General features: G+C 38.8%; 20 protein-coding genes, 7 long non-coding RNA genes and 1 pseudogene across 76 annotated transcripts; 17 read left to right on the top strand and 11 right to left on the bottom strand.

The window, feature by feature from the left end:
• Positions 1–8,136: 8,136 nt before the first annotated feature.
• Positions 8,137–53,550, top strand: LOC145552612 (uncharacterized). Of its 2 annotated transcripts, XM_081610249.1 has the most exons (3): positions 8,137–8,494; positions 46,980–47,250; positions 53,375–53,550. In XM_081610249.1, exons 2-3 carry the CDS (start codon positions 47,002–47,004, stop codon positions 53,474–53,476), a joined length of 351 nt encoding a protein of 116 aa, XP_081466375.1. In that variant the 5' UTR covers positions 8,137–8,494; positions 46,980–47,001; the 3' UTR covers positions 53,477–53,550. The 2 variants fall into 2 exon arrangements, with proteins under 2 accessions (XP_081466375.1, XP_081466376.1); XM_081610250.1 differs by lacking the exon at positions 8,137–8,494 and having other exon boundaries at positions 43,636–47,250.
• Positions 53,551–57,413: 3,863 nt separating this feature from the next.
• spop (speckle type BTB/POZ protein) lies at positions 57,414–142,021 on the top strand. 8 transcript variants are annotated; one of them, XR_014088724.1, is made up of 8 exons: positions 57,414–58,549; positions 87,868–87,945; positions 99,470–99,523; positions 104,617–104,760; positions 106,406–106,498; positions 107,039–107,082; positions 129,857–130,016; positions 141,793–142,021. XR_014088724.1 is itself a non-coding variant. In XM_081610247.1 (7 exons), the coding sequence occupies exons 4-7, from the start codon at positions 106,468–106,470 to the stop codon at positions 141,801–141,803; spliced, it is 246 nt and encodes an 81-aa protein (XP_081466373.1). In that variant the 5' UTR covers positions 57,415–58,549; positions 87,868–87,945; positions 104,617–104,760; positions 106,406–106,467; the 3' UTR covers positions 141,804–142,021. The 8 variants fall into 8 exon arrangements, 2 of the variants coding, with proteins under 2 accessions (XP_081466373.1, XP_081466374.1); XR_014088726.1 differs by lacking the exon at positions 99,470–99,523 and having other exon boundaries at positions 57,418–58,189; positions 58,269–58,549; XR_014088723.1 differs by lacking the exon at positions 99,470–99,523 and having other exon boundaries at positions 57,418–58,189; positions 58,264–58,549.
• Positions 142,022–149,247: 7,226 nt separating this feature from the next.
• On the bottom strand, positions 149,248–158,962 carry LOC145552679 (uncharacterized). The gene is made up of 4 exons (XM_081610460.1): positions 156,404–158,962; positions 151,331–155,660; positions 149,505–149,932; positions 149,248–149,368 (listed from the first exon to the last, which is right to left on the bottom strand). Exons 2-4 carry the CDS (start codon positions 152,516–152,518, stop codon positions 149,248–149,250), a joined length of 1,737 nt encoding a protein of 578 aa, XP_081466586.1. The 5' UTR covers positions 152,519–155,660; positions 156,404–158,962.
• Positions 158,963–194,054: 35,092 nt separating this feature from the next.
• On the top strand, positions 194,055–283,347 carry LOC145552611 (uncharacterized). 4 transcript variants are annotated; one of them, XR_014088719.1, is made up of 5 exons: positions 194,055–196,633; positions 204,453–204,610; positions 270,583–270,669; positions 278,104–278,192; positions 279,030–279,114. It is a non-coding gene; the product is annotated as an uncharacterized LOC145552611 (long non-coding RNA). The 4 variants fall into 4 exon arrangements; XR_014088721.1 differs by lacking the exons at positions 278,104–278,192; positions 279,030–279,114 and adding an exon at positions 270,828–271,320 and having other exon boundaries at positions 194,059–196,633; XR_014088722.1 differs by lacking the exons at positions 278,104–278,192; positions 279,030–279,114 and adding an exon at positions 283,259–283,347 and having other exon boundaries at positions 194,192–196,633; positions 270,583–270,667.
• On the bottom strand, positions 238,464–268,675 carry LOC103468907 (neurexophilin-1). Its single transcript, XM_008416291.3, has 2 exons — positions 267,946–268,675; positions 238,464–244,475 (listed from the first exon to the last, which is right to left on the bottom strand). Exons 1-2 carry the CDS (start codon positions 268,000–268,002, stop codon positions 243,702–243,704), a joined length of 831 nt encoding a protein of 276 aa, XP_008414513.1. The 5' UTR covers positions 268,003–268,675; the 3' UTR covers positions 238,464–243,701.
• On the bottom strand, positions 274,812–289,133 carry LOC103469074 (NLR family CARD domain-containing protein 3-like). The gene is made up of 10 exons (XM_081610246.1): positions 288,989–289,133; positions 288,716–288,835; positions 285,582–285,660; positions 285,193–285,421; positions 283,257–285,048; positions 282,631–282,804; positions 279,389–279,562; positions 279,064–279,237; positions 275,780–275,826; positions 274,812–275,634 (listed from the first exon to the last, which is right to left on the bottom strand). The coding sequence occupies exons 1-10, from the start codon at positions 289,075–289,077 to the stop codon at positions 275,111–275,113; spliced, it is 3,402 nt and encodes a 1,133-aa protein (XP_081466372.1). The 5' UTR covers positions 289,078–289,133; the 3' UTR covers positions 274,812–275,110.
• A 13,599-nt stretch (positions 289,134–302,732) lies between these two features.
• Positions 302,733–307,459, top strand: LOC145552610 (uncharacterized). Its single transcript, XR_014088718.1, has 2 exons — positions 302,733–303,578; positions 306,988–307,459. It is a non-coding gene; the product is annotated as an uncharacterized LOC145552610 (long non-coding RNA).
• A 44,516-nt stretch (positions 307,460–351,975) lies between these two features.
• Positions 351,976–372,997, top strand: LOC103468903 (uncharacterized). Of its 2 annotated transcripts, XR_534264.2 has the most exons (4): positions 369,499–370,251; positions 371,151–371,265; positions 372,357–372,627; positions 372,752–372,997. It is a non-coding gene; the product is annotated as an uncharacterized LOC103468903 (long non-coding RNA). The 2 variants fall into 2 exon arrangements; XR_014088717.1 differs by lacking the exons at positions 369,499–370,251; positions 371,151–371,265 and adding an exon at positions 351,976–352,415.
• A 6,960-nt stretch (positions 372,998–379,957) lies between these two features.
• On the bottom strand, positions 379,958–420,073 carry ngfra (nerve growth factor receptor a (TNFR superfamily, member 16)). The gene is made up of 6 exons (XM_008416290.3): positions 419,621–420,073; positions 417,416–417,578; positions 406,974–407,336; positions 395,790–396,021; positions 393,256–393,464; positions 379,958–385,415 (listed from the first exon to the last, which is right to left on the bottom strand). The coding sequence occupies exons 1-6, from the start codon at positions 419,657–419,659 to the stop codon at positions 385,363–385,365; spliced, it is 1,059 nt and encodes a 352-aa protein (XP_008414512.1). The 5' UTR covers positions 419,660–420,073; the 3' UTR covers positions 379,958–385,362.
• Positions 420,074–446,996: 26,923 nt separating this feature from the next.
• LOC108166467 (uncharacterized) lies at positions 446,997–486,011 on the top strand. Of its 6 annotated transcripts, none has more exons than XM_081610240.1 (11): positions 446,997–447,127; positions 452,197–452,344; positions 452,428–452,562; positions 453,365–453,478; positions 453,655–454,101; positions 455,015–455,092; positions 456,260–456,337; positions 479,006–479,083; positions 480,350–480,427; positions 481,763–481,837; positions 482,816–486,011. In XM_081610240.1, exons 2-11 carry the CDS (start codon positions 452,238–452,240, stop codon positions 482,829–482,831), a joined length of 1,206 nt encoding a protein of 401 aa, XP_081466366.1. In that variant the 5' UTR covers positions 446,997–447,127; positions 452,197–452,237; the 3' UTR covers positions 482,832–486,011. The 6 variants fall into 6 exon arrangements, with proteins under 6 accessions (XP_081466366.1, XP_081466368.1, XP_081466370.1 ...); XM_081610241.1 differs by lacking the exon at positions 446,997–447,127 and adding an exon at positions 448,412–448,529; XM_081610242.1 differs by lacking the exons at positions 453,655–454,101; positions 455,015–455,092; positions 456,260–456,337 and adding exons at positions 475,893–476,321; positions 477,254–477,331.
• Positions 484,721–492,091, bottom strand: LOC103468901 (GTPase IMAP family member 8). Its single transcript, XM_008416289.3, has 5 exons — positions 491,836–492,091; positions 491,074–491,760; positions 487,566–488,279; positions 486,230–486,883; positions 484,721–485,506 (listed from the first exon to the last, which is right to left on the bottom strand). Exons 1-5 carry the CDS (start codon positions 491,858–491,860, stop codon positions 484,881–484,883), a joined length of 2,706 nt encoding a protein of 901 aa, XP_008414511.2. The 5' UTR covers positions 491,861–492,091; the 3' UTR covers positions 484,721–484,880.
• A 3,658-nt stretch (positions 492,092–495,749) lies between these two features.
• Positions 495,750–496,785, top strand: LOC103468900 (migration and invasion enhancer 1-like; annotated as a pseudogene). Its single transcript, XR_014088716.1, has 4 exons — positions 495,750–495,891; positions 496,104–496,201; positions 496,317–496,393; positions 496,478–496,785. The product of XR_014088716.1 is annotated as a migration and invasion enhancer 1-like (transcript).
• A 6,339-nt stretch (positions 496,786–503,124) lies between these two features.
• Positions 503,125–504,627, top strand: selenow2a (selenoprotein W, 2a). Its single transcript, XM_008416288.3, has 4 exons — positions 503,125–503,275; positions 503,484–503,581; positions 503,704–503,780; positions 503,864–504,627. The coding sequence occupies exons 1-4, from the start codon at positions 503,247–503,249 to the stop codon at positions 503,945–503,947; spliced, it is 288 nt and encodes a 95-aa protein (XP_008414510.2). The 5' UTR covers positions 503,125–503,246; the 3' UTR covers positions 503,948–504,627.
• A 6,155-nt stretch (positions 504,628–510,782) lies between these two features.
• slc4a1a (solute carrier family 4 member 1a (Diego blood group)) lies at positions 510,783–519,679 on the top strand. Of its 2 annotated transcripts, none has more exons than XM_008416287.3 (21): positions 510,783–511,192; positions 512,121–512,189; positions 512,278–512,333; positions 513,096–513,205; positions 513,280–513,326; positions 514,324–514,489; positions 514,591–514,726; positions 514,805–514,874; positions 514,958–515,000; positions 515,084–515,268; positions 515,354–515,558; positions 515,722–515,922; positions 516,043–516,191; positions 516,284–516,478; positions 516,573–516,818; positions 516,908–516,997; positions 517,643–517,809; positions 517,893–518,134; positions 518,233–518,402; positions 518,628–518,801; positions 518,908–519,679. In XM_008416287.3, exons 2-21 carry the CDS (start codon positions 512,163–512,165, stop codon positions 518,968–518,970), a joined length of 2,742 nt encoding a protein of 913 aa, XP_008414509.2. In that variant the 5' UTR covers positions 510,783–511,192; positions 512,121–512,162; the 3' UTR covers positions 518,971–519,679. The 2 variants fall into 2 exon arrangements, with proteins under 2 accessions (XP_008414509.2, XP_008414508.2); XM_008416286.3 differs by having other exon boundaries at positions 510,783–511,212.
• A 682-nt stretch (positions 519,680–520,361) lies between these two features.
• Positions 520,362–528,818, top strand: ubtf (upstream binding transcription factor). Of its 4 annotated transcripts, none has more exons than XM_017306343.2 (21): positions 520,362–520,866; positions 523,725–523,783; positions 523,891–524,063; positions 524,153–524,236; positions 524,333–524,488; positions 524,615–524,679; positions 525,023–525,149; positions 525,234–525,344; positions 525,434–525,567; positions 525,645–525,786; positions 525,877–525,918; positions 526,009–526,119; positions 526,204–526,359; positions 526,458–526,604; positions 526,691–526,801; positions 527,064–527,152; positions 527,234–527,423; positions 527,507–527,554; positions 527,645–527,698; positions 527,775–527,876; positions 527,953–528,818. In XM_017306343.2, the coding sequence occupies exons 2-21, from the start codon at positions 523,747–523,749 to the stop codon at positions 528,082–528,084; spliced, it is 2,211 nt and encodes a 736-aa protein (XP_017161832.1). In that variant the 5' UTR covers positions 520,362–520,866; positions 523,725–523,746; the 3' UTR covers positions 528,085–528,818. The 4 variants fall into 4 exon arrangements, with proteins under 4 accessions (XP_017161832.1, XP_017161831.1, XP_017161830.1 ...); XM_017306342.2 differs by having other exon boundaries at positions 520,362–521,110; XM_017306341.2 differs by having other exon boundaries at positions 520,362–521,533.
• Positions 528,819–531,656: 2,838 nt separating this feature from the next.
• atxn7l3a (ataxin 7 like 3a) lies at positions 531,657–536,525 on the top strand. 10 transcript variants are annotated; one of them, XM_008416276.3, is made up of 14 exons: positions 531,664–532,127; positions 532,910–532,964; positions 533,040–533,131; positions 533,216–533,348; positions 533,430–533,601; positions 533,689–533,786; positions 533,870–533,892; positions 533,977–534,022; positions 534,440–534,477; positions 534,555–534,626; positions 534,708–534,751; positions 535,004–535,075; positions 536,078–536,208; positions 536,297–536,525. In XM_008416276.3, exons 3-14 carry the CDS (start codon positions 533,081–533,083, stop codon positions 536,494–536,496), a joined length of 1,080 nt encoding a protein of 359 aa, XP_008414498.2. In that variant the 5' UTR covers positions 531,664–532,127; positions 532,910–532,964; positions 533,040–533,080; the 3' UTR covers positions 536,497–536,525. The 10 variants fall into 10 exon arrangements, with proteins under 10 accessions (XP_081466364.1, XP_081466361.1, XP_081466363.1 ...); XM_081610235.1 differs by having other exon boundaries at positions 531,658–532,127; positions 533,040–533,348; XM_008416280.3 differs by lacking the exon at positions 532,910–532,964 and having other exon boundaries at positions 531,663–532,127; positions 534,558–534,626.
• Positions 536,526–539,089: 2,564 nt separating this feature from the next.
• Positions 539,090–543,624, bottom strand: tmub2 (transmembrane and ubiquitin-like domain containing 2). Of its 3 annotated transcripts, none has more exons than XM_008416281.3 (4): positions 543,404–543,624; positions 543,210–543,319; positions 541,326–541,945; positions 539,090–540,161 (listed from the first exon to the last, which is right to left on the bottom strand). In XM_008416281.3, the coding sequence occupies exons 3-4, from the start codon at positions 541,928–541,930 to the stop codon at positions 539,774–539,776; spliced, it is 993 nt and encodes a 330-aa protein (XP_008414503.2). In that variant the 5' UTR covers positions 541,931–541,945; positions 543,210–543,319; positions 543,404–543,624; the 3' UTR covers positions 539,090–539,773. The 3 variants fall into 3 exon arrangements, with proteins under 3 accessions (XP_008414503.2, XP_008414505.2, XP_008414504.2); XM_008416283.3 differs by having other exon boundaries at positions 543,210–543,316; XM_008416282.3 differs by lacking the exon at positions 543,210–543,319 and having other exon boundaries at positions 543,404–543,623.
• Positions 543,625–544,674: 1,050 nt separating this feature from the next.
• Positions 544,675–550,104, bottom strand: asb16 (ankyrin repeat and SOCS box containing 16). Of its 4 annotated transcripts, none has more exons than XM_081610231.1 (7): positions 549,784–550,104; positions 549,308–549,662; positions 548,965–549,232; positions 547,299–547,707; positions 547,121–547,204; positions 546,089–546,193; positions 544,675–546,020 (listed from the first exon to the last, which is right to left on the bottom strand). In XM_081610231.1, the coding sequence occupies exons 2-7, from the start codon at positions 549,642–549,644 to the stop codon at positions 545,826–545,828; spliced, it is 1,398 nt and encodes a 465-aa protein (XP_081466357.1). In that variant the 5' UTR covers positions 549,645–549,662; positions 549,784–550,104; the 3' UTR covers positions 544,675–545,825. The 4 variants fall into 4 exon arrangements, with proteins under 4 accessions (XP_081466357.1, XP_008414494.2, XP_081466359.1 ...); XM_008416272.3 differs by having other exon boundaries at positions 549,308–549,650; XM_008416273.3 differs by having other exon boundaries at positions 545,870–546,020; positions 546,114–546,193; positions 549,308–549,650.
• A 333-nt stretch (positions 550,105–550,437) lies between these two features.
• On the top strand, positions 550,438–563,058 carry hrob (homologous recombination factor with OB-fold). The gene is made up of 10 exons (XM_081610230.1): positions 550,438–550,708; positions 550,836–550,886; positions 550,977–552,083; positions 552,167–552,250; positions 554,603–554,737; positions 556,548–556,656; positions 560,742–560,827; positions 560,916–561,035; positions 561,136–561,352; positions 562,732–563,058. The coding sequence occupies exons 1-10, from the start codon at positions 550,706–550,708 to the stop codon at positions 562,785–562,787; spliced, it is 1,968 nt and encodes a 655-aa protein (XP_081466356.1). The 5' UTR covers positions 550,438–550,705; the 3' UTR covers positions 562,788–563,058.
• An 8,912-nt stretch (positions 563,059–571,970) lies between these two features.
• Positions 571,971–969,820, top strand: asic2 (acid-sensing (proton-gated) ion channel 2). Of its 5 annotated transcripts, none has more exons than XM_081610226.1 (11): positions 571,971–572,461; positions 573,023–573,640; positions 922,026–922,176; positions 932,657–932,784; positions 940,172–940,322; positions 940,636–940,692; positions 947,400–947,553; positions 948,751–948,842; positions 949,771–949,850; positions 950,668–950,736; positions 952,327–954,198. In XM_081610226.1, the coding sequence occupies exons 2-11, from the start codon at positions 573,068–573,070 to the stop codon at positions 952,426–952,428; spliced, it is 1,557 nt and encodes a 518-aa protein (XP_081466352.1). In that variant the 5' UTR covers positions 571,971–572,461; positions 573,023–573,067; the 3' UTR covers positions 952,429–954,198. The 5 variants fall into 5 exon arrangements, with proteins under 5 accessions (XP_081466352.1, XP_081466353.1, XP_017161767.2 ...); XM_081610227.1 differs by lacking the exon at positions 571,971–572,461 and adding an exon at positions 572,492–572,880; XM_008417028.3 differs by lacking the exons at positions 571,971–572,461; positions 573,023–573,640 and adding an exon at positions 831,709–833,847.
• Positions 682,280–684,189, top strand: LOC145552608 (uncharacterized). Of its 2 annotated transcripts, none has more exons than XR_014088712.1 (3): positions 682,280–682,765; positions 683,269–683,464; positions 683,700–684,189. It is a non-coding gene; the product is annotated as an uncharacterized LOC145552608 (long non-coding RNA). The 2 variants fall into 2 exon arrangements; XR_014088713.1 differs by having other exon boundaries at positions 682,281–682,765; positions 683,269–683,430.
• LOC145552609 (uncharacterized) lies at positions 684,204–686,210 on the bottom strand. Its single transcript, XR_014088715.1, has 2 exons — positions 685,706–686,210; positions 684,204–684,725 (listed from the first exon to the last, which is right to left on the bottom strand). It is a non-coding gene; the product is annotated as an uncharacterized LOC145552609 (long non-coding RNA).
• LOC103469380 (uncharacterized) lies at positions 804,313–807,464 on the top strand. Of its 2 annotated transcripts, XR_534337.2 has the most exons (3): positions 804,313–804,566; positions 805,193–805,342; positions 806,909–807,464. It is a non-coding gene; the product is annotated as an uncharacterized LOC103469380 (long non-coding RNA). The 2 variants fall into 2 exon arrangements; XR_014088714.1 differs by having other exon boundaries at positions 804,313–805,342.
• A 49-nt stretch (positions 969,821–969,869) lies between the features above and the next one.
• On the bottom strand, positions 969,870–990,910 carry mpp3a (MAGUK p55 scaffold protein 3a). 5 transcript variants are annotated; one of them, XM_008417021.3, is made up of 21 exons: positions 990,759–990,910; positions 984,300–984,362; positions 984,103–984,221; positions 982,614–982,691; positions 982,198–982,278; positions 981,061–981,198; positions 980,907–980,988; positions 979,372–979,457; positions 979,024–979,098; positions 978,743–978,939; positions 977,436–977,500; positions 976,734–976,751; positions 975,450–975,491; positions 975,065–975,079; positions 974,443–974,508; positions 973,844–973,999; positions 973,679–973,759; positions 973,493–973,586; positions 972,482–972,590; positions 972,164–972,292; positions 969,870–971,396 (listed from the first exon to the last, which is right to left on the bottom strand). In XM_008417021.3, exons 2-21 carry the CDS (start codon positions 984,334–984,336, stop codon positions 971,217–971,219), a joined length of 1,848 nt encoding a protein of 615 aa, XP_008415243.1. In that variant the 5' UTR covers positions 984,337–984,362; positions 990,759–990,910; the 3' UTR covers positions 969,870–971,216. The 5 variants fall into 5 exon arrangements, with proteins under 5 accessions (XP_008415243.1, XP_081466350.1, XP_017161766.1 ...); XM_081610224.1 differs by lacking the exon at positions 974,443–974,508; XM_017306277.2 differs by lacking the exon at positions 975,065–975,079.
• Positions 990,911–998,169: 7,259 nt separating this feature from the next.
• On the bottom strand, positions 998,170–1,014,946 carry LOC103469384 (uncharacterized). Of its 2 annotated transcripts, XM_081610222.1 has the most exons (14): positions 1,014,728–1,014,946; positions 1,005,207–1,007,189; positions 1,004,800–1,005,000; positions 1,002,501–1,002,599; positions 1,002,278–1,002,387; positions 1,002,135–1,002,193; positions 1,001,919–1,002,049; positions 1,001,705–1,001,839; positions 1,000,680–1,000,722; positions 1,000,531–1,000,568; positions 1,000,363–1,000,450; positions 999,781–999,973; positions 999,382–999,414; positions 998,170–999,088 (listed from the first exon to the last, which is right to left on the bottom strand). In XM_081610222.1, exons 1-14 carry the CDS (start codon positions 1,014,777–1,014,779, stop codon positions 998,948–998,950), a joined length of 3,306 nt encoding a protein of 1,101 aa, XP_081466348.1. In that variant the 5' UTR covers positions 1,014,780–1,014,946; the 3' UTR covers positions 998,170–998,947. The 2 variants fall into 2 exon arrangements, with proteins under 2 accessions (XP_081466348.1, XP_081466349.1); XM_081610223.1 differs by lacking the exon at positions 999,382–999,414.
• Positions 1,014,947–1,024,258: 9,312 nt separating this feature from the next.
• znf281a (zinc finger protein 281a) lies at positions 1,024,259–1,036,900 on the bottom strand. Its single transcript, XM_008417033.3, has 7 exons — positions 1,036,175–1,036,900; positions 1,033,570–1,034,012; positions 1,030,737–1,030,838; positions 1,030,367–1,030,490; positions 1,029,325–1,029,408; positions 1,029,106–1,029,224; positions 1,024,259–1,029,014 (listed from the first exon to the last, which is right to left on the bottom strand). Exons 2-7 carry the CDS (start codon positions 1,033,966–1,033,968, stop codon positions 1,027,464–1,027,466), a joined length of 2,379 nt encoding a protein of 792 aa, XP_008415255.1. The 5' UTR covers positions 1,033,969–1,034,012; positions 1,036,175–1,036,900; the 3' UTR covers positions 1,024,259–1,027,463.
• Positions 1,036,901–1,040,840: 3,940 nt separating this feature from the next.
• On the top strand, positions 1,040,841–1,058,800 carry kcnj19a (potassium inwardly rectifying channel subfamily J member 19a). 2 transcript variants are annotated; one of them, XM_081610221.1, is made up of 3 exons: positions 1,040,841–1,042,127; positions 1,052,788–1,053,079; positions 1,057,828–1,058,800. In XM_081610221.1, the coding sequence occupies exons 1-3, from the start codon at positions 1,041,462–1,041,464 to the stop codon at positions 1,058,490–1,058,492; spliced, it is 1,623 nt and encodes a 540-aa protein (XP_081466347.1). In that variant the 5' UTR covers positions 1,040,841–1,041,461; the 3' UTR covers positions 1,058,493–1,058,800. The 2 variants fall into 2 exon arrangements, with proteins under 2 accessions (XP_081466347.1, XP_008415256.1); XM_008417034.3 differs by having other exon boundaries at positions 1,040,851–1,042,127; positions 1,052,788–1,053,004.
• A 45,379-nt stretch (positions 1,058,801–1,104,179) lies between these two features.
• LOC145552605 (uncharacterized) lies at positions 1,104,180–1,106,609 on the top strand. 2 transcript variants are annotated; one of them, XR_014088710.1, is made up of 4 exons: positions 1,104,180–1,104,278; positions 1,105,067–1,105,124; positions 1,106,010–1,106,085; positions 1,106,247–1,106,609. It is a non-coding gene; the product is annotated as an uncharacterized LOC145552605 (long non-coding RNA). The 2 variants fall into 2 exon arrangements; XR_014088711.1 differs by lacking the exon at positions 1,104,180–1,104,278 and adding an exon at positions 1,104,287–1,104,445.
• Positions 1,106,610–1,133,133: the final 26,524 nt, after the last annotated feature.

Below are 1,133,133 nucleotides of genomic sequence, written 5' to 3'. Positions count from 1 at the left end.
CATGTGAGTTTTTGGCAAGAAATTTATTTTATTTGCATTTTCTGCATGTTTAAGGAAAAGGAAAAACAAAACGTATACGTTTCTTGACGGAAACATGTGTAAGAAAAAGGAGAAACTAAATATTTCTGTTTTTATTTTTGATTATGACAGTTTTGGTCCTCCATAGTAAATGTGTTTTGGTTAAGCTAATTCGAATTTAAGTTCAAATTTTAAACAAATTGATGGCTGAACTTGCTAATTCAGAAGCAGAATTCATGATTGTTCTCCAGATCAACCATTTGTTTACTTACATGTTTTATTTATTTCTCAGTAATTCAATGAAAAATCTGCAGAATGTGCCAATTTCTTTATCCGATTAATCGATTAATCATCAGAATAGTCGAGTACAAAAGTAATCGCTAGTGCAAAACTAAAAGATAAAAACATAAACCAACAGTTTCCTCTGAAATTAAACCTCCACGCCAAATTTAAATGAGCGTGTTTGTGATCAAGACAGCACAACGAACCAGGAAAGCGGCAGGACGACATGCGATATTAAAGGTAGCACTTTGATGGTTTCTCAGGAGGATCTACGAATTAGGACAGCCTGAAGATCAGCAGGAGGAGAGAGGAGGAATCTGTCAACAGGAGGAGAGCAGGAGGGAATAAGTGGCAACAAGGCAATGAATTTTATTGATATTTCTCCTGCCTTTTCTCTCTGTGTGTGTGTGTAGCTGCATGTAAGTGTGTGTTTGTGTTGGTAAAAGAGGCAAAGAGTGAGAATTGGAGAGATTGACCAGAGACGCCAGTCTGCTTTGCTGCCAAGTCGCATTAATTGTGTATCAGTTCTTGCCTTTCATTCCTCCAGTCTGAGGCTTCAACTGATGTTTTTTTCACAAACCACAAAGAGGAAGGCGCTCAGTGTTTGGTCTAAATATGGGTTCAGACCAGCATGTTTACCAGCTCTAACTGGGTTTATTTAAACATACATGACTCCAATTAATATATAAACATACAACAACGCGCTAGGTTGTCGACTTCTTGCTTCAAGCTCACTTATTATTAGCCGGATTGTCTTTAATTATATTTCAGTCAGCCTACAGTAGATTTCAAATGTGTAAATTTCTGAACGCAAATGTTTTTTCCCCCTAAGCAGACTCTAGATGATTGCAGGAGTGAATGTATATTCATGAACTGGGAATTGGTTGAATCGCTCTTATGTGATATCATCTCTGTCGCTGATTGATTTAATCAGGCAGAGATTGCTATTCATAACCATCGATGGAGACGAGAAGTATGAGGCTTTATTTCTGTCACAACGTTGTGACAGAAATCTTTGTTTTTTTCTATAAGAACAGCTTTTATAAGATGGGAGTTTGAACTTCCATCGTTCTTCTTTCAGTTCTTCTCACTCTCCTAAAACTTTATCACATGTACTCATTATTAAATACTAAGAAACATTTTCAGGGAATACTTCTCCAATTTAAATAATTTTGAACATCTTTTCACACTCAGCAGTCCCTCTGGGATTTTGTGATTGTTTTTTTTTATTATGAGTTTTTGACATCAAAATCACAAATTTTGTGTTGCTATTTTAGAATTATTTGCATGAAATTTTTAATGTATGTTTGTAAATGTGACTTTTTGTTACTCGCCTCATCGATCACGGACTACAACTTGACATCAAGTAAAGCTGAGGCAGTAAAGGAGTAGAAGTAAGAAATACTGCCACCTGCTGGTGGGAGTTATCACTTAAATACGACAATCAATGGGCGATTGTAGATAGAAAAAAGGAGCAAATTTCTGCCAAGATGCTAAAATATTTTGGGATTAATGTCAGAAAAAGAAGGACATTTTCTGAGATTCCAACCTTGAAAATCTGATTAAAAAATAAATAGAAATGTTCTTGGAAAAATCAAGGAAATTTCTCAACTCCAAAATTTAAAGATTTATGAGAAAAAAAACTTCTTATGTTAATCTGAGACATTTTCTAGAAAAAGTCGCAAATTTTCGACTTTTGAGCTAACAAATATCCATGTTTTTTTCTAGAAAATGTCTGAAATTAATCTCAGAATTTTAGATTGTTTTAAGATGTTGTGTTTTTTGCAGTTTGCATCACTTTATTACACAGTATTATAAAAAAAGGAGAAGCAAACAACCAAAGACGCTCTAATCAGTTAGCATTTTCAAAACCAGAGTGGTATTTAATTGAGGTGCGTTAATTTAACTATTTGAAAGCAACATCTACAGACCAACATTTAATTCACAGTAAAAAAGTAAACACGTTTAATATCTTGTGTAAGGAGAGTAAAATATGTAAGCTATCGCTACAATATGCTCTTTGGGGCCCCCTGGTGGTGTTAGCTTGCATGTGACTTGGTTTTCTAACACATTTCTAAGAGCTGGACTTATTTTGAGAATAAATTACCCACAGGTGGACAGTGTCAGGTGGCTTCTTAAGGCACAATTGTAATTGTGACAAAATGCGAAGGAGTTTAGACGGTATGACAGGAACAAGCAGCTTCTTCTTCACCTGATTTATTACCTGGCGCTGTGTTCCTCTTCCAGGCTCACGCTCCCTCCTTCCTGTGTTACATGAGCTGGTGGCGTGCTGTCTGGAAGCTGCTAAAGCACCGGGGACCTGCTCCGACTGTCCCCAGCTGTCTATATGAATTAGTAACACGGAGTCGCAGTAATGCTCGTAGATCACAATCTCAGACACCGTGGCATCTGTGCACATCTGAGCACATCAGCATGAGTCTGAGAGTCCTTGAACTTAGCGGGGAAGTCGCACTGAGGACACTCACAACTGTCAGGCAATCTGTCGGAGGTTTAATCTACAGGAGAGAGCAACATGTTCTTCTACTCGCCTGAAAGTTTCAGAAAAGATCCTCGCCATATTTTCATTTTTCCAGCGTTAAAGTGCGTGTGTTTGTTTATTTCCCCCTTCTCCACACCCCACAGCCTCTTTCCTGCCTGCAGTCAAACAGAGGCATTGCCAGGAACAGCTTTGTTGGCCTGCTCAGCATTTACATATGTAAATGAGAGCCCATGTTGCCCGTAGATCTGCAATTAGGCAAACAGCTGAAGCTTGCAATCAATGTCGATCTCTATTACTTTACCAATAATGGGCTTTCTGGAGCTCTGATTTATGTTTCTAACCCTATTACCGCGTTTTTTCCTGCCTTTGCCAACTGGTTGAAGATAAAATTCAAAGATTCAGCTATCAGCGAAATGTGTGGGGTTTCTCGGAAGCAAAACCGAAGAACTGTTAATAGTTTTAAGCCTGAAGGAGCTTATCTGCACAGTAAATGAGTTTATATTAACTCTGAAAACCCACGAATGTTAAGACTCATTGAAAGTAAAAGATTTTGTCGATTAAATCCACAGAAATATGTAACTCTGGATGTAAAAGTTTAGGAAAAGGATTTCTGCTTTATGTGAGCAAATTGTATCAAGGATTTTTCTTTAACATCCAACTCTGTAAGAAATAAGTAGATAATTTTCTGCTATTTTGAGTTAAAATACACAACAAATTAATAAAAACTAAGATAATAGTTTAAGGCTTGAGGCAAAACTCCCTGAAAGCTGCATTATGTGACTTTAATAAAAAAAATAAAAAAATGCTTTTTACGTATTGGCGCTGTCAATCACCTCATGTACTCGCTGCTAAATGTTCTAAGAGAGGAGAAACAACTTACTGTTACAGGAAAGCCTTTTATCCGCCATCATCAGCTAACTAGCCTAGCATTCAACATGCTATTGTAGCCCTTCTATGTTCGTCTCAGGTCCAGCTGGTCGACCACGTTCAGGTTCACTGAATTCATTCTAACAAAAGAGGAAGTCAAGGTGGTGGTCAACATCAGTCCAGCAGCTTCTGCCCCACAGTTACCGACGGCAACAGAAAAAAGGGGGCGGAGCTGTCAGTTATTGGTTACTGTGGTAACCACCAACTGCCTATAGCATAACAGCGTAACAGAACGTAAAACAAAATGTCTGAAGAAACAACTGGTTGACTAAACAAAATAAATTAAAAGAATAAATGAACAAATTTTGACAAACTTCACATCTATAATATTGTTAAAATAAAACCCTGTTACACTGTGTTAGCTGCAGCGTAGCATAGCAGAGCTCTGCTATGACTGTGATTGGATGCTAAGCCCCTCCCCCAGGCTCTGATTGGTTGTTTCTAGTTGGGACCAGGACAAAGCAGAGGAAATCGGTCACAACATGGAGACAGTTTTAACAAATATGTAAAATAAAAATAAAATTCTTATAAGAGTTATTTATTTTTTGCAGCTTTAATCCTGAGCTAACATTAAGTAGTGTCAGAAAAGTGAGTTTTAAACCTTGTTTTTAAAGAGTTTTAATCCATTAATCTGTTAATCCCTATTTATCTAAGTGAGACTTTCTATTTGTACTGATGGATTTAGTGGTTTCTTTAAACTCCCCAGTTATTTAAATTAGAGACGGGACTTTCAGAAGCAAGTCCAAATAATTAACAATGAGGATCTACATGCATGATGTGTCATAATACACATTGTTTTGTTTTTAACATCTTGGTTTTGTCTCTGTTATTGTTTTATTAATTTTAAATGCACAGATTAAATGTTAAATATGTGTTTATTTAAATTCTTCGGTCCACATCACAAACATTACAATAAAATCATACTTTTATAAACTTTACAAAAACAAGAAATGAAATTAAGAGATGAACAAAATTAAAACACACATTTTAAATCCACTGCCTGAACAATTTTTACATTTTGTTCAGTCTCACAAACAAATTTAAAACAGTAAATTTCTGTATAAATTCACACAATCAATCAATTAAACATCATTTAATCGTCTATTACAGATTTTTTTTTACATGTACATGGTCAGCAAGTAATGTGATTACCTACTATTAAATGTAAATTTAAATATAATTTTTTTTGACTGCTTTTAGTTGTTTGAGGACTCATAAATAAATGTAAATCAAGTTTTGACTTTTGAAATATTCAGTCATTTCCTAGGTGAATGCAGGTTATTTTTTCTGACCGAAACAGGGTCATAAAAGTTGACTTCATTTTACTTTCTAACATTTTCTGGGAGTTGTAACATCCTCAGCAACGGGTATTAAGCAGGTCAGGTCCGGCCGGTGCTGTCCAGGACGTACTGATTTTGGGTCACTGTGACCCGCCCCATGTGTCAGACGAGTGAACGTTCTCCAGCTCCCCTCCGGAAGATTCCTTTGAACAGGAAATCAAAAGGTTGGACTCAAACTTTGACCAAAAAGTTTGAAACTGAAGCAAATCCGGGTCAGTTCTGAAACTTATTTTAGCTTCTGTCTCAAATATCTCATGCACAAACACTGATATCGTCCACCTGCTTGACAAAACAACAACCAGAGCGATTACCATGAATAATTTGTTGAATATTTATACATATAAAAATGTTAGAAGAAATTGGACGCATTGCGCTGCTCTGAAGTTTCCAGTCTCGAGCATCTGGGATGAAAATCCTCATCTGGATTTATGTCTAAACTCTTAATCCCGTTTTAGTTCAATTAAACTCCATCTGCAGGGAATTTTCATGCAGATTTCTCAGTAAACATAGTTTTAAAAAGGAACTGGAGGATAATATTCTCAGGTCACTTTCCTGCAGGCCAATTAAAACATTTTAAACACAGTTTCCTCTATGTACAAAATCAAAATACCAATATTTATAGATGAGATTCTTGCTATAGTGATAGCCAGTTTAATTCAATTTTTTTAATCCAAACTGGCACTTCTAAACATTGTCATCATTTTCATTATTTCAATGTTGTTTATTTACGTTCTTTAGGTTTTGCCAAATTCTGCTCATGCCTCTGCGTTCATTATTGTTCAAAACGCCTTGCCATATCACTTGATTTCTTTTTGTTCAGTTTATTTAGTTTTCTTCCTTTAACGTTTGTATTTATTTTTGCTTAGGTTATTATCAGTCCTCTTACCATTGTTTGGTTGTTCTTTGAATCTTTGTTCAGCTTCTTTAGTGTTAATCATTCCGATCACCTTCTGTGTTTCCTTTAAAAAATATTATGGGCTACACAAAACATGTCCATTACATCTTTAGTACAAGATAATTTGTAGATACTGTGATTTCAGTTCCACCTATTTTGAGCTCCTTTCAGAGTGAGCTGTTTTAGGGCCTCTTGTCACTTTAAATCCTAATAAGTTCCTGAACTCTGCTTGGGTTGCTAGGTAACGAGGCTGGGCGTGGCTGGGGTTGCTAGGTAACGGCGCAGTGCCAGTTAAATGTGAAGCTATATTCTGAAGGTTTTTCAGAGACCAAAAAAGCGTTAACCTATTGCCAAAAAAATGGCTAGGTGTTTTGTTTTAAGCACTTGAACCGTTTTTAGAAGTAGTAGAGACAAAATGGAAGTACAAAAACATCTAAAAAGTGGATTTAGCTTCATACTTTTTCCAGCACCGTATACACGAGTTTTTTTTTGTTGCTATTCTGTTGTTTTAAAGTGAAAAGGTAGTTCTGAGATATAATTTTTTTTCAATGAGTTTCTTGTTGCTTCTTTAAACAATAAAATCTCGATTTTTAAAATTAGACACCTGCACACTTTCTCCTAAAACAACACACTGAATGCCAAGCAAAGACAGGAAGTTTCTTGCTTTGCAGATATTAAATTTACTCCTAAGTTGTTTTAAGATTTAATGTAAAACATTTTTCTCTTGCTTTTCACTGCAAAAATGCAAAATCCTATTGAGAATTTTGTCCAGTTTCTAGTGCAAATATATTAATACACTTATCTTAAATGTACTAAGATATTTGCACTCAAAACTAGGCATAGTAAGAATTAGTTTTTGCAGTGTACAGTAATTTGAAATAAACAAATGTGTTGTTCTGATGAGAAACGAAGCCCATCATTGTTCCAAATCTCTTCACTGTGTATTTTCACTTTTGTTTGCTGTGCTTGTTTTCATTCATTAAAACTTTGCAAATTTCCCTTTTCCAGTATCTGCAGGTTTCTCACGTTTCATTGATAAATAAGCTTTTTGTGTCACAAACTGCAAAGTTAATTACAGCAGAATAACAGAAGAAAAGACAGCCTGTAACTCCAGGAGGAACAGCACTTATCGCTGCAAAAATATTCTTCGAACTTGTGTTAAAGTCATTGTAAGCGCAAACTAGTTTAATATGCATAACCTTCTTTGGTGTTAATGTTGTGTAAAAGAAAAATGAAAGATCCTGGAGCTGGATTATGGCACATGATGTGGAGTTAGATGAGTTTCTGCAGAGATCTTTACTGTTCCAGCCTCGGAGTTCCTCTAATGGCACAAAATGAAAACAGATCTGTTAAAGCCTCAAAGAACACAGAAATGGGATGGGATTGGCTTTATGCCTTCGTTGATTACCGCCCTCTCATTGATAGGCCCTCTATGAGACTTAATTAAAAAGTCGATGGCGTCTTTAATGGCCACCGCACAGGCTGTTTTTCTCTATTTTTAAAATGCTGCTCCTCTAATGACCAGAGGCAGCCTCATTTGGGGAATGGAGGGACAGAGAAATGTTTTGACCTGTGGCTTGAGGTCATTCAGCCCCAGCTACATCAGGACACTTAAACCTGATTTTTTTGTTTTGTTTCCACTGAGCTTTGGCTGCAGGCCACAATGCAGAAAAATGCAGGTTTGCAGAAACTCCACCTAAAATGGAGAGGAAGTGGTTAAATAAGAAGAGAAATTAAGTTTCTGTTTCTTTGTTCTTCATGCTCGACATTAGTTTTTATGCCCTTGTTTATTCTGAAACAGAGTAATGGTGCAGCGTGTCTGAAAGGAAGCCAAGTGAATCAAAGCCTTGAAAGGCAACCTGCATCTTTTTCTGTCTCTGAAATGACTTTGGCCGAGGTGAACTTATTGCAGAAAACTTATTATATTTAAGGTTGTCACAACTTTATTTCTTTGTGTTCAGATTTGATCATCTTTGAAGGTTTTGTCTTTCCCATTTGCTCAATCAGATGCTGAATCTCTTCATGGCTGCTTAATGAAGTTAAATGATTTTACATGTTTTATACACAAATATTTATTCAGAACACAGATTATTATGTAGGTTGTTAAAGAAAACATTTATCGAATAACTTGAAAGCAGCTGAAAGAAGCAGTTATAATAATCGTTTCCTCCTCATTTATAATCTATTAATAGGACTGCCATTGTTCTATTTTTCGGACATTATAGCATCAATAGTGTGAGTGTTGACCCGTTTGCCTGTGACGTCACTCTCTTCGAAACTCCGCCCATTCCGCCATGATGGACGTCCAAACAGCCAATGCGCTCCTGTAAAGCTTGTCAAAAAACGCATATCTGGTAGAATAATATCGCTTTTTTTACGTTTATTTCACTTTAAAAATGACCATAGGATTCTGCACAAACAGATGAGGATAGAAACCAAACTTGCCACCATTTTATGTTATAACCTTCGTTAATCACAATGACTGGCAGCCCTCGGTTTAACCGCGGAGTTGCAACGAGCACTTTTTACAAGGTAAGAAGATTTACGTTAATTTTATTTGTAAGTAAGTATTATAAGAAAAATATAAAATATTGCATTATGGCGAAGGTACGAGTCTAACCATCAGTAACCGCACCGTCATGTAGCCTTGTGTGGCGGATACAATGTATATATTTCACACCAGAATGTATGCTTTTATTTTGAAGGAGAGAAGGTGAGGTGTGAAGTGACCAACGGTTGTGGTTCATTCCGTTTTTGGTTTTATGTTGGAAGACATTGAGAATTAAACAAGACTCCAATCTTTTTCGTCTTATTCTGCTGACTTCCACATTGGTGACCCCGAACATCTGGACATGTTTTTTAGCGGAATCTCACCAGATGCTGCCGCCGCTTCTCCGCCAGCTGTGGTTTCGGACCCAGTTTCTTGCCAGGCGGCCGTTGCTCCAACCGCCGCTTCTGTTTTTGCTGCCGTTATCAAGCTCCCAGAGTTCTGGCAACACGATCCAGAACCATGGTTCCAACATGTGGAAGCCCAGTTCCATCTCCGTGGGATAACCACAGATGAGACCAAGTACTTCCATGTAGTTGCTGCGTTGGATTCCGTTTCAACACGCCGTCTGATGGGTCTGCTGAGGAACCCACCAACCGCTAACAAATACAGCGCTCTCAAGGAGAATCTGCTTCGGCTCTACCAACTGTCAGACGCGGAGCGGGCCGATCGCTTGCTCTCTCTGAATGGCTTGGGGGATCGCAAACCCTCCGAGCTGATGGAGAACATGCTGGCATTACTTGGCTCGGGAGATGTTTCTTTCCTTTTTACACATCTGTTTCTGCGCCAGCTTCCCCCACCTGTTCGCACCGCGCTGGCCAGCTCCCCGCTGATCCGGACCAAGGATTATCGCTCCCTGGCTGAAGAAGCGGACCGGATTTTGTTGGCTTCCAGGCACCACAGTGTGAATGCACTTCTACCAGTTGTGACACATGGAGAGTCGGAGCCTTTTGATGCCGTGGCTGCGGTGACAGAGCGACGGAAGGACGACGTTCTCTGTTTCTACCATCGCCGGTTCGGAGTGAAGGCGAAGCGCTGCATTCCTCCGTGTTCGTTCGTGCGTCAGGGAAACGACAGAGTCGGCGCTCGCTAGCAGCTGTGTGTGCCGGCAGCTCGGACAAGCTGCTTTTCATCGTGGATGAGGTCTCGGGACGGCGTTTCCTGGTGGACTCGGGTGCACAGCGGAGCATCATGCCAGTTTCGACAGCGGACGTTTTGTGCAAAAGTAACGGACCGCCACTGGACGCGGCTAACGGCACCCCGATTCGCACTTTTGGCTCGAGGTTGGTGACTGTGTGTTTCAACGGACGTCAGTTTCAGTGGGACTTTGTGATAGCTTCTGTGTCTTTACCTATTTTGGGTGCAGATTTTTTTGTGTGCTTTTAGGTTATTGGTGCATGTTGCTAATAGCTGCTTAATAGATGCTGTGTCTTTTGATACATACCCCTGTAAACTTGGCGGTCCCAGCCAACGACCTCTCGCCAACATGCTTGCCACAGGTGATGAGTATCAGCGTCTGTTAGCAGAGTTCGCATCTTTAACGGTTCCCACATTTTCTGCTACCGTGGCTAAGCATGGAGTGGAGCATTGTATAACTACAGTCGGTCCACCGGTTTTTGCGCGAGCGCGCCGCCTAGACACCGCTAAGTTAGCGATAGCAAAGGAGGAGTTTGCAAACATGGAGCGTCTTGGCATTGTACGGCGCTCCAAAAGTCCATGGGCATCTCCATTGCACATGGTTCCCAAAGCAGACGGGGGTTGGCGACCCTGTGGGGATTTTCGGCGCCTTAACAACGCAACCAGTAATGACAGGTACCCAATTCCTCACATTCAGGACTTTTCTGCCCGCCTGGCTGGAGCAACCGTGTTCTCTAAGGTGGACTTGGTGCGAGGCTACCATCAGGTTCCAGTCCATCCTTTAGATGTACCCAAAACTGCAGTTATCACGCCTTTTGGTCTTTTTGAGTTTTTACGGATGCCCTTCGGTCTTAAAGGCGCAGCGCAGACTTTCCAGCGGCTTATGGATTCGGTCCTGCAGGGTATGCCGTTTTTGTTCGTCTATTTGGACGACATATTGGTGGCTAGTCCCTCTGCGGAAGAACACATGGTGCACCTTCGGCAGCTGTTTGTTAGGCTCAGTGAACATGGCCTGATCGTGAACCCAGCTAAATGCCAATTTGGACTGCCTGCTGTTGAGTTTCTGGGACACAAAGTGTCTTCTCAAGGGGCGGTTCCCCTGCCTGCAAAGGTTGAAGCAGTTTCCGATTTTCCCCGCCCTCCCTCAGTGAAGCCCCTGCAGGAGTTTTTGGGTATGATTAACTTTTATAACCGTTTCATCCCACGGGCAGCTCACCTCATGCACCCCTTGTATGAGGCACTTAGAGGCAAAAAAGGGGACCAGCAGATTGAGTGGACCCCCGAGAGGGTGCAGGCATTCGATGATGCCAAGAAGGCCTTGGCTAATGCTGCGCTTTTGGCCCATCCATCTCCAGTTGCTCCTGTGGCTCTAACAACTGACGCCTCTGATTATGCAGTTGGGGCAGTTTGTGAGCAATGGGTAGATGGTGCCTGGCAACCCCTCGCTTTTTTTAGCAGGAAACTCCGGGATGCTGAAAAAAAATATAGCACCTTTGACAGGGAACTGCTTGCCCTTTTTCTGGCAACACGCCATTTCCGCTTCATGTTGGAGGGCAGGGACTTTACTGCTTTTGTTGACCACAAGCCTCTCACTTTTGCTATGGCAAAAGTTTCTGAACCGTGGTCGGCTCGGCAACAGCGGCATTTATCTGCCATTTCAGAGTTCACTACTGACATTCAGCATGTAGCTGGCAAGAATAATCTGGTGGCTGACTGTCTGTCCAGACCAAGGGTTGCTTCTGTGCATTTAGGTGTGGACTACCTCGCCATGGCCACAGACCAACTGACCGACCCAGATATTCTGGCCTTTAAAGCAGCTGAATCCAGTTTGCATTTAGAGGAGGTCTCCTTTCATGAGTGTGGCACAACCCTTCTTTGCGATGTCTCGACTGGCAAACCTCGGCCTTTGGTCCCTTCTAGTTGGCGTCGGCGGGTTTTTGAGGCAGTTCATTCCCTTTCACACCCGGGCGTCAAAGCTTCTGTTAAACTGGTAGGGGCAAAGTTTGTGTGGCCGGGACTCCGTAAAGATGTACGGACATGGGCGGTTTCCTGTTTGGCTTGCCAGCGTGCCAAGGTCCAACGGCATACTAAGGCTCCACTGGAGCACTTTCCTGTTCCGCAACGGAAGTTTGAACATGTGCATGTGGACTTAGTGGGGCCGCTTCCACCTTCCAGAGGTTTTACCTATCTCCTGACGATGGTGGACAGAACTACTCGATGGCCGGAAGCAGTTCCGCTGTCATCAACCACTTCAGCTGATGTGGCTCGAGCATTTATCTCCTCCTGGGTGTCCCGGTTTGGTGTGCCATTGGATTTGACCTCTGACAGAGGTCCCCAGTTCACTTCAGAGTTGTGGACTACAGTTGCAGAGAGCCTTGGGGTTAAACTCCACCGTACTGCTGCCTACCATCCGCAGGCCAATGGTCTTTGTGAGAGGTTCCATCGCACAATGAAGGCTGCATTGCGGGCCTCATTGGTAGATAATAGTTGGATAGATCGCATGCCTTGGGTTTTGTTGGGCCTGCGTTCGGTCCCAAAAGAGGACCTGCGGTTTTCTTCAGCTGAGTTGGTCCTGGGCCAGCCCTTGCGGGTACCAGGGGAATTTCTTCCGGGTCCGTCGGGTTCGGTTGATTCCCAGGGAAATAAAACAGTTCTAAATGGGGAATCTAGATCTTTTGCCCCGTTAGCAGCCCATCACTGCCTTCCACAGGTGTTTGTGCCAAAGGACCTAATGTCTGCTGAGTATGTATTTATCCGCCATGACTCACACCGCTCACCACTTCAGCCTCCTTACGATGGTCCATTCCATGTTTTGGAGAGGGGACCTAAAGATTTTTTGGTGGAGTTGGGGGGTAATCAGGAGAGTATTTCTGTGGACCGTCTGAAGCCAGCTCACATGTTACCAGGTGACCCTGTTGAGTTGGCTCAACCACCGCGCCGTGGTCGTCCCCCAGTGTCTTTACCCACTCTTCCAGATCCTTCCCTAACAGCTGATTTGTTCCCCTTAGGTGGACAGTTCAGTAACAGACGATCTGGAGAGTCTTTTTCACTTTCAACCCCTGTTCCGGTGAAGAGAAGCCGTGGTGACCGACTTATTAAGCTCCCTAGCCGTTACCGTTAGGTAGTTCAATTGTTTTGTTTGTCACTGCTGTTTGGTTTTTCCGTTGTGTGTCTGTTTTCTTTATATACTTGTAATGTTGTTTTGCATGTTATGGGTTTTTGTGTTTGTGACATTCTGTGTGTTCAGGGGGGGCCTGTGTGGCGGATACAATGTATATATTTCACACCAGAATGTATGCTTTTATTTTGAAGGAGAGAAGGTGAGGTGTGAAGTGACCAACGGTTGTGGTTCATTCCGTTTTTGGTTTTATGTTGGAAGACATTGAGAATTAAACAAGACTCCAATCTTTTTCGTCTTATTCTGCTGACTTCCACACTAGCATGTTTGGAAAAAACTGGTTAGCATCTCGTCTTCTGTACGTTTTTAATGCTGCTCCGGTTTAAGGGGAAACGCTGTTTATGACATAATGATAAATCATATGGTATGAATTCAAGCAGAGTCGGTAATTTGATCAACTCGAGGGAGGAGGTATGGGTCTGTTTCTAAGCTAGTTGTTTCCAGTTTTTTATAAATTCTGCTATTTAAGAGCCCCTATCAGGTGTGTTACGTTTAAAGACAAATTAGCTCGACTCGAACAAGTAAAGGCCATGAATAAACTGGCAAAAACAACTTTGGAAAACAATTTCAGTTGCTCTGTTTAATATTCCCGTTCCTCACTTCTGACGTCCGTTGTGGCGCCTGGAATGATTAAGTGACGTAGTTGCAGGTGGTGAATAGGACTCACCCTAGTTAGTCACAATAGATTATAAATGTTAGAGGAATTTTATAAAACTGAGGGTTGGAAGAAAATTTAAAAACCGTCAAATATAATGGTAAATTTAATAATGGCTAAATAAAACCAAAACAGTGTGTTTGTTTAAGGCTGTGCGTATCTTATGCAAAGGTTTTATTACTGTGCAAAACTTTGTCAATATTTCTTTAATGTAAAAAAACAAAACACATTTCCTGTGTTTTCATTAAATAAGAAATGCAATTAAAATCAGAAGTGAATAAGTTCGTTCAATAAACATGCCACGCCATTGTCCTCCAGCTACTTCCTGTTGTCTTCCTCTTCGTGGGTTACACCAGTAGGAACATCCGGTTGTTGATCATGTGACTCGTGTGATGCGGGGGAAAAAAATTTCCATTGCAGTTTTGTAAAAAAAAAACCAAAAACCTGAAAAATAAAAATAAAAACCTGAAACATTTTTGACAAATGACAAAGGAGAAATCTACACAAAGAACTAGTGGATGTTTATTAGACCATTATGTTGTTTGAAAAGTTTTGAAATGCGGATATTTATTCTGAGGCTTTGATATTCTAGTCCAGACTATACAAGTAATTAAAGCTTCACTTTAGATAGCAAATCCATTTTAAATCCAATTAAAATACTGCTCATAAAAAGCTCTTTGTTTCCATAATTTTAAATTAAAATCAGTTATACCCACAAAATACTTGCCTCCTAATTTGCACTTTTTCAGCAGTGATGTTTTACACATTTTTACCCGGAAAGCCTTTCAGCTTCTATAAAAACACTTTACTATGCAAATATCTCCACACAAGTCAACACTGGAGGGGAAATTAAGTTTGGGAGTCACTCAAATTGGGCTGCATAACTCAGCCTCTGACTGAATGAGAAAAACAAGCATATTTCATTCTGCAATGTGTATCAAACATTTCACATTAGCCTGCTTAATTAAGACCTCAATAACGAGGCTAATGTAGGCAATCTATTCTAGCAGGCAGGATATGTTACTTCAGTCATGACTAGCCCAAGTTATATTTGAAACTTTTTGCAAAGATGCCGTCTGTTCAGTTAATTTCAACCAATTAAGATTCAGTCCTCAGTTTTCCTCCTGTTGTATGATCCACCTTGATGGTTTAATGTAATTCCAGTGTTTCTGACCATCATATTAGCCAGAGAACAGGCATCAACAGCTCCTTTTTATTCTCCTTCTTTGGATACAAAGAGCCTCGTTTTGAGCTGTTTGGAGATTCAGTCCTCCAATGGATGCCTCTAATTGGATGAGAAAAGGCTTCTTTCTAACAGCGCGGGAGGTTATGCATGAAGCCCATTTTCCTGCATAAGAAGTCATTAGACATGCCATTAAATCCACCGTCTTTGATATAACTAGAAAAAACTCAACATCACATTTGGTCTTTGAATCTTACTGAATTTGACTTTAAAGGTGAACTACTATGCTTCCTTGAACAAGTTAATATAGATCTGTGGTCTATACAAAACGTGTTCATTGTATTATTTTACACAAAATCATTGTTAGATAATGATGCTTTAGTCAGAATGAGCTGGTTTAGGGCCTCTTTTCACTTTAAATCCAAATAAGCTGCTTCTGGCCACGCCCCCAAAATCAACATTTACACCCACATGTAAAAATGGCTGCAAACAGATGCGCAATTGTAGAACTGCACTTCTTTGAATAGCAGAAGTAGAGCCTTCTGCACAACCAAGAAGAAAGCAGCAAATGGTTTCTGGATGGTAAGTCAACAACAGAACGCTTGTCTTTTCCAGCAGCCATTGTACAGCAAAGTTCTGAATTTAATCTCAGAATTCTGTCTTCAATCCTCAAAATTTTAACTTTAATCTCACAATTTCGAGATTAAAGTTAAAATTCTGACTGAGAATTCTGACTTTTTTTCTCAGAATTTAATCCTCAGTATTCTGACTTTCTCAGTAGACTCAATCTGACTCCACACGTATTCAGTGGGATTAAGGATTGGACTTCAGGCAAACCGTTTCATCCAAACCATGGAGGATGGAGTTAAATCACTGTGGACTGAACTCTATCTTTGATGCCAGGGTTTGAGCTCATTAACTAACATGGGATTAGACATGGGATTAGCACAGTTTACAAAATGCTATCTCAAAATAATCTGTATTATTATGACCTCCACTGATACAAGCCTTATTTTTTGTGCCACATTTATCGTATGCTGCCTGCATAATTCAATAAAACCAAACCTTAGGAGTCTTAAAGTGTTGGCGCCATAGAAACAATAAACGCCTTTCATCTGGTAGTTTGTCAGCTGCAGGAGGAGAGTGACGCTCCGCCGCCAGCAGGCCAGGCTGCTGATGTTCTCCTCTTTGACGTTCACCTCGTTGTTTCTGTTGTTCCTCTTTTCTTTTTTACCTTTTCTCTTCTCCACTTGGAGGTCTGATTTGGCTTGCGGCTGGCAGGTCCCGGCGGAGATGTCGGCCTAAACAGCCGGGTCTGAAGTGATTATGTGAGTGCAGTGTGAGAGATTCCTTTAGGGCCTGTGGGAAGGCTGCGCAGTCTTTGTTGACAGTAAAAATGAGAGTTAGCACAAGGGAGGGAAAGGTAGAAGAGAGGGATATGATCTAAGCAGACAGAAAAAGGGCTGGAGTCAGAGAGATTAAAAGCATTCAGAGATATAAAATCCCTTTTTTTATTTTGCTTTTATGGCTCATCCACAAATCCAATTAGCATCAACTTAGCGGTCGTGTAAGCACAAGAATGTCAAATTAAATTCAGGCATCCTCCTTATTTCATAAAGGTGCCATGATGTGTTTGCACAGCTTCCTTGTGTAGCTCATTTCACAGGGAAGCAGATTTCAGAGTGTGAGCAAAGATAATAAAACTCGTTTTTTTTTTCTAGCTTTGAAATTTGCAACCAATTAAATTCTTTTTTGAGAATCTGTGACAATTAATCATTTACTTTCTGCATCGTCTCGCATTGTCTTCACAGAAACCGTCCCCTTCTTTGCCCTGTTTACTCTGAAAGCGCGTCCTTCAAGCACCGTCTTCTAAGGAACGGGACGCTAAGCCGTGAAGAAAAAAAAGCAGCTGTCGTTTATCGCTGCCTTGCAGACAAATCCACTCTAAATGGCCAGTGATTTTCACTCATTGGCTCAATAATCCGTTTGAGAATTTTGACGTGGATTAAGACGTTTTGTAAAATTTTTTCCTTCCCTTTTGAAGAAATATCTCTTGTTTACCTCCTTCATCTTAAAGGAGACAGCTTCAGACAATAGAAAAAAAATGAAACGCTCTGAAGTTTTGGAAGGTGTAATAATGGGTATGTCTCCACGCCTATCTACAGATTTAAAAGCAATTTAGTTGTTTTTTCTTGTTTTATTAACTTCTTATTTAAAGTTCTTTATAAAATGTAGTCAAAATTTGCCAATATTTCTGATAGGAACATGCTTCAAAACAATCAATATCACAAGTAGATAAATAGTACAACAAAAAACTTTTAATTAAGTTTGGTAAAAATAATATTATAATTTAATATTATTATAAAACTGGCAGAAAATACAAACAAATCATATGAATAAAACCCAAGACAGACTTAGAGTCTCGATACCGAAATTCAAAGTTTCGTTACTAAAAAATAGCACTGAATTGTTTGTAAATTACAGATATAAATCGACTAAATTACAAATTTATTTAAGAACTTTGCACAATTTCAGCACCAGTAGCTTCACAACACAAATTAATTTGTTCCCTCTCAGTGCAGTTAGGAGGTTTCCTGTCAAGGTTTCCCCCAGAAAACTTGCTAAGCCCGGTGGTTGGGCGTTGGGGCAGTCAGCGTGTTTTTGAGTTAAAAAATGTTTAAAATTGACAGGCAACTTGAAAATATCACTTGATAATTATGTGTTATTGAAAGATTGGAAGATTAATTCTTGAACATGGACTATAAAGACTATAAAGTCTTAAAAAACATTTTAAAAAGACCTAAAAAAACAAGTAATGCTTGGCTTGGTAGGTGCACAAGTAAAGCCTGGTGGCCCGCCAGGCTATCAGGCTTTATAGGGTTTAAAGTCGATCCAAATGGAGTAGGCGGATGCGTCGAGTAGAGTTTGTGAATTTTAAAGAAAGAATGAAGAACAAAATGCTTACAACAAAAATAATGGAGGGCACAGGGAGCACAAGGAGCCAGGGCAGAACAAAAAAATCACAGGAGCAACAGGGCAACATCTAACTCTAAAGAATAACCAGACCTAAGAAACATGATAAACTAGAGTAGCGAGAAATAAACACAACAAAAATACTAAAAGAACTGAACTAAAGCAAAACAGAACCAAGACTGATCCTTTAAATCTAGACTAAAAACCCACCTGTGCCATAATAATGGAAAATACTGAGGATTTATTTCACAAATAAAATAAAACTGTACCTCATTGATAACAGGAATGTGTGCCAGTTAATGTTTCTCCATCGGAAACAATGGCATGTTGAACAAAATATAAGTTCCTCTTTACATTTGAGTGTTTTTAACCAAATAAATTAACATTAACCACGTAAATTTGCTGTAAGTTATTACTTATTTACAACTTTTCATATGAAATATGTATTGTCATTTTTAACTGAACAATAAAATGGTGAATAAAATGATCCTGTTTAGCATCTTTTAAGTGGTTCAGAAAGTGCAATTAGGAAATCGAGATATAATGTAAAATAATAAGGAAATACCGTAGAATTAGACTGATTAGATCTGCTCTTATGGAGTGATTTTAAAAAAAACAAACTCCTGGTAGTTTATAAATTGTGGAGCACTCAGCAACCCAGAACAGGAATCAAATATTTCGACTAATCTTGAATAAACTTAGAAAATACTATCTACTCAGCAATCCAGAACAACTGCAACATTTTAAAGTGTAGTTTTTCTTTTATTATGCTTATGTTGTTTTTGTTTTTCTTCTAATTCATGTAAAGCACTTCGAACTGCCTTGTTGCTAAAAAAGTGCTATATAAATAAAACTTTGTCTTCTTCTTCTAAATATCGGACCGATACAGATATCAATATCGGATCGATGTATCTATCCTCCCAAACTGCGCTGTGGTAATTGAGTGAACGCTGCGGCCCCAGAGTCCTTGTGTAATCCACACTTTATAAGCACTCTAATTGAAGTGCAAATTCAATACTCCCTCATCAGCCTTTTTTACTCTCCGTGCCGCCGCCTGCACACCTCAGGTAATTACAAAGAGCCTGGCAGTTCAATCATTTCAGCTGAAAATAGCGTAACAAAAACGTAGCGGCGCACAGTGAGTCGTTTTACGGCGCCTGCATGGAGTGTGATAGCCGGGTTACTGGCGAAAAATAAAAAAACAAAACAAAACAGCCGCCTTTCCTGTTGTCAGCAAGGTTACACACCTGTGTGATGAAGGAATTTGGGCGCTCTTATCTGAGCACCACAGGGGATTATTCTAAGCTTGCATTTACTGCAGACACTCTCAAACAAGTGCACGAAGACGCCTTTGTGTGGCGGACACAGACACACTCATGCATGCAGAAACGCATAATGGCGAGCGAAGTGTGCAGGTTGAGCTGTGTGGAGGAATTTGGTTTCCAGCTTTAATTAAACCTCCTCTGTTTTCCTTCGGTTCGCCCCCACCGGGCCTCCGTCTTGCACCCGGCCACATGCTTATTTATTTATTATTGCGTTAAACTCTGCAGCTGAGCCGCGGCCAAACACGGCGCCAGACCTGTGGAGTGAGCGGGGATAATGCAATTTCCTGGACCGAAATGTCCCACCGGCTGCGAGAATTATGAATCATGTTAGCGACGTGCAACAACAAGCTGGAAATAAAGCTGGTGTTATTATCCCCAACGTTGGAGTACCAATAAAAGGATGTCAACACAAATGTACATAATTCAGAACGGTGGAAACACACAGCTGCTCCTCACGACAACAAAAGAAAGCTAATTTAATTTGTAAAAAGATCTTTAGAAAATCAGCCTGCAGCATTGTGTTGCTCCAGAGATCAAACATTCCCGGGAAGAAAACAATCCAGGTGTCGGAAAAAACTTTCTCCCTCTTCTTTATTCAACTGCCAGACTCTTCCTCCTTCTCATGCTCTTCCTCCCTCCTTATTTCTATTTGCTCTGCTTTTTTGGACTAAATATCCCACCAAACAACCTTCTTGGATGAGCTTCATAGCAAATTCCAAACAAATCCCGAGTGCTTTTGTTGAACTTTGATGGATGTGATTTAAATCTTCAAAAAAAAAAAAAAATCATATTAGGGTTATTTCTATGCAACATTGCAAAAATGCCAGGATGCTGAAAGCTACCTGCAAATGGCAGCTTAATATCTGCAGCACAGCCTTTATACACTGCAAAAACACAAAGTCTGTCGAAAGTATTTTTGTCTAGTTTCTAATGCAAATATTTTACTATACATGAAATAAGACAAAACTAACTTATAAGTAATTCTTCAGCTTGATTTAAGTAAATATTTCCTTAATGTCTATAAAAATAAAACTACTTATTCCACTGGCAGATTATTTCACTTATAACATGAAAAAAATGCCTTGTTATAACTGAAATTATCTGCCATTTTTAAAATCAATATTAACGAATTATTAACTTAAAGCAAGTTCATATTTATTGCTCAAAAGTTACTAGAACCAAAATACTTTTGTGTTTTTGCAGTGTAAGCGATGCTCTTTGTTCACTGCTAAAACACAAAATCTTACCAAGTATTTTGTTCCACTGCAAATAAGTTGGTACAAACCCAACTTACAAATACTTCTTAGCAAGATATTAAAGTCAATAATTACTTAATATTGATGAAAAAGTAAAAGTTCCACAGGCACCGTTACCTAGCAACGCCAGCCAAGCCCAGCTAGTTACCTAGCAACCCAGTTCTAGTTCCACTGGCAGATTATTTCACTTATGAGAAAAATGTCTTGTTTTAAGTGGAAAAATGTGTACTTTTAAACTATGTTAACGAAGATATAAAGAATAAAAAGGGGGAAGCAAACGATTGTTTATAGTGGTCAATAGTGGTTCAATAATTTTCACTTTAAGTGGAAAAGATGAATATTGTTAGCATAGCAGTGCTAAACATAGAGTTGCATACTGTTAAGCTAATGTTTTGACTGTAAAAATTAGCCTGTAGCAAGCATCTACTGCACAGTTTTTGTATGCTAAACAGGCTAAATAAATAGTTTTATTACTAAAGTTTTGGCCCATTTTTCATTGTAATTCAAGACTGGAGAGCATTTAGATGAAATTTCAATTTTAGTGTGCCACCTTTCTGTAGCTTGTGTCCCCCATAATAAAATAAAAGTGTTTGAAAAACAGCAGAGAGAAAACCAGTTGATGACATAAGATGACTTCCCTTAAAGTTTTTTGTTAACTTAATTGAATATTTTAAATCAAACTGTTTTTTTAATGAATCTGAATTGGTATTCAAAGCAAAACGTGAAACCCATTACCAGACCAGCTAGGCACTTTGTATGCAAAAAGTCTATTTAAGCATTTTGCAGATCAGATTTACACAGATTCCGCCCTCACCCTGTGGTGATGAAAAAAGCCATTGAAGTATAAAGCACTGTTCTGTTCAACGCAATGTGTGGCAGTGGAAATTGGCTCTACCTCCAACAGATACAATATAATGTTTCTCGGTTCTCAGTGAAGAATTAATCCAACATTCATGGACAGACATGAAAAGTAATGAAACTCTGACAGCTGGCGATATTCTGCATAAAGGGCTCCTTCATGTTTTCTGCTTGAAATAATGTATTTACATGTGTCTGGTTATAATTTGCGAATAAAACTATAATATTTTTGGGCAGTTTAAGGACCTTGAGCCTGACATTATGATTGGTTCTCACAGTGCAGGTTAAAGCCCTCTTATTGATGTTTTAATTTATTTCCACTTGCAAAATCACAAAATCTTAACAAGTATTTTGGTTTAGTTTTTAGCGCAAATATTTTAGTACACTTGAAATAAGACAAAACTAATTTACAAGTAACTTTTCAGCAAGATATAGGAGCTTGTTTTAGTCAATAATTTGTTAATATTGATGAAAAAGTACATGTTCCTCTGGCACTGTTGCCTAGCAACCTCAGCCAAGCCCAGCCTGTTACCTAGCAACTCAATTCTAATTCTATTGGCTTGTTTTTAGTAAATAATTTCTTAATATTGATTAAAAAAGGTACTTAATCAGTTGGCAGATTATTTCACTTATAACATGAGAAAAATATCTTGTTATAAGTGAAATATTCTGCCAATGGAACTACAATTTTTTTAATGTAAATCACAGAATTGCTTACAAAAATAGGCTTTTGTTTCTTTCTGAGAAGTTGCTTGTCGGTTAGTTTTGTCTTACTGTACATGTACTGAGATATTTGGATTAGAAACTAGACCAAAATACTTGGTAAAATTTGTTGGTTTTGCAGTGCAATAAGACAACACATTTCAACAAAATCAGCAAAGCAACAAATACTGTTTTAAGAAAGTTGGTGTGAAATTGCATTAAAATTCTTTGTTCATTTGTTGGTGGTCAGCTTGTTTAAGAGAGATTGAAATGAGTCATGAAGTGATGTTTTTTCATTTATTCTTGTTAAATAATATATTCAAGAAGTTAACAAGCTCATAAAATTAAAGTTACAATTTGCATTTACTGCATTCACTGCAAAGACAACAAATTTTACCAAGTATTTCTGGTCTGGTAAATAGTTCATATATACCTGAAATAAGACAAAGCTAACTTTTAAGCACAAAATATAAACTTGTTTTAAGTCAGTAATCGATTAATATTGATTCCACTTGCAAATTATTTTACTTAAAACATGGGAATAACATCTAGCTAAAAGTGAAATAATTTGATAAAACTATATCTTGCTGAAAGGTTACTTGTAAGTTTTTTGTTTTATTCAGATATTTAAAATACTTGGTATTTAAAATACCAAGTATTTTAGATATACTTGGTAAATATCAAGTATTTTAGATATTTAAAATACTTGACCAAAAATACTTGGTAAGATTTTTGTTTTTGCAGTGAATTCACACAAATCTGACAGTATTTCTGTCCCTTAGCTTACACTGGTTCAATGTTAAAGTTTTCTGAAAGTTTGAATCTAAGAGAATGATTTAGAAGAACTGTGCAAGAAGCTGAGAGTTGGTTTAGTGTTACGAGTTGGATTTAATCTTTACTTTTGTATTTTTTCTGTATTATTTTTTCCTAAATAAAGCTCAAACTGATGTCTTCTGAGTAATTTTTGTATCTGCATAAACAAATGTATTAATTTCAAAAGCGTTGTGTGGTCGACTTGAGGCTATTTAAAAAAAACTAATTTAGCTGCAGTGCGCCATGCGTTTTTAATAACTTGTTTCCACAATTTATTATTCCAAGTTTTCTTTCATTTTATAATTAATCTTCTCAAACAATTACAGTAATTTAACGGTTTTATAATAAAAAATCCTATAATTTGTCGTGGTGATTAAAATGTGTCGCAATAAGCCCAGATTGAGGGAATTTATGGACAGAGATTTCTGATTTTGTCATTTTTTTATGAATGAAGCTTAAACCATGGAAATAAATTCTAATTTAACAAGATGACTATGAAGGGGACAGACCAGATGCTCTTTTTTTCCAAACTTTGAGCTGTGTGCATCAAAAGCAGTTATTAGACAGGTGGCCTTTGCGTATATTTCCACCTGGCAGCTGGCAGGCGGACTCACTTTTTCTCTATTTACTGAGGTGTGTGTGTGGAGTGGAAGTGGAGAGCCCACTTGTCTTGATTTAAAAATGCTCTTCTCGCCTGGCTGCTTGTACGTTCTTAAGCACTACTCAAATTTAAACTCTGACAACAATGTGTGTCAATATCTCCCTCTCGTCGGCTGCGTCCTTCCAGGCGGATGCAGAATATTGAACTTCTCAGCCGTTCTTCACTCAGAAGCATCGCGCTGCCCAGAGGCCCCTGCTTCATAAAGTAAAAGATGCAGCCATTTGGTTTATTTACTGGAGTCGCTTCTGTAAATGCTGGGAAAGCGAATTTAAACACATGGCGGAGGCCGAGCTAATAGAATCTGACACGAATGGAGTCATGGGGACCACTCCGCCGTTGTAAAGCTGTCGTCATTTAAGCCTCGGAAATTTGTCGTTATTACCTGCTTGCTTTTCCGTTTGCCGGCGTGGAAAGTGTAAAAGCTGAATCCAGGGGTTGGCGGGGACTCTCGATCATTCTCGCTCCAGCAGCAAATGAGGATTGGAAAAATGGCTCCAACGTTAGCCAACGTACTTTAGGAAAATACGGTTTGGCGGCATTAAACATGCAGAAAACCATTTTTTTGGTTTCGTTCCTGTGTTGCGCTGGCGAATAGTGTTGTAAACTGAGTGCGGCAGCCATGTTTGCTGCAGACGATGAGGAAGAACCAGAGTTATGATGTGTGATGATGGAAGTAGGAAAACGGAGGAAGAAAATGCAAATATATGCTCATCTACATAGACGTACTCCCTGTTTATTAGCAAAAACATCTTTACTTTCCATTCTCCCATACTTCCTTTCTCTCTATACTGCAAAAACACCAAATTTTACCAACCATTATTGGTCCAGTGTATTGTGTAGTTATCGTTGTGCACTTAAAATAACACTAGCTTACAAGTAACTTTTCACCAAGACATAGGAGCTTCAATAATTCGTTCATTTTGATGAAAAAGTAAATGCTACACTGGCACCGTTACCTAGCAACCTCAGCCAAGCCCAGCCCGTTACCTAGCAACCCAGTTCAAGTTTCATTGGCTTGTTTTTAGTAAATTATTCCTTAATATTGATTGAAAATGTACTTATTCCATTGGCAGATTATTGTCTTGTTATAAGTGAAATATTCTACCAATGGAAGAAGTACTTTTTAAAGGGTTTTAGTGTATAAAATCAGCTTTTCTGAGCTTCACTTTATGTTAAAATGTTATTTCCTCATCACAAACATACCTGAAATGATGTCTTGATTCTTTGTCTAAAGAGTGGCCCTGGGGTCCATTTGTGGCCCTCTGAATGATTTTGTTTGGCCCTGCAATTTTTACTCAAAAAATCTTCTTAAAAAGTATTTCCTTCGATTAAAAAGTGTTCTTTAATTAACAATGAAAAGAGGACAATAAATACCAAAACTGTTTTGAAAAATAAAAAGCAACAAATGTGCAAGATCATGTTTATATTTTGGATTGACAATAACTTACAGATTCTAAAGTCTACAAAAATGTCACAACTTTTCTTTATTAAAATATTGTCTTTTTAGTACATTATTGAAGACATAAAAGCAACAAAAGGCTTAAGGACTAAATGTGGCCCTTAATTGCTCTTAATTTAACATTTTTGGCCATAATGGCAAAACGTTACACACCGCTCTCTTAGGATTTATCTCACAAACGCTGGATGTGAATCCCTCCAGTTCTTCCAGCAGTGAACCTTTCTTGAAGGTCCTGTTAACAAAGGAAATGGCAGATTCCCCCCAGGCAGTGATCAGTCAGTGGAAGAACATGGAGTCAGGTGGTTTGAGTAAAGACGTGACAATCCGCCAAATCCGTCTCCCAGTGAGAGGCAGCGCAGAGGTGTGGAGCAGACGGGAATCCTTCATGTCTGAACAGCCGACTTCCTGGCCACTAGTGCAAAAATAATTGAAGCTATAGAAGGGGAGCTGAACTGACTCCTTCTCAAGTCTGTTTTTACTCTTTTGTTTATTTTTATTTTTCAACCACTCCCTAATTGGGTGCAAAATTTTTAATTGCAAGGTAAAATAGGATCAGAGATCGTTTCTATTTATTTATTTCGGTCATTTTTTCTTTTAATTTTTCCATACACAAGTCAAAAAGAAGAAGAAAAAAACTACTGAAAAAAAACAAACACAAAGAAAAGAACGAGATGAAACTCGAGCTGCAGGCAGTTACAACGGGTTCCTCGCCCAACGCCGCACTGACCTCGTGCGTGACCCTTCGGCCTCGGCGTGTAGGCGCTCGCTGGCCGAGTCGGAAACTTTTCAGAATAGTTTTTGGTTACAAAAGCTTCCAAATGTAAAACAGTCCAGAAAATAAATGTGTTGCACTAATGTTTAATTAGCTATTATGTTGTAATTGGGCCAAAAATGAAAAATCTGCTGTTACAATTTTTTTTTTGTTTCTTTCTCAACGTATTTTGTGCTCTGTTTTATGTGGCTCAGATTTGATCCAAGGGGGTGAGTTTGGTTTTGGCTAACCGGTAAAAGATATTACACACTCAAAGGTTTTGCATAGTGGCTCATCTATTGGAGAATCTTTCTAAGAATATTTGCCCACTTCAGTTTTGTCAGTGGAACTTGCAGTTTTCAACTTATAAGCCAAAACATGTATTTTCTATCATAGCATAACCTACAGGTGAATGTGCAAAAGTACTTATTCCATTGGCAGATTATTTCATTTTAATGCATGACATTGTTCCATGATATAAGTAAAAAGGAAACTAGTACCTTTTCATCAATATTAAGGAATTATTGGCTTAAAACAAGCTCGTATTTATTGCTGAAAAGTTACTTGTAAGTTAATTTTGTCTTATTTCAAGTGTACTAACTACTAAGATATTTTAAGTAGAAAATGGACAAAAATACTTGGTAAGATTTAAATTAAATCTAAATTAATTTAGATTTAAATGTCTATAATTTTCTAAATACAATTCGTCAGCGTTTGCTCTTTGCTGTATCACTGAATTAGTAGGAAAATGATTTGCGGATAGCCTTGGTGCTTCTGTTTCCGGCTGTTAGTGACTCTCATCCAAACTAATTAATGTTATACAGAAACATAAGAACTGCTCATTCTGTTGACTCAGTCAGTTATTGTTTATTGAGCTGGGAAACAGAAAAGGTCAGCAGCTCAGAGGAGGACAAATAGCTCTGTGAAGTACCTGCACGTTTGCAAATCCTCATAATTTGATCTGATTGTGTTCTGAAGAGCTAATTGTGCAGGGAAAAACAATCTGCTTTACTGCAAAACAAAGCAAAAACTTTATACCCTTGGATGTTTGGCCTCCAATAATGTAAAGGTCTGCAAAGATACAATTGATATAGACACATGCACTGCTTAGAAATGTCTCTGATTGGGCTTTCTATTGATGCAACACGAGAAGGGGCTCATTTCTCACATTGCTCATCACTTGCAAGGAAAGGCAACAAGTATTGAATTAGTTTGCATGAGAGGAGAGAAATTGAAATATGGATTGGGGTCGCAAATGCCTGCTAGTGCCATTGGCTGTTTTGGATATTGAGGATGAAATGTATTTTCTGTGCGCGCGTGTCGGTGTGTGACTGATGCAGACGGAGCAGGCGTCGAATGGTTTTCCACCACTCTTGTGCAGAACTGTTTTCCAATAAGAAGTAGGGAGCAAGAGAGACGCAGATGAAGTGAATGTTTTAAGAGGAATAGTAATTTTAAAGACAAGCAGAGCCGTTCTTCACTTTAATCCGCTGCTCCTCCCGCGTTTCTGCTTCAGTCTCTTGCCATTTGCCATTTAGATATGTTTAAATCATGCATGCTGACTTTGGACCTTTGATTTGAACTGGGCAAGTCTCAAGTCTCTGTCTTCTGGGGTCAAGCTGCTTGACCCCAGAAAGCCATTAGAATCTGAATTAATGATAGCACAGGTATTTAAAAGTGTCGCTGCCCTCAAATTGGATATAAAATGCGGTGATATTCATTTTTAAACAAAGAGAATGCCGACTAATAATAAAGTAATTTGGTTTCCAAACCCAGCCCTGTTTCGTTCACCTTAATCGACTCCGGTTTGTTTGCCTAGAAATTCTGGTAGGTTTGAGGAGGTGTGAATGCGTAATCAAAATCTAAAGATGCCCAAAAAAGCAAACTCTAGTCCGCCTACAAACCAGAGAACGCTACAAAATCAGGAAGTGGACCGCAGCACAGGGCATGCTGGGTAAATGCAACCAAAACAAACACGCAAGTCTAGCACTAGACAGAAATGGCTCTTTGGTTCTTACTAAAGATAAAAGAGAAATCCTCCAACAACTGAACTCTGATGTCACTCCATTTTTGTTTTTATTTTAAGAAAGAAGTTGGGCTCATTGTAGATTAGAGTTTCAATCATTGTTTCAATTTTGCTCTGGATTCAGAGGCAAAATCTTCCTCTTAGTATTTATATTAACAGCTTAACATTTTGATTGCTGTGCATTGTTATTTTTATATGAATGAATGAGGACAGAAATAACAACACTAACACAACACAGAGTACCCGGTTGTGGAACCACACAGGCTGAGTTACATCAACAACAAAACGCTGGTCTTTTCCATCAGCCATTGTACAGCACATACAACGGTAACACAAGCAGAGCAAACGTGGTGAAGTTCCATTTGGGTTGCTAGGTGACGGGCTGGGCTCTGCTGGGGTTGCTAGGTAACGATGCAGCATAACTCAACAATCTGGAGGGTTTTGAAACGGCTCATTTTCAAACACATTTTTTGGTTTTAGAAGCAGTAGAAACACAAATGGAAGTATTAAAGCTGTGCAAAAGTTATTTTTTGTATGGTAAACATAATTATTTACTTTGTATATTGGATGAAAATATTGTCCTTTTAAAATTTACATGTTTTTGTCATATAGCAAACATGAGCAACTGGTACTTTTTTTCCTAAAATGCTTTGTTTCAAAGCTGAAAGGCATAAATCAACCATATATGCTGTTCACATTGAAGTAATTGAAGTGTACATATTTTTTGCGTTTTAATGTAAAAAGTTTTTGTTATTTTGTATGTGGAATTAATTGCGTTTGTGTTGAGTGGGTAAATGCGAGTAAGTTTGTCATCTAGGGGTGCACAGTGGCGAAAAGATGGAAAATCGAAAACCCACAGGAACCAAAAACAGGAGAAGACAACAAGTTGGACCTGGCTCTGGAAAGCCACAACAGCCCCAGGCAGAACGACACAAGGCTCCACCGCAGGGCGGCCACATGCCCCGCACAGGGGTGGGTCGTCAGGGAAGCAAAGGAGCAGCAGCCCCCAGGCCAAAAGCGCACTGGGTGAGACGCAGAGAGCTAAGCGTACTGACAAGTAGCTAACTCCACCTTTGACACATTTAGAAGAATTCCAGCAAAATGGTCGGAGTTTGGTTTGGGAGAAATAGTTTCTGTTGCTCACTTATAAACATTTTAGCTACTTTCCAGACATCTCTAACGTAGCCCTGTAAAAACCAGCCGCTTGTGTCCTGGACTCTGTTGAAGTTTTGAAGGAGCCGTTTTGTTTGTTTTCCAGCCACATAGCGCCGTTCTATAGCACAATAAAGTAACTGTGACCTTCAGATGTTATAAAAAATGCTACATATGTCAAACATGACTTAAACAGGCCTCTGTTTGTTTAAAAACTCCTGCTCTTTCTGAAACTCCACCTTCAGGAAGTCATGACAACATCACTCCTCCGTTAACTATTTAAGAATAATTTTACTAGATGCGCAGTACCACCAGGTGTTAACTAATTGCTGCTGGCTAGTCTGAAGGAGCTGTGTAGGGAAGTTTCAGGGCAGTGCTGATTTGTGAGTGGAAGCTTGGAAACTGGAACTCAGAGGAGGAGCTGAACCTCAAAGGCGGGGCTAGGTCCAACTAGGCTTTTTGCACAACTGAATGGTTATCATTCAAGAAAGAATCAAGGCAACACTCCAGGTATGTTTTTCATTAGAGAATAATATGATAACAAGCTCAAAAAGTTGATTTTTGAGCTGCACCTTTAAATTTTACTCAACTGCTAATGCAATTAGCAATTGGGTAAAAGCTTAAATTGATAAAGCTAAAACTGTTCTAAAACAGCACTGAAAATCAACTTCAACTTTTTTCCTTCGCTGATTGGCCTTGTACAAATTCTACTGGAGGGAATCCCAGTGAATGGGAGCAGTGAAGAGAGATGAGAATCTAGCCTAATTGAGCAGGAAGGCAACGGCCAGTCTGCCTCTATAGAGACTTTTTATTTTCTGTTCCAACTCCAGATTGTTCACAGTGTCAGATTGAGGTGTTCTTACATCAGAATAATAAAGAAATTTAGACCAAAATGTCAAAATTAGCACAGAATAAAAGTTAGAACCTTAAATAACGTATTTAGACAGTTTATCTGGAAATAAAGATGTGTTAGTTACACTAGAAGGAATTTTGCATTTTCATACTTTAAAGCTAAAATAATTTGACATTTTTTTAGCATGTGATCCTTTCATAACAGTAGAAGGAACTAAAAATAAATACTGTTAGTTTTATGCATTTCATTCTTTTTGAAAATTGCTTCAAATGAAAGAGTTGTGCAAAAACTTTGACTCACTTCATAATCAATGCTAAAACTTAGTAGATCTGACACTTTCTCAGGAAAAAAGCTCTTGAATTCATCTGGTTTCATTTAAATATTAACATATTCAATCCAGCAAACAAAGTGTTGAATAATTCTATGAAAATACACCAAAATAATGTAAAAAAATTAGAATCAAAGGAGTGCAGGTGAGACCTTTGAAAAAAGAGCTAGCTCTCAATTACTAATAACAAATCTGAAAAGATTTCCTTTTACGTGACACTAACTACGTTTATGGCTGCTTCACGTTCCTGTTAACAGAAACATTTCATTTTTTCACATGGTGAAGCAGAATCGGAGTTAAATGTAAAAAGTGTGGATTGAAAAAGAGAAAGAAGAGGACGACGGGCGGAGGGAGGGAAGGAGTAAGAGTACTGGCTGCAAAATCAATAGCTCATACAGTTCTGGAATTGAGGGGTTGTGTTTTTTTTCCCCAGAAATTGCGTAGAGCAGGTAGGAATATGAAATAGCTTTGGTAGAGCCCCCTCATGTAAGCAGCAGTATTGATTTCTAGAGACTTGGTCCAATTATGGCACCACAGATTTTGTTGGTGCCCTTTAAAGGACCGGTTTGAGTCGGGTGGGGGCAGGACTTTCTGCCTCAGCGTTCCTCCTAAAAAAGTTTTGAAAGGACATGCAGGTAAATCTGTTCTCACACTTTCCAGAGTCTTTCTAATAGCACTGCTGCAGGATGGGAGATTTCCCCTGTTGCCAGTTCGTGTGAAGCGATTCAAAAGCTTTTTAGCATAAGGAGAAAATAATCCCCCCGTCTTTTTGTGGTGTAGACTCTGTTTGAGTGACCGAGTCTGATGGAGGAAAACCAGGCTTTATTTTGTTACCGAACAGAAGATAGCTGTTGTTTTTTTTTTCTTTATAAATGCACAACTGCAACTTGTGTTGAGGTGTAGTCACACATTTCCCCAACAGTTTAGCAGTTACTGTGAACAGCCAGACATTAGTGGAGAAATTGCTGCTGTTTTAAAGCTTTTCTTGCTGGAGGATTTGTGGGGAAAATGGTCTGTAATTCCCAGCTTGAGCTCCCGCTGCGCCTTCCCTGCTGCTGACGCTGCTTTCATACTGCCCTGTCTTGCTTTATAAATAAAGGCAATAAATGGGTATCAAACCCCTGAGAAACAAGGACATTTTCTCTTTCTCTCGAAGGAATCAAAAATCTTTGCTGGCAATAAAAGAAGGAAGAGATTGTCTCTTAATGTGGCCGTCGCTACATTTCCCCTCTCTCCTTTAGCTCTCATTCGCTCTTCCAGTAATGGGAGTCTCATGCAATATGTTTTCTTTCCCCACTTGAGTGTTAATGAGGCAGATGAATATTCATGAAAACGAGGCTGACATTGCTCTGTGGTGATTGTGTGGAAGATGATTGTGTGCAGAGGGACTGAGGTGGCCAACCGTTCTGAGGGATCTGTGGAGCCGACATCAGGACGCTCTGTGCTCCACTGCTAATGATGTACTGAAGTACAACTACATTATATGTTAATTTTTCATGTATCTGTATTTTACTCAAGTCAAGTCAAATTTATTAGGACAGCATATTTTAGCAACAGGGCAGCTTAAAGTGTTTTACATCACAGAAACATCCTACAGTCATTTGTGAAGCAGTCAATAAACATTACATTTTGTCAAATATCAAGAAAATACACATCCAAAGTGTTGATCAATGTTCTGATCACTGCTGATCAAAGGCAATTTGAAACGGGTGGAGTTTTAGTCTTAATTTAAAGGAGCTCAGTGTTTCGGCCGTTTTGCAGTTTTCTTTTACATTTAAGGCTGAATGCTGCTTTTCCATGTTTGGTTCTGGTACTTTTTATTCAGATCTCTGAAGACGCCGTTGCAGTAATCAATGCGACTAACGATAAACGCACGGATGAGTTTCTCTAGGTCTCGCTGGGACATAGAAGTCCTTTAATCCTCCAGGTGACAGAAGGCCGATTTTGTAACTGTCTTTATGTAACTCTGACGTTTCAGGAGAATTCTGCAATATCTTTTGGTAATTTCAGCTTTTATTCTTTTTATACTATTTTAATTTTATGCAGATTTTGACTCCATTGAAATGCATTGAAATTCCACAAAATGCAGCAAACACTTTGTGCTCTTCAAAAGCGCACTGCTTCTGCCTACCTCAACCTAGAAACTTCATTCAACTTTTAAACAAGTCACAAGACGTTAAGCTATTTCAAATGACAAAACTTTTTGATATCTCTTTTGGTTTTTCTAAAATTGCAATTTAAGTTTTATGCAGATTTTTCAGTTTTACAATCCATTGACGGAATTCAGCACCACTCTGGCAGCTGACGCTTTTTCAACTTTTAATGCTTTTTTCACCAACAAAATGCTGCTGTTTGTACTTATTTCGCTCTACAGGAATGATTCATGCATCAAAACATAGCTACATGTGTCTGCTTTGTGGGAGTATAAGCATCATTCCTGTAGTTTTTATGGTCTTCTTTCAAATACTCCCCGAGTGCAGGAATGTCACCCTTTCCTCCATTGGATTCCATGCTAAATATTTCGAGCTCTTTCTCTTTTCTTGTTCGTTCTTTCAGCAGATTAACATTCGCAAGGAACAGTTATGACTTTATAGTTTTTCTAGTTCTTAGTTCTGTTTGCAAATGACCTCATCTCCATCACTGGCTGCTGGAGCTTATGCTTATCCTCCATCTGCTAGTGGAGAACAGACACACCAGAGTTGGACGAAGAGCTGCTGTGCCGCCTGCTCTCTCCCTCCTCTTCCTCTCTGTGGTGCTGACTTGTGACAGACGCCACAGGTCTCCTCTCTGGGAGTACTGTGTGTCCTTTTTTGCGTTGCCACTTCATCTTTTCCATTTTCTTTACAGGAACGAGTTGAGCACCGTGATGTCTAGGACTGTCTGCACTTCCCGTTAAAGGACATTTACTGAGAAACCGCGGAGGCCATTTTAAAAGGCTGCATGATGCATGCTCATCATTGTCTCCTCCGTTTTGTTGTACTCCACTTCCCCAACCCCGAGCTGCGTGTTCTTCATTGTCAGCTTTGCGTTGCTTTTCAGCTTCTTCTTTATCAGCTCCTGAAGTAATCTCTCACATTCTCTCTCTTCTGTTCACGTTTTTTTGTTCAGCAGCTTTTCATTTACATTTTCTCACTTGCTCATTTTCCCAAGTCTTTTTTTGCTCTGCTTCACCAAGCCTGCGGCTTTCTCTTTTCCCCTTGCTGTCTCTTATTTGCTATTCTACTTTTCTCCTCTTTCATTCTGCTCTTACCTCCATCTAACTGTAGTCTACTTCAGACGGAGCGCCTTTGGTTTTGCTAAATGTCTGTAAAATCTTTGATGTCTCACCAGACATTCACAGCGCAACATATTCATGTCCTCAACCTTGGCTTAAGATTTGTCTTTTTCTGTCTTTTAAACATCTTTGTGTACCTCTGCAGCCAGTAGACCAGCAAAAAATGTGAATACGGAGAACATACACTGCCTTTCAAAAGTATTCATGTAGCTTTAATTTTTGCTTTTCTCAGTACAAACACAAACTTCCATATGTTTTGTTGTGATTTTATGTGACCAGCAGTCAGTCGCTGCAGGAACATGGCATTTTGAACAAGTTAGGCTATGGACTATGCATAATATTTTCATAAATTTATTTTTCATAAAATCATTCATAGATCATGAGATCCTAGGGCCTCTTCTCACTTTAAATCCAAATATCCTACTGTTGGCCACACACCCCTAACTCAACATTTACACTCGTGTGAAAATGGCTGCAAACAGATGCGCAATTATACAACTGTACATCTTTGAAAAGCAGAAGTAGAGCCTCCTTCACAACCAACAAGAATGCAGCAGATGATTTCTGAATGGAAAGTCAACAACAAAACACTTGTTTTTCTTTCCAGCAGCCATTGTACAGCGAATACAGCGATAAAACCAGCTGACCAAACATGCTGCAGTGCTGCTTTAGTTGCTAGGTAACGGGGCGGGGCTTGACTGGCGATGCTGGATAACGGTAAATGTGACTTGATAGTCAGGACTTCTTTTCCCAAACACCAAAAAATGTTAACTTATTGCCATGAAACAGCTGAATAGTTTTTTTTTTGTTGAAGCGCTTGGACTGTTTGTAGAAGCAGTCGACACCCAAAATGGAAGTACAAGAATCGGTCAGCTTTAAAAAATATTTATTTTGTTTTTTCCGCCCGAACAATTACTTTCCTTTGAAAACCATGTATAATTTTTCTTCTGCTTCTTCTGCTTTATGCTGCTCTATTGCATCAAACCACTATAAAACATATTGCATTTTGTGGTTCTAATGTATTATAAAAAAGCATGAATACACAATTCAAAGTGCTAGTTGTTTGAACCGACTCCTTTGTGGTCCAATTCGGTGACATAGTAGAAGCCTTCTAACTCTGTGCACTTGGCCTTCCTCCTTACGTTCATGAAAACGGTCACACTGCCACTTGATGCTGTCAGTTCCAGTCTAGCAGGCATCCATTCGGATCGTCGTACACACATCCTTCCTGCAGGCAGGGAAAAAGGTGGAGGTTGGCCAATTTATCAGAGCTCTGACTGTAAGACTACAGGGAACCCTCTGTCTTCATCAGTTCACTCAGCAAATAGGCACACCCCAGTCACCGCTACAAGACTTACCTCATGCGTCTCCATTATATGTTAATAACGGAGCTCTGATGGCGAGCAGAAGAAGAGCTCAGTGTTTGGAGAGACAGGGGGGTCTGCTCAAGTCAAAGATAAAACCCGATTAAAATATGTTTGAAAAATGAGAACCTCAAATAGAGATCACAACACTCAATATTGACCTATTTAGCATGAGGGATGCAGTCTAAGGTTGATAAGCGGCCATTTTCTTAAAAACCTGACTTTTGTCTTGTATGAAGAGCGCTGAAGAGAAAAAAGTAATTAAATTTGATGTTTGTTTTGTATCAGATGTGTTGAACACTGACTGAATACATGGAAATTAGTTTTTTTTCATATAATTAAATTCAGACAGTTCAAAAGTTTAGAAAAGTAGACAAATTTGAAAAGTTGCAAATTTGCTGGAAAAAAACTCAGAAAGTTTTTAGAATTTTTTTTCTACATTTTTTTAGATTAATCTCGAAATATCTTAAGTTTTTTTCTAGTAAATTTTTGGCTTTTAAAACTCAGAAATATCCTTGTTTTTTTCTAGGAAATTTCTGCAATTAAAATCAGAATTTTTTTGTTTTTGGTGAAAATTTACTCTTTTTAAAAAAATGTCCATCTACTGTGGCCCTAATGTGGTGTTGTACATACCGAACTCTTTGGGCCGTTTTAATTTTCTGTAACAGCCATCTGTCATCTTTGTTTCTCTATCAAAAGGATCACTATGGTCGCCCCCTGCTGGATGGCGGCCAAACTACAACACTGAAAGAATGTCTAAGCAGATGCTATTAGTTAATTTACTGGAACAAATTTTAAGCTAATAAAACATCCACTTGATTAATTAATTGCATTTTGTATTGATTTAGTTTGCAACATTTTCAAATGATCTCTTTCAGATTTGCCTTGTGATATTACAGGGTTGTTATTCTGCACTTTCAAAGGCCATCTGTCTTTTATTTTCTCAATTTTTCTGTCTATTTTTCCGCCCTTGACTTCAGTGATCCTTCATTTTCTCCGGCCAGCCGCTGATCAAAGCCCGGCTCTGAGGTCGCCGAGCGGTTCTAGGCAGAGCGATGAATTGTCGACATGCCTTCAGAATCTTGTGTTGTTGTGCGATCAGATGACGTGTGACAGGCGGCGTCAGCCCCATCAGTTCACATTAAGCCCCGGCGCTTTGCAGCCGTTTTTATCCTTTAATGTTAAACCTTTCTCACCAGTCGAACCAATTATCGGTGATTATGTTAGTGTCAGAGTCTTTAGCGCATGGCTGAGCCTGCGGTGCCGCCTCCTCCTGCTGGTTGCGTCGCGGCCCAGAGGCTCAACAGAAGCCACACCGTGCTGATCCCCTGTCAAAACTCTGCTTCAGCAGAGGGACAGCTTTGCAGACAGCTCTAAGTTTAACCTTCCTACTCAACAGTGCTGTGACAAGGCAAGGAGAGTTTATTATGCCTGACAAAACTCCCCCACGCAGGCCCTACTCACTGAAAGTAGCATAGAAATTAGGCCTATCATTCTCAATTGAGGATGTGGCTTTCAGAGCTGACATGGTGGGCTTGTGTCCTTGGACTGAACACATGTTTTAGTAGCAGTGAAGATCACATGACTTCCCTAGCAGCACAATTGGCAAAAGATGAATTTTAAATGCAGAATCCCGTCTTTCCAGACGCATTTGAGTCTCTCCTGGGCTTTCCTCAGAGGCTCGCGCTCAGCCTTGGATGCACAATGCGGGTATGGATTGCTGCCACTGCGCGGCAGGCGGCGAGGCAGCTTGTTAAAAAACACTCTTGGCTGCAAGGTCACGGCTCTGAATGTTTTTCACATTTGTGCATGTCGGCGCTTTGTATCAAAACACGTCTAAATAAAAAATCTGAATGTTCTGGATCACAGCTAATAAGTTCAAATTAGAATACTTGGCCCACAGTATCATCACGTATCATCTTAGGCCAATATGGAAATAGCTTACAGAATGCTGGTGATGAACCTCGGACAGCCACCTATTTATGGTTGTAATCACTTTTACACAAGCCTGATATCAGATATATCTATTGCAGAGGTAATGCTATCTTAATAAAGATGTTTATCCCATTGCTGCTGTTCAACAAAGACACCTCTCACACACAAACCTAGCACAGAAATGTTTAAAGGTGAACCGCTATGCTTCTTAGAACAGTTAGGATATGTCTGTAGGAGATACAAAACATGTTCATTACAATATTTTGCACTAAATCATTGTTAGATAGTGAGATTTTAGTCTGTTCAGTTCAGAATGAGCTGTTTAGGACGTCCTGTCGCTTTAAATCCAAATAAACTGCTACTGGCCACTCCCCCAAACTCATCTTTTGCACTCCCACGTGAAAATGGCTGTTTGGGTTCTACTGGGGTTGCTAGGTAACGGTCCGAGTTCTGCTGAGGTTGCTAGATAACGGTCTGAGTTCTGCTGGGGTTGCTAGATAACGGTCTGAGTTCTGCTGGGGTTGCTAGATAACGGTCTGGGTTCTACTGGGGTTGCTAGATAACGGTCTGAGTTCTACTGGGGTTGCTAGATAACGGTCTGAGTTCTGCTGGGGTTGCTAGATAACGGTCTGAGTTCTGCTGGGGTTGCTAGATAACGGTCTGAGTTCTGCTGGGGTTGCTAGGTAACGGTCCGAGTTCTGCTGTGGTTGCTAGATAACGGTCTGAGTTCTGCTGGGGTTGCTAGATAACGGTCTGAGTTCTGCTGTGGTTGCTAGATAACGGTCTGAGTTCTGCTGGGGTTGCTAGATAACGGTCTGAGTTCTGCTGTGGTTGCTAGATAACGGTCTGAGTTCTGCTGTGGTTGCTAGATAACGGTCTGAGTTCTGCTGTGGTTGCTAGGTAACGGTCTGAGTTCTGCTGGGGTTGCTAGATAACGGTCTGAGTTCTGCTGGGATTGCTAGTTGAGGGGCAGTGGCTGCTGATTTGTGACGTTACAATCTGGAGGTTTGTTAGGACACCATTGTACAGAGCATTAGAGCGTTAAAACAAGCTATTGTTTTGGTGGAAAACTAAATTTCCACAAAATAGTATTAATACTCAAATCTAGATTTGATTAGTATAGACTCCAACTGTCCTCAATGTCTGCTCATGATCTATATTTTTAGTGGCTAAGAAGCTAAAACTCACAAACGATGGTGGGCATTATCATCAGAAACAAAAAAAGCAAGTTAATTGTAGTTGATACCATTATCACAATTTAATTATGCATTGATTGTGTATGTATCTGAGTGTTTTAAAAGGACTCCTAAAAACTGCAGAACAAACTATCGGACCGGTCTTTGACTGGCAACCTAATTAAAGAGTCTTTGTAGCTACACTGTAGGTATTGTCAGGTTCTGCGTCCCAGATGCAAAACTCCAGAGGTGGGCAGAGTACCCAAAAATTGCAGTTAAGAGTAGCATTATTTCAACATAAAAGTAAAAAGTAGCTGTCCAAGAAATTACTCAAGAGTTAAAAGTAACTGACCAAATTATCAATCATTTAATACTTCAAAATTACGTCATCGGACGGGCCAAAATATAAAGTCACATGAACATTTTGGTATTTTACGGGTCAAAATGGCAATACTACATATAAGCAACAAAAAGTAACAAAATAAGGCAAAAGAAAATGTTTCCAAATCAGTTTCTTTCAATAAAAAACTTATGAAACTTTAACAAAAACTGCAGATGTGTGTTTGTGACTGGTGAGTCTTTTTTATTCAGTGGGTAGGAAAATCAGAAATTTTACTCAAGTAAGAGTAGAAATGCTTCATAATATAATTACTGAAGTGAAAGTAAAAAGTAAAGCATCCTAAAAGTAAAATTTTTCACTAGAGTTTCTCAAGTAAATGTAGCAGAGTAAATATAACTACCCAACTTTGCTCATATGCCAGGTCAGATTGTCCTTTGGAAATAAATTATGAAGTTACATTCGCTTTTCAAGTCCTAATGTGTTACATTGCAAAGACTTTCTGGGTTTTTTTGCGTTTTCCTCCCGTCCATCTGGCCATCCATTCTGTTAAAAAGCGCTGAGTGGAGGCAGAACAGATAGTAATCTGCTGTAGCCTTGGCACTTGTGCACTCAGGTCTCATTGAAGGAGATTGATGGCTCTTTTCTGGAATGACTGTTGTTTTGGATGGAGAGAGAAAAAGATGGAGGCACAGGAGTGGATTTGGAGTGAAAAACTGCAAGAGGGAAGCGTTGGAGGGCAGGCAGTGGAGTTGAGTTGATTGATAGCTGTAAAAGGTAGAGGAAATGTCACCGTGGAGGAGTTTGAGAGGTCATTACATTTGGTTTGTGTTTTATTGACTGAGAGTAGGCATCGACTTGTGATTGGTCTTAGATCTGCATCATTTCTTTTTTGCGGTTTCTGAAATTGGCTGTACTTACTTTGCATGTCAGCAAGGTTATATCTAAATGTCAGATTTTCTCTCAAGATGCAAATGAGAAAGAGACAGGTTGTGACGTGTCTGCAGGTTAGATTGCTGTGGACTTTTAAGTCTTTATAGCATATTGTTCAGCGCTGCATTGCAAGTAAATTAGGTGCTCTTCATCTCTCTTTATGATTGCTTTTAGCCCATGTGTGGGCGGCGGGATGTTGAGTGCCTGTAATGACAGTTATGTTCCTAAGTTTTTCTGTTATTCTCCCTCTGTGGCCGTTTTTTGAAGTTTGTGTCCGTTAGAGAACAAACAAGTTCTCGGCTTTCATTCTTCCCTCTGATGAGAAACAAATTTAGTCTTTCCTAATTTGTGTTGTGCTACTCTTGCTTTAACTCTGCAAAAACACAAAGTATTACCAAGTATTTTTAGTTTAGTAGGGAGTTGGTTGGGTGAACAAACTCCATCAGTAGCTGTCAGCGATCAGTGGCACTACTAGCGAATGTTTAATGTAACACGGAGCAGAAAGCTGAGGTTGTTGTTTCTCCTTACATCCAGTGGGTGGCGCAGGTTGCTACAATCGATAGTAGCCACACAGGCACACCAGCTAGAAGGAAACAAACGCATCCAGTACAACATTTTCATTCTATTGGCTGAGAGGTTGCCAGGCGACGGTGCATTTTTGTTTCAGAAGCAAGCAGAAAATGTTTCGTAAGCGAAACTAAGTGTGAGTGCAAGAAGTTTTGAACACAAATATTACAAGTTTTGAGAAGAAAGCCGTGAAATCCTGCTTTCAAAATAAAAATGTAGGCAAAAGTATTAAACGTTTTGAGGACAAAAGACATGAAATCCTGCTTTCAGACTGAAAATGTGTGCTCTTGATTTATGGCAGGAAAATTCCCCCATACAAGTTTACTAAGATATTTGTACTTGAAACTGGACCAAAAATACTCTTTTAAAACTTTTTTTTTTTTTTTTTGCAGCGTCTACCTTCACACTTCTCCATCAAAACGGACAAAGAACAGACTAAAAATATTTACGTAACATATTGTGATGTACACTAGTAAATGGAAAACTGGGTATATATTCTGATACTGCAGACATGAGACAGCCAACAGAAACAAACACGAATAAATAAATTAATAAGCCAAAATAAGGCAAAACAACAAAAATTTTAATGTCAACAAAACATGGCCGAAAGAAAGAAGCAAATGCTGATTTAATCCTACTCCTTGTCCTTTTTTATTATTATTAGAGAGCATGCATTCCTTATTAAAAGCTGAGGTATGTTTTTTTTTTACATTGCAAAAAAATTTAATTTGACCATGTATTAATTTCAGATTTCTCATGCAAATATCACAGAAAACTTGAGGCAAGGCAAAACTACCTTACAAGTAACTTTTCAGCAGAAAATATGCGTAGTAAAAATACTCCTAAACCTACATTTAAAAAAAAATAAAAAAGTTACTCAAGTAAATGTGATTGAGTAAATGTAACTAGTTACTACCCAACTCTGGTGATAAGTGAAAAAGTTTGCCAATGGAACTAGAACTTGGTTGCTAGGAAACGGGTTGGGCTTGACTGGGGTTGCTAGGTAACTGTGCCAGTGGAGCATGTACTTTTTCATCAGTATACAAATTATTGATTTAAAACAAGCCGTTTCCTGAACCTGTCTTATTTCAAGCTTACTAAGATATTTACAGTAGAAACTGGACAAAGATAGTTGGTAAGATTTTGTGTTTTTACAGTGTGTGCTGCTCTTTCCTCTCTTAATTCGCACCTTTTATGGACATAATTTGGTTCATCTGATTGTCGTGTGTCTCTTTGTTACATCAGACTTTTCCGGAGAGAAGTGGCTCTTCTTTCTCCTTCTCTGTCTTGTCTGTTTTTGATCTGTCTTCTGTTGCCCACTGTTTTGCCCTTTTGTTTCCACACCTTGCTTTCCAGCAGCTCTGCCCCCCTCCTCTTTACTTTTCAGAAAGCATCATGCTGTGACATGACGCCCTGACATTCTTAGGGTCAACTAGTTAGCTTTCAGTGGCATCAAAGGCTGTTAAAACCACAGAAAGACGACAAATTCAGACTGTGAGTCGCAGGGGGCAAATGACAAAAATGCCAAGAATACGTAAAGAAGAAAAGAACATTCAGGCTAGGATTCGGCCGATTTGTCCAAACTGTTGATTGGACTATCACAAGCTTCTCAGACCGGATCAAATGGTGGGACAAAAAAAGAATTGATAGCTACCCTTCTTATTTCCCAAAAGGACAATAGGATAACAAAAAAAAATAGTGAAATTAGGAAGTTTCGAACATAGAAGTTCAGTAATTTTGTGAAAATTATGTTTTTTGTTGCTCAAATTCACATAAAGATAAAGGAAGAATTCAATAAATTTGCTTTTATGGATAAAAAATGTAAACATCCAAAGATTATTTTCTTTTTATAAGTGTACCCAATGTCATGAGTTGTGGTAAGTGGTGGTGAGAATGAACGCAGAGTCCAGGTTATGAAGAAAGTGATGATGAATTTAATGATAAGCGAAAATAAGTGTTTCCATTACAGTTATGCAAAATAAACAGCCAAAAAAAACTACTTCATCTTACCGCCTAAACTCACATATTTACTAGAAAAAACATGGACATTTCTGAGTTTCAAAAGTCAAAAACATTAAACTTTTGAAACTTAGAAAAAGTTTCAAAAGTATTTTTTTTTTTATATATTTCTGCTATGTTACCTTCAGAAACATAGCAGTTTATATATATATATATATATATATATATATATATATATATATATATATATATATATATATATATATATATATATAATATCAAAGAAATTTGACTTTGCAATTTTAGCAATTGATAACATTTTACCAATTTATATGGTAAAATTTATATTGGTAAAATCTTACCAGTTTTACAAATAAAATTGGTAAAATGTTATTTTACCATATAAAATTTTACCAATTTCCAATTATGGTAAAATTCTGTCAACAACAGCTGCTGGTATTTTACCGTAAATTAGAGACATTTTCTTTTTACAGTGTACTTTAGCCTAGCTTAGCACGACAAAAACCTAAAACTTTAGCCGACCATGCTGCATAACAATAGATATTAACACATTATATTCAGTTATTATTAATGAAGCCACAGATCCGGTGAAATATCTCAAATGAAAAGCAACGAAAGCGTCTCACGGATGAGTTGTTTAATCAGTTTAACACTTCAGCTTTTTTTAATTTATAAAATAAGCATTAGTGCTGAGTAGATGAGTGAAGGCCTATTGATCCAGGCAGCATCTATTTCATTGTGATGTTCGAAGTGCTTCAGGTGAGCTATTGATCTTATATACACATCGCATCGTTGGTGTATCTTTTTGACATTTCTTTCACGACTCAACCTTTGTTTTTTGCATCTGATTGACATTTCCTCTGTATATTTGTGTAAACATACGGATCGTAAGATTTTTCATTCATTCATGCAGATCATCTTTCTTCTCTCGGGGGTAAAATGCCGGCAACTAATTTGGATTCTGGTCACGAACACAATGAGCCCATAAAAAGTAGGCTATTATCCATGCAGTATTTCTCAGCTGAATATGAGTCTGTGTTTAGGGTTTTAGTGAGTCACAATTTATTTCACTTCTGAGGCGACTTGTGACTTGATTCAAGTTATCCATGGCTGCTTCAGAGTTCAGATTTCAGCTTAATGATCTGAGTGTGGAGAGAAAAGTTACAGATTTATATTTTCCAGACATCTTAATGAATTTGATGCATTATGAGCTCGAGCAGGATCGCTGTGGCTGTTTTATTTAAGACATTTTGTTACAGCTCACAGACCTTTCAGTAATATATATATTTTTGTGCCAAACTCAAGCAGCCTGCTCTTTGAAGTCTTGTGCGCTTTTGGTTGACAGGCATGTGAAGGATGAGAAAGAGGCCTTGGTCATGTTTATTTTGGTAGGGGTGGTATTTGAAATAAAATTAGACTCGGAGGATTTTAATGAGACTGCGTCCACATTGGAGCTGCGTACCACTGGGTCTGTTCTGCAGATATCTGTTCACTTATTAAAGCCTCTTTGAGCGTTTTTTATTCGTCCCATTTGGACATAATTATCCCTAAAAACATTATTTTCATCAGATACTGATTATTACACTGCCAGATGAATTGAGCTTTGACGTTGCTGTTAATGGATGTTTTTGCACTCATGGTTGGGTAATTTGTGTTTCTTTAGTGTTAAGTTTTTGATGCATGCAAAGGATGTTCAAAGTGTGGATCAGGGGCCATGTGTGGCCCTCTGCATGATTTTGTTTGGTCCACACTGCAAAAACACAAAGTATTTTTGGTTTAGTTCCTAGAACAATTACGCTTAAAATAAGACAAAACTAGCTTTTTTACCAATATCTATTGCTTTGTTTTACATAAATAGTTCCTTAATATTGATAAAAATCAATAGTTCCATTGACAGATTACTTAAATCATGTTATAAATGAAATGGTCTAGTAATTTTTCATCATGAAGGAATTATTTACCTAAAATAAGCTCCTGTGTATTGGTGAAAAATAAGACATCTACACTGTAAACTGGACAAAACTACTTGGTCAGATTTAATGTTTTTGGTCTGCACAACTCAAACTGTAGCAAGTATCTCTATTAATTTGCCACTTTTACCAACAACTACAATTTTCTTAAAATATTTATTTATTTGATGCAAGACAAAGTATTTTTCTTTAATTAACAAGGAAAATTTTAAAAAAGTTTTTTTTTTTAAATCAAATAAACAGCAATTGTGTTTATACTTTGGATCCACGAGGATTTTAGATTCATTTTCAACAAAATTTTGGACTACTTTGCTTTATTAAAATATTGTCTATTTAGTATATAATTGAAGTAATAAAACAACAAAAGTCTTCAGAAATAAGTTTGTCCTTGGCTGGTTTCAGTTTGACATTTTTTGCCATAATGGCAAAAGTTTGTACACCCCTGCTGTGTGCAGTTTGTCTTCTGATCATTGTTTTTTAATTAAACATCAAAAACCTCATGTTTTCTTAACCGCCTGGTGAAGAAAACCGTTTTGTAGAACATTTATCTTTTCAGTATCCTGCCACCCAGACAGTGTTTTTCCAAAGGCGTTCTGCATTCAAGTCTTCTAAATAACAGATGCGCACACAAGCAGTCAACTTGACAAGGAGTTTCTTGCAAGAATTTGATAAGGCACGCGCTCACTCCCACTCTTCCTCTCAAACTACAGCCATGTTTGGGTTTTTTTTCTCTCCCTGTTAATGTAAGGAAGCTGCCAAGAAACTCAAACTCTGGACAGACACGCAGGACTGAGACACCTAAAGACAGAAAACTGACGGACAGACTCCAGCTGGCTAGCATGGCAGCAGGAAATGGAGCAGATGTGCAAGGCGCTTTGATGTAGGTGATTTCCAAATGAGGGCGAGATCTGGAGGAGACGTGCTCTGGTCTGCGCCAGGTTCAGGAAACCCAGGAATATTGTGGCAGCCTGTTTCAGTCTGCAGTGCATTAACCCCAAATTAGGGTGTCAAAGCAATCTATGCAAATATTTTGAACAATATTAGCTGCGTTTCTGTTACAAATTTGGCAATTTTCCACATAATTTTGGAATTTCAGTGTTTACATTAAATAATAAATGCAATCGTCTTCTTTGTGGTTTGCGCCAGTGCTAACGTCCGGATGTTGATCATGTGACTCGTGTGATGCAAAAAAAACCGCCTCATCCTACCACCAAAAGTCACATATTTGCCAGAAGGAACGTGGACATTTCTGAGATCAATCTCAAAATTTTATTTTTTTCTAGTAAATTTATGACTTTTCAAACTTTCCAAGTTTTTGTAATCTCAAAATTTGTGATTTTTCTAACAAATTTTTTCTAGAAAATTTTAAAGTTTCTGAGCTTTTTTCTATCAAATGTCTGATCTTTTTGCCAGAAGTTTACACGTCTTTATTTCTGAGTTTGAAAAGTCAAAAAATTTGATAGAAAAAAGCTAAAATTTGGAAAATAATCTCAGACATTTTTGAGATAAAACTTGGATATTTCTGAGTTGTTTAACTTTGGAAGTTTAGAAATTTAGGTTTTTATCGCCAACATTTTTGAGAATACATTTTTTTCCTTCAGCTTTCTGACTTTACAAACTCTGAAATTTCTGTTTTTCTAGAAAACTTTTGAGATGAATCTAAAATTGTCTGACTTTTTTGGCTATACAGTCTAGAAAGTCAAATATTTGGCAGAAAAAAACTGAAAATTTGAGATTAATATTGGACATTTTTCTAGAAAAAAACAAGGACATTTCTGAGTTTGAGAAGTTAAAAACTTTCTGTAAAACACTCAACCTTTGAGATTAATCTCAGAAATTTGTGAAATAAAAACTTGGAAGTTTTTTTTCAGCAAATGTTTGACTTTTCAAACACAAAAATGTCTTTGTTTTTCTAGAAAATACCTGACGTTAATCTCAAATGTCTGACATTTTTGTCAGAAATTTACTCCTCTTTTTTTCTATGTGTTACGGCCCTGGGCCTTCAGGGTTGGGCTGCAGGTGTCTTGTTGTCTGTCTTTGTGCTCCACCCCTTTACAGGTGGTACTGATCAGGTTGATTGGGGGCTGTCTCAGTCTTCTGGGTCGCCTTCGGCGTCCACTCTGCGATTGACGCTTGTGGTGTTTTGTTGCCAGGCCTCAGCTCCCCTCCTTTTGGCACATTTGCGTTTGTCTTTGTTTTGGCACTTCAACACTTCCATATGCACTCATACAACACATCCAAGCATTTGCATTCCACCACTGATAATGATATCCACAATCCATTGTTGTTTTGTTAATAAATATTCATTGTTCTACACTTTAACCCCTGCATGGTCTCCCGTTTTTGTTATGACATTGAGCCAGTCGTAACATATGTTTGGAAAGCCAAAAATTTACTTAAAAAATTTTTTATTCTGAGATGAATCTTTTTAGATGAATTCATGGATATTTTTTCGCGACTCGTCAAACTGCAAAAAAAATTCTGAGCTCAATCTAAAAATTTCTGACTTTTTTGGTAGAAATTGACTTTTTTTTCTGTCATTCTACATCGTCATAGTAACCAAAACTTGCCTCATTGCAAGAGACGAAACGTAATGAAGAATAAAAAAATAATTAGCCAAAAAATACATGTGAAACAAATGAAGCAAAAATAACTCAACACAAATAATAAGTGACTATTAAAGTGTCAAAATAAACAACTTTAGTCAACGTTAACAAATAAAATCCTCACTTCAGTCTTTTCAAAACCGGTACGAACATCCATTCAGACAAATATTGACTAAAGTGTGCTCCCATTAGAAAATATGTCTAAATAAAGTAACTTACCTTATGTTTAGTGTCATCTGTAGATAATGTAGATTATTGAAAACAACGCTGTGTTGATCCTGTGTAAAAACCTGATTACATAAACCAGAGACGTTCCACGCTGACCCTACGCTTACCGCCAATTTGCTGAGATCACAATGACAAGTGTTTCCATGTGGATACTTAGCAATTAGCTAAGAGAAAAGGAAGAAAAAGGTTGAGACTGGCGAGGCCCTGCTCACTCCACCCTCCAAAATCTGTCGAGTCGCCTCCCTCACACTTGGCTGCTTCACTTAATTGAAGCCACTTCAGATCAGTCAAAAAGATCTGGATCTGCACGCCTGAGCAGATCGGGGGGGCTCGTCTGACCTGCCAGTCATGGCCGTCGGCAGCTGCCTGCCATGCGTAGCCACACCAACAGCAGACGTAGCCGCAGATCCACACTTAGTGTACACTAATCATACGTCAGTCATCTGCCAGCAGGGTCGGTATTATAAGATTAGACTTGCACTGTAAAAACACAAAGTGTTCTTCTCTAGTTTTTACTGCAAATATATTAGTACACTTGAAATAAGACAAAACTAACTGTAGCTTTTCAGCAAGAAATATTAGCTTGATTTAAGTGAATAAATCCTTAATATTTGTGAAAAATTTCTAGGAACTAACCAAAGTTGGTTAGTATCTAGTTACATTTACTCAGTTACACTTACTTGAGTAACTTTTTTGATAAAGACACGTTTGTGCTGTACTTTTTATTTTTACTTGAGTAACTTTATTATGAAGTATTTCTACTCCTAACTGCTGTTGAGATTCTTTGCAGCTTATCCGAGCCGTCGGGCGAAATGGCGGGCCCAGCACAGGGACCTGCAGCGGCGCTAGCACCGGAGCTATCGGGAAAGAGTGAGGACGCGCTGTCCCAGTCCCAAGCATGGAGCACCGTTGTGAGGAGGGCGGCTCGAAAGCAGAAGCGGCCTCCAGACGCAGTGATTCAGAACGGCAGAGGAGTGGACTACAACAAGGAGCAGCGGAGAAACGTTGGGATAATTGGAACTGGAACCGAGGACAACATTCCAGTGATTAGAACCAAACTGGTGAGTGTGTTTGCAACTTGGTTCTCTCCTGAGCTAGATGCCGGAACACTATCTTCCTATTTGTCTGGAAAATTGGGGAAGCATGGGAAATGTCGAAGGATTGACTCCAATCATAAGAGATTTAGCTCTTTCCAGGTCAGGGCAGAGTTTGACGAAGTGTCTGAAATGTACGAAACCACAACTCTGGCCAGCGGGCACTTATGTCCGCCGCTATTTTGAGGCGCGTAAACACAGAGCTAAAACGGACAGTGTGGCCTCCGGACCAGGGAGTGATGCTGAGTTACAACGCCATGTACCTGCGATTACATCTGATGCTTCACGAGAGGAATCGTGTTCTAGCACGGAAATCCATCCATCCATCCATCCATCCATTTTCTTTCACCCTTGTCCCTCAGTGGGGTCGGGAGGGTTGCTGGTGCCCATCTCCAGCTGGCGTGCCGGGCGAGAGGCGGGGTCACCCTGGACAGGTCGCCAGTCTGTCACAGGGCAACACAGAGACACACAACCATGCACACACACACTCACACCTAGGGGCAATTTGGAGAGACCAATTAACCTAACAGTCATGTTTTTGGACTGTGGGAGGAAACCGGAGTACCCGGAGAAAACCCACGCATGCACAGGGAGAACATGCAAACTCCATGCAGAAAGACCGGGGCCGGGAATCGAACCCAGAACCTTCTTGCTGCAAGGCAACAGCTCTACCAACTGCGCCACTGTGCAGCCGCACGGAAATCCGTCATACACAAATGAACATTAATATAGTATCATACAATGTGCGTGATTTAATCAGACTGGACATTGATTGGGCTATAGGACTCGAGTTCAGTTTTGGAAATAAAATTACGAAAATCCAGAGAATGAAGATGAATATCTTAATAGGCTGGCATATGTTGTGTCATTTATCCAGGACAATCCATCCACCTGTTTTTTCATTGTGGGTGATATGAATGCTGATGTGACAGATTGTAAATCCTTGTTTTCCAATCACCTAAAACAGTTTTGTTCCACCAATGAGTTGATTCTCTCTAGCAGTATGCTTTTGCCTGTTGACAGCTACACTTACATCAGTGAAGCGTGGCACACAACATCATGGTTAGACCGCTGTATCTGCACTGAAGATGCACATGACTCTTTAGAGACCATCAGGATTAATTATGAATTTGCAACATCTGATCATATTCCCTTTTCCTTGTCTATAAAAATGGGCAATTTACCAGACCTTTTGCCCATGAATAATGATACACAAGAAGAAAATATATATTGGAACAATTTGCCTGAGCAGGATCTCAATTTGTTCCGCATCCACTCTGAAATCCTGTTGAATGATATTGTTTTACCAACAAGTGCAGTTACATGTTTAGACATAAACTGTAAAAATGAACAACATGGCAAAGAGTTGTGCTCACTGTATGAGAAGGTTGTAGAATCCCTTCTTATTTCAGGCAGGTCTTTGAATAAAACTTAAAAACATAAAGCAAAGCCAGGATGGAATGATTATGCTAAAGAGCTTCGTGCAGAGGCCAGAAGGGCTTTTAGACTGGGGGTTGAATCAGGCAAACCCAGACATGGTCCTGTATTTGACTACAAGAAGAGAGCAAATGCTAGCTTTAAATATGCCTTCCGGTTTATTAAGAGGAATTAAAATGCACTTAAATCAGAGTCACTAGCAAGAAAATTACAACTCAACAGTCCTTCTGAATTTTGGAAAGAAATAAAAAGAGTTAACAATCTAAAAGCATCCTTGCCAACAAATATTGATGGTGTAACTGGACCAGACAAAATTATTAATTCATGGAAGAAACACTATTATGAACTGTTTAATTGTAGGAATTAAACCATCCCTTTGGTTTAAAACCAAAGGGATGGTTTTAAACCATCCCTTTGTGATAGAGAACATAGACATGCATGAAGATGTTATTTCTTCACAAGAAGTTAGTGACATTGTTAAGAAGTTGAAAAATAATAAGGCATATGGTGATATTTACTGAGCACTTAAAATTTGCAAGTAGGAAAAGTTTTCCTGGCTATTTGTTTCACCGGGTTTTTAATTCATGGCATTTTACCAAATGCTATGTTGTCTGTGATTTTAGTACCTATTGCAAAAGATAAGGCTGGTAAAATAAATAGCAAAGACAACCATCGGCCCATAGTTCTGGCCATTAGCTTATCAAAAGTTTTGGAGAAGGCTTTGTTAAGCAGAATCGAGACGTTTATAGCCACATCTGATAATCGGTTTGGTTTTAAACCAAAACTTGGCACCGATATGTGCATTTTTGCTCTCAAGGAAATCTTAGATTTATACAAGAGACATAATACCACTATTTTTATGTGTTTTATTGATGCTTCAAAAGCATTTGATCATGTTAATCATGACAAATTGTTTCATAAATTGCATGAGAGAGGAGTTTCGAAATATTTATTAAGAATATTAGTGTATTGGTATGCTCACCAGAATATGTCTGTAAAATGGGGAAACTCTGTATCATCTTCTTTTTATGTGGGTAATGGTGTGCGACAAGGCAGCATTTTATCTCCTTGCCTTTTTAACCTGTATATGGATGATTTATCTAAGCTGCTGAATCAATGTAGGACTGGCTGTCAGGTTGGTAATGGAACCATCAACCACCTGATGTACGCTGATGATCTTGTGATATTCTGTCCATACAGTGCTTGTCTGCAGCAACTGTTGAGGGTTTGCTCTCAGTGTGGGTTACAGCATGACATTAAATACAATGCAAAAAAGACACTAAATTATCTTTTCCTGACTTCACCCTGTCTGGCAGCATCCTCCAGGTCAGTGAAGAGGTCAAATATTTGGGACATTACTAGAGATGTGCCGATCAGGTTTTTTCCTGCCGATCAATCAATCAATCAATAAAGTTTTATTTGTATAGCACATTTCAGCAGCAAGGCATTTCAAAGTGCTTTACATAATTAAAATAAAAACAGAAATAAACAGTGTGAAAGAGATTTAAAAAAAAAGACAAAAAAAACATTACATCATTAAAACGTTGAAAAGAAAGAAAAAGAAATTAAAAACATTAAAGACATAAAAACATGGAAGACATCAAAACCCGCACTCTAACCCTAATTTAGACATAAGCAACTCTAAACAGGTGGATTTTAAGTTGAGATTTAAAGGCACCCAGTGTTTCAGCTGTTTTACAGTTTTCTGGAAGTTTGTTCCAAATCTGCGGTGCATAGAAACTGAATGCTGCTTCTCCTCGTCTGGTTCTGGTTCTGGGGATGCAGAACCAGAACCAGAAGATCTGAGGGGTCTAGACGGTTGGTACAACAATAACAGATCTTTAAGGTATTGTGGTGCTAAACCGTTCAGAGATTTATAAACTAACATCAGTATTTTAAAGTCTATTCTTTGAGCTACAGGGAGCCAGTGTAGGGACTTTAAAACTGGTGTTATGTGCTCTATCTTCCTGGTTTTAGTGAGAACCCGAGCAGCAGCTTCTGGATCAGCTGCAGCTGTTTGATTGATTTATTAGTCAGACCTGTGAAGACGCTGTTGCAGTAATCAATACGGCTAAAGATAAACGCATGGATGAGTTTATCTAGATCGTGCTGAGACATCAGTCCTCTAATCCTGGAGATGTTCTTCAGGTGGTAGAAGGCCGACTTTGTGGCTCTGAAGGTTCAGGTCAGAGTCCATCACTACTCCCAGGTTTCGGGCTGATCGCTGGTTTTTAGTTGTAATAACTGAAGCTGTGCGTTGATTCTGGTTCGCTCATCTTTAGGTCCAAATATAATAACTTCAGTTTTGTTTCTGTTCAGCTGGAGAAAGTTTTGGCACATCCACACATTGATCTGTTCTAAGCATCTATTCAGTAATTGGATGGGGTCAAAGGTCACCTGGTGACATCGTGATGTAAAGCTGTGTATCATCCGCATAATTGTGGTAGCTGATCCTATGTCCTGTTATAACCTGAGCCAGTGGGAGAATATAAATATTGAAAAGAAGGGGTCCTAGGATTGAACCTTGGGGTACCCCACATGTGACCTTTGACCTCTCTGATGAGAAGTTTCCGATTGAAACAAAGAAATCCCTGTTCTTTATGTAAGATTCAAACCAGTTGAGCACTGGACCGGAGAGTCCGACCCAACTCTCCAGTCGATTCAGTAAAATGTCGTGGTCAACAGTGTCGAAAGCTGCACTGAGGTCCAACAGAACCAGCACTGTGGTTCTCCCACAGTCTGTATTTATATGGATGTCATTGAACACTTTGACTAGGCCGTCTCCGTGCTGTGGTGAGCACGAAAACCAGACTGGAAGGAGTCAAAGCAGTTTGTTATTGTTAGGAAGTTATTTAATTGTTTAAAAACAGCTTTTTCAATAATTTTGCTGATGAGTGGGAGGTTGGAGATCGGCCTGTAATTCCGATACCGATTCCGATCACCCATGAGGGCCGATCACCAATACTGATCACATAATAATTTTTTTTTTTAATCAAAAGCCCTACCTGTTGCATTATATGGAAAAAGGAACCATGAATTCACCTTAATTTAGACAAAAACTTGTTTTTAATAACTTTTTCCAAGAATAAAACAAAACAGGCATTGTGCAAATTGTACTGCTATCGGTAATACTATCTTTAACAGACTGATAACATATGGAGGCTCTGAAGAGGCTAAATAATGCAGAGCCAAAATAAAACCTCTCAACATTGCCAAAAAGTTAAAGTATAAAACTTAACATTCAAAGGCAAATACAGGATCCATTACAATAAACAATCCTGAGTTACTGAATGAAAACTTCCTGATAGCATGGCGGCTAGCTGCTTACTGCTAGTTCTGAGTGACTGTTTCTGACTGAGCGGAGTAATTATGCAGAGCAGGGAGGAGATCGATTATTATTTTTAGAGATTATCTGTCTCATGTTAGGACAGCAAAAGTTTTAATAAGTATGTAAAATGTATTTTTTTAGGTTAGATGCTGCAGCTTTAAGCAGAGGTTCGGTGTGAGAGTCACTACCAGGTGGAGCAGAAGCGGCGCTCCGTCTGTGAAATATTACTACCTTGTAGCGCGTAGCAGCGGTTCAACAGCGAGAGCAGAACCAGCGTCTTACATCGCAGCTCGAAGACTTAAATAATTTTGCGGGTTATTTGTTTAGCTTTCTGACCGTCATGCTAATCCGGGTGAGTGTTTGTAGCTGTGCGCTGCTTTTCCTGCTATCTGATCCTCCATGTCTTTTTTACTGCAGTGAGCCTCGATGTAGCCAAACTCCTCAAGTATGTCATTGTTTTTATGTCGTATTAGATTCGTTGTGTTGATGCATTTTGACCTGCTTCAATTTTCCGCCGCAACATGCAAACTTCCCCATTCACTCAGTGCGTTATAGTTACACATCGCTTAGGATTTGTTGCTGCGCGTTTGCGCAGAGTGAAGGAAAGAGGAGACCAGCTGCACAGACAGGCTGAGAAATGAGATGCAGGTGATCGGTTTGTGTGATTGGCAACGAGGGACCTTGATCGGCGATCACCGATCATACACTTTTTCACTGAAATCGGCCGATTATGATTGGTGGCCGATCGATCGGCACACCTCTAGACATTACAACACCGCTGACCTGTCTGATGATAAAGACATTTACAGGCAGCGTTGTACTCAATATGTACAACAAGCTAATATTCTTTTTTGGAGGTTCTCCATGTGCTCAGCACCTGTCAAAATTGCACTTTTTAAAGCATACTGTACTCCAATGTATACAGCCCACCTGTGGCGGCGTTACAGGAAAAGCAGTATGAATAAACTTCAGGATGCTTATAATGATGGCACGAGGATGCTGCTTAGGGTGCCCCGATGGTGTAGTGCCAGTACCAACCTGCGCTGCTGTGCTTCAAAACATTACGCACAGATGTATGTGTAGATTAACAAACTCTGCAAACAGCATCATTCAGACTTTGACCAATCCTATTCAAAGCTCACTGAGGTTCTTCTCCAGTTTGTGGAATCATTGGCGCATCAGTTTATATGTCAGTGATTGATTATTTCATTATATATATATTTTTTATTTCTATTTCTTTTCTTCTTTTTATTGTTCTTGTTTTGTCTGGACCATAATTGTGTCTAAATAAAGAGATTGATTGATTTATTTTTTTTGTAATGGCAGGAAGCAGCGAATGCGTTTGCGCCAACCGCTGGGCGACGTCGGAGCGGACCGACCGTGGAGCGGACCGACCGTGGAGCGGACCGACCGTGGAGCGGACCATAGATCTACTGTAACAACCCGCTTGGGAGCAAAGGTCTACAGCGTGAAATATAGCTGGTGTGTTATGTTAAATGCCAGGCTTGTTCTCAGTGGCTGGGCTTTATTGTGGTAGCCTTTAGTTATACTGTAGCTCAGTCAGCTGACATTTAATGCTCAGCCATTACTCTGCTGCTGCTTTGGTCCAGCCATCCTTGTTACGGCTCCAAATATGAACAGACAGTTGTGACAGCTGGCCCAACCACATGTGACAAGGCTTTTAGATCTTTATGCTTTAATTATTCCCTCCCTTGAGACCAGTATTGACATTTAATGTTTTAACACTGAGACCCTATAAACCAGTTATCCATCTCACTGAAGCAGCCGAGGGAGGAAAAAGGTGCTTAATACCTGCTTGTAGTTCTTCAGAATATAACATAGAGTGAATTTTTTGCTTACTGAAAAGTTGCCTCATTTATTTTCTTCATGCTTTTGTAGAAATCTGTGGTTTAAAAGTGTAGTTTTAATCTGTTTACAGCAGTGGTGTCAAACTCATTTTGGGCCAGATAAAGATCCTGAATGCTCTTAAAGGGCCGGTTGTGCCAGAATGCATTGATAAAACCTAAAATACCAATTAATTTTTAAATTAAATGATATTATTCAACATCTTTTCAGTCACTCCAGAATTTGGTGATACTGTTTGTGATTTTTTGCAATAAAAGTCAAAGTGTTTGTGGTAATAATTTGGAAATATTTGTGCTTACTTACCTATGATGGTAAATGCAACTTTTTATATGGACTATAATCTAATATCAATTAATCCTGAGGCACCTGCATAGCACAAGTAAGAAAGTTTTTGAGAAAAATATTAATTTAACTCCCAAATATGTATTAGAACTAAAAACTGCAGCGATTTGTTGATTTTATGTGAATTTCCACAATAATTCTCAAGAAACTGGAGGGACTGACTGATGTGATTTGGCAGTAAAACATAAAAACTGCATTGATTTGATAAATATAATATCTAAGCACATTTAGTGTTTAATCTAGAGGGCCACATAAGAAGCTACGGCGGGCCGGATTTGGCCCACGGGCTTCGAGTTTGACACTTATGGTTCATGCTAAGAAATTAGTGTTGAATAACTTGAAGTAGAAGTTCTGTTACTGTGAGGACTATAAATACCCTGGTGTTTTTTTTTCTTCCTCCATCTCTTATGCGTCTTTATTCCCCTCTCAATCTGTTTCACCTGGTTTGTTCCCACACATTCTCATTTCTCTTGTCGTCTGCGGCTCTAATTTCAGTTGCTGCAGCAACCCACTGGCTCCCACCACTTCTGCCTCCTATGTTGTCTCCCTCGGATCTCTGTTAAGTTCGCTTGAGCTGGTTAATGATTGCTTTTATTTATTTCTTTGTAGAATTCATTTTCAAAGAGTTTTTCTGTTCCTGCTTGTTTGTTTTGCCTTCGCGCTTATTTCAGGCTTTGCTTTTTTAATTTCCTTCCTTTTGTTACGGAACAAAATGGCCTTTTTTTGACCTGAAGCTTGTTCTTCATTTACTAGAAATTTTACTCAAGTAAGCGTAGCGATGCTTCATGATAAAGTTACCAAACTAAAAAGTACTGTGCAGTAGAATTACTCCTAAAAGATCATTTTTTCCAGAATTAATTAACCCTAACTCTGAGTTTACATTCGCACGTGAAAATGGCTGCAAACAGTTGAAAAATTATCCCACTATTCATTTTTGAAAAGTAGAATTGGAGCCAACAAGAAGGCAGCAAGTGGTTTCTGGATGCTAAGTCAACAACAAAACACTTACCTTTATCAGCAGCCATTGTACCGCGCAGAAAGCGGCAAAACTAGCTGACCAAATGTTTTGGAACTCATCCCGGGTTGCTAGGTAACGGGTAGAGTTCCGCTGTTGTTGCTAGGTAACGGGGCAGTGCTGGCTGATTTGTGACGTTACATTCCCGGAGGTTTTCAAAACAGCTCATTTTCCAGACACCAAAAAACCTGAACTTGTTCCCAAAAACTTGATGGGTTGTTTTTCTTTATAAGTACTTGGGTTGTTTTTAGAAGCAGTAGAAACACACAAAAAAGTACAAAGATAGGAATTTTGAGTAATATGTCCCCTTTAAGGGAAAGCAGAATTTGGACAAGTGTGTAATGTTTGTAAAAAAAACAAAACAAGTACCACTCTTTGCTTGTTTTGTTGTTTCATGTTTTACCTGCCTCCATCTGTCTGTCTGTTGCCACCATCTTGGTGTCTGCCAGAGAAGGAAGAGCTTCTCTGGTGGATTTGATTGGCTCTTCAGAGATTGGAAAGTGCCTGCCTGCCTGTCTTAAATTACTTCATTAAAGAGAGTGATAATCTCAGAGGGGGGCTGCACCAAAGGCATCCTTCACTTCAGGCGATTTAGACAAAAGACGACACAATGAGAATACTTAATTTGAGTCATTTCAAATGGCCGAAAAGACAGAAAATGAAGTTTTGGGCTGAAAGTTTGACAGCAGTGGGAGTATTCCTCGAGACAGAAGAATTAGTCGTCTTGGAGTGTAGCTGTTTGTTACGGTCCCAGACTCACAGTGAACATCTGAAATGTCACTGAGGGAGTGTGTGTGTGCGTGTGTGTGTGTGCGTGGGTGTGCGTGTGTGTGTGTGTGTGTGTGTGTGTGTGTGTGTGTGTGCAGCATCTTTATCTGCCTGGCATTTTCCTCCTTCAGAGCTGACCGTAGTACTAAGCGCCATCTGATAACCCTCGCAAAAAGGCTCAGCGCTGTGAACGAATATTGAGGGGAACACATGTAACCTTAACATGAATTAGGAGGGTTGGGGCTGGAAAGGGGACACACAGGGTTCTGTCACCTCCAGTAACACCTCCAATCATTTTGTTGGCGTAATCTTAATAGTTCTTCGGGAGCGCGGTTGAGTCCTCTGCTGCTGACTTTCTGTGAACTCCTGTGTGCAGGTCTCAAATCCAACTGGTGGCTGATGATTACTACACAAAGATACGACAACATCCCACTTATTTGGTATTTTTCTGGCGGCTGTAACTTTGCAGTTGTTATCTTTTTTTTTTTTTCACTTCAGAAGTGCAGAAATAGCTGTTGGCATTTAGGTGTCAAGCAGAGCGTTTCGTCTGCAGGAAGTCTACATCTACGATTATCTCAACCGTGGGGTTCTTCTTAGAAAAAAATAGAACAAAACATGATCTGCTGTAGCTGGAAGATAGCAGAAAATTGATTATCTCTTACAAAAACAATGAGCTGAAATGATGTTATCATCATAATATGTAACTTTTAGAGGAAAAAATTTTCTTTGACATGTTTGTTAATACTGTCACCATGTCATAACAGCACAATATGACACAGATAATCTGTAAAAAGACGGACATCATCCACCTTCTTCCTCTGTTATTACTGCTGTCTGAAGAAATGCACCGATCTTTTCCACACTGCAAAAACACAAAATCCTACCAAGTGTTTTTGGTCTCGTTTCTAGTTTAAATATATTAGCACACTTGAAATAAGACAAACTAACTTAAAAGTAACTTTTCAGCAAGATATACACACTTGTTTTGAGTAAATAATTCCTTAATATTGATTAAAAAGTGCTAGATTCATTGGCAGATAAATTAACTTATGGGAAAAGTGTCTTGTTAAAGTGAAATAATCTGCAAATGAAACTAGTACTTCTTAATCGATATTAATGAATTATTGACTTAAATAAAATGTCTATATCTATAAGTTAGTTTTGTCTTATTTCAAGTGTACTAAGATATTGAACTAGAAACTAGACCAGAAATACTTGGTAAGAACAAAAACAACCAATCAGAGCCAGAAGGCAGGCCTTAGCGCTGCCAATCACCTCATGTACTCGTTGCTAAATGTGCTAATGTAGAGGAATAATTATGTTAATAGTTAGTAAGTATGTTATTTGGCTGTTTTGCACTAAGGCAGGTTTTAGTAAAATGAATTGTACTGTGTCACTCTGACCTGGGAATTCAGGAAGGAATTCAGATCTGGAGAAATAAGACGTTTGAAGCGCCTCAGCTGTGGACGATTCCAGGAAACTTTCACAGCACTTCAACAAAAGTCTAGAGATCTGGACTGCTTGAAAACTCTATGCACACAGACAGACATGAGTATAAATATGCCTCGCTCTCACTGAGAGCTGGGAGTTTCTGTGAGAATATGTGAGCACGAAGAAAGTGTGTAAATGCTCCAACGTTGATCCAAATAAAACGAGCTTATCTACATTGGGTTTCTGAACCAAATGTGCCACTTACATATTGTTTCTATTAAAAAAAAGACCATGATTACTTCCGTCCAAACATCCTGATCGGGGGATACAAAGTACTTATTATTTTCCTAGTAATTTCTATCGTTTTTTTCAAGTTCATAATTTATATTGGCGCCATGTTTGTTTCTTCATGAGCGTGAAGCGCATGCGCAGTGCTGAATACAAATATGACGCAGTTTCTACGTTTGCGTTTTAATTAAGATCCGTCTTGCACCTGGCGGCACGGAGACATGAAGCCAAAAAAACCGTTTCTTATGATCTCCTAAGATCACAAAAGAATCATCGACGCCCAGCCTAAATGATGGAAAACTGTTGTTGATCTACCTCATAATATTCTCCGTGTTGATGCGGCTTCGTAACTTGGCGTCGACCTGCTTCAGCTAGAGTGGGCGAGTAGCCCGCAGGAACGCCATGTTTGAAATGGCTGCCTTTGTTATCTGGCAAGTTATTTTTCAGAAACATTATTCGAAGTTTTGTCCTTGAAGTTACTGAAGCAATTTTTGTGTTAAAATAGAGCAGCAGCAGAAGAGGAGCGACATGGCCATGGCGTCTCGGCTCCTTGTTTGTTTGGCTGCTGGCGTCCCTGAAATATCCGAGACAAAAAATGGCGTCTGGAACTAGCAGCATCCCGATTATGTATAGACCAAGATGATCTACAATGATGTTGAGGATCGCTTCCGTCGACCTGAGGAATCCCTACAAGGTGCCTGGCGGATCCGCCCAACCCGTCAAAGATTGGTAAAAGGCAAATAACTGTTCCAATGGCGGATCCAGAAGACATCTCCAGAAGATATCTCGGGGTAGGAGCTGTTGCGGGTTTTGATATGCTTCACGCTGCTGAAGGCTAACGCTGCTGAAGGCTAACGCCAGGCATCTCGCTTGCTGGTTTGGTTTGACTCCGCCACGAGTCAATGAACTGAGAAGGATTCTTCTGTTGTAATCCTTCAGTTTTTTGGGAGTTTTGTGCTGTTTGAAACGCAGGTCTTATGACCGTTAGAAATTTAGGTGTAATTGGTCTGTTGGAATCGGAAGTTCATAATTTGAAAACCAGATGTTATGTGAAAAGATGGCTGCCAAGTATTTGGCAAATACACCGCAGTGAAGTTAGTTTCAAGTTGGATATTCGATATTCGAGCTCCGCAGAGTAAGCGTATCCGTTTTATGAACGCTAATGTCGGCCAGAGGTTCTCCAACGCTCCCGGCCAAAGCCCCCGAAGGTTCACTTAGGGGACTATCAAGAAATTACCGAACCTAACACTCCTGTCAAACAAATGCTAATAAATGCCTTGAATTGTAACCAACTGTCAGTACTAATTCATGCTTTTAAATGAGACACTATCATCTATTAATTTTAAGTTTTGTACAATATTTTCAATAATTTTAATATTAAATAATGTTTTCTTCAATAGCTTCCAAGTCATCTGACCTATTGACTCAAATTCACTTTGAAATAATTATACTAGTCTCTATAGATGTGGCACAGACTTTTGTTTTCCATTTTTAGCCATTTTCTATTTTTTAGGAATTATTTTTGTCAAAATGGTGTTTTTCTAAAATAGCTTCCAGGTCATGTGACCTGTTGACTCAAAATCACTTTAAAATTTTTATACTAGCCTCTATAGATGGGGCACCGAATTTTGTTTTCCATTTTCACTCAATTTTAATTTTTTAGGAATTTTTTTGGTCAAAATTGAGTGTTTTTCTTCAATAGCTTCTAGGTCATGTGACCAATTGACCCAGAATCACTTTGAAATTATTAGAATAGTCTCTATAGATGGGAAACAAACATTTGTTTTCCATTTTTAGCCATTTTCCATTTTTTAACAAATTTTTTCATCAAAAATGAGTTTTTCTTCAATAGCTTCCAGGTCATGTGACCTGTTGACTCAAAATCACTTTGAACTAATTCTACCAGTCTCTATAGATGGGGCACAGACTTTTGTTTTCCATTTTTTTTTAGCCATTTTCCATTGTTTTACATAATTTAAATTTACAAATGTTAAAAATTACTGGTGTTTAATAGCTTAAATTTCATGTGACCCACTGACGAGGAATAAGTGTTAAATGGAATAAAAATAATTGTGCCCTACCTTTTCAGTCTGGTAGAATAATTTCACATTGATTTTGTGTTAATAAGACCCATAAGCTGTTGAAGAAAAATCAATCAATCAATCAATCATCTACCCTTGTCCGCAGTCAGGTTGCTGGGTCAGCAGAGGCCCAGACTTCCGTCTCCCAGCCACTTCTTCCAGCTTCTCCAGGGGGATCCCAAGGCGTTCCCAGGCCAGCCAAGAAGCATAGTTCCTCCAGCGTGTCCTGGGTCTTCCTGTGGGCCTCCTCCTGGTAGGACGTGCCCAAATGACCTCACTAGGGAGGTGTTGAGAAGGCATCCTAATCTGATGCCTGACCCACCTCAGCTGACTCCTCTCGAAGTGAAAAATCAGCGGCTCTTCTCTGAGTCCCTCCTGATGACTGAGCTTCTCATCCCATCACTAAGGGAGAGCCCAGACAACGTATGGAAAAAAATAATTTTGGCCGCTTGTGTTTGTGATCTTGTTCTTTCAGTCAAGACCCTTAGATCTATGCCGTAGATGAAGGTAGGGACGTAGATCGACTGGCAAATGGAGACCTTTGCTTTTTGATCCAGCTGTCTCTTCACCACGACAGACTGGTCCAGCGCCCACTTTACTGCAGACGCTGCGCCAATCCGTCTATTGATCTCCTGTTCCATTTTCCCCCTCATTCTTGATGTTATGGATTCTGTATTTTCCTCCATCTCTTTTAGCCTCTTTCATCTGCTTAACACGCTGTAGCATACATAACCATGTTTAAATGTGACTGCTGGCAGTCGTATGTAAACAGACTGAAACTGATTAGAGTACCGTTTAGGGAGGGTCCAGATTGCAGAGATGAATAAAAAGCTAAACTTGCTACAATCTTTGCCTCACTTGGCTTCTTGTCACTTGGCCCCAGCGCTGGATGGTGAATGTAACCTAAGAAGCATGATGTTCCATTTGGATGATATGTATGGATTGTGAAATTTGATAATCTTTTAGCATTAAAGCTTATTTTTATATTTAACCAAATCTCATTATTTCTCAAGGTCATTTACAATGAGTGGTTCTGGTCGGGTCCTGAAACTGGTTAACGGACATGGGTGGTGAACAGAGACAGAAATGAATAAACTCCAACAATGAACAAGATCCTAAAATGCTTAAACTCCTCCACTTGGGTCAGGACAATCTTCCCTGACCCAAATAAGGTACTCTACCCTTTTTCAGCTCAAGACCATGGACTTGGATCTGGAGGTAATGATCCTCCTCCCGGTCGCTTCACACTGGTCTGCATACTGCTCCAGTAAAGCTGTAGATCATGACCTGATGAAGCCAGTAGGGCCACATCATCTGCCAAAAGCAGAGGCGTGATCCCAAGGCCACCAAAATTAATCCCTTCAAAACCCTGGTTGTGCAGAACGTGGCCTCGGACAGAAAATCCCCAATCAAAAAATCTAATAATTTTATTTATATATCACATTTCAACAACAAGGCATTTCAAAGAGCTTTACACCATTAAAATACAAAGTCATAGAAACGCAGCCAACAACTGAAACGTGACATTTTCTCACTACATATCAGATTAATTAATGTTTCATTAATTAACGCATGGCTCTCATCTCGAGTCATGTGATGTGATGAGACTATTTCTAGTTAGAACCTCTCAACCTCACACACCAGCTCAGGCTCCCACCAGAGAAGTGACTTTCCATGCCCAGTGATGAAACGTCCATCACCCAGGGTCAGAAGGTCAAGGTCCCCTCCCTCGGCCTTCTAACATCCCACATTGCACCCAGCCCTTTTGGCCCCTCCCACAGGTGGTGAGCCCATGGGAAAGGGAACCCACTTTGGGCTGAGCCTGGCCAGACTCCATGTGTTTTGGCACCAGATGCTTGCTAACTCCAAGCTCCAGGGTGGTGACCTGTGTCCAGGTGAGGGGACAATGTATCCATTGATTGTGCTCTTCATAAAGGGTCTTTGGGCTGCTCTTTGTCTGGTTCATCACCTAGGACCTCTAGCATTGGGTGACCCTACAAAGGTTATGAAGCCTCTGACGGCATAACTCCTAGAGTCACTTCGACACTCAAACCCTTTCATCATAAGGTGGCAGCCTATGGAGAGGTGAAGAGAAAATAGGAAACATATTTTTAAATATAAAATTGCCTAAAAAATAAAAAAATGAGTCAAAATGAATTAAAAATGAGTGTACCTCATCTCTCCAGTCTATTAAAACAATTTTACATTGATTTTGAGTAATTGGGTCATAGTTTAGTGAGAACTCCTGCCCGTGTTCTCACATAACACCAGTTTTAAAGTCCCTACACTGGCTCTCTGTAGCTCAGAGGATAGACTTTAAAATACTGTTGTTGGTTTATAAATCACTGAACGATTTAGCAGCACAATACATTAAAGATCTGCTGTTGTATCAACCTTCCAGACCCCTCAGGTCTTCTGGTTCTGCTCTGCATCCAGAACCAAACGAGGAGAAGCGGCATTCAGCTTCCATGCACCACAAATTTGGAACAAACTTCCAGAAAACTGTAAAACAGCTGAAACACTGACATCCTTTAAATCTAGACTAAAAACTAAAGGTTTTTTTTTAATTTAATCAATTACGAATTTAATGACTGCTCTTGACTTAATGTAATGTTTTGTTTGTTCTATGTTGCATGACTGTGTGTTATTACATAAAGCATTTTGAAATGCCTTGATGGTGAAATGTGCTGTACAAATAACATTTGATTGATTGATGACTTAAAAGAGAATATAAAAATACCTAAATTGTAAAAAGAACTCAAATCGAATATAAATGAGTGTGCCTCATCTATGCAGACTGGTTCTGGGTAAATGGGTCACAAGACCTGGAAGCTATTGAAGAAAAATATTAAATTTTGACATTTCTTAAAAAAAAAAAAAAAAAAAAAAAGGAACAAATGGTTGTGCCTCATCTATACTGGATACTAGAACAATTTCACACTGGTTCTCGGTCCATGGGTCACGAGACCTGGAAGCTATTGAAGAAAAACACTCAATTTTGACCAAATAAATTGTAAATGGCTTAAAATGGAAAACAAAAGTCTGTGTCCCATCTATAGAGACTAGTAGAATTAGTTCAAGAGTAAATGGGTCATATGACCTGGGAGCTATTGAAGAAAACAATATTTAATATTAAAACTATTAAATATATTCTGTATGACTTCAAAATTTAAGAGATATTGTGTCTCATGTAAATGTATGAATTAGCACTGACATTTACTCAGTTGTTCACAATTCAAGGCATTTATTAAAACATTTTGACAGGAGTGTTTGGTTCGGTAATTTGTTGACAGTCCCTAAGGTTACCTTCGGCCGCTTGGGCTGGGAGCGGCGAACCGCTGGCCGACATTAGCGTTCATAAATCGGTCAACCTTGAGCTAAATGCCGCTTAGTCCGCGGAGCTAGCATATTGAATATCCAACTTGAAACTAAATCCACTGCGGTGGCAAATACAGTTAAGAATGAAGTCATTTAGCTTAAGCATAGTAAGCTAGTTTACTATAAGCCTTAATTTGGGTGAAAATTCTCATTTACATTTGAACATGCATACCTTTTTCATTTTTTGTATCTACTTAATAATTTGAAATAAAGCCACGGTCTATACTTTAATAACTCAACAACTAGATAAAATTTTATTTACGTTCAACAATTTAAATGAAAACATGAAAACTGATTTAGTTTTACGCTGAAGCGATGCGCGGACTCCTGCAATTTTATTTCTTCTGGACGACGAGTCAACAGCAAGATCTTCTGGTGCTGAAGATCAGAGGTCACAGAGGTAATGTTCACACTGTCTAATCCATCTCTTATTTTTAGGTTTTCAGCTGAAATTAACTCCATGTTTTTTTTTTTCAAGATGATCCAGTGGGACCAATCTTCAGTGTTTGTTTTTAACCCAGTTTCTCTCCTAGACTAAGCTACTGGCTGACTTTTTGTTGCACTTAACTATTTTGTTTCTTAGATAAAGCCACCAAAGGAGTTTCTACTGCAACTAATTTTCTTTTCTCCTGTAGAAAAACTGCTGGAGTAACTTGCTTTTTCTCTCTCTGCTCTTTTCTTTCCAAATCCCCTAGGGGTAGTGACAGATGGCCTTTCTTACAGAGGCAACTTCTGGTTCTGCTGTAGGGTTCTTCTTGTTAAAGGGAAACATTTCCTCTCCACTGTCACTACATGCATCCTCAATATGAGGCATTGCTTTAGCTTACTCAACTTTTAACCAATTTAAACAATTGGTGCAGTGTTCATTTTTAGAAAGTCTTCCTGTTAAAGTGAAGTTTTTTTCCTCCACTGCCACCACATGAATCCTCATTAAGCTTATTTTTCTTTCAACCAATTTAAACAAATGGTGCAGTGTTCATTTTTGGAAAGTCTTCCTGTTAAAGGGAGGTTTTTCCTTTCCACTGCAACTACATGTGCGTTCAGTGTAAGGCATTGCCTAAGCTTACTTTTGTTGCTTTTAACCAATTTAAATTGCTGCAGTGTTTATTTTCTTGGAAAGACTTCCTGTTAAAGGGAAGTTTGTTTGTTTTCACCACATGCTTCCTCAGTGAGAGGCTTTGCTTTAGCTCACTTTTAACAAATACTTGATAACTGCAGTGCTTTTTTGTTTGTAAAGTCTTCCTGTTAAAGGGATTTTCCCTGTCCATTGTCAACACATGCATCCACAGCATATCTATGCTGATGGAAAATAGTTTTTAGCTCATGGTTGGGGAATTTAAGGCCTTAACACCACATGGCATATGGACTGAGAAGATGTGGAAACTGATCAACCATGTTTGTTGAGATGGAGACTCTGAAGACATGCGATGGCCTCAAACATTTGGGAAATGTGGATATCAAAATGGTTCCCATGGTACTGGACTTGGAACTAAACAGTAGGAAATGTGGCTTTCTTTTTCCTGTAGTCACTCCTCAGGGATTTGACGTCATCGGATGAGGAAATAACAAGTGCAACGACGCGGTCAATCCATTACACGCAGGAAAAATTTGCAAAAATGGTATGTGAAAAGTATGTTTTCTGATCATGGGTATGGTAACTGGAATGGATTTTGGAATCACTCGGCACAGGAAAAACACGGTAGGCTATATGAAATGTATGTGTTCTGATTTTGGGTACAGCAATCAGAACAGATCTTGAAGATGCAGGAAAAACACGGAAGGCTATATGAAATGTATGTGTTCTGATCTTGAGTACTGTTTGAAATGTGTGTTGTAAGTTATAAATGCATGTGTAGAATCCATTATCTCTAAAGATGACACCCTCGACTACACCTGAGAACGACAGATGGAAAATGCCATCATCGATCAACAGAAAAGGCCTCCTTCGCACCCCTGACCTTAGTGGCCCTACCACTGAGATCAGTAGCCTTTCTCAAGGAACAAATGGTTCCTTGAGAAAGGAACCATTTGGTCATGTGGTCTTAGGCCTGCGCCCCGAGGGCTCAGCCCTCGTCCCCCAGCCTCTGGCGAGCCTGGGCCCGAGTGCTCAGCCCATGTCCCCGGCCTCTGGCGAGCCTGGGCCCGAGTGCTCAGCCCATGTCCCCGGCCTCTGGCGAGCCTGGGCCCGAGTGCTCAGCCCTCTTCCCCGGCCTCTGGCGAGCCTGGGCCCGAGGGCTCAGCCCTCTTCCCCGGCCTCTGGCGAGCCTGGGCCCGAGGGCTCAGCCCTCGTCCCCGGCCTCTGGCGAGCCTGCGCCCCGAGGGCTCAGCCCTCGTCCCCGGCCTCTGGCGAGCCTGCGCCCCGAGGGCTCAGCCCTCATCCCCCGGCCTCTGGCGAGCCTGCGCTTCGAGGGCTCAGCCCTCGTCCCCCGGCCTCTGGCGAGCCTGCGCCTCGAGGGCTCAGCCCTCGTCCCCCGGCCTCTGGCGAGCCTGCGCCTCGAGGGCTCAGCCCTCGTCCCCCGGCCTCTGGCGAGCCTGCGCCTCGAGGGCTCAGCCCTCGTCCCCCGGCCTCTGGCGAGCCTGCGCCTCGAGGGCTCAGCCCTCGTCCCCCGGCCTCTGGCGAGCCTGCGCCTCGAGGGCTCAGCCCTCGTCCCCCGGCCTCTGGCGAGCCTCAACCCGAGGGCTCAGCCCTCGTCCCCGGCCTCTGGCGAGCCTGCGCCCCGAGGGCTCAGCCCTCGTCCCCCGGCCTCTGGCGAGCCTGCGCCCCGAGGGCTCAGCCCTCTTCCCCGGCCTCTGGCGAGCCTGGGCCCGAGGGCTCAGCCCTCTTCCCCGGCCTCTGGCGAGCCTCAACCCGAGGGCTCAGCCCTCGTCCCCCGGCCTCTGGCGAGCCTCAACCCGAGGGCTCAGCCCTCGTCCCCCGGCCTCTGGCGAGCCTGCGCCCCGAGGGCTCAGCCCTTGTCCCCCGGCCTCTGGCGAGCCTGCGCCCCGAGGGCTCAGCCCTCGTCCCCCGGCCTCTGGCGAGCCTGCGCCCCGAGGGCTCAGCCCTCGTCCCCCGGCCTCTGGCGAGCCTGCGCCCCGAGGGCTCAGCCCTCGTTCCCCGGCCTCTGGCGAGCCTGGGCCCGAGGGCTCAGCCCTCTTCCCCGGCCTCTGGCGAGCCTCAACCCGAGGGCTCAGCCCTCGTCCCCCGGCCTCTGGCGAGCCTCAACCCGAGCCCTCGTCCCCCGGCCTCTGGCGAGCCTGCGCCCCGAGGGCTCAGCCCTCGTCCCCCGGCCTCTGGCGAGCCTGCGCCCCGAGGGCTCAGCCCTCGTCCCCGGCCTCTGGCGAGCCTGCGCCCCGAGGGCTCAGCCCTCGTCCCCGGCCTCTGGCGAGCCTCAACCCGAGGGCTCAGCCCTCGTCCTGGTCCTCGTCCCCAGACTGGGTCCGAGGTCTGTGGCTGGGGTTCTTTTTTTACCCCGAATTTCCCCTTACAACAATCTTACAATGTTGCTTGCGACGTTGTAAGATTGCCAGAGAGTCCTCCCAGAGGCCTGGGGACAAGAGCTGGCTCTCGGACCCTGTCCTCGCAGAGGCCTGGGGACGAGAGCTAGCTCTCGGACCATCGCCCTAACCTTATCCCTACCCATATCCTAACCCTTTCACCTGGGAGACCAGGGTTCGAATCCAGGCTGATTCAAAAGTAAAAGATAAAACTGTGATATTGAGCCATTCAAAGAGAGAGACTCTCTTCCCTACTGCCGCCCTCTGGATCCCAGCAGGACAGTGAAGGCGGGACTGGCCATGGAGAAGAAAGTTGCTTATAAGTGTGAAAATACTATCACAAATCATTCAAGTAGCACTGAAGACATATTTGAAGTATATGTCAAGTTGTAGTACAGGGTTACATTATAGTTGAAAACAAGGCACATACAGTAGGTGGACTTTTTTTTCTATTGAGAAGTATGGACTCATTCTTCTCAATAGAGGGAGGACTGTTTTCTACATTGGGAACAAACTCACATTTAGTGAGTGTTCTTTACATTTCACCATCTCTAACATTTAACTGTTGGAACAAGTAGCACGTTTTCTTTTTTTAATCTCTGCTCATGAATTTTTAATGGTACAACATTCAGGGTTTTGCGACAACCTGTCACAATTGTCCTGAAGTCTGTAACTAATTTGCATAAAGACGTATTTACCTCACTTTTATGTAATATTCTGGCTTTTAAAGAAGTAGCAAAATATTCTACCAATTAGTAAATAAAGATAAATTGAGAAATCCCCTAAAACAAGAGAATTGTCGTCTGATTTAATAGTTTATACATTAAATCCTGTCTTACAGTCAAAATGGAGCTTTTTAAAGGAGCTAAAACTCTTCTACATTTAAAATAAAATAAAAAAACCACATCATTAGGACATGGGAAGTATCAGATGAAGACACGGTAATAATTGCTTTGTGAAAAGACATTTTCAATTAAAGATGACCCTGGACTGCTACCTGTTCCTGACCTTGTCTTGTAGCTTTTTGCCTCAGTGGTTCCTGCAGAAGTGTCTTAGTCTCAGGCTTCCTTACGTAGCGGGAAGCTACACAATGTGACATTTGTTAAGAACAATGAATATTATTCCCTGCGGTGAAGACGAGCCGCTGTGGGCCGGGATGCCAGTTCTGACCCTCTGCCGCATTACGCCCAGCAGAACATGACAGTTTGACACGTTAAGGGAACGGTCGATCTTAATTGGCTCGTCTTCTGTCTGGAGTTTCAGTTTCATTAGTTTATGCCGATGCAAAGGCACTTTTAAGCAACAGCATTATGCTTTGCTTTGATCTCTGATTCATCGGGACACAAATCTCAGAGGATGCGATTTTATTTCCTGTATTCTTTCACACAGCAGAAATGTTTGTTTCTTTACACTTTGTTGAATCGAGTAGATGTGAGCGAATTGATCCACAGTTTTAGAATCACTGGAAATTTTATTTTATTTTTGTATTTTGCTTTCTCAAAACCAACTTCTAAACCTTTTTCTTTGGTTTGCTCTCAGCATTTGTTTAGGAAAATGATGTTAATAGGGTATTAAAGTGTTTTATAAGTATCTTTAAGCTTTATCCAAATTCTGTCCTGGGTTGAACAAAATAACTCAAAGGAAAAACGATTAACAGATTCTGTTTTAGGACATTGATATCGAAATTCTGATTTTAATCTCTGAATTTAGAATTAATTTAATTTAGACTTTTTTTTCCTTTTTTTCCTTAGAATTCTTAATTTAATCTCAGAATTCAGGATTCTGACTTTTTTTTTCTCAGAATTCTGAATTTATCTCAGAATTTCTACATTTTTTCCTCAGAATTTTAAAGAAATTCTGAAGAGTAAAGTTTGACTTTTGAAATCAGAAGAGTAAAGTTAGAATTTATATTTGTTTTAAATTCTGAGATTGAAATCAGAATTTTCTTTTCTTCAGTGGCCATTATCCTCATATGTATATTTTTAATTCACGACAGAGTGACAGCTTTAACAAATATGTAAAAATAAATAAATTGTAAAAAATAAAGTTTCATACTGCAGGTAGGGACATTTTTAAATAATTTACCACCACTATGCAATAGCTGTCGCATATTGCAACCAGTTGGAGATATAATGAAATGATCAGAACATAATGGTAGTCGTCCATTTTGTATTGAGGGTCTGAAAGAGGAACCTAAAAAACTGGATACATACCCAAAGATTAGCATTTATCACATCTATTTTTGCTCATTGAATGTTATGGATTATTACTGAAATTTTCTTTCTCTGCTACATGGAGATTCTCTTTTTGTGCCAACTTTTCTGCACTAAGTGCATGACTGAGTCATTCCTCAATGTTGTCGTAAAAATCTATTGATAAAAGCCCAATTTTTCAAAGATGTATGACATTCATTTCACTGCAGAACCTCAGGTAAAATAGCTAAATTTAAGCATCCGGCAGGCAGCCGTTGTTGATAAAATGCCATCCAGCAGTAAGGAGGGGGGTGTGGAAGGATGATGAGATTGTCCTTTGCTGAAATGAGGCATTGATGGTATCTGGGGAGGTGCAGAAAGCGCCGTTACCCAAGGCTACGTTTTCTGCTACAAAGAAAATCGACATGATTCCACACTATAATTCAGATTTGAGGAAAAACAAATAAGGATGATGTGGAAGATCAAGGATTTTGGTTTATTTTTTCAGCTTTATTAGTTCCACTTTTCTGGTTGCTCCGTAAATAAATTTCACAGTACTTCTTCTCCTGCATACTTTGGGCCATTTTCATCTTTTATACTATTCAGCTTGCTCTCCTAAAGCCGGCTATATCGTTTGGTATTCATAACCTTCATACTTTTTAATATTCAGCTTTTTATGAATTTTACTCCCCATGGGGGAAACAGCTCCATCCTGTGGCAGAATTGAGAATTACAATATAAAATGTCCGTTGTGTTTTACAGTGGATGTCTCAGGTCCAGTTTCAGCTGTCATGGAGGAAACGAGGCAGCGGCCATTTTGAAGTTGGACAGTTTAACAGCTTTTATGCTATTTAACACCTGGGAATAATTCGAGCTTTATTCGTAGTGCGTGTAGCATGGTTTTTGTAGTCACGGTGCTAAACCATGCCTCCAAACAAGAACCATAAAAAGTTTGGATTTCATTCTGTTTTTATCAGAAGGAATAGGGGAACGTTTCTGTCCTTTTCATATTTTACGGTTTACTTTATTTTTTTAAAGATTTCATGGAATATATCACTGTAACCCAGCATGCTAGTGGTAGCCTATTTGCTATCATTGGTATTTTAGCTAGTTTGAGCTTTTTAGCTAATTTTGGCTTTTACGTGGGTTTTTCACGCTGCATGGACTATTTCTATACCTTTCTGCAAGTCTTCAGAAGTTGGCTTCAAAAGCTTTTTCCATTTTCACCGGAAGCATTGAGCATTCAGCATTCACGCTTGAATGCTGAATGCATTTTCATAGGAAACGAAAATGCATTCATAGGAAATGCACACTTTCTCATTTTAGCTGCATTTCACTGTATTAACATTAAAGCAAACGCAAACATGAATTAAATTATTCAAAAATTGCCTACAATGATCTCCGAGAATAGATGTAACATTTCAATATTAATTTTTCACCTAAATATATTAGGTTATTGTTAGTGATTTTGACCTCTGCTGCTTTTTTTCCCCCTAATTAACTACTACAGAAAGCACACTGGTCATCAGTAGTTTCATGGGGCTTTACTGAAGAACTGTGGTGACAGCTCTGCATTACATTGCAAAACAGCAGTTTCAGAAAATGTAGACTTAAAGAATTAAAGCTATGATTTACAAATGTGGTGTAAAATATTGGATAAATAAACCAAGATATCAGTATTAACTACCTGTATCATAAATGCGGTTTAAACCTGAACAATGTAGAATATTGTCTGGTCATAATTTGGCTAACAGCTAAAGGCTAACAACTTCGAGCTAACGGCTAGCTTAGCTTTAAAAACGAACATTTTAAAAACTACAGACATATAGCAGCAGCCAAACCAGAAGTGAAAAAAAGTGAATATGATTAAAAAGTTTATAAGATATTTTTTTTGACATTATTTTTTTTTGATTGAATAATTGTGAACCAAATCTAACTCCATAAACCAGCAGCCTGCATACATAATGGACCTTACCAAGCTCCGCTCAGAAACGCCCCTCGAAAGTCTCACGTGACTACATGTCTCACAAACAAAGCCTCGCAGTGCTTAGTTTCTATGTGTAATTTCATTTCAACTGACTCTCTGCAGAGTATTTCTGAGTCGATTAGTGTAGCATTTCTGCCGGATTTTCACAAAATATCATCCACAACAATGGACAAGGGAACCAACAAGGGCATGTCTTCTTTTTTGGACGACATCAAGATGTTTGAGCCACGCGATGCCTCCAACATTAGCGTCACAGCTAAATGCTACCGGTCGATGAGGAACACAGCAGATCCTCAGACCCTCAGCATAAATATAGCTGTGGACAAGATCACTGACGCCTATTGTTCTTGCAAGGCTGGGTAAGTCGGACATTCATGGTTTTGAGGGTGATTTCTGTTGGCAAATGTTCATATGTGCCTAGGCTTGATACAAGGTACTTGGAGGCTAACACGATTAGCGTGGCTAACACGATTACAGTTTAGTAAAAAGCCTTTTCAGGCGAAATAAAATCTTTAATGTATGTCAGATACGGTACACATTGCATATTGATCTGTTCAGCTAACGCAAGACTGTAACAGACAGGCTTCAAGGTGGAGAAGTTGTATCGGTACTGCCATTATGCTGTACTTGGCTAAAAGGTTTTCATAATGGATGCGTTTATTATTGACTTTCTTTTTTCATTCACTAAACACAAAGAAAGCAAAGCAATAATACTTACGCCAGCACACACTCCTTTGTTCTTATTGATCCTACAGACAGTTGAGCTGCAAATGCAGTCGTGCACAAGCTTTGATCCAAGCAAGGCTTTCCGTTTCAGATTTTGGAAATCTGTGAATTTTAGTTCCACAAATACGATCAGGATACCTGACATCGCCTGTACAGATACCCCACTGTTGGTGGAGAACCATTCTTTTTCAAGTTCTGACGCAAAAACTTTCTGTCGGTCTGCTAGTTCACAATGTACATTAGCATGTATTTACTACAGTAGCTTGTGTTTGTGAGACGGTCGCGCACATGGTAGCTGCGCTGTGACTTAAATGGGCATTAGCCAATGAAACGCGGCCCCTGTGGTAAGGTCCATGTCCACTCCCTTCCTAACTGCTGTTTTATTTGGTAGCCTTTAGCTGTTAGCTGACTAACGGTGCTGGGCTAACGGCTAACTTAGCTTTAAAAACGGACATTTTGAAAGCTACAGACACATAACAGCAGCCAAACAACACTGTTAGAAGTGATAAGTAACATTCACACAATGATGCCACATTACTATTAAAACTACATGTTATTTTGTTTCCTGCTTTGTCTCTGAGCTTGAACTTGTTGAAGCTAGCAACAGAGTGCATACATGATGTCCACTCCCTCTGAGCAGAGCAGAGATAAAAACAGAATAGAGATGCAGTTAAAGAGAGGCTTTGTTTTTGGTCTCCTTACAAGCCAAAGCTCCTGCTAATTAGCAACCTTTCTGATCCTTGCTAAATGTGTTTGAAATCCTCTAGATGCAGATAATTGAGCTGGAAATGTGTTGCATGACAATATCATGCTGAATGACAAAGCTGAGCACCTCTATTTTTAATCCACTCTCTTTGTCAGACTATTTTTAAAAAACACTTCTGAACGCTTGATTATTTTTTCTGTTTGCGATTTAAGCTTTTCAAATATTTAAGCCACTTTTCGCAGAAATCGAGGCTGAAAATATTCCGAAGACAAATATATCAGAGAGGAGAACTTTTTTCTTCTTCTTGTTGCTGAATAATTGCTTGTGGTTGAAGAATGTACGCTTTTAAATATCCCTCACACATCATCACAGCAAAGTAGGAGAATTTTTCATCGCCACAGGCTGGACGTGTCTGTCCGTGCATCTTAAGTTTTCTATTAGTCAAGCAATGGCTCGAACGTAAGTTTCTGTGTAGCCCGAGTCTCAAATTGATTTTAGTGGTTTATATAAAAATTGATTTACTGACGTGGGTACAGAGATCCCAGGCATGGATTTGTTCCCCGGAGTATGTTGGAGCAGCGAGAAAACGAGGTGAAAAGAGACTCCCTGTTGCTCTATTTGCATTTCAATTATAAATTGCATCATTGCACCAGGTTTGGACACAAAACAGCTCCCCTCTTTCCCTCTCCTGCTTTCTTTAGGCTCCCATATCGGCTCACTTTATGCAGCGTGAAAAATAAACGAAGAAGGTAACAAGTAAAAGTAAGAGTACATTTGGAGAACTGACTGAATCAAAACAGAACATCTAAAAATATTAATTATTTATTTAAAAATTCCAACAGTATTTTTTCCAATCGTTGAATTTTTTTCTGCGGGTTTGAAGCTGCGCTACATGAAATATCTTTCTTTTTTCGTCTTGTTTTTGTTTTGTACATTTTGCATGCTAAGTCAGTTCAGTTACTGTGTTACTCCAGACAATTAGTTCTGGTAGTTTCTTTTCCATCTGTCAAAACGCCACTAATGTAAAAAAAAAAAAATCACAATTTCGCATTTGGTTTTTTCATTAAATAGGAAAAGCAATTAAATTAAGTTTGTCCACTCGGGTAGTTGTTAAAAAACATGGCCGTTTTGTCATTTCTGCCACTTCCTGTAATTCTTTTGTCGTTTCTGCCAATAGTAACATTCGGTTGTTAGTCAGGTAATGTGAAAAATGTTTCCGTTGCAGTTTTGTGAAAAATAAAACATTTATTTTATTGAAATTGGCGTGTTTCATTTTAGTTAATCTATTTTTGTAATTTCAGTTTGTGTCATGGACATTTTTTTCCCCACAGATAAAATTTTTCCTCTGTTCTTTTGAAGCAAAGCCTCATGAAGTTAAATCTTTCTTGGTCGTCTTTTGTTTTTGTTTGTTTTGTTTTGGTTATGCAGGTTAAATCAGTTTTTCTGAACAGTTTTACTCCAGAAAAGTAGTTGTAGTGCTTTGTATTATACGACAAACATAAGCTGGTTTTCTGTTTGTAGCTAACGCTAATGTCGGAAAAACTAAATTTTGTATTTGTGGTGTTCATATTAAATAGGAAACCCTGTTAAAATAAGTTTGTTCACAAAATACATTGCTAAACAACATGGCCGCGCCATCATCCTTCTGCCACTTCCTGTTGTCTTTGTTGTCATTTCTGCCAGCAGTAACATCCAGTTGTTGATGGCGTGATGCAAAAAATGAGTTTCTGCTGCAGTTTTGTGAAATATTTTTCGCAAAAATAATTTTATTGAAATTGGCGCGTTTCCTTTAAGCCAATTTATTTTCTTAATTTAAATTAGCGTAATGGAAATGCAGATACTGACGGCCCAATGTGATCATATCTGGTGCTGGAAGTCAGTTTCAAGGTTTGTTTTCAAAGTAACTTGCAGATTTCTGTCTTCCTTCATGTTCAATACCCCGTGTTATTTAGCTGATTAAAATACAGAGAGGCTGTTTGTACCTGACTGCTTAAATTACTGTGTAAATGGATTGATTTCCACAGCTGGGAGTCACTGAGCTTGAAACATGGTTAGTTCTCACAAGAGGAGATATGAATTTAGATAAATACAGATTTCAGCCACTTTCTTTCTGTTTAGGTTTACGTTTGAAAGCTTCTTCAGTTTTCAATGCAGTAGTGATCCAGGGATCTGGAAAACAAATCAGAAATGCATCAAAACAACGGTTTCAGATGTACTCTGCTCTTTCAGTTTTCCAACACAGATAAGAAAAGAGAAGATTGCAATTAAATTTCCTTTGAAAATCCCTTGCTTGCCATGCTGAGCTGCAGATCTCTGTACAGTAATGAGACTTCTGCTGTGATATTTATGTTGCTCTCCAATCGGCTTTTGTTTCTATCATTAGGTGCTGAAAGGGTCATGCAGAGGAGAAAAGGCTGAACTTGCATATTTGTCCGTTTTAAGCACCAGCATGTTTTCTGATCTTGCAAAACTCATTTCAAATTCCCAGAATGTTTCTGTGTGACTCTGAACAGACTTAAAACTTATTGAACTCACATTGATAACCAATAATAGTCGTGCCAGGAGCCACCAGTTTAAAGCAGGGATAGGATATAAAATATTACAAAACACTTTCAACATCTTGCTGAGAAAATTTGATCCATCGTCCCAAAATGCAAACTTAATTCAAATCACCAAAGGTCTGCTTGGATGCAATATTTGGTCAGCTATTGTATTTAAATTATTAGCCATTTATTAATGTAATATTTGGCCAGTTGGACAAACTCTAACTGTTGCTACATGTATTTAGTGTTGTAGGTTCTGAAGCTGATGGAAATTAGTTGATCTGTTTTTATATTTATCTGTGATGACGATATACTTAGATGAAGTTAAATCTGTGGATGCGAAAGCTACAACGTTGGCTACATTCACACAGCTTCAGCTATTTCATTCTGGAGAGATTCAAACGGAGAAAGAAAGCGATTAAAGGAATTTAATGACAAAATGAACATGAAAATAAAAGTCCTTTGGCGTTCAGGCCCCGGCCAGGGACGTCGAGTTGGACTTCGATAAGCTCGATGGACATTCCGATGCAGCATAGGAAGGAAGATGCAGCCTGAGAGCCGGGAGCAGAAGGTGGAGATGAGGTGGAGGTGGGTTGATCGCAGCTGGTGAGCAGAGGAGGCCATGGGTGGAGGTCCTTTTGAACTGGAGCCTGAACGGTGATTGGCTGGACCGAGGCTTGGACCGGTACTGATAGGTTAATTAATTATAGTGGAGAGGGAGGCGCTGATTGAAGAGCCAGGTGTGACTAGAGTCTTCCAGACTGAACTTTTGTCAAAACTCCAATCGGGTCCGAAATAAGGGAGTAGTGATGAACCTGAACATTCAGAGACGCATAAAGTCAGCTACAAAGTCGGCCTTCTGTCACCTGAAGAACGTTTAAAGGTTTACAGGACTTATGTCTCAGCGAGATCTGTAGAAACTCGTCCATGCGTTTATTTTTTTGTCACACCGAGTGTCCTCTCAGGTCTGCCTAATAAATCAATCAGAAAATTGATCCTGAACGCTGCTGCTACTGTTCTGACTAAAACCAGGAAGTTATAGCGCATCACACCGGTTTTAAAATCCTCCCTCTGGGAGAATAGACTTTAAAATACCGTTGGTTCATAAATCACTGAACGGCTCAGCACCACAACACATTAATGATCTGCTGTTGTCACGGCAACCTTCCAGACCCCTCAGGTCTTCTGGTTCTGCTCTGCATCCCCAGAACCAGAACCAAACACAGAGAACCAGCATTCACCACAAATCTGGAACAAACTTCCAGAAAACTGCAAAACAGCCGAAACACTGAGTTCCTTTAAATGTAGACTGAAAACCCAGCTGGTTAGAGCTGGGTTTAATTTATCAATTAATTGATAAATTAATGAAACATCGATCAACAATCTGATGTGTAACGACGGTAAAATGTCACGTTTCAGTTGTTGACTTTGTGTTTTTATGTGATGTGAAGCACTTTGAAAAGCCTTGTTGCTGAAAGGTACAAATAAAATTAGGTTTGATTTCGATGCCGTCGCACTTTATCAGTCTTTTACATCATCGGTGTGAGACTGGAGTCATATTTCTGCACCAGAAGAAGCCAAACGGTGTAAATCCAGACAAAAACAATGGCTGAACATTATAATTATGAATTTATGAAGGAATCCCTGAATCCAAACAGACCTTTCTGTTTGCAGTCAGTACTTCACAAAACGTCAGTACTTCCACGTGTCCATACGTGTTGTGCTTTCTTTTTATTAGTTTCCCTTGTGATGATAAACTTTACAGTTGATCCATGAATGGCTCCATTAATTATTACTTCCTTAAACATTGCGGCAACGTTCTTCTGTTCTCACAAAAGTCTCAATTCATAGAACGGACAAACGTGTAAAAACATCTGATTTATCAGACTGTGTGTCCCTTTTTCCTTCCGCTTGAAAAATATGCATTACTTTGGGTTTATTTAGCAAATAATGTTCCTGTAAAGTACATTAGTTTGTGGTTATAACACGTTCCAGAGGAAACCTTTGGGAAACACCGTAAAGATGCTGATTTTTCATAGAAATATGGTTCAGAACATCAGCGCAGCAACTGCTTATCCTTAAAAATGCATCTTTCACGGTATAGTCAAAGCTTTAAAATGCAGCGTGGGTATTAACATCATTAAAATGAACCCAGCAATCTCAGTTTTTATGATGTGTAAAGGTACTTGCTCGTATGACTACTTCTCCCGTTTTTAAATCTTCGAAAGCAGGAAATGAGACTCCGAAGCATTAAAGGTGTGTGGCTTTGGCACGGCTGCCTGGTTTTATGGCCGTCTTGAGTGGGCATTAGAGGAGAGGAAATGGGGAGTTTAGAAGACGGTTTGAAACGGGACGAGAGACGGAGGCCATCAGTGATATGCTGAGTGATGGTGATGTTGTTTCGCTGGGGTCAGCGCCACGGTTCAGAGAAGGCCTCCGTCTCCGCCGGTAACTCTTAATCCATCACGCCTCCTGCGGCCCTGGAGCCGACACACTCCAGCGTCCGCCGACCCGCTGCCGAATCCTCGCTCAGCTCCGTCATGCGTGTTCGTTCCTGGCCTTTCCACATCCTGGCTTTCTTTTTCTTTTTCTTTATTTTTTTGTCTCTCCAGAGTCGGCGATATTTGCCGTGCCTCGGGCGAAATGGGCAGGTGTGTTTTCAGACGCGCTCGACATCTGGTCCTCTTAATTGTATGGAAGAAGATTAGGGCCACCGTAGAAAAAAACAAAACCAAAATCTGACATTAGAATCAGAAGGTGAAAGTCAGAAATCTGAAAAAAGTGAGAGTTATGAGGAGAAAAAAAAAGAGAAATTTTAGGAAAAAACATCAATTTTGAGATTAAAGTCAGAATTCTGAGGAAAATAAGTAAAAATTTTGAGACTAAAGTTACAATTCGGAAGAAAAAAATGCAGAATTTTGAGAGTAAAATCAGAGTTATGAGGACTAAAGTCAGAATTCTGACAAAAATAATCAGATTTCTGAAATTAAAGTCAGAATTTTAAGATTAAAGTCAGAATCTGAGAAAAGAAATAAAAAAAATTGAGAATAAACTCACAATTCAGAAAGAAATGCAAAATTGAGATTCTAGTCAGAATTCTGAGAAAAAAAATAATCAGATTTCTGAGATTAAAATCAGTATTTTTACCATAAAGTCAGAATTCTCAGTTTAAAATCAGATTTCTGAGCCAAACAGAGTCATAATTCTGTGTTGTTTTTTGCTTTTCAGTGGCCCTAATCCTCTTCCGTATAATTGCCTTTCATGTATCAGAGGCGGCTCTTTGTCTCTTCTGGCTGGCTGCCAGTCTCTCCTGCAGCGTCTCTCATAACTTCAGCTTTCATGTCATTAATTTCAGAGACGTGTCCATGCTAATTCTCTCGTCAGGAAAAAAAAAAGTGCGTTTCTCATAATGAAGGCTCGTCTTTCCTCTGGTATGATCCGTGTTCTGCCGCTTACTTGACAAGAGGTGCGCCTCCGGCCAGCTCTGAAGGATTTCTGTGTTTTATTTTTATAAATGGGGCTCAGCTACTTTCACGTGATTGGTCTCGGTGATCCCCTCTAGATGTATTTGCACGCGCTCCCTGCAAGCCTTTAATGAAATCTCACCTTATAATGAACAAGCTTCATTAACCTTCTGTCAGACTCCTCACCAGAGGGAGGGAGCTTCGTTGTGGTGTTGCGGCTGTTGCAAGAGGAGCTAACATGCAGGCATTTGATTTATGTTCAGAAATGTGTCATGCATAAATTGAAACTCGGCACCGCTCCGCCGCCTAACCTCAGCTTTCTGGCTTATTTTCAGCGTTTGTAGTCTGTTCCTCTAAACTCTGCAGTCTGTCTCTGTACCTAGCTGTTTTATTCACTGCCTGCTTTTGCACAAGGTGACCCTCTAAACGCTCCAGAGTCCCCGCTGTGATCACAGCTTCGTTCTTTTCCTTACTGCAGCCAAATCTCGCAGCTCCACCCCCTGTCCATCTGGTGGCGCTGTCTCAGCACTGTGGCACCTGTTTTTCCTCCTCCAAGAGGAAAAACATGATCTGATATTTCTCTGTCATCTTATAAATTGGCTCAAGTTTTTCAGTTTTACTTTCTAGTTCTCAGATTCTACGTTGTGTTTCTAATCTGTCGCTCTTCGTTTTTGTTTTTATTTTTTGGCAACATGGCACTACTCCACAACGGGAGGGGAAGCTCAACCCTTTTTGCAAAAGCATCCTTTGATTGAAGTGTTTTATAAAGAGCGGCTTCTAGTTAATTGATGCACAACAGTTTAGAAAATAATCGTCGTTCCTTGAATTCTTGAATTGAACTTGTGTTTTGTATGAGAACAGAAAAACACAAACCTTTAACAAGTACTTTTGTCTACTTTCTAGTACAAATATCTTGTTACACTTAAAATAATCCGTCAGTGGAACAAGACATTTTAACTAGTATTTTTCACAACGATATTAAGGAATCATTGACTTAAAACAAGCATCTATATCTTGATGAAAAGTTAATAGTAAGATAGTTTTGTCTTACTTCAAGTGTAATAAGATATTTGCACTAGAAACTAGACCAACAATACTTTTTAGAAACTGTTTTTGACATGCGGGTAGTTTTGTATGTAGCCGTGTTAAATATTAAAAGTGATCACGTTGGTAAAGTTTTTTTATTTACTAAACTGATGTGTGTCAGATTTTGGCCTCAAAAAGAAGAAAGTTTTTTTCTCACACCGACGGGATTTGTTTCAAAATGTTGCCTCCACTGATTGTTCCACAGGTTTTAAATTTTCTTGTGCATTCTTTGTTTTTTGGTGTTTAGAAAGCGAGCCATTTCAAAAACCTCTGGAACGTCACAAATCAGCAGACAATGCCCCGTTACCTAGCAACACCAGTGGAACTCTGCCCGTTACCTAGCAACCCAAGCTGAGCTCCAGCATGTTTGGTCAGCTGATTTTACAGCTGTATGCGCTGTACAATGGAAAAGACGAGGGTTTTGCTGTTGACTTGCCACCCAGAAACAACGTGCTGCATTCTTTTTGGTTGTGCAGGAGGCTCCACTTCTGCTTTTCAAAGATGTTTGGTTTGTATAGCTGCATCCGTGTGCAGCCATTTTCCCGTGTGAGTGTAAACATTGAGTTGGGGACGGTGGCCAGCAGCAGCTTGTTCTGAGAGAAGCTTAAAATAGACAGTTGTTGGGTTTTGTGGGTTCACTCTTTGAGGCTGCGGGCCCACCATGATTGGTTCCCTGCCTGCATTTGGGTACCTCAAAGGGTATGCAGTCTCACTCGAGCTCAGGAACCACCTTGAGCAATAGGGACTATCTTTTATGGTTGGTGTATGCGGTGTGCTCCAGGGCGCCACCTCTTGGTTTGTATGTGCTGAGTGTGCTGCGTAGAATATGACTAGCATACTCCAGTGGGTGCAGTTGCTTCGTCTGAGCTGGACCCAGATGGAGCTTGTGGTGTTCTGTTATGTTGGTGTTCATAATCATAGGGTTTTTACAATTAGCTCAAGATCAGTAAAGAACCAGACACAAGACCAGTGAGGTTTTTCTGACTTCCTTTGCAAAGGGAGAGATCCTCAACCTCTAAACCGATTGGTGAGCTCTGCTCAACTCTGCTTGGAATTGGCTTTTATTATGACGACCTTCTTCAGTAGAACGATGCTGAGATAACAGAACAGATGGACCCCTTGAGTAGGAAATTACATTCTAGCTAAAGAAAGACCCTTAAGGAATAACTGGTCAGAGCCAGTTAGGTAACTGAACACATTTAGATAAAATGCTCAAAAAAAATGATGAAACAATAATTAAAATCCCATTATCTAAGAATGAGACAAAAAACATGTAATTAACATGTTTTGCACTGATAAAAAAAAAAGAACTAAATCTTACCAAGTATTTTTTGTCAGGTTTCTGGTAGAAATATGTTAGAAAAATTGAAATGGGACAAAACTACCTTACAAAAAACTTTTCAGGAATATATAGCTTTTTTTAAAGTCAATAATTCATTAATATTGATTAAAAACTGCTAGCACTGAGCAGATTATTGCTCTTATAACACGATAAAATGTGTAAATGAAAAAATCTGCCAGTGGTGCCAGCACTTTTTAATCAATATTAAGGAAGTATTGACTTTAAAAAAAGCTCCTATTTCTTGCTAAAAAGTTTCTTGTAAGGTAGTTTTCTTATTTCAAGTTTTAAGATGTTTGCTTTAGAAACCTGACATTAATACTTGGTAAGAGTCTGATTTTTTGCAGTGTGTAGCTCATAGACCTGTTCTGCTGATTGTATTGGAGAGCTTCAGGTTTCCTGTGCATCATCAGACCAGGCGTTGATTTAAAAGTCACTTTTAACCAGATTTATATGTTCTGACCTCCATGTAAACATTGGTCCACCTTCATCTGCTGTTCGGGTCGCAGCAACACGCCCAGCTCTGCAGCAGCACCGCCCCACTTAGCCGTTGTTTATGCAGAAGAAGCTGAATCTGTCTTTTGGTTTGTCAGACTCACCGGAGAGTTGAGGTGTGTGTGACAGAGAGACGGCGGCCGGAGTGAGAGCAGACAGTCTCTCTGTAATGAATATAAATGGGCTGCTCTCTCTCTCTTTCTCTCTCTCTTTCTCTCTCTTTCTCTCTTTCTCGCTCTCGTGCTCTCTTTCTCGCTCTCGTGCTCTCTCTCTCTCTCTTTCTCTCTTTCTCTCTCTTTCTCGCTCTCGTGCTCTCTCTCTCGCTCTCTCTTTCTCGCTCTCGTGCTCTCTCTCTCGCTCTCTCTCTTTCTCTCTCTTTCTCGCTCTCGTGCTCTCTCTCTCGCTCTCTCTCTTTCTCTCGCGCTCTCTCTCTCTTTCTCTCTCTCGCTCGCTCACTTTTTCTCTTTCTCTCTCTCTTTCTCTTTCTCTCTCTCTCTCGCTCTCTCTTTCTCTTGCGCTCTCTCTCTCTCGCTCGCTCTCTTTTTCTCTTTCTCTCTCTTTCTCTCTCTCTTTCTCTTTCTCTCTCTTTCTCTCTCTCTCTCTCTCTCTCTCTCTCTCTCTCTCTCTCTCTCTCTCTCTCTCTCTCTCTCCCCCCACCCCTCATCTGGCTCACCTTTCTGAAAGCAGCCATGGATCGGTGGCGGGGAATGGCGTTGGCCCGGCCTCCTCCGCTCTCTACCTTCTCTCATACTGAATGCATTGAACAGAACACACTAAATTTATTGCTTCTTTTCTTTACCTTCGCTGTTAGCTGCGCCGCGGCCCAGTTTTCACCAAGCAGCTCTTGGAATGATGAATCTTCATCCCAGCGCTGGCGGAGCGTTCAGATTCATGGAGGAGAATCTTTTTCAAAAGAACTGCTTTGGCTGTTTATCGTTGCAACGCTGGAGGAGTAATTAATGCCAAACAAAGTATTCCTGGGCTGGTTTCTAGTCTTATAAGACAAAACTAACTTCAAAGTAACTTTTCAGGAATATTCAGTTCTTCCTCAATATTGATTTAAAGCATATTTATTCAACTGGCAGATTATTTCACTGTAACAAGACAATGTTTCCATGTTAACAGTGAAATAATCTGGCGACTGAACCACAAATATTGAAGAATTATTGACTTAAAACAAGCTTATATTCCTTCCTGAAAAGTTATTTGTGTTATTTGATATTTACAGTAGAAACTGGACAGAAATATTTGGTAACATTTTGTGTTTTTGCAGCTATTTGTCTTTTGATGCCAATCTAAAGTTGAATTTAAAATCAGGATTTGCCTATTTCCTTTCAGAGATTATTTTCCTGTGTTTTATTTTATTTTTTTCTGGTGTTATTTTACTGATTTTTCCTTGTTTTTTTATTTATTTTGTTTTACTTCTATTTCTTTTTATTTATTGTTTCATTTTATTCATTTATCTATTTTTAATATTTAATATTGTCTTACAATTATTTGGATGCTTCTTCCGTCCTTTTTTTATCTGTGTCTCTTGCAGAAAATGTAGTTTTTTTTTGGATAGAATTGGTAATAATTTCAAAATGAAATAATTAATTTTTTGTCTGTTTTCAAATTCAGATGGATGTTGAAATGAAAATCCTCGCAGAACAAATTCTGGTGCAGCACTTTGGACTTTTAACAAGCATTTTCACTCATAATCTGTAATTAAATTAGGTTGTTGTGACGAAAGCGTAGATAAACAAACAGTGAATGTTTTTCTTCCCAGATCTGTTTTCCCGTCTCTCCAGGGAAATTCTTGGAATGTTTTCTGATGATCCAGATTCATTTCCTTCAGGTGTTTGTCCGATTTTTCCCTCCTATCTTCGTTCCTCCTTGTTGTGTTTCTGCATTTCTTCTTTGTTGCCACATTGTGGGTAATCACTGCCAACAGCTGGATTTCCCCCCCAATCTTCCTCTGCAAACTCTTTTATTTTGACTTCTACGTTCTTCAGGTTCTTATTGTGACACTTCCTGTTGCTGTTTTATAGGGTCTGTTGAATAAACTGTAGAAATACCTTTTTGTTTTTGTATTTCTAGTGAATTTGGATCAGTTTCCAAATGCACTAAGGTTACCTCTAATCACACTTGGCTTTTCCTTGACACTAGTTGAGATCAAGTTGTAAAATGTAAGATTTTAAATATGTAAATTAATGAAAAATAACCGAGAAGCGGAGGATAAAATACCAGACTTCCACTCACAAAACACTTTTACATTTTTTTTTAGAATTTTTAATTATTTTTCCTTCGAATTTTTACATTTTCCCAGAATTTTTAATTTTATTTTAAAATTTTTACTTTTTTTTTTAGAATTTCAAATGAAACATTTCTTAAAATGTTTCCTTTTTTTAATAGAATTTAATTTCTTTTTCCGAGAATTTGGAATTCTTTGTCAGAATTCTGACTTTTGACCCTTTCTTTCTTTTTCCGTGGCCCTGATCCTCTTCCATGTGATTGCAGGCCCAGCTGCTGGTTTAGTTTACTAAACTGCTCATTAGTGAGTCTCTCACCAAATGACCAATCACATCATTTCAACCTGATGGTCAAAGATTTTATGATTGTCTAATTCTGAAAAATCTTATGTAAACCAACATGTTATTGGCGCCTCAGCCTTGCACTCAGAGAAAACATGTTTTAAGTTTCCCTGAAAAGTTTCTTCAGGTCCCATTCTCAACAGGAAGCTGTTTTTAGATTTGTAGGATCAGCCTCTTTGTTGCTGACGAATAGCGTTTTATTATCTCCACAGGTCATTGATCTGCCAATCAGTTAGCACTCCTTCCCTTTCTGCTGAAATTATGAGGTGCTAATTGAGCCCAACTAGCCACCAAAAACTGTTTTTTGAAGAACTCCACCTTCATTAACGTCCTACTTTATCCTTTAATTTTTTGCTACAAGTGGAGCTGTTGCAAAATGCAGTTGTAGTGAAATACTGTTTATTTTTACTACATAATGTGCATGATCACCTCTTCTTCTTTCCTCCCGTTTGCACTCTCTGGATTCCCATGACAACTGAGCCGTTTGAAGACAGTTGTTCAGAGGGAGTCCTATGATTATCACACATCTTCTCCATCTCGCAGAGTTGTTATGTCTGCTTTCCTGCTGCCGCTTTGCTCTTGATGTTTCTCATGAAAGGGTTGGGGAGAAAACAGACTCTTAGCTTTATTCTGGCTAAGTGTCATCTGGGTCTACTTAGAAAGCTGCGAGGCTGTTAGCACTGCTGACAGCGTTGTCATGTTTTCCTAAATTGATTCACTGTGTGATTACTCGGCATTCGTTGTTCCCTATCAGAGACAAGATGCAAGAAATAGAATAAAATTAGATCTTATATATGCAACAAAAAAAAGAAAAATTGCTTGCACAAGTGGAAACATGGTGTGAAAATTCTTGTTTATACCCTCACTTACTCCTATAGACTAATTAATTGCCAGGAAGTGTTGAGTAATTTAAATTGCAAATCAGCTTTCCCCCCTTTTGTGATTAATTTTTCATTGTTCCACCGAGGGAAAAAGCCAACAGTGTATTTTATCTGATACAAATTGTACTAAAGAAGACGGTTTGTGTGTGAACTGAGGAAGATCAGGTGCAGTCGTTATCTTGTAACATTAATTAAGATTTCTCTCGGCTTGGCATCACCTTTCCTGTCAACGATCCGCTCACCATGACAGAGGTCTCTCCCTCTTTCCGTCTCTCCTCTTTCGTTTTTGGCTCCGTTTATTTCAGCTCTGGGTTCAGTTTCTGCCAAGTTTTTCCAGGTCCTGAACTTCTGTTTCAATCAGAGACTAATTAAGCTTAGGGATGGAAAAGGGTTTTTCTTTTCCAGCTGGATTTATTTTCTGAGTGAGAAAAGCTGAACCTGAAACCTTGTGATGACTTACCATGAAGTTTGTGTCGAGAAAAATGAAATAATTCGTTCCTCTGAAATCTAACCGACAGATTGTAATTTACTTTTCATGTTGAAGACTTTTAATCCCATGAGATTGGTGGGGAAAAGGAACAAAAATAATGAGCTGGTTTGACATGACCAGCAAGTACTGTACATTTTCAAAAAGTGTTTATTACTAAGGAAAATAAAACTGACCTTTCCTGATCGGAGCTGCTGTTTGAAAGTGCTGGGTGACCTTCAGAGCAAACTGCCAGTTTGAGATGAAAGTTTTAAGTTTTGAATGAATGGAGTCAGACGGCTGGAGCATTTCTCTGCTCCACTCAAAGCAAAACAAAGAAGAGACCAAAGGAAGGCTTCCCTCAGTGAACCACTGCACTCTGTGCTGCCACTGGATTCTGAGTCGCTCCGGAAAAACCAGTCGGTTAAGACTAACCGTTCAACGAGGTCCGAGTTTGTGCTGCTGAATGTTTACCTGTTACTGAGTGACAGGGTGACTTGTTGTTGATCCAAATACTGCAGAAAAAATGGGACATTCATTATTATTTATCTCCCAGCAATATGATTGTATAGCAGAAAACATCGACAGTTTTACTAAGGAAAGGACAGAGTTGTAGTTTGTATTAATGTTTTCAGTTGTTTGGAAATTAGCCATTTCAAAAACCTCCAGAATGTAATGTTACAGTTCAGCACTGCCCGTTACCTAGCAACCCCAGCAGAATTCCGCCCATTACCTAGCAACCCAAGCAGAATTCCACCGGTTACCTAGCAACCCCAGCAGAATTCTGCCCGTTACCTAGCAACCCAAGCGGGGCTCCAGAATGTTTGTTCAGCTGGTTTTATGGGGCGTTCACACCAAACGTGTTTCGAGTGTCAGGCACGTCTGGTTTACGTTCAAGGTCTATGTGGAGGCGAGTCTGTGATTTGAAACGTTTTGAGTGTTCGACGCGCGTCCGATGCTGGAGTTGGAAAATCTGAACTTTTGTCGCTCGACGCGGAGCGTCAACCAGCACGTAGTTTTGTATTTTCCAACGTGAAATATGAACAGAAAAACTATGGAGGATAAACTAATTGTTGCTGTTTGCTCTCGTCCTATAATCTACGACCAATCAAGTGATGACTGCAGAGACGGGGAGAGAAAGGGCCTCGCTTGGAAGAGGATCAGCGACGAAGTTGGAATGTCGGTTCAGTTAGAACTTTTACTATCTGATTATATTTCCCCGCATTTGAGCTATCCAAAACCATCCACCATAAACGTAGAGCCACGTTAAATAAATGTATTTATGTAGAGAAAATATGCAGGAGACTGTGGAAGAGTTTGAGACACGTATGTCGAGGAGTTTAATCTCAACGTGCGTCTAGAGCGATTTTGACGCATCTGAAGCAAAATGTCAAGCGTCGAACTTGAAGCATTTTTGACGCTCCACTTGAATGCACCATTACTGCTGCATGTGCTGTACAATGGCTGCTGGAAAAGACAAGGGTTTTGTTGTTGATTTACCATTCAGAAACGACTTGTTGCATTCTTGTTGGTTGTGCAGGAGGCTCCACTTCTGCTTTTTAAGGTTTTAAAAGCAGAGGTGCAGCCATTTTCACGTGCTAGTGTAAACATCGAATTAAGAGGGCGTGGCCAGCAGCAGATTATTTGGATTTAAAGTGACAGACACCCTAAAACAACTCATTATCTAAGAATTATTTTGTGCAAATAAACGTAATCAGTTTTTTTTCTCTGTTTAAGCAATAATAGGTCACCTTTAACCAATAGTAGCGTCAATTTTGTGCCGCACTAATAATGTTTAATTTCTGTAAAGTTGTGGGGGCGTGAATACTTTTACGAGGCAGTGTAAGCTAAGGACAGAAATTTTTATTTCAAATGTCATGAAAGGGGAAATCTGTTAGAGGAATTACAAAAACAAGAGCTCTCCAGAACGGCGCGCTCGTTTCCAAGTTCTGAAGGAAACGATAGCATTTGCTAATAAATCTCTGCCAAGAGTCCAGATGAACCGTCAGCTGCTGAGATGTGTTGCAGCTAAAATGGCTTCAGTGTTTGACAAGGGGGGGAATAAAAAGAGTTGGAATATAAAGAAAATCTCTCTTTTTCAGCTGCATCAATTTTGTATCAACTGGAGAAAAAACCCGACAATTTGCCGGAGGAGGAGAGTAGATGTGGAACTGAAAGCTTTTATTTGTTTTCCTCACTATGAAACAGCTTTTACTACTTGGAAACCATGAAAAGACGACAAACATTATCTTCAGTGTGACAACTGTTTTTCTTATGAATTCAAGTCGACTGTCAGTAGAAATAACTTGAGTGACTCACAGGGAAAACTGTTTAAAGTTGCCTTCTTAATTGCGAAATGCTCCTGTTTATTCTGCCTTATTGTTGCGTGTGTTTGTTTAGCTTTTTATGATTTGTTCGTTTTCGGTGACTTGTGCTGTGCAGCTGTATTTATCACTTGCTCAAACATCAGTTTCCTCTGAAGAGCCAAGACGGATAAAGTTTGTCTCAGACGATGCGTTTTCATCTCCGCCATGTCTTTGCAAAGTTGTTTCTGTTGTCACTTGGACGATATCCTTTCTTCTTCCCCGTCGTTTGTTGTCAGTGTTTATCGAGATGAAAGCAGTTTTGATGAGCGGTTTTGAAGTCCAGGCTGACCAACGCCTCTTACCCGTATAGAATATATAAATAAAGTTTTTTTTTTTTGTCTTTTGTGTCCAGATCAAAGTGGCGTCGTTCCCTACGTCAATCATAAGGAAATGGCAGAGGCCATCAACATTTTCACTTTCAGCTCAAATGGTTGGTGATATATTCTTATTCTAGCTGATAAGTGTTGAATAATGTTCAAGTTATTTCAAGGGATCGTTTGGGATCTTAAGGTTCACAGCAAGAAGTCCAAACCTTACCAAGTATTTTTGTCAAGTTTTAAGTGGGAATATCTTAGAAAACCTGACAAAAAAAGACAAAACTACCTTAAAAGTAGCTTTTCAGTAAGAAAAGCTACTTGTTTTCTTCAGGTTCTTAAAGGGCCAGTTGTGCTAAAATATACCAATAAACCCAATAAACAAATGGTTAGAACCATCTCTGCATTTGATAAGTTCTTCTTACTATTAAATCAGTTTTTCACATCAATCAATCCCTTCAGGATTTAGCTTTTTTAAAAAATCTTTTTAATAAAATTTTTTGCTATAAATTGTTAATTTAGAAATATTTGCAAGGAATTTTGCAATATTTACACTCATGTATGACGATGCGACTTTTTATTACTTTCAAATAATCGATCACAGACTTGAACTTGACATGCAATAAGGCAGAAGTATGGAAGTAAAATATGCTGCCACCTGCAGGTGGGAGTTGGCATCACCATAAACCAATGTTTGACCATTTTTCTGGAAAATTTTCTATAAGTTTACAGTTATGAATTAGCACAAAAAAACTTGATATGTTAATTGCAGTAAAACTGGGTAACATAAAAAAAACACTTTGATTTGATTAATAAAACAATATTTAAGCACACAACTGTTATCTTGAAGGTTATATTTGTGTACTGCAGTTTTACAAGCAGTACCGTAACTCTGCGATACTTTGCACTATCTGAAAAATTCCTGCAGTTTTGGAAAGGTGAGGCGTCGTACTTTCCAGCCAGAATTGGGTTATTACGGTAATTTCACCCGGACTGTAGCAGGAAGTGTTTTTTTTCAGTTTAATCTGATGAAACACTCTTAGTAGTTGGTAAATTGTGAAAATTACTTGCTAGATATCGAAAGTTCCAGTTGTTATGGAGTTATGTTATGGAGTTGTCCACAAGACTAACATTTGTAATGGAGACTGAATGCAAAACAGCTGAAGAAATGACTGAATTATCTGTACACTTTGTCATCAAACTGCCTGGAAATGAAGTGATCATTTGGTTTAGATGTTAAATATTTGACAGTTAAGCTTTGCTGCAATTCTCTTTACAGAACAAAAACTAAAATTGAGAGTAAAGGCAAACATATGTGCAGTTTATAAGGAAAGAACAATTAAATAAAAGCCTTTTGCTCCCAGATGGTTCATACAGAAAAACATATGTATTTGCTCGGTTTGTCCTTTTAACTTCTGGCACTCGTTTGGTTTGATGTATCTGAAACTTGGCGTAGCAGAATATTTTGGGTGTTGTGTTTTTTCTTGGCAGAACCCCTGGAGCTTCAGCTAATAAACATGATGTAATTTCATAAAGTAGAAGCTGAACATTTAGTTTAAATAGCTTCCACAAATTAAAGCCTCCATATGCTTAACATTTTAATTAACAGTCCATATGGTCAGCTGAGTGTTTCATGATTCTTATGTCTGGCTGCGCAGCAGAATATGTGTCACAGTGGAAAGCTAGAATTATAATTATTTTTTAAAATAAAATGTGTTTTAATTAGAATAAAACCACTTTAACTCGGCTGACGTGTTAATACACTGAAATATATATGCATAATTAAATGTTCTGTGTGAGGCAATGTTTGCTTTGTTTAAAATATAACATTTCTGTCTGAGAGAACAGGAACATAATTTGAACACAAAGAGTAATTTGCAGGCATTGTTGAATTCCCTCCAAAATGATGGGGCACTAATACTTTATGCTAAGTATTTTGATTTAAATTATAAAGCAAATGTCTGCTAAAGATTAACTTCCGTGGATTTCAACAACTTGCTATTTAAGAGACAATATTTTTGACAATAACCCAACAACCAAATCACACACAAAAAGAAACATTTCACCAAACAAAGATGGCTTCCATCTCACATTATGTCCAAATTTCTTGTACTTTTTAATAAGTGTTCTAGTTTCCTTTGTTCTGTATTTACTGTCTACTGATTCTATTTATTGACAAAAAGTGTGTCATTAAGACAATGAGTCATTTATCAAGACAAATGACTCATTGTCCATGTAGAAGAGGCAAAAAAAGAGTACTTTTTGGCAAATCTTATGCGTTTACAAAAGTGTAAACAGTGACGTATTGCGCAAAATTCACATTTTTCATGTTTTTTTATTTCCATTTGGGGTTCTACTTTTTTCTAAAAAATAATCCAAGTCCTTAAAAACCTCACACAACTCATTTCTGGCATTAGCTTAATGTTTTTCGGTGTCTGGAAAGTGACTTCCGGAACAGAGCGTCACAAATTAGCAGGCACTGCCCGTTACCTAGCAACCCCAGCGGAATTCTGCCCATCACCTAGCAACCCAGGCTGAGCTCCACCACATTTGGTAGGCTAGTTTTACTTCTGTATGCGCTGTACAACCTACTACTCAAATTTCAAAACACACATCAACGTTAGCTGCTAACCACTTCTTCTTCATGACTCAGTGTTAAATGGTTAACATTCGTTTAAGTTGCGTGTGTCAAACTCGAGGCTTTTTATGTGGCCTTCTAGATTCTAGACTAAACACTAAATGTGCTTAAACATTATCAGTCAAATCCGTGCAGTTTTTATCCGTTTACTGCCAAATTATATCAATCAGTCCCTCCAGTTTTTTGAGAATTGTGGAAATTCACACAAAAAACAAATCCCTGCTTTTTTTGCACTAAAACATAAGGAGTTTGTTATGTCCCCCCCTTTGTGAGGAGGAGGGGAGTAACACGACAACCACAAAAACTTGACAAGAGTCCAGATGAATGTTTTAAAAAGGAGGGATGGTATGGTACTCCACTTCCTTTTTTATAACCTCCCTCTTTGTAGGATTGACACGGTATGCCCTCTGCTTTATAGGTGCAGGATTGGCAAAAATAATGTCATGAGACACCACATTAGTCTTGGTAGGAACATCCCCAAACAGACATAGGAAGTCTGATATGAGTTTTGTAATGTCCTCCACTTGGTCATCTGATAAATGTGACAGATAGTCAGGCAGGTTAGCCAGTATTTCACTATTACTAAGCCTTGCAACTTGTGGTGGATCTTTGCGCATTACCATATCCTCCTCAGCCAACTTTGAAACGCATGTTACACGGGAAATGGCTTCAACCTTAAAGTAGTTCGTTTCACCAAGTTTCTTTTCTACCACATATGATCCAGAGAACTTCGTTTCCAAAGAAGAGCCAGGGATGGGTAGCAAGATCAAAACCTTATCACCAGGGTGAAACTCACGAGTCACTGCTTTCCAGTCATGTTTCATTTTGACCTGCTTTGAAGCCAAGGCATTCTGCGCAAGAGCGCAAGCTGCATGAAGGCGCTCTCTCATCTTTGAAGCATACTCTGGAATACTTTTTACAGAGTGAGAGGGTGAGATTAGCTCATCTTTAAGGACATTTAAAGGTCCCCTAACCTCATGTCCAAACACAAGTCCAGCAGGACTACAACCTAAAGTGTCTTGAACTGTTCCACGCACGGCAAACAATATAAATGGGATACCTTCATCCCAGTCCCTTTCTGTATCCATACAGTATTTACTCAGCATTGCTTTTAATGTCTGGTGAAACCTTAAGGACGCCTTGGCTTTCAGGGTGGTAAGAGCTTGAAGTTACATGCTCTACACCCAGCTGTTTTAGTGCCTGGGCAAACATGATGTTTGTGCCCTGGTCAGTTTGGACAACCTTGAGAAGACCAAATATTGAGAAAAGCTTTACCAGAGTTTTGGTAACCATGGGAGCTGTGATCCTCCACAGGGGCACGGGCTCAGAAAACCTGGTGGAAGCACACATCATTGTCAAGATGAAATGGTTTCCACTTCTTGACTTTGGCAAAGGCCCCACACAATCCACAATCACTCTTCCAAATGGTTCACTCATGACTGGAATTGGGCACAACGGAGCAGGAGGTATAATCTGGTTTGGCTTGCCTGCAACTTGGCAAGTACGACAATAAAGTGAAACATCAGACTTGAGACCTGGCCAAAAGAAGTGTTTAAGAACATTGTTATAAGTTTTATTTATACCCAAATGTCCCGACAGTGGATGATCATGTGCTAATGCTAGCACCTGCATGCGGTACCTCGTTGGCACAACCACCTGATAAATAGTATTCCAGTCCTCCAAGTTTTCACCAGCCCAGTGTCGCAACAGAAGACCATCAAACACATATGCCACCTTCTTTCCCTGGGCTTCCTCCTGGGTAAGACCAGAAGAATGACATTTCAGCAGAGTCGTGTCCTGTTTTTGAGCAGCAATGAATTCCTCTCTGGAAGCTGGTAATTTCATCATATCTGGACCTGGAAGAGGAAATACATTTTCAGACTTGTTGAGTTCAGTCTCTGATCCAGCAGCTTGAGTCTGCTCTGCAGCAAGAAAAGAGTCAGACAAGTCAAGACTGTATTTCTTTGGGCCCGCGTGACCACACAAGCAGGGAAAACGTTAGGCATTGGTTCAAAGTCCACGCTTGTGTCAGGTCTGTCCAACACCTCAGGCACAGGTAATACCTTTCCACAAGCCAAGTCATTCCCCAGAATGAGATCAATCCCCCTTATGGGCAAGGTGGGCAGGACAGCAACCCTGCAAAAACCACTCACAAGAGTCGAGTTAGTGTGTATATTATGCAGTGGTGCAGATACTAAAGTCATTCCAATACCTTGGACAACCACTTTGGACTGACAAGTAAAGACAGAATACCCTCCCGAATGATTGTCTGGGAGCCACCTGTGTCCCTCAATATTTTGACTTGTCGGCCATCTTTTGTATCCCCTGTTAAGGAAACAAGACCCTGGGTAACAAAGGGTATGAAACAGGGATCTAGTTCATTCTCATGTTTAGCAGTCTGATTGCTGGAGTGTGACACATTTTTAAGCAACCCAACACCTTTTGTCTGTGCTGCCAAAGCCTTGCTCTTTAATGAAAGGCAGTCAGCAATGACATGGCCTTTTTTATGGCAGTAAAAGCACTCCCTTACCTCACGTGGAGAAAGTGGTGGTTGCTTAGCCTTAGCTTCTGACTGAGTGGGGTCAGGTTTTTGTTGACGAATGTTCAAAACTTTATCTGCACGAGGTACAGACACATACATTCTTGTGGGCCAACATAAACTCATCAGCAACAATAGCTGCTTTAGACAGAGGCCACCTTTTGCTCATTCAAGAAAACTACCAATCTCTCAGGAAATGTGTTCTTGAAGTCTTCCAACAGAATTAGTTGGCGAAGGGATTCAAAGTTACCTTTAACCTCACTTGCAGCACACCATTTATCAAAAAGTAGTCCCTTCTCATGTGCAAACTCCACATAGGTCTGGCCATTAGACCTCTTATGGTTCCGGAATTTTTGCCTGTAAGCTTCAGGTACAAGTTCATAAGTACGCAAGATTGACTTTTTCAGCACCTCATATTTCATGCCGTCTTCTGTTGACAGTGAAGAAACAACCTCCTGTGCTTTACCTATGAGCTTGCACTGCAATAGCACAGCCCACATCTCCTTTGGCCACTCTAGTGCCACAGCAATCCTCTCAAATGCATTGAAGTAAGAGTCCACTTCTGACTCCCTAAACACAGGCACCAAAGCAATATTCTTGCTGACATCAAACTTGTTTTTATCTGACACCACCTGTGGAGAATCAGAGTTCACAGATGGAGGAGGTGAGTTGCCACGTGAAAGCCTCATAGCTTCTACCTCAAGCTGTTTCAATTTAATCCCTTTTTCGGCTTCAATTTCCAACTTGCGCATTTTAAGTTTGAAATCAAACTCGGCTTTTCTTACCAACTCCCTCTCCTGTGCCTCCAACTGTAGGCGAGCCAGCCGAACCTCGAGTTTGACATTACCACTGGAGCCACTGAGCTCTGGTGACACCGGATCGTACCGTGGTAAAGTCGCAGGGGGCACCTGTGGCTCTGCCAACCCCTTTGGGGGAGTTTCCATTACAGCAACTCCATCTTTCGAAGGAGGGAGTCCTAGATCAACAGAAGGAACAGCACAAACATCTACATCCATTTTAGTTGAGTCTGCTAGGACTTTAATCTCAGTTTTTGAACAATGCTTTTAATTTCAGCTTTTGAAAAGTGTTTTTTCACTGAAATGTCAAAATGTTCAGCCAGACACAACAAGTCGTCCTTACAATACAGTTCCAGCTGTTCATGGGTAGGAGCCTGTACAAACTCCTCTAAGCTGAAGCTCATTTCTAAACAGACAAATTATTGTGGATGTCTACAGCTCAGGGAAAATGGTGATCCCGGATGAGCCCCCACTTGTGTTACGGCCCCCCCTTTGTGAGGAGGAGGGGAGTAACACGACAACCACAAAAACTTGACAGAGTCCAGGTGAATGTTTTAAAAAGGAGGGATTTATTGATTACAAAAATCCCAGAAGGCTTGTACAAACTGTAGGGGAGAAAGGGACGGTTAGGTGATGCCAAATCAAGGAAAATAATAAAACAAAACAGGGCTTAACTACCGTCTATGCTAAGGAAAAGAAATAGAAAACAAAAACCCTACCTACCTAATCGAACAAAAGTTTCCACCAAAACTTTACATGGGTGGCACCCACCTACTTACCTAATGTATCTAACAGAAAAACACCTACGTGATGACATGTACAGGGTACCCTAAACTTACCTCACCCTCTAACTCCCACCACAAACCTTCACACAGAGCAACAAGACATGCGTCAGGTAACAAAGTCAGTTGGAGAGAGAGATCTCCAGCTCCCCAGCTGGGCTGCTTATATCAGGCCTCCCTGGATGCTGATTGAGCCTTAGTTGACGAGGATCAATCAGGGGAGATTGACACCAGATTCCCCTACTACCTGTAAAGAGACTAGCAAAAGAGGGGGGTAGGGGAAAGAGAAACAAACAGCCTGACAGGCATGTAACAGAGTTTATTGCAGATTTTTCTCAAAAATTGTCAGAAACTTTTCTTGTACTAAGCAGCTGCTTCAGCCTTAATTGATGTCAGATTATAGTCAATGATTTATATGAAAAGTCGCATTTACATGACAACCTGCCCTTTAAGAGCATTCAGGCTCTTTATTTCACCCAAAACGTACATGAGTTTGACACTGCTGGTTTCAGTGATCGCTGTGACTCCTTGAGACTCAAGGCTGAGACTTGAGCCTTGAGACTTGGAGACTTGAGCCTTGAGTCTCAAGGCTCAAGTCTTGCAATGAGGCCAAGGCATCTTGGCCTCATTGCAGCGTTTTGGTGAAATGAAGGAATGCTTTAGCACAGCAGAGTCCAGAGTCGGTCTCCAGGGTTCGGCATGCTGCTCGTTTTAGCAGTTACTGCTTCCTCTGCATGTCGATGTTCTGCAGAGACCTGCTAACGAGCCGTCATTTGATCCAGGTGTGTGGAACCAGGCAGAGGCCTAAAACAAGCATGATGCCCGTCCTGGAGGACGACCTTGGACGCCTCCAGTCTGGGCCCTCACCCACATCGTTTATCTTTCAGCTTGTAGATCCTAACAAAATGTCCCACTTCTTCTCACTGCGCGTCGCTTGGAATCGGCTAACTATCCAAGCTAGCTAATCAGCTCTGCAGGTGACGTTACAGTGGGACAGAGAGCAGGCAGCCGCACTTTGTATTTAAGTTTTTCACTTTTATCACATTTATTAGCGTGTGCTGAATTTTTTTAGCTTCTTTCATAAAGTGGCTGCAAAAAGTCAAAAACTTACCAAGTATTACCATTTTATTTTTTTAATGTTGTTAAACCATTTTTAAAATGATCTGTTTTGTCATTATTTATATTATTCTGTATTCTTTGCTCTTCATCCCAACTATTATTTAACATTGAGCCAAATAGTTGTTATATATTGAGCTTTTTTTTTAACCTTGTGTGAATAATTCAACAATCTCAAATATAATTTTTTATATTTCACAGAGGTTTGCTTCATTGATAAATGATAACACACTAACATGAAATAAAGCTTAATGTTTGTAAACTTTAAACTGTAAAAATGTCTCACCTATTTTTCCCCTTGTAGATGTTTAGTGTGAATCCTAAAAGTTTGAATAAGAAGATAAAATACTATTTATCCTCCACTTTTTCTTGGTTAGCTCTAAAGTTTTCAGTCCTCAAAGGAGTCGGGTTGATTTAATAAAAAAAACTAATTTTTTTTTAGCCTTGATGAACATAAAAATTAAAGAAAAGTTTTAATTTCTGTGTTTTCTTTATTTAATGTAAGAAGCAATTAAAGATAAGTGACTCAGAAGTCTATGTGCAGCAGAAAAGTTTGCGAGTTTGAAGATAAATTAAAGAAAGCTCCCATCACACCTTTGCCTGTGGGATGTTTAAATTTGTTGGAGGTGGAAAGTGTGTCTAATACTCCAGAAGTGTGTCTAATAATGCGAGTTACTGATAGCCATATGGGTTTGTGTAATCACCTCGGCTCGGATCCATTTCCAGTAAATATATAATTGAAAGTGGCGTGGGGCAATTTTGATTTTAATTAAAAAAGACCCAACCTTTTTAGAAGTCTGGGTTTGCTTCGCTCCTGCTGATGAATTGGAAATGAGCGTGCCTCCAATCCCTGATTTTTTTTATTTTTTTTAATTAGGTTATGTTATTGGTTGGAAAAAGCAGCAAACTTGTGTGGAGCAGAAATTAGTTGAGGCCAGATGTGACCAGGTTTATCGCCGCCCGCTCTCCTCCCCGGCGCCCCGCGGCAGGCCGAACAGGAAGCAGGAAATGTCGGGCGGCTGCGACGGGAGGCGGAAGCGGCTTCGCATCGGAGGCGTATGCAGCGGAGCTGTGTAAAACCCCCTGCGGTGCAGGTTGTGTTGAAAGGGAAATCACTTTTTCCTGCTGAGAAACATTTCCCCCTGTGAACCTTCGCTGCCTCATTTGCTCATTCAGACCTGCGACTTCTTCTTTTCACACCCATAAATTAATTTTCTCTCCCTTATTTCCTTTTTAATTCAACCTGCACGGTGAAATGCTTGAATTCGACCTCGTAATTCTGTGTCAGACTCAAGATAACTTCATTTTTTTCCATATTTAGTTTTGTGAAATGGGCAGTAAACAGGCCTTTGAGCTGTTTGATGCATTTAATGTCCTGTGAAAACTTTGAATATAGCAAATAGTGGACAAGAGAGACATTATTTTCCAGTCCTGTTGTGTCTCAGGGGCTTTTGGCTGTGAGTGGTGCGCGCCCCGTCCCATTCCCGCCGTATGCCCTCCTCAAATCTTCCCAGCATGCCTCTGGGGAGACCTGGGCGCTCGCTACTTCACTCGTTTTGTCACTGGAGAAAATTACCCAACTGCCTGCATATTTGTGACAGTTTAGTGAGCACGCCGTCTACGAATATGGCACTAAAGATCGCTCCGTCGGTTCTGGATCATTTGGAATCCAATTTAATTCAGGCCTCTAGGAAAAAAGGCCAAATAAAAACAAAGCGACTTAATTAAGAAAGCTGAGTGCCTGTGGACTGCCTGTGCGTTGGAATACCACTTCGGTTTGCTTATATACTTGATGCCGGGAGGTACAAATATGAATACAATGCATATTAAGGCTGAGTTCTTTAAACAAGACGAATCTTACAGGAGAATGACTGCAGAGCTGATGGAGATTGCTCCGCTGCTCCCCTGCTCAGATGAGAGTGAAATGGATTTTTGTGCCTTGGAAAAGTTGAATTAATGTCCTTTAAACAAATTTTTTTTACATTAAAACTGCAAATTTCAGGGTATTTTACTGTACTTTTTAAACATCTACACACATTGTTTCATGTACAATGGCTCATGTGTTGCACATGTGTCAAACTGAAGGCTTGGGGGCCAAATCTGGCCCGCCGAAGATTTTTATGTGGCCTTCCTGAATCCACATTATGTCAATAAATTTCTCCAGTTTTTCACAAATCTGCAAAATTCACACAAAATCCACAGATTTCCACATTTTTTTCTGGTTTTTGCTGCTAATTTTTCTTGAAATTCATATAAACTTTAACCGATGTTAAGTTATAGTCCATGATCGATACGGCGATTTAATAAAAAGTCATGTTTGACATCATACGTTAACAGAAATCCCTTACAAATATTTCTAAATTTACACTTTAAAATCTGATAATTTGACTTTAAACATGATCCAACATCCTGCTGGAAGTTATTTGTAAGGTAGTTTTGTCCAATTTCAAATTTATTTTGACATTTCCACTAGAAACGAGACCAATAATAGTATTTTCAACCAGTTTTTTGCAGTGAGTGTCGTGTATTGGTGTATCAAATAAATTTGTAATTGAGTAAATTTATCTCTATTTTTTTTTTTTTTTTTTAAAGAAACATTTTAGGTTAATCCAGCTCTGTTTTCTGTATCGGATCAGCTGATGCTAAATCTCATTTGTCGTTATGGGAAGTTTAAAAACTGGACTAATTTTTACATTGATCATGATTAATCAAAGCACCAGAGTGTCTTCTTTTTAAGAAACATTTTTGTTTTTATTTCTAACATGATAGCAAAATATAAAATCAGACCCATAAACAAGGAAAATACCCATTTTTTGTACCACAATAAATCTTAACTTGTTTGAAAAGGAGCAGGAAGAAATAAATAAACGTATGAACTCCTTAATTAATCGTCCATTTTATGTTGCTAAAATGACCTCCTTGTATTTCCTTTTAAATTGTATTAAATTTTAACTTGTTCCATAATTTTACAGGTTAAACGTCTGATTAATTTTTTAATCGTCCAGCAGTTAAATAATAAAAACCAGATCTGCGAGTCTTTCAGTGTTTTGATGGCGGCTTTGTGTTCCTGCTCACATTATCTGATGAAATGTCAGTCCGCCCCCCACCAGAGCTCGTGTCTGAGTTTGGATCCTCTGATGGTCTGTTCTTACTAATGGAGATGGATTCAGGCAGCAGCCTGCCTCCCCCAGTCCCCCCAGTCTCCCACCTTGGCCGCATCATTTCTCTCCTTGGCTTAATGTGCTGCTTTTCTCGGTTGGGTTGTAACGTGTCTCCTGACATCCCCACTTCCCTCTCCCTTCTCCCTTCCTGCCTCCATTTTTTCCTCCTTCCCAGAGAAAACAGCCGCCCCCCTGCAGACTGCGGCTCTGACAGCTGGAAGAGCCGAGATGGAAAGTTCTCATCCTCTGTTTCAAGCTGTTTTGTATTCAAATAGTCTCCATGTAAAGACTGCCAGTCAGCTGGCGCTTTACCTGCGTGTTGTAGCCAACGGCAGGTCTGAGACGGTTACTGTTGGAATAATTGAAGCTGCGCACTGTAAAACATTTTACACTAGTTTAAAGGGATTCAGGATTAGTTGGCAATACACTTTATTTGAGAAACATTTATTTCAGACATAAAAACAATGCAATGATTTTGCTGTAGAAGTTTTAGTTTTTAAAAATTTTATTGAAATATTGTCACATGAACATCGCCATGTTGTTCACGCTGCAATGCATTCTGGGTAAATGATGTTAAGCCTTTTTAATTTGCGCTGTCTGAACGTAGAAATCAGAAGAGGTGATGAAGATGAGGAGGACCAAACGGAGGAAGAGGACACAGGTGGCCGTAGGAGCTGCTGCTGTTTTGTTGACAGGAAAGTTTAAAATATCACTTGATAATTATGTGATATTGAAAGATTGAAAGATTGGAAGATTAATACCTGAACACCAGCGATAAAGTCTTAAAAAATGCTAACATTTTAAAAAGATAATAAAAAAAAAAGCCTTAGCACAAGTTAAGCCTGGTGGCCCGCCAGGCTTGTAATACTCGGATGGATCTTCGGATGGCTACTTTTTACTTGAATATAAATATGTTGAAGCCCAGTTTTTCTGTACTCTCCTCTCCTCTGATTAACAGTGGATGTGAGATTTTAGGTAATTTCGTGGTTTTTGCTGCGTTTCATGGAGACGTTTGCAGAAACGGTGGTTTTTCCCGCCTGTCTGGGAGCAGAGCCGCTGCTGCCTCTGCTCTGCCTGGTGTTTCGGTGTCTGAGCCGCTGTGCGACCTTCGCCTGCAGTGTGTCAGCCATGCCCTGCAGCCCGCGCCTCAACATGGATGCCCGGCTCTCTCAAAACGCCTGCCGTTCCTCCCGCTTCCCCACTTCCCCACTTCCTCACTCCGACTTCGCTTTTTTTTCACCTTCCACATCACCTTCAATCACTTCTGCTGGCATGGTGAGAAACTTTCCTCCTCCTCATTGTCGGTGTTGCTGCTGAAGTGCAGCTGGGAAGTGGTAAAAACTTAAAAATATTCACTGGCATTTCTTTTTAAATCGAGTGACACCTGTACATGTCTCCACTGCAGGTGTTAGTTTTCACATAAAATTATTTTTTTCCGACTACATTAAGCTCCATATCTTTAACTGAGGGTGTTTGCTGACACATTTCGTGGTTGTTAATCGGTCTTTTGTGTCGATACGTTTCAGAAGTTAAATTTCTCCAGTTGCTGATGTCTCAGTTGGACGCTGCCGGCTCGTTTTGGTATTCTGTCAGAGCGGCTGCTCGCCCACCACCATAACTAGCTCAGTGAATCGGAGCGCCAGCGATCTGACCTGAAGTTGATTCTCTGCCAACGCAGGTTTCTGATGCCTCACTGGAGATGGCAGCATGGCATTAGCTGAGCTCAGCACACACACACACACACACACACACACACACACACACACACACACACATCTTTGGTGCTAACGCGCACACACCTACACATGCAGTCGCCTTACTGTCACGGGTGAGCACTGAAGAAGTCACACCTCTCTTTCTTTTTTCAGCAAGTTTGCAGAAGCTTCCTTCAGCGTTCCCTCTCACCTCTCCGTATTTCTTCCTCTTGGCTTCCTTCCCCCACATCTCTGTCTCTCCTGCCAACCTCACTCCTTACTCCAGAGTTTAGCTTTCGACAGTGCCACTGGGGAAGTCCTCACTTATGACTAGTAGTCTTGTTTCAAACCCAAATAACACAAACTTCACAAGTATCTTTCGGAGCCTCGGGGCTTCATCACCGTCTCCCAGGCCTGGTCTTTCAAACATCTTGAAAGGAGATGAAAGACGGGATGAAAGTACGCAAAGACAGGACGAGTTTCCTCAGATGCCTGGAACGGATCCTTGTTCTGAATTTAATGTGTACTCGGTGACCAGAGTCCTACAAGTCCTTCGTTACGTATCCGAGTGTTTATCTTTCCTTTTCTCCCTGAACTTTAAGAGAAATATCTGTACTTTCTACACTGCAAAAACATTAAGTATTATCAGGTATTTTTCTTAAAAAACCCGAAATAATAAAATAACTTACAAGTAACTTTTCAGCACAATGTAGAAGCTTATTGTAAGTCAATAATTCTTTAATATCGATGAAAAAGTGCTGGTTCATTATCAGATAAATTTACTTATAACAAGACAAATTTCTCAATGTTATCAGTGAAATAATCGGCCAGTGGAGCTGGTACTTTTTCACAAATATTAAGGAATTATTGACTTAAAACAAGATTATATTTCTTGCTAAATAGTTGCTTATAAGTTCAAGATATTTGTACTAGAAAATGGACAAAAATACTTGGTGAGATATTATGTTTTTGCAGTGTACTCCTAACATTTTCACATGTCTAGTTTCTTCCATGAGGAAAAAATAAAGATGCGGAAACAAAATCGGGAAAAAAATCCACAGCTTGCACAAAAAGTGTGTCACAGTGGCGGCAATTCACGACGCAGTTGGATGCAACCTGCATAAACCTGCTTTACATGAGTATTTATATTTCTGGCGACTTTTTACTTTTCCTCCCTACATTTTAAGAGAAATATCTGTACTTTCTACACTGCAAAAACTCAAAATATTACCAAGTATTCTTCTAGTTTCTAGTAAAAATATCTGAATAAACTTGAAATAAGACAAAACTAGCAAGTAACTTTTTAGAAGGAAATAGGACTTTGTTGTAAGTTAATAATTCCTTAATATTGATTATAAGTGAAATAATATGCCATTTCTAAAATACAACCAAACTTGTGATCTTTCCTGTTTTATACAGTTTTTGATTCCACGTCGTTGCTTTTTATTTTTAAGTAGTTATAAGGCACGAAATTTAAACTGCTGCTGCGCAAGTTACTCAACTGGTTGTTGCTAGGTAACCAAGAGTGAGTGAGTGAGTTGTTGCTAGGAAACCGAGTTAAATCCAGGGATTTTGTATGACTAGAACATTTTAAGTATTTTCGACTTATCAAGTCATTTTGTATTCTTGAAAGTGAAAATTACTTATTTTTATTTTTTATTTTTTTACTTCTTAACTTGAGTAAAACAGTCCAACCTGTAGTATTTTTTCATCTGGTTAAATACTGCAGGTGAGTACTTTTGACACCTCCAGCTGTGACGTACATAAAGTTCAGTGAGGTTTTAAACGTTTACGTTGGGTTTGCCGCTGCCGTATTTGTTGCTCTGACTTTCTGCAGTCGCTTTTTAAACCTGCGCTTTTAAAAAGCTGAGTGATTTCCACATTTTCTGAATTGGCTTCTATTCATGCCTGGGTGTCTCTGCGCAGAGATTTCGCTGTCGGCTTATTTTGCATACACTGCTTGGAGAGAGTGAGGGGATTACAGTGAATATCCCCCTGCATGAGCAGCGGTGGGAGTAACTTCATATGCACTGTACTCCTCTACCAATCCCTGCTTTAGCCGCCTGTTCTCTAAAATCCAAACAAGGGATTTGACATCGGATCTTAGAGTAGCATTGACACTTCATCTTAGCGCTTCCCACTGTGATCTGTCAGCTGAACGCCTGTTGGGATCCACGCAAGAGCAGCCGGAGCAGAACTCTGTTTGAAGCTAGGACTGAAAACGTGTAGCGTGAAAAAAATAAAAAATAAAAAACCATGTGAGGGTTGGAGCTGAAGACATGTACGTGGTAATTGTGTCGCGCTCTGGGCTTTCAACAGATGTTTGCTACTTCTTCTAAATCATTTAAGAGGTTGTCGAGTCATTTTCTTGAACTAAATCTGGTTTGTGTGTGAAGATAAAAAATAAATACAGGAATGTGGGATATGATGTAACATTCATATCACGATATATATGGTGATTTGTGGCGATAACGAAATATATCACAATATGATTTGTATAAAACTTATAATAGAAAGGAAATAAATCACATTCTAACTGAGTGAATGTATATATTTGTATTTGCATGTGTTGAAACTTGTTTAACACTAGATTTTGTGGATGTTTGTAATGTTTGTAACTGTTTTTATCTTCCTTAAAATAAACATTATAATTGCTAGGAGTCTTAACAGGCAGAAAATAATCTCAATGGTCACTACCTGGTTAAATCAACATTAAATAAATAAATTAATAAAGTGTCTTCACATAGAAACACAATAACTTTAATATAAAGGATGTCTGCGTCAAATCCTGCTTTTTCTTCCCAGTGTTGTGACTGGAACTTGCAGTCAGTTGTATTGCTGAGATTCAAACACATGCTTTGTTTTAAGGTGGTAAAACAAAATGTGTGTATTTCCTCTCTTCCACACTTTGCAGATTACATTTTTCTGCTCCTGGTTTCACTGTTTAAACCTCCCATGGTCTTAAGACACAGAGTTATTAAAACCACACAAGGTTTTTACTCTGTACGCGGTCGCACTGTGAGGTTTTACAAAGTTTTTTTGAGTGTGGTTTCGGAAAGATCTTCAGACCGTGACATCTGCCGCGCTGCTCCTGAGCATCACGCTGAGACTGCAGGCGGGTTCAGTGATGGGGTCCATTGGATTCAACGAGCTTTAAATGTGCGCATCCCGGCGGTTTTGCATTTACTTCGCCTGCACTTTTACCCCTCGTTTCCCCGCTGTCTGACTGTGACATCTGCTGCGCTGCTCCTGAGCATCGTGCTAAGAATAGTCTTTGCGTTCCTTTACACTCTCAGCCACGCTGCTTCCCACTTCCTCTGTTTTGACGTCGGCCGGTTAAGTCATCAACAAGCATTACCACGGTTAGCCGGTAGACTGCAGATCTCTATCGTAAAAACATTTCTATTGTTTCTACCTTATACTGTATATATCGCGCTATTCCACTGAACGTACGTATCTATAAACTTCTGAATTAATTGCTTGTTTTGGCTGCGATTAAAAGTATGGAAATTGTCAACGATTAAACTGCATTGTGATATTAAGGAAATAATCTGGAGACGGGTGTAGTAGTTTTACTGAGGTGTTAAAAAATACCAGCAGATCTGCTGCAAGGTGTAACTTGTTTAGTTGTATTCTGTAATCTTAGTTTTTTAATAGAGACAGATTGATATTTCATCAAATATTTAAACCCAAGTCGGGGATGGATCAGCAACAGCTGGTCAAGATTTCTGCATAATCTGGGATATTTGAATAAAAAACACATTTATTGCTCATTATTGCAAAGAAAAGAAAAAAAACTAAGTTTTTCTGTACTTGTTTTGCTTTTAAAGAACCACAACTTCAACACAAGGGCTGGGAGTTACTCAGTATTTTGACAAACACGCAACAGAAACTAATAGTTTTATTGTTTGACAAGCATGAAAAGGCTATCCACTCTTATATCTGATGTTCATTTCGTCAACATTTACGCTGGAGAAGGCTTGCTTTTATATTTTCTGAGATAAACTGTAAACCATCTCATATGGAAATTTTAATCTTTCTGTTTGTTTCTTCTCTGTAGGACGTAAACACAAAGAATCCAAATACATGGATGACGGGATTTTGATGGCATCTGGTGTGTAGGACAGTCTTGGAGGCATTGCCACAAGGAAGAAATGAAAAGAAAGAAGGTCTTCAGTTTATTGAAGGAGGATTTTTGAAGCTGGTGGGTGTTTTTTCTTCTTCACCTATACTGCCATGTAACCCTTTATGGAGCCGGGCCCATAAAAACAGACGTAACGCCTAAAGTTATTACCTTCATCCTGTGTTATGGTTATGGCTGCTCTGATAGGAATGCAAAGTGTCTTCATGTGCAGGAGAACCATCTGAATCTCCTTGTGCAGGGAAGCGATCCATCCTCATTTACAAAATGCTGAATGATGTAACATCTTCAAAATATTGTCAAATCTTTCCAGTTTCTCCATAATTTTGTGTCGGTGGATGACTTTCTTCACATCTACAATTATTTTTAATTTGCCACCATGTTTTGACCTTGTTTGGGACTTTTGGGTGGGAGTTGCTGTAAACATGACGACTACCTTTCCTGTGTCTTTGTGGTGTAACCGGGTGTTACAGGATCCTTCCTGCCAGTGCCAGAGATAATTGGCACTCCATAAACACATGATAATTGGACCGCTTTGATCCCTGCAATTTCGCTCTTCTTGGCCGAAAAGGCACAGCAGCTCTGTCTCATGTTTACCCCTAGACTTTATGCAACAGTGAGAAGAGAGAGAGAGAGATTCGGCTTTCTTCTGAAGTGTTAAAAGCTCCCTGCAGGCTTTACTTCCTGCACCCAGCATCTTTTTGCCATTGTTCCTCCGCTGCTTATGGCCATGAGTCATAACAAACTTTCCCTTTTGCGCGCACATTCACACATGCAGGGCTTAATCTCTTTGTGTATCTAAAAAAAAAAAAAAAAACCATATTTTGTTGTTTATCTGTGTGCTGTTTTCCAGAGAGTCAGAACCTCAGGTCTGCTCTGCCTTTCAGAGGGAAGCATTGGGGTTTCTTGGGGTGTTTTCAGTTGGTTTGATTGGGGAACAAAATTGCTACATTTGTTACATTTTCAAACCAAACCATTTGAAAAACCAGTCCCCCTCCTCGCCTTTGGGGGCGCTGCACCAAAAATCATTGACAAAAACGTGAAAACTTCTGAAGGAGATGCTGAATGCAACTTTCTTATTTGAAAAATGTAAACAAAATGGAGTGGTGTCAGATTTTTTAAGTTGTATTATTTTTCTCCATTTCTCCTGCTAGCGTTAGACTCAAGTTTTTATTTTTATTTTATTTGCTCGTATTTACCCAGAATGCCTTGCGCTACAATCTGCTTCCTGCTTTTGGAAGCAGTTTGTAGCGCTTCCAAAAGCGATACAAATGCAAATGGATGAATGCATATATGTTCATCCACATATATGCATTCGAACCGCGCCAGAGTTCACTTCAACGGAACCAACAAAGAGGTTTGTAAACAGACCAGAATCAGAGTTAGATTACTCATTCACCTTTCTAGATTCTGCTATTTTTATTTGGTGCAGTTTGCTTTCACATTATGCTTTTTTTTTATGCAAGTGAACTATAATTTTGAGCTGGTGTGGTTCCCTTTCATACTGCTCTGGGACCACTTGAAAAACCAGTTCCCCTCCTCGCCTTTGGGGGCGCTGTACCAACAACCACTGAAAGAAACAACATGAAAAGACATTGAATGCAACTTCCTTCTTCATAAAATGTGATCAAAAACGGAGGAGGGTCATGATTTTGTAGGATTTTTCTTTTGCCTTTGACATGAGTTTGTTTTGCTTGTATTTACCCAGAATGCCCTGCGCTGTAATCTGCTTCCTGCTTTTGGAGCAGTCTACGTTGTGCTTGAATCCACATGGATGCACTTCAACCGAACAGAGACAGAGGTTTGTGAACCAGAATTCACTTTTTTATTCACATCAGAGTTTGATAAACGGACTATGGGTTTATTCACACTGGGAAAGTTTTGGTTTGCGTGTTTGCTCCAAAAACTAACTTATTTTATTTAGTTTTCACATTGTGCTGTTTTGCAAGCAAACTATAATTTGTAAACAACATCACGCTGGTGACGATCACTGCTGCCATTCAACAGAAACAACTGGGCGGGACGGAGGACACACTGCTAGCTGCACTTCTGTTGTGGACATTTGTTCTCTTATTACAACTGCAATATAATTTTGAATCTGAAGAGCAGCTCATATGATGCTGGTCTTGATATGATACGTGCTGCCATTGCTAAGCAGAAAATGTTAGATTAGATACGATTTCAGTTTATGCAGTAGCAGCGTTAGCAACACTGAAGGGCTAATTTTTACCACAACACCCAGCTATGGTGGCTCACAAAGTCCAAAAAGATGTACATTTAAACCGGACTAAACCGGGTTGGTGTGAATGCGTACTAATGATGCAGAGGTTCTTCCTTTCAGATGAGTCCGCTAATCTACATCCTGATGACAAACTGTTCTGTGAGGTGAGGATTTCGGTTATTTATCTGTGTGGTTCACTGCGTCTTCATTTGCAAGCTGGAAATCCTTCTGGGGAATAATCACAGTTTCATGAAGGATAATCCTGATTTTATTGTGAGATCAAACTTGGCTGAGATATTTGAACGCTGCACACAAACCAAGACACCTTCGACTGTACACAGGCGGGACTGTCGGGATTATCCCGGAAAAGGTGATTTTAATCAAACCCAAAACACAATTAGGAGTCTGAACTTCATGTCAAATAGTATAACTTTAATTTGATTTTCCTTCTTATTTTTATGTGATGCTGCTGTGCCTGTGTTGGGGAATTATGTGTGTTTTTATTGCTGCTTCATCGCTCCTGGGTTTAGAGCTCTCTTTCATCACTAACATGCAGGCTGATTGTCATTCAGCCTGCATGGTGGCTCTGCTTCGACTCTTCTGATCCAGGAGCTGCTTGCTGCTCCTCCTCTTTTCAAACTTGCTTGTTGTTTTCCATTTGCAACACAGGGGGCAGCAGAGGTCAACTGTCCTCTATCTTGATTTTTTTTTTTTTTTTTACCCACTTTCCATGTTCTGCCTCTTATAATTCAGCCAAGAAGGGAAGAGTTTAAAGTTTTGAGATATGTAAATGATTTAGTTGCCATAAAATGTTAAAGAAGCATGCTAGTAGAGGTTTGAATGTTTCTAATTAACTCTGCGGGTGAGAAAGATGTAGGTGTGTCTCATTGGGACATATTTGTTTGGATGGTTTTTGCAGAGGATTATTTCAATTTCCTCCCAGGAAGGAGGTGAAGCTGCTTCTTAAAGGCTCCAGTATTCATATTTGAATCCTTTCGCATTGTGTTTTATTACAAACCTCAGTGTGTTTTAGTGAGATTTTATAGCACTAAAAAGTAAAGCATTGTCATAAAGTTGAAGGGAAATTAAATTTTGAGTTTTTTTATTGCTAAAAATTTAAAGTCTCCTTAAATCTGAACAAAATCCTCTAAAAATCACCTCAAGAAGAACATCTATCTGTGTGTAATCTAAACTTAATATACATCTTAAATGCAACTGTTCTGTGCTTTATGAAAGAGTGGCAACAACAAAAACATAAAAAAACTGCTTTAATGTAAAAACACAAAATCTAACCATATATTTTGGTTTGTTTTCCAGTGCATATACATAAGGAAACTTTAATAAGACAAAACTAACTCAAAAGTAACTTTTCAGCAAGAGACAGGAACTTGTTTTAAGTCAATAATTTCTTAATATGGATGAAAATGTTCTAGTTCTAATCTGCTAATGGAACAAGACACTGAAACTTATAAAATGGAAAAAATGAAAAATGTTTCGACAAAGTATTGACTTGAAAAGTCAATGCTCTATACATTTCTTCTCACTACACCAAGTATCACATAAATTTCCACTAAAATGTTTTAAAGGAAAAAAAAACTGTACATTTTGCATGTTACTACTGTTTCTAAAAACATGAGTGCCTAAAAAAAAAAAAAAAAACACAGCTGGTTTTTGGCAGTAAGGAAAATTACCCATTTCAAAAAACTTCCAGAATGTAACATCAGAAATCACCAGACACTGAGCCGTTACCTAGCAACCCAAGCAGAGTTCCGCAAGTTACCTAGCAACCTAAACGGAGCTCTATCATATTTGGTCAGCTAGTCTTACTGGTGTATGTGCTGTACAATGGCTGCTGGAAAAAACAAGTGTTTTGTTGTTGATTTATCATTCAGAAACCACTTGCTGCTTTCCAGTTTGTTGTGCATGAGGCTCGATTTCTGCTTTTCAAAGATGTACGGTTGTATAATTTCACATCTGTTTGTAGCCATTTTCATGAGGGAGTGAGAACGTTGAGTTGGGGGGCGTGGCCTGCTGCAGCTTATTTTGATTTAAACAGACAAGAGGCCCTAAAACAGCCCATTCTGACTAAAATCTCATTACTTAAGAATTATTTTGTGCAAAAAATTTCATGAACAAGTTTTGTATAGACCATAGCTCTATTCTAACCTGTTCATGGAAGCGCAAGTCTCTTTTAAACATTGTGGCTGGCTGCTATGTTTGTGCATACAGTGGGGACAATGGGCCCTCATGATCTGACAGAAGTGTTTATTGATACACTGAGAGGCGGCAATGTTTTAAAATTGGATCAAACTCGTCCTGGAAGGCATGGTGGTGAATAAAAAGGCCAATCTGGGAGTGGGATGCTGCGTTGCACGGCGCTGTCGCTGCCAGTACTGAGGTCTGGTTGTGTTTTCACACCGACACACGGGCAGGATGCTTGGCAGATTTAATTTCTGGGTGGGCTGTGGCGAGTGGCTGGTGTTAGGAAAGTGTGGAGCGGGCGTTTGAATCCCCGTTCCTGGGCCGTCTCCATGAGAAAGTGATGCCCAGTGTTTACTGTCAGAGACCTGGCTCCGCTTTCGTCCAGATGGTCCCTTCCTGCATCTGAGAGCCTCGTCACCCCAGAGCCCAGATCTCCCTCTCTTTTCTCTTCTCTTATCTCATCCTCTTTTTCCACGCCATCTTATCTCTCATTCAAACCTGCTCTCCTTCTCCTCTTTCTAGTTTTCCTTTCATGTCCCACTTTGAACATCATTTCCATCAGTTTCTTACTTTTTTCCTCCTCTTGTCCCCCTGCTCTGCTTCCCTGCTTTCCTCCCCTCCCACCTTGGCATCTGTCATCATTTCTCCCCCTTTCGGTTTGTGTCTTTGGCAAATCAACCTCTCCTCGTGACCCCCGGCCCCTGTGACCAGCTCGGCTTCCTCCAGAGACATTAATATTCAAATTTAGCGCCGGGAATCGGCTGTATGTCAAGTAGAAGGAGGCCTAAACGCCGCCAGCGGCGCGCTCTCCATCTTCCTTTTGTCGGAGAGCCTTGAACACTTGCAGGTATTTAATGAGACGATGGCTGCCATTAAAGGTGCTACATTAGCTGTCAGAAATGAGAGATAAGAACAAAAAGGGAAGGAGGCTGAATGGGCACTTCTGAAGGGAATTCAAGATTAATACGCGAGGCTGAGATTGGATTCTGAGACGTGTAAAGTCTTAAGTTATGTGAAGAAACCGCAGCGAACTTAAAGTGTGTCGTTAGTCATCCAGAGGGGTTACGGTGTTGATTGACAACGTTGGACTTCCTGCTGTAGGAGTGTGAGTTGATTGACTAAAGGGAGGGAAAAGGATTGTTTTGGAGGGAAAAGTTTACAGGGAAACGTATCTGTCAGTCATCTTAAATTGGCTACTGAGAAGCAGAGGAACACAGCAGACCACCTTAACTCGGAGGGAAAGCTGCTGGGCGTTCTGGAAACTTCTTCCTCCTCATCAAAGCAAAAATAAACCGAAATACTGTATCTCCTGTTTTTTTAACTAAGTGAAAATATATGAAAGTTATTAGTGACTGAAAATACTGATGTTTAAATCATGTTTGGCCTGAACCCATTGTGACCAATTAGCTCTTTTTTTTTTTTTTTACCCGTTTTTTTGTTTTCTGTCTGCTGTGAGTCTCCATTCACAACGTAGATAACTCCAATAACGCCGATTCAAATATGACCATTCAGATTAAAAATAACATTGATCCTTGTCACAATAACACATTTATCTGGATGATAAATTGTCTGACGTTATTGCGATAAATATCGTTGCTGTGAGACTATTTTCAACTAATGTAATGACACTTTCTGAAAATTTTTAAATTGTAATGAACATTTAACACTGGAATTGGGAGACATTTTAAATATCCCAAATAAATGAACAAAACACCAAACTGAAGACTTTATCATCCAGTTTTTGGTAGAAAAACTAAAAGTCGTGCCAATGGAAGGTCATGAAATGGAAACATCCACCCATCCATTTTCTTACACCCTTGTCCCTCAGTGGGGTCGGGAGGGTTGCTGGTTTCCTCTCCAGCCAACATTCCGGGCGAGAGGTGGGGTCACCCTGGACAGGTCGCCAGTCTGTCGCAGGGCAACACAGAGACACACAGGACACACAACCATGCACACTCACACCTAGGGGCAATTTAGACAGACCAATTAACCTGATGGTCATGTTTTTGGACTGTGGGAGGAAACCGGAGTACCCAGAGAAAACCCACCATGCACAGGGAGAACATGCAAACTCCATGCAGACGGACCGGGGCCGGGAATCAAACCCAGAACCTTCCTGCTGCAAGGCAACAGCTCTGCCAACTGCGCCACTGTGCTGCCCGAAATGGAAACAATAAAACTAAAACAACTTAATTTTCAATTTTATTTTTTTAATGTGGCCTTAATACTACGTCATAATCTGTTGGCTGTTGAATTTTGTTGATAAACAGGAATATTTAAGTGCGAAAAAAGCAAAGGCAGAAGAAATTTATAAGACAAAACACTTTCACAGCGCTGCAAATAAATGTAAATACAGTTTACTTCCATGAATAACTTAGAAATTGTTCTCATAATTGTTGCAGGTCACTGTTAGCTTAGAGAATATGACTTTTTGCTGTAGAGAAATGAGCTGCTGAAAGGGCTGACGTGTTATTTTCTGCAGGATGATATGCAAGTTCAACAAGAGTCTGAAACAACAATTTGTGAGAATTGGAAATGTTTTTCTGGTGATGCTTCTTCTGTTCACACGTATACTGAATTCACCCAGTTATTTAGAGAACTGGTGATGAGAAAATACTAATTCATCCTTTTATTGATACAGAAATTTCAAATAAGTTGACATATTTTATAATCGCCCAACAAAAGCTGCTGAGGGCCCGCGCCAGGAGCTGCACGAAGAGCCTGGAGGCGCCGGCTGGTTTGCATCTTTTTAATTATGCTCAGGATCAGCCGTACTGTAGGAATTTACTCAGACCTGAAGACTTTATTCAATGTGGAAATGCTCAGCCGTCCAAGAAAACTCCTGTTGTTTTGAGAACCTGGTGGTCTCGGCACTTTTTTTCCCCTGTTGGGCAGCATTAAATAAAATCCATCACGGTAAAATTAGATGAAAAATTCAGTGGATAATGTGTTTTATTGGACCTAATACAGTATCTGCACTGCATGGTGCAAAAATGCTAAATATTTTAGTCTAGTTTTTAGTGCAAATATCTTGGTACACCTTAAATAAGACAAAGTTGACTTACAAGTAACTTTTCAGAAGGAAATAGGAGCTTGTTGGAAGTTAATAATTCTTTAATATAGATGAGAAAGTTCTAGAATAAGGAAAATAATCTGCCGGTTAGAACGGGACGATATGGCTGAAAAAGGTATCACAATATCAGCGATTCATATCGGTCCACATTGATAATTACAGAATATTTCTTTTAAATATCAGAAATACTAAAATATCAGAAATAAATTATTAAAAATTGGTGCCATTTTACAATAAGGCACCACTTAACAGTTCATAGACTTGTTATTACATAATCTCTTTATAAACTTTATAAATCCTTAACTGTTTATTATCCATTAATTAAGAGAGAAGGAAACAAAATCTACAGGGTTCTTGCCAAATAGTGAACCCAATTTTATCAAGAGTTGTTATATGAAACGTTTCAAACTTCCTTGTAAGCACAAAGGCGGCCATACAGATGTGATTAAAAAAACAAAAATCAGAGCAAGTCCAATGTTTTGTTTGAATTATTGACTTAAAGCTCCTACGTCTTGCAGAAAAGTTACTTGTAAGTTAGTTTCATCTTTTACAGTAGAAACTAGACAAAAATCCCCGTTAGGATTTTGTTGTTTTTTTGCAGCGTGCTTTTGCTTTTTTCCTCTCTCAATCACTTCCTGGTGTGATTTCCATGGTACCTTTAGCTACCTGTTTGGAAGTCCTCTCCTCCAGCCCGTCCCTCCTAGAGCGAGGCGGTGGGAGGAGAATAAATGAGTCGGGTGCTGATGTTCAGCTGTTTCTTCCTTCTCCTCATGGCGTTAGCGCGGCTCGCCTCTCCTGTCGGTGGGTAAGCACTTTGCCGGGTGACAGCACCCATCCTTCACCGGGCCCTGCCATATGCTGTGCTGCTGTCAGAGGAGACAACTGCAGATGCTCCAGCTGCTCTCTCCCTGCACACTGAACAACACACACACAGCTTTCTGAGCCAAATAAAGAGGCAGAGGTGGAAAGAAACGCAGCCGAGAGGAGTGCATGTTGACTTTAGTTTGTTTAAGGAAAAGTCGAGAGGTGGAAACCATGTTAGGGTATCGTCAAATCTGGATCTGCATGTTAAGATGTGTGTTTGTTGAATAGAAAAAAGGGAGGAGAAATAAATGTTTTACTACTGGGACATAAAAGGAAATAAATTACAGTATTTTGTTTGTGCGAACAGAAGAAGTTGCAGATGGAAAATGAGTAAAACGAATTGGATCAAAGAAGCTGATTGAGGGCAACAACGTGTAAAGAAAAGGAAAATACTTTGATTTGTCTCCGTTATGTTTACTGTAATAGGTTTCTGACACTCTGGCTGGTGTATTTGTATTCATTCAGCAAACATTTCCTTAAAGCACTAGATTGTTCATGACTCCTGAAGCTATTTCTCTCTCTCTGTTCTTTTGGAAGTGAGAACAAAAAAATGTTTAGCAACAAATAAATAAATAAAAGTAGGAAAGCCCAGTGGGTTTTACTCACAGTCAACATGCAGAGGATCATGGCCGCTGCTGGTGCTGATACTGCTGAACGTCTGTGTCTGCATGTATATTCATTGGAATAAAAGCTGTCCAGGCACAACACTTGGCTGTGAATCAGTGCTGAAACCACGACACTCGTTCAGCAGCTTGGCTTCAAATCATGCATGAAATTTGCCTCTGTCTCGCAGATTCCCACAAATACCTCTGTGTCTCTGTGCCATCGGTGGGCCGATGAGTCTGTGGGCCTGCTGCCGAGTTATCAAAGTATTTTATATCAGAATCTGTTTGTTGGTATTCTGATAATGTTGGAAAAACACCATTTCACAATTAAATAAAAAATACAATTAAAATGACATGTGAATATGTTTACTAACACAATAAGACATTAAATAACATGGCCGCACCATTATCCTGCTACCACTTCCTGTTGTCTTCTTTGTCGTTTCTGCCAGTAGTAACATCCAGTTATGATTCTTGACACAAAAAAAAGTGTTTGTTACGCCTGGCTCAGGGTCGTAACAAAAACAATAGACCATGCAGCGGTTAAAGTGCAAACAAATGAGTATTAACAAAAACAACAATGGATTGTGAAAATCAATATCAGTGGTGTAATGCAAATGCTTGGATGTGTTGTATGAGTGCATATGGAAGTGTTGAAGTGCCAAAACAAAGACAAACTCAAAAGTGCAAAAGGAGGGGAGCCGGGTAGTGATGGGCCATCTGAATCCAGGCTTCGAGGCTGGTACCGAGTAAAAAAGGGGCGTGTCCGATGAAGCCCCGCTTCGAGGCTTGTGTCATCTTGCTGACAACCACGTGACTGGCAACAAACGAGGCCTCGCATTGCATGGGCCACGTGACTGCTTCATTTTGCGTGTCGGTTTTCAAAATAAAAGTGTGATGAGCCGCGCTGCATCATGGGTTGTTGTCCTTTTGGTCTCGCATCAGAGGAGAATATTTGTCTTCAGTGGCCAAAATAAAATGAACATTGACCGACATATTTGATGTGTATTGATGATGGCACTCATCAAAATGTAATGTTTGTTACTGCTTTTCTCAATTGTAGATAGTTTTTTTTATGACTTTATATTTTTGTGATTTTATGAACTGCATTGTTGCTGAAAGGTGCTACAGAAGTAAACTTGATTAATTGTCTGAAATGGAGCCAGTAAGAGGAAAATCTCTGACATCTGGGAATCCTTTGAGATTATCCTCACAATATAATTCTTCTTGGATAATAATTAACCCTCCACCTCCCAATTTCTCACCTTCTGCAAAGTTCTACTATTATTTGTAGTTTGATTAGCAAAGATAATCAAACTATCTTTGATTATAGATAGACTGTAATCAGACTGTTTGATTATAGATAGACTGTTTCTGCAGTCTTGCACAGCAGAAACAGATTTAATGGTGCTGCAGAACTAAAATTCAACATGTAGCCAAATATAAGGGATCAGAGCCAATTATAAATCTAAGAAAAAGTGAACGCCCCAACAGGCACTGCACTCCCAAGACACTAAAACATAAAATGTCTTTATTGTCAAATCAGTCTGACATAAAAGAAAACCCAACACAACCACTGACGTTCAACATAAACCAGGATTAGATTGGCTACAAATCATTTTAATAATTAAAACATATGACAATTAAATATGAAAACATTGTGACAATATTGCATTAACAAATTTTTGGAAGTATGATCCAACTGAGTGACAAGGCTGTTAGTTTCACCAGCAGATGTCACTAGTGAGTCATGAATGAAGCATCGAGTAATGAACCTTTTTGCAAAGCAAAGGGCTGGAAAGGTTCATTGCTTCATGAGGCTTCATTTGCCCATCACTAGAGCCGGGGTCTGGCAACCAAACATCGCAGTGGCAGAGTGGACGCTGAGGCGACAAGCCACAAGTCACATGCGACCAGCGACCCAGAAGACAGAGACAGAGAATACTCTGCGCTCCCAATCACCGGGTCAGAGACACCTGCAAAGGGGAGGAGCACAAAAACGGACAAGACACTTGCAGCCCAGCCTACAAGGCCCCGGGGCCGTAACAGTTTCCATGGCAGTTTTGTGAAATAAAAGTTTTTTGAACACCACATCAACCTAGTGCAAAATCGCTTTATCGGAAAATGTGAGTTTCTTTCAAAATTGGTTTGAATCAATTAAGCTAATTTATTAATAATAAATTATTAATTTATTAAGCTATTATTAATTGCAGTGTTACATATGGACATATGAACGTAAGTTTTCTTTGTTTTTTAAAACTGGCATATTTTCATTATGCAAATTTATTTGCAGAATTCTAGTTTGTGCAGTTTTAAAATAAATGGAAACAATAACTACATTTCCAATACAAATATGCTCAAAACTTTGTTGCTATTTCACAAATGTTGGAATAAAAAACTATATTGCAATTGCAGTGATTCCTTTAAATAAGATACGCAATTAAAACCACACGTGAATATGTTTCTTAACACAATAAGTCATTAAAAAACATGCTGCGCCATCATCTCCTACAATTTCCTGTTGTCTTCTTTGTCGTTTCTGCCAGTAGTAACATCCAGTTGTCGATAACATGCATCCTGTGATGTAAAAAAAGTGTTTCCTTTGCAGTTTGACATTTCAAACAAAAGAACGAATAACTACTTTCTGATATACGCTTATATAGCGTTTTTCAGCCATGTTGTTAACCGCTTTAAAGCATTTTAGCAAAGATTTATGTGATAAAAAACAGCTATTTTATAGCTAATCATACTAGCTTACATATAGGATATTCTAGGCAACTCACTCGCTCTTTGGTTACCTAGCAACAACCTGTTAAGCAACTTGTGGTTACCTAGCAACACCCTGTTGAGTTACTTGCGCAGCAGCAGTTTCAGATTTCGCCACCGCGCCTCATAACTGCTTAAAAATAAAAACCTGTAAAAACTGGTGGATAAAACAGGAAAGGTCATGCCACCAGTTTGACAATATCTTAGATATTTAAAGCAAAAAAAAAAAAAATAATAATTATTGACATCGACTGATATAAAATATTTACATAGTGATAAGTTTTTCAGCCATACTGTCCAAACCTTTAAAGCATTTGAGCGGAGATTTATGTGATAAAAACGGCTAATATGTTACAGGTCATTCTAAGAAGCTTTACCAATCACAAATCTTACATTAGATTGGTTAATAGTTATGATTCCAGCATTCCTGCATCCAAATGCTTCCTAACTCAAACATCCTGTCATTGCTTGTAATGATTTTAAATTGTGTTAGCAACAGGATCAAAGCCTGGGCAGTGGGAAGGAATAGCAAAGGGAGAAAGCTTCGGAGTAGCTCCATGACATGGAGCCTGTTTACTCTTGCCGGCTGCAGAGCCGGGTGAGACGAGGGCGAGTCATGCATTATAAAAAGCTGCTGATGGGTTTTGTGCTTGGGGGTTCAAGCGACAAGTTAAAAGATCACAGATCTATTAAGCTGCTGAGATGAAATGAGCTTGTGTGCATGTTTGAGGGTGCATTAATGTGGTTTTGATGAAAATACTGCAGTCGCTGGTAACTTCATTATTTGTTTTAGAAGTTGACATTTTCTTTCAACTCAGAGGATCCGTTTCATTTATTATTTCAATTTCAAAATGCTGAATTTTGAAATTGTTTCATATTTACTTTCACCAAATCAGTAACACACATATGTAAAGTAGGTTGACAATCAAGTTCACATATTTACATATTTAAAAATCCTAAACAAACTACAAAGCAGTAGCTCCCAATGAGCAGCTAGCATCAGTTAGCAGTGGTAAAATTAAACATAGCTTAAATGGACAACATTAATCATAACAGTTAAGAACATATACAAAATATAGCAAAGTTATTCTTGGATTTGTTTGAAATATATATGAAAATATAATATTTGTAAAAAAAAACAGTTGATCATCTAATATATGTGTCAAACTCAAGGCCCAGGGGCCAAAAGTGGCCCGGCGTAGCTTTTTATGTGGCCCTTCAGACTCCAAATTACATCAAAAAATCACTCCAGTTTTTTACAAACTTGCAAAATTCACACAAAATTAGTAGATCTTAACATTTTCTTCAGATTTTTACTGCATATTTCTCTCAAATATTCTCAAATTGGCCAAACCATTGGTTTTAAGTGACTGCTGCCTCAGTCTTACTTGTCAAGTTATAGTCCATGATTGATCAATACAGAGATAAATTAAAAAGTCACATTTAACATCATACATTAGCACAAATATTGTAAAAATTTCTTACAAATATTTTGCAATTATCACCACAAAATCTGTTATTTAGATTGCAAAACAAACAAACAAAAAAATAAACAACAACACAAAATATCCCGAAATCCTTTTCGGTGTGAAAAGATGTTCAATGTTATTTAAATTTAAGAAACGCTTACTGAATGCTGAAACAAACAGCTATTTATTGGTATTTTAACAGTTCAGTACATTCTTCGTTGAGGCTCTAATGCAGCTACAAAAGGCAACAGGAAAAAAGGGGGCGGAGCTGTCAGTTACCGGTTGCTATGGTAACCACCAACTGCCAAGAGCAGCACAACAGAACTGAATACACCAGCAAAAGTCTGGAGAAACAACTTCCTGACTAAACAAAATACATTCAAAGAATAAATAAACACATTTTGACAAACTTCACATCTGTAATAATTTTTTAGAATAAAACCCTTGTTATACATGTAGTGAGTGAGCTGCCGTTTGCTCCCAACCGCCGTTAAGCTGCAGTGAGTTTTGTAAAAGATACGATGGAAATGATTTATTGGTCAGTGCCAGCAGTTGTGTTCATGTTTGTTTATGTTTCAGAGGTTATCTCTATGGAGCTCAGTAGCATTTATTTTTCCAGATGCCTCCAGCTGCCAGATTTAGGCGACTTCCAACATGTTGGTATGCTGCAGTTGTTGCTACAGGATGTCTTTTGTCAACTTCTGGGGAGAAATTTGACATTTTTTTTCTCTCTAACTTTGAATCCAAGTTGCCAGAATTTCATGTTATCCATTGAACTTAAAAGTAGTTCTGGAGGCTGTCTGAAAAATAGTTTCGACTTTGGCTGCTCTTTCATTTCCTCTGAGGAAATGAATGTTGTGTCAGTCAAGAACACACTGCAAAAAAACAAAAATCAATCCAAGTAGTTTTTGTCAAGTTTCTATTGGAAATATAAAATAAAAAAAACATGTAATAAGACAAAACTAGCTGTTCAGCAAGATATAGGTGCCTGTTTTAAGTCAATAATTTCTTAATATTGATTAAAAAGCACTCGTTTCATTGGCAGATTATTTCACTTATTACATGGGGAAAACATCATGCTATAAGTGAAATAATCTGCCAGTGGAACTCGAACTGAGTTGCTAGGTAACGGGCTGGGCTTGGCTGGGGTTGCTAGGTAACGGGCTGGGCTTGGCTGAGGTTGAAAGGTAACGGGCTGGGCTCGACTGGGGTTGCTAGGTAACGGTGCCAATGGAACTCGTACTTTATCATCAATTATAAGGAATTAATGACTTAAAACAAACTCCTATATCTTCAGTTAGTTTCGTCTTATTTTATGTTTTCTAAGATATTCCCACTAGAAACTTGACATGAATACTTGGTAAGATTTAGATGTTTTGCAGTGTACCAATGTTAAATGCCCCCAAAAAACAATATGTTTCCATTTTATTAGTTCAGTTTAAGCTGGTCAACAACACATAAAGTTTTAAACGATTATTTAAAACTTTTGTAGAGCACTTTGAAATATGTTCAGCCTTACTTTCAGCTCATTTAAGTAATATTGTTGCCTTAATGTTGCACTCTGCAGCCAAGCCGGCCTAATACGAACATTCAAATAGCAATTTCATTTAAACATTGGGAGCCCTGTGTTATTATAATTAGAAGAGAATGGAATACATTTAAAACCATGAAGCCGTGGCTGTGGGCTACAGCAGGTGCAGAGTGGTCCAGCAGTTTATATTCTGAATCGAATGAATCATAAAATGATTTCAATGATACTTTTCATCAGATGAGAAGCTGCTCTCAACCTTTCCTCGGATACTGCAAATGACCTGACCTTGCAAATGTGTAATTTAAAATGCATTCAGAGAGCAGTCTCTGTTCCCTCTGTCCTGATTATTTCCTGGTATGATCGAGTCCAACGCGCAGTGAAAAATGTATGTTTGAGTCAGGATTTTTCCTTCGTATTTTCAGTCGTGTGTGCTGTGGCTTGAAAAGAAAAAAAGTATTCATACCCCTAAAATGTTTCCGTCATGTAAAGGTGAAGCTTTACCCAAGTCTAACATTTTTTTTCCATCATCTAATAGATTTTCTTTAACCTCCTGCTTTATTCCTATGACCCCCACAGCATCATACAACCACCACCATGTTTCATGATAGAAATCGGTTATTCAGGTTGATGCGGCTAATCAGTTAGCAACTTATTCTTCAACATGTTTTATTAGCACTAATGGATAAAATGAAAAATGTAACTTTTTGGTCAGCGTACAAAATGGTGGAACACTACCGTTACACTGCAAAAAATGAAAATCGTTGAAAACTAGAAACAAGGCAAAACTACTTTTATAAATAACTTTTGAGTAAAATATGATGTTTTTAAGTCAATAATTCCTTAACATTGATTAAAAACTACTAGCTCCATTGTTTCACTTGTTGCATTGGAAAATTGTCTTGTTACAAGTAAAGTACTTTTTCATTAAATAATTATTGACTTAAAACAATCTCCATTTTCTTGATGAAAAGCTACATGTAAGACAGTTTTGTCATATTTCAAGTTTTATTAGATATTTCTACTAGAATCTTGATTAAAAAATACTTGGTAAGATTTAGAGTTTTTGCAGTGTAGTGGTAGAGTTCCACCATTTTGTATGTTGATCAAAAAGTTACATTGTTGTTTTATCCTACCAGAATAAGTAGCTAACTAATTAGCTGTAACTGGATTTTACTAAGTGTAACGGCGTAACTGGGGTTGAAGATGCCACAATTTTACATAATTCTTTACAACACGTTTGGTTTGAACAATTTTGAGGCGCAGTTGAGTTTTGTTTTTCTCTGGGAGTTTGGAGCATCATTATTCATGACGTTATTTCTCCGGTTAAAAACAATTATAAAGTGTCTGGATTCTGGCAGCCGCTCTTTACCGACGCTGGCAGCCATTTCTGAAAGTTTCTGGCTCAGCCTACGGAATTAGACGCCGATTATTTTCCTGCCCGTTTTAGTCACTTTAATAATTACTTTGAAAAATGACTCAGAAAGTTAATGAATTTAAGCAAAATAATTGGCTCTATGTTGCAAAAGCATATCTCAATCAAACAGGTGCTGATTGTTGAAGGAAAATGATATGTTGCGTGTAAAATGAGACTAATGGGAAATTAGGACGTGTGATTTGCAGGGCCAGTCGTGCTGCTGCAGAGAATCACACTGCGTCAGATCAGTGTGTGCCGTTTGATGAGGTGAGTGTTTGAATGCTTCCCTCCAAGTGTCTGAAGTGTCTGTCTGAATCGGCGACGTTTGCCAACCGAGAAAATGAGACTTGGAAGTTAAAACAAAAAAAAAACAAGAACTGTTTCATAACTTAATGAATTTTATTAGATTTGATTTTTTTTTTTTTCCGCTCTCCCTTTTCAAACTATTTCACGCATGGTGGAACACTGTAAATCCATAAACAAGCAGATAAACAAGCAGAAAAAGATTGATGTATTATGAATAAATCATCGGGTTGCTAAAACTCAATATTAACTGTGCGTTGCCTGGAGGCTTTAGCGGGAGCTTACGACAGATCCATCTTGATGTCTGAGGAGCTGACTGCAAGGCAACTGCTTTAGCAAGTACTTATCCTGGGAGCTTAATTACCAAAACAAATGATGATTGTGATGATACAACGGCGATGATTCTTCATTACTGTTATTCTTTACCTAGGGTTGTATACAGAAAGTGTTTTTGTCATTATGATTATCAGCGTTGAAAACTCCTGGGTAATAAATAAAACCCAGCCGGTTATTCAGTCTGCGGATTGATTAGCCAAACGCCTTCATATCTTCATCACTGCCGGCTGTGTTGCTGTGAGTGGTAAATATATTTTTATGTTCCAGGCAGCAAATCACAATCAGAGTGTAACAATAGGTTTGTTCATTATGATGTTATTGAAGTTCTTAGAAATGTCAGCGTCTTCAAACACGGAGCAGAGCTTTTTATAATGAGCATTAGTGGAATCTGGATGTGGGAAAACTGGAGATGATGAGATTTTCATTGATAAACCAAAATTAGAAGAAAAGGAGGACTGTGAATGTAGTGGGCAAAGTGTTTAACAAGACCTGCCAAACACCAAAGATTGGGTTTTCTGTTATTGACTTAATACCACGTAAATACAGAGCCAGTATCGCCAATAATCAATATTTTTTATTTAAGTTTGATATATCATCAAACTTCTGAACTTTATGTTTTTGTAGTTTTTTTCTTTGAATTATTTCATTCACACCATTAGAAGAAAAGGAGAATTTGAATAAACCTCATAATTAACATAATTTTCCATGACAAACAAGCAAAAAATGCACAAAAAATTGGTAATTTGAGAGGAAATCAACACAAAATCTGTTATGAAGTGAGATGTAAAATAAAATCTAAAGCATCAATCTTTCCATGCTGGTATCGATCCAGAGCTGATACCAACTTGGTATCGATGTTTAGGATCAATCTGCCCATCTCTACTTATAGGATGCAGTAAAAATCAAAATATAGAGGATTAGTTTGAAAGAGGAATGTGTCATGTGTCAAACGTAAGGCCCGGGGGCCAAATCTGGCCCGCCTTAGCTTTTTACGTGACCCTCTAGACTCCAAATTACATCAATAAGTCTCTCCAGTTTTTCACAAATCTGCAAAATTCACACAAAATCAACAGATTCCAACATTTTTGTCTGATTTTTACTGCAATTTCTTCTTAAAATTGGCCAAAAACATCAAGTTTAAGTGACTGCTATCTGGGATTTTACTGAAGTAAAAGTAAAAAGTAGACGTCCTAAAAATGACTCAACAGCAAAACAGTCTCCTGGAATAACTGATCAAATGATAAATTGTTTAATATATAATAATGAGATAATCAAACGGATGAAAATATAAAGTTAAGTGGCAATTTTGGTATTTTAAGGACCAAAATGATAATAATTCATATAAATAAGAAATTAACAAAATCAGGAAAAAGAAAACAAATTCTAAATCAGTTTCTGGTGAATTTTTTTGGTAAAATGTCTGTTCTTCATTCAGTGGGTAGAAAATTCAGAAATTTTACTCAAGTAGGAGTAGAAATACTTCATAAAATTACAAAAGTAAAAGGTAAAAATAGTCCTAAATGTGAATGTTTTTGAAGAAGTTACTCAAGTAAGTGTAATTACTACCAACTCTGCTTGTGATGCAATAGCGATGCAAAAAATGTATAATTGCATGTGGAAATTTATTTTGAAATAAGAAAATGACAACACGAGTTACACCAAAATACGTTACTAAAGCCGCCTTCAGAGCCTGGTGCAGTGTGTGAAGTCGTGTGTTTTGAAGACGTTGACAGTGACTGGAGATGACAGCCGAGAGCGTGAAGCCCGACAGGGCAGCCGGTGTTTCTAAATAACCAGGTGCTGCGATTTGCTTTCTGCCTGGTTAAACACTGGAATAATTGGTCAAGTTAGCCAGTAATTAGACCGGCTCTGCCACGCTGCAGCTCAGAACCCAACGACGTCTCTGCAATGCTAATTGGGCTATTTATACCGAAACACATTGACCAGGCTCTTTGGCTTCACTTTCAATTCGCTCTTCAGCACTTGTTTGTTTTTTTGTTTTTTTTGTGTGGGGAGAACTCGGGACGCGGCGTTGGACTCTCCCTCTCTCACATTCCCTTTTCTCTCTCCTCTGAACTTCTGTCTTCTGCCCTCTGTTTATTTGTCCTTCCATCTGTCTCCTTGTTTTTTCTGCTCTGTGCACAGAAGCTGCATCTCTCCCCGGCTTTATGTGCTGCTTATCACCGTTTCATGAATGCCAGTTTCTGTCCCTTCCTCCTGTGATGTTTTGCGAGCATTCCTCTGTGAAAATGAAGAGATGGAAGTATGTCAGTCAGTCATCCAGACCTGCATCCCTCTGATTAAATAGAGCCAGCTGTGGAAACCAGATGCCCTCACACCCTCATGGATTCCTGCTCCTTTCTTTAGAAAAGTCACATTTTCTTATCTCTCCATCTCTTTCTGCCCTTGTCATTTTTCCGCCAGAAATTAGCTGCGGCTAGAGGAGGCCATCTCAAACCGTAGATCCTCTCCAACGTTTTGCTCACACTCTTTGTGTGTTATTAGTTTTCGGCTCTGTCTGTCACATGGCTTCCCTGTATCTGTATTATTCCTCTTCCCTCCCTTTAAGGCTTACCCTCGAAGCCCCATCAGGACCAAACAAGACTCCTTGACATTCAATTTCTTGCTTGCCACGCACTTCTCTTTTGTATGTACCTCGCCTCCCATTACAGGACTCTTTTCGTGCAGGTTGAATAGGTAGATGAAAGTGGCATTGGCTGCACAGCTGGGCAGATGGTTGAAGAGGGAACCTGGCTGTTTTTGCGTGCGTCTGTTTGCATGTCAGTCTTTTCTTTCAGCGCTTTTCCACCAAGGTCAGTTTGGGGGGATGTTTCCGTTGTTTTTTTTGCCCATTTTACTGAAATAACTCAGGGAAACAGGGGAATAATGATTATGCTTTTGTTTCTTTGATGCTAGGCGTCTCTGAATAGCTGTAATTGTGCACAGGCTGATAAACAACGTACTAAACGGTTTGATAGACTAATAAAGTCTGCTGTAATAAAGACGTAAAGCAGCATCTTTAAAATTCAATTTTGTACTTTTAATATCTCGTGCTTAATAATTATTTAGTCATAATCATAATAGTGTTAATGGAACTTTGTTTTACAGTGTCATGACAGAAATATTACCCAGTAAAGGAAACTGTTTGTAATTACCTCAGTGTTGTTATTTCAATCTTAACAAGAACTCTGTGTTCTTGTTATGTTAGCAAAAATTATAAAAATAATGTAGAATAAAAGCCTTTGATTAATATTTAAAGTGTGCAGCTGAATAGATTGTTTGTATTATTTCAAAATCCACTTTATATTACTTCAATAAGACTACAGGAGACAAGTAATCACAGATCTGGAAAGAGAAACTTTAGTAAACAGTTTCAAGTCTTACAGTCCACATTTAAAGGAATAAAGTTTAAACAGCGTTTTTGTGCTAATTAAGAAGCTACTGTGCCTTTCACAGCATTGTGCTAACTAGCTGCTAATGTACAAAACAATCCATAAAACCACAAGCATATCATCATCATTGTGCTTTATTTAACCAGCACAGTTTACCCCTTGAACACTCTACATTAAATAAAAATACCGGCATTAAACCCCACTGTGCAATAAACAAAATAAACAACATTGTGCTAACCTGCTGTTAATGTACAAAAAAACTGTAAAACCACCAGCACTTTCATTAGCTTAAAGCTAATTGGCTGAAACCAACATGTAGAACAAAAAACTTACCTCATAATAGCTTACAACATTTAAGATGGCCATGGAAGAAGGTTGAGTTAGTGGTTAGCGAAGTATTTTTAGACCTTTTCTCTGCTGAAAAACCCAAAGACGTTCCATTTTTGATGTTGAATTCACTCCTCTCATTCCTCTACAGTTTATTTGTGTTGGTTCAAGTGACCGTACATAAAACCGGAAGTAACGGCGAACCGGGAGTAATTTATGTTATCAAAAGCTGACCCAAGCTAGTTCAATTCATCTTAAACCTGCTTCATACTGACGTTGTAGAGTACTGCCCAATGTGGTGAGTTAAATGTTATAAGTTATTAAGAGATGTGTTTTCGTGTTTTCTTTTCTTCACGTGAGTTTAGGGCAACTAGCTATAAGCTAATGAAAGTGCCAGCGGTTTTATGGATTGTTTTATACATTAGCAGCTAGTTAGCGCAATGCTAATTCTCGTTTAGGTAGGTTTTAATGCTGATGTTTTATTTACTGTAGCGTATTTAAAGGGTTTATAATATGCTGGTTAAATCCAGTGGTGGGAAGTAACGAATTACAAGTACTTCGTTACTGTACTTAAGTACAATTTTCATGTATCTGTACTTTACTTAAGTAGATTTAATAATGGATACTTTCTACTTTTACTCCACTACATTTTACAGTAAGTATCTGTACTTTCTACTTCACTATATTTCTACAAAAGTGTTGCATTACTTGTTACATCCAAGTTGCATTGCTCTTTTTTCCGTTAAGATGTGAAGTTCAGGGACTTAAGGTGGCGCCGTAAAATCCAAGCAATAACGTGACTTACGTGTCTGTTGTCAGGCATCGCCTCCCCCTTTACTCGCACGCGGAGCTCCAGACATGCGCAGTGGTTTCCTCTGAGCGGGAGAAGATGTCTGTCTAATCGTCAGTAATATAATAGCTCTGCATAAATCATAGATATGGCGACATGTAAAATCAGCAGCGCTTCACTTTCACAGACGGTGGGGACTTTGTCCAACTTTTAGCGTCACTTCGAAGGAAAGCTTAAAGAAAGGTAAGATCTGTGGACGTGTTGCTAGCAAAGCTAGCTGTACAGACACATGTTGCATCTGCGATGAAAAAAAGTTTGTCACTCATGCGCTGAATTATTGTGTGGAGGTGTTGACTGAGGTGTCGCACATATGGGACAACGCTGGTACCAAAGTGCAATAAAGTGGTGTGATATTCAGGAACGATCCAATTCTTCTGGACGGATCTTTACTGATTAAATTTATTTCAGCTCTAAGTATTTAATATCTAGGTGTTTTGTGGGAATGTGGATCTTTCAGATCAATTTGAGAAGCAATTTTGATAGGTAAAATGTAATTTTTTGACTTGGTCTTAGGTAGGTGGTCTTGACTACAACTCTGCTACGTGGCTTCTTGGTTCCATGTCCTCCCCTACCAGTTGGTTTTCTTTAAAAATAAAAGCCACTAGTGGCAAAAAAAGTTAAATTCATGTTATGTTAGGACAGGAGACAAGATGTTTCCATCCCTGAAATTATGATGCATAGAATCACATATCTAAGTCTAAACTATGTTACAGAGTAAACATAATAAAAACATGCTTTATCTGTGGCATTGTTCATTAAAATGGCACATTTCTAATGTATTAAAATTAAATACGATCGGTTCACTTAATGATATTAGCGATTAAGTAATCCATTCAGCAAGTACTTTTACTTTTATTTTCATGTGAAGTGTTTGACTTATTAAAATTGGTTTCCGAGAAGCTGTGAAGTCTTTGTTTTCATTGTGTGGAAAACATATCAGCTTTGAAGCATTATGGCAGTAAAATCACACTATTTAAATCTACATTATACATGTTAAAAATCTATGTTATCATGTTGTACTGGCAAATCCATGGTGGACCAATCATTTGATTTTTACATGTGGATTTTTGGATTTGTTTGTTAGATTCAAAAGCAGGCAGAAAGTGATTCCCACGTAACTCTGTATAAAAAGCCATTTAAGCAACAAACTGCTTCCTTGTCCCAGCATTCAGACCAGAAAAACATTTGGGATTCCCCATCACATTTTCTTTCTATGTGCTTTGACCTTTTGTGATTTTCCATTTTGGAATCTGATTTCTAACAATCCATCTGAAATGAGTCTTCAGACAGATCCGTCTGAAGACTCATTTCTAACGGATCTGTCTGAAGACTTTACGCTGGGAGAGTCCGTTGTCGAGGGAAATGATTCCTCCAGTCTTTACAGTGATGTAAAGGTGACTCCTGAGGCTTCTGCTCCAATTAATGTGGCATCAGATGATGGACCAGACTTACGTCGCAATAAAAATTCTTGCTGTCCACTTCCTTGAAGAGAGGTCCAGACTTGTACCAGCCACTTGTACCATGTCCTCTGGGGGAATCCCAAGGTGTTCACAGGCCGGCCGAGAGACATAGTCCAGCGTGCCCAGGGTCTTCCCCGGGGAAGACTCAGGGGCTGGACATACTTCCACTCCGGAGTTGCCCATGATGAGAGGTGCCAGGCAAGAGTAGGCATACTTTGTTGCCCCCTGTCTTGGCACCTGTACGTTGGGGTTTACCCTGGTGAACAAGAGGATAGCCTCCCTCCCCTATGGGTGGGGGGATGGGTTCTGACTGTTTGTGCAACAGTTCAGATTACTGTTGAGTCGCTTTTCCAAGGTCGAGAAAGAGTTACAGGTTGTTAGACAAAGGACCCAATGTAAAGAGTTTAGGGAGTGTCTTCAGTCCATATAATCAGCTAACTTCCTCCTTCTCCTCAGATGCTGCACAGACTTTTTTGGAAACTTTTCTCGAATGTAATGGTAAAAGCGTCTCCTTTCCGCTTTTAAGAAAAGTCGGAATGCTTTTGAGTTTGCATGTTCTCCCTGTGCATGCGTGGGTTTTCTCTGGGTACTCTGGTTTCCTCCCACAGTCCAAAAACATGACTATCAGGTTAATTGGCCTCTCTAAATTGTCCCTAGGTGTGAGTGTGTGTGTGCCTGGTTGTTTGTCCTGTGTGTCTCTGTGTTGCCCTGCAACAGACTGGTGACCTGTCCAGGGTGACCCCGCCTCTCGCCCGAAACGTCAGCTGGAGATGGGCACCAGCAACCCACCCAACCCCCATGTGGTAGTTTTACTTTTACTTGAGTACATTTTGGTCTGTGTATTTGTACTTCTACTTAAGTACATTTTTTGAGTACTTTCTCCACCACTGGTTAAATCCAGCATAATTTGTGATGATATGTTTATATGGTTCACTTTAAAGGTTTACATCTGTGATTTAAGTTTGTGTTGATTTGAATATTATACAACCATCATGTCCACCTAATGCACATATGTCAAACTCGAGGCCCGTGGGCCAAATCCGGCCCGCCATAGCTGTTTATCTGACCCTCTAAATTCTAGACTAAACACTAGAGGTGTTTAAATATTAAGTTTTCAATGAAATCAATGCAGTTTTTATCTGTTTACTGACACATTATATCAGTCAGTCCCTCCAGTTTCTTGAGAATTATTGTGGAAATTCAAGCAAAAATCAATAAAACCCCTGCACTTTTTTTACGCTAAAACACAATTGGGACTTTATTGCAGATTTTTCTCAAATTGCCTCTCCATAGAGAGGGACTCTCTATGGAGAGGTCATACTCATGATCCAGTATGTATGGATCATACTCCCTGTATGATCCATACAGCGAGTAATGACCACAAAAGCTTTTTGTTTTTTAAATCACAAAAAGTATCACGAAATCCTGGAGGGACTGAAAAGATGTTCAATAATATTATTTAATTTTAAGAATTCAGTGATATTTTAACAGTTTGTGATCATCCATTTTCTTTACACCCTTGTCCCTTGGTGGGGTCGGGAGGGTTGCTGGTGCCCATCTCCAGCTGGCGTTCCGGGTGAGAGGCGGGGTCACCCTGGACAGGTCGCCAGTCTGTCGCAGGGCAACACAGAGACACACAGGACACACAACCATGCACACTCACACCTAGGGACAATTTAGAGAGGCCAATTAACCTGTTAGTCATGTTTTTGGACTGTGGGAGGAAATCAGAGTACCCGGAGAAAACCCACGCATGTACAGAGAGAACATGCAAACTCCATGCAGAAAGAGCCCAGGCCGGGAATCGAACCCAGAACCTTCTTGCTGCAAGGCAACAGCTCTACCAACTGCGCCACTGTGCAGCCCAGTTTGTGATCAGGTTTTATCAATACATTCTGGAACAACCGGCCCTTTAAGAGCATTCAGGATCTTGATTTGGCCCAAAACAAAAATGAGTTTGACACCGCTGGTCTAATAAATAAATAAATATCAATAAGTATAGATAACAAGAACAATGACTAACTTATGTTCTTTCTAGGACTGAGTTTTTCAAAGAGATTTAAACTCTGACATCGTTCCTCAGGTCTGTGGAGGGAAAACAGGCCTTTTCACACCCCCTACAGAAAACCTTAATGAAAACTCTTCTTACCAAAACACATCAGTTTAGTTTCTATGGTGTTTACCAAATTCCAAATTCAAATTTTCATTGTGTCCCGAACAACAGCTGGCCTGAAACTAAACCATTTTTAAGTGGCTTAGGAAAACGAACCTTTGTATCATGTTATAATTATACCTCAGGGAAGCAGAAAGTGACAGAGTGTTATTGTGGCATTTTTTACACCACAGGGAGGAAACCCCAAGGCTGACCCAGAACTTGTTGTGCATGTTGCATCCCTTCTGGCCCGGGAACATCCTGGGATCCTCCAGGAGGAACTGAAGACTGACACTGGGGGACGAGGATGTCTGGGTCTCACCCCCCGAAATGTTACTTCTGCATTTCCTTCAGGTGAACACAAACAGATGGATGGATTTACAAAAAGTAGGGACTTTTGTTATGTTTGTATGTTAAATATACAACTCTGGAAAAAATGAAGACCCCACTTCTCTGAACCCCATTGAAAACATCCTGGTTTTTCTACCAAATATTGATTTCTGAACTCTTCCTGAGTTAAAACATCAGTTTTGTTGTTTCTAAATGAATATGAACCTGTTTAATTTGCATTATTTGAGGTCTGAAAGCACTGCATCTTTTCTCACTTTCTGCAAATAAATACAAAATTTCTGCTTGTAATTTCGGAGACATGTTATCAGTAGTTCATAAAATAAAAGAACAATGTTCACTTTACTAAAGCATAAACCTAAACTGATCATTTTAAGCTGTTTCTTAATTTTTTACAGAGCTGTAATTATGCAGACACAACTGTAACTTTTTGCTATGCAATTTTTTTTTCATTTGCATTACAAAAAGGTAGCCACATTAAATTTTAGTGTTTTACCTTGCTAATGTCCAGCTTTATTTCTGTGTTTTGGCTGAAAACACATTAATTTAGTTTGGCAGTAAACTTCATTCATTGTGTCCGGTCAGTGAATTAATGGAAACCTGCTAGAACTAATTACTGCCCGTCCACCTATTGTGAATAAAACACATAATCTCAGCTAAATATGAAGCGCTAGCTTAGACAACAGATAATAAATATGTAATTTAATCAGTATTCTAATTTTTCTAATTATAAACAAGCACATTAGCTAAGTACATGTACCGTATGCATCATCACCAACGGAGTGTTGTTGCCTAAATGGAGCTTCTGCCTGGCATTTTAAAGCTGCAAGTCTGTCCATCGTCTGTCAGAAATCACCCAGTAATTATTGCATGTGATGGGTAGCTGTGTGTGTGTGTGTGCGTGTGCATGTGCGTGTTTCTGCAACGAGTCCTGCCGAGAGATAAATGAGTCTGGTTGACATTGTCTGGAACAGGTGGCGAAATCAGCGGGGAAGACGCTCAGACTATTCCTGTGCATGGAGTAACGCACACTCTCAGGCTCTCCCAATTTGACTTGAATGCCTGGCTTGTTCAGGAGAGTTGCTAGTCTGATTGGATAAAGAGAGAACAATAGCTTGTCTTTGAAACGCTTCCATATTGAGTGGCTGGTTTATTGATTACAGAGGCATAGAGACCACATTAATCATTCAAAGCATGTTTGATTGACTTTCTCATCTCTTCTAATGAACTCTGCTATTTATATTTCTTTGTATGAGGCGGTTTAGTTCCTGTTTTGAAACATTTTCTGTGTTGGTTTACAGTAAAATGTGTCAAACTGAAGGCCTGGGGGCCAAATGTGGCCCACCGTAGCTTTTTATGTGGCCCTCTGGACTCCAGATTACATAAATACATCTGCAAAACTCAAAGTTCACACAAAATCTACAGATTTTCAGATTTTTACTGCAAAATTTTGGGTTTAAGTGACTGCTGCCTCATCTTGATGTCAAGATACAGTCCGATACGGCGATGAATAGAAAGTCATGTTCAACACTAAACATTAGAGCAAATATAATAAGAATTCCTGACAAATATTTCTAATTTAGCGCCACAAAATCTTTGATTTTGACTGCAAAAAACCCACAAAAACAGAAATCCTGGATGGACTGATGAGTGTGAAGATGTTCAGTACTATTACATTTTAAGAAACAAACAGCTATTTATTTCTATTTTAACAGTTTAGTGGGTTTTATCAATACATTCTGGCACAACAACTGGGATATTTACCTGTCATTTAACACCTGGTCATTTGCATATGATCATGTGATAGTTCAGTTTTTTTTTATTTCTACATTAGTTTTTTTTCTGTAAAGATGGGATGCTGAGAGTACATTCATGAGAAATAATCTGATCCTTTTTGATTTTGGTAAACGACTGCTATGAAACAAAAAGTGAAAAATGTAAAGGGAATCTGAATATTTTCCGTTCTCACTGTGTAACGTGAAGAGGAAGAAAAGAGTGAAGTCTTTTCAGATTTAATTTCTGGGTCGTTGTCCTGCTCAGAGATAAAAATTCATTTTTCATTTGTACTCCAGCTTTAGAAACACAAACTCTATGCACAGTTTGGAGAAGTGTGCACAACTGGACCTTATATATGTATATTGGCATTGAAATATAACATTTTCTGACATCCTTCTGTTTTCATCTGGTGCAAAAGTAGCTTTGTTGCCAAGAAAATCACAATTCATTTTTATTTTATTTTATATTTGCCAGTTCTGTGTTTGCATGAAGAGATGTAACCAGTCCTTATTGATCTCTGATGATCAATAACACGCCACCATGCTAATGTGAGCTCTCCAACACCCTATGAAGGTCATTTCTGGCTAAATTTTAACGATGTGGTGAGATGTTTTTGTGAAATGACTGCAGGCAGTGCGTTGTGTGTGTACTGGGCAGTTTGCGTCCAGATTGTTCTAATTTTTGGCTCCACAAGGTTGGAACGAGCAACCAAATGGTATCATAAACGACGGGCCCATTGTGAATTCATATTCTCCAGCAATGACATACGCTACTTTAGCATCAGAGCATTTCGTGATTTCCTATCCAACTTGGAGATTTTTTTATGTCTGAACTGCAGAATATAACCAGAAAAGAGTCTTAAAACTTATATTTCACGTTCTTTTTTATTGGTAAGAAGAAAAAACAATAATCAACAGACTACAGACTCTAAATCTTTACAAAGACAAAAATAAGAAAACATTCAAAAATATTGTAAGGCCAAGCAGCAAATTCCACATTTTAAAATATGCAAATTCAGAACTACAAGAAAAACATTTGACGATGTTCAAACATAAAACTGTTCAAATTATTATATAAACACAAGAGTACTGATGGATATAATATGTAATATTAGTCAGTTATTTTTGTGACATTTAAAGAAATAATGATTAGTCATCAATCAAATTGATAGATTAACTATGGGTTTAGTTTTTATATGTGTGATTATACATGTCATAAATGTAAAATAAATGAATAAAGAGTGGAAATATTGATAAGTTTATACCTCCACTCACTCTCTTTAATATGTAAAAACAAAAGTTTTGACATTATGCTTCATGCTGTATGTTTTCTAAATTGGTAAATATGTGTATTGTAATTGCTTAACGGTTTTAATATGATCCAAAAGGAGGAAACGTTATTATTCAAGCTTCATTGTCTAAATTCTGTTTCACCAAGACAATAATTATATTTTTACTTTAATTTCTTATCAAATGTCTAACATTAATGAATAACTTTGCATTCTTGTATTTTAATACATTCAGCATCTTTTGCTAACTGCTGTGTCCTGCAGGTGAGATTAAAACCTTTTTAGCTCAAACGAACGTGAACTCATTCCATATATTGCTGCTTTAATGACAGCCGGCGTCAGACTGAAAAGTTTGAGGAACTGGTGAACTGTGTGTCTCCGCGGAGACCAGGTGGGGGGGGCGAGGCTGTTCATTATTGGATTTGTTGAAACGTGTGTGTGAGGAGCCATTTTAATTATGTGCTGCTGTGGTTTGGGGTCTTCCCCTCTGTCTCTCTCTCTCTCTCTCTCGCTTCCTCTCCCTCCGTCTGCGCTTGGCTTGGTCCAGGTGATGTCCTTACCCTCCTTCTCGTTATTCCCTCTCTCGCCTGTTCCCGTGACAACTCTCTGGGCCGTTAATCACTGTGGAGACGGACACGGAGGGATCAAACGAAGGAGGGAGAGCAGCTCAAATTGACTCAATGCTGGATGTGTGGTCTCTGTGCCTGATTCTCTTTGTGGCTCTTTCCTTCAGTTTATTTATTCCTCTACACCTTTTCTTCTACTTTCTTTTTGACTTTCAATTTTCCTTTTGCATTACCTCCAGTTCCTTGTCTTATTCTAAAATTTCTCCCTCACCTGTCTACCTTTCTTCGTCCCTGCTTTGTTGTCCTCTCTCTCCATGCTTCGCTCCTCTTCTCTCGCTCGCCCATATTTTGTTGCTGCAGTATGAGCTCACCACTGTTCAGCTGCACAATAGAAACTTACCCGATATCTGTGCCAGGAGTTACACCTTCACATTCAGCCATGAGTTTGGTTTCTGTGGAAAGTGTTTCACAATATCACTGTGTGCAAAGCTTCAGTCACAGAGCACTGCTTGGATGCAATAATTAGTAAAATTAGTCGATTCTTTTACTTGCCATCCAGAGCCGCGCTGCCGTGGCAGAACAAATCTGTTAACGAAATGAAACCTGGAGATGTAGGTATTATTAATTCAGTGTAGTGCACCACAGCAAAGGGAAAAATAACATAAAAACTGTTGAAGAACAACTCAAAACCACTGGTATCGTCTCTTTTCTCGCTCTCTGTGCCGGATACACAGAACCGTTGCCGTAGCAACTGACTGACAACAGCTCCACTAGCGTGTCTGTATTCAACACCAAAAAACACGCAAACGTTTCCCATGAAAGGACAGAACATTCAGTCGGTTACAGTTTTATGTTTGTATTGCGATAATTAATAAGCGATCGTCTGAATAGTAGCAGTGATTGATTAGGTAATTTAAACCTCTGCGCTACTGATCATCTGTCAGAAAGTTGGCGTGTGGGTCGCCACTTTTTTTTTTTTTTTTTTTGCTGAACAGAAACACATCTACATGTTAAGATTGTCACAGTCAAGCTAGCATAGCTCTCCTTCAATACCGTTTTCCTGATCACATTGCATTGTGTTCATAGTTTGAGTCTTGCATTCACATTCTGTGAATCTGCAACAGTTGACCAGTTGGATGGACTTTAATTGTCCCACCTGAAAGTTCATTACTTTAATGTTCATAAAAGTAATTAACAGAATCGGTGACAAAGGGCAGCCTTGGCGGAGTCCAACTCTCACCGGAAACGAGCCCGACTTACTGCCGGCAATGCGGACCAGACTCTGACACCGGTCATACAGGGACCTCACAGTCCGTATCAAAGGGCCCGGTACCCCGTACTCCAGGAGATCCCCATGGGGTCTGTGGGCTCTCCCTTAGAGATAGGGTGAGAAGCTTGGTCATCTGGGAGGGACTCAGAGTAAAGCTGCTGAGAGAAATGCCCGAGTTAGCTGAGGTGACTCGGGCATCTGGTCAGGATGCATCCTGGACGCCTCCCTGGTGAGGTGTTCTGGACACGTCCCACCGGGAGGAGGACTCGGGGAAGACCCAGGACACCCTGGAGGGATGATGTTTCTCTGCTGGCCTGGGAACGCCTTGGCATTCCCCCTGGAGGAGCTGGAACAACTGGCTGGGGAGAGGGAAGTCTGGACCTCCCTTCTTACCCCTGCAACATAACCCCGGATAAACAGAAGTGGACGGACAGAGTTTCCCCTAAAATACAGTGTAAATCTTTTGTTTGGGACCAAACTGAACGATGTTAACTGATGTCAAGAAGTTTTCTCCATATTCCACAATTAAAACAAAAACAATCAAAAATGTGACTTCTGCTCAAAAAGCCATTAATTTCCCAATGCGTATCATAAAACGCATCTTCATTTAATAAATGGTGTCAGCAGCTTGAGCAGCAGATTAAACTAGTTATTAATGTACTTTGTGGTTTTTCTTGAGGTGATGGATAACACCAAATCCCCAAATGAGTCATTCAGTGGTTAGCTGCTTGAGCTACATATTATTAAGTAGTTGAATTAATTAACAAATCATGAACTTTGGCACATAATTAGTAATGTTAAATTTTAATCGCTTGCTAATTAAGTATTCCTTTCTTAATGATAATTCCGAGTGTTGCCCTGTGAGCGCATAATGTGCATTGAAAGCATCACAAAATGGGGACATGATGCGTAAAACACGACTCTTTCTGCAGGGATAAATCTCCCTCCGCTGGTAAACATTTATCTGGTAATCGGCTCCATCTGTGAGGTCCGGCCCGGCCTGTGCCGGAGCGAACCGCTGTCACGGCTCGGATGATAAGAGCAAAAATACACAGCGGCGGCAGTGGCACCTCAAGCTGAGCAGCGGCACCAAGATGGGGTGATTATTTTAATCTTGCAGAGTTATTATACAGCAGTGATTTTAAGTAGCAGAAGTTGGAGTGATTTATTAAATTTGAAGCGCTGTAGTTGGTCCGGTCTGACCCGTCTGTGGTGGAGATTAAACATGACCTCTTCTGCTGCGGTCACGGCTGGAATAATCGACAGTAGCACAACAACCCAGGCGCTCTGGTTTCCGTCCATGCAGCTGAAGAATAGTTTTAGTTTTGATCTGTAACAGGGGTGTCGAACTCATTTTCATTTTGGGCCACATCAAAAATCTGAATCTTCTCGGTGTAATCGTGGATTTACCGTGAACACTTTTTGTGAGGTAAGAAGACTAACGTTTATGTATTTTATAATCAAGTATGATTAAAACAGTTGCCATAAGGCACGATTAGACGTGCCCTAACCATCGGTAACCATGGAGACAAGTGTCTTCATGTAGCCGAACATGTATGAAAAAACTGATTAGCATTTCCTCTTCTGTACGTTTTAAAGGCTACTCCGGTTTAAGGGAAAAAGCAGTTTATGTCACAGTATGATATAAATCATGTGGTGTGAATTCAAGCAAAGTCGGTAATTTGACCAACAAGCCAGGAGGGAGGAGGTACTGGTCCTTTTCTTAGTTATTTCCAACTTATTTAAATACCGCCGTCTATGTATTTAAATACATAGACGGAGTTCACAGACAAATAAGCTTGACTCGAACAAGTAGAAGCTGTCAATAACCTGGGAAAAACAACTTTGGAAAATAATTACAGTCGTTATGTTCAAAACTCCCGTCCCTCACGTCCGACTGTCCGTAATGGCGCTTCGAATGATTAGGTAACAAAGGGTCAATATCAAATATGGCGGAGAAGGTACGAGTCTAACGGTTGGTAACCATGGAGACAGTGCCGCGCCGTCATGTAGCCTAGCATGTTTGGGGGGGGGAAAACTGGCTAGCATTTCGTCTTTTGTACGTTTTTAATGCTGCTCCGGTGTAAAGGAAAACTGTTTGTGACATAGCGATATAAATCATGTGGTGTGAATTCAGACAAATTGGTAATTTCATCAACACGTAATGAGGGAGGAGGTACGGCTGGGTTTGTAAGCTAGCTATTTCCAGCTGTTATAAATACCGCCATCTGAGCCCCAACCAGATGTGTTACGTTAAAAGACAAATTAGCTCGACTTCGTCGCGAAGTACTACAAAATGTGCTTTGACTGACTGACTTCTCTGCTTAATGCGCCATATCAATTAATTATTTTTTATTTATGTTCTATTAGAATATTTGTTTTTAATATTTTCCAGGTGAAACAGAAACAAACATACCAGCCTACTTTGTTGTGGAGAATGCGTATTCTCTAATATGCATTTTTACGTGTTTCTTGTTTAATAATTACAGTAATTCAGTATTTATGTGTGAGTGATGGGAATCCTGAGTTTCTAATTTTGTCCAACCAAGGACTGGGTTTGTAAATTTGGCCTTTAGGTAGAAAACCTTCATACAAAACAATGGTTGCTTGTTTTTATCGTGTAACATTTACATGATAAAACTGCACTGTCCTTGATTAAATGAAGTTTAAGTCAGTTTCCACATGCTGCTTCTGCAACACTCATTGCTGTCAATCATCCCATTGCTCTCCTTGTGCCCTGTGGCAACTCTGTCACAGATATCAGAGACTCCACCATGCTAGCAACTTTACCCACAATAACACCCAGCCTTTGTCTGTTTTGCTCGCTTACTGATGTTTAGAGCAATGCTTGAGCATGAAATGGCAGAAAATATGAAGGAGAGTTTTGTTTTCTCTCTCAACAACCAGTTGTTTTTTTTCTCCTGTTGGGTTTTCTTTAGACTGCAACGGTGACATGTTTTACTATTTAAGTAATATGCGTTTAATTCTTGTGATTTTGACATCTTTTCTGAAAGTAGATTTTGTTTGTAGACAAAAGAAAAAGACGCAACTGTTACTACTTTAAACATGCACATTATTTTTAGCCGCAGCACTTTTTATAGGGACCTCAACTTAAATCTAAAGTAGAATATGAATAAATTACTCAGTGGGATGAAAACACTCACAGGTAAATGCAAAGTGAAGAACAAATACGGTTTTTATTAGGCGTATATTTAATGGAAAACTAGCTCCTGTTTATATTCATTTATTTAAATCAAGTCTAGGGTGATTATTTTAGTAATAGAGTATTCTATCGATTATTGTTACGATTAATTGAGTATTCTAATAAAAAATTTGATCAAGTGAAATATTGGTCAATTTCACCTTAACAGCAGGATTACACCATCAGCCCAATTGTTCATATTTGCGCATCTCAAACATTTACTTTTCTGTAGCATAGAAAACTAAACTGTAACAATAATAGCATCAATCAATAAAATACCCCTGAAACAAACTTAAAAATAGGATGTTATGCTCCTAGCTCTTAGCACTTAGCAACCACCCAGAGGTGGAAGTGAGAGTGTTGCGTAACATAAATAATCACCGGCTGGAACACGGTGCGCTAAACAATAAAACATAACTTAACGAAGCTTCAAAGGAGATTATTTGCCTCAAGGAATTTTAATAATTGAGGTACTCGAATCATTCAAGGAATCGTTATCGTTTCTTAAAAAGAACCTTGTAGGTTAGGACAGAAAAATGAGGGACTCAAAAATGCTGGTGGAAACTTGAACAGAAGAAAAACAAAAAAGTGTCCTTTTGCACCACAGACAGGACAAACGGTAAAACAGTTATCGGTTTACCTGTTGCAAAAAGCAATAAATCAATTAATCGCGTAATAAATTAAAATGAACTCAGTAATTTCCATTTGCATGATTTATCGTTTTTCCCTTTCTCTCTCTTTTTACCAAAAACTGGATGATAAGTCTTCAATCTGGTGCTTTGGTCTCATCTAGCCCTTTTTTTGACGGATAATTTTGTTTACAGAGACTTTATAGTTCATTTTATTTGCTGTTTCTGTTGTTTTTGTTTATTTTGGATATTTAAGATGTCTTCCAGTTCCAGTGTTTCATTAGAATTTAAAATGTATTGATCTTTGATCTTTATTATGCCATTTTTACCATTAGTTGAAAATGATCTAAAATTATAATATTATCGCAATAATTACTGGAACATTTTATCATCCAGCAAAATATTATTGTGAAAAACCTAGTCTCAGGAAACATTTTTTCAGCTGCAGTATTCTCCACTTTGCATCAAAACAAAGATGACTGCCTGCTGTGCAAAGAGTACAATTATTAACAAGAACAAATGGCTTTTTTATAGCAATTAGTGAGCTAATGATATTGCTGTATAAAAATAATCTGCTCTTACATCTCCTCTTTCTGTTGCACTTAAATGTTCTCACACAAATCAAAGAAAATTTAATGCATAAGTATTTTGGTAGCAAATATTTCTTCACAGCTCTGCGATTTGCAATTCAGCCTCCCTAATTGGGATAAAGATATAGTTTCTATAAATCTAGGTAAACAAGCGTTTAATTGCCTGCTACAGTTAGGAATCTTTGTGAAATTCATGTAAATCCACCGAATATCCTCTGAAGTTAAGTTGTGAAAAGCTCAGAGTCCCCATGACACAGTTTGTTGTTTCCATCTGACGGGGGGTGGCGAGATTGAGCCGTGGTGATTTAGCCATCATGTCAGCGGAATATTGATGCCTGCGCAGCTCAAATGGGGAAATTATAAAGCACACGCCAGGAAATGCATCTTAATTGCTGCTTAACTGGGCATCTTCATCAGAAACGGGGAGAAATGGTGGGCCACGTCCCCATATGATTCAGAGAAAACGGATAGATGAGTTAACACTCCTCTGCAGCACTCTATAGAGGAGAGACAAATGAGCTCATAAAGAAAGGCTCTAATAGAGGGCTGCTCTGTGAATATGGGGGAGCGGGAGACGCTGTAACTACAGGAGAGTTTTCCGTTTATGAGACAATTTCTGCGTTACGGAGGGATATCCTGTTAGGTTTTTTTCTCATGTGACATCTGAGTGTTTGGTGTTTTCTTTCATTTCATCCGACACGTTTCAGGAGTCGGAAAGACGAGAGCGGTTGCCTCAACACCAAACGTGAGCGAGCAATAACCAACCAGGTGCATTTTCCCACCGCATTCGTAAAGAAGGAAACTTCAGCAAGTTCAGACAAGCTGCTGTTAGAGTTGATTATTTGTCAGGGTGGTTGTGTTGCTGCTCAGCACTCGGAGTTGACACAAACACAGTAAACTGTTAGCACACCCGGCCTGACCCTGCTAAAACGCCTTTGGGTGCCTGGCTGACAATAAAGCCTTGTTATAATTGGTTTATTGCTGTGTTCCTCCTCTTACTGTGGAGGGGAAGGTTCAGGTTACAGTCACTGTGACACGGGGCAATATAGCTGGCTTAGCTGGCTTCAGGCACAGTCGAGCAGGAAGGTGCACCTTTTAGAAATCAGTAGAAATGCTAAAAATATGTTATAATGTGCAGATCTTGAAACAGACTTTGGTATAATATTAATTTGCAGTTGTGAAACAATCTTTTATTTTTCTGAAACCAGGGGTGTCGAATTCATTTTCATTTTGGGCAATATTGAAAATCTGAATGTTCTTAAAGGGCCAGTTGTGCTATAACGTATTGATAAAACCACTAAACAAAAATATCAATAGATAGTTTTAGTATTCCATAAGCATTTCTTAAAATTAAATAATATCTTTTCTCACTGATCAGTTCATCCAGGATTTTTGTGGGAGTTTTTACGCAATTAAAATAACAGATTTTATGGCACTAATTTAGAAATATTTCTAAGGAATCGATACGGCTATTAATTAAAATCCATATCGATTCCTTCACTGACTATAATTTCACATCAAGTAAGGCTGAGGAACCCAATGTTTTTGGCCAATTTTGAGAAAGACTTTGCAGCAAAAATCTTTTTGTGTGAGTCTAGAGGGCCACATAAAGAGCTTCGGCGGTCCGCATTTGGCCCCCGGGCCTTGAGTTGGACACATATGGCTTAAGTGGAAGAATGGAATGCAGCATATTAGTTCAAGATTTTTTTGTAGAACTTCTCAACTTGACACCTTGAAATTGGCCTCTGTCTCTTTAAGAAGCTCCAACTCTTTCTGACGCTCCGCCTTCACCACGTCATCACAACAATGGCTGCTCTTCCACTGAGTACATAATTGCTCAAGTTGGAATCATGAAACTAAATTCGCTCAATGGAAACACGGCAATTTTGAAAAAAAAAAAAACGTACGTTTTTCGATAAAACGTTTTTGAATGCGGAACAAAAGAGCAAATTCTAAAGTCTGACAAAATACCTACGTCTTGGTTTGATTAAAGTGAACTCTGCAATGTGAATGCAAGCGGACTGGAGACCGATCTAATGGCAGGAAACTAACTGTCACCGGGCATTCTGGGTAAATACAACCAAAACAAACTTGCGAGTCTCTCGCTAGTGCAAGAAATACCTTGTAGGAGAAATCCTATAAATGCTAACATGTGACGATACTCCATTTCTGTTTACATTTTGTGAAGAAGGAAGTTGCACTCAGTGTCTTCTGAGGTTTTCATGTTGTTTCCATCAGTGGTTCTTGGTGCAGCGCCCCCACAGGTGAGGAGGGGAACACAGTTCAGTGTGAAAGTTTTAAATGTAACAAATGTTGCGATTTTGGTCCCCCAATCGAACCGAATCTACCGGACTATCAGGTGTGAAAACGCCCTCAAAGCAGTCGTCCTTTTGTTCTCTTGCCTCTTTTGTTGTTAAACCTTTGTAGGTTCTCACCTGTAGTGTCCTCTCCGTTCGTTCAGAGCCGCGCTGAGATAAATGAGCCAGATGTCTTCAAAGAGACGACACGCTTCATCTACAGAAGCAAGACGCCCAACCTGGACAAGATGGCCGATGACCTGCTGGCTGCAGCTGACCAGGTGGACAATGTGTGTACTTACACCTGTTGCACTCCAGACATCCTGCACTGATCAGCCAATATGTTGAACTTCTTGTCTCGTATTAAAAGCAGACTTTCAGATTTTTAAATCATTTGGTTTGGTTCCCCTGGCTCAACTTTCTTATTTGTTTCTAATTAGCATTTCAGCCTGATGGTACATATAAGGTATTTTTATAGGCTGTTAGTTTAAACTTGCACCCGAGAATAGATTCATAAACCTGCAAACGCCACATTAAAGTTTCAGTAAGTGTGTACGTACATTAATAGTGTCAACTGAAACTAAAAATAAGCCAATTAATTATGTCCCTTCTTTTGTGTTGTTTAGCGTATATAAGAAGTGCTAAAAAAAACTCATTGCTGGTTAAAACTATAGCAAAGAAAAAGGATAAAATGACAGTTAACATCAAATAATTGCAGAAAAATAGACATAAATGTTCTCTAGTAGCACATAGCCATGTTTTTATTGTGTTTACGCTCAGTGACAGAGTTTTAACTGCAGATTAAAGTCCCACTAAGCAAATCAGAAAAAGGAATGATTGGAAGTTTTTGTTTAACACAAAGCATAACCAATGTGTTATTTTTCTGTCTGAAAAAAAGAGGCATAAGACATTTAACAACTCCACAGTTAGAAAATACGGTAGAGTCAATAGTGAACAATATTTTAATTTTCTGACACTAGTATAAAAACTTGTGTTGAATCATTTTTGGAACTGGTTAAGTTGAATAAGTCATTGATTATTTTCAAACTAATAAACAAATGATAATATTAAAAAGCACTAGGATGTGAATGTAACACGCAACACCTTATAGAAATGTACAGGAGTAGAAAATACACACATTTACTGTAAAATGTAGCGGAATAGTGTCTTGTAAAATTGACGTTTTTGAGCTTTACATCATGTTGTAATGTTATTCCTCAATCAAAAACATACTTGGAGTTTTCCTTTGATTCTTTCATGCATGTTTGAGGGATTCTTCAATCTCCATGGCAACCATTCAGCTGTGAAAAACGCCTGGTTGGACCTAGCCCCGCCTTCAGGACTCAGCTCCTCCTCAGAGCTGCAGTTTCCAAGCTTCACAACTGCACCACTCAGCTCCTTCAGACTAGCCAGCAGCAATTAGCAAACAGCTGGTTATAGGAGCTGCTTCTCGGTGAAACGCTGGCAAAGGGTTAATACGATGGTGAGATGACTTCCTGCAGGCGGAGTTTCAGAAGGAGCAGTTTTTAAAGCGACAGACGCCCAAATTTAAGGTGTTAATTTACAAAGTCATGTTTCTTTTAGCATCTAAAGGTAACATAGTTACTTGATTGTGTTATAAAGTGACTGGAAAACATGTAAGGCTGTCTCTCTAAGTGAAGTTCAAATACATGATCAATTCCCTCAGTAGAGCAAACTGTAGCTGCGTTTACACGACTAATGTGTACAAAATTGAAATCGAAATTACGAGATTTTTCAAAATTGCAGTGTTTCCATTAAGAGAATTTGTTTTCTTATTCCAATTTGCACAATTTTATGGTAACGCAGATGCTGACATCTGCAGGTTCCAGAAACAACTTTTGCCCTGAGCAGTCATCAGTGGCCTGAAACTGAAGTGTAACCGTTCAACTAAACACAGTGACTTCATGACTTTATTTTATTTTTCTGTGTTGAAATTCCTCCACATTTTCCTATCATTTCTCCTTCTGTTTGAATGATTATTTTCTTCTTCTCTGTCATATTTTCCCTCCCGCCAGTTGAATCCTCGCTGTTCCTGCAGTGAAGTAATTCTCTCTGTCTGTCATTACGCGGTGCAGCAGTAGCTGTCAGTGACGCTGCTGTTGAAGTATTTTAGTTTACCTGCCGTGTGTAGGTCGTCTCAGGGTGTTGGCAGAGACTCTTGTCCTCTCTGACCTGCGCAGCGGCAGGACGCACGATTTCAGCTTCACCAGCATCTCAATTACATGCTTTAAATAATTAGAGCATTTATCTCTTTGTCACCTACAAAGCAAAATGTTATTTTTACTGACAAGCTGCTTTTTTGCGATGAGTTCTTATCAGACAGTTTAGTCACATCATGTTTGGCCATTTAATAATAAACTTCAGCTGAAGCTGGTAATTATGCTGCAAGCCGCCTTTTCAGAGAAGAAGGTGCTTATTAGCATCAATAGCTGCTTTTTTTGTCTGCAGAGGGGATTTATCCAGTGTTTCTGCAAACAAAAGCTTCCCCTTGGTCACCATCTAATTTGCTTATTATCTTCCCTGTGTTTTCTTAATTCTCTGTCTCATAGCCAGACACATCTCCCATCCTTTTGTTCTGCTCTCTCTTACCTTTTTCTCTAGCTTTACTCCGTCTCCTGGCCCTCTTTCCTCCTCTCCCGTCTCCCCTTCTCTCTTACTCGCCTTTATTTCTCTGCTGTTCTGTGCTTAAGAGCTCATGTGTGCCGAAAGGTGTTCAGTAATGCAGATTTCAGCCCCTAATCCCTGTCATTAATTGTGGTTATGGGCGTTATGACAGTTTAATTTTCGACTGCGCTGTTGTGGCGCTGGGAAAATTGGCCACGGGGGACTCCTGGCCAGCAAAGCGCTATCAACCCTCCTCCTGCGGACACAATCGACAGCAACAAAAGCAGCAAAACAAAAATCAATTTGGAGGGTGAATATCGAAAACAGACGGCCGCAGAGGAACCAATAATCCTGCCCCCAGCAGCCCCTCAACCTCTTTCCAGACCCGCTTCTCACAGCCATTTAGTGAAGACAATCGGAGTTCGTTTTAGTGCGGCTCTGTCTCGTTTATTTATCGTCCCCAGGGACGGCGCAGAGTCAAGAGCGCAACTCTCCTTATCCACTTTGTTTATTAACTTAACCCAGTAAGACCCTGTAATATTTCTATTTTTAAGAAAAAAATGTACAAATATTGACTTTTCTTCTGGTTTTTCACCCAAACTTAGAGACTGAAAGGGTCACAAAGTACGACAACTTCATAAACGTGAAGCTCCTCCGTCATGTTCACTAAGTAGCATGTAATTAGTTACATGTACTTGAGTAAATTTTTTGAAAAAAACTTACATTTATGAGTAATTTTACTACTCTGTACTTTTTACTTTAACTGGAGTAATTTGATTATGAAGTATTTTTACTCTTACTTGAGTAAAATGTCTGGATTTTTTTACCCACTGAATGAAAAACAAACATGTTTTAACCAAAAATCCACCAGACAGAGACACACATTGTCATTTTTTTGTGCTAATGCATAATTATGAGTTTACTGAAATTTTCCAGAAAAATGGTCATAAACATATATTAGAAGTGATGCCACCTCCCACCTGCAGGTGGCAGTATATCTTGCTACACTTCAGCCTCGGCTTTACTTGATGTCAAGTTCTAGTCTGTCATCGGTTATTTGCGCCGAATGAAAAGTCACATTTACCATCATACATAAGTGAAAATATTGCAAAATTCCTTACATAAATTTTTAAATTAGGAATTTATTGGTAAAAATTACAAAAAGAAAAAGAAATCCTGGAGGGATTGATCAATGTGAAAAACTGTTAAATATGATTTAATTGTAAGAACCGGCCCTTTAAGAACATTCGTGATGTTAATGTGGCCCAAAATGAAAACGACTTTGACGCCTCTGCTCTATAATAGATTTTTTCCCTCCACCTCACCACCAGTTTTCTGCTCCTCTCTGGACACGTTTACTCCTCGTCACCTCCTCCTTCGTCTGTCGCTGCTGCTGTCTTACCCTCCCCCTCCTGCTGAGGCGTCTCTCCACTCGCCCTTTAGGCGGCCCGTCGCCTCAGCTGGCAGCACACTGGCCATTACAGTTTGCAGGGGTTCACTTCCTCCACAGAGAGCAGGGTCAGAGGTCGGCCGGAGGTCTGGAGCTGCTGTGTGGACGCCAAATGAGCACAGACGTAAACTCACACTCCGATATACATGCCAGAAGATAAACACAAGCGACTATGCACAAGCACACATGTGGATGTTTGTTTAGACGCAGTAAATCATGAGAAATGTCATTAAAGGCCACACAGCAGCGTGCGTGATAGTGCAGGTCTGCACCCCGAGGGCCTCAGGAGGGTGAAGATTGCCCGGGGTCTCCTGGTTTCAGCTGACATTAGTGGGAGGTGATGACCACAGCATTAAGCTCATTATTATATCTGCTTCACACATGCTGAGAGGTCCGAACGGCTGCCAGGATTACCCGTGTTTTTACTGTCAACTGATAGGTTATTAATTAAGCTTAAGAACGACGGTAGGCGTTCGTACTTTTCCAGTGTTTTTGGTCTGACTGTGGAAAGTGAAAAGCAGTGAAGGCTTTTGGAACGAACAGCTATTGATTTTCCTTTTTTTTTTTAATTTGCCCATTTCGTTGTGACATTTAGCTGTCAGTGACATTCTAAACTTAAACTTTGATTAATGTCACAAAGAGCGTCCAGACTATTATATGCTACATGCAGCTGAAATGTTGTGTGAAACCAAATGCAGCTTGTTTTACCGAGCAGGAAAAAAAGACGTGCGAAGTTGATGTAAACAGCCTAATTTATCAAGACTGGACTGAATAATGCCATCGTTTATAGAGTTAAGTAGACGATCTTTTACCTGTAGGGTAAGAGCAGCCATGATTCGGTGGTAAAGGGATTATTTGTTTGTCAACGTAGCCGATGCGCGCAGCTTGACCGCAGAAAGAGCCGCAGGTGGAGCTCTTTTGTTTTTTTAGTGACGCACCAATAAGAAAATTTGGATTAATATTGGAATCCAATTACTATTATGGCCAGTAACCAATATTTATTAGATACTATGTTAATCAGATGAATCAATAATTGAAATAATTGTCACTTTCCACTCTTATAAATAATTTGTCATTAAACTCTGAGTCACCCGATATTTCCATCATATGCCCACATGTTTATTTTAATGTTTCTTTCAATAAGTTGTTTTCTCTAAAATAAAACATCTTATGGGTTAAATGTTTTAAAATATTAAGTAAACATCGGCCCTACCAGCTGTTGTGACAAATCCTCACTCTCTCAAAGCGGCGATCTGTACATATGGAGAGGCTCAATCTAAGTGTAAAAAAATAAATAAATTCTTGTCCATTTACTCTGTAATTAACGTCTTTTTCTGCTTTCCTCACATTTATATGTTGTGTTCATTTTCTCTGCCTTGCTGCTGATGTGATGGAGATTCTGGATCTTTCAGGGAAATGACAGAAACTCTTCTGTCCTAGTTCAGGTTTGACCTCACTGCTCATCCCATCCTGGCCTCTTTTTGCTCCTTTTAGCCTCCATGGATGTTTGAGATGGAAAATCTCCTGGATAGAAATGACAGCAGTAGAGGAAATCCACATCTCAGGATTTGATCAACTCTAGTGTGCGGTTCTGAGACACTTTGTAGACTTGATATGTCCTTATTTTTTCATCACTGTCCAACCTGAGGGTGCGTTCACATCAGCCCTGGTTAGTTTAATTTAATCAATCTGCCTAGAAAGTCTGGCTCTTAAATGCGTAATTAAACTCTGAGGAAGTGAACTATGGTGCGGTTCGAATGCATATGTGAACGCCAACCACTTCCAAAGCAGGAAGTGAACTGCATCGTATGGCATTCTGGGTAATTACAACGAAACAAATGAGAGTGTGTAGCTTTAGCAGGAGAATCGGTTTGTGTTTTGTTTTTTTACCCAAAACAAAAGAAATTCTACATCTGATAAAAACTGGTGCTTCTCTGTTTTTCCTTATATTTTGTGAGGAAGGAAGTTGCGCTGAACGCCGTCTTCAGAGGTCTTCCTGTTGTTTCCTTTAGTCGTTCTTGGTGCAGTGCCACCACAGGCGAGGAGGGGAACTGTTGTTTTGATTGTTTAGGATCTCAGATCAGCGTGAATCAGAGCTGCACCAACTGAAATGTAACAAATATTTCACTTTTGGCTCCCAGTCGAACCCAGCCACTGGTCTGAAAAGTCGGTTAGTCGTTATTTTAATTAAATTGTCTTGAATGTGTGATGTTTTTGAACAGCTCTCACTGGTTATTGTTTTATAAGCTAATCCTGCTTTAAATTTCTCCCCAAATTTCTTGGTCGTCATGGAGACGTTTAATGATCTCTAGCAAACGCTGAGATTTAATTACTCATTGAAAGTGAGTGAATACCAATTATGTTACTTCTGAGACTTCACAAAATGTGATTTTAATCAAACATTTAAAAAAATAACAACTTATTCTATTAATATTTATACATTTAATCTATTTTGTCCTCCCTTTTCTCTTTTTTAGCCACACGTAGCAGATATTATCTTGTAATCCATTGCGTCTTGCACTTTGCCAGAAGATTCAGCGTGTTTTTATATTTCACTCCATTTTCATTCTGTGGTGATCAAAGATCCATCTCCTGCCTCCAGCTGTGCAGGACTCTCTCTCTCTCTCTCTCTCTTGTTTGACTCGGCTTTGTGGCCTTGCTCAGACAACAGTTAGCTTGGTAATCACTCCCCAGAGAGCTGGAGCTCTTCCTCTCTGTTGTCCATATTTTAGCAGGGATTTCTCTGTGCCGGCCAGACGTCCGCTCCGCTGGGATTTAAGTAAAGCTCATTCCTGAGCCTCGCAAATCACTTTCCATCAAACAACCAGCCTGGCTGCTGATCTTTTGGGTTTGCTTTTTTTTTTTTTTTTTTTTTTTTTGGTGGGATGTTACAGCAGAGTGTGGTTTTGTGGATTTGATTATTCATTAGATCAGGAACTGGTGAAGTTTTCTGCACTGTTTTTATGAATTTGTAGGAAATCTACAAGAGCAGGGATGCTGTGACTTATGCAAAATGATTTCAGTGTCAGGTGGGTGGTTGGAGACGCTTGGAACGAATGCTCAGGGAGGCGACGGCGTGTTGTTTTGCGTTTATTCTTCATCGTTCACACAGATGACAGAGGTCAAATTCGAAGGTACAGCTTGCGGAGTCTTATGGTGCACGCCGACTTAAATAACCAGGGGAACAGGTGAACCAGATTACTAATCAACAGAGGGTAAATGACCAGAATAAACAGAAACACAGAATAAACCCCTAAACATAGAATGAGAATACAGAAATAAACCCAAAAGAACTGACATCATGACAGAATCCCCCCCTTAAGGGCGGATTCCAGACGCCCAAACAATCACTTGTCATCCGAGCCCCACTAACTGGAAGAAAGAACCAAGTCAAAAGCGACCCAAAACTGGCGTGGGGCAGAGCAAAAAACAAAAAACACTGTCACAGAGACAGACCTAAGAAAACCCCCCAAGAGTCCGCGAACCGGAAAATCAACATGTTGCCTCCACCGAACTAAAATGCGGACCCGGATATTAGTCTGTCTCAGGTCAGGCGGACGGCCTGGCCGCCATCGTGATGCCCAAAGTCCTTCCGGTGGTCGACCCGGACGTCGACGCCAGATTCGCCTAACCTCAGGTGACCAGCCCGGCAATCGACGTGAGGTCTGACCGCGTGCCGAACAGCGAAATCCATAGAGTAGACGGCGTCTCCAAGCCGTTTGTGGACAACGACCCACCCTCGCCCGTGCGGGCTCAATGTGGTCATCTAAAGCTGCAATGTCCACTGGCCCCGAAACTTGCCTAATCGAACCGGATGGCAAGAATCTGGGGATCACTTGAAATCCCGGAGCTAGAACGTCAGAGAACTCCGGAGCCTGTGGACCTTCGGGACGACTCGAGGTCTCAGGCTCAGGGCCACAGGTCTCCAAGGAAGCAGACCGGGAATTTGGAACATACAGGAGTTCCGGAACAGGATCGCAAGACCCCACTGGAACAGGTAAGGGCTCCAGGAGACCCAGAAACTTCGGATCAGGATCTCTGAACATCTCTGGCACAGGTAGAAGCTCGGGAACCACCGTCAACTCTGGAGCAGGGTCACGGAACTCCCTCGGCGCAGGTAAGAACGCCAAATCCGATGGAAGCTCCAGATCAGGATTTAGGAGCAGCTCAGGAACGGTCTCGAATACCGGAAATGCTGGGGCAGGATTCTCAATCCCCTCCAGCACAAACTGGAACACTGGAACTGCAGGAAACTCCGGAGCAGGATTCTCAATCCTCTCCGAAACAGACTGGAACTCTGGAACTACTGGAAACTCTGGAGCAGGATTCTCAATCCTCTCCGAAACAGACTGGAACTCTGGAACTACAGGAAACTCCGGAGCAGGATTCTCAATCCCCTCCGGTACAGACTGGAACTCTGGAACTGCTGGAAACTCCGGAGCAGGATTCTCAATCCCCTCCGGCACAGACTGGAACTCTGGAACTGCTGGAAACTCCGGAGCAGGATTCTCAATCCTCTCCGAAACAGACTGGAACTCTGGAACTACTGGAAACTCCGGAGCAGGATTCTCAATCCCCTCCGGCACAGACTGGAACTCTGGAACTACTGGAAACTCCGGAGCAGGATTCTCAATCCTCTCCGAAACAGACTGGAACTCTGGAACTGCTGGAAACTCCGGAGCAGGATTCTCAATCCTCTCCAAAACAGACTGGAACTCTGGAACTACTGGAAACTCCGGAGCAGGATTCTCAATCCCCTCCGGCACAGACTGGAACTCTGGAACTGCTGGAAACTCCGGAGCAGGATTCTCAATCCCCTCCGGCACAGACTGGAACTCTGGAACTGCTGGAAACTCCGGAGCAGGATTCTCAATCCTCTCCGAAACAGACTGGAACTCTGGAACTACTGGAAACTCCGGAGCAGGATTCTCAATCCCCTCCAGCACAGACTGGAACTCTGGAACTGCTGGAAACTCCGGAGCAGGATTCTCAATCCTCTCCGAAACAGACTGGAACTCTGGAACTACTGGAAACTCCGGAGCAGGATTCTCAATCCTCTCCGAAACAGACTGGAACTCTGGAACTACTGGAAACTCTGGAGCAGGATTCTCAATCCCCTCCGGCACAGACTGGAACTCTGGAACTGCTGGAAACTCCGGAGCAGGATTCTCAATCCTCTCCGAAACAGACTGGAACTCTGGAACTACTGGAAACTCCGGAGCAGGATTCTCAATCCTCTCCGAAACAGACTGGAACTCTGGAACTACTGGAAACTCCGGAGCAGGATTCTCAATCCTCTCCGAAACAGACTGGAACTCTGGAACTACTGGAAACTCCGGAGCAGGATTCTCAATCCTCTCCAAAACAGACTGGAACTCTGGAACTACTGGAAACTCCGGAGCAGGATTCTCAATCCCCTCCGGCACAGACTGGAACTCTGGAACTGCTGGAAACTCCGGAGCAGGATTCTCAATCCTCTCCGAAACAGACTGGAACTCTGGAACTACTGGAAACTCTGGAGCAGGATTCTCAATCCCCTCCGGCACAGACTGGAACTCTGGAACTACTGGAAACTCCGGAGCAGGATTCTCAATCCTCTCCGAAACAGATTGGAACTCTGGAACTACTGGAAACTCCGGAGCAGGATTCTCAATCCTCTCCAAAACAGACTGGAACTCTGGAACTACTGGAAACTCCGGAGCAGGATTCTCAATCCCCTCCGGCACAGACTGGAACTCTGGAACTGCTGGAAACTCCGGAGCAGGATTCTCAATCCTCTCCGAAACAGACTGGAACTCTGGAACTACTGGAAACTCCGGAGCAGGATTCTCAATCCTCTCCGAAACAGACTGGAACTCTGGAACTACTGGAAACTCTGGAGCAGGATTCTCAATCCCCTCCGGCACAGACTGGAACTCTGGAACTGCTGGAAACTCCGGAGCAGGATTCTCAATCCTCTCCGAAACAGACTGGAACTCTGGAACTACTGGAAACTCCGGAGCAGGATTCTCAATCCTCTCCGAAACAGACTGGAACTCTGGGACTACTGGAAACTCCGGAGCAGGATTCTCAATCCTCTCCGAAACAGATTGGAACTCTTGAACTACTGGAAACTCCGGAGCAGGATTCTCAATCCCCTCCGGCACAGACTGGAACACTGGAACTACTGGAAACTCCGGAGCAGGATTCTCAATCCCCTCCGGCACAGACTGGAACACTGGAACTACTGGAAACTCCGGAGCAGGATTCTCAATCCCCTCCGGCACAGAACGAAACAGTTCCAATAGGACCCCATAGAGAAAACCAACCAGAAGCCTCCCACCATCTTCATTACAGGAGGGCTCGTCTCCCCCACCTCCGCGGGAATGGTGCGAAGCGTCGGGGAAGGTATTCAGTCCCAACCCACTCGATGAGACTGGAGCCAGTGATGATGTGGTAAGCGGCTCAGGTAAGTCATACTCCGGCACCCTCAACCCGGTGGCCCGGGCAGGGAAACTCGAAGCAGCAGCGGCCCCTCGGGGGAGAGACCCTGCAGCGTGAGATGTCGGCTCAGGTCGACAAACAGATCGAGTCCGTCCTCCTTCAGACGACCAGGGGACACCCCACGGAAAAAAGTCCTCTCGGTCCCCGTAGAAAAATCCCCACAACTCATCCTCCCCCAGCCGTGGAGGAGAACATGAGCGCGGAGAATGGCCCCCCAAGTCATGATTCGTTCTTGCGTGGTGGCTGGATCGTTCTGTCAGGTGGGTGGTTGGAGACGCTTGGAACGAATGCTCAGGGAGGCGACGGCGTGTTGTTTTGCGTTTATTCTTCATCGTTCACACAGATGACAGAGGTCAAATTCGAAGGTACAGCTTGCGGAGTCTTCCTCAAAAAAACTAAACTAAACTCGGAGGTACCTTTCTTCAACTCTCTCGAACACAGGAACAATCAGACAATGATCTGACAACAATCCGACGACATTCCGACGACGATCCAGCACCACACAATGGTGCACGCCGACTTAAATAACCAGGGGAACAGGTGAACCAGATTACTAATCAACAGAGGGTAAATGACCAGAATAAACATAGAAACACAGAATAAACCCCTAAACATAGAATGAGAATACAGAAATAAACCCAAAAGAACTGACATCATGACATTCAGTATTAAGCTGAAAAACACTTTTTTGGAATTGAGGTGATTCCCTTAAATCAAACGTGAATAAATATGGTAAGTCATTTAAAAATATTCAGTCTCAGGTGCTCAAATGTTTTTCCATGTTGGCCAAAATAGTAGACTGAGAAATAGTGGCAGGACAAAAAGAAACAATCTAAAATGAAGCAAATAAAGTAGCACGATATTTATTGCAGATCAGATGTCAGAAAGCGGTTTTTCTGACATTGTGTTAAGGTAGAAAAAGGACCAAATATCCACCAAAAACTCTGAGAATTTTTGATCAGTCTCAGAAATTTTCTAAAAAACTTCTCAGAAATTTCCAAGGTTTTTTTTTTTGTAGAAAATTTCTGAGATTTTTTGGGCCGTAATTTGCTACTTACTACTATAACTTTGCATGTTTGTGGTATTAAAAGAAACAACCTCCAGGATTTTGTGATACGTTTTGTGATTTCTTGCAATTAAAGTGTTTGTGGTTCTAATTTGGAAATATTTTCGCTTATTTATGACGGTAAATGCAACTTTTTATATCGTGGACTATATAATCTGACATAAGTTAAGGCTGAGGCAGCTGTTTAATGCAAGAATGACAGTTTTTGACAGTTTTTGAGAAAAATCTGCAGTAAACTCCTGACTATGTATTAGTGCAAAAATGTGCGGGGATTTGTTGATTATATGTGAATTTCCACAATAATTCTCAAAAACTGGAGGGACTGATAATTTGGCAGTAAATGGATAAAAACTGCGTTAATTTGATTGATAACATGATATTTAAGCACCTCTAAAGTTTACTCTAGAATCTAGAGGGCCACATAAAAAGCTACGGCGGGCCGGATTTGGCCCACGGGCCTCGCGTTTGACACATGTGGAATAAAAGCTGATTAAGGGTGCAGGAAAGTTGGGTTTTCAGTAAAAGTCTCTGGATAAACTTGATTATAAAACGATAAATACTACTACTTTGCAGTTTTTCCTGTGTAAAAACAAAATATATATATATTGGTAACAATTTTTTACAGTTTGGGGCCGCACAAATTCAGTCCAAAGGCCACAAAGGGCCCGCGGACCTCACTTTGGACCCCTCTGTCGTAGGTCATGTGCCAGGACTTTACAGGATTCTTTCCTTTGTCTTAAATGGTGGTTTAAGTTTTTCTGAGTGAAGTTCTGTGCAGTTTTTGTCCATCATAGTTTCCATATTTTTATTAGAAAGTCTTATTGCAAGGAGTTTGTAGAAAAGGTCAAACGGCAGAAAACCCACATTTTGGCTGATTGAAAAGCACAGAAACATTTAGTTTCAATACTTTATCCATGGTTAGCAGGTTATTTGAGATTTTAAGTCTCAATAGTTTTTTTTCTGAATAGATGAAATGTTCCTAAATAAATAATTGTAAGTATTTCCACAAAATCCAAAGGTTTTCTCCACTTTTAGTGAAGTAATGATTTGACTCTGCAGATTTGAAACCAACCAACGTAGCTTAATGTGCTAAAATTGATCATGTTTGGCTGAGAATCAGAGACAAACTTGACCTTTTAAAGGTCTGAGAAAATAAAAGCATTTCCTAAAAACTGCCTGTTTTCTGCTGAGTCATCTTTTATAAAAACAAACAGGGCAAAATAAGTTGCAAATGAGGATCTAAAGAAAATAAAAAGTTTATGCTTTTCCATTAGAGTCTGTCCTTCAGCCTAAAATATTCATGTAAAATATTAATTATATTAACTTTTCAAAGGCTTGTATGTTTACATAGCTCCACTGTTATTGACCTTGATATGATCAAAGATTGGGAGAAACGTTGATGTATTATTTATTTAATTGAACTGTCAAATAAAAAAATAAAATAAAAAATCAGCATTGTATCAATGTGTTATGCATTCAGGTTATTTTGACTTTAAGCAGGTTCGTTAACGTGTAAAAAAAACTACTTAAGGCTGGAATATTTTTATCAATTACTGAGGTCAAAAGATGGTGTGAAATTTTACATTTGTTTTATGAGCTAAAGTACCGCTTCCTGGTTGACAAACATAAGAAGACACATTGAAATGCCACACAACTCGCTGCTGCTGCTATGGTGAAGTAAACAGACTGAACTTCATGTGAGTGAAAAGTTGAAAGAAAACCTCTGAGAAGAGCTTCAGACAGCATTTAAACAGTTTAAACTCCAGCCAATATTTCAGAGTTTGGTAATTTCCCTGGAAAGGTCAGTGTGTGTGTGTGTGTGTGTGTGTGTGTGTGTGTGTGTGTGTGTGTGTGTGTGTGTGTGTGTGTGTGTGTGTGTGTGCGTGTGTGTGTGAGGCCAACTGTGTGAACATGACAGCATGCGGTTCTGAGTGTGCATTCATGTCGGCTTATTTAGAAACGTCCATGAAAGAAGGAGGAGGATCTGTTATCCTTGGAGTCGGGCCCGTCTGCGTGACCTTATCCGTGTGAGCTGAAGTTTCAGGGTGTGATTCTTTTTCTCTCTTTTCGTCTACCTTTGATAGTCAGCTTGGAGAGCAGCTTGCAGCCAATCGTCTGTGTCTTCTTTAAATGTGTGTGTGTGTGTGTTTGTGTGTGTCTGCTGGCCCCAGATGAGACAGCCAATGTGGGGATGGATGTAGAGATGCATGTGAAGAGGTACACTCTGTTATTATGCATGCTGCATGAGTCCCTGCCTCCCTTTCCATCAGCTCCATCATGTTCTACGCCTTTTATAGGGGAGTCTGGATGGAGGCGCAGCAGGTCAGGCCGTGGTAAGCTTTCCGTCCATGTCGGCTTGTCCTGACCGAGCAGAAAGAAGATCCAGGAGGAGATTGATTTCTGCTGGTCTGGTGTGTCAACAGGGATGAAATGAGAGCAGAGAACATTGTGTGTTCCTGTTTATCTGGGAGACTGAAAGCCATAACTGTTATCAATAGGTCTGTCACAATAAACAATAAATCAATGATGGATCCAAACAATCTCAATATTTCCATTTGGATGATTTATTGTTCTTTTTTTTCTCTCTTTCTACTAAAATTGGTGTTTAGTTTGATGCTTTTCTCTCTACAGGTTCTTTTTTGAAGGACAGGCTTGTTTACATAATCTTCATAATTCATTTTATTTATTTGTGTTAATTTATTTTGGATATTTAAAATATGTTCCAGTCCACTAGTATTTAGTTTTTTTTTTTTTGTTTTTTTTTTTGCATTATTATGCAATTGCCATTATATTACTTGAAAATGGTCTCAAAACAATTTTATCGTTTATTGCAAAAACCTCTGGAAAAATGTATGGACTGAAACATTAGCAGGATAGAAATACCCTTTATTGTCCCACAATCGGGGATTTTTATGCAATAGCAGCTAAACTGACAGCATGTAGACTCTCACAAAGATAAATATATAAAAACATAATAAAAGTAAGGAACAGTAGCGGCAACATTTCAACATTACGAACGCCGAGAGCCGAGGAAATTTTCCACAAATTTCTCTATGGCTTTCTGGAGATATTGAGTTAATTTTGTCATAATTATTGATCACTTTTTGCTTTAAATATCTGAAACATCGCCAAAATGGTGTCATGACCTTACCTGTTTTTATCCACAGTTTTTACTCCATGCCGTTGTTTATTTTTAAGCATTTATGAGGCACGGTGGTAAAACCTTAAACTGCTGCTGTGCAAGTTACTGTTGCTAGGTAACCACAAGTTACTCAACATGCAGTTGCTAGGTAACGAGAGAGTGAGTGAGTTAGTTGCACAAGTCTTGATTAAGCTGAGAAGCTGAGTGGCTAAACTCTTTCCTCTGCCTACATCCCCCAGAATGCAGTGCGGTTGTGGATCTGAGTTCAGTGAAGTTACACATAGTTCCCACAGCCATGCTGAGCCATGGCTCTGAGACAAAATGGCTGCTGTCGGAGTCGACCCGTACGAAATGGGTAATGGAAACATGGCAGACGATGTGGACAAGCTGCCTCGTCTACACGTCTGTCTTAGCTTGCAGATAAAAGTTACATTAGCTAAGCTAATTTCGCTGGTTCGGCAGTAAGTACTACAGTAAATATCTCTGATATTTATATTAGCTCTACACGGAGCTAGGTAGAGTACTCAAATTGTAATTAAGTAGTAGTTATAACATACTTATAATATGTATAACTTTGATAGGACTAATTCTAAGCTTGTGGTTTGTTTATTGTTGTCATAGCAACTCCGTAGCAACAGCCTACCAAGATGGCTGCCAGTTACAAAGTTCACAGAAGCGTGACGTCAGAACTACGAACTGAATATTCTATCAGATGTCTATTAATTTGATCGCGTATCTTTTAAGATCAATGTTTCTGGTTTATTGTCTGGCCCTTGTAATGTCAAAAAGTTCAAGATGTCAACTCATGTGACAGATTTTTATACAACATCTGCGTTAAAGATTTCTTAACTCTACTGGACTTAGTGTCGTTTTACCCGTGTTAGCTAACACTAATGGTTCATCATGTAGCGCCTGCAGACCAGCACTGCCTAATGCCACATTATTATTAAGAGCATTATAACCTTTGTGAGGAGATAGCTGACCAGCTATTCCTCATGATATCCCGAATAATCCACTCAGATATAATCGCCCGTGACAGGCAAGGAGAGCTCAGGCCTTGGGGCAGAGAAATGGAAGGATGAAGTGACAGGGGTAATGGATGGAGAGAGGGATGAAGAGTGATCGGGTGTCATACAGGTGGGATAGGGCCAGACAGATAGCGAATGAAGGTGCAATGGAGGATGGATGGCCGGAGCACCTCAGACTCTGACAGCGCCGGGAGATTTGTCTTCTTTGCACACCATTTGTCTTGTTTTTCCTTCTCCGCCATGTCCTCGCAAGTTAAATCTATTTACTCTGACAATTCAGAGGCGGCCTCTGTGCCTTTTGCCATGATCCGACTGCTGTGCTGGAATGCTTGGAGCTGCCATTTTAGGCTCAATCTGAGGGTTTGCTTGGGAATTGGAAGACGCGCACCGACAAACAGACTGTGATCCACAATGAACTGCCTGCTAATAACCCTGGATGGAGAAATTAGAAGCAGACCTGGGAGTTGAGTCGCACCCACACAATCACACACACACACATATATATTTATATATGAGCTGCTAATTGCTTCAATCCGTTGTGTGGATGTGCCGGTGCAATATTGCAGTGCTGTGGGTGTTTGCCCAGCTCATAACCGCAGACCAATGTGGCAGAGACAAGCTCATATATTAAGATAACCCCGAATCGGAATAGAATTGTATTTCCCCGGCGGTTCGAACGACTTCTGTGGTTGTAAACTGATAGTGGATGAGATTTGGCTTTAATGAAGCAAGACTTATTGTGCGCGGAGCCACAGAGGGGAGTGCATGGGTGTATATGTTTCATTATCCGAGGGGTGTGTTCAGGATGTGTCCATTTTTTTCCTTAACAAGGAGTGCTTTCATCCTTACCCTGATTGTTATTGTCTCACTTCTTCTTCTTTTTTTTTTTTGCGTGCTTTGAGGTCATATTGTATGCATGAAAGAAAGCAGTGATTTGTTTCACCTGAACTAATCAAGTTAAAGGATCTTTTTTTTATTTGCGCCCTTCCCTGCTGTAATTTCTTCCAAGGTTGTGTTTGTGTGTTCGGGGAATGCAGAGAGCGTCATCTTCATTTGTTTATCGAGACGTTCCCTTCAGTCCTGGCTGTAATGAGACTCCAGGAGTGACCTGAAGAGTGATGGAGTCGAACTCAAAAGGACAACAGATTCACAACAAGAAGAGGAAAAAAAGGAGCTGCAGAAAAAATCAGGCTACATTTACACGAGACCGCTGCCTGGAAACCTCCGGTGTTTTCGGATGTTGATTGGGGAAAAGTCGCCAAGACAGCTTGAGTCAGCTGTAGTTGCCATTCCAGGCCACTAGATGGCGATCGCATTGAACGAGCCGTTACCTTCCACCTCATTGTAAACAGTAAACCGTTTTAATTTTTCCTTGATTAAAAGGCTTGTGTAACTATATATTTTTAATCAAAAATTGTGTTAAACTTAGCAGGTTAAGCAGCAAAACATCACAATGCGACTGTTTTTATTATCGGAGCTTACATGAAGTTTGCACAACGGCCATTGTACGGAGGAAAAAAAGAATAAATTTTCAATGAAAAATCTCAGAAATTCTCTTTTTAAAAAAACTGGAAATTTCAGAGTTTGAAAAGTCAAAAAATTTTGCTTGAAAAAACTTAGAAGTTCATATTTTTGAGTTAAGCTCAATTTTTTTTTCTTGCTAATTTTCTACTAACTCAGAAATGTCCTTGTTTTATCTAAAATAAAATAATGAAACTAATATCAAAATTTCAGAATTTTTTTCTTGCAAATTTTTCACTTTCCAAACTCAGAATTTTTTTTTTTTTTTCCAGAATAGTTGTGAAATTAATCTAAAAATTTCTGATATTGATTTGAAGCAAATATACATTTTTACTATTGTAATTATTCGTGGCCCAGATGCGTACAAGTGTGCAGCATTTCACACGTCTGCTGTTGGTGTTACAGAAATATTTCACTCCAACATCAAACCTCTTGAACACTTTTTATGATGTCATAATTCAGTCCTGGAAGAAACCCTGACAGCGGCATCACAAGGCTTGAGACTTGAGCCACAGTTCAGTAATGCAGGTTATGTCCTATTCTTGCATTAGAATGGCCCAGTCAAAGTCCAGACCTTTGAATGGCGGGCGAGGAACCTGTTACAACTGCTTGCAGTTCTAGTTTTATTTAAAAACGAATCCACAAGGAAACACTACTTTGTTTTGATCTGCTTAATAAAATACAATAAAAGTGAAAAACTTCAAGGTGTATGAACTCTTGCAAAACTCTTTAAGTAACAAGAGCATTTGTTTAATCAATTAAATGATCAAAGCTGAGTTTCTGAAGTTCTCTTCATTAGTGGGATCTTTTTTGTGATTAGGGATTTCAAGCTAGTTGAACTGTGTTTTAAAGCAAAGGCTGACGCAGCTAAAAACCTTACAGGTAATTGGGCTCTCATCATTTTTCCAGTGAAATATCCCCCTTTAATGCCACCTCGTGCACTTTGGCGGCGGCTGAAATTCCTGCTGGGATTATTAGCTCAGTTACCGAGCTGCGAAAGGAAATATTTTACCACCCATCTCCCTGTGGAGTATTAATCCTGTCAGAGCAGAGCTGAGGAAAAGCAGTACGATGGAAAGGGAGATGAATGCAGGACTGAGCAGAGCTTTAATGTCTCAGAGCCAACATTTGGCTTTATTTATACATATTCATATATATATATATATATATATATATATATATATATAATACACAGACATCTCGCCAGATCTGAAGATGCACCTGAACAGATTAGGACTTTTGATTTAAATTCTGCTGGCATGCCAACATGCTCACAATTTATAAAGTTTGATTGTCTCCGTGGCAGCTGAACTCGTTAGCATGTTCAGTCAGTTTTGTTGTGCATTTTTCAAACTGAACTGTTTAAAAAACCAGAAGGAACAGAAAGGAGGAAAAAAGGCACAAAAAGACACGAGCTGGGCGTCACTTCTACAGAAATCAGAGGAGATTTCAGTTTTGTCACAAGATTAAAACAAGCTAATAGGAACAGAAATGGCTTTTTGTGGAGCATTGACTGTAGAAAAGTTAGTTTGGATGTGTAGACAGAGCAAGGGTGTCTGTGTTACAGCCGTTGTTTACTTCTGGCGTCTTCTGGTGCAGAATTATGACGCATGTCTCACATCCAGACATTTACACAAATCCCTAAATTGGATGTGAAATTGGCAGAGATCGGATTTTTTGGGCTGCGAAAAAGTCAGATGTGGGTAAAATAAAAGTCCATAAATGTTTACATAACATGGAAAAAGTGTCATATTTTAAGTGAAATAATCTGCCAACAGAACTGGAACTTTTTAAAAGAATTATTGACTTAAACAAGCTGATTCAGCTTGTTGAAAAGCTACTTGTAAGTTATTTTTGTCTTATTTTAATAGAGCTAAGATATTTGCATAAGAAAGACCAAAAATACTTGGTAAGATTTGATGGTTTTTGATTGTTTTCCATATTTAACAAAATATTGATAAAAAAAATTCATATTATAATAAATTAAACCTTTTAGGAAAGAGGTGAATGTTTTGGAAAATAAAAACTTTAATAATTTGTCTGAATTAGTGACGATATGAGTATTTCTTTCTACACTGCAAAAACACAAAATCTAACCCAAGTATTTTTGGTTTAGTTTATAGTGTAAATTTTTTAGTATACTTGAAAAAAGACAAAATAACTTACAAGTAACTTTTCAGCAAGATATAGAAACTTGTTTTCAGTAAATAATTCCTTAATATTGATGAAAAAACACATTTTCCTTTGGCAGATAAATTAACTTTTAAAATTGAAAAAATGTCTTCTTATAGGTGAAATAATTTGCCAATGGAACCAGAACTTTGTCATCAATATTTAGAAATTCTTTAGTTAAAACAAGCTTCTGTATATTTTGCTGAAAAGTTACTTGTAAGTTAGTTTGTCTTATTTCCACTTTACTTAAAAGTTAGACCAAAACTACTTGGTAAGATTTTGTGTTTTTTTTAGTGCTCATTTTTGAAAGTGTTTGATTTCAACAAAAACGATCAAATTAAATGTGTTTTTAGAAAAATATCTATTGCAATAAGCAAGTCTTGACAAAGAAAAGAGCCAAAATGAACGTAAAGGTTCCTGGAGAAACCTGCGTTCCTGTTTGGTGTCAGATAAAAACGTTGAACCTGAGGGGCTAAAAATAGTTCACACAGTAGAGGAATTAAACTGCTGAAGGGCAAAACGGGAACCAAGCCTTTCCTTAAGAGAACTGCGGTCCATTTGTTACCTGTGTGTGGGTAAATGAGAGCCTCTCTTAGCCTCGTTAGGCGTGATACACTGCCTCACCCAGTGGCACTGCGCTGATTAAAATTTACCCTCCGAGCTGAAGGAAGCGGCTAGCTGAGACTGCATTCCTGCACCTTCAAAGCAAATGGGCTGAAAGGTCACGGCTCAGCGACCCCCGCAGCCATGCCTTATTTATTTAGCCCCACACCTCGCCTGCTGCAGGGATACGAAGAGGGCAGCGGCTCTTCATTCGTCGATGTGGAATATCTGATTCGGCAGACATAAAGACGTCTGATGGGTAACGGAAACATTTCTGTCCTGTCGAACTCTGGTCTCTTCCTTTAGTCTGCAATACAAACTCTGCAATCTGTGCTGTTGGATAAAAAAATAAAAATCTCCCAGTGTTTTTGATAACAGAACAAGTAAGTTTTTTATATTTTCTCATGTCTGAGCCTCACATTTCAGTGGATTTAGTTGGATTTTTAAGTGATTCGCCAACAGAAAGCATCCCACCGTTAGCTGCTTTTCCATTACGAATGTGAGTAAAACACAAATTTATTTGTCCAGTTTCTAGTTTAAATGTCTGAGCAAGCTTGAAACAAAACGAAACTAACTTACAAATTCTTGCCTTACAAAGTTCTTACTGGTCCGTGTTGGTGAATCCAGGCTTGGTTTGGGTTTTTCAGCTTTAGTTATTTCTTTTTTATCCGTTAAAAAGCATCTTGAAAAGGCGATTTTGATAAGTCTGTAACTAGAAAGCTGGAGTTGAAGCGGCTGCCGTTTGTACCAGGTTCACTACGGGGACGAGGAACGAAGAGGAAGAGGAGCTTTGCCAACAGCTGGGCCTGTGGGACGAACCGTCATCGTGTTTTTACTGCCTCCGTCAGTCGGGCCAACTACGGCCAACTACGACCAACTACGGCCTGTTGTTTGGCATTTTTGACCAAAAGGCAGCTGAATTTGTACAACAGGTCCTGATGCATTTAAGGCATTTTTTAAGTAGGAAATTAAAGTGAAACCTCAATAATACCAATAAAAATGAAATTCTAGATAAAATCAAATATGATTAAGACATTTTACTTTTCAAACGCGCTCAATGTCAAACCTTTTACATGAAATGCTGTGAAAACATTGCCTGTAATATGACCAGATAAGTTAGCTTCTGCTCATTATTTGAGTTTTTTGGCGTCCGCCTCCCCTCATTTCAACCCCACTTCTACATGGTGCAGATTGTCTGGTGAAAACCTGCAGCGTCTGCCAGTAATCTGCCACATTTGAAGGTTCTGCCGTGTTACAACGTGCCAAGCGCCGTTGTTGTGAACAGCTGTGGCTGTAATTGTTTCTATTATACAGAAGCCAAGTTATCTGTGCTGAAATGATGACAGAAAATTGTCTCCTATAATCCATGTTTGCAAAACTCAAAAGAAGGATATAGTTCTCCTATTACGAATCTGAAAGTCGAGCTTTTGCACAAACTTCTCGTTGCTAAACAATGAAAGGCTTCCTGTGGTCGGTAAATGTTGGTCCAGATGATGCTCAGTCTTGCCAAGAGCAAAAATTCGCAAGGAAGCAAGCTTGCAACTTTTAAGATGAATTAGTGGCGGCTTCCAAAAATCTCCCACCATCAGTCACCCCCAGCAGACCCGATAAACTGGGCTCACGCTGAGTAAAGACCATCCAGTACCAGAAGGAAGAAAAGCTGCGAGGCAACAGATTTTAATCTCCTCCTGTTTCATCGCCTCTCATCTTCTGTCCTCCCCGTTTGGGTTTGTTGCATGAAACTCTTTGACAGGTACAAACATCAACTGACCAATTACTCCCAGCAATTTGGGATAAAAGTAAGAAATTTGTTTCTGGAGCAATAACGGAGGAAGCCGTTAACTTTGAAGTGAACGCTCATTACGGTCGGACTCCGACGTGCTGCAGCGACGTACACCTGCAAAACCTGGCCGTGGATTCGCACGCTGGCAGGAGGAAATGCTTTCCAAATCACCAGCACATGCAGCTAAACTCCTGTTTTATTAGATTTCTGCGTTTTCAGTGCCCGTTTGATAACTTTCTGTACATTTAACTGCTTTTTATTTCTCTGCAAATAGTTTTTATATCGACTGAGAGCGAAAGAAACTCGATTCACCTCGTTGGTCGTGGTGTGGCTGGTAAATCATGAAGCAAGATTTTAAAGCCTGCGCTTTGTTTTGCTTCATGTTTTTAGAGATTTCACACATGAAATGGAAATGTCAATTAAGAAAACTGCAACAAAAGTAAAATCAATCTGTGCGGAAAGTGATCCAAATTGGATCCAGGACTGCAAAGAAGAATTGTAAAACAGATTTATTTAACCATAAAAATCTTTTATTGAAGACAAAACCATAAAAACAAAAACTGCAAGAAATAAGACAAAATAAAAATACCAGTTTAAATGGCTTTCAGACTTACTGATGTTTCCCTGTAGTAAAAATGGAGCGATGATGTCTGGAGTTTATTTATGAACCCCATCAACATCATTCAGGACTCAAACTGTTGATCATATTATTGTGCAAAATAAAAGGAAACATCACAATTTAGAATAGCTCATGTTTTTTGGGATGAAGTGTTTTTTTTTTTTGGTTGTGTCAAAATTATATTGGAGACATTTTTTCACATTACAAGTCCTGTGACCAACAACAGGATGTTACTACTGGAGGAAACGACGAAGAAGACCACAGGAAGTGGTAGGAGCATGATGGCCCTGCATGTTTTTTAATTATCTATCTCGTGAGCAAACTTCCTTACATGATATTTTAATTGCGTTTCTTATTTAATGCAAACACAATAGTTGGACAATTTTATTTTTAGACATAAGCAGAGTATGGAGAAAGTAATGGAAACTCAGCGACTGAAATCCAGGAAACTGACAGCAAATAGTCAATGTTTCCCACACAAGTTGCATTTTAGTCAGTTTCATTCCAGCTTCCTGTTTTATTGGCTTCCTTTGCAGTTTGGTTTTAAATAAACTTTACAGCCGTCTCTACCAGCCTGCTTTCTGCGCGGTTTTGTGTCTCGGCAGTCAGATCTGCGCTCCGATGCACATTAAACCGAGTCAATCTGTCAGCTGTCCATCAGATGTGAAGCTACATTTTACGTGCAGTAAGAACTTGGTAACATGTTAGATTTCTGGGCTCTGAAAGTCGTTAACAAGGTGTCATGAAACATCAGTACAGATTGACAGCTGGGTGGTCAGAAGCTCAGCCGTCCAAAGAAAGGAGGGTAAACATGAACGTTGGGTCTGTTGTAGCGTTTTGTTCATTAAAAACCTGGTTGTGTGGGGAAAATGAACACGCTGTGTGACGATTCTCACTGTAACTCCTTCCTCTAGTCTGAGTCACAGTTTTACTTTCTGTCTGCAACACTTTGCGTTTTCTATCCATTACGGCTCGACTGTTAAGTTGCCACTCAAAGCTCTTTCAGCGCCTGTAGACTTTCTCTTAAACATCCTTCATCTTCGTATTTCTCCTCGCTGCTTGGAGTTGCAGATTTGACGAGATGCTACTGGGTCGTTTTGTCTGAGAGAGGAATGTTAATATTTGAAACCTGCTTATGAAATAAAGCAACATAGATTGGACTCTTCAGTGAAATCACAATAAATGAATGAATACAGGCGTACTCTTCCCGTCATTTACATTTTTGATACATTTTATTGTGTTTTACTTTTTAAATTTTGATAGTTTTCATGTCTTTTTTAAAATATGTGTACTTGCTGTGACATTAATTTCCCATTTTCACCCTCGGATTTCTGATCTCACAAGATTAAAGTCAAAATTTTGAGGAAAAAGTCAGAATTTTTTTTTGTTCCTTGCAGATGATTCCTCAATTGCCATCATATTTTAAAGTCAGTGTTGCACTTTTTCTTCAGTTTCAATTTGGGCTGAATCGATTAATCGTGATTAATCGATTAATGAAATTGTCTTCAACTCATTTAGTAATTTATTAACTGTAGCAAACACTCAAAAAAGACCATTTGCTGACAAAACAGCATATTCAGAGCAGCATCTAAGTCAAAACTGGACAGTAAATATGTACATTTGCATTTAAGATTAAAAATGACCTCCAAAACTTGTGAAATGGTTTTAGCTTCAAATTGTGTAAAAATAATCTTCTATTAAACGTCTTTTGCTATCTAATTATTAATCGGTCAACAGATAAGCGCTAAACCATTTTGATATTCAGCTGAGCAGAAAGAAGTGAGCTTTTCACATGTTAGAAATATTTTATCTTCTAAAAATAATCAAGTTTTCACTAAAATAAAGTTAAGTTGTTTCATTTTACACACAAAAAAATACTTATTTTCTTATTTATTTGCATTTTTTCCATGTATTTCTAAAACCTAAGTGGTTAATTGAAAATTCTGCAATTTTTTAAATGCAATTAATCGTTTGAATAATCGATAAATAAAATCATCGTTAGTTGCAGCTCTGGTTTCAGCGCTTTAAAAAGACAAGTGCAGATCCTGATTTTCCAAGTACAACACATTAGCGCTCATCAGGTGGAGCGTTGACCTGATAATGAGCATTAAACTAATTTACCTGGGGGTTATAATTAGAGGTGAGCTGTCACTAATTAATCACAGTCCATCAACGTTATAATCTCTGGGTATCACATCGTTTTAAACATGCATCTGCTTCACTGGGCACCATTGTGATCGTCTCAATACTTGGCTTTAACCTGCTTAGTAACACACACACACACCACACACACACACACACACACACCACACACACTTCTGTTTTATTCCTCATTCCTCTGCCTCAGAGATATACCGGCTCTGGTTGTGACCTTTCTTTCTCTTCCTTGTTTCTGCTGCAGCTCTTTGATTTATTCCTCGCTGGCACACTTACATCGTTTCACTTCAAACAAGGCTGCAAATCACGCTCCTTCCTCCAGGCTGTCTTATTGTCATTTGTGATTAGTGCTGATTTGTCAAATTAGACCACCGTAATCTCACAATTAAATGATCTAATAAGTGCTGTGGTGGTATCAGATGAAACTTTGCTACTCATTTGTATGCTGAAGCTCTTGAAATCAGCTCAGCTAATTGGATAATTTCTTCCACAATCAGCGAGGTTTTAGCTGCGTTTCCCGCCCTGCTTCCAGATTATTGAGTGATAGCCGCGTTGCAGACTCGGTTTTTCAAAAGCACCTTGGAAAAGAAGGATAAACAGATAAACTTTTACCCATGAAGAACGCACCTAGATCTGTTTACTCTCTAAAACAGATACAAACAGGTCCTAATGATATGACTAATTAAAATTTGTGGCGAGGATATGTTTTGAGGCGTTTCATACACTGACCTTATGACTTCCTTCTTCTCTCTATGTGTTTCATGTCTACCCCAGTTTTGTACTCATTAGTTAAACTGCATACAGTTGTGGAGAAAAAGCAAAGTACATCCCACTTTAGAAATACCAGCAGCAGCAGCAGGAACTCTGAGGAGTCGTTCACCATGAAGACAAACTTGTGGGGGATGTGTGTGTGGGTGAGAGGGTTAGGTCAGAAAAAGGGTATGGTTAGGTTGAGAGTTAAGAAATGGTGAAGGTTTAAGCATATGGAAGAGAGGGGGGGAAGAATGGGGGGTGAAGGAAAAATAGGGGGGGGTTGAGAATGTTAGGGTTAGGCAAGAAGGAAGTTGTGGTTAGGTTAAGAGTTAAGGATTGGTGAAGGTTCAGAATAGGGGATAGGGAGGGGGGGAAGAAAGAAGAGAGGAATAGAGGTGGGGGGGAGAAAAGAGGGGGGGTTTGAGAGAAAATTGGTGGGGTTAGGTTAATAGTTTGGGTTTTGTTAAGAGTTGGCAGGGAGGGAGGGGGGGATTAGAAACATGGGGGGGTTGGTTTGGTTCTCAGTAAAAGTTTTAAGTTCTATCCTGGTTTACAGTTTTGCTGGTTGGGGTTCTGTCTGTTCAGATTTAGTTTCCCCCCCAAAAAATTTTAATTCTAGGTTTTAAAAAAATAATAATTTAATGGTTCTTATGATTTTTTATGCTTTTTTCAGGTCCGATTTTTTGTTTTTGATGTTGGCCTTTCTTATAACTAGTTTTTATAGTTCGGGTCCTGATTCATTCAGGGTCTGCATGTTCGGCCATTAAGAGCTACTATCCTGTAGCTTTGGTGCTGCGATTTGAGCGACAGGGACTTCTGGTTTACTCACAATGTCGCTGTGACATTGTGAGTAAACCAGAAGTTTCCTGATCATTTAGTGTTCAAGATGTTCCGCGTTTACCTGAGTGAAATTGGTCCACCTTCTTCAAATCAGGGGAAATCTGTATCAAACGTTTGTGCAGCAAAAATTTTAAAGATATTAAGAAACGTTTCCAGAGGTCATGAAAGGTCAACCAGCTGCTCCGCCTACTTCCAATCAGAGGACATTTTTCCAAATTAGTTTCTTTCAATTTAAAATTGATAAAACTTTAATACAAACTGCAGGTGTGTGTGTGTGTGTGTGTGTGTGTGTGTGTGTGTGTGTGTGCTGAGTCTGGTGAATTTTTGGTTAAAACATGTTTTTTATTCAGTTGGTAGAAAATCCAGACATTTTACTCAAGTAAGAGTAAAAAAGTATTTGGTAAAAAGTCTACTCACATCATCAGACAGCCCAAAATATAAAGTTAACTGAAAATGTTGGTATTTTAAGGTAAGAAAATTACAATAATTTATATAATTAACAAAAAATAATAATAATAAAATCAGGCTTAAAAAAAATCTAAATCAGTTTTTCTCTGTAAAAAACTGATGAAACTTCAGCAAAAACTGCAGGCGTGTGTCTGTCTGGTGAATATTTGCTTTGTTTTCATTCAGATCTATAAATTTTACTCAAGTAAGAGTAGAAATACTTTATAGTAAAACTACTCAAGTAAAAGTAAAAAGTACAGTGTAATAAAAGTACTCCTGAAAGTCAGTTTTTTCTAAAAAAGTAAATGTAAAGTAATTCCACCAGGCAGCAGACTGTGGATCTGCTCTAACTTCAGCGTGATCACTCGGCTGCCTTTGCTCTTTTGGTCCAGTTTGACTTTGTGAGCATCAGTTGGAGTCGTTCTTTTTCTAAGAACGATTAAATGGCGGCTGAATGGCCCTCAGTCCCGGCCCTCGGTACCCGTTGTCCTTTATGTTTTAGGCGTGTCCCTGCTGCGACACACCTGACTTTAATGAAAGGGTGATTAACAGGCCTCTGCTGCACTTGATTGCCTGCTGAGGAGGAAGTGCAATCATCTGCATCAGTTGATCTGCAGCAGAGAGGTGTCAGAAACATGAAGGACAATGAGCCCCGAAGGCCAGAGTTAAAAATACTCTCTTCTATAACGTTTCCACTGACAATATTTGTGTATTAAGAGCTATTAGAGATGCTGGATGATAAAGAAATATGTTGGAGGAATACTGATTCGGTGAAGGTGTCGGCAGGAGTTGGAATGTTTTTTCTTTAATGTCATCGCAGCTCTGTGTTTCTAAGCTCAGTGAGACTGGCTCAGTTGCAGATGGTTGTTGACTCATTAGTGCCAAATCAACACTCTGCCTTATGACACTTTACATGAAAACTCTTCACCGTACAGTTTGCTCAAAATGGAGATTTTTGCAAACAGCCAGACTCAAAAGCAAAAGGCTTAACAGCTCAAAAACGGTTGAACTCCTGTCTTTAGCAGAACATTTAGTTTGTGAAAATAATGAATGGCTGTTGATTTAATTTGTTTGCCAACGTCGCAGAAACTGTTTTGACTTGTCTAGTGAGTCTCTCACAAGGCAAATATAACTGTTGTTTATATTTACATCAAATTAAAATTTCTCTTGCTAGTACCGGGTTGGACCCCCTTTTGCCTTCAGAACCGCCTTAATCCTTCATGACAGATTCAACAAGGTACTGGAAACATTCCTGAGAGAATCTGGTCCATATCGACCTGATAGCATCACACAGTCGCTGCAGGTTTGTTGCACATCCATGATGTGAATCTCCGGTTCCACCACATCCCACAGGTCTTCTATGGGACTGAGATCTGGTGGCTGTGGAGGCCATTCGAGTTCAGTGAACTCATCGTTCAAGAAACCAGTCTGAGATGATTGGTGCTTTATGACATGGTGTGTTATCCTGCTGGAAGTGTCCATCAGAAGATGGTCCAATGTGGTCATGGAGGGATGAACATGGTCACCAACAACACTCAGGCAGGCTGTGGCGTTGACACCATGCTCAGTTGGTACTAATGGACCCAAAGTGTGTCAGGAAAATATCCCCCACCAACCTGAACCGTTGATACCAGGCAGGATGGATCCAGGCTTTCATGTTGTTGATGCCAAATTCTGACCCGACCATCCGAATGTCGCAGCAGAAATCCAGACTCATCAGACCAGGAAACGTTTTTCCATCTTCTACTGTCCAGTTTTGGTGAGTCTGTGTGGATCGTAGCCTCAGTTTTCTGTTGTTAGCTGCCAGGAGTTTCACCTGGTCTGGTCTTCTGCTGCTGTAGCCCCTCCAGGTTCACCGTGTTCAGAGATGCTCTTCTGCAGACCTCGGCTGTAACGATTTGAGTTACTGTTGCCGTTCTATCAGCTCCAACCAGTCGGCCCAATCTCCTCTGACCTCTGGCATCAACAAGGCATTTGCTGCTCACTGGACACTTTCTCTTTTTCAGACCATTCTCTGGAAACCCTAGAGATGGTTGTGTGGGAAAATCCTGCGTCGTTCTGATGCTCGGTTTGAACTGCAGCAGATCGTCTTGGCCATGTCTACATGCCTAAATGCATCAAGTTGCTGCCATGTGATTGGCTGATTCAACATTTGTGTTAATGAGCAGTGGGACAGTTGTACTTAATAAAGTGGCTGGTGAGTGTATAACTGTTGTTTATATTTATATCAAATTAAAATTGATCTTTGCCACTGTATTTTTGGACATATATGTGCATGTATAAATCCCCAAACATGCATATTCATCCATGTACACAAAGAATGGTGGAAGTAGCTTTTTCTAGTGTGCCAGGCATAAAAAAAATGATTATTTCCCCAACATATGTTGAAAAAGTGTTTTTTCCTGAAGGAATGATGTTAATAGGTCTTGGAGCAGTCTGCCAGATGGTAACAATAAGTGAAGTGTACGGAGGAGTCAATCTTAAACCACCTCGAAGACAGAAGGTGCTTTCCAACACAGTGATTTTATAAGTTCTGGAGACAGAATTATTTGGGGCCTAGTCTGAGTTAAGTAGATCCAATCACTTCAATGGTCCAGTCAAAGGAGAACCGTACTTATGAGACTGCATTGTGCCAGGGTAGAAACTGGTGGAGGGAGGATTGTCGTGCTGTTTGTGGTGGAACTATTTCTTTCATTAGTTTCAATGAAAGAAATAGTTCAGAGTTGCATCATCCAGAGTCATTCCTCACATGGACATGAGTGAACTGTGCAAAGCGAAGTCTGTAAGAAAATGGATGAATGACTTTGGTGGGTTAGTTCCATTTTGAGGCCTGTATTAAGGATGTGATGATGGTATGGTATTAGACTAGGGCTGTAACAATCCCTTGAATGATTTGAGTACTTTGATTATTAAAATTTCTCAGGGCAAATTCATTTGCCTCGAAGCTTTGTCAAATTATTTTTTTTATTATTTAGCACACCATGTTCCGGCCAGATGATTGGTTATGGTACGCCATGTTCTCATTTCCGCCTATGAATTGTTGCTAGGTGACAGTAGCGTAACGTAATTTTCAAGTTCTGGGTTTTTATTGATTGCTGATAATGTTCGGGTTTTAATCGTTTTTCGGGAGACCAACAAGCATTCGTAAATTGACTGTTGCGATGCCTGGGGTACGGCAGCTTTTCTCCTCCCGGTGCTGCTGCCTGGTGTTCAGAGCGAACGGCAATGAAGAGCGCGGCAGGTGCATTTATACAGGTGAGCGGACAGACTGAACTCAGCGGGCGGCTGTGATTTTGATGCTTAACGTAAGTGTAGCTGTACGGACAAACCTGAAAAATAATCTTCATATCATCCTGGTCACAACAAATGGGTGGCAGAGTGCATCATGGTGGTACGTAGCTGGTAGACGTGCTTCTGTGTGCGACAAAATCCCGTCACTAACTTGGACATAAAAGCTGGACAAATTGAGAGTTTGTCTATTAAATTGACTGAAGATGAATACATAAACTAAAAGCTGTTTTATTTGAATATCATTTCATATTTTTGTGTAATTTTTGTCCAGGTTAACTTAAAAATTGAGCCATTATTGTTACAGATTTATTTACCAAACTACAGAAAAGACATGGTTAGGGATGCACCAATATGAAAAATTGGGCTGATGTTGATTTCCGACATTAATACTACTGTTATGGTAGAATTTACCAATGTTTTACTTTATAAAATTTTCTATTCAATTACTCGATTACTCGAGCCTGTGAAAAGCTACTATTGTGGCCTGCAAAAATGCCCCACAGCCCGTGAAAAACAACCAATCAGAGCGAGGAGGAGGGTCTTAGGGCTGTCAATCATCCTACTGTGCTCATAGTGGAAGAACAACTTGCTGTTAAAGGAAAACAGTTTATCCACCATCATCAGTGGCTGTGCTAATTAGCATTAGCAGTCATGTCAGGGTATGTTGTGGTGAACACAAGAGTGATTGACAGCAGTAAATCCCTCCTCCTGACTGTGATTGGTTCTGACTGAATGATGTATTTCTGTACTTAGTACAACAGAGATATTTTTAACAAATATGTAAAACTTTTTTTTATATAAAAGTTACATTCTGCAGCTTTAATACGAAAATTCCAACATATTTAGGTCAAGATGTTCAACCAGTCCTGGATTTTAAGTATTAGTCTTGAGTAAACTTTAATCTATGAAGTGTCTGACAAAGAAAAAATCTTCAGTTTACCAGGGAGCAGAAACACTGGATTCTGGAGCAAAGAAAGGAGATTGTCGTCCCGTGAGACCATGTTCCATAACTACCTGAGGGTAAGAAGAACATGGATGAAATGGCGCTTCCATCAAACACCAACTCCGACCACACAAGCTGGTGTGGCAGCTTTATGATGTCAGTTACTTCAGGATGAGGTTCAACAACGTTGTGCGGTTGTAAAAAGTAGGTCAGCTTCCAACAAGCTCAGGTTCTGAGCGTTTTGTGGAGCGTAAAACAGTCCAGAGTCCAAACTTTAACCCAGTTGTGGGTGTTTGGATTTTGCAGATTACTTCACACGCTGATCTGTCATCATTAGAAGATCTCAGGGGAAAAAACTGACGCAGCAATGTGTGGAAATAAAATGTGTCATTGCACCAGCTGAAGGTGGTAAAGCAAAATATAACCAGAGTGTGGTAGCTTCTTTTGGATTAGCTAATAAATAAGAAACTCTGTTAGAATGGGGGTTAAACTATAATTACGCCAATAATATTTTCCAACTTTTCTGCTCTTTTTTTCTGCTTTGAAAATAAAGATAAAATCATGTGGAGCAGCTCAAAACGGTGCAAGTTGTCTCAACTTTCCATTACAAATGTGCCCAAAACCTTTTCGGTGTTCTGCTAATGTTGGAAAACTATTGTGGTGTTTCCTTTCAATAAGATGCGCAGTTAAAATCACTTGTGAATAAGTTTGTAGTCATTAAACATCATCATTCTCCAGCTACTTCCTGTCCTAATTCACCCATTAGTGAATAAGGACACTTATTAGTAATATATGCAACAAACATTATAAACTGACAAAAACCAGGAAGGGTTATTGAACTACAAAATAATTAACCAGTTAATAAAACGAGTAATGGCCATAAAAATAAAATAACTGAACAAACAAACAAGGAGGTTTACATTAAAATGAATAAATTCAAAACAAAAACGAAACATCATCAATTAGTGTCACAACGAAAATTAAATTGATTAACATGTGGATTAGGATATACTTTTTTCATTCAGTAATGGCAGCTATGTTCCAATTTGAATTATTTTAGTTCTCTAATTGATTAATCTAGCATCACAGATATTTCTGGGAAGAAGTGGGAAAGAGGGGGAGAAAAATAAAGAAAAATAAGTAAAAGTATTAGCCAGAACAAAGAATAAATACATAAAGGCTAAAACAAAACAACAAAAATAAACAGTGATCTTGTTGTTAGGTTCTGCCATTTCCCTTCTCCTCCCCTGGTCTTTGCTTTTGCTTCTTTATGGTTTTCGCCATCCAGATGTTGATCACATGACTTGTGACGCAAAGAAAGTGTTTCCATTGCAGTTTTGTGAATCAAACCAATTTCAATGTATCCAAAAAAATCACTTTATCCAAACACCAAAACCTTTTTTTCATCGAAAAACAGGTTTTTAAAAATTCTAGTTTCCATTAAGCACATTTATTTTCAAAATGTCAAATGTTTTGTGCTCAACAGTAAAAGCAGCTGCTGAGGGTCTTCAGAAACACAGAGGGATAAACATGGAGGAAGTGTGTGTGTGCAGGTGTGTGTGTTTGAATGTGAAGGGAGTGGGACTAAAAATCCCTCATTTCACCGCCGTGCAGAGAGATGCCAGCATGATGTATGAGGTCACTCGTCCTTCAAGAGGCTTTGCTGTTTCTGCTTTTATCATGCATGCTGTTCCCTCAACACACACACACACACACACACACACACACACACACACACACACACACACACACACACACACACACACACACACACACACACACACACACACACACACACACACGCGCGCGCGTCTCTGCGTACCTGAAAGGTCACCGTGAGGATTGTTGGTCCATCTTTTTGGCCATTACCCTTCATTAGTCGTAAAATATTCCCATCCAGCTGACTCTGTAACAGTCGCTGCTTATGAGACATTTCTGTCCGACCTCATGAATTCTTCAAAAAGCCGATTGCTGGCTTCTGCAGAAGTCCCGGATCGCTCTGGTGGGCTAATGGGCCCAACCAGATCATCACAGATTCTCCTCACAAGTTTCCCAGATCGCGACACAAGCCGTGTTTCTGCTAACCGTAGCGTGTTTCAAGCAAATTAGAAGCAAATACCTAAAGTTTAATCTTTCTTCTTCTTCTACAAAAGAAAAAGAAGTCTTCAACTACCTGGTCTTCAGAATTAGACTTCCTGCTGTCTGTTTTAGCACATTAATACTTCAAACCACATACTCTGTTGGATTTAACAGCTGGAGTGGAAGCTTTTGATCTAAAGCTCAACCACTGCGCCCCAAAACCTGCATTACTCTGATTATTTCTGTAAACATTTTGCTGTTTCTTCACTTCATGTTCCACTCATACATGTTTCACTGAGGTTGTAGGATTTACCTGCTTTAGTTTCATTGCAAAACAATTAACTTGATTTTTCCAAAACTGTGTACAATTATACCAATGACAGAAACTATTCCTCCAGTCATTGGCATTGCAAAAGATGTCAAAAACACAATAAAAATTAATAAATGGGTCATGGGCAGCTTAGCCGAATTGTAAAGAATCCTTAAAACATTAACCAAAAATAATCAGCTGTCCTGTTTCAGGATGTTAAATAGTTTTATACATAGATTATCAAAAATAACAAAATTCCACTATGGAGTTCTGCACCATAGCAGCGGAGATTACCTAAAAATAGAGCCTAGCGCTAAAATGAACAAACCTGAACAACAAACAAGTAACTCACCAACAACAAACAAGTAACTCACCGCTTCAGTTGGTAACTTCATATCAAGTTTTCACCAATTTTTGGGACATAAAAAGTAGCACTTTTATAAAAAGCAGCACTTTTATAAGAAGCACTTTTATAACAGCGCCCCCGGTGGCTGGATGAATGAACAGGTCATTGACTTGATGAAGTTGGTTAAATATCTGCTGTTACTGTATTTTTTCCTTCCTAATGTCACGTAGCAACACCCAGTTGTTGATCACATCATGTGAAAGAAGAGTTTCCATTGCAGTTTTGTGAAATAGACTAAATTTTTTGTCTGTTTTTAATGACTTATTGCATGAACAAAGTTATTTACATGTGATTTTAGTTACATTTCTTAGTGGAAGCAGCACAATTGCAAAATTGTGTTTTTGAACACTAGCAGAATACTGACAAAGTTCTGCACACATTTATGAAAATGTTTATGGAGTATTGACAGGCCTTTAGTCACATATATTTTAATAATTTTTTCGTTTTTTTAATTGTTATTACATTTCACATGAACAGAAGTGTGATTTATTTTACCACATCTTTATTAGGGATGCTCTCCTGTGTGGTTGAAATCCAGAGCCAGAGTTGTTGTTTACTTTCTGTTTTTCTTTGTGCTCGTTCCTTTATTTATGTTCAATTCACAGTTTTCATTAAAATGCAAAGGATTTTTGACTCCCTCACTTATTCGTCGTCAGCCTCCCAGCCGTCCTCCCACTGCACCAGAGCATTATCTGGACTTGTAAGGATTTGAAAGTTTGTCATGCTGTTCACTCACTCTCATTCTTTTTCCTACACAGCCAGGGAAATGCAGAAATCTACGTAAACCTCAGATGTTGCTTACATTGTAATGTCGTGTAGCTGAACTTGAAGCTATAAATATTTTCTTTCACTCCAGAATCATGAATAACTTAAGAGTTAAAATACCTTAAAATGTCTCCACTGGACAGTGTGGATGGATCTGTTTTGCAGGTTTGTGTTTGTACAATCTTTTCTCTCACATCGTGATGCATCCATGGCATCACGGTGATTTTGTGGGATGTGATTGTTTGTTGTTTTGTCCTTTAATGGGACAGAAGATGAAACATGTTGTATTAATGGACCCCATCATCATCATGAGATGCGAAGTAAAAAAAAAACATAAAATAGCAGTGAGTAAATTACAGATGGTGCACAAAGGTACGCATGCAATGATGGGAATAATAATCATCAGTGTGCTGTCGCTGCAGCTAATGACTATGACCGTGACGCCTTGTATGAAATACAGCAGCGCTCCTTTGCTGCTAATTTAGACTGTAATTGCATTCTGTAACAACTTTAAACATATTTTCACTTCTCATTACTATTAGTTTTTACATCACTTCTGATTTATTTTATTTCCCGTCGATCATTTTCCTCCTCCTTCCTAAAAAGTAAACGGTAAACGGTCTTTCTTAGTCCCATAAATGAGTGTTTTCAGCATGTGAGAGCTCTAACACAGTGGTCATGCAGTAAGTAGGTTAAATCAAACCTGTGCTGCAGCAATCAGTGAGTTTTATGCTGCTCCGAAGGGAATTCATTAATAAACAGCTGACAACATCAAGCCCACTGCAGAGCAAAACCAGTGGGGAAGATGGTTGATTATAACGAAGGACTTCAACAAAAAGCGCTTCAGAGAAGCTTCCTGCTCGCCGACCTGGGCAGTTTGGTTCAGGCCCAATGGCTTGGACTGATTGAATGATTTTCTTAAAGGTGACATTATGCTACCTTGAACAGGTTAGGATAGGGTTTATGGCCCATACAAAACATGTTGATTACATTTTATTGCACAAAATCATTCTTAAATAACGAGATTTTAGCCTTCTCAGTTCGAGAATGAGCTGTTTTAGGGCATCTTGTCACTTTAAATCCCAGGTATCTGCTGCTAGCCACGCCCTCCAGCTCAACATTTACACTCACATGTGAAAATGGCTTCAAAAAGATGCACAATTATAAAACCGTACATCTTTGAAAAGCACAAGTAGAGCCTCCTGCACAACCAATTAGAATGTAGGAAGTGGTTTCTGAATGATAACAAAACCCTTGTCTTTTCCAGCGGCCATTGTTCAGTGAATAAAACTAGCTGTCCAAACATCCTGGAACTCTGCTTGGTTGCTAGGTGACGGGCTGGACTTTGCTGGGGTTGCTAGGTAACAGGTTCAGGTTGCTTATCTATGACGTTACACTCAGGAAGTTTTTGAAATGGCTCATTTTCCAAAGAAAACATTAACGTACTACCTTCTGGATTTTTGCGTGTGTTTCAGCTCCTTTTTTAGAAGCAGTAGAAACCCAAACGGAAGTACAGAAACTTTAGATTTTTCTATTTAATGTATAAAAGTTTTAATTGGATTTTCTCCACACCTATAAAACATATTGATAAAGACCCTGTGGGCTGTTTGAACCGAAAGGATTTGATTATTCGAGGTGTGGCACTTGATCAATTTGATCCAATTTACGTATTTTTCTTTTTAAAAGCAAAATGTGTGTCCAGATAGAGGGGAAAAGGCATAAATAGACACTTTTTGTTGTAATTTGCTAGTTTTGAAACATTTATTTCTTACTTTTAGATCTAATTTCTCCAGAGGTGTGGCTGCTTCCTGAAATGTCCTTGTTTGGTTCTTGGTACTTTGACTGTAAGTCAGCAGGAGTTACCAAATGTCTTTTAAAGCATTTTTTGTCACTGTGCTGCTCATAGACACCTCTGGGTTTAATGGGACCCCAGCAGATTTGATTTGCAAACCCACATGCTTTATTTCGTCTGCATTAAACACCCAACACAGCCCTGATTGAGGTTTACAACTGCGATGAAACAGGTGAATAATATACGCACAATTTTCTCAGCTAAATCTGTTGCTTGACTGTGTTTGTGTTTTAAAATTGAGAAGTGTGATAGATACTGTAATGTAATTATTTTTTACTTATTTGGATTTTAAAAATTCCGGTTTTATGAATAAACTATAAAACTTGAGGAAAACCCATCGCAGTACTTTCTGTAGAGAGTTACACAGAATGCATCATAAATTCTACTTTTTATCAGACGGTACTTGTGGAAAATATGAGACAATATGAACTTTATGGGCTGTTTCCCAGAGCAGCATGAAAAGAAGGGTGCACAGACTCATAATAATAATAAAAAAGGACACTGGATTATCTACTTTGAGTCGACAGAGAGCGAAGAAAAACAGAATATAAATGGTTTAAAGTTGTTTTTCACCTGTTTATCAGCTTATTTTCCCTTTGCTGTGGCGCTCTGCAGCTGGTGTATTTTTTTAAGCCTTTAATAAACAACAAAAACTGGACTAATTGCCTCGTTTGTTTGAATATATATTCATAACAATCATCAAACAGGATGGCATATTTCATAAAGTATACGAGTCATGATTTGTTACATTTAACAAACTAATTTTAACAGCGGCAATTATGTAATAGTAAATTTCTGACCAACATAAAAAACCAATTTGCTAAGTCCTCGCTTGCATTTTGACAGAAACCAAAAATATTTATAGATTTATCTCAAGGGAGAATATTTTACATATCAAAACATCAGCTTTAATTTAAGACATATTTATAGAAATAGGGTAAGAAATAAGGGCGCTACGATCATTTTTGTGACGGATCCCTGCTCATTGGAACAGTTTGGGTTTGTGGACATGACTCGGTGACTCGTAGCAATGGCCGCCTGCAGGAGCGTCGCTAGCGTTAGCAGCTAATAGGCGAAGTCCGAAATAGTAATGGAGAAATCCTACAACCGCTAAAATCTGACACCGATCCATTTTTGTTTACATTTTGTGAAGAAGGAAGTTGCGCTGGTCTTCTTCAGAGGTTTCGTGTCGATTCCTTCAGTAGTTCTGGGTGCAGCGCCCCCACAGGCGACGGGAGGAACAGGTTTTTTGGTTAGTTTGGATTGTTTGACACAGTGCATAGTGAATGCAGCTGAAAATGTAACAAATGTTGCAGTTTTGGTCCCCATTTCAACCAAGTCTACTGGACTATCAGGTGTGCAAACGTCCTGATACACAAACTGTGGTTTTTGTGATGGAAGTGTTGAAAGTCCAAACATGGAAACATAGCAAGCAGCTTTTGTTGATCAGAAACATAAACTGCATGTTTATCTGATCTTCAGAGTTACACTCTTAAATTTAAGGGTTAGCATCAGAAATGATCTCTAAAAATCAGTTTCCATGGATGTGAGGAAGAACCAAATCAGCAGGCAGGTCACAGATTAAAGTCATGACTCTGACTGTGCCTCTCCCAAACATTAATATCACTTCCAGTCACAAGAAAAATTACAGTAAAAATAAACTATTGCTTTAAAAACTGGATCTGTCATGGAGATGAATCATTTTGGTTTGAACAGAATGTTTTTATTGGCACCCAGGTTGGATAACATGCAGAGATATTTGCTACTGGATGCATCTTAGCGCTGAAAAGCCACATTTTAACACAATCATATTTAAAAAAACCTGAAAAAACGAATATTGTGCTACATATTTTCATTCATGTATTTCCTTGGGCATTTGCAGAGTTGGGTAGCAATTACATTTGTTTGAGTAGCTTTTTTGAAAAAAAAAAATACTTTTAGGAGTATTTTTACTGTGCTGTACTTTTTACTTTTACTTCAGTAATTTTCTTTTGAAGTATTTCTACTCTTACCTGAGTAAAATTTCTGGATTTCTGAATGAAAACTAAACATGTTTTAACCAAAAATTCACCAAACACAGACACGCACCTGAAGTTTTTGCTAAATTTTAATAAGTTTTTTATTGAGAGAAACTAATTTGGATCAGTATTTTACCAGATTTTGCTATTTTTTTGTTACTTATATAAGTTAGTCATTTTGGTTCCTAAAATACCAACATTTCCACTTACCTTTATATTTTGGTCCATCTGATGATGTAATTTTTAAATATTAAATGATTAGTAATTTGATAACTTTCTCAGTACTTAAGTCAACTTTTTACCAAATACTTTGTTTATTACGTGAGTAATTTTATTATGAAATATCTCTAATTTTACTTTTCTGGATTTTCTACCCACTGAATGGAAAACAAACGTGTTTTAACCAAAAACCTGCAGATTTTGTTTAAACTTTATTAGTTTTTTATTGAAAGAAGCTGATTTAGAAAATTTCTTTTGAGTGATTTTGTTATTTTTTGTTACTTATATGAATTATTGTCATTTTTGATCTTAAAATACCAAAATGTAACTTTATATTTTGGTCGACTGATGATGCAATTCATAAATATTGAATAATAGATAATTTGATCAGTTAGTACTTTTTACCAAATGCGTTTTACTCTTGACTGATTACTTGGACGGCTACTGTTTAATTTTACTTGTTGAAGTAGTGATACGTTTACTAGAGTACTAGAGATTTTGGGTATTTTGCCACCTCTGGGCGTTTATTAAACCCCCTAAAAAAATAAATAATATTTTTACGCCCAGCAGAAGCATCCTCTGTGTGTCACAGGCGGTCTTTTGTGAAGGCCAGGGGTGGATGATATGAGATTGGCATCAACTGGCCCTGAAGCCAAAATGATATTAGAGCACAGTGGGGGTCTTTAGTGACAGAGGTGTTAATAAAATAAAGATGAGCCCGGGCCCATGATATTTACACAAGGAGAATCCGATTATGGGGGACTGTTAGTTCTGCTGTGAAGCTCCTGGGTTTTGATGAAAAGCAAGGGGAACATATTAAACCTTAGCCGTTTTGTAAAAGCCTGCCTCTTGCCATCCGCGTCGGCCTCGGAGAGAACCTCTGTGTCATGTAAATAAAGAGGGAAAGGAAGAAGGATGATTGCTTCCGAGGGAGAGGGACAGCACTCTGTTAGGGAAGGACAGAATGAAAGAGCGAGAAAGGCTGAAAAATGTGTCAGGGAAATTTATAGAGAAAGAAAATGGAATCTTCTGAGCGATGAAAGATGGCATATTGAAAACTGGGAGGGAGAGCGCTGGAGCAAAGATGAACGGTAAGGCCGCGTTGAAATGACAGAAGCTCCACTCAGCATTCGGGGCAGAGCAGAGGTTTGCATGTGGACAGTCAGATGGAGCTGCAGCGCTCTGCTTTCATTCAATACCTCAGCATGAAAGCAACTGAACTCCTCTGATTATGATCAACATTAGAGCCCTGCAAAAAATGAATAAATAACGATTTGGTTGCTATGGTCACCTAATGAAAATTAGGGTAGAGTTGTTGTTTTTTTATATAAATGTATTGCATCATTCACTTTCAGAGTGATGGAGGAGAGAACTTTAGATTTTGACGTTAAATAGATTAAATAATTTGTTAAATCCAGCATTCCTCCATGAAGATGAAAAGATCCTGCTTTAAAGAAATCAACATTTTCATGTAAAAACATCCAATCTCAAGTATTTTTGGTCTAGTTTCTAGTGCAAATATCTTAGTACACTTGAAAATCCTCAGGATTATATCGCAAGTCTTTTTTACTGAGATAATACGGATCATATCCTAAATGTATGCATGTTTTTTCGAGTTACCTCATCTGTTCCAGCCCGTTTAGGGCATTAGCTACTCGCTGTGATCCATTTTGTTCTGAACCGGAGAAATCCACTTCCTGACCCCCATCTGAATGTCGCGCGTCATCCGGGTCACGTGTCTGAAACCCAGCAATAGGTGCAGCATATATGACATCTCAAGGTTGGGGCCATGATGGTGTTGCCTGAGGAAAAAGGCTGAGATTGGAAATCCACACAAAGGCAACAACTGACTGTTGTTTACACAGATAAAACAATAAGAACTGTTTTTCTCTCATGTCCAGTTCCTAAAAAGTCCAGTCTGTCATGTCCAGGGTCAGAGAAAGTTTTAGGCTCTGTGCATCAGGCCTTTCCAGGGGCTTCAAGGTCACACCACTCCACCATTGCTAAAAGCTTTGTGGTCATTTTTGCCCTGCTAATAGAATTAGCAGGCCATCTGTTTTTGTGCGGCTTGCCAGCCCGGATCCCCTGCTAATTATGTTATAATATCCCGTTCAGCAGCAGCCGTCTTTTTAATATTCCCCCAGCAAACACTCCGGGGGCAGACTTCAATAAAAGCAGGTGGCTGGAGACAGAGACGCAGAAACAGTAACCCACATGCTCCGTTCTAATGAAATAACAGTGAAGCTGAAAGTGTATATCTTACCCGAACTGGGAAATATGCTCAGAGTCTGAGCCATGTTGCCAGGCGACTGCTGCCTGGAATGGCGTGTCTGGAGTGACGGACAGATGGAGGAAGGAAGGACGCGGTGAAGCCAAGCGGCTGGAGTTAGAGCCTTTCCAAGTTTATGAGTCTGGATGGACGATGTTGCTCTGTTGTTGTCACTTCAACTATGAGAGCAGCGTTTGCAGTGTCACATCAGGGGAGGCGCGCAGCACAGTTTAATAATCTGAGTCCTCTTCTCTGCAAAATCCGGTTACAGCCACAAACATCGCTCACTGTGTCTGCCTTTACAGTTTAATTATGGGATACTCAGAGCTGCCAGCGCAGCTTTTCTTGTTTGCACTGTAGGTGGTTTGTAATCTGAGTTTAGTCACTTTTTTCCCCCCTTACAAGCCTGGTCTTTGTTTAGCTGTTGTTTCCTCTGCACATTGACCTTGCTCCAGACAAAGTGAGACAGAGATTCACCCGAGCACTCACATTGCGCCTCATTAAATTAGAGTACTGTCAGAGGGGAGCTGAAATAATGCTGCTCCACCCATTGTCTGTCCCTCTTTGTCATCTGAATGAGGCGTGTTATATCGCCTCTCTTGTTGCCTCGCCTCTCTCACAAATGTTGCTGTTCATGAGAGGCGTCACATTTTCTCTCCTGTCTGCAGCTTGTTATGAATATATCTGCTTGTATACGGTAATTTTATTTATGCACCACGTTTTCAGCAACAAGGCAGCTCAAAGTGCTTTACATGAATTAGAAGGAAATACAAACAAACCAAAAGAAAGACGAAAAGGTAAATATATAAAATTACATATTGATTACCTAATGTTTAATAGGAATAAGTATTTGATAATTTATTAACTAGTAGGGGTTTCTCTGGACCTTAAGTTTGTTCTGTCACATTTAACATCATGCATTAGCGCAAATTTAAAAAAATCCTGGCAAATATCTCTGACCAAACAACCAACATACCAAGCAACCAACCCATCAAACAAGCAAGCAACCTACCAAAATACAACCAACCAACCAACCTAACAACTAACCAACCAACCGACCAACCTGACCCACCAACCAACCCATCAAACAAGCAAGCAACCTACCAAAATACAACCAACCAACCAACCTAACAACTAACCAACCAACCGACCAACCTGACCCACCAACCAACCCATCAAACAAGCAAGCAACCTACCAAAATACAACCGATCGACCCAACAACACACCAAGCAACCCATAAAAAACAACCAACCAACCAACCAACCAACCAACCAACCAACCAACCAACCAACCAACCAACCAACCAACCAATCTACCCACCAACCAATCTACCCACCAACACATCATACATTTGCACAAATATCATAAAAATGCCTTATAAATATCTAAATTAGTGTCACAAAATCTATTATTTGATTGCAAAAAACCGTCATGAAATCCTGGGCGGACTGATCAGCGTGAAAAGATGCTCAATATTATTAAATTTTAAGATACGCTTACTGCATGTTGAAACAAACAAATATTTATTGATATATTAACGGTTTAATGCTTTTATTAATACATTCTTTCACAGCCGGTCCTTTAAGAACATTCAGACTTTTGATACGGCCCAAAGTAAAAATGAGCAAAGGAGCCACTTTACGTTTGTTTTACATCAGAATGCTTTGTCTCAACTTGAACTGCTGCCTCTAAATGTGTCTGTATTGTTGTAAAAACTGCAGTTTTAATGCTAAGACTCACAGCAGGGAAATTTCACATGCACAATCCTTATTAATGCTAAACCTCAGGAAATTGTTCTGAAAGGGAGGAGGTTCTTTTATCTCCGCAAACATCCCGCTTGCTAAATGAGAACAAATTGTCCACTGATTAACATGTCAGGAAACCGGCCACAGCATTCGTCTACTTTGTGACTCCACAATGTCGCTACAAGAGCAGAGAGATAAAGAATAGAGAGAAAAAGAGGAAAATTAATATCCCTTTGAAACTGACAGTGGGAGTACCAAATTACTATGCTGCTCCTGCATCCAAGTGTCTGACCGGTTGTGTTGATTGGGATTTCTCCCCTGAGGTAAAAGGCCCTCTGACAGGATCCAAAGCTTTAGCTTACCGTCAGACGCCTGTCTGTAATTTGTGATTACAGCACAAGCAGAAAGGGTGGCAGGGATTAATTCAATCCAACACACAGATCTAATTCTTCACATTTGCATATTAATGATAAAAAAACGTTGAGTCTTTTTGGCAGGTGGCAAAGCATAAGATGGTCAAAACTTGGAAATTTGGGTATTTACTTCTCCTGTGCCTGGTGAGCTGAGGTCAGTGTCTAGTTTTGCATGCATCTGCATACATCTCCATCTAGATGAAGTGATTTTACTTGTAGATGTTCCAGTGGCTTTTTGCTGCCACCATTTCCTGTTTTATGATTACAGTTCATACAGTGATCGCTCATTTGTAAAATTCTCAAGTAAATTGTTTTCAAGGCCCAGAGTATGTTTCGTAAAGAGCCGACCCTGAGCGAGGTAGCAGTCTGCTCTCTCTTTCCGATGCAGTAATTAACCTTGAATAAACGACGGTAAATGATGAATGGAGCCCAAGTTGAAAGTTGGAGTTAAAAACGATATTATCAGAGATGCTGAATTAAATTTTTTTTTACATCTGTAGCCTGATTAATGGCTCTGATATTTAAAAATCAGTTAAATACACTGTCCTTTTAGCAAACCACTGAAGAATTTGTTAAAAATTTGTCATAGTTGATCAAAGTGAAAGCTGTTAAAACTGTTGTTCTTTATTAGAGCAGTGGTGTCAAACTCATTCTCGTTTTAGACCAAATCAAGATCATGAATGCTCTTAAAGGGCCGGTTGTACTAGAATGTATTGATAAAACCTGATCACAAAATGTTAAAATATCAATGAATCTTAAAATTAAAATATTATTGAACATCTTTTCAGTTCCTCCAGGATTTTGTGACATTTAGAATTTTTTTTGCAATTAAAATCAAAGTGTTTGTGGTACTAATTTGGAAATATCTGTGCTTATTTATGACTTTTTATATAGATTATGGACTATAATCTGACATAAATTAAGGCTGAGGCAGCTGTTTAGATAGATAGATAGATAGATAGATAGATAGATAGATAGATAGATAGATAGATAGATAGATAGATAGATAGATAGATAGATAGATAGATAGATAGATAGATAGATAGATAGATAGATAGATAGATAGATAGATAGATAGATAGATAGATAGATAGATAGATAGATTTTATTAGTGTCCCATAGGAGAAATTTATCCTGGATTTATCCTGTTTAGTACAAGAAAGAAAGTTTTTGAACATTTTGGAGAAAAATCTGCAATAAAATCCCAATTATTTATTAAGATTTGTTGATTTTGTGTGAATTTCCACAATAATTTTCAAGAAACTGGAGGGATTGATTCATATAATTTGGCAGTAAACAGATAAAAACTGCATTGATTTGATTGATAACATGATATTTAACCACATTTGGTGTTCAGTCTATAATCTAGAGGGCCATATAAAAAGCTACGGCGGGCCAGATTTAGCCCACGGGCCTTAAGTTTGACACATGTGCTTTCAGGTGTTTGGTTTTCATATGATTTACATAAAAGTTGTCGTAGCCAAATAATATTCAATTAATGGCATCTTGAGGTGCCAGCTTCTTTGTGGGGTTGATTATTTCCGTGTTTATCTTGGCTCGGCGCCACATGGAAATTCATGAGCTTTATTTATATTGCAGTTCAGATGGAAGCGCTCTCCCGAGACAAGGAACATAATTGTTGTTATTAGCCTGTAGAGTTGGGCAACAATGGAGCTCTTAGACAAATAAGCTTAATCAGGGTTTGGATATACAGACTTTAATTTTATTTAGATTTTTTGATTAACTTCAGATTTTTTATTGGATTTGTTGTCAATCATAACATATAAGGGTTCAGTTAGAATATTTAAGTTATTACTTCTAGAGGGTAGTTTTTAATCAGAGAGATGCTGTTTATTTCTAATCGGCATTCAGCTCCAACCAGGGGAAATACATGGAGTCTAAGTTAGCAGAGGATGAACAAGCAAATCAGATCAATCATAATTGTCAAATCATAGACAATTTAATTTAAAGAATGAAACTCACTTTAAACATAGTTGAAAGCAGATACGTACTTTCATGTTAGGAAAGGACTTCATTTTATATTCTTATGAATATGAAGTAATATTAAACTTTGACTTTAACTTAACTTAAAAAATATGTTTCTTTACGAAATTATTCACAACATATCACAACAAAAGAGAGAGAGAATTTATTCAGTGTTTCATTGCTTTCCTCAAATTCTTTTGGTCTTTTTGACCTATTAAAGGTTTAAATATCATCACCTTCCTAAAACAATGGCCTAAGGCCTTTTCTTTTGCCAAACGTGTTTTTGACTTGAAACATCATCCACTTTTATTGCCAAAAGGCAACCAACCAAAACCACTGACCCACCCACCAACCAACCAACCAACCAACCAACCAACCAACCAACCAACCAACCAACCAACCAACCAACCAACCAACCAACCAACCACCCACCAAACAACCCACCTAACAAACTAACAACCAACCAACCAACCAACCAACCAACCAACCAGCCAGCCAGCCAGCCAGCCAGTCAGTCAGTCAGTTTCTGGTATCTATATGTACATCAAACCGGCGGTGACGATGATGCGGCTGTTTTTTTCATAGCCTAAATATCCTGGGTTGTTGTTTTAGATTTTCCACACTCGTCTCTTTTTAACCCGAGTGTCTGCATTCAAAGCTTTATGACTCTGATTGTTTTGGGAGAAACTTGTCCTCGGAAGTTGTTGCCTTCGTCTTCTGTGCAGTCAGTTCTATTCTTTAAAGGAATCAAATAACGTTTGTCCACTTCTAAATATCTGGAGGATTATACTTTGGGAAATGTTTAAACAGAATCCACCCAAACGCAGCGTTGCACCACTTGGGTCTGGTTCCTGTGATTTCTTGAAGCTGTAACTCTCTTACTGACTCATGCAAAAGCATCCAGTGTTGCATTATTTCTCTGCTGCAGTCGTTTGTAAAGCCGACTCTTGGTTGTGGTCGGCTGTGCCTGTGGTTTATGAGCCACGCGATCAGCCCATTAAACCCACCGCTCTTTTGTAAAGGTTGTCTGCCTCTTAAACGGTGTCATCTTTATTGATGTTTCTCCCCCCAACGCCCCTCCCCCAGCCTCATGTAGAGAAATATGCAATATGGCCCTGGTTTAAATTCAGTTCTCCAACGCAGGTTGTTTATTATGGCAGACAGGCCAGCTATAGAGCCATAGCTTTAGAGCAAAGGAAAAGAAGTGTCTGTGTGGAAGGGGCCGACTGTCCCAGCATGAAATGATACAGCAAATTAATGTCTTCCTTTCACAGATAGCTACACAACTCCACACCAACACGCAGAGAAATACACACAGCAGTGGCTCCACATGCCACATCCCGCTTAGCCCTGACAATGTAGCAGCTGTGAAAGTGGCCGCCTCTGTGATCGGACGCACAAATCACAGCAGGAGAGATGAGATGGTGCCGTCCTGCCGCTCGGAGACCCTGGGAGAGCTGAGGCAAAGGACAAGCTGCCACTCTCCTGCCATAAAAACCAAAGAGGTTACTGCCTCCATCAATGCATCAAAGTCATTTTCACAGCCACTCTTTGCTCTATACGTCCATGGAGTTGGACTTTCATCCTGCTCTTATTATCTGTTGCGCTTCTTTAGACAAAAAAACACAAAATCTTACAACGTATTTTTGGCCTAGTTTCTAGTTTTTAGTTTGTCTTATAGTTAAAATAAGACAAACTAACTTACAAGTAACTTTTCAGCAAGATATAGAGGCTTGTTTTCAAGTAAATAATTTCTTAATATTGATTAAAAAGTGTTTGTTACAGAGGCAGATAAATTAACTTATAACACAGGAAAAATGTCTTGTTAAAAGCAAAATATTAATACCAATATTAATCAGTTATTTACTTAAAATGAGCCTCTATAGCTTGCTGAAAAGTTAGTTTGTTTTATTTCAAATTCACTAAGCTATTTGCACTAGAAACTAGACCAAAAATACTGGGTAAGATTTTGTGTTTTGCAATGTTGATGTCTTTTGAAGATCTGTAGCACCAATACAATGTGTTACAGAGTAATACCTCTTCCTAAGAATACATCTTCGTAGTTTTCTAGACTAGTTGCATTTCCAATACAAATGTCTGCAAAACTTTGGCAATATTCTGTAAAAAAACAACAACACAATTTCACAATTGTGGATGCAAAACTGGATGCAATTTCACAATTGTGGTGTGAACTTGTGTTTTTGTGGTGTGAACACTCACGTTTAATTGTGGTGTTTCACTTAAACTCATCTGTGAATAAGTCATTTAAAAAATCATCCTCCTACAACTTCCTGTCCTCTTTTTCGTCCGCCAGGAGTGACATCCACTTGTTGATCCCGACTTTAGGGTCAGTGGTACTGCAGCTTGTGTGAAGTTCTCTATCTCATCAGTTTCAGTCCGTTATACGTACTTTCTCTGATTATTTTGGTTTTAATCAGTAGCTGCATTTCCATTGACCATATATCTCCGCAATTTGGAATTACAAAAATAAGTTTGCTTCATGGAAACGCACCATTTCTATATATGTTTTTGTGCTCAGATGAGTTTTTAAAATTTTTTTTTAGCTTTATCCAAACTAGAGTATTTCACAAAAAGCTTTTCGTCATGTGACCAGCAACTGGATGTTACTACTGACGGAAATGATGAAGAAGACGACAGGAAATGGTAGGAGGATGATGGCACACATTTTTTTTAACAGACTTATTCACATGTGACTTTAATTGAGTTTCTTCTTCAATGGAGACACCACATTTGTGAATTTGTGTTTTTTTTTAACGGTCTTAACCATTCACAGACATCAAATTAACTGTGTTTGCTGGGATGGAGATGCAGTGTTGATGAGTGCTGTAAGCTCGCCATGACGCTCCAGTCTATCCCCTACCTCTGCTCTGCACCCCCTGACAATCTCCCCAGTTCCTCAAAACTGCTAATGACTGCTAATTGTGGCGCAGCAGGCGTTTGGTGGTGGTGGAAAAACTGGATGCAAGCAGCCATGCCTGGCAGCGGCGCTGCCCGCCGCCTGGGAGGCTCTTGGCCCCTCAGATATTCACTCTGTCTATGAGAAAATATCGTAAAAAATTATTAGCTGGAGTTTTCCCTGTGAGAAAAGAAACTGGACCACCAGAAAAAGTCATTACCTATCAACTAATTTGGATTAAACCAACTACAGCTGGAAAACCGACATAAAAACCAACAAAAATAGCAGGAAAAACATTTTATTAAGTTATACCAATTCTAAAAATCATCAATATTAAGGAATTATTTATTTCAAGAAAGCCTCAATTTCTTGCTAAAAAAAATCCTTGTAAGTTAGTTGTCTTATTTCAAGTGTGCTGACACTAGACTAAAAATACTTGGTAAGATTTTCTGTTTTTGCAGTGTATCTGAAATCTTTCAACATGGCAGGAAAAAAAAGTTATTAAACTTACAAATCAAAATACAAAATAACCAGAAATATAAGCAACTATTGACTCAGTGAAACAAACTCATGTTTGTTTTTGGTCAAATAAAGATTATTGTGTCTGGTTGTGCCAGAATTTGTTGATAAAACCAACTTTTAAAATATTAATAAATAACTGTCTCTGCATTCAATAAGTACTTAGAAGTAACTAATATTGAACATATTTTTAAATCGTTTTTGTGACGTTTTTTGGATTCATAATCACAGATTTTGTGTTGCTAATTTAGAAATATGTGCAAGGACTTTCCCAATATTTGCACTTTTAGTTACTCACCACATCGATGACTATCAGATAACGTCAAATAAGGTTGAGGCACCAATGGAGTCGATGTAAAAAATACTGCCACCTATAGGTGGGAGTTAGCGTTCACTAAATTTTTTTTTTTTCTTTGCTCATTTTAGCGGAAAATTTTTAATAAGCTCACAAATAGGCCTGTCATGATAACAAATTGTCAATTGTTGTTTTGAGACTATTTTAAAGTAACATAATGGTAATAAAAGCATAATAATGCAAGAACACATTTTCAAACTTCACATTGTAATGAACATTTAACAGCAGAACTGGGAGACATTTTTAATATCCAAAATAAATAAGTAAACAAAACAACAGAAACAACAAAAAAAATGAATTATGAAGTCTCTGTAAACAAAATAAAAAAAGGGCAAGCTGAAGACTTTTGTAATCCAGTTCTTGGTAAAAAGAGAAAAATCAATCAAAAGTCATGCAAATGGACATTAGTGAGCATGTGATTAATTGATCTATTGATTATTGTGAAGGAGATACTCACAGAGATGTGCGGTTTCTGTTGATTTTGTGAGAATCACAAGAAACTGACGGGTGTTTTTACCAATAATCCTGTCATGTTGGTTAAGATTTAAAAAGCACTCTAACACCCCTACGTTTCCATTAACACTGAGCTGCTGCTGCGTCGGATCAGCAGGCAGATGCGCCAGCATCAAAATTGAGAGATTGCATGGGAGTGGAGGTCCAGCTTCACGGAGAGCCTGAAGCGCAGCCTGCAACCGTTTGGCATGAATACTCCAGCCTGGGCTGGAAGATTTGTGTTTGGGAAGTGGACTCACGTTCCGCTTTTTTCCCAAGGCCACAGGCGGACGGGATCGGACAGGGACAGCGCTGGGTCTGCTGAAGGCCTCCCTCATGTTTCAGTGCAGCCTCACTTTGTATTTCACATACAGCTTCAAAAAGGTTCAATATTTTTTGTCACTCATATCAGAAAGTGAAACTCACACAGCATATAGATTCATCACACACAGAGTGGAATATCTTAAGCCTTTATTTCTGGTTATGTGGATAATAAAAACCGCAAATTCAGAGTCTCAGATCATTTATTAGGTTTATTAATAAAGTGGGATATTTTTATTCAAAGAAATACTTTGAATAAAAATTAATTGAAATAATGTATAACACAGCGGTGTTGAACTAATTTTTGTTTTGGGCCAAATCAAGATCCTGAATGCTCTTAAAGGGCCGGTTGTGCCAGAATGTATTGATAAAACCTGATCACAAACTGCTGAAATATCAATGAATTATTTAAATTAAATATTATTGAACATCTTCTCAGTCCCTCCAGGATTTCGTGAAACGTTTTGTGATTTTTTTCAAAGTGTTTGTTGTACTAATTTGGACATATTTGCGCCTATTTGACGGTAAATGCGACTTTTTGTATAAATCATGGACTATAATCTGACATCTGTTAAGGCTGAGGCAGCTGTTTAGTACAAGGAAGAAAGTTTTTGAACATTTTTGAGAAAAATCTGCAATTATGTATTAGTGCAAAAAGGTTGTGTGAATTTCCATGATAATTCTCAAGAAACTGGAGGGACTGGTTGATATAATTTGGCAGTAAACTGATAAAAACTGCATTGATTTGATTGATAACATAACATTTAAGCACATTTAGTGTTTAGTCTAGAACCTAGAGGGCCACATAAAAAAACTAGAGCGGGCCAGATTTGGCCCACGGGCCTCGAGTTTGACACATGGTATAAAGTATTGAACAAACATCTTCCTTCTGTCAGAAATTCCTCATAAAAAGAGAGAATAAATGTAATTTGTCTCATGTGTCAAACTCGAGGTCCGTGGGCCAAATCCGGCCCGCCGTAGCTTTTTATGTGGCCCTCTGGATTCTAGACTAAACTCTAAATGTAGTTAAATATCATGTTATCAATCAAATCAATGCAGTTTTTATCCGTTTACTGCCAAATTATATCAATCGGTCCCTCCAGTTTCTTCTGAATTATCATGGAAATTAACATAAAATCAACACATTTTTTGTGCTAAAACATAATCGGGAGTTTATTGCAGATGTTTCAGAAAAACTGTCAAAAACTTTCTTACTTGTACTGAACAGCTGCCTCAGGCTTAACTGGTGTGAGATTATAGTCCATGATCTATATGAAAAGTCGCATTTACTGTCAGTAATAAGAGCAAATATTTCCAAATTAGTATCACAAACACTTTGATTTTCTTTTTGTCACTTTAAATCTAAATAATCTGTAGCTGGTCACGGCCTTGAACTCAACGTTTACGCTCACACATGAAAATGGCTTCGAACAGATGCGCAATTACACAGCTGTACTACCTTTGAAAAGCAGAAGTGGAGCCTGATGCACAACCTACAAGACCGCAGCAAGTGGTTTCAGGATGCTAAGTCAACAACAAGACTCTTGTCTTTTCATACAGAACCAAACGTGTTGCAACTCAGCTTGGGTTGCTAGGTAACGGGTTGGACTTCGCTGGTTGCTAGGCGACGGGCAGTTTCTGCTGATTCATGACGTTACATTCTGGAGGTTTTTGAAACGGCTCACTTTTCATTTAGCAAAAAGCATCAACGTACTGCCAAAAGACGGCTGGGTGTTTTTATAAGCTGAGAAACCCAAATGAAAGTACAAAAATGTGAATTCTCCAAAATATGTCCCCTTTAAATTTAATCTTAGTAAGGCGCAGATAGTCAGAACATAAAAATAAACAAGTAATGGGTCTATATTTTGTGTTTTAAATTGGTTTACATCCCATAAAAGGGACATATTTTTATTCAGTGCATGGCGCTTCGCGGCACACATTCAATAAAATGAAAGCAGATTTAAAATGGCAAATAAAAGCCTTAAATGGCAACTTGTGGCTTATGTTTCACTTTATTTAAATTGCATTTATTTACATGGAAATATCTGCAACTGAGGTAAAAATAAACAAAACCATAAAATGTAGATGCTCATTCTTTGCAGAAACTGATGAAATCCTGTCTGTGTTAATGAGAGGAGTGAGTGAAAGTCCTGTCATTCAGCGAACACCCCGACAGCTTCCAGCTCCTCAACAAATTCTGATGATGTCTGCAGCCATGATGTGATAAATGGTTTAAAACTGCTACACTTGCAGTTTGAATGGCTGCAGATGAAGTAATTCAGATCACCTTGGTAGTTATTAAGTTATTCAGCTTTCTGTCTTCTTGTAACTCGGTTTGTCTCTGCGAGATCAGAAACTCGTTTGCTTCATGTGTGAAAGGGAACAAAGCTGACCTTGAAAATCCATGTTGTGTCTGAAGGAGACGCCCTAAACCAGCGGCGTCAAACTCACTTTGGGCCAAATCAAGATCCTGAAGGCTCTTAAAGGGCCGATTGTGCCAGAATGTACTGATAAAACATGTTCATAAACTGTTGAAACACATGTCAAACTCGAGGCTCGTGGGCCAAACCCGGCCCAACGTAACTTTTTATGTGGCCCTCTGATTTCTACACTAAACACTAAATGTGGTTAAATATCATGTTATCAATCAAAACAATGCAGTTTTTATCCATTTACTGCCAAATTATATCAATCAGTCCTTCTAATTTCTTGAGAATTATTGTGGAAATTTACACAAAATAGTCCATGATTTATACAGTGAGAAATAAAAAGTTACATTTACCGACATAAATAAGCAAAAATATTTCCTGATTAGTACCACAAACACTTTGATTTTTATGACAAAAAAATGACAAAAAGTATCACAAAATCCTGGATTTATTTTAAAGAGTTTATTGATATTTCAGTAGTTAATAAACAGGTTTTATCAAAACATTCTGGCACAACAAGAACACAGCAAGAGGTTTCAGGATGTCTAACACTGCAGCGGCACCTCAACCTGATTGGCTGATTCTGATGAATGAGTGAGCGAGTTAGACCGGAGAGCCAGGCGCGTTTTTAGAGAAAAGTTCAGACCGACCGCCTTCTCCCTCCTAACGTTCCCTGCAATAAACTCTCAATTATGTATTAGTGCAAAAAATACATAATTTGTTGATTTTACGTAAATTTCCACAATAATTGTTGAGGGAGAAACTGGAGGGACTGATTAATATAATTTGGCAGTAAACAGATAAAAATTGCATTGATTTGATTCATAACATGATATTTAACCACATTTAGTGTTGAGTGTAGAATCCAGAGGGCCACATAAAAAACTACGGCGGGCCGGATTTGGCCCACGGGCCTCGAGTTTGACACGCATGATGTGACCTCTCCGGTGTCGTCGAGCTTCAGCTGCAGCGGTTAGCCGGTGTAAATCCGGGGTAAATCTCTGCTCTTCGTTCATTCTCGACACCACACCCTTTCTCTCACCTTTCAGTCCATTATTGGATCGGCAGCTGAGCAGACGTCTGGATCTGCGTCGTCTGTGTCCTTGGGCTTCTTCGTCGCACATTCTTCAAGTGCCAATTATAATGCCAGCGGAAGAGCGATCAGAAGCGTGCGTGCAACACTGTGATAAATCCATGTTGTCATCCCTGTGGTGTATTTCATTTGCTATGGGATTTGTCAGAGGGGAGAGAGCAATGCTCAGATGAAGTACCCGACCCATTCTTTTTTTTTTATTTTGTTTCAATCTATCTTTCATTTCTGCAAAGAAATTTTATTTTTTCCTCTTCCTGAACTCCCTGCGTCAGCAGCAGCACCTAAATCTGCCCGGCTGAAAGCGCAGCGTCCAATTAAACTCTCATATCCATGCAGAAAGAATAAGATCGCTCTCTCTCATTCGCTCATTTTCTCACCTACTCTTTGCATCATTAATGTTATTTCCTTCCTTTCTCAATTACCTTTCTCAATTACCCTGCCTTGTTAGAAAAACAGACGTGCTTGAGTACAATATGAAATGCTAATTAAAGTTTAAATGCAGAACACAGAATTGGATCTCTGTTGTTTTTTCTCTCAGGATTCTGATCCTTGGCTCTTGCCTTTTCCGACTCTCCCTGCAGCAGATGGCTTTGGTCAAAGGTGGACAGGTAGCAGACACCTGTGCATGTCCCCCGAGGCGCTCGCTGCCACCGAGCTGCAGCTACACCACTCCCAGCGCTTTGAACACCTCCAGCCTTTCTGCTCCCTGCACCACCTTCAACCCCTCCTCTCCTCCTGGATCTCATGGATCGCCTCCCTCCTCCTTCCCAGTGGTTCAGGCCTTCTGGATGGAGCAGATGGCAACAGAGGGCCAGGAGGAGATGACCTCTAACCTGGGAGCCGGACCCGACCCAGTCCACTGCGGGTTTCTGCAGCGAGTGTTAGCATCAGGATGATTAAAATAATGCGTTTTTGGGTTTGTTGTTTTAAAAAAGAACCTATTTCACTGTTTTAACTGGACAATATGGCATGAGGTCAGTCCCCAGGACATAAATCATTTAGCACAGCGGTGTCCAAAGTGTGGCTCTGGGCTCATTTGTGAACCTTGAAGTGATTTTTTTTTTGGCCGCTGAACACAAATTAAGAATGGTGAAGTATTTGGCCAACAAAATAGAAAGCAACTCATGATCTAGAAACATGAAGCAACATTTAGCTTTATATTGTATAAATGTAGAATTCAACCTAGAGAACAACTGAAACCAACATCTAGTTTTATACCTCACTAATCTTACCAAACATGGAGAACCAACATTTTTATCAGAACAAGAATCCGGAGAAACCTCTACGAGTTTATAAATAATCAACTACTTATTCTTATTAAACATGGGGAACCAATATGTAGTTTTATACTTTTACCTTTTTGTCTTTTAGTTTTGTTTGTATTTTCCTCTAATTTATGTAAAGCACTTTGAGCTGCCTTGTGGCTGAAAATGTACTATATTAATAAAATGACCTTACCTAATTATCAATGATATACAGATTTCATAAAAGTTTTTTTGTTTATCAGGTAAAAAGAAAAAAAAATCACCCCCCCAAAAAATTCCGTTTTCTATTTTATGAATTTTGTGACCATCAGTAGTTACAATGTGAAAGTTTCGTCTCCCAGGACACAACGTGACGTCACGCTCCTCAGAGCTCCGCCATGATGGACGTCAAAACAACCAATGCCTCCACTAAAGTTAGTCTAAAAATAGTCTTCTGTAACCTAATATCGCTTCTATTTAGTTGTTTTCACTTTAAATATTGCTTTAGGATTTTGCGTGGTCGGCTGTACAAACAAGAATGCAAACCAAACTTCATTTTATTTTATAACTTTTAACGAGGACAGATACGGCGGCTATGGATAGCAGCCCTCGGTGAAATGGCGGATTTGCAGCGAACACTTTTTACAAGGTAAGACGACTAATGTTCATAAACTTTACATACGAGTACATATGATTAGAAGCATATCAAATATTTCACTCTGGCGAATGTAGAGTCTAACGGTTAGTAACCATGGAGACAGTGTTCTCATGTAGCCTAGCATGTAAGGAAAAAACTGGTTAGCATCTCTTGAGTGCGTTTTTAATGCTGCTCCGGCTTAAGGGGAAACGCGGTTTATGATATATTAATATAAATCATGTGGTGTGAATTCAGGTGAAGTCGATGATTTGATCATCACGTCAGGAGGGAGGAGGGTATGGGTCGGTTTCTAAGCTAGCTATTTCCAGTTTTTATAAATACCGCAGTCTATGAGCTCCAAGCAGGTGTGTTGCATTCAAAGAGAAATTAGCTCGACTCAAACAGGAGCCATGAATAAACTGGCAAAAATAACTTTGGAAAACAATTTCAGTTGATCTGTAAAATGCTCCCGATGCTCATTTCCGAAGTTGCAAAGGGTCAATACTTGCAAATGTATTAAAATGGTATTAATGTAAATTACTTAAAATTGACTATTTTGAGCTTTACATCAAAAACATACCTGTGGTGCTGCTTTGACATGTTTGAGAAACTGTCTAAAGCCAGCTGTTAGTCCTCTAGACTAGTGGCAGCAGCAGTTAGCAAACACCTGGTGGAGCTGCACATCTACTGAGCTCATCATATAAACTATTTCTCAATGCAACGCTCCTAAAAAATCTAAAAACGATTGTAAGCAGTTAAAAAAACAACAACAAAAAACAAACTTGACTTCCTGAAGGCGGTGTGTTGGAAAGAGCAGGAAGTTCTTAAAGAGACAGAGGCCCAATTTCAAGCCATCAAATTGCTAAGTTATGTTTGATATATCCAGCATTTTAATAACAATTGAACGTCACAGTAGCTAATATGTGCTCTAAAATGGCACTTTGTGTCTAGATAGAGATTTTGACCAAGCCGAAATGTGAATGTCTTATTTTTGTTTACAATAACACAGGTGGAATACAAAAGAACAAGTAATTAGATACACTGACTTTGTCTGAGAAAATGGGAAATTAATTGGATACCTTCTGAAATATTTTACACAGAACCTTCATGTTTGGCTTTGATTTTATCTAACTTTATTTACAGCCTAAACTTGTGGTCCATAAAAAAATTGCTTATTAAAAGTTAAGTTTAACTTTTAAAACATGATGATGCTTGAACTTTACTTGTGTTTGTTGGGTTACAATTTCACATCCTGTAATTAAAAAATAACTGAACCGTTTCTATGGAAACTTGCAATTTTATGGGCTGAGGTTACATATACAAAGTGTTCCTCCAATTTGCTGAGGTCATGCTCTGGTGTTGTTTTTGATGTTTTAATAGGTGCAGAGACTTTACGAAGCCCAAACACAACTTTAAACCTCATGTACTTTCTGATTTTATTATTTTTTTCTGCGAGATAAACCTCATTTCCATGCGTGGGTGAGTTGGAGCCCTTTAAGTGAACGAGATGATGGATGTGTTGAATTGAGAGAGATATTGAGTCAAAAATGCACGTGGCCCAAAGGAAAAGCGGGTTTGAGAATAAATGTTTCTCTCCACCTCAGAGTTATTTCAACCCTGATCTGTCCGGCCTCTTCTGCATATCACAACTGTAAAATAAAAAGGTGTTTTGTCTCTATTTGGAGCAGAGAATCAGTTCCAAGGCAGAGGTTTTGAAGCTGATTTATTGTTTTTCTCTAAAATTCATTTAAAATTCATTAATTCCAAGGGGACAAACTTACTGAGCTCAACCCAGTTTCCTTCATTTGCCCGGTGAGTCCAAACGGATTGTTGTTCTCCCCAGACGATCCCCTCTCCGGTTTCTTCCTGTTATTAAATATTCAAATCTCCACCGCAATCACTCTGTTTAGTAAACACTCAGGGGAACACACAGAGACTATTAACGCTGAGACGATTGCAAGGCTTTGTTTTTGTTTAGTTTTGTTCGCTGGTGTGACAGAGATGCTAATTGCTGAAGGATTGCCGGTTAATTGTTTTTTACTGTCTCAAAACTGTTCCCACAACTAAACTAGAAGTTTTTTTTTTTATTATTGTTTCCTCTACCATAGATTTATGTATTGTAATGATGTAAATTTGCATAATATATATGTAATTTTGTTTGTCTCAGGTTCAGACTTCAAAACAGGCACATCTGTCCCCTATTTATGCCCTTAAACATTTAATAAAATACAAAAACTAAACCTGAACTAACTACAGAGCATTAGTTCCCAATGAACAGTTAACAACTATTGTAAAATTAAACATAACTTTAATGCACAACATTAATTATAAGTAAAAAAATATATACAAGTTACACATGAAACCCCTATATATGATTTAATTAGTCTGAAATGTTAAATGTTATAACACTCGTTAAGAAAACAGAGATGACAATAAAGGAAGAAATTTGTAGACAATAAAGGCAGAAATTTTTAGATTAATCTCTGAAATTTTTGAGAAAAAAGTTGAAATTTCTCAGAGTTCAAAATGTTGAAAAATCTCAGAAATTTTGAAATTACTCTCATGAAATTTTCTATAAAAATTCTGGAAATTTCTGGGCTCTAAAACTCAAAAATATGTGGGAAAAACTCCAACTTTGAGATTAATCTCGGAAAATTTTGAGAAAAAACTTGAAAATTCTCTTATCTCAAAAAGAAAAAGTTGAAAATTTGTAAGAAAAATAATTTTAAAAAAATTCCGAGATTAATCTCAAAATATCAGTTTTTGGCAGAAATTTGCTCTTTTTTTTTCTATTTACAGTTACTGAAGGCAACAGAAAAAAAAGGGGAGGAAGGAGCCAGCTGTCAGTTGCTGGTTGCTACGGTAACCGCCAACTGTCAAGAGCAGCATAACATAATTTATATGCCAGAAAATGTCAGGAGAAAATAAGTTCTTGACCAAACAAAATTAAGCTGATGAATAAATGAACCAATTTTGACTAATTTTACATTTCTAATAATCCGTGTTACATGTGTGTGATATCAGAATGAGTATTTTCTGATCCTTTATTCCTCGCCCTGCGTCAGATTGTATAAAGTAGTGTTGAACTGATCTGCTTGTCCGGTTCATTTGTCATTCCTGTCCATTCTGAGGGCTCCTCGTATATTAAATTGTATTTTTTTTTTAATGTAACACAACGTTTCCCATCTGATCTGAAACGCCGTGCTGTTTTCTAATAAGCACCGCAGCAATTTCTGTTTGTTGCTAATGGTGGCACACGCTGCCGTCCTGGGAACTCCAGCTGTGCGCAGCCGAGGACGGGCATCTCGTCCCTTCGCCACAACACGCTGTCTGCGTTCAGGCCGCCGCCTGGGGAGCGAGCATGCCTGCCCTGGAGGTGATACTAATGGGGGATTTTAACTACATTTCCCTCCTTCATCCTTTCCTCACCTCTTCCTCTCCCTCTGCTGATATGAGCCTAGAGCAAACACGGGGCGCTCTCATTAAGCGACTGGTATTAAATTCGCTGTTATTAGAGAGGCCTGCTTTCATTTCACTGGCACAGCAAACCACAGAGACCCACAAGAGATTCAGACTGAAGGCTGAATTACTCTCAAACGTCCAGGTTTGTTTGAGGATTTGTGTTTTTGAGTCTGATGCACAAAGAGCGTCGAGAAAAGAGTTGCATCTACTACTGCTTTGCTTTTGTGTTACTGTCGAGAAGCAAAGCGTTTATCTTGTAAATTGGTCTTGGTTTGCATTTTCTCAGGCTTCCTGAAGGTTTTTTTCCGCTTTTCTTCTGGACTTCTGCAGATTTTCATTTGTGAAGCATGAATTTAACCTTTTCAGGGAGTGAAAAATTACACTGTTGAAGAAAAAGAGATGCACTGCGAAAATATTTTTGCTTGTTTCTAGTGGAAATATCTTAGTACACTTGAAATAAGACAAAACTAACTTACAAGTAACTTTTCAGCAACCTTATTTTAAGTAAAAAAAATCTTGACATTAATGAGAAAGTGCTAGTTTTACTTAATTCACTTAAAACATTTTCACATTTTATAGGTGAAATAATCAAAATTTTCTTAAAAGTCAAAACTTACTAGTAGTAATTTTTACTTAAAGTAACTTGGTGAAAAGTTACTTCCTGTTTTCAACTTTTAGAAATTTTCCAAAATTTTTTTCCAATATTCCAAAAGTTGAACATTTCTAACAACTCCATAATTCTTAGGAAAAACTTTGAAATTTTGCAAAATTCAAAAATATTCAACTTTGTAAGACCAGAACATTTCCACAGTTTTTATTACTTATGTTTTTAATTATTTTAAATTTCTGAATTTATGCATTTTTTCTAGCAAATTTGTGACTTTTGGATCTCAGAAACTTTCACTTTTTTTTATTTTTTAGAAAATATCTGAGTTGGAAATTTCTGAGATTTAAAGTCACAAATTTGCGAGAAAAGAAAACTCTGACATGTTGAGACGAATCTCAGAAATTTTCACATTTTTTTTCTTCTCTTTTTTAAAAGTATTTCTGAGATTAATCTAAAAATTTCTCAGTTTTATTTTCTCCCAAATTTGCAATTTCTGGATCTCAGAAATTTCCAAGTTTTTTTCTAGAAAAAACATTGGAAAGCATTTTTGCAGTGTGTCTTATTTTTGTAATTTTGAAAATCAGTGCAGCAAAGTGGAAGCAGTTTACTAGAGAATAAATTAAGTTTGGCAAGAACCAAATAATGTCAGTTCTTCCCAGCTAAGCTGTATTCACAGAAGAAGAACAAACACTTTTTTCTGTTGGAACAAAACCTGATAAAACTTCTATTAAAAACCTTCAAGAGTCTGTTTAATTCCCAGATGTAAAGATGAAAGTCTCTTAGACTTTTATGACCTATTTTAATCTTAAGAGGGGATATTAGGATGGGAGAAAGGGAGGAGAGAAATTAAAGTTGTACGGTTGTAAACCACCAGAGAGTCTGCCAGCTTTCATAAGGCGGGACAAAGGGCCTTTTTGGGTCCGACATCCTTTCATTTTCTTTATTTGCAGAATTTCTAGATCGCCTCAAAGGTGGGGTCTCCTTTCAACCGTCCCTTTTGCTTAGAGACATGTGGACACAGAGGACAGCACGGCCTCTGTCAGCTAGCGGTGGCCATTTTTAGTGTGGTCTCCTGCTCCAGGTTTGGTTAGGTTCTCCATCTTGGACTTAGAAATGGTTTGTTAAAGCAAAAATAACAGATTTAGAAAGTTATTCAGACTGCTACAGGAGATCTTTCCTTTATTACAGCCATTGTTATCTTCAATAACTCTTTAATTAAATCAATTACAACAATATTTAGTTAGGTCTATGAAGCATCTTTGAATTTTAATCTTGGAGAGTTAAAAAAAAAGAGAAACTTTGGAGTTTAAATGGTCTGGGTCAGTGTCTTGTCTTTGTTTCTTTTATATGGGATTTTTAGATATTAGAATATTACGGAAAAGGATTTGGACTACTGGGGAAAAAGTAACTATGATGTTAATCTTGTAATTCAGATTTTTCTCCCTTGGAATTCAGATTTTAAATTCATAATTCTGATTTTAATCTCAAAATTATGACCTATTGTGTCAAAATGCTGACTTTATTCTCAGAATCTATAAACTTTTGATCTCAGAAGATTAAGGTCAAAATTTTGAGAGAAAAGTTTAAATTCTGAGATTGAAGCCATAATTATGTTTTTTTTTTTCCAGTGGCCATTTTGCTCCTTTGTTGCACAGTATGGCGTCATGTTGAGGTAAAATGTTTGTACTAAAGAAACCGCGAAACCATTTTTCACAACCACTTAAAAGATTGTAAGAAAGTCTGAAGAGCTGAAACTTTGTGCTGTGTGCCTGCTGCTCCAGACAGCACAGTTTAACATTAACACAGCAACACAACCGGGCAGGAAGCATTGCGATGATGGCAGGGTTCCCTGCATGCTGTGATCCGCCAGAGAGGGTGGCCATTTTTCATATTACTGCTCACCCCCTGTCTGACATGTCAAAGAAGGACACGATCAATACGCGTACAGCAGCCAGGCCTCGACTCGGCAAAATCAATGCCGCTTATTTGATCAAAGGCTGCTTCCACAAGCCATGGGCAGAGCGTTCATGAATACCTTTCTAATGTGTGGCGGCAGGTTATGTTGCGTCTGGAGTAAGTGTACGCCATCGCCATCCCTCTCCCTGCAGAAAGCGCGCCTGTCAGCGGCCCCTCGGGGCACAGCGAGCTGAGTGACGGCGAGCAAACCGAAGTGGCTCTGACAAGGGAACTGGCATCAAATTCCCTGACAGCAGCCTCCACAACTTCCTCTGATAAAACCATGTCGCACACATAAGGAGATTACCGAGTGGATTTAGTGAATGTGAAATGTGAGTGAGCAGGATCCTCTTCCTCCTTTACCTCACGAGGAGCCGGGCGGTGTGACACGCTGCTGTAGATATTTGGTTCTAGTTTTATAAGTAAGAAGTAAAACCAGCTGGCAAAGAGTTCAGGTTGCAACCTGACAGAGAGTTGAGTTAAATGTACCTGGGTAGAGTACACCAAAGTTAGACTCAAGTAAAACTAGCTCTACTTCGACATATTTTATTTTACTCAAGTAAAAGTAAAAAGTAGCCATCCAAGAAAGCACACAAAAGAAAAAGTATTTGGTAAAAGGTTTACTCAAGTACTGAGTAACTGATCAAATTATCAATCATTTAATATTTAAGAATTGCATCATCAAATGAAACAAAATTTAAAGTTAAGTATTAAATTTTGGTATTTTTTTAACCAAAATGACAATAATCCATAGAAGTAGCTAAAAATATCAAAATCATGCGAAATATTTTTTTTACAATTCAGTTTCTTTCTTATGAAACTTGAAGAAAAACTGCAGGTGTGTGTCTGAGTCTGCTGAATTTTTGGTTAAAACATGTTTGTTTTTCATTCAGCGGGTTGAAAATCCAGAAATTTTACTCAAGTACGAGTAGAAATACTTCATAATAAAGTAAAAATAAAAAGTACAGCACAGTAAAAATACTCCTATTAGTACTTGAGTAAATGTAGTTAATTACTTCCAACAGGCCTTGTTGCTAAGGCAGTTTAACGAGCTTTACATCATAAACACATTAGAGTCACCAAATATGAAAACAACCAATAAACACCATTAAAACCATCAATACACATAAAACATGTTGATCAAAGCTCCAGTTATTACCAATCAAACAGGTGGGTTTGTAGTCTTAATTTTAAGTATCTCAGTGTCTCGGCAGTTTTCTGGAAGTTTGCTCCAGATTCGAGGCTGAATGCTGCTTTTCCATTTTTGGTTCTGGGGAAGCAGAAAGTCTATTCTCTGATCTACAGGGAGCCAGTGTTCGGACTGGTTGATGTGCTCCGTCTTCCTGGTTTTAGTCAGAATGCCAGCAGCAGCGTTCTGGATCAGCTGCACTGTTGCAGTAATCAATGCGACTAAAGATAAACGCATGCATGAGTTTCTCTAGATCTCACTGGAAATGTTGTTCAGGTGATTGAAGACCAGCTTTGTAACTGTGTTTATGTGACTCTGAAGGTTCGGGTCAGAGTGGAACGAATACTTTTTATCATTATGTATGAGTTATAGACAAGCTGGTATATCCTCCTGAAATGTTGCTTGTAAGTTCATTAAGATATTTGTGTTGGAAACTAAACAGAAGCACTTAGATTTCCTTGTTTTTGCAGTGTGTGCTCGTACAGTGAATGCTAAATAGTGGGTTTGGTTGGAACGTGTCGGAGTGAAAAAATCGTCCTCAAAGATGTAGAACCATCATTAGAGAGAAGAGGGCTTCATTTAACCCTGTGTGTTTTTCCTGTTTGTTTACGTTGCAGGCGCCGGGTTTTTTCATGGTGGCAGGCCCTTCTGTTGGCGCCGTAAAGCACAGCAGTGTGTTCAGCTGTGACTGGGACTCATTAGATGAGGAGAATGTCCGTCATGGTGCCTGGCTGTCTGCGTGTTGGTCATCCAGCAGGGGACCGAGGAAGAAAGGGTACAGGCTGAGTTTCCCTCCTCATCCAGGCTCTGTCGTCCTTTTTTTTGCTTCCTTCTTTGCCCCGCTGCTTTCTCTCTCCATCTCTTTCTCTCTCTTCTATCTTTCTTTTCTTCCCCTCTTGCATCTCTCAACGGGGGTTCATCTCTTGTGATTCACTGAAGCCCATTATCAGTTCCCCGCCAACCTACATCCCCAGCTAGCCTCTCAGCAACAACACACAACTACTCGATCAAAGCCCCAAGAGGCTTGGCAGCATGATTGATGCTTACCAAGGAATTCATTGTTGTTGACCTGTGTAGCCAATCCCAGTCATCTGTGCTGCCATTACTGCACGTCTTATGTGGTGTTGCACTGCGGTGTTGTTAGCCAGGCATCATTCTTGCTCCATCCCAAACAACCTTCAGTAATAAAAGATTCTGCCAGGTGTGCTGGACAAATATGGCAAACAAACCTGACATTCTCTTATTTATACCTCTGTGAAGCCGTTTCAGATCCGCCGTGATAGCAGCACACTGTAGCCGTTAGCAGAGAGCAGCGTCCGAATCAAAACCAATTTGCACTTACTGCACGTTGTAGCTCACAAACATCTGCCACAAATTAGACTTTGATACAAACAAAGTTCAAAATAGAGACAAATGAGATCTGTTTGTGCTCATTTCTAAGGTTTAAATGTGCCAACAGCAAGGCTGTCATGTCTCATATGACGACTGTAGAATCCCTGAAATGCAAAACGCATAAATCTCTACAAAACAAAGAACCTTCATGAGAATTATGAGTTTTGTACGACGTTTTATTATGGCGCATCTGGTTTACATTCAAAGTCTATGCGGAGGCGCGTTGAGGATGCTTTGAGTTTCTGCTCGATTTGAAGCGTTTGATGTGCGTCCAATGCTGGGGCTGAAAAATCGAAACTCTCAATGATTGACGTGGAGCATCAACCGGCACGTAGTGGAGCACTTTCCAATGTGATCCTAGAAAGAATAAAAAATCAACTAATTGTTTGCTCTCGTCCAATAAAGTTATGATACAGAGACGGGAATGGAAAGGACCTCGCTTGGAAGAGGATCAGCGAGGAAGCTGGAATGTCGGGTAACTTATAACTTTTACTACATTTCCCTGCATTTGAGCTATCTAAATCCGTCCAGCACAAACATTAAGCCACGTTAAATGAACGTATTTATTTAGACGAAACATGCAGGAGAAGGTGGGAGAGTTTGAGGGGCACATAGGCCAAGGAGTCTAATCTCTACGCCCACCCAGAGCAGTCTGACTTCAGAGTGCACACTTGAAACGTCGGATGCGTTTTTGACTCACGAAACGTGTTTGGTGTGAACGCACCATTAGGTCCATTTTTGGTAGAAAAAAAATTCCAGGCCAAAATACTCAGAAGTTTTGAGAATGATCTGGAAAATGTGGAAATTTTGGAGTTTCAGAAGTCAAACATTTCTGTCTTTTCAGTTCTTTTATGATTTTCTCCTTCTGGAATCAGTTTTCTTTTTGACTAGGGCTGTTGTAAACGATTATTTTAGTAAATGAGTAATCTATAGATTTTTCTTACGATTAATCGAGTAATCGGATAAAAACAATTATGAAATAAAATATTGGTAAATCTTCCATAACACCAGTGTTACTGTCGGATATGAACATCAGTCTATTTTTTCCACATTTGAGCTTCCCTACCAGTTACTTTTTTGTAGACCGGGGGAACAATACGGGATATTTACGGCTCCTCCGTTCAGAAACTCGTCTACCAGCCATGTTCCGCCTCCCGTTTGTTCAGACCGGGATGATATAAGTTTATTGTGCGGTTCGTCCGTAAAGCTGCTCTTACCCTGTAAGCATCAACCCTCAGCCGCCGCCGTGTTCAGTCTCTCCGCTCACCTGTATAAATCCTCCTCAGCTTCTTCCCGCCGTTCAACCAGCAGCTCCGGAGCAGAAAGGCTGCCGAACTCCCGGCATCGCGCCGGTCATTTTAAGGATGTTTATTGGTCCCACAAAAACATGAAAACCCGGAATTATCACCAATCAGTAAAATCCCGCGGGCCGAACTTGAAGATTGGACGTTATGCCACTAACACGTAGCTTCCGTCAACAACTCAGAGGCGGAAGTCAGAGCTCCACTCAACGCAAATAATGTTCCGGCTGAAACACGGTGCGCTAAATGATAAAACATAAATTAACGAAGCTTCGAGGCAGGTCAATTTTCCTCGAGAATTTTAATAATCGAGGTACTCGAATCACTCGAGGAATCGTTTCAGCCCTATTTTTGACACATTTTCATTCAGAGGACAGTGAAGTTTCCCCTCAGAGTGCTTCAGTGTCAAATCTTCATCCATGTGTGTAGCGGCTCGGTCTGAACTAGTTTCTAAACTCTGTTTATTGTTTACTCCCCCCTTTCCTTTTCTCTCCCAGTTTCTTTTCATTTGTTGGGCTTTCCTTGAAGAGAATGGTTCCTAGATTTTTTTTTTTTTAGCTCTCTTGTCCTTTTGTCCTGAACGTACTGAGAGACAAACACAACAAAGAGGCGCTGTAAGTCACTGGGCGCATTGACACATGAGAGTTGGCGTCTGATGGGCTCTGTGGCTCTGAAATGAGGAAGGACATCGCTCATTTCCAACCTCAAATTGCTTCGCTCTCACGTCTGACCCGCTGGTTTAACAGTCTGACCCCTGCAATCTATCGCCGGCTCTATCACACAAAAACAAGTGTTTACTAAAAAATCAACATAAATCAAAGACACGCTTACAGAGATGGATTTGATCTTAATGCAAGAACAGCTTCGCTAGTTACAGAAGAGGATTAGGATTCAGAATTCTGGAAAAAAAAGTCAGAATTCTGGAAAAAAGAGAAATTTGAGAATAAAGTCAAAATTCTGAAAAAAAACATTGGACTTCTGAAAAAAGTCAGAATCCTCAGATTAAAGTTAAAATTTTGAAAAAAGTCAGAAATCTGAAAAAAAGTTGGATTTTGAGATTAAAGTAAAAATTCTGATATTAAAGCCAAAATTCTGAGAGAAAAGTGAGAATTCTGATAAAAAGTCAAAATTCTCAGGTAAAAATTCTGAGAAAAAAGTCAATTTTAAGATTAAAGTCAAAATTTTGAGAGAAAAAAAGTAAAATTCAGAGAAAGTAGACAGAAATCTGAGGGAAAAATGTCAGAATGATGAGGAAAAAGTCAAAACTTTGACTTTTAATGTACGAAATGAGAGGTTAAAGTCTGATCTTTTTCTTCTGTAGTTAGTAAACATTAGTGATTCGGCCACGTCTAAGTTGATCATATCTCCATGGCAACAGATTCACAGTGACCACTGAAGGTATAACTGACGCCCAGGTGTCTCGGCGGCGAACCGGCTGAACTGTGGAGGCTTTCAGTCTCCTGAGCAGCCGAGTTTCATCGAGTCCCTGCGTCTCTCTACCTTCTGTCAGATTGCCCTGTGGAAACGGCGGCCCTGCTCATATAACTTCATTACTTTTTAATGCAGCTATAATTACTCCAGCATGTTGTAATTGGACAGAGATATGAGAACAATAAAGGATGTCAGGACAGAGAACAGGATTTTAATTGTGGGTTAATGATATTTATTTTGCAGCATGGCTCTCTCTCTCTCTCTGAGTCACAGCTCAGTCGTGTGGGCTAAGTATTGGATCTCCTGGGAGCGGGGAAGGGGGCTTTTATCATTTGTTCCTGGTGAGCTGAAGAGAAGCTTTCTCCCCTCTTGCTCTGGTTTTATCATAGAGAGGCAGCACATTAACCTCAGATCTGATTAAGGGCTGTAACAGAGCCAGGTCTCACCGCGGCCAAGCGGCCGGGCTCCTCTGGACTCAGATTAGACCTGACCCATGACCGCCGTGTCAGTAACACATAATGAACTTAGCTTTATCAGCCCAGTTTGTCTCCCAGTGGGTAAACAACCCCCGAAAGAAGCGGCAGGAACGCCGTGTCGTGTCAATCGGATGGGAAACCTGCAGGGTTAATGCTCAGATAAGAATCACATTGCTCTATCAGTTCTCACGACAAGAAAAACAGCTATTAATTTACAGATGGAGTAGATTGGATAAATACGCCTCAAAGTGCGGCTCGGGGGTCTTTTGCGGACCGTGAAGTGATTTTGTGTGGCCCCCAACTGCGAATCAAGAATTATACAAATTTGTCCTGGCCATCACAGTTTGTATGCATTTTTTATTTTTAATCAGGGTAAATTACCAACATAATTTCCTGACAATAGAAAATGTTTAATAATAAGCAGAGCCATGTTAATGTGGAGACTTTTACTGAAGAGCCGACGTTGCTGTGCATAAATCAGCTTTTATTTAATTTATTAAACTTGGCCTAATATAACAAGTTTGGAAAGAAAATAACTGAAATCTTTTCAAATTTGTTAAATAAACCAATTTTTTTTTTTGAAAACTAAATAAAAAATTTCTGAAACAGAAAATGTAACCATGGAGACAATGCCGCACCGTCATGTAGCCTAGCATGTATGGAAAAAACTGGTTAGCATATCTTGTTAGCGTCTCATCTTCTGTAAATTTTTAATGCTGCTCCTGTGAAAAGGGAAACTTTGTTGACATAGTGATATAAAACATTTCAGAGCAACTGAAAACACAATTTCAGTTGCTCTGTCCCTCACTTCCGACGTCCATCATGGCGTCTTGAATGATTTAGTGAGATAGTTGCAAAGGCTCAGTATGTGCTGTACAATGGCTGCTGGAAAAGACAAGTGTTTTGTTGTTAACTTCCCATTCAGAAACCACTTGCTGCATTCTTGTTGGTTGTGCAGGAGTCGCTGCTAATGCTTTTCAAAGCACATCTGTTTGCTGCCATTTCACATGCAAAAATGCAAATGTAAACGTTGAGTTGGGGGGTGTGGCCAGCAGCAGCTTATTTGGATTTAAAGTGACAGAGGCCCTAAGACAGCTCATTCTGAAAGGAGCTCAGACTAAAATCTCATCTAGGAATGATTTTGTGCAAAAAATGTAATGAACAGTTCTTTGTATCGCCCTTAAATCTGTCCTAACCTGTTCGAGGAGACATAAGCGGTCACCTTTAACATGTATTATCTAAAATATTTCATGTAGTATTTTCAGGCAGGTTTTGTCTCTTGTGTGCGATGCAGCTCTAAAAACTTCAGTTTGCACCCACCTGGTGTGTGGAGGCACACACAGCAGGGAAAGAGCCGCTGAGGAATTCTGGGTAATTCCTAACCATTCCTCCAATCGGAGCGCGATCTATCTCCACAGCAGACGTCATATAAACCCCATCAAAACTGCAAGCTTCAAAACCATCAGCATCACCGTTAAACTCCATAACTGGTGATATCAGAATGATACTTTATATTCTGTTTTATATGTGAATGTGGAATATCTTTGTTTTTATATAACAGAACAAACTTCGGGGTTTTATACATTTTGATTAATTGCTGGTCTCCTGAAGCTTTCCTCTGCCCCAACTCAGAGGTGAAGCTAAAAGAACCAGTTTGGCTGATTTGCAGCTAAAGCCTGAAGGAAATGCAAAGTTACACATGGACACTTTAATCCTGAACAGGGGCATCAAACTCGTTTTCAGTTTGGGTCACATTAACATCACAAATGTTTTAAATTAAATCATATTTAACAGTTTTTCACATTGATCAATCCCCCACGATTTCTTTCTTTCTTTGATTTTTTTTGCAATAAATTGATAAATAAAAAATTTTTGCAAGAAATTTTGCAATATTTGCGCTTATGTATGATGGTAAATGTGACTTTTAATTAGTAAATAATTGATCACAGACTTAACACCAAGTAAAACCAGGCAGAAGTGTAGAAGTAAAATATACTGCCACCTGCAGGTGGGAGTTGGCATCACCATATGTTTTTGACCATTTTTCTGGAAAATTTTCAGTAAACTCACAATTATGCATTAGCGCAAAAAATTACGCAATTTGTTGATTTTGTGTGAATTTCTGGAAATGTAGTAAAACTGGAAGAATGGACTAATGTAATCTGGCGGTAACAAATAAAAGCCATTTTGATTTAATTAATAAAATAATGTTTAAGCACACCAGGTTTTATTTATGCATAAGTCTAGAACCTAGAGGGCCACATAAAAAGCCGCGACGGGCTGCATTTGGCCCCCGGACCTTGTATTTGACACATGTGATGTAGAAGATTTAGTTCTGTGATTGTTAACAAGCAGAATAGTTAATTTATTTACTTATTTACTCTGACATTAAACCTGCAACAGAAAGTTGGCTGCAGTCGATCCCAACTTGATTCCTCCTCGGACCAAAATGAAGACGTCACATCTTGATATGAGCTGCTAAGGATTGACGGGCAAATTATACACCTCCATTAATGAGCAAAGGGATTAACAAAAACGGGGGGAAAAAAGAGACCGATAAGAGGCAGGGGGGGAGTTTCACATCACAATCAATTACTGTGTTCGTCCACCTGCGATTTGCATACGCCGCTGATGAGGAGGGGATTATCAGGCAACGAGAGGAAAGATGAGATGAGTACAACCAACAGATTAATATCCTGCCACTGCAGCCAAGGGAGAGATTAATTTCCTCCTTACTTCCATTTAAGAGACGGCGCATGCGTCTCAGCGGCCGTTCGCTTTAATAGAGAGAAGAAGTATGTGTGATCTGTTTGCTGCCTGCCGGTTTGATGGCGAGAACAATGAATGCCGTTGGTCAGCTAGTGAACTTAAAGCAAGTCCATCGCGGCGCCCTTTGCCCCCTGTCTGGGTGTGTGTTGAGCCAAGGTGTGATTGATTGGATCTCTGAGTGCTTGCGCCACTGGGAGGCAGAGGAACGAACCGAAGTGCGGGCTTATGCTGAGATTGAAGCATGCGAGGGGAGTGGGTGTGCAGCGTGACACGCTCCTTTAGATTTAATTTGATTAAATGAGAGTGCTGCCACTGTAACCAATGAGAAAAATGATCATACGCATATTTCTGCAGCATTAGGCTGATAAGAAGATGGCATCACAGAGAAGGCATGCTGAAAGTAACATAAAACACAATTAAAAATTAAAAACTAGCTCCAGATCTCAATTTATTTATTAGAAACTAAAACATGCAATACTAAGTCAACATTCTGGGTTACTGGTATAGAAAAATTTGCATTTAAATGTGACATATTATGTTTCTTTGAACAGGTTAGGTGGGTGAAATGAAACATATTTATTACATTTTTTGCACAAAATTATTATTTTGAGCTCCTTTCAGAATGAGCTGTTTTAGAGTGTCTTGTCACTTTAAATCCAAATAACCTGCTGCTGGCCACGCCCCCAACTCAATGCTCTCGCACAAGAAAATGGCTGCAAACAGATGCGCAGTTATACAAATGGGCACCTTTGAAAAGCATTAGTAGAGCCTCCTGCACAACCAACACGAATGTAGCAAGTGGCTTCTGGATGATAAGTCAACAACAAAACATTTGTCTTTTCCAGCAGTGGTAAAACCAGCTGACCAAATGTGCTGGAACCCTGATTTGGTTGATATTCAGTGTTTTACTGGTGATCTAATTCAAACCAGGGAGAAAAAACTAACCAAAACAGATAAATAAAAAGCAAGAAAGACTGTGTAGAAAATGGATTTAGGCATTTTCTCTTTTAAAATTTCTCCTAAAACCGTTTGCACGTGACTGTTTGCCTAACATATTATCAGCGTCGGCTTAGAGATGCATAAATCTGTGCTGGATTTGTTGATATTTGCTGTGGGTACTCGCATTGTTCCAGTTGGAAATCCACTCCACACGATTCCGGAGCGGTGTCATTAGGTTCCTGCTGCTGCTGTAAATCTTCCTCCTTATTAGGAACGCAGAAGCTCAATACGTGGAAATACAGCCACTCACCAACACTCTGTCAAAGCGCCGGCTCATCGATCGTCTGCTCTCCTCTCGTTCACCTGGGCTCAGATGGATTGACCCCGGAGTGTCAGTCAGTTGCGTGAGTCAGACTCTTCGGTTTCCTCCTCCTTACAGTCACTTCCTGCGGCGAAGCCTCTGCTCAAATGTCAAAGTAAATGAGCTGGCCAGGATGTGCTGGCCACTTTCTTCCATGCGTTGCGTTTCTGCGGTTTCCAGCACACAGACACGCATTTACACACACCTCCTCCATCATCTCCCCTCCCAGGGGGCTTGGAGGTCATTTGCTCGCTTTAAGGTGTAATTAAAGGCTTGTTAATTATTTAGTTTGCCCCAGGGGGTGAAGCCATTCTCGGCCTTCAGTTTGAACAGTTTCTGCCCAGAGCTGAGAGCCAAAGAAAGTTTGATGCAAAGCTCCACAGACTCGACATGAAAGCAACGCTGTATGTCTCAAAGTCTGTGTTCTTGGCTTTTTAGTTTTAATCATTTTCCAGTGTCATTAAGTCATTGATTCTGGTTTTTGTAAATTTTTCATTCATTTCTGGAAACATCGCAGAGACAAACATGTGGAGGGGAGTAAGGTCACACACAGCTTGGTGCAGAAGACAACGCAGCTTCTGGGGGAGACGTTTTCTAAAGCAGCGATTATATGTTGATCAGATCAAGTTTGGTTTTACATTCAGCAGTGTTGCGTAAAATTGAGCTTTACATCATGCTATAATGTTTTCTGATCAAAACAGACATGCTTCTTTAAAACATGTTTAAGAAATAATTTAATCTCCATGGCAACCATTCAACTGTGCAAAACATGTGGGGGAACCTAGCTCCGCCTTTGAGACACAGCTCCTCCTCAGAGCTCCCTCACTCAGCTCCTTCAGACTAGCCAGCAGCAATTAGCAAACACCTGGTGGAACTGCGGCTCAGCTAAGCTCGTTGTATGAGCTAACTCTGTGAAATGCCTTAAGGCAGTGGCACCCAAAGTCGGTCCTAAAGGAAGGATCCAGGTGGTCTAACGCACCTGGATCCAATGATGGCTCAGTAGAAGGCCTAAGAACATTGACATGTTGAAAAGGTTGTTACTACCACCAGGGAGAGAACTAAAACATGCAGGATGTTGGTCCTCCAGGACCGATTTTGGGCACCACTGCTTTAAGGTTAAAGGCCCTAATGATTCCTGCATTTATTTGAGGATCTCAATTATTAAAATTCCTCGAGGAAACCTGCCTCGAAGCTCCGTTAAATTGTGTTTTATTATTTATCGCACCGTGTTTAGTCCCGTGATTGATTATGTTACGCAATGCTCTACCTTCCGCCTCTGAATTGTTGCTAATCACTAAGTGTTAGCAGCATAACATCCAGTAAAATTGGATATAATTTCATATTTTTACATAATTTTTGTCCAGATTAATTTAAAAATGGAGCCATTATTGCTACAGAGAAGTAATTGTTAGGGATGCAGAAATATGAAAATTTGAGCCGATGTTGAAATCCTGTAGTAACACTGCGGTTATTGAACTTACCAATATTTAATTTTATCAATTTTTTTATCCGATTACTCAATTAATCATAAGAATAATTGATAGGATACTCAATTACTAAAATAATAATTTACAACAGCCCTGAAAGGGTTAATAGAGGAGCCATGATGACTTCCTGAAAGAGCAGGAGCTTCTTAAAGAGACAGACGCCCAATTTCATAGCTCTAAATTACAAAATCAAATTTCTTTTAAGTCATATTCAACATGTTGCTTGATTGAGCTCCTGTTAATGCTCCTCTAACTGTATAAATGGATTTTAAATAAAACGTTTAGGCACTGGAGCAAACTAATTGGCCAAAGTTTAAGCCATGCATGCTGGACCAACATGCAGCAGCAGGTGAGTTTGTGTGCTGCGGATCCCCAGAGATCCTAACAGAGTGACAGAAGGTCTGATAAGACTCTTGGAAGCCATTTGGTGTAAAATCTGTATCCTGTCCTATTCCACTCAGCCCCATGATCTCACCTCCGTCCCCAGAGGGGATGATGACAGTGATACCTGTAGAAGGTGGTCTGCTTTGCAGCCTACCTGGGCAGAGAGGCAGCAGACAACAGGCCATTTAAACCAATTCCAAGCTTGTCAATTAGGCAGGTGATTTGTGTTGGACAGAAATGTCTTTGGCACCGCTCCCTCCTTCGCTGTGCACACACACACACTCGCGCACACACTCCAGCCCTATCCTGCAATCCCTGGGTGACTCGAGGAGCCATTGATTGGTTGAGCTGTTCACCCCTCAGACAGATCAATAATCGCTGTGTTCCTGGAGCGAGCGGATGGCCAGTCGCTCGTTTACCGGTTCCCATGGGAACTGCTCTGCATCCCAGGGGACGCTGACCACCTTAAAGGCTTCGCTGATTGTTTTACTTAGCTATTTTTTTCATGGCTCTGCTTTAAAAGTTAGGCTGAATCAACCGCTGGGGGTTGTGGATTCATTTGTGCTGATTGATAGACGCTGTAATTGGCGGCAAAATGGTAAAATCCAAAACTCTGGGGGAGAGTTTTAGAGGTTCTTGTAATTTTTCCTCCTCATTTTTTTGAAGAGGTGAGGTGTGTGTCTGTGTGTGTGTGTGTATGTGCGTGTAACAGCAGTGTAATGAATTTCTCTTGATTAAAAAATTCTCACAGAGAGCGACTGCTGAAACTCTATTGATTTCCATTAAAAGTAATCAAACTTTTCATAGTGTTAGATGGGTGTGGACTCTTTTTTTTTAATGGTGAAATACTTTTGACTTCGGCTTTAAAAATGACCACCAATCTACACAGAAATGTTTAAGTCGTCTCTTTGATCAATCACAGCAAAAACTCAAAATCTTATCAAGTATTTCTGGTCTAGTGTGTCTTAGCACACTTAAAATAAGACAAAGCTAACTTATAAGGCCATTTTGAGCCCTTTTTGTACTAAAAAAGACAAATATTATATATTTTTTTAGCTTTTTGTGTTTTTGTGACCCTGTTGTTACCTGACTTTTTTGTCTTATTGTTATTTTTATAACTTTCTGCCCATCACATTCCTCACAGGAGACAAAAAGAAACAATAAAAGTTGTTGTTTTTTTTGTCAATGTGCAAAAATAAAAAAAAACTTATAAGCAGAGGTTGGAAAAGTACCCAGAAGTTGTATTCAAGTAAAAGTAGCAATATTCCAACATATTTTTACTCAAGAACAAGTTAAAGGTAGCCGTGAAGAAATGACTCAAATAACAGTAAAGAAGTGTTTGGTAAACAGTCAAATGACCAATCATTTACTGTTAAGAAATTACACAATAAGACTGAACAAAGTATTAAGTTGAGTAGTGGAAATTTTGGTATTTTATGAACCAAAATGACAATAATCAATATAAGTAACAAAAAATCAGTTTCTTTCAATATAAATCTTATGAAACTGCAGGTCTGTGTCTGGTGGATTTTTGGTTTTAACATGTTTGTTTTTCATTCAGTGGATAGAAAATCAAGAAATTTTACTCAAGTAAGAGTAGAGATACTTAATAATAAAGTTACTCAAGTGAAAGTATGAAGTATAAGGTAGAATAAATACTCCTAAAAGAAAGTTACTCAAGTAAATGTAACTAGTTGGTACCCAACTCTGCTTGTAAATAACTTCAGAAAGATATAGGAGCTTGTTTCAAGTCGATTTCTTAATATTGAAATTGACTTAATATTGATGAAAAACTGTTTTTCATCAATATTAAGGAATTGTTGACATAAAACAAGCTCCTTTATCTTGCAACAAAAAAATTCTTAAGTTAGTTTTGTCTTATTTTAAGGTGTTTGCTGTGTAAACTAGCCAACGTTCCTTGGTGAGATTTCTGCAGTGCATCCCTCTGATTCTTACTGTATGTGAGAGTTTTTCTAATCTGAACTCTGAAACTATTGGCAGGTTATTTGTTCTCCAAAAAAAAAAAAGCCTGCAAAATTTAGAGCTGTGCCTTCAGATTCATAAGCCACCAAACCAATAGCTTTGAGTTATCTGGAGCATGAATTTCACACTCCTACCAGCCTTGAATCGCTCGAAGCATCAATCTCCCTTCTATTAGACCTGCACTGTCTGCTTCACGGCCGTGTTTTCTCGCTGGAGTCGGGCGAATATTGGACTGCAGATGGATGACACAGACATGCGGAGTAAGAGCGCGAGCAGAGGTTAGATGGGGCTGAAATATGCACGATGTTTAAGCTGTGATACATGATGAAGAATGGCAACCTTCCCCCTCTATCCGCGCCGCACTGTCCGTTGATGCCGGCGCCTCGTAAAGAGTCCTGTGTGGCCCAATGTTCGGGCCGTAAAGCCGAATTAAAATATTAAATCTGTCAGGGCCTGTCCTCGTAAATAAAGCCATATATCAGCCCTCCATCCATAAAAGTGAAAAAGGGTCGAGGCGTTTTATGAGGCGGATCGGAGCGGACCTATTTCAGGGTGGATCGCAAAGAGCCACTGCATCGCCGCTCGCACCTGTGGAGAGAGCTAATTACTCAACATGTAGCGATGGGAAGGAGGACCAGATCGATGGAAGGAAAACGGATGAAAAGTCAAACTTACAAAGCAACAAACAAACAGGAAAAGCTTGCAGAATCTAAAACGCATTCCTGTTTTTAAATGTTCTAGTCAGCGCCGTCAAACTCAGTTTTGTTTTGGGTCAAATCAAAATCCTGAATGCTCTCAAAGGGCCGTATTGATAAAACCTGTTCATAAACTGTTAAAATATCAATTATTAAAATTATATATTATTATTGAACATCTTTTCAGTCCCTCCAGGATGTTGTGATACTTTTTGTGATTATTTAAAAGTGTTTGGGTTCTAATTTGGAAATATTTGTGCTTATTTATGACGGTAAATGCGACATTTTGTATAAATGCTGGACTATAATCTGACATCAATTAAGGCTGAAGCAGCTGTTTAGTACAAGCAAGAAAGTTCTTGACAATTTTTGTGAAAAATCTGCAGTAAACTCCCAACTATGTATCAGCACAAAAAACTGCAGGGATTTGTTGATATATATATATATATTTTTTTTTTTTGGTGAATTTACATGATAATTCTCAAGAAACTGGAGGGCCTGACTGACATAATTTGTCAGTAAGCAGATAAAAACTGCATTGATTTGATTGATAACATAATATTCAAGCACTGTTAGTGTTTAGTATAGAATATAGAGGGCCACATAAAAAGCTATAGCGGGCCGGAGTTGGCCCACGGGCCTCGAGTTTGATGCTTTAGTTTGTACGATCCAGTACAAAAAAAAACAATTCTGAATTGACTGAAAATGTTCTGAAATACAAATTGAGGGCGTGTTGCATTTAATGTTTTCGCCAGTAGCAGAATACTGAAAATGGTTCACATAACATTTGTACAGCTATTATTTTAACATAGGATTTATGTTTATTTATTTATTTTTTCACATTTTTCATTCTTCAAATCTGATTGGCTTGTTGAAATTATACAGCAGCTAATTTAAAAAATGTCACTAAAGGCACCAATTGTCTCAGCAGTTGGTTGGCACCTCTTCTCTATCAAAAAATAAGAATAAATGTCTAAAAACTGTTATTTTTCCCAGCAGTAGACGAGTTTTACACCAATGAATCTGAGTTGGGTTTAGTTGCAAACCAATTAGGAGTGAAATGTTAGATTTGCTTTGCCCTGTAAGAGAGGTTGGCTACTGTGCTTTTCTCTAACTTGACACTTGAGTTTGTCACATTAAATAAGGAAGACATGAATAAAACATGACTTATTTATAAACGATAAGATAAAAACAGAAATGAGTTCTGAAACTCGGCAGCTTTCCTAAAATGTTTTTATTCAGCTGCGTAGCATTGAATCTCACTTTTGATCAGATATGCTAATGTCTCTGTGAAAATGTTGAGCTCTTCGCCTTTCTTCTTAAAGAGACAGTGCTATGTGTTTTCTAGACGTATATTGCCATTTTATTGCACAATACCTTCAGTCATAAAAACGCTTTAACTCTGTAAATTAGTGCCTTGAAATTGGGCCGCTGCCTCAAGTCAGCAGGCACCGCCCGTTACCTAGCAACCCCTGCAAAGCCTAGACCGTTACCTAGCAACCCCAGCAAAGCTCCACCATGTTTGACTTCTAATAAATAGTAAAGTTTTGCTTGGAATTAGGAGACATATTGACAGCAGTTGATAGAATAAAAGACCAATGTTCATTTTACTCAAACATTTAACTATGAAGAGTAAAATCAGAGAAATGTATCATTTTATGTGGTCTATTAAAGTTTTCCAGAGATGCGTTTGTAAGGAATGTTTATATTTATGCTAATGTATGATGCTAAACGTGACTTTTTATTACTCGATATATCAACTATACCTGGACATTAGGTAAGACTGAGGTGACAGTCACTTACACCAAATGTTTTCAGCCAATTAAAAAAAAAATTAAAAATTAAAAATTAGCAGTAAAAAAAAAAAAAGTGCAAATCTGTTTTTCTTTGTACGGATAATAAAAGCTGATCACTTTGCAGTGGCTTCTTCATTTTTTTCCAGAGCTTTATCTGTTGTAAAAACATATTTTATTTATTTTTACAGCACATACCGCTCCTCCAGTTCTCCGGTGTCTCTGTCAGTATCCATGTCTGCCCATAGTAATTTCTTTCCACAGTTGACCTGCCTCCCCTGGCGGTCCAGTCCAGTGGTCCCTGAGATCATAGCCATTAGCATTAACAGGTGGTAGGGATGTTGGGATGGACGTCCACCTGCTACTGGGCAGCTGCTTCTGCCCGCTCAGCTAATTGGCTGGCAGGTGGCCTGGAAGACGCCAGAGTGTCTCAGCCAGGCAGGAAGTAGGAGAGCAGGGACATCACGTCCTGCTGCATCCAGGACTGAAGATGAAAAGGCTTCTGCAGAGCTAACGACACAAACCGCACCTTCACCATACAGTAAATACACAACTCTGGGTCTGTTTTTAGCTAAAATAGATACATGTGTTTTTTTATTTTTTATTTTTTCCACACATACGCACTGTAAAAGCACAAAATGTTACTAAGTATTTTTAATCTAGTTTCTAGACCAGCAGTGTAAAAACTCGTTTTCATTTTGAGCCAAATAAAGAGCCTGAATGCTCTTAAAGAGCCGGTTGTGCCAGAATGTATTGATAAAACCTGATCACAAACTGTTAAAATATCAATAAATTCTTAAAATTAATGTTATTGAACATCTTTTCAGTTCCTCCAGGATTCCCTGATACTTTTCGTGATTTAAAAAAAAATCAAAATCAAAGTGTTTGGGTACTAATTTGGAAATATTTGCGCCTTTTTATTATTTATGGACTATAATCTGACATCAGTTAAGGCTGAGGCAGCTGTCTAGTACAAGAAAGAAAGTTTGACAAATTTTTGAGAAAAACCTGCAATAAACTCCCAATTTTGTTTTAGAGCAAAAAGGTTGTTGATTTTGTGTGAATTTCCACGATAATTTTCAAGAAACTAGAGGGACTGATTGATATAATTTGGAGATGAACAGATAAAAACTGCATTGATTTGATTGATAACATGATATTTAAGCACATTTAGTGTTTAGTCTAGAATCAAGAGGACCACATAAAAAGCTACGGCGGGCCGGATTTGGCCCATGGGCCTTGAGTTTGACACATGTGTCCTAGAGCAAATATCTCAGTACCCTTGAAATAAGACAAACTAACTTGCAAGTAATTTTTGCTCAAGAAATGGAGGCTCATTTTAAGTAAATAATTCTATAATGATGAAAAATAACTAGTTTCATTAGCAAAAATGTTCACTTATGAGATGGGAAAAATGTCTGGTTGTAAGTGAAATAATCTGCCAATGGAACTAGAAGTTTATCATCAATATTAAGGAATTATTTACTTAAAACAAGCTCCTATTACTTGTACTTGTACTTACTTGTAAGTTAGTTTAGTCTCATTTCAAGCGTAGTAGTAGAATCCAGACAGAAGTACTTGGTGAGGTTTTGTGTTTTTGCAGTGCGCAGCGTAACCTTGGCTCCAGGGCGGTTCCTGCGTCTCCGGTCCGGTAGATAAATGTTCCTGGAAGTTGGACTCCATAGGAGTCGGCCTTGAACTGGGGACTTCTTCCCGTTTGCTTTTTTCTTTAGCATCGGTTACTGGCTCCCAGTTTTCTCCTGTGTGCTGCTCCTCTCCCTTTTCTTTATCCTTATACGTTGTTTTCAAATTGGTGTTTTGCCAATTCCTCTGCTCTCCTCCTCTTCTGGCTTAATTAGGATGTGGGGGAACTGGGTGTCGGCTGGGTAAGCTCGGTATCAGATGATTAATTGCTTGAAAGGGGGGTGCAGCAGCGATTCGGGGGGCAAGGTTACAGGATGGTGCACGCCTCTCCCTACTCTATTTCTCTTTCTGTCTCAGCAACTTTGACTCATCTGTCCTCTCTTCATCTCTGTCTCATTTACCCTAGCATCCTCACCTTTCCCCTTGTTCATTTGCTGTAAAACAAATCCCTGCAACGTTTCCTGGTCTGACCCGCGCCGGCGTACCGGAGAGCGCCGGCCTCGGAGCGGGAGCCGGCTGCACATATGTGTGCCGTTAATTAAGATAAAGGGCCGACGGCAGACGAACGGCAGCACAAACCAGCTGTTCATCAGCGCAATGATCATTAACTGCGTGTATTCATTAGCAAGCCTGTTTTTTTTATTTCATGTGGTCAACATGCGCAGCCTAAAGCTGTCTCCTGCTGTAGTTTTTAGCAAATCTCACCGGCTTGGCTGACCTTGGCGGCCAGCAGGCTGAATGTGTCAGACTGTGGCTATGATTAGTTTGCAGATAGCGGACCTTGTCCAGAGGGCAGAAAATCTATTATGTGATTGGTTTGGTGGCGCTGGGCTTTGCAGTGAAAACATCAAGCCGCAGCTCAGTGAGGACTCTAAATTTAGATTAATGGAAGTGCAGCTGGATAAGTCCGTAATTAATAGCAGCAACTTGCACGGGGTGTGTCCGTTACCAAGCATCTCCCTAACCCACATTCAGGTGCATCTCCAGAAATTAACAGATCAATAAGCACTTCATTTACTTCAGTAATTCACAGCCAGAAGAGGAATGCATGTCTGTTATATGTTCTTACACACAGATTTGGTCCTTTTCAAGTAACATTACAAATTATTTGGATGCACTGATCCAACTTTTTCCACTTCTGATACTGATAAACGTATCTGAGGTTTAGTATCAGCCGATACTGATTCGATTAGTAAAATGTTTCTTTTTTTTAACCTTTCCAGACTGAATGTAGCGCTGATCCAGCCAAATGTGCAGTACCATATTTCCGCCACACGTTGCGCTACCTGCAATATTCCAGCGGTTTCTGAAAGGGGAGACGTTGCACTTTCCAGCCAAAATTGGGTTATTACAGTAATTTCACTCCCACCGTAACAGAGAGTAAAATAAATCTGAGAGGCGCTCTTTTAATAGATGGTAAATTGCGTAAATAGCTAGCTAGATATTGAAAGTTCCAGTTTTTATAGAGAAATGGGCAAATATATTTACTCACAGGACATTTAAAGAACTACATACAATAATAAAAAAAAAATATATATATATATAATTTCCAAGCAGAGGTTTGAAACTTAGGACTCAAAGGGTTTTAAACACAGACATAAATGTACTGAGTTACAGATTTATTTGGTAACTCTGCACCAGTAGCTTCAAAATCTTGGTCAAACGTGTAAAAGCAACTCAAATTTAATCTGTTCAGTCAGCGCAAAAAGGAGCAAAAGGCCAATGTAAAATAAATATTAAAGAAACAAAAACAATAGGTTGACTACCTTGGTCAAACTGCAAAAATCTTCTTTCAGATGTTTCAGAAAGTGGAATTAGGAATTCTGAATATAACATAAAATAAATAATAAAGTGTAGAACTAGAGCAGGGTGTCATACTCAGTTTTGATTTTGGCCAAATCAAGAACCTGAACGCTTTTAAAGGGACGATTGTGCCTGAACAACCGGCCCTTTAAGATAAAACCTGTTCACAAAAAATTACTACTAAATAAATGAATTGCTTATTTTTGTTGTATCTAATACATAACTGGGATGTTGAGTGGAAAGAAAAACTGCAGTAGAGTTGAGACGACCACAGCCCAGTTCAACATACTGGGAGACCCAGTCTGTGTTAAACTGGAGCTGAATATTTACAGTGAACTCAGACACATCCCCATGTTTATATGCATCCCTGTCATAGTAATTTGACTTCTCATACATTTCATCATTTCATTGTAGATGCTGTGGCTCTGCTTTATGGCGGCTGTTGTTTGTTTGTTTTTATAGAGTCACAGTTTTTGTGTCTGTGTGAGGACGGCTCGAACAAAACGCTGCTTCAGCTCTTTCCATTCAGCACCATTTTGTTTGTCCCCAAAGCTTTTCTTCTTCTTCTTTTTTTTTTTTTTTTTGCAGCCTCCATATTCTGGATGCTGACGCACATGTTTTTTCTTTACCTGCACTGGAGCTTTCTGACCCCTCTTCATTGTCTCCTTCCTTCTCATCTCGGTATTTTCCACTTTCCCCCCCTTGCTCCGTCGTATGCAGCTGTCCGTCAGCGTGGGGCCTCACGTCTCTCCGTCTCTGATGGATGGGGAACACGTAGGAGGAGCAGCCGTCCTTAATAGACACGGCGGATTGAAACGCTGGGGAAGTAAATGTTAAGGGCCTCATAAAACATCCACTTCCCTGCCTGTGTCCTGCGCTGCCCTCCCCCACATCACCCACACACCTCCCTCCCTCAATCATCCTCCCTTTTTATTCTGTGAATCTCCTCCCACACACCACCACCGTCTTATCAGTGAGGCGCAATTTGGCTGCAGACGATCTGTCTGAGGACTCATTAGGCTGGATTTTGAGACGTCTCAGCATTCGTGGCGACTGTTTGCGTTCGCTGACCAGTAGCTGTACGATTGAGAAAAATTAGCTGCTGGATTTATTTATTTTTTATCAGCTTACAGTCTTTACTGTAGACACAATTGTGGAGAAAAATCTTGTACACATCTGTGGGGGTGGACATACATATGTCCTAAACTGAAGAGCCCACTGCACTGAAACCCTCCTGGTTCTTCCACCAAATATTGATCTATGAACTCTTCCTGAGTTAAAACATTAGTGTTGTTGTTTCTAAATGAATATAAACGTGTTTTCTTTGCATTAATTGAGGTTTGAAAGCGCTGCATCTTTTTTGTTATTTTGACCAGTTCTCATTTTCTAAAAAATGAGGACTATAAACTATTTTATGTATACTGCTCAAAAAATAAAGGGAACACTTAAACAACACAATATAACTCCAAGTAAATCAAACTTCTGTGAAATCAAACTGTCCACTTAGGAAGCAACACTGATTGACCCGACGAGGGTCCCCGTTGTCAATCAGTGTTGCTTCCTAAGTGGACAGTTTGATTTCACAGAAGTTTGATTTACTTGGAGTTATATTGTGTTGTTTAAGTGTTCCCTTTATTTTTTTGAGCAGTGTATTAGTAAATAGTAATTTTCCATCCATTTTCTAACACCCTGGTCCCTTAGTGGGGTCGGGAGGGTTGCTGGTGCCTCTCCAGCTAACGTTCCGGGCGAGAGGGTCACCTGGACAGGTCGCCAGTCTGTCGCAGGGCAACACAGAGACACACAGGACACAGCCACGCACACACACATGGTCCCCACACCTAGGGACATTTTGGAGAGGCCAATTAACCTGACAGTCATGTTTTTGGACTGTGGGAGGAAACCGGAGTACCTGGAGAAAACCCACACATGCAAAGGGAGAACATGCAAACTCCATGCAGAAAGATAGGGGCCGGGAATCGAACCCAGAACCTTCTTGCTGCAAGGGAACAGCTCTACCAACTGTGCCACTGTGCAGACCAAATAGTAATTTTACTATTTACCAATAAATAGTAAAATTTTGCTTGGAATTTCAGAGGCATGTTGTCAGTAGTTTATAGAATAAAAGAACAATGTTAATTTTACTCAAATATAAACCTATAAAGAGTCAAATCAGAGAAACTGATCATTTTAAGTGGTTTCTTAATTTTTTCCAGAGCTGTGAATAAGCGGAGCTTTAACTCTCCCGTTAAGACGGATCGAGTGAACCCCACCTGAGCTTTTTACCTGGTGGGGTCGGCAGTTTATGTGTTTTTTGTTGTTGTTTTGTTTTCATGAAGTGAAGAGTTGACAGATGAATCATTTGGCTGACCGTGACATCTGCTGCGCTCTTCCTGAGCGCCGTGCTAATGATCTATTCACATTGAACGTGTTTCGCGCGTCAAAAACGCGTTCTGTTATTCAAAGATGTACAGTTGTATAATTGTGCATCTACTCACAGCTACTTTCCCGTGTGAGTGTAAATGTTAAGTTTGTGGGCGTGGCCAACAGCAGCTAATTTGGAATTAAAGTGACAAGACTCCTAAAACAGCTCATTCTGAACTGATCTCATTGTCTAAGGATGATTTATTATGCAAAAAATATCATGAAAATGTTTTGTAAAGCCCATAGACCTTTTCTAACCTGTCACCTTTAAGATAGTTAAAATCAGGTTTGGGCTTGGAAAGAAACTGGTCTCGATAAATTCAGATTCAAAAAAGAGAGATGAACAATCGAAGGTTAAGACAGAAGCTAAAGTGTTTAATTTTTACCTTGTATTGATTAAATAAAATTGTCATTCTTCGTTGTTTGTAGTTATTCTACCATGGAAAAAGATCAGATTAAATAGTTTGCAATGAAATCTTAGTGATTTATGCAGGTGAGGAGTTCAAGTATCGTTTTTGTGGATCTGTGTTGTCGTAAATCTCCAAAGGTGGCGTGTTGCTGTGTACACACACAAGACCCAAGGAGACCCTCGACCTCAGATAACCGTCCGCTCCAATTGGATTGTAGAAATCTACAAAGAGGCATTGGCAAAGTAGATTTATTTCCTTATGCCACAGGCGGCGGACGAAAGAACAGCGTTAAATAGCCTCCATCAATAAGCCCGCGCTCCGGCTACCGTGTTTGCAACAGCCGTTAAGGTTGGTTTCAGAAGTTATGGCTGCGGGGTGAGGGCTGCACTGCTGAATAACTCAATTCCCCTCAAGGTTTGGAGGTCAAGAGGAGTCAAGGACGGCGGCAGGCCGGGGATGGGTGGAAAGTGAATTAACAGGAGAGAGGACGACGGCTGTTTCATCTGGAGCGCTGACCCTGGTCATAATTCCAATCGCCTGACTTGTTTGATGCAGAGAGAAATCCCTCAGACTGAAAGGAATTGCCTTTCTCTAACGTCTCAATCACAGCCGTGTGTGCGTGTGCGCTTGTGCGTGGGTGTGTGTGTGTGTGCGTGTGCGTGTGTGTGCGTGTGTGCGTGTGCGTGCGACCATGATACCAATCTTATAAAACTGACCCTGAATTGAAAACCCTGCAGCGGATCTCTAAGAGGACTGTAGGGACATCTTCCAAAAAACAACACAGAGCACATGTGTCAAACTCGAGGCCCATGGGCCAAATCCAGCCCGCCGTAGCTTTTTATGTGGCCCTCTGGATTCTAGACTAAACTCTAAATGTGCTTAAATGTTACGTATGTTACCAATAAAATCAGTGCAGTTTTTATCTGTTTACTGCCAAATTATATCAATCAGTCCCTCCAGTTTCTTGAGAATTACCGTTGAAATTCACGTAAAATCATCAACTTTTATGCTAATACACAATTGTTTATTGCAGATTTTTCTCAAAAATTGTCAAAAACTTTCTTACTTACTAGATAGCTGTCTCAACCTTAACTGATGTCAGATTATAGTCCATGATCTGTACAAAAGGTCACATTTACCGTCATAAATCAGCACAAATATTTCCACATTAGTACCATAAAAAGTGATTTTATTGCAAAAAATGTTAAAAAGTATCACAAAATCCTGGAGGAACTGAAAAGATGTTCAGTAATATTTAGTTTTAGGATTTCATTGCTATTGTAACAGTTTGTGATCAGGTTTTATCAATACTTTCTGGCACAACCGGCCCTTTAAGAGCATCCAGGATCTTGATTTGGCCCAAAACGAAGATGAGTTTGACGCCGCTGGTCTAGAGCAAATGAGAGCTGTGAAGAATCTGCCATTAATCATCATAACGTTGGAGCCATCCAGCGATGAATTGGAAACCTTTGGCCCATGCAGCCTCAATAATCCAATTACCTAAAAACTCAGAATATAATGGTAAAATGTTTAAAATCTGAAGGTTACATCAAACCCTGTTGTAGCTTTACTTTGTTCTCTTTAACTCAAATAAATTTATCAAGTTTTAGATTTTGAACCTAAATGTGTGAGTTTGTGAAAGTTGTTTAACTTTTTATTAGAGTTGAATGAACTAGAGTTTTTAGGTTAGCACTTAAAAAACTGAAAGAAGAAAAAGACAGGAGTGGGAACTATTTCCCAGAATGCTTAGCGGCATGTTTTTGTTTCCTGAAGTGGAAGTGACCTGATTCTGGTGTTTTATTAAGGCAAATGTTTATTTTAATGTCCTGTTCACAATAAATGTTTCTGAGCTGAATTTATTGTGATGTTTAATAAAATGCATTATCGGATCAGAAATTTTGTTGAAACAAGAATTTAAATTATTCTAAAGTAAAACAAGAAAAACAATTTTAACTTGATAATGTGAGTAAAAAAATAAATAAAATTTCTTGTTGACAAGGCAGCAAGTTCACTTTCACTTTCAAGTTAAACCACCTTGAAATGTTTTACAGTGTTGACATTTTGCTGCAAACTCAGGGAACTCCAACACTTCATTTCACATCAGCCCAGTTTGTTCTTAACTTACCCAATTAGGCTCCCTGTGCACCCGGCAAACTCTATTAATAGTCTGAACGCCTTCTTAGCACCATAGGACAGCTTTAATACTGCATGAAGGCGCTTAAAAATCCTAAAAGAATAAGGTTTTATCTTCAAATAATTAATTATGTCAAAGCGGCATTCAGGCTAAAAAGAAAAAGAAAGAATATTCAGTTTCTATTACAGTACAGCTCAATATAGAAAGCTGTACGGTTTATTAATAAGGTCCGACTCCAGCTAGGGCGGAACAGCTCAGAATCCAGTCTATGATGATTATCTCAGCTTGCAACCTTCACAGTAACACTAATTGTTTTAAAAAAATCTCCCTCAGAGATGATGTTGTCTGCAGTCTCAAAGAGAGCTGAGGACAATCTGCTGACGTCTCATTTTAGTGATAGATATCTCTATTCAGCAAATATTTTCCTGCTCATTACCTGTGGAGTAATGTGGACTCTATCATTGGAGACTCCTGCTCAAAGCAGAAACCAGAAACCTGGTTTTCAGGAGAGTTAGACACAGGAAGCCGATTTTCAGACACGTCGTCGCTGTAAAACCTCTGAAGGTGGAAATGAAAGTCCACCTGCTGCCTTGAAAATGCAATTCAAGTCAAAAGGAAAACTGTTTTGGTTTTAACTCAGAAATTAGACAACTTGTCTAAATGTTGTTTTTTTAAAGTTTATTAATCTGGAATTGTGAGTTTTAAATTAATGCTGCAATTTAAACCAAATAATTATTTAACAAAATGGAAGAAAAACTCGTTAAAGAGAACACATTTCTCTATTATTTCACTTACAATAACTTTGAAATAATGACTTATTTCACTTTAGAATAATTTAAATTCTTGTTTAATGAAAATTTCTGATCTGATAATGAATTTTTCTAAACATCACAATGAATTCAGCTCAGAAACATTTAGTATGATCGGAACATTATCCCCTAGCTTTGTAAACTGACAATAAGTTAATTTGTATTATCGAGGAATTATTCACTCAAAACAAGCCTCTATATCTTTCTGAAAAGTTATTTGTAAGTTAGTTTTGTTTATTTCAAGTGTAATAAGATATTTGCATTTCAAACCAGACCAGAATTACTTGGTAAGATTTTGTGTTTTTGCAGCAGCGTCAGATTTTAGTGGTTGCAGGATTTTTTAAATTTTGTCTTTGGTAAAAGACTATGAGCCATTTCTCGCTCTCGTGTGTTTGTTTTGATTGTATTTACCCAGAATGCCCTGCGCTGTAGTCCACTTCTTGCTTTGCAGCGGCCTCCGGTCCGCTTGGTGTTCACATATGCATTCAAGTTCACTTCAAGTGAAACGAGATCTGAAGTTTTTAGGCAGACCGGAGTTTGATTGTGCGTTCACACCTCCAGAAACAAACCGGACTTTCTCAACAAAGTTGGATTAAAGCGGATTAAACAGGTCTGGTGTGAACGAAGCCTGAGAAATTGTGCCTTAGTTTAAAATGTTTGGTGTATGTGACTGGTTTTAGTCATTATGGCAAGAGGATTCGTCACTAAATCTCTAAACTTTAAAAATTGCCTTTTCATTTTACATGTTGCCGCCAGTTTTTCCCTTTGCTGTTTATCTGAAGACGGCCTGGTTTGTTAAAAAGTTTGGAAGATTTGTGGATTAAACTCTCTCTCTAAATCTCCTGAAAATAAAAATGAGAGAGAGCATCTCTGCTCCTGTGCGTCTGACCTTTCTGAACACAGCTGAGCAGAAAAAGGATTTGAAATGGCAAGATAAAAAAAATTATAAAAAATGGCATCCATTTTTAACACGGTTAAACCTTCTTATAAACAAGTAAAGACAAATAAGATATTATCATCTGCCTAGACAGGCTTATGCTGCTGTATAATTACTGAATGTAATTTGGGACATATTAAGTTTTCAACATTGATTTATGGGATTTAAGACGAGAGAGAACTGCTGCTTTTTCTGAAATTACATTTGGCTAACGGATAAACATTCAAATGAAAGTTTTAAAATTAATCTGGCTGTATGTTAAGTTTCAGCAGGCGATGAAACAGGCTGCTAACTTTCCAGCTGAGCTGTCCAATCAGTTGAGTAAATAATTAATGTTGTCCCCTATAAGTTTTCATGGTCGCATCGCACACGGCACTTAAAGTTTCTGTTGGATGTTTCTTGAAGAGTCAGTGAAAGAGGCTAACAGCATCTTTCATGTTCGCCTGTTTTCGTTTAGTTTTACCACCAACTCAGAAGTAAACCAGAGACTGCAGCCAACAGGAAGTCATGTCTTCCTGTGAAAGGATGATTTCGGTCTGTTAGTGGATCATACCAGGGGCGTCTGCAAGATATTATCGGAGGGTATGCATGAAACTATCACTTCACCCGACCCACAAGAACAAAACCACATCTCAAAACCAACACAAACCTAAACCACACAAATACAGGCCTAATGTGCATGCCCACAAAAACAGCAGACCTGTTCTACTGTATTTTTTTTGTATACAAATCTTACCAAAGTATAAAGACAGGAAAGCAAAACCAACCCGTGTGATCCATGAGAGGAGGATGGAGGCTCCCAGGTTCAGGTGGTGTGTCTGAGTCATCCAGAGGAGGAGAAGGTGAAGCAACAATGTTTGCATAGTTTCTACTCTTTCAGCAAACATTAAGTCCAGATTTAACTGTTTAACCGACAGTCACAAAGCAATGCTCATGCAGAGTGCAGCAGATGTCACGGTCGGCCAACTGGATGACCCGTCAGCTCTTCAGTTCACGAAATCACAAAAAAGAAGCTCATAAACCGGCGACCCCACTACAACCACCAAAAAAAACCCCACCAAATAAACAAAACTGACCAATAACATTTAAGCTTTGGCGCTCCCGCCCTCACAGACTCCCACAGATGTGCGATACAAACAAGATGTTTTTCTGTAGTTAGTGGTAAAAGCTTTACTTTCTGGTTTCCAAAACTGAAGAAAACTACATTTACAAACAAAAATGTTGATAAACCAAATAATAAAATAATAAGAAAAATTAGTTACCTTCAAAGAAAATACTTAAAATTTTAAGTTTATTATACTGAGCAGTAAACAAGAGTCATGTATTTTATGGAGCCTTTCTGCTTCACCTGGAATAGACCTCCCACTTCATTTGTTGTTGTGTTTGTGAGGAAATTCCCGCGGTCAACTGTTTGCACAACAACAGCAGCAGCAGCAAGTTAGTGTGATGCAGCTGAACTTTACTTACAGAGCATATTTGCATGTGCCAGCTGCAGTGAGCATCTATCTGTAGGTGGATATTCTGCTGCTGGGTTGCAGATTTCTCCACCGCCTGCAGCTCGGGTTCGTGCCGAGCCAGACACAGGTCTCAAACGTGTTTTTAAGGAGATTTAACAGGTTTAAAAAGCAGAAAAGAGGCCTTTTCAGTTCTGAATATGAAGACAAGTTCAGATTTTGTGTTGGAAAGAGCAGGAGAGAAATGAGGCTTGATTAGTGCACATGTGTCAAACTCGAGGCTCGAGTTTTACGTGAATAAGTTTTATCAATGCAATCTGGCACAACCGGCCCTTTAAGAGCATTCAGGATCTTGATTTGGCCCAAAACAAAATGATTTTGACACCGCTGGATTAAGGTGTTCTGTATTGTCTGCTGCTGAGTCGGCACATCCTTACGATGAACCCGAGCGGCAGAGCTGATAATGACGAGAGGCCAACACTCTGCAACGGCAGAGGAGAGATGTGAGGAAGGATAACGAAAGCACTGGAGCCTACTGGCTGTGTGTTCGGCTCCTCAAGCTCCAGCGCTGCAGTGTGTGGACTGGACTGTCAGCAGAAACAAACCTGCAGAAACGTGTGAGTTGGGGCTCGGAGGAGGCGGAGAAAAGCAAAATTAGCACAAAAAAGAAAGAAAAAGAAACCCAACCGGCCATGTCTCTGAGAGAGTTTTTCATCATCCAATCAGCCCTGTGGTTGGGCCTCAGGAGGGAGCTGCTCTCTCAAAGAAATCACAGTCTCTGATTGAAGGCTATAAACACTAAAAATTAAATTGATGTAAGGAGACAAGCTGAGGCGGTGATGGAGCGGTGGAAGCCTAACCTTTCTCGTCTTTTGTTTTCCATCCTCACAGCCTCACTGATCATCTTTGCTCTCCTCCGAAGACTTTGGCACGGCACGCTTACTTCTCAGTTACACGAACGCAGAGAAAAAAGTGTAGCGTTTCACACCTCTTGCACAGCCTCCCGGTTCTCTCTCTCTCTCTCTCTCTCTCTCTCTCTCTCTCTCTCTCTCTCACACATATGCGTGCGTGTGTGCGGATGTCGATGCAGTCCTGGCAAACAAGCTCGTGCACGGCCACACGTCCGCACCTGATCGTCTTCTGACGCAGTGAATAATTACTTTGCCAAAGGGCAGAACTGTGGTCCCTGGCTGGTATTTAAAGCCTTGTCAAAGAGTTTAAATCATCCCTCCTCTCCATCACATCACCTAGATAAGGCCAATACAGAGATTGCAGCTCTTATGTCTTCATAATCTCCATCATGGCCTCCAGCTAGAACCCAAGCTTGAATTTCCACGTCGACATTAACTGACATGCAAACCTATTCAGCCACCATCTACAATCTAACTACACTTCTTCCTGCTGCGCTCCAGAAAGCATAAACCGCTGAACTTTAGCCACACTATTTACATCTTAAAGGGAATATACTATGCATAAAATCACATTTTACACGTTTTTATACTTCTATTTGGATTTCTTTTTGCTAAAACAGTTGGGTTTTGGCAGCAAGTTGATGTTTTTTTGTGTCTGGAAAATGAGCCATTTAAAAAACTTCAGCAATGTACCGTCACAAATCAGCAGGCAATGCACGCTACCTAGCAACCCCAGCGAAGCCCAGCCCGTTACCTAGCAACCCCAGCGAAGCCCATCCCATTACCTAGCAACCCCAGCGGTTTGGTCAACTGGTTTTACCGCTGTATGCGCTGCACAATGGCTGCTGGAAAAGGCAACAGTTTTGCTGACGACTTTCAATCCAGAAACCACTTTCTGCATTCTTGCTGGTGGTGCAGGATTCTCCACTACACTGTAAAACTTTTGAATGTGGTTTAACTTGAAAATGAAAGTCCACCTGCTGTCTTTAAGTCAACAAGAAAATTGTTTTGGTTTTAATTCAGAAATGAAAGTTTATGAAGTTGATTTAACAACAAGAGACTAGTTGTCTAAACTTAGTTTTTTAAGTTCATTAATGCTGGAATTTAAACCAAATAATTATTTCATATGCAAGAAAAGACTGCAGTCAACTAGTTAAGAGCCACATTTCTCTATTATTTTTACTCGTAATATATAGTTAAAATAACTACTGATCTAATAATGAATTTTATTAAACATCACAATGAATTCAGCTCAAAAACATTTAGTGTAAAAAGGACATAAAACTGAACACTTGCCTTAATAAAACACAAGAGTCAGATCAGCGTAACGCTCTTCCATACAAAAACATGCTGCTAAGCATTCTGGGAAATAGTTCCCACTCCTGTCTTTTTCTTCTTTCAGCTTTTTTAAGTGCCAACTTAAAAACTCCAGTTTATTCAACTCTAATAAAAAATTAAACAACTCACTGCTGTAAGTCTATCTTTCACAAACTCGCACATTTAGGTTCAGAATCTAAAACTCGCTAAATTTATTTGACTTGACAGTAGCTACAATTAAACCTGGCTGAAATGTTTTACAGTGTAGTACTTTTCAAAGGTTGTATAATTGCGCATCTGTTTGTGGCCATTTAAACACTGAGTTGGCCAGCAGCAGATAATTTGGATTTAAAGTGACAGGACGCCCTAAAACACAAATCTCCAATGATTTTGTGTAAAAATGTGTAAACATGTTTTGTTTTTATTGCCTGTAGACATTTTTTAACCTGTTCTAGGACCTTTAAAGCCTCCCGTTCTCCACACTACAATGATTTATGCTTTCCAAGAGTTTGTGTTGGCCTAATGGAGGTGAAATTCTGCCTTTCTAATTAGTTTATTCAGCTATTTCTTCCTCTTCCCAACATGTTGTAGCCTAAGGCCATCTGTGCTATTTTCCCCCCAGATTGTTTCCCGAGCCTCTTCAGTGCACAGTAATTTTTCCAGCATCTTTCCGGGTTTCTGTCAATGATTTGTATTCGGTTCGCGCTGAGAATCACAGATGTGGCTTGTAGTACTCCGCCGTGGAGGAATCGAGGAGACGTCGACAGTCTGATCCTGTACTTGTCCTCCTGTGAGGCAGCACAGACCCGGCCCAGATGCTGGTCCAGTGCGGTCCACTCCGGTTCACGCTGGGCCCGGCTCAGGGAAAAGCGCGCAAGCATTAAGATGCTGGAGCATGAAAGTGCTTCAGGTGAAAGTGTGTGTTTCTTTTCATGTGTGCATTTGCACTCATATTTATGAAAGCATGAACTTGGCGAGCTGTATAATGTCCAGGAACACGGCTTGAATGCACTGAAATAACAAACTGCATCAGCATGGAAGCCGAAAATATCAGTTTCTAGAACAGCTGCATTGTCCGACACTAATGGTTTTCATCTCACACAAAAAGCTGAAGCAGATCCTTTATGAAGCTGGAAATGCATTTTGTTCATTTCTTTCATTCCTGTTAAGCAACTGAGAAAATAAAATGGCTTTAAAAAACTAGAGTGCTGCCTCAGTGGAATTTAACAGCTAGATTCAGCCAATCAAATGCATTGATGAGCTGATCATTGGCAGCATGACCACCTCGCTAATAACAGCTCTACATTCACCGGTCACTTTATTAGGTACAACTGTCCAACTGCTCATTAACACAAATGTTGAATCAGCCAATCACATGGCAGCGACTCGATGCATTGAGGCATGTAGACACGGCCAAGACGATCTGATTTAAGTGCCTTTGTTGATAACAGACAGGCTGGTCTGAGTATTTCAGAAACTGCTGATCTACTGGGATTTTCCCACACAACCATCTCTAGGGTTTCCAGAGAATGGTCAGAAAAAGAAAAAGTATCCATTGAGCAGCAAGTGCCTTGTTGATGCCAGAGGTCAGAGGAGAATGGGCCGACTGGTTGGAGATGATAGAACAGCAACAGTAACTCAAATCGTTACAGCCGAGGTCTGCAGAAGAGCATCTCTGAACACACAACACGCTGAACCCGGAGGGGCTACAGCAGCAGAAGACCAGACCGGGTGAAACTCCTGGCAGCTAAGAACGGGAAACTGAGGCTACAATCCACACAGACTCACCAAAACTGGACAATAGAAGATGGAAAAATGTTTCCTGGTCTGATGAGTCTGGATTTCTGCTGTGACATTCGGATGGTCGGGTCAGAATTTGGCATCAACAACATGAAAGCCTGGATCCATCCTGCCTGGTATCAACGGTTCAGGCTGTTGGGGGATATTTTACTGACACACTTTGGGACCCAACCCAATTAGTACCAGCTGAGCATGGTGTCAACGCCACAGCCTGCCTGAGTGTTGTTGGTGACCATGTTCATCCCTTCATGACCAAAGTGAACCATCTTCTGATGGACACTTCCAGCAGGATAACATGAACGTGAATCACTCGTGAACGACATCAATGACTTAGCTTCCTCCGATCATCTAAGTTATCCTGTTTTGTTTCCTCTGAAATCTTACGTTTTTCTTTTATGTGACGCATTTTAAGCCCTTTATCCATTACTATTTTTAACAACAACCCTTTGGTAAGCTAGTTGTAGCCGCTAACTTAAAGCTAGCGGCTGCAGCTTTGAGCTGACGTCACAGCAGCTCAAGGCTTTACATGCAGTACCTCGCGAACTATTAGAGGGCGTCCGCGGACCACAGTTTGAGAAAAACAAGGCATAAAATCTACAACTAAACCGCTTAAAAAGCTGTCAGGGTGTTATGATGGTTTAGTCAAAGTTCAAGTCACAACTTGAAGCCATAATGTAAAAGGGAATCAGCTCTGATTTCTGCTATTATTCCATTCTTCTGTATTTAATTGACCATTTTGGCTTCATTGGAAACAGTTTTCTGCACACTTGAGGTTAGATCTAACAAGACACATTTTACATAAAACAGTAGAACTGAAAGAGGGTTAACTTCTTACCGAGATTTCAATTTGAAGCTTTTCTACTGGTGTGAATCCTCCATTTACACAATATAGTCATCAAAATGTCTAAAACATTAAAAATGACACTTTTTTTCAAAGGGATTTCCACTTAGATCTAGCACAGCTACGCCACAAAAAAGATTTAAGGACATTTTAAGAAATAATTTACAAAAGGCAGATTTAAAAACAAAAAGATGTCTAGAAGATTAGCCTGATTTCGCTGCTTTTGAGCCAGACCCAGTTCATGCCAGGTAATGAAACCAGACTTTTAATAGAACCTCAGTTGTGTATCAACAAACAGATCCAAGAACCTAATCCCCACTGATGAGTTCAAAGTGTGAAGGAATGAGAGCGCCCTGCTTTTTGCTTTGTCTTTGTCAACACTGTCGGTGTGGGATGATGGTGAAGAGCGCAACAAGCTAGAAAACACTCCTCTGTGTGGCATAAAGGAAAACGGCTGATGATTATTACCCTGCAGGATGGAAACTAATAATCCTGATGTCCAAAACAAAAAGGCGACACAGATTTTCTGTCATCAGCTCCTCCCTGTTTCTCATTAAACACGGATGAAACCAGACATTTACTGACACGTCACATCAGTTTTTCACTTTCTGACACAGAAACGGGCTCAATCTGCTCTGTATCTTTATTTGATAGAATAATATGAGAAACTGAATTTATTTAAATTTATTTGACTAAAAGAGTAGAAGATAGTGAACCACATGTGTCAAACTCGAGGCCCGTGGGCCAAATCCGGCCCGCCGTAGCTTTTTATGTGGCCCTCTGGATTCTACACTAAACACTAAATGTGGTTAAATATTATGTTATCAATCAAATCAATGTAGTTTTTATATGTTTACTGCCAAATTATATCAACCAGTCCCTCCAGTTTATTGAGAATTATTGTGGAAATTCACGCAAGCTCAACAAATCCCTGCAGTGTTTTACGCTAATGCATAATTGGGAGTTTATTGCAGATTTTTCTCAAAAATTGTCAAAAACTTTTTCTTATACCAAACAGCTGCCTCAGCCTTAACTGGTGTCAGATTATAGTCCATGATCTGTATAAAAAGTTGCATTTACTGTCATAAATAAGTGAAAATATTGCAAATATTTCCAAATTTGTACCACAAACACTTGGATTTTTTTTATTGCAAAAAATCACAAAAAGTGTCACAAAATCCTGGAGGGACTGAAATGTTCAATAGTATTTAATTTTAAGAGTTTATTAATGTAACAGTTTGTGAACAAGTTTTATGAATACATTCTGGCACAACCGGCCCTTTAAGAGCCTTCAGGATCTTCATTTGCCCCAAAACAAAATGAGTTTGACGCCGCTGGATTGAGAAAATTTATTATCAAAATGTCAAATTGCATCAGTGGAAACGTAGCAAACATCTGTAAACTTTCAGAGTGACAAAATTTTAATTGTGTTTATTTAATATTTTCGAATCTAACTAAAAGGCGATTAGTTTGTTTTGAATAAAAGCAGATCATGTTGCACATTTTTGTTTAAAATGTCTGTGTATGTATCAAAAATTCATAAGAGTTTCACTTTTACTCAGGACTCAACGTCTCCAGGTCAGCTGGGGTTAAAGAGCTGCCATCATGTGCTTTCCAGGCACAAAGTGCTCAATTTTTATTCCACTGAAATTATAGCCATTACAGGAAAAAACTCTTAGCACTCATCACTCAACAGGACACGTCTTTAAAATTTAAAACCTTGTTCCTCAGTTCATTTGCACACTGCAGCAGGGATTTTCATGGTAAAACTTTCTTCTTTACTGAGTGACCTAAAGGTCACATTGGGACTTGACTCATTTCACAGTGAGACGACGATGATGATGACGATGATGATGCCCTCTTACAGCTTCAGCTGTTGTGAATTTCCACAATAATTCTCACTGGAGGGACCGATTGATATAATTTGGTAGTAAACAGATAAAAACTGCATTGATTTGATTGACAACATGATATTTAACCACGTTTAGTGTTGAGTGTAGAATCCAGAGGGCCACATAAAAAGTTACGGCGGGCCAGATTTGGCCCATAGGGCCTCGAGTTTGACACATGGTTCAGTAGAAACATGACAATTTAAAGAAAAATTCTCCATTTTGTTTAAAATAATTTGGCCCATCTTTCAAAATACTGACTGGCAGCACAGCAACAGGTGGGGGAAGGGCTACATTGCCCCTTCAAGCTAAGAAAAATGCCGCAACTTTTCTACTTTCTCCGGAATCTCATAAAAAATATTATTTTCCTGCGTGTTTATTCAGCCTTTTGCACCCATGTAAGTTAATTTTATCAGTCTTTAAAAAAAAAAAGAAGCACATTTAAATATTTTTTGTCTCTGTGTGTGACCCAGCATGCTGCTCCCACATTTTATTTTAACCTCAATCCTCCTTTATTCTAAATAAAGTTCCATTTCTTTCCCCATTTTGACTCATTTGCTTCCCTTTCATCATCCCAGGCAAGGTTATCCCGAGGCAGGCGGAGCTTTTACGCGAACAAAGCGCGGGTGGAGGTGACGGGGTGGAGGCCCCAGCGCTGCCGCTAGCCATGCCTTAATCGATCGCCTTTAAAGGGAATGTTGTGAGCTGAATGTTTGAACTCATTGCCTCACCTTAGCGGTTGTCTGGGATTTAATTAAAACGAAAAATTAAGTTATTGCCAGTTGCATTTGAGAAATAAAAGACGCTGAGAAGTAGCACAACAAAGAGCGAGGGGAGGGGAGAAAAAGGAGGCTAATTAGCATCACTCCACTTGAAACGCTTTCTGTTCCTCTTTCTTTCTCAGCCGTGTTTTCTTCCCCTCTCTCCTCACGTATATCTGCAGCAGCCCTGAGCTAAATTTCCGTCACATCTTTTCTTTGCCACCGGCGCCTGGCACACGCTGCATAGCTATGCAAATACCAGAAAACAGAGACTGCAGTGTTGTTGACACACTTCACCTGCACAGGGAGTGCAGCCAGATAGAAGACGGCGGCTCGTTTCTCCGTAGTTTCAGTGTTGTAAGTACCTCTGCGTACTTTATTGGTTTGTTTTAAGTCCATCATTTCATCCGTACAGTTTTATCATTCACAGAGAAGCAAAACCATAAGGAACAAAAACGTAAAACAGACAACCTTCACAGCATGACCCACATTTAAATACAACTTTATTCAGATCTCAGGACTCTTAGCTTTTATATATATATATATATATGTATATATATATATTATTTATATATGTATATTCATATTTAAACAGTCTTATTTTTGTAATTATTCTGTTCCGAATGGACCACTGCTGCTTGCAGCCTTTAAGGCCAAATGTTCACATGTCTGTTGGCACCAGATGGGTAAATAGTAAGGCTGCTGCTCTAACAACACCTTCCGTCCAACATGTCCGCCTGCTAACTGCAGTTCAGCAGCCTTTTCTGTTCCCCAGAGAGGCAAGGAGGGTGGCGTCTCACTGAGAGTATTGCTGTATACTTGAGGGGATCAGTAAGGAGAAGAGGACGGAGCTTCTTGTCGACGTTTGTCCTTTTTGTCTTTTGTTTTTTGTTTGTCAGTTACCGAGGGCTTGTGGTTTCCAAGCTTTGAATCCGTGGTGTTTGAGTTTCCAGACGCCGTGCGGGACGGGATCGGTGGGATGCGTCGTGGTTTTGAGGTTACTGGGGCGTGTTGGTGTGCTCTCCAGGATGGCGAATGTTCTCCCGATCCAGGAGCTTATGCAAGATGGTTGAACAGGAGGGAGGAAGAAACTAAACCAATACGTATTAAGACTGTGTGTGAACATGATGGTTTATGAAATACAGATGTAGAAGTAAATTGTGGGGCTCAAATCAGGAATGTGAGCTGAGGAGGAGGCAATACTGCAAAAACACAGAAAATTACCAATAATTTTTTTTTGTCTACTAGAGAAATGAGACAAAATTAACTTAAAAGTAACTTTTCAGTACAACAGAAGAGCTTGTTTTAAAGCTGCAATATAAAATTTTTATAAAAATACAAAATTTCAAAACTCAATTTGTTTTGAAAGTATAATACGAGACAAATAATCTTTGAAAAAAAAATCAAGGTTCTCTGCCGTCTCTTAGTGCAAACTAGAAACAGCCAATCAGAGCCAAGAGGCGGGTCTTAGCGCTGTCAATCAAGCCTGTGTCAGTCATGAATGCTAAGGCTAGTTAGCATAGCCACCTATGACAGCAGGTAAATGGTTTTCCTGTAAATGTGAGTTGTGCGTCATTAGGACATTTAGCAGCGCATTTACGAGATTAATTGGCAGCGCTAAGACCCTCCTCCTGGCTCTGATTGGTTGTTTTTGACCGGGAGCAACGCATTTGTTCAGACCTTGATAGTTAATCAGGGATAAAGTGAAGATTGATTTTTTTTTTTTACAGATTATCTTTGTCATGGTGACATTTTTTTGAGCAAATATGTAAAAAATATATTTTTTATAAAAGTTACATACTGCAGCTTTAAGTCAATGATTCCTTATCATTGATGAAAAATTACAAGTTCTACTGACAGATTATTTCACTTATAATAAGACAAAACACACCCTGCCAGTGGATTTAGTTCTTTTAAGGAACTATTGACTTAAAACAAGCTCTTCTGTCTTTCTGAAAAGTTGCTCATGAGTCTTATTTTGAGCGTACTAAGAAACTAGATCAAAATTATTTCATAATATTTTGTATTTTTGCAGTGAAAGCAACAGCGAAGAACTTCACACGGCTGGGTTCGGTTCCAGCAGGATGGAGGTAGAGCGGGTCAAACGTAAACACACAAAGGTGTGAAAACACCAGACTTAACATGCAGAAAGAGGTGAAATAAGCCAGAGGACGAGGTTACTAAAATAAAGAAGAAAGATTCGGTTCAGTCATGCTGGTTGATGCATTTGAAACACGTAAAACTTTGTATTCCATCCAGCAGTTCAGGAAAAGATCCTTCAAACAGGCGTCAGAGATTCAGTTTGAGCTTTTGCCTAACCTGTAATGTTTGCTCCACGAAGACTCTGTTTATTTATTTATTATTTCTGAGACGTGAAGCCAGCCAATCTGGTGTTTTCAGATTCCTGTCTCTAATATTAGCTTGGTAGATGAAGAGGCAGACAGATTCACGTGTCAACAAATGATTAAAATATTGTTTCATAAAATCAGCGCCCAGCTAAGAGAGGACAGAAAAACAACATCCGTGATGTCTGCAGGTGAATTTGCCGCCATGTTCCCTGCAGATATCTTTGTGAACTGCTGTTATTTGCTGCAGGGACTCAGAGTGACGAAGAAGAGCCTTTTCCATTTTTTAAACAATTTAAAAACATTGATGTTCAGATTTCCATGTCTTTATTGTTTAAAACTAACTACACCTATAGAGCATTCACACATTTTAACCTTGTTAGAACTTAGATGTAATTTATTTGGGTTTTGTTTGCTATTAACCCTTTGTTCGTGGCGTCACGAAACTCCGCCCACTCCGCTATGACGGATTATAACCAATACGCTCCTGTAAATACCCTAATATCGCTTTTATTAGGTAGATTTCGCAGTAAACATGGTTTCAGAATGCTGCGCGGTCGGCTGCACAAACAGACAAGGATGCAAACCAAACTTGTAATTTGATTTTATAACTTTTAACGAGGAAAAATACGACGGCAATCAGCTGTTAATCATAATGACTGTCAGCCCTCGGTGAAATGGCGGATTTGCAGCGAACACTTTTTACAAGGTAAGACGACTAACGTTCATAAACTTTATAAGTACGTATGATTAGAAACGTATTACATATTGAAAAATGTGAGATGTTATCACATATTGTAGCTCTATGGCGCTAGTTCACTATGGCGAATGTAGCGTCTAACGGTTGGTAACCATGGAGACAGTGCCACACCGTCATGTAGCCTAGCATGTAAGGAAATAAACTGGTTAGCATCTGTCTTCTGTACGTTTTTAATCCTGCCTCGGTTTAAGAGGAAACGCTGTTTATGACATAGTGACATAAATCATGTGGTGTGAATTCAAGCAAAGTCGGTAATTTGATCAACATGCTAGGAGGAAGGAGGTATGGGCGGGTTTCTAAGCTAGTTAATTCAGACTTCTGTAAATAAATACACCCACCTATGAGCCCCAACCAGGTATGTTACTTTAGCTCGACTTGAACAAGTAGAAGCCATGAATAAACTGTTAAAAATAACTTGGGAAAACAACTTCAGTCGCTTTGTTAAAAACTCCCGTCCCTCACTTCCGGTGTCCATGATGGTGCCTCGATTAAGTAACGTAGTTCCAAAGGGTCAATATTTTGTCCTATTGTTGGTATTTGTGCTACGGAGAACCTAAAGGACATGGAAGATTTATTTTTATTTTACATTCGCAATAATGTACTTACAGTTCAGTTTTGCACCACAGAGTAAAGATGTTTTCAACGAGGCTCTCTTTAAATGTGTATATATTTGCAATTTTCACCCTTCCATGCATGAATTATGATCCCTTATGTCAGGATTTTTTTTCCAAAGTGTTTTTGATTTTCTGATTTCTAGGATTTTTGTTCATGTGATCAGTTGTAAGTTATTTGGAACATACATCAGTAGTATTAGTCTTTACTTGACTCTACAGTAGAAGGACGGATTGGAGGCATGTTTTTTCTGTCATATTGGATTTACTTGCTGTTGCAGTGGATGGCCAGTAGTTGGCGGTGAATTGTGCGACACACAGCTACCCTGTGTATGCACACAGACACTTCAGTGCTCTGTGTGCATTTATAACTTAAAAATCCACAGGAAACACAAGATAGCTGTCCACTGCAGTGACCGTTATGCATGACAGGGTTAAATTGAAATTTATGTCCTAATTTTGGTCTTCATGCTGACGCTCTGTAAGTAAAGTGGCTCAAAGGAGCAGCTAATGCTCGCGCCCCCACAGGACGGCTTTATGTTTCCATCTGGGATCTGCTCATATCTGAACTTTATCACCAATGTCACACCACATTGGCATCAAACTGGATATCTGATCTGTTTATTGGCTCTTCACACCTGCCTTGTGAATGTTCCTTGTTAATTAACCAAAAAGTCGTCGTGTCCTCGTAACCTTTCAACGTGAAAAGATTCAGGCAACTTGATTTATTTCTTGGCTGTGCTCTGATATTGTTTGTGTGTGTAATATGAGACGGGCCAGCTAGTGGCCGTTTATCTTAATGAGAGCAGTTAACTCAGGGCTAAACTGTGGCTGCTGGCGCCGTGCGAATACATCCCAACAATCTTCACTGAATATTCTCTTATCCTCCTTCCCACTGACTCGATTTTTAGGAACACATTTTGCGCTCTCATTGAAGCCTTAATTACATCTGAAAGAGATTAAATTATATGTAATTATTATGATAATATTTTCATTTATTCAAGATAACTGGGTTTACTTTGGTGAATGCAGTATTTGTCAGGAGAGAGGGAGAGAGCAATCTCCTGCACACAGTCAAAGTTATCAAGGCGTGAAATCAGGAATCCTGACGGCAACAAAATGTAATCTTTTTCATACAGAAGGGACAATAGAAGGCGCCGCATACCCCACGTCTCCTTCTCCACTTTAATTAAAACAGCTCTGAATCTCTGCATCTCTCACCCCGCTACCTTGTACTCGCTCTCATCAGTGTGGAGGTTCCAATTCTGCACCACCGTACAATCTCGTTATTGCCTTCACACCGAGCTTGTCCTAAGCCCTGGACCTGAAATGCTGCAAAGCACTTTCTGTTTATTTATACATTTTATTTGGAGGGGATTTAATTGATGGGTATATTGGGATTTGCTGATGTTTGCGTCAGAAGTTTTGGCATTGTTTTGGCACCGAGTTCCCTTAAACGTCTGCCCTTTGAAAGGTCTGAGCGTCACTTTAATGACGCTGCGGTTGGTTACACTCCACATTCATCTGCACTTTGTGAGCAAATGAATACTTTATGTTCCCCGTGGTCTGTTTAAATCATCTTTAGAGAGCACAATGTTAAACACGACATGATAATTATCATAAACGCTGAATCTGTCTGCAGCTCTCTTGTGAATTACCGCACCATTTAAAAGCCCTCTTTCAATTCTTGCGACTTTGCAAAGGGCGATTAAAAAGGACACTGAGATAAGATTCAGAAACGACTAAATTGATTGGAGGAATGCTGTGCAGATGTTCGAGTTTCAAAACAGGACTGAGGTAAAATGTGTTGGTGGTAGAGTTTCACTGCCAGTCCCGGATGTTTCTTAAATGCATACTGTAGTTTGCATATATGTTTTTACATCTTACAATAGTCAGGCTACATGTTTTGTTTTGTTTTAAGGTGTCTTGCTGACATTTTCCGCCCTTGTTTCCTCCTCACATGTTCAGTCACCCCCGCTTTTCCTCTCTCCTACCCCTCATGCTTCCTCTAGCCTGAAGGCAGGTAGGGCATCTCATTGTGGTAGTTGTAGTCCGGGCAAACCTTCTGCACTAGGCGGTAGTCCGTACTGTAGAAGGAAATGTAGATACAGATGACTTTGAAAGGCTTGGAGCAAATCCAGGAGACGTGGCTCTGGGTCTGCTCCAGAAAGCAGGTCTTGGATGGATCGAAGTTGCACAACGAGGTGCGCTTTTGCCGATCCACCTTCTCGTAGTCCACGCGGCAGTTAAATATCTTGGAGTCTTTTGGGTAGACGACGCTCTGGCGCTCCAGGTCGAACTCCACGGCCTTGACTGGCGGGACCAGGCTGACGGAGATGTTGCCCTGACCCGACGAGTTGTGGCGAAAGTATACGCTGAACGTGCCGTTGCCGTGATCCACAATCTTGCCGGTGATGAGCAAGTTGAGCCTCACCGTTTTGATGTTGGAGTAGAAGTCTCCCCAGCCGAACATCTTCTTGAACTTGCCGGTTTTAACAATCGGCCGGCGCTTGACCCTGGAGCTGGAGGCGTCTGGTTTGAGCAGGTCACTGCCTAACATCTCCCAGAATTCTTGTTTGGAGAACTCCTGCTTGGAGAAAGGGACTGGGGAGCGGTAAGGCAGCTCCAGGGATGTGGAGTTAGCAGCTCTGCTTTTACTATGCTGCATCCATCGGCTCAGGGGCGAGTGAGAGGCTTGTCCGTTCAGAAGGCCCGCCGTCTTGGAGGAGGCGTCCGAGGAGCTCTTGGAGTTGGAGGAGTCATCTTCTTGACCTATCACCACCTTGGGGTAGTTGGTGAAGATGGGGAGAAAATACAGAAGCCATTAGTGATTTAAAAGGAACATAAAAGATTGTAAATGTAAAAAACAGAATATATGTACTTGATTACTGTCCTTAAAGGGTCAGTATTATGTGTTTTCCAGTAATATAGTGGCATTTTGTACTGTAATGACTTTGTAATTTGACACCCTGAAATTGGGCCTCTGTTTAAAAACTTTGCTTTCAAAAGGTAATCACAACATGGCTCCTCTATTAACCCTTTAACAACATTTGTACCAGCGTTTCACTGAGAAGTAGCTCCTGTGATGAGCTCAGCAGATGCGTAGTTCCACAAGATGTTTGCTAATTGCCACTGGCTAGTCTGAAGGAGCTGAATCTGGGAGTCACAGGGGAGGGTGGAAGCTTGAAAGCTTAAAAACTGCAGCTCTGAGGAGGAGCTGCACCTAGAAGGCGGGGCTAGGTCCACTCAGGCTTTTTGAGCGAGTGAGTGGTTGCCATGGAGACTAAATGGTTTCTCAAACATGCTTTAAAGAATCAAGGCAAAACTGTTTTTGATGAAGGAGTAACGTTGTAATGTGAAGCTCAGAAAAGCGGATTTTACATCATGCTGCCCCTTTAAGTAAATTTTTTGTAGTATTTTGGGTATTTATTTTTTAGGGAACTTAAAGAATCACATGCCTAAGATGAATATTACACATTTGACTGAACTATATTTCTATGATGCTTGTTGTCACTCGTTCCTTTTGGTTTTTGTTGTCCACTGTCGCTGTTTTTCTTTACTAAAACATAGTTAGCCACAAGCTATGCTCTTCAAAAGAAGGAGAACCAATCACAGTCGCCGTTCACACCTGAGATTTGGAGTTACATCGTTAAGAGTCACAGCCTGAACTCTGGTTTTCTAACAAAACTCTGGAGGCGATTAGAGAAACTCAACGGGAGAAACCAGCGTACCAGATTTTAGCTCAAGGTTTCATGTTTGTAAGAAAGAAAGTCCTTTCTTTTCTTTTGCGTTTAAATTTAGTTAATGGGTGAGAACATTTTTGAATAATACAAAAAAAAAATGAAAATAGCTCTTTTTTGTTTTGCATTTTTATGGTGAAGTTTTAGCAGACAGTGTAGACTTTTAGAAGCAGCAGAGCGGTTTTACATTTCAATGTCTCATCAGGTGGTTTCAGTAAGTTACACCTGATGAGATGGAAAGCAATGCACAGATATAAGATAATATAATTTTGTACTTTTGAATACTTTAGTATTTAGAAAAGTAACTACTTTGGTACCTTTAGGTAGACTAAATTTTTAACTGAGCAACTTTTGCTTGTAGTTGAGTTGTTGTAGTTTCTACTAGAGTTGAGGACCATTTTTAAAGTCATGTTCACTGTGACCTTCTATTAATGAGACCAAGAATTTTTACATTTATCAGTAAAATTATGTTATTTTATTTACCTTAACTGTAGGAGAAGATGCAGCATAATTCCCTGAGCTCTCTGGGCTGCTACAGGAATCAAAGTAAATGTTGAGAGCTCTACTCTGGTTCAGCTGAATCAATAGTTGTTAGAGGGGCAATTTTCTTCAGAAGGCTATAAAACGATAAAGAACCTTAAATACAAAACGCTCTGAGTTTCTCTGACAGCAGAAGTTTACAGGTTGACTTATCCTCTCAGACTAAACATGTACATTAACAGCTTGGCCATTTGCTGAATCTTATTTTTACTGACAGAACATTCTCTGATACACACGATTTAATTTTAGTATTTAATCTTTTTTTTTTTTTATCTCTTACACCTTGCAAAGGTTTGTCACATATTTCTGTTGTCCCACAGTTCTATTGATGGTTATGTGTAGCTGTTGACGTCGTTGTAATATCACCGTGTTTAAATAAAAGTCTCAGTTTAACAGATTATGCAAAGTGCAGTTTAGTGACAAACGTACCCAAAGATTCATTTTTGGTTTTATCCACCAAAACATTAAGAGAATCCACACTAAAAAAAACAAAATATGTGTAATTTACAGTAAAATACCAACAGCTTTGGTTGCAAGGAATTTAACCGTTTAAATACAGTAAAATTTACCTTAAATTACTTTTCTTTTTTTTTTACATTGCACGTCAGTTCATAGCAGAATAAAGATGGCAAATGGAAACGAGAAATGGTTCAAACAAAACCTGGTGTGGGATGAAAATTTCACTTTATGAAGTTCTGCTATGAAATCTAAACACTCAACAAACTCCTTGTGTTTCACCTTAATGGTGGTAGAGCAGAGTCAACTTCTCAAAACAAAATTTAGTATTTGCTACAAAGGTGGGGAAAAAACGTCAGAAAAATAGATTTTTCTGCGTTATTAAATTTTTCTCTTCATGGAGAAAAGTTTAAACATTTCTTCAAGAGCAACCACAGACAGTACATCTATGAACAAATCTCTGTTCACATAGTTTATTATTTTTATCTCCTGTTCATCTGCTCAGCAACTTAAGAGGTTCTTTTTGTTACATTTTTCTGTTTATTCAGTCAGCATCTAATACAGAAAAATAATGATGTTTCTTTTTTTAAATTCAGGATATGATGAATCCTGAATTCATCATATGCAAGATAACTTGCTGAAAGAGCAACATTTCTGTTGATACAAGAACAATCTCAGGGTTTTAAGAAACTTTAGATTCAGTCATTAATTGATAACTTGCCATACATTTAAAATCTTACCAAGTGTTTTTGGTCTATTTTCTACTGCAAATATGTTGAAATAATTGACTTGAAATGAGACAAGCTAACTTAAAAGTAACTTTTAAGCAACATATAACAGCTTGTTTGAAGTCAATAATTCCTTAATATTGATGAAAAAGTTTTAGATCCACTAGCAGATTGTTTCACTTATAACAAGTTTCTCCATATTAAAAGTTAATTTATCTGGCAATAGAACATGTATTTTTCATCAATATTAAGAATTATTTACTTAAAACAAACTAGAATATCTTGTTGAAAAGTTACTTTGGAGTTAGTTTGTTTTATTTCAAGTCTACTGAGATATCTGCACTAAAAACTAGACCAGAATTACTTGATAAGAGTTTGTGTTTTGCAGTGCACTATGAAGATGTGTGTAACTTTGTGCACTTACCCAGAACAAAACATTATTATTAATTTTTACTATCTTTCTCCCCACAGTTGTTTTGCTTTGTCACACAAACTGTTGTGCATTTTTCAGTCTCTTTTTACGTCAAACCCTCACATTACGCCGTGTACTCTGGAGAGTTTCTTCTGCTTCTACGCACTGCGATCAGAGGATCAGAGAGTTGGAGGAAGGGGAGTTGGGCTGGCAGGAGGGCCCGGGAATAAAGTGTAATGTCCAATTACGGCTTCCAGTGTTCTAATTAAAGAAAAAAAAAGACCTATCGGCTCTCAAACAAAGCTGTCAGACGTCAACATCAGCTGGGGGGAGGAGGAGAGGAGATGGTGCTGCTGCACTCAGCAGTAGCTTTGTGAAGAGAGTGTAAATGTGTGAGCGAAGTAATGGATAATTATTCAGCGGTAATGATCTATTAGCAGGTAGCTTCTGTCTAATGTCGCAGGGAAGTTTTCAGCATTGTGTCATCCTTTTGATTTGGAGAACTCACACACACACACACACACACACACACACACACACACAGATACATTGTGAAATCTGATTTGTGTGAATGCAAACAATAAGTGATGCAAATGTAATATGTGTGTGCGCTTCACTTGAGTGGATTTTACAGAGATACATAATGCATGCATCGCTGTCTGTGCTCTGATCCAGTGACTGTCTTGACTGCCAGGGCTTCCTTATACAGGCTTAGTCAGGATTATTATGTCTGACTCATTTCTATTCCATTTTCTGCAGCTTTCTCAGCCTCAGTTGTATTTGTTAACTTGCAGCGCAGTCAGTCAGTAGTATTGATTTTCTGTCGCTGTAAAAACATGTATTTCCTTTCATAACGATAGGCATCGCATTTCAAGTTCCACAAAAGGGATTCCCGGTGATGTGGTTGTGGTCTCGTGTTTGGACTCAGTAGAAAGGATTCCCGTTTTTTTTTTCTTAATCTGAATTTATTCCTGAGGGAGCTCTGCAGGCCAGACGGCCTCTGCTCTGGTTACCTGCCTGCTGCCGCCGCTGCGCTACACGGCCGCTGGGTTCCTTCAGATTCCCCACAGGAACCCAAACAACCCCGACAACGACTACTTCCTGTTCAGTCAGAGGGGTTTGGTGCTTTATCTGAGGAAAAGTTATTATTTGAGAATAGTTTTAACAGAAAAAGGAGCCCAAAAATACTTTGACACATCATTGCCATCTAAGGAAGAGGATTAGGGCCACTGAAAAAAAAAATATGTATATATATATATATATATATACATATATATGTGTGTGTGTGTGTGTATTTTTTTACTTTCTCCCACTAAAATTCTGACTATAAAAATTCTGACTTTTTCCCCCCAAAATTTTGACTTTATTCTTCTACGATTAGGGAAAAAAAGTCAAAATTGTGAGAAAATGTTGACTTTTTTTGCAATATTCAAAAAAAAATTCTTAAAATTCTGACTTTTTTCCAAAATTTTTGACTTTGTTCTTCTGAGATCAAAACTCAGAATTTTGAGGGAAAAAAAGTCAGAATTCTGAGAAAAGTTTTACTTTTTTTCCCCAGAATTCTCAAAATTCTGAACTTAGTCTAAAATTGCAGATCAAAACTCAAAATTATGCACAACAAAAGCAGGATTCAGAAAAAAAGGTGAGAATTCTGAGATTAAAGTCAGAATTCTGAGAACAATTTGACTTTTTCTCAAAATTCTGAATTTTTTCCCCCGACATGTTTGACTTAAATCTCAAAATTCTGACTTTTTTCTCAGCAGAGAAAAAGTCAGAATCTTTTTTTCCAGTGGCTCTAATCTTTCATAGCCAGGGCTTCCATTGATGCACTACTTTATGTTTGATTTGTTGTCTCCAATAACTGCACTTGTCTCCTGCTGCTTCTAACAAAATCTCCTTCTGCAGCTGTAGAAGCGGTTTGATTTCTCTCAAACTGACCGTTACATTTTGGGCCATTTTGTAATTATTCTGTGGAGCCGGAGGAGCTGAGGAGCGATGCAGCGAGTGTTGTGCTGTTGTTGAACAGAAGAGACTTAAGTGTCTGGCACCACTGGAGGTGTCGGATTCAGAACGCAGCGTCTTTGTGAAAGACAAATGTTAGTCTGAGCTTATTACGGCTGATAGAAAACCCTGAGCTGCTACAGTAACGACTTCTACAGAAAAAAAAAACATTTGTTTCTGCAGTCAAATTGGATTTTATGTTTTAGCTGCATGTTTGTTTGTTTATGTTGAAAGATGTATATTGGATTATGTGCCGTTTCTGTGCAGAAACAGTTTTCTTCTGTTAATATTTTAACAAGCTCTGCTGCTTTTACTTCACCCAGGGAAAACTGCATACTGCTACAACTCTTTTGCCTCCCTGCATTTAACTAGTAAAGTATATGAGCTGTGGTATCACCATCAGCAGTCCTCCAACTTCTGCTCTGTAAGCAAATTGAGATGGTAAAGAATAACCTCAGAGTTTAGTCTTCTTTTATTAGGGTAAAAGATTAATGCATTTCTTCACTTTAACAGAATGTTTTAAAGTGCATGCGCACACATTATTTTAATCATCAAACCTTGAAGTTGTCTGATTTGCAGGGCCGACCCTAGCCTTTTTTGGGGCCCCAAGCGGCCCCCTCAATACCAACATGGTTTATCATTTCTAAAATACTCTATGCTGTCATTAGCATCATTTGTAATTAGCTTACATGTCAGTATTGTTATGACCCTTGATTTTAACTTTACAAGAGCAGCAAACTTTTTAAAAAAGTGTTAAAGTTTTTCATATTATTTTAATTATATGAAAGTAAAAACCACTAAAAACCTCATGGTCATTCCACCAAATAGTAATATAGATATTATTATTTTGTGGAATAATATTCATATTTCTGAACTCTTCCCGAGTTAAAACATCAGTGTTTTTGTTTCTTATTTTCTGTAAATAAAAACGACATTTTTTGCTTGGAATTAGGAGACATGTTGTCAGTAGTTCATAGAATAAAAGAACAATGTTCATTTTACTGAAACATAAACCTATAAAAAGTAAAATCAGAGAAACTGATCATTTTATGTGGTCTTTTATTGTTTTCCAGAGCTGTATATACAAAATCAAGCTACTCATGCTAGCTTGGTGTTCTTGGGGGCCCCCTGGTGGTGTGGAGGGTTAACTCGCAAATATTTACCCTCCACATATGCGATTTGGGTATTTATATCACTCAAACAGGGCGAAGCAAGTCATCCTTCAGTGACAAATCAGCCAGACACATGGTGGAATGGCACTTTGGAAATGCCAGAGCAAATTCCTGTCAGCAGCGTAAGTTTGCTGCGTTTCATGCTCGTTGCTGGCGAGACTTATCCGGGCTCTGAGCACTGCAGGCGAAGTGTGGGCGACGGGCAGTCGGGCTCAGAGAGGGGGCGGAGGTCCGGGGTGATTCTGTCATCATTTGTCATGTGCGCTAAGTGAGTCAGGGGAACGGCTGGAGAGGAGGGGAGGTGACTGTGGCTCCGTCGCTGTGGTAATTGTGAGTCACTCAGGCTCAGTGAGGCGGGCCGCGGGCCTCTCTCCCAGCAGGAAGTTCAGGAGGAGAGCCGTCCTCATAAGCCTTCCTGCTCCACTGGCAGTAATCTGCCTGTTGAAGTGACAGGTACCCGGTTTTAACGCTTTTTCCCTTGGCGACTGATGCACATTGTTGATATAACGCACAAATCAGAGGCTGAATTAACCAAAATCTGCGATTTGCCTTACAGAGTCTGGTGACAGACAGATATAGAACATTACTGAGATTAAATGTTGTCATTTCATTACATTTCGCTTTCGAGAAGATGCATTGTTTTGGTTTAGCTTAAAAAAAACAACAACCTTGTTTGTAGTTTTCTGTGTTGTAGTTTGTTGTAGATTGTCTCTGTTGGACTCCATTAAGTTTAAATAAAATATATATATATTTTTAATATTTCATCAGACTTTCAAGTTCTTTTAAGGTTTTGTTTTACGAACTTTTCAAACCCTTTCAGTTTGTATTTTGCGAATTATGCATAGCTAATGTAATAAAATGGTTGTTAGCTTGGTTGAACTACTGAGCCTGTTTACAGGGGCAGTATCATGTATTTCTCAGGCTCTTTGTGTCATTTTGTAACGCAATCAAGTAATTATGTTTTATTCAGTTATCAAAGCTCTCTATATAAAACATTTAGAGGTTGAAGCTTGTGAAAATTGGTTTCCAGGTTTGTGAGAGGAAGTGTTTATGCACAGCTGAATTTAAGAATCTATCAAACATGCATAAAAGGATCAAAACAACACTGGTTTTGATGAGGGAGTGACATTATAAAATGACATAAAGCTCAAATAAATACATTTTACATAATACCCACACTTTGTTTCTTTATATATATGTATTCTGTGTATTTCCAAGGTTTCCCTGGAGTAAAGAAAGATTCCTGAGAAGTCTCACATCTTTATCCCAGTGGGCAAACCCAGACCATGCAGAGTTTCCTCCAGTCTGAGCTGGATGCACACGATGTTTACCCAGCGTGTCTTGACACATCACATGTGAAGCTAGCACAGAGTTTTCACTGCAAAAACACAAAGTCTTACCGAGTATCTTTGGTCTGTTTTCTTGTATGCTTGAAGTAAGACAAAACTAACTTACAAGCAACTTTTAAGCAACATAAAGGTGTTTGTTTTAAATCTATAATTCATTTATATGGAAGAAAAAGTCATATTTCCACTGACAGATTATTTCACTTCTAACATGAGAACAAAGTCTTGCCATAAGTGAAATAATCTGACGATGGAACTCCTACTTTTTTAATTGGTTTTTTGAAGTTTGGCCATTTTTATTCCTATTTATCTCAGAGATTGTTTTCTCATAAACCACGTAACATTTAGCTGGGAATCTATCAAAAGCAACTTTACAGATTCTGATTTCGATAAAGAAGCAATTTTAACCCATTTTTCCATCCATGTTCACAACACACAAACAATTTTGGCTGGCATTGCCTCAGCTTCATATATGTGACATGCCAAGAAAGTATGCAAATTAAATAAAAATGAAATGTAATACAAGCTTACTCACCACTTAATTAAGTACAACTTAACACCACTAATCTGGAAATTAGTCAATGCATTTAGCTACCTAGATATGGTGACTTGCTAACATCCAAAGAGAACAACAAGGTCAAAGAATGAAAACATATCTTTGAATGAGCCATGATTGTTGGTCGTTTGTCGCTTTTCTCAGAAACTGCTGATTTACTGGAAACTAACCTTTCCAGTTTACAGAGTTTGGTGTGAGAAAGAGCAAATATCCACTGATTTTCTTGGACAAACATGTCTTGTTGATTTCAGGCCAGAATAGAACGGACAGATTGTATAGAAAGGCAACAGTAGACTCAGGAAGAATGAAGAATGAAGCCTTGACTTTGCAATTCACAATCTGAATTCCAGTCGTGAGGTTCAAATGGGAAAATCAGAATTTGAAATAAACGAAATGAAAGTATCGACTAATAACAGTTCAGGCTCGTAACAGTGTGAGGAAACTTTTTCTTCTCACACTTCCTCCCCACAGTTGACCATCGTTAAATTGCCACAGCTTTCCTGAATATTGATGCTAATCACATCTGTCCCTTTAGGGCAGCGGTGTTAAACTCATCTTTGGGCCAAATCAAGATCATGAATGCTCTTAAAGGGCCGGTTGTGCCAGAATGTATTGATAAAACCTGATCACCAACTGTTAAAATATCAAAATCAAAGTTTTTGTGGTACTAATTTGGAAATATTTGTGTGTTTTTTGTCTGGTTTTTAAGAGTGGAAACCAAAATGGAAGTACAAAAATTAGAATTTTGCATAGCCTCTTTTAAAGAGATGAATAATTATCCAAACACTGATTTAATTTAGCATATTTTTATTTATTTGACATCAAACTGAAAACTGATGTCAATGAAAGTTTTGTTGATCATGACTGATTTGTAAAAGCAACAAAAACGGCAAACCGTCCAGGATGGAGGATGTTTAGCAGTGTAACTTTCCAGAGTGAACGTGTTTGATGGCGGCAGGTTGCTGTTTACTGAGCACCAAGTGACAGACAGACAGACGAAGCTGGTGATCAAAGTGGAGCGTTTACATGCACCTCCCTGCATCTCCACTGCAGGAATCAAAGCCTGAGCTGCAGAAAAAAGTGAATATTTGACATCATGGCACTGTCACCGTGTTTTAAAAATGTATTATAGTAAAATGAAACATGATGGTCTGAAGGTTTTTCCTCCCACTGTAAAACATTTCAGCTGCATTTAGTTGTGTTTACTGTCTTCTGCTTTTTAAGGCAAATGAATTTAGCGAGTTGTAGATTTTGTGAGTTTGTGAAAAATAAACTTGCAGCAGTAAGTTGTGTTAATTTTTTATTAGAGTTGAATAATCTAGAGCAGGGATGTCAAAGTCAATACACAGAGGGCCAAAAAAACAAATTTGCTACAAGCCGAGGGCCGGACTGGTTTAATGTTTATTAAAACATATTGAAATGATTGCACATAGCCTATTGAACCAAGACCTAACAGAGTGTATTATTAACGATTAAATGAATAAAGCAATATTTTGTTATGGCTCTGTCAGTAACTTCAAGGGAAAACATTTTTCAAGAGGCAAACAGCAACAAATTTAATTGTTTTTAAAAACAAAATATGTTTCTTAATATCAAGATAAATGCATAAATCAAAGTGCATGCATTATAAACTGAAAATGCATTACTGTGCTGCTCTATGATCCTACCGATCACTGCTTTCAAATAGTAAAGTAAAAAATAAATCAAATCAGTTGTATTCTTTCTCATGGCTCTTATCTGCAATTTTACCTGAATCCATTCAACTGAAAATAAATACAAAAAATAAAATAAAATACAAAAATATATGGCACACAGACAAAACAATACTTCATTCAAAGAAAAATCACGTCTTGTAGAAACAAATGTAAAAATTTAACTGAAACTTATAAACTGAAAATACGTTACTGCTCTGTGATGCTCACTTGTCTGAGGCTGAGCCTGATACTTGGAGGTGTCTCATCTTTTGTACAAGTTCATCAATGTTCGGGTGAGGCTCTGAGCTGATGAATAATGAAGCCGTTTGGGCGCGCTGTAGTCACTTCGCGGGCTACCGTTGCATTATGGAAATGTAGTGTTTGCAGGCAAACACGAGCGGGCGGCTCTGGCTTGCGGGCCGGTTCTCATAGTAATTAAATATCATTCAGGGGCCATAGATAATTGATTTGCGGGCCGGATGTGGCCCGCGGGCCTTGACTTTGACATATGTGACATGAGAACAAAGTCTTGCCATAAGTGAAATAATCTGACGATGGAACTCCTACTTTTTAATTGGTTTTTTGAAGTTTGGCCATTTTATTCCTATTTATCTCAGAGATTGTTTTCTCATAAACCACGTAACATTTAGCTGGGAATCTATCAAAAGCAACTTTACAGATTCTGATTTCGATAAAGAAGCAATTTTAACCCATTTTTCCATCCATGTTCACAACACACAAACAATTTGGCTGGCATTGCCTCAGCTTCATATATGTGACATGCCAAGAAAGTATGCAAATTAAATAAAAATGAAATGTAATACAAGCTTACTCACCACTTAATTAAGTACAACTTAACACCACTAATCTGGAATTAGTCAATGCATTTAGCTACCTAGATATGGTGACTTGCTAACATCCAAAGAGAACAACAAGGTCAAAGAATGAAAACATATCTTTGAATGAGCCATGATTGTTGGTCGTTTGTCGCTTTTCTCAGAAACTGCTGATTTACTGGAAACTAACCTTTCCAGTTTACAGAGTTTGGTGTGAGAAAGAGCAAATATCCACTGATTTTCTTGGACAAACATGTCTTGTTGATTTCAGGCCAGAATAGAACGGACAGATTGTATAGAAAGGCAACAGTAGACTCAGGAAGAATGAAGAATGAAGCCTTGACTTTGCAATTCACAATCTGAATTCCAGTCGTGAGGTTCAAATGGGAAAATCAGAATTGAAATAAACGAAATGAAGTATCGACTAATACAGTTCAGGCTCGTAACAGTGTGAGGAACTTTTCTCTCACACTTCCTCCCCACAGTTGACCATCGTTAAATTGCCACAGCTTTCCTGAATATTGATGCTAATCACATCTGTCCCTTTAGGCAGCGGTGTTAAACTCATCTTTGGGCCAATCAAGATCATGAATGCTCTTAAAGGGCCGGTTGTGCCAGAATGTATTGATAAAACCTGATCACAACTGTAAAATATCAAAATCAAAGTTTTGTGGTACAATTTGGAAATATTTGTGTGTTTTTGTCTGGTTTTTAAGATGGAAACCAAAATGGAAGTACAAAAATTAGAATTTTGCATAGCCTCTTTTAAAGAGATGAATAATTATCCAAACACTGATTAATTTAGCATATTTATTTATTGACATCAAACTGAAAATGATGTCAATGAAAGTTTTGTGATCATGACGATTGTAAAAGCAACAAAAACGGCAAACCGTCCAGGATGGAGGATGTTTAGCAGTGTAACTTTCCAGAGTGAACGTGTTTGATGGCGGCAGTTGCTGTTTACTGAGCACCAAGTGACAGACAGACAGACGAAGCTGGTGATCAAGTGGAGCGTTTACATGCACCTCCCTGCATCTCCACTGCAGGAATCAAAGCCTGAGCTGCAGAAAAAGTGAATATTGACATCATGGCACTGTCACCGTGTTTTAAAAATGTATATAGTAAAATGAAACATGATGGTCTGAAGGTTTTCCTCCCACTGTAAAACATTTCAGCTGCATTTAGTTGTGTTTACTGTCTTCTGCTTTTTAAGGCAAATGAATTTAGCGAGTTGTAGATTTTGTGAGTTTGTGAAAAATAAACTTGCAGCAGTAAGTTGTGTTAATTTTTTATTAGAGTTGAATAATCTAGAGTTTAAAAAAAAACTGAAAGAAGAAAAGGACAGGAGTGGGAACTATTTCCCAGAATGCTTAGCGGCATGTTTTTCTATCCTGAGGAGGAAGTGCGTTGCATCGATCCGACTCTTGTGTTTTATTTAGGCAAATGTTTATTTTAATGTTCTGTTCACACCAAATGTTTCTGAGCTGAATTCATTATGATGTTTAATAAAATTCATTATCAGATCAGAAATTTTGTTCACGCAATTCAAAACAAATTGAAATTATTCTAAAGTAAAATAAGTTATTTTAACTTGATAACAGAGAAATGTGTGATATTTAGCTAGTTTTTTCTTGCATTTTGTGAAATATTTGGTTTAAATTGCAGCATTAAGTTGAAACTCACAATTCCTGATTAATGAATTTAAAAACAATGTTTAGACAACTTGTCTCTCGTTGTTAAATCAACTTCATGAACTTTAATTTCTGAGTAAAAACCAAAACTATTATCTTGTTGACTTAAATGTCATTTTTAAGGCAGCAGGTGGACTTTCATGTTCAAGTTAAACCACATTCATATGTTTTACAGTGTCGTTGTGATGTGTGTCAGTTGTTCTTTTCATTGTTTTGTCTTTTCCGCTCATTCAAAAACACTTGGAGTCAGGTTAAATGATTTATGAACGCACAACAAATGCCTGGGCTGTGTACCGACACGCTCGGTAACCGCTCCGCTTTCCTCCTAAAGCCTTCATCTTTTAAATGGCATACATTTTTTATTAAAACACAAGCAGCTAAGGTTTTTGTGTCTATCACTGCCTCGTTCTTTACACCTCTCACCCCCTCCAGATGCAATATGCTCACTGCAGGAGGTTTCTCCGTTACATGATTAAAGTCTGAAAGTGGCAGTGGCCTAATTATTCCGCCGGCTTGTGTAGATCTAAGAAGAGGTTATTGAGAGAAAGGTAATTTCTCCAGAAACAAGCCATTTGACTCTCAATGAATAATTTACTCTCGCTTCTTGAGGTCACGGGAGCTTAAGGTCTGCCGTGGGTGACTTGAGTCTTTTTATTTGAAACTCTTCCCCCCACCCTGATCCATCCAGTCTTTATGCATCCTCAACCCTTTCACCCGGCTCATTCTGCACACGCTCAGTCGGTGTGCGAGCGGCTCCCCGGGGAGCCGAGCTCATTTCGTATGTTCAGAATGAAGCCTTGCTTTGAATTGCCTATCAAATTTTTACATTATATGATATCGACAAGTTGGCGGTGTGAGCAGGATGGAGAGTGGCGGCAGGGGACGCTTTCGCCCCGACTCTTTACCGCGAAGTCCAGGGCAAAGCAGCGTCTGATTGAACTCACTTGATTGAAGCCTTTAATGTAATATTAACACCAGCAGTATATCCAGAAATGAAACTAAAAAAAACTTTAACGTACATTCCTTCTTAATAAAAAAGAGCTGCAACGAGACATTCAGCTCAGAAGACGAGGTAATGCTCACCAAATGTTACAAAGTTTATTTTGTCTAGTTTAGTACAAATATCTTAATACAATTGGAATAAGACGAAACTGACTCATAAGCAAGATGTAGATGCTTGTTTTAAGTTAAGAATTGCTTAATATTTCACTTATATGATTGGAAAAATGCCTTGTAGGTGAAATAATCTGAAAAATGCTAGGAGAAGGTGAATCTCTCAAATATTGATTATCACGCTGCAAAAATACAACATTTTACCAAGTAATTTTGGTCTAGTTTCTATGGTAAATATCTTAGTACACTAAAAATAAGAAAAACTAGCTTACAAAAATATTTTAAGCCAAATATAAAAACTTGTTTTAAGTCAATTTTAGTGAAAAAGTGCAGATTATTTCACAGATGTATTTCCTGCATGTTACAAGTGAAATAATCTTCCAATGAAACTTGAACTTTTTAATCAACATTAAGGAATTATTGACTTGAAACAAGCTCCTAAGTTATTTTTAAGTTTCTTTTTTCATATTTCAAATGCACTAAGATATTTGAGTAGAAACTAGACCAAAATACTTGGTAAGATTTTTTATTTTTTTTGCAGTGAACAGAAAAACCGGCCACTAACCCCCAACCCTCTGGAGGGGGTCACCAGAAAATATCATCATCTAAACATTTTAAAGAGGAAAACGTTTCCTGGCTACTGCAGAATTAAATGTTCTGCTTTGTTTTTCCTCTTATGTCAGAGTCTCAAAGAAAACATGAAAGCCAGTAAATGTCTGATCGACGCCTCTCTGTTTCTGATGCAACCAAAATCCTTTCTTTGCTTGAAAACTCCACATCCACACAGTCTGTCTTTTAATATCACATTCCGATTTATTTGTCCTGACAGGAGAAGCAAATGAACAATTGTCTAATATTTCTGAATGGTTTGACGCTTAACCAACTGTCTCAATATTTTAAAAAAACAAATGATTTATGTGCATATTGATGGCATTAAAATTAGCCAAGTGACTCAAACTAAAATCTTAGTAGTTGTTGATGAGATACTGGATTTGTATGTAAAAAGATGGTAAAATCAATGGATATTTTGTGTAGAGTTTATTTTATTAACCGTTCTTGTAAGTAATATATTGCAATAGTGTTTGTGACGCTACATGTCAATCCATAAGATTTTATTATTTCAAAAGAAATGTCTAAAAATAATGTTTCTAATGGGCTCTTCATTTGATCTTGATTATATTTGTGAACTTTTATTGTATATCCTTATATGTAAGTTGTGACTTATTTACACTTATATGTATAATTATTATTATTCTGAGTTTTATATGATTTTTCATAATTACAAAAAGGTGAAGTGAGACATATTTAAGCGCTTTATTTTGGAGAGAGGAAGTCTTTTACTTTGAAGAGCGCTTCACAGGATGTGGTTTTGTCGTCACTATCTTTCTGCCTTCCGTGGAATTTGGTTGCTAGGTAAGGAGCAGTCATTGCTGTTAGCAGTTGTGGCCATTGTTTCAACAGAAAATATTCAGCGAAGGCGATTTAAGAAACTTTCACTCGGTAAAAATCTTGATTTTATTTATATTTGATGTGAACTTCTATACGTCTCTTTTTATGTGTGGATATGTACATTCAGCTAATGATTTGCTAATAGTTTTTCAAAGATTTTTTGCTAACTATTCTGATATCGCCACTTATTCAACAAGTTGCTGTTGAGACTTTTATTTACAATTTCGCAGAACAGCAATTAAGCAAAATGCTCTTAAATATAGAGGTGATTCACTTTGGAATAACCTTAAGAAAACATTTTAAAATTATGCTAATTTTAAAAGGTATGTGGTTTTGATCACTTCTTATAAATTTGTGTTGTATTAGACTTTTTTATTCTGGCATAATATACATTTTTTTCATTTCATAGGGGATGTGGGCAAAAAGCTGCTCTTTTTAAATTTATCTTTGCATTGTTGGTATGCAGGGTTGTGTAGTAACTAGTTACATTTACTCAATTACCGTTTACTTGAGTAACTTTTTTATGTACTTTTAGGAGTATCTTTACTTTGAGTAATTCTATTAAGTATTTTTACTCTTACTTGAGTACAATTTCTGGATTTTCTACCCACTGAATATGTTTTCACAAAAAATGTACCACACCTGCTGTGTAGATATGTACTTAACTTTATATTTTGGTCCATCTGATGATGTAATTCTTAAATATTAAATGATAAATTACTCAGTACTTTTTACCAAATACTTTATACTCTTACTTTAGTACAATTTCTGGGTACTCTACCCTACTCTGTTTGCGCAAATAAAATATTATGTTCTAAAATATTCTAAATTGTAGCTTCAACTCGCTGTAAAGTGGGGATCTTGGTATAAGCTGAAGTTTTTTGGTTCTTCTCATTTTGGGATAGTTGCTCCCCTTCACTCTGCAGTGGTTCATTCTCAGTTCAGTTAAGAAATCAATGTAAAATTTTGTGCACTCAGCCAAAATCCTGGCGCTCTCCCTGTGGCTGTGCTCTGCTTTTTTAATTGAAAGCCCCTGGACGTTCCCTCTGCGGGTCAGGTCGGTTCTTGACATCTACACTGCTCTGACCCTGAAAACCAGTGTAGCGTCGCCGGCCGGCCAGCCGGCGCGCTGGTGAACAGCACGCTCTGCGTCCGTCCATGCAGAACTGACTGTTTACAGATTGTCAGAGAATTGAGAATATAAATGGGCTCTCGCTCGCTGCTCTAGCTGCGGTGTGGTATCAAACGGTCGTGGTCACGCTGAGAGGAGGCCGGCGTGTGCCTGGGCGCCTGCGGCATCTGGAAAGCTTCGGTTTCCCTCCCCACCGTCCACTGACAGCCCGGCGTTCCCCCTTCAATAAACCCGCATCCCCTGATCCCAAAGCGCCGTTTCTAATATCGTCAAGTTTCCAAAACATCTTCAAACAATGAAAAGTTCATTTAATGTCGACTCCCTCTGAATCTCCACGAAACATTCACACAATTTCTGCTCTTCTCAGCTCCAGCTGAAGCGCTCTGAAATTAAAATGAGGATTTTCCTGTTTGTTCTTCTTCATCTCCGTGTGAAAGTCAAAGGCATGTTTATCCGGATCCCCTGGGAGTCCCACCTACTCGTTCCACCGCTTTCCTTTAAGTTGCGCACTGTAACCGCCAACCTACGGATATCCTTCCTCTGCTTTGTCTCCCAGGGAGCATTGCCACAGTAAATCGTAAACATTTTCTGTCTGAGGTCGGCTTACAGCTTCCAGCTGTCAGTTTTCAGCCGGAGGGAGGGTCCGACTCGGCGGTCCAGGAGGGATGAAGTGACCCTCTGGGGTCACACCTGCTGTGGTTCTGAATAAGTCCAGCTGTTTCACCCTCCCAGGCAGGTGGTTCAACCGCTTCCTCATGTTTACATATTGTTTCTGGGAGTGCTTAGTTTGTGTAAATGAAAGAAAAAGACGAGAAAATGTTCAAGAACCATACATTGTGACATGATGTCAACAAACCCTACTTCTTTAGGGGTAATAAGTAAAATTTTATTATTATTTTTTTTATCTTTTAGGGCGTTAATCTAAAATTATGCCTTTTTTGGAAATTATGTGGATAAAATTAACAATTGTAATCAAATGTATGTACAGAAACATACATTCAAGGCCACTGAAAAGAAATTAAAAATTGATTTTTTTTTCCCTCAGAAATAAAGGAGTACATTTCCGCTAAATAACTCAGAAATTTTGAGATGAATCAAAAATTTTTTTTAGAAAAACAAGGAAATTTGAACATTAAAAAATGTGATAGAAAAAAGCTCAGAAATTTTGAGATTAATCCAAGAAATTGTCTAAAAACCAACAAAAAAACCAAAAAAAATTGAGTTTTAAAGTAAAAAATGTTCAAGTTTTAAATTCCAAATTTTTTTCTCACAAATTTCTGAGATTTTTTTAAAGCAAATGTTTGATCTCCCAAGCACAGAAATACTTTTGTTATTGTTTTATAGAAAATTTCTGAGATTAAACTCAAACTTTACCTCCTTTTCCTTCTTTCAATCTACAGAGGCACTCATACGCCACTGACTTTAAAATTAGACTCAAAATTGTTTACATTTTTTATACATCATCAGGCAAATCTGGTATGAAAACTCAAATCTGATTTGATTTACTTTCTAAGAACTGTAACAGACTTGGGAAAGTTAGGAAAGAGGAAGAGGAAGCTTTTATGTTTTGTTTCAGGTATATGTGGGGAAAAGACTTTCTCGTTAATCTGCTTGCAGTTTCAGTTTACAATGAAAACAATCAGAGATGAGACTGATGCAGATCAATTTGGTTTATCGATGAATAATTTCCAATTTGTGTCCTCATTTGTGCACAGCCTGCATTAGTAAATCCAAATGCTTTTCAGCAGGGAATCCCAGACTGCTGCAAATGTTGCTTATACCTTTGGCCTGTTCTGACTCATACAAACATGCATTTACCATAAAAATGAACGAAACGCCTAATTAATTTACAGCTGTGACAGAGTGATAATAAAAGGACTACAAAATTATCTCGAGATGTGCGTCAAAGTATGTGGTCAAACTTTGTTTTTCTACTAAAGTCAATACATTTAAATCCTGGAAAGAACTGGAAATGTTAGTTTTGATGATTTTATTTAACTTTAGCTGAAGTGCTGATTACAGCCAATGAAGGGAAATTGACCTATTGATTATTGCATTACATGGTTAAAGGACGTTTTTACATTTATTTTTTAGCATTTTTTAACCTAAACAAAGATCCTCACTGCAAAAACAAAATCTTACCAAAAATTTTTAGTCTGGTTTCTAGTGCAAATATCTTAGTACACTTGAAATGAAAGAAAACTAACTTACATTTAAGTCAATAATTCCTTAATATTGCAGAAAAAGTTCTGGTTCCATTGGTAGATCAATAATCTACCAATGGAACCAGAACTTTTTCATCAATATCAAGAATTGTTTGCTTAAAACAAGCCTCTATCTCTTGCTCATAAGTTAGTTTTGTCAAACTGTGTATTGTGTGTTTGATAGTCCTTGTTGATTCCTTCATGTCGTTCTGTAAACAAATCTGGTTCATGTCTGATCATCATCTGGTCGAATGTTGTGTGTTTAAAACCAGACTGTTGATGTTTTCATGTCTCAGTTTTGACTTTTCTAAATATTTTTCTTCTGTGTTTATTCATCTAAAACGTGTCAAACTCGAGGCCCGTGGGCCAAATCTGGTCCACTGTAGCTTTTTATGTGGTCCTCTAGGTTCCAGACTAAATACTAAGTGTGCTTGAATTTATGTTATCAATCAAATCAATGCAGTTTTTATCTACAAGGACTGATTATATTAATAAGTCCCTAAAGTTTCTTGAGAATTATTGTAGAAATTCACACAAAATCAACAACTTTTTTCCGCTAATACCTAATTGGGAGTTTATTGCAGGTTTTTCTCAAAATTATCCAAAACGTTCTCACTTGTACTAAACGGCTTCCTCGGCCTTAACACATGTCAGATTATAGTCAATAAATAATAAAATGGCAGATTTATCTTCACAAATAAGCGCATATATTTCCAAATTGTAACCACAAACACCTTGATTTTAGTATCACGAAATCCTGAAGGAACTGAAAAGATGTTCAGTAATGTGTAATTTTAAGAATTAATTGATATTTTAACAGTTTGTGATCAGGTTTTATCAATGCATTCTGACATAAACTGCCCTTTAAGAGCCTTCAGGATCTTGATTTGGCCCCAAACCAAAATGAGTTTAACACCGCTGCTCTAAAACAAAGGGCGATCCCATGTCAGCGCCGCTCGCCGTTTATTTTAGAGTTGACTCACGTCAGATGGTTTTCTGCCAGATAAATGTTTCATTGTGCAGCAGCATGTCCAGAATCTGTGAGCGGAAATGCCTCTTGAATGATTGTTGTTTCCCTTTGAGCATCTGTGTGGGACATACGGTGGAGACAGGAGGTTCATGAGCTTTGACAGCAGAGCGGTCCGGAGCAGCGACCCGGCGCAGGATTAGCGTTCACGGTTTGGTTTTCTCTGGATTGGGATGATTTTTCTGCTTAGTGTGGGACGAATCTGTAAGGACAAGGTGGCTGACCCCGCCAGGAGGACGGGCGTGACTCTGAGAGTTTGTGACAGTTCGGAACGGAGAGGCGAGTCCGATGTGGTTAGAGTCATCGTCCGTCTGCTTCTGCGTTTTAACCTCACACTCAAATCTGAGGGTACACCCAGTGTGCAGCTACATATCTGTATGCAAACTTATCAATTAATCAATCAGTCACTAAACACTGTAAACGAGTGAAAAGGAAGCAGGAAGAAGAAAAATCTGCCACTTTCTCAATAATTACGACATGAAGTTTCAGGGCTGCATGTTTTAAATTAATATAATTTGTAAACGTAATCAACTCCAAACTGCATCAAGCTTTTTTTTTTTCTTATAACGTGTTTTAAATTGATTTATAGTATTGTATTTTTCAACTCCTCTTCCAAACTGTACCAACATGCTTTTGTTTTAAAGCAGTTTCACTTTTGAAATCATACTTCCTCCATTCAAACATAACTAATGATATTTATGAATTAACCAAATCTCTTAGTTTTAAGATATTTGATTGAATAAACTTTATTAAAATCTAGCTCCACAGAGTTTTCTGTATCTGAACATTACTTATTTAATGATGCATTGTGATTAATAAAACAGTTTTAGTGCAAGTTTGTAAATGTCTTATGTGATTAAAAAAACCCTGCTAAAACTAAGAGACCACTTTAAATGATCAGTTTCTCTGATTTTACTCTCTACAGGTTCATGTTTGAGTAAAATGAACGTTGTTTTTTTTATTCTATGAACTACTGACAGCATGTCTGACATTACAAGCATAAATTTAATATTTATTTGCAGAAAATGAGAAATGGTCAAAAAAGCAAAAAAGATGCAAAGAGAGCAAAGTTTATATTCGTTTAGAAACAAAAATACTGATGTTTTAACTCAGGAGGAGTTCAGAGATCAATATCAGGTGGGATCACCAGGAGGTTTTCAGTGCAGTTAGTTTCTCCAGAGCTGTATATAAAAATGTTGCATTGTGACCTTCAGGTTTGTCGAAACGCAGAAATCCAGATTTATTAGGATGAAATCTAGCCAACAGAAAGCAGACGCAGAACGAAGCAGCCACAGCGAGCCAACCTGATGCTCTTTCCACAACATTTTATTCCTCATTGTGCTCAGCATGAACAGGCAGGAGGAGCCGCAGGGTCTGAAGGTTATGCTCCTCTGCTGCAGGGTTTCTGCTCCTGTTAACATGTTTGATTAAAAACATTTTGAACCGGCGTGCTGAATAGGAGGAGGACTGCGTCTCAAGGCAAAGAGGAGCAATCTTGAAATAATTGCAGGCAGAAACGGCCTGTTTTCCCCAGCAGAGTTCAATGGCACTTCATCCTTTTATTGGTAGATGCTCATTTTGTTGAGAAAGAGAGGCGCATTCAATTAACCTCATCCATCCCAAATCCCATGAACCGCTCTGCTCTCTGCTGTGCGTGCAGCTCTCGGCTGCAGACCGTTTCCCAGGAGGTTTTCCACAGGTTTAGATGTGCAAACCTTCCTGTTTTCACCCATTCTGCTGTTCTTTCTGCTCACCTCTGCGTCTGACTGTACCTGATTACAAGCTGTGGGTTTGTGGACATGTGGAACAGTTTTAACTCCACAGCTGCTCAACAGACAAACCAGAAGTTTTTTTGTTTTTGTTTGTTTTTGTTGTTTTGTTTTTTTAGAAATGCACCGATCAACCAGATCAGATAGTTTTTATAACCACATTTTTTAAATATAATTAACTCAATATACTTCACTAGTCCTACCAAACATGAAGAAGCAACATTTAGTTTTATCAGAACAAGAATCCAGAGAAACCCAGACTAGTTTATAAATTATTCTTATTAAACAAGAAGATGCAGTTTTATACTTTTACTTTTCTGTTCATCCGGAGAAACTCCTATTAGTTTGTAAATTGTGGAGTACTTTTTATTTTTATGTTATTTTGTTTGTACTTCCTCTAATTCTTGTAAAGCACATTGAATTGCCGTGTTTGTGAAAATGTGCTGTATAAATAAAATGACCTGATTTTAACTCTGATCACTGAACTGCAGGTCAAAGTCGTTCTTAGGATTTCTGTTCGTTTCAGAATCAGCAAAACAGCTGCAACTATTTTCTACTTCTTTTTAAAAAGAATGGATGAAAATTAGAGCTTTATATAAGTTAATTTAATGTCTGTTGGATTGAAAACAACAGACAATAAAAAACAAAGGTCAAACTGTAAAACAAGGCCTGGTAAAGCCTTATTGATCTAGTGTTTAATGATTATTGATCCACAACTCCTGCATTCTGTGATATGAGCGGAAAGTGTAAAATAAACCCACAAGTTGAAGGGAATGAGTGGGATTTAAATGTGGGAAATTAAGCTGAAAACTTTTCATAGTAAATGTGAAATGTCTGGTTTGTGTTTGGAGCTGCTAAATACCCAACTATCATCCCAAATCTCCACAGATTATCGTCTTCCTATATGCACGACGGCGCTCCAAATCCAGAGAGCTCACTGATGAAGAATAACACAAAACGCTGCCAAAAATAAACAATTTCTCAAGCAGTCAATTATACAACTCAGATGGTTTGGATTATTCATAACCCTCCATTCAAACAGGGAGAATTAGCATTTGAAACACATCATTAATCATATAAACAACAAGCCGAGTGGCACCTTGTATTAATAGACGTCGCTCGCGAAGGATCCCTGGAGACGGAGCCTGTCTGGGAATTACTACAGAAAATAATCCAAATCAGAATTTTTAATGCAGAGTGGGCTTATGTGATTATATTATTAAGTGCTCCTCTGCTGCATAATAAAAGAATTACTTAATATATTAATTCCTTCCTAATTTATCAATGTCACAGCTAATGAATTAGTGCAGATCTCCTGCTGAGAGACGTCATGTTTTCAGTCTGATACACGGTCTGGCAGGAAGGAGAGGAAAAAAAAAGCCCAGGGATGAAAGACGACAAGCGCACAGAACTTGTCACTTTACTGGGAGAAAGGCAGCAGGAAACGGGAAACGCTTCCCAGATTTTCAGGGAGCGGGAAAAACTTTCCTACTGCTGCAAATCAGAAGAATCTCAATCACAAGGTCATGATGAGCGAACGGAGCAGATCCTTCATCGGCTCCCTGGGCTCCAGGATGACTGAGCTGCAGGCAGCCCAGGGGTTTCCCCAACACAACCATGTTTTTCAAGTTTCCTCCAGTGGATCCAGAACCGTCTTCTCATTAAAACGCTGCGTTTGAGTCCCTCAGCATGAAAGAGGAGTGGGCGATTTAAATTTGATTGCAGGTTATGTAAGGATGGCAGCGTTTATTCTGTAGTTTTTGCCTTTTTGGATTCACCAGTCAAACGGTTTGGGTCGTTGTTCAACAGTCACACTGTGTGATTATGATGCTGCAATTAGTTTGAATTAAAATGTGTATTTTTTTTTCTTCTTTTGTTTACAAAGAAGTAAGTTGATCGTTTTGGTAAATAAAACGTGCGTCTACAAAATAAAAGTTTTCCATTTTCACCATCGTTTTGCACTTTACGTGACCATATTATAATGTGTCGCCTCGCTGTGAAAGAGCTCAAACATCAGACTGAATGGCAGGTCGGGACCAGAAAGGCGCTCGGCGCCGTAATCCTCCTGGGAATAATGTCAGCGCAGCTGCCCGTCCGGAGCCAAACTCAGCCCTGCTCTCTGCCTAATTAGAAAAATAACATAAAAATCAGCGTTTTCAGCTTCCAAACAAAACAGACAATGACTCCGTTTGCATGTTGGCACAAAGAGACAGCTGCATATTTCACGCAAATCTGTCATATTTGAATAAGTTGTGAAGTTTTTGTGGGTTCAAATCGAAACGGAGCAGCTCACGGTGAGTGCGCCACGCATGAGGGGGGGAAACACTGAACGGTGCGTGGAAAGCAAAGTGTGACTTTCTGCCCACTCCCACTCTTTTCTTACCAAACAAGCGGTTCCGTTGAGGAGGAGCAGGATGAAGCCGCGGTTGGGACGCATCATTCCGGCGCGTAAATCTCAAAGCCGCCCCTCCCTCGAGAGAATAATTAGAATCAAAGAAGAAGAAGAAAACCCAGCAGAGGGTCTTTTTCCTGCTTCAGGACGACGCTCTTCCCACGGCACCGGATCCCGCTGGGCTGACGCACGGTCCCATATCCAAGGCACAATGAAGTGCTGCTCCCGCAAACAAACAACACAGAAGAAGAAGCTGACTTGGAGCGCCCTGTTCTGTCTGATCTCTCCCCCCGCCTCTCCAGATCCCGTGTTTGAACTCAAATTAGTTCAGCTGCGAGAAATCCATTTATATACGGTTGGCTGTTGTCATCCATTTACCAAAAAGAAAAAAACAAAAAGAAAGGAAGGAAAGAGGAAGAAATCATGAAGTGATCCCAGCTGAGAGTGAAGAGACTTCAGATCTGCTCAGTGATGCTGGTAGAGATCCTGGAGGGAAGGAGCTGCAGCCTCCTGCACAAACTGAGCGATGCTGAGACTGGCAACGGCGAACAGACGCTTTAACAGTTTCTTTTCTCCCTCTCTCCCTGTGTGTGTGTGTGTGAGAGTGTGTGTTTGTGCATATCCCCCTCTTCATCAGATGCCTTTTCTCCCTCCCTCCCTTGTCTCAATTACTCTCCTCCCTTCTCAGTCTTCACCTTTTCCAGGTACTTTTTTCCATCTCTTACTTATTCCAGTCAATAGTGAAAGAATTTGCTCTCCTTTCTGAGCTGCTTCTCTATTCCAGCATTTTTTAACCCAAAGGTGCCCTCTTCTGTAGTTTCCTGCATACATTTCCGTCAGTGAATACATTATGCTTCGCAAAAGTATAAGTAGCGATCAGCACATGAATAAACATTGAAGTAAACAATTTCATTTCTGCTCTGTGGGGTGAAAGGTGAGACCACTTCTCTCTGGAGTCTTTTGCAGACATATTTCATTGCATTTAGCTCCTTTCATCAGCTTCCCTGTCTCTGCTAAATCCCCACAGCATGATTCCACCACCACCATGTCGAGGAGTGTGTTTCTGTGTGATGTGAAGTGTTAGTTATTTGCATCTTCTTCCACATGATGTGTCTTTAAAGGTGAAACAGATCTAATAAAAATCATTACAATAAAGCGATGTGGTATTTGTGTGTAATTTTTATTTTTTTTTTGTCTGTAATAGTCTAATGAATTTTCTTTTCATGGGAATAGGGAGTAGATATTATTGAAGAGTGACACGTGATGCCACTCTTCGAAACTCCGCCATGATGGACGCCAAAACGACCGATGCGCTCCTGTAAAACCTGTCAAAAACCGCACATCTGGTGGCCTAATATCGCCTTTATTTAGTTGATCTCGCGTTAAAAATGGTCACAGGACGCTGCGGGGTCAGCTATAGAGAAAAAACAGAATGGAAACCAAATTTGTGGTTTTATTGGGGAAAGAGACGGCGGTGATGGATATCAGCCGTCAGTCATAATGACTGGCAGCTCTCGGTGTAACCGCGGATTAGCAGTGAACACTTTTTTACAAGGTAAGATTACCGTTCATATTTATAACTAACTGTGATTAGAAGGACATCACATGTCGCATTATGGAGAAGGTCCGCGACTAACCGTCAGTAACCATGGAGACAGTGCCGTCATGTAGCCTAGCATGTATAGAAAAAACTGGTTAGCATCTCGTCTTCTGTACGGTTTTAATGCTGCTCCGGTTTAAGGGGAAACGCTGTTTATGACGTAATGATATAAATCATATGTTGTGAATTCAGGCAGAGTCGGTAATTTGATCAACACGTCAGGAGGGAGGAGGTATGGATCCGTTTCTAAGCTAGCTGTTTCCAGTTTTTGTAAATGCCACCGACTAAGAGCTCCTATCAGGTGTGTTACTTTACAGGACAAATTAGCTCGACTCGAACAAGTAGAAGCCACGAATAAACTGGCAAAAACAACTTTAGAAAACGGCTTCAGTTGCTCTGTTCAACACTCCCATCCTCATTTCCGACGTCCGTCATGGCGCCTCCAATGATTAAGTGACGTCGTTGCAAAGGGTCAACAAGTTTTCCTTGTTACATGAATTATTTAATATTTTGTACTGTGTGAATGAAATAAAAACATAAAATGAAAAGTGACTGTTTTTCCTGTTAATCCTGACATCAGTTTAGGTGTCTTGGTAGATTTGTGGATGATGACACAAATTGGAGTTGTTAAAAGTTTGGGATGTGATTTTATAAACTAACTTTGAGTCAAACTTCTTATCAACCTTCTTGTGTCTCGGTCTTCGTGATCCAGTTTGTTCTCTACAAACCTCTGAAGATTTGACAGAACAGCTGGGTTTAAAGTTGGGTATAAATTACAGACACATTACATTATTTTCAGTGATGTACAACACACTTTTCAGATTTCTATTAGCATAAAATTGAATAGCATGCATCCTTTTCCTTTGTGTTGTGTTGGTCCACAACGCAAGATCCCAATAAGACTCTTGCAGTTGCAAAATAAAATCCATAGAAATCACAAAGTCTTGAGTATTTTCTTCATCAACCTGTGATTCCCACACATTGTCACAACGTACATATAATAACCAGCCTGTCTGTCGTCGTTTCAGGGCAGCCATTGATCCAGAGCTCTGCTGAAGAGGATATTGACAAAAGTGGCGACTCAGATGAGCTGCTGTCCGCCACCTCAGTCAGGTGTGAGTAATAGACTTTCTTCTGTAACTCTCAGTTCATTGATGATATTTAATGAACTGAAATGTGAGATATCACTACACAGGTTGGTCATCTCTCAACAGTTAAATTTCTGCTTAATTAAACACTAGATGAGGGTTTTCTCTTCACACTTTGTTTTCAGGAAGGACTGTGTGTTTCAACTTGTTTGTTCTCTTTATTGATGCTATCCTGTTGAGGTGCAGAGCATGGGTTAATTGATCTCAGATCAGGGGTTAATTGGTTCCTCAGGGGTCACACCAGGGGACCTGACCTCTGAGGCTGCAGACCGCCGCCCCGCCAATCCAGACTGACCAAGACATCAAAGGTTTTGAAACGGGAAGCTTTCAGAGACTCGTCTTTTTCAATCCTGCCTGCATGCAGACGCATCAACCCGCGGCTCATCAGCATGCAGGAGATGTTGATGAAATATGAGGCTGAGAAGCTTTCTTAATCTCCACCCCTCGTTTTGGTTCTGATTTGATTATCTTTCTTTTGCTAAACGTGTCTTTGTATAATTCGAATCAGCCTCTTCAGCCAGCTCGGCTGTGGAGGGAACGGCAACCCATAAAGGGAGATCCAGTCCCAAATCCACAATCTGAGGAAACAGCAACCCTAGTAAAACTCCTTTTAAAACAGATCACGTTCATTTATACACACACACTTTCACTCCTGCACATAATTATAGGGCAATAACTCAGTCTGGATGCTCTCTGGGCATCAACCAGACAAGGAACTGCTATTTCTTTCTTTTTCTTTTTTTTTTTACTTTGGTTAAAAAAGAAATCTTTATAAAAGCAGGAAGAAGTGTGGATGGTAAGATGCCCATCATTTGACACCAAGGATCGACTTATCTTAATGTGGTTTCACTGACGACTCACATCAGGGTGACAAACCGGATATCCATGTTGGTGTATTTCCTTTTTATTCCTTGATGCTGCCAAAGCACAACAATTGTGCTCAATCATTGCATTGCTTGACACGTAATCCTATTTCACAGTGTAATTCTGTTTGAATGAAGGGCTGCAGGCAACAGACAGCTTGGTGAAATGATGCAGGCTGAGGTTACATAGCTAATAGACGAGGGTTGGCTGCCCTCTAGTGTCTCTGCTCAACTCTGTATGGGGGAAAATCATGCAAGCTGAGATAAAATGCCTCCAAATATGCAAAAATACTTCCTTTTTTATATTGTTCCAGCCCACATTTTAACAAAGTTTTAGAAAAATCAGCCTTCAGTTTGGGTACATTTGTTGATTGGATAAAATAATCCCCATAATAAGAACTCAATCTGACAGAAAAGTCAGATTTCTATTTAAAATGTCACATATTCCACCTCCATACTGAATATTGAAACAGACAGCAACTCACTGATATTTTAACAGTTTAGTGGGTTTTTATCAATGCATTCTGGGACAACCGGCCCTTTAAGAAGATTTTATAACATGGGAAAATGTCTTGTTATAAGTGAAATAATCTGCCAATGGAATAAATACCTTTTTTACAACCAATATTAAGAAGAGATTGATTAAAAACAAGCACCTATGTCTTGCTAAAAAGTTACTTGTGAGTTAGTTTTGTCTTATTTCAAGTGTACTGGGATATTTGCGCTAGAAACTGGACAAAAATACTTGGTAATTTTTTGTGTTCCTGTGCACAATGTGGGATATTTACGGGAAAATATTAATACGGGAGCACGACGGGAGAGGAAGGTAAAATACGGTAGTTTCCAGGAAAAAAATTGACAGGTCTGGTGTGGTTCAGTCCCAGAACTAATAAAAGTTCCCAGGACTCCGGGGAAGGTTTTTGCCTGCGCACACCTGCTGGGAGAGGAAAACGGCAGAGGTGAGTGTTCACAAGAACGAATTGAACTGTCACATTTTATTTGCTTAATATGTTTTTATTTTATGTAGTTATTTAAATACTGAAAAGTTAATAATTTTATCTTTTTACAGAAAAAGTCCAGACAAGGCCTGTTAAAGAAGCAACAGCCAAAAAAAACTGCCATCAAAATAACCAAAATTAATTGTAACCCCAGATGATGTATCAGTAACAGACGTTTAATATAAGTTGTTGTTTGAGGCTTTTTCACATTTATTTTTCATCAGGTGTGGAAAGATTTGCTGTTTACTGTTGGATAAACCTTCAGTCATCCTGTGAACTGTGGGGTCACATGCAGTTAGTCCTGATAAATCCCCAAAAGTCCTGAGGTTTTATTTTTGTCTGCATTCAAAACTCCCGTCGTTTACAGTGGATGTAGATTTAGCTAAAGTGGTTATTGTACATTAATCCAAATTCCCTAAAATAAAACTAAACTTTTACATTGAACTGTCTATTTGTCATTTTTCTCTCATGAGATATAAATAAATCGAAACATTCCCTGAAAGTAAAGCTTTTTCCAGAGATGTTTCTTTCTATGCCAGTTGGTGAGAAAACATTGCAGTTTATAATTTTACTAAATTCTATTAAAGATTTTTTTTCTTACTATTTCTGTCATGATCCTTAGCATTTATTTTTATACTTTGATCATTCTGTGATTTGAATTACTTTTGGGCATTCATGTTTATGCAAATTCTGTATTTGAACAGTTGACTGCTGTATTTATTTTTTTGAATGTTATTTTCCCTTGACTGCTGGATTTGTCACTTTTTGGTTTGATATTTTTGTATTATGATATTTAGACTAGATTTTTTTCAAGTGGGGCTGCACAGTGGCGCAGTTGGTAGAGCAATGTTGCCTTGCAGCAAGAAGGTTCTGGGTCCGATTCCCGGTCTTTCTGCATGGAGTCTCCATGTTCTCCCTGTGCATGGTGGGTTTTCTCCGAGTACTCTGGTTTCCTCCCACAATCCAAAAACATGACTGTCAGGTTAATTGGTCTCTCCAAATTGCCCCTAGGTTGTGAGTGTGTGTGTGCATGGTTGTTTGTCCTGTTTGTCCCTGCGTTGCCCTGCGACAGTGTGACCCCGCCTCTTGCCCGAAACGTGAGCTGGAGATGGGCACCAGCACCTCCCTACCCCACTAGGGGGCAAGGGTGAAAGAAAATGGATGGATGTTTCAAGTGGGAAAGCAGGAAAATTGCATTCCTGCATCATGTTTTAAATGTTGATGTTGAGGGTGGAGTGTTTGGTCAGAGACACCAGCAGCCGGTCCTCCACCTCTTGGCTCTCGCACTCAGTATAAAGGTCATAAATGTCTCTGCTCAGGTTCTGCATGAGGGGAAACATTCATGGGGATCAACGTTCAGCTTGGCGGAACAGGAACAAAACAAAACTGCAGTCAAGCATTCAAGCTGGCAGAATAATGAGTAAACCCCAATTATCTCGTTTAAACTAATTTGGTTAGACAAACCTGTATTTAATGACCCAATGTTATAGATTATATATCTTTCCATCTTAAATGCAAAATGTATATATTTATTAAACTTTGTAACTTGTTTCCTGCAGTTCCAGGGTGAGTCTTTCTTCATGACTCACCATCAGGAAGTTTAAACCTCTGCAACAAACTTCATTTTAATCACAACCAGCTGCTGATTTTACTGAGTTTTGGGATTTCCAGTCAAATCCTTTATTTTCCGGTTTGAGTTGAATCAGGTGTGGCCCACGTTGGGTCGTGGCGGGTCATATGTTCATTTATTCTCAGCTAAAAATAGGTTTACTTTTGTTATCAAATGTAAAATATGTCGGAGATGCAGCGATCAGAGCTTTTCTGTCCAGCACTGATCTCCAGTTTTCATTCTGCTCTGATCTTCCTGGAGTTTTTCTCCAGGGAGAAAAATGTTCTGCAGGTTCTGAGTTTCAGGTAGAAGTTCTGAATGAAACAGAAAATATTAAGATTTTTCCACTTTATGCTTCAAAGCATTGACCTCTGATCTTCATGGGATGGAAATGTTTTACTTTAATTAGGACTTTCTGAAAGGCAGAGTTGATGAAAAATATTTTTAATGCAAATATTTAAATTTGGACAGAAAAGAACAGAATGAGCAGCAAATGAACCAAATGCAGAAGAAGAAAAATGTTTTTAAACTACATGAAGAACAACTGCAGCAAATAAAAAAAGGAAGATTTAATATTCAAATCTGACGAGTTAGGAGCCGATAGAAACAGAAAATGTTCAGTGAGAAAAACTGATCAACATTTCAATGAAATCTGATGATTTGAAAGGATGTTTCAAATGTTCATGTTTTCTAAAGGAAAACATAAGAGAAACAACATCTTGATATTCAGTGTGAAGCTTTGACTGGAAACAAACAGGAAAACATGAGGATTCTGGAATAATCCCAGCTTCCATCTTTAAAGGACTGGAAGAAGAAAAAGTTTTCAAGGACTTGATCAGAAAAGTTTCACCAAGAAATAGATTGTGGAGATGAACTATCTGTTCAATAGTGAGAGAGTTTCTCTGACAGGAGGAAAATCTTTACTCTTTAGATTCAAATCAGCTCAGAAACACTGAAGAGGAACCAGAACTGACTGTAAATCCAGGAATCAGAGGTTCAGTGAATGTGGTGTTGAAGGTGTACAGGTGGATCAGTGAGTCAGAGGAGACTCTGTAGAAGGACAGAATGCCAGCAGGACAGTCCACATACACTGATACTCTGTGAGAGACGGAGGAGGAGGGGAGACGAATTCGTCTGTTATTGTGCCAGACAGAGTAACCACGATTAGAGCAGATCAGACTCCAGGAATGATCATTCTCTCCAAACCCACAGTTTCCACTGCCTCCTTTCCTCCTGATTCTTCTGTAACTCACTGATATCTCAACATATCCTCTCCACTTGACCTCCCAGTAACAGCGACCAGTCAGACCAGTTCTACACAGCAGCTGATACCAGTCATCAAATCTGTCTGGATGATCAGGATATGACTGAAGCTCCGTCACATGTGTCACTTTCCTGTTGTCTTCAGACAGTTTGATGTTTCTGCTCACTGTGTTTTTGTCGATGGTGAGTTGACAGGAATCTGATGGAGAGAACAAACAATCCAGCTGTTGTTATTGATCATTTATTGATCTTTGATGATGATCCTGAATGAGTGATGTGACAGTTTGAAGATGGTTGAATGAGAGCTGCCTTGTTGTCATGAATCAGATGAAAAACACACTTACACTTCCTCAGACCTGGTGTCAAGAATCGGCGTCCAACAGGCTCCACCCTGAAAGGAGGAGGGGGGTCAGACCATCAGTCTATTTCAGCAGCAAACATGGACATTACATGTCTCTCAGACACACAGTGTCCTCCACTGAGACAGGAACAGTCCAACATCTGGATTGCAAACTGCAATGGATGTAGGAAGGACAGTTGGTGCTGCTGCAGCACAACTCATTTCTCCAAACACAGAAAAAGCTCCAACAGAGGAGAAAGGAAATTCCTCAGTAACAACCTGAAGAAACTCAGTGAAGCCTAAAAGGACATCAGGAAACTAAGGAAACATTTCTGGAAGCTCAACCTGATTTAATAATCAGCATTAAAACACAATCTAAACTCTGATCAACACCTGGATACCTGCTCCATCCACACTCCCACACACAGATGAAGGAATGAAACACTAAACAGCCCTGCTGCTGAAAACCTGCTGTGACCTCACTGTAATATCCAGAAATACAAGCATTAAAAAGGAGAAGCTGCATCACATTCAACAAACAGTTCAACAAGAACCAAAGATTTGATCACTGAGCTCAGACTCACAAACCAGGGAGAGGATTCCATCATCACACACCTCTGACAAACACCTCCAACCTTTCAGCACTTCCTCTACCAACCACCAGGTGGCGCTGCATACATTTACAATGAGGCCAAGAAGAAGAATGAACGTAATGGCTTGTGAAAGTGTCCAAGGAGCATCTGGAGCAAGAACCAGCAGATCCAACAGTCCAGAGAGTCTTTGTTAGCATCTTTCCTCTCAGATATGACATCATCACTCTACTGATGTCACACTCTCATGTCACTGATCAGGAGCTGCTGATCTACATTTCCAGCATGGAGGACGGAGAAGATCTCAGCTCTGATGAAGAGCTGGCCTGCCTTCAAACTGATTCAGGTAAAAGAAATATTTCCAGAGGAAGTCAGACTAAAATGTTGGATTGTTCTGCTGCTGCAATCAGAACAAGAAGAAGCTTCAAGTTCTTCTCAGCTCCACGTTCCTGTCAGAGACTTCAGCTCCTCACGAGGAGAACAACTAAAGCCTGGAACAGACTGACACCAACATCCTGACATCTCATCCTGAACAAAGCTTTGCAGCATCAAGGTGACTCTTGGCTCCATATATGGACAGATTTCCTCTAAAGGGGGCGGAGCCTGGATTGCAGGAACCAGCAGCAGCTTCCAGGAACAAACCTTGGGAGCCTCTGGAGGAAAACATAGAGATGAGATTCCTGCTTTAATCAGTGGATTCATTGGTAGAAAACATGACGACTGAAATATCTGAGAGCTGCAGCTCTATTTTCTACAGATCTGCTGGAACATCAGATAGAAATGGAGAATTTCATCATTTCACATCAAATCTGTTCATCTTCCATCGATACAACTGAATTATTGACCTGAACTGGTTCTAAAGGCCTGGATGACCTGCGTCACTCTATCAGTCCTTATCTACATTCATTTTCAATAAATTAGAATATTTATGAAAAGTATTTCAATAACTCAGCTCACAAGTTAAACACATCATACAGATTAATTCCCCACAAACTGTTTTATTTGTTCATGATGATGATTTGTTGCTTACAGCTCATGAAAACATGACATTTCTGATCAGATTACAGCCCACCAAAAAACCTTAATGCAGAAATGTGGGCTTAATGAAAAATATGTTTAATATCTGCTGAAGTTGTCTTAAATCAGACTAACAAGCCTCATGGGAACCATATTCTAATTTATTGAATACGACTGTAAATGTTAATATGAGATGGAGATTATTGACATTAATTCAGTAATCAGGATGTGGAGGAGTTTAAAGTTACTGGGACATTCATGGCAGGAGACTCTGCGCCCTGACTTCAGTAATCAATGTTACTGCCAGTTCATGCTAGCTTACAGCTATTTAATGTGTTTATTTATTACAGTCGATTTAAACAAAAAGCTGGTAAGATTACATAAAACTTGTCTAACCTGAATCAGTTTCACACCCAAAACTCAGACAGCGTTTAGCAGCTTAACTTACCTCAATATGTTTTTACAGACAATGAATTTTTAAAGCTAGCAGTTCATGCTAACAGGGAGGCAAAGGTGGCACCAGAATCACTGATTACTTTCAAACTAACGAACAAATCAAAAAATCTCAATGCGACTTGGATGGAATGTGTAACGCAACGCTTTATCGAAATGTAGTAAAGTACAGATACTGTAAAATGTAGTGGAGTAAAAGAACCCAGGATTAAAGATCCATGAAAAATGTCCTTAAGTTTAGTAACAAAGTTCTTGTTCCAACAACCAGGATCAGGTGAGGGACCTCTGCAGTCCATGATGTTTCCTCTCCCTCTTCTAAACCATCTGATGGGCTGATATCATCCCTCTGCTTTATAAGTAAAATGTTTTTCTTTCTCTTGTTATGACTCCTTTATTTTTCCTAAATGTGACATCAGAGCTGTGGATCTGGAATCTGATTGGTCGGATGGATATTTTCCTGGATTTCCAACATGAAGAGTCTCTGCCTTTTTCCAAGACGTTGGGAATTTTTCCAAACATTATTGAACAATCCTAAAAGCTTTCCCAACTACTTAAAACCTAAACACATTAGTATTTTCTTGGAGCTGAACTCTAAAAGGTCTTATTATTGTTTTTATAATTTGTACCACGGTCAACAGAGCACAATTCTACTTTTTCCTCATTCACTGCAATTCTCCATTTCCTCTTTAAAACAAGGAATTTAAATTCTCTCCTGATTCCTCTCATTCATTTGATCATTTTCCAGATGTCGCCCCCTGGTGGAGAACAAACTACTACATTTATTTTATATTTTTATGAAATCCTGAAAGTTGTGAGTTTTGTTAAAATCGTTATTTCTCTCTCAGAGCTTTTAAACATCCATCTGACCAACATGGAGTTACTTTTCTTCTCATCTTTGCTCTTTGGGGCTGATTGGTCTGGAGCTCCATCAAATATTGTATTAAAGTCCTTTCTGTCATCAGTAGATCCTCATCTAACTGAACTTCACTTTTATTCATTTAGTCAGAGTCCCTATTAAACTCTATTAAATCCATCCCACTCTTTAATTTTCCTGGTGAGCCGTTCTTAGTCAGGAGAATATTCCAGAAAACTGGGTAATGATCTCTGCCTAAAGATGAGGCGTCTATTTAGCTTCAAACTAAATGTTTCCCATCAGACTGACTAAAGACGTTTCTCCTCTTCCTCCTCTATCAGACCTTCTCTGCTCCTGCAGCAGGTTCCTCCTTACCTGAGAGCTTCCAGTCTCCAGTGTGGACCCTTCAGTCCAGCCGACAGCAGCTTCACTCCTGAGTCTCCTGGATGATTGTAGCTCAGGTCCAACTCTTTCAGATGGGAGGGGTTAAAGGTCAGAGCTGAGGCCAGAGATGCACAGCCTTCTTCTGAGACCAAACAGCCTGATAAGCTGCAGACACACAATTCCGTCCGTCCGTCCGACCGACGGACGGAAATAAATAAATAAATAAAGCCAAGCAACTGCTGGAATCTGTAATAATAATTCTTTTTGTACCTGATGTGCAACAATTTGTCAAGAGCCCAGAGTTGCCTGAAGTTACCTGAGAGTTTCCAATTTGCAGTTTGGACTCTCCAGTCCAGCAGAGAGAAGCTTCACTCCTGAATCCTGCAGGTTGTTGTTACTCAGGTCCAGTTCTCTAAGACTGGAGGCCTGGGAGCTGAGAACTGAGGACAGAGCTTTACAGCTTCTCTCTGAGAGGTTACAGAAACTCAGTCTGAGGAGACAGGGAGGAAAATCTGTTATTAAACAATTCTTCAGAACATATATCAACAATATTCCTGTTTTACTGATTTAAGGGACAGTTTTATATATAATTATGTTCCCTTTTGTTGTGAGAAAAATATGACAAGAGTAATGTGGGAAAAAATTGAAACAGATTTGCTCCAGACATTTCAAAAACAAGCACTAGCCAAACATTAAATACAGAAAAAATGGTAACACTTTATTTGTGCATAAGATTGACATGAAACTGTCAAAAATATCTTCTGTCATGAAGATGGAGTCTTCATGAATGTTTACGACTTTGTCATGAAGTGTCATTCGGTAAATAATGACACATTTAATCCAAAGTTGCATTAAAACTTGTATTAAAAGTCCAATAAACTGGTCAACTTTCCATCAGATGTGACGATGTCAAGTCAGTCTTATGCACACAAATAAAGCGTTACCGGGAAATTTAATCTAGTATTTAAAGCATTCTGAAAACATCCCACCAACCTGACACTAAAGGTCACTAAACACATGGAAAACACTTTCAGAAATCACCACAATTAAAACTGCATTCATAAATATCACAACATTGAACCAAATATGGTTTTAAACATGTTATTGGAACAGGATGGGCCACCAATATGTTACGATCCTCATGTCATCACACAGAAAACACAAAGTCCAGACCAGATTATGTTTTTAACGTAGAGGTTTTATTAAACCCAAGTCTGTACACAAAGTGGTTCTGGCAGTCTGGGTAAAATAAAAGAGTGAGAGAACGAAGAAATAAGCAGCAGTTGGCCGTCGGATTCAGGGCTGTGGGGCTCACACTGATTCTGATGTTCATAATAGTTATCTCTTCTTTAATTTAAATTATTATTCTTTCTACTGCTATACTTAAATTATAATTAAAAACAGCTTATTGATCACAAAAGGAAATAAAATATTGTAACTCATTTTAATTCAAATTCTTCAAGGGTTATTGTAGATATTAATGACTGTTTAGCTTAAAGATCTCTTGTGGTTTGTATAACAGTGAATTTCTAGAAGGTTCTGACTTTGTATTATTTATATTCTAGATAAATTCCTCTACTTGTTTCTCTGAATATAGATGATTATTTTAACATGTTGCTCATCCTCTTCCTGTTACTGAAACATTTCCACTTATTCTAGAATCTACATTTGCTCTCAGCCAAATATCTTCAATGCCAATAATATCTGTTAATGTCATTTATCTGAACAGTCTAACTTCCTGTCCATCAGCCAATCAGCTCCTTGTATTTTCTCAGTAGACCAATCAGTGGAAGCCCCGCCCAGCCCATGATGTGAAGACAGAGAGACAAACTGAACTCTGATAGCTACTGTATATTTGGCCCTCTGCTGCTCTGTCTACCATGTCATTGTGGTTCCAGTAAATGGGTTGGTTTCCCAGGTCCATTCAGCATCACGTGAAAAATGGTGCTATAGGGTAATAAGCTGTTCTTTGCAAAGTTACACAGTCAAAATTAACAGAAATAACTTGAGTTGTTTAGCTAGTCATAAGAGACAAAATGACGTTAAACATTTAATCCTTTAATTTATAAATGCCATGGTTGCAAACTAAATATTTAGCTTCAAACTAAACATTTCCCATCAGACTGACTAAAGACATTTATCCCCTCTTCCTCCTCTATCAGACCTTCTCTGCTCCTGCAGCAGGTTCCTCCATACCTGAGAGCTTCCAACATTGAGGTAGAGCCCAAGATCTGAACTGGACATTTATAGGAGAGGAAAAAAGTTAATAAATTAACCTGTCAATAAGATGAAATAGTAATAACATTCTCATGTAGTTCTGTGTGTAATAAAAATCAACATTTGTCACATGTAGAACGGATCAGAAAAGAAACATCCTTCATTGATCCACAGCAGGGAGTTCAGGTTTACCAGCAGCAAGTTTAAAGTAAATTGAAGAATCAGATAATCAAGACAAGGTAAAAATAAATAAATAATAAAAATAATAGTAGGAGACTGTAGAGTAATGACACATTTACTACAGAGGAATAATAATGCTGTAAATTTAATAAAAACAGCATCATCAGTTTCAAAGAAATGTGCAGCTCAGTAGGGCAATTTATAATCATCTATAAGATTTGTATATTTGTATGTTGAAACAACAATAGACTATTTAAAAGGAATGTAAAAAGACACCAGGTAACAGCCAGAATGTATATAATTAATGAGTTTGTTGGGAGCTAGGGGTGCACCGATTTATCGATGCTGATTTCCTTAATTTTAGGAGATCGGTAATCGGACGATTTTTACATGTGAAGCTGATCTTATCCACTGATGTCATCAACCTCGGCAAAAGTCTAAAATCAACCGCTGTGCTTTTCTTTTCTCCCGTGAGAAAGGTTTGACTGACAAACCGGCCGACCAGCTCATGTCTGCACATTTACAGTTAACGAGTTGCCCCATTGTTGCTAATTCAGGAACTTTCTTGATATATTGAGCAACATTTCAGACAAAAACATGGTATCAGCCAAAATTGGAATCGGTAAATTAGGTTTTTTAAAAGATCAGTAATCCATGATCATCCAGAAAACTGCAATCGGTGCACCCTTATTGGGAGCAGTTCTGGTTAGAAAGTCTAACAACTGCTGAGAGAAAGGATCCACAATAATGCTCATTTGTGTGCCCAGGATGCAGCAATCTGTCAAGTATCCAGAATTACACTATCAATAAAGTCTGACCACTGCCTTTCTAAACACCTCTGTTGGTTCTGTTAGCATGGAGGGAATGAAAACCAGCAACATTTAGGTGTAGAAACTTGTTAGAGACAGGATGCCACTTGTTGCACATCCTATCACAGTTCCACTCTGGAATCCACCGAGTTCATGAGAGCAAGCCATTCTTGCTCTCATGAACTAGTAACACCTAGTCTACATGCCTAGGTGTTACTTTCATAAACCTGTGGCCATGGAAGTTACTGGAACACCTGATCTGATTCCCATCATTTGGATGGTGGTCAAATACTTTTGTCAATCTCTGCTAGCAGCTGGTGGATAGAAATCACCAGGATTGGTCACATTTTACCTGAGAGTTTCCAGGTTGCAGTTTGGACTCTTCAGTCCAGCAGAGAGAAGCTTCACTCCTGAATCCTGCAGGTTGTTGTTACTCAGGTCCAGTTCTCTGAGACTGGAGGACTGGGAGCTGAGAACTGAGGACAGAGCTTCACAGCTTCTCTCTGAGAGGTTACAGCCACTCATTCTGAGGAGACAGGGAGGAAAATCTGTTATTAAACAATTCATCAGAATTTATGTTCTTTCAAATCAATGTTTTTATTGGACAGAGAAGGAACCATCTTATTTTACACAACCTTTGTATTTGTTGTGAACTGGTTCATTCTATAGTTGGGCCTCCAACCTTAAATGACAGAACTACAGGTAACAAGGAGGTTGGAAAGAGAATTATAAAATTCCACAATTAACTATATTAATCCAATTTCACTTTTAACATAAAGTCGAGGAGTTTTGCTGCTTGAATATGTAGCATTTTGTTCAGCTGCCGAAGGAAGTCTGCTTCTTTTTTGCACATCCCCCCCAGTGGGACACTTAGAAGGGACAGTGCACCAATATATAAACTGAAACATGAATATTTACCTCATAATTAACAGATTTCTACCTATCAAAAATAACTGCAGCAACAATCTGTGTCCTTACAGAGCTTTGTTGGAGGCTTTAACCACTGGCAGCAGCCTCAGAAGAGCCTCCTCTGAAGCAGAGTATTTCTTCAGGTCAAACACATCCAGATCTTCTCCTGATGACACTAAGATGAAGACCAGAGCTGACCACTGAGCAGGAGACAGTTTATCTGTGGAGAGACTTCCTGAACTCAGAGACTGTTGGATCTCCTCCACTAGAGAACGATCATTCAGTTCATTCAGACAGTGGAACAGATTGATGCTTTTCTCTGCAGACACATTCTCACTGATCTTCTCCTTGATGTACTGAACTGTTTCCTGATTGGTCTGTGAGCTACTTCCTGTCTGTGTCAGCAGACCTTGTAGGAGTCTCTGATTGGTCTGCAGTGAAAGTCCCAGGAGGAAACGGAGGAACAAGTCCAGGTGTCCATTTGGACTCTGTAAGGCCTGGTCAACAGCTCTCTGATGGAGAGACTTTAGTTTAGGTTTATTAAATAATGAAGACTTTTTAGATGTTTGTGTTTCTTCCATCAGGTTGACCCCAGAGTTGATGAAGGTCAGATGAACATGAAGAGCAGCCAGAAACTCCTGAACACTCAGATGGACGAAGCAGAACACCTTGTCCTGGTACAGCCCTCTCTCCTCTCTAAAGATCTGTGTGAACACTCCTGAGTACACTGAGGCTGCTCTGATATCGATGCCACACTCTGTCAGGTCTGATTCATAGAAGATCAGGTTTCCTTTCTGCAGCTGATCAAAAGCCAGTTTTCCCAGAGACTCGATCATCTTCCTACTCTCTGGACTCCAGTGTGGATCTGTTTCAGCTCCACCATCATACTTGACCTTCTTCACTTTGGTCTGAACCACCAGGTAGTGGATGTACATCTCAGTCAGGGTTCTAGGCAGCTCTCCTCCCTCTCTGGTCTCCAACACATCCTCCAAAACTGTAGCAGTGATCCAGCAGAAGACTGGGATGTGGCACATGATGTGGAGGCTTTGTGACGTCTTCATGTGGGAGATGATCCTGCTGGCCTGCTCCTCATCTCTGAATCTCTTCCTGAAGTACTCCTCCTTCTGGGGGTCATTGAACCCTCTGACCTCTGTCGCTATGCCAACACACTGAGGAGGGATCTGATTGGCTGCTGCAGGTCGTGTGGTTATCCAGAGGAGCGTAGAGGGAAGCAGTTTCCCCCTGATGAGGTTTGTCAGCAGAACATCCACTGAGCTGGACTCTGTAGCATCAGTCAGGATCTCCTTGTTGTGGAAGTCCAGCGGAAGTCTACTCTCATCCAGGCCATCAAAGATGAACAGAACCTGGAAGTGTTCAAAGCTGCAGATTTCTTTGGTTTCAGTAAAGAAGTGATGAACAAGTTCCACCAAGCTGAACTTTTTCTCTCTCAGCACATTCAGCTCTCTGAAGGTGAATGGAAATATGAAGTGGATGTTTTGGTGGGCTTTGTCTTCAGCCCAGTCCAGAGTGAACTTCTGTGTTAAGACTGTTTTCCCAATGCCAGCCACTCCCTTTGTCATCACTGTTCTGATTGGTTGATCTCTTCCAGGTGGGACTTTAAAGATGTCTTCTTGTCTGATTGTTGTTTCTGGTCTGTGTGGTTTCCTGGATGCTGTTTCAATCTGTCTGACCTCATGTTCATCATTGACCTCTCCAGTCCCTCCCTCTGTGATGTAGAGCTCTGTGTAGATCTGGTTCAGAAGGGTTGGACTTCCTGCTTTAGCAATCCCCTCAAACACAGACTGGAACTTCTTCTTCAGACCAGATTTAAGTTGATGTTGACAAACTGCAGCAAGATGTTCTAAATTAACACAAAAAGTAAAATCAGAGATGAAACAAAAAATACCTTCTGAAGATGATTTAAATAAATGTGATTCCATTTCTTCAGACATCAGTAAATGTGTCATTTATCCATCAGGTCAAATCTTTGTAGAAATCCTCTTACTGCTCTGCAGATGGTCAGCCAGCTCCTCCTGCTTCATCCTCCTCAGGAAGTTCAGTGTGATCTTCATCACTGCCTCTCTGCTGCTCCTCCTCTGCTCTTCATCATCACCTCTCAACACCTCATCATCCTCTCTCTGACTCTCTGAGCATTCTGGGTAATCTGGACTCAGAACCTTCTGGATCTTCTTCAGCTCATTCTTCACAAAAGTGACAATGTTTTCCTCCAGCAGCTGGAACAGAATAATAGATGAAGGAAACATCAGACTGAAATCATGGAGCCAAACACCAGATGGATGTTGGACAGACTGACAGTCCTCTGGTCTACAAAGTGCAGCATGGAGACGACTGTGAACAGAACCATGGAAAAGTAGTTGTTGTTCATGTACAGACCATAAATATGGAGTCCAGCTGTGTTTGATGCTGCTGGGCAGACAGACCACTGGGAACCTCTGAGCTCTGCTGGTCCACTCTGTGGAGGAACCAGGAACAATCAGGAAGGCAGGAAATATTCATCCAGCAATATTTACTAATAAAATAAGTGTCACATTAAAAGCAGAAAACAGAGCATCACATGAACACAATACAAAGAAGTTGGAAAGAGGAAGATGAACTACAAGGATGAAGACCAGTAACACCAGAATCACCAGTAGACATTTTAAAAAGTTGGTGCTGAACTTGGACTTCAAACTGTCCACACTGTCAGCAGATCTGATGCTGGTGGAGACAGTGTCCCAGAGCTTGGGGACAGTGGAAGTGAAGGCTCTGTCCACACAGGTCTTCAGGACAGTGTGAGACATCCATCAGGTTCTGATGACTGGATCTGAGGTGATGTGGACATGGAGGAGCTCTGAGATATGTGGGTGTGTCCATGTGGGATCCTCTCCTGGATGTTATAGAGGATTTAAAATGGATCCTGTAGATCCTGGAAGCCAGTGAGCTCACATTATATCTTTCCAAACAGAGATAATCAGAAGGTAAAGGTCCATGAAGTGATATCTGGATGTGAGCAGTGAACCAGATGATCCACATAGGTGTAAAGATGTAATGTTCCTGCTGATCCCACTAAGAACCAGCAGAACCTCTGATGGTCCACATCAGCTCAGTCTGGTTGAGTTCCAGCAGATCTCACCAACCACATCATGAAGCTTTCCATCCTGCTGAACTAATCTCACAATGCACACAGGAACCAAGTCCTGATGGACCAGACTGGCTTTACCAGGTATTTCCCAGTTGGTGGTGGAAATGTGTCCCACTGTTAATCTGACATGGAGCCAGGAAACATCTGAGCAGCAACGAGAACCCCCAGATTCTGTTCATAGATGTGAACTGTTTTCCTTCACAGTAAATTTCTTCATGGAGTTTAGATCTGGTGAGGAATGGGGGCCACTTCATTATTCTTTAATCTTTAAGGCTTTTCCTGGTAGCCACAAAGTGGAGGACTTAGATGCAGGCCATGGAGCATTGTCCTACAAATTATCATCTTCTTGAAAGATGCAGCTTTTTTCTTTTTCTTCTAAAAACTGGCAGGAGGTTTGGGAGTTGATTTTGAGTCCATCTTCAACCTGAAACGGTCCAATTAGCTAATTTTTAATCTGACCTGCAGCAGGAGCAGATGTTGAAATCAGCTTCAGTTTGCCAGCCAGGTGGCAGAACTTGTCTGATATTATGTTAGAGCAAAACAAGTTATCACTATTTACATGTTTTGGTTAATACTTCTTAACGTGTTTAATATTTTTCTAGAATTACATGATTCTTTAAAAAATTATTTGCGCACAAAAGAAGACTAGAAGCCACTCTCCTTATCATGAATGAAAAGTTTTGTAGAATAGTTTTGTCATGTTGAGCTTAAATGAATTCAGCTTTGATATCAAAGTAAAATGTTTGAGGAAAAATGAAAACCAAACTTGTGTCTTTGCTCATCATAGAGTGATGAGCAGCTAGTGGCTGGTTGCGATGGTCAGCGCTGAAAGCCAATTCATGTTTGAGGCCTCCAGCCAACATTTGAGACCAGACCTGCAGCTGTTTACTACTTTCTACACATTCAACCTAAAACATCAAGATGAAGCAGCAAAGACTTTGGAGTGTATTCAATGGTAAAACTACTCCCATGATTTTATTTTGAAAACACTTTACAATGAGTAAAATACAATAGGAAAGTTTTTAGGAGCCACAAAGCAAGTTATAGTTAACAGCTGACCAATATGGTGACGTGTTATCTTAATATATTTAAAAATGGAATAATCCACATTAGGCAAAGAACTTTTTTATATTACATTGACTTTCTGCCTTCAAATTGCCAGTTTTCCAAAAGTGTTTCTTATTTTTATTGTGTTGTTTAGGCTCTTCATTGAGGTTAACCCAGAAAGGCACAAAGACCATCCATGGAAAGGTGGCGTCCAGCAAAGTGGGCAAGATAATCCAGAAGAAACTGCAGACGGTGATGCTCATGTTTCTACCTGATCGAAAACCTGATGCACCTTTAGTGTAATTTCAGATTAATAGTTGTCCTTTGTTTCTTTGAAATCATTCTATTTCCAAATCATTTAAGGTCTAATTGACATTTTCTCATCCTTTTCCAGGCTCCATGGTTCCCTGTGCTGCATCTTAGAAAGGAAGAACCACTTTGACTGATAAATAATAAATGCAGAATCCCATGTCATGTTGTCCTAAACTGGGTTTTATAATGGAACTATTACTGGTTTTATTTTTGTCTTAAACAAACCAAGAGGCCTGGATATGTCATCATTTTCCAGAACATTATTTTTGAATCCTTAAGACTGTAAAAAATGATTAATTAAACTCAGTTTAAGACACTAGAAACTGTAATTTTTCAATTTTTGAAGTCTGTGTTGAGCTAATTATGCACTTGAATGAAACACATTTGAACACTAATATTTTATTTTAAAGGAAGCAGCAGAAAACTGTTGTGTATAAGTTTAATTGTGGAGACCTGAGGATCAGGCCCGGCAGGCATTGGGGGGGACATTGCCCACCCACAGTCACAGCTGTGCCCCCCTTGGACTGGAAGCTGTTTGTTGTTTTTACCTTACAATGGCCAACAGTCTGTTATTCCTATATCGATTTGATACAGTAGGGGCTTCCGCTACTGTGTCCTCACTTCCCATATCTGTGTCCTCTGTCACTTTTTTCAGCAGTTAAAACTATTTAATCCATTGTTAACATGTGGTAACCTGTTTTTCCGAGCCGCCTTTAAACGCAACATGAACGCTGCAACGCTCGCTCTGGGTTTACACCTGTGTGGGAGTGAAGGAGACCTGCTGCTGCTGTGCAGAGCTACGCAGGTGTGTTAGAGTCATGGCAGCAAAACTTTTCACAGTTTTTCCCCCAAACTAATCGACGTCTTTAACAAGACGTGTTACCATATGCATTGATGGAATGAAAATAAAATGACCTAATATTCAGTCTAATGTTCCCATGGCAACAGAACCCAACAGAACTTGGTATCGTCACATGACCGCAATGACAGATAAATAGATCAGTTACACCAGTTAGAAACAGCTCACCTCTCTGATGGTGGAGATCCAGGAGATTTAAAGTAAATGATCTCATCCTTTGATCTGTCACTCTTAAAGGACACACAGCTGGGTTCTGGTTCTGGTTCTGGTTTGAGTCTCTGATGGATCCTGACAGAAACATGATGATTAAAACTGAATCTGTTCAGTCTGGATGAAGCAGCAAAGAGGAGCAGCAGCAGCTTCATCACCACGTCTGTTTTGGCCTGATATAGTGAACGCTGTGTGAAAAGGGCTGTGGACAGTTAGAGATGGTGACCTCACCTCTGACCTTTGCTCTGGCTTTCATTTTCCCCACACAGAGTGGTTTTAGAGGGAGGTACTCCCTCCTCTCTGTCCTCACACTGATCCATGCTGCTTAATTCACGTCAGCTCACACACTTTCTAGCTGCACCTGCAGAGGAAACACACACCATTCATCTCTGATCATCCACCGCACATCAACTCTGATCATCCTTTAAAAGATCAGCTGCTCCTCCTCTGATTGGCTCTTCTTAGTGTCAGGTGAATGCAGTCAGACAGCAGAGAGGCAGAGGAAGCTGCCATCAGCTGCTGCACTTCTACTATCAGTCCACTAGATGGAGACATAGAGCAACATTTACATTCACTGAACCACATTGATTAACTCTGACTGTACATCAAGAGCTGAACATTTGCTCCATGAATACTTAATGATGTGACTGAATAGAACATATTTTAACAATATTTTATTTTAAAGGAAGCGACAGAAAACTGCTGTGTATGAGTTTAATTGTGGAGACTTGAGGACCAGGCCCTGCAGCATTGGGGGTATTGGGGGGACATTGACCGCCCACGGAGACAGCTGTGCCAAGAGGTGACAGGTAGTTGACAGGTGTTGACCCTGGAAGGGCATACAAGGTTTTGACCGCTGTGGCAGAATCATTGTTAACATTGTTGCTGTGTATCATGGAATAAATGGATTTTGTTCACAAGTGATTCATCTGACTGGAACAGATGTGGAATTTGGACTACAAGAAGGTCTTTGGGATTGACTTTACACGCAATCAACAGGTACAGCATTAGCTGCTCAGTGCGTCAAAATTAAGCAGCAACGGATCAACGCTTATTATTAAGCGTATTAATTGTACTAGCCAGTATTAAACTGGCTAGTACAACTGCTGCTACAATAATAAACAGTAGTGGATTGATTGAGTGCATAATTAGCTCAACACAGACATTATCAAACTAGTCTTAATTCAAAACCATCACAATCATGTCTGCCATTTGCTCAAATGATCAACTTTAAACTCATAAATTAACAATGGAAGTGAATATGACAGTGTGAACCTGACAGAGGATTGGTTTTCTCTTACTCTCGTCTGTGAAGCTGATGGTTTTTATTCTCATGCTGCCTCCCTCATCTGCTCTGCTTTTTGCTCTGTGTGCTATGCTATCTTTCTTAAAGCCTCTGTTTGCACATGTTCCAAATTGAAAACTCCAAATTGAGTATGGATCTGGTCTCGATGAGAAGATTGGGTAAAGGACAGCCCTCCTGCCGGATCATTTATCTATTTGCATCTGGATAAATGATGGACTCCTGGGAGAAGGAAGACCCTGAGTCTCTCCATATTGTTGGTTTGCCAACATTTAAAATGCACGTAATTGAATTTTTGATAACAGGATTTCTGCTTTTTGGACCTGGCAGGCACCTTGGATATCCTGAATTTTGGGAAATGTTGGCAGCTATTCTGGCCATTGAGTTATTGATCGGTTCATACAGTTTAAGACACTAGATTCTAGATAAATGCCTTGCTGTGAACACTCAGACTCAGATGCTGTGTGGGCAGAACCAGACAGGAAGGGATTCTTGTTGAGAACCACAGCTCAGTTGCAGTTCCTCAAACTTGTTGTCAGGAAGGAACAGACCTTTGGAGAAGTTGCAAGCTCAGCTCGGCGAGATTGATCATCAGTTTGGCTGTCTGGAGTTGCCATTGAAATGTAACAGTAAGACTGATGGGAAACTTAACAGATTTGGCCTGATTCAAAATAAATTATTGTCAATCAAAATCAATCAATAAAATTTTATTTGTACAGCACGATTCAGTAGCAAGGCATTTCAAAGTGCTTTACATTATCAAAAACACAGAAACACAAAAGTCATGCAACATTGAATCAACAATCAAAACATTACATTAAGTTGTTAAAAATGTAATTGATTACGTTTCAAATAAAACTCTAACCAGGTGGGTTTTTAGTTGAGATTTAAAGGCACTCAGTGTTTCAGCTGTTTTACAGTTTTCTGGAAGTTTGTTCCAGATTTGTGGTGCATAGAAGCTGAATGCTGCTTCTCCTCGTTTGGTTCTGGTTTTGGGGATGCAGAACCAGAAGATCTGAGGGGTCTAGACGGTTGGTACAGCAATAACAGATCTTTAAGGTATTGTAGTGCCAAACCGTTCAGTGATTTATAAACTAACATCAGTATTTTAAAGTCTATCCTTTGAGCTACAGGGAGCCAGTGTAGGAACTTTAAAACTGGTGTTATGTGCTCTGACTTCCTGGTTTTAGTCAGGATGCGAGCAGCAGCTTCTGGATCAGCTGCATCTGTTTGATTGATTTATTAGTCAGACCTGTGAAGACGCTGTTGCAGTAATCAATGCTGCTAAAGATAAACGCATGGATGAGTTTCTCTAGATCGTGCTGAGACATCAGTCCTCTAATCCTGGAGATGTTCTTCAGGTGATAGAAGGCCGACTTTGTGACTCTGAAGGTTCAGGTCAGAGTCCATCACTACTCCCAGGTTTCGGGCTGATTGTTGGGTTTTGTCATCTGAATCTGGCTCCTCTGTGTCAGTCATGGAAGGCTGACTATCTCAAATTATCCTGGATGTTATGAACAAGATGCTCTGCTCCCACTGCCTGCTCCTTTCCCCATAACATCTATGGACCTGACTCAGAGGAGCTCTGTCAGCTGATGACCGCTCCATCACTTATCCAGTACTATGGCTGGGGGGCGATGGACAGTGTTCACTAACTTACTTGCAAACACACAAAGGATAGGTACAAACACACACTGTAAACTCTGACTTTGCCGACCCCTTCTGTTGTGGATGGGATAGTGTGGGATCACGTGGTGTTATTAGTGATTGTAGATCACTTCTTGCTCACCTGGTGACTTCAGTGAGTGGTGATGGGGGAGGTCTACTTTTTGCTGACCGCTATGCTTTTGTCCTTGATCACTGTTTAATTCTACGGATCCGTTTTTATGCTGCTTTGGACACTGTTTTTCCTTTGATATTGACAATAAAATCATTGTAACTGCAGCTTGGATTTACGTTTCGATCAGCTTGCGCATCAACAACCGCTGCCTTACTCAGTTTGATAGTCGCTAATATCCTCCCTCATTGTGTCCCTGTACTGCAGCCTAGGCTGTTGTAATGAGCCAGGTAGTTCACTTGGGCTACCTGTGCTACTCGCCTTCCACCGTCACCCCTCTCTCTTCTCTCTCACTTCTCCTGCTGCTGAACCACATGTTCTGTTTTTTATGTTGGTATCATAAAAAACAACTTTTCATGTGCAGAGGTTTGTTCCAACCTGACAGACTGGTGCAGGTTTACCTTTAAGGTTAGTGGTGGGCGGCACCAGCGCAGCCTTTAAGGCCAGGTGTGTGGGGCGCAGTCTCACACACAGTTGTATTGAGCTGCTGAGTCGGTGTGTTGTGAACTTCTATACTCATGACGTTGCTCAGACCCGAGTGATTGTTGTTCTCAGGATTGCGGTTGGGTCTCGTTCTGCTTTGTGGGCGTTCATGTGGTCAGGCATGTGCTGTGGGGGTTTTTAACCAAGATCCTGAGTTGTTTGGGACTTGGCAGTGGATTGTTTGTGGTTCCCCCCTCCTCCTCCTGGTACGCTCACCTGACCTGAATGTTTGTGGCGCATGAGGAGCGCAGCCTCGTCAACGCCGTTGTTTGGTCTTCGTTTTGTTTCATACCTTTCTCAGCTGGGTGTCATTTACCCAATTGATAATTTCTTTTTATTCAGGTCAGGCTTCAGCCTTTCATAATGAGTTCTTATCATTTTTCAGCATGTTTATGTGCAATTTGTAGATTTTCTTTTACATGTAGGTTTAATTTGTCAATTGCTTGCATGATTGGTTTTGCTGTTTGTTTGTTGTTTGTTTGGTTGTTTTTTTTGTTTTGTTTTTGTATTTACGTCCTTGTTTAGTTATTAATTGGGTTTGAAAACAGAACTTGCTGCTGAAGATGTGATGTGCCATATTGTGTGTTCTGTGAAGTTTGTAAGCTGTTTTTTAATTCTATTGTTGTAGGCCTATTTTAAGCTTTGGAGAAAATAAATCATTAATGTTTAAACATTATAATCCAGCTCTCTTTGTTGCCCTGACCTGACGTAGCCTTTTTGTAGATACTAGAAGCTGAACAGTCCTGGGGCCAAGATCCCAGGTGGCGTCGTTGGTTGTAATATTTTAAAATTTAAATAGCAGACGCCGCTAATTCCACAGTATTTTCTACCATCATAAGTAGTACATGACTGAATACCAAAATTAATTTGCGATATTTTAATGCAGAGTGAAAAAAGACCAAAACATGCACATAAGAACGTTGAATTAATGACAAACACTCTGGTTTCTGATAGATGTGAGGCACCAGGATTAACTAATTATGAATGTTAGTGTGATTTGGAGCAGGCTAGTAGAACAGGATAAATCACCATTACAACCAATGTGCTACTGCTTTACTGAAACAAAATGAAGGCTTTATTAAACCAGGATATCTGAAAAATACTGACTTAAACTGCTATTCTTGTTTTGTGAAACTCAAAGTTTGAATTCAGGATATAGACAAATGAAGCAGTTTGTTCAGAGAAAAATAACAAAGAAACATCAGCTGTTCATGTTGATTGATTGCAGTTCATCACTAATCTAATAATCATTAAAATTAACCTTCAAAAGGAAGAGAGATGAAACTTTGATCTGAAATCAAAAGTGAATCTGTTCTCCAAACTTCAGAAAAAAACAAACAGGAAAGTTCCTGAAGACAAAGTTTAAGTAGGAAACAAATCAAACTTACAGTTTGTTCAAACGATCCAAAGAGATGAAGAAGAACATCAGAACTTCAGACTGACGTTCAAACTGAAAGTAAATGTGGGGGATATTGTGTCACTGATGATGTCACAACTCACATGGTCTTTAGTTTCTTCTTTCAAAGCAGAATAACCAGAAAGTAGATCTGATATGAAATCAGAGGAAACAAAATAAAATCCTCATGAGGAAGAAAAGAAGTTTTGATGAAAATAATGGAATCATGAGGAGAAATGAGCCCAGAAAACAGAACAGCTGCTTCTCTGGGGGGGCAAAATTTAAAATGTGTGTGTGCATATATATATATATATATATATTTTTTTTTTTAAATAACCAAACTGAATATTTGGTTAGTTTTTAAGCCCCTCTATTTGACATGTTATAATTAACACCTTTGACTGGCGTACATGGAGACATGATGGACTTTATGCAGAGTTCATCGCAGAGGAAACTAAAATCAATCAAATAAAAGATCCTTTCTGAATATCATCTCATGGACTCTGAACTAAATGCGTCTTTCTGACCGGGAGCTGACAGCGTGTTGAAGAGTTATGGACACCTTGGTTAGGAAGCTCTGATTGGACAGGTAATTTGACAGGTAACAATATTTCGGGTCGGACCAGAATTATTTGCCTGATGGTGCTCGGGCTTCTAATGAGTTTACATTTAATGAGTTTGGAGCACACAGAGAAAAGCTAAAGAGAATGTGATCTACTTATTGTAGTTTAAGTAGAGGAAAAACAGCTGACTGTTGAGAGAGGAAAGAAATTAAAGTGCAGATCCGATAGGCAGAAACAAGCGCAGAGCGCTGGGCAATAAATGCTCATAAATGCTCCACCGTTACGCACCAATTAATCACACATGAGATGACAAACGCCAAATATACAATATATAGTTACACTGCTTATGTTAATGGTGTTTTAAAAACAAAACCAGTAAAAACTTAACCTAGTTAACATGTCAGATTCCCTTCTCACCTCGTCTTGATAAGAACAGAGAGCAGTTCGCTGGTTTCTGTCCAGACTGATCAGCTGACACTTGGTGCGCAGACAGTTTCAACTTTACGCACAGAGAACATCGTGGAGCTCATTATTACTCATACTAAGAACAATATCTGTCAGAGAATAATCTCTGATCTGGACGCTTTAACGGACCAGAGGCTTTGGAGCGTCCAGCAGCTGATCCGCTTCTGCGGGGGGTTTTTCCCGCTGAGGGAAGTCAGTGCGGGATTAGGAAACGATCAGAGTTCTGTCGTCTTCTAATCACGTCATTTCCTGAAATGTTACCTGATTTCAAAAACGTTCTCGCAGTGAAATAATAAATGTTTCGTTTGACGGACAACGAAAAAACTCTAGCACAACCTCTGCTCCAAACTACGAACATTGTCGGCCCCTCTTCGGTTTTTTCTCTTCTTTGCGTAGGATCAATACTTATTGGTGTTTTACCATCACCACCAGGTATGAAGTGCTTTAGCCTTTGAGTTGCACCACAACGCAGCAACTGAAACATCCAGGAGAAGAATTTCAGCTTGTTATGAGTATAAAGGAGGCTGGTATCGCACCTGATATAAATCTATTTATGTCATCACATGGACTTATATAAAGTTTTATACATTTTCTTTTCATATATTTATTATTGTTTTTCTTCTTTAGATATTAGGTTGACTTAGAATGATTCCAAATAATGTACAGGAATGACCTGGTGCTGTTACATGTCAATCCACTGGGGGGGTCAATCAGATGACAGGGGGGGCACTGGCCCCCCTGCCCCCCCTCTGGCTCCGCCACTGGCTTCAACAACCTCCACTGGTCAGCTGTCCAGGATCAGAGCAGAGAAAGAAAAGATAAACCTGCTTCAGAGCTGAGAGGAGAAGACACTGACCTGTTGATGCTGTTCCATCTGTGGACAACATGGACGTTGACCAAAAAAACAAAACTAACTTCAATAAAAATAATTTACTAATGATATTGAATTATATTCATGTTCATATTTGAACAGTTTTATGTTCAATATTCTGTTTTCTCCACAGTTTGACTTCTCTTACTGATACAAGTTTTCTATGTGTTTTCAATTTGCATATTTAAAATTTAATTACCCTGTTATAAATGTTTAGTTTTAAAGAATTGTTGAATATTCTTATTTTTTCCTTTGTAAAGAATCACAAACTTTAATAATTTAGATTCTGTGTTTTGTTTTAATTATCCAACCTGATGGATTATTTTTATTGCTCTTGTTTTTAGTCTTGTATTGTTTTTAGTGTAGTTTTGTGATTATTGCTCCAGATGTTTTTGCACAATAACTTAAAAACGATAAGATTAGTGAACAGTAGAGTAAATGTAATGTTTTTATGATTCATTTTTGCATTTACAACATTTTGCCTAAAGTTAGAAACACAATTTATGTAATTTTAGATGTTTGTTGCACTGCATAATGTAAAAATATAAATATCTCTGTGAGATTTAGAGGCGAGCAGCACCATCAGCCACTGGGCGGCGCTGTAACCAAACTTAAAACCTCATAACCATTAAGCTGCTGTTGCTCTATTGAGTTAATTTCCCTTAAAATCAGGAATTATTTGTTTCTGTCTTCTTCCGGTCCGACTGCATACAGTAGATAATGGCTGTAGGAAGAACATGATGTGAAAATCCAGAATTATTTCCTGCTTTTGCCTCTTCTTGCTCAGCTCCTTTCCTGCCTGGCTGTGAACTTGAAGCTGCAGAGACATATGAGGCACTTGAAGCCAACAATAGACTGATTGATCCCCATGAGCGGCTCGGTGACAGGCCAGGCCGTCGCCGTGTCCCCCTGCTAATCGATGGCTTTCTGGAGGAGAGGAGCACCGCCCGAAAACAGAAACGAATAAGCTGCATGGGATCACAGATTAAATGTCCTGTAGATAAAGGAGGTTTAAAATTTTGCATCTTTCAGGACACAGATCCCTGTTTTCTTTTGATTTAATTTCCTTTTTCTAAAAATGGTCTTTTGTTTTAAAGTTTATTGCATTTCAAATCTTACGTATGTGTCTAATTCCCCAGGACAAAGGTCGTTCCTCCATCTTTATGTCCCACCAGGGTTAATTGAGTTTCAGAAAGGAAGTGCAACACATTTTATAATTTTGCTCTTCTTTTTTCTTCCTGCCTCATTAAAGAAAAGCGAATCATTTCCAGACCTGACAGCGAGACTCGTGTGGATGGAGGTCTGCAGCCTCCACCCAAACCGTTTCATCCACGCTTGAGATGCAGCTGCAGCGAAGGTTTCTGTCGCTGACCATCAGCTGCGCTGTCCATCTAAACTAGTTTAGATGAAACAACACGTCTAAAATATGTCATGTTTATTATGATGCTAACTTTATGTTAGCATCTGCCGATGGATTAAAGCAATTTTTGAATATTAAAGGAATTAATAATCCAGTTTTACTCTTTAATTTATGGTGACATTAATCTGTGAATTTTTACTTTTCCCTCAGATTTATGACTTTTATCTCAGAATTATAAATTCAATCTGAAAATTCTCATGTTTTTCTCAGATTTCTGAATGCAATCTCAAATTCCTTACTTTAGTCAGATTTTTTACTTTAATCGCACAATTCTGATTTTAATCTGAAAATTCTCATGTTTTTCTCAGATTTCACTTTAATCTTCTGAGACCAGAAGTTGTAATTCTGAGAAAAGTCATAATTTATTTCCAGCGTCCCTATAATCTTCTTTACACAACCTTTACCCAAACTATTAAAAATGCTCAAACATGTTTTAGACTCTGATTATTTGCATATCTTTTGATATTATTAAAAACTACGTTTGTGACAGATGCAGTAAATTAGAGATTATATCTGATCTCTCTGTTGTTTTTTCTCAGTTTCTGCTCCGGTTCTTCATCATAATCAGCTCATCTGCTTCTGATCCGTCGAGTTGTGCCAGCTGACCTCTGCTCAGCCTTTGCTTACGTCCAAAGGTGTTAGGCGCTAAGTTGTTGCCTTCCTGTTCGTTTGGGTTTGACGAGCTGCTCGGCGGGAGAGCTGGTTGATTTTAACACCTCTGCATTTCACCTGTGGCACTTTCCCTCCAACACCAATAATAAACATCTCAGGGTTTCCCACTGAGAGCCATGACATTCACCCTTTAGTCTTTGTCGAAGACGTAGCTTAAACTAGAGTGACTTTTTGTGTAACCTTTGACCTCAGGCGGGCTGGTTGGTCCGCTCTCAAACATTTCCTGGTTGTAGCTGGAGGCCCCGGGGGGCCGAGCCTGAATGCATTTGGTCCTTCTGGCTGAAATCTGTTACGACTGCAGTTCATCCAATCAGGATGAGCGATGAGCATCAGAGCGTCGGGATAGAAATCAAAGTGGTGTCAAAAGGTCACGCTCCACCGTTTGCTAATGATGGCGCTTTCTGGTGGCTTGGGTTGTTTTTCAAATCCGTCTTCTGGAAAGTGAGAGTCTAACGGGGAACATTATTGGTATTTAGGGCTTTGGGTAATTAACCTGCTGGTCTGGTCTTTATCCAGTCAACACGACTGGAAGAAAAATCACATTTTCATGCATAATGGAGGTGAAGAAGTGTTTTTTTTCTTCTGAATTAGGAAAGTACCTCCACTTTAGCCAACCAGAAAATCAATATACGCACTAAAAAACACAATAATCCATAGGTCATCTGGACGTCACCATTTAGCTTTTTAAAGGATCATTCACCAAACGCTTTCAACTGCAGAACGGTGACCCAGAGAACAAGACAAGCTTTGTTGTTGCCTCCATTTTTGGTCCTCTAAACTGATAACAGACAACGTGTCCATATGCTGTGAGTGCTTCGTTTTAAGGTCCGGGGCCACAGCAGGTTGGTCCATATGGTTTATACGGCTGGGCTGAAGGAAGTGCCGTGGTTCTGATGTGGTTTTCTCGGGTTGCACTTCAAAGTGGGAGCTCCATCAGCTGGGATGCTCTGAGGGTCAGGGACACACAGGAAAGGCCATCAGCGCGGTCTGCTGGGAAGGTGTCAGACTTCAAGGCCTTTCAGGCGGACCTGCGTCACAAACCGCCGTGATGCCGACCCGTTGGTGGCAGCGCCGAGGGCTGCAGCAGCAGGACCCCCCCAGGGATGAGACTGACTGGGACTCTTTGAAGTGGGGAGGGTTGCGGCTCCGCTGAGCCCCACCCGGCCGCTCCACATCCCATATGGACGTGTTTGAAAAGCGCCGCGGCGGCAGAGCGGCTCCCAGGCCAGGGCAGCGTAACCTGAGAGCGGCTTTAGCAGCATGTCAGACCCCCGATGGAGTCCCCCCATTGGTCCAAACAGGAAGCCAGCGTGACCCCAGAAACCCAGGGGTCAAACACGTCTTTCTGAACAGTGACAATTAGATTAGAGTCTCATGTAGGCCAGACGGCGTTGGCATCCCATGAACGGCGACGCGTTCATGCAGGTAGAACTGGCCGGGGAGCGTTTAAACCGTTTAAACCTCTACATGTGTAAACACCACAGGTGTGAAAGAAAGTCAGACTGAGGTCACAAACTTGGACTTGACTTGACTTGGACTTGCATAACAGTGACCTGTTATGCTTCCTTGAACAGGTTAGGATTCGGTCTGTGGGTTTTTTGCACAAAAATCATTGTAATTAGATTTGACTCTGGTCAGTTCTCCTTTCAGAATGAGCTGCTTTACCTTAAATCCAAATAAGCTGTTGGCTGTGATTTGGAGAGAACTCAGTATTTAAACTCACACGTGAAAATAGCTGCAAACAGATGTGCAATTATACAGACATACATCTTTGAAAAGCATACGTGGAGCCTCCTGCACAACCAACAAGAATGCAGCAAGTGACTTCTGGATTGTATGTCAACAAAAACCACTTGTCTTCTCCAGCAGTCATTGTACAGATCATACGGTGGTGAAACCAGCTGGCGAAACGTGGTGGAGCTCAGTGTGGGTTGCTAGGTTACGACAGGGCTTTACTGGGGTTGCTAGGTAACAGGCTAAGCTTGATTTGTGACTTTACATTCTGGAGTTTTTTGGTCATTTTCCAGCCACCAACAAACATTTTATTTCCAAAAACCCATTGTGTTTTTTTTAAGCATTTCTGTTTCTCTTTTTAGAAGCAGCAGAAACCAAATGGAAGTACAAAAACATACAAAGTGTGAATTTCTTTTTACCATTTATGACTCGAGACATAAATGTTTCTGACTTTTGAGGCACAGAAATTTCCAAGTTTATTTCAAGAACATTTCCGAGATTAATCCCAAAATGTACAACTTTTCAAACTGTGAAATTTCGAAGCTTTGTTCCTTGGAAATTTCTGAAACTGATGTTAAAATTGGCAGAAATTTGCTCCTCTCTTTTTTTCCACCCAACTACAATGGCCCTAATGCTTTGCTGAAATTTTGCCTTCAGGTTATTCTGTTGGAAAATAACACTTTTTAAATTAAGTATTCTCTACAAATGTTATCATATTTGTTCAAATTGATTATTTAAGACTCGGTTCAAAGTGAATGACTTTGGATTTGACTGGACCCGACCTCTGCTGAATCCATTTTACTTTAACAGTGTGTCTTTTATGCGGTCAGACTCACTCCAGATTTCCTTGTGACTGTTTTTATGGCAGCGAATCAACACTTTAAAGCGTACTTATCTGTTTTTACCGACGGAGGCATCCATCCTGCCGGTTAGCTCCTCTATATTTAGCCTCACTTCTTCAGTTTTTGATGAGAACAATCTAGCAGCAGACACACACCTCCGCTGTAGGCCAGCATGGAAACAGTGTTTTATTGCTTTGCTCGTCGCTGCCCTTTATCTCCCTCCGTCTTCGGCTCTCCTTCATCCTCCTTCCTCTCTTCCCTGCTCTGTTCTTGCAGCTCTTCCACCTAAATGACACCAGACTCTGGAAAACGCGATTAAAAAGATTTAATGCCTCTGGAGCCAGTTTGGTTGTCTGGTTGGGGCATTTAGGACCGAACGCTATCTCATGTGATTCTATTTGTGTGTTCTCTATATGCATGTGTGTCTGCGGTTGCATAAATGCATGTAAGCATGTGGCTGGCTCATAGGGGCAGTGGTAGATGCTCTGTAAGAGCCAGCCCTGCTTTAATGGCTGCCGTAATTAAAAAAGCTTTTAAAGGAGGGTGGGCCACTGAAGAGGCTGGAGAAGAAGAGATATCGTTGTGTGTGTGTGTGTGTGTGTGTGTGTGTGTGTGTGTGTGTGTGTGTGTGTGTGTGCGTGTGTGTGTGGGTTTATCCTTTTGCCCCATACAAGTGTGTGACTGGATTTTTTAAAATGAAAACACACATGAACAATAATAAACTGGAACTTTACTCACATTGATGCCAAGATTTTACACAAAACTTTTACTTTTCTTGAGGAAAACAAATGCAGAGCTTTAATTTTATAGATTTAATGGTAAAAAATCACTAAGTTAAAATTCAGTTTGCTGCAAGTTGGGTTTGAATCGATCCGAGTTTTTCCACGAACGATTCGTATTCAGTTAGCGCACTTAAATTCAAACACAGAACATCAAATTCAGCACTTATTTATAAAAGTTGATAAAAATAAAGAACTCAGCAACAGTTCTTTGCTCAAAAAAAATTCCCAACAACTCTGATCCATGAGTATTTTTTATTTAGGAGTGAAAACATGAAATTTACATAAATTGAATTGCAGCATCTCTGGATTTCTACATCAAACTCATTTTGGTTTTGGGCCAAATCAAGATCCTGAATCCTCTTAAAGGGCCGGTTGTGCCAGAATATATTGATAAAACCTGATCACAAACTGTTACAATATCAATAAATTCTTAAAATTAAATCATATGATTCAACATCTTTTCAATTCCTCCAGGATTTCACGATACTTTGTGTGATTTTTTGCAATAAAAAGTGTTTGTGCTACTAATTGGGAAATATTTGCACATATTTATGACAGTAAATGTGATTCATGGACTATAGACTGATATCAATTAAGGCTGACACAACTGTTTAATACAAGTAAGAAGATTTATTGACAATTTTTGAGAAAAATCTGCAATAAATTCCCAATTATGTATTGGCACGTAAAAGTACAGGGATTTATTGATTGTGTGTGAATTTTCACAATAATTTTCAAGAAACCAGAGAGACTTACTGATGTAATTTGGCAGCAAATAGATAAAAACTGCATTGATATGATTGAAAACATAATATTTAAGCACATTTAATGTTTAGTCTAGAATCCACAGGGCCACATAAAAAGCTGCGGTGGGCCGGATTTGGCCCACGGACCTCGAGTTTGACACATGCTCTTCACCCTTTGTATTTTCTCTGAGAAAGAAAAACAAAATCAGTGCAAAGTAAGTGGCAGCAATAGTTTCAACAATGGTTTTGTCCAGAAAAAAGACACGACTGAACACATAACTGATTCATCCTGTATAGATAGAAAACAGAGAAAACAGTTAATATGAGCAAAAACGACACATGATACCTAGAAGAAGGATAAACGTCTTGGTGAAGAAATGTGGCTACTGATGACTTTCGTTTTGGAGTTTTTCATTTCCTTCCATTAAATTTTAAACAGCCTAGAAAATCAACCTTTTTTTTAAATTCATGGCACTGTTGGGTTTTCATTTCCCATGAAAACTGCTGCTTTCTGTGCCAACAGTAATAGGCCTATAATTCCAGCTGAGAATGAGCTGAAACAGTTTTTGGGCTGAGAAATGAAGTGTAAATCCTTATTATCACAACAACACACTAATACTCAAAGGCATTAATTTTTGCAGTTTACAAACGTGATTATAAAAAAAACCTCCACAAAGATCATGATAATTAGAAGGTGCTTTCCAAAATCCAACAGTTTGGCACAAAGGTTGGTTCACATTTGGCTTCAAAAACAGCAAATTTCTGAAAAAAAAAACCTCAATGACTCCTGCTTTTTTTTTGTTTGTTTTATGGTGCAAAAAACAATAAAATAATTCTTGAATACGCGATTATCAATTTGTTTATGGTAAAATAATTGCATTTAGAAGAGCCGCTTTGAAAACCAAATGCATAACTTCAGAATTTAAAGTTTAAAATGATAATTTACAGCCTGAAGGCAGAATTATAAACAGCTTAAATAGGACAGAAGTAGGAAAAAGTGGGAAAAACACTTCTCCCTGGGTCTGTTTTCACTTAGTTTTATTTTTTTTAACGTAAAATGCTTGGGGACAGTCAGGAAATGTATTCCTGTATATAAGTGCAATGAAAAAAAGAGCATTTACAGAAATGCCTCCAGCTGTCCACATGTGAGTTACTCAAGTAAAAACTAAGGGTGGTGGCATCTCCTGGCCATTTGTGGATAATGAAGTTAGCGCTGACCATTATTGTCCACATCTTTATGATACTGCATGTTTGTATTGGTTGGTTAGATGTCATGGTTCTTATTGACAGTTACTAATGTAAAAACTTTTACTCTTCTAGCAAAGCTGAGTGACGAGAATAATCACTGATGGAAACATTTGCATCTTTCAGATGTGCTTCTAGTTATTGATCTCTTTCACGTGACGTCACGTTCTCCAGATTCCGCCATGACGGGCGTCTAAACAACCAAATGCGTTACTTTAAGCTAGGCTAAAAACAGACGCCTGTAACCTAATATCGCTTCTGTTTAGTTGATTTCACTTTGAAAATGGCCACAGGATGCTGCGCGGTCAGCTGCACAAACAGACAAGGATAGAAACCAAACTTGTCATTTTATTTTATAACTTTTAACGAGGAAAGATACAGCGGCGATGGATAACAGCTGTTAATCATAATGACTGACAGCCCTCGGTGAAATCGTGAATTGCAGCAAACACTTCATACGAGGTAATAACATTAACCTTCATATTTTTTATAAGTGTGATTAGAAAAATATTAAATATCGCGTTATGGAAAAGGTACGTGTCTAACGGTAACCATGGAGACAATACCCCACCGTCATGTAGCCTAGCATGTATGGGTAAAAAAAACTGGTTAGCATCTCGTCTTCTGTAGGTTTATAATGTTGCTCCGGTTTAAGGGGAAACGCTGTTTATGACATAATGATGTGAATTCAGGCAGACACGGTAATTTGATCAACAAATCAACAAATGAGTCGGTTTCTGAGCTAGCTATTTCCAACTTTTTACCACTTCTTTGAGCTCCAACCAGGTATGTTGCGTTCACAGACTCAAACAAGTAGGAGCCATTAATAAAATGGCCGTCCCTCACTTCCGGACGTCCATCGCCGCGCCTCGAATGATTAAAGTGACGCAGTTGCAATGGGTCAGTAATAACCCGGTTTTATTTTAACATTGTAGATGTGAAATTTGCCAAAGCAATTGGTTAAATTATTCTTTCTCCAGACTTTTGTTGGTGTTCTCAGTTCTGTTAGCTGCTGTTGGCGGCTGGTGGTTACCATAGCAACCGCTAACTATGTTTAATTTTACTGTTATTGTTTGAGTTGGGATATTCAAAATGCTTATAATGCAACACGTTGTTGTGCAGCTTTACAGAAAAGCTATAAAAATTGAATGTGATAAAATCAGGTGTGATGTTTTGGTTGCATGGAGATTTTTTCTGTTTGTTCAGTGTGTCGGCGTCTGATCAGCAGGTTGGTGAGAGTTTGAGACGTGTGGTTGTGATTATCAAGGTCTGCTGAGGCCAACCGCCCCCCATCTCATTCCTTTAACTTGTGAAAACATTCAAAAAGACGTGTTTTTTTTTTTTTTTGTCTGGAAATAAAGAGCATCCAGGTTGTCAGCCTCTCACCGCTTTCTACGAAGGTAAGCGGTGGTGCTGAGCCTTACTGAAGTCCAGCGGAGCAGACCTGTGTTGCTGTGCCCACTGGGGTCATTTTAGAAAGGTCACAGAGTTAAACAGCTCTGAGTCGGCTGCACAACTACTGTGTCTCACAGTCCATCTCCTCTGGAGCGATTGAATATCACAGAGGAAAGGGAAACATCCATTTGTTTACAGATTTACCCGGGGGTGAGCCTGGCTAGATGGGAGGAAAGACACAGGTTCAGAAACGGGTCAAAGTAAAAAAATGATTAAAAGCGAAAGTTATTATATTTAACCACAAGCATCTTCTCTGAACTTATACGTTACTACAGGGTTGATTTCCTGACGACTTTTGGGAAACATCCTGTATTAGTAGTAGACCTGGAGCCTGATATTTCTCTGTACTTACTGGTGTACTTTTTAGAGCTTCAGGATTTGGTTTTTAGCAATTTGACTGAATATTTCCCCCAAATGATAGCTTACTCTTACATCTTAAAATGCTTCCTGGAACTTCTTGAAATTACAGCCTAATTTTTTTATTTTTTTTTTATAACTACCTTGGTAGAAGTTATTTGGTGCTTTCTGAGAAAATTCTTTCATGTTCAGTAATTTAAATGTTGCTATCCGAACAACGATGCCAGTCTTTTTTATGGCATTTGTTGAGCATTGTTTTTAATTTAATATGGCCTGCTGTGTGTATTATTAGTTCTCTGTGAGCATATGTGGTTATGAATTACAAATGTAATATCTACTGCCAATTAGCACATCGTTTATTTGGGGCAGTCTGATTTGCTTCAGCCTGTTTAACTTTAAACTTATTGGCAGTAAAAGTTCAAACTCACTTACTGCTGCTGCTGCTGCACATAGTTTTGTTTATTTTTCTCTCTCATTATCGCTGCTGCAGCCGCCGTGATTCCCAGTGGAGATCATTAAATATTAATTTGAACTGATGTTACAAAGTGTTTGGCATGAAGCTGACCAGAGAAGCATCGTCATGTCCAAACTGAGTTTTCTGGACTTACAGCTGTGCATTATGGAGACGTGATCGGGCTGCAGGATATTTATTTGTTCTGCAAGAAAAGTAACATAACAGGGAAAGGCCAGGGAAAGTTTTTCAAAGGTCATAACTTTAAATTGTGTCCTAGCATGCTGTGACTGAGTCCTGTTAGGCTGTAGGAGGCAGAAAGGACACGTCCTCCATCTGCCTGTGAAACCTTCTGGACCCAACATACTACTGGCAGCCGACCAGGGGCGGGATGAGTGACTTTGGTTCCCAGTTTACCTTTAAAAATGAGTAAACGCTGTAATATTGCTTGCTTGTTAAAGTTGCCTTATTGCCGTTGTTAAAATGTAAACACGAAAGTAAAACTATTCATTTTCAGCTTTCCTTTTTGACGATTGTTGTTTATATCTGAATGAAATTGGAATATCACATTTTCTCATTTTCAATTTTAGAGTAAAGTGCTACATAATTTACAGGTAGATTTCTGCAGTAACAGAGTGGAGGTAATATTTCTGTTTTCCTCCAGACAATTAAAATGTGAAATTAAATAATATGAAAAGAGGAGCAACAGACCAGTTCCTCTTTTACTTCTGATTTTGTTTCAGCTCAAGGAATCCAACAGTTGAAGCCGATATCTTGGATAAAGCTTTGCGTTGTGGTTCTCGAATAACCAACTCCAGTAATGACTTTTTCCTTCCCCTCATTGTTAGCTGCTGGTTTTATCTTCTTATTCCCTAAGAACTCTGATCCTTTCCTTCTTGCTTAACCGCTGAACCAAAATGCCTGAAAAAGCATACCCAAATTAAATCAGCTGCTGTTCTTGAACAAGTTGGAGTACATGCAAAAGCTTTGTCTCTTTATGAAGACGACGAGCTAAATTTTCTGTTTTTGCAGTCACAAATAAAGAAATGTCATTTTGTACATGTTTATGTTTGAGGATGTACAGGTGTTGTCCAAGTTCGCCATTTGGAGTCTTCAAATGGTGAACTTGGACAACACCTGATATACAAACTCCAAATGACTGTAACTCCTCAGAGCTTCAACATACAGTCATCAATGAGGCTCTAATGAAAGATAATGACCAGAGGAATCCTCAGGTAGACACAACATCACTGATAGTGGAAATTACTTATAATTATATAAATAAAATAGCATATCTGGGGGGTTAGCGTACAGTCTGACCTCCTCCCCCTTCTTGCAATACGCTGTCCGTCTGTCTGTCCCCCCCCCCAGCACTCAGCGGTACGCTACCATTTGTCCCCCCACCCAGTCAAATGACTGTCCTGTCATTACCATTTCCATCCATGGTCTTCCCCCAGAATGCAAATGTGCATTTCTGGCAGCTATTTTAAAGTCTAAACACCAGTAATCCGGTCCTCACGCTGCTGCAGAGGACACAGAATCAATGTAGCCAAGTACCGGAGTATTCCCCCAACATTACGAGGTGTTTATGATTTGCACCATTCACAGGGTTTCACAGGGAAACTGCATCTACCTCTGACAACAAGTCAGGGATGAGAAAAGCAAAGCGTGAGGCCACATCCTGCAGAGATGCACTCGTGACGGCGTCCGGTACTAGATTACAGCTGGAGTACCTGCGTGACAGGTTATGAAATGCTTCACTTTTTAATAACATCACGGTGTCATTCCAATGATATTGATGTGTCTTTTGATTATTAGCACCTCTGATAGTGGAAAACCAGATTCCAGTAGCAGTTAGGCCTTCTCCATGGGGAATAAGACGCTTTAATGCATTTCCACTGCAGCATCACTCACCAAACCATTCTTATGTGGCGTCTAATGAAAAAGTTAAACGTGAGTCGCTGTGTAATTGCAGCTGAAGTTATCAAGGCACTTTGTCACGCTGAAGCTCATTAGATTCTTATGACGTGATGGTGACTCACAAGGATGATTGATTAATCCTCGCAGCAAAAAAAATAAATAAACTGCAGTGTGTTCAAAGAGCATGAAGAGGCTCTGGAGTCACTGATTGCTTTCGGGATACGGGGGCGGCTTGTTGCTGCAGGACGGCCTTATCAACAAAATGCTCTCGCTTTGGCAGGATTTGTGTCACATGGACCACCGTTTGCCAGTTTCTGTCACAACTTTTAATCTTCTCAGAGCAAATTTACATCATTTTACTCAGAACATGATACTCTAAAGCAGGGACGGCGACACAAACCTCCAAACTTATACACCTGATTGTGTTAAATAAAAAGTAATGGATGATTTATGTTACAATCTTTATGATATAACGGATTAAACACAATTTATGACTCACGATTTTTGTATTTCTGGACTAAACATTGGAGTTACTGCCAGGTTTTATTCATCTTACCAAACGCCATATTTTCTTACACAAAAAATATGTTTTAACTCAACAATTAATGTGCATGAAAATCCACTCCAGACGATTTCTGTTCGGAATGAATCAGATTTGTGCCATGTCGTTTTAATCTAAGTTACAATTTATGACTTGGAATGAAATCCTGAAAAAACTTTAGTTTTATCATTTAAAAATAAAATTAAATGATGTGCTAACTCAGTAAATCACTAGATGTCTCTTACATTACAGGACAAACTGATTGTAGCAGCTATTTTACTTACAGCCAATAAAACAATCAGTAATATTTACTTTCGCTGTTAGATAAATGAGTTAAAGCAATGGGACATGTTGGTTTGATAGAAACAATCTGAGCAGTGAGGTTTTGCTTACACTGCAAAAACACAAAATATTAGTATTTTTGATCTAGTTTCTTGTGCAAATATCTTAGTACACTTGAAATAAGGCAAAAGCAACTTGGAAGTAACTTTTCTGCAACTTAAAGGAGGAGCTTGTTTTAAGTGAATAATTCCTTAATATTAATTTTAAAAAGGACTAGTTCCCCTGGCGCCGTTACCTAGCAACCCTAGGCAAGCCAAGCGGGTTACCTAGCAACCCCAGGCAAGCCCAGCCGGTTACCTAGCAACCCAGCTCTAGTTCCATTGGCAGAAAAATGTCTTGTAGTTAGTGAAATAATCCGCCACACTCAAAAACACTAATTTTAGTCTAGTTTCTAGTTCAAATATTTTAGCACACTTGAAATAAGACAAAACTGACTTCAAAGTAACTTTTCAGCAAGATATAGAGACTTGTTTGTAGTAAATAATTAGTTAATTTTGATTAAAAAGTACTAGTTCTATTGGCAAAAACATTAACTTATAACATGGGAACAAAATCTTGTTAGAAGTGAAATAATCTACCTGTAAAACTAGAACTTTTTCATTAATATTAAAACAAACTTGTATATCTTGAAAAGTTACTTTTAAGTCATTTTTGTCTCATTTCAAGTGTACCAAGCTATTTGCACTAGAAACTAGACTAAGGATACTTGTTAAAGTTTTTAGTTTATGTGTTTGCAGTGTGTAAACCTCTGTCCAGCTTTTCCTTCATGGTGATTCATCATGACCAGGATTTGCCTTATCAGTTGTTATTGTGGTCTTTGCTCGGCTCAAGCAGCTGTGATGGATCGTCCAGAGGTGCAGAGGCTGCGATCCACAGAAACACAGAAACCTTTCTGAAGGAAACCTCCTGCTCCTCCGGCGCCACAGATCTGCAGCAGCACCACTCAGATATGCGACGTTAGCTCCTGTTGGTAGAGATCTGCAGTAACACAAGCTCTCGCTACTTTGTTTAGATTCCTTATTTCAGATGGAGAGGAGAATGGCCTGCAGCTTACAATTTGTCTCTGTCACGTCTGTAATGTCTTAGAGCACCTGTGTCGAACTCGAGGCCCGTGGGCCAAATCCGGCACGCCTTAGCTTTTTATGTGGCCCTCCGGATTCTAGACTAAACACTAAATGTGGTTAAATATTATGTTATCAATCAAATCAATGCAATTTTTATCAGTTTACTAACACATATAAACCAGTCCCTCCAGTTTCTTGAGAATTATCATGGAAATTCACACAAAAATCAACAAATCCCTGCACTTTTTTTTACGCCAATACATAACTGGGAGTTTATTGCAGATTTTTCTCAAACATTGTCAGAAACCTTCTTACTTGTACTAAACAGCTGCCTCAGCCTTAACTGATGTCAGATTATAGTCCATAAACAATAAAAAGCTGCATTTACCATCGTAAATAACCGCAAATATTTCCAAATTAGTACCACAAACACTTTTATTGCAAGAAATCACAAAAAGTATCATGAAATCCTGGATGTTCAATAATATAATTTAATTTTAAGAATTCATTGATATTTTAGCAGTTTACATCAGACGTACTTTCTGGCCCTTTAATAGCATTCAGGCTCTTGATTTGGCCCAAGACGAAAATGACTTTCACACCCCTAATTTAGGGTTTTTAAGATTTTACTCAAGCAAATAAGAGCAAGAAACTCCCAATTATATGGCTACCATCAAAGTTCAGTTGGATTCCTGTTGTTTATTTTCACATTCTGATGTATAAGCTCAGCTGTTTGTTTTTCCTCCCTTTAAACAGGTTTGCGCAGCCTTGACACAAAGTCTCTGAGCCTCAGCTCAGAGACTTTGTTTACTGAAGTCAGGAACAGAGTTTCTGAGGCCTGTGAAAGTACAGAGGCTCTAATTTGTCTGCATAACGCTGCTAATCCTGCTGCTGGAGATCATCCGAGGCTGTGATGCCTTCCAGGCTCCTGTCAGCAGCAGGACAAAATTATTTTTATTAATCTGTTTTTAAAACCTCACAAGATTCTGCAGCAGAGTGAGCGATGATCAGGCAGAAACAATAGGTTTAAGATGTGCATCAGCGTGTCTAATGGCCCGCTCCATCTCTCTAGGAAACAAAACACACTGGGACACTAGTGTGTGTGTGTTTATATATACATACACACTGTGTATACACACACACACACTAGTGTACCAGTGTGTATGTATAGTATATTAGTCACTATATATATATATATATATATATATATATATAAGTGTTTCTCCACCCTGGTCCTCACTGCCCCCCCTGCTCTGCATGTTTTAGATGTGCCTCTATTCCAGAACAGCTGATTCAAATGATTGCATGACCATCAAGTGCTGCAGAAGCCTGTTAATCACCCAGAGATGCAATTCAGGTGTGTGGCAGAAGGGAAATACCTAAAACATGCAGGACAAGGGGGGCGGTGAGAAACAGTGATCTGTACGAAGGGACAGAGCAGACTGGACTTCTGGAGGAAGCTGTGGTTCTTCACGGTTTGCACCAAGAGGCTGCAGGTTGTCTGTTGAGAGCATCATCTGTTGGGGCAGCAGCGTCAGAGCCAGGGACCTAAAAACGCTCAACAGCCTGATAAAGAAGGCTGGTTCTGTTCTGGTTCTGTTCTGGGGACGACTGGAACCTCTGGAGATGATCATGCAGAGAAGGATTCTTCATAGGATCAAGAAAATTAATTCCCAAGACCATCATCAGATTGTCTTGGGAAGGCGGAGCATCCATCTTCAGTCAGAGTTCGCTGCTTCAGGACATTCGAGCATCAGTCTGCCACACGTCGTCTCCCAGTCAAAAACAGGCCAACATACATACAGCGGACATTTTAAATTAAAAAATAAAACTGGCTGAGGCGAAGCTGCAGTCCTAATAACAAGCAGCATCACAGCAGCTTTACAAATGTTCATAGAAAGTGTTTTATCATCAATGTTTCTTCTTCTTTTACAATTTTCTTTCTTTTTTTTACAAATGTTAATGTGCAACTGAAAAGGACCTGAAAATTCACAGTCAGAAGCCTGACCGTGGACACACACACCACACACACACACACACACACACACACACACACACACCTGAACTAAAACACACAGCTCTCATATGAACCACATGCACTGGCTCAGGTTTTCTCAGCCACGTGTGAAAGATTTTCTGTCGGCGTTAGATTGCAGATGATTAAAAAAAGACGAGTCAGAAAAGGACATTAGATGATTTTCATTTCAAACATCTTTGTTTAGCAGCCGGGTTCAGTTACAGGCTTCTGTTTCTGTTTTGACCTTAACTCAACACAGAAAGAAAGAAGAAAAGGAACGAGAAGCAAAGAAAGAAAGAAAGAAAGAGCCGTCTCTCATGTTGGTCTGTGAAAAATGGCCCAAGCTCAGTTCTCCACCAAACAGACACGATAATTTATTTTATTATATTTTATTTTTACAAAAAAAATAAACTGTGGTTTGCAGTTGAATTCACACAGCATGATGCTGCCACCACCATCTTTTCCAGTGGATGTGCTGTATTCAGGGTGAACGATGTTCGTAGTTTTTTGTCATTTCACATCGAGGCCAAAACATTTTGCTTTCCAATCTGAACAGAAAACATTTTCCCATCTGTGGGAAACCAGGACAGCATTCATACTGTGATTAAATTATACAGCTCTGGAAAACATTAAGAGATCAGTTTCTCTGATTTTACTCTCCACAGGTACATGTTTGAGTAAGACGAACATTGTTGTTTTTATGCTATGAACTGCTGACAACGTGTTTCCAAAATCACAAGTGAACATTTTGTATTTATTTGCAGAAAATCAGAAATGGATGCAGTGCTTTTCAGATCTCAAATAATGCAAAGAAAACAAGTTTATATTCATTTAGAAACAACAAAACTGATGTTTTAACTCAAATCAATATGTGGTGGAAAAACCAGGAGGTTTTTTTACTGCATTGTTTCTCTAATTTTTAGTTTTCCAGAAATGAATGTATGTATGTATGTATGTATGTATGTATGTATGTATGTATGTATGTATGTATGTATGTATGTATGTATGTATGTATGTATGTATGTATGTATGTATGTATGTATGTATGTATGTATGTATGTATGTATGTATGTATGTATGTATGTATGTATGTATGTATGTATGTATGTATGTATGTATGTATGTATGTATGTACGTATCTATCTATCTACGTATCTATCTATCTATCTATCTATCTATCTATCTATCTATCTATCTATCTATCTATCTATCTACTCTGTTAACAGATATATATATATATATCTGTTAACAGAGTTTAGAAATTCAAAACTTTCTTTCATGACCTGAATACAAAAGAACAAGACAGTTTTTAAGGTTGCAAGCCCCCAGAAACGAACGTTTACCATATCGTAATTATATGAATATTTCACAAATTTGTATTATTTTCATTTTCGTAAGAACCAGAAAATGCTGGAAAAAACTATCAAATCCACTAGAAGGTTAAAAATATATATTTAAACCTCTCAGTTCCTTATTATTGTAGCTAATAAGAACTGAACCGTAAATCCTTCACTCAAAAATGAAACATCAGCTTAATGATATTTTCTGCTGTTTTGCACCAAAGAAAACGATAAATCGACTGAACTAACATAATAAAATGTAGAAAAATCTGATAATTACAAAAAAATGATGCAGTCGACACGTTACAAACCTGTAACAGCCGAAATGGGACAAAAGATTTTACAAGGCGTTTTAAAGGGCCGTTTCTACGCAAAACCCAGTTCTGTTCAGGAATGTTGTGTTTGGGTTTGATCTTTTACACAATAGCACATTTAACGACTCTCTTTTTTTAATTTCCTGGTATTTTCTTTTCATTGATTGGAACACTGGATTAACAGCTTTGTGTTTTTATGGCCGTTCAGACAAAGAGGATTAAAAGCATTCTGATCACTGATTATGGCTGATTATCTGACTTTAATCTTGTCTTCTTTCAACCAAACTGCTTTCCTCGCAGAGCAAGTTGCACGTTGGTTACAGGAAACAATCAGAAGATGGTTTTGATTTGCTCCAGCCTCCGCCCACCTGTGCCGCCTCTCCTCCGTTCCCCTTATGCTTTCACTTTCCCCTCTTAATGTAAGGAGTGATTTACTGTCGAACACATTCCTACCGCCACTGATCTATCCCAACACATGTGTTTTATTTCTCAATTTTCTTGCATTCTTTGTTTTGTTTGCCTCAGCGGAACGTTAAATCTTTCATTTCTTTTGTTTTCCGTGCAGACCTCTTCATCGGGGTGTGTGTCGTTATGAGCAGTTGTTACTTCCTTTGTTTCGTTCAAGCAGGAATTATGCAAATTGCCTATGTGGGAAATTTATGAATCTCCAGGACAAAGACAACTTTGATTTTTTTCTTCTTCTTTTTATTAGATGGATTACTGAAACAGTCTCATATTTCTACACTACTTGCATGAATTATCTCAAAGCTTTTTATTTGATTTGTCCACCAGTAAATCTCTTTCTCTCCATCCAAATCAGAAACATCCTCATGGTTCCACGTTGACAAAGTCGCAGCCGGTTTGGGTCCACATGTGGGTCATTTCACCTCTTTCCTCTGGTTCTGCAGCCGCGTTCTGGGCCAGATGGCTGCAGCGTTTGCTTGGACTCGGCCATTGTACCCCCCATAATTGGTACTTGGAAGCAAGTGGCTCGTTAATTATGCAGAGGAGACTGTTTTTATGCAAAGTAAGCTGGTTTTACTGAAGTGTAATACTAATCAAGTGAGTGCTTTGCTGCATAATGCATAAGCAAATTTGATTTACTTTAATTGTGGGCTTGTGAGGAAATTGTTCCGGGGGTCTGACGTTCTTGACAAATGTAGGTGAGAAAGAAATTAATGAGCGGTGTTGCTTATCGGTGTCCTTCAGACGCCTTTCAGCCTTTTTTCTTGACGTGTCGTTTCTTTTCCCTCTCTGTCTGTTCAGTTTATTACTTATATAAACTGTGGAGCACTTATTACTTTAGACCAGTGGTGTCAAACTCATGTTCGTTTTGGGCCAAATCAAGATCCTGAAGGCTCTTAAAGGGCCGGTTGTGCCAGAATGTATTGATAAAACCTGATCACAAACTGTTAAAATATCAATTAATTCTTAAAAGTAAATAACATTACTGAACATTTTTTCAGTCCCTCCAGAATTTGGTGTTAAAATTTGTGTTATTAATTTGGAAAAATGTGCAACATTTGCCAGAAGAACTTCTCAGTTAATCTCTTTTATGAACTCTTCAGAACTTTTTACTTTAGACCAACATTTAGCTTCATGCTTTTAACGCAGAGAAACTTGTGTTAGTTTACAAATCTGGAACAAACGTAAAAAGTACCATCTGCTTAACAACCCAGAACAAGAACCAAACATGGAGAACCAACATTTAGCTTTGTACAAATCCAGATGTAGAAGGATGTAGAAAGCAAATAACTACCTTTGCAAAGCCAAAATAATAAAATACTACTAATAAAATTCAGAGATCTGCTGTTTGTGGTAGATCGGTGACCAGGCTGACTTCTGTTCCTTCATGTTTTTAAGACACATAATATTAAAATAAAACTACAAATATGTAATTTAGAACTGGATTTCATGTTGCCTTATTTTCTAGATCCAGCAGCCATATTAGGTTTGACAAGAAGTCTTCAAATTGTGACGTCAGAGTTTTATATTTTTGAGCACAACCACGAGAGTTTGGAAGTTTTCCGCCTCTGTTTGGATAATCATAAACTACATAAACGTTAAACTACCCGATAGTCAGAGTGTGGGTAGTTCTAGATCAGGTTTTTCCATGATAAATCCACAAATCATCTCAAAAGTGGCTGCTATTATAGATGTTTAAGCAGAATTGCTTTTATGTCCCATAAAATCTCTGGCATTTTCCATCTTGCAGCACAAGCCTCGCGTTAAATAATAAAACATTCAATGCAACATTTGAATGATTTAAATGTTTATAAACATTGATTGTTATAAAACGTTTGAGTTGGGAGTCGTTTCAAGATGACAGAAATCCACTTGATCTGTGACGTGCTTTCATCACAGATCCAGTTTTCTCTTTAAGCTGAGACAAAGCCTGTCTGTCTGCCACACAGCTAAAGCAAAGAGCAAAGAACATGCACAGAAGTCATCAAAAAAGCAAAGTGCAGGAATTAACTGAAATTACTCACGACCGCAGCGACCAAGAGCCACTAAAGATGTGACGGAGGCACCAAAAAGAGCAGGTTTCCTGACTTTTAGGGGGAAAACGCAGACGCAGGGCAGCAGTGGTCATTTTTAAATGAGGCGCAGCTGCGACAAGACAGACCAGCAACCAGACAGCAAATCACTGAATCCAACAAAGGGACCAGAAGTATAACAGGAATTACACTCTGACAGCAAAATACAAAAGACAGTTTATGAAATAACCTAAATTTATAAGTGTTGACAATCTACTGCAGTTAGAAACAAAAACCATTCAAGTCATTTCAAGTTTAAAGCCATGTAAAATGTCCAAAAATGTCGCCATGAGGTCAGAAAACATCTAAAAACCTTAATCTGCTCAATTTTCAAAGGATGACTCATTTTTAGCGCTGTGGACCAATCAATTCCCACGGTTATTGTTCTTTACTGGTTAACACAACACTCTGCCATCCAATTGGAACATGTGTGTTTGATTTCCCAGCCAATTTGGCTGCATCGTAAACAGCTGCCACTCACTTCTTCACGGGGTTACGACCGAGTTTTAAATCACTGCAGTTCAGGACAGAAACAAAACTTCAGTCTGGACTGGAGCGAAGCAATCAGCTCTACAGAAAGGTGGTGGTCTCCACCTGTGGTAATTAGATTAATCTGGGCTCCAGGAAGCCTGTGGAACCTGAACGTCAGCAGCCAGCGCCGTCAAACTCATTTTCGTTTTGGGCCAAATCCTGAATGCTCTTAAAGGGCCGGTTGTGCCAGAATGTATTGATAAAAACCTGTTCACCTGTCCATTTAGGGTAATAAAAATCAAAGTGTTTGTGGTACAAATTTGGAAATATAGAAGCTTATTTATGAAGGTAAATGCGAGTTTTTATATAGATCCTGGACTATAATCTGACATCAATAAAGGCTGAGGCAGCTGTTTGGTTCAAGTAAGAAAGTTTTCGAGAATTTCTGAGAAAAATCTGCAATAAACTTCCAATTATGCATTAGTGTAAAAAATTGCGGGAATTTGTTGGCTTTGTGAATTTCCACAATTCTCAAGAATCTAGAGGGACTGATTGATATATTTTGGCAGTAAACAGATAAAAACTGCATCGATTTGATTGATTACATGATATTTAGGCACATTTAGTGTTTAGTCTAGAATATAAAGGGCCACATGAAAAGCTACCGCGGACCGGATTTGGCCCACGAGCCTCGAGTTTGACACATGTGGTTTATGTCAGTGAGACAACAGCTCAACTTATCCCTGCTGTTATATCTGCATTTAACCCTGGTGTGTGACGGTGCTTGGCATAACACGGCCTGCTGCGATGGTGGTGGTGTTAATTCATAACAACAAGGACCCGGTTGCCTCCCTCTCTGCTGCAGCAGGACGGTGGAGCTTGTAACTGGGTTCACTCGGCTGCATGCGGGTTCCAGCATCAGCTGACCTTTCATGACTAATGGAAACATTTCTTAATATCTTTAAAATGACAGCAGCGCAACAACAAAAAAAATTCTGCAGAAACGTTTGAGACCATTTCCTTAAATTTGAAGAAGGTGGGGATAATTTCACTCAGGTGCTGTTACAATTACTGCTGGGAAAGACAAGTGTTTTGTTGTTGACTTGCCATTTAGAGACCGCTTGCTGAATTTTTGTTGATTGTGCAGGAGGCTCCACTTCTGCTTTTCATAATTGCGCTTCTGTTTGCAGCCATTTTTACGTGTGAGTGTAAACGTCGACCTGGGAGGTGGGGAGTCGAGGCCACCAGCAGCTTATTTGGATTTAAAGTGACAAAAGGCCCTGAAATCTCATTATCCAAGAAGGATTTTGGACTAAAAATGAATGAACTTGTTTTGTAAAACCCGTAGCTCCATCCTACCGTAGGATAGAGCTACGGTAGAAAATATCTGCCCTCTCATAGCTTGTTTTTTTTTTTTTGGTCACATTTTAATGTGTCAGATCATGAAACTAAATTCATTAGCCGACAAAAACCCCATAAATAAATAAATGCTGCTAATGTTTTCTTTAATAAGGGGAAAAAGCTACCCAAACCAACCTGGCACTACATGAAAATGTAATTGCCCCCTAAACATAATAACTGCTTGTGCCACTCTTGGCAGCAACAACTGGCTTCGGTTGTTACGTTTATGACAACTGGCTACGAGCTTCTGCAGGAATTTCTCCTCGTTTCTTCGCAGAATTTAGCCACATCTGAAGGTGATAGAGCAGAAATGGTCTGACTAAGGTCAAGCCAAAGCAACAAAGCCCAGACTTTGACTAGGCCTCTACCAAACCATACATTTTATATTTTTTTAGACCTTTAACCTGAAAGGGTATCAAATCGTTGTCTGGCTGCAAGAACCAGGAAAGCTTGGGTTTAACTTCCCAAACTGAGGGTTGACCTTTTTGGTTTTGTTTATTACTGAACTTGCTCAGAAATTGAAGCACCAAAGGAGAGACCCCAGCAATCATACCGCCACCACCGTGTTTGACTGACAGTTTGATTGCGTTAGTTTTACGACAGATGTAACCATGCGGAAACTTTCAGAATTGTTTTTTCATCAGGAAGCAGAATGTTTTTCTTATTGTTGCACCATAATTAAGCAAGTGAGTCTTGCAGTGTTTCAGTTATTTATGGTTCTTTTATTACTTCCTGGATGATTCGTCAATGTGCTTTGGAGCCGGTTGTGGTCAAATGTATCGATAAAACCCAGAAACAAACCTCTAAAATCCTCCCTGTGCACTCAGTGAATACTTCTTGTAAATAGTACTGAACATCATTTCACGTTAATGTAATTTGGGAAATACAGAAAACTACGGAGGACGATTACTGCCACTGAAAAAAGAAGTCTGGCTTTCATCGCCTGTGATCAAAAGTCAAAATTCTAAGAAAAGGTAAAGATTTTGACTTTTTTTCCCCAAAAAATCCTGAAAACTTTTCTCAGAATTTTGACTTTTGATAAGATTAAAGTCTTAATAATTCTAGTAAATTCAGAGAAAAAAAAAAGATTTTTTGTGATCCTAATCCTCTTCTGTTCAAAACTTCTTTCATTTGATTGATGACATTTAAGGGTTATTTTCAAGTCTGTATTCACCGTACACGTCTCTCTGGGCCACTTAAAACTTTATGGCGGGTTGGATTTGGCCCTCGGGCCTCGAGTTTGACACATGTGCTGTTGGGTTATGAAGGCAGAAATGTTTCTCACCAGTGGATCCAGCACTGTTTAATAAATAATAAGGAATCATTTACTAAAAACAAGCTCCTTTATCCTGTTGAAAGTTTATTTTGCCTCATCGCAGGTATACTAGTATATTTAAACTGGAAACTGGACAGGAAATACTTGGTAACATTGTGTTTTTGCAGAGTGCAAGTTGAGCTGATTTTATGATTCACATCGTTCTTTTATTTCGCCTCTTAAACAGTGAATGCATACTTTGTAAACAGCTTTTTGTGTTTGCTAACGTCTATTTGTCTGTAATTCAAACATGTTCTATGATCTGAAACATCCAAGTGGGACAAAATTCTGCAAAAAATAAACAAAAGATCAGCAGTTTTCAGTTCTACTTCAGTCAGTTTATTATTATTTGAGAAGCTGTAGTTGTGCTGATATATAAATGGCGAATGGCCTGTAGCTGCATGGTGCAGTCAGTCGTTTCGCCTTTCCTCCCATACATTCACAGGCTGAAGCTGGTAACTGCTGCTATGTGTGTCCATGTCATTAAAAAGCCATACTCCAGGAGTAACGTTTGTGTTTAGGTTGTGTGGTTGTTGGAGCGTTTCTCAGTGTGTGTGACAGTGAGTTTATTACAACATCCTGGTCCAATTAGTACCATGAAGGCGTCAATGTGAGAGACTGATGACTGTTTGCCTGATCGGGCTTTAAATCTGCTAAAATGGCTGACTGCGACCGTTCAGGTCTACTTCATGACAAATATTAGGACCCTGATCGAATGGAAATGCATTTCTGTTTTATGTGATCAGATAGGATAGATTATCCATTGATTATTCCATAAATAAGCATTCAAGCCTGAAGTGTTGGCATTTTAAAGGTAAAGCTGTTTACACTCTGAATAAAACTTTTAAAGTGTTTCTGAGAGCAGAAACGAACGAAACGCTGAAAAGATGTTCAATAATATTCTTTAATTTTAAGAATTTATTGATATTTTAACAGTTGTGATCAGGTTTTCTCGATACTTTCTGACACAACCGGCCCTTTAAGAGCATTCAGGATCTTTATTTGGCCCAAAATAAATAAGTTTGACACCTCTGGTCCAGGTGTTTAGGCGTCCAGGTTTTCTGTTCTTGTTTTATTCTTTTCTATCCTAACCCTGCCGTAAACGTCTGCAGGTTTTTATCTGCTGCCACCTCCTAGCCTGAGCTGCTTGTGTGTGAAACGTATTTGTGTATTTGATCCATGGCGTTGCCATGGCGAAAGCGTGACTGATCGCAGCATATTAGAATGATTTTGTATTTTGTAACCCCAGGTGTAATCACACCTGTGATGCAGCGCGTGTGAGCCGGCCTGACAGCCGCAGTAATGTGAAGCAGAACAATGGCCTGCACGTCGTTTTTCAGGGTCACGGTGAACCGGTGCCTTAAAGAGCCTTCAATCTGTGATCCGAAGCTGGTTCTGGACCGGTTTCCTGCTGCGCTGCAACTTCTTCCACTGATTGCATTCAGCCTTCTTCCTGCAAAATACTCTGGTACCTTTCAGCCCAAAAATAAGGCGAAATCGCTCTTTCTCATACCTTTAAGTGTTCATAAAAGATTAGATGCTTTATGTACTGCACAATAATTAATATTAAAAAACAAAAGAAGAACCTCTTGGACCTCTAGTGTCTGCGTCTCTTTCGGCCATCATGTCTCGTTATAAAGCAGCTCCACTACGGTCATGAATGATATTATCAACGTTGTTCTGACAAAGGAGGAAAATAGGTTGATCATAAAAAGGAGAACTTTTTGAGTCTCGTTTCCCTCGGCAGGTAGTGACAGATATGTCCGTTTCACCTGGCCACATAATAACACGGTTCAGTCCTTCGTAGCCTGATGAAACAAACATCTCTAATGATGATTACTTTAATTACAGCTCAATTTGTCCACAAACTTCCCGTGAGTTTTCTTGTGCAATTATAAAAATAAGAGTGTTATTGGTCGCCCTGGTGAGCTTCTAAGACAAACATGATAGTGGAGTGGCTTATTGATTTTGGAGATTTAAAGGTCGCTCTCATAATGTGTCCACGTTTGACCTTTGACTCGCCTTTATGTTCTCTGACAACGCAGACGGTTGAAGCAGAGCAGAGGAGACTGGCGGCTCTCCTCCCGCTGCTGACAGGTCGTCTCGTCTTCCTTCCTCCCCCTCACTTCACTCGAGTCCCACTCAAACCTCAACTATTCTGCACAGTCACTGCGTATTAACGCACGAGTTCATGTGAAAATTGTGGAAGATCTTTTGAAATATTGTACTTTGGGTTAGGAAATGCATAAAATGGCAGATTGCAGTTTGCAGATTGACACTAGTTGTAAGCTAATGTTAGACTAATAGAAACTAATTATGTTTTTTGCCTGATTTATCTGGCAGAAATATTTTGAAAAACCTAGATTTTGACATTTTCAGAGAGCTTGCGGCTTATTTTAGTTAAATCAGTGTCTGTAGAAATGTTTCTGCAAGGATTCTTCTAGAAATTGAGAATTTCACTAAATCTGCTGTCCAGACTCAGATCTCTAAACCTTCAAAGCCATTTGACTCAATATGAACCAAAAGAAAAGTTATTTAAATTGTTGAAAAATCTAATATTAACCTATTAATATTTGATCTTTCGCGTAAATCCAACATTAAGAGACAGTAGGAGTTTTCATCCTGTTGCTCTCACTGGTCAGGAAACATTTTCTTGATGTAACTGAGCAAATATTGAATAAAGCAAAATGAACTTTTGTGTAAATGTTTGAGATGTTTTCTAATTTTAGTTGGCTAAAATACAGATAGATTTATAAAGAAATCATATAAAAGCGATCAAAATAACTATTTATTAAGGATGTTTTGGTGTCTGATACAGAGATTATCTCAGTCCTACTTTAAAATATTATTACCATATATGAGCCTTAAATCTCAGAATAGCAAACTACATTTCATCGATTTTATGTGGTCTATTTAAAAGCGATTATGTTCCTTTAATTGGTTCCAGCATTTTTTACAAATAGTTATAAATATATATCAACACATGCATCAATTTGCTAAAGTTCTAGGCTAATGCTAGCATCTGTTCTCTCTGTTGTGATATTGCTTGTTGAGTAACTGGAACGTCTCACTGCAGTTTTTTAGTTGTGCTTCTCGTTTTATGAGGACCTCCTTTCATCACTTTGTGCTTGGCGACGCTCGCTTCTCCGTGGTGGGCCGATGCGGTTTCGGCCCCCGGGGAGTTTTGGGAGAGCGGACCCTGCCCTCTTGTGCGACTTCCCAGCCCGCCTGGAGGCAGCGTGGGCGCTGGGAGAAGAGCTGGGAGGAGAGGTTAACCAGTGCAACCTGTGAGCAGGCTGCGGTTTAGACGCTGTGGGGAAACGTTTGCTAAATTGGCTGCTTCGACAAACTTTTCTCACACTTTTTTGATAAACACCACCATCTCCTGCCTGACCTCTACTCCTATCAGTGCTCGTACCTTTAACTCTGACGGTTGGGAGGCCTTGGTGTAATTACCCTAACTACATCTCCCTCATTAGAGTCCTGTGGTGGAGCCTACCAACTGTACGTCGCCTCCAGTAAGCAACCCCGAACCTCATCCACACATAACCTTGAAAGACATTCCTTTCTGCCAAATTCATTACCATCCACTTGATCTCAGCTTTTAATAAATGTTTGTTTATAACAAGAATTAAATGCAATTTCATTTAACACCCAAACCTTCCAACAGCATGGTGCAATTCACTTTAACCTTTACGCCTGAAATCACATTGTGTTATTGCACACAAACCCCAGCTTAATTAAGGCTAACCCACACGTAGCCTGATATCTGGGAAACTGAGTAGATTTTTATACTATTTGGTTTTTATTCACAACGTCACTAAAAACGATTATTAATAATCACAGAGGCACAAAGTCGTTCAACATCCACATACTTGTTTTGTGTTTTATTCATTTTATATTTTAACACGGTATTTAAAAGTAGTTCAACCTCTTTGTCTGTCCACACAAATGAACGTCTTGGCTCCGTATTTAACTCCTAACAGGAAGTTGTTGTTGTTTTGAGGGATTGTGATTGGCTAACATAGGTTTTAGCGTTGTCCTACACTGCCCCCTATGGGTTCGGCATGTTTAAAACAACGCTCAGTGTGTAAATCAGCGGATTCATGTGGATGAATACACACTATTTTCAAAACCTATGTGTACGATACAATGTTTTCAAATGATGTGGTGGAGATATTTGTTTCTATAAAGATCCAGCTATAAGCTGCAAGGCCTAAATCTACAACTAACTCTTGGGGACGGCGACATATTAGGGCTGTTGCAGATAGAAAAAAAGAACAAAGAAATAGTACATTTCTGAGAAAAAACTGAGAAACATTTTTGACAGTAATCTCAAAAATTTTCTGGAAAAAAACAAGGAAATTTATGAGTTTGAAAAATGTAACATTTCTGAGATTTATCTTAGAATTTCTGAGTTTTTTTAATCTAAACTTTACTCCTGTTATATTGACAATGGACCTAATACACAGTCATACGTAGGCATTTATTTAGAAGTGTTAAACAAGAAATTGCTGGATAATCAGGAATAAATAAACCATATATCAGACAAATCTGTAGGTCTGATTAAGCTCCAGCTTTGTTTGAGTCTCTGAGGTTTCTAATCATTATTTCTTATAATAACTGGATGTTTTGTTTTGGGGAGAGTTGATGCTTTTCACCATAAGTGTAAAAAACTGGATCCAATTATAGAAAATCAAATCTCACGGCCAATAAGGCAGGTTAGACAAATGCATGAACATTTATGTAAACCAGGTGAGTGGACACATGCACTAAAAAAAAAAAACTAATCCAATTATTATCAGGACAATGGCTGGGATCGATTGGTGTGGGAGGCCAAAGGGTGCAGAGGTGGGGCTGCTCTGGGGATGACCTCTTCCCACATTAAGACTGATTGGGTGTGGCGGAGCAATCCCGGTCCAAATGACTCGGTATAGGCTTGTGTGTCAGCTGCGTCCACTATGGGCTTGCCTTATTAAGTTATCCAGGAAGAGGGCACTGCAGTGGAGCCTTGTAGGGGGACACTGCAGGAATAAAGGAGGGGAAAGCAGCCCTGCTAAACTCAATTTGTAATTTAATCCAGGGTGCTGCCATCGATTGAGATCTGCTCCTGTAATAGCAGCCAAGCAGTGGCTGGGCAAGACATAGAGCTTGCAACAACTTTTCATCTTTAATACCAGGCTGGCCTTACAGAGAGGAACAGAACAAAATGTACAGAGAGTTTCTACGCAAACACCGCAGTTTGAGCTACAATGGGATGGCTTTCATCGAAATATAATCATGTCTTAGAACTGGCCTACTCATTCTGAGTCACGGATCCAATGCAGAAATGCTGTTCACTGCAAAAACGCAACATTTTACCACGTATTTTGGTTTAGTCTCTACTGAAAATATCTTAGTGCGCTTGAAATAAGACAAAACGAACAAGCAAGTCATTTTAAAGCAGGAAATGGGAGCTTGTTTTAAGTCAATAATTCCTGAATGTTGATTGAAAAAGAAGTACTAGTTCCACCAGCGCTGTTGCCTAGCAACCCAAGCCAAGCCCAGCCAGTTACCTAGCAACGCAGTTTGAGTTCCGTTGGCAGGCTATTTCACTTTGATTAAGGGAAATATATCTCTTTATAAGTGAAATAATCTGCCAGTTAATAATCAATATTAAGGAATTATTTTCTGAAACAAGCTCCTATAGCTGCGGAAAAGTTACTTTTAAGCTAGTTTTGACTTATTTAAGTGTATTTGCACTAGAAACTATGTTTTAAAAAACCTGGTAAGTTTTTGTGTTTTTGCAGTGTTCACAGATGATTTTCTTCCAATCAGAGTGAGTTTAAGCTATTTTTCAAATAGACAAATAAATGAAGTCTTTATATACAGCCTAGCATAGACACACTCCATTAGACTTGCAGAAAAACAGCATGTGTTTCTGCAGACTACTTACTGTGAGAGCTGAATGCCAACGTTTGCCACTTTTTTATTGGTTAAAATCTTTCGACGCTATGCTTTATCTTTGTTCCCCTTTACAATTAAACACTTCATTGAGATTGTCGATCATAAAATGTTTGTGGTTGTGGCCTGACAAAATTTTGAAAAACTACAAGAGGTACGTACTTCTGTATATACCAAGCAAACCCACAAATTTCTGTTTTTTAAATGTCAGACATCTGAGCACTAACCCTCTGATCTGATATAGCTAGCTAAGTCTTTCATGCTAAACTCTTATATAATGCACTGAAAAAAGACAATAGTCGATTCAACTTTTTTAAAAATCAATTCATCCTAGTATTTTTTTGTGCTAATAGATAAGAAGAAATTTATTGCAGATTTTTCTCAAAAATTGTCAAAACTTTACTTGTACTAAACAGCTGCCTCAGTTTTAACTGGTGTCAGATTATAGTCCATGATTTATATAAAAAGTCACATTTACCATCACAAATAAGCAGTGGTGGGAAGTAACGAAGTACAAGTACTTCGTTACTGTACTTAAGTACAGTTTTCGTGTATCTGTACTTTACTTAAGTAGATTTAATAATGGCGACTTTCTACTTTTACTCCACTACATTTTACAGTAAGTATCTGTACTTTCTACTTCACTACATTTCTACAAAACTGTCTCGTTACTCGTTACATCCAAGTCTCGTCGCTCTTTTCTTCCGTTAAAATGTGAAGTTCAGGGACTTTAAGGTGGCGCCGTAAAATCCGAGCAATAACGTGACTTAGTGTCTGTTGTCACCCATCGGCTCCACCTTTACTCGCACGCGGAGCTCCAGACATGCGCAGTGGTTTCCTCTGAGCGGGAGGAGATGTTTGTCTATAATATAATAGCGCTGCATAAATTGATATGGCGACATGTAAAATCAGCAGCGCTTCGCTTTCACAGACGGTGGGACTTCGTCCAACTTTTAGCGTCACTTGGAAGGAAAGCTTAAAGAAAGGTAAGATCTGTGGACGTGATGCTAGCAAAGCTAGCTGTACAGAGACACATGTTGCATCTGATGAAAAAAAGTTGTCACTCATGCGCTGAATTATTGTGTGGAGGTTTTGACTGAGGTGTCGCAAATATGGGACAACGCTGTGACCAAAGTCTGCAATATAGTGATATGACATTCAGGAACGATCCGATTCTTCTGGACGGATCTTTACTAAGTCCTAAGGACTGAAGCCTCACTGAGAGCCGTTCTTTGTTCTTGTGTACACTGCGGTAGCTATATATATATATATATATATATATATATATATATATATATATATATAGACATTCATTTAATCGCTGAATAAGTAAAAGTTGAACGTATGAACACAGAGCATGCTCATTGCTCATTGATTGATTTCGTCTCCTGTCATGGTGGCAAACATCACAGTGGGAGGGAGGATGAGAACAGTCACGGTGCTCATTCTGCTTAGTTACTTGTTGCGCCGTTGGACAGTGTTCATAGTTGAACGTTATTTACTGTTAATTGCGATGTTTCAGTTGTGGTTTCTGACATATGCAATATGGGCAACCGCCCAGGGCGTTATTTTTCTAGGAATAGCAGGAGACCTCTGCGGATTGTAGCACAGCGATGAAAGCAAAACAGAATGAAGTGAGTTTTAATTGATACTGGTTAAATATATTTCAGCTCTAAGTATTTAATATCTAGGTGTTTTTATGGGAATGTGGATCTTTCAGATCAATCTGAAAACCAATTTTGATACGTAAACTTAATGTTATTGTGTCATTTAGCGCGGGGCGCTGGTCTTGGTGGTCCGGTGGTCTTGACTACAACTCTGCTACATGGCTCCTTGGTTGCATGTCCTCCACCGTCTTTACATCCCCTTTCAGTTGGATTTCTTTCTAAATAAATGTGACTAATGAAGTTCATGCTATGTTAGGACAGGAGACAAAATGTTTCCATCCCTGAAATTATGATTCATAGAATCACATATCTAAGTCTAAACTGTTACAGAGAATAAACACAATAAGAACATGTTTAATCTGTGGTAGTGTTCATTAAAATGGCACATTTCTGATGTATTAAAATTAAATACGATCGGCACACTTAATGATATTAGCGATTAGGTAATGCATTCAGCGAGTACTTTTACTTTTAATACTTAAGTATTTTTAAAAGCCAGGACTTTTTTACTTTTACTTAAGTAAAATGTTAATGTGGTACTTTGACTTTTACTTAAGTACATTTTTGACTGTGTATTTGTACTTTTACTTAAGTAAATTTTTTGAGTACTTTCTCCACCACTGCAAATAAGTGCAAATATTTCCAAATTAGTACCATAAAAACTTTGATTTTTATTACAAAAGAATCACAAAAAGAATCACGAAATCCTGGAGGGACTGAAAAGATGTTATTAATTTTAAGACTTTATTGATATTCCAACAGTTTGTGATCAGGTTTTATCAATACATTCTGGCACAACCGGCCCTTTAAGAGCATTCAGGATCTTGATTTGGTTCAAAGTGAAAATTTGTTTGATGTCTCTGCCCTCCATCATTTTCAAAATGTAAATATCTTAATAAAACCATGTATTTCATAAACGGGTAACCTGAGCTGATACTTATTTTAATGTGAGACCCCCTCTGGTCTCTGACCAGGAGGCCACTGTCTCCTTAAAGCCCCCAGGCCTTAAAGTGCCGTCTTTTTCTCCTCTCTGTAATACAATGACTCCTCATGGCGACACTGTCCATTCACCTCTGCTGCATTTGATCTGAGATTAGTTCCTGGGAGACGGGGATGTTAACTACCAGCTGTCGGCTCGCTCTGGCTAGCTCCCCTCCGCAGCAGGCAGGAGGAGGTTTACGCCCGTCATGGATAAAGCTCCGGCTCCGCTCCCATCCGCACCTTTTGCTCCCCCACATATGAACATGATTGCTGAAAAGCCAAGGGCATTGTCATGGATTAGTGTGGGTGGTGGATTTTGATGGATTTCTCTGTCTTGTCAGATGGGTGGTAAAAACTTTTTTCCTTTTTCCCCCCCCCCAACAGTAACAAGGTTTTTTTTTTTTTTCCTTGACAAAAGCAAGATCTGTTTAGGCAGGGTAAGATAAACTACACTGGTGTAATTAGACTCTGCAAACACTTTGGTTGAACTGTTTGCCACATGGTGCCATGAAAGCCTTTTATATTTATATGTTCTGCCATTGGTAAGAGGCGAAAGGGAAAGTACATGGGAGGCTTTTCTTTTTCTTTTTTCTTTTTTATGGGTTGCATTTTCTCCTCGCAAAACCCCAAATACAGCTTGGGTTACATTGGAAGAGAGAATAGATTCATCTCTTAAAGACATAGCCCGTCTTGAAGGTTTTCTACTGGCCTCTGTAATAAAAGGTTGGATGTTATTGTTTGACCTGCTGGAGCCCTGAGCTTCCACACAGATTCAGTAATTTTATTTCCCATGGGAAGACGCTGCGACGTCAGGGTGAAGACATGCAGGCCTCATGTCGGACCAAGACCTGGAGGAAGTCCTGTTGGTTTAAACATTATGGAGGACTTAGAAACTCAGAACAAGAATCAAACATGGAGAACCAACATTTAGCTGCAATATTTACTAATCTAGAACAAACGGAAAATACTGTAAGCTTACAAACTGTGGTGCATGAAAATGCATTAAAGACATCCATTTTCTCACACCCTTGTCCCTTGGTGGGGTCGGGAGGGTTGCTGGTGCCTCTCCAGCTGATGTTCCGGGCAGGAGGCAGGGGTCACCCTGGACAGGTCGCCAGTCTGTCGCAGGACAAACAACCATATGCACACACTCACACCTAGGGACAATTTGGAGAGGCCAATTAACCTGACAGTCATATTTTTGGAGGGTGTTAGGAGGCCGGAGAAAGCCCATGCATGCACAGGGAGAACATGCAAGCTCCGTGCAGAAAGACCAGGGCTGGGAATCGAACCCAGAACCTTCTTGCTCCAAGACAACCGCTCTACCAACTGCGCCACTGTGCAGCCCGCATTAAAGACTTGTTATTGTTAAATCAACCTTCCAACCACGGGGGGATTTTTCTGCCATAATTTGAGAGCAAACATTTTCCGTCTGAAAGCAGGATTTCACGTCTGTCTTCGTAAAACATTTAATGCTTGAACTCAAAACTTCTGCTGTCTTTCAAATATTCACTCTGCTTTCTCAAACTTTTCTCCTCGCGCTCAAACCTCCTCTCTGCTCGGATCAAATCTCCGCTAACAAACCCTCGTTTTCTGCTTGCTTGGAACAGAAAAGGCCCGTTGCCTGGCAACCTCTCAGCCAATAGAATGAAAGTGTTGTACTGGGTGCGTTTGTTTCCATCTACTGGGTGTGCCTGTGTGTCTGCTATCGACCTACGAAAAACCCACAGGATGTAGGGAGAAACAACGACCTTAATATAAAGATAATCCTGCTAAGTTATGCTTATTCTAACTCAAGGGCGTCAAACTCGTTTTCATTTTGGGCCGTATCAAAAACCTGAATGTTCTTAAAGGGCCAGCTGTGCCAGAACGTATTGATAAAACCCACTAAACTGTTAAAATATCAACAAATAGCTGTTTGTTTCAGCATTCAGTAAGTGTTTCTTAAAATTAAATAATATTGAACATCTTTTCACACTGGTCAGTCCATCCATCCAGGATTTTGTAAATGTTTTAGTGTGTTTGTTGTAATCAAAATCACAGATTTTGTGGCACTAATTTAGAAATATTTGTAAGGAATTTTTTATGATAATTGGATGTTAAATGTGACTTTTTATCAATCGCTGTTTCGTCAAGTAATCAGAAAAAATGTGGGAATCTGTACATTTTGTGTGAATTTTGTAAGTTTTGCAGATTTGTTGAAAAACTGGAGGGACTAATTGATGTAAACTGGAGTCTAGAGGGCCACATTTAAAGCTACAGTGGGCCACATTTGGCCCCCGGACCTTGAGTTCGACATCCTCTAGTTTTCATGTGATCTCAGTTTTTTTTTTTTTCCTTCCCTCCAGTCCAAAGTTTCTGTGCAGATTTCTGACTTTACAGATTTTATGGCTTCCATGTGTTTCATGGTTGGTTTTGGGCTGGAAGGGAAAAGAATTGATCCCTGAGGAAACGGAGCGCTTCAGTTCTCCACCGGCTCCCCCGTTGCTTCAGCGACGGCCTTAATGCTTATTCACCCATTTATTTCTTCAGGAATGTTTGCAAATGCAAACATCGTGCTCCTATTTTCTCTGCATATCCTCTGCAAAATGTAAGAAGCCTGGTGTCAGTTGCACTGCTGCTCAGGCAAAAGGATTTACTGATAATTACTGAAGCTAAAATGCAGAGTGAAGCTCTAATATGGGCTGATTTTCCTCTAATTTCAGCACTGAAAGTTGAGACAGTATTTATGGAAAATTACTAAACAGTCAATTGACTCCTCATGTGACTAACCTCTTCCCCGGTTTACCAGCGTTTTTATGATTATTGTAAGCATTTGGAGTCAGCTGCTGTATTAAGGGATGAGGGAGGAGCTCATTTTAAATACCGTGTTCAGGCCATGAAACCTTATTTGACAGATTTCTTCTGTTTGTGTTTCATCACACTTGAATGTGGAGAAATGTGGTCGAGTCTTTTGTAACATTTGAGGGATTTTGTCACAGCGTCCCAGTGAAAATTAAGTTCAAATATCAATGGACGGCATGGAGAAGCAACGTTTTGAATGACATGTTGAAGGGAGGGTGTCGGAAAAGAGCAGGAGCTTCTTAAAGCGACAGAGACCAATTTCAAGATGTCAAATTCAAGTCTGTAATGTGAAGTCAAATTTCTTTAAAGTTGTTTTTGTTATAAACAGCATTTTGATAAGATTAGGTAAGACTTGAAAAAGTGTAAAATGACACAGTGTGATTGGGAAAACATTATTTCCCCCTTTAATTAAATAATCATTAGAAAACTGCATCTAAAATTTGTTATATGATTCGGACTATTAGGGGGAAAAATTATGGAAATAAAATCACAAAATTACGAGAATGAAGTCATATTAGGAGAGAAATCGTTTGAGAATAAAGTCTTAATATTTAGACATTATTCTCAAAGTATTATCACTTTATCCTCAAAATAATATCACTTTATTCTTGTAGTTTATCTGTATTTTTCTTCTTAGCATGGCCCTAACGCTCCATCATAGATTTTAACTATCTAAGAAGGAAAATACTAATTTATTACACTGCTGTATGACAGTAATCTTTTTTTTTTTTTTAATAATCTGCGTTTTTCTCTTGCCACCACTCATATTATTCTTTTGCGTTTTATTCCTTGGCTGATCCGTCACAAGCTGGGAAAGATGTTTTCAGCACCATCGCACGCTGTCAAGCCCAGGCCTGGTGATTTAGAGCATGTGGATCGGCCGCTGCTGTGAGGGGAGGAAGGAGTTCGAATCGGAACCGGTTCGCTTCGACACGGGTCACTGGCTAACGCGAAGGCCCTGGGAGGAAGTGGAAAGATTTTCACATTTCTCAAGGTTTATTTTTTCTCTTGATGGTGGGTGGAGGGCGGCGCGGTTTACAGGTTTCAGTTAAATGTGATGGATCAAACAGTCTGGAAAATAAACACACACTCTCAGTGAGACTTTGTCGTTCTCCTTACTGGTCATGGAGTAATTCACTCCACCAGTTGAGCACATGCGAGCGGGAACACGCACACACACACGCACGCACGCACGCACACACACACACACACACACACACACACGTGGCTCACTGTGCAGCAACCCTTTCCTCCAAACAAACAGCCAGATGAAAGCTCAGGTCCGTGACAGTCGGCTCTCCTCTAATGAGCCGACCCGTGCTAATGGATTGTTCATTACTGCAGCGTTACTGAGACATGCCTGGACATTTTTTATTTTTTTTTTTGTTCATGACGTTATCCATGCCAGGCTGTCAGCTTCACTGAGACTTCCTGCTGCTCCGTTGGTGACAAAATGACTTATGGGCTGGAAGTGAGAGAACTGCAGGCTGATAAATCTACTGGATTATTAAAGCGAACATTTTATTTAAAGAAAAAGTTAGGACTTGATTAATACTAAAAGAAGGCTACTACAAGGCTCCACTTGCAGTGAGACTTGATGAATGACTAAATAGCACTCGTGGATTTTATATAATAGTGTTCATGCTGCAAAAAATAGAAACCTTACAAAGCATTTTTGCTTCGGTTGTTAATGCAAAGATCTTAGTGCATTTAAAATAAGACAGAATATTAAAAATAACATTTCAGCAAGAAATATGAGCTTCTTTTCAGGAAATAAATCTTGAATATATCCGTTCCACTAGCAGATTATTTCACTAATAACAAGATGTTTTCCCCCAAGTGAAATAATCTGCCAGTGGAACTACACTGTAAAACGTCTGAATGTGGTTTAACTTGGAAATGAAAATCCACCTGCTGACTTGAAAATGCAATTAAAGCAAGAAAATTGTTTTGGTTTTAACTCAAAAATTAAAGTTCATGAAGTTGATTTAATAACAAGAGACAAGTTTGTCTAAACTTAGTTTTTTAGGTTAATTAATTTTGAGTTATGAGTTTTAATTTAATGCTGCAGTTTAAACCAAATGATTATTTCACTAAATGTAAGTAGCTAAAGAGCAACACATGTCTCTAATCTTTTCCCTCACATTATCAAGTTAAAATAACGACTTATTTTACTTCTGAATAATTTAAATTTGTTTCAAATTGCATAAACAAAGTTTCTGATTTGATGATAAATTTTATTAAACATTACAATGAATTCAGCTCAGAAACATTTAGTGTGAACATATATAAAAATAAACATTTGCCTTATTAAAACAGATCAATGTAACTCCACCTCAGGATACAACAACACGCCGCTAAGCATTCTGGGAGATAGTTCCCACTCCTGTCTTTTTCTTCTTTCAGTTTTTTAAGTGCTAACCTAAAAACTCTTGGAGGTTTGACAAAATGTATAAAAAGCCAGCATAACTTTTTGTTGTAAGTTTATCTTTCACAAACTCACACAAAATCTAAAACTCACTAAATTTATTCGACTTAAAGAGTAGAAGAAAGTAAAGACAACTAAATGCAGCTCAACTGTTTTACAGTGTAATACTATTTCATCAATGTTAAGTAATTATTTACTTAAATCAAGCTCCTATTTCGTGATAAAAAGTTAGTTTTGTCTGTTTCAACTGTACTAAGATATCTGCACAAGAAACTAGACCAAAATTACTTGGTTTGTGTTTTTTTTTGTGCATTACACACATTTAAATTTAAATAAAATTATTTACTTTTTATGTGAAGAAGCACAGCCATCATCAATTTTTTTTTCATAGTATTTCTGTCTGGTTGTTTCTGATTATTGTTTTCTTCTCTTCATGCTTAGAAAATCAGGCAAGTGAAGGTCAAATAAAGACGTTCAAGGACTTCTTTGAAAACTGTAAAGTCATTCGATTCAGTCTTTTGTTGTGTAATTGCTGAAGCTATTTCAGTTTTTAACAGGCATTCAGTTGAGTTGATTTGTACATAAATGTTTTTTTTTAATAAAAACTCAGGACTTGTCTAACCCAAACAAAGAATGTCGTCACAATCTTTTGTGTTCCTTGTGTCCCTCGGCGGATTTTATTGAATAATTCATAAATTACTCAGTTTGTGCCAGTGAGAATGCAGCTTTTAATTCCTTTGGCTGTCGTCCACATTAGCTGTAATTACACATCGTCCTTTACAGAGTCTCAGCTGTGATAGAAACTCGAATTTCCGTTGGTAACTCGAAGTCCGTGCCAAGTCTCGAGCACTTGCCCATCTGTTTTTTCAGACCCAGATCCGAGAAGCGCCATCTCTGCAGGTCTAATTAGCCAGAGCCATCGCTTTGCTCTATAGCGCCTGATTGCTACGCGCGCTTTTCCAGTTTTAAACGGTCGCTGATCTTTTTCTATCACCTTCTTCATTGAGACCGAAAACTAATTTCATTTCTTCTCATTTCACGTGATAATATGAGATGGACATGCACACAAAGACCACACATTTTAAAAATCTGAATTCTCGTGTGGGTATATTTACATAAACTGAATAAAAAGACACCAGTTCTTCTTTTTTTCTCTCACGTTTGAACATTAAATTACACCAAATATTTCCTACTTTAGGTCAGTTAAAATGACCAAAATTATTTGTAATTCATTTGTTTACGGTCAGTATCATATTAACCCAAGTCCTTCATTTTAAAGTTAGTTATCCCTGATACTGACTAAATTCGAGAAAAGTTACAAAAAAAAATTCTGAAAAGTTTTGTTGCTCAGTTTTCTGGCATTTACCAAATATAAATAATTTTGTTAATTCTAAATAAACCAAAACAAGAAAATTTAAGTCTGATTTAACATAAATGTGTTTGTCTTTTTTTATTCACTGTATGCAGATACAGGGTTTCCCCCAGTGCATTTTAAGCCTGGCGGGTCACCAGGCTTTGCTTGCAACCCCACCAGGCTAAGCATTGCTTATTTATTTAAGTTTTTCAAAAATGTTTGCATTTTTTACGACTTAATAGTTGGTGTTCAGATATTAATCTTCCAGTCTTCCAATAACACATAATTATCAAGTGATATTTTCAAATTTCCTGTCAATTTTAAACATTTTTTAGCTCAGAAACGCAGCGTGACTCCCTGAGTGCCCAAACCACCAGGCTTAGCAAGTTTTCTGGGGGAAACCCAGCAGATATCTGGTTTTGTACTGCCGTCTACTTTGATTGTTTCATCATCTCTATTGATGAGTAAATAATGGTTTAAAAATGGCTTTAATTACACTGTTTGTAGCTCCACTTCTTCAGGTCGCAGTATTTCTAAATATATATATTTCCAGGTTCTGGTTCTGGTGATTGCTTGATGTAAATATAATCACCTGTGGCTGTCACTGATAAATATCGGCTGGATATTATTAGTATCAGATGAGCCGTGCGGCTCCTCCCGGCAGATCCTCGGGGTGCCACAGAGAGGACAACACTGCCACTCAGTCAACGCCGGACAAATGAGAAATTCCTCTACCCACAATGCAACACGGGCTCAGGAATGCCAGACAAAACAAAGACTTGGGGGTCATTAAATAAACCCCAACCTCTTTTTGATGTATGCAAGCCAGGAGGGTGCGTGCAGAGTAATAATAATTCAGAAAACGTTGGTGTGGTTTGAGTGGCTGTCAGGTGTCAGCCGCTCCATTTTCCAGTTACATTAGCAGCAGTTTTAGCTCATTTCCTTGCATAAAAGTCAAACTTGTGCCCACCACCGTATAAATTGAAGCCATCATGGCTGACACCTGCAGAAAGTTCTCATACCAATGTGAAATCCCCAGAAAGCTGAAAGCCTTGGCTTTAACAGGGCAGCTCCCTTTTCTTAGATTAAAAATCCTAAATTAAATTAAGTGTGCCATCAGCGTGTGTCGCAGGGGCTTGGGTCTGGAGAGGAGAGCTAATGGCGAGCGAGCTCCTTGTTCTTTTATTTTATTAATTCCCTCGTCTTGCTCCTTGTTTCCATCTCATACTGTATCAGCCCCTGTGACTCATCTGCTGCAGGAGCGAAGGCACAGAACCGTCCAAGAGTGGGGAAGTGGGGGTGGGCACAGTGCCCGCCTGAGGCAGAGTGAGTCACGACGCACCGCAGGACCCATTCATCACAGCGTGGCGCTGGCACTTTCCTGCACCTTGGCACTGTCCATCACAGCCGGCACCGCCAGACGTAAAAATAAGGCTGTTTTATCTCTGGACTCTCATGCTATTGTTGACCCTCATCTCCTCAACATGCGGTCCAAAGCAAAGGAGGCGAGTAAAACGCCATGACAAAATCACTGCTTGATATCTGGTAGCAGTGGATTTTTACTGGCAAGAAATGCAATTTTATTTAAAATAATGAAATAGAGAGTCAAAATGGTGACCAAGAGAGAAAAATTACATTTCTTTTTTGTTCTAAGCAGAACAAAAAAGAAATTTAAATTTAAATATAGAGCTGTGGAAAAAAGATCCCACTGCTCTGAACCCCGTTGAAAACGTCTGGGATTTTCCACCAAATATTGATTTCTGAACTCCTCCTGAGTTAAAACATCAGTTTTGTTGTTTCTAAATGAACATGGACTGGTTTTCTTTCCATTATTTGAGGTCTGAAAGCTCTGCGTCTTTTTCTCATTTTCTGCAAATAAATACTAAATTTTTTGCCTGTAATTTCAGCGACATGCTGTCAGCAGTTCATAGAATAAAAGAACAATGTTCACTTTACTAAAACATAAACCTATGAAGAGTAAAATCTGAGAAACTGATCATTTTATGTGGTCCCCCATTTTTTTTCCAGAGTTATAATTATGCAATTTGACAATTCAAAAATAAATTTGCTTAATGGAAACAAACCAATTGTGGGAAAAAGGTTTTGTCTCTATGATAGGGTTGTTTTTTTATTCCATAATACCTCAATATTGATTAAACAGTACTAGCTCCACTGGCAGATTATTTCACTGATAACAAGACATCTTTCTCATAAGTAAAATAATCTACCAGTACTTTTTAAAATCAATATCAAGGAACTATGATGTAAAACAAGCTCATATGTTTTACTTCTAAGTTAGTTTTGTCTTGTTTCAAGATGCTAATCCAGAAATACTTGGTTAGATTTTGTATTTCTGCAGCGTTCTTATGTTTGATATCTATTATTTTTATAAACCACATGTGTGTTTCCATCTAAACAATCCCCGTGTTCAGGGTCAAGAGATTTGAAGGATAAAAATGAGATTTGTTTCTGTCTTTTCAGCTCTGCGCTGAGCTCGGTGGGAAAACGGTGACAGAGCCTTGTTTATTTAATCTTACCTTTCACACCCCTTCACCTGTCTAGAGATTTTGTTTTTAGAAATTATGTGCCAGACATACGGCGTCACATTCACGTGTTTGCTTCTGTTGTTTTTGATCGAACTGTCACAGCCGATTTTCTCAGCTTATGTCAGATATGAATAATGCAATAATAACTCAAAAGGATTGAAAATACAAGGCTGACTGGATGTCAGATGAGGAAGAGTGAACTTTTTATTCCAAAATAGTAGAACTTTCTGTGGAGGAAAAACAAGTAGATAACTGGAACTGAAAGCAGTTATAATGGGTTCCTCGCTCCCCGTCAGATTAAAGTCGCCAATTCTTCAGGAGGTTTTTTTGTCATTAAAGGTTTCAAATGCAGGAATCCTGGAAACAAACGTATCTTCCACCAAATGTCTTCCTTCACAGATCAGGCCGGTGTTGTATCTGAAGTGGATTTAAAGCAAACAAGTGTGAAAGTGAAATGAGACAGAAAACTCATTAGTACACAAAACATACTGCGGCGAATAAACATTACTTTATATCGATATGACGGAGGATGTGGATCAGTTCATCTTGAGTTTCCCCGCAGATAAAACTAGACAAATTCAGACATGTTGAAGGCCAAGATAAATGTGGATTTGGCTTCATGATAATTTATGTGGCCAACAGCAAATAGACGGAAACAGTAGCAGTGGCAGTAAAAACACACAGAAGCTCTGGGGAAACTGTTTTTTTTTTTATTTTTATGGAAAAACAAACATGGTCAACGGTTTGTTTTCAGCCAACTTTTTGAATTTAGCCTCCTCACTTCCACAGTAGGTTCAAAACATCTTCGATTTTAAAGCAGGAATTTCCCCCCCACCCCCCGCTAATCCACTCGTCACACACATTCCTCTGAAAGCACCAAAGCCCTCGGGTGTTTCCATTTGCATAAAATCGTGGATGGTCATCACACATCTCATCTCCCATAAAGCTCTTATTTACAGCTGTTGAATCCCCCCTCTGTGTTCCCCGGTTTCTTGCCACTGTGCTGCTTGTTTGCCGCCGTATTGAAGATGAAACGGCTGCCTATCAGAGGCCATTACGATGTGCAAAAAAAAAAAAAAACGGACTCGGATTGCGGTGCTGCATTTCCCCTGGACACCGCGCTCCTCTCCTTCAGCCCCGTCTTGCTTCTCCTCTGCACCTCGCTCACTTTAATCTCATAAAGTTGGATTTCTGTTGTAGCGAGTGAGAGGGGCTTTTAAGCGGATGGTATTGAGGTTGGGATAGAGTGTGTATGACGGCTGAGAGGCTGAGTAATGCGATGGGTAGAAAGCAGGTGGTTCCTGTAATGGCTGCTGCCCCTCCACCTCCGTTCTCCCCCATCATCCACTAATAAGCCGGTGCAGACGCCCGGGAGTGGGTTAAGATGTTGTGGTTCAAAATGAGAGCGGGACAAGCAGCGAAGTGTGTGTGTGGGGTTGGGGGGGGGGGGGGGGAGGCTGCGGGCGTTTTGTGCAACACAGCACGGCTGGTCACTTACTGATATCGACCCGTTTCCAAATCAATCTCAATTTGCCTCATATGTAGTCACATCCAATTATGTTGTAAAAGCAGCGAGTTTCAGTGGAGGCATCCAAAAACTGCAGCTGAATGATGAACTCACACAGCGGAGAAAGGAAAGCCATGTTCAAGAGCTGAATGGATACAGAGAGAGAGAGAGAGAGAGAGAGAGGGAGGGAGAAAGAGAGAGAGAGGGAGAGAGAGAGAGAGAGATCTACTTCTCTTTATCCAAATGCCTAAAATCCCTGGGGTGAGTGTGGTACTCTCTTTGTTATAACATCTCCATTTGTGGATAAGATTAATGTCTTCTGCTCTTCTTTTCCCTCTTCCCTGTTCTCCCGTCTGGGAGCTTCTGTCTGCAGATATGCAGAGGATATGGAGAAACTCACTGAACAAACATTGAGAAACACGTGTACATGACACTAGCAGCAGCTTACAAACATGAATAGGGAGTTTGAGTAACTTAGGTCGTCTTCTTCCAACTGTTTTTTGACATAAATGCATTTTTGTCCATGTTTAAATACACAGTAAAAATGCCGGTGTTAAATTAACACCAGCAAAGTGTCTGTATGTGTCCACACCAGCTGGTGTTCAAACAACATTTGTGAACAGTGTGTAAATGTTAATTTAACACCAACAAAATTAAGTGTTAACACTTTGCTAAGTGTTAACACCAACAAAGTGTTAAAAGATTGACGCCCATCATTTAGTCAAATTAACAGCAGACATTGTTAAATGTGATGCTGAAAAGTAACACCTGGACCTAAAGACATTTAGAGCTCAGTCAACCTGACCGTCGGGTTTTTGGACGGTGGGAGGAAGAAAATGCAGAACCTGCACAGAACCCAAACTCCCAGAACCCAGAACCTTCTTGCGACTTCAACCACCAAACACTCGCATTTAACAACCCAAATATGTTACAGGTTACACCGGCAGTGTTATTTTAAAGCAGAGTGGTGTTAAAACAACACAAACACGTTTTATTTAACACTTCACCTAAAATTTTAACAGACATTTTATTACATAAAATATCAATGTGACGACTTTGTTAATGTGTTATTTGTTTATTACTTTATCTGTGCATAACTGGACGTATATGTTTTCTAATATGCATTTTTTTCTTTTATATGGCACGAGATAAGAATTAAAAAAAATTATTTGAACAACTAAGTTCTGTTTTCAATTATACTGGAGGATTTACTCTCTCAATGACATCAGTTTATCTAAACCAAAGGCCTCATCATGAGAACCATATGTTTAAAAGACTTTTATTAACACCTGCAGTGTACTGCAGCATGTAGCGCATCATTATAGTAAACAGATTTTTAAGTCTTATTTGAGTTTAGATGAAAAAAGTTGAAAGATAAAATACTTCAAGCGAAATATGTGCAGGAAAACTGACCCAAAAGAGCCGTTCTAGTGGCTTTGTTTACTTGGTTTTAGTTTTTTAGTTTATTGGTCAACTTTATGGTCCAGTCAGAATCCTACAAATAACATTATCTATTATTTTTTATTGCCAATTTACATGATCAGTCTAAATAGAGCAAAACGCTACGACAGAAATGTAACAACATGTATGAAACAAAAAAAAAAAACAGATTTTGGATCCGCTTGTCGAAACTTCATGCATTTGTGCTTAATTTGAAAATTGTAGCAGCAAAATAAAAATCTTCTAATGTCGACAAGAAAAGGTAAAATAAACAACAATTTACAACCCTATATGTTGGCTACTCCTCATTGACAAGAGAATGCATTAAGCTGTTTATCATTTTTCCGTGGAGAGACGCCGACACGAAATATGACACTGAACTGCTTTAAGTGTGTTGCGCTCACTTGATTTTATGATGCACTGCTGTGTTAAAAGTTCAGGTTGAACTTCAAGTTCACAGTTTCTGCATGAACAGAGAAAAAAAAACATACTTAAATGAGCTTTTTACTGCAAGCTGCAGCTGAACCACAGAGAACAAACAACCTGCCTCTCCAAGTTGTGTTGTCTGAACTCAACTGTGCAGCAATAAAGGTTAGATTTGACATGTGTGTTAATCCTATGTACTCCACTGGTGTGCAGAAAACAAAAACCTGAGTTTAAAGGTTTCGTTGTCTTTACTGGCTGCAGCTGTGAAGGTGTGGATTTGAAAGGCATGCCTGAGGAAGTGGAGGCTTTTCAGCGCTGATTGCGTTTACATCTGGTTGAGATTGGACAGCTTTCATGTCTAAGTGTCGCATATGTGCAGTAAACATGTTTTGGTTTTACTTTAGCTGTGAGTTGCTGGCTACCTGCAGCACAACACAGGATGCTGCTGCAGCTGTTTAAGTAGAAACGGGAAAAAAAACTGTTTTATTGTCAGACAAAAGCTTAGTGAACATTTAAAATGTGCGGCTGAATATCAGAACGTGTTGCTTTAACTGGAAGTGCTCTAATTGTTATAACATACATGTGTCAAACTCGAGGTCTGTGGGCCAAATCTGGCCCGCCGTAGCGTTTTATGTGGCCCTCTAGATTCTAGTCTAAACAATAAATGTGCTTAAATATTATGTTGATCAAATCAATGCAGTTTTTATCTGTTTACTGCTAAATTATATCAATCAGTCCCTCCAGTTTCTTGAGAATTATCGTGGAAATTCACACAAAATCAACAACCTTTTTGCACTATATTTAATTCTGAGTTTATTGCAGATTTCCTCAGAAATTGTTAAAAACTTTCTTACTTGTACTAAACAGCTGCCTCAGCCTTAATTGATGGCAGATTATTTTGATCTGTATAAAAATAAAAATCGCATTTTTCATCATAAATAAGCGCAAATATCTCCAAATTAGTACCACAAAAACTTTGATTTTTATGGCAAAAAATCACAGAAAATATCACAAAATCCTGGAGGAACTGAAAAGATAAATAATAAAATTATTCAATTATAAGGATTTATTGATATTTTAACAAAGATTTGATCAATATATTCTGGCACAACTGGCCCTTTCAGAGCATTCAGGATCTTGATTTGGCCCAAAACAAAAATGAGTTTGACACCCTGATTTAGATTGTTCCTCTTTAGGTCAAAAGACAATAACTTCAGTTTTGTTTCTGTTTCCGGAGCAGATAACACATTTATCTGTTCAGCACCTGGACGGGTTCAGAGTCACCTGGTGATGTCGTGATGTAGAGCTGTGTGTCATGGCAACTGATCTTATTTCCTGTTATAACCTGGGCCAGTAGAAGCATGTAGATATTGGATAAGAGCGGTCCTAGGATTAAACCTTGGGGTACTCCACATGTACTTCTGTCTGCTTCGATGAAAAAGTTCTTATTGAAACAAAGAAATTCCCAACGATCTTTATGAATATTCAGAGCAGACGGTGTTGAACTAAAGTTGGCACAGACTTGCAAGAGAATATTTTTCTTGTCACAATCACGTTTTCCTACTTTTTCTTTTGCTGACGGTGTTGAGATGCGAAAGGGTTTTGTCAACATTTATTGCCATTGATTGAACTCTCCCAGGCCAGTTTTCTTTTTGATCTTTTTTTAATTTACATTCTCAAACGGTGACGCAAGAGCAACAGATAGAGCGCTAAGAAAGAACAGTTCTGTGGCTTATGTTTCTTTGTCTGTGTGTTTACATCTTGTGTGTTTGTGTGTGGCCTTTGCAAGGTACTACGTTGTGGGGCCCATAAGAGGATGAGCTGTTTTTGGGTTGGGTTTTAGAAATGAATGGAAGTTGATGCAAAGTCCCTGTGACAAACACACACACCCTCTGCATGTGTGTGTGTTTAGAGATTTTCCTTAGTCAGTGAAATCTTTGAGCGTTTGTCGGGATTTGATAAACACACGTGATTTTCTGTGGGATACCCACAGCGTCGCTGTCATAAACAACCTTCAGCTTCCTCAGCCAACACACACCAACAAGTTAAAGTGTGTTGACATGACGCTTAGCCGAAGCCGTCCGAGTAGAAGCTAGCTCAGTGCCTTATTGAAGGTTTGCTCTCACAGATGTCACCGGGCTGCAGCATCCTGAACGCCCACACCCTGAAATTAAGACACCCGAACTTCTCCAAAAGCAGTTTTTCTGTCACAGAGAGCTGCATGTGGGGGTTCTGGATGCCGACCCGGCGGGCTTCTCCCATCTCTGTCATTAAACTCCAAGTCGGTGGGAATATTTACAGCTTTTTTGAACTCTGAGATTCAGCCATCAAATGAAACCTGCAGCTCTGAGGCGCCCCAGAAAGTCCCGACCAAGATATTCACTAATATTTCCAGAGACAAAATAGAAATGTCTGTAAGTAGCTCCGTTTCCATCGACCATAAAGTTGCACAAATTGCAATTAGAAAAAAATATTCACTTAATGGAAACACTAAGAGAATAAAATGTTTTTGTGTTAGGATGAAACTCCAATGGAAAGATATATATATATCTTTTGCCTTTTATGTGTCAAACTCGAGGCGAGTGGGCCAAATCCGGCCCGCCGTAGCTTTTTATGTAGCCCTTTAGATTCTAGACTAAATAAGTGTGCTTAAACATTACTCAATCAGTGAAGTTTTTATCTATTTACTGCCAAATTAAATCAATCAGTGCCTGCAGTTTCTTGAGAATTATCATGGAAATTCACACAAAATCAACAAATCCCACACTTTTTTACGCTAATACATAATCGGGAGCTTATTGCAGATTTTTCTCAAAAATTGTCAAAAACTTTCTTACCTGTACCAAACAGCTGCTTCAGCCTTAACTGATGTCACACTAAAGTCCATGATTTGTATAAAACATCCCATTTACTGTCATAAATAAGCGCAGATATTTCCAAATTAGTACCACAAAAACTTTGATTTTATTACAAAAAAATATCACAAAAATTATCAAAAAATCCTGGTTGGACTGTAAAGATGTTCAGTAACATTTAATTTTAAGAATTAATTGATATTGTAACAGTTTGTGATCAGGTTTTATCAATGCATTCTGGCACAAGAGCATTCATGACCTCGATTTGGTCAAAACGAAAATGAGTTCAACACCGCTGCCATAAGTCATGTGATCAAAAACCGGATGTTAATCGAAGAAGACAACAGGAAGTGGTCTGACGATGTATGTTTTTTAATGACTTATTGCATAACCAAACTTATTCACATGTGATTTAAGTTGCGTTTTGTATTTAATGGAAACACCACAAATGCAAAATTGTTTTTTTTGACATTAGCAGAATCTCGACAGAGTTTTGCACACAACTGCAATGGAAACGTAGCTGTGATGACGCGTTTAAGTTGCTGCTACGGTTAATCTAAACTTTGAGTTAAAAGAAAGCAAAAACAGAAGAAATCTGTAAGGAAGCAAATCATTTTCAGTCTCTCTAAGTTTATCCTCCATCTAATCTCTCCTAAAAAGCTTTGATGACATCAAAGCAAGGATGACCATGAATTTTCTGAGCTCTAATGAAAAGCAAACAGAGCTGATTATATTCAGTCCTAACAGTAATTCACACATTCCTCTCCCAGCCCTCGGTGATCTGGAACCACATGTTAAGCGACAGGTTACAAATCTTGATCTAACCTTTGATGGATTCAGGTTTCAAGTTCAACAAACAAGTCAGCAGAAACGTTTATGTCAGTTAAACCTAACTGTTAATGAATGCAGTGCTATTGACTGATGTACCTCAGGTTGTGTTTGTGTGATTTCATCCACTAGTAGAAAGCATTGCACTGCAAAAACACAAAATCTTACTAAATATTTTTAGTCCAGTTTCTAGTGCAAATATCTTGGTACACTTGAAATATGACAAAACAAGTTACAGGTAACTTTTTTTTAGCAAGATATAGGAGTTTTTTTTAAGTAAATAATTTCTTAATATTGATGAAAAAGGTTCTTGTTCCATTGGCAGATTATTTAACTTATAATGCATGTGTCAAACACAAGGCCTGGGGGCCAAATCTGGCCCACCATAGCTTTTTATGTGGCCCTCTAGACTCCAGTCTTAAACATAAATAAAACTATAAATAAACAGTTGTGTGCTTAAATATTGTTTTATTAATTCAATCAAAGTGTTTTTTATCTGTTTACCACCAAATTACATTCCTCTATACTTTCAGTTTTACTACGATTGTGGAAATTCACGCAAAATCAAATTGCAGCATTTTTTTCTGCTGATGCATAAATGTGAGTTTATTGAAAAATTTCCAGAAAAAATATTGGTTTGAAGTGATGCCAACTCCCACCTGCAGGTGGCAATATATTTTACTTCTACACTTTTCACTTTTCTAATTGCTTTACTTCTCGTCAAGTTATAGCCTGTGATCGACTATTCGCGACTAATAAAAAGTCACATTTAATATCATGCATAAGTGCAAATATTGCAAAATTCCTTGCAAAATAACAGTTCTAACCATTTGTTTATCGGCTTTGTTGATGCATTTCAACACAACTGGCCCTTTCAGAACATTCGCGATGTTAATGTGGCCCAAAATGAAAACAAGTTCAATGCCTCTGACTTGAGGAAAACCTCAGTAAGACATTTTTCCCATGTTATAAGTTAATTTTTAGTACTTTTTCATCAATATTAAGGAATTATTTACTTAAAATAAGCCTCCACTTCTTGCTAAAAATACTTGTTTGTCTTATTTCAAATGTTCTGAGATATTTGCACAAGAAACTAGACTACAAATACTTGGTAAGATGTTGTGTTTTTACAGTGCAGAGAGTTCAAAACAGTTCAAAATTCCTCTGCCGTCTGCTACACGTGTTTAGCGCCATGTCACATATAATTAAATGTGATGCTTCTTACTAAGTCAGGCAGAAAGCTGGTGAGGTCCCTGACAGTGAGGAGGGATTTTCCCTGAACGTACAGTACGGTGATGAAGCCATGGTGCAATATTGCCTGTTAAACTTAATTTACTCCATTTCCACTAAGTCCTTTTGTCAGCACTGAAGTGCTTGTTATGAATTGTTTATGTCAGTTCATTTCTGCCATCTAAGTACCCCTTTATTAAAAGGGACTTTCCTGATACCAGCTCACTGGTTGGGGATTGATGCGATAAAAACATGTTTATTTTGACGTGGCAGGCTTTGGAGGGAGCCAGTCGAGGCCAGTAGCATTGCTCCATTCCTGCTCTGATAATATCTGTTGCTGTCATCACTCAGAGTGCTGCTCTTGTGTGTGTTTGACAGGATTGCCGTGTCTAATACTTGACGTGTGACTGTGGTGAGGCGATTTTCAAACATTTGTGGTTAAAAGTTTGCCGGACGAGTGTCAAGTCTCTCATCTTTCCCTTCAAAGGACCCATGATTAGTTGCAACAACAGACTTTATCTGAGAAATATTTATTTTAGATGTAAAAACAATACAGTAATAATGCTGTTTAGTTTTTATACATTTTAATAAAGTAGTGTCACCCAAATGTCACCACGTTGTTCACTGTGCAATGCATTCTGGGTAAATGACTTTTAATGGTCCAACAGGCTCTTCCATCCAAAACTGTGATGAGTAATGTTATTAAGCCTTTTCAAATTTTACGTGAGCGTTCAAGTTGATGGGAATGGAGAAATCACAAGAGGTGGTGAAGATGAGAAGGACCAAACGGACGAAGAGGACAGAGTTGGCCGTAGGAGCTGGTGTTTTGTAAAGCTTTGGAAATGAAACAATGAATGACACGTACCTCTGGTCGGACTATGTGATCCAGTAAGAACTTCTATAGCTCTGTGTCCGGTCTGGTCTTCGTCCGAGGCAGCAGTAGGAACGCTGGTACTACTGCCGCAGAGCTCCGTTAGCATTTAAAAGAGCTTCCAGGCTGTCTGTCTGATGTTTCTTCCAGCGTTATTCACTCCAGCGGGAGCAGGGTTTTTTAAGTGCTTTGTAGATAAAAACTGTCTGCACGGCATTTATTTTTAGCTCATTAAGTGAATGTCACCTGTTAGCCATTGTCAGTTTTGCTCGTATAAATAACTCAAAGTCTTCTGGAGAGAAATGTTGAGGGCTCAAACGTATCCTTCAGAAGTTGTGTTCAGCTCCGGCTTTCTCTCACTGCCTCTTCTTCTTTTTCATTTGGGAAGTAATCCAGATTCACCTCACTGTTTTTTTAAATTACAGCCAGCAGTGACACCGTGTGGCATTATCTAAAATTACACCAAACGTAATATGATAAACAAGTACTCAGGAAACAAGTGTTTACTCTGTAGGATCCAGTACAGAATGGTCTAAAACACGTCATCAACCCAGCAGGTGAAAAAATAACGACCTCCATAGGTGAAAAATATAAACATTTTTTGAAGTGATTATGAGTTTTTGCATATCACAAATAGCAATTTTTTAGTTAAAAGGAAAATTACATGTTCAGGCCAACATGTTCAACTAATCTTGGATTCCTTTCAGGGTAAGAAATCACATCAAGAAGAATCTTTCTATTTGTTTTCTACTGTTCATTAATACCCAACGTGTTTATGTTAAAATCTATTTTATGAACTTCTCTCCAGGCTGTACCATGACTGAAAACAAGCTGACATGTGGGAAGCATCAACTCTCCCTGAATTGTCCCTTACTTCCTGTTTATTTTCTCTGCCATAATGAAGAACCATTGGTCCACGTCCCGTACTTCAGCGCCCTTGCCCATTAGAAAGGTCACTTCAGGTCAATTTAAGGGTTGCCTGTGGGCCAGAGGTAGATTTTTGACCAATCGGATATGGCGTACAAATGTGAAAAATACTCGTACTTGCAGGGAAGGAAAACCTCAGTAATGGATTGTTTAGATTGTTTAGATAGAGCTGATCTCTCGATTCTTCTAATTGGCCTTTGACTCAATCAATCAAAGTATCAATCAGCACTTTTGGGTTTAAGTAAACATATTAATAGTTTTGGATTTCTTCTTTCCTGATGGGGCCCCAAAGGTAAAAGGTAGCAGCCATGTCTGAGGTATCTGGCAGTAGATAGAGTTACCATCATAGAAAAACAGTGATTAGTTAGGTAAGCAGTTCAGACAAAATGAAAGTCGGAAAAGGTTCTCCTTCATCCTCCCTACATCAAGGTAGGAAACAACAAATTTTAATTGCAATGGCTCCCAGAGGACCTTCAGTGGCGACATGCATCAGTAGGACATTAGACGGCATTTTTATGTCTGCTTTACTGTCTAGATGGGGAATGTAAATTACATTCTGCTATCAAAGTTCAAAATGAGAACGCTCATTAGCGTGTCTTTTAAATGCACTAGTGTTGCTGTACTGTGAAATGGGAAGAAGAGTTCGCCCAGTAATTGAAATCCTCAGTCTACTGTTAAAGCTTGGATCAGCATATAAAACCTAAACCAAGAGAAGCATCAAATTATTTTAAAGATGGAGGTTTTTGGTTTAGCTTTAGCTTGGATTTGCCGATGACTATGAAAGTTGTTTGTTTATGCGCCACTACACTGCAGACAGAAATACAACCAACAAAGGGTGGTTTAGATGGAACTAAAGAAGAAATCCTACTGACTTTAAGACTGCGTTCGCACTGTAGGCTGAAGTGACCCAATTCAAATTTTTTTGACGTAATGCGATCTGTATTTGATCTTTTCATGAGTCTGAACAACACAGGTTGGATTCTTTTCCAATGCGACCCATATCCGATACGTATCCGATTCAAATGTGACCGAACGTCCAGGCCGCATTCATCCGACCTGAACGTCACTGATACTCGACAAATGTCACTATTCTGCTTCCTGATAGGCACAAGGGGAAAGAAAAACAGCAACAATGGCGGATTATAGCGAGGATTAAGTTGTTAATATGCTGGCTGCGGTCGGACAACAACTTCAAAATCGTAAGATAAGCTCCACCTTTAGCATCCATGTTTACTCCTGCAAACACTGAGCACTTCTTCTTTATGGCAGCTGGCAAAACTTTGAGTTTGCTCTCTGTGTGACGTCATACTGCGCATACGAGCCACACTCAGGTCATTTGCAGTTCACACTGGAGATCATATACAAGTTGCATATATTTGGAGGTATGATCGACCACGGCCAAAAAATCTGATTTGACAAAAATCACTTTGGGCTGCGGTGTGAACGTAACCTAAGAGTCCGTGCTCTTTGCTCTTTCGGTGAAGCCAGATTGACGTTACTGTCTCAGTCTGGAAAACTCGGTTCGATTGGGGACCAAAATTGCAGCATTAGTTACATTTTCAGCTGGTGTGGTTTTCTTTAGTTATTTGATTTCACTTTGAGATCAATAAAGAAGTTTTGATTTTTTAAAATTTATTTAAATTTCACACTGTACTGCGTCAAACGATCCAAACCATTTGGAAAACCTGTCAGAAATCTGAGAGAAAAAGTCTTTATTTTGTCTTTCCAGCTATCCTAATCCTCTTTTGTATATTTGTAATGAGTTATCATTAATATAAACTAATAATCTTTGTTTTACAGTCATCAGTCGGAGCTGATGTGAAGGTTAAAGTTTAAGTTTTCTGTCTGCCGTATTGATATTTGTTGGTGTGATGATTAAAGCTTACTTTGATCTTCCAGCACCTATATGCGCAATTTGGAGGTGTGGGCGTTCCTGTAATGCATTTATTTATTTTTTATTACATATTATAGCTGCTCCTCCTTCATATTTCTGATTGCGAAAATATGCAGGTGTGTGCCAAGGTGAGAGGCGTAAACATTGTTTAAGAGGCTAAAACAGCAACCAGCTGCATTGAGTGAGAAAATACTCCAACACCAACTGATGGGCGCTTGCTTTAGCGACTAATCTCATGGCCGCCGCAGGCTCTGAGCTTCCTATGTCAACAAACCATCTGAGTGATAATAAGTGAGGCTGCTATGTCAACAAGCTATCTGAATAATCATAACAAAGCAATCTAAGGAGGATGCAGAAAATCCAAGTGGAATGAGGCTTCATGAAGGGAGCCACTGATTCCTTCCATATTTTCCTCTTCATTGTTTTCTGCTCCATGTTATATACCATCGTATATAACATGCATTGTGCTGTGCTGCTGCTGCTTCTTCCTTTGGGATGCGAAGGGGAGGAGGACCTTGTGCAGAAAAGCACAGAGTCCTCATTAAACTGGCCAAGAAGAGAAGTTATTTTGTGATCTGTTGTCATAACATGCAGAGTTTTTTTAAACTCAATGTGCTGGGGGCAAAGGTCGTGGATAAGTTACCGTTACTGCTGCGAGGTTCTTCCACACTTTCCTAAGAATCTGATTTCACCACTAACAAACCGGCATAAACTCACCATGAGTTTACCGTGCATGTTCGCCCTGAATGTTTATGGTTCTGGTCCAGTGTGAACAGAAAACAAGGAGGTTCATTAAGAGACAGACAACAGAAAATGGAATTTACAAAAGGAAAAAGAGCAAATCAGAATGCTGTAGAGTACAGTGCATTATAATAACAATAATAAGTGATTCATTGATCAGTATTTGTGAATTTTTCTGTGCAACATAACACCAAATAAATGGAAAATATTCATTTGTTTGTTGATATTTCCATGTCTTTGTCAAGTACTGACTCTTATGCCACATTCAAATTGAGCATAGAAGCTCGCTTTGTGTGTCCAGCGCTGCACAACTTGAAGCGTTTTGAGCGTTTGATGCACGTCGGACGCGTCGGACGCTGGAGTAGGAGAAGCTGAAAGCTGTACGCAGAGCGTCAACCAATAGGAGAGACTCGGCTATGTGACGTAGCGGCCTGTAGTTGGTGTCCTGCCAGGAAATGTGAGTTAGCAGGTCATCAAATTTGGTGCCACTCTCTCAATTTCATCCACCATAGTACAAATGGAAAACGACGACTAGTCCCAACAAGAGGAAAATGTCAAGTGTCTAACTTCAAAGTGCAAAGCGTCCAACTTTAAACGAGACACGTTTGGTGTGAACGCATCATTATACCTAAAGGTTTGCACACCTCCTTGTTTTCTAAATTGTGTTAGATGTTGATCTCCATGAGACATTTCTAACTGGAATATTACTCATTTTTTTTGTCTTTTCATCTCTGGTCACAGCAGTAAGTGCTGTATCGATTACATCTACTTCAGCTTACACTCCCTAATCCAATTCTTGCAATGCTGTTGTGAAAGCTTTTGTGTCCTCCTCACTATAAATCGTAAATCCTAAAAGATTGTGTGCAGTGGGATTAGAAAACAGAGACCTAACTGAGAGTAAACAAACGGGACTAAATTGTTCTTGCTGCTATTGTTCTAAGTAAGTTTGTAAGAGTGTAAACATCCATCTCCCCCTCAGATTCCCATTACAATTTAGCTCACTCGTTTATTTATTGTTGCTAGAACCGCTACTCTCCACTGCGCTGCAGCTGTGAGTTTTAGCTTCAGCCACTCTGGTGGTCTCTCAGTTTTAATTGCAACCTTCCCAAAGCACAGTGAAAATAATATATTTAGTGTTTTTTGTGTATTGGAAGCAAAAGCAGTTTGACCTTACAAGCTCAGCTGAATGTTTTCACATCAGGCAGCTGCCACCTCCGGTCGCGGTGGGTAGTCAAATTGTAGGTCTTTATAAAGATTTGTTTAACGTTTATCCCACCTCCGCTTGGGATGAAAGATACCTTATGGAGTAATGCAGGGGATTAAGTAGCTCCTGCTTCATTACGGAGCAGACTCGGGCCACTCTGGTCATTAGAACGGGCTCTAAACCACCAGAACCGCATAGGCTGGCTCAGCTCACCGACACCTCGTAATGGCATTTCCAGAGTGGCCCCTGCCCGGCTCAAACGCTTGTAATATTAGGATTGCATTTTCAAATAAAGCAGGCAGTTGGGTACAGTGTGGAAGAGTTCAGACAACCAGGGATTTATTAGATTCTTTCAGTATTTTTGGGGAACTTATGACTTTCACTCCATGACATTCGTAGAAAGCTTGTCGTTACTTGTTACGTTTGGATTTTGCAGTGACTGAAATGCAATTGGCCACAAGCTACGCTCCTCACAAGAAGGAGAACCAATCACAGTCGCCGCTCATTCACTAGCTGAACTCTGGTTTTCATTCAAACAAAACTTAGCAATGGAGACAATCAGAGAAACTCAAGTGGTGAAACAAGAGCACCGCGTCTTAGTTCAATGTTTGTAAGCTTCTTTAAGTATGGCCGTACTTAAAGTTACCAGTCTTAACGTTTGTTGGGAGAGAAAAAGTTTCTTGGGTTGGGATAAAATGGCTAACATTTGGGGAAGCAGTTTGCATTTTTATGGTGAAGTTTTCACAGGTGGAGTCAAATTAACTTTCGTTTTGGACCAAATCAAGATCATTAATAAAAAAGGGTCAGCTGTTCCAGAATGTATTGATAAAACCTGTTCACAAACTGTTAAAATATCAATTAATTCTTAAAATTAAATATTATTATTTCAGTTCCTCCAGGATTCTGTGATTTTTTGTAAGCAGAATCAAAGTGTTTGTGGTACTAATTTGGAAATATTTGCACCTATTTATGACGGTAAATGCAACTTTTTACTCGCTCTATAGATCATGGAGTATATAATACTTTGTCCACCACTGAAAATGCAACATAAGTAAAAAAAGACACTTCCGGAGATCATAACCTCGATGTTCATCCAGATTTCTACTTCTCTTACTTTCCTGGTTTCCTCTTTCCCAAGTTGCCTGTCTTCATGCTCCAGTGCAAGGTTAAGAGTTTGATCCGATTCTTTCATTTTTTAACAGCAGCAGCAGAAAAGTGGACAGCAGATTTGGAGGTAAATGCTGTCATCACCCTCTCATATCTTTAGAGTTAAGCACACTTCATCATGCGTGACGGCAGGTTCCCGTCCTCCCAAACTGAAACCAAACGCATGGCAGACTGCAGTGGGGCAGACAGGTAGCCCCTCTCTTGTTTTTATGTCTCTGCTTCCCCATTAAACATTCCTTTTTTAACTAAACCATATCTATGCATGGAAATCATCAAACTACCTCATAAACAAGCCCATTTTAAGGACAATAACAGTCCTTTAAAAAATGGAACCTAGTAAAATAAGTTATATTAAAAAGACTGAATCACAACACAATGAGACAGTTGATAAATTCCTGGGGTCTTTTCAAGTGTCCCACTGGGTGCAATGTTTAATTGAAACCCTGGAAATCAAATACTCATCAATAATGTGCCTCTTTAAAGACTCACACCTTTCACTTAATATTCTGCTGGTTTTTGATTTCAATGAATGTAATGTGGAGGCATGAAGCTGAGATTTTCAACCTCTAACATTTTGTCACTCTTCTGATTGACCTTTTTTACGTGACGTCACGCTCCCCAGACTCCGCCATGATGGACGTCAAAACAACTTGTGTTCCATAAAGCTAGTCTAAATACAAACGTCTGTAACCTAATATCGCTTCTGTTTAGTTGATTTCACTTTAAAAATTTGTCACAGGATGCTGCGCGGTCGGCTGCACAAACGGACAAGGATATAAACCAAACGTGTCATTTTACTTTATAACGTTTAACGAGGAAAGATGCGGAAATGATGGCCGTCAATCATAAGGAGCAACTGTTAATCATAAAGACTGGCAACCCTGATGTAAACACGGATTAACAACCAACACTTTTTACAAGGTAAGAAGACTAACGTTCATATTTATAACTAAGTGTGATTAGAAAGATATTAAACGTCGCATTATGGAGAAGGTAGGCGTCTAACCGTTGGTAACCATGGAGACAATGCCGTCATGTAGCCTAGCATGTATGGAAAAAAAACTGGTTAGCGTCTCGTCTTCTGTACGTTTTTAATGCTGCTCTGGTGTGAAGGGGAAACGCTGTTCATGACATATTGATATAAATCATGTGGTGTGAATTCAAGCAATTCAAGTCGGTAATTTGATCAACAAGGTCTTGGTCAGTTTCTAAGCTAGCTATTTCCGGTTTTTATAAATACCGCCTTCTATGAGCCCCAACCAGGTGTGTTACGTTCAAAGACAAATTAGCTCGACTCGAACAAGTAGAAACCACAAATAAACTGGTAAAAACAACTTTAGAAAACAATTTCAGTTGCTCTGTTCAATACTCTCGTTCTTCACTTCCGACTGTCCGTAATGGCGCCTCGAACGATTAAGTGACCTAGTTCCAAAGGGTCAATATAATGCCTATTCATAGAGCCTTAACGTTTCCCACATGTTGTCATATTGCATCCACTAGGCAATTGTACTTTACTCGAGTACTGTAAATGACATCTTCAGAGAAAAATCTTTTCATTAAAACTTTCCAAACATGAATAATGTTCACTTGGGAAATTAAATTTTGAGACAACCGCTGGATTTTCCCCACAGGTATTACCAGATCTTTTTTGTTTGTTGTTGGAAATGATTCTTTTAAAAATAATTTGAGGAGATTCCTGCCTTCCTCCTACTACTTCAATATTTTGATACTAACATTAACAGAAATTTTCCCACACTAAATCCTTGACAAAACGATGTAATGTCATGACTTCATCTCTTTGGAGAGTGCAGGGAAAACAAAGCCCAGCTTATTTTGGACAAAAACTCCCTTTGTGAGAAAAATGTGTTTGATTCAGATATAAGCTGCAATGTCATGAAGTTTTGGCTCGTTTCTCTGAAGATGAACAAGAGGAATAAATTACCCCCGTCAATGTTAGTTGTTTTGAGAGATAAAGTTAATCAAACTTTCTTACAGTCGTTTATACTTTTTTAAAACAACAAAAGAATTTCTCAAGGTATTTTTGAGCTCCATCCTGTAAGATATATTTAGATTTATGGCTAATATAACATTTGTCAGGCTCCAAATCTGAAATACTAGCAACTAGAATGCTTTATAAACTTTTAAGTTTTATTAGAAAACATGATTTAGTGAGGAAGCCCTCCTGCGTGGGGCTTTAGACGTATGAATCTGATATGAAGCAGATTCTGCCCTCAACTGGGGTTTAGCAAAGTTGTAACCACTGGCTTCACTCTGCTACTTTTATAAGCCAATTACATAAACTTAGCATTTAAAAGGCTAAACAGTCTGGCTGTAACTTTGTCTCTGCTCTGTGCTGGGTGTCTGGAAATTTCTGCGGCTCCCATAAAGTGGCACAATCCTAAGATATTTCTAAGGAGAATATAGAAGCTTCTGATATAAAATTCATTTCCACATGCATTTTGCGTTATTCATGCAGCAGAGGTTGATATTCAACATTTGGCAACACTTTACCTGATCTACATTGTGAGACTTTATAAGCTCAGACTCTTGAGCAATAGGCTGTTTTTACCAAATATGGTTTAGCATTATTTTATTTAAACATTTGTCTTATTTTGGTACTGTTGAATAAATTATTTTAATGTGTGGGTATATGTAAATTTGCCTGTGCAGCGACAGCCATATTGTCTATTTTGTAGTGAATTGTGAAGATAACATTATAGCAGGTCTCCATTAAAAATAAAATCCTGAGATTTTACTTCTCTGATGCTCTTATATGCAAACTCTGCTTTCTGCTTTGTTTTGCACACTTTTAAATGTACTAGTTCCACTGGCAGATTATTTCACTTTGGTAACACGTATTTGCTCATTTATTTGCTATTTTTTTTCCCCCAGTTCCTCTAAGGGGCTTTGTACAAAACATTTCTTTTAAACGTTATTTTTGAAAACTGCTCTAAAAAGGTAAGCCACTGGACTTTATGTGCAGCGACTGAAAGGCTCCTAACAAGGTAACAGGTTAACGGCGTTGACCTGATGGTTTTCTTCCTCCTGCCTTCACTGAGCAGTAACTGATCCTGTTAGCCTGATATTGACTCTGCTGGTACCATCAGCTCCTCCTCTTCCTCCCTGCTGGAAGCTCGGCTCCTATTGATCTCCTTCCTTAAGTGTTACCATAAATTCTCTCCCCATTAGTTAAACTGGATGGTGTTTCATACACCCCATAATTAATCCAGACATTGAGAAAGCAGCATCCTCCGTGTGTCATCATCTTAAACTGCTCTTCATCTCTTCAGATTTCCTGTGGTCCTTCTTCTTACGTTACCTCTCCATCCATCTCTCCTCTTTCCCCACTTATCTCTCATTCCTCTGTTTATGCTTTATGGATTCCTGCAGAACGGGGAGTCTCTTCAGGACAGATTTAATGTAGCCCTGATTTGTTTCTGATCTCGTTTATCTGTTTCATTTGCATGGCGGATGTGCGGCCAGTGTCTCCATTGTTGTTACTCTGTGTACTTTAAAGACATTTGTTTAATTCGGAAGGGGAAACAGCCAGTTTGCAGCAATCAGAAAAGCTTTCCAATGAAACTCAAGCACTCGTCCCAAGCAGGCCGACTAATGGACTACAGATGAGTTTCAATGAAGCCGGGTGACATGGCATTAGCGAATACATTTTGTGGTTTCTGTGAGTGTGCTTGAGTGGATTGCATCCAAATGTACAAAAAGTCAAATGAGTTTCTTTGTTTTCGGTTATTGTTTAAGCCTTAAACAGCGCCTGTTGTTTCTGCTGGAAATGGGTTCACATTCACAGGAGCAAATGAGATTTAAATGCAGCTACATAAAAACTGGCTGGGAGCCAACTTCCACTGGCTGTTTGATGGAGAAGGAGAGCGTTCCTGCAGAAGCGTTTAAGTATGTGCATGCAGTAAAATCTGTTTGTTCTAAAAACAGGACAAACTTTTAGAAAGATGATCTTACGTTCTTCCAAGAGCTTCATACCAGCGTCAGGCCCTGATTGTGCATTTTAAAACAAACATTCTCCTTTTCATGCGTTTGTCTGCACATGGACTTAAATGCATGACTGGCCTGCTAGGGCCGAGCTAAATTAGCTCTCAGAGATCAAAGCGGTAATTTAATCTTTAAAATGCACAATGTTACTTGGGAAGTTTTGATTGTAAATCCTGTGAATCCGTGTTGGGAGTTGAGCCGACTGATTAATGCCCCAGAGAGCCGACGGACAAACGAATGCTGCAGCTGAGCAGGAAGACCTAAACAAGAAGAACTGGGAAAAAGATTGTTTTCCCTAAATCTGTTTCAAGGATGTAAAGAAATTTACATCATTGTCAGGTTTACACAGGAAGTACCGCAAGAGCACAACTAGAAGTGAAAAAGTCTTTATTTCTGTCTTTCTTTCTGTCTTTATTTCTGTCTTTCTGTGTCTCTTTCTTTCTTAAACTGAATAATACCTTTTTTTTGTTTTTTTGGAAAATCCTCTTACTTTTTCCATCTGCCACATTGTCCTCCCTCTTTGCGTTTTGTGTCATCTGGGAATCATTTTCACGTCATTTTCCAACCACCAGATGTGATGCACACCTTTAACCGTTTGAACCATCAAACAGTTAAATTTGGTCACAAAAAAATCACATAAAATAAAATAAAAATTGCACTGATTAGCAACAATATTATTCTGTAAGACAAACAGAAACAATGTTTGTAGAAGATTTGCTGTCTCTTTATACATCCTGTGATAAACTGTTTGTGTTTAGATAACTCTGGGTATAAAACATTTCTTTGTTTTCAGTGATAAAGGCAGCGTTGTGTCGCTCCATATGCCTGATCCTCCGTCAGAACAGCCTCCCACAGGTGCTGCGCTACATTTCTGCCTCATTAGCTCCAATAATCCATGCTTGTACCTCCTCCTCTGCTCAGGTGACCCTTTCACATTATCCTCCTGATTTACAGCTGAGGATCGTGTTCAAGCGCCACTTGAACGTCCCGAGGTGGAGTTTAACTCTCCACTCAGGGCGTCCTTCACTCTCTGTGGGTTTGACTTCTGTGACCGTGGGTCAGCGGTTTCTAAAGCTGTGATCCAGGAACTAAATGTCAATGAGTCTTTAATCTACTTGATTTTAGAAAGTAAAGTTGCTGGATAAGGTCAGGCTGAGTGTAATGAGGTGTTAGGCTCATTTAAATGTTTCAAAGTTGGCTGCTCCTGATGTTTTATGTTTTAAACTACATTTATTATTGTTATTATTATTAAAGAACCGCAAGAAAACGGGGCATAAAGTGCAATAAGAGCAATAAGCTAAATCCTATATTCAAAGTAATTTCCTGGCAGCCTGTAAAAGCTGTTATGACTTTATTTTTCTTTTCTTTCTGCTAGACGAAATGCATGAATTATTTTATGAGCTGAATCATGGAAACGTACCACAGAAGCATTAAAATCTAACGTAATATCTCCCTGCAAATACTTTACACCACATGTGCCAAACTCGAGGCCCATGGGCCAAATCCGGCCCGCTGTAGCTTTTTATGTGGCCCTCTGGATTCTAGACTAAACACTAAGTGTGTTTAAATATCATGTTATAAATCAAATCAATGCAATTTTTATCTGTTTATTACCAAATTATATCAATCAGTCCCTAAAGTTTCTTGAGAATTATTGTGGAAATTCACGCAAAATCAACCACTTTTCTGTGGTAATACAGAATTATTGCAGATTTTTCTCAAAAATCGTCAAAAACTTTTACTTGTACTAAACAGCTGCCTCAGCCTTAATTGATGTCAGATAACAGTCCATAAATAATGAAAAGTCACATTACTGTCATAAATAAGCAAATATTGCACACATTTCCAAATTAGTACCACAAACAGTTTGATTTTTATCGCAAAAAATCACAAAAAAGTATCAGAAAATAATGTAATTTAATTTCAAGAATTCATTGATATTTTAACAGTTTGTGAACAAGTTTTATCAAAACATTCTGGCTCAACCGGCCCTTTAAGAGCCTTCATGATCTTGATTTGAAATGAGTTTGACAGACTAAGTCGGTTTTTTGTTTGCTTTTTATGAGGATGTACACACTCGACATGGGGATCCGAGTTTTCCGTGTTTAATCTGTCGTCTGTGTTTCATTGGGGAAGACGAGGCGGAGGGTTCATGCAGCTGCACGCACACTAACAAACACAATCAGTGACCCTGTTCACCAGCATCTCCATTAACCAGAGCCGTGTGATTTCATTACATCAGGCCTAATTGTGTTCACTGCGTCTCAACATGCCCTGATGGAAACAGTGGTGCGACGGTGGCTGCAGGAAACAGAAGATGGGGATGGCTGTTGGGATATGGGGCAGAGGGGATGTCAAAGCTTTTATTCACGGGCTTTTAAAAAGCTCTCCATTCCACGCCGGCGCGTTTCCCCCCTCAGAAAGGGCTGAGAGCTCGTCTGCAGCGAGAAAATGACCTCCAGCCTCTTTGCCGCCTTTCAAGCAAGCCATGCAACACAGTAGCTGCCTTTCCATTGTTGCGCAAATTGAAATTACGAAAATATATTTGCTTAATGGAAATGTGACCATGAAGAGAAAACGAGCCCTTTTCTCTCCTTTTACTCACTTTAATATGCTTGTGTTCTCGTATCTTCAAAAAAAACAAAAACCTTTTATTTAGAAAAGAAGTCTGTTTCGTGATCCTGTCATCTTAACGGAGACTTGGAATTAGTTGTCTGTTGCACTTTGGGACAAAAGATGGAGGCTGTGAGAAAATGGTGCTGAAATTGATGAGACATCTTGAGCACAACCCAGAGAAACCGTGTTGCTGTCTATAGCTGAGCCTGTTGCTGAGTCCGAAACTTTTTTTGTTGTATTTTGGTCTTGGAGTTACTACACCATCCTCCACATTCCTCTCCTTCAATACGTCCTGCTTTGTGTTGGTTTGTCACTTAACATCATAGTGGTTAAGGGAACTGAATACATTTTTCTAGAAATAACAATATTAAAAGCGAGGCCTGGAAGATGTCAGAATCAGCCCTGCTGGGAACGAGAAGTTGTGGTGTAACTCGGCGTCTGTGGTTAACACTTAACTTGGATTAGTTTCTGTCTTCCCCAGCGGAGCTGAAACACCTGCTGTGAGGTTTTCTTCTCATGCAGGTCCATCCAGACATCCACTGTTGTTCCAACTATCTAAACACAGGCGAGACGTGAAATGTAAAGTTTCACAGGAGTGTGACCTTTAGTCGCTGGGTGGCATGTTGTGCTAATGTGAGATGACTCTGCTGCATCAAAAAGAAAACGTCTCTTTCTTTGAAGATTAAGCAAAGGGGTAAATATTCAGAAACAGACAAAAATAAGAGGTAGTGGAGGAGAAGTTTATTGAAAAACAAAACATCTGTACATTCCCCTCAACAACTGCTGGCCATGTTTTCTTCTTTGTCGTTCCTTGTAAATTCTTGTTTTCGAAGTTCTTTGTGAGATTTGGGTGTTTTCTGACATGCTGTGAAAACAGGAATCCACCTCCTAACCAGTTGAAAGGACTGTGGTTAGGAAAAGCTTTGAGTGACCTGAAGCTAATCTAATCCAGTGAATGTTTTCAACGAGATTGAGCTTTTTATTAAATGGAAACTATTTCTCTTGGAAATTGCATCCAGTCAGGTTTAGATCATTCTACCTTTGAACAAAGGAGTTTTTTTTAACTCTTAAAGAAAAAATATAACTAAATACTAATGACAAACACTCTCCTTTTTGTTTTATAACAGTAGTGAATGAAAACCTGTTTTGCAGCCACATTCAGTGGATATTTCACATCCAAATATTACTGCACTGAAAAATCTTACCAAGTATTTTTGTCAAGTTTCCAGTGCTAATATCTCAGTACACTTGAAATAAGACAAAACTAACTTGAAAGAAACTTTTTGCAATTAATTACCATCAGCTTAATGCAAAACAAAAATAATTAATGGTGCTGAAATAGGAAAAAAACATGCAGAACTAGATATTTTAGAAAAATATTTGACTATAGACAATGTTGAAAGCCTTATACATAAAAATATCAAAATCCAAAAAAATTTAACAGAAAAACATTTAACATACTTAATTGTCTGAAATATGTCCTAAAGTGTGGACAGAAGCTTCTAAATAAATTTTAAAAAATGATATTTTATTTCAGTAATTTAGTCTAAAAAGGGAACCTTGCACACAAAATAGTCATCACACATAAAGTGACACATTTTCAACATTGATGTGTTTTTATTTTGGTGGTTATAGTGTAAAGTTAATTAAAACCCACAAGACAGTTTATCAGAAAATTTGGAATATAACAGAAAAAAAACAAGTTATGACCTTCAATATCATGAAAAATTAGAGTGAGCTACACAATCCAAGTCTTATCCAAAGATATCACTGGAAAGTTGAGTGGACGGATAAAGTATGTTCCACAAGATTATGTGGAGCGAAAATGTTTTTTCTCAGTGTAATTAATCACCAAATTTGTCCCAACTTTGGATTATTACACATCTGATCTGAAGATGTTGAAATGGTTACTGAAATATAAACAAATAAATAGTTTCTCCTTGAGCTATATAAACTTAAATTTAAAACGATAAGATAAAAGATCTTCGTTTTTAATGTGAACCTTCACATTTTTCTGTGGCTCTGTACTCGTATTGAACATTTTGCGTGCAGAATGTTTGCAGGACGAAAACCTTTGGAACCGCTGAGTTTTCCAAATATGTTCCACACATGCTGGTCGGCTGAGATTGGCGGTTATTAAAAAAAGACGTCGGGAAGCTCGTACTTTATTGGTTTGCACATGTGGTCGGACTTTAGACAGTTAAAATTTATGACACTTATTACACCAAATCCTCTGCGACCTTTCCAGTGCTAACTATAGCCCGACACTAATACAAACATCTGAGTGACGCCAGGCACAGAGTGCAGTTTGCTTAAGTAACACTCTTATCTTCGCTATCAACGGGCTCATTACCGATAGAAATAGAGCTTTGTGCTTTCATCCAAACTCATTAATGCACTATTTGCATTTATGCCCACAGAGACGGTGGACTATCTAAAGAAGCAATGTGTCTGAGAGAGATCTTTATAACGAACACGTCAACTGTTGGGCAGAGGCGCAGGCCGGAGCTCAGGTCTTTTGTTTTTGATCCGCCTGATGCATTAACTCGTGTCTTTCAGCAGACGCTCTCATAAATGAGTCACATCATTTTTCATGTTGAGGAGCGTTGTAAAACTTGGACTTGCCGCTCTCACTGGGCAGCACAACTCTTTAGTGCATTAAGCCACCCGTCTCCACACAGGCGTATTTAAAACCAGACAGTGACATGTTAATGTTACAGGGATGTTGTGCATTAGTGAGGCATTACGGTGCTCTTAGCACATAATGTTATTGAAGTTTGCTCTGAATATAAATTACCTCTAAATGCTCTGCAGAATGGAGTGCACAGCTTTTTACCTGCTGGTAAAATACTTACTGCAGTTACAGACCACTCAAAAGTTAGCAAGTAAGGTTGAGGACCTTCAAAAATAATCCCATGCTTATTCTTTGGATGAGTTTTCTTGTTTAGATTTTCATTATTCAAACATTTTCTTTTGGACTTGCACAACTTTAAAGCTTCTCAATGTCTAGTACTTTTGCTATGATATAAGCAAGCAAACATAAAGTCTGAGTTATCTTAATCTTTTGGCCTAATCTACACTTTCTGTGGTCTTTTATCTCATCTATTAAAAGCACATGGCTTTTCGATTGTCCTTGTCTTTAACTGGGTTGTCTTAATCTGAAAAATGTCGAGCTCAGATGCCCAAATGCGGCTGTGGTGTGTGGGATCTGTGTGTTCATTTATTAGTTCCTCATGTCATCTTCTGTTTATGTCTCGTCTTTGGTTTCTCTGTTGTGGCTCTTGGCTTCAGTTTCAATCAGTTCAACTTCTGCTTTTCTCTCACACCTGGACCTAATTTGCTAATTACATCACCTGTAAAGTGTCGGTCGTACTTCTGATTTCCTTTGCTCATTGTTTGGGTTCTTGCTCTGGCGTGCCTTATTGTCACATCTTTAATAATCTTTCAGATTAAGGAAAAAAAGTTTGTTTTATAATTGTAACAGTGCAAAGTTCTGCAACATCATGAATTAGATCGCTGACTAGAGGTCAGAGTGAGCTGAATAAATATTGTTTGGTATAATAAAAGTTTAAAAAGGGCTGAAATAACATCTGTGCAATGTTAAGATGTTTGACATTCAGCGTTTATTTTTAGCTACAGGGCTGGTGGATCTTGCAATGTTTGAATTGAGCATAAAGTTTGCCAAAATATCCTGAAGCTAAAGGTGACACCATTTGTCTGACTGCTAAGTAATCATTAAAATTGGGTCAGAAAATTCAAAAATAATCTCAAACACAGCATCAAATTAACAAGAAGAGTGGCTGACAAAAGAAAAATGTTCCAACGCCGTCAATGTTTTAATAAAAGTCAGTTTCAGGATGCATAAACAAACACCCACAAACCTTAATGGCCTTTACAAACACTGTAAAGAAAAATGGGTCCAACCTTCCCCCAAATTAATGCGAGACACTGATAAGGTCACAGAATGATTGTTGGCGTTGTTTCACTGTTTTTGCTGTTGCTTCACAACAACTAGAGCTCAGGCATTAATCTTGGCTGTGGCCTTTTCTGTAGGGAGTTTCATATTCTTCTGATAGATGATTAGTTTTCTTCTTCTCTGATCCAGTTTAGAATATTTCTTTCTGGTTTTGGATGACCCCACCAAAGAGTTTCTTCAACCTACCCTCCATGACATTGTTTGCAGTAAATGTCTGTGGTGTATGAAGCCTGCGTTATACGGTTTAACATTTTAGATTGTTGCCCATACCACCAGTCATAAAGCTAACAAGCGGCTGTTTGGTCACATGCATCACAGCATTTACTGCAATAAGACCACTCTAATGGCACTCTCTTTGCACAGCTTAACAGTATAATTTAATGGTTGTTATAAAACAAACTGAAGGTGTTTTTCTATGTTAAATGTCAGCATCCGGTCAGCAGAACTGCTTTTCTGCCACCAACAAGACAAGTGGTGGAGAAGAAAAAGGTGCAAAATCCAAGAGAAAAGGGAGAAGAAAGGAAAACCTGAACCGGTTGTGCAGCAGCACTTCAATCATGAAGGTGAATGGATTCATGTGGGCCAACACGAGAGCTTTTCCACGTGCGTCTACGAACTTTCCCAGTCATGCAAAAAAAATAAAAAATAATAGTGAAAAAACACGTTTTCTATTCCGGGAAATCCTGAATTGATTCAAAATGCTGAATTTTAAAATGCGTTTAAGTTGTACGTCTTTGTCGCTCCTTTTTGCCAGAATGCTACATGTCGTGTTATGCATCTCTCAGCCACCATATTTATATTTTGACATTTTTTTTATTTGAGAAAAGGCGAGGCAGCTAAGCTAACCTAATACTGTTAACTGAAGTTACAGAATTTGGAGCACAAACCTATATTTGTTTCCTCTCATCAGTCACATAATTTAAACAGAATCTCAAGAATGTTTGAATAGAAAAATTGGTTAATTGAATTATGACCCTAATAATCAGACTTGAATTGAATCTGGAAGATTCACAACTTTATTTTTATCTGGCAGTTAGATGTGATTACTTGGGTTTGAGGTACGCCTTCACACCTTTCAAACTCTCCTGTGTTCATTTTGGTTGTATTTTTGGGGTTCCAAGCAGGAAACCCTATTGTTTTTATTTACAGAAAGTCACATTTTTTATTTCAAGGAAAACATTTTTCTGTGAAGTAAATCTACATTTATCTTGGCCAGCCACATGTCCGAACTTGTCTAACTTTATCTACAGGCAAATCCACGTTTTTTTTTTTTTTTTAAGGTTTTGTTGGCTCTAGTGGCCTTTATTTGAAAGTAGTTTGACAGGAAAGAGGGTAATGAGAGAGGGGGGAAGACATGCGTCAAATGTCACCAGGCCAGGACTCAAGCCTGTGACCACCGGCATGAGGACTAAGTCCTCAATACTTGGGTTGTGCTTTGCCACTGCGCCACCACAGCACTGGCAAATCCAAGTTTAAATGAACCGTATAAGCCATCAAATCTTTTGAACGTATTTATCAGCCACAGTATGTTTAGTTTACTAAGTATTTTTCTGTGTTGTCTCTCTTTCAGGTTCACACTTTTTTGTATCAAACCCTCTTCAAATACAACACCAGCATGTTCCTTAAAGGAAGTGATGCGAGACACAGTTTATCTGACAGTGAATGTCAATAAAGGTCTCTACTGGCTCACATTGGGTGGACAGTACATTTATAAAAAACTTCCTGAAAAATTGCGAACTTGGTCAACGCCAAGCGGCGGCAATGCCGAGGCCAACAAGGAAGTGCGTAGGGAGGTGAGCGCGAGTGGGTTGCACCGGGGGGGCGATCCCACTCACGCTATTATTGCTATTTGCAGAAAACTCTGAGTTTCAGGGTGTTGGTATGAGCGACATTTCCATTGGTATCTCAGACTCTCCAGACATCTGGCTGCTTCGCACAGAAAGGACACGTCTACATGGTAAAATAAAAAAAAAAAGTTAAGCAGTGCAGTTTACTGGACAGATTTCCTGATGGCCGTTTGGAAAGTATTAACTTTCCATCTGTTACAGATAGTTTATGTTTAAGAGAGCCCACAAAGTGACAAACTTTAACAGGGTAGTGTGATTCGAACATATGCTCATTGATTTTATTTATAGATCAACCTGTTCATGTGAAGCTATGCTCCAGTGAAACCCACCGCACCGTGTCCCCGTCTCATTAGCTGTCAGACGGTAACAACGCAGGTTTTTGTCTGACCAGCGTCGTCCAGAGTGTCTCCGCAGGTTAATATGGGGCTGTGGTTAGTCCGGGGGCTTTGGTTACACAGATTTTTCTCAGGGAAGCCTGAGGAGAAACACTGAGCCAGCGGGGCTCTTTGGGGATCTAGTGACTCTTTGGGAAAACATGGTGTAAAAAATGAATGGGAACACTAACTTCCCCAGACAGATGTGTTGATAAGGCCTGAAAAGGAAAAGACTGAGCGAGGTAGGAGGCGAGGAGCGGAAAATGAGACGCACAAAGCTGGAAAAAGAGAATACTAGAAAAGACAGAATAATCTTCCGCTTTCTGCTCAGTTAGACTCGCAGCCAAGTCCTATTCTTTGTTAACCTATCCCTTCATTCCTCCCTCTGAATTAGCAGCTGTCAGAGCGCCTTGCTCTGTTGCACTGATTGATGACCTCATCTGGGAGTTAACATGACACAATGTGTGTCAAGTTTTCAGGCTTCTGCACTCACAATCCGTATTATCCTCTTTACGCCGTACCTTGAAACATTCATTACCTGTCGCAAAGCGGCGCTTACTGTTACCTGATCTCTCCAGGTCTGTGCAGAGCAGCATGTGGTGGGCAGACAAAGACACTTACGACTTTTGGAGAAGTAACAGGCTATAAATACTGTCGGTCGAGGAAAATATCCTGCTAGGTTTTAGGGAAGGCTGTAGAGTCCCACTGCCTCCCAACACTCCCTCTTCCTCGTGGTGTTGATGACTGCACAGTTCTGATTGATGACTGCACCTTTGCTCCAGTGCTCCAGGGTTCATGATCTTACAGTATGTGGGTGTCCACTGAGTGTAACATCTTGTTTCCGCCAAAGACGCGAGGGTGCGAGTGTTTCTTTTTAAGAAAAACATTTCCATGAAGTGGTGAAACATTTTTCTCTCTCGTCTCTCTGTTATTACGGATCCTGATGCGTCTTCCATGTTTAATCACCACTTTATTTCTCATTAAAAAGTCAGCAAAGAGAGCTTGGTCAGACAAATATTTTAGTGGGAAAATAAAGCTTTTTTTATTTACAATGCATGCACATGCCAAGTGAGTTGTGAAATCCGGCATTGCCAATGACTTTTCAGAACAATAAAAGCCGCTGTGGTTGGTCTGTGGTTTTATACAGTAGAGGTAATTGTCCATTAGATGTGTCTGATCTATTAGATGTTCTCTAAATGGTCAGTTAAAATGCATGTGTGGCATTTTTTTAATTTTCCTTCATGCAGGGACAGGTTTTTAATGTTCATTTATGACCTGACCACACTTTTAGATCGATTAACTGTAAGTACTCAGCCCTTTTTTTCTGTTCTAAGTAGCAGGTCCTTTATAAATGTCTCCATCAGCAGTATTTCAGTTGTTGATACTGTTCTACATGCTCATTGCAATGAGCCATTAGATACGTATAATACTGCAGTGAAAAACCAACTTCAGTTTCATATATAATGCTGTGTATATGAAGTATGTTTGTTTGATTTCACACTGGATTACTGTAAACTCTGCCAGAGGAAAATATGTCAATGCATCTAATGTATGTCACTTACAGACCATTTTTGTTGATAAAGTTTTCCTTAGAGAAAAAAGAAGGTGACTAGCCCAAGTATGCTAGCTGCTAGCCCATCCAAACCTCAAGCTAACGTAAGCATGGACAGTAGAGGTATAGGTAATTCAATGAGTGACCACCCTGGGCATGCTAGTTGTTAGCCTATCCAAGGTTAAAGCTAGCTTATACGTGCTAATGGACAGCAGAGGGAAATGGCAATTCAATGGTTAACCTAATGCTAGTCACTAGCTTCTTCAAAGCTAACACCAAAGCTAACACAAGTGAGTACTGTCCTTCTCACTTGCAAGCGCCGGCTTATCAATAATCCCAACAGAATCAAATAAAATGATTTTAGGTGTAAATGTAGCCGAAGTATGAATCTGCTGCCACGTTACATTAGGAATTCACAAAGAAAACATGAAAGTAGAGTTAAAGGTCCAAGGTTCAAACTGGACTATAAATTATGCTGTGACAAATGTGCGGCCTAAATGTCAGGATGATCCATTCAATAGCTTTTTAGTCTTTTTCTACGGAGCCTTAAATGTCAGCTTCACAGTGGCGCAAGTCAACAGGGTTCATTTTCTGAGAAACTCAACCGTTCAAAGTTTAATGACGGACCTTCCAACAGGAGCTGAGATGCAGTATTTCTGTCACAGTGACATGCCAAAGCCTTTTGACTGAAATATTTACTACACCAAGGTATATCATTATAGCTGATTGAGGGCTGGGAAGAGGAGAAGAGCTAAATATGTGAGGAAGATGGAGGGGATCGAAGAGAGATTAAATAAGAATCTAGAGTAGATAAAAGTGCAAAGGTTGAGAGACAGAACAAAGCTTACTTGATCTAAGATGCTTCATTTTCTCTGTAATTCCTTCAAACAAGAAGGTGAAAAGAAGGTTGGATCTAACCAAGACAATAACAAAAGAGACAGTAAGACTAAAGGATAGAGAATTCAATACATGAGTTGATTAGGCCTTTTACCTCTTTTAAATTATTTTGAAAATATGGTTTGGTATTGTAAACTGTATTTTGAATATTGTGCACTACAAAAACACAAACGCTTACCAAGTAATTTTGGTCTGGTTTCTAGGGTAAATATATTGGTACACTTGAAATAAGACAAAACTAAGTCAAATGTAGTAACTTTTCAGCAGTATCTAGAGGCTTGTTTTAAGTAAATACTTCCTTAACCCTTACAGACCAAATGTAGTGCTGACAATCCAGCCAAATTTGCAGTACCGTAATTCCGCCACACGTTGCGCTATCTGCAATATTCCAGCGGTTTCTGAAAGGGGAGACGTTGCGCTTTTCAGCTATTATCGGGTTATTATGGTAATTTCACTCCCGCCGTAGCAGGGAGTGAAGTGCTCTTTCAATAAACTGTAAATTGCGAAAATAACTCGCTAGATATTAAAAGTTCCACTTATTATGGATAAATGGGCAAATATGTTTACTCACAGGACATTTAAAGAACTGCGTGCAACTAAAATAAGCAAAAATATCCAAGTGAAGATTTGAAACTTAGGTCATGAAGATTTAATATTAGAGATGTGCCGATTAGGTTTTTTCCTGCCGATACCGATCACCCATGAGGGCTGATCGCCGATACCCATCATCGATACCGATCACATAATTATTATTATTATTTTTTTATCATAAACACTACCGGTTACATTATGTGGAAAAAGGAACCATGAATTCACCTTAATTTAGACAAAAACTTGTTTTTCATAACTTTTTCCAAGAAGAAAACTAAACAAAACAGGCATTCTGCAAATTGTACTGCTATCAGTAATACTATCTTTAACAGACTGATAACAGGCTCTGAAGAGGCTAAATAATGCAAAGAGCCAAAATAAAACCTCTCAACATTGCCAAAAAAAATTCATGTATAAAACTTAGCATTCAAAGGTAAATACAGGTTCCATTACAATAAACAATCCAGAGTTACTGAATGAAAACTTCCTGTTAGCATGGCGGCTAGCTGATTACTGCTAGTTCTGAGTGGCTATTTCTGACTGAGCAGAGTAATTATGCAGAGCAGGGAGGAGATTGATTTTTTTTTTTTTAGAGATTATCTGTCTCATGTTAGGACAGCGAAAGTTTTAATACGTATGTAAAATGTATGTTTTTAGGTTAGATGCTGCAGCTTTAAGCAGAGGTTCGGTGTGAGAGTCACTACCAGGTGGAGCAGAAGCGGCGCTCCGTCTGTGAAATATTACTACCTTGTAGCGCGTAGCAGCGGTTCAACAGCGAGAGCAGAACCAGCGTCTTAAATCGCAGCTCGAAGACTTAAATAATTTTGCGGGTTATTTGTTTAGCTTTCTGACCGTCATGCTAATCCGGGTGAGTGTTTGTAGCTGTGCGCCGCTTTACCTTCTATCTGATCCTCCATGTCTTTTTTACTGCAGTGTCTTTTTTACTGCAGTGAGCCTCGATGTAGCCAAACTCCGTCAAGTATGGCATTGTTTCTATGCCATATTAGCTTCGTTGTGTTGATGCATTTTGACGCGCTTCAATTTTCCGCCGCAACACGCAGACGTCCTCTTTCACTAAGTGCGTTATAATTACACATCGCTTAGGATTTGTTGCTGCGCGTTTGCGCAGTGTGAAGGAAAGAGGAGACCAGCTGCACAGGCAGGCTGCGAAATGAGATGCAGGTGATCGGTTTGTGTGATCGGCAACAAGAGCCAATGATCACCGATCATGCACTTTTTCACGAAAATGGGCCCGATTATGATCGGTGACCGATCGATCGGCACACCTCTATTTAATATTGATGAGAAAGTCCTCATACAAATTAACTTATAACATTGGAAAAATGTCTTGTTATAACTTAAAAGATCTGCCAATGGAACTAGCACTTTTTCATCAATAAAACATGCCTCTATATCTTGATAAAAAGTTACTTGTAAGTTAGTTTTGCCTTATTTCAAGTTTGCTAAGATATTTGCGCTAAAAATTTAATAAAATATACTTCGTAATATTTTGTGTTTTTGCAGTGTAGCTTTATCTCAAAGCTGATTTCTAGTAGTCTTTGCAGCTCTAAAGTGTGTTTGGAGGCACATCCAGCTCTCTTCTCCATGTCTCACACACACACACACACACACGCGCGCGCGCACACACACACTGTCACACAAACTGTCCAGATGTAGCAGCCCACCAAGAATACTCCATGGCAAAAAGAAGAAGCTACTTGTTGGCTTTGTCTACCCATTACAGCTCCAAAAGCACTCACTCTTCCTCTTTATCATCATCTTGTCTCGGTTTCTTTTACTAATTGGAAACTCTTCTGTTCCATATGTGACCACACAGACAATAACATCAATTCTTTCCATGTATCCCCTGGATATTCAGTATTCAGGGGGCATAGAGCTGAAATCATGTGGCCACTGTAGCTGCAGCATCCTCTTTGCAAGGAGGGAAAACAGAACTGCTCTCAGTATTATTGCTGAGACCAACGGTCCATTAAATGTGGGGATTTGCAGGCTAATGAGCAAAGCCTGATTGTTCACTGATCTCAAAAGTAATCATCCCTAAGCGTTAGTCTGTTTTGTTAAGACTAGAAAAGCAAGGACTGCATAGAAAGCAAGGACTGCTGTCAATGTAGATCAGCACTAATTTATGGCCAGCAGATTAATGTGAGTGATGTAAGAGCTCTTTGTCCTGCTGATTTATTGGTAAATGATGTCAAAAATGTCAAAAGAAAGGAGGTTTAGTCATTGAAGGAAAAAGATATCTTCTAATTTTATTTTATTTGCAATCTAACCCTTTTTCAGTTTTGGGAATAGCAAAAGGGTTAGATTGAAGGGTCTAATTACATACAAGAAATGTTAAGGCAGTAATTAGGAAAAGTCAAATGGCTTCATTTTAACATTAAAAATAATAAAAAATCATAGTAATGTAAAAAATATATATTAAATAAAGTTAATTGAAGATTTAGATTCTAATAGCCCTAATTGTATTTATTTATCAGAAATGTTGACAGGAAACTAAATGTTTGATTGCCATATGTCCACAACTACTCAGATTTTGAAATAAAAATGCCCCAAGTTATTGACCCTTAGCACGTGACGTCACGCTCTCTAGAGCTCCGCCCACTCCGCCATGACGGACAACCAATGCGCTTCTTTAAAGCTAGTCTAAAAACAGACATCTGTAACCTAATATCGCTTCTATTCAGTTGATTTCCCTCTAAAAATGGCCACAGGATGCTGCGTGGTCGGCTGCAGAAACGGACAAGGATGAAAACCAGACTTGTCATTTTATTGTAGAACTTTTAAAATGGAAAGATACAGCAGCGATTGATATCAGCTGTTAATCATAATGACTATCAACCTTCAGTGTAACCGTGGATTTGCAGCAAACACTTTTTACAAGGTAAGAAGACTAACGTTATAAATAAGCGTGATTAGAAAGATCAAATATCGCGTTATGGAAAAGGTACGTGCCTAACCGTTGGTAACCATGGAGACAAAGCCCGCCGTAATGTAGCCTAGCATGTACGGAAAAAACTGGTTAGCATCTCGTCTTCTGAACGTTTTCAGTGTTAAGGGGAAACGCTGTTTATGACATAGTGATATAAATCATGTTGTGTGAACTCGGGCAAAGTCGGTTATTTCATCAACAGGTCAAGGGGGAGGAGGTACGGGTCGGTTTCTAAGCTAGCTATTGCCAACTTTTATAATTACCGCCGTCCAACAAGATGTGTGTTGCGTTCACAGACAAATTAGCTCGACTCAAACAAGTAGAAGCCACGAATAAACTGCCAAAAACAACGTTGGAAAACATTGTCAGTTGCTCTGTTCAATACTCTCGTCCCTCACTCCCGACGTCCATCACGGCGCCTCGAATGATTAAGTTGCAAATGGTCAACATAATGCCCACTCATAGACCCTTAACTTTTCCCACATTTTGTCATATTGCACCCACTAGGCAAATATTATTCTACTGGGATTTTATGTCATGCAACAACACAGGAAAGAAAGAAGAATATGTAAAAATGCCAACTTGATTTGCAAAAGTGGTACAAATATATTAGATTTTTTTACACTGAATACAAAGGCATGCCACATTTTAAAAAAAGATTTTAGCAAAAAGAATTTGAAAACTGTCCATCATAGTCATTCTAGTTCGCAATTACGCAACATGTTTTGTTGGTCTATCCCAGTAAAATGTATTGGAATGTGTTGTTTCAATGGTGCAAACTGAAAAAAGTTGAAGTTCAGTGAATACTTTTAAAGATTGAATTTGTAAACTCTGTAATTTGCCCTTTGCAGCTCATAAAACGTTTTATCCACTTTGGGAGATAAATTGAGCCTTCATTTTCCTGTCGATGTCAAAATCCTGTGAAAACAAATTCCAAGCAGCTTCAACAGCAGGCAGCAGGGGAGGGTAAATATTTCAGTGTTATATTTCTATGTGTCACATGAAATATGTTACGACTTAACACACTGTTTTCTCTGGTTTTAATTATTTAATGTCCTCTAAGAGATGATAATGACAAAGTATGCTTTGAAGTATCAGCACATTGTTTCTCTCCACAAGCTTGTAATAACGTATTTGAGAGCAGCCTTTCTTGGTGAATTATTTACTTTCAGTGTGCTACCAAAGGCATTTCTTCTCTGACTAATTTATTTCTGTATGTGTCACAGAAATGACCCAATTTCTGCTTTGTTTACACCTAAATAAAATATCCCTTCTCATTCAGGAAGCTGAATTGTAATAGTCTTAAAACCGAAGCTGCCTGCAGCACGAAGCCGGTTTCACTTTTACTTCTACCAACTTAATTGTAGTGTTGAAAAAAATTATAATTAATTCCTATCTTGATACAAGATGACAGGAAACCTATGGATATGGTCAAACTACACACTGTAGGTCAAAACCATATTCCGGCAAAAGTTCCTGCATTTATTCTTTCAACGATTTAAAAACACTTTACAGTGATCCAGGATTAGTTTAACATGTTTATGATATGCCAAAATTTCAAAAATGTAAATCTTTTGTTACATTTTTCACCCATGGTGACACCATTTTGTCACCGATGGGTTGATGACGCGTTTTGGTCCATTCTTCACTGGAATCTACAAAGTAAACACAGGAAGGCTAACTTCACCTGAGTAGTTGTTTATCATATTGTGGTTGATTGGTGTAATTTAAATAATCCAACATGGTGTCACTGCTGGCTGTAATAAAAAAAGAAAAAGAAAAAAAAGACCTGAGTCTGGATAATTTCCCACATGAAAGAAACAAGAACGCAGTGGAAAACAACTTCTGCAGGACCTCATCGGTGCTCTCAACATTTCTCTCTAGAAGGCTTTGAGTCATTTGTATGAGCAAAACTGACAAAGGCTCTAACCATCAATGCTGTTAACCATCAGCATTGATGGTTACCTTAACAAACTAAAAATAAATGCCATGCTGCCATACTGAGACAGGCAGAGCTGAAAGCTCTTTGAAATGCTAATGAAGCTATAATTCTCCAGGTACTGAATCCACCAATCCGACCGGACCAAGATCAGACCCTTAACAGCACAGCTGTTGCCGAACTGGACACAGCGCTACAAACGCTGGGAGAAACCTCAAAGACAAGCAGCGCTAACGGAGCTCTTGCTACTGGAAATGCTAATGGAGCTAGAACACCGATACTGGATGTGAAACCACTGTGACACCAGATGAAGTTCGGACATTAACAACTGTTGCCGAACCGACGCAGCGCTATAGAAGTACTTACCAGATCACCCAGTCCGACCAGAGGTATGTGTTTTTCATTGTTTCATTTATGAAACTGAAGGCAGCAGCAGCTCCTACAACCAACTCTGTCCTCTTCCTCTATTTGGTCCTCCTCATCTCCATCACCTCTTGTGATCTCTACATTCAGATCGATTTCAGTGTGCTCCAGTTCAATTTGAAAAGGCTTAAAGACGTTGCATACCACTGTTTTGGCTGGATGGAGCAAAGGCAGTTGGACCATTATACATCATTTACCCAGAATGCATTGCAGTGTGAACAACATGGTGACTTTCCTGTGACAATATTTTACTAAAATGTATAAAAACTAACGTACAGTATTATTACTGTATTGTTTTTATTTCCGAAATAAAATCTATTGTTGCGACTAATCCTGGATCCTTGCAAAGGTGTAGAACTTATTGATTCTCCTGTAATTAATTGTGAAAAACAAGATTGCTTATCTTTTCTATTATAAGATAACAGGCAGACATTCTGCCTAAATGATTATTTGATTTATGGGCTTCTACAGAACATAAAGAAGATAAATGTGTTGCTGCTCAGCTGAGAGTCAGATTTCTAGGCAAAAACAACAAAGCGTTTCTCTATAATTCCTACTCTTTTTTTTTTTTTTCTTCCTCCAGATGAAATGCATTAAAAGTCCCACAGCAACAAGTGCAGACCAATAAATTACAATAATTCTGACTGATAAGGCTTCGCTGCAGGGTGTGCCTCACTCTACTTGTCTGCCAGAATGAGGTGTTGGAGAATGAGGCTCCGCAGCTGGTTTCTTTCTTTCATATGTCAATTTCTTATCATCTTCCATCTCCAGCTCTGTCGGTTTGACTCGTGCTCTTCATTAATTCCGCTGTCTTTATTCATAAAGCCCCCTCTTATTAATGCATTCGAGTAGAATAGGCCTAGCTTTACGATTTTATGTGCTTATGTGTTAACTGCTGCTGTGCTGAATGGTTTCCTCATGTGCCCCAAACATGGTGCAGAGCTGGTATTCGTGGCCGTCTGCCAGCTCTCACACGTAGATTCCTTATCCTGCAGCAACTCGAGGGAGAACGCTGATGAGATCGGACAGATATCTGCAGAAACGGCTCCTTTTCTTGTTTTGACGGCAGCTGTTTGGGTTGCATGCTGTATATTTACCCTGACGTCTTGTATGTTTATCTGTCAGGTATTTCCACATAAACATGAACGGTTCCTCCACTGAAAGCCTGGTTAAACATGCTCACACGTTGCCTTCTTCCTGCCTAAAAACATCCAATGTCAGCCCACATTGCTTACAGATGAAGATTGCCTAACTGAGGTTGCTGTCCAAAACATTTTGTGCACATATGCTTTAATGTTTAACCAGCATTGAAGTTTTTTTTTTTTTTTCAAAACACTCTCATGCAACAAGTACCTCTGAATGTTTTCAAAGTGACATTTATCAAATAAATAATCCTCTTTAAAAAGTTAATTTCAAGTTCATTTTGGGTGCATTTTAAATTTAGATCAGAGGCACATAGTGCAACATCTGTCATGATCTTCGTTTCCATTACAAATCGTTCCGGGATTTAAAATAGAAAGTTAAACAAAGACAAAAAAGACGCACTAAATGCTATTTTCTCAGTAGCTGAGTTTCCATTACAAATGTCTGTAAAATGTTGTCAGTATTCCAGTATTGTTGAAAAAAACCCACAATGTTGCAGTTGCAGTGTTTCTGTTAAATAAGAAACTTCATTAAAATTACAATGTCGTTAGAAAACGTTCCACTGGATGAGCCTCCAACTGCTTCCTGTCGTCGTCTTCTTGGTTTGCGCCAGTGGCAACATCCGGTTGATCATGTGATGCAAGAAAGTGTTTCCATTACAGTTTTATGAAATAAACCAATTCTAAAACGATGAAGAACCAAGTCATTCTTATCAAAAAATATGTTTGTTTTTTTTTTGTTTTTTAATTGCCATGTTTTCATTAAGCTAATCTATTTTCAATAAATGAAATTGTGTAATTATGTGATCAATGGACTATGGTCACCAGTAATTATTAGTCATTCAGAAGAGGGTGTGCACATCTCTATTATCACGCAGAAAAAGTAGTTTGAAGATGTTGTATGAAGCACTCCACACCAAAGCAATGTAAGAATGATTGTAAATGGTGAGTCTGGAGACATGTTGGGTAGTTTTCAACATTTCTGAAACAATGGCAGGTAGGATTGAAATACCTCAAATGGGAACATTTTGATCGGATTCAGGTCAGTCGGAATGAAATTGTAAACGGAATGTGAACGGCGGTTTATGCTGGTTGATGTTTTGAATGGTTGATTCATTTCGTATGTCAGTGTGGCGTATTATGGCTTTCAGTGGCTAGACTCTGTTGGGGAAGCAAAACTGGTCTGTTGGTTTCTAATTCTGTAACGGGGTCTTGAAATCAATTTCATTTTGGGCAAAATCAAACATCTGAATGTTCTTAAAGGGCCGGTTGTGCCAGAATGGATAAACCCTTTAAATTGCCAAAATGTCAGTAAATAGTTATGTGTCAGCATTCAGTCAGTGTTTCTTAAAATTAAATACTATTGAACATCTTTTCACACCGATCAGTCAGTCCCATTCAGGATTTTGTAAATGTTTTTGGGTTTTTCTTTTTATAATCAAAATCACAGATTTTGTGGCACTAATTTAGAAATATTTGTAAGGAAATACAGATATTTCCTTACAAATAACATGCATAATTTATGTATGTTAATTTGCTAAATTATGCATGTTCTTTGTATTTGTAAGGAGTAATTTAACATTTAACGTTATGCTAATATATATAACTTTTAAATGTGACTTTTGATTAATGGTTGTATCAATCACGGATTGTAGCAGTCACTTAAACCCAATGTTTTTGGCCAATTTTGAGAGAAATTTGCAGTAAAAATGAGTGAAAAAATGGGGATTTTTTTATTTTTATTTTGTGTGAATTTTGCAGGTTTGTTTTTAGAAACCTTTATTCTGTATTAAATATATCTGCAGTGCACAAAACAGGTTTCAGATTGTTGCCTGTTTCCTTTCATTCTTTTATGGCTTTCATCTGTTACGACAAAATCTTGATTCACTTTGACAGAAAAAAGAGTTTAGATTTTTTTTCCCCCTCCCTCTTCCATCTGACCAAATTCAAATCCTAGTTTGTAAGTCCTGGTCTGTTGGTTGCATTCAGGACCCCATATGTAAATCAATCAGAGGGGGGTAAAAACTATTCGGCACCAAAAAATGTGCTGCATTTTCCCACAAACTGATGTAAGTAAGACTTCCACAAGTGCATCTGTACCGTACTCTTTCCTTACATCATGCCAATTAGTGTCTGTGAAGCAGTTATCGATGAAGATAAATCGGACACAGAAAGCGAGCCTCCTGGACCCCAAGAAGTTTAAGTGGTGATAAAATTGTAGAGAACCACAGTCCCAGCCTTTAGACAGTCACATATGGTTCTGCTTTTAACTGTGGTTTGGCAGCGACTCCATCACTTCATACTTTCTGGTTTCTGAGTTTTATTTTTATTTGCTTGACGCTTTTTTTTTTCTCAAAGCAAAGCGTTTTGGATGTTTTTGTGCGAACCTCTTGAGTCCAAATTTGATTTCTGAGACTTTTGACAGATTTTACAGACGAAATGGTTTAAGCTATTAGGTGGTTTTTCAACAGTTATCAGATTCTTATTATAGAACCTGGTTGAGTTTGTCAACAATAAAGTTGTTAAATATAGCTCTAGAATGTTGAAAAATACTAGCTAAGACCCTCTAGTAAAATATTTAACTACATCAATTCCACATCCAATATGAAGTTGCCAGCAGTTTCCACGGTTTCCCTCAGAAAACTTGCTAAGCCTGGTGGGTGGGGTTCATCCAGTGACCCGTCGTGTTTTTGAGTTAAAAAATGTTTAAAGTTGACAGGAAATTTGAATAAATAAGCAATGCTAAGCCTGGTGGGGGCACAAATAAAGCCTGGTGACCCGCCAGGCTTACAAGATCTGGTTTCTTAAGGTTTTATCGCATCTGGGAAATGTTTTCATAATTATTCTCTTTCTTGAAAGATAAAGCACTATAAAAGATCTATATTTAGGCTCATTAAATTTTTCTGTTTAACATTTTACAGCAGTGTTATCTGAACAGGTGTGCTTAAAGCAGAAGAGAAAGATTTGCTAGGAAAAGTGGTTTGAGACTTTTTCCCGCTTGTTCTCCATTTCCCTTTTTCATGCATAGCCTTTCTTTGGGTACTTTTTCTTCTTTCCACATTCCAACAACATGCATGTTAGATTAATTTACCTATGAATGATCCCTGGATGATGTGAGACTTTGCATGTGCAGTTATCCCTTCTTGAACACGGATTGCTGGAGATGAGCACCTGCCCCCATGGCCATGAAAACCATGAAGTGGCTACGGATGGATGGAAATGATTCCACAGAAAATAGAAAAAATTATTCAAGTAAAAAAATACTTTCATGAAGCAGTCAGGTATGAAATTAAGTCCAGCCAGAGTACCAGAGGTCTTGTGTTTTACAGCAAGCACAAAACTGGTTGTGGTAAAGTTTCTCAGATCACCACAGAAAAAACAAATGAATTATGGCAAACTGGATCTCAAACCCACGTGGAACTGGTTTTAAAGCTGAGCTGAATCTGTCTGATCAAGCAACCAGTGTTAACTGGCGTTTACTCCAAAAGAAGAAGGTAGCAGAAAGAAAAGAAACGCTTATTGAATAAACAAACAGCTATTTATTGATATTTTAGCAGTTTAATGGTTTTATTAGTACATTCTGGCACAACCGGCCCTTTAAGAGCATTCAGATTTTTGAAATGGCCCAAAATGAAAATGCGTTTGATACCCCTGCTGTAGGGGGTTCTGATATGGTATAACGTGATAAATTAACTCATAAATAATTCTAAAATAGAAGTTTAATTGCAACAAAAGCATCCAGGATGGTATTTGGTATTTATCCTGAATTTATTTACAATAAATAGAGGTTTGGTCTTTAGCATGTGCTGAACGATAATAATAATAATTTTAAAAAAACTGCTGTGTCTAAATATATATTTATATATTTCTGCAAGTTTTCACCATCTTGAGAGTGGAGGAAAATCTGCAGCACAAGCAAATTTTGGACAAAATTTCTAAAAAGCGCGCTCTCCTTCAAGGCCGTAATGCTTCACTTGGTGTCAGCACTGCACGGCTCTGCATCAAATCCAGAGAGACAGAAGTAATGAGCTGAATCAGTGCTGCTGCTAGCAGATTGCAGGGAGAGAAACCATGAACAGCCAACAAAGATAAATTCTCTCTTCGTATTTTGGGGCAGGCAAATGCGAAGGTGGATAGAAAACCTCGTCACAAGCCCAGGACTTTATGTTCAAATATAAATTGTCAGAAGACAAATTAGGCAAATGTTTACTGAAGTAGTGCATGATTTTCCAACATCCTGTATAATAAAGTCACAAAAACTACAAATAAAAAATGTTTTCAGGTCATTGTCATTGAGCGCACTGCAAAACCTTTTTAAAAGACTTTAATGGAGATCTGCTGTTGTATTTTTGGATGCATTTGACAAAAGAACACCGTCATAAAAACAATGTCTGACTTGATAGCAGCTACAGATGCATAACATAAGGTTGAAAGACAACCTCCAACAAATCATAATACCTCCACCACCATGCTTGACAATTGGTACAAGTTATTTTTGCTGTATTAGGCTGCATTCACACTGCAGCTCGAAGTGACCCAATTCAGATTTTTTTGCCTGTATCTGATATTTTTATGACAGTCTGAACAACACAGGTTGGGTTTTTTTCGAATGCAATTCAGGCCGCTTGGATGTCCGATTCGTATCTGATGTTTTCAAATGTGACCAGAATCTAATGTCATTGATGCTCAACAAATGTCACTTATAGCATCCTGCAAGCGGAGAATAAAAACTACAAACATGGCGGACAATAACGAGAATAAAGTTGTTAATGTACTGGCTCCGATTGGACAACTTCAAAATCGTTAGCGTCCATGTTTACTTCAGCAAACACTGAGCATTACTTTTTTGCACCGATTGGTAAAACACTGAGCACGCACATTTATTCACTTTAATCCCATCCGTCTCGAGGACATGTCTGCATCTTAACAACTCCTTCGTGCTTCCATACTGTTCTCATGGAAACCATTCCAAACAAGCCGTGTTTATTTTTAGGTTGCAGTTTCTCTGAGCATTCCTCCGTCTGACCTTGGAGTGAATGTGCCGGGACATTGTCTTCTAGGAAGTTTGACAACTGTGTGAAATATGTTCCATCTGCAAATATTGTCTCTCACTGTTCAATGATGAGCAGTGGTTGACGAGCAGAAACAGCTGGGAATCTTCCAGTGAGACAAGCAGACAGATTTCTATTTTTAAAGTGGTGGTAAGGCTTGCAGATTAGTTGCCCAGTTGGATATAACTAGCAGCACCTTACCAATACTTTACTTCATATATGCTCTGGAAGCAGAGGCAGACATTATTTGGGTCAGGAGCGCCTACAGCTGTACTTGAGATTTTCCTTTAAGTAAAAAAAGAAAATATCTTTGAGATTTTTTATTATCCAACCTTCTTTTAAAATTATGGATTAAGAAGAAGATCTTTTGCATCAACTTGTACGTTGCGCACATCTGCGAGTCTGTGGGGGTGGGCATGCCAAATCCTAAATGTCATTGGTCAGTTTACTTTTGTTTATTTGGTGACTTAACTCTTTTTCTGTAAGCTAAAAATGAATGAGTGGAGTTTGAAACCTCATGTAGTTCTAAGAGCGGTCGTTTGGATCCCGCCTAACATTTTTACCATATGTGCGGTTTTGGCGGTTCGCCGGTTTATAGGATGTTTTTGTAGTTTCATTAACTGAAGAGCTGACGGGTCACCCAGTTGGCCGGCCGTGACATCTGCTGCTCTCTTCCTGAGCATCGCGCTAAGACTGGGGGTTAAACAGTTAAATCTAATCAAAACGTTTGCCAAAAGACTAGAAATGAAGCAAACGTTGTTGCTTCACCTTCTCTCCTCTGGACGACTCGGATACACCACCTGAACCTGGGGACCTCCATCCTCCTCCTCTCGTGGCTTTGCTTTCATGTCTTTATTATTTAGTATCATTTGTAAAAAAAGAAAAAAGTATATATATATATATATATATATATATATATATATATACAAGAGGACACGTTAACGGAATATATATATTCCGAAAATCTATATTTTTTGTACTGCAGGAGGAAATTTAAGTACTTGGAGGAAACCAACCTGTCACAAAATACAAACCTCAGATCTAGTTATGCATTTGGACGTAAACAATCTCACACTGACAACAAACACAAACGAGACAAATGGTGCAATTAAATCTTTTTATTGTGATTTTATTACTGTTGCACACATTTCAGTTTTTTTTCCGTTTTATTTAAAGCATGTTTTTCTATCTCGTATCAACTCTAAGAAATTCACATTTACACAATGCATTTTACATTAGTAGGTAACTACATAGGACATTCAGCGTTTTTTTGGGAGGGGGGGGACCAAGTCCTGATGTGTTTGTATCAAGTATTAAAATCTCAGAGATTCACAGTGAGCCTCCCCACAGACATCACTATGCTGCAGATTACATATCTTGATGCCTCTATAATGGAGGTACTTGATAAAACTACTGTACATGCATTAAATCTGTACAGTAGCGCTCATTTCTGTTGACAAACAGCCTTGTGAAAGTACCTGGCAACATGTTTAAGCTTTCAAAATGCTACATGACCCTAATACATCATATTAACATACAGTATGTGTTCATTGGCAACCTGTTTGTAATGTAAGTCTCTATAATGGTGCCAAGTTTTTACAGTTTTCGTGAGTCTCCAAGGCTCCATGTTTGTGACTTCAGTTCATGAAAATCCTTCATTAGTTCTAAAATATATAAAAGAAAGCACATAAAAAACACAAATGGAAAAAAGATGCAAAATAAAAACATAAGTAACAGTTAAAACATCTGAACTCAAAAAACGTTAGACACTGTACACAGGCACTTGAACTGTGGTACACTCTTTGAGTGCAATCATATTATATCTAATAAGTGCTCACTTAGAAAAAAAAAATGCTTATTCAAGATGGTGGTACGACTGATAAAGTGGAAATGTCAGGAGAAAAACAATTCAGACCTGCAGAGATGGGGCAAACATGAAATCTAGGGATGCACGATATTGGATTTTTGTTCAATATGCCGATATGCTAAAACTCATTTGATACCAATACCGATTTTTTTTTTTCCCGATACCTACTTACTGAAACTATACGGCTTTCTCTACTGTGGAATTAAAATACTGTATTATCTTCGTCAATTTAGCCTGCTACCAAATGCAAATGCTAGAAATAGAGACTGAAAATGATGCAACACTTTCAATTTGCAGTATGTTTACCATCAAATTTATTCATTTGCTCTATTAAAACAACACCTTTTATATCGGTGAGTTATTTTTGATGGAATGTCCGATATTAAATTTTACCGCTAATATCGGCCGATACGATGCCATGCTGATAATATCGTGCATCCCTAATGAAAACTATTCCTTGGAACATGTCTTGCATATTTTTCTGTTTCTACCCAGGCTGTACATTCTCACAAAGTGTCTCAATCTGTTGGAGAAAGGGGAATACGTCAGCTTTAGGCAGGATGAGGGCACTGCTGGAGGGCTGATGGAACCTCAGCGGGGGGATGGAGATGAAGAAAATGTGTTTTTTTTCCTTTAAATCAACTTTCTGGTCTTTCATACCAAGTGTAGCGAAGTCTGCTTTAATGTCAGTCCCTCATGCAGGATCAGGATGAATCACTCCAGCTCTCAATAGAGGAGTGAATCATACACTTCTGTGTGTGTGTGTGTGTGTGTGTGTGTGTGTGTGTGTGGTTACGTGTTCACACCAACATCTGCTACAGAGCTGCAAACTACAGCAGACTTTTGTTTGCTTTCATTTATTACACTGCACTGATTCATGAATCAAAAGTGAGGCGACCAGAAAGTTTAATTGTCTTGGGGTGTTTGTGGCCGAGTGATTGATCCATGCAGAGCCACACAGGACGTAATGAGTCATTTTCACTGTTTTCTTCCCTCAGCGAGACATTTCCTATCTATCACTAAACTCTAAAAGCGCCGCTAACAAGCTAAAAAAAACATCTTTTGTTTCCTTAAAGGTTTTGTCTGAATTCACTCTTGCTGAGAATAAAATGACAAAACTGATACCTCTCGGATATTGTTGAAAAGTGACTCCCTAAGCAAAATGTGTTGTTAGTTAGAAAAAAAAAAATAAATCAGTGTGAAACTCTCTAACACTTGCAATCTGGTTATTTCTAGACAAATCTATGCCAATCCACCAACTGTCATCTGATCAGATTATTCATTCATATCTTATATTCTAATGCAATAAAAAAAAATTTCCTACCTAAAAATACAGACAGGCACACATTCTTTTGATACATAGGTTATCTGAAACCTGCTCTCCTCACCAGCATAGTAAACAAAGTAAACATTACTGTAACTTGTTCAACTTAGCAAGCCAGACATTTTTCATTAAAAAAAAAGAAAAATTGGGAATAATGTCAGTGCCGAATGATTTTTACTATTTTTGTCTCTTTGTTAAATAAATATGCATTAAAGCTACAGGGTTTAGGCAGGGCAACGCAATATTTTCTGAGCTTTATGCATTCAAACTGCAGTGAAAATGTATCCGTGCCCTCACAGATGTCTTTTTTACATTTTTCTCACACTTGGGTAATTCCAGATTAAGTGTTCCAGATTGTCAAAAAGAGAAAAGATCTTTTTATTTCTTTTGTCTGGCAGATTATATTTGAGGGATTACTTTGGAAGTGAAATTGAACTGTTAGCAAAAACAGAGGAAATCTTAAAAGTGTAAATAGTTTTTCACAAAACTTTGACAAAGATTAGACGGACAGTTTGTCGTCTGAAGAGGTTGTGTCAAGAAACCGGGAATAACCTTTGTGGTAATTCAAGCAAAAGGCTAGTTGGAGTGAAGCAATTCCCAAAATGGTAACTAAATTAGTTTTTTTTTTTTTTAAACTTCATTTTTTGTTCTACTTTTCCATCAGCTGGTTCTTTTGATTTAGCTTAATTGCCACGTTCCATTTTGCAGTGCGCTAGCATCATGGCTAATTGATTGTGAACAACCAAGATTTTATAGTAAATGGCCAATAAGGCTACATTTACATAAGACCATTGCCTGGAAACTGCCGGTATTTTCCATTGTTAATTGGGGAAATTTTCCTCTTGCGCACCTCGAGTCAGCTGTAGTTGTCATGCCAGGCCACTAGATGGCGCTGTGGCGTTAGCTCATCGTCAAACGCGCATGCACTTTTGGCCTTGATGCTGCGTTCAGACCGAACACGCATTGCTCGTCAAAAACGCCTCTGGCTTCAGCAGCTTTGAAGTCAAACGCTTGACGCAAATGCTGCGTTCACAACAAAAGCGATTTGAGCGTCAGCCTCGTCTGGATACATTCAGAGTCTATATGGACGCACATCAAAATCGCGCTAGACCTGATTTAGGACGAGCCGTTGGTTTCCGTTGCAGGTCTGTTTGTACAATGGCGAATGAAACTGAGAGAGTAACACCAATTTATTATGTAGTGAAAGCTTCTGCAGTCATAGCGGAGGCTCAGATGACGGACATTTTGCGTTCAGTTTCTATTGAACAAAAAACAGTGACGGCACAATGCACGTTGGAGCTTCTTGAAATTTTTTCCCCTTTCTTACTTTGAACAACGGCAGATGAAACGCTGTCTAGGTTTCATTTATTGAAATCAACAGAATGTGAGTTGTAAGTTTTCACAAGCTAGCTGGGCGCTGACGACGGTCACTTATCAGCAATGTTTTCATCTCACTTGAGCCCAGTTTTTGACGACCAGCTAATCGGCATCAGTGCCTCCTGACAGGACACCAACTACAGGCCGTTATGTCACATAGCAGAGTCTCTCTGATTGGTTGATGCGCCGCGTAGTGCAGTGAAAGTTCAGATTTTCCTAGACGCGTGAAACGTCCACATAGGCTTTGAACATAAACCAGACGTGCCTGATGCTCAAACGTGTTTGGCGTGAACGCAGCATTAGCTTCCACCTCATTGTAAACAATAACCCGTCTCCCCTTAACGAAGTGCTCATATAACACATTATTTTAAACTACTGGTGCTAGTTGAACGGGCAAGAATCTGGTTTACTACCCAGATATAAGCCAACAATTTGCACTGATAACGTCAACAGGATGTAAACAACCAAATCAAAGTATTAAGCTACTGTTCATTTTAAATTGTTTAAATACTCATTTAATCTCAGTTATACTACAACAAGTTAAATCCTGAGAATCTATGTGCCACTGTAAGCAATGAATGCAGTCAAGCTCGGCTACAGTATGTGTCCTTTACATGGTATTTAAGCTCACTTCGCTTCAAGCAGCAGGAAGGGGCACATTAAAGGGGCATTCCATAAAAAAAAATGCCACCAGGCCTGAGATGTAAGCCTATGCTTAAGTGCTTGATTTCAACTGGGAAATGCAGTGAATGTCGGGTGGTTCTGCCTTGGAAAATGAAAATATGATGTCACACTGAGGCTTCAGCAGGAACTGTGTTGCAAGCAGAGGGTAAATGAAGCTAAAACCCTGAGGTAATTACTACCCGCCTCCCAGGTAAGCCTCGTGTAAGAAAGGCTGTGTGTTTTACGGTAGGAGTGAGCTTGTGGAGGTGGAAGTGCCGGCTTCCTCTGAGGGCTGTCCCAATTTCACCGAAGAATGATTGTGGATGGGATTCCTCCTGCAGATTTTATTTTTTTTTCCAGTCCCAAACTCATTTAAGTAGTTTAATTAGCAGTCGTGATCCTGTTTTGTTTGCTTGTTTGTTTTTTGGCTCCGTAAATGAATCCCCCCCTCTCCCCCGGTTCCCTTCAGACGACTCATCGCGGTGAGTCAGCAGCGGCGCTGAGTCCAGAGATGTTCCTCTCACGTTGCACATCCAGCGAAGGCAGCCTGCTGATTCGGTCGTGTAACTTAAGCCTCGAAATGAAAGAACCGCACAAACACAAACATGAGACAAACATTATGAACATGAAGCTGCTGAAATACAATCCCTGGAGGCACTGCTAGAGAGGGAGTTTATGTCTGTTGCACACAGGAAGAGCCAGCTAATTATTCAAAAACACAAAAAGAGTTAATTACTGAGCAGTCTCATCAAAACATGAGTCACTAGGATGAATTCTTGCAGCCGTTCTCAAACAATGACATTAACGTTGGTCATTAAATGAAAGGGAAGGAAGAAATTCCAGAAAAAGCTGGGAATTGCTCATGGCACCCCTGCTGTTTTTGTATCTCTGATGCCAACAGAGAAAGACAGGAGGGGAAAAAATGCCCTCCAAATAAAGAAAAATAATACTAAAAAAAAGCATAAACATGGAATTAAAAACTGAGACGTTGAAAGAGAAGTACAGGTTAAACTGACAGCTCCTAAAAACTATGTTGCATGTCGTTATACGTCTTCTTGTTTGATATTGCCATAGATTGAGGGTCCAGGCACGCTATAAGACAGAGTTTGACTCCACATGCAGGGACGAAGAGTCTCTGTCGGCTGCCCCAAGCATACTGGAGGGTTGTGTACGTTTTTCTGTGGCCACTTGAATTATGAATCAATGTCTTGTTTTTACATTCTCTGCGTGGCACCCCCTTCCTTCTGTTCCCTGCCAATTCGTCCTCCTCTTCTTCCTTAGACTTCGGGTGGAGGCGAGTCGGGCTGGGGGCTTCCATCTACCCTCACCACTGCAGAGAGGAAATAATGAGAAATACGTCACGAGAGAGAAATTTCTCACTTGTGCCATCGCGGTTTAATCCCAAAAGGCTGCCTCCTCTAAACAAACTCTTCCCTGAAGGGGGCCCTGTGGTGTTATGGATCCATCCGAACCACTTAAGCTGAAGCCATTAGCTAGATGCGGATGGGAAACAAACGCTCCAGTTTCCCACAAACCTCTTAACCTGTCGTATATTGAGGGGAGTCGGGGAAACGCCTCAGGAATGCAGAGACGATTGTGAGCGGACCCCGAAGTGCACTGGGTGTTTTCTTTTCTTTATCAATGCATCTTTGTGTCAGGGAAGAGCAACGCAACCAATTTTATCTTTAACATTTCGTCAAAAGCTTCCAAGAGAACCACCCGAGAGAAACTTTAACACCAATTTCATCAATATATCTGCACTGAGATGAATAAACCGGACCTCTCAGCTTCCTGTCTGCGTCTGCGGGCCAGTGATGGCCAAAGTCCAGAACTTTCTTCCTGCCTGTTTAAACAGGAACCATCAGCAGAGCCAAAGCTCTCAAGCACTGGAAGCAATGATAGCCACTCAGTTTCCTGTGTTACAGACGTAAAGTTTTCAATAACTTCAATTCATTTTATACTTTATCAATTAATTTAGTTTTTTGTAAAATAAATTCATACAAAATTAGATTAAAGCCTCACAAAATTTTACATGAATTTTGTAAAGATGTATATAATTTATTTTTACAAAATGTACATTTTGTAAAATTCTACATATTTTTTTTACGATTTCTGTAATATTTTGATTTTTACATAAATTGCAACATTTATGTAAAAGTTATTACATATATTATATAAATTATTTATAAATACATTTCTAAAATAAATGTATGTAAAATCTATTTAAAAAATGTTAAAATATATGTTAACTTTTTGGAAGAAGAGAGCCTTAAAAATTCAAATTCTAAAGTTTTAAAGTCAGAACAGCGATGATGGAAAGATACATTTCAATTCAAGATGTCCGTTTATGGAACATTTTTGCCAGTGAGATAAAACAACCCGAATCTCAGGAAATTTGAAAATTGTGTTCTCTTGTTGTTTTAAAAAAAAACATCTATTATAGTATTCTGAGTTAAATGTTTTTTTCTTTATGTAAATAGGAGGCAGATGTAAGTTTATACTTCTTTCTGCTCCTTTTTTATTCATGATTCCTTTTTGTTGTTACATGAGCCATTAAGATGTGTTATTGTGAATGAAATAAAAAATAAAATGATGTGAAATTGTTTAGTCAGATCTATGAAAAAATAATTTTCTCACAGGGGTTTTTCAATTTTATAATATGTAAAATTACAATCTTAATCTGTCTTATTTAAAATAGCATCTCAATATTTTTATGACTTCCAGACATTCACTCTGAATTTGGCCTTTGTTTGGCTTAAAATATATATTTTAAAATCTCAAATAAGTTGTTTAACCAGTTAATCCATTGTTTTACCTCCCATTGCGCAAAAAAATAGTTTTATATGTATTAGACGTGCTTTTATCACTTTAGCAATAACATTAAATGAACATTTCTTCCTTGTTGCATTGCTGTATAAATACATAAATATTTTTGTCATATTTTTTGCTACTGACTCTTTTTTTTCCACAGGAAAAAAAATCCACACATTAAAACTATCATCTCAGCTGAAGAAAGACGAGTTTTGTAAATAATAAATCAGATGAAGCTGCCCTTGAGGCTTAGTTCAGGCTTTCTGCCGTTTTCACATTGGATCAAGAAGCTTTGCACCTTTCTTCAGAGGTTTTCTGGGAAGAGCCTCTGGAAACCGCAGCCATGCAGGAGGAATGATGAATCCCTCCTGACGTGGTAAAACCTCAGGGTCTGTCAGAATCAGCTGAAGACTTATTCTGACTTGTTCTGAGTAGTGGGAAAGATTTGTTCCCAGGAGAGCAACCAGACGTTCCCATATTTTAAAATATTTTTAAAAATACCCTAAATACAGTGACTCGGAGTTGTTTATCATGTCTGATTATAGCAACTTGCATTCCCAAAGGGAAAATCAACAAGCCTAAATGCCGAAATCTGTTTTAAGAGGAGCAGATTTTCTCTTCCTCTTCCACTGAATGTAGGTATTTTCAGTTTTTATGTAATGTTTTTTTACAGCTGGAAACCAGTGATCAGGACTGAAAGTCTGGGTGTGGTGATGAACTCGGTGTCTCTGAACATTTAAAGGCGATTACAAAGTTGGTCTTCTATCACCAGGACGTTTCCAGGACTAATGTTCCAGCAGCATCTAGAGAAACTCATCCATGCGTTCCTCTGGAACGCATTAGTCTGATCCTGAAAGCTCAGTGTGATAACAGAGACTTGTTTCTCCAGTCATGAGTCACGCCTTGTGTATTCCTGAAACTGCATTGCTCATCTTGCAGTGAGAACACTTTATTTCACAGTAACTTTGAAATGTATAAAGTTACGTACATGTGATAGAGCTCCTGCTTGCAGATCAGATTCTGAAACTCAACCGTTCCTGTGAACTTGAGATGAATGTTCTTCTTTCTCTGTCTTCTATGTAAAATAATCTAAACACAATTTCCACAGCTTTCACTTTACCGTCGTGACAAATGTTCCTTGATCCTAGAAAAAGTAAATTTGTATTTGCTTATATAATAATCTGGAAGAAGTTAAATTTTCAGAAGTTTAACACTGATGCTGCATTTACACCAAACGCTTTTCGTGCGCCAGGTTTACATTCCAAATCTCTGTGGAGGCACGTCAAAATCGCTCTGGACGCTTATTGGAATGAGCCGATGTTCTCCGTTGCCGCTCTCTTTGTACAATGGCGGATGAAACTGAGAAAGTGGCACCAAAATATTATGCAGTGAAAGCTTCTGCAGTCATAACGGAGGCTCAGATGTCTTTGCTGAACATTTTGTGTTCAGTTTCTTTTGAACAAACAACGGTGATGGCGGATAACAGCACAACACGCGTTGGAGGCTTTGGCCTTTTTTCGCTCTTCTGGTTATTTTGAACAATGATGGATGAAATATTAAGTGTCTAAATTTTATCTACTGAAATCAACAAAATGCGTCCGTCGGGCGCGTGTTTGAATTTACCCGATAATTCAGAGGTAATTTGGGAGTTTCACAAGCTAGCTGGGCGCTGATGACTGTTGCAATCAGCTGTTTTCGTCTCACCTGAGCCCAGCGTGACGACCTGCTGACTCGCATCGGTGCCTCCATCTCCTGGCAGGACACCAACTACAGAATGCTACGTCACATAGCCGAGTCTCTCTGATAGGTTGACGCTCCGCAGACTTTCCAACTCCAGCATTGGACCCAGTGGATGTGCGTCCGATGCTCCAAATGCTTCAAATAGCGCATCACTACATGCACAAAACGCGCTGTGTTTGGTGTGGACGCAGCGTAATCCTCACTCTATCGCTGCAAAATCACAAAATCCTATCAAGTACAATTAGTCTAGTTTCTAGTGCAAATATCTTGGTACACTTGAAATAAGACAAAACTAACAGGAAACGTTTTTAGCAAGATATAGGAGCTTGTTTTAAGTTACTAATTTCTTAATATTGATGAGAAAGTAGTATTTCCTTTTGTAGATTATTTCACTTACAAGACATTTTTCCCATGTCATGAGTTAATTTTTCTGCCAGTGAAACTACCACTCCAATATTAAGAAATTATTTACTTAATATAAGCCTCAATTTCTTGCTAAAAATTACTTCTGATTTACACTAAAAACTAGACTAAAAATACTTGGTAAAATGTTTTGTTTTTGCAGTGACCTTGTCGATATTGAAATCTTTTAAGCTATTTTTGTTTAGTTTTTTGGGGGGTCAAATATAGGACGGAGACGCTCGGTAGAGCACCAGGCTGAGGCTCTTGTTTAAATTTTAAACTCCATCTATATGCATGATTGAGAGGGGCGAGGAAGTAAAGGGGGTGAGGGGCGGCAGAGATAGACGGTTCTTTGATGAGCTGACAGAAATGAGGCCACGCTCCCTTCGTGAAGCATCTCTCACCCTTCACCAGTGACTCATGCAGGGAATACCCCTTTCTGAAAGTTGTCAGTCACATCGAGGGGCATTTTCCTCGCTCTACTTCCTTTCATAAAAGCGTACTTGACGTATGATGAATGAAAAACTGCTCCCGTTTCTCTTGCACACCAGCAAAACATGTTTTGTTTTTTGTTTGAGTTTTTTCCGGAAACAGGAAACCCCCCCTGCGATTATAATGGATTAATAGTGTGAATTCTGTTGGTTGAGGAGGAATCCACAGCCTCTTTTATGTGACGTTTTTTTAAAACCGCTTTCACACAGACAAGTGGTGCTAAATGCCAATTAGCACCTGTTAAACAGCGATGCTACATCCGACTTGGAAACCCAAAGAGACTGGGCCTGGATCCCATCTCGTAACACCTGCTAATGAGCCAACAAGTTAACGAGGGGACAGGGTTAACCAGTCAGACATTGAGTCAGTGAACCAGCGCCAAGCTGATTCTCCAGTATAAAGCCTTTTATTGTTTTGTTTTGTTCTCCCTGGTTGGAAGAAAGGAAGGAGGTTTTTAGAACAAAAAAACTCAATAAAAATTTATTCTGTTTAAGAATCTTGATAAATGGCTCTTATAGCAATTACAAAAATGTTGTGATTTCTCAGAGTGGTAGCCTGAAGGACCAACAAACAAAACACTTTAATGAGGGTTTACTAAACCCAATCTGTCTTTAATCCACCACAATAAGGGAAGCACATGTTATAGCAACAGCTGTAATTAGAAAAACTAAAATTTAGATTTGTTTGCTCCACTTCTGACTGGCATTGCGTTCTTATACACACATGGACAAAATTGTTAATGGAAGAAAAACCCACAATGGTCACAGAAATAACTTGAATCTGACAAAGATAATAAATACAAATTCTGTGAAAATGAACAAATGAAAGTCAGACATTGCTTTTCAAACACGTTTCAACAGAATTATTTTTAAAAATAAAATAAACTCATGAAACAAGTTATTTATGTGACTATTGTGGGTTTTTCTTTCATTTTCTGGGGGGTACCAAGAATTGCGTCCACCTCTGGATATCAGCAGAATACTTTATATTAGGAAGCCACACATTGCCTCACTTTTGTTCATATAATAAGTTTTTTTGTTGTTGCTAGTATTAAGAATTTAACTGCTAGGACATGAGAGGCCTGGCACTTGAACTCCAGATATCTCTTCACAACAACATATTGTGTCGTCTCTAACTTTAACTACATATTTAGTTAATGTAATGACACTTCAAATGCTCAGATGGCTTTGAAATTATTAAAAAAAATAATGCTACCATAACTTATAATGTGCAAAAAGAAACTTTTTGTACCTAATGAAGCTTACCCACCTAGAAAAACAAAAGTGTCACCTCCTGGCGAGTCTGTGTAGCCCTCTGTCCAGCTATGAATTGTCTTGGTTTTTTTTTTTTGCTTCACTTAAATCCAAAAACTCAGGATGTCCTTTATTGTTGCCAATAAAATTCACCACTAGAAAAATGTCTATTTCAGAGGCCTTTTTTAGTTAAGAAAACAAACGTTTTCTGTTCACAGCCGTAAACCGTGACAGGCTTCACTCTTTGTGTGTCACTGCAGAAGTAAATGTGTCATCCATGGAAACATGGCACTTATTTTATTTTGTGGCCATGACTCACAGTGGTGCAGTTGGTAGAGCTGTTGCCTTGCAGTAAGAAGGTTCTGGGTTTGATTCCCGGCCCGGTCTATCTGCATGGAGTTTGCATGTTCTACCTGTGCATGAGTGGGTTTTCTCCGGATACTCCGGTTTCCTCCCACGGTCCAAAAACATGACTGTCAGGTTAATTGGCCTCTCCAAATTGTCCCTAGGTGTGAGTGTGTGTGTGCATGGTTGTTTGTCCTGTGTGTCTCTGTGTTGCCCTGCGACAGACTGGCGACCTGTCCAGGTTTGACCCCACCTCTCGCCCGGAACGTTAGCTGGAGAGGAACCAGCAACCCTCCCGACCCCATTAAGGGACAAGGGTGTAAAGAAAATGGATGGATGAATCAAAAACTGTTTTAAAAGTTCATGTTTCTTTTTAAATCTTAAGGAGATTCAGTATTTTTTTTTTTATGTTTCCAGGACCTGCTTTGATGTGAAGCCAAGTATTTGACGTAAAATAAAAATGAAGACCAGAAAAATACAAAGATCAGTGATCAAAGCATTTACAATTTAACAAAATCAGCTAGTTTAAACCTGAGCAACCACATGTGGTGCATCTTTCAAATAAAACATGAAACCCCCCACAAATAAGTGAAAATAAACCTATTTATTTATTTTACCGTAATTCAGAGCTGAATTGCGGTCAAATATGAGCTCAATCAACTCCAGATATTCAAAGTGTTAATTCAAGACACTGGAGTGAATCTAACAGGAGCAAAACAACCCTAATGAGATGTCAGTAAATTGTGCAGTGCTGCATTTATTTTGCACAAAACAACATCAGGGTGTGGTTTGCACATGGACACTGATCAGTGAAGGAGCTTTCACATGCATGTGTTCAGCTCTGTGATGCACAAATGAGAGAAAGCTAACAAACTACCGTAAAGTTCATCTGTGTTTATGCCTCTTAATGCACTCCACCAATAGAAGCAAATTGAGTGCATCGTAAATTGCTTTATAATAGATCAGCAAAGTGCATAATGTTGGGTCCATGCCAGAGTTCATTTACTGAGTTCATCTTACAAAAACCTTTTTCGATTCTGTCTGGCTTGATGGCGAATCAGACCTTAAAATACTTCCTAACGTCCCCGGAGGAAAATATAAACCAGAGAAGACAGATATAGATCAGACGTTGGTACATTACCTCTGACATGAACAGATCCAAACTGAAAGGGTTTCAGATGCGTGTCAAACCCTTTTCTATGTCCTTCGCCCTTATTTCACTGAACCTCTGCCTCAGATTCTCAGGTTTACAGATGCTTTCATGCAGAATCCCCAAACAGCCTTTGACAGCTAAATCAGGTGTAAATTCAGCTCTTACACCTGATTGACCTTAATGACCGTAATCCACCCACATGACAGCATTCTGGGATTAAAGTCACATTTTTTAGTTTAATCTCAGAATTCAGGCTTTATTCTCAGAATTCTAACTTTCATCTGAGTATTATGACCCTTTTTCTCAGAGTTCTGACTTTTGATCTCAGAAGATCAGTCAGAATTTTGACTTTAATCTCAGAATCCTAATTTATCCTCAAAATTTTGTCTTTGAATCAGATAATTTTACTGTTTTTTTCTGTAATTTTGACATTAAACTCACAATATATGCCTTATTCTCAGAATCCTGACTTTTTTCTCAGTAAGATCAGTCAGAAACCTGAGATTAAAGTAACAATTTTGACTCTAATCTCAGAATTCTTTTCAGAATTTAGACTTTATCCTCAGAACTGACTTTAAATCTGAGAATTATGACTTTTTTCTCTAAATTCTGACACTAAGCTCAAAATATTGGCCTTAATCTCAGAATCCTGACTTTTGCTCTCAGACGATTAAAGTCAGAGTTAGTGGGGGATTTTTTATTTCTGTGCTGTAGCGAGCCCAGGGTTCTGTGATGAAATGTCAGATATAACAAAGTGAAGTGGAACCTCCAGATCATTATTTCTATGTAATATAGCCATAAAACCTTCAGCATGCTGCATCAAGCCAAAGAGAAACCACTTTTCCAACCTTAATAATGGTACACACAAAGCATAAGAAGGCACATTTTCAGGGTGGTATTAGTTGGCTTTCATCTAAGTTTCTGAAAATGCTTTTCCTTAATGGCGGTGTTTTGGTGCAAACCTGAAAGCTTACCTATTTGCTCCTGTGTGTGTGAGCGTGACGGCTGAGGCTGGGCTTCAGCCTGTGCGTGCTGCTGCTGCTGCTGCTGGTCCTGCAGACTCTGAGTGTCGACTGAGATGCCGCTGTCGCTGTGCAGCTTCTCTCCCTCCGGTGTTACCATCTGGTTGTTTGTAGCCGCACGGTTATTAGCTGGCTGCTTGTTTTGCTTGCAGCTATTCCACCTGTGAATGAGTAAAACAGAAAACCACACTTAATTCTTGATTAAACTTGATTGAGGTCTTTTTAATTTGCATAGATTAGTAATGTTTTTTTTTTTTTACCAGCCTTTACAAACTTTATTCTTGCTATATTTTTGTATAACTGAGCAATTTGCATAATTTTAAAGTAGCTGTACCTCCAGTATCGTGGCATCTATAGGCAGATTGCAAACTTCAGTGTTGGTCTACACTGTAAAAACAAAATCTTACCAAGTAGTTATCTTAGAACACTTGAAATAAGACAAAACTAACTTACAGGAAACTTTCTAGATGTAGAGGCTTGTTTTAAGAAAACAATTCCTTAATATTAATGAAAATGTTCTAGTTCCATTGGCAGATTATTTCACTTGTAACAAAACATTTTCCCATATTGTAAGTTCATTTATCTGTCAATAAAACAAGTACAATTTCATCAATATTGAAGAATTATTTTTTTAAAATAAGCCTTTACATCTTCCTGAACAGTTAAAGTCTACTAAGACATTTGCATTAGAATCTAGACCAAAATTACTTGGTAGAATTTTGTATTTTTGCAGTGTGCAGGGTACTCCTTTGGCCTCAATGCTGATACAACATCACAGCTATTGAGGCATGATTCTGCATTTTCTTTTAATTAAGAGATTAAAAACGCTGCTTTGAATACCGATTTTGGCAAAAAAGGGGGGAAAATGACAGCCATAATTTGTTTGCCAGGAAATAATTGGATGTAACAACACAGAGCCTAATTTCCATAAACGCAAACATGTTTTCAAGGAGCAACATCTCCATTTGATTGCACCCACTTCACAATCAAATAAACCCGTTTTCCACTGCTTATGCTGCCACACACAGGGCAGTTTGGCTTGTATATTTGTCACTGAGGTAATAGTTTTAGAAGATTGACTCAGACATCACTCTTCAGCTCCTTTGGGATGCGTGCAAGGCTCTCTGATGTGTTTTTTTATCTGCCTAATATTCAGTGGAAAGGTCCTGTAAAACGTGCAATAATCATCCAATTCATCAACCAACTCAACTGACAACAAAGTAATTTATACATTTTTATCTAAGTGTTAACTAAATGTAATAAATGTAACCAGTTCTCCGAAGTTGCGCGAGATAACGATTTAAAAATTCAGGACGTTTTGAATGAAACAGAGCAGTTATAAATGTCAGCCTGTTGTCAAACTCACAGCGTTTTATCATTTGTTTGTGCATGACGAAGGGTATGCACAAATGTGGAGCAGATGTGTGTGGCACTCAAATTTCCCTTGGTTGGCATGTTTTAGACAATCAATGCATCTAATCAGCTTGTTTACTTGCTTCAAATGTGTGTCTGCCTGAATTTGTATCTGTCAGTAGGATAGATTGGAGCTGCAGCCTCATGTCCTCAGCAATCTGTGATCGCTGTAATGCATAAAGTTTTGTTTTTTCTTCCTTGAAGGAAAACAATCATGGCTCGTTTAAAGAAATTGATCAGTTGGATTGAATATTTCTTCACTTCAGTGTAAATATTTTTTTTCTCTCTCTCCCTAAAGAGGAACGATCTAGAATCAACGCAATGGTTCAGTTATTACAGTTAAATACCAACGATGAGGCCCGAGTAGTGATGGACTCTTAACCTGAACATTCAGAGCCACATAAAGACAGTTACAAAGTTGGTCTTCTATCAGCTGAAGAACATTTCCAGGAATAGAGAGGACTGATGATGTGTTTGTGATACTAATTTGGAAATATTTGCACTTATTTATGACGGTAAATGCGACTTTTTATACAGTTCATGGACTATAATCTGACATCAATTAAGGCTGAGGCAGCTGTTTAGTACAAGTAAGAAAGTTTTTGAGAAAAATCAGCAATAACTGTCAGCACAAAAAACTGCAGATTTGTTGATTTTGCGTGAATTTCCACAATAATTCTCAAGAAACCGGAGGTACTGATTGATATAATTTGGCAGTAAACAGACAAAAACTTGATTTGTAGCGATTGATTACAATCAGTGTTTAGTCTAGAATAGAGAGGGCCACATAAAAAGCTACGGCGGGCTGGATTTGGTCCACGGGCCTCGAGTTTGACACACGTGACCTAGAGAAACTCATCCATGCCACTCAAAAAATCAGTCCAGAATGCTGCTGCTGCTGTTCTGACAACAACCAGGAAGACATCAACCAGATCTAAAGTCCTTCCACTGGCTGCCCGTAGCTCAGAGAACAGATTTAAAATACTGTTGTTTGTTTATAAATGACTGAACGGCTTAGCACCTGAGGTACCAAATCCAAATTGGTTTTTCATTCAGAAAAGCTTTTGACTGACCTCTTAAACACGAAGTATGCCACCAGGCCGACCACACCAGCAGCCAGGATTGAGCAGTAAATCGGGATGAGGTTTTCGTTGAAGCCCCGGCCGAGAAAGTGAGGAGCGCCGCTGCTTAATGTGGTCGTCTCTCCGCTCGGGAACGGGCTGATCGAGCCATCCGGGTCGGGGTAATCGGGAAAATTCGATGCTTCACTGTTTGTGATTGGGAAGTCTGTAGGCATGTTTGGGTCTGTATGGAGGAAAACGGAGGAGAAAGGGTTAATTTCAAGACCTTGGGAATCTCGTTAAGGTGAAAAGTTCTACAAACCAGTTGAAGTACTAGAATATTTTAAAAAACAGTCTTTCAGCAGAAACATATGGCCAAGCAGAAATAATTAACCAAACCAAAAAGACACTGGTCTGCAAACAGAAAAGTCAAAGATCCGACTCTTAGACACCAACAGCGAAAACACCTATAATTGTGCTTCCATTGATGTAGTTAAAACAATTATTCCTTAATGGAGGATTTTCCCCTCCACTAAACAAACTAACTTTAATTAAACTTTGGATCTTTCTACATTTTTGAGTTATATTACTGAGATACAAAATTGATTTATTGTAAGACTCTTCTTATTTTTATCTAAATGTCAATGAATGTATGTCACACATGCAGTTGTTGTAAAATTTCTACATTTTGTTCCCCATCCTGGGAAGCCCGAAACACTTTAAAGCTGCAGTAAGTAACTTTTATTAAAACATTTTTTTTTTTTTACATTTTTGTTGAAACTGTCACAATCATGACGGTATGCTATGAGACAGATAATCTGTGAAAAAATTGAGGTCCTCTGCCTTCTCACAGTGATAACTAGAAACAACCAACCAGAGCCAGTAGGCGGGTTTCAGCAAAGCCAGTCATGCTTGTGTACGCGCTGCCTGCCACAAATGCTAAGGCTAGTTATACAGCAAACGATGACGGCAGATAACTGTAAGTTAGTACATTGAACTGTCACGTACACAAGGATGATTGACAGCGCTACGACCTAATTGGTTGGTTTTGATGTATTTCTACAAACAGCAACAGATTATATGTCTCATAACATGCTGTCACAACATGGTGGCAGTTTTAAAAAACATGTAGAAAACATATTTTTGTAAAAGTTAAATGTTAATTGGATGTTTCTCGTGCAGCAATTGAGCCTCCAGAATAAAATATGTATATTTATTTTTATTCAACAATTTGTAAGAGATAGAGATCTTGTTTTGATGACAGAGCTTGTAGACTTGGTGGTGATTAGTGTGCAACCAGATGTCTGATGCAGCAGCTGCTTCTGATAGACAGATGGGATCTGGAGAAGTTGCTGTGAGCAGGAAGAAGGAATGTTTCTCAGCACCAACAGGAAGGAGGGGGTGGCAAATTTATGACATCCACCGGCCCAGACCAGACCTGGCCTGGGCCGCGCACACCGGGTTTCTTCTCATCGCATGCTGATCCGTGTGATGTCTGGGCGTTGCATGGCCTGAAGGCCATATGGATCCTTGGAAAACTGAGTGTGGAGGTCATCTTTCTGGTGGAAGCTGTGCTAAGGCCAGAGATATCGGCAGATCACTGCAACTGAAGGGATCTGGTTTCTGTCATCGCAAAGCCTGCAGAGACGTCAAGCTTCCTAGATTGTCCTGTTTCCTCTTTAATGACTCTGTAATTTCCCATCTTCGTGTTGCAAGCCGCCCACACCAGCAGACATTAGTCCCAATCAGTTTAACGGCATAGTGATTACCTTTTTCTGAAACAACATGCTGATCTGGTGAGATGGTCCAAAAGTTCACTTGAGTATCTGTCCCCTCGGGGAATAGAGAAGCAGAAAGAGGGAAAGACCAAAACGTCTTTGAGCTCAGCCGACAGTTGGGGAAGGAGAATGTGGAGCCTGGTTCGGATCGGAGCCTTGAACTTCCAGCAGAACCTCTGCTGGGCTGCTCCTCGTTAGCTTTGTTCTGGCCCTTCACGGGATTAACCCTGTGGCGACCCCCAGGGCTTCGGCCCGCAACGCTTCTGGCTTTGTTGAGCATTATTAGAACAATTAAAAGTGTCTATTATCAACGTTTAATAACCGGTTTATATTATGCAATAATTTCATTAAAGCTGCAGTGTGTAGCTTTTATAAAAAATGGTTTTACATATTTGTTAAAGTTATCATGTCGTGACAGTAGAAAAAAACCAAGCTCCTCTACCTTCTCCCAGTGATCCCAGTACAAACTGCAGAAACACACCATATATACAGCTGTGGAAAAAATGAAGAGCCCACTGCACTGAAAACCACCTGGTTTTTCCACCAAATATTGATTTCTGAACTCTTCTTGAGTTAAAACATTAGTGTTGTTGTTTCTAAATGAAAATGATTGTTTTCGTTGCATTATTTGAGGTCTGAAAGTTCTGCATCTTTTTTGTTATTTTGAGCATTTCTCATGTTCTGCAAATAAAAACTACATTTTTGCTTGTAATTTTGAAAACATGTCAGTAGTTCATAGAATAAAAGAACAATGTTAATCAGAGAAACTGATAATTTTTTCCAGACTTCTATACCTAATTTTCTCTGCACTAATTTATAGATTATTTTAAGATTAACATATTTGCATGTGCATGCTCTTCTGCATGCTATTCATATTCACTTATATTGAATTACATTTCTCTTAGGTATATGTAAACTTTATCTCTTATGATTATGTTTGTGTTATTAATATTTAACACCTTAGATGGAGTAGCTTGTCAACAAACAAGCAATTTCAGTCACTCTCATGCTCATCCACTCCCCTTTGCTCTCTGCTACGCAACAGCTGGTTCACCACAACATGCCACAAACTAGCTAGGGCTAGTTAGCATGGCCACCAATGATGGTGGATAAACGATTTTCCTGTAACTGCAAGTTGTTTCTCTGCCATTAAAACATTTAGCAGCAAGTACACAGCAGTAATTGGCAGGGCTAAAACCCTCCTCTTGCCTCTGATTGGTGGTTTTTGATCGGGAGTGGTGCAAATGGTAAAAAAAAAAAAAAAACATGTAAAAGTTTAATATAATTTTGCTGTTATAGTTCATTTCCAGCTGAATGAAGCCAGAGGTATATCAGTGCAGTGTGTGTCCTGGTTTTTAATCAGCACCACATTTAATAAAATCTGGAACATCTCGTCTTGCGAATGTTTATTTTCCTGTGCAGAAATAGCTCAAAGAAATCACAGGAAAGCCTGAAGCTTATCCAGAATAAGTCACAATGTTCTCCAGAGGATTAGCTGTAAGGATCACATTTCTCCAGTTTGACTTTCTCCTTATCAGCTCTGATGAATTCTGGGTACAATTTTAGATTTTTATTGACATTTCAGACTGTGGGTTGTAATTGTTCCTCAGTGATCAGCACAGTGTTGCAGAAGCCATGAAGCATGTAACACTACAGCCTCCTGACAATATGACCTATGACCTCCAACCACCAGAAGATGAGACAGTAACGTCCTCCACACTGGAGAAACTCTGTCCTTTACTGGGAGCTTCTGAATTGTCTAAAACTGCTTCTTGTTTCACACCAAAGACTAACAGTAAATTTTAATCCTCACTTAAAAATATAGAAAATATTTGAAGAATGTAAAGTAAAAATGCATTAATGAATAAAAACAGACAGAATTTAAGAAACAGCTAATGCCTTAATTTGTACAAAATTGTAATTTACCATAGAAACTTGAGCAAAATGATTTGTAGCAACTCTATGCTGATGATACTTTGCTTATAACAAATTTACACCATAAATCAATAAATAATTTTTGTTACTTTTGTGAAATCTTTCTATTTTTTAATTCATGCAAGATCAGAGGAGAAGCTTGAATTTAGACAACATTTTGATGAAAATTATTTGTTAATTTCAATGTTTGATTTAACACGACTGTACAGTTCAAATAAATATCATATTTGGATAGAATTAGAAAATGCTTTCCTTTATTTAAATCTTTTTAAATTCAGTGCTACCAAATTTAGTTGTAGTTTTTACTTGATGTGGAATGCTATAAAAGCAAATTATATAGTTTTATTAGTTGTATAGCTATCATACAGCTGTTTATATTCACTTTTCTTCATTTAAAAATATGTGCCAAGTCCTAATTATAGTTAAATTAAAGCTTGCTTGATTTTAAAGGTGAAACATATTCATTTTTTTAACAGTGTGGATCAATAGTTGATCTCCATCAGTTTATTTTAGCATCATTACTTGGGTAATTGCTAATAATCAATGCTTAGGTAGTTTGGGTTTATTTGTTTTTAGATGCGTTTCCACTCTTATTCACTGGTAACAACTGAAATCTTTCACTGAATAATTGAACAGAAATGCATTTCGAGAAACAATATCCTGTTTTTTTTTTTTTTTCCTGAATAAACAGTTTTTATTGACGTTGACCCGAAATAAGTAGGAATCAACCAAGTACTTTACATATTCCTCTACCAGTAGCGCGAGGTAACAGCAGCAGAAATTAAAGTCCCATCATCTTTGTATATTGACTTAGTGGACCATCTCATGAAAAAACATCCACTTAAAGATTGTTAATGTTATATAATTGATTACTTTGAAGACCGACGTGGCGCATAAGAATATTAGTGGACCATTACAGATACTGGCTGCACTTATTCTCTGTTTTTACTGACATGACAGACTGTAAAGCTCCTCCACATTGATTCGCTGCATAATTTACAAACGGTTCTGCATTAAATAGTCCAATGGGATCCTAATGGGCAGCTTACGTAGACATAAAGTTTCTGTTTGTAATTAAGTGTGCATATCGAGAAGTCTGTCAGTGCAGCGGTGATGGGACGACCTGCACAAGGTGGTTTGGTTTCCTGAACGGTGGAAAACAACTCTCAGAAGGCAGAAAGTCAGCACATGTGCATGCCATACTTAGAAACATGCAGAATGCAGAGAGCTATTTACAGCAACAGTATTGATTTGAATCCGTCTGAAAGGAGGGACTGTTTAGAGAAGTCGAAACATGGGCGTCTGTATTACATGCATTTCTTGACCTTTCCTCGGATGTAGTCAGGTTTCCTCAGCTCTGCCATACATCATCCAGCTAATGCCGCGCTGGGTAATGCTATTAGCAATGCAACATGAGCTTGCAAATAGAATAAATTGTGAATGGATGGTGTGAAAAAAAAAGATGTGAAGGTGTGCGGATAGAATAACTTTATGCAGAGTTTGTGAGAAGTTCCTGCCTCTGCTTCTCTCTCAAAAATACTCGACGAGAATCCCTTCCACAGATATGCTGTGTTAAAGATTTGATGCTCATACTTATGTTTTATCTTACTTATCTATTTATCACTCTGTTTAGCAGCATTTAATTTTATTGTCTTAAATATTTCAAAGGAAAAGTTCACAGGCTAAATTAGCGTAGCATGCTTTTGTTGCTAGTGATGAACAAAATTGATCTTAATCTACTTCTCTGTCATATTTGTGGTTTGGTTTGGGTGGAATAGTTTTTAAATTATATGTGAATTAAATTATTAATGAGCCGTTTGTCGGCCCATGGCTTCCCAGACATGCTACCATTAAGTTTAAACTATATAGATTAGCAATAAAACAGAAAAACCTCGAACCCACAACGTTTGTGTCGACTGTAAAACATTGTATAATTTTTTTAAATTGTTTATTAGTTGCCTTTAAAGCTGCAGAATGCAAGATTAAAAAAAACATATTTTCCATATTTATTAAAACTCTCACCATATTATGACCGTATGGAAGAAACGATGTGTGAGAATAAATTGAGGTCCTCCACATCCTACCGTTTTGCTAAAATGCAACAATCCCAGTCAAAAACAACTAATCAGAGCCAGGAGTAGTATCTTAGTGCTGTCGATCACCATTGTGTACGTGTTGCTAAATGTGTTGGGAAAAACAAATTATTGCTAAAGGAAAACTATCTGCCATCCTTAATCGATATGCTAACTGGGATTAGCATCTGTGGCAGTCTGTGTTGTGGTGAACCAGCTGTAACTTAGCAAAGAGCAGGTGAGCACAAGAGTGATTGACAGCACTAAGACCCTTCTCCTGGCTTCGATTTGTTGTTTCTGACTTGCTGGTGTATTTCTGCAGTTATTACTGGGAGCACTGGGAGAAGGCAGAAGATTTATTTCACAGTTTATCTGTCTTACTGTCACAACATCCATCCAGCCATCCATTTTCTTTACACCCTTGTCCCTTAGTGGGGTCAGGAGGGTTGCTAGTGCCTATCTCCAGCTAACGTACATCATAATAATAAAATAATTTATGTAAAAAGTTTACATACTTTAGCTTTAACCCAAAAATAGAAGCATCGCCTGTATAAAGAAAACTGTAGAGATTACTGGACCTCAGGACTAAATTGTATCATTTTGACCAAAACCACTGATCTTCTCACAGCATGTGTCACATAGGATTGAAGGTGAGAGCGCTGCGTCTTTATAGCTGCTCTCTTATTTTTACATTTCTCCGTTCTGCAGACTTGAACCCGGCTGGCCGCAGACCGGAGTGCAGCCCCGAGGCCCAACAGGGGGCTGAAAGGTGCAACTGAACCTTTAACAATCCCAGTTTGGCTTCGGCGGGTTTAAAACGCTCATGAAATGGAATAAAACTAGCCTGGGATTTTTATGAGAGTGGGGCTGTGTCGGGGATGTGTTTATTACCGGGGTGTGGACACAAGAGCGAGGAGGAAAATGATTTAATTTTTACGAGCCACTGAGGTCTTTATGGTGAATTTAACCCCAGGGTCTTTTGTAGAGGTTGATGTCTCGGCTTCTGCCAGTTCAGGGTGGAGATGAGCAACTATCAGGCTCTGCAAAATGTACAAAGACCTCTTTATCAGCCGCCAAACACTCTCCTTCTGTCTCAGCTGAGCCTCTATCACAACTGCCTGGCGTGCATGCATCACACACACACACACACGCATACACACACACACACACACACACACACGCACACACACACACATATACACTCATGCTACAAATTATTCAAGTGAGCGCTCTGTCTTCTGTTTGGGAGCGTTAATAGAAAGAGTGGAGGGGAGGGCAGACAGAGAGGCAGAGTGTTGGAAGAGAGCGGGGCGGGGGTGCAGACGAACAGAGAAGCTGCTGTAAAGTGCTCTGATTAGAAGGAGTAATTATACTGCAGCGGCAAAGACACTGAATGCACACTGGACAGCTTCCATCACTCCACTCGCCTGTCCACTCGAGGGCCACTGTGGGAAGAGACGGGAGGTGATGGACTCTCTAATAAAGAGAGAAGTCTGGCGTTATCTGTGTGTTCAATCTTCCCTTCTCCTCAGGACAAACACTCCAGCGCAGGCTGAAACTTTCCAAACTGAACAGCACCAAGATGTTCCGCTGAACTGCGCGAGGCGAATGCCGGTTCGCAGATCAAAAAAAGGTCCACATGTGTGCAACACCCGGGGTTTAATGAAAAATGCAGCAGTGGAATTACACTTGGCAGGAGGAAGAGAAGAGCGCGCGCGCTCTTTGAATTGTTTTTCAGCTATTAGCTGTGAAAAAACTAAGAAGAATTTTTGATTTATTGTTATGGTAAAATTCTGGAAAAACACAAAATCTTACCAAGTATTTTTGCTATAGTTTTAGTGCAAATATCTCGGTGCACTTTAAATAAGACAAAACTAACTTTTCAGCAAGATATAGGAAATAATTTTAAGTCAATAATCCCTTAATATTGATTAAAAACTTACTAGCTCCATTGGCTGAATTTTTTTCACTTATAGCAAGACATTTTTCACATGCTGTAAGTTTACAAATGTGCCATTAGAACTAGTACTTTTTTAATCAATATTAAGGTAAAGTTAGGTAATTTTATTTATATAGCACATTTTCAGCAACAAGGCAATTCAAAGTGCTTTACATGAATTAAAGTGAAACTCAAAAAAAATAATCAATAAGGAACTATTTACTTAAATCAAGCTCCTATATCTTGCTGAAAAGTTACTTTTAAGTTAGTATACTTAAAATTAGACAAAATTAAAGAAAGGAGACAAAATACTGGGTAAGATTTTATGTTTCTGCAATGAAAACAAAACGGTATGATCAAAAATGTTATTTTAGTATTTTCTCCACTTTTAGTTCCACGAGGCAAATTAAAAAATATGATTAAATGCACTTACTGTGTACTGCTTAGTGATGTAAAAGCTTATTGCAGATAAGATTTGTGTTTGTTAAATGCTATGCCATGCAGTAACCATCCTGCAAAACTATTTATTACCTAAAAATTAAGTAATAAATCTTTTTTTAATCATAGCCTTTATCGTTATCACAATAGCACCACGAAATATCGCGATAAAATTCTAAGTCCACATCTCTATCAGCTCTATTGATTCCGAACGCTCATAAAGAGTCTAAATCTTGTACAAGAGAGAGAGCGCGAATGTGTGTGTCCTAAAGTCATGTGTGTGTGTGTGTGTGTGCGTGCGTGCGTGTGTGTGTGTGTGTGTGTGTGTGTGTGTGTTTGTGCACGCTCAGAGGTCACTCAGCGAAACCTGAGCGCGAGCAGAAGAAATCCCAGAACTCATATCGACCCCGTTCACCGTAGAACACCAGCACAGCACATATGCTGAAGCTCTCCGTCTGTTTTCATCCCGGCCTCTTTCTCTTTCTCTGTCTCTGACGCTGCTTTGTGTAACTGACACTCGCTGACAGCTGGATGTGAAGTAGGGACTTTTTTTGGGATTCGCATCTTCACCACAGTGTGTGCAAAGTTCAAGAAAGACTCCGAGGCGAAATTAAAAGTACTTCTCGTGTGTTTAAATGGATTCAGAAACAGGAAGTGAGTCCCCAGATGGGTAACTTATTTTTATGTTCGCTGCAGGAAAAAATCTTTATCAAGGACCACCATGAAGGTTTGGTAACACCATCACAGCGTGTGTGTCTGCAGCCATTATCCCCACAGGAACGAACTCGCTGTTTAACAGGACTTTCCTTTCATAAGGTCACTTATGATGCCATCTCTAGCATCTACCATTATGGCTGCTATCGTGCCATCAGGCAGGTCAAAGTTGAGCAGCCTGGGTGGGCGATAAATGGGCAGCAAAAGGCTGCATTGTAGCTAATGTACATCGATATTTTGTAAGCCGGTTTGGCTGTATCTCTGGAATCTGGTGGCATGCAACGTAAAATGCAGCGGAGAGAGAATTGGAGTTTGCATAAAGGTAAATATTGGTGCAGACTGGACGAAAATGTATTTGCTCTTCCTCCACAACATCAACACGTCCAGATCTTATCATTCAACGCTCCATTTCTACACATTCAGTGTCGTTACAGTTGATTAAAGGGGGAATTTAAACCATTTATGTGCCCTGCAAAAACACAAAGTATTTTTGTCTCATTTCTAATGCAGTTATCTTAGTAAACTTGAAATAAGACACTAACAAAGTTTCAGCGAGAAACAGGAGTTTAATTCCTTAATATTGATGGAAGAAAACACATTTTTCCAAGTGAAATAATCTGAACTATTACTTTTTTTTAAAATCAATATTAAAGCTCCTATATCTGGCTGAAAAGTTGTTTGTAAGTTAGTTTGGTCTTATTTCAAGTGAACTGAGATATTTGGACTAGAAACCAGATGGAAACTGCTTGGTAACATTTAGTGTTTTTGCAGTTTGGCCCTTTGCACGTTAACAATGAAGTGTTAAAAGATGTTCTAGCTTTCTAACCTTCTCAGAGCTGAAAGCAACCATACAGTCTATGAAACTTTCAGCAAGAGGGAGTTATCTTTTTTTACAGTTTTTTTTCTTCCAAGAAGTCAGCACTGCCACCCAAGACAACGCCGAGGTCAATTCCCCACCTCGCCTGACCCGTGTGAATTTACAGCTTCCTGGGTTTGCAAGCCACCTTTACTGCTGGACAAAAAGCTTGGCAGTGTTTTTGTGGGCGTGCAGGTTATTGATCGTCTCTCTGTTGACACTGCTGCAGTCTTTGACCTTTTAATGCTAAAACTTTCAACTTCCAGCTGACCAAGCCCGACCTTTCACCATGCGTGTTCACGCAGACGCATGTGCGGGTCGCCCCTGCTGGTTTTGTTCAAGTGTGATTGAGAATTATATGAGGCTTCCAACGCCGATCTGAAATAACTTACGGCACTTTGTGGGCTGGAAACGTCTCGTGTGTTTGGGCGAAGGTGCAGTCATGCCTAGTTTGTGTTGAAGACTAACCGCCTGCTCAGGTCAGACCAAATAATATTCAGCAGTTAGACTGGAGGAGATTTCTTTAACTGAAATGAGAAAAAGACCTGAATGCATCCCCAGGAAACTAACTTAAGTAAAGAGTGCAAACGGTTCTGACTGTGTTGTGGGTTGTGTCATTATTTGGGATTTTATCTTGTCTTTTAGACCGAATCAGATGCATTCTCAGACCTTGATTCATTCTCAGTGAGAGGCTGAGCCAAAACCACATAGCAGCATCTGGAAGCACATCGCTGATGGCAAAAACTATAAACTGAATCCAGGTCAAAAAGTCACTTCAGAATGCTGATTCTGACACAAATATTATCCTTTCATTCCCTGTCGTTCCAAGCAGCAGATGGGTTTCCATTTGTCTTAAAATTGCACAAATAGGGATTATGAAAATAAAATTGCTAAACGGAAACACAAACATTTTTTGATGAGGTGTTGGGTTTGTTTTGGCTGTATCGAAATGTGTGTATTTTGCAAAACTGTAATGTAAACACTTTTTTGCATCACATGAGTCAGGATCAACAACTGGACATTACTACTGCCGGAAAAGACGAAGAAGACGACAGGAAGTAGGTGGAAGATGACAGAGCAGCACATTTTTTAACGACTTATCGTGCGAACAAATTTATTTACGTGTGATTTTAATTTGTGTTTCCTACTTAATGGAAACATCTCGATTATGAAATTGTGTTTTTTTCAACATTAGTGGAATATCAAAGTTTTGCACACATTTGTAGTGGAAAAACAGCTACCGATTATTTTTTTAGGGTTCTTTCCTAAAAATGACTAATTCAAAAACCAGCCCAGTCTTTTGAACAGCCATAACATCGCTCCCCCTCAAAAATTGAGAATTAAATCACTTCTAAAGCTTACTAACTCAAAAACTGATGCAACTGCATGTCACACATGCATGAAGGATTTGTCAATATTGGTATGAGAGAAGCTTGGAGTCAGAAATTCAAGCAGCAGGCTTACTGTGGCAGACGGAGTCACTGATGGGCGTGCACTCAGCCAGCTGAGTCTCGATGTCTTCCTCACAGATGGTGCAGGGTAAACAGGGTTCCAGGTAGCTCTCCCGGTCAGAAAACGTCTCGTCCACGCACTCCTCACATATGGTGTCGTGGTAAGCATCGCAGTGCGAGTAAACACCCTGTCCCAGCGGGCACACAGTGCACGGCTCACATCGTCCAGAGACGCTGTTGAAGTAGAAGTTGTACTTGCAGACGCATTTGGCGTCGTTGGAGTCGGTGCAGGGAGTCTCCATCCGCATCAGGCCGGTACACTGGGTGCACGGCTTGCACTTCTCCGTGTGGCTGTAGTTCTCCGAGTAGGTCTCACCTGCAGGTCAGAAGATGAAACCAGGCAAGTGAGTCAGAGGAAAAGCAAGAAGAGCCAATGGAATATGAGAAGATAAAACAGATAAACAGTGAATCTAATGGCATTAATCATGTTTACTGCACATTCATTAGCAGGAAGGACACATTGATCCACAGGGCTCTCAGTGATTTGCGCTGCAGGACAAGAAAGGTGCTCTTGTCGGCTAGCGAGTCAAAAGCCTCGGGTTCCTAATTATGATATCGATCTGCATGTGTTTGTGCTGCACTGAGTAAACGTCTACAGCCTCAGTCAAACACAACAAGTAAAATCCAGCCTGTGCAAATACTCAGACTTAACCTAGAATTAAACATTGCTACATTTTAAAGACAGTTACGCCCTCTTGCTGTAAATCTTACTCATTTTGCTGTTCTGCAGATTTGGATCAGATCTGGCTCAAAAGAATCAGAGATCCTGAGCTGCTCACTTGAATGACTTGTAAAGCTTGAAAACATGACTATCATGTCTGCTTAGCAAGAGCTTCAGCATGCCTGGAAGCTGTATTACAATCCAGTTTTATCAGTTCTGATCACGAGTTACTGTAGAGTGGACTATAAGGAATATTTCAGTAAAATCTAACCTAATATACCGCAGTAAAAAAAATGTTTTATTGAATTCTGAAATTAGAAATGAGACAATGGGAATGTAGTTAAATCTGTGCTCATGAAAATGTAATGTAGCAGAAGTAATTTGCACTAAAAAGCTATTTTTAAAAGCACAAATTGTGATAGAATAATTCAAATGAATGGGTTCAGTATATATTAGGAAGTAATCACAACTTTAAACAATTCTTATTGGTGATAAGTAAATATCTTTAACCATTTTCCAGAATGTTTTGCTTTGATATTTAACGTTTTGATGACTTAATACATCAAAAATGTATTGAGGCAAAACTTCTTACATCACTAACTAATTTCACTGGTAAGTATGTTTTTCATAATCTTTGGCTAAAATCTGTTTTTGAGTTTATAGACTAAATGAGAATGGTTGAGGCGTTAATGCATTCACTTTGAACACACACCATCAACATATGACACCTTCCAAAATTTTTATAGTGATGAATATTAATCACTAATAAATAAACATCATCAACAATTCCAGTTTTGAAAACTGCTCAACAAAGTCAGAAATTATTGTTTGTCGTTTCATCGTTTATAATCTTACATGCTACTTTTCTAACTTCCTGTAAAAACCAGCTGTGTTTTATTCTTGGCTTAAACAAGAATAACATGGTTAGTTTTGTTTCTGTCCTCCACAATAACTAAAGTGTTAGAGATGTTACTTAGGATTAAATTTGCCATAATATGGCAGAATAATAATTATAATAAGTACAATTTTGATTAAGAATTATAAATGTTACATTTATGAATTAATATACTATATTTTTACTGTCATATTAAGTAGCTCTTGTAATTGTAATTGTTTTTTTTATGATGTGGATGCCAGGAAGTGTAACCATCGTCACGGCAACGGCTAATGGGGATCTAAACAAACATAAAAACATATATTTCTACTTCTGGTTAAGATTCCAGATAATGAGTAGTCTGTTGAGAGACTAAACATATTTTATTTACATCTCAACTAGAGGATTTTATTGAAAAAGTTGCTTCTGACTTAGTTGTACAGCGGAAAACGACCAAGAAGTCTCCATTATTTACAGTCAATCAGCATTCCTGCTAGCAAATAGCATGTTAAGTATGTTGTTATTTCAGTTTCCAATGCTGTGCCACCATGCTGCCTTCTTGGCAACGTTTATAACTAAAATAAAAAGTTGACAATGTGTCCACAACGTCTTCACCTTCCATCGATTTTTGGAAGGACTGTGAGCAATAACGACTCTAGAAAACAGCTGAGATGTGAAGAGGCACGCTGAATAAAAAGGGGTAAAAGCTGTTGCGACTAATTGCCTGCTGCTTTTCAATTACTTCACACACTTCAGATTTGCTCTCCAGGAACATTTGGCAACAGGAGGATTTAGGAGAGTTCATCACTGAGGAAGTGATGACCTCAAGTTAGCTTGGGTCTGACGCTGAAGAGTTCCTCAGGGCGCTGCGTATTCTATTAATATTACATGTTCATATAGAATTATTTTCAGATATAATTGGATGCCTGCTGAATTATGCATACAGTGAGAGAAAGTGTTTATGTGCCATACGAGCACGCCTTGGTGGTTGAAAAAGATGCGTGAGGGGCTGATGGGAGGGAGATTTAAAAAAACAGAAAAACCTGCAGCTCAGATTCATTACACAAGCAGCTTCAATTGCGTTTTGCTTTTCTGTGACGTGCCAAACACGAGAGCGGTCACCTTGTGAAAGCTGCGGTTCAGAAAGGAGCACACTTTGATCCCTAAGACGATCCGTACACCATGAAAGTTTCACAGCATGACACCATGAAACAGGAATGAATGTAAAAGCTGCTTCTTAAACCGCTTAATTAACACCAGGGTTTGATTTTCAAAGTTACAAAACAAGGATTCTGCTACGTTTACTCTGGTTGGAATCGTATTGTTTGGGTTGCAATGACATAAATCATCAAGATTTACTGAACCGCAAATGAAACCACATGCGTTGACGTGTGGGACGTTTGCACAACTCTTATCTGCCTCTCCATATGTTCCAGAGTGTGCTGCTTTCTTTTTTTTTCTTCATGAGAACTGCTTAAGGGTTTGTCGTGTTGAGCAACCGCGTATTGTCAGTGTGAAAACCCCCGCAGCAATGTCCCAGCACTCCTCTTTTTCCTTCTAAACCTCCCTGGCAACTCAGCGTTGGCAGCGGCTGAAGTTTTAAACACCTTGTAAACAGCGGTGCAGCCGAGCCCTGTCACATTATACAGGCAGACAGAGAGGAGCAGATGGGGGTAACGATAGGGAGACAGGTATGGAGGAGAGGGGACGATGTGCAAGCAACCAGCAGATTTGCTCGAATGAATCTCGAGGCAGCTTGACGGCGACATAATCGGAAACGGTCTCCGAGGGTGGTCTGGAGCTCAAAGTCCAAACCTAATCTAAAAAACATAATTTAGTAATCAAAGTGCTGACGGCTGCAGGAGGAAGGGTCAAGTAAAATAGATTAACTGGAGACTCCTGTGAGCGCTGCTCCCTACGTACCGTCAAATATTGACCTTTTGTAACTACGTCACTTAATCATTCAAGGCGCCACGATGGAGGTTAGCAGTGAGGGACAGAGCAACTGAAATTGTTTTCCAAAGTTGTTTTTGCCAGTTTATTCATGACTTACATTTGTTCAAGTCCAGCTAATTTGTCTGTTAACGTGACACACCTGATTGGGGCTCATAGGCGGCCGTATTTAAAAAAAAAATTGGAAACGGCTAGCTTAGAAACCGACTCCTACCATCACATGATTTATGTCATTATGTCATAAACAGCGTTTCCCCTTAAACCGGAGCAGCATTAAAAACGTACAGAAGACGAGATGCTAACCAGTTTTTTCCATACATGCTAGGCTACATGACGGTGCTGGGTTGTCTCCATGGTTACTAACCGTTAGACACGTACCTTCGCCATATTGTAATATCTTTCTAATCATACTAACTTATAGAGTATATGAACGTTGGTCTTCTTACCTTGTATAAAGTGTGAGCTGCAAATAAATCCGCGTTTACACCGACTGTCGTTATGATTGACGGCGGCGCCGTATCTTTAAAAGTTATACAATAAAATGACAAGTTTTTTTTTTTGTATCTGGCGTCTCCTCTCGCTCCTGTTAGCATGAGGAGAGCGACAGTGACCGAGTTCCAGATAAACAACAGAACTCCAAGGTAAACGATTATTTGAATTAGTTGAGCTTGAAGGCTTTTGTTTCCTTTGCAGTCAAGCTGAACCAGTAAAGCTCCTTTTCTCATTCATATCAATTATCCCGCAGCATGCAGGCTGCTTCCTCGCTCATTTCAGCTCGTATGCATGGGCCCTCTCTTCACAGTGCCTGCGTGTAAACATTTATAAACGTGACCATATGCAGCCACAGAGGAGGTGTGCCGCGGACCCAATTTATGCGTCAGCACTTTTATCCAGAGCTAAAAGGAGAAAGTTAAAGGCCATCAAGACAAAAACGGGGAGTGCCTTTCTTAAATAAAATATGAGATTCTTTCTAATTGTCCCCAGCTGAGCGATGAAACGAGTATTTAGAGTCACGAAGTTGGTTGATGGGAAAGTGAGATGTGAGTGGGGGGCTTGTTGCACTTTGAATGTGCCACTTCAGCCCCCCTCACGTTTTTTTGGTCCCATTAGTGTCATTAATAATGTAGCGGTGGATGTCCTTGAAACTGCTCAATGATCTTCACAATCAGCTCTTTTGAGTGGGAGCTTTTAGTGACGCTGGAAATTTCTGCCCCTCCACAAAATGTCCCACATTTCCCTCCCACATAAACTGGTGACCTTTTGTTTAGGGAGGATAAATTATCAACATTTGAAAAGATGTTTGACAGCTGAATTTTTTTTCCGTTTATTTTAAACTTTACTGTGTTTAATCAACGTCCCACTTCATTGGTTGACCTTCTCCAAATTTGAAACAGGTGTTTTAAAATTTTCCCAAATTTATGAAAAGGGAAGAGGGAAGGTTTGTGTTGGATAGTAAACATTTATGGTTAAATAAGAATCTACAAAGTAAAGTCTGTGTAGTTAAGTGCCATCTATCTCTACTTCAAGTGGAGAACGAATCGCATGATGCAGAAGTGAAGGTTTGGCTTAAAGATTTATGTTTGGGACTCTTTCTTTAGACTAAATTCAAACTTTAATTGAACTTTAGTTTGTTTTTGTAGAAAGTTTGGTGTATTTGAGAAGGTATGGACCAAAAAAGCAAACTCTGGTCCCCCTAAAAACCCAGGTTTCAGCCTGGTAGAGGTGAACTCTGGTGCAGTTCAAATGAATATGTGAACGCCAAGTGGACCTAAAGAGGAGGAAGAGGGCCATAGTGCGTGCAGGGCATTCTGGGTAAATACAGCCAAGCGGTTGTGAAAAAAATAGCTTGTAGTCTTTTGCCAAAGACAAAAAAAAAAATCCTACGCCACTATTTTTGTTTGCAAAGAAGTTGTGTTTTTGTTTTCTTTCAGGTTTTTGTGTCGTTTCTTTCAGCAGTTCTTAGTGCAGCGCCCCCACAGGCGAGGCGGGGAACAGGTGTTTCAAAGAGTTTGGTTTGTTTGACTTAGTGTAGGTGAAAATGTAACAAATGTTACAACTCTACTGGACTATCGTGTGAAAACACTGCTAAAGTCAGATGCAAATGTAGTTTTCCATGTTGTATTAAAGCATGAATGGATCAGAATCGGTCACGTTTCGTATTGATCAAATCTGATCTCTAAACTCTGAGACGTAAATTCAAAATCCAATCTTTAAAGTGAATGAAACAAATCATGTTGCAGGAACAACAACACTCTTCAGTGGGAATGGTGTTACTGACTGAAGCAGACTCTGTTTTCAGCATGAGTGAGGAGTTCCTAATATTTAAAATTAAGTTGTATTTTATGTATTTTATAACTTTGAACAACCAGAGTGCCTTCGGTCAGAAGCTTGTTTCAGATCCACTGTAACGCAGACTGCTACAAGAGATCACCAGCTACAGAAACTCTTTGAAGAAACTTAGTTTGAGCTATTTTAGCTACTTTTATAAATTTTGGAGTACTTATTACTTTAGACCAACATTTAACTTTATACTTTTAATATCAGAGCAAAACTCTTATTAGTTTACAAATGTAGAATGAACTTAGATAGTACCATCTACTTAACAACCCTGAACAAGAATCAAACATGTAGAACCAACATTTAGCTTTGTACAAATCTAGAACTCAACCCAGAACAACTGGAACCAACATTTAGTTTTATCAGAACAAGAATCCAGAGAAACTCTTACTAGTTTATAAATTATGGACTACCAAGTTTTATACTTTTACTTTTTTCTTTCTTTTGGTTTTGTTGTTTTGTTTGTATTTCCTTCTAATTCATATAAATAAAATGACCTTACCCAAGGTTTCCCCCAGAAAACGTGCTAAGCCCTGGTGGTTGGGGCGCTCAGCAGTCATTCAGTCAGCAGCCCATCGTGTTTTTGAGTTAAAAAAATGTTTAAATTTGACAGGAAATTTGAAAATATCACTTGATAATTATGTATTATTGAAAGGTTGGAAGAGTAATACCTGAACACCAACAATAAAGTCTTAAAAAATGCAAACATTTTAAAAAGACTTAACTAAATAAGCAATGCTTCGCCTGGTGGGGACACAAGCAAAGCCTGGTGGCCCACCAGGCTTGTAATACACTAGGGCAAACCCTGCTTACCTATTTTTATTATTATTATTTTAAAGTATTTTGAATTGATTGAATTTTGCGCATTGTTGTGTGTTATACCCCTGCATCCTGTTTTAATAGTTTTCTCTCTGCTTTGAAGTAGAATCTCTGCTTATCCTCACTTCATTCATCTCCATCCAAAGTTTGGAGCGGTTCCTGATGCTCGGCTCCAGACCTCAGCCAGACATGCCTGTGATTCCACTTTCCTTCCTCCTGAAATCCCCGGAGATTCACAGTCTCATCATGCTTTTTTCTCAGTCATTCAGCCCGTTTTCACTTCAAACCTCTCTGAATGCTTCACTAAGTGAGGCAGGTTCGCTCTGTGGTCCTGTTTCCCCCGACCACAGAGAGAAGTGGAGGAGACTAATAAATATTTCAGGGCTACTGATGCACATCCCGGGCCAGGAAGACTACAGTTGGGTGGGGAGGGGGTCTAACCAACAGGAAGTGGGACGTTGAAGGGTTCTCATGGTAAATACAGATATGTTCATGCGTACCATGAAGCAGGAAATGGATTCGTCAAATTTTGCTCATTAATTATTCACCTCACCACTTCAGAAAATGTATTTATGGTGTCTGTTTTTTTTATTTTTTATAGTAGGTCAGCTTTTAACCTCAATATAAATCCAGCTCAGCTTTATTATTTATTGTGTGTGCTCTTGTAAGCCACACACACACGCACACACACACACACGCACACACACACACACACACACACACACACACACACACACACACACACACACACACACACACACACACACACACACACACACACACTGAGATTATATCTGCTTTAACTGAAACAAACAAAAAAAAACACTCACACCAGAAATTGGGTGCAACCTCTCGGGTATTCTGGCTTAATTGTTGAGTGTTTATCAGCTGTGACTACCATTCCTGTACAGCGGAGCCGGCTAATTGTTCACTATTGGAGGCACAATAGGCTTTTCAATATGGTCTAATTAACTGGATCAAATGGGTGAAGATAGACTGATGTAACAGTATGCATGATAAATGAGCAGATCGTGCCCTTTGGTGCCTGGCTTTTCTAATACCATCTTATCCGCTAATACAGAGGATGACTCATAGTTACTGCAAGTAGGGGAGGGGGGGGCGGCACAGTGGAGTAAAGCAAAAAAAGAAAGGAGACGTGACAACGGTTTGTGGGATTTGGTGCGAAACGTTTAAATCCAGGGCAGACAGTGCAGGAAAAACAAGTGTTTGCAGTTATTATGTGACGATAAAATAAACTTCTAACAACATCTGAGCAAAGATGTTGATCAGAAATACTTTTGCATGCATTATCTGATGATGTCGATCAGTTATTTTGTTCACTTTTAGAGAAATTTCTAACATTTTTGATGCAAAAGCGTTAGAATAGAGCTTCAATTCGAAGCGTTTCTCGCACTGCGGCGCTCCTGCTTGGATTTCACGCCTGCACCTTTTCTAACTCTGACTTTGATGGGGTTGTTTTGTGTGAAATTGGCTCACAGCATTTGTGTCCTTTTTAGTTTTTACCCTGTGGTACTGTCACACTAGATGCTGACAACGAAAAAAAAAAACTCTCCCTGAACCTTTTGCTGCAAGTGTGGGAAATGAGGGAAAAAAAGGTATAAAATAAAGGCTTATTTAGAAAAAGAAAACTTTTTAAAGGGAAGAAAGAATGCTTGACTCATAACTAAACAGTGCTGACATTACTGAGTCAGTGTTGGATCCTAAAAACTTGTTTTGTTGTACACAGGATGTGAAACAGTATTTATTTATACATAAATGTCTGAAATCAGCGACCTAAACTTTAATGCATGCTTAGAAAAGTAAACACAAACAACACAAAGGGTAAAAATAGCTGCTAGGATGCAACACGGAGACTCCTGAATTCAGAGGAAAACATTTATTTGCAGCTTTTTTTTTTTCTCTTGTTTGAAGCTGAATGTTTTTCCGGCTTTGGACCAAAGAGTAAGAGCTAATGGTTTGCAGCTTAAGTCGAACTGTAGGCACATTTGGACCCACTTAAAACAATACAAGTGTTTTATCTTAAGAAAACACTGAAGTCTTACCTTATATCCAAATTGAAAAATTGGCTGTAGTAATTTACTTTGGACTTGATTTTCAAGAAAGATTATTTAACTCTACAAATATTCCAAACTGATTCCCTATAACTCTTTTATTCTGCACAGATGCTCCAATGTGCAAATATTTACTCTTTTAATTTAAGCAACCTTTACTCAGCTCACTGCAAACTGATTCTTACTCAGCAGCTGCAGAAAACACACATCATCTAACAGGATGGATCATTATTTTTAGCTTGCAGGATGAAGGTGTGCAACACTTACTAAAGACAAGATTACAGTCTGGAAATCTAAGATGAATGTTGCTTCAATCTAGCATTAAAAACATTGAATATAAAGCATAAAATAAGTGTGCTTATTCAATTAGTGAGGTTCTAGTTTCAAGTTCAACAGCTAATTAAGGGGTAGAATATTCCTGTTTCTGCAGAAATGTATCAGGCTTCTGCTAAATTCTAAAGAAAGTGCCAAACATTTTGTATGTTGATTCACTTATAGACTCATAAAAATGCTGTTAGTTATGATGCATTTATTTCAATATTTTATCTACCAATCTTCAATCAGAACCAATCAATTGGTGGAGAAAAACCTTTTTTTTAGTTTACGTTTATGCCATTTGTTGTTCATTTCCTGTTTGTTGGAGATTCTGCATTACCACTTTAGCCTATGTTTACTGAAATATAACGTTTGAATTCAAGAAGTTTTCCAAGTACGTTAGGAAAAGTGGAATGACTCTGAACATGACTAACTCGGATATTTCTTCACACAAACTTTGCTCATCTATTCCTCAAAAGACTGTTAAACTTTCTCAAACTTTTCTCCTTGCGCTCAAAACTTTTCTCCTCTCGGATCAAATCTCCATTTGCAAACCTCTCTGCTCGCTTGCGAAAAAACATTTTCTGCTCGGTTGGAACAAAAATGCACCGTCGCCTGGCAACCTCTCAGCCAATAGAATGCAAGTGTTATACTGGGTGCGTTTGTTTTCTTCTAGTGGGCGTGCCTGTGTGGCTGCTATAGATTGTAGCAACTGGTTATTTTTTGTCACAGTCGATGGTAGCCATGCAGGGACACCCACTAGAGGGAAACAAGCGCACCCAGTATAACACTTTCATTCTATTGGCTGAGAGGTTGCCAGGCAACAGTGCATTTTTGTTCCATGCAAGCAGAAAATGATTCACAAGCGAGCAGAGACAAGCGGAGATTTTATCTGAGCAGAGACAAGTTTTGGATGTGAGGAGAAAGTTTGAGGAAGCAGAGTGAACGTTTGAAAGAGAGCAGAAGTTTGGAGTACAAGTTTTGAGAAGAGAGACATGAAATCCTGCTTTCAAACTGAAAATGTGTGCTTTCGAGTTACGGCAGAAAAATCCCCCCATGCAGCTACATTTGTCTGTTTTTTAACACGGATATCATCTTGACAATAAGAATGAAGGCTGGATTTGTCTCAATCCACCATCCCTGTGCGGGACTCTGAGGTGGTTTCCCTCATTATCGATTCCCCATTGGCACAAAAGCAGTAGCCAGTGATGACCTAGCATTTACAAATCAATCTGTCAGGACTTGCCAATGAGGAGGTTTATTGCTGACATGCCTGAAAACGATAGTCACGCGTATTGAGTCTGATGAGTTCGATGCACATGCATGTACAAAAGAGGTGCAAACCATGAGAAATCATTACTCACTGTCCAAACACTGAGCGCAGACAGTCTGAGCGGCGCCACATTCCTTCACCACGCCCTCTCCAGGTGGACACTCCATGCAGCATTCCCCGCTGGTGGTGAACTGGCCAGAGTCGCATTCAACGTTCAGCGCCCGCTCCGTCTTGGACGCCAGCGCTAACGTCGCCTGGCAGAGTAGAGACAGACGTATTACACCAAACAGGCAAACTGGTGGAATAGATTACTGCCAGGTGGATAACCTGTTCTAAAAAGGTTCACCATAAATCATTGTGCCTGCCTGTATTGGAAAGACTTTGCACTAACCTGCCATGTAACCTGGCTTAATAGCTCCCCTAAAGGCACATCAGCTCTAATAGCGAACCTGAAACGCAGGCAGGCCGGGCAGGAGCCATAAAGTCATGTATGCACAACATTACCCACATGCCCGTCCTACTTAACGTCCAAAGGTGAGAGCTAGACGCAGCCTCTCTCTGCTTGTGATTAACGCAAACACTTCAGCTTCACTGTTTCTGGGCAGTGTTCATTAAAAGCAGCGCTGCTTCTCCGTCACTCTCCAGTGTTTCCTGACTCAAACATATTAAACTAATTCTCTCTCCATAGATATAACTCAAGCACTTGAGATAAAAATACGTAGACCTGTCACAATAATCAATAGATTAATTAATTGCATGATAGATCAAAGCAAACTCAGTCATTTCCATTGGCATGATTTATCTCTTCTTTTCTCTCTTTCAACCAAAAACTGCAGTTTGGTGCAAAGACAGTTTTATTAGAAAGACTTAAAAATTCATTTTACTTCTTCCATTATTATTTTGCCATTACATTACTTAGAAATGGTCTCAAAACTACAATCACTTTTGGAACAATTTATCGTCCAGCAAAATCTTTTATGGCGACAGGCCTAAATAAACGTGCATATTTCTTCTGACAGGTAACTGCTGTAATACACCGTTTAATTTAAAACTGTCGCAGGCTCTGATCTTGTCTGATATGACTTACTTCTGCTTCTTACTTCTCCCGGTCTGCTCTTGTTTCTCATTTTCCCTTCTGACATATTTACCGTTTAACTCACTGGCACAAGAACTGAAGTTAAATGACAAGAATTTGCAACCAGTTTCTTCTTCAGAAGAAAAAAAATATGATTATCCTGCATCACTTTCATGTCCTGTGGCTTTTATTATGTAATAAGTAAAACCTCATTTCCAGCTAATTCACATATGCTGAGACATCTTTTTTTCCCTGCCTCTCATTGGTCGCTCCCCTCCTCTCTCTGCTTTCATTCAGAAACAGATGTACCAAGCAGCCAGCATCTCCCCTCCTGCCTCTCTCTCATTCCTGCTCTCCCGTTTTCTCTGCTCTTCTTTTCCTCGTCATTCCCCATCAGCTCATCGTCATCTTCTGCACGAGTCTCGGGTTTTTATTTTTATTTTATTTTATTTTAAACACCATACATGCATTCCACCTGACCACAAAAAAAAAAAAAAAGCTTAGTCCTGGATTTTTCACTCAGCTGAAACACATTTAGGTCAAGTTGGGTAAATAAAAATTGGAGCCACCATTAAGCCACAAAGCAACACAGCTGCGATGTGCTTCGTTTGTCCTCTTGTCAATTTCATGGCCAATTTGTGAGTTTATTTCTAAATTTAATTCTACCAAAGTGCAGCGACTGCTGTGACTCTCTTGCGCCAGCTGTCATAACAGAGTGTCCCCTCACATCCAGGGCTGTTTGCATGATGACTGAGCCTTGCAGCCCAATTAGACCAGCTGCTGTGAATGTGAACATAGCAGAGAGCCCCCCATATGCTTCATTGTTAACTTTCTTGATTATAACCCGGGTTTTTATGCAGAAAACTTGAAAACGTCCCATGCTCTTGCTGAGTGCATCTATTTTGGAATCAAAATCCACTGAAATGACAGTAGCTTCAAAGAATCCCCAGTTCTCTGGGAAATCCCAGCAGCAGGATAAAACGCAGCAGAAAGGCTGGAGTGTGTTAATGTGACATTACCTTGGCGCAGAACATTAACCTGCATGAGACACCTGCAGGATTTGCCCTCAATTAACACCCGAGCAGGGAAACTTTCAAGCGAAACTTCAGTAATAAGTTTATTAACGCGTTACCGCTGCGTGTATTTTACAGGAAACGCGTAAAATAACACGCATTTCTAAATAACTAAGTCCCGCAGAAGTCAGGGAAAGCCACGACTCACCAAGGCGCACAGAATCACCAGCGGTAAGGTAGCAGTCATCCTTCTTCGTACGCAGGAGTCGCATGAAACGGATCTGGAGCAGGGAAATGCGGCGCTATGTGGAGGAGAGCCGTGCGGCAGAAGCGCTCATCTTAATTCCAGAGGCACGGATTGTTGTCGGATTGGGATTAAGAGTCCGCACCGTCGCGCGTCTGTCCGGGAAACCTCCGCACCGTGGAGTCGGATGGAAGAGACTCCGCAGCCTCCCAGCAGCGCCGCTGTTACTCTGGCCAGCGGCACACGCAGAAGTGATATAAAGGAGAGGAGGTGGAGGAGGAGGAGGAGGAAGAGACGGTCCTGTCCGGAGAGCTGCTCAGCTGCAAGTGCACTGCGGAGGAGCGGAGAGGAGAGAGTCACGTCCAGCCTCCGGTTTATCACTCCTCCTGATGGTTCTGCAGCAGAACCTGATCCCCCCACATTAGCTCGGCCCTATTGCAACAGTAGCAGTAACTAGCTTCGATCACACCGACTGGAATATCATTTAAATCGAAGTTGATCCCTTTTTATTTGCTTATATTATAGACAATCTTTATATTACATCAGTGGATCATGTTGAAGGTGAAGATCTTGTCTTGTTTGGAATAATTTCACACAGATTAGTGAGAGGATCCAGCAGGTCAAAGGTCAAGGAGCCAGGGCTCCCTCAGTTAAAACACACACACACACACACACACACACACACACACACACACACACACGAAGCCCGGCTTCAACGTTTTCATTTTCCATTTCCCGACTTTGTTTTATAATATATTTTTATTTTCAATTGACAGACTAACACAAAGTACTGCATAAGGTGAAGTGAGGTAATACAAATGAAAATCTGAAAAGTGTGGCATGCATTTGTATTCTGATTTACCCGGCATTGAGAGGGTTTAGGGAGGGTTCGTCTGATGCCACAGACCTCATGTTATACGACGAGCCAGAAGAAAGTTTTCAAAAGTCCAGAAGCAAACAATCATTTAGTTTCAGGTTTGGTCAAATTTAGGATCAAAAGAAGCATTAAATGGCTGCCGACTTGTTTCTGTCCAGGTGAGTAGTGAGTTGTGCTTTTTTAAGTAATTAGTCTACGATAACAATGTTATCGCTAACAACAAGCTAACCAGTGTTATTTCTATGAGCTTGGATCTCCTGGTAAATAATTAATTTAGCTTCTGTAAACCCAAATTCATGCTGGAGTTGGATGTTAATGTTGAGTCATTCTGCTTTTCTACAATGTAGGTCAAACATTCGCAGCGATCCACAGAAACCCATTAAAACACGGTTCAACCAAGCTAGGGCGCAAAAATATCATGTTACCTTACCTTGTCTTTCTAAGTAACTGTCCAATAAAATATCTGAAAATATAATTTAAACGATGCAAATGTTAGAAAGTGCTGCAAACTCTGGCATTGTTAGTTTCTGCACCTCCTGTTTTCAGCTGCAGATTGTTGATCCACTTTTCTCCTCTTTTTTTGCTAAGTTTTTTAAAAATTATCTTCTTTGTGACCAACTACCTTCACAGAATACCATTTATCTTTCTCTCTATTAGAACCACATACGACACAAACTTTAAGCGTTTTGATGCTGGATCAACAAAAGTAAACAAACTGCACTTACTTCCTGACCTCCACCTGCATTGGGTGATGTTGGTGCTACGTCATCTGCAACCCAGCAATTGCTGAGTAAAAGACATCAGAAGTGGTTAAGTGTACAGCAGAGAAAGTGTGCGGCTCAGGTTTAACAAAAATAGATGTTTTTGGCCTACATACCAAACGCTATGTGTGGCAGAAAGCTAGTGATGCGTAAATTGATGTTGGCAGAATCATGCTATGGGAAAGATTTTCCTCAGAAGGGGCGAGGAAGATGGATGGAGCTAAATTCAGTTTAAAACCTGGAAGAAATCATCTTAAAGGCTGCAAAAGACTTGAGACGGAGCTAAAAGTTCCCGTTCCATCTGGACAGTGACCCCAAACATACAACCAGAGCTACAATGGATTGGTTTGATCAAAGTATGTTCATGTGTTAAAGTGGCCAAGACCTGAATCAAATTGAGAATCTTTGTGGAGACTTAAAAATTGGTGTTGACAGGCTCTCCCCGTCCAGTTTTAGCTGTTTGGTATAAAAAACTGAGCCAAAATGTCCTGAGAGATGAAGTGCTGAAACGTTAACCCTGGAGGAATTCATTTACATGTGATTTTTATTTTTAAGTTTCATTTTTCTTCCACTTCACAGTTTTGCACTACTTTAACCTGGTCTAACTCATGCATTTTCAATAAAAAGTTTAAAAGATCACCAAGAAAAACGCAGCACAAAATGTTAATACTGTACATCATGAAATAAAGAGAAACTGTAATGAAAGGAACTAAAGAAAACGCAGAAATTAAGACGTAAGATAAAACAAATGTGATGTAAAACTGAATCAACATGGGCAACATCTGACTAGAAACGATCAAAGTTGAGCATAATTATCCTCAAAGAGAAAAAAAAATCTACAATTAAGTTCGAAAACAACCAACAGCAGATGCAAAACGACCACAAAAAGACACAGTTCACTCAAAATGAGACATGAAATGATCTCAGTGAAACACAAAAGGAACAACAACTGACACAAAATCAGACAGTGACTGCAAAGAGAAAACATTTCTTCTTGATCACTGAAGACCGTGGCATTGCTCTGCTGGACCTCATTATGCTAAAGTATGTTTTCAATGTTTCTGGATGTAAATGGAGGGAGCATTGGAAACACCTGTCCACTTAGTGCGCCACATATATCGCCTCAAAACCTTTCTGCAGAAGTGGCTGAACACAAACTGATTTCTCAACAAAACATGTGCAGGTGTTCCCGACCTTAAGATTATGAATTATTCATATATCTTTTTTTCATAGAGCAAATACCAAGAATGTGTTTTCGTTTTCCTTCCGGGAGCATGCAGGACCGTTTTCTACCACCAGGGGTCGACTCAGCTGAGTCAGAAATGGCTCCTTTTGTCATGATCGCCAAAGTTTTAGTGACAGAAATGTTGTTCTCTGATTCTAGAGTAAATGTGCACAGAAATATATGGTAACTTGTTTTAAGTGTAAAACTGTGAAATTCCTCTTAGTGATTTTTCAATGTTGATCAAATGTAGTAAAATCTCTCTCTGTGGAAACTCCTCTGATGTTTTGCTGAAGTTTAATCCACGCTAAAACCAGCTGCTTCACCATTTTTATGTGTTTATTTTTGTTTCAAAATGATACTAATTTGGGGAAAAGCACTCTAAAACCACTAACACACATTCAGGAAGTGTAATCGTGTTAGTTGTTGATTAGTTTTTCCATTCAAGAAAACACAACGCTGATGGATATCGATCCAAGACGTGGTATACAACAGCTGGTGTCACCAGGGAAACAGTTTCTACCTGCTTCAGACCCGTCCTAATTTCCTTTTCAAACAATCTTCCTGATGTTGACATCTGTCTTCATGCAGATTATCAGCAGAGGGAGCAGCCTCCCGGTGCAGCTGCCACATGGCGATTAGCTTTCACCGTAGAGACCTGAATGCCTTCAAGCTCCGACTCATCGATTCTCCCTCTGCTTCCATCCTCCTCTAAAGGATCCAAGATTAGACTTTATTTGAGAAATATTTATTTGGATGTAAAAACAACACAGTAATAATACTGTAGTCTGTTTAGTTTTTCATGTGACGATATTTAAATAAAATATTTAAATATGAAATATTGAAACGAAATATTAAATATTTAAAAATGTAATATTTTAAAAATAATATTTAAATAATATATGTTTGTTATTTAAATATTTTTAATTAAATCAAATGTCACATGAACCATGTTGTTCAGGCTGCAATGCATTCTGGGTAAATTACGTCTAATTATCCAATTACAGTTATAGCCAAAACAGCGATTGTTAAGCCTTTTCAAATTGAGATGAGGAGGACCAAACAGAAGAGGAGGACAGAGTTGGCTATCAGAGCTGGTGTTTTGCTGCTGCTTCCTTCGGTCGGACTGTGTGATCCGGTAAGAACTTTTATGGCTCTGTGTCCGATCCGGGCTTCGTACAACTGGCGCAGAGATCCGTTAGCATTTAAAGAGTCTCCAGCGTCTGCTCTGTCAAGGCATTCTGCGGATAAAAACTGTTTAGTTTTAGCTCGTTAAGGTAACGATCACCTGTTAGAGCCTTTGTTAGTTTTGCTCATAAAAATGATTCAGTCTTCCGCAGAGAAATGTTGAGGGCACAAATTAGGTCCTTCAGAAGTTGTGTTCGGATCCGGCGCTGTTCCACTGCACTCTTATTTTTGTGTGAGTGTGTGGGAAGCGATCCAGATTCACTTTACTGTTTTTTTTTTTTGGTTTGTTTGTTTGTTTGTTTTTTTTTTTATTACAGCCAACAGTGACACCATGTGGCATTATCTAAAATTACACCAGTCAACTGCAATGTGATAAACAAATACTCGGGTAAAGGTTTTGTGTTTACTCTATCGCTTCCAGCACAGAATGGACCAAAACGCGTCATCAACCCAGCAGGTGAAAAATATAACAAAAGATGTAATTATGAGTTTTGGCGTATCACAAACAGCATTTTTTAGTAAATAGAAAAAAAACAAGTTATTTATGCCAACATGTTCAAATAATTTTGGATCATGTTTTTTGGCATTTCTATCAATATGGTTTTCTTGTAATGTCACGAAAAATAAATCAGATATAAACATTTCTCTTGATTCTGACGTCAGTGTATCAGATGGGAAGGAAACATATCCAACAGACAACCAAATATGGAAAACTGCCTTTAGAGTATGAGGTCAATACATCATGATATGGATAAACAGATGAGCACTGACAAAGCTCCAGGTGGGTTACATGCACCTTCTATGCACATATCGCATTGCAGCAGCACAATTGATTGGGAAGAAAGAGTTTATAAGCCATTAGACAGAAAACAATGTGGATTTAGATCAGTTAGACGAATTTGTTTCTCTAAGATATGATAGTAAATTAGCAATATGAGAAAACCCAGAAGGGCTGCACAGTGGCACAGTTGGTAGAGCTGTTACCTTGCAGCAAGAAGGTTCTGGGTTCGATTCCCGGCCCCGGTCTTTCTGCATGGAGTTTGCATGTTCTCCCTGTGCATGGTGGGCTTTCTCCAGGTACTCCGGCTTCCTCCCACAGTCCAAAAACATGACTGTTAGGTTAATTGGTATGTCTAAATTGCCACCAGGTGCGAGTGTGTGCGTGTTTGTGTGTCTCTGTGTTGCCCTGCAACAGACTGGCAACCTGTCCAGGGTGACCCCACCTCTTGCCTGAAACGTTAGCTGGAAATGGGCACCAGCAACCCTCCCAACCCCATTAAGGGACAAGGGTATAAGAAAATGGATGGATGGAAAACCCAGAAAGCATATTAAGAGAAATCATTTTTTTCATCTACGTTGACATTTTTGGGGTCAGATAATTAGCTAGAGTTGTGACATTTAACCATCAGGTTTATATAATGAGAACTCGAGGTCCGTGGGCCAAATCCGGCCCGCCATAGCTTTTTATGTGGCCCTCTAGATTTTAGACTAAACACTAATGTGCTTAAATATTAAGTTTTCAGTCAAATCAGTGCAGTTTTTATCTGTTTACTGCCAAATTATATCAATCAGACCCTCCAGTTTCTTGAGAATTATAGTGGAAATTCACACAAAATCAACGTTTTTGCACTAATATATGATTGGGAGTTTATTGCAGATTTTTCTCAAATTTATCAAAGACTTTCTTACTTGTACTAAAGATCTGCCTCAGCATTAATTGATACAGCGAGTAATAAAAAGTCGCATTTACCGTCATAAATAAGTGCACAAATTAGAACCATAAACACTTTGCCTTTTATTACAAAATAATCACAAAAGTATCACAAAATCCTGGAGGAACTGAACAGACGTCCAATAATATTACATTTTAAGAATTAATTGACATTTCAACAGTTTCCGAACAGGTACGTCCCAGGTATTTAGATAATCATTTAGTTGTTTATCTGTCCTACGGTTGAGGATGAACAGTGAACCATTAAAGACAGGAGGCTAGATTTTATTACTAGCTAAAGACGTTATCACTGCAGCTTCAGCCTAATCTCTGCAGCTCGTGTTTTATCTGCTCTTACTACATCTAGATAAGCCACAGAGCAGTCTGTGGATTATACAGATAAACTCTTCTCAGGAAAATGAAGGTTTCCTGAACCTCAATCTTCCTTTTTACCGTTACTGAATCGCTAAGCAGCTCCGTTAAATACCGAATTACCAGCTGATGCTTTCTCAATGCAGCCACAAAAACCTAAACAAGATATGAAACGTCTTGTTGAAAGAGATGCTGTTTGTTTCAGATGTCTAAACTTTCACCTGTGTAAATACAAGCTGTGCCCTGTTCCTGTGGGTTTCTGGTTGCCAGGTATGCTGCGAGGGGTCACCTGTTTTACAGCCTGCAGTTTTCATGCTGCTGCTGCCCCACATGGCGACAGCAGGGGGTCCAGCCATGTAAAGACAAAAACAGGACCAGACGGTTTTTTCTTTAACTCCTGAAATGTAACGGTGCACCTGCTTACTCTTGGAGTTTTTCTGTCTGGTTTTAGCAGGAATGGGCGTGTTCGGTGTGCTGGTTCATGGTAAATACAGTGAACCGACTCAGGACCGCTCCGTAAAATCCCCCAGGACTCAACCTGTCTGTTCGGAAACGATCCCTCTGCACATGTGCAGCAGGGTGACAAACAGCGCTCTGAAGTGGTCATGCCCAAACTGCTAAATTAATCATTATTATCCCAAATGCTAATTAATATTCAGGTGATGGCTACACAATGGTTGTGATGACTCATCTGCTTTTGGAGCTGCATCATGAAGAGTCTCTCATCTGGATCCATTTAGCAGCTGCAGTTCTGCTTCAACGTTAGCATGAAAACCTGTTTGTGTCCTTTTAGGTTTCTTTATGTTTTCATTTCTGTCACATATAAATCTGTGGAACAAGAAACCAAAGTGAGTGGATCAATATTTTCTTTTTTAGAAAATAATCAAATATAATGTTTTATCGAGGTTTAACGTAGTAGATTGGCTCAGTATAGTGCTGTATTTTTACAGAGATAATATATTTTTATTGTTTGTTTATTGTTGTTTATTGTTGTTTATTGTTTGTTTATTGTTTGTTTGGTGCCAAACTCATTTTCCTTTTGAACCAAATCAAGATCCTGAAAGCTCTTAAAGGGCCGGTTATGCCAGAATGTATTGGTAAAACCTGTTCAAACTGTTAAAATATCAATAAGTTCTGATAATTAATTAATATTATTTAACATCGTTTCAGTTCCTCCAGGATTTTGTGATACTTTTGTAATTATTTTGTAATAAAAGTCAAAGTGTTTATGGTACTAATTTGTGCACTTAATTATTCAGCAAATATGACTTTTTATTACTCGCTGTATCAATTAAGGCTGAGTCAAATGTTTAGTACAAGTAAAGTCTTTGACAAATTTTGAGAAAAATCTGCAATAAACTCCCAATTATTGATTAGTGCAAAAAAGTTGTTGATTTTGTGTGAATTTCTACGATAAATCTCCAGAAACTGGAGGGACTCATTGATATAATTTGGCAGTAAAACTGCATTGATTGGACTTAATATTTGCCCATGGGCCTCAAATTTGACATGTTTTGGATGGTTGATTGATGCTTAGTTGCTTATGATGCAGTAAACTGTATTTGAGAGAAGATATATGCTATATAATTTTTGTTCTTCCAAATAATTTTCCTGCAAAACCTTTGTGTATATCAATATGTTAATTTTAAATAAAAAAAATGTCTCAGGTTATTATATTTTAGTATCAGCCAAAAACCTGGCTGCTTGGATGTGCCATTCCCATCCTTAACTCATAATTTAAATGAAAAAATAAGAAAGATTTCTGCCAAACCTGTGAAATAGATACATTATTTCAGTAAAACCTGTCTGATAATATTAGGTAATCTGAATGATTTGAAAAAGCAACATGCTGCTTTAGGATCTGTTGTGACTGAAATCACAAATTTTTATTTCTTACTACTGTTAATTCATTAATTTGCACCTGGAAAGAGTTCAAATGGCACCAACTGAGCTCAGGGTGACTCATAAATAAACTAATTTAAAGCTTTGGAGTTTCCTATTTTTTATCTAGTTTCTAGTGCAAACATATTGAAATAAGACAAAAACTATTTTACAAGTAACATTTTAAATATAGGAGCTTGTTTTAAGTAAATAATCCCTTAATATTGATTAAAATAAAGTCCCAGTTCCTTTGGCAGGTAAATGAACTTATAACAAGACATTTCTCCATTTTATAAGACAATTTATCTGCTACTTTTTCATCAGTATTAAGGAGTTATTTACTTTAAAAAAGCCTCTATGTCTTGCTACAAAGCTACTTTTAAGTTAGTCTCATTTCATGTGTACTGAGATATTTGCAATCGAACCCAGACAAAAATAATTGATAAGATTTTGGGGTTTTGCAATTTAGTCAAATTCTTGACTAATTCCCATTGAAATTATGAGGCAATTCTAATTTAAAAGAAGTATTGATGTCAGAGGGAAATTGAAATTATCTAACGCTGCTTGCTGTCAGTAGGAAGGGTCTCCTGTAGCAGTCTGTGTAGCAGCTCAGAATGGTCCTTCTTTGAAGAAACTGAACCAGCCTCATTTTTCCAGTGTTGAGACTTTTTATTTTTTTTGTATTTTCTGGCTGTTATGGCAGCAGAAGAGATTACACTGACTGACCGGAGCTTCTTCAGGATGTATTGTCTGTTCCGTCCTTTTTTTAAAATCATAAACAAAACTGTTTAAATTATTCCTCACATTTACAAAGCCAGAAGGTGTTTTGTGGGTTTTCTTGTAAAGCGAGTCGCTCTGAGAGAGCATGACGAACAGGAATAGAGACAGACAACACGCGGTGAGCGCGCCTCTTCCCAGGCACCTTTATGGTTTTGGATTTGTAGCTCTGCGCCTGGCCATTTTCATACCTCCCAAACCGTTTAATCAGATCTTCACAGCGGCTTCACGCTGAGGTCGGCCAGCTGTGTCAGCTGGAGGAAGCAGAGCAGCTTTCTCTCTCTTTAGCTTCTTTTAGCCCTGTGATATGAGACTATTTCCATGCTCAGTGAAGTGTAGCGCAGTGCATTAGACACTTCATACCCACTGTTGTCCATGCCTGTCATCATAAGCTTGCTGTTACCTCACATGCCAAATGTTTTCTGGGTCCTGACTGTGACAAAAGTCAGAGGTAATAGTTTATTAACTTAAATCCAGGTTTAATCATTATTATTTTTCAGAGTTTTTAAATATTTGCCTCAGTTCTCAGTAGAGAGAAAAATAAACGCCTTGTAACAAGAAGAAACCTCCTGCAGAACCAGAGCCACGTCTTCTTCTGAAATCGGCCAATTGGGACAATTGTTAGGATCTGGGGTTGTTTGAGTTTGATTTTGGTCATTTTTGGTGTTCCTTAGTTTTTTTTTCTCAAGCTCTGTCTTGTTTTTCACTTCTGTTCTTCCCTAGTGATTCAAGTTGTGGTTATTTTCTGTTGTAGTTTTATTAGGTTCCTTTAGTCCAGTTATTCTTTGGTGTTTGTGTTTTTTGCCTGTTCACCTGTGTACTCTCTGCCTCTCACACCTGCAGTCAGTTAGCTCATTAGCCCAGGTTCCAGCAGTCAGTCTCCCAGTATTTAAGCACTTCATTGTCGGTCACTCCTTGCCGGTTCGTCTCCTCTCTCCTCCCCGTTTCCTCTGTTATCTCCTCTTTATCTCCTGCTGGATTTTTCTTTTGATATTTTCTGCTAACCTGGACTTTCTCATTTTTGTAAGATGGATTCTTGTATTTTTGTTAAATTTTCTCATTACTTATCCTGCCTGCTGCAATTGGGTCCATTTAATTAAATCATCACGACAATAATAGTGTTGGGGTTTTCATTATAGTGTGGTTTTATGTCATTGTGTTTTGTTGTTTGTCTAATTCACTTTACAACAACCTGACTCGCATGTTTTCTCCCAACTTTTTCGTCGCCATTTTTCAGACTAGCACAAGCGCCACCAGGAGGAAAACGGATTACCGTAATTTGGTGATAACTGACATTGGTTCATAAATAAAAACTATAATTTCAGCATGTTTTAGTTTTATACATACTCACTATATTTCCAGTGAGTCGTAGTTTCTCCCTATTAATTGCTGTTTTTTATTTCAGTTGGCAAAAACGTTTTCTCAATTTCAGTTTTCATTGTTTTGTTAGTTTTAGTTAACAATAATAACCATGGTTACAGAGATGACCCAACTGCAAGACGTCTTTTGTTCCTGGAGAAAAAAAAGGAACAAAAGACTTTAATTAACTTTGTAAAACAGAGAAAGAAACGCTGAAATGAAAGAAAGCCGTTAATGTCAAACATGTCCGTTTGCAGGGTTCCTCTACGTGTCACGCAGGGATTTCAGGGCTGGAGCATCGAGGAGAAGAGAAAAAGCAAAACGGGGCTGACAGAACACAGGTGGGAACAATCAGGGCAATTACACAGGCAGACAAGCAGGGGAAGTAAAACAAGACGCAACAACACGCCGAGACCCCCAAAACAACACAGAGGTTAATAACAAGGCAAAGAAAACAAAAGTAAAGTGGGAAAGTTGACAGAAGAGAGCGGTGCAGATAGAGGCAGAAGAAAATTTGTCAAAAGACGAGCCACAATGAAGAAATGTAAAAATTTTGTGCCTTTTTTCAGAAGCGTGCACGCTGTCTTCCTGATTTATGTGAAAAGTCTCACTCCTGTAATAACTGCATTTTTTTAAGTTAAAGAATGAGGAGTAGATAAATCATCTCATAAATTTTACTGCCATCAGTTTGACACACCATATTGTCAAAGTTTCTGGGTCACGGTGCCAATCCCGGGATCCAGATGTGCCATGAAAACAGGTGTGTAAATCCACCTTATGCAGATCCCTTCAAAGGTGAAGAAATGCGTCACTCTTATGAGGTCGGTGAATTTCGGCGAGGTACCAAGATGAGATTTCACTGAGTTCAGCTGTAACTAAACAGTCCAGGTGATTTTTCTGACTGATAAAGACTGAATGCTAAAATTTAATCACCCTTATATTTTAGATCAGGTGCCAAAGTGTGGTGTGGGGACTCTTAATAGTCCTTGGGACCATTTTGTTTGGGCCCAAAAATGCAGTTAAAAATCGTAGAAATGTAATCGTCCAGCAAATGGAGCTCATGAAGCTTGATGTTTTTTGTTGTTTCATTAAATATCTCTTATGAATTAAATAAATAAAAAGATTTAGGTGCAAGACAAAGTGTTTTTCTTTAATTAGTAATGTTTTTGTTTTCAAGGAAGTCAGGTCACAAACTTTCTTCAACTTCATTCCTCAAAAAACGGATTCTGGCAACATTTATTGAACATTTCTAACAAGATTTACTCTTTTTACAATCTAAAATAATGAGTTCATCCTGCTTTGTTTCATTGTAACATTGTATGTATAATTTATTGCTGAAAAAGCAAAAAGGAAATATTTTACAAGGATTTTTATTGAGGAAAAATATATGGGTCGTCTGTACTTTCAACTTTCCTACTTTGGTTTTAGACTCCAGTGTTTTTGATTATGGATGTTTGTTGGTCATTATTACAGTTTATTCATATAAAATGTTAGCAAAACATCATGTAAATTCATCTGGTGTTTATCAGTTCTTGCCAAAGATGTAAATAGATGGTTTCAATAGATAAACACAACATTTTCATACAAACCTTTGTTGATATTAATTCCTAATAGTTGCTTTGAAACGTCTTCTCTTCATGTGATTTATTATAATCTTTTTAACCTGTTACATGTCTGCCTCATTAAGAGCGCTGGAGGTTTATGGCTGAGAACAAAGAGAAAAACTGCAAGATGAAAAGTCTTTGATTTGGACTCTGTGCTGGATTTTGGAAAAGTTTCCAATAACTTAAATGGAAAGATCTGGCTCTATGAACATGGATCCTGAGGGAGCCGTTTACTCCACAAGCCAAGGAACACGTGGATGTAAGAAAAGCGGGAATTAGGGCTCCTTATTCTCTGTATAGATCATCGTAATTCATTTAATGAAGGAAGCTGTGAGTTAATGTATGCTGAGGTAAAGCATATGGCTCATATAATTAGTTGTGATCTTTTTTTCTCAGCTGAAGCTCGAGCATTTGTTCAGAACTTGTCCAGCTGGACGTCCTGGGAGACAAGCAGAGCAGCAATTCAGGGAAATATTATGACACCTTGGTAGAAAAACTGAAGCAAGGTCTTTAAAATGGCTCTTAAGGGGTAAATACTGTATATTTTCTCCCCTTAGGAACTCCAAACTATTATTCAGAATTCACAGTTTTCACTTTTTTATACTTCTTTTGTGCTTCTCAGAACACTGAGAAAAAAATCGCGCTGCTGGTTTTTAGCAGCGCACAAAGTTTCTGTTCTTTGTGTCTGGAAAATGAGCCGTTTCATAAACCTCCCAGAATGTAACGTCACAAATCAGTAGGAACTACCCGTTGCCTAGCAACCCCAGTGAAGCCCAGACCATCACCTAGCAACCAGAGCTGAGATCCAGAACGGCTGGTGTGATATGGAGGACTTTTCCCGCCTTAATTTGAGAGCACACATTTTCAGTTTGAAAGCAGGATTTTATGTCTTTCTTCTCAAAACTTTGAATTCGTGTCCTCTAAACTTTTGCTCTCTGTCAAATATTCACTGTGTTTTCTCAAACCGTTCTCCAAGTGCTCAAAACTTGTCTCTGCTCAGATCAAACCTTCGCTCGCAAACCTCGCTACTCGCTTGCGAATCATTCTCTGCTCGCACTTGGAACAAAGAAAGTACTGTCGCCTGGCAACCCCTCAGCCAATAGAATGAAAGGTTTATATTGGGTGCACTTCTTTCCTTCTAGTGGGTGTGCCACTGTGGATTTAAAGTGACAGGACGCCGTAAAACAGCTCATTCTGACAGGAGCACAAACTACACAAACTGAAATATTATCTAAAAAAGATTTAGAACAAAAAAAGGAAGCATAGCATATAAGGAAGCATAGCAGGTCACTTATAAGTGCATCATGCTGGACCGAGGGTATTTATTTTAGAGACAAAAGGCAGAGGAAACACCAGAGTTAGATAAAACAAAGTATAGACGGCGTACTCACTGGAATCTGCATATTCCTGTGCAGGTTTTGCCTTCAGCATGAACACTGGACATGATTTGTGAAGACTGAACGCATGCCATCCTCTGTGCTGAATAGCAGCAATAACTCCAGTTTTTAGATGTGTAACAGGTGTGCTAATCTTCGCCTGGACGTCTGCTAAAAACATGTGGTGCCGTTTCTCAGCACTGCTAAGGTTCCCTAAAACGTGCTGCGTCACAGTGACTGAATCTGTCACCTCAGCAGCAGGAAGATAAGGAATGACTGAGTGGTTAAAACATAATGCTGGGGTCATACTGTGTTTAAGGCTTCTCTTTGTCTGCAACATCTGTGTTTTATACAGACGCAGCTTGAAAACTTACATATTTTCTCAGATGTTTCAAAGTGGTGCTAACCTGTGCTCTGTTTGTCTCACTCATGCAATCAGGAAGTGAACCAGCGCCAAGCAGAAGTGATTGACTGTTTGGATCGGTTTTGCTCTTTGCGTCATTAAACCTGTATCATGTTTGACCCTGGCAAAGATACACTGAAGATACTCTGAAGCCCAGATGTTTCCTTCCTATTTATCATGCATTGTAAGGAGCTATTTTTTCCTCTCGTAGTGAAAGTGAAATGAAAAGCGACGCATGTTGAAGCCAGACCTTCAGAGAGCCGTGCAGCAGGTTCCCGACAGAGCAACGGCGGCTGTGAAAGATGAGCTGGAGACGATGAAGGAAACGCTCCAAATGCCTGCTCACGGTAGAAAAGAAAATGTTTTGGCACAAATATTCCAACCTGATGTTATTTAGCCTTCAGCGTTTAACACCATGAGCAGTATGTGAAACATTTCCATCCCCAATTCCTCTTATTTATTTTTATGTTGATAAAAATACAAATAATTCCCTGTTGCACATATTGGTGCAACCAATATGTGATGACATTAAGGGGTTTAGTTGTATGTCAGATATTATGTGTTTTCAGAAAAGTCTTGTACAAAAATAACATTTTACTCTTTTTATTGCTTCTACAAATCCGTCGTCCATCAACTTATGTTATGTTACATATTTTTTCAATTTTATTGACATTTAGACTGATATTTTTCTGTCAAAATATCTGATTTTATTGCTCATAATTGATCCGTAAAAGCAACAAAAAGGGTAAAAACGAGCCAACAGGTGGATACTCCTCATAAGGGCTGTTTTATTTTTGTTTTTCATCCATTTTGATGGAAACACGGCGTCTCATCCAATTGAAACTCAGCGATGACAACAAAGCTGTTTTTGGCTTTATCCATAATTTAATCATCCTGAGGAGGAAAATGGATTTTGGACACAGTTTAAAGAACCCTCCTTGCCATTCTTGATCTAATGTTGAATAACAGGAAGTCGTTTATCGTTTACCGGCAGGAGCTGACATGGATTCAAAGTCTTTCTTTCCTTTGCTGAACGGCTGTATTCCCTAGACTGTGTTCAGTTACAAAAACTGAATCAAACTCAGCAGACGGGACAGGGAGACAACATTTAGCTCTTCATTTAATGTCTAAGGTTTGGTTTTCCGATGTATTTTGTGTTTAGCTGCACTGTAGCTCATTCGTTTTGTCGTATTGAGTTACTTTATTGATCATTCTCTTGAAAACGATGAGAACAGAAAGCTGCGTTTGAAGCGTCGTCAGAGTGAAGATGAGATCGTTCGGTTATCAGCTTTAATGGGAGAAAAGATGTTTATCCGTTTCCTTCGCTCCGTCCTTCTCACTGCGACACTTCAGCTAACCACAGTAATCGTCTAAAAAGACGAGCTGCTCTCGCTCCCTGTTGGTGAACGAGGACGGATGTGATTCTGTGGTTTGGAAACTGCACATTACGATCAGCCCTGAGTCAGTAAATCTGCCTTTCGTTGATGATTAATCAATTATGGTGCCATTATGAACTCCTAATTGTTACTGTGATCATCACAAGAGCCAGACATGCACATAATGTGTGTTCAGAGTTTGTAGAAGAAAAAGAAATTAACAAAACCCTCAACACAAAATGTGCAGGTGAATGTGAAGTGAGAGAAAAAGGATAAAAATATGAAACATCTGCTGCCATTTATGGAAGAGTGGTAGAAAGTCGTAAAAATAACTTTCTGCTGCAAATATATGGAGAAGGTGCTTAAACTTTGACATAAAGTGACACATGGAGGTGGCAGCATCATCCTGCAGGCACAGAGAAGATGGATGGACAAATAATCAGAAAAATATTGGAGGACAGACGGTCATTTTCAGCTACAGTGGAGTTGATCTAATTACATTCATGTGTTGGAATGGCCCAGTCAAAGCTCAAAGACATAAATCTAAAATTGAAAACTGGAACAAGAGTTAAAAATTGACTCTTTCCATCCAATCTGACTGGATTTGACCCACTAAAAATATGTGCAAAGCTGGTAAACCTCCTGCCAAACTTTCCAGATTAAAAAAAAAAAAAGTAAAATATTTTTAAAGCTTGCAGCTCTTTTTATATCGTCATAAAGTACAACAAACTTTGTGGTTGTGACACAAGTTCAATATGCATGGAAACCTCTGCAAGCCCCTACATGAAGAAAATCTGATCTAAGAGTAAAGAAGCGTTGAAGATTTGTGTCGGTATCGACTGAGAGCAAACCAGGCTGTGAAACTGGAGCAATAATATTAGCTGGATGGCAGATATTGAATCGTGAGCAAACATAAATTGATCCTTTTCCTCCACCTTCACCCAGGCGTCCTCTATCTGCAGAGGATAATCTTCCTGTGGTCTGGACTTCCACAAATAGCTCAGTTAAATTAGATATTACTGCATAATAAACGCCTTAATTGCTTTCCGAACATGCAGAATTGTGTGCATGTTTTGGTATTTCCTCATCTTGATTTGATTGCATTACTGCAGGCAGCAGTAACAGAGACGAGTGGGCATCTTTAAGTGCTGTTTGTTAGGTGTGCAGTCATCTTGTGTTTCCATCCCATCATGCTTTCTGTCTCACTGGCGCTGATCAAAGACCATAACCGGTCATGTTCACGGTTGGCCTCCGATGTCCTGGAAATCCTCAGCACAGACGCTAAATAAACATCAGTGTGTGTGTGTGTGTGTCGTCCAGAGTGTGTGTTTACCCAGGAGTAACAAACTGGATGTGTCCGTTTAGCATAACTTGAAATCTGTATGCATTCGCCTGGTTTTTATTCGCTGTTTTGCAGGCGGCGCCTTCTCATCCGTCTTTACCCAGCATGCATCTCAATAACCTCCTTACATCGCGTTATGTTGTTGTCATTCATGCAGGTCTCTCCTCTCAGGCGTTCGTTTTCCTCGGCAGGAAAAGTACCTCTGGTCGGAGTGTCAAATAGCTGCTGGCAGTGAAATGATGGTAATGACCGTATCGAAGCCGCTCGTTATTGATGGATCCTGTCATGTGCAAAATAACCCGTCTTATCGGGGCTGAGTTGTCGAAATGGATGAGCTTTTCAAGCCACTTGGAAAATGTTTTCACTCGCGCCGCAACATGAAGAGCTCATAAAATAATTTCCACATGATCGAGTTTTAGTTCGACTCCGACTGTTGCACCAAAATTCAGCCAGCAGCTTTTTACGAAATAACAAATGTTACAGAAAAACTTCGTCAAAGATTCGTCCAATTTAGCTTTCAAATGCTAAATACATTCAACAGTTTCTCAGAACAAACTGGACCGCTGTGAGAAAAACTCCCTCAACTCGTCTTTTGAGAGTTGTTTTAATTTGAGTTTTTAAGAATAAACAGCTTATTTATGGTATCTCAAGTTCAGACTTTGAATAGGCCGTTCCAAAACCCTCTTCCTCCATATTTATCTGTAGTTTATATGTTCTTCTTTTTTACAAAACCAGCTATTTTTATGAATATATTCCAAAAAAGATAAGTGATTTGGAAGCGGGTTTGTTTTAAGTACATGTGTGATCGATCTTTGAGTTATTTTTGGTCCGCATCGTGTTTGGCCTCAAAACTGTCCCATAAATGAAACGTTTGGCCCAGTTTTTGTTTCTAATGACCTTAATTGTGACCAGTGAGGTCTGCAGGGCTTCAAGTGCTGTGCTTCTTTTGTCACTTCCTTGATGTTTTGGTTAAACTTTCCCTTGTTAAATGTTTCTGCTTCTTAAAAGTGATAAAGAAATGGATTTATAATGTTTTCCAATCCAAAAGATGTGAATTCCATCTCCTGATTTCAGGATTATGGCATACAAATAATTTATAATTTAGGATGAATGTACAAGTTTTGGTTTTTTTTTTGCTTTGTATGCGTTTAATCATAAAGCATTTCCCCTAAACCAAGTTTCTAAAAACTTAAACAGTGTATGTTATGGCATCACAATGATTCATTTCAAGAGGTTTGAATTAAATTCACACTATTGTTGAAATTGAAAATTATATTAAGTTATTAGGATACATTTTCTGGAAATGAAAATGTGATTTTTATAATATTTGTGACAATAAAATGCAATAATTGCCAGTAAATATGCCTGGACATAAATTGAAACTTAGGATTCACTTCTTCATGCTGCATAAGAAAGATGTAGGAAGACACTACCTGCATTTCTGTTACAAACTTTGTTAACATTTTACTAAACTAAAAAGAAAATTGCTGTGTTTCTATTAAAATAGAAATGCATAGATGAATAAGATTAATCAGTTAATAAGGCGTCATCCTCCTACCACTTCCTGTCATCTTCTTTGTCATTTCCGCCAGTGGTAACATCTGGTTGTTGATCATGTGATGCAGTTTTGCACCTTTTTTTTCATTTTGTTTTTCAAAATTGCCATGTTTTCATTAAGCAAATTTATTGTCAAATCGCACAACTTTAATTTGAACGAAAATTCCACTTAAAATAAAGAATCTTATTTAAGTGCTGCTGCAGAGATAAAATGCCTCAACAGCGCTTTACCTCCCTGTCCACATTTGGGAGATAAATGTGTGAAGGTGAAATCGACTTCAGGGTCAGAGGTCAGCAAGCCTCTGTTGATCTACGGGAGACTCTTCCTGTGCTGCTCTGATATGCTCTTCTGACGCAAATGTCATCTAAATTTCTAGCTTACGACTGTGTTGCTTTTCCTCCTTAGTGGCCTCCAGTCGTGAGGTTAATGATTTAACGAGGGAGACCTTCTGAGAAACAGACACATTTCCAGAATGGAGCTGGAGTTTCAGCCACTGGTGTGCAGTCACTTCCCCTAATTGCTTCCTGAACTTTGCCCCTGAGGTTTACCCTGCCCCATCATGCCCTGATGAGGCACAATGACAGACGTGGATGGAAAATGGAAGGCTTGGTGTGTGTGTGTGTGTGTGTGTGTGTGTGTGTGTGTGTGTGTGTGTGTGTGTGTGTGTGGGGGGGGGGGTGTGTGTGGGGTGTGTGTGTGTGTGTGTGTGTGTGTGTGTGTGTGTGTGTGTGTGTGTGTGTGTGTGTGTGTGTGTGTGTGTGTACTGGACTGGGCCAGCTGGTAGCAAAGCCAAATGTACCTCATTTACTTCTGACCTGCGCTCCTCCATCACTCCCTCAGAAGCAAGGCCACTGCTGAACCGTTTCCCTGAAATTATCCCCACAGGCAAACTGTCGTCTCCTAATGGCGTCTCAACGAGGCCAAAAGTTCCCACATTGATTTCCTGGATTTCCCAATTCTTGGGAATCAGGAATGAGGACGTAATACTTCTGAGAACAGAAGCTTAACCAGATTTTCACTCACCAAACAATATTTTCTCTCTAAATTTGTGGCATAGAAGTCTGTCGGCCAGCATGCAGAGAGGCTTTCTTTGCTCTTTCGCTCTGCAAGCATAGAATTTAATTTATTAATATTATTAATTCTGGGTTTGACTGAATCAAACTCAGAGGAGGTGAAAATTTATTACCGTTTAGATTTTTACAAATCTATCTTAAAGCAGCGGTTAGAATCCCCCTCATGAATTTATGGGGTATTTTTCTGCTATAATTCGAGAGCGCACATTTTCAGTTTGAAAGCAGGACTTCATGTCTTTCTTCTCAAAACTTCTGCTCTCTTTCAATTATTCACTCTGTTTCCTTAAAACCTTTCTGTTTGTCTCTGCTCACTTCCAATCATCTTCTGCTGGTGCTTGGAACAGAAATGCAGCGTTGCCTGTTAACCTCTCAGCCAATAGAATGAAAGTTTTATACTGGGTGCGCTTGTTTCCTTCTAGCGGATGTGCCTGTGTGGTTACTATTGATTGTAGCAACCTGCGCCGCCCACTGGATGTAGGGAGAAGCGACGGCCTCAGCTTTCTGCTTTAGACTCCCAGTTACATCAATAAGTCCCTCCAGTTTTCCACAAATCTGTAAAACTCACACAGAATCTACAGATTCCCACATTTGTTTAGGATTTTTGCTGCACGTTTTTCTTAAAAACGACCGAAAACATTGGTCAGCCTTACTTGATGTCAAGTTATAGTTCGTGATCGATGTGGCGATTCAAAAAATGTCACATTTAGCATCATACATTAGTACAAATATAATTATTTTCAAATATTTCTAGCACCAGAAAAATCACAAAAACAATCACAAAAACATCCTGAATGGACTGAAAATATGTTCAGTATTGTTTAATTTTAAGAAACATCTATTTATTGTTATTTTAGCAGTTATGGGGGTTTTATCAACGCATTCTGGCAGAACCGGCCCTTTAAGAGCATTCAGATGTTTGATCTGGCCCAAAATGAAAATGAATTTGACATCTCTGAGATAAAATGATAAAAACACAACCAGAAGATCAGATCAGGTTTTTATTTATTCTTGAACTGCATCTGCAAAAAGAAAAAGAAATCTATTTTTGTGGAACCGTGACATAATTCCCTCAGACTGAACTTCAAAGTCTTTTTCTTCGCTACACATTTTGTGTTTTCTTCTTTTGCGGTCATAAAACCGAGGGTGTTTTTTATGGGCAGCACATGGTGAGATGCACAGTCCACACTTTTTCCCCTGATATCATCCAGGAGATTCCAGCTTGGAATTCGTTTTCAGTAGATTTAAATCCTTTATCCTCTGCTTTTTCCTCCGTCGCTGCACATCTTTGTTTCCAGATTTTCTTCCCCACCTGGAAAAACAGAAGGCAGTGAAACCAGATACAAGCCAGAAAGTGGGTGCTTGCAGGCCGGTGTGCTGTCCTGCTAATAGAGATGGATGTGGGCTAAGAATCGTCTCCAGGACGGCCTGAACACAGAGGCAGAGAGGGGAGATCCATTTCTCCCTCTCCTCCCCCGTCCTTTACAGCCGTCCTGTAACGAGCGGGCGGGGCTGAGCCATCACCATCTGATTTGAGGAGACCGCGAGATGGAGCCCTGCAGAGAGAATGGAGTGGTGAGGGGAGAGTGAATGAGCGGCAGAAGAGCAGAGTGCAGGAATGACATGCTGACATTAGAGGAAGATGGATGATAAGAGAGCAGGGAGAGAGAACTGAGGGATCCAAAGAGGTATAATGCAAAAGAAAAACGGCAAGATGAAGAAAGATAGCGTGCATGACTGCAGACAAGCAACTTGTTTATGTTTTTAGTGCATTCTTTAAATGTTGGCGTCATGATTCTGAGGTTTCTTTTTTGTCAAAGTCTTCTGGATGTTTTGATGTGACAAAAACAAAACTGTTGCCATAATAAAATAAGACCTTTTTATGTTTATTTGACACCAGACATATTTTCAGAGGTTAAAATGCCACCTTATTTAAAGCTTATGGTACAGTTACAATCGTTCACATCTCTTTAACCTGAAATACTGGTCACATTATCAGATCAACAATATACCCGACCAAAAACATCAGCCAGGAATAATAAATCTGCTCACAAATAGCATCAGCTTCTGAACATGGTTTTAGTTTTTACTTCTGAATCCCAGTACAAACGAAAGTAATCATGGAGCATTTTTGTAAACAATTAAGAAAAATATCCGCAAGACAGAATGCAGGACCACAGAAAATGGTGTAGTAGGTATGCCGGGCCATTAGGTGGCGATGTAAAACTGGCAGAGAACAATGCAAAAAAACACAAAATGGTGCCAGTGAGGAACGCATAGGAGAGACATGGAACAATGATGTCATAGTTTTAAAAAGACAGTTTCCATTGGCCATAAAATTGCACAATTTAACATTTCAGAAATAAATTTGCTTAATAGAAATGCCAATTTTTGAAAAATTCACGTTATTTTTATTAAAAAGATTTGACACGAGAATGAAGTGTTGTTTATTTATTTATTTTTTCAAAACTGCAATGGAAATACTTTTATTTTTCCATTACACGAATCACGTGATCACCAACTGGATGTGGAGCAAACCACTAAGAAAACAGGAAGTAGTTGGTGAATTGTAGTGAACAAACTTACGCAAATGTGAATTTCTCAATTGGAAACGAATTCGACATTGTTTTTTTTTTATCACTACGTTTGCAGAATGTTGACAAAAGTTTTGTAGCTACTGAAACGTTTCAAACATTTCTGGTCTCCCAGAAACAAACTTCCAACAATCTGTGTGAAGACCAGAATCCACACACAACAGCGTTTAGGTTTACGGATTCACAACCTAAAGGAGAAAAAACTTAGTTTATTTTTCTTTTATTCACATCTCTCTGTCTGCCTGAACAGGAATGAGTCACACCCACCATCACCAATAGAAATCCAGTAAAACATCAAATTGTTTGCTTCCCGTGTCTCATCCTCCATGTTGTTTTGATGCCTTTTACTTGCCTAGTTTTCTAATATTACATTAATGAAGATAATGATGAATAACACACTATTTACTCTGTTTATTTCAGCTGCTTTATATGTGCAGGAGTAAAAAAAAACAACTAAAACACATCAGACACAATGAATCAGCTAATAAAACTGTCCCCTGGCTCTTAGTGCTGCCTTAAACGCGTATTGAAGGCAACGCGGCCTTGAGAGCAGCGGACCGCTTACTTTGCTAGACTCCTTTTATAGATCGAGCTGCAAAGTGTTTCTGCGTGTGACACACTTGAAAGCATTCGATAAGAGGAAGAAAAACTTTAAACGAAACTGGCACACGAGTTAAAAACACAGCTGTTCAAAGCATCTTCCTGTTTTAACCACCGTCAGACTCTTGGCTCTGATGCAGTGGCGCCAAACTCGTTTCATTTTGGGTCACATTAACGTCACAAATGCTATTAATGGGCCGAAATATATCAATTAACCCGATAAATGGTTAGAAGTTCTTCTTAAAATTAAATCATATTTTTAAAAATTTCACATTGATCAATCCCTGCAAGATTTATTTTTTTATTTGCAATGAATTGCTCATTTAAAAATATTCACTGGAAATTTTGCAATATTAGCAAATCTGACTTTTTACTCGAAAATAATTGATCTATAACTTGACATCAAGAAGTAAAACATACTGCCACCTGCAGGTTGGAGTTGGCATCACTTTGAACCAATGTTTTTGACAATTTTTCTGGAAAATTTTCAATAAACTCAGTTATGCATTAGCACAAAGAATTATGCAATTTGTTGATTTTGTGTGAGTTTCCACAATTGTAGTAAAACTAGAAGTATTGACAAATAAAAGCCACTTTGATTTAATAAAACAGTATTTAAGCACACACCTGCTATCTTGAAGGTTTTATTTATGCATAAATCTGGAGTCTACAGGGCCACATAAAAAAATGTAGCGGGCCAGATTTGGCCCCCCGAGGCTCGTGTTTGAAACATGTACTCCACAAGCTCCTGTAGTGCTTTCAGACATATAATCTGTTCAAAATATACAAACTGTAACTGACAGAAATGAACTAATATGCAGATTATCTTGATATAGTTTGAAAACCTCACTGGTTGAAAAGTAGTACTTGTATGCTTGTGTATTTCAGTACATTAGGATACCAAAAATTACATTTATTTTAGGAATTAAAGCAAAAATGTGACACTGGATATTGCACAGTAATGTAGTTCATTATGTATTTTCACTCATTTTAATTAAGACTCGAACAAAGGATGTTCACAGTGTCATGCTGGGTTTAGGTTTTCTGACCCACATGCCAGAACAATTCAAGGAGATCAACTTATCAGTGATAAGAATTTATTTACAGTGAAAAGGAAAAAAAAAAAAAATTATGTTCAGACTTGGTCTCCAGGGGAAAACAGCAATCGGGTTGTTCAGGCTGGAAGGGAAGCGAGCAAATGGTGAGTTCAAAGTCTGCGGGAATATTGTCGACTCAATGTTTACTGACGGCGTTCTTACTTTGATTTGCAGCAAACGGTACGGAGGGGAGCTTGGTGGGATCCTGGGTGGTGATCCTGACAGAGGCTTCCAACTGAGGTTCAACTGAGGTTCTGCGGATGTTATTAGCATTGGATGGCTGACAGGTAAGTTCTGCGGCTCACCGAGGTTCAGAGCAAGGAGGTCAGCCAACGTGGAAATCCAGAGGAGTAGAAGGCAGCGAGAAGGTGAGTAAATCCTGGGCATCCGGCAGGTAACATCCACTGGCGTCACAAGGGAAACTTTCACAGGGAAGAAACTTCCAGGAACACAGAGGCTTCAAGTGGAAGAACCACACGACACAGAGCAGGTTCCTGAAGAGGAGGCACAACAAAAGGTTACTAGAGAGTAATGACGAGGAAGAACAGGTGGCCGTTCGTACCGGTACGGGTCGTACACTGTGGCGTCGAAGTGCTGGCTGAACCTCCTCTTGAAGATGATAACTCGCAGGTGAGCAGGTAATCAACGGCAGAGGAAAACACGCTCTCCAAAACAACCTCAGGGCGACCTCTGGTGGATGAAAGAAAAACAAACCCCCAAAAGCACCATCCCAACACACGTAGTTCTGTATGTATCCAAGCATATTAATGGAAAGTTGAGTGGAAGGAAAAAATATGATCAAAAGAAGTACACAAATAACCAAGAAGGAGTATTGTACAACAACATTTATTTATACATTCGGGGCAGACTCCCAAGGAAAGTAAACTTAATTATTGGAATAAATTACAGTTTTGAGTTTTCATCCGCTGTGAGCCACAATCATCAAACCTGATATAAATAAATGTTTGTGCTCCATGTGTTGAAGAGTTTCACTTTATAAAATGAATTTAAAAAAACTAAAACTTTTTGGTAATATTCTGAATATTTGGGATGCTATACAGTTTCCCTCCAAAAGAAGCTTCAGCATTTTAACATCATATCTTATAGATCTCCAGCTGTTAAGGAAGTTTATCCTTTTAAAATTTTGTTCTTCTGAGCTCTTTTTGCCAGAATTAGCAGATATTTCTATTCTGTTGTATAAAAATACCTGAGCCTCATTTTGAATGTTTTGGCTGAAAGAAGCTCTGACGTCATTTTCTAATTTCATTCAAACACGCACAGAAACTATTTTTTCTAACTTCCAGAAAATTGCGCCAGATTCTCGCCTAACTAGCTGTGAGTCATTTCCCTTAATCAGAAGCCTTTACAAGCAGAAGGACCTTTCAAACATGTCCTCCTCTGATTGATTAGCTCCTCGTTAAGGAATTAACTGAACCTCAACACTTATCTGAGTTTCAATGAGAGAAAAGAAACCGAGAAGGATTTGGATAGAAGTGACTCACATTTTCTGGACATATAACCGTCTTGAAGATATTTATTTTAATCACAATTTAGTTCCTGTCATATTTACAAAGCTAACATATCCAAGGCTTCCCCCAGAAAACTGGCTGAGCCCGGTGGTTGGGTTCTAGGGCAGTCATTCATCCAGCGGCCCGTCGTGCTTTTGAGTTAAAAAATGTTTAAAGTTGAAACTTGAAAATATCACTTGATAATTATGCGTTATTGAAATATTGGAAGATTAATATTTGAATACCAACTATAAAGCCCTAAAAATGCAAACATTTTAAAAATCCTTGAATAAATAAGCATTGCTAAGCCTGGCGGGGGCACAAATAAAGCCTGTTGCCCTCCAGGCTTACAGTACATATATACAGTGATATCAGGTGTACTGTACACCTGATATCTTATATTTTTGCGCCATCTTGTGGGATGTAGGAAAGTACAAGCACTTTGTTTCTGTACTGAAGTACACTTTTCATGTATTTGAACTTTGCTACAGTACATTTGACCATGGGGTACTTTTAACTTTAAGTTTCTGTACTTCCCACTCAACTGCACTCCAATAACGTGTCAAATCTACGTCACAATGCGTTATTAGTTTAAAATGACCAACCAGATGAAAATGATATCATGACATTAAAATATTGTTCACTACTGACACATTGTAAAGTTGAAGGAGTTGAAATGATCAGTGCCTGTTTCTTTAAATGTCTCTAAGGCCCATTTTTTCACTCAGAAACCTTTAACTTGAATGTGTTTACTAAAAAACTTTAAAGGTTTATCCATTTCCTCTTTCTTAGTTTGCTTAGTGGAATTAAACTCTGCAGGAAATTCCTGAAATTCTGATGCACAGAATCAAAAGTCCAACAAAAACATGTATTATCTGCAGCATTGTTCATTAAAATAGTACAACAGTATTGAAATTTATACATACAGTAGACAGACTTACTGATATTTTGCACCACTGTATTAATGAATACAGTCAGCAAGTACTTTTACTTTCAGTACTTTGACTATTTTTAAAAGCAAGTACCTTTGCTCAAGTAAAAATGTTAATGTGTTCATTTGTACTGAAGCACAGAGTTTAATACTTTCTCCACTGCTGATTTTGACCCCATTCTGTATAAAAAGTACTGCTGGACAACAGCGCCATCTTGTGGACAAACAACACTTCTTTTTTTGCTATTCCTAAAAAAAGCAATATTATTGCTCTGATATAGTAATAATATTCCATTAATATTAATACAATATTATTATAATAAATGTATTATAACGCATTTTTGTAATAATTATTATAATTATTATTGGTGTCATTTAAGGGCCATAATGGAAATCATCCATGTCAAGAAATTTTAAAAACTAGTTGGGAAAAGGAAAAAAAGAATTGAAACTATTTTGGTTGGGAGATAGAAAACATTATAAAAGACTTTGATTTGTCTCATATAAATATCAAACAGGTCCTCTTTCTCCAGTTCGTCTCTATCTCCTAATAGTGTTGCTGATTTTACTTTGAAGGAGAAAAGGAAAAAAGAAAACCTTTCAGATCCATATTCAGTACAATCATATTTAGACAATAAGTACTATGGATACGTACAAGTGCATACAGATGCTTTAAAAAACTCAAATAGTAATAATGGGAGTCATTCATTGTTCCAGAGTTCAGTATTAAAATGTAAAAGAATCACTGATGGCGTCTCAGTTTATAGGAGAGATGATGGGAATCATTTTGGGACAACGCTGGTACCAAAGTGCAATATAGTGATATGACATTCAGGAACAATCTCATGCTTCTGGACGGATCTTAACTGATTAAATTTATTTCAGCTCTAAGTATTTAATATCTAGGTGTTTTATGGGAATATGGATCTTTTAGATCAATTTGAGAAGTAATTTTTATAGGTAAAAGTTAATTTTTTAGTGTCATGTAGCACGGGGTGCTGGTCTTGACTTATTCTTGGGTCGGTGACCTTGACTACAACTCTGCTACTGGCTCCTTGGTTGCCTGTCCTCTCCCACCCACCTTCTTTCCATCCCCTTTCTGTTGGATTTCTGTCAAAATAAAAGCCACTAGTGGCAAAAAAGTGAAGTTCATGTTATGTTAGGACAGGAGACAAGATGTTTCCATCTCTGAAATTATGATGGATAGAATCATATCTAAGTCTAAACTCTTACAGAGAGGAGTAAACATAATAAAAACATGCTTTATCTGTGGCATTGTTCATTAAAATGGCACATTTCTAATGTATTAAAATGAAATATGATCGGGACACTTAATGATATTAGCGATTAGGTAATCCATTCAGCAAGCACTTTTACTTTTAATACTTAAGAATGTTTAAAAGCCAGTACTTTTTTACTTTTACTTAAGTACAAATGTTAATGTGGTAGTTTTACTTTTACTTGAGTACATTTTTGTCTGTGTATTTGTACTTTTACTTAAGTAAAAGTTTTGAGTACTTTCTCCACCACTGCATGGGTCCCATCACATAAAAGGAAATGAGTTGGCAGACAAATATGCAAAACAAGCTACAAAAAATAGTTATACTGATATATTGGTACCATTCAGTAAAGAAGAAATTAAATCTATTATTAAACAAAAGATTAAGGAAAGATGACAGAAGCAGGGGGTAGAATATGTGTGTAGCATCCCGATCCACATTCAATTCCAGTAGATGGCGGTAATGCACATCAGTAAATTGCTGATCAACAAAAGAAGAAGATTTTCCTCTTCTGACCAGGGTTTCACTTTCTCCCCCCTGATTGTGACGCAGATAGTTCTCAATCTTGTGAGCTTCTTTTGAAGGTAAAGTATTTAGTTTTTCTTCGTTTTCTTATTAAATTGAGGTTCGCTGGCCTATTTTCAGCAGATATATTTTGACCCAGTTTTAATTTTATCGAACAGAAAACTGTACCAGTCCAGGTCGGAACAAATAAAGTTGTTGCGGCCTGGGTTTGGATCTGACGAAAACAGTAGCAGATATTTATCTATTGCCTCTTATTTTTTAAAAATTCCCTGTCGATCATTTGAAATCAATAAGAACTTCAGTGAATATTTATTAATTGTGCGGCAAAGCTAAAGATGTTTGTCATTTTATTCATATGGCTCTTACATTTATTATATAACTATAATATGCCGCACACAACAAGTGATCCCAAACACGATCCGCTTCTGTTGGTTTCCAATATAGCTTTGGAGCTGACGTCACGCTCCGAAGCTATATTGTAGTTTGCGATTCAGTAAATGGCAAATTTTTCACTATCTTCCGCATCTTTAATCGACTCTAGTTTAAAAACTACAACACTTAGACTCTTTATTCTGCTCTTATAGCAGAGTATTTAGAACCATGTTTGTGATTTGTGAAACTTCAAAAAAGGGTAATTGCACTTTTTTTTGCATCTGGGTTGCACTAGAACTGCTCCATTCTGGGAAATAGTTCCCACTCCTGTCTTTTTCTTCTTTCACTCTGGTTTATTCAACTCTAATAAAAAGTTAACACAACTTACTGCTGTAAGTTTATCTTTCACAAACTCACACAAAATCTAAAACTCTAAATTTATTTGACTTAAAGTGTAGAAGATAGTAAACAACTAAATGTGGTTCAAATGTTTTACAGTTTTACCATATGAGAAATTCAAAATGGATCTGAATTTCACCGTTTTTCAAGCTTTGTGGGACTTTGACTCACCTGCATGAGCAATTTTTGACTTTTCATTCTTAGAAACCTGGAGTAAATTCAAGTTGTAAAAAAAATCTGCAAACTCCAAACCTAATATTTTATATTAAAACTTTCTAATCAAATCCTTCAAACTGATTCAAATTAAAACGTAACATGTTTTTACTAATTCCATTTATTTCCTGGCTCCATTCACTCTATTATTTTATTCCTGGTTGTTAAAGTATCTTATGATTAAAATTATTTCTGATTTCCTCATAACTTTAACCTTTTACAATGTATATTGAATTTTGTTTGTAATGTCATGAATAAACTCTCATGTTTCCATAAATACAGTTTAAATATGAAAGAATTAGTTTAGTGAACTGTAATTCTGTGAATGGATTTATGTCTTCAGACCATCTAGATTAGCGGTTCTCAACGTGGGCGGTACCGCCCCCCAGGGGGCGTTCAGAGGACGGCAGGGGGCGCTGGCGGACATTTTTACAAAAGGGGGGCGCTGGGATGCCTTTGGGGGGCGTTTGGTCGAAGGTAAACTTTACACCTTAAATCCACAACAATACCAGTTTAGACTTTGAGCAACTTGGTAAAACTGTATTGTGTAACATTAAATCATGCTTGGCTGCAACTGTATCGATGGCAGCTCTTCTTCTATTCAGTGTTTGTTAGCTTCTGTTAGCAGCTTCGCTCCTACTACTGGTAGCTAAAATCACGACCCTCACTGTGTATCCCGCTGAAAAATGAACCCATTTAAATAAAGAAATCAAGAAATCCCTCCATGGGTGACACCACGATAGAGAGCGTTCATTTTATAGCATATGCCGGTGCTGTCAGTGGTCCGGTATGAAACGGGGTGATAGAACAACACAGCACTTTTAAATTTCAATAATCAGAATGCAGAAATTGTTTCCGTTGTTTTAAAAGGTTTATGTCAGCCTGCCTTTTCCACATCGATACGCTTCCCAACCGCCCTGCACCTTAGGGGCTTAAAAAAAAAAACGAGGCGCACATTGCGCAAAACTCGAACAGGAGAAGCGGGACATAAAACGGAGCGACGAACTAGATGTGAATTATGGCATAAAAACAGAGGATCCGACGCTGAACAGTGAAAAAATCAACACATGATGTGAAACACATGACGATGAAGCGGAGCAGCAGGTGATGAGATTACTGATGGTGATGGTCAATAAATGATAAAATAAATCAAGCAACAGGAAAGAAACTAAAGTGGACATAGCAATAAACCAAGAGAGGATAAAACTAGTCAAATAAAACTAAATGGAAATGAATGAAGAACAAAATGCAAGAATAAACTAAGAAACTAAAGTAAATACAGAGGAATAAACTGGTATGGCAAGACCTTTTGAGCAATAATTAATACAGAGACTGTATGACAAGAATAAACAGACACTATTTCCAGATAAAAGGTCAAATAATATTGTTGAAATGTCATGGGTGTGTTGAGACCATATCTAGTACTGAGAATAAATATATTTTACAGACCATAACAGTTGAGAACTGATCACTTATTAATGTCTTTAATTAGATTTGATATATTTATTTCTTCAATATTATTTTTCATATCAGTGTTGATGTCATGAGGCTGACGACTCCATGACACGTTGAATTTGACTCATTAGGATTTGATTAAGAACCAGATTTGTTCTTTGTAATTTCTGTCCAGTAAAACTATCAATATATAAATCAATAGACAGGTCTATGTAAAGATATAATGTTTCTATCTCATATTTGTATGACATTAAAAGGACCTGGAACTTTAGTTTTTCCACTGGAAGCTCTGGTTTGCACAATAAATGCCATGTGGGTGAAGTTTTATGGATGATGCTCTGATGTCCCATTCTCCTGAAGGCAGCACAGAGCTGCACCACCAGAAACTGACAAACACGGAAGAGAAGAAGAGCTATGATTGATGTAGTTACAGTTCTATCCATGTTTTAATGTTGCAGAGCTCAGTTGTTTGGAAATAGATCAAAGTTTAAACTGGCATGTTGAACATCTTTTATCTGCTCATTTTGTGGAATATTTAACAACTAACTATGGCACAAAATAAGAATATTTTTCCACTCTGATTGGCTGATGCAAAGCCTACAAATTTTAAGTTGAATGTTCATAAAATTTTTCGTAGACGCCTTTGAAAATAATTTCTATTCCCATGACTTTTTTGTTCTCTAGGAAATTATTTTTGATGATAAATACAGAAAAAAGCATAAAAATCTAAACATCTACAATAGTGATAGTGATTAATAATAAAATAATGGTCAGTGCAAAGTAGCCTGCAAATTCTTTGGTGGGGGCGGTGAGGGACCTGGATAAAGGCTGGGGGGGCGCTGGGCCAAAAAAGGTTGAGAAACACTGGTCTAGATTTAATCTGTATCATACTTGAATCCATGTTAGATGACCTTTAAACTGTTTAAGAAACATTTTTAAACTTTGTTCAGATTAAATTCATTTATTGCACCTTGAATAAAATGTATGTTACATCAGTGTTTTTCAACCTTTTCTGAGTCAAGGTACATTATTTTAATTGAAAAAATCTCGAGGCACACCACCAACAAAAAATGGAAACAAAGATACTCTGTAGCCGCCTATATTACATATATAGTCACTCTTATCAAAGTTTCTTGAATAGGAATCAAATAAACACAAAAATGTATTTTTATCACATTTTACATTTCTTATTTCAAATTGCACTTAACATGTCCACTTCAAAAATACACCTGAACAACACTGTGGTTTTAAATTTAAAGAAGTTGTAGAAAACTTCAAACTGTTTTACAAACTAACCCACAAGCATTCTTTTAGTCAGAATACAGAAAATAATTCTTTTTCTGAAAGAAGCAATAATATTTGGAAAACATTTCACTTCATATTCACTGTTACAATATGAAGAGTTGCATGTACAAAATGTCAATATCTGTATATTTTACCCACCTGGTGTGAAACCTGTGCATGTTTGGATGAAAACAGCTGATTTACTGGGAGAAATTGAAGAAAGACAAAGCTCTTCCTCAACATCTCAGTCTCTCCCTGGTTTTAGTTTTTATAGTAGCCAGACTAGAGAAGCTCATTTCACACAGATATGTTGTGGGAAATGGACCCATGTTCTTTCCAACCCAACTACTGCTGAGCTTCTCTGTCTTTTCCATCACTGTCGTCACAGTCTTGCTAGATACGATGCTCTCACCGCTACTTGTTACAGTCGTGCATCACTAATTCTCTTGTTGTAATGTAAAATGTTCTGTACCTACTGCCATCTAGTGGTAAGAACATTACATGATTACCCCGCTAGTCACTGCAACAGCAGATACTCGAAGATGGGATTATTTGCAGATAATTCATTTTCAAAAAATCTTTTAAAATTAATTACCGTATTTTTCGGACTATAGAGCGCACCATACTAGCACCTTAATTTTTTGGGGGTAGGGGGGAAGGGAAAATGGAAGCTGCTCTCGGTTTTCCATAAGGACCCAGCAGAGGGTGGGGTCCTAATAAATCTGCTGCATATATTAAGGACGCAGCACTCCGTCTCCAAAGCGTACCATGGTTTCGTTCACACCGAGCTTAAGTGCAGCGGCTCCATTTCCCTCCTGTAGTGCCAGATCGACAACCCTCAACTTAAAAGCTGCATATGAGTTTGAAAACATTTCTTTGCCGTGACTGCTGCTAGCATGTGGTTGTTCTAAATGAAAATTAGCCGTTCTTCTTTTGATTTACAATTTTGACTTCTGATAATTCACTTCCTGCTAGAGAGCCCCCTGGTGGTTGAAGAAAAATCAACAGAAAAGCTGCACTGGGCTACAATCCGCATGTTTCAAAGTTAAGGAAAAAGTAGCAGCTTATAGTCCAGAAAATACGGTACCGTAGGTGAAATTGAGTAATTTCCACGGCACACCTGACGATCACTCACGGCACACTAGTGTTCCGCGGAACAGTGGTTGAAAAACACTGTGTTACATGATTAGTTTTAATTTGGTATTTCTGTTTATGTGATTGATCGTCTAAGTTCAGCTCAGTGTCTCCATCTAGTGGACTATCAGAGGTGCAGCAGCTTGTTCTGCCAGGATTTAACTGATGTGAAGCAGAGAATGAGAGCCAAGCAGAGCAGCTGATATTAACGATGTCTATATTAATATTGATTATAGCAAATAGATGAATAACTGAAGTGTTTCCTCCTCAGATGAAGGAAGAAGGTGAGTGAACTGATCTGAACTCGGCAGCATGGAGCAGAGAGAGGACAAGGAGGATGAGGAGGTCGAGGAGGACGGAGTCTGTTTCTATAAATTCATTCTCAAACACCAACATGAGGACCAGAGCAAAGTTCAGAGGTCAGATCAGCATCTCTAAATGTTCATTATCTCCTACATGTCAGAGCTCAATATTAACAGCAGCAAACCATCTTTATTCACAGGGAACCAGAACCAGGATCATCACCAAAGACAGAATCCGAGGCAGAATCTGGTTACAGCGGTTTGTCCTTCAGGAGCGATTGGTCAAAGGATGCCTTTATTGATTTTAAATCAGGCCAACTTTTATCTGAAAGCAGGTGAGCCGGCTCTAAATGTTTTTACTGAGTCCACTTTGAATGTTTTATTCAACATGAATGTGTCTTAAATGAAGTTTATACTTCAGTTAAGTATGAACTTAAATGGAATTTAACATCAGAGATGTTTTGGGTCAGTCTGAGGGGGGTCTTTTGGGTCTTTGGGTCTCTGGGTTCTTCTGGGTCAGCAGTTTGAAACGATCCCTGGACTCTCAGCCATTCTTGTTGTTGTCATGACCTCTGACCTGTAGATGCTGTAGTGGGTTCTTCCTCCTGGAGGACTGGGGTTATCATGGCCTCCACTGGAAGGTTTCAGCTGCTCCATGTGTGGGTTCCGGTTCTGTCTTGGTTCTGTGGAGCCCAAAGCCTCAGAAATGGCTGATTAACCTTCCAGATTGATCGATGTCAGTTTATTCCATCTGTATTTCTAGACCAATCAGATTCAATGTCAATTTTTCCACAAATACAGAAACAAATGAAAAGTGAACTTCAGTTTCTGTCTGTTCCACGGTGATGCAACAGAAAAACCACAACAATAAAAGATAAAATGAAAACATGGATGATGCTGCTGGTCACAGCAGATCCTTCATGAACTCACTGAGCTGCAGACAGCAGGACAGAAACTGGACACATCAGTCATTAATGCAGATTGTTGTAATGATATCATTTTAGAAACAGTTTCTGCTCCACAGCAGAATAAGGAGGTTATTTACAGTGATTCCTAGATAAGTAAAGAGATACACTTGATGCTACATGACCACCAAACTATACATTTAAATAAATAATAATCTGTTTTCATGTTTAGGAGCTCTGGAGGGTCAGACTCTCCTTTATCTGAGCATAGTTATCCATCCCGTGGGAGCAACAGGTCAACAAACATCGACCTGGACTTTAATTTTCAGCGTCCAACTCCACCTGAGTAAGTTACCTCCAGTCACTGAAACACTGTGATGCTTATCAGGAATTATAGAAACTGAACCTGTTCTGGTTGTAGGATTAACAGATGATTGCAGAGATACTTTAATATGTTGTACAGTTTATCTAAGTCCAGTCTTGATTTTCCTGAATGAATCACTACAAATTTAAAACACATAGGAGTTTTAGAAGGACCTATGAGGAGCTCTTCCAACGCCAGCAGGAGGTCACACGCCACCAAAAAGTTAAACTACGCGAGCAGGAGGTGATATGCCACCAGGAGGTTCAACGCCAACAGGAAGTCCAAAACCTGCAGGAGGTGATACGCCACCAGAAGGATCTCCTACACCAACAGGAGGTTCAACGCCAACAGGAAGTCCAAAACCTGCAGGAGGTGATACGCCACCAGAAGGATCTCCTACACCAACAGGAAGTTCAACGCCAACAGGAAGTCCAAAACCTGCAGGAGGTGATACGCCACCAGAAGGATCTCCTACGCCAGCAGGAGATCCAGTTGCAGGCCAAGCGAAAGGCCAAGCAGGAGACCGAGAGGGAGCTCAAGCTTAAACGTCATGAAGATCAACAACATTTGAAGTCTGGAAAGAATCATTCACACAAAGCAGAAAGGTAAAATATTGTTTATTAAATGCTTTAAATATCTGCCCAGTGTTTAGAGAATGAGGATATTTCTCTCATCAGAACTCATCAGGTTCATCCTCCTGATGAGGATGAACTTGATCCCTTCAGATAAAGTTTATTCTTACTTTCTGAAACCATTTGACCACAATGAGCTAAATATTAAACTTGATGTGTGAAATGTATAAATAAATTAAACTGTGGGATGTTTACACTCACTGAACAGGTTATGGACAGACACTAGAAATGAGCTATAAATGTTTATGGTGTTTTATAGTTAATATGTTACCATGGAAACGAATAAATTCAACTTAAAGTGGTTACAGAATTTGGGGGATTATTACTTTATATTGTTAATGGTCCCTTTAAGACCGATTGACTGACTGTAACTAAACTAGTAACGTTTTACAACAAACTGCAACAAAAAGCACAATAATTGTCAATGCAGTGATATTACAATGTAACAGGTGTGTGTGTGTGTGTGTGTGTGTGTGTGTGTGTGTGTGTGTGTGTGTGTGTGTGTGTGTGTGTGTGTGTGTGTGTGTGTGTGTGTGTGTGTGTGTGTAACGATATAACAGCTGATAGACAAAATGGCCGGCGAGGGGTATTTTATTCCCAGATGATTCGAGCTAAAAGTGAAACAGGAAGTAGTTCTTTAAAAGACATCAAAACTCAAACAGGAAGTTAATCACAGCTGACTGTAAATAAAAGCTTCAGGAGCCCAAATGACATATTTACTGTTTTATCACTGCTATGCTGTAGAATATTTAAAGGATTATTTACAGAGTGAATTCTGGGTAAATAAACTCATTTGCTTGATCACAGTTCAGTAATGCAGCATCATCACCAAGTAAACATGGAGGAAAGAAAATGGCTGACAGTTATATGTTGTTTCTATGTTTAGGAAACCTCCAGGATTGACTCCTTCATCGCCTGGTGTTAACATCTCGGACGGCTTCAGCACACTACCTGCGTGCCGACGGTAAGTTAACATTTTGAATCCTGCCCTCTGTTATGTAAGGAGATATAAAACCTGAGCCAGTTTTACTTCTATTGTTTATTGAAAACCACGATTGCCTCAAAATTAGGCCTGTCACAATAAACAATAAATCAATTTATTGTGTGATAAGTGAAAAGAAACACAATCATTTTAATTTGCCTGATTTATCGTTTTTAATCATCCTTTTTTTTTCTCTTTTTTACCAAAAACTGAATGATAAAAGTCTTCAACCTGGTGTTTGGTTAGCCTAGCTAAATATAATTTAATTTTTGTTTACAGAGACGTAATCATAATTCATTTTATTTGTTGTTCATCTGCTCCAGTGTTTAAATGTTCATTTAAAGTTTATTCATCATTGAGAATGTGTTCTTGCATTTTTATGTCATTGTTTAAAGTTATATTACTTGAAAATTGTGTCAAAACAACAATATTATCATTTATCGCAATAAGTTCTGGGTCAGATTATCGTCTGACAAAATGTGAAACCATTTGACCACAATGAGCTAAATATTAAACCTTGATGTGTGAAATGTATAAATAAATTCAACTGTGGGACGTTTACACTCACTGAACAGGTTATGGACAGACACTAGAAATGAGCTATAAATGTTTATGGTGTTTTATAGTTAATATGTTACCATGGAAACAAATAAATTCAACTTAAAGTGGTTACAGAATTTGGATGATTATTACTTTATATTGTTAATGGTCCCTTTAAGACCGATTGCCTGACTGTAACTAAACTAGTAACGTTTTACAACAAACTGCAACAAAAAACACAATAATTCTCAATGCAGTGATATTACAATGTAACAGGTGTGTGTGTGTGTGTGTGTGTGTGTGTCGACAAAGGGGATTTTATTCCCAAATGATTGGAGCTAAAAGTTAAACAGGAAGTAGTTAAAGACATCAAAACTCAAACAGGAAGTTAATCACAGCTGACTGTAAATAAAAGCTTCAGGAGCCCAAATGACATATTTACTGTTTTATCACTGCTATGCTGTAGAATATTTAAAGGATTATTTACAGAGTGAATTCTGGGTAAATAAACTCATTTGCTTGATCACAGTTCAGTAATGCAGCATCAGCACCAAGTAAACATGGAGGAAAAGAAAATGGCTGACAGTTGTATGTTGTTTCTATGTTTAGGAAACCTCCAGGATCGACTTATTCATATTCTGGTGTTAACATCTCGGACGGCTTCAGCACACTACCTGCGCCCCGACGGTAAGTTAACATTTTGAATCCTGCCCTCTGTTATGTAAGGAGATATAAAACCTGAGCCAGTTTTACTTCTATTGTTTATTGAAAACCACGATCGCCTCAAAATTAGGCCTGTCACAATAAACAATAAATCAATTTATCGCATGATGAATGAAAAGAAACACAATCATTTTAATTTGCCTGATTTATTGTTTTTATCTTTTTTTTCTCTCTTTTTTACCAACAACTGAAAGATAAAAGTCTTCAACCTGGTGTTTGGTTAGCCTAGCTAACTATAATTTTAATTTTGTTTACAGAGACGTAATCATAATTCATTTTATTTGTTGTTCATCTGTTCCAGTGTTTAAATGTTCATAAGGATCTAAAGTTTATTGATCATTGAGAATGTGTTCTTGTATTTTTATGTCATTGTTTAAAGTTATATTACTTGAAAATTGTGTCAAAACAACAATATTATTGTTTATCGCAATAAGTTCTGGGTCAGATTATCGTCTGACAAAATGTGAAACCATTTGACCACAATGAGCTAAATATTAAACCTTGATGTGTGAAATGTATAAATAAATTCAACTGTGGGACGTTTACACTCACTGAACAGGTTATGGACAGACACTAGAAATGAGCTATAAATGTTTATGGTGTTTTATAGTTAATATGTTACCATGGAAACAAATAAATTCAACTTAAAGTGGTTACAGAATTTGGTTGATTATTACTTTATATTGTTAACGGTCCCTTTAAGACCGATTGACTGACTGTAACTAAACTAGTAACATTTTACAACAAACTGCAACAAAAAGCACAATAATTCTCAATGCAGTGATATTACAATGTAACAGGTGTGTGAGTGCGTGCGTGCGTGCGTGCGTGCGTGCGTGCGTGCGTGCGTGCGTGCGTGTGTGTGAAAAGGGGGATTTTATTCCCAGATGATTCGAGCTAAAAGTTAAACAGGAAGTAGTTCTTTAAAAGACATCAAAACTCAAACAGCAAGTTAATCACAGCTGACTGTAAATAAAAGCTTCAGGAGCCCAAATGACATATTTACTGTTTTATCACTGCTATGCTGTAGAATATTTAAAAGATTATTTACAGAGTGAATTCTGGGTAAATAAACTCATTTGCTTGATCACAGTTCAGTAATGCAGCATCAGCACCAAGTAAACATGGATGAAAGAAAATGGCTGACAGTTATATGTTGTTTCTATGTTTAGGAAACCTCCAGGATTGACTTGTTCATTGCCAACGTTTGTGGACTCCAGCCGCTCACCACTCAAGGACACACAGTAAGTTAACATTTTGAATCCTGCACTGTGTTATGTAAGGAGAAATAAAAACCTGAGCCAGCTGTGATTTTAGGATTAATCAATCAATCAATCAATCAAATTTTGTATAGCACATTGTATAGCATTTTGTATGTATTTGTATAGCACATTTCAGCAGCAAGGCATTTCAAAGTGCTTTACATAATTAAAATAAAAACAGTATGTGACATTGAATAAACAGTGAGAGATAAAAAAAAAAAGATTAAAAAAGATAAAAACATTAAAACCCTTTTAGGACTTCAGTTAAACGTCGTTTATCTGGTAATCTAACCACGTTTTCTACGAGTGGGGGACAGTACCCGCGCCTCTCCGGGGGGCTTTACATCATTAAAATGTAAACGGTGAGAAAGAGAAATAAAAAGAAATTAATAAATAGATAAAAAGTAAAGATAAAAACATTAAAAACATTGAAGACATCAAAACCTGCACTCTAACCCTAATTTAGCCATAAGCAACTCTAAACCGTTTAAGTTGAGAATGTGGAATGACTTAAACATGTTGATGCTTCAGTCCAGACTTGTTTTTCTTGAACTCGTCTGAATTCTATCTTTCATTGTTTATTAAAAACGACAATCTCCTCAAAATGAGCCTGTTACTATAAATATGTGGAGAAAAATGAACAAAAACCCCCACAGATGTTTTATAGATGTGTTGCTTCTGTAAAAGAAAAAGGAAACTTTTAAAATCTGGAAAGAATCTCATGAAACCAAGAAACCGGATTAAACTGGGATTTTCTGGATATTCTGGCTGAATTTGATTCAGTTTCACCAAAAGGCAACACATTAGTTACCATGGCGAACAGGAAGCCAGGCTAACAGCTGGTTTTGATGCTATTCCCTCATTATGATTCTGAAAGGCATCATTACTCTCAGATAATTTAACTTATGTTGCTGAGATTGTTCTGGTGTTTATTTGCAATAATAAAGTTGGTTCTGTTTTTCATAATAAAGTTGGTTCTGTTTTTCATCTGCAGATCATTTCTCAACCCTGTTATTGTTTATTGTAATGCCTCCATGCTCAGCATTTAGTCTCTACAGGTTTTGTCTCCACCTCATGAATTCTTTGTTTCAAAGTTAAAGAAGTTCCTGATAAACTCTCCACAGATTCTACCAAACAGGCGGCGCCTTTATTTTGAAGAACCAAGTATCTCTGCTATTACCTGGTTAACCCTTGTTTACATATAAACTCTCTGGGTTAATGAACTTTCTCTCCTGCAGAATGAAAATTGACCTTTGACCTGGATAATTTTAGCTAGAAACTAAAGCTGATCTTCATTAACCATCATGATGGCAGCCTTTGGGTTTATTTGTTGTTTCTAATGAGTATTAAACTTTTACTCTTTGGATTGTGTTTTATGTGTAACCTGTTAACTCTTGTCCTTCTCCATAGAAACGATCAAAAGTGAACAGAAGACCTTCACTCTGCAGCTGCAGCCAGCAGATCCAGGATCAGGCTAACTGTAAAACCTCCAACACCAACCAGCAGATCCAGCATTAGACCAACCCACCAGGTTCTGTTTCTATTCGGACACCAGAACTCAACACCAGAGCATCCAGCCTGTTCCTGGCTAGGCTAACAGCTGGTTTTGATGCTATTCTCTCATTATCATTAGTAAATTGCATCTATTTATTGTATGAGATACAATTATTAGCCATAATTATAATAATTAGTCTTAATTGTATCTCGTACGTTTTAATGGATACTTCTCTTGCAAAGATATTTCTGGTGTTAACTTCCAGTAACAATAAAATTATTTCTGTTTTTCATCAGCAGATCATTTCTGAACCCGTTATTGTTTATTACGATATCTACCTGCTCAGCATTAACTGGGAGGAGGTTTGGTCTCTCCTTTCATAATCACAGATTTCACTTGTTTACATATAGTTTTCTGGATTAACTGCATTATCTGCTTTTATATTATACGTTTTTATTTTGATCAACTTGTTTGATTGGTCATACTGAAATTTATTTTCCAAAATATGTTTTCTGCTCCTGAATATAACTGAACTCTCCATTGTTTATTATCTTCTGTACTTGGTATAAATCTGATGTTTCAACTCTCTGGTGTCATAAACAGAAGATTAATAAACAATGATTTTCACCTTGAAACGCTTGGATTTTTTTTTTCCATAACTAAAAGTTATGAACAGAATAAGTTCTCTTCTTTACATCTGATTGAACTGTATTTCCTGTCTGGATGGAGAAAACGCTGCAGGTTGATGTTGGACAGAGATCCAATGAAACGTTTTGATTTGAAGAGGAAGATCTCTGCAGGTCTTCCTCACCTGGATCCAGGAGCAGCAGCTTCTCACACTCTGCTTCAACTCCAGTTAGTACCAGTTAGTACCAGTTAGTACCAGTTACTGAGCGAAGCAGCAGCTCCATGTAGTTACACGCTGTGGCCACATGAGGGCGGCAAAATATTTCAATACAGTTCTCTACATTTTTAAAAGCTATATTGACTTTTTTATTTACTTTTTGCAGTTATGTGGTCTCATCCTGATGGATGCTCTGATCTCAGCTGGTTAAAGTCCATTGCTAATAAATATTTTTATATTAATATTTATATATTTCATGGCATAAATATTTTCTCTAAAGTAAGGTTATTTCATATTTTATGTTTCCATCTAAAATAATAGAAACAATTTCTATTTCTAAGTAACTGTTAATTACTAAGAATAGTAATCAATTTTTAAAAGCTCTTTATATTAAAATTGTAAAGACTTTATTAATCTAATAATCAGATTAATGTATGATTGTTTTAATAAACTCCATCTCTACTAATATACAAGTAAAAACATATAATTTTATTTACAGGATTAAGGCAATAAATTATTCATTAGAAACTATTTCTTACGTTTTCATTTTTGTCTCACAAATTTGTGGAACAAGAAACCAAAGTGAGCAGATTGATAAAACCTGTTCACAAACAGTTAAAATATCAATTAATTCTTTGAATTAAATAATATTATTGAGCATCTTTTCAGTTCCTCCAGGATTTTGTGATACTTTTTGTAATTTTTAGCAAACAATCAAAGTGTTTGTGGTACCAATTTGGCTCATTTATGACGATAAATGCGACTTTTTATTACTCACTGTATTGATCATGGACTATAATCTGACATCAATTAAGTCAGAGGCCGCTGTTCAGTACAAGTATCAAAGTTTTTGACCATTTTTGAGAAGAATCTGCAATAAACTCCCAATTATGTATTGGCACAAAAAAATTTGGCAGTAAACAGATAAAAACGACATTGATTTGATTGATAACATAATATTTAAGCACAGAATGGACCACAATGCATTTAGTCTAGAATCTAGAGGGCCATATAAAAAACTACTGAGAACTGGATTTGGCCCACGGTCCTCGAGTTTGACACGTGTTTTGGATGGTTGATTGATGCTTAGTTGCTTATGATGCAGTAAACATTTGAGAGAAGATGTATCCTATATAGGGGCTGCACAGTGGCGCAGTTGGTAGAGCTGTTGCCTTGCAGCAAGAAGGTTCTGGGTTCAATTCCCGGCCTGGCGGCTTTCTGCTTGGAGTTTGCATGTTCTCCCTGTGCATGGTGGGCTTTCTCCAGGTACTCCGGTTTCCTCCCACAGTCCAAAAACATGACTGTCAGGTTAATTGGTCTCTCCAAATTGTCCCTAGGTGTGAGTGTGCATGGTTGTGTGTCTTGTGTGTCTCTGTGTTGCCCTGCGACAGACTGGCGACCTGTCCAGGGTGACCCCGCCTCTCGCCCAGAACGTTAGCTGGAGATGGACACCAGCAACCCTCCGTACCCCACTGATGGACAAGGGTGAAAGAAAATGGATGGATATATAATTTTTGTTCTTCCAAATAATTTTACTGCAAAACCTTTGTGTATATCAACATGTTCATTTAAAATTTTAGAAAACTTTTTTTTTATTATGTTTTAGATTATTATACTGTAGTATCAGAAAAAAAAACCCTGGCTGTTTGGATGTCATTCCCATCATTAACTTATAATTTAAACGAAAAATAATAAGAAATTTCTGTCAAACATGTTAAATAGATAAATTATTTCAATAAAACATGTCTTATAATAGGAGGTATCAGAATAAACAACACATCATGCTGCTTCAGGATCTGTTGTGACTGATGAAATCAAATATCTATTTCTTACTACTGTTAATTCATTAAATTACACCTGGAAAGTGTTTAGATGACTTGGAGTGACTCATAAATAAATAAATTTAAGGTTTGCCAAGTATTTTTGTCTAGTTTCTAGTGCAGATATCTTAGCAAACTTGAAATAAGACAAAAACTATTTTACAAGTAACATTTTAGCAAGATATAGGAGCTTGTTATAAGTAAATAATCCCTCAATATTGGTGAAAAAATCCCAGTTTCTACTGGGACTTTTTCATCGATATCTTGCTATAAAGCTACTTTTAAGTTAATCTCATTTCATGTGTACTGAGATATTTGCAATTGAACCCAGACAAAAATACTTGGTAAGATTTTGGTTTTTTTGCAATTTAGTCAAATTCTTGACTAATTCCCATTGAAATTATGTGGCAATTCTTGCTTAAAAGCCAGTCAACGTGGAGCAAATGTAACAGTTTAAAATGTAATTCTAATTAAAAAAAGTATTGGTGTCCAATGGAAACTGAAAATGATCTAACGCTGCTTGCTGTTGGTTGGAAGGATCTCCTGTAGCAGTCTGTGTAGCAGCTCAGAATTATGAGGGGCCATTTAGGACAAAAACTATGTTCTGTCTCTCACACACACAATATACACTCATACACACACACAATATATGAAAATTGCACATATATACTAGTAGAATGTCAAACACACAAAATTTTTCTGTCACATATACACTAAATGCTAAAATTGTGCATACAAACTAATAAAATATAGACTCATTTTTTGTATGTGTGAGAGAGACTCCATTTTTGTAGAGGAAGAAAAACTTTAAACGAAACTGGCACACGAGTTAAAAACACAGCTGTTCAAAACATCTTCCTGTTTTGAACCACCGTCAGACTCTTGGATGTTTTTAAGGCTCTGATGCAACGGCGTCAAACTAGTTTTCATTTTGGGTCACATTTTAAGAGCTCTTAAAGGGGCGAAATATATCAGTTGACCTGATAAACAAACTGTTAGAACTTCTTAAATTAAATCATATTTAACAGATTTTCACATTAATCAATCCCTGCAAGATTTCTTTTTTATAATTTTTTTTTTTGCAATAAATTGCTAAATTAAAAATATTTGCTGGAAATTATGCAATATTTGGCAAATCTGACTTTTTATTACTTGAAAATATCGATCTATAACTTGACATCAAGAAGTAAAACATACTGCCACCTGCAGGTTGGAGTTGGCATCACTTTGAACCAATGTTTTTGACCTTTTTTCTGGGAAATTTTCAATAAACTCAACTGTCCATTAGCACAAAAAATTACACAATTTGTTGATTTTGTGTGAATTTCCACAATTGTAGTAAAACTAGAAGTATTGACAAATAAAAGCCACTTTGATTTAATTAATAAAACAATACTTAAGCTCACAACTTCTATCTTGAAGGTATTATTTATGCATAAATCAGGAGGCTACAGGGCCACATAAAAAGCTGCAGGCGGCCAGATTTGGCCCCCGAGCCTCGTGTTTGACACATGTACTCAACAAGCTCCTGTAGAGCTTTCAGTCATATTATCTGTTCAAAATATACGAATTGTAACTGACAGAAATGAACTAATATGCAGAAAATTTTGGTTTAGTTTGAAAACCTCACTGGTTGAAATGTAGTAATTGTATGCATGTGTATTTCAGTACATTAGGAAACCAAAAATTACATTTATTTTAGGAATTAACACACAGAGTAATGTAGTTCAATTATGTAATTTTTTTAATTGTTAAGACTCAAACAAAGGATGTCCACACAGTGCTGTATCCAAGCATATTAATGGAAAGTTGAGTGGAAGGAAAAATATGATCAAAAGAAGTACACAAATAACCAAGAAGTATTGTACAGCAAAATTTATACATGCATTCAGGGCAGACTCCCAAGGAAAGTAAACTTAATTATTGGAATAAATTAAATTTTTTAAATTCTCAAGAAACTGAGTTTTGAGTTTTCATCCGCTGTGAGCCACAATCATCAAACCTGATATAAATAAATGTTTGTGCTCCATGTGTTGAAGAGTTTCACTTTATAAAATGAATTAAAAAAGAAATGAACTTTTTGGTAATATTCTGAATATTTGGGGTGCTATACAGTTTCCCTCCAAAAGAAGCTTCAGCATTTTAACATCATATCTTATAGATCTCCAGCTGTTAAGGAAGTTTATCCTTAACAGAAGAGCTCAGAATTAGCAGATTTTTCTATTATGTTGCATAAAAATACCTGAGCCTCATTTTGAATGTTTTGGCTGAAAGGCCCTGTAAGAAGTTCTGACATCATTTTCTAATTTCATTCAAACACACACAAAAGATATTTTTTCTAACTTCCAGAAAATTGCGCCAGATTCTCGCCTAACTAGCTGTGAGTCATTTCCCTTAATCAGAAGCCTTTACAAGCAGAAGGACCTTTCAAACATGTCCTCCTCTGATTGATTAGCTCCTCGTATTAGATATCAGGTGTACTGTCACCTGATATCTAATATTTTGCGCCATCTTGTGGGATGTAGGAAAGTACAAGCACTTTGTTTCTGTACTGAAGTACACTTTTCATGTATTTGAACTTTACTACAGTAAATTTGATCATGGGTACGTTTGACTTTTCTAAGTTTCTGTACTTTCCACTCAACTGCACTCCAATAATGTGTTAAATCTACGTCACAATGTGTTAGTTTAAAATGACCAGATGAAAATGATGTCATAACATTAAAATATTGTTCACTACCGACACAAAATATCGGATTCAGGAAGAGCAGTGTGGTTTTTGTCCTGGTCGTGGAACACTGGACCAGCTCTACACCCTCAGCAGGGTCCTGGAGGGTTCTGGGAGTTCGCCCAACCAGTCTACATGTGTTTTGTGGACTTGGAGAAGGCGTTCGACCGTGTCCCTCGGGGGGCCCTGTGGGGGGTACTCCGGGAGTATGGGGTACCGGGCCCTTTGATACGGGCTGTCAGGTCCCTGTATGACCGGTGTCAGAGTCTGGTCCGCATTGCCGGCAGTAAGTCGGGCTCGTTTCCGGTGAGAGTTGGACTCCGCCAAGGCTGCCCTTTGTCACCGATTCTGTTCATTACTTTTATGGACAGAATTTCTAGGCGCAGCCGAGGTGTTGAGGGGGTCCGTTTTGGTGGCCTTGGGATCGCATCTCTGCTTTTTGCGGATGATGTGGTCCTGTTGGCTTCATCGGAACGTGATCTAGAGCGGTTTGGGGCCGAGTGTGAAGCGGCCGGGATGAGGCTCAATGCCTCCAAATCTGAGGCCATGGTCTTGAGCCGGAAAAGGGCAAAGTGCCTTCTCCGGGTCAGGGGGGTGGTCCTGCCTCAAGTGGAGGAGTTTAAGTATCTGGGGATCTTGTTCACAAATGAGGGAAGAAGGGAGCGGGAGATCGACAGGCGGATTGGGGCAGCGTCTACTAGCGGGCGCTGTAACGGTCCGTCGTGGTGAAGAGAGAGCTGAGCCAAAAAGCGAAGCTCTCGATTTACCGGTCGATCTACGTTCCCACCCTCATCTATGGTCATGAGCTTTGGGTCATGACCGAAAGAACGAGATCACTGATACAAGCGGCCGAAATGGGTTTCCTCCGCAGGGTGGCTGGGCTCTCCCTTAGAGAGAGAAGCTCGGTCATCCGGGAGAGACTCAGAGTAGAGTCCCTCCCGGATTAAATTCTGCAGGAAATTTCTGAAATTCTGATGCACAGAATCAAAAGTCCAACAAAAGCATGTATTATCTGCAGCATTATTCATTAAAATGGTACAACAGTATTGAAAATATACATACAGTAGACAGACTTACTGATATTTTACACCACTGCATAATGAATACAGCCACCAAGTACTTTTACTTTCAGTACTTTGACTATTTTTAAAGAAAGTACCTTAAATTAAAAATGTTAATGTGTTTGTTTATTGTACTGAAGCACAGAGTTTAATACTTTCTCCACCGCTGATTTTGCCCCAATTCTGTATAAAAAGTACTGCTGGACAACAGCGCCATCTTGTGGACAAACACCGGGTTTTTTGCCATTACTAAAAAAAGCAATATTATTGCTCTGATAGAGTAATAATATTAATACAATTAATATAATAAATGTATTATAACACATTTTTGTAATAATTATTACTATAATTATTATTGGTGTCATTTTAAGGGCCTTAATTGAAACCATCCATGTCAAGAAATGTTAAAAACTAGTTGGGAAAAGGAAAAAAAGAATTGAAAATAGTTTTGGTTTTGGGATAGAAAACATTATAAAAGACTTTGATTTGTCTCATATAAATATCAAACAGTTCCTCTTTCTCCAGTTCATCCGTCTCTATCTCCTAATAGTGTTGATTTTACTTTGATGGAGAAAAGGAAAAAATAAAACCTTTCAGATCCATATTCAGTACAATCATATTTAGACAATAAGTACTATGGATACGTACAAGTTTATACAGATGCTTTAAAAAACTCAAATAGTAATAATGGGAGTCATTCATTGTTCCAGAGTTCAGTATTAAAATGTAAAAGAATCACTGATGGCGTCTCAGTTTACAGGAGAGATGATGGGAATCATTTTGGCTTCAGGATGGATTGAGGAAGTTCATCCACTGGGAAGTATAATATGTTCTGATTCAAGTTCATCACTATATTCATTTTAAAGCAATCATTTTGTTAGTAGACCAGACCTTTTATTAGAGATTCAGTTATTAATTTATAGAATTCAGGCAATGGGTTTATTAGTTATCTTTACATGGGTATCATCACATAAAAGGAAATGAGTTGGCGGACAAATATGTAAAACAAGCTACAAAAAATAGTTATACTGATATATTGGTACCATTCAGTAAAGAAGAAATCAAATCTATTATTAAACAGAAGGTTAAGGAAAGATGGCAGAAGCAGGGGGGTAGAATATATATGTAGCATCCCGATCCACACGCAATTCCAGTAGACGGAGGTGATGCACATCAATAAGTTGCTGACCAACCGCCACGAAGAAGAAGAAGTTTCACCGGTTCTGACCAGGTTTCGTTTTCTCCCCCCTGGTTGTGACGCAGATAGTTCTCAATCTTGTGAGCTTCTTTTGAAGGTAAAGTATTTAGTTTTTCTTCGTTTTCTTATTAAATCTATGTTCGCTGGCCTATTTTCACCAGCTATATTTTGACCCAGTTTTAATTTTATCGAACAGAAAACGGTACCAGTCCAGGTCGGAACAAATAAAGTTGTTGCGGCCTGAGTTTGGACCTGACGAAAACAGTAGCAGATATTTATTTATTGCCTCTTATTAAAAAAAATTCCCTGTCGATCATTTCAAATCAATACATTTAACTATAATATGCCGCACACAACAAGTGATCCCAAACACAAACCGCTTCGACAAATTGAGGTGTAGTTGGTTTGCGATTCAGGAAATGGCTAATTTTTCACTACCTTCCGCATCTTTAATCGACTCTAATTTAAAACCTACAACACCTAGACTCTTTATTCTGCTCTAATAGCAGAATATCTAGAACCATGTTTGTGATACCATTCTGATTTGTGAAACTTCAAAAAAGGGCGATTTCACCACTTTTTTGCATCTGGGTTGCACTAGAACTGCTCCATTCTGGGAAATAGTTTCCACTCCTGTCTTTCTTCTTTCACTCTGGTTTATTCAACTCTAATAAAAAGTTAACACAACTTACTGCTGTAAGTTTATCTTTCACAAACTCACACAAAATCTAAAACACTCTAAATTTATTTGACTTAAAGAGTAGAATATGGTAAACACAACTAAATGCGGTTCAAATGTTTTACAGTGAACTGCTTGACATTATGAAAAATCCAAAGTGGATCTGAATTTCACCGTTTTTCAAGCTTTGTGGGACTTTGACTCACCTGCATGATCGATCTTTGACGTTTCATTCTTAGAAACCTGGAGTAAATTCAGGTTGTAAGAAAAAATCTGCAAACTCCAAACCTAATATTTGATACTAAAACTTTCTAATCAAATCCTTCAAACTGATTAAAATAAAAAGCAACATGTTTTTACTAATTCCTTTTATTTCCTGGCTCCATTAACTCTATTATTTTATTCCTGGTTGTTAAACAAAGTATCTTCCTTTATCTTGATTAAAATTATTTCTGATTTCCTCATAACTTCAACCTTTTACAGTATATTGAATTTTGTTTGTAATGTCATGAATAAACTCATGTTTCCATAAATACAGTTTAAATATGAAAGAATTAGTTTAGTGAACTGTAATTCTGTGAATAGATTTATGTCTTCAGACCATCTAGATTTAGTCTGTATCATATTTGAATCCATGTTAGACGACCTTTAAACTGTTTTAGAAACATTTTTAAACTTTGTTCAGATTAAATTCATTTATTGCACCTTAAATAAAATGTATGTTACATGATTAGTTTTAATTTGGTATTTCTATTTATGTGATTGATCCTCTAAGTTCAGCTCAGTGTCTCCATCTAGTGGACTATCAGGGTGCGTTTACACTGCAGCCTGAAGTGACTCAATTCCGATTTTTTTGACGTAATGCGACCTGTATCCGATCTTTTCATGGCAGTCTGAACAGCCCAGGTTGGATTCCATTTCGAATGTGACCCATATCCGATTCAAATGCGACCATAACGTTCTGGTCGCATTCATCCGAACTGAACGTCACTGATTCTCAACAAATCTCACTATTCTGCGTCCTGATACGGGCAAGTGGGAAGAAAAACAACCATGATGGACTATATGAGGATTAAGTTGTTAATATGCTGCTCTGGCCGGGCAACAACTTAAAATGTGTAAGCTAAGCTCCACCATTAGCCTCCATGTTTACTTCCGCAAACACTGAGCACTTTCTTTTTATGGCAGTTGGCAGAACACTGACGCTATTGCGCTCTCTAGTGCGCATGCGGGACACTTTCAGGTCTTTTGCCCGTTTACACTGCAGAACATATACAGGTCGCATTTACTGGCAGCGTGAATGGCCCTGGCAAAAAAAATCGGAATTGCGTCACTTCAGGCTGCAGTGTGAACGCACCCTCAGAGGTGCAGCAGCTTGTTCTGCCAGGATTTAACTGATGTGAAGCAGAGAATGAGAGCCAAGCAGAGAAGCAGATATTAACTATGTCAATATTAATTATAACAAATAAATGAATAACTGAAGTGTTTCCTCATCAGATGAAGGCGAGTGAACCGATCTGAACTCGGCAGCATGGAGCAGAGAGAGGACGAGGAGGTCAAGGAGGACGGAGTCTGTCCCTCTGTATCCACTGACAAGGAGGACGGAGTCCATTTCTATGAATTCATTCTCAGACACCAACATGAGGACCAGAGCAAAGTTCAGAGGTCAGATCAGCATCTCTAAATGTCCAGGATAAAGATGCATGTCAGAGCTCAATATTAACAGCAGCAAACCATCTTTATTCACAGGGAACCAGAATCATCACCAGCAGCAGAATCTGAGGCAGAATCTGGTTACAGCGGTTTGTCCTTCAGGAGCGATCGGTCAAAGGATTTTATTATTGATTTTAAATCAGGCCAACCTTCAGCTATAAGAAGGTGAGCTGATTCTAAATGCTTTTACTGAGTCCACTTTAAATGTTTTATTCAACATGAGTGGGTCTTAAGTATAAACTTAAATGAAATTTAAGTTTATACTTTGACTAGGCCACTGTAAAACACAGAGGACGACTAGCTGGAGAGTTTGGGATCGTTGTCCTTCTGCAGAACCCAATGACCTTGACCCGAAGGTCATGAACTGTTCTCCTTCAGAGATGTCTGTTAAGGTCAGAGTTCATGATTCCATCAGACACTGAAAGTCATTCAGCAAAGCAGGCCCACAGCATCATACTGCCACCACTGATTGACTGCTGGATCAGTTCTAGTTCAGATCTAAAAACTCACAAACTTTCCTAAAATGTTCCTTATGGACAGACGCCCACCAGAACCTGCGATTAATAAGGGCAATGGTTTGGCTCGTACCTGGGTGTATGAAAAACTTGGAAGCGTAGATCCATTGTACATAACGGGCTTGGACGGACGAAGGAACGTGGATCTTCCCAGGGGGACAATTCCCAGGAGTGGGCCCTGACTGCTGGGCCTGCCTTATAATATCCTTCATCTCCCAGGTTACTGCAGCTGGGAGGTAGGCTACTAGCTGGGGTTTTCTCAGAGTCAGATGCATAAAGACGGGACAGTGCATCAGGCTTAATGTTGCGAGAACCTGGGCGGTAAGAAATGGAGAGGTTAAATCTTGAAAAGAAAAGGGACAAGCGGGATTGGCGTGGGTTAGTTCTTTTAGCTGAGCGGAGGTAGGAAAGGTTCTTATGATCTGTCCAAACCAAAACTGGATGCTCAGCCCCATCTTACCAGTGCCGCCACTCCTCCAAAGCCAGCTTAATAGCTAGTAGCTCTCGGTCTCCCACATCATAGTTACGCTCGGATGGAGATAGTCTGCGGGGAAAAAAAGCACACGGATGAGTCTTATTATCAGTCGGCAACCTGTGACAGGACCGCTCCAACCCCTGAGTCAGAGGCATCCACCTCCACAATAAACTGCTTAGCTGGACAAGGATTGGAGCCTGGGAAAACAGACTTGAGTTTACGAAATGGTGCTTCAGCAGTGGGAGACCAGTGAAAAGGAGTCTTGGTGGAGGTAAAGGCGGTTAACGGTGCGTCTGTTCAACAGTAGTTGCGAATGAAACGACAGTAAAAGTTTGCAAACCCCAAAAATCTTTGTAACCGTTTCAGAGTCTGGGGAGTGGGCCAGTTCACGACTGCTTTAATCTTTTCTTCCGTTGGCCGTACCCGTCTGGTCCTCGAGGATGAAACTGATTTGTGAAACTCATTTCTCTGCCTTAATGTAAAGTTTATTCTCCAGACGTCTTTGTAAAACGAGTCGGACATGCTGCTTGGTTATGCCGTTCTTTTAATAAGAACGGCATAACCAGGTACTTGAAATAACCAATTGGAGTCTTAAATGCTGTTTTCCATTCATCACCTTCCTTGATTCGCAGGAGGTGGTAAGTGTTGCGCAGGTCCAGTTTGGAAAAAACTTTTGCCCCACAAACCGGTTCAAAAGCAGAAGATAACAGAGGCAGTGGATACTTGTTCTCGACAGTGATCGATTTAAAAATCTGTAATCAATGCAGGGCCTGAGAGTTCCATCCTCAGGCCCTGCATTGAAGAGGACGGACGGATTATACCTGCAGCCCATGATTCTTTAATGTATTTCCCCATCGTTTCACGCTCCAGGCGAGAGATGTTGTACAAATGACTCCATGGTAATGGAGCTCTGGGCAATAAATCGATGGAACAGTCATATGGGCGGTGTGGAGGAAGAGAACAAGCCTTGGTCTTACTGAACACCTGTGCGAGGTCAAGATAATCAGCGGGAACTGATGAGAGATCAGGAGGGTCTGCCTCTTGACTGGCTGCTGGAGATGGATCTGGAGCAATGGCAGAGCGGAGACAGGTGGAATGACAATGATTAGACCAGGATTCAATGAGTTTCTTTGACCAGCAGATTCGTGGATTATGGAGAGTTAACCAGTTGAAACCCATAACAGGAGCATTCGCGGAAGGAAAAACAAAAAATAAAATGTGTTCACTGTGGTTACCGGAGATAGCTAGGAGTAATGGTTTGGTTTTGTGTGTGATTTTAGGCAGGGATTTTCCATCCATTGCTGAAACATGAATGGGAGAAGGCAAGGGGATGGTTTCAACTGCAAGTTGTTTTACTAATTCAGCATCGATCAGAGTTTGTTCACAACCAGAATCTACCATGACGGACAGGGGAATATGTTCATTGCCATAAAACAGATCAGCAGAAGTTGTAGGCGAGGAACATTGTTTTTACACTTGACCCACCAGGTTCCTCACCTTCTCTGATGGGTCCTGGAGTTTGACTTCTTTGGACATTGAGCGATGAAATGACCAGATCCTCCACAATACAGAGAAGAGCCGATTTGTCATGCACTTACGGCGTTCCTCTGGGGAGAGCCGAGTTTGCCTGATCTGGATGGGCTCAGGCTCGGACTGGAGCGCCTGCAAAGGCAGAGGTAAAACAGGGGAAGCGGCTCTAATATGCATAGATCTACGATTTCTCTTTATTGAATGAATCCTGTCATCAAGTTGTACTGTCAACTTAATAAGATCCTCCGGAGTGTCAGACTCGTCTAGAGTAGTTAATTCATCCTCAATTGACTCGTTTAAGGCATGAAAGTAGGCACTTTTTAAAGCCAGAGCGTTCCAGCTGGAGACTGCCACTTTAATGCGGAAATATATAACGAATTCAGCTACTGATCTTTGCCCTTGTTTCAAACTCCACAAATCACGAGAATTAAAGGTTTTGTCTGGGTCATAGCAAAAAATCTGTTTAAACTCCTTCAAATAATCTTGAAACAAAACCCCAAAGTTGGTGGGATCAGGAAACCTGGCTTCAGCCCAGTCTAAGGATTTGCCTGACAAGTTTGAGAGCACAAAAGCCATCTTAACACTTTAATGAGAAAAACCGGGGAACTATTAAATGCCAACGAACACTGCATAATGAAATCACGACACCCGTTAGGTTCTCCGTTAAACCTCTCCGGAGTGGGAGGACGGATCTTGGAAAATGTGGAGCAGATTGCTGGGACTGGATCCGGACCAGGTGCAGGAGCTGGTGCGGGAGCGGGAGGCTGTGGATTAGATGTTTGCAAAAAAATTTGCTATTTGATCCAGGCGTTGGTTGGTTTCAGACTGAATTGAACTCTTTTTTTTCCCATACTGATTCACAAGTCTCTAAAGGCGCTATGCTGATCAGCGAGAGCTCACCTGATGGCGTCTGCAGGGCTAACGGTTTGGAGAGTGTGTTCTGTCATGATGAGTTTCATTGATTTAGCCCACATGCAACAACACCACAGGCGAGAAATCAATAAGTGCACAAGGTTATTTAAAAAAAACAGTAATTATGTTGAATCCGGTCCAGGGATTGAACAGCTGCTCACAGCACACTGAGGAAACAAATAGGAGACTGGTGAGTTCAGAGTCATTAGAAAATGGCATTTCTGTTGACGGTGGGTTTGTTGACTTACTTGTGCCAAGAGTTACTGTGGTGTAGGGGGAGCAGTGCTGGTCCAGGGGTTTCTTTGTTCCTTGGGGATTTCCTATTGACAAGATTTCAGAGAATGGAGGTAATGGCTGAGCGACTGAATGAGAGAGACGGTGGGGCGGCGTCAGAGGACGAACAGGTCGGCTTACACTTGAAGGCAGTGGAGGCTTGGTGGAACGACGGGTCAGAGCTCCAGGATTGCAGGTAGAAACGACTGATGAAGGTGGGTCTTCTCGGGCATCAATGGGGTAATTTCCTGTGACGTCTCGAGGGATGAAGAGAAAACAGGAACCAGATTCGAATGAATCCTGAGAAGAGCAGAATCACAAAAAGTATTCCTTTCAGATCAACGGGGAAACAGATCACAAAACTACTCGGAGTGGGCTTGGAGGTCAACACTCTGGCGTTGAAATACCGGTGTTCCACCTCTCTTATGCTGCAGGTAAATAGATGATTGATCCCTGGTGTGGAGAATGATGTCATTGACAACGCACTGCCAGTCGCCTCTAGGACGCCATCTGGTGGAGAAAAAATAACCCAGCAACCCTAAGGAACTAATTAAAAACCCCAGAACCTAACAATTTCTAGACAAGTCAGATTCAATGTCAGTTTTGCCACAAGTACAGAAACAAATGAAAATTGAAATTCAGTTTCTGTCTGTTCCACGGTGAGTGATGCAACAGAAAAACCACAACAATAAAAGATAAAATGAAAACATGGATGATGCTGTCGGTCACAGCAGATCCTTCATGAACTCACCAAGCTGCAGACAGCAGGACAGAAACTGGACACATCAGTCATTTATGCAGATTGTATGTAATGACGTCATCATTTTTAGAAACAGTTTTTGCTCCACAGCAGAATAAGAAGGGGGTTATTTACAGCAGTGGTCCCCAACCTTTTTATTACCGCAGACCGGCCAAGACTTGGAAATTTTGCTGCGGCCAAGGGGAGCGGGGGGGGAAGAGGCGTGGTGATCCATCAGATAAGGCTTCTGCATGTTGATGTTCCAGCTAAAGCCTAAATATACCCAATTTTGGGTTGTCTTGGCCCTTTTATAGCAGCCTCTGGGGTGTACCCTGACTGGGAACGAGAAAACAACTTGTTGAATGTGATAGGTAGCCAATCAGAAAGCGCGGTGACGTAAGAACAGAGGGGAATCCCAAACAGCTGACATAACTGAGAGTCCGGTGGATATCGGAGATGATATGTAGAAATGTTTATTATTATATCTAAAGGTCATTATTATGTTTATTCAGTTAAAAATGTTAACTATGAAGAAACATATTCACCTCCAAATCATAGTGCAGCAAATAGAGCGGCTGCTCCCGTCGTCTTTCATCCACCGCCTTTTCTTTTTGTTGCGTCTTTTATCTCTTAAAATGACTCCACAAACTATCACTATTTCTTCTACATCGTCATCCGTGTTTGGTTAATCTAAATTCCCGCTATGTTGGAGGTTTTACTGGATTATCCTCTGAAATGTGTGTGTGTGTGTGTGTGTGTGTGTGTGTGTGTGTGTGTGGGAGTGGAAGGGGGGGGGCCGAAGAGGATTCTTAGAGACTCCCTGTCTCAAACTTTTTTGGGGGGCAAAATGAATGTACGTAGATGGACATAGACAACAACATCGGTAGCCTACAGGCTACTTGTTAAGCTTAAGGTGATGTATTGATATTAGCTCGTCATCTTTTAGCTAACATTACCTGCATCCAACAGCTTTACTCAACTGTCTGTTAGTTTGGGGGAAAAACTGTGAAAAGTTCTTTGCGTTTTGCTGCCATGATTCTAACTCACACCTGTGTAGCTCTGCCCAGCAGCAGCAGGTCTCCTTCACTGCCGCACAGGTGTAAACCCAACGCGAATGTCGTAGCGCTCATGTTAAGTTTAAAGGCGGCTCGGAAAAACAGGTTACCACATGTTAACAACGGATTAAACAGTTTTAACTGCTGATAAAAGTGACAGAGGGCACAGATAAGGGATGGGCGGAAGTTCCTACTGTATCAAATTGACATAGGAATAGCAGAGAGTTGGCCATTCTAAGGTAAAAACCCAGCGCATACAGCGTTCATGTTTTTTTTTCCATCCAGACTGCTTCCCTTGCCTCCCCCCCCCCCCCTGCAATGCCATGGCGCACTCCCTGGGGGGGCGCGCCCTACAGTTTGGGAACATCTGGACTAAGGAGAGCCTTGGGCTTGTTTCTCTGCAACAAGACGGTTCCATCTGGGAGTGATGAGAGTCAATGACACCCGAAGTGTTGCTTATATCCACAGCCTGCTTGGTCTCTAGGTGGCAAAGCAGTTTGAAGCTTCATTTCCTCATTAGCAGCCGGTCGCCGCATGTTACGCAGAGCAGCTTGTAATGTGGGACTCGCCTACCGGTCCGGGATAAATCCATTCTCCTGTCTCTTCTCTGGCCTTTTTCCCTTTGCAAAGAAACTTTCCAAAGACATCTGATCTGTTTCTTACTCATTTTTCTGCTTGTGGCCTCAGTGTTGGCGCGCAAGTAACCGAGAGAATCCGGTTAAAGAATTTTCAAAATAAAAGACCCTCCAGACTCAAATAATACATAAAACTGAAATATTTCACTATTTCTTGCGCAGCCTGGTATCGGCCCGGGGGTTGGGGACCACTGATTTACAGTGATTCCTAGATAAGTAAAGAGATACACTTGATGCTACATGACCACCAAACTATACATGTAAATAAATAATAATCTGTTGTTTCCATGTTTAGGAGCCCTGCAGGATCAGACTCTCCTTTATCTCCGCAAAGTTATTCATCCCGTGGGAGCAACAGGTCACCAAACATCGACCTGGACTTAAAAAATCAGGGTCCAACTCCATTTGAGTAAGTTACCTCCAGTCACTGAAACATTGTGATGCTTATCAGGAATTATAGAAACTGAACCTGTTCTGGTTGTAGGATTAACAGACGATTGCAGAGATGCTTTAATATGTTGTACAGTTTATCTAAGTCCAGACTTGATTTTCCTGAATGAATCACTACAAATTTAAAACACATAGGAGTTTTAGAAGGACCTATGAGGAGCTCCTCCAACGCCAGCAGGAGGTCATGCGCCAGCAGGAGGTTCAACGCCAGCAGGAGGTTCAAAACCTGCAGGAGATGATACGCCACCAGGAGGCTCTCCTACGCCACCAGGAGGTTCAACGCCAGCAAGACATTGAACTACGCCAACAGGAAGTTCAAAACCTGCAGGAGATGATACGCCACCAGGAGGCTCTCCTACGCCACCAGGAGGTTCAACGCCAGCAAGACATTGAACTACACCAACAGGAAGTTCGACACCTGCAGAAAGTCATTCGCCAGCAGGAGATCGAGTTGCAGGCCAAGCGAAAGGCCAAGCAGGAGGCTGAGAGGGAGCTCAAGCTTAAATGTCTTGAAGATCAACAACGTTTGAAGTCTGGAAAGAATCGTTCACACAAATCAAAAAGGTAAAATATTATTTATTGAATGCTTTAAATATCTGCTCAGTGTTTAGAGAATGAGGATATTTCCCTCATCAGACCTCATCAGGTTCATCCTCCTGATGAGGATGAACTTGATCATTTCAGATAAAGTCTATTTTGACTTTCTGAAACCATTTGATCACAATGAGCTAAATATTAAACCTTGATGTGTGAAATGTATTAATTAATTAAACTGTGGGACGTTTACACTCACTGAACAGGTTATGGACAGACACTATAAATGAGATATAAAGATTTATGGTATTTAATAGTTAACACGTTACCATGGAAACAAATAAATTCAACTTAAAGTGGTTACAGAATTTGGAGGATTATTACTTTATATTGTTAATGGTCCCTTTAAGACCGATTGACTGACTGTAACTAAACTAGTAACGTTTTACAACAAACTGCAACAAAAAACACAATAATTGTCAATGCAGTGATATTACAATGTAACAGGTGTGTGTGTGTGTGTGTGTGTGTGTGTGTGTGTGTGTGTGTGTGTGTGTGTGTGTGTGTGTGTGTGTGTGTGTGTGTGTGTGTGTGTGTGTGTGTGTGTGTTTGTGTTTGTGTTTGTGTGCGTGTGTGCGTGAGTGTGTGTGTCTGAAAAGGGGATTTTATTCCCAGATGATTCGAGCTAAAAGTTAAACAGGAAGTAGTTCTTTAAAAAGACATCAAAACTCAAACAGGAAGTTAATCACAGCTGACTGTAAATAAAAGCTTCAGGAGCCCAAATGACATATTTACTGTTTTATCACTGCTATGCTGTAGAATATTTAAAGGATTATTTACAGAGTGAATTCTGGGTAAATAAACTCATTTGCTTGATCACAGTTCAGTAATGCAGCATCACCACCAAGTAAACATGGAGGAAAAGAAAATGGCTGACAGTTATATGTTGTTTCTATGTTTAGGAAACCTCCAGGATCTTCTTGTTCATCATCTGGGGTCGAGTTGTCGGACCACAGCTTCTCACCATTCGAGGATGAACCGTAAGTTAATAACATTTTGAATCCTGCCCTCTGTTATGTATGGAGATATAAAACCTGAGCCAGTTTTACTTCTATTGTTTATTGAAAACCACGATTGCCTCAAAATTAGGCCTGTCACAATAAATAAATCAATTTATCGCATGATGAATGAAAAGAAACGGTCATTTTAATTTGCCTGATTTATCGTTTTTATCTTTTTTCTCTTTTTTACCAACAACTGAAAGATAAAAGTCTTCAACCTGGTGTTTGGTTAGCCTAGCTAACTATAATTTTAATTTTGTTTACAGAGACGTAATCATAATTCATTTTATTTGTTGTTCATCTGTTCCAGTGTTTAAATGTTCATAAGAATTTAAAGTTTATTGATCATTGAGAATGTGTTCTTGTATTTTTATGTCATTGGTTAAAGTTATATTACTTGAAAATTGTGTAAAAACAACATTTTTATTGTTTATCGCAATAAGTTCTGGGTCAGATTATCGTCTGACAAAATGTGAAACCATTTGACCACAATGAGCTAAATATTAAACCTTGATGTGTGAAATGTATAAATAAATTCAACTGTGGGACGTTTACACTCACTGAACAGGTTATGGACAGACACTAGAAATGAGCTATAAATGTTTATGGTATTTAGTAGTTAACACGTTACCATGGAAACAAATAATTTAAACTTAAAAAGTGGTTACAGAATTTTAGGATTATTACTTTCATTTTGTTAATGGTCCCTTTAAGACCGATTGCCTGACTGTAACTAAACTAGTAACGTTTTACAACAAACTGCAACAAGAAAGCACAATAATCAGGGGTCCCCAAACTTTTTCCTGTGAGGGCCACATAACTTTTCCCTTCTCTGGTGGGGGGCCGGAGTCAGTTTGTAACAGAAAAATTAGCAGCCGGTCGCCGCATGTTATGCAGAGCAGCTTGTAATGTGGGACTCACCTACCGGTCCGGGATAAATCCATTCTCCTGTCTCTTCTCTGGGCCTTTTCCCTTTGCAAAGAAACTTTCCAAAGACATCTGCTCTGTTTCTTACTCATTTTTCTGCTTGTGGCCTCATTGTTGGCGCGCAAGTAACCAGACTTCCAGTGATTCACTTCCTGCTAAAGAGCCGGAAATGCTCTTTAGCAGGAAGAGCACTTCCTGGTGGTTGAAGAAAAATCCACATCTAAACGGCTTATAGTCCAGAAAATACAGTAAATGAAAAAAAAAACTGGATGCTCTCTAGTATTGTTCAGTGGGCCGGACCAAATGTGGAGGCGGGCCAGATGTGGCCCGCAAGCCGTAGTTTGGGGAACCCTGACAATAATTCTCAATGCAGTGATATTACAATCTAACAGACGTGCGTGTGTGAGTGTGTGAGTCGACAAAGGGGATTTTATTATCAGATGATTCGAGCTAAAAGTTAAACAGGAAGTAGTTCTTCAAAAAGACATCAAAACATAAACAGGAAGTTAATCACAGCTGACTGTAAATAAAAGCTTCAGGAGCCCAAATGACATATTTACTGTTTTATCACTGCTATGCTGTAGAATATTTAAAAGATTATTTACAGAGTGAATTCTGTGTAAATAAACTCATTTGCTTGATCACAGTTCAGTAATGCAGCATCAGCACCAAGTAAACATGGAGGAAAGAAAATGGCTGACAGTTATATGTTGTTTCTATGTTTAGGAAACCTCCAGGATCGACTTATTCATATTCTGGTGTTAACATCTCGGACGGCTTCAGCACACTACCTGCGTGCCGACGGTAAGTTAACATTTTGAATCCTGCCCTCTGTTATGTAAGGAGATATAAAACCTGAGCCAGTTTTACTTCTATTGTTTATTGAAAACCACGATCGCCTCAAAATTAGGCCTGTCACAATAAACAATAAATCAATTTATCGTATGATGAATGAAAAGAAACACAATCATATTAATTTGCCTGATTTATTGTTTTTCTCTTTTTTCTCTTTTTTACCAACAACTGAAAGATAAAAGTCTTCAACCTTGTGTTTTGTTAGCTTACATATAATTTTAACTTTGTTTACAGAGACGTAATCATAATTCATTTTATTTGTTGTTCATCTGTTCCAGTGTTTAAATGTTCATAAGAATTTAAAGTTTATTCATCATTGAGAATGTGTTCTTGTATTTTTATGTCATTGTTTAAAGTTATATTACTTGAAAATTGTGTCAAAACAACAATATTATCATTTATCGCAATAAGTTCTGGGTCAGATTATCGTCTGACAAAATGTGAAACCATTTGACCACAATGAGCTAAATATTAAACCTTGATGTGTGAAATGTATAAATTAATTAAACTGTGGGACGTTTACACTCACTGAACAGGTTATGGACAGACACTAGAAATGAGCTATAAATGTTTATGGTGTTTTATAGTAATATGTTACCATGGAAACGAATAAATTCAACTTAAAGTGGTTACAGAATTTGGTTGATTATTACTTTATATTGTTAATGGTCCCTTTAAGACCGATTGACTGACTGTAACTAAACTAGTAACGTTTTACAACAAACTGCAACAAAAAACACAATAATTGTCAATGCAGTGATATTACAATGTAACAGGTGTGTGTGTGTGTGTGTGTGTGTGTGTGTGTGTGTGTGTGTGTGTGTGTGTGCGTGTGTGCGTGTGTGTGTGTGTGTGTGTGTGTGTGTGTGCGCGTGTGTGGGTATGACAGCTGATGGACAAAATGGCCGACAAAGGGGATTTTATTCCCAGATGATTCGAGCTAAAAGTTAAACAGGAAGTAGTTCTTTACAAAGACATCAAAACTCAAACAGGAAGTTAATCACAGCTGACTGTAAATAAAAGCTTCAGGAGCCCAAATGACATATTTACTGTTTTATCACTGCTATGCTGTAGAATAGTTAAAGGATTATTTACAGAGTGAATTCTGGGTAAAAAACTCATTTGCTTGATCACAGTTCAGTAATGCAGCATCAGCACCAAGTAAACATGGAGGAAAGAAAATGGCTGACAGTTATATGTTGTTTCTATGTTTAGGAAACCTCCAGGATCGACTCCTTCATCGCCTGCTGTTAACATCTCGGACGGCTTCAGCACACTACCTGCGTGCCGACGGTAAGTTAACATTTTGAATCCTGCCCTCTGTTATGTAAGGAGATATAAAACCTGAGCCAGTTTTACTTCTATTGTTTATTGAAAACCACGATCGCCTCAAAATTAGGCCTGTCACAATAAACAATAAATCAATTTATCAGATGATAAATGAAAAGAAACACAATCATTTTAATTTGCTTTATTGATCTTTTTTCTCTTTTTTTTTTTACCAACAACTGAAAGATAAAAGTCTTCAACCTGGTGTTTTGTTAGTCTAGCTAACTATAAATTTAATTTTGTTTACAGAGACGTAATCATAATTCATTTTATTTGTTGTTCATCTGTTCCAGTGTTTAAATGTTCATAAGGATTTAAAGTTTATTCATCATTGAGAATGTGTTCTTGCATTTTTATGTCATTTTTTAACATAAAATGACATAATTTTCATGTCATTTTATGTCATTTTTTATGTCATTTTTTAAAGTTATATTACTTGAAAATTGTGTCAAAACAACAATATTATTGTTTATCGCAATAAGTTCTGGGACAGTTTATTATCTGGCAAAATGTGTTTTTGAGACAGATCTATGAACCTGTTACTATAAATATGTGGAGAGAAATGAACACAACCGCTATTTGAAGTTTGCAGAGAAACTCAGAATATATTAAAATGTTATGCTTAAAATATCTTTTTTTTTTTTAGAATTCATTCATTTATTCCATCAGTGTTCACCAGAATCTCCTAAAACTGAGAATAATCCTGGTCTATTAAGGCCTTTTCTGACTTTCTGAATCCATTAGACCATAATGAGCTAAATATTAAACCTTGATGTGTGAAACATCACCCAGTTCTACTGTCCTTCAGTGAGACTTTAAAGTGACACTTTGCTGATGACATTTGATAAAATTAAACAGGCTGAGTGAGTTTGTGTTCATTAAAGCTTTAATGCTTTCATCTGGTCATGTTTACATCTTAAAATATCCTTAACCTCAACAAATGTATGACTGTAGTCACAGAATATTTAAAACTTTTACTTAAATAGTAAACACACCTTGCTCACTATTAAACAGGAAGTAGTCCCTTCAAAGTAAAAAGAAAAAACTGAAACAGGAAGTTAATCATAGCTGACAATTAATAAAGGCTTTAAATCCCAACATTATAGATCTACAGAGTAAAACAGTATTACCACTGCTATACTGTAGAACATTTAGTTTAGCTACAGAGTAAATTCTTGGTAAATAACACATTTGCTGACATTAGCAGTTTTTGATCACAGTTCAGTAAAACTGCGTTACCACCTAATTATGCATGTAAGAAAAGAAAATAGCTGTCTAATATTTTGTTTTCATGTTTAGGACCCTACCAGGATTGGCCTCTTCTTCGTCATCTGAGGTCGAGTCGTCGGATCCATCTGAGGACAAGGACAAACAGTAAGTTAACAACATTATGAATCCTGCCCTCTGTTATGTAAGGAGATATAAAAACCTGAGCCAGCTGTGATTTTAGGATTAATGTGGAATGACTTAAAAATGTGTTGATGTTTCAGTCCAGACTTGTTTTTCTTGAACTCATCTGAATTATATCTTTCATTGTTTATTAAAAACCACAATCTCCTCAAAATGAATGGAGAAAAATTAACAATAAAAACCCACTGATGTTTTATAGAAGTGTTTCTTCTGTAAAGAAAAGGAAGCATTCAACATCTTTAAAGAATCTCATGAAACCAAGAAACCGGATTAAACTGGGATTTTCTGGATATTCTGGCTGAATTTGATTCAGTTTCACCAAAAGGCAACACATTAGTTACCATGGCGAACAGGAAGCCAGGCTAACAGCTGGTTTTGATGCTATTCCCTCATTATGATTCTGAAAGGCAACATTAGTCTCAGATAATTTAACTTATGTTGCTGAGATTGTTCTGGTGTCTATTTACAATAATAAAGTTGGTTCTGTTTTTCATAATAAAGTTGGTTCTGTTTTTCATCTGCAGATCATTTCTCAACCCTGTTATTGTTTATTGTAATGCCTCCATGCTCAGCATTTAGTCTCTACAGGTTTGGTCTCCACCTCATGAATTCTTTGTTTCAAAGTTAAAGAAGTTCCTGATAAACTCTCCACAGATTCTACCAAACAGGCGGCGCCTTTATTTTGAAGAACCAAGTATCTCTGCTATTACCTGGTTAACGCTTGTTTACATGTAAACTCTCTGGGTTAATGAACTTTCTCTCCTGCAGAATGAAAATTGACCTTTGACCTGGATAATTTTAGCTAGAAACTGAAGCTGATCTTCATGAACCATCATGATAGCAGCCTTTGGATTTATTTGTTGTTTCTAATGAGTATTAAACTTTTACTCTTTGGATTTTATGTTTTATGTGTAACCTGTTAACTCTTGTCCTTCTCCATAGAAACGATCAGAAGTGAACAGAAGACCTTCACTCTGCAGCTGCAGCCAGCAGATCCAGGATCAGGCTAACGCTAATATGACGATAAATGCAACTTTTTATTACTCGCTATATTCATCATGGACTATAATCTGACATCAATTAAGGCTGAGGCAGCTGTTCAGTACAACTGTACTCAGTACTTTTAACCCAGAAAAGGAATTGGATCAGTCATTCTTTAGCTTATTTTATCAGAAACTGTAGAGTACTCACTGTTTAGAAATGGAATTAGATACTTAGCAACTCTGAACAGGAGCACTTAGTTTTCACTGCCTGTATATTTTAGGATTCATTCCTATGTTTGTTTTTAAATCACTGCATAATCTTGCTCCGTTTTACCTCTCTGAGCTTCTTCACCCCTACGTACCTTATCGGTCTCTCAGGTCAGCAGATCAGCTGCTCTTGGAGGTACCAAGATCCAGAAGGAAGCTCAGAGGGGACAGGGTTTTCTCTGTCATGGGTCCTAAGTTATGGAACGACTTGCCGTTGCAGGTCAGAGAGGCCCCTTCACTGTCCACTTTTAAAGCTCGTCTTAAAACTCATCTATTTTACTTGGCTTTCAACTCCAGTGGGATCTTGTTTTAAATTGTATGTCTTTTTTAAACTGTAAGAGTTTTTATTTGTTTTTATTGTTATGTTGTGTTTTGATGTACAGCACTTTGTATCAGCTGTGGTCGTTTTAAAGTGCTTTATAAATAAGTTGGTATGGTATGGTACACTTTAAACAACATTAGATTAGTTTTCTTTCCTGTTTTTCTTTCCTTTGGTTTATTTTTTGTGTTTCCTTTTAACTCATGTAAAGCACTTTGAATTGCCTTGTTACTGAAAATGTGCTCTATAAATAAAATTACCTTACAAGTATAAAATTTTTTGATAATTTTTGAGAAAAATCTGCAATAAACTCCCAATTATTTACTAGCACAAAAAAGTGCAGGGATTTGTTGACATTGTGTGAATTTCCACAATAATTCTCAAGAAACTGGAGGGACTGATATAATTTGGCAGTAAACAGATAAAAACTGCATTGATTGATAACATATTTCAGCACAGAATGAACCAAAATGCATTTACAATCTAGAGGGCCATATAAAAAGCTACAGCGGGCCGTATTTGGCCCCCCAGCCACGTGTTTGACACATGTACTCAACAAGCTTGTCTCTGCTAGAGAAAGAAAATATGAACTGCACTGTGCATTATTATCAGAATTACAGCTTCAAACAACACTTTTATATGCATAGTTTGTTTGTATATAATTATTTTATTAAGGGAATTTAACTCTTATGTGAACAAATTGCCACATTATGTGACACATTTCACCTCTTCTAAGATGTCTTAATATCACAAGCATAATTTTAATCAATTCAAATATGAACTGCATTGCATTTCCTGTAGAGCTTTCAGTCATTTAATCTGTTCAAAATATACAAACTGTAACTGACTCAAATGACTCAGATGAACTAATCTGCAGTATTTTTAAAAGAAAGTACCTTTGCTCAAGTAAAATGTTAATGTGTTTGTTTATTTGTACTTTTTCTGAAGCACAGAGTTTAATACTTTCTCCACTGCTGATTTTGCCCCCATTCTGTATAAAAAGTACTGCAGGACATCAGCGCCATCTTGTGGACAAACAACACATTTTAAAAGAAAGATTCGGTTCTGGAACAGCTGAAGATCCAACTGCACTGAAAAGCTCCTGGTTTTTCCACCAGATATTGATTCTGAACTCTTCCTGAGTTAAAATATTAGTTTTGTTGTTTCTAAATGAATATGAACTTTTTTATTTGCGTTATTTGAGGTCTGAAAGCATTTTTTAAAATTATTTTGATCATTTATCATCTTCTGCAAATAAATGCTTAATCTTTGCTTGAGTTCATAGAATAAAAGAACAAGTTCACTTTAATAAAACATACACATATAACGAGTAAAATCAGAGAAACTGGTCATTTTAAGGTCTCTTTTTTCCAGAGCTGTATATGGATGTGGTATATTTCTTATATATTAATTTTCCGTTGCACTCTGGTCTCTGAGCTCATGTGTTGCGCTCCAGGTTCCTCTTCACTTCTGCCAAATCCCTGCGGATCTCATCCAGCAGCTCCAGCCTCGTCAGCTTCCTGTCGATGGATAACAGCAGCTCCTCTCCTCCAGCATCCCTGCCGGCCGCGTCCTCCACGGCGTCCTCCGGAGGCTCGGACTCGGAGGCCTGAAACGAGCCCACGGTTCGCTCCCACACCATCTCAAAGTACGAGTCGATGAAGGACTCCAGCTCCTCCAGGCTGCTGTGGCCCCACTGGTCGATCAGAGCCTGCAGGCCGCCGGACTCGCACATCCTGCGGAGAGCGCGCTCTCTCAGCGCCGGGTGGCAGAGAGAACGGACGCTAACGAGGTTTTCCTCTGAGGAACAGCTGGACGGACTCTGGTATGAAACCAGAAGCATCGTCTGCTGCCGTGGTGAGAGCATGAGGCTGTGAGGGGAAGGGAACCTGAGCGGTAACTCTATCGTCGACCAGCTCCGCTTGAGCACAGACAGGAACACCAAGCTGCTGCGCTCCGGAAACACAAACCCAGACTGCCTTCTCGCTCTTCTGGCTGGGAAAGCCACAACCTGCGTTGGGTTTAACTCCTCTGGATGAGACGAGGAAGATCCAGATTCAGCCGCTGGAAATAAAAATCATGAAATGTGACGTGATTTCAGGAGAAATTAATCTGCTTAGGATCTGCTACATGTTGATTTGGTTTAAATTTACTGCATGTTTTCTTTCTATCATCAGCATAGATCAGTGTGTCACTTGATGGTTCAAGAAACATTACAGTAACATTTAATTTCCCTTTGGATCATTAAAGTATTTTTAAATTTGAACTAATAGAAAACTTTATCCTTTTTCCAGTTACTTCAAAATGTCTTTACTGGACCTGTTACATCAACAGCCTGTTATTATGCATAGTTTTTGTCCCTGAATCTCCAAAATGTGAATTCATTTTGTTTCCTCAAGGTAATATAAAAAGATTCTTCAGAAAGCATGCCAATAGTAATCATATTGTTTGGAAAATATTCAAAACCTGAAATCTGTAAAAGTTACTTTGTCCTAGTAGGAGAGGAGCAACAATGTTGTTCTATAGAAATCCTCAATACAGTTCAGATCAAGTAAAGTTTTATTTTCTACACGTCTCAGAGCTGATTGTACTTAGCTATCAGTAAACCATGTTTTAATTACCTCATATCTTTGATAGCTAAAATGTTCTTATTTTTAAAAATCAGAAGTCTATTCTAGACAAAATATCTAAAGCATCTTTACAGACAGTCATGCCTACATGATTTTGTCTCCCTGCTATTGAAGGATTTTGTTTTTCTGTGTGAAGAAAACCAAAAGTTTGACTCACAGTCTAGAGACAGTCGGTTTCTTCTGCTCATCTGTTTCCTTGGATTCCTCCTGCGCAGCATCGCGTTATTCTGCTGCTCCCCTGCAGAACCGACCCGCCTCCACAGCTGGCCGTCTTTACAAACCCGCCTCTCTGTGGCCAGCATCTCCTCCACCAGCTGGATGAGCTCCCGGACCTGCGCCGCGTCTCCCTGGTTCTTGTTGTCCAGGACGTGGTACCAGTTCCCGCAGCGCTCCACCAGCCTCCTCAGCGGCTCTCCTTCGCTCTCGATGCGTCGCTCCAGGCTCGTGTCTCCCAGCCAGTCGCCGTGGCTGAACAGCACCACGGTTCTGCTCCACAGCTGGTCTCCCCCGGCATCCAGCTGCTCCTCAATGGCTTCCCGGTGGAGAGCCGTGAACGAGGAGCTCACGTTGACGACTAACAGGAAGGCCGAAGGAGTCCTCAGGACGTCTGGGGCTACGGGGAAACAACCCGGAGTGTCCAGCACAGAGACGGTCTTTCCTTCGATTCTGCACTGGTTTTCACAGCAGGAGGCGGTTTGGCTGTTGGTGGGAAAGTCGTGTCTGTTGAGGATCGTGTTTCCACAGGAGCTCTTCCCTCCTTTCCTGCCACCAACTAGAATCAGCCTCAGCTCTCGCAGAGGAGCCAGATTCTCTGTCAGTGTAAAGTTTCGCATTAAATCAAAACATTTCAACAATGAAGCACTAAATATTTGCCAGATGTACCCAAAACTCTGATTTTAATTTTTCCTCATATTTCTGAATTTAATCTAAAAATTCTGACTGTTCTTCAGAACTTTGGCTTCAATGTCAAAAATTTGACGTTTTTTTTCTCACATTTCTGAATTTAATTTTTTAAAAATCAGCTTTTTTTCATAATTCTGACTTTAATATTAAAATTCTGACGTTTCTGTGAATTTTGACTTTTTTTCTCAAATTTCTGGATTTAATCTAAATTTAATCTACTTTTTTCCCAGAATTTTGACTTTATTATTAAAAATCCCATTTTAATCTTACAATTCTAACTTTTTTTTCCTCAGAATTCTAAGTTTTAATCTCTAAATTCTGCCTTTTTTACGTTTCTTTCAATCTTTAAATCAACACTGGTTATTATGTAAATGTTTTCTCAGATAAAACATTTACATAATAACCACATTTCTCTGTTTCGGCTGTTTTTCAGTTTTCCGGAAGTTTGTTCCAGTCAGAATTCTGGGACTTTTGTCAAAACTGTCAGGAAAAAAATCTGAAATCTGAAAATAATTGTGTGATTAAAGTCAAAATTTTGAGTTTACAGTAAAAAAGTCTGAATTATTTTAATCCTCTCTTCTCTAACTCACCCAGCTCAGACTTTGCCACCAGCCTCTGTTTCTCCTTCCTCCTCCGCCGGTCGTCGGCTCTCTCCGCCTCTTCCTTCATCCACCTCTTCATTTCTTCCAACTCTCTCCTCTCTATTTCGTAATGCCAGCTCCCGTCGCAGCCACACGTCATCGCCTCCTCAATCTTCCCGATCAGTTCTCTCACCTGAAACCCATCTCCTTTGGTTTTGTTGTTCAGAACGTGGTACCGGTTGGAGCATTTCTCCACGAGCCACCGCAGAGGCTCTCCCTCGCTCTCGATGAAGTTCTCGGTGGTGGTGTCGCCCAGCCAGTCCCCGAAGGTGAACAGCAGGATGGTGCGAGCCCAGACCCACTCGCTGATGAGCTCCAGGTGTTCTTGCGCCGCTCTCCTGTGGGTCTCCGTGAAAGCTCGGTCCACTCGGATCACCAGCAGGAAGAGGTGAGGCCCCGGAGGACACAGGGACAAGCTGAGCACCATCTCCCTCTGGTCGAAGAGGGGAGTCTCGTTGCAGAAGTAGTTCATCCACCAGCCCGGTGTGTCCACGGCGGTCACCTGTCTGCCAAACACCACGGCGTCTCCAACCCGACACTGAGCAGTTCTGCTGAGTCTTCTGCTGTTTCCTCTGCCCAGGATGGTGTTGAGAGCTGAAGTCTTTCCTGAACCCTTCGCCCCGAGCAGCACAAGGCGGATGGTGGTGACCGGCCTTAACTTCTCTACAAGCACAAAGAGAGCAGAGGGATGATTTTAGACTTGTTTGCCTTAAAGGTCGGTACAGGTCTATGCTAAACATTAGGTTCTGTCTGTTTTATGGCCTCTGTCACTTTAAATCCACATAAGCTGCTGGTGGTCACTCAAAGTTCACACTTGCATGTGAAAATGGCTGCAAATGTGTAATTAAAAACCATACATCTTTGAAAAGCAGAAGTAGAGCCTCCTGCACAACCAACAAGAATGCAACAAGTTGTTTCTGGATTGTATGTCAACAAAACGCTCGTCTTTTCCAGCAGCCATTATGCGGTGCGTACAGCGGTAACACCAGCTGAACAAACATGCTGGGTTGCTAGGTGACGGGTGGAGCTCAGCTGGCGTTGCTAGGTAACGGGACAGTGTCTGTGGATTGTGACTCAAAGGTTTGGAGGATTTTGAAACGGCTCTTTTTTCAGACACCAAAAAAAGTTTTACTTATTACCAAAAACTGGTGGGGTGTTTTATTTTTATAGGCAGTTGAGACACAGATGGAAATACAAAAACATAAACAAAATGTTTCCTTATAGGTCCCCTTTAAGTCAGGGTTACAGGAATAGTTAGTCATTTTAAAATATTAGCTTTTTTCAAAGCAACTTGACTATAAACGGCATTCTTACATTCTTAGAAATTCAAATTGACCAATACAAAAATCAAAATATAGAAGCTGATACATAAAAGCTGGACTGTTGAGTCTTAGGCTATAGCTTTAGATTGTTTATTTTGAATATTTGCTGAATGTGTCAGAGCAAAAACTTATATTATGCACTGCAAATAAAAACTATAGTTAATAAATGTTCAATAGAGGACATTTATGCTTCAATTTCAGTTGTGTAAACGTAGCAGTGTTTTTAATTAGATAAACCTATCATTTCATATGTATTTACAGCTTAAGGCTGTAAATAAACATCAGATAAAGAAATAAATTGTTGGTAATTAAAATCGGCCTCAGGTGTGTTACCACCAACAGCCACTAGGGGCTGAGTAAAACCTTTTCTGTTTGAAACTACATTAAAAAAAGATATTGTTCTGTTTTACAAAATGTTAATAAATATTTTCCCACACCTTGAATGATGTGGTTCACTGTTCTGGGTGTAGCTTTGTGTCCATTAGGTTTTCAAACATAAACTTTAACCTTTAAACTTCCTGATGACACCAGTAAAGCTCTTTCCACCGTCACAGTGTAACATTAAGACACTGTGACATTAACCACGTCCTCCTCCTCTCAGTGTTTTCTTAAAGATTGCACAGTGATAAAGCGTACAGAATAAACACTGTTAGAGTATAAAGATCTTCACCATATAAATGTCATGTAAAAAAGATAAGAGAGCACTCAGGGTTTTGTCTCTAAAAGTCATTTATCAGGGAAATGTAACCAATCTTGGCTCCTATCGACTTTCTGATCTTGTGTCTTAAGCTGCAAGCTTATATATTCTTCTGAGCCTATAAAAAGAAAGTATTTCTGAAGAACTTGGGGGTTTGCAGTAATAGAGTTGTGTTATTGGGTTTTGTTCAGCATATTTACAACATGTCCTCTTCTGCACTCCCAGATTTCTCAGATAAAACATTTACATAATGACCACATTTCTCTGTTTCCCACAGGTTTGAGGCTAAAAGCTGCTTTTTCTCTGTTCATGCATGAGGAAGTTTTGTTTTCCATCTTTAAATGGGTTTCATGTGCTGCTGCAGTGAAGATAAGCTGAGGAAACGTCTGAATGCAAAACAGGAAGGAAAGCAGCAGATTCATATCCAGCAGAGAAGCAGTAAAAAAATTCTGCTGTTTATTTTAGAGCTGCAGAGGATGAACTGGGACAAAACAAGATTTAGTCACATATAAGGCAGGAAATGCACACTGTAAAACATTTCAAATTGGTTTAACTTGAAAATAAAAGTCCAGATGCTGCCTTGAAAATTAAGTTAAAGTCGACAGGAAAACTGTTTTGGTTTTAAGTCAGGAATTAAAGTTCATGAAGTTGATTTAACAGCAAGAGAAAAGTTGTCTAAACATTGTTTTTCAAGTTCATTAATTTGGAATTCTGAGTTTTAACTTAAAGCTGCAATTTAAACCAAATAATTATTTCACCATACGTTCCTTCACCCAGTTAAAGAGCAACATTTCTGTTATTTTTACTCACAATAATAGAGTAAAAATACTCTATTAATATTGATATAATATTAATAATTTAATACATTTATTAAATATATTTATTATTAAATAAATGGTTAATTTATTTAATAATAAACAAATGTATTATCAAATCTAATAAATGTATTATTTAATATTATTTAATACAATATATGATTTGATATTAATATAATATTAGTAGAATAAATGTATCAAATAAATGTGTTATTTAATAAACTTTAAATTTAATCAGAATTATTGTAATTCTTGTTTAAATATCTGATCTGTTAATGAATTTTTATTAAACATCACAATAAATTCAGCTCTAAAACATTTATTGTGAACGGAACATAAAAATAAACGTTTCAGATCAATGTAACTCCACCTCAGGAAACAAAAACATGCCGCTAAGCATTCTGGGAAATAGTTCCCACTCTTTTTCTTCTTTCATTTTTTTTAAAGTGCTAACCTAAGAACTTATCTTTCACTAAATCTAAAACTCTAAATTTATTTGTCTCAAAGAGTAGAAGATGGTAAACACAACTAAATGTGGCTCTAATGTTTTACAGTGAGCTGCTTGACATTATTTGAAATGTGGATCTGAATTTCAACGTTTCTAAAGCTTTTGTGGGACTCACCCCTCAGGAGGGATCTTTGCCGTTTCATTCTCAGAAACCTCAGCTGGGCCTTCTCGGCTGCTCCTCTCTTCTCCTCCGCTGTTTTCTGCAAAACCTTTTCCTGCACCTCGAACACTCGGCCTCCGTTTTCTGCAGCCAGTTTCTGCACCGTCACCAGCAGCTCCGCTACGTCGCCGTCATCGTTCAGGACGACGCTGTGACACCTCCGGCCGCACTTCTCAGCCAGCCAGCGCAGGGCCTCCCCGCCTCTTTCCACACACTCCTCTGGGTGTGTGTGCTGGAACCTGTAAGCGAAGGTGAAGATGACGATGCAGTGACCCCACGCCCCCTCGCCCAGCAGGGTCACGTGCTCCTCCACGGCCCTCCGGCGCCTCTCCGAGAAGACTGAGCTCGCCTTCACCGTGATCAGAAAGGCGTGAGGGCCCGGAGAGCACAAGGAGACGCTGGTTATGATCTCCCTCTTCACCAGGCTGGAGGTGTCCTGAGCGCTGGAGTCGCACCACCAGCCGGGGGTGTCCACCACCGTGAGCCAGAGCCCGGCCACCGCTCCCAGCCTCCGAGAGGAAGAAGTCCTCTCCTTGGTTACAAACTCCTCTTTCCCAAGGATCAGGTTCCCCAGGAAGTTCTTCCCACAGTTCCTTCCTCCAAGAAGGACAATCTGTAGCTGTGACGCTCCCAGCGAATCCCCTGGCAAAGCAAAACAGCAAAACCAATCACCGGAACGTTCTCAAAAAACAACAAATAGAAAGTACATACACTTACATATTGAAAGCTTGCTTTTTGCCATCTCAGACTTGTTACATTTAAAAACAGTCGGACATTTTTAGGTTTCGTTTGTTTGTCCAGGTTCGTCATCTGGAAAGCAAAGTCTGCTACTGAAGGAGTGACAACAAAAGGCTGGGTTTTTTGTAGATTTTATGAGTCCGAAGGTCGTCTGTAATGAGTAATCAGTCACACCTCCCAGCTGGTAGACAGAGAAATACGTACCTTAAAGAGGCAGAGAAGAGAGAAATGTGTTTTAATTAAAATATTGCCAGACAGTAAAAGACATTTTCTGTTGGTTTTAAGTGCTACTAATCCGTTCTCATTGGACTCGGCACCGCAAAAACTAAATCTTACCAAATATTTTTCTCTAGATTCCAGTCCAAATATATTAGTACACCAGAAATAATAAGGAACTAACTTACGCATAACTTTTAATTCAGATATAAAAGCTTATTTTAAGTCAGTAATGTCTTAGTATTGATAAAAGTTCTGTTTTCAGATGTTTTCACCTCTCAGAAGATATTTTTCCTGTTGTTATAAGTGAAACGATCGACCAGTGGAGCTTCTAGCAGAAGATGTTGGATTTGTCCAAACCCCAGTAAATAAAGGTATAAGAACAGATCTAGTTGTTTATTTGTTATCTGAGCGTGAAAGTTGCCATGAACAGGACTGTCGACAGGATTGTGATGAGTTCAGTTGAAACCAGATACACAATCTGTATTTAATCCCAGTCTAATATTAAATCACACTGAAGCTTTCTGTTTTATTCAGCTATTGGAGATTAACAAACTTATTTCTACATGTTAAATGTGACAATAAAGGAGGATATATCTTTGAAATTATTATCAACTGCAGTTTTCCTTCATTTTCTATATTTCTACCAGTGTTTGATTAAGAAACCACTGAGAATTTAATCTGACGTTTGGAGTTATTTTCACTTTTAAAATATCAGCTCAGTAAAGAAACGCTTTGTTACATTAACATCAAGTTTCTCTGATTCCAAAAAAGGCGTACAGTCACGAGAGCGCATGCTGTCCTCCACGAGATGACATGGCTGTTAATCTACATAATACACAAGGAACTGGATTCGACTTGTTTTTCATTCGTTGCGTTCAAATTAAATAATAGATGTAAAAATTTCCCTATTCGATGCAACCCTAACTTTCAAGATCGAGAGAGAAAATTGCATGCAATATTTTAATTAAAGATTAGCACTTGCAATAAACTGCTACGCTACACAAAGAGGCGTAGTGACACACACTGATACATGTGATTATTTTCTTATTTCTGATGCGTTGTTCTTCACTGTTGAAATCAAATTGCCTTTGGATTATCGCCATGACAGCAGGGCTCCTTGTGACCTGCAGTACTGACCATCACATGTCTAAATATTAACATCGTTTCTACTAAAGCAAAAAATTAAATAAATCAGCTTCTTGTTTGTGTCATAGAGCTGGAGGAAATACTTTTATATACTCCTGGATTTAAGCACAAATAGTTTGTAAGATTCCAAATGTTTGGACAGCTGTAAGACAAAAACAGTAGTCAAATAAAATAACACATTTTATTAACTTATAAAGCAGTGAGATGTAGAAAAAGCTGAGATATTATAAACATCAGCTCATATGTTGCAGACATCTCTGGAGTCTGTTTCTTCAGGTGCCAAATTAATCTACTCCAGTAAAAGTGGCAATTACTCAAGTAAAATCCAGAAGTACACTGTAGTAAAACTCCTAGCCTCAAAGAAGTGAAACTGTTCACATTATGTTCATATTTAATTTAAAGTTAATACATAAAAATGTGTTTGTTATGTTTAATTAATTAATTCTAGTAAAGTTAACATGATTTTGTCACATATTAACGAAACGAAATCATTTTTAGTGAATTAGCACACCGATACCTCTCTTGACCAGAAGAGGGCAGTGATGCAACAATACAACTCTAAAAGAAAAACCAGTTTAAACCGGAATAGCCTAGATGTTCATCCGAAGAAGAAAATACTTTTTTGTCGTTCTTGTTTTATTTTTTCAAAAAGTTGCTCAAGTAAATGTAACCAGAACTACCGACCTCTGAACATAGATAACATGTTCAGAGATAACTTAACAAGAGTTAAGTTTAGCGTGACGTATTAGCATGTATTCATTTAGCTAACATTATTAGCATCCATCAGCATTACTCAATTTACTGGGCTTGTTTGGGAAAAACAGGGTAAAGACTTTTTGTTTTTTGCTGCCGTGTTAATCTCACGCAGCTGTGCATGTCTGCACAGCATCATATCTCTGTTGTTGCCCCAGGTAAAACATGTTTTGGAATAACAAGCATCTTAACGCTTGAAAAAACTTGTTACGACTTGTTAACAACTGATAAATAGATGTAGAGGCTGAAAAACGAGGGTACGAATACAGCGAGGGAGGCTAGGAATAATGGAAATTTGGACACTCTGAGGTAAAAAAATAAATAAAACAAAAACTAAATCCCTTTTTTTGTTATGTGATAAGAGGAAGTCCAAAACAGTTAGTCTCAAAATGCTTCACTGAAGGCCAAAGCTCCGGTATCAACTTGGATAATGTGTCAGTGCTGCAGGAAGGACTGGAACTGGGATGATATGATATGGGGCCTTTCGTGGAAACCAGTTTATATTTATTGCTCAGATAAACCCTGAAATGTTTGCAATAGGACAAGATCTCCTTGGCTGAACTGTCCCTCCCTGCAGCCTTACAGACATTTGCACCATGCAAAACAGTGCAGAATACTCCCTAACTTGACATGAGAGAGAGCACAACACACTAGGACAAACTTTTTGTATCACATTTTGAAATTGTTAACAGCTTGAGATAGTATCATACTATATACAGTCTGCTTGCATTCTATAGCACAATGACCCTATTCACACAGCCAGACCAAAAACAAGATGGCTTAGATCAATATCATGAGCTAAGCACTAGAAGTCAAAAGACCTAATACATTTGAGAATCTTTTGCATGTCTTGAAAATCAATGTTCACACATGCTTTTCACCCAGACCGATAAGCTTTAATCATTTTGCAAAAAGGAATAGGCAAAATCTTCTGTATCCCGATGTGTGAACCTCATAGAAACGCACAAACCCCAAAGGATGTGCAAATGAGGTTATAATAAAAGGTGGATCTACAAAGTATTGACCTCTTCCACTTCATACATCATACACTACTTAAATTTTTTTTTTTGTCATATAAAACTGAATACGCTGGGAACTGGTTGTTACAGTTCCCAAACCATTGCTGTAAAGGTTTAGTACAAGGGTCTGCAATCTGAAGCTCCAGAGCCATAATCAATCAATCAATCAATCAAGTTTATTTGTACAGTATATTTGACAAACAAGGTAGTTCAAAGTACTTTACATCATAAAAACACAAAAATACAAAGTAATAAAATACACCATGCACCACTGGTTCTTATATTTGGTCTTTATGTATCGATCTAGTTGAGCAAACTGTCATGTTTTTAAATACAAGTATAAAACAAATTTGTTTTAGCAGGGATTCAGCTTTTTTGTTAAATAATTGCATTACATTTCTAAACAGACTGTTTGTACCAGCAATATTCTTTCAGATCTATTTTCAGAAACTATTTTCTTTTTGCACATTTTTGTTATTTTTAAACGTATTTAAAATTATAAGTTGTCTTTTTTTTTTCTACAAATGACCACGCAACTTTTTTTCTAATTATCCGAACAGTAGTTGTGAATAAAAAAATAAAACAAGAGTTAATCGGGAAAAAATATACTTTTTTGTGAATAGAAGATAAACAAATCATTGTTTTGTTTGTTTCAGATTTGTCGAATTATTAATAATTGACATTAACTCACAAAAATAAATCCATAGTTCTTTAAGTAAAATGACTCTTCCGTGCATCTTACGCACACGCAGCTGTACTGCGTCACAGAAAGTCCGCCCCTCCCACTAACTCAGCGTTACTCAAGCGCCTGTGTTGCAGAAGGTCGCAGTGCTGAGTGGAGGAAGCGCACAGCGTGAGGAACGTCAAAAATGGGGGCGAAAATTAAAGTCGAATACTGGTACGTCTCTATTTTTGTTGCTTTCTTAAATATCTCCTGTGTTATTATTCAACATTTGCACCCTGTGTTATCGCTTTGAGTCTAATTTTTTTTTTTTTTGCGGAGTTGTGTTTGTTTACCAGCCGTTACCCTTGTTAGTCCAAACCTGCAAGTTTCTGCTGCGCTTCTGTTCGCGTTTAGCTTGAAATCCGTGTTTTATGTGTTGCCCGTAGCGGTGGATGAGGTTACAGACCTCGCTATGCGAAGCTCGCCCAATTCATCCAGGGCAAGTTTCCCGATGCGGAGGTGACGGGCTTGGTGGGAAGGAGAGGTAAAAACACAAGTCATGCTGTTAAACTATTCCAAGCTTTCATCTTGTGGTTTCCTTGCTGCTTCTCAATACAAGGTTCTTTAAAGTGCTTCCTCTTTTTCTTCTGAAATTACAGGCAGCTTCGAAGTTGAAATAAACGAGCAGCTCGTCTTTTCCAAGCTTGAGACAGGTGGCTTCCCATCTGAGGATGACGTGAGTATCCTGCACAAATTCAGCTTACTCTGAATCCAGAGCAGCCTGGTTTGTGCTATATATTTATTTTCCCCCCTATTGTAGATTTTGGCTGCAGTTCAGGCTGCCTACGATGGGAAACCTGTGCAGAAGATCACCAGGAAGCGCTAGTGATCCGTAGCATCAGCAGCATGATGGAGGGCGCCTCCCTGCCCAGCTACGTCCGGCCCGGATGAAGCAGTCTGACCACACGCTGCGTCAGCTGGCTCCTCTCTCTTCTCCTATTAGATTCTTCAGGCTGTTAATGATTGCTGTAACTTAAAACCCTAAAGGTTATAGTTTGACGAATGCCTTCCTGGAGGTTCATTCATAGGAACAGAGATGAGGAGAAGTTGTCACAGATGGGAATAAGGGAGCGCGCGCCCGTCCGCCTCTATAGCTGGCATTTTCCTGTGCCTTCGGTGTCTGAATCTTTTGTTTCCTTTTTTTCGCATGCAAGTTGGAATTTATATTGAACGTAAAAGATCTTGATAGGTGAAATGAATGAATAGGAAGAGAAACTACTGATGTCTTTGCACAACTTTGTTGAGCAATTTTAATCTTGTCGTTTCCTCAGAGCTAGTCTTTGCTTTTGGGTGGTTCTGTGGCTTGAATAGCTTTAAGCAAGATTGTCTTTCATTTGTTCCAAAACATCGACATTCACATCCACAGATACTGGAGACATATTCAGCTGCGCACCTGAGAACCGTCATTATTACTGTAACGGGATTTCTTTTCTCATTTTCCACTTCCAACTGTAGATTCTTATTAAAGCAAATCCTTGTTAAAGACAGTAGTTGTCATCTCTTCTTTAATGCAATGTTTTGTCTGCACCCACACCTGTTTTTCTTATCATTCCCACCTCGACATGTTTGTTGCTCGAGCCACTCCTTTGGGCGTCTTCCTGTCTTAATCCCTCGGCTGATAATGTTCCGGTTGTTCCTGTGCAACAGGTTATGTTTTGCATAAACTGACTACATGACGACGGCTGCTAAAAATCTCCCGCGCTGGACACGCCTTTCCATGTTCTGTTGGAAACTGCTTGTGATTTTATCTGTAAAATGTTTACAATCTTTTCAACAAGTCTGTTCTTTTCAAAAGACAAGAGCCAGACGCTGGTGTGCATACAGTGGGGAAAATAAGTATTTAGTCAGTCACCAATTGTGCAAGTTCTCCCACTTAAAAAGATGAGAGAGGCCTGTAATTGACATCATAGGTAGACCTCAACTATGAGAGACAAAATGTGAAAATAAATTTGAGAAAATCATTTTGTCTGAATTTTAAAGAATTTATTTGCAAATAATGGTGGAAAATAAGTATTTGGTCACCTACAAACAAGCAAGATTTCTGGCTGTCACAGACCTGTAACTTCTTTTTTAAGAGGCTCCTCTTTCCCCCACTCATTACCTGTATTAATGGCACCAGTTTGAAGTTGTTAACAGTATAAAAGACACCTGCCCACAACCTCAAACAGTCACACTCCAAACTCCACTATGGTGAAGACGAAAGAGCTGTCGGAGGACACCAGAAACCGAATTGTAGACCTGCACCAGGCTGGGAAGACTGAATCTGCAATAGGCAAGAGGCTTGGTGTGAAGAAATTACTGTGGGAGCAATAATCAGAAAATGGAAGACCTACAAGACCACTACTAATCTCCCTCGATCTGGGGCTCCACGCAAGATCTCAGCCCATGGGGTCAGAATGATCACAAGAACGGTGAGGAAAAATCCCAGAACCACAAGGGGGAATCTAGCGAATGACCTGCAGAGAGCTGGGACCAAAGTAACAAAGGCTACCATCAGCAACACACTACGACGCCAGGAACTCAGATCTTGCAGTGCCAGACGTGTGCCCCTGCTTAAGCCAGTCCATATCCAGGCACGTCTGAAGTTTGCTAGAGAGCATTTGGATGTTCCAGAAGAGTATTGGGAGAATGTCATATGGTCAGATGAAACCAAAGTAGAACTATTTGGTAAAAACACAACTCGTCGTGTTTGGAGGAAAGTGAATGCGGAGTTGCATCCAAAGAACACCATACCAACTGTGAAGCATGGGGGTGGCAACATCATGCTTTGGGGCTGTTTCTCTTCAAAGGGACCAGGACGACTGATCCGTGTACATGAAAGAATGAATGGGGCCATGTATTGTGAGATTTTGGGTGCAAACCTCCTTCCATCAGCAAGGGCAATGAAGATGAAACGTGGCTGGGTCTTTCAGCATGACAATGATCCCAAGCACACTGCCAGGGCAACAAAGGAGTGGCTTCGTAAGAAACATTTCAAAGTCCTGGAGTGGCCTAGCCAGTCTCCCGATCTCAACCCCATCGAAAACCTTTGGAGGGAGTTGAAAGTCCGTGTTGCCCGCCGACAGCCCCAAAACATCACTGCTCTAGAGGAGATCTGCATGGAGGAATGGGCCAACATACCAGCAACAGTGTGTGCCAACCTTGTGAAGACTTACAGAAAACGTTTGACCTCTGTCATTGCCAACAAAGGATATACAACAAAGTATTGAGATGAGCTTTTGTTATTGACCAAATACTTATTTTCCACCATTATTTGCAAATAAATTCTTTAAAATTCAGACAAAATGATTTTCTCAAATTTTTTTTCACATTTTGTCTCTCATAGTTGAGGTCTACCTATGATGTCAATTACAGGCCTCTCTCATCTTTTTAAGTGGGAGAACTTGCACAATTGGTGACTGACTAAATACTTATTTTCCCCACTGTATGTTTTTTTTTTTTACTTTATTTGTATTCATTTTTATGCATACAAGTACAATCAAACACGAGGGCTAGGGCAGGTAACAGTCACACTGATGACAATTTTACAGACATTTCACTGTATGTCGTCACAAAAATAAAAACAAGGAAACCTCCCAGGCGTCTGTCAGTCAGAGTGGAATCATAAGAATTAACTCTTACATGCCTTTGGCTATAAAACAATCCCATTTCCCCCAAAATCTCTCTTTTCTCCTTCCAAAGATGTAAAAGTCAACATTTCCATGTTATGGATCAGGTTTATAATATTCACACGAAACAGCAGGGGGTCTAGGTTGGAGCCAACATTCAGTAATCGCCTTCTTACTGGCAATCATAAATATATTCAACAGGTATGTGTATTCAGAGGCACATAGCAGGAAATGAAAAGACTAAAGTTATGCCCAGAATTTCATGGATTACTTGATAAACGTCAATCCAGAAGGTCTTCAGCTACAGTCAGTCCCAAAAGATGGAGACCACACCGCATTCCCTCCAGCAACAGGACTGCTAACCACCCAGCCTGATCTGATTAGATTAGATTTAGAAATGTATGTATTTCTTAATCCTCACATGGAGAGCTAATTTATAACTTTAGTAGAAGTAGTCATGCTGTGTGTTTCCAATAAGGGGCGCCAAATCAAAGAGGAGTTGGTTCTTCACTGCAGCCTTCCCCCTCTCCAGAAATGGAGCATAGAAGACAAATTTAGTCTTTTTTGAAAGGACAGGTAAATCACAAGTCATGCTGACGAATGAAACTATTTGAAGCGTTCATCTTGATATTCACTTTAAGTTTTCTTGCTGCCTTTCAAGCCAAGATTCCTTAAGTTGCTTCCTTTTTTTCATCTTCTGAAATTACAGGCAGAAGAAGAACTACTGCAGAGCCGGAAAGTTGTCTGTAGTTTGCCAATGTTTTGTTGCTTTGTGGTAGTTTTATACCAGGAACGAACAAACTTCGATAAACTGAGATTTAATGCGATAGATTTCACAGACTGAGTTCATGGAAATCAGTCTTTCTAACACATGTCTCTGGATGTAAACTCTTCTGTTTGTAGTTTTTATCTCCATCCATATTCCCGTCAACTGTAACCAACAATCCGGTTCCTCCTTTAGAAAATGTTCCTGAAACATGACACTGCCACCACCTTTTTCAACATCAGAATGGTTTGTTCATAGCCTGGTAATATAAAGCAGCCTTTTGTACCTCCTTCACACAAAGGGTCTGGGTTCTCTGCTATTGAGAAAAGATTCCCTCCTGAAGGCATGGACAATGTTGAGATCTTAAATTTTACCGAATCGATAACGTTTGACTTTGACGTACGTCTAGGGAGTTGATGGTTTTTGCTCTGCTCTATGCCATGATGAAGGCAAAACCTTGAATCCATCAGCATCTTTAGGAACAATTTACTTTGTAGTGTAGAGTGAAATTTGTGAAACAGAAAGGTTTTAATGCCAAAACCAGTGCTGACCCAAAAAACACAAAACATTTTAAAAAACCAGGTAGTTCATTCCAAACACTTTCAGGAAAGTGTCATCACTGAAACTGGCTGATGAGGCAAAAACACATCCTGTTACATCTGCCACACGATTAACACAACAATTAAAAAAAGGAACATGAGGCCAACTGTCAAACATGGTGCTAGTAGTGTGATGGTCTACGTCCCACTGTCTGACCGGATGTTTTATTGTCCATGACTACTCTCTCCTTTGAGTCCGTACTAGAGTATGTTGTGGAAAAAATTATTACCAAGCACTGCTCAGGTTGATTTATGAATTGTGCACAACTCAGAGAACTGAAGCAGATCTGAATGGAAAGCTCTGCCAGGCAGAGACAACACATGAGTTTTATACCAAAGATAAGGGATTCAAAACATGGCTGAGACTGTCTGGCTCTGATGCAGCTGTGGGAAACAACTTCCAACCTTGTACATGTAACCAAATAGTTCTTTTTGGCGAGAGTTCACAAGCATTTCATGTAACATAATCAGCAGATGTTAAACCCAATATTTTTGCCATTTTTGCAGAAAATTTGCAATAAACTTACAGTTATGCATTTGGTGAGAAAATATGTAGGAATTTAGTTTAATCTGAAAAAACTGGATGGACTGTTTGATGTAATTTAGGGTCTGGAGTCTTGAGGGCCACACAAAAAACTAAAGCGGGCCAGATTTGGCCCCTGAGCCTTGAGTTTGCCACATGTGGTCTAGGCCTTTATTCATTCACAACAATACAAAAGACTCACTGAGATTCTAACAGAAAATACTGATAGAAGTTGGACCAAGTTGGTCTAGTTAGATTTTGTTCTTTCAATAAACAAAATAATAATTTTAAAACTGCATTTTGTGCAGTTTTAAAATTTTTCAAATCAAATTTGTGAGAGTTGAAACATTTAGGCCTGGCAAAAACAAACAAAAAACAAATAGGGGACACTTGTAAAGAAAAAAGCAAATACTTTTTCACAGCACAAGACTAAAGCACAAATAGTCTGTAATTTTTCAAATGTATGTTCAGCTATAAAAACTGAAAGTTTTTAAAAAGTTAGTCTAAAGACAGTAGTTCCTCTGCTGTCATAGTTTTATTCTGCACATCTCTGTAACGTTATATGTAGGGCATTTTTCATCGTCAAATGTTTTGCTAGCGTTTCTCTTTTTGTCATATGATATGAGAAAGTCCAAAATATTTCGCCTCATTGTGTAATTTGTAACGTACAGCTTCACAATTATGCTTCACTGGAGGCAAAAGATTCGGTATCAATTTGGATAATGTGTCAGGAACTGGGATGGAAACTGGAAACCAGTTTACACTCTGGTTTTTCATTTGATACTTTAAGGCACTTTGAATTTCTTTCTCAGACACAACGTGTTTGGGGTAATGTTTGCAGTAGGATAAAATCTCCATGGTTGGACTGTCCCTCTACAACCTTATGGAGATTTGCAGCATGCAAAACAGTGGGTTAAAAAATGTGCAAATACACCAGGAAGCTTCAGATGCCCTGACAGATACAATGTTGCATGGTTACTAACTTGACGTGAGAGAGAACAAGGCGCTGTAGTATCACACAGTAGGAAAAACTTTTTTTGTTACTTTTATCTGTTGCTTTTCATTATAAGTTAATAGCTTGAAATAATATAACATGTATATTATATAGTACTATAATATTATATACTGTAGGTTTGCCTTAAAGAAGGACAATGGGCCTATTCACACAGCAAAGGTAACAACAGAATGGCTTTGATCAATGTCATGTGGTAAGCACCAGTAGTAAAAAGACCTAATCCATTTGAGAATCTGTTGCATGACTTGAAAATCAATGTTCACACATGCTTATCATAAAAACTGATAAGCTTGAGTCATTTTGCAGAGGAATAGGCAAAACCTTCCATCTACAAATGTGGGAACCTTGAAGAAACATTGAAACCCCAAAGGACTTGCAAATGTGATTATAGCAAAAGGTGGATCTGCAAAGTAAACTGAGGTTTATAAATACATATATAAAAACAGAGCTGTGCTTCAGCAGTGACGCAGCTTTATCATGAAAGAGTTGCACTAAATTTCCACAACAGATTGACTCAGTGCCAGCATTATTTTTCTTGTTCTTAGGTTGAAAACTATATTCTTTTTGCAATACTTTCATGTTTTTCTTTATTTCAAACCCTAAAAATAGGAACAAAACCTGGTAATTTCATATAATAATGTTTGTAAAAATTAAAAGTTTTCTTTTCTTTTTTCAAAAGGCAGTGTAACTTTTTCTAACTATACAAACAGTGGTTTTGCATAAGCACAAGTTATAAAGAAAAAAAAATTTAATAACATAGTGAAGAACAACTAAAATCCTCGTGTAAATGATTTGTAGAAATATGTATAACTGACACTGACGTAAATAAATAAAGACATTGTGGTGTAAATAAAACGATTCTTCCGTAAATAAAACGATTCTTCCGGGTATAATACGCATACGTAAATCCATTACGTAAAATAAGCCCCGCCCCTCTTGCTAGCAACGTTATACAAACGCCCTTCGTAGAAGCTAGTAGCACCGAGTAGCGACGCATACAGCTTGAGAAACGTCAAAAATGGGGGTGGAAGTTAAAGTCGAATACTGGTAATTCTTCTTTTTGGTGCCGTTTTCCATATCTCCAACTTTATTATTTCAACATGTGTCTCATACATTATTCCTTTGAGTCTAATTTAATGCGGAGTTGTGGTGTTTGTTTACCAGCCGTTAGCATTGCCGGTCTACAGCTACAAGTTTCTGCTCCGCTTCAGTTTGTTTTTAAGCTTACTCTCCATGTCTTCCCTGTTCCCTGTAGCGGTGCATGAGGTTACGAACCCCGCTATCGGGAGCTCGCCAGTGTCGCTAAGAGCGAGTTTCCCGATGCGGTGGTGTCGGGCTTTGTGGGAAGGACAGGTAAATCAAGTCATGCTGACGAATGAAACTATTTGAAGCATCCATCTTTAGATTTTCTTGTGGTTTTCTGGCTGTCTTTCAAGCCTCTTTATAGTTCCTTTTTTTTTCTTATGAAATTACAGGCAGCTTCGAAATAGTAATGAACGGGCAGCTCATCTTTTCCAAGCTTGAGTCAGGTGGATTCCCATATGAGGATGACGTGAGTATCCTGCACACATTCAGTCTGCTCTGAATCCAGAGCAGCCTGGTTTATGCTAAATATTTATTTTTCCCCTGCCGTAGATTATCAATGCAGTCCAGGATGCTTATGATGGGAAACCCGTGCAGAAGATCACCAAAAGCCGTCCGCCGTGCGTCATCTTGTAGCTCTCCTTCTGATCTGCTGTAGCATCAGCAGCATGATGGAGGGCGCCTTCCTGCCCAGCTACGTCCGGCCCGGATGAAGCAGTCTGACCACACGCTGCGTCAGCTGGCTCCTCTCTCTTCTCCTATTAGATTCTTCAGGCTGTTAATGATTGCTGTAACTTAAAATCATAAAGGTTATAGTTTGACGAATGCCTTCCTGGAGGTTCATTCATAGGAACAGAGATAAGGAGAAGTTGTCACAGATGGGCATAAAGGAGGGCCCGCACGTCTGCCTCCATAGCTGGCATTTTAAATTCCCCCCCCCCCAAAAAAAATTTTTTAATTTTATCGCATGCAGCTAGGGATTTATGTTAAACGCAAAATATTTTGAAGGTTGAAACAAATGAATAGGAAGAGAAACTGCTGATGTCTTTGCACAGCTGTTGAGTAATTTTATTTTCATTTCCTCAGAGCTATTCTTCGCTTATGGGTATGAATTGTGGTTCTGTGGCTTTAAGCTTTTAAAGTGAGCGTGAACCAAGTTGATTTTTCACCTGTTCCAAAACAAATATTAAATTTAAACTCTTACATACTGGATTCAGCTGCTTAACTGAGAACCATCATTTGTTGCTATTTCTCATTTTCTACTTCGGTTGATGTTGAAACTGCAGAATTTTAATAAAGTAAATCCTTGTTCTATACAGTCGTCATCTCTTCTTCTCTACACACCAGTTACTCTTAGCATTCCCACCTCGACATGTTATTTGCTCGTGACGCTCCTTTGGGAGGCTTCGTATCTTAACCCCTCGGCTTCTCTTCTGGTAGAACAGGCCGTTCCTGGGCAACAGGTTGTGTTTTGCATAAACAGATGACATGACGACGGCTACTGAAAATCTTTCATTTTCAAACTTCCGTGTCGGATACACCTTTAAATGTTATGATTGAATCTGTTTGTGGTTTTATCTGTTAAACATTTACAGTGCAAAAGGAAAATCTTCTGAAATCAGAGCAAGATGCAGATAAATGCATACGTATTTTAATCTTCTCACGGAGATTTAGATTATTTCATTAGTAAAGTTAAGGTGTGTGTTTGCGCTAAGGGGCGCCAAAATCAAAGAGGTGAAGCATAGAAGACAAAATTAGTCTGTGGGAAGGACAGTTAAATCAAAAGTCATGCTGATGAATGAAACAATTTGAAGCATCGATCTTGAGATTCTCTTGTTTTCTACTCTTTCAAGCCAAGATTATTGAAATGTTTCCTCTTTTTCTTCATTTGTAATCACAGGTGGAAGAACTGAAGCTAAAACGTTACCAGCATTGTGTTCATTGTAGTTTTACACTGAATATTTTTAATCTCTTTACAACCTCAAGCTTCAATAAACAGGTTTGATGTGAGAAATTTCATATTCTGTCACTCTGGAAGGTCGAATTAGGAATTAAATTAATTCCTGAATCATTAAATAAAATTTAGTTTTTTTTTTCAATTTTCAAATTGATGGTTTTTATTTGTTTATGTAAAATATAAAAGTATATAACACATGCCTTTTATGTGAAAGGCATACGCTCCACCTCCTATGTGATTTTTTCTTACATATCTGAACAAGACAAAATATGTACACAAGGTGAAAAGAGAAATAAAGAAAATAAAATAGAGATGCACTTATATATGCATAAATATGCATTTATATACGTATATTTTTCATCCTTGCAGATCAAACAGATCGCCAGAAGATGGCAGTGTTTGCTTCCACCCTGTTAACTGATAGACCTCAAACTGTTGGGATTTTACCAACCAGCAGGTTTATTGATGATTAAGTCAATGTTTCAAAGTGTTGAGGAATCTTGCAGCTGATCATTCAATGTTAAACTGAATGATAAATCGTTGACATTACATGGTTTTTACTCTGATTCCACGTGGAAATGAAAATAAATTGGTCATTGTCCAAGTTCATTCTTTCAATTGAGCTTTGTTCCAGATAATCAAAAATATTTTAACATCAGGCAAAGCTAACTTGGGTAATACCATATATTTAGGTAAAAAATTATATATATATATATATATATATATATATATATATATCTGTTTAAACACCAGAGCAATAGAGGCTCAGATCTACCACACCAGAGAAGACCCAAGGTGTAGGTTGTGCAAGGAGGCCCCTGAGACAGTCCAGCACATAACAGCAGGGTGCAAGATGCTGGCAGGGAAAGCGCACATGGAACGACATAACCAAGTGGCGGGCATAGTGTACAGGAACATCTGTGCAGAATATGGACTGGAAGCCCCGAGATCAAAGTGGGGAACACCCCCAAAGGTGGTGGAGAATGACCGAGCTAAGATCCTGTGGGACTTCCAGATCCAGACAGACAAGATGGTAATGGCGAACCAACCGGACATTGTGGTGGTGGATAAAGAACAGAGGAAAGCCGTTGTGGTGGATGTAGCAATACCAAGTGACTACAACATCAGGAAAAAGGAGCATGAGAAATTGGAGAAGTACCAGGGCCTCAGGGAGGAACTGGAAAAGACCTGGAAGGTGAAGACCACAGTGGTGCCTGTGGTCATCGGGGCCCTCGGGGCAGTCACCCCCAAACTGGAGCAGTGGCTCAAACAGATCCCAGGAACAACATCAGACATCTCAGTCCAGAAATGTGCAGTTCTAGGCACAGCCAAGATACTGCGCAGAACCCTCAAGCTCCCAGGCCTCTGGTAGAGGACCCGAGCTCAGAGGATGAAACAGACCACCCGCGGAGGGTGAGAAGGGAATTTTTTATATATATATATAAACCTCATATCATTATTTGGTTAGATTTTTCTTCCCACTTCATTAAGTCCAGACTAATAGAAGAAAGAAATCAGTTAAACAGAACCTGGCTGACAACATAAAGTAGTCAAAAATAAATAAATAAAGGGGATAAAAGCAAATGATGGTCCTGATCTAAAAAAAAAATAGAATAAAGTAAGAACAAAATGAGAACTGAGTTAGTTAAACCTTTGTCAGTCTGGAAAAGACTTTTCTTTCAAGTGTTTTGTACTTTAATGAAGTTCAATGTGAAGTAAAATCTGTAAATATAGAAAACATGGAACAGAGGCGAATCCTCCCAGGGGCAACTGACCTGCCAGAATTACCCCATGAGGTCATGGCGTCACAATGGCAATAGGGTAAACACTTCTTCAACACTTTTTATGTATTCATGCATGATTTCTATTGACGACAATTGTGCCTGAAAGAACTAAAAGGTTTTCTTTGTTTTATTTTTTAGTAAATGTGGCTTTTCTCCCCTCCTTCCATTCATTTCCACCTTGCTGCAAATAAAAAAATTAACTAATATTAAAACAGTAATAATAATAACAACACAGCTGAAAGCTCATAAGCATGAAAACTTTATTTCTGTTTATTTAAAAAATAAAAGTACGTTTTAGCTTGCACTCCTAAGAAATTAAAACTGTTACTTTGTTTTCAGGAGTGTTTTGTGTTGAAGCTCATGATAAAAAAATGAATAAGATAAACAAACTAGGACATGTATAAATGATCATTTTCAAAGTAAAAAATTATTTAATATTGATGTAATAAAAGTTTAGCTGAATTAAAATGAATGAATGGCGGCCCTGACTGTGTTGCCTTTTTGCTGTAGGTGGGTCTTTGATTCTGGCTCTTAGTGATAACTCACACCAGTCTGCTTGCTGGGGGGCAGATAGAGCTCATATTTGCATCTTTTCCCATAAAATTACTGAGTGTTTTAAAACAGCGGTGTTAAACTCATCTTCGTTTTGGGCCAAATCAAGATCATGAAGGCTCTTAAAGGGCCGGTTGTGCCAGAATGTAATGATAAAACCTGATCACAAACTGTTAAAATATCAATGAGTTCTTAAAATTAAATAATATTATTGAACATCTTTTAAGTTCCTCCAGAATTTTGTGACTTTTTGTGATTATTTTTGCAATAAAAATAAAAGTGTTTGTGGTTCTAAATTGGAAATATTTGCAATTATTTGCAACTTTTTATATAGATCATGGACTATAATCTGACATCAATTAAGGCTGAAGCAGCTGTTTAGTACAAGCAAGAACGTTTTTGGCAATTTTTGAGAAAAATCTGCAATAAACTCCCAATTATGTGTTAGAACAAAAAAGTGCAGGGATTTGTTGACTTTGTGTGAATTTCCATGATAATCCTGGAGGGATTGATTGATGTAATTTGGCAGTAAACACATAAAAACTGCATTGATTTGACTGATAACATGATATTTAAGCACATTTAGTGTTTAGTCTAAACACTAAATGTGCTTAGACTAAAAGCACATTTAGCCACATAAAAAGCTACGGTGGGCCTGATTTGGCCCACGGGCCTCGAGTTTGACACATTAAAAAAAAAACCTTTATATACTCCTTAGATTTATTTTTGTTAAGCTACAGCTTTCATTCACATTCAAAATTCTTCGACTGTAGTAAATTCATAAAGTTTATGAAGTGAAGTTCACAAACTCTTCTTTGATTTGAGCCGTTGGGTCATTCCCATCTTTATTATTGAGGTTTTCAAAAAAACTTAAAGGTCAATTCACACTCTGTCCACATAACCGGCGTTTCATTTCATTTACTTTAGAAGTGTGCAGCAGTGAAACCTTTTTAAACGTGAAGATGTGTGAAAACTGGGAGTGTCTGTGCTGTGCGAGTGAAGCCACATGGCCACCACAGATAGCTTCCACGAGGCGCGATAACGCGCTTCTACCACAGAGGGTCTAAAATTGGGCCCCACTGTGTTTCCTCACCATGGATAACTTTATTAAACTTGGTTGACTTTATTAGATTGTATCCTAGATACGCTTCAAGAATCATTTTGTTCCGTTGATTTAAAATTAAGACCCACATAATAGTTCTTCTGTAATGTGGGTTTTCTAAAAAAAAAAAAAGAAAAAAAAAGTTGATAATTTAGCTTAACGCAGTAAAATAAATAAGTCATAAAACCTCAAATTAATACACACAGAACAAAAATGCAAGCCAGGAAGCGTGAAATTATTTTCATGGTAGCAAATCCCAGTGTTTGTGCAGAAACAGTTTATGTAACATTACAGGAAATCTCATTTCAGAATCTTAAATCCAAGTAAGATTTTTGTTTAGGACCACAATTAATTCTGAATTTACTGAGAGCAAAGAAACAAATCAAAGATTTGCGAGCTAAAATCAGCAAAGAGGACAACTGAAATCTCCTAAAAACGACTTTCCTTGACATTTTCACTCTCTGGACTCTTTCAAACTAAGCCAATCAATCCTGACGACGTGAGAAGCCCTTGTGACACGATCAGGTAATGCTGGGATAGCTCATTATCAGCTCCTCTAGACTCCAGGCAGCTGCAGCCTTTGGAGCAAAAGGAGGCTCAATATGAAACCACTTGTGTTTTTCACAGATTCTTTTCTTTTCTCTGTTTAAATCAAAGCCAATGCAAAACGGAGGCATGGTGTTGCAAGTCCTTTTGATCTAGCCGTTTGTCATCAGACATGCAGGAGTGCAGAGCCGAGTTCTTCAGGACCAAACCTTCAGGAGGTACGTTCCCCAACAGCAGGTCACTGAAGCATGCTAATGTCAAACAACAGTTGCAATTGTAGCCGTCAAACTGCAAAAACACAACAAGCACGAGGAAAACGATAGCTTAACAAGTTGAGGTTGAAGTTGAAGTTTGCTTTTCTTCTACTTGATAAAACAAGAGCAGCAGTGAGTGGCTGGTGAAGTGTTGCTACTCAGCAGCTGACTGACTGTGCACAGCAACTAAAACCAGTTCTGCCACCTGAGTTTTTTTTTTTTTTTATCCTTGCAGGTTTCTGTATTTTCTGCAACTGAAAGCTTCAAACAATGGAATAATTCACAGGTATGCAATTTTACATGACAAATAAGTAACGTTTAAACTGAATATGTATTCCAACACTTATCCTTGGATATCATCCAACTGATTCTCACAAAATGTAACATTGGCATTTCAAGAAATGTTTGAGATTTTAAGAGCCAAGAGCTTTTGAGGTTACTTCGAGGGCCGGAGAAGAAATTGAATAAAAAAGCTGAATAATGGGCAACAAAATCAGAAGTTCTCTTCGTTGTGGATTTATCAACAAAGGATTAATCAGCATTAATCACTTTTTAATTGTTGCAGGAGAGACTGGAGATAAAGTTTCTTTGTTTAAAATTAAAGTGATTATTCCTGAATGGTGACATTTTACTGGAAAACTTGCTTCCTTTGTAGCGATTTGATTAAATTAGTGATGGCACGACTTCAGCAAGTCAAGTCAACATAATGACTCCAATCACAGTGGCATTCTAATGCTAATGAGCAAACCTTCTCCACTTACTTGCAGAAATCTTGAATGAGGTTCTTTCATTTCCAGATAATTTAGAGGCATTTTAAAGTATTCATAGATAAAAGTTCCTGGAGACTTGAGAAGGGTCGGATGTGCCAGAATCTATTGATAAAACCTGATCACAAACTGTTAAAATATCAATGAATTCTTAAAATTAAGTAAATTATTGAGCATCTTTTCAGTCGCTCCAGGATTGTGCATTTTTACATTAATTAAGCTGTTTTCCATACTGTATAAGGATTGTCTCTGCAGACACTGTTTTAGGTTGTTTTGTGATTAATTCTCTGCATAATTAATGATATATTTCTGTTTTCTTCAGTCCATGGGGCATCATGTGCCTGTGTGTGTCACCAGCAACCAGTTACACCTCCAGCCAGCAGAGGAGGTCTCGCCTTGCCCTCATGCACCCAAAACAACCAAGAGATCTGGACTGTTGCTCTGTAATGTACTTAAGTTTAGATGAATGTTTTCATATCACATCACCAGGAACTACCTCCTTCCATCTCTTATCGATATCTTGAGGGAATCCCCAGTTCGTAAACAAGATGACGTAAAGAGATGTTCTCCTAGCCACACTTTGCCCCTTTCCCGACCCCTGGGACACGATGAGGCTCAGAGCCTCTCTGGCCTTAGATTTGGTCCTCGCTGAAAGGGCGGTGCAGGCAAATTAGGGCTGGGATATCCCTGTGTCAAGGTGTCTGGGGCAGATAGAGATGTTTGTGTGTCATACACCCTGCTGAGCCACAGGGGCTGCGGGGTCCTGCACTTTAGAGCCGACGTACTTTCAGGTGGGTGTTCCCGCTCAAGTCAGGCCCCTCAGTGAACTCGTCTTTTCGTCTGTGCCAGGTCAGTTTGTCTCCGGGTTCGACGAGGCCGACAGGGCGCTGATCATCCTGTTTCCAGTGCTGGAGACCAGGTGGGATTACCTGCACTCAGGTAGGGATGTGGCCTCCTCTGGCCAGGGGTTTAGATGTGGGTTTTTTTATAGGATTACTGGTGAAGGAAGCAAATCTTAAGCAAGATGGCTGTCTTGATGTAAAATAGGGACTTTTTACAAACTTCAACAAATGGAGTAATGTCTACTTTGCTTTATTTTTAACGAGAATTTCAACAGTGTGCACTAAATACTGAAATTGAATAAATTTATCATACAAACACCTTAAGATTTGCTGTTTTAAAATATGCAAATAACTTGCTTTTGATGTCATAAATTTAAATTGTTGCAGACATCAAATTACTTTTAAGCAAAAGCGTTTTTGTGTGTGGATTTTAGAAGTGATAAAGCCATTTTCTGTCAATGTTAGCAGGTTCAAAATCTAAACGTGCAACAGAAATTTTTAATTTTGCCAAGAAAAACCTGTCCTTTTTCGGTTTGATGTTAAAATTTAATGTTTCTGTGTTTAATTGTATAATTCTGTGCAAAGTTGCAGAAGCTAAAAGTATTTTTTTTTCCTGTCTTGCAACTAAGGAGAACATATGAGCCTGGTTGACGGGCGTAACCCAAAGATAAGACTCTGTAGTCTCCTATTTAAACTACATCGTACTTCAAATTGTCAACGGCCAGTTTATCTGACCTGTGTGGCATCTTTACAGGCAGACTCTGAATGAAGAATATGGTGGCAGATAGTTTGTTTTCTAATAAAACTGGTGTCATTGGTAATGATATTCAAATATCATTAGAGAAAATTTTAGGTTTTTTATATAATTATTGCAAAACTGTGTAAAGTTGAGTTATCATGTGTCCTTTTCATTATAAGTTGATCAAATCACCTCCAGTTTTAACACAGCTGGTCTTTAGTGAGAATTTGTTGACTCTGAGTCAATTCATTTGTTTTCTGCTTTAGGGAATGCATTAAGTAGCTGAAAGCAGAGGCAATTCAACATCCATGGAGAACAATTTCACTTTTGAGGAGGTTTGTATTTATTTTTACTGATTCAATCAACACTTGAAGTTGTTATCCTGAATTTTTAAAGTAATTAATCACTTTCTAACTTATCCAGGGCAGCGACATGTCATATGAAGACAATGATCCAGCCTTCCCTTCTCCTTTTAAACTGTGAGTGCTTCATCTTCTTTAGGCCTCCTTCTTCAGCACTGTGCCCCAACAGTGAACTTCTGCACACTGTTTCTGATAAGATAGTGGGAACTACCGTTCTAATCCAAGGCCCAGTTTTTAAATTATTCAGTTCAAGCTCTTTGGGTTGTAAGAGTGTATAGTTTATGATGCATTTATGCACCTTTTCATATATATATATTTTTATCGTTGATTTGTTTGAATTTGTTTTGTTGAGTAAAAACATAGATTATCTAAACAAGTGCAATAATAAAAGCATGAAATATGTATATAATTCTTAACTACACTTTGAAATTATTCATTTATAGACTTTGAAATTTATTTAACAGAGAATTTGACAATCTTCTGCTTGCTCTGTTTTTTTTTTGTTTTTTTTTTTACAAATACTACGTAAACAAACATGAATAACTTCCTGTTTCCAGAATGTAAGAAGCCTTTTTATGTTCTGCTCGAAAACATCGCCAGACATTTGAACTTACGTTAGTTGGCCTTCTGGGCCAATCAGAGATAAGAATGGAGCTGAGAACTAAGTCTCTCTGTGCTGCCATCTTGTGGTGATGAAAAGAATTGCACCGATTCTGGAATTTAAAAAATATATATTCTAGGTTTAGAAATTGAATTGAATCATTCTTATAATGAAGGTTTGAACTGCATCTCTGTTAAATGACGACAGCAACATTTTTCAGTTGCTTTGCAACATCTGAGTACAAAGTGAGGGATGTAGCTCATGTTTCTGTACCTCAGAACTTCAGAAGGCCTGAACAACAACTTTGATGTCGAAAGGAAAGATGAAGAAAAAGAGGAAGAGACTGAGCCTCCTCCTGAAGCCATTGTTATTCCCAGTGATTCAGATGGTAAGCTTTTGTTTTCAACAGATTTTACTGAATTTTCCCCCATTTAAACCACTTTGGTGCCTCTTTATTTTTAGCGTTTCTGAACGTGAACACCAATGCCACCACCAGGGGGGATGCTCAGGTAAGTGTACTCTTCTGGAGAAGAAAATGGTATAAAGAGTCTCTCCAAAGTGCACTTACTTCAGCTGAAAATCTGGTTTTTGTGATGTAAAAAAGGTAAACAATTTAAAAGCTTTTTTCACATATTAATAAACCTTTTAGGAAAAAAAGTATATTAGTGACAGTTTTTAATAAATGTGCACACCCTTAAAGTGTTTTTTTAACAAATACTACGTAAACAAACATGAATAACTTCCTGTTTCCAGAATGTAAGAAGCCCTTTTAATTACTTTTCAGCATGTCAAACCTAATTTAACAATATATTTTGCCAAAAACGTTGAGAACATTTAGTTTAATCAGAGTGTAACAAGGTTTTATGAGATTTTAGCAAAGCTTGGATGCTGTAGTTTTGCCAAGGCATTTGGAGAGTACAAGACATTGCTACTTCATTATTCCTGTTGGTCTCTTAGCAGTCTCCTTGACCAGTTTTTATCATGTTTTCTTCAATAATTGTGGAGATCTTTGTATCACTCTTGTGTCACATTTTTCTTTATTGGTTAAGGCCATGTAAACAATACTGAAACTATTTGTAACCTTTTCCTGACTGATACCAGCAATGAGATTTTCCTGATCCTTTGTGGTCTCTTTGCAAACAATGGCTTCAGCTAAAAGATGCAAATATGAAGAAATAAAAGAAAGAACAGCTTGACTCTGTTTCCTTTGAAACCAGACCCAATATATGGTAGACTCAAGGTAAAGAATACTAAAAGATGAAAGATTAATCACATGCCTTTTCACATTTTATTGCATCATTTTATGTATTTCACTCTTCAAGCAAATAGATTTGTTTTGTTTTTCAAATGAATTGTGCAAATTAAACTTCAGCGTTGCATTTGAGATGATTTGTGCCGTTTTTTTAATCACACAAACCTGATATTTTCACTGGAGAAAGCAAACCTTTCACTGCTTTACCACTAATAACGCTGGAAAATGCTTGACCTACTGTTTCCTTACAACAGGCCTACGTGGAGTTAAATGAGCTCCAGGGCAACATCTGGCAGGAAACCAGCCGATGGGTGGGCTATGAGGAAAACCTTGACCCCAACACCAGGCAGTGGGGTCCATCTCATGTCTCCTACCTCACCTTTAAGAGCTTGCTCCATGTTCGAAGAGCATTAAACACAGGTGATTTCAGAGCTGTGACAGAGATAGAAAATAGCATCCAAACACTTCTTGTGACTGGTTGGCTATTTGGAACTCTAGTAACCCCAAGCCTTGGTTCTCAGGAGCCATCATCTTCGACATGAACGCCAGCACCCTGGCCTCTGTGGCTGAGAAAATAGTGGACGAGCTGGTCAGCAAAGGCGAAATACGTCCCACTGATCGAGACTCCCTGCTGAGAGCTCTCCTACTGAGACGCAGGTAGGAATGATTCTGCTTTTCCTGCCATTGCACAAACTCCCAAAGCCATTCTAAGCATGTTTTTGTTTCTCCTTTCAGTCAGAACGAGGGGCCTGTGGTCACTCCGGCTGGAGACATTCAAATGCAAACATTTTCAGTCATAAAGAAGGTAGTTATTTGCCTTTATACAAAATCTATCTTTGTCTGACTTAATAGAATATTTTAACATACTTCATCTACTTAAATTTGCAGAGAGACAGCTCGGACAACATGGAGGCTTCAATTGTCCTCACAGGTATGTTTGTTCAAATGCAGCCTTGTCCCTGTATGATGTGCATGTTTTTGGTCCATATCTGATGTAAAGAGGTTTTCTTGCAGGTGTGCTCGACCTCCTGCAGAAACCAGTGGTGGCTTTTGTCAGGCTGAGTGACACTGTGGTGATGGAGTCTGTCCTCGAGTCTTCGGTCCCCATTCGTTTTGTCTTCATGATGGTCGGCCCCTCCAGCAGTGATCTGAACTACACTCAAATTGGGCGTGCCATGGGTGCTCTGCTGGCTGACTGGGTAGGAAAAAACTACAGTGAAAATCACAGGATCACGCTGTCAAAACCAACTCAGATTAAAATGATCTGTCCCTCCCATCTGATAGGTGTTCAGTCTGGAAGCTCATCTTGCCCAAACTGAGAAGGAGTTGAACACAGCGATTGCTGACTTCATGGACTGCAGCATCGTGATCCCACCCACTGAGATCCAGGACAAGGCAATGTTGGAGTCAATAATTGACTTCCAGAAGAAGATGCTGCGTGAAAGACTCCGTCCCACTGACACCCGCCTTCTGTTTGGAGAAGCTGCAGGTTAGCATCTTTGACCAGAACTACAAGAATATAGACATCTTAACCCTCTTAGATTCAGATGTCAAAATTCAACTAATTTTTAAGAATAGGTAGGCAGAACTGACCAGACTGAGATCTTGTTATCTAACAATGACCACATGAATGTCTTCTTGTTTACGTTTAGATGCGGCTCCTGAAGGGCCAAAGGAGGACCCACTGGCCCGTACAGGCTATCCTTTTGGTGGAATGGTGAAAGACATCAAGCGCCGTTACCGCCACTACCTCAGCGACTACGTAGACGCTCTGAACCCTCAGGTGCTTGCTGCCATCATCTTCATCTACTTTGCTGCCCTGTCACCTGCCATCACCTTCGGAGGGCTTCTAGGTAAGTAGAAAAAGTCCACAGTGGAAAGATATGAATCTCATGTTGTGTTTGATAACCATAGTAGTTGCTGAAAATTGTCTGGCTCTGAAGCTTTTGTTGGTCTCTTTAAATCCACTCTAGCGGACAAAACAGACAAAATGATGGGAGTCTCAGAGCTTATGGTTTCTACCTGCGTTCAGGGCATAATCTTCTGCCTCATTGCTGCCCAACCTGTTCTTGTCATTGGATTTTCTGGACCTCTGCTCCTATTTGAAGAAGCTTTTTTTGTCGTATGTACAAACAGTCAGATGATAAGATTCCTGAAAACGTTTTCAAAGCACTACTGTCCTCATTAAAGTCTTCTTTTCTTTGTCTGCACTAGTTCTGCAAAGCCCAAGGCATCGAATACATTGTGGGCCGTATCTGGGTGGGCATGTGGCTGGTGGTGATCGTGGTTGTAGTTGTGGCCGTGGAAGGCAGCTTCTTGGTCCGATTCATTTCACGCTTCACCCAAGAAATCTTTTCAATCCTCATTTCACTCATCTTCATCTACGAGACCTTCGCCAAGCTCATCAAGGTTAGCACAGTTCATTCGTCCACCCTTTCTCACCAACAATCATTTCGCTTTTTCCATCAACTCTAACTGACTTCTAATCCCTTTTCTTGTTCAGATCTTCAAAACTCATCCTTTGATTCTGAACTATGAACATCTTAATGACACACTGGATAACCCCTTCCATCCAGTCATCAAGGAGCACACGGAGATTCATGCAGATGGCAATGTGACCGTTAAAGAGCTGGAGGTTGAAAGGCCATACCCCAACACTGCTCTGCTGTCTATGTGCCTTATGTTTGGCTGTTTCTTCATTGCATACTTCCTTCGTCAGTTCAAGAATGGTACCTTCCTCCCAGGCCCGGTAAGAAGAAGTTCTGAACAAACTCTAAAAATCACCTCTATAAAGTGATCTGGGTTTGATGGAGGGCTATGTTTTAATTTTCTCTAAAGATTCGTCGCTTGATTGGAGATTTCGGAGTCCCTATTGCCATTTTCTTCATGATCGCAGTGGATATTAGCATTGAGGATGCTTACACGCAGGTATGTTATGTGCAAATGTATATTAAAAAAAACTGAAATCAACTGCATTAAGCATTACTGTTTGATTTTGTCTGTCTCTGTTTGTTTAAAAAACAAGACTTACATGTGAAACAATCTTCATGGCATTTATTTCACTTGTAAAAACCTGGTATTACATTCAGGAAAAAGTCTTGGACTCAAATTGAAGTTTAGTTGTGTACATCACTGGTCTGTACTGGGGAAGAAGAAGCTTGGCAAAAAAGAAAGTGTCTCTATTTACTAGTTAGTTAATTTACCAAACTTTACCCGTGGCCCTGAAGTATTGCTTCAGTTCAATTCCATTTATATATATATATATATATATATATATATATATATATATATATATATATATATATGCCAATTCACAACAAATATTTTTGTATTAGAGAAAGGAATGTCTGATTTTCTTTCCTAGATAAGTTTTCTCAGATTCAATGTTTTTTCTTTCAGAAAATTTCACAAGCTTCATATTTCTACATCCCCTTTTGGTTAGAATAAAGAAGCCTGATTTATCTTCAAGAATGTCTGAATAAACTAATTAATTTTCAAACTTTGCTAAAAATAACCTTATTCTTGCCTTTTTTCTTTTTGCATTTATCAACCAATATTTACCTTATTTTGCAGAAACTGGTTGTGCCAAAAGGTATTGAAGTGACCAACCCCAAATCCAGAGGCTGGATCATCAACCCTATGGGAGAAAAAAAGCCTTTCCCTATTTGGATGATGGGTGCCTCGTGTGTTCCTGCTCTGCTTGTCTTCATCCTCATTTTCATGGAGTCCCAGATTACTACGTGAGTACAGTTGGATATACTATACGTTACAGTTACGAACTGCTTGAACAATGTGAAAGAAGTATCTATTTGTGTGCTCACAGGTTGATTGTGAGCAAACCTGAGAGGAAGATGGTGAAAGGTTCTGGTTTTCATTTTGACCTGCTCCTCCTGGTGACCATGGGTGGCATTTCCTCCATCTTTGGCGTCCCCTGGCTGAGTGCTGCCACTGTGCGGTCTGTCACCCATGCCAATGCTCTGACCGTCATGTCTAAGGGCCCCAAACCGGTGATCGAGAAGGTGATTGAGCAGAGGATCAGTGGTATGATCGTGGCCCTTATGGTTGGTAGGTGCTGCCATCTAGAGTGCTAATGCATTCACAACATGCTTGAAGGGAAGAACTGCTTCCTCCTCTTATAACCAACTCTCTTTCTTACTGTTCAGGAGTTTCGATTTTCATGGAACCGATCCTGCGGATGATTCCAATGACCGCCTTGTTTGGTATCTTCTTGTACATGGGTATCACCTCTCTAAATGGTGTCCAGATGTGGGACAGGGTTCTTCTTCTCATTACACCCAAGAAATACCATCCATCTGACGCCTATGCTACCAGGGTATCACTCCTAGTCATTAATGTGGTTTATCTTACTCTGTGACACATTTTGAGTATGTATTTTGTATCTGCTGCACGTCATTGTTCCCAACTATAACCACTAATAGTGTTTTAATTCAAGTTAAAGCTTTCAGGACTGTTGGTTTTTGTTTTTGTTGATTTATTAAAATCTACAAGGGAGATTTGTCATCTTTAGTAACTTCATCCCGTCTGTTTTTCTTTGCAGGTGAAAACAATGCGGATGCATATCTTCACCGTGATCCAGATTCTGTGCTTGGGCGTCCTTTGGATTGTCAAGCAGAGCCCCTTCTCATTGGCACTGCCTTTCTTCCTCATTCTCACCATCCCACTGCGGATGTTCATGACCGGCCGGATCTTCACTCCGCTGGAGATGAAATGCGTAAGTTCTGGGCTGCATCTCCAAAAACTCCCTCCAAGCCTCATTTATGAGTTATCTTGAAGTTGTTTTATTGGTGTTATTGTTAACGGATGGGTTTGTCTTGCAGCTGGATGCAGATGACGCCAAAGTGAAATTCGATGACGAAGACATGGAAGATGGATTGGCGTAAAAACCAATACGAAGAAAAACCACTCATTAATTGTAATTACAAACTGTTGTCATTTTTATCTTTAAAATATTACTTTTCATATCCAGCATTCAGGCAATTTTTCTGTTGATGAACCAGGCAAAGGCTTACATAGAAAATAGTATTTTAACTGAAGACATTTTTGTTTTAAAAGGAGGCACTTTTCCCTATAAAAACATTTATCCTTCTTTTTCCTTCTAGTACATATTTAACATATGGATTTTTCTATTTGCCTTTGTTCTAACACAGGATTTTCTTGCTCGTGCTAATTTATTTTTCTTAGTTTTGAAATAATCGCAAATAGAAATTTCTGTGACTTTCACTAGTGCCTTTTCCCACAGCCTGGAGTATTTTTTCTCAGTATGTTTTAAGTTGTTTTTATTAAGTTTGCTCCATTTGATTTCTTGTGTGTCATAGTATTTTCTGTTCTTGTTTGAAATGTGTATAAAAAAGATGTGAGTTGCCTATATGAGATTTTAGAGTATAATTACTTTTAAAAAAATCAAAATCAACGAACAATAAAGGGAAGCTAATGAAGAGATGTATTTTTAGTCAATTGCTGGAGCATAGCATCAGGAAAGTATTCTTGTAAATGACCTAAAATACATTGTTCATTAAACGTGTGCTTAAACTGTACATTGCTTTGGATTGTTATTTTAATACAAATAAAATCAGTGTTTAAAATGCTTGACTTCATAAGTGTAACTGGGAAACGGCATAAAACAAATCTATCGATTTATTATCAGTTTTTATCCCTTTAGTAGACAGGAAAGGACTTAAGGATGGATGCTGCTGTCACGGACATCATGCAAATATCAAATCCTCTATAATGAAACTTTAAAAATAGTGACCTCCAAATCCAAAACGCATGAACGTTTCACTGTGTATTCACATTTTATAAAATCAATTGATTAAGCAGCACGTATTTCTAATAATACCATCATTTTTTAAGTATTTATTTTTTACAAAATGTAACAGAAAACGGCAAAAACATTTAGATGAGTTTAGCTAATACTTTAATAATATTCCGTGACCACATATTTTAAATTAATAAAAAAAGGAGAAATACAAACCAGATAATACAATTTTATCTTAGAACGCTGTTCTAAATGTACTAAAAGTTTTGCGAATATTTAAGAAAATCGCACCTCAAAGTGGTGTATTATTATTATTTTTTTTAAAATAATGTGATTCCAACTTTTCCGACAGCAAGTGAACACAGCAAAGTTTAACAAGGCTGAATGCCTGAAAGTCATTTGTTTTCGATGAATCGGGCGGACTGGATTGGACAGCCGGCGGTTCCGCCCACAAACACACAAGGTGGAGTTGAAAAGAAAAAAACACACTGGGCCAAAATGAAGCTGTCAAACAGCCGCTTACAATCCAGTAAAAGAGGTTTGGAGCTGGTGGAAACCGCTTGAGCACAGGAAAAGAGAAATAAATGCTGACAAACAACAAATTGCATTTGATTTTTATTTGATTTTAAATAAGCAACATTAAATACGAGAACCAGAGCTGCAACTTTGGCTTTCCTGAGACCCGGAGTTGCCTGCTAAAACCCCCGCGGTGCAAAATTTCGCCTCGGAGATGTAACAGGGTCGGCCTCGGGGAGCAAAAGTAATCGTGCTCGGTTTTATTAAAAAAAAATCAACGGTGCGCCACCGCAAAAAAAAATGGTGTTGAGTCGGCGCAGCGAAATGGTTGGATGGAGAGGGGAGAGCTGCTGCGCGTTGAGTGGAGGGAGACTGCGAGTGAGATGGAGGCGGGGGGAAGGACCGTCTCTGCGGGGACTGGAGCCCAGCATCGACGGCGCAGTGCTGGCTATAGTTCAACCCTCCCCTTCTTCCTCCACAGCGACACTGGCTCACAACGAAACAGGTAAGGCACCACAAAACCCGGTCGGTTTCACAGCTATACCACCGAGAAGCTCGTAAAAAACGATGAAAAGTTTACAGTGAAGCATTTAGTTGTGGGGTTGGTGGTCATTTAAAGACCCCTCGCACGGCAGTTTCTTTGTAGCACCGAAACAGACCGACCGTTGTGGAAGGGTACAGACGAGGTCGGCCATACCCGAATTACTTATCCCGAACAGTGGGGAAGAACCGCGTTGTAAGACCCGAAGGTATGTTTCATTTTTACTAAAAAAAAAACAAAAAAAAACCGACGACTGCTTTAGGCAAAAATACTTTCATCGAAACTGAGACATTTGTGATGTAACGGTGGGGTTTGCGTGGGGAATGAGCGGTGGTTTCCGCGCCGAGACCTCCATGCGGCTGTTGGCGGAACAGCTAGCCGCCACTCTCGGCCAGCCATCAGGGATCTCGGTTTAATATCTCACCGTACTGAGACTCGCCCTCCCTCTCCCCCTCACTCTCTCTCACCGACCGTAGCCCAGAACCACCAGCGACGACCGAGCTCGAAGAACCCGCCTTCTCGTCCTTGCTTATGCGCTTTTCGGGTGTAGGGGAAGGGAGGCTGCAACGCCCCGGCTTTAGCTCTAAGCTCCGTTGTCAGTGTTTGCAGTGCGCCATTGGACCTTGTCACGGTAGGTTTCCTCACAGAGCAGAGCGGGGCTGAAGCATGGCGGACCTGGAGCTGTTTTTGCCGCGCCAGAGAAGCTGCTCATACTCTGATTTTAGCGTCCTTTCTGAGATGTAACCGAGCATTTAGGATCCGCGTTTTCTCGGCAGTTACGTTTTGATTAGTTTACTGATGATACAACTAAAATTAACAAACAAAATTAGCTTAACGTGGTGTGTTTCCGTTTAATAATTTGATTTTTTTTTTTGCATTTCTTTCTGCGGCTCCGCAGGTCATTTCAACTGAAAAAGGTTAGCCAATCTTGGTCTTGTTTGCCTTTAATTCTCCGAGATATCACTGAAATAAAATTTATAATTTTGTAAATGCCAGCTAATGTAATCTAGATCATTCACGGAGAACTGAAAAATCTAAATGATCTAACAATGACTTTACAACTGAATGTACATTTATTTTTCCACATGGTAAGCTGGTTGTGTAGTTAGTACCGTTGCAGTTCATTTTTAAGACATCCATATGTTGTATTTTTGGTTGAAATCGGCGAAACTCGATGGCAGGTTTTATATAATTCAATTTCTGGATTAGCATTCATGTTAATATAAGTGGTTTTAATCAAGCTAGGTCACGCGTTTGAGCTGAGGCCATCAAGGACAAGATGAACAACGAGGATCCGCCATCATGGAAGCACAGCTCGGCTACGCCTCGCTGAAGAATGCTCTCGGTTTTGCTCCACAGATCCGCCATGTTACGTTTAAAACACGACGAAAGTGTTCTCAAAATACGTAAAAGCGCTCATTTTTGCCTCAAACGAATATTACTTCGACCTCCCTGTATGTTTTTGGAGGTTTACAGAGGAAAAAACCGATTAAAAGGTTCGCATGACGGAGCTAGAGCCGCATCCAACGGTGAGGAGGCGCCTCTTCCGAGTGGCGCATTTGGCTGCAGTGCTTCCAAGCCACCATTCCTGCCTCTCGGAGACCGAAAGCAGATCCCCCAGTCCGTGGTCAGCTGGTCGCCTACAGCTGCCTGTCTGTCCACGTCTATTCGCTTCCTCCTTCCGTAGATCCTCCCCAAAAACTCCGCTCCGACAGAAAAATCCTCCATTACCGAGCAGACCGAGGGAGAAAATGGTCGCTGCTGTGTGTCCACGATACTTTTGTTGTGGAATAAGGACAGAGCTAATTCGCCAAATTCCGGTTAGGGAAAAAAATAGATCGTCTGAGACTCCTGTTGTCGTAGCTAGTTGTGCTAGTTTGAAGCCCTCCGCAGTGTTATTTGAGATTTGAAGCCGTCACAAGCAATAGCCTATGTCTCACCATGCAGCGTAAACGTTTTAGGGGCGGTGTAATGAACATAAAACATAATGCAGAGGCAGATTTACATTCACAAAGAAATTTATTTATTTTTAATCCGCGAATTGATAACTTGCAATCTACTTTTTAAACAATGACTAGAAAAAAAAAACTTATTGACCACTTTTTTTTTTTAAATGGACTCGGAAATTTTTTTTTCAATTTGTTCCTTTTTAAGATGACACGGAGACAATACATGAATGAATAAAAACAGTTTATTTTTTTATTTAATAGTTTATTCTTGTATAAAATCTCATTAGTTGGTTGAAAACCCTTTTGTATTACAAATATTTCTGCAATTTCAAGCAAATTGGGTATTCTTTACGTCCTTAAATGAAGGTTTGATGTAAATTAATTATCTTGCACTAACTGCCTGGACCTTTATTTAAACATTTACCAGGTCTGAGTAAGTTTGGAAAAATATTTTGATTCCTCTCTATTGAGTTCAAAATCTTTCAGTCCACCCATTGATGACGCATTTACATCATATCCTTCTGATTGTAGTTTAGTAAAAGAAAGAAAAAAATCAGGTTTGGTATTTAAAATGGACATAAATTGCAGTAAATTCATTATAAAATAAGCTTTTAAAACAGGCTACACATAAGATGGGAACTCTGGAAATGTATGGAAAAATATGAAAACAGCATGGTAAATCTTCTATTCTCATTGTTACTCAAGTGATCAATTGCCGTATTTAGAGTACTTTTGATTTTATACATGAGTTTAAAGCTAAGATACATTAAATATTTATAGTTGAGCATTAAAAGTGAACTAAATACACCCCAGAAATAAATATTCACTGGAACCATGAGGTTAGTTTGACAAAAATGTTGTCTTTATTTGCAGATTCGAGACTGTATAACCACAAATGAATGGAGACATGGAGGTGGTGGCCCAGGACCAAGGTATGATTCTCCAACAGCTCTGTTGATTTCAAACCTTTTCATACCATTTTCCTGCCCATCCATATATTTAATAACATTTCTGCTCTTCTTTTGTAATGTGTTCACAGTGTGGGCTCAGGATGACCTCCTAAAATTGCTGGACTCCATGAAAGTGGCTCTGCCTCAGAAGGACCTGACAAAATACAAAACCTCCGAGTCCCACCTGGACTGGCAGAAGGTGGCCTTCAACTCCTACACAGCAGAGATGTGCAAGCAGAAATGGCAGGAAGTCTCAAAAGAGGTGAGCCACGTTAACTGACTTCACTCTCAGACTAAATGTTCGGAGGAGACCGCATTTAGAGCCAACCCATGTGTTTTCATTTCATAAAGATCCGGAAATTCAGAACTCTAACAGAGCTGATATTTGATGCCCAGGACTACATCAAGAACCCTTACAAAGGCAAGAAATTAAAGGTGAGTTGCACTCTGTACTTCTAACACCAAAGCTACGAAGCTATGCAAGTGAAGCTCAAAATTCAGACTTTGCTTTTTTATCTCATCTTTACACAGAAACACCCAGATTTCCCTAAGAAGCCTTTGACTCCGTATTTCCGTTTCTTCATGGAAAAGAGGGCCAAGTATGCAAAGTTGCATCCTGAAATGAGCAACTTGGACCTCACTAAGATCCTCTCCAAGAAGTACAGGGAGCTCCCTGACAAAAAGAAGGTCAGTAAAGTGTTTTTTAATTTTTTTATTATTATTTTTATTTTTTGTCTAAGTTAAAGTTTAATTTGTACATTTAAACCTGTGGATTCACTTTAACCAAAACTTGTTTCCTTTTTGCTTCAACAGAAAAAGTATGTAGATGACTTCTTGCGTGATAAGGAAACATTTGTGCAAAGCATGATGAAATTCAGGTAAGAATTATTAATGCAGGTTTTTTTTAAAAGAATTTATTAGCTGGTTCACGATATCCCACTTTCTTGGTAAGCCTATAGATTTTTTTTTTTGCAAATTAAGTAATATATTAGTGTTTTTTTTACTTGCATTTCTCCAGATTTATGAGCAATAAGACCAATAATGCACAACCAAGAATGAATATAAAATATGCAAGCCTTTAACATTTATTAAATCTTTTATGTAAAACAAAATTGCAATAGTTTTTGCAATTTTATTTCTAACATATTTAATATGAGGCTTTGTCGTGTGTAGTTTTGTACCTTTAGCTACTAAATGCTTAATTTGATAATGTGCAAACAGGGAAGAACATCCAGACCTCATGGAGAGCATGACCAAGAAAGGCTCAAATGTCCCAGAAAAGCCCAAGACGCCCCAGCAGCTGTGGTACAACCATGAAAAAAAGGCGTTCCTCAAGTCGCACCCTGATGTAAGCCAGAGAGTCTGACCCTCCCACAATCCAGTTTGATTATTGGAAATGTGCTTTCTGAAAGATGTTGTGTCTCACAACCAGGCGACCACCAAAGATATCAAGGACAGCCTTGGTAAGCAGTGGACGCAGCTGTCTGACAAAAAGAGGCTCAAATGGATCAGCAAGTCCCTGGAGCAGCAGAAGCTGTATGAGGTGCGAGGATTTGGTTAACTCCAGCATGGAGGGTCTGCACGGTAGTTTGGGTTGGTTTTTATAAGTGGTTTTACGTTTTGTTTTTCTAGGGAACGATGCGGGAATACATCCAGCAGCACCCGGAGCTGAACATGAGCCAGGGAGACATCGTGAAGTCCACCCTGACCAAGGCGGAGCGGCACCTCAAAGACAAGTCCGACGGCCGGCCCGACAAGCCGCCTCCGTAAGCTCCACCCGTACGAAGCTCTCCGTCCAGCTGCTGTGACGGATTTACTCAGAAATCACGTGTGAATGTTTTAGAAACGGCTACTCCATGTTCTGCGCCGAGCTGATGTCCAGCATGAAGGACGTCCCGAGCACAGAGCGCATGGTGATGTGCAGCCAGCGGTGGAAGCTCCTGAAGCAGAACGAAAAGGACGCGTACCAGAAACGCTGCGAACAGGTCAGTCCGACAGCAAATCCCGAAGAATCCTCGTCCGGATCTCCTCCCGGGTTTTTATTTGATTCCTTTTGCTTTTTTTTTTTCATCCAGAGGAAGAAGGAGTATGAAATAGAGATGAACAGATTCCTCAGTGTGAGTTCCCAGTGTGATTTGGTTCTGTTATTTTCTCTGTAAGCATTTAGTTTTTATCTGAAAGCTAAGTGTTTGTTTTTATTGTTTCAGACCTTGTCAGAGCAGGAGCAGCAGCGGGTTCTGGGTGAGGATAAGATCGGTCTCAAAAAGAACAGTGCAGCCAGCAGCCCTGCCTCTAAAAAGAAAAATGCTAAAACGAAGGTAAAGCTGGCATTCTTTCTTTTGTTTCTCTTTTTTCTTTTGTTTCTTTTCTCTTTTTTTAACTCATTTGCATTGTTTTTGTAGGCAAGTACAGAGAAACCCAAGAGGCCCATCTCTGCCATGTTCATATTCTCTGAGGAGAAGCGAGCCAAGCTGCAGCAGGAGCGACCCGACATTCCTGACAGCGAGCTCACCAGACTCCTGGCCCGCATGTGGAACGAGCTGCCTGATAAGAAGAAGGTAGCCTGTCTTCTACATACAATTATTAAAATAAACATCCCAACAAGTCGTCGTAATAAAATTTTCTCCTGTGACTTTTTCCTCTCTTTGTGATTCAGGAGAAGTATAAACGCGTGGAGGCGCTTCTGAAAGCCGAGTCTGAGAAGAAGGAGAGGGAGGACAGAAGTCGCCTGCCGGATCCGCCCAAAACGGCTCAGGAAATCTGGCAGCAGAGTGTCATAGGGGACTACGTTGCCAGATTTAAGGTCCGATTGACTTCAGAGACACAACCTTCTGGTTTCTCTGTTATTGTTTCCACCAGTGAAATTTAAACGAGCCCTTTTCTTTGCAGAATGATCGACCAAAGGCACACAAAGCCATGGAAACGGTTTGGAGCACCATGGAGAAAAAGGAGAAGATCATGTGGATCAAAAAAGCGGCAGAAGACCAGAAAAGATATGAAGTAAGATGTCATTTTGTTTCCAACACAAAGTAAATGTATTGTATTTGGTAGGAAACACAAAAGGGTGCATAATTATGAAGTGCTGGGCCGATGCAGCGAAGCATTTCAGAGTTGATGACAAGATAGAAAGTCTAAATTTTTAAAACAAATATTCAAATTACACTCATTTATCATATAAAATACATTGAAATTTGTGAACTTTCATTGAAAACGTCTGCAAGTGGATGAGTAGGAACTAAACTGACTCATCTGTGTTTAACAGAGAGATCTGTGCGAGATGCGATCTCCTGCCAACGCTGTCACATCTTTGAAGAAGATGAAGTTCGAAGGAGAACCCAAAAAACCGCCATCGTAAGTTTGCAACGTGACACTTTTTTTTTCCCAAATGGCTATGAAAGGATGTAAAACGTTTATAAAATCTCACCCTGTTAGAAACGGATACCAGAAGTTCTCCCAGGAGATGCTGTCCAACGGCGAGCTGAATCACCTCCCGATGAAGGAGCGAATGGCCGAGATCGGCAGCCGGTGGCAGAGGCTGCCGCTGAAGGACAAGGACCGCTACAAGAAGATCGCCGAGGAGAAGCAGAAGCAGTACAAAGTCCTCCTGGAACAGTGGCTGGCTGTAAGAGCTGCTTAAAATAAACACAAGAGGTTTTAAATTAGCTTTACAGATTTTAACTTTACCTACATCTCATCTGCCAACAGAGCTTGTCTTCACAAGTGCGAAACACTTACAGAGAATACAATTCCCAAGTGAGTCTTTACGTCTCGCGTCAGTAGTTTGCTGTAAAAGTGTTTTCTTTCATTTTGAACAGCTGAGATCTTCCATTTTTTGATTCACAGAAAAGAAGAACTCCAGCAAAACCAGGAGGCGCCAAAGCAAAGATTAAGAAATCTGTGAGTCTCTGAGTTCATCCGTTCGCCTGAAGTCATGAAGCTCGTTTTCCCAGCCTAAAAATGTGCTTTCCGACAGGACACGGAGGAAGAGGAGGACGACGACGATGATGATGAGCAGGAGAAGGCTTCGTCTGAAGCAGACTCCTCCAGTGAGGAGGATGACGAAGATGACGATGATGTGAGCGAAATCTAATCGCTTAAAAGTATCGAGTAAAAAAAACAATCCATGAATGCAAATTTTTTTCTGTTTAAAGAACGACGAAGATGATGATGATGACGACGAGGACGACGATGATGAGGTGGACGACAAAGAAAACAAATCAGACGATGACGACAGCAGCAGCGACTCTAACTCTGCCGAGTCGTCGGAGTCGGATTCGGACTGAAACATGGCCGCCGCCCAGAGACGAACTAAAGCAGCGCTGAGCTGAGCCAAGAGTCCAGGGAGCTCTGCCACTGTGCCAACCCTGCTCTCCTCCCACTAGGGGGAGCTCTCCTTCCCCTCCGCATCGCTTCATCTATCCTACACCCGGTTTACGTTGCTGCTCCAGAAGGAAGCCCGGCCCTGAAGTCAGTCCGATTCCCTCCCGGGTGTGACGGTCACAGCTGACGTTGTACCAAAAACAGCATCCCACTGGTTTGGTGATGTCATGAACATTTCTTCTCTGAGTTTGGTTATTTTATTTGCAGGCTCTATAGTAAAAGTTAGAGTTAAATGTATCAGGTAATCAGTTTCCCTCCATTATTTTATTTTTTTTTCCTGACGAGGTTGTGAACAGAACAGGCTTCAGAGCCAAAGAACACAGTTTGGTGGATCACTTCATGAAGAGGGGGGCAGGGAGCATGTGCAGGGCACTGAATAATTGCACTCTTAAGAATGTTTCCTTTAATTTTTACTTCTTTTTTTCTTCCATGTTTTCATTTGATGTAGATTTTGTGATTTGGTTCTTACAACGGTGGTATTTTGTTTAGAAGTCAAGCCATTAAGAATGTTTTTCTGTCACTGGAAGTTGTTTCCGGATGTCTTCTTTGTAGATTTAGCATGTTTTCCGTCAGACTGGATGGGCTCCAACTCATTCATACCGCTGGCAGATTTACAAATTAAAGGCATTTTCATTCAGCCGAGAAGTTTGGCTTTGACTGGAACTGATGCAGGCATCTCTCGTTATGTGATGAGGTCAAAGTTTTGTCACATTTGGGTGAGCGGGGGGATAAAAATCTTTGTTTTTATTTCCGTTTTAGCAAGACATGGCATGTTTAAAATCACTTATATCCCTTTTTTTAATAACCAGTGGACAAATCTGATTTGGCATTACAGAAAACAAACCCCTCCAACAATTACTGACTGACTTTGTGCATTAAATCTAAATCTGACAAGGGTATGAATAATTTATTTGGCATAACCTTTACTCTACTTTAGTGAAAATACAATAATTGCTGTAATATTTGGTAAACTCATTTAGATCAAGCCACAAAACAGGAAATTACCGCTGCTACAATCAGTTTTACAATATAATCTAACATGATCCATAAAAAGGTAAAACGTCTGAAAATATTTAGTAATTTCTTTATTTTCAATGTCTTTCTTACACAGTTTGTACCATTTTCTGTGTTGGAATTTACAGACATGTTGAAGGTTTAAAATGCATTTATTTCCAGGTGTAAATATTTGGGAACATCACAGCATCCAGGTTTGTCTCCAAAGCGCCGCGTCTCATAGGATTCATTTATCAGTCTTAAAACAATTCTTGTCGTTTCAGCAGTTTGTCTGGACCTCAAAGGAGCCATTTTTTCAGTTGTCTACATTTAATTTTTAGTATTTTTTTTAAAAACGATATACCTTTGGATTTTTTTTAATGATTTCGCTTATAAACTTCCAGGTTTTTGTGAGCATTAATCAATCGTCTGCTGAGGACCTGAATGGTTTGATTTCTTTTTTTAAAATCGAGTTTTGTTTATTTCAGTGGCTGTCATGACTTTGGGTTTTGTCTAATGCCCCCCTCCTAAAAAGTGTGCATTTATGTAAATCTGTCCGTCTTGAGTTTGTGTGCACGCATTCACATCACTGTGTATATACGACGACGTGTGCGTGCGTATTTCTCTTTTTTTGCTTTAATGTTTGCTGTTGTTGCTGTTTTCTTGCAAACCGAGATGTGACTGCAGCGTGCATCTTCGTGCCTGTGTGGGGGCATCATACCAACACCATGAATGTACATATTGTTCAGTTTTTGGATCCCAACCTTCCCTAATTTGTGTCATTTCCCTAATAATGGACAAAACTTCCATCATTTTTATTCTGATTGATTACTCTCTTATTGATCTGTATGTGATGGAATATTTTGACTGTATCACAGACTGAAACAAAAACCAGCGTGGGCTATTTAAGTAACTTCAGGAGGGGAACAAAGTGACTGATACAAAGGGAGTTGCTGGGTGGAGCTGAGTTACCTGAAAATTTGGGGTTAAAAAATGTAATTTTTCTGTAAATACTGTTTTTTTTTTTTTTTCTTTTTGTATTGAGTGGATTTTGTTTTGTTAGTACGTTAATTTCGCAAACCCTCTTCTGTGACTTCCAGGGCGAGTGAGTCTTCCACTCACGGGAGGAAAGTTTTTAGTTTAAGGTCACCTGTTTTACTTGTTTCTTCTCTTCCCCTATGTTGGTTTCTAGAGATATGTATGACGGCAAAGCTTTACAAGTTTGTACTGCTGATCATTTGACAGGATTTGATGTTTTATATAGCGGAGGATGTTCTTATGTCCTTGTAGTTTAAGTATTTGGGCAAATAAAAAAAAGATTATCCTTAAAAGTTAGTCTGTTGTCTTTAAGAGTAAATGGGCAGGTGCATACGCTACTTTAGAGAGAACGTCTTGTCCTTTCTCTTTTTTTATTCATAAGTCTAATCCTTCTGAGTTTCTACAGAGAAAACATTTCTTTACTAGTTTTAAAATACTTCCTATGTCCTGAAACCATGGTTATAATTTTAGCTTTAGCTTGTAATTGAGGTGGTCAGACTCAGCTAGCAGATTGTGGATAAGGAGCAGCTATCTAATCATCTATCAACTATTGATGTCTAATGTAAAAATCAGGCTTGCCAGTTTAAAGAGGAAGCAGATGAGCTGAGCTTTCAAAATAAAGCAACAAATCCAGATGAGATGGGAATCCAATGTAATTCTTCTAGGGCAGTACTTAAGCAACAACATCAGTGTTTGCAATTATTGTTTTTAATAAATCATAACAAATTGATTTTTTATGATTTCAAGGGATCAAATCTCTAGATTTTCACTTTTTTTTTCTGGTGCATTTTTATAATTTCATTGTTTTAACTGCTTTTTAGATGTCCAAAATATGTTTAGAAAACTGCTACATAAAATGAAAGATTATGAAAAATGTTAGCATCTCACATTGGCAGGGTGAGGGTCAAATCTTCTCTATGCTAATGTGTTTTCAACTAGAAGTGGATTGTCAGAGTAAAACATTGGATTAGATGTAAACAAATGTACAAGTACAAAAATTTTTAATTCATTTCTATATATAAGTTACAGGCCTACAAAATAATGCTAGTACTGACTACTCTTACTTCCAGAGTTGTGAGAAGTGTGAAAGAAGATAATGAAAAAGAAAAATTGCTCAGATATAAGCTGGAAAATTCAGCTGGAATACACCCTGAAGCTAATAAAAGTCGGAGCTTCCCCATCAATACCAGCTGCAAAATCCAATATGGCTGCTGCACATATAAAATAAATTAACAGATGGAGTAGAAACCTTATACTGGCTGGTGAGCACTTCTTGCTGAGATTACGGTAGTTAGGACTGTAAATCTAAACACTTAAATCTTAAACATTAAATAGGAACATATTTTAAATATTGCTAACAAGAAATTCTCTCAAAGTCTTTTGAAAAGCACGTCAGTTTCATAAAGAAGAAACTCTTTTATTTGTAAAACTGAAACCGGAAGTTAGTGGGTTGCTAAGGTTTTTATCCTCTTCCTGTTTGTCAGTGTGTGTTTTTTTCTGTTGGCCTCTTCGGCGAAACTGGTTTCTTAACGTCTGAGTTTAGCTAGCTTACACCTGCGACAGTTTCCCCATTAAACGCGGAAACTGTTTTACCTGCAGCATTAAAGATGGCGGCAGCCTAGGAGCAGTTATTTTTATTTGCTTGTACAGTTTATGTGGACGGAACCGGTTATGTTTACCTCAGGAAAACTGCCAGATTCGGGCTGAGTTTCAGGTATGACGGGGTAAGAGGAAACACCTTCTGTTTAATTTATAATTCGGTCTCAGCTGCTTCATTAATTCGTCTTACTTGCATCGCTTAAACCCTGTCAAAGTTAAACACTAATCTAGTAAATTATCAGGAGTAGAAGATAGTGACGCTCATTTTAGCCCCCAAAAAAGGTGATGACAAGCGTTTAAAAACCATAAACGACAGGTAAGTGAGTTTGTTGCTTTTAAAAATGTATCTTTCTTTTATTTTTGAAAACGTTTATGTGATTATGTTATTGATTTTGATGAGATAACAGCTGTAGTGAATATTTTAGGTGAGTTTTGCGTTTTATTTAAATGAATGGCAGGCTTTTTATTGTCTTTATCGACATAATGCCATATATATGATTAGACCATCTCTTATGTTTGACAAAATGAAACAATTTATTTATCTGTTTGCTTTAAATTTAGATATCCTGATACCAGTTTGACTTAATCTGTGATTTCACAGTAAATTTTGGACTCTTAAAGCTACTTATCAGACATATCTGTTGAATAAATCAAACTGGCCAAAGGTATAGTTTGACACATGTGGAATAATATTACATTAATATCAATACCTAATGTAAGTTGTGATTTACTCAATGAAATCGTCTTATAAACTCTTTAAAGCACACATATCTCTGGTAACATCACAAGAAGTAGCATTCTTTTGAAATGAGTTGTTTTCTTCTTTTTTTAATGAGTTATTTAATGATTTTGGGAATCAAATAGAAAAAGTCAAACAAGAATATCAATTAGTGCCATTTAAAGTTCTGAAGGCTTTAACTGTCTTTACGTTCACCATGTATGTTGGCAACAATAATGGTTTGAAAATAATCTGAGTTAAACGCATAAAGCTGATGATCTGCAAACAGCTCGATTCAGCCTCTGGTGATTTCATCAATAAAATAAATCCTAAAGCAGCTGTGATGGTGTTTTGAAAATATTGTTTTTTTTTTTTTTTAGAAATCCTGCTTTGTCAAAAGTCAAGCTCCAATGCTCAGCTGTTTTTTTTAATGGGGTCAGTGTGGATTTATTATTGGGAAAAAAAATACATGACTGCAAAGTATCTTCAAGTCTGTCTTTATGTTCCCAGGTCATCATCTTAAGATCCAGAGGTCCATCTCAGATTTTCAAATGAAAATGGAGGAAAAGCCCCTCTCAGGCCCAGACAACACCAGGCTGGAGGTGATTCTTCCTCAAACAGATTTCTTTGTGTTTGTTTTTGAGTATTTAATTCCTGTTTTGCACTTTGTGGTGTTTGTTTTGCAGGCCCTGATCCAAGACGTGTACTCTGAGCTGGTGGAAGATGCGTGTTTGGGCCTGTGTTTTGAGGTGCATCGCGCCGTCAAACAGGGCTATTTCTTCTTGGATGAAACGGACCAAGACAGCATAAAGGAGTTTGGTTGGTGGCCAGTCCTTCTAGTGTTTTCCCTCTAGTGTCACCAGGTTCTTTTACCATATATGTATCTGTTTATTCATTCAGAAATAGTGGATCAGCCAGGAGTGGACATATTTGGCCAGGTGTTTAATCAGTGGAAGAATAAAGAGTGTGAATGTCCCAACTGCAAAAGGTTAATAGCAGCTTCTCGCTTTGCTCCACATCTGGAAAAATGTCTCGGCATGGGACGCAACAGCAGCCGCATCGCTAACCGCAGGTCAGTCAGCAACGACGGGAACTGATTTGTGTCCCATTTGAAATTCTGAACTTTAATGTTATCTCGTTAATTGTTTGGTTTTAAAAGATTAGCCACCAGTAACAACATCAGCAAATCTGAGAGTGATCAGGAAGATAACGACGACCTCAACGACAACGATTGGTCGTACGGAGCGGAAAAGAAAGGTGAGAACTTAAAAATCATCATAGATTACTCTGTTGATGCTGAATATTGCATACTAAGCACATTTACTGTGCATCTTTTGCAGCCAAGAAGAGAAGGTCAGATAAGGCAAGTTAGTTGTGGTGCTTAGGCACAGAGTAAACGTTTTCTGATTACAGGTAGGAGTTTAATTATTACATTTTCCTTTTGCAGAATCAGAACTCTCCAAGAAGATCCAAATCTCTGAAACATAAAAATGGTGAGTGGCTCACAAGATTAGATTCTGTTTTAGTGGAAAAGATTAATCTGAGCTCATAATCTGTAACCAGTCAAGACCAGTTGCTTTTTTTAAAAAATGCAAACTAGTTTATAATACTTGAGAATTGAAAATGTTTTTGTGTGTTTTTATAAATGCTGATTAAGCATGAATAATTTTTTTTGCAAATTGTTTAATTAGTTACACATTACACTTTTTTTTAAAATTTGACTTTCAGTTATGCTTATTAAATACTGGAAGATTTGTCACGAATTTAAGACTCACGGTTTTAAAACAAGGGACCATGAAAAAGTTACATCTTTAAAAAGTGAAACTGGAGAGCTACTTTTAAAACTTAAACATCACTCAATACATTTTTTAAATTATAGTATATTGAAATGTATTTCTTGTGTCATTTAGGCGAGCTTGGGGCTAGCCTTGGTTCGGATCCCTACAAGGTAACAAATCTTCAGACATTTGTGACTTTTATTCTATATTTTTCCGTCCTGATTTCAGATGGCTTTGTCTTTCTCAGCAGTACAACTACAATGCTGGCATCAGCTATGAAAGCTTGGGACCAAATGAAATCAGATCTTTGTTAACAACAGTGAGCATCGTTCATGGCACCATGCACTAATGTTTCTGGTCTTTAATTTAAATTATTAATGAAAGTGATGTGTTTCTGCAGCAATGTGGGGTGATCTCTGAGCACACCAAGAAGATGTGCACAAGGTAGTCACCATGGGAAGAAAAAGTGTTTGTTTAACTGCCGATGCATTTTTTTGCTGCAAAGGATTCTGCCGTTATTGGATTTTAGGCAATAACATGTTTCATACTTAAAAAAAAGTAATTGAATTATTTGTGTATCTGTATTCTTTAAATGCATTTCTAGTAAGTAAGCATAAATAGATGAGCATGAGGGGACATGTTGGTGAAAAGAAAAGCCCTTGGATGGATTGGTAATGCCGCCTTGTGTCCCTTCAGGTCTCATCGATGTCCGCAGCACACAGATGATCAGAGGAGGGCCATCAGGTTGTTCCTCCTGGGGCCGTCCGCGTGAGTCTGCCCTGCCTCCTTCCTCAAAAATGTTCTGTTTTTATTCCCCAAGTGACAATTTTTTGGATTCATAAAAGTACAAGATGGCAAAGTTTTACTTAAAACTCTTTAAAGTATGTTTTAATTGAATAGCATTCTGTTTTGTACAAAAAAAGCTAAATGTCATCAGAAGTACTCCATAGTTTTAAAACAGTTTTGTTTGGCTCAAGAAATGTCTCAATCCAGATGTGTCAAACTCGAGGCCCATGGGCCAAATCTGGTCCGCCATATCTTTTTATGTGGCCCTCTAGATTCTAGACTAAACACCAAGTGTGCTTAAATATTATATGATCAATCAAATCAATGTAGTTTTTATTTGTTTCCTGCCAAATTACATCAGTCGATCCAGTTTCTTGAGAATTATCGTGGAAATTAACGCAAAATCAACAAATCCCCTCACTTTTTAAATTGGGAGTTTATTGCAGGTTTTTCTCAAAAATTGTCAAAATCTTTCTTATTTGAACTAAATAGCTGCCTCTGCCTTAATTGATATGAGATTATAGTCCATGATCTATATAAAAATGCATTTTTATATAGATTTTATATAGGTAAATGCAACTTTACCAGCATAAATAAGAGCAAATATTTCCAAATTAGTAAAAAGTATCACAAAATCCTGGAGGGACTGAAAAGATGTTCAATAACATTTAATTTTAAGAATTCATTGATATTTTAACAGTTTGCCAACAGGTTTTATCAATACATTCTGGCACAACTGGCCTTTGAAGACCATTCATGGCCCAAAACAAAAATTTGGGTTTGACACCCCTGCCTTAATCACTGTTTTTCTGCATCGGATCGGTATCAGCCAATACTAGAACTTCAATGTCTGTATCGGCATCAGAAGTGAGAAAAGTAGATTGGTGCATCCATAGTATAGTTTCTGACACTTTCAACACAATAAAATGTTAAATAATTTATTTTTACTGTGTGTGTTTTCACTGTTTTTGTGTGTGTGTGCAGGCCGACGCTTCCTGATGCTGATGTGGAGGGCGACAGCTTTGACATTCCCAATGGTCAGGCCTTACTGAGCCGCCTGCAGTGGGAGGACTTCCCTGACGTCTCCCCCACTGACTCTGCCTCATCAAAAGCCAGTAAGGAAATGTCAACGCCATCAATCAGTTTTAAATAAAACCTGAGGATTTGGGTTTTTATAAATAAATGCATCCGTTTCTCTCACAGGCACCAATCACTCAGATTCCAGGAGGCCCAAAAAGAAGAAGAGGTTGGATCTGAGCTTGAACAGTGGAGGGGGAGGAGTAAATATGACTGGAGTCAGCAGCAGCAGCAGCAGTCAGAGTAATATCAACTTATCAACCAAAAAAAAGAAGCCCAAAACAGCAGCACCTTCTGTTTCCAGCATCTATGATGAATTAAACTAGCATGGACCTGCTTTTCATGCACAGGTTTAGGATATGACTTATCTTTGAATGTAGGACTCCTCCTTCTTCATCATAAACTCTCACTCATCTACTTCTCCTGGCACAATTCCAGTTATATACCAGAAGCTTTAGGTTTATTTTTACATTAATAGAACTAGAAAATCAGGGGGTTTCTCAATCAATTTCATGTTGCCTAATTGAACCCAAAAACAACTTTGCTGATAAGTTTTACATATTTCTTAAAAGAAGTAAAAAAGAGATCAAATAATAATTATGATTTACTACATAGAAAAAAAAATTATGTAGCTCCTTGTCAGAGTTGTCGAACCCATTTTGACATCTTTGCAGTGAATCTAGATTTCAAACTTCTTTTCACCTTTAATGCGACGCATATCTTGTGTAATTAGAAATGTAACAAATCTTTAATAGAAGTAACTATCAATGTGGGTCCTTGCTTGAGAAGCACTGTTTTTTGGGGGTGCTGAAACGGTGTGCGCACACCCAAAATTTTACTTGATTTTTTTTATTTTTTAAAGCACCTTTTGGTTAACTTTCAGCATGCCACATTTCTCAGAAAAATATAGATAGAAAATATATGTGTGCTGCAGTAAGTGCGACTCCTTGCAGAAGTTTTCTAAATCCATCAGGATTTCTGCAGGATTTAGTTCTGCTGTAATCCCTTTTCGGCTTTCTATGTTTTAGCTAAAAAAATAATCATTATTCAATAACAAATTCCAGATCATGATGCTGCCACCACCGTGTTTTATGTTGATTTTTGGTTATGCTTGGTGTTGTTTGCGTACAAAGTAGCTGTTTAATTTAAGTTTTTATCAGATGAATGCAGGATAAATGTCACATTTAAGGAGAAAAACCTTTGTGCACTCATAATTTATAACATGTTTCCTAAATATACTATATAGAATATAAATAATTTTGAATTTGTGTACAAATTTGAAAAAAAAAATATGATTGTTAGTGAATTCATGAAAAACTTTCTTTACTTTGCTTTGTGGCATCTTCAGTTCTTTGTGACTTCCTGCTTTTATTCTGCTCCATTTAAACCAAAGTACTGAGGAAGCACTCTGTACTCATCAGTGGCTTAATACTGGCATTGTATTGCACAATTGTGTGTATCTGTGGGCTGATTTGCATTCAGTGTGAACGTCACTTGGATATGTGTGTGTGTGTGTGTGTGTGCATGTGCAGTCTTTTCACAAAATCATGAAATGTGACATTTTATGGAAGGACTTTGGCCATTTTAGAAATTTACCTGCGTTTACATGAATGTGGTTTTGTGAGTGCATTTATAGTGATGTTCATGTATTTCTGAGGGCCTTTTATGGCACATTTAAAAAACATTTAGTAGCGTAACTGAAGCAGAAGTCCAGTGTATTTTTTATGTTTATATTTTTTCAGGCACTTTCTGTTTATGAATGACAGAAAATATATGGGTGCTGCAGTAAGTGCGACGGGTCTGTGTTCTGTGATTATATATACATATGCTGTTTTTTGTTTTTTTTATTATTAGTAATCATGCTGTAGTTCTTAACCAACCAGAAAGACTTTGGTTTGTTGCCATATTGATATTATGATACCATTTGACCAAAAAGTCAGTCATGTCAGGAGCTGGTTTCTCAAATGAGGCTCATTTTCAGTTACAGTGCTGATCAGAGACTTGCATCCCATCATTATCCGAGTAACTGGGTAATTAATTCTGGACTTTTAATGATTTGTCGAAGATTCTCGTTATAGCTATTCCTAAACCTGCTTGGAAATGTGTGCTGTTGAATCACCCAATTGTGTTGATTTTTATTTTCACCATGTTGCTGTTTTTTTTTTTTTTTTCTAGATTGAACAATATTCTCAACACTTAACTTTAATTTTTATGTAACTCAGATTTGTTTGATACAATATTAGAAATGCATAGGAGTGCAAATAATTCAGTTACTTTTCGATAAGAAAACATTTTCTGATTAAAATCCAATAGCACTGCATATTTGTAGCAAATGCAAATAATCCATCTGCAGCTAAAACTTATTTTGGATTATTTACGTTAACTGATTAATAATTGCAAAACTTCTTGTTTTTTTTTCTTCTATGTGCTCTGAATGTGCTGTTTTTTTTCAGCAAATTGCATGTTTTAGAGTTTGTGTGCTAAATTTAACAATCGATCACTAAATTAGTTGCCGATTATTTAAATTATCGATTAATCACAATTGTTTCAGCCTGAGTGCCTTGTTCTCGCTTTGAAAAATTATGTTTGTTTCAAATGCAAAAAGGACCCAGAGCATGTAAACTTCTGATCAGAACTGTATCTGGTTCGTATGTGAAGGCGACAATCGGCTGAGGCTCGTGATGTGCACTAGTAGATATACTGTAACACCGACGTTTCAAATCTTTGCTTCTGGCGCTTTTGTGAATGAAACCAACAGCTGATGTGCATTAAAATGAAAATGCAATATCGACCGATATTTATCAAGCACAGATGAGTGTCATGTATCTAAATGTGACTGTTTCCCCCCCCCCTTCAATGCTATCATGTTTCTAAATAAACATTTATTGCACCCAACAGATTCAGGCGAATGAAACTGACTTGGCTGGAAATTCTTTAATTCCAGATACAGCTGAAACAAGACAAGTCCAGTATTGATCAGGAAGAATATCCCACTGCGAGTCTAAGTGCCAGATGTAGTTTCAGCAGATGTACTCTATTTTATTTACAGAAAATACAACATATTTACAGTCTCTCTCCGAAACGTGTTATGTCTAGCAGATGTTTAAGGTACCGATGCAAAGCAGCAAAAAGAAATGTCTTCGCCTCGATCTGAGACGGCTGGACAGTTTTTCATCCACAGAAAGCTTTTATTCTAATACTATAACATAGGAGGCAAACTTGTAAAGCGCAACAGTGTTTTTAGATGTTTTTTTTCTTGAAACATAATTTTTTTTCTTCCGAAATAAAGAGTAACACACGAGAGATTGATAAATCTACCAACAAAAGATGAGATGAAGCCAGAGTGTTGCTAAATAATGCTCCAGTTAAATCCTCTTCCACTGCGCTTAGACCATACTTTTTATTTTTCTTGGTATGTGTTCAAACAGGCTCACTTTGCCCCCTGCCAAACACGCGCACATTTAACAAGCTGCAGCCTTTTTTTTTTTTTTTTTTTGGTACTCAAGCCTCTGTTTTTTTATTTAGTCCATCTCTTTGCTGCAGTTATTTTTTTGTTTCCCGCACTTCGTAATGTGCTGTAGCCTCGAACCATGTCTGGTCTTCTCAGCGGCTGTGCATTCCGAATATCAGAAAGCTAAAAAACACAGTGACTCCCACCAGGGAGATGGTCGCCGGGGCCGTGAAGAACTGCCTGTAGTTGATGCGGAAGTACCAGACCACAGCCAGGATCACCACGAACACGGGCACCAGCAGGCTGCTGGTGCTGATGGCCACGCTGGCCGACCTGAATCCTCCAGACGCCCCAGGGCCGGCCCCCGCCCCGGGCTGGGACCCTTCCTCCGGGTTCGGTCCTTGCACGGCCTGGGAGATGTGGCAGTGGATCACGCTGTTGTCTGTGATGTTTAAGGAGAACAGTGTCCTCTTGGGATCCTGCAGCAACTGGCCTCGGTAGATTAGTTTCACCTGATGCTCCCGTCCTGAAAAACATTTGCTGGGAAAAGGAGAGAAAATGGATTAAAAGATGCATTAGAGGAATTAATGCATTTTTAGGAAATCTTAAAGGTGACCTAATATGCTTCCTTGAATATGTTATGAAAAATCTATATGCTTTTCAAAATATGTTTTACATTTTTTGCACAAAATCATTCTTGGATGAGATTTTTAATATTTAGAGCTTCTTTCAGAATGAGCTGTTTCAGGACGTCTTGTCACTTTAAATCCAAATAAGCTGCTGCTGGCCACGGCCCCCAAACTCGACGTTTACACTGGCACGTGAAAATGGCTGCAAACGGCAGACAACCGTACATCTTTGGAAAACAGGAGTGAAGCCTCCTGCACAACTACAATGCAGCAAGTGGTTTCTGGATGGTAAGTCAACAACAAAGCATTTTTTATTTTCCAGCAGCCATTATACAGAACACACAGCGGTGACAAATCAGCTGACCAAAATTGCTGGAGCTCAGCTTGGGTTGCTAGGTAACGGGATGGGCTTCGCTGAGGTTGTTATGTGAGGGGTAGTGCCTGCTGATTCGCTATGTCACATTTGGGACGTTTTTGAAAAGGGTTATTTTTCAGACATCAAAAAACATTAACTTATTCCCAAAAAAGAGCCTTGTGTTTTTATTGAGCACTTGATCTGTTTTTAGAAGCAGCAGAAACTCGAATGGAATTATGAAACTTGCATAATGTGAATTTCGCATAATAAGTCCCCTTTAAATGTTCTTTGGCAGACAGACTTGAGGTAAAACAACAAAGAATGAGCTTGTTTTTGTAGACACATGTAAAATGTTGAATAAATGAAATCCTCATGATTACATAAAAAAGTATATTTGTCTCTCCCTGCAGGCCTGTCGATGTGGTCTGCAGAAAACAAGTTCAGCTTTCATATTTTTGTGTTAACGAAGCAAAACCTGCACAGAGGCTTTGGGAGAGTCGGTCTTTGTTTACCAAAATGTTAGAGCATTCTGGCATCTAAGCTTGATGCTTATAGTGTGTTTTTTAATGTGCCCTGTATTTATGTGTTTATGATTTTGTCTGATGTACTTGGTGTTCTGCTTGTAATTTTACTTGATTATTTTAAAGTGTGTTTAGAAAAGCACTATACAAATAAAATGTATGTTTATTATTTTCTGTTGGGCATTTTTCATTGACAAACCTTTTCAGTATTCCCACGGTATCTTCTGGTTCTACAACGGCAACCTCCTCTGTGTCGTTTAAAAACTTAAGCCGGACGGAGATGGAAGTGGTGGTGGAAGCACACGGGACGGTGGTTCTCAGACTCAGAACGGCCTTCACCGGATGTCTGTCTACCCCTTTTAACTCCTCGTCCTCATCGTCATTCTCGTCGGCGTCGTCCTCCTCTCCGTCAGAGGAGTGCGGCGCTCCGGCCTGGGGCTGTTTGCTCCGTATGTCCAGCCGCAGGTCCGTCCAGACGTCCTCGGCTGCCTCCGCGTCGCCCTCTCCCCTCTCGTTCACAGGCTCCCTGTCGTCCGGCTTGTTCTCCTGTGCGGGTTGGGCGGCCTGCTGCTCCGGGGCGTCGGCGCCGTTGGGTCCGCCGCTGTAGTTATCGTGGGCTCCCAGTCCTATTAGTGAGGCATGAGCGCCCACGGTGAGGATGGTGCCCAGGATGTGGTCTCCCCGATCTGCGACGTGAGTCGAAAGCCAGGCTAAGATGAGGGCCAGGGCGAGGAGCAGCGCGCCGCCCGCGGCCACCGCCTCCTCCTCCACCCCCTCCAACATGGTCAGTGCACACACCGCCATCTCTGTTCTCTGAACCTGAAGGAGAAGATGGACAGGTAAGGATCAAGTTCATTTTTTTTATTGTAATATTTATGTTTAACAGGAAAATACTCAAAAATTGAGACCTGTCACAATAGCTAATTTTGCTAGATGTTATATTGTCCCAATAATTGTTGCGATAAATGGTAATATTGTTGTTTTGAGACCATTTTCAAGTAATATATTTGTAATATGTTGTAACTTTATTTTGTAAAAAACACTTAAAACTGGAACTGGAAGATATTTTCAATATTTCCAACACTCCATTTTATTAATTTAACTTCCTTCTAATGAGGTACAAGAGAAAGTATTCCTCCTGCATCTGATGCTGGGCACTGACAGTCAGATGTCTGAAAGAAGCCTGCTAAAAATGTTGAAAACTAGCATATTTAGCAAATATCCTGTTATTTTTGTTTAGGTCAATTAGAACAAATATACATCAAAATGTTGTAATAACTTTTCTAATAATTTAACTGCAGTAATAATACATTTCTGGGGTCTGGATAAGAACAATATATTTAAATAAAAATAAAATTACTTGTTAGTTCTTTTTATTTTTTTGAAAAACAAAGATAATTTAACTCACAGTTATTATACGGTTATAGCGGCCAAAAAACAATCCTAAGATATGCAAGAGATGTTAGGGCAATAAATGATAGCTGTTGGACTTTGGTTAGAAAAACAAACTAGCAACACAAATTCAGACAAATTGTCTCCATTTGCATTAATGTATGAGTCTTTATGTTTATTTTCTACAAATACACTATTACAATGTTTTGACTGCGTATTAACTGAATTACTTCATTCTCACTTTTTGACAGGACCAAAATGTGGACTAAGAGCAAATGTATTTAGAGGACAATGACTGCATATATAATTTAAGACCATTTAATGCATGACAAAAATAGAGATTCTTGTTTTTTTAAATAAAAAAAAACGGGACGGAGAAGTGAGGAAAAACTGGAGGAACCAGTTAAACAGATGACATTCTTAAAAGCTAACGTATTTAACGTAACACACAGACAAAGACTGTGATATAAATACATTCAAGCAGACGTAATTTATTTTAAGACCACTTTACAGATTAAAAAGTCAGGAAGAACGCGACTGGTTCCCTTTAAAAAGCTCCGCAGCAGCTGTTTCTTATTCAGACAAGCTACATTCAGTGACTGTCAACATTGTTCGTCGAGCCGTTTATATTGTTCCTCCATAACCAGCCTTTATTCCAAGAATAAGGAAACTATACTTTTGTTCTACTTACTTGTCAGACTGTCATTCTGCTCTTATTAGCTCCTTAGCTTACCAGCTAGCCTTCCTAGCTTGATGAAAAACGACCTTCCGCTGTTTACGTGCCGCACAGCTCGCTTCCTTCTGTCGCAACAGTTTTCACATTGAACGCAGGCTTCGAGCAAACATCTAAAAGTCCTTAATAAGCTGTATTTTGGGTGGCCTTACCTGACAGCTGTAAAGTCAAAGCATGTTGAAACACCAGGCTCAGTTTTACTTAGCAGCTACGGCTCAGAAACCACAGAATAATAACAGTGCAGGCTCGGTTACGTCACCAGCCGGAGGTGGGAGCGATTGTTATGGAAACGGGGCACGCCTGTTGCTCCTCCCCCTGTTACCTTTACGTTACAGCAGAGCAGCAAGGAAAGAAATACCAAAGTACATAACTTCAAGAAAACTATAGCTGCTAGCCAGTCAAACTTCGTCCAGTGTAGATTGTTGCTTTGCTGTTTTGTTTTAAACAGAAGTGGGTAGTGGCTAGTTACATTTACAAGACTAACTTTTTTTTGGAAAAAAGTTTTCTTTTAAATAGTAACTCAGATGTTACTATTGATTGCTCAGCACTAGAGTTGTCTTTTTAACCATTTTTAAAAAACCATTTCTACCATTGGAACGTTTACTTTTGTTTAAGTGAAAAATATGTTGAGGTTGTGTTGGTTTTACCTGGGTACAATTTTAAAGATGTTCAGGTGCTCTACTCACCTTTGATAGTAACAGCTACATTACTTGAGTAATACTATTTAAAAGTAACCCTACTCTTGACTTCAATTTCTGGATGCTCTACCCACCTTGAGTTGCTTCATTTAAAGGGGCAGTATTGTGTAAAAGTGACTTTTTTTTAGCTTTACATAATTTTATAGTGGTATTCTTTCATCAAAATGTACCTGGAGTATTTCTTTGACTCTTTCACGGACGCTTGAGAAATTCTTTAATCTCCCATGTTGTTAACGGCTTAATGGAGGAATGTTTTTGTGATGTTTGTGATGACTTTCTGAAGGCAGGGTGTCAGAAAGTAAGTATTTAAGCCTCCTTTAGTTGGGGAGCGCCATAGGATTCCACAGAAAAGAGCAGTAAAGTTTTGTTTATGTACAGGAAGATCTAAAATAAAATAAAAATAAAAAAGTATGAAATTTTAATATATTTTGCTCCTTTACATACAGAGTGAAAAATTAAAGCATTTATTTCTTGTCATTTTGATTATTATAGCTTGCAGATAATGACAATTCAACACGTCAGAAAATTAGGACATAAAATAATGAAAAAAGAATATTTCAAAACAAACTTCAGAATTCTAAAATATTCATTTCTATGCTATTAATGCTTAATCATTTTTACATTAATTACTGCGTCACAAAAGAACCTGGCTCCTCAGAGGCCTGTTCCTAAGCATATTTATAAAAAGTTAAGTGGAAGGAAAAAGTGCACCAGCAACAAGAATAATCAGTGCTTAATATTTTATTTTCATTTGAAAAATAAAGCACATAACATCTGAGTACTTTATTATGACATAATCTTTAAAAGAAAACTTGCAATGTAGGAAATGAGGATCTGCAAAGCAAACAATGAAAAACAAAATGGCCTATTGCACAAAAATAATGCTGCCAGACAAATAACTGATAATAAATGCAGTGAGAACCCTGCAGAAGTTATCCTGCAGTTCTTGCAAATGCACACCACTTAAATCTTTTCATATTTTGTCCTTTTACAACCACAAACTTCAATGTAATTTTTGATTTTCAATACAATAAACCAAAGAAAAATAGTCCTTAAAAATACAGCGAAAGGAAAAGTTTGTATTTTCCTTTCTTTTTGCCTTTTCCAGCAAAAATCTGAAAAGTGTGGCATGCATTTGTATTAACCCAGCTTTATTCTGGCAGCTCTAAACCCGGTGTATTGATAAAATATGTTCATAAACTGTTAAAATATCAATAAATTATTACAATTAAATAACATTATTTAACCTCCAGGATTTCCTGATACTTTTTGTGATTTTTTTTTGTAATAAAAATCTAAGTGTTTGTGGTACTAATTTGGAAATATTTGGCATATTGGTACTTATTTATAACGGTAAACGGGACTTTTTATACAGATCACAGACTATAATCTGACATCAGTTAAGGCTGAGGCCAGTAAACGTAAGAAAGTTTTTGACAATTTCTGATAAAAATCTGCAATAAACTCCCAATTGTGAATTAGCACAAACAAGTTAAGTTGATTTTGCATGAATTACCACGATAGTTCCCAAGAAACTGGAGGAATTGATTGATATAATTTGGCAGTAAACGGATAAAAACTGCATTGATTTGATTGATAACATGATATGTAAGCACATTTAGTGTTTAGTCTAATTTAGAGAGCCACATAAAAAGCTATGGCGGGCCAGATTTGGCCCACCAGCCTTGACTTTGACACACGTGGGGCTGAGTGACCGACGCCAACTTTTCAGGCAGCATCTCTTGTAAGAACTAAAGAATAATTTACATTTTGAGGAGTCAGTGTTATCCACGGCACTACCAAGCAGCCTTCATGTGACAATTTGGATTTAGAATCAATAGTAATAAGTTTTAAGATGATATGACAACATCAATATTTACTGGAGTGTCTTGTTGTCACAGAGCAGCAGATATTCCCTCACAGAGCCAGGAACGTCCAGCTCACATACAGCTGAGTGACAGCGGGCTCCTAAATGCCGACGCACAGCACAACGGCAGAGATGCTGCAGGGACCGAGGCTGAGCGCTCCTCTGACGCAGCGAGCGGAGAAACATCAGGTGCTCCTGGGAAAGCTGCGGGCAGAAACAGAGACATGAGAGCAAACGACGAGAGAGCGGATTTAACACCTCAGAGAGCTCACCGCGTCAGGAGGCAGGGAGTCTGACCAATCACAGGGCGGGATGGATGTGTACGAGTTCAGCATCACGCCCAGAACATCAGGATACGAGGCCAGCTGTTTCAGCATCTGGGGCGGATCAACGTTCAGTCAATTCACAAACCTGACACCAGATCAGGTAAATAAACCCTATTTATTTCTGTAAATATGGGTTGTTGTAGTCAGCCAAATAAGGGGAACAATCTGTTTCTTTTTAAAGGTCTTTTAATTCTTTGTAAAGGTTTTTTAATTCTTTTTTTTTTTCAGAAATACAAATTTACTACTTAAAGGGGCATAATTATATATTTTCCAGTCACATTGCCATTTTACAGCACAATCCTGTAACTACGTTGCCTTCAGATGTTATGACTTAAAAGAAATTTGACTTAATAATTTAGCGCCTTGAAATTGGGCCTCTGTCTCTTTAAGAATCTCCTGCTCTTTCTGAAACTCCGGCTTCAGGAAGTCATCACAACATGACTCTTCTATTAACCCTTAAACAATGTTTTTAACAGCGTTGCAGAAAGAAGTAGCTGGTATAATAAGCAGATACGCACCAGGTGTCTGCTAATTGCTGCTGGCTAGTCTGAAGGAGCTGAGTTGCTTGGGAAGGGCTGCTATGTCAGGCGGAAACTTTTGGGCATTCCCAAAATCATGCCAATGGTCCAGCCCTGAACGCCACACAGCCTCCAACCGTTGGCACCAATTGGATCATAGTGCAGTTTTTGCTTTGGTGTTATAAAAAAGCAGGGTTGCCAGTAAAGTTTTAACAATTTAAAATAAGTTATTTGTTCTATATAGACACAAAGCTGGTTTTAGAGTTTCATATCTAAAAGAGGAAACTGGTGAAGCAGTAGACTCAGAAAGAGCTGTCAGTTTTCTAAGATGACTTGAGAGTTTTTAGGAATCAGAAGCAGAGGTCTAAATTTTAATTCAGTTTTTCATGAAAATAAAAAGTAGACATGCATTTAATAGGTGTTGTTTTGTGTGTGTAGATCAGCTCAGTGTTGGTTGAACCTTTGGTGAAGCAGGTTTTGCTCCGTAGTTCAGAAGGGATCGCGCTACAGCTTCAGATTGCTGAGTCGGGTAATCTTCCACAACCTTAAAAAACAACAACAAAAACAGCGTTTATTCTGCTTTCTGGCTTAAAATTAGTACCTATGTTGTCCCTGTTGTTATGCAAACAGTCTGGTACCTGCAGCAGGCAGTCCATTGGTGTGTATCCCGCACAGTTCTCAACATCAGCCTTCGCTCCATGCTGCAGGAGGATGTCCACAATCCTGCAGCAGCAGTTTGCGCAGGCGTTGTGCAGCGGGCTGTGCTGCTTCCTGCCTGCAGTTTGGGAATTAGCTCCTGCATCCAGCAGCTGCTGGATCACACGGAGGTACCGCCCAGCTTCGGACGGCCTCTCGGCTCCGGAGCAAGCTGCATTCAGGGGGGTCTCCCCCTCTCGATTGGTGGCTAAAACATCGGCGCCGTGGCTGAGGAAGAGCTGGACGTGCTCCTCCAGGCCTCGCTGAGCAGCCACATGCAGAGCGGTGAGCCTCGACTCCCGGCTCCGCGCGTTGATGTCTGCGCCTCCTTCTAAAAGCAGCTTAGCACAGCTGGGGAACAGTCACATCCTGATTATCTATGCATTAGAGTTTTTCTTAACGTTAGACACAAAAGTGATGCCGTATTTGGACATTCATGTTTACATGCTCCTGTTTTTTTTTTATGGTATAAAAATATGAGATCATAAATCACTTTAAAACTTTTCCCTGCATAAGTGACGCATCCTGTGCAATTCAAGTTAAAAACAATCAAATATGTTGGGGGTTAAGTAAAAAAAATAAAATAAATGAATACAGCTACATGGATAAATTTGAACAACAGTAAACATATTTTCTTTGATTCAATTTCGGTATTCAATCCTCTTGGGTTCAGGATCCCACATCTTGATTTGATAAAAAGTTATTTTCCAAAACTTTCCAAAAGTTCTCAAATTTCCTCACATTCATATCTAAAATTTGATAGATGTGAATCAGTTTCATTACTTCATGAAAAAAGTTATTCTTTTGTTGTTTTGGTTGGATGTTCGAACCGATTCGGTTGTAGAAAAATGAACTGTTCCTCCAGCTTTCGAGCAAACAAATGAATGTTTTAACTAAAACTGAGAAGTAACCCCATAACATGATGCTGGTATAGTGTTTTTTCCCCCCGTGATGTGCATATCATTTATAATTTTGGCAAAAAGTTTGACTTGTTCTCATCAAACAGTAACTGGTCATTAACCCAAACAATCCTGGAAGATTTTAGCCACGTCTGGATGTTTTTCTCAGAAAAAAAGCTCTATGCTTTCTCACTGTATGGAGGAAATAATACTTTTTAAGCTCCAATCTGCACTGTGCCATGGAGTAGATTTTATAATTGTCAGCAAACTGTGGCTGAAGGATACAAATGAGACATTTTCACAAAAACAAAACAAAAAGAATCCTAACTTTATTCAAAGTTGATCAGACTGATTCAGAATCAGTCTGAATCAGTCTGTATGGATTCAGACTGATTCTCCATACAGTCTTCCTGTATGGAGGAAATAATACTTTTTAAGCTCCAATCTGCACTGTGCCATGGAGTAGATTTTATAATTGTCAGCAAACTGTGGCTGAAGGATACAAATGAGACATTTTCACAAAAAGAATCCTAACTTTATTCAAAGTTGATCAGACTGATTCAGAATCTAAAAGCTGAAACTGAATCACAAAGGTGCTTAAAAAAAGGTTTGGTTTAAGTGTGTGCAAACCAGATTTCATCAGATTTTATCTAAAAAAAAAAAGAGTTTGATGCATGTGATTTACAGTATAAATGGTTTGACCACTCACTGGAATGACTGGGCAGAGGTACAGAGGTGAAGAGGAGCACTGCCATCTGCTGCCAGCACATCAGGATCTGCTCCATGGGTCAGCAGCAGCTGAACGCAGACAGGATGGCCGCCTATGCAGGCGTCGTGGAGTGCCGTGTTGCCTCCAGGGTTGGCGTTCACCTCAGCATCACGAAACAGCAGCTCCTCCACACACGCTGCGTGACCCCGGCTGGCAGCCAGGCGCAGGGCCGATGTTTGTTTCACCTTGGAGCTCAGCGTCCACATGCCTGAGGAAAGCAGCAGCGTTACCGGCACTGCTAGCACTGAAATTAATAATATAAACTAAAATCTCTGAGGCATACCCATTTCCGGAGCCCAAACCATCTCCTCATGCACCGTCTCCATCAGGGCGTTGACCATTGCAGGGTCTTTCAGCACAGCGTAGACTCCCTTTATGTCTCCGCACATGAAGGTGTTGTGGATGCTGGTGTCTCTGCAGCGGATCTGGGGTGGAGGGGCTTTGACCTCTTGGATCCGCTGCTGCCTGGGAGGGAGTCGGGGGGCCCGAGGCAGCGGAGGCCGGATCATGGCTCTCCTATGAGCCAAAGCTCGCCGTTCATCCTCCCAATCCTGGAGCTCCTGCTCCAGTCTGAGAGAGCGCAGTGAGGTAGAGGAGAATGGAAATGTGTCCTTGGACATAACACCCTACAATCAGTCCTATAAAGTAAAACCAATGAGAGCATGGCAAGCAAACAGAAGTTAACTTTATTCAAACCCCTTGCGTATATGAAATGAGCAGTGTTGCTTATAGAAATGTCAGCAAAGAGCTTTCACTCACCCTTTAGTGGAAGTGCCTCGGGTTTCTATGGAATCCAAACAAATGTAAAGCAATTTACAAAAACTGGACCCATTTCTGTTTTAAGTTAAACTCATACGAAAAAAACACTTCTGAATCAAATGCCCTTCGTTTGTGCACAGTCACAAGATAAGTGCTCAAATAAGTTCTACACTGGATATTTTTAGATCAGAATGCAAACTGATACTCGCACTATTTGATGTCACCACTAGATGGCAGCATTAGCCTTACGTTTATTTCCAGTAAAAAGCAAAGAGCACAGATGTTGACGTAATACGCCACACAGAGGACTAGATGAACTGAACTGAGTGATTCATAAAGCAGCTTACCGTTTTTACTTATTCATTTGTTTACTTCGGGCTGGAAAAAAGATAAATAAAATAAGAGGAAAATAAGACGTGACAGTAATGACGATTGTCATCAAGTAAAAAGCTAACAATAATTAGAAATTCCGAAATGCCGAACAATTCAAAAAATTATCCTCTATATATTTGTAAACGATGGGCTTTTCACAGATTTATTATTTGTTGACAGAAGTTCTGTGCTCTTAAAATTTTGCGCTTAAATACGAACAGAAACTACTCTAGATGTTAGCTAAGCTTTTATAGCTAACCGATGCTACCTTAAGGAACAGAGAACGCTCTTGACCGACGTCAACTGAATGCGTGAGTGCTCGTTACGTCAGCACGTCGCGTTCGAACGTATCGGCGGGGTACCAAAAAGCAGCAAACTGGGGAAAAGTTGCCTTCTGTTCGATCCTGTTTAGTAATTTAAAAAAAGAAGTTTTGGGGAGAAAAACGACTCTTTTATTATCTGTCATTTATTGAATGGCATTCGATTTCAGTTTGGTGTATTTATCTGAACTCAACAGACTCGGCTTTCATCGTGATATTCCCTGAGTGCCATGGTGAGTTATACTCCATCAATCTGAACAGCTAACAGCAATGCTAGTGGATATTTTACGTCTGTTAAATCCATCCCTTGTTATTTCTTGTGCTTTTGAAGACGTTAAATCGTTGGACTCTGTGTTACAGACCTGCAAACTGAGTGGCCTGTTCAGCCTGGACGAGGACTTTGATGATGAGGTAACACACCTGGTTCATATGTCTGATTATCACAGTGTCCTCTTTCCATTCGGTGATCTGCTGACCTCTGTTTGCTTCCCGTTGTCCCAGGATGTGCTGGGGCCAGACTGGAGCCCCTGCTCGGTGGCAGGGCCGTCCAAAGCGGCAGCTGCCGTGTCATCCTGCAGCCTGCGGGCTTCTTCTGTTTCTCACAGAGACCAGGAGAAAACGTGCCATCAGCCAACGGGAGAGAAACTGGCTGAACTGTGCAATGGCGCGGTGTCAGGGAGCGCCATGCACAGTGGTGCTGCACAAACTGTTGCTCAGGGGTTGAGGCAGATCTGCTCTTCCTCTAACACAGCCTGCACAGCTGAGGATGACTTTGATGACTGGGACGTTGACCTGGCAGACCTGGATGAATGTGACTACCAAACAAGGCAACTTTCTACGCCTGCAGCACCTGAGCCTCCGTCTTCAGTGAAAACACTGAGACCTTCTACTTATGTCACGATCCAAACGCCTTCTACTCGGAGCATGCAGGACACTTCTAGCTATTGTAATTCTATTGCAGCTCCACAGAGTCTTTCTTCTGCGCACCTGCAGCCTCCGAGTACCAGTCGTGCCTCATTCCCTGCAGCTCCTCCACAGACTCCCAGCAGTTTCTCCAGGATTCCCGCCGTTTCCCCGGCACCCAGCAGTTTCTCCAGGATTCCTGCCGTTTCCCCGGCACCCAGCAGTTTCTCCAGGATTCCCGCCGTTTCCCCGGCACCCAGCAGTTTCTCCAGGATTCCCGCCGTTTCCCCGGCACCCAGCAGTTTCTCCAGGATTCCTGCCGTTTCCCCGGCACCCAGCAGTTTCTCCAGGATTCCCGCCGTTTCCCCGGCACCTAGCAGTTTCTCCAGGATTCCTGCTGTTTCCCCGGCACCCAGCAGCTTTTCCAGGACTCCCAGCCATCCTCGGCAGCTACAGAAGCCGTGGATGACTCCGCAAGCCGCCTCTCAGGCTCGGACTCTCTTTAATACGGTCTCCCCGGGGCCTCCCACTTCTGTGAACTCCTCCGCCCTGAGCCCACATCCTCTGCACACACCGGTCCTCACCAACCGCCTGGTCCAGCTGGTGTCTGCGTCCAGCAAACTTCCCAAGAAGAGGCAGCGCTCCGAGGCGCACCAGCCCCAAACGAGACGCTTCCCTGGTCCTGCAGGCCTGCTGCCTCAGCAGGTTGGATCCTTTCCTGATTTTTTTTGTTTTTCATAACTTGTCTTTTAAAGGCTTATGAGCTTATTTTTTCTCACTCCTCTCAGCCTCAGGGTCAGAATCTGGACGAGATCGTGGTTTCCGTTCCTAACACTCCTTCTCATGGGGCTGCGGCTCGACTGCCGAGTCAGGTAAGGAAAACCCCACAGGCAACCCACCAGACATGTCAATACAAAAAGCAAACAACTTTTAAATAACTCGTGTTGCAGAAAGTGAAAACTATTCTCTCAAGTTAACAGAATTAAACATTTTTCTCCAGCCTGCAAATATTCCCACTAGAGGAAACCCAAATCTCACACCATTTAGAATTTTAATTAAGTTGATTTTTGGATTAATGTTCTTTTTAGAGCCTTATAAATAAATGAAATGATTGCAGCAGATATAATTTGGTCAGTGTTTACAATGAGGCATGGCCAGATTTTCAATCTTTCTGTCATTTACTGCTTAAATCTGCAGAGTAGAGCTGCACTAATGAGTCTTTTTACAGATTTTGAATCCTTACAAATATAAACTTCTATGTTTTGACTTGGTTTTATGTTAAATGCTGCAAATTTTGCCCATAAAAGATTGGATTTGGTAGAAATGGTAAAAGTGGTGGATTGGTTAAGGATGAAAACTCATGTTTCATGTTTGCCATGGAAGAATATTAGGCTATAATCTGGATTAATAGCAAGTGAGTTCTGGTGACTACTGCAGACTTGTTTCTGATTTTTTTTTTTTTTTTTTAGGGTTGTCATGCTTGGGTTTGATCTGCATCATTTATCGTTTTCCCTCATAGATTAACAACCACAACAAAAATGTATTCAGCATCAAAATTGTTTCAAATCTGCTAGAGTCTGCGTCTCTTTGGATGTGTTTTTTTTTTTTTGGGTGTTTGTCAAACTTTCTTTATCACCTACTGCTGCACGCCTTCATTGCATTCTGGGAAATTGCTGCTTTTAAGTTGTTTTTCTCCTCTGACACAGCTGCTGATCTGTTGTTTTTCCCCATCATCAGTGGCAGCCTGCGTGTCCGCGCTCTGCACGACACGACGGCGGCTTTCCCTTCTGACTGATTAAGAACATTTTCTTCCTCTTTACAACACGGAGGATGTAAACAAAACTGATATTTTTATTTTTTATTTTCTCTAACCGTTTCCTAACCAGTCCAGTTCCTGGTTCTGTTTGGTTAATCAGATTTCATTTCCATGTACAGTTTTGGCCTCTAGCTGTAATGAAATGAAGAGTGCTGCTTTGTGTTTCACTGCTGAGTCATTATGCATTTTTGTAATATTAATTTTCTTCTATCTTCAAGGCTGTCCTGTGTTTACTCAAATGGAGGGGAAACATTTTTCAGTTATATTGCTCTCGGGGTTTAATGAGAATAATAAGACAAAAAAAAGAATCTTGCTTAATTTATTTTTAGTCCCACAGGCCAGTGGTTCTGAACAGAAACAGTTTTTAGATTCTGACTGATTAACTGGACCACAGTTTTAGTACAAGGTCATTCTGACTGTATAAGTTGTGATAAATCCAATTTACTTCTCTCTCTCTCTTTCTAATCTATCTTTTTGGCGCTTCCAACTCTTTAGCATCTGCGACAAATATCTGGCTCAGTTGGGGGTTTACTGCAGTGAGATTCACCCAATAAGTATTAATATATTATTAGCAAATAAAATGGAACTGGTGACAGGGGAACTTCTAACCAGCCTTTGCAATCCTCTGCACACTGATGTACAAATCCATATCACACTATAAAAGGGAACATATTGTACTTCAATTTGTGTTTCTACTGCTTAAAGAAAGAGCCCATGCGCTTAAAATAATAAATAAAAGATTTTTGGCAGTAAGTTAATGTTTGGTGTCTGAAAAATTAGCCATTTCAAAATCCTCCAGTATGTAACGTCACAAATCAGCAGGCACTGCTTGTCACCTAGCAACCCTGGCAAAGCACAGCCCGTTACCTAGCAACCCAGACTGAGCTCCAAGCACATTTGATCAGCTGGTTTTACTGCACCATGTGCTGGACAGTGTCTGCTGGAACTTGCCATCCAGAAACCACTTGCTGCAAGAATGTAAATGCACATCTGTTTGCATTTACAAACTGTTTGTAAACAGAGGTGCATCTGTTTGTAAACAGATGAGCGTGAATTCATGAATTTCATGTGTGAAAATTCATGTGTGAGCGTAAACATTGAGTTGGGGGAGCGTGGCCAGCAGCAGCTCATTTAGATTTAAAGTGACAGGAGGCCCTGAAGTAGCTCATCCTGTTATTACCTACGAGTGATTTTGTGCAAAAAAACTGTAATGAACATGTTCCAAGTTGCCCATGGACCCATCCTAACCTGTTCATTGAAGCATAATAGGTCACCTTTAACAGTTTTGCACCTCTTTGTGTTGGTCTACACTGTCTGAAAGTTGGAAAACTTTACAGATTTACAAATACTTCTGAAAGGCGCTGAATGCGTAGCAGCATTAAGGACGCCGTCCCCTCTGTCGTTTCAGTGCTCCAGCTCACAGTCTGAGGAAGAGGAGTTCAGCGGCCGCGCCTGGGCGGCGATGAAGGCTGAGATGGGACTGGATGAGAGGAATCCGTCGTGCTTCCTGCACACCTACAGCGTCGTCATGGTGCTCCGAAAGGTAGCGCACTCCCGCACTTTCGCGTCGGTGCTGCTGAGTATTTAGGTCAAGCGCTTTTTAACAATGATTCATCATCTGTAATAACAGCCTGTGTGACTGCTGGGGGTCTATTGGCATAATCAAGACAAACGGCGGCGCGGCTCTTGAGGTGTTTTATGATTATAAAAAGTATGATCACTAATCAGTCACACTAATAGGGACTCTGCTGCGGCTCGGTTCCCTGTGTGGGCAGGAACCACTGGAGGCGGCGTCTGTGAGTCTGAGCGCACACGTTGGCCTCTGCAGCGGCCCTCGTGCTCCGTTCACATGCGAGTACAGAGTCACTGGGAGGACGCCGGCTGAGCTTGATGAGGTTAAGCTCCTCACAATAATATCAGCTTCCCAAAATCTGTGTTTGCATCACTGAGCAAATTAGCGCGCAGCTTGAGCTTGTTCCATCTAATGAAGTGGAAAGAGAGGATCATCCCAGCGGTAAATCCTGTTCAGATCTGCAAATTTCTATCCGGACGTCCTTATAGCTGCTGTTTGTGTTAATGAATCAACAGTGAAAGCGGTGATATTTAAGGGCGAGGTGATTAAGAGGCTCACTCGCTGGATCTGTTTTAGGAGATGAAAGCAGGAGGAATTAAAGGGCCGGTTTTCCTCGCAAACAATTTGTCACACTGACAAAACCTCTCGGCGTAAATATGAAGTAAATAAAGCCGCAGCGGCACCTGAGAGCTGCTGCGAGAGGAAATGTTGAGTCAAATCAATCACACGCTTCTCAGCTTACAAAGGTGTCTTGGCTCTGATCAAGGAAGGGAATTACGAGAACCCAAAATAATTTCAGCTGCTTTAATTAATCGGCAGGTGAGAAATCTGCTGTCACTTTTTATATCTTAACAAACGGCATGAACTTTGATGCCACTATTTAATCTAACAAAGGCATTTTAGCTGCCTATTGAGCAATAATATCATATTAGGTATGGGCGATACTGACTATTCCAATACTTTGTGGCACTAAAATAAACCCCATTCATTATTTTTTAGGCTGTGACTGCATGTCACAGCATTCGTAGCGCCACAAATATAAATATTTCTCTTAAAAATTATTCCCATTTATACTGTATTTACTGAAAAAAGTGGGATTTATTTTATTCTAAACTGTCATATTTTCAAATTTATTGATTCTCTCATGGAACAAACGGTGAAGAAAATAGCAAAAATAAAATTTCTGATCATCATTTTTTATTTTTCTTCAGTAACTGAAATTGATCATGATTACAATAAATTAAAATTCTAATTAATAATAAACAATGCAATAAATCCCCAAACCTACATAATCTGTTGTTGACTAATTGTGTTAGTTAAAAAGCTTTTTTAACTGTTTATTATGTAAATTACGTGACTGCGACTGTTTTACAGCAATAATAGCCCCACAAACACAAATGCTGCTCTGTAAAAACATTCTTATTTCTGACCAGCCTCCTTTGGACACATAAAGAAATGTGATTTATATAAACTGCATTTGATCTTATCTTCAGATTTATTGATGGTTTCATTGAACAAACAGTGAATGAAACAATCCCTGACATTGCAAACACTTTTAAACATCCTTAACTGGAATTTATCATGACGACGGTAAACTAAACATACAGTAAACATAACTCAAATTTGAATTATCCTGGTTTCTAAAAGCCTTTTTAGGGTTGTACAATACATATGCTGCAGTATTTACAGTGCGGGAACAGGAAACATGAACCTGCCTTCCTTTCAAAGCCTTAAGGGGGAAAAAAAGCTAAAATGTTTGATTTTCTTCTTGTCCAATCAGGCTGCTCTAAAACAGCTACCCAGAAACAAAGTGCCCAACATGGGCGTTCTGCTGAAGAGCATCATCCACACGAACGCCGACGCGAAGGCCGTGTTTAAAGACCCAACAGGTAAAACACACGGAAACATTTTATTTGTGTGCATAAGACTGACATTACGCTGTTCTAAACATGATATAACACCTGTTATAAACATGACATTACACTGTTATAAACATGATATAACACCTGTTATAAACATGAAGGAGTTTTCATGAAGTCATTTAGTAAATAATGAGCCTTTTAATGCAAATTTGCATTAAACGTTTCATTACAAGTGCATTAAAAGTGTCAACTTAGCATTATTTTGTAAATAATTACCTGTTTATACCAAGTTGCATTAGAACTTACATTAAAAGAGTCAACTTTGCATTAAAAGTGTCATTATGTACCAAATGACACTTCATAACCGTCGTAAACATTCATGAAGACTCCTTCATGTTCATGACCGTTGTTATGTCAGGTTTAAGTCAGTGTCATGTCACACCGCTTCTAATAAAGTGTTACCAAACCTATTATAAATCACATCAGGAGTTTACATGAAATGTGAAACATGTTCTTTTGGGGGTTGTTGAATCTGGAGAAACACTAAAAAACACTCATTCCGGTTTAAAGAAATAAAAAAGAGAGAGATTTCAACCCACAGGGAGAGCAGCGAAATGTTTTTTCCCTTTTTTTCCCCCCCACTTTTGACATTTGCTCTTGGAGCATTGGCCTCGCTCCACGTGGCACTGACAGCAGAAGTTCAGCTGCTATAACAAGCTTGGCTGCACACACACTCATGCATGCAGGGCACACGCAGGCCAGTCCACACGTGTCCCGCGTCTGCAGCGGGAAGCTTCCTGATGTCCTGAACTTGTCCCCTCTCCTGCTCCGTATGACTCCGTCTTCTGATCCGACGCAGAGTCTGTTGCCATGGGCTCCTGAGCGCTGCCGCATACGGCGGAGCTGATTATCAGCAAGAGTGGATGTTTTTCAGCTCTGGACTTAAGTGCCTATTAGTGATTCAGTTATAGTGGACCGGAGTCGGTGGTGGGTGGGTATTAGGTGCTTCTGACACCAGGAGTGACTGTTCCTCTCCGTAATGAGCCTCCCGCCCACTGGAAGCTCTGCAGCCTGTTTCCAGAAGAGCTGCAACATTTTCTCACTCCTACAATCTGATTTCTAATAGTAGGAATGTAATTCTCAGTTTTCAACTAAATAACATCTCGGCGCCTTCAGCTGCACAAAGTTTCATTGTGGAAGTGGAAAGTAGCAGCTTGTGTAGGTCAATGAAGTTAAAGTATGAGAAAAAAAGAAATGTTGAGAGAGTATTTTTTTCAGATTTTTGTTTTGCTTTGACGCGCTTAAATTTTGTTTTTGTGTTTTAATATCAGACAAATGTAACCCAGGTAAAAACACAATGCAATTTTGAAATTATGACTTCATGGATTAACTGAGGCCTGATTACATCCAGAAATCCTCAGGTAGAACCAGCGTGACGACATGAAGTAGGCTAAAAGAAATTTAGAGTTGGGCTGAAAATGAGGATTATTCTGATGATTAATCAGATAAAAATTGGCACATTCTTTAGATTTTTTATTTTATTTAACCACCTAAGCCACTTTTAAACAATGTTAGATTCCTAATTCATTTGTTTATTAAAGATGCAAATAAACAAATGAATTCCTTTTAAAATAAAAGCATTTTACTGCCTGAAATGCAATAACACAGCATTCCTTTATCGCACATGTCAAACTCGAGGTCCGTGGGCCAAATCTGGCCCGCTGTAGATTTTTATGTGGCCTTCCAGATTCTAGACTGAACACCGAGTGTGGTTAAATATTATGTTATCAATCATAATATAACACCAAACAGTTTTTATCTGTCTACTGCTAAATTATATCCGCCAGTCCCTCCAGTTTCTTGAGAATTATTGTGGAAATTCACATAAAATCAACAAATCCCTGCACTTTTTAGCGCTAATTCATAATTGGGAGTTTATGGCAGATTTTTCTCAAATTGTCGAAAAACTTTCTTACTGAACAGCTGCCTCAGTCTTAATTTATGTCAGGTTATAGTCAATCATCTATACTTTGAGTAATAAAAAGCTACCATCATAAATAAGTGCAAATATTTCCAAATTAGTATCACAAGCAATTAGATTTTTTGCTAAAAATGACAAAGTATCACAAAATCCTGGAGGAACTGAAAAGTAATAATAATAATATTATTTAAGTTTAAGAATTTATTGATATTTTAACAGTTTTTATCAAAACATTCAGGGACAACTGGCCCTTTAAGAGCATCCAGGACCTTGATTTGACCCAAAATGAATTTGACACCGCTGATCTAAAACAAAGGACGCATCAGCGGCTTAAAACAGGCTTCCAACATCAACTGCTACATTTGGATTCAACTAATATTTTATAATATCAGACATGGTGGCGGCGGTGTCATGATGTGGGGAAGCTGTGCTTCTTGCTGTAAACTTTAAGCACACTGTTATGACCTCCAATCATTGCCCTGCTGTTATTTTTCTCTGGAGTTGATATTTAAAGGGACAGTTTTGTCGTTCCTGAAGTGCTGTAAAACATTTTCTTCAGGGTGGCTGGAGGAAATCCAAATGTCCACCCCACTTGCTCTGGGTTTTTGCTGAGATTTTCCACCCAGCAGCCAAGAGAAGTACAATCTGAGAGAGATCAGCCGGTGAAAAGGCAAATCTTCCTGAGCTTTCCCAGCAGGAGAGCAGCTGCTCCTTCATATTCCTGAGATCCCGTCTCTCTCCTCAGTCTGGTGGGTTTGCAGTATCTATGCATGGCTGTAAAATTCTCAGTCATTGAGGAGCTGAAGTGTTTCAAAAAGGTATTTCCACACGTCCGTTTTCAAAGAAAATCCTCATTTTAGAGCAAACGTTGAATTGAAAATGTCCCGCTGTGAAAAGCTGTCAGCAGCACTTATTGTAAAGGCCAGAAACAATTTGTCAGACTGTTTTTCTGAACTTTTCTTGTTTTAATGCATGAAATTCTCTTTTTGTTTTTCCTCCTTAAATTCATCCCTGTTTATCAAGTTTAATAGTTGTGTTGCGGCTTGGTTGAACGGTAGGATAGATTTATTTTGGCTTCTTGTAGCTGTTATCTTTTTGCACCTGGTTTAGGATTTGTTCTCATCTCATCTTTACAGCTGAAACCAGAAGTTTCTCATCGTTGTGGCATTTAGAAAATAGAAATAATTAACTGACCTATAACAAGAAGTTTGCTCCTTTTTTTTGTTTTTCAGAAAAGATGGCGTTTCTTTTTATCAGTCGTATGTAAACTTTGAGTTCAGATGTATTTTCTAAATAAAGAGAAAAGCTGGGGTTGACTAAACAATACGTACATTCTTTAAGGACACATAAAAAGCATTTAAATTTTCTTTTCTTAGTAAGTGTGTTTTTTTTAAAGTTATTCTTTATTCTGGGATATACTTTTATTTCTACTTGTTTGTTTTCTTTTCCTCCATTTGTTTTCCGCTTCTTCCCAAATATATCTCTGATGCTGTTTTAATCAGAGAACAGAAAATAATTTAAATTATTATTAAAAGATTAGAAGGAAAAAGCGTATTCTAATCCACGTTTATCAATTTAATTTTTATGACGTTCTGTGTTTCGTTTTTGTTTTCAATGTATTTATTTTAATATACCTCCTTGTTTTTTTCTTATTTTTTTTGTTTTATTGCTGCTACTCATTCTGTTATCTGGTTAATTGTTTTGTAGATCAATACGCCTCCTTGCTTTTTGTCAGTTTGTAATGTTTGCTTGTTGCATACGCACTAATTGGTGAATTAAAAAAAAAAGACATCAGTGATCAGATTTAGCTCATTTTCTCTTGATCAGCTCTGATCTCTGATATATTTGGTTCAAATCTGATTCCCCTTCCTCCCTCCAATTTGACATATCAAAAGTAATCTTTGTCACTAGTTGTGAATGTAAACACGTCTACTAAACGCATTTTGTTTGAAGAAAAAAGATCTTTGCTTTGCTTTACAAATGGGAGACGATTGCGTTTGAAATTCCTCCATTTATTTATTAATTTCTTTGTTTGATTTAAAGCTGCTGCCTCTATCAAAGCGACGGCAGCAAATTTTTCTCTTTTTTTGATCATAAACTTCTTTTCATCTCTTCTGATTTGTGGCTAAAGGGGAGATTCAGGGAACGGTGCATCGGCGTCTCTTAGAAGAAAGATGTGAGGAGTTAAAAGCCGGAGCTGTGCTGCTCCTCAAGCAGGTGAGACTCGTTAGAAAACGCTTCATATGCCTGACCCGGAACTGATCGCAGCTGTTAACAATCAGTTTGGCTTTGTTTTGGTGAACAGGTGGGTGTTTTCTCTCCATCCCACCGCAACCACTACCTGAACGTGACGCCCAACAACCTGCTGCGGATCTACTCTCCTGCTGGGGTCAGCCTGTCCACTCAGCTCCCCCCGTTTGTCTTGGTGAGTGCCAGCTGGGGACGGGAACCACAGCAAACCCATAAAATGTTGTCTTAAAACCTTCCTCGCAGGCTTTTAAACCCCGTTTGTTCGCCTCCCGCAGGAGCCGACGGTGTCATCGGCGGCCCCGGCTCCAGGCGTCCCTCGGGAGCCGGTGTCTCGGATGCAGCTGGAGTTTGACGAAGAGGATGACGAAGGGAAACAGGACAAAGGGCGCGCGGAGGGAGGCGAGGCCCCTCGAGTGCAAAGGCTCAGTCAGGGGAACAAATCGGTTAACGGCAGCAGGAATCCAGCACAGCAGGAACAAGTCTGGGACGCAGGTTGGATACAGATTACGAAACTCTGAGTTATGGGTGGAAAACAGAAATTTTCGGTGATTTCTGCCTAAACATGATTCTCTAGGTCACCAACAACTAAAGACAAAAAGTTACTTTGGTGTGATACTTTAAAGTTTATTCTCTGAGCTACAGGAAGCCAGTGTAGAACTGGGTGATGTGCTCTCCCTTCCTGGTTTTAGTCAGAACACCAGCAGCAGCGTTCTGGATCTGATCGATTTTTTTGTTAAGTCACACCTGTAAAGAAACTGTTGCAGTAATCAATGCGACTAAAGATAAGCGGATGGATGAGTTTCTCCAGATCTTGCTGAGACGTTGTCCTCCAGTCCTGGAGATGTTCTTCAGGTGATAGAAGGCCGACTTTGTAACTGTCTTTATGTGACTCTGAAGGTTCAGACCCAGATTTCCTGATCTCTAGTTTCCAGCTGTAATAGCTGAAGCTGTGAGTTGACTCCAGGTCGTTCCTCTTTAGGTCCAAAGACAATAGCTTCAGTTTTGTTTCTGTTCAGCTGGAGCAATTTTTGGCACATCCACACATTTATCTGCTCTAAGCATCTGTTCAGTGATTGGACGAATTCAGAGTCACCTGGTGACATCATAATGTAGAGCTGTGTAACCTGAGCCAGTGAGAAACACAACCCAAAGGTTCTGCCTCTGGATTTTTGTTGAGGAAAAACATAAAATGTGATTAATTCCATTAAACATTTTTTAAATGTTAAAATCTATTTTATATATAAATATATTTGTGCTGCTCCTAAAAAGTAGCAACACTTCATCCACCAAGCTGAATGTTGCGTCTGTATGCAAAGACTTTATACTTGGTATAAACAGGCAACAGCTATCACACTTCAAACCTTTGCAACATTTCTCCAATATTGATCATATATGAGAAATGTATTGTGCAGTCTAATTAATATGCTGGATTTCCAGGTGTAAGGTGATTAATTTACCTGCATTGCTCCAATAATTAAGCTAAACCTGGATGTTCCCATTGGCCTGTTGCTTCTCCTCATCGATGCACAGCCTGCAGGTTTCATGATGTCTCTGTGTGGATTCAGGTGTGCAGAATTTGTTCTGTTGTCAGGCATGTTTTGCCCTCCATCTCACGCCTGCAGGCTCACACATGGGGTTGTTTCATCACAATCACTGAATATGTTGCTGCCTATAAAAAAGCATTTGTGTGAGAAGGTACTGTACATCCAGTAACCTTTGAATGTCACAACCTTCAAGCCAAAATATCAACGCTCATCTTTAACAGCAGTCGCTGCACTTTATGAGCAGACAAGAAAACCTTTTTTTTTTTCCTTCAATTATTTAATTCCAGGAAACACTGTTGCAGTGCTGTGTCTGCTGTTTGTTTGCAGATGACGACCTGGACGAACTGCTGGGAGAGATACAGGAGGACGCCTACAGCTTTTGACATCAACTTAACTGTTTTTCTGCCATCGCAATCCTTAAAGTCACTTTTCAAAGAGCTTGTAGCTAAATATGTACATTTTATGTTTACGTTTTTTACTTTTTGCAGACAATGCCAGCTGTGTTTAATTCAGTTAACATTGCAGAATAGACTTATGTATCACTGATTTATTTTTGACGTCGCTTCAAATAATTTCACTACATCATCTTTGCCTATATGACAGAAGATTGTTCTGGTAATTATGCAACATTAAAGCCGTTTTGTTGCCTCCCTGCTGGTGTTTCTTGTCGGTTTTCTTGCATTTTTCTCGTGTAACGCAGTGATGTGTCCCCTGACTGTCCCTTCCAGCGGTTTGTTGATGGAGAGTGTTTACCCAGTGCTGTCTGCATCAGGGTGGAGCCTCACCGTGACTAACATGCTCTGGTGAAGGGATTTCCTCCTCGCGCTCTGAGTCCTGCACTACGTCTGCCTCACTGTAGCAGATTCAGGTTAATCCTCAGCTGCTTTGTCGTTCCAAGGAAGGAGAAGCAGCTTAAGTGTCCTATTTAATGTTTAAGAGGGAGAAGGAATTGGATGATAAAACGTGTCTTGTTTGCAGTATATGCCCTTTGTTGAAAGGTGTTTGTACATTTAAACGCCTTCTGTGTTTTATGATGGTACAAAGAGTTTCAGTGTGAGTCTCGGGCTGATTATGGATAAGCTCTGTTATTGTCCATATGTTTTAAATGTCTCCTACAAGAAATTACAATCCATTTAGCAAACACAAACAAAATGCATATGAAATCTGAATATTTAAGAAAGTTTTCAAAAGGTTAAAGGACATATGGCTGGTTTTATCGTTGCATTTCCCACCACAGTTATGTTCAAAGGACACAAACCATACCTTCTTACATGGCCGTCATATTCTCTGAACTCTGGTCTGACGTTATGAAGAGAGCTCAGTGCTGTTTGGGTAAAATTGGTTTGTACAAAATCTTTTAGTAAACACTGAGTTTGAAGGATGTCCTGATTCATCTTTTCCCTCTTTCTCTTCTCCATTTATTCTCATATCTGGGCTGTTTGGTTTAAAATTAAATAAATGCATAATTTATTGGTTAAAAAGTTTGGTCTCTTGAAGATCATTTTTCAAAGAGCCCAGCGAATATCAGCAATCCACTAATGTGAAATGTTGACTTTTTGACAAGTTGAGTCTGAGTATATGGTTGGTATAAGACCAGAACTTTATCTTCAGTATATTTCTTGCATCATAACCAGCAGAGGGTAGCACTTTACACCCTCTTTTTTTTTTTTTTTTTTTTACAGTTCAGGTCCTGGTGGACCTCATTAGTCTGCTCAAAAGCTGATCAGATCTGGTTTATAAAACTTTGAATTGGAAAGGATCTCCAAAGCTGTGTGCTTACGGAATTGGTTCTGTATTTTACTGCAAGTTGGAGCAAATCTGCACATTTGACTAATTTACCTTTTGAAAAAACACCTGCATCTGGTCAAAATATGCATCGTCATTTTAATTGGCAAGGTCATAATTTTCCACGACAGCTAAACTGCAACTAGTCCAGTTTCATCACACTGTATTGGTGCAGTCAGGTGACACCCTCTAAAGTATTCTTTGATTTATTGAGATTTGGAATAACAAAAAGAGAGCACATTAATTTCTTTTGTAAACTACTGTGAGTTCCCTGAAATGGCGTTAAGAAATCCCACAGACACCAATTACTTTTTAACAAGTCCCGGCTTTCCTGTTTGCTTAAATCCAGGGGCTGTGAAATGAAGAGAAAACCTCGATTTCAAAACAAACGTATTTGTAGGGAAGGCCATAATAAACGCACTAAAGTCTCAAAAATGTATATAAGCTGCTTTCACATTGTGTTTCTGAGGTCATTAATGTGTGAAGCCTCAAAGTATGGACTACATTATGACCGCTTTCCTAGAACAGGATTTAAAATAAATGAACTCTAAAGGAGGTGAGTGATTACATTCTCTAAATGTCTACATAAAGAAGCGTATTTCAGTGTAGCATTAAAGTGTTATTACCTTCCAAATTAAAAAGGGAAACAAAAAAGAATGAAAATCTGGATCTATTAATTCTGTGGATGGAAAGTTATTTGGATAGATGAAAGCAGATAATATTACTAAAGCATTAGGCTTAACTTTGAACCCAGGAGATTGTTTAATCTCTGTAAAACTACGCTCATTACCGCAGTGGGGGAAAAAAGCAAGATTTGCTTAATTAAGCTGCAAAGAAACCTGCAAACCCTGCAGCTGTCTGGGACCACAGCAAATTTGATTTGGGAAAAAGACTGATCGACAGACAATGTGTGAAAGAGTGTGTGTTGGATGCAGAAGCACAGATTATCTTTAAACTTTCTTTGCTTTTAATGAGGGCTTTGGTGTTCCTGCAACTGGCTGAACCCAGATGAAAGTTCAAGTGATGGAAAAAAAACTCATAACAGCTTTTAAAATCAGTATGCGACAAGCAGCATACTGAAAGACTCTAAGATCCATAGTAAATGTTGGTGTTATTGATTGTGCATGTCACTTAAATTAAAATTTATCCAGTTTATTTATAGAATGCAAAGTCTGAAAAAACGCACAAAACTTAGGTTAACCCAAGTTCAGTCCAAATCAATTCAGTTCCATATATTTTGAGATATAAATCCAATTACACAGCAATACTCTATCTAATTATATAAAAAAAGGTCAGAATCAATGTCAACAAGAAGTAAGACATTTTTTGAAGACAAACGGGGAGCTGAACCCTCAAGAGAGGAGACTATTAAGAGGAAATCATTCATACTCTTCTAGGAAGCTAAAGTAAGCCTGCTTTCTGGGAGCAAAGAGCTCTTTTGAACACATGAATCTAGGGAATTCTTTCAGACAACGTGGGATGATTTTTCGTCTAAGAAGGACTTAAAAATATCTGTTCTGCATTTAACCTTTAGGAAGTTGAAGAGTTATTTCAAAATAACTCTCATTGCACCATTTTGGATCACAATGAATTTTTACTCAATTTATTTTTCTGGATTTATTTTAATAAACACCAGTCCAGCCTAAAAAACGTATCAGTCTATGGAACAGCTTCTACTGAGATGTTTGTAATTTCGGTTATTTCTTAGCTAATTTTACGAACAAACAGCAACAGTTGTGAAAAGGCAATTCCCAAATCATTTCGAGCATTAAGAAAAACATCGAGAGAAAGTCCAACTGGACATTTATCTAGATTTCCTAACTATCCCAACCGCCATTGTTGTCGTTCTTCTTCGTATGTTTTATGGAGGTTGACCCAGTTATGAAGGTGCACTTCCGCCACCTACTGAACTGGAGTATGGGCAGGAGACGAATTACTGTGAAACCAACTTAATTAATTTAATTAACAATTCAGCTAAATTATCTCCAGCAGCTATTGTTGGATCCAAACTGCAGTTAAAAAAAAAAAAAAACATTTCCATTTTTTTCGCCTGCGCATGCGCAATACTCAAAAGAATCACGAGTGGACCAGAACACCTGTTAGCATATGGTTAGCATCGTCTCTTTGTTTTCGCCAGTAAAAGTGGCGTTGAGTGTTTGTTTACACAAGTGCTTATAGTAAAATAGTTAATAGTGTTTTGGGGAGTTTCTTCGATAAACTTTAGCCTCCATTTATGAGGAAAAAGATGGAAAAGAGGTTACAAAAGCAGCGTTTTGGCCAAGAAAATTCCACAGCAACAGGTGAGTTAATTAACCCAACAGGTGCAGAACATTAATAATTGATTAACTTCAGTAGAGTACAAAAAACGTAGAGTAATTTTTTTTTATTTTAAACTAAAATAATTTAAACCTCTACAAAAAGCTGCTATCCCCTCAATGTTTAACTTTCGGTGATTCTTCATTAATTTACCACCCGGACTCCTCCTCTGTAGCCACTTTTTATGTGCTGCTTTTCATTAAACTTTACAGCTCTAATTAAACTGTCTAAACTTTTAGGGAACGTCCTAAAGGTATTAAGACATAATTTTATAACGCACTGTTTCATTTGAACTCCTCATTACGTTTTAATCGCCTAATTATGGATATACAGTAATCGCTCAGTAATTGAAGAAAATGAGCTAAAAGCATGCAGGGATTTGGCAAAAAATTGTATTTAACTTCAGAACGCAGTTTAAAGGTAAAGCTCATTTCCCTACTTTATGAAAGCTGCTTGCTGCTTAATAAAGTGATTATGTGTATGTGGGATTTAGGTGTAATAATCAGATGTTGTGTAGTTTATATTGGCATGACTGTAACTTGATAAACACAAAGGAATAGTGAGGTTTAGTTAATGTTAATGTAATGTGCGTTTATGAGTTTAATTCCTATATTTTGCATAGTTACGGTGGTGAACCAATCATCTAGTGTATTTCAATTCTGATTGCTAACATAGCAATAACAATAAAACAAAAATCTGGTTAGTATAATTAGTTGTGTGTTGTAGGCATTCTGCTTGCCTTGTAATTTGTATTTCAGATTGTTTCTTTAATATCTCCTTTTATTTTGTCCAATGTTCATGACAAATTTGTTTTCCTAAATATATAATGGCCTAGTTTGGCAGCGACACAAATTCTGTTTTGCAAAGTTTGCAGCTTTTTCTTGTTACAGGAAAATTTCCCTATGTTAGGTCTAAAACCTTACATTTGTTCACCAATCTGCAATAAAGAGACACAGACAAATATGAGTTGTATACTTGCAAGGAGAGTTGCTCGGAGACTGCTCAGTTACAATCCTCCAACCCAACTCTGAAGCAGTCTCCGCTCTCCAGGCTTTTTATTTAGTTTAGGAACGCCCTAGTTACATGAGGTTCAGTTACTAAAGGGGGTAGGGGGAAACACACCAACTGAAACCAATTCAAGCTTGCTTCATATCGCACAATGAACTCCTAACATAATATTCTATAGGAAACGGTCTGAGGGGTCAGAGGGGAAACGACCCCCTCTGCATTTCTCCTTTTCAGCGCTGTTGCAGATTCACTTGAGGGTGCCATCAATGCTGACAGTTGTCTCCTCCAGTCACGAGCAGTTTGTTGCTGTCAGTTATCTCCTTAAGTCACGCGCAGTCAGTTTCTGTAAAACAGCATAGTCTACACAAGAAATTCTAAATACACACACACTTATAAAGATGAGATAACATATACATTTATTCCAACACCCTATTAAAACTCATCACTTTTCAGAGGACCGTATAGAAAAAAAGACACCACCAAACTATGATAAACGCCAATTGCTAACAATATAATAGGTCGTCATCTGCCAGAATTTAAGCACTTTCAACAATGGACTTGATACAAAACTTTTTTTTGTATTTGAGACATATGCAATTTTTAATTACTCTTGAATAAGCAGCTGTAGACCATCGATGGATGGGATTAAAATCCAAAACTGAAAATATAGTTATTTGGTTATTTGTCTTTGAATCTGATATGAAATGAGAAAAAAAACTTTTTCCACTTTTTCAATTCTAGACTCAGATCAAAAATGCAAAGCGGAGAAAAAAGGCTGTGTGGGACATAATTGAATTTTAATATTTGATAAATCGGGTTTGGGTGTAAATTGTTCATGTGAAAGTGCAGATACTGGCAAGACGTCTGCCCTGGAACCACACACCAATTTGATTACAGACTTATTGAACACTGGAGTTGTGTTGTTCCACCACTCAGATGGATTTTCTCTTTATCCTCTGTTCTGCTCTGTTGTTTTTCTGCCTCCATAATTACATCATGGTGCATTAAAATAGATGTTGTACTGTAGATTATTTCTGTTGGAATACCTTTAAAATGATTCAGTTGACTTTTATCAAATGTAACCAAGATATTTAACAGCTCATAAATAGCACCTAAATCTCAACTTGTTTTTCTGTTTAGTTTTTTTTTACTACTTTCATTACAAAAAAATCTAATCAATTAACTATAAAAAGTAACTGGTTTTGTTTTATCAAATCAACTTTTCCTTGTAGCATTTTTTTTTTGCCAGTTGCACGTCTTTTCAAGTCTAATGTTGTCTGTTGTGGAATAACTCAAACCTTTTTAATCATCAAACATCTCCAAGGCCTCATTAATTAGTATCTTTGACTGGTTTTATTAAATTATAAAATCTGTCCAAAACTCTGGACATATTTTGATTTCCAGAAAAGGTCCATGTCTGAAACTCTTCAATAAAGCAATCAGCATTGGTATCAGACAGTGTTAGTCATATTTTAAATATCAATATGTAAAACTGGGTAGAAATGAGTATTTTTGCCACTTGTTTGTGTTTCAGGGGGTAGATGGGATGGCGTCGGCCATATTTGTTCATCTGCCACCAGGTGGGTTCCAATATTTAACTTCTGTAGGTTAAAGTGGGCGGAAATGTCTTGGTTTGCATATATGCCATATTGTTACTATTTTTGGATGGGTGTGTTGAACGGTGCTCCGAGATGTTTAAAGCTGAAGTGACTAAACCACCAGAAATCGCAAAATCACAAAAAACTTTCACAAACCACAAACCACACACTATTTCAGTGAGAGAGGCATTTATGAGAGAACATGGAAACAAAGTGAGTTAATATGTAGCATCACTGAATGATGGGGAAGCAGAAATACACTTTACAAGAAGAGAGCTCCATAAAAAAGTGGTGAGGCTCATTGTTCTAATAATTTCATTTTATTCAGCTTATGGTCACATTTTCCACTCTAATTGTAAAGATGTTTTAATGTTTTTTTTCTGTGGTTGACCATTAGCAAAGGCAGTGCATAAAAGTCCATGGCAACAAGGTCAGAGAACTTAGTCATCGACATGCAACATGTACCACCTGCATTCCTCTCTAGCTGGCACTTTTTTCTGCTTCATTTCTGACAACAGCCACAATTTAATGTAAACCATCTGCCAGAGATCAATTAGCAGAGTTTATTTTAAAGGTTTCTTCCAGAATTTTCTTTGGACCAGGTGTTTTGTGCTGCGATTGCTGCCTGGACAAGGTGGCTTTGATCAGATGGCACACCAGGTGGTTGGCAGTTTATACAGCATTTGCATTTAAATTTTAGTCCCTTTAATTACTTTCTTGGCTTTAGATGGCTTAAACTGTTCAGTTAGCACTCATAGGTCGCATTTTGGATCACCACCAAGCAGAACCTTGCCAATTGTTAGTAACTTCTGGAAAATTTAACATGTGGAGTTTTTATTTCCAGCAAAAAATGGTATCTAAAAATATCAGTTCTGACCTGGCTGACTGAAACATGAAAGACGATAAAGAACCATTAAACATGGGCTAGAAGTGCAGACAACTTCACAATTAATATTTAATGCTTTGACTAGGATGTTTTATTAGTACCAACTTGGATGGAAAGGAAGTTACTAGCAATGTCCCAAAGCCAAACAAAAGTAGAATACATTTTAGTTTACCTTAGGAGTGTGAGTCAAATAAAAGCTACAACAGGTTGACGATAAAGCTGTGGCGATTACCACCTGATTGTACCAGCCAGCTGAATCTTATTTGCATAAAAAAAGGTGAAAATGTCCACGAATAATCCTTTTTGTTGCATCAAATGCTGAAAAATTTTGAAAAAAATCAACTTTTAATTTGATTAAATCTCCCCACTGGAAAAATTAAGTGCAGTAATAAGTATGCACTTAACCTCTAAAACTAATGGTTTTAGAGGTTGAGTTCAATTCCAGCTGCCTCCCAACACACTAGTATCCTGAATTAAAACAGATTTCTATTTAAACTGTCCCATTATTTGGTTCCATATCATTTAACAAGATTCTGCAGGCCTTCAAGTTCATTACTTTCACTGCTTAGATCATTACTTTTGGAAACTGTGGAGTACTTACTAGATTAGACCAACATTCAGAGAAAGACATAGAGAAACTCGTTAGTTTACAAATGTAGAACAAACTTAGAAAGTACCATCTACTTAACAACCCAGAACAAAAACCAAACATGGAGAACCAACATTTAGCTTTGTACAAATCTAGAATCCAACCCAGAACAACTGGACCCAACATTTAGTTTTATACCTCACTAATCTTACAACATTTAGTTTCATCAGAACCAGAATCCAGAGAAACCTGTACTAGTTTATAAATTATGGTCTACCTACATTGGGAACCAATATTTAGTTTAATACTTTTTGGTTTTGTTGTTTTGTCTGTATTTCCTTGTAATTGATGTAAAGCACTTTGAGCTGCCTTGCTGCTGAAAGTGTGCTTTATAAATAAAATTCGTCTGAGATCCATCACCTATCTGAGGTTCTGTTTGCAGTAAAACCCAAATGTTTTGTAGCATTTTAGTCCTCAGCGTCTTGGTTTGACCAAAGGCGCCAGAGTGAAACCGTTTGGAAGCTAATGAAAATAAAACCATTTAAATTTTTGTTAACTGATGCAGATTGGAAAACGTCTACCTCACTTGAATGACATGTTCTCTTGTTTATCCCCATTTTAAAAGTTGCCTTACCAACTTAAAAGGGAAAGTATTAACAGAAGGAGCAGTAAACTGTTTCTGTTTACCGCTCTGTAAAGCATGAAAACGAGCAGCAGCAAAGGAAACTGTGTCTATCAATGGGCTCCAGCCCTCCGGCGGTAATTGACTGTTTGGGATTTGCATACATATTCCTAAGTATTGTACTTTTTCTAATTACTATTGAGTCTATCAAATTGAGCTCATAATTAATGCAATGTTTTTTTGTTTTTATTGCCTACATCTAGACGTCGTTTCCCCAGTTCAAATCATTTGTAATGTTACGTTGTTTACCTGTAGCGTTGCAGCTTTATTTCTTGTTCAATGCCATTTAACACCCTCGCACTCTTCTGTTATTTCTCTTACCACTTCCTCCTCCACTCTCCTTGCATCACTTCACTTGGGTTGCTTTTCGTTTTCTTTTTTATAAAAAGTCTAAGAAATATAAACTCAATGTACAAATCTGGGCTCAAGTATGTTGTGTGTTCCCATTACTGCGTTTACATCGGTGTCCCTCACCTCTGCTTTGGGTCTGGATTGTGACATCCTTGTGACCACGTTTTCCTGCTTGCCCTTTTTTTTTTTTTTTTTTAGTTTCCTGTCTTATTTTTGTCCTCAACCTAGATCTCCCTGCCTTTACTCCTCCATCTCCACTTCTGCTTCACCACCCATGACACGCACCCCTCCCAACCTACCCCACTCCTCCACCACTGTTCCCCTCTCCTGAATGTGTCTCTCCAGCTGATTGTCTCCCGTTTTCCACTCGTCCGTCACTCTGTTTTTCTTTCCCTTTTTGTGGCGGCTAGCAGCGGAAATATGAAAAAGACGGAGACAAATGCGAGCGGGGGAGGAGAAAAACATATTCAATAAGAGACTTTGCTTTGGGGAGATCAGGCGAGGAGAGTGTTGGCTTCCCTCCTGTCTCTCCCCTCTCTCCTCTCTCTCGCCGCTCTGGCTCGGTTTAAAGCATGTGTGTTGGTGTGTGTGCGCGTCTCTCCCGGCTCGGCTGTTGTTCGCCGCCGCCACAGATGAGCAGGGAAGAGGAGGTAAAGCGGATGTCTCTGGCCAGAGGAAAACAGGAGGAGTTTGGATCGACAAGCGAGACTAACCGGCGGCTCTGATCATCAACGGCTCTCCCTCTGTCTTCCCTACACACACACACACACGTGCGCTGTCAGGCTCACTCACACACACTCACGCCAGCTGGATGTCTCCTCGCTAGGCTGAACGAGAGAGAGGTGCTTTGGCTTGTCATTAGTTGAGGGCACGGGAGAACATGAGAAGCCTTGACGCGTGTTTGCATGCGTAGTGTTTCTGAATGGAGATGAGCCGGTACTTTGTATACACAGGGGCTGCTTTTATTTGCTCGCGGCTGAAGTGACTCTCACCTCCTCCTCAGAGTGTCACACAGGACTTAACTCTGCTATTTTTGTCAATGAAATCGAGCAGCCGCGGGGGGCAATGGAGGATGAAAAAGGAGGAGAGGCATGTTGGGATTTGGGTGTGTGTGCTGAGTGGATGTTTGGGGGTGTAGTGGATGCCACAGGCGGGCTGGCAGCCACAGTAACTCTCAGTTCAGGGGAGTGAATAAGAGTGGAAGTGGAGAGGAGAGGGATGTCCTGAGGGAGCATCTTTCTCCTCATTCGCTGATTCTCTGGTACTTCCTAAAGTCTCAGCTTTTCGCTGTATTCACCCCTTGTTTGTCGTTTTGTTTTTAAATTTGCTGCTCTGTCAGTTTCCTGTTTGCGTTTGCCTTGAATCTCTCTACCTTATAGGTAATGCTTCGTCTCTCTGTCCAGGTGTGATCCCACAGGCTCCCTGGCTGACCAGGTGGAGAGCTAAACATGGATCTAAAGGAGGGTTGTGGCAGTCAGGGGAGCCATGAGAGCTCCATTTTGCGCCCCACCTCCTGGCAGGCCTTCGCCGGTACCAGCACGTTACACGGTCTGCGCTTCATCTTTCCATATGGTCAGACCGGCGCTCGCCGCTTGCTCTGGGCTGCAGCCCTGCTGGCCTGCCTGGGACTGTTCGCTCTGGAGAGCGCAGAGAGGCTCGCGTACTTCCTCTCCTACCCTCACCTGACCAGCGTGGATGCCGTGGTGTCGAGCAGTCTGGTTTTCCCTGCCGTCACCATTTGTAACCTCAACATCTACCGCTTCAGCCACCTGACCAGCAACGACCTGTACCACGCCGGAGAGCTGCTGGCGCTGCTGGACGTGGACCTGGCCATCCCGCAGCCTCACCTGGCGGAGCCGGATGTGCTCGCTTTCCTGCAGGAAAGGACCAACTTCACAGCCTACAAGGCCAAGGCGTTCAACATGAAGGAGTTCATGGATCGGGTCGGCCATGACCTCGAGGAGATGATGCTCTACTGCAGATACCAAGGCCAGGACTGCAGCCATAGCGACTTCAAAACTGTGAGTGATGCCCATTTTCTTTTTCCTCTGCTGGACTTTGTCCAAAGTTTCCCTCCTCTTGTGAGGTCTGGAAGGTGCATGATCAGTTTTTAGTGGAAATAAAAAGTTTTGACGTATGCTGATAGCTGTGCTTTTCCTCCCACGGTGCACAGCTGGGAGTCTACTAACTGGTTTTCTCATGTTTTGCTCCACATGCTGCTTGCTAAGCTTTGTTCTGCTGACACATTCTGTGCTGCTGTCTTGTTGTTGTCCTCAGCCTTGAAATAATAGTGTTTCTTTGCTCAGTGACAAATGCAGAACAGCAACAAATCTGAAGTAATTTAATCATTGGAGTAAAATTAGAGCTTTCTCCTATTGTGAATTCCTTCAAAACATCACGGCACTTACTTTCATTTCTGCAGTGAAGGATTTTATTTCAGTTTTTAAATTGAAGCAAACAAATGGTGTTTTTCTCAAAGCTTGATTGTTTGCAGGAGAAAACAAAGTATTTTCTGGGCAGAATGTGATTTCTGCTCTCTCTGGTTTTTGTTGTGGGTAAAATTAAAGCCTTGCTTTATGCCAGAGTGAAGTGAGCAAGTTTTTGGCACCAGCTTGGTTTGGTGCTTCACATCCACTTGTTGCACACTTAAACTCCCTCAGACTGAGGGTTAATGGAGTCCAGCAGTGCTTAGTGGAGCTGCTCATGGAATTGAAGATGAGTATGCTGCAGAGGAAAATATTAAAACTTTTGATGCCTCATTTGTTCCCATCAACTTAATAAAAATAACTTCTGGAGTTTGTGCAGCGATAAAGACACGCTGGTGAAATATATGCATGTAATTACAGACATTCTCGCTTTTCATTTTAAAAAAAAGGCTGCACAGTTTTATGCTGCTGGAATGCGTTTATTCTGCTGCTAATACATCTTTGTGACTTGACGACTTGATAAATGTTTAATTTTATTATGTGATATCGAACTGTATCTGTTCTTGCACACATAATGCACAACCCATGGTAAAAATTTATCTTAAGCGTGGGATTTTAATTTATTTGCAATATTGTGTATATTCAAGCATAAAATCCTGTTTTCACATTAAAGGGTATCAGTTCTGTTTGATGTAGCAGCAGGGCAAAATAGCTGGATTGTGCAAGGCTATTTTTAGGGGTCTGCTTTCTGTGGTAGTATGAATGTTATGGTATAATCCATAGTGTTTTAATGTACCACTGGTTTGCTGGATGACCTTTCTTAAAAAGCATTAACATGCAGATTGAAATGGGAATATCTGTGGCAAACCTGAATAATGTTGAATCTGTGAATGATTATCTGCTTCTGTAATATATCCCAGTTGTTAGGGGCAGGTTTTGATGGCTGTAGTTTCTTTATTATTATTATTATTATTATTATTATTATTATTAATGCTATTGATAGCAATCACGCTAACATTAGCATTTTGGCTAATTTCATAAATTTCATAAATAATTCATAGATTCATTAATTTTAACATAATGAATGGTGCTTAGTGAACATGCAGCTGCCTCACCACAGGTTATTGACTACATTGCAGCTTTCTTTAGCATTAATGCTAATTTTTTGCATCAGAACGCTTGATTAAAAACCGAAGGGCACACTTTGGCAGGCCACTTTTAAATTTCTTCAGGAATTTTCTAGTTATTATTATTTCAAGTTAATAGCCAAGTGAAGGCACAAAATCAAGTGATTGCATTAAGCACAGGATATAAGATATAAATATATTTTTGTACTCAAAAATACGGCAGAACAAAGTACTTTATATTAGTGATGCATCGTATTTAGTCACTAACATTGGTAGCGGCCAACATCAGTCATTTTTAACATATTGGTTAAAAAATTACTGAAAATCTCCACTTTATGCAACAAAAACACAAGGCAATGAAAAAGGTTTGATTTAAAAAAATATTTTTTTTAAAATCCTCCTTCCATTTTGGATAATAAAAGTGTAATAATGTTTGATTAATGCAGTAATTTTCGCATTGATTAATAATAATTTGAAATCATTTAGCTTTATTTTGCGTTATCACATAGACCCCATGATAAAATCACACAAAATGTGATGTTTGTGATGTTTCCATGGAAATGACCAATAAAATAAAAAACTGTTCAAAACTCTGCTTCCAAAAGAGCAAAAGATAAGTTGGAGTTTTATGTTTTGAATTGCAACAAGAAAACTAAAAAATTATTAATAATTCTGACCACAACTATACAACGGGGTTGAAAATGCCCCCAATTATTTTTGTTCAAGATAAAGTTTCCAAAAGAAGTTACAATTAGTTTACAGTACTATATTCATTTTCCAAAAATAAAAATTAGATTATTACTTTATAGTTTGAAACAATCATCATCCAAGTTAGTCCAGATTCTACACAATCTGTGGAATCTCTGGATAAGACGTTACTACGATTCAAGCAGGTTTAAGGTTAAATGTTTTTTTTTCGTATGTCTAATGCTTTAAAATACAGGAAAAAACTGTAAGTCTGGATTTTTAAGATGAGAAACATGAAGGATCTCTGCAAGCAGGAACATTGAGCCTTGCAACACGCTTACATCCCCTAACAAGCTGCAGATTGATCTAACCTTTTCACAAAAGCTAATTATTTTTGATAAATCTAAAGAGATTTTGCAAATTTTTAGGTATCAAATCTGAATGCTTCCCAACCATATGATGCATATTTTAGGTTTTTTCTCTTCTGCAGAAATATTTAGTTTTTAGACAAGCAGCCATTATTCTGAAAGCAGCAGCAGCACAGCACGAAGTCAGTAAAAGACTCAGAGCTGCTACCACAGCAGACATCAACAACGGAAACAGCAGGGAGTCTATTCTCCATACAGTGAGTCGCAGCTTCTGTGCGAGCGTGCATCCATCCATCCATCGATGATTTAGAGTCCGTGGGGGCGTAAGTGATACAGAAATATGGCCACGCTTCTCTGTCTCCATGCTCACATTCATTAACCTTTTTTAAACCGCAAGCTTGTGGCTGTAGACACATAATCGAGTTGGCTAAACTTTATTGAACCTTTATGTCTGGGTTGCAGATGACGTAGTACCGACGTCACGCAATACAGATGGGAGTTTGTTTACTTATGTTGATCCAGCATCAAAATGCCTAAAGTCTGTGTCGTGTGCGGTTGTTCCAATTGTTTTTTTGTGTTTCGAAGGTAGTTAATTTTTAAAAAATTACTGAAAAAAGAGGAGAAAAGTGGATCAACAATCTACAGCTAAAAACAGGAGGTGCAGAAACTAACAATGCCAGAGTTTGCAGTGCCACTTTCTAACATTTGCATCGTTTAATTTATATTTTCAGATATTTTATTGGACAGTTACTTAGAAAGACAAGCATTCATATGTAAGGTAAGATATATTATTTTTGCGCCCTAGCTTGGTTGAACCGTGTTTTAATGGGTTTCTGTGGATCGCTGCGAATGTTTGACCTACATTGTAGAAAAGCAGAATGACTCAACATTAACATCCAACTCCAGCATGAATTTGGGTTTACAGAAGCTAAATTAATTATTTACCAGGAGATCCAAGCTCATAGAAATAACACTGGTTAGCTTGTTGTTAGCGATAACATTGTTATCGTAGACTAATTACTTTAAAAAGCACAACTCACTACTCACCTGGACAGAAACAAGTCGGCAGCCATTTAATGCTTCTTTTGATCCTAAATTTGACCAAACCTGAAACTAAATGATTGTTTGCTTCCAGACTTTTGAAAACTTTCTTTTGGCTCATCGTATAATAGTTAGTTCGGTCGAATCACCTGGACGCCAGGTAATTCCTCAAGATCACACATCTTATTTACTGAGACGATATGGATCCTATCCTAAATGTACACATATTTCTTTTGAGATGCCTCGTCTGTTCCAGCCCATCTGGGGCATTAGCTACTCTCTGTGATCCATTTTGCTTTGTTTTGAACCGGAGAAATCCACTTCCTGATCTGAAGTTTTGCGCGTCATCCGGGTTGCATGTCTAAAACCCAGCATGTTTCACCCAGTAACTGAAACATGCAGCAGTTGATCCACATGTAAGCAGCCTAATGAAGATGTCCTCTGGTTTGCTCTTTGTTTGGTGGAGTGGACTCTTGTTGCCGTTGACGAAGTGGATCGGTGGCATTATTGTGCCTCAGCCGTGTCACATTCAAGTCATTAAAGCCTCTGGCTCTCAGTCAATTACTACTGGATTGATGACTTTCATGTTTTATCTCGAGATTTGTTCAATTCAGAGAAGCTAATTGGAAAAACAACAATTGTGAATCAGACGTTGGCTGCAGCGATGATCAATTCACGCCTTCAGATGGATGCCTGCCCTGCGGCTGATCCATACTGCAGCGAGCTGTAGCAACTCCACCAGGCTCCGTCTGTCAGGAGAGCATGGGATTTTCATGAAGACATTTTCAGAGTGTTAGTGAAAATCTATCTTTGTTCTGTATTTGTCTTCCCATGTAGCTCATTGAGGCTCCATTTAACTCCCCCTTAGCAACAGTCTTACATGTTGTGTGACACATCTTTCACCGCAAACCATGTTCAAAGATAATCATGTTGACAGAGAGGCTACTAGAAGGGGCTGTCATCCTCTTTGCCCTCTGCCTGTTGCTGCCGAGTTCCTCCACTCTTCCGTCTTTTAACTTCTCCCGTCTTGAATTCTGCAGCATTTCTTGGTGTCTCCATATCAGTTTTTGGAGGAAAGTAAAACAAAAAACAGGCATGCATGGCCACAGTTGAGCTTAAATCCAGGAAAAAACGGTGTTGCTGAAGTACATGGAAACATGAACAAGCACACACACATGGAGAGAGCATATTAGCATGACACTCCAGGGACCCGAGTCAGCGTTTGAGTGGCACTGTGATGAATGACCGTGGGGAGGATTATGGGGACGCGGGAGTCTGTGTGATGTGACTGATGGAACTGGAGCATTGCACTGCACAAAAGGGGAAATGGAAATACTGTGCACATTCCCACTAATATGTGCGGTGTGTCACCTTGGATAGTTTTAAGCATTTTCCAGATTTGCGGACCGCTCCTTTTTAATTTGCGTTCGTACGCGAATGCCTCGCAGACCTACTTGACATGATTCTTCCTAAATGAGCGCTTTAGTACACTTGTTTTTGAAGGATGCTTAAGAAATGAGGGCACATCTCAAAGAATATCTGTCAAAAGCTTTTTCTCACCTTCAGTTCAGCTTCTCTGAAACTGTCCTTAGTTGTTGCAGTGCAGCTTAGTGAAGAGCGAGTGTGCATTAGTGAGAAAGTTGCTGGTGGATTAACAAAGCAAAAACAAACAAACAAAAAAAAAAACCTCTCTAAAAGATTTTGTCCCATTTAAAGAAAAGATTATTGCTAATATTCCATGGGTCAGTTCCTACCTTATTAGAGATTATTGATTGTTTCAGCTAAAGCTAACAATTACCTGCAAAAAATATCCTTTGAGTATAACTTGGTTCCTGGCATCATTTACTTGAAAATATCAGTTTTATTTCTCCAGAAATCATTGCAGCTAACATTCTGCTGCTATCAATTAATACTATAAATAAATCTTAAAGATGCTGAGTAAACATGCATGCAAAAGTTAATTATTTTTGCATAAACATTGGTTCTAATGCTAAGAAAGCAACACACATTTTGGCTTTTCTACATTCTGCAGTATTAAGAAAACAAAAAGCTTCTTTAGACAATTATATAATTCAATAATTAATATTTAACTAAGCACCTGCTCAGACAAACATTCAAATAAGAATAGCTTATCCTTGCTGGGTTGTTACACCTGAGCTCCACAGCATGTTGGGTTGTATTAGTCATTGTAATTGCAAAGAGCTTTTTGGGTGATTATTTTTCAAGCTCTCTGCATATCAATAATATATTTAGTCAGTTACATGGATGCTAACCGTTTATTATGTTCAAACCTGTTGAATATGTTGATGCTAAACTCGTAGGGAGTTGTTGGGATTTAAAAAAACAAATGTCGGGGAAGTGTGAGTTATTCATAATAAATGTCCAGATATCAATTTTCAGCAGAATATTAAATTTTTTTTATAACATCTAACGCTATTATAAACCCCCCTTTTTAAAAAAAATAAAAAATAAACTGTACATGTTTTTATAGGTTTTTAATTATGCAGTGAGAATCTTTGTTAAATTATGCACATAATTTTAAGCCTTTTAAAAATATTATAATAGAAGACGGGCAAGTTTCTGGTTTGAGCATATTTTATGGTTTTAAAAAGCGAATATTTTAAATAGTGTTTTAGCTGCAGACTGAAATATGAAAACTTGGTGTGCACCAGAGGTCAGGCTCATGCAAGGGGCGGCCTAAAGCCACGCAGGCTTCCTTCCTATTGAATGGGGTTGCATATTCAAAAAGGAAATATTTTCAGGAACAGACCGGAATCATGTGATGTTGAGGAAAACAGAAGTTTTGCTCACAGGGATCAGGTGATCAATCCTTTTTCATGTAGATGGGACAGTCGGCTTGATTAGGAGGTAAAGCTTCAACGGCCACGTCGGCTAAAGGCTCCCAGTAATTCATCCAAAGTGCCGAAATTAGCTCTCATTAATGCAGCCACATAATGAAAAGTGCGTCATTTTGTTCTTATGGACACCAGGCTGGGTTCAACAAAACTTTATTTTAAGGATAAATGTGCTTGACAGCAATGTTGGTATTTTGTTCCTACTAGTTTGCTTCCATTTTCCGGTTTTTGTATCTGCAAGCGGCAGGAATATGTTTGAGAAACGGTTATCCCATTGCATAATAAGGCTGAAATAAGGCTGTGCATAAGACTGACATGACACGGTCATAAACATTACAAACTTTGCTTTATTTGGTAAATAATGACACTTTTACTGCAAAGTTGTACTAAAAGTTGCATTAAAAGTCCATTTAAATTACCAACTGTGCATAATTTGGTAAATAACACTTTTAATGCAAAGATGTATTAAAATGGCACTTTAAACATGAGGAAATATTTTAGATATATTCAGCCATATCTTGAATAAATCATGAATTGAAAAATCATTCAGTAAAAAATGTGAAAATGAATCTTTTGTTATTAATAACAGGTACTAAAAACCATAAATTGAAAAATAAGATTGCTGCTGCATTTTATTCAGACAGTATGATCTTAGGCTAACCCAAGGTTTCAGCCTCTTTAAAAATGTAAAGATGAGAATTATTCAGGAAAATTACATTCTGTTTATGACCTGAAATGTGAATAAAATGGGTCAAAAATCAGTCATGCCCATGAACAGAACGCTGCAACCTGTTCTTCAACTGAAAGAACCTAATTTAATCGGTTTTAATCGTGTTGCAAGTATGTATGGAACATTTTAAATGTTTAATAATGAGCAGCAATTCTAGCTGAGCAGCAGGTCCTGTTATTCTGTTCGCTTGGTCTTAGTGCTTTCCTGAAACGAAGATGTGCATTGCATCTTGGGAAGTCATTCATAGGGTTTTCTCATACTGACCAATCAAATTGAAGCTTACAAAGCAGGCCTTGACTTCCAGTTGAATGAACTAATAGAAATAATTCATGGATATGGCAGGCAGGATTTATCCAGGGATGTTTTTGACTACATGAAATCCAGTCAGCTCCATTTTTACACGACTCTTATACACCTAGAGAGATTTTTCTGATGGTTATTTTACTATTCTTTTGTTTTTTTCAGGAGAAAAGTGTAGAGTTTATAGTACAGTACTTCAGGTCGCGCACAAAAGAAAATATGTTTTGTACAAAATGTAGCCACATCTCTTTGGCTAGAGCTCTAAAGCCAGAAACATGACAGTTCAAACTGTAAGAAAATCCCTTATATTGTAATATTAACATCGTTCTAACCTTTTAAAGTAAGTATTTTATAAATCTTCAGTTCTTAAACAGTCGGATTTACAGCATAATTGTGCTATAAAATGGCAAATAAACAATATTTCCTTAAAGGATGTTTCTCCACCTGATAGTCTGAATTAGCTGCAGTTGACAAGGTTCAGCGCAATCAAAGTTTGAAGAATTGATGAGAAACTTGTCAATTAACAGTTGCTGCTAAGAGGGCACAAGAAATTTTCTTTCTCAATATTTATATATATAAATGTTAACTAGGGCTGTAATGATATAATAATCTCACGATACGATACACGATATTCCGCTCACGATACAATATATATTGCAATATTCAGCAATATATATTGCTGAAGTGTATTGAATTGCAAACGATACAATTCAATACACTTTTGCGCTTTTCTGAATGATTTTAGAGGGACAGAGTGATTTTGGTGACATTTCGTGACTGTTATAGAGTTGAATTGAATTAATTTAACTGAAAACTGATTAAAAGCACCAACTACACAATACCTGGCTCTGGTTGGACACAGACTTAAAGTCGACAGCTGGACAAAATGAATCAAAGATGTGGTGAGAAAACATGTTTCTTTTAATTGAAACGGTACAAACGGTAGTTTACATGCATTTGTAAAGTAAATAAAGTGCACCTCTGAATAGTTTGATACCTTTTTAGCCTTGACACTTAACATCTGAAGGAATCACTCTAAGCCTGATGACCTAATCACTCTCCCGGCGAAGCAAACAGTGAGTGAGCAAGGTGACAGTTGGACGTTACGATACTTGCAGATGAATATCAATTTTCTTCTAGGAAAGAAAATAAAGATATATATCGCATAATTGATGTTATTACACAGCCCTAATGTTACCTAGACTGCCTACCCATGACCTCCCACTGTGAATTAAAACTGATGATCCTACCTCCTAATGTGATTGCATCAGTGAAGGGAGATCATGTGCCAGTGGTGTGTTCCTTATTGAACTTCCATGGACCAAGTTTGTTTTTGCAGAGTGTGATTACCAGCTTGATTAAATGCTGATTGATTACACCAACAAGGCGAATCAGCATGTCTGCCACAGTGCATCAGCTTGGATTGACTCCCTGGCTCTCCTTGCAAGTTGTAGTGAGAATAAAAATACCCCTTGAGATAAGCGGGCCGGGGAGGATGCTCTCACGCTCCGAGGCTTAATGTGTAACCTCATAGCAGCCAGATCTTGTATCAAACAGAAGCTAATTAGCTACTCATCCCTGGCTGCTCTGACCTAAGCCTTGTTGGAGCAGCACCATCAGTATAATGGCTTTGGCTGGTTACAGCGTTGGTAATTAGCTGGTACATGCAACCTGTGGCCTTAGCACTTTAGTGAGCGATTATTGGCTGGATTTGCTCTAGTTCAGCCAATGGCAAGCAGCAGGATGTCAGGAACCCGTTATGTAAGTATTCCACGGCCTTTTCCTCCCGTCGCCGTCTCACTAACTGCATTTTAGCACTTCCAAGATTTTTTTTTTCTCTCTCGATGCTTAAAAGCCCAGTGCATCACATTAGATTTTTGTGGATGTACTGTATTAATCATCAAGCCAATGTGGCATTATAGTGGCATTTTGGATTCCCAGCGGGCGTAATGACTCAGTATTTTAAAGGGCATGGAAAGCACCACCGCCCACAAGCGTTTCCCCACCTAAAACGTCCTGGATTGGCAGGAGAAACCTGTGCTTTTTTACCAGCTAGTACGAACTGGAGTGTAGGCACAGACGGCTCAATGCGGATATGCTTTCTGCAACTGTCTGCGATGCCAGATTATAGTAGCTCGATGATAAAATGTCTGGCGTGACAAGGCTTAAAGGAGCAGGATGTTTATATGATTTTTGTTCATTTTGGGTTGTGTAATTAGTGCATGGGAAGTTAAGATGTTATTCCGCGGTGCCAAAATTGGTTATGTTAACATGAAAACTATTTGCTGTTCAATGGAAAACATTATGTTTTTTGCATTAGACTTGGTTAAAGGACGTTGTGCAAAAAGATGCATTAAAAATAGATTTTCAGGTTAATCTACATTACTTCATCAAACATTTTTTATACATCTTGTTTATCAATAATTTGTCTGTAATGACTTACTGAGTGTTAAACCTAAGTAAAATTTTTATTAAATGTTTATTTCATCATGTGAATGATGAAATAAAGCCTCTTTTCGGGCTTAGCCAGAAAAGAGGCTAAGCCCGGTGGTAGGTGGCGCGAGACTCGATGCCCGGCCAGCCGCCAACGATTCATTAAAAAAATGAATAAAGTTTACATGAAAGTTGAAAAATGACTATTTATTATGGGATATTGCACAAATATTTGCACAACTACAGTCTTACAAAAAGGCCCACTTTTGAAACTGTTAACTAAAAATACAATCAAAATAGAAACAAATTGTTTGCACTTACTTTGAATCCTGATTTAAAAGCCATACTTATAACAAATTAAATTAACATAAATTATTAAATGTAAACAAAGCACCAACCCACGTCTCACATCAAAGCCACTAAATAAAATAAAATAAAACTCAAAAAAAATAAGAGAGATGCTCTACTGCAGTGGTCCCCAACCCCCGGTCCGTGGACTGGTACCGGTCCATGGACCAATTGGTACCGGGCTGGGCAACAAATAATTAAATATTTCCGTTTTATGTATTATTTGAGTCTGGAGGATCTTTTATTTTGAAAATCCTTTAACCGAATTCTCTCGGTTACTTTCGCATCAACATTGAGCCCACAAGCAGCAAAATGAGTAAAAAAAAAGTAAGAAAAGATCAGATGCCTTTGCAAAGTTTCTTTGCAAAGGGGAAAAGGCCCAAAGAAGAGACAGGAGAATGGATTTATCCCGGACCGGTAGGTGAGTCCCACATTACAAGCCCGCTCTGCGTAACATTCGACGACCGGCTGCTAATGAGGCAATGAAGCATCAAACTTCACGTAGAGACCAAGCAGACTGTGCTCAATCAACACACCTTGGGTGTTATTGTCTCTCATCACTCCCAAATGGGACTGTCTCGTTGCAGAGAAACAAGCTCAGGGCTCCCGTTAGTCAGTATCGTGAGTTAAAATTTTCACCGAAGTAAAATGTTCGTTTTTGTGGCGCATCTGTATCTTATTTTGAAGGAGTATGTAAACATTACCATAGCGACCAGAGTCAGAGAGCGTTTGGGCAGTGGTCGAGAGGAGATGAGTAGAGCTTGTGAGTCTTAAGTCTGGTTTAGACGGCAAGATTTAAGAATGTCGGCCGATTCTCCAAACCTTGGTGACCACAGAGCTGATAAAAGCCCAACAGTTTCGATCGGTTCGTGTGTCCAAGGCAGGAGCAACACGAACCGATTGCAGTCAAGAACATCCCAATTCCAGGGGATAATCCAGTAAAACCCCCAACATAGCAGGAATTTAGATTAACCAAACACGGATGACGATGCAGAAGCAATAGTGATATTTTGTAGACTCATTTGAATAAAAGACGTAACAAAAAGCAAAGGAGGTGGATAAAAGACGACGGGAACAGCCGCTCTATTTGCTGCACTATGATTTGGAGGTGAATATGTTTTTATCATAGTTAACATTTTTAACTGAATAAACATAATAATGACCTTTACATATAATAATAAACATTTTCAGGTATCATCTCCGTTGCTCATATGTCAGCTGTTTGGGATTCCCCTCTGTTATTACGTCACCGCGCTTTCTGATTGACTACCTGTCACATTCAACAGGTTGTTCTCATTCCCAGTCAGGGAAAACCCCACAGGCTGTGATAAAAGGGCCAAGACAACCCAAATTGGGCATATTCAGGCTTTAGCGAGAACACCAACATAACCCCCCCACCCCCCAGGCTGCAACAAAATTTCGAAGTCTTGACCAGTCCGCGATAAGAAAAAGGTTGGTACTGTATTGAGCTTTGATCTTTTAGTTTTTGTGGCACAGGCTGCATGTTGGATCGCTGCACATGATTCTTCTGGGTTTTGTAAAGAATTCTTTCAGAGCCTTATCGAAGTCCATGTCAGTCACGCTAGGTCCATTTATTCTGATTCGCAAACATGCTGTGAGGCTTTTGCCCTAAAGCCTGTTTCTGAGGTCGGTCTTTATCTATTGAAAATAAACCAGAACTGACATAAAATGTATAGTTAAAGAAACTGCTAGTAGAAAAGTAAAACACAAATCAAACACTTACCCTGTTCATAGCTGAAAAGTCTCTTTCACAGTTCACACTTGAGACTGGAACTGTCAATGCAATGGCAGAGAGTAGTGACAGGTTTGGGTAGAGGAGCTTCAGTTCATCAAAGTCAGAGGCCATTTCCTGCATCACCTCCAGCTGTGACTTGTCCTAAAACAAATAAACAAATGTTTTTGGAATAATTATTTTTAGGGAAAAAAATAATAAAAAAATGCATGTTTTAAATAAATTTATTAGACATTTTGCTTCTGCTATTTACCTTATCAGTTGTAAGTTCTCTTGAAAGTCATCTTCCTTCTCCACTGCTTGAGGGCTGAATATGTTGAATGCAGCAAGGATGTTCATCTCTGGGAATCTCCTCTCAAGTTGCTCAATCAGAGGGTCCAAGTTTGGCTCCATTACCTTGTGAAAAGATGTATTATTAATAGATAAAACAAAAGTTAGTTGTCTAATTCTATAATATCTTCCAAGTTTGTAACTGGAAACACTAAATATTCAAGACCTGAGTTTGAAAACGAGTCCAAAAAGAGGTGAGGTCAAAATCACCCCTGTGGCTTCTTCTCTCCCCCTCTGCCTGTATGCTGAGGCATTTCACTCTTTCTTCCAAAAGACTTGGATATGACCCTGGAGGTTGCACATTTCCTGCCTCTTTTATTTGTCTATTGGCCTCAATTGTAACAGGCACCTAATAAATAGATTAAAGATAGAAGTCTTATTTGCTTTTCATAATTTTCCACAAATAAGTAAGTTAGTCCTTACAAATCAACTTACATGTTTTTTGATAGCCAAAAAATGTACTTCTTCCTTTTGGAAAAGCTTTGAAAGTCGTGTCAGGTGGGGAAGAACATCTGCCTGGAGATGGATGGCAGCTACAAACCTGTATGTCGCACAGTATGTATAAAGGCCCCTTGCTACAGGGTCCTTTTTCTCTGCCTCCTCAGCAAGAGCTGCCAGTACAGCTGCAAGATTTCTTTGAAGAGTTGAGATGGCCTGTCTTGGGACAGCCATCTTGTGTCCTTCACCTCCTAATATGCAAAGGGCAGAGAGATTCAAAGAGAATTGTGCAGAAAATTATCCTACAAATAAGCCTGTCGCGATAAACGATAAATCAATTAATCACACGATAAATTAAACCTATCAACCTCATTTTAATTGTCGGCTTTATTGTCTCTTCCTGCCTTTTTTTTTTCTGTTGATGACACTGAATGAAAAAAGGCTCAGCTCCGGTGCTCTGCACTGACCCTCCGTCCTCATTTCCTTGGTGTAATGTCCAGCTCACACTACACGAGTTGTCGGCCGATTGTCGGCCCATTTTCTAAACCTGAGAGACACATTAGCCGACAGAAGTCCTAGGTATAACGGTTCGATCGGGTTCGTCGTACTGTGTGGTGTACAGCCACATGGGCACAAAATAATTTTAATATCAGGCATTAATCAATGCTTTACTAGAATCTACCTGTGATGCATGTGGCTATAGTCAGCATAAAGTCCTGACTGAATGAAAATCATTATAACCTATTTATGCCACGTTAACGTAGAACAGCTGAAAACTTACCGGGTTTATCAACTGCAGTAGCAATTTGGCTCCAACTCCTCCCCTTGTCATTTCTATATTCTTTGCACCAAATGTTGAATAAATATTAATGTTGTTTCCACCAGTGGCGCAAAAAGTGGGTATGCAGGGTATGCAACGCATAGGGGCGCAGGGGAAAACCCCTGATTAGATCGGAGCGGCCACGACGATCTACCGTAACACACCACACACTACAGGATGATCGGTTACGAAATCACCAGCGACAATCTTAGATCGGTCAGTGATCTAACATAGTCATAAGATTGAAAATAGGGGCAAAAAATTGTGTAGTGTGAACTATTGCATGGATGTGCCCGTCTTCTCTATCTAAATCTAGTGATTACTGAAGGGCAATATAGTATACAGACTTCATAATCTGCGCTCTTTTGGTTGAATGCCATATTTATTTCCACTTTGGCTTTATGTTGTTTAGTTTTTATTCAAGTATGTTTTTTGTTAATAGAGACTGAGAATCCATTAACACTGGAACTGATTTAGTTCATCAGTTCCAGTGTTATGTGTTCTTTTGAAAGTAAAGTGTATCCAAATCGCATGCATTATTAGTAATTTCCATTAAATCGGTGTCAAAAGGTCTTGAAACAATATTATCGTTTATCGCAATAATTTTTTTGACAATCGTCCAGCAAAATTTGTTATCGTGACAGGCCTACCTACAAATAGTTTTTTAAACATTGATAAATTCAAGACAGGGAATTTAGCCCATTTTTGCAAACAGTGACATCTGAAATATTAAGGAAAAATTAAGATTGCATACCGTTATTTTTAGGCTGTCCACTTGTAGAACACTGGAAGCTGCGATTGGCACTGTTTCTAAAATAAAGGTGCAGATCTTGAAGGTACCCTCGGAACGTCTTCATGAATGGAACATTGACTGAAGCATCTTTGCAAGCAAGAGCAAGGCGGTGTGCTGCACAGTGCACAGAAACTTACTGTGTCCAGGAGTCTGTCAGCTGTTTGGCAACACCATTCTGGCGCCCTTAATAGACATTACAGGTACTTGGAGACAAATAGAAATTATAATTCAAATTATACTTGGATTTCAGTTCTTGTCTGTCATCACAGCAACGCCATCTGTCCCCAAACCAAAAATCCGATCCGTTGGTATGGCTTTGACTGAGATCAACTCACGGATGGCCTCTGCAATTGTATCTGCCTTCCCATCATTTAGCGGCACCATGTCAAGAAATTGACAGAAAAGCTGACCTTCTCTGTCTAAATACCTAAAAATAATTATCAATATTATTTTTCTTTTATCTAGTACAAGATTTCATTTATATTCACAGTAAAATTACCTAATATGTATATCCAGTTGCTTGGTCAAGGACATATATGTGGATTCATCCATTTCAAGACCAATGGCAGTCGACTGTCGGATGGCCTCTAGAATAGGTTTTTCCACAACTCTAGCTAGGATCTCCAACATTTCATCCACAATTTTGTGTGATCTATAATTCGCCCTCTTGTCAATCTAACAAATAAAAAAAGAGTGCCATAACACAGACAGAGCTTACAGTGTTTTGAAATTGTTGATGCCACAAAATAAACATTTCAATAATTTACCTGAAGCTTGGTGAAATAATCACATCCAAGTAATTTTGCGAGATCGATCAAGGCTCCATAAATTGTATGGTGGGCAATATCATGCTTTACTAGCCAGTAAAGTTATTTAAACCCACCAATAATTCATTGCCTCATGCTCCATATTAATTACTGGCTCAAAGGCCTCTGTGATTGACAAACCTAGAACATGAGAAACATTAGAGATGCCACCTTCAATTACTGGGTGCTTAATCATTTTAATCAGCGTAATATATTTATATTATGTCCTCTTTACTTTTGCTTTTGTGTGCTGCCATCTCAATGCTTGTTCAATGATGGATAGAGCTTATATGTGCGTTCAGCACATCTTGCCTGTACGTTGTACAAGGAGCTTCAATGAAGACCCTAACTGAAGCTCCTTGTGTTGGTTGCTGGTGGTGATTACGGCAAATACGGCAAAACATACCTAAGAAAGCCACAAAAACAGCTTTAAAAATAATAATAATAAAAATAAAAGAATATCTAATGCTTAATTTAATAGCAACATTTAGCTTTAACTCAGGATAAATTAAAATGCGTTATATGAATATTTTCACTAAGTACAAAACGTGCTTACCATATTCAGTTTTATAAAGCCACCCTCTGAACTTCGGCTCAACTAGCCATTTTTCATTAAAACCACTAGTTCTATGTTTGCTGTTGTGGCTCTGCTCTGAAGAAGTGCCTATTCCAGGGGTAGCTGTAGGTGGCTCCGTCTCAATTAGCTGCGGCCCGGCTAACGTCAACGAGGTGTCGCTGCGCTCTACTTGGTCAGCAAGTACATGAGCGGATTCTTCGTCTGCGCCACTGTTCCACTGACTTCGAAAAAAAAAAGGAATCCAACGTTTTTTGACCTTTTCTCCATGACATGTTGCAGTCGATGTTACCGTGTGAAGAGGTAGAGCAAGGTAGTGGTTCTGGGGGTACCGGTGAAAACCCCCCAAAAAGAACACCAGTGTTTTATCCTTTTAACCACTAGATGTCGCCATTGCGCGTAAACGGATTTTACCAGGAATACGCCATAAACCTTCATAATCACCATAACCGTGTACAAAAATGACGTAATTTAAAACAAACAAGCAGCGCTTAGCCTGGCGGCGGGGGCAGCAAAGCATGGCGGGCCGCCAGGCCTATAATACACTGGGGGAAACCCTGGATAATAGGACGATTGGAAGAATTTATTGATCATAGACGCTTGAGCCAATCAATGTTCAACTATTTATTTTTCTTCTGTTCATATTAAAATGCAGCTGATTAAAACCACAAAATATTGAAATAAACTCCATTTAATTGATTTCAGTATGCGTTGAACTCACCTCAGTCATTTCCTATAGCAACCAAAACTTCAGAGTTTTTCACAATATATTTTTTTATATGTTTTGGATTATCAAGACAAGATTACACTGTAAATATTGTGCTTTATGTCTGTTTTCTTCTTTTACTTTTGACTCATATGTGCTGCATACACACTGTGGCATTTTAGCATTTTTAGATGATGTCATTTGTGTCTGGTGTGAGCATCTGCTGCTGGGAGACTCTGTTCAGCTGGCTAAATATTGCATTAGCATGTCAAATGCAAGTTCATAACACTTGGGATGTATTAGCCAGCAGTTATTGCACTCGAAGCAGCCCTTGGCTATAAGAATGTTGAACACACTGATGTTGCAGCTTGACACTGATTGTCTAGAACAAAAAGCTGTGTCCTACACGTGGCGCCAACATGGACAGATCACCAATCGCTGTCTGTTAACTTGACAAAATGTCTGAAAATACACTCACCGGCCACTTTATTAGGTACACCTTACTAGTACCGGGTTGTACCCTCTTTCGCCTTCAGAACCGCCTTAATCCTTCATGACAGATTCAACAAGGTACTGGAAACATTCCTGAGAGAATCTGGTCCATATCGACCTGATAGCATCACACAGTCGCTGCAGGTTTGTTGCACATCCATGATGTGAATCTCCGGTTCCACCACATCCCACAGGTCTTCTATTGGACTGAGATCTGGTGGCTGTGGAGGCCATTCGAGTTCAGTGAACTCATCGTTCAAGAAACCAGTCTGAGATGATTGGTGCTTTATGACATGGTGTGCTATCCTGCTGGAAGTGTCCATCAGAAGATGGTCCAATGTGGTCATGAAGGGATGAACATGGTCACCAACAACACTCAGGCAGGCTGTGGCGTTGACACCATGCTCAGTTGGTACTAATTGGGTTGGGTCCCAAAGTGTGTCAGTAAAATATCCCCCACCAACCTGAACCGTTGAAACCAGGCAGGATGGATCCAGGCTTTCATGTTGTTGATGCCAAATTCTGACCCGACCATCCGAATGTCGCAGCAGAAATCCAGACTCATCAGACCAGGAAACGTCTGATGAGTCTGACGTTTCCTGGTCCACCAGTCAGACTCATCAGACTCATCGTCTGATGAGTCTGATGAGGAAACTGAGGCTACAATCCACATAGGCTTATGTGAAGGTTTATGGTGTCCACCAAAACTGGACTATTGTCCAGTGTTGCTTTGGTGTCCAGTGTTGTTTTGGTGAGCCTATGTGGATTGTAGCCTCAGTTTCCTGTTGTTAGCTGCCAGGAGTTTCACCCGGTCTGGTCTTCTGCTGCTGTAGCCCCTCCAGGTTCAACGTGTTCAGAGATGCTCTTCTGCAGACCTCGGCTGTAACGATTTGAGTTACTGTTGCTGTTCTATCAGCTCCAACCAGTCGGCCCATTCTCCTCTGACCTCTGGCAACAACAAGGCATTTGTTGCTCACTGGATACTTTCTCTTTTTCTGACCATTCTCTGGAAACCCTAGAGATGGTTGTGTGGGAAAATCCCAGTAGATCAACAGTTTCTGAAATACTCAGACCAGCCTGTCTGTTATCAACAAAGGCACTTAAATCGCGTTTCTTCCTCGTTCTGATGCTCGGTTTGAGCTGCAGCAAATTGTCTTGGCCATGTCTACATGCCTCAATGCATCGAGTTGCTGCCATGTGATTGGCTGATTCAACATTTGTGTTAAAGAGCAGTTGGACAGTTGTACCTAATAAAGTGGCCGGTGAGTGTAATGACTTGTCACCCATCCACAGACATTAAGCCTCACAAATGATCAAGTTTGAGTAAAAACAGACCGATTGTCCTGTGAAAGTGTATTTGATCGTCACAGTCTGATCCTCTCATTAGCAGATGCGTCCAGTTCCCACTCCTATCCAGAAAAATTCCACTTTATTAACTTTAATCAGGCTAAATGTTGATTGTTTTTAGGTCAGTTAGGATTACAGCAACTGTTTCTGTTTGCAAAATGCCAGAATAACAAGAGGGAGTATCATTTTCCCCTTTTAAATTCAGACGTTGACATAAACTAGGGCAGCGATGTCCGACTCCCTTCCAGAAGGGTTGATGTCGTCCTTCAACACAGTTAATTCAGATGGCCTAGTTAGCTCATTAGCATGTCATTAATCTCCACAGTAACCTGGCAATGACTCATTAATTCGATTCAAGTGTGTAAAACCAGGACAAAATCTAAAATGTGAATTACACGGGCCCTGAAGGATCAATTTTAAACACTTTTTCACCTACATTACTTTGCCTTTGAACAGTTTGAGGAAGCCCAGATGATGCTGACATGGTTTGTTAGCTTCTGAGAGATTAATTAACAACTTCTCAGTTAAACTGGAAGAACATCTGTTAATGTTTTTATAGACAGCACCTCAGCCAAAATATTAGGAATTAGAGTCAGGGAATTCTGTTCAATCAATTACACCAAAGCTAAATGTGTTTAAATGTGCTAAATGCACCTTTCAACCTCCAGTTAAAAGATTTTGTGAAGATGCTGACTGGAGCTTTCAAGATGTCAAGTTCTACCGTTTCAGGAAGAAGTAATTTCTCCAAAGCAACACAAAAATAGTCAGATTACAGTTTGTTTGTTGCTGTAAACACAGAGGAAAAATCAAGAAACTTGCATGCCTCGGATCTCTTTATTGTTTTATCTTTTATCATAACAGATTTCTTATAAGAATTCAGATTTATTGTTATGATAAATTCTAATGTGTAAGAGCAATATTTGTGTTTGTCACAGCTATGAAGTTACTTTAAAAAGTAGTAATTCATAGTTCTTATCACTTTTACGCTTGACAAAATAAACAACGTTAGAACTTATTTGCACCAGTTCTGTCAGGAGAAATTGGCCAAATTTGTGCTCCCGTTTTGATGAGGGTTATTAACTAGCGTTGTAGCGGTACACAAATCAAATTTCTCTCCCAAACTGACTTTAAAACAGAAGCATGTACCAAACCATGTGTACTTGCACACCTCTATTATGTCTTGTTTAAATGTGTAAAGAAGCCTTTTATTTTACTTTTTGTTTTATTTTTGCTTTTGTACCATAGACTGCAGAAATACAAAATCCTACCAATGATATTTGCACTAGTTTCTAGTGCAAATATCTTGGCAGACTTGAAATAAGACAAAATTGACTTGCATGTAACTCTTAGCAAGATAGAGGCTTGTTTTAAGTAAAAAATGTCTTAATGGTGATGAAAAGTACTAGTTTCATTGGCAGATGATTTAACTTATTACAAGACATTTTTCTATCAATAGAACTGGAACTTTTTCATCAATATTAAGGAATTATTTCCCTAAAACAACTTAAAAAAGTTACTTTTCAGTTAGTTGGTCTTATTTTAAGTGTAGTAATATATTTGCATTGGAAACTAGACCAAAAATACTTGGCAACATTTTGTGTTTTTGCAATTGTGACCCAAAACAATTGCAAAACACCAGTTATAGTGTTTTTTTTAGTAAATTTGTCAGTTTAAATTTTAGGATGTTTGGTTAAGGGTCAAAAACATCCAGTGAAGGTTGGACGCCACCTGAACACCCAGTGTTTAAAGTAGATCACATTCCTTGTTTTTCCCCTGCAGTGTGTTTGCCCAGCATGTCAGAAAAAATAGGATTTTGACTTTTTTTTAAACATTGAGTTAACTTGCTGAGTGAGCATGTAATATCTAATGTAATGCTTCATTTTTCTGTTCAAAGAGCCGCACAGACCAGCTGAAAACCCAGCATTCACTCAAAATAATAAGAATCTAGGTTGTGGGTTATTATTTCATGCAAACTATCTCAGATTTGATCATAAACAGCAGAGGAAAAAAATGGGGCACACTTCCAAGTCCTATTGGTGAAACTTGTTGTTGAATATTCTCTCGCTGTCTTCCAAAGCGGTCTCAAAATGTGACTAATTGGTCGTAGTCTGAAGCCCCAGGTTGGGGATGTTGGCTGGCATCCACAGCAGTGAAAAGAAGGAGCTGAAGGAGTCGAGAGGAGAGGAGTGCACAGCCCATTACCTCAGCAGGCTGTCTGGGTACCCACTTCATCGTGGCCCCAGGAGGAGGAGGAGATGAAGCATGCCTGAGTGTGTGTTTGTCGGCCTGTGTGTGTGTGGGATTTTACGAGCTGCTGTGTGTTTATATTTCTGTGTGTCGCTTTGCTCCGTAATGTGCTGTCACATGCAGTCAGGGTCGAATTGTTTTGCATGTCTGAGATTCAAACTGCTTGATGCATTTGCTTTGAGTTGCTTTTAGCACATATTGACTTATGCTTATGAAATCAAAGGTCAAGTGGCTAGTTAACTCAAATTTCCATGGCTTGTTTGGAGGCTGCTCGTTGAAAATTAGATGCTGTCTGAGGCATTATTTAATCTCCATGAAATGCTGTCTTGTGTAGTTTTATTGATTGGTTTAAAGAATTTAATTTGTTTACCTGTGCGCAGACTGTAAAATGTTTCCTGAAGCGTACAGCGGATATGATTCAATTCAGTGCATCTCAAAGTGTGGCATCCTCTAATGAAATCTTTTTGAGTCGGTATGAAATATAAATGTATAAATCTACTATGGATCTCATTGGTCTGACTCATTCTCTTCAAAACATTAGTTTGGCTTTGACAGTATTTTATGTGGATTCTTAATGCTGACTGTCAAAAGGCAGGATAAATGTTGCACTGTATATTGGGTTGAGTCAACTATTATTTCCACAAGAGTCTTTATCATTTGGAGAACAGGCTATGTGACTGTAATACTTACAATTCACTGCTAAACTGCTGCTGAGGCATTCATAGAAATAATGAATGCATAGTGTATCCGCAAGGTCATGCTGCTTTACAAAATGTAATGATTTTTATATCTACTGGTCCACTACTAAACAGGACAGGTGAAGTGTCTTGCTCAAGGACAAAACAAGAGACATTTCTTCCCACCCACTTCCAGTCTAATCTACTGCAAATGAAGGCAACTAGTGTCATTAAAGCATTTAAAAAATGAGAAGAAAACAAACTCATTTGCACTACTAATCCCGAAGAACTACACTGCTGAGACACAAACCTTACCAAGTATTTTTTGTCTAATTTGTAGTGTAAATATCTTATTACACTTGAAATAAGACTAACTAAAAGTAACTTTTCAGCAAGACATAGAGGTTTGCTTTAAGTAAATAATCCCTTCATATTAATGCAAAAATACTTGTTTTATTGGCAGACAAATTAACTTATAACATGGGAAAAATGTCTTATTATAAGTTAAAAGAACTAGCACTTTTTCATCAATATTAAGGAATTATTTACTTAAAACAAGCTCCTATATCTTGCCTAAAAAGTTACTTGTAAGTTAGTTTTGTCTTATTTCAAGTTTGCCAAGATATTTGCACTAGAAACTAGGAAAAAAAAATTGGTAAGGTTTTGTGTTTTTGCAGTGAACTGCACACCCAAGTTGCAACATGTCTAGTTTCTTAGACATTTTCCTAAAATTCTCCAGATGTTCAGAGAATTTTGTGAGATGTGATCATTTTTATTAATCTCAGAACAAAAAGCCTAATTTTCTGCAAATGAACGTGACTAGTGTCAGGAAAACCTTTAAAAAATGAGAATATAACCCCAAAGCACTTGCTCTTCCACCACAGTATCATAAGCCTGGCGGGCCACCAGGCTTTACTGATAACCCCACCAGGCTAAGCATTGTTTATTTATTAAAATTTTTTATGTTTGCATTTTTTAGGGACTTTATCGTCGGTGTTCCAATCATAATTATCAAGTGATATTTTCAAATTTCCTGCTAACTTTAAAACACTTTTAACTCAAAAACACGGATGAATTCCTGCCTTAGCTCTCCGACCACCAGGCTTAGCAAGTTTTCTGGGGAAAACCCTGACTACTGGTCCTGAAGGACCTGTGACGGCACACCCAGGCAGCAGCATGTCTAGTTTCTTAAAATCTGCTCCAGATTTTAGGAGAATTTTGTGGAATGTGATCATTTTTATTCAGCAAAACATGCCAATATTACCTGTTTAATCCCTGTGAAAATACTCTGCATGTGACTTTACATCAATATTTCTCAAATAGTAGGGGAGAGGTATCCAGGGGGGTCGTATACACCTCACTGAGCCCTAGATGCTCTAACCAGACATGCATTTGGTCGAGGAAGAAAAAACCTGCTCTAAACAGGCTGACAGACTCTTTCAGACTCCCTTTGTCCAGCTGTCTTTTTCTCTTTAATCTCTGTAAGCTGTCCAGGATTTCTTTTGATCCCAGCATCCATATTCACCTGAGAGCTGTGTGCTCTGGGCCTTAGAGATTTCAGACTGCTTTAATGGAAAGTGAGACACATGTTATTTAGTTTTGTCACTTTTACTTCTCTTGGTTTTTGGCTCACTTTGGGAGTGGATTGGTTTGAGTTTCGTAAGTAAACATGAAATGAATTGTGTAATTAATTGGAAGTTACTTTATTGTTTGAATTCTTGAACAAACAACACAAATCCTCTAGGTCTGTATTCGGCAGGATAGTTTTTTTTTTTAACTTTATGAACTGCTGCTGCATTTTCCCACCACACACTGAGGCTTTTCTGTTGCTGAAATAAACACCAGGCTAAAACTTGTCAAGATATCCCTTTGACAGCTCTACCGCCAGCGCCTCACCTCCCTGTCTGCAGGTAGGACTGCTGTACTGATGGAAAGGATCTCAGATTGGTGTCAGGACAATGTTCGGCCTTTTTGTCAAAATGATGCTTGTGTGCAGGACAGCATGACTGGAAATCACTTTCATTGGGCCCACAGGGCCAATGTTGGGATTGATTCTCTTCACAATCTGTCTCTCAAATAAATATAGATCTGTGTTTTTTAAAAGACTACTGTCTGAATACAATTGAGATGAGTTATGTTAAAACAAAAAGTGTGTTGATAAAGCCTTCAAAATACTGTGAACAGAGACGTTGGATGCATGTTCGCTTAGTGGGTATTTTGAGTGATGGCAGGAGGAGAAAAAGTCCTCATGAGTGTCTTCACTGATTTAGATGAGCTCACACTCCGACACAGGTTAATCAGTGTCTGAATCACCTGCTCAGTATTTCATCAAGCTCTGCAGATGCTTGATACTGAATCATTCATTTAGTTCCTCAGCCTGCATCTTAAACCCAGCAATTATGTGTTTGGCTGTTTTAGGAGCATCTTTAAATAAGTTGTCATAATGAATACCTTTGTGCTGACCTTTAGCTCGGCCAAACACGGAGAAACACCACAATCTTCCAGAAATCAGCTGAAAGAGTTGAGTTCCTTTAAATAATGGCTAAAAATCCACCTGTGATTAGCAGTTTTCATGCTCAGCCCGGCTGTTGCAGCGCTAAGGCAGTAATTCATCTGTGTTTTTCAGTTGAAAGTTTTTTAAAGATGACTTAACCTGGTTCTTTCTGGCTTTTTGTAGAACTTTTTTGTACCATCACTTCCTTGATCTGTCAGTGGTCCACATTATATAGTGGCTCGTTTGTCCCTAATCCTGTTTTTGTATACTGGTTTTCTGCTGCAGTTCTTTCTTGGGGGCCATCTTTTTGATGTTCTCTTTGGTGTTCTTCTTCCTCCTTCTATGTGGCATACAGTCTGAAGAGTGCTGCTCTTTTGGTGGTAATCTCGGCGTATTGTGAGGGGTTTGCTTCTCTTGATATAGACAGTTTTTGGCAATAAGTTAATGTTTTGTGGTGTCTGGAAAATGACCCATTTCAAAAAGTCACAAATCAGACCTACCAGTCTGTTTCCTAGCAACCCAAGCGGAGCTCCAGCACGTATGATTGGCCGGTCGTACCGCTGGAGGCAGTGTACAATGGCTGCTGGAAAAGGAGTGTTTTGCTGTTGACTTACCATCCAGAAAAAACTTGCTGCATTCTTGTTAGTTGTGCAGGAGGCTCAACTTCTGCTTTTCAAAGACGTACAGTTGTGTAGTTGTGCATCTGTTTGCAGCCATTTTTACATGTGAGTGTAAACATTGAGTTGAAGGAGTGGCCAGCTGCAGCTTATTTGGATTTAAAGTGACAAGATGCTCATTCTGAAAGGAGCTCAAAGTAGGCAGAACTGAGCAGACTGAAATCTCATTATCTAAGAACAATTTTGTGCAAAAAATATAATGAACATCCTATCATAACCCGTTTAAGGAAGCATCAGGGTGACACAAGGGCAAACTAAATCTGTACTATTTCACTGCAGTGTAGCTCATATCCATTTCCAGAGGGCTGCACTGACCTCGTTTTGTCTCTTTAGTGACTTGACCAGAGATACCTGTATCACTGTCCTTCAGCTTTCAATCACAGTCGTCTTTGCCTTGTTTGTTTTGATGTGAAGAGAGTGTGGTTGTCCACACCAGCTGACAAAGTTGGTCATGACCTCTTTGTTTTCACCGTCGTCAACCTGTGACTCACGCCCAGCAGCGGCAGTGAACTTTTGAACTCTTTTAGGTAGCAGCAAGCTGACGTGTGAAGTGAGAAGGAAGGGGAATCTCCTTACTCCTCTGTGGCAGACCACCACCTCAGGCTTTGTGCTGAGATCTGCTCACATGGCAGTGTGCGCTCTACATAACAAAGTGAGGTGCGTCTCCTTCATATTAAGGTATTTTTAGTAAAAGTGGATGAACGATACATTTCTGCCTTCTTAAAAATATGGATTTTTTTCTTTTGCTTTATGGTCCATATAGGACTGCTTTTTGCTGGAGTTAATTTGCAGTTACTAACCTGACAAGCTAACTAGTCATGGCCCAAAGCTAATTCTGTTTCTAGCAAATTAATCTTAACTTCAGTTACTAATAACAATACCTATAAGCCAGATAAAGGAGTTTTAAACTTGTTTTCTTGTGGACTTAAAACATGCTCTGATGCTGTTTGCTATTCCGCTGTATAATAAATACCAGAGATTATTCTTCTAGAAATTTGTGTCTTTTGAAAAGTGCACCATCCTTGTTCTGTTTTCCTTGCATGCCCTGAGAAGTTGTTTACTGCTGTTTGTGAAAAATTAAGGTTTTGTTCTGCTGAGACCAGATAATGTCTCAATTGAGCTGCCTTCGCAGCTTCACCGCTTCTTCAGTCGGCAGTGGAGAAAATGAAGCAGAGCCTGTACGAACAGTGCGTGTCCTCACCCGTTGTTGTTGTTGTTATTATTATTATTGTTGTTATTATTATTATTATTATTATTATTATTATTATTATTATTATTATTATTATTATTATTATTATTATTATTATTATTATTATCATCATCATAGTGATTGCTTGCTTGTGTGATTAGAAACCTTTCAAGGAATTTGTTCTCTTTCCGGAAAATGGACTGTTTAAAACAGGGGCGTCAAACTCCTTTTCACTTCAATATCAAATCAAGATCATAAAATGCTGTTAAACTGATCAAATATCAATAAATTCTGAAAATTAAATATTATTGAATGTCTTTTCAGTTCCTCCAGGATTTTGTGATACTTTTTGTGATTTTCTTGAAATAAAAATCAAAATGTTTGTGGTACTAATTTGGAAATATTTGTGCTTATTCATGGGCTATAATCTGACATCAGTTAAGGCTGAGGCAGCTGCTTAGTTTTTGACAAGTTTTGTGAAAAAACTTTAATAAACTCCCAATTATATATTGGTACAAAAAAGTGCGGCAATTTGTTAATTTTGCATGAATTTTTACGATATTCATCAACACTGGAAGGACTGATTGATATAATTTGGCAGTAAACACATAAAAACTGCATTGATTTGATAACATAATATTTAAGCCACTTAGTGTTTAGTCTGGAGTCCAGAGGGCCACATGAAAACATACGGCGGGCCAGATTTGGCCCACAAGCCTCGAGTTTGACACATGTGGCTTAAAGCTTCTCGATTGACATAAACACAACGGTAAGAAAACATGACCTGCTTGCACAGGCAACATGCCCCCTTTTGCACAAAAAAAAAAAATGGTTTAAAACTTTGCTGGCTAAATTTCAAGAATCTGCATGATTAAAATCTCGTCAAGTCTTTGACAGGCAGAGAAATTGTAACCTCCTAACTTTTGACGACTTACATCATGCGCTGAGGGAGCAAACAGAGCTTTGTGCTTCCTCTGAGACAATTTCTAAGAATAATTTCAAACTTCTAATTGTTTCTTTCAGATCTGAAGCTTCCCTATGAGATTTTATTTTGTCATTTATTCTAAAAGCATTCAAAGCATCAAATATCCAGTTTGTTTCTCTCACCTTTTGTTCTGGAAATAAAAAAGAGAACAGGACTTCCAACTATTCTCAGTCTAATATCATCCTGTGTCAGCAGTACTTGCTCCGTCTCCATTCGGTTCTGCTTTGGCAGTTGCTGTCTTGCTTTCTCTCCGCATTCATTATTCAAAGAATAGTTGCTTGGATGTCCACGGATCCGGATGCAAACTCCACAACGCGCCGCTCTGCAGAGCGACTATCACCGTTAGTAACTGTCTATCATGTAGTGAAACAACAACAACAACAACCCGTCCTACGCTGCTTGCTGTGATACTGGCTGGTGTTTTCTGATGAGATGTGTGTTTCCCTGTAAAGTAAATATGCTGGTTGGTTGTCACCATCAGCTGTGATGGGGGAAGGTTTGCCGTTTAAAACATGTACTGACAGCAGAAGACGAGCTGAAGGAGTATTTGATCTGAGATCTTACTTGCACAATTACTCAGCATGAGTACTTGTGGCAGACAGACAGGTGGGAATGGAGGAATATTTATGGGTGAGCAGTGTGAAAAAGATCTGACGCCAAAAGTGGTGTTCTTAAAAGATGAGCTAGTACTTCACAGTTTTTTTTTCTCATTAATTTGTATTGATATCACAATATTATTCATTATTAATTGGGGGAAAATGTTATTTTATTTTGCACTGATGGTTCCTCTGCCTAGGAAGTGAAGGGAGCCATCACAAGGGCCTGAACAACCAATCAGAGTGAGAGTTGAAGAAACGTTGGCAGTTTTAAGCATGCTCTACTGAATAAAACAACATATTTAGATTAGAGTTTAACACATTTATTATTTTTCAGTATTATATTAAAAACATGCCAATTTATGTAACTCACAGTTTAAAACTAACTATGGGGGAAATAATGTATTAGAGTTTGCATGTCAATCAGTGCTGCTTATTCTCTGATTATAGGTTTTATTCACTAGCGTTCTAGTCAAAGGGAATTAGTTATCAGATTGCTAATATTAGATAATTCCAATAGTTTGATTATTGAAACTAGAACAAGCTCATATTTTTTATTCTCAGATTTATATTTTTGCATCTGATATGACAAATTGAATGAAACATTAAGCTACAGCTCAGGTTATAGTTTCCTGTTGAAGATTACACATAATTAGGAGGTGTTGTTTACTTTGTAAGACTTCAAATTCGCAACAAATGCACCAATTTAAATAAAACTGGTGCAAGATTTGATTACTTTATAAAGCTCCACTTATACTTCTCTATAGGCAGAAGAAGCTAATTAGTGAAATTGTATTCTTAAAATAGACGCATGAAAGAAAAACGGGGATTGCAAGTGATATAATTTTCTTTCATGGTTTGAAGTGTGTAAAAAAGAAAGTTTAAGGGGCTACAAACTACCTTTTGTAAAGGAAATGTTTTATACTGCTAAAAACAGTCTTACCAGGTAATTTTGATCTTGTTTCTAGTGCAAATATCTGTTTTGTTTTATTTCAAGTGTACTAACTTAATAGTAGCTTTATAGGATATAAGACTTTTAATGCAAAGTTGCTCCAAAAGTTGCATTAAAAGTCCATTAAAAGCGCCAACTTTGCATGATTTTGTAAAAGTCCATTTTTAATGGACTTTCAATGCACCTTTTAGAGCAACTTTGGATTAAAAGTGTCATTATTTACTGAATGACACGTCATGGCAACTGTCATAAACATTCATAAAGACTTCTTTATGTTCATGACAGGTGTTATGTTTTGTTTATGACAGTCACGTCAGTCTTATCCACACCCCTTCAAATAAAGTGTTAACACAAGTTTAAATATAAATGACGACTCTCAGCTAACAGACTCTGCAGTCAGGATCAGTAACTAATTACTGGTTGGGTTCATGTTGAATTCATTAACCTCAATAGAGTTTCCTTCTGTCTAGGTCTTAACACTTTAGACAACTGCTGTAAAAATAAACCAACTTGTTCCGAGAATATAATTTTCATCTTCATGTTGTTTAGAATACAAAATGTGTTAAAACTGCAGAGGGATCATTGATTAAACTTTGAGGGTCTGTTTCTGAAGGTTTGTGTGCTCTACTATTGTACTGTTCTATTTATTTTTCTTTACCACACAAAAAATACCTCAGAAAAGGCTTTATTTATTTTGTGTCACAACAGTCAGCTTTATGCTGTGATTTTAAAAAAAGCCTATTGTTAACAGCAGCAACATGGAATGGTGGTAAACAGAAAACTTTTCTCAGCAACTGGTGCAGGTGAAGGAGAAATATGGACTCGGCTTTCGTTGCTGTGCTTTTTTCCCCCTGATACATGTTTCTTATGCTTTTTCAAATAAATAATAGGCTTACCAGAAAATATTTTTACACAACAAAACATTCATTTTATGAGCACAATTTCCAAATTCATCACATCATCTACCAAAAATAAAATATTTTCATTATAAAAACCTTTTTCTCCACAAAACATCTTCTATCACTAAAAACATCTTTTGTATCAGAAACAAACTTGGCGGCTACAATTAATTGCAAAAGACCTTCTGCCTCTTGCACTGATATGAAAATGCATTTGGTTGTAAATATGTATTCATTAAGAAGTAGAGCTATTGTGTGGATGCTTCTATTTTTCTATGAACTTGTGCTTATTTCTCTTGTTACTGACCTCTGTTGCCATCCCTTAACTGCCATCTTTGTTCATTTAGCAGATGGTACTGAAATTGTTCTCGTTACTAAATACGTCACCTTTATTCACTATGTGCCTTTTCGTGGAAGCATCGACTACTGTGACAAACGTGTGAATGAGAAACCAGCTGTTAAAACGTATGAGCAGAAGATTTTATGAACAGGGCATGTCAATAAGAACTCATCTTAGGTATAATTGGTTCTTTCATCAACTAGAAAATAAAAATCATATATGTTTTGTTGTGCTCATGTCAGTCGTTGGTGAAGCATCGTTTGTGCATATTCTCTTGTTTTGTGTTTGATAGTAATACACTGAGCACTGAAAGAGTTGAATTTCATCATTTGCTTGTTTTTCATGCTGCCTCAGTGCAAAGGCTTGCCATTGCTGAATAATAACCCAACGCTTTCGGGTGTGTAATTTTTCATCTCTGCACATGCAAGTTTACCCACATGACACCTGAAACTACTGAGCCGACTGTCTAAACAACAAGTCCCAGTTTTTACGCCACTGTTGTGTTTACAGTGATATATTAGAAAAGGACTTTCCAGACCTCTGCCTCTCCTTGTAATTTCCCCACAGACTCCAAGTCACTTATCAATGTCATTGTGTATTAGTAGTTATTTACAAACGATTATCAGCCATAAGATGCAGAAAAATAACTCTTTCTGTATTGATCCGTTTCTTGCAGGTTGTTTGGGTTATTCTGTTTTCTGATAATGTTCCTGTTGCTGTTTTGTTGTGGTGGAAGTGTTGTTAACATGCTGTAAACTTTAGGCTTTAGAGCTGGAGCAGTGCTACATTTTTTTTCATCACTTCTGCTCATATGTTGTATTTCTTTTAGCTCAAATCTGCTTTTCTGCACAGTGAGAAGCTGCACACAGTATAGTTCCACTAAGTGCCAGTTGGTTTTATCCAGTGATGTTTGCTATAATATCCCTTTAACAAGATTACGTTATATACTTAAAAAGGCTGTGAGACCCTATCGTTTTCCAAAAATATGTGCAATATTTGTTCAACTTTTACTGAGGTAAATACAAATGTTAAATACTACATGTCATTAAATACCAGACCTCAGTTGTGCTCATTTGCTGCAGTATTTCGCTCGGCAAAGCCTCACTTTAGCTCATCAGATTTAATGAGAAAATAACTCACGTCAGTTCTCTGGCAAAACATCTGAAAATCTTTGAAAGCAAATCCAAGTGTGTGGCGATTAAGCTTATATTTCTACAAATGGCTGCTTTTTATTTTTAGGCTTTCAGGATGTTTGCACGTGAATTGGTTTGGCAGCCCCTAATTTTCAATGTCTGCTAATATTTTGCATCTTCAAGTCAATTCCTGTGGAGTTTTTATTTTTTCACATGATGCCATGTGAGATTTTTATACATGAAGGAAAACTTTTATCTCGGCAGGAGATAATTGTAGCCAGTCAGAAGTACTGCAATGCTTTTTATTTTCTTTCTTTATTAAGCAAAACCCAATTTACTTTATAACCCAAAATACTGTTATCAGGGAAGCTGCTTCTCTAAAATACAACCAGTTATCAAAGATGTTTCAATACACCAGATAAAAACAACTGCACACTGATCTTGTAGATGGATTTATCCAGTAAAATTCTTACCCTCCTTCCTTTTTGAGTTGAGTCCAACTCTGTCTGATTTGGAAATAAATCACTTCATCTCTGCGTGATTTGTCCAGTCAGACAGCCATGGAGAGGAAGAGTAAATGAACCCAGAGTCTGAATCAGCTTTCCAGGTGCTTCTACTATGCTGTGTGTCTCTCACTTACTGTGAATCGCATAAAATGCAGTGTAAATTTGCACAGTGTTGTGCTATTGAAGGGATCCATAATTAGTTGTAACAATAGACTATTTATTTTAGATGTAAAAATCAATACAGTAATAATACTGTAGGCTGTTTAGTTTTTATAAATTTTAATAAAGTATTGTCACATGAATGTCGCTGCAAGGCATTCTGGGTAAATGTCATCTAAATGTCGAACTGCGCTAGCTCCATCCAGCCAAAACAGAGATGAGAAACGCCTTTAAGCCTTTTCAAATTAAACTTGAGCGTTGAAATTGACAGGAATGTAGAAATCACAGGAGGTGATGAAGATGAAGAGGACCAAGCAGAGGAAGAGGACAGGGTTGGCCATTGGAGCTGCTTCTCTAAAATAGGGTCTTCAGCTTCATAAATGAAACGATGAATGACACTTACCGATTAGTAAGTGTGGTCCGATAAGTACTTCTGTAGCTCTGCATCTGTCCACTAACATCTGTTCAAAGTCCGGTCGGATCGGTGGTTTCATATTCAGTACCAGCAGCAGTATAGCTCCATTAGCGCTGCTCGTCTCTGATGTTTCTCTGTGTCTGTAGCTCTGTGTCCGGTCCGGTAGCTGTTTAGGGTTCGGTGTCTGTGGTAACAGCGGTTTAGAGTCCGGTCGGATCAGTGGTTTCAGTACCAGAGGCAGTATAGCTCCGTTAGCATTTCAAAGAGCTTCCAGCTCTGCCTGTCTCAGCACGGCAACACAGTATTTAATTTTTTGGCTCGTTAAGGAAATGATCATTTGTTAGAGCCTTTGTCAGTTTTGCTCATATAAATGACTCAAAGGCTTCTGGAGAGAAATGTTGAGGGCACAAATGTAGGTCCTTTGGAAGTTGTTAGGCTCTGACTCTGTCCCACTGTGCTCTTTTTTTATTTCATGTGGAAAATGATCCAGACTCACCTCACTGTTTTTATTTTATTTTATTTTTTTAAATTACAGCCAACAGTGACACCGTATGGCATTATCTAAAATTACACCAGTCAAACGCAATATGATGAGTAACTACTCGGGTAAAGTTAGCCTTCCTGTGTTTAGTCTGTAGATTCCAGTACAGAATCGCCCATTATGCATCATCAGTGGGTGAAAAAAATATAACAAAAGATGTAAATTTTTGAAGTAATTACGAGTTTTACCAGAACACAAACAGTAATTTTTTAGTTAATAGGAAAATTCTAACATAATTAGGCCAACATGTTCAACTAATTCTGGATCTCTTTAAGGTAGGGGTTGACCTTTATGCAGAGCTGCATCGTAATGTGAACACAAAGTTTTTGTGTAGCATATTTAACAAGTGCTTTATATGATCAAAAAATAACACGACAAAAGCTCATTTGTAGAAAAAGCATTTCAGTAGAGGTTGTGAGCAAAACTTTAGTGTAAATTCTAAATATATTTATTAAATCAACTTGTATACAAAGGATAATATGGTGCATTAGATTGTTATAAGTGCATAAAAGTAGTGGGTATATGTATTGTAAAGGAGTAAATGTGTCATTCTGCTGGATTTGTTTATTTGTACAAACATTTCTCTCCCATACTTGCAGGATTTTACTGTATTTGTAGATTTGAGTGCCTTAAAGTCTTAATGGGAGTCCATTAAGACTGGCGTTGTTAAGTCCTAATAGATATTTTGTCTTGCATAGATATTTATATCCAGATAGTTGGGTAATCAGATTGAATTATAGTGGACATAGTGGCATTATACAAAATGCACATAATCGTGTTGACCTTCTTCTAATACTCATTGGTCGGTCCACTTATCTTTATGAAGATCTGCTTAAATTCACATGATGAATGCGTTCACTAAGCTGTTTTCTTGGCTCACTTGTGGCTGGAAGTCATTAACCTGTATGAGTAACTATAAGGGGGCTTATCATAAATCCAAAATGAGAGTAAATGATAATTAAGGCAGCAAAATGAATTTACAGGTGATACATTGTTATTTAGGGGCTTCTGAATGAGTAGAAACACTCATGGTGTTGCAGTGAAGGACAGTGTGAGAATGAAGTAATTAAAGGCCAAGTTGACAAGATGGATGTATTAAAGTAAAAGGTAAAACTACTTTCAGTGATTACAGAGGGACTGTTACATTTTATTAGAAGTAGTAAAATGATAGACGGGAAACGAGACCGCTTTGGTAGGGGGTTCTCTGCAGCAAGGCAGGATTCGTTTAACCTTAAAATTAAATAATATAACAATACAACATAAATTACTGAAGATATAAGAAATTGTTCACACTGTCTGTGGGGCTTCATCTGGAGTAGATAATTGCGATTCAGCTCCAAGCTGCTCTTTCTTTCCTTCTGCAATTATTCAAACACTTGTTTTCAAATTACAGTGCGGCTTATTTTCCCCTCGTACTTGCTCTTAACCACATTAGGTTTCAATCGCAGTTACGTGGTTATTTTTGTCTTTGCAAAAATAGGAAACACAAAAATGTGCACACATTAATCACAAATGTCAATTACGTGTGGAGGATAATGAATGATGATTGCATCTTCATTATACTATATTCAGCTTGGCATTGTGATTCTTCAGTAAATTCTGAACAATGTGAATATGTGCAAGAACATGTTCTGTTGGTTAGACGCCCTTTGTTGTTTGTACATTTTGAATTTTTCTTTTTCCTGTCTTATAGTTTATACAAAGGCAAAACTGAAAGAACTGAAAGATTTAGTTGCTTCGCTGACTCTTGTTTTCTCATTAAGGCCATAATATTAATTCATATATCAAAATTTATTCCACCTTAGAAACAAATGGCACAATTCCCAATGTAAATATATAAATATGTCCATTGTAATTTTTACCCACCCGGATCTGATTTGCTTGAAGCTTTGTTTTTCATGATGCTCCTGAATGCATCACTTGTGCCGTGCACATCTGGATACTTCCAACAGGAATAAGAGAGAAGTATGTATTAAAAAAAAAGGTCTGAATCAAGAAGTAAATATAGGAAGAGAGTTTAAACAACCAAAACTTTATATTTCCTGCATCGTCCTGCAGCAGGGTGATGTCAGCATGCCATCATCGAACTGGCTTGGTTTTTGTGCAAGCTACAGTTTGGCGGATCATCAAAGAATATTTTGAAAACACGAGAGACCGTGGGCTGAGGTACTCGTGAAGACCTCGTCTAACCAGAAACAGTGCTGTAAGAGAGGAGGAGATGAGTCAGGAGCAGAGTTGGTCTTAAGTTTTTATAAAGAATAAATTGTTGCCAGTCAAACGGTTTGGATTATGACCCTCGTCATGGTTGATCTCCACAAGTGGTGAGCAATTCGACTGTTTTCCTTGAACAGCTTTGATTTTGAATCGTGTCAGTTTTAAGTTATGACTCGCATGGCTTTAAATATTGAATGTTTTACAGATTTTCCAGCCATAAAATACTATATTACTATATTTCCTTCTAATCACTTCTGATTAATCCAGTGTGATCAGGAGGAATAATCTAACTGTGTGGACAGATTAACTACCTGACTTAGTCTTTTTTTAAGAATTATAAGTCATTCATAATTTTTTCAAACATGTCTACCTGATTCTGTCTTGTTTTGTGACACTTGTCAGTGGTTTTCTCCTTTTACTAGAGTTTATGTTTACAATTTACTCGTGGTGAGCATGACAGGTTTTCTTAATCTACAATGTTTATCATTTATAAATTCAGTTTAACCATCTTTAAAGTTTGCAAATGAAGGGAAGAGATTTGTAAAGCAATCTCTGTGAAACACAGCATGCCAACAAAAACATACTGGTTATGATGTGTTTGGATTAGATTTCATAAAATGTGTTTTTATATAAAAAACACATTTCAAGCGTTGTCTTTGCAGCCACAGGTATTTGTAAACTAGTGTTATTCCACCCATTCAACATTTGTTTTCCTCTTGCTGCACCTCCATTTTGGGCCCTCTCTGCTTGCCTCTTCTCTTTCTACTTCACATTTTAATAACTTTGTTTTCAACCGTAGCAAGGGTCTCGACCACTCTTTTTCACAACACAATTTGTTGCTCCCTCTGCTTCTCTGTGAGCCCTAAAGCTGCAGTAGCGGCTAAAATGGAGGCGTGAGGTCAGAGGTTACTGGAATCGGGGAGTGGAAGACATATCTATATGTCTTCCAGCCTGTAGTTTGAGAGCTGTATTAAAAATGGAGTGGGTACTGGATGCTGTCTGCTTTGCATTTACATCGCTGTATTTATTACTGTTCTCTGCTACAAGGGTTATCTTCACTGTGTCAGTGTTTCTGAGCCATTTTTGCCATTATCATAATCAGATCTGTTCACTTACATGCAGCTTCAAAACCTATGTCCTGTGCATAATGCATTAAAGGCTAATTAATACAATGGCAGATAAAGAGCTGCAGGCTGATGAAGGAGAAAATGGTATATCCAGCTTGATAATTATTTGCCTACTTTTTTAAATGGAGCTGCAGTTTAAGTCATAGCTCATAACATTCTTTCTCTACACTTTGCTGATTATGAAGTTGAGATAATTAGTAGAAATGTGACTATTTACCCTCTTAATTTAAGTAAGTTTTTGCCATTTATTTTCAGCAGTAGCAGTTGATGCATGAACCCAAACTCCTATGCACCCTTCGCCCTTCCTAATTTGTTAAACACGGGGGAATAGAGGAGTAAAAATGCTGGAAATCCTGCAGCAATTTCAGCAGGAAATTTGGGGTGTCTGCATAACGCCACTCCTGTTTCTAGGACTTTCTCCTGAAGGTACTGATGCATTATAGTGGAGTTTGATGAAAAGAAGAGTATTAATTTTCTCTCTTGGGCGTTTGAGAGATCGTAAATCCAGCTGAAAGTCTAGCTGATGCATATCCTTCCTTCGCAGATTTTTATCAGACACAATCAATGTGACAGAAGCTTAAAATGAAAATATGGAGCTGCAGTATGCGGAGGGAATACAGAAGGCAGTGACATTCTTATGCAAATTGTGCGGATAATTATTCCCCAACTTCTGTCTGCACTCACACTAAATAGATTTAGGAAGGTTTAAGAATCAGGCAGATTTGGGGAGCAGTGAGATGGATTAAAACTGTACATTAAAATACAATTAGAATCTAGATATTAAAAAATGCCTTCAACTATGTGTAGTGTGTCCATGCTTGATCTTTTAAACTCTTAAGACCTCATAGCCTCCGTCGAAAAATGTAAAAAGGAGAAACTGTCATCAAGAATGACAGGGAGACTCTGAGAGATTGTGTGGAGGAGAAATGGAAGAACATGATTGCAGTATGGATCCAAGTGGAGCTGCTAGAAGCCATCAATACGGGAATAGATGCAGCTGATAGATGGTTGAAAACATCAGGAAAGATGTGGAGAAGTGTAGAGGCAGAGCATCAGAGAGAGACTGTTGCAATATTCAAGTGAACAAAAGCATCGGCAGAGAGTTGACGGTCAGGGATAAGTGGAAAATGCCTGTCAGACCTGAGCGCCTGCAGCTCAAGGGGCCTATTCTGAGTGACTGAGGTGCTGATGAACTTGTCAACCTTTCCTTCCTCCTCATCCTCGCCTTCGCTGCACACACTCTCTCTCGTGCACCTCCCTGCAGATGAAGTCAAACAGAAGTTAAAACAGAAACAACTGATACTCATTACGGCTTTCTCAGAAGCAGGTCCTGCTGAGAGTTTAGGTGGGTGTAGAAAATTTAATGCAGTGGAAGATGATGTCGCTGTTCGAATGCAAATTATGGTGAGCAGCACTTAAAATGCTTTCATGCATATGCAGATGTGCTTTTATGTTTGCACACTGGTGAGTAAAGCTCATTTGTGTAAAACTAGAGAAAGTTGTGTTGATTTTCCCGTTGAGACTAGGAAAACTTGGATCTCATTTAATGCTCGTTTCACTTCTCTCTTTTTTAGCATGTAAAATGTCTTCTTTAGCTACATAGAAATCAGATAAAAATGGAAAAATGTGAAATAGGAACAGAAAAGTACTGATTTATTTTAGCAATTGTTGGCTAGTTCCTTTTTCTCCTTGACAATAGAGGCCAAAGCTAATGTGATGCACATTTTTGTTACATACGAACATCAGTTTGTTATTGGGAGTTGTGTGAGAGCAGTTTTTAAATTGAAAATAATCCTGGAACCGTTTTTTCCCTTTCTTTTCTAGGGGCCATACATCTATGAGAGAAGGGAAACTTAGCAACTTACCAAGCAGGGGATGCAAAAATAGTATTTTTATTCAAAGGCCAATAGAAGCTCTGAAAGACTCAGCGTGAAGTTTAAGTTTCAGAATATAATTTTCTGTTTGGTGATATGGTTGTTCATGGAGGAAGTGAAAGTTTATTACATAATCTCCACTTTCTATTAAATCCAGAGCTTTTCGATTCCAAACAGGTTCAGAAAAATGTGAGTAGGAAGTCTGTATGTCTCTGTTGGACTCGGCAGTAGTAGTTTTTTTTTGTTTTTTTTGCCAATACCAGGGTCAGCCCTGTTTTGTAAAACAGCAACAAGGAAATGGTGAGAGGGCAGCCAGAGTTAAAAGCCATGACGACATTGGTTGGTCTCAAGGACAAGTACACAGGAAAGCTCTTAACTACTGGGCCCAGTGGGAGGGAAGAAGTGGAATTTTATTAACTCTCATGAAGTGGCTAGAAAGATGAACCAACAAAGGAGCTTTGTAACATTTGTGCTTCTGTATATGCTGGAAACTCTTTTTTTTAAGTGCTCACCTTATATTTTCAAACTATCTTCATAGCATTGATGAACAATATATATTTTTCTCATTACCTAATCATTAAGAAGTGGAAAAGTGCTTGTCAGTGAGACAAACATGCAAAAAAAAAAATGAAATGGAAAATCAGGAATGGGGCAAACACTTTTTGGTGATTATATAGCAGTGCAAACGGCCTTTTCAACACCTTTATGATATCAGAGTGATCTCACATGCTGTAATAATAGTTAGAGATGAACTGAAGAAGCGTCTAAATGAGAGCGAAAGCTTTTATGGTCGACTGGTCCTGATAGGTGATCAGCGAGTCGGGAGAATAAAAATCCAAATTATATTTCCAAACAATAACGCTCCCTACCAAAGTGCAAACAGTTTGCACAACAAAAATATTCCTTTATGTGGAAGTGGGTATTTCAGAAAGGAGATGTATTTATTTTCAGTCTCACTGAGGTGTTTAAAATAAAATCAGAGGAAACACAATAGATGTAAGAAGCTTTTGGAAAGGGAATCAGTTTCTACAGAGGCATGCCAAAACAGAAAAGAACAATTACACAGAAAAGTTGCTCTTTTTTTTATCCATTTTACATGCAAAAGGGTATTTGTCATTAAAGTTGCATAATTAGCAAATATTGATAAAAAAAATCAATATTTGCTGGTAGGTGTTTTACCAGCAATTAAAAAGCAGTTTGACATTAAATCCAATAAAAATGTGGGAAATTGTCTTAATTTGGGGAAGAGACAAAACATGTCTGAATAAATTAAATTCTCTTGAAAAGAACATCATTTCTGTGGTAATTTATAACTCAATTAGTTTTTGAAATTACTTGTATTTAATTTATTAGCAGTTATAAACTCTAAATTTGTATTTAAATTTCTTAGGCTTATTCCCATTTTCCTCACTCTTAGCTCTACACTTTGCATTTTTCAGGACTTTGGTGTTCTTGTTGCTTTTGTGGAGCAGTGGGATGGCTAAAGGAAATGACCTTGTAGAGCTTAAAACAAATGGAAACTACATGCATTTGCAAATCCCCTGACAAGTGCAAATATTTTCTCAATTAACATTTTTATTGGCACAATAAGGACTCTGTCTGTATTCTGATCTACTGTTTTCTACCTGTTATTTATTGCTCAATAAAGAAGCAAATAAGTAGTTAAAATATTATTGTACCAACTATAAAGAGACTTTATGTTTGCAGTCAGAAGTCGTCATAAGCATATTGTGACTTGAAAATGTGTTAGTAAAGTTATTAAAGTCCACTGTTTAATAATGACCTAAAATGGTATTTATTTTTAGTATTGCTAAAGCAGCTGTTGCAGCAGACTCTCACAATCCCTTCTGCAAACCAGAGCAGGAACCCAAGCTGCTACAGAGAAAGTAAATGGCTGTTTGATCCAAACGTCGACACTCTTGTCCTGTTGTAGGATCATTGTGGTTCACTATTGGACTTCATGTCTCTGTCTTCTTGTCTACATTTTATTCAAAGTTAAAAAATACGTCCTGGGAAGCTTTTCCCCGTCCATCTACATCACTTTGACTGAAATATGCTGGACCTGATCATAAGCTGCTTAGCTGCTTCCAGACTCGGTACAAAGGTGCAAACTGTGTTGATTTGTACCTTTTTATATAGCTTGTTAGTGCTTGTAAAATGACGGTAAGACTATGGTGAGGTGTGTGGTAGTAGAGACAGATGAGAAGTAATCCTGAAAAGAGTAAGAGGGACATAAGCCTGAGTTAGAGTCTCAGGGGTCAACTAGCAAAAGCAAAAGGCAGTGCAGAATTGAGGAGAGTAAAACAGGGTGGAAGTGTCCAGAGTGATTTGAGAAATAAAAGTAAGAGGGACGGTTGAAAAGTTGGAAGTGACTCCTGCTGTAATGTGTAGTTTAGAGAAACAAAAAGATGGGGAGCAGATATCAGATGGGAAGATTAGAAAAGGAAGGGAGGAAGATTTCAAGTTGAAGAGGAAAGCTGAGATAGTTTGGAGATGTGCAGGTTGGGAGACAGGGTAATGGATGTTACCTGGGTAGCTGCTAGGGAGGAAATGGTATGAAGACAGCATTTACTTCATCTGTTACATTTTCAGCTCTGCGGTCCGCTTTCACATTGCACTGTGTCAAAGTAATCAGGAAAACCTCTTCGCCTTCTCCTGTGGTGGCACTACGCCAAAAGAAACAACATGAAAACCTCTGAAGAAGCCATGAACGCAACGTCCTCCTTCACAAAATGTAAAGAGAAATGGTCTCAGATTTTAGCGGTTGTAGGGTTTCTCCCACGAGCGCTTTGTTTTGGTTGTATTTACCCAGAATGCCTTGCACTATAGTTCACTTCCTGCTTTTTTAGCGGTCTCTGGTCCGCTTGCATTCACATTTGCCTCCGAACAGAGCCAGAGTTCACTTGAACTGAAGCAAGACTTAGATTTTTAGGCAGACCAAAGTTCGATTGTGGATTCACACCTTAGAAAAGAACCAGACTTTATAGGCAAATTAACTAAATTAAAGCAGACTAAACAGGGCCAGTGTGAACACACCCTTAAAAAGGTGCTCAGGTATTACTTCTGGAGAGAACATCATAGACGTTAGAAAACTGTTGCCGGTACTTCAATACTTATCAATACCGTTCTATAGGTTTTGGTTTTCATCTAATGCATCATTTGTAAATTTATATTCAACTTGCAGCACATGAGTGCATTGAATGTAAAAACTAGCTTGCTGCCACTGGCATGAATTTTTTTCTCAAATGTTCTCTGATGGTTGTGTGTTGTCTCTGATTTTTCTCTTGATTCATTACGACTGCATAAAGATTAAATATGCAGAGAAATCAGTATTCAGCTCATGCTAACTTATTCATTACAAGAAGGGCATGACCTTGCTTGGAAATCCTGTATATTTTGCTTCCATATGGAGCTGGAAGAAAGAAGACCAGAACTAAACCCTAAGCGTGTTTGTGTGTTTAAATCAACATGGTTATTTGTCTTTTTGCCAGCAGTAATTGTTTGTCCATGGTTGCTTGTTTTCTGGAGTGTGCAACAGTACAGCCTTAAAGAATATTATTGCACCTTCCTGGCTTTTTCCACTGAGTTCATCAGTAAAAAAAGTGGCTTCTCTATTTAAGTATGTTTTGACATAGTAATCAATGAAGCTGTTTGGCTTTTGTGGGCTGTAGAAAGAATCTGTGATGAAATATTACAGTTTCATTGGCCAGACTTCTCCTTTAAATAGATTTGACATTAATACCAGACTTTGTTATGCTTAGAGATGCACTTTAACTGACATTTAGCAATAAAAGTAACTGCTGTTTGCAGTACAAACCTTTTAAAAGTACTGCTGTACAGATAATCTATATGTGAAGTTCAAGAACAGATTGACGGTGTAAAATGTTCACAAGAATGAAACGGTTAGATTTACTCAAAATAAACTGGGATTATATCAGTTTCTGATTGGGAGGTTTTCTTGAATTGGAAGAAATCTGAAGAATTCACAAAGATGATCCAACAAAGCATGGATGAGGGACCACAACTACCTCCGTTAAGCTGAAATCTGGGAATACTTTAACCCGTTTGAATTATTTCACTCGTTCAAATAAACCTCTTGGTACTACTGCAGAAGTTAACATCCACAATCTTCCTCATCTTCTAGAAAAATCTCTGGTTAAGGTTGTAATGAAGTGATCAGGAGCCATATTTTAATTCACTTTGTTTGCACACTGAAACTGAATTGAAATAACTGGTAGTTTGTAATTATCCATATTTTCTAATGATTAAACCTTGTGAGATGTGTCCTGGAGCAAAAGCAACCACATACGGCCATTACAGCATCTGTTTTGTTTTTTACTGACAATCTGCTGATAAAACACAATCCTGGAGAATGTGATTGCTTAATTTGCTGGGATGTAAACTTTAATGTCTTTGCTGGTTTAATTCCCAAAACAGAAAACGGTTTTGATGAAAGTTTGAGTTTCAGGCTCCGCAGACATCGGAGTCTACAATTCATGTAATGAAATTAATAAAAATTTCAAAACAATGCGTGAGCGACTTGATTTGAATGTTTGCAAACAAAAATAGCAAATTCTCCTGTTTTACAATTTAAAATGTATGAACTGCAGGGCAGATTAATTTGAAAATACCCAACCAGTAACACTTTTTTTAGCCTCTCCTACAATAAAACTCCAATAATTCATAGAAAATATTCCAGAAAGCTGTAGAAAATCTTGATTTGAACACGAAAAATCAGGTTTTTACCCTGGTTTCTGCACTGGACATAAAGACAAATGGACAAATGGCTTCATAAAAGCTATCCTGGTTCCTCGGAAAGGTTTCTGTTGTAGAAAAGCTCAGAGTTGTGTTGATTTTAAACTTTACTGCAGTGTCATTACGGATGATGCACTCCATTAAATTGGTGGATGCTTTCTGTAAAGATAAAAGTATAACCCTGTAAGTCGTCATAAGACTATGAAGAAAAAAACAAGCTTTTTCTTTTTTGCCTTATTGCACTGTAGAGCTACTGAAATGAGCCGGGTATACACATTTCATTGATTTTAATAACTTCAACATGCAGGTTTCCCTGGGGTGCTTTTAGATTAAGACTGTATTAGATCAAGACTTTGTGTCAGCTGTTGAATATATCGAGCGATTCATATCAGTTTTTGGGATAAGAGAATATTTACCACTCAATCTGTCATCAGGAGATAGACTATACTGCCAAACGTTTTTGGGATCAGGTGTTCCAATCACTTCCAGGGCCACAGGTGTATAAAATGAAGCACCTAGGCATGCAGACTGTTTTTACAAACATTTGTGAAAGAATGGGTCGCTCTCCGGAGCTCAGTGGATTCTGAGAACACTGAGTTTCTGGGAACTCCTTCGAGGATCTGACTTTTAGGCATTATTAAGCTTTCAGCTTAATCTTTTATGTGGAATAATCTTTTATTGGGATCCTAGATGTTAAAATAATGGGGCACTGAGTATAAATGGTGTGTGAATGGGAGGGGAAATGGATCACAGGGAGTAAACAGATGTGAAGAAACATGAAGGCTACACGGTGGGTTTCTTGTTCCACACATGGCCGAGGCGTACCAGTAAACCACCTATTGCTGCTGTTCTTAGCTTCACTCTCCTACTGTCATGAGTTTTTAGTTTTATTTCTGCTCAGTTGAGTCTGAGGCCAGCCAGGAAACATCAGAGGTTTCCCAAAGGCAGTTTCTTTTGTTCTCTCTGTATGTGGTATGATCTTAGTGTTTAAAACTGGGTCAGGTCAGCGTTTTTCTGGACAACTACTTGTTGTGTTTTGCTGTGAATCCCATTGAATTGTGAAATTTCACCAAAGGAAAAGACTGATTTGGTAAAAATGCTTAATAGATCTTTGTTAATAATGCATTCCTACTTAATTTGGATAACGTAGCTGAACTTAAAGGGGCAGAGTTTTGACGTAATGAGAAGTGTTGCGAACCGTCGGAGACATAAAGAACCCGAGTTAGGAGAGAAAATATTAGCTTAAACTCACCAGGTGCCTAATTTATGATTCCCAGTGAATGCCACTGGCACTTTGCATATGCAGGATGTGTAAATGTGTTTTGCTGGAAGGTTTTGAAGCGTCTATAAAAGGTTTTCTGCTTGTTTGTGCTGTTTCCAAAGTGTTTAACACTTTAAATAGATACACATTTATATATTTAGTTGGAGCCTAAAACAACTCGAGGGTGACTTTTTTTCTTTCTTGAGATGAAAACTCTGTACCCGGTATTTGTACTGTTGTCTTAGTTACTTATACTCAGCATTCAGTATTGCATCAATTTTAATCAGAAACTCAAAACTTACAAGTCAAAACTTGTTCTACAAGTCAAAATCTAAGATGTGTGCACTTCAGATGTAGGTCAGTGATATGATCTCAAAAATAACTTGCCGTCCCAGAAGAAATCTTAAAGTAAAAACCTCCGTGACAAGTGATGATGGCCTATTACCAAAAAGAGGCTATCCCTCTTGTCTTTCTTTTAAAGATTAATAACTCTGCCCTGGTCTCTTGAGTGCCGAACAAGGGCCTATTTTTGGAAATCTGCCTTGGAAGTGCCAAAACACAAATACAGACAAAGTAAATTTGATGGCAATTAATGTTTAGTGCCAAAAACATCACATCTTCCGTCCTGTGATGTTGTCATATCCCCTCTAATCACAGCATGCAGTGAAGAGGAGCTAAACTGCTTCCACTCAGCTGCCACAAAGAGCATGTCTATGAAAGCCTCGCTCACATTAACAGCAATAAAAATGTCTGGATATGTTTTATTATTATTTATTTATCTTTTCTGCCTCTTGAATGACAGAAGGATACTTCATTTAGTGATTTGTATGTCAGATACGAGTAAAAAGGCTCACGGAAACATAACTTGAGTAGATTTATTCACATAAATGTTTGAAAAATGAAATAAAGCCATTAATATGTGTTCTCTGTATCAGTGCTCAGTTGTTGACACTAGAAGCAGGCATTAATTTTTAAATTTGCAGGATTTTATTGAAATGCGTACGCTCTGATGCACTTGTTTTAAGCTTAGTTGAAGTGAGATGTAAGTTTGGGACATTTGTTTTGATGGATAAATGAGGACAAGCTTGATTAATGTGGAGTAGAGTCCAGAGAAAACTGTTTTCTGAAAACTATCTTGGCAGGTAACATCTACAGACTTACTCATCTCTGCTTTTGGGAGTACAGTTAATTAGCGCCAAGGAAAATTAATGCTCTCCTGGATTGGCTGCTCTGCAAGAGCCAGATATTAGCATGTCAAGTTGCATTTTAGATGCACTTTTCAAAAAATCTGAATACTCGACCACAAATAGGTGGGATTCACTGTATTGGACTGAGAAACATCCAGATTGCCGAGTTCAATTACATCATCTACCAAAGAAATCCTGAGCATCTTTTTGCCTTTTTTTTTTTATATAAAATTTTCTCACATGCAATCTTGAAATTAGATGTATTTTTCTATCCTTTTATTTCTCAATCAGGTTGTCCTTGCATCATCAAATCTAAAAGTCATGTATCTTAAAATAAGGCCTTTTAAATGTGTTATAGTCATTTTTTTTAGTGTAAGTTGGTCTTAGATAATTTAATCACGTCTTAAATTTTGTTATGACTTCTATATACTATGTATATAACAAACGTTTGAGTTGTGTTCGGACGTTTTCATTCATCCATTTCATTCTGACTTGAGTTGGTTTAGGCTACCGCTAACTAGCTGCTAATATACCCTAGCTGGCTAGCTTTTTTTTTTATTGCGTCCATCATGCCAGTTGACTGGATGGTGATCATCTTTGCCACTGACTCACATTTGTTCTCAATGTTATGTGCATTTTGTGCAAAAAACCTTATCACTACTTCAATATAAAATATACAATTTTCTTTTGTACAGGTCTTAAATTTCATTCATAATGGTCGTAAAAAGGTATTAAAAGTAATTTGAGTTGGTGCGATGTTTTTATTAGAATATCTGTGTGACAAAATGGCCGAGATATTTAAGACAACAACCAAGACCAACCAAAATCACTGTTCATCACCTAAACAAAAGTTCTTTGGTAGTTGGGAACCTTGACAGCAGTTTAGGTCATCACAATGAAAGAAGACAAACACTTTGTGTACTTTTATTTGCAAGACATCAAGCTGCTGGGATCTACTGCAGCCCCCATTTGTGTCTGGGATTGTGGCTCAACCTTTGAACACTCATGTGTGCAGGACAAGGTAGATGTACTCAGTTATTTATGAAGAGCCAGTGGCGGCTTGGAAAGGGACTTGTCTTCCTGACTTTGATGGAACTATTTTGTGAAAAAGTGGGGAAAGTTAGTTACCGTTGCTGCCAAAAGACATTCCCATTTATCCACTTTGATCTATCGGACTGAGTGAGTTAGTGAAGCTGTACGCCTGTAGAGCAAGGGTGTTCAAATTTGGTCCAGGGGCCGTTTGTGGCCCCTTTGCATGATTTTTATTTGACCCTCCGACCTCTAAACCACAATAGTTAAATAAATTAGGACTTTTAAATTAAAATCTACTTTAAAAAATGTTTTCCAAGCTTTCTGGTTTCCTTTGATTTTGATGATAAATAGGACCAAGTCTACGTAAAGTACAGCTTACACTGAAATCTGCTTTTACCTGCTGAATTAAATACAAAAAGTGTTTTCATATGAAGACTGACATGGATCCTGTTTTTACTGCTGAGAACAGACATATTTTTTTCCACATGTCTTAAATTGAGCCCAAAATAATAATCAGTCTGGATGCCTTTTGTTTTTGGAAAAACCATTTGAAGGTTTGGATCTACAAGCCCGTCCCTACAAAAAAAATCGAATTACTTTATTAATTAAAATTCATTCATGCTTATTATTGTTGAGTATTTTTAAAAAAAATTTTTTTTTTTGCTAATTTTAGTTTTTAAAAGTATTTTTTGGCCCTTCTACAGAAAAATCCATCAATTCTGGTTTAGGACACTTGTGATGAAAGTATCCATGTGAACTCATTTTCAGCCTTATCTCCAGTTTCATAAAACTTTCTGAGATTTATTAAAAGTATCGTATGAGTTGAAGGCAACATAAACAAGAACTTAAACATGAATTGCTGACATGCTGTCTCTTTCTGTGGGCATTGGGCTCTAATTACACTGCTGAACAAAACAAATGTGGCAGAATAAAAATAAACATCTCCTGCCTGTTCTGTTTGGGCAATATATGAAAAAAAAACACAGGAAAGGAAAATAATCAGCTCTCGGGGCGCTCTACTACGCTATAGGTAGAGATAAACAAACATGATTTAATGTTTTTTCGGACAAGACACCGACAGGACATGTTCTTGCAAAAGTAATGCCAAAATATCACACCGCGTTAACGCCAAAACCCCAAATCGTATTTGCACAGATTGATTTAGCTGAAGTTAGTGCCCTAAATGGTTATCGACGGTGTCACTGCCGGCTGAAACTCATCAAAGTGAAAGCCTGATCAGAGGAAGAATTACATTCACACAATGTGGCAATTAGCTGCAGCAGCAGGGCTGGATATGCTGGAAGGCGAGGCTGACCAGTGAATTATACATCCACCAAGGTGGCAGGAAGATAATAATGAGATGACAAACACACCACTGATCCCTCTCCCGGGCCTCAGCTGGATCTCACACACAGCTCCTTTATATTCTGTGATATTTCTTGCTTATCTACTCGTCCGCCTTCCTGCCACTGTTTATTTTCTGTTCATAGAGATAAAAATCGGCTCATCTGAGCTGGAATTAATTATGCTGCTAAATTGTGGCTGGGAGGTGCGCATTATCCACCCGTACCTTTTATGTAACAATGCCATTTTAGCACTTTCCCTTCTGCAGGATGCCTGAGGCAAGCTGTTTTGGTGCAAGCTGCAGTACAATCACTGAACCTCATTTTCTTTACAGAGGTGTTGCTGAGGGGGGGGGAAATCCTTTCAAAGCATACATTTTTAATACTTTAATCAAATTGGTGTTCTCAAGATAAAGTCTCTGAATCTGATGCTTTTTCTGCAAAAAAGGTGACGTTTCCTGTGACTTTAAATATATTAACAGACTGTAGGTGGTGTTTCAACTTAAAGGTTGACATCAAATTATGCATATTTTTGTTGCAAAAATGTCTATTTTTGGTGTTTGAAGGGAAACTCTAGATTAGTTTCTTTATTTGTATGCATGCTACTGAAAAAGTTTGCTAAATTTTACTTTATTACTCATTTCAAGAGTTTATTTTAAATGTAAGATATTCTTTTGTATGACTTGGATTAATCAAATCCCACAGTATCTGATAGTATATGATATAAGGAGAAGATTTGATGCTTCAGGGGAAAACAGGAATCCCCATATTTTTCTAATGTTGTGTTAGACTAGTTGTCATTTCTCTAAGCATTTATGCAACAGTAAGTCTGAAAACATGTCTTACATAATGTAGCTGCATGGCTCTTCAGGCCATGCAGCTACATTATGTCTTTGAAAACTTTACTCAAGTCTGTTGTTTGCTCTGAAACAACAAATAAATCTGCACACCAAAGGAAATCTCACAGATATGTTTTGGTTTTCATAGGATCAACCCTTCCAGTGAATTTCTGGTGTTTTAAAAAAAAATGTTTTCTAGTTTTTCCAGTCAGAAAATAGGTGTCAAACTTAGAGTGGCAACTAACTTTGCAGTTTCTGTATTAAACATACAACTTATTGTCACTGAAGCATAACCCTGTGGTACACTTTGGCTTTTAGTACAAAGTGGATAAAATACCGAACAATTACCTCCAGGTTTTAGTATGTATGCATGATGCTTACTATTTGGACAAAACAGCGTTAAATCAGAAATATGACTCCAGGGAGACATCTAAAGTGGTTTTAAAATGTGTAAACATTAAGCTTGAGGAATGACCTTTCCCTATCTAAATGCTCAGAAACTGGGCTTTAAGTTTGTTCCATCAATTCAGCCAAGAAAATGACTGAAATATGCAGCCAAAATTATGCCAGAAGCTTGTTAATAACTTAATAACGAATGATCTCTTTCTCTTTTTTTACTGTTTATTCAATGTCACATGTTTTTAATTATGTAAAGCACCTTGAAATGCCTTGCTGCTGAAATGTGCTATACAAATAAAATTTGATTTATTGAATGATACAAAAGCTGTGATCAAACTGTAATGCTTCAAGACATATTTAACGAATTATCAGTGCAGGTTGTGCTCCAAGATGTTTTCTAGAACATGGAAAATAAGCAGCTCAAATAGATCACTAAAAACCTTACATTAATTCTGTTTATGCCCATGATGAAAGCATGTATTCTTGTGACAGGAAACTTTGTCCATGCAGGATATTTCTAAATAATTGAACCACTGACTTGGATTCAAAAAAGGAGTAAGGCTATGTTGATCCAAGATCTCCCTACTCTAGTATGAATAAAGCTTTGCAGCCCTGCACAGGTAACATGGGAATTATAACTTTTCTGGAGGAACAACAAAAAGGAAATCGGGGCCTGTGGGTTACGCAGCATCAAAGACGGAAAAATAACATCAAGAAGCAAGAAGACTTCCTCCTTTGCGACAAAACTACAAACAAAAACAAGCTTCACGCCCAAATAAGGACACATAGACAGAAACAGCTGCACTTCTGGTGCCAGTTGCAGAAAATAACAGAGAAAAGCAGAGATAACTAATTGTGGCCCAGTTTCCAGGCAGCAGCAAGAGTTAGTCAGAACAACAGATCAGAATTTAACCACTAGATACCTGGACGCCGAACACAGAGACCACAGGTAACCACTTGCAGTCAAATGAAAAACATTTTAAGGCTAGAAGCTGTCAAGTGCTTGGCAATGATTACAGACAAGTATCGGCTAATATTAGAGACACAGTGGCTGATAAAGTCATCAGCGTCTGAAGAGACAGGTGAAGAGCAAATAGATTTAAATGGATCTGATGGAAAGATAGACTGCACTCATATTGCTTAAGTGATGAAAATAAACATTTAGAGAAGCAGGGATTTTAGATCGCTGGCATATTTCTGAACGCTGTGGCTTTTTTTCCGTTGCTGTGCTTTGATGCTCATTCTTTCTGACGTCAAGATGTGCAGACGAAATGTAGAATTTTTTATTTTTAAAATCTGAAATGCCAGGGGTCATGCCAGATGGCAAAAAACCCCCTCACAGTCCTTTTTTTTTCAATGTGCAGTTGTGCTATTTGTACTTCAGCACACTCAGATATCTTATGTATATGTGCGTGTGTGATGATCTGGGGATCGTGCCTCTTTGTGCTCGCCTGTGTCTGTGCTGTGAGAAGCAGGCGTGCCAATGTCTGATCCAATCACACTCAGCCATGGTGGGCTGAAGGCCTGAATTGTGCACGGGAAGCCATGTGAAACAGAAAACAAAGGATCGTGTGCGGGCTGCATAGCTGTGATGATAGGCTTGGTTGAGGTCATTTTACATGACAATGTGCAGGACCAGTGCAATTAACAATGAGATCTGTTGCAGATAAATGGCTACATGATTAAAATTGTTCCAGTGAAGTTCCTGATTAGACCAGCTAAGTCACATGGGCTGCAGGTTTTTTCTTTTTCTTTTGGGGTAATCCAATTGTGTTGTAGATAATTTTAGGCAAAAGATGTAATCAAGTATCTTTGACCTTTTTATCCAGCTTGCATTAATCCAACAGAGAAGAACACTGAAGATTTATGGAGTTGGCACAAAACGTTAATTTGTTTTCAGGACAAAAATGACAAAGTACAAACCCTGTCAATCTGTTATTGTACATCAAAACAAACATTGCTCTTTAAAAAATTTATCCCTGATCTAATAAGCTACATCACTGAACAGGTGTAAAATAATTGCATTCAGTAATACTTTGAAACAAAGCGAATTCATTTTATGATTTTAGGGAACCAACAGTGAAAAACTAATTGAAAATCACTCGCTTGTTATTATAGGTGGCTTAACTTATTTATTTTTGCGATATTGATTTTCTGCAAATGAATACAAAATTTTTGCTTGGAATTTTAGATATGCTGTCAGTAGTTCCTAGGATAAAAGAACAATGTTTATTTACTGAAACACATACCTTTAAAAAGTAAAATCAGAGAAGCTTATCATTTTAAGTGGTCTCTTTCTTAATTTTTTCCCAGAGCTGTCGATGCACCAATCAAAATATTGTGGCCAATTTCAGAGATTAGGATGCAAAATGCTTTTTTTAACCATCCTACCATGAGCAGCTATCAGTTCATCCATTGTTCAAAATGTCTGAGAGAGAAGTCACTGCAGGGTTTCCCCCAGAAAACTTGCTAAGCCCTGTGGTCTGGGTGCCGAGGTGGTCCACTGGCAGCCCACCACGTTTTTGTGTTAAAAGATGTTAAGTAGACAGGAAATGTTAAATTATTACTGGGTAATTATATGTTACGGGAAGACATCACCAGTGACACAATATTTAAACAACTAGTCTTAAAAACAACTAATCAAAAAACACAATTAAAATGAATATCAATTATTTGCACTTCTGTTTAACCCAAAATAAGTCAGCAGCTCCATAAGGACCCCAGGGCTTCAGGGACCCATAAATGCTAATATTTTAACACAGACCACAGATATATACATGTAAAAGATTTTTTGAGAGGATCAATGCTGCTAAATTTGATTTAATAGTTTCAACACACATGAATTAAAATATTTTAAATTGTTTAACATTTATATGTAAGATTTTAAGGAGGTGGCAAGTTTACTTTGTAAAAATTCAAAGAACAATATTCATAGTTAAATTGTTACCATAGCTACAATCTGATGCTATGAGTTTAATCTTTGAGTTTGAGTTTTGTTTGTTCATACAAATTAAACTGCGATTATAACTTATTGCTTTAAAATAATAATAAGTTATAATTATAACTTATTATCCAATTAAACTAGTCCCCCTCTCCCAGATTTCACTAAATTTAACACAGAAGCTGTAAGTGGTACTGATGGTTTTGGCAACAAAAGGGGCCCCTTAGTCAAATTCTGCTCCAGGCCTCATGCAGCCTTGGTCCGGCCCTGCATGATGAGTTAAATCCGCTGCACTTTAAGATTTAATTCAATGCTACTAATGTGGCTTTAGTAACTCTTCCATTTCGTGTCTGTTAAATTTTTAACAAGGGACACAAACTATTTTAGTTGGTCCAGTTAATGGGACGAGTTTCTCAGATCTCCGTGCAGCCGCGCGCATTAACTCTGGTTGACTAAGTGGACAAAGCATTTAGTATGGTTTGATACATTATGTAACTGGGAAAATACTACTACTAATAATAAAATTATATAAAACCAGCATGACGCGTGACTGCGAAGCGGTGAGCGTGAAAGCTCCTCACCAGGCTGAACCTGCATGATGAGGTTACTTTGAAACATAGCAAATTCATTTTATCATGTTAGGGAACCAACAGTGAAAAACTAATTGAAAATCACTCGCTTGTTAGTGGTTCGTTAACCACTAACGCTCCGACCAACCGGGAACACAGACATAAGCTTCATCAGCGCAGACAGAGCCAGGGTGTTGAAATGGAAAAGCCGCACAAAATTCTTTATCCACAAACATAAATCATTCTCACCGCTCACTCAACGCACCTCTGAAAGCTGTACTACAAGTTATTTCTGCGGTTCACATAGAGCTGCGCAATCAGAGCTAACGCGGTGGGGTTTAAACTCCTACCTTGATCAAAAACTCTGGAAAGAAACATAATTACTCACAGGGGGTTGTTGTAAATATCCATACAGGGCAGCTTGTGTCCAGTTTGAGTGAAAGGAGGCGCGGGATCCGCGCTGAGGTAAACTTAAGTCATCCAGCTGCTGCAGCGCGCGAGGCAACGCGCAGAGGCGCCAGCGGTGTGATTGGTCAGCTCGCTGTCGGCTTTAAATGCATAAACTATAAACCTATCTTCTATAAACATATATTTTAGGAATAAATCTGCTCCGCCAATGAAACGTTTAGAACAACAGAGACGCTTGCAATAAAAAAAAAACAAAAAAAAAACAAAAGTGTTTTTTTTTTGTTTTTTTTTTAATAAAAACATAAACAAGAAATGCTTAGCCTGGAGGCGGGGCTAGCAAGGCATGGCGGGTCGCCAGGCCTATAATACACTGACTGAACCCCTGCACTGTAACACAAAATATAATTTTAAGACAAAATTATTAGAAGTGACATTTAGAAGTGGGTTTATCATGGTATTTCAGCAAAAAGCCCACTCACCATTACCAAAACAGCAGTCTCTTTGTGTAGCGACTGTGGATCCTGACTTTAACTTGAGGATTTCTAAAAGGCTTTAAATGTTTCTATATCTAGCATATGCTGTGAGAAATGGAGTGAAAAATCAAAAGGATAAAACATAACTCCTGTTGTCTGTGGAGGCTTTCTTATATCTGCTTTCTCTCGTCTTTAATGGACAGGTCGCGGGAGGAGTGGAGAAAATACAGTTTCCTTTTTAGACAGCTTCCTACATTTAAGTGTATCATCTGATTTTTACTTTTTAACACCTCACTGAACTGAAAGCAGCCAACAGTGAATCTTTTTCTGCAAGTAGTCTCTGCTTCACAGTGCTGGATCTACCTGGTAGCTCCTTATGTTGTGTGTTCGTTTTTGGAAAGAGACTTTGAGTCACCGGACAAGCCTGATTAAGCTGAAAAACGGCCAATTCCAGTCGAAAGCTCTTTTCTCGGTGCATAATTTTTAATTCTTTCTTTTCAAATATTATTTTAAAACTGTGCAACTTGATATCATGTTACGTTTCCTCACATTTTCTTCTTTTTGAATTGTATTTTGGTTTCAGTGAGGACCTGAAATAACAGTTCAGGGTTTTAAATAAATCATATTAAAGCTAATCCTGGTTCTGATAGAAAGGTGCTAGATTTAAAATACATCGGCTGCATGGTAACTATAGTGATCATAATGTTGGTCCATAATGTTTATTACAACATTCTGTGTCTCTAAGCTCTCCTGTGATGATATAGCATTAAATTAAAATAAATTTTTTAATGAGGCTGTGAGATTCTGTCTTGTGAGTTTTCATGTCGGTGAACCTTGAACTTAAGTGAAATTAAAACGTATCTATATACCCGTTAGAGGGACTGTGTTTGGGCCAGGGAACGCCTTGTGTCAAACTCGAGGCCCGGGGGCCAAATCCAGCCCACCACAGCTTTTTATGTGGCCCTCCAAAAGGACACATTATTGGATGTCAAGATGACAGTGACTTAAATATTATGTTACCAATCAATTCAACAGTTTTTAATTGATTACTGCCAAATTGCACCAGTTAGTTCCTCCAGTTTATCGTGGAAATTCACGCAAAATCAACAAACCCCTGCACTTTTTCTCAATAATGCATAATTGTGAGTTTGGGCTGCTGCCCCCCCGCCCCGATCTGATCCGACCCTGGATGAGCGAAAAATAGATGCAACAATGTTTTCTACCTTCCTGAAAAAAGCCCAACGTACATAAGTATTTTATTTTACAGGGTACGGCCCAAGTCCTTTCCAGTGAGAACAGAGTTCTGAAACTCCTCTCCATGAGAAACTGAAACGTATTCCTGCAGTTATGAATGTCTCTGATCATGTAAGTGGTTCTGTCATGTTTTCTTTTCCACTGTATTTTTCTGGTGGATGTTGAAGTAAGGATGTATGTCTGTTGGCTTCAAGAGGTCCAATTATTCTCATGTCCTGCTGCTACAGAACCCTTCCACATGTTATTCTCTGGTGAAAGTTTGCAGCTGCAAGATAATGTGGAGAAATATTATTTTTGTTGTTGTAGCATTTATGCAAACATAAGTGACCACCTGGATCCATAAGCAAATCTGGGCCGGTCTTTTTCTTTTTTATAAGTGTGGGTTAGGGTGATATAGAATCCGTTTTTAGTCATTTTCTACTTTCAAACTTTTATTTTTTTGGATGAAACCAATAAGAAAAGCGTGTGAACAGCCAATAAAGCCTGACGTGTTAATCAGCTGTGAGTTTCCCCCACATCCCAGAACGTTTAGATTTAGACTGTAAAGCTGAATTCAAACACAGTTTAACATTTTAAAAGTATTTAAATCATGGGGTGATTTCTGTATTACTTCAGCTAGTATATTTTGCATAAAAGGTAAGATCAGTATTTTCTCAAAAAGTGGTGTTTTTTTTATCCGTTTCTCCATTTATGCTCTGGCAACTTGTTCCTAATTTTCTTATGTCACATTTTTGATTTAATAATAATGTTTGACAGGGTTACTTTGTAAGGACATCCATGTGAAAGAGATTAATCGTCTTAAGGAATTTCTTTCCTGGAAAAATGAAGGTAAACAAAAAACAAACTGTAACTTTGCAGTAATGTAAATCAACATGCTAATGGTGTGAATGTTTCCTCAGTAAAAAATGCTTTTTTCTTTTCTTAAATTTGGAACTTTGAAAAACGTAGCCCAACACGACCTGCCAGACTTTGTTTTATATTTTATTTGAGTTGTTTTCTGCTTGTTAAAATTATACCTTCTTGAATTAGTGAGTTTCATATCAAACATTATCTACAGTCATTGAGCTACATTTTCAATTAAATGCACAGTTTTGTGGGTTTGACATTGGTTGCTCTGTGCAGCCTACTGTAAGATACATTCTTAAGGACTGCGTATAAAGTGCAGCACTAAAAACTGCTTTGTTTTGCATTTTTTATCTTAACGTAAGGTACACTCTATTTTATTTTTAGCTGGATTGAAGTCGCACAAGAACAGTTCTGCCCAGTTTAGCAGTGAATAAACAATTAGATACTTGACCTGGTACTTTCTTAGAAAACACACGGTTTGTTTCTACTGCAGGAAATTTGCAGCCTCATCTCTAAATCTAAAAATAAAACTTAAATGGATCAAACTTTCTTTCGGTTCCTTTTATCCTGAAGGTCCGATGTTATCATTACCTCTGTAACCAGGCTGATGGAAGCTGATGGTAAATTTAGACATGCAAAACATAAAAATCAGCCCAGTTGGTTTGTAAAAGTGGCGACGTTAGAAGCCATAATGGGAGGTTTCTGTTTCCAGCCTTCAGCGACTCTTTGGGTCACACACAGAAACTCGACCTGCTCCCAGTAACAAATGTCTTACATGCGGCTTCATTCCTGCCGGTTTGTGAAATGCATTTTAAAGTGCTTTTCTGTGCAAGGTTAAAGTTCTCATCTCAGCTTTCAAGAAGCAACTGCAGACCTTTTTAAATTGATTCCCTGAAAACTAAAAAAAGGGGAAAAAAAAAATAAAACATTTCTCGCCTTTTCAAACACCTTGAAAATCAGAACTAAGAAACTTTTTTGCTTTTCCGTAGATAAAAAATTCAAAGCTCCTCAAGTTGTGTTTACAAGCCGTTGAGGTCATACTGTGTTTTATTACATGATACCAATTAGTAAGTGTTAAAACTACTAATTACAGATTTTTTTTTTTGCTCTCATCTGCAGCTGTAGCTGTACTGACAGCAAAACAAAGGATGGAATCTGCACTTCAGTAATATTAACGGTGTTATTGCATTAATAGTGGATATGTTACATGTCCTTTGAAAGTGTTTTTTTAATGCTCATTCAGCACTAATTCAATCCAATGTAAGATTTTATCAACTTTTAAATTGTTTAATGCAGAGGGATGCCTTATTGTGTTTCTTTGGGTCAGTTTTCACTGTTTAAAGATCATATATTTATATTTTCAATGGAGCTCTGCTGGATGACGCTTATCTATATAGTTGAGACGTCTTGTCAGCAATAAACTGCTCTTAATTATGTACCTGTAGACATGCTGAGAAAGAACAAGGAGGTTCAATCTAGACCTAGCAGGCTGAACCTACTAAACGTCTCCTGAGTCTATTAAGCCATTTTCTGTCTTTTGTGTCTAAATCTGCTTTAGATTCAGAGCCTAAGATTTTCCAGTTTCAGGAGAAAAGTGGAAGCTTTGTGTTTTTATTAAAAGATGTGTAGACCAGCTTAACCTGACTTTTTCTTTTCCATAATCACAAAGCGTTGCAGTTCTACAGCAGTTTAGATTATCATGAAACAGATGCTTTTTGTGCATATACACACCGACCCTCTTTTGACCTGGACTTCGAAAAGGCCTTCAACGTCAGATTGTATTAATCTCAAAGGATCTTTTACTTGTTAAATCAGCTTTCATGACTACAAAGGTGTTATAATAAGACGTTCTTAGATTCTTGTCTGCATGTGTTAAATACCTTGCTTTAAAGTTGATATTTTTCTGCAAGTTACATATATTTTTTTTTAAATGTTAGCCTTGTTTTGCACATTATTATGCACACGACCTTCCACCAGAGTTATCTAAAGCTATAAAAGCCTAGATAACACAGACCCACTTGTTTTCTTTAATTTGCAGTAACTCTGCTTCTTTTTGATTTTGTCTTGCTGCAGGTTCCTTAGAGACGAGAATCTAACTTTTCCCAGCCGGGCTATATTTGCAGAGCCACATTTCAGCTCTGAATCCAAAGTGAGGCAACGCTAAACATTTAAATGGTGCTAAAGCAGCATCTGGCCATGGTGCTAACATGTTGGGTCAGAGAAGGTGAACAACTGCATCTCTCAGCTCTTGTCCTGCTGCATCTGGGGCCGTTTTCTAATGTCAGAACATGTCGAAATTTAAAAACCTTCTTAGATTTAATGCAGATGTTTAATACCATAAAGCATGGAAAAAACAAACAAACCTTGAATTAACCTTTTAGAAAGACTTTAATAAGTTAATGATCATCTGGACATTCATTCTCACCTGTTTTCATTAGTCAGATTACATTTCTGTTTAATTTCATTATTAAAACACAGAAATGAGATTGTAAATATTTCATTTTAACTAAACTTAAATTAACTTTAAACTTTCACTGAAATGTAATCTCCAGTGAAAAAAAATCGGAATCGAGCATTAAGTAAATTAAATTTACCTCCGTAATATATTTTGTTTAGTGTATATTTTCTGTCTACTCTGCACTTTTAGTGGCTTTTATAGCACCTAATATCACATTAAAGAATACTTGTTTCAGTTACCATAATGCTTACATCTAATTTTATTTATTTCATTTAATTTTGGTACATCAGATGTAAATGTATGGGTTTTTAAAATGCTCGAGTAATCTTTATACCTTTGTCTCAATTATATTTATATTTTTATTATAGACTGGATCTAATAGGGTTTAATGTCTCATTTAAATAAACATCTCTTTGCAATAACAGTTTGTAGTGTTAAAGTGTGCAGAAAGCTACGAAGATAAATTCTCTGTAATGTAATTTTTTTGTTGGTTAGAGACGTGTGATTTCCTTATACCAGTGATTTATTTCTTTCTTATATGGAACAATGCTAAAACCTGAGCGCTTTCTCTTCATCCGCCATGCTCTCAGTTGAGGAAGTTGGTCTTAAAATCAGGTTTATGAGCCATAACTGCAGCATCTGAATGACTAACGCAGCCAAAGCAGAGTGAGAGCAGACGCGAGGCCTTGACAGATGACACAACGTATTGATGGAGAGCAGGATGTAGAGGCTGGCAGGATGGCTTCCCCATCTCAGCCTCATCTTTGCTTATCTCCAAGAATCGATCCAAAGCTGCAGGCTGACTGCAGAGGGAGCGAGACACACTTAAGTGCAGGTCCTGGGTAATCCCCTGTCAACTTCTGATGCGATTCTCATCCATTCACCTGACCTTCATTTTAACCATTCGGTTTGGTTGGCTAGCAGGTTTTTAAATTTTTTTTAATCTTACTTTTCTTTAGAAAAGACAGTTTGTTGGCATGACATTGAATTTGTTTTAGAGTCAAAGTTCATAGAAAATATTTCATTCTGTCAATGTTTCCTTGAAAATAAAACTTGTCTTTATTTCTTAATAGGGGTGAGCGAAACGAGCTGAGAAATTTATCGCAGCGTTTTATGGTGCTGTTGTGATCTTAAATTATCTTAAAACATTTATTACTGCATTGAAAAGCATTCACAGCACAACAAATGAGTGCTGCTCTAGAAAAAACATTCCCATTTCTTCTTAAAATGAGATTTATACAAACTAATTTAATCATATTTTGAAATTGATATTTATTGATGCTGTTGTGGAATAAATAGTGGAGAAAATAAAATTTCTGTTAATGATGTCGGTTTTGTTTCGCTTCTGCTGTCGAGACCAAAAATCAACATTTTTCATGATAAATACCCCCCCTGAATTTTAACACAGATTTATAACCATTGAATTTATTCTTGCTAACTAACTTCTCTAACAACAACATTATAAAAATAAGGATGTTTTCTTTCAGCCACCTGCAGCATAATTTATTGCTTAGTCATTTGTAAAAGTACTTCTGGGATTTGGGTAATTACTGAGAGGTGAACAAGATCTGTTTACTTTGTCAAAAGAAAATCTTCAGCGGCTTTCTATCCCAATGAGAAATGGTTCAACTTTATGAAGTCTGACCCAGCGTTGAGGGTCTTTTCTAATAACTCGTTCTTCTGTTTTTTGTTTTTTAAAGATTTCCCTCATGAGGTCACTGAATAAACATGCATGGGATGAGATGCTTTTATGTTCCGGTTTTTGGAATAAGAGTAAGAGGATTAAAAGGAAGAACATAAAAGAATCTCCCAAATGAGATGTGCTTTCTATTCAGCTCGTTTTCATTGATCCAACCACCTTTTCATTTTTCTTTTTCTATTTGACACATTTACTGTGTGTGTGTGTGTCTGACTCAAACTATATCTATAATTCACAAACACTGAGCATCCTCAAGTCCCCTCCCCGAGGCTCTGTGTTAACACGCAGCTAGAATATGGATTCAGGTTCTGCTGCTAATAAGTTACGGAGTCAGAAAAAAGAGCCCAAATGACCAGATTCATATACTTTATTTATATTGTTTTGACAGAAGATCTGTTTCTCTGCTATTTAATTGTTTCTCACCAAAGCGTACCTCCTCACCCCATCTACTGTCTGCATTTAAAATATATTGGGATCTAATCCTGCCTAATATATCTGCTGATCTTCTTCCTATATTGCTTGGAAAGGCAGCAAAGGATGCAAATCATGTCTTGTTTTGCTTTTTATTTAATGCTGTTTTTAAAAGACCTTGGGTCAGTCTTCTGGATCCATTCACTTATTAGAATCAGCATAAGAACTGCATTATGATTCTGCTGCTTATGTCTTCTTCCTGGTTTTATTTCCATCTCTTCCAAGAATAACTTTAGGAGCAATCTCCTAAAAAACAATAAAACGCTTGGCTAAAGCTTTCAGTGAGGGAAAAACAAAGATTCTGGCATTCAGTGCATGACTTGTTTCAGAAGTAAATGAGCAAATACAACATGCTTTTTAAAATTATTTTAGATGAATAAAAAAAATATCCAAGTTTATTCATGGGCTTGTTAAATCATGAATGAACTGATAAAAATACAAGCATATTTTCTGGTATAATTAAATTTTTCACATCTTGCTGATGGGCCACATCAGGTTAACAAAGTCTGTTGAGTAATTTGTTGCAATTTTGATTATTTTATGACTGTTTAATGGATGTTGAGCAGAGAAATTCAGTTTCTCTGTTGGCTGATGCTTCAGGGCTTTTAACTTTGATGATTTGCATTTGCTGACACAAGCTAATGCAAAAGTACATGTAGCGTCCGTCTTAGTGGTGGCATCTGCACGGCGTTCCTAACTCTGCCCTTTATCTAACAAGAATGGGGTGAAAATGATTGTCATTAGTTGTTTATTAGCTCAATAACGAGTCTGAATGGAGTGACCTTAAGCAGTCTGGAGTGTTTCTCAGCGAGGACGATTAGAGGATGACGGAGAGCTGGCAGTAATATTTGATGCGATGCTGCAATTCTTGTGGGCGTGTTTGCTTGAAGGTAAATTTTACACCCAAGACACTTTATTACTTGTAAAAATCTGTAGTTTGCTGCATTAAAACATGCATGGAATCACAGCTCTCTTTCTCTTAAAAATGTTTCTCCTGCTGCCTTCAGGAGAATAGGACATCAGAGTATCATCTGTAAAAATTTCACCCACTGTTTAAACTCTAGAAAATGAACTCTGTCTGAAGGCATCCAGTATCCAGATGCACATTAAAACACTTTAAATACAACTTCCTTTGTTGGCATGGCTGGAATACAGCCTTACCAAACAATATGCACACAAACTTACAATAAATATCCTGAAACCAGATACCTATACGTGTGTCTGGTGTGCCGCTGGGTTTTGTGTGGCATCTTGGCTCGACCGAGTTGATATTTAGCCTCTGGTCATTTCAGTTTCTGGCCTGTCTTGCTGCAGAATGATTCTCATGTTTTTTGAAATAAGAGACATTTAGATGTGCACCAAAGGAAGACGTTCTGGTTTTGACCATTTTTCTTTGTTAAATAAGACTGAGATGACACTAACAAGGGTTCAGCGACAGACACCCAGGTGTTTGAGGAATCTAAAGACACGTTTGAGTTTAATTTAAAGCCTTTAATAATCTTTTTTTAAGTAGAATGCTTTTACTCAGAGTCCTGCAGTTGCATAAATGCAGCTTTTTCCCCAGCATCTTTGAGCTTAGTGTCGCCAAAACCAAGCGGTAAAAATGACGATCATCATAGAAGGAGAGCATCTGGTTTTAAAGCATCTGTGGTTGTTTACTAAAGACGAGCACGGGGTCGAGACAGAAAGCAGGAGCAGCTGCAGTAAAAGGAGGAGAATTGGAGGCATGAGACAGAAATGGAAGGTGAGGGAGGCGAACAGAGGAGTCGGAGGCACTGAAGGTTGCGGCGTTCCCCACAGCTCACCCCAGCTCATTAATTTTCTCATTTAGTCTGAACGGTGGAGTGTGCAAACAAGATTGGGGGCCTTGCTTACTAATGAGGACCGAAGACAAACAGGCAGATCCTACAGTTTCTGTTTGTTTGTAGCAAAGTGAGTGAGAGTAAAACAACCATGAAGAAGAAAAAGAAATGAACTTTTTGCTCATCACTTGGTGAAACCTAATGAATTTTGAGTTAAACTAATTCTTTAAATGAACTTTGGTTAAACAGATGGGTGATTCTGGCTTACGGGAAGATTAGTCTTGCAATCTGAAAGTTGTGAGTTTGATTCCAGCTTCTTTCTACTACATATAGTGATATTAACATTAACTATGTTGCCTACTGGGCTGCACAGTGGCGCAGTTGGTAGAGCTGTTGCCTTGCAGCAAGAAGGTTCTGGGTTCGATTCCCAGCCTTGGGTCTTTCTGCATGGAGTTTGCATGTTCTCCCTGTGCATGCGTGGGTTTTCTCCGGGTACTCCGGTTTCCTCCCACAGTCCAAAAACATGACTGTCAGGTTAATTGGCCTCTCCAAATTGCCCCTAGGTGTGAGTGTGTGTGTGTGCATGGGTGTGTGTCTCTGTGTTGCCCTGTGACAGACTGGCGACCTGTCCAGGGTGACCCCGCCTCTCGCCTGGAACGTTGGCTGGAGATGGGCACCAGCAACCCTCCCGACCCCACTGAGGGAAAAGGGTGCAAGAAAATGGATGGATGGATGGATGTTGCCTTCTAATCTGCATATTGGTGTATGAATGTGGGTGCGTTTGGATGGATGTTGCTGTTGTGTAAAGCCTTTCATGTGGTCACTATAACTAGAAAAACTTTGTACTTTTACTGTTATAACCCTAACAAACAAGTATGGAGAATTTCTATGATTCATGGATAATCCAAAACATAATCACAAAATGCAACAGCCCACACAGAAATGCTTTATAGGACAAGATAATAGAGCTATTAGGCCATTTTTCCATTACAAAGTTTTGCTTAGTTTGGTCACTATCTCAGCCAGCTGCCGGTTTGGTGTTATTTCTTCACATCAGTTGCAATCGTGCATCAAATTTTTGCATTTCTCCTTCATTTTGCAACTTCTTTAAAACAGTCTAAAGATTAATGAATCATTCAAAACGGTTAGTAGTAAAGCAAGTTTTTATCATAATTCTCATTTAATGATTTAACTGATAAATGTCTGCTTTCTGATTGTATAATGAAGAAAAAATGGTAAAAACTAGCGTATGCTTTCCAAAGAAAAGCTTTTCTGAGTCTATAGTGGAGGAAAAAACTTGTAATGATATTGGTGGGGGGGTTTCTAAAAGAAAATATTTGTCATGGTTTATCTGTGCAGACTTGTCTAAAAATCTTTTCACATGTCCAGTATCACCACTGAGAGCGATTAAATGAAAAGCCAGTAATGGCAGAGCGCTTCAGAAGGGCCGTTTGCTCCACATTTCTCTCCACCTGCAGGTTGTTTGAGTCCTGATTTTGCAGGGATCTTTACATTCTGCTGTATGTTAAAGAAAGATGCAGCAAATTGAAAACCAGTCACTAGTTTTTGTCAACGCAGATAAGACATTTACAACAATAAATATTAATGACTGTATATGAAGAATAGTTTCTTTTCATCTGAGTTTTGACTTGGAGTGAGAGGGGAATCTGCTCGCTACTGTAACTAAGAAAACTCGCTGGCAGCAACACCCAGTTAGGAAGTAATCTGCCTGGAGAAATCCAACTGAGCTGAAATTTCATTAAAGCATCAAAAGCTGTTATAGTGTCAAATCACCACAGGTGGAAAATAAAGGTTTTAGTCAAATGACATAAAATTTTTCTGAGATCATGTTCTAGGATGTTCCTGCAGAGAAAACCGTCGTGGCAGCAGATTAAACCCTGAAAGCTCCTTCATGCTGTTTTAGCTACAAGGACTCTAAACAGAAGCATAATGGTTTTATCATATATGCTATAAATTATTTTGGGGTTTCTTTAAGGATTAATTTGAGCTACAGTTTTAAGTGTAAGAGAAGACACTTAGGTCCATTTATGAAGCTATTAGCACAGGCTTTGTGTGCAAATCTCAGTTTCCTTTTCTTTTAAATTATGAAACTGCAAACAATTACAGGCCACATTTAAATTATTTAGACAGAAGCAGCTAAAATGAGCTTCCTCTGCAGGGCGGCCAGATGCTGCTTTAGAAACAGATGAGGGACATCAGCGGCTATGAATGCTCTCTTTAATTAAATACGTTATAAAACTGGGAGTAACAAAATCCACAGCCTGCAACCTGAAAATCCTTTAATCTAACCGTCTTGTAGAAAATAAGTTTCTTTTTAAAATGTTGTCAATATTGCATGTATTGGTAGCGTTTAATATTCAAGTGAATTAGTCCAGCAAGGGCTCAGATTTGGGCCATTTAGGACCATCTGCATTTTGAAATTGATTTAAAAATGATGCAAATGTCATGTGTAAAACATTTGTAAGCCTGGAGCAGAATGCTCTGCTTTGTAAATTATTTCCTCAGTATTTCTTTTTACACATGCAACACTTTTTACTTGAACAGAAATCCAGAATTTTGATATTCAGTGAAAGGGATCAAATAAATCCATGTGGTGCTTATACTTCTTAGGTCAGCATGTTTATAATTCCCCTTTAGTGCAGAGAAAGCAGTTTAAGATCTGATTGGACTTCTGCATAAATTAAATAAATGCTCTTTTACAACCAATCCTTGTCATGTCAGGGAAAAGTACTTCAAAACTCTAAAAGTTTTACATTTTGAAATTGAATCAGCTGCTTATACATTGATTTTCTTGACATTATAAAGTACGTTGAATTTATGGTATTTGTGGAAACTTGTTTTAAAAGTTTGAAATCTGTGTGTTTTCCACACAACGTACTTATTTTTCTCATTTTGAGTTTCTTCCTCTTGCTTGCACTTTGAAAACAAATTCATTTGCATCTTTGACATGTTAAAATAAAGATTGTTCTTGTAGCAACATTAAACTAAATGCGTTGTGGTAGAGATGTTTGCCTTTATTAAGGAGCTTCTTCCTGTCGGCCTCACATCACACGATGCCTAATATCAAATTCAGTCAGGAAATTGGACGCATCCGTCATCTTCCTAATTTCAGCAAAGCTTTTTTTACTCAGTTGTGATTATTTACAATTGTATCACAGGGTTGCACATTAACCCCTTGGTCAGCCTGTATTTGAAAAAGGAAATTGGTTTCCCAGATCATAAATGGGAAATGATTTACCTGTATGAAGGTGTTATTGCTTGATCCTCGTTGATTGACGTCGTCTCAGACTGGGACTTATAAGGCTCTGAAAAACTTCTTCACAGGTGTTTATTTGAATAAAATAACATATCTACTGCACTTACGCACATGCAACAACATAATTACGTAATAATTAGCTATCTGCGTTCTGTCATGGGAAATATTGAGTGAGTGAGAGCTGCGTTGTAGCAAATATTGATGGACCGATTCCTGATCATTTTATTGTTGTGGACTTTCTTCTTTATCTTGAAAGTTTGTTCTTAATTCATATTTGATTTAGTTTTTGTATCATCCAGTCTCAAATCAACTTGATTGCTCTTCTGTGTCTCTACAGATCTGTAGTTGACAAATTATACTAGTTGTTCCAAATAAGCTGGCAGCAGAAGTTTTAATAAAGGAAACAGTTTTCACCAGATCATATCTTTTATATACTACACTCTACCGCTTGATTGTCATTTTAGGTCCGTGTGGTTAGAGACGGTGAATCGAGTTGCACTTAAAAAAAAAAAAAAAATACTTGATTTTTATTAAAACATGCATGCCTCTATGTCTTTCTTATTGTTAATTAACCTGTAACAGTATTTGCGTGCTGAATTAAATAGTTGGAGAAAATGTTCAAATGGTTAAGTTGAATTAGGCTTAAGGACCAATATTGGATTCGATTAGTTTACAACAAATGTAGTAGCTTAAATTTGATGGGAAATTGTGTACTTCAGCCATTACTTGGTAGAATTGGCAAAATGACTACATATTTGCTTGTAGTAATAACATAATTTAAATAAAGGACACGTTGACTGACCCTCTCCTGTGATTAACTTGGCTCTGATGCACTTTTACCTAATTTTTCTAACATTTGTAAGTAACAGAACCGTTTGATATTTTCATAACTTTACTGCACTCCTCTAGTTTCATCCTGACTTTATTTCAGCAACTGAAATGAAGCCAAATGGTCAAAAATAATCAAACAAAACAAAATAAAGGAGCCGTCTTTGCCTCCAACTCTTGGAGAAGAAAACTTGATCTGTAGTAGCTGCAGATTTGATCAAAAGGCTGATTATCAACGTCACCTTAAAGAATCGACTGTGTGCTAAAGCAAAGGACTTTGCAGGGATGGCTTGTTTTCCAGCATTGCAGTTGATTGATAAACTTGTAAGATTCAGATGCCAGCAGTAAAACTGCACTCCTTTCCACTAAAGAGTTGAATTTTTTAACCTCCCAGAACAAGAAGGGAATTAGATGTTTGTATTTCTGTAGTAATTTTTGAATTCGATTGGAGAATGTACCCATCTGTAATTACTACACAGGCATCACTGAAGTTTAGTGAAACAGCAACATTATGCTTTCTTCCTGACTTGGTGTTTGAATTGCAGCAGCTTAATTTTTCCATATTGACCTTTTCATCTGTAGTCTGTATCTTCGTCCTCCTTTATTGAGACTGTGTAAAGTAATTAATTTGTTGCTGGTTGCTGGAGGGAATGAAGCTCTCTTAAGCACTGTCAGGTCTCAAGGTCTCTTTCTAGCTCAAGATTCCTTCTGTGTGAAAAAGAATCCTTTCGGCGGATGCAGGTTTATGCCAATAGATTTGGTCATAAGTTTTTGCACATGCGTCTTCGTAGCACCAGATCTGCGGCTGTAAATTAGGCTAACAGGCTGGATGTGATGTCAGAAACTAGAAGGAAATCTCAAGTGTATTGACGATCTGCTCTTTTTTAATTCAGTATTTGAAGTGTGCATTTTATTTTCTGACATATTTTGATCTCTGTAAAGTTTTAATAATAAAGATAAATTTTATTTAGAGCCAAAAACTAGACGGTACAGACTGGAAAGATTTGTGCAAGCGGTAAAACGAGGGGAATGCCGGTTATGTACAATCACTGCTGGGCCACAGAATAGGATGCAAGCATTTGTTTTTATTGCTTTGTTTTAAATAGCACCCAGGATCTATGTGAGGCAAGGCTCTAGTTATATCGAGCACACTGAAATGCATTTCACAATTGTGTTTATGGAAATGACACGATTAAAAAGTGAAAGTAAATTTAAAAACTTTATCCAAACTCTGCTGTGTTTTTGATTAAAGCTCCGCTCTCTGAGAGTTTTAAAATCATTAATTGCAATAACACTGACAGGTTTTCCATTTAACTGGAGCTGCTCTGCATTCTCGGCCTCTTCCCAAACAGACAGCAGTCAGGGCTAATTAGGAACTTCTGAATTTGTATTCTGACCTTTGCAGCAATGTATGCCACGTAGATAATTCCTTTATTTGTTTGCAATTTGCATGTTGCTTTAATTTGACAGGAAATGATGATGTCCACCATAACTTTTAACTAATAATGACACCTTTGGAAATCCCTCACCCCATGCACACACAAACCCCTCTACCTCTGCAACTGCACACTTTTACAGTTATCTTACTACAGTAATTATTTGAATTTTTATTTACTTTTATTCTAGGGCTCACATTGTATAAAGTATCTTTAAAATCCAATCATTGTGAAGACATCACCTCCTGAGAATATTTTGGTAATCTGTTAGTGAATTACTGATTTTTATGTCATTATTTATCTATTTTTATTAAATTAGTTGGAATGGTAAAATGACTGTTATAAAAAACATTTTGTTTAGATACATGGAAATGAAAGGATATGATTCCGCATTTGAATATTTGACATTTTGTGATTAATCATTATGTGTACATTTCTTAACATGAGTCACTATGTTGATGAAATCTTGATGCTCCGTCATATCTAGACTTGACCAACAAATAATAGTTTATCTTAATGAATTATTGGTTTAATTCATTTACTCTGCATATTACAAAATAGCACTTAGCATTTTTTTGCTAAAAAATGTAAACTTGGGACATTCAAATATTACAAATAGACTTTTTTTTAAAACATTGTCATTTTTAAAAATATTTTTTTCTTATTTAGGGCCATATTGTTAAACATTAGCCCTATTAAGTATTGCTACTATTACTATTTGAAATTATTATCATTATTTTAATTCCCTACTTTGATGGTGTGTGAAGAAATGAAGAGACGTTGGACTTTGCTTGCTTACATTTCTAGATATATTTGATGTCTTTCCACTGTTGCCGTCTGAATTTAATTCCTGAATTTATACATAATTAAATAAATGAGCGGCAAAGTTAAATGATGCAAATTAGCAACAACAGGGGAAAAAAACACATTTTCCAGTATTAAACAAAACAAATTATTTTATCGATTCTGCTGCATTATTGGAGATTTCCTGACCATGTTTTCATCACAGCTCTGCTCCAGTTAACTTTCACGTTCTTCTTGCTTCTAACACACTAAGGACAAGTTTCCACTTGTTGCCTAACATGTAGCTCCCACTAACAGGTGTCATAACCAAGAGATAATCAGTCTGATTTACTTCACATGGCAGTGGCTACAATGTCATGTCTCATCAGTGTGTGATGATTAAGGTTGAAGGGGGGAAAATTGCAATATGTTTTCAAGTTGATCTCGTCTAAAGGGATGCGATATTGTGGTTTTGGTCAATATCCGATATGCCAATATTCTAAAACTCATTTGGCCGATACCAGTATTTTTTTTCTGTACCTACTTAAAAAACTATATGTTTTTCTCTATTGTGAAATTAAAATACTGCATTATCTGCATCAGGTTAGCCTGCCACCAAATGCAAATGCTAAAAAGGAGGCTAAAAATGATGCAACACTTTCAACTTGTCAAATTTATTCATGACTTTTGCTCTCTCTAATACAATGAACAGTGCAAATGTAAAGTTTTGTTGCAGGCGTCCTTGTCGCTGGTTTATCATACAAGAACAAAACCTTTTATATCAGTGAGTTATTTTAATGAAATTGCTGATATCTGATATTAACTTTTACAGCTAATATCGGCCAGTACCGATACCATACCGATAATATCGTCTGATAAATGTAACAATAACAAAAACTGATCTAGTTTGATGCTGGTAGTGAATGCAACTAGGGAGAAGATCCCTTTTTTATTCTCTACTGTGAATGAAATTTTAAAAATAACTTAATTTTCCTTCTGAAAATGTGTTTTAGATTCTGACATCTGGTGCTGACATTAATAATAACGCTGCATTTCTTTGGCTTTATGACTTTCACACCATAAAAAATGCATTATGTACACACATTGAGAGACGATGCATATCTCTACTTGTTCTTCTCACATTTCTGCTTGTCCAAATGCAACGATGATTCAAACGAGCTCTGTCTGATTAAGAGGTCTTCTGCTGTTACACCAGCAGACTTAATTAGCCAAACACATATGCATACTGGCATCTGCATGCAGTGACACAGCATGACAACAGGAAGCAAAAAGCAACACAAACCCAGACCGCAGGGAGAGAAGTCTCACCAGCTCAACATCCCATCAATAATTCAACACCATTGGCGTGAGAAGCAACACACAGAGATGAACGGGGTGAAAACTACAACAAAATGAGGAGAAATAATTGGCCAAAGCTTCATAAGCAGACAAAGAGTAGTGATGAAGGTGAGGGATGCCAAATGAGAAGCATGGCGTTATTAAACTCCTGGGTAAGCCTACAGGGAAATGTATTGTCAGGTCTCTGAACGGATCATCATTCTGCTCTCAGAGGAGGTGACCTCAGTGCAGGAGCTCACATCCTATTAGTTCAAATCACTCGCAGATAATTAGTCGCTCACCCACCGTCTGACCTCAGCTCGGCACATCTGCATAACTCCAGTATGTTTTCATTCACTGTTTTACTCTCTCAGCTTAGACACACAAACATCTCAGCTCAGTGTCAGTTTGGCATGCTAATTAAATAAGTCATAACTCCATTTCATTCCTTCTCTGTTTTAACTTGTTAATAGGTCTCATCTGAAAGCATAAGCTCATTATGTTGCATCCTGCTGCTGCAATCACAGCTTACTAATTATTGGAATATTTCCCTGTTATTCAGTCTGAATAGTGTCTGTGTGAAATGTAAGCTAACTTGTTGTTCTTTGCAAAACTCTTCAGAATGCCGGATCAGTCTGGAGGGATTTCTGCCAATACGGTCGCTGTAGGGCATAGCTCAGTCTTAGATGGGAAACTAAAGACACGTATGTGGTAATCTGGTCCAGGTTCTTTTCAGGGATTCTTAGTCAAAGTTTATTTGCACAGCAAATTTCATCACCAAGGCTGTTCAAAGTGGTTTAAATGAAAAAAAAAAAAAAATACAAACACAACACAGGAAACCAATAAAAACATTTTTAGTGGTGAAATAAAGAAAAGTTATACAAAATGGTTTGAAGTAAATGTCATACAAATTTCAAAGGCAACTAAACAAATTGGTTTTTATCCTTGATTTGAAGGAATCTGTTTCAGGAACCATTTTGCGGAACCACAGAAAACTGCAAACTTGTAACTTTCTGGAAGTTTGTTCCAGATTATTGGAGCATAAATCTTAATGCTTCTTCTCCATGTTTGGTTCTGGGGACGCAGAGCGGACTTTAACCAAAATCCCTCAGCAGTCTGGAAAGTTGATATGACAATAGATCTTTAGTGTGTTTTGGTGTCAATCCATTCAGTGATTTGATCATTTAAGTATTTTAAAGGTGAAAAGAACTGGGTTGATGTGTTTTCCTAGATTTAGTGGGAACATGTAGATCAGCTGTGAAGACAGTGGAAAAAACCATGAAACTAGGTAATTGAAGGATGTGTGTTTCCAAAGAAAAATGATTGAAGGGTGTATTAAACTCTCTGCCAGTAGTGAAAATATCCCCTAACCTAAAAGACATGCAAGCTTGAGTGAAAAGTGACCAATTTCACCTTTGTACCGCTGGTTTCAGATGAAGTCGCACAATCCGCTTTCATACATTCTCTGCTTTGATTTTTGGATTTGACTTGTCCACTGACCCACTCACTCAAACCGTGACCAGTCCAACCCCTGAGCTCTGCTCAGCCAAGCACAGGCTACTGCAGCCTGTCTGTTAGCATTACATCCTGTGGGAAAACCATGGACAGATGTACCTTGTTGAAAAGTTTGACCACAGATTGACCTCAGTAAAGGGTGAAGGAAAAACTTCCTAATATGCGTCATACTAGAGGACCAATACTGCAACTTTTATAGTGTCCTTTGAAATACCTTTTCATGGCGAGCGGAATAAAAAAGTTTTTGCTGAGTTGGTGGAACTCAGGTCAGTCGCCCCTGCCGTCCAAAAGAGGAAATGAAATATGCTGTTGTGTGAGTGTAATTACTTGCCCATAGCTCAGCACCAGTGTAATGAAACTTGCATTTTCTTCTCTTCCTCTTGGCTGCCCTGGGACATGACTGGGCATATGTTAAATCATTCACAGCAGCCAGCATAAAAAAGCCCTTACAGCCTCTGGGGTGTTATGAGCAGATCTGAGGTTAGAAAGCATGAATACAGGGTAAGAGGTAAAAGAAAGAAAAGATGGTAAGTAGCTTAAAATCTGTATCTGTAATTTTAAGCTGTGAAAAAACTAAATGACTAGCAGACAGAATAAACAAGTTTGAGTTTTTGGGTTGAACACTGACACTTGTTTGTGTCAGTCTCAGGTGTTTGTAGATGTAGGATTTCAAGAGGTTAGATTGTCATTTTTCTTGTGAAAAGGGAGAGAAATACCTCTTTTCACAAATTAATGTCAGTGAAAAATGTCAGTGAAAAAATGTTTGTTCTTTGACCAAGTGAATGTGCAGAGCTGTTTTTGTAAACTTGGCCTGATGGTTATTGATCTTCCACTTTTCAGCACTCTTCTTCAGAAACAACCTGAACACACCACAGTTCTCCAACTCAAAAGCAGAAACTGGGATTTGTAAAACATGTGGACGACGCATGAAAATGTCTTTTTGTGCACAGTGTCACAAAAAAGAAAAGATGGAACTAAACAAGACAGAAGAGAAAGCTACTTAGAGTTTAGTAAATAATAATAATCATATGATGGCCTGACATTCAGCAATCCAGACAATTACTCAGTAGAGAATAACAAATCAATAATGCAGATAATCAATACTTGCAGCTGAAATGGCAACACGCTTTCATAATAAATGATAAATATCTAATGCCATGAAGCACTTCTCCAGAAACATTGCATTGCTTTAAGTGCTGGCATATCAATAAATATGTGAAAAGCAGGACATATGCAGTAAAACAATGAGGTAATGAACAAAAACCCTATCTGTGGTTGGTGGCTTGCGCAACATTTAGAAACGCATAGCATAGTAGTCTTTATCTATATTCACTATAGTTTCCTCTTTTTGGTCTTCTGTATACATTGGACTCAAAGAAAACCAAAATATCATTTATTCTACAAAACATCAGGATATATGGCTCAGAGTTCGATTAGCTGCTCTTTTAAAGATTAACTTGATTTATATTCCATAGTTCTAGAAAAGTTTTAGTCGCAAAAAGCAATAAATCAATTAATCGCATAATAAATTAAAACGAGCACAATAATTTCCATTTGCTTGATTTATCGTTTCTTTTCTCTCCATCCTTCTGCAAAAAACTGGATGACAAAAGTCTTCAGTCTGGTGCTTTGGTCTCAACCAGCTATTTTGTGTACAGAGACTTCATAATTCATTTTATTTATTTGTGTTTTATTTCATTTTGGATATTTAAAGTGTATTACACCCGAATTTCATTAATATTTTGCAGTTATTTTTTACATAAATAGTCTAAGTCTTTGCCTCAGACGGTCATATTTATGTTAAATGTTCATTAGTATTTAAAGTTTATTGATCTTTGAGAATGTGTTCTTGCGTTATTATGCCATTACCATTGCATTACTTGTAAATAGTCTCCAAAAATCAACAGTATCATTTATCGCAGTAGCTTCTGGGAATATTCATCTCCCAGCAAAATTTGTTATTGTGACAAGCCTAGTCAGCATAGAGCTAAGCAATAAAACAAATATATTCTTTGTATCAGGGTTTCTTCCAAGTGCAATCTCCAGAAGTGTTTACAACATAAAAGCAGCATAATCTTTCATTGAAATGTGCCGTCTCATTTTTAAAATTCACTGAAACCTCAGTTTCTCTCGGTGCTCATGAATTTAGTTCTCCTTCCTTCGACGATGCCACGAGAATGTACAGATACCTGCAGGAGCATTATCATTATTACTGCAAAGTCATGCAATCTGCTGGGTTTCCTTGTATTAAAAACATTTGCGTAATCGATATAATAAAAGGGGTTTAACTACAATATTTTATAGCCAAGATTGAATTTGGATGTATGCAGTTGACTTAATCTGTTGAAATGATTGCACTGAATTGGCTACACAAACTGGATGTGTTTGTCTTATAAGTCATCTTGAGATTGCGTTCAAATTGAATTAGGGCATTTGTTTTGAATTAAGCTGAACGGATTTAAATATAACACATAATGACAGTAGTTTAACCAGTGTGTACTGTACGCAGGGTTATAATTTGTAGAAAAAGTTAATCCTAACAAAATGTAATTTATGTGTCTTTGAATTGTGAATGAAACTTCAGCAACCTTTCCTTGATTATTTCTTACAAATCCAAATTTGCGTCTGATCAGATTGTGCAGATTTGTAAGCAACTTGCTCAATTTTCTTCATATAAACATTAATTTGTAACCTGGATTTATACATCTGCTCCATGGAGTGACCTGCACAGGCCTCCACTAACATGTTTCTGTCTCCAGCTCCTTAGACTTTACCTGTATCAGTGAAGGAACTTTATTGAGCAATTCCCTCTCGGCTTGTTTCATTTTAGTGCTGCAAAGCTGGTCACTTGTCAACACTTTGGGGGGCTGCAAATTAACCTGCCTGACCTCAGTCTAGATTTCATTCCAAAAATCCATTGACTGTAAGGTCATGCTGTTTTGTTGCATTGAGGAAACTAGAAGCTTTTTTTTTTTTTTTAGAGAATATTTTTTTTCTGGGGGGAATTTTTGCAAGAGCTATAATAGACTTCGAAATGTCCATTGAACCTGGTGTCATGTTTTAAAGTGCTCTGTAAAATATTATTGTTTTAAAGGTTTTTGAAGGTTTTTTAATGTATTTTTTATATTTGAACTTTTGAATCTTACTTTTTTAGGCCACCCAGCTCTGACTTGAGAATACTCAAAGCAGAAAATGGTTTTAAACTTGAGTGCTGGGTCACTATATTATAGGAAAAAAGAATTTCTCATTCCTTTACTTGAATATGAAAGAAGACAAAAAATGCAGCACAAATTTAGATGGACTAAAATGATATATTTTGAACACAGTGTCATTTAAAAGCATCCATGTCACTACACCACTTTTTCACATTTTGTGATGTTAAACCAGAAGCTTCACTGGTTAATAGCCGCTATATTTTTTATTGTTATTTTGTGTGACAGACCAACAAAAAACAAAATGTGCACAATTGTGGTTTGGAATTTTTCTTTATCGACCCATAACCTCATAATGTTGGTGTTTATAGTTCAAAATATATATAAATAAAAATCTGAAAAGTGCAGCGTGCATAAGCATTCAGCCTGCATGTTCTTTTTTTCTTTACAAATGGTTTTCTTTTTTCCAATCTTCATTAGTGCCCAACTTTTCCTTGGTTTTCCTTGGTCTTGATGGCCAAACACTGAAACCTCTTGATATATCAAGATTAGATTACACACAGTTGGACTTGATAACTTCATGTTTTCTGGAGGTATTGAAGTGCACTCAGTTATATTTAAGGGTATCTGCGAAAAAGACCCTGAATACAAATACATGCCACTAGCTAATTACTGCTTTATGTTGGTCTATTATGAGAAATCCCATTAAAATACGTTGACATTTGTGGTTGTGATGTGACATGGAGTGAAAGAACTCGAGGGCTTCGGACGTTTTTGTAAGACTCCGCCTGTCCGCTCTTTTTTAGTGCAAGGTGTGAACATGCAGATTGGAGTCTGCTCAGCTATCTGTGCATGTTTTTTTGTTTTTTTTCCCACAGCCGAGAATGTGAACATAATTCTGGGTGTCCCTGGCTCCCCGCTCTGTTAATGCATGCTTGGTTTGACTGACTGCATGCTTGCTTGGACTTGATGAATGCTGAAGTGAGACAGTGTGTCTTGCGGAGTGCAGCCAAGGACATGGGATCTGCTCAGGTGTGAGCTGTGCTGCAGCTTTCTGTGTTGAGATTAGATGTCTCTGTGGGCCAGTGAATGTTTACAGCATTATTTTTGGAGATAGGGGAGTAGATGACATTTTTATCTTGCCACTGTCATCCCTGTGTGGCTCGCTGTGACGCCGGGTGACACCTCTCCTCACTATGTCTAATTCAGCCCTCTGTGTTAATGGTTATTGCCGACTGAGTGAGCTGCCTTTTTTGTTTTGCCTGCTTTTTACAGGAGAAATGATTGCACCTCGCTATGTCTAAGATATTTATATCTATAGGAGGGTTGCATTGCTTGTTTTCCCGTTTCTTTTTAACAATTTTGTTTTGTCTCTGATGCCAAAACTTCATAATAAACACAGACTTTCTATTCTGCCTCTGGATAAATAAACTTCCTGTGAGTGGCAGGAAGTGGAGATTAAAGGTGGCACCGAATATTTCCTGGAGAGGCAGAGAGGCGAGGTGGAAATGAGCTGACACCAAAAACTTAATAACACAAAGGTTCACAGAATATATGTGCCACGAGGCAGGCAGCCTGCTTTAGTTTGAAATAAATGTGCTTGTGCATTAGCACCATATTAATACCATATATCTGGATTCTGTTTTATGCACACATCTCTGATAGGATGAGCCATTAGGCGGTATTAATATTCAAGTGTAACTCTATAAGATTATGGTAGCTCTGAAGTGCATAATAATTCATTTGACTTCAGTCGATAATGCGTCTCGCTTTTATTATTGAAGTTAATTTTGATTAAGGTCCTTTGCTCTACATGCTGGTGCTGGAGCGGAACAGCATTTTTCACATTTACCTCTTATTTAACTATTACCCGTGGATTTATTTAAACTTTGTATTTGGAGAAAATTACAATTGATCACCTAAAAATAATAATAATAAAAATTTTTTTTAGTTTTTTTCCTACCTTTTTTTTATGCCAAAAAAAAATTGGGAAAAAAAATCCTGACACAAAGGATCATAATTTATGCATGAAAGGATTGAACTACAGATGAGATATTATCAGTTACTTTTTACTTTAGTCTTTTTTAGTCTTTTTTTTTATCAAATCCTTTACTTTTGGGGACAAATTTGAGTTCTTTCCATCAGTTTCTTTTTCTCCTTTTCCCATTGTTCACCCAACCTTTATTCATTATGATCATGCTATCCTCTGTTTGATTTATAAGTAAGCATAACTGTGTGAAAAACTCAGACTTCAGGTAGTAAAATAACCATCTGAAAGCTGCTGTGCCCAATGTAGGATGCGGTGATTGTGTTCCTTCTCTGCATCGGTGAAGGAATTTTAAATTTGTGGACACAGTTGAACTAATTCTGGTACAGTGAAATACTCTCAGCTCTTCTAAATGTTTTTTGTAGAATACATGCCGCTCTATTTTAACAACTTGTAAAAAAAAACACTTGATTTGCACCTGCTACAACGATTTTATTACTTTAGATGTCCTTTTTTCCTACTAGCGTTATTTTAATTTCGGGAAGCGATCAACACCTGCAGTCATTTGGCTCAGACACTGAGAATGTTACTACAGTAGATCTGAATAGACACCGTTTGGAGAATGTGGATATTATTTCCATTTATTAAAAGTATTAATGGATGTTGGCACATTTTTTTCAGGACACTTAAAATACAATCCATGATAAAACAATATGAATTCTCCGTCCGTCAGCCTCTGTGTGCCCAATTTTTGTGATCTCTTACAATAAGGCTCACTTCTTCCTTTTCTGTTTTGCCAATTATGACCCCACATGCATCCAACATCTTCTGAGTTGAACTGACATTTTTTGGGAAAACAATACATCTTGTGTTTAAAGTAATAGTCTTCCTCTGTTATTCAAGATGACACTCCATTTTTCATGTGTAGCTGTTGTGTGTCTCCATTTTTGTTTCTGAGAAGTGTTTTTAAAAATACTTTTGTTTTGAAAACAATGCAGAAAAAATGAGTTTTTATGTTTATATTTGCTCTGTAAAAGTACATTTCAGCATAATATTTTTATTATATGCAATTAGGGATGTGCGATATGGCATATCACAATATACATTGTGATAGGTGGCGGTAACGATATATAGAAACACATAAAAATCACATACTAATTGAGTGAAATATACATTTTCCACTCAAAGATGTATATATCTTTACACTTGTTTTTGTGGACGTTATTTATATGTAATGTTTGTAACTGTTTTGTTGCATCATTGCCAGGTCTCCTTTAAGATACATCTAATTTTAATGGAGAACTGGCAACGATAGACGGCAACATAATCTCAATGGTCTCTACCTGGTTAAATCAAAGTTAAATAAATAAATGAAAAATAAGTCTCTACATAGAAACACAATAACTTTAATATAAAGGATACCTGCGTCAAATCCTGCTTTTTCGTCCCAGGGTTGTTACTGGAACCTGTAGTCAGTGGTATTGCTGGTATTCAAGCACATGCTTCGTTTTAAGGTGGTAAAACAAAAAGTGTGTAATTCCTCTCTTTCACACACTTTGCAGATTACATTTGTCCACTCCTGGTCTGATCGTTTAACCCTCCTGTGGTCTTAGACGGGATAATTAAAATCTCAAGAGCATTTTACTCTCTGCGTGGTCTGGTGGGGTCGCACTGTGCATATTTACAAGTTTGTTTTATTTTTATGTGGTTCCGGAAAGACTGTCAGACCGTGACACCTGCCGCACTTCTCCTGAGCATCGTGCTAAGACCAGGGGGGGTTAAGAGACCAAATTCATTGGACTCAGCGAATGGTTTTACCCCTCGATTCCCAGATGTCTGACCGTGGCATCTGCTACGCTGCTCCTGAGCATCGCACTAAGACTGCAGGGGGTTGAACCCGAACCTGGTCCAACTCTTCCTAAATATTGATAGTCTTTGCCACCCTGAAATGGACAAAAATGTGAATTTTTGGGCTCTGACCCATGGACTACATATATCACGCACTCCTATATGCAATCATGTTTAAACAAACCTTTATTTCTTTTAAGTCGCATATCATTCAAATTATGAATATAGCTATAAAACAACAGTTTATGTGTGAGAAGACTGCAGTTGGGTCCAATAATAAGTGGACCATAAGAGATAAAAATGAAAATACAAGCAAAACTCACTAGTTTATCACTCTCTGTTACTAATATGGTTGATTTCAGCATCTATTTTTAAGGCAGGGTTTCATCTGTAGGTGTAATTTATTAATTTGCAAAAGGTACTCAAAAATTATGCCATAAAAGTCGATTCATCAGAGTCTAGATTATAGCTGTTATAGCTGACTGTGGGTGTCAGGCGCCCAGTGGATCTCAGGTGATGTTATTGTTTGAAATCCACAGATCAATAGGTGAGGGGACACAGTGGGAGTTCATAGCAGCTCAATGGTAATATTGGCACAGCTGGAATCAAAAGTAGCCCTCCTATATGTCGTCATTAAACGTCTGCAGGATTGAACCCATCAAAGAGATGATGACAAGGTAATTGGACTCCCACATTAAGAGGTGGGAATTAAAGTCAGACCATAATAGTGATATACATGATCAAACAGAACTGTCAAGGTAATGGAACAACCTGCATCTGCAGTTTTAGTTACACAATTGTTTAATGGCTTGGAAGGGTTATTATGGCGCTGCTTGTTGAAGAATAATTTGTGGCTTGATGTGAAAATTAAAAGCTTCTAAAAATGAGTGTACTTGAATTCCAATTAGGAGAAATTGTTCTTTTTCTCCTTTCCATTTACTGGTTCTCTGAAATGTTCTTCTACCAACGCTAGAAACTGCTTTAGTGTCTTTAGTGATCCTTTGCTTTTTTTTTGTATTTTGCAAGCTAAAAAACTCTAGCAGCGGCCTAAAGAAATAATTTAACAGCTTTCATCTGCTTTTGTGCCTCTCGTACCTGATTGTTCTTAGAAAACCTTTAACAACCGCCCACAAAGCATAAACCAAAAAAGATTATTCAAAATATTATTCACAACAAAGAGCTTTCACACAAGCCTGTTAAGTGCTTGAACATTTTGGCATAACTTGTGAAAACTTCCTTTAGAGGTAAAATTCCTGGAAAGATAAGAAGCTTAAATAAACTTTATTGTTTTGATGCAATACATTCTTAAAGTAGTGAATGCGTGTTTACATTTTCATAAACTTTTCAGCAAGTCATACTAATTTACATAAGTGTGAGACAACCAAGATGTATTTTGTTGTCATACCTCTGCTTTTCTGTATTTTTTTTTATCAAGCTTTTTCTCTCCATTTGACAAGAGGTCCCCTGACAGCTAATTAATCTTATTTGTTCCTAGTGCTTTAGGTTTTTCATGGTTGTCATTATGCTCAGATAAGAAACTGACATCTTACCAAGGATTAATTCTACTTGAATAAGGTACATTTTACAAGTGATATTGTCAGAGGAATTTTATCTGAAGGCAATAAATTGAATTTTCTTGAGAGAGCAGCTGCTGACTTGTCTGTTATCTTTTACGATTTGGATTAAATCAGTAAACCTGCAAATTAATCCAAGTCATTCTCAGAATGACAGTCTTGCTAAACATGCGTTTTCTGTTGTCGCTTTCTGTTTTAATGGAGATTCCTGATATGCTTTTATGCCTGAGGTCTGAGTGGACAGAGGTATTTTATAAAGCAAAACTGTAATTCAAGCATTCAGTGGCAAGCTTTTGAACCTGGAAAAACACAATAAACGTGCTTTTAAATCTGTTAGTCATTTTAAAATCAAATTATTAGCTGACTAAGTATTTTACCATTAGACATTTTTATTGCTTCTGCTTTTTTTTTGTCACATTTGAATGTTTGAGATCATTGAACTAATTTTAACGTTACAGATGACTTAAGGAATAAAGTATTTTTGAAATTAGATTAATTTTATAATAATGCTATTCAAGCCAATCTGAATTTCTGTAAAAAAATTATTAAATAACATTCACCTTCATAAAACATGAATAACCTGTGATTAACCTTCTTAACACCAAGGCCTGACGCAGGGTTTCTCACCGCTCGCTCAACGCACCTCTGAAAGCGCGACTACAAGTTATTCCTGCAGTTTACGTAGAGCTGCGCAACCAGAGCTAAAGAGAGTGGTGTTTAAAGTCCTACCTTGATCAAAAACTCTGGAAAGAATCATAATTCCTCACAGGGGGTTGATGTAAATATCCATAGCGGTCAGCCTGTGTCCAGTTCGAGTGAAAGGAGGCGCGCGGGATCCGCGCTGAGGTAAACTTAACTCAGCTGCTGCAGCGTGCGAGGCAACGCACAGAGGCTCCAGCAGTGTGATTGGTCCGACTTTAAATGCATAAACTATAAACCTATCTTTTAGAAACATATCTTTTAGGAATAAATCTGCTCCGCCAGTGAAGCACTCAGAGCAACAGAGACGCTTGCAATCCGGCTTTAAAAAGAAAAAACAGCAAAAAAGTTTATTATTATTAATATTATTATTATTTTCCTAAAAACATGAACAAGAAAGGCTTAGCCTGGCAGTGGCGCTAGTAAAGGATGGCGGGCCACCAGGCCTATAATACACTGGGGAAAGCCCTGCCTGACCCATAGAATTAAGTACCTGTTTGACAACATGAAGTAGGCTAAAACATCTCATATCAGCACATCATTCATAGATCTATAAAAAAATTATGAACTTTTGAAAAAAAATGATTCATGTATAACAGTCAGGGTTAAACACTCCACATATTTTTAACACTTGGGATTCCAGTGGTACACAGTGAGAGCCGTTATCCACAAATGGAGAGAACTTAGAATCTAAGTAAATTATCCTCAGGGGTGGACGGAGTAACAAAATTACTCTGAAAAGTCAAACAACTCCTTAAGTCAAACAACTCCTTTAAGAAACAAAAGAGCGCTAAAGCAACAACATCTAAAGAATTGCTATTACTTTAAAAAAAAAAAAAAATCAGATTGTTGAATAAAACCAGTGTTTGAAAACTACATTTTATATTTAGTCTTGGCTATAAATCCAGTTGTACATTTTATATGATCTTGGTCACATCAGTGCAACCAAAAGCAAAAACAGACAAAATCTGTGAAATACTTTTTACAGTACCATATTTTGAAGTTGGAAAAGCAGAAATATGTCTAGCAGGAGTCAATGATGGACCATCTGGAGTTGTGGAGAAATATGTAGTCCTCAGCCATCAGATTTATTGGGACATAAAGATGTCTGGAGTTGTCTGGCCAGCAGGCAGAATGACATAAACTTTCCAATCTTTTTAAAAATAGTCCCTTTGACGGCATAGTTGGGTTCGATGCATAAGATAATGTCCTTGTTTTAAATATAATCTTTCAGGCAGATCATAAAAGTGTCTAAGTGAAATAATTTAACAACATAATAGCCAGTTGTGACAGAAATTAATTTATTTTAATGTAACGAGAGAGGGCAAGTCTCCAAAACCGCTGGAATATGGGGAACGAGTGCAGAGAAAGGTTGACTGTTGCATGAAGGTCTGCAGTGGTATTTACAGTATAGAAGGATCTTTGGAAACTGCCATTTCTAATTAGCCAGGTTTTCATCCAGATCCTCTGACCTGCCACTACGTCTCCAACTGGAGGCTTCGACATGATGAGCTATTTTAAAACGGCACCTCAGTGTGGGAGCCCCACTGCATTTTTTTACCCTTTTAGTGAAGAGGAGGAAGCTGCCATTGGCTTTCAGTCAAAGACTTAATGTGCATTGAACATTATTCTGAGAAGTTTCAGAGTAAAATTGAATGCCTGAAGTTTGTGTCAGTCCTGGTGTTTCACATCTCCAACAGATGAGTTGACATTTGAGTCTTACGTTTCAAATCTCTGCCTGGATATTTTGGCTTATTTTAATTATACGCAGTTCTTTAAATGTCCTGTGAGTAAATATATTTTACCATTTATCCATAATAACAGGAGTTGTTATGGGTGCCCCTCAGATTAATTTTGCTCCCTGCTACGGCGGGGGTGAAATTACCATAATAACCTGATATTGGCTGGAAATCGCAAAGTCTCCCCTTTCGGAAACCGTGGGAATTTTGCAGATAGCGCAATTTGCAGTAATCACGGTACTGCAAATTGGACTGCATCGTCGTCGACACGATCCGTCTAGGAAAGTTTAAAAAAAACTATTAATATCTGCTGGAAACAATTTCTTTTACTGTGATTTACTGAAATAAGAGTTGTGACATAACTAGGGTTTTCATTATTCAAAAAATTGCAAGACTACGAAGGAAACTCGGTACTTAAGACAATAAAAAAAATTGTCTTAGTTTTTTTTAAATAAACGAGCAGAAAAATGTGATTACCCTATGACATTCACATAAAAATAAACATAATCTAAACATACTTGATGTTCTCATTTGATTTGTAGTGACAGGTTTTGGTTCGCTTGTGTGAAAATTCTCCAAACAAACAAGAAAATGTCACAAGTTGATTTACTCATCAACCTATTTTGACCAAAGTAAAGGAGCTATATGTGCATTCAGCTGCAGCTTTCTTCAGTTTTGATGTTCTGGTAATTTTGCATCATTTGGAAATCAGCTAAACTAAACACAGTAGTTTTCTTCTGGTTCTGATCTATAAGCTTTAGTCTTAATCCACGATTTAACATTTTCACCTGTTTTAGCCACATTATCCTTTAAACTGAATAGTGGACTATACCTGATGGAGCTGTCTGCCGTTTCCTACATAAAATGATGCACATGGTGGAAACGGCTACTCCACACCAGCCCCATGCTGCTGAAAGTCATCTTGATATTTTAGCTCAGGCTGACATAACTCTGTGTGCTTGGAGAGATGGAAATAAAGAATTCTCATTTTCAGTCATTTTAAAGCTGTATTACTGAGTTAGTGGTGGGATGGATTTTATGAAAGGCTTTCTAGCAGAGGGGCATTAAGTTTTTGAGATAAAAAAAAAAAGGTTTCTGTTTTATGAGAAAGTTTTCCAAAGATTGTTTTTCCCCACCCATTTTCAGAGGATGGTATTCCCAGATTACTTGATTTTGTGGCCATTGAATAATTAAGTGCTTCATTGGCTAATTTTAATATGTAAGGAAAAGCCATTGAGTAATTTCACATCTTAATGGCAGAAATTAGAAAACACAAACACAATGATGGCGCATGGAAAATACATAAGAAGAGGAGACTGATGCAGTACAAAGTGTCTTGAAAATATTTAAAAACCAGTCAGAAAGTTGGTGGTAGAGCTGTTGTGCTTTCCATTGACTCGTATTTATGATGTGAGCAGGAACGGCTCAGTGAGGAATGAATCTCGTGTATCTTACATCAACCTGAAACTGGGAAATCTAACATGTCAGCTTCAAGTAACTTCTGGAAACTTTAGGAAGCAAAAATCTCAGGATGCCTCCACTTTTCTGGTAGATCCGTGCAGCAAATACACTGGAATATGAAGAAAATAAAGTCGGTATGTGCTTACATGACGTTCCAAAACGACAACATATAAAACCTTCAAATGAGAAAAGATTAGCCCAAACATCTCGATTGGCCTGCTAAGATATGCATGGTCAGCTGTTCTGCGAACTACTTTTAGAAAGCTGAAACAGTGATGTAAAAATACACAAATTCAGTTTGTTCTTATGAGGCTGAAGTTTCTATAGTGGCAAGTGTTAAGTTTTCTAGCACAGAGGCTGTTTTCAGCTGCGTTGAGATTTTCACTTCACTGATAATTGGATTTTTCAGGGAAGTAAGTTTGGTTTGTTTGGAAAGTTTCGCATTTGGTTTGGTTTGTTTGGAAAGTTTTTAAATAAGTTTCACATATTAAAAAAGCAGGAGTATGTATCCTTCATATATTTTATATACGTGAGGATTATATTCAACTAATAAAAACCTACTTTTTATTTGAGAAAGTCGCTGGCTTGCAGAGACCTCCAAATCTGCAAACTAAATCAGAACCTGGATAAATATAGTTTTAAAAAGCTTCAGTAAACATTCTCCTTTCAGTTCCACAGCTTTGTGAATTCATTTGGGATGTAAACTTGTTTATCATCACTTAAAGCACGCACCAACAGTTTAGGTTGTTTTGTCACCCTCAACTTGCAGCATACACAAACATTATTTCCCTTTGTCAGCAGGGTGTTGACTTGTTTGTTGTTCCTCTCTTCTGCTGAGCTCTGTTGTTTTCAGTTTACAGGCGTCAATTTATCCCAGTCTTTGCTTGGAGTGTCAGACTGTCACCTGCTGATTTGCACCACAAACCCGCCCAAAAATGGAGACAGTTTTCCCTCCATTTTAGCACAATGAGTTTCTCACCAGTTGGAGCATGAATATTTGCAGTCCTGTGTGTCTCTTCGCTCTTTGTGGTGATTCAGATCCAGAACTCAGTCAGCCAGCTGGTAGGACAGAGAATCAGTGAAACAGCAGCGCCTCGGGCTAAAATTTTAAGCTGCTGCGACACAGGACATGATCTGCTGCTAAAACTAGACGCACAGCTGTAACTACTGTGATCCAGGACACCGACTATGATCACACAACAGCCTGGTTCTGCCAGCACGTTTTCTCATGCACAGTGAAAGATCTGCTGATTACTGAACTCCATTCAGTGCTTTTTATTTTGCATAATGTGTCATTTATCTCTGTTGGAGGCTGTAAAGTCTTTTTTTTTGCCTCATTTCTTTTGGAATATAATTAAAGTGTTGTAGAAGTCGTCTTTATCTTTTCCTTTTATGTTTTATTCCTCTTTCTAAAGCTTTACTTACCACATTAAAAAGAAGAAACTTCCATGTTTGTTGCTGAAATGCGATGAGTAAACAGGAGCAAAAAGAATAATCTTATCCAGGTGCATGATGAGTCAAGTTCGTTTGACCTCAGCCTTCGTCATTACTTCCGAAAACTGACGAATGATGACAGCGGGCCATTAATATCTGGTTTCTCCTGGGAGTGAATTTTATGTTGCCAGTCCCTTTTGAAGACAAACTGTTTCCTTACTCCCTTAACTCCCCACATTGCTCCACACATTGCATGGCCTCATTAGCCAAAGAGAGAAATGGAAGATGAATACAAACATACTGAAAGATGCCACTGAATACCTCCATGCAGAATCTCTGTGTGTAGCCGCAGATTTTGTGTTATTGCTGTAGATCTGTTCTCATTACACACTTCTGCCCTCAGGGCATAGAGTGATGATTGCTGGGGTTTTTTGCCATGAAGAGGAAGGCAGGCAACCATTTCTGTTGAAACATTTGCATAAAATTGAAGAGAACCATAGAATTTGATTTGAAGCAAAAGTATTTTGCCATACCAATAAAGATGGACTTAATCTGCAGGATGTTTTTTTTTTGTCTATATCTGTCAAAATTAATGACATAATCTTGTTTTAGCAATCATAAATTATTTTGACACATGTGATATTATTTTAGCAGCAGTAATATATATTCTAAAGAAATGTCAGGGATATTTGGAGTGAAATTCCAGGAAGAACATAAAATGCACTATAACCTTTACAGGTGAACTTATGACCTCCTTTTACACATTTGAATGTTATCAGTATTCTTGTCCAAGGAGCTTCATGACAAAATTTACCAATATAAGTTGTAAGAGCATTCTTTAAAGTCTAAAATTAAAACCTTAAAATGTCTTAAATTCACTTAAAAGCGATCACAGGTCTTACATTTTGGCATTTAATCCCATATATTCTCATATTTGTAATTTTGAGTCGTGCGCAGACTTCCTCTTTGCTCTCTGTGGAGACTTTTGAGGCGAACTAACTAGAATACCCTTGCTAGCTATAACTTAAAAAATTTATAGCCAGTTGGCTTGACAATGTATGTCTTTGCTGTTGACTCACTTCTATTGCAAACCCATAAGATGCTGCATTCATTCTGTGCAACAAAGCTTGGCACTGGTGGTAGAGAGCCATATGCAGTGTGAGAAGCACAAAGCTGCTGCCAAAAGCCACCAACAGACCCCAGACATTTCACAGTTTTTGCTCTGCTTGTAATGCAGAATCATCCCCCAATTATTTCCTAGATTTGTTATTTTTGGACTTGAGCTTAATTTAAGGTCTTAAGTCATACATTTCACTTGCTGAAACCTGCAATAAACTTCCTGCTTCAATTAGAATTGGTATTTAAACTGATAATTGATCAATAAATTTCTATTACGAGGCTTCAGACAGGATGTTCTCAGATGGAGCCCTCATTAACAACTGCGTTTCCATTGACCATATAATTACAAAAATAAATTTGCTTAATGGAAACATGCCAATGTGGGAAAAAACAAAACAAAAACCCTCAAGTTTTGTCGATTAAAAAGTCTGAGATGTGATTGTTTTTCGGCTGTATAAAAATGTGCCTATTTTGCAAAACTGCAATGGAAACACCTTCTGTGCCTCCAATGAGTTGTGATCAACAACCAGATGTTACTACTGGCAGAGAAGATGAAGCAGACGACAGGAAGTGGGAGGAGGATGACGGCGCGGCATGTTTTTTAACCACATTTTGCATGAACAGACATTCACCTGTAGTTTTAAATGAAAATTTCTTATTTAATGGAAACACCACAATTGCGAAATTGTTTTTTCAACATTAGCAGAACACAGACAAAGTTTTGAGCATTTTTGTAATGGAAATGCAGCTCCTGACGAGCCCTGACTGCCTGAATAACACCATTAATCCAGCCATTGTGGCCCTGCATGAACAATACAGGCGTCATTTTGTCTTCATGGAAAACAATACTCCACCTCATTAAGGTCGCATCATTAGGGAGCGGCTGCTGGAGACCGGGGTGCCCTGAATGGGCCATCAAGACATGGGCTATTTGATTTCACAAACTATGATGTATTTATTTGAGTGAAAAGGTGTTCTGCGTCTTACAGAAATAACTTAGCCATTTCTCCTCATTAATTCGGAGTTTTGGCTAAAGAAACGTTTGGATCTCAGGTTGTGTAATTTAAAATAGATGAGCAACGGTTTCCGGTTTTGCTACTTTATCCTGAATCGTTTCTCAGACTGCCTTTAACTTCTTTTATAGAAGCATGCCACATTTTTAATCATTGGCATATCATCTAACATCTAATGTTAGACGTGTCTGACTGCTCAGTAATGCAGTTTAAAAATATTAAGTGGGTATGTGGAAGATTTACACAATAATGAAATCAACCATATGTCTACTTGTTATATATATTCTTTTCAAACCCCCTCCAAAATTAATATGAAATCATTGATTATGAAATCACAATATTAGTTGTTGAAGGCATTCAGGGTTTTTTGCTTTAATAGTATTTCCTCTGATGTGGAGCTGGTGCCCAGAAGAGCGGCTTTATGCAGTTTTATTGCCGCCCTGCACTCTTTGGTAATTGAATTCATTATGAGGACACCAGTCTAAATCGGCTGTTATTTCGCAGTCAGTTGAGGTTGCTAATTAGAAATTAGCTCAAGCATTCTGGTGCGAGCCCTCAGGGAGCTTTGTCATCTGCCTGAATCTTTGACATAACTACCAGTAGCTTGTGATGCCTCCCACGGAGCTGCAGATGAGCAGTTTCCTGAACAGTTGGATGGTGATGTAAGGTCAGCCGCTGTCCGTTTTACATACTGTAAGTGTTTTGACTTCATGCTGTCTGTGTGGAGATTTTTTTAAACTAAGTGCTTCTGGAATGGAAAAATAAACAGCTGAATGCTGACTGTGTGAACGCCTTAATAAAAAAATGTATCTTTTCCTTCTTGACGTGTTCATGCCCAGAGTTCTCAGAGGGGGCATAAGTTAGAAGAATTTGTAGTGTAGTTGTTGTTTATCCAGTTTTTATGCTGTTTCCTCAGTGTTATGTAGTTTGTTTTTGTTTTCGTCCCAGTATTTATCCATAACTTGTGGTGAATTTTATCTCAATGGCCTCATTAAATCTTTTTAAACTAGGGGTGCACCGATCTGTCAGCCAGACAATTTTCTTAACTCTGGGAGATCGGTGATCGGCCAGTTTTTTCATGTGAAGCCGATCTTATCAACCTCGGTCTAAAAATCAACCGCTCTCCTCTTCTGCTCTACATGAGAGAGGTTTGACTGACAGATGTTTGCATTTAAAAACAGTCACCCCACTGTTGCCAATTCAGCAACTTTCTTGCTATATTGAGCAACATTTCAGACAAAAATAATTGGTATCAGACAAAATTGGAATCGGCAGGTTAGGCTTTTTAAAAGATTGGTAATCGGCGATCAGCCAGAAAACTGCGATTGGTGCACTCTTATTTTAAACTAAGGAACATTTTGACAAGATCTATATGTATTTTAGTCACTCTGTATTGATCAGAATTAAGTTTCAGGAGTTATTGGTAAGTTTTTTTTTTTTTAAGGAAAAGTTTTGAACTTTAAAGGTAAATCACTGTTTCTAACCTTTCTACTTACATTTAGTTTATTATATTGATCAACCTTCCAGACCCCGCTTAGAACTTTTCTTTTTTTTATTTTCTTCAAAACGGCGACTATAGAGACAAATCTAGTTGCTTTTTTTCTTTGGTTTTGGAGGCTTTTATGGAAACAACACTATCCTGCTCTGGACTAAAAAGGAAGTTTGTAGAAATAAATGTTTACTCTTTTATGGGTTTTTTTGTCACACTAAAATAAATCTCTGCATTCGATTTAATCTGCCTCAGTCATTGATTAACCTCCTCCACTGCGTGTGCCTCTGGTATCCGTCTTCTGGTTAAATCTGATATTATGCGAAACTGATTTAGGTTCAGGCAAAGAGGCATTCACACTTTCTGATGACCCAATAGCCAAGTAGCTTTAACAAGCAGAACCTGGCAGCAAGAGTGGAACAAGTTCCAATTAACAACGGCATTATGAACGCTGCTGCCAGCTCCTCTGAAAGGAGGAATGAATCACCTAAAACGTTTGTGCATCAGCAGCTCGCTCTTATTGTCTGTATTTTTCATGACAAAAAAAGCTTATCAAGAATGTGTCGTAAAAAGTCGGAAGTAAAAAGTGTGCTGCTCATCTCACATTGTTGTGAATTTTGTTTTCGCGTTTAATAAATATCATTTTTAAAAATGGAAATGACTTCTTTTTTTTTCAACACTTGAGTATCGCATGAACTGTTTGTTGCAAAACCATCAGCCTCTCCTCTGGCTAAATGTGTTTCACGAGTTTAAAATCTTACCATGAGGTATAGAAAAGTAAGAGTTGCATGCACAGGGACAGCATTTTGTTCTGCGAGGGCAGAAACACGCAAGGAAGCGGTTATGTCAAGAGAAGTTGCTTAGCAACTCCATTTACCTCTGCTCACATGTGGTGAGATATGAATCAAATTGGCAGATGACTGAGAATTTATTCCAGCTATGCAGTGAAAGACAGTTTGAAGCTGACATTTCTGGGGACTGCTGTGTGTGTCGGTGGATTGGAGTTTCACTTGCTCTGTTCCAGTGGCCTGAGACTACAGCGGTTCCTGCTGCTACCACCACTGTGCTGCACACATCCTATCTGCAAACATTAGCTTCAGTTGTGGAGACTTGTACTATTTTTAACTGACCTACCAAGCAAGCTGGCCAGCAGAGAGAGGAACGAGGTCTTTCACCACAAAACAATGCCTCTGCCAGATATAAGTCTCATGCTTTCTTTATGGTCTCGCCTGTTTGTCTCTCTCTCTTTCTTCTTAAGATGTGTATTTTCATGAGAGTACATGAGAACGTTATTTCTGTGTAATGGGTAAAATGGAATAGAAATGTCCTTTTTATGTCCCTCAGTGGGGGAATTTGAATATACCAGCAGCAGATTGACAGGAAAATGGTCGGACACAGATTCACGCCAAGGTAAAAATGTAAAATAAGAACAGGAAACTGTACAGTAGGGGCAAATTTACAGTACGAGAATAGATTCAAAGAGATGATAAATTTGTTCATATAAGACTATTTACAAGAAGATTAGAAAATGTGTCTCATTGTGTTGCTTCTCAACTTTTTCACATTTTGTCACACTCACTGCAAACATCAATGCATTTTGATTAAAGGCGTCAGAACAACACCAACATAACAGCATAATTATCACATTTGTGTGGTTTTATTAACTTTGCCACGGTGTTGTAAATAATATGTCTTATAGGTTTTCAACTAATCTGACATGAGTTGTGATCCCTGAGTCTCTCAGGGTTTCATAATAAGCTAAGAGGAGTACAAATTATTCTTCTTCTTTCACTATATTTAATTTCTGCATAAAACATTTGATTTTCTTTTAACCTATAAGGCCTTTTCTGTTTTTTTTTTATATTTCCAGTAACCCTTATTCTGCTGCTCTTGGCAAACATTGATTCATTTGCACTAATTTGCTGTTAAATTTGAACTTTGTGTCAAAATAAAAATTAAGATGATAACTAAGACATTTGAAAGCAAAACATTTTGTGTGCTAATCTAAAATCTATTACCTGTGTATATTTTTTACAGTTTATTCTAATCATATTTAAGATAAATGAAACCATTTAAGTGTTCTTCTGTAGCATGTATGCTACCACATGTTGTAGATGTGAGTTAAAATGTAAATATCCTCCATGGCAAAGTGAATTTATGACGCAGACTTGTATTTGTTCTGATTTTTTCAGTCTATGCCCTCGTTTTTCTTTTCCTGCATTTTCGGACAAGTTGCAGGACGTTTCCAATCAGGCCTGGCCTCTGCAATCAGAAGTCATTCTGGACGCTAAAAATACGTTCGAGTGAAAAGTTCAGGGTAACAGCAGGAGTATTTGTCCATTTTTAGAGCAACCAATCACAACTGGCAGCACTACGAAATTAATCAGAGAACTTGAAAGAGTGTTTGTTTCAGACTGTCTACAACAGCTTGGTTTCTCATTAAAGCCAAAACTCTCGGATAAAACATTTAATCACTTTTCATTAGGCTGAATAATTTAGCAAGCAAAAAAGAAAACCATCTCAGATTGAGCAATTCATATGCACGGTGGAGCAGTCTGATTTTAATTACAGGCAATCGCTTTTTGGGTCAAGAAGAGGAAAAAATATTCATCCACAAAATCAGGAGAAATAAACTATTAAATCAACCTCTCAAATCGCAGATAAGGCGCAAAACCACCTGAATATAAGAGTTTTTATTCATAATGTAATGTTTTGTATATAATTTAAATCTATTACATGAAATAATGTTAAAATACAAATGGCTTTACAAGACCAAGTGTCATTTCCAACATTAAAATTCAGCATTCAGTCTTATTTATTTGATTATATGATCATCTGGACGTGGTAATATTTACCCATCATGCTGTGCAAAAATTTTCAAAATTTGCACAGTAGCGCAGTTGGTAGAGCTGTTGCCTTGCAGCAAGAAAGTTCTGGGTTCAATTCCCGGCCCTGGTCTTTCTGCATGGAGTTTGCATGTTCTCCCTGTGCATGCGTGGGTTCTTTCCGGGTACTCCGGTTTCCTCCCACAGTCCAAAAACATGACTGTCAGGTTAATTGGTCTCTCAAAATTGTCCCTAGATGTGAGTTTGTGTGTGTGTGTGTGTGTGTGTGTGTGTGTGTGTGTGTGTGTGTGTTGTTTGTCCTGTGTGTCTCTGTGTTGCCCTGCGACAGACTGGCGACCTGTCCAGGTGACCCCGCCTCTCGCCCGGAACATTAGCTGGAGAGGCACCAGCACTTCCTGACCCCATTAAGGGACAAGGATGTTGGAAAATGGATGGATGGATGGACATATGTGACTGAAGAAAACTTTTTTTATTCATTAAAAAGGCTTTATGCAGCAGTTAGCAGAAAAAAACCAACTTTGACATGCGTTCAAATTGACAGCAACTTTAAAAACAGAAGACGGAATGAAACCATGTAATTTTTTTTGTACCTGGCATCAATTATTTATTAAGCAGGACCTGCATGAAATAATGACAAGAAACCTGAAGCAGCACTGCCCACTATTTGTCTTACTCTAAAGAATTTCGTCTTCATGGATCTGTGGCAGCATTAGGAAAGAAATAGATTACTGCAAACTTTATTCCAAAAGTGGAACTAAAGAGCCTGCTTGCTAAAATCAGAGAAGACCCCAGGATCTGACCTACTTCAACAAACACGAGCCGATGCTTTTCAAAGGGCCTCAGATCCTACTATGGAACATCAGTAGAGGTCTACAGGGAGTTGAAGCTTTGTGTGCAAAGCAGCAAAAAAAAAAATGCTGAACTGAGGAAAGCTTTTAGACATACTTTTGTTCTTTATTTTACGTTTCAAGTTCCTTAAATGAAAGGTAGTAAAGTTGAGACGATGTTTTAATGTCTGTCTGCTGCAGGCGTTGTTCTTTAAAAAGAAAAAAAATCTTTCAAATGATTTCTTTTTCAAATCTGCCATGATTTTTAAGTCTTTCAAAGAATAATTTTTAGGCTTCACAGGTTTATTATGCAGTAATATGCCCCGATTTTAAATGCGGTGCCAGCTTTCTTGCAAAAACAGCTCAGGCATGACTAACATTTTCATTCTGTCTGGTAACACATCATTCAGGCTGTAATTCGCTCACATATCACCTAATAAAGGCGTTTTTCTGTTGTTTTTGGAGTCGTAAACTGAGCTTGTAGCTCTGCTCAAGTTGAGTTTTTCTGCCATGCATGCAGAACTGGTTTCCTGGGTACTTGAATGTCTTCCTGAGTTGCTTCTCTGTCTGCTCATCCCTGAGAGAACTGGTGAGCAGATGGAAGGTTGAAGTGGCTGAAAGGTCTTTGTGACAGTTGGGAGCCTGGTAGGCTCTCCTTTGAGCAGAAAAAAGGAGAATAATGATAATTCTTCGTCTGCTGCATTAACAGGCCTTATGCTCGGGAGGATGGAGCAGATGCTATGTGTGCTCTGTATTGTGCCTGTCATTTCCTCTGACTTGGAGTGACAGTAGAATTATATGTTCTTGTATTTTTATTTTTTATTTTTATTTACATTTCCTGGACAGTTCCTCACTCTGTAATACCTTGAAATGTTCACTTTATTTACCGTATTTTCCGGACTATAACCCGCTACTTTTTCCCACGCTTTGAACCACGAGGCTTATAACCCGGTGCGGCTTTTCTGTGTATTTTTCTTCAACCACCAGGGGGCTCTTTAGCAGGAAGTGAAGTCAGAATTGGAAATCAAAGAAGAAAGTGCTGATTTTTATTTAGAACAAGCACATGCTAGCAGCAGGCAAGACAGATAATTGCTTTCAAACTCATACCCTCTCATCATGGAAACAACATGAAGAAGTTCATATGATGCAACTTTTAAGTTAAAGGCTGTCGATCTGGCAATACGGATCGATAGCCGCTGCACGTAAGCTCGGCGTGAACGAATCCATGGTTCGGCGGTTTATTCAGGACGCAGCCCTCTGCTGACCTCTACTGGGTCCTTGTGGAAAACCGAGAGCGGCGGCGATACCAGCGGCTTATTTACGTTTCCAGTAAAAAAAAAAAAAAAAAAAAAACTTTCTAGGTGCAGCTTATAGTGAAGTTCTCTCTATAGTCCGGAAAATACAGTAAATAAAATTTAAAGACTGATGAACAGCTTCGTTGTCATTTGACATTTCAAAAACTAATTTTTCATATTTTGTTTTGAAAATATACATCTTGAAGCAAAATTGCAGCCAATCATAAATAAACTCTTACATGAACATTTACAGAAATATCCTTTTAAAATATCTTTTTATATTGTAATGTTTGAGTGACTCTCTTATAACATTGTTCATAATTGTTCAACTCATTCAACTGTGAAAATAACTAGCTGTTTATCTAGAGATGATTACCATCTTCATTTAATTGCAGTTATTTCAGATGTGACTTTGACACAGATGATTATTTCATTGAAGTCTCCTTAAATTAAGCAGACAATAGATGATAGTTCTGGAGTTGCGTTGAAAAACAATCGGGCTGCAAGATGCAATTAAAATGTTACCAGTGGCAAAGCTCTGGGACCTGATGGTTTCCCTGTAGATACGTACAGAAACTTCAGATTATTATTCGCCTCCATATTCTACAAAATGGTCAAAGAAATACAGGAAGCCTCAAGTGAAATGTGCCACATCAGCATAATTAACTCAAACCACAATCCAGCAACGAGCCAACATAGCTTTTAAAAAGCAGACCGTAAAGTAATCTACATGATTGAGAAAACAATTTGACAAGAATGGATTTTTTTTCCTGCAAAACTGACTAAATCAGATAAATTTTTAAAATTGCAACATCCAAAATGTGGAAAAGGCTGGAAATTTCTTTTTGCAACCCTTGTAAGTGGACATAATATCCTGTAAAAATTCAGAGTATTTCATATCTCAACCAATTCCTGCATGTAAACAAGTTAACTCTTTAGCTAATCACTTTGCAGGGTTGTCTACTTTCAGTCTATATCTTAAATGCATTGAACAATTTGTGACTTTATGTAGTTAAAACTGAATTTTAGCATTTAAAAAAATCTATTACAGCCCATTACAATTGTTTTTCTTCAATTAAAACCCCTTTTCCAGAGAGAATAACTACTGAATAAACTTCTGAAACATCTAATTAATGGCGCTTAATTCACCTCAGTCCAACCGTCCTTTACAGATTAGGAACATCAGGTGCTCAAGCGTCAATATTTCAAATCAAGCTGAATGAGCTGACAAGATAAAATTACACAACAATGCAACAGAAGGTAGACTCTGATGGTGGAGAACGCTCTCTCGTGGAAAGACTGTCTTCAATCAAAATGATGGTCCTCTCTAAAATAAACCGACTTTGGTTCCCCAGAAGATGCTGACATAATGAGTTAGAACATGCTCTGCAACTGAAGGAGAATAATTAAACCATAAAAAATGTCCACAAAGTGTTCGTGGTGAGATTGCCTGGAGAAATGGCTCGAGGGCGCATGAAGAGAGGGCGAGTTAAAGTCGCTGATGGGAATATGACGACGTGAAAACTGATACAATAAAGCTTTTATGCTAATTAAAATTAAAATCGACTCATTACTGCGCCATTTGAAAGTGTAAAAATATGACATAAATTTAAGAGGTGGCAGTTAAGTAGATGAAAACGATCAGTTTTCTTGTTTTGTAAAAACTCAATGCCACTATTGGCTCTCCTAGCTTCACCTGAGGTGAGGAGGGCACCATTTAAACTCTCCTGTTTGACAAAGCGTGTTGTGAAAGCAAACTCAGAATCGTACGAAATCTTCCAGACTAGATAGTAAAACACAAAAAAATGCCAAGAGAGCTGAATAGTTTTGCATGGCACTGTAAACAGAAAAATAACAGCAGAACATCTACAGGCTATTCAGCATCGTCGTGCATCACACTCAGCAAAACTCAATACAGAAACACACGTTTAGTGCAGTCTCCTTTGCCTTCAGCCTGAAAATAATTTCCTATCCAAATCCTTTTGCTGAATTTTGCTATTTTTATCGGATGCTGTTAATCTTACGTGTTGTACCTATTGAGAGTACATGAGCAGTCTGTGTCGGCTTCAGTTTGTGGCTGATGAAGTTCATTTTGGCCACATTACAGTTGAGCTACTCTGTGACTCTCGCCTTGTACCTGTGGTCTGTCCTTGATCCAGACTTTGGACATGGACAATGAGTGGATTACAGCTTAGCCTCTTTGCCCTCTTTCCTCAGTCTTTGTGTCACAGATCAAGCCGTCAGACCTTGCATTATAAGATTTAAAGGAAACACTTTAGACCTTTTGCCTCTTGTGTCCTGGGCATGATCTTAGTTAGCCTGGGTGGTATTAGGTAGGATCAGAGAATAAGCTACTGGTTTTCAAGGAAGGGGAAGGAGATGAAAGACAAGAGAATTGGCAGGGGAGGAAATCTGGCTTTTAAAGCGCTTTCATTTAATGAAACCTCTGCATCATCATTACATTTTAAACTGATCTGTTCAAAGAGACGTTTCTGCTGCAGACAGGAAAAGATGGCATCCTTCAAACTGTGCTTTAAAGGAGCTCATACTGATGAGCCTGGCACTTGCTGACCCTTGTTTCAAAGCACTGGTGCATCCTTCATAAAGAGCCCAAGGGCCAAAAATATTAATTTTCATTTTGGAAACTTTCCAGTTTGGAGAAGAAGTTATTGATCTTAAACCTTAACAGCCGATGCCAAGTTCTGATGGTGCTTCTCGATGACTGCTTTGCATAGACATTTGAAGATCATTTTAGTTACTATCAACTAAAACCACAGTTTTTAGTTGTCCCTTTCCTAGTTTAAAGCATTTTATTCATTTATAATTTATATTTTATGTCCGTAACAAATTTGCAATAAGCCATCATCCAGTGAAGAAAGAGGACTTAGATCAAGTAATGTAGCAATATCCAGCTTACCAAGGTTACGCTAACCACTCCAACAAAACATAGAAATCATTTTATTCACATTACTGACCTGTAATAAAGATTAAGGGAAGTGAAAAGGGGATGAAAGATGTGGTATAGTTTGGTCATGTGATGCTGTGGAGATGTTTGTTTTGGTATTTGTGCATGCGCTGCATTTCTATCCAAAGCTTTGCTCATTAGCTTCACTCTATGGGACATTCACTAATACACTGATTTCTTTAACCAGATGCCTTCATTCTCAACAATCTCTCAAGCAAAAACCCATGAAACGTCTCTGCATCGTGAATCCATTTGTAATTGTTTGCTTTGAGATTTCTCTTGAATATATAGCTGCTCTCTCGAGCTCATTAATATCAGTGAAGGATAACGTAGTAGCATAAGTTCATGGCCTCAGTGAGAAGAAATTAGACGCCCACACTCACACTTATCTATCTGCTAAGTGTGGTGATGTTGCGGCACAAGCATCTTTCAGCTTTATTTTCTACAACAGGTAAAGTAAGCAGTGTAGGCTACTGGCAGCTGCTGGATTGGGGGATTTAGAAAGCTTTTTCATTGTTTCCTGAGACCTGTGCGTGGGATGACTGTGCTGCAGCCATTGATGCTCTGGGATTTCAGAACAAATGTAATAGTTATTTGCTTTATTTGCCGGTTTTGATTGTGGAATGAAATCAGCAGGGGAGATTTGCTGGCTGAGTAGCTTCTCTTTCATGGGCTGCCCCAAAGCTGGAGAACATAAACATAACCCTTTTTTAATTTTTCTCAAGTGCATTCTGTTTTTTCCTTCTCTATGTAGAAACATTGGCATTAAAAATTGAAGCTGTATTCTTGTTTTCTGAAGACAAAGCCTTTTTTTTATTACCCCATTTACTTCACTCTTGCTCCTGTAATGAAATTATTGTTCTTATTAGCCATTTTTGTGAGTTTTGATTTATTTTATCTTGGCCATAAGTCTCAACTCCCTTTTTAGTTTTATTTTTGTGTGATTCAATTTAATTCATTTTATCTATGGAGTATCAGTTACCAACATATTCACATATCCACCAACATAAAATCTACTTTGGTGTGAATTCAAATAATTAAAACTGGATCCTTTCATACTGTCAGGTTAAAATTACATTTCCTACAATTCAACTAGATTACAATTGTAATGTAATACCAATTAAACTATGGTCTGTCTTACAAAAACCCCAAAGATATTTTAGATTGCGATTGATTTCACGTCCAAAAAACTTAAATCACAGCAGATAAATGAAGATTTGCTGACAACACATTGAAGTATTCTCAGAAGCTCTTTGACAAAGTATGTGTCTGACATTGAGCCTTATGTAGCAGATTCCCCCTGTCCAAGTGCACATCTGTGCCACATTTGTGGTTTTACGTTCCCTATATTTGCCGTTTTATACTCCTTGTTCATTCCATTTTACCCCATTGTCTTGACTCGGTTATCACTTTTTCAAGACTATAATACACACACCTCAGTGTGTGTTGCACTACAAAAAGCTCTGCTTTCACATTCTTTCAGAAAAATGGTAAAGGTATCATTTGCACCCTGGAAATAGATACAATAACGCTTTTGAGATAAAAGTTTATTTAAGTAGCAGTTTGAAGATTGGACTCTTCCAAAACTTGATCCGGGGATTGTTTTCTGAGCTTTTCATCTTGGTGCTTGGAGAAAATTCATAAATCTGGATCTGTAGAGTCCATTTGATTTTACAGATTATTTTAATCAGACATTTTTGTTGCAGGCTCTTTCTTCTCTCTCAACATTCCTAAGGTTGAGTTCCTGCTGGGAGGGGAGAAAAGGACTATGATGAAACCTTGTTTACTTAATTGGCTTTCCCCCTTTTTAAAACTTGCTCTTCTGTTGGTGTCTTGATTATTTCATCATGTTATTGTTAGAAAATCAAGTGTGTTGCCTGCTGGTTTTGTGTGTGCAGCTCTTGACAACATTTGTCTCCCCATTTAATAGTTGCATCAATAAAAGGTTTGCCATAATAATAATAGTAAATATAGCAAAATGCTAATGCTAAAACAGTTTTTAATGTAGTGAAAAGTTTAATAATTAAACGTGACATGTGAAACTGATATTATTTATTCAATAAAATGCAGAGACGGTATCAGATAAGTGCACCCTTACTGCTTTAATTAGGAATAAGGTGGGTAAGTAGCAGAGGGTGTAATTACGTTTCCCGCAGCAGTGTAATTAGCTGCTGCAGTCTCACCAGTGAGCTTTGCTGCATGGTTTGGATGCTGCTGAAATGTTGAGAAACATCTGTGGGGTTTCTGTGTAAAATGCTCTGTTTCGTTAGTAATGGCCCCCTGCTGCTTCAGAGGGTCTTGTTCAGTAAAGGTAAACGGAAAACAAAAAATCATTATGGAAAGCTTAATGAAAAGAGACTTTTTAGAAGGAAGAATAATATAGTGTTAAATATGAATGAGAAATTATTTAATAAAGTATGTTTTGTTTGAGGTTGGGTGCCTGAGAGTTTGGTTACAAATATCTGTGTGGATATAATATCGACTATTCACATCAAGTCAGGACTATTCTACTGTAAAATAATATAACTGCACATGCTTTTACATTTTCTTTTTTGATTTTTTATTCTAAAACAGTAAATGATGATTATCTGGGCCATTCTGGTATTTTTCACAGCTACTGGGATTTCAGTGTTCTTCAGTATTAATATTATTTTGTACATTTTTAGTTCTTTTGAATTGTATTTTGTCTGTCAGCTGTTCTTCTTACATAAACAGGATTCCCTGTGTGATTCTGCAATGTGGTAATATAAAAATGGAAAACGTTATTTGACCCTTATGACTTTTTAATGGTATCATCAGTTAGTTTTTATGACTGGTAGAAGCTTTTTGTCTATGTGAACCTTTTTGCATGTCATCGTTGTCACTCCCACTCCAAACATTATATTATTCATAGTTTAAAAACCATAAAAAAATAGAGAAAAGTTATTTGTTGTAATTTTTGACTCACTCTTGAAATTTCAACTTTTGGGAAATGTTTTCACAAAAAAACAAAATAAATAAAATAAGTAAAAACTAAATGAATGGGGGGAAAGGATAGTCAATACTAAATTGTTGCTAAAGACTCGACTGCTGAAGAAGAAATTTAAATTTTTTTCCCTTGAAAGCTGCTTATCTTTAGATAATATAAAAGTTTCTTCTGTTTTTTTCTTAATCTTTTTTTCTTTGCCTATTCTTTTAAAAAAAACTATATTTACATGGAGGTATACAAAGTAAAGATTAAAAAAATATATATTACAAAGTTTTATTCGACATTAGCAAAAGAATATGTCCATTTTTGTCATGCTTCAATATTTTTGCATAAAATGTGCCTTTTATATTTCCAAAGCAGTTGTACAATGTCTAATTACATGTTCAAATTTTAAAATAAATATGTAAAATTAGAAATGACCTTCTAAAATCTTGAAATCTAAATAAAACCAGGGAGCATTAAAGATTGACAAAACATGTCTTGTGATATAAATCAATATTGAATTATATGTATAATTTTATTTTTACATTTTTTCCCATATCACCCAGTTGTAAAGGTTATAAGTTGTGCTGACTAGGAAAAAAAAACTAAATGGTTGTGAACTAAAACTGGTATTTCATAGAAAAACCTTAATGTAGAGTCTGTTTAAAGAAAGACCACTGGAGTTTGTTCTGTTTCTTCTTTTTCACTGAATGACAGTAGATCTTTTCTTTATACACAACATTTTTAATTATACTAAATTTGTTAAAAAAAACTGTCTAAAACATTGTTGATCATTAGCAACATTCAGCAGAGCAATGGCAGAATTTTTCTGTCGAATTTATTTTTGCTTCTCTCTTTTTCTTCACCTCTTTCTCTGAAGATCTGATAGAATCATGTCCATCTGTTCCCTGTTCCAGCCGCCATTAGTTCTTGATTAATTTAAATGTAATTTGTTCTCATTACTAAGATTTGGAGTTTGACTGATAACATATTATTCGGCACTAAATGGCTACCTGAAATCATTTTCTGAGATGTGCTCACAGAAAAGATGAATCCTCAGCGGAATCGGAGGTTATTTAATCTTGGCTACATTGAATGAATTTATCTGTAATTTTTGGTTATGCTTTTAGGATCTCAGGTCCCCTTTATTGCCTATGCATTAATCCCCCTATACCTCCTTTTCTTTACTTTCTTTCCCCTCGCTGGCTGTCAAAAGATGACTTTAATGGACAAATCATGTCAGCAATTCTTGGAATAATTTTTAAAAACATGTATTTTCTGCCTGGGACTTATTGTCATGCATGTATTTTAGGTATTTCAGGGATCATCTGGAGAAGAAATTACAGGTGAAATACTTTGTGCTGGTGGATCGTAATCAGGTTGTAAGCAGGGATGCAAAACATTTTTCATTTGAAGCTCTACTTATAACCTGGTTATGTTCCAGCAGCACAAAATGCAAAACATTTCAACATTTTCCTGGACTTGAGGCTCTGATCAGGTGTGTGTGCTAAACGGCGACATCCCAATGACTGTGATTTGATTGAAAGAGTTATCAGAATAAAATATTGAAGTGGACGTTGTGTGTTTCTCTGTGTAAAATAAGTTGCTGCTGTCAAAACTGTAACACTCTGAACATTTAACTGATGTTGGACAGTTTTGAGGGAATTGGTTGAATCAAGAGGACATTGTACACTCAGAGTGTGCAAAGAGGAAGCTGATTAAGGAGCTGCTCAATTTATGTTGTGAGACTGGAAAGAATAGATTTTTAATCACAGGGATCGTAAGTTTCCAGTGTTTTGCATTGTTGTATATTGACGACTGTGTGACTTTGTAGGTTTGTTGAGAAAACTGGTAAAAGGCTTTAATTTGCTTTAACTTTTGCGAATTGCTCTGATGTGCCGCTCTCCTTGCTGCAAGAAAGATCAGGTATCAGAAGAAGTTTCAGCTGCTTACCCTTTGGAGGCGATGTCTAAATGGCCATCCTGACACGCATTCTTTCTCTTCTCAGTGCATCAGAGTTCGCTATGAAGCCATGCAGCGATCGCTAGCAAAACTATTATTAACACTGCACACACCACAAACTCTAACTAACACACTTAGAGTCTATAAAACCCATCGAAACACTCTTAGTAAAATACACAGCATCGCTGCGCCGTATCCAAATCCCCCCCCTCGTCTCTCTCCGCGTGTCTCCATTCTACCTAGCAACAGACTGTCAACACATTTTCATTGGTCGTTACGAAATGTGGTACATTTAGACCCCACAAAATAAGGCGGAAATGATCGATCATATTTCACATTTATTTCCACATCACATTTTAAATTAACCAACTTTTAAAATCGTGTTAACATGAATGTACCTTGAATCTCTCCTTTCTTTTGAAAATGTCCAGCAGTCTGCCTTCACACTCTGCTTATTTCCAGTGAAGGCCTGCAGGAGCGGAGCTGCCAGGCTGTTTTTAGAGAACCCAGATGTACGTTTTTAGGCTGGTTTCCAATTACATCCACTAACACCTGCTCCAGTATGTAAAGGAAAATGAAAACTAATTTCCTGGAATAAATGTAAACATTTTGTTTATCCCGTCTTCTTTCAACGTTCTGCTGTCTTTAGCCTGTCTGTTGCTCTGCATCTAGTCTTTTTCATCATTTGTAGACTTGGAAATCTTTAGAAAGCAACAGTTGCCACATTTCTTTGTAAGTGAGAAAAGTCGCTTAAAGGGGGAGGGCTTAAAAGATAAAGACAATGTAGCTTTAAAAAATTACCGCTATATGAATTCTAGGAGAGTTTTGGTTTGTTTTGCTGAAATGCAACCTGTATTTGCTTTATTTTCCCTCTAAAGATGAGATTCAAAGCTGAACAAAGATTTTACTGCTGTGTGTGCTGTGCAGAAAGATTAAATATGGAAGTAACAAGCCAATTATAGCTTGTATTCTGGATTTTCCCACTTCAGAGAGGTGACTTTTCTCCTCTTGTCTGACCCCTGCTGTGATGAGACACTGCAGCCACTTTGCGTCGTCTCTGTGGGTGCCGCATATGAGCATTTATGACTACTGTGACACCCTCTTTGCAAGCTTTAATTGCCTTTTCCAAAACCATGTTAGGAAAATAATAACTTCACGCTTTATTTTCCCCCACTCGTGCATCATCTGCACACAGCGTCACGTTGTTGTCGGGGGTGGGGTTGTGTATTTGTGAGTACACAGGACGACTGTTGGAGACGGTGGCAGCACGGGGCGCTCAAATGTCACTGCTCTGATGAAAGTGCTTCCCCTCGGCAGAATGTGTGTTTGATGTCCCCCAGAGAGAGCAAACTGACAGATCTGGATTTGCGATTATATGAATCAGTTTGTCTGTGTGCCTATTTGCGATGCAGCAATTTTATTTTAAATGTTGGGCTGGCGTCGCACACCCTCACTAGCTCAGGCGGTATGTTGACAATCTGACAGTTGAACTGTTAATGTGAGGTTTACGTACTGCGTTGCACATGCAGACATTAAGAAGACCTTAAAGGCTTTAATTTACCAATATTTTGTCAATGTACACATATTATTTGCTGCATACTTTTAGTGATGTACTCCATAAACCCCTTATTGTCATTCATTTTTCTGTTACCTGTTTTAGAGCTTCTTTAATTCCAGTTTTTTGCTAAATGTCTCAAAAGTACTTTGAGTTGTTCTGTTGCTTGCAACCAGGGTTGTCAACACTATTAAACTCCCTATAATCAATGCATAACAATTTTTAAAAAAAAGCTCATTTTGATCGCTAACAATAATCAACATTGTCATTTTTTTCTTAAGTTATACGTCATACTTTCAGCCAGCGCACCTGTTTACAGCACAATGATGGCTGTCTATCAAAACTGTAAAACTACAATAACATGACAAGTGTGTCCAAACAGAACAACAGGACTTTCATTAAAATAGAGGCGGGTACCGAATTCAATACTTTTCTAAGTACCGACCGAATTCTGTCAGTACTACCGAGTACATATTCACGTAAAGTCAAACGGTACCATGTTTCAGGACCTAAACGCATCATTGTGACAGGATGGAGGAAAAGTGGGGGATTTTCCATGCTTGTCCTGAATGCAGCATGTCGCACAAGAGTGTAATGATGTCAGCAGCCGCTAGTTCAGTAAACAAAGTAAGAATGGCCGGGAGAAAACGCTCAAAAGTTTGGCTCCAAAATTAGATGCAAATTATGCTAGTTGCTATATTTGCGACGCGACGGCCAGCGATAGTTTGAGAAAGCATCTCATTAAGCACAAGATTTTTCTTAAGAGTGCAATTTTTGATAGCAGCAGATCTACAATTGTTTTTCAAAATATGTTTATTTTCTCAGCAGCTGTCTCCGTTTGCTTCTTTTGTTTTTATCTGCAGTGTTTTAGATTTCACTTGACCATGACTGATGGGCTTTTCACAAAGCAGCAAACCTGTCAGTGTTTCATCTTGCACACCAGCCTAAACCCCCTTTTGACTTTGTTCTTTATTTCTCTTGACTGCGTGTTTGCCACATACCGAGTCTTACAGACAGCCAAAAAGTGTGTAATTAATTTTTAATAAAGTCTAAATTGCATTGAGAAGATGAACTCTGTTTGAAATCTGCATTTGGAGAACAGAACAGTTCCTAATTAGCGGTTTGGAACAGAACAATCTAATTAACGCCTGTAAGTTCAGAAGCAATCAAGAGACCCTTTAACCTTGTTGAGATTTATTTTTAAATGGATAATTGACTCTTAATGGTGGAACAATCCTGACTTTTTAATCTCAGCATAAACAAGTGGAAAACTGTGGATGAGCTGATGCATCAGAGCATTTCATTCAAACTCAGGTTCTCGTTTTTGACAAAAAAAAAATGAAGGCCAACAGCTACTTTGAAGCTTTTTTTTTCCATGTTTTGATCAAGTGCTTGAATCAGCTGTGAAAAGATGATTATTGCATCAAATTGCTTGTGCAGCTCTAGGTCTGTACATGGTATGTTGATGTGTTGATGAAGGCTACAGGCTGAGATTTGTGCCACTTCTGTTTTTAGACTTTGCACAAACTCAGCTGGCGACTGACACGTCTACTGTAAGGCTCAGTAACTGATCTGATTGATCTTTATGAAGCTATCCTTCCCAGCACGACTCTGCTACCCATCTTCGTCACGTAATGATTAATAATGCAGTTGTTAGAGCCGTGATCTGTCATTACTGCATGTATGCGTGCATATGCATACAAACGGAGCAACAGAGATTTTAATAGCGACTTAATCTGTGGATAATTGCGCGAGCTGTCAGGGTCATTAGTAGTCCTCCAGCCTGCCTCTTTAATGACTCACAAAAATCACGCCTTTATTATGATAATCTCTTGGTTTCTCAGCATGGGTCGACTTCATTTTATTGGGCCTTTAATTAGATGGACCTTTGAAGGACCCACATGTGCAGAGATTGGTTAAAACCGCTCCGTTCATTACACAGAACTCAACAAAAACCACCTGTAGGGCAGCTTGTGTGGTATTTTGCCTACTCTGCTAATTACTATGCCTTTGCTGTAAATTTAACTTCTAATTAGTTATTAAAATATTAAAATAATTCATTTGACCAAAGAGTTGAATAATTAATCAAAGTTAAAATGAATGCATAAATAAGGAATGAAAGATTAATTTAGCTGCAGCTTTGTTTGATCTATAACAATCATGTAAATTTTAGAGGATTGTGTAAGATCCACAAAAATAAAAATAAAGCACACAAAGTGGTATTTTACTGAACTGCTAAGATAAGCAAAATAAAATAAGTTTTGTTTTTAGCAATGAAGAACTCCTCTAGTTTCTGGTATTACAGCAAAAAAACAAATTTTCATGTGCTTAGAAAATTATTTAAATTCAAAAATTTAATGGAAACTGTTTAACAGAACATTTATTGTCCATAATAAAGAGATGCACAATTATGATGGGCATAGAAACGAGGTATGTTGAAACCTTGTTTAAATATACAAATCTGAAAAGTGCGGCTTGCAGTTTTAGTCCCCCTTTACACTGAAATAAAACCCAGCCGCTTTAGTCAGAGGTTTGTTAGTTGTGTTGTCGGCAGATTCTGGTGTTTTCATCCGAGAATGGAAACGATGCACAAGTTGGCAGGTCAGGCAAGAAGATCGTTAATCAGAGAACCAATAAGAAGGAGCTGTGTAAGTCCAGAGTGGCAGCATCATGATGTGGGGACAGAGAAAATGTGCAAAACTGTCAAATACGAATGGAATCAAGGCATAAATCCAAACTTTAAACCAGAACTGCATCAAAGCATATGCATGTTAAAATGGCCTAGTCAAATCAAAGTTTTTACCTAAATCCAGGAAAGAAATGGTGTCAAAATTCTAGATATTCATAGCTGGTATAAGTAGGCCTGTCATGATAACAAATTTTGCTGGTCGATTAATTGTCTAAAAAATTATTGCGATAAACGATAATATTGTTTCAATACCTTTTGACACTGATTTAATGGAAATGACTAATAATGCACACGATTTCCTGCCATAGATGCACTTTATTTTCAAAAGAACACATAACACTGGAACTGATAAACTAAATAAACAAAACAACCAAAAACAAAAATAAAATGGATTCTCAGTCTCCATTATCAGAAAACGTACTTGAATAAAAACTAAACAACATAAAGCCAAAGTGGAAATAAATACTGCATTCAACCAAAAGAGTGCAGATTATGAAGTCTGTATACTATTACCATTCAGTAATCACTAGATTTAAATAGAGAAGATGAGCACACCCGACTACCTAATTTTTTGCCCTTATTTTCCCCTTATGATAATCTTAGATCGTTGGCCGATCTAAGATTGTCGCTGGTGATTTCGTAACCGATCATCCTGCAGTGTGTGGTGTGTTACGGTGGATCGTCGTGGCTGCTCCGATCTAAATCAGGGGTTTTCCCCGACTGGGAGCTTAACGCTGAATGTGACAGGTAGCCAATCAGAAAGCGCGGATTCTCCTTCGTGCTTTCTGAGGGGAAATTACAGAGGGGAATCCCAAACAGCTGACACGGTGCAACCAGATGATTTGTGGAAACAACATTAATGTTTATTCAACATTTCCTGCAAACAATATAGAAATGACAAGGAGAGGAGTTGGAGCCAAATTGCTACTGCAGTTGATAAACCCAGTAAGTTTTCAGCTGTACTTCGTTAACGTGACATAAATGGGTTATAATGATTTTCACTCAGTCAGGACTTTATGCTGACTCTAGTCACATGCATCACAGGTAGATTCTAGTAAAGCATTGATTAATGCCTGGTTTTAAAATTAGTTAACTGAACTTGCAGCCATTATTTTGTGCCCATGTGGCTGGACACCACAAGGCACGACGAACCCGATTGAACTGTTATACCTAGGACTTCTGTCAGCTAATGTATCTCTCAAGTTTAGAAAATGGGCCGACAACTCGTGTAATGTGCGCTGGACATTACACTAAGGAAATAGGAAGGGCGGGTCACTGGAGAGCGCCGGAGTTGAGCCTTTTTTCATTCAGTGTCATCAATAGAAAGGAAAAAAAGGCAGGAAGAGACGATAAAGCCATGAGGTCCATAGGTTTAATTTATCGTGCGATTCATTGATTTATCGTTTATCGCGACAGGCCTAGGTATAAGCACACCCCAAGGTTTTGCAGCTGGGATTTCAGTGTAAGGTGAGCTCCACACTTTGAAGATTATTTGTAAAAATAAAGATCTGAAGGTTTTATAGGCTGTCACATAAAATCTGAAGAAAATATATGAAGGTAATGTTTGTGAAAATACATTGCCATTCCTCACAGAGGTATTTCTTTACCAAATGACGATAGGCACGGCCAAAGCTGGCTTAATTTTTGGATTTCTGTGAATAACAAATCAAGGTAGTTCTTACTTTAATTTTAAAGAAACATCTAGGCTAAAATATAATTTGTTCAAGGTTTCTTCTTGTTTTTCATATTCATGGACAGAAACTGCCAAGTGTATATATGCATGTGCACAAGTGCATTTGAGTTAACAGTTCAGGTGTGAAAACTCCCTTAATGACTGATTTCATCCATGGCATTGAATATCGCAGCCTTTGCCTAAAACCTGATATTTGTTTTCTAATTCACAACCTTGGTGGCTGAAGACGGTTTTCTGCACAAGAATTACACATTGAAAATTGAGTTTTATTTGATAATAGCTTTTGTGTCCTTGTTCCAGGAATTATATAGCAATGAATGTGTGTGTAGAGGCATGCCTGACTTCATTTTTGGTCTTTCTTTGCTTTTCACTGCACTTCACTATAGAATAAAAGAAGTAAATCATTTTAAGAATAACACCCACGTGTACCAAGACATAGAACTTGCCCTTCTGTGTTTATTAAAGTGAAAACTTAGAGGCTTTTTATCTATTTTTCTTGAGCTTATTTCACAAGAGTGCAACCCTACAAAGTGCAAACCTGATCAGAACATTTGTCTGCAACAGTAAAGTTAGTTAGTATATTCATCACACATTACTGTCGTAACATATCCTAATCAGATATATCTCAAGTACTAAGCTAACAAAAAGTTTTAATCACAAATGTAAAGTGCATAAAATGCAATACATCTATCTGTAGTCTTCAGAAAAGCAGAGTTTGTCCTGTGATATCCACATTTGTCTATCACTCATTTCTCAAAAGCTGAGCATTTTCAATATTTTCTAAAGCTTCTTGCACCTGGTGCTTATAAAAGTTGAAACAGTTTTTTGATGCTTTGATATCTTAATATAGAACCTTGATAATATGCACCCACTGCACAAACACACTGTTCAGTAGGATTATGTAATGCGAGCGCAGATTCCTTTCATGACTGGCGTGAACTGCAAACAGTTGATCTGTTAAACATATTCAGTAGTCCTGATGCACTGCTGGCTCTATGCAGGCTCAGCGTTAAGACACTGGGGGATATAGTTGGATCCACATTTCTCCTGGGCTTTAGTGATCCCCTCGAATCAGCACTACACTCTGTTTTCTGCCTCCTGTTTGCCAGAGTATCAACAGTCCTTAAGCTTAAATTCAAATCCAGATCTCACAGGCCCAGCTGGAGGAGAGTATCCTTGACTGAGCTGTGTTTTTTTTTTTTTTGTTGTTGTTGGTTTTATTTTCTTTAACCTATGGCGGTTCCAATGCACAGAAGAAAATCCCAGTCTGTTTTTATTTCCTTCCAGAATGTAACCTCTTCCCTCACTGTGCAGCAGCTTTTATGATCTCATCAATCAAAAACACAGAAGATTAATCATCCTGTAAAGCTGTGCAGAGGAAGACCCAGTTTTTAATGAGTTACCTGTAAATTCAGAACAAATACTCAGCTGATGTTATTTTCACTGACACAATTTTGACTCATTGGTTTTATTGTGAAAGTTGGCAGTTTTTTTTTGTCATAAAAACCTGAGTATCATAAAATTATCTTCAAAAACTAATTAAATTCTGAAAGTTGATGCTGAAATTAATAGTTTTACCAAAATATACATAAGCAACAGCTGTATGGACAGAAGATAATGTTTCCTCTGGCTGCTGATTTTGTCATCATGCCTTAATTGACAGCTTTCATTGTCAATTATTAGTTAGAAATAGGGCAGGTTTAAATGATTATTTTAGTAATGTAGTTTTCTAATAATTATTTTGATGATTATCGAGTAATTAAATAAAAATTTGATAAAATAAATACTGGTAAATTCTACCATATAAGCACTTTCAACATTGACTAAAATGTTAATATTTTTGCATCCCTAACAATTACTTTTCTATAGTTTAGAAAACTAACCAGTAACAATAATAGCTCACTTTTTAAGTTAACCAGGACAAAAATTATACAACAATCTGACCTTATGGCCTTAATAAAAAAGAGGCAGGTTCATAATAACACTTCTAAAACATTGTCTAAACTCCAGTTTTTATTTTATGTATTCATCTGCTATGGAAGTAATTATGTGCCATCAGAATTTGAATAAAAAATGCATCTGAAATTTGAATGTTGTATATTTGTTCTTACTTTTTCAATTTAAAAATTAATTCAGAATATATTTTTGACCTAAAAAAAATTTCAGTGTCATTATTTGTACATGTATGCAAATTTCATTTGTTAAAAAAAATTCACATTCCTATTTCAGAGATCAAATTTTCAATATATATATTTTTTCAGTGTTAAAAAAATTCAACATATAAAAAAATTCAACTTTTAAAAATTCAAATGCAATATTTTCAGTGTCCTACAAATTCAACTTGCTCAAATTCGCTGTCTCAAATTCAACATCTAAAAATTCGCTGTACAAAAATGGCGAGGTTACTTCAGGTCACAGACATTAGCAATCGTTGTCAGATTTCAACACTGAGCTAATCACATGACCTAAGCGTCATATTGAAGAAATACCAGCATCACCGAGGCCAGCGACCATGGAGGCGAACGCAAACCCAACGGTGAGTCTATGCTTTCATATTTCTGTAGTACATTTTATTTTGCGCATGAACTTTGATACATGACATTAAAGCTTGATTTAAAACACGGGTTTGGGCCGTTGTTAATCTTACGCCATGTAATGCTGGCATATTAGTTCTCGCTACCCGCTAGACCTCCACCCCCTTCTCTTGGCTGTCCTACGCCCAATTTTCCCCTGTTTTATTTAAAAAAGGAGTATCACTTGCGCCAAGTCTAGAATCTTTAAAGATACCTGATGGGTAGCGACTTTCCGGGTTGTTTGTATGTTGTCTTAGAGGAGACTGATCAGGCGGTCTTAGTAAAAGTCGTAATTTTCCAGGAGATGCTACTGCTAATGTAGAAGCTAATATGGCTGCCTTGTGTGCTTCAAGGAGGGGCTGTGAACTCTTCCGACATTAATTGATTTCCGACCTACTGATTTCAAAATAGTTTTTTTATTTTACTGACAATGTTTTTGACATTTTTTTTCTTTTTTCTTTTCAAGGAACATATGGATCATATTTTTGATAGACTCCATGATCGTTTGGAGCCATTTCTATTTCTACAATTACAGATGGTCCTGCAGTCAATCAGTTGGCCACAGGTGAAGAAGCAAAGTGATGACGGTGACGACAGTGATAATGTCTTGGAAGCAGAAACTATGCAGGTGACAGGGTTTCTCCATCAGTTTCTCAAAGAAGGTAAAATGTCTGTATAAACATTTGGCCAATGTTTGTTATTTTGAGAATGATAAATAACAAATGTATTATGCTGGTATTATACCAGCATGATTTTTGAAGGACATCACATTCATATTCATTAGTTTCTTAGATGGAAAAGACATTCGCATAAAGTCATATCTCAAAGTCAGCTTTATGAATGATTCCATCTACAGGAAACTCACCATGTATCTAAAAAAAATTATACTTTTCCTAGCATTTTCAGACAATCTGCACCAGCTCATGAGATTTTGGGTTGGCTGGGAGGCTCCATGGCAGGAACTGAAGCCTGAAGTAGTGCAGTCAACTGGACCAAACCACAAGCCCACTTCATCCACCTGCAGTGAACGTTTACGCCTTCCAAGCCATTATTCTACCTACCAGGCTCTGTATGCTGATATGACGGTGTGTCTTAAATCGGTTGGGACTGGCTTTGGTCTTCTTTGAGAACTCAGTGCATTGGTGTTTCATTTGTTCAATAATTGCATTTCAATATGGCAATTAAGTAAAATTACAAAGTCGTTTTATTATTAGCTTCTTTTTTTTTTTTTACAAATACTGTTCATCATTCACCGCAGTCTTGACATTAAGTTGTTCTTTGAAGTGACGACTAAGTACCTGAAATGTTTGTCAAGCATCCCTGTAAATCTTAAATGTTAGAGTAACTATGTTCAGAGTTTCTGAGTCAGCACTGTTTGTACAGGAAATATGAAACGGAAACTGTTTTTATGCAATATTTTATTGAATATTCATCTATGCTTGAAGTATTAGAAAATAAATGACATAAGACAAACTTAACTTTTCCATTCTTATAATGCAAGAAAATTAAGGTCCTACACAACTGTACCTACTAGGTTCCTTTTGAGAAAAAAGAACAATCAACTCACAAATGTAGAACATTTTAGTTCTTTAACATGTCTACCATAAAAGCACTATGACTCACTTTTCCAAATCACAAATTTTACCTGTGTGGTAATATGATCAGCACTTAGCTTTACATTTCATAAATGCTGAATTTTGAAACTGGACAAGTTTCACAGAGTGAAGAACTGTTCACAAAACAGAACTGCACCAATATAAATGTCACAACCAAAAGACAGTGATGTGCCTTTTGGGTTTACTGCGTCTCTTAAGTCCATTTGTTCGTCAGTCAGTTGCACAACTTGAATTTGGTACTGTGACGTTTGACTCTTCCTGAAGAGGAAGCCCGCTCTCCTCCCATTCAATTTCGGGAATCTACACCCTGGAAAACACAAAGAAGGGATCAAGAGAACTCAAAATGTACTTGATTGCAGATTCCTATGTAATAAATTAAATGAATGATAGTATACATGCTACACATTAAATTATCCAATTAAAATGTACCTCTATCAAGGCACTGTGGGGTTCAGGAATTGAATGGTGTCTAACTTAATCAGAATTTGCTTTTAATTACAACATTAATCACAAATTTTAGCATAGCTCAAACATTCTTTGTAACCAAAGATATATTTTGGAGATACAAAGTAGTGGGGATTAAAATGATTTTAATAAGTTAACAGCTGTACTTGCAAGCATATATTTTCTTCAAAATGAGTTAAAATCAAATGAAAAAACAAGGGAGGTTGTTTGTAATGTTGCTAGGTAACAGAACGACGTTTTGTAACGCAAAGTAAAAGAATGTAAATTAATATATATCAACACTTGTCAGATAAGAGAAGCAGCCGTTTGGATGACGCTATAATGACCATAAATGTATAAATTTATTCATAAATGAAGTCACATGAACAATACCGTAGATGAACAGAATGGGGTTGTGGTTATAATTAATGTCGGAAGAGTTCACAGCCCCTCCTTGAAGCACACAAGGCAGCCATATTAGCTTCTACATTAGCAGTAGCATCTCCTGGAAAATTACGACTTTTACTAAGACCGCCTGATCAGTCTCCTCTAAGACAACATACAAACAACCCGGAAAGTCGCTACCCATCAGGTATCTTTAAAGATTCTAGACTTGGCGCAAGTGATACTCCTTTTTTAAATAAAACAGGGGAAAATTGGGCGTAGGACAGCCAAGAGAAGGGGGTGGAGGTCTAGCGGGTAGCGAGAACTAATATGCCAGCATTACATGGCGTAAGATTAACAACGGCCCAAACCCGTGTTTTAAATCAAGCTTTAATGTCATGTATCAAAGTTCATGCGCAAAATAAAATGTACTACAGAAATATGAAAGCATAGACTCACCGTTGGGTTTGCGTTCGCCTCCATGGTCGCTGGCCTCGGTGATGCTGGTATTTCTTCAATATGACGCTTAGGTCATGTGATTAGCTCAGTGTTGAAATCTGACAACGATTGCTAATGTCTGTGACCTGAAGTAACCTCGCCATTTTTGTACAGCGAATTTTTAGATGTTGAATTTGAGACAGCGAATTTGAGCAAGTTGAATTTGTAGGACACTGAAAATATTGCATTTGAATTTTTAAAAGTTGAATTTTTTTATATGTTGAATTTTTTTAACACTGAAAAAATATATATATTGAAAATTTGATCTCTGAAATAGGAATGTGAATTTTTTTAACAAATGAAATTTGCATACATGTACAAATAATGACACTGAAATTTTTTTTAGGTCAAAAATATATTCTGAATTAATTTTTAAATTGAAAAAGTAAGAACAAATATACAACATTCAAATTTCAGATGCATTTTTTATTCAAATTCTGATGGCACATAATTACTTCCATAATCTGCAGTCCATTTAATGAATGAACTCTCACTTTGCCAAGACTTGTCTGCCCTGTGAATGACTGGATTTGGTTCCTTCGTCACACACAGAAACACATCTACCAGCTTTGTACCGCCACAGTCTGCTACGCCACCCATTTGCATGAAGGATTGTATGAAATTTATTTTCTGGTTCGTCCCGTAAAGCTACACTTACTTTTATCATCCTCAGCACGACTGCCCGCTGTGTTCAGTCTATCTGCACACCTGTATAAACACACCTGCATCGGCGTTCGCTCTGAACCGACCACCAGGCAGCAGCTCCAGGAGGAGAAAGGCTGCCGTACTCCACGCATCGCGCCAGGCATTAGGGCTTCTTATTGGTCCTAAACCTGAACATTATTATCAATTAATGAAATCCCCTTGGATCAAACTTGAAAATTAGACGTTTTGTTGCTAAAACTTAGTAGTCGTCAACAACTCAGAGGCGGAAATAAGAGGGTTGTGCAACATAAATAATCACCAAGCCAGGACACGGTGCGCTAAATAATACAACGTAATTTAATAAAGCTTTGAGGCAAAAAAAAATGTTTTGTTCATGTTTACTTACCATCCAAAATGGTGGATAAATTAAGAACTGGTGAACTTATTGACTTAGTTCATCTTTTAACCTTAAAAGATAAACTAGTTTAGGAATAAATATTATATTACTGCTTTGTGTGGTTCTGTAAATTAAAAATATCATCCACCTGACCTTTCTGGGATATCTTTATTTAAAAATAAAATCTATGCTCTGACAGTGTTGTGAAACATTGAATCATTCATTGCAGGATATTGCTTCAGAATTTGCAGAACTAGTCTGACAACATGCAAAATTAATAGTGTGCACCAAATTACGTTTTGCGTCTTTTACTCTTGAACAAATACACATAAAACAAAAACAATCACATCTGCAGTTTAAAATGTTTACGCTTTGAATAAAACATTTAAAAAATTCAGATTTTCTGACCTTGCAAAGCGATGATATTGGTATAAAAGTGAACACCTGTCACACAGTCTTGCAACAGATTACATAAGGAAGAGTACAGAGTGTTTTTGTCATATAATGACCTTTGCAGACTCATTAAACTGGTGAAACCAATGTCAAATGGAAAATAAAGGGAACAGAATATGAAGAGATTGCAATGTTAATCTGGTCTACTTAGACTTCAGCCTGAAAAAGAGAATTTTAAGTAAACTGTACTTCCTTTTTATGCTTAGGATTCCTAATAACAACATGCATCTATTACACAGGAGCATACCTGAGTATTGTTGCTGACAATTTCTTTTTCCTTCAGACCACATCGGACCTTCTGACGACTACCTTCAGTGAGATAATGTAAAGCTCAAATCATCTCAAACTGGATCTTGATACTAGTTTGTTGTGCTCTGATTAGCATCTACACAATTATCTAAAAGATAAAACATACACAGATGACTAGGTGACTTTGAAAGATACAATCTTAGTAGCAGAAGCCAATAAAGTAAGCATCTTTCTTCATTTTTAGGGTTACCATGAAAGCTTTTATTATGGTAATATTTATTAAAGTAATTTGTGATAAATACCCGCTTATTCAAACTTGCCCTTTTGCTTATTGAAATATCTTTGAATTGCTTAACTGCTGTTTGCTCTGTGACATTTGTAGGGGAGTATTAAACCTGGAACTAAAAGGTGATATTATGCACAGCTGGAAGTGAGACTCAATCTGCCAATTACACCTCGCTGGAGTTCTGGTGGAATCATCTTTGCTCCGATATCCTCTTCATATTTGTCAGTGTACAAATCTGCTATCTCACCATCTGTTGGCGTTACAAAACCTTATTGTGTCCTGGTGGCTGATTTAACGGCAGAGGGCGTCTTACTTTGCTTTGTCTTACTTACAGGAAGTTTAAATAAACAAATCAGACTAACATTGAACAGCATGCTGCCATACATTAATCTTATTTTCTATTCATAATGAAGAAGACAGGATCCTTCCTGGCTGTCGCTTTGGCACACAGTTTCAGCTGCCATTACTGTCTTTGGATGCATCCATCTGCGTTTCTCCTCCTTGTTTCCCATCTTTTACTTTCCCCTCGATGTTTCTTTCCAGGCAGTCGTGGAAATTGGAAAAAAAAAAAATGCGTTCCTTTAATAGAAACTGTCTGGAGTTTCAGCTTCTTCTGGTGAAATTCATTACCCAGAGAGAATAGATCCATACCAATTTTAGCAAACTATCTAGCTGTGTGATTTTATCCCCATCTTTCTGTTTCCGGTCCAGTCTTTGCACAAGTTCTCAGTTTAATTTAATGAAATCAGGTTTCCTAAAAAATAATTTAAGATCAGGTAGGCAGCAAGCATCCAGAATGTCTTAAGATCCTCGACTTGTGTGCAACTTTATTGGTTTAAATGAGTTCATTGTAAAGATTTGTTTATAACAAACTTTCGCAGTTGGAGTGTAAGCACTGAAGTCCAGTCCAACTTATTTTTGCTTGTTTTTTTTGTCAGTAGCATTAAATAACAAATATGTATGAACTATGATTTGCAGCATAAAATATTCCCTTTCTTTTCTTTTTTTCTACCATTTTTTCTGCTTAAGTAGATATACAATTGCTATTGGAGCTAAAGAGGTTATTAATCTGAAAATAATCGTCCCGATTCTGTAATGTTACGTTTATGCATTGTGTATTTGCATTGAACTTCTTCCACAAAGTAGTAATTTAACAGGAGTTGCTACAGAAATTTTCATTTTCTGTCACTGACTAAGAGTGTTAGACTAACATAGATTTTTTTAAAAGATTTTTTTTTAAAAGAATCAGTTTGCTTTATATTAATTAGAATACTAGTATGCACATAAAAAATTTAATTTAAGTGCTTTTCTAGACTTTCCATGAGGCTATATTTGATGCCCCAGGCCTCTTTTGGAAAATGCATTAGTTAAATGCATCAGCTTTGATTTTCAGTGCATTTCAAATTACTTTTACATCAGGATTCTGTTGCGCCTCTGACATTTCTAAATACATTTTACTGCTGTCAAAAACGACAGGAGGCAAAAGAAATCAATTGTTGGTATGAAGCAAAAAAAATAAAAATAAAAAATCTATGGAGTACAATTTGATTTTCTTTCAAACATGTTTATAGGGTAAGGAATATTCAGATGCAAGGAAGAGCATGGGGATGTACGTCCAAAAAAGTTAGTCAAACGACTGACTTCGACCCTGGTCGTCACAGAACAGGTTGAAATAACTCTTTGGAAAGAAATAATGGAAGAAATGTTGAGCTCTGTTGATTGACAGTTAAATCCAGTAGGCCACAGCTTGGACTTCCAGAGGCCGTAGCCGAGGAAGCCGACCGAAGAATGGGCACAACCGAAAAGACCTGAATGTTGTCATGAGAGTAATGGATTTTCTTTTCCACCAGTGTTTTATTTGCAGATAATCCTAAAGCATTGCCTCCTCATAAGCACTGCTGGAACATCAAACCAGCTCTTTCATCAGCTTCAGAATGTGGTGGAGTTGATAATTTTATCCCACTCTGTCTCCCCCGTGTCACCTCAGCTCTAACCAAAAGGTGATGAGGTTATATTAAGCCTAACGGGATTTTTCACATGGTTGCAGCATTGTGAAATATTCTCAGGCTATATTCTGTCTCCCTTTTCGTCTTACATGACGAGCGTAACTCTGCTGCGGAGCCTGACCTCCAACACGGAGATGACTGGTTGTGTTTTATTTATCAAGCTGGCAGGCTTAGCAATGTACAGACTGCACCACAAAGAGGTGAAAGCAGCTTTATGAGAGAGAAACCTCCTGCTAGAGCAGTGAGGGTACTTTGTTTTAGGTCATTACAGAACTGAAGGAGTGTCTGCCTCTCTGAGGGTTGGCTGGAACTGTTGTAAAATAATCAAACAGATTGGGATCGCTTCTTAGAGATTCTGCTGGTTACGTTCCAGGAAGTGAAGCAATGCGTAGCTTCTGGAAGGAAAAGCACAGAAAACACTTTGGATGTTGGGTAGAGGGAATCTTTCAGGATGCAGGATTAGTGATGATTTCAAAGTAGATCCAAACAGCAGGAGTTGAACAACAAGTGGTGATCTTATCCTAAACATGTGACACATTTTCCTAAAACTCAATTGGTTTCTAATGCTTGGTTCATATGGCAAGATTTTAAAATGGTTGACCTGAGAGAACACACACACGACGATAAAAAAAAAAAGGCTTTGAGATGACACACACAAACTGATTTCACTCACCAACGTTCAGATATAAGATGGAAAATCTTGCAGTAAACAAACATGGCTGACCGGGAAGAAGCAATGGTTCTTGAATATATTTTTGAAAAAACTAAGTCTTGCTTTCCCACAATGCATCAAATTTCTAGTTTTATATGTTTGGAGGTAATTTTTGGTTCAAAATATACGCCAAAGCTACAGTAACATTTTGTGTAATCCTGTCCATAAAAACAAACTAACAAAACACAACAACTCCATTATTAAGTAGAAAATTTCCAAGGATTTAATTAGTTTCCTTCACATCCACGGAAAGAAACACTACAGAAGAGGAATGGGCCACTGGGGGGGAAAAAAAAATGGTTCTGACTTTAATCTCAGGATTTTGTGAAAAAAGTCATAATTCTGAGATTAAAGTCAGATTTCTGAGAAAAAAGTCAGAAATCTGACTTTTTTTGTCATAATTCTGAGATTAAAGTTAGATTTCTTTCTTTCTTTTTTCCAGTGGCCCTAATCCTCTTCCGTAAAAGACGGAACAAAAAGTTCTTGAATATATTTTACAAAAACTAAGTCTTGCTTTCCCATGATTCCTAGTTTTACATGTTTGGAGGTCATTTGTGGTTCAAAATATACGCCAAAGCTACAGTGACATTTTGTGTAATCCTGTCCATAAAAACAAACTAAGAAAACACAACAACTCCATTATTAAGTAGGAAGTTTCCAAGGATTTAATTAGTTTCCTTCCCATCCACGGAAAGAAACACTACGGAACAGGAATGGGGCCACTGGAAAAAAAAACAAAAACAGTTCTGACTTTAATTTCAGAATTCTGAGAAAAAATTCAGAATTCTGACTTTTTTTGTCAGAATTCTGAGGAAAAAAGTCAGATTTTTTTTTCTTTTTTCCAGTGGCCCTAATCCTCTTCCATAAAGGCAGAACCAAAAGTTCTTGAATATATTTTACAAAAACTAAGTCTTGCTTTCCCATGATTCCTAGTTTTACATGTTATGAGGTCATTTGTGGTTCAGAATATACACCAAACCACAGTAAAGTTTTGTGTAATCCTGTTCATACACGTCACTTTTATCAGGCTGCATTGCTGCTTGTCCTGGAGGGGTCACCACACACACATCACCAACAGGCCAAAACTATCCAGCATGTTGAATATCCCTGATTTTTATATTAAAGCGAATCAGATCACTCTTAACACACGGCAGGAATATTTGTTAAGATTGTATTAGAGCCGTGCCAACACTCAGTTCGTCCTTGAGATCGTTTTGGGGATAAATTGGGTCAAACATTTTGCCGTGTGAACAGACATCAGGTGGTTCTGTGATCTTGTTTGTTGCAGCACCAACAAACAGGAATGAGTAATTTCAGAGTCTCATTTTGCTGCTTTTGCTCATTATTTCTTTTGTTGTTCAATTACAAGTAAGCCTGTTGCAATAATCAATCAGTTAATCAATTATTCACATGATAAATTAAAATGAACTTTCCTTTCTTTTCTGATTGGGCTGTTTTGTTTACAGATGCATCATAATCAATTTATTTATGGTTTTGGTTGTGATCGTTATTTTTTGTGGTTGTCATGTTAAACTTTGTATTCATAAAATATCTTCTTCTAGTGTTAAGTGATCTTTGCAAAATTAAATGTTAATGCGTTATAATGCCAATATACTAGCAAAATTAGTTATTGTGGCTGACATAATTATCCTTTCTGGATCTCACAACCCCGTTTTAGTTTTCAATGAATAAATAATTTAATTATGTAGACTGCAGGTCTCTACTCTCCCAGCGTTTCCCTCCAGGGGTCACCACATCCGTCATCCGTCTCATCTGGTTGCTCCCTCTGGATCCTTCCTCCTCACACCAACTGACTTCATGTCCTCTTTCAACACATCCCTAAATCTCCGTTTCTGTCTCCAGCACCTGCATGCACACAGGTGCATCAACATATTATAAAAATAAATTAGGAAATGTTATTTGTAGTTCCTTTTGATTGTTACGGGTTTGTGCAAGCAAGTTTCCAAACATTTTCTGAATAACCAACTGTAGGCTACTGTCCGGTACATGCCATTTTCTTTTTCTCATTTGTATTTCCTCCAAAGCTAAAGCCATGATCATCTGTTTTCAGAAATGTTGTGAAATAATATTAAATATTTCCCCCTTTTTTGTTCTTACCTTAAATGTCAGTGGTTCCTTTACTTTTCCACAGCCAGGGTGACGTTCTCGCGCTACGCTGCAAAGTTGTGAACTGGTTCTCTTCTCTGCTGACACCCCCTCCACCTGCACAATCATCTGAGTCTCTCTGTCGATGACAGGACTCCAAATTGCCCTGGGCATCTGAGCTGTGAAGACCGAAGAAAAACGGGGAGATTACAGTTCCCTGCAGGGCTCCTCCGCTGCTAACCAGCTGCTATGGTTCAGCTGCAAAAAGTCACGTCTGTTAGTTAAGTCCTGATGATTGTGAAAGATTCTGCCAGTGTTTTTGAAGATTCTCACAAGATTATGTCTGCAGCTGTGCTGCATGCTTTGCCCAGAGTCATTTTGAAAACGCAAACTTGTAAAATTTATAGAACTCCAAATGTGCCATGAACATCTCAGCACCATGGACAGTGGCAGGCGGATGACGTGCAGAAGCGATTCTCTTCAGTTTAAACTATTTAAGTTCTTGTCGTCAAGGCAAGAAGGTCACAGCAAAAAAGACAGAACAGAGTAAAGGTTCTTGAATATTTTTTAAAAAGAACTAGCTCTTGCTTTCCTATGCTATATCAAATTCCTAATTTTACATGTTTTTAATTAATTTTTGGCTTTTTTCCAAAAGCTACACATCTGGACTCTCCTTCTCTTCATGGTTGTTTTCTTGCTTCATAAAATCTGTAGAGTAAACTAGGGCTGTTGTAAACGAATATTTTAGTAATCGAGTAATCTATCGATTATTCTTACGATTAATCAAGCAATGGATAAAAAAATTTATAAAATAAACTATTGGCAAATCTGCAATAACGCCAGTTAGTCCAGATCAGTCCAATATCTCCTTTTTGAGCATCCCTAACAATTAAATGTTTCTATGCTATTATTTATTCTTGATTGCTTAGGTATAAACAAATATAGAATTACTACAAAATATTAATCAAAAATGTCTAATTCATACATAACAGTAGCGAGAAGAAAAAAGATTGTAACTTTTCAGGATGGAAAGACACCAATAAATAAATGCTTTTCAGCTTATGCCTGTAATCTGTTGCTGTGTATTTTTATGAACAAACTTACATTAAGTCCTGCATAATTTCTCTCAGTTCCACCCTCACATACAATTTACACTACACCCGGTTAAGTAACCGCTATGTTTAAGCAGTAGATATAACGTTAGCAAAAATAATGTGCCTCAATTTACATCTATAACATGGCAGATTATCACAGAACGTAGTTAGCAAAGAGAACATAAACGTTACCTGTTGGCAACCGTGTACGAGTTGGATGCATGTAGCGGGTGTTTTCTCTTCAGATGCTGCAACTTGATGTCGTGCTGTTGCGGTACGCCAATTCTGCTTTGCAGTGGATGCATTGCGCTGTGTTGTCCTTTCTGTTTAGCCTAAAATGTTCCCAAACTTTTGACATTTTTTGTCGCTTTCGGGTTTCTCCTTCTGAGCATTCTCCGGTTCCCTCCATAGCTACAAACTTAGCACATGTGCTCCAGGCGCTAACGGAAGTGGTAGCGTTGTGCAACACAAAAACCCTCCGGCTAGTGGGCTGCGTATTTAACAGCATTGCTTATTACAATACAATAAATTTAGCAAAGCTTCGAGGCAGATAAATTTCCTCGAGGATTTTTTGTAATCGAGTTACTCGATGAATCGTTTCAGCTCTAGAGTAAACCTTATTTTGTCCACATTTCAGCCAAAACAGTCGTGACAATGTTAAGCTTTCCATCATTTTGTGTAGTTAAAACTTTTTTGTCTCTTATTCCATAACATGTAATACTTATTTTAAAATCTCTAACTTGACTTGAAGCACAATCAAATTTAATGGCGACAGCACGAGGCATATAAACACAGAGATGTCTGGTAATTTGCATCTGTCACAGGATGAAAGTCTTTTTTGTTTTTAGTTCTGTGTAAATATACAGCACATTGTTTTCAGAATCATTTGTTTCAGTTCTTATTGTCTTAATTTGGCATCTTAAGACAGCGGCTTACACATTATAATTTTAATCGTGTTAGATTAAAAGGGCTGAATATCAGACCACCTTTTTAAGTTTCTTATTTTTGAAAGATTTTGATTCTTCACTAGGTATTATCACATAAAAACCCAAAGGTTTGTGTTTGTAATGTGAAAGAGTTTGACATTTTAGGAGGAAGATATAAGAATAAGAACTAAGTTTCTCTGGAGAGCAAGTCTGTGAAAACACAAACCCAAAGATTTCATTCTGCTGCTGTTCTGACTTAGACACAGTACTCTGATCCCAGAGTGCTGTGATATTAATCTGGGTCATTTATTTTGTAAATAGTAGATACGGAGCACGTTCAGTAAACATATTCATAACAATATCTGAGGCATGCAACATGCTGAACCAGTGCAAATCCTGGTTATGTTGAAACACTCTAGTAGTAGCTGCATTTTTTATAGTCTTAAAAGTCTTCACGCATCACAAAGAAAGAAAATCAGATGCTCACTCTCCGGTTATGCTTTTAAGACGAGTTACTTTAATTTTTATGTTCTGCTTTGAGCGTTTTAGATTTTAAGATAAGCTCCTCTTTGCCTCTTTTCTACTTTGAAATCAATATTTTGTGTGTTTGATGATTCTCAAGAGAAGGTAAATCAACAAAAACACTTTTGTACCATCCTTTTTTTTCTCTCTAAAAATAATTTTGAATATTTTCTTTTCACTGCTCTTAAATTATTGATACTTTCCTGTGTAATTTATGATGATTTAAAATTTAATCGCGTTAATGATTTATCAAAGTTCCAAATGTTTTATTTGGTTTCCTAAAATTTACCTTGGTGCCCTCATCCAGAATGCTCATTTGTTTTAATAATGCAGCTATTAAATAATGTACTGCACTATTAGGTTTACTGCGGGTCCTGCTATAGTATTAATACATTTCGATAATTTCTAGGAACCATGTTGGTTTTTTGGATTTTACCGTATTTAGCAGTGCAAAAACACCAGGGTTGTAATTTACCCCAGAAAAACCCCCAATAAGAAGCTTTTACACTTTTATTCTGAATTGTTTATACGATGAGACACAAATAAAAACACTTCAGATTCCTATGGAACATTAAGACATTGTTGGTTGATAAACAAGGCGCAGAAGTCTGCTGGTCCCGACCCCACTAAGGGACAAGGGTGTGCAGAAAATGGATGGATGGATGGATGAGGCTGCTGGTTGTGCCAGTTTGGTTACTGCTGCTTTATCCAGAGTGTAAATCATGTCCAGGTTTTGCTGCTGACCAGAGCTCAGTCTGCACCTTTCCACCTCCAAAAACCAAAGAAAAAACCAGGAAGTCTGTTTAATTCTGTAATTGTTGTGCCAGCATCACTGGATATAGATTTACTTTTGAAAATCATAGTTTTTATTTTTTTCTCGCATACCCAGCAGAGGAGCAATCACTCCTGCAACAGGAGGAGTTGCTTGCCAACCATTTCAGACATAATTTAAATGAATTGCTGTGTTTTTGGACCCCACAGTGGAAACGCTCACAGCCAGGGAAAATTAGAGGGTTTTGTGAAGAAGTAACTCTTGGGGAAAAGTGTTCCAGGTCTCACTGTTGAAAGGCACCTTTAGTGATTAGTTGTCTCCATTATAAAAGTTTCCCCAGTAATACATCATTTCCTGCTGGTGTTTATAAGACTGTGAAAAGCTAAAGCGGCAACAATGATGTATGCACTGGATTCTCTGGACTCAAGAGCTGGATTCTCTTTAGTTTTTCAGCCTTTATGATCATAAATTCAACAATTAAGTTTTTTTTTTAGCTACTATTTGATGCTCCTGCCTTTCTGAGTAGATTTTGGATGAGCCCTCTGCAGCAGAACTGCCTTCAGTCAGGCACTGGATCGTGATGCGACTGTGATTGGGTTGTCGACTTTTCTCTGCCAAACTGTCAACAGACTGCAGATGGACTTCTGAGTGTTGTCCCCCCTCAGCTCTCCCACCTGGGTGGGAGAAGAAAAATCAGGCCCTAACAGATTCTTCTGTCCTGCGGTGACAACGGCTCAGCCAAAGCACCTGGGCCGGTTCCAAGGCTGCTTGTCATAATAACACACCGACTGAACTCTGATGGGAAAGCTGGACTGCGCTGCGCTGGAGGAAATTGGTCTTTTGTGATGTTGCTTTATAATTTTGTCACACAGCCTGGGCTTACTTTTTGTTTTCCGTTAAGTCTGCACGCATGTTTGCATTTCAACGACTTCTCCGCTGTTTAGCACTGGCCTCTATTGATTGAGGTCGCTAGTTGCGCACTGCAAGGATACAAACACAACACATTTTCTTGATTGTGGTGACAAACGCTGATTATCTCGTGGAATTAAAGTAAAAGCAGGGAGAAGCCGACAGATGCTCAGCCACCTGTTGGAGACTGTTTGGACTTAGCCTCTATTTGTCGCCAAGCTGTTTTTAAATCAATGCTTTCTCTTGTGTTTTCAGGAGGGAGGGAGAGAGAGTTTAAATATTGAGACAAATGTTCAAATGGCAAAGCTCCAAATATGAAGTAAACATTTAACAAACTGCACACACACGGCCATTTTCTTATTTCCACTTCATCTTTGGATGTTGAAGTAGAAAGAGAGGCCTTGCAAATTTGTGTTTTCTTGTTGATTGGTTTAGCTTCTCAGTCAAAAAAATTCTTGGTGCAAATTGGACCCAGTGGGCATTGAGCATAACAAGCATGGTGGCAGCTCTGCAGATGAGTTCAAATCTGGGTGATGTGCATTAACAAGCCATAAAAACAAAATGTAGGATAGTGGATCGAGAAATATGCAAGGTTATTGTTTTATTAAGAAACACAATTTATTTAGGGCGGCGCAGTTGGTAGAGCTGTTGCCTTGCAGCAAGCAGGTTCTGGGTTTGATTCCCGGCCCCGGTCTTTCTGCATGAAGTTTGCATGTTCTCCCTGTGCATGGTGGGTTTTCTCCAGGTACTCCGGTTTCCTCCCACAGTCCAAAAACATGACTGTCAGGTTAAATGGCCTCTCCAAATTGCCCATAGGTGTGAGTGTGTGTGTGCATGGTTGTGTGTCCTGTGTGTCTCTGTGTTGCCCTGCGACAGACTGGCGACCTGTCCAGGGTGACCCCACCTCTCGCCCGGAACGTTTGCTGGAGAGGAACCAGCACCTCCTGACCTCACTGAGGGACAAGGGTGTAAGAAAATGGATGGATGGACACAATTTATTTAGGATAATTGATTTGTCTGGGCTGTACACTACGCTGTTCAGCTAAGGAAAGTTAACTACTAACAAAAGATCATAGTGATTTCTTCCACTAAACATTTGACTCTATTTTTTTTTTCCTGCATCACTTTAAGTTCCTGCATCACCTTAAGTTTTTCAGAATATCACAAAATAGAACAAGATGTTTCAAACCAAAACGTCTTGAAACAAAAAACAACAACAAAAAAATCCCACACCAACCTCCCAACCTGCCCTTTCCAGTTTTTTTTTATCCTAAATTGGGAATTAATGATAAAACTTTAACCGTTTCATGCATGAATTATGATCCTTTATGTCAGGATTTTGTCCAAAATGTTTTTGATTTTCTTCATTACTTTTAAGGTAGAAAATAATAGTGATGTTTCTCAGTTTCAGTCAAAACAAACAAAAAAAGCCGAGTTCCTCTTAAAATAATTAGACATTTTTCATCTTTCTATTCTACTGAAAGCTGATGCTCAGGAGTATTTTGCTTGCACATTATTTAGAATATTTTAAAATCTGTGCTACTCTATATTATTTCAGCGAAACCTAAATTAACTTTGAGTCGCATAACATTTTAATCTTTCCAAATTACTTGTTTATTTTGAATTCTACACACGGTAGGTGAGGTTTTCAACCAAAAGCTGTATGTCAAAAACATTTTGTTTCATTTGTCCGGTGTTAGCAGTTTACACTGATCCTGTCTGATCTTTTTGGATCAAACATCAAACAGGACATATTGGCTGCACTTGTGTGGGTTTCTGTGGCATTTTCATCAGCTTGTTTGCTTCGTAGCTTTTAGAGAAAAGTTTCTCTGAAAACTAGAAAAAAAATGACAAATGTCTGACGGTCTGGAAGCCGGGCTCCAGCTTTGTAATTCATCTCTCGCTGCTCTTTGCTGGTGCTTCCTGACAGTGCAGCATATTAGTTGACTGGCTGTATCAGAGAGCACGCAGAGCCGAATCTGAGCCCCATCTATTCATCTTTGTGTCTGACACAATGGCCAGTCATTTCCAGGCCAGAGATTCCAGACGGTGTCGGCCAAGATGACCTCTACCCTGTTTTATCATCCACTCTCTGCTTCATCTGTCTTCAGCTTTTAATGTGGTTCGGAGAAAAGTCAGTCAGGCAGATGGAGGAGACAAGGATAACTCTGACATCTCAGGTCAGAATGATGATGCCAACATTTACTTCATATTCAAGGATGTAATGTTTCTTACTTTGCGTTTGTCAGGTTGTTGGTGTCGTCTGAAGCTTGAAAACATTTTTTTTTAGATTGTCATTTTCACCTTGTAAGAAAAACATTCCCAAAAAACTTTATCAAAACCGTTTTAGCTTTATAAAGTAAAAGATTGAAGTTCCATGTTTCATAAAATTACCAGAAATAATGCATTTCATTATATTGGTTAAGAAGGAAAGTTGCTACACTGAATATTGCAAAAAGGTCCTGTTGTTTTAAAACAATTTCAGAAACTGTTTTGATTCTGATTTGCTGAGATCAGTTTCTCTGATTTTACTCTTTACAGGTTCATGTTTGAGTAAAATGAAGATTGTTCTTTTATTCTATGAACTACTGACAACATGTCTCTGAAATTTCAAGCAAAAATTTAGTATTTATTTGCAGAAAATGAGAAATGGTCAAAATAAGGAAAAAGATGCTGAGCTTTCAGACGTCGAAAATGCAAAGAAAAAAAGTTCATATTCATTTGGAAACAGCAAAACTAATGTTTCAACTCGGGAAGAGATCAGGAATCAATATTTGGTGGAAAAACCAGGAGGTTTTCAGTGCAGTGGGCTGTATGTGCTGTTTATTTTTACTAATTTACCAGAAATAGAAACAACTGAAACTATATTCAAAAACATGTTGTTGTATTAGTTGTTTCTAACTTTTTTTTTAGGTGGGATCTGATTGTCTTCTAAAGGTACTTCAGGTGATCAGGTGATCCTCTGCTATCACCTGATTTTTATCTTAATGCTGTAGATAAGTACCTATAATCTGACTGTTCATGTAATGTTCCATGTTCACTCTAGAAAAATAAAAAAGCTCAGATATTTTTTCTCAGAGGATCAGTGTAATAAATAGGTCTGGCTGTTGCAGATGGAAGCTTTTGCATCAATATAATGTGTTTATTGAACTCTTTCCGCTTCAAAGTCCTCTGTCTTAAGTGCAGAGAGAAGCAGTGCACTGAAAAAACTCAGCTTTTATTACTACATTTGGTTTGTGGGTAACTTTTCAAAACAAAGGAGAAATTTGATTTATATTTTTGGTGTGGGATCTAAATAGCTTTAAGCTGACATAACTAGGTTGTCCTTGTTTAAATAAGTTCATAAAGTACAGAAGGAGTTAGGAGGCAGAAATATATTGTGATAGTGTTCGTTTTGTGAACAACTTAAATATTTGATTTTTTTTTCACTTTTATTTGAATCCTTTTTATTGTAATGTAATAACTAGAGTTGTATTGCTTTACTTGAAAGTGAAATTTCTCAGTTTGAGGAGCTTAAAGTTAACATTCTGGTTTCAATATGACGGTCTTGAGGTACCATGAAGCAAGAGCAAGCAATAACTTTGAGAGGATTTCAAGTGTGATTCTGAAGGTCTTACAGCTTGACTGACACAACTTTAATAAGAGAGTCTTTGCTGCACATATAGTCAGTTTTCTTTTTTTCTCCATGAAATGTAAGTTTTGCACAGAGACCGTACAGTTTCACTTCACATGTTGTGGACAGAAATATGCAAAATCTTTCTTTTTTTTCCTACAAAATGTAGAGAGGAAAGTAAAAAAGGTTTTAGTACAAAAATAGAAATAAAAATGGTATTAGTGGAGGCTCTGAATGCATACACAGTGATGATGAGATTAAAAACTGAAAGGTAATGGTAGCTAATAAAAGGTGACAGTAGAGGAGAGTCATTTGATCTGGTATTATGGACTAATAAATGGGTGGATGGATGTTCTTCATCTTTCCCAGAGGTGACAGAAATTCTCCTTTGCAGAGCTTCATGATTATTATTTTTTTATGTAAGGAAAATCTAAAATATTGCCCCATCTTAAACTAAAGTCTGCGTCCTTCTTTTAAAGTGACGAAAACGGAACGTGTTGTTTAATACTTCATCTGCGGTATGATTTTTTTTGTAAATGTAATCTGTCTTTCTAATGTAAACTGACCCCAGGAAGAATCGCTGATGCAGCATGCTGCTGACGCTTGTGGGGATCTCAATAAATGTAAGCACACATTAAAAGCATAAATCACAAAACAATACGCACCAATCCATGCAATGAATAATTTGAAGAAACAATTAAAGGCTCTGACTGAGAGATTATTACAGGCAGAAGTTTATAGCACTTTGCAAAGGGAAGTAGTCCAACGTGCCGGACGGCTGATCTGACCGTCAGATCAGCCGTCCGGCACAGGCATGATGCAGCTCAGGCTTTGAGCTGGATTTTACTGACCTGATTTATAATGCAAGAAAGTATTGCTTTTAACGTTGCAAAACAATATCAGTAGGTCTCTCACGATAAACAATAAATCAATTTATCGCATGATAAATTAAAACAAGTTTAATAATTTGCATTTGTCTGATTTATCGTTTTTCTCTTTCTACCAAAAACTGGATGATAAAAGTCTTCAAACTGGTGTTTTGGTCTTAACTATAAGGAAAATGCTTACAGAGATCATAATTTCTTTAGTTTTTTTTCTGCATATTTAAAATGTCTTCCAGTTCCAGTGTTAAGTGTTCACTAAAATTTAAAGATCTTGCATTATTATGCCTTTACTGTTATATTGCTTGAAAGTTGTCTCAAAGCAGCAATATTATCGTTTATCGCGATAAATTCTGGGGTCAGTTTATCGACCAGTACAATTTATCGTGACAGACCTAAACAGATTTAACTGCATTATTGACAACCGAATCATTTTTAATTTTGTATCTGTAAAAGACAACCACCTACCTTTGCACATATCATAAAAACTAGTCCTTTCAATTAAATAAATCCAGAAAAAATACATTTTTGTATCAAAGCCAACGGGTAACAGTGGATCTAAATAAAACTAAATCTATTTATCTATGAGATTCTGTGACAACTCATCCGTTTTTAGTCTCTTCTGTCATTTCTCTTTTTTGGATCACACAACACGCTAGCTGCCATGCATCATAAAATCAAATAAATGTGTTGTGATGATTTAAGGTCCTAGCTGTCCATGCGCCTTTGCTTTGATTTGATGTTGTAGTGTGGGGTGATTGCTGTTTGAGTCAGAAACCTTTCTGGATGGAGTTTTGATGAGGGTTTGAATGATTAGCCCTTCACCTTCCACTGGCAAGTGAAAACATGAAAAACGTTTCCTTGTGTTTATGTTTCTAAAATGATTTATTTCAGATTCGTCCTTCCTGCAGATGGTGTGGCTGGTTGTCCAGCAGTTATTTTCCTTTTGGATGTTAGAGTCACTGGACATGATGTGTTCACCATAAATTATCTGGTATGTGCTTTTGTGTTCGTCAAAATGAAAAAAATTATCAAGTATTGATCAAATCTTGATATGACAAAAATATATATTTTTCTTAATTTACAAAGAACAATTAATAAAGATGTAAAGAAATAAGAAAGAGAACAGTTTTTCCTGGGAAAAGCTTAGTTTTTGTATACTCCTGTGTATGTCTTATGTAATATTTAGCCCTTTCACAGACCTCTCAGTAACTGAAAGATCAAAGTTACATTGTTAGCTTTTTGTGTTTTCTTCAGCACCTGCTCTAAATTCTCCTACTCACTTCTTCGCTGTTAAATATTCAGGTACCTCAAAGATGAGATATTGTGTCTCTGAGTGCGTGTCTGTCCAAACATTCATCTTCCCCCCTGACAGGAGGAAAGATAGCTGTCATGGTTTCCTGCAGATTAAAATATGACTGCCTTCACAGAAAACCTCAACAAGGCTTTTCATCTGTCAGCCGCCCTTTTCTGCACTGTAAACCCTTTCAAGGTTGTTGTTTTGCTTCTTGTCCGCAGCTTTTCAAAACTGCTGAGGCAAACAATCATTTTATTTTGAGCTTAATCATTTAATTAATGCAAAATCTATGAGATTGTTCACCGTCTGCCTGACATTTATCTTAAAAACTGGAAAGAAAATACACAGTTAGTGGTTTTGGGTAGAGGTGTGTCGATCGATCGGTCACCGATCATAATCGGCCGATTTTTGTGAAAAAGTGCATGATCGGTGATCGGCGATCATTGGCTCTTGTTGCCGATACCGATCACCTGCATCTTATTTCGCAGCCTGCCTGTGCAGCTGGTCTCCTCTTTCCTTCACACTGCGCAAACGCGCAGCAACAAATCCTAAGCGATGTGGAACTATAACGCACTGAGTGAATGGGGAAGTTTGCGTGTTGCGGTGGAAAATTGAAGCACGTCAAAATGCATCAAGACAACGAAGCTAATACAACATAAAAACGATGCCATACTTGACGGAGTTTGGCTACATCGAGGCTCACTGCAGTAAAAAAGACATGGAGGATCAGATAGCAGGTAAAGCAGCGCACAACTACAAACACTCACCTGGATTAGCATGACGGTCAGAAAGCTAAACAAATAACCCGCAAAATTATTTAAGTCTTCGAGCTGCGATGTAAGACGCTGGTTCTGCTCTCGCTGTTGAACTGCTGCTACGCTACAAACCTGTATTTGAGTTATTTCACAGACGGAGCGCCGCTTCTGCTCCACCTGGTAGTGACTCTCACACCGAATCTCTGCTTAAAGCTGCAGCATCTAACCTAAAAGAAAAACCATTTTACATACGTATTAAAACTTTCGCTGTCCTAACATGAGACAAATAATCTCTAAAAAAAAATCAATCTCCTCCCTGCTCTGCATAATTACTCCACTCAGTCAGAAACAGCCACTCAGAACTAGCAGTAATCAGCTATCCGCCATGCTATCAGGAAGTTTTCATTCAGTAACTGGATTGTTTATTGTAATGGAACCTGTATTTGCGTTTGAATGTTAAGTTTTATACTTGAATTTGACTTAACTTGAGTTAATAAGGCATCAGAATGACAAAGCTGTGCTTCACAATCGATAACAGAAAAAGCAGTAGATCAGAGAACCAACACGTTATTTATTAAAGCAGTTCTCCATTATAAAAAGATCATTTCTGGATGCTAACAATCAGTGCCACCCAGTGCAAATTTGAAGATCTTTGTTACACTTAAACCAGTGATTAGTTTGTGTATATTTAAGTTTTCCTCATACTTATTGAAATAAACATGAAGCCGTTTGGAAAGGAGAAATTCAGCGTTAACGAGAGCTCTCGGACTGACTTCTCTGAGGCTGATGGGCCTTGGATCAGAGCAGCAAACACTGTTATTCACACAAACAGCTCAAGGTGTTTTTGCTCCTCAAACAGCTTTCTCTGCACTGTGTATAAAAGGGTAAACATGGTCGAAAATTACTAAAGCACATAACGGCTCTAAAGTGAGCCATAAAGCACAACTTCAACATACCACTGGCCTTAAAATCATCTGGGCCTTGATGGCCTCTTTTGAGAAGAAGGTAAAGCAGCATCTGTTAGCAGCTGCAGCAGCACCAACATAAACAAATCTAAAACTAACAGATCTTGTTAGCCATTCCTCTTATCTCATTCTCCAAGGTTCCCCCTAGTGCTCATCTCTTATCACACCATCGCTGTGCATTACACACTCTTCATCGCTTTTGCATTTTAGGGCCGTGCATCACCAGAGGCCGACTCTGCGTCTCGACTCGTTTGGAGCCTATTTACATGAGGGTGAACTGGAATACTGGAGTCGAGCGTCAGGAGTCGGCAGGGCTGTAATAAATTGAGAGGCTCTGGGCTGTAATCCTGCTCCTCACCCCTTCCTGTGCTGACAGAGCGCTCCTCAGAGGATGTGGGAACAGATTAAAGATGCTTCACGTTGCTGCAAGGTTGCATCTGCATCCGGAGGTGAGAGTAGCCTCTCAAAATCCTCCCTGAATGGGTTCTCTGGGTGAGATTTTTGTATTTTGAGTTTACCGTATTCCAGGTTGAAAAAATGTTTTGTTGCCTTTGTAAATAGAAGTGTTGCATCCAGCTAGAAAGCACTGATGCACTGAAAAAACACAAATTCTTACCAAGTATTTTTTGTCTATTTTCTAGTGCAAATATATTAGTACACTTGGAATAAGAAACTAACTTAAGAGAAACTGTTGAGCAAGATATACGCACTTTTTTTGAGTAAATAATTCCTTAACATTGCTCCATTGGCAGGTAAATTAACTTGTTACATGGGAAAAATGTCTTGTTATAACTTATTAAAACAAGCCTCTATCTCTAGCTTCAAAGCTACTTTTAAATTAGTTTTGTCTCATTTCAAGCTATTTGCACTAGAAACTAGACTTGGTAAGATTTTGTATCTTTGCAGGGTATACACAGAGGTCTTAAATGATAAAGATCTTTTTTGGAACATTTGTGTCCATCTATTAAATAAAAATGCATTATTTATGTTGAAGAATCTCTCTAATGTCTCTACTCTGTCTCTGAAGGAACTTTCTTTCTCCCGCTACTAAATCATTTTGGGTTAACCAGATTTTGTTTGACTGGAATCCATTTTTACTCATGCACTGCCCATTGAGCAATTTATCACAATAATCTGTCAACCCTTATAAAGAAAGTTTCAGTGTTTAAGTTGCTATGGAGGGTACAACGCTTCTGCACATTTTTCTTACGTGTGATTGCGATAATTAATCTTTGCTGTGTTTGTATTGCCCGCTGAGTCACTGTGTAATGAGTCGACCACTTTCTAGTGGCGCATAAAGTATCAGCTGCAATTCATCATTGGCTGGAATATCTTGAACATGTTATAGTAAAACCAAGTACATGATTTCTACTACAGTTTTCTAACTAGGCCATAATGTACCGAGGCTTGATGAGGCTTCAGGTAAACATCTGTGGCAGTGGCGTCTAAAGTCCATCCTCAGGGGCCAGTGTTGTGCATATTTTAGACATTTCCATGGTTCAGCACACCTGAATCAATTTATTGAGTCACTAGCCGGCTTCAGCCATTTGATTTAGCTGCTTTGGAGCTGCGACATCTACAACATGTTGGATGCCGAGGTTGGAAGCGCTTGATCTACAGATCAACAGCTAGACTTGTTGAAAATATCCCAAAGTACAAAGTAGAGGGTTTCTACCTCTACTTTGGGTGCATTCACACTGCAGGCTGAAGTGACCCAATTCTGATTTTTTTTTTTAATGTAATGCGACCTGTATCATGGGGTTTTCATGGCAGTGTGAACAGCACAGGTCGGATTCTTTTCAAATATTAAATATCCGATACGCGTCTGATTCAAATGCGACCTAACGTCCAGGTCGCATTATTCCGAACTGAACGTCACTGATATTCAACAAATCTCACTATTCTGCGCCCTGATACGCAGAATAAGCGCAAGCGGGAAGAAAAACACCAGCTATGACGGACTAAATGAGGATTAAGTTGTTAATATGCTGCTCCAGCCGGGCAACAGCTTCAAATATGTAAGCTAAGCTCCACCGTTAGCCTCCATGTTTACTTCCACAAACACTGAGCACTTCTTCTTTTTATGGTGGTTGGCAGAACACTGAGAACGCTGAATGCTATTGCGCCCTCTACTGCGCATGCAGGACACTTTCAGGTCGTTTGCCCGTTCAGACTGCAGCACGCATACAGGTCGCATATCTGTGGCAGTGTGAACGGCCCCTGCAAAAAAATCCGATTTGACTAAAAAAATTGGGTCACTTTCCGGCTGCAGTGTGAACGCACCCTTTGATGTCCAGGGTGGCTCTTATAAATGTTTTACATGACATTTTTAAAGTGACATCACTTTTTCATAATAAAGTATTAATAGAACTAACATATTAGGTTATTCATGAGAATGTTCCAGCGCTTCATATCAGGCAGATTTGTCATTGCAGGACTTGATGAATATTGCTATAACAATTATAATACCCACATTTTTTGTAGCTTTTTCTTTGTCACAATGCCCACTTAGTGCAGACTTTAGACTCTTAGCCACCAAGGGTGCATTCACACCAGCCCTGTTTAGTCCGCTTTAATCAAACTCTTCTGTTGAGAGAGTCCAATTCATTTGGGGGGTGTGATTGCACGATCAAACTCTGGTCTAGTCTGATTCGGTTAAAGTGCATTATGGTGCGGTTCGAATGCATATGTGGATGCAAGTGAACTAGAGGAAGCAGAATACAGTGCAAGGCATTCTGGGTAAATACAACCAAAACAAATGCGCAAGTCTACCTCTGGCAGTAGGTCATCGTCTCACATAAGAGATTACATGGAACCGTCACTCCATTTTTGTTTACATTTTATCTAAATGGAAGCTGTGCTCAAGTTTTCTTCTGAGGTTTTTGTGTCATTTCCTTCAGTAGTTCTTGGTGCAGCGCCACCACAGGCGAGGAGGTGAACATTGTTTTCTATTAGTTTGCCTCAAGTGACACAGTGCAGTCTGGAAGTGAGCAGATGGAAACGTAACAAATGTTATAACTTTGCACACATGGAAAGTGTGATGACTACTGTAATTAGATGTATTGTTCAGCTTAAATACACCCAATTAAAATGAATAAAGCCAAATGTTGTAAAATAATGGTATTGATTGCTTAGTTTAATTTGTAACCTTTTTAAGAGACCGAAACTCTTCGCCCAAATCCCAATTCCCATCACATATTGAACGATGAACCTTTTCCACATTTTGTCTGAGATAATCACAAAGGAAGTCTCTAAATCCTCTCAGTGAACAGAACAAGACGTTGAAAGAACTTCTGAAAGACTTTGATGTCTTTGGGGAATCCGCTTGAGTGACTTGAAATAAAAATGGCAAAAATGGTTTCACTCAGCAAATTTCTTTCAGTCAGGTCAACATAAAACTTTTCCTTTAAAGGATTAAACACTTTAATTCCCAATGAAATATGTCAGGGAAAGACTGCTGAATAACAAGCAGGAGAGAAAGAGAAAGTATTTTCAGAGAAACTTTAATTATCTTAAAAGATCAGTGGTCAATTTTCCCAAATCAAATGAAGGCGTTTAATAAGATTGAAGAAGTGGCATTAAATGTTTTCTGTAGGAATGCGCGATATATTGGCATCAACATCGATATCGGAAGATGTTCAACGTTTTTAACACATTGGTATCATTCAAATAAGTAAAACTGGGCTGTTATTAATAACCAATATTTCCAACTGTGTTTTCAGATGGAAAGGCAAAAGGTTTGGTTAGTTTGTATTGGTGTGGTTATGTGATTAATTATTAGCATTATTGATATTGGCCCAAATTTTCATATCCACATTTCATGTGTAATCAATCCGTTTGATAGCACTTGATGGAGTTTATTGAGAATCTCGTGCCATCTGTTTTTGACACAGTTGTTAGTATTTATGCTCAGAGGTTTATTTTCTCTAAAAAGGGAAGTTTCAATTAAAGCAAAACATGTCCAGCAAACTATAATGGATCTGTTGCTGCACACATATGGGCTGGTGGGAGAAGAGGGGCGGCAGCTGTGTTTGCCAAAGGGATGTTCTATTTTGATGCAAGTCAGATTGATTGCAGCTATTCTCCACAAAGCAGAAAACCTCAGCTCAGATTTATTATTTTTTTCCCATCATCTTGACGTTTGTACAGGGTGCTGTAATATAGACGACGCTTTGTTTGTGTCTTGGAAGAAGAAGCAAAGTCCCGAAGGCACTCATTTGAATTGTAATCATTTCCATCACCACTCATAGCCAAACAAACCGTGCTGTCTGCTTATCGTTCACGTTGCACGTCGTATTTCTCATTCAGGCAGAGCCAAGAGTCCAAACCAAGTGAAAAAAAAAAACACCATTGACATAAAGAGAAGCAATTTCATCTTCTAAAAAGAAGACAAGAAACATGTTGCTCAGAAACGAATGTATGTTTTCAAAACGCTCACAATTCCTTTTATAGAACGCATTTTAATATATTCATCTTGCATGATGTTTATGACGCACATCATCATGATGATGATGAAAAATGAAGCTGGGTGCAGGGAAGTTAAAACTGGAACTAAAATTACTTTCTAGTTACAACATACAAACAGCTATTTAAAAAAAATAAATCAAAGACCAAATGAAATAGCTCAATTTTAATGATTACTGCTCTCTCAACCCCTTCATCTTCTTTGTACATGGGAAAGCTTGATTTAAAAAAAAAAAAGTGCTGCAAACCTGATTCATAGGCAGATATCAGCTTCTGGCAGCGTTCCCAAGAAATCTAACCCACCTCCTCGTAGGCAAAGGCCTCCGGTTCATTAAAGTGTTTGAGTTTGCATGTTGCTCTGCCTTTTTAAAATCTTACTGGAGAGCTAAAAAATATGCTCAAGTCAGGGAGCCATGATGGCCGCTCTATTCTCCTCCAGCAAGAATATGCACCTAAATCCACCAGGCATTGGTGGATTTAGAGAAATACTTAGGATGATTGCACATGGTTTGTGTCCTTTTCTTGTTTCTGCATAGCAGAGACGTCTTTTCTAAGTTTTTTTTGCACAATTCCGACTTGACCATATTTTGAACATGCAAGTGGAACATTATTTTTATCCGTGCAGTGTGTGCCTGAGTCCAAATCTGACTTGCAAATTGTGCTCTGAGGGGAAAATCTCTTCTGGAGGTTGAATAGTAGGAGTTATTGAATATTGGATATTTGAGGCTGAATTCAGTGAAAATCTTTAGTTTTATTCAACTGTTTAAACTGATCTTATGTAATTAGTTTATTATAAACACTCGGATAATTTAGATGGTGTTGAATAACTTAAGGTACAATTCTATAATTTGTCGTCTTGTAGACTTGTTCAGTAGTCATGCTTCTTATAGTGTGCTTGTTTATCTATTGTGCAGTTCCTCTTTTAATAAAATACAATTCCTGTCTTCAAAGCTATGGAATGACACTATTTTACATTACTGAAGAGTAGACTGCAGATTTACTTTGCAGAATATTTCCGGTTGCATTTAGAGGGAACAAACCTTTTGCATTTGGTCAGTTTTCTAATAGAAGTTGAGAGTACTTTATTTGGTTACACTGATCCGCTCTGTGTTCAGTTAATTGAAGTTTTCACACAGCTGCCCGCTCTTTGTTCTGCTTTTGATTGCCTGTTTGGGCCTCATTGCTCAGCGTGTTGTGACAAGCAGGTTTCCTTTTGCACATGGAGTCTTACTCACCTCGACAGTCCGGGTTCGTCCGAGGGGATTTGTTCAGTGCAGGTGACGTTAAATGGGAATTAACTCTCCCTGGTGACACAACTTCAAGCACAACTTTGAGATCCTGTTCTCTGAAGATCAGCGTGGAGCCCGAGCCGGTGACAAAGACTAACCCTCCGAGGGATTGGTAATCCCACAAAAAAGGTGGCATCACACACTCAGAGTGGATGCTTGTGTGATTCGCTGTGAACGAGCGACGCTAATGAGATAAGCCGAGGGGTTTTGCTTTATTAGTTCAGCAGAATGTTTCATTAAGAAGAAATGGCTGTTTTGGGCTGATGGTGTCTGTTCCTACGCTGATATGTGCAGATAATTATCCAATGATGAAGCTTAACCTTGAATTCAGATTTCACTGCATTGATTAAGGGAATTATTCTGTCAACATATTTTATAGACTCTAAAGTTTTCTGAACATCAGCTCTGTTCTTGTTTGCAAACATGACTTTGATTGTTGAAAGTTGAAATTATAATTATGTGTCATGTAAACATCTGAAGGACCAGTTTGTTTTCTGTAACTCAGATTATTAATCAGTTTGAAGTAATGAGCTGGAAATTGGTGGAAAAAGTCGAGTGTGTGGGCTGAAAATTCATGTTGATCAAGATAGTTTTTATATATATTAAGTCTGGCTTTTTGGAGGGAAAGTGTGACAAATTTAGTTTAAATGACAAACTTTTGCCATGTATTTCAAGTTTTCTCCTCATAAAAATGACAAAAATGTACGTAGTGCCTTTATCGTTGCTTTATCCAATCTACAGTTTTATATATTTATACTTTCTCTGTATGATGTGAACATTTGAGAACCAAAAGTCAAATTCTTTCCTCTTCCATCTAATTTATGGAACGAACCAAAAAAGCCTCTGTTCCAGTCTCAGTTTTAAATTATTTGCTTTAATTTGTGAAGCTTTTAAGGACTCTAAACTGACAAAAGAGATCCCCGGCGCCTTTTCATGTAAGTTCAGATAGAAATTGTGACAGAAGTTAAAAGGCTTCTTGCTTTTTAGTGTTTAGTTTTATCAAGTTTATTTAGGGCACACGAGTGGTTTGTTGCAAAAGTCATAAAAGTGAATGAAATATGCAACTTTGTCAGCCTGTCTGCATATTTTAAAGAATTAAGAGCCGTTTGAATTAAAGTCAGATTTTTGATCAGTGGAAATATTCCTGCAGAGGCAGTTAAATGGCCTTAGTCATATTCCCAACATTTGATGAAAATACTATCATAGATTGAAATTATTCAGTCTGTCTCCAGTTACAAGAACACTTGAGAATGACTTCTGGTAAAATATTGGAAGTGACTCTTGTGTCACTCTTTTTTTTTTTTTACTTCTTTCATATCTTTTTATTATCTGAAGGAAAATGTTGAATCATAGTCATCCTCGGCGTGTGACACCAATCTTGTCAGACGTCTGTGTGTGTCGAGGGGTGAGTGTGTGGTTTTGGAACGAGATTTAAACAGTAGATCTTGTCCTTCCAAAGTATTAAACCGTCTTTTCCTCTGAGGCGAGAAAGTTTCCACACACTGTCTCCTGGCTGCAGCCAGTGATAAATGGTTCCTATTAAAGTTTGGGAGGCAATTAAAGAGACAAGGGGAGCCAATCCTTTTCATCTGTAATCACTCTTCTTCTCAGCGGTGTTGCTGCGAAATTCTTGCAAGCAAAAGATTTTTGTTTTGATCATCTGTCATTTGGTTTGGCCGTCAAACTTAAATGCGCTGGAATTTACAAACAAACCTAAAACGTTATTCGAAATAACTCTTCTGGATTTCACCAAGAAAAGTTTGGCTTACTTTGAAAGGTTCAACTCTGCATTGTTTTCTGCTGGTCCATATCCTCTACGGCTGTCACCAAGCCAGTTCTCACTGCTGTGCCAAATGCTGCAGTCCCTTGTCACACGAGAAGTGAAGTGTTACCTTGGGAACAACAAAACCTAATAATCTTATTAAATTATGCCCAACAGACAGACTGTAGAGATTTGAAAGTAGATGAGAGGCTCTAGTTTGTGCATTAGTGGGAATTTGTTAGGCATTTACTATTTCCATTTATGTTTTTTCACTTTAATCTTTAATCAAAGACGCCCAGAGAAACCCAGCTCATTTTCTTGGCATTCAGTATGTATAGTTTCCGTCAGTCTTATCAGCAAGAATAATAATGATAAATGGAATAAATCAGAATAAAACATGTTCTAACTGGGTGAAAACACCCATGTTGAGAAAAGTACCACGCTCTTTTTACTTTTGAACATGCCTCTTTTGCAAACAGAATAGCAATTCTCCATTTAGAAATGCGTATTGGATCAATATCATGTTGAAAGACCCAATGATGATGACATGTTTTTAGTTTTCTGGCCAAGGCTATTTTAAGGGGCTCCTGATGTCATGCTCTCTAACAAGCTGTTCCTCCCCCATTGATTTTTGGGGAAGAAACATATCCAACAGTGGGCATAAGGCGATTTCCCAGAAACGTATCTATCATTTTGTACCAGACACACCTGGAGTTTGTCACTGAAAAACTAAGTCTTGGATTCATCAGACTTAAAATGCCAAGTTGGAAGCACTCAATTTCTTCCTTTCAGTTCAAAATGCTAAGTAATTTTATTGTGAATTCTTTCCTCGCTCAGAAACTAACTTGTAAGGTTCTTTATTAAATTTAAGGTCCAAAAAAGGGCACATTTTCCTGACTTCTTGGTCAAGATAATAAGAACTGTCTTTGAAACCCTTTAACTGGATTTAGCCCAGTTGAATTATTGGATGTAACCAAGTCTGTTTTTGAGTAAAAGAAATGTCGCTGGAGATTTGTGCCACTACTTACTATGGCATAAAAATGTAAGCTAAACAAATAAATGAATAAAATAAGCATGCCTAAAAAAGAAAAACTTGTTTTGTGCTTGAAGTTTTCTATTTATGATACCAATGTGTCATTAAAAATCCAAAACACAGAAAAAACATAGTCTGCTGGAGTACCATTTAAACCAGGGGCCACACAAAGCTACTTCCAGGGTCACAAATGGCCCACGGGCCTCACTTTGAACACCCATCTGCTAAGATGCAGCTGTTCGCTGTGCTTCCCTAGCAGTGAGCTTTTTGTGTTTTTAAACCTCCCTAATCATCAGTCCAAATCAGAGAAGCAAGTAAAATGAGTCGAGAAAGCTTTTTTGTTACCAGTTATGTCAAAATCTGATTGGAAATATTTTCTTCAGGTAAGAATTTTGAAGAAAATATTAATGGATTCAAGCCTGGATGACTGAAATTGTCTCTATTGACATTAAACAATCTTCAGTTGATCAGTTGGTACAGAAGGTGCAACAACATCCTTCCAGTTTTAGCCTCCTCAGTGTTTTTAATCCTGAATGCTCACTTTTTACATTTGTTTTTAATTCATGTCCAGGTTTCCTCCCCTTAATTCAGTGGTTCTTAACTTTTTTTGAGGTACCGAACCCCCCAGTTTCATATGCGCATTCACCGAACCCTTCTCATTCCCCCCCCCGCCCCCCAGGCGACACACAGAATACTTTGCGGTATTCTGATTTAGTAATGTAATTATATTAGCTGTGTTATCACCCCCACGCCACTAGAGGCAGTAGCAACCCCAAAAATATGCGACTAAGGACCAGATTTAGACTATAGAATTTGGTAAAAACTGTGAGCTTTGCTGAAGTAATTAAAGTCATAAGCTCAAATCCATGCTGAGAGTGGAGCTCCTTCAGTCAGGGCTCCTCCACAGCTCTGATTGGCTAAGCAATGTAACGTGATCCTCTGCAGCAAGTGATGGCAAAGCAGGGCGTCATCACGACTTTACACAAGTGTGTCTTTACCTCCTCGGCAGAGGCTCCACCAAACCCCTGAGACCGACTCACCGAACCCCTGGGATTCGATCGAACCCAGGTTAAGAACCACTGCCTTAGATCTTTTATGTCTGCTTGTTTTAGCTGTTTTTATATTTCATTGGATCCATTTGATCTCTTTTAGTTGAAGTTTTTTTTTTACTTTTGCTGCTTTTCATTGTGAAGTACTTTGGTAAACGTTGTTGGTTTAAATGTGTTGGATAACTAACATTCACTTTGACATTGAGATCAACACACGGTACATATCACAAAAGCTGTGCAGCAAAAAGCGTGGCACCAGTGAATGTTTTCTTCTTTAAAAGTGAATGAATCCTCCTCACTTTATAAAGGTCATTTAAAAAGTAAACATGTTCTGAATGAGTTAATTGCCATACAGATACATTTTTGTAAGAGTTTTGACTTTGCACTGCATGTGTTTTGCTCTTACCTGTAGATATAAGTAGATGTGTTAAAAATTGCTGCATGCAACCACATTAATCCTGTTGTTTCTCTTCCTTTTTTCTGTCTCTTTGACATGCGGCGTTCTGTCCTTCTGACCTTCTTCCTGTTGGCTCGCCCTTTCTGTCGCCTTCTTCTGATTATGGATTTCCTTGGGGCTCTTCTACCTTCCTACCGGCTCTCAGGTAAGTGCTCTCTGTTAAAGTATTACTCACAGTCGGCCTCCTCTGGCTGTGGACTTGTGTGTGGAAAGCTCTTTCTCCAGCAGAGATTTCCACTCACAGCAGAGGTCTGGCTCGAGTTTAACCTGCCAGATTTTAATGGACTACCCTGATTTGTGCCCTGAGCTCTAAGCAATGCAAGACCAAATTAAAGAGGTACTCCATTCAGGAGTCAGTGTGTCAAATCTGGAGTTAGAAAAAAATAATGCTCATGTGGTGAGAAAATGGGTTGGATTTGACGTGGTTTAGCAATAAATTCACAGAAAAATGAAAAACATTCCAACCCGATCATAACCTTGCTCCTTCAAACTTTTATTGACGACTGTGTGTGGTCTAACTGCACGGCAGCTGTTTTAAATTGTTCCTACTGCAAAGCGAAGGATTTTCTGAAAGAATGTGATCCGCCATTTGATGTAGAAATGAAATGAGACCATTGATAGAAAAGTGAAAAATATGAGGGGGAACGGGAAGAGCCACAGCCTAATGAAGTCTGCGGAGAGGAGACGAATTGATGTTTCCTGCTGCTTTGCTTTTAACTTTTTTCTTTTTTCTCTCCCTCTTTTTATAGAAAATTATATAATATCTCTACCATTTTTAAAAAGTTTTTATTCTAGACAACCTTTATGTGATGTAAAAACTTGAATATTTTCTCAGCTTCTACACACACTGATTGCTGCGCTCAGACTTTACACACTTTATTCTCTCTGTGTATTTAACTGCTCCACCTGGTGGTGTTTGAATTGATAATCAACTACGAATCACACAGACTGCCTCACACAGTCCCTTTTAGATTTTCTGCTCAGGCTCTCATGTTACTTCAGAGTTCAGTCACATAATTGCTTTGTGTTTATTACGGTCGGTACAATTCTCAATCAAAACTCCCGTGAGATTTTCCTTCGGTAATTTGTTGGACCGTGTGCAGGTTTTTCATCAGTCCTTTTTTTTTCTGTTTTACCTTTTCAATCATGTTGGAAGATTGTGATTAGAAACCTTTTTGAGACAATTTGACATCCGTGTTTTGTTTCTGCTGGATGACGTCTCATCACGCCTCTGCTTTCCTGGCTGCTCTTCCTCACTCCTCCACTAGATGGTATGGCATAGTTATGAGAGAATCTGCAGCTGGAGGAGCTTTGAGGCTCGTTACTCCTGGCGTTGGGTGTGTGTTTGTGGGTTTTAGTTTATGTCTCGGAGTTTCATCAGATGAAGCAGCTCTTTATTCAGGAGACAGAGTGTAAACATTTGCTTTTGTCAGCCCTCCCCTGTGATCCTCCTCATTGTCACTGCTTAGGGGTGAGTTTGGTTCAAAGTCGGCTGTTGTGCGCATGTTGTTAGGAGGAGTACGAGCGGCTTTCTACATGTCACTGAGCGCGTATGAACCTGTCAGCGCACACGGACGCCCGTTTACGCCTGACAGTTGACAGTGAGGCCCCTGTGTTTGCAGACATCACCCCGCTGAGGTTAGACTCCCGAAATCAGCCCTGACGGCGGTTGTCATGTCGCGCGGTTGTGTAACATGTGGTTTAAAACACAGCTGCAGATGTAACAGGACGTGACACGGCAAGCGCCAAACGCAACAGGAAACATTTTGTTTCAACCAGGCAGGTATCTGGGATTAGTCACAAACCTTTGCTGTTGCAAAGCAGGGGAAATCTAATCAATGCTGTTTGTGCATTCGCTTTGTGAGGCAGTTTTGTCAATTATTCACTGGCAGCTGGTGAGTAAGGACTGTTTCAGGATCAAGACATTTGTTTGGCCAGCTGCTTATGATGCTTTGTGCTAAGAAATCATGAGGTGGCATAAATTTCTAAAGTAATTACAGATATTCTACAGTTTGTATAATGCGCAACCGATGCTGTTCACAAGCTGAAACTCTCAGAGAATGCTTAATTTGCCTCAGAAGCTGCCCTGCAGTTGACCTCTCCCTAACTGGGGGAATGTTTTCAAATTTTCTCCTTTTGAACAAACAGAATCTAAAAGTAGCTTTAAGTATCTTGAAGAGAACCCTTTCACACCGCAGCCGAAGCAGAACGCCTCTTCTCCCTGTGAAGCTTCCTGTGTCCCAGGCTCAGAGTTTCAAGGATGCTAATTTGCACAAAACCCAAAACCAAATTCAAGGCAGTGTTGCTTAGTCTAATCAGAGTGTGTTCACAGTCAGTCGCAGCTAATTATGATAACAATGAGCAGCTGAACCGGCGCCTCAGCCTGATAACGTGCATTTTCTCTGAATGATCCAACCACTGGAGAGTTGGTCACAACAGATAAATCTGCAAATATAAAGGAAAATCCACTATTGCTGCAGATAAACTGACTTATGTAAACCATATTAATATTATAGCGCAGTCATTAAAGTACACTGTGGAGTGTGAGCTGGCAACAACACATTTGAATGTTAGGAAAACCTTCCCTTATACTGGAACTTATTATATGCTGCTTATGTTCCTCAAATGTATATTAAAGTTATAGAAATGAATGTTTTAATATTTTTATTGCACATATTGAAAGTATGAGGCAGCTAGATCAGTGTTATTTCTTAAACATTTATGAACTGATACTGATGCTTTTGATTACTACTCAGAAAATTCATCATCTATTAACATTAAATATCTCTTTAGTTCAGACCAAGTTGAACAATTACTTCATAAAAATGATTGAATATTTTCAGGTTGTCTCTGGAGGGTGTAAAAATCAGCTTCGTTCAGCCGACCATATTTTTTTATTTCTTACTCGCCTTTCTGCCATCAAATGCTCAAAATAAGTTATTTCACAAATCCATTCAATGCTTCTTTGATTAAAAGTTGCATGTTTCCAAATTTACTTCTTACTTTCTGGGTGTTATTTTTGTTGGAGCTGCAGTGGGAGTTTAGGGGCAGCAGGGTTGTGGTCACTGCTGCGAGCAGTTGGCTTCCTCTCACTTCCTCGGTGAAAACATACGTCTTGTTCTTGAAGCATATCTTCACGTCACGTAAACCAGAAGTCAGCAGATTTTGTTAGAAATGTCTACTGGTTCAACTTTTTACAGACGGTTCAAAGGAGGATTGTTATCTTTTGGAAGGATACTTTGAACTGAAGGCAAACTTTTATACCAACCAAGAGAAATTACAGCCAATACTGTTTGTTGCATTGGAAGGAATCCAACAAGAAGTAACAAATAGGTTGCAGAGAATGTAAAGGTCATAAAGTTGTTGGCCTGAGAGAGAAATAAATGAAAGACGGTGTAATGAGGGAAAATCTGGCACAGAAAGCGACAGAGTCTACATATGGAAAGGTAAACAGCAAATGATGTGCTGTTGGAGGCAAACAGGTAAAAACTATTTGTGTTTAACTTTAACTAAGCAGCTTCTTGGAGAATCTGGATATGAACAGAATGTCTGAATATCTGCACATGGTGATAATATTTCCTAGTGTACTAAAATATATCGACTTATGAAACACTAACAAATGACCTTGTTATGTTTGGAACAAGTATGCTAGATAAATTTAAAAAGAAAACACAAAGGAACTCTGTTTGAACTTAAGCTCAGCGTTACATTTTGAAATTTTGTTTACTACAGACTTATGATATTCAAGCTTCTTCTTAAGAACTAACACATGAAAAAAGGTGAATTGTTAGATTAACAACTGCATGCATGAATATACAATTAGCATTTTAATTAGCTATAATCATTTGCCATCTCAGTATTTTCAGTTTGCTTCCAATTAAACAAATCCTTGGCCCTGAAGACGATCTTATGATAAAGAACAGAACTCGATATTTATTTTGGACATTTACATTTATATCATGTCATTATTGTAGATACCTTTCTGTTTTCTGGTTATAACATAAATTCTATGAATAAACAAACCTAACCATGAACATATTTTGGACTGTTACAACTGTCATCTATTTCTAAATTATTTCTACTACAGGAACCATAATACAGCAACAAGTGTGATAGGTAAAAAATCCACTGATGTTACAACCTTTGCACTAATTGAGTGAAAAAGCTAACATCGCTAATATTATTAGCAGATAAAATAATCAAAATGGAGTCACAATAAATATTCAATGAAACTCCCAAGAAACTGAATTTTGAAATATCCTTTTTCTGTAATTATACGTCCTGATCTGCTATGACTTGATTATGCTGGAGACAAAAGATTGATGCATTGAAGCGTCTGTTTGAAAACAGAGCAAAGGGAAACTGGAGGTGAAGGCTCACACTATAGGAAAACAGAAGCTGCTGGTTGGCGCAGAGAGCTTGATATTTTACAAAGTTAGAAAAATCCCTCCTCCACAACCACAGCTTTCCTTTACTGTGAGGCTCAGAGCATTTTTTTAAATTTATTTTCATCTTTTGTAAAAATCTTTCTGTATGTCTTCTTGTGCTCACAGTGAGGATTGTAAAAAAGTTTGTAGAAGAGTAAGAAAAATGCATGTTAAACCCACACATTCAGTGTTTGTGAACACTGAATGTGTTCACAAACACATTCAGTGTGTAACTTTAGAAAAGACGTCTAAAGTTACACAGTGTATTTATGAGCAATATTTTACCAAATACTCTATGAACTCTGTAACTGCGGTGCTCATTGTAGAGTGTTGATGTAAAAGGGATTTGGGTCCCAGCAGGAATAAGTCAAACTAATCAATATGTCTTGTAAAAAAGAAAATATAATAGCTGCACACAATGTAAGCTGGGAAAATGTGGGTATAGTGATACACATCGGGCAGCCAGTAAGATTTTATTATATTCTATTGAGTAAAGCAATGAAAACATTTACTTTGACCTTTGGCAGTATACGAGGCTTATTTTGGTCTCGGTTGTTTTATTTGTCCTCCTTCTGCTCCATTCCTGAATTGCGACTGCTTATAGCTCACATAGCTGCTTTGCAAAATTAGAGAAGGATGCATTTTATTAAACAGGTTTTCTCTCAGGAATGCTTGGGAGAGATGAGAGGTTTAATAGAGAGAACTCGCTCTGCAATGTTGCACAGGGTTATAGGCAGATCCAACACTCAAAGACGTTGTTATTGTATCCCAGCGTGCAACTAAATCCCTACAGAAAACATTCAGGTCTTTGAATTAACTCTCAAACTCACAAGCATTCCCGATTAATACGATAAAAAATCACATTCAGGATGATCGGCAAACAAAGATGGAGGGTTTAACTCTGGAAGCTGTTCTCAAGCCTATTCTGGAAGTGAGTAATTTCTAGCAAATATCCTGACACTTTCTAAAGAAGTAATAATGCTGGATAATTTCTCAGAAGATGACGTTATTTAGTGTTTTGATTTGAACACGTTTCTTGTTTTCAGTGTTTTTCTCCAGGGATTTCTGCTAGCAGGGATGGAAGCTGGATAGAATAATAAATTGGTACTTCTCTGTGGAGAGAGAAAAAAAGAGAAATATCTTTGTTGCTTTCTACTGTCCTTCTTTTGAACTGCTCAGTCTTTCTAAAACATTTGATGATTTGTAAAATGAAGGACTGTAGTTTTCATATACCAAGATTAGAAATCATACTTATCATAATGGCTGATGAAATGTATTTTTAATAGCTTCCAAAACCACAACCAAATGAAATGTGTATCCAAATGAAATCCATAAAACATTAATTAATCCTTTGACTGTATAAAAGTTTTCATCTATTATGGCGTGAATTACATCACCTTTGTTCCAGAGGCTAATGATCAATTTTCTAGCCAATTTTTATTTCTTTCCCCATTTGCTGATTGTACCCAGAACTGTGAAATAGTTTCAGATCTCATTTTCATGAGAAATGAAGTTGCACATTTTGCAGCCGTGTCTAAACATGAATGATCTGTTGGCACGGTACGGTTGAACCGAACAATCAAATCACCTTAATTAGATTAGTCCTTCCTCTAAATTTACGCCTGGTGTTACTCCAGGAACGGATGAAATGCCAAACTGACTCCTAAATTATCAGTACAGTAACCAAAACAGCTTTCACTAAAATGGAGCTCAGTATTATCCGAGAGCATTTCTGTTTTGGCAGCTGTTAAAACTTCACTCCCTCAGAGAACAAGAGACGGGCTAGAAAAACGGGCTCAATGTTAAAGCGTCAGTTCCTGGAGGCTTTGGGCTGCAGAAGTGAATCACAGGGAAGCAGGAAAGCTGATTCAATAAGAAGAGTCCAAAATAATTAAACATTCACAGTCTACTAGTGAGTCCATTTCTGTGCAAAGCAATAACTAAATTGTTCCTCTAAAATCAACATCCAACCAACAACTTGCTACTTCTTCTAAGGTAAGTGAGTGAGTTTTGGTTTGGGAAGTATTAATATTCACCCCTCAGGTTGCAAGGTGTTCTTTTAGGGGCAGGGAGCTGGAAACATATTTTTTTGAATTCAATAATCTTCACTTCCAGTGTTTCTGCAGCATGTTTTCCGGCAACAGAAAGGCGGAGTTTCTCTTGTGATGTACATTTGGATGTCTGGGGGTATTTGTGTGTTTCTGGGAGAAAGTCAAAAACAGTTCATGGGATCACAGGGAGTTTATAAGCTCCGGTCCTGATGGACCAGCGGTTCGGTTCCAGCTGGGCAGCTGCACAAAGCAATCAGCTATATAATGTTCCGATGCAGTTTGAAATAGCAGCCATTCACTACAAAGTCCTGCAGTGACCCAGTGGGAGTTTTTCTTACCTAACAGCATATATCATTTCTCCCCCCGTGTGCTGAGATATATACGGTCTGACAATCGCTTGTGTTCTCTTTGGAAGATTATTAGAACCACAGGGGACGATCCCGAATCTTCGAACCGGAGTCCAAATGGAGAACAAATTCATCTTACACGGCAGCCTTTTGCCATCTTGTCTCAGGTGAAATGTGAAAAAGCCTTTAAACGAAATGATATGATTAGATTGGTCTTTCATTCCAACAGTACACCCATGTCTTCGAGATTTATGCACCTTCCATTTCCAATAAACGCGCCACGGCTCCGCCTTCGGGTGCCAGGGTGTCGGCGGAGTGGAGCTGTTAGGAAACATGTCGGACCCTGCAGAGAAAGTGATGAATAAGGCTCGATGGGAAGCAAAGTAAAAGCATCAAGCCACTCATTGGTGCAGCATCAGTGGCATCATTACAGTAAGATGTATGAAAAGCTCCGGGGATGGACGTGTGCGCTGCACAGATTGCGAAAGTTCAGTGTTATACACACAGATAAATTTAGTTGTTAAACACCCAGAATAAACAAAGACGCACAACTTTCTTTGAAATATTGATGGTTTTCTGCACAAGGCAGCTGCACAACAAAACTGAGCCATGTTTCATGGTAGTTGTGTTGTTAGTTTTGAGCTGATTTGGACACTGGAATGCTCCAGCATTGTAAAAGATGCTCTCCCACAAACCCGTGGGCTTGTCGATATGAATTTTGGAGAATTTCAGTCCAGCGTTAAGTTTTTTTTTTTTTTTTATGGGTCTTCTTCCATGGAGCTCAAAATGCATGTTACTGTAATAAAATGACCTTTTTTTCCTAACAGAATTAGTCTGTTAGTCTGCATTATTCCCTCAAATACGCCTCTGATTAGTCAGTTTCTTGAAAAGTGAAAGCTCCACCTAACCTGGAGACAAAACTCAACAAAAAAGCTTTTTTCAAAGGATTTATGAAGGAGTTTCTCACTCATTTCTTCAAATTATGTGAATAGATACAGATTTGGCTCAATTTGTCAGATTTGCTATGTTGTTTTATTGTCTTTTAAATAGTTTTATGTTGTTAGAGGCCCAGATGGGGATTAGCTGAGGCTATAAATGTCAGTGCCTGGTATTTGTTTATATTAAAGACTTGACCCGGTGCAAATAAACAATAATAATAATAATCAATTTAATTTGTACCGCACTTTTCATTAGAAAAAATCTCAAAGTGCTACACAGTGAAACTAAAATTGCAGAAAAAATCATGTGGAGGCAGAATAGGTTTGCTTAAATAAAAAAATCTTTAAGCCTCTTTTGAAGTCAACCAGTGGTTGCGGAGCTCTCAAATAACCCGGGAGAGAGTTCCAGAGACGGGGGGAAGCCACAGCGAATGCCCGATCTCCCATGGTCCTTAATCTGGATCGAGGAAGGTGGAGGAAGTTGCAGTCTTGTGATCGTAGAGATCTGGTGGATGAATGTGGAATGAGAAGGTCCTTCAGATAATCCGGTGAAGTAAACACGGAGAACAAATAAACAATAAATAAACACAGGAAGAAAGGTTTCCCTGCGTTTGGATTAGCAATGGTCACATTCAGGAAGTTCTGGGTCTGCTTATCCACAGAAACCCAGGGTTTAAAATTATGTTTGGGATCTTGAGGCGCTCCAGTGTTTTCTACTCTGGAGGCTTTTTAGTGCTGGGAAGGTTGGCTGATCATGGAGACGGTCCCTGGAGAATTAATTTCATTACTCTTCAAAATTTTGAATAAATCCATAAAATCAATTTCTTTTGGCTTCTGAGGAACCCAGAAGCTACCAATGTTTGTTGGGTGTTTATTCAGATTAATTCAGATTGTGGTAAGGGTTTGTTTCCTGGTGTTGGTTTGAATTGGTGCTGTCTTTGTTTTTTGGAGCTTGTTGTTTTAGATAATCAACAGAGGGCAGATTGAAGTTTTTACAAGTTTGTGTTTTTTTTTCAATAACTCGTTCTACACAAATCTTCTTTAGGTTCGTTTAGTATGATGTGCATCTCCATGGGAGGAAAATGTTAGCTACAGATTGGTTTTTGAAGAGCAGGAGGGGGAAAATAATTTTTTTAATGAGCTATATTTTCTGTTTAGATGGTACCATGTCTTTGCGGATTCATGATCAGAGTATTTCATGGCAAAAATTAAGAATCATTATCTACAGATTTCATGCTGCATAGAGAATGATTTTTAGTATTTTTAGATGAACGTCTTTTTTTCCCCCAAACCTTCAGTGAAAGAAATTCAAATGTGACTAACTTTGACACTTCTTCTCCTAAAACTACAAATCGAAAGTTCTTCTTGTCGAACCAAGTTTGGATTTTGAAGCTTAAGCATAAGCATGGAGTTTGAGGATTTTTCTGCCTTAGGGTGTGGAACCTGCTCTACAGCTTCTACCAAAATACTTTATTTTTGTGTGTAAGCGTGCCTAGCCTATTCTAAATGTAATATATTAATATATTACCAGGAAAACAAAGGGGAAATGAGTGATTTGGGGCAGCCATGACACTCATATCCAGAGGATATAATTCTGAGGCTGTCATACGGGTTGAGATTGTGTTTTCAGCTTTGCTGGAACATTGCACCCAAGGTAAAGATCCGGTCTGTGTGGATTTGTGAACCATGGTATGAGTTCTCCGTGTTCCACATCCAAGGGCGAGTTTGTGGTGTTTATGTGAGTGTAATATTTGATTATTTCCTCTGCCACCGTGAAGGTAAGGGAATATGTGCAATAAGGTTTTCACAGCACCTCGGGTCAGAGTAGAGAGGATATCAGTAAAAGAAATGCTTTATTGCTTTACTTTGTCTTGTTAAGCAAAATATTCAAAGGGTTTTTCTTATTTTGGCCTCTGACTTAATTGATGTTAACTTTCATGCATTGCTTCAGATTGTTTACTTTGACGTTTTGCCATTTCTGAGACAAACACAATAACAAAATACACATACTTGACATTTAAACATTATTTTGTAGTGAGTTTTAGTGTTTGAACTGAGCTCACTGTGACGATTTATCCACTGGAGCTTATTTAAAGAAACTTTACCATTTATTTCTGCCTTGATCTGATGCATTTCTACTAAATTATTTGCTTTTATGCATTGATCCATTGATGCAGATCTGAAAACAAATTTCTGAAAATAAAAAAAGTTAGAGATTCCATTAACAATCTCATCTTTGCCACTATAAACCAGTGGTTTTCTAAGCTGGTCTTTAGGACTCTGTCCTGCGTGCTTTAGCTGTTTCCATGCCTCCACACACCTGACTTGCATAAACTAGTTATTCCCAGGTTTCTGCAGCACTTAATGGCTTGCTGAGGAGGTAAAGCATTGATTTCATTCAGGTGTGCAGAGAAATATCTGAAACATGAACAGCTGAGGGTCATGAGGACCAGGATTGAAAATCGGTGCTCTAAACCAAAGTAAAGGAATACAATGACATTGTCTTTGTCTTTGAGCTGCAGATAAAAAAAAGTCATGGCCATTATCATAAAGGACTGCTGTCCATGTTTTAAATATTCCTCAACCTAGTCTGACTGCCATCATCAATGATCTCCTTGTCGTCATGCTTAAAACTACAGTTAAAATGTCAAATTTTTAGATGGCTGGAGGAAAATTGCCTCTCACACCAAGTAGTTCTTAACAACCACTTTCAGCATTACCTTGGACATTTGATAGAAGCAAGCTGCTTCAGAGTCTGATTGATGACTGAAAATACAGGGAAGAAAATGACTCCCTGATTGGTCCATGCTATTATTGGCTATCCATTAAATCACTTGTCCTTGTCTGTTTTCACATTTTCCAACTGACTCATTTTTAATGCGGGAAAAGAAAAAGAATAAATCATCTTGAGTTTCAGTCTGTTTTTGCATTTGGAATATCATGCCGTCTCGGAGGCAAATTGATATTAAGTATGTTTTCTTTTGTCTGGTGTTAAGGGTTTAATTTCTGCGATCCTGCTTTAATGCTATATATTAACATTTAAATGTACTTTTCCGTCATTCGGGAGCATACGTTGTTTCTAATATGCATTTACCCAGTGGTGTTTTAAAATGTAGATCTTATGAGGAAAAGCATTACTAAGGCCAGGTAATGAGGGAGACAGTAGAGAGTATGATAATGGCGTAGCTGCTAATGTTTTCTGCCTTGCTTAAAGCTCTGTGGGATGACAAATTGACTCATTTGCAAAGTTGGTGCTTGTAGGGCTCTCGGAGTAAGAAACATTCGCGGTCTTGAATGCCTCACGTTAATTACAGGCCATGAGTAATCGTATCCAGAGCATCAGTTGCCTCAAGTCCTGCTGAGAACGAAGCTGCAGTCGTCCCGGCCTGCTGCGGTGGGCGTAATGCTGACCAATGGTGTAATTTGTTCACATTACAATACCATTCCTCACTCAGTCATAGACGGAAAAAAGCAATTTGCAACTTGGTTTAGGTAGCTTTATTGTTGGATTAATGTATTTCCTTGTCTATGTATTCCACATAAATAATACTTGCTTTTTGCAGTTTTGTGATAATCTAATTGAATCAGTTTGCTTCATCGTCTCCGAACTGAAGCGTAGAAAACTTCTTACTTTATCCTTTGGGTAGACTAAAGTTGCACCACTAGTCTTATGAGAATAAATATTTCAAAGAGCTTCACTTTTATGTGATGAATTCAGCCTTTTGAAACTAAAGTCTTAGGGGGAAAAAATACTGTTTTGTTCCTTTCCAAAAACAAGCGAGCGGATTTAGTGCCGGCAAAACGCAGAGGTGCAAATACCAGAGAGGAGACTCCCCACACAGAAACATAATAAAAACGTGGATGTTAAATTTACAAAGTCAAGCAATCTCTCATAAATGGATTGAGAAGATAAATTTATAAATGTGCTTGTTAACATTTAATGTTGCAAAAGAGTTTAGTAAAATTAATGCCTCCTTTATATTTTATAAGAGAATTGAACACTAATGTAGACACTGTAGACATGTCGAAATAAAAACATTTACTTTAAGATATTACCTGGGCAATGAACTCTCAAATTATCGCTTTTACTTTTGAATCAGCAAAAATGAGAGTTTATTTTGTTTTTCTGTAACGTTTTCTATCTGAAGCACACAGAAAGCAACAGATGAGACCTCTGGTTGCATAAAGCCTGGTTAGCAAATGTGTGCTCTTAATTTTTAATGTAGGAGCTCAATTTGAATCAAAATCCTTGAATTTATTTCAAACATCCAAATAATTTTGAATTTTCCAATGGATCTAATTTGAATAATTTTTGGATGCAGCTGTTTCGTTTTACCTAATGGTAGGTTTTACTGGATGGTTTTCCCAGGGATGACAGGATTTACCGGCCTGGATTTTCTCTAATCACACAGTTTCTCACTTTGTCTCTCATCGTGGTGTGATTGTTATTGTGCTGCAGGAAAATGATTCTGTTATTAAGATGCACGACTCCAATAGCTGCACCTGCTCAATCTCACGACTCTCACCTGCTGCTTAGCATGACCGCCACATCCCAGGTCTCTTTCAGATGCTGTCCAGAGAGATTGTGGGATGGAAAGAGTGACATTAAAACTGCTTTCTTAGGGTTTTCTAATCAACTGCTAGCTAAAAAGAAAATGACCTAAACTTTGACAGAACTTTAAATACATTTTAAAACGGTTCAGATCAATTTTTCATTTTATTGCCTTTTTGAAAATCTTGGTTGAGTGATTTCTGCAATATTGTAACACCTGGCTCAGAGTAATAAACAACAAGCAGCTATGGCAGCAGCCAACAATGCATTAGTAGAAAGGTTAGAAGCGATTTTAGCACACACAGTAAGTTTGGATTCCTTTTTGAGAAATATTAAAAAGAGATCGGTTGACCTTACTTGGCCTTATTGTTAAACAGCCTTTGTAGTTGACTGACCTAAGGAGAGTAACACTCATTCTAACCCTTTTGTAGTTGAAGCTGTCAGTGAGATGCAATGAAAGTAAACAATTAAATTAGATTTTTGGCATTTTTGAAGAATTGCTTCTGAATATAAGGCCTAAGGCCAGCATGGTGCCATCCTAAGATTAAAAGGTTTTTCACCAATTTCAACCATCCATCCACTCATTTTCTTACACCCTTGTCCCTTAGTGGGGTCGGGAGGGTTGCTGGTGCCTCTCCAGCTAATGTTCCAGGCGAGAGGCAGGATACACCCTGGACAGGTCGCCAGTCTGTCGCAGGGCAACACAGGGACACACAACCATGCATCCACACACTCACACACACACACCTAGGGGCAATTTGGAGAGGCCATTTAACCTGTTTTAAGTTATGTTTTTGGACCGTGGGAGGGAACCGGAGTACCCGGAGAAAACCCACGCATGCACAGGGAGAACATGCAAACTCCATGCAGAAAGACCGGGGCCGGGAATCGAACCCAGAACCTTCTTGCTTCAAGGCAACAGCTCTACCAACTGCACCACTGTGCAGCCCCCCAATTTCAACCAATTCATCCTAATGTTATTCATCCAAATATATTGACTAAATAACAGATGTACTAAAAAGTAATCACAAGAATGCAATTAACTCAACTTGTATATACAATTTTAGGTGCACTAACTGATAGCAGCAACATTAATAGAGATGAAAAAATCAAAGGCTGGTCAGAAACGACAGAAATCTCTGTTCTACAAAGACGCCCAACAGTTGAAAGCTGCATCGCTTAGAGTGGCTCTGCAGAAGCTGCTTGGGGTCAAGAGCCAGCCTGGCCCAGCACAAGGCTCAGTCAGGAGTAAGACATCTTAGCGGACTCGTCTGCATCTCATGCTGCTAGATCCTCACTGAGTGAGGAGGACGGACCAGCACCAAGTTAACCTGCTGACCACTGAACTGGTCTCCTTGGCTACCTCAACCGCCAGAATGTGGACATTATTCTTGAAAGAACGCAAATCTTTTTCTGCATGTCAGAGCACATATGTCTCTCACCTGTGGTCCTACTCATTCGCTTTTAACATAAATAAATGCATAGGATGGATTTTCCATTTTGAAATGAGCTAAAACAGAAATGAATGGTGTAGACAATCTAAGTGACGTGAATTCAGTTTATTTATCCAGCATCAATTCACAACACTTTATATGAAAACACTTTAAAACAAAAATCTATTTAATACAATCATACATACATTCCAATTGATCCTGATGATCAAACATTGCAGTAAACTTCAGTTCATTATTCAGGTTTAGTTTATAGGTTGGTATTTTGACAATTATGATCTTTCAACCATAGGTGGTGCTTAATCAGATGCTTATAGATCTGCCAGTGTTCAAAGCGTCTGCAGTCTGAACGCTCATGCCGCATTCTGCACATGTGGGTCGCTTTGGTGCAAACCATTAACACAGAAGCCCGACTGCGGTTGCATTTCAGTAGTAATTTGAATTATCACTCAAAAAAAGATACAATTCTGCAAAAGATTAAATAGTTTCAACACAAATCAGTTGTGATCCCCATTGGCTTATCAGCGAAACCTGCTGTTTGTTCATTTCTCCGTCGGCATATCCTCTGTGGTTTAATCTGATTTAATATGAGCAAGGAGTGGTAGACTGCTGCATGTTATTCAGCCAGCTGTTCATGTTAAGCCCGTGTTGCTTTCATCCATCAACGCCAGTAAAGTAAGAGAACCATCTGCTGCCAAAGTAAAGAAAAAAAAGTACAAATTATGTAAATCAAACTTCAGTCTAACTTGACAGGCACAGCACAGCTTATTGCATCATAAATAACCATTACACATCCAGCTAATCGTGACTGAAGGAGTTGCTTGCCATCTAAAACTCTCTGTATTCTTGGGGGTTTGAAAGATTCAATCCCAAATCGGCATATTAAAGCAAAACTACAGGCCAAGAAACACCCAGTCTACTGAACTGTGTGCTGGATGTAAGCAGGATATTCCAACAGTGTTGAACATCTGAAATAAAAATGGATGGTAGGAGAGTTGAGAGTTGCAGAGACCGCTAGGGTACATGGAGAAACATTTTTCTTTTGCATTCCATTGCAATAAGTTTTGCGTTCCCTTGCAATAAGCAAATACACCATGGTCTATTTTGCATACAGGCACAAATGTCAGTTTAAAATTTCAAATATATACACACATTTATAGAGCCTCAGTGAAAACGTATATGTATTAACTCTTTGTTGCAAAATAACTAATTGAAAATTGATTCATTCTCTGCATGTTTGTCTGTTTGTGTAAGATTGAGATGGAACTGCACATTTATGAACTATTCAGACTACCAACACAAAAGAGACACAATCAAAACTGCCAGATGAATTATTACCGTGTGAAAATAACGCATAAATAGTCTAAATAGTTTGGATGTATTTTTTCTGACTCTTCTTACAGAAAGTTTCTGTTTATATCTTAGAAAGGAAGGAAAGACATGGAAAGCCCATGTTTGGTTTTTGCACTTTGCACACAGTTTCAGCTTTGTTAGCAGGTGTAGTTGAGAATATATTATCACACATGATGGTGATGATGAAGAAGAATAATCGTCCAGAAGTCGGATTCGAGAAATGTTCACACGTCATAGAAAGCATTGCTCTTTTTATTTTTCACTCAGACACGTTTTGCATTTCAAACTTAAGTACATCCATCATTTATTCGGCCTGTGATGGTTCTAAATGCTAATCTCAACAGCACATTTATTCCCATCCCGGAACTGAAATTATGTTTTCATACCTTAATTAATTCCAGCTCGTGTTGTTGAATAATTAAAACGAGAATGTGCCTGTTTTAACTTTAAGCATTCAATCAAATCAAAGCTGCTAAAATCTCTGTGATCTGTTTGGGTTGTTTAAAAAGCAATCTCTGAAAAATCCAGATGTAATTTTGGTCTTAATCCCCCTGTACACACTACGGTGACCTTTGAATCTTAAACACAGGATTGATTTCAAATTAAGGCACCATTGATTTCAAGTTGCATAAACTAAACGGCAGATTTAGTTTATGCAGTATAATAGGAGTTTACTCCGTTCCACTGATCTGGATAATATTTTGAAACAAAAAACTTGTATAAATATAGTTTTCCGTGACTATATACTTTACTTCTGATACATATTTTACCCAAACCTGCACCAGTACACAGTCACACACTTCTTGTACATAAGTTTTATTGTTCCAGTGTCGTTTTCTATCTGCTGAGGCGACAGGCATCTGAAAGTTAAATTAATCGATAATAAAAGACATACGTTGTTCTGCTCTAATATAAAGCCCTGGAAAAAATTAAGAGACCACTTAAGATGATCAGTTTCTCTGATTTGATCTTTTATAGGTTTATGTTTGAGTAAAATGAACATTGCTCTTTTATTCTATGAACTACTGACAACATGTCTGAAATTCAAAGCAAAAATTTAGTATGTATTTGCAGAGAATGAGAAATGGTCAAAATAACAAAAAAGATGCAGAGCTTTCAGACCTCAAATAATGCAAAGAAAATAAGTTCAAATTCATTTAGAAACAACAATGCTAATGTTTTAACTCAGGAAGAGTTCAGATCAATATTTGGTGGAAAAACCGGAGACTTTCAATGGGATTCACTGCAGTGGTCCTTTATTTTTTCCAGAGCTACATATACATCACCGACTGTCAGAGTTTGTTATAAAAACTTTAGGTTTTGAATAAAATTTCATTTGCAAATGTTATTTGTTCCCCTGAATTTATTTTGTATTCTTTGTTTTGTTTATTTTGGATTTTATTTAACAAACACCAGAATTGACATATATTTCTTTTTGTCTTTTTGTCTTTCTGATAACTGCTTGGTAAAGCAGTTTTACTTTACCAAATGATAAAAAGTACTCAAGTACATTTTGTTTTTTATACTTGAGTAAAAAAAATATATAATTTATATATATATAAATTGAAGCAATGCCACTCTTGAGCCTAATGAAGATAATTGTTAGTCCACTCTACCAACATCTGAATATAATACACTTCCAAATTGCTGCTGACCTTTGCTTTTAAACCCAGCAGTGAATACAATGTGATCCTCTCAACGTTGATTACACTCTGAAGATTAGCTAAAATGTTAATTGCTAACATTTTTGTATTAAAGGTAAAACTATCAACTGGCTTGTCAGAAGAGAGGTAACTGGGGTCATTAAAAGGTGGTAAAAGGTCATATTAATTTTCTTTGACCCAGTTAATTTGGATCTTTAAAGAAAACAAAAAATATTCAGACTTTGCGTGTCATTGCACCTTTTTTTCTCTTTGTATTTTCTTCCACGTCGAGCCAAGTTGTGAAGCCATAATCCGTGTCGCAGAGTTACCTGAGCCAGAATAACACATCAACAAAAGTGCTCATTCATTGGAAATGTCTTCTGATTTTCTCGCCGGGGCTTGGACTTTAAAGATCTGCAGAGATGCTGCTCCATCTCGTCGTCCATTAGGGAGTCTGTCTTGTTGAGTCTGAGTGCTGTGCTGTATTTTCAGGCAATTGCTGTGAGCTGACCTGGTTTGCTCTCACTGAGGGAGGAACTGTCAAATCCAAAAGGTTGGAAGGGACAAAAGCTCCCTTTGTTTGCTCCTGATGAATTTATGATGACTCCATTTGTTTTGTACTAAGGGATATTAATGTCATACATACCCACATGTATATTTATAAATGGGAGCTTTTTGTTTAATTTAAACTGAAGCAGTTCAAGTGATTCTTTTCATATTATTTTTAAAACACCTGTCAGTAGAATGAATCTGTTTCACTGAAAACTAAGAAATAAATCCAGCAGTGTTCCTCTACAGGTGGATATTGGAATATTTTTAATGACTTAATGCATCCCTAATCTTTTGAGACAAAGCCAGTAGAACTTCAGTTCATTAAGAAAGGTTTGCATGTTGTTTTGAAAATCAAGCAGTTTTATTATTATTTAAATAATACAAGCCTGCTGCAGAGAACTTAATGCCATTTCAATAACATCTGAAATCATCAAGCTAGTCATATAATGAAAATGCACTAAGTCGAGTCTCCTCCACTCTTTTGACTGTTATTGGTTTTTAATTAATTTTTTTCTTTATCTATTCCGTTACTTACAACGGCTTTCTTTTTTCAGATTAAGCACAGTAAATAGAGCTGTTACTTTAAATAACATTAGCTTCACTCCTTATTAAGTCCAAATTAGCAAATGTCAGCTTTCAAAGACAATAAGACGATGAATACCTTACCATTAATATAACTTTTTTTCCTCATTATAACTATGTAAGAATTCATCTATTGTCTATAAAACTGAAAATAACATGATTTAATTCTGGATGTGGAACCATCACACCACACATTTTTATAGATGTATGAAGACGTTAAGATCTGACGCATTTTGAAATTAAATCAAGGATTGATATGTTCTAGCGAATCATTTGACTTTCTTTTACAATCTGCAGGTGCATTAAATAAATAAAGATTTAGAAATGTGGCAGTGTTGTGGTCAACACCACATGACCCGAGACCAAGACAAGACCAAGACTTTTAGGGTCCGAGACCAAGTCAAGACCAAGACCGAGGGAAGTCGAGACCGAGTCAAGACCAACACCAGCGCCGAGCTCTACGTGATACGATAAAATGTGAAAAATGATCAAAATTACTTCTCAAATTGATCTAAAAGATCCATATTCCCATAAAAACACCTAGATATTAAATACTTAATAAATTTTACCAATATTAAAAGCGGAACAAACTTTTTGTTCTGTTTGGTTCCATCGCTGTGCTACAATCCGCGGTGGTCTCATGCCATCCCTGAAAAGATAACAAAACCATTAAACATAGCACCATTCTCTCTCTGCACCATTAAACATAGCAATTGAGGCAATGCCCTGACAGTAAATAACTCTCAACTGTGAACACTGACCAAGGAGCAACAAGCAAGAAGTAACCAACCATAAGGCGCTCACCGTGACTGTTTTCACTCTCTCTCCCGCTACATGAACCCAGGTAGTCTGACACCATGGCACACATTACAGCTATAACTTTGAATGAAAACAATGAAAGAGTAATGTGCATGCTCTTTCGTTATTGTGTTTTGTTTATTTGTTAATTAAAAAAATATCAATGTACATAATTAAATAAAATCCTCATAGTTACTGCAGTGTACGCAGAACATTACAAGAACAAAGAACGGTGTTCTGTCAGGTCGCCATACGGTGTCAGATCACCGTACGCTTAGCACGAACTCATGGCTATATCTGTCAGTCATTACCATATAATTTTATTTAATCAGCAACATAGAATCATGACGTAGATCATCATACACTTTATCCACATTTTTATGGCATCCTGAATGAGTTTTACACGGGCGTGTGTTGTAGTTGGCATCAGCTGCAGCCAGACCCTGCTTTAAATACACTTTGAAACCATGACAACACATGTATATCTATACAGTTATCATTGAAAACAATTTAATGACTTATTTTCTTCATAACTTGTTGCGTATGGTGAACTGACAACTCCTCTGACGGTCGGACTTATTAATGCGCAGACATGATACTCACTGCATGTATGCTATTTTGACAGCGTATGGTAATCTGATAGAACAGCTCTCAGTGGCACTCCAGTCCTATTTTCTAAGTAAAGAGCCGTTCAGAAGAATCAGACTGTTTCTGAATGTCACATCACTATATTGCAGACTTTTGGACACAGCGTTGTCCCATATTTGCGACAAGTCAGTCAATACCTCCGCACAATAATTCAGCGCAGTGAGTGTCTTTTTTTTCATCACAAATGCTTATGTGTCTCTGTACAGCTAGCTTTGCTAACATCACGCCAACGGAGCTTACCTTTATTTGAGCTACTTTTCTAAGTGACGAAAAAAGTTAGACATTATCCCTACCGTCTGTGAAAGCGAAGCGCTGCTGAGTTAGCTGTGGCCATCGGATTTCTTATGATTTATGCAGCGCTATTATATTACTGACGATTAGACAGACATCTTCTGCCGCTGAGAGAAAACCACTGTGCATATCTTGGAGCGCCGTGTGCGAGTGAAAGGTGGGGATGGGTGGGGGGAGTAACAGAAACACGTAATTGCTTGATTTTTAATTGGTGCTTTTTGCATCCACTGAAAACAAAGATGTTAACAAATAAACTGCACAGTATACTGTACGTTTAGTGATATTTTCACATTTGCGGTCTTGATGTAATTGCATTGAGATAAAATGCCGAGTCCTCAGAACCTGAGACCGAGACAAGACCAAGACCAAATGCGGTCGAGTCCGAGTCCGAGACAAGACCGAGACCATCAAAAAATGGTCTCGAGACCAAGACCGACCTCGAGTACTACAACACTGTAATGTCGTCCCATACATGATTCCTCCCTAAAACAGTCAGATGTTCCTATGTTTTAGAGAACTGCCATCTTCTTCTTTTGCTATAAAATTACTTGATGTTTAAACATAATCCACAGATTATTCAGCTAAATTAACACATATTTAGAGGCTTTTTTTTGTGGAAATTGAGAATTTTATTATTTTTATTAGAAAAACCTCTCTGCCATCGAAAAAGATTGCTTCTGTATCAAAACTTGTATATTTTTTTTAGTATTGGTATTATGACCTGCTCATGTTTTGCTGAATTTTAATGCTCCACAGTTTTGCATAATCATTGCTGTTGAGCTATTTGAGTTCTGAAAATAACCACCTCTTTCTATATCTAAATCATTGACTTTCAATGTTTCATCCAATCACAGTGAAACTATTTTTACCCTGAATGTAAATGTAATCAATGGTTCCTTCGTCAAGAAATATACCATGAGCATTTTGCTGTATTTGGATGGATTTATTTGAATTGGACTGAATGGATTGTACTTCAATAAAAAAGGGAATTGGTTTTAAAATAACTGGACATAAGTTGTCTATCTTGTAAAGTGAATTTAGATGACATTTTGTTTGTATGAAGGAAACAAGACTTAAAAGAAATACCTGCTATTTTCTGTACTTATGCTAAAAAACAGTGAAGTCTTTCTGCTTCCTATGGATTTATGGGATTTCATCCGTTACGACCTGCAGAGTAATTTTAACAGATAACAGTTTTTACATGGTGATGTAACAACAACTTTACCTGAGGTAGAAAGCTTCTCTGACTTTGATCTCCCCATATTCAATGATGATGACATACTGGTAAACAAATTTGGGGGTTGTTTTTGAATAGCAAGAGTTATCTAACAGAAACCACTGCTTCTGCGGATAACAGGTTTGAACATCAGAAAAACCTTCTCTCGTCAAGAGCTGCTGTAAAAAAAACCTGTAAGAACTGGAAGCTTTTCCTCTTAGAGAGAGAAAAACAAAAATGCTGTAAGTCCGGTCCTGTCATAGGCATTTTTAGCCTCCTTTTAAAAAAATGATAACCACAACAAGAGTGCTTAAAACCAAATGGAACAAACATTTCAATTTTGACTTGCGTTATTTGTAAATCACATGTAGAATGCATTAAAAATACTGTCAAATTCTGTTGCCACAGAAATCTTGTGACCTTTTCAAAGTGACGTGCGTAATGAAAAAAAAAACACGACAAAATTAATTCGAAATGATTATTTGTGGGAAGATGTTGATAATGTCAGTCAACTTTCTGCCACAATGTTCCTGTGGAATCAACTAAGTGATAATGTCCAACGCATCCTGGAGCGATTCCTTTCAACCACGAATAATTGTTTCCTGTCACAAAACGGTTATGATGTGAGGCTGCTGTGCTTGACACAAATTTTTCATCAGCAGTGACATTTCTCTTCTTGGCTTGGTAATCAGAGATACTAATACTATTATCACCTCTTATCAGACAGCATGCAAAACAGATTGCAGCGAGAAAAAGAGCTGAGGGAAATCTAGGAGAAACAGATTAACTTTGATCAAATTACTTCAGACCTTTCCGTTTACGCCTGCTTTTCTGTTCATATCTATATTTTATACAGAATCAACATGTTAAAGTCTCAAAATGTGTCAGTTTCCTTATTAGCTTATATCCATTTTCTAAAAGCCTCCAAAAGCCCAAAGGTTTAAATTTTTACCTCTGTTTTGTTTTATTTTGGTTGTTTAGATCTTGATAAGTTATTTTGTAAAAACACATCAACAATAGTAAGTTGAATTACTCAGTTCAGTTCAGAATGATTTTAACACTTGTTGCCTATTGAAAGTGCAATATTTTGTTTAGATTGGAAGTCAGAAAACTTAATCTGCATTTTTTTATCACTTCAAGTTGTGCTACAACTTGAAGTTGTAGATAATTATATTAAAACCCCCCAAAAGCTGCTGCTCATGGCTTTTCTTGCTCCTTCCTTAGCACAACGCCAGCAGTTCACTTTAATGTTGAACGCTCTGTCAAGCTGAATGTAAACATCACTAAAGAAAAATGATCTGATGTCCAAATGGCTGCCTGTTGGCATCCGATCACTGCATCTTACAAAATGAAATTCAGAGAAATCTGCACTGATGAAAGAGGATTTTCACAACAGCTGCAAATGCTGCATTCAGATAAAGACGTGACACCAGGTTGTCGAAACATCAAACTGACTCCAAAGTAATTTATTTATGTTTTCAAATGTGGACGTGTTCTTACTCAAAAATCTCTAACCATCAAATTGAGCATTTTCAGCTGGTTCTATTGTTCTATAAGATATTTATCAAGGCGTTGAATATTCCTGCTGATACTTATTTCCTCATTGACAGTTATTTCAATACTCTACATTTAGTTAAGGAGTATAACATAATAAAATTAAATTAATTTCAGAAATTGAAATCTTAGCTTACTGCTGACCAAAGCAAAAGGCAAACTTGTATAAAACCTTAACATTTTATCATCAGTCTTTTGGTGAAAAACCTGGAGCAAGTTTAGAGCATTGCTTTTGTCTTAAAAACAGTTTTTTATTTTCTTCTTAAGGAGAAAGAAAACTTTTAGAACTCTAATTTCAGAAGGATTTTCAATCATTTTCAAGACCGACACACACCTGACCCCTAAGGTATTAAACCCCCACAGTTTCATGCTGTTTGCATTAAACACACCAAAATAATCTAAATAGTTTGAACACTAAATGGCGTCTGTAATGCCTGCTGTAAAATGATCAGCTGATTCATGCTTGGTAGAGGTGCCGAACCACAGGCGGACTTTTGACAGCGATCCTGAGGAACCCTTGTGAGAACAGGTCTCCAGTTCATTATTAGCCTTGGTGTGCAGTAGGGCTGTAGTGATACAATAATCTCAAGATACGATACACGATATTCTGCTCATGATATGATGTGTATTCAGCAAACAATGCAATTCAATACACTTTTGCGATTTTCTGAAAGATTTTAGAGGGACAGAGTGATTTTGGTGACATTTTGTGACTGTTATAGAGTTGGACTGAATTAATTTAACTGAAAACTGATAAAAAGCACCAACCTGGCTCTGGTTGGACATGGAAACATGGACACAGACTTAAAGTCGACAGCTGGACAAAATGAATCAAAGTGGTAAGAAAACATGTTTCTTTTAATTGAAATAGTACAAACGGTAGTTTACATGCATTTGTAAAGTAAATAAAGTGCACTAAGTACCTGCTCTGAATAGTTTGATACCTTTTTAACCTTGATACTTAACATCTGAAGGAATCACTATGAGCCTGATGACCTAATCACTCTCCCGGCGAAGCAAGCAGTGAGTGAGCAAGGTGGCAGTTGGATGTTACAATACTTGATGATGAATATCGATTTTTTTAGGAAAGAAAATATCGATATATATCGCAAAATCGATATTATTACACAGCCCTAGTATGCAGTTTGCAGCTGCCTCTTTGTAGAGATTTTCATTTAAAGTCAGGTTGCTGGGAAGGCCTCTCTAGTGCACGACCTCTCCAGACCAAGCCTTGGGTGGACTTTGAGATATACTTGGAGTCATTGTCCTGTTGAAAGGTCCAATGACACTCGAGCTTCAGCTTCCTCTCAGACTGCTTGACATTTTCCATTTCCTGACACCTGATTGAATCCATCTTATCTGCCACACTCTGCAGCCTTCTGGTGCTAGATAAAGCCCACTGCCCTCGTTGGATGGGGGATATTTCTGTTCCACCTCCAATAAAAGGAGGAAAAGAAAAGACTTTACATTTTTCCTACAAATTATATTTTTTGTGATTGAGTTGACTGGATTTTGTGGGTTATTTGTCGGTGGTGAAACTACGTTTAATGTTGGTTTTCATCTTAAAGATGGCACTTGTGTCTTAACAGATATTTTTTGGGATGAGAGTTACACAAGGAAACATTTACAATTTCTCTGCTGCTCATGGCTTTTCTTGCTCTTGAAAAATATTTTATTTAAAAACTGTATTTTGCACACATCTGCTATTGTGATGTTTTAAAAGAAATGTTGTCTCTCCATTCAGTTCACACTACCCAACAGTATCTATTATTATTATTATAAAGTAAAAACTGCTTGTTCTTACTTTATAAACTGTTTCCAAATTTACCAGCTGGGAACTTGCAGGCCATTTGCTGTACTTTATTTTGTTTTGTTTGTGCAAGGATCTTCTAGAGTTTGAACTTTTGGGACAGTTTTCTTGATTTGGCCGTATTTCTACGATTGACGTTATATATCTGAAGTTTGCTTGACGTAGCTACTGAAGCCACTGACTGACTTGAGAGACACCTAATTTGCAAATTTGTGCCGTCATGAGCAATTTTATTCAGGAAAACCGAACAATTTGAAGTACGCAGTAATTATTTAAAGCAGAATCTAGTGTTGACTTTGAAATTAAATTGTTCAAATATTAGTTTTAAGCAGCTATTTAAACTGTTCTTATGTAATTTCTTCACCTGAGAAGTGTTGACTTTTTTCAAACCCAATGTTGCATTGAGGATGGAATATTTGCAGCTACAGCTTCATGTTCATTTCAGACTTAAATTAAATTCAACAGACCAAAGACACTAATTTACTAGAATATGCTTACAGGGAAATAAAGCACCAACCACAATGTCTACAGTTAACCATTTATATTTTTATGGACCATGCAGAGGATGATGATGTAGTTTGTATTAATAAAAACATTCAAATTATGTAAGAAGCCTTTACAGACAAAGGAAAACAAAAAATGAGATTAAACAACCTTGCCATTCTTCTTTCTCCAGACGTTCCTCCTGTTTTCAGTGTTGTTACACTGGAAACAAATAAACCCAAGTACACTGTGAGAACACAGACCGTCATCTATTTAAACAAAAGACATTTCTTCATTATTAACCGCCCTTTAGATACACACGAGCTGAAAACAAATACATAATTGATTTGGGAATGAAGAGGATGCTGCGTATTTGAATTCTGGGCAGAACTGAGATAAATAGGAGCTTATTTTACTTGGATAATGAATATCTGCTCAGAAGCCAGTGTTGGTCAATGAAAGGCAATTTTGGAAGTTGTTTGCTGCAGGATTTTTGCTTTTGTGGAAAGCAAGTAGAATAAATTTCGGATCAGATCGTATCACACACTTACAGCGACCAGAATAATGAAAGTAAGAACAAACAGGTTTTTAAAAGTGAGAATGAATAAATTGAGGAATTTACTTTGTTGGGTGTTAACTTTATCAGACAGTAGGTTAAATGTAATCATTTCACATTTAAGAAGTGTCAATATCCATTTTTGAAAGAGAAATAGTGTTTTTCCATTCCTTATTTCTTCTGGAACTAATATGTTTATTTTTGTCACTCTGGCATAAAAATAAAGGTTACAATTAAAATGGCGTCAATAACAGTAAGACTGACAAAACACTTTTATCCTATGCATATTATAAGCTTCAGTTTTTAAAAAATATCAGTTAAAACAGGAGGTGTATGTCAAAATATGTCCATGTTTCCATCACTCAGTAGTTTTAAACATGTCTGAAAAGAAATACTTGATTTTGTACTTTATAAAAATACAAATGTGTAGTATTGGAGCCACTAAATGTATGTTCCTATGCCATTAAAATGGAAGGCAGATTCAAAATGAACTGACCTTATGTCTCAATGGGGCTAAATCTATGAAACAGTGTGATGGATGCATTAAGGAATTTTAATTAAATTAATTTCAGTTTAGTTTATTACATGTTAGGTGTCTAAATTGCAGAAAGTATCACCTACTGGTGTCTGTTTTAAATATAATTTGCGTTATATGTTCTTAAACATTAGCATATTTGTTAAATTAGATTTGTATGGTTTTAAAAGAAACTCTAAACATTGTTTTAAATGCCAATACTGGCGCAAACCTTAAAAGTATTACTGTAAAATATACTTTACTGTCCTAGATTTTTAATTTAAGTACATTTATAAAGTTTCAGTTAATCAAGTTTATTTGTTTCAGCAAAGCAGTTAAACTTTATATTATGAAAATTTATCACAGCCACCAATTGTGAAATCACACCTCAATATGTGCAGTATGTATTCTGAGATTAAATAAATGTTTAATTTATTAATGCAAAACTCTGTCGTGACATTCACACATTTCAGACATGTTACGTTTTGCACCAGTGACTGTACGGGTTGAACCAGGAAGCTGCAGCAGCTTGTGATTCCGGCACTAAGTCTTGGATAGACTCAGAAAAGTTGACAGAAGCTGAAACAGCCTCCAGGATGTTAGCAGCTTGGCAGGCAGAGTATCGGATTTTCAAAGCCAGGATGTTTTTACTGAAGATTGTTTTTAACAGCTGGCTGCTCGCTTGTGTAAATTGTCAAAGTTAAATTAGCATCCAGGGGAGAAATCTAATTTAGTACACTGGTGAACTAAAAACACAATGCGCAGTCCATTAAAATGTTATTTGGCACTTGAATGTAATACACATTAGCACGACTTTATGTATTCAAAGGCGATAGGCAGAGATGAAACTTAGTTTCACCTCTTTGTAAACAGTAAATCTTTTCTCAGGATTTCAAACATTTAGCCGTTTCCTGTTTTTGCACCATTCAAGATGTTGCAGGTCATCTTTTAGCTTTAACCACTTTATATTTTTCTTCCATCTGTATTTAAATAATAAAGAAGTATTTATTGTCATGGATACCGTCTTCTTCTGTGCTGAGTACAATGTGTTGAAGGATGGCTGGAATATTCTAGAGTTGGAACATTGCATTGTAAACAAAGAATGACTGTCAGTCGCTAAATTAGATTTGACTTATCTTTAAATGAATGAATGCAAAATCATTCAGCAGTCGCTTTTACAGCAAGGAGATTTTTTTTTTCTTCCTCATAGGAATAACTATCGCATAGGAATAACTATCGGGGACACATTTATGTTCCCCAGGATTACCAACCACCAAATAGAGATTTAGAAAAAGAGAGAATAGTGCAAATTCCTGAACTGAGCCTAAATTGAGAGCAGTTTCCACTGAAGAGCAACACGACAGCTGAATGCTTTGTCTTGTCTTAAACGTTTACGTGCAGTCTGGGAGCAAAAGTTTGAGGTCACAAAGGCACCATGAAGAATATATATATATTTAATTTCTTTTAGATCTATTAATAACGTTTGGACTAAAAAAACTGTGTTTTTTTTTTCTGGTTCCTGTTTGAATCGTCTCTTTCATGTCCGCCTCAGGCTTTTCAGAGGAATATTTGAGTACCCGGTGCGTGCAGCCAAGTTAGAGTAAAATAAGTTTAGAACCTGTTTTGATTAGATGCTCTGCAAATAAGGTTGATTTTTACTACGTGGAAAAATTATGCCAGTTTCATGTGCCTTACTGGATCTTCAGCACTTAACTGCTATCCCTGGTAAAGTGTAAAATCATTTAAATATTACTTCTATTGCAGTAACATGATCTCAAACTAGAAAATGCATGAATAAATTCAGAAATTTTGTTTGAGTGCAAAAAAAAAAGAGAGAGAGAAACACACATCAGTTTTACACAAAACCATCCATGCTGAGACTACAGTTCCTCTGCAATATGTCATAAAATCCTCAGCTCTGGCTTTTACCATCAAACAGCTTGAATTTAAAAATGTTAGGGAAAAACATCCATCTATTCCCTTTATTGTCCCTGTAGATGAGGGCCTAAAGTGGAAACAAAAATACCACGACGGATAATAAAAGTATAATTCCTTCCCCACATTGGTCTTCGTTGGACATGGACAGAGGCAGAAAACCTCTTTATGTCGAAGCCTGCTGTGCATTTGCATTCGCTCTTCCACTGATAACACCCACCAGTTCCAACATGAGATGCTACACCGAGTCACTCATCAAATATACATGAGCCACTGTCATGCTGTCTGAATAGGAAATCTCTTTTTTTGCCTGTTAAATTTATTAAAACCACTGTGCACTGCTACTCATCACTTGTGTCTTAGTAATTTCAGTTTGTTTATCCAGAAGTAAAATAAATGATTAATAAATGTTGTTTTGTGTTTTATTGGCTCATGTTATAATGACCTAATTTTACAGCATGAACCATCGCAAAACATAAACAGATTAACTAAGAGAGATGCACTGTGGGTAAATCAGAGGGCTCTATTCTTCTGGGTAAATATGGAGCATACACAGTAAAAATGCCAGTGTTGAATTAACACCCAAAAGTGTCTATATGTGTCCAAGTCAGCTGGTGTTAAAGTAACACTTCTGAAAGTGTTAAAAGATTGACACCCATTTTTTTGTTAAATTAACATTGGTCTATAATACTGAAACGGGTTAAAGAAAAGTTAAACTTTCCATTTCTGTGTATTGTTGTGAATATTTTCCACTGGATTTGATTGATATTGGCACCTTGTTGATCAGTTATTTACTTTTTAACGCCACATTATATTTTGTGATCAACACTACACTGGTGTTACTTTTAATGCATTTTAACACCAGCACCGTTGTAATGTTAATGTGACTCTCTGTATTGTTGAATTTAACACCTGCTGACTTGGACACATAGACACTTTTGGGTGTTAATTCAACACTGGCATTTTTACTGTGTACTGGCTTGCTGGGAGACTGTTGCCTGTGAAGTTTGTGCTAAAGCCAGCACACCTTACTCAGCTGTGAAGTTATCATAGGGTGCCGTCAGTCACTGTTAGTCTTTTACACTACAGCCTTGGCAGCACCATGAAGGACGAGGGCAGTCATGCATAGTCTTGACATTAATCTGATTTGATGGTTCTTTGGAAACGTTTCTCGTTGTGTTTGTGGGCTAAGTCGGAGTGTTTATTTTGTTGTACGTTTGTGTTCGCCTCGGTACTTTCACAACACTGAGCTCGGCAGCCCTTCAGGTGCAAAGCAGAAGATACAATTGTGCTGTGAAAAGACGATCCACTAGTTTATGATTTTATTTACAGTTGCATAAAACCAATGAACACTCTTTGATTTAATCACTCGCAATCACAAGCACAAAAATAAACATATTTCTATCTCTACTGTGACTTTCTTTTGCTCTCCATGATCTGTGCCTCTGCCTTATTGCACCACGGTGCCGTGTGTCAGCCAGGTCACGGCAGATTTAACAGATTCATATTTAACAATTAGTGTTTTCAGCATCCAGTAATTTATCTGTTGGATGTTGGATCACTGTGCCCTTCGCCCTGGTACTGGTGAGTCTTGGCTCATCCTGTCACCGGTTCGCTACGGACCGCTGCTGATCTGGAACAACCCACAGGAGCGGCGGTTTTAGACGCTGACCTACTTGTCTATCCATCACAATTTGGCTCTTATCAAACTCATTAAAATTCTCACTCACTATCTGGAATATCCAGCGAACATGAGCAGTGATGAAGAGATGATCAGTGTTGCTTATCTGAAATAATTTTATGCCAAATCTGTGTTAAGGGTGAGCAGCTTGAAGATATTAACAAATCTAAAAATTGTAAAGACGCGTCTTTGTAAACAAGAAGTTAGTTTTCGAATAAGTAATATTTTTTGGGTAATGTTTGCAAATCATTTCCATTATTCCATCGATGTGTTTCAGATGTTTTTCTTAACGTCTCATTTGGGCTACATTGTGCGATTACACAAAGTTTTATTGTCTTTTCAACCTGAGGATAAAAACTAAAGGATGTCTTCTGCAAAGGGAAGAAGTGCAAGCATTGCATTTACTAAAGAGTTAATGTGTTATTTTTCTCACCCAACATCTCTTTTCTCATACTATGACAAGTCCTGAATAGCTGATAATGTATACTAATTATTCATGCATAAGCCAAGGAGAAAAAGACAATCTTCACAAGCCGTTGTTTACAGCCAGATTCTGCTTAATTCATGCATCTATTCTCAAATCTCAAATGTCTGGGGACCTTCCTTTATAAAGTTGGGTGTACAGGAACCTTATCTTATTCTTATATCTACAGTCTTTTTGTTGGGTTGCATCAAACTTTCCAGTGATAAACTGCCTCTAATATACTTTTGAGATATTCTCTTGCTTTACTCCCAGTATTTTCCCCTAGAGAGTTATTCTGAGTGACACGCGGTGCATGTACTTTATTCTTAAAGGCATTTTTCTTTTGTTTTCCCTCCAGTGAAAACCACAGACAGAAATCTATTGCACCGAAATCCTAGCTGGGGTTGGAGTCTTGACGTTTTCTGCTTGCATCTTCTCCTTACACATCTACATGTTTTACTCAGAGACACTGGGTTCATTTAATGGTCTAAAAACAGTTGTTAGGTTAAAATTGGATTTTAAACTCCCTGTATGCATGAATGTGTGCTTTCCATCGCTCCAGACTGAGTTTCTGATGATTTAACATGCTGCTGCTTTGACTTTGCAATGGGAGCATCTCCTTGAAGCTTATTGCACTGCTGCTCTGAGGTGCTTTTCTATACAAAACACATTAAAAGCACATCAGTAACTCACATTACAGCCGTGGATGGCATGTATTTACTGTGGCTGTTGTGAGTTTTCGCTGATGCCTGTAAGAAATCAGGCTATAAATAGGTTTCAGTAAATGTATTCCAAGGTAGTGTGTTGTTTTTATGACGCATTTCCATGATGGTATAGCACTAATAGAATAACAGAGTGACATTTTCTTCCCTTTAAGTTTAAACCTAAAGCACTGGTACTGCATGTTCCAGTACAAGTTTGTTGAAGTACGTTGAACATTTTTAGCAGGTGTTAAAATTCAATCTTTCCATAAGCTTTGGTGCAGATTTGCTATTTATCCTGCTTTTCTTTAAAGAAGACTTTGCTCAGCACCTTTTCTACCTTTTTCGATTCATTGCAGCTTAACTTTGGAGGTTTATCTTCAACAGTCTGCAGATAAATGTCAGGGCTGACACTTATCTAAAGACTCCATGCACACCTCTCCTTTTTAAGACTAATGTGTCTGTACAACTTGTAATACTGGCAACACCGAGAACCTGCTGTTTCAATATGGAAGGAAACTGTAAGTGATAGAAAATGAATGTGTTACACCAAATTTTACAGATTAAAAAAAAGCTGCTGAGTTCAATTAACACCTACTTCATTTAGCATTAAATGCTATCTCAAGAGTTAATTTAACAGATTCAAAAGAAGCTAAAAACATCTGGCGCATGATGCAAGTTTGTCTTATCCAATATAACTCTTCTTTTACGACATTGTTTTAGATCATAAAATAATTCAAACAGAACCTGTTTGACAGGAAGTTGGCAAGAGGAACTCAAAAAAATATTTCTCATTCAAAGATTTAGAAATAACCAGAAAATCAAAGTGGTTGACATCTGCCAGACTGGGGAAATTGGTATGCCACTTTTTAAGCTTTGGGACTCGAGTGAACCTCAGTGAGAACCATTATGCACAGATGGAAAAATACTGGCCAACAGTGAACCTTCTCTAGCCTTTCAAAATTATTTAATATAGTATGGTCAACTCATTCAGGAGGTCACAAAATGAATCATGGACATCTAAATTACTGCAGCTTTGCTAGCTTCAGTTAAGTGCAAAACATATTTGAGAGAAAATTGACAAATATTAGTGGGTATTATTAGCAACTGATCTATATTTGAAGTTAATAATAATGGGAGTTTCAGCTCTGTATTGCTATTTGGAAGGTTGGTTGCATTTAGGCCTGTCACGATAAGAAATTTTGCTGAGCGATTGTCAAAAAAATTATTGCGATAAACGATAATATTGTTTCAATACCTTTTGACACTGATTTAATGGAAATTACTAATAATGCATGCGATTTACTGCCATAGATAGATACACTTTATTTTCAAAAGAACACATAACGCTGGAACCAATAAACTAAATAAACAAAACAACCAAAAACAAAAATAAAATGGATTCTCAGTCTCCATTAACAAGAAACGTACTTGAATAAAAACTAAACAACATAAAGCCAAAGTGGAAATAAATACTGCATTCAACCAAAAGAGTTCAGATATGAAATCTGTATACTATATTGCTCTTCAGTGATCACTAGATTTAAATAAAGATGAGCACATCCGACTACCTAATGCAGTAGTTCACACTACATGATTTTTTTGCCCCTATTTTCCCCTTACGACAATCTTAGATCGGCCAACGATCTAAGATTGTCGCTGGTGATTTCGTAACCGATCATCCTGCAGTGTGTGGTGTGTTACGGTAGATCTTCGTGGTCGCTCCGATCTAAATTAGGGGTTTTCCCCGACTGGGAGCTTTAACACTGAATGTGACAGATAGCCAATCAGAAAACGCGGATTCTCCTTCGCGCTTTTTGAGGGGAAATTATGGAGGGGAATCCCAAACAGCTGACACGGCGAAACACGAAGTCCAGCGGACTTTTGAGATGATTTGTGGAAACAACATTAATGTTTATTCAACATTTCGTGCAAAGAATATAGAAATGACAAGGAGAGGAGTTGGAGCCAAATTGCTACCGCAGTTGATAAACCCGATAAGTTTTCAGCAGCTCTTTGTTAACGTGACATAAATGGGTTATAATGATTTTCACTCAGTCAGGACTTTATGCTGACTCTAGCCACATGCATCACAGGTAGATTCTAGTAAAGCATTGATTAATGCCTGTTTTAAAATTAGTTAACTGAACTTGTAGCCATTATTTTGTGCCCATGTGGCTGGACACCACAAGGCACGACGAACCCGATCGAACCTTTATGCCTAGGATTTCTGTCGGCTAATGTGTCTCTCAGGTTTTGAAAATGGGCCGACAACTCGTGTAATGTGCGCTGGACATTACACTAAGGAAATAGGAAGGGAGGGTCACTGGAGAGCACCGGAGCTGAGCCTTTTTTCATTCAGTGTCATCAACAGAAAGAATAAAAGGCAGGAAGAGACGATAAAGCCGACAATTAAAATGAGGTCGATAGGTTTAATTTATCGTGCGATTAATTGATTTATCGTTTATCATGACAGGCCTAATTGCATTAAATATTAAAATATACCAAGTTAAACATAATTTTTAATGCCTAAAAGCATGACTAAGCATGTTTCTGTTTTCAGATGTTTCCATTTTGGAATTATAACATACTAGTTGGACACAGGTTCTTCGGGAATTTCAGGAAATTCTATTTTGTCATCGAATCTGTCATTACCTCACTGTGGGATTATTGTAATGCCGTGTATTCTGGTATGCTGGATTAGACAAATATCTGCATTGCCCATATGCAGAGAAGATTTGCATCCAAAATGCAGCAGCTTATGTTTTAAAAGATACTGAAAAACATTAACACATATCTCAGATTATACTGTACCTGCTCTACTTTGACTTTTATTTGTGTTAGGATCGATTTCAAGATTTTATTGCTTACTTTTAAATAATAAAAAAAAAAAAGGCTAAACCCTATTATATCTCTGCGATCTTAACATCCACACTCTAGCAAAAGAACTGACCAGTTTCTCTCAGATTTCCAGAGGAGATCAGACTTTTGCTATTTATGTCCTTAACTTTTGGAATAGTTCACGTTTCTTTTCTTAATATGCATCTTTTTTCTTTGGCATTTGATTCTAGCAGTTTAGGGTCTTAAATATTGTTGTTCTTTAGTTCTTGTTTGGCTTTTTTTGCTTTATTGAACTGCAAAGCATTTTGGTTTTTATGCACCATATAAATAAATTGATATTTAACTTTATCTGTTAATGGGACCGAAATAATCATTACTCATTTAAGGAATTAGCTATATGTTTTAGTCTAATAAATGATTTTCTGGTATAAAAGTCAACTCACTGAGTTGAGAACCATATAAAAAGTGGGCGTACGTTGCCAATTGAGAAAAACACTCTGCAGGTACAACAGAGAGGAAAGCTGACGCAACACTTTGAATTCTGCGGCAGTCAAGCAGCCGAGCCAGCCTTATACACCTGAACTGCTGCATGTCATCTGCATAACAACTGCTAAAAACCAATGTACTGCAGCAATCATCCCAGCAAACTCAACGCAGCTACACTGACAGGTATATTATCTCAGTGCTGCAGTCATAACCACAGCCCTGCCTTGGCGCCAGCGCTGTGACAGCTGGTGAAGCTGCTCCTCCACTGTTATTTCTAAATGCAATGTTACAGCACCATGCTCATACAGTCACGGCTCAATGACATAATAAATGACACTGTATCTTTCCGTGTGACACCTAGGAAATGCGAAACCCTTTTGCATTGTAATGAGAAAATTAACCTTTTTGGGGGGGTTGAACTAGCAATATATTTCAAAGGGTATGCAGATTGATCTTACAAGTTAGAGTGAAGGTTCTTAAATATTTCTTATATTGATAAGAATGTGAAGGACATGCAAGTTGAACATCTGACGAAAAAATAAGCACAGCAACCAAAATAAATTATTTCTGTCTGTTTGGGTTATCTCAGAAACCTGCAGAATAATTCTGAAACCAGATCAAAATGAAAACTGTAATTAAATATTAAGATGTAGACAGAGAAATGGTTTTAACAGTAGTCTGATTGAACACTGGAATCAAACACTGAACACTGGAATCAAATGTCTGTCCAGTTTAATTTAAATGCAACACAAATTAAGAACAAAAGCCGTCTGGGTAAGAAAACTGCATATCCTAACAATTTCTTCTTTTCCCTTATTGTCCAGCAAAATACAAGGTATTTTCTTATATTTTATAGTTGATTTTTAGGAGCAAATTGCTTATAAGCTACAGTACCTAAGAGTGCACAACCTGCCCATACAGCAGTTTTAAGAAGCACTTTAGTCTCTCGGTTTAATGGTATTGCAATGCAACCACCAATTTCATCCAGTCAATAAAAGTGTTTGGTTTTTTACTTATTTGTAGGAAATGTTTTGATGTATGCAATTTTTTCACCATTTATGTATTTACTGTATTTTGAGCATTTATACAATACAGATATAGATGAAATTTAGGATCCTAAAGTGCAGTGGGGATTGACTCTGCTACCGTTAGAGCACTAATACCCGTTAAATAAATCTGTGGTCTGGCCTTGGCCTTTAACTGCATCTCTGTGCCACTACTACAGACTTTAGAGCTATTGATAGATGGGCAACACATTCAATTTCGCATTTTAGGTCAAAATATAGTTTTATCTATTGAATCATGTTAACCTTCAAAGTTTATTTAAAGAAGAAGAAAAAAAACATTGAGACTTTCATTACCTAAAGTTCAAATAAAACAAAATATTTCAACAGACAAAATAACCATTGATATTTATTTTTGTTTAACGGTATTAACAAACAGAACTGATCATCTTCAGAGAATCTTGCATTGGAAAAAAGAACATTGGATGAAGCACAGAGCAGGAAAAAGTATTTCTCTCCTTACCTGCCCCCTGAACCTAATAACTGGCAGTTGAACTGGGTGGCATTTAGCCCGACGTTTTTCACAGAGTTTCTATTTAGTCGTTGTGGAGGATTTTCAAGCATGGATGCTCTTTTTAAGGCCATGTCACAAACTCTCAATAGGATTTAATTTAGGGATTAAATTAAGCCACTCCAAAACCTCCTTTTGCTTGTTTTGAGCAATTCAGAGGGGAACTTGATTTATTTTGGATCTCCCAGACCTTCACACCTCCACTAACGTTAAATGGATGACTGATTTCTCTTTTTTTTTTTTTTAAAGGTTGTGTTAGTTTCTACGGAGCGCTCCAGGGGACATGAGGAATTTTTTTTTTTTTTTTTTGCGTTCCCTCGCAAAAGGTTTTGCGTTCGCTCGCAATAATCTATTGTTCAGTTTATGCAGCATAATTGATACTGCAAGCCATTTTTACGGTGGCCGCCGTAATTTCTGCTTTAATACAAGCTTATGTGCGGTTTTTCCATGGACTATTGAGTTATTATCACGGGGTTATAAGTCATCTGATTGTGTCTGTTGTGTTAAAGGGCTGCTTTCAGTGCCGTTCCGTCTGAGCCTTAACAGACATAAACATGCAGTAAATGAATCGATTTTCAATCAGTTTTTTGCACCAAAGCGTTAATAATAATAATCACGTTTTATTATTATAAAACACAGCAAACTAATGGTGGTAGAGGGGCTCACTGGGTTAACTCGGGGAATCTCATCTGTCCAAACCTCTTCTTTGTTCTGTCACAATTATCGATTTATTACATTTTGATTATCATGCTCCAAACTTTGCGAGGAGTGACCACCTCGTTCACCCGCTTCCTCATGCACACAGAGCCAGCAGCCAGTAACCTTCCCATTCATTCATGACGTCACGCCCACATCGACACACCCACCACCAGGTGTCAAAGCCGCTGCTTCTGTCATATCAATAATTATTTAATTCATATGGCTCAGTGAAAACATGTTTCTTTGGTGCAAAAAACTGATTGAAAATTGATTTATTTACTGCATGTTTGTTAAGGCTCAGATGGAACGGCACTGAAATCAGCTCTCTAAACCATTCAGACGAACACAATAGACACAATCAGATGACTGATTACCCCGCGATAATAACTCAATAGTCCATGGGAAAACCGTACATAAGCTTGTATTAAAGCAGAAAGTACGGCGGCCACCGTAAAAAAGGCTTACAGTATCAATTATGCCGCATGAACTGATCAATTGATTATTGCGAGGAGACGCAAAAGTTTTGCGAGGGAACGCAAAAGAAAAAAAAATCCCGATGTCCCCTGGAGGGCTCCGTAAGTTTCAGATACCACAACATAAGCACCTTTCATAAAGTAATGCTGTCGTCACAGTAGTATATAAAATAACTTCCTAAAAGAAGGTTTTTATTTTTCAGCTATGCGAATCTGGTCTTTATAGTGTTAGTTTGGTTACCAGTGGTTTTGGTCTTGACCTTTGCCCTGCCTTTTTATTGTTGTTGAATCTTAAACACTAACATTAATAGTACATTTCGTAATATATTTTTTATTCAACAATTTCTGTGGTAACCTAATTGAAAATAATCAATGACCAGTAAATTTGAGTTGTGTTTTTGTCTAAAATGCCCATTTTAGTTTCATTTTCATTTCGTAACTCTCTTTACTTTCAGGATTTTTCTTTTTTTTGTGTGTTAAAACTATAAATATTTTAAAAATGAGTTATTTTAATAACCGAGTTGGATATTACACTGAAAGCATTTATTAGAACATAGAAGATTGAAGTTATTTCCTGCACAGAACTGGGGGTGAAACTAAGTTTAATTAACTCCTAACTCAAGATTAATTAAACTGTTGAAAGAAAACCACAAAAAGGAGAGGGACGCCTGTAAATTGAAAGCAGTTTCTCATTTGTGGGGTCAGCTCTGAAGGTATAGCTCTCCCTGTTTATTCTGCAGCAGTGTATTAGTGAAGTGGAGCTTACAGTGACAGCTCTACATAATGAAGGCAGGCGGGGGTGTTGACTTGGCTTCAGCCCCGAGGCTTTCATCCACTGCCAGGTCACTGACCATCATGTTAGCCAGAACAAATATTCACACCACAACACTGAGCTGCGTTGTTATGTTAGCTGCATGTTTCTTTTTTTTCTTTTTGTCAGATGTCAAAGCTCCTGCATTGCACCGCTCAGACAAGGGGCTAACTTCACATGGGTTCATAAACTGCTGCAGGGTCAGGTATCAATCTCAGGATGCTACTGGAGCATAACCACGTCTGAACTACGCAAAGAATGGAAAAGCTGGATCTTACCAAGGTCTCAAAAGAAAAGAGAGTTTAACTTGATTTATCATAATCAAAGCTGGGGGTTTTTTTGCATTCTGTGTGAAGATTTCAACAGTTTTTCATTCTAGGCTTTGGCAATTTGCAGCGTTAACAATATGTTGTAGTTAGTTGGTTAAACTGGGCACTTTCCTGCCATTTTTTCAATTATGTGAGCTCTCCAGTCCATTTCAGTCCACTGACTTTAGGAGTCACCTGAATGACAAACAGACCTGGCATGCTTTTGTCAGCATATAGCCATCTGTTCTTCATGTATTTAGTCTTCTTTCCATTACGTTTCCCTTGTACCTATATGTGATGACTTTTCATGCTGAACTGTGCTCGATGCAAACGGCAGATGGTGATGTGTAATTCAGTGAAATGAATGCTTGTTAGACTGATAGCGTCACCGAGAACCTATTCAGAACATGCCGATAAAAGACATTAATTATGCAAAGATCTGCTGAACCGTCACACGTGAAACGTATGTCGCAGTGGCACATTTTTGAAATTTTCTCCTCCTCTCATACACATAAAAAGGAGAGAAGCACATTATTGTAAGTTAACAAATCAATGCTTTTTAGAGAAAAATATTCACACGATGATAAATCGTTCATTTCAGCTGTTTGTTGCAGCCAGCTCAGTGGCAGGACAGCATATGTAAAGCGGTCACTACGCCAATAAGGTGATTATAAATTCAGCTAGTTTGAGTGTTGCCAGCCTAATGTGGGCGAGATTAGGTTGTTAGCCTGAGGCCAGCGTGGCTTCAAGCTAATGCACCCAGTACCCAGATATGGTGCCACCACATAAAGGAACCACCCACAACCTCACACTGATGTTGTTTTCTTGCTTGGCAACTCAGGCTTTATTTCACATTTTAAACAATATTTCTTGGTGAAAGAAAATCTCTTGTTGTGGGAATAAATTAGGGGACTTTAGTGGTTTAGTGTGACAGCTAAGCCTACAATTCAAGTCTCTCGATCTAACACGGCTTACAAAAAATATCAAGCAGTGTTAGAAATGTTCAGGGAAAATTGTGCAGTGTGACAGATTTCACAATTGTCTGATTTTTGTCCTGTTTTGCGCAGCTGGCATTGATTAAACCTGTCTCCTTTCCACTGTTCTGCCCTCTTCCATTACTGCATTTGGTTTTAATAATAAGTGCATTAACAAATGTAACTCTTGGTCAATTTACAGATAAACTGATAGGTTTCTGAGATCTTTCTAATGTGACTCTGCTGTAGGTTGAAGTGTGAGACAATAGCTACCATTATATCCGCCTCCCACAATGTGATATGTTCAGATCCTGTCTGAAACTACTCTGTTTTTGCAGGGCTAATAGCGCCTCTCAGAGAATCAAACACACTATAATCAGAATTCAGATGAAGGCTAATGTAATACCCATAAGCTGAAACTTGGACTCAATTATTTATTTCAACCGTCGGTGTTTCTTCGTTTTTAAAACATCAAAAAATAATAGCTGAAGTGTGTCTTACTGATTTTGTCCGTTGTGCTTTGATGCCAGCCTAAATTGAATCTGCTAAGTGTTATTTTGAAACTTTAAAGGCAATGTAATGCTGCCCAGACCTCACACTGAAACACAGCTTTGAAGTGCTTTGAGGATTAAACTTGATTTCTGCACAGTGTTGACGGGTGTCAGGTTAGTTTAAACCAATTGAGAGTGAAAACTAAAAGCTTTAAAGAAAGAATGCTAACCTTGATGATTTGGGTTAAATGCCAGCTCTTACTATTTGTATAATGTGGTGAACTTGGATGTGCACGTCACACAAACATGTTAGTTGAGAGCCGTCTTATGACAGATGGAGGTTAAACTACATGAATGAGCTATTCTAGGTTAAATCTGTCAGTAAATATGTATGGTTGTGGTGTTTATCCCCTTCATAAGGTGCATCTGTTAGTCTGATTTTTAACAATAAATACGTACCATATGCTTATGTGGACTCCATTTAAAAAGGTCAAACCTTCTTCCATTAAAAGCTGGAATCTATGTGAAAGCTACACTTCACAAAGGTTTGCTGCGTCGGCTTTAATGATGTGGAAATATTTGCTGTAGCTTAGTTACAGAACTCAACCTGCTTCAAGTTTTCTGTCTGCTGCTTGTTGTCTGACTTGTAGCTACATTTATACATCCATATTGTTGAGCCACTGCATTAAGTCCGCTGTGCCTCTTGTAGGCACAAAAAGCTTCATTTTAATTGACCATGACCTACATTTACAGCCACTAGTTAAAGAGTTAAACTGTAAACAGTTTTTTCAGTGATTTGTGAAGAACAGCTTCTAGAGTCCTCTGCAAAAATGTTTTCAGTTCATCTCTTCACCATGGATGTGGAGTAGATGAACCAGTTACTGCACAGTGCAAGGCAGCAGAATAGCTTCACAATGTGTTCAGAATAAATTATTTGGAAGTAAACTTCAAAGGACAGTAATTGATGTGCTTTTAGACCAACCTACTTTATTTCTGGGCTTCAACATTTAACATGCGCTGTCCCTGGAGCCGCTGCCAGTTGTGATTGGTTGAGCACAAGTGGGTCTAATTATTCCTAATCTCAAATCAAACAGAAGTAATTTTACTGGCATTTTATGTATAAGTTTTTTTCACTTTTCAAAAGATCCTTTGAAATCTCACATGCATTCTTTTAGCTTTATCTGCAATAATATTTCTCTTTCAATGATGGCTCTTTTCATTCCTTAATCATAGACCAGAGAGCTAATAGACAACTACATTCCTGCCACAACAACATTATCGTTTTTACTTCTGTAAACTTTTTGCTGCTGCTAAAGTTTACCTCCTATAAAAATAAAGGACACTGCAGTGGATGGTCTTCAGATTCAACTCAGGAAACCTTTAGTAATCATAGTCGTGCTTCCTTCTTTTTTTTAATTTTGCTTGGCCCAAATTCTGTCTCATTACTCGCTGTGGCTTTAGTTTAGGTCCTATAAGTTTATTCATTTTGTCTTTGACAGTCTTGGGGAAGTTGGTTAAATGTCCACAGTTATTCGTTTATTTGTTGTTGTGACCTCCCTGAAAAGTTGTGGCTCCCCTTGGGGTGACTTTGGTCTCTTTTTGACACAGACTGCTCTCTTTTTCTTCTTTTTCCAGCTTTCACAGCTCAGTGCACACAGCAGCGCAGGACCGGGTCGGGGTCCTGCCTGTAGACGCTTAAACATCTTCAGATTTATGGATCAGAGTCCAGTTTTTAAATCTGCTCCCACTATTTAAAACAGCAACAATTCCAGTGTATTTTTAAGATTCTAATTTAGAAATTACTTTAGATTTTACAACAGTTTTCCAAGTTTGTTTCAGAGTTATGTGTTTTATTATTAATAAAGAAAAGTACAGGTTGTCAGTTGGGTTAAAACCGTCATTTTTTTAATGTTTGGCTGTGAGAAGTGCCGCTTTTGTGAGCTGTGTCAAATTTTTTGTTGTTTTTATTTTCCATTAAGTTACTTTTATTTTGCTACTTTCTGTTTAAAGCTCAACCAAAAATATGTGCACCACAATGTTGTCCTCAAGTAAGTGATTATAAAAATAAAAATGAATATTAAACAGAAATCAAACTATAACAGCTCAAACATTACGCACGAATTTTCTCCTCACTGGAAGAGAGAATGCTTTAAACCACTTCTCAAATCTCTGTCTGTGTTCAGAGTGAAGCTTTAAAATATCATTTTCTTTGAAAACTGTATTGGATGATGAAGCACATTATCTGCTTTCAGGATCAAAGAACAAATAAACCTTGGGTTCAGACCTCCAAAGTTTTGCTTGTCTGATAGAAATAAGAATAATCCTGAGCTTTGAGAAGCCGTCTTTCAGTTGGATTAGAGCAGCAGGTTTACAATTTATTTGTATTTTGTAAATGTCGAAGGTTTTATGGGTGGTATTTGAATTTTTTTTTTCCCCACAAACCTCTATATTTTTTTGTCTCACTTCAGTTTTATAAATGACTGGAGTTTTTGTTTTCATGCACAGATTTAAATTTTTTTTTAAAATAAATACAGCATGGACTAAATCATTCTGATTGTAGAGTTTACAAATATACTTTAATTTCACCATGAATGCTTTGTTTTTGCCTCAGTTGGTGAGCGTTTTAGTCGGGTTTGTTAGAGTAAATTCATAGTGTGAACTGTGAAGCATGGCGGTGGGTGTGAAATAAATCATTCATGTGCAAAAAATATTCAAACATTGGTATATTGGCGTATTTATACAACAGATTAATAAATAAAAAAATTCATGAAAGCAGCAGTTTGGAAAGTTCTACCGTGTTAATTATTCATATGATTTTAATCAAATGAAGTACCCAGAATATAGATTTGATCCCAATTCCTCCAGTGCTGGAAGTTTTCTGAACTTTGTTTAAACTTTATTTGCAGCCATGACCTCAGAAATCTGAATTATTTTCACTACTTAACACCAAGGAGTAATCTTTAGCTGAAAGAAATTGTCTTGTTTGAATGTTTTGGTGATCATCTTAGTTTATAGTTAAGACTAGAGGTGTGCCGATCAATCGGTCACCGATCATAATCGGCCGATTTTCGTGAAAAAGTGCATGATCGGTGATCGGCGATCATTGGCTCTTGTTGCCGATACCGATCACCTGCATCTTATTTCGCAGCATGCCTGTGCAGCTGGTCTCCTCTTTCCTTCACGCTGCGCAAACGCGCAGCAACAAATCCTAAGCGATGTGTAACTATAACGCACTGAGTGAATGGGGACGTTAGCGTGTTGTGGCGGAAAATTGAAGCACGTCAAAATACATAAACACAACGAATCTAATGCGACATAAAAACAATGCCATACTTGACGGAGTTTGGCTACATCGAGGCTCACTGCAGTAAAAGACATATGGAGGATCAGATAGTAGGTAAAGCAGCGCACAGCTACAAACACTCACCCAGATTAGCATGACGGTCAGAAAGCTAAACAAATAACCCGCAAAATTATTTAAGTCTTCGAGCTGCGATGTAAGACGCTGGTTCTGCTCTCACTGTTGAACCGCTGCTACGCGCTACAGGTAGTAATATTTCAAAGACAGAGCGCCGCTTCTGCTCCACCTGGTAGTGACTCTCACACCGAACCTCTGCTTAAAGCTGCAGCATCTAACTTAAAAAAATACATTTTATATATGTATTAAAACTTTCGCTGTCCTAACATGAGACAGATAATCTCTAAAAAAATAATCGATCTCCACCCTGCTCTGCATAATTACTCCGCTCAGTCAGAAACAGCCAATCAGAACTAGCAGTAAGCAGCTAGCCGCCATGCTATCAGGAAGTTTTCATTCAGTAACTCAGGATTGTTTATTGTAATGGATCCTGTATTTGTCTTTGAATGCTAAGTTTTATACTTGAATTTTTTTGGCAATGTTGAGAGGTTTTATTTTGGCTCTTTGCATTTTTAAGCCTCTTCAGAGCCTTCATATGTTATCAGTCTGTTAAAGATAGTATTATTGATAGCAGTACAATTTGCAGAATGCCTGTTTTGTTTAGTTTTTGGAAAAAGTTATGAAAAACAAGTTTTTGTCTAAATTAAGGTGAATTCATGGTTCCTTTTTCCACATAATGTAACCGGTAGTGCTTATGATAAAAAAAATTAATAAAAAATTATATGATCGTATCGGTGATCGGTATCGGCGATCGGCCCTCATGGTTGATCGGTATCGGTATCAGCAGGAAAAAACCTGATCGGCACATCTCTAGTTAAGACCAGAAGTTAATACATGTGTTATTTATTTATTCCTCTTTCTCTGCAAACAGAGATTAATCTTCCACTCAAATGCTTTGAAAGAATTAAATATCTTTTGAAGTACATTCATGCTTGACTCGGATGTCTGTCTTTTGTTTTTGGAGTTAATTGATTAAGCCTGTGTGAGCTGCGGGTTGGCCTGGCTGCCTATATCTCGCCCTTGTCTCTTCTAAGCAGATTGTAAGTCAACGGGAGGCTGCTGGTTTACTGCTGACAGATTTTTTTTTTGCTGATGCTGATCTGCTGCCTCGTGCTGCATAATGAGAATCTGTGAAAATTGAAAAAGTCTTATAAGGAGATATGCTTCGCAAGTCACAGTGCATCATGGTTTTGCATAGAGACGATACTTTGCTTTCGTTCTCATAAAGCATCACATCCTCTGATGACTTTGGTTTAAGTTTTGGATTAAAACTGAATCAGTGTCATTTGTTGAAGGAGGAAATTAAAACTGATATCTCTATTAGTTGACTTAAAAAATGACTTTACAGTTATTCATGAACTTTGTCAACATTTTAGCAACATTAAACAGGCTGAGGTGCAGATTTGCTCCAACACTGAACAGCCCTTCGAGTTCTTATGCTGTCCAAAGCTCAACAAAACATTAAAATCCCATCTTATTAAAGGTTAACTGATACGTTGACCAATATTTCCCTTTTAAAGTTTTTTGAAGAGATATCTAGCAGGACTTTTTATGTTATTTATGTTGTGAAATCTAAAAAAAAATAATTGAGTTTCAGTTAAAACCTTGAAAACTTTTCGTCTTTAGAAGTTTTGACATTACTAACCACATTTTTTAAACCAACAAATAAAAAGTATCGTCATGTTTGAATCTTTCTTTGTCATGTTGTGTAAATTATATACATTTTTGCTGCTCTTTAATCCAATCCAGACAGAGAAGATACACGTGCTCTGTTTACACAGACGCATGCACGCACGCACGCACCCACACACACACACACACACACACCAACATGAGGTTTTCTGTGTGTGTAGGTACCTGCATGTACACCACACTGGATTCAGATGTGATAAATGAAGCTCATAGTTTGAGCAGGAAGGGGAATATATTTCAATTCCTGAAAGATTTTGATAAATAAGTTAACTGAGGTTTGTCCTAATTATTTCTATCTGATGTTATTCTTATGGATTATACAGACGATTAATGAGCTAAAACTGTCCACCGTTGTTCTCTGTGATCTATTTATGTGGCTGGGAATCGGTATCTTGCAAGGACAAGTAAAGAAAAAACATAGATCAGAAATTATTAGCCACATATAATTATCTTAGCCACTAGATTAATACAATTACCTTAGACTGTTACTGCTGCTGCACACATTTAAAGTAAAATAAAATGGTAAAATTCTGATTAGTTAGAACATTTTAAATGACGTTAAAGCTAACTTAAAAAAATCTTCATATTGCGACAGGGAAAATAAACAGTATTGACAAACATCAATTAACCACTTAGATTTTTCTATATCCATATCTGGACTAGATTAAAACCCGTATGGCATGACCAATTATTTTTGCTTCTACATCAGATGGAAATATTTTCCAAAGAGCCAGTTCTTAGAGGATTTTTTTCAAATCTCTCCATTATGTTAATAAACTGATCTACTCACCACTAAGTGTAGTTCACCCAGTTCAGAGGAAAGATTTACTATTTACAGCATTAAAGGCAAAGTTACATCACCTTTATCTGTGAAAAAAGTTAAATGTGCTCCAGGGTAATTAATCCAGCTCTCTAAGCACTCTGAAGTAATTACGGCTCATTTTCCCAGCAGAAAATCTGCACTTCAGCTTTAAGACTGAGAAGCTCTAGCTGCAGGATTGAGGTCCTTCTACCACTTTAATGTGTGGGATGTTTACTCCAAACTGTGCCAAGATGTTGCTTTTTTTTTGTGGAGCATGAAATATGTAAAGCAAATACTTGACTGTACATTTGTATCAATCTGTAGTCAATTAGTGGAATCTATAAAGTTCTAAGAAACGTACGCCATCTTACATAAACTATTTTAAAACTTGTCTCAAGCCAAAGAAGAAAGAACATGGTCTTGTTTAGTTTATTATTAGAATGAATTAAATCATTACCAATGCCAGATGCCAGAGCAAGAATTAACTGTTGGCTAAAGTACAAGGAAAGCATGTTTGCACCCTCTCAACTCTAGAGTGTGAGGGGAAAAAAGGTTACAATTACCTACAGACTGATAGCATCAAACCAGCCCTTTACTTCACTGGAATCGACTTTTTCCAGGCTTAGACAGTAACAGATAGCTCCTACTTAATCAGTTCCCAAAGCTGTCTAATCTACAGCTGTTTCAGGTCAAAATCGTGGTATTTGCTGGAAATAAGATCTGAATTAAACTGTTAGTACCGCTGTCGGCTTTTTAAATAAATGAAATGCTGGTTGCCTCAGGAAGCAGCCGTATTACACCCCAATAATAAATTTACACATGCTGGCAAAGACAAGCAAGCACCAAGTTAAGCTCTCAGAATCAATGGGTCAATTTGGGTGGTATTTGGTAAACATTCAGAGCAGCAGCAGTTTGGTAAATGATGCTATTTGCAAAAAGCTGTTTAAACTAGAACAAGAAGCATACCGCAGGTTTTGGCCATATGTCTTTGATTATGTTGACTGATTGTTTGCCATAGATGGCAGCCACTGCTGGTGAGGATGTTGATTGTGCAAATGTTCATAATTCATTTATAACTCAATGTGTTCGCTGTGTGTTAGACGCTCCAGCAGTCGTCTCTAACTTTCTCCCTCGCTTATGAAGTCGGCAAACTAAGCTTCATGCACTTCATATTTAATCCCAATCACTTGTCCTCGTTTTGTGAGCTGAACTTGGTTCTTAACTTTTAATAAAAATCAGTCAAGGTTGCATAACAAAACTAAACTGTTACAAAGACACTTTTTCTATGTTTGGAGGGAGTTTTGAAAAATGTTAAGTATTACATGTTATATGATTTAAATCCTTTTTGAAAAGAAAATCATATAAATCATTCAATGTCTTTGGGGTTCAATGAAATATTTCTCTTATTACAGAAAGAATGTAACCAGATTTTCTTCAATTGTATATGCAGGTGTTGTTAAATATTAAATGATCACTTTAAATTATTTAGAATACTGCAGTTGTTTAACTGTGATTCTTGTGTTTCCAATGCTATACTAAGGTAGGATCAGGGTAAATTCATTTTTTTCTACTCTTAAGTCATACCAATGTATCGTTTTTTTCTGAAATGAATGTAGGAGTAAATAGGAAGATTAAGTAACTCTTAAAAAGGAAACGAGGCTAATACCTTCATGCGTTCAAGGTCCGTGGGCCAAATATTTCCAAATTAGTACCAAAAACACTTTGATTTTTATTATAAAAAGTCACAAAAAGTATCACAAAATCCTGGAGGGACTGAAAAGATGTTAAATATAATTTAATTTTAAGAATTAATTGGTATTTTAACAGTTTCTGAACATGTTTTACCAATAGATTCTGGCACAACCGGCCCTTTAAGAGCATTCAGGATCTTGATTTGTCCCAAAACAAAAATGAGTTTAAGGAGTGTTGACCGCAGCAGTGTGGTCAGTCATACGAAACGTTTCCCTGCATTTGTGGTAAAGGTAATTTTATTTATGTAGCACATTTTCAGCAACAAGGCAATACAAAGTGCTTTACATGCAGGAATTAAAAGGAAATACAAATAAAATAGCAAACCAAAGGAAAGAGCAAAACAGAAAAAGAGTCTCATGTAGATCCGTTTTTTTCTTTTTTTGTTTTTTTTGCCTACTACCATATTAGTAAAATAAACTATTACTTCCTCAGTGCCAGGCCTCTGGACATTTCTATGCTGCCATGGAAGGGGGAGTTTTAGTTTTATTTCTTCAACAAGGGCAGAAACTGAGTGAGTGAGTGAGTGAGTGAGTGAGTGAGTGAGTGAGTGAGTGAGTGAGTGAGTGAGTGAGTGAGTGAGTGAGTGAGTGAGTGAGTGAGTGAGTGAGTGAGTGAGTGAGTGAGTGAGTGAGTGAGTGAGTGAGTGAGTGAGTGAGTGAGTGAGTGAGTGAGTGAGTGAGTGAGTGGAAACTGCTGCAGCTGCTTACCCTTGTTTGAAAGTCAGATAAACTCTGAAGTTTCAACCATCAGAAGAAAAAACAAAAAAGTGATTTCCATCATAGGCCGCTTTAAATGTTCACAAACATCTTAGAAGTTTCAATGATTGTTGCGTAGCCAATTTCAAGGAGCATGTGTGGCATTTTATAGGATGCATTTGCGGAGACGCTATTTCAGGTAAGTCCTCTGTGAAAACACAAAGCAGCTGGGTTTCATTTGGATTTTTGAAGATTTTTTTTTCCTCTTTTATCCAAGAAACTTCTTGAGCTCTAACATGTAGGAAGTTTCACGGCATGTAACCTCATGTGGGGTCATTAGTAAGTAGTTTGTAGAAGCCTTATCAGCAGGGTGGAGATTTTTCTCCTTTGAGGCAAAGACAAAAGAAGAGGAAAGCACACACACAGTAAAATGGCCTTTTAAGCAGGAGATGCATCCTGCTTTGAAGGTCTGCTTTCTCTGTTCATTTCTGCTCATCTCAAACCTGCAGGAGGAGGATTTTCAGGCCATCTAATAGAGAGCTAGATGTGATGGATTAGCTTGTGTTGCATGCACATGTAGAATAAAAAACGGTTGCACAATCACTAATTTGTGGCTAACTTCATATAACAATCAAATTCAGTTGATTAAACCTGCCGTTGTTCCCAGCAAGCTTTGCTGTTTTGCACTGTCGTCTGGACATTTTCCACTTACTGAAACTGCTTGCTAGGTTATAAAATGATTTGAAAACTAAATAACACACAGTCAATTAATCTTTTTTCTTTACTTGACAAATTCTGAATGTTTTCCAATCCATCATCCCCTGTTTTCCTTTCACTCTTAACAGTTACCTTCACTGCCACGTTTTGCATTTTCCTTCTGTGACATATATACTTTTTAAATTTATTTTTTGAGAGAAATGTTGTTACATTTAGGGAGCCATATCAATAGAAGTTATTATTTGCATTTTATCAGCTGCTTTGTTGCTAAAGTACGGTGGCCCTGAGGTGCAAAGCACTACAACTTTAACGAAGCACAATTACAAATTACAAAAACACAACAACATTAACAAAAACACAACAACATTAACAAAAACACAACATTAACAAAAACACAACAACATTAACAAAAACACTACAACATTAACAAAAACACAACAACATTAACAAAAACACAACAACATTAACGAAACGGAAAAGGTAGGTCCCTGTGGGAGACCTAAGAAATCGCTGATTGGACTACAGCTCGTTTTACTTTTGAACCGGAAGTTTTTCTGGAGACCCTTTTCACAGTGACATCAGACAATGGCCGCCGTAACTCGAAGAGGTGTATCTTTACTTCCGGTGTGATTTTGCCTCGGGAAACCTGACTGAAAAATTCACGGATACTAATTATCTTAAGGATATAATAAAAGGTTAATAACAACAGCATTTAAGTGTTAGCCGTCATCAGTCATCGTCAACCCACCATTCTCTTAACTGTGTATATAATAAACAACCTCCGATCGGAGAGTAAACCAGCTAGCAGCAGCTTTAGCCACAGATGGGAAAATATATACACCGCTGTCTGTCAGTGCTGTAACGTTTAGAGGTTCACTTTCTGTATTAACTTTATTAAAACAGCATTTAAGTGTTAGCCGTTATTAATCATTGTCAGTTTATCATTCTCCAGCTGTATTTAAAGGACCCAGCCTCCGATTGGAGAGTAAACCAGCTAGCAGCAGCTTTAGCCACAGTTGGGAAACGTAAACACCGCTGTCTGTCAGTGCTGTGTTGTTAGGTTTCACCAAAATCACTGACATCTTCCAACACAGCTGTTTAGAAAAGCATTTTAAATATTGACTTAAGCGCCATCTGCCTAATAATTTACATATTCTGATGTGATTCATAATTTCTCCTTTTGTTGTCCATCTTTCTCAACAGTAGCCGACCGAACAACCCACCATATCTGGGATGATTGTGTTCCTTTGTCTATGGCAGGTTCAGTCAATCAGCTGTGGGACATCTGCTGCCTAGTCAAAGTATCATGGGCCTCTTATTTAAAAGGACAAACCAGTACAGAGCCTCCCTGCTCCTGCAAGTCACACTTCTTGGATGAACACTCACTACTGCTAGCAGCTGTTAGAAATGAAATCTTTGTGTATCTATTCTGTAATTAATATCTATATGTATCTATTAATAAATTAATTGATGTTGTGTAGAGTTCTGTAAAAAAAACTATTGTAAATAGCTTCTCTTGAGTAATTCTACATATGTGCAACTTTTACATTTAAATTGCTTCTTTTTGTAAATTTTACACATCTGGCAACAAAGTATGTGGAGGAGAGGACATGCTAAAATTAAAGCTGCCATTGTGGAACAAAGACATAAGGTTTGTTACTGTTTCTTTAAAACATCTATTTAATAATTATATTAAACAATGTACATGGTTACTACATTACACAAACATAATTACCACAGTTAATAATTTAAGTCATTGATAGAGAAAATGTAGTTACAAAAGACATAAATTTTATTTCAACAGTATGTAGTCAGGGTTTACAACTTAAGAAGACAAACATGTTGTGTCCTTGGTGTGAGCCAGTCTGCAGTGAACTGGTGCCAGTCTGCAGTGAACTGGTGCCAGTCTGCAGTGAACTGGTGCCAGTCTGCAGTGAACTGGTCCCGGTCTGCAGTGAACTGGTCCCGGTCTGCAGTGAACTGGTGCCGGTCTGCAGTGAACTGGTGCCGGTCTGCAGTGAACTGGTGCCAGTCTGCAGTGAACTGGTGCCAGTCTGCAGTGAACTGGTTCCAGTCTGCAGTGAACTGGTGCCAGTCTGCAGTGAACTGGTACCAGTCTGCAGTGAACTTTAGGTTACTTTCGTAACCCCGGTTCTCTGAGTAGCATGAGTGAGTGTCTCACTATGGGAACGCCCTCGGCGTGACCTCATCAGAAGCTCCAATTACACTCCACCAGCCCTGATTGGCTGGGGATAAGTCTGTCAGTGGCCGGGAGAGGGGGCATGTCCCCACCCCCTACCTATTTATAGGACTGGCCCTGCACAGACAGATCATTCAAAAACTCACCCCCTCTTCCTCGTTACGAATGAGCAAGGAGGGTGGCTAGGTGAGACACTCACTCATGCTACTCAGAGAACCGGGGTTACGAAAGTAACCTAAAGTTCTCTTTCATAGCATTCGTTTCGTGTCTCACTATGGGAATATCCTGACTCCCGGATTGCAACGCAGACCCAAGACCGACTGCTGACAATATAAGTCATTGATGGGTGCTTGGAGCCACTGACGCCAAGCTGAGCACTGAATGCGCCAGCGGTTGAGCTGTGACATCAAGCTTATAAAACCGAGCAAAGGTATGGGGGAAGCCCAGCTTGCTGCGGCACTGATTTCCTGAATGGGAACTCCTCTAAAGAGGGCCCATGAGGTGGTCAGACGTCGTGTAGTGTGGGCACGAAGGCCCTCAGGAGGCTGCTGTCCCTTAGAGGTGTAGGCTAAAACAATTGCAGCAACTATCCAGTGTGAAAGCCGCTGCTTTGACACAGGTTTACCAAGGTGACCTTTTGCCCAAGAAACAAACAGCTGGTCACTGTTCCTCAACATTTTGGTCCTATCCATATAAGTGTGCAGGGACCGAACTGGACAGAGTCCATGAAGACGCTCCTGCGCCACTGAGGAAAAAGGTGGGGGGCTAAAAGACACCAAGTCTATTGCCGAACATGACCCCAACACCTTAGGCAAAAACGCAGGATTAGGAATTAAGGTCACCCTTCTATTCCCTGCAGAGAATATGGTACAAGCTGGGTTCACTGAACAAGCATGAAGCTCACCCACCCGCTTAGCTGAAGTAAGAGCCAGTAAAAGCGCTGTCTTCAGAGTAACAAATCTCAAATCCACATGTCTCAGGGGCTCAAATGGAGCATCCATCAGAGCATCCAGAACCAGGGGAAGGTCCCATGATGGGGCCAGGGGCTTCGAGACAGGAAGACGACGACGAACACCCTTCATAAACTGGCAAACCAAGGGGTGCTGTCCCACATTTTTCCCAACAAAACCGACATGGCAAGCTGAGATTGCTGCCAAGTACACTTTTATGGTGGAAAAAGCCTTACCCTTATCCAGGAGATCTTGCAGGAAAGTCAAAATGGTAACCACAGAGCACTGAAATGGTATTTCCTGTGCTTCTCCACACCATCTTTCAAATATGGCCCATTTGCAGTCATATAGAGACCTGGTAGAGGGGGCCCTCGCACTCTGGATTGTCTCAATAACATTGTGTGGGAGACCTACAGAGTGTAAGTTGAACCACTCACGGGCCAGGCCCATAGTGCCAGTCTTTCCAGGTGGGGGTGGAGGATTTCCCCCCCTGCCTGAGACAGCAGGTCCCGCCGCAGTGGTAAAGGCCATGGTTCTCCCTGGAGAAGCTGGATTATCTCTGCCAACCAGTGCTTTGATGGCCAGTGAGGCGCAATGAGAATCATTGACAAGCCTTCGGCTCGAACTCTGGCTATTGTTGGCAGAATGAGGGCTACGGGAGGAAATGCATATAGGAGAGCTCGGGGCCAACAGTGGGAGAGAGCATCCACCCCCAGAGGTGCATCCCGGTCGTGAAGGGAGAAAAATAGAGGGCACGGTGCGTTTTCCTGAGACGCAAACAGGTCTATTGAGGCCTGCCCGTAATGCAGCCAGATCAGCTTGACCACCTCGGGGTGAAGTCTCCATTCTGCATACAGAGGGTTTCCCCTGGAGATAAGATCTGCTCCCCGGTTTAACACTCCTGGGACATGAGTGGCCCTCAATGACAGAAAATGAGTGCTGCTCCACATGACCAGTTTGTGGGCCAGCATATGAAGATGTTGGGATCTCAGACCCCCTTGTCGGTTTATGTATGCCACTACAGTTGTATTGTCTGTCCGGACCAATACATGATGACCTTTTAGAAAAAGGAGGAAATGTCTCAGTGTCAGGAGAACAGCCAACAGTTCCAGATAATTTATATGGAACACATGCATGTGCCTGTCCCATGTCCCATTTACTGATTTCCCTTCGAAGATCCCCCCCCAGCCTGACAGGGAGGCATCCGTGGTCACCACTTTTCTGCTGTACATAGTTCCCATAGGAACACCCTGAGTTAGGAAGTGTACACTTCTCCAGGGACGTAGAGCTGTGCTGCAGGTGGCTGAGACCCTCACTCTGTAGGGAGGGTGTAGGCCCCTCATCTGAGAAGCCACCCAACGTTGGACTCCCCTCATATGAAGGCGGCCTAATGGAACAACGTCTAAAGCCGAGGCCGTCAGACCCAGTAATCGTCTGCACAGACGGAGAGATACAAAATTTTTCCTGTGAAACAGGAGTAAAATCACTAAGTGATTTTACTCTCTCCTCCATGAGTTTCACTCTGGCTTGGGCAGAGTCTAGAAACAGACCGATATAAGAGATTCTTTGACAGGGAAATAGGATGCTCTTCTCCACATTTATTGTGAATCCCAAATCCAGCATATGTTTTAAGAGCAACTTTGTATGATCTGCAGACTCCTGCGAGTCCAGCTCGCGCTCTGTCTTCCAAGAGGCTGTCAGGCCAAATGCTTCCTCCTCCTCACCGTCTGAGTGGACGTGGGTGGCGGCTGATCCAGGCGAGCGGCTTCGGGTTTCCTAGGCCAGGAGCCCTTCACTGCAGCGCCCTTCGAAGAAGGATTAGCAGCTGTCTGGGTCTTCGGCAGCTTAGGGATTCTGAAAGTGGGAGGCAAACGCGCCGCTGCCTGTGCAAAGGTTTGGCGCTGAGTTGTGGGGGCGGTGGCTGTGTGCACCAGCGCACTCTTGGGAGACACAGCTTTAAAGCCTCATCATCCCTTTTCTTTTCCTCACACCTCTTTTGCATAGATGTAACAGCTGCACCAAACAGGCCCTGCGGGGTGATGGGGGGTATCGAGGAGGTCCTCCTTTTCCCTGGTGGAAAGCGTGGTTAAGTTTAACCATCTAGCTCTTTCCTGTAGAACCATGAGCCCCATAGTTCTCCCCATAGCCTGGATCGCTACCTTATGGAGATGGAGACATTGATCAGTGATGATACACACTTCGTCCCACAGTGTAGCGTCCGGTGATGCATTCATTTCCTCCTCCAGCTCCGCCTGATACGCCATTAACATGGAAGAGGCGTTCATGGCGCAGACTGTTAGAGCGGCCGCCTTGTAGGATTTCTCCGTCAAGTTTGATTGGAAACGGTCCGCTTCTGAGGGGAGGGATGGAGCCGACCCACCCGAGGACATTGAAGCTTTCGGGTGAAGGTGCGCTGCCACCACCGGCTCGACTCGAGGCATTTGGCGGAGACCGTGGTCGTCCATTCCCTCGCAGTCTAGAACTGAGCCACCTGCCACTGGGTGCTTCTCCCTGTACGGTTTGCTGCGCCAGGAAACTGAAAATTCCTCCAGCAACTCGGGGAAGAAAGGCAGGAACTGCTTTCCCGTTCTCTTGGCTTTTGGCAGCTTTTTGCCGTCGAAACGTGATCTTGCTGCTTCAGCCTGAACTTCGGGCCACTGGATATTAAGTTTAGCTGCAGCGCGTTTACACACGTCATGCAGGTCCACATCCAAGGCAGACGAAGAGTCGCCATCACCGGCCTGGCTGACGCCCAAAGGTGTGGGTTTTGCAACCCGACCTCGGAGCACCAGAGGCGGTTCTTCATCCTCATCGTCGTCGGTGATGAGAAGCTCAGAACCTGCATTCGAGTCTCCGTCATCATCACCTGCCATGGGGTAATCGAGCGAGCAAGCTGTGAAGCTATCGCCGCCGGGGTGATATGCTTGACGGGTTAACAGCGTCAAGCATGTCACCCCAGCTTGGTCCTGGTTCTGCATCAGGGACCGGCATCAGTCCTTGAGCTGCCGTTTCTTGGCTAGCTACAGCAGAAGCCAGGACGGGGTCGCCTCCGGACAGTGTCACTTGACGGACCAGACGGCGACGCAGCACTTTGAGAGAGAGCCGGCTACAATGAGAGCACTCCTCCGATGACTCAAGGGCTGCTTGGGCATGCCTTAAGCCGAGACACGTCACACACATTTGGTGAGTGTCCCAGCTTGAAATTTTATTTCCACACGGGCAAGCTCGTGGGCCTTCGTTCGATTTAGCGTCAGCCTTTCTGGCGTCCATGCCAAGTACAGGAACGATTTCTGCAAGCTACAGTGAAGCTGGTGACAGCTAAAATGGCTAGCCTGATATGGCTAGTTGTACGGGAGCATTGCGGCTTACCCTGCTGGTAGCTAGCACAGTAATAGCTTGTGTGAAGTATCGCTACTTCTGTCGGTATTGCTACCAATGGAGTATTGCTACTCGAGTGAAAAACAGTGAAGCGTATGTCTACCCAGCACAGTTTTTCCTGCCAACAGTGCTGTTTTGCAACAGACTGAACGCTAGTTTTCTCCCTTTATACACTACCAGTCTGGAAGCGAAGCGCCCGGCGATCGAGTTCGCACCCGTATCTATGGACAGTTAAGCTAGGCTCCAAAAAGGCAGGCGAAAGAGAGAAAAACCAGTTGGGACTTCTGCTCGTAACGAGAAGAGGTTTTTGAATGATCTGTCTGTGCAGGGCCAGTCCTATAAATAGGTAGGGGGTGGGACATGCCCCCTCTCCCGGCCACTGACAGACTTATCCCCAGCCAATCAGGGCTGGTGGTGTGTAATTGGAGCTTCTGATGAGGTCACGCCGAGGGCGTTCCCATAGTGAGACACGAAACGAATGCTATGAAAGAGAACTGGTGGATGACAGAGACGATGCTATACTGTAGTGAGCAGTTTGAAGCAGATGTCCCACCATGTGATCCACTGGGTTTTCCCAGCTGAGCACAAACTTCATGCACTTTGTTTCCACAGCAGAATCAAGTGTAACCTGTTAAAAGGGATATAAAGTTATTATTCCTATGTTATCAATTTTCTACTGCCAAGTCTACAACCACAGGAAAACAAAGTATAAGACACTTAAACTTCTAATCATAACATTTGATAAATATTCATTGGAGAAATGTAAAGTTAATGAGCTTATATATATATATATATATATATATACTGCTCAAAAAATAAAGGGAACACTCTAACACATCCTAGATCTGAATGAATGAAATATTCTCATTGAATACTTTGTTCTGTACAAAGTTGAATGTGCTGACAACAAAATCACACAAAAATCATCAATGGAAATCTAATTTATTAACCAATGGAGGCCTGGATTTGGAGCCACACACAAAATTAAAGTGAAAAAACACACTACAGGCGGATCCAACTTTAATGTAATGTCCTTAAAACAAGTCAAAATGAGGCTCAGTATTGTGTGTGGCCTCCATGTGCCTGTATGACCTCCCTACAACGCCTGGGCATGCTCCTGATGAGGTGGCGGATGGTCTCCTGAGGGATCTCCTCCCAGACCTGGACTAAAGCGTCCGCCAACTCCTGGACAGTCTGTGGTGCAACGTGACGTTGGTGGATGGAGCGAGACATGATGTCCCAGATGTGCTCAATCGGATTCAGGTCTGGGGAACGGGCGGGCAAGTCCATAGCTTCAATGCCTTCATCTTGCAGGAACTGCTGACACACTCCAGCCACATGAGGTCTAGCATTGTCCTGCATTAGGAGGAACCCAGGGCCAACCGCACCAGCATATGGTCTCACAAGGGGTCTGATGATCTCATCTCGGTACCTAATGGCAGTCAGGCTACCTCTGGTGAGCACATGGAGGGCTGGGAGACCCTCCAAAGAAATGCCACCCCACACCATTACTGACCCACTGCCAAACCGGTCATGCGGAAGGATGTTGCAGGCAGCAGACCGCTGTCCACGGTGTCTCCAGACTCTGTCACGTCTGTCACATGTGCTCAGTGTGAACCTGCTTTCATCTGTGAAGAGCACAAGGCGCCAGTGGCAAATTTGCCAATCCTGGTGTTCTCTGGCAAATGCCAAGCGTCCTGCACGGTGTTGGGCTGTGAGCACAACCCCCATCTGTGGATGTCGGGCCCTCATACCATCCTCATGGAGTCGGTTTCTAACCGTTTGTGCAGACACATGAACATTTGTGTCCTGCTGGAGGTCATTTTGCAGGGCTCTGGCAGTGCTCCTCCTGTTCCTTCTTGCACAAAGGCGGAGGTAGCGGTCCTGCTGCTGGGTTGTTGCCCTCCTATGGCCTCCTCCACGTTTCCTGGTGTACTGGCCTGTCTCCTGGTAGCGCCTCCAGCCTCTGGACACTACGCTGACAGACACAGCAAACCTTCTTGCCACAGCTCGCATTGATGTGCCATCCTGGATGAGCTGCACTACCTGAGCCACTTGTGTGGGTTGTAGAGTCCGTCTCATGCTACCACGAGTGTGAAAGCACCACCAACATTCAAAACTGACCAAAACATCAGCCAGACAGCATAGGTACTGAGAAGGGGTCTGTGGTCCCCACCTGCAGAACCACTCCTTTATTGAGTGTGTCTTGCTAATTGCCAATAATTTCCATCTGTTGTCTATTCCATTTGCACAACAGCAGGGGAAATTGATTGTCAATCAGTGTTGCTTCCTAAGTGGACAGTTTGATTTCACAGAAGTTTGATTTACTTGGAATTATATTGTGTTGTTTAAGTATTCCCTTTATTTTTTTGAGCAGTGTACTTGTTTCGGATGAAAGCAAATTTTTCATGTCATTCGGAAATCAAGGTGCCAGAGTCTGGAGGAAGACTGGAGAGAAGAAAATGCCAAAAGGCCAGAAGTCCAGTGTCAAGTACCCACAGTCAGTGATGGTCTGGGGAGCCATGTCAGCTGCTGGTGTTGGTCCACTGGGTTTTATCAAGGGCAGGTCAATGCAGCTGCTATCAGGAGGTTTGGAGCACTTCATGCTTCCATCTGCTGAAAAGCTTTATGGAGATGAAGATTTCATTTTTCAGCACAACCTGAGCCACAGAGCCAAAACATTGGCTCTCCTGACCTGAACCCCATAGAGAATCTGTGGGATATTGTAAAGAGAAAGTTGAGAGACCAAGACCCAAAACTCTGGATGAGCTTAAGGCCATCGAAGCATCCTGGGCTCCATAACACCTCAGCAGAGCCACAGGCTGATTGCCTCCATGCTGCATTGAAGGCTGCAAAAGGATTTCCTACCAAGTATTGATGCATAACTGAACATAATTATTTGAAGTTGGACTTTTTTGGTATTAAAACACTTTTCTTTTATTGGTCGGATGAAATATGCTAATTTTTTGAGACAGAGATTTTGGGTTTTCATGAGCTGTTTGCCAAAATCATCAGTATTAAAACAATAAAAGACCTGAAATATTACAGTTGATGTGCAATAAATCTAAAATATACGACAGTTTAGTTTTTACCATTACATTATGGAAAATAATGAACTTCATCACAATATGCTATCAGCCCGCTAAGTCTGAGGAACAGCCACCAAAGACGAGGCGTAACAAGAAGAAAATGATTCCCTTTCACATCTGGTTGGAGAAACAGGCCGCCGCTGAACTAAGAACTTCAGGTGAAAGTATTGGAACGGAAGACGATTCCTCTACAGTTACCGAACAGGAATCGATCTCCGAGACACCAGAGAAGGAAGAGTCCTCTAAGTCCAGCACTGAAAACGTTATCAGTCAGGACACCGAAAAGAAATCCGTCGCAAAAACACAGAACAAAGTCGACCAGAAAGCAGAAAAACAGTCAAAGACTAGGCGCAACAAGAAGACACCACTATTGTGGAAAACTTTCCCCGAGACCAATGCCTGCATAGATCTTGCATTTTTTTGTGAAAACAGTGACACCAACGGTCTTCTGTCTGAAAATCAAAGTCACCAGCCAGGTTTGCCAAGAAGCGAAAGAAAGTCATTGTGGAAAATGCTCCCAAAGTCTGAAACTTGCATAGATGTAAGTTTTTTTGCTCAGACTATTGAGACCCAACATGTTTCAATGCCGGCTGAAGAACGTGATGAGTTAGCATCCATGGAAAAGGAAAGTTCTGCTAAGAACACTGCGATTCCTGCAACAGAGCCGGTGACCGAAAAGAAATCCGTCACAGGAATACAAAAGAAAGTCGACCAGAAAGGGGAAAAACAGTCAAAGACTAGGCGCAACAAGAAGATACCACTATTGTGGAAAACTTTCCCCGAGACCGATGCTTGCCTAGATCTTGCATTTTTTTGTGAAAACAGTGACGTCAACGGTTCTCTGTCTGAAAATCAAAGTCACCAGCCAGGTTTGCCCAGAAGCGACAAAAAGTCCTTGTGGAAAATGCTCCCAAAGTCTGAACCTTGCATAAATGTAAGTTTTTTTGCTCAGACTATTGATATTGAGACCCAAAATGTTTCAATGCCGGCTGAAGAACGTGATGAGGTAGCATCCATGGAAAAGGAAAGTTATACTAAGAACACTGCGATTCCTGCAACAGAGCCGGTCAGCAAAGAGGAACTTGTTAGTTTTACATCAGAACCAGTGACCGAAAGGAAATCCGTCGCAGAAACACCGAAGAAAGTCGACCAGAAAGCGGAAAAACGGTCAAAGACTAAGCGTAACAAGACGAAAATGATTCCTTTTCACATTTGGTTGGAGAAACAGGCCACCACTGAACTAAGGACTTCAGGTGAAAGTATTGGAACGGAAGACGATTCCTCTACAGTTACCGAACAGGAATCGATCTCCGAGACACCAGAGACTGAAGAGTCCTCTATGTCCATTACTGAAAACGTTATCAATGAGAGGACTCTTCTCCGGCTGAAGAAGAAGGTGATCAGGAGGATTCCCTTAAGACTGAGATTTGCAAAGAGGAACTTGTTAGTTTTACATCAGAGTCGGTCACCGAAAAGAAATCCGTCGCAGAAACACCAAAGAAAGTCGACCAGAAAGGGGAAAAACGGTCAAAGACTAAACGTAACAAGACGAAAATGATACCTTTTCACATTTGGTTGGAGAAACAGGCCGCCACTGAACTAAGAACTTCAGGTGAAAGTATTGGAACGGAAGACGATTCCTCTACAGTTACCGAACAGGAATCGATCTCTGAGACACCAGAGACACCAGAGAAGGAAGAGTCCTCTAAGTCCAGCACTGAAAACTTTATCAATGAGGACTCTTTCCCGGCTGAAGAAGAAGGTGATCAGGAGGAATCCCTTAAGACTGAGATTTGCAAAGAGGAACTTGTTAGTTTTACATCAGAGTCTGTCACCGAAAAGAAATCTGTCGCAGAAACACCGAAGAAAGTCGACCAGAAAGCGGAAAAACGGTCAAAGACTAAACGTAACAAGACGAAAATGATACCTTTTCACATTTGGTTGGAGAAACAGGCCGCCACTGAACTAAGAACTTCAGGTGAAAGTATTGGAACGGAAGACGATTCCTCTACAGTTACCGAACAGGAATCGATCTCAGAGACACCAGAGACACCAGAGAAGGAAGAGTCCTCTAAGTCGAGCACTGAAAACGTTATCAATGAGGACTCTTCTCCGGCTGAAGAAGTTGATCAGGAGGATTCCCTTAAGACTGAGATTTGCAAAGAGGAACTTGTTAGTTTTACATCAGAGTCGATCACCGAAAAGAAATCCGTCGCAGAAACACCAAAGAAAGTCGACCAGAAAGGGGAAAAACGGTCAAAGACTAAACGTAACAAGACGAAAATGATTCCTTTTCACATTTGGTTGGAGAAACAGGCCGCCACTGAACAAAGAATTACAGGTGAAAGTATTGGAACGGAAAACGATTCCCCTACAGTTACCGAACAGGAATCGATCTCCGAGACACCAGAGACACCAGAGAAGGAAGAGTCCTCTAAGTCCAGCACTGAAAACTTTATCAATGAGGTCTCTTCTCCGGCTGAAGAAGGTGATCAGAAGGATTCCCTTAAGACTGAGATTTGCAAAGAGGAACTTGTTAGTTTCACATCAGAGTCGGTCACCGAAAAGAAATCTGTCGCAGAAACACCGAAGAAAGTCGACCAGAAAGCGGAAAAACGGTCAAAGACTAAACGTAACAAGACGAAAATGATACCTTTTCACATTTGGTTGGAGAAACAGGCCGCCACTGAACTAAGAACTTCAGGTGAAAGTATTGGAACGGAAGACGATTCCTCTACAGTTACCGAACAGGAATCGATCTCTGAGACACCAGAGACACCAGAGAAGGAAGAGTCCTCTAAGTCCAGCACTGAAAACTTTATCAATGAGGACTCTTTCCCGGCTGAAGAAGAAGGTGATCAGGAGGAATCCCTTAAGACTGAGATTTGCAAAGAGGAACTTGTTAGTTTTACATCAGAGTCTGTCACCGAAAAGAAATCTGTCGCAGAAACACCGAAGAAAGTCGACCAGAAAGCGGAAAAACGGTCAAAGACTAAACGTAACAAGACGAAAATGATACCTTTTCACATTTGGTTGGAGAAACAGGCCGCCACTGAACTAAGAACTTCAGGTGAAAGTATTGGAACGGAAGACGATTCCTCTACAGTTACCGAACAGGAATCGATCTCTGAGACACCAGAGACACCAGAGAAGGAAGAGTCCTCTAAGTCCAGCACTGAAAACTTTATCAATGAGGACTCTTTCCCGGCTGAAGAAGAAGGTGATCAGGAGGAATCCCTTAAGACTGAGATTTGCAAAGAGGAACTTGTTAGTTTTACATCAGAGTCTGTCACCGAAAAGAAATCTGTCGCAGAAACACCGAAGAAAGTCGACCAGAAAGCGGAAAAACGGTCAAAGACTAAACGTAACAAGACGAAAATGATACCTTTTCACATTTGGTTGGAGAAACAGGCCGCCACTGAACTAAGAACTTCAGGTGAAAGTATTGGAACGGAAGACGATTCCTCTACAGTTACCGAACAGGAATCGATCTCAGAGACACCAGAGAAGGAAGAGTCCTCTAAGTCGAGCACTGAAAACGTTATCAATGAGGACTCTTCTCCGGCTGAAGAAGTTGATCAGGAGGATTCCCTTAAGACTGAGATTTGCAAAGAGGAACGTGTTAGTTTTACATCAGCGCCGGTTACGGGAGAACTGGAGAGCCTCTGTAAGGAAAACATTTCTGGTGACAACATAGAAAAAGAAATTTCAGTACCAGAAATAGTTGGAGACCAAACAGAGAGCATCGAAAACAAAATTCACATGAATGAATCAGCCATCGGTGAAATTCTGCAGGTGATAGAAGAAGAAACGGTCTCCATGGCACAACAGAATGGAGACCACCAGGACGAGAAAAGCTGTTCAGAGGAATCTAATCGTACAATCGAGAGAGAGGCAGCAACGAGAGAGGCATCTAAGCAACGAGAGAGGCATATATATATATATATATATATATATAGAAAACGTTTCTGTAGCAAACATAGAGCAAGAAGTTTCTACTGTAGAAACAACTGGGGATCAAACAGCCTTGGTTGAAACTGAGATTCATACAATAGAAACAGAAATCTCTAAAGAACAGCAGGTCTCTGAAGAAAATACTGAACTGGAAACTTCTGTAAACCCGACTGATTCAAATCAACACTTGGTCCCAATCAGTGATCCAACAAATCCTGATCCAGAAAAACTACCTGACATCCCCCAGATTGCTCCTGAACCAGCTGAGACAATCGTTGGGACAGTTTCTGAAGACGTAGCATGTAAAGTTGAGGCAGTTTCCACAGAGGAGGAGTGTGGTCCAATGGAAAAACAGACAACATCGCTTCCACAAACAATTGTAACATTGAACAAAGATAAAGTCCAAACACCACCTCAGGAATTAGAACCGCAAGCAGCTGGTGAGTCAGCTGAGGAGAAGAATATTTCTGAAGGAGAAGAGAAACCCAAGAAAAAGAAATCGCTGTGGAAGCGAATCAAAAAGGCTCTGACTCCACCTCCTCTATGCCTGTTCAAAAACAGATGCAAAGTCCATCCAGCTTAGACATCAACTGATGTCTAAAGTAGATTTAAAAGGGGGCGGGGCCACGTGTGTTGTGGTGATTGGCGGTAATGAATAAATGAATGAATAAAAGCTACTGTGATTTTTAATTGGACATTTTAATATTGAAAAGACAGGACTGCACGGTGGGACATGTCTCGCCGTGCAGGTGTGGGTTCACTCCAGGGACTCCAGCTTCCCCCACGTTCAACAACATCAGTAGTCATCTTCATCCATTGTGAGATGTTTCATTCTAATTCAAATCAGAAAACCACATTAATTAGAGGGAGATTTAGAGACAGAAAATGTAAACAACGTGGAACAAAGAGAGAATTTTAGAATCTGAACCAATACAAACTGGGAGAAATTTAGAAAACTATCTTTCCGGTCAATCAGTCAATCAATCAATCACATTTTATTTGTATAGCACCTTTCAGCAGCAAGGCATTTGAAAGTGCTTTACATCATTAAAAATAAAAAGTCATGTGGCATTGAATAAACCCATTAAAAAAAAAAATTGAATATAAATACATATATATATATATGTATGCTTCTCTATAAATCTATATATAGATATGTACGTCTACATATGGATGTCTATCTATCTAATATATATATATATATATATATATATATATATATATATATATATGCTTCTCTACATATATAAATATATAGATATGAATGTGCATCTATATATCGATGTCTGTCTGTGTGTATATATATATATATATATATATATATATATATATATATATATTCTTCTCTACATATATAAATATATAGATATGTATGTGCATCTATATATCGATGTCTATCATATATATATAGAGAGAAGCATATATATATATATATGCTTCTCTCTAGCATATATATATATATATATATATATATATATATATATATATATATATATATATATATATATATATATGCTGACTGTATAGCTCAATAGGTAAGTCACCAGTCTTCCACCCGGGAGACCCGGGTTCGAGGCCAGGCTGGGGGCTGGGGCAAAAAGTTACAACGGTGACATTGAGCTGTCAGTGTGGGTCCTTAGGCAAGACCCTTGGAGCTATATAGCCTACCTCATACCATGAGAGACACAAATAAGCACGACATGCCGGCTCAGACGTCGCCCGGTCAAACAAGGTCTGCGTCAGGTGCTGGGGAACCAGAGCACCCTGATGAAAAGTGGGCTACTGGAACAAGACGGAAATGGGCGAGAGGTGAAAACATGGATCTGTTGGAATGCTACTACTCAAGTAATCCTAGTCAGAGGGGCTACATGCAAAGACTGTGGGAGGAATGGTTAGCTCGACATCCCCAGTCAACACTAACTGCCAAACAACTAGTAACTCAGTGTTCCAACATCCGCAAACGGCAACTGCTGTCACAACTTGAGATTGACGAGGTACGACACAAGTGCTACGGGAAGGAGCCAGGATGCCAGGTCAGAAGGGAGTCAACTACAACTCCCCGCCCAGAGACTGGGTATGTAGCCCCAGTAATGAACGAACCATCTGAGCTGAACGAGGCAGCAACTGACCTGAGAGCAACGGCTGAGTGAAGTACCATCAGAAAGTCTCATTGAAGATGTGAATGCAGCATTGAGAACGATCCCTACCAACACCATAACAGAAACCAATGAGCTGATATACAACTCAGCATCAGTGATCCTTGAGATGCTTGGTTATAAGAGCAACCATGAGACCCAATACCCACCATGGAAAAGACGGTTAGAGGCTAAGATCAAGATCACAAGGAGGGAAGTGAGTCAACTGTCAGAGCTCCAAAGGGGTGCAATGAAAAGATCAGTACCCAAGAAGTACAGCCAGATGCCCATACCTGAAGCACTCGAAACTGCCAAACAAAGGCTCCAAGCCTTGGCCAGCCGCCTAAAGAGATACACGAGAGAGAATGAAGCCAAGAGGATTAACCGGCTCTTCGCCACCCAACCAGCTAAAGTGTACTCTCAATGGCAGGGTAATAACAACAGAGCAGACCCACCCAGGCTGGAGACTGAACAATACTGGAAAGGCATATGGGAAAGGGAGGCGTCCCACAACAGCAATGCACAGTGGCTAACCTCTCTACGAGAGGACCACAGCAACCTCACTGCCCTCCATGAGCGACTGGCAGCTCAACTGAACCAGCTGCTACAAAATGGGACTCACCCTGAATGGTTAACTGAAGGGCGCACAATCCTGATACAGAAGGAACCCTCGAAGGGTTCAGTCCCATCCAACTATCGGCCAATAACCTGTCTCTCTACAACATGGAAGCTCATGTCAGGCATCATAGCGGCTAAGATAAGCGGGCACATGGATAAATACATGAGCAAGGCACAGAAGGGCATAGGCATAAATAGCAGAGGAGCCAAACACCAACTCCTTGTAGACCACACAGTTGCCCGAGACTGCAAAACCCGACACACCAACCTGTGTACCGCTTGGATTGATTACAAGAAAGCCTATGACTCAATGCCACACACTTGGATCATTGAATGCTTAGAGATGTACAACATCAATAGGACTCTAAGAGCCTTCATTGCAAACTTGATGGGGCTGTGGAAAACCACCCTTGAAGCCAACTGCAAACCACTTGCACAAGTGTCCATCAAATGTGGCATATACCAAGGAGATGCTCTGTCCCCACTGCTGTTCTGCATAGGCCTGAACCCTCTCAGCCAAATCATCAACAAGACTGGCTACGGATACCGACTCAAGAATGGGGCCACGATCAGTCACCTCCTCTACATGGATGACATCAAGCTGTACGCCAAGAGCGAGCGAGACATCGACTCACTGATCCACACCACCAGGATCTACAGCACTGACATTGGGATGTCATTCGGACTAGAGAAGTGTGGTCGGATGGTTACAAAGAGAGGGAAGGTCGCCCACACAGAAGGGGTCTCACTCCCAGAAGGAACAATAGCAGACATAGAGCACAGCTACAAGTACCTGGGAATACCACAAGCAAATGGCAACCTCGATGAGGTCACAAGGAAAGGAGCCACAGCCAAATACCTCCAACGAATAAGGCAAGTCCTGAGAAGCCAGCTCAATGGCAAGAACAAGATCCGTGCAATAAACAGCTATGCCTTACCAGTAATCAGATACCCTGCCGGAATAATTAGCTGGCCAATGGAAGAGATGAAGGCCACGGATGTTAAGACTAGGAAGCTACTAACCATGCATGGAGGGTTCCACCCCAAATCCAGCACCCTGAGACTGTACACGAGCCGTAAGGAAGGAGGCAGAGGACTAGTGAGTGTGAGAGCCACTGTCCAGGATGAAACATCCAAGATCCATAAATACATCAAGGACAAAGCCTCAACGGACGATGTGCTCAGCGAATGTCTCAGGCAATGGGGAACAGAAGACAAGGTGCTGGAAGTACCATCATGGGAGGACAAGCCCCTACATGGGATGTACCACCGACAAATAACTGAAGTGGCTGATGTCAGGAAAACCTACCAATGGCTGGAGAAAGCTGGACTCAAGGACAGCACAGAGGCTCTCATCCTGGCCGCCCAGGAACAGGCCCTAAACACCAGAGCAATAGAGGCTCAGATCTACCACACCAGAGAAGACCCAAGGTGTAGGTTGTGCAAGGAGGCCCCTGAGTCAGTCCAGCACATAATAGCAGGGTGCAAGATGCTGGCAGGGAAAGCGTACATGGAACGACATAACCAAGTGGCGGGCATAGTGTACAGGAACATCTGTGCAGAATATGGACTGGAAGCCCCGAGATCAAAGTGGGGAACACCCCCAAAAGTGGTGGAGAATGACCGAGCTAAGATCCTGTGGGACTTCCAGATCCAGACAGACAAGATGGTAATGGCGAACCAACCGGACATTGTGGTGGTGGATAAAGAACAGAGGAAAGCCGTTGTGGTGGATGTAGCAATACCAAGTGACTACAACATCAGGAAAAAGGAGCATGAGAAATTGGAGAAGTACCAGGGCCTCAGGGAGGAACTGGAAAAGACCTGGAAGGTGAAGACCACAGTGGTGCCTGTGGTCATCGGGGCCCTCGGGGCAGTCACCCCCAAACTGGAGCAGTGGCTCAAACAGATCCCAGGAACAACATCAGACATCTCAGTCCAGAAATGTGCAGTTCTAGGCACAGCCAAGATACTGCGCAGAACCCTCAAGCTCCCAGGCCTCTGGTAGAGGACCCGAGCTCAGAGGATGAAACAGACCACCCGCGGAGGGTGAGAAGGGAATTTATTATATATGCTTCTCTCTAGCATATATATATGCTTCTCTATAAATATATATAAATCTATATATAGATATATGTATGTCTATCTATATATTGATGTCAATCTATAAACGTATACCTCTTTCTCGCTCTCTCACTATAAATACTGTATATATAAATCTATATATAGGTATGTATGTGTATCTATCTATTCTTAAGGAAGAATTTTTTATACAATTACATTTAGCAAAACTCTGGCTGTGATTCTGTTGATCCCGGGTTCTCTCACGTGGCCACGTATGGGGACAAAAACACAACAATGCTTGTTGACGTCACAGAATTACAGAATTTAATCCAATCAGAAGAAAATATAAGATAGAACAGGAAACTGGAGAAACACAGATACATTGTTACCTGAGACAAGAAGACAGAGAAATATCAAGGACGTCCTTGGAGAAAGAGCTAGTGCAGAAGTAAAATAAATCAGCTTTTTCTAAATTGTTTCCCATGTGCACAAACTTTTATACCTGTAGGTGTGTTTTCCTCTTTAATGTATTCAAATAAGGCGTATCTCTGCTTGACCAACTGGAAGGCATCTCTGGCCCTTTTAAATTTAGAAAAAGTCCCGCAATTTGTTCACAAGATCAAACACCTTTTGTTAAATAAGGTAGAAGCAGACTCTCTGAATTCATGGTGGTTTATGGCTTTCACAGATCAGTGTGAAAACCTGGAACTTCCTACTGATTGTTTCCCAACAGACAAAGAGCAGATCAGAGATAATAGCAAACAATCTGCTTTAACTACAGTAAAATATAGATCAATAGGTCAGAATATGTTATAAATGTTAAAACTATAATTATGGTATTTCAATCAAGTCATGATAAATTCTAAAACTAACTTATTTTAAATGTATTTTCTTAACACTATCCGGCTCTACAGCCATCTGGGCCGAGAGAAACAGATGCAGGAACCTCACAGGTAGCTGTGAAATTCTGGTTTCTCTTCTGCTCTGCCAGGAACAAACCTTTAATACTTTATTTTAATTCAATAAAAAGTTATCTCCAAAAACCCAATTTGTTCTTCTGCACTCAGCATCTCAAGTTTAGTCCTGATATCAAACCAAAGCAATAGATAATATCAACAGAAAATAATGGAGTACAATTCCTGTTTCTAATTAGGAATTAGAAACAAATAAGAATTAAGACATTCATTCACCATAAACCTAAATATTTTCTAATACTAAACAAAACATTTTCATTTGATTCTAATATAGTCAGAAATAATACAATTTCAAATACATTCATCATTAACTAAATTAATTCTAAAACAAGATAATAGAATTTTCAGTCAAAACATGTTATTAATAACTAAGAAAAGTATCTTACAAATTAAATGTTAGTGATTTAAAACATTTTATGTTATATTCAGTTTTTTTGACCATGTCAGATGTTAGTTCTGGAAAACTTCTCATCCTGGTTCCGTGAACCGACCAAAGTTCCTTTTCTCACAGTAATTCAAGTGATGCTGTTCTCCACCTTCCTGCATATGTTCATTTATGACCACCTGTCTTTAATGATACGACCCCAGGGGTCTGAGCAGAAGCTCTCCTGCAGATCTCTATTCTCCTTTGTACTTTAAATACTTAACCCAGCAATAGTTCTTCTGGTTTTAAATTACTAACAGAAACCTGTTCAAACTTAAGAAATTCGTTCTAAAAGGTTTAAACTGTGTTAAACACTAAAAATAGTCATTTTTCCTCAACAGTATCTATCTATCTATCTAAATTGCCCTGTAGGCAGCAATTTCTTCACATATATGTACATTTATTATTATTGATACTTTAATTAAAGATGAATTGTTCACGTTTATGCCATTGGGGACGATTCCACCTTTTGTCGCTGATTAAATAAGTGCTTCAGTCAGCAAAATGAGAACTCAACTTCTGACTGCACTTTTTCGGGAGTGAATCTCAAACGACATAAAAGAATCCGTCCGTCCGTCCGTCCATTTTCTAACACCTGGTCCCTCAGTGGGGTCAGGAGGTGCTGGTGCCTCTCCAGCTAACGTTTCGGGCGAGAGGCGGGGTCACCTGGACAAATCGCCAGTCTGTCGCAGGGCAACACAGAGACACACAACCATGCACACACACACACACTCACACCTTGGGACAATTTAGAGAGGCCAATTAACCTGACAGTCATGTTTTTGGACTGTGGGAGGAAACCGGAGTACCAGGAGAAAACCCACCATGCACAGGGAGAACATGGAGACTCCATGCAGAAAGACCGGGAATCGAACCCAGAACCTTCTTGCTGCAAGGCAACAGCTCTACCAACTGCACCACTGTGCAGCCCCTTGCTTAACTACTTTGACCTAATTTGAACTAATATTTAGTTAAATAGCTCCTCAGTGTTAGCAACTCTGAGCGTCAATGGCTCCAAACTAAATATTTAGCTTGCTAAACATAAAGTTAGCTCAGTGTGTCTCAACCTTTTTTGGCCCAGCGCCCCTGTGATGGACCGAGCAGTAAAGGAACAGCCAGGCACCAGTTTTAAGTCAAAAATAATTGTTTTTTTTATTTAACCCAAACAACACTTGGGTAAATAATAGAAAAAATGACAAAAATTGGGCCCATAAAAGAGGTCAAAGTAACAGACATCAACTCATAATAACTCAAACAAACAGACCTACCTAACAGACAAAAAGGGGAAACTTAAATACTGGCTGATCAGGCCACATACAACACACCAAGGGGAAAATACACAAAAACCTAACTGAGACCAACAAAGAAACATCCCATCCCCCCCTCTGGATGATGAGTAGTGGTATGAACCAATTTGCAGTCTCAGCTGGCTCGCTCCACCATCTCCACCTCTCTGCTCTCCTAAAGGATTGGAGCAGCCAGCACTAAGGAAACTCAAAAACAAACAAAGGTTAAATCAAGCAAAACACAACAATGTAGACTAAAATGTGCGCACTTATTCCAGAATACAATGTGATGTGTTGCCTTCTAAACAAAACCAGTTATTCTGTAAATTGAATCCTAGACTTAAAGAAACCCAAATAGAAGTGAGGTGAACCCATTTGTAGTGAGAGTGAATGTGAACCTGTTGTGTGTGGTGAAAGTGAATGTTACCACATTCGTGTGGCTGTAACTGCAGCCATCACAGCCCCCCAGCCTTTATCCAGGCCCCTCACTGCCCCCCACCAAAGAATTTGTAGGCTACTTTGCACTGACTATTATTTTATTATTAATGTTACTATCATTATTGTAGAATCGGCGCACCAATGATGTTTTCCCGGACACTTCAGCGCCTTACGCTCCTTCACCTCGCGCACATAACGAGGTAAATGTAGCGAGTTTTGTCCTAAATGTATCGGCGTCTGGAGGAGGGGGGCTGGGGGGGGAGGGAGCGTATGTTTCTACACTCCTTCGTGGGGGGGGCACCGATTTATGTTTTCGCATCCACCTGAATAATGTGTAGTTGCGCCCCTGCTGCCATAGACAGAGGAACAGGATCATCCCAGATATGGTGGGTTGTTCGGTCGGCTACTGTTGAGAAAGATGGACAACAAAAGGAGAAATTATGAATCACATCAGAATATGTAAATTATTAGGCAGATGGCGCTTAAGTCAATATTTAAAATGCTTTTCTAAACAGCTGTGTTGGAAGATGTTAGTGATTTTGGTGAAACCTAACAACACAGCACTGACAGGCAGCGGTGTTTACGTTTCCCAACTGTGGCTAAAGCTGCTGCTAGCTGGTTTACCCTCCAATCGGAGGCTGGGTCCTTTAAATACAGCTGGAGAATGATAAACTGACAATGATTGATAACGGCTAACACTTAAATGCTGTTTTAAAAAGTTAATACAGAAAGTGAACCTCTAAACGTTACAGCACTGACAGACAGCGGTGTATATATTTTCCCATTGTGGCTGAAGCTGCTGCTAGCTGGTTTACTCTCTGATCGGAGGCTGTTTATTATATACACAGTTAAGAGAATGGTGGGTTGACAATGACTGATGATGGTTATCTAACACTTAAATGCTGTTGTTATTAACCTCACCTTTTATTATATCCTTAAGATAATTAGTATCCGTGAATTTTTCAGTCAGGTTTCCCGAGGCAAAATCACACCGGAAGTAAAGATACACCTCTTCGAGTTACGGCGGCCATTGTCTGATGTCACTGTGAAAAGGGTCTCCAGAAAAACTTCCGGTTCAAAAGTAAAACGAGCTGTAGTCCAATCAGCGATTTCTTAGGTCTCCCACAGGGACCTACCTTTTCCGTTTCGTTAATGTTGTTGTGTTTTTGTTAATGTTGTTGTGTTTTTGTTAATGTTGTTGTGTTTTTGTTAATGTTGTTGTGTTTTCGTTAATGTTGTTGTGTTTTTGTTAATGTTGTTGTGTTTTGCACCTCAGGGCCACCGTACTAAAGTGCTGTCAGAAGGAATTTCCTGTCTCTTCAAATTTCACACAGGTCTCATCAAACACAATTTACAAATACAGCATTACTCCTGTCAGGCTCACTTCTCTCAGCTGCTCTGCTCCCCGCCCTCCAAATGAGCTTTAATACTAACTATGCTGATCATTGTAGAAGTTAATTGAGTTTGACTGTGACAGTTTACCGGCAGATGAATGTGCGGTATTGTCCCCCACCTCCCTTCACTGACTGCTTACTGTTTCACTTTGGTCTGTAATTAAAAATGAAAACATTATTTGGGTTGTGTGTGGAACAGGTTCCTCTGGAAACAGGACGCTGGAAATGGAAAGTTGTGAATTCAGAATATAACATTTTCGAGTTAGTAGGAGAATTTGAGAGGCTTGGATGCACTTTGGCATTGGAAATTTAAGACAGATCATTAGATTTATCACATAAAATGATCAAAATTGCATTGATTGCTATATATATAAAAAGTGCTGGGTCCTGAAAGTTTTGCTAAAGTTGTTCACACCAGTGATTTTTTTTTTGTCTCCACCAACTGAAATAAACTAAATGTACCTGTCAACCATTACACTTGAGTGCCAACTCATTGTGCATTAACAAAATAGCAGAGCTGTCATGTCAGTTTCTACAGGAACCTTTGCAATGCATCCAGTGAGCGAGCAAAGGGATTTCCACAGTGGATGAGAAATTTCTGAAGGAGATTGACACATTTTGTAATATTATGAGAAAAAGCTACCTCAGTCATTGTTGTGAATTCAACCTATTACTAAAGCAGAAGAAATCAATCTCTAAGAGGGCTAGGAAAAAGAAAAATACTGTTCCAATAGACTTCATGAATGAGACATCACTTTAACCAGACATGATGACTCTGATTAGAAGCTTTCAATTACAGCAACAGAACAGGCATCTGTCAAAACACGGCGTTTCTAACGTTAAACTGGAACATTTTTATCCAGTGTGCGTGAATGATGCTCTCGTTTGAGTCTGTAGAGGAATATAATTATATTAATAGTTAAAAATCATGTTGTTAGTTGATTCACATTAAGATATGTTTTGACTGAAAAGAAAAGCACTGTGTCAAATGTACTGGGTCAATCTGACCTGGAAGTCAGAAAGGAATTCAGATTGGAGAGATGTGGAATCACCAAAGAGGGAAAGGTTAAGTTCTTGTGCAAGAAACCTTTGGCAAACGTTCTTTCCTGCTTGCATGCGAGAAAGTCAGCCAGGAATGGGAAAAAATCTCTGTTTGGACACATAAAGAACCAACAACTTGACTAATAGTTCTTCTGATGGAGCAGATTTAATTTCCAGGAGGTCAACCCCTAATTCTCGGAACGTCCAACACGCATCCAGTGTAAGACGGAGCCAGAATTGCTATGCAAGCGAGGTTCGGTAACGCCATTGGTCAAAAGCTTTCCAATACACAACAGTAGCGCTAGAAAGGTATAAAAACCTGATGTCAGAAGTAAGAGACAAGACATTTTGGATTTCTGAGACGATGAAAATGTGATGTGGAAATCCGAGGATGTGCATTAAGTATCTTCCTGTTTATCTATGAGCAGAGAGAATAGAGTTTGTGTATCATTTCTTATTTATGTATTCCATGAGTTTAGCACCTTTAAATGCCTCTATAAGCCGTGCTTTATTGCTAATCCAGCAGCGCGGCTGCAACCTCTAATGTCTCAGAGGAACACTGCAGAAAGTTGAGCAATTCTCAATCAATAGTACAAATTCTTATCTGTGTTACATGTATAACTTTGGTTGGGTCCAAGACAGGAGGTGCAGCTACGGTGATAAAAGGACCTGACTTCTTGTTCCTCTGTCGAGTCTAGAATTATTAAAGTCTGAGGGAAACCATGAGAATAATCCAGCACCCTATAACTTCACTATCTTATAAATTACAAGCTTCTGTGTTAGTTATGAATGAATATTTTGACTACTCAACACAAACGGCTACTGTGGATTTTATAGACCTGCTGATATTTGTTTTCCTCCAAAACAAAAAGGCTGAGTAAATGTATTTGTTTTTAGTGCATCATTTAAATTTGTGTAAAGAAAAACAAAGGATAAATCTCACCCTTTGGATGTTTTCTGGAGATCCGTATAACCTAATGTGCAGACTTTACTTTTCCTTACTTAGCTTGTTTTTTATGAGCTTTGTGATGACATGTCTCAGACCAAGTATATTTTTTCTTTATAATGAGGAAAGTACATGTTATCTTGATTATCACCAATAAGATATTGTAACTAAATATTTTTGTCTCAGAAAAGTGAACACACTCCTCACATTTTTTGTAAATATATTATCGTGTCATATATTCATGTCAAAACTGCAGACAACAGAAGAGAGAACACCCTAAAAGTTAAAATGCTCAAATTATGCCAAAAGTGCCACCATTATTTTTCAGTACCGCCAGTTTAATGCCATTGTAGGATCTGTTTTAATTACAGACTCAGTCTCACTCAAAATGCTCTTGAAGTCCTGTTGTTGCGCCTCCTGCTGCTTGTTGCAGGCATTTTGGGCAGCATACTCCACGTGCTGTAGGTTTTTAAAAAATACTTCACTCATGTGAATCAGAGGATGACATCTGAATTTCTTGGTGTTGTGCATAATTATTCTCACCTGTCAAACTGCTTATTTTCTGCTTTTTTGAAATTCTGCAATAATTGCTTTTCCAGGAACAAAAATGTGATTTATTTCAACCAGTAAACAAATGTATTTTCTCTTTTGTGCAACAGAAAAAATACGTTTGTCTACAATTACACAAGTATTATATATTTTTTTCTATGATGGTTGTTTTTAGTTAGGTGAGGCAGAGGATTTACATCCTCGGAGGTCTTTGAGTGCCATCAACAGGAAGTAAAAACAGTCTGACAGAGCGAGGCTGATTGATAGTCAGGGAGGGAAAAAATCTCGGCCCTCCTCCCAGAGGCGGCAGTGACCTCCAGGCTTTGTGAATTTTATCTGTCCTTCATATCGGCCACAGTGACAGTCAATAACCTCATAGCTGGCAGGATCGACTCCCCTGTGTCAACATCCCGCTGATCAAACGCACGCAGAATAATCACGGCCGAGCCACAGCAGGGTTAATAAACATTTATTTTCTCTGCAAACGTATTCCGACAGTATTCTGCTATAGGTAATGCCACTAATGTCAGAAATAATAGTAACATCTGTCACGTCTCTTCAGATCAGACTATCAAACATGAACATAAAATGTTGTTGAAGCTTGTTTGATGTGAAACACAGGTCAGCCAACAATGTGTCACATAAATATAGTGATGAAGAAAGGATTTGATATCTTCCCCCTGACCTCCATCCAAATGCATAACCAGAAAACCTGAAATGATCTGCGACTCTTGGACAGTGAAAAAACTGACATGTATTTTGCTTTTTGTAATTGAATGCACAGCTTCCTTCTGCTGAGAAACTAATGGCACTGGTTTTTTCCAACAGTCCCACCCACTGACAGCGTTCTGCTGCACAGTCATTCACTCAGCTGTTCCTGAACATCGTGACATTAAACAATGTCCTTTTCAATATTTTGACATCCTTGGAGAGGCGCATCAAACTTGTAGCGCTTTGGAAATTATGCACTTTGGCTGTATTAACATGCAAACATTGTGAGCTTTGGAAAACAGAGAATCTGCAAAAGACTGGCACATAGTAGAATGCAAATGTGCATCACACACAGGAAAATGCTAATTACCCCATCAAGTCATCTGCCAGTGTTTAACAGCTCGATTTAACAGGGTTGTTTTTTTTTCTTTAAAATCTTATAACTGCAGCTAAGATGGTCCATTTTGGATCTGAGCTGTGAATTTATTTCACAGCAATTAAGCGTTAAATTATTTGTAAAATGGTGATTTTGCCTTATGAATGTGTGACATGCATTAGTATTCATGCCTGCTTATTCTAAAGCCCCTAAATAAGGTCTAGTGTAACCAATTATCTTCAGAAGTCCCAAATCTGATGAGGAGTCGTTGGATCTGTGATTTTATTGTTGTCGATTCTTGGAGGAGGCATTGCTGCAAACTTAATGACTTGATGAAATCGGCTGCTCTTCCTTCTCTGGCTTGTTGGCATGATTTAATCAACAGATTTAATGTGATCATTAGGATCATATTGGGCTACATTAATGAAACGTATTGATTTGAAGTGACTTTTTATTGACTTTGGATTCTAAATACTTGCTCTCTTTGCATTTTAAAGTGCCTCAGGATATCTTAAGTTGTAATTCGGCCTCACTTAGATAAAACTAAATGGAGTTAAAGTGAACTATAAACATCTGATCCTCCAGGTTTAATCTATTTTAACTTGAAGGAGTGAACGTGTGCAGCACAAAGTGACAGAGCTGAAATAATCAGCTTGTTTTCTGTTGCTTACAAACAGGAAACACTGATTGTTGGCCTGTAGGAACTAAACTGACTTCCACTAAATAATCTTTGCAACTGCTGTAATATTTTGAAGGCTGTAATTACCTGCTCAGCTGCACTACATTAAGCATCATATTAACATTCATGCAAATAGTTCCAATTAGATGCTGATGGACTCAATACTCTGTAACATTACTAACATGCTGAGCGTATACAGCACTGTTTGTGGTTATTTAGCAAATATCCCCAAATGTAAATTTGCTTAATTCCACTCATTCTCAGCTGATGAACATAATGCATGTTGCTCTGTGCATTAAACATTTCATCAGTGTGTCGCCACAGATCCGTACCGACTCTGGCTGTCCCTTCACTCACATACTAGTCTGCTTCGTGGCCTGAAGTGAGGATTTTTAAATGTATTATTCAGTCACCCATGATGAGTCATCTCTGAAACTATCAGGGGGCAGCACTATTTTGGTTGGGGAGCATAAATTGGCATCAGTTTCCCACGAATGAAAAGGTGTGCACATTTAGCTGTCAGCTGCTCTGCTCTGCCATAGGAGCTGCTTGTTGTGTCTTTGTAGCTGTCAGAATAATGTCAACTTTGCAGTTTTGGGATCTTGCTTAGCAAAACTCAACTGTCAAGCCATGCCACGACAATATTTGCTGTTATGAAACACAGTGTTTTTGTTGAGCTTTCTTAATTTGGATCTTTGTGTGAGCTGTTGAAACTTGACGAATATGGAGGTTTTGGGGTTTTTGACTTTCCTATTGTCACAACAGGCATGTTCTAATTGGTACAAATTATTATTTTTTCAACAAATTCCAAAACAGGAGGACAGTTCTTCTGTCTCTCTATTTATTTATCTGCTTACATTTTTACTAGGCTTGTATAAAATATTGCAAATGTGTCTTTTTACCATGATGGTTCTGGATTTGAATCCCATTAGTTTTCATTCAGTATGAAGTCCAAACACATGACTGTTACAGAGTTTCCAGCAAAAAACGGAGCAGTACTTTATTGGTCCACACTGGTTTTGTGTTAAAAATGTTAAAAGTTGACAGAAAAATTGCAAATATGACCAGAAGAAGTTACTGACCATTCTTCTATAGTCTTAAAAAAAAGGCAAACACAAATGCATGCAATTAAAATAAACGTACATTTTGTGCACTTCAGTTAAATTCTAATAAAGTAATCTGCCAGTGGATCTTAACAGATTTTGCTGGTCGCATTTAAAAGTGATAAATTAAAAGAATTATTACCTAAACATTATGCAAATATGATGTGTAAGTGTACTTGTATGCTTAACTAAGGTACAAATTGTTTTTCACCTACATATGATGCATTCCTAAAGTTTCCCAGAGGTTTTCAGCGCGTTTGCAAATTAGTGATAAGGTTCTTGAATTATGTTGTACCAGCTGTGATTTAAAGCGTTTCCCCTCATCATATTGGATTGTAGAAGTTGTTATGCATGTTCAGCCACATAACGGTTGCAGTTTCACTTAACACATTTTGTGTGTGCGTGTGCATGGGTGTGTGTGTGTGTGTGTGTGTGTGTGTGTGCGTGGGTGTGTGTGTGTGTGTGTGCGTGTGCGTGCATGGTGACAGACCATCATCTCAAGGCACAGCAAATGTTTGCTTTTTAAAGCCAAGCACCTCAGGCTGTGCACTTAGAAAAAAAAGGACCCAACTGAGCAGAAAAGCGTGACTCCTACCGTTTGTCCCAACGTTCGTTATAGACATTCGTTCTTTGGCGCTTTCGTGAGCTCTGCTAAGCATTTTTAGCATGTGCTACTTTCCCTGCAGGCCTTTAAATCTTTCAGGTGAGAATAATGGATAATATAATGAGTATATTTTTGACGGAAGCAGAAGAAAGAGAAAAAAAACAAACACAAAATAAACAAGCAGCTATTTTCAGTACTGTCGTACAACAGGCACATGTGATTATATTCTCTGCACAGCAGCTTTTCTAGCACGGCAGAAAAGCATTTCTAGTACAGTAGAGCTGCTTCAGTGAGTAGGACAGTAACATTAAAAGCTGCATTAGATGATTATGTTTCATTTGTATGTCATTCATTTGTCATATTTTCAACTTCACAAATGCAAAACTAAAAAGTACCTTCTAGCAAACTTGTTCAAAAAATTACCCACCATTTTATCTAATAATTGCACCAAAACTGCTCCTTTAATATGGCAACTAAACGAAGACCAAGAAGTTTTAAAGAGAACATTTTAATACAAAGAAATGTGTGTGTGCCGTATTTGCCGCCAGTTTATACACACACAGTGCTGATCACATGGGAGCAGAAATGCAAAACCTATTAAGTGTTCCAGCTGCAATGTCTGCAAATTTCTGTCTTCAACTATTTCGTTAGGATGTTTTTAACTTCGCCTCATTTGGCAAATTAGTTGCTTCAAGACGTCTAATGTTGATAAAGTCTTTATTTTTTCATTTAAACTGAGGACTGGGTAGATTCTGCTGCCGCTGCTCTACACAGTGGCTTTATGTTAGCAGATAGACGGGTAGTCAGAGAAATGATTCCCACAAGTTTTGACTCCAGACATCCAGCCACATAATGTTAAGCCTTAAAAAGATGGAGAAAAAAAACGAATGCAGCTCGTTTCTCTAATTCCTTCTCACACAGTGTGTAATAAGTCAATGTGCTTGGAAACCCAGAGAGACCTTTGGAAACCATTCACACTGATTATCACTGATTGTTTTGAAATATATACACTGGGAAAATAGTTTGCCTCACAGATCATAATTACTGTGATTCTTAATTTAGACAAAATGAAAAAAAACACAAGTTCCTTCATCTGATGGACTTGTTCAAAATCATTGATCATAATCCAACAAATTAACAATATAAAAAGTAAAAGGGACATGTATGATAAAAATTTTATATTTTTGTAGTTTCTGTCTGTACATACAAAAATAGCACAAAAGCTAATCCCTGGACACCGGCGTATGCAGATAATTTCACCATGTCCATCATTACACCCAGAAAAATGGCCGCCATCGTGATGTCCATCAGAAATATAGAGGTATAAAGTATGAAGACTCATTTACAGTTTACCACTTAGCTTAACTTGTTTTCATTCTCCATTAAAAACACACATTCATACCTCATTACAAAACTAAGATGTAGTTTGTTTTCCTTTTTCTACGCATTTTGACATTTTTTATAGTTCAAATGAAATTAGGTCTTAGATCAAAAGAAGCATAAAAGTATCTAATCTAATTTGTAAAACAAGCTTTCACACTGCAGAGAAAAAAACCCATTTTGGTCAATAGAAATCTGGAGCAAAAGAGAAACTGAGTTGTTTTCTTTTCGACTTTGACTTAAAAAGAAATCAATGAACTTGTTTTTCGTAGCGTCTTTCCTGTCTTGTTAATTTTTTACCCACAGAGTACTCTACATATATTGTTTTTGTTCTCAACTGATGCCTTTGGAGCAATTCTTGTGTAAGGTAAACATACTCTGAGGTGATGTTTGCAATGTTCCAGAGACCAAAACAAGGTGATTCAAAACCTTTCATTGTGCTTGTTCAATTAATGCTTTTTTTTTTTTTAATTTGGCCAAACAAAAGACCTGTTTATTAGAAGTATACCTTCCTTAGAGCCGACATTGAACTTTTATCTCTGCATTAATAATCAAATACAACAACAGCTGCACCACTTACCTGAGAGGTAAACACTGCATTTATATAAGGAAAAGTTTGATAAGGATAAAATGTGTCCAGTCTGCAGCTGTCACATTTAAATTTTCTGCCAATGCAGGGGTACAATTTTTTGTTTAGTTTTATCTGTCAATTTCTCTTTGTGTTAGAGATGAGACATGGTAAAAAAAAAAAACTAATTAGATTGTTCATAATATTTTAACAAATAGACTAAATGCTGTCAAGTTAAGTACATTTTGATAAACTAAAACAGAGGAAAATGTGTGAAAATAAACAGTATTTGTTACAGTTAAACATCTTTGGGTATCCTCATCTTTAGTTGCCAATATTGAGCTCTTTTTGTATTTGTGTGTGCACATTTTTTGGCAGTATTATTCTAATATAATTAAAGAGCTATTTCAAAGTGTAACTTGTGTTGGATTACATTTAAAAATTACATGGTTAGGTTAATTGCTGGTGATCCATATATCTATTGGGAAACTAACAAGAAAAGGCATTAGACAACATGACTGAGATGTTTGGTTTAATCTCATTTTTAAAGTAATTTTAGCACCAAGAGCAAATGCCAACAGTTAGGCAATGTGTTTATTTTTTTCTGACTCCTTATTCTTATCTGTGTGCAAAAATGTACATAATCTATTTAAAGCAGAACATGTAATATCTCTCATTTGGCTGCCATTGAATAAACATTTAATTAATCTAATCTCCAGCCAGAAATGATTCTCTGAACTTTTTATTAATCCACCTCCCTTCATGACCACCCACACTACTATACTTTATTTTGACAAGTGTTAATGAAACCACAGATCGGATCCTTTCTGTCGTTTCTGTTTTCCCCTTGGGGACTGCGGGCACACTTTTCCCCCTTCTTTTTATATGTAAAAATATTAAATGTTGAGTCTTGACTCTTTTGCCTTTTATGAAGAGATCAAAGCTGCTTTACTGTGAAAGTAATTATGCATTCAGTGTGCTGCCTTCTTAAATAAAAGACAAAGGAGGCCACCTATACTTTGATGTCTAAACTATTTCTCTTCGACTATTAATCTCACTGTATTGACTTGCTATGTGTAGTGACTATTTGTCCCAAAACTTAAATTCAAAAATCAAAAAACTCAAAACTCGAAGGTGATCAAAACAAAAGTGAATCCAACTCAAATAGTCACCTGATGCACCGTGGATTCTGGTTTACGCAGCACAAAAGGATCAAAGAGTCAAAATATAGTTCCTTGGTTTTATTTTACTGTTCAGGCAAAAAGATACAGGCTTCTGCTTCTGCTCTGATTCCTGCACCTGTTTCTGACTGATGACTAGTGAGACCGATGTGACTGATTCTAAAGGCTGGTAAAAATCCTTATGACCACCAAGTGCATAATAAGCTACCTAAGACCCACCTATTTATACCGTGATGTACCCACATCCCAACCTGAAATTAATTAACTAATTAAGTGAATTGCTAATCAAAGAACTTGTTCTAAACAACAAATTAAACAAAAATTCTAATGATAAATCAACTAGAAAATAAATAAACTAAACAATTTAAATTCTAATATTTAACCAAAAAATGGGAAAATAGCTCCTCCACTATGCAATAAAGGTTTAGATTCATACGTTTTATTGGGAGTAGTGTGTCAGGGCGTAGCACAGTTTTGTCCTTTACATCATTAACTCTGAATTTATACTTTTTGCGATGACGCTCATTTTTAGCGTTTGCAGTCCAGCGTAGTTTTATGTACACCAATCACTACGCACCTCAGGTGGAACTCCAGATAATCCCCTTCTGCTTTACTTTAGCGCTCTTATAATTTAAATCAACATCCTTAATGCAAAATGAAGAAATCTCTGATTCTGAATTACCAATGAGGCTCCCATTTTCAGCACAAACACACAAATCCTTCTGGGACCAAGTTAAAAAAAATTGTCTATGCTGTCAGAAGAACAGTGGTGAGTTTGGCTGTTTCATCTGAACTTCTGTGTGGCTTTTACAGGAATAGCTGCCTATAGCTGGGAGTGAACATTCAGCGTCTGCTCCTCTTACTATGCAAAGCTATGGAGACATGAAGGAAGCCAATTCCTTAAAGCTTATAGCTTTGCCCAGAGGAGATGGATCCCAGCAAACGGAAGTGCAGTGAATGGTCATTGGAAGGGATGAATTGAAAGGCATATGGTTCATTTCAGCATAAAATAAATCTCTGGGCATTACTTCATGCTTAAAGGGAATTCTTTTTGTGATATAAGCCGTGTCAGAACTTGAGCTGAGGCTATAAAAAGTCAGCAGAAATCAGAAACAATGACATGACTAATTAGTATAGCTTTTATAAGCAGCTGTGCTAGTTCTGTTTTTATTATTTTTATGAATTTAAACTCAAAAAGTAGAGAGATATTCTGCACAGAGACATCAGTGACTCATGAAACTGTCAGAGTTTTTAGATCTTGGTCACACATGTAGTCTACTTTTTATCGCAGGATTATTTTCATTTGTTTATTTTTATTGTCACCTTTTTAAGTGTCGCACTATATCAGTATTATGTAACATTGAAATTAACATTGTTGATTTGCAGCTGAGTTGGTGAATCAGAGTACAAAGCATGCTGTTAATTAGTTAAACAGGATGAAAAGTATTCGCTCTCTGTTTTAAACCTTGTTTGGTATCCCCACTAGCTGACGGTATATATTTTATATTCAAAAACAAACTCTACTAACTTTTAAAATCAGCATTTTAAAAGTCCACCTCACCACCTTTACAAGTCACACTGTACACATCCTGGGTTAATGAGGCTTTAAAGACGCCCTCTGTGGTCTTTGTCAACAAGGGAATCCTCTGATGCCTCAAAATATGTAACATTTCTTGTTCAGGCTCTGAGGAGAAAATTTATTCCACCTAATGATGAAGGCTAAACAACATATTGCAACATCACTGTATGCAGAATGCATTCGACAAAGAACCTCTTGGGCTCCAATAAATTACTTGCAAATTACGTAAGTACTATGCATTCAGGCCCTCTGTGCAAGTTACACATTTGGTGATCAAGTCATTAAGAGAACTTTAACTAAGTTGTTTCAATGGCAAAATTTCAGATGTCGCCCAGAAAAAATTAATTTTCAATCGCAAAAATCATTGCCAAGATGGAATAAGGATACTTTTATGCCATTATTTGGGCTGTTAATTATTTATTTTACATTTTTTTGGGCGGATTTTACATTCTTGAGCTGGAAACTGTCAGTCGGATCTGGCAACCCCTGTCCGGATCGATGACGATGCTTAGTGGAATGGATTCTGTAAGAAAAACGTATGTAGTTCTATAAGGGCAGCCCACAAAACATCTGGTTTGCCTCAAAGTTTCATGCCACATTACACACAAGATTTCTGTCGAAACTAACGCGATCGGCATGTGATTTATTGTTTTACTATGTTGGCTAGAGCTAACGCAACGCAGTTTGGAAGATAATGAATGGATGGTTAATGTGTCAAGGAAACATCTTTAAGTTCTTGTCATTTCTGCACTGGCCCCGTTTTAAAGGTTCAAATTGAAATAACTGAGCGTTACTCAGATAGCACAGAAAGCATCTTTATAGCACCTAGCATACATCACCCAGAATGCATTGCAATGCAAACTTCAAACAATGTCCCTGTGACAATATTTCATTTAAATGTATAAAAACTAAACAGCCAACAGTATTTTACTGTTTTTACATCTGAAATAAATCTTTCTCAAACAATCTGCTGTCACAATTTATTGTGGATTTTGTTTTTAATGCATGTTTTACAGCAATATTTATCTTTCCAGTAACACCTGAAATGATTACAAGAATGTTTTTAAATATCTATTTAAATGTAATGAAACCATTTCAAAGAGCCTGATTAATTCCTGGGAAACCAGCTGTTTGTAATTTCCGTTATGTTCCAACGGTGAACTTGTAAAGGAATTGGATCTGAAAATGAAATGCCCAGCAGGCCTTCGGTTTTTACAGAAATGAATGAAGTCCAGCTCGCTCACACACTAATCATTAAAACTGGGGGAAGAAAAATTAGACATGAGGAGAATCACAAAACTCCTCTCAGTTTAGAGCTGGCCTTCCTTTCAAGAGCAGGCCTGTAATCAGCACCTGCATTTGAATCCACATATATGCCCACAGCATGTAATTAACATATTTAAGCACAGAACGTTCCTGAAGCCTGCAGAGGAGAGTAAAACATGTGGTGCATGAACAGTAATTGTGAGGTCCATCTATTAAAGGAAAACTTTGTCAAAAACACAAATGAATTGGATTGGTTAGAAGAGAAGGATGAAAACTGATATTTAGTTGAAACAACAGACACATAATTCATGCAGGCAACACAAGCAGCACTTGAAGAGAGAAATGTGTAAAGCAGGAAAAAATAATCCAAAGCAGAATTCAAATCTATGCTTTTTCTGATGTAAAGTGGCACTTAAAGCCTCAAGTAAGAGGTACAAGGATAGAAATGCATATATATTCTGTAAAATTGTTCTCTTGTGTGACTTTCAGTTTCATTTTTAGCCACAAACTGTTGTCAACATTCCACAATATTTGATCTTGTCATTTGGATATGAAAGCATTTCTTGCATTACATGTATGAGACTCTGAAATCAACATTTATTGTTTTATTTTTTCATTTCATTTCTGTGTGTCAAGCCGCCTGAATTACTCTGAATACACATTTTTCACTGCTCATTCCTCCGTTATGAATCTATTTCTTTGGTTGTCGAAGTTCTCATGGAGTTGTCCGTTGTCATAAATTGCATAGGACAGATCTTCAAAATGAAGTTCCCACTTCCTTATCGTGGTGCCACAGATGTTCAAAAACAGAGAATTTGATTAATTGATCAAATTGATTTATCACCAGCAGAAACTTTCCCTGTTCTGCACAGAGGTCCTTTTGCAGATCCTCTGTAGGGAAAATAGACTAAAATCTGCACACACTGTAGTCGTTCTCCAAAAACGATTACTCACCGACTTTGGTGACACGTTCTTCAGTTCCTGTGTGATCAAAGTGGACCCATCTCATTTAAACACAAAATTTGTTCAGATTGCCGTCTTACAGCAATCAAACCACGGCGTGAGGTGGCCTATATCGTTTCATGGCTGTTTGCACACAGATTAATCACATTACTTCTGTGACTTCTGTTACAGATCACCAGGCGGGCTCAACACTCTCACCCTCTCGGTTCTGTATTGATAACAGAGATCCGTTTAAAGACACAATGACAAAGTTGAAGTTTAAAGAGAAAAAAAGTTTCCATTTGTTCTGCCTTGTGAAGTCAAATCACTTCCTTCTAGATGTATGGATGTCTAAATGCTCCGTTTCTTTAATGAAAACTCATTCCTTCTTTCAGGCCTTGCTGTAATAATGAAGAGAGCTAATGAGAGTGCAAGGCAAACAAAAGCACACTTAATGAGCATCAGAGTGCCAACTCATTAGGACTCTCCTTTATCTAACTGCTGCCCCATTTTTAACAGTTGGGCCCTTCTGCCGACGGTGCTCTGATCAATCATCTGCATGTGCTGTGACAAGGTGTTAAAGGAACAGCTTGATTCTTAGCAAGTGGAGTAATCGATATCTTACCTGTGGTAGAGAGCGATTTCAGTTTGAAGACGCTAATGAGAGATGATCAGGACTGGGTGACGCTAACAGATGCTCCAAGCAGGAAGCATTCATGGCTGTAATTGTTCCTTAAAAACAACAAATGACCTGTGGAGAACCACGCCTCCAACTGTCTCTGTAAACAAACCTATTACTGCCGGAGAGCAGGCAGAGTCAAAATGCATGAATTTCAGGAACAACATAACCAACAAATACAGGGAAATGTGAGCAGGGTGAAAACAACCCAGACGGCCATGACCGCTTTAAAACAGCCAAAAGTGATCGGCTGAACTCACCGTAGATGTTGAGTTGAAACCAAATGCACTCTATCCATTTGGATGAATCTGTCAATACTCCGTTTGTCTGCTTCCCCTTGTGTTCTTCTGACTGCTCCCTTAAAATCACCGGCTGTGAATTTTCTATTTTAGTTAACAGTTAACACAGTCCAAAAGCTTTCTCAGCTCCCTGCAGCCTTCTCGAGCTACAGATTTTTTTTTTCCGGTGGCAGAACCTGTGGCGTCTGAGCCTGAATGTCTGCTACCAGCACAAATGAGCAAAATTGAAAACATGGCCTTTGACCGGTACAGAAATTCGTCTGTGATTATAAATGTGGAAATGATTAATTGATCAATCAGAATTTATGCTTTTGTTTAAGGCTGAAGATATTCAGTGAAGTCCAAGAAGATAAACACCTATGTAGTAATCATAAATATGAATGTCTAAGTAGTTAATGTTTTTCCTAATAGAATAGTAACTCTAACAGGAAACTTATTTTATCCAACTACATTATAAAAAGCATTTCTTCGATTATTTTCATACATTTATAAAGAAAAACTGGCATGAAAAAACCTTCAAAAATCCAAAGTGTTTTCCTCGTAAGTCAGATATATATATAAGTCACAACTACTTTGAATCTCAAGTTTCACTTTGACCTTAATATGTCTTATCTTTTAAAATGAACAAACTCTGTTACCAAGAAAGAGATGTAAAATTATTTTCCTACCCAGAGTTAGCAAGAGGCGTATTCAGCAGAATGTTTATATTAATATATTAAAACAGCTGAAACACTGGGTGCCTTTAAATCTCAACTTAAAACCCACCTTTTTAGAGTTTCTTATGGCTAAATTAGGGTTAGAGTGCAGGTTTTGATATCTTTGGTGTTTTTAATGTTTTTATCTTTACTTTTTATCTATTTATTAAATTTTTGTAATTTCTCTTTCTCACTGTTTACGTTTTAATGATGTAAAGCCCCCCGGAAAACGTCCCAGTTAAACGACGTTTAACTAAAGTTCTACAGGGTTTAGAGTCCCAGTTTACGGTGTTCAACTAAAAACCTAGAGGTTGGAGTCCTTGTCAAACGGTGTTTTTGACTAAAGTCCCAGAGGGTTAGAGTCCCAGTTAAACGACTTTTAACTGAAGTCCTAAAAGGGGTGCGGGTTTTAATGTTTTTATCTTTTTTAATCTTTTTCAAAATCTCTTTCTCTTTCTCACTGTTTATTCAATGTCACATGCTATTTTTATTTTAATTATGTAAAGCACTTTGAAATAAATGCCTTGCTGCTGAAATGTGCTATACAAATAAAAATTGATTGATTGATTGATTAATCTGAAAAGGTTTCATAAATTTACCTTCAACTCTGTTGAGGGTCTCTGTTACTGCTCATCTTCTTTGTTGCTTTTGTAGTTTCTCCAAATAATGTTAGTCATGTAAAGACTATCGACTGCCTTTCACTGTGCTGAGGATATTCAATTGCACCGAGAAAGCAGTGGTTTTTATCTTCTCGTCTGAACAAATAAGCACAGGCACAAACACAGACATTGGGTTTAGAGCCAGGAGAAGCAGCACATCTCAAGTGAGCTGATAGGAGCAATTTAGCTGGAGGTCTCCAAATGTAGCACAACTGGTGCTCTGTCAAGATGGAAAACTGCTAATCTCTGAAACAATCTTCTTCTTATCCAGTTATGGTTTCTTTATTAAATTAAGATTGATTTTAAATTGAAAAGGTATGTTGAAAGTATGAAAATATATCAGTTTTAGTCATTTTATATTTCATCTCTATGCACCACAGGCGTTCTCGAATACTCAGAATTAATTTTTTTTTCTTTTAGTTTGCTCTTCTGGACCCACAGCATCAATGTTTTTGTTTTTTTAGAGGTTGTTGTACATTTCCTTTTTCTTCACGTATATTTTGCGCTTTTTTCCCTTTTTAGCCTCTGGCAGTTGCTGCACCAAGTGCACAGGAGTTTTAACTTCTTGTTTTCATAGATTCAACTTGTATAATTTATAGATTTATAGTTGTTTTTGTTTTGTTGGTTTTTTTTCTTATCCCGAATCTGTAGGGGAAAACAGTCTTTGCAAAGCCATCTCTTCTTTTTGGGTGCAGCTGTGGCCCGTTTGTACTGAGCTCGTCTTTCAGGTCAAAGGACTGAGGATTGTATCTCCTGCCCCGCAGCTCGTCAACGTCCAATCCTAAAGCTACAATTATACTTGAGCTTGTCAGCAGAGTTGGTTTTATTTTTGCCTCTTCTGATGAATGACACTCACCACAGCATGCACTGATCACGCTAGATGTCACAACAAAGAAAACATGCCTCTGATCAACAAGTTGTTGGAAAAAATAAATAAATAGTGTTAAAATTTCTGACGTACCTTCTCTGAGGTGCTTTTATCATCTCATATTTTCCTCTGAATCCTAAATCCACTCAAATAAAACTGTATTCACTGAGCAACTTCTAAGGTAAAGTCATGTTCTGAACGTTGTTGAGTGTGTTTTGTGATTACTATTCTGATGAAGAGGAAGCAGCATGTCTTGTAGACTTTTTCATTCCACTGAGAAAAAGCCATGTAAACGTACCTGCATACAATGTTGCAGTCGCTGGTATTGGGTCTGGAAATGTTATTGTTGGCCTCTTTTTCACCAGTGAAACGTAGAGAGCATGTCGGTCACATTCTCCACGGTAAAACCTGCTCGCTTAGAGGCTTGTATCCAACGTTGATATTTCTCTGCATTCCCTCAAGGTTTAGGAAAAGGAATGAAAAAAAATCACTTTATAAAGTCAAAATGATCATATCACAAGTTACTGCAGCAAACATCAGAACTACAGTGTTCTGTTCTTAGGATCTGTTCACGAGTATACTGTCAACTGAATCTAAAATGGCTGCAGCACATGCACTGTTCTAAATTGAGTGTTTTGATGTCATTTAGAATCAGTGCTATACAATAGCTTGAGATGGAGTTAAGTCAAAAGCCCCTGAAAATCATGAATTAGCTTCACAAAATAAAAGTATCACAAAAATCACTATTATAAAATTACATTTATAAATAAATAAATAATGAAATAAAACTCCCCATTAAAAAATATGTTTCAATATTTTGGGGACCTTCATTTAGGTCAGTGTTTCTCCACCCTGGTCCTCACCACCGCCTGCTCTGCATGTTTTAGATGAGCCTCTATTCCAGAACAGCTGATTCAAATGATTGCATGACCATCAAGTGCTGCAGAAGCCTGTTAATCACCCAGAGATGCAATTCAGGTATGTGGCAGAAGGGAAATACCTAAAACATGCAGGACAGGAGGGCGGTGAGGACCAGGGTTGAGAAACACTGATTTAGGTGATAGAAGTTTTATTAGTTATGAATAACAGTATTTAATTTTGAATGAAATTGCTCTACATACACCAGCTTGTGTAAGTGAGCAGGGCGACAAAAGCTGCTATAGACTGCTGGTACAGCACATTTAATTGTTGGAAATTGTGTCACTGAGAGACTTAAAAGTCTGGCAACACTCCTGTATTTATCTTGAAATATAACTGGGAAATTAGCTGACTTATTTCTTAGTGTGTACAGTAAGCAACAGTCTTAAAATATTGATGTGCACGACATACAGCTGCCTACAGAGGGCTGCATCACAGCAACAATCAGACTTTAAAACAATAAATTTAACTCTAACCCTTATTATCTTACGGATGACTATATAAAATATGCCTTATATAGAGTGTAAATAACATAGAAATCACTGTATGTGTACAGTAGAAAAAGATTCATAGCCAAGTACTTTGCAGAACCTAGCTGACATTTATAGGTCCCTTGATGGAAATCATAGTTCAGACCAGAAAGTGATAACTAAAGAACAGTTTAATTTCTTGTTCCCTGAACAGAAATAACAGAATATTATTCTCTTATCTTGATGATTGAATCTATGTCCTTGCATGCTTATTTGACTGGAAGCTTTTCTCAAAGCACTGCTGTTAAAATTGCCTGTTTCACAAACCATAGTTGGACTGCAGCACATCTTATCTCGGTTGCATCTGGCATGCTGCTCCGTGATTGTTTGCCAGAAATGTGGATTGTGAGTCAGAAGGTTTTAGAGGATATAAATCATCATGGGACGTTTGGAAAAAGCTCTGATGCCCTCATGATTGGTGGGTTTGCTGGACAAAAACTTTTCTTCTTAAGCTGAAATATTTGCTAAATTTATCACCTTGGAACTTTTTGCTACACTTCTGAGTTTATCTGCAATAATGCATCTTGTTCCTCTTGTTCCCACTCTGTGGTGCAAACCAGGCTTTAAAACTAAATGTACCAACAAATGGAATGTTTTTTGAGAATAAATGTATCTGTTACCCTGCTGTAGGTCAAAAGAACAAACATGAAATAAGATTTTTTTTTTTTTTAAAAAGGAAAACACTAGGCATGTTTTTATTGAAGATTAGCATCATAATTGTTGTTTATTCCTTTTTATTTCGTGCCTGACATTTTAATGAAGGCTTTGCATTTTAAATTTTTCCCCATGAGGTTTTTTTTAATGAGTTATTAAAAAAGCAATGTATTTGTAAACAAAGCATAGATTAGTCTTCTAGACATTTAGACATCACTGTACACACAATCCTAAGTTTACCTGAGCAAAATTTACCTGAGTGATCAGATCACACATCCTCAAACACACTCAAGATGCACTGTGTGCAGTTTTGGTAATCCGTATGCAGTTCACCCAAATATGCATAGAATCACCCACCGACTTTATGCAACTCTGTTCAATCAACAACATTTCTTTGAATTTTTAATTTATGTTTGTCCCAAACCCCCAATGACTTGGGACAAACATAAATTAAGACATTTAAAATTACTATCTGTCTCTTACTTATGTAACGATTATTGGGGCCTGCCATAGGAGAGCATTGAAATGCATGGAAGGCACCTATTATTCTACACCTCAAAATAACCTTTCAACAATAATGCGGCTCGTATTGCTGCATGTACCCTCACACAGCAATATATTTCAAAATGTACAGCTTGATCCCGTGAGGGATGCTATTACTGTTGGCATTTCGAGTAAGTAGCGAAAAACTAGCCAAATTCAAATCAAAACAAATTCTAACTGATACTGTTTTGTGTCAGTTGGACTCAAAACAGAGAGAGGATTTAGGGTGCGTTCACACTGCAGCCTGAAGTGACTCAATTCCGATTTTTTGGCAATTCCGATTTTTTTGCCAGGGCCGTTCACACTGCCAGTAAATGCGACCTGTATGTGTTCTGCAGTCTGAACGGGCAAACGACCTGAAAGTGTCCTGCATGCGCAGTAGAGGGCGCAATAGCGTCAGCGTTTTAAGTGTTCTGCCTACCGCCATAAAAAGAAGAAGTGCTCAGTGTTTGCGGAAGTAAACATGGAGACTAACGGTGGAGTTTAGCTTATATATTTGAAGTTGTTGTCCAGTCAGAGCAGCAAATTAACAACTTAATCCTCATATAGTTCATCATGGTTGTTGTTTTTCTTCCCGCTTGCCCGTATCAGGACGCAGAATAGTGAGATTTGTTGAGAATCAGTGACGTTCAGTTCGGATGAATGCGGCCCAAACGTTAGGTCGCATTTGAATCGGATACGTATCGGATATGGGTCACATTCGAAAAAGAATCCGACCTGGGCTGTTCACACTGCCATGAAAAGATCAGATACAGGTCGCATTACGTCAAAAAAATCGGAATTGGGTCACTTCAGGCTGCAGTGTAAACGCAGCCTTTGTCTCCCCCTCGGTGTCTCACTCACACATGACAGTTTTCAGAGAGGATTCATTACCACAGTGATATAACACTGAGGAGAGCAAAGATGTAGAGAACTACAGAGATGGCGGAGCAGAATAGAACTGAAGTGACGCCACTTTGACAGAAAACTTAACACGGACAAGATGGCAGAAGAGCAAAGGAAGTAAGTTCCACAGGACTCATGAAACTTGAAGCTCCTAGACAGACAATATCTTTGGGCTGTCAAAATAAGTATCACATATTAGTTTTTTGAACAATAATATTTGTTGTTAATCTGTTGCTAAGAGATGGGCGTGTTTTCTGGTAACCAAGTGCCACGAAGTAAACATCAGATTTTTACTTTTGCAAAATTTACCAACTAATTTTTTTGTGTCCAAGCAGATAAGCAGTATTTCAAAAGAGCTTATGTTTTATTTCCAATAATAGTCCTTGTTATTAATTTGGTGTTAAGAGATGAGCGTATTTTTTTCTTGTAACGAACTGCCACAAAGTATAAATCTAATTTTTACTTTTGTGTTAAATGTTTGTTTTATGTTTATCACCAATGACCAACAAAAAAGTAAATAACCATTTTCACTTTTCTGCAAAATTCACTAACTGCACAATTCTTAAGTAGCACAAGATAAGTAGTACTTTAAAAGAGCAGAGGAAATCTTATGTATGTTGAACAATAACAACATTTGTTGTTAATCTGTTGCTAAGAGACGAGGGTGTTTTCTGGTAACCAAGTGCCTCAAAGTAAACATCTGATTTTTAATTGGATATGTCTAAGCAGATAAGCAGTATTTCAAAAGAGCATAATATTACTTGTTATTAATTTAAGAGTTGAGCGTTTTTTTCTGGTAACGAACTGCCATGAAGTAAACATTTGATTTTTGCTTTTGCTTTTTACCAACTGTAAATTTCTTCCTGTAAAACTAAAGCTATTTATTTAGCTATTTTTTTTATTTATTAGCCACGTTTAGCACACCGAGTGCAGGAAGACAATGTAAGACAATATGCTAGTTATACCTCACATGCTGCTGGCAGCATTCAGACTAACATTAGCTTTTTGGCTAATGTTAGCTTGTACCCTAATTTTAAAATACTGAATGGAGTAAGTCCATGTTAGTTAACATGCTTGTGAATCTCCACATGCCATTGAGTACATTGTAGCTTACTTTAGCACTAATACTAATTATTAGCATCAGAACGTTAGGTTCCAACAGACCGGCACACTTTGGCAGGCCCCGTTTAAATTTCTTCAGACGTTTTCTAGTTGGTTATTAGAAGCCTTTCAGTTCAACAGCCATGCAATATTCAGAGACAGCAAGTCTCTTTGCTTTGCAGTTGATTTCTGTATAGAGTTTGACTTTTAAGCTTTGATCTTAAAGATTAGGTCGAATGGTGAACAGTCTATTGGCTATTTTCAGTAATTTGGCTATTTTCAGTAATTTTGCACAGCTTCATCTGTGCTACATTTTCTTCTTTGAAGCTCTGCTAAACTGCACCAAATGCAGGCGCATGCATTTTCTCCCCTGGCCTTAAGATTTTGATCAGGAATGCATCAGGAGGCTGCAGGGTTAAGTGGATTTCTCTTTTGTTTCTGGAGATAACTGATCCTGCTACTGACTCTGCATTCTGAAATGGTCCATTCAAAGCAACGTCCGGTCACATTTATGCAGCTCATTTTGCTATAAACCAATGTTGTCCAAAGTCAGTCCTAAACGGCAATATTCTGCATTTTCAGTCATTCCCTTGGTTTAACACACCTGATACAAATGACGGCCCATTCTGTGACGACGTCTGGCACGCTGAGGAGACAAGTGGACCATTTGAATCAGCTGTGTTGGAGCAGAGACTCATCTAAAACTGGCAGGACATCGGCCCTCGAGAATGGAGTGTGACACACATGCCCAAGACTAAAAACAGATCCCTGATCTGATGCAGATACAGTCCAGCATTTGAATTCTCCACTTTTTCTTCCACACTGCTCACAAATGACTAAGACTAATTTCAGCCAAGCTGATATTTGAACAATGGCGTAATTTAAGGGACAGAATGTGTCTATAATGTTACCGAAACATCAGCAGATCTGCTGATTACTGTGCTGAAAGCTCACGGTGACCTGGATACATGTTTTTTCTTTTTAAGTAAATGCGTAACTGATTTTGCTCCTGTGGACAGATCATAATGCCAGAAATGATTAGTTGGGTTTATTGGGCATCTTTGTCTTATTTTGATATTCTGCCATCTTTGCATCTGTATTAATGATACTTCTAAATAAAACTTTTTCTCACTCAAAATTTACATTGCAATTTATTAGTGACAGTTATGTATTAAAAACACATCATTTGTTTGCGCTACTCTACTGGTAAATGGTTTGAAACAGTGGAGTACATTAAAATAATACATTTCTTTGAGTTTTTAAAACCACTACATTGAACTTGCATTACTTTCAGCTGTTTTGCTAGCGTATAATTTCACAGAATGGACTGCAAACAGTGCAGAATTTAAAGGTTACTGCACTACAGGAACAAAAGGACCATGAGGGGAAAAACTGAAGCCATAAAAGCAAGAAAGATTTTATTTATTTATTTTTTTGATACTTGGCTTTTGTCACAAACAGTATAGGTTTTAGAGGCTGTTTTTGTGCTCATTTTGTTGATAAGTTCGAAGAGGACCCCTTAGGGTTCAAACAAACACACCCACATGAAAGTTCTGCAAGTCTCTTAGCAGGAAGCTGGCAGAGCTCAGGAGACAAACTTACAGCTCGAGTTAAATTTCTCTGTCACACACAATAGCTCTGTGCGCGGGTTCGTTCATTCAGTTTTCCCATCATAATTAATGTATTTTTGCTGTGGAACAGAATGAACATGAAAAATGAAGAGTCAGTTTGGCTGCATTTAAGTGAAACTTTTCGCCCTTTCCCTACAACGTGCTCCACTTCCATGAGACAGAAGTTAAATTGTTTGACTTGAGGCAGCAGTTCCTTCGTCATTTCATCTCATGTCGTCCCATTCGCTGTGCTTTTCCCATGTTTCTCATCTGCCTGTCATGACATGGAAGTGGACCCCCTACCTGCACTCATTTTGTTCAGCGGTAACAGCTTGTCTGGATGAGGAGTTCATTAAACAAAACCTTTCGTTTCTCCCCCTGCTACGTGTTCAGGATCAGTAGTGTACGGTTTTTATACAGAGTCGGCCTCCAGGCTACTTATTGATCCTGTTGCATGTTTGATCAGTTAGCATCAGCTGTAGCCAAGTGTGTGCTGTAAACAAAAGTGTGGATTAAATGATTACATTGATCAATTCTGCTGACAGTTATCAAGTTTCAGCTGTAGTTTAGTCTGAATTGTTGTGGGTAAAATGTTGATCAGTGTTTTTGTTTTCTTCACTTAGAAAGAAAACAAGCTTTAAAGTATTTAATCGGCTACAACTGTTTAACATTTGAGACAGACTTTCTTCGACTTGTCGTATGACTGAAACGATTTGCTTTCCAGTCACGGAATGAAATCCACAGAAAGATGGGACTGCAATAAAACAGTTTGAGGGTCAAGCTATGCTTGTCTCTCGGTTTCAGAAAGCCTATTTATTGGAGAAACAAGCATCTATTTACATTTTCTACCTCAGACTCAAGGCTTCAGGGGCCCCTACAATTTCTGAGAATCATTTCACCGAATAGCGGTGTGTTGATCTCGGACTAATGTTGTATGTCTTTCTTTTTGTGCAAAAGATCAGACTTGGGAGCAACCTGTCTGTTAACCCAGTGCTGGCAACAGTAAAAACAACCAGATAACATCCACCTTCTCCTGGTGTTTACAACTTCAGGATCAAATGTAGTGAACTGTGCAAAAATCTATTTATTGTGCCAAATTTATTTGTTATGACTGTTTTAAGAATTATGCATTTAGGGACATTGCTTAATTGGTTTTGTTTTAGCGGTGCGTCACATTATAAGGAACATAGAAGAGACGCTACAGAAGAGGCTGGAGGTACGTTATGTATCCACTAGATCACATGTGTCAAACTCGAGGCCCGCGGGCCACATGTGGCCTGCCATGTCATTCTATGTGGCCCGCCCAGCGTTTTATAGACCCATGATTGACTTAAAATAGGTTTTGAGCACGAATTGACTACAAACTACATCTCCCATAATGCATTCCGATTGTTATTAACCAACATTACGGCTTCTCGCCACTAGAGCGCAGCAGAGTCACCTCAAGCTGCTTATTGATTTTATTAGCGAATAAAACAGACATCGACAAACTAACATCAAAATGTCCAAGAAAAGAAAAATCGACTTACAAGTAAGACTGTGAATGAAGATGTGTGTGAGTTGGTGTCAGGGCGGCAGGTGGCGCTAGACTTTTTTTGTTATCCGTTATCTTGACCGACAACATAAAAAAAAATCGGTGATGGACTATTTTTATCCGTGAAATTACAATCATATTAACATCGGCTATTTAGCCGCATTTTATGCGGTTTAGTTAAAATTCACCGTGAATCCAGATCCCATCACAAATTAAGCAGATAAATGCATCTACATTTTTCTCCGTAGTGACAAAAACCACTGACTGTGGCCCCAATAACTTTTAATAAATTAAATTAAGCGACTTCACTTAAATTAGCATCACTTCACACACTGGGGTCTGAACGCACTTCTTCCTGGTTCAAATCTGCAGAAAAATCTGCGCTATCAGTCAATTGGATCTGTCTGATCCAAACAGACCAACTGAACTCTGAGTGTTTTACCCTGTGCGCGGTCCGGTGTGCGCTTTTACCAGGATTTTTTTAGTTTTAATTTTTTTGCGTGTTTTCGCTTCTCCGAAACGGAGAGATGTTACTTCAGCAGCGCTCCTCCAGAACGCCACTCCCCTGGGTAACGTGCACCAAGAAGGCTCCATTTGTTAAATCCGCTGGATGAGTTACTTCCAGCAGTTTTTAATCCTTCGCAGCGGCGTAGCCGCGTCCGCAGTGGTTGAGCAGCGGCGGACTGCACATGTTAGAGTCTAATTAACTTTTGCGTCGTCATTTATTTCCTCAAGATAAACTGCCGGCTCCTCAAATGGATTAACACAACGTTGTATTCTCTTTAGTTTTCTCTGGTCTGTAATGGAGACTTGAGTTTAACGCGCCATTTCAACCAAAGGTTTTGAATGCGCTTCCTAACCAGACGCTCCAAAGCCTCCTGTCCATATCTCTTCAACACGCTGTCAGCTCCCGGTCAGAAAGACGCATTTAGTTCAGAGTCCATGAGATGATATTCAGGAAGGATTTTTTTTTATTAATTGATTTCAGTTGCCTCTGAGACTAAATATTTGCCTAAAGTCTATAATATTACACCCCTATCATTATTTATTTATACTAGGGTTGCCCACGTCTAGTTTTCCAGAGCTACCATCTGCAACTTTAGATGCGTTCCTTCTCTAACACACCTGGATCATTAACTCATTATAAGCCTCTACAGAACTGAGTTGCTGCTGATGAGGGAAGTCAACCTTTTGTCTGGGGTGTTTTAGCAGGGATGCAGGTAAAAGTTGCAGTCTGGAGGACTGGACCTGGGCACTCCTGATTTGTACTGTCAATGTGGCCCGTTGAGGGAGGTCAATATGCTGAAGTGGCCCTCGGTGAAATTGAGTTTGACATCCCTGCACTAGATGGAGATGCACTAAAGAGAATGTCAACAAAACAGTCCGACTCCGGTCGGCGAGGAGAGCCTTCCGCGACTGGGCCGGGGCGTGGCCAGACGATGGTCACCCTTCTCCGTTCGCGTACAGCATGTTGGTGGAGAACGTGGTGCTAAATGACCTGCAGACGACCTGATTATAGACAGTCGGTAGGTAGATAGGTCAGTCAAACTTTATTAACAAACCAGCGTTCTGACAACTATCCCAGCATGCACCGCGCGCTTCTTCTTCTACGGGGGAAAATGAAGTCGGCGGCTGCTTACCGTAGTTGCTAGACCTGTTGTGGCTCAATATAGGTCCATATATAAGGCGCACCAGATTATAAGGCGCACTGTCAGCTTCTGAGGAAATTGAAGGTTTTTAGGTGCCTTATAGTGCCGAAAATACGGTACTAAGGGTTAAGGGTTAGTACCAAAACCTTCTGACCAGAATCCCCTTTCAGTGAAATCTACAGTTTTCATGGATTCTTTAGAACGTGACGGGCTGCACAGCCTTAAACCTGCTGAAATTTCCAATTTTCTAATTTGTTGCTTTTAGTATTATCACTCTAAATTACCACTGAAGAAAACATAACATTTGTTTCATTTTCCGCATATTCTTAGAGTATAATTTAATAAACCCCAGAGTTGTCTATAAATTAGCTTAACATATATTCCACTAGCTAATGACCTCTTAGTAGTATATATATATATATATATATATATATATATACACACACACACACACAACAGTAAAAACAGTTGAAGTAAAACTGTTGAAGCATGATGGCTGAATGTTCTGAAGCAGTTTCAGTTAAAGTAGGCAGACGATGAGCTGTAATTTAATCTCTCAATCAATATTCCCCTTGCACAGACAGCATAATCAGAAATCAGACTAACAAGCTGATTATGATTGGTACCCTGCTGTTACAGTAAATGTGCTACATGTCGCTAAGACTGTGCTGGAATATTGTTGTCGACTAGGAGTTTTTTTTTTTAAAAATAGTCGTAAATAATCATATCACTTTATTTCTCCTTGGATAAATTGCAGGTCCAGGTATCTTGCAATATTACTAAATATTTTTTTTCCCCCATATTAGAAATGTATCTGGTATTTATGAACTTTAGCCCTCTTTCTATTGTTTTTTGTGGCTTTCCTCAAGTTTGTTTTTTTTCCCAGTATGCATTTCACCACTGAATTTGTTAAGCCCTCTGCAGCCTGCGGGGCTTTCTGACAGCTTGAGCAACACATTTCACTGCAGCGCAGGAAATAAATTTCTGATGAGTGACAATTAGTCGAAATGTGTCTCCTGCACTGACGTCTGAAGCACACAGTGGCCTGAATAATCTGTGAAGCAGGCTAAGAATAGTCCCAATCACCGATAATGAGTAGCCCAGACTGTCTGGAATGGACCGTCATTATGACCGTGTTCAACAAGGCTGTGTATTGTTCTAAATAATGTCGGCTGCAAACATTAGTGGGAAACACCCAAATTGTGTTTCCATAAGTCATGGGTGGGTTTGCGTTGCCCTTTATTAGGAGTAAGTGCTGATAATGTTTAAAAGTTTACTGCTAATTCCTGAAGTTCTTCTAAATTGTTTGGAAATGCTACATGAAATTAAAACAAAATGTAGGCAGGAAAGCATTTTATTTGCAACATGTATTATGTTTTATTATCCAGATCAAAAAGTTATGTGACCATTTTATGTTATTTGTGGTTAATAGGTTAATAGGAAAGAAGGCTAATCGATCCTGATGAACAGCTTTAGAATGTAAATATGCAGCTTTGCATGGCAGGGGTTATGAAGAGTGACGACCATTAGTGACAAATTAATTTGTTGTTGGTGTGAAATAAGTGATGAACTAGGCAGATGGTCAAATATGCTGATAACAGTATCAAGATGTAACGTGCTTGTGGTACTATAAAGGTTGCCTTTTCATGTTTCAGTAGAGAAACACCAGGAACATCAAGACACGTGGATGTTTTATTGTTTTTTTAAAGTGTAAGAAGGAGAGCAAAGGCTAAATAAATGCTACACGTTCAATAAGCAAATATCAATAAAATAGGCATACACTTTACACATTTGTTGAATAATTCACTGTTTTTCCACTGTGGCTTGCAGGCCTGTAAACTGGTACTCTGGGGATGCAGCCTCTGATGATGAAACTGAAGTGGCAGCGCAGAGTGAAACACTATATGCTTTTAATCTAACACGATTCCGCTGGCTTCTGCTTGCCACCTGAAATTTCATCAAAGCTCTGGGACATCATTTTCCCACATAAAATGAGCAGCACACAGGATCATATTTTTATATTGTGTGTCTTTTTGGTTGCACTGGAAAAATCCACAGATAGGAAGTCAGGAAAAAAAGAAAATGATTTCTCACTTCAGTTTCACATTTGCTTAAATCCTTATTGTTACATTTTCTCATGCATATATTTTCTGAATATTGCATGTGGAGACTAGAAATGTGTTGTTTATCTTGGTCTGTCAAAAATGTGTTCAAATGTGGACATTTTTTTCCATAATGTAGTTCAGCTGAGCTAACAACAGAAGCAGTAGGGAGGCATCCTTGTCCGCATGATCCAATCGTAAGGCATTTTAAGGACTCTACACTCTCAATACTCTTATTTTGGCTTTTCATTGACGTGGAGGCACATGTAGCATGTCTACATCCCAACCTCAAGTATAAACACAGGATGTAAAATGTTTACTAAATGTTTTCTATTGAACTTTGTTCCATATTCCAAAATGGTTCAGGTGCTGAGTCGGGGCTGATGCCAGAGCCAGTTGGTTGATTCAGTGACAGAGTGATTTGGTTTTTGAAAACTTTGAAATCAGCTTGGAGAGTCACAGCGTTGCATCAGCAAAAGCTTCTCAACCAGTAAATGTTTAATCTTTCCTCAGTTTTATTCAGAGTTTGAATGGAAGATGAAGCAGCTTCATTACAGAAGATTTATTATTCATAGCTGTATCTCTGCAAACATTTGAGCTAATTTAAACATCTTAATTATGCTGTTTTAAATAACAGGGAATGAGGCGATCTGTTTGGATTAGCATCGTCCCAAAGCAGGAGTTTAACCGTAATATTTTTAACACCATCTGCTGATATCAAAAGACATTGTTTAAAAATTAGGTCAGAAATCGGGTTCAAGGTTTCAGAGCTACTTTATTTGACTTGAGTTCTTCACCATGTCATCAAAATAAGCAGAAGGCATAAGCAGGTATAAAGTCAATTCTGAGATGACTTTTGACTAAAGTTGAAGCTCAGCTTTTTGTTTTGAATTTAGCAGCTCAGTAAAGCTGAGCTGTATATATGTAGGGAACATGGTGCACTCAGCTCATTTCTCTTCCCACTAATGTTGTTGTCACTCATCTCTTTGCATTATCCAGGGTTTACCCTGAGCCACCTCTGTGAGACGTGTCTGAATTTTGATAAAGGACTGCAGCGTCTACAAAAATGTTAATCTTTATTTATACTAATGAGCCACAGCTCACTGCAGCTTTTTTATCTTGTCACCCCGCTGTTTCCTTTAAAGACATATCTCCACTCACACTGTCTATTAATTTCCAACAGGGTCAGGACGTCTGTGTCAGAGCCAACCACCTTATCTGAGGTTTATGATCAAGTATGTCCCCAGGCTCTGTAACAAGTGCCGTATCAAGGAGATTTTATGAGCTCCATGTGTTGGTGCGGCCCAGATACAGACAGCCTTTGTGATATAAAATTATTGTACTGCTTTAACCTGCATTCCTTTGTCTGACCCTGCACAGAATTACCTCAGCCTGTAAACTGTGTGCTAGTCGCAGCCAACACATGTAGGGAAGAAAGTAAGAGGATGTCAGTCGATTCAATCATTTTGTAGTTTGATTCGTGGGGATGTTGTTTGACCACTTGCTGATTTTCTTTTTAACCTCAGTTACTTTGTGTTTCTCTGTATCAACACAAGTATTTGATCAGTATTAACTGACTTCCACTCACACAAAAGCTTTTCTCAGTATAAATCAAATGGAAGAGACATGCTACATGTGCCTCCAGGTCAATTTGCTGATTCACTCCACCGTTCTGTTCCTATATGTTACCATTTCATCTCAGCCTACAAATGTTTTCATCCACAACAAATGCTAAATTATAACATAGCATAAGATTTAAAGACCAGGATCCTCCTAAAGTACATTCTTCAGTGTTTTGCAGTATGTATTAATATTTCTGTTTCTGCTTATATCTGTGTAATCTGGTTATATGATTAATCAAAATGGTTTTCATTTTTATAAAGTCCTACATATTTGATTTTGGAGGTCATATTTTTCAACACCACAGAGCTTTCTGCACATGAAAAGAAGTCTGCTGTAATGTCTGGAAATTACACCATGAGGACTTCATAAGGCTGTGGCAGCTTTCCTCACAACGATGCACTGAATATTTTAGATAGATTTCTGTAAAAATACAGTTGCTGATGCTCTGGAATAGAAAAAGCTGCTTCTGTGACCCGCAGCAGGTCCTGCATCATAACCGGCCCCACCGTAGCTAGAACCCCTGCTCAACCTGAGCAGGAAGTGTTGTCACTATACTTTTCAAAATGGCATTTGCTGAGTAAGTTTAGGATCTCACATGTTTTCCAGGAGCTTTTACTGTCGGTATACTGTATCAAGGACTCTGACTCAGTGCTGTTAATGGAAAGCGCAGTCACGTGTTTTCCTAGGAATTATTCTCTCATTCATACAATAATAAAACTGTCATTCAGGGGTACTTGTTTTGTCCACTTTTGCTTAAAAGACCAGCCATAGAGTGACGCATCTCTTTTGGAGAGTTCTTTTGAGGTAAATGTGCTTTTTTAAATGGAGGCCACCAAATTAAAAAAAAAACATTCTCTGAAGTCTTTTCAGGTTGCCTTCCTGGAAAATATAATGCAATCTATCAGTTTTCCCCAAGTCAGTTGAATATTCAGCTTTCAATGCTCTCTGTCTCCCCCCTAAATGCAGATTGAGCAATCTCGGCAACAAATGGATCAGTTGGACTCATGTTTTATGTATGTCATAGATTTTGTGTTCAGTCCTTTGACCTTTCCTCTGCATTCACTGAGCGGTTTGCAGTTGTTTTCTAGTGAAAAACCTCCACATCTATTAGACGTGAATTAACCATGACACGCAGAGGAGGAATGTTGTTGACTTTGGTGACCTCTTCATCTCAGTGAATATAAAGAATGTGCTAGAACTGAATAATGCTTTCTCCTTTTGAGTTGCTGTTCTTTTTGTGTATGTTTTTTTTTAGCAAATTGCATATTAGTTTGCTTCAATGGCATTCTGACGGACAAGCTGTGTTAAGTTTTTTTTTGTGTGTGTGTGAAATGACCTGGTTGACAAAAATCTGAAGCTAAGATTTCTGAACAAATATGTGGAACTTGAAGCTGGATTGCTCATCTGAAAAAGACTTGAGGCTGAAGGATACACTAGGTTTGTAAGTATTTAGCATTTGAAGTATTATTATGTAACAGCTGTCAACTGAATTTTACACCAGATTTTAAACAAAGCTTGGTGTGATGAGGTCTGGCAAACTGGTGTCCGCATTGCAAAACCTGCTGGAGATACTTCAGTCTGACCTGAAGCAGCATTCCAGTTGTTGTTGCTCTTTTTCTGTTGTAAATGACTAAAAATGTATTCTACTCTAGTGCTTTTTTGTCAAATCTTTTCATTTTTTCCCCTCGTATGGTTACTTTAGCTAAGGCATTGTTCTGTATCTGAGATTCAGGTAGTTTTAAAAGTTAATGTGTTTTTCTAACAGCGGCTTTATGACTCACAGCCTAAATGCCATTTTTTCCCATCGCCCCTCGTCCTTGATCCTACATTTCTAAGGGTTAAAGTTCCCTAAGTACCTTTATGGAATATGTATTAGGGAAACATCCTTTTAGCTCTTAGAAAGAGACTTTTCAGGGACATATACTTACAAATAAAATGGTAGGAAATTCACCTTCTCTGGCAAATGTGAAGTATTTCTCATATTTTGAAGGAAATGTTTCACTGCAACGTGTAGTTTTAAAAGGTCCAAAATGTAAAGAAATCATGGTTTTGGTGTAATGTGAAAGATCTTGACCTTTTGTCTAACTGGGTTCAACACCAATGAGTTGCCATACTTACAAGAAAAACAACAAAAAACGACTGTTTCCGCTGGGTTAGTAGAAACATTGATTAATTTGGTAAAGACTGCTTCATTAAATTAGACTTTAATGGGACCTATTTTGCAAAAAGTCCTTTTTGCACGTTTTTGCACTTCCACTTGGAACTCAACTGATTCTAGAAACATCCAGCCAGAAAATGGCTGGCAATACATTTGTGTTTTTTGGTATCTAGAAAACAAGCCATTTTAAGAAGTCACAATTATTAAGTAACAATCAGTAGTCACTGCCCTTTAACCGTCCACCCCCAAATGGAGCTGGTCAACAGGTTTTACTGCATCATGCCCTGTACAATGGCTGCTGGAAAAGACAAGGTATTTTTATGTAAGGTTGCAGCCATTTTGATGCACATCCATTTATACACATCAAACATTGAGTTGGGGGGCATGGCCAGCAGCTTATGGCCCTAAAAAGTCTCATTCTGAAAGAAGCTCAAAATAGGCAGAACTGAGCAGGTGAAATGTCATTATCTAAAAATGATATTGTTAATAAATGTCTTGAATATGTTTTGTATAGCCTTTGGATGAGTGGTTCTTAACCTGGGTTCGATCGAACCCCAGGGGTTCGGTGAGTCGGTCTCAGGGCTTCGGCGGAGCCTCTGCCGCGGAGATAAAGACACACTTGTGTAAAGTCGTGATGACGCCCCGCTTTGCCATCACTTGCTCCAGAGGATCGCGTTACATTGCTTAGCCAGAGCTGCGGAGGAGCACTGATTGAAGGAGTTCCACTCAGCATGGATTTGAGCTTGTGTCTTTCAGCAAAACTCACAGTTTTTACCAATTTTTTTTACTAAATCTGGTCCTTAGTCGCATCTTTTCGGGGTTGCTACTGCCTCTAGTGGCGTGGGGGTGGTAACACAGCTAATATAATTGCATTACTAAATCAAAATACCGCAAAGTATTCTGTGTGTCGCCTGGGGGGGGAATGAGAAGGGTTCGGTGAATGCGCATATGAAACTGGGGGGTTCGGTACCCCAAAAAAGGTTAAGAACCACTGCTTTAGGTATCTCCTAACTTCCCCTTCCTCTCACGTTTTCAGTGGGACCTGGATCAGGGGGACATGCAGGATTTTAGTCTCCTTAAAGGAGTCATTTACCAACTGGGTGTTGTGAGCTGCAGCATTTGTCCTGCTGAAAGACCCAGTCATCAACACACAGACCAACCTCAGTCAAGAGGGATCCCTGCTGCAAACATCTTCTCCCAAACAGCTGCAGCTCATCAGTCCTGCACAACCCGACTCCCCTTTATTCTACTAAAGGAAAATGCAGTCAGATCACGATGGAATCTGCTCTCAGTGTCTCATAGATAAACCGTCTCCTCTGGGACTTTCTTTCCATTCCACTAACAATGGAAGCCACCAGGACTGTTGGGATCCGTTTCTTTTTCTTGTCTTTCATCTTTTGGTGTCCTCTGTTAATGTTCCCCTTGCACAGTCCAGACAGACAACTTTGAAGACATTTATTTGTTCTTTAACCATTTTTCTCTCAGATGCCCAGCATCCATAAGGGCCTATATTTGGGTCAAACATCTGCCTTTGTCTTCATATGATAGTCCATCAGCTCACCTTGCTCCTGGAGATAATTTTTTACTTTTAATGTGCCATAATCCTTAGGGTATTTAAAGCATTTTTCATAAAGCATCTTACTGTGTCCAACCTGGTCCATTTTAAGAGACCTTGCTCTTATGCCTCAACAGTCCGAGTGCCTCTTCCTCAGGGTCAAAACAATACTAGTAAAAATAATAAAACAGACTCTGTTGTTGTTTGCACTGGGAGCTTCTGTTTGTCAAATGCAATGAAAACAAGTCAAAACATTTTTTTTCCTGCTTGTTTTCAGATGAGAGGTTGCACAGGCAACAAATGTTTCTGTGCCAGTGACGACAGAACACTGATGAACAAGAACAACCCATGAATGAATCATTCCAAGCTGCATCACATTTTACTTTAGAATTTAATGCTCATCCACAATGGTTGCCTGTGTTATAAGAGGAACATTTCCAGATGTAAATTTCAATCCAAGACCCTGATTATCAATTATTAAAGAAAGTTCTGTGCTGCAAATAGGAATGATAAATCTCTAACAGATGTGTATTTCCCTTGCCTATGTAGATCTTGATATAAGACTGTAAATTTGGCACATATGTAGCACCGGTAAAAGTAAAGACAGATCCTACGAACCTCCAAATAAAATGCAAATTTGAAAATCTGTTCTTGTCATTTTGAGCCAGAGGAATAGCGTGGACTCATCTTTAATTCATGGGAGCACTTACACAGCTGTGCCAGGGCAATCTTCATCTTGCACCCTGCTAAAAGCAGAATCCCATAAGGGTCAACATTTCCTTGGGGTAACAGCTGGACATAAGCCTGCCAATGCATGTACTTCTCAGCACTCTCCAGAAGTTTGAGGGAATAAAACGTTTATCAGCACATGAACCTTGAGATTAGAAGGCTAAATCATTCCTCCTTAAGAATAATGAAAAGCTAATTTAACTTCTATACCAGTGGTTCTTAACCTGGGTTCGATCGAACCCCAGGGGTTCGATGAGTCGGTCTCAGGGGTTCGGCGGAGCCTCTGCCGCGGAGGTAAAGACACACTTGTGTAAAGTCGTAATGACGCGCCCCACTTTGCCATCACTTGCTGCAGAGGATCACGTTACATTGCTTAGCCAATCAGAGCTGTGGAGGAGCCCTGATTGAAGGAGCTCCACTCTCAGCATGAATTTGAACTTGTGTCTTTATTTACTTCAGCAAAACTCACCGTTTTTGCCAAATTCTGTAGCTTTCGGTGTACTTCTAAATCTGCTCTTTAGTTGAATCTTTTCGGGGTTGGTACTGCCTCTAGTGGCGTGGGGGTGGTAACACAACTAATATAATTACATTCCTAAATCAGAATACCTCAAAGTCTTTATTATTTATTATTAATTTTTCATTATCTTAAGAATGTAGAGCTAATTAAATGATCTAAACAAGATCTTAAAGTGGTTCCAGTTTCTCTCGATGGCCAACCTGTTGAAACTGTGGCAAATTTTAAATACCTTGGGTCGTTCCTGGACAGTCAGCTCAACTTTCCTGAAAACACTGACTATATTTTGAAGAACTGTTCTCAGAAACTCTACCTTTTAAGAAGACTTAATTTGGGGGAAAAAAATATATTTTATTTATCACTACAGAAGGGTTCAGTGAATGCGCATATGAAACTGGTGGGTTCAGTACCTCAAAAAAGATTAAGAACCACTGCTCTATACACCATAGTTATTTTCAGTTTGCAAAAACAATCAATTTACTTCCTTAATTCTAGAGTTAAAATGTTGACCTGTTCTTTCTGTTTCTGTTATCAGGCTAAATTATTATCAAAGACTGCAGATCTGTTGAAGGCAGTTGAGGTAATGTCGTTGAAAGCGTAAAATCGTCTCCACCTACAGCTGCACTACTGCTGCCGCTCCTGCTGCGTACTGTAATTCAGAAAGTTTGCTTTGCCGCTACTTCCTGCTGTTTCATAAGCTACAGCATGACTAGGGAAAGGAGGTTATTTCTTTGCTTAGATTTGGCACAAGTGTGGCAAACTCACACTGTAGAAGGAAAGAAATGCAAAGCAAAACCTGACATTTAAATTTCATTCATTTTTTTAAAACAATTATACAAATTCTGACAAGTAATAGTTTCTAAATGAAATTAATTTATACCTTTAGCTGTGACACTCATTCTGTTATATAAAGAGTTGATTTCCTTTAGAGCATTTTTCACCAGCAGTTTCATAATTTAAAGATAGATGCGTAATGCCTCTAGTTGGTGTTCTAAAGAAAGGAAAAAATGCTGATAAAACAAAAGAAGTCACAGCTGGGGATTCTTTTGCCTACTTTCTTATTTTATCTTTTTCAGCGGCTATTGTTTGAAAAGCCTTTTCTCTCTGTTGGCACTTTAGAGTTTTAAATTCAACCACATTCTTTTGTTCGCTTTTGCTGATGTGGGAATGAGCAATAATACCAGTTTATCTAAGCTGTTCATATTTTTGATGACTGTTGGTCTTTGGTCTTTTAGGACCAGGAGTCTCAGTTTGGCAGACTGTGCAGAAACTAACAGAATCATTCATGTTCTGGTGAACAACTTTCTCTATTATATAAGTACATGTTTATGGTTTTATAGTTATTATTCTATATATTCACTGTTTCTTTTACATGTTTTGCAGAACCAAAAGATTCTGATTATTGGCTCTGTTTTCATCAGTTCTGAAGTTGTATGAGAAAAAAAGCACATATTTTATTCATCCCCAGTTCATTCGTCAAAAACCCCCCAAAACAACACATTTTGTTTTAGAAGTTCCCTATTTAGTTACCCCAATAAACTTGCATCATTATTTTTTTTTATCAAATCCAGACTTTTATTCCCATCCAGATTTAAAGTAAAATTTCTAATGGATTGACTGACTCAGGTTAAGACGCTACTTGACGCAATAAAATCTGTGACGTTTAGGTGCAGTGGCGGGTTGACATATGGTCACCTAATGTCACACACATGTCTTTTGTTTTTCTTTTTTGCTGCTGGGATGGTTCTTCACATTGAATTCACCCCTGTGATACATTAAATTGACCATAATGAAGAAAGGCACAGCAGATTGTTGCAAGGTCTACAAAACACAAAGAAAGAAGTTGTACTAGTTTTCAACCAGTCTGGGCTTTATTGTGGTTTCTATAGAGAAGCTTCTCCCCAGTGAAAAACGCATAAAAGCTTCTTTTGAAAACCAGTGATTGAAGCAAGTTAAAAGGTTTTCTTGTTTGATGAAACTAAGGTACAATTGAGGAAACCAGGCCCTGTTGATCTGTCCAGCATCACCCCAGCCAATGTGTGTTCTTGGTTTTTATTTGTACATTGAAAAATACTGGGGGAAAGCAATAGAAAATATCACTCATTTGGGAAACTTCAATAACATTTTGTAATTTTTTTAGGTTTACATGAGAGATTATCATGGTTTTGACCTTTGGTGTCTACTTTTGTGATCAGAAGTAACGTAGCATTAAATCCAGAGTTTCCCTGTATACTCTGCACATCTGGTCAGTTACTATAAAATTCACACCATTACCTGAAAAGTACAGAAAAGCTGTCAAGTGGTTTACCATTGTTATGTGTTAACAGGATTCCCATAGCTAGTCCTGAGCATTCCCTCTTCTTCCACCCCAGCCTTGCTTGCTGTGATCTCTGAATGCAGCTGTTCTTCCACCATAAATCCCCTGCCTGAACTAGTTTATTCTTTCTTTTATCATGCTGAGAAAAGTGTAAACAATCAATATCCTACAAGTAGCAGAGGAGGGGAAAAAAAGTTGAGAAAGTTTATAGCACCTTTACTTCAGAATATATGTTATTTTTGATGACATATTGATGTTTTTTTTTACTATTATTATTCCTTAGGAATTACCCCAACACATAATGATGATGTTTTACACATCATTATAATGACCATTTGTATATTTCCCATAGTAGGTCTGCGATACACTGCTTCTCAGCACGTAGAGTCCTGAAGGTTATACACAGCACATCTGACTAATGGTCCGGCTCTCTCTACATGCCCATGCTAATCACTTCTCTGATTGATTGTGCTGCTCCGTAGCACTAATGGCATCATTAGCTGGAACTGTTGTGGCAGGCTCGGCTCTGAGCTCTCTATTCCCTCGCCGAGATTTTCTTTATCCTTTCCTTTATAATTTGGAACATAGATTGGGACCGGCTCATTTTCATTCTAATCGAATTTGATTCTCAGCAAAATGAAACACAAACTATGCAACAGCAGAGGCTTTTCATTAGCCACACCTTTTTCTGTTGGCCAAGATGAACCCGGGTTTTACATGGGAGCCACGTCCTTTTCGTTTAAGAGATAACACAGTGATGGTAAGCAGGTTAATTGTTTTCCAGAAAACTTTCTTGCCAAACAAAACCTCCCGTTTGTCTGTACTGTTCTCTGAAAGAGGTGCAACATAACATCCTCAGCAGCCTTCATATACCGCAGAGCTGAACATTTAGTCTAAAGTAGAGATCAGAGTGATGTCTCACATGAAGAGTCAGCGCTCTGAGCTAACAGGATCAACATGCTGAATTTTGCTGACGTGCTGAGTCACAGTCTAACACACAGGGAGCTGTGAACACACTGACAGATCTACACAGCCTGCTGGCTGCATGGAAGTAGAAAAGGTGTTTTTTTCAACATAGTTGTTGATTAGTTTTTATTGGGAAAGTATGTTTGGCTGTTAACAGTGAAGCAACAGATGTTAGAGCTGGAAAAACAATATGTTATTGCTGCAAAGTTTGACTGTATGAAATTCTCTTACTAACAGAAAAACTCAACAGCGTCGATGTAATATGATCTATATTTCATTTGTGTGCACAATTTTATTTTTTACCAGCCAGAGGAGACGACTTTTTCAGTAATAAAAGCAATGTTTATAATACTAAGTCAGGCTGTCAATATAAGATATTTTTTTATATAAGCAATACTGAAAACAAATATTTTTTGAATTAACTAATTTATGCCAAAATCAATGTTAATTCAGCCATTTCCATCTTCCCAAATTGGTAAACACAGCAGCACTGCAGACATGAAACAAACACTTTTTGTTCCTTTTGGAGTTAATAAGATCGGAGTTTTCTGATGGCAGTGTGTCAAAAAATGTCATGACTTTTTTCATCTGAGGAGCTAAAGTCAATAAGGGTTAATAAATACGTCCAATTATATAATGTTCTGTCAGGTGAAAACACCTCACAAGACAAGGTTTAAGTTTATAAACTCTGAAACAAGACGACTCTGAAAGATCAAAACGAATGTAAAAGAAAAATGGCATTTTAAAGGTCTTATTTTGTAAATTAGCATAAAATCTAAATGCTCATTGTGTGGCTGTTTAGTTGAGTGAAATGCCAGCTGTGCTTAAGTGTTTTGAAAGTGGCCTCATGTTTACTTGCTCATCTTACTTGAGTGCATTTATTCCTTTTAAATTGAGCTAAATGTGGGGATGTACAGTATTCAAGAATGTGTGTTTTAGATGTTAACTTTCCCTTTTAAACCAAATTTAGCCACATTTCCACCAAGAAACATATACAATTTTTTAAACATTTTTAAATGGGTCAAACAATGATTGTATTTTATCTCTTCTTTAGCAAGACAAAATACTATCAACGACCAAAAATTATAAAACACCAAGAACCTTCTTTAGTACTTTTTACTTTAGGCCCATTAGAATACTCAGTGTCTATAACTATTTGTATGTAATTTTAGTTGCAGTTTAGAAATTGTACTAATTATTTGCAGGCTAAAAGCAAATTGAGTATTCTACGGAGTTAAATTCCTGCCAGAACGTAATGATCTTTACTTAAAACGGAAATTACTGAAAGAGAAAATCAGTTCAGAAAATGTTTAGCTCAGAGTATGAGCTGAAGCAGTGTTTCTCATTCCTGCCCTGTATATTTTAGATGTGCCTCTGCTCCAGCACACCTGATTCAAATGATAACATTAGCTTCTGCATGCCATCAAGTGCTGCAGAAGCCTGTTAATCACCCATTTATTCAGGCCAGGTGTGAGGGAGAAGGGAAACATCCAAAACATGGAGGGCAGTGGTCCTTCAGGAACAGGATTGAGAAACTGAGAGAATCTTGAATCAGCACTTGGAGTCCTTTATTGACAATCACCAGACAGGAAATGGGCAGACAGAGAAGGAGGGATGACATGCAGGAAAGGTTAAAGGTCAGGAATCCAACATAGGATGGGCGCTCCCCGATCACTTTACCTCTACTGCACAGAACACCCCATAAAGTGTTACATAATTGATGATTAAGATTTTATTTAACTGCGTGTGAAAGATTCAATTAGACACAAATTGTAAGAAGTGCCAAATAATTTTTACTGCAGCCATCACCATGTTTTAAATGCAGGACAGCCATATTAAATTTTAAGGTCAGGATCAGGTAGAAACCGCCAAGTTATGTTGTCCATAGACAAACTGGGAAATTCCAACTTCTGGAGTAAAATGAAACACATATTTTGACAAACGGTGCATATTTTTTATTTTCATCTGACTGGAAGAAGTTGAGTGAAGTCCTGCAGAGAGACAGTACAACATGGTGGCACTTGGAGTACCAGCCTTTTACCGAGCTAGTACTGGTTATAAACAGTCTGAGAACCACTTTAAGAAAGCAATTTGTTCCTGATTGTAAATATGAAGCAGGTATTTTGGCAGAGCATTTTAGGTCTGCTGACAGAAAGATTTAAAGAGCGAGCGGACACCCAGTGGGAGCTGTAAAGGGCAGGAATGTGTGTGCAGAGTGCAGCTGGACGACTGCCGAACTGTCAGACTGCATGTAGGTAGTGTCATCTGGGGAGGACTATTAGTGTAACAAGAGCTGATGGTATCATCATAGAGATGGGAATGCAACTGCATAAACAATGCAGCACTTTTTTTTGTTAGCTTATAATGTAATTGCGTTGCTTTTTTCCCCCCACACAAATTGAATTATTACCTTTGACTGCAGAAGCAGAAATAGCTCATTGGTGGTCGACAACTTTATTACAAATTGTTTATCAACTAACATGTATTGTGAGTTTTAATAGTTTAACTACTAATTTTGTTTTGTAAGTCACATAGAACTTCTTTTCTCTACCTTTTTTTGCTGAAAATCTTTTGTAGAATCACAGCTCATAAGTTATTTTTAATGCCAGTTTTCCTGTTTGTTTTGATACAGATCTTTTAATCTGTTGGTTTTCATTTCTAACTTTTTCAGTGAACAAGCCCCAAACTTGACCCAAAGCGCAGGTAATATGACAGAGTTCAGTAGAGGAAGGTTTATTTAGCTCACATTTTGATTTCAGTTAATCTCTTTGGAAGCCATCCACTGAGTTATGAGAAATTGATCTTTTTTTTTTTTTTGCCATTTACTTAGAAAAACACAAACACATTTCTAGGTATAAAGCAGATAATGATCTTTGACTTTTCTTAGTCTAGCAGTTGACTTGAATTTACCTAAACTAGGATTAAATATTTGACAGTATGTTGTCAGGAAATCTAAGTGTGGTTAATATACTGACAACAGGCAGAATAAAATATTTGAAATCATTACAAAGTTTTCTTATGACATTTAATCATTTTAGATGCTCTTTTTAAAGTTATTTCTGATGTACATGCTTTTCTAAATGGTACATCTTCTACAGTTTATCTCTCTCATCTACTGACTTCAATGTTTGTCTCTGGAGCTGGTAGGTTGAGCTGCATTTTCATTTCTAAAATGAAATTATGACTATTTTTAAGTGTTAAAATCTTTTGCTCACCATCCATTTGCAAAGCTTCTGTCCCATCAGACTTTGGGGACACAAGTGTCACACCTCATGGCTTTTCATTTTTTTGTCCCCAAAAGAGCAATGTTATTTTTTACTGTCTGACTACTTTTTGCCACAGCACCTCCTCCTCACCTCTAAGTTTAAGTCTGGAGGGAGATTATTTCCACAAAATTATTTCCTTGAGGGGAGGAATTTTGATGAACCATGAATTTTTGGCTTTCCTTTTTTATGCTTTGTCCTTTCTAGAACGGTTCTGTCCATCGGAGAATAATCCTCCTTAATGACAACACAGAAATCTGTAAGGGAAAACATCTTTCATTAAAGACCGCTATGCATTTTGGAGTTACTCTTATCATAATAGCATTAGGTTAGTATATGTGTCTTTTTTAAGTTGTGCCATTGATTGCTAATTGTTTAGTCTGAAGTAAACTGGCACTCTGCCACTGTTATGTTAAGGCTATAAGCTTTGAGATTTGCTGAGATCATCTGCAGTCCAAACTGTAACTATCTCAATTCACCTGCTGTTATTAAAACAACTCATGGAATAAATACGTGCATGACAGTTTCCAGTGGTTTCTTGTTAACTCGGTGAAAGCGTTTCCCCTCTGTTCCTGACAGATAAAATTACAGCTCATCTGGGCATCTCCAACCAAGTAAAATGTTTGTTTCTTACCTGCAGAAGCATTTTCTTGTAATTTCTTTGGTTGCACTTCACCTCCTGCCTTGACAGAACAGACAGCTAGACGAGTAAACTTGCCATGTATGGTTCTTGTTATTCACTGTTTGAGTATTCAGAACTTCACCATGAAAGCAGAAGTGTTTTTTGGCAGCAGTGCCAAGGTTTACTGCCTGAGGCAATATGCAAAAACGAGTGTCTTCCACATGAACTTGAACTGATGCCACTTTGCTTTGCTATGAAGATGGGATTTGATAATCCTGTGAAAACACTTTTTTTTTGTCAGTTTAGTCACTCCTTATGTTCTTTTGGTCCTGAGCATAAGGCAACAGGATTAGAGTTAAAGTTTGGGTATTTTTAATGTTCCATACTCTTGGTGTCATTTTATAGCACAATCAAATATCTGTTAACTTCAGTTGTTATGAAATGCTATATATATATATATATCTAACACAAATTAAATTATATTTGACTTTGCAATTTGGTGCCTCTGTCTCTTTAAGAAGCTTCTATTCTTTCTGACACTCTGCCTTTAGCCCATCATCACTGTATTGTGTTGCATTGTCAAGTATATAGTTTATATTAACTGAAAACATATTGATGAGTCATGGTTTAGTGGTTCATTGGTTTACTATGTTGGCTACCCAATCTTGGTACAGAGAAGACATTTGTAATCAAATATTTAACATTTATTTTGCTGTTCTTTAAGAGTACATGCAGAATAAGTCTGATAACCCAGCTAGACTTTCTAACTTAGTGTAGGCTTGTTTTTGTTTTTGAGTAAATTTCCCAGTTGTCCAGAAGCACATCAATAGTAAGGTAGATAACATATTGAAGAATGTTAAAGTGAATACAAACACAATTTTTCATTTAGAAAAGAAATCCCAGAAGGAGGACTTGCAATGTACAAGTGTGTTGTAGATATTTAATAGAGATACAGTTCAACATGACACTTATGGATTACAGTAGACGCTGCAACAATAAACCAAGGACACCATCATCTAGTGGAGAAAAATGCAGCAGGACAGTTATGCTTACATCAGCTACATCAAAGACATTCTTTATGTTAATGCACAGCCATCTAATCAGTTTAAGGTTAAATACAGAGGACTCGACAACACTGATCAGCACTGACACTGTTTTTTTCCAGTGTTCAGAAATAGTAAAATACTTTGATGAATCCACCCATACATAATTTGTTAATGACAGCAATGTTCTGGTGACAAAAGCTCACCAAGCTCAACATGTTATTATCTGCAGCAGCGACTCGAATAAGATGGAACGAGCTCGAACAAAACCCCCATTGTCGTTTTACAAGGAAGGTTTCTTATGGTGGCTCTGAGTCACATTAGTTACATGTTACAGGTATGTGAAGAGCCGTTATTAACCTTTTCACTTTATCATACTGGAGCATAGATTTTTATTTTATACCAACCTCCAGAAATAGACTTTGAAGATACCAATAATTGTGAGCTTTCTATCTGACGGTGCTGGCAATTAGTTTCTAAAGATCGGGAAGCAGAAACAACCAGTTGATGTTTGCGATATGCCTGACATAACTTACACTTAGAACAAGCTTGATGGATGGAAGATTACCACGAGATCTACAGTTTTATTCGCCTCCCTCATTTTTCATGCGCTTGCCACCGACTCGGGCTCACCTGAGCGTTCACTGAGGCCAGCATGAAACTCGTATCCTTATTAATCATCCACAAATTCTGCCTTCCTCGTACACATGCATGGAGCTTTGCACAGCCGCCATTGTTAAGCATTTTTAACCCAGCTTTCTCCAAAATACTCCCCACCTCATTAGCGTGACTCTGTTAATGCTTGATTGGGGTTTGTATATCACTCACAAGCATTTTACTCCAGTGTCTCATTTGATCTGGGAGAAGGAAGGAAGGAAATGTATATGAATGTAAATGTCATGGCTCTGCGGTTAGAGGGCGATGTGTAATTGCATCAGGCGCTTGGTTTGACTATATCCCTAATTAATGTATAATTTCCCACATGCTTACGGATTGCAAATTGAATACGTTGAGCCTTTGAGGTGTTCTTTACTCTGGCTGCTCAGTTGGACTGAGAAACCGTCTTTATGGCTCTAAGCTAATTATTCAGCCTGTGGATCCAGGCTCTGGAAGGATGCCTCTGAATCTCGCTTTAGGCAGTATGAGTCTGTTTTTGTGTGTGTATTCCACGTAGTAATTGCTTGAGGAATTAATAGTATGTGCATGCATTTCACATCCCAGTTCTGCATTTCTGTTTTGTGTTTTGACCTGACGTGAATTATGCATGAAAGTATTTTACTATTTTTCAAAGTTCTGGTTGAGCTTCTTGGTTATGAGGCAATATCTGTGCATGTTTATGATAATTTCTTATTTTGAAGGAAGCTGTAAGGTTCATGAAAGGTTTTTTAAAATTTATGTGGAGGGTTTCTTGGGTTATGTTTTAGATATTTCTGCTCAACAATGTGATTAAAGGGAGTTACACATCGCTGCAGAACACTCATCCTTAGACCTTTAGGAGAAATTTAGGTTTTTGTCGAAATAATGTCAGAACTGCACATTTGACTGTTCCTGCAGCAGGTTTGGCCTTTGACCTCCTGTTTTGAATATTGCTGGAAGCACAAACTTGGCACATGATGTGATGAAAAAACATGATGAAGTTAAATAAATTGGGAACTTTAACAAACAGAAGTCTGAAAAAATGTGAAGATAGGCGAGCCTGAGGACAGATGTAAAAAAATAATGAAAATATATTTTCAATCACACTGGGAGATGAAATGCTCTCAGTAATAGGCAGAAGACCGCTGAATGCTAATGAGTGATACCTCAAAATGTCCAAAGCGACACATTGCCTTGCTGGATGATCAAGAGCTCAGAGAGTTGGCTCTGAAGCGTTTTGGTGATTTGTATCGACGTCTATTTTCCTTCTCAGTATTGAACAGCTATTGCCTGTTGACTAGTGTAGTATGTGGAGATCCCATTAAAGCTGAAGACAATTATACTGAAAGTTGGCTCTTGATGAGAACTGAAATCTAAAAGCAAAGCCAGAGTCCAACTGCTAATGCTGTTTTAATTTAACGCTGAACATTTTCAATAATATGTACTTCTCTTTAATTGGAAACATTGCTCATACTTCATAATGTTTCCAACAGCACCCCACTTTAACGTTTACATCATGGAATATTTGCAATTCTAAATATCAGTTGTTAGAAATATGTATATGTAAAAATGCAGAGTGCATAATTTTGACTCCAAAGAAAGTAAATCTAAAAGCTTTTGTGTGTGTGTGTTGCCTTGGAAACGTTGAATATCGAAAAACATTTTTGCTGCTTTGACTTGACTGAACAAAATATAACAATTATTTAAATTGCAATAAGGATGTTACTGATTTGGTGCTGTTAATTATAGTTTTCTCTTGGGAAACATGAATAAAAATAACCATATTCCAGTTGCTTATATACATTTAACTAAATTAAAGTAGGTATGGTTTGATGCAAATTCTAGCATAATGAAAGAATCAAAAACTATATATTTTTTGCACCACTCCAAAACATTTATGCACACGGTTTGGGTTTGGGGAGAATTTGGCTGTTTTGCCAGGAGGAATTTGAAGCCAATGAGCGTAGAATGTAGATTTTGAATTAACACCAAGTGATGACAAATAATTGAAATCATATTCCATTTTTTTGTGTGTATTTACAAAATAGCACAAAAACACAAAAAAGAAACTGTTTGCTCTACTCACGTTAAAAAATATATTAGAAAAGAATACACAATCATATGCAGTTTACATCAATAAAAAATATGCAGTAATTAAAGATGTCCAGGGACCCAATTATCTTTTATGAACACAGTACAAAAGAGGAAAGGTGACACATTGTGCTGTGTCTGTTTTGATCATTTAAATCATGAGAGAGAGTCTGATTCCATCCTTTACAAATGTTGTACACTGATTCAAATTTGGGAAATAAGTACTCATGTCTCGATGTTCTGTGTCAATGTTTTTTAATTTTAGGATGACCTGGCCATTCTTTGGGTAACTTCCATCTCTTTATCACTACACAGCCTGTTGGTTGAGTTCCAGTCTCACTGTGCCACATTTAGCTGTGCCCCCTGGGCATGGCACTTATCGGCTACTGTAAGTGTATAGGTCTGTGGATGAGTGTGTGTTTGTTAGAGCGATTGACTGAATGTCTCTCTAGTGTGAAGTGCTTCAAGTGGTCAGTATGACAAGAAAAACACTACATAACATTTACCATTTCTCACCCAGAATATTTTTATTATTGTTTTTCCCCCTTTTTTTAGTTTTTGATATTCAACTCTTATGTGACCTAATTTGTTAACAATGTTATTTTAGGTTGATTGCCTTCATTTCTGATATTTGGTCACCTTTATCAATGACATTGTTTAACTAATTCTAGAGGACACCAACACATTTAGAGGATAACCATCAATGAGTTCTGTGTCTGCATCTTTATGAGATGGTTAGCTGACCCCTAGTTGATGCAGGTGAGTAGTCGCTGCATATTCTGCTTCTTTTAGTTTTAAAACTGGTTTTAGAATCAATGTTCAATCTCCACACGTGGAAAAAAGAGATTTTGAATATACTGGAAGCACAAAATTTTATTGATGTGCGCTGCACGCCATCGCCTGCCGCTCATCGTTCTGTGGCTGCTTAGCAGCAGCAGCAGCAGGCAAACAGAGGGGGGCGAAGGACGGCACAAGTTAGCACAGAGAGAGACAGGCGCTCTCATCAGTGACGGACTCACCGGCAGCGTGGACAGAGCTGTGGCGCAGGCAGAGGAGGAGAAGAGGTGACACAGGGAGGAAAAGCTGCCTGTAAACTGGAGGAAACCACAGGAGAGAGAGGGAGGCGGGATAAACAGAGTGATCACAGAGGAGAGAGAAGTCATTCAGAGCAGGGAGAAGGAGAACGCTGGTAAAATCAGACAAGGACCCAGACTGAGGAAAGCGCACGGAGAAGCCTTTCCTGACGGAGGGAGAAGCCGGAGTGTGTGTGCAAAGTGGGAAAGAAGGAGTATGAAAAGAGGAGGAGAGTGAACCTGACCAAAGGCTTGCCTGACACAACAGAAGAGGAGGAGGAGCATGAGGGCAAGTTGATAGATTTGATTTGAAGAGATTATTTTTAGAAAGAGGATCGAGGACATGACAGGAATACTAAGATGAGAGATGCACTGTCTAAGTCACGGAGAAAAACTATGGAGGAAGAAACCAGGAGACGGAGAAAAGGCGGTGAGAGATGTTGAGATCAGTGTCACTGAGTGGATTAGCCTCGCTCAGATTTTTTGTAGAAAACCTCTTTGCATGTCCGTGAATATGCATGAATGCCCTCTTTTAAATGTGAAAGCATGTTGTGGGTTTCCAACTGTGACGATGGGGTTGAGAGGCAGATCAAAAACTACTTGGAGGACCCCTGAAGAAGCTAATAAAACCGGCCAAAGCTGAGCACGAGGAGAGAGTCGGAGCATCCAAAGTGAGAATGCACAGAGAGACTGAAAGCAAACAGGCTTTGAATATCTTTTATGTATTAGAGCTTGTGCTGATTTCAGGAAAGGATTGATAATAATCTCTGGCTGTACACGTCTGAAAGCCTGAAGGGCTTTGGAGAACTAAGCTACAACTCCACAAAAAAGGGAAAAGATGGAACAAGAAAATCTCTGCTAGGACCGACACAACCACACCAACCAATCCATCACCCCTGTCATCTCATTATTTTAATTATCTTCCCTTCCCACATTTGTTTTTGTCCTTCCTGCTTAGCCTTTGGTATTTTTATTCTGCTCCCTTCTTTCTCTGTCTCCTCTTAATCTTATTCTTCCCTTTGCTCTCTCTGTCTTATCGTTTCTTGTTCACTGTCACACTCACTGCCATGGATGCTGGACTCGCTCATGTAGAAGACACCTTGCTTAGAGCACATTTGCCTCTCTGGTTTATCTCTTCTTCCCCTGCTGAGTTGAATGATTGGAGCAATTTTCAGACTGAGACTAGCAATGAGGACCAACAAGTAGCTGCTGCTGCTGCTGCTGTGTGATGGACAACTTTAAACCACACAACAATCTGAGTACTTTTTGATGTGCACACAATATTGTTGTGATTGAGTGCATGGATAGATAAAGGTTATATAGTGGATTTCTCCTGGAGCTACATGTTGGCCCCTGTCCCTGAGGCCTGGCCAGGAAATGACGCCTCTCCTGCGGTTGTAGGAGCGTTGTGGGCAGCGATGGCCCTGCAGGGGCACTGTCTCCAGAGGGGTTCCCCAGCCATGATCAGAAAGGCTCGCAAGCGACGTCTCACGAAACCAACTCTGGCTCAGGTCACATCCACTCTGTTGTCAAGGACACGTCTACACGGCCTGCGGCATGTTTGTGTCCCTGGAGGTTCTGTTGGCCGCCGGGCGTTCTGGCTGCTGGCCCTCTGCACCTCCCTGGGGTTGCTGTTATCCTGGTCCTCTAACCGACTCCTCCTTTGGCTGTCCTTTCCCACGTACACACGGGTCCACACCGAATGGGCCAAAGAACTTGCCTTTCCCGCTGTCACTATTTGCAACAACAACCCAATTCGCCTCTACAAACTCACAAAGAGCGACCTGTACTTTGCTGGCCACTGGCTTGGCCTGCTGCTGGCTAACCGGACAGTAAGACCTATGGTTCTGGACTTGATGCAAGAGGACCATCTGGCCTGGTTCAGGAAACTCTCAGACTTCAGGCTCTTTCTGCCACCCAGAAACTTTGAGGGAACCAACCTGGAGTTTATGGACAGACTGAGCCACCAGCTGGATGAAATGCTTCTGTCATGCAAATACAAGGGAGAGCCCTGTGGAGCGCACAACTTCTCCTCCGTAAGTCCAGCTTTGAATTTTGCTTTTTCTGGAAAGTATCTGAAAACTTTAAAGTTTACACGAATGTTTACACTACCCCCTTTTCCCTTCAGCTACTTGAAAAGTAAAACTTTATTATCTTAACTTAAAACTCATTTGGATAGGAAAGTTACACTGATGAAAATGCAGAGAGGATGACGCCATTATTGTTTAAAAGGACATTGTTTTATTTAGCCATGAAAGTATCTTCTGGACAACAAGAAAGCTGAAAAAGGATTTGACAGTGACGTTATGAGTTGATTTCTCCTTATTTCTTCAATGTAAACTATCATAAACCAAAATTGCCATGTTCATATATTATTGATGTAAGTTTGTAGGATTTTGTGCCCACTCTTCCTCATGGCATGCTTCTTTACAGTTCTCTCATCTGCATGGTTGGTCTTATTTCATTTGTTTCTAAGCATCAGTCGTCTTCAATTAAGTCACATCTTGCTTCAGCTGAAGTCTTGCCATTTTTATCACAATCCCTTTGAAGAAGTGCTATGTTATAGTTAGCATGTTTACTTTTGTTTTTTATTAGCCTTGTTGATAATTGGCATGTATATTATTTTGGGGGTTCCCAGTTAAGTATGGACTGCTTTGTAAACTTATAACTTTGCTTTGATCATCACAAGATTTGATGACAGTTGTTTCATCCGGTTTCTCGGGAGCTACAAAGATCTGCACCATACGATCCATGCAAAACACTAAGAGGTCACATGACGTAGAGAAGAGCAGCGCCTTTCGTTCTATCAAATGACAAAAGCAACTTTTGATAAACTCTCTTGTGGAGCCAACTGTGCATCGTCCAAGGAGGTCAGTACCTACAAGAGTTTTGCTGCTGTATTCAAACTAGCGTGACTCGTATTTACCTCAACTGCTGGTCATGTTTTCTTATTTTTCTTCTTCTTTTGAAAGGATAGTTTAGGACATGCTCAGCACATCATTGCAGAGTAAAATTTAATTGTAGTGTTCACATACATTTCTCTAAATGTTTTGTTTCTTAATTCTGAAGCTATTACTCTGCTTTATTTCACTTTGTGGAGTTTGTTACACTATAAATGTTTAATTTTTCTAAATTATTCATAAAAATTGACTATGCACTTTAATTAACATAAGTCAATACGTGAATCAGGTATATAACATTACTGGCAATGGATAAACTCTTCAGTTCATACAACCTGATGCAAAAGTTTAGTGTGCAGCTCAAACTCAAACGATTCAGAGCATCTACATGAATTAAAACACTTGAACTATCTTTTTTAGTTGCCCAAAGCAAACACTGTATTTCAGCAGCATTAAATAGTGTTTTCAAAACTTGTATGATTAAGTTTTGAACGTCAACTATCCTGTGTGCATCTTTGTGTTCAAAACACAAGGTCCTAATGCCATTTGAAAGCAGCGTAACGTTTCTCACAGCACTCAGTCAAACTCAAACATCCTGTTATCCTTTCAATCCAAACTCTTACACTCAGTACAATGCTGCTATCAGTCTCTGTTCAGTGTTTGTTGATGGGGGTTGTGATTACTTGAAGCTGCTTGTTTTCTATTTGTTTGTCCAGCTCAAGTGGGAGGTCTTGAGCTGTCAGGTGAAAGAAAACAGATCATTTCACAGTCCAGGGTATAGATTTTCCTCCCATCCACTAAAACCAGATGTTGGTTTTATTGCTGCATCAGAAAGGTGTTGTTTTGTTTTGTCCTTTTTTTGTTTTTTATCTCACTTGTCACAGGTCACTCTGTTGAGGTAAAACACTCAGTCAAGTGGATCCTGATGCACAGATTCATTTCTTTTGTGAAGTCTTTTTTTCTGATGTGCTGTGAATGTGAGCTGTACGTGTTGAGTGTGGGACTGCAATGAGTTTCTCCTGCCTGAATGAATTTCCACGTTTGATATGTGTGAACACTGCTACGGGTGGATCAAGCTGCTGATGGAGATGATGTTTGCTGAGGGCAACCGCTGTGCAAACTTGAAATTGTAATCGGTCTCTTCAAAAAATATCAGCAAAACTGGTGAAAACATTTGAGTCAATTCTGCTGAAACTGCCTTACTAAACGAACAAATAGACAAGGTCTTATGAGATAGATTTTGATCTTAAGCACACGTTTCCGTCAGTTTATTACAGGTAGTCAGGTTTTCTGTGCTAAATAGAGCAACATTGATTTATCAGTCCTCCTTTCTTTCTGGCCTTGTTTTACGTTAAAGGGGGTCTTCTGCTGTTAATACGGTCTCGGTGGTTTCACTAATCTCATTATCCTCCTGCTGCAAGTCAGCAACGACTCCCCGAGGCCCCTTTGGTATCACTGTCACCCCAAGACCAGAACAGAAGCAACAGCCACATTAAATGAGATACCGAGAACACAGGTGCAAAGGCAAGGACGGAGATAAACATGAGAGGGCTTAAATTGTGTGTAAATTTGTATGACATGATAGAGGGTGAGTGTGAAATCTAGTTTTGATTGGGTTTGGTTATCACCAGCTTTAAAGTCCAGAGAATCCTTTGAACTGTCGAGCAACGAGTAGTTTCAGGGGAGAAGAAGAAAGACGGATGTCTACAGGTTGGAAACTAGAGATGACATGAAGGAAAAGGTGTCTGGCTGGGAATACAAATAGAACCCATAACTCTGGACAGCCCCTTGAGCTGCGGGGTATCATGTGCCGATTCCACTGTATCATAGAGAGCTTGTCCGTCTGATCAATAAATCTATTAAGCCTGTGATGTAGTTTATGATGGTCTATTTTCCTCCACATATCCAGTAGTGATGTACCCTTAGCTGTCCCTCATCGAGGCCCATCAGCAGGGAATGACAGAAAAGGAAAAGCAAGGCAAACTGTTCTCGCCTTCCGCAATTAAAGTAAATGGCACCTTAGCAGGCTGAGCCTCTGTACGTGAAGAAGATACACATCTCCACCCCGTTTCCCAGAGCTCCATCTAGAACATAGCTGCACCAGAATGACAAATTAACCACTGCTATGGGTTAGAGAGCAGCACCTAATCAGACCGTAGGCGGGGAGAGCCTTGCTACTGTGATGCATCAACTCTGTGTTCATAAAAATCTCATAACCGCAGCAACTCAGTTACTGCAAAAGAGTCTTAAAGAGTTTGGCATTAGGAGTTAACACTTTGTCTTTTTTCTGCTGTTTATACTGTATTTAATCTGACTGGCTAAACTTCATGTTTTGGGTGTAACAATATGTCCAGCTTGCTAGGCAGTTCACAAGGTTTTAGCAATATTCAAGGGGAATGCTTATATCAGTAGATCACAGACCTAATTATTGATTTACCCTGCACTTTTCTCTGAAATGCAACTTGAAGTTATTTGCAGAATGCTTGCCTATGCAAAGATTTTTTACAAAAGACATATCTATAATGTTTGAAAGAAATTGCAACTTGAGGAGCTGAAGTATCTGGATGCAATGCTACTTGGCATCTTATTGGCTGGCATTTGCAAAGCTGCCAATCCAGGAAGCTTTGCCTGGATTGGCATAAAAGAGTGTAGATGCCAAGATAGTGTCCACTGTGTGTGCCATGGTGAATATTGGTGCTTTAAAGATTTTCTGTTCAGTTTATACTCATCCAATTCAGATTTGCTTAAGATTTTAGATTTTTAACTACGTATGATCAAATGTGGTCTAGACTCTCTAAAGGCTTGAACTCACCACTGTGCAATACATTTTGAATCTGTTGTGTCTTTTGTGTTTTTCTGGCACTTGTTGAACAGTGACCAAATACGAAAAACCAATGTTACTTTCTAGAAACCACAACAGCAGTGAAGCAGTTTTTATGTTTTTTTTTACATCTTTCCCATCCTGATTTTGCTCTAAAAGTAAGTGGAAGAAGTTAACAACTGGGAGAAAAGGGTGTAAAAGTAACTGTCAGCCTGTCAATCCATTCACCGCCTATAGCTGCTTAACTTGGAGGACTGTAGGGGAGCTGGAGCCTATATCTAGAAGTCATTGAGCGAGAGACCTTGGATAGGATCCCAGTCTATAACAGAGTAATACAGAGACATGCAGGACAATTATGCATGCACACACTAAGAGTGCATTGGTACAATTAACAGAGACCACATATAGATGTAAAACATGTAAACCATCTTGCTTCAAATCAACACTCCTGTCAATTCTCCCTCCTATAAAAGAAAATCCGTAGCCGCAACTGTATAAGAACATTTCCTATGAAACTTTATGTTTTATTTGTATATTTCCACCTTCTGGGAGAACATTGATGTTGTAGTACCTTTGATTGGAATCCATGAGAGTCTGCAGCTGCAGAGTTTTTACAAAAATACTGGATGAAACATCTGGTATAGAGTAGAAGGGTGGCCGTCTCTTCTATAAATATCACACATTTTCACGTTCTCTGCTTTAGGAAAACATCGCTCTAGAAATTCCTCCTTGATTTGGTTTAGCAGCCTTTATTAAATGTGAATTAATAAAGGCTTGTTCAGAACAAATAAGCCAAGCATCTACATCCAATCTATTATAAACTATTTACTATTTTAGGATTTAACAGAACAATGTTGTTGTTCAGTCAGTAGTTTTTCAGGCTTGCTGTCCGTCGTTTTACTTCCAGTGCTTTGGAATTTTCTGTTGACTAACTTTCTTTAGTGAGCACAGACTAAATGAACAGATTGACTGAAGCTTATTGTAAAGCAGCCCTAAAAGCCTGATCTATCCTTGCTGAGTGCAGAGGGGCCTGTGATTGAGATTTAAGCACATCCTGGTAATAATGAGGGGCTCTGACCTTTTCGGTAGGATTATAGAAGCAACACCGTAAGCTATTGATTTGTACTGAATGAGAAGAACAAGAGTGGTTGTCTGATGGAAGCTGTAGCTCCAACCAAAGCAATCTCACCAACTACAGGTCGTCCCATGCCGGCCATTACCATCACTCCTGATCCAATTTCCCTGAAGCTCATCTGGTTTGTTTTATTTGCTCCAACATTCCCCATCTGAAGCAGGAACAGGCCTTCTGTTTTAATTTGAATGACTACATCGCTCTCCATCACTGCCTCGGTCACACCCAAGGCCACTGAGAATACTCACCTGGACTTCTTATTTTAAGTCAAGTCCCAAATGCAGATGCAATTATTCTACACTAAGACTGATGAGGTCTGCATAAAACAAACCATAACAACATAAAATGTTACATGTTGTTCTTTTCCCTTAATGTTGCTGTTGAACTCTGTAGTCAGTGTCCAAGACATTGGCTACAGCTTAAATTATGAGTTTTGTTTTACAAAAAAAAAAAAAAACAGCGCCTAGTATTTATATAAGACGCAGAGCGAGTAAAGGCAGAGGCGTTGATTGCAGCTTCAAGAAACATGTATAAATGCTTTGCTTGACCTCAAATCTCACTCTTTGCTACTTTTTATTGCGTACAAACTTGCTTTACTTTAAATATATGCACAAAACCCACAAATAAAAACATTCGCCCTGAGGACCCGGGGGCGAGAGCCACCCACTGGTTTCTTCGTATTGAGTGTTGAGCTCAGATTTTTAGATGATAATGGAATTAATATAAGAAACAGCCTTTAGCACAGAGAAACGCACTGAAAATTCATAGATTACCCAAGAGTTGCATCAACAACTCTCAGACAAGGTCAACGAAACAAAGGTGATATATGATTATTGCAGGGAGCTTCTGTTGAGTTGCACTGTGTTGCACCACAGAAGGCTACGTGTTAATTTTAGGACATTTTGGGATCAAGGTTGCGTTAAAGGTTCAAAAGCTAGTTCGAGTCCCCGCTTTGTGAAATATCACAGTATGATTTTCCCATAGAAGGCAATGTTAACAACTTCCTATTTATTCTGGTCAGCTGGCTTCTCAGTTACCCTTCAAAATGGCTCTTTGATTTTACTTAAGTTGATTTTGTTACGTTTCAGTGTTTGTCCCAACAACAGAAATGTAGAATAGACGTCCAAACTGTATTTACATTTTCACCATTTGACAAAAAGAAATTTTGCTTGTACACAGTAAAAATGCCAGTGTTGAATTAACACCCAAAAGTGTCTATATGTGTCCAAGTCAGCAGGTGTTAAATTCAACAATACAGAGAGTCACATTAACATTACAACGGTGCTGGTGTTATATATATTAAATATATTATATATTAAAAGTAACACCAGTGTAGTGTTGATCACAAAATATAATGTGGCGTTAAAAAAGTAAATAACTGACCCACAAGGTGCCAATATTAATCAGATCCAGTGGAAAATATTCACAACAATACACAGAAATGGAAAGTTTAACTTTTCTTTAATCCGTTTTATAGTATTATAGACCAATGTTAATTTAACAAATAAATGGGTGTCAATCTTTTAACACTTTCAGAAGTGTTACTTTAACACCACCTGACTTGGACACATATAGACACTTTTGGGTGTTAATTCAACACTGGCCTTTTTACTGTGTTCCCTCTGAGAATAAAAAAATGTTGGCAGCACCTTGTTCTTTTCTACTATGCTCTTTCAGCATTGCAGCAGAATACCTGAGCTGGCTGCTGGATCTGTTGGTGGCCTTGTTGGTTGCAATTAACCACTTCAACTCAGCCATTTGAAACTGGAAATGGACATTTTAAGTTCTTATTACATTGAATACAATGATGTTTGTAATTATAAAGTGAAGTTAAAATGTAACACTGTAAAACGTGTGAAACTTCTGCATATTTTTTCATAATTATAAATATCTCAACAAATTAAGTCTTATCTGGCTTTGGCTTTTATTGAAAGTATTAAATTCTGGTTAAATTTTTTAGATGAGGGAAGTAATTGGATTTTAAGCTCACTTGTGTTAGTCATATTGTAAGAATACAAGGGCAAAGTAATTTAGATTAACTTGACAGATCTGCTATTGTGTATAAAAGAAGTGCTTTATAGTTAGTTTAATAGAAGCTGGAGTTTTTCCAACTTGTGGAAATCCTCTTAGATTTCAGACATGTTAAATTTCTACACTGTAAAAAGGGAGGTATAAAAATCTGATCTTTGTAGCCATTTGTTATTTCATTTTGCCATAGGAATAAAATAATTTGGATTTATGAACAGCCTCCAGAATGTGCTTTTCCAGCCTGAGCCAACGTTAATTATTTCTCTTACAAGAAGCACCATCACACTGTAAAACTTCAGAGATATTTTTAAAACAGATAAAAGGGTAACAGGTTTGACATTTTAAACTTGTTTTACTATCTTATGATTAATTGGTTTAAGTTGATTCTGATTTATTATAAGAAAACATTAAACCCAAAACAGAAAAATATTTATACTCCTTAGAGATTCGAGTATTTTTAGTCCACATGATTCTTGTAACTGGAAACATTAATGTTTCGGAGTGGTCCTGTCAAAACATCACCGAAGGCAAAAAGTTAAAATACTTGTAGAATCAATCAAAAGGATAAAAAACATCAGCTTTGCTGTAATCTTTCCAGCCTTCCTGCAGTCCTTCAAGACTAAAACTCTGGCAGCCTGAATGAACTGCAGACATGTCAGAAAATACAACCTTTTTTAAATCACTTGTTTTTATGTGCTTCCTATGACTTTTTTTTCTTTTCTGATATTTCCTTTACCTCCACAGCAGAGTATTGTTGTCAGAGCAGTTAGCTGTGCTTTATTATGGTGCGTTCACGAATTAGAAAAATATCAGATTTTGGGGTTTGCAGGGTGGATAAACCTGAAAGATATATGTCTATAATAAAAATAAATAATATTGTTTTTGGCATTTTTTTAATAAACCTCTGTAAAAGACATCATAATTACCTATTGTTCTAATTCACTGGAAAGAAGTGAAGAACATGTTTATTCCTCTTTTTAAAAAACAAATCAACATTTTGAGTTCGACACTGACTTAGAAAATTCAGATCTGGTCTCAGTTCCTCTAACTGTGTCACTGTAGATAACTTGTCTTCATCAGCCTTTAAAACGTTTGCTTTGGCATCAGTTTAAATCTAATTGTAAGAAAAACTCAGATTTTCTGGGAAACCACTGGGTAAATAAAATGCAGATTTATGTGTTTTTGACAATACCCTCCATGCTGTTTTTCCATCTCGCTATACTGTGTTCCCTTATTTCCATACTGGCATGACTTTCTCTGCAACAATGTCTGACGTGGTGACATCCGCACCGACTGTGAGCTGGAAAATGAAGCTGCTGTTACTTCTCACTCTTCCTCTTTTTATCTCCTTTTGAAACCAACTCGGCTGTAATTTCACTCAGGAAATGGACCTGCCGGTTGAAATTCTATTTTTTTTCGTCCACTATCCTTCGAACAGATATCACCTCTTTTGTGCACCACTAGTTTTCATTTCAAAATTCACAAGAATAAAGTGAGGGAGTGGGGGAAAAAGTACATTTCTGTCTTTCCTCCTTCAATCTCTTCTGCCTTGCAGCGCGCATCTAATCTTCTGCTTCTTCAGTCAAGTGGTTCCTCTGTGAGCAGGTTTTGGTCTGGTGGATGACTCGTGTAGAAAATATATATATATGCATTTGAATCACCGTTATAGTTATGTTAATCCAGCATCTTTGGACTTGCTTAAAACGAGAAAGAAAGTATGATAATAAATGTAAACACAATAAAAAACTAATTTGTTTCTGCTGCAAGTTGTTGTGATAAATAAATAATTAAATTAGTCAACAAACTTATCAATTAGTACTTTACTACAACTTTGGGTTTTAAATGTAAGTGCTGTGTGGGAAGATCGCACTCAATTGAAGGGCGAAATTGGCATATTTTCAATTAGTACGGCATCTTAAGTTATTTCTTGTAGTTTAAATGTTTTTTTCACTAAATTGTTAATACTATAATGGTCATCTGTTTTTTAATGGAAGCTGAGAAGAGAGGAGGTGGTTATGCAAGTCAAAAAGAGTAAATATAAAATCAAGAGAAAAAGTACACAGGAAGATGGTAATTTTTAGATTAAAAGTATCAGTTTTCCGGTTTATTGTCATAATTTAAAAATGTAGCCTGTTGTCATTTTTTGTGCTTTTCCATGTGTTGGTAGATGGTGTGAAGATAAAGAACAAATTACAGCACTTTGTCCTCATCTCAGTCTCTCCTTTCTGTTTAGTCTTATCCTTGCTCATATCGTTTGAATAAATTATGAATAACTTCCTTTGTTTGCATCAGCTTTGAGGTGTAAATTAATTATTTAGTTGATTTTTCCCAAATTAAAAGCAAACTTTCTGGAAACTGGTCTTTTCTGCTTAACTTGTGAGACATCTTTCATTATTATTATTACTAATATTGCATTGGTTGCCATGACTGCCATACAGAAATGCAACACATGCACACCAGTAATAATAAAAATGGATGTTTTACATTTAGATTTGTGGATGCTGAAACTCAGATGGAGGGATTCCCTCCAGTTCTTGTTCTGCCACAATGTGAGCTCCCCTAAAACGAATCTGGAGAAAAACGGAGACATAATCGAAGAGGGTTTTTGTCGCTATCAGAACATTCCCAGCGTTTCTGCCAGTTGAAGCTGATACATTTCCACAAAAGGAATATTGGTGACTCTACAACAATAATTAAATTTAAATCATGACACGATATACAATAGTAATATGAAGGATAAAATACGCATGAGCCTGCTGATCTGAGAATAAACACCATCGAATCAGACATGCTTTTCTTCTGTCATTTTCTTTTAAATCAGTCTTCGCCAATAATAATGAATCTTCTCACTGACAAACTAAAGGAATGTGAAATAAGATTGACTTTTTATGCGACACAGCGTGAGATGTTGCAATGTTGCACTTAATCTGATGGGAGGAAAGAGATAAACATCTCAGCTCGGTTTGCAGCCCTCGCACTGAATATGTAAATCTTTAAAAATCAGCTCACAAATATTTGATTTCCTCTTTAAAACGGCTCAGTAGCAGCTTGGAGCCGCAGCGCAGCCAGTCAGAGTTGAATGTAAACGCATATTCATTTAGATTAAAATGTGATTTGTGACTTTTGGTATCTACATCACTTTGTTGGAGGGGGAAAAGTAAAATGAAATAGTTTTTATAAGTAAGAAATTTGCCATTTGAGGTTCAAGTCTGGTCATTCATACGTTTGGATGAAAAAATGCAAATTAGGCTTTAGATGTTCAGCTGGCCCTTTTTATAAATGAGATATTGCAATTTTCCTCTCTAGAGTAGAGAGTAAAGGATAAAGTATATTCATACTACACAGCCTAATCCTCATCTCCACTCCTTCAACACGGTCCAGAAAAGGTTCATAAATGAATTTTGTCGGTTAAACTATAAATAAAAGTATTAATATACATAGTGTGCATTGCCTATTTACATTTGTTTCATTATTTTGAAGAACTCTTGAGTTACTAAGCAGCAAAAACATCTTTAGTGAGCAGGGCTTTATCTCCCTGTTATCTAAAAGTCAAGGTTTTCCTTTGAGCAATGGCTCCTTTCCTAACAGCCTCCATAAAGTCCATCTTTGTGGGGTTTTGTAGTTTAGTGGCCCAATAAACAGCATCTCAGAGCTCTTTCTCTGATTATATTTATTTCTAGTCTTAACTTTTTTGTTCTACGCTGCTTCTTTTTTCGTATATATGTAATGAATTCAGTAGCTTAAACGTCTTTAAAACCTTTCCCCAATCTCTGAATCATATGAATAATGTACGTTATATTGCACAAAAGTGATCACAAGCAGCCTTTATGTTTAAATAACCTTGGACTGAGCTTTTATTTTCATGCTGAAGACTCTTTGACAACAACTCTTCCACCTACAACTTGTCTTAAATGTTGAGAAAACATGTTTTAATGCCTGGAAATATTTTAATCTGGACTGATTTAAATAGAATTTGATTGTAGAAATACTGTACTTTTTTTTTTTTACTGTAAAAATAAAATTAGTCGAATCAACCTTTAGTTTATGGAGATACTACATGCAAAAGTGTTTGATCATTGTATTTTCTTTTTAAAGCATAAATGAAAACTCACTAATCCCATTTTACTGCTTTATTTTGTCTAAATGGATGGAGTGTACATTCATCTGAGTGTTTTTTTTCCATTTAAAGCAGTGCGTGACTGTACTTCCTCTCTCATACTGTATGCATTAGCTGAGTTAGCTATCTGCCTGATACATTTTGCTAGTTTTACATGAAGTGTTTAAAGCTAAATGAGCTGTCTGCAGAGTAATAGCAGCTTCTTCAGTGCAGGGACTGGCTTCACTTTCTTGCTCACATATACAGGCCTTTCTGAGGGAGCTTACATCATTAGCTTTATAGTAAATATCCTTTGACTTTGCACTTTTCCACCAATGACACTCTTTCACCTGACAGATTTATTTTTGGCTGTTTAGGGTCTCTCTCCCTTGAAGTTATGAAAAATAAAGGAGGACATTTTCCAGGCGCATAGTGCCATTTTATAGTTCAGTCAAAGTAGCCATATTACCTCCACTTCTTATGGAAATGCTGTACATATTTTTATTTTGATGCCTTGAAATTGGCCTCTGTCTCTTTAAAAAGCTTGTCCTCTTTCTTTCACTCCACATTCAGCATGTTATCACAATGATGCCTTTCCATTATTTCGTTTCCAAGCGGAATAATATTCAGTCTGAGAAATAGTTTGCATGATTAGCTCAGCAGACTCACGGCTCCATCAACTGTTTGCTAATAGTTGCTGCCGCTAGTCTGGAGAATCTGGCTGCACAGATTATGCAACAATTATTCAAACATGCATGAATAATTTTGATAAAGGGAATAATATTCCAATAAAAAGCTCATAACCTACCAACAATCTTCTCCCATTGCATTCTACTTCTGTTGGCAAATGTTGCACAAACTCATTACTCCAAACTTCTTTGGTCAGTTTTTTTATTGGCAACATAAAACACAGAGACTTACTAGAACATCCTCTCTTACTGCAGTATTCTGTGTTGGTGTTGGCTGGAAACTGATAGGATCCGCAGAAGCAATCAAGTAAAATCAGAGAAAATGTATATTTTAAAGGAAAAGCTGACAGAAATCATAGCATTTTTTCTAAAATATGAAAGACAAAATAATTCAGTTGGAAATATGAAAGATGTTTCTTGGGAAGATTTGTACAGAACGTGTAAATATAGAAACTTCCTGCCATAGGGGGAAACGAGAAGAAAGGTAAAAGTAGACGCTGTACAGAAATAAGGCAGAGGAAGCTTGCTAGACTGGCAGAGATTGGTGTCAAACCTGGGAAGATCAAAGTGTTTTTGAAGCTCTCACTCTCTGTCGCGCTTTTTACAGACACATACCCATATTGCAGCCAGGGACGCCATTAGTTATGAACACATCCTGCCAGGTTTAACATAACTCTGCTTATATGGGGCACAGGTCAATGCAGATCATGCTAAACCCACAGATGCATGCGTAAAAAGGTACATTTTCTATAATTTACGTGGAAAAGTTAAGCCTTGTTGCACATTTAAACTGTTTGTCAATAAATCTTTCTATGTAAGAACTAAAAATGTGTATTGATTCAAACGGTTGCACATCAGTGATTAAAATCCACAGCAGATTTTCTGTCATCCTCACCAACATCAAACCATAGTGTGTGGGTAAAGGTTACCTAAATGCACTTTCACATACTCGAGGAAAGCTACACAGAATTGAGTGTTTTGCAAAGACATTTAAAATATAGATGCGAATTGACTGAGCTCAGTGAAACACAACAGACCATTCGATAAATGAGGCCGATGCAGTATTCTCTGTGGGTGAAGAGTTTACATTCACACTTCGATAAAATCCCGAATCAAAAGTGAAAATACCATTACCAAATACCAGCAGCGGTCTGGGTTTTTCTTCAGGCAGTTTCTTCAACTTTCCACAGGTTGTTACCCAATTTCCTCTTTACTTCTGGAACGGGTCGTTTATTTCAACCTGGACCCCTGATTAATGGAACATTTTTAGATACATTTTTTGTATCAGATTGTACTTTCTTTTCCTTGAGAACTGCTTTAATTCTTTTGAACATAAATTCAGCGAGGCGTCAGAAACATCCTCCAGACATTTTGGTCAGTAGCACCCTGCAGAGTCTTCTGCTGCACATCCGTAATGTGAATCTTTTTATCCTCCACATCACAAAGATGCTCCACCTGAACTGAGCCTGGAGGACAGCGAGCTCTTTGTCATGTTCAATAACCCAGTTTGAGATGATTTGATGGTTTTCGACCTGGTGCGTCATCCTCCCAGAAGCAGCCATAAAAAAATTGTATATTATGGTCATAAAGGTATGGACATGACCAACAACATGTGGCGTTTAAAAAATGCCTAATTGATGAAAATATCACACACACCGTTACAATACCGCCACCAAACTTTACCAACGATACGAGGCAGAATGAATCCATGTTTTCCTTTTAAGGCTAATTCTGATTCTACTGTCTGAATGTAACACTTTTCAGTCTTTTACCGTCCAATTGTGGCCAACCTGTAATTCGTAATCTATCAGTTTCTACTCGTTCAATATCTTTGATCATCTGTTCTGGACATAATCCAACTACACAAGCAACCAGATTTGCGATAAGTGACCCATGAGGGCCGCTGTAAGTGTGCAGAGTTACATGTTTCAATATTTAGGCCTGAAATTTGATGCATTTGTTCTTCGTCTTATGTTGAATTTAGATATGAATATGATGTAATTGAAACTGTAGAAATGATAAAAGCGCCCAGCCATGTAACAGGCTTAAGTACTGATAACAATCTCATGAGAGCACAAGTATAACAGATTGAAAACGATTAAAATTAATTTATTAGTTACTTTCTTTACTTCTATCGGAAGCTTTATATCTTTTTTCTCTACTTTGATTTGTGCCAGCATTCAGATAATGTTTTCGGTTTTCCTTTATTCTTTTATTTCTGTTTGTGCTGGTCTAAAGTGGGCTTATTGTTACTTTGGAAGGGGTTAAATCCATTGCTGCAGAAATTAGGATCAAGCATTAAAAAACAGTCATGCACATATGACCCCTGACCCCGTCTCTCTGCAGAATGTTTTTGAAAACTGCAGGAGATGAAGAGGAATGCAGGGAGAGAGTGGAGTGGAAGATAAATGTTTGGAAGGAGTTTCTCGGTGCATCAGATGAATTGGAGGTGGATGTTTGTCTCACCTGTGATTGAACATGTTTTTTCCGGTGAAGGATCATAGCTGCATTTTTTTGTCCCAAAATTTGAGTGCTTTTAGTTTAGCAAAAAAGATCTCCCAAGGAGCTTCCTATATCTGCACTTGCCTTGTTAGTATGTAAAACTTGTGATAACATTTGCAATTCAAGAAGTGCAGATGACTAAAAGGTGTACTGAAACTGCTTCCTAAACCACAACATTGCACTCTAGATGATGTGCAGAAAACCCTTTGATACTCCACAGTTGCTCCCATTCAGGGCTTCCTTTGTGCTTTGTAGACATTATTGATGCGAAAGTGTATTTCTGGTTAGCACACAACACAATGATTGCTCTTTGAACCGCTCCCAGACTTTAATGTAACTAAAAAATATGACTCAATTTCCTTCTGTGGGCCGTTTTCAACAGCAGTATAAATCCTGCAGTCATTAGGAATCGCTGGCATGCCTCGGCTGCTATGGCATAAGGACTTTAAGCACCTCTCCCCCCTTCCTTCTCTTAGCACTTGTATCTTTTGTCATTATTACTTCCTCTCTTTCCCTGAGGCATTGTGATGTGCAGGAGGAAGAGCCGTGGTCCTGACAGCAGTTTTGAGCAGAGGCTGAGCCGTCCTTCTGAAGGACAGGTGCGTCTGCCACCTCAGGGACTTTTACTGGACACGGAACAGAGCAAGGACATGCTGGGCCTGTCTGTGCAGAAGATGGTAACTTTATCAAAAGCTTTAAACAAATGAACAGAGATATGGGATTGTGAGTCAGGCAGGCTGTGATGGCAGCATTGAGGAGAACCACAGAGGACGTGCACAGCACTGACCAAAGTGTCGACTTTTAATGTCTTTCAGAAAAGATAGCAGTTTCTAAAGTTGACGACATGGGCTGGAAATGTCCATTTTTCACTCACTAGTTGCCAGGAAATAAAACATCTTTCCTTCACTCAGGTGTCGCCAACAGAAATGCAGCATGTTTTCATGATTGATGCATCTGATTAAGATGTTTCAAGGCGTGTTTTTTTTTTTGTTTTTTTGCCCTTTTTCACCTCCCTTCTCTTTCCCAACATAACAGTTGTCATTGTGTCTGATTCAATAGCTGCAGGCTTGATTTGTGTGAGTTTAGTGTAGAAGAAGGTTGAGGTGCGGTGAGATAATAATCATAATTTATGTGGATCTTGAATATGTCTGATAAGCATGGACGGTGGTGTGTTTTCCAGACAGCCTTTGCTTCACATTGTCCTCCAAAGACTCAAAAACAAGCAGTGATGGAATAATGTAGCGAACTGTCTGCACATGCAGCACGCCGTGACTGCTAAAGCAACAAATCATTTCGCATCAACTTGATTTCACAGCTCTTTAAACAGACGATCACTTAAAGCAGCTTTGTCATTCCATCGTTTGCTGCACACTTGATTTCATTTTACCCATATTAGCCACAGGAGCTGACCCAATCTCAGACACAAACAGCCATGAGCTTACACTGACACCTGAGGGCAAGTTGGAGTTGCCCTTTACCTTAAGACGCATGCATTTGGACTGTGGCAGGAAGCTGGAATAGAAAAAGATCAAAGACGTTGGAAAAACGTAAAATCAGAAAGAATCTAAATCCAAAGTGGCCTTACATCCCACATTTAAATAACATTTTTACCATATTTTATTGTAATGTGCTGATGAAAAAAAACATAATTTCTTAATTTTAACGCCTCAGAAAAAAAAAAACGCTCCATGACTGAAAATTGAAATTGACAGTATTTGTTGTGAATTAGCAGAATATAAATGAACTTAATTTGATTGACACTGAAAGCTAAATTATTGATGTGGAAATTATTTGTTTTTTTAAGTTGTGTGCTTGCATCTGCCTGGATTAAGCCAAGCATGAAGCAGTCTTGTAAGAAGGATGGTATGTTGTTTGAGGTAAAATATTATTCCTCCCTCACCGTCTACATGACTCTTGACTGATGCAAACTGAAGATTTTCTGCTTTTTTCTGCCACTCTTCCTTTAAAAGCTGTTTTTTTGAGTAATTTGGAGGTTTTCAATGCAAGGGTTTCACACTATGACGTTTTATTTGTTATTCGTTAGTTTTTGATAGTTTATGACAACATTTTAATAAACTTTTTTTATATTTTGTGGAAAAAGGAGACTTAAGAGACTTATACACTTTACTCTGGATCTTAGTATTTTTTGAAAAATAGACCGTACGTTCAAAAATGACTCAGCTCAGAATGTGCCTAATGATATCACAGCATGCAGTTTTGGCTCGCTGAAATGACTCCACTTTAAAATAAAAACATCTACAATTTTGTTCAAATAATGTCTCCAAACACTCACAGGCCACATTAGAGATCAGAGTGGCCACAGATACCCTCACATTTTTAGCATCATTATCAAAGGAGATGGAAACAATCATGTGTTTTCAAAAGACTCTTCACTTGCTTGTCGGTTTTGATTAAAGCTTACCCCAACTGACCAAAAAAATAAAATAAGGCAAACGTCCCCACTTATTGCAATTATCTTGTCTTCCACAGAGGAAGTGAACAATTGAACAACTTGATGCAAATGCAACTAGAGAAAAAAAGCTATTGAAGGCAGGAATTCCTGAAAATCCTCATTAACCTTAGCCAACACCCACGCCTCTGATCTGAAGGGGCCAGTTGGATGTGAAATAGCACAGCTGTAAGGGCTTTACGTTAATTGCCTCAAAGCAGCAAATGGGAAAGTCCGGTATTTAATGGCAACCAGACTACGAAGGATCCTCTGTCGTTTAGTAAAATATGTCTTTATATCTGAATAAGCTGCAACATGCTAACAGGATCATGTCAGTAAGTTTGAGGTATTTCTTAGGTTCTATAATATAATGAAATCTTTAGCTACAGCAGATGCTTTTATTGTATAGTTCATTAGTATGACACAGTTCCAGACATTTGATTCTTCTCCCTTCCCACCATCAAAGCGAGCTACCTGATTCATGGTGTCACCACCTTATTTCCTCTAAAAGTCAAACACTCAGAAACAGGCAGCGTGGGTTTGACTTTTCATCTTGTAAGAGCAGACTCTTGTAACAAGTTTGGTCTCTCTTGCTTTACTCTCTGCTCTGATTTTCTCCAGCGTGCTCCCTTTCGTAGTTTCTCCCTGTCAGCTAAATTTAACATCCAAAATGATCAGATTGTCTGTTTTCATCTGATGGGAATATTAGATTATCTCCTGCAGCCTTCCTATTATAGCAGTGGATCTTTAATGTCCAATGATGTTGGCATGCTGACACACTGTTCTCGCTCAGAGAGTAATGAAGGACCCTTCGGTTCTTTGTTTCTTCATGTTTGTGTTTTTTAAATCATAATTTCTAATTGTGGTTTGCAGAAATGTACCAGCAGCTGAAACCAGATGTTTGTACTCTGCATTTAAAGACACGTGGATGCTCAGGATGGCTGTCCATTCAGAAGCTAAAACGTCAACTTCTTGGATGAGGACTCGAAATGTTGCTTCAATTTGTAACTTTTTAATGGTGCCATTCTCAGTTTTTCAAACTTTGTCTCCCAAATTCTGGCGTTTTTATCTTGATTTTGGGGAAAAACCTTCTTCCTCACTGAGTGGCCTTTTAGCCGATTTGCTTCATTGCAGACAATGGCAGATTCAGTCAGCATTTTTACCAAGTCCATTATGTTTGTTGACACACAGTTTGCTTCAAGTCTTGTTCATATCTGGGGCACAGAATGAGTTTTCTTCCAGAGGGGATAGATGGGTGGAAATTTCCGTAGGGTATGTATTAGCGGATTTGTTTAAAGATTAATTTTGAACCACCAGGCAACTAAAAATGTTACTCAATGAGGAAATGTGGTATTGTAAAGCAGATCTACATACAGCTTTCCATGCAACTGATTTGACACATTTTTCTGAAAGGCAAACTTTGATGTGGCAAATCAAGAAACAGTAACATCTGAACACTCCAGAAGTATTGTGTCTTTTGTGCAACAAAAGGTTCATGGAGATCGTTTCCTTTCACTGATTAGATGGATTTGTTAACATCTATGCTTCAAGCAGACTGTCTCAGCTCATTCCTGTCTGTTAGGTGTCACTAGTCCAGGAGAAAGACGAAGAAAATGTTGCAACAATTCCTCCTTCAGTTATGGATTTACGACAAAAGTGATGTACCTTGCCGATTAACTCGATCCTTTCTTCTGTAATGCAGACATTGGTTGAGTCGTGTATAATGGCGTCAGAACCAAACCCATTTATTAGGTATTCTTTGTGATGTGGCTGGCAGAACGCTGTGGTAAATAATTAAGCTCGGATGAATCATGCCCTGCAGGACATGGGGGGGAAAATGAAGACATTTTCAATTAGATGAAATCAGTGAAAGTTGCCCAATATTCACAAAGCTTCTTGTTTTTTATCAGAAATCATTACACAGCACAAAGCAATTGATTTGTTAATGGGTATGTAACATCACATTAGGAACGCTCCCACCTTACATCTCCGCAGAGCTCTAACATTTACAGTGTTTACACATAAACTAATTAGTTTGCGTTTGCATATTTAACACATGTACATAATTACACACACAGTTCTGTTTTCCTTATGGCTCTTTTCCATCATACCGTGTCCTCGACTCATCCCACTTTCCCGCTCCAGATAGGACGTGTGTCATGGTTTAGGGGTCTTGTGAGGCTGACTGTACCTCTACAGTGAACCTCTGGTGTTTGTGGGGATGGGATTAACAAATGGATGTAAATAGCTGAAATATGCTTATGACTGCCTATTTTAATAGTTCAAATACCAAATATATCTTAATGTGTGTCAATCCACACATTGAAAACCATTTCGGCTCTACAACAGAAGCTAACCTTTACAGTCGTCCTCATCTCTGTTCTTGGGGGTACACCCTCCTTTTCATTTCTGTATGTTAACATAAATGTGCTGTAACTAGTGTACGTTATGCAACACATTAACATCTCAAGGGGTTTTACTTGCGTTTCTGAAGCTTCTTCTTTCTGTGTCTCGTGCTAAAATCTCCAAAGCAAAGAACCAGTTTGATTTTTCCTAAGCCAGCTCGAAGCCATGCCATTTCTGCAGGAGATCACAGTGCACAAAATACTGAAATAGTCTCGTTATATCTCTGGTAACTAATCTTTTAATATTGCAATCAGAATGAATCATTGCAGCTCTGCACCATTTGAACAAAGATTTAGCAAAAAACAAGACCTGACAGTGTGTATTGATGGGGTCACACATGATTCTCATGGATGTGATACATGGAAGATGTAATTCTGTTGTTCATCTACAACATGTGATAATAAAAGAAGATGTAGCTGATGTTGGGTAAAAGCTCTTGATCCCTAATTATTTTTAATGCTAATTGTTTTATTACCTAATAAACAGACTTTCACAAAGTTTTCTTCACAAGTTCCAACAGCTGGTTTTTCCTCTGGCCAAACTCAGAGTTGGTGTACAAACTGGACCCAGTTCTACTGTCCCAGCGCTGGTGTTTTCAGCTTTGGGGAATGGAAGAATTGATGCAATAGGAAAACTCTATCATCAATTTAGCACTGGAACCAGTTTGGAGGGAAGAACCCCTAAATGGAGTTGGGATTTGCCACATGAGTTATGGGAGCTATTAGGAAACCTGTAATTTCACTTCAGCTTTCCATGCAGCGCTGTGATAAGCAGCTCCTGGTGCCCATGTTGAGATACTGTCTGCAACTGAAATATAGTAGAAAAAGGTAAAATACAGTGACAAATCAGTATTAACTGCAGCCAAGAAATCGGTTTTTCATTTTTAAAGCTAATAATTGTCAGATGGTGTATTTTAGTGGAAATATGCACTCAGTATTTTTTGCTTTTTAGTTATTATTTCCATTTTTGTGAATCTCCAACTATTGCAAATGTCCTCCTTGACTGTAACTTGGTAAAACGGGTGTGTTTACATGCCCAGGCAAAGTTCTTAGTATCAGCTGGACCATTTTAAAAGTAATTTAACCTAAAATTGCTTCAGATTTTCCCTGCTGCATTCACATTGTGGAGATATAGAAATAGATTTAGTAGTAATCATGTTATTCTCTTTAATGTAGACAAGATAGAAACGGGATCTTCATAACTCTAGGTAACTGTGTGCTTTTTTGTCTCTTTGCCCTCATTAACAAGACATATGGAAGTCATAGCGACTCGTGTCTAGACATTCATAACAGAAAACTGCTGTCATGTTGGTTACTAATCTCAATTAAACCTACTTCTGCATATGCAGAGCTGGAACTTATCCGTTCAATGGTCTTTTGCTAGCAGCTACAGGGAGCATTTTATGTAAAGCTCAGTGTCTCTGTAAGGGTGCAGATTACAGTGTGACAATTATGGGGGAAGTAGAACAATGTGAGAAAAGTCAGCTTGTACAGGTTTTTCAAAAGGTTTGGTTCGGTTGACAAAGTGCAGTGTGAAAGTGAGCCGCACCAGCAGAAAATGTAACAAATGTTGCAATTTTGCTCTCCAGAGTCTACTTGACTACGTTTAGAGTGAAAATCACCATAAAACTACTATCTCATTCATCAAGCCACAGGGTATGCAGCACACATTAACCTTTGTTGTAAAACATTACCTATTAACACAAGAAAATCAACGTATGAGCAAACTCACAGAATGCACTTAAAGAACTAAACAAACTAAATTTCACTTGGTCAGATATTTCCTTGACATGATATCTGAGAAATAAAAAAGGTTTCGTAAATCATTTCATTTAACTTTCTGGTCATCTTATTAGAATAATAAAAAACATGAATAAATGAACAGATTATTGTACAAAATAATTTAGCAGGACTCTTGATGATCTTGAGTCCCCAGTGATTTGCTGCCATGTGTCTGAAGCTCAGAGGAAGAGCTTTGGGTATGATCAAGTGTTTAGGCACTCCTGGATGTTTGCCACGGGAAATTAAAGGATTTCTCAAACAGGCATGAATAAACCAGAGCATCGCTCTGGGTATGTTTTTGATAAGGGAATAACTTTATAACATGATATAAAGCTAAAAAAAAAAAGTTAGATTTTGAGCTTAAGTAACAGATTTTTTTTGGCAGATCATGTAAGATGAAAATAATTAATTTACAATCTTTCTTTCAAATTCAAATGTATCCAAAGTCAGTCCTCCAGGACCAGAATCCTGCATGTTTTAGTTTTACACCCTGGCAGTAACTACCCAGCATGTCAACATTCTGCAAAAGTGCAAATGCCACAAAATATTGGAACATGAAACATGTTATGTTTTTATGTGACCTTATGTCAGCGGTGAAACCTTGCTGCTCCACACCACCATGTGTGGTCACATCAAGCCAGGAAAAAATATGGTTTTCCACACATGAGCGAGTCTCAGTACGTTGACCCTGGAATTAACGAGTCACCCAGTAGAGCACGGACTAGTCAACCACCTGCTGTTTTTTGAAATCGCGCTTCTAATTAGTTAACGGTTAGCATTTTCCTCAACACAGCAGAGACTATAAATCTTGTTTAAAGGCTTATAAATAATACACATAAATCTCCCTGGAGGTTAGCTGCATCGTCAGCCGCACAGCACACTGTTTGTTCACTAAGCAGCTCTAATAGACTTTTATGAGCAACACAAATGCAACCTTAGGTTCCTCACATAAATATGCAGACTCGTTTTCGCTCTGAGCATTCAGCAGGACATGCTTAGATCACCGATTTGCATTTTCACTTCACTGACATCCATATATTTTCTTCAGTCAGCAGGCTGATCCTGCATAGCAGAAGTCACTGTCTTGATTGCAGCCATGTGTCCCGTGCAATCCTATCTGATGAGCGGTAATTTGCACCACTCTTCATGTCCATCTCTGCAAGTTAATAGGCGACAATAAGGAGAGTGAATCCGAGACGTGGAGGACTGCACACTGCTCGCACTGTGCATGTGATTTTGCTGATTTCTTGTAAACACTCGCTGCAGGCCAATAAGCAGCAAGGACTGGCTTCTGCCCTCTTCTTTAGCGGTGGCCGTGACTTGCATCAAATGATCTGAGCGTCTTGGCTCAGGCTGATTACTCTGATTAAAGGAAACAAGCTGCATGAATTCATCGAGGAAATATTCATTCATGTTTGTTTAATTCAGGGGAAATCTACTGAGACACCCTCTACACAGAAAAAAGGAAAATCCACATCTTCATAAAAGTGTTCAGAAATTAGATTTTTTTCATGTTTAATTTCAACAATGAAATTGTTTAAAAAACATTTGGATTTTTTTTTGACAGACATTTTCTAATTTCAGTCAAAACTCGGCACATTTTTTTTTTCTGAATGCTGAAAATACCTTGGTGTTAGTTACATCTCACATTTGTGGTGCTTGGCTTTAGAGGCTGTCCTTGTTCTGTGTTCTTGAAAACAAATAAATAAGCAGAATGAACATTTCAATAAAGGTAGAATAAATAGTAATCTCATATTTACACCTTACTTTATGAAGAAACTAAGTGTGATGCATGAACCTTAGGAAACTTGACTTTAAAAGTTTTCCTTTTTACCTCTGAACAACTTTTTTTCATATATCTGAAGCTTACGTTTTTAAACTTCAAAGCTTCTTTATCTCTTTTATACTGTTTTTATTTTTATTTCGCTGAATCGAATGGGGAATGACATTTCTGTTCAGCCTGTCAGTCATGTTTATTATTTCTGGATTTTCTGGGATTATCTGGGAAACCCCTAAAACCCTCTTGCTGCAGTAACTTCGAATTGAATTTAACCCAAATACCTGCTTGGTGTGTGATAACGCTGCAGTAAAAGCTGCATGTGCTGATGCTGTGAAGTGGCTGTGTGTGTAGCGTGGCCACCCATTGTTGACCTGCAGAGCCGCTGACCTTTGTTTCCATCACAGCTGGACTTGTGTTGCTCTCCTTCAGCCAAGTTGGAGCACAGAGCCACTGAGGCATGCCAGTACATTTTCCACCTTTCTGAATCATCTAAAAAAAACAAAAAAAAACATGTTGCATGTGTAGTCTTTTACTCGTTTGTTGACTTTAAATATGTTGTTGACGTTATACGGATTACAGTTTGCAGGCAGAGCTGACATGTTATGAAAAATAAAATAACCATCTCTGTGTGTACACACAGTCACACTACCTGTATATCTGATGAATTTCCCAAAGTAATTTCCCCAATCAGATTTTTGTCAGACTAACCGGAAAAAGCATAAAATGTCTGGAATGCTTTGCAAAAACTATCATACTGTAAGAACTTTTCCTTATTTTGCCAAGATCCAACCACAAATGCAAACTCCAACAATTTAAACATCTTACTGAGCTCTGTTAGATCCATCACCGTAAAACTGAGTATCGCACTACTGCAAACCAAATAAAATGTCCACCTAAACTGTAAATGTAATCAGAGAGGCAGTCGATAGGGCTATGGTAGCACTGGAGGAGCTGGAGGGATCCATTGCTCAGGTGGAAGAATCTGTCCGCAAGGTTACAATTAGTTCTGACTACATATGTATGCCACACTTTTCAGAATATTATTTAAAAAAATCTATGCCCATGCTCTGATAAAAAGCACATTTAAAGCTGTTCAGTTTACTAGACCACTGCCATTGCCTCATTCTGGCACAATTCATGCTGCTGGAGCATTTCCCTCTGAAAGCACTTTAATATCCTTGAATCAACTTTCTGCCACATTTCATCATCAAAACATGACATTCACATCCAGTAATCAGAGAATCTGTTTTTTGTTGTTTTCGGCCTGAGCTGAGCTGCATTCTCCTCCAGGACTGAGCTTCCATGTGGCAACCGAACGCGGCGCTTTGTAAACAGCGACACACAAAAAGTCCTCATCTTCTCTAGAGCTTTCGGCTCAAAATGACCGCCCGCCTCGGAGGCCACAGGCCAGAGCCCGCACCTTTGTGATTCACACGTCTCTGCTCAACTCGTCCTCTGGGCAACAAAAGCACCTCCTAATGCTGGGTTTGGCTACAGCACACACACACACACACACACACACACACACACCCGCACACACACACACACACGCATGCACGTGTGACTCAGCCTGACCTGCACAACAACAACAACGGCGCTGAAAACACATGGGTGGTGCTGATGCTCATGCAGATAATTCACCGGCTCCACAATAAAGTGTTTCTGCAGCTCTGTCCGGGTTCGTAATGTTGATTTGAATGTCAGTCACAATATCGTTACTGCTTATTGATCTCCCTCCTGCATGCACATAACGACGGCATGTAAATTTATTTTGTGGAGGCTGCCATTTGTTTCACTTAAAAGTTTATAGTATTACCTCATAAGTACCACATGGGCGTTTCAGTGAGGTTTTGTTTATGTCGCATTAAAAAGAGGCGCTTTTGTTGAATTATGCAAAGTATGTTTTATATTCAAAGCTTCCATTTACTCGCTACAATATCTCCTGTTCTCTTAATTGAAAAATACTCCCGTAGCTGGAAATGCTGTTTTACGCCTTACTGAATCATCGCTCATCTGTTTTTCCTGCTGTGCCTGAAATAGCCGATATTGTTCTTGTAAATGAATATGCAACAAATCTGTTAATTAAATTGTTGCATTCTGATTTAATGAAATAATAATTATGAAGGAGCCAAAGTAAATAATTCCTACATGTTACATTGTCCTCTGCACATTTCAGTCTCCAGCATTTTCCTAGAAGGATTAAACTTGTAACCAATACAGTGGGGCAAAAAAGTATTTAGTCAGCCACCAATTGTGCAAGTTCTCCCACTTAAAAAGATGAGAGAGGCCTGTAATTTTCATCATAGATGTACCTCAACTATTAGAGACAAAAGGAGAAAAAAAATCCAGAAAATCACATTTTCTGATTTTTAAAGAATTTATTGGCAATATATGGTGGAAAATAAGTATTTGGTCAGCTACAAACAAGCAAGATTTCAGGCTCTCACAGCCGTGTAACTTCTTCTGTAAGAGGCTCCTCTGTCCTCCACTTGTTACCTGTATTAATGGCACCTATTTGAACTCGTTATCAGTATAAAACACACCTGTCCACAACCTCAAACAGTCACACTCTAAACTCCACCATGACCAAAGTTTGGAAACCAGAGTTCAGCAGGAGGACATGATGTGTCCCAGGATCATATCCTGTTGTTTACACATCTGTATTGACCAGAAGTGCTGGTTTTATTTACTAAAACCTCCTGTGTTCAGTCAGAGGGTGAAGAGCTCCAGCTTTACCTCCAGGGTCTGCAGTTTCTGATGGATGGCTGCAATTAACCATTTCCTGTCAGGTACTTGGGGAGTCCACCTTTAGGAGGAAACTAGAGAGCCCAGGAGTTGCCAAAGAAATGGTGAAAATGTTTTATTCATAATCCAAATAACACACTAAAAGATGCGGAAAAATAAAAATCTGGATGGTTTAATTGCGTCAAACCCCTTTTTGTTGTTTAAGTATTTGCAGTTTCCCATTTTACACCGTTTTAACCTTAACCCCGACCCTTAAAAATCTCATGCCAAGATCCACGTTATGTATTTATAGCAAACAAAAAAATTAGCACTTCAGCAAGACTAAATAATTATTTTCTGTTATTTTCAAATCTTTAATTTTTTGCTTACATGCAAACTTTTATGTATCACAACAAGGAATACTGAGTAAAATAATTAATTTTCCAATTGATTACAGATATATTAAACTGTAATTAATTGTAAGTACAATTTAAGAATAAAAATTAACTTAAAATTTTCACAATAAATGTTTTATGTCTCCAACATTTTTCTCCTAACAGCAGTTTGCATTAGTAGAGCAGATTTAGATTTTAATTTGTTGTTGCTCCCTTTGCATTAACTGTGTGAATATTGATGTATGATAGAAAAAGAAGAAGATTCCGTATTAAATAAAGCACAAAAAGTTGTATCATGAGAAACACTTCTCAGCACAAATGCTTATTCATACGTTGTTTATTCTAAAAATGTCGATGGTCTTTATAATATACAAGATTTGCACATACTTTAGATTGCATTGTATTATTAAAGCCCAGAATTTGCCCTAGAAAGTAAAACATCTTTCAAACCCCTGGCACCAAAAATAAAAAACTCGGAAAAATGAAATCAGAAAAATTACAAACACATTGAAAACCTTCATTTCAAGAAGCTAGTCATTTAAAAATAAAAACCATCTGGGAGATTAAAACTTCAGTCTTATTGTGAATAATTACCTTTGTCTTTAAATGATCAATATCTCAAATAATACATTTGTTTATATGTTTATATGGATTGAAAGGAAGCATTTCTGATATGTCATATCTCTTCCTGTTGACTTAGTACTGATATTGGAAGAACCAAATAGACTGTGCTCCTAATTTCTGTTATATAAGGGAAAAATATTTGAAATATAGCCGAGACATTGACTTCTTTGCATGAGTCCCCCATTAGCTCTGTAGTTACCCTCTTTTGTCTGGTTCTAACCATTTCTGTGCTGCACTCTGCACATTGAAAGCTTTGATAGCTGAACTAATAATGTCTGCCTCCTAAAAACACTTTGATGAAAGAACATTTTGACATAGAAAAGATCAAACAGAGTAAAGAACAAGAAGCGCTCTCTGCTCCTCCTCTCTAAAACATCTCTGTTCACACACACCGAGAGCTGCAGCGGTTGCAATTATTGTCGCGAAGATGCTGCTCTGCTGAGAGAGACGTGAGTAAGCAGAGTCACATTGTGTTTATTTCTGGGAAGAACTAACATGGACTCGGGCATCTTGACCAAACAGCTGCACTTAAACATTTCACCAGCAGTGTGAGACGGCGGGTTTAAAAACCATCAACCCATGTTGAGTTCTGCATTGAAACCTCCAGAGCAGATCTCTCGTCTTTTTAGGGATTTGTTTCTGTAGCCATCAGTCTGTCATCACTCGTACTGTTGTAATGGGACGAGTCTCTCTGATTTGTTGGAAACCTGTATGTGTGGGCGTGTGTGCGTGCGTGTGTGTGTGTGAAGGTGTTTTTACTTTTGGAGCTTGGTGTGCCTGCCTCTAATATGTGACTCCAGAGTGTGTGACACTTCTGTCAGAACATGTTACATAAAGCGTGACGTCCACTGGAGAAACGAGGTCATAGATTTTAGATTCATAGAGTTTGTGTCTGGGAGATAAAACCTGCCTTTGGATACATGTACTCTGGTTTTCTCCATATCCGACTGTTCATGTGTTAAACTTTGTTAAATTTGTATCTATTTGTAGTGCATCAGTGGTTAATTACTCAGAATTTTTCATGGGAACAGTCGATTTTTGTTTAATAAATCCATCATGCCTCTTAAACCTGCACTTCTAAGCTATGTGTCCAATAGTTCTTAGCTATTTCAAATAGTTCTTCAGACATTCAGTTTCTACATTTTATGTCATGAACAAAAAACTTAATAGGATTTTGGTGATTTGCCATAATCATTTTTGAGAGGCAGAATGAAAATGGTTGTCGCATTTAAACGCCATCGTGACGTTTAAGGAACTCTGCATGAAGGTCATCAAGGAAGTTGGGAAAATTTTGAAGTCAGGCTTAGGTCATAAGTTTGCAATTAACCCTTGTATTACAATGCAGTTCGTCACACTGACACAATAATGTAATACTTTGCAGTCCAAGTAAAATCCATCGACATATATGTGGCTGTAACTTGACATAATGTGAATTAAATACAGGGTGTATGAAGAGTTATTAAAAACACTTATGCTGCATCTAATGTTTCTACTTTCCACAGTTCTTTCCTTTCTACTTTGGAGGAACAGACAGTGCTGGACACTTTCTGTTTTTAACATCGCAGTGCCGCTGTGCAGGAATGGCATCCATAAAAACAGTTTTAGCAGTTTGATTATGCTGAACTAATCTGCCTGTCCAACACCTTTGGGATGAATTAAGACTCTGAGTCAAAGCCATATCTTATTACCAAACATTGGTGACCAATGGCACATGAAACAGTAATGGTTTGGCAGGAGGGGAAACAATAACAGGCTTACCCCTGGAGGGTTGGGGCGTGGTTGTGAAAACGATTTGTGGAGAAAATGTTCTGCCTCAAAAATATGGTCAGTAAGATTAAAAAAAAATGTAGATCATTAAATAATCTAGAAATCATTTGTCATGAATAAAGTTAGGAAAAAAAGCTTAGTTCATTCCATTACAAGTACAGATTTCTGATTTGGCTACACTTTAAAAGGATCATCGAAGTGCAATGATGCAGATAAGAAAATGGCTTCTTAACCTGCGTGACCATACAGCCCATCCTCAATCGCAGTTAAGTTCATTCTGTGGATGAAAATGCCTTGACAGAGGTCTCTGAGGAATGATAAAAGCACAACAGGAGCTCAAATGACCACAAATGTACCATGTCTGAATGCACAACACATCAAACCTTGAAGCAGGTGGGCTACGGCAGAAGAGGAACAAATGTGGACATGCTCATCGTGCTCATCATGTTGGACAATTACAGGTTTTGATTTGAAATGTGACAGATAGTTGGGTCAAATTTGGGGTAAACAATATGAGCAGCATGCTGCTGCTGCTGTAATGGTGTGAGGGGTATTTTCTGACTACTACTTCCAGAATGAAAATGGACCATTTCCAATCTGGTACTAGCATATCATACTTCACAAAATGGCTGGCGAGTTATGCAGATATGCATAAATCTGCAAATTATAACAACAATGTAGGAATTCTGTGTTGTAGTTGCAGTAAAACAAAGGAGGAAAATCTAAAATGAACATGCTGATGCGCAGCCATTTGGAAGTGTGTTGAGTGTTTACAGCTGCTCATCTGCAATCAGTCAATCCAAGGTAGATGTCAGTGCCACGTGTGATTGGAGACGACGCCTCAGGTGGCTGCAGTTGTCTCAAATTATTACAGATCCATCATACTTTTGATTGGATCAAACATGGAGAGCCAACATCTAATTTATACTTTTTTTGTTTTTTGATTTTGCTCTTTCTTTTGGTTTTGTTGTATTTCCTTCTGAACTGCCTTTTTGCTGAAAATGTGCTGCATAAATAAAATTACCATAATGTAGGTTGTTCAAATGTTCCTACACTTGAATATTTGACTGTTTTATAGTTTGTTTCTAAATTTAGACCAAAATTGTATGAGACGAATGCATTTTTTTAAACTTCAAAATATTTAAATTAGTATATTGTAATAGAGATTAAAAGTCGAGACAAAACGAAGCCATCAGATTCTCAAAGCGATTTGCAAACTTTTCATTTGAGTTCCTCGGGTTTTAAGAAGTGTGATGGTCAGCTCAGAAAGGAGTGAAAACAAAAAGTGATTTGCAACCTGAACATGTCCTTTAATATTCTTGAACGTATGACTTATTTATTAGCTTACCCGCAGTGTCACGAAGTGTTCAGCAGAGCAGTAATCTCGTGTAAAACCTAATAATATTCCGGTCTGCTGAAGCCGTCGGTTCACTTTTAGGAAGTCCTAAAATAGTCGGCAGTCTCAGGGCTCATCATTATCATTTCTCTCCTCACTGAGTTTGTGAGCGGCTCGCCGTCTGTCCCCCTCCCGCCCCTCCTTTACTCCAACTTTGATTTCCCCTCTCCGTGTCTGTGGTGTTTTATTCATGAGCAGCCTGCAGGACAATGTTGACTGTCAAAGTTTTTATTATTCAAGCAGATGGGAGCAGATGTTTGTTATAAATGATCAGTCAATCTATCAGTGGGTGGAGGAGACAAGCTGAGCCGCTGCAGTCTGCATATGTTTGCATCTGCCTCCTCTGTGCATTGAAACAGGTGAGAATAGATGTCAATACCTGCGATAAAAACTGTCAGGCGTGACATAAATCAGTCCACTTTAACTCATTTAGAGCAAAGCAGGTGTTAATTTGCAAGATGTGATTTGTTTGTCTTTCTCCTGTCATGATTTATACTAAACCAGAGAAGAGAGAAGAGGGGGGATGAGTGAGATGAAGATGTTTTGATTAAAACACTTGAGAGGCAGCAGAATTAGAGCTAAGTTGACGAGGCTTGTCATCCGAGTGAAATCTTTTGACATGAAGGAAACAGAACATCAGGAAAAAGAAACCCTCCTGGCTCCACTCTCAGCCGTGTACTCGCTTTAAAGACTTTGTTGTGAATCGCAACTTTTTCGGTCCCAGCAGAACACGGACGGGGGAAAGTTAGTTGTTTGCATGTATTTCTCCGATTCAAACTTCCCCTCTTGTGGGTTGTTGTGGATAGACGAGGGAAGGTGAGGAATAATCCCCCTCGGCTGCAGTGAAGGGATGTGAATCGAGGTCACATTGAACGGCGCCGTAGCAGAAACATCAAACGGCCATCCTGGCTTCATACAGTCACACGCTGCATGTTTACAGTATGCAGCGGCATGGCAGCCTGGCAACCAGAGCTCTCCGGGAACGTCAGCGGGGGTTTTGTGTGCCACACAGACGGGGAGCATGTCAGGTGGAGAAGGTGTCGAAATGCAAAATCCTTCCTTAACAACAGACCGTGCTTTCTGTGTAGTTTTGTTTTTTCACCAAGGAGCTCCCTATTCCTTCTGTTCCACGTCGATGGAGAACTCAATCTTGTCGTCTTCACTTGCTGCTGCTGCTGCTGCTGCTGTATTTTTGAAGGAAAAAACTCAGGAGCTGAAGGTTCAAGTCAGGTTGGCTGTTAAGTTCTGGACTATTTTCAGCTTTCCTTGCCAAGTCAAACGTTTGAGCAGATTGATCCACTTGTTCCACTTCAGAACAACAGGAGAAAAATACATTTTGGAACCATCTGCATGCATGAGGGCACCGTCGTGTTCAAAACAAAAGAAACCTTCCCTGAACCTCCAAGTTTATGTCTCTGAGAAAAGAAAATTCAACTAAACTCTTGAGTCTTTTATTCTCAAAATGAACTTGCTCACATTGGTTTTGCATTAAGACATCTTTTCCAAGTGTTGCTCATCCATTCGTACTTGTGTAACCTTCAGCAGAACTACTTGTGTTGTTGATTCATTGCCTTAAATTGCTTTTGCAACCAGAGGAAATAAAACGATTACAAAAGCCTGCGCACTTCTTACCATTCCTGATTAAAATGTGTTATTGAAGTTTAGAGAGTTTAGAATAAAATTGTGGTTAAATGTCTCTGTTTTTAAGCTCTGTACACCACAATCAGCTTTATTAGCTGAGACCATTTGCACAAAAAAGGAATTTGACTTATTTTTTAAAACATAGAGACATAACGCATAAATATATATATTTTAAAGGACTTAAAGATAAAGACAATATGTTAATGTATGTGTATGTACAGACATTGATTTATATTTAACCGTTGTGCGTGCGAGGACTGAGGCAAACGTAGAGGTCTATGGAAAATGATACAGGTTTTACGTGTGTGGAGCCGGTTGGACCCCATTTCCACATACAAAGAATAAAGAAATGAAACAAAATGCACATTTGCTCTACCACTGGATAGCGCAAATGTGGTCTTTTCTCAGCAGAGTAGCTGGTAATGTGTTCATTGTGTTTATCAGAAACAGCTTGGGTGATGAAATTGTTTCTGTGACAGGTGCTGGTGATCCAGCTTCTTTTGCAAGGATTATTCTCATCTCTCGTTCCTCATTTAATTTATTCAAAATAAAAAAAAACTAAAACAATACATTTGTGAATCTGCTCTGGGAGGTCAGGCTCTCCGCAGGGTGAAAATGTTCCTGTTTACTGTAACATCAGAAAAGGTCTCAAACCTTTTCTGTCTCACTCCAGAGTCGAGTCCTTACTCAAGCAGAACTCTTGCTTTTAACATGAAAAAACATGAGACGGGAGTTTCACTGGGAATGCTGGGAATGGCGAGCGTCGATCCGGCTGCTGCACAGTCACAGGAACCCATGCAGCAGAAAGCGGAGGTTTCTTCTCCAGGCAGTTTAGAGCTTGCTAGTAAATGTTGCAACATGCAAGGACAAATTATCTTTACACGCTGTGTGCTTCAGGACTCGGCAGCTCCTGACTGTGAGCTTATGTGGCATGGCGGAGCTGTTTCTGGCTCTGAGGTATTTTTCACATCACAATAACAGCCCAGCTACACTTGACAGGGGCAAAAGCAGAGGAACAGAAATGTAACAAATGGACTCAGCGGAAAGATGGGAGAGGCTAAGCTCTACGGCTGGATCCACTTCATTGCAAATTACCAGTAAGTATCTGTCATCAGTCTGCGCTCGGCTTTATGAGCCTGTTAGTCACGTCCCTGACTGAGATAGCTCAGCGCCGACGATAAAACAGGACTAATTAACTTAAAAGATAACAAACAGGTGGAAAGAAAAATGCAGAATCACACATTTTATTTACCATTGAAGTGAAAAATGTGCATTTTCTTGTTAGTATGAGAATGTTTGATGTTCTTCAGATGAATTTGATCTTCTGGAGTGCCACGGTTTGCGTCACATCCTCTCCTCGGTTAGCAGGCCATTGCTGTAGAGGTCAGCTGCTTGTTGTGCAGGATGTTACATGCATTTTAAGACGGGGAGAACAACTGCAGTCTTCCACTTCTAATTACATGTTATCAAAGACGAGAGCAACGAGGGAACATCAGAGACCCACAGACGGGTAATGAAGAAGCAGTCCTTGGAGGCTGCTTCTACTCAGCCGGCAGCTTAAGGCGTTTCAGTATCAGGATCTTAACTCTTTTAAAGTTCTCAGTTGCTTCCTTTAAATCTGAGTTGTTTGTGTCGTGGAGCAGCGGGGGCGATAAGCTTCTGATTGCCCCTACTTGGCAGCCCAATTCTTACTTTTTGCATGTTTTGGATGATTTGTTCGCTGCTGGGGATTTTTCTTTTGTTTCACTGACTGCACATGCAGAGGCTCTTCCCTCCTCGCCCCCCGCTGGCCTGTCCAGCCATTATCGGCTCTGTCTGAGCTTTTATGTCTGCCCACAAAACATGACTCGTGCGCCTGTGGGACATGACAGCTGAGTGGTGGAAGCTCACAACCCCAACCTGAAAGCTTATCGGCTTCTCTCCTCAGGAAGGGATTAGGGAAATTGGAGACTAAGCATCAGTGTAGCCGTGGACGCTACCTGCTTCACCCAGTTAACATCACTGGGGTTTATCACAATTTATGTTTCTGCCTTAGCGACACAAATTCATCTTTGTTTACCTCTAATACTAGAGAATAAGATGATCTGATGTTGATTAGTTTTTTTCTTCTAAGTCAATTCTTCTGTGCATGTAGGTCTAATTACAGTCATGTTTCACTTATTTTAGTAACTCTAATCACTAATTGAAACACATTAAACTCATATCGATTATTTCTGTTATTAACGATGATTTCCTGGTTACATCTGTGAAATCATGACATTTGATATTTTCTTAATTATTTCATTGAAAAAATAATGAATATAACTTTTAATGCAGAACTCTAGGATTAAAAAAACGTGTCTTAAATACCTACTTAAGTTATTATTTCCAAAATATACTCAATAAAATTATATTTTAATTTATTGAATATGAGCAGTTCTTAAAATGCAAGCTGCATATACAGCATACCGTTTGAAAAGATTTCACTCTCCTTGAACATATGCTTAATTTTTTATTTAGGATTATGTTTGCTAAACCCAAAAAAGGCAGAGCTTAACTGTGGAGTGCATGGAAAATAATAATAATTCTTTACTTTTTATGAATAAAATGCTGGAAGGTGTCAGTCCATTTAAAATCTAGTCTCTGTAGAGATATTTACCTTATGTTCCTAATAATGTTTTGCATTTAGAATTTAAAAAAGGGTCTAAAAAGCACTAAGCGGTTTCGAAAAATAAATCCCTGACTTGTAGCTCTTGCTCACTTTAAGAGTAAGAGCAAATGTAATTTAACTAAGAAGTTGAGCCTCTCTCCCTCCTTGGTCTGTCAAATTAGCTGAACTATTAATTGTTTATGTAAAGTAAAACTCCCTGTATCTCACCTCTGATGCTTAATTTTGCATTTTGTAACTATAAATATTGCTTTCTTCGAGCTCTCCGGCGCCACCTACTGCTCTTACAACTTTTTCCAACTGAAGTCAAGAAAGTGCAAAAAGTTAACTTTTTTCCTCCTTTTCATGAGGACCTTGCAAATTCCCAAACTTTATGGACCGTTTTTAGAAGATGTACTAATTTAATCTCCACTTAAGGAGAGCAAATCCCTTCTAATTAAGGATTTACAGATTTCACACAGCCTCATCTGTGTCAGCAGATTCTCCTCAGCTCCTCCTAAACTCCCACACATTTTTGACAGCTGTGAACCTTTTTTATGCTGCTGGCTAGTTATATTCAAAATGATCAAGTCAGTCACACGTTTCATCTCTGTGCATAAGCAGAGAAGAAGCAGCTTCGTGTATTTTAGGTGTCGGTGGAAGAGTGAGGTGGGCTGCTTTACTGAGTGTTAAACGTTATCAGTGTTTAAGTGGCAGAGCAGATGCTGTGCAAAAGGGAATTATGTTTTTGCATTTTATGGGACTCGTGATATGCATTCACGTGTTCAGGTCAAAGTTCACATTGTAGAAGTAAAGAAATGACAAAAGGATAAAGATTAACATGTCTTTTTTTATCCTTTAACTAACAGCGTATTTGATCCAATAGAAAAAGTCCTGACAGATTAACAGACTGGATATGATCCGTTTTTAAATACTAAACTGGCTCTGCTAACGCAGAAGTTAACAAATATTTGAAGCTTTCTGTCTGCTGGTTTTTTGTTGTTTTTAGTTCATCTGGGCTGAGCAGAGATTTTCTGAAGCACAGTTTACATTTATGAAACATCTTGGCATTTTTGTAACGTTTTTGGCAGTAGGACCACCGTGGGTTGAAACAGACATGGCAACCACAATGAATGACCTGTTCAAAGCTGGGCTGGCTCGTTGAGTTTTTAATTCTTTTTACACTGCAGCTTTTTTGATTTTATTTATTAATTTTTTGTGTGAAACGAGAGAAAATGGACTCATTTTCCTGAGCTGATTGTATCCTAACCTCTAGTTTTCTGGTGTCTGGTACTGACCTTGCACTAGAGATGGATGCAATTCTGTTAACATTTTCATCAGCTCAAATACCAGAATATTCCCAAGCAGAAAGTTCAGACCAGCCTTTTGATTCATAATTTCTTCTCTTGCTTTCATCCGGTCTCTTTAGACGTCACATCTCCCTGCCACCCTCCTCCGACTCTCTGTCCTTTGGTACTTGCTCCGTCTCCACAGCCGTGAACCGTTTCTAGGTTAATGGATGAAAGAACCTAGCAGCTCCACCTCATTCCACCTCTCAGGTCGCTTCATATTGAACATCCTTTGATGCCATCTCCAACATGTCCAAAACATCTCACCCTTGCCTCACCAACACTTCCCCCTGATCTGTCCCTCTCATCTACCTGCTCACTCCCAGTATAAATGTTACTACCACCAGCTCCACTCCCATTTTTAATAGTACCAGTGCCTCAAAACTGTACAACACAGCAGCTCTACTGTCTTATATATAAACATTATCTTTCATTTATTTGTCACAATTATCCTGTATTCGTTTTAGTGTCTGTTGCCAACAGTTAATCAATATCGTCCTTTTTAATTTCAGAGGTGTTTGTCGCTTTTCCTTTTAGTCACACCAATTAGCTTATAATAAATTATAAAAACATTAAATTAGATGGAATGAGCCTCTGAGTTTAATTGATTGGTGATGTTTATTATCAGCTTTGTGTATTTATGATGGGAATGATTTCCTAAATCATAACACTAAACTCTCTGGTTAGTTTTTATTTTTTTAAGAATAAGACCTCCTAAACTTCAGAAGAAGTACATATATATATATATATATATATATATATATATATATATATATATATATATATATATATATATATATATATATTACACTTAATTGCTTCTATGTATTACAATCATTGCAGGTTAAACCAGAGTGTGTTTCTCTAAATGTGACATTTGATTTTAAGTGCCTCTTTTCATTGTAAGAAGCAAATTAGCCTAAATCAGAAATATGTCTCAGTGGAAGAAAGAAAATGAGAGCAATGAAAGTTTTTTAATGATTAATGAGAGAGACCAATATTAAACTAGAGCTGTATTCAGAAGCATGTGAGAGAGAAAGACGATATACATCTTAAATTGGGTTGAATGTTTTTTGAAAATGAAGTTTTTCCGTCACAGTGATAAGCGTTGGCATCAGTCTGAGAAATGGAGCATTCCTAAGTTTGTGTGTCAGTGATAGCTGCTTTTGACAAATGATTTGGGATGAGAGCTGCTTTAAAACAGAGACGTCTCAACTCTAGACGGAGAATATGACAAAAGAAATGTTGACTTGACTCCTTTTGGGCCGCTCTGTCAGAAATACGGAAGCGTCAGAAACTGGGACGTTCGCTCCAGTTTTCTCTCTCTCTCTCTGGTATTCCTGTCCTTTTCTTAACCACATACAGAATGTCACCTCATTCATTCACCCATGTTGGATTGTCAGATATGTTCATATCTTATGTTTTACCGTTTCTGAGGCTGCATCTAAAGAACAGTAGTAACCATGTTACAAATGTTTTAAGGGTGAAAATAAGAGTAGTTTTCTTACACTGCTCACCTAGTCCAGAGCCAATTTATCCAACAAAGGATTCTCTCAGAGAGACGGAAAGCCTGTGGAAAAACCTCCTTTTGTGCTCTGTGAGCACGGCAGAAACTCAACCTCCATGTGTTCCAGTTCCTCTTTTTTCCACTGCCTGCAAGCTAGAATTATACATCTTTCTCATTCCTCTGAAGTGTGTGGCACAGATGTTTCTACTGTCTTTAAACTCCTTCAATCTATCGCAAAAAAGAGAAAAGGTTGGGATTGCACTTTGTGGCTTTAAAGTCTACAAAAATCAAAGCTTATGTTCTGCAGTAACAAAATGGAGTAGTGTAAAATAACTACGTATTCCTTGCACACACCCTCCTTTATTTCTCACGTTAAAATAACCTGCAAATATTTGTCAGACTTTTGCTCAACACAATTCAGTTGGTTGTTCAAATCTTATTATTCTCCGACTAACGTTGTCCCTCAAAGATTCAGCTGTTGTCTTTGTTTTCTCAGCTTTGAACTCAGATGTAGTTTTAAGCGACAGCCTGCTTAACTGCTCGCAATCTGTGTCAACAAGCTGAAAATGAGCTGCAGAAGATTCAAAACGCAACAAGACTCGTGTGACTGCTGGGCTGTGTAGGTGTGGCGTTGCTACTTTCTCAAAGAATTCAAATCCTGGAGGCTGTGAAGTTATTTTGATGTAATTACCGATGTTAGACGAGTCCCCCGACATCATAAATCAGATGCCTCTCCATATAGATTTCTGATGGTATTTATACATCATTACCAGGTTTTGGGTTTTCTTGTTTCTGAATGAAAAGAAGCTAAAACTTTTTTTTTTTTTTCCAACTGGGACAACGTCGCTGGCCCAAATAAGTGAGATGGTCGAGAAATGGAAATCATAATTAAATAGCATTAGTCTTAAATTATTAAACTGTGATTAACATTCATAACTCTGTCCTATTTTAAAGGATTGCAATAACAAAGTTTCTATTTTTACCCTAAATTTAACCCAAATTCCAAACCTCGCTTCCCGTCAGAACATCCAGTATCTACACTGGTCCAGTTTCTTAATAGAGACACATTAGATTTAATCACACTTAGCAATGCAACAACCCCAAATGATTATACACTTTCATTTGGATTTTGTTGTGATAGACGAAGACAAACTTCTTCGTTGTAAAAGTGAAAAGAAAATGGTTGATCCTCGTATGTTTTTTTTGCAAATGGAAATCTGAAAATCTACCTGCTCGCAATGTAATTTACTGATAAAGGCCTCAGAAGTGGCTTAGAGAACAAAAAGCATTGGGAGCAACACGGCGTACAGGTCAGGAATAAAGTTTGAGGCATTTTCTACTTCACTTTGTCTTGGTTTATTAGAAAAACATCAAAATGTCATTTGAGGTTGTCACATGACAAAAATGTAAGAGGTACTAATAATTTTCCAAGGCACTGTTACCTATGTAATAATTATTTATGTCATTAAATTGTTCCTATGCCTTTTGACAGTGACCCTCGGTTTGCAGCAACATGACAACAGACTCATTTGATTATGCAGGAAATGAGATACGGTAGAGTCATCGCTCTGCTGACATCACCTCCTGTCAATCCATATAATCTAATTTGCATAAAGTTTTAATAACATTTTCAATAAGCTTCTTTCTTCCTTACTTCATTGCTCTGTGTTGTTAAAATGCTAATGGTCTTGCTTTAATATTATGAAAGACATATTTAAAGTTATGTAGACATGTACATCGTCAGGTTTTAATATGGATGGGAAAAGTTTAGAGAAACCTTGAATTTAATTGGATACTTGCCAGGTTTGCACAAGTATGGGAAAATAAAACTAAAGGATGCAATTTACTTTGCATTGTTGGAGTTTATTCTCCACCCCATTGTCCAAAGGTTAAATCCGTCTGCCTGTCCAGTAACAGTTTCTGGTTTAGCAGGTTCCTTATATATCCCCTGTAGAAATGTCTGCTATAAACTCATTGTAAGCTTCTGTGCTTACAAGAAGGACTTTGGAAATATGAGTCTTGAAAGCCATGAAATTTTAAAATGAAAGATGTGAACAAAACATTTTTACTACTATTAAGAGTATATTTTGACCTGTAACATGTATTGGAGGCATTATGCTTCTAATTTAGTTTTGAATGGTTTTGAATTTGTCTCTGTTCAGATTTTTCTTTTCATAGAGGAAGAAATTGCCATCTTTGAGATTCAGAATTAATGGTTGTAAGAAAACCTTGTTTTGAAAATTTGTGAGGGTAATTCAAAATTTATAAGCACTCTAAAATGCACTTAGGTTTTCTCCAGGCTGTCTTTTAATATCAAACCAGTTGCTAATTTTCTTTTGTTAGAGAAGCCATGTCATAATGTAAGAAATAATAATGTTCTGTACAATAATAAGCCTGGATGTTACATCAGTCATGCTTATTTCTACATAGATGCATTAAAATCTGCCCTCTGTCAAAGCTGAGATGCATTTCATTAACTTTTTACTCAAGTATGATTCCATTAATTGCAGCTGCTGTGACTCTATAACAATGTACTTAAAGTGCATCAGTTTATTCCTCATGGTGTTGAAGTATTATTATTGAATTATGGACAGAGATGGCTCAAGTTTTCTATTATTTTCTGGAGATTTTCTATTGCTTTATATTCTGATTAATTTTGACTCTGATCTTTGTTTGTGCCAGAGAAATTATAAGCCCAAAATAACTATGAATGACTTCCTGCTGGTAGATATTTGAGAGACAAAGAACCACAATGGCTGACTGCAGACAATGAGCAGATAATAGAAATCAATTTAAATCAAAGGTTGTACAATTAGCCCAAAGTGGGGACAATTGTCACCTAAAATATTTCTTCCTTTTCAAACCCCAATACATTTATTATGAAATGAAAAAATGGAACAATCACAAAGTTATAAAGCAGCAGTGTTTTCAATAAGATTGGAAAAGGAGCAAAAAGTTGGAAAACTTTGAGAAAGCCTGGAAAATAATTGATCAAAACTAGAGGTGTTCAATAAATGCAATCACAATCATCATCGTTGTAGGTAGAATACTATATTTCAGGTGTTATTCATTTGCCCTCTGCATATCTGTGCACCAGTGTGATGGACACCGACTGTCTTTAATGTTCCCGCATGATTAATTTTTTATGCGGCTGAGATGCTAAACCTCATAGAGGATGTGTAATGATACAAAGTAGCTGGAAAACGTGAGTCAGACCTATTGATATCACACTTTTAGCCAGTAGTAATTCAATTAAATGTGTTCCACATAAAGTGCAGGCATATTTAAGACCACTTGATGACCCAAAAACTCCTGGCGTGATGGAAAACGGACTAATAGAGCTGTGGTTTTCCTTTTTTTACACAGGGGTGTTGAGCCCTCTCTCTTGTCATGTGTAATGAATGTGCATATTAAATAGGAGGTTATAAACAGTCCTGTATTCTGGCAACACTTATTCAGCTCTGATGTGATTTATAACCTTTATTCTTTTTTAATGGTCTGCTTAGCATCTTGTCAAACACGTCTGCTGTAAAGGTCAGTGAGATTTAAGGTTGGTTACAGCGAACCTCATAAATGAAATCAAACTTTTAATTTATAGCTCTTTGTTGTGGCCCTGTGGTTGTAATTATACCCCACCAGGAACCAGATCCTCCCCTCCAGCTCTCTTATTAAAGCTGAGGTACAAAAACAATTCCTGTTGGAAATGTCATCTGGGATTAGGGCTTAGCTTCACTGAGACATCATTAGTTTTTCATCCTGTGTCCTTGGCAGCTTGGGTTTCCTCTCTGGCTGACTAAAACACACACCTCTACACGCCAGACGCAGAGCCGTGGTCACAGTGCGGGTCAGGAGCTCATCCCTGGACTCCTGGGTTGTCCCGTCATCCCGTCTTTTTGTCCTTATTTTCCTGCTTATGCAGCTGCTGGTTCGCCCTCATCACTGAGTTAGACCTGCTTCAGCGTCACAGCTCCTGTTTTTGACACAACGAATGCTGTTCCAGCAGGAACAACAGCAGCCGATACTCCCACCTACAGACACTCCCCTGCAGTACGTGCTGTCGTTGATTTTGTTGGCTGTGATTCCCGCTCCCGCTGTTAAGCCTCAGAAACATCGCCTCCAGCTGTAGCAGCGTTGCGGCAGCTGACTCTTCCTCGGATAGAAACAATCGATGGATGGATTGCCGGGCTCTGCTTGTGCAGCAGGTGCCGGATGGAAAAGAGAAGACTGTTTGTACTGTAATCTCGACGGAGATGAAAAACATCAAATTCAGAGCTGGTTTTACATGGGAGGAGGGAAAAAGGAGCTCAATATTTACATCTGAAACACAGTATGAGGATTTGCATCAAAGAAATGTATGTTAATTCAGGAAATTATGTAACAAAAATATTCCTCCACCCAACTGTGGCTTCACTATGCAGCCATGAATGTGACCTGATTACTAATCCAGCTAATGGTTTAAGCACTTTTCACGTTGACCTGCCTCAACTTACCCTACTTAGTCACCTGTGGGTTTCCATCAGTCACTATTTAACAATAGAGCAAATGGATTTAATAGCTTTGAAGTCAGAGCAACAGCAGCACCTTCACATTTTTGCACTTTATGCTTCAGATAAGCCCCTTATACACTTTATTTCCTCTAACATTTTCTATTGCCAGACCTTGCACTAACAGCACACTGCTGCAGCGCTTCCTTCCTGATTGCCTCGTTCGCCCTCCTCCTTATCTCGACCCCCAAGATTAAAACACTTTTTTTTTTCTCTGCAGAGAACAATTATTATTTAGAGATCATTCATCAACAAAACAAGTCCCACAGGCATCTTGTTCAATTTAAAAAGCCTCTATTTCCTGTTTTTTTTCTCTTTTTCCTCCCCTGAACCTGAATTTCCTGGAGCATGAAAGCCAACATTTACAATTGACCATAAATGCTTAAAAACGGGGGTGACTGATCAATCGTTTTGATTTTCATAAGGTCTCCTGGTGTTTTAACCCTGTGGTGGTCTCGTGGTGCTCTGGGCTTCCTACAACATCTGACAGCTTCAGCAGGGAGGTCTGGGGAGTTGTGCCATGAAGAATTGATCAGTGTAGAACAGAAGATGAAAGAGGCAAGGCAGAAAAGAGAGACTTCTAATTAAATTGGACAGATAAAGGAAAGATGAAAGGCTGGAGGAGAATAAGTGCTAAAAAAGGTTTGATTTGTTTGAATGCAACTCTACTTTCAGGCTGACAAGTGGACAGATCCAAGACAGAAACACTTGAGGATTGTTTGGTGTGTTTAAGTGTACAATTAGAAAAGGTGCATGATTTATCTCAAAACATCAACAACAAACTCAGACTGAGATAAAAAAAAAAAAACAACTCCTTACTTTTTGAGATGATCATAAAAGAATCAACCAATTAAAGATGAATGAAACCGTTTCTCAGTATCTGCTCAGATAGATTAAATAAACATTTGATAATTTTCTACTTGAGTGAAGATTAATGATTGTTTTCTGATCTGTTGGCGACATCTACAAAAAGATCTTAAGGTAGTTATTTAAAATGGTGCTTTAGTAAATCAAGTCATCATTTATTATTAGGTTTCAAAAATGTTAGTTGTCAGACATCTATAAGTAAATAAATTAATGTCATAAAAAGCTTAGTGATAAAAGAGTTTAAATTCATATGATTAATTTTAAAATATGCAAAGTTTGTCTAAAAATTGTTTGTTTCTCAGGGCTTTGTAATCTTAGTGGTGATTAAAAATAACCTACTTTGCATAGGTTGTAAATTCATCGTGGTATGGCTAGCATGGTATATGTGCTGAAAATTGAAAAGCATGTGCTGCCTTAAAATAGACTGAATGAGATTTTCTGAGGGATCATGTCCAAGTTAGCAAAACGTATCCTTTTACTTCAAGCATGCAGCATCCTAACGTGAGTGAAGCAAATCAAAAGTGTATCAAAAGATTAAGTAATCATTGCTACGACATTCAAATAATAGTTGAGTTTAGTGTAACGCAGCCAGTGGAAGCTAAAATATTGCTAAAGATCCATAGCAGACTGGCTGCTGTGATCAAAGTGTATATACTACAGTATCAAATATTAGGGAAAACAATGCTAGACTTACATTCCTGTGATATTGTACCAAAAAGCTGATATAGACAGTTACTCTGCCACCTCAGACTTCTGACATTTTGACCTTATCCAAAAGCACAACTTGGTATTCTGCCAAGATGCAACGCAGACTCCTGCATGCTTAACCATAACTCTGCTTCAAGAATGGCACAGATATTCTTCAACATTCCTGAAATCTCAGTCGCTTTAACTACAAGTGTTGAAGTGTATTCAGTCGATCTGCTCTGTACAGATCCTTTACTTTTGTTTTGTAATAACCCATGAGGCATAGAATATTTTGTAAGAACAGTTATGCAGTGTATGAAGAGCAGTGGTGAGTTTCAGTTGAGTCTTTAATTATATATAAGGTTTGTTTTAGGTCCTAATTATATTGGAGGTGTAGTGTTTCTGGTAGATTCATCATCGCTGCAGTGACCAGAAACCCACCAATTTAAATTCACTCCATGATTCCTGCTCCTGTATTTCATAATAGATACCAAGCCCAAAGAACCTTAAGTTAGCTCTAAGACTTTTGTTTTTTATTGAAGAGAACTGCAAAAGCAAGTCCTTATTTTAAAAAGTTCCTCCTTGCTGTGATGGAACTGATCATGAAATTGATTATTGGGCTGGTTATACAGATATTCTATAATCTTTGGCTCATGAAGGAAATGAGGTGATTGTATAGACTTGGATTGGAGCTCAGCTTTCTAAAGGGAGCCTGCAATAAATTTTAACAATAGTTAAAGTTTTCTCACACACAAGAGACCAAGGGAGGTTCATTAGACACATTCAACTGGTGGGTGAAGTTTGGAAAGAGACAGATGGTCCTGGAGTGAAAAGTCATTGGGAAGAAGAGGTGGAATATTTTAGAAAGAGGATTGTGTGAGAAAACTTGCTTAGACTTCATGCAACCAACAGGACCAAAGGTCAGGTGAGCAATAAAAACTGAATAGCTGTTTCAGTTATAGTGCTGTGAATATTGTGATATGCTTCTTATCAGAGAGGTGTAGCAACATTTCCTTTCAGGATAACCTTAAATAATGAAATAATGCCTTATTCGTTACTTAGGTTAGGTTCAATGAATTGATTTGCATTCTGTCTTCAGTTTGCACATAATTGAGCAGCCATGACTTCAATTAGCTGCCTTTTCTTGCTGCAAAGAGGGTGTCAGAGCAGGACAAACAATGTTTTATTCACTGTCTATTTCCAACAATAAGGTATGCAGAGAGGCTGTCAGAGAGAAAATGTTCCAGACAGGTTTAGTTTCTTTACTTTCTGCATTGTGTGTCTCTCTCTCTTTTTTTTTTTTTCATCGCTTGTCACCCAGAAATGTCAGTTGGTGGGAGTTTTGGAAGCATGGTGCCAGAAACGCATCTCCCCAATGTCAAACGACACAATCTGCATCTTCGCTGGCAGCTCCGAAAGCCACCGACTCGCTTATTATCGGCTTTACTGTTGAATCCAAGCGCAGACCGCAGAGGTTAAAGAGGTTCTTTGTGGTAAATGAGCGGGTCAGCCCACGACTTGGTGCTTGAAAAAATCTATTAGCTACTTAATGAGAGCTGGAATGGAAGCCTTAAATAACATTCAAGTTAGATACTCACAAATAAATACTTGTCTCTAATTCCAAAGACTAATAACCAGTCTAAGTTTAAAAGTATCTATTTTGTCTCTGTTTAATTGCTTGGTGTTCAAAACTTAGCCATGTGTTTGTTCCTGTTTACATTAGAAGACACAAAATTAGATCAAGAATCAGTCGATTAAACTGTTTTTCTCCTTTTGTTGCTGGATGATGATGATGCAGGAGGCGGGGAGAGGCGACATTAGTCGATGCTGTAGGAAAATGGCTGGATAACGTTTGGGTTCATCTAAAGGGAGGAAGATTAATGGGAGCAAATAAACCGGAAATGAGGGAACGAGTGCTCAGATCGCCGAGTTAAAAGCAAGATTTTTCTTCTGCAGTCACTGGATGCAGAATACTTAGTGTTGTTCAAAGGTTCTGATTGGTAAGCATTGCCTTTCTTTAAATACTTGTTTCAAATGGTTCAAACCGCACCAAACTGTTGCTGCCTTTGCAGTAGTTTAATATTCAGGCCATGCATGTCAGGCTGACAAAAACTGACATAAAACAGACTGAACTATTATTTATCTGCCAGCTACAACTCGCCGCTCAGTTCAGACCTTATAAGCAGGTTTCAAATCTGTTTAGGAAGCACTAAGGCTGTCAGAAGCCATGATAGAAAAGTTGACTATGATTGGTTCAGTCAGCTTCTTGCCCAGTTTCTGCATCTGGTTTCATTAAGTGAAGTTAGCAGAAAATGCCAAAAAATAAAAATACAGCTTACCTTCAGGTCAGTTTGCTTCTTCTCCTTTACTGTTGGACTTTGCATTAATTTGTAGTTTTGACAACATCTGAAAGCTTTGTCTTTAAGAAATAAAGACCTATTGACCTACTTGTTTGTTCATCGGTTGGTGCTGGTGATAAAATATAAAAATATATTTGGTAGTTTTCATTACTTCAGTTGAAGAAATTGGATCAAATTGTCCTTCTGCTGCTAGCAAAATTCCAAAAGATCCAATGTGATGCACGTTCTTTTCAAAGTTGCATGCAACTTTGATCCATCTATTCAGAATGGGAACCATTTTTATATTTGAATTAATTATTCCTTTGAAAATAGCTCTGAAAATGAGAAGCCTGGAGAAATGAAGACCTATTGCATCAGCTTTCCTCACTCCTGTTTAGCCTCCCTGGACTCCGCAGGCTGTTTTTTTTTGTTGTTTATTTCATTGCGTCCTTCTTTTATCTGATATAAAACACTGAGCATTGCTCACAGTACACGAAATAACGTTCCAAAGTGATGTCAAATGTGCTCATTTGTTCCTGGTAATTTAACAGGGTTAATTAACTGTTGTAGAGCTGCTGCATGAAGCTAAATACCAACATTGGTTGAGATTTTTACTTCACATTTCAGCATTTCACATTCGTAGTGAATATTGATTTTTAAATGTCACAATTTCTTAAAAAAAACAAAACTGATAAATATTACTGTCCACTTAATTGTTACATCCAGGAATCAATGGAAATCCAAACCAGCGCGTTGTTCAATGCAGGAACATGTTTGCGCTAGGACATATCTTTTCATACTTTTCTCACTTCCTGTTTAGGAGGAAGTGAGAAAAAAGTCTCCAAAGAGCCGTTGGAGTTCGCTGAATATTGAAGGCCGATGCAAAGAAAAGCTGGCCTCTTGCTTTACATTTCTCTCTTTGCTTTCTCAGCCACCCATAATACATCAGATCCTGAGTGACATACAGATTAGGTCATTTGCATACGGCTGTGGCCTGGCGTTTGCAGACTAAACTCTTACACTAAAGCTGATCTCAGTCTCGGAAGCATTTCTTCTTCTTCTTCTTCTTCGTGTGAGAGGAGGGTGAGTGGAGAGCGGAAGGAGAGCGAAAGAGCGAGCGAGTGGGTCTTTTCCTATCTTTGCGTTTTCTTTCGTATCACTGTTTCACTTGGTGTTTATGTTTATAGTTTAGTTGTGTATTTGTGTTAACTTGTATCACAGTTTGCTCAGGGGGTTTTTGTGTTTTGGGTGTGGCCGTCAGGCGTGCCTGGCTTGGCCGGCGTCTGACGCCATGGTGGTGGTTGGTGGTGGGGTTTTCTCCACGCTGACACGGAGAAACGGAGTCAAGGTGGGCTCCGGTGCTCCGTGCAGCGTGGAGGAAGTGTGTTTGGCGGTGGGTGATTTGATAGGGCACGGGGCAATCAGATCCGCGGCACGAATGAATGGAGCGGTGGTTCTGTTCGTAGAGAAAGTAGAGCAGGCCCAGCGGTTGGTAGAGGTGGGTGTGTCCGCCAACGGCTTGTTGTTACAAGTCTCCCCACTCACCCTACTTTCCGTTAAGGTAACTCTCTCGAACATACCGCCGTTCATAAGCGACGAGTTCCTCATAAAGGAACTCTCCCGGCATGGAAAGGTGGTGTCTCCGATAAAGAAAATACCATCAGGGTGTAAATCACCGTTGTTAAAGCACGTCGTCTCCCACCGGAGACAATTATTTATGATACCGAACCGGCGGGATGAGGAGATGAATCTGAGCTTTCGTGTTCGAATAGATGATTATGATTACACTTTTTTTGCGACATCATCGAACATGAAATGTTTCGGTTGTGGCCAGGAGGGACACATAGTAAAAATGTGTCCCAACAGAGCCGGACAGAATCCACCAGGTCCGGCTCAGCGGCAGCCCGCTGCTGCCGAGCAGACGGAGGGCCCGCCTGGCGAGGCAGAGGAGGTACCCGCCGCGGCTACGGGAGGGCCTGCTGCTGCGGTGGAGGAACCTGCGGTGGCCTCGGCGGAGGAACCCGGTGCGGCTGCGGGGAAACCCGCTGCGGCATCGGGGGAACCCGCTGTGGCTGCGGGGGAACCCGCCGCGGCGGCGGCAAAAAGGCCCGGCGCGGTGGCGGAGGACCCCAATGCAAAAAACCAGACAGAAGGTGGAGGTGAGGTGGTGACGGGTGAGAGTGAGAGAAGTGTGGGAATGAATGAGAGTGCGAGAGAGGATGAGAGCACAGTGGTGTGTGGTGATGGGATAAACGGTAGCGGTGGTAGAACGAACGGTGGTGGCGAGAGTGAGGTGGGAGAGGGAGATGGTGTGCAGGGAGACCAGCAGGTGGAGGTGAGGAGTGGTAGAGAACTTTTAGAGTTCGGAGACCAGGGAGAAGAAAGAGAGGCGCAGGCGGGAGAACAAAACAAAGATGAAAATAGTACAGAGGTGTTGTGCAAAACCGAAGTAAAGAAGGTAACAGGTGAAATAGAGGAAGCCATGGAGCTGGAAGCTTCAGCCCCTCTAAAGAGGCGAAGCAAGAGAAGAAACGTGGTGACAGCCGAGAGAGCCAGCAAGCAGGCGTACAAGCTGGATGCAGAAAAAGATGAGATGTCAGATAGCAGCGATGCAGAGAGCTACATCTCAGATAGTAGTGACATATCAGCCACACAAGCAAGCAGCAGAGCACCCAGATACCCAATAGAAGCTTTTAGGAACTTTTTAAGAGAAACTAAGGGATTCAGAGGGGTGAAAATAGAGAGCTACTTTCCCGATTTAAAACTATTTTATTTCTCAGCAAAATGTCACATAAAAAATAAAGAGACGTCGGGGTTTTCAGACAGAGACATGTTCAGGTTAAAGAAAATCATGACAAAAGTAAGGAAACAAATCTGATTAAATGATGCAGAATAGCCTTTTATCATTTTATATAGTCTTTTTTGTGTTTGGTTTTAGCCTCCTTTTACCCAATATGGATTATTTTAAAATAGCATCGCTGAACCTTAACGGAGCGAGGGAGGCGGAAAAGAGAGCATTAATCTACCAAATGCTAAGCCAAAAGAAAATCGACGTCACATATTTACAAGAAACACATAGCGACAGCTTAACGGAAACGGACTGGATCAGAGAGTGGAGGGGGGAGACCATCCTAAGCCATGGCACCTCCCAGAGTGCAGGGGTGGGTCTACTTTTCTCAAGGGCCTTCACCCCTCACACTACAGAAATCGAACATGTCGTTCAAGGGAGGTGCCTTTTAGTTAGGGCAAAGTTTGATCGTTTTAGTATAGTTTTTATCAATATTTATGCTCCCACCACCAATGCAGAGAAGAAGCGCTTTTATGAGAAAATTGGGGAACGGCTGGGTGATTGTGGAGATGAGGATTATGTTTTTTTAGGTGGGGATTTTAATTGCACAGAGAATGAGTTTTTAGACCGAAATCACGCAGAGCCGCATCCAGGAGCCCAACACGTTCTGCGGCAGCTGGTCTCATCCAATGGCCTGGTGGATGTATGGAGGAGGATGCACACAGACACCAGGCAGTACACATGGTCCCACCTCAGTGAAGATAAATCTCTCTAGCCCGTCTTGATCGCTTTATTGTTTTAAACACAATTTTAATGTGTTTAAAACATGCCAAATTTTACCAGTAGCTTTTACAGACCACTCGTTGCTTTTAGGTAGTGTTTTTATCAGAGACATTTTACCTAGAAGCGCCTACTGGCATTTAATTCAGCACTAACATATGATCGGGGTTTTAAGGAGGTTTTAGCTTACTTCTGGATGGTTTTTAGACAAAGAAAATCAGAATTCACGAGTCTTAGACAGTGGTGGGACCATGGGAAAGTGCAGATTAGGCTGCTGAGTCAACAGCACACTCTCAACGTCACCCGTGACATTACCAGATCTGTCAGGGATCTGGAGATAAACATAGTGGAATTAGAACGACTTAGTGAATCCACAGGAAATCGAGAGCATATTGAAGCTCTCAATCCAAAGGCTAACCTTAGCCAACCTGCTGGAGAACAAGGTCCAAGGCGCACTGGTCAGGTCCCGTGTACACAACATCGCGAAGATGGACGCTTCCTCTTGCTTTTTTTCAGCTTGGAGAGGAAGCACGGGCAGAGGAAGCTGATCCACTCTCTACTATCGGACACGGGGCAGCAACTGAGCGAACCGAGCGAGATCAGAAAGAGGGCGGTGGAGTTTTACCGGTCGCTGTATGAAAGCGAATATAGGGAGGACGAAGAACTGTTTGGGGAGTTCTGCAATGAGCTACCCCAGGTCTCTGCGGAGACCAACTCCGGGATGGAGCGTCCCCTAGACCTCCGTGAACTCCACGCAGCCCTCCTCGGCATGCAGGGCCAGAGGTCCCCGGGCGTCGATGGGCTCACAGTGGAGTTTTTCAAGGCCTACTGGGACCTTCTGGCCCCAGATTTGCTTGAGGTCTACAATGAAAGCCTGTCCGCCGGTTCGCTCCCCTTGTCCTGCCGCAGGGCGGTTATCACGCTGCTGCCAAAGAAAGGCAACCTGCAGGACATAAAGAACTGGCGCCCCGTGTCCCTCCTCTGCACCGACTACAAAATCCTCTCCAAGGCCCTGGCCGCGAGGCTGGGGAAAGCTATGGAGCAAGTCATCCACCGGGACCAGACCTATTGCGTCCCCGGCAGGTCCATGGTAGATAACATCTACCTGATTCGGGATGTTTTGGAAGTCTCCGGTCCATTGGGTTTACAAACGGGCTTGATTTCACTAGATCAAGAAAAGGCATTTGACCGCGTTGAACACGAGTTCCTATGGAAAACCATGAGGGGGTTCGGGTTCAGCGAGGGTCTCATTGCCAAGATCCAGGTACTGTACAGTGACATTGAGAGCGTGCTGAAGATCAACGGTGATCTGTGTGCTCCTTTTAGGGTGTGTAGAGGCGTGCGGCAAGGCTGCGCCCTCTCTGGGATGCTCTACACACTCTCCCTAGAACCCCTCCTCCAGAAAATACGCTCCCGAGTTCATGGCCTGCTTTTACCTGGTTTTAGCAAAAGGATTGTTTTATCTGCCTATGCCGATGATGTTGTTGTGTTTGTAAAAGATCAACAAGACACGAGCATTTTAACCAGGATCACAGAGAGCTTCTCCACACTGTCCGCAGCGAGGGTGAACTGGGGGAAAAGCGAGGCGCTGGCTGTCGGCAGGTGGCCTGCTGGACTCCCGGTTCTCCCTCGGGGGCTCACGTGGAGAAAAGACGGTTTTAAATACCTCGGTGTGTTTTTAGGCAGCAAAGACATTGTAAAAAGAACTGGGAAGGCGTCGAACAAAGAATCAAAGACAAACTGAACAAATGGAGGTGGATACACGGCCAGATGTCATACCGGGGCAGGGTTTTGGTCCTGAACAACCTGGTGGCGTCACAACTGTGGCACAAATTGAACGTACTAGACCCACCACCAGGGTTATTTGCAAAAATACAAACGGAAATGATTAATTTCTTCTGGACCAGTAGACACTGGGTGCCACAGTCCGTTTTGTTTTTAACGAGAGAGGAGGGGGGTCAGAGCCTTGTCCACCTGGCCAGCAGAACTGTAACCTTTCGTATTCAGTTCATACAAAAGTACTTGACAGAATCCCCTGTGTGGGAAGATGTGGCCAGCTGTATCCTCAGACGTGTCAATTGTCTGGGGCTGGATGCTGCTCTGTTTTTAACTGATTTTAGTCTTTTAAAGTTAAAGGGGCTACCTCTTTTTTATCAGGGTGTTTTAAAATCCTGCGCGCTTTTTAAATTGCAAAGAACAAAACCAAATAACTCTCTGCATTGGCTTTTAGCGGAACCCTTAGTGTGCGGAGCAAGGTTAGACGTCCAGGACGGAGGCGTGCCAGGCCTGACGGAAGCGCTGTCCAGATCCGGGACGGTGTCACTGAAGCAGCTGGTGCGGGCGGCCGGATCGGACCTCTCCAATGTCCAAGAGGTGGGCTCGCTGCTCGGGATCCGGTCCGTCAGGGTGACACGGCGCTTCCTGGAGCAGGTCAAGGAAAGACTGTCGGCCGAGGAGAGGCGGCTCCTGCAGCTGTACACGACAAAGGAGCGTCTGCCCGACAAGACTGACCACTTTCCAGAGGTGACCCTAAAAAGTGACCTCGGAGAAGACAGCGGCCCCCTGTTAGATGTGAATGAGTTGGAATTGTGCAACACAAACTCGAAAATATGGTACAGATCCTGCACAAAAGCACTGAACAAAAGAACTCTGAAAGAAAGACCCACCAACGTGTGGGATGGAAAGTTCAAAGGACAGACCCCCGAATGGAGAGTCTTGTACAAGCCTCCAATAAAAAAAAGGACTGGGGACCTCCAGTGGAGGATCTACATGGAGCAATAGCCACAACGCGTTTTATCGGTCGTCGGTTCGGGGGTTTTAACGAGTGTCCTTTTTGTATTTTGCCAGAGAGTGTTTTTCATGTTTTATGGATTGTGCACGTTTAACGAGTTTTTTTAATTTTTAATGAGACTTTTTAGCCTGTTTGGCATGGTTTTTACCATTCCGTTTTTATCTACGGTGTGCATCACAGCCGAGCCACCAGTTTTAAATCCCGCATTTTAAATTTCTTAATTGCAGAGGCAAAATGGCCATATATCTAACTCGAAGAGACAAAATACAGGCTGGACCTCGTATCGATGTGGTGGCTCTGTGGAAGTGTAATGTGAAAGCCAGGATCAGACTAGAGTATTGCTTCCACAGAGCCACCGGGGATTTTAATAGTTTTTTAAAGTTGTGGGGTTTTAATGGTGTATTGTGCAATGTATGTGAAAAAGGAGAACTAAATTTTAACGAAATATTAACGTAAATTATTTATTTATGTTCTTATTTTGTTTTTGTTTCTTGTTTTTGATCTCAACGATTATGTGAATGTACATTGTTATACCATTATTATTATTGTGAAATAAATGTTTTGGTAAAAATCAAAAAATCTTCTTGTTCTTCTTCTTCTTCTTCTTCTTCTTCTTCTTCTTCTGTTGCCTCAGCTTTCTTCTTCTTCTTCTTCTTCTTCTTGTTCTTCTGTTGCCTCAGCTTTCTTCTTCTTCTTCTTCTGTTGCCTCAGCTTATGAACTGTTTTGCTTTCCCAAATGTCAAATAAAAGAGCTCCAGCAAACCTTCATATTTGAATCCTTCAAAACAAAGACATGATAAGAGGAGAGGTGCAGCAGGAAGTGGAGAGGACAGCAGAGGAGCTCGTGACAGGGCTGACGGTAGCCCCGGGCGCTGGGGGCATCAAACTAACAGTTTTGCTGTAACAAGAGGGACCGCGCTGCCTCCCTGCTGTGTGCACAGTGCTGCCGTTCAAACTGTCAGCTCAATTTGTTGGGCTGACTACAAAAATACTAAACAGCGCCGAATACTTAAAACCAGAGGACACCAAATTTACTGCTTTAATCTTAATCTGCCTTTGCAACAGATGTCCATCGTTAATTCAATTATTTCTTAAATCAAATGTATTTGTCGTACATAAAAAATGGCATGTTTATCTTAGCTCAAAGCTCATTTGTTTGCTTTGCTTCATAATCAAAACGTTGTCAAATAATATTTCTGTCCAGTTTTCATGCATAATGTAAGGAGCAATTTGTAAGAGTTTACACATACTCTGTGAATGTGTGCATTTCATTGAAATTGCAGTTGCCGAAAATAAATAAATAGAACAAAGCAGAACAAAAAGAAACAACCTGCAAAAGAAAGTGGGATTGAGTCGGAGTGGGTTTCCAACAACTGTTTGCACAATTTGCACAGCAATCAAATTCCTGCTGGAACAAAAAGAGTTGTTGGAGCGAGGGCACTTCACTTTAAAGAAGCTGCAATGCAGTTAGGAGATTTCTTGGGATTAAACCATATTTACTGAGACTCCTGCAGCGATAACAGAAAGTATATAAAGGCTCCACCAACAGTGAGGCGCGGCAGCCTTAACAGAAATGCAATAAGCTGAGGGATAACCTGAACAGATGTCAGGCTGGAGGACAAAATGAGACCACAGAATCCATTAGTTGTGCCTCTCTCCATCCATCTGATTATACAGAAGGAAGTGAGTGGACACATGGGTGTGTAGCTTGATTTTCTTTACTGTAGATTCAGACTTTTTGCTTTGTTTTCTTCTTCTTTTTTTCTGGTGGATTTCCTGAAAAAAGAAGATCTTGCCAACCTTGATGCATGTTAGCCTATTTAGTGGTTAGAGCTTATTTTAGCTCATCTCGGTGCATTCTGACTTTTTATTGCTCTGTGGCCTTTTCAGATCTGTCCTTTTGCCTGTAAAACCAAAAGATATGTTCATTATTAGGTGCTCAATGCTACAAGAAAAAGGCGGCCCAATTCAATTCAAGCCTAGAATGTTGTGTTAAAAAGTAATTGGCTCTTGTATCTTTGCTCTGCTTCTCCTTTTATCTTTTTTTAGGTATTTTTTTTCTATGTGTTTCAGGTGTTTCTGTGAGGAAAGTTTGGATGCTGTGTTAATAACTTATGCAGCAGGTTCTCTGAGAGGGAGGTTATTTTTCACAGCTGTCAAGTTAGCTGCAGGACACCTTAAGCTAAGGTTTATCTGTGTTTACCCATGTTTGCCTGGTAACCTGTTTTTTTTTTTTTTCATACTGCATTAGGAAATATTTTCCGAGTTTGCTCAGGTTTTGCTATGCATCTTAACAACATCCGGAAGGATTTTTCCTTCCTACTTTTAAAACCCAAGCACTTTTACTCCTCAAGGAGAAAATTGTTAGATTTCTGTTTCCGTACCTCCGTCTTTCAAAGTTCATCTCGTCCTGCATCTTAATCCCCAGCTCACCTTGTGGAAAAGCAGATGGTCTGATACTGAAACATCATTTTTTGCACATAAATGTAGAGATTAACAACATGCTGTGATGGTATGCTTCTGCTTCTGCTCCTATCGTTCAAGGTCACCTGCCCAGACATGCTTTGAAATGAAGGTCTTTAAAACTTTTGATAACGTTGGCAAACCATCACCAAGTATCAGAGGTATTGCAAGTAAAGGATTTAGATCTTCTTGTGGAGAACTCAAGAACTTTCATTCAGTCATTGTGTGTGACTTTTTTTTTTACTAAAACAGGAATCTGAACCTTTTTCAAATATCATGTAACAAAGGTAGTTTAAAAAAAAGATTTGGTGTGCTAAAACTGATGTGTATTGTGTGGCAATAATGAAACAATTAAGTTTAATACCGGATTTCAAAATTATAAGCTGCTACTTTCTTCACACGCATTGAACGATGTGATGCGGCTAATGCATGGCTTCCTACCAACGGCGATTGAAAGCCTGGACTGCTGCGCGACTAAGAGGACAGCAAAAGCTCATGTCCTGAGATGAAAGTGATACTGAGAATGACAGAGAACGAGAGACGAAGGAAGTGTGTTTGAGACTGAAGACGGCGGCTTTAGTGGTTTTAGCAGGATAAAGATAGCGATCAGTTAGTTTTCCGTTTTTTTGAGAAGCCATGTTACAGGCACTGTTGGGGAAAAAGCATTTATGGTACGTATTTGTATATTACCAGACCGTGTTTCTTTAAAAATTCAAATATTTTTATGTAAATATCTCATTTTACCACCAGGACACCTGCAGCTTATAGGTAATTGTTTGTACACTTTTGTTTTCGTTTCAAAGTTGGTGAGTTTTGCTGACAGTCATGTGCGTTCAATAATCTGGTATTTATGGTACATTAGCATAAATGCTATGTTAGCATTTTATACATTTCTGTTCTTTGTACTTTGGTGTGAGCTGTTTTTGTGCATGCAGGTTGGTTTTCATGTGACATTAAGGGGTTTTAGTTCATTTGTATCTAAAGCATATTAATGTGATGGTCTAACCCATTCACAGATGTTCTTTATCCAGTTTTCCAGAGATAAAGCTAGCAAGCTTGGATGGTTAATGAAATTTAGAGTGTAAACCATTTAAAGTAAGCCCTTCATTTCTTTGGTCTGTTTACGTCCTCTTTATCTCTTCTACTGAAAATTTAAGGTGATTTGTTTTCTACCCACAAGTTACTGGAATAATTTCATAAAAACATTTCATGGCTCTTTCTGGCTAAGGTATAATTAGCTTGTCGTATTATTCTTGTAAACCCATTAGATGTAATTCATCCTTGTACACATTTTTACAAAAACAACTGAAATAATTCACTGCAGATGCTGATTATACAATGGTCTAAAAGGCTGAAACTAAATGTATTTTTGAAAAAGAAGAGACTACTTACGATTTTCATACGACCTTGTAAGATAATTCTGAATTTTCTTTGTTGGATGATGATTAATATGCACAAATTATTGGATTCATCTCTGCTTTTTGTTTTTTGATAATCACTCTTGATTTTTTAAATTTTTTTAAGAGCAAACAGTTTATCTTGTGCATTTAACTTTTTTTTTTTGTAATTATGATCAGCATTATGGCACAGCTAACAAATTCAATACTCCCCTCAAGATTAGGCTTGAAATATTTGTGGATAAATGAAAGGAAGAGTGGCTCTGCAGGCATAAGCAGAAAAAACATCAACTATAGCAGAAAACATGAAAAACAAAGCATTCAGATATCAAACTAGCCTCTGTCTCTTTGCGCTCAGTGTTGCCCAGCACAAGGATTTTCTAAAAGCATAGATTGAAAAACTTTTAAAAGGTAATTCATGAGCCTTGCCTGTCGCCTCATTGCTCCCTGCTGTAACAATGGAGGCATTTTGCGCTGCACCTTTTTTTGGTTGCATCCATCTGAGACGCGTCTACCTCAATGATAAAGGTAGATCGTTTTCTGTAAATTGTCACACGACCTTTCATAAGGCTTCCTACCTCTCCTGCTCCTCGCCTTTAAGATATAATCACAGTTCATGTTTCGCATCACAATGTGGACCAAGTGTCTCTTTGTTTTCTTCCCCAGAGTAAAAATTTGAATCCATCGTAAAGCACGAGTGGAGTTTATTCTACAGAATGTTCTTTTTCAGTTAAATCTGGACGACACTTGATTTTCACTCACAGAAATGGCAGCTCTGGTGCCCTTGACTTTTTAATCAAAGAACTAAATTTCCTCTAATGTAGCTGCTCATCTTTCGGTTAAAATCCAACCAGGATGATTTCATGCTTCGCCCGTCAGTCAGCCAGCTCCAGCTAGATTAAAGAATCTTCTTCTGCAGCCTGAAGTGTCTAAAATAAATCACCCAGCTTTTGACCAGATCCAAAAGATACGCCTTCTGGTACCTGCTAGATGGATGAACGACCTTTTTGTTGCGGTGAAAATTCATACGTTTGATCATGACCTTTTGTAATATCGGAGTGTTTCAGTGGGTGCAGATCCTCGGTGCGGCAGAAATGTTTTTCACATTAAAACCCACTCACACGGGCAGTTTATGTTCATCACAGTTGTGCGGAGCTGCACTCTTGAGCACAGGCCCATTAATTTATTGATGGTTAAAGTAATTTTAATGTCGCTGCTGGGCTTCGTTTTGCCATGCCTGGAAGTGCCTGCTGCACACGTCGCCCAATCAGGGGAGGAGATTGCATGATTTCTGTCGCAGCTCAGCAGATCACTGCTGAGTCATGATGGCTGCCCTCCATTCCTTAGCTTCCACACCGACGGGCTTTCATGCCTGTCAAAATTAAATGTCAGTGACACTGCTGCCCAGGGTGCACCAGTCACAACGTGAGACCACTGGGCCTTTGACACTGGCTTCAGAGGAGATTATAATCAGACTCAGATTACTCACCTGTTCACACTCAAACACCTTGCAGAAACAGAGACTTGATCAGCTCACATTATTGCACTCCCACTTCAGTTGTAATTAAATTCTCTTTCTCCTTTTTGTGTTTTTTGTTTGATTCTCGCTTTGTTGAGCAGAAAGTTGCTAAATTTAAAAGAATAGATTATATTCTCTTTGCTGTGTTTCACCTACTTGTCAGCTCATGTCCGTTTCATCGTCTGTCTGCCCGAAGCCAAACTCAGACCGCGGCGGCCATGACAAGCCTTTGAGTTCAGGGTGGAGGTGTTGATCTGCTGTTGACAGGCACTTTCACTGCAAGGGAGAATGCCTTGACGATCATCACATTAAAGCTCATTATTCAGACCCAGCGCTCCTCTCTCTGCGTCGATTCGAAATAAGAGGAGAGGACAAGGCTGACTGCCGAGACCTGAGATTGATGAAAAAGAAAGTGACCTTTAATTGTTTATTTCATTAAAAAAGTTTGGTGTATCTCTCTGTGTCTCAACTTTAGTAGTTTGTATCCTGCTGTGGAGTTATTTTCCTCAGCAATCAGATGGATTTATTCTGCTGATCTCTGCAAAGGAATTGAGTAAAAGGTTGAATCCCTTGGTTTATTGCACAGTTAAATATGCCAAGTAAATTTGTTGATTGTTTCTTGACTGAAACAAATTGAAATAAAGTTTCTTCAAGGGGTGCCTGGCTTAGAAATTGTCGCCAAATTGCAGCTCAGAAAAATGAGAGAAAATATTTTGGCTGCGTAAAACAGCAGCTTGAATTTCTTGACCATCATTTACAATTCAACCCTCAACTTTGGTCATGAAATTTGGGGCCACGATGGATCCCAGACACGAGAAAGAGAAACTAAATTATGTTGAATTGTGTCCAGGCTAAAGCTTTGATCACCTGAAACTGGAAAGTGTCTTTAAGGAATGGAGTCCAGGTGTGGCAGGTGAGCTGAGGTCAGGGGGATTGGAAGATCTGTCAAATCAAGAAGAAACATCAATTTATCTTTCAATGCAACAATTAAACCCTTCCCTGTCATTATTTAATTTAGGCTGGGACAAAAGGAGATTTTGGACACAAGAAATAAAACTAAAATTTATTTTATGGCTTTTGGCCTTTGGCAATCCAGGGGCGCTTGGACTGGAGAATTCAACTCTTATTGCCCAGTGGATTTTTCTCTAGTTTATTCCACTTATAGAAAACCCTGGGGGAGTCCCAGAACCATGCTGAAGGGGTTCATATCCTCTTTCTGCTGAGATCGCCTCAGGTCCTCCTCCACCTCTGGCCTCCATGGTCTGAGTCTAAATAGCCAAATCAAAATGGAAGAAAAGTTGCTTGGAAAAAATTAATGGAGCTAAAAAAAATAAAAAAAATGCTGGAGCTTTTTCACTCTCTAAAACAGCAGATTAACTATTGTGTATTTTTATTTTGTTAAGATCACATGCTATGATTACAGAGCTGATACTGCTGTTCTTTTGTGAGTAAAAGAGAAGCCAGTTTTGTGAACCATGTTGTTCTCAACAAATGTTTTCCTCATGACAACAAATCCATTCAGGTTGATAGAATTGCTTTGTTTTAAAGTGGAACATTATTTTTGGACAGCTTTAATACAAAAATAAAAAAATAAAATCTGTCCATGTATTCTTATTCTTTCTGGCATTCTTCACTTTACCTCCAAGTACCATTAAAAAAATGTTTTCAAAAACATTGATGACTTAAGTTTTACCATAAAATTCCACATAAATGGCTATTAGCAGACATTTTTGTAAAAATATGCAACAAATTTTCATTTTCTCCAGTAGTTTTAATTAAATCCTCCGTTTTGATATTACTGTAACTCTCAGAAGTTTATATTTTATAACCAAGCAAGAAGTTCAAAAGAATAATTCCCACAAACTTGTTACATCTGTAAATTGTCTTTCTTAATACCTTAAGAACATATACGACTCATTTTGTGCTTCTGTGTGTATTATTACAGTTATTTTATTCCATTTACAATGCAAGTGGAAGCGTATGTATATGTAGCATTTAAACTATTTCACAAGTAATTTCCTTTCTATGAATTTTTCAACACCTTGTTGCAAGTGTAGCAGGCGCAGCATGCCCAGGAGACGCCTCCTCACGTGCGGTTGATTCTTTTATCCGATGCTAAAGGACATTTTGTGGTAACCTTGGTATGGAGACGGCGGGGCTGGCATCTGGAAAATGCGCGGCTGCTTGTGTGTTAGATCAGATACTAATTAAAAGTCAATTAGCCTGCAGACCAGTTGGTGACCGGCCTCTCCAAACATAAGGAGGGCTGGGAAAATAAGAATGTCCCCAAGCTCATTATTTACAGTGACGCTGTCCTTACTCGTTGTATTTATTGTGAGCTTCCAACTGTCTGCTCTCCTGCATCTGCCGCTTTTTACTGAACTCCGCAAAAGTCTAAAGAAATAAATAACTCTGATAATTAATCAGAGTTATTTAAGAATAAGCATTTGCTTATACAAATGAGTCTCCCTCTAATAAAACCACTGCTTTATACACTCACCAGGTTCCTCAGTTGGAAATATCAAGGTGGCAACTTCACCAGACATTTTGGTTCATATTACACTCTAATCATAAAGCTCGAACATGGTCAGTAACAACAATCAGGTTTATTGTGGAGTTTAAAGGGTCCTCGGTTTGTACTGATTTGCTCAAATGAGTTTCTGAAGTACTGAGACTGGCCCACTGGAACAAGCAACAATGGAAAATTCAAATTGGCTGAAATGCTGATCTTTCCCTACTATTTCCTGCAAGTCATTTTCACCACATCCAGATGCATAAATGCATTACGTGGCTGCAATGTGATTGGTTTATTCCTTAGTTGTGTTACGAGGAATTAAACGTGTGCCTGAAATTATTTGATGTAAAATAGTAGATTTTTTGCACCATATGGGCTACATTATTAATTTTATCACATTAATAAAATTAATGTGATGTTATTACATTAATGTTAATTAATGAATGCTACAAGGTAGCATTCTCTGTTACCTTGTAATTTTTTTTGTCGACATAATTATTAGAATAGTTAATTACTAAATTAGTAGAATATTTAGTAGCTGCACAGAAACCATGCTCTCCAGAGCAATAATTAAAACACTTTATATTCTCAGTTGAATTATTATTTTTTAAACCTGTTTGTAATTTTTTTTTACCATTCTAGTTAAATAAGAATAACACAAACTTTCTGAAGAAGCATCTTCATAAAAGTGGTAAAGTACGTAATGAAATGTATTAGCATTTTGTCCAAATGTGTTGAGACGCACCCAAAAAACAAAGTGTGCATAAAACAGAGTCTTGGTGTTCTCCACATATTAGATCAGTAGAGACGACATAATGTTGTTTATTTAGACACTTAAACATCATTCTGACAGTGTCACTCTGAAACAGTTTCACAGATCCTACCAAATTATGAAAATTGTTTATTAAAATGTCACTTAACAGCCGCAAATGTGTGAAAGGTGAAACTAAGCAGCAAATTGTGCAGCATCACTGGACACTTTAAACAATGCAATATCAGCTGAATACATTTCAGAAAACCAGATTGATGTTTATCAAACGTCTTATTCCAGAAAATAATTCAGCTCTTCTGAAAGCAGATCAGGTATAATAGTAGGTTTTCCGTCTTGTACCCTTTTATAATTGGTAGTAATTTAACAATACATGACATCTTAGCATAACCTATTTTTAGCAAATATCAGCTGAAAATAAGCATTTTTATATTTAATAAAGAAGAAGTGGTCAAAGTCCAACACTATGGATCTTCAGAGAACATGAAGAACTATTGATAGAAACACACCTCAGAAGTGAACAGTCAAGTTTGGCTCCTTGGAAGAAGAATACAAAGAGAGAAGTGATGACTCGAGACATTTGCACAGAATTGTTCATTCATCTTTCATCACTTGACTTTGGTGCATTTTTCTGTGCTAGACGTTAGACGAGCTATAGGAGAGATGTTCCCTGCAGCCACTTTAAAAGATTTTAAGAATCTCTTACTCCTTGGCAAGAAAACATGAAGAAATGGGGCAGTGAGTGACCTCCGTACAGCACCGTCTACAAATGATCAGAGTATATTTGTTTTTGTTGGTTAAGTTGTTTATTTTCTATCATAAAATTCACTCACTTTCTTAAATTGTTGATAAAGTAGCAAGAAAAATCTTGTGCACTCCATCAAAGTCCTCAGCACCATTCACAGTAACTACTATCTAATACTGCGATTGATTTTTTTCAGCATAAGTAATTATGGGCTGCTCCACTGACAGCTGTCGGGAGAGTGTTTGTAAATCCTGTGGCTGAATTACTAGCCTCACATTGGCCTCATGTATCGCCTCCTTTGAATGTCTGAGGGATGCATTTACATCAAGACAAGAGGGACAGTTAAAGATGACACAGTTAAAAATGAACAGAGGCAAATGTTATGGCAAAATGCAGAAATTAAGCGCCAAAAATGCCAAAAATGAAAGCATCCAAGAAATATTATTGAATAAGTGAAGTCTAAGGAAAAAAATTAGAAAAGATATGAAGCTCAGAAATTAGAGAATAAACATCTAAAACACAGATTTAGATTTAGTGACTCTTCCACTTTAAAATTTTTTCTCACACACGATTCAACTTACAGGAGAAATGAATGGCTTTCAAACGTGTTGCACACGCACTCATATGCTTTATCTTGGCTTTATTTTAGATAAAGAGATTTCTTTTAAAAGTCACATAGCAAATTTGCTACGAACGCTGAAAATAAAGATTGGGTTTTATTACAGAAATGGTTCTTGTTTCTCTCTTAAAGCTAGAAGTTAACTGGTAGCTGCAACATTCCTGCCACTCCTGGACTATGGAGATGTTTTATATATGAATGCTTCAACCAAATGCCTTCAATCATTAAATACTGTGTATCATTGTGCTTTAAGGTTTGTACCCGGTAGCAGACGTCTCACACATCAATGTGAGTTGTGTGCAATAGCTGAATGGCCTCCTTTAAGCGTACGGAGAAACAATCACCTGATGATCCTGATTTATAAATCTCTACTCGGCTTGGCTCCAGCATATTTAAACTCTCTTTTACATAGATCTATTAATTCCCATTCTTTACGCTCCAACAACATTTTTCTTTTGCATGTTCCACGTTGCCGAACTGAAAAAAGAAAGCAAGCTTTCAGTGTGATGCTCCTTCAGCTTGGAATCGGCTCCAGTCTGAACTCAAGATGTCAGAACTGGTTTCACTGGACTTATTTCGAGCGATTCTTAAAAACAGGCAGCGACATTCTTTTAAACAGTATCACTGTTTTTAAATTGTTTTATACTGTTTTATACTTATGTATATGTGTTAATGTTATTTTGTAACCAGGTTGCTGTGCACTGCAGACTTCTGCCCAGGTCCCTCTTGAAAATGAGATCTGGATCTCAGTGGGGTTTACCTGGTTAAATAAAGGAAATAAAATAAATAAATGATAAAACTGCAACATTTACTTAGTGCCGTCACATATGAGGAGATCGTGACAGATTTAAGAAGGTTTTCCTCCATTATGTTAAACATATTTTATTATAAAGCATAACATAAGGTGCATATTTCCACTCACAGCTGCACTGACTAATAAACAGAAAGCCAAACCAAAAACGAGCAGCGACTGCTTCCTGCTGAAATTAGACCCAGTTTTTCCTCTGCTCACTGTTCTACATGACACTCTGTATTTGTAATTGGTTCGTTTTGGCTGCTCTGATGAGTGTTAGTTGTCTTGTAAGCTGCCACAGAAATAGTTTTATTGGCTTATAAGTGCACCTGCTGTAATTTATTGTGTCCCCACAGGGCTTGTTGGCTGAGAAATAAACACGCCTGTTGTGGAGGTGACACACTAATAAAAGACTCTGGAGAGTTGTCTGAAATTATGCTGAGTCTTTGGTGTTGTCATGCTATTTTTGGTTGGCATAATAAGTTGGATTTACTGCATCTAAGCATTTTGTAGCTGAATATTAGCCAATCATAACCGGCTTGTTAAGATAACACCCATAATCCGATTAAAGATATTGTTTCCTTGTTATCCTTCAAATGCACCAGAACAGCATATTATCATATGTGCTTAATAGATCTCTTCATTATGAGGCCTACTGTGTTCTGCCACCTCTTCAAATGATTTGTCTTAAACAAATTAAGATTATTTTACACCTACAAGATCTGCATTTTTAATATGTATATAAAAGTTTATAACAGAGTTGTCAGAAACCACCTCATACAAATGGCTCTGAAACCTCCACCAGAATAATCCTTAACAACCTGGACTCATGATTCAATTCAAATCAAATCGATGTGGAGTCGTAGAAGTAGACGTTATCATTATTTTTATAGCCTGAATGTAATATTTAATCACAAAACGGCATAGAAAAGGTTCACTTTATGACTCATAAAGTGGTGTCTTAAAACTTGAAGATGTTTCTCCACTTTAACACACCTGAATAAAAGAAATTGCGATTATCAGGCATGTGAAGGACCTCCGCTTGATTTTAGGTCGCACCTAAAATGTTCAGGACTGTTGGAGCCTATTAAGAATTAGATTAATTAATTTTTTGCTAAATTATTAAAGTTACAGATCCGAGATTAGGTGAATGGTAGATCTATTGTTGTTGGTTTATTTGTTTTGCTTAGACCCTGCTGTGATTGATTTGACTGTTTGGTCAAGGAGTGAAACAGTTTTTCTACCACAAAATTTATAACGTTTATATTTCAATTTTTTGTATGAAGTCAACTCGGAGAATATTTCTGTTGTTTTTATAAGTAAGGAAAACTCTCCGCGAATCGAAAACCTCCTAAAAAAAAAACTACTCTGGCATTTTTTGATTTTTGGACCTTATTATGTTGCAAGAGTAGCCATAACAAAGACACTGTCCTTTTAGTTCAGGATAAGCTGATAAGTGAAATGACTATCAGCTCATAATTTCACATAACAGTCCCTTACAACCGACTGCTAGCAAATTACAGAGAAGCTATTTTAGCTCATTGTTAGCAGGCACACTGTGTCTCTAAGACTGGAGTGAATGTTCCAGTCGGTATGAAATTTTCTGTCTGTGACTGACAAAATTACCAAAACTGCAACACAAAGTTGCAGAAAGACCATCAGTTAACAATGCCATCTTTATGCTATTAGAAAAAGCAGTATTTTTTTTTGTGAGAATAAAGGTACATTGAAAAGTTTGTAAGTCAAAAAACACACACACGCACACGCACACGCATACACACACACACACACAATAGACCAATCTCAAAATTAAAGTCTGGTTTGTGAAAACCTGTCAGGACGGCTTCTATGTTGGAAAACCAAGCATCCAGGATTCCCCAAGAGTTCATTGTCCCTTGCTACCTGTCTTCGAAGTTGAAAGCGAAGTTTCCCATGGTGATAACTGGATAAACTGAAGGACACTCCCCAACTGGTTACAAGCAGAGAGAGCGAAAAGTGGATCAGCGCCACTTATCACGTCAGGATTTCACTTCAGCTCTGCCTCCCACAGGTCTGGGTCAGGTGAGATGAACAATTCACAGCACATCCTTTCCTTATGCTATCACAGCAGAGCCTCTAAAAAGGCTTTTAAACCCCCCCCCACTCTCCCCTCCTGATTCGGCTCCGTGGGACACACCAGCTGCCCTCCTCATGCAGAAATGCCTCATCAAGCACTCTCCCTGTGGGTGTCCGCCGCTAAGTGCGAAAGTGACTGGGAGCTGACGACGTAGCTGCCGGCAAATACCTCCACCTGCCTTTTTCTTTATTAATGACGCTCAGCCCAAGACTCTGAACAGGGTGCTAGAAAAGAACAAGGTGTTTCCAAGCAGGTATACAATTTATATGAATTATTAACGCTTGCTGTAATATTCATTATTTTTTATTTTTCCCCTCTGTTATTTACAGAGTGTGAGCAGCTAAATATTTTAACACAAATGACAAGACATATTAACCCTACACTTGTGGAACAGTTAAAGTCTTAGTTTTAGAAAAAACACATCAGAATCTGGGAGATTGCATTTTTCATTCCACACACACACACACGTTTGTATTCATCAAAGGTCAGAAAAGGCTTTCATGTGTTTTTCTAAAAGGCCACGGACAAACATGTTTGGTCTTGTTGGCTTAATCAAATTACATAAAATGCCAGTGAACCTTAAAATAAAATTAATTGGACAAGTTATTTCAGAGTGTTTCTGTCCTGCTTAAAAAACAACAAGTTCACGTTCTTTACTTTATAAAAACAGACCGCAGAGGGAAGGCAGTCTCATCTTTTCTCTAGTTTCCTCATTATAGTCATGACAACACATCATTTCTGACAACGCCCACATTTGTTTCCTTTCACTGCCAATCAGGTAATTGGGGTTAGCTCTGAGCCGGCTTCACAGAGATAAAATGATTAATGTAAAACGGAGCGCTGCCACAGCCGAGTTGTGCTTCCTAAATGAGGGCCATTTTAATGAGTGATGTTAAGACTCTGAGATTAAGACTGAAAAATGAACCGAGAAATTAGATAAAATGCGAGGAATAAATAATGAGCTGACCTTATCTGTGAAACCTGCTGAAGATTTGGCAAATTAGCTGAATAACTGGCTTGACTGGAGACAGTTTGGATATAATCAATTCCCTGATCCTATCTGCTTATTGAAGTGTCTACATAATGAATGAAAGCTAACTTTGTCTCAGCCAGAATCTTGTTTTTCTGCTGCTTGTCATTTTTCACGTCAGGAGTCTCTCTCTCTCTTTTTTTTTTTTTCCAGTGACGTCTCAGACAAGCCACACTTTGTTACTGCACTTCTTAAATCCACACACAGCGCTTAACATTCCCACATAACCCACAGCCCACACAGCTGCATGTGACTCTTAGATTTTATTCCTAATGCGAGCAGGCAACCAAATTTGTGCTCCATACAGTGTCTGTGTCAGTGGTGGGAGGATCATTAATCATTTCTCTTCTCCAGTAAAGATCATTATTCCTCACACTGAGCGTTTGCTGCTCCCACATGCAGGAGGCAACAATCTATGTGTCAATGGCAGCCTGTGGCTGGCAGGTTATGTTTTTTATTTTTATATTTATTTAGCTTTCATTCCCTCCTGTAGAAACACATATTGTTAAATGTTACCGGCAACTGTTTTTCTTGCTTTGCAGAAGCGTAATGAATTCAGGTTGGAGGGAACCCGATGGCCCACCTGCTGGTGTTGATAAAGGCTCAGTGGAGGGCAGATATGTTACTTACCCTGCAAAGGCTGCACCAGCATCATGTGTAAAGTAATGGCGACCATATGGTATTTAACCACGACATCACTGTAGAAAGTGATCCTGCTGTAAATGGCAGGAGGACTAATGAGTCATGAGCTGTTTTCTAAAGGGAGTAATTCAATTTATATTGGACCTCTTCCTCTTTTTAGCCATATAAATAATGATCCTTTGCTGGTACCACTGAGATTTGACTTTATTCCAACCACTTGTCTGTGATTAAATTACTTTCGAAAGTTGTTCTTGTTCGTGTTTGTAAAACTGAATATGTAATATTAAATGAAGAAAAAAGTCAAACCTATACTGTACGTTTTGCAAGAAGGCATTTTCTTTCTGTTTCTATTGGAATAAAAAGTACTGCCAGTGTTGGTGGGGTGTGAGCATCGTCTGCAGATGCTGTAGTCTTGGATACCGTTGTCCTGGTTTTGATTTTCAGTCTCAGACCATTTGCTTCATGTCTTCTCCTTCCCTCTCCTATCAATTTATTGTTCAATAAAGGCCACTAGTGCCTAAAAACAACTACCAACTCTGTCAAGGTAAAGGTAGCTTCTTTTTTCATGGTCAGTACAGTTTCTGACTAAACAATGTTTATATGTTTTAGTTTTTAACTGTTCTGTAGACTGAGAATGAAGTTGGCTAAAACAGAATTGGTCAGACTCCAACAAAAAGCAAAAATAGATATTGTTCTAATAAGTAAATCTCCATTTTTCTAAGTTGTTTTTCCCTTTTTTCCTCATCTTTGACAGATTAGGGTTAATCTCTTTATAGATTTTTTTGTGGAATTCAACTCAAAATTATTAGATTTTTATAGGTTGAATGAAAACTGTTTATATGCTCAAAGCTTTAGACTGACAAACAAGCCCCATAGTACTAATATGAATATGATCATATACTGTTGAAATATGATGTTGGGGTTTCAGCTCATTTTAGCTGCAGGCGCAAATGAATATAAGAGCTTCTTAAAGACAGGCTTTGGGGGAGAAGGAAAAAAAAACTTCAAATACAAAATTTATAATAACTAATAAATAAAGTTGTAGCTAAACCTTTCTTGTATGTTTTTTTAATTTTGTAGAAAATGTGCCAGAAAGCCGAAAAAAGCACCAAAGTGTTGTCGATGTGAGGTCCAACGTGTGAATCCGTTTCAGACATTTTCAGTGGAAAAAATATTTTTAGATTAATAAACTGGTATAGCTCAAGCTTTTTCAAGTAAAATAAAAAAAGTAATAGTTGTCCTCAAATTTCCATCAGTTCCCACAGACTAAATGTTTGAGCTTTTAGGATTTTAAAACAATATATTTTTTTTACTTTCTTTTCAGCCAAAAGTGTAACGCCACAGTATTTACTTAGAAATGTGCTTGTTGTAAAAGCCAGTTACCTAATTATTGCAGTGGTACAGCGTAGAAGGTAATGTAGATGGAAAGAGTGAGTCAGTGGAACAGATGGACGTATACATGAACAGATGGACCTGCTCGCTCCACCTCTGAGCATTCACATGCTTTTTGGAGCAAAGCCTTCTGACTTTTTGCTGCAGTGGCATGAGCTTGGCCATTAAGTCAAGTTTAGAAAGCACGGGGGGGAAAAAGCAGAATCAATATTTGTGTGTAGGTGACGGAGGATGGGGAGGTTTCTGAAATAATTCTGCTGCATGTCCTTGATATTTAAGGAAGGCAATGTTGTGTGGTGACTGCTTTACTTAGGGGAGGTGATGTGCAGAAGGTGAAAGAGATTCACCTCTTTAAGTTCTGCTGTTCATCAGTGTTTTGATGTGAAAAACAAAAGGTGTCTGGCGGCTTTAGTTGTAGGAAGGCCAGGTACCCGTGATTGAAGGCTTGACATTTGTCACTGTCTTCTGTGCTGAATGTGGAAAGTAAAGAGGCACGGCCTCTGTGTTGTTTTTTCTGGGTTGTATTTGGAGCTTACAGAAAACAGAAGAGGTAGCATATTGTCTTTTTTTTTTTCCTCCAAGTGTTTATGGATAAAAACAGCTTGTATTGATCGACAGAACGAACATTTTCCCTGGTATTCTGGCTTTTCAGACAAAGACTTTGCTCTGATGTGGTGCTTTGAAAGGTCCAACAAGGAGACGGACATCCTTGTACTGTTTTGCTCTTTGGTACCTGATGTAGCGCTTCTTTTTCAGCCATTATGGTTGCAGCAGAGCCCAATAAATCACATGCTGGAGTGGGCTTTAATACAGTTTTTTTCCACACTGCTGTGGGCAGATTGGGCCAGCTGTAGCAGCTTTAAACTCCTACATTTAATTATCTCTCTGGGTATGTCCTTCCAAAATCTGTGCTTTGGCAGAGTACAGGCAGGACTGGTTGCACAACTCAATGTCTGAACCTGGTAATTGAAGTAGTTTACAGTAAATGACACAGACTAATGAAATGAGACAACTGGGCTTTTGAAGAAAAGCCCAAAACAACAAGGTATGAGTACTGAGGCGTACTTTCAACTACTCCTTCTTACCACCATAAACATTTGAAACATTCTGTTAAAAAGCTTGCTCTTTGTGTGAGCAGAAGTTCTGGGTAACACACCCTCCTCCCAAATTGGCTTCTGCTCCAAAGAGATGTTTGGAAAACTTCCAAAGGGATGAGTCAGTTTCATCATTTGCCCAAACTGAGCTCCTCACCTCGTCTTCAAGGCTACGCTGCAATGGATCCTCATTTTAGCTGCTGGAACTGTTTTTACTCAGCTCTTGTCTTCCTTTTTGAAGATATCACTATTGCTCCCTCTTGTTCTTGACATCCTATCTGACTCTGCTTGATTTTGCATTATTACTGTAAACTTTATTTTTTTTGTCAAATTCTCCCTTAATTTGTGCAGCTTCACCTCTTGAAATGGATGAATACATAACTGGATTCCACATTAGTTCCAGTATTATCAAAGACAAAACATGACTCCAAGTTGTTTTAAATCTCAGTTACAAAATTAAGCACGCAGCTTTTGACATCTTCCTCTTATGAGCAGTTATGTGTTTTCAGTCGCTTACCTGTGTACTTACTACAATGCAGACCTTTGTAAATATGGCTGCAGTGTTAAATGAAATGCTTTCTTTTGTTGCACTCAATTAAAATCTGAACTGTAAAGCTCTACCAAAACTAAACAAACGGAGTCGGATGTAGAACGGAGTACAACTGTGCATCTTCAGAGTTCAGCATTCTGTTTTTGTGTGTTTGTAGTTCTTTATCCAGTCATTAAATTCCTGTAGAGATTCCACCAGCAGACCTCCTGATGTGCAAAGCGCATAAAGGCTTTCCTGGACACAAATATTAGTTTAGCAGTTCTGCACAGGATGACTGAAAATCTCTTAATGGGATACTTTAAAGAGAGGCTCTTACTTCAAGTACACTATTCTTATTTGTAAGTGGCTGGATCCTCGACACGGAGAGATGCTCGCACACAAAATGCATCCAGACTGCTGGCAGTAATTTAATCAGCTTTCACGCGGCTGTGTCCCTCCGCCCACGCTCCCTGTCCCTGTGAATATTAAAAAACTAAAGGAAATGTCTTCTTATATATTTGGCACATCTGTTCCCAGTGATTCCTGCCGTGGCTGTTCTTCCATTTCCCATCACTTTATCCAATTTCACGCCGCCGAACGAGACGACATAGACATTATCTTGGCTAAGACCACGAATTTACATGAAGCTCAGGCTTTCTCAGTGAGGACTCCTGTAACAGGGGCAGAAATGGAAGGAGATGTCCCACAATTCTGACATAATGGAAATGCAAGATCAGCTGTATTCACTTCAGATGACGGCTCCCCAATTACACTTTAGCTGTCCATGTCACTTTTCTTCTCACAGATCCAGTAATAGTATCCATACTGCTCTGGTAACTTACTACCATACGACTGATTCACTGAAAATCTCATTTTCCTCTTGCACAGTCTTTCACTTTAAGACACATTATTTAGCACATCTCACCAATGTGCAGGGATTGCTAAAGGCACCAACCTGACTTTCTTTGATCTGCCAATGATATTAAACGTCTTTGTGAGATGATGAGAGCAGGATTCAACTCAGAGTTCACCACTGACCACGTTGCTCTTTCCTCAACTTTACAGACTCAACCCTGTATCCTGTAGCTTTAGTGCCAAATGTTTAGAGCAGCGTTCTGTAACCCCGGTCCTCAAGAGCAACTTAGAATAAAACTAGCATATGCATATTAGCAAAGGACAGCGGACTGTGTTGTAAAATAAAGGAACAAGTTCATGCATGCAGATTTCTGTGGTGTCAAAAGGCCGAACAGCCACCCACCACCCTAAAAACAAAATAAATGCATTGGCTAAAAATACTAAAATTCGCTGCAATCTGTTTATTAATAACTTAAGGAACAACATTGCAGTTTTTATCAAGATAGTCCAGCCAAGGCTCTTGAGACATGAGACCCCTGTAGCTCAAAGAGTTAAGAAATGTTGATATGAGAGATCCTGATGAGTTTGGAATCACCACACAGTGGAGTCCTGTCAGGACTTACACTGAAGCTTGTCAGGGATAATAAAACAGAGCGCTACAGATGAAAATGCTCACTAGCGTAGCAATCTTTAGGCCTCATTTGATTCACTGTGCCAGAAATCATCAGCACAAAGGGGTTCCATATGTCAAGTGAGTCTGCTCTTCTATTTTCTTTACATTTTTGTAAACTAAAGTCCTGAACTGTTGATTGCTTGTGACAAAATAAGCCCTATTCTGAAGATTAAACAGAAAACTCTGGTAAAATAACGGATTTCCTCTATTTTGAATGCCAGTCAATCATAAGTATGACTTTTCCAAACCCATGATGCTCTTTTATCTTTATTAAACTCACTTTGTGGATCTGTCTTAATGTATTAATTGATGTAGCATTTTAATTCAACCTTTTGTGGAGACAAATTATGCAGATAATTGAGTAGAGACGATTGATTTCCACCAGGTACAGGCTGGAAGAATACCTACAATTATTTCCAAATTGTAGAGAAAGAGGTTTAGGTTTGAAAAGATTAAGAAGATTAAAAGCATCAGCACAGAGTGGGATGAAAAGAAATAAAAACACTGGAGAAAAATGCTATTTCATTTGAGCAATTTAACAGATTATAAAGTTTAAAAGAGATGTGAAAGAAATGCATCTTTCTAGAGACATTAGAAAATTCTTAATATTCCCTTTGCAATCAGAAATGATTGTGTCATCTTCTTGCTTCTCTTTGAACATGTTGGATTTTACCTTCTCAAGTCAAATTCAGCCTGCTGAGTTTCGGTCTGATTACAGAGAGTCATGAAACCATTAACCATTTGGTTTTGTGGAAAAGTGTTTTATTTTGGTAGAAATACCTGTTGATTTATTTTTAATTATATTCAAGGAAGTCGTCTTGTGTGGATGTCATCTATTTTGACCAAATATAAGTAGAACTCATGCCAATGGCTAACTAATAGTCCTTGTTCAACTAACACTTCTGCAACCATCAGCTGTTCTAGTTTGTCATGCATGTTCACTGCTATCTCAGATTTCTATAAAACTGTATTTTATCTTTTTGCAGGTCATCATCTTTAACTTTCAGAACTGCTCAACACGTGTTCATGTCCTCTGATTTCTTCCATTATGTGTTTTCATCCACAGTGTTGACTGTTTTTGGTTGCCTGCTGTTTTTAAGTTGTCAGGTTATGATATTCTGAGGTTACTTTAAACTATTTCTGTATAAATACTTTCCCACTCGTGACTGAAAACAGACTGGAACACATTCAGAGTCAAAGTGAGATAGGTTACAGGAAATCGTTTGAGACCATTTCTGCATTTGAATCCACTTTTTGTTTTCAGCTGCTGTTAGAATTGGTCATAATGGTCACTGACTGACTTCAGACATCCTACAGAAAATAAAGCCATAATTGATACTCCTATCTTTTTTTAAATACAGTGAATGTTTGTAGATTGAAGCACAACCACAAGTTTCCTGATCATAAAGTGTCATCTTTAGGGTTGAAACATGACAGAATGTGACTGACAGTAAAAACGGTTACATATGAAGATATGGATTTGCTTTTTTCATGTCCTCCAGCAGAACGTCTGCTGTGTATCTGATGAGCTCATTTCCCTGAGCAGGTAACTAGAAATCTGACTGAACCACTTAGGTTTTCTGTTTAGCGGCAGAAATTCTCTGAAATGTCAGATGCACTCTGGAACAACAACTGAACTCTAGTGAATGTAAGGTGAAGCTGATTTAATATTTATTTAAAGGAGAGAATACTGCTTTTCAGCTCTGAGTCTGAAATAAATGCTAATGCAATCAAAAGGGACAGTATTAATGTGTTTCACTGAATTCTAATCTTGTTGGACCTGGAGGAAAAATACGCCCAGTTTCCTGCCCCCTTATTGCTCAGGCCGGCCCTATATTCATGGTAATTCACTTGCTGATGAAGGAGTTATGAAGAAACGCCCAAAATCTCAGTTAAGATGCAAATTGGAGGGTTTGGCAAGCAGATGATTATTATTCTTGCCACTGTTGTGGCAATTATAACCTCACAGAATGGTTGGCGTTTAACATAATCCTCAATGTGCGAGGGAATCCTCCCACTCTTGGCATTTTGTACATTTAATATGATTGAAACAATTGGCCAACAATCTCCATCAGCAGAGATTTTCCATTCCTTTTTGCCAGCTCCTTTTGTCTTCTTTTCCGCCTGCCAGAAAGCAGCACAACTCTAAACCTTCTCTTGTCTTCTCATGATTACTCTGAAGCAGAAATATAGTTTGTTAAATTTTAGCTGGAAAAACAGAAGATTTTTTTTGTGATCACAAGTTATTTCTTTTCTGTTGCTGAAATGTCTGTTGTCTCATTTTCATGGATCAACAGCTTTGCCTCACAGCAGATATGACATTTTTCTCTTTCATGCGACTGCAAGCTGCTGTCAGGTCAGTGTATTCTAAGGTTATTGTCTGAGGTATTTTTTCTTCATTTTAAAGAGGAAAACATAATTTTTTTTATCATTCTTCAAAGCAAAGCAGTTGTGTCCTCACCAATTCTTACATTGTGAGGAAAAAGATCACATGGTTAAAAAGAAATTAAGATTTCTATGGAAACTGTTTTACTTTATCTTTATGAATAATATTTTAAAAATGAGAAAATATGGCAAAAAAATTACCATAATTCACCAAAATGTCCAGAAGATTTTCAATAGGAGGATTATAATCCTAATAAAATACAATCCTGATAAATAATTATTTATTGCAGTGGTCCCCAACCCCCGGTCCGTGGACCAATTGGTACTGGGCCGCGCAACAAATAATGAAATATTTCTGTTTTATGTATTATTTGAGTCTGGAGTATCTTTTATTTTGAAAATCCTTTAACCGGATTCTCTCGGTTACTTGCGCATCAACATTGAGCCCACAAGCAGCAAAATGAGTAAAAAAATGAGCAAGAAACAGATCAGATGTCTTTGGAAAGTTTCTTTGCAAAGACAGGAGAATGGATTTATCCCGGACCGGTAGCTGAGTCCCACATTACAAGCTGCTCTGCGCAACATTCGGCGACCGGCTGCTATGAGGTAATGAAGCTTCAAACTGCTTCGCCATGTAGAGACCAAGCAGGCTGTGGATATAAGCAACACTTTGGGTGTTATTGTCTCCCATCACTCCCAGATGGGACCGTCTGGTTGCAGAGAAACAAGCTCAGGGCTCCCGTTAGTCATTATTGAGTTAAAATTTTCACGAAAGTAAAATGTTCGTTTTTGTGGCGCATCTGTATCTTATTTTGAAGGGATATGTAAACGTTACCATAGCGACCAGAGTCAGAGAGGGTTTAGGCAGTGGTCGAGAGGAGATGAGTAGAGCTTGTGAGTCTTAAGTCTGGTTTAGACGGAAAGATTTAAGAATTGTCGGCCGATTCTTACGTCACCACGCTTTCTGATTGGCTGCCTGTCACATTCAACAGGTCGTATTATCGTTCCCAGTCAGGGAAAAACCCCACAGGCTGCGATTAAAGGGCCAAGTCAACCCATGCATAAGCCTTATCTAACGGTTCAATCCCCCACCCGCTCCCCCGGGCCGCAGCAAAATTTCCAAGTCTTGACCAGTCCGCGGTAATAAAAAGGTTGGGGACCACTGATTTATTGGATTTAAAACTTCCTACAGTTTTACAGCTTCAAAACCTACAAATCTTGAAAGTTCAAATAAAAATAACAAATCAATAGAAAAGCAGATTTAAAATGCCCTTTTCTAAAACACTGCCTTCTCAGTTTTGAAACAGAAATCCCTACACACATACACACTACAAACATAAACAACTTCTCCCCAGAATACCACAAATTTTAACAAAACACTGAAACTTTCAGTTGATACTTTAGTCAAGAAACGCTCTAAATGTGCTAATAGCATTCAACTAAACTAAGTAACTTTGAATAGAACAATAAAAGTCAACAAGCTACAGGAAAATTAAGAATAAAACTAAAACTGACAAAAACTATTCAGGTATGTCACAGTTAAGAGTAATATTTAGTAACCAGTGTTTAGAAAAATTGAAAATGAGGCAAGTTAGCTTTGAAAGTAATAAAGAGGAACGGTTGCTAGGTATTCAAAAAGCAGTCTAGAGCAGACGGGAAAATAAAAATACTATTTAGATTTTTTTTTTAAAATTCAATAATTATTTGCTGCAATATGAATTAATAGAACTGGTTCTTAGTTTTGTTAACGCCAGCAAGCTTGATGAGATCGGCAGTTCAGCCAAAAACTATGAAAATTAAAATCAGGAAGTGGACTAAAGTGCAGAGCATTCTGGGTAAATATAACCAAAATAAACGTGCGTCTAGTGCTAGTGGGAGAACAAACTCTTTGGCCATATTTACCAAAGACAAAATATAAATCCTACAGCTGCTTAAATCTGACTCAATCACACTGTAGTTTACACTTTGTGAAGAAGAAGGTTCCTCTCTGTCTTCTTCAGAGGTTTTTGTGTCTTTTCCTTCTTGATGCAGCACCACTGGGAACAGGTTTGGTTCTTTTGAAAGCAGTGCAACGTAAAAACAAATCTCACTAACTGAAAGTTTAACAAATGTTGCAATTTTGGTCTCCAATCAAACCAAGTCGACTAGACTACTAGGTATGAAAACACTCTAAGTCTTCTATTCGACTGAGGTGGAGTCGCTGGATAAACAGACAGCAGACTGTACTTTACTTGGATCCAAAGTTTCTTCGTAAATGCGGTCTTTTACTCAGCCAGTGGGATCTCTCAATGCAGCATATGGAGTTAAAGCTTAATGTTAAAGAAAGCTTTAAAACATATTTTTCAGCCTTCGGGCCAAACTGCACAGTCCTGTAAAATCTGAAAAATGTAAACTTTTACTAATGATGGGTCTACCTTTTTGTTGTGTGTGTTTTCCCTAACAGACGAAGAAAACAGCAGGACACGTTTCACTGTGCCTTACTCGCACTTTGCTTCCTTTGCATGAATTTATGAAAATTTTTCAGCTTCCTCCCTGCCTTATGTACTGCTGCCTTCATATGCAAAAAAAAAAAATATATATTTACCAGCTCCTGTTTCCGCACATGGATGGAAATCCATAAAAGAATCTTCTGAAACAGCAGGCTTCCACATTCAAAGCCAGCAGAGATTCTTGTTTTTTGTGTTTGGTCAGTGCAGCCTGGTGACTAGGAGCTTTTTAATCTTTTTTAAAAAAGGATGACCTTCCCTTTGCATCTGAAGTTATGTTTTGAATGAAGACACCATCCAAAAAATGTTTCCTTCAACCTTGAAAGTACAAATATATTAAAAAAATAAAGTTGATATTTCTACATTCCTGTTCATATTATCTTAGCGTGAAAACATCCATCCATCCATCCATTTTCTTGCACCCTTTTTCCCTCAGTGGGGTCAGGAGGGGTGCTGGTGCCCATCTCCAGCCAACGTTTCGGGCGAGAGGCGGGGTCACCCTGGACAGGTCGCCAGTCTGTCGCAAGGCAACACAGAGACACACAGGACACACAACCATGCACACACACACCTAGGGACAATTTGGAGAGGCCAATTAACCTGACAGTCATGTTTTTGGACTGTGGGAGGAAACCAGAGTACCCGGAGAAAACCCACCATGCACAGGGAGAACATGCAAACAGCGTGAAAACAATGAAAAATATATATAAAAAGTTACATTGCTCTTAAAATAAAATTATTATTATAATTATTGTTTTGGTTTCATTACTCTGATAAAGTCTGAATGAAAGTGCACTGACTAATTGTTTTGTAAAAGTTTAATTGTTTTCTACTTTATAATGCTGGTAACCATGGAAACTAGACATTCCTATTTGGAAACTATCTTCTCAACCAGTCTAATGGTACTATAATGCACACCGGACTTTAATGATCTTTTTCATGATGAATTTTGTTCTGTTAAACAGAATATAACCTGTAATGACAAAAATTACCAAATTGTTTACAGAGTTAACAAATCAACAGAGAATGGGTGTTATTTTTATGTGAACTGCTGCAGCTAGAAGTCACCAGTTTCAAATTAAAAGCGAGGTGGCACTTCTGCAGCAGTCATTTTTATGCGCTCCATAATTGCATTCATTTATTCATTGATTCAATCTGCCAGTCGGTATGAATCAAGCCTAAAGCTGCCCATCTCAGCTCATAGAAATACCTCAGCACCACATCTGTATCTCCGTTAAATTAAAATGTCAAAAAAATAATGTGTCCAAGAGCCACAAGGATTAGAGATGATGGTGTCACTTCAGAGGCAGTCGAGGTCTGTCAGTCTGCATGCTATATGTCCGCATGACGAAGCAAAACTGAGAAACTGAACTCAAACATAATTACCATGGTTATAAAGAGATTTTTTCAAACCTTTACTCTTTCCTTGAAATACACCCTCCTAGATGTTTTATCATACGGCCAGACTGGTCATGTTCTGTTATTGCGGCACTTTATCTCAGGGGCTTAATGGATTTTAAACCTTCCCTTCTTAGAATATAAATCCCAAGCAGTGTTGTTGTTTCTTTCAGAAACCAAACAAACCATATCTGGTAGAGAGGGGATCACTGCGTCCTGAGCATCCCACAGCTCAAAAAAGCCCTGCTTCTTCACAACTGTTGAATGAAATCCTTAGCGGTGAATGTTATGAACTTTATTATCTCTGCCTTTTCTGCATCAGGGGCAACCTTTAACATCTCTCCTCAAGCCCCTCTGGCTGTTTCTCTTCTGCCTCCGAGTGAAACGGTGTTGTATGTTATGTTAAAAATGATTCCAGATTGGGTTTCCATTGCATTACATTTGGTGTGGATTATATCCAAGTCATTTTTTATGTCGCAGAGACAGCAGGATGTAATTTTTGCTCAGCCAGCCCCTCATGTTTCTATCATGTGGTCAGCAGAAACTGTCCAGGTGCTGCAATTATGTGCTTCTGAGTTCCAGATTTTGCGATTGGCATGAATTCAGTTTGGCAGGGTTTTGACATTTTTATAAGATTTAGAATCATCAATGTCCACATTTCGATGCATTGAAAAACAGGACACGTACACACTGAGACGAGCACGGTGTCGTTTTGTAAACGATTAAGAAAAAAGTCACGACAGGGTGCAGCGCTGCAGAAAATGATGTAGTAAGTATGCCGGGCCAGTCGGTGGCGCTGTAACACGTCCAGAAAATGACACAAAAACATTGAACTCTTAATACCACACTTTTTCCTTACACTCAACTTCCAGTTGAAAAACAAATATAATATTCTATAAACAAGCTGCTTATTAAGCAATGACTTTTTGTGGTTTTGAGGTTGTCTCCAAGTCAACAGTCAAGTCAACAGTCTTCCCTTTACAGTGACCTGACAGACATTCTTCTGTTTTAACGTTTTCTAAGAAATATTAGTTTGGATTGATTGTAGCTGCAATCCAGATTTATTCAAATCAACAGAAATACATTCTTGAAACTCATAACTACATCTATTGAATCTGTATAATGAACATGGATAGCTTCACGCATTATAAAGCACATGTAAGTAAGGCTTTTGCAGCTACATTAGTTTTAAACCACATCATTTCTAAACCAATAGCAGGCTCAGTTGGATAGTAGAGATAATTACGCTTTACTGCTAGTATTGATCTCATCAGGAAGCTTCAGGGTCTTATATGCATCAATGCCGTTTGCCTGAAGAACAATTGATCCGAGGGAAGGTCACAGACCATGAGAAATCCCTTACTTTGAACAATAAACTGCTTTGCAGGGGTCCTTGTGAATTTGTCCCAAACGCTTTTGAAGCCACAGATAATCTGAGTGAAGTGTTAGCAGCCACGCCGAGCTGAAATCCACTCATGTCCCACTGTGAGGAAGGGACGACACGCCATCTAGTCAGATAAGTTGGTTTCCAGTAGGCGATGAGATGCTGCCATTAATCCCTCACCCCTGTCCCATTACTCAGCTCTCCATCAACCCTGGAACAGACGGGCAGATTGTGACAGGTGAGAAAGGAGCCCCGCTGGCCATCACTGGGAGGTGACGCATTCAGAAAAGAAGAAGAAGAAACGACTGGCTGTGTGTGTGAAGTGATTGATGAGAGCAGGGTGACAGCTTGTAGTCTATAGCTATATCTGAACACCACCACACACTGGTGTGATTGACACATTGTGGGGGGAACGAAACGGAACATGTCATTTAATTATTTAAAAGATTTCCTCTCTTGCATCAGCTAAGTGTGATTCAGGGGAAGCATAGAGTGGGTGAAATATTCAGGGAGCACATGATCTCTGACCTGAAGTAACGTCCGTCATATTTGATCCCCCTTTTCTTTAGCAAATGAACCTGTAGTATACATACCATAATGTAAATGTAATGAATGGTTGCAGAGCTTAGATATGAATATTGCACACTATAAATCGTTTTTTCTTCTCTCTGTGCAAAAATCCTGTCTTCAAGGCCGTTGATGATAACTCGACAAAAGCTTCTGAATGCTGAATTCGGCAGCAGTGGGAATCTTTTAGGCAAAGCTTTTTAGGGCTGGATCTGACTTAACAGCTTTAAATAATAGTTTATATTTTGAGAAGCAACAGTGTTGGGGCTTTTTAGCAAAGTGGGAATGCACTGAAGCTCTCTCTCTCTCTCTCTCTTTTTTTTTTTAGAAATACGACACATATTAATAGCTACATCAATCTTTTAGGCCAATGGCATGAGGAAGTATAGACCAGGGACACATTAGCATTAATGCTCATGGCTTTATTTCAACCTGCCTGTAAAACTGACAGAAGCAGTCATTTCACACAAGATGGAGTGGCAAACAAGTCCTGTACAACACCACAAATAAACTTTTTTATTTGCTCGGATAAAATGACTCTAATTTACGACGAACAGTTCTTTTTGTCCTCATTCTGCCCACTTTTATGATCTTGATGACTCTAAACTTCAGACTGTGGTTTTCAGACACCAGACAGAAAATCAGGAAAATAAACAGCTAGTCCAAAGAAAATTAAAGACCTCTTTAAACAACTGCTAAAAAGTCTTACTACTTGCATAAGCAAGATGGGAGATGTGGTGCAGCGTAAAGTGATTGAATAATTGTTGCATAGCTACCTTTAAATTACACTGTTATGCAAAGATACTGCATGATATATTGTCTTTGTTGATATAAACTATGAAAGTAATCCAACAGCTCCAGTTTATGCATTTTAAGATCTTGGGGTGTCTGCATATTTCTGATTGCACCTGTTGTAAGATTTGTCCTTCAAAGGGCAGGATTAGCATCATGTTCCTGAAAAATGTCTGAGTTCATCCTGCTGTGTAGTTGTTCTTATAAAACTCTCAAAGTAATACTAGGATAATGTGCAGTCAACAATTAAGCAATTAAATGAAAACTTGAAAAGTGACGTTTGCTTGGTTTAGATAAAAAACACTCTATAATAACCTTGACTGCATTGTTTAATAACTAGGATCAAAATGGAATATTTCAACATTATTGATCTGAATTGCCTATTTTTTTTTATTTTTGGAGAGTTATTTTGAGGCAGAATTGAATAAGATCTTGAAAATTGTTCTTAAGTTCATCTTTTTATATAACCTTTGTTATATCTGCAAGTGCACTTAAAAACTACATGGATATCATTCAAAATCATGCCAGATGTCCTTACATGACTTCTCTCCAATGATCATGAAATAAAAGAAATTGTATAACATTTGTGGGTCAGCACCAGAATATCACTTTATAGAACTACAAAATGTGGTACTGGAATTAGTACTTGTTAAATTGTATGAATGGTTTCATGGCAACCAATGACAAAGCCCATGTGAGCTTCCTGTTGCAGCTCAGAGTTACTGTATTTCACCAGAACCATCCAGCTTTACAGGTTCAGGTTCACATTTTTTCATTTTTATAAGCCAGGGTCACAATCTTTTTTTTTTTTCTGCCTTCAGCCATAATAAAACTAAACTTTAACACCATGACTGCAGAACCACAGAGATTTATATCCACATTCTCAGATCATTTTATGGAACAGTAGGTATATTCGCATATTTTCTTAAATACTGAACTTTCTCTTTAAGACCCCATCGGAACTGATGGGATGACCTTTGCATATTGGTAAGCCATGTGCATCTATACATGATGATGGATTACACTGCAGCACTCTCGTCAGATCTCGTCTGTCCCTGTGTCCTCTGCTGCTCTCCTGTTCACACTCCTCTGCCGGTAACTTCTCAGTGGGCTTGACAAGAAATGCCTGAAGCTGGTCCTTGAAAGCTAATTCGATTCAGAGGCATGATGTAATAATGCCTTGTTTTTAAATTGATGCTTTGGGAAAATATGCTTTTTGGTGCTTTCTACCAATCTACCACCGGGAAACTGTTGTGTCCAATCAGCACAGCAGACGAAACACTGAGACTTTTGAGTTGCAGCAGTAGCTATTAGCCTGGAAATGACCAGCAATGGGTAGAACTGTTCATGAGCCTGTTGTGTTGAAATTAGGCTGGCATTATGAAACCAACCAATTACAGCAGCACTATCAGCTACAATGGAGTGGTATTTTCACATCACCGCACATCGCACCCATTTACCAACTCTGCTCCCAGACTAATTTCTTTGGCAGCTCAATGGTGTCATATAGTTGCAGACGGACCAAGATGTACAACCGTAATGAAACTGCTACATGGTTTTTATTTTCAGGGTTAGAAAGCATGCTGGGATTGCACAACAACTTTTTAAAAACCAGACGACTATGTTTACCTTCACCTTTACTAAGTAGAAAATGTCTGGAGCCACTAAGTCTTCTTGACACTCGGCTAGGGGCGGGAAGTAAACCCATGTATAAATGAATGCTGTAATAAAAGTCTCTTGCTGTGAATTTAAAGAACCACATATTGGTTTATTTATTTCTTGTAACATAAAAAAAAAACATCCAGGTTTTACTGTGAGAAGGTGATATTTTGCTTTCCATATTTATGAAAATATATATTGCACCATCATTCTTTTGTAAAACCCATTGTAAGCATACATTCCACTCACATAAGCCGTTTATATATCATTAGTTTTTTTTGCCGACATGTAACTGCAGGTAACAGACGCCTGGGTTTGCACCATATTCTGGTTTATTTGATGGACAAAACACTTTAATATCATCCAGATGTTTTTTTTAATTTTTTTATTAGCTCTGTATTACAATCACAAACACCAAAATTAACTCATGTTTGAATGAAACAGTGTTTGTAATGGACTTATATATAACTTTTCTTTTTACATTTATTCACTGAGATACCGTATTTTCCGGTCTATAAGCCTCTATTTTTCCCCCACGCTTTGAACCTTGCGGCCCGGTGCGGCTTTTCTGTACATTTTTCTTCAACCACCAGGGGGCTCTTTAGCAGGAAGTGAATCATTGGAAGTCAAAATTGGAAATCAAAGAAGAAAGTGCTGGTTTTCATTTAGAACAAGCACATGCTAGAAGCAGGCACGACAGAGAAATGTTTTCAAACTCATATGATGCAGCTTTTAAGCTGAAGGCTATCGATCTGGCAGTACAGATCAATCGCAGCTCGGCGTGAATGAATTCATTGTTTGGCGTTGGAGACGCTGCGTCCTTGTGGAAAACCGAGAGCGGCGGAGATACCAGCGGCGTTTAGCTCTGTGCGGCTTCGAGTTGTTTTTTTTGTTTGTTTGTTTGTTTTTTTACTTTGTAAATGCAACTTATAGTGAGGTGCGCTCTATAGTCCGGAAAATACGGTAAATCAAATTTTCAACAGTATTCTAAATTATGTGTAATGAATATAGGGGCTACACAGTGGTGCAGTTGGTAGAGCTGTTGCCTTGCAGCAAGAAGGTTCTGGGTTCGATTCCTGGCCCCGGTCCTTCTGCATGGAGTTTGCATGTTCTCCCTGTGCATGTGTGGGTTTTCTCCGGGTACTCCGGTTTCCTCCCACGGCCCAAAAACATGACTGTCAGGTTAATTGGCCTCTCCAAATTGTCCCTAGGTGTGAGTGTGTGTGTGTGTGTGTGTGTGTTGTTTGTCTTGTGTGTCTCTGTGTTGTCCTGCGACAGACTGGCGACCTGTCCAGGGTGTAAGAAAATGGATGGATGGATGAATATGTATAACAAGGCTCACTTAATTCCTTATTTTGCCTTAACTATGTGTGTGGTGTTACCACAAAGTATCAGTGAACAAATTAAAGCAAAATTATTCCTTTTGTTTCTTAGACAATGTGAAGAGATGCACGTTTTAAAAGGACACTATTGACTACAATTATATGTTGCAGTTGAGCGCAATGTGCTGGTGGGATTAAGTTCATCTGCCAGCCTCTGCAATTTATTTTAAATTCAGTATGGTGTTTGTCCTTTGAGTCCTGATGAGTTTCCCGCTCTCTTCCTCTCTCTCCGTTTATCTGTAGCTCTCTGTGTACTCTCATTGTTCACGCCCTTGTCCCCTTCCTCCTAAAGCATAAATAAATTGCAGGGAGCACTGCTTGCCTATCGCTGCCCTGCCTCACTTAGGTGCTGCCTTGTAAAATAAAATATTATGGAGCGGCAGGGCTAAATTACATTAGGCTGCAATGATAAATATGTTCCATAAACCTCCCAACATGTCACCTAAATGACAGAATTTGTTTAATATGACAAATGTGGACGCAGCGGTGTTTAAGTTGCTCGGGATGCGAGCCAGGCTTTCAGGTAGTGGAGTGGCATGTGTAAAACCGTAATGATGAGTGAGGCAGCTGGATGTGTGTGAGTAAAATCCCCTCCTTTCTCATGTTCAGGGCCAACCCCGTCGCTAGCATAGCAGCCATCTGAATTATTTATCCCCTCAGCAGTACGACTACTTTTACGACTGCCACACAGCGGAGGAAAAAATGCTGCCTTGCACCTCAAAGATCTTTTTCATAAGTTTCATTTTCTTTCTTCTTTCAAATTAAGGCTTCTGGAAAAAAAATACCCTTCATGTTCCAGGCATCAAGTTTTCTTTTTTTGTTTGGTTCTGTTGTAAAGTAGAAGCTGAACTTTCAAATAATAGGCGTTGATTTGCTGAACAATAAATCCAGATTGCACAAAGTAGCTTCTGTGAACTGTTAAAACTTGTAGGATAATTACTTTGCTAAATATTTTTAATTTACTATTCACTACTTCCCACATTGTTTCACGCCTGCTTGCTAAAAATATAATAACTAAGAGACTTGTTATAACACCAGAGGTTTTTTAGGGTTTTTTTAGGAGTACAAAAAAAGTAGTCACCAGATTTAATCCACTGGCGACTGTTCAACAAATCACCAATTTCATACAAAACCACTAAAAACCCTGCAATAAAAATGTGCAAAATCAAAAATAAACTGAACATAAAACAAAACAAATTACAAATCACTGTATGGTAGAGGAAATTTAATAGGACCATGACATGTTGCTAGGAAACAAATATGTAATTATGACTCAATTTAGGTGTTTTGACAGCTTTATCTATCAAATTTATCTTCAGATATGATTTTGGTGGTATGGCTGTAAAGACAAACCCCTTCTTAAGCCTTTCCAAGCTTCTGCAAATCAAACGCTTGGGCAGACGATGTGCAGTCACATGAATGAAGCACTCATTACAAAATCAGACAGCGACAGCTTCCGCTATAATGGAGCCCTGATTGAGCTGCGCCCCACTTCATACCAGACTGTTCTCCGTAGCAGAGGTGGAACGGCAGCAGGTGAACATCAAACTCCTCGTGCCGTCTTACTTTTTCCAGAACCTGCACCAAAAAAGAAAAGAAGGTTCTCAACAGTGGCTGGAAAATGCTCTTTGAAAGAATATTGGTACGTTGCAGATCTTGTGCTACAACGTCTGCAAGACTTCTGCTCTGCTCCCTCTGTAAAATAAACCAAGCTTTCTTCTACTATAAAATAAACTTGTTTGTAGCATTTGGAACATGGCACTGAAAATAAGTGAGAACAACACTGAAGAAAATGATTAATTCACAATGAGAAGCAGATCTTTTATATACATATATATTTTTTACGATGCATGCACACATACTGTGTTTGTAGTTCTTTGTTTTAGCCGGGAGCTTGTTTAGCATCTAATTTGTTGGTGGTTGGTGTTAACAGCTGACCTTTCATCATGACAGCAGTAGCCATGTCATCTTTGACTTCTCCTCCGTAGGAGGCGAAATACGGCAAACAGGCCAGGTCCTGCCATGTTTGCCCCCGCTCCTCCAGACGTTTGCGCACTCTGCTGCGAATGCTAATGAGACGTGTTTTGTTGGTCAGGAGGAATTTTAATTGGCAGCCGAGTTGCTCGTGCTCTTGCTTGCTCTTTTCTGGTGCTCTGACTTCTGGCTTGAATGGGAGGGGAGGTGATGTGATATTGGCAGCAAAAGAGTTTGACATTTTTAAAAATTAAACAGTCGAACCAGACAACTCTGGGAGTGTAGACATCAAGCTAAATGTTAAGTGACCTAGCATTAGCTGCAGGCAGAGTGAGTGGAGGTGGGAGACTCGCTTGGTTTTCCCCACATGTTGCACTGACACAAAAACATCCACATGTCTCCACTGTTTGTCCTTCCTGTTTTCTCCTCTCCTCCATCTTCTCATCCTGGAAACAGGTGTCTTTATGACTTTAATGATTCCATTTACAACCAAGGTTTTTGCACTTAGTTGCAATAAAAAAAAAGGATATTACAGCTGTGATTCTGATAGTTCTTGATGAGAAAAAAGTCCTAGTCCAACAGGTTTACTCATCTTAAGGGTGAAGACTTGAACCAATATTTCTTTTAAATAATCCTACTGAGACGCAGCATTTTGAACTGTTTGGCCCCTTCATTGAAAAATGTGTTGTGGCTGTTTCTGATGCAAATTATTCATTTGACACTTTGGGGCTTGTATTGACCTAATTTATGCAGCAATATAGATTTTGTTTTTCTGTGACACCACCCAGAACAGCATATTATAAAAGTGGCATCACATTTATTGATGCTTGCCTCTGGGGAGATTTTCTTCACAATTCCAGGCTCGTTTGAAAACAGTTTCCTCTCTGACAGCTTTACTCGAAGTGGCGTCATCCGCTCCTGGAGGAAAAGGATGAATGCAAAGTAACTGAAATCTGCTCACAAGGTCTAATTAGTCTCCTTACCTCCAAGTCGCTGAACTGGAATCTAACTATTAAGGTGTTGTAAGATGAAGACCTGACCTTTGACCATGCTTGTCTGTTATCAGTAAGAATATGAAAAATGTTCCAGGAACAGCAGTTTGCCATATTGAAGACATATGGAAACGTTGAGAATAGATGTTTTGGAGCCAATCTGGACTTTGTTCACATGCTCATGTAAATGTGTAGCAGAGGAGAAAATGACTGCTAGGTAATTACCTTCAATAGTACAGGCTTTGACCAATTTGCCCGGGCGTGTTAATTGTGAAACCTCAGCTGTGGTAATGAAATGTATCTGAGGGATCATTTAAAAACCCTCCACTGAAAAAGAGTTGGAGTAATTTGGTGGATGAAAATTATTTTTTAAAAAACCTGACTGCTACACAGACCAGTACTGTGCTTTCCACTCCATTTTCTTTCCCACAAAGCCGCTAACAAAACCCTCCCAGATGAGTTATGGCTGCAGAGTGAATACATATTATCCACCCTCTTACCCTTTTTCCAAAGCCCCAAAAACCTGTGGCGTCATTTATTCTGTGCTTAGGCGTATCTGTCAGGAGCACGTCTGTTTTGCAGAGGTGAACGCACCTCTAATGTGGCACTTCATATTCCTGAGATGCGCTGCACCTCTGTGGCGGCGCAGCATCCGCCACCAAATCAGTGAGGTCTGCAAAACCGTCGACGGAGGAAGAGCATGTAATGACTATCTTAAAACACAGCAGACAAAGAGTTTAAGAAATGCAAATGGCTCTGCCCTTTGGTTCAATTACAAACCATAAAGCTTCACCACTTGAAGTTCTCCTTTCTTGATTTTAATGTTCAAATTATCCAAAGCAATCACAGAAGTCTAAGCTACTGTATGAGTCATTTAAATCAACTTATGTTGTAACAAATGAACAAAATATCATTTGAAAATGATTTTTTTAAAGAGGCACTACTTATGCTTTTAGTCAGCTGCTTAATAAACACGTTTTCTGTTATTATTTCAGTCTGTGCTTCTTTATTAGGCTGCATTAGCTGTGTGTTTTGCTTGAGACTGGAAGTAGTGAAAGGCAGTTTTGCTCTTTTGTTTAAATCACTGCTCAGGTTTAATTTCTCCACACCTGAGAGACAAATGCTGAAATGTTTCAGCAGCCAGAACCCATTTCGTTTACTGCTTCTGTCTGAAACAACCAGTACGTCGGTATAGAAATGATTCATTTTTAGCTTTAATCTGGTTGCTTTTTATTGGTTTTACATTGTTGAATAAAAAGAACCACAACTTTTGATTTCTAAGTTTACCGTTCCTCTCCTTTTGTGTGTTTTATTTGGTCAGCAGCACCAAGACAGACGGTTCATCTGGTGATTATTATTCATGAGCTTAAGGGACATAAATACACTCTCTCCCATATTTTTGCTTGTGTAGATCACACACATCTACCCACCCACACAAAAATATACTTCCCACCGCTGTGCAGTTTTACCTCCGTATATTATTCATAAATTCCTCTGAGTCATACGGTTGCTTGTGGTGAAACGGTGGTAAAAATACTTCAGAGGAAAAACAAGTATCCACTCACATTAACTCCAACACAGGTCTGAGGAAGTGTTGGCAACGCTCACAGGAAGGTGGATGGTAAATATTTTCTGAAATCCAGCTGAATGATGGACTCTCTGCTCTTAAGTGTTTACCTTCTGACAGCTCTTTAGTTGTTTGACATTGCAGAGTGAGAGCTGTTCAGGTTTATTGTGTAATGAAGTGGCTCTCGGATAGACTGGACACGGCTACTGACAAATACTGTATGTGCTGTCAAATATTTTCTGCATAGTTTGACTACAAAAGTGGAGCTTAATCTCCTCAAAATTTTTATTTGTTGTTCCTAATTCTCTTTGTAACCAATTTAGCTTTGGTCATTTTGAAGATTTCTCCGTGTGCTTTTTGTTCCCGACTGATGTTGTGATGTTACTTTAATGTCTTCACATAATGTTCTTTTCTAATTGCACCATCTGTCACGGCTTCACAATATATTGCAAGTTTATAGGACATTTTCGACACCGTATTTTTCAGGCTACTTTTTTCCTACTTTGAACCATGTGGCTTGTAGCCCGGTGTGGCTTTTCTGTGTATTTTTCTTCAACCACCAGGGGGGGCTCTTTAGCAGGAAGTGAATCATTGGAAGTCAAAATTGGAACTCAAAGAAGAAAGTGCTAATTTTCAGCCTGCTTCTAGCACATGCTAACAGCAGGCATGACGGAGAAATTTCTTCAATCAAATTCATATGATGCAGCTTTTAAGTTGAGGGCTATCGATGTGGAAGTACAAGTACGTTTCAGATTTTTTTTTTTTAGTTTTTATTTTATTTTATTTTTTTATTATAGCTGCGGCTTATAGTGTGGTGCGCTATAAGCCGGAAAATACGGTATTTGGGAACCTGGGAATGTACTTCAGAAAATAATTCTGTAGAAAACGGTGTCTTCTACAGCCTTTTGAATACAGAAAACTAAATTTCTGGGAAATAAAATCTCCATTTACAGTTGCATTTATCAACAGATAATGTTGGCTAAAAGATTTTTTGAAGTTAATCAGTTTTTTGCCAACATCCAAAATGTTAGACATATTTTCTTACAGTTTATTTGTTTCTCCTGGCAGGTGTTCACCAGGTATGGAAAGTGCTACATGTTCAATGCGGCAGAGGAGGGGAAGACGCTGCGCACCACCATGAAAGGAGGGACGGGGAACGGCCTGGAGATCATGCTGGACATCCAGCAGGATGAGTACCTGCCAGTCTGGGGGGACACAGGTACGCTCACCAACACACAAACCTTTACTACTGACTCTGAGGACCGTGAGGAAAAATAAAGCTCTTATATTAGAGGCTAGAACTTTTTATTATTATTATTTTTGTTTACTTTTTTCTGGGTTTTTTTTCTCATCTGTCATCAAATGCAAATTTTCAAAACTCTTATCCAATATTCAGTCTAGCTGTGAGGAAATTCAAAACTTTGTTTTATTTACTTATTTTCAGAAATAACTTATAGTTTATTTTGCATAGGCACAAGTTTTCAGTAAACTAAAATTTTACAGTTTTTGCTCTTGAGATGAAGAATCCAGAAGATTTTTTTTTTTTCTGAGCCACATTTTATTTCCTTTTGGGTTTTTTCTGTCCTTTGCTCTTTATCTGAGTACATTGTGGGTGTGATGAGTGTCCATGTCATGTTGTAATTCATATTTTTCCACATATGACTCAGCCTTTTCTTTACTTATCTCCAGTCTAGCAGAGCAGCACTATCAGCTTAGACTCATTTCTGTCATTCTTCCTATTGTATTTAAGTCCAATGACCTTATACAAGACATTTATACATGTGATATACCTCAGTAATCTCTCATTTTGGAGCGAATCTGTTAAACCTTTTTATTTCCTAACGGAGAATCTCTTGGCAGGTCATCTGGATTATTTCTGCTTCTTTTTATAAAGTCTTTTTAGGGACACTTGGCCTGAAGTAATGAGAGTAGAAAGCAAATAAAACATGAAAAGGAAGTAAAGAATAGTTTTACTTCCAAACTGCTTTTCCAATACAATGAGTTCAGTCTTTTACTTGCCTTGTAAGAATCCAGGACTGTCTGGGACTGAAGCAGATAAAGTAGAGTCGCTTTATATGGCACATCTAAACCAAGTCATGTTCATGCATTTCAGGTATTTTCTAACACTGAACAATTTGGGATCATGTAAAAAGTTATTCAAATATTATAAAATTGAGAAAATACAAATTATTTTTAAAATAATTTCTATTATTAAGAATGATTCAGTCCAATTTTTTTTATAAATTTTAAGTATTTTAGATAAAGACCTGTTCAACATAATTCACATTCCTTAAAAGCTTTGAATGGCAAACTGACTTCCTGTTGGTCAGTTTCAGTCAAGTGAGTTGAAAACTTTTGGTAAATAAAGGCGATGATAATGATATATACAGCCAGCTACCTAAAATGTTCCTTTCTATGCAGTAAAGTGATTTTGTTGCGTGTTATCAGGACCAACTGGTGGCTTTTCCACACTGTTGGAAGATGTCACAAAAATATATTTTTAATTAATCTCCAGAGGAAGCAGCATCTAAAACTTATGACTTTTGGACCTGCGATAGGCGTCTGTGTGCTGAGTTTGAACATAGTAAGTCTTTGGAATGAATTAAAGTATGTTTCTGGTTGAGGTTGTTCTGTGATCCCTGGAATTATTGTAAGAAATAGGTAACTGATTATCGCAGCTTTATTTCTTCTTGTTTCTTTCTTTGCTGTTCTGCTGGTCAAAGTTGAGCTTAGCAAAGCCAAAGAAACCAGCAGAAGTACAAATATGGACATCTATTAATCAAGACAACTTTAAGAGGAAGTCTGGCATTTGGGAGATGATTTAAAATTTTTGCACAGTACCGTCATTTGACGACATCCAGCTTAAAACTCTAAACAGAAAGTAGGAGCTCTGACATAATTAGCTTAATCAAAATCAAAAGGGAGGCTTGGTAAGAGACCCACGTAACACGAGGCCTGATCACCATCTTGACAGATGGTTGCAGTCATTTTTTATTTTTTATTTTTTGGGTTGTTTTCTCCCAAAGTTGATTCATCTCTAAACTTTGCAAAGAGTTTTTCTTTTTCTTCTGCTTCTGGAGCTGTGATTTTATTTTATTTTTTTCATGGGTACATCAGTTTATTTCTAATCAAAATGGAGGAGCCTCTGGACATCTCACAATATATTGTTAGAAAAGGCTAACATCAATCGCCAGAAATGTTTCTGAAAAAGTTAAAAGCTTCTTCTGACTCACATTAGTCTTTTTGTCTGGTTAAATCCTTGATGTTCCAGTTCAGGTCGTTCTTTCCTTTTGTTTTTTTCAAAACTTTTCCATTCTAAATTACAGTTAGGTGTTTCAAACTAAGCCAGGAGACTCCTCCTTTAAACTCCAGAGAAGTGAGCAAGCCTTCAATAGAAGCTGGATTTTCTATCAGCTCAGATAACTTTGAAGTTTTAATTTCTATCAGAAAACTTTCTGGCCTGTAAATGTAGAATATTAAGTGTTTGGGTCTTTAATTTATCTCATTTGTCTTTGTATTTCTCCTTAATTGCATCATTACTATATAGACATGAGAGTAATTAACTAAATATAATCATTGATCATGTGTGGATTATTTGATTGGTTTATGCATCTTAAGTTTGATAAATATCTAGACCTTCTTACATTTGTGATAAAGAATGCTCACTGGGGAGAAAACATCCCCCAGACAGATTTTGATATATTATGTGATTAACTGTGGGAATAATTGAGACTGATTATTTATGTAGATTACTATTTTTTGCTGTTGCACATCAATCTGCTTCATGGGGCTTAAAGCATAGATATTCCCATAAATGCTGCCTATTAGCTGTTGGTTAATGTTTCAGGTTTGGTGGCATCTATTTTGAAATCAGTGAATAACAGAACTGCAGTTGAGCCACAAGGAGAAACAAAAAGTACATGGATATTTGTTTGTTTAGACTCATCAGTTTTCCTTCTAAATCCTGCATTTCGACCCGTCTGAACTTATCTTGGTGTAACTTGTTGAACTTCAGCCGCCACCTGAACAGCATGCAGAAGACTCTCTCTGCAGGTTCCCGGGTTATGTGTCCTTTTTTGTTCCTCTTGGGGTTTAATTAGCTTGTTTAAGGTAATTCAGTCTCAGCAGGAAGCGCACTGCCTCCCGAGCTGCAGCAGGTCTCTGCTCTGCGCTGAAAGGCAGGTCGCACTTTTAAAGAGACCCATTATCCATCTCCTTTCTGTGGTTTCCGTTTTTCCTTCTCTTTCAGTTACAACCCACTCTTCCCTCCTGCTGCTGTTTTATTGTACATCAGCCAAAGACCAGCAGTTAGTCTGCGTGGTTCTAATAATGCACCGTTTCATGCAGGAACCTACATGTCCACAGTAATACGCCTCAGTTTATCATCATGGCCAAACATTACAAGAAATATCGAATGTTGGTTTGTTGCTTGGACACCAAGCACATTTCAAGCAAAGCTTGTATCTTGCTTTCGTCTTCAATAAATTTATGATTTTACCCTGTAGGACTTTGAAATAAAGGAACCAAATCATCCTCAGAAGGAGACAGAATTAAAAGAAATGTCCACAATTTCTTTTCTTTTTTTGTAGTGTGAGCGTACAGGCTGAAAAACAGTTGAACTCTACTGCATTAAATGAAACATTTTCTTTAAAAGTCTATTAAAATTTAGGTTTAAATAATTGTTTTTATTTATAAATCATATAATTCTGCTTCTTAGGTGGGTGTTTCTCATTCATAGTCTTTGTTTGTAGAAATAGAGGGAGAATAACTCCAACCTAACAAAATTATTTGTGTGTAGAATAACAATGAAAATTGAAATAAAATATATCAAAATAGCATAATAAATTCAGAAAATTGCTTTAACTATGCAAACAGATGATGTTGTATTCAATTTTTGTTTTTGCATTTTCTTCCTTAACAGATTTATTTGTGTTTCTATTGTTTTTTTTTTTTTGTTTGTTTGTATTTACAGAATATGGTTAAAAAAATAAAAATCTATAATACGATTAATCAGACCTTTTTTGCATTACAAACTCATTACACAGAAGTGGTTGTAATATGGTCTGGGATCATTTTGGTAGTTGCTAGCAGCGTGAAGTCTTCTGGAAAATAATGTTTTAGTGGCTTGAATTTAATTTATTTAGACAAATATTTAGAGAAGCGGTTATTTGGCAAAATTCTTGTCACCAACTTGAGATTAGAAACCAATAAAAATAAAAAAGCTGGATTCTTTTACAGCAAGACAACCGTGACTCTGGCTTGTATCCTTTTATGAAAACACTTGGGGGAAGGGGAAGTTTGTCTTTTCAAAGAGAACTCATAAAACACTTTTAGTGTTTGAACATGTGGGAATAAACGAGAAGCAGAAATCATCAGTAGAAAGGTGCTAAAAGCTTCAAAGCAGCTGCAAAAAATAAAAATAAGGCTCTCCTTTTTCACAAGTGTTCCTAAACCAAATATTACTACCATAATTTTGAAATGCATGTGTCACCACCTTAATATTTTCTTCAAACATTTTGTCAGCAAAACAACAATTTATTCGAACTCTAGGTAAAGGCTCTCTAAATTGTGAGGATGAGTGCAACATTGAGAGCACAAAGGTGCATTTCGGTATAATTAGAAATAAAGGTGATAACAGCTTTCTGATGACAGGGTGATGAATGGGCCTCACTGGGTCTGTCATCAACAGCATACAAATATGAGCATTTACAGAGTAGGATGAATATTTTCCAGACATGCTCATGTTTAGCAGGCTGGTCTGTTTAAATTCAACATAAATGCTTCCAAATGTTCCCCCTCTTCTAAAGGACATGTGAACAAACCACTGCCTGTTTGACTTTGAGATTTGATTCTGTAACAGATGAACGTTGTTTCTTTCTTAATCCCACATATCGTAGTTTTATTGCATGGCAAATTTGAAGCCGCCCTTGAAAATGTGCCATTTCAGAACTAAAGCAGATAACTGAATCTTCTTCATGCACCGTTTCTTATTTTCACGGCGTTGTTGAAGGACAGATGAAGAGAGAGATTTTTGCAGAGATTCAGCTCTCTTTGTGGAAGTCTTGTTGCATGGTTTCAAATCTTACACATTTACTCTTTATGTTCTTCAAATGGGATTTCATTTAGAGCATTTTGCATTAAAGGTTCCTTTTTTTTTTTAACCCAATTCTGACTTTTTGTCAAATCAGATTTTTTTTTTCACACTTCCAAACACATGCGACCTTGTATGTGTTCTCCAGTGTGAACAGGCAAACGTTGTACCAATCATAGATCCTATGTTATTATGAGCTGTAAGTGAAAAATCATCATCATCATCATCATTATTCTTAACAGAAAAAGGCTTGAGACATCTCTCCGTGTTGAATTAATAAGTATGTTATGTTTGACTTACTTAATTGAGTTTCTGGCATAAATGAACTTATTCAACATTCAATTTATTAAATACGGCCGCATATTTTTCTAGTATTCTTTAGTCTGTGAGCAGAATAGTAAACATGATCTTTGATGTATTTTTTAATGCAGTTTAGTTAACGTGAGGTAAATATATATGCTTTGATGTATAAATATAAATTCACTGATGAGGATTTTAGTGACTGATTGTAGATTTCCTGTTTTTCGTAAGGTCGTAACAGCCAATGGCGACTTTTGTCCAAATCCAATTTCCCTTACAGTGTACAGCACAACAAACTCATCTGTTTAAACCTTTTGGAAATTAGACAGTTTAATAAACAAACACAGATCAGAAAGGACAACATTTCTGCAAGTGCCTCAATAAAAATAAATCTAGCAAAAAAACAAATTATGCTGCAAATCCTATGAAATTCAAAATAAACCGCAGAAAAGAACATGTAGTTTGTTGACATTTAGAGACAGACAGGAGTTTGAGTTTCCATTTTGATGCATTTCCTGAAGAGGAAAGAAAAACTTGAATTGTTTTGTATTTGGTGTGAAAATTGATTTTTGTATCACACGTGTAATCTTGCAATCTAAAAATCTTCTGTTTATCAAACTGTATGTTTTATGCTTTTGTTGCTTTTCCACTTTTCATCAAACTTGGTGTTTATTGTCGAGTAGAGGTCCAATCAGACCACCAGAAATCTCCCTGGTCAGTTCTGATGCATGACTGGCAGGAGAGATACGCTTTTCGCTGAAGATCAATAGATATGTTGATGCCAAAAAGGGATAATTTTCTATCCCTTTCATTTTGTGCTAGATTTAAAATGACTGGCTTTGTCAAACAACCAACAGCACATCTAGTCTTTGTCATATAAAACAGCACTGCTTTGCAGGAAGAAGCTCCTGTAATTTTAAATACATTTAAATAGATGACTGAGTTTTGATTGAAATAAGAAAAATATGCTTTAATATAACACAAAAAACTTACATTTATTCCATTTAAGACACAAACAGGAAGCTGCAGAAAGCGAAAACTTAAAGACTTGTTATCCCAGGTTCTGATTGCTGCTCTAACTTAATTCCTGCTTCGTTCATGGCTGAATCATTGTGAGTGGAGCGAGTGTGAACCCTCTGACCACGCATGTCCGTCTAATCAGAGGAGCTGTCTTTGAAGCCTGGTTCAGATATAACAAACATCATTACTCATGATTCCTTGTAGACGGCCTGACTGCAGCACAAACACAGCAACCTTTAACACAAACGTAGCGACATTATCAAAGAGCTGTGCAGAAATCAAAATAATAAATGTCCTTGTGCCAGCTAGTCGGCTAGAGATCAATATCTTATGTAAGGAGAGTTTTTCTGAGCACTGCCAAAGAAGAATAAATTGTAATATTATTTCTAATTAAGTAAGATTAATCTAGATCAGGACTATACTGAAAATCTATGATGTAAAACTGCTAGTTATATTTGAGTAACTCCTGATTAAAGTAACTATGAAGAAAGATTTCTTAATAAATCTAAGAGCTCCCATTTTGGAAACACACATTATTTGTTTTAAGTAGTTGAGGACTATTTAAAGTAAGTAGCCTACTTAAATCAGACTCTCCTTGTATTAATCCCCACAAGAAGCACTTTTCACTTTATTTAATTGCCTCTGACTTTTTGCTGTCAATATCGTCTCAGCACAACTTCAGAGACGGCATTTAAAGTGTTTATGTTCAGATTCATGGTGACTACCTTCTCTTTTCTACCTTTTCATCATCACAAAACATCAACATGTTCAATGTGTTTGTGACTAATTGCACTTTAAATACATTTTCTGCCCTTTCATCTCGTTTAAGTGTGTGTTTGAAAAGTTGACTCAAAGTTGGAATGTGAAGTGATTTTTTTTTTTATCCTACAATGAGGTTAAAAGGCCTTTTATTAGTAATGCCATCTATCATTTACAAGATGTTTGCTTTCAGCTTTATTACATTAAGATAAACTCCTGGTGACTTAGAAATTACACACATATTTGCTTATATGCAGGCAAGGATTTGAAGTGAAACTTTATGTTTACATATAAATTATGTGATGCTGTTTCTCTTGAACTGTCTCTTATTCATTTCTGTATTACAGGAGAGATTTAGACGCATCTCTTGGTTTCTGTTGGTTGTTTTGTGCCTGTTTTGTGTCTGTATGTACATGTATGGTTCTTAAAACATTCCACTTCAACCTTTTAAAATCTTCTTCAACCTACAGTAGTAAATTAATGGATCCATTAATAGTACTCTTAAGTTTGAGTACTGCACTCATGTCAACCTTTTTAAGTTTTAATGTTATGTACAACTTGAAAAGAAATGGATGTAAACGCTTTATGACAGGTCATTTTTGCTCCTGTTGCTTCCTTTAAACCAGTGGTTCCCAAATTAGGGCCCGCGGGCCGGTTCCAGCCCGCCTTAACATTTGGTCCGGCCCCCTGAACAATACCAGAGAGCATTTAGATTTTTTTTTATATACCGTATTTTCTGGACTATAAGCCGTTTATATGTGGATTTTTCTTCAACCACCAGGGGGCTCTTTAGCAGGAAGTGAATCATTGGAAGTCAAAATTGGAAATAAAAGAAGAAAGCGCCTGTAAAACGGAATTAGGTTTTAATAGGGAATTGAAATTTGAGAATGTTGTTGATCAGTTAAATAGCATTGAGGGGAAAAAGAAGATTTTTTGTTTTTTAAAATAATACTGGGATCATTATGAGAATTTGAGGTATAGATATTAGGATCCAGTAGATGGCAGTAGGGCAACAATAATGGATGCAAGCTGCTGTTGAAATCTAAAGAAGAAGAAGAAGAAAAAGAAGAGCAAGGAGATGAAGAAGAAGAGGAAGGTGCCTATTTTTATTTAGCACATGCTAGTAGCAGCACGAAGGATCAGCTCTTTTACTGTTACAGTTACCGTTCGGGAATTACCGTAATCAGTTCAGTTAAATCTAAACTTGGCAAATTTTTCTTTTTCAACCATAATAAATGTGATATTCAATTGACCTGTTATGACTCAAATTTTGGGTGTCCGTCCCCCTCTGCTGCTGCTGCTGCATGGTTGTGGAAAACCTGGAGCGGCAGAGATATCTGAGGCTTATAGTCCAAAAAATACGGTATTTATTTCATAACTAGTGTTATTTCTTGGATTTTTTCTGTGAAGAACCCAGAGAATGTTATTTGATTGTGCTTTCTGGAAAACAATACATTTTTACATTTAGGCACTCCTGCAATCGTCACTTTTTCTGTTACAAACTGACTCCAGCCAGAGAAGGGAAAAGTTATGTGGCCCTCACAGGAAAAAGTTTGGGGACCCCTGTTTTAAACGAACCAGGACATGTCCCACTTGCTTTAATAACGTGATAAAAGCTCGAAGAAGTCCAGAAAATAAGTTATGTATGTTGTTGTTGTTGCCATAACTTTTTTTTCTCTAACTTTATGAACAATTAAAAGCAATACTTGAGTTAAATAACTTATTCAAGAAGATTGTCTATTCAATGCCAAATTCCCTCTGTGACACTGTTTGAATAGTAGATGGCACTTAATCTGGTTTATTATCTGGTGTTTTGTGGTGGAATATTTCCTCTAAATTGAATTTGTTGCACTATAAAGAGTTGTAAACTATAAAGCTGCAAACCAGAAGACGCAAATGATAACTGGTTGTCAGTACGGATGCAGAATAAATACACAAACTTCTTGCCATTAGCACTAAAATGTCCACTGCTTTTTGAAATATGGTGAAGCAACATAAGAGTCAAGAATAATTTAAAGACACATCCTCCTGTTTTAGTTTTATAACTGCAAGGTTTTTTTTCTGAAATGTAAGCCCGACCAGCATCAGCTGCAGAGCTCTCTGGCTTGCCCGAGCCATAATTTGAGCTAACACCAGCAATGTGTGCACTGATTGTGTCTCTAAACTTTGGGCCAGATGGTGAATACTAAATGCTCACATGCCGTAATGCAGTTGCATAATAATGAGGTCTCCAATAAAATTGCAAGAATTTTCTGGCCACAATGAAGACACAATATTCAGAGAGAAAATGACAGCTGGATTATTAATAGATGCTCTGTGAGCTTTGACATTCCAGGTACTAAAATATTTGTCAGTTGTGGGAGTCAAGAGCAAACAAAATCAAACATATTAATGACATGGAGATATTAGTCTGTCAAATATTAGGTCCAAGCAGTTGTTTGCGTTTGCATTATTGCACATACTATTATTGCAGTGACAACTGAGATTTGATATTTAGTGCATCCCTAAAGCAAACATGCATAGCAATGTTTTAATGACTTTATAGTTGGATTAAAGTAACTTTGATGTGTTTCCTGCATACAGTAAACCAATCAACTTTAACATGCCTTTGTAATCTAATGAGTTACAGTACTGGGACTTGGCTTGCTTAGAGAAACATAAATCAAGTCCTCATAATATGACTCCATATAGATTTATGTCTCCTAAATGTAAGGGACATGCAATGTCCCACCTTCCTATTCTCTTCTCTCTGAAAACTCAGAAAAGGTCTGTTTGATCCATTTATCAATTCCTTGGTATGAAACCATCATGCTGCTGCCACATCAGCCACTGCAGATGTTTGATTAATGTGTGTATCACAGTGGGCTGATGCCTTTGTCCGGCTGTATTTGCGCTGCATCGATTTCGAGCGGGCTGGTCCTACTCAGACTTCCATGTCTTGGTCATAGAGCTCTCTGAGGTGTTGGGCTGATCAGCTGATGGGGAAAAGCCCTGATTGAATGTCAGTGCACTCACAACTGACTTAGAGCACATTATTGATTTCTGCAAACGCTGCTCATTCTTTGTCTGCAAATGTTGTGGCTTCTTTGGTCTGTACTTCTGAGTGTGTGTGTGTGTGTGTGTGTGTGTGCGTGTGTGCGTGTGTGTGTGTGTGTGTGTGTGTGTGTGTGTGTGTGTGTGTGTGTGCGAGTGTGTGTGCGTGCGTGTGTGTGTGTGTGTGTGTTGAAGAGCTCCAAATGGAGGCATAGAGGCGCTTTCATCTGTTGAGTTAGTACCAAGCCTTATTCTGCAACCTGTGTTTGATGTCACAACAAATAGGATGTCTGAGTGTGTGTGTGTTTTTTTTTTCCTATCTCAGAGACGATCTCAAAAGCCAGAGGCTTAGAGTCAGAACCCCCAGAATTTATTGCTAAAAGGTTGTTTCTGAAATGAAAATTGGATTTTGATGCATTTGCATTCAAACAGTTGAGCTGAGTTGGTTTTTGAATTGTTGTTTTTTGTCCTTTCCGTTTCTCCGTCTTTCTTGCAGAAGACACGGCGTTCGAGGCGGGCGTGCGGGTGCAGATCCACAGCCAGGCGGAGCCCCCATTTGTTCACGAACTTGGCTTTGGCGTGGCCCCTGGCTTCCAGACCTTCGTGGCCACTCAGGAGCAGAGGGTGGGTACCCCATCATTATCATCATCATCACTCTTTTTGTGCACTTTCCCCACCTCTACTCCACACATTGGGCTTATCCCTTAGAGATAATGTGATGAATAACCTGCCATAACGGGCGTGATTAGATTCTGTGCATCCAGGTTTATGTGTAAGGGGGGAATGATGGTTTTTCTCTTGCTCTGCCTTTGGGCCTTTAGGTGACCTCTTCGGTCTCCTGGTGACTGTTGACAGATGACTGATGAACTGGTCCCTATTGTTTCCAGCTATGACCTTTCTGGTAGAGTTGCTCTCAACCCAATCTAAGCTTTACTCAATCATACTAAACATTATTCCGTCACATTAAGCTGCAGGGTCAACAGATATACACAGCCAATGCTAGTTAATGTTTTCTCTCCGTTGCTGTTCTGCTACTTCAGACGGCTGTTTATCAAAGCTCTTCACTGAAGTTCAACTAGCCCATTCACATCTCAGGATGAATCTGTATATTCTGCCCCCCGTCAGACTTACCCAACGTAGTTATGAAGTGTTTTGTGACACTGACAAGAAGCAGAAACGTAAACAGTCAAATCCCGATTGAATGGTAACGGGGAATTGACCCTGATAAAAAAATTATCTTAATAAAGCCTCTCGCCATAAAAATATGAAAACATTGTTCCAGCTTAAATCTGGAGATGCAAACAGTACACAGTTAGGTGATAGAGAAAAATCTAAAGGACTGTTGTGTGGTGAGTATTTTCAATAAGAACTTTAAGGCAGAGTTTAGGGTTGAAATGTCACTATTTAGTCTAACTTTGTTTTTAATGAGTATTTCTTTTCTAACTTTGTTTTTCTGTGTTATTTCTGATGCCCAAAACACTTGAAGTTCATAAAAATGACTCCACGACACTTTGAATTTACTCCAGTGGGTTTGAGTCTTTGTAATTTCTGAAGAATAAAACTACTGATCTATATATCAGTTCTACGCAAAAATAATACTCATGTTCCTGTCCCAAATTTCTGTGAATTTAAGGGGAGTACTGGCATTTATTTTTTCTACTTAAAGCACTACTGTCTTCTCAGCATTCTTTTTCTCAGGTTGGCATTTGCATAATGCCAACCTGCTACATGTTAACTTTGTTTTCATTGTGATTTTATATGTAGTTTTTAAAGAGCTTTGTGTAAGCTGACAGCTAGATTACACATTTTAAAAAGCAGAAACCACATATTTGTTTTAGGCGGGTGCCGGTGCCAATTCCTGCTGCTTCTCTGTTCATCAAAGGTCTACGAAATTGAAACATCACTGTAGCGATGTAGTTTTATTAAAACACTTTTTTTTTACTTTGTCTTTAACTGATGAGATAATTTCACAGCTACATGAAGCAATGCTACACATCAGTCAAAGTTTTTAATAGTCATCTGTGAAACGGATTAGTGTTCATGTAAAAATGTCCATCTTCGGGATTTTGTATATGTTTCTCCCCTTTCAGAAGGCAAAGAAAAATACTTCAGATTACCATTGTGAAACTACTGGCTGTTGTGCAAGAAAAGATAAGTCAGTCGGTGCTCATCACTGCTTCGTCTAGGTGAATATTTTTTAGGGTAAAACCTGAAGCTCACTACTTGCTGGTGTGAATCACTGAGAAATCCAAACAAATCTGGAACAACATAAAACTTTTTATTCATCTTTTTATTCATTTTGTGAAATTCATTGAACAGAAACTGATTTGCTTAGGGAGTTCAGTGACAACATAAAGGCCTAAGATACAGAAATGTATTGTTTTAGTCATAACGCGGTGGAGCTCTCTGTCTGTTTGTTTTCTGAAGCTTTTTGGGATTTTTATTGGTGAAATGCATTGTTTAGCTAAAATCTACCACTTAACTCACTGTTATCAACATCAAAACTTTATTAACGTAGCCTGAAAGGCCACACTGAGAAGAATAATCAATTTTTCTAAAAGGCCTTATTACAATTATTTTGTTAATCCTAAATGACCTAAACTAGGAAGATTTAATTTAATGTCAGACAATAAGGAAGAAAACGTTAATTATCTTACTAAGTACGTAAATTTCTGATTTAACTGTACATACATTGGCACAATCGTTCAGCCTTATTTGTTTTATTGCCATCAAAATGTTGATGGCATAATTCTGGTTGGATAATATATCCACTCTTCCACTTCTTGGCAGAATTTGTAGAGTTCATTTGGATTAGTTGGTTTGTTGACTCAGTACAGTCTGGCACAGGACTTGGACACACTCAACAATTTTCCAAAATGCCTGATACCAAAACTCTGGGGAGGCTTTTCAGAGTTCATGACAAATTGAGCAACACTAAGACATTCAAACTTTATTTGAATGTTTGCTTGGTTTTGAAAACTGTTTCTGGAAAACTTTTTAAATTGCTCCTATGTTCCTGTGTCAGAAAGTTACTTTGAAATTTCATTTGAAATTCAAAACAATTTTATAAATATTGAAAGGTTTTGACTTTCTAACATATTGAGTTAATTAACTTTTATGGTAAAAAAAATAATCAGTATAATTTATTTATTTCTAATGGAAATAAATATGGAAAAATTGGAGTGAAAACCATGCAAACAAAAAGCTTAAAAGTTTGATGCCAAATGAATAAAAATCTCAGACGCCTCAGTGGAAGGGGCTGCTGCAGACGGCCCTAAATCAACACTGGCAGCGCCAAAGTTTGTGCCGCAGCAGGCTGAGGAGCAGGTGGGGAGTCACTGTAAATGGTACCCCATCCAGATGGGTTGGATCAAATGATTATTTTCAGATTATCTGTGATGCCACAATGAAGCTAAGCAAAGATGGGCATCCTTCCTGTTTGTTTGTTTATTACATTGCGGTATTTTAGCTGAAACTTTCATCATCTGCGGCTTATAAATGCAAAGAATTGAGGGAATTGTTGAGTTTAGTGCTCTGAAAAGGTTTGCAAAAGGCTTTCGGTACAGAACGTTTACATATGTTCTGTGATCGCCGATCAGTACCGAGTTCAGGTTTAAAGTTTCTGGATATGGGCAAAACAAAAAGACAATGGAATGCAGTGTCCCATCAATGTAGGTATGGAAATACTGCTGTTAAATGTTAAGGTTGTACACAGAAATGAATACTTTAACACAATTAATTAGGTTTTATTAGAGCTGTCATTCCATGTTTTGTTTCACTGACATCAAACTACTTTAGATGTATTTCCACTGCAGAAACAAAAGAACCAGACTTTTATTCTGCCGTAGTTTTTCTCTTCCTCTAGGACCAGATCAGACAAAAGTAGATGGAAATGTGCCACAAAACTGGCAGAAGAAACTTTTTAGATGGACCTGATCTAAAAGTAGGGTTGGTATGGAGAAGATGCCAACCATTTCTTATCAGTTGAATATCCTGATTTCACTGTCGTCATCTCCTCCTCAGGATTGTTGATCACTCTCTGAATTTAAGTTTGAATGGATTTCTGTGGCTCTCTGTGTCCATTGTTGCTGTTAATTTGAGGCACAGGATTTGTACAAAGTATTTCTGAGTCAAATTGAATTTGAATTACCTTTCAGAGCCTAGCCACTATGAAATTGCCATAAATTACTACTTCAGATAGCTGATTGAAATCCCAGTCTCAACCCCGATCTTCCTTTCTTTCTGGTAGTCTGGATTGGTGTGATTTGTTTAAAATCCAATATGCCTACACAGTTCCACTGGGTTTTTAAGTGGCTTTAAACTATATTCACTGTGAAGCAATCTGAAGTCAATATTGTATTTGTCAGATTTTTTATTAATCTGCCTTGTAGATCAACTGTCCAGTGACGGTCAGCTTCACCATGATTGACTTATTTTGTGCAAAACGTTTTTCTTAAAAGTTTTTAAATCATCTCCAGCAGAAAAAAGTAAACAACTTTTTTTACACACTGTAAGAAAATAGGCTAGCCAAAATAGATATGAGGTGGAGCATCCAATTGAGTGTTTTTTCATACTTATTTTACTATCTAGGGAGTTTTGACTGCATTAAACCTCCTCTAGTTAATTGTTAACAATTATTATGATTACCCTGATGATAAACCTGATCTGAATAATTCTGCACTGAACAGAAATTCATTAAAACACAGTTTGCTATCTGTGTACCTTTTGCTGATGTTGAATAAACAAAACAAAGCAGAGCTATTTCTGTGTTTAGGGCAGAGGTGGGCTGGTCCTCCAGGGCCGATGTCGTGTAGATGTGTCTGTGCTGCACCACACCGGAATCAGAAAATTGAATTTCTGTGGTTTGTTTCCAGATTCAAGCAGCTGATGTTCCCTTCATGCAAATCAAGTGTTTTCCAGCATGCAAGCATTTAAAACATGCACGACCCTGGGGTGGAGTCTGGCTTCAAAACTGCTGTGCTTGGAGAAGCCAAACCTAGAATTAACTATTCATGGAGTTCACATTACTTAAATCACAGGGTTGATTTGTAAGACTTAAAAAATAAAAAGTGAAATTTCTTCTCAGCCTTTTCCTTATGAACCCTATATTTTATAATGCTTCAATGATGCTTGTAATGGATGAGTGCATGGTGAATATTTTCATATGAATGAAAAGTGCTAGTTCTAGTACTGGCAGATTATTTCACCCTCAACATGGAAGAAATATCTTGTTAAAAGTGAAAACCAGTATGTTTTATCAGCTCATACAAATTGTTGAAAAGTTGCTTGTAAATTAGTTTGGTCTCATTTATAGTGTACCAAGACATTTGCACAAAAAACTAGACCAAAAATATTTGGTAAGATTTTGAGTTTTTGCCGTTTTGAAATGGCTGCACAGGTCAACTTATTTTATTTTGTTTCCAAATCCAGTCCTGCTGGTGCATCATCACTGCCATTTTGTAAAATACCAGACCCAGAATGATCCAGTCAGATTAAATCCATGCACATCTCATCTTTGTCTTTCAAAGTCGGTCAAACGACACTTTACGATTAAATCATCCTGGAAACAAGATGAGATATTTCAGCTAAGAGTTTTGGGACATTTCTTCAATAAAGTTTAAATGTGACCTTCCCACATCAGAGCTCGGTGTATTGAAGTAATAAACAGTTAGAGAGGAGACATGCTCCACAATGTGTGGGCCTCCTGAGTAATGAGGCTCTCAGGGTCTGTGCTCGTCTGCCAGCCCTGCTCTGTGACTGGCAGGCCGTAGACGAGCCTTCCTCTGCATGTCTGTAAAAACGCTGCTCCTCTTCACAAGCCTGAGCAGAAAAGGAAGGAAAAATAGGCAGATTTTATCCCTGCTAATTGATACAGAGCTGCTGCAGGTTTGGACCCGTCTCCTTCACCTTCTACCTTACGTTGTTTTTTATTTAAATCTAAGAAATAATCAATATTTTGACTGACAGATCTAAATATGGCTGTGTGGCTCATTTTAAAATGGTGATAAGTGAATCTTGGTAACAGATACCAGTCAGTCTGCCTGGAAAATTTGCTTAACAAAGAGATTAAATTAATAGATTTTAATTAATACCATCAGACCTACATCAAAGCAGCTTTAATCAAGCGAGCCTCTGGGAAAGAGAAGAGTCCTCACGCAACCTTTTTTTTTTTATTTAAGCTCTCTGAATTCAGAATCGGCTAGTAGTGGTCTTTTAAATTAAAGTAAAAGGGCATGCTGTTCCTCTACCACAGGAAGGCAATATTTCCATGGACAAAACATCTTTATTTTTCCAGGAAGACTCCTAATTCAGACTCAGGGTCTTTGTATTGCTGGTTAGCGCTCTGCTCAGAAATCCAACAATAACACATAAGGGTGGTTTTGCTCGAACCCATTGTCCACAATTTGCATTTCAGCTCACCCAGGCAGCACTAATGGGATGACCTCATTGCAACTCATGCTGTTATCTACTTTTTAACAACATCCCTGGTCTGCAGAGCTGTATGGCCTAATTAAAGTATTGCTCTGGTACAACAGGGGAATCGAGCATTGATTAATAACACATTGAGTGGCCCACAAGCCTCGGCTTTTATTAGATAAGACCACAATCAGGTCCACAGGTCTCAGCATGGTGAGAAGTGATATTGAGCACCTTGAATTATCTGATTACAGAGAATTAATCAGATCTCACATTAGCTACATCTGACTTTAATTAGGCCAGAAGGTGAGGTGTGAAGGTGATTGTAAAGGTTAAGGATTGCTAAGGAGAACATTTTTTAAATCTCCGACATAATTAATAGCTTCTGAATGTCAGTATATGGCATGTAATCGCTGCTGGCTTTGAGAAAGGCATATTTAATTATAACAAGAAACAATTTAGCTGCATCCAAACGGATGAAGGTTTCTGGACACTGAAATGCCGAGCTTTCCAGACTGCTGCGTGGATTAAGTCGAAATCTATTGTTCTACTCTCGTGTCGCTAAGATGATATCGTCCTCCATCTTGTGCCATGAAGCTGAGAAGCAATATCACCTGAAAAGAAATCAAGCCAAGGCTTCAAATTCTGCCTTTGCCAACAAGCAGAGTGGAGCCAGGTTTAATCTGGCAGGATGCTCTATTTGTATCCCCCCCACCCAAACCAAAAAAAGTCTTTTGGCAGAGCAAGCTGACTCACTTGGGATGCTCTGAGATGACAGCGAGGAAAACTGGGAACAGAGGGTGATGGATACAAAGCAGGGCTGGACCTCGATGCCTGTGCTGTGGAGCAGATGGGCCTCCATGCTGCTCAGCCCGGCGTCCCTCAGTCCTCATCTGTCGTCTCAGCCTTCACAACCACAGGAGCGTTTCTACGTGCTCCCCTCACTTAATGTTGGGGGATTTTTCTCTCAGAGTCTGGCTAACCGTTGAGTTATTGTCTGCAGAGCCGTCTTGGTTCTTGAAGCTCTCTGCCTTCATGTGATCTTTGGAATTCAGTTGGTTCTTTACGAAACTTTTCAGTGGTTTTTACTTTGTTTTTATTTTCATTTCTGTCTGTTTAAAGTCACTGAAAAGCGTTTAGTTTACTCGTGTTTATCCAAACTTAATAAAGAATCTGTCCTTTCAAAGGTAACGCTGCAAAAGCACAAAATCTTACCAAGTCTTAATAGGCTTGAAATAAGAGAAAAATAATAACTTTTTAACAAGAAATCGGAGCTTATTTTAAGTAAACAATTCATGAAAAAGCACCAGTTCCACTGGCTGATTATGTCACTTATAATAAGACTTTTTCCCCATGAGACAATGATTTGCTTTTGAAAATATTTTGGTCTTTTTTCATCCTAGTGTGTGACTAAGAAAATGTAACTCTGCTTTCAAAGAGTGTTGATAATTCCAGTTATTTTATCATTTAACAAGAAGTCAATAACTTTAAGTTACTCCTAAACTTTCTGGCCTTACAAAATAAAATTATTTGATTTTCTTTTCCAGTTGGCAGAGAAAGTTAACTGGACTCCTGGTTCTGTTCTTCCCCTCAGTTGACCTACCTGCCTCCCCCGTGGGGAGAGTGCGAGTCCAAAGCTCTGGAGTCGGGCTTCTTTCAGGTCTACAGCGTAACGGCCTGCAGAATCGACTGTGAAACTCGCTACATTGTGGAGAACTGCAACTGCAGGATGGTGCACATGCCAGGTAAGCATCTCTTGTTGTGCTCTGCGATGATGTATTGAGCGCTCATTCATCAACAAGAGTTTTCAGCAAGGTTGCAGTATTTTCCAGGAGGTTTACCGGCATCATATTGATATGACAAATCAATACTGGATTAGTTGTTGGCATTTTAAAAAGCCCAGGACTACAAGGTGTACCTGGGAGATACAAGGAGGCTGTTTCTCACAGAAAAACTCTCATTCATTCACATGTTTTCACTTCATTTGTTAAGTTTTCCAATAAGTTCATGTTTAAGCATAAAGACTGATTAAAAGCACAATATTTACTCTGTTCCCAGGTGACGCCTCCTACTGCACCCCTGAGCAGTATAAAGACTGCGCTGAGCCCGCCTTGGGTAAGTCAGCCTGGACACACACACACACACACACACACGCACACACACACACACGCACACACACACACACACACACAAGTCATACCGTATCATGGTGTATGCAATATTACAGCCTCTGCAAATGACTTGGCAGAGACTGTTGTAGAGATGAATTTTAAAGAAGTCAAAAAAAAAGTGAATTATAAGAAATCACTTCAAAACAATTGCTCAGAGAACAATAAAAAAATACTCCTACTCTTTTCAGAAACTTTTATTACATTCTGCAGTGTAATGAAATTGCACTAATAAAACTGCAGGTTTTTCAGAGTATTTTTCCACGTATCACTGCCGAAGTGCATGAGGTTCAGATGGTAGCCATCTTAATCTTTCCACTTTTGTGTGAAGGACTCGAGTCGACAGGGACCGCAGTGTTAGAGTTCAATTTAATGCATGGATAGTCAGAGAGATAATACATCACAAAGCCTGGACTGAAGTAAGTGGATGGAGACATGTAAAAGGTTTTAGGAGAGTTAACTTCTTCCTTCATATTCAAGAATTCATATACAGGGATTTGAGATGCACCTGGATGAAGTTCAGATCAGATTTGGTTCTTTTCTTTTAACCTACACACAAAGGGAAACAGGTAAACATTCACAGAAAACCTGAACGCAATCACTGAAGTTTCATCTTAAACATCTGTTTTCTGTTTCTTTTCTCTGAAAGGAGATGAAGAGATCTGAATAGAAATATATTAAATAAATAAATCCAAGTGTCAATTTCAAGAGTAGGGTATAAGTATTAAGCAAAACAAATTAAAGTCACTAAAAATGTATCTCTAACCTCATACAGATGTCGTTAATAGCACATTTGATGTGATTTAAATTGGTTGGTTATTAAAACCTCAGAGTTAAAAAACAAAACCAAAAAAAGGAAATAATGACATAAAATGTTGGCATTACAAGCAGCAACATTTACTAAGAAAGGAGGAATGTCTGCCAAATGAAAAATGAACAAGCCGTATAATGAGTCTCTAGATGGTGTCACCTTCAGCTGAAGGAGAAATAAATGCCTCTGTTGATGTGGCGACTCAGGCTGAAGTAAGATTATATCTGAAAGAAACGGGAGATGTGGGGAGCTTTACTTTAACTGGAAAAAAACACAACCAGCACAGAAAATGTACATTTCAACGTCATTTTATCTGGAGTGCTAAAGACTGATCAAATGTTCTTGAGGATAATTGTGAGAATAAGTTTCTTCTTTATTTGGAAAGAAGCAGAACAATTGCAAATAAATCTTATTTTGGCTTTGGTTTGATCCAACTTGTGCATAAATTCGCCACCTTTACATTTAAATGATGACCATTATAGTCTTTTATCTGGGTTGTTGCAAATCTACAGATAATCACAGAGAAACTTCTTACTATTCTTACTATTTTTATGCATCCATAACTATGATTTTTTTTTTATATATGCTGTATTTTTAATAGTTCAGCAATAATAAATACTAGATGAAGCCCTTTCTTCTTTATTTAAACATTATTTCAAAGCATCCATAAAAAGTAACTGAGGATAAAGGATTATGCTGCAGCTTTGTGGTGTGTGTATTTCTCATTTTATTCCAAAAATTCAGGAAAAAACTTCATAATTAATATTGACTTTGAAGAAGCAAATTGTGTATACTTATTGCAGTTATCTTTTACAATATGGTCGGACATTTTTGATGCCATTTGAAACCTTACTCGAGTGATGTTGCAGTATGTCTCCATGGAAACGGCTCTTTCTACTTCTGGAGACCCTGATTGTGGATTTTTTAAATGATCCATCAGGAATCTTTACCCTCATTACCTGTCTCAGATACATTCCCCCAGGTTATGACTTTGGCATTGATTATGAGACACGGCCATGTTTGCATGGCCAATTTTTACAATTGCAGCTTTTTATCTTGTGCATGGTTTGCTAAACTATGTTACTCTTTCATTCGGAGGCAGAAAATGAGAGGCTGCTGAGGCTCTTTGAACCCAGAGCACAGATACAGACAGACGTAAGAGAGAGAGAGAGGCATGCACAGGTCATGAAGTTTTATGATGTTTGAAACAAAGCACTGAATTTGTGTATTTTAGTCCACATCCGATTCACTGAGCTACACTTTTTCCTTCCTGTTAGAAGCTGTAAATATCACACTGAAACCTGCTTCAGCAACTGCTTCAAATGTGAACACTTCCAGCAACACGTCATGTGTTTGTTTTGATTGCAATCCATGTTTAAAGTCGAATCATTTCTAACCCAAAAGATTTTATATATTAAGTTTGCAGCATCTGCTAATGACATAAACCACAAGTTTATTTCACTTTTAGCATCCTTGAAGTGGACTGATGAGTTTATACATCTAGCCTCAACAGTAGATACACTTGAGTCTAATTTATATTCTTTGTAGATTATTTCAAAGTCACATGTTGGAATATTTCTGCTTGGTCACATTTAGGCTCTGATAGAAAATCATCAAAATACCAGGGAAACAATGTAAAAGCTTGTCTGCCGCCATGATAAGGATGTGATTGCTGTAAAGATATTCCAATTAAGTCCTCAAATATGCAATTTTTTTGAACGTCAATAAGAATCGATTAATAAAATGAAAATTAAGAGAAAATGTCAGGTCTTCAACAGAGGAAAGCTGTTGTAGCATTTTTTGGGGAGCAGAGAGCGAGTCTTTGAAAGAGCTACCACTGTCTCTGTTGGAGGTCCTGAACCGCGCAGGCTGGACTCCCCTTGATGGAGAGCAGTTTGTTCCGTGACCTCTTGACCCCGACTTATTCCACTTATCTCCACATCCTGCCCAATACGTCTACCTGCCCTTTCATGACTTTATCGAGTCTGTTGACATCCCTGGTGCAGATGTTGCTTCCTCAGCAGACCGAAGTGGAGTAGATAAGACTTGCAACTGTATCGAGATCTGCAGTTTCCTGCACAAACTAAAGAATCAGTTTTCTTAAAAAAATAATCTCCAGTCCAGCCTGGTGTTATGGTGCAAAGTCATTTAATCAAAGCTTAAAACAGGGAATTGTTACAACGGCTAACACTCAACCCAGAGCCAGAACATCACTGCTGCTTACCAGCCTAATGTCAAAGAAATAACATTCATTCCTTAAATCACCCAAATGAAAATAAACTCTTTTTTATTTTTTGCATTCTCTTATAAGTCTTGGCTTAATTAAAACTGAAGTAACAATATGAATTGTTTGGTAGAAAATATATATTTTTTGTAAAAAAGTAAAAAGAAAAGGTATTAATAACTTGTTTCAAAGGTTTACTGAGTGGTTTCTCACCCTGTCAGCTTACACAAGTGGTCAAAACTCCATTAGTGCAACCTTCGCTCCCCTCGCAGCTTTCCGTCTGCTCAGCCCACACTCCTCCCATCAAATGGTAAATTATTTCTGCAAAGCCAGAAAGGTTTCCAAAACGCAGAAAAAAGGCAGCCAAGGGCAACAATACCTCCAAGCAACTGGCATCAAAGCTGTACACTCCCACACCATAAGGATGTTTAGTGCAACATAATGTGACTGAGTAAGCACTCTGAAGCAGGAAGTTGCACTATGTGATGTAGGCAGGCAGAAGGTTTGCTGTATTTTCCTGCAGTTGGTTTCCCCTTTCAGAGGAGGCTGCATGCACCAAAGTTTATTGGATTTTCATACTTCTGTAACTGTGTCCCTTAGGGTTTGGAAACAAATCTTTATTGTTTTTGCAAGAGGCATCTGTTGGATCCTAACACCTCGTTTTTCTAATCTTCCTTGATTGAATATGATGCAGACTGCCTGATAATTGATTGCCGTTTCTGCTGCAACAGCTTCAAAAACGGCTCAATAGTTGGACTATATCAGTAGTTCTCATCTATTCAAGTTGTTTTTGTTTTTCATGAGGTAATATTACAAAATATACTGGGATTCAAGTTCGCAGAGTAAGAATACCGTAAGGAGCTTATGGTAATTTGTTCTAAGTAAGAGAAAATGTGTAAAGAAAGTGGACAAAAGGTTTCGAGGCTCAGACCAAGAATCAGCCATTTAAATGTGCAGAGAGGTGCTCCTGTGAATCCAATAACGTCACATTTGAATAAAAAAATAAGCCACCAACGTGGAGCTGTATTAAATCCTCTCTCTCCTTTACATGTCTGCGAGGCCCCGGCAGCTATTATTGCACCGTGGGGGGGATCTGCCTTTTGCTCTGTGATCTGCAGGTCTGCCACAGAGCTGCTAGAGTGAGGCGCAGCCCTGAAAGCATTAACCCATTTTTATTCTCCATTCAAGGAATAACCAGTGAATTTCCTGAAAGAAAAGAAACACCTGAAATCCAATGATTTCTTAAAACTGTATTGGATAAGTGTTTCATCTGTTTAAACAATTTTAAAGTCTCCAACTTTAGTGAAGGGTGTCTGAGCTGCAGACACTTCAGACGGGGCTATATTTGAAAGGCTTGTGTCTCTTTGCATTAAAATCATTGCTGTCTGAGTTTTCCTATAGTAAGCTGAAGGCATCACACACAACTATCCACTCAGGTTTTTTTTTTTCCATCTTCAAGCTGCCAAAGCAGAGCCCTGAATGTAGCTTTCTGTGGCGAAAATGTGTTGCTGTCAGGGTGAAGGCTGTTTCAACTGAAGCCGCTCCAGGGCATGTTTGTGTTCACAGCTTTACATTCTTTCCCTCTGTGATGCAGACTATGACTTACGCTGTCATTAGAGCTTCTGCGCAGCAAACATTTACACGACCTGAGCCGCTGTGTAAAATGGGGCAGTGTTCAGCAGTCATGCTTGCTCTCCTTCTGTCCTCGTGTTGTGTGTGTGTGTGTGTGTTTTTTTTTATGCGTGACCTTTGAATTCAGGTGGAATACAAAAGCGAAATGTCAGATCCACTTGGCTTTCTGAAGCTCAGAGCCTGTAGAGGCAGAGGCTGAGAGGCTACTTTAGTCTGAAACTGATCTGTTTTCCATGTTTTTCACATTTGTAATAATAAAAAAAAAAACACTAAAACCCAGCAGGCACTTTACAACTAAAGCTGAAGAGTACATCTTGATTTAAAATGAGCTATCTAAGCCAAATTATGTTTCTGTATGGAAAGAAAATAAGGTGTTGAAAACGTAATTAACTGCCATTAGATGCTTCTCATGATTATTCTATGAATTATTAGATTCATAATGTCACCAATCTGCCAGGAAATGGGACAAACAGCTTAGCAGCTCGGTTGTCAGAACTCTGTCGGCTCAGTAAAATCAAAGCCTCCATCCCTCCTGACCCGTCTGAGACGGTAATCCATGCATTTATTACATCTCAGTCGGATTACAGGTGTTAATCAGGCGTTACTAATGGGTCTGCAGGCAGTAGAAAATGGAACGGCTCCTCCTGAGTGGGAGCAAAAGGAAAAATGACACCAGCCCTGGATTAGAAACCTTGCACCAGCTTCCTGTTTATTACAGAAATCACTTTAAAACTGTATTTCTGCTTTTTAACGACGGGGCCTTACGCCTCTAATCTGATCTTCTTTGCTATTACAATTAATCTCTTGTTCGTTGATTGTAGAGACAAGTCCACGTTTTCTTGTCACTCAAACATCTAATCAACTTGTTTCTGCTTAGATTATATATATTTCTTTCAATCTCTTCACTTCCAGTTAAACTGTGTTTTACGCCTGCTTGTGATAATTTTGCTAGCTTTAGATGTTGTTTACTAAGTGAAGCACTTTGGTCAGCGTCTTGATTCAATTTTTCATATATTAACTTGAATGAATGAGTTTTTATTGATGTAAATTTCTGACTTTGTGGGAAATTTGCATAAAATGTCAGAATATTCTGACATTTAGCTCTGGCTGTCTTCTTTATGGATAACTTCAAGTGCAAAGCTTTTAAATCTTACAAAGTCAGGCAGCGTTTTTCAGTCAGTAACTGTCCTAATTGCTAATATAAATGCATCAACGACGCTCCAACAGGGCAGACACAGCCGACCAGTCGTAATTTTGTTTCCACGTCATTGTATTGTGTAAAATGCGTCCTCACTGTGAAGCCATTACCTTTTAACTGCCCTTGTGTAACCAACAAATTCAGTCCTTAATGCTCCAATAAATCTGCAACGGAGAAGAAACTGTTTTGTTGTCCTTCTCCTTTCATTAAATGAACATGCAAAGTTTTTATAGTTATTGAATTAAAGACTATCTTTTCAGTTTCCACACTCTAAATATAGATTTTTATTTTGTTGTATAAAAATATAAAATCTTACTGAAATAAAGCACTAATTAAATGCCCTGGATGGCCTCAGCTGACAATTGATCTCCTTTCATAACTTTAAATTAATGTATCCATTGTTTGATCTGCAAACGACTTTCCTCTTGGCCCTTTTATTTTATGAGATTTTATTAACAAATCTCCGCCAAGGTCCTTTAAACAAGAGTTATTTTTTCATTGTTATATTTAAAATGTCTCGCGGGCAGAAAGCTTTAATGAAATTTGCACAGGGTCAGCACAATATTCATGAGTCCATCAGAAGCTCCGAATTAATAATATGATGGGACCCGGACAGCTACGGCCTTTTAAAGCGGGTGTGTCAAAATATTTATGACACTGCTGATGGAAAAGACCGGCTACGCGTCTAAAATGTTTCCCGTTTCTGTCAACTTCATCCCATCCATCACCAACGCATTTCATTTTCACCGCCCAAATTCCTGCGTGGCCATTACCCATTTCTGTCCAAAGCCAAACTGTCGGCTGTGGAGAGCAGCAGCTGCATGTGCAGGACGCCGTGCAACATGACCCGCTACAACAAGGAGCTGTCCATGGTCAAGATCCCCAGCAAGACGTCGGCGCGCTACCTGCAGAAGAAGTTCAACAAGTCAGAGAAGTACATCTCGTGAGTAGTTGTGTTTTTCTAACAGTGGGACCGAAACATTTAACGTTTAAGTAATTTATTAGCAAGTAACAACAAGTCACTGTTTTATTTTTTCAGACGTTTTTGTCAAGTTTGTTAAAAAACTATTTCTTAATTGACTTGCTGTGTGAAAAGTTTAAAACAAATATATGTAATAAAAGCAGCTTGTCATCATGTTTGGAATTGCTCATTAAATATAGCATTACAATTATCAGCCTTTAATGGATCTAAGAGACATATAGGCACAAGAGTTCAGATCATCTTTTTATGCATCTATTTTTATTTTTATTAATTTTTTTGGCTGAGACACTTATATTTATGGAGTTTTTCAAAACTTGTTCTTATTTTTAATCATAGAAGTATTAAATATATTTTATTTAGATTTCATGTGACACCCAACATAAGAATCGTTGTGAACATGAGTTTTCTGATAATTGTGTTGTGCATTTCTAGTTATCCTCCTCTGTTTAGTACTTTGCAGAACCACATTTTACAAACCTTTTGGGATATGATCTGACACTTTGCACATCTCGTCTCCCGATTCCCAATTTAGGCCTGAACTTTGACTAAACCACTCTGACATGCTTAGTGTGCCCTGGTCTTAACCTGTAAATAATATAAAAATTGCAGCTCTGAGTGTTTGTTGTTGTTATTCTGCTGGAAGCTGAACCTCTGGCCTCAAATTGAGTCTTTGCAGCCGCTGACACATTTGTCTTCTTTAATCCACTTCACAACTTCACCTCTGACCTTTCTGCTGTGATTCTTGGTCACTGTGCGGCTTTCTAACAAAAACCTTCACACAGCAGCTGGATTTGTACTGAGATCAAATTACAAACATGTGAACAGACACATGATTAATAATCATGAAGAAATTTGATTGCAGTGGCTTTTATTTAAGTATATTTAGAATATAAAGAGGCTGAATAAAAATGGTTTTATTTGTAAAAATGACACAAAATCCAAAAACACTGAAGCTTATGATCAGAAAAAGTTTTAAGGGTTTGAAAGCTTTCGCTGCTTGTCCACCTGAATGTGATTACTTTCCAAGTATCAGATACTTCTGCTGTCCGTTAGAAGCTGAGCTGCGGCTAAAAGCTCGTTCTCCGTCCATTCGGTTAAAAACCGTCGATCATTACGTTTCCTACGTTAGAAAAACTGACTACATTTCGTCTTTTGCAGAGACAACATCTTGGTGCTGGATGTGTTCTTTGAAGCTCTGAACTACGAGACCATCGAGCAGAAAAAAGCCTACGAGGTGGCAGGATTACTGGGTATGTCTGCCGGACCGGCCTTCAGTTGCCAAAGCTGGGTTCATCGCTCATTCTTTTATTAATCCTAGATATGCATCCGATGACATTAATGGTTCACCTTGACATTTTTGATTAATTTGGATTTTTATCACTTCTGTCACAGCAAGCCTTTTATTAGAATTTATTTTCAGAACTTTAAGTTTGATGGATTTCTGTGTACACAGTAAAAATGCCAGTGTTGAATTAACACCCAAAAGTGTCTATATGTGTCCAAGTCAGCAGGTGTTAAATTCAACAATACAGAGAGTCACATTAACATTTACAATGGTGCTGGTGTTAAAATGCATTAAAAGTAACACCAGTGTAGTGTTGATCACAAAACATAAAGTGGTGATAAAAAAGTAAATAACTGACCAACAAGGTGTGAATATTAATCAAATCCAGTGGAAAATATTCAAAACAATACACAGAAATGGAAAGTTTAATTTTTCTTAAACCCGTTTCAGTATTATAGACCAATGTTAATTTAACAAAAACATGGGTGTCAATCTTTTAACACTTTCAAAAGTGTTACTTTAACACCAGCTGACTTGGACACATATAGACACTTTTGGGTGTTAATTCAACACTGGCATTTTACTGTGTATGTTAAAGGTTTGCAGGTCCAGAATTAACAATAAAAAGGGAACTATTATCCAAAACCAAAGAAAGTGCTCATAGAACTTGTCCTTTAAGTAATGCCAAGCCTCTCCGCAAGTTATTCTGAGAGTTTTAAACACATCTTTACCAGGAGTAAAATACTGATAGTTTTTTTTTTCTTTCTGCCGTCTTCTTGCTTGAAGCACTACAATAAGCTAGCTCAGTGTAAAAGAAAATAAATATATTTTTGTATTTGTTAATCTTAGGATTTGAGGTCATGTAGGCTGTTTCTTCTTTTTTCTTACTGCAGGTGACATTGGAGGACAGATGGGTTTGTTCATCGGAGCCAGCATCCTCACCATCTTAGAGCTGTTTGACTACGCCTATGAGGTCAGGGACTTGACTTTTTTTTTTTTTTGCTTTACACACTTTTTCCAAAATCTGTTTTTAGAAAACAATATTGTAAAATCATCAGCGTGGTGAAATGAAGCAGTTTTAATGTTTGCATACCAACCACTGTGATAATGTCTTGAAATGATTTTTGAGAAGCAAGATCTTTCTCTTTCTGGAAAGTAGTGACTATTTTATAAAAAAATTTAACAATTTCAGTACAGATCTACAAAAATCTTAGGATTTGAGCACGGCAGGAGCTTTTGTAGCATCTTATTTCAATGGTTTGTTTTTCTGGCTCTGTGAAAAGCCAAAGCACCGACTACCAGAGCAGCTGAAACCAGAGTCAGTGTGGCTCGCGCTAAATGCAGATAAAAGCCGGACTTAGTTTAGAGCTGGCTGAGATGAAGGACCACGGATTGTAAATTTCTATTCCGTTTTCTCAACTGAATGCTTCTTTTTAGGGCTTTTGTGTTTCTTTCAGCTTCATCCTTTTGTCTGATGAGCGAATAATTGTCTGCACTTTTTGAGATTTCTAAAATTCAGAGAGAAAGTAATTGCAAAGATTTTTTTTCTTCTTTTTTTGCTTTTATTCTGATGGCACAATGGAGTCGCTGATATCTAAAACCCTCAAATCACCCAGTTCTTTCTCTCCAAAGCTGATCTGGAGAGCTTTTGTTCTGAGTCATATTGGAATGATTTCTGCTTTATATACCATCCATGTTCACCTTGACTACAGCCAGGTTTCTCTCTGCACTCAGCATGAACTGTTTAGATGCTTTGCTACAGTGTTACTGTGTTACTTTCTGATCTACAGGTGGTGAAGGACAGACTACTGGACTTACTCAGCAGAGAGGAGGAAGATGAGAGTCATGCTGAGGAAGTGGTACAAACCTTTGCATATTCATTTCCAGACATTTATCATGTGAATTCTCTGTCATTTCCTTCAAACTTTGTTCTTTTCTGCCTTTACAAAAGCAGGAGAAGCAGAAGCATGAAAAATGAGTGAACAGTGAAACACTTTTTAGCTTAAAAAACTGAAAACTCACCCTGTAGATTCTGGACAGATCCGTATGACTATGTGTCATCATTAAGATTCGATCAACAGGATTGTTGATGGGAAGACAGGGAAGTAGAAATGTGTGAAGAAGCCGGTGAACGAAACTTCAGCACTGATAATTTACAACACGACAAGTCGCTCTGCAGATAATTTAGATTCTCTTCTCTGTTCAAGGCAGATGGAAATGACACTGTTGCAGTTTAGGCAAAATAAATATTCTTAGTAACAGAGACAACGCACCGCCTTCTGAATATTCTGCCTGTGTTGGTTTTGCAAATAAAGCAACGGCAGTGCAAATACCGCAGACAGGAAGAGAAAGAAGTAACCGACACGGTTTGATCTGTGTTCAGATACTATTGTTTGATTTTGGAAGCTTCCCTGGCTCTCGCCCATCATTTCTTTCTTTCTCACAAAATGAGATGCTGGTTGTGTTTGTGCCGTTTTGTTTTTAGATCTGAAGAACAGTTTGTTTTCAAGTGTGACATGAGTTCATTTATCTCATTGTTAGTTTGTATGAAAAGCAGAAACTCTACATGAAAACAGTTTTTTATTTGGCACAAAGCGAATTTAATATTTTTTTGATAGTTAGCATTTTATTAGGATTTATTTAGAATGTCTTTAGACCTTATTACAATGCTTTATGTTTTCTTTTTAAAGATTAAACAGGCATGTTCCTGTGACATTATTTCTCTTAAAACACAAGATTAAAACTAAGCATTGATAGTTCCGTAGCATTATAAAATTACATTAAATCATATTAACGCTTATTATTATTATATAATGACTATGTTGTTTTCATATTGAGCCTTTTTATAAATTTAAAAATTCCACCAAATAAAATACATGTTCACATTCTGGGAAACATTTCAACATTGAATATGTAAAAGTAGCAAAAATAGATTATATGTAGATTTGTTTTATTTTTAAATTAGTAAAATAAAAACATTTATGTGAGGAAATTGTACAAGTGTTGTGTAAATATTTTCTGACCATAACAGGGATTTTTCTAAGACCCCATATTTCAGTGTCACTTTGACACGGAAAACAAAAAACTTTCTTGTAGATGAAAGTTCAAATCTGAGGAAGGCACATCTGGCTAAATGACTTTGTCTTGGTTTCTTTGACTCAGAAGAAAAGTAGTTCTCATGTTGCTAAAGTTCATCTTGAAACATTTGGTCCCATGAGTATCTTTACTGCTCTCATCTTGCCTTTTGTAGCGCTACTCAGACTCAACAGGAATATTTCTCTTAAAGTTTTTGCTCTGTTTTCTCTGTTTGGTTTTGCTCCCCATTCATTGTAGCAGAGATGCTGAATGTTTCACCTGCTTATACGAACCACAAGGCGCTGCTGCGTTTGCCTGTCTCTTCCTGCTTCGGCTCGACACCTTTAAAAAGTCTTTCCATCTTTTCTTCTCAGAGCTCCTGTGACCCGGTGGCAAACCACTCAGAATCCATCAGCCACACGGTGACGGTCCCCCTCCAGACGACGCTGGGCACCCTGGAGGAAATTGCCTGCTGAAGCCCGCCCCCTTCCTCCCCTTCAGAGCCACACATACCCAGCAGCGAAGAGAAGTCCGCCTCCACCGGGTTTTACTACAGATCCCTGTTGTAGCATCCTGCAAAAATCTTAACTGCAGGGCGGGGAGGAGGCAGCGGGACTGAGGCTCCGTCACAGCCCTCTGTCTGAGGCACTAATGGGGATTAAGGAGTTGTCAGCTGGATTTCTCAGCTTTTTTCTCTCACCTTGGACCGTAGTGAGGGACGGGGAGCCTCCGCTGTGCCGGCCCTTCGACGGGGTTTCCACATATATGCACAAAGAATATCAAAGACCGTGTGGGACGCATCCCTACTGAGGGGTCTAATTCTTCTGCAGTATATCTATGTAAAAATCAAACAAAGAAATGTTGACATGTTGCTCACTGCCAAAATAGCTGTTCAAAACTGTTCTCCAAACTGCATGTGTTGATCTCTCTTGCTCTCTTTGCTGATACGTAGGCTGGACTTGCAGCTTTACAGTACATGTGTGCCATTTTGTCTTTCTACCTGCAGGAAGGTCCTGTGCTAAAGGCCCAGGTGAAGAATCAACCTTTGAATGTACAGATTGAACAGACGGTTGTCAAAGTCACCAGTCATCATTTCAGTACTGTAAGAGAATAATATTGGTTTGGTTTGAGAAGAGAATATAGGCTTTACTTTTTCCCCCCCCAACAGAAAACAGTCAGATATGAATATTTTTCTGTTTCGTTCTCTTGCTGGTTGGTTTTCACAGCTGGCAGGTTTGCTGTGTGACTCCTGTAGCATTAAGTTTTTATTTACACACCTCACTGAAGGTATGTCAGACTCCAACTATGAATTACCAACTCCTGGCTGCCGCATCTCATCGGAGCACTCAGCTAATTGACACCGAGTCTAAATTATTAGCTTGCCAAACAAGGAGTTATGTACACAGCTAGATTGTTTGGGCATTATTTGATTAACAGAGTGTCAGGGTGATGCTTAAGGTTGACTATTATTATGTCCCTTTATTTTTATCCTCAACCAAAAGATGAAAATCACAAGCTTGATCATTTAAATCTGTATAAAACTTCAACAGAAGCACCATGAGGAGGCGGGATGACTTAATCCGGTGGGTTTGCTGCGTGAGCTGTAAATACGTTTTTATTTTTGTCCTTTTGAAACGGGTACCCAGCAAACACACCTGACGCAGATCGGAAACAGCTTTGGCTCCAGGTGAAGAGGCATGGTCGAGCTTTTGGTGGTTCCGCTCAGTTCTCGGCGTGATCTGCGCTTCGGATTGGCTGGATGTGTGGAAACAAAGGCGGCGCTCTGCTGCGAGCATCACTCGTCCTCCTCAGCTGGATCCCTCAGAGATTACCAATGGCTCTACACCAAAAGCTCATTTGAGACTGTTTGGAAGATTTAGTGAATCAGAATTTTCTATTTCCAGTCCGTGATCATCCTAGCATGGTCTCCGTCATCAGAATTAGCGCGCGCTGCAGGTAGGAATGAATTCAAGTGCTTTGTGAGAGTTTGAATTATGATTTCCCATCTGTGTGGCGTAGCCTGCTGTCTCTGTGTTCTCTCTCATGTCGTGGCTTCTGGCGAACACGGTGCTCTGGGGGAACGCGACACTGATGCTTCTTGCCGTGGCAACAACACTGGCTGTTTCCTCTCTTCTTCTTTGGCTTAAGTTGTTACTGCAGGACGGCGATTTTCTCATTGTGTGACGCAGCATACAGTGTGTGTTTTTAATGTGAAATGATTAAATGAAAAAACATGTTTTACAGTCGCTTGTGTCTTTGTGGTTATGACACACACACACTGAAGACCAGCCGATTTATTTAAGTACGATGACAAGTGGAGGTTCAGGTCAACCCGCCATGTAAAATAGTAAAAACATTTATATTTTCATACACCTAAAGAAACTACCTTAACAAATCACATAATTAGGAAATGGATTCAACTTATGTGTAAGTTCAAAGCATGTCACCAGTAGCTCTGCGAATGAAAGCTCACATCAACACAAAGAATTGTCTGGTTCAGCAGATGATTTATGATTCGCTAAATTAATGTTGGCAGAGTTCTTTTGCAAAAGAGCCTACAGTCGAAATAAAACAGAAGTCTAAATTCGTTTATCCATATAAATGTTTTTTCCTAAGAGTCAGAAAATGAAAAAGTAAACTTCTGCACACAGTCAAACTTTGACAAGTTTAATAATGTGAGGAAGGTGTTTTTATTGTTCTGTGTCTTTTAAAAGAACGTTGCACTTTTTATTGCAAGTGATGGATCAGGTCACAAAACTTCTCTATTATCAATTTATGAGGTTTGCCGACACAAGTCCATCCTCTTCATATTCCACTGAAAGGCTGATCACACAGTGGAAACTAATTTAAATACAATGGCATGAAAACAAAATTACAATTAGGCATTAGCTGCATTTCCATTGACACGCATATTTGCACAATTTGACATTTCGAAAAGAAATTTGACTTTTAAAAAATAAACTTTTTTTGATAAGGTTTTGGTGATCTGATGAGGTGGGTTTTTATTTTTTGCCTTATTGAAATTCAAAACTGCAACATAAACAGCTTTTTTTCCCGTATCACACAAGTTGCACGATGAACCACAAAGAAGACGGCAACAGGAAGTAGTTGGACAGTCATGGCACGGCATGATTTTTAATGGCTTGTCGCATAAACAAAAATATGTGCATGTAAATTTGATTGCACTTCTTTATTTTTTTATATTTTGCAAAATCGTGGGGTTTTTGACATTAGCAGAATATTGACAAGTTTTTGTGCAGATTTGTAAAAGAAACACAGTTAGCAGCTGTTTTATCAGTCACAATAATTACAGATGAGGTGGCCACTGTAAAATACAATCATTTAGTTTTCTGAGAAAATCGGCACATTTCAGTTTCAGTCCACAGTCCGTTATCTGCCTTTCATTATAGAGTCAATTTTATATTGGATCTTTTCTACTAACAGTCTACAGCAAATGTGTGTTTTGTTCATGTTTCTTTTGAAATAATGGGATGAAATACAGAAAACGTTATTCACTTTAATGTTGAATAACTTTCAACATTAAATAAAATGCATCAAACTGATTTTTTTTAAAGAAGTGACTTTCAGAAAATCACATGTTCTTCACTTTCCTCACTTTGTAAACATGTACAATATGTTAGGTAAGTACAAGGGCTGAAAATAAAAATAAAAAATCTGGACAACTTTTGATTGATACAATTTTAAAAGATTGCATAAAAGTCTGTTTCCTTGAGACAAAGTGGAAACACATGATGGAGGTTTGAAATGTATTTGCTGTACTTTTTGAGCGGCTCAGTGCTGCATGTGGACCATCATCATCTACTTACTCTGGAACTTCTTAAAGGCATCCTCACCTGTTTCTGCTAAGGTTTATTTCAGTGACTTGAATCATCAAGGAAAGGTCTTTACTGAGTTTAATATAAAACCTTTTTACTTATTAACTTTTGAAAAACGAGAGATTAAGTTCTAGCTGGGAGAGATTTCTTATTTTCAGAATAATCTTTTGCTCTCTAGTCTTATTTAATTAAGCTGTTCAGATGTACCTGACCTTATGTGCAAATAGATGACTGAGGAGTGAATTCACTTTCAGCAGCATTTGTATCGTTCTTTCAGTGTTTTTAGTGACTAATTAAGGTCCAAAACATGACAAATGAGACTGGAAAAGAAATATTGCACAGAATAACAATGTTTACCTTTAATCTTGCTGATATGTTTTGATTTGTTGACGATCAAAGACCAACATAACAGTAAAAACCAAATTACGCAATAGTAGGAGCAACAAATCGTTTTTGAACCTAGCTCTTTATTTCTGTGAAATAAAATGATTTTCTGCTTCTATGTAAAGAAAATTAGATTAAAATATTACATCAGTGATAAAAATATTTTTATTACAGAAATGTACACTTAGTGAAAAGTATGTTAATGGTTATTTTTAAAGGTAATTAGGTATTAAACATGACTGCATATCCATTCTTTAGTTTCTCTTTTCATTCTTTGATTTACCAGAGTTGCAGTTTGTCTTTGTACTGTGAGAGGAAACTTTCTTTAAGAAAATGAGATTTAAGATGAAAATCACCTCATTGTTAGATACTGAATGAGTGTGGTGATAAACTGCTGCGTGAGGGAAATTATCCTCATGGGGGCTTCGCATTTAGTTTAAATTCAGTGCATGGCATCAGCATCATTGTTAAAGGTAACTGTTATGTAAAATGGCTCATTCTTGTTTACACAAAATGATATTCCACACATCTCTGGGGGCTCCTATTAGAGGCCGGGCCTCAGCCTCTCTTCAATCTCGGTTCATTTAGCAGATATTTATCCGTCGGAAATTGGCTGCAGGTCAGGGGTAGTGCATCAGCAACTTATTGAAAATGCACTGATTACCTTAGTGGGGTGGAAATTTATCCATAGCAGAGATGCATAGGTCCTGAAGACTATTGTGGACAAGTTATAATCAGATTTCTTATTCCTTCTGCATGTTTCATGATTTAGTTTCGCTTCATAGGTGCAAAAAAAATATGATATTTAAGGATTAAAAAAATAGGCGATGTAAAAGTTTGGTGAAAGAAAATCATCTTCTTTTTTTGCAAAATAGTTGTTCTTTTATTTTTAGTTTTTGTTCAAGAAAGACGTGATGAATTTGGATTTTTGTGTAGTTAAAAATTGGACGGATCTGTGCAACAAATGTGCTAATTAGCAGAGGTTAAAAAAAGATATTTGAATGGTTTTTACTCAAAATGTGATGGTACAAAGTTTTCTGAGGATAATGTAGCATTGTCCAAAAATGATTCACAAATTATTTCTTATATATATATAGTTTGCAGTTATGGAGCTATGAAATATTTAAATGTGGTCTTGTTTAATAGTTCTCCAAGTTTTCACTTCATTTGTTTTTTGGTCAAACTGCAAGTAAAAGTGCTTAAAGATCCAAACCCAAAATAATTCTTTAGTAGGTTTTCTGTTATGTGTAGCTCCAACACTGGTGCATTTCTTCAGTTTTTATTAATAAATGTACAGTAATGATATAAAAACACCTGGATAATAAAGTACAAAACTTCTACTTCATATTTAATAGATTAGATCAATAGACGCTGAATCACATCAGTCCAGCTGATCAGCTGACAGAAATAAACTCTAAGCAACAAGAAACTTTGACGGATTTTAAAAGGAACGGAAACATTTCAGTTGTTCATCAGGAGTGCAGCTGTATGTGACTGAGTGATGCTGTGGAAGGTGAAGCTAAAGGAAACTGCTGAATGATCATCTTCAGATCCCTGCAGTGTTTTCATCTGATTGGTTTCTGTGTATAGTCATAAAAATAAATGACACTTCTGCTTGATTTACCAGTACAGCTGCACTCCTTGGCTTCTCTCTCTGACTGCAGAGTCATGGCTTTGTGTTTTTTTCTTCTTCATCCTTCTGGTTCTGCCTGTAATGATGTCCATGCCGTAGGATGCATGGTGAGGCTAACTGGTAGCACTGGGCCCATTATAAATTGGTCTGCCTTGCAGTCCTCCTCTGGCAGAAGTCCTGGCTGATGGACCAGTTCTGCAGGAGACGTTGTGGGGAATTATAAATCACCTCAGCTCAACCAGACCAAAAGCTTTTTAAACATTTGCAGGAGATGTTTGATTTTAAGATCGGGTCATTCCAGTCGGCCTTGGACTTTGCGATCCCTTTAATGTGTGTTATTGTTGCTTAATTTATCCTGAAGTCCATTCAGCATTCTCACGTGGTTTAAACATTGGGCTGCAGCTGCCAATAATACCATAATATGCACAGTGGAAACTTTTTACAGATGTCAAAACTGATTTCCTTATCTTCACTCTTTGGAGTACAGCCAATCATCATCAAGGAAAATAAATGGCCCTGCTGGATTGGTTACAAATGCCATCCAATAGCATGCCAGGTGATGTACTTAAGCATTTCAACTTTTCAATTTACATTTTATTTGGAATCTTTTTACTTTTTACTATTTATTTGGATTTTTACTTTTTATTTGGAATTATTTTACTTTGCAAAATAATCTACAGAAAGATCTCTGACTAGGTAAACCAAGGAATACTGACCTGTAGGTAGGAGGTGGTCTATAGATGGAATCTTGTTTGAGGAGTTTAAAGTTTTATCCTGATTTAGCTACATTATACAACAAAACAACATAAATAACTTGACATGTTTTATGATGACAAAGTGCAGCTGAAACTATGTTTACATACATTTTATCTAAAAAAATGTTCTCATGATCTGACAATAAATCAGACTGAGATCAAATTAGTTATATTTACTAAATGTCAGAATCATAACACAGATTTGTTTCAAATTTATTTGCATACATTAAAATAGCCAAATGTTGATTAATTTGGAGTCTGGACGACGACGTCATGACTTTGTAAGTTTCAGATTAATTGACAACATTTAATAATATTACAGAAAGTAATAATAGAAAAATAATACCAACATAAATAACCTTTTTTGCTAAATAATAAAGATGTCCAACTCTAAGCTATAAAATGAAACATAACAATGAAGAAGAAGTGCATTAATTTAATGTTTTTTTACACATCCAAACGGGGATGTCCTTGTGATGTCACGGTTATCTCAACAGCAAGAGAATGTGGGAGATGAATTATCCTTCATTTGTTCTGAACTGATCTAATTCCATTTAGCACAGTGTTCAGTTGGAGAGGCTTTCATGGAGTCATTATTATGAAGCTGCAGCTTGAATAAACAGATTTTTATGAGCAATTAACAGCCCATAATCCACAAACGTCAGCAGTCAAGTGCATCCTTTCACAGTGAAACGTGCAGCTGCTGCAGTGTAGCTTCCTTTCACTCTTTATTATGAGAGATAAGAAATCTTGCTAAGACTTGAGGGTCAGACTAGGAGTCCAAGTCGAGCTTCAAGTCTTTAGGCAGCAGGTGGAATAATCTAAAATCTACTCTCTGTCCCAGTTTGGAAATGTTTTCTTCAACCCCAAACAAACAAACATCCACCAGCAGGATGTCACCTGATCGTCTTGGTTGGATCAGGAGTCCAGATTACAACCAAAATAAACTGCAATAAGGTCTTCATTTATCTCCATATGTAAATAAAATGACATTTATTTAATGTGGATTGGAGATCAGACCACTAACCTGCATGCTTAATAACCACTTTATTCCGTTAATATAAGATCGCTTCTATCCTTTGTGTCTATAATCCATAACAATTTTAATACTTCGCCACTCAGACATCACATCTTCATGCTCTTTATTCATGTTAAAGGGAGAATTAGAGTTTGTGTAGTACAAAGATAATTTTGAGGATAAAGGGAGTTTTAAAAAAGAGAAATCGTGCAAAGTGCTTCAACACTGGAACCTCCACTTGAGAGACGAATGAAAAAATTGCATCTGGGAGAAAATGTTGCTCTCATTTTGTCATTTTCAGCAGCTAGGGGAGGTGTGAGTTATTCATTTGAGTTTTGCCTTGCAGTGGATTTCCAACCTGATCTGCTGAAGCTTTTTGCTCACAGAGCCTTTGATTCTGATACGTTTAACCTTGGCATCCATAATTAATGTATGTAAATCTAATTTTACCAGAGCTACTGAACACATAATTGCATTTTAAAGCAGAAGCAGGCAAAACATTGACAGGGCTGTTGACTCAATCCTTCGGAGTTTGATCTGCTTTATCACCTAAGAAGTCTAAAAGTGCGTCCTCCATTTTAGACGTGTTGTTACCTGGAGCTGAATTATAATTACCTGTTGACTGTTTATTCCTGAAGAGTGTTGATTACTAATTTGATGGCTGGTGTCAGACTCAACAGGGTGCTCTTTTTATGTGTACCTAGCATGCTCTGGGGAAATCAGTGGCATTTAGCATACTTAGCAAGGCTAATAATCTCTTCTTCAAGTAATTAAACGGCAGACTTAGTCTCTTAGCAAGTCTACTGTCATTTCCCCAGATTCTCAGGACATTTCCTCTTGCATTGCGTGGGGATTCTGTGTGCACTTTGGCAATTAGTAAAGTGAAACTGGAACATCCCACATGCAACATAAATCATCACACCCTGATGAGTTAAAAAGCTCCGTATCAATTGCCCTAAAAACACTTTCAAGAAGACTTTGAAACTTTAGCTACAGATTCGCATGTGAATTGGACGAAGTCACATGCAGAGCGAGAAGCACGCTGCAAGATTCTCACTAACTTAATGTTCTACAAACTCTGAATTCTCAAGAGAAATATTTGATGCTGTATTCATGTGTCTTCAATATTCACTTCACAAGATCTTTTTCTGGTTATTAAGTTTTATTTAATGTGGTAAAATGTCTATGTTTGGTGATTGACTGATCTAAAACTAGTTTTTCAATGGGTGGCTATATGGTGCACACAATGGGACACACATCTTCCTGTACACAGAATATTCATAGAAATATCTCGGAAAGGTGTTTTTTGGTGAATATGAAGGCCGACCTTTGTGTTACTTTTGGTCTCCAGCTTGTTGAGCTTTCTTAGGTCTTTTACTGTGAAGGTGTTTAGAAAAGTCTTGTTCAAATTCTTGGGGCAAACACTGGAAAACCAGGATGTTCTCAAGAAATAGTGCGAATGCTCTGTTCCTTCTTGTAGACAGCATGACTCTCAAATCCAGTCTGTTGTCCATCTCCACTTCCTCCTTTGTCATGATTGTGTTTGACATATTCCTGCTCTTCAGAAACCCTCCTGACTCTATAACTCTTCTAAAAATCTTGGAAATTTGAGTTTGGCCTGGCAAATGAGGTGTTGGGTTGAAAAGTTTTTCTGGGCTTGTTTTGTGACTTCCTGTATGAGTCATCATCAGGTTTTTAGAGTCATTTTGGTGGGTCTTCTTTTATTTCCATTTGTGAATAATGGCTTTCTTCATTTTTCACTCACATCTCAAACTCTGAGAAATAGCTTGTAGCCATTTCCAGGCTCAGAGATGTTAGTGATTTTTTTTTTATAGTAACCAGGCCTGAGTGTTGCAAGTCAAATTTAACTCAATATTCCACAATCTGTTGTTAATTACAGTCTGTTCATGATTAAACTTTTCCACATTTGATCAGTTTATTCTTTTATTGCAATAAGTGAAATCGTGTGAAAACTGCTTTTTGTATTTGTCTTATTTGAGACACAAATAAAAAAGATGATAGGAGTAGGTAAATCAGTTTTAAAGCAATTTTTTTATTGTTTATTTAAGTTATTTTTAATATTTGTTTACCTGACCACAATGAATAATGCTTGAAAGTTTAAATATTTACCTTATCACTACTGACTCAAGCAATTAACTAAATGGTATGCTGTATTTTAATCCTATAGGGCCGAAGAAAGTGGCAGAGATTTCCTTTCATTAAATTGATGTTGACTTTAGAAAACCAATTAAAACATGTTACAAAACAAGACACTGTGGATTTTTATGCCGATGTTTTGTATTGAGACTGAAGCAATAAAGAAAAGAAACAAGTTGCTTCTGATTTTGTATAACACAGAAAATAACCAATAAACTCATGGATAAATGTGTTTAGAAATGTCAAGAATATAAATATAAATTAATATAATTTACAGTTGTTAATACAATTGCGTGCAACACGTTTTCAAAGAGCTGCAGTATTGATCCAATTTATATCGGAAGACTCATTCTGACATAACTCACTTCTGACCTCATTTTTCCTGAAATATTTCTGTACATGTTTCCTGGAAGTTAAAACGTAACAACAGGTGAAATATCTGCAAAGGTTTTAAAGATATAGCTGTTGTATTCAGCTACTGGTTGCAAAGTTTATTTTTATTATGAGTGTTTTGAGCCACAATGCAAAACCAAAGGCAAATGTCCACATGTGAGGACATTAAAGATTAATAATATTAACTTCCTTCTTCATTTTTTTTTTCATCCACTTTGTGCAACACTCCTGTTCCACAATTTGAAAGGCTCCATTTTAATTTTAGTTCTTTTAATATGTTTCTTGTTATTGTAGCTCATTGAAAAATTAACATTTTTTTCCTTAAGACATTTGCAAACTTGGGTCAAACTTGATTGGTTGATTTTAGATCTGGGGTTGTTTCTTGATTATCTCCTCTGTGCTGCACAGAAATCTGAATTTGTCGTCAGTTTTTTCCCCAAACAGTTTCTTTACCAGTGGAGACTTAAAATGTTGGTTCCTGAGCCTCCAGTTGTTGTTTTTTTCCACCAGTGGGCTGCAGTTTGGGTCTTGGTGAAGGGGTGCTGCTGAATAGCACATAGCCGGTTTGAACAAAGCTGACGCCATCTGGGTCAGTTTCCCCTGACTCCTAATTGAAGGCGAGGGGCAGCGACATCCGGCTGATGCCGTTGGAGACGACAGCAGAGCAGCAGCAGGATCCATGACTGAAATGGAAAATGAAACTGTTGAGGTGTAACAGGAAGGCTGAAGGTCAAGGGAAGCTTGAGGGGTTTGTGTGTCTCTGGGTGGGAGAGGAAGATTCTGGATTTGTTTTTGAACTGAACCTATAAAAGAACATGTTCAGTTCATTTGCCACATTCATGATCTCTGCTTGAAACCTGTGAAAGTCTTTATCACTGACCGTAGTTTATTACTCTTCTGATGGAGCTTGTTCCCCAGCTCTGCACGGCGGTGTTGTTCCTTATCTTGACTTTGGGATGTTTTTGTTCACTCTTCAGTAATTTCCTGTCTCCACCCTTGAAACCTGGTGTTTTATTTGTTCAGGTCACCGCTGACCCAGAGTTTATTGGGATTTACCTCAGTGTCATGGTGGGGAAGGTTTTGTCCACATTAAAGTTAAGTCAGTAACACCATCAGTTATGGCATTAATACCCTATCCAAGTGGACTATTATACATATATTCCCAGCCACATATTGCCATTTCATAGGACAATCAAGTCATTGCGTCACCATCAGTTGATATAAATATGCTGTGTATATAAAATATAACATAAAAGAAATTTGACTTCGTAATTTGACCACTTGAAGTGGGGCTTCTGTCTCTTTAAGAAGCTTCTACTCCTTCCAACAATCCACCTTCAGCATGTCATCACAACAATGACAACTAACTGAGAAGTAGTTTGTGTGAAAAGCTAATTGCTGCTGCTAGTCTAGAGGGAGCTGAGAGGGAACAAACACGCATGACAAGAATCAAAGCAACACTCCAAAAAATGTATGTTTTTGATGAGGGAATAACATAACATGATGTAAAGTCCAAAAAAAGTTAATTTTACATAACACCCCCTTTTAAATCACAAGTTGAATCTCAAAAAAGAAGATTCAACTTCAGGAAGGCAGAGAGAGACGAGGGTTTGATCTGCCTTTCTATGAATAGGTTTTGCAGATGACTGGTATGCATCATTAATGTCTGCATAAGACAAATGCAAAGATTTATAGGCTTTGGTGAAACAGTTGACATTCATTTTAAATGTTAAAGGCTTAAAATCTCCATAATCTCCATATATTGTCACTATTGTTGCTCACAGACTTTGGTTTCAGATATAATCCTTCAGTTCTATGAAGCTCAACAGACTGTATTCCCGATACTGTGACTGAGTGCTTGTCAGCGCTCGAAGTTCATCCATCCTATTTGCTAAAGATCTCACATTCCCCATAATGAATAATAAAAAGAGATGAATTGAACTTCCTCTTTCTCTCCCTCCATGTTTCTGCTGCTCTACATCCACAACCAACTTTGTAGAGATTTGGGATTTTGCAATTTAGGTATTTCTTGAGCTTTTGAGGTGCTTTTATACAATTCTCTTGTTTTTCATGGCAGGTGGTAAAAAAAACATCCGAAACAGCAACGTTTCAACCCAAAAGATGGAAAAATCTTAATAATGAACAAAGTAACTGCAACATGCTGACATTTTTCACGGTGCTATACAAGAAATCCACTAAAAATATTGTTCATATTTAACTTAACTGTAGTTTAATAAAAATAAAATGCACCAAACTGGATTTTCCTTTTTAATTTCCTATATATAACTCGTGTATATATACAGAAAGATTTGTATATTTTTACTTTCATAAAAGCAAACTGAATAAGAGCCTCAAGTAAGACCTTTAGAAAATCCTTCACGATTTTGTTAATTTGCATTCTCCTTCATCCATCACTTAGAAATGAGCTTTGTTCCTGTTTCATTACGAAGAAAGTGTTGCTGGGAGATAAGTGGGTGGCCTGCATGCTGCATTACACCTAAGAGGCGGCGCAGATCAGATTAGATCGCCCGATAGCAGAGAAGCGGCTTGTTGCTGTGTGTTATTATGACCAGATGCAGAAATCTGATTCAATAACACGTGGCCTTTATCAGCATCACCCCTGAGAAATATGAATTTAAAGGCTTTTTATTTCCTCCCATATCTCACAGCGCGAGTCAACAAGTGACACGCCTATCTGTGCCCGAAAGCGTTTATGGTCGGGATGTTAGGATCGTCATTACAAAACAATTTCAGAGAAGAAATGTCTTTAGAACCATAAATCTGGAGTGTGTGCTCTGCTTCTGCCATCTAGTGGTGACACAGGAGCTTCTTATCATACTGGCGTAACATTGTTTGTTTTCTGATAACATTTTGAAGATAATTTAAAGTTTGCACAGCCGTAAAATGATCAGTTTAGATATGAAAACATCATTTATTCAAACAAGGTTATATAATGAGTGCTGTCTCTACTCGGCAGTAGATACATTTTCTCACTTGCAATATTTATTTGTTTGCTTCTTTAATTTTTAATTTTGTTTTTTTTCTGGGTAATAAGTGGTGGAAAACAGATGAGAGCAAAAAAACCCTCTAAAACTGGTTTATTAAAAATGATGCAAGCTGTTTTTTCTCTTTATAACACAGATATTCAGATTGAACGCTTGTAATGCAGATAATTTACTCAATTCTACCCCAACAGGCACAACACCACTCCTTAAAACTGAATATTTAAGCAGAAAATAACATAATAATCTGCCTGTAAGTATCTACAATTTGTTCCACTGTTTTGTTTATTTTTCTAATGGAGAAAATTAAGTTATAACATGAAAAATTGCACAAAAAAAACTGCTTCACTCCAACTTCCAGCTTTAACTTTGGCATCATTTCCTATAAAAGGCAGATTGTGGTTGGTGGATTACAAGCCATGGAGACTACTTTGCCATGTTTGATATAATACTGTACATTAAAAACTAATTTTCCAAAAGGTACTAATAAATGTTAAGCACCTGCTTCTTCACTTAAACAGATGGAAAAGACCATGAAAAGACATATTTCCTGGAAGATAACAATGAGTGGGTCTCTTACATCCTTTGTGCTGACATTCATTGTTTCAGTACTATAATTATAGCAGACCCAACCGCTGGCAGTAAAGACTCTTTAGGGAGAAACGTTTTAAGCAAAAAATGTTCTTAAAGGATAATAAAGAAGAGAAATCTCATCAAATGATTAAATCAAAGTTATCAGTGGACTTTGGTTAAAACTGTGAAACTGCAGTATGTAACTTACAAAAATGTGTTTTTTCCGTATCTGTTAAAACTGTCACCATGTTTGGTATGAGACGACAAATAATCTGTAAAAAGATAAAACTCCTCCAGCTCCTACTTAAACTACTATTGCTGTGTGAAGAAATGCACTGCTAACAATCAAAAACAACTAATCAGAGCCAGGAGGAGGGGCTTAGTGCTGACAATCAACGCTGCTCAATGTGTTAATGGCAGAGAAACAACTTGCTGTTCCAGGAAAAATGTTTTTGCGCCATTATCATTGGCTATGTTAACTAGCATTAGCATTCGTTGCAGGCTACATTGTGGTGAACCAGCTGTTGCACAGCAGAGATCAAGGCATATGGGATGAGCAGGAGAGTGATTGACAGCACTAAAGCCCTCCTCCTGGCTCTGATTGGTTGTTTCTGAATGACCGGTGTAATTCTGAAGTTAGTACTGGGAGCACTGGGAAGAAGACAGAGGAGGTCAGTTGTTTCACAAATTGTCTTTAACCCTTTCATGCATGAATTATGATTTTTTTTTTTCAAAGTGTTTTTGGTTTTCTGAAGGCATAAAAAATCTGGGGAAAAAAAATTTAAACAACAGAAAATAATTCTAGGATATTTTCTAGGTTATTTGGAGAATACATCAGTATTATTATTTTTGTTTACCTGCAAGAGTAGAAGGAGGGACTGGATATTCTGTCGGCATTCTTTTTCGACTGTCGGCCATATTGGATTTAACAAATATTTTCTTGCACTTGCAGTGGACGACCAGTAGTTGGCAGTATATTTTTATGTCGCACTAGTGTCCACTTCAGTAGTCTGTGTGCATTTATAACATAAAAATATACAAAATAACACAAGAAAATGTCTTTTAGATAGCTGTCCTCTGCAGTGACCGCTATGCATGAAACATAATGATCATGTTAGGATTTATGTAAAAAATATAAACATATTTTAGAAAAGTTACCATTTTAGATTAAAGAAAACATTTCCAACAATACTAACTTATAACCACAGGTTCTGGTAAGAACTGCCGTGTTTTTCTACTCCAGTGAGATAAAAACTTCACCATCAGCTCCGTCTGCAGCTGAGTTATCACCTCATTGGTAACACCTGTCATCATTAGCTCCACATCAACACGAGCAAAGCTGAGGGAGGCAGCCGTAATGGACTGGTTCAACTGTTTATGCAATAAATCAAGGAGCCATGAAGATGAAACAAGGTTAGAAGTTTTGATCTCATCCTCCTTAAATCTAAAAAGAAGAATTTTTACGACGCACTCTTTCTGTTTTTAGTAAACCAGCTTTATCTAACCGACAGTGAAAAATGTTTCTGATTAAAAGTCTAAAAAGTGGACGCTCTTAAAAACACAGTCGGTGCAACTTCAGTTCAACAATTTATAGCTGAACTGAACTTTTCTCATTCTGCTCAAGCATGCCTTGTTTTAGCCTTAATTTTAAAATTGAAGGTTTACAGGAATAAACTAAAAACATTTTTTATTGCTGAAGTTTTATTTCCCACTCAATGTAGAGAAAATGTCAGTCATTTGGTACATCAGTGCAGCAAATTATTATTCATTTTTCCTGCTTTCTTTAGATTTTAACAAATACTAGAAAGAATCTATTCCTCAGTTGTACATTTTGAAAGATGTGGGACGTCGTCTTGAAATGTGAGGAGAATTTAAACGGTCCAAAGAAAGATAAATGGGTTCCACATCCAGAGGCAATTTCATTCCTTTCCAGCTGAACTGATTCCTATTTCTCCTCTTTAGCTGAGATACAAACTAGAATGACTCATTTAGACTCTCTGCTGTCTAAAAAGTACATTCATAATTAATTCAGACTCTGCTATATTCTAATAAATCATCAGTATGAGCCTCCACTGAGGGTCAAATGAGTTCAGAGTCTGGCTTCTAGCACCAGCTGTACTTACAATGTTTGAGAAACAAAATGAAGCAAAGAGACTAGAATGGGAAACTGGAGATGTTAATTTTAGTCATCAATTTTGTTTTCTAGTCTCCATGGTTAGATTAATGTTTCCTTTTGTTTTACAGGGAACATGTTTATCTTTACAGCTGTGATTCATTGGTGCCTCATGCAACACGACGCCAAATATGTGAGTAAAAAGCCTCGTTATTTATATCTGACTGAATGATTTGTTGCCTCATAACAATACAAATAACACTCAGTCTCTGCACATAGTCTACATGGAAATATATAGATGAACTCTTTGCTTTCTGTGATCTACTTGGAAATGCTCTGTTCATAGTATTTACTAAAACAATGTTGTCTGAATATTGGAACATCAATAATATGATCTCCAGTTTAGCTCCTGCAGATATGAGTTTTTTTATTGAACATGTCAAGAAGTTCTCTCACATGTGAATCAACAGGAAATGACACACAGGTTGTGTCCAAAAACATAGCATGCATCCCCCTGATTCTGACATCTATACGTTTTTCTCTTTATTGAGTCATCATGTAGAAACTGTTGTTCTGTCATGTTATCTGTATTATAAATCATAATATAATGTAAAATACCAACAGATTTAATCTCTTCTGACTGAAGCTCTAAAAGATTAGATTACACTTTTATTCATTAATATTCTTGTTGTGTCAAATCTGAAGCTCCACACTAAGAAATGAATCAGTTAACTTTTTGGTAAATGTTCAGTTTTCTTGTCTTCTGGGCTCTTAAGTTGCTACCTTACAGTTATAACATAAAACATTTTTTCTATAAAATTAAGTCCAAAGTTTGATTTATGTCAATGTTTCGTTCAGTTTCATCTTCCCCTTTCTGATCTAATTCCGTCGTTTTGCAGATGAGGACAGATGTTTTATGTGCTTCCTGCAGCCTCCATGAACACGAACAAGCTTGTAAATTGCACCATATTTTGTTCATCCGTGATGAATGGGGATCAGTTTCCACCCTCGGCACACCTTCAAATGTAACCTGGCTCCATTTTCTCAGCAGAGCAGCTTTGGTAATTAGAAAAGTAGTTACACACTTTAATTGAATCTGCCAACTGCAGAGTCTCTGGAGTCTCAGGCTGCCTGCAGAAGTAAACAGCTGCTTTTAACGGTGGATCTTCCATTGTTTAAAACCGACATCACAGGCACAACAATTGGCTTCTTATCTTTTTAATCAAAATATTTTTACAATGTTGATGGAGTAAAATAAAAATACTGCTTTTCCAACTAGTTTAGTCTTCAGACTAAACTAGTCTTCAGGATGAAGACTAGTTGGAAAAACACTGAACACTTTTGTTCAGTGTGAAAAGCGCACTGAAACAAAAGTTACTGTAAATGCTGAATTATTAATAAAATTAGAGATAAAGTGTGTACTTTTTAATCCGACACTGGAATATTTTATTGGCTTTCCATCACAAGTTTGGCTTGTTGCACTCTGGTTTGTGTTAGCAATTAAGATTCTAGTCAGTCAGTCATTAATGTAATAACCATGTCAATATAAACATTGGTGTTTATATTATTGTTTGCACAAATGATTAAATCAAAGAAGTAACAATGTAAATTCTTCTTTCTGTGACATTAAACAGTTTGGCATTTTCACAGCTAGATGTCACTAAATCTCTGCGTTGCACCTGTAAGTTAATTGCTGTCAATATTAATCTGCAGGAACACCAAAAAGCTGACCTTTGACCTATGAGAACAAACAGTAAAGGTTGCTTTTTAAGAAACACAGGTTGACGTTGGCCGGATCTTGTTTTGTACTGAGCATTTCAAAGTCTTTGCCAGGTTTCTGTTTGTTTCCAGTTTGTCACTCTGACATTAATCCGTCCTCCGGGCCAAATACCAGCAGAACCCGGACAGAGGAGATAACTGACGGAGAGAGAACTCTTAAAACCTTCTGACGGGTTTCTGATGCATTTCACTGCACTGCAGTCTAATGGAGCCAAGGTGAAAGCACACATTAAACATTACAACGCTAAAATCTCCAAGGAAGCAATAACAATAATTAAAGTTTGAGTCAGCTTCCTTTATTATGGCACTTTGTACATGACAGGTTACAAAGTCAACATTCTCGGTTTAGTTCACACAACTCAAACTTTGTCGCATGTGACAAAAACAAGTTAACAAATATGATCTGGAAAGTGTTTGATGCTCACATTCAACACAAAATGTGTTTATTCCTGATCTGTGTTGTCAGTTGGTTCAGATCTTTCAAGTTTTAATATAGTACTGGCATGCCAAAGAAAAGCTCATAGTTGCTACAAACACTCCTCCCCTCTTGTCCTATTGTGTTGTTTAAGCTCTGAAAAAAACAAAAACAAAGTCCACCGACGTTCTGCATAAAAAGTTCTTCAGTTCAAACATCTGTTCTTCAGCCAAAAATACAGATATATTCAAGAAACTGTACAAAATCCATTCCGATTTGCAAAACGGGGACGACGTTGACACGCACACCGCAACATCCATCCACAGAAAATGTGTGCACAATGTTTTTACAGTCAAAATGACGAAGGTAAACAGGTTGCATTGAAGTGCTACGACATCGTTCGTTGGCACACCAGGAGTAACATTTACAGTTTTTACATCTGAGAGTAAGTAAACTGTCGACATGCATTTTCTAAAACCAGCTCAGCGAAAAATATCCCCGCGTTCCATCTGGATATTTCGTTAATTAGTAGCTCAGTGATTAAGCTGCATCATGACTTGTCAGAGGTCTTTCTCTTCTGCAGTGGTTTGTGCGACAGGCTCTTGTTCTGCACATGATGCATGAGCAGCAGGAATAAACTGGAAGCATTTTCAGCAGCTGCTGTTTAGTAAAGCTGTAGAAAAAAAAATCATGCTACTAAAAGCTGATATGTTGCTGTAAAGTTCAACGGTGTGAGGAATAACATGTCTGAGAGGTTCAAACTTGAACTTGTGCAAATTAAAAGCATCCTACAGGCTGTAAACTTTAGCAGAAGACGACTTTTAGAAGGAAATGATCTAATTTGAGATATTTGTCTTTCAGGAAAACTGAGATCTCTTCTTCTGTTTGGATGGGAATTCAGTAAGTAGAAATTCTTCTGAAGATACACACAATTTTAAAAAAGAGTTGGTAATTATGAAACCAAATATGCATAAATGTAACATGCAAAACTATTTATTACTTTGGGAAGTTAGGCAATCAAATGGTCAGCCTTGCTGCAAAACTGAGGTATTTCTTTGACTTCGTCTGCTTGTGGTGCTGCTGTAAATGAGATGGCCCTCGGTCAGTAAACTCTGGGCTGGCCACCAGCCTGGGGGTGTAGAGGCACCGGCTCATGAGAAGACCAGTGCAAGGGTTGGATGCTTCAGGGGGTTGTGGGTATTGCGTTTAGGTCTGCATCCAGCTCAGAGGCACCCAGAAGGAATCGCGCTCCAATCTTTCCAAAATGCCGCGCAGTTCAGCGCAAGCACTGGCCGAGTCCTCCTTGATGAGGACGCGGTCCACCAGGTGTCCGTACTGCTGGTCGATCTGAACGGCAGACTGGCGCATTTCCTGCAGGTCTTCATCCTGAGGAGGAAAACATAGCTGTGGTACGTACGCACTCAGCAGAACTGAAATTACACTTGAAAATCCAAGTTCCTAACTTAGCCTAAAGATTCCTGCCAACGAGTGATTCAGTCAGCTGCTGAAAGTGACGAGTCGACAGAAAATCCTCTACCAGTGAGGAATGAATCTATCATCAGATCCAGGCTGGATTAAGTAAAATGTACCATGATGATGAAACTATATAACATCTTTTTGATCACATTGTAAAAGTTTTCCTGTCTACTCGTAGCGTTTAAAAAAAATAATTTTGTCTTTATTTTACTGGAATAAAAACCTATTGAGAGTAAAAAAAAAACCTTTGTCAAGGTAGTCCTGACCAAAAGGCAAAAAACACAAAACATTTTGTCACTTGAGGACCCTGTGGAATCCATTTTGTATTTTCTTCTGCACTATTAATTTATTTGAAACAAATAGAGAATTTAGCCCTCTACAGTTGCTTATATATATATATATATATATATATATATATATATATATAGAAAGGAACTCCTAATAAAATGAGTCTATTGTAGTTCAGGACCTTTTATATGTGGTTTAGATTTGTAGTACAATTTTAAATAAGCATATTCACAACATTCTCTTGCAGATAAAATACCAATGCACATTTGTGTCGAACATTAAATTTGTTTTCGTTTATACAAATCCGTCTGTGCTGTTTTTATTCACTTGTCAAAGTTATAAAATAAGTGAAGAATCCTGCCCAGCGCCTGAATACGAGCAGTACTCACCGTAAGGCGCCCGTGTTCGCCCCCTCCTGGTGAGGTGGCTGCACTGCGGCGACGCCGGCTCTCGGGAATCCGAGGTTTGACAAATATAACATATGGCTTGAACTCTCCAGTTCGTAGCCTCTTCAGCGCCTGCAGTGAAGACAGATTTACACACAGAGGTCAGGAAGAAGAGGCGGATCGGCAAAGTCGAGAGGGAAATGTCAAACTGAACACATGTGACGAGACTGCAGCATGTAACTCATTCTGACATGTTATGATAGAATATTTTGGTCTCTGTTCTGAACATTCAAAAATATTTTAAAAAAACCATCTTCTCACCTCAGGCTGCACATCAACTATACACATCTTATTCTTGGCTTGAACAGAGCGGATGGCCTCTATACTGGTGCCGTACTGGTTTTCCTTGTACTCTCCATGCTCTATGAATCTAAGGGGGGAAAAAAGAACAGATATTTTACCCAGAGTAGATGACTGTTCTGGTTTCTTCCATTTTTATAAATTCAGATCAGTTGGACAAAGAAGTTGAAGTGAACAGCTTGAGAAAAGGTAAAGCACACTTTTTCTAAACATGAGATTATGGTAAACTATCTATGGACCTTTACACTGTTGCTATGTTTGCATTGGGTGGATATTAAAGAAGCCAAAGGAGGAAGTGATGCTCTGCAAATGATCCTCCTGTGCAAAACGTACCAAAAGTATATAAAATAATTTTCTCAAATAACAAAAGTAAGAAATTACTTTGTTCTGCTAAAAAGATGGAAATGTTTCATGAATTTAAATCGAGAACATTTTATGTCTGAGTTTGTGAATGAATCAAACTAACAGATTACGCCCTCTGTGCACAAAGCTAACCTGATTCTAAGTCAAATCTAATATTTCTTGACTTGTTTACATTGCAGCCTTACATCCCAATCTCTAACATGAACTCAGCAACTGATGTAAAGGGCAAAAATATCATTGTCTGAATGAAAACATGCTATTTTCTGCCTTACTTTGAACAGAAACACTAAATCATGGTTTCAGATGAGCTGCTGTAAATGTTTTGAACATACAACACTTCAAAACATTGAGATGGTTTAACTATGAACCCGTTTTTATTCTTAAGAACCTCAAATGTAAACATCAAAACAGCCTGAAAGTTCAGAAAATAGCATCAACCTGACAACTGCAGCAGTTCTGAGACTGGAGTTTAGTTTCAGCCCTAACAGACTTCATGGTAGTTCTGAACTGTATGGTAGGTAAACTGCTTAAAAATGTAATAGGACCAACTTAAAAAAAAATAGAATCATAAATGTTTAAATAAAAATCCCTGATGCAGGAAAAACCTACTTGTTGTTTAAAGCGTCTGCATCAAACTGCTGTTTGGTGACAAAGTGATACTCCACTTCATCCTTCTCATGAGGTTTCTTAGGCCTGGTAGTATCTGTGTTAACATTGGAAAAAAGAACAGGGAACATTTCGCTTGTCGTTGCTCGATTCTGTTGGACCGCAGAGTGAAAACGCCGACAGACTTACGTGGAACAGCTACAGCATAACGATGTGGGTTTTCAGCTATCACTCGCTGCTTCAGCTCATTGATTCGCGCCCCAAGCGAACCTTGGAGAGAAATGTTGAGGAGAACATACTATGGTAATATCTGCATGTCATAAATAAAGACTGCGTTTAGAGGCTCTGACTTACCGATCAGAACCACCAGCCGCGGCCTCTCACCAGACCTGTGCTGGTAGCGGGTCACCTCCTCATAGGTCAGGAAGTCCGTCTCTCCGATCTCCGAGTCCTCTCCGGACGATCCCTGCCGATCCTTACGACTCAGCCGGAAGCTTCTCCGTAAACCAGCTGGAGCAAAAAGGAGCAGCTCTGCTCAGCTGGAGCGCACACACACCACTCCTCACACACAGCCTGAGCATCACGAACAATCTCAGCATCATGCATTATCAAAACATTTGTCGAGGTGCATATATGCCCGATCAGAAGAAGTTGTTGATAGTGTGAATTTTGAGATTTCATGCTTCAGAGAATTTTATTACATGCAACTAACCAAAACCTGCAAGTTTTGGTTTCTTTTAACAAAGACATTTCATTGACAATATTAATATCGGTCAAGTTTTGTTCAGGACATGCTGCTTTGCAAGAGGTTACAGTGTTGAGGCAGGACACCGAGGACAGCCTGGCCCAGGGAGACCCCGCACTGAAACACTGGGACTAACCGCAGGGTCTCCCACGGCCAGAACGGTCTGGACCCCCCGCCCCCCGTCAGATGGTTGAGCCGGCCACTGTACCTGAATAAAATTCCCAGGAAAACACCTGACCACAGGAGGGCGCCACTGCTTTACACTTAGAAGAGACTATAACCGGTGTTAGAGCATCACACAACCCAGCCTCACACCTCCACATAAAGGTGAACGAGCAACAAACGTGCCTGGTTGAGTGTGCAATGCGTCCAACGCAGGAGGGCCCTCGTGAGGGTGGGGGAGGATGTGAAGGGGAGCTGGTTCTAGGGAGGGGAGGAAAGGGTGGAGCAGCGCACTGACCACAACAACAGGGGCAGTTAGCTAGAAGCAGGGCAGTGGGGGGAGGGGTTCAGGAGGATCCAAACACTGTGAGGCAAAGACAGCGGGAAGAGGAGGGAGGGTTTACGGCTTCAAGCAGGTCGACAGGAAGCACGAATACGGGTCATTAAGGTGTTTCATGTCACAGCAAATGTGTGGCGTCAGGCTTTCAGCTGTGTTTGGGTCACGCCGTGAGCTCAGCGTCATTCGGTCAGCGGGGCAGGGCGGGAGAGCAAATGACGTTCAAGTTTAAGAAGGGAGATGGAGGGAGGAGGGTGAGCTACAGAGGAGGCTAATGCATTAGCTCCACAAGATCACATTAAGGAGAAGACTGCATCTCGATCATACATACCCATGGCCTGGCTTTCTGTTTTGAATACATGAAATGTAATAATAGTGCATTATTTTACAAAAAAAACTAGTTTCCATTTTATAATTTAGCCTGGTTTCCAGAAAATTAGAATATTAGTAAATTAACCATTTCGTGATTCGGCAAAAAGGGTCTGCGCTTCCCTGACTGTAACCAACCCAGGCAACTTAACCTCAGACTTTAAACTTAGGACCCCCTTGAAATGTTTTTACATTTTGTCACATTGTAAACTCTTAATCAGCCTAAAAAAAAAAAGTCATTTTGACCCCAACCCAAAGCCCAGAGGGGAGCAGCGCACAGCCAGGCTGCAGCAGGCAAACAAAGCAGAGAGGAAGAGCAAGTCGGAGAAAGATGTGCACACTCTCACCTATGTACTGTCCATTGAAATAGCCCTCACAGTCACAGTCCTCTGTTGGGAGGCAAGCAAGGTAGAGAGGGGGGGTAAGCATTGGGTAAGAGACCTGGAAAAATGAAAGAGGATGGAGGGAGGATGGGCTGAGAGGAGAGGAGAGGAGAGGAGAGGAGAGGAGAGGAGAGGAGAGGAGAGGAGAGGAGAGGAGAGGAGAGGAGAGGAGAGGAGAGGAGAGGAGAGGAGAGGAGAGGAGAGGAGAGGAGAGGAGAGGAGAGGAGAGGAGAGGAGAGGAGAGGAGAGGAGAGGAGAGGAGAGGAGAGGAGAGGAGACCAACAGGAAGCAGGCAGGCAGGCGGCAGGTGGAGAAGCAGCGCTGCTGGAGGAATGATCTACAGCTGCACCGATCTGATATCAATATCTGAATTGGTCTTGATAATGAAAGGAAATCTAGATCAGGTAATCATGACAATGTGTCTGATACATAAGGGTGGATCTATTTAGTCTAAGTCTATGCTTTGTGCTCTGAATGACGTCATTTTTTATTCATTTAGAATTTCTAATTTCACTTTCTGAACCATTTCAAAGGTTTGTTGCAGATTTTTTACTTGTTTGACCAAAGCAGTCAACCAGTTTCAGTTTCTTATTATTTATTTCACATTGGCTGTTTTACTCCTAACTGAACAAATTAAAGCTGTGTTGTTTTTACATGTTTGACCCAGCGGTTGATTTATTTAAGCGTGTGGTACCGGTGCTGAACTGTCACACAGATGTATAACTCACTACATTTATGTCTGTGTTAAAAAAAAAGAAAAGAAGAAGAAACGTTTGAAGTCGATTCAGCACTGTTTTTCTGCATCAATCAATACTAAACTGAAAATACTAAAAGATGCATCCCTAGTTTAAGCTCGGTGTCTTTTCCTCATGAAATCTAAACAGAACTCAACGTTATTTACTGGAATTTATTTCACATAAAAGAGCTGAACACACGTTGCAAAATGGAAAATAAGAGAAGTGTTACTCAAAAGAGAACAGAATCTATTTTTGCCCATCAGCCTTTAGCTGGCTGAGCTCATGTCTCCAGTGATGCTTCTCTACCTGTGCGTCACCTGCTGCAGTAAACAAGAATCTGCCCTGATGCTCCAGCAGCCGGATGGGAGGAAATAAGCTTCAAGCTGCAGAAATCCCAACGCCTTTCACACACACACACACACACACACACACACACACACACACACACTCAACCTTTAAGGCCTCATGATCTGTTGTGGATGGATGAGAGTGTGGCTGCACATTCACCCACCTTTGTCGCATCCTTCAGCTGATGCAGAATGCAGCAAAGAAGAATAAACAGGATTAAAGACAGATAAAGAACCAGATTTTATATACATGACAGCTGATAACAGGCTCCACATGCGGAGCTAGGATGACATCAGAGACGAGAAGGGAGACACTAATTTTAAAAGCTTATGTCAGGGTTTGGTTGAATGAACTGAGCAGGAGGACCGGAGAGTCCCTGCAGGTTTGCTGCTGCTGCTTAAAGTAGAACAGTGAGCTGCATCCTCTCCCTGCAGCCGAGGCGTAATCGGATGGCGTACAGTTAATGCACCACAAAACAGCCTCTCCATGTTTGCATGTTGTGTACCGCATCAGGTGAGACGTGTGGTATATTATTGATGCAGGGAACAGCTGCTGCTTGGCTGTCTGGAACGACTTGGACTTGGCCAGATGGAGTGAACATTAAAGAGATTAATTCATATCTGTGATCCCTCCCCTCCTCCTCATCCCTTTAAAAACATGCCTGCACCAAGGGAGGAACCGTGAATGCTAGTGGATCCAGGAACAAAGAATGGCAATAAAAATCAATGAAGGTCAATAAACATCCATCAGACATATTATTACATTAGTGACAAAAGAAGAGGTAAAGGTGGGGGCAGCTGGTTGTAAACTGGGATTACGTAAAAATGTAGACGACGAGGTGAAATCCTGAGAAGCAGAAACTTACAAGCAGGCTTTTTAGGGGATTTTGGGTTGGGTAGCGTGCCCATTTTCATCCTGTAGGCCAGCCGCCTGGAGGGATGTGCAGCATAGAGCCAGAGAGGATAAAGGCAGGCGGAGAATCATCAGGGCAGAGACGAGAGTAAGCAGAAAGTAAGAGGGGATTGTCAAGAATACAAGACAGAGCAAACATTGACAGATTATGACACAACGGATTACCAGATTCAGTAACGCAGGACAGCTGTATGTAATGTTGAGCGGTTAAGTAGAACTAGGAGGACAAAGCAATGTGTGTTTTTGTTTTTTTCATGTTTTGCATGCATGGAGCCCTTTATCTTTTTAATCTTTTGAAGCTTTCTAGAAGTTTACCTTTGGAGTTTGGCTGATCCATAAATTTCCATTTCCACTATTTACACAAACTATTTTATTTTATTGTTCTCACTGTCTGTGTTTTAGTCTCTATATCATGAAGTTTATGCTGTTTTATGTCGACAGTGTTTAGATCTTTGCTTTATGACAGTTCAGTTAATCAAAGTACTGTGTGGTAGTTCAGCAATTTAAGGTTTTTTACTCCTAAAAATAACATTAATTTCATGAACTTGAATGACATATCAGACAAAGATTGAATATCAGCAATAATCTTAACAGACTGTTAAGTATTGGGGACAAAAATCTTAATTTTGACATTCCTGCAAAGAATATTCCAGACAATTTTTTCCTCCACTTTTCTCACGTTTTTTAAACAGAAAAAATAGTGAGAAAGCTACCAAAGTCTAAAGAGAAACTTTCAGATGTCCAAATTTTTTTTTTTACAAAATATGATTTGTCTTTATTTCCTCGTAGATACTGCTGATCATCTGTCATACTTTTGTTTCAGCAAAAGTCGAGTATTTCCTCAAATAGAGAGAAGCGCTCTAAAAACCCACTCAGTAATTTCCTACTATAAATCAAAGCGCATGCCAGTATTCTCATTGTTTAATCCCTAAGATTAATGTAAACTCCATGTATGTATATTTTCTTCTCCACATTCCTGTTTGTTGTTAATCCAGCCGCGGCTCCAGAGTTTGGCAGCCGCCTCCCTGCTGAGATCATCTCACCGGTGGATTATGACACTCACAGCATCAGTTTGCGCCCGTTCAACGCTGCATTTCTGCTTATTTTTTCCCCGCTTTTCTGATGCTCCATCTAATCACAGCTGACCTCTGTCAGTGGAACACATGAACGTGGATTTGCAGGGATTACAAACGAGCGAATGGAATAAACGGGCGACGTTCGGGTGAATCCGTCAGCGCTGGAGCCGCTGGACGTTCTCACCTCTCCTGGAACTGTTTGGACGGGATGAGTCCGGCCCGCAGGTTGCTGTCTCCCACGCGTTTGGCCTGCCACCACGTGGGGTCGTCCTGCGTCACAACCTGCAGGATGTCGCCCCGTTTGAAGGGAAGTCCCGCTTCCTGGCAGGGGGTGGCCTTGTCTTCCAGAGGAGTGTAGTCAAACAAGGCTCTCATGTAAACCTGGGGTTTGCAGAACAGTTTCAATGAGCCCAGGTGTTTTTAAGTGGTGTATGTAAATAAAAGTACATGCAGTTTCCATCTCACCCTGCTCTCCCTCAGTCTGTCCTCCTCTTTGATGGCTGGGATTATCTTTAGAGTGATGGAGCCCTGGGACTGGGACTAAGTCACAAAATAAGAGGCAGAAAAACATGAAGTTTAGTTCCAATTTATTATTTTTGGATCAAAATTTAGGGTCAATATACTTTTAATGAAGTATTTGTAATTCCTAACAGTGACTTTTTGCAAAGAAATTCCATCTTTATTTTCATTTTCTCTGTTATTTTTTTCATGTTACATCAAGAACTTATGGTAAGTAATTGAAAGCGGTTACTTCCTGCCTGAGTTGGTGAAAACTTTCACAAGAATGCATAATATTATGCGTGATCTTCTTACCAACAGCTGACTGATCTCGTCGGGTCTTTTATGAATCACTGAAACTCCATTGACTTCCCTGAGTTCATCTCCTACATGGACCAAACCTGTAAAAGGCAGAAACGGGTTAAAAACTAATAATAAAAATAAAAAAACCGTCCAGTGTCGTCAATGTTGAGTCGTATCCTAACATCTGTCTGGTTGTCACAGCAACAGACTCCGGCGGTTTCTATCCCCCACGTCTTTTGAGCTGCAGCCACAACAATGAAACCAAATCTGAGAGAAGATCAATATTCCCTCCAGGCAAAGAGGCTCAGAGATCACATTATCATACGATCACACATGTATTATGTATGCATTCAGCAGGCAACACTCCTCAGCTCCTTTCTTAACACTAGCAACACATTTTTAATGCTGTAAGAATTCAAGAGGATATTAAAATTTCATGGATATGGAAACTAATTGGTTGATGCACCCAGCATGCACTTGGGTCTGGCTGATATTTCGTGAAGATCTTTATAAGTGTGTATTGCGTGATGGATTTAACTCATGGAGCGCTTTGTGTTTCAGAGCCTCTCATGTTTCTCCTGCTGCAGCATCTCTCTCCTTCCAAACTTTGATCATTCCGTCTTTGCAGCTTCTTGTTTTTCAGCCCTTATATTTCTGCACATTTGTTTTTTTCTTCTTCTCAATTTCATTTTCTGCAAAGAGAGAAATGCAGTGGCATTTCTCTGCTGATCAGAAACTCTGATCATCATCCTGCCTGAAAGGAAAATCAGATCCACAAGTGCAGCTTTTATTTTGCATGTAATTTTTATTTATTGCCGTTTTTAGAATTAGAGGAGCCTCATCTGTGCTCGCTATTATCTTTTAATTTTAGAATCCCTTATACTCTAACTTTTAATCACTTTTAATCAGTAATAAATAATTTGCATTATCTAATAATTTGCATGTAAAAATCTAATATTTTCAGTAAAATATTTTTACATAGTGTTTTCAGTGAAACTTGCCAAATAAACTGTGAAAACTAAACTAAAATAAAAAAAAAAAATATATATATATATATATATATATATATATATATATTTTTTTTTATTTTTTTATTTTTTTTTGAATTTCTCATTTTCAGTCCAGTTTAATGTTGTGGGTTGTATTGAGCTCAGAGAAAGTGAGCAGGTTTAGACATTTGAGGAAAAAATTAGGATTTGACAAACTAAGCAAAATAAACATGGATCAATAACAGCTCACATTACTGAGCTTCATGCTCAATCTTGTCCTATTTCTCGAAACAGTGTAATCTACTCTTCTGAACAGCAGGAATATTCTGAATCTGCGATTTAACCACATAAACATTTGAGTGTCTGTGTCCTTTTTTTTACCTGTTCAGCAGCTACATTTGGGTTAATGCTGAGTTTATTTGATATTTAAAAACTTGTGTTTTTTTTGTCAAATTAAAATTATTCACTGAATCAAGATAAAAAGGAAAAAAGTTGGATTTCAACCTAAACTCAACAAAAAACACAATAAGCCAAAAGAAACTTTAAATCTTAACGTACCGCTTCGATCTGCAGCACCTCCTCTCATAATCCGCGCCACGATCACTGCTCCTGTTGCCTCGTCCCGTCTGATCGTTGCTCCCTGACAAAAACACAAAAGTTGACAGACGTTCTCTACTTTCATCTGCAGGTTCTTCATCCTGTTGCAACTCACCAGAGGCTCCTTGTTCTTCACCAGTCTGACAATCTTCACAGACTCCTCATCCAGCTCGTCCTCGAAGTCATCGGGCAGCGGAGGGAGCACGGGGTCAAAGTTCTTCTGGGCCACGGTGTCATGCACTGAGAGGACAGCCTGATGGGATTAAAAAAGAGAATAAACTCCTGCTGCTGAAATAAACTGAAATAAAAGTTATTTTAAAGGGACAGTATACATGTTTTCCAGGCACGTAGTGCAATTTCATAGCACAATTTAGTAAGTGTGTTACCTTCAGGTGTTGTTTCTACATGCAGCTCTGCTCTGAACCCCGTTGAAAACCTCCTGGTTTTTCCACCAAATATTAATTTCTGAACTCTTCCTGAGTTCAAACATTAGTGTTGTTGTTTCTAAATGAACATAAACTTATTTTCTTTGCATTATTTGACGTCTGCATCTTTTTCATTTTTTTGACCATTTCTCAGTTTCTGTTAATACTAAAGTTTTGCTTGGAACGTCAGAGACATGTTTTCAGTAGTCAATAGAATAAAAGGAAAATGTTCATTTTACTCAAACATATACTTTTATAAAGTAAAAAATCCATAAGTTTTTGTGGTCTTAATTTTTCCAGAGCTGTATATCAAATATGACTTGAAAGAAATTTGACTTCATACTTTAATGCTTTGAAATTGGGCGTCTGTCTCTTTAAAAACTCCTGCTCTTTCTGAAACTCCGCCCTCTGGAAGTCATTTCAACGTCAATCCTATATTAACCCTTCAACAACATTTTTACCAGCGTTGCACTGAGAAGTAGCTCGTATAATGAGTTCTGCAAGTGTTTGCTAATTCCTCCTGGCTAGTCTGAAGGAACTGAGTGTGGAGTTGTGGGAGAGAGCTGCTCTTTAGCTCTGAGGAGGAGCTGCATCTTGAAGGTCCACCCATATCCTCAAACATGCATGAAAGAATCAAAGCAACACTCCATGTATGTTTTTGGTGTGGGAATAACTTTACAACATTATGTAAGGTTCAAAAAGGTCGATTTTACATAATACTGCCCCTTTAAATGTGTAAAAATGTAAAGTTACTGCAAATGAATTTTCTAAAAATGGAAGCACAGTTGTTGGGATTGGAAAACAGAAGCTGCTGATTGTGTGTTTACCTTCAGATGTGGCGACGTCAGCAGGTGCAGCAGTTCCTTCTCCTCTGTGCTCATTGGTCCAGTCTGCAGCTCCTCTGCCACCTGAGAAATCCCCAAAAACTTTTAAATGCAGCTGAACACAAACAACGTTCACTCGTCTTACTGTGGAGTAATTAGAGACTGCTACACAGACTAACAGACGGAAAGAGGAGTAGCAAATAACGGAGGTCAGCACTTTCCTCCCACTGATGTGAGCAAAGAGAGAAGCAGGATGTTGGGCTTCATTAGAGGAGCGGCAGGATGATTCAGCACATTTGGCAACATTAAAATTCAGTTTTGAAACTTGCACTGTTTCTCCACAAGAGCCAACTCACAGAGGCTGAAAGCTGCGTTCAAGTGGGAAAATTATTTATCGAATGTGTGTGAGGTGAGCTTACATTTTCAGCCAGAGAGGAGGCGCTGTGGAGCACCGGCGTGGGGCTTTGCCTCTCGTACTGTCGCAGCTTCTCGTGAATCTGTGGACAGAAAAATATTTCCAGAGAGGCTGTGGGTTAAACTCTGATTGGCTGTGGCACACATGTTCATTTAAACAAAGATGGGTATATAGAAGACACACCAGAAAGTATGGAAAAGATAACATTTGAACAAAATCAAACTACCATTTTTATGTAGCCCAGGAAAAAACCTAGCACACCCTCTTTCCATTTGGAAAGCTAATGGGAAGCTAATAAAGCTGAAAACACTCATAAATCTATCTGCTGGGACGTTACTAAAGGAAAAAGTTTCAATATTTTTTGTCCACCCTTTGAGGAAAAAATATTATTCCACTGGTCACCACAAAAACCATCAGTTCAAATAGTGAGAATGAGGGTTTTATCTGCTCAGGAGAAATAACTCTTCAGCCCTGCAGGTCCTTTTTCCTTTAAAATTAATAAAACATTCTTTGGGAAAGAAAACGATCATATTGTGAAATCAGAATCAGTATTTTTCTTGTGCTCTGTGGGAAAAACAACAAACTTTATTTTACGTGTTGGGAGCTCCGTAACTCCCAACATGTCCTGTTGAAGACGACAGGAGGGTTGTTGGCAACAACAGTATTAGTAAGTAAAGAAACACAATATATTCAGCAATGTTTGAGAACACATCCATTCCAAAAAGTATTTGGACAAAATAAAAGTAATTTCAGGACTTTCACAGTTATTTACTTGACAAGTTTTGCTCTCAACTCAAAAATGAATTTGTATAACATTAAATTTGTATTTACAGTTCTTTTAACACAAACATTTTTCTGCCCTTCTTGCTCCACATTCAAAACTAGACCGTCATAAAAAAGGAAATAGTCTGTTTTCCTACTGAGTTCCTCCTCATCACATTCTTCTTGTTAGTGTTTTTAAGCCATTTTCATCTTGTCTGGTTATTTTTATTGGCTGTTTTACAGAAAAAGATGGTTTTTTACAGTTTTTTTAATGAATGTTTTTACCAGTGCAGCTGTATCAGAACTTTGGTGGGTAAATTGGGGATTTTGGAAATGTAAAGACACAGACTGAGTGAAACGCCGGCATTATGGCCGACGTGGCCCCAGGCCTGTCGCCAGGTCTTCTCAGGTCTCCAGAGAACTGGACCCTCAGGATTACTTTCTACTCTTGGTGGATCTAATTTTAGCTTTGGGAAACTCCTGGGATTTGAGGACCTCAAACTGCTGAATAAAACATTTTCGCTGACGTAGATTCTCCTGACAGATGCTTCCTTCCCCTCAGTAACACCCGACTCAATGGACAAACTTGCACTTTCAGTCTATTTTACTTAGGACTGTAATCTAGAAGGATCATGCATTGGAAATAAACTTTTTACAGAAAATGAATGTCATGGTATTTTAATTCAAAGCAAAAATAAAACAACCCTGTCTCGTTCCGGAGGGTTTCTCACCTTCATGAGGTATCCCAAGCTCCTCTCACTGAAGACGTCTTTGAGGAAGACCATGTCCTCTTTGTGGTTAGCATCGGGCCGCAACTGAGAGGTCAGCAGGGCCAGCGTTTCATGCAGTCCTGCGGAGAACGGACACACATCACGGACATGAACCCGAGCAGACGGAGCGCCGTACGGCACGCCGGCTGTCGTCTTACCCGCTCCTGCTGTGAGAACCGGCATGGCTTCTTTCATGTGTCAGTGAGGTGAGGAGGGGAAACCTGAGAGGAGGGAAGAGGAAAATATTAATCAGCTTTGGTCTCACTCGCACCTCCTTTTGCATAACGTTTAATTCATGTGCATTGACATTAGAGACCCGTTTCTCATATCTGCTCTCTTTATAAGCTTTAGTTTATCTTCCACCTCCTCTGTAAAGGTGTAGCTGTGGATGTTTACAGGTAAAACTTGCTTTTGGTGCCATTAATCACAGAAACTATTGCAAAGCTCTTTCAGCTTTGCATTAGTGTGAAAACAAAGTCTTACCAAGTGTTTTTGGTCAAGTTTGTAGTGCAAATATCTTAATTTACTTGAAATAAGAAAACTAACTTACAAGTAACTTTTCAGCCAGAAATTTGAGCTGGTTAAGTTAATAACTCCTTAATATTGATTAAAAACTACTAGTTCTTGGCAGATTCACTTATAACTAAACATTTTTCTAAGATATTTGCACTAGAAACTGCAAAATTCACTTTATGTAAAGTCAAAAACGTAGAAGAATTTACTACTTTCAAACTCGTCTCTGGAGCCATATTTCTATGTGAAAAGTACATGAGTGACTGCTGCATCACTGCAGCCTCCTACTGATCAATAACTATAACACTGTTCAATATCCACCTTATTTCTTCCATGGACAAATGAGTCAGTGAAAAAAAAAGATCTGCAGCAGAAAACTGCAGCACAGAGAGAACAGAACAGAGAAAATCAAGTTTTTACCAACGTTTTGGCCTCAAACAACATCAGGAATGAGTCTGGAACAAAGTTCGACATTTTGCTTTGTTTGTTTAATATGTTTTTAAATGAAGTGTTTATTTTGTTTAGGTCCGTCTACATTTAGGATTGTGTTTTGACATCATCTTGTAGTTTATAAACTTATTTTTCTTACTCAAAGCACTTTTAAGGGGTTCTGCATTATTGTCTTAATTTCTGTAAAAGAACTCTGTGTTATATTAGATTGCATGTGAAAAGTGCTCTATAATGATTAATTGAATAATCAATCGATATAATAATCATAAATTCAAGCCAAATGAGTTTTATTATGTTGTAAAAACCAGATATTTCTAAATAAAAAAGACAGTTAGGAAACAACATGAAATAAATACTGAAGCAAAGTCTCTGGATATCAGTCAGGAAGTTAAAGCTTGGGCACAAAAATATCCTTTAAATGGATAATAAAAGCAAACACTGACAAATCAGCTGCAAAGTGGCTTAAAACCCTCCTGTTGTCCTCGGGTCAAAATGACCGAGATTTGTATGTGTTTTCTCTATACACAGAAAATGAGGACAACAGTAGAACAAAGTTTATATTTTGGAGAGGCCAGCACAAGTCTGATTTAAAGGGGCAGTGCCACTTTAAAGCACAATCAGGCAACTGTGTTACTTGTATTTGTTATAAAAATGCTTTTAAAAAATAACTTAAGAAATTTAAACATCACAATTTAACGCTTGGAAATTGGCCGTGGGTCAGACTGACAGAAGCGAACCTGCTGTTCGACCTCCCATCACCTCACCTGCAGCCAAAGTAGGTGAAGGACGCACCGGCACAGTGACAGACGGATGGAGATCGATGGAGCGTGGGTTTGAACCAGCAACCCAGCGCTTACAGGATGAACTCCTACAGTTTCCTCCTGTTTCTTTGTTTAGCAGCTAAAAATGCATAAAACTTTCTGAGCTTAGGAAATAGTTTATATACTCTTTGCAAAAGCCAATGCAGCTCCTGAACTGAATGAGTGTCAATAAGAAACATGAAACGTTTGTGACATTTTTGTAAAAATGTACCTGCAGGTCATTCAATACAAACTTTTTTGTAGCGTCATAAACCGGGACAGATGTAAGTGTGTTACCAGAGCAGAGTTGTATTCTTAGAGCTTCTAACCTAAAAACATCAACATGGATATGCAGCAGAGCCTGTTGAGGTGTACTGCCACTTTACAGGCAGCTTTTCTACATCTGGATTAAACAGACATGAGAAACCCACATCTACTCAATTCAAGGAATTACAGTATCAATATCAGTTCAAAGCAATATTAACTATTCAAATTGTTCAAGGCGTGAGGAAGAATAAAAATGCATTTCAGACAAACTGCCTCATTTCCAGTTTCATTTTTGCCTTCGTTCAGGATTGAGGTTAAATTTAATTTGCTTAAAATCAATCTGTCAAAATTACCTGAAGTTAGGAGAAAGGTTAAAAAAAAACAACTGTTCATCATACAAACTACTTCTCAGTTCAATGCTCCTAAGAATGGTTGTAAATCGCATAATGGAGCAGCATTGTTATGTTGTGCTGAAGGCGGAGTGTCGGAAAAGAGCAGGAGCTTCTTAAAGAGACAGAGGCCCAATTTAAAGTTGTCAAATGGTGAAGTCAAATTTCTTCTAAGTCATGTTTGACATATAAATAATTTTTAGAACAGATGAAGGCAAATTAGTTACACGATTGTGCTATAAAATGGCTCCATCTCCCTGGAAAATACATAATACAGCCAATTTACTTAAAGCATGACGTTTTATATTGCAGAGACTAATCATACGACTATGAGCAAGTTTCACATACGTCATGCTCACGTTTGAGTCTTTCATAAGGTTTTATTACTGCTAAAAGGAGTAGAAAAAGCATTAAGATATATAAATGTTTTCCTGATTTAAATTGTAACAGGAAGAGGAGGAAGCAGATTTATGTTTCCCTCTGTCAACTTCACTACTTTGCAGTCTTTTATAGATTTTAGTCTCACCTTCATCAGTGATTAGAAGTATCTCTCTGCGAGTGATCATCATTTAATTATGTCTTTAATTACCACTTAAAATGTTTGAAGACAAATCCAGAAAATAAAAATAAAAAGTGTCTAATTGTAAATTTAATGAGCAGGAATCTGGGATCCACTAATATTTCTGAATAATTAATGTTTATATGGATGTGTTTCCTTTGAACAATCAAAACAGAGTCGCAGCTCCCTTTGCCGCTGCCGAGTTCATTCTGGGACAAAGACGGCATCAGCAATGCTGCTGCCAAATCAGTGTGATGATGAGGTCACCGTGGGAACAACTAAACGAGAGCCATGGGAGGGAAGTGATGTAGATAAATTAAAAACAGGCTCAATAAACTATTCTTCTAAATTAATGCTTTTAAATTAATTTAAAAACATTAATTTTCAGGAATTACCCTGTGAGCCTTTCACCAGTTAAACTAATTATTCCTTACATGTTGTTGTTACTGAAAAATAAACTGGCTTTAAATCAAAATAAGCATCCTGAAATTAATCCGCTTCCTTACATATAAAATAGGAGGAGCTCTAGTATACATTTTAAAAGTGTCATTTGTAGGAAGCTGTTCTTAAAAAGAGGAAAAACTAAAAAGTGATGGAAAGAAACTTCCCTGAATATGACAGTCATGTGGCACAGCGGGACTACAAACTACAAACTTCACTCTTTAAATGACATCGTCCTCTTTCACACTTTGTTTCCATAAATGCCTTGTGTCTATTGGTAAAACATTAAATCTGAAATCAGTTATTTTAATTTGATGAGTGAAATTTGATTTATTTAACAGATTCTATCAGCAAAATGTGAGCAATTTGGTTGCTATGCAAAACAACTTTTATTTTTATCTCACTTAAGAAAATCTAAATAAAACCCCTACTGAAAAATATGCTTGAAAGCAGAGTCTATGTAAACAGTAGTAAAATATCCAGTCATATTTATGTCAGAAGGTTCATGGCAACAAAATGACGTGCAGTTCAGGTGCAGCTGTGCCCACATGTATATTTGAGCCCATGCATATAACTGAACATGCATTAATTAGAGAAATATCAAACAAATTTAAATCCTTTTTGCATTTTATGATGCTCAAATACATGAATAGTCCAATATTGATGTTCGTATCCATGGATGCGAACCTCTAAAACAATATATAACTTGGCCAGTTTATCCCACAATATATATTTTAAAATGTATGCTTACTGATTTGAACAATGTTTTGTCACCTTGGCTGTTGTGAATCTTTGAAGTCGTACAGGATTCAGTCTAGGTTTCGCTCTCTAAAGGAGGCTTTCCACGCTCCGTCGCATCAGAATGATTACCAACATCAAAGCAACAGACGTCACTGATCCAGAAATAAACTGAAAGATGATGCTTTTTGGATTTTGTTCCCATCAAAAATGATGTTTCTGCCTCTAATCTAGTTAAAGGATTATCTGCAGCTCATGCTAACATGAGAAAGCTCAGAAGTCCAATGATTAGATAACAGCCTTTATCAAACGTCAGGACTTCTCTGAAAAATGTAGCTAAAATGCAGATGAATCATTTCTCTGGCTACATTTGCTCTTCAATTTACACCAAGACACCTTCAGGCAGAACTAGGTTATGTTCTATGCACGCTACTATGTAAAGTGATTTCTCAGTTCAGTTCTCTATGTGTGGCTAAGAAAGTCAAAATTTGATTATTCACAAAATTTTATTAATTATGTTTCAACAAGGCAGTTAATTGTTTTCAAGATGGGGACAGGTTGAAAGCAAATAATTTAAAAATGCCCTTTTCTATTTACTTTATGATGTGAACATTTGTTTGGTACAAAACATTCAAGTGAGATAAAAATTTTTTTAAAACAACAGAAATCTGGATTTAAGAGGAACAAATACTTCACCGCATTGTTTGGTGGTGGGTACACTGATCCACTGATGCGCTAATAGCTGGGCTAATTTTTCATCTAAATACGTTATCGTTTTTGCTAACTTCAAAAACGGTTAGCACACTTAGCTTCTCCTAAATTAATTTTCCCAGATAAACTATTAATCAGCCTAGAATTTAACAAAATTCAACATCTTCGTTGAAGTTGGTAATCAACTAAATTCTTCAAGTAGTTAGATGGTTTTTCAAACAATAAGCAGAGGAAAGAATAAAACATGGACAAAGAGAACAAGATAAACAATTGAAGTTGGCGCGTTAGCATTAGCTTCTGATAAGTGCTGTGTTCATGTTTAGCGTTAGCATAACTAATGTGCTCTAGCGTTAGCACAGCTAACTTTTCAGTTAGCAGTGCCCACCACTGCTTATAGGAATCAAACAGGAAGGACATTATCATGTTAATGAAACAAAGAAAGCTAGAAAAAGTACAAAACTAGGTCGTTTTTAAACTTGACACCTATTATTTCCAAGCAAAACATTTACATAATTCCTTCCCGATTTAACCAATAAACATGCTTCTGTTGTATATAAAATTAGTTTGAGGCTGGAGGAACATAACTTGTGCAGAATGGGGTTAAATCACAGCAGATGGTCTCACACTAACATCAGTAATTTTGTGGTGGGGGATGTTGAAGCCAGTACAGAACAGGGCCGTCCATGTATTTCTGTTTGCTGGAGTCAATCACCAGCCTGTGATGCAGCTTGTTGTTGTTGTTATGTGCTGCTAATATGCCCCTTTCTGTGTATATCTAAATATGCTAGTAACACAAACTGTGCCATCTGGAGTGTCTGCTATGCTGCTGGTGCATATGTTCAGGAATTATTACAGACATCCTCTTAAAATGTATTCTTACTGGCAGTGCACAGTCTGGTATTCTGCAAAAACTCCTCAGCACGAGGACAGAGAAACAACAAATGCTCAGTCATGCTGTTATACTGAGGATATAAACAACACAATTTGATAATACACTCAGCATCTCAGTTTCAGCCGCCAAACAGCGGCTGTAAACAAGAACAAAAGGAAAGTGGGTGATGAGTGTCCACACATGGACAGATCTGATAGTGCCAGTGTCTCAGTCTGCTCGTGATTGAGCGTCTTGGCTGTTCTCTTCGCCGCTCACATGCAGCTAATCCACTGCCCTGACAGGAACGGGAGCAGCGCTAAGCATGTCTGGCCACCATCCAACATGCCTTTTACACACATACACACATTTCCTCACTCATCTGCAGCCACGAAAGCCTCCCATCGCCTAATCTCATCTCGCAGAGGGTGTGGCCAGACCCAAACTTATATCATCTCCAACATGGACGGAAACTACTGACGCTGACAGCTGCCTCTCCTGTACACAGATGCTGAAGGGGTTACACTCCCTCCTCGCCACCCCATCCCGTCGTTTCCACGCAGAAAAGCAGAGGCAGATGTCAGTTTTTTCCTTCCTGTTTCCACTGTATTCCTCACAGATCTGTTTCTACTTCCTCTTATCTGTAGAGTGTAACGCTGCCCTCCCTCTCCGCCTCCCTCCCGCTCTTCTCCATCTCTCTGCAGTGCTACAGCACTCTGCTCTCTCCACACACAGCGTGCCGTCAGCTGGCAGACGGAGGAAGAAAGGGGGGGAAACGCTCACTGAATGGAAGATCCACCCAGCCTCGTCAGGCAGCTGATGCCTGGTGTTCACACTGAAAACAAGATAATGCTGACAGAAAATGCAAGCAGCCTTCTTACCTTCTCTTCTCTCCGGATCTCCACCTCCCTGCCTGTGTCGCTCCTGACTGCAGCCTCACAGTTTCTCTCGTTCCAGTTTCTCCTCCTGCTTACTTCTTCTTCCTCCTCCTCCTCCTCCTGTGGCTGCTGCTTTCACTAACCTGCTGCTGAGTGGCTGCTCCCTCCTTCCCCTTTTCTCTCTCCTCTTTGCCTCTCAGCCCCTCCCACCTCTCCTCCCTTTTCATGTCTGATGCTCTCTGTTCACGAAACCAGAGGAAAAGGCCAAATAGGGCATCAGAAGTCCTGAAGATTACCCTTCATATTAATGCTGAAAATAGATTCAGCGTTAATAAATGCCACATCGATGTCTAGATCTCAGAGAGACAGGGTTTCAACCACAAAATCAAACAAACATGCAACAATATGCTGTTAGTAAATTAAAACTGGTAATAAAAATGTGATGGTTTTTCCGCTACAAGCTGAAAATGATGTGCAGAGAAAAAAGAAGAAAAAAGTGATAGTGGAATCAGTAAAGTTTTTGGCACTTTACTGTTCAGTTGAAACCAAATATCAACATACACTGCAGCCTTTTCCTCACCTTTTGAAATTCAATGAGATCAAACACTTCCTGTTTTTGGTCTGTTTGGATTGCCAAATTATTTCCATTTGTTAAATACCAGAATCCTAAATTCACTTTTTAGATAATTTTGTAGTAAAATGCCAGCTATTGTCTTTTTGTTTGACTTGTTAAGCTTCACTTAACAAAAGCAACTGAACATTCAAGCCAGACTGGAGATGATCAAGTACTAAGGGAACAACATGCCAATAAAGTACAGTGTCATCAGCATAAAGATAAAATCTCCTGGCATAGAATAGCTCCAAACACAGAGCTTTTAGGTCCAAGCTGCCGGACAACCTGCTGAAAGTTGTTTACTGGGGGAAAATGAAATGCTTCCATCTTTGTTGCTACAGGTTGTTGCCATGTCATCATTACTCAAAATGACCAAGTGCAAGGTTTACATGGATTTACCAGACTAAATAGTTCTCAAGCTTTTCATAAGTGCCACCGATGCAGCAGAAAATCCTCTGTTTCCCAAACACTTACTATCATAAAAACAAACAAAAAAAACATGCTTGCATGATGGGTTGCATTTTATTTTACCAACAAGTTTATATTTTTTAAAGTCTCCATAAAGTTGGAATTACAAGGTTTGAAGCTAGAAATCAAATATACACTATAATACATAAATATTGTATTTAATGATTCCCTCTGTTTCGTATAAACAAGTAAGATCTGAGTTTGTGGAAGACAAAGCTTTGTTGTCATTCACTTAATCTGATTGGCTGCTCTTGGCAGAACTGAGGCTTCGGCTGCGTCGGCCCACATCCTCCTACAGAGCGTCTGCTCCCTCTTTGTCTGGCTGCATGTAGCTCTCTCAGCAAAACACGGCATCTTAATGATGTCACGACCCTCCCTTCCAAGACACACACCCTCCGTCATTCGCATGGTAATCGTATGTGCATGCAGGCTGTGTTTGTGACCCTTTCTTTTCAAGATCAGGCTGCTGCTAACCTCAAGGCTTGAAGAGGTGAACAGAAACAATGCAAACATCCTGCAAACGTACATTTCATTTCATACAGTTCAAGAGAACGGCTGAGGTATTCGCACCTTCTGAACATCTGCAAAAATTTGCAACTTAAGCGAAGTAATAAAACGGGTTATAAAACACTCCTCGTCACATTGATGAGAAACCACAAACAAGATATTTTGTTACAATATTACTCTGTAAAGGAGAAATTAACATCAACATTCAAAATATAAGAAGGATTTGACCCTGTCAGTCGTTGTGTTTTTGTCTGATTGCCTGTCAGTACATCTCAGTCCAAAATATAAATGATCATTTTACTCATTTAAAAATTCAGAAAGTTTTTTTAAAAAAATGTGTAATTATTTGTTCAAATATTTATCCGTTAATCCTTAACGTGCTGATTACACGTTTCAAAACAGCCCCAGTCATGACCCTCAAATGAAAAACTACTAACATTTCCAGAAGAGTGCAAACTCAGACCACTATCCTGAAAGCAGGAGGAAAGAAATGTAGGCTCTGCCTTTAAAAAAATAGATAATTATAGATGCTCTATCTCAGAAGCTCCATTCGCAGAGAACAGATTACAATCTCATGAAAAAGATCAATACCGGTTACAACAGGATTACCTCTCCTGAGATGGATCTTATTCTCAGAGAGAATAAGTTAAGGCGGAAAATACTCAGCTCCCTTAAAGGACGCACTCTGATTTTATAAAAAGATAATTAACACCTTTAACTGGCTTAATGTTATTATCAAAACTTACAGTTTGGTAGGAGACCAACCAAAAACACTGCAGTAAAACTCATTTTCTTACTCATAAGGCACTTTGTTTTATCTGTAAAGTTCAGAGTTTTTGTTTTCTAATCTAAAAAAAGATGATGTTATGTTCTGGCTGCATTAAAATGAGGACAGAATCAAAAATAAACTGCTCTGAACTGTTGCAGCCATGACTCTGCAGTGCAGCAAAGGGGGAAAACTCTTACACACCCCAAACACCGGAGTGATTTAGAGACGAGGTCATTATGGGTCTTAACCGAATTGATTCAGCGACATCTGCTCAATTCCTCTGGGGGAGAAGGAAAAAGATCAGACTGATGCTGCTGACTTCAATGAGTGGAGCTGGAGGTCCAAGCTGTCTGCTGACCCAACAAATAGGCCATAAACTGGGTCTCTGCATGTTCAGCCATCTCTGGAGGGGCCAAATGGACAGAGCTGCCATCAGATAATAGAGTTTATGCCAGAGACAGAGAGCCATTATTCTGAGCTATTTGCAGATGCATAATAACCCAGGAGGAAGGAGGACACACAGTATCTACTTATTGGAACAGGAGCAGCAGCAAAGAAAAAAATCTCCAGTAAAATCCTTCTGCATGGTTACAAAGCCTTTTAGTAGTTTTCTACTTTCTAGCTTACTTTGAAATTATATTAAAATGATTTATTTACTTTGCAAGGTTGTAGAAAAACACCAATTTTTGAGAAAAAGTAATATAAAATGCTGTAATAATTTTTTTTAACAAACAGGTCCTTTATGCAAATGTTACCCTAAGTTTTACCCAAAGGATAAAGTCTTTTTTCTTACACTGTGTAGCAAAATAAAAAGCATGGAAAATGCAAGCTTTAAAGACATGACATGTCTAAAAACAAAGAGTCTGGGACTTCAAATAGCTCTAATTTTACACATAATTTTGATCAGATTTGTTTGTTTTGTATGTATTTACGTAGCAGGAGCAGGCGTTAGTTCCCAGAGTTGTCAGAATCAGCCTAAAGAATCCATAATTAATTCAAAGAAGTAAAAGAACTGAGAGAAAATGGTCATAAAGTTTGTGTTTTGAAGTAAAACTAAGAAATGCATTTTTTATGTAGGTGAGTTTTTATAGCCTTTGGTGAGAAAGGAAATGAAAAATAATGGCAGCTGAGCAAACACTTCTGAGTGGAGACAGATTAACAGGGAGGTTGGTTTCACCTCTCTGTATGATATTAACTGCTATCATATTTACTGCTCTCCCTTTCAGCAAATCGCTGCCATTTGTCTGGAAGTAGGAGGCTTAATGTCCTTTAATATCCGCCCGGCGCCACGACTTTCTCACTGCTCACTCAGCCTCCCGGGTTCGTCAATATTACTGTCCGTCTGGCCCTCTGTACTCTCGGCACTCCTAGTTCCCCTCGACCTCAGACTGCTCTCATCCACTGAGAATAACAAAGCCAGCAAATAATACGATGAGAATCTGGGATATACTATTCCTAGAGCAAAACAGAAATATCATTTGTTTTGCTTTTTTGTTTTTAGTAAAGTTGGTAATCTACTCAAGAGTGACAGTCCCAGGGACAAACTGGGAAAAAAAGTGGAAAAAAGATTCATCTTACAAGCAAAATGTTTCAGTTTTTTGTTAGTTTTTTGTCTGTGACAAGACAAATTTGAATAACACCATTGGTTAAGCCACAGTGTAAAGCAGCAGTTATGTTTAAAAAGGGATGAAAACAGCATATGATTATAATAACTCACGTCATCCATTCAACAACAAACTTCTCTGTAAAAGTATTTCAGAGTCAGACAGAAGATCATTTATCCGAGAGCTAAAGCTTAACCCAAAGGGAATTTTCAACAGAACAAGAATAACAGGAACATTGAAAACAAGCAAAATGGTTTTTTAAAAAAACAAAACAATTTTAGCTGTCCTGCAGGGACAAAATCTAAACACCCTCAAAGAACCAGGAAAGCACATTACTCTACACATGTACACGGAGCTGAAGTTTTTAAAATGTCCCAGTTGCTCAGTAGTGGTGCAGAGTTTAAAAAGGAACAAATGGTGGTTTTAGTGACAAGAGAGGAGTTAGGCTGAGAGCTGCATTGCTGCTGGGAAATGTTTCATAACTGTATGTGCTTCAGCGGCTGCTGCAGAGCTGCATTAGACAAAGTGAATTATGGCCTGCAATGTTACTCAGAGAAAAGGAGGACGAGGAGGAGGAGGAGGAGGAGGAGGAGGAGGAAGAGGAGGAGGAGGAGGAGGAGGAGGAGGAGGAGGAGGAGGAGGAGGAGGAGGAGGAGGAGGAGGAGGAGGAGGAGGAGGGTCTGATCACTCTTAGAAGTGAGAAAGGAGCAGGTGGTTTCATCTTCCTTTCTGGGGTTTTTGGCAGAAATTTCTGAGATTGTTTGTCGGTATCATTGTGTAAACACAAGTGGTTGGAAACCGTCTTCTGCTTCATATGCCGGGATTTGGTCTGCAGTCAGCATCACAAACATCCCCAGACTTTGAGCTCAAATAAACCTAAAATCCTGAGTTACAAATGTAACAAATTTGAATAATTTCTGAAAATTATTTTGCATGTGGAAACTATTAACTTAAACAATAATTTATAAGAAAATACTTCTGAATCAAGTAAATTGCTTTAAAAAAAGAAAGCATCAGGAAAATTCAAATAAAAATAGCTACACAAAGGGCTAATCAGCCATGCACTATGCCAAACTACAGAAAACCCAGCCAATCAGAGAAGCACATACACCATACCCAGAATGGTCTAGTCAAAGTCTATTATGTCCATTTGAAAATCTGTATTTAGATGTGAAAACACTCTTATTTTTTTGGTGTTGAAAGCTGGTGGAGAGGAAAGTAGTTCAGCAAAATATTGGTTCAGATGGGCTAAAGTACCAAACACTTTATATTTTATTTGTCAAACATTTTGTCCAAATAAGCATGTATGCGTATACAACCAAAAAGTGTTTATTCACCAAAATGTCCAATGAAATAGATAAGTGCACGAGGTTGTAGCTGGACAAAATGTAGAAACATTTTTGCAGAACTCTGTATAAATTTAATAACATCAAATTTAATGAAGAATGTTTTATCTTTTTGTTATGAGTAATAAGATAAATGTAATCTGTGTGAAAAGTGGTAAAACTCATTAAGTCTGCATTATTTAATTGTCATCATGTATAGCGCCTTACAACTGACAGGAAATGCCATTATTCATTATGTACAAACTGTGTTAAGGTCAAGAATCCCATCTCCACAGCAGCAGCAGTCCAACAATCAAATTATATCCCAGATGAAAACCAGACACATTTTAACAAAAACTTTTAAATTATTTATCACCATTTCTTTTACTGAACTGTTTAGGAAATTCCATCCATCCATCCATCCATCCATCCATTTTCTTGCACCCTTGTCCCTCAGTGGGGTCGGGAGGGGTGCTGGTGCCCATCTCCAGCTTGTTTAGGAAATTGTTCATCTGAAATAATGAACAAAAGTCCTACAGTACAACCGTTACCTGCTTCTGGCTTTGCTGTCATGTAAATAACCCGAATAGAAACTATTCTTAATGTGTTCAACTCTCCTCTTTTTATAACCCTTAGTAATTAAGCCACATTTTATCTCTGCATGAGTGTGCGACCACAGCTGTGACACCTGATCTGTCGAGCTTCTGCGTCTGCGGGGGGAGTTCCTTAAGCTGTCAGTCGGGCGCGTTTGGTTCTGCGGCTCAATGCTTATCAGATTGTGTTCCCATCCCCACAGCTCCTGCAGGTCAAATGACTGGGAAGTGTGTACCTCACGGCTGCTAAGTGGTCTATCGATCAGTCAGCTGAGCCTGTGAACTGATGGACTGAGCTGCAGATGGCAGCAGCGCTTGGCAGGATGGTAATGGCCCCACAACACAATGCATTCCTTCACAGATGAAAACCGTGACCTGGTTGAGAGAAACAGCCTGATTAGGGATGAGATTTCATGCTAATTGCAGTTCAAGGCCTCACACACAGTTTTAAATACAGAAAACTTGAAAACGCACTTCAATCCTTTCACTTTCATGTTTTGTCATTGTACAACCATTAATTCCACATATTTTTATGGACTTTATATGACACGTCAACACAAACTGTTGCATAGTTGTTCAATGGAAGAAAATGATGCACTCTACAAATGTCGTCTTTATAGAAGATAAAAAGATTAAGGTAAAAAGTTATTGTTGGATGAAAGCCAGAAAAAGTCTGACTCGACAGGCAAAACATTGAGTGATAAAAACTAAAACTGCACATCAAGCACATGGTGAAACATAGAAGGGTCTGCATCATGCTGTGGGAATGCTTTCATTCAGCTGGGATGATGGTTAGAAATGACAGCAGATCATAAAAGAAAACCAAGCTTGGAAAAAAAATGATTTCAAGGTCGAGTATTGACTGAACAAAAACATAAAAACCTTTTTCAGGGTAGAATTTGTAAAAATATTTTTCTTCACAACTGCACAAATATCTGCTACTTTGTGCTGGTCTATCGCATAAATCCAAATTTGGAAGTTTGAGGTTTTAACGAGACAAAATCCAGAAGTAAAAATACTGTTTTTTAGTTCATAATTCTGGAAAACTCATCCTGGTACCAATATGCTGAATATTATCCATGGTATCAAACGAAACATTAGGTAAAAGTAGATGTTCTGGAGTTTTTAATTTGCTAAGCACAACAATTTTAGCACAGAAGTACTATAATTACTTGGAAAGATAAGTTTCTTTTTAAAATAAGTGAGGCAACGAGTACTGAGCTAGAGACGACTGCGACTCAGGTGAGAGTGATTACTGAGGCTGTCGACGAAAAACAGGAAGTTAGATGAACCAAAACTGAGCATTTCAAAATAAAACAGGAAGTCAAACTAAAACCGTCGTCAGAAAATATAGGAACAATCAAAATTTTCTTCTTTAATAACTTTAAATAATTACTTTACAAATACCTGAAGCATTCGGAAATTAAATAATAACAAAACAATGGGCTAAAAACGAATAAAGTCTACCACAAGGGTAAAAATCTGCTTATGCAGGCGTGTTTTATTGGCCAAATGCAGCAATGACGACAAACGCATTTCATGTTTAAATTATTTTATTTCACCAGTCAGCCCCCGCATACACACACATTCTCTCTCTCACACACACACACACCACACACACTCAATCAGATAAATTTAAAAATATTTACAAGACAAAATTTAACTTACAAAACAGTGTATGCCACATAAAGATAAATATATTAATATAGATTCTCCCCCGAAAAAAGTATACAAGTGGTAATTGGCACATCCAGGAGACAGGCTTTATCACCAGCGTTGCATAATGTTTCCTATTTGTAAAATATACGACTAAATCAGGCACATTCTGCAATACTCTCAGAATTAGACTGCTACAACATTTAAAAAAAACAATTCAAACCAGGGATCCAGCCCTTTTAGTCGTACAAGATTTGTTTCTTTCTCTATAAAGTGATCATAGCATTCTGAAGATTAGCTACAGTAACTTTATAAAACCAGCATTCAATTCACCTTCAAAATGATCAAAGTAGAGGTAAACTTTAGTGCAATCAGCAAAGGAGGCATGATTATTTAAAAAAAACAGGGTGAAAAAAGAGAACTGCGTTGATATTAATGAGTAAAGTTGACACCTAGTCTTCTTAAAAGCAGACATGATTCACACATTTACAAAAAAAAAAAATAGCATGATAAAAACATCTCAACTTGAATCCCTTTGGTTGCAGTTTTGTCAGTACAGTTCTTCGTCTATCCAAGCAGGTTCAGGATGGAAGAGTGTTTATAAAAAGCCCTCTTCCTGCCCAGAAAGTTTTCCAGTTGTTCCAGAGAGTTTGATCATCATTTCTTTGTGGAGTTTCTCTTCTCATCGCCAGGAAGGAAGTAGGGGTTCTCATGCCCTTCGACCAGGTATGAGTAACGGGACGTGTTTTTACCTTTGAAGGTCTTCATCTCCTCTGGATTCAGATCGTACGATCCTGACTGAAATGTCAGGGGAAGCACAGAGGGTTATTATTTTTAAGTAACAGCAACTTAACGTGTGTAGATCCAAACAAGCCTAACACACAAACACTCATAACCCTACTTATTTATTGCTATTCACGGAACTAGATTAGCTTCAATCGATCCTCGAGAACAAAAACACCAAAATAAAAAAATTGTCAAAGTTCCTGCATCACCCTGAAACACCACCATGATTATGCATGCATGCTGTCTAAATTATCAGCAGGGGCCATCAAGGGAAGTTGGAATCTGAAAGCAAAGCCATACCTTACCTTTTTCCATCTCTTCTGCTTCAGCTGTGATCCCTAAAGCAACATACTGTAAGTCAGGCAAAGCAGGGAGCAGGGGTGGGTGCTAATGCTAGGATCACTGTGTTCACATACTGGATGACTAGATTAAGCGCACTGCTGTGAATAGGCTTAAAAACATAGTGTGTGTTGTTGTTAATGCTTCAGAGTGATAAAAGGCAGGTCAAAAACCTCTAGAGTTTATCTAAAATCCACAGAAAGTTCTATTGTGATACAACTAAGCAAGTTACTCAGGTGTTTTCAAAGTGCAAATAATCACGTTTGTGTTTTTGGTGAAGGTTAGTGGGTGACTGCAGTGATGATTGAGCAGCTGGTCTTATTTAAAAAGCAGAAAGGTATAAACCAAAGATGGGATCAACTTACAAAGCCATTGCTCTCTAGCTTTTTGTCCACCAGCGTGTTGGTGCTGCCCCCTTCTGTCATCTCTATGGAACCAGCTGGTTCCCAGTGCGTGGTGGCGCGCGGGATCGGGGTGATGCCAATAGACCATGACTTGTTTAACTCATCAGAGTATGGACTGATGTTGTGGTCAGGCTTGGGCATTGAGCATCTCTTCCTGATAAACACAGAGAAAGTAGGGAATATGAAATGTTTGGCTGGTGCTATTTTTATTCTGTTAATTCAATGTAAGTTCAGATAATGATTCTTTGTTGAGAATTGGACATTATGCTGATACTTTTAAAGCAGTCAGTAGATTTTCTGAAGGTCTTTTAAACCTTTTTGTGTGTCTAGCACTTTCTCCCTTCCTTGCTGGATAAAAATGTTTGCCATCATAGGTGGTGCTCAGTAGTGTACATGCAACTATTAAAATGCCAGTTTTTTGTGAAAAACTAAATAACAATAAATCATTTTAAAACTTAGGCATATACATGACAGTTATCCTGTTCAATTCATCTCACAAACAACCAGAAGATGGATACCAGGCTATGTCATGTCTGTTCTTACCAGCAGCAGTAACCCATCAAAGCCAGAAAGAGGATGAGGAGAACTCCTCCTAACACGCAGGAGATGACCACCACTGCAAGCAGGGACGCTGCAAACACAGGTGAAGTCTTTAATGAACTTTGCACAACAGGCTAAAACTTAAGCTTCATACTGAAAGAAGTCACTTACAGTCGTTGCAGTTAAAGCCAGCATACCCAAATGGACATCTGAAAGAAAACAGGCATATTTACGGCAATGCTTTCAACAATATGCCCACCGGGGGGCGCTAGTACTTTAACCTCAATACAAAGCCCCTTGTGTGAAAAGTGCATACTCACGTCACACACTTATCCCGTACTGCTTGCTGCCCACTTGGACAAGCTGCAAAAAAAGAAACACAACAACTCAGTTGCACTGTGCCTACAACTGGAGAGCAGAACAAGCTACAGTTTCAGGTTTGCCACACTCGACTGCACTCCGGAGGCAACATAAGGGCTTCTACAAGCATACACACAACAGTACATTATGTATTTTCTGTTAGCAGAATTCATTTGAATCTTATTCAGTTACGGATTTTCCTACAGCCGATCTCATTGGTCACATCCCTGCACGCTCAGAGGCAAAGCGGTGATTCCTCTTCATGTTTCCAGGGTAACATCCCAGTTAAAAAGAAATAGATTAGAGAGATAAATGAAGATTGGGTCAAGGGTCTGCATGGAGAAAAGGCTACAGCTCTTGACCTTGCCTGTGAGATTTACTCCCTGTTGTTTCTTTCCCTCATTCCCACACAGAAGTAATTTAAAGAGGGTAAGAAGGTTTTGTTGTTGTTCTCTAGACAAGAACATTCAACTTTGTCCACTTTTACAATATTTACAGGACATTTTAATAATGCATACAGCATCTGTTAAAACAATCACATGTTGTAGCATTACAGCTACAAACATAAATGTATTTTATTTGGATTTTATGCAGGATATCACAAAGTAGTGCACAATTTAAAGTCAATACTGAAAAATAACTTGCTAGAGGCTAAAATATAATCATGGAGTAAATAAATGGGTACAGGTGTAATTGTAATGTTTATTTCTAAGAAGATTCACAGGTTAGAATGGCCCAGTCAAAGTCCAGACACAAACCTAATTGAGAAACTGTGAAAAACCATGAAATTTGATGTTTGGAGATGCTCTTTATTCTAACTATCAAATGGTGTGTTCAATCTAATCTGATAAAATCCAAATAAAATATATGAATGTTTGTTTCTGTAATGTGTAAATGTGATAAAGTTTGTGAGAACTTAATATATAATATATAAACAATGTAAGGGCCATAAAAACACATATGACACATTAGAGGCTAAATGTACCTTTGCAGCTGGTGCTGGAGTAGATCATGGGGATGTAACCGTCTTTACAGGAGCAAGAAGCTTGGCCGTTTACATTTGTGCACTTTGTACTAGAGACATCACAAGGTAGCGGCTCCACCTCGCACAGATTGGTTCCTGAAACCGAGTAAATACAAAAGAAACTCATGAGAAAATAATTTCAAGAGGAGATGTAAAGCATGGAGCCAGTTCTTGCCTGTGTATACAGCATTGCTCAGAAGTCCTTCAGGGTTTTTTACAGCCTCTTCAATGAGCTTATCAACAGAGACTTGAGTGGCAGGGCTGTCTTCAAAAATATTATTTACGCTTGCTATCACACTACCAGGTCTGGAGAAATAGGGAAAACAATCACCAACAGAGTTGAGACACTACATGCTACACAAAGTCTTTGCTCAACAGAAAGAATACTCACTCGAGTTGAACAACCTCTGATCGTCTATATCCAGGCTGATCTTTCAGGACGTCTTTGAGCTACAGCAAAGAAAATACAATTTGATGAGCAAGAATGAAGCGTCTATAAGATCCACTTCACTGCTTTGAGATCTCACAACTCACCGCTGCTGAGATGTTTGCTGCTGTCTCCTGAAAGATCCTGGAGGACCTGTCTCTCATTTGAGCTTCAAATGTTAACGACTGGAAGTGAAGCCTGCCTGGGAATACTTGTGCTGCCAAAAAAAAGGAGTGTCATTTCTGCCACAGACTAAACTTGTTTGTAATTTGTATAAATATCAAAGGACAAACAGCATCATTTATAAGGTTTATAATTCAGCGGTCTTACCAGGAACACAACGTCCATTGAGTAGGTAGTTGCCAGAGAGACACTGGCAAGTGCCGTTGAGGCAGACGCTTTCAACAGGACACGGGACAGAGGGACACACTGAAGACAGAAATTAGAAAACAGTATATTTTAAACATTTCTTTTGCTTTCAGTTCAAAAAAAGATAAAACATTTGCCATTGTGGTGCCATTCATCAATGGAGCTAGCTCTAGTAGCCGTGTTTAGAAAAAGAGGAATACATTTTTTGTTCTGATTTAGATAATTAAATTAATGTTTGATGGAAACTCCATGACCCATGTGTTCCTCAAAGGTTAAGAAAACCTTGATATTTTTTAGGGTAACAAAAAAAAACCCACAAATGAAATCTTGAAGAAGTTTGTCATCACTTCATAAGGTGATAGTTTATGCATTTTGGCATGCAATTTGTCTTCAGGAGATGATATTTCAGACTTACAAGTTTGACAAAGACATTAAATGGTCTGAAATCCTAAAGAAAAGTTGGAGTTCTGCAAGCAAACTCTTGGACTTTAAGGTCAGTATGGTTGCTGTTCATGTAAAACACACTGAAAGTTGCAGGAACGTGAATTCCTGGAAACCAGTGGTACATTTATTACTGTGAACTTTCCTGGAATGTTTGAATGTGTAAATGGAAAAAAAAAGTTTTTTAGTTTGAATTGCTGATAACAGATATAACCACAACAGTTGTCATATTCCACTGGTTTTCAGACATTTGACCAATCCCATTTAAGTCAAAACTGATTTCTGACTCACTGGACCCAGTGGCTCCTGTGAGTCCTCCTCTGTTGACCGTGGACCTTTGGAGGTATATTTTAAACCTGTTATTACAGATCTTGGTTTTAAGATGCACAGTGATTTTAAATTGGACAGCCAAATCAGAGCCATGGTTAAGTCCAGCTTTTATTATTTAAGGCGATTGGCGTCAGTGAAATCTTTTCTTTCCAGGCAGCATTTTGAAACACTGATCCACGCTTTTATTTTGACTCGATTGGATTATTGTAATGCACTTTATCTGGGAGTCAGTCAGTCGCTGCTCTCACGTCTGTAGTTGGTTCAAAATGCCGCTGCACGACTTTTAACAGGAACTTGAAAGAGGGAACATGTGACCCCTGTCCTGCCTCACTTCACTGGCTGCCTGTATATTTTAGGATTCATTTAAAAATTCTTATGTTTGTTTTTAAATCACTATATAATCTTACTTCTCTGAGCTTCTTCACCCCTACGTACCTTATCGGTCTCTCAGGTCAGCAGATCAGCTGCTCTTGGAGGTACCAAGATCCAGAAGGAAGCTCAGAGGGGTCAGGGTTTTCTCTGTCATGGGTCCGAAGTTATGGAACGATTTGCCGTTGCAGGTCAGAGAGGCCCCTTCACTGTCCACTTTTAAAGTTTGTCTTAAAACTCATCTATTTTACTTGGCTTTCAACTCCAGTGGGATCTAGTTTTAAATTGTATGTCTTTGTTTTTAAACTGTAAGAGTTTTTATTTGTTTTTATTGTTGTGTTGTGTTTTGATGTACAGCACTTTGTATCAGCTGTGGTTGTTTTAAAGTGCTTTATAAATAAAGTTGGTTTGGTTTGATTTCAATTCAAGATCAAATGCAGCATGTGTTTGGCAATTACTTTCATAAATGGCAACCAACTAAATAACAAAAAGCTCTAACTCCAAATATGACTACTAATAGAACTACCGTATTTTCCGCACTATAAGGTGCACTGGATTATAAGGCACACCTTCAATTAATGGCCTATTTTAAAACTTTTTTCATATATAAGGCGCACCGCATTATAAGGCGCATAGAATAGACGCTACAGTAGAGGCTGGAGTTACGTTATGCATCCACTAGATGGAGCCGCACTAAAGAGAATGTCAACAAAACAGTCCGACTCGGGTCGGCGAGGAGAGCCTTCTGCGACTGGGCCGGGGCGTGGCCGGACGATGGTCACCCTTCTCCATTCGCACACAGCATGTTGGTGGAGAACCTGGTGCTAAATGACCTGCAGACGACCTGATTATCATGTCGGTAGGTAGATAGGTCAGTCAAACTTTATCAATAGATTACAAACCAGCGTTCTGACAACTATCCCAGCATGCACCGCGAACTGCTTCTTCTATGGGGGAAAATGAAGTCGGCGGCTGCTTACCGTAGTTGAGGAAATTGAAGGTTTTTAAGTGCGCCTTATAGTGCGGAAAATATGGTAAGTCTCTTTGCTGGAGCTGGATTTTTGTGCTGAAACTTTAGCATTTCTATGGACAGTCAGACTTAAAAGGAAATTGCACAAACCGATTACAGAACTGAGAGTGGTTAGAGCCTCTGTGGGGGAGCTGCTGACGATTCCCCCTGTTGTCAAAAAGGTGGTGAAAATCTCAGTCGTTCCAGCGGTGGAGGCAGGGATGTCGGTGTTCAGGGTCTCAGTGGTGTTGCTGGGTGAATTTGTCGGTAAAGGAGTGGTAGTAGTGGTTTCTCCCATGGTAACATTGGACCCTAAATCATCAAATTAAACCCAGTCAGTCCAACATTTCAACAGGTGTCACAGCTAATAACTACACCGATTGGGTACCCTGTATGAATTCTAACGATTTTGTCATCAAATCATCAATACACTATTGAAGAAATGCCATGAAATGCAGTACAAAATTCTACTGTATTCTAAGAGTAAACATTGATGTTTATCAGAAGGTCAGTATTACCTTTTGAGGTTGCTGGTGAAGGACTAAGGGTGGTGGCATTGCCAGTTGAGGGAGTGTTGCTACTGCCTGGGAAGTTGACGGTAGTAGGTGAAAAGTCTGTTGTGTTTTTGGTGTTACTCGAAGTAAAGGGTATGACGGTTGATGCAGGAGACCCAGAAGTTTCAGCAGAGCTTGCTAGTGTTGTATTAGCTTGCTCTGAGGTAGCTGAGTTTATAGTTGTTGTCATGTTGCTGGAATGTGGGGTGCTGGTGATTAAAGCTGTGGTATTTCCCATCTCTGTAACTGATGTGTGATTGTCTGAGGTAACCATAGTTGGGCTGTGAGTGGTAAATGTGATTGGTGGGCTTGCAGTCGCATTGTCACTTGTAGTGGCTGTGGCATTGTTTGTGACTGTGACAAATGTGCCTGTAGTGTTTTCATTAGTGGTAGTTGTCATTGCTGTATCATTGTCAAGTGGTGTATTTGTCATACTTGCAGTTGTGTAGTTGACTGTTGGTGCAATTGACGTATTTGTGGTCATGTCAGTGCTTGTCGGTGTAATTGCAACCATTGTAGTTACATTGTCGTTTGTCACTGTGGTCAGATCATCTGTAGTTGTGTCGTTGTTTGACACTGTAATTTGAACTTGTGTAGTCATGTTGTCCATCGCTGTACTCTGAGCTACTGTAGTCATGTTGTCCATTGCTGTACTCTGAGCTACTGTAGTCATGTTGTCCATTGCTGTACTCTGAGCTACTGTAGTCATGTTGTCCATTTCTGTAGTCAGAGCTACTGTAGTCATGTTGTCCATTGCTGTACTCTGAGCTACTGTAGTCATGTTGTCCATTGCTGTACTCTGAGCTACTGTAGTCATGTTGTCCATTGCTGTACTCTGAGCTACTGTAGTCATGTTGTCCATTTCTGTAGTCAGAGCTACTGTAGTCATGTTGTCCATTGCTGTACTCTGAGCTACTGTAGTCCTGTTGTCCATTTCTGTAGTCAGAGCTACTGTAGTCATGTTGTCCATTGCTGTAGCCTGAGCTACTGTAGTCATGTTGTCCATCGCTGTACTCTGAGCTACTGTAGTCATGTTGTCCATTTCTGTAGTCAGAGCTACTGTAGTCATGTTGTCCATTGCTGTACTCTGAGCTACTGTAGTCATGTTGTCCATCGCTGTACTCTGAGCTACTGTAGTCATGTTGTCCATTTCTGTAGTCAGAGCTACTGTAGTCATGTTGTCCATTGCTGTACTCTGAGCTACTGTAGTCATGTTGTCCATTGCTGTACTCTGAGCTACTGTAGTCATGTTGTCCATTTCTGTAGTCAGAGCTACTGTAGTCATGTTGTCCATTGCTGTACTCTGAGCTACTGTAGTCATGTTGTCCATTGCTGTACTCTGAGCTACTGTAGTCATGTTGTCCATTTCTGTAGTCAGAGCTACTGTAGTCATGTTGTCCATTGCTGTACTCTGAGCTACTGTAGTCATGTTGTCCATTGCTGTACTCTGAGCTACTGTAGTCATGTTGTCCATTGCTGTACTCTGAGCTACTGTAGTCATGTTGTCCATTGCTGTACTCTGAGCTACTGTAGTCATGTTGTCCATTGCTGTAGTCTCTGTTTGTGTAGTGTCAGGTTGTGAAGTCATGTTGCTGTTTGTTGTGGGTGCCGTCAATGTTCCAGTGGTTGTGATGTAGGTCGGGGGAGATGAAGCAGTTCCATTTGTCGTCTCATTAGAAGGTGAACTATTTGTCTCTGCTCCTGTTGTTGGTGTGGTTCCACCAGTGACTGGAGCTGTTGGGGATCCTGGCAGGTTTCCTGTGGTGACCGTCTCAGTACTGTTCCCTGTGACTGCATCTGCGATGGTTATCGCCTCAGAAACTGATGAAATTCCAGTTGTTTCTCTTGTGTTGTGTTCAATAGTTGCATTGACTGCTTCTGTGGTAAGGAAATCTGTGGTTGTGTTGTAACTATCAGCAGCTGTAGGTGGCTCCATTGTCATTTGCACTGGAATTTAAAACAGAAGCATAAAAACATAATTATTACACCTTCTCTGCTGTGGGGACATGAGACACAGTTAGAGAATGACACAAGTTGTCCAAAAAACAAAAATAGTATTAACAAATAAAATGAAATTACTAACATCTACAGATATCAGCTCAACTTTCTTCAGAATACAGTTCTGACCCCTGCTCCCATTTGACCTGCTCTTTCTCTTTGTTTTGTATTTATGGTGGAACAGAATCAGTACCAGGGCTTTATGAGCTGCTCTCCAGCAGCAGGGGGTCTTTGCTAATAGCATTGCTTGCTTATATCCTGTCCTCATCTGCATGCACTGAATGATAGCATTTCGGAAGCCAGCGAGAGGAACGGACAGCCAGGTGGACGGCTTCATTTTTTCCTAGGAAGCGGTGAAAATATCAAGACTAATCCAGAGCTTCATCTAATTTTACTAAAGGATTCCAAGGATTTGATTGAGTATCACTTTGTAACCATTATTTATTAACAGATGAAAAACCACACCCAGTGACGGCACATGAATATGGGCATGACACGCAACTGCATCACTGGAAATAAATGGAAATGTATTCTGAGAATTCATTCAGCAAGCACGATAAAAGATGAGGAAGTACAAATGGATGGAAAATTAATTATGCGAAAGGAAGTTTATAATGAACATAAAGCAGTAATAATAGTATAGTTTGGGGTTGATATCAATCTGAGACTATTTGGGATTAGGAGCTAAATACGTGGGAGTAGTCATGGTGGATAACAAGAGATGGAGATTAATGGGAAACCTCTTAGATCAGATCTAGCTGACGATGCTTTGATTAGACCATTGCATATGGAGTGAAAATAGTCTCAAAATATCTGTGTGTGTGTAAAAAGATTTGTGTGTGTGTAAAAAGATTTGTGCGTGTGTAGTACTCGATTTGTAAAACTTAAAAATAAAACAAACCTTCTCCTATGCCTATACATGTTGAAAAAGTACACACAAATCACCTGGTACACACAAAAAACTGCATTTACACACAGATTTGTGTGTACTTTTTCAACATGTATAGGCGCAGGAGGTTTGTTTTATTTTTAAGTTTTACAAATCGAGTATTAACTCGCACAGATATTTTTACACACACACAAATCTTTTTACAGACGCATAAATCCAGTTACGCACGCACAAATCATTTTACACACACAAATCTTTTTACGCACGCACAAATCTTTTTACACACACACAGATATTTTGAGACTATTTTCACTCCATAATTGTAGTCTTTCTTAAATTCCTAAGAAACTGTTAAGAATGTCATTGTGTGCTTTACTGCAAGCATACCTTAGATTATGTTATATTTGACTGGAAGCCTATTTTTCTGATAACAAATGGCTAAGATAATCACATTTCAGCAATTTTCTAAATTCCTAAATCTTAATTCACAGTTTTATTCACACTTTACTACAGAATTTCCTTTTATCCCACATGGTTCTCTTTATTAGGAGACATACAATAGACCTCAAAGTGTAAACATTCTTGTCAAAGGTCAGGTTTCGTGATAAAAAAAAAAGCCATGATAATTCATTTAAAAGCTTTATCCACATTTTTAACACATATCCTGTAATATTCAAATAAAAGACAAAATTCTGTTCAATGGTGAAAACAAAAAAACAAGCAGTTCCCTAAGTGTGCACACCCCTGAATCTAATAACTTTTTGATTAATTTCAGCATTTAGTCTTTGGGAATTCAGACCTGCCATCAATTATAATGAATAGAATTACTCTAAAATAAAACACAGATGTCCTTTGAGGGTTTTGCTAATATTTGCACTTTTTTATCTCTTGGCTGAAGCAACAATTTGAAGAGAGCTTAAGGCAAAGATTATTTCTTAGATACTAAAACTCCTGCACTTTCATAACTTTGACCATTTAAAAACCAACAAATGACTAATAAATGATTGCAAAAAAAAAAAAATCATAAAAATCTTTTACGTCTGTATTATATTGTAAAGAAAGTTTCCTTTTCAGAACAAATAAGCATAGAAAACATGTCTCTGCAAGGTCTTCACTGTTGTTAAAATTATCTTTTAAGAATTTAAATATGAAATTATGCAAACCAACAGTGCGGATCATAAATGATTCAGGTGACCATGCCGGAAAGCTACAGCAAACATCATAAAAAAAAAACCTTCAATGTCTCTATGAAAGCAAGGGGAAGTGACAGACAAAAGCAGAGCAGAGAGATAAGAGTTTATGTGCAATGGTGAACCACAAAAATCAACAACAATGCGGTTCTCTTCTCACTGTCATTTTCAAATGTGCTTCCTTATAGCCACAGACAGAAAAATATCAGCCATAAGTCAGGAACTCAGAGTAAACAAGCTTCCACATTAATATGAAACATTCTAACTGTGTTACCAGTATTTGTCTTTTACTTCCTCAATGCAGGTCAAATAATTTTCCACGCCTCATTCTACTAACTCCAGGAGCCTCAGTGTTTAAATGTACAATTAAACCCAAAATTATTCATAAATCTGAAAGATTTAGGTTTAATTTTCATATTTAATTTTGCCCCATGTTTAATGGATAATAAATAATAACATTTTGGAGCGGTCCAGTTGTTAAGACCTGAATCTTATCAAGAATCAACGAAGGGAGTTAAAGGTTAGAGTGGTGGAAAGGAGGCCTTCCAACCTCACCACCAAAGATAAATCATCAAAATATCAGAGGAAACATTCAAAAAGCTGCTCAGCAATTATAAGAAAAGTTTCAATACTGAAATCACTAAGTATTTCTCCATTGATTATTGAGCAGGGCATAAATTACTGTCAATATATCAATCTAAATCTGCGAGGCATGTGAATAATTTGTGATTTAACTGCATGTAATGATATGAAGTTAAGCATCTGAAACCTGAAAGATGAAGCCAATGTGATAATGCTGAAACAGCAGCGTAATTAAAAGCCCACTCTGCGCTGCATGTCTAACTGTGAGTCCTGGCTTTAAGGATTTAAGCTACAGGCGGATAATCTCTTGCAGACACAAAAGAAATGACTGGGTCAGGCTGGGTGACAAGTGGGTCTAAGGTCGTCCTGTAAAAACCCCACTAAGGAGGACGTGGTCCCTCGGAAAGTCTGGCTTTGCTCTATTTCTACTCACAATGTCTCAAAAACTGTCATTAAAACCAGCCTCTATTCTCCTTTTCTAGGTCTAGCAGAATAAAGAGTGGCGTAGGAATGTCACAGAGAAGATTTCAGTTTTCTCTCCTTTCAGATTTGTTGCGGTAACAGAAATGGAGACACGTTCCAACTTTGGCTGCGCTGCTCATGTTCCAGCTCTGGACTGCAGGTCAGGGGATTTTTATCCCTGTGGCACAATGGCACTCCTGTGAAGTACCTGCTCATGACCTGACCATCAGATCCAGTTCCTTGTACACACACCCTGAACTTTCCATCAGAACTGCCACTCCCATAAAATAAATCCTGATTGGTTTTGATAACAGAAGCCAAAGTTTTATGATACGCAGAAAGAAAAGCCAGGAGACACCCTTTCTTGGTGCTGCCATCCAATATTTCCAGCACATTGTTCAGGAAGGAGGAAAAGTATGGTTCTGAGACAGTTTGCCAGCTCATTCAGCTGCACTGCATGAAGAAAGCAACAGATTAAACTCTGCACACCGAGCAGGAGATGAAATGACATGTTTGCAACTCAATAATCAGGGGAAATCTGAGCTCCAGAGGCAGGATTCCAATAAAGACTGTTTTGTTTAAGACATAATTACTGCATATTCATGTCGTCAATTCTTACAAACTGACTTATGATCTCCTGGTATTCAAAAGTTGAATCTGCCAAAGGGGTTTCCACATCAAAGAGAGTCAGTGGACATGGGTTCAGCAGGAGGACAGAAAGGGAGCTCTTCTTCCTCCCACCCTGCTGAGTGTCCTGATCAGAGGACAAACCGGATGCCTCATACGGAGGAGCTGAAATATAGCCAACACGCTTTTCTGGGAGTTCAGGTGTAATGAACACATGATCACTGCTGGAAAGCGAAATCTCAAAAACACAAACTCATTTTTCAACTGTTTTGAGATTATTTAGCACTGAATTTAGAGGGATTTGAGATCAATCAAAGTCCGCAGGAATTGAACCAGAAATTACACCTGTTATACAACATAACATAAAATAATCAAATTGATAATCAGTTTTATAGGCAATTAAGTCTTTTTTTTTGTTTCATTGTGCTTAAAGAAAAACAGTATGGGAAATTAGGAGATCCTTGTTCCGTTGGCTTGTAAGAAGAAGACCAAAAAAACCTAATCTGATGCACAACTCCATTCAGATGCATATTTAAACATAAGACTATTATTACAAAAATGAGATTATTAGAGAATCTGACAGCGTGGATTAAACCACTAATCTTCCAGTTAAGAAATGAGAGCTTAAGAAACTGAGCTAAAGAGTTCTAATGCAGGTCATGTTGTCATTTTTCCTCTTTGCAAAGAAATACAAAGTAGTTGGGAAGAAACTTCAAATTTCAAGATTGCATTTTCTGTGCCTGCAAAAGTGTTCAGTAGTTTATGTTGATCATTTTCTCCATGTTTATAGTTTTCTCTTGTGTCTTAAAGAGATATGAGACCAATAAACACAAGATGTCTGTCTCTTTAAATCTTAAGTATTATCTATTGGCTGATCACAACGTATAGTTTCTTGATAATCAAAAACAAATGTGATTGTTTAAAGTAATAAACCATGAAAGCTGCATTTGACCAGATAGATGAGCAACTCAGTGAAAACAAACAACTAATAAAACTTCTCAGTGTCCAGGTTGTTAGTAGGGAGAAGATCAGACTTGAATTTTTTCAGTATCTCTGAAGGGTTTTAAAATTAAACTGGGAGAAGAACAGAAGTGATGGTATTCAAAAGTAAACTTTAAAAAATGAGGTTTCAACATGTCTGCTGTTTATTCATGCTGCAAGACAGAGCAAAACATTTACTGGAACAGGAAGGCTGAGCAGAAGACAGCAGTTCTGTTTTATTCTTTTAAACTTCAAATTTCACATAATTAATTTGAATATCTCTCAATAAAAGGAGGGAGCTGCAATCTATAGAGCACTAGTTCTCAAATCGAGGTGCTACTAAAACTTGATAAAAATATGAAGTTCAAAATAGGGGTGGGTGACATGGACTTACATTTTTCTCACAATATTTTGCGGTACTAATGTGATAATGATAAAAATGACCATAAGAACTATTATTACTACAAAGGGGTTGTAATAAGTGAGCAAAAGAAAGTACACAGTCAGCATGCTGTGACTGCATACTTTCAGACGGGATGTGACGTCACATCTGGGTAGACCATCAAAACTTTGCTTTGCTTTGCTACTATGTACAACAAGTACTAATAGTGGGTGAGATAAAATAACTGCTCATCTGGACTCTGTCATAAACTTCTTCCTGACTTGGACTGCTTCGTTTCCTGCTGCATAAAAGTCGGCTTGATGCCTGACACACACATGAAGCTCGGTATGAAGTAGACAGATGTTTAGAGGAGAAGCAACCGATATAGTAGCTAAAGCTGATTGTGTCATTCTGCGTTTTTTTTTCTTTGCTAATTGGTCAGTCTTTGATTTAAGCAGCTTCCTGAGCTGGAGGTGCTGGAAAGCAATGACTTCTGTGCATGTGGGCAAACAGAGCTCTTTTGCTGCAACTCAGAGGTAACAGATGGCTCCCTGGAGCAAGAGCTCGCCTACAGGGCCTCTGCACATATCATATCCAATTAAAGCTCCGCCAGCACATGCTTTCCAATTACAGGACAAGATTTACTGCCCCGAATCAGGCCTAATCCAACAGGATGCTGCAGACACGCAGCGACCGAGGGGAAGAAGCCGGAGCAGAGACGGCAACAAGTGCGTGTGAAAAGTGGGCCACAAGGCAACACGAGCCAGCAGGTGGGGGTGAAATGAGGAAGATAAACAGATACAGGGAAGCTTAATAGGACAGTGGAATTAATATTGGAAGCACAGAAAACAAAAAGAAGGAAGTATCTCACAATTTTCCCATAAATAACCCTAAAAATAACCAAACGGATACCAGCCTAAACATGGCCTATTTTCACAATTAACTTTAAATTAAGAGGATAAGATGGACCTTTTGAAATCTTGCAGCTGCATTTTAGCTCCCAGTGCTCCACTTATGAGCTCATGATGAGTGATGGCCCAAACATGACACATGTGGAGTCATGATGCAGCGCATCACTTAAAGGTCTCTGCTCCTCTATACGTAATATTTATTGTCGACGGGGGGGGGGTCCACAAAGTGTGGCGCCAGACTCAGAAGAGGAGGAGAACCTCAGGATGTGTCCTCATCTGGACCTCTTTACTGCTCCTTCTGCCCCCTGCCTCTGCTGTTTAACACTTTATACACAAGCAACCAAAGGAGACAGAGCCTGACGACTGTCAGCAGATGAGCAGGTCTGTGAGGCACAGAAACAAGCTTCAGAATAAAAGGATATATAACATGAGCAAAACATTTGGTATCTTAGTCACAGGCTGCACAATGAAGAGGACTTGAAACCTCCCCAAGCAGCTCCGTCAGGCTGTCAAGAGGCCAGGGAGTGAACTCTGAGGGAAGCCGAGCTCCAGGAGAGCCGGCTGTTGTTTGACCGATGCCTCCTCTTTGGCATCTGTCCACCCTTGGAGAGCTTTGAGTCACGCTGGAGGAGCACTGAGTCAGGTCCGAGACTATTTTTAGGAATTACTGCCTAGGAATGTGAAATTGGTACCCCAAAAACACAGAAAAATCAGATTTTTTTTTAGTTGTTGTTGCTCAAATTAAAACATACATATGTTGTTCAGAAGAGTAGAATTTCACATTCTCCTGAGTTTTATGTAATTTGTATTTGAACATTTTATCAATGAAAGAAAGTTCTTGATTTTAGTGAAAATGTCATTATTTGAATTTAAACTAGTTACAAGACCGTTTGAAATTTAGCAAATGTGAAATTAAATAAAAATTGCTCAAATAGAAGGAAACCTTTTCACACAACTACATTCTATACAAGAAAAATACGCATAAATGCTATTTTATTGTGTGACTTTCATTGTGTTACTGTTTAGTATTAAAAGTTAGACCATTTTAATCTAGGTTTCATATAAATTTCGATTTAAATATGCATTTTTAAATAATTATTAATCAGTCTGCAAGTCTACCAGACTGTAATAGATAACATATGCGAGTAGCTTATCAAATAGTGGCAATAAAAACTGCTTTATGACGGGAGGTAAAATGTTTTCTTCATTTCAAAATGGATTAAGTCGAATCTACTAGTATTTTGTAGGCTACCTATATGAAAAGTAAAGTAACGACTTATAATATGTGTTCGAATAAATATAACATTTAAACTATTTCTAACAACTAAAAAGGTTCCAAAATTGAATATCGAGGTGTAATTTGTCGGATTTAATGTTAAAACTAATATCTAAAACAACTCTAACTTCATTTAGTCTGATCCTAACGCGTATTTTTTTTAATTCCGTGTAAAAACTTTACTCACCTTTGGAGACAATCCCGAAGAGAAAAACGACGAGCAGGCAGCGTGGAGGCATGTTGCAGCTCTGTAGGGGATTTTATTATTATTTTTTTCCCCGGAGCTGCTTAGTGAGAGGAAGCTGCGGCTTTGAGGCGCTCCGTGTGCCGCTGTGGGGAATATAACGGTGCGGCCCAGGCGGCGTCTCCTCCCGGCTGCTACAGGTGGCTCCTACCGGGGAGCTGTTAAAAGCTTCAGCGCGTCCTCTGATTGGCTGACTCTCCTGTCACTCATTATTACAGCGCTGAAGCTGCGAGGCTCCGCCCATAGAAACGGGACAGACCTGACAACGCGACAAACGAAGACGCTTTAATAATAAACTCTATTTTTAGCTCGGTGTTTACATAGAAAGAAACGGGGTGACAACAGGGACTCAGCCCCAGAATGTTCTCTTGTTTTTCTGAAAAATAAGGTGGCAAGTTTGAAAAACTGCGCAGATTGTTTCACCATCTTACCCCAGACAGCGTACCTCAAATGTCTAAAGATTTCGCTGTTTGGATCACAAACAAAAATGCATATTTTTTTAAAACCTCTTCATCTTTTCCTCGAGGTGAAGGATCAACCCGATTTTTCTGTTTTCATTGTTTTAGGCCTCTTTGCAGCTGGTTTCTATTAGTTGCCCCAGTACAGCTTCACTGGGAAGTGTAACCGAAGGACAACTTGGCTTTAAAATTAATTTGAGTTCTTGGAATTCAATAATTGAAGGGAATGCAATGTAAATATGTTGTTGTCTTTTTGGTTTTATTGTCTAAGAAAGCACAGACCCATTTAGATGTGAAACAAACAAAAACAAGCACTACTACTGTGCACCATTAAATAGATTTAGCCATTCCCATAACTCAGTTCTGTCAGGATATTATAAGAAGAAACCCTACCCAGCTTTCTGTAATATATATGCTGAACCCATGTTATGTAACCACTAAGAGCAACTAATGAACAGCGTTTCATACTTGCCTGAAATATGCAGAAGTTATTTAAAAGTTTTCTTCCAAACATCTCAAACTTTTATTCCCACTTATCCTTTGGAGATTTTGGGGGGGGGATAATACGCTGCAGATATCTTATTTGTAAAGGAATCATTTTGGATTGGAGAGCTCAGTTAGAAATGTGCATCAGTTTCTGAGCAATGAGGCAAACAGACGCTTCTTAAATGACCACAACCTCGATAAAAACCAGGAAATAGAGTACAAAGGACTCTGATGGTAGAGAACAACTAACAAGTCAGGTCTAGAACTTTCAAAATGTTTACATGTTCACAAGATTTAGTGAAAAGGAATCTGAGGGGATCAGGCAAATAGGAGGAGCGTGGGAACCATCACATGCAGTTTAACGCCATTGCTTCTGTGATAACTAGGCAGTTTGTATACGTTTCAAAAGGAGGGAGTTAATGTTCACACCAGGTTTTGCTGTTTGTGTGTCGATAAAAACGGAAAAGCATATTATGTTCTGTCAGATGTGTGTCGTGTCATTCACTCATACATTTTGGTTGCCATTTGCAAAACTAAACCCTGATACACAGAAACTTGGGAAAACCTGCTGTCCAGTGTATAAGGACTTCTAAAAGTCTGCTTCATCCACCCTAACCTGTGAAAGATTTAGACACCCAATGGGAATGTCTCAAGTTATTGTAACATTCAGAAAATGATAATTTTGTTGAAAAATATGAGAATATACCCCAGAATTACAGCAAGACATGTTATAAAAACATAGACTGAAGACGTTAAAAGGGTGAAACAAGTATTTTACTGACACTTGCCTCTCAGCAAGCAAAAAGCCATTACTTCAAAGTCAATATGAAAACACAAATAACCCTAATTTTCATCATCATGTTTATAGCCAGAAGAAAATGTTTGACTATAAAGATCATTGCTGCATTTTGGAGAAAAAATGCAAAATTTGCAAGCCGGAGAACAAGATTCTAACTATAAAGTACAGGTGACAGCATTATTTTGCTGCAGGAGGGTTTGCTTTTGCAAGAGGGATTGGTGCAACTTAAGAAAATAGTTAGGATCAGGAGGAATGGCTATTACTTGTAAATACGTCAGCAGAATCTCAGTGTGTAAGTCAGGAAGTTAAAACTTGGCCAAATTTGGTCAAATCTTCCAAATGGACAATCCTCCCTAAGCATGATGACAAAAAAGTTGCAAAGTGGAATAAGGAAGACAAAGTATATTTTGCAGAGGCCGTCACAATTCCATGAGAACTGAAAATATGTGAAAGAGCATGGCTTACCAACCTGCCTCAGTCACACCACTGACTTCTGTCAGGAGGAATGGGCCAAAACTCCAGCAAAATACTGAGAAACTTATGGAAGAATATCCAAAATGTTTGACACAAGTTATACAGATTTAAAGGCACTTCCAGAAAATATCAATCAAATATATTTAATGTTTTCGTTCATTGTTGTGGCATTTAATACATTCAAATATCTTTTGTTACTATTAAACTATATGATACTGAAGACGCTTTAATAATAAACTCTATTTTATTATTAAAATAGAGTTTTACATAGAAAGAAACGGGGTGTTAACAGGGACTCAGCCCCAGAATGTTCTCTTGTTTTTTCTGAAAAATAAGGTGGCAGCTCTATAAAAACAACTCATAACCTTTTTGTCTTTTCTCCATTTAATATTAAATCAGAATAAAGATTAATAAAGAATAAAGAAGGTGGCTTCTCTCTGTCAGAGAAGGCAAATTATTTCTAAAAGATTTCTGTTTAAGATACAAGAAGCCACTTTTAAGTTTTGTGTTTGTTTTGTTTGTAGAGGACAACTCTCAAAACCACAATGACTCACTTATAAAAACAGTCATTTTCTTTAAGCTAACCTTATTTTGATTAGCCTCACTCTCTGTTGTGGCACTACTCAGCATGGTTAGATTTGACAGCATGCAACGCTGCTCCATTGTGTCACCTTTAAGACAATAAAATGAGAAAAGTACTTTTTCTACAAAGGTCAAGTACTTCTTGTATTTTTAGAAATACCTCCAGGCCTGATAAGCAGAACCAGAAAGTTAATAATCACACACGTTCCTGCTTCGGTCATTATCAGAGCTTCGTCACAAGCACTCAAAAACTGCCAGCCCGGAAAAAAACAAAACAAAACAGTGCATGATTCAAATGGCCAACCATTAAAAAGAGAAGTGTTCCAGTATTTAAAGGCTGGAAAATGTTGTTTGCTGACCGAGTTTATTGTTCTCTGCTCTTCACGTGTAAGTGAAACCAAGGAAGGTGAGGCGTTTCCTTACAGAATATCTGTTTCATGAAAACTGAGTCAGTTTTTTGGTATTTGTTTTATTGTGGATGACACACTGGCCTCAATCGGGTCATCTTGACCATTCAGAATTTATAAGCCATAATTTCCTAATCCATCTGGGTTCCTTTTTTTTTATTTTTAGCTGTGTAAGAATGTGTTACTCACTTTATTAGTTGGAATGAAACCAGATATTTACACACACTGAAAAAAATGAGACACTTAATCTTTTATGGTTCCTCACTGTCTGACATTAAATCAGAATATTTTATGTTTTATGTTAAAGCTCATCCTAAAACCCATGTATTTTACTTGGCTTTCAACTCCAGCGGGTTCTAGTTTTAAATTGTATGTTTGTTTTTAAATTGTAAGAGTTTTTTAATTTTTTTATTGTTATGTTGTGTTTTAATGTACAGCACTTTGTATCAGCTGTGGCTGTTTTAAAGTGCTTAATGAGTAAAGTTGGTATGGTATGGAATGGTATGGTATGTTTCAGGTCAGAGAGAATTACCCACTAAATGCCTGGATTTTACATCAAATTCAAATGGTCACAGAATTTGATTTTAAACAATATGACACGTTTTGGTTCTTCCACAAACTTCACATAAAAATTTACTGGGAATTTAGGCCCATTTTCACTGTTTTCAGTTCAAAACATTTTCCATGGACCCGAGGGAAGGTTGGTGTGTTGGCCGCTCCAAAACGTTGACTTTATAAAGCCATTCTATAAAGAATTTGGGTTTATGGTTGGGGTTATTGTCCACTTGCACCAATATTTAATATCTAGCTTCCTAGCTGAAGGTTGGAGATGTTGCATGTTCCATGTTCATTCCTCGTGATGCAGCGAAACACCAACACTTAATGATGCTGCTACCTCAGTTCTCCACTGTTAGGGTAAAGATTAAGTGACTCAAGTTCATCAGATTACAGGAAATGTCTAAAGAAGTGCCAGTCATTGCTTTGAAGGCTTTGGCAATAATCTGACTTTATGGCTGCTTCTGGAACAATGGCTTCTTCCTTGCTGAGTAACCTCACAGCTCATGTTGGTACAGGACTTCTGTTGACTTGAACCGACTGATTCATGTTGTCACACAGTGAGGTTGCAGGTTTTAAATGTGACCTTTGACCACATGCACAGGTGTGCCTCTATTTAACGCAAATATTGTAAACAAACCTATCAGAAGCTTGCACCGCTATGACATCATCATCTGGGCTGAAAGGACAATCCTTTGCTTATTAATGATAGTGTAAATATCTGACTTTTGATTTTTTACATTTTTGTTCTGGTAGATGAAAAATATTTAAACATTAACTAACCTGAAATCTTTATTCCGATTTAATATTAAATGGAGAAAAGACAAAAAGGTTACAAGTTGTTTTTATAGAGTAAGCAAATATTTGATCTTTATAAGAGCCGTACTCTACTCACAACCAAATATAACTTGGAATGTAGCAATAACATTTCTATAAAAAATTACTGGGTGATGCATGAAATACTTTGTAATTGTTTAACCAAGTCCACGGTGCCACGGCCTCAAACAGCCTCTCACACTATTCCATTTATTCCTTTGATGCATTTTACAGGCAAATTTTCCACCCCACGTCTCTATCTTCAAATCTCTATCTTCAAAGACATAACAAATACCCAGCAGGACGCAAACACTTCGCTAACCTCACTCATATCTCATGCAAATAGTTGCACACATTGCAACATATTTCATTAACTTCTGCTGAGTCTTGTCCTGCTAAACACCAAGACTTTTCTCCACAGATACAATTGTGTTGCACTACATGCCAGGAATCTGGGACAGAGTTTGTCTTCTTGGAAAAAAGTAAATAAAATAAAAGGTCCAAGGATGTTTCCCAATAAACCTTCATTTTTCCATAGATGAAGGTTTTCCCAGCTCTTGAAAGAAAAAAAAAACAATAATATAATAGAAACATGAATCAAGATGGTCAATATTCAGTTTCTCTGCATGTGTTAAGTTTTTTTTTTCCTGATATTTTATGTCCAGTTAAAATAATTTATTGGATAATGTGTAGTCAATAAGGTTAAAGCCTTTTGAAGCGTTGGGTAAGACATAATTTCAATCTTTTCTTTTTGTATGTTGCAAATTGATGAGTTTCCTAAATATAAGTGTTTGTTTTTGTTAAAACTATCAACTTTAGAGGAAAATATGTCTTTACAAGGACAAACCTTAGCATCACAGGTACAGTTCTCCGTTTGGCACAATAGTAGGAACTTATTGTGATTCAAGCGGAAACATAAATGGTGGTCAGGATTAGAATAAAACTGTTAAACTGTGATTCCTCTAAAGTCAGAGGGAAGGCTGAACGGTGGAGGTATAAAGCAAACAGGGCATTGAAAATTATTTAATACCTCTGAAACTATCACTTTTTCCGGTTTTACAGCCACAACTTTAAAAAATTTCGTTGGGATTTTTTACGATAAACCAACCCAAAGTCTTGAGCCAAATTATTGGGAAGTGGAAAGAAATTGTTTATTTTACAAATAAATTTTTGAAAAGTTACCCTGACACACTGTTTTGTAGAAAAACTGCTCATACATCAGCTCCTCTGTGATTCCGCTTCACCCAGTTTGTGCATCTAAAATATTTTTTGCCGATTCTCAGCCACATTAAACGGACAGCTTCTCCTCAATTACGTTCTGGACTTTGACTAGACCACTGTAAAGCATGGTTGCTTTGATTCCTAAATGTTGAGTTTTGTTGCCATCTCACATGAACATCTTTCACAGTTTTGTTTCAACAAGTTTATCTCCACTGACCTCCTGCATGTCGGTCTATCACATAAAATCTCTAAAGCAGAAACATTAAAGTTTGCAGATGCAGCGTTAAAAAACTTCCTTTGCAAAGCCGGCGTCATGGAACAAAAAAAAGATAAATATGAGCTGCCACAGACACGGAGAAGAGAAAGAGGAACACAGATGGATGGAGAGTTCAGAGAGCTTAAAGGGACCAGTGAAACAATCTCAATTTAAATGTTCACATTCTCTAAAATTAAAAATGAAAGTAAAAAACAAAGATTGAATTTCTTGTAATTTAAGACGGAAGCTTTCTCTTCGTTGCTTTTACAGATAGACGGTGTATTTTATTTCTTTATTTATTGCAGTTGGTAGTAGCAGTTCTGCATTTTAACGCATGTTTTAAGTGTGTTCCTATAAAAGCTCATATGATTCAAATGAGAATGTCACCGTGTCATCATGCTGTCAACTTCTACAGAAACGTTTTAATAGCACATTTAATTAAATCAGGTGTGAAGCAACAGGGAAATATGTAAAGGGAAATGCTTAGAAGTGTTTAAATATGACCTTTTCGGGGTTTTTTTAAACGACCCGCACCGGCAGAGTGAGTTCAGCAAATGATTCTCCACTCATGACTGTTAATGAACATGATTCAAATTCAAATTTAGTAATAATTCAAATAATAAATGATGTGTCTGGTAACAGTATTGAAGTCCAGTAATCTCTTCTCTTCTGGCCACAAGAAAATGTTCTTCTCTTCTTGTAACAGCTTCATATTTTTCTTTGATCTAAAATGTTGAATAAGATATAAAATTATGATCCATTGACACAAATACATCTTTTATAGTTGATACATATGCTCCTAATCAATTTAGGAAAGACAAAAATGCATGACTTTCAAATAAAGAGGTGTTTTCATCTTCTGAAGTTAGGAAATGGATCCAAGAAAATAGCTACAAGTCTACAATGAAGTACAAATGCTTGAAAAAAAAACCTCAAAATCAATAAATACTTTGAGCAGTATTACTATGACATCAAAAGAAGGATGAGTAAAAAACAGCCTCATACCCACTATGAAGTACGGTAAAGGACATGTGATGCTGTGGGTCTGTTTCCATTTCAAAGACTTGTGGAACTGTGACAAACAGACCGGACCAGATGCATGTTTTTCTTACAATTATGTACCATGATGGTCTGTGTATCACAGTTTATGAACTCCAAGTCTTTCTACTATCAGTCATCAGTGGTTAGCTACAAAGTAGCCACAGCTGCCCTGCCTTGACTGACAGAAACGAGGTTTCCATTCAATTGGCGTCACGGGGTCGTCTGACTGAAATGGGGGATCAAACTGGCAACCCAATGGTTACAGGATGAAGCCCTACCCGAGTATAGAAACTCCAAAACTCCTCACTGGGAAACGACAGCATTTCTTCACAACTGCAGTAAAGGATGACTTTATTGTTTTGCTTTGTGCACATATTAACTAATGATGCCCATAAATTGGCAGGGTGTAACCTGACTCTTCAGGTGGCTGGAACATTTAAGTCGCTTAAAAGTTTAGTCAAAGTTACTTCAACGTGCCTGACTGCAGGACCAAAACACCAATTTGCATCCTTTATGGAATTATTCTTCAGCCACGACTCATATTTCAGCATCATCAAAGCTCACTCCTTTTCATCACAGCTGTTTTCCCCCTGTTTGCTATCTCTCTGTGCACACAGTCCAATATGTGGCCATTTACCAGCCCCGAAGATAAGAGCATCATTCACGTCACCCTGAGAGCGGCGAGAGCAAACAAAAGCGCAGACACAAAGCTCACACACTGGGTTAAACTGGGCGTCCGCTGTGGTGGGCCGGAGCAGCTCTTTCACACCGCTTTTACTGCCTCGTCACCCAAATAAACCACGTCACATTCCTCAGGGTCGCACCTTTCAATGTTTTTTATTTGATTTTTTTTTTTTTTATGGCACATTTCTTACATTTTCTTCCGTGAACGAAGAGCATTTCTCGCTCATCAACGATGACGCATAACGATGCTCAGAAAGTTTCAGTGAAATCATTTGAACATGACGGTTCGTTACGGCTTGCTCACATTTCAAAGAGAGAAAATGTGGTCATTTATTAACAGGACGGGGTTGTTCAGGTGTTGGGTGTGGAGGAAAGTACACAAAGAGCCCAAGACTCCCCGTTTTGACGCAACGCAAAGCAAAGCAGCACACTTCTCTCTTTTTCTAACAAGGAAGTGGATTAATTCCTCAAACGGAACATGGAAATACAAATTATACATCAAATCCCTGATGTGAGACAGTTTATAGTTAAATAGGAAGTAAAGACGCGAGGTAATAGTGATGACTACAAAATGTATACAACTTGAACAAAACGTCTCCCATGACAGTCAGTTTTTGTTCCATTAAAGAGATGCTGGGAAAAAATAAAATAGATACCAGTTCAGAAAACAGAAGCTCCATGTTGTATCTAAAGCTCAGGTAATGTTAAAGAAAATGCATTTGCAACACAAATGAACCCGTCTGCTTGCAGGCAGGATGCCCTCACTGTTCAAACAACTTTATGAAGTAAACTGAAGGAAAATTGGGTTTTTAAACTGTGGATTTTGGGAACTTGTGTTTGTTTTAGCTAACCTGCTGTTAAATAAATAACTCATTCAACGTTAAAGAGACGGGAAAAACCATTTGAAGATAAGCTTCTTGTTAGTGTTTGCACTACATCCTGAAACATCGGCTCTTGGGTCAATTTTATGGGAGGTGGGATGTGATTTTAAAGGACAGGCTGAACTCTGGAGTTTGTCAAATCCCCCTTAAAAGAACATATAAACTTTGCATATACCCTCTCAAATTCATGGCACTGAAAATAATAATATTGAAGAAAAGTAAAATATTGAAAGTTAATACTTTTTTAGACCCTTTCATTGTCATTTATGGTTGATTTTTGCACTCAAAAGATTAATTTAATATTGTGTCTGAAAATAAGACTTACTTAGTTAAAATATAGTTTTTAACTTACTCTTTTAAGAATGCTACAGCTGGCCACAGCATTGGCCCAATTTCTTCCCATATTTAGGCCACATAAAATATTGATTTATCACCGGCAAAGTAAACATTAGAGAGCAAACAGATGAATGAAAACCAAGGAACACACATCAGGAAAAGCTTTGAATATCTTTTTTTCAATCCACTATCTGAAAGAATAAACGTCCGTCATAACGGCAAACTAAACAAATACTCAATGACTGTATTTGTTATTTTTTTAATGACCGTTTGCCGTTATTGTCCCACATAACTAGAAGCACAGATAATATGTAATAAAATCAGGCAAAGTCCAAAATATAACTTGGAAAAAACTAGAGAACTAAATTAATTTGACTACTACTAGGAGAATTATCGCCATCTAGTGGCAGTTGCCATTCTGTCACTGCCTCTTACAACTAATGCCAAGCAAAAGAAAATCACTTCAGATAACGGAGGGTTCATGGTAACAGCAGTTTTTATTGTTTTGTCCCCATTCAGTCACATTTTAGTTCATCAAACAGACCGTGAAATGTAAAATTCGTAGACGCCAGCTACAAAATTTGGCTTCGTAGGGATGAAACACTGTAAAATAAAAATTGACATAATTGAGTTGGGTTTAGTGTTTTGTACATTGTCTGTAAACAATAAGAAACGACACACTGATTGGAAAATGAAGCTGAGAGACGCTTAACAGATTTGAACACTGGCTGGTATCAGCTACACGTCATGGCGGTTCACACAAGAGTCGCGTACAAAAAAATCCCCCCCCAAACACACCTGCTTAAATAGAATCGTACAAAACGTGACATTTTAAACAGCATTTCTGCTACATACAAACCTCCACATCTCTGTCCCTGGTTTGCAGTGAAATGAGGTATATGTGAGGCTGATTATTGTCGTCTACCTCAACATGACGTTGCATTATTTTTGATACAACAGCTTTGCATTTTGACACTGCCATGTTTGACGATTGCTTAGAGAAAACACACAGTTCTGTCCACAAGTTTGACTGCACACGTTTGAGGCTCATAATTTGAGACTTTTCTTCCTAAAAACATAAATATGCAAAGCTGTACTGTAGTTTTCTTCCTGAAACGGATTTAATTAAATTAAGAATTGGACTCCACATTTCTGAATCTCCGAGTGCGTTGAGAAAATACAAAAGATACAGTTTTTCTGTAACCATCAACATGCTTCTGAAATAATTCTGGCTGGATTTTTGACCACTAAATTGAAATAATTGTTACCCATTTTCAGGCAGAAACCCAACTTTTAATAGACATACCCCATACATTTTTGTGAGGGTTGATGTTGGGGCATTTTCTTAAGGTTTAAAGCTTGTTTTATCCATTCTTACCCCAGTTTTAATGTACATTTAGGATGATTGGTTAACCAACCAAATGACTTGAAATACATTTTAAGAATTTGAGCTTTTTCTTTCCTTGTTAAATATTACCCGTTTTGTGAAATTCACCAGTAAGGCTGGCAGCAAACCACACCAACAGCTGGTAAAGGGTTCTTGAAAGCCTAATCTTGACTTCTAGTCAAGTTTATCTGCATAGCTCAAGCCATTTCGAAGTGATCTACATAATAAAAACATAATTACAAACAAAACAAAAAAGTGTCAGAAGCAATGAAACGTTGAAATCCACACCAGAATTAATCTATTTTCCAGTTATTATTACTGACAACTCCAAAAAGGTGTGTTTTCAGCCGTGATTTAAAGGAACTCAGTGTTTCAGCAGTTTTCTGGAAGTTTGTTCCAGATTAACGGAGCATAAAAACTGAACGCCGCGTCTCCATGTTTGGTTCTGGGGATGCGGAGCTCAAAACTGATTGGAAAAGAATAAAACAAAGCAACATTAAGCTTCTGGAATGACTCCCAACCGTAACTCTACTTAAAATATTATGGTTAGAGCCAAGTTTGATAACCAATTTCTGCTAAGAATACCGGTCAAATATCCAGAATTATGTCAGAAACTCGTTGACGACTTCAAACACCTCTTGGCTTCTCTGCATCTTGCCCTTGGAAGTGGATTCCTAAATTATATCATAAATCGGACTTGAATTCGGAACGGTGAGAAAATTAACGGGACAATCCTGCTAAAAAAAATGGTGTATGCAAACTTCTGACCAGAACTGTATTATCGGGGCACAAATGGGCTCAAAAACTCATTCAGAGCAGCACAGAGATATCATTTCCAGCAGTCATATGGAAGTTTCCACAATTATTGTTGTACATATATTTATTAGACATATTTCTCCCACCTGCTTTTTGGGAATAGGCACCCAGATACTAATAAAAGGGATGATAATGTTTGCACAAAGTATCTAAATAAAAAAAAAAATTCAGCACATGGCTGTAGAAACATTAGATCATAAACATTGTTTTTCCTCAAAGTTAATAAAAATCTGCGAAAGCCGCTAAGGTTGGTATCAAGGCAACTAAAACTAGGGGTTGTAATTACGTTTACATTATCCCGATTAAATATTACGTTACTTTAAAAAGCCCACCCTCAAGCCTAAGCTAAACCCTCCCCAATAAGTAAGACATTTCCAACCCATCGACTCTCTACGTCCTTCATCGGAAACGAAAGGCCGCCCCAGCCCGCAATCAGCCCGACCCCCCCTGCATGCGTACGCCCCAACAGCAACTGTCAAAGACTTGGGTAATTCCTCGTGTTAGTTCTTGATTCGATCAGGTACTTTAAAACAATATGAGAAAGCAGCTCAAAGTGCTGATCGCACACTTTTAGATAAATAAGAGGAAGATGTCATGAACAGTAAAGGGGGGAAAAAAGGCCATTCTACTGCTGTCCAACAGCGACACCTATTGGCTGAAGAAGACATCCCCAAAAATAGAACGAGGACCATTTAGTCCAATAACCAGCACTTATTCTTCCCTCTACTTCCAATGGCAGAACCCTACAAGACTTATTTTACATATTATATATATATATTCTTATAAATATATATAGATATCCATGTGTGTGGCCCTTGTTGAAGAAAACACTAGCTTCACGTTGACATAAAAGTACCATAATCTCTATATAGCCAAGTAGAAAGTGTTTTCAGTGTTCAAGTGAGCTGGCAGCAGTCCATTTCAGGTCACACTCATTCAACATGTAAGACACAAAAAGTAAGAAACATCTTTTTTTCTTTTTTAAATCACAAACATGCACTTCTGAAAAGTGAGCTCCCTGTCCTCTGTGAGCTTCTGGTCTCCCACGTTTTCCTGAGTAACACCTTTGACAACTTGATTTATTATTATTAATATTTCCTTTTTTGCCGCTTCAGTTCTGGGCGTTTCCCTGCCATCATGTCTTATTTTAAAGTTGAATCACCTCGTTGGATGCGAGATCCATTGCTTCTGGTAAAAATGAAATGCTTGAAAGGTTCTCTGAATGTCATAAATAAAAGACCCGACCTACCGGCGCCGCTATGACACCAATCAACTGTATATCGCAAACTCAACATATCGGATTCTTTCAAACAAATTGCATTTGCAGGACACCTTGCAGGCTTATTGCATGAAGAGGAGTAGGCATAACGACAGAGCATCAGTGTAAATAAAATATACATGTCACAAAAAATAAGATTAATAAAATAGGAGCAGAAAAGATTAAAATAAGAACAACCATTGAAGAATGTTCTGCCAGGTTTCATCTGTAGCTTTGGCTGGTTGGTGTTTTGGAACCTGTACTTACTGGCTCATTGACATCAGATAACAAACTATACCCTGAGAAATCCGACACAGGCGTCCGTATCCTGTGATCCACCTCCCCACCAGAGTCAGTGCTGTAAGACAAACCATGAACATCAGATTTAAACTGGGAGCCAAAGGCCTGGGCGAAGTTTTCTATCTGGTAGGAAGGCTTCGAGGAGTCCAGAGAGGCCAGATCCTGCGAGGGAACCAGAGGGTAGACGGCCGCCGAGTCGCTCTTGGCTGCCGGATGCTCCTTCTGGTTACTCAGGTCGGATGGGCTGATCTGGTAGGATGAGGGAGGGGTGGTGGAGTGCTGTTTCTCCATCTGTTCGCTGAGCTCCTGAGAAGGGGTGAGCTGCTGGTGTGAGGGGGCCTCCAGGCTGCTCAGGTTGAAGCTGTGCTGAGGGGATGAGCAGCTCAGCATTGCAAAGTGAGACTTTGGCACTGAGGAGGGCAGCGAAGGCGAAGCCACCGGCTGGACGAAGCCGCACTCCATATGGGACGCGCTGTAGATGTTCTTGTCGGCGTAGAGGGGATTTCCTGCGTGGGAAGTGGTGAAGGGTCCTGAGGAAGGAAGAGGTCCGGGTCCCAGTGGGAAACCGGCACTGTGGCTGGTGCGCTCCAAAGCCTGCAGCAAGAAGCGGGAGTATTCATGCATCATTGAGCTTTTGTCTCCAGACGGGCTGGGGGCGTTGGCGTCAGATCCGTCCGCTGAGGCGGGGCTGAGCTGCACGTGCTGGTCGCCGATGTCAAAATGAATGTCGGGTTTTTGGGTGTAGAGGTCCAGGAGGCTATGCAGCACCTCATCGGTGATCCCTGACTTCTCCAGATTCAGAGAACCGTCGCTGTCCATTACGCCTGGAATCCCGCCCTGAAGAGAGGACGGCTGGGAGGACAAATGAACGCTGACGTCGTAATCGCTACTGCCTCCGCCTGCCACCGCGGCACCAGAGGGCATTGCACTGTTTGTTGCTTGAAGGTAGCGCCGCTTCTTAACGAACTGCATGGCGTCGTCGTAGTTGCTGCTGGTGGATTCTACCTTAGTCTCGTTGCTCTGCATCAAGCCAAGGTCGCCCTGCTCCAACATTTCAGCTTTAACTTGACCCAGACCTGCTTTAGTCAGGCTCTTCCGGTTAGCTTTCTTGAAGGCCATCTTGGGACCTTGACCCTGGTGACCCTGTTGCATGCTGGGTCCTGGCTCAGTAGAAGAAGACACAGTGGGACTCTCCACAGAGTATTCGTAGATGCTGTAACCTCCAGATACAACTCCGTGAACATGCGACTCCTTCGGGTCTCCCTTCTTCTTCTTGCGCTCGCCTCCCACTGTGGAACTTTTCGACTTTCCCTTCTTCCTCCCAGTGCTCCCAACATTTCCCTGAGTAATTCCATAGCTGCCCTGTCCCATGTCCACAAAACCCAGATCCATCATGCCAGGATCCAATCCCTTTTTAATGCCTTCTCCACAGGTTCTCTTGTGCTTAAGAAGTCGATCTGTTCTAGAAAAATACTGAAGAAGAAACACCCCATGTAGCCTTTATTAGCCGCAGTAATTCATGTTAAATACCCAGCAAAGACGAGGCTTTATTAGGGTCACCAACCTGCTGGCAGGTCTCACATCTGTATGGCTTTTCTCCGCTGTGCGTTCTCTTGTGTCTCTCCATGTGGTACTTCTGAATGAACCGCATGTTGCACTGGTCGCAGCCAAATGGCTTCTCTCCTGGAGGAGGAGGAAAGCGTGAGGGAAGGTTAATGATCTTTGGCTGCTCTGAGCAACGCCAGAGCCTCGGGTGATCTAATAATCTCTGCTAATTACTCACCACTGTGAATTTTCTCGTGCCGCTGGAGAAGATACTTCTGGATGAAACTCATGTTGCACTGACTGCATCTGAAAGGTCTTTCACCTTGTGTAAAAATCAAAAGGAGAACGATAAGGTTACGACAATGTTTCCATCATATTCTCCAGAGATATTGTGCATTAATATCTGTCACATAATATAAACTCTTTGAGTTCATTTAATGCTGTAACACTTGCATTTCCCACGTTGTTGATTATTTATGTTCAGCTTTAACTGCAACTCAAATTTGCAAACTTTCCCCCAAAAACAGAAGCGCCTAAAGGTGATTTATATCTTTAGCTACTTTTAAACTGAGTAAAAGAGGAGCACAAAACACCAACACCAGAGTTATCTAATGTGACCAGCTATGCAAAACCTCTGAGTTTTCTTACTCTTGAAATCTATTTTCTAGCTCACTGAACTGGCAGCTTCCTGATGACACAAAGACAAGCTGAACACTTCCACACATGGGAAACAAGAGATTAAATGACAAAAGTAAAACATTACAACTAAGGGCTGCAAATGAATGATCTACATCCAGATCTTTAAAATACTTTGTTTTACCCTGAGCAACAACCTCAGGGTTGCCTGTCTTAGTGGTAAGACAGGCAACCCGTCTAGCAAAATTCAAATTCCCAGCGAGTTTGATTTTTCTTTCAAGACACAACATGCTATCCTGTCCATTTAAATAACTAATGCCAGCATGGTAGTTTAGAATCAGGAGAAATATCAGATGGAGTCCAAACAAGTTACCTGATTAAACTGATGAGATGGTAGCTTAGGAAAAGACTGCTTCAAAGCAGCAGTGGTGCAAAACAAAGATTTGGGATTTTGATTAAATTTTCAAATTTTTACACATTTATTTTAGAATTGAAGCCATGAAAACATCAAACCATCTCGTTTTGATGGTTAATAACACAAAATGTAGCCGTTTTCCAGTGATTTGAAAAGAGAAGAAAACAATTCATATAATTTTATGAAGGCAAATCTTGGAGGAAATATGAAGAAAGCTGAAAACGCCAACCTGTATGGATGAGGACATGTCTGCGCAGGTGATAGGAGCTCCTGAAGGATGCACTGCAGTGTTCACAGATGTGAGGTTTTGTTCCTGGAGACAGACCGCCACCGTCTGCATCCATCACTGAATGCTGCACGACAGACAGAGACGAACAGATTAGGTCAAATGGATGGTAAAATCCCAGGTTAATTAGTTGCAACTCATACTTACAGACTGATTTGAACGTTACAGAACAGGCCCCGCGTTTTTTACGCTTAGTTTATAAAGGATTAAGCTGACGGAAAGCTACAGCGCAAAAACATTAAACAGGTGACAGAAAACACTAAAAATAAAAAAGAACGAGGATTGACGACAAGTGAATAAATAGAAAGCAAACCTTTGCCTCACTTCTCTTCTTTCTAGGTTTACCCTCATGTCCATCAATGTTTGACCTCCGACCTTTCCTCCCGGTGGCCTCTTTTTCCAACTGATTTGACAGCTGCAAAGACGACAAAGGCAGAGGGAGAGGGCCGTGAGAGCAAGGAAATCACTTGAAAGAAGGTTGAGGCTCTTTAGTCTAAAACTATTAAGGCAACAAATTTATATTTGTAGTTCTGGCAAACAAAACACTGACAAAAATATGAACTGAGTGGGCGGTGGAGTCATCTCGAACCGATTGAGGCATTTAAAACAATAACTAGTCTATTTATTTTCTGGCAAAAACTTTCATCCAGAGGGGAGGAGAGCAGGTTTCCTCCAGATATTGCCCAGCTTGCACATTTCTCCTTGTCACCATATGGAGACTGAAAGCACAAATGTTGCTGCACCTGCTCATCTTAAAAATCAGTCAAATGTTTAGAGTGAAATCAAACACCGAGTCCAATGTCTGACTTAAGCAATTCAAAAAAACTAACATCATCTTGGAAAACAGTATAAATTACAAGTGTAATGTTTTTTTTTTTTTTATGATTACAACAAGTTTTGTTTTTTTTATTAAACTGGAAACTGGAATGTAGCTTTAGGACAAAATACATATCGTCTTCTGAACAGTAGCAGTTCTCCAAGAAGCATTATTTGTTTGCAGCAGTGCTGCAGAACATCAGTCTGATAGGTCAGATCTATTGTGTTTAAACACATCAACATAATTCTTCTAAAAAATAAAAAAAAAACCCTAAATAAAGACAATAATTGAACCTGTTGAATATTCAGGCCTCGTGACCTCTGATGGCTCACTATTGTCAGCAGAGTGTGGATGTGTGTATTTCTGTTTGAATGAGCACAAAAGACGTCTGAAATGAAGTGCAAACTCAAACAAGACAGCTGCGTCCTCGCAAAGACGTTCTCATTCACGCCGCGGCCGGATGACATCACCCCTCTGCTCAGGGAGAAACTGCTTTGCATCTGAAGCCAGCGGGAGATTTATGTCTCCATAAGTTAGTTTCACACAAGCTCCTGCACTGCACCAAAATCATGAATGACGTCATGAGACAAAGATTATACTAAATGTAACCCTTTAAAAAAATAAAATAAAATATGGAAGAGTGTGGCTGCTTCTTTAATAGAAAGATACGTCTCAGTTTAATATAAATATCTTGATTAAAAAAGATGTTTAATTGTGTTTATTCAAAATTTCTGCAGAAAACTACGGTGCAGGATGAAATGCATCAGTCTATCTACGCTGGTGTAGTATTAAAAGAAAAAGAAAAGCTTTTCCTTTCGGAAAACAGACGCAAATTCTGCTTTGAAGCTGCAGATTATACTAAAATATTAAATGCAAAATGAAAAGATGAGAATAATAATAATAATAATGGCTTTGAATAGCAGGAACTTGTAACTGCTGCAGTATCATGCTTTGTTAGTTTCCCCAAAATAAGCAACGGCTTCAACTGGAGCATTTCCACCAACAACAATTCGGGTCTCCTAACTGGTTTCACAAGAAGAACCAGTTTAGTCAGGGTCAGGATACATTTTCTAATCTCTGTTGTGTTAAGAGTTTTTGTGAAGGACAGATTAATAACCGAATTATACTATTTATTTCTGTATCTTTATTGTCACAGATTAAGATTTGTTTGTCTCACATTTTCTTGTATATTTGGCTGATAATTCATGGTGAACACATTTTATATCATGCAGGGTTTAGGAACAACCAGAGAGCAGAGCTGCTTATGGATCAAACACACAAAGGATCTTTTAGTTCACCAAATTAATTTGCTAAATTCAGGACTCTAACTAATCCTTAAAGTAGAAAATCCATACTTTTTCCTATTTTTACCATTTTATTTTAAAATATAAAATTAAAATAATTCTAGTAGTTTATGGTAAATGCCTGTACAGAGGGAAGGGCTTGAACCAACGAAAAAACTCAAAACTGGATGGTAAGAACAAAGGAAATAAGTAAAGAGAAGGAAGGTCACAAAAAGGAGACATGTTAGGAAGAAAGAAAATGAAATAATTATGGGAATAATGAGAAAAAGGAATGATAAAGAGGCGGTGGAGGCATAAATCATGTAAGGAAAGAACAAATGAATGAACAAAGAGATAAAAGGAGCTCAGAAACGCTCAAGAGAAAAGAAGACGGGACATAACGGAGGAGAGAGGGAGGAAGGACAGATGGACAGAAATAAAAGAGAAGGAAAAAACACAAGTCAGTAGGGGTGGGAGTCTTTAGGCATGTCATTATTAGATTCAAATTCAGGAAGTTACATTGCTATTATAAATTGATTATTGACGTAACAGGGCGCAGACGTTGCTGCGTCCGTGTGTGCATCTTGTCAAATCATGAAACAGATTTTACAGCTCAGCCCCAACAGGAAGGAGACAGAAAGAAAGGAAGGAAGGAGGGAGGGAAGGATACACCATCCAGACAATGGGATAGGAAACAAAGTCTGGAAATACTAATATTTTTTTGCTTTCATTCTTATTCAGACCTGGAGAATACAAACAATGAATCCCAGGCTTTTCTCATTGTGAAGGAACCTTGTGAATAATTCAGCTGAGCAGCACAGTTCTGCTAAAGCCACGACCTTTTAAGCCTTTCTAAGCATCTCAGACAATCGCCAGCTGCAGGGCTGATCAGCAGATTAAGAGTTTCAGAAAATATGTAAAAATATTAGAGTAATGCCTAATCTGACTAAAAAAACTAAATGTGGAATAATTGCTGCCACTTTCAGAGCAGAGCGTTTTGTGTTCCTGAAACCATTTCGTTCTCCTGGTCCGTCGGCTGCACCTACGTTGCCAATGTTGAGGTCGCACACCAGCAGCTTCTGGTGGTTACCGACGGTCACCTCCAGCACCTCCCCGCTCCGCCCCAGACCTCCGGGGTAGAGCGGCAGGCGGTAATCGTGCTCCGACTGCTTCTCCTGCTTGATGCCCATGGCGTGAACATAGTCTCCCACCGCAGCAGCGCCGCCCTGGTGGCCGCCCATGGTGCAGTCCGGAGAGTCCCGCTCTTTCTTCAGGATCAGGTCCTGCGGCGGAAGCTCCTGCATGACGGAGTGCGCCGACAGCCGGGTGAAGCTGGCCACCGGAGGGAGGTGGCTGAACATTATCATGCCGGCGCCAAAGTTGGAGTCCATGCTGCCGTTGGAGCGCAGGAATTCATTCCCTAGTTTATCTTGAATGATGTTCATGCTGAAGGCTGGTGGGCAGGAAGACTACGGGACAGAAATTCATCCTGTGAGGAAAAACGACAACAGCAGCTCATGTTTATAACAACAATAACACGTTTCAGACACACAATCTGTCAGCAAACAACCAGTTAAGCTTGGTCTTCAGGAATCAAAGCCACGGCCTCTGATCTAGCAACTAGGTGCTTAGTCGGATTAAATCGACGTTTTGTGGGTCAACAAAGAGCGGCCGTCTGGATCGTGTGAAAACAAGGTGAAGAAGAAGAGGAACTTAAATCTGTCTGCTTCAATAAAGTGTTTATGTCCGGCTTTAGTGGCCAAACAAAAGTCAGTGCCGCTGCGTTCCACCGGCAACATGAGACCGTGAGGAGCAACAGGACCACTGTGTGGTAATCTTTATGATAGGACCGACCGTCTGACCCAGTCATCCTATTTGTACCAGCTTATCTGTCAATGAGAGTGCACACACACACACACACACACACACACACACACACACACACACACACACACACACACACTGCAGCAGAGTGACTGTTTACCAGCTTATGCACCAACAGAAAGGTCCCTGGATGCAGGATTTGCATATATTTCAACTGAAATTAGCTACTTTTGATTTTTCAGAAGTCAATCTTACGCAGTAATAGTAACAGTTTTTTTTTACAATGTTTCTGTGGCTGAACAAACAGTAAAAATGTTAATTGTGCAACACAGCCGCCTTTTAGTTTATCCTTACCTACAAAACTTAAGATAAATTTAGCAAAATATAATCTTTGAAAATTAGAGCCGATACAATTACGTTTGATGCTTAATTTTTTAAAAATATTTTATGAACATACATTGCATTCAAAGTACCGTTATTGAAATTTTAGTTTATGCACACGAGTCTAGAAATTCAGGTTTTCATCTTTTAGAAACTGAACAGGAAAAAGTTTTAAAATTATTTTCATGGAGGTGCAAGAAACCTAGCTTTGAGTAATTTCTGTATGTGTTTTTTTTTCAACATTTAAGTATAAAGATGCTCACTCTGCAAATAATTTGCCAAGATTATGAATTAAGGTAATAACAGATTGCAGAAAGTTAAACTCTTGTCTAAAGAAACACAAATAAATGAAAAATATGTATTGTCTGCTCTGATTTTGCCCTATGAAAGTATTTTTTTAAACTAATCTCTTTGGAGTTTTTTAACAGAAAGAATCGAGGAAATCTACTTAAGCAAGTTACTGTAAATAATATAAACACTTATGCAAACCGACTATAATTCTAACAAATATGGTTATAAATTGAAGGTTTTAGACAAGCAGAGGTATAACTTTTATAGTACAAGAGTGATACAACAATATACAATCTGAAAGGGGTACAAATCTGATGTTTTTGCCCAACAAACTCTCTAAGTATGAATAGAAAATCTGATATTAAAATGCCTAAATAATTCAGTCGGACTGCCTTCAAATGCCTTCATCTCTGCTGCAGCATTAGCAGCAACACCGCCTGCTCCAAACCAAGTTTGGAAGAAGGAAAAGCAAACGACACAGTTTTTACTTCGATTAAACTGCTATTTTCTTTGGTGTATTTCAGTAGATCAGCTGAGAGCTGGTAGCGCAGCAGAACATAAACCAGCAGCCTTGCAGGATGTGAATTAGCTCCCTGCTAACCGTTTCGGCTCAGCAGTTCTGCGGGGCCCTGCTTCTTTGTGATGCCAATAATTAATATGGCCAGGCAATGAGAGCAGCTCATCTTCCTTAAAATACGACAAGAAACGTATAAAACTACAATTAAAGCATCCTAATCAAATTAAGATATGAATCCGCGTTAAAGTTCGCAATTTCATTACTTTTACGTTAGATTTAGACATGTTTAATTAGAGCAAGATCTTAAAACCATTAAGAAAACTGGAGGATGATGAAGGGTGAAAGCCGGCTTGCACTTAAAACCAACAGAATAGTGAATGTGTTCATTCTCATGTGGGCTTCATTATGTAAACGGTTCCGTTTCCTGGACTGTAAGTGATGCAGAGACACAAGCAGGACTGACCCAAAACAAAACGGCCCAACTAAACTCGGCGAACAATGATGCTCGTCCCGACACACAGAGCGGCTAACTTAGCAGCAGCTAACCCCCCTCAGCGCTGCGCTCTGCCTCGTCCCGGTAATAATGGAGTTATAAACCGCAGCAGCCCAAAACATTAACTGGTATATATTTATCTTACCGGTGCAGGACCATGACCCGCTGCTGTGGTCCGCTTAGTTCACCTTCAGCCGCTCCGTTTTAATATCTACAGCCCAAACATTGTTCTCCTGCTGCAGCTGGCTTCTTCCATCTTGGCCCGCGCAGAGCATTCTGGGTCGGGTAGGCAGGAGCGTCCTGAGCAAAACCCGAAAGTCACTCTCGTTTTTTGTACTCTGTTACTTTGAGGCGTTCTCCCTATTCTTATTTTATACCAATCACTTTGATATTTTAGCATTAACCATAGATTATATATATTTTTTACGTTTTATATTATAATAATCCCTTTATATAATTGCAAAGAGACAAAGAAATCTAAAAAAAATCAATCTGGAAAATCTTTAACCCTTGGCTTCTGAACACGAAGGTTTCCGACTGATTTAAAAAGTAAGCTACATTACTGTATGAAAGTCTTGAATCATAATTACTTCTTAACTTTTGGACATTTTTCTTCAAAAGAGCTCGATTTTTTGCGATATTTCAAATTGATCCAACGTTTTCTTCGGAATTCTGTGCCTTTTACAAACATCTACAAATTAGAATATCATCAAAAGTTAATTGATTTCTGTAAATAAAAGAAGTTAAGTATTGACCATCATTTTGTTATAGGTAAAGATATGAAACATACTTTTACTTTGGAGCATTTCAGCACAGACTCAGAGCCTCGCATAGCCAGTGTTGCAGCTGTACGAATACTGGTGTCTATATAAATCTTCTTTAGTCACATACCTGAAAAGCCTTTGCTGCTTTTCAGGTATGTGTTCCAATCATTATTGTACTGAAAGACCAATCTAATATCCATCTTAAGTTTTCCAAGTGAAAGAAAAAGATTGTCATCCAAGATTTTACAGTGAATGGCTTCAACCTAGCCAAACTCATCCTGCACAACCTCAAAACATAATTATTCCACATTCATGCTCGACTCCTGTAGACAGAACACAGTCTACATGTGGAAGGAGGGACTCACATCAGATCATTTTTGGAGCTGCAAGCAAAAAGCAGTGCGTGGAAGAAAACCAAAACTATGCATCACCATGAACACTGAAAAGTGTGACATAGCTGTGGTTACGCTGCTGCATTGACAACTCTTGGGTCTAACCCATGAAGGTAGAATGGAAGGAATTGATTTTGTTTTGCAAGTTGAGATCCAGTCTATCTATAGTATCAACTGATATCGATTTGTTTGCCATATGGGCACCTAGCTAATCTGTGGGGGTCAGAATCAAGGCTTGTCCATAGGAGGGTAAACACATCACTAAATGCTAAATACATTCCATCTTTCTGGATTTATCGCTGTATAAATATAGAAACATTGCTGATTTTCTGATATTTCCAGTTAGGAAGACGAGATAAGATCTGGTGATCTCCTGTGTTATGCTAATTTGGATTTCTCTGTGTGGGAAAGCCTGATGGTTTTTCCACATAACAGATGGCGGGCCTGGCTGCCCGCACTCTAATCCTCAAATCTCGGGGGGATCGTCGCTGTGCATGAGCTCCCTCTGCTGAGATAAAAGACCCTCAGCAGGTTGAACAGAAGTGAGCGCAAGACAAACATATTTACTTGCCAACTGATAGCCTTTTGTACAAAGTTTGGTGGCTAACCAAGTGTATTATCCATTGTAAAAATAAGACAAGAAAGAAAGATTGATTTACAATTATCCATTTTTGATAACAAAGGTGGAGTAAATAGTAAATTTGGCTTTAAAAATGTTCAAGAGGCATTTGACTTCTTATATACTGCTCAAAAAAATAAAGGGAACACTTCAGTGTTCTCTTAAATGTTAAAGTGTTCCCTTTATTTTTTTGAGCAGTGTATATCAGGAGTGACTTGACTGCAGTGCCTCAAAATCATATAAATCATCAGCAGAATCCGAATTAAACAGGGTTCTGATAAAAACGAATGCAGCTTGTGTGACACTTGAAAACATTTACTATCTGAAAATTAAATCAACAACAAGACAGATCCTTCATTTTGCCTTTAAAATCAGATCACTCAGTTTTAAAGTGGATTTTGTCATCTGATGTAAGATTATCATATCTAACATTTAGTACCGTAAAATCAGATCTTATGAAATAGTTGACATTCAGCTCCTTTGTATTCTGTGAAGCAGCCATTTTCCTATCCTGCTCTTTTGTTAACGACAACAAAGGTGCATTTTTCTTTAGACGTTCGCCAAATGACAAATGTACCTGTGATATGATCCAATACTGTTGTGGATTAAATCTTGTACAGACTTGCACTTTAATTTTTAACATGCACATAAGATAAAACAAATGTGTTAGATGCTGAATTAAGATTTTTGCCTAGTTTTATATGAATAAGTGCAACTCAGTGTTGCTTCTATTTGATGTTTTACACACATTTTTTTCTTTTCTTTTTAGAAATTATTTGCAAAAAAGATGTTTTTAGGTGGTGGAGATATACATATACAGTATATACCTCGTTTAGACCAGAGAATGTTCCTCTCAAACCACTACTATAATAATAATAATAATAATAATAATATCAAAAGATAATGATGTGATGTCACAGTGTGGTGCAATCTGTGACCTGAGTTTCAAACAGCAGCAGAATTCATCTCTGAAAAACCCCCAACAGCCTCTAGAAGCCATCCAACATGGCGTCACCTGTATGTCTTCCTTTATCCTCATTTCTACATGTAGAAAAAATGCTCCCTATATGATTCATTACATTCAACGTCTTTTACTGCTGTGTGAACATAATCCAAACAGGATTTTCTTGCCGTTGCATCAGATTAAGTCATTACAGAACTAAAAGTCATATCATGCCTCTTTTTAAAACTTCTATGCAAATGTGACTAAGGATTTTTTAACTGAAGTTGTTTAACTGTGTTGTTCACCTAAGCAGAATGCAAAAGTATTTATACCTCATAATTTAGACCCCCCCCCCCCAGTTTGTCAAATTAAAACTACAAATTTCATGGCTTCTTAAACTTAATTTAATACTTAAATGTGTAATAATAGAAGGACAATTATTTGGTTTTTCAAATGATGCCCAAAAATAAAAGCTCAGTGTAAAAAATTCTCTTTAGAAGACACCTAATTATTTAAAAACTATGACTTGATGTCAGTGAAAACTCAAGTTTTTCACTGAAAAGGCTTGAGTTTTTCTTCTCTGTTAGGAAAAAAAATTAAATGATGCTTTACCAAAGAAGTAAAGCAGTAAACATCAATGATGTAAAAACTGAAAAGAATACTGCACGACAGATCGGTAGAGTCATAAGCTGTGAAAAAGTGACACGTTTAGCCATTTCTGTTGCAAAACCTTCTAAAAAAAATAAAGAAAAGCCGCCACAAAGGCCAACATTTCCAGAAACCTGATCCAACACGAGTTAAAGGCTTTATTTATATCAACCAATCATCAACCCAAACAATCTCTCCCCAATAGAAGCTCCCATTTGGTCTCAACACAAAATTTAAGGACTGAACAAAACCACTTTCAATGTGAAACAAAATCAGTCAAGCGGCTTCTTTACTCTTTCAGTGACTGAGGCTGTATTTAAGCATTCATTAACACTAACTTGCACACACTGCTCTGCATGCACCACTATGAAAATCTTTAGGTGTGGTGTAATTAAGAGGAGGGCAAATCAAGTCAGGAGGAGGGGAACTAATGCCTTTAACCATCGTCCTTGGGTGGAGAACAACGGTTAAGATAATCTTCCACAGGATATTTAGGCGGAGGAACAGATGAGAAACTGATTTATGAACAGGAAACAGGGTTTTATAGTCATAAACTTGAAGTAAAAATTTAACTTAGGTCAATTTTCTGATGTTAAATTGTGATTATTATGATTTTATGTTAAAGACAAATGCAAATACTACCTAACTGTGAAATGGAAATAAAATGTGTGTGTTTCAATGTCTTTCAGAACTAAAATCCTGAAAGGTTTAGCATTCACTTATATTTAGCCCCTCAAAGTAGGTCATTTATGATGACCTCCACTGCAATTGTTTTGTATGCATCTAGTAGATTTGTCCATCAAAAGACTGAATTTTTTTCCATTCTTCTTTGAAAAATACATCAAATTCAGTCAAATTGAATGTGCCATCAATTCTTAATTACATTCAGCTCTAGACGTTGACCACCAAACCATTTTGACCTGCGTAAGTTTTGATCTAAGCCGGGGGTTTATCATCTTTGGGCGATAAACTGAACATAAATCTGTGAGATACTTAGAATGTCGTTTTATAACCAAACGTTGCTTTAAACTTTACACCTGGTTTCTTCCAGACCTGTCTTGTTTTGTTTCTTAGACTTTATGACTAAGAAAGTCTGTATATTCTCTAACAAAACGTTAAAGAACAGCTGGATTCTTCTTAATAAATTGCAAACATCTAGACTCTATTAAATCATTATTAATGAAGTGACTCCTGAAGACAACTTGAATTTTTACCAAGCAGAACTAAAATAATAGAAGTTGTATATAAATGCACTACAAACTTTTTTTCTCCTCTCCAAGGGTGCGAATACTTTTCTGAATTCTGTCATAGCTACTAGTAGCAGCGCCAGGTCACCTGCACGCCAGTTGGTCAGGTTTTAAATGCACATGGACGGCTCATCCAGCAGGTGGCACCGTTTGACTTAGTCCTATGATTCTCTCATATTTATTTAAATATTTGTTTTCATCTTCCATCAATGCTCCTTAATCACCCAGGAGAATACACCTTAATTAAAACTCTCATGAAAAAAGAAGAGGAATAAATTATCCAGCTGGTTAATTTTTCAGAATGAACCTATGATCTATTAACTGACCAGCTGAACTGGAGTCAAGCTGCCCACCTCTCATATTGTGTAACTCTCTCCTCCTCTTTTCCTGCCCCTTTCCCTTCCTCTCTCTGCATCTCCAATACTCCCTCTTCTCTCTTTAACCATAACGTCCCACCAGAAGCGGTGTGTAGTGGACGGCTCCTGCGCTACTGGGCGACGCGTCAGTCGGAACACAGAGGCTGACCAGAGCGCACGGAGAAGAGCAGAGACTCATCGCTGTGATGTGAAATAACCAAGAAGACAGTGAGCTTTTCAGCAAGCGAACACCTACTGTGCAATAAAAGCAAAGAGGCAGCAGGTATTTTTTGCTTGTGTGTTTGCTTTGGTTTTTCATAATTCCCAGGATCCGCTGTGCGCACTGAAGTGGCCATGGCGTATTTTACGCACTGCAGGTAACCAATCCGTTGGAGACTAAAACTCTAAACACATCATGGATTAAACTGCGACTGTTGCGCTAGTTAACACCAGACGGGCGGACATGGCAGCACTTCGGAGGAAATTTGGAGAAGACTACCAGGTGGTTAACACCAACCGGGCAACTACTTTCTCTGCCCCGGTGAAGAAGAAACGCCAACGCTTCGTGGAGAAGAACGGCCGCTGCAACGTGCAGCACGGAAACCTCGGCGGGGAGACCAGCAGGTACCTTTCCGACCTGTTCACCACCCTGGTGGACCTGAAGTGGCGCTGGAACCTGCTCATCTTCATCCTCACCTACACCATCGCTTGGCTCGTCATGGCATCGATGTGGTGGATCATTGCTTACATCAGGGGGGATCTAAATCACGGCCACGATCCGTCCTACACCCCCTGCGTGGCGAACGTGTACAACTTCCCTTCTGCGTTCCTCTTTTTCATCGAGACCGAGGCCACCATCGGCTACGGCTACCGGTACATCACCGAGAAGTGCCCGGAGGGGATCATCCTCTTCCTGTTCCAGTCGCTGCTGGGCTCCATCGTGGACGCCTTCCTCATCGGCTGCATGTTCATCAAAATGTCCCAGCCTAAGAAACGCGCGGAGACGCTCATGTTCAGCCAGGACGCGGTGATTTCCCAAAGAGACGGCAAACTCTGCCTCATGTTCCGAGTGGGCAACCTGCGCAACAGCCACATGGTGTCCGCGCAGATCAGGTGCAAACTCATAAAGGTAAGCAGAATGCGCAACTTAGCGCAACGCCAAGTGGAACAAGTCAAGTTTATTTGTGTAGCACAAATAAGCAACAAGTAAATTCAAAGTGCTTTACGTCATTAAAACATCAAACAGTCACCAATTATGAAACAAGCAAAAAAACATGACATTTTGTCAAGTGCCATAATCAAAATGATAAAATAAATACACATCAAATATGTCGATCTATGTTCCACTTATGCAAATGAAAGGCAGCTCTAAACAGCTGGGTTTTTAGACTAGATCTAGAGTACTCAGTGTTTCAGCTGTTTTGCAGTTTTCTGGAAGTTTGTCCCAGATTTGTGATGAATAGAAGCTGAATGCATCAGACATTCTGGGTTTTTTTCACAAAGCAATGCAGACGAGAGGCTGGTTGTACTTTACCCTACCCTGCTCTATTCTATGAATTAAACCTTTAAACTATTGTTTTCCTCTCATGCATGACACAGTTCTTTCATTTGCATTATATATATATATATATATATATATATATATATAAATCAGCCTCCCTTCATGTACAATGGCTGCGCTCTTGACTGACAGCTTATATCTGAAGAGACCTCATTCACTTTGGCTTCTTTGGGGGGAAAAAATAGCAGCTTCAAATAAAGCAAAGGTTAAAATTAACATTTGATCCTCAGCTGCACGAAAACAGACCATTTTACACATGCACACCTTGTTTAACAAAGCAGACTTCAGGTAGAATTAGGATAATCCCCACGCATGAGGTTGGTTGGCAGATCTATAGGCTGGTAAACCTCAAACCATCAGGAACTGTGAGAAAAGGCAGTGATGGTTTATGACTGGAGAGCTGCAGACTGAACAGTCACCTCAGTTTCTTCACAAAAACTGGAGTTAATGTGACTGGTAGATGCAGAGAAAGTGAGGAGATCCCCAACGTTGGATGCAAGCTTCAACTGCAATCTTCGAAAACAGTTAAAAGAAGTTAAAACAGAAGGAAACGAACAACTCTACTAATGAAGAACTCAGCAGGCTTTTTTTTTATTTTGTAGTTAACACAGCTAATGAACCTCACACTCTGAAAATGAGCAGCAAAGCAGAAAATTACAACACAAACAGCGGCGAGGTCCGCTGGCTCTTCTTTTAATTATCACCACGGAGCTCCTTTCAGCCACATCCATGTTCGGTGAGCAAAATGGGCCATAAAAGAAGACAAACTGCATTAGCGATGTGCTTGGAGCTTGTTTATGTCTGTGTTCTCTTCCACACACAGCACTGGTCAGCTTAATGATGCATGCATGCATGCAGGCAGGCGGAGAGCAGGAGGCAGGGAGGATAGAGCTGCTCCACACTGAGGAGCAAGAAGGAGGCTAACAGACCCACAAACAGGAAGTAGAGTCACAAAACTGTAGCACAAATCTCCTATGAAGCAAAGTCTACAAACACCCTTTAATATGTGTGATATCATCTAAATAGTCTTGAAATGAAAAAAATTATAAAGCAAAAAATGGGAGTCCATGTTATGAACCTTTAAACCCAGCATAGTCTGAAACGTCTTTTTTTGTCTTTGGAAAACTAGACATGAGCTTCTAAATCTTGCTGCAAACTGTACAAAATTTGCACAGTTCCTCTTTCTGTGAAAAAATAAATAAACATGGCAACCACCGTACACTTACATTTGCTCCAGGGCTTTGTGGTCTAACCTTGTTCTCTCGCTTCAAAGACTCTCTTACCCATACTGCAGCTCTGCCAGAGCGCAAATCACCAAAGAGACAAACAGATCAGGTGAGTCACTCTGGAAACAAATGCGTTGTTTGCTATGCAAATGCCTTTAAATATCACATGCCACATAAGTTTTTTGGATAAACGAAAAGTCATTCAAGCTGAATGCTGAACATGCACTTCCCTCTTGGAGATGTTGGTGGTGCTGTTGAGCTACAGCTCCGTCTCATTCAGGGCTCCAAGGAAAATACAAAGAAGAGAGAGGAGATATTTTAAAGCTGTTAGAGGGGGGAGGGGGTAAACTTTGACTCCAGCCTGATCCTAAACTGTGAGTAAATCAACAGCTGACACACTCCTGCAGTATATCAAATAATTTCACATTTGAACTCATTTTAAATTGTGTTAGAAGTTCAAACTGAAACTAACATCATTGTACTTTGCCTCCAAGGAGGAACACTTACTTGATGTACTTTAAAGTGACCTCAAGCTACAGTTCTCCTGACTTTATATACATTTTTCAGTTTTTATTTTCCATCCATCCATTTTCTTTACACTCTTGTCCCTCAGTGGGGTCGGGAGGGTTGCTGGTGCCCATCTCCAGCTAACGTACCGGGCGAGAGGCGGGGTCACCCTGGACAGGTCACCAGTCTGTCGCAGGGCAACACAGAACAAACAACCATGACCACACACACACACTCACACCCAGGGAGAATTTGGAGAAGCCAATTAACCTGACAGTCATGTTTTTGGACTGTGGGACGAAACCAGAGTACCCAGAGAAAACCCACCATGCACAGGGAGAACATGCAAACTCCATACAGAAAGACCGGGGCCGGGAATCAAACCCAGAACTTTCTTGCTGCAAGGCAACAGCTCTACCAACTGCGCCACTGTGCAGCCCCAGTTTTTATTTTGACATAGATAATTTATTTTCTCAGTTTTAGCTCATTATATGTACCAGACAGTAATAACATGTTTTAAAGATTAGGATATCTGGAAAATACTTAATTCTGATACCACTGCTGAAAAGTGCAATGACGACTTTTATTGTGATTAACCCACGTTTTTTATTACTTTAATCTTTCCGTACCATTACACAATGTAATTGTTTGCAGAAAGAGCACTTAAAGCTCATGCCATTGACTGAATACGTCACTGATATCCAGAGCATGAATCCCTGAAGCTTGAAATTTAATAATCTACCAAATATTGGATCCAAGCAGTCCTTTGCAGCAGCGATACTGCACACACTGATACTGTGATTATGTTTGTGAGTCAATATATTGTGCAGCCTTATTAAAAATTATGAAAGCAAACATGAGTGCAATAGAATACATGCCAGCTTTACTGTAGAGCAGATGGGTGTCTGTCATGTCTGAGAAATGAAGTTGAACCCGGCACAACCTGACTGACAGCCTGACAGATGGATCATAAAATTGACTTTTCAACTATTATCAACCTCTGCATGATTTTTCTCTGGAACATAACTACAAAATGTGCATATTTGTGGATTATTTTCTGAAATATTCAAAAGAAAAGGCAGCTTTGGGAGTTGAAATACCCGTCTGCAATGCTACTTGACATGCTATTAGCCATTGGTAGCAAAGCAGCCAATCCAGAAGCACCTTTCATCGATTGGCTATAGCTTCCAGGAGTGGAGTTAATAGCATCTGCACCAAAGTGGTTTCTATTGTATGTATCAAAGCATATTAAAGGTTTGTTTAAAATAGGCAGTTTTTAGTGAGTTTATAGGGGGTCCCCAGTCTTTGGAGATTTCAGTTTAACTTAGTGACTATGTCAATGTGTTTGTGAATAAAAAACTTGCACCCTGCACTGTGAGGATATTTTTCATAGATTCATATTATAAAAATGTGAAGAAATGTCACTTCACTGAGATACGACAAGCAGTTCCTCATGTTTCTCTTACATCTGACACAGACATGCAGAACAAAATTGGTTTTCTTCTTTTTTTTAGTGCAGACATGATCAGCACTGCTCTGTTCAACTGAAGGAAACAGAAAACCTGGGTGGGTTTTTGTGGTTTTCAGCTTTCTGTTTCTCACAGTTACTTACATGACGAATTGCTCTGCAGATTTTGGCAGACATTAATAAGGGTGCCTCCCTTATTAATCTGGCTCTTTGGTTGTCGATTGGCTCAAAATTAATTCTGGTTATCCAACCGAAAATACAATCCAAGTATCCACATCAGTGTTGATATCTATTAAAAATAAAGCCATTGAGTCAAGAAAATTGATGGAAGGTGGTTTATGATCATTCATAATTGAGTAAAACATATTAATTTACTCCCTTTTACTATTTTCCCCCTTTTGATTATGTGTTAATTCTTTAATTTTAACACATTTAATCTAAAACTTTGATTAATTAGAAGTTGAGTAGGCCAGGAAATATTGCCAGAGATTATAAAACATTTTACATGACACTTATATTAAAAGAAACATTCTTGGAATAAGCAGAACTGTGGAAAGATGCAACTTTTTCTAACAGAAAATGATCAAAGCAATGCAGCCACTTTTACTTAATGAAGGCAAATATGACCTTTACTAAGTATATCACTACTCAATATGTCATATTCAGCGGTGATATGTGGATAAAGCAGACAAAAGTGCTACTGTGTAGGATAAAAGCTGCAGTCTTTCATCACTCTGAGTGCAATCCATAGACCCACTGACCCTGTTTGGTTTGAAATGGGTCTGTAGCCATCTGTCTACGCCTTCATGCTGTGTGTTGGTTCTCCGCTTTGCCTTTTTTGATGCCCAGGACGCCAGAGTAAGACGTTTTGGCTCACATGTTTGGAGAGCAATCTGCCTCTCCGCTGGTCTGCAGGAGAGACCTGGTGGTGGAGACATTTTGCCAAAGTGTCAGCTTTGCTAAATAAAACATGAATATTTCCTGCACAGTGCAAAAAAGTTTATTCTATCAGTGTGATTATTCATAATTATCAAACAATTGTGACTACGATAACTAATCATAGTTTGCCAAACACAATAACTAGTTTTCCACTGTTTCTATACGAACATTGAGTAAATATGAAAATATGATGGGCATACAATTACTAAACTACTGCCAAAAAAAGAAAATCATTCCAGGGATATATTTAATTATCTCTTATAGCTCTTACAATAGTTGCCGCAAATTATTGTGATAAAATTTCAAGTCCATGTTGCTACCTGGATTCAAACAAACACCAAATTTCTAGATCCAGTTCAAGAGATGTATTTCCAGTTTAACCCAAATTTAAATCACTTTTTACTCTTAAGTACCTCTTTTTTGATTTATGCAGTGTGCATTGAGTCTACACTGACAAGGAAAATGTTTGAATTGTAATGTGGGAAATGAAAAGATTGCCTTTTTATAGAAATCCGTCTAAAATGAAGAAAATAAAATTTTCTACTGAATTAATTTTTTTTTTCTCCACTTGTCCAGATCTAGAGAGTGAAAATTCCAATTCAGTCAAAGCTACGACGGATCAGGTCAGATGATTTGGCCAAATTTACACACAAATTCAAATGAGAATGAAAACATTTTGAAGTTGCCATCTGCAGACACTTTGAACTATGAACAAAGTTTGTAGCTGATTACACAAAAAAATGGTCTGGAAAAGAAATTTGAAGGAAACATTCACAAGAATGCATGTTTGATCCTGTAAAACAAGATGGAAGCTCTTGTTTGGGCATCATGTCTGTAGCCTGCAGCCCTGCTGGGATGTAGTGGAGGATTGCTTGATGACAGGAGGCAGAAAATGGGGTGAAACAGACCAGTGAGAGCCGTCACCCACAGAGTGGCAGCTCTGTTGGGTGTCTGACAGCTTTGAAGGGCGTGCTGGTAAATAATCCTCCCCGAAATGTTAACTGGTTTTACTGGGAGGATGGATGGAGGGTGGGCATGTAAAGGACTATGTGGAACCCCCCCCCTCCCCTCCCCCCAGCTCAAATAGTCAAAGAAAGTTGGTACAAAAAAAATGAGTAACATGTTTGTTTTATGTATTTTCAGTACTTGAGAGGTGCAATCTATTTCAGGCGCAAGTGAAATATTCTCAGTATTGCTTTCCCAATACGAAACAGTTCCAACTGCATGATTGAGCGGAGGATTGCTGGAGAGAGCTCTGCAGGCATTGATTAGTCAGCCTCAAACCCAAAAATCATTTCAAATCTCTGCAGCTCAAGGCCCTACTATTCAAACTTTTTATTTTTATTTTTTTTTTACACAAGTTTTCACAACTTGTGCACAGCGTAGGTTTTCTGCTCACATCTGTCCAAGACATCTAAACTCTGTTCAGCTATCTGCATCAAACTGTTTCCAAACTGCAGGTTTTATTTTGACAAAAAGTGTGACGTCTTTTCCCCCGGTGAAGTATTTTGCAAGCAATACATCTGCAGAAGTTCGATTCTCTCCAGTCTGTGGATGTTTTCCTCCTACACACCCGTTCAAAAACACCGACGGTGTGCATGAACCTTCAAAACTGAAAAGACTAAAACGCCATTTCGTTTCTGATTTAGGAGCCTGTACAGTATAATTTCGAATGACATTTTGACACACCTCTCTGCTGCTAAGTGCCATACAAAGAACTAAAACATGCTTAAACAGGGGAAGGGGAACAAAAAAAGAGCACAAAGCCTAAAAAGAAAATGATTAGACTTCATATTTCAAGCACCATCCATTAGTGTCTAATTTTTAATATTGAAAGAACACAAGCCTCCACAGTAATCTTATTTTAGACACACTTACATAAAGTCTAGCCAATAAATAATGAGACACAGTGGCCAGGATTTCTTGTATCATTTCAAGATTTAATTTAAAGTTATTCAAGTGTTTGTGTGCAGAAGTTGTCTAACTATTACCGCATGTTTCACCAAGACATGTCCTTCCTTAGACCAAGGAAGACAAGTGCTTTAAAAACACCCGTCAGTTGTGTGCCAGTTAGCATTTCTGCCTCACATTTTGCATTTTCTATTAAATATTTTAGATATGTTTTATGAAAAAAATCCACATACGAGGGTTTTCCACTGAAAATAAAAAAATCTCACCAGGTATTTTTGTCAAGCTTTTAGTGCACAGTCTCCTAGTACACTTGAATTATGACAAAACTAATTTACAAGTAACTTTTTGTAAATGCATAGTTGCTTGTTTAAGAAAATAACTTTTTAATGTTTATGAAAAGATACTTGTTCTATTGGCAGATTATTTTGCTTATAAGTGAAAAACTCTGCCGTTGAAACTAGTAATTTTTCATCAATATTGAGAAATTTATTTTTTTTAAAAACAAGCTCAACTATCTTGCTGAAAAGTTGCTTGGGAATTACTTTTAACCTTAGTGTACTAAGACACTTGCACTAGAAACTAAACCAGAATACCTAGTAAGATTCAGTGTTTTTGCAGTGCGCTGTAACTTGAAATTTTATAGGAAAAATCTCAGAATAGATCAGGATCCTTTGACAAGCCGGACTGGGAAAGGATCTGAGTTTTCCTTGACATCACATACAGTGAGGAAGATGGTATGAGAGGTACAAAGATTTCCAAAGTTCACTGTTGGAGTTTCATTAATGCTACTAGGCGTTCAACTGGAATGGCGAGCTTTGATCAGACTTGACAATGACTAAGCTATTTGCCAACTAACACACAATAAAACATGGGCTCAATATTTGAGAAAAGATCCTCATACCTACTGCCGTGACCTTGTTACTCCTTGGAAAATAGACCGTCTTTGGGTATTTTATCAAGATAACGATCAAAAAGGTATGGATACACCAACACCCGACATAAAATCAGCATTCGTCTGTGGTAGAGTCACCATCGAGACTTGAACCCTATAGGAAATCTATGGATAGAGCAAAATAGAAGAGCATTAAGACACAGAGAGATCCAGAGAAATTGTTCAAGAGCGAATGGTGAATCTTTAAACTCACCATCTTTTGTTTCTGTTTATACTGAGTAATCCTGTTCTAGCAGAACGTATGGGCACTTTATTCTGGTTGTAAAGATCATTGAAATCTTCACGTCTTATGAGAATAAACAAAAAACAGCTACACTTCTACTGACATGCAAATGTAACAATTTCTCTCCAACACAAATGTCTAGTTCTTTTTCTGCACCATTTCCTTAAAAGCATTGAATAAAACGAATACAATGAGTTTGTTGTCCCATCCTCTGAGCTTCAGGATGGAAATCTGCTCTTTTGTTAGAACAGCATGTCAGATTCAAAAAAAAAAAAAAAAAAACAGTCGACAAGCTCGTCTATCTCTGAATCTCTGTGCAGGGGGGAGCGCAGCACTTTGCCATGGGGGCCCTATGTGAGGAGCTTCAACTGTCAGTATTTGCATACAGTCATCCATCTTCTAAATCTTAAGTGACAAAGACAGAAAATGAAATGCAGAACTTCCCAAAGCTATCCCGAGCTCACCCTCATGGAGGAAATGACACTAAACCGGATTCAGCAGCCTGGAAGGGCCAAACATTCGAACCAGCATCAAAGGCCTTCTCCTACTAAAAGGGGGGCATTTCACTGACATGCACAGGAGAGGGAAAAAAGCTGGTGTTTTCTGGCAATCCAAAGCGTGTTTACTCACCCCTCTTCCACAGTTTGTGTCTCAGACGGAGGCAGTGCAGAGTGAAATCCCCGGGAGGTCAGAATGATACTCGACTCTGAGTAATATGTCTGCAGGATGCACAAAGCTTGGATAAAAAAATAAGACCTGCACTAACACCAGCTATACAAGTGCATTGCTGCCACTCTTTTCACCTGGTGTGTGTGAGAGAGAAATACCTGGATAAGGCAACCTGACATGATCCTGAAACACTCATTTTGTTTGCTCATATAGTCTCAAACTGGTTCCTTGAACATAAGTTGACTTTGGTTCAGTGACCTTCATGGTTACCTGATCTCAATGCAGCAGACTTCTTTCAGGATGTGGTGAAACAGGAGGTTCAAGTCAAACTGCAACCAAAAAGTAAAAACCTGCTGTAAATGTACGATACGGTCGTCTCAATATGGGCAAAAATCAGAGGAATGACACCTTATTGTGTCTACAGTACAAACAAATAATGCAGAGGATCATTTCGGGTACTAGAAAGAGTAACTTAATAAAGATTAAATGTAAATAACTATTAAAAATAAAATAAAATAGTCATTTGGAGCAAGCACTACTGAATGACCTTTAGTAACCAATAGCTGATGTGAAATTTAAATTCTGTGTGGCACACACACACACACACACACCCCCACACACACACACACACACACACACACACACACACACACACACACACACACACACACACACACACACACACACACACACAAATTAAAAAGGAAAACAATGCACTATTTTACATAAATATCCACTGAAGAATGCTTTTGCTACATCAGCAATGCAGCGCCATCTCTGATGAAATTATAAGTGTCACAATTACAATAGGGAGAGAAATCAAGGTACTATATTAACTACTTATCTAAATAAAATGAGAAAAAAATGCAGCAATGTTTTTAAGTTATTTTATTGTGGAACAAAAAAAAACCAGTAGAACCACCAGACATTTTAATCATATGCAATAAGAGTCTAAGTGCTTTTTCTTTACGTTGAAGCTTCAAACTTGTTTCACCGTAACATTATGAACTAATACTGGGATAAAATCAATATTTCAAACAGCAAGCAATAATCACAGCACTGGCAGTTTTCTGGGTTTGCAAACCTTAATGAAAATGTCTTTGTCATTATAAAGCAAAATTCTTATCATGCAAACATATTTTTTTCCACCATACCTTTGAACACTACGCTTACATCTCCCAGCCCCAATTTTGGTGTTTTAAACCAGAACAAAGACAAAAAGTTGACCTCTAGATGTGTATTTGCTCAAGCTGAGATAGCGATTGTTAGCTGGTTTATTTCTAACTGTGACTCAAATCCTTTAAATATTAAGAAATATTCTTAAGGTTTCCATATGTCACTGCTGTATGGATGAAGTAGATTACCACTGTGAAGAAGCTTATTGTGGAGGATGACAGGATTCGACACACAGATAACGAAGCCGAAATGCTACAGCGCTAATGTATCCTAAATAATGAAGCAGTAACGTATCCTCAAGGCTGGACTAAATGGTTTAAGGTAACCCTGTGGCACCAATCAGCCTCCTTACATATTTTTTACTTTATTTAAAAATATCAAGTACTTCAGCACTACTATTTGACCTTTTTGTAAATACTTCCTTTAACTTTTTATGCCATAGCTACATAAATGCTAAAATGCTAAAAACTGCATAGTTTGTGAGAAGTGATTCTTGTAAAACTTCATGAATATTTTCTTGTTTGTTTGGAAGGGAGCAGAGATGGGATGCATGTATTTGTGTGGGAGATGATAAAGAAGCTGTGAGCGGTGCAGAGGTGGAGATTTTTGTGTAGGAGGATTGCTCGTGCATGTATTCAGAAACACTTTCTGGCAAAAAAGAAAAAAGTAAAAAAAAAAGGTAAGAACCACGTTGTTGGGCATCCAGAAAGAATGATTAGTTTTGGAGCAAACCTGCAAATCTGGTGTATGGAAATGATTTAAATAAGGAGCTGGAATATTCAGAACTTCATCATGAGGGAAGCAAACATTTTATTAGGTGTTCATTCTTCTGAGACTAATGAAACTGTCTGAAAATCCTGAATGCTTGGCATCTAAGTCACTGATATATGCACTGATGTCATGCATGTAGACAAAATTATTTAGAATATGAATCAATGTCCATACAATTATTTCATGATATTAATTGTAGAAGTCTTTCCCAAAAAAATTGCCTAAAAAGTGCACGTATAATCTTTATAAACAGAATTTTGTGTTTATTTTCCTCTTTATTTTCACTGACTTCAAATTAAACTAAAAAAAACCTCATCTGTGATGCTTTCTACTTAATGCCTCTTCCTTCTTTTGCTCCCATTTTGGTTTTCATTGTTCTCCTCCAGTCTCGTCAGACGCCTGAAGGAGAGTTCCTGCCACTGGACCAGTGTGAGCTGGACGTCGGCTTCGGGACGGGAGCAGACCAGCTCTTCCTGGTGTCTCCTCTCACAATCTGCCATGAAATAAATCCCAAAAGTCCGTTTTTCGACTTATCTCAGCGCTCCCTCATGAACGAACAATTTGAGATCGTCGTTATCCTGGAGGGCATCGTGGAGACCACGGGTGAGAAAGCCGTCCCTGTTACCGCTTTTCTGCTGCCACCGATTCCTATCTTCAGTATTCACACAGCGTTAAAATGTAAATATTAACTTATTTTTCTATTTTTCATGTTAAAAAAAAAGAGAAGAGAAAGAATGACATGTGGATGAATTATGAGGAATATTTTATTACTCCATAATCAGTTTAAGCCCACTGTATGCATAATAAATGCCTGTGGTCACAGAAGTGTGCATCACTGTGATGAATGTGCTGAGTTTCCATGCAGCATTTCTCTGATGACGGTTAGAAGCAGGAGTTGGTGTACAGCCTGCTTACTGCAGAGAAAATCCTCAGCAGCAACACTGATCCCCCTGTTGCATATTTAACAGGACGATTCCTCCCTACAGTCCAATGCAAATAAATTCATCTTCCCTCTTCTGCGCCGACTCCATCCACTCTGCCACTTTTGTAGTGGAGACAACAGAGCTCAGGAGGAGGCAGGAGGGAAGGATCAGCGTGAAAGCAACAGCTCGTCTTATTAACATCGCAGCGCTGCTGAGAAGCTGAGAAGGAAATATGTTAAAATACTCAAACTGCAACACCTACACAAGGACTCATGCACATCTTGCAGGTCCTGACATTTCATTTTCTTCTTAACCCAGACAGCATAGCAGGCAGATCATTTATAATTGTTAGCAAAAAGTACAAACATTAAAGGCTTTCGACTTCATTTCAAACTAATACAATCTGAATTTGACTTTTAAACTGAACAAAATTGTTTGGATTCCACTTATGCATTAAAGTCACAAATAAATAATAGCCAGGGTAAAGATGTATCCTCCTAAAATACACAGAAATAGAAAAACGCCACCGCTAACCATATACACACACACACAAGCCCAAAGCACTGACATTTTTACCAATATATTTCTAACATTTTTGTAGTGGTCCAGCAAGTGTTTCCATTTAAATCTGGACAAAGCTAAAGCTTAGGCTCTTCAAATTTTAAGCACCTGGATGTCATCATCAAAAATAAATGGTAAAAAGTACCACTAGAAACGTGAAAATGCTAGTCAGAAATTGCCGTATTTTTCGGACTATAAGCTGCTACTTTTTTCCCCCACGCTTTGAACCTTGCGGCCCAGTGCAGCGTTTCTGTGGATTTCTCTTCAACCACCAGGGGGCTCTTTAGCAGGAAGTGAGTCATTGGAAGTCAAAATTGGAAATCGAAGAAGAAAGTGCTAATTTTCGTTTAGAACAAGCTAGCAGCAGGCGCAACGGAGAAATGTTTTCAAACTCATACCCCCTTATAAAGTACACAACATGAAGAAGTTCATATGACGCAGCTTTAAGTCGAACGCTATCAATACGGATCAATAGCCGCTGCATGTAAGCTTGGCGTGAACGAATCCATGGCTCGGCATTGGAGACGCAGGGCTGCATCATCCTTAATAGCAGATTTATTCAGATTTATTTTCCTTGTGGAAAACCGAGAGCAGCGGAGAAACCAGCGGCTTATAGCCAGGTGCGGTTTATATATATGTTTCCAGTTTTTTTTTTGTTTGTTTTGTTTTTTAAACTTTGTGGGTGCGGCTTATAGTGGGGTGAGCTCTATAGTCCGGAAAATACACACAGGGTCTGACTTCTGTAATGCTAATGAAGAGTTTCCCATTGGTTAAGAAGGATGTAAATAATTTTAAACAAGCATTTTTATGAAATCCCTGTATCATTTCTAACCAGAAGAATGGCCAATGTCTAAATGTCTAAATCTGAATAACTTTGCTCTCAGCTGCACCATATAGTTGAACTGAGTGGTTTGCGCCTCAAATCTAACGTCATATAAAAGTTTAATTTTGCTCTGATGAGCAAAAACATTTTAAATGACAAAACAAAATCACCTGTTATGAGGTGAAACATTTCATTAAGTAAATGTCACACAAACAGCAGGATGAATCAAAAAAATTGGCAACAAAAAAGTCTATGAAGAAATCGCCAAATAAACCAGTTAAATATCTGTTCCTGACAGAACAATACAACCCAGAAATTTCCACTTTGCCTGAAACTCAACACAAGCCTCAGAACCTTGGTTCATGCATCCCAAAGCTAAGATTCAGTGAAAGCTGCTGCCAGAAATGTTCACAAGAACCTTCTTCTGGGATGTCCGGCTTGCTGTCTGCCAAGTATTTGTGTTGCTGGGGGGCTTTTATTTTTATGCAAGATGCAGTGAACATTATCCAGGTGGGTGGATACCCATATGATGCCTGAGAGATGAAGCTAAAATGGCATGCCTGTCAGGCACAAAACCCACAAGCCTCCATTGCTCCTGTATTGCTGTTGTCATGTGTGTTGACCAAAATGGGGGGAGGGGTGGAAAAATCCAAAACAGCCCTCTTCAAATAACAAAAGTGCTTGAAAATTAACACAGCGCTCATCGTTGTAATCAGAGCCAAGACTTTAAGCTAAAGCACTTTTAAAAATTGACCTTTGAGGTAATGTAGGGCTGTTAAATGGTTTTGTTAGATGAAGTGTGGTGAGCCGGGAATAGAATCAGGCTATGACATAACACTGCACCCATCGTCGCTCAGAGGTACGCGATAATACTCCTACTCTTCAGCTAACCGCAGAGCTCCACAGAAACTCAGACTGCAGCACACAAATTACAGCTGTGCACTTATTGATCATCATAAACCTCCGAAACAATTATTCTTCTAAATGAAATAAATATGAGAGATTTTACAGCACGTTGCAAAAATAATCTCCACTGGGAGAATTGTTGTACGTCTTTTCTCTAGAATGCAGCAAAAGCACAAAGTGAGTAGAATTGAGACTTAAAACGCCAGTCAGTCCATTGCAAACTTAATATTAATATTTATAAATGACCATTTTTTTCTTTGGACATTGACCCAATTTCAGTTTGGTGCATGAAAGGAATTCATTATTTTAATTCACTTATACCAATAAAACTAACAAAATGAGCAGACAGGGAAAGGTTTAATGAAAACCTTCCAAAAAACAGTATTGATGAAGATTACAAGGAAACTTGGCTTGTTCACAAACCAGTCTGAATTGACTACGACGGGTTTAGAACTTCTGCAGGTCATTATATCTTATTCTGTGCTTCTTGCTGCTTCAATAAAGAATACCAGCTGGCAGATGAAGAGTTACTTGCAAACATATTTTTGCCACTTGAAGTTTTTTTTTCAGATTTTGTCACATTAAAACATCAAACTACAATGTCTTTCATCTTTTAGGGACTTTATGTGACAGAGCAGCAAAAAGTAGGGCAACCGTGTGAAGTGGAAGAAAGTAAAAATCTTATAGCACCATCTGCTACAATTAAGGCCGCAACTGGTAATTGCTATTTCTCTAATAGCTTTGCAGATGTGCAGACTGAAATGATTGGTTTTAGATCCGAACTTTGACTGGGCCAGTTAAACATCAGTATGTTTTGATCTAAACTAGTCCGCTGTAGTTCTGGCTGAGTGTTGAGGGTCTCTGTCCTGCTGGAAGTCGAGACTCCGCCTCAGTTTCAAGTCCTTTTCAGCCTCAAGCAGGTGGTTGTAGACTTGACTTACATCTGGCCTCCCCATCAACTGATCAGCTGCTGCTTCAGAAAGCATTTTTATGGTAGGTTCAGAGCGATAAACTGTTTTAGTTTCCACCTTAAAAAGCCATTTGAATGTCTGCCAGGAAGCTCCGTTTCAGTTTCCTCTGACCAGGCTACCAACAATGGCTTTTTGTTTTTCAAACTCTTCCATGTAGGTCAGATTTATTCTTCTGTTTCTTAGGTTAAACCAGAATTTTTTATTTTTTTTATCGGAAGCTCATTTCACTTTCCCCCAGTGTGGAGTCAAATGCAACCACCTCCGTTTAGCTCTGCTCTCTTTTAACCACAAGACAACAGCAACCTCAGTGTGGTTGCTGTCAAAACTAAACTGTAAATCTTCTGCCATACCCTCACCGTCAAAGAAAATACAGAGTTCAAGTCCACATGAGGGAGCAGCGCACATTAAAACCTCTGATGTGTGTATTTGAGTGGCTGCTGACTGAAGTTATTCAACTTCACTTCCAGTTTCTAGTGAAAATATCTTCGTATGCTTGATATACAAGACAAAACTTACTTACAAGTAACATTTCAGCAGGATATAAGTGCTTGTTTTAAGTGAAGGATTCCTTAATATTGATTTTAAAAAAGTCCTAAGTTCCTCTGAAAGATTATTTTACTTTTAACAAAACATTCTTCCCATAAGTGAAATAATCTGACAGTGGGACTAGTAATTTTTCATCAATATCATGGAATTATTGACTTAAAACAAGCACTTATGTTGCTGAAAAGTTATTTGTTAGCTAGTTTAGTCTTATTTCAAGTGTACCCATTCATTTGCACTAGAAACTAGACAAAAAATACTTGGTAAGATTTTGTCTTTGCTGTGGTTTTACTGGTTGTCATCACGTCTAACAATGCACACTAATCACAATCCTAATTTACACTGGCAGCGGAAAATTAGATAAACTCACAACACGGTTCTACAAACTGCAGCCCGGAAAGATTTCACTTATTCCAACCGTATATAAAGACGCTTTGCTTCTTGCAATGTCATCCTTGTTATTTCACTACAGTACATTAGGCATGCTTTGTGACTAGAAAGACAGGAATATATTAGGTTTAAAGAGCTTGTACTTGCTTTCCTGAACTGAGACGTCCATTAAATGCAGTTTAGAATGGCTTTTCATGTTATTAATTTGTTTTTGAGTAATAAGTGCATCCCTCCATACAGGCATGCTTAATTTGGACCTCACTAATTGAAAGTCACTGAGATAATTACTCATCCATCACTGTTTTGCAGGTATGACGTGCCAAGCGCGGACGTCATACACTGAAGACGAGGTTTTATGGGGCCACCGCTTCCTGCCCGTCATGTCTCTGGAGGAAGGCTTCTTCAGAGTGGACTACTCTCAGTTCCACAGCACGTTTGAGGTGCCGACACCGCCATACAGCGTCAAAGAGCAGGAGGAGAAAAACTCGTTGCCTTCACCTCTGTCCACTCCCACCCCCGCACTGACTGAGAGCCACGGCGCCCGGCGAGACCGGGTGTTTTCCGTGGATTGCATCAACACTTCAGAGGAGAGGGGCCGTCAGGGAGGAGCGGGCGGCCGGCTGCCGAGCAAGCTGCAGAGGATGAGCTCGTCGGGGAAGGAGGACCTGCAGAGGAAGGTGCTTTTGCTCAGCTCCCAGCATGCGGAGAAGGCGTGCAGCACAGGGGACCTCCCCATGAAGCTGCAGAGGCTCAGCTCCTCCCCCAGCCCCGGAGCACAAAATCGGCTGCAACTCAAGTCTCTCAAAGTGGGCTTTGAGCCCATGACGCAGTCGACAGGAGACCTGTACCAGCGCAGCCCAACCACCACGCTGTCACCCACTCCGGTGCCCATGCACAGCCCCCTTCTGTCAGCCGGAGGGAGGCTGGAGGACAACCTGCCACCAAAGCTACGAAAAATGAATGCTGACCGCTGAAACCTGGACAAGAACAACCAAACACGAGAAGGTGCTGCATACAGAAAACAACAAAAGCAATTATAAGAAGGACTTGCAGGCAACTTGTGGGTCTTTCTTGCTTTGAGAACAAACTACTACTGGAAATACTGTGATTTCTGTGGGAATAGACTAAAGACGCGTATTTACTGGATCATTCTGAGAAGAGTTGTGCATGTCTACAATAAATCTATTGTTTTATTTATGCACCACTATACTCAATAGTCAATCTTAGTTTTAATTAAGTATAAATTATATTAAAATTAAAATAAATACAGTTTGATATTCTCTGCCTTGTCCGATTCCTGATGTTTTAGCTGAAACCATGAGGTAAGTGTCATTACAAGACCTTATTTAACGCCTTAAGTATATATGATGAGATGAAATGGACATTAAAATTGGATTACAAAACTGCCACTCAGTCAGGAAGATCCAAGAGGGAAATAATGAAATAGATTTTCTTAAAAGTTGTTACAAATTTATTGACATATTCAAAACTTTCAAAAACCTTTTCCTGTTGTTGGGATCAGAATCAGATTTATTGGCTAGGATTGTGCACACAAACAAATCATACAACCTTAGTTTCACATGCTAAAGCGCTACATAAATTACACAAATATTAAACTTTAGAGGAAGTAAAATACAAGTCAAAGAAACAATATGTAAAACCTTTCTATGTATAGCCGTCTTTTTTTCAGTTTTGAAGAAAGTCAGGTTGGAAAAGTGAAATTAAGCTTACAGAGGTTACCTACAAAATGCACAATTCAAGAGGGAAAAAATCTTTTTGATGTAGAAATGGAAAGAATAATGAAATAACCTGGTTGCATAAGCGCACACCATCTTGAACTGTGTGCACCTTTTGATCTAATTTCAATATTTAGCTTTGTGAAAACTTTGAAGTGCTACTGTTAGCTTGGTCACTGAGGCATTAAATTAACAAACTATCCAAACAACTGGGCACAAAGTCCTAGCTTCCAACAAAAACCTTTGTTTCTCTGAGTCTTTCAGCTTAGTGTGACTACAGCAGTTAGAAACAGAGACACAGGGACCATAATAAAGCAACACTGCAGAACCGCCCAGCTGCACATCTGGGGTCAGCCTCTCTCAAGTATCACCAGGACCTCGGCTTTCATTTTACTACAGCACAAAAAAAAAAAGAAAGAAAAATCAATGATAGAGAGAGTTTCCTCTGCCAGGCCAGTCCTGACAAACAGAGCAACCCAGAACCCCCACTACCATTATCAATCCACAGCTTCAAGCACCCACTCACTTTACACCGAGCCTAAACTGCTTCCTACTGTCATCCTGTGATCTGGCTGCAAACAGAGGCGAGTGTGTTTGGTTGCTCATCCAGTTCTCATGCTGTGTTTTTGATTTTTACCAAATAACACCAATGAAACAGCTTCATTATGAGGAAGAACACATCAAGCATAACGACAGAAGGAAAATAATTATGTGCAACTAGAAAAGTGACATACTGTTTTCTTCTACACATCCTAATTAACAAAGATGCTCAGTGTCGGGTTTAATGCACGAAACTGGCATGTGAACAGCCTTAATCTAGTTATATATATATACATATATATATATTAATTACATTTTTATGACTCAACTGACTACTGAGTATGTCTGAGTGCAGAAACAAAGGAAGAAATGCCTCTAACTGGAATTTTATTAACATTGCAAAGGGATTTTCAAACTTTCCAAAACTAGCAATCAAATTCAAAGCAACACTATCAAATATGGATTGCATGCTTATTATATTAACTCTTATTGGGTACCGCAGCTTATAGCAGTAACATAATCTCACACTAAAGAAAAGGAAACAATCTAAATGTGTGTCCTGCTTTCCGCCTTCTGATTAAACTGTTACGCTCAGACAAAAGGAAGCTGGATGTTTAGGAGTTATCCCGACATATGGCATGAAGCAAGCACACACACACACACACACACACACACACACACACACACACACACACACACACACACACACACACACACACACACACACACACACACACACACACACACACACACACACACACACACACACACACGTTTTAGGTTTCAAATTGCCATAGATCAATTTGAAAGAAGTTGTAATGAAGAAGACATACTTTTTTGTTTCTAAGGTGAGATGAGACCAAGAAAGATCTACCCGGCCACAGTTCAGTGAAGCACTAAGTCAACTATCAAGCATGGTGGTGGCAGAATCATGCTGCCAGGATGTTTTCCTCCCAGCTTTAGTGATGCACTAAAACAGATTAAATAATAAAGGAGGACTACCTTGAAATTCTTCAGTCTCACCAAATAAATTTTAAACAGAAAATTCTATTCTTGAACAATATGTTTAACAGAATTACAAAACAGGTTTTCATTTATGTGAACACGGTGTGGAATAAACTAAAAAAGCCTAAATACTATAGCCCATCATTGTGATGCATAGAGCTCACATAAGCCACTGTTTGAGTCCTGAACTGTAAATCTTCTCGACATGGCACCTTCGCCCCCTCAGCCAGTTTAAACCAACAGCAGGGCAGACTTTAGGTGGCACCATTTTTTTGGAAATCCAGCCGCAGTGTGACATGTTTTTGGAGCCTCACTATAACGACCCCGACACTGATGTCTGTGGTTAAAAATATCAGCATCATGAATACTTAATAACAAGACAGGGAGGGTTTGAAGAGGCTCATTAGGGGCCAGGCCTGCTGACTTCTTCACTCTGTCCAAGCACTCAAATTCGCCTCAAAACCCCTCAAATGAAAGTTTTGAATAGGCTCTAAATGACAAAAAAAAATCTCCCAGTCACATCGTAAAATAAAAACAAGCATAAATTAATTTCTCATTATTTGCCAGTTGTGTTTTGATGTGAAGCTGACTCATTTTTAATCTACAGTTCATTCTGCCGGGACGCACCGCTTATGAATGTATGCTAATAAGGACACTTGTGTTGTCTAAAAGGGAAATGTGCCACACTGAGTTACAATACTGAAACACACACACACACGCACACAAGCACCCGGGGACAAATAAACACAGAAGCTGTCAATCAAAAACAACAAGCTCTCCATCACAATCACCACAGCAACATAGCATCCTCTTCCCCCTGAAGCATCCAGAGCTAAACCCTACAGCCAGGATGTGTGTGATTGTGTGTCAGGAGATCATCGTCTTCATCATTGCCCTCCACTGCTCTCCGTCACTGAGCAAATTTAAATACAGCATTTTAATTGTAAACACTTATTTGTGTCTGAGGATTTCTGTATGCAGATGAGCTCCTGATCTGATCTGATATCCAGATATTTAGCAGTTTAAATTTATTTGGCCTCGTCTGTATAAGAGAGCTGTGTAGCTGTCAGAAACAACACAGAAAACCCCAATCCTCAGGAGAAGCAGGTAGTGTATATTTAACTTTATTCTTTTACATTATTTATTACTAGAATATTTGACAGAATAATATGAGGTGAAGTGTAAATATTTGATCTTAAAAACCCTAAAAGGTGAGTCCTGGAGAAGTACAAGCCTTGTAGAGAACAGCCAGTTACTGCGCTCCTCAATCAGCCTAAGCATCCCAGGACTAATCAATACCCGTCTCACTGTTGCAACCCGACCCATGACCTTCGGCACCAGTGCTCACAGGCTTGGAAAATCACTTGACCCTGCTGGTGTTGGGAGATATTGGAAGATTTGAGGTCTATCTAAAGTTCAGAGAGCTTTAGTGCAAACTTAGCACAATGTCCTCCTGCACCTGCAGAAAAAAAGTCAATCCCTTTGAACACTATTAACTGCAGCAGCACACAAAAGACATAAAAACAATGTGAAAGGCATTTAAGACTTCCACACCTGATGCATGTTTCATTCAGCACCATCCTGTGCATTTATCTGGTCTCTGATAGGATGACAACAGCTATGCAGGACTTTTGAAGCTATTGGTTCTCCAGTGTTTGGTGCTCATCATATTCTCTCAAGCTTTTTTACAGTAGGACAAACTGAGGAGAGATGATACAGGTGAGATCAATAACTTGCAATCAATACAATTTTTCAACACCTCCGAGTCACAAACATTACCAACTATATATCTTTGTTTATGAATTTCAAGTTATAATTTAATTGCTAGTATTATATCTCCTTGTTTTATGTTTTCATATACATTAAAAAAATCAACTAAAATTTGATTATTAGCTTCTTGAAAATCTAGATTTTTTTTTTGTCGAGAGACTGCAGGAGGCTGAATGTTTTTCAGGCTCCACTTTAAATCAAACCTGAAGAAAGTTTAGCACAGTTGCAGCTCAACTCCAAACACAACTTCAAGGTTTAGAGCTTTGGTATTATTAGTTGACACCAAACAGAGAAAAAAACCCTCATATTTATGATTTTTAGTGCAGAAAACACATTCAATCGTCTCCACAGCTGCTAAAAAACTGCTGATCTAAAATGAACAAAAGAAGTGCTTAATTTGTGCTGTAATGGATGAGAAGAAAACAAGATTACCAAAAACATTTGAATGTCATCTGTATTTATAATCGAAAACATCATCAACATATTTAGAAGATGAAAACAAAGTTGAAGTTTTGCAGATCGACCCTGCTGCATTTCTTTCTCATAATATCTGTGACAGTTTGAGTGTGTGTGGGACTTGGAGTGTAATACAAACATTGGAGGAGAGGTGATTAATTAAGGCTCAAGCCTCCAGCATCACGAAGCCATTATAGAAGCACAATTAGGCAGCACACAATGAACAAAACCACTGACACGTTAACGTCTCGAGGACAGACTCATGGGAGAAACACTTGGCCACAAACTGCATGTATGGCTCTACTCTGCGTTTCAATTCTGGCCATTTCGTAAAGAATTAAAACAGCACGTTTTGTGTCAGGAGTGATTTTATGCGCTGCTGCACCATCGTTACATTACTGCAAACTCATGAGTGAATGAAGTATGAAACCTGTGAACAAGAATAATGAGTTTCTTCCAGGTTTGCTTCATCTGTTTACTCGTCTCCCCTCCTTCCTCGTTTTTTCATTTCCTGCTGTTGTCATCGAGCAGGTTGCTGTTTTACTGCTGAACACTCCTGGATACATTGTGCCTGTTTAGCAGTTCTTCTGCGAGGACCAATCACTTGTCTGACGCTTATGTCTTCTGTGAAATTGTACTTGTGCGGATTATGATAGCTGAAAATCAAACACACACACACACACACACACACACACGCACACACCCGCACACACACACACACACACACACACTCACACACACACACACACACACACACACACACACACACACACACACCACACACATCTCTTGGTCAGAGGTTCGGCCATCCCTCCCTCACTTGTTTTCCCACTTTTCAATTCCTCACGGCTGGGTTTTCAGAATAGGGAGAACTTTTTACTCGAAATCAATCTGCAGGCATTGACTTTTTAATTATGCTCTTCTTTTTGGGGGACTCTCCATCATCCTTTTCCTGCAGTGAGTGTGGAGCATAGGAGGGGAGGTGAGTGTTAGAAGTGTGACAGTGATGTGGGCAGTGAATGAAAGCTAAGAGAATAAAAAGAGAGCCCATTATCACACGCTGCCGATCTTCAGCTCCATTAGGAAGAACAAAATGACCCTCATCACCCCGTCCTCCCAGCAGACGTAATTGGGTTTTTCAGGGGGGGGGGGACGTCTTCAGACTTAAATTGCATTTGTTCTGTCTTCTCCTGCCGCTGCCCCCCCATCAGCCCACCCTGGCAGCCTGTAACCCTCCGGGGCATGATGGGAAATAATCCATGTTGTCACACTCTAATGGTCATGCTGCATAGCTCCACGGCCGGATGGAGAGTAATGACATTAATTCTCAGGCAATGAGTGTCGCTAAGTTACAGATGAAGCTAATTTTTTGGGATATGCAAGTAGGATGAGGTTGTAAAATGATGAAGGAAACTAGTGAATGACCCATTGGTCATTTGGTTTGTTGGATTGCTTTTGTCCTCTGGTAATACCTAGAACAGAGGTGTTATTAATAACACAAAATGCTGTTATAGAAGGATTTAATCACGCGGGGTAATTGCGAACGAGGCCAACAAAAGGTGCTTTCAGCCTTGGATAAAAGAACCCAATTAATGAGGGAGAGATGCTGTTTTTAGATGTGGTTTTTATTATGCTTCAGGGTGTTCCAGAACTAGCTGGCATCATCTTTTGGCCGGAATAATCAGAAGTTTGTATGAGGTTTCAATTAGACATTTGTATTCTGGATAGAATATCAGTTTCTTTTATTTAACAATGAGCTTCAAGGCAGAACTCATCAAAAGCTCTAGAAGTGAATCGACCATGAAGGTGTCGAACTCATATTTTACAGTCTCTGCAAATATATTAAAGAAAACGTTCTATTATGCAATAGATCAAAGCTCGAGATATTAAAACCAGAGTGTGATATGAAAAGCAGATCCATTTAAAATAATAATATTGATGCCAAGTTGGTGTCAGTATCAGGTACTAGAATGATAAGTGATACTTTACTTATTATAGTTTCTTATAATAAAACATTTTCTCAGAGACAAATAACTTTTTGCACTTTATTTTCTAAATAAAGTGGTTATCTTGTAAATATGTTGAAGTATTTTGTAGGCATATATAAACTTCAGGTTTTTTTTTAAACAATCTAATTCAATGGAAAAAAACCACAAACATGCCTAAAGGTCAGAAGTTTGATGATATATCAAACATAAAATAATAAATATCGGTATCAGAAATACTGGCCCTGTTTTAACTTGGTATTGGATCGATTCAGAATCGGTGTACGGTCTCATACCTCCGGCTCATAACGGGTCTGATTTGTAGGAAACAGTTTGTTCCTCCTAGCGGTTGCTGCATGTTTGCTCAGGATGAGGAATTGCTTGGTCTGAGTGAAAGTTATTGAATCCATCTGTATGAATCAGACGATATTAGATTTATTTGGATCATATACTTCTGGTTATGAACTGGATCTGTTTGTCTTGTAAAATGCCTGTTGTGGACTGGAGCAATATAAATGGACTGAACTGAATAAACCAAACTGAATTTTTAATCATCTCCCAGAAAAAACCCCTTGAAGGAGCTACTAAGCTCTTCAGAACATTTCAAAAACTTTTACACAGAGGCCAGTTTCTGAAACGTTTCGGCTGGCAGTAATCGATGGCCTGGAAATGAGAACATGTTGACTTACATCACTGCAGCAGATTATAAAACTCAAACTAATCTCTTCATTCATATGAAGGACTGCTATATTAATTTTAGACAAAATCTCCCCTTTTTGGTAAGATTGCAATCTAAGAAGCAGTTTTCTTCTTTCAAACTCAAAGCGTTCAGTTGCGTTTCTGCAATCACCTCTGAGCACACACACACTTCACCACCCTGCCTGGTCGGATGTATTGACAAGGTGTTAAAGCAAGATAAAGACAAACCCGTAATTTGCCGATAAATCAGTCACGCTCAGTGAATCCGTCTCACTTGCATCCTCTTATCTTCAGAGTGTTTCTCCTCTGCCTCCAATCATGACGTTTCGAACGCCGTGCCTGATGTTCGCTCGTCTCTCTGTTAGCTTGCCTTTGATATGCAAAATTTGCCCCCTGCCTGCCCGCCGTCCCACTCGACCCACTAAACACCGGTTGCACAGCTTGCTCCTAATCTCCATCACACTGTGTGTCTTTTAAAAGCGGCCAAACGCGGCAGAGCCTTCCACACAAAGGAAGAAGGCAAGCTCGGCTTCAACATCTGCTTGTCTGTCAACCTGCCAGTTCGCATGTCAAAGGAGCCCCGGACATCTACAGCCGTTTCCCTCCGTGGCCTAATTAAAGCACGCCGGCACCTTCAAAGTGGAGTCAACAGGATGCAGACCGCAGGTTCTTCGTCTGGTAAACAAAAAGACTGCAGCTTCACTACGACGTAATGTTTGGAGTGAACTAGTTCTACCGCAAGCAACACAACTGCCTCAGCATGACTCATTAAATAACCGACAGTTTTAATCTGTAATGTGGATTAATACAATTTCCATTTTAGGGGAAAAATATTATTAGTTAGAAAGACTCAAAAATGCCACCAGGAGCATAAAGCCCAACAAAAATATCCATCAGTATGTGGTAAATAAGATTCTGGATGATCTGTGACCTGCAACAACTGTTTGACATTTAGCCAACAGGTTGTTCTTGGTAAATATGTTATGCTTAATAACTGATTATTGTTGATTAAAAGAGTGATGCTATTAAAAAATTCTTGCTTCAAAAGGAAAAAGTTGGACAAACTTAGTGAATGTCACCAAAATATAGTTAATCTATAGCTTGTAATTCGACAAAACTCACAGGTAACCTTTCAGCAAAATATAGATTACTGCTTTTCACTGATAAAAATGGAGCGGTTCCACTGGCAGATTACTTCACTTATAACATTTTTCCCGTGTTATAAGTGAAAGTCTTAGGCCAATTCTTAAAGAATTATCAACCATTTTTTGATGGGACACAAACAAGATCCCTTAAACGTGTTCATGAGTTTTTCTCGCGGTAGAATGATAGACATACAATCGTTGGGAAATAGTTTTATAAACTCTTCAAATTGATGTATAGGAACAAGTGCAGCTGTAAAATCCACCTGGACAAGTCTGTCTGTCTGACTGGCAGCACCAGGTTGCTACTTTCCTCCTCACATCCTACAGAAGTAACATGTGCAGACTTTTCTTTTTGCACAGACCTCCTCCATTTTACTTCATCCTTCTTTATTATATAATGACAGAGCGGGGTGTGTTTATTCCTGTGCACTTCAGGTTAAATTTTAAATTTCAAGCACTGGTAAAGACCAAATTCTCTTTCCATTACATTTTAATTTAGCTGAATTTACAACAGGTCTGTGCAGTGTTGGGAATAAAATCGTTAGAAGTCGGTCTGAAGCTTTTCAGGACCTAAGTCCTGGTGTGAAATCAAACATGAAGGCTTCAGAGTTGTGCTTCTGTGATTCAGACACATCCACTTTTCTGCTCTGCCTTGTCGTGACTCAGCCTTTAGTCCAGCGATGTGAGACAGAAACCTGCCAACCGTTTAGATCCGAGCCACGAAGCTTTAGTTAAATCCCAGACTTGACAGACAGGAAAGACAGGGGACATCCAGGAGAAAAGCTCAACCCATTTTTTTCTCACCCTTTCATGTCATTTTTTTGCTCTCAGATTGGCACCTGTGACAAAAAATGTCACAACATGCCAGTAAAATATTTTGTATGGGTTGTGACAGTTCAAACTTTGATACTGTAATTAGCTTTTCCCATCAGGCCACATCCTGTCACCACCTTTGCAGAAAATTATATGCATCATTGTTCTCCCTACAGGAGCATTTATTCCTCTTTTTCCCCCCCCAACTTTGCTTCATCGCAGCAGCAAGTTTGACAGTTTGTTAGCGGGGGATAATATTCTCTGTAAGCATAGAAAATCCCTGCAGGGAGGTTTCCTCTCTTCTTAACACCAGTGAAACACTGTAAGACCGAATATTATGTGAAACACGCCAACAAAAAAAGGGCTGGCAATCCCTTTTTCTCTGGATAACATTGTTTTATTTCATACTAATGTCATGCGATCCACACAAACAGGCAATAAGCTACAGCTAATAATTTTCAGAACTGAATGTCAAACGGTTACCATTAAAAATAGCAAATTTAGCAAGTTTGGTTTTGGGATTTATAATTTACATAAAAAGAGATATAATGTGAAATATTCGATCAAGAAGAGGTAAATCCTCCATAAAGGTCATAAACTATACAATTACCGTGGCAATATATTATTAATAATAGAAGCAAAACAATAAAATACTACTTCTCTTCTGTACAACCTTTACTACCCAACTGACTTAAATTAATTTCTGTGGCATTGTTACTAAGCTAGAGCTCCGGCTCCAAACACAACACACACTTAAGTTAGTCTCATTTAATAAGGCAATACCTGCCACTGGATTTCGAATGTCTCATTGATTGCATGCCAGACGGTGCATTCATTAACTCCTATTCATACCTTTAAACCAACAAGATGTCCTTCGGCTGAGCGAGGGGGAAAATCCGAGAAAAGAAAAGATTTGGTAGGAGATTCAGATTTTCTGAATCAGGATCCATTGTTGTCATCCTGAAAGTCCTGATTGTGATAGAGGAACAAAGCGCTTAGGATTTCATTTCTCATGCAGAGAGTGAGAGAGTTCCTTTGACTACAATGTGACTGGATGTTTGGTCATCGATATTTGGTCCATTTTGGTCACCAAAGCAAGGTAGCAATTGTTAAATAAAACGGCTGCTAAACTCAATCTTGGCAATTAGTTTTGAGCAAAAAGCAAAAAATTTGATAGACGGGACATTCACCTGCAACAGCCAAAAGGATGAGGTGTTAAAAATTATTGATCTTTTCTTCATTTATTTTCCAAATGCGACATGGAGAAGAAAAAACTGAGAACTGTGAGGATAAGCTGAGCTAAAACAAGAAGTGAATAAGCTACCACTGCTCCGCTCTACTTACTTCTGAGGTCAAAACTTTGACATCACATCCAACTTAGTGTTTCAATTTCAGGTTTGATTGAAACTTCCAACTTTCCCCAACTTGGATCTCGACTTCATACAGCCTGCTAATGGAAACGTGGAAATCTCGACTTCTGTGTAAAAACGGAGAATGGAGAAAGAAAGCAGAACTAAAAGGCAGAGAGCAGAAAAGCAGAAATGAGGAAAAACATAAACCCATCCAACTGACTTCTTCAGCCTAATTCACGCGATTAGAAATGTATACAATTCAACCAGAACAAAGTGTGGAAAAATGCGCTTGAGGACAAAGAGGGTCTCACATCAAAGATACAAAGGCTGCCTTTGATATTCATGTTTTGATGTCTCTCAGACGAATGAGAAAACATTGTTAATGCACAACACAACTGATTAAATCCTCCAGCTGCCCAAAGCAAACAAAGAGTGGAACAAACTGATTGAAGTCACTTTAATTTTCCTACCAATTTCTTCCTTTTCCAAATCTCTTTCTGTGTTCGGTCCAACCACTCTGGACATTTTGGGTGTTTGTCTCAAGCAAGAAAGCATTTGCTGACTGACAGACGAGCAGATGGTTCTCCAGATGATACTTTTTGTTTCCTGCCAGCCATAACCGACAAATACACATTTACTACATTTAATACACATAATGGCTGCTGGAAGAAAAAAAAAAAACACGGCTCTTTAAGGTGGAAAAAAGGAAAAAAAAAAAGTTTAGATTAATCATTGTAAATATGTTAATATGTATTCTCGTAATTAGACGCTTGCTACAGTATGGTCAGACAGAAGCAGAACGAATGTGGAGCTCGGAGCGGCATTGTGTGCCGAGAAAGCTGATTTTCTCACAACCAATGAAAACTGAGTGTTCCTGTCAAGATACAGGAACCGGCTCAGAGAGAGAGACGTGACGAGGAGTCTGGTGGAAGTGTGATTAGGCTCTTCAAGCTTTTATTAAAGGTCTGTCTGAGGACACGATCACATCACCGGATTCATCAAGAAATTATAAAAGACGTCTTTATGCATTCTGAAGACGCAATAAAAAAAAAAAAAAACAGAAGAAGAGATAAAGTTTAACATGCCTCCTCGTTGTTGCCGTTGTTGAAAAGTGGGTTTTATTTCCATTCATTTAGCAACAGATTGTTTTTGACATGACAAAGTGTTGTGCAGATATTATGTGATAAATTCATCATGAAACATCTAGGAGACGAAGCCAGATCGGGGTTAATAAGTGCCGCCGTGGGAAGCTTGGGAGCTGTTTGAGCAGATTTATGCATATTAGCGTTAATCTTTGGTTGGGATGCCTTGACAGACACCAGTAATTAATGCTGCATCAGTTAGACTGCTGTCTGCTCGCATGGGATGCAGTTCTTCACGACTTCAAAGGTAAATAGATATAGAAAAGCATATTTATTTTAAAATCTTGGCTTTTGAACGTTATTTGATTGCAAAAACTGTCAGGTGTTGTGAATTAATGCCAGTTTCTGTTATTTAGTTTTCAAAAATTACTTGTATGGTAGCAAATTTATATAGACAAAATGTTAATGCCATCATCATTGTATGCATTAAAAAACATCTGTGTTCTCAACTTCTGAGTCTTTTTGCTTGCCTTGCTGAGATTTTGAATCTTCCAGATGTTTTCACCTCGAAGCTGAATGTGTTCATCTTTTTCAGCAGTCAGTCCCCACTAAGTTTAACAATAATGTCTCAAAAATGTTTGTAAAAAGAACAGCGTGAATGCATTCGATCTGCGGCAGAAATGAAGGATCCATTTCTTCAGATTTGATGCCACGACAACAGCATGGAAGTGTGACAGAAATGTTTGAGCCGATATGATTTTTTAGATGTAAAGATGTGAAGAACAGTCTGAAGTCGGGTCACGGTGATCTGTCTTGTTTTTGATTTTCTATGGCACAGCTTCTGTCAGACTGTCACATCACACAACCATAAAATGCATTTCCTACATGTGCGGCTGACAACAGACTAATATTCCCCTTATATAACTTTTTCTCTAGTAAACATGAGGTTTTGGTTTTCAGGGCTTTCGTTTCTTTTGCAGACAGGTTTGTTAAAATCTGGAACTACAGGAGGGGGAACAGGTCATTTTATCCGAGAAACCTTAACAACGTCAACGTGACATTTTAAAAACGGACTTGTTTTGCTTACTTTTGTTTGGTAAATTATAACCAGAACAAATCTCAAAACCTCTTACAAAACAAATATCTGTAAGAAATGTATTATTTTAAATGGCAGAAAGATCTCCAAAACCCTGTCATGATTTCAGCCCTTCAGCTCCACCTTCAGTGGGCTGATTACTCATTACCCTCACCTGCTCTGTGCTGCTCCCTATTTAAACAGCTGCTCGTCACCAGCTCAGTGCGAGATCGTCTGTTGCCACTGTCACAGCTTTCAAGCCTTGTCCATGTTCCAAGTAGTCTACTGGTTTTCTGATCCTGCCTGTTTTTGACCACTGATTTTGCCTTTTCCCTCTGCTCTGAAGATTGTGCCCTCCTGTTGCTGAACCCTGCCTGGTCCTGACCCTGCCTCCTGGTTGCCGTCTATTGGATTACCTTGCCTGAGAAACCCCCGTGCATGACCCTGGACTGTGTTAACGACTAGCCTCTGGTTTGTGGATTTTGTCCCTGTCATCTAGTTCATCCCTGAGTCCCTGCGGCCCCTCTGCCCTTTCACCCTACCCCCTCCAAGCTGGCTCCCCGACCCCGCTGGTCCCCCACTTCCTCACTCACCAGTGTGACCACTCCCTGTGGAACCCACCCCCTTCCCTTTATTTAGTAATAAACTTTTTGATCTGATCTCTGGTCTTGGCTGCGTTTTGGGTTCTGGCTGATTTTGCATACTCGTTACAGTACGATCTCGCCAGTATGAACCCACAGCCTAATCCGGTTTGGTGTTCTAGTGTGGAGAATGCCATTACTGGCCTAGAAAGAAATGTCCAGGAGCTTTTACAGGGACTTTCATCTCTAAAAGATTCCCAAACTCAAGCTAGGCCCTCCATTACACCGCCACGTCCTCTAGCTGTCACTCCCTCAGCTAACGCTAACAATGAACCTAAGATCCCCCCCCCAGAGCGTTTTGATGGGGATCCCGAACAGTGCCGACCTTTTTTAACTCAGTGTTCTCTGCTTTTTGAACTCCAGCCCTCTGCCTTCCCTTCTGAGCGGGCCAAGGTGGCCTACACCATCTCTCTACTATCTGGTAAGGCAAAACAGTGGGGAACTTCTGAATGGGAGAATGATGCCGACAGCTGTGACTCATTTTTTGATTTTTCTGAAGAAATGAAGAGGGTTTTTGATCCAGTCCGTCCTGAGAGGGAGGCTGCCAGGAGACTGTTTTCTCTCAAACAGGGCTCTCGACCTGTTACTGACTACATAATCAATTTCCATGCCTTGAAGTCCAGTTGCCTTTGGAATAATGAAGCCCTGTTTGACGTTTTTTACCAGGGCCTGTCAGATGAGATTAAGGATGAGATTGCTGCCCGTGACCCTCCGAGGACCCTTGAGGCCTTAGAAAGGCTTGCCACACGGATTGATCAACGTCTTCGTGAACGTAAGAGGGAGAGGTCTTCAGCTAATTATCAAAGAAGGGTTTCAACTGTCCAGGTCAGTCCCTGCAGCATGCCACAGGTCTCCACAACTCCCCCTGCTGGCACTGAGGAGCCCATGCAGTTGGGTAGGACCAGGCTCTCTGCTGAAGAGAGGGAGAGGAGGTTCAGAAATCACCTGTGTTTCTACTGTGGAGAGAGAAACCATCGCGCTCTTTGCTGTCCGTCAAAAGGACAGGCTCAGTAAAGCCCGGGGGGTCTTTGCTGAGCCCTATCCTCAGATCTCAGAACCCTCCACACAACCAGTGCACCATCAGATTTTCTGACTCTCCTGAAGGCAGGGAGGTTCCTGTTTTCATTGATTCTGGGGCTGATGCTGACTTTATTGATGTTAGCCTAGCACATGCGCTCGCCTTGGAGTTGGAACCTCTAGATAAACCACGTGAGATTTTTGCTATTGATGGGCATCTGATTGATCAAATAACCCACTGCACTAAGCCTGTGTCTGTACTGATTTCAGGAAATCACCACGACAGGATCACGTTTCTGCTGACCAGGTCTCCTGAGATCCCCGTGATTCTGGGACGCCCATGGCTAATCAAGCACAGTCCAGTCATCAATTGGCTCACGGGTGAGGTTCAGTCTTGGGGTTCATCTTGCTCCACTTCTTGTTTAAAGGAAGCCCCCATCATGGCTTCCCCCCGTGAGGTCAACCTTGACTATCCAGATTTGTCTAAAGTCCCTAAGGTTTACCATGATCTGTGTGAGGTGTTTAACAAATCAAAGGCCACTTCTCTGCCTCCCCATAGAGAGTACGACTGTGCCATTGACCTCCGCCCTGGAACCACCCCACCCAGGGGCAGATTGTATTCCATTTCTGGTCCTGAAAGAGAGGCTATGGAGAAATACCTTTCCGATGCCCTCAAAGCAGGTCTTATAAGAAAGTCTTCCTCTCCAGCAGGTGCAGGATTCTTTTTTGTGGGCAAGAAGGATGGATCTCTTAGGCCCTGCATCGATTATCGAGGTCTTAACGAAATTACTGTCAAGAACAGGTACCCTCTACCTCTCATGACTTCTGCCTTTGAGCTCCTTCAAGGAAGTACTGTGTTTACTAAGCTGGATCTGCGCAATGCCTACCATCTGGTCCGTATAAGGGAGGGAGATGAGTGGAAGACGGCTTTTAACACCCCTTCAGGGCACTATGAATATCTGGTCATGCCCTTTGGGCTCACCAATGCCCCAGCCGTTTTCCAGGCATTGGTTAACGATGTCTTAAGGGATATGTTAAACAGATTTGTTTTTGTATACCTCGATGACATTTTGATTTTTTCCAAGGATCTCCCCACCCACATCAAGCATGTTCGTGAGGTTCTTCTTAGGCTCCTCCAGAATAATCTATTTGTGAAGGCGGAGAAATGTGCTTTTCATCAGCCATCTGTATCCTTCTTGGGTTTTATCATTGCTCCTGGCAGGATTACCATGGATCCATCAAAGGTGGCAGCCGTCTTGGAGTGGCCCAAACCATCCAGTCGGAAGGAACTTCAACGGTTTCTTGGATTTGCCAATTTTTATCGCCGTTTTATCAAGGGTTATAGTTCAGTGGCTGCCCCTCTTCATCAACTCACTTCCACCAAGACTCAGTTCCAGTGGTCTTCAGAGGCAGAACATGTTTTTGGTAAGCTGAAAAGTCTTTTCACTTCAGCTCCCATTCTGCGTTTTCCTGATCCGTCTAACCCTTTTGTTGTGGAGGTTGATGCTTCAGATACTGGGGTTGGAGCCGTCCTGTCGCAACGGTTTGCAGATGATGCCAGGCTACATCCTTGTGCCTTTTTTTCTCGCCGGCTCTCTGCCTCCGAGAGAAACTACGACGTAGGAGACAGAGAGTTGTTAGCTATTAAACTAGCATTGGAAGAATGGAGGCACTGGCTGGAGGGGTCGGCACTTCCTTTTACTGTGTGGACAGACCATAAGAACTTGGAATACCTCAAGTCAGCCAGGAGACTGAACCCACGACAGGCTAGATGGGCACTGTTTTTTAGCAGATTTGACTTCACTCTGGCCTACCGACCTGGCAGCAAGAATGTCAAACCAGATGCCCTTTCAAGACTTCATCTGTCCTCTGTCTGCTCTTCTGATTCTGTTGACCATGACTACATCCTTCCCTCCAAGACCAGGTTAGCTCTAACCAGAATAGAGACCTTGCTCAGGAGGAGTCATCGAAAACAACCACCTCCAGCTCAATGTCCTGAGGGTCTTCTGTTTGTTCCTGAAGAGATGGTACCTAAAGTCCTTCAATTCTGTCATGGCTCTAAACTTTTCTGTCATCCAGGTATTACAAAGACTCTGGCTGTGGTCCAGTCAGGATTCTGGTGGCCCACTCTGAGAAAGGACACACGAGAGTTTGTTTTAGCATGTGTCACCTGTTCCAGAGTTAAGCCCTCCAGACGCCCCCCAGCTGGTCTTCTGAGGCCTCTGCCGATTCCTCATCGACCATGGTCCCACATCTCTATGGATTTTGTCACCGGCCTGCCTCCCTCTCAAGGTAACACGGTACTCCTCACTGTGGTTGACAGGTTCTCCAAGATGACCCACCTCATTCCTTTACACAAGTTACCTTCAGCACCTGATCTCGCTAGTGTGATGGCTCGAGAGGTGTTCAGACTTCATGGCATTCCCCGCAACATTGTATCTGATAGAGGACCACAATTCATTTCCCGTTTTTGGAGTGAGTTTTGCACCCTTCTCGGCATTGAGGTCAGTCTTTCTTCAGGTTTTCACCCTCAGACGGATGGCCAGACAGAGAGGATAAATCAGGAAGTAGAGTCCAAGTTGCGCATCCTTTGCATGGACGCTCCTAGTCGCTGGTCCCAGAACTTACCTTGGGTTGAATATGCCATTAATGGATTACCATCGAGCTCCACAGGTCTGTCACCATTTCATGTCGTTTATGGCTATCAGCCGCCCATTCTCTCTGTTCAGGAGGGAGCCACCCAGGTCCCTGCTGCCCATTTATCAGCACGTCGCTGTCTCAGAGTTTGGAGAAGGGCCAGAGCTACTCTCTGCAAGACTTCTGCGGTTTATGCCAGGAATGCCAATCGCCACAGATCCCAAGCCCCGAGATACCTGGTCGGTCAGAGGGTGTGGTTATCTACAAAGGATCTGCCCATCAAGGTAGAGAACCGCAAGTTGGCACCCCGTTTTGTGGGCCCATTTCCTGTTACTAAGATTGTTAACCCAGTAGCGGTACGTCTCAAACTACCGCCTTCATTACGGGTACACCCCACCTTCCATGTCTCCAAGATCAAACCACTGATGTCATCCAGGTTGTGCCCTCCAGCCAGACCCCCTCCACCCCCCGACTCATTGATGGGGCCCCTGCCTTTACTGTGAGGCGGTTACTGCGTTCCCGACGTTGGGGCCGTGGCATCCAATATCTTGTGGACTGGAAAGGTTATGGTCCTGAGGAGAGGTCCTGGGTTCCTTCTCGCCTGGTCCTGGACAAGGACCTTGTCCGCAAGTTCCACCGCCAGCATCCGGACCAGCCCAGAGGGGCGTCAAGAGCCGCCCCTTGAGGGGGAGGTGATGTCATGATTTCAGCCCTTCAGCTCCACCTTCAGTGGGCTGATTACTCATTACCCTCACCTGCTCTGTGCTGCTCCCTATTTAAACAGCTGCTCGTCACCAGCTCAGTGCGAGATCGTCTGTTGCCACTGTCACAGCTTTCAAGCCTTGTCCATGTTCCAAGTAGTCTACTGGTTTTCTGATCCTGCCTGTTTTTGACCACTGATTTTGCCTTTTCCCTCTGCTCTGAAGATTGTGCCCTCCTGTTGCTGAACCCTGCCTGGTCCTGACCCTGCCTCCTGGTTGCCGTCTATTGGATTACCTTGCCTGAGAAACCCCCGTGCATGACCCTGGACTGTGTTAACGACTAGCCTCTGGTTTGTGGATTTTGTCCCTGTCATCTAGTTCATCCCTGAGTCCCTGCGGCCCCCTCTGCCCTTTCACCCTACCCCCTCCAAGCTGGCTCCCCGACCCCGCTGGTCCCCCACTTCCTCACTCACCAGTGTGACCACTCCCTGTGGAACCCACCCCCTTCCCTTTATTTAGTAATAAACTTTTTGATCTGATCTCTGGTCTTGGCTGCGTTTTGGGTTCTGGCTGATTTTGCATACTCGTTACAAACCCAGCACAACGTATTTTCAAAGTGTATTTTTGCTTGTTCAATCAGAAACAAACTTCTTCTTGGTTGAATGAAAACAATTTCAGATTATATATATATATATATATATATATATATATATATATAATCAAATTATATATAAACTACATGCATTTTGCATTAGACATGAAAATAAACAGCTCGTTGGCATCCATCACCATCATTTCCCAACATTCACAACAGAAAAAAAAGTTAAAGTTGAATTTCTAATCTGGAGAAATCATTTTCTTAGGATACTGACTGCCCAGAGGAAGCTTTGGGAGGATGCTTCACAATTCCAAGGGTCTAAAACATTGTGGACAGGAAGCGGTGCATTTGCTTTTCCATCTGTAGAGAGCTCATTGTGAATATCTGAGACTCATTACTGCATGTTGTGCCTCTTTGCATTTCCTGCACTCTGATTGGAGGTAAAGGGAAGAAATCACACGTTACTGCTGTTTTATTCCATCTGCTGAGTTTGGAAAAAAAAAGTAGTTTTGAGAGAAAGAGTGAAACTTAACATTTACAAACCTTCTAAACACCAGAGCCTAGTTAAAGTAAACAAACTATTAATATTTCTTCTTCTCAGAAGTTTAATTTGGCAAAATCCTTCCTGTGGGAGCAGAAGTCAAATGAAGAATTTCAGACTATCGTAAAGCTCCCCCCTGGCAACCAAAGATGGCTTCCAAATGATTCTGGAGAGGAGCAGAACCGCAGGTCTCCTGCTTTAACCCCGTCAAACACAGAACACGTTGTACCGACACTTTCCCCCGGTGCCGACTGCTGCAGCCTGAGAAGTGAAGGCAGGAAGGACACTAAAGACTAATTAGGGTGTTTTGCTTCTTCTCTTAGGGAACAGTCAAACTAATAAACTTAACAGCCTGGTGTGGTTTTACTTATCAAAGTATTCTGCAACTCTTCAAAAAACAAAAAAAGAAAGAAAGAATTGTGTTTCATGCCAGCACATACAAAATAAGCATTCATTATTTTCATAGTTAAAAAAAGCAGAGGGTGATGTTTTGTCATCAAGCTTAATTACTCCTCAATTTCCTTCATTTATATAACAATTAGTTGGCTATAAAAACTGAACATGTAGGAGCCTTGCAAATTATATTGAAGATTTATTTGTATAAATAAAACGAATTAAGAAATTCATGCTTTACATGAATTAAAGAAAAACAAAAAACAACAATGCAAGCCCTTCGCAGCCCTTCGTCTCCAAAGCCGAACCATGGTTTCGTTCACGCTGAGTTTACGTACATCGGCTCCATTTCCCTCCTGTTCTGCCAGATCGACAGCTCTCAACTTAAAAGCTGCTTCATATGAATTTGAAGAAATTCCTCCGTCGTGCCTGCTACTAGCATGTGCTTGTTCTAAATGAAAATCAGCATTTTCTTCTTTGATTTCCAATTTTGACTTCCAATCATTCACTTCCTGCTAAAGCGCCCCCTGGTGGTTGAAGAAAAATCCACAGAAAAGCCGCACCGGGCCGCATGGTTCAAAGCGTGGGGGAAAAAGTAGCGGCTCATAGTCCGGAAAATAAACTGAGCTTTCCCTTCATAGTTGGTGAAAAAGTTTGTGACATGTCCAGATTGTCCGACAGACCTTCACTTCATAGAAATCTCTGCCTTTAGAGCGTATGAGTAACGTCATCCTCTGGATTCAAAAGAAAAGTTTAAAGCTTCTTTCTTCGTGGAAAGCTTTGATCATGTCCAACAGTAGTTGTTGGTCATGACATGCTTTCACAAGAAACTGGATTTATGCTTCTTTTTGAAAAGCGATGCAAGATAAAATAAAGTGAATGATCTGTTTTTCTTCTAAGCTTTTGGAGTAACGTCATAGCAAACGGTTCAAAAAAAGTATTTACCACTGTTCATGTTAAATACATTCTGGCCTAAATGTCTCACTCTGTATTTTCTTAGTTGTGGAGAATCCACAGACATGTGTGTGGAAAACTCAAACCAACACATGTAGCTGTGAGCAGTGGTAGATCTGTAGCTTTTAGAAGATCAAAGGCTTTGCCCCAAAAGTCTGCAATCAAAGTTTATTAAATGTTATTTTCACACAGCTCAAAGTGCACCATGATAGTTCTGGACATCAAAGAAAAGAAAAATAAAACAGCTATACCTCCATATTTCTTTTTATTTTTGAAAATAAGACTAGATCTGCTTTCTAAACTGCAGCAAGTAAATAGGCAATTAAAGGTAATTTAAGGGACTTTGAGTGAAGTTAAGACTGTTAATTTGCAGTTGCGGTTTTTGTAAAATGTCTTAGTGAGAACTTAAAAAGGAAAAGAGTGAGGCTGCAAGTGGCCTTGAAGCAATGATTGGAGGTTTAAAAGCTGCACTTTAGGAACACCATGATTTTTGAATAATTTCAGAAAAGATTTCCTTTTTCATTAAGCTACAATTTGTGTAGTAAGCATTCAGGGATTTAGTACTTTTTGTGTCATCTGATTGAAAAACTAAGATAAAACAACTGACATCGTCAGAAACGTCTCCATCAAGATTACTATGAAACTAATAACATAACATTGTCAGAATTGATTGGTAAATGGACTGAATTTATATAGCAATATTTTTAATCAAATGAGACATATACAACTCTGGAAAGAATTAAGAGCTGCCCATTAAAACCCATTAAAAACCTGATGGTTCTTCCACCAAATATTGGTTTCTGAATTCTTTCTGAATTAAAACATTCGTGTTGTTGTTTCTGAATTAAATTAACTTGTTTTCTTTGCATTGTTTGAGGTCTGAAAGCGCTGCAACCGTTTTGTGATTTTGGCCATTTCTCATTTTCTGCACATAAATACTAAATTTTTTGCTTGAAATTTCAGACATGTTCATAGAATAAAAGAACAATTTTCTTTTTACTCCAATATACGCTTATAAAAAGTAAAATCAGAGAAATTGATCATTTTAAGTGGTTTCTTCATTTTTCCCAGAGCTGTATGCACATTCAAAGTGAAACGGTAGATAAAGAGATTGTGCATGCAAAAAGGACATAAGAGAGACTATATATACCACCTTCTGTCAAATTTTAATCCGAGTTTGATGGATTAAACGTTATCAAAGCCCGCCCCCTTTAATTACCCCCTCCCACCTCCCCCTCCCTCCATAGGATGTTTGTGACCTCCTGACCTTCCCCCATGGAAAGTTTGTGACCTCGTGACCTTCCCCTATGGAAACTTTGTAACCTCCCCCCATAGGACGTTTGTGACCTTGTGACCTTCCCCTATGGAAACTTTCTGACCTCCTCCCCTCCTCCCATAGGACGTTTGTGACCCTGTGACCTCTGATACCCTTCAGTCAAATTTTAATCGGAGTTTGAAGGATTAATTGATATTAAACCCCTCCCCCCTTCCTGTGACTGGAAATTCCCCCATGAACAAAGACTTTAATCATACGGGAACTTTGTAACCTCCTGACCTCCCTCTGTGACCATCTGCTCAGCGTTAACTCCTCCCAAACTCTTTGAATTAACCAATAGGAATCATTTACTTGTAAGTGAATAAATAAATATACTATATTCTAAACCATGTTGAATTAGATTAGGAATAATGTAACTATCTCAGGTTTTAAACAGATTGTCATGCTGCATGTGCGTGTGTGTGTATCTGTCATTAAAGAATGGGGCAGGAGAGCCTTGCTGCATGTGTGTGTGTGCGTGTGTGTGTGTGTGTGTGTGTGTGTGTGCGTGTGTGTCCTCAAGCATGAGAAACCCACAGGATATGTCAGACATTTCTTCTGACAATAGCTTACAGTGCATTATTTGGTGTTAGACAACAGACTTATAGCTAGGTATGAGGGATACCTATGAAGGAAAACAACAGCTTAACTGTTTTACTGCAAATATTTAGCTTACGGTGCGTTATTTGGTGTTGTTGAACAACAGACTTATAGCATGGTAAGAGGGACTGACCTCTGTCCAGCACAGCAAAGTATTTGTGTGTGTGTGTGTGCGTGCGTGTGTGTGTGTGTGTGTGTGTCCCTGCATAAGAGTGGGTAGGAACCTCTGAATGAAAACAACAGTTTAACTGTTTTACTGTAAATATTTAAGGTAGCACGACTAGTCAGTACTGACTGAGTTTGTAATTTCCTTCATCCGTTCTGAAAACAGTCACTTAAATATTAAACTCTATAGATACCTTTCTGTAACACTTGATAGTGTGATACATTTCAGTAAAAGTTCCTCATCTGTAATTGCATTTCTTAAAGATATGTGGCAAGTAGTAAACAGGCCTACATGAGGCTACTCAAATGTAACTTTTAGTTTTCTGCAGTGAAAGTGAAAGACAAACTCTAACATCGCTGCCTTTCCAGGATTTGTTCTCGCATCATTGTGAATTCTACTTTGCTTCAGTCTTTTTCCAGCTGTTGAATCAACACTGATCTTCTCAGTGCTTCATGCTTTCTCTAAAATAGTAAAGGTTGGTTGAAACTTATAGATTTGTTTTTTCTTCAACACTTGCTAGTGTGATACATTTCAGTAAAAGTTCCTCATCTGTAAATGTATTTCTTAAGAATATGTGACAGGGACTTCAGGCCCACGTGAGGCTACTGCTCATGTTTATCTTTCAGTTTTCCCCAAAGTTTAAAGTTTTTACACTGCACCACCACGCTTCAAGAGTTGCTCCAACATTTTGTTACCTTTAAAATTACGTACAGCTTTTGTCTCTGACTTAGACGTTGTTTGTTTTTTGACACTAATGATTCTTTCCTTCCATTTGTTATCTTAGTGTGTTCACTAACAAAATATAGTACACATGTAGTTGTTAAGGTTTCATTACTAAAAACTTATAAATGATCAATGTCAACCATCAGTCTGTATTAAAATATTTAGTACAATTTCTATTTATTTAGAAGTGATGTTTTGATGTGAGCACTTAGATTTCTATTGATTTATTGAATGATGCTCTATGTAAATATTTATCAAACTGAATGATCATTCAGGTTTTATATAGTTTTTGCTTTCCTTTCAATGTTTGTTGCACAAATTCAAATATATGCTGGCTATCGACCAACAATTCAATCAGTGAATCTTAGTTTTTTTTCTCAAGTAGCCCCTCTCACAGAGACTTACTTACATCTTCTGACACTTGGTCCTATTTATAATAACAATGACTTGCTATTGCTACACTTTACCTAATAATAAAACATGCTCACTACACAACCAGGCTCCGAGAGTTGGTCGCAATGTGGTAAATTGTTTTGTTACCTTTAAAAGTATCTACAGCTTTTGATGCTGTCTGTTCACTAATGTTCACTAACAGACAGTAACTGATAAGTAACTGTAACTAATAAGCTTATAAATGATGAATGTGAAGCATCAGTATGTGTTCAAGAAGATCATATCAGTCAGACTTCGTAAAATATGATACTCAAAGAAATCAAAATTATAGTTCACAGAAAGGTAATGTATCCTTTTTAGGGAGCTTTGACTGTATGAAAGGAATGATTGAAATATACTATGAAAATATTCTATTTGCAGAATCCTGATAATAAAACTTCAATGGTGAACTGAATAATTAGATTGCAATTAGACACAAAAGAATTGACTGTTAATTAGTAATCATACTATGGAAATGACTAGCAAGATCTGAACAAACAAGAAACTTGACTACCTCAAGAGATTTCACTTGTAATGAACCGTCTGACTTTCTTTAGCCGACTAAATTTAATCTTACCAAATTTTTGGTAGAGCAAACAGGTACTGAGTTTGAAGCGGGTCAGATGCCTCCAGCCGTTTGCTAAAGCTAGACTCCGGCCTTCCTCACTGTAAAATAAAACATTCTGCTTAATTAAAGAGTTCAAGTGAACATCACTTAATTCTCATCAACTTGTTGTTTGTACTCATCTTAAACAAGCGGCAGGAACTTTTGGATTTAAAAAAGAAAAAAATAAGATGCTTTACAAGTTTATCTATTTAAGTTGAGTCTGCAACAACTAGAATAAAATAAAAAGTGAACTATTTGAAAGTGGTGAGAATTTTGGGTGGTAAATGTTTGACATTTTAACATACACAGACATTACTCCATTTCTACTCAAGCAAACCGAGAGGTTTTGAACAGTACAACTATGTCATGTAATGACATGTAGTAAATATATTGCTGCTGCTGTAAGCAGAAAGTAAAATAAATTTTGCATTGAATATTTTGGATGAGTTTAAGAATATTGTTTGCCAAAATCACACAATGTAACTACACTTGTCTTTTACATGTTGCAGTAATTGAATCTTTTGAGACAATTGGTTTGCATAAATTTAAGTAACTACAACCTATTTTCCTGCTCCACATACTTGGCTAGCAATGTTCCAGTTAGCTTCCCAGTCTGAACTTCTGGACAATGTCTTGATTCAGTCAAATCTTCCATCCTGTATCTCCTGTACTCTGATATTCTACAGAATTCTTTCTGTGAAAGCTTTGCTTGCTGGTCTTCTTCATGCTTTGAATGCAGTATCTGGTTTCTCTTACTTTAAACCGCCCAACTTGCACCTGATTGGCATGTTAGCCTTTCGTTTCCCTCCCAGTGAGGCGGTGCTTCACAAAGCAAGCTGTTTGTCAAACTGTTGATCTCCCTCAGAAGACATGGTGCCTGAGTTTTAGACACTAATTGACAGCTCATCCAGCTTTTTACTAAACGGCAATCCCAAAAGTATGTATCTTTAAACTATGAATAAATACAATTTTATAATTATTCGATCCAGCGGTTATAGAAGTTTGATAATGCAATTCAGGGATTGTTGTTTCTTAATGTCAGTGTTTCTGCTACTGGAGTGAGATAGTGAGAAAACAAGGAATAGGGTGAAACGAGGATTTAGAAATAAAAATACAAAGATAATAGTTGTATTTACTGGGAGAAAGACTATGGCTAGTTATCAGGACAGAATGAGACCCGTAAAACTGTGGGGTCCATACAGTCATCTGCAGTCACCTGCTCCAACAATTTATTACCCTTTAGGAAATGTTTGGACACAAGGAGCAGGAACATCACAACATCAGATGTATTTTTCATCCTTATATCAGTGATTTAAAACTATTTTTAATTTTTGATACCATACGACAGAAAGCAAAGTTGTGCATGAATGTAAAAGTCAATTATTTTCTTCATCGATAGAAAAGTGTAACATGTTTATTATGAGTAGGATTAACTGAGCTGAAGGAAAACAAAGGAGAAATAAATATTCATTGATACAGAACCGAATCAGGAAATATGAACTTATAAACTATTGAAACCTTCAAGAATCTTATGTTGTGTACGATATTTAAGAAAATAATACTGAAACCGCACTCATGAATTTCTTTATTTGACGATTATATCTAAAATATGTTACTTTTTTATGTTGAACGCCAGACACATCTCACCTCTTTCCCACAGTTTTTCACTTAGTTCCACGACTGCAGTGGATTTTATAGTCAGTGTTTAAAGCAGCACTGAGTCTGAAGCGATGGAGGAAATTTACGTCAACATGGAGCCTGTTAGACAAACTGCATCTAATCACACAGGTAAGAAAAACGTTACAGATAAATCTAGCATGTACTGCATTACATTTTGCTAAGGTTCAGGTTTTTCTTAAGGTTCAAGCAGCTCCAAAGAGAGGCTCTGCCTCGGTGTGGCTTTGGGAATCCTGAATGTTTTACTTTTTGGCCAAACTCATCGCCATCAGTGTACGCAGTGAGTCTTGTTCTAGTCATCTTAAAGATGAGTAATTTTTATGTTTCTGTAATAAAAAATGTCATCAGCTCTTCTGAAATCAAACTGACCAAATAGCAACGGTTTTATAAAGCTTGGTGACTCAAAGTGTTGCAGAGGTGAATCATTACACTGTTACATGAGTTTGATTCATTTTCAACAATGAATGCATTTTCAGCCATTTATGTCTTTAATATCTCCTCTTTTTCACACTATCTACCCAACGATTTATTGTTTAGTGTTACCTCAGTTTAAATTCTACAACCATAACCAAAATCATGAAACTATTTTATAAGTCTTAAGTGAAACTACGATGCGACTTCTATTTTTGCAAACATGCTTGTTGATTTTTTTTTTTTTCCAGCTCATGACATGACAGCAGAACAGTGACAGCAAGTTTCCCCCCACGAACGCTAACTTCACTGAAACGACTCCACGAGCTGAAGACACTTTAAGGTTTGTCAAAACTTTGAAAAAATTTGGATCTCATTAACATGTCTAGAACCTTTTCCCCTCTGAATTGTAGAGTATAACTAATAACTTTCCTTTTGTGGCTAAATGAATATAATGAACAACTTTTGTTTTAATTTATTAAGTACTGTATCATTTGTGTGCTCTAAAAACAAGAATGTAAAAGAAACAAAACTTTGTTTTTTTTCTTACAGAACGGAGAAACATCAGTTGTTCCTGTTAATTCAGGAGCTGCAGAAGAAGAGAGGAGCAGATCCAGTAGAGATTAATGATTAGGATTTGTGTTCAGTGTGATATTATTTACCAACTATCTTGTAGCTTATTAGCATGGTGTTACATAAAATTAAAGATAAAATGTACACTTGTGACTTATAAAGTCACAATTTCACCGGTTGTTCTCTGTGTTTTTCTTTCTTGTTAAAACTCTGACATGTTAAACAAACGTTGGAGGATGGTTGTGGGGAGGATCGGTTCAGCATGAGGCGTTCTGATTGCTTCTTAATGTGACTTTTACTACGAGACTTTATGGAACTCCCGTTGTGTCCATTAATAAAGATACAAAAAAAAAAAAGGCAGCAAATGTACATGTTGGTTCCACAGGGTCCCCCTGAAAATATAGATCAAATCAGACATTACAGGGTAAAAGTAATTTAAACAGGGGGAAGCATATAAACAAGTCAAGTTAATAACAAGTCAATGACATGATACAATCTGCATTTTTAACTCAGATAACAACTTTTTTTTTTTTACTGACTTAATACATTTTAATTTCTGCACTGTTAAGTAGAATGGAAATGACTTTTTTGTAAATTATCTCGAGATTACCTATTGTAAATTAGTGTAATTTAAATCAACTGAATTGTTTTAAGAAAGGTTACAATTTGCCCAACGGACTGGACCGTTGGTATGGACATACCATAGCCTGGTGTCTGAGCAGGTATAGGTCACCCCTTGCGATAATAAGAAGCTGTTGTCAGAAACCGTGATGTTAAGTTTGACTTGCGAAGCAATTTTCTAAGACACTAGTCATAATATCCTGTTCAACATAATTCTCAGTAAACAGAGTATTAAAAGTCTAAAAACGAGCATAAGAATCACCATAAAGTCATGAGAAAAATGCTTGTGAAAACATTCTTGCTCCTGAATCTGGCTCAGGAAAATTACAATTTGAAAAAAATAAAAAAATTCAGCTAATGTGGGTGGTGCTTTAAGGTACATAGTGACACAACCAAGTGTTGGGGTAGATGGAGAGGAGTTAAGCAAGGCTGAAGTAGCGCTGTTACCAACTTGGTACTTTATAGTGTTCCCTTTATTTTTTTGAGCAGTGTGGTTTTCTCCAAGTCCTGCTTGAAGAAAGTATCAACATGTGCAAAACTGAGAAACTCTATCGGTCAACCAGCTGGACATTGAACTGCAGATGTATGCCATCTAGAACATTTCCATTTTTTTTTGTTTGGTTTCAGACAAATATCTCCATCACAGTGTACAGCCTGCCACAAATTAAATTTAAAGATTCACAGGAAAGTTATATTTTAATAAATAAAAAAAATTATGCATCACTAATGTATTTCATCTGCCTCATGTTCTTTGTTGGATAATTTTTGTAGCTTGATGTAGTAGTAGTAATATCATGTAGTGCGATAGTGACAGAGATACTTGATATTTATCATTTATATGGAGGACCAAAACTGACATAATATATATATATATATATATATATATATAAACAGGATGGCATTCAGGAACCAGCCATGCCACCAGCTGTGCAGCCTGATATATACTGCTCAAAAAATTAAAGGGAACACTTAAGTGTTCCCTTTAATTTTTTGAGCAGTGTATATATATATTTTTATTTTATTTTATTTTTATTATGTCAGTTTTGGTCCTCCATATAAATATATAAATAAATATATTATTCTTTATATATTTATTATTTTATCAAAATATGTATTTATGCTTTTATTTTTTAGCAAAAAAAAAATATATACACACACACACAACATAATAATAAAAGATAAATATATAAATAAAAAATAAAGATATAAATAAAAGAAATATATATATATATCCGACTGCAGCGGATGGAGGTCTGCCGCCTCCATCCGCCGCAGTCTTCTCGCCTCCTGCCGCCGCCGTCTTCTCGCCTCCGTCCGCCGCCTCCATCCGCCGCCTCCATCCGCCGCAGTCTTCTCGCCTCCGTCCGCCGCCTCCATCCGCCGCAGTCTTCTCGCCTCCTGCCGCCGCCGTCTTCTCGCCTCCGTCCGCCGCCTCCATCCGCCGCAGTCTTCTCGCCTCCGTCCGCCGCCTCCATCCGCCGCAGTCTTCTCACCTCCTGCCGCCGCCGTCTTCTCGCCTCCGTCCGCCGCCTCCATCCGCCGCAGTCTTCTCGTCTCCGTCCGCCGCAGTCTTCTCGTCTCCGTCCGCCGCAGTCTTCTCGCCTCCGTCCGCCGCAGTCTTCTCGCCTCCGTCCGCCGCAGTCTTCTCGCCTCCGTCCGCCGCCTCCGGTCGCTGTTCACCTGTGCTGCCTGGACTTGGTGTTTTTGTCATGGGTCCACTATGTCAACCTCATGACCTACAAACCGCAATTTATGACGATCTGTCCAAGTCATTCTCCATGGGCTCTGGGAACTTCCTCTACACCCGAGTTTCTCCCTTAGCGACCACCCGAGCTGCATGCTAGTTGGACTGCCAGTATCCATCAGCTGCTTCCAGGGTGTCAGTCCAAAAAGACCTGATAGTTCTCTATCTTTGGTTTGAGAGCATACCTCCCTTCTGGTGCCTACGAGCTGATTTTAGGGTTGTCCCCAAAACAGGCACAGAAAATCTTGTGGCCACATCTCCGATAAGCCGCATTGACAATGGGGCGATGTTCTATCCACTTTCTCCAAAATGTGTTAAAGTTCTTCCAGAGGTGAAATTTGAAGCTCTGTTTCACAGATGACTCTGCCAGGATCCTCACAACACTTTTGGGCCTCTCTGGTTTGACTGGAAGTTGACTGATGATGGGGGAGGATGCCAACCAGGGAGTGGTCAGTGGACAGCTCTGCCCGTCTTCACCCAAGAGTCCAAGACATACAGCCACAGATCAGATGGGAAACAACAAAGTCTACCATAGAACTGTGGCCATGGTGTCCTTGTGCTATGAGCACATATGGACACCCGTATGCTTGAACAAGGTGTACATTATGGACAGTCCATGACGAGCACAGAAGTCACATAACAGTACACTACTCAGGTTTAGATCAGGGTGGCCGATCCTCTCGACCACAAGCCTCGAGGTCTCACTGTGAGTGCCCATGTGAGTGTTGAAATCCCCCAGCAGAACAAGAAGTCTCTTGGAGGGACACTCTCCAGCACCCCTCCAACAACTCCAAAAAAGGTGCCCAATGTGAACTGCTACTTGTTGGCTTTTCTCCTTGGTAGGAGATTAGCCAACCTACTGCCTTGCTGGCGAAGCCACTTGGAAACTCGTGACCTTAAATTTCTGGCATTTCTGCTTTCAGAAGGGACGTCCTCAAAAGAAACATCCACTTCTTCAACATCATTGCTTTCATGATGTTGTGGCTCAATTTGAACATGTTCTGAGCTTTTTTCAGAATCCATTTCTTCTGATGTTGAACACTCAGAAATTCTATCAAAAGGTGGCACGTAATTCTCCAAATTTAAATACCCCAGGATGGATGATTGCCTAGAGGAAAACACCCTCCTGTTATAATTTTCGGAGAATTCAATGTCATCTTCTGTAAGAATTTCTGACGAAGATGGTTTTTCTGAAGAATGCTCAGAAACTTCTTCAAAATGTGCCACAACATTATCAGCAGCTGTGTTAGAAGAAGGGATTTCCTTTGAGGCGACGTCCGTATCTGCAGCGTCCATGCCATCAAAATGGTCTGCGTAATTTTGAACTCTGTCTTCTGAGTTTCCATCAACAGAAGAAGCCTCTTCTACCAATGGATCCTCATAGACCGGTTCTAAATTTATCGCATCTTCCTGGCCGTCACAGCTCGTTTCAACGGCCAGGTCCATTTTGTCAAGGGGAACATCGACACTTGTACAGACATCAGTGTCTGCGTCCCCTGGACAAGTTTCCAAATGGAGTCCACAGATGTTTTCCAAAGCCATGGGAGCTTCATCAGTTAAAGTTGCCAAACTTGTCAAGACACCTGAAGTGCCACTGACAAGGTTGGCAGAAGCATCCATGTCACTTTGGTCTTCATCTGCGTCCCCAGGGCATGTTTCCAAGTCCAGTTCACATCTGTTTTCAAAAGCCACAGGGTCTTCAGGGGTAAAATCGGTTAGAGGTGTCAATACCCCTGAAGCGGCACTGACAAGGTTGGTGGAAGCGTCCATGTCATCTTTTTCTTCATCTGTGTCCTCAGAGCAAGTTTCCCAATTAATTGCACAGATGGTCTCCAAAGCCACGGTGTCTTCAGGGGTGAAACTTGTTAATCTTGTCACGACACCTGAAATGGCACTGGCGATGTTGGCGGAAACGTCCGTGTGGCTTTGGTCCTCTGGAATTAACTCCTCAAACCCAAAATATCTCCACCTGATATTTTCTTCGCGGTCTTCGACAACATCTTCCTTATGTTGTCCTAGAAGTTTTTCCACTCCTTTAGAGGCTAAGTAGCCCAGGCCCCAACCGATCGATAGCATCATTTTTAAGTTGAAATTGTGTGAAATTCTCTGAAAGTGGATTCTAAGGCAGCTGGAGAGCAAACTGAAAATTCTTGTATTCCAAATGATAATAATAATCTTTTGAACCTTTATGACATCATAGATGAGAACATTGGTGGCATGATGATGTCAAACAACCTGTGTCAGGTTCTTGTTTGTTTTAGTTGCTATGGAAACACAAGGAGCTATGTGTGGGTGGGACTACTGTCAATAAAAAATGCATGGTAGACATTTAAATCCGTGAATGCAAGTCAATAAATGTGCATAAATTTAAGTTTTGTATTTGTCCTGTTTTTCAACTCATACAGTGTAAAAATCAAAGATTTTACCTATGACAACACCCATAAACAAACAAATTAGTACAAGTGTTTTATAGAATATTTTTCTAGAAGTTAAACACATCAGTCACATTTAGAAACTGTCTCTAAGCCTCTGCTGGATCTATTTTGAACCGTCAGTGAGGAGGATCCCCTTAAACAGATCATATCTTGCCTTAATTGCTTGTTTTGTTCATAAGGAAAATATTTAACATCTAACAATTAGATTTTTTTTTACATTTGAATCAGTGACAAGGATGATGCACCAAGCAGATCAGCCAAATAATTTTATGTTTAATCTCACCTTCTTTATTTATTTTTGTACCTTTTCTCATTCTCTAACATCTCAGCCTCTTCACTGTGTGTTTATGAATCGCCCCTTTGTGAGATCTCCTGTTTACTCTTAGCACCGCAGCATAAAGTGACAGTCTACCCAAAACATTTTGCTTCTCTGATTGCATTGCAGGACCAGTTAATGTTGTTCTGTCAGTTTAGTTGAGTTTTGTTGCCCTCTCCTAGTCATTTTTGAGTAAATGAGTTTTTTCTCCCTGTTGGGTTATTAAGCATGTTGCGATAAAAAAAAAAAACCACAATAAAAGTAGCAGGGAGAACCTGATACCACAGTTATGAATAGTTCCCCATTCATTTCCATGAAGCCATCTCATTTGGAACAAACAGCAAATACCTGCAGCGATACTACTGCTGGGTTGATGTAAATATCCATACAGGTCAACATGTGTCCAGTTTGAGTGAAAAGAGGCACGTGGGATTTGCGCTGAGGTAAACTCAATCCAGCTACGGCAACACGCAGAGGCAACACGCAGAGGCAACGAGCAGAGGCAACGCGCAGAGGCAACGAGCAGAGGCAACGCGCAGAGGCAACGCGCAGAGGCAACGCACAGAGGCAACGCGCAGAGGCAACGCGCAGAGGCAACGCGCAGAGGCAACGCGCAGAGGCAACGCGCAGAGGCAACGAGCAGAGGCAACGCGCAGAGGCAACGCGCAGAGGCAACGCGCAGAGGCAACGAGCAGAGGCAACGAGCAGAGGCAACGCGCAGAGGCAACACGCAGAGGCAACACGCAGAGGCAACGAGCAGAGGCAACGCGCAGAGGCAACGCTCAGAGGCAACACGCAGAGGCAACACGCAGAGGCAACACGCAGAGGCAACGCACAGAGGCAACGCTCAGAGGCAACGAGCAGAGGCAATGCGCAGAGGCAACGCGCAGAGGCAACACACCGCAGATTCAGTTTGATAAATATTTACATAGAGCATCATTCAATAAATTGATAGAAATCTAAGTGCTCACATCAAAACATCAAATCTAAATAAATAGAAATTGTACTAAATATTTTAATACAGACTGATGGTTGACATTGATCATTTATAAGTTTTTAGTAGTGACACCTTAACAACTACAGGTGTACTATATTTTGTTAGTGAACACACTTAAGCATGTAAGATAACAGATGGAAGGAAAGAATCATTAGTGTCAAAAAACAAACAACGTATAAGTCGGAGACAAAAGCTGTACGTAATTTTAAAGGTAACAAAATGTTGGAGCAACTCTTGAAGCGTGGTGGTGCAGTGTAAAAACTTTAAACTTTGGGGAAAACTGAAAGATAAATATGAGCAGTAGCCTCACGTGGGCCTGTTTAGTCCCTGTCACATATTCTTAAGAAATAAATTTACAGATGAGGAACTTTTACTGAAATGTATCACACTAGCAAGTGTTGAAGAAAAAACAAATCTATAAGTTTCAACCAACCTTTACTATTTTGGAGAAAGCATGAAGCACTGAGAAGATCAGTGTTGATTCAACAGCTGGAAAAAGACTGAAGCAAAGTAGAATTCACAATGATGCAGGACAAATCCTGGAAAGGCAGCGATGTTAGAGTTTGTCTTTCACTTTCACTGCAGAAAACTAAAAGTTACATTTGAGTAGCCTCATGTAGGCCTGTTTACTACTTGCCACATATCTTTAAGAAATGCAATTACAGATGAGGAACTTTTACTGAAATGTATCACACTATCAAGTGTTACAGAAAGGTATCTTTAGAGTTTAAAATTTAAGTGACTGTTTTCAGAACGGATGAAGGAAATTACAAACTCAGTCAGTACTGACTAGTCGTGCTACCTTAAATATTGCTGTCTGACATATCCTGAGTTTCTCATGCTTGAGCACACACACACACACACACACCTACACACACACGCACACGCACACACACACACACACACACACACGCAGCAGCAAAGGCTCTCCCCGTAATCCCCTTCTTTAATGATAGATACACGCGCACGCAGACCCAACAAGAAGACAATCTGTTTAAAACCTGAGATAGTTACATTATTCCAAATCTAAATCAACATGATTTAGAATATAGTATATATATTTATTTACTTACAAGTAAATGATTCCGTTTCTATTGCTTAATTCAAAGAGTTCAGGAGGAGTTAACGGTGAGCAGGTGGTCACAAAGAGAGGTCGGGAGGTCACAACAACACCAAATAATGCAGCGTAAGCTGAATATTTACAGTAAAACAGTTAAACTGCCGTTTTCATTCAGAGGTACCTACCCGCTCTTATGCAGGGACACACACACACACACACAAATACTTTGGTGTGCTGGACAGAGGTCAGTCCCTCTTACCAAACTAAAAGTCTGTTGTCCAACACCAAATAACGCACCGTAAGCTAAATATTGTAGTAAAACAGTTAAACTGTTGTCTAACACCAAATAATGCACTGTAAGCTATTGTCAGAAGGAATGTCTGACGTATCCTGTGGGTTTCTCATGCTTGAGGACACACACGCACACACACACATGCAGCAAGGCTCTCCTGCCCCATTCTTTAATGACAGATACACACGCACGCACATGCAGCATGACAATCTGTTTAAAACCTGAGATAGTTACATTATTCCTAATCTAATTCAACATGGTTTAGAATATAGTATATTTATTTATTCACTTACAAGTAAATGATTCCTATTGGTTAATTCAAAGAGTTCGGGAGGAGTTAACGCTGAGCAGATGGTCACAGAGGGAGGTCAGGAGGTTACAAAGTTCCCGTATGATTAAAGTCTTTGTTCGTGGGGGAATTTCAAGTCACAGGAAGGGGGGAGGGGTTTAATATCAATTAATCCTTCAAACTCCGATTAAAATTTGACTCAAAGGTATCAGAGGTCACAGGGTCACAAACGTCCTATGGGGGGAGGGGAGGAGGTCAGAAAGTTTCCATAGGGGAAGGTCACAAGGTCACAAACGTCCTATGGGGGGTGGGGGGAAGTTTCAAAGTTTCCATAGGGGAAGGTCACGAGGTCACAAACGTCCTATGGGGGCAGGGGGGAAGTTACAAAGTTTCCATAGGGGAAGGTCACGAGGTCACAAACTTTCCATGGGGGAAGGTCAGGAGGTCACAAACATCCTATGGGGGGAGGGGGGAGGTTACAAAGTTTCCATAGGGGAAGGTCACAAGGTCACAAACTTTCCATGGGTGAAGGTCAGGAGGTCACAAACATCCTATGGGGGGAGGGGGAGGAGGTAATTAAAGGGGGCGGGCTTTGATAACGTTTAATCCATCAAACTCGGATTAAAATTTGACAGAAGGTGGTATATATAGTCTCTGACATATTTTGTAAAATATTTGAAATTATAATATGGCTAGAGCCACTGAACGTATGAAATGTGACTGTAGATAAAAGCAAACGTTAAGCATTTTCTTCTGGCAGTGCAGAAATGATCAACAAACATATGAATTTGACGCTTTCTACAGTTCTGATAAAGGAAAAAAGAGGCAGAAAATCAGATAAATACAGATTCTGAACCGAATCCTCGGCTGGAGAGATTGAAATAAAAATTAAAGGTCAGTTTAGAAAGAACAAACTTTTCAGTGGCCGCACATTTTTCATGTTTTTGTCCAGTTACAAAGATAAAAACAAACTCAAGAGAGTGAAACTGGATGTCAGAATGTGAATCCATACCCATCAATCATTCTTTTCTGGCAGCTTGATACTCGACTTGTCTCTTCACATCTTTTTTTAAATCCTGTACTCATTTCACATAGCATCAGTTAAAACAGAACCGAGTCACTCTGATGTGTATTTGGGTCAAGAGGAGGCGCTGATGGGTGTGATGTGATCAGCGAAAGCCCAAAGGAGAAACGCTCATCAGATGCTCAACTGGAGCAAAGCAACTGGGAAGTATGGTGTGCAACTAAAGTTAGTCAGTTTTCTCCTGTCCAGCTTACAGGAAAAATCCCAGGACTTTGTCCCAAATATCGGAAGGGGATTTAGCTTCGTAAACCAAACTGAAGCAATATTATCAAAGATGACATGCAATTATTAGGTTTCAAAAACATCCCATATGAATCAACGCACTGTCGGCTTTTGAGGAAATTGAAGGTTTTTAGGTGCGCCTTATAGTGCGGAAAATACGTTATGTATCAATGTAACATTCAACAAAAATCACATTGCAATATTTCCACAGCTTACACACTCATTGTAAAATTTCCACAGCTTACACACTCATTGTAAAACGAGATTCCAGTCTTGATGACAAAACATTTCTCAATTTATTCAAAGCAAATATCTGTTTTTGGATAATATCGCTCCTAACATCTGAAAACAGAAAAGTATTCTCATAAAAATATTTACTTGGAAGTAGTCTGCACGTAGTTAAGTCAGAAAAAAGCTTCAGACTCAATGCTGGGAATTTAGTAAAAAAATAAAAAAGCAATAATTCAGCTGGGAAATATTTTCAGAAAAAATATTGCCCAGAATGCAATGCTTCTTTTCAGAAATAAGCAGAAGTGGAACTACTCTCAGGTGTCCATACAGCAGACCTTGAATCATGAGATTATTCTTTACATTCATTATTTACCTCTATGAAACTGACTTATCCCAATGTGTTTTCCAACATGTTAAACACAGATCAGTTCTTGCTCAGTTGGAGGACGCTGTCCTGTTCTCCTTTTTGTCTTCCACTCAGATTTGCAGGAAAACAGCGAGCAGAGCTGCTTAAACCGAATGTACTTGGTATTTTTGGAGATTTTCAAATCTCCAGTTAAGGTTCACTGATGCAGGAGATTCCAGAAGAGTCAGTGAGTTAAAATCAACCAAAGTTTATTAAAAAGCACAAGATATGTCTTGGAGATCTACTTGAAGCATCAAACATGCATACAGTTACCCAAAGTAAAACCAAGTGAGATCTGAAGTCTGTTTGTGTCTCCTACTATATAGGCCCCCCAATGTGGCCCGACCCCCACAGGGTCAGCCTTTTGTTTTAAGGCCGGTAGTCATAAAAAGTTTTATTGAAGCTGCAGAGGAAAGATGACGGCTTTGGAGCAATATTTGATCTGTAACTCCAGCTCCTGTCCTGGGACAAAGTTATAAAATTAAACTCATCTCCTCTTTACCCCACATTTTGGTTCCTGTCTTCCAGCTTATTTAGGGTTTTCAGGATGTCGTTATCACGTTCCTATGCAAATCCATCTTACAAAGCTACCAAGGGCCAGACTCACACTGGGGGAGGGAACGCAGAACAAAGCAAGGCTGCACTTGTCGTTTCCTTGTAAATCATTAAAGTAAATTCATGATTACATATCAATGTAACAGGCTGCACAGTGGCACAGTTGGTAGAGCTGTTGCCTTGCAGCAAGAAGGTTCTGGGTTCGATTCCCGGCCCCGGTCTTTCTGCATGGAGTTTGTATGTTCTCCCTGTGCATGTGTGGGTTTTCTCCGGGTACTCCGGTTTCCTCCCACAGTCCAAAAACATGACTGTCAGGTTAATTGGTCTGTCTAAATTGCCCCTAGGTGTGAGTGTGTGTGTGTCTGCATGGTTGTTTGTCCTGTGTGTCTCTGTGTTGCCCTGCGACAGACTGGCGGCCTGTCCAGGGTGACCCCGCCTCTCACCCGGAACATTAGCTGGAGAGGCACCAGCACCTCCTGACCCCACTGAGGGACAAGGGTGTTAGAAAATGGATGGATGGATATCAATGTAACATTCAATAAAAATCACTTTGCAATATTTCCACAGCATACACACTCATGAAACTCAATGTTAATCCCATCCATTCGGTACAAACACACACTTTGCCTGCTGAAAATGGCGATCAGTCATTTGCCGTCTCTGAGAGACACACACTAATGGACAAGGTTAATGCAGCCAGTAATCCTTGATGTGTTTGTGTAGGAGTCATTGATGCTTCATCCTCCTCTTACTTTCTGCTTGGCTCATGCTTTCAGACTCTCAGGCTGCTGGATAACCTGAAACAAACCATCTGAGACCGCCACGGTTCGACCTTAGAGCTAAGAATACCAGAAAGGTCCTCACCGACTCGTCTCCTAGCGAAGGAGAATCGACCGACAGACGAACACTTGTGCAAAATGATGATTTATACGAATGTTTATCGAAGCCAGGACTATAACAATAAAAGGAGGAAAGTTTGAAAAAAAAATGCAAAGCTAAAAAAAATACTTTTTGTCCTTTTCTGTGACAGAGCCTAGAATGTACTATATCCAATTTTAAACCTTGAAAATGAATTCCTAATATTTATTTTAAAAAAATTTAAAAAAAACATTGGGTGAAATTTATATTTAATTTCTTAATAAAGGATGCACTTCCTGCTCAAATGTTACAGCAGGATTTTCTTTACCTGAGGTTAGAAATGAGAACTTCAGGAAGTGTAAATGCGTCAGAAACAATTATCTAAATTTACATTACAGACTTAAATGCCCCTTAAGTCTGTTTTACTCTGGCCTCATAATTGGTTACTTTACTGTAATTTGCTCATGCAGGTAATTGCAGAACATTATTTTCAAAAGCTTTAAATCACTGTTGCATTGCACTCATATTACAGGATTTGTTTCACATTTAGCATCATAGACTGACATGTGACAGTATGAACAACTACACACTTCAATGTCAGTAGCTCCGCACTAAAAATGTGAGACAGCAATTTAAAGGTCAAATGATGTGACCTTGAGCTGGGAAGGCATTTTTTTTTTTAGTTTGACAGATTTGGATTTTGTCTTATCTTTGCTCCCACTTGACATCAGCAGCAGAGATAATGTGCATTTTATCTTAAAAAAAAAAAGGAAAACCATTGTCTACTGAACTTAACATATCGATTAGACATGACCTTTTAATTTAAGGCAAAGTTTAGCAGATGCTGGTTAATTTTAAAAAATAGACGAATAAACCAGTGTCTCAAAAATATTATTTTATTGAGATTATATCTATATATTTTTAAGTTAGTGTGTGTGGGGGCGGGGTCTATTTGCAGATCTTCAACTGTCATTGGCCAAGACGCTTCCCAATATAACGTTTTACTTTTCCAATCTTCTTGGCTCTAACTTTATTTTTTGCTTGAGCACAAACAGAATCACGACAAAACTTTCAGTTACAAATTTTTGTTCTGCTATTTTGCATTTTAATTTGACAGAGTTAAATATAAATGCACTTTTATGTGTTTTTATTCAGATTGGTAGGCATCCTGCAAGCCTCTGCCCACCCAACTCCACTCCCTACAAACCGAGTCCAACTTAATAAATATCAAGTCTGAATTTGATGCGGTCTGTTTTGTACCCTGAGGGGTCTTTGCTGCTGCAGAAGTCCCAGAATAAACCCATCGGAGCCAAGATTTGGAAAATATTCAGTCACCCAGGATGGATATCCATCTGGAGAGCGATTGAGGTTCAACAGAAAGGGATCAATGTAATCAGACGGCGGGCACGTCTGTCCGTCGTTCACCCCTCTGACAAACTGGTATCTGAGCTCCCTGCTCGTCTCCCAGCATCTCACCCCCACAGAGGAATCAGCTGTCAACACTCCCACCAGTGACAGCTTTGTAATACGTGTGAACGCTCTTAAAAGCAATCTCTCTCCGTCTCCTGACGCCGTCAAGAGTCAACAAATAACACGACCGACGTCAAAGGCAGGAGATGGTTTCGATTTATCAGACGCGGCTAACCACAGCTCTTCTGATCCGCCCTGCAGCTGCCCTGATAAGGTTCCAGAGGGTCATAATTTCACCACGTGTTATTTCAAGAGGGGATTTTCTTTTTCAAAAACGGTCCTGCTTGGACTGCAACTTTTTTTTAATGAAAAACTGTCAAAGTTTAAAATATTTATTCAGCTCTTGTAACTTTGCTCTAAACAGCAGCAGACTTGAGGATAATTTCTATTTCTTTTTGATATGAGATGTGCGGAAGATCATTATTATTCAGAAGGACCTTTCACGCTCTGATGGAGGGGCAAAGCTGCAAATAAATTCAGTTTAAATGGGATCACTCAAAAGCTTCTTCTGTGCTGGAACTCCATTAACAAGACTTCACTCAGTCAGGAGATTCCACAGGAAATTCATCCTCACATTAACATTAATGGACTTTTCATTATGAGGAAAAAATACTGAGGCAAACTGAAACATGCATTATCTTTAATCAAAAATATTACCCAATATTTGGACATAATCCTAATGATGAATGTAAAATGAAAATCGGAGCACGTTAAATGTCCTTCGAAGTGAATATTTGTCCATAAAACTCATGGGGATATTTTCCCACCCATGGCAAAGTGCAAGGGTGTGTGTACACTTAAAGTTCCTCCCTGAGAGCAGATCACTCTGCACTCGGTGGAGTGTGAGGACTTCACACGTTTATGAAGAGGCAAACAAGATGTGAGCGGGGTGAAAAGTGAGAAGGATGAGCTGCTGCGATGTGCTGTCACAGAAAGGGTCGCTCTGGGACATCAGCAGCTCTCTTTGGACGCAGCAAAAGCTGTTTCACCCCATCTGGACGCATGAAACGGTTTATTCAGAAGCAAAAGGTCAGCTTCGCACGCTGTAGCCTGTCAGCGCTGCCCCTGCAGACCGCGGGTCGTGATATTATAACCATGCCAACTCGCCCAGAGGCGCGAGCGCTGACCGACGTCCGCACAGGCTCAGAGTGTGTGGAAAGGTTTCGTTAGAGGGCTGGAATATTAAAAATTCAAGCGGGAAGTGGAGCAGCCAATTTTTAGGTTTAATTATGAAAACGCAGCTCTTTAGTTAAAAAAAGAGCTGCTATAAAAATGAAAGAGAATCCATTAATTGAGGACTTGTCTTCTTGTTTATTTTTCTAGTTTAAACCAGAAGTTTATATATGATTTTGAACTGTAATAAATGCAACATATTTGATGAGTATTGATGGCAATTGGCAAAATGCAAACCCTTACTGCTTTCCACAGTTGTTGACTATATGATGTGTTTATAATGTTTCCATTATGCAAAGCACTTTGAACTACATTATAGCTGATGTGTACAATGCAAATAAATTTGATTGATCTATACAGGACTTTATTAAAAAAACTAAACTTTGTTTATTTTAAAAGGTTGAAATTTTCCTTGTTTTGGCTCAACAAAATCTTTTTATATTTACGAAACAAATAGATTTTTTTAGAGCATCTTTTTACATTTTCTCTAAAGTTTACATTAATATTTGGAAAAAGCGACATAGCACATCATCACCATTTTCTATTTTCTATATAATTCACATTTTCCCCTATTTGTGGGAGTTTTGTTTCCACATACAAATTCTATATTTATAGTTTATTTGTTTACAGCCTCCTGTGACCTGCCCTCCATCCAGCATACAAACCAACTGCTACAGAAACTCCATTATAAAACAAGATGTGTTGATATTCCCACCGCTCTCACTTTGTCTGCATATATAAATATATAAATGTCTCCAAACATCACGACAGCAAAGTCGCAAACAGAAACGGGAAGGCAGGGGGGCTATATTACATTCAGGCTCGCTCCGACACGGCGCTGTGGCGTGTCGTCCTCATGCAAGCCAGGAGCTGCAGGAGAGGATGTGGGGCACAAAATCAATTTCCTTTGTTGCCTCATCCGCACCGGCTGCTCCTCTCGACCCAGTGGAAATTTAATTCACCCGAGCCACGACACTTCAATTAAATAAAACTCCACAAAAAGTGTTTCACTATACATGACCTCGCTCGATCATTTCCAAAAGGAGAATAGCTACAGAAGAGACTTCTTGACAATAATGGAAAAAAAAATAAAAAATCCTTTCATCAGTTCACAGGAGATGAAGACATTTCTCATAAATGTGGACTGGATTTTTAGAAGTCGGCAAAAGGGCTGAAAATATTGTGAAAAGGCACAAGAAACTCCTCTGAAATATGTTAAAAAAAAAGAAACCGTAAAACCTTAATACTGTGTAAAATATGTCCCCCTTACACTTATCTTTATGTGCGAGCGTGCTGCGATATCTGCAGGAATGACAGCGGAGATGAAAATGAAACTGAGTGAGTGGCGGCAAAGGTGCAAATGAAAACTTGACAACTACACGGTAAGAGCCCCGTCTGAATTGTGCTGCAGCTGCGGATGTCTTTGTTCCACCTCTGACCCTCTGCAGGGACTCCAACGTGCCGCTGAGCTCCACAGGACGATGATGAGGAGGAAGAAGATGACAGCGCTCAAATGTGCTCGCCGTCACAGAAACCACTCGACTTTCTGACAGACAGGAAAAGTGGACAGACATGAGAACGGACTGGGGAGATTGACGGCTAAGGATGCGGGGAAAGAAAATTGCACGCTAATAGCAGAAAGTTTAAATTCAAGGAAATAGACATTTTGTTACGGGAATGCTGTTCTTTCTTATTCATAGATTTTCAGTACAGATTTACATTCCTTTGAGTGAAATCATGGTCATGCCAGTCTAGCAGACCTTTAGATGTAGATGCCACTCAGTTATTAAAAATGCATTTTTTTACATTTTAATCCCATCTGATTTGGCATTTTATTAAATCTGGCATAAACTAGACAGTAACTTCTGATGTAAAAATGTTATTTTTTAAAATGGAGTTTTGTGGAGCATTGTAAAGTAGTCAGTATCTGCAGCAGACAGTTGAAAGAGATCACCTCTCCTTCCTCCTTATTTATCAAAAATCATTAAATTCCTCTTGCATTAGAGATCGTTAAGTTAGATCCATGAAAATCAGAATGTGTTTCATTTCATTGTAGCCACAAAATTCTTCTAGATTAAGATCTTTTTAACTAGTCCTACTACTTGTCAAATTAAATTTTCCCTTAATATTGTTCCCAACAAACATTTTCATAAAAACAGCACATTTTAAAACAAATGAAAATGTGCTCTTTTCTTCTCCTATCCATATTTTTATCATTTTATTTCAGTATTAGACAAATCAACCAGTTTATTAAATATGCTGTGGCTTTCCTAGTTTTTTTTTCTCTTCCCTTCTTGAGTCAAAATCACCGTCAGGTTCCAGAACGTGGTTAATATTTTGTCTATTGCAAACAGTGGCAGTCTGACTAAATCTCACAAATTTAGTTTCTGGCTACAATTTGCATGTTTATAAAGGAACAGGCATGAATTTCACATAAATTTCTTTTTAATATAAGCAGAGAACTGGCTTGGAGCAGATTTTATCGTCGAGGTTTAGAAATTAAACGGATGCAAAACATTTTGTAAATATATTTGATAACATACGAACAATACTTAAAGAATGGGAAAGCATAAGCTGAGCTATTTCAGCAACTGATGATTACCTCATCAGTAACCGTTTGATACGTTACAAAGTGGCGTAACCAAGCTAATAATCTGAAGCCGTCTGTGCTGCTGTCAGGATCACTGTGTCCACAGGTCCATATAGACGTGTGGACCTCTGAGGCGCAGTGTGAATCAGTAATCCTCTTCTTGACCTTACACACCTCCTGCTGTTTGAACAGCCCCACCTCAGAGCCACTGGTAAATGTTAGCATTAGCATTTTGGCATTTCCACTGTTTGAGCATTTTGCATGATGTGATCCGTGTTGTGCAGCAGCTCTGAATCCCCCAAAATAAGAGGGGAAAAAGTAGGAGAAAGTGGAAAACACTGAAGGAAGAGCATAGGAGGAGAAATCTGAGATGTCAAGAACATCGATGCTTAGTGGATATTCTGAACATGCTGCCTGCCCTTTACAGGGGGTCAAAAGCTCACTTTTCACTGATCTCATTACAGTCAGTGGCATTTCATTAGCAGGGATCTATCATAAAGCACCATTATCTCTCCATCAGATTGTCTGTTCTTTATAGCCTCCCAGGCCTGCTATGAATGATGGCTAATAAAAGTCCTGAAGCTCCGGCCGTCAAACGTGAGGAAGAACAAGATGTGATGAGGGAAGAGGGAGACGAAGAAGAGAATTTTAAAGTTTAAAGAAAGAAATGAGAACCAGAGAAAAAGTGTGGGATTGCCGTTTCTGGCATTGCTGGTCCAAATCTTCCCTCCATTTTCAATGGAGTCGGCTGGAATCCAACTTCAAATGAAGCTGCACGCTTTAACTTTCTGTTCTGCACGATAATAATGAAACTTACTGGTTCATTCCCACCTACTTCCACTCATTTCGAGCTAAAAGGTGTTTATGATTGAGCTAAATTAGCATCTTCTGCAACCTGAGCAGCACTTGGACTGCTGTGTGACCTATGTAGGTGTAGTAGGACTTCACCATCCTTCACGCCCGAGGAGCTCATGAATAGTCAAAGCAACAGCAGTAATTAGCTCAAATTACAACAAACCGTTTCACAGCTTTAAATGATGGGCTCTCCTGCTGTGATTTATTGGACTTGAAGCAGACGCTTGATGTTTAAATGGGCTGTAAGCCGTCTGCCTGATGAAGTCTGAACAATTCCAGCTTGTAATTTGCAGATGAAGATTTGTGAAGCTGAAAAGAGACGATTTCATCTGAATTTGAGATATACTTTTGCAGGATTTGTGTGAAGAGTTGCCGGGTTGCTAAGTGTGCCGTCACAGACGGGCTGAAGAGGCTCTCAGCTGCCGGCTGTCAGATGAGTGACAGCTAATCTATGAAGGCTTTTGAAGTGCAAAGCACCAGAGCTTTGTTACTCTGTTATATTTGCCTAAACGTTTCAAATGATGTTTAACAGATTATCAGATTCTGAGAACATGAAACTCTACTGTCAATATTTATTCCATCCATCCATTTTCTTTACACCCTTGTCCCTCAGTGGGGTCGGGAGGGTTGCTGGTGCCGATCTCCAGCTAAGGTTCCGGGCGAGAGGTGGGGTCACCCTGGACAGGTCACCAGTCTGTCGCCGGGCAACACAGAGACACACAGGAAAAACAACCGTGCGCACACAGTCACACCTAGGGGCAATTTAGAGAGACCAATTAACCTGACAGTCATGTTTTTGGACTGGGGGAGGAAACTGGAGTACCTGGAGAAAACCCACGCATGCACAGGGAGAACATGCAAACTCCTTGCAGAAAGACTGGGGCCGGGAATCGAACCCAGAACCTGCTTGCTGCAAGGCAACAGCTCTACCAACTGCGCCACTGTGCAGCCCTCAATATTTATTCAATAATCTAAAGTAAAACAATCAGAGGTAGAATCTATGGAAGCCCATTTCCGCCATGAAAAAAAAAAAAAAGCTAAACAGGAAGTCATAATTTCGACTTTCAAAGTCATAATTATGAGATTTAAAGTCATAATTTCGACTTTCAAAGTCATAATTATGAGATTTAAAGTCATAATTTCGACTTTCAAAGTCATAATTTCGACTTTCAAAGTCATAATTATGAGATTTAAAGTCATAATTTCGACTTTCAAAGTCATAATTTCGACTTTCAAAGTCATAATTATGACTTTCAAAGTCATAATTATGAGATTTAAAGTCATAATTTCGACTTTCAAAGTCATAATTATGAGATATAAAGTCATAATTTCGACTTTCAAAGTCATAATTTCGACTTTCAAAGTCATAATTTCGACTTTCAAAGTCATAATTATGACTTTCAAAGTCATAATTATGAGATTTAAAGTCATAATTTCGACTTTCAAAGTCATAATTATGAGATTTAAAGTCATAATTTCGACTTTCAAAGTCATAATTTCGACTTTCAAAGTCATAATTATGACTTTCAAAGTCATAATTATGAGATTTAAAGTCATAATTTCGACTTTCAAAGTCATAATTTCGACTTTCAAAGTCATAATTATGACTTTCAAAGTCATAATTTCGACTTTCAAAGTCATAATTATGAGATTTAAAGTCATAATTTCGACTTTAAAAGTCATAATTATGACTTTCAAAGTCATAATTTCGAATTTCAAAGTCATAATTATGAGATTTAAAGTCATAATTATGACTTTCAAAGTCATAATTTCGACTTTCAAAGTCATAATTATGAGATTTAAAGTCATAATTATGACTTTCAAAGTCATAATTATGAGATACCGGAGCAGTTGGAGACAAGCCTCCTTAGGATAACAGCGTGCTCCAGCTCCCAGTTAATATGATCCTAAATCCAAGGTAAGCATAATTATAACCTCATTATTCCGTAACATTTGCTATTGGGTTAAGAGTCAGTAAAAGGTCGGTTCGCCATTTTTTATTTTATTTGGTTATAGTTGTGTTAGTTAGTTTTGTGTCGCCATGGAAACGCCTGCAGACTGGCTTTATATGTAAACGAGTGAACTGTAAGTATCAGGAAAAAAGCTGCTGGATAGTTTCTGATTATATTCCTTCGTTTTAAATGCTTTTTGATCGTGTGGTGGTGTGTACATCGGTCGTTGTTTCAGCAAAGTGAGCTAGCTGCAGGTTAACCGTCAGAGCGTGCTAACCTTGTTAGCATATTTAACAGTGTTTTTTTTTTAATTAGATCGTTTTTATTTCAGTGCGATAAGAAGTTCGTTAATGTACTCGAAAAATTCAACAAGTTAATATGTATAATTATTTTGTGGCATAAATACAAGCACTAGCTAGTAGTAGTAGTAGTAGTAGGTTAAAGCTCACTCCACAGCTTGTTGTATGCACGTTTTGTTATGCATAATGTGATTCACTATATTCCCGTTAAATTGTTTTTGTCGATATATAGACAAGAGTAAAATATGCAAGTACAATATGCATCAGTTTTCAAACTGTTTTCTTAGCAGTTTTATGTACTTAAGCTAATGCTGGAGATCTACAGCTTTAGATTGACAATATTTCTAAAAGCAATTAAAAATAAGAAAAATAGAAAAAACAAGGAACTTAAAAAATCCCTAAAACAAGCAGGCCCTGTTGAAAATTTTAACTCTTTAACTTTACTCAACTTTCAGGATACCTACAAAAGAGACAGAGGAGGTTCCTTTGACCTGAACCTAAACCTAAACAGAGGTAAGTTGCAACTCTTGTGAAAATCCAATTCATAATATTGTCTGTTTAAATGAAAGTAATTAAGATCAAAACTAAAATCATTCTGATTATGTTCATGTATTTCACTGTTTTATAAAGATGAGAATTTCATTTTGAGAATTGATCAACCATTAAAATATTTTAGGGGAAAAATGTAAACAGAACTTTCAGACTTAAGCTCTACAATTTACCATTTAGTTGTGGAAACACTGGTAGAGTTTTCTTTATTACTTTTATGTAGTTTCTTTTTGTATTGATTTATTATTGCAAATCTGCACAGCTGTTTGGTTGTCTATTATCTTGATTTTTTAGCAGGAGCTTGAGTTTGAAATACAGTTTCTATCTGCCATGTAGGGTTGGACAATAAATCAGTTATATGTATCACAACACACACGTGATCAATATCAATAGATAGTAAGTCTGATAGAATATTCAATATATAGAATATTCTCTGAACTCTGATCCGGAACCATATACCATTCTGGAGGATGTAGGCAGAGTCAATGCTACTCAACCTCTCAAGGCTAGCTCAGCTAGGTTGATGGCATCATTTAACTCTGGTGAACTAACAACAAGCTGTGGAGTAACTTGCGGAGCAGCAGTTTTATGTTTCACTACTGTGCCTCATAAATGTTTTTAAAAAACATTATGGTGTGAAAGCTGTGTATAAAATGGGAAAGGTCACATCACCAGTTTGGCAGTATTTCAGATATTTAAAAAATTAAAAAAATATTAATATGAACTAATGTATCGTTAAATGTTTTTCAGTAATATCATCCAGCCCTACTATCATGTTCATAATAAATCTTTTGCAATGTTATATTTTATTAGACATTATTCATTAGTTATTGTGTGTAATTCTCACAGGATGGATGAGATGTATGACTTCTTAAAATCACGGGATGTTTCAGAGGAAGTCATACAACGACTGCAAAAGGATAAGGTAGCTAGATTGCTAAGGAAATCAGTACATTTAGAAGTTATCATACAACACTATTATAGAGACATAGTGAAGACAGATCAGTTTTATCATGTGACTGTTTTTAATGGGTTTTTCCCCCATTTTTATAGGTTAAATAACTGTTTTAACATTTTTTTTTCTAGATTGACTCCAGTGTCCTTCTGCTCATGACAGATGAGCAGCTTAAGGAGTATCTCCCATCTTATGGTGACCGACTGGCACTTCTCGGATATTGCAGACGAAGGGAAAATGATCCTGCTGGCCGGAAATCAAAACTTTTTGACCGATTGAGAGCCAAGATTTCAAGGAACAAAGGCAACAATCAAAAGCAGATCTCAGAAAATGTTAGCATCAGAAATGCTCAAAAAAGTGTTCGAAAAGTTGAGATAGGATGGATGAATTCTCGAGATGGGAAGTTTTTTCAAGTTCGGACAAAGAAAGGTGGTGGAACAAGAAAAATTGATGTGTCAAAGGACTGTAGAAAAAATGAATTAATTGAGAAGGCAGTGGGTTTGTTTTTTCCGTCTCAAAGAAATTCACAGGGAAGAATTACAGATTTTGAGGTTGACATGACAGATTTTCAGGAACATTCACTTGATGAACATATTACTGTTGGAGAACTTTATGAGCAGACAAAACTCCCGGTTTTGCGATTTTACCTAACAACCAAAAAGAAGGACACTGGCAGTGACTCAGAACCAGACAACCTCAGTGGAAATGACCAAGACACTTTTAGTTTTTCTACTCGCTCTCAGTCTCAGTCTCTACTGACTCAATCCAAAGCACCAGACAGCATTGATGTCATATATGTTGGAACCAACAGTGTCCTGACAAACAGCAGCAGTGATAATGTTCACCTAGTTTACTCTCCTGATGACATGGCTGATTTGTCCAATGTCCAAGAGCTACATGCAGGAATCAACGGGGACATTTTAGAAGACAGTGGCACTGTCACCTTTTTCACAGGACACATTTCTAACACAGATAGTCTCAGTCTTGATGACACCCTTCCTCTGTCTCCACAGCCATCTAGTCCAGTGCTTTCTTCTTCACTAATTGATTCTTTGAACGAGCCCATTGTTCAGAGAGAAGGGATTAAGAAAATCCTTGTTCTTCACCGTGGCCAGATCCTGAAAGAACTAATTTCACATTTTTGTGATCCAGGTGTCACTCAGGAGGACATATGCATTCAAGTGGTGCTTCCTGACGGAAGGCGAGAAAAGGCTATTGATGATGGAGGAGTTTTGAGGGATGTCCTCTCTGAGTTTTGGCAGGACTTTTATGAACAGTGCACAATGGGCAATAACTTTAAGGTGCCCTACTTGCGTCATGATTTTGGACAGCAACAATGGGAAAGCATTGGCCGAATTATTGCCTTTGGCTGGCAAAAACAGAAGTACCTGCCTATAAAACTTGCTCCAGTAATACTAGAACAAGCAGTTCTTGGTTCTATAAAGAGTCCTCTTGTTGATAGCTTTTTAAGGTATGTTACAGAGTACGATCGAATGATGTTTGAATCTTGCCTTTCAGATTTTCAGAGTGTTGACAGAGAAGAGCTTCTGGAAATCATGGATATCCATAACTGTCGAAGAGTGCCAACAGGTGATAACATTGAGCTACTACTTGAGGAACTTGCCCACCAAAAGCTCATTCAGGAACCTGCCTTTGTTATTGAACAGTGGAGCACTGTCCTTTCCCCGCTGAAGTCAGAGATGGAAAGTATTACAGCTGCATATGAAAATCTCCAGCCAACATTAAGAAAGGTTATACAGTCAATTGTATACCCTGCAGTCATGAATGCACAGCAGAAAAACATCAGCAAATATTTAAGTTCTTATCTCAGAGAATCAGACTCACAACACCTGTCACTTTTTCTTCGGTTCTGCACAGGATCTGATTTGTTTCTTCAAAAAACTATCAGTGTTAGCTTCACTCAACTTCAAGGTATTCAGAGACGGCCAGTTTCCCACACATGCGGTTGCTACCTAGAGTTGCCAGTTAATTATGATAACTATCCAGAGTTTCGACACGAAATAAACAAGGTCCTAGAAAGTAGTGTATGGGTGATGGATATAGTGTAACAGACATCAGCTGAAGAACATATGAGTTTAAGGAATCTTTGGTAACACTTTATTTGAAGGGGTGTGCATAAGACTAACATGACACAGTCATAAACATGACATAACTCCTGTCATGAACATAATGAAGTCTTTATGAATGTTTATGACTGTTGTCATGAAGTGTCATTCGGTAAATAATGACACTTTTTATGCAAAGTTGCTCTAAAGGCTGCATTAAAAGTTCATTAAAAATGCCAACTTTGCATGATTTTGTAAATTATGATAATTTCATGCAAAGTTGGCATTTTTAATGGACTTTCAGTTTAACTTTTAGAGCAACTTTGCATTAAAAGTGTCATTATTTACCGAATGACACTTCATGACAACTGTCATAGACATTCACAAAGACTTCTTCATGTTCATGAAAGATGTTATGTCATGTTTATGACAATGTCATGTCAGTCTTATGCACACCCCTTCAAATAAAGTGTTACCAAATCTTTTTGTATTAAACTTTCAAAGTTTAGCATTATCTTAACAGTTTTTTTCTACTTTTTGCAATTTATTTTTCTCTGGAGTATTTATAAGACCTGCAATGTCTCAGTAGGCACTTTCCTACTAGTGTTTATGTTTTTTTTTCTGTTTAAGTTCTCCAAAGTTAAAGTTTAAAGCATAAATTTAAGTTGGCCGTAAAATGTATTTTCTCAATATTTTGGGTTTAATAAATTTAAAGATTTGGTATTGTTACAAGAATTTTTTTACTTTTAATAATTTTACTTGGCTGAAAAAGCTGGTTTATTCTGCAATTAAAAATAAAATATGGCCGCCACGCTTGTAAACAAGCAGCTCTTAGTTGTATAAATAATTTATGAATAATTTCAGATGTTTTGTTTCTTATATTAGTCACATAATTTAAATGTTCAGTAGATGAACATGTTGCTACTCTGTTTGAATGTGGTTCTGGGAGAAATGGAGTAAAGTGTTTTATTTACCCTTATTCCTGAAAACAGTTCTTTTGTTTACTCAGCATTTTATTCATATTTTTGTTATAAGTAGACATAACCTTAAAATATTTTCAGTAACAGATTGGTGCCATTACAGTTACTCAATATCAGATTTAACCAGAAAACTGAAAAAGAACACTTTTTTCTTTCTTTTTTTACACCTTGAAGCATTGTCATTATCTTAAAGAATTACTTAAAAAACTCAAAGGTGTCTGTAATGGCTATGTAGAGATTTTAATTTTGAAGTACAATAAACCACTTTTTTCAGTTCATATGTGTGATTTATTTGGGGCGGGGGAAGCTTTAAATCAGCATTGGGATGCACACCTGAAAAATAATGGGGTTTCTACAGCAGTTCTCAATTCCTTTATTTCCTGTTTAAGAATCAGCATAATGTTAGAACTGTAATGCAATGATATTGATAATAAAGGGAAAATATCAAAACCAAAATCATCTGACCATACTAGTGCAATGTATCAATATATTTTTCTAATGTCAGACTTATTTTATCAGCTCAGCATGCATTGATCTTATTTTAGTGTCTCTTCTTGTTTACAGATCTTGTGAATGGTTTTGACCCATATTTATTCTGGTGTAACAATGTGTTAAAGCAAATGCAGGCACTCTCAGAATGTCATCAAATATCTACTGAAGTCCAAATTAGTGATGAGGTAGCAAACTGTCAACGCAACAAAATGTTTTTACATTTATCACTGCAGCTCCAAATCTCTGGTAATCAGCTGTCTAAGTCTTATGTACAGATCAGTTGTTGCAAACACATCATCTGTGACATCCAGGTTATGCTCTGAAATCAGGTCCACACAAATACTGAAGACATCTTCATCGCATGGAAAGTCTTTGAAAACACAGTTTTCCAAGCAGGCTTCAACCCTGTTCAAGTCAATGCTGTGTAGATAGTCTCTGGTTCCATACGCCTGAGGTACTGTGTACATTATGAATGGTCGCCCATGAGGACTTCGTGAATTGTGTGCTGGACGTATCCTGTGGTGGTCCCAAGCTGAAGCAACTTCATTTAGTTCTTTCTAGAAGAAAACAAAAACCCGACTAAACTCATAGCTTTGAAATAAGCATTCAAAAGTAAAACGGAAGTGTGAATCTAGCATGACTGCTATTTATCCAAAAACAGGGAAGTTTAAGTCAAGCAACTACCCAAACATGCAATATTAAAATGTGCTATTAATTTAGTATCATACTCAGAAAATAAATCTTTGCACATTATAACCACTTTATAGCAATTATAAATATTTTCAATAGGTGAGAAGACAGAGCAGCTCAAATCAAGCTCACCTGTATTATGTGGAGAAAACAGAACTGAATCAAGGCTTTGTCCAAGAAGTTGTCCGAGAAGTGACCATCTGCTTTCAGTTTGTCAAAGAGGTCCATCCAGAACTGGATACATTCACTTCGCAGGGTCAACCACCATCTTTCAATCCGCTGATTTCCAGTGCTTGGACCAGATATTACATTATCACTTTCAGGTTGATCTTCTGTAAGATGCAAATATCTTTGCATGCCAGCTGCATTAACATTTTCTGTCCCTAAATCCACTCTCAGTCTTTCAGGACAACCCTCAGCATTAATCACTGCATCCATGAAGTATCCAGCAATGACTCTTGGATCATTATTTGTTTTGTATGCCTCAAGCCATATCAGCCTTCTGGAAAAACCGTCAATGCAACCATTGATCCCAATTCCAAATGGTTTCAGCTTATCATAGCCGTCCATATGCCAAACATAGTTTGGACCACGACTATAGTAAATCCGTCTCCTCAGTCGATTTCTTGACCTTAGGTCCACTCCTTCACCATCTAGTAAGCGTAAAAGGACTCGAACTGTTTCCCTGTCTGTAACAATACCATTCATCCAGCATTTTTGGTGCATCCATCGATATCCGTGACATTGTCCAGAGGTTTCAAGTTGCTGACGAATGAAAGCTGCCACTACACTCACATCAGTTTTGTTCTTTCGGCGCCAAAGTTTCTTCTTATTAAGAATCCTTTCTAGTGTCCTCTTGCTAAGAATAACCCCATGAACCTCAGCCAGCAAAGCAAGAATTTCATCATTGGTTAAACCACATCTGAAATACTCCTCAATTTGTTTATAATCCATTAAAAGGAAAAATCTGTGTTTTACTGGTTAGACAAATCAAATGGAATACTGTGTAAATCTCATACAAGACAGCATGTCTACTTTTTTGGAAAAGTCGAAATTATGACTTTGAATCTCATAATTATGACTTTGAAAGTCGAAATTATGACTTTAAATCTCATAATTATGACTTTGAAAGTCGAAATTATGACTTTGAAAGTCATAATTATGACTTTGAAAGTCGAAATTATGACTTTGAAAGTCGAAATTATGACTTTAAATCTCATAATTATGACTTTGAAAGTCGAAATTATGACTTTGAAAGTCGAAATTATGACTTTGAAAGTCGAAATTATGACTTTAAATCTCATAATTATGACTTTGAAAGTCGAAATTATGACTTTAAATCTCATAATTATGACTTTCAAAGTCGAAATTATGACTTTGAAAGTCATAATTATGACTTTGAAAGTCGAAATTATGACTTTGAAAGTCGAAATTATGACTTTAAATCTCATAATTATGACTTTGAAAGTCGAAATTATGACTTTGAAAGTCGAAATTATGACTTTAAATCTCATAATTATGACTTTGAAAGTCGAAATTATGACTTTGAAAGTCGAAATTATGACTTTCAAAGTCGAAATTATGACTTTGAAAGTCATAATTATGACTTTGAAAGTCGAAATTATGACTTTGAAAGTCGAAATTATGACTTTAAATCTCATAATTATGACTTTGAAAGTCGAAATTATGACTTCCTGTTTAGCTTTTTTTTTTTTTTTCATGGCGGAAATGGGCTTCCATAAGAATCATTAGCAATGATCAGAAAAGTTAAAACTGATTTGTTTATGTGGATATTTTTGGATGGATCTCTTGAAACTTAGGTTTTCAATATTTGAATGTTTGTATTTTTATTATTTCACTTTATCTTACATTATGTATTTTAATTAACTTGGTATAGTTTGTGTTTTCTGTGGAATTTCTGATGTTTTAATTGTTTTCTTTATGCAACATTTGTTGCTGTACAAACAAAGTATTGTTATTAGTGACTCATTAAAAGATGGAGGAAGAACATCCCAAACCCAACTGAAGCAGATTCTGCCACATAATTGCAGCTATTTTTTTTAGACATTACTCACTTTCCTTCTCAGACCAAATGTCAAATGAAATGGGAGAGGAATCTGTACAAAGTTAGAACTGGAGAAACAAATTAAAAACGGCTTCATTATTTTGATTTCTAGAACAGAAAGCAGCAGTGGCATTCCATCAAGTAGACTGCTACACTACAGTTTTTAAAATGCTTTGTCACATCAAGAGAAAGTGTTTTAAAAATAAATCACCTTGGAAAGGGCTTTAGATTTTTTTAAAATAATAAAGTATTCACAGGTTGCAGAAAACAAAGCTTGAAGGTACATCTAAAGAAACTTTACCATCTGTTAACTGACGATTTAGTAGATTTTTCCACAAAGGACCAGGTTGGTTTGAATAACCTGTTTCACTTAAATTATCCTTCACTGATCAAAATTACAGGTAAGGTTTTTAGCTCATTCCTGAAGCTTTCTTTTCAAATCTTTGAAATTTCTGCTCATGTTTCCCAGCAATAGTAAAAATGTGGCACAAACATGTCATTCACTTCCTGGAAATTGACAAATAATCATGTGCGGCGACTCATTGGCAAGTAAAAATAACAGTTCCTAGAAAGGTGCGATTTAAATTGGGAGGTTTTATTCTTCTCTCAGTATATAAATGCTGATCATTTATATGCACCATGTCTTTATCACACTGTAACATTTCACAATAGCTTTCTGTGTGAGTTTTAGAGTTTTAATTAAATGTTGTCTATTTGATCAGTAAAAGTAGAATGCCCATTTGCACTGCTGGCAGAGTGGAGGAGGGTTTGTTTTCATGTGAAATTGTTTATTTTCACCAGATTTCATCATTTTTCGAGTCCATCCTGAGCCCTGCGTGCTTTCAGTTTTCTTTTTTTGTTGTGAAAACAATATGGTGTCTTCAAAATGCACCACACAGAAAATATTTGGCACCTCTGTTGCTGCTGCACATCAGGTGGATGTTGATATCAGAGCTGTATATTGGATTCGACAGTAAAATAGGTGACAATCTGAGCGAAAACTCAGAATTTCAGACTGTTAATACACACACATCATGGAAACAAAGACAAGAGGTAAATGCAGACACCTCTTGGAAGAAGATTGAATCTTAATGTTGTGTAAAACATTTTAATTGTGGAGTGCATTAAACGCCTTTCTTTCTGCAGTATCAAACAATTAAATCCATTAATTCTGAATAAAAGCACACAAATATTTAACTTGTTTTGTCTGCTAAAAGTTTTCAAACTAATAATGTTGGCTTGATGAGAGTATTTGGAAGACCTTGAAAACTGGACTATAGGAAAACAAGCAGAGATCAGTTTGATGTTCTGGCTCAAGATGATAGCTGGCCCTGGAGCCACTTCAGGCTTCCAAACACTGTTTAAGAAAAATATGGAGCTCCATCTGTGCCAACAGGCTGCAGCACAACAGCCGATGCATAGCAGCCCTGATGACGTTTTCTTTTTACATGTAAAATGCAATCCCTTCTCGACTTCAATTGATTCAGCACCGTTAGGTCACTTTGGGTCACCAAAGCTGATTAACCCTTTCATGCATAGTGGACAGCTGTCTAAAAGCCATTTTCTTGTGCTTCTTATGGATTTTTATGCTATAAATGCACACAGACCACTGAAGTGGACACTAATGCACCATAAAATAAACTATCAACTACTGGCCATCAGATCCAAATGCAAAAAATTATTTTTATTAAATCCAATATGGCCGACAGACAAAAGAGTATGCCAACCGACCCGGGCCCTCCTTCTACTGTAGATGATTCTTGCAGGTAAAAAAAATATTGTGACATCAGACAACTCCTAAAGAGCAATACTACTGGTGTATTTTTCAAGTAGCAGCTTTGTATGTGGAGAAAATTACAATTGAGAAAATAAAAAATTATTTTATAACATTTTTCTTTCAGCCTTTTTTTTATGCCTTAAGAAAATAAAATAAAAAAAATATTGGAAAAAAAAATTCTGACACAAAGGATAATAATTCATGCATGAAAGGGTTCAATCCAATACAAAGATTTTAATTTCACCTCCAACTGCACATCGTGTTTTTTCCGTTTAGCTGTTTAGCCATTTCTTTTTTAGATAGAAACGAACACACACAGAGCGTCTTTGCTTCAATTCACTGCAGCTTATTGAAGAAACGTGATGTGCTGAATCTTTAAATTGGTAGCTTGTTAAAATCATACTAAAAAACATGCAGATAAACCCTGCAGAGAAGCAGGAAACTGTTCTTTATGCATCTCCTGGTTAAACTGAATCAATAATGAGACCCTAATTGTATTTTAGAGGCTGTCCATTATCCCAGAGCGCAATAAGAGTCAGATAAGCATCTGCATGGCAGCAGTTCCACGAGCTCCCTCTCTCTCACATACACATAATTTCTGGTTTAATTGGAAAGCTGGATAATAATTCCTCTGCAATATTAGTTTCATATGGAGTTTCAGGAGGAGAACAAAGTGATTAAGAGTCGACTTTGCATAAACATTTAAACTCTCCATCTCTTTTTCTTATATTTTCCAGATGTAGAGGATTTAAATCTTTTGTTTTTGGGGTTTTAAAAAAAAAAGTTAAACACGGACTCACTTTACAGGAAGTGTTTAATACTTAATTTTAACAACTCTTCTTCTGCTGGCCACAGCTTTCTTTAACCAGAGTGATTGGGAAACATAATTAAAATCAATTTGATAAATCAGAGTAGATGTGTTGTTTATTTACTGAATGGTTTGTAAGGCGTTGAAAGGTAATGTTTTGCCCAACAAATTATGGCTTAATGAGGTTACTATAATTGTCCGGCAGAAAATGCTGCTGCAAAAAAGCTGCTGAACTCTGGAGGTGTTAATGAACCAACATACCATGGTCCTCAGTGGCAACTTCACGTTATTTATGCTCCCTGAACACAAAAGTTTAGTTTTTTTTATCTGGTTTCATCAAATCATAGATTTTGACAACCAGAGAGGGGAATTTGGAAAGAAACAGGAGCTACAAATTTTGGCTAGGATTGAAAACAAATGCTGGTCCTCACTTAGAAAGCACATCTGCAAAAACTGGAATATCATTAAAAGTAAACCTCAATATATTGTGTTAATTAATTGCCCAGTGGTTTATTTTACGATTTTATTCATTTTAATATAAACTTATTTACTGAAAATCTGAATGTTGTATTTACAAGTAGCACAGACCCATGAAGTGTTGCTAAGCAGAAACGGGGCATTAGTGAAAAGCTGTGAACTCTCTGATATAAAAGCCCATTTCTGCCATGAAATAAAAAATAAAAGACCAACAGAAAGTCATAATTATGAGATTCAAAGTCATAATTTCGACTTTCAAAGTCATAATTGTCAAAGTCGAAATTATGACTTTGAAAGTCATAATTATGACTTCCTGTTGGTCTTTTATTTTTTCTTTCATGGCGGAAATGGGTTTTCATAGAAATGGGCTTCCATAATCTGAAGTAGAAAAGAGAAAAAGAAAAACGATGGTTTCAGATCAACAGGGTGCAACTTTCTTGCAGCCAATAATGTCTTAAGTTTTAGCTTTATGCATGAATAAATCATAGCTCAGTAGTAACTGAACAACAGTAACAAAAACTTAGACAAAATGGCTGCACAACTGTAGAGGGGCAGGCAAAGACCAAAGAAAAACATTAAAAGATAATTAAAAAACATTTTTAAAGTATTCCTGATATAAAATGCATATTTTCTTTTCACAATGAAGAATTCTAAATTTGTAATCACTTGTATAACTATCTTAATCTAAAAGGTTTGGAATTAAATAGCAGCGAAGCCAGATAAGCAACATTATTCCTTAAAGACCTGCTTTGTTTATTTTGGTTTAACATCATTGCTGCCAGTAGGATTTTTTGGACAGCAGCAACCGTTTCCAAACAATTTAATGTATAAAATACAATGAAACAACCTAATCATCTGAAGGCCAGTTGGCCATTGTATATTTTTCTCTAATAAAAATAATTGTTTCACGGAGAATAAAAGCTCTGAATAAAAACAATGTCCTTGCTTCCATAGAAACACTCGCCAACAACAGCTCCAGCAGAAGGCATGTTGGCAACCGACTTTAATATTTAACGCCAAGATTTAGGCTTTGTTGTTTTGCAAGTAGAATGTTTACTACATTAAAAGAAAAAGTTTGGAGAACACGGATAATAGGACTTCCTAACGAGGCAAACTGAACATATCCAGAGACGAGCTACAAGCTGAAAGAGATGCACCGGTCTTTATAACGCTAGTTCAGAGTCAGAAGTCAGTTTTCTGGCAAAAAGCAAAAAAAGTAACTGCTAATCAATACGGTCAAAAACGTAGTTGGAACTCTTCTTCAAAGAAAGCACACAATACAACCCTGTGTCAACTTTCAGTCTCTGCAGCAGTCCCTCTGCAGTTCATCACTGAACCACTCCAGTTGTCCCTGATTGCCAATTACGGACTCCTGATGCTTTTTTACCTCCAGCAAAGGCCAGCGGGGAATGATGATGGACGTCTTTCAGTGATTAGTTGTCATCCGTCTATGTGTAGTTACAGGTGCAGCTAGGGCCGATGTATCTAACCTCATCGCTGCCATATTAGCATCTGTAGCTGCGCGGGAGCCAAGCACAGGCAAAACTAATGGTGGAACAGATGGAAAAGACGGTACCCACCGGGAGATTATGACTAGTCGAGGGTTTGGGAGGTGCTGTTCTTATGACCAACCTGAATAAAACATGAGCTGATGACTAATGGTCGTATGAGACACTAACAGCCCAGATGTGAGTGAAAATAACACATTCAAGAATTCCAGAAGCAAATATGTTTTAAAATGGGACGCATCACAAATATCACAAAGTCTCAACCTCAAACGTTTGAGTTGCTAAATCTTTTTTTTTTTCGCCTTTGAGCTGTGAGGACAATGAATGAAAATTCCCTCACACAACATCCTGTTATCTTGTGTACTGTGAAGAATAACCGTATTCAAACCATGAGCTGCAGAGCATAACAGGACTCAGCAGATAAACTGCATTATGAGGCTGATGTTACAGTCAGTGCAAAAACCGGTTTAACCGTCGAAGCTGCTTTTTCTTTGCATTTTAATGCGACTTCTGTAACAATATTATAAGTTGAAGATGGAAAAGTTTTAGCTAAAACTCAGACCAGGCTCATTTCAAGGGCTGAATTTGCTTGTTTCTTGACTCGTGTCAAACTTTCTTTTGGTCTTTTCAAGCAGTCTTGACAAATTCATGCTACATTATGTTCAGTACCAATATTGTAGAAAAACAGGGATTCATTCAGCGTTGCCTACTGTGGGTTTTGTAGATTATCTCCAGAAGAGTTTCTTCAGATAAATGGATTTTAGGGGAAATGCTATAATAAAGATTAGAGATAGAAACTACAGATTTGGATCCCAACTCAATCAAAATTTACGATACCAGCGGCAGGTTTTTGTTAAGTACACCACACAAATGCCCATTTGGTCAAACTGCTTGACCTTATTTAGGTTGTACCAATCTGATTCAGAAAATGTTGCCACATGCAGAGACAAAGCAAAAGAGAGCGTGTGATAAAGCCTAATCTTTATCACACGTCACCTCAAGCAGGTTTGTGGTTTACTGTGAAAAACAGAAATATGTCTGTAAAGGCTTCACACCTGAAACTCCACAGTATTTACATCAAAATTAAAAACATTACACAAGAAGCTAGACCAAAATGACTTAATCTTTTGATGCACAAGCCTAAATCATATCTCCTTAGTGTACAAACATTTATTTCCCTGCTTTATGTCTCGAAGCATCGCTCTGAGCTTTAACAGTACAGCACACATACATAAGTGTGCAGAAACAAACCAGCAGACTATGGAAACTCTGAGCTGCACAGTTCCACATCTTTTTATTTTTTATTTTTCAGCAGTGCTGATGTTGGTGCACTCAGGTTATCACATATTTTTAAGCCCCTGTGGGTTGTTAAAATTAGAGTTAAAAAATAAAGGAGAAACGGCACCAACAGGAGTAATGAAAGCAGAGGGAAACTGGGTTTACGACGGTTTCTGCAGAACTTTTATCATGCATCGCTCTGGCGTATGAAAAAAGCTATTTTTATAAATACAGTTGAAACCAGAATGTTACATACACGTAATAAAAAGACACTCTCTTTTTTCCCTTCACCGTCTAAAGTTAAATCAGAAAAATAAATGTAGATGTGATGCCATAAAAATGAGACACTTGAAGTTATCTGGACACAAAATGAACATCCAAATATACTTCTAATTCCCAAGATTACAAAATCTTTTCTCTCTCATGTTAGTAGCCCAATTAGTCTGGTTGCTTATTAACATAGCCAGCCTGCAGCAGGCCGATTATTTTACCAACAGACATCAAGAGCAGGAAAAGTCCATCCATCGCCTTCTTTATATCTGTCTGAAATGCAACCCCAGATATTCCTCTATGCACCAACACACTACAGTTTATTCTACAAGATTCCAAGACATTCCCAGGCCAGAGGGGATATAAAATCCCTGAATTGGTTCTGGGTTTGGTGCAGGTTCTGGGAAAAACCTCCAGTATCAATCCAAGTGACCAAATATATGATTAGCATGCAGAATTAGCATATATGAAACTTGGAATCTACCAAATAGCCCATGCAAGCATTTCTCTAATATTGTAATGATTAGTACGATTTGATATAGTTTTATTTACAAACAGTCCCAGAAAGATTAGGGTAGAAAAAATATAAATTGCACCATGCAGGTAAGCAATGCATATAGGAATGGGTGAGGGTCAAAGTGAATGTAATGATTCTCTGTTGACCATAAACAGAAACCCTAACCCAGACAAACAGTCATCTACACAATTGCTTCCCATATAATTAGACATAAAAGCAAATTAGAAATAAACTGCCAGCAATGAATAGCAGCAAACAAATTGTCATTCTTTAGAAACGGGAAATAATGCATCAATTACAGAGGTTAACTAGAACATGACGATACAGCAATCACTGGAAGTAATAACTAGAAACAGAAAACCTTCTGAAATGTCTGACCTCTAAAACAAAACTTTGGCAGTTGATTTCACCTGCATTATTGATTTTACTACATTAAATACAAGCAAAACTAAAAACTAAAAAAAAAACAGCTAAAAACAAAAAAAGGTAATAAAAAACTTGAAATTATGAAAATGAGATTAATTTTCTCATAAAATACAACCATTATTACAACAGGGTCACTTTTTACAAAGCAACAAAAGCAGCAGATTGCACTTAATATCCGTCAGGTGAAGGGAATGAGATCAGTAATAAAACGTGCAGTGATTTACTCTCTGGCAGAGTGAAGTCAGCGTGAAGCAGAAATAAAAAGTGATGTTGGGAATGAAATTGGAGTGGGACCGAGCGGCAGCAGAGGGGACGGCGACTGTGGAAAAGTGAGTGCAAATGAAAGACATGGATACGGACAGACAGCCAAAGTGAGTCCGGGGTACCCAGAGACAAACGGACCCCCCGAACAGCGAGGCGGATGTGTGAACAGGCGATCAACAGATGATTAGCAGATGTCACCTCGCTGACTCGGCCCTGCCATGACATGTTATCTGAATGAGGCAATTAAAAGGCCCGTCACAGCGACCGCCGAGGGAGGACGACGTCTGTGGAATCGCTTGGACACATTTAAACCTCAGCTTCACCGCGCAGGTTTTTGATTGCAACAATGTGCTTATTTCCTGAATCTATCAGAGCAATTCATGTCACTGTCAGCACTTGGGAGAGGTAGCCGTCAGCTTCTTTGCAAGCAGGCACCATTTTGGACTCAAAAAGTGACAGTGGTGAGATGAGAAACTCTGGCGTTTAGCTTGTTTCTGTGGTTTCATGGCTTTCAAACAGAGGTTAAGAGAAAAAGAGGAAACAATGGCAGAGTTAACTCACCAGGTCCTCCATTTTTCTTGACCCAACAGCTCAACCAGTGGAAGGTTTCCAGTTCAGTTTGTTCTCCTCAGCACGAAAACTTCTAGTTTTGCTGCAAGTGTTTTTTCTTTCCCAAGACACCAAACTGTATCCTGCATTTTCTGTCCTTGTTGTGTGTGACACAAGCACAGGTGAAAGTCAGCCTAATCAAGGCAGTGTGCTCTTTCCAGGATGGTGCATTTACTGTTGCAGGACATTTGAGCTCCAAACAGAGAACAGGTACAACACACATTGATTTTTCAGCCAAAACCACTGGGAATTTCCCATTACTCTTAACACCAGCACCACAAATACATCCTGCAATTTATAAAATAACGAATTGCAGTTTTCCACAAAAAAAAAAAAAAGCAAATTCTAGTCAGAGCAGAGATTGATCAGCAAATCTGCCCTACAAATACAAATTAAAAGAAAAATGACCAAAGTTTATGAAGGTGGTGATGATTAGGAACAGTTAATCAAAAAAAGTTGTATTTTTGGGTTTATTTTTTTATTATTTAAAGTAATTCATAAAGCAAAAACCGCAATTTCACTGTTTCAGATTTGATAAGTAACACAGAATCGGACTTTTTTTGTGAACCCAGTAGAAACATTATTTTGCCCATTTCCTCACTGCATGACAACTTCCATCAGCTTTCAGAAAGCTTTTTTCGATTAGTTACTCTCAGAGAATATTGTGTAGTCTAATACGCATAAATATATTCAGGTTTTCCTTTAAATTTGTTTGCATACCTCATTTAAATTTGAGCCAGTTGCATCAGCACAATCATTATTTAACCATCTAACTTAAAATACAAAAAGCAATTTTAAGAAAACCATAGCTTTCATTCAGGTTGTTAAAATGCAACTTGGAATACAAACGAGCTTCCTTCTCTCTCTCTCTCTCTCTCTCTCTCTCTCTAAACATGTCGTTGAGGCTAAATTTCTGTTTTTAATATATTGGGCATATTATCCATTTTGCACACCCGCAAATGACAAATTGTGCAAATGATAAGGATGCAGATCCCTGTGGACATAATGAGCAGGAATGCCGGTAGAGGTCACAAATGGAGCAACATAAACACTCTCACACTGCTAAAAACGTCTGCATGGATCGAAACATAGGCAGCTGAGCAGAATGCATAATCAACAGGCTGCTTGATATTTCCACAGCCATGATTTAATAACCTTTTATGGATGAAAGCAGCTTCCTCATGTAGGGAACACAGTAATTATGATACTGGCACTGAGGCGGTAAGGAGGGCGATTATAAGAGCTGTTTGTGTTTTGACTGAGAGGGACATGCATGCAGACACAGATGAGACACATTTAATTTTAAGTAAAAGATGAAGCCTTGGTTTTTAAAGTTTGTGCTAAACTTGCACAGGTATAGAGCATGAAAAGACTATTAGACATATTAGAGATATTCTGCTGACGTAGGAAAGCTGCAGTAGCTGTTTATTAGGTACAATAAACCCCATTCATCTCTGGCTCTGACATTTGGGATAGGAGCAATTACAAAACAATGTACTAGATTGTTGCACAGGTACAGACTATTACAAAGGATGTGTATGCTGATGTAGCGCTCAGACATTTGCAATTTAAATGCGACAATCAGGATCCGAGAGGTTCTTCAGGCACTGCACAATCAAAAAGACATGGCTTTTGAGAAAAACAAATGTTTGTAGGATCCTTCTGTGGGCCGAGTATACTTTGCATATAAATGCCATTTGACAAAGAACAAGTATTTGGTTTGTATTTTAGAACGGTTTTGTGAAAGAAGAGGTTGTTCCTCTGGACGGAGCAAAAACAATTCATACAAATACAACGTTTCCAACCATTAAGACTTAAATACAAGCAGAGCAAACTTAAACTGGGTCCCTAAATTATGAGGAAGCCCGTGAAAACAGGCCCCTGTTTTCACGGGGGCCTGTCATTTACACATCATTTACACACATCTTGTGTAAATCATGTGTGTGCGTTAAAATGTGCTGTACACATTATACAATGCAAAAGTTTGGATACATCAATAAGGAGCCGACCATGGAAATGTCAGCAGCCCCACAGCATCTCCAAAGCACTCCATCACATGATTAATTACCAAAATGACAACAAAAACGATCACACATCCATTTTCCCACCGTATTCATGTCTGATACACAGCAATACTGATAAAATCAAGCCATATGAAAGACAAAGCAGCCAATGATTACACCATAATCATGTTGGTGCCTCAAAAGAAATTATAATCTCTGTAGAAAAAACTATCTTGATTCTGTGAGATAAGAAGTTTTGTTTCCTCTGATAAAGAGATACTTTCTTATCTTAAGGAAACCACAGATTACAGCAGGGCCGCCTTTCTCAATTTGCATACAAATCAGCTCTCAATTCATCATTTTGTGATCGTCATACATAAATAATAAAGTCATGTTTGTAAAACATGAAAGAAAATGTACTTTTTTATTCAGTGTGGAAAATGCTGTCATTTTCTCAAAGATGTTCTTCATTTTCTCGGGAAAGTGGAACAATATCCGGCAGCAGTGGATGAATTTCAGTTCCTTCTGGTGATGCTGAGGAGGCAGTGAAGCTGGAAAACCATTATTCTGCTTTTATCACCCAAGTCTTCATTCAGCGCAGCCTCAGTCGTCCTCTCTGAAAGCAGCCTCCGCTATCTGCTCATCTTTGACTAGATTTCAAATTGCAATGCCTATTCATCTTAGACCGGGGTGTAAATGGAATTCATGGTGCAGTTCTGGCGAAACGGAAGAAAATGGACTTCACCCAGAGGGAGACAATGAGAAAAAGAAACCGCTCGCTGTGCTAACGACGTCGATGAGAGGACTGGGACAATGATTCTTCAGAATGTGTGTTTTAGAAGCAGCTTTTTGAATCTGAACGTCAAAACGCATCCCGGATCGCAGTGTGACATGTGAGCTGTGTTTGCAGAGGAGGTGGTGCTCCTGGCGATTGAGGCCTCCATATGTTGAGCATTTGTTTACTCAGTCATTAGAGGGCTCTCCACTCTGCCAGACTGCACTGTTGTCTTAGGCGACGCACACAACGCTCTTTTCTTCTTTTCATCTTCAACCTCTCGGGCACAGCAGCCACAGGAGAGAGAGAGCGCGGGGAGAGTCCACAGGAAATTAGGAGTGTGACAAGATAAAACCCAGCATTCATCTGATATCGTTTCCAGGCAACTAGTAAGTACAGCAGAGTGACATAAAAAAACAAAGCATCTTTTAAATGCAACGCAATGATATGGAGACCCGTCACACTTGACTTTAGCTCCAAGACAACTCAAGAATCCTGCGTTTACTTTGCCATAACTTGTATACGTAAGGTTATCTGCCGGCCGAGTTGATGTTTCACCATCACTCTGCACAACGCTGCCGGGAAGATGCACCTATCGAACAATGTGCTTTTATGGGTTTCCACATCACCATGTCCTGATAAAGTGTTATTAAAGTAGCTGCATCAGCCAAGAGAGTCACAAAGAAACTCATAAAAACTCACCCTGTTGAACAAACGCTGCTCATTTCTAACTTATCGCAGGTAATGAAGCTGTCAAACAAAAATAAAGGGAGGTGAACAAAAAGAAAAACAAAAGCTTCTTAATATTTTACAGGGTTTTGGTAAAGATCTGCAGCTGAGAACAACGATGCAGTGCAGGAACAGTTCTGACATATTATTATGTTTTCTCAGCAGTAATGTAAAGGATAAAATTAAGTGTTTCGATTACTAAAGACAGGGCTGCGCAGTTGGTAGAGCTGTTGCCTTGCAGCACGAAGGTTCTGGGTTTGATTCCCGGCCCGGGTCTTTCTGCATGGAGTTTGCATGTTCTCCCTGTGCATGCGTGGGTTTTCTAGGTGTGAGTGTGTGTGTGTGCATGGTTGTTTGTCCTGTGTTGCCCTGCGACAGACTGGCAACCTGTCCAGGGTGACCCCGCCTCTCGCCCGGAACGTTAGCTGGAGATGGGCACCAGCACCTCCTGACCCCACTGAGGGACAAGGGTGAAAGAAAATGGATGGATTACTAAAGATGGAGTATGTAACTTTTATTTTAAAAAACGTTCTTATATAGTTGTTAAAACTGTCACTAAAAAAGATCAAACTTCTCCATTTTCTCCCAATTCAACTGAAGAAATGCAGCTGGTCAAAAACAACCAATCAGAGCCAGGAGGAGTGTCTTAGCACTCCTGTCAATCACCCTCATGTATTCGCTGCTAAATGTGCTAATGGTGGAGAAACGACTTAGCATTTCAGGAAAACCACTTGTCCACTATAATACCTCCAGTGTTTGAGCCTTCAATATTTATACTTAAGCAAGCTAAATAAATATAAAACTTCAGCTGCAAATGCAAACCAAGCACCCAGAACTAAACAAAATTTTTAGTCAATGAAAGAAAACTATTTTTAATTCCCCAGTTCTCATGGCAAACACTGCAAATCTCAAGGCAGATTTCATGCTGCCCTCATGATCTACAAATATAAAAAACGAATCATTAAAATTGTGAGAGATTGTTATGATACACAGCAATAAAAGAAGATGAGTGTCCCTGCTGGTTAGAAAAAAACATAACTTCAAGATTAACTTCCTGCTTGGGATGCAACATGTATTTGTACATCATCTCCTTCACCTGCTGATGTATACAATTTCTACAAATCATCACATTTTTCTTCTTCTGTTAAGTACAAGTGAGAACACGGAAGACGGGTCAACAAGAAATTTGTTTTGTTTAAAGAAATCTGACAGTAAAAGTGTGTGATAATTCCTCAGGTGAGCAGTCAAAGTAAGATTTTCCAACAACAGTAGACTTGATAGTGCAGCAGCCTGCAATCCTGTCCAATCTAAACTATCTCCACACGATGAAGCACCCTGATTTAACAATCCCTGCAAATGAAATCATACACAGAGCCAACCTGGAATGATCACTGTTGGCAAAAAGGGACATTTATTTATTTATTTATTTATTTATTTTTATGATTACCTTTCAACACACTGTGGCTCAGAAATACACCCCATCAAAAGGACTATAAGCACACGTAAGGTGCATGCACCCCATGGCTCTCCAGCACCATTCGCAGCCTGGATGTGACCTCAATTACACACAAAGAGCAACAGAAAATTGTGCTTCGTTATTTGCTTTAACGTGTTGAACCAGACAGCGGTACTACTGCTGCAAACAGAGGGTTGATCACTGAAACAACCAAAAACAAACTGGGACATGCATTTGCAATAATACTAAAATTCACCACAGCATGAATATGTTTTATGTTGCTTATATTTACTATATTTAAATGCAGGAAATCAATACCATTTGAGTTTAAGAGCGCCATGTGTCCAAAATGAACAGAAAGAAGCATGGAAATATGGAGAGTCATTTCAGCCAAAGTTAAATAAATGAAGAAAGAAAGAAATAAGTAAGCATATTACTATGCTTACTTATTTAAAAAGAAGTTGCTCTTCTTAATAAAGAGCAACTCTTCTTTATTAATCTTCTTTCCAACCTTATTTGTTTATTTAATTTTGGCTGAAATGGCTCTCCATATAGAACCACTTGATGGACAATATATATATATATATATATATATATATATATATATATATATATATATATATATATATATATATATATATATATATATATATATATATATATAATAAAAACCTAAATGCTCATAGAAACCCACCAATATGAATCATAAAATGCAGATATCTAAGACTTTACAGCTTCTTAGTTGAACATTAAAAAGCAGCTACTGAGAAGTTCTTCAGTGTATGAAATGATTGTGAGTGAACTCATGTTTATAAACCTGCAAGCTGCTGAATAAGGTTGGCTTTTTGTGCTTGCCGGATGTTTGTTAAAACAATGCCAGATGTAATTTTCACTCCAATGGAGCTCCTGTGGCCTCTAACGAAACTTGGAGGCCACAGAAAGTAAACAGAAAGCAGAATGTGTCTCAGCCTTTAATATGCCACGAGATTTTGCGGCAGCATAAGAGGGAAAATCCGACCCAAAATCCCCTGCTGGCTGTGTTGAAAAAAATGTGCCAGGTGTCAATTCCAATCATGACAACATCAGCGAGCCGATGTGCAGAAAAGCAGCAAAACAAAATCGCTCTGACGGATGATTTTTCTAGTTAGCTGGAGGATGTCTGCACCTGTTCACATAGACTCAAATTAAATGGGCATTGTTGAAGCACAGCTTTACATTTTTATGTTGAATCTAAATGTATTTAAAAAGATAAATGATGTTGCACAATCTCTATAAAGCAATTTAAAGGAAAAAAGAAAACCTGCAAATTAGTTTTTATGTTCTGACCTTTTTACAGATTGCTTGAAAATGCTTTGGACAATTAAATTGATCAGCGGTGAAATCCCCTCTCATTCGAGGGGAAGCACACGTCTGCAGTGCACTTAGCAAAAGGGCACGAGAAACTCAAAACAGATCAAACCCTGCTGGAGCTAAACAGAAGCGCCGACCTTCAGCGCTCCTCCCTGAGAACCTGAAATCATAAGTTACCAATAAGGCCTGACAAACCGTCTGCCAGACGAAGTGTTTCAGAGGACACTTCGATTTATCATCGAACATTTCCTGCCACCGTGAAAGTGACAGGAGCACTTATGAAAAGTGTGACCGATAATAGCAGCCGTCTGAAACTCAGCAGCTTTTACATGCGATTGCAAACAATATCAGCTGTCATCCTTAATGTCATCATTAGAGCCAAACAAGGCTGGAGATGAAATGGGGATGAGGATAAACTCTCAGTGACAAACCAATTCGACGCAAATGAAAAAGCTTTTAAATTATGTATTATATTGTATATATCTATGATGCAGATATGCGGCTGGCTGTAAATGTCTGAAAAATACAGAGTTTCACTTCCAGCCCAGCTTCAGTTTCCTGAAACCAAATGCATTTTGATCAGCATGGCGTCGCGCTCACCGTTGGGCAGCATCACATTATAAAAGCTGAACGTCACTCCGCATCACGTATCAGATCTTCTTCTCCACATGACGCCTCTTTGGCCATCTACACAATGTTTCCCCTCTCCAAACCAATATGTGTTTAAACATTCAGCATCACTTTGCTGATGGAGGCTACGGATTCCTGAAAATTCACAAAGACCTACGATTCAGTCAGACTGCCTATAAGAGAAATTATATTGATTTTATAGATCATCTGCAATAACCTAAAGTGTTTAGGTACCTTTACTTTGTTTACTCTATCTGACAAAGCAAATCTAGTCATTATTTTCTAAAACATTCAAATGATCTTAATGTTACATCGTCTCTTACATCCATTCTTCTAGTGATAAAGTTTTCACAATATTTAAGCTTCACAGATAAAAAATAAAAAATATCATTTGCAAAAGAAGATTTAAAAAAAAAAAGACAACAAAGAAATGGGTGTTTTTATTAAAAATGTTAAAATGCAGAGAAAAAAAGTTGAAATTTAGAGAGAAAAAAAGTAAGATTTGTTTCTCCAGACGCCCTCATCCTCTTCTGTACTTCTTAGACGTCTGATGTAAAAAAAATATATATTATTTTAGCGAAGAGTGTCATTATCACCTGATTTCCTCTCCTGTTTTGCTACCTGGCAAATTATATAAAATTTGTGATTCTGCTTGTGCTTCACAGGAACATGCCCACCTGTTAGTGTTATGTTTTTCAAAGTGATTATACAAGGCCGTGATTCTGACTCACAGCAACATCACGTCAACATCCCCCCACTTCTATTAGAGTTCAAGAAGGAAATTGCAGGAAACATCGGGTACTTATCGAGGCGACTGTTGGGCACGCAGTGTTCACAGAGGATAAGTCAGATGTGAAAAACCCACTCTGGAGTTAAGCATATGCAAACAACTGCTTCTGAAGAGCCAAATATTCCAAAACTCAAAAAAAAAAAGTCAGCCCAGAACACAGACAAGAGGAAACACCTGTTCTGTTCGCCGGCATGTCTAAAAGTCAGGACTGGATCAAACCGTCCACAAAGTACCAAGAGTCAACAGCTCACACTGCAATGTGAGAATCACTAAAGCAACCTCAAAAGAGGAAAAAACTCAAGTGCATCTGCTGGTTTTTATATTACAACTACTAAAAAGAAACACTACCTGAAAGTAATTAATAAAATAATTCCCGATTACCATTTGAACAACATTCAAACATGAGAAAAAACACAACTTTGCTCAAAAACTAACACCTTCAAGTTGAAATCAAGCATACAGATGTTCATAATAGAATAAAACTGACCTTATTTTGAAAATATGTCTGTTGGGAGGAGTCACTGTGAAGCTTTCAAGCATAAAAATCACACAGAAAACACAGAATAAGAACAACTTCCAATTTTTAATCATAAATCAACAAATGGATGGATAAAACTGATCCTAAACACACAATAAAACCAGCTATTGGATGGAAAGTCAGATTAAAATTAACTTTTAGGAATGGCTTTCCCAAAACCAAGTCTTATTATATTTGGAGACAGAAAAATATGCAAATTTTTTTTCTTATCTGAGGGTGAGTTAAGTATACGGCGCTCACTTTGTAAATATTTGCCTGGACATATTAAACCAAATATTAGTGGCATTAAACCAGTTTATTTCACATAACATTTTGAGTCTTTGTGAAATAGAGAAATTAGGAAAATAAATACACACAATTCCAGCTGTTGGTTAAAATAAGCAGATAGAAATATTTAACCCTGAAAACATTAAATGTCAAAAACAAGACGACATTCCTGTCTATGTATATAAATTTGCTTGCTTCAAAGTACAACTATAACATCCTCCTTTAAAGATCATCATATCAATATTCCCTCCATCTTTTCTTGACGTTAGATCTAGGAGGTAGCATTTTTCTTTCCGCTGTTTGTTGTTTCTAAGTAGAATGTGTGCATGCCCGGTTCCAGCCGCTCTTGCGAATCTTGCCATTCCCTCCGGAAGTCACGTGTTTTGTGCTTTTACGACCCTTGACCTCAACATTAGTATGCGAAAGTCCGCACGTTCGGCACAGCCACGGGCAGCCAGACAGGCTCGCAAAAAGACAGGCTGTCAACTCTGATCAGCCGTTGTTCGTCTGTGATTCAACAGCTGGATGCAGAACCACGGGGGCTAAGAGGAGAGGAAGGTGAAAAAAGGGCAAGCTGGATGTTGGGTAACATGCTGGGTTTGAACCTCTTTCAGCCTTTTCATCCACAGCTCTGCGTTTGCCTCCCACTGGCCCTGAAGTCACAGAGGATGGCAAAGAGACAGCAAGTCACCAGCAAGACGGTTAACGGGTTAAGAAGTGAAGCTCAGTCACCTCCCCATGGGATCCTGACGACTTTGACGAACCGCAGCACTGCTCGTTTGCAGCCTGATTCAGCTCCGTTCTCGTCATCACTGCACCTTCTGACTGTGCTGCAGCCTTTGTGTCTTGGTTTGTGTTTTTTCTAGCCCAACTCTATTATTCAAGGTTTGATTTGAACATCTGGGTTCCTCTGACTCATCCTGTAAACATCTAGACTGAAGGCAAAAGTACAGCAGGGCTAAATTAACAATTTATCTAAACTATACTTGAAAAAATGGCAAATTCTGATAAGTTGGACGTTTAAGCCGAGTCTAACAACTGAATCTACAGCAACTTCACATAATTGCAAGAGTGAAATTCATTGGAAAGATTCTTAATGGTATTTAATAACAAATGAACTCAATTCAGCTAAAAAGCACACAAACAAAAGTCAATTACATTTCTACATTAAACTCAAACAAGCCAACCAGGCAGTTAAACTGGGGTTCAAATATTTAATCCAAATTATAATACAGTCCAATTCAGTTTGTGATTTAATCTCAGAATACGTGATGCAGAGAAAATTAGTGAGCAATCAGACAAAATAACACACCAAATTGTCAATGTTTTAGGTAAACCTTAAAAAAAGTAATGATATTATAATAAAAATGAAATTTTTCCCATTGTTGGTTCCATGAGACCATCAAAAATGTAAACATATATAGAATATGATTAAGCTGCTTTTGTTTTAGCAACACCATTGCATTGCTTAATTTCAACAAAACAAGCCTTTTATAGCTAGGGTTCTTTAATTTATAAAAATAAAACTAATTTTTAAAAAAATGGTTTAACATACAGTTTGCAATTTAACCCTTTCATGCATGAATTATGATCCTTTGTGTCGGGATTTTTTTCCCAATTTTTTTTATTTTCTTAGAGCATATGAAAAGGTAGGAAAAAACTTTTGCTATTTTTTTATTTTACTTTATTGTTTTTAGGTAATCAATTACAAAGTTGCTATTTGAAAAAATACGTCAGTAGTATTGTTCTTTAGGAGTTATCTGATGTCACAATATTCTTTTTTATCTACAAGAATCATCTACAGTAGAATGAGGGACCGGGTCGGTTGGCGAGCTTTTTTGTCTGTCGGCCATATTGGATTTAACAAAAATAATTTCTTGCATTTGCAGCTGATGGCCAGTAGTTGATAGTTTATTTTATGATGCATTAGTGTCCCCTTCAGTGGTCTGTGTGCATCTATAACATAAAAATCCACAAGAAGCACAAGAAAAAGGCTTTTAGACAGCTGTCCACTCTAGTGACCACTATGCATGAAAGGGTTAAAAACAAAGTAATTTTGGATGTATGCAAAAATAAGAGAAGTTTCTGTTGCCATAGTGGACGGTAACTCTCATCCTTATGAAAGTGGTCTCACAGATCTCTGCTCTCTCCCTCCTGCTGCTTTAATTATTGCAACACATTGGCTTATTTGTGAGGCAGCAGTGGAAAATTTTGCACCCAGCAGGGAGATGAACATTAAATCCTGATGGGAAAATCTTGAATCTGAGACAGAAGTGTCGTTTTTCCAAAGCTGCACTGTCAGATTTCTTTTTTACAATTATACATTTTATAAATCTTAAAATAATTGGAACCAGAAAACAATGGCTCATTATGCAAACAATTTTTATTTACTGGAACATCTGAGAAGATAAAAAACTAACAGGATTTCTACTATGAGCTTCATAGTTTAGACACTTGTCTCAGAAAATTCAGCTTGTTCATCCTCTATTTGCATAAACAGAACTGAACTCCTGTTTATTCATTTCATCGAGTCTGAAAGCAAAAATATTCAGCCTCTTGAATGAAATGCATGCTCCAGCTTCACTAAGCATGCATTTTAGAGAACAGAGAAGCATTTTGGCTCAGTGGATGATGGTCAAGTGTAATTAAACGAAACAGTTTGACATGCTGCGCGCCTCAGACTCGTTCTAGCTCAAAGTTAAATCAGAATGAAGCGTAACAGATCTGAGGCTGAAGTTTGTTCATTTAGCCTCTGAAAAGCTCTAAAGCATGAAAAATAAATTACTATCTGCTCTCACAGTGGGTTTCCAGAGAAATAAAATAGTTCAAAAACACGTTTTTGAAACAAAATGGGACTTTTGAGTCACGCTTTCTAAAACAGGAAGGCATGTGGATGATGACATTGTGTCTAATCAGACACTCTGTAGCCGTAAAGTCACACAAACAGAGCAACCAGTGAAAATAACTTTCATTCTCATTGAATTTGACTATTTAAGCAACGTGAAAAGCACCAACTGTATAATCAGACAGCTGTAATTCCCTCTTCTTTGTTTTTTTTTTTTGTTTTTAGTGCGTGTTTCTGAAGAAAAGGTCAACTCCTGAATTGTCTGGGTCATAGTTAAACACTAAAAGTCATGATTACAGAGTTAATTTATGCACTTTTCTATTGTCTGTGCACCTTTTAACCTCAACATTTCAAGCTTGTGACCATTTTTGGGACATTTTCAGCATTTAATTAACATCTCTACATGGGAAGCTTTTATATTTTTAACATTACCCCTGCAGAAAGGTAATGAAACATTTTCATCTTTATACTGCAGACATCCAAATTTAGTTTTTGCTCTCCTTGTTTGCCATTTGTTCAACATTTTCAACCATTTTCTGCCTTTAAAAGTTAAAAATTATCCTTCAAATGCATTTAATCTTACTCCACAATGGACAGGATTTGATTTAACCTGCCAAAACTACTAAAAGGAATCCAGTCAAGCTCTTATATACAAGTATAAAGAGACCACCATTAGCCAAAGTGTGTGTGGGGGTACCAATAACTAGAATATTCTCAGTGTTCATCATGTCCGGACTATTGGGGAGAAATCTGAAACAAAGCTCAGGGACAAGTGTATTTTGTCCCACACTTCAGAGGAAATTTAATGAGCCCCTTGAGGAAGTCAGGCGGCTGCAAATTATGGGCGAAAGGAAGAGAGAAAACGTTTAAATGAGAACTAAGTGAATGGGATAAAAATGATGGAAATGAGGAGAAAATAAGGTGCAAAGGAGGATTGTATCTATATTTACACAGAATCCTAAATAATTATATATTTAGTATTTGTTCCTGACATTAAAAACATCTGATATGTGTATTTTTCAAGTCGAGGTGAGGTCATTTTATTTATAAAGCACATTTTCAACAACAAATAAGTTCAAAGTGATTTTTTCAGGTATATTGTCATTTTATAGCACAATTAAATAACTATATTACCTTCAGTTGTTATAAAAATGCTTTATATATCAAACATAATTTAAAAGAAATTGATTTCTCTTGGATTTCTCAAACATGTATAGAAATAAAATCAAGGCAACCCACCAGGTATGTTTTTGATGAGAAGATATTACAACACAAAGCTCAAAAAAGTCGATCTTTCATAATAAACACTAGCAGATAGTGGGATGAATACACTGAATAAAGAAGGGAGGGTTTTGGACTTCCTGTTACCTCATCTGACCCATGTATACTGACAGAGATTATCCACACA

Source organism: Poecilia reticulata, chromosome 8 (genome assembly GCF_904066995.2).
Source record: "Poecilia reticulata chromosome 8, P_reticulata-male-v2, whole genome shotgun sequence".
NCBI lineage: Eukaryota > Metazoa > Chordata > Actinopteri > Cyprinodontiformes > Poeciliidae > Poecilia > Poecilia reticulata.
The sequence above is the reverse complement of the archived record's forward strand: the minus strand, read 5'-3'. Positions and strand labels throughout refer to the sequence as shown.

What these genes read in the sequence shown, in the direction of transcription:
- LOC145552612 (XM_081610249.1), top strand. Translation starts at nt 47,002, where the DNA reads ATGGCGGGCCCAGCACAGGGACCTGCAGCGGCGCTAGCACCGGAGCTA. An exon ending in CAGTGATTAGAACCAAACTG is followed by an intron (nt 47,251 to 53,374) that starts GTGAGTGTGTTT and finishes TTGTAATGGCAG; the next exon opens with GAAGCAGCGAATGCGTTTGC.
- spop (XM_081610247.1), top strand. Translation starts at nt 106,468, where the DNA reads ATGGATGCACTTCAACCGAACAGAGACAGAG. An exon ending in TCAACCGAACAGAGACAGAG is followed by an intron (nt 106,499 to 107,038) that starts GTTTGTGAACCA and finishes TCTTCCTTTCAG; the next exon opens with ATGAGTCCGCTAATCTACAT. An exon ending in ATGACAAACTGTTCTGTGAG is followed by an intron (nt 107,083 to 129,856) that starts GTGAGGATTTCG and finishes TTTACACCACAG; the next exon opens with GGAGGAAACCCCAAGGCTGA.
- LOC145552679 (XM_081610460.1), bottom strand. Translation starts at nt 152,518, where the DNA reads ATGAAGAATAAACGCAAAACAACACGCCGTCGCCTCCCTGAGCATTCG. An exon ending in ATCCTGCTCCGGAGTTTCCA is followed by an intron (nt 149,933 to 151,330) that starts GTAGTTCCAGAG and finishes CCAGTGTTCCAG; the next exon opens with TTTGTGCTGGAGGGGATTGA. An exon ending in TTGCCATCCGGTTCGATTAG is followed by an intron (nt 149,369 to 149,504) that starts GCAAGTTTCGGG and finishes GCACGCGGTCAG; the next exon opens with ACCTCACGTCGATTGCCGGG.
- LOC103468907 (XM_008416291.3), bottom strand. Translation starts at nt 268,002, where the DNA reads ATGATGCGTCCCAACCGCGGCTTCATCCTGCTCCTCCTCAACGGAACC. An exon ending in TCAACGGAACCGCTTGTTTG is followed by an intron (nt 244,476 to 267,945) that starts GTAAGAAAAGAG and finishes AACTACCCCAAG; the next exon opens with GTGGTGATAGGTCAAGAAGA.
- LOC103469074 (XM_081610246.1), bottom strand. Translation starts at nt 289,077, where the DNA reads ATGGATCAGTGTGAGGACAGAGAGGAGGGAGTACCTCCCTCTAAAACC. An exon ending in AGCCAGAGCAAAGGTCAGAG is followed by an intron (nt 288,836 to 288,988) that starts GTGAGGTCACCA and finishes TGTTTCTGTCAG; the next exon opens with GATCCATCAGAGACTCAAAC. An exon ending in GGCTGACCATCTGCAGAGCA is followed by an intron (nt 285,049 to 285,192) that starts GTAAGAGGATTT and finishes GTGTTAATTTAG; the next exon opens with AACATCTTGCTGCAGTTTGT.
- ngfra (XM_008416290.3), bottom strand. Translation starts at nt 419,659, where the DNA reads ATGACTGCTACCTTACCGCTGGTGATTCTGTGCGCCTTG. An exon ending in CTGCGCTCAGTGTTTGGACA is followed by an intron (nt 407,337 to 417,415) that starts GTGAGTAATGAT and finishes TCTGACCTGCAG; the next exon opens with GTGAGACCTACTCGGAGAAC. An exon ending in CAGTGACTCCGTCTGCCACA is followed by an intron (nt 396,022 to 406,973) that starts GTAAGCCTGCTG and finishes TCCTCCATACAG; the next exon opens with ACCCAAACATGCCTACAGAC.
- LOC108166467 (XM_081610240.1), top strand. Translation starts at nt 452,238, where the DNA reads ATGGAGCAGAGAGAGGACAAGGAGGATGAGGAGGTCGAGGAGGACGGA. An exon ending in ACACTACCTGCGCCCCGACG is followed by an intron (nt 456,338 to 479,005) that starts GTAAGTTAACAT and finishes TTCTATGTTTAG; the next exon opens with GAAACCTCCAGGATCGACTT. An exon ending in ACACTACCTGCGTGCCGACG is followed by an intron (nt 479,084 to 480,349) that starts GTAAGTTAACAT and finishes TTCTATGTTTAG; the next exon opens with GAAACCTCCAGGATCGACTC.
- LOC103468901 (XM_008416289.3), bottom strand. Translation starts at nt 491,860, where the DNA reads ATGGCAAAAAGCAAGCTTTCAATAT. An exon ending in AAAAAGCAAGCTTTCAATAT is followed by an intron (nt 491,761 to 491,835) that starts GTAAGTGTATGT and finishes TTGCTTTGCCAG; the next exon opens with GGGATTCGCTGGGAGCGTCA. An exon ending in AAACCGACTGTCTCTAGACT is followed by an intron (nt 485,507 to 486,229) that starts GTGAGTCAAACT and finishes TTTTATTTCCAG; the next exon opens with CGGCTGAATCTGGATCTTCC.
- slc4a1a (XM_008416287.3), top strand. Translation starts at nt 512,163, where the DNA reads ATGGAGAACAATTTCACTTTTGAGGAG. An exon ending in GGCTTCAATTGTCCTCACAG is followed by an intron (nt 515,001 to 515,083) that starts GTATGTTTGTTC and finishes GTTTTCTTGCAG; the next exon opens with GTGTGCTCGACCTCCTGCAG. An exon ending in ATGGAGTCCCAGATTACTAC is followed by an intron (nt 517,810 to 517,892) that starts GTGAGTACAGTT and finishes GTGTGCTCACAG; the next exon opens with GTTGATTGTGAGCAAACCTG.
- ubtf (XM_017306343.2), top strand. Translation starts at nt 523,747, where the DNA reads ATGAATGGAGACATGGAGGTGGTGGCCCAGGACCAAG. An exon ending in GGCAGGAAGTCTCAAAAGAG is followed by an intron (nt 524,064 to 524,152) that starts GTGAGCCACGTT and finishes CATTTCATAAAG; the next exon opens with ATCCGGAAATTCAGAACTCT. An exon ending in AGAAAAATGCTAAAACGAAG is followed by an intron (nt 526,120 to 526,203) that starts GTAAAGCTGGCA and finishes TTGTTTTTGTAG; the next exon opens with GCAAGTACAGAGAAACCCAA.
- atxn7l3a (XM_081610237.1), top strand. Translation starts at nt 533,081, where the DNA reads ATGAAAATGGAGGAAAAGCCCCTCTCAGGCCCAGACAACACCAGGCTG. An exon ending in AGACAGCATAAAGGAGTTTG is followed by an intron (nt 533,349 to 533,429) that starts GTTGGTGGCCAG and finishes TTATTCATTCAG; the next exon opens with AAATAGTGGATCAGCCAGGA. An exon ending in TCAGATCTTTGTTAACAACA is followed by an intron (nt 534,627 to 534,707) that starts GTGAGCATCGTT and finishes GTGTTTCTGCAG; the next exon opens with CAATGTGGGGTGATCTCTGA.
- tmub2 (XM_008416281.3), bottom strand. Translation starts at nt 541,930, where the DNA reads ATGGCGGTGTGTGCACTGACCATGTTGGAGGGGGTGGAGGAGGAGGCG. An exon ending in ACCGTGGGAATACTGAAAAG is followed by an intron (nt 540,162 to 541,325) that starts GTTTGTCAATGA and finishes TCCTTTTCCCAG; the next exon opens with CAAATGTTTTTCAGGACGGG.
- asb16 (XM_081610231.1), bottom strand. Translation starts at nt 549,644, where the DNA reads ATGTCCAAGGACACATTTCCATTCTCCTCTACCTCACTGCGCTCTCTC. An exon ending in GGTTTGGGCTCCGGAAATGG is followed by an intron (nt 549,233 to 549,307) that starts GTATGCCTCAGA and finishes TGCTTTCCTCAG; the next exon opens with GCATGTGGACGCTGAGCTCC. An exon ending in CAATGGACTGCCTGCTGCAG is followed by an intron (nt 547,205 to 547,298) that starts GTACCAGACTGT and finishes TTGTTTTTTAAG; the next exon opens with GTTGTGGAAGATTACCCGAC.
- hrob (XM_081610230.1), top strand. An exon ending in TCGTCATGGTGCTCCGAAAG is followed by an intron (nt 554,738 to 556,547) that starts GTAGCGCACTCC and finishes TTGTCCAATCAG; the next exon opens with GCTGCTCTAAAACAGCTACC. An exon ending in GGAACAAGTCTGGGACGCAG is followed by an intron (nt 561,353 to 562,731) that starts GTTGGATACAGA and finishes GTTTGTTTGCAG; the next exon opens with ATGACGACCTGGACGAACTG.
- asic2 (XM_008417028.3), top strand. Translation starts at nt 833,155, where the DNA reads ATGTTGGCCCCTGTCCCTGAGGCCTGGCCAGGAAATGACGCCTCTCCT. An exon ending in GAGCGCACAACTTCTCCTCC is followed by an intron (nt 833,848 to 922,025) that starts GTAAGTCCAGCT and finishes TTCTCCTGGCAG; the next exon opens with GTGTTCACCAGGTATGGAAA. An exon ending in TGGCCACTCAGGAGCAGAGG is followed by an intron (nt 932,785 to 940,171) that starts GTGGGTACCCCA and finishes TCTTCCCCTCAG; the next exon opens with TTGACCTACCTGCCTCCCCC.
- mpp3a (XM_008417021.3), bottom strand. Translation starts at nt 984,336, where the DNA reads ATGAAAGAAGCCATGCCGGTTCTCACAGCAGGAGCGG. An exon ending in GGTTCTCACAGCAGGAGCGG is followed by an intron (nt 984,222 to 984,299) that starts GTAAGACGACAG and finishes CGTTCTCCGCAG; the next exon opens with GACTGCATGAAACGCTGGCC. An exon ending in ACGAGATCAGTCAGCTGTTG is followed by an intron (nt 979,099 to 979,371) that starts GTAAGAAGATCA and finishes TTTGTGACTTAG; the next exon opens with TCCCAGTCCCAGGGCTCCAT.
- LOC103469384 (XM_081610222.1), bottom strand. Translation starts at nt 1,014,779, where the DNA reads ATGCCTCCACGCTGCCTGCTCGTCGTTTTTCTCTTCGGGATTGTCTCC. An exon ending in TTCACCAGCAACCTCAAAAG is followed by an intron (nt 1,005,001 to 1,005,206) that starts GTAATACTGACC and finishes TTGATGATTTAG; the next exon opens with GGTCCAATGTTACCATGGGA. An exon ending in CTCCAGCACCAGCTGCAAAG is followed by an intron (nt 1,000,723 to 1,001,704) that starts GTACATTTAGCC and finishes CTTTTTTTGCAG; the next exon opens with CTTGTCCAAGTGGGCAGCAA.
- znf281a (XM_008417033.3), bottom strand. Translation starts at nt 1,033,968, where the DNA reads ATGAACATCATTCAAGATAAACTAGGGAATGAATTCCTGCGCTCCAAC. An exon ending in ACATGTCCTCATCCATACAG is followed by an intron (nt 1,029,409 to 1,030,366) that starts GTTGGCGTTTTC and finishes TTTTTACACAAG; the next exon opens with GTGAAAGACCTTTCAGATGC. An exon ending in GCACGAGAAAATTCACAGTG is followed by an intron (nt 1,029,225 to 1,029,324) that starts GTGAGTAATTAG and finishes CTCCTCCTCCAG; the next exon opens with GAGAGAAGCCATTTGGCTGC.
- kcnj19a (XM_081610221.1), top strand. Translation starts at nt 1,041,462, where the DNA reads ATGGCAGCACTTCGGAGGAAATTTGGAGAAGACTACCAGGTGGTTAAC. An exon ending in TCAGGTGCAAACTCATAAAG is followed by an intron (nt 1,042,128 to 1,052,787) that starts GTAAGCAGAATG and finishes GTTCTCCTCCAG; the next exon opens with TCTCGTCAGACGCCTGAAGG. An exon ending in TATTCACACAGCGTTAAAAT is followed by an intron (nt 1,053,080 to 1,057,827) that starts GTAAATATTAAC and finishes ACTGTTTTGCAG; the next exon opens with GTATGACGTGCCAAGCGCGG.